Raw genomic sequence first — 1,153,433 nt, 5'->3', positions numbered from 1 at the left:
GCGAGATTCAGTGATATTATACATGGGGTTCCAGTGAAAGGCAGTGGTATCTCAATGCAGGAAAATAATTAAAAGACAAACGAAGGTGTAGGTGCAGGCCATGAAATGAAACCATATAAACAAAGTGCTACTCTCTGAAAAATGAATCAATGTCTAGAGATGTGTATTCTGTAGAAACTTTGATGTGTGAATGTAAAAGTACATGGTTACAGGGGCATTGATCTAAGGTTATTTAATACCACCACAGTCAAGGAAGCACTCACTGCATGCTCCTGCTCACAGGTCCTCAAACCAACAAAAGGGATATCTTTGCAGTTTGTGGCTAGTGGTGAGTTTGAGACTTCACTTCACTTTTTTTATTTTCTCACAGGAGGACATTTCAGAAGATGACGTGGACGATTCCTTTCGGAATATGTTTGGACAGCTGGCTGGAGAGGTGGGTTTGTGACTAGTTCTTACTCTTCAGATGAGGCTGGAGGTGGAGGAGGGAATGCTCTTCTTCTGGTCATGCTCATGTTCTCAATGTTGGTAAGCAGTTGCTTGTCGGTAGAGGCACAGCAACGATTTCGAAGAAGAGACTTCAATGCAAGTTATTGTCTGATTACACGGTCCATAATGAAACCGACCGTCAGACCCATGGGAAATACTTTTCACCTGCCATATTTACAAGCCGGTCCCCCCATCAGCCATTGGAGGTAGTCTTAGGGCGGCTTAGGACGATTTGTGAGCAAATAACATTCCAAAATTGTCACACTAAGAAGTATTTCCAGCTATGTCTCATATGGACACTGGAAACAATCTCCTGACCGTGCATGTCTGACGGAGCTTCAGGGTGAGCATCCTACCAGTATGTGTAGTCAAGGACTGGAGAGGACATCTTCGCTTTGCATTGATAGGCTGCATCTCATAGAGCAGCGAGATAGTGTTGGAGCTTGGATGCTTTTCTAGTGCCATCATAGTTATTGGGTGTATGGACTCACTTCTGCCATCACGGTTAGTGGGTATGTGGACTCACTGCTGCCATCACAGTCAGAGGGTATATTCACTTACAGCTTCCATACCAGTTATTGGGTATGTTGACTCACTGGCCTACCCTTTCTATTAGCAGGGTACTTCCCCAGCACATTGCCTCCATGTCTCCTGACATAACATCATCAGATGGAATTAATATGAAACAGATGAAATGTAAGGGCTACTTAGTTAAAAATAGAGCGGGGTAACCTGAATTAAAAGAAAAAGGAGGGTGTTGATGAAGGGATTTTTAAGCGATGTAGCATGACATGTTGGACAAATGGTGTAGTAACAAAGAACCGCTGGAGGCAGGGTGGTCTTTAGTCCACAGGCTCGAACCAGTACACTCTTCTTTCCTAGTTCAGTGCATTGGCTCAAGTGGATGAAACATCACATTTTACCAGCACTCTCTGAGAGACGTTGGAACAAAGACGTTCTAAGCATAAATGTAGAACTTTTAACAATTGGACCGACCTGTCTCTTGAAGAGAGATCTTTTGTTCACAATATTGTTGGTTGAAACCCCTCTATTTTACGTAGTCAATGTCTGGGAGGGGGGGGCAAGAGAACTTTGCTATTTTTAAAAAGTAACATCATCAGGCAGCAGATTCTGTCTGTGAGAATTGATTGAAAGTGATTACTGGCTCATGGGCAGATCACCTTCAGCGTTGCGTTCTGCTGTAGGCAAGATCTTCACTCCTGGGAAGGGGTCGCAGTACCGTAGAGATTCCCCTTATTGCGGTCTTCCTTTCACTGAGAAAACCTCAAAAGTGATGGGTAGAATACTTGAATTAAATTGTATTTACTCTGAACTGTATTCCCATCCATCATTTTGTTTGTTTACTATTCCATTGCAGTGACGAGGCTTGTGGATCTCGGCCTTGGTCCTGCTGACATAGTAACAGTCCAGCTTTATCCCATCTGAGTGGGATACATGCAGCCCAGCCATGGATCAGCGTTATCGGGCCTCGTTAGTGTAGTGTGGCTGCGGGACCCATAATAAGTTACAGTGCCCCCTTCTGGGTATGCTGACAGAACAACTATGGAATAAAGTGTCCCATCAATATTTTGATCTGTCACAGGATCTAGTCCCCAGCACCACTATTTCAGTGCTTTAGAAGAGCTTGTGCAATATTTTAGGACCCTGTAAGTCTTGTGCGTGGGTGCTGGGGCCACTGTACAATGAACAGCGAAAGACTCACCTACCTCATCTGATTCTTCCGCAGGACATGGAGATCAGCGTCTCTGAACTCCGGACCATTCTCAACAGAGTTGTGACCAAACGTAAGTATGGAGCCTTGCAGAAGTCCTGAGATCCAGCTCCCTGATGCACGAAGAAGGGCAGCAGGAAGGGCGAGTTGCAGATCTGGGCAGGCACAAGGAGGATTAGGCATGCACAGTGCTCTTTAGCTCCTCGGCCGCCTTTCCGCTTTAAGAGCCAGTACATACACATGGTGGTGGGTTAGGGTGGAGAGAATCAGAGATGCAGTAGGTGACAAATATTTGCAATTGGAGAGTATGATAGGGGGATAAAGTGACTTGACAAGGAGGGTGAATGTACACAGGGGAATATGACATGATTACAAGGCACGGAGGGGGTTATCCTAATAGCATATGTGGGGGTAGTGATAGGGGATGGTGTGCATTAGGCCTTTGGGGACATGCTATTGTATGCTTGAATGTGAAGATAAGCTCCACACATCAGAGAAATGGAGAAGAGGATATCTGATACTTGGAGATGGGGTGGACCGGATCAGGCATGCGTTTGGGTGGCAGAAGTAGGGGTGAGCAAATGAGCTTGCCTGTGTGGCAAATAAAAATAGGCCATTTTAAAATGTACAGAACATTGTTAGAATTGTAATCTATGTTTAAAAGATGAGTTTCCATTATCCAATGGCCAATGCTAGTGCGTTATTCCAATGACCATCTCAATCCAACCTATGGGTGCCGTCCCTTCCTACCCCCTGAACGCCCCATTCCTCCCGGCAGACACCTGTGCCGCTCCCCTCTAGGTTACATATTTTACAGATCTTCCGCTGCCTTTGGCCGCTTGTGTTAATCCACTGTTTTTCCCATTGGTTCCTCTTGTGCAGTTCTTAGAGTATTAGCAATCCACGTATCACAGGTATGGACTCTGTCAGGCTGACATGAAGGTAAGGTTTGCAGAACTAGCACTAACGCTGACCTTTGCCCCCTAGACAAGGACCTGAAGACAGACGGCTTCAGCATGGAATCCTGCCGCCAGATGGTCAACCTGCTGGATGTATCCTTCCATGGTGTCTACTTCATTTATTTGTAGTTTTTAGGTCTCGCACCTGCGACCATCGTGAAGCGATGTCGCTGCGAGACCTATAGTTGTCGAGTCTGCTTTCAAGGAGACAGGAGATGGGCACGCGCAGGCTGCAGGCCAGGATTGGGTTGCGCGCGTTCACCACGTGACTTACAGTCACGCGCTGTTCATCTCCTGTCTCCCTTGCAAGCCTCAGCCGCCACACACACACACACACGCACACACACACACACGCACACACGCACGCACACACACACACACACACACACACACACACACGCACACACATACACACACATATCCCCCCTCCACTCACCGGGCTCTTTTGTCGCGTAGCTGCGCTACTACAGGCTCCGCACTCGCCTGGTGTTTTCTCCCCCGCATCACCACACGCGGGGCTTCCCTCAGGCCTGGGAGCCCCGCGTCACCGCTGCTCCTCTGTGCCAGCCACTCCGTGGGCTTCCCGCAAAAGGCGGAAGTCCCACCCCATGACGTGACGCTCCCGAACTTCCGGTTTAGCCAGCCAGAAGGTGAGACAGCAACTACGCAGGGACCGAGGAGAGACGTCTAGGTGCATTTGGAGTAACTTTTGACCCCTTTCGAGCTAGAAACACTATTCTTTTGTTCAAATCTGTAGCATAAGCAGCAGGGGTGGTTTATGTGGCAAATGCAGAAAGTCCATAATTATGTGGAAAATACTTCAGCAGCAAAATTGCAAAGTTCCAGTTAAGTTAAAACAACGTATAAAGTGCATAAATAGCAATAGGGTCTCAGCGCCGAGTGGTCCTGAGTATAAGAAACACTGCCACAAAAGGATGTAACATGTAATATAAATCACAGGTCACAGACAGACAATATGTACGTCACAGCCTTACAGACATGTCGCAGCGCACAGAGGCCGGGCTGGAGGCGCTGACACCCTGAAGGCCTGAGGCACTTCATCCAGACATAAGCCGAGGGGATGACATGAAAGGCCGTTGAATCCGAGCATGTTTACTCAGCCCCGGCCCCTCCTCCCCCACCTCACCCCCTCTCCCCCGTGGCTCCCTCGGGCCCACACAAGGGACGGCTTTAAAAGGCCAGGACTGTCTAGCCTCACACCCTAGAGACAGAGCAGCCGAGAGGAGCCTTCGTCACACCCTAGACAGGAGCATCGCATGCAGGAGCTAGGTGAGTGCGTTTCGAGGCGCTGTGAGGGCAGGGGGCGTCTTTGCAAGGGGGGGGAGTCTGTGCAAGGGGGGTCTGTGCAGGGGGGTTTGTGCAGGGGGCGTCTGTGCATGGAGGGTCTCTGCAGGGAGGTCTCTGCAGGGGTTCTGTGCAGGGAGCGTCTGTGCAGGGAGGGTCTGTGCAGGGAGGGTCTGTGCAGGGAGGGTCTGTGCAGGGAGGTCTCTGCAGGGAGCGTCTGTGCAGGGAGGGTCTGTGCCACCACCACCCACCAGCCCCAGCCCCATACCAGCCACCATCGGCCACCAGCCACCACCACCCCCCAGCCACATACCAGCCACCCCCCCCCAGCCCCATACCAGCCACCACCCCCAGCCCCATACCAGCCGCCACCTGGCCACCAGCCACCACCCCCCAGCCCCATACCAGCCGCCACCCCCAGCCGCCACCAGCCACCACCCCTCAGCCCCATACCAGCCACTACCACCCCCCAGCCCCATACCAGCCACCAACCCCAGCCCCATATCAGCCGCCACCCGGCCACCAGCCACCACCACCCAGCCCCATACCAGCCGCCACCCGGCTCCACCTTCATTATTCCTAGTAAAAAACATTAGAAAAATCACAGACAAACTTGAAACATTGAATATAGCAGTAAATGTGATTAGCATGCACGGTAAAGTATGTTCCACAGTTGCCCTAATGACTTGACTGCTAATTAAATAAACAAGCATTTGCAATGCAATAGGTCTCGCGTTTGCAAGAGTTTAAGCTATTGGCATTGTAAATGACAATGCCTTTTATTTATGTTTTAAAAACGAACACTTAAAATAAAGGCATTGTCATTTACAACGCCAATAGCTCAAACTCTAGTAAATGCGAGACCTATTGCATTGCAAATGCTTGTTGATATAGCATCAGCCATCACTGGAAGTGGGGTGTCTGGGCGCTTAACAAAGTGTTTGAATTAGCACAGGACAAATGTACAATACAATCAAAGGAGAAGAGATGTGACCATGAAGCATGAACAGGAGAAAGAGCTGTCTTGGTGTATCTAAAGATGAACAAGGTCAAGATTAGCTGTGAAGAACAGAATGTATGTTAATGGAATAGCATCATCCTGGTCTGCTGGCTCCGTGGACTAATGCATCCTCTCCTGTGTTTGACATCCTGGTCACTGGCTCAAATCCATGGTATTGACTCAGCCTTTCATACTTCCAATGGCGATAAATTTAGTTGAAGTTTAATAAAAGGGGACCCCCTGCTAAGTGCGAGCGTTCTGGGGGCATGGAAAACAGCAACTAGTGCAAAAACTCACCCCCAACCCGAGAACTGTTTATTAAGCAAGCGAAAGTCCCTACAACAGAAGCAAAGCTATCCTTCAGCCAGCCCTCGCATAACTGCCTTCACAGGAATGCTTGCGAGTAATCTAGAACCCAGACCGCAGGCTAATCTTACATTCCAACTTCTGCCATGAAGCTTTTACAAAGCACAACAGGGTCCCATAGGGTGGCATAATACATGCCGCAGCCCTTAGCGACCCTCTGTAGTACCCATGCTCTAGGGACCCTGTTTACTAGGGATTTATAGAGGTACTAAAGTCTTTGCCAATTGGCGTACAATTGAACAGCTAATTTTTGTAGGGAAAGAACAGTGGCACTGGAGCCTGGTTAGCAGGCTTCAGTGCACTCTCAGAGTTGAAAACCAGCACCTAGTTGTTCTAAAGGGGGCACAAAGTGGGTTGACAACTGCAACAAAAGTCTAGTTTCCTACACTTGCTAGAGAGTAGACTGAGTGCCGACTCGGAGAGATTCAAGACCTGACGCAGCATATCTGATAGAGACGTCTAGCCGCAGATTCCTTCAAACCAATGGAACACAGAGGAGGTAAGAGACCCCATGGTGATAGAGAAGGGGAGGGCGGGTGTTTAAAAACACAAATAGAACCCACTCTGTACAACTCAGAGCATAGGGTTGGAAAGGATACATGAGCATACCGTCCAATTACGAGACTGGATGGAGTAGAGCTATGAAAACAGAATGAAGCATCAGCATCCTGTGTTGGAGTGAAGTGAAAGCATCACCCTGCAGAAGGATCAAGTCACCCGGAGGGAGGCGAGCGTAGAAAGCCCAACCTGAAAAGGTCCTTGTAGAACGGGGAGGACGGGCGGGCGTTAAGGTATCTGCGGCTAGACTATGTCTCTACCAGATACATCGTTAACGAAGGTAAGTGACTCGTTCATCTGATAGAGACGTCTAGCCACAGATTCCTTAACTTAGAATAGATACCAATGCCATACCCATAGAGGAGGCGGGTCTGTGACTGAACCCCAATAAGTTTCACAGGCAACATAGCCATCAACAAGGTGATGACCCACGGTGGGGACCGCAAACCAGCGCAGCCACACCAGACCATGAAGCTCAGAAAGAGCGAAAAACATTGGGAGGCAAAGGTACCACAAACCGTCAAAGAACAGCATGAAAACCCCTGTATGTATACCGGGTGAGAGAAAGAAAACATACGCTAGATATGTATGTGTGAAAGGGAAAGTTCATGACTTCGCAAGAAGTGGAACTGAACCCAGGGACTGATTGATCCGCAGGATTTGGTGTGCTGTCTGCAAGTAAAACCCAGAGAGAAGACAAACCGGTAGGACAGAATCAACACATACCGGTCCAGTATGCACAACAGTGGAAAAAGCACAGTTGAATCCTATACCAGCCAAATATATAGGACAGTATTGGCAGGATGCCCATCCATGAACAGAAAGTGCCAGTAGTAGTAGAAACAGAAGACACAGCATTGGAGATTCACTCTGTTATGAGGGATGTGAAAGGGCTGACGGCAACCATCAGAAGCACCCAAAACAGGACTACAGTAAGAATGATAGTCAAGTGGAAGTCTGGACGAAACAGAAGCATACCGTGCGGACGGTAGAACCACACGAAGTAGAACAAGAACCCTCCTGTAGGGTTGCGTGAGCAGCCCAGAAGCGAGAGATGCAATAGCAAGAAGGCAACCGGCAAAAAGGGCACCAAGCAAGCTGGACATCCACATAAGAGCACTTAGGCGAGCAGACCGGGTCAATGACCATGGACACCGAATGAAGGAACGTTGACAGCACGATTTTGCTGTGTAACAGCACAGCAGATATAGAGGCGAAGAAGAATTTCGAGAAATGAAGCGTAACACAGAGGACTCGAAAAGTACCAACACTCATGAGGAAGCAGAAGTGGACAGAACAATGTCCAGACTAGTAAGCCACAGTAGCCCCTCACCCGGGAGGAGCAACAGTCCCCCTCAAGATAGAGGAGGAGACGAAGCTAGACATGACAGACGGAAACAGACAGGACCAACCGAATGGTCCAAGGACTCGAGAAGCGAGTATCCTAAAGAGGACACTCCCCTTGAGAGTGGTACAGCAGAAATCCAAGCAGAAGTGTGTGAAACACCTGTGCGAAAAGCAGCAGGGAATGTGTAAAAATTCCTGTTGGTAAAGTGCACCGAAAACGAGGGCACAAGGCAAGGTACAGTAGAGAGGTACAGGGCGAAGCCGCCACATTCAAAGACAAGCCCAGTAAGGGCTGAAGTACGATTTTTTTTTTTACCCCAACCCTTAGAGGGGAGGGGAGAACTAGCACCACAGAAGTGTTAGAAACAACCAAAACACCCTATGATAGCAATTATACCAGGGAGATTCCCAGGTTGCGCCAACACTAAGAAGCGTACCACACAATGGTTGTATCTTGGTGCAAAAAGAGGCTAGGGATTCAGTGGTGAGAACTGCACCTGAACTGAACAGAACAAGGGCCTTAAGATAGTGACTGGCAAAAGAACAGCAGCCATCAAGGGCAAGAGGATCACAGCGACGCTGAAAAATGACCCCGTGAATACAGGCGAGGCAGAAGCCATACCGTAAGGAACCCATACATTAGCTTCAGTTGCCATCCGGGGATGTGACATTAACCCATTCGTAGGGGATGGCGGGAGACTAATCCGTCCACTAGACAGCAACAGAGGAGGAGCCAGAGGCTGATCCGGAGTCCACGCCACACAAGGTACCTGCACCATGGGCCAAAATGGCCGTAGATCAGGGGAGTCCAGAGGAGCGTCCGCGTGTGGCATAAGAGGAGGCGTAGGCGCTGGCATCGGCGTCTATCGACGCTGCGTGGGAGTCGCATCGACGTCCGAGGAGTTGGATGGAATATCAACCTCCTGAAATAGAGTAGACGTGGAAGTGGGCACCGATGTTGACGGACGTTGAGCCGGAGTCTTCTGGACGTCCTCGACCTCCAAGGGGGAATCGGGCTGGGCGCCGTCTGACGTCGACACCACTGCAACATGGGGGGAACAGGGCGTCGAGCCTGGCGCAGCCTCCAACATTGACACAGGACACCGCTCAGGGCTATGCGGAGACTGACGAGGTGGGCTAGACTGACAACTGGGAGGACCCACTGGGCTGTGTCCCGTCGGCATCGATGTACACAGCTGGGGCGGAGGACGAATCCGCCGGCGAAGACCCGACATGAGTGCCTTCCACCTCTTTGGGACCCGAAGGCGCACCAGGGAGAGGGGGGACCCAAAGAAAGAGCAGAGTGCTTCAGAATAAGCCTCCACCGGAAAGGGGGAGTACGGAGGAGACGACCTTCGGATGCTTGTTCCCGGCAGGGGGCGAGAAGAGCAGGCGCCGGCATCCAGAGTATGGGAGGAAGACCTCCTGGACTTACGTTTATGTTTCCCTGCTTCCGAACGATGTCTGCGGGAACGACCTCGGGAGTGGGCTTGATCCCAAGAGGGAGAACGGCGATGCGAAGGTGCAGGACCGGACAGCTGTGTGGCCAGCAATTTCATCTGACGCTCCCGTAAGGACTTTGGTTTCATCCGCTGACAATCGTTGCACTCTTTGGAGTCGTGGTGCACTCAGAGGCACCACATACATATGGCGTGCAGGTCCGTTACCGACATCTGCACAGGTCTCACACGCCTTAAAGCCCAAAGGCATCGCACACTGTTCCGGGACGCCGAAGGCGTCGAGAAGACCCGAAAAACAGGTCAAGGAACTGCTGGTTTTCCAGGAACCGCGTTGGGACGTAGAAAAGAAGAAAACTGACGTCCGCGCGCTGGGAGGGGCATATATGGCTCCGCCGACTTCATGTCCGTGGACCGTGGACGACGTCAGGGTGGTGCCGTGCGGCGGCGCCGCCCCCAGCACGCAAAGGTACTGCTGCAGATAGTTTTCCAGATCCAGTCTGATGCCTGGGGATATTCTAAGTTAAGGAATCTGCGACTAGACTATGCCTCTACCAGATACATCGTTACCGAAGGTAAGTAACTCGTTAATTGTGTGAAGCTCTCAAAAGCAGGGAGGCGGCAGCAGTAACTAATAACACACAGAATGCGGTCTTTGTTGGTCCAGAGCTTAAATTGAGGTCGCAACCTACCAGACAGCACAGCTGTGTGGTATACGGAAGACATCTTGTGGAATTTCAGAAAGTTGACATGAAAATGCATTCTGCTTATCGCTTGCCAGTCAGTCAAAATCTTTATTCGATTGTAGGTTTTACAATCATAAAAGTGCAATTTATAAACACACGATAAAAATAACATTAAAAACAATTCACTTCGATTGGCAAATAGAGACACAGTATACAGTACAATATATTAGGCAGTACGAGCATGGGCAACATGTGATTAAAAATATAAATAACTGTAATATTAAAATCACCTAAAAGAAATGCAGTGTAATTAGCCATCCATGCTTTTCCTAAAGCTGATGGCTTTTTAAAGAAAATTACAAACAAATAAAGTGCAATCGCTATTCAGTAGTTGTAAGTAATAAAGTGCAGGTTTAATTTGTGAAAAACTCAGCTTTTTGAGGCACGGTTTGAGGTATAATTTCCGTGGGATCGAATAATAGGGGAAAATGAAAAAGAAGTGTGCCAGGTCTTGTGGAGACTTTCCGTCGCAGCCACAAGCTGGCAACACTTCTCCCCGTTGAGCCCCACTGGGGACTGCCAGTAAAAGATGGAAGAGGTCAAAGCGGAACCTTATTAACAAAAATCTTTCATAACTGGACATAGACCAAGTCAGGTAAGGTTCCATTTGCAAGCAGGTTTTTAATAGAAAATGTTTCCTAACACTGGCCTTCTGCATCTCAACCTCTTCTCTGTCAGTACCTCTTAACAATAATATAGCGTTCTTAACCAAACTAACATCTGATTTTGTAATTAAATTTGGGGCATAAAACAGATCCTGTCGGTCAATTGCCGTTAGGCTGTCCTTTATGTACTTCACCCACGGTATTTTGAACCTCCCATCTAGCTGTAAGGCTTCTTTCATTATAGCATGTGTTAATGGGATGTCATTGTTCAGCCAGCAATTCAGCCAGCATATAACAGGGCTTACTGCTATTCTGTCACCTAAGTGGGGGATCCCTAGCTCCTCGTGAACCGAGAAGTTCCCAGTACCCCTGGGAAGTCTCAGAATCTTTTTTAGAAAGTTATTTTCTGTGACCTCTAGGTCTTTACTCTTACGATAACCCCAAAGCTCACTCCCATAGCAGGCACCAGCCACGCTTTTTGCTTGGTACAGTTTGAGCAATGCGGCCAACGGGCAGTTGCCGATTTTTTTTGCAAAGCCAAGGATGGCCGCATTGACCCTTACTGTTGCTCCCTTCTTCTTGGAGACTGCAGGGCCCCAAGACAATTTATTATCAAGCAGAACCCCAAGGTAAGAGAAGGAATTGGTTGATGGTATTTTCTCGCCATTTATACTAAAATGGTCGATTTTCAAACCACCCTTGCCTACTTTCATGACGAAGGACTTGGCATTGTTTATGCTCAAGCCACGTGACTCCATAAATTTGTGGAAGGAGTTTAAAAGTTTCTGGAGACCGATTGCTGCTCTTGAAATAAGAACAGCATCGTCTGCGTAGAGTAATACAGGTACCCCTCTACGCTCAACTAAGGGATAATCTGCTTCTACGTTAAGGAGATAATCCTCCAGTTCGTTAATATACAGGTTAAATAAAAATGGGGCCAAGATGCAGCCCTGTCGGACACCTCGATTTATTTTAAATTCGTCCGTTACGTTAAGGTCTTGGGAGTAACGGACATTCGCTCTAGTATCTGTATGCAGATCAGCGAGGAAGTGGACAAGGTTACTCTCTACACCCATTCTCAGCAAGGCAGCCCAGAGTAGGCTTCTGTCCACACAGTCAAATGCGGACGACAGGTCCATAAATGCCATGTAGACAGTGCCTTGTCTTGCCAGTGTATACTTGCTAAGGATAAGATATAGGTTCAGGCACTGCGTAATGGTCGAATGTCCTGATCTGAACCCATATTGTATGGGTGAAAGGATGTTATTATCTTTAGCCCAAGTGGATAACCTGTTGAGAATTACGCCCCCCACCACTTTAACTACTGAGTTTAATAAAGAAATAGGCCTGTAACATAACGGGCTACTGCGATCGCCCTTCTTAAAAATGGGGACTATGGTAGAAAGACCCCAGATTCTGGGGCACCCAGTTGTCGCCGCTGCATTAATTACAGCGGTAAGAACCGGAGCCCAGAAAGGGGTACTGGACTTAAACAGATCCGGTGGTAGTCCATCCGGACCTGGGGCCTTGTTGGTGGTTAGACCCTGTATTCCCCTAACAATCTCTTGTACTGTGAAGCACAATGGAGTCACAGTTGAAGATAAAACATCAAAGTCTGCCCGGTGCTCGTTACTCTTAAAAATTGCACTGAAGTGGGACATCCACTCCCCCTCTGAGATGTTTGTTCCAAGGGCTGTGTCATTTGGATTGTCAAACAAAGGTTTGTTAATTATTTGCCAAAACTTGCTGCTATTCCCCAGCACTGTGGTGTCTAAGAGGGATTCAATGACATTGGCCTTGATTTCCTTTTTTCTGGTAGCTGTGGCTTTCCTATAGGCCATGCGGAGATTTCTTATCAGATCACAGTCTCTGGGTTTGGATTTTAATGCCCGTTTCAAATCCCTACTTGCCTTAGAGCAATTTTGATCAAACCATTTGGAGTTATTCTCACTATCTCCCTTGGTAGGCACTGTGAGCATGGAGCCAATTTTAGTGACCAGCCCCTCGAACCTGGACAGAATGTACACAGGGCTTGATTCAGGCAATAAACAAACAGATAGCTCCTCTTCACATGCACTGGTTATTTTCGTGTACAGGGTATCTTGGTTGATCATTGACCATCTAATGCGTCGTCTGCCATTTACACACCTTAGCGTCCCATGGTCAGTGCGTGACTGTCGTTTTGCTAAAAGTGGTCCACCCAACTTTAAAAGAAGTGGATTATGATCACTGTAAACGCTAGTGAGAATAGTGAAATGCAAGACCCAATGAACAACGTCCGGAGACATTAGTATATGGTCAATAAAGGTTCCCTGCCCATGTCCTTTAAAGGTAGGAGTCTCAAAAATGTTTGTATCGGGGACCAGCGACATGGCTACAGTCAGATTGTATTCGTTCACCAAGTCGTTTAAGTTCTTACCGCCCCTACTATGAGAGAAGTGAAAACCATCCTCGATATTACACCCTAGAGACCCCATTGGCGTCTTCGCTGGGTTTCCACATGGTTGGACGTTAAAATCACCTGCTAGCAACAGATATCGTGAAACAATATAGACATTTTTGCTCAATATATCAAGTAGGGAGGCAATGTTACAAACTTCGTTACTGCTAGTTGCATTATAGAAGTTGACCAATGTCAGCACATTCTTACCATTTTTTATATCAATCATCTGTATATTCAAGTTAACATTGTGACAGTTGCTTATATTACAGCACAGACCTTGGTTAATAAAAATGGCTAAGCCACCCTTGGCTCTGCCCCTGGTCGAAGCAACCGCTGGGTTAATAAAACTTAGAAAACCCTCAATGTGGACATTTTTGTTCTCCATCCAAGTTTCTTGAAGACACACAATGCTAAATTTATTAATGAATGTAAGCCATGCTGGGTCTCGTAGCTTATTTGCCAAACCTGCGATATTCCATGAAATTAGATTGACACATTCCTCAAGTGCAGGGCAAATAACCGGCTCTCTAGTAAGTGGAGTAGATATTAAAGTAGGCAACGCTTCGCCAGTTACCGCCAGATCCAAAATACTCATTACAGTTAATTCCCTATACTCTGATGCCCCATACTGGGTGTGAGAATTCACGGTTTTAAATAAAGGATCCGTTATTAACAATGGTGTGTTGGGATTGTTTTCATGGTTACCTGCTGAGCATTCTGTCTTATTTGTACCACATTCTGAGACATCATTTACTGTCCTTACATCATCCGCAAATATTAAAGGCACCTCGATCTCCCCCAAGAACACTGAAGGGGACACTTTAGGTGAACTACTGATTGTATCACCAATTATAGGAGCAATGAACATGCCTTTTCCGCTACAACAACGTCCCAACTTCACAAATGGCCTTATGGTACTTAAGGCTCTATCCCCACCCCCCGTGTCTGCGGTACTCCTTAGGCATCAGTCACAATCTTCCAAGCCACTAAACGCCTCGAACCTATTAGAGAGCTCCAGAGGCGTAAATGGTAACAAGCTTGACATATTCCCAAATGAGCCTGTTATGTGGTGAAAAGGTATAGTATTCCACCCATGTATAACTGGGAAAGAGGCCGGTTGATACATGTATGCGGGATTTAAAGCAGACTCAACATTATGGAAATGGGAAGAGGTGAAAGGGTTGTTATTGAGATGCTGTTGGGGGAGGACCGTAGATCTAGGATAGAAGTACGTCAGGGGGCGTGGTACTACACAATTCTTTTCATTACCATATGGCCAGTTCAAGATGTGATGTACAGCTTTTCTGTCTCTGAAATTTATAACTACGACATCACCGCCAATGTCCTTCGCTCTGCCCCCCAACCAGGACAGGCGCCGGACATGGACTATCTCTCCATTAATTGCAGTGGGTTTAGGTCTATAGAGGGAGAGCCAATGCGTTATTTTGTTTTTTAATTGTGAATAACCCTCTCGTTTGCCATTAGGCAGTTCCGGGACCCCAGTAAGTATAACCACATACGGTAATGCTTCTGGGGGGAGTTCTGTAGGAGGTATCCTAGAGTGGCCCCCACTGCCCCAATTATTTTCCTTCCCTTCAGGTCTGGGGAGTCCGTCCGGGAAAGTACTAGGTTCCCTAGATGGATTAATATTTGTATTACTAGGTGGTATTAAAGTAGTAAGTCTGCCCTGGCCAATAGAAGAGGCTGTTGGTAAAGATTTATTGCTGGTATTGCCAGCATGAACTTTCGGGGCCACATTTGGGGGGTTCAGGGCAGCTGGAGTTACAACAGCTGCCTGGCTATTGCTTGTGCTAGGTTTCGGTAGTAGTATAGGGCCCACAGTATTTTTTAGGGGGGGTTGGGTAGTTGTATTGACTTGTTGGTGTTGTGCTTTAGGTTGACCCTGTAAACATACAAAGTTCCCTAGCGCAGTCAGATCCCCCTCAATTTTACCTAGTCTTTGCTCCATCCCCTTAAATCTTTCTGCCAATGCAAGCATATAGCTACGTATGATCAGTTCAATGTTATCCAGAAGTGACTTAGGAGTGGTGGATTGCGAGTCCACCTCCATCTGGATATGGGAAATGTCTGAGTCTAAAATTACTTGAGCTGGAAATGTCGGAGGAACAGAACTAGCAGTTATAGCTTGAATGGTGTCTAAAGCTCCCGTTGAAGTTGTAGTAACAGTGTTCGTCTTTTTACCAAACTCGGAGTGACTTATCTTGGGCTTATTCACAGTTGTTGTTTTCCTTCTTCTTTTAGGTGGAGGGGGCCCAAGCATTTTTTGTGTCACTAGCGACAAGTTTTTGCCTCTTACAACTTTACCCGGCCTTATAGTGGGAGAAATCAGGGACTTTGGTGTGTTGTTGGCAGCAATATTCACTGGTGAGGTGGCTAATTGAGTTTGGGAGGGTGACACTGCCGGGGCTAGACAATCTTGAAAAAGCAAAGGAACACTGGGGGTCGGTGAGATATTGACTACTGAAGGGCTGATCACATCGTCGATCAGAGAGACAGACATTATAGGTTCAGAGAGGGTTCTGTTTTTTATACGTTCAATGGACCGGCGGCGATCGGCCCTCCTCTCAGCTAATGTGAGCTCCTTATTGCCTTCTATGGCTGGTTTAAAGAAATAGTCATCCAGTGTTCGGTTAGTGATGCTTTTATCCAGCCCCGCTAGGGCAGGGCTTGTAGCTGCAGTAGCCATACAGTGAAGGGGAGTGATGGCAAGGTATATACAAAGCAAAACAAGAACTTACGATGACCTTGTGCCAGGACCTCTGGCCCAGCCCAGCCTCTTCCGGCCGATGAGGGCCACAGAGGGCCCGCCCTTTGCCCGGGCTTAGCCCGGCGCCGCCCCGCGCGCTCCCGCGAGGCGGGAAATGAGGCTCTGATTTTAATGTCTCCTGGCGCTGTGCGGCAGGATGCGACTTCCGGCCGCTGGGGCTGATGGTCAGTGTAGTTCCTAGTCCCCTCGCGGTCTCCCCCGCTCTGCGGCTGCACTCGCGGTGTCAGGAGTGCGTCGGCGGGGGGAGAGCGGGAACAGCAGGGCAGAAGGGCTGCGGCAGACAAAGGCAGCAAACAACGAAGAAGGGTCCACACAGCAAGTGAGTACAGACGAGTCCCCGCTCTGCCGCAAATGAGGCTCTGATTTTAATGTCTCCTGGCGCTGTGCGGCAGGATGCGACTTCCGGCCGCTGGGGCTGATGGTCAGTGTAGTTCCTAGTCCCCTCGCGGTCTCCCCCGCTCTGCGGCTGCACTCGCGGTGTCAGGAGTGCGTCGGCGGGGGGAGAGCAGGGAACAGCAGGGCAGAAGGGCTGCGGCAGACAAAGGCAGCAAACAACGAAGAAGGGTCCACACAGCAAGTGAGTACAGACGAGTCCCCGCTCTGCCGCAAATGAGGCTCTGATTTTAATGTCTCCTGGCGCTGTGCGGCAGGATGCGACTTCCGGCCGCTGGGGCTGATGGTCAGTGTAGTTCCTAGTCCCCTCGCGGTCTCCCCCGCTCTGCGGCTGCACTCGCGGTGTCAGGAGTGCGTCGGCGGGGGGAGAGCGGGAACAGCAGGGCAGAAGGGCTGCGGCAGACAAAGGCAGCAAACAACGAAGAAGGGTCCACACAGCAAGTGAGTACAGACGAGTCCCCGCTCTGCCGCAAATGAGGCTCTGATTTTAATGTCTCCTGGCGCTGTGCGGCAGGATGCGACTTCCGGCCGCTGGGGCTGATGGTCAGTGTAGTTCCTAGTCCCCTCGCGGTCTCCCCCGCTCTGCGGCTGCACTCGCGGTGTCAGGAGTGCGTCGGCGGGGGGAGAGCGGGAACAGCAGGGCAGAAGGGCTGCGGCAGACAAAGGCAGCAAACAACGAAGAAGGGTCCACACAGCAAGTGAGTACAGACGAGTCCCCCCTTATCGCTTGCCATTGGCTTTGTGGTTTGTAACTCGTGTTTTCTGGGTTTCAATTTGCAGGATTTATTTGCTTTAGGCTCTCCAGCTCGAGTTTGTCCCTCCCTATGAGAAAGCCATGTTTACAGTATTCTTCCACAAACTCGTATTCTGTAATAAAAAGCCCTGTAAATCTTATTCTTATCTCGTCAGATTTGCCGGGCATTCAAAGACCGAGATCAAAAGTCAGGCGATGTCCACCTCCCCCAACACACCCGCCACGTCTCTGTGTTTGCTACAGCAGGCCCTGGCATCCACATGAATGTCATCCCGGGCTGTGTTGTACTCCTGGGCTTATGCCAAAGCGATGCATCACTGGGTATGCAAGTTGTGTGCTGTGCACCGATTTGCCTCCATGTCTGCATGCTGAGCAGTGCGTGTGGGTGGGTGGCATACTACGTTCTGGACTAAGACATACTGTTTTGCTGCAACATGTTTGCTAGTTGTTGCGTACCTTCCGTGCTGTGGTGCGTTGTGGATGTGCGGTGCACACTGCCGATGGTGCACAGCTGCACATGCCGATGTATGTTGAGCCGTGGTTCGGACGCCCACTGCATCGTGTTGTCTCAAAACAATGTCAGTGTTGTAGCCATGGTCAGTGTCGCCTCCCGCCCGTCTCAAGTTGCTTGAACCTCTCTTCCCCTTAAAAAAAAAAAAAAAAATGACAAAAGCCAAAATGCTCTTGCATACACGGAAGCGATTTAGTTTTGTCAATGTTTGTTTTTTAACAGGACGGCCATCACCAGATAAACCCCTTCCTTCTAGTTACTTGGCGGGCACGTTTGACATAAATCTCCTGCATCTGCGTCCTAGAAGCCAGTGTGAGCTCATTGAATTTGTCTCCGGACTGTGCATGCTCATTCAAAAATGCATAAAGATCAGATAAGGCCAAACCTAGGTTTGATACCTTTCCGATTGATAAACTCCACAACAAAATTTTAAAAAAAAGCTTTTTGTGCACCAGACAGTCCAAGTGATGCCGTATGAATACAAGCCACTGATATTCAGCATGCATCTTCCTAATTACATTCAGAACAAACATTTCAAATGGTGGCACTGCATATATTTTGTAAGCAGACATCACATGCTCAAAAACATTTTCACAATTCTACAAGCGTGTTTCAAATGCACAAAAGCAAAACAAACAAGTGATGGACGGAATGCGGAACAATGCAAACATTCACCCCAAGTCACAAGGATCTGGGTTTCATCCATCGTTCTTTGGCTCACCACACCACCCCAGTCTAGACCCAGCTATATGCAGATCAGTCTTGACCCTGTTTCTTGTGGGAACAGTCCAGCCCGAACTGCCAAACCAGGCCCTCTCTGGACCGGAAAAAAGCATCCTGGGACCGGTTTCGGGGCATCACCCCCTTCCCGCCAGGCTAGCTTGAATCCAGTGGCGCAGTGAGCCCGGGACCCACGTCTGGGCATGCCCTGCCAACTTGGGGCGACAAAAGCAAAAGAAACAAGTGATGGACGGAATGCGGAACAATGCAAACATTCACCCCAAGTCACAAGGATCTGGGTTTCATCCATCGTTCTTTGGCTCACCACACCACCCCAGTCTAGACCCAGCTATATGCAGATCAGTCTTGACCCTGTTTCTTGTGGGAACAGTCCAGCCCGAACTGCCAAACCAGGCCCTCTCTGGACCGGAAACAAGCATCCTGGGACCGGTTTCGGGGCATCACCCCCTTCCCGCCAGGCTAGCTTGAATCCAGTGGCGCAGGGAGCCCGGGACCCACGTCTGGGCATGCCCTGCCAACTTGGGGCGACAAAAGCAAAAGAAACAAGTGATGGGCGGAATGCGGAACAATGCAAACATTCACCCCCAGTAACCCATGCACGAACAGCTCTTGTATTGACGATAACAAATGATTACCATTAGGAATATATATTAAACAAGCATTGGCAAAGCCAGTAGGTCTTGCCTATGTCATTTCGATTGACATTGTCTTTATCAATTCCCCCAAAATTCATCTGCGAACGAACCACAGCTGGGGGATTAAAAGGAGTTTAATTGCACCAACAGATTCCTACCATTATTTTCTGTTACGGTTTTCCTTTGTAACTCTTGCATTCTCACCTGTTTTATCTACTTATGCTACTTTGCACATTACATTCTTTCTCTTAACCCATTGATAAAGAGTTCTAATGACGCTTACACCGTATAGACCCAGCATCCAGTCACTGACGGCCCTAGTCCCAACAACCATCCAAAAAGTGACGGTCTTAGTCCCAGCATCCGATCACTGACGGTCGTTTGAAAACAGTTGTCTCTACTGTGTATTTATTCTGTCAACATACTTCCGTTGTCTTTTCATGTGTGCTGCTTTTTGCCGCCAGTAGATGGCGCCCCGAGACTGTTACATTTCCTTACGCCGGCCTTTGCTATGGGCGTTCTAGTCTCACTAACCCCTGCTCCTTTCTAAACTCTGTAAGGTTTTCAGCTCCAGTGGAGCTGGAACAATTTTCAGACTGGGGGTGCTCTCCTCAATATTACACCACTGAAATCATAAGGGTTGATTACAAATCAAAGTGTCACACAAAGAGCAAGTGTAGCCCGTGGTGCATTATGGATCACACTGTAGCAAATATATTATTGAAACACGATGTGTTAGCACACTGTCATTTAGAGAGAGTGCATTCACACACAATTAACACTGATATGCAGCTTTACTAATACATACATATATATATAGCACACCAATAATGCGTGGAAATCTAGTTTCACCAAGTAAAGTGTCTTGATTTGTTTGGATCCTATTAAATATTTTTTCCGTCACACATCCGAATTACACAAAAAAATATTTTCCTAGCTGCTGAAATATTTTGAAATATTTGTACAGTTTATTTATAGGTACTTAAATGTGTGTTAGAAAAAAGTGACTTGCAGCCTTTCCTTTCACTCTCATCACCCTAGCAAAATTGTTAGATAGTTCACTTTACAGAATCCTAAAATCCTATAACTTTGCGGTCAGAGAAAGAAAAGTAAACGCCACTCTCCATGTTAAAACAAGAAGCAGTAATTTGTCAGTAGACCTAGTCTGACATTTGACCTCTGTCTCTGAACACAGAACAAATGTTAAAAAATAAAAACAACCATTTTCACCTACTGAACTCCAGCATGGTTTTTTTTTGGGGGGGCTACATCACCCCTACTTTCGGTGCTCATGTCCACTTTATCCCTGCCTTACCGTGCACCTCATCCCTACCTTACTATACACCTACATACCACTCTCTTCTTTCAGTATAATACTAAGATGTACTCGCATCTTCTTATGGTTTCTTGATAAATGTACAATTGTTAATTCTGCAACTGGTATGAGACTCGTTCACCTTTGACCTTTCTTTTCCTTCAATGTTTTTTGCATTATCTACATACAGTACTGCCCTTGGCAATAGGCTGCTCCTTGTATGTCTTGTCTTTGGCCAAGCGTACAGATCATGGGATAGGGTACAGGAGGCATTTACCTGGACTATAATACACATTTGTAGCCGCTGCCAAGGACAGTAATGATTGTTAAAAGCTTTCATTTGGCTTCGGCCTAAAACAAAGTTGAAGCCCTTTAACAAGTACTACAGCCCGAGCAGAACGGCTATAATAGTAAAAGAACATTCCACTCATTGGGGATAAAATATTCTGAATTAAAAAGGGAGAAACGGAAAAACAAACATTGGAATGTTGGTGTAGAAGGTCGGTAAAATCCATTATTGGCCCTTCGTTCTTCAGTAGAGCTCTCAACACTTCAGTGTTGTAATGTGTTGCATCGGCAGATGTGTGTGTGACATGGTACCGTTTTACAATCATAGATAGAACTGGCTTGACACAATCATCAGACAAAATGAAGTGTGTGACCATGTTGAAAACATTACAAGTCCGTGCCGTTGCACCTAGATAGTGATGATCACGTTGTGCTCGCTGTGAGACTAGACTCAGGCGGTGCCTCACTGCTGAGGACCACGTGTGCTCGCTGTGAAACTAGACTCAAGCAGCGCCTCACTGATGAGGACCACGTTGTGCTCGCTGTGAAACTAGACTCGAGCAGCGCCTCACTGATGAGGACCACGTGTGCTCGCTGTGAAACTAGACTCAAGCAGCGCCTCACTGATGAGGACCACGTTGTGCTCGCTGTGATACTAGAGTCAGGCGGCGCCTCACTGATGAGGACCACGTTGTGCTCGCTGTGATACTAGACTCAGGCGGCGCCTCACTGATGAGGACCACGTGTGCTCGCTGTGAAACTAGACTCAAGCAGCGCCTCACTGATGAGGACCACGTGTGCTCGCTGTGAAACTAGACTCAAGCAGCGCCTCACTGATGAGGACCACGTTGTGCTCGCTGTGATACTAGAGTCAGGCGGCGCCTCACTGATGAGGACCACGTTGTGCTCGCTGTGATACTAGACTCAGGCGGCGCCTCACTGATGAGGACCACGTGTGCTCGCTGTGAAACTAGACTCAAGCAGCGCCTCACTGATGAGGACCACGTTGTGCTCGCTGTGATACTAGACTCAGGCGGCGCCTCACTGATGAGGACCACGTTGTGCTCGCTGTGATACTAGACTCAGGCGGCGCCTCACTGATGAGGACCACGTTGTGCTCGCTGTGATACTAGACTCAGGCGGCGCCTCACTGATGAGGACCACGTTGTGCTCGCTGTGAGACTAGACTCAAGCAGCGCCTCACCGATGAGGATCACGTTGTGCTCGCTGTGAGTCGAGACTCAAGCAGCGCCTCACCAATGAGGACCACGTTGTGCTCGCTGTGATACTAGACTCAGGCGGCGCCTCACTGATGAGGACCACGTTGTGCTCGCTGTGAAACTAGACTCAGGCGGCGCCTCACTGATGAGGACCACGTTGTGCTCGCTGTGATACTAGACACAGGCGGCGCCTCACTGATGAGGACCACGTTGTGCTCGCTGTGATACTAGACACAGGCGGCGCCTCACTGATGAGGACCACGTTGTGCTCGCTGTGAGACTAGACTCAGGCGGCGCCTCACTGATGAGGACCACGTTGTGCTCGCTGTGAAACTAGACTCAAGCAGCGCCTCACTGATGAGGACCACGTTGTGCTCGCTGTGAGAGTAGACTCAAGCAGTGACTCACTGATGAGGATCACGTTGTGCTCGCTGTGAAACTAGACTCAAGCAGCGCCTCACTGATGAGGACCATGTTGTGCTCGCTGTGAAACTAGACTCAAGCAGCGCCTCACTGATGAGGGCCACGTTGTGCTCGCTGTGAGAGTAGACTCAAGCAGCGACTCACTGATGAGGATCACGTTGTGCTCACTGTGAAACTAGACTCAAGCAGAGCCTCACTGATGAGGACCACGTTGTGCTCGCTGTGAGAGTAGACTCGAGCAGCGACTCACTGATGAGGATCACGTTGTGCTCACTGTGAAACTAGACTCAAGCAGAGCCTCACTGATGAGGACCACGTTGTGCTCGCTGTGAGACTAGACTCAAGCAGCGCCTCACCAATACCAATGAGGACCACGTTGTGCGCGCTGTACGATGAGACTCAGGCGGCACCTGACTGATGAGGACCACGTTGTGCTCGCTGTGAAACTAGACTCGAGCAGCGCCTCACTGATGAGGACCACGTTGTGCTCACTGTGAAACTAGACTCAAGCAGCGCCTCACTGATGAGGACCACGTTGTGCTCGCTGTGAGAGTAGACTCAAGCAGCGACTCACTGATGAGGATCACGTTGTGCTCACTGTGAAACTAGACTCAAGCAGAGCCTCACTGATGAGGACCACGTTGTGCTCGCTGTGAGACTAGACTCAAGCAGCGCCTCACCAATACCAATGAGGACCACGTTGTGCGCGCTGTAAGATGAGACTCAGGCGGCACCTGACTGATGAGGACCACGTTGTGCTCGCTGTGAAACTAGACTCGAGCAGCGCCTCACTGATGAGGACCACGTTGTGCTCACTGTGAAACTAGACTCAAGCAGCGCCTCACTGATGAGGACCACGTTGTGCTCGCTGTGATACTAGAGTCAGGCGGCGCCTCACTGATGAGGACCACGTTGTGCTCGCTGTGAAACTAGACTCGAGCAGCGCCTCACTGATGAGGACCACGTTGTGCTCACTGTGAAACTAGACTCAAGCAGCGCCTCACTGATGAGGACCATGTTGTGCTCGCTGTGAAACTAGACTCAAGCAGCGCCTCACTGATGAGGGCCACGTTGTGCTCGCTGTGAGAGTAGACTCAAGCAGCGACTCACTGATGAGGATCACGTTGTGCTCACTGTGAAACTAGACTCAAGCAGAGCCTCACTGATGAGGACCACGTTGTGATGGAGCGAGATAGAAAACAAAATTTTGTTTAAACTCGCAAAGTTACATTTCCATAACATGAATAAAATTATTAATGATTTGTGATATGTCGTGCTAATACAACCTAGATTAAACTTTACACGTGGGGGGACTAACATGTGTGCTCATAAACGTGCATATTTGTTGCATCTTTTTGTTCGTGCAAAATAATAAAATAATTTATTGTTTTCGTTTTTGTCATTACTAACTGCTGCAAACTTAAAATAAGCATGTGCTTGTTTTGCTTTTTCTTGTCTGTGTGATGTCATTTCTACTATTCTAGGTGCATATGGGTCTCATAGAAAAACGGAGACTGGTAAATATAAATGCTGCTTTATTTGTTTGCAATGGCTAGGTAACATTTTGATTAATCGGGTGGGTTAATTAATTAGTAAACCATGGGGTGGATACAGAATATACTTTATTTCTTACATTAATACTTTTCTTGTGTTTGTTTTATACTAGAAATCATAAGTTGCCTGCTTTTGAGGCCTAGCTATTTGAGCCGCAAAATAAAAGCCGATCTATAATTCTGCAGAAAGTCACGAGACGCCCATTCTGAATTAAAACGTTTATTGAAGCTGCATTCACAAAGCAAAAACTGATGAGCTGACATCATTCTGTCGGACATGGCCAAGGTCGAAAGTGAACTTTTTGTCAGTCCTTAACTTGGCATCCGCGGAAGTTGCACCGTAAGACTATGGAAGCTGCGAGGATGACTTAAAACAAAGTTGCAATCGCAGGAAGCCTCTGGCTTCACGTGGAAGAGACAATGGTCTTTGTAAGACATGATTTTGTGGAACTTTTTAAGAATCGGGTGACATGTCACTTGTCACTCTCAGCCAATGGGACGTCGAGTATTTCTGAAAACTTTCCTTTGCTAGTTTAGTTAGCGTAGAAAGGTATAAAAAGTCATGCCCTTAGGGTTGGGTTGGCTGCTGCTTTCTGACTTCCCGATGAGGGTGATGTGCTGCTGGACTTTGCGTGGAGCACGTAAGAAACCTCAAAGAACTTTACTTTAATTTCTGTCTATTTAGCTCAGTTAGGGAAATAGGTTTTAGAAATGCTAAACTTTATATAGTTTCTTTAAACTGATTCAATTGCTTAAATTGTACTTTTCTTATTTCTTACCATCATGCTTGCTTTATTGCAAATAAATTTCATTTATAAAACTTACATACCATAATTTAGAAAATAAAATCTTACTTTTGACAAACAAGCTGGTCTTGATTATTTAGAAGTATAGGTTACCATTAGCTAGATCACGTCGCCTATGGTGGTCGTTTAAATGGTTGGGTTTTATTCTTATGACAATATTCTTTCTGCAAATGTATAAAATGTTTATAGTTTGTAAATAATGTGTATATAGAATTATTCTGACCACCTGATTCAGTAGGCCCAAAATATATCAGGTTCATAAATGGGTCCATGTTTAGTATAGAATTTTGTTTATAGGTTATGAAGTTGGGTAGCGTAGTTTATGATATATTTTCTATAGCCCGCTGGATCAATTATCTGGTAGCAGAGGATGGTTGCTAAGCGGTAACCAAGGTAACATGTTGGTTGCTAAGGATTGCGTCATGGTATGAAAATAGGATCAATGTTTTAACACTCGTTAAGTTCGTTTTTCGTGCCTATCTGTAAGCTATACCGGTATAGATTGTGTGGCGAGAAATTAGTCACGCAAGCCATCTGTTCGTTTGTAGTGATATCGCCGAGTATCACAAAAGGTATCGCCGTGTACCATAGTGTTGTCGCCGAGCAGCACAGTTTTAGGGCTAGGTCTGATTCTTGTATAGTGAGGATTTTCTAAGAAATCAAAGCAGCATGAGAATAGGGACAAAGCGCCTTCCATAAAACTCACTGTGATGAGAGTAATAGTTATATCCAAGCTTGAGTGAAGGGTAAAATTTAACGTCGGTGCATGATTATCTATAAACAGGTTAGAGTCCTGTACGGGTACATGTTTCATATCTATAAACAGGTGAGAGCCCTGTACGGATAACGTCGTTATTTTGCTAACGGTGCATGATTTCTATAAACAGGTGAGAGTCCTGTACGGATTTCGTGTGTGTTTGAATTTAGGGAATTTTCCGTGTAAAAGTGCGAGTTTGAGTTGTATTTTATGTTCAAGTGGAACTCTTAGAACTTTCACTTCGCGGTGGGTTCAGAGCAAAGCGAGTTCATAATTATACTTGCTTGAAGGGTGGGGTAAGGTTACTCTACTGACAATTGAATATTATCCTTAGTGTGAATAGCGCCGTCTATTCCGAAGTGTGGATACTTGAATGTATGTAAACTATCCTAATTAGTGAAACGAACAGATGTTGTCTTTATAAGTCATTGTTAAGAATTAATTTACACTGGAAAGTGTTCTTAAAATGGCGCTGTGAAAAGATTTTGTGAAGGAGGGGTAAGCGCCAGGAGTGAGAAGCGAGAAACCGCAGCTGCTGTGTACGTCACAGAGCCGCGCTGGGATTGGATGACCTACGTCACAAGCTGTATTCTGATTGGCTCCTGAGTCTCTGACGGCCTGTGAGCTGATTGGTCCTTAGGAAAATCTCCAAAATTATTGGTTGAACAGGAAACTGACGTAACTCAACTGCCATTGGCTTGTTGGTGTGTTTCGCGCACGGATTGGTTGTTTTGCGGAACATCCCGGAAATAATTTACGAACGATTTTGTGAATTAAATTTAACTTTTAAAAATGAGTTATCATTTTAAACATGTTGAGAAAAAGACAACATTATTTCAGAAATTTAAGAATTTATTTTCACCTGACAAGAAAATCGAAACGCGAGGTGGTAAACTACTTCATAAGTATAAAACACCTGCAGCGTACATGGAAGGTGAATACGGATATCATACTGTCTTATGGTTCGACAGTTGGAAACGTTATACTAAAAACGATGGTGTTTTGGCTTGGCCTGATGATGGTTCATTTAATGTAAGAGTTTTAAGAAACTTACGAGAGAAAATGAATGCTCTTGTTCCAAAACCGAGACCAACTCAATTTGAAGCTTTAGTTGAGTGGGAAGATGAGATGTATCAGTTACAAAGAGAAGCTAGTGGAATTAAAAGACCTTCTAAAAATCCATCATGGAAAAGAGAAACTCATGAAGATAGATTGCGAATGTGGAGACAGGGAAACATGAGTGAAGGATTGTATTTAATTCATGAAATGGTAATGGGTTCTCCTACAGGAAAATCTATGGAAAGTGAATCTGAGGATGCAATTATGGAAGAAATATATACAACTGCTAGAAATAAACAGCCGAATCAGCCTTTGAGACCTCCTAGATCATGGTCTACTCCGGTGGTTTCTACTGAAACTTCACCGAGTGCACCTCCAATTAATGAGGCTCCTAAACTTTATCCAAATAATTGTGAAATCACTGAAACTCCTAGAAGACCAGAATTTGAGAATGCTCGAAATGAGGGTAGACATTTTTCAATGACTCCAAGAGCAAGGGAACCTCCAAAAGATTATGCAAGAGAGACAAGAAATGTTGATGAGGTCGATTATAATGAATACTTAAGGTCTAAAGAAGAATTAATCAAAAGAATGACAAAAGGCATGGAAGCTGTCACAGTTCCAGTAACAATAGGTCCTGTTCAGCCTGTATTTGATCAAAGAAATACAAACAAAACTGGATTAACTATTCCTTTAAATACAGAAATTCAAAAGCCTGCTGAAAAATTTTATTCAGATTTGACAGAATTAAACACTTCTAGATCGAGAATGCCTGATTTAACCTTTAATGAGGATTTATCTCCAAAAACACCAATGGGTGCTATGTCAGATGTAGGAAGTCCTGAAGTCAGGGTAACTACACCAAAGCTTGATGTGGCCAAATTAAAAGCAAATATTGAAGAATTAATAATTGGAACAATTGGCCCAGATAGTTTAAATTACTATCGAGATGATGAACTATTATTCATTTGCAAAAGTATTCAATGGAAAACGAAAAATAAATATGATCAATTAGAGGATCTAGCTGCAGAACTTGAAATCGATGTGAGCAAACAAAAGAATTTTGCAAAACATTACAGATTAGATTTCTCAGAAAGCGACATTGAGAGTTTGAACTCAATGGGAAGAATAGTTCACATTAAAGATTTAATTGTCTATATCAAAAAGCTAGGAGAATTGAACAAATGGAGAGTGAAATGGACTAAAAGGAAGGAAGATGAAAGATTAGAAAAATTGTCAAAACAATTTCCAATGAGAGAAGTTGCAGGTGGAGGATATGTTCATGTCCCATGGTCAAGACAGGACATTCTGTTATTCACAAATGACTTTCCAAAATTAAGAGAGAAACCTGTTGAGTGGTACAGGCAAGTCGATAGATTTATCAAAGTGTCAAAAGTTCTGTGGATTGATTTGGATGGATTTTTTGACATTGTTGTTCCATCTGATCTTTGGACGGAATGTAAAATATCTATTAGTTGGCCAAAAACAGAACCTGAGCGAATTAAAGAAACAGGTGCCCCAAATCCACTCGTAATGGATTTTTACGAGAAAGTAATTGTTTGGATGAAAAACAAAATTCCACCCAAAGAAGTTGATTGGGTTAAAATAGAAAGAACAGAGCAGGAAACAAAAGAATCAGTTCATTCTTTTTATGAAAGACTACTGTTAATCTTTAAACAATACAGTGGTTATGAAAAATTAGATGAGAAAGACATGAGTCATTTTATCTATAGATTTGTTTATGGACTAAAACCTGAAATTGGAGAAATGATCAGAACTAGTATTGTCGGATGGCAAGCACTATCTATTGATGATATTCTGAGAAAGGCAAAATATTGTAGCGATGAATTAGAAGTAAAACAGAAGAAGCTGAAGGAGAAAGCCATGTGGGCACAGGTAAAAGTGGCTGAGCAACAGATTGCCAGCATGGGAAATAAGAACACTAATTTTGTTCAAACTGGAAATACGAACCAGATACAAGGAAAGTTTAAAGGTAATAATTTCCAAAAGAAATTTAGCCCAAAGATAGAAGAGCTGAAACAAAGATTACCTTGTTTTAATTGTGGCGAAATTGGACATTGGAGGGACGAGTGTCCTCATCCTCCTAGAAACTTAAAGAATCCCTTATTGAATCCACAGATGCAGAATGGTGTTAACGTGCAGCAACAGCTACAGATGCAACAGGGGTTAAATGAATTTAATATTCAGCGACAATTACAACAACAGCAACAACAACAGGTGAATAATCGTCAGGACCAGTTGCCACAACCACCTTTTCCGAATTGTGGGGGAGTTCAAAAATATAATCCAAACGTGGGATTTCAGGGATGTGAACAGGTAATAAAACCACAAAAACAGCAAAAACAGCAAAAGGTTCAAATGCAAAATGCTTCACAACAATTTTTATTAACAGAAAGCCAAGACAGTGATTCTGATGATTATTGCTGACGGTGCCCGAGAGAGGAGGAAGAGTGTGTTGTTGGAGCCACTCTTGAGGTTGACCAGTCCGGTCCTTATGTAAACGGGAAAGTTAATGATGTAGACATCACTTTTCTAGTGGACACTGGTGCTACCCGTTCTACTGTTAGATCAGTGGAAATTGAAAACCTACCTCTCTCTGGGGATACCATCCAAGTTGTCGGAGTAAGTAATCAGCAAATTAAAACAGACTTAACTGATCCAGTACCAGTTGAAATTGGAAATTACAGAGACAAACACAGATTTGTGGTTTGTAATAGTAGTCCAGTAAATCTATTAGGTAGAGACATCCTATGTAAAATGAATTGCAGAATATATTGTTCTCCTGAAGGAGTTGAATTACAAACAATGGAGGAAGATGGTTTGTACAGAATGACAATGATGATGATGGAAGCAGAAGAAACAAAATTGTTTCCTGCATTTGAAGAAAAAGATTTACCTGAAGAGCTAAAAGAAACCGTGAAATCTGAAATATGGGATTTTACTGGGAATGAGATGGGTCTGATGAAAAACGTAGATCCTGTTAAAATTGCATTGAAGCAGGGAATAGAATTTCCAAACACTCCACAATATAAAATGAAAACAGAGACAATTGAAGGTATTACACCTGTAATTGAAAAATTAATCAAGCAAGGTGTATTGGAAGAAATGAAGAGTAGCTCTTGTAATTCACCAATTATGGGAGTTAAAAAGGCTAACGGAACATTTAGGATCGTACAAGATCTGAGAAAGGTTAATCAAATTGTTATTCCATGTTGTCCTGTGGTTCCAAATCCAGCAGTAATTCTATTTCAGATTCCATATGATGCTGAATGGTACACAGTCATTGACCTTTGCAATGCATTCTTTACTGTTCCTCTACACCCAGACAGTTATGAAATCTTTGCTTTCAGATTCCAAGGTAAGACCCTTGGATGGACAAGAATCCCTCAGGGCTATACAGAAAGTCCTTCAATCTTTAACGAACTATTAAAAAGATCATTAGAAGATTTAGACTTACCAGGTAGGTCTACACTGGTGCAGTATATTGATGATTTGTTAATAGCTGCTAAGACAAGAGAAAATTGTGTAACAGACACAATAATTCTGTTAAATCGCCTTGCAGAAGAGGGACATAAAGTGTCCCCAGCAAAACTACAGTTTTGCAAACAGGAAGTGAAATATCTTGGTCACAGAATTGCAAAGGGAAAAAGACAAGTAACTATAGAGAGAATAAAAATGATTCAAGCAATGTTACCGCCAAGAACACAAAGACAGGTCAGAATGTTCCTGGGAATGGTAGGTTACTGTCGACAATGGATAAGTGGATTTTCAGTAATTGCGAAACCACTACAAAAACTGACCAAATCAGATGTAAAAGATCCAATTATTCTCAATGATGTTGAGATGGAATCTTTTGAAAACTTGAAAAAGAGCTTATGCCAAGCTCCTGCTTTGGGTATGCCAAATTATGAGAAAGATTTTGAACTGTATTGCAGTGAGAGAGAAGGATGTGCATTATCTGTGTTAATTCAGAGACATGGAAACCTAAAGAAACCTATTGCATATTTCTCTGCAGTTCTTGATCCAATTGCAAAAGCATTACCAGGTTGTTTAAAAGCAGTTGCAGCTACAAGTATCAGTCTTGAACAAAGTGAAGGAATCATTATGGGATTTCCTGTGAAAGTTTTTGTGCCTCATTCAGTTGAAATATTACTGACAAGAGGTAAGACTCAACATTTAACAAGTAGCAGATTGACAAAGTATGAGAAAATCATACTGGGAGCAGATAATGTTTCGATTTCAAGATGTTTGAATCTGAATCCTTCTACATTACTGCCTGATTCAGAAATCGTTAATGACATTGAGACAGAACATGAATGTTTAGATGTCATGGAATTCTGCACTAAACCCAGGAAAGACATCAAAGACAGACCTTTGCCTGAATCGGATTTTGTCTACTTTGTAGATGGCTCATGCTTAAGATCCGAAGGTGGTGTCTTGAAAGCTTCATACTCAGTTTGTACAGTCGAAAACATTAAAGAAGCATCATGTCTTGAAGGAGTTCGTTCAGCTCAAGTAGCTGAATTGATTGCTTTAATTCGTGCATGTGAAATATCGAAAGATATAAGAGTTACCATCATTACTGATAGCCAGTATGGGTACGGAGTTGTGCATGATTATGGACAACTCTGGTCACAGAGAGGATACATGACATCAACAGGATCACCAATTAAAAATGCAGTTTTCATTAGAAGATTAATTGAAGCAATACAATTGCCAAAAGAAATTGCCATAGTCAAGTGTGCAGCACACACTAGAGGAACTGATTATATTTCCAAGGGAAATGCCTTCGCAGATGAAACAGCAAAGTACTGCGCAAGGAAAAATTATTCTTACAATCGGAATAGAAGTACAGAAACTGATTCAAATTCATTAATGCTAACAACTGTTGTAGAAACATGGAATGAGATTAGAGATTTACAAAACGAAGCAGATGATGAAGAAAAAGACCAGTGGTTAAGATCAGATTGTAGACAACGTGATGAAGATGGAGTGTGGGTTTACAAAGATGGCAGAGTAGTTTTACCAAATTGCATGATTTCTGACATGGCCAGATTATATCATGGTCCTGCACATTTAGGAAGAGATTCTATGGTCAGACTGTTTAAAGAAACATGGTTCAATACCAAATTTAGAACCATTGCAGAATCTTTTTGTCAAAGGTGTTTATCATGCCAACAAATGAATCCAAACAGAAAATCAGTGGTGGGGACAGGAATAATTGGTCGAGAGGGTGGTCCCTTTACCAGGTTACAAATAGATTTCATTGAAATGCCCTTACACAACTGTTTGAAATATGTACTTGTAATTGTATGCTTATTCTCAAGGTGGGTAGAGGCTTTTCCTACAAGACATTGTGATTCAATTACAGTAGCAAAACTAATGCTCAGAGAAATCATCCCAAGGTACGGTTTTCCAGTCACTATTGAGAGTGATGGAGGAAGTCATTTTGATAACAAACTATTGAAGTTAATTTGCGAAGCTATGAGTATTGAGCAGAAAATACACTGTGCATACAGACCAGAGGCATCAGGTGTAGTTGAACAAATAAATGGAACTATCAAAAACAGAATTGGAAAAATGTGTCTAGAGACAGGAGTCAAGTGGACTGATGCTCTTCCACTTGTTTTGATGTCAATAAGAAGTACACCAGATAAAAAGACAGGTTTGAGTCCTCATGAAATTTTGATGGGAAGAGTTATGAGGCAAGCTTTTGTACCTGTAGGTAAACTGTTGAGCATAAATGACAGTGCAATTTTGGATTACTGTAAAAGGTTATCTGATATGGTAACTTCTGTGTCTAATCAGGTGGGAACTGAAGCACAATCAAATGACAAAGTTTTGACACATGATCTGAGACCTGGAGACTGGGTCAGAACGAAAGTACATCGGAGGAGGAATTGTCTATCTCCTAGATGGCAGAAACCTAGGCAGGTAATCTTGATCACTACTAATGCTGTAAAGTGCAGAGGATTGAAGCGCTGGATTCATCCAAGTCATACTATTCCAATACCAACTCCTGAGAATTCTGATGTTGAAAGTGATACCACAGATGACTCTGATTCTGAAGCAGAAGACAGAACAGAAGGTGAAGTAATCCCAGATTCTGAAGATCGACAAGAAAGTCGACATCTGGAAACTGTGCCAGTGAATGGAAATCTGACAAGAAAAGACTTAGAAATAATTGAAATAGATTCTGAAGGTGAAGAGAATCTGTTAAAAGGAAAGATAACTGAGGATTCGGTTGTCTATATTGAAGACAAAGAAGCTGAACCGAAAGAAGTTTCAGACCAGGAGAGTATCGAAAGGCAGAGAACAAGCTCTGAAGTAAGGAACAAAATTCCGAAATCTGGGAAGCTAGAGGTAATTGAGGAAGAGGAGGAGAACGAATTACCGAGTACCAGTGATGGAAGACAAAGTGAAGTTCCTGAAGGAGTGAAATTGCCGTATAGAGAAGTTCCTGAGTCAATTGAAATTTCAGACTACGAAACTGAGGAAAGTGACGTGGAAGGTGGAAGTGAAAGCAGAAAGAAAAGGACTTGGAAATCTGAATCGAATAATTCTGAACCGAAGAAAAAGTACGTGAGAAAAGCAGACTACTGGCCTGGTGGAAGATTGAGAGTGAGATTGATTAAAAAGCCAATAGAACAAGTTGAAGAAATCAGTAGTCAAAAGAGTCCTGGAAAAGAGGTTGGAGTTGGAAGGAAAATAGAAGTGATATCAAGAAAAGGGAAGAGAATAATTAGACCAAACCAGAAATACAAGTCTCCTGAGTGGACTTACTTAGTAATTCCACCTGTTATAGACATATATGATAGTAGTGAAGAAGAAAACGAAATCCAAGAAATTAGTGACAATGATTGAAGTACAAATTTATTAAATTGGCATAAGGCTGAAGAAATCCTGTTAGTTGACACAAGGTCGAAGAAAACTGTCTAATAGAAGAAAACTTATGTATGACATAAGGTCGAAGAAATCTTGTTTAGGGTTATAAAAGAAAAAATATTTTAAAAGGGGGGTGTATATAAATTTTAAAAATTTATTTTTTATTTTATTTTTGAGGCTAAAACTAACCTGAAAATGCCTTACATTAAGGAGAGCACTTCAAAATGCTCTGTTTTTAAAAGATGCTGTAAGATGACTCTGGTGTGTCTGCTCATTTTAGTTCTGCTCTGGTTGGTACTAGCTGTGATTATACCTTTAGAAATGAATAGAGAATTATACAAAGTTAACTTAACAAGCAAAGCTCTGGTTAGCCAAACTAAACATAGTGCATCTGCAAAAGTTATTGATCATCAGCCTAACATTCATCAAGATAAATCAATAGGTGATTTTTCAAGCAATACTTTCACAAAGCTTTTGAGTGAATATGTAAAGGTAATGGATGCAAAGGATTGTTATGTATGCGTTAAGTTACCCGCTTCTGTTTCTGAGGGAGTAACATATAATATGCTTCCTCTCACTTATGCTGTTACATGTAGTGTATTAACTAGTTTATTTTATCAAACTGGTCGTTTAGAATATTACTATTCAAATTATGATGAGATTTTTGCTAATGTCAAGATTGATAATGCTTTAAATAAGCATAAGAAAGCTAAACAATTGAGAGAATATTTCCTTGTTACTAACGAACTCACTTATGAGTATGCTTACAAGAATAATCTAACATGTAAATTAAGTGCTGAAGGGAAGAAATTTCTGAATATGGTTGAGGAGAGAAGAGCAATTTATAAGAGAAATGAATTAGTCAAGCAGACTAAGTCATCATTCTGGCAAAAAGAGGATGAGAAACTAAATGGCAAAATGCTTGAAAATATTGCAATTCACATAGACAAACCTGTTAGTGGAAAGCTTTGCATTAGAAGAGATAACACACTTTTTGATAATTATTTTGTAGGTGCAAGCAACTGTGAAGATACTTATCAGATTATGGGAGGTTGGGGATTTAAAGGTGGAAAAGATCCTATCTTTCCTGGAATTTATTTTGTTTGTGGTGACAAAGCCTACTACAACCTTCCAGACCATTGGTATGGAACTTGTTATGTGGGAATTGTTTTTCCTAAAGTGTTTCATGTTGACAGAGATTCAGAAGGATTATTTAAAATTCATAATTATGTAAATAGAGCTAAAAGAGAAACTTTTACTGAAGTTCTGGGAGATATTTTTCAAGCTGTAATACCTTTTGTTGGTATAACCCTAAATGCAGGGAGAATCAGAAAATTGTCCACTATAGTTGATAGATTATCAACTGATACTGCTGATGGGTTTCAATTAGTGAATGTTGAAGTTATTGCAATTAGATCCATGGTAATTCAAGACCGTCTTGCTTTAGACATACTCCTAGCAAAAGAGGGAGGAGTCTGTGGCATTTTACATGTCCAACATTGCTGTACATATATACCGGATGAAAGTAAAAATATTGAAATGTATATTAAGAATATTACACAAATGCATTCTGAAATAATTCCTTTAGAAGAAGAAGATTTTACTGGGAAACTTTCAAATAGGTTTCAAGCAATTAAAAACTGGTTTCATAATATCGGAAGTTCAATTCTTGGCAAGATTCTGGCACCTTTGATTATAATTATATTTATTTTTATTTTGACTAAAGTAGGTTGTCTGTTGCATAAAAGAAAGAAGCATTTAAGAGAAAAGAAGAGAATTTATAAACTCAGAAAAGAAGAGGAAAGGGAGATTGAGTTGCAGGAGTTACATAGAGAGCGTCATGTTAATTGTAAAGATTATGCTGAAACAGATTTTTAGGTTTACTAATACAAATGAATTTGAATCGATTTCTTATAAATTAAATTTATCAAAATTTTGAGTGCTGGTGTGGTGATTTGTTAATCACCAGATGAGGGAGTTGATGGAGCGAGATAGAAAACAAAATTTTGTTTAAACTCGCAAAGTTACATTTCCATAACATGAATAAAATTATTAATGATTTGTGATATGTCGTGCTAATACAACCTAGATTAAACTTTACACGTGGGGGGACTAACATGTGTGCTCATAAACGTGCATATTTGTTGCATCTTTTTGTTCGTGCAAAATAATAAAATAATTTATTGTTTTCGTTTTTGTCATTACTAACTGCTGCAAACTTAAAATAAGCATGTGCTTGTTTTGCTTTTTCTTGTCTGTGTGATGTCATTTCTACTATTCTAGGTGCATATGGGTCTCATAGAAAAACGGAGACTGGTAAATATAAATGCTGCTTTATTTGTTTGCAATGGCTAGGTAACATTTTGATTAATCGGGTGGGTTAATTAATTAGTAAACCATGGGGTGGATACAGAATATACTTTATTTCTTACATTAATACTTTTCTTGTGTTTGTTTTATACTAGAAATCATAAGTTGCCTGCTTTTGAGGCCTAGCTATTTGAGCCGCAAAATAAAAGCCGATCTATAATTCTGCAGAAAGTCACGAGACGCCCATTCTGAATTAAAACGTTTATTGAAGCTGCATTCACAAAGCAAAAACTGATGAGCTGACATCATTCTGTCGGACATGGCCAAGGTCGAAAGTGAACTTTTTGTCAGTCCTTAACTTGGCATCCGCGGAAGTTGCACCGTAAGACTATGGAAGCTGCGAGGATGACTTAAAACAAAGTTGCAATCGCAGGAAGCCTCTGGCTTCACGTGGAAGAGACAATGGTCTTTGTAAGACATGATTTTGTGGAACTTTTTAAGAATCGGGTGACATGTCACTTGTCACTCTCAGCCAATGGGACGTCGAGTATTTCTGAAAACTTTCCTTTGCTAGTTTAGTTAGCGTAGAAAGGTATAAAAAGTCATGCCCTTAGGGTTGGGTTGGCTGCTGCTTTCTGACTTCCCGATGAGGGTGATGTGCTGCTGGACTTTGCGTGGAGCACGTAAGAAACCTCAAAGAACTTTACTTTAATTTCTGTCTATTTAGCTCAGTTAGGGAAATAGGTTTTAGAAATGCTAAACTTTATATAGTTTCTTTAAACTGATTCAATTGCTTAAATTGTACTTTTCTTATTTCTTACCATCATGCTTGCTTTATTGCAAATAAATTTCATTTATAAAACTTACATACCATAATTTAGAAAATAAAATCTTACTTTTGACAAACAAGCTGGTCTTGATTATTTAGAAGTATAGGTTACCATTAGCTAGATCACGTCGCCTATGGTGGTCGTTTAAATGGTTGGGTTTTATTCTTATGACAATATTCTTTCTGCAAATGTATAAAATGTTTATAGTTTGTAAATAATGTGTATATAGAATTATTCTGACCACCTGATTCAGTAGGCCCAAAATATATCAGGTTCATAAATGGGTCCATGTTTAGTATAGAATTTTGTTTATAGGTTATGAAGTTGGGTAGCGTAGTTTATGATATATTTTCTATAGCCCGCTGGATCAGTTGTGCTCGCTGTGAGAGTAGACTCAAGCAGCGACTCACTGATGAGGATCACGTTGTGCTCACTGTGAAACTAGACTCAAGCAGAGCCTCACTGATGAGGACCACGTTGTGCTCGCTGTGAGACTAGACTCAAGCAGCGCCTCACCAATACCAATGAGGACCACGTTGTGCGCGCTGTAAGATGAGACTCAGGCGGCACCTGACTGATGAGGACCACGTTGTGCTCGCTGTGAAACTAGACTCGAGCAGCGCCTCACTGATGAGGACCACGTTGTGCTCGCTGTGAGCTAGACTCAAGCAGCGCCTCACTGATGAGGACCACGTTGTGCTCGCTGTGAGAGTAGACTCAAGCAGCGACTCACTGATGAGGATCACGTTGTGCTCACTGTGAAACTAGACTCAAGCAGAGCCTCACTGATGAGGACCACGTTGTGCTCGCTGTGAGACTAGACTCAAGCAGCGCCTCACCAATACCAATGAGGACCACGTTGTGCGCGCTGTAAGATGAGACTCAGGCGGCACCTGACTGATGAGGACCACGTTGTGCTCGCTGTGAAACTAGACTCGAGCAGCGCCTCACTGATGAGGACCACGTTGTGCTCACTGTGAAACTAGACTCAAGCAGCGCCTCACTGATGAGGACCACGTTGTGCTCGCTGTGAGAGTAGACTCAAGCAGCGACTCACTGATGAGGACCACGTTGTGCTCGCTGTGAGACTAGACTCAAGCAGCGCCTCACCAATACCAATGAGGACCACGTTGTGCGCGCTGTAAGATGAGACTCAGGCGGCACCTGACTGATGAGGACCACGTTGTGCTCGCTGTGAAACTAGACTCGAGCAGCGCCTCACTGATGAGGACCACGTTGTGCTCACTGTGAAACTAGACTCAAGCAGCGCCTCACTGATGAGGACCACGTTGTGCTCGCTGTGAGAGTAGACTCAAGCAGCGACTCACTGATGAGGACCACGTTGTGCTCGCTGTGAGACTAGACTCAAGCAGCGCCTCACCAATACCAATGAGGACCACGTTGTGCGCGCTGTAAGATGAGACTCAGGCGGCACCTGACTGATGAGGACCACGTTGTGCTCGCTGTGAAACTAGACTCGAGCAGCGCCTCACTGATGAGGACCACGTTGTGCTCGCTGTGAAACTAGACTCAAGCAGCGCCTCACTGATGAGGACCAACAAGGTTGAAAGTTGTTTAGTGTTGCTTCTGTTCTCAGCTAGAGAATTGGCCTGGTAGTTCGTCCAGTCCATTATTATTATACATGATTTGTAAAGCGCATGGCTCCCTAAAAAAGTATTCCCAGTGCTAGCCTACTCACTTACCCATAGTCTCCGAAACATTACCTGTTGACCAACGGGAATTGAAATTAGAGATGTGGAAACATCCAGGTTTTAAGCAGTTTACGAAAGACTGCAAGTGATTTGCAGGCTCTCCGCGTCTGTGGCAAGGCGTTCCAGAGGTAAGATCCCAGATCTGTGAACGCTCGACCACCTTGGAGAGATTTCTTAATTCTACGAACCATGGCCAGCTCCAGATGGCTTGAGCAGAGCGAGTGCTTGGAAGTATACCAAGACACTATACGTCTCAAATACATAGGCCCCATGTTAGATTGGGGTTTATGCATGTAGCATAAGGCCTTAAATTGGACGCATCATTTGATTGGCAGCCTTTGCAGAGTGTGTAACATGCTGGCAGAGGAGGTAAATTTGGGTGGGTGGAGAAGGCGACTTGCAGCCGTATTGTGTACTATCTGGAGCCGTTGGAGCAGTGATTTCATGGCACCCAGGTCACCATAGTCGAGTCTGGAGACAGCCAGGGCCTGACTACAGTTCTTTGAGCTGGGACCAGAAGGCAAACTTGAACTTTCTTCCCATACAAGTAGCAGCTTCTTTATTGATCTGGTGGCTCATAGAGAGCTTATCATCGAGCCATACCCCCGTCTAAAATGAAGATGCACTGTACAAGCCCGAGCAGTCACCAGTGGCTGAGGCCTTTAAAAGTATTTCACCCATCACCATTGTGCTCCAGTATTTGTAATATGCTCTGATTTTGTAGTAAAATGCCATTAGTTTTCTGTTTTCATTTGCTATAGATTGCTCTGAAGAGCACAAACTGAATTGGCCTTTATTAAATAAGTATTAATGAAAAAAAAAAAATCCTCCCAAGCATAAACAAAAATTCTAGCTCAAATTATAGGGCTAGTCAAAAATCACATTCACTGCTGCACAAGAAACTGCGCTATTCGCAGAAATTGATTTTAGCCCAAAAAATAAAATTTGTTCTCCTTCCGCTGCTGAAGACATTACTGCTGTGTATGCTTTGAAACAGAAAACAACTATACCATCACACCATGTCTGCCCGCTTTGATGCCCCACGCTTTGGGATGGTTGTGCAGGTTTGTTCTTAAGAGTTTGCAAGGTCTTCACTGCACAGACAGTACAAGCATGCTTAAGGTACAACGTTTCATAACTACAGATGCCAAGTCCCCAGGCCCATGCATGACTAGCTGAACCAGTACACGTTTTTTCTTTGCATTCTGGGATTTGTAGTCCTGGGTTTCGAATTGGATAACAAAGTCTGCATGATCGAGAATGCAAAGACAATCCTGGATGGGAGCAGCTAGTTATTTGGCAGGGCAGCATAAAAGACTCTCAAATTGGTTGGAATCCTCTGCTGTGTGTTCGTCGCTATAGCTTTATCACTTGCTCCATGTCACCGGTCTCGTTCCTAAGCTATTTCCTCATTAGACATTGTTTTGAGGTGTGTTCGGGCCCTTTGGGTTGAGTCAAATGAACCACTCCTAATACTCCCAGATAGGGCTGCCATCTCACCAGTTTGTTACCAGCCTGACTGGTATTTGTATGCCAGGACAGATCCAAAAAATCCATTATTTTTACCCTATGAAATATACACTGAAACGAGCAAATACAAGATGAAAACACAGCAAAGGAATGTTATTGTTGCCTAGACTCCTACTGGGTGTGTTTTAAAGCAAATGAAAGCAGTTGTCCTGGAAACCTGAGGCCGGCACAGATTTCAAGCCTACGACTGCCAATTTTTGTAATTTTCAAAAAGTCATACATTTGCACCCCTTCAAGGGTGTAGATTTACGACTTTTCTGGCAAACCGGTCACTAGAAATATTCTCAATCCCAAACATTAACAAGTTAAAATCTCTTACTGAAAAAAGAAGAAGAAAAACCAACACAGACCTACCACCTCCAATTCATGCCCCCCCACAGACTCTCCTACCTAGACATGAATCCATTTATTTGGGGGGTGTCACACCCCAAACAACCTCCCTGGAAGCTACGGCCCTGTTTACACACAAAGACACACTTAATTTATGCAGAGATTATTTGCATGCATTGAATCCTCGCAAGACATTTGTCTGGAGCGGAAGGCACAGTGAGTCGCTGAACACATTTTTAGGTCGAGCCTGTCCCATTCCGCAGGAATGGATAGGATCGAATTCATGTCGGCAAAATCCTCTTCAAAATAAGGGGTTTCAGCCCGGCGTTTTCTTGCAGTTCACGTGAACATGCACGAGCATTCACGGCCAGGGCTTCTCCTCCCCTAGCAGCACTCCTCCCACACCAGCAACTCCCCCCTCCCACACCAGCACCTCCCCTCTCTCTCCCCGCAAACACAGCCTTGCCGTAGCAGCACTCCTCCCACACCAGCACCTCCCCCGCCCACACCAGCACCTCCCCTCTCTCTCCCCGCAAACACAGCCTTCCTTTCATTTCTCCTCCCCCTCCCCAGCCAGCTTCCCCCAGGACGTGTTCCCTCAGATATGCTATTGCATATCGTTTGCTACCTCTTGTATTTTGTTGCTCTTGATACTTGCACAACTGTCACTATTGTCTCATGTAACGTAACGTTTGCTTTTGTAACATGCTCACTTGTAATTTTGGCTTCATGTATCTAAAAACGCCTCCCTCGCGCTCCTTTCTCCCTCTCTCCCGCTGCCTAGTCCTCCCACCCCCTCCCTCTCCAGCGCGCGCTCCACTCGCATCTGCCTGCTGCTCCCCCGCCCACCCCCCCCACTCCCCCAACCAGCAATGCCGAGAAGCTTGTTTCCTCTAAGAACATATCGTTGGCTACCTCCAGGCCGTGTTCCCTCAGATATGCTATTGCATATCGTTTGCTACCTCTTGCATTTTGTTGCTCTTGATACTTGCACAACTGTCACTATTGTCTCATGTAACGTAACGTTTGCTTTTGTAACATGCTCACTTGTAATTTTGGCTTCATGTATCTAAAAACGCCTCCCTCGCGCTCCTTTCTCCCTCTCTCCCGCTGCCTAGTCCTCCCAGCCCCTCCCTCTCCAGCGCACGCTCCACTCGCATCTGCCTGCTGCTCCCCCGCCCACCCCCCCACTCCCCCCAACCAGCAATTCACACACAGCAACGCCACTCACACACGCAACGCAACTCATCCACGCAACCCCACTCATCGACGCAACGCCACTCACCGACGCAACGCCACTCACCGACGCAACGCCACTCACTGACGCAACGCCACTCACTGACGCAACGCCACTCACCGACGCAACGCCACTCACCGACGCAACGCCACTCACCGACGCAACGCCACTCACCGACGCAACGCCACTCACCGACGCAACGCCACTCACCGACGCAACGCCACTCACCGACGCAACGCCACTCACACACGCAACGCCACTCACACACGCAACGCCACTCACACACGCAACGCCACTCACACACGCAACTCATCCACGCAACCCCACTCATCCACGCAACCCCACTCATCCACGCAACCCCACTCATCCACGCAACCCCACTCACACACGCTACGCCACTCACACACGCTACGCCACTCACACACGCTACGCCACTCACACACGCAACGCCACTCACACACGCAACGCCACTCACCCACGCAACGCCACTCACCCACGCAACGCCACTCACCCACGCAACGCAACTCACCCACGCAACCCCACTCACCCACGCAACCCCACTCACCCACGCAACCCCACTCACCCACGCAACGCCACTCACCCACGCAACGCCACTCACCCACGCAACGCCACTCACCCACGCAACGCCACTCACCCACGCAACGCCACTCACCCACGCAACGCCACTCACACACGCAACGCCACTCACACACGCAACGCCACTCACACACGCAACGCCACTCACCCACGCAACCCCACTCACCCACGCAACCCCACTCACCCACGCAACCCCACTCACCCACGCAACCCCTCTCACACACGCAACGCCACTCACACACGCAACGCCACTCACACACGCAACGCCACTCACACACGCAACGCCACTCACCCACGCAACCCCACTCACCCACGCAACCCCACTCACCCACGCAACCCCACTCACCCACGCAACCCCACTCACCCACGCAACCCCACTCACCCACGCAACCCCACTCACCCACGCAACGCCACTCACACACGCAACACCACTCACACACGCAACGCCACTCACACACGCAACGCCACTCATCATATTGTGCTGCAAAACTAAATACTTATAAGGTCCCACAAGCGAGACCTATTGGCAATGCCAATGCTTGTTGTAGTTTTGTCTCATAAAACCCATGTGTTTGTCACCAAAAACTGGCAAAACATGCCTGCTCTCTGGTCGCGTTCTCCTTAACCAGACACCTCCACAGAAAGATGGCAGCGCCAAGCTGGGCCTGGTGGAGTTCCAGATTCTGTGGAACAAAATCCGACGCTGGCTGGTAAGTCGTCTGGCACCAGTAATCAGGGGGGGGGGATGGTCAGGTAGGTCCACCCTGTGTCGCCTCTAGATGAGGCCAGAAGGGAGGGCCTGGACACGCACGGTCTGTACTGGCTGCAATGTGGGCTCTGCTTATCTTCTGAGGGTGAGGGGTGGAAGGAAGGATCTCTGAGAGGGACAGGTGGTTAATGAGATGGAGAGACACTTGTAAGGAGAGAGAAGATTGGTGTGGATAACCACTGGTAAGTCATGGAAACCGCGGGCTAAGCAAAAATTATATCCTGAATACTGGAAGGCTAGGGCAGGGATAGGGGTGTCTGGAGAGCGGTGCACAGAGAGAAAGTAGAGTGGCTGTCGACACGGTCTAGACTTCCCGGTGTCACTGAATTACCTTGAATCATGGTGAATGCCACAAGAAGGGAGGCAAAGGGCTGGTGACATGTTGTCTATTTCAACGGCACTGCCACCCTGGAGAAGCTGTTAGCTGTTAACTAGACATATTGGCTTACATCCCTGCAAGCACCACAACACAGCTGGCTGACATCCCTGTAGGCAGGACAACACAACTGGCCGACATCCCTGCACTGGCCGACTTGTGTTTCACGTGCCATTCGTTTCCAGTTAGCGACGTGCCTAATTTCTTGTTTTTAGTTTCAGTGAGCTTGGGTGGATTCGAAATATGTTCACCGATACCTGTGGGTGTGGATGTGATTATTGACTGATCGGCATGGAAGCGGGAGAGAAAGGTGGTAGTGAAGGACGAAGGTGTGGCATCCTTAGAGGGTGGGTTAAATGTCAGAAGTAACTGGGAGGGGAAGAAGGACTAAGCCCCTCTCAGTGGTTGTCTCCGACCATACCCTTGACTGTTCTCTAACCACACATATTTCTTCTTTGTAGACTATCTTCCGACAGCACGACCTGGATAAATCCGGCACCATGAGCTCTTATGAACTGCGGATGGCGTTGGAGACAGCCGGTAAGCGAGTTGGAGTACAATGGTCCGTGAGGTAGCACTGTGTCCGTTTGGACATGAAGTGATGTAAGAAATTGGGATATTAGCTTAGGGGGTGACAACCTCAAGGAATATTTGCAACCCTTTTCACGGTTAACCCTCAAAATCACAAAATTAACTTGAACTCAACCCCCTTGTAGCTATGCGTGATAAGACAGGCCTAACTTAAAGCATATGTATAGTAGTTATGCAGTTCCAAAACAGAAATAAAGTTAAAATGCAAAACAATAAAAATCCCAAACCGAATTAGAAAAATTAATAAACAAAATGTCAAAAATACAATTAGGTGAACTAGAGATAAGACGTTTTAAAGTTTTAAGTAGGAATTGCACCCAAGAAGCTCAAAGTGCCACTGATAGCTCCTGGTCTAACGCAACTATTGACTATGAGCAATTTGAGGGTGATTTGATGAAGTGCAGGTCGGATACTCCAACCAGGCTCATTTTGGTTAAATATTTTACTTTGTGACTTTGACCTGTAAGTCCCAATCCTCCACTGAAGTGCACTTCTAAAGCCCCTGAGGACCTTAGGGGAGACACCTATAAACTCACAGGCTGACGCTCCACGACCATTGGGCTAAGAGGGCTGTAGCCCCTGCCATCAGCTGCCGTGGACAGGGTTGGTTGGGCTGGGGCTGCAAGCTGGCAGTCGCATTCGAGTATTTCTCTCGACCTCCTGTAGACATTTAAGTAATACATCTAAAGGCACTCAATAAGAAGTGGTAGACTCCCAAAAGGAGGATATGGAATTATGTCTTAGTGACATCACAAAATAAATATCAGCAGTAGTTTTTTGCTTAGTGCTACAAGACGACTCGCAATGTACAAAGAAACTCGTTAAATTAGGTTACATTTAGAATTCTCTATCATAATTCTTCCTAATCCATTGTCACGGCTGTGAAACACTATATAAATGCAACTAGAAAACATTTAAAGGGCACAGTACCCTCTTCAGGGATATAAAATATGCTGGACATGAATGTGACTTCCAGCAGGGGCATCTCAGCCTGTCCTCTTTCTGACCTTGATGGAATGGGTATAACTACGGATCATTTACAATGTTCCTGAACTGTTTAAACTGCTGAAGCAATCACTTTGTTAAATTTAAAAAAATCAGGTTTCAAGAATAGTTAGGTTTGCAGCACGTAATATAGTACAACTTTTACAAAAAAGAAAGTCTGAAAAATACTGAACTGCAACAGTTAAGTTGCTTTTTAAAATCATAGCAATGTTTATATATATTTGAACCTTCCCTGAATAGTGTATAGAGATGTGTTGTGGAGTTATGGTAGTCATCCCAGAATAATTAAGGGTTCTGTGTATCGTATTTTGAGTGGAGAAGTGTGGCTCAGTGGTTAGAGGCGGCAGACACGGAAGCTGAGATCGACCGTGGACCAGGGTTCGATTCCCCGCCTCGGCGGGTCTCGGGCTCAAAAATTCCACGGACTCGACAATTCTCGCTCCGGTGCCTACTCGACTCACGGGGTCACACTCTGCGACTCTGGGCAATAGCTTGCTTAATCTCCACTACGGCCCCTCGCGGCGGGATGCCTGGCTTTCACCTTGTGGACACCCTGCCGGGGTTTCTCACAGGGGAATACCAGGACGGGTTCCCTAAGCAAGCGCTTAGATACCGTGTCGGTGATTTGCGCTATATAAATACATTTACATTTATTTTATTCAATAGCGCATTAACTGGTACATTTTAAAGTGTTTGAGGTGCATATGTTTTAAGTGCTGAAGCCTTCACCTTCGCACCTTTAAATTCTATTTAAAACTTTCCTGTAAGTGAGTATTGATGGCAAAATCGACTTATGTAGTGCAATGTACTGAGTTGTCCTTTCTGAACATGGGACCTTCTCCATGTCTGCTTAGTAGAGATCATGTACAAGCTCCACTAACGCCAAACTCTGCACATTTAAACGTATGTCTGCCTATGGGTCATGTTCTACTTTTTTGCAGTTCACAAACATTCCTATTAGCACGACTATAAAGCTGTCAGATGCATGTTTCAAGGTGTAGGACCAAAAATATCATTTGACTTATTCCCTGCTCCATAGTTCTACATGGCGAAGAATTACGCAAAAGAAGAACAGAGCCTGGTGTGAAAATGCACATTTTGTCTCTACACAAGGGTATATGGGGACAGCAAATAGCACTTTTCCCAGTGGGGAAAGCCCTTTGTCTATAACCCACCAAATCTGAGGGTGATCGCTACTCTTCCCATTCTGGAAGGGGAGTTACTCCGACTCTTGGCTAGAATAAACCTCCGCCCATATCCAGAGTTGGAAAAGGTCTGCTTTTACTTAAGCAATGCCCCCAAAAATATGAGTTTTTGGGTGGTCCCAAACTTATAAGGCTAACCACACCTTGTTCTGCACACTTCCCAGACCCCTCTGGATGAGATCTACTCCTGCAGATTCCACACTTGTGGGGAAGAAATCTGCAGTGGTCATGGTTTTGATCTGGATGAAGGGGTTAATTGAGAGATGGGTGCCTTTTAAAGCTGGAGAAGGACTACTGTCCAAGAGAGATCCTTCTCAGATGGTGACTTTGAGCAATATGTTGCACTCCGTGGTAAAGCGTGGCTTGAATGTTGCCACAACCCATTGCATACCAGAGGACATTATATTATGCCTCATGGTCAGAGAACTGAGGTTGCTGGTTAACTTGCTTCTCAAGTTGAGTTACGAGGTTCGGGTTTCATAACATATGGTCAGCGAGGGCATCACATTGGAGCCATGGACTCATTGTAGAGTTCCAGGCAGAATTGTGGAATTGTCAGAGAATCTCCCAAAGTTTGTTCTATGGTATTATTCTTCAGAACTCAAATGGGTGTAGCAGTCTCTTTGCTTTTTTATGCTAATTTTATAACACAGGAAGTGGAGCTTGTCCTTACAGCCATTGGACATTAGACGTCTTCGATTGACTTCCAAGGATCTTTCTGTCTTTAATGTATTTATTTATAAGTAATTTAGTAGCAGGGGCCTTACTCTGAAGGGTGGAGGAGCGATTGGAAAAGTAAAAAAAAACAATTACAAGATGACATAAGAAAAATGATGCAAACCATTATAAGTAGTCACTAAAGGGACCCAATATGCAAAGAGTTGGAAACAAATCTATATTTACAAAGGCTGAAACAGGTCCATGAGATGGTAATATTCAGGCACTGATAGTTGAAAGGTGAGGGGAAAATGAATGGTATCGAATGTCTGCTTCATAGAGTTAGGCGGAGCAATGATTTTTAAACACAATCATTTGAAATGCTCTAAATTTGGGTCTGATGGATACATTTGAAGTGCCTTTTACTCAATTGGTTGAGGCAATATCTACCATTTTTATGCACAGGTGGGCTAAGAAGATCTTATGTTCAAGTAAGGTTTGGTTAAATTTGATGCAGTTTTCAGAAACGTCTGCAAAATCTCCGGTTGTATCAGTGCTGAAACGTAAGGTAACAACATTTAAGCTATGACATCTTTGGTGTGATAGAGGACAAAGGGAGAGAAAATACTGTTTATTGAGGGGGAGGAGGGAATAGAATAGAGATCATTTGCTCCTGCTCAGTTTCTCCTGTTAATGGTTCCTTCCTTTTCCACTATGCCATTGTCCGTAGGCCTATGTGGAAAATATGGAAGAGATACATCTATCAGCGCCAAGACGCCTTCGGGCATATGTGTGCTTTACAAATCTATAAATCAAATCAAATCAGAGAGATCAGCGAGAGACAAGGAGAGAGATGAGACCGAGACTCGGAGAGTCAGAGAACAAATCCATACTGCTTAAAGTAAAGAACATGTTAAAATGTTAGCTGTGGCGCTAAAGGACCATAGTTGGTATTATGCTTATTTGTATTCCTCTTTGAACCACTAAATAACCGCTAATAGCGTTGAAGGATGTGGACACGGAAAAGAGGGACAACCAGAAAGGAGGCTGAGGGAATGAGGAAAGAGGTTTGGGGAAAGCACGTCTGCCCGAAACATTGTTGCCTCACTTGTTAGAGCTACAGTACTGTACAAGCAGCTTGCCAGGGGCCAATGCCTAAAAGCAAGGGAGAGAAGGAACAATGTGAAGGAAAGGAGGTAGATTCTGGGGTGAATGGCAGTTTTTGGGAGGGGGCTCATGGTTAGAGCAATTGGTTTAGATTTAGTAATAATTGGGACGATTCAAGCAACACTAGGGCAGGCCACAGAGAGATTCTGGGTGGCAGGAGACTGCCCACCCACTTCATTGTCTCAGGAAAGACCTCTCATGTTCCCCCTCTAACAGTTACATTTAGCTGAAGTGGAAGCAGGAGGGACGAGTATGAGGGAAAGATGGTCTCAGTAGGGTTAGAGATATCATATCTTTAACAGTAGATTAAGTGTTTGGGAGCAGGAAGGCTAAGTTAGCCGGAGAGGCAGTGCTCAAAAGCGATAACACCCCAGGCATGAATGTTCTGTTTTAGAGTAATAGCTTCCTATTCTGACGAGCCAGCACTGTACCTCAGAAAGTCAAATGTGATTAAGATTAGGTTTGCACGGTGTGTCTATTATGCCCAATTTTCTGTTGCAAATGCACAGACTCTACTTTGCGTGCAATCCGGTCTTTTTCTCATGCTATGATTACTCCTGTTTGTCCAAAACCTTTTTTCAATTGTTCTGAATTAGCTCCCCTTATTCCTGTAAAAAGCAAGTCACGTAGATTCACCATTCTTTCTGGAAACCTGTTGTCATGATACAAATGAGCATTCCCCCAAGATGACTTATTTCATACTCCCTGTGGCTCGCACAAGAAATAGATGGAAATGTACTCCCCATGTTATCTGTAAAAGCATTCCACAGGCTCCCGTTGAAGCAAAGTTATAACTGCATTATTGCCAAATATAATTAAATGAATGGTAATACTATTTAATAACCTGCTCCTACTAGTGTTAATGGATATGGGTATCAGTTCTGTGCGGCCAATGGTGTTAATTCACTAACATGTTGAAGAGATCCCACACCCTATTTGACCTCCAATGGCATTACAGGGTGATCTATTGTCCTTGTGTGGCTCTTCAGAATCTTATTAACTGTCCAGCAGTTAGATGTAATGAAAGGAGTGTAAAATAAAGAAAATAAAGCTGAGCTTTTAGAGTTGTTTACTTTCTGATACTACCACTACCTTCCTGAACTCTGAGATGAGAGGTGGCACGGGGCGCACAAGAGTGTTGAACTCCTGGGCAAGATATGTTCTAAGGCAGATATTGGTGTCCACCACTGTGATAACAATATGCAGGTGTACCTCAAGATGGCTAGGACAGAAGACATTTGTAATCTGTGCCAATGCTCATTGGACTCAAGCTCATGGATAAGCAGGATGAAATTTCAACTTAATCCTTAAAAGGCTGAGTTCCTCCTGAAATCTCTAAGGTCCTTCCTCCTGTCTGGATCACTAAACTACGGGCCCTAAAATATCTTCTCAGAGATTATGGCATCAGACAACTTCCTAGACATGATGATGGACAGCTCCCTCAATCTTGATCTTCATGTCCAAGAAATCTCTCAGCATGCTAAATTGAAACTGAAGATGCTCCGAATATCAGACCCATCATTCCCGAACAGCACTTTAAAACTACTGTACAGGAGCTTGTGATATCTCAGATATGGGAACTCTCTTATACCCAAACTGCCTGCATCCTGTATAAACACTCTGAAAGTTGTCTTCCACTCTGAAGCCAGGCTGACCGCTGATGTCAGAAAATTCACTAGAATCCTCAAAGACAGAAAAGCACTTCCTCATTAGAGAAATGTATAATTGATGGAGAATAATTTTAAAATTGTCCCGGTGTATATGGTCCTTAATTTGTAATACAATTTTCCATTTTAACTTAAGTTGAATATGAATCGATTGATGGCTTGTGTAGAAGGTGTAGCATTCTTCCCAGCCTGGGTACCCACTAATGACTACACCACACACTGAGCTTAGAATAACACGTCTTTATTCATCTGCGTATAACTGCAAACTTAACATTCTAAACATGTATTCACTTCACTACGCTTTAACGCTTACATCACAGTTCTACAAAGTCCAATAGGAGCCAAAAGGGTTCGGTCTTTGCTCACAGGACACTACATCTCCCCCTATGTTAAATTAAAAAAAAAATCATATATATATATATATTCCACCAATCCCGTTTCCGTTCAAAACGGGCTGACAAATGCTCGACGGTACACCAGGTAAGCATATACATACAATCATAGCTTGTCGATCATTTTTTGTGGTGCTCTGATCACACGTCCTCATCATGGCGTCGGAGACAGGTAGTAGAAGCGACGGTGATCTGCGTTGGTGCTGTAGGAACAGCAGCAGTCAGGGAGTTTTCAATTGTCCTTTCAGACCCAGTCTCTACATTGACATCAGTGCCTGATGGGCGATGAGCCACATGTCAGAAATCAAGGAATCTTGTGGAATGGAAATCTCAGAACATTGGGCAGCATCATGTGGCCTTTGCTGGTCACAACATGAAAGGGCTCAGCATCGAAAGGAGCATCAGATTTACCTTTCTAGGCTGACTGACAAGCACTCGATCTTTCTCTAGTGAAAGCAATGTCGCCTGCATGTTGGCGCTTGTCTGCATAGGCCTTCTCTTTGCCTTTACAACTTTTTTATGCGGGTTTCTTCTTCGTCTTCTGTTGGTCTATTGAAGTCATCTTTCCCTGGACGGTGCATGATTGTACAGTTGTATTCTTGTAATCGTAGACCCCAGCGTTGAATGCCAGGAGGGATCTTGGCCTTTGGATTGCCAAAGATAGTCAATAAGGCTTGATGATCCGTCACTAGCGTGAAAAGCTTTTCATATGAGAGTATGTGGAAATGTTCATAAGCCCACACCATTGCTAAACTTTCTTTCACAGGTTGTGAAAAAGCACGTTCAGTTTGGGACAAACTTCTCCTTACATATGCCACAATATGCCTTTGAGCAATTGTGCATCCGCTGTGCTGGGCAAGGATTGCGCCTAACTTGACTGGGCTGGCGTTAACAGCAATTTCTGGATAAAGCTTTGGATCAAACTATGCCATTTCAGTAGCATTCTCAATAGCTTGTTTGATTCTCTTGAAACTTTTCTTGCATTTACGTGACCAATGAAATGAAACTTTCTTTTTCGTCAAGTCAGTCAACAGAGCAGTCACACTGGAAAAATCTTGTATGTATCTAGAATGGTAGCTGACCATGCCAAAGGAATGAATGTAATATGGAAACATCTAACGGGGAACTGGCAGTTGACAACTCCTGCACTTTAGCTGAATCAGGTCTCATACCCCCATCAGAAAATATATGGTCTAAGGATTTTAACTTTGTATTATGAAACTCACATTTATTGCATTCAAAATTAAACCTGCATCAGCAAGTAAATGGCACACTTGCGTGAGAGCTTTATAGTGCTCTTTCTGGGTAGCACTGAAAATCCAATATGTCATCACTATAGTTGAAAGCATTTATGACAGGCTGTATGATACATTCCCCTTCCGCCCGTCCCCTAGAATGGTCGGACCATTACGCCGTACATTTTGCCCTACCTCGGATCAAAATCCTGACTAGTGACAATAGCAGTAAGGATGTGCTCATACGCCGGTGGAGCAAGCTCGATATAGCCGATTTTAATATGCATCTGATGAATACTCTTCCACACACTGATATGTCTTTATCTGTGTTGAACACTGAAGTATCCAAATGGTTGAGCACTGCCGTCGACGAACTCCTCCCTTTAACTTCTAAGTACTCCGCACCTCACCGACCTCCTGCACCTTGGTTTTCTGACGATCTAAAGCGCATGAGATCCAACTGTAAGACCTTTGAAAGGAAATGGAGACGTTCTTACTCCGCTTCCCGTAAAGTGGCCTATAAGGACGCCCTTAGAGACTACCATTATCACTGTAAAATGGCCAGAGCTGCCTATGTTACTAATACGGTTACCAACGCTCAAAATTGTCCTCGTACTCTTTTCTCTGTTGTGAAAAAATTAACAGGAGCACTGGCACCGGCTCCCCCTGCTCTAGACGAAACTCAATGCAATTCAATTGCCACATTTTTTATAACAAAAGTAGAACATATCTACTACTCATTGAGTCCCTCTACATCTGATGATACGCTGTTGACAGAGCCAGCACTGACCCCAGACTATCTGCCGCTTCCAACGGCCAAACTTACAAATTGGTCACTCTTTGATGATGCCTCCTTTTCCTCCTGTCTGAATAGCATCAAATCTGGCTCCCCACGTGATCCGGTACCGGCCATGTCTTTAAAACAACTCTATCTTGGTCCACGCCGTGTACTAAAGCAACTTCTCAATTCCTCCTTATCTGAGTCACATGTCCCACAGGAGTGGAAGCATGCTATGATTGTTCCTTTACTGAAAAAGGCTGGAGCTGATGTTGCCAATTTGTTCAACTTCAGACCAATCTCACTGCTTCCTGTTCTTTCAAAGATCCTGGAAAGACATATCAATATGCAATTAACCCAACTTGTAGAGAGCTCTGGATTTTTACATCCGTCCCAGTCAGGCTTTAGAGCACATCATTCGACCGAAACCACACTCCTAGGAGTTACCGAGAGCCTGCGACACAGTGTCGATCGCGGAGAGACATCCGCTCTCATTCTTCTCGATCTGAGCGCGGCGTTCGACACTGTGTCTCATTCCATCCTCCTTGCGACTCTCCGGTCCCTGGGAGTGGAGGGCGCTGCACTAGCCTGGATAGCCTCATTTTTAAGAGGTCGCACTTTTCAGGTTTTCTCTGCCTCTGCCTCCTCTATAATTTGTCCATCGGCGTATGGCGTTCCCCAGGGGTCTATACTTAGTCCTTTATTATTTAATATCTATGTGAGACCCCTGGCCACTATTGTGGAGGAAGCCGGTCTTACTTCATACTCCTACGCCGACGATACACAAATTATTTTTTCTCTCTCTAATAAAGAGTGCAACGATATCTCTGCTCTGAAAGAAGGTTTGACTCAAGTATCCGATTGGATGAAGAGCAATTTTCTGAAATTAAACGGTGACAAGACCGAGGTTGTGATACTGGGCAAGCGTAAGGATCTTTGGGGCCCGCACCACTGGTCCAAGGATATGGGCTCTACCCCTCAGCCCGCTACTGTAGTACGCAATCTCGGGTTTCTCATCGATGAGAAACTCACAATGAGACAGCAGGCCGTGAAGGTGGCCTCCATGTGTTTTGCCACCTTAAGATGGCTTCAAAAAATCCTTTGGATGTTGCCCCCCTCCACACAAAGAACCGCAGTCCAGGCGTTGGTTGTTTCCCGCCTGGATTACGGCATCGTCCTTTACCTTGGAGCCGACCTGACAACCATAAAAAAAACTCCAGGTAGTTCAGAATGCGGCTGCCCGGCTCCTCTGTAATGTTCCCAGGAGAACATCCGCCTCTCTCGCACTTTGTGACCTTCATTGGCTCAAAATCCCGAGCCGAATCAAATTTAAAGCCCTCTGCCACGTTTTCAAAATTAAACAAGGCTTAGCCCCCAAATATCTTCAGGACCTTATCCAGGCCTATAAGCCAAGCCGAACTCTTCGATCCTCAGGGACTGGTGATTTCTCCGTTCCTAGAATTAGGCTAGCAAAAATGGGAGGCCGCTCTTTTGCCCATCTGGGTCCTAAATTCTGGAATGCCCTTCCTGTGACCCTGAAGACAGAAACCAATCTTTTTCGTTTCCGCAAGGGACTTAAAACTTGGCTTTTTGAGCAGTGAATTGAAGTTTCCTTCCAGTAAAATCAGCATGCAAGTTTTTCTTCTTTAGTCTGTCCCTGAGCGCCGGGAAACACACTGCGGGTAGCTGTGCGCTTTATAAGTTTAAATAAATAAATAAATAAAATACATCAAATGACATCTCGAAAAAGCTCTGCAGCTGATGACGCCCCAAAACTTATTTTTTTTAACATCAATATGTGAGTAAAGGTTGTAATGTACCTGCAATTCTCCTCGACTTCCAACTGATGATATCCTTTATTCAAATCAAAGGCGAGAGAAAACCTTTGCATCATTCAATTCTTTTATCACGTCAGCAATGTGCGGACCTGGATGTCGTTCTCTTTCAATTGCCTTGTTCGCTTGATGCACATCAATGCAAACGCGTACAGCTCCTTAACTGTCCTTTTTGGGTACTATTACTATGGGAAGACCCATGGCATTGGAACAGCGGAATATTCAAAGATATCATGTCTGAGTAATGCTTCAAGTTCTTTTTAAACAGCTTCCTGTAATTTAAATGCAATTCGTCTGTGTCTTTGAGCAATAGGATGGATGTCCTCATTAATGTGTAATTGTACCTTTATAGTCTTGAGTTTTCCTAACCCATGAAACAACAAAGGGAATTGACTTACTATTTTGTCATGAGCATTCATGTTATAGTTCACTGAAGCTGAGTAAACAGCCACTTGACGCAGTACCTTGAAGTACATGAACTTGAGCTTGTACTTTTTCTTTCTTGTGTTTCTTGGTTGCTACAAATGAACCTTGACTTCATAATTGCGTTGATGCAGCCCATGTATACTGTTTAGTTTTGATTGCGTAAGTCATGGCAATCGATATAGTTCATTGAACTTCTCCTCAGGCATTATGTTTATCAATGCACCACTATCGATAATAAAAGGTATTGAGCAACCATTTACTTTTAGTGTAATCTTTGAACAATGACTTTGGTGCTTTTTCATGTCGATTTTTCTTGGACTTTCTTTTTTCTTTACCAGCTTCCAGTTCAATATGTGCATATTTTTCTGAGTTAAACATAGACATTGCACAACCATCTTCTTCACTTTCACTTGATATTAATAGTTAAGAACTGTTTGACGATGATGTAGGTGACCATTGACCACCCCTCCCCTGAATCTCTCACCTTGCCTGCTTTTCCCGTTTCGCATTTGTGCTTATTGTTTATCTTGACCTTACATGTAACTATGTTGCCATGCTCTAAGAACCGTGTAACCTTTGTAATGATGTAAACTGTAACTATGATCTGATGCTCATGTAAAGCGCTCTGATACCTCCGGGTCTAGACGGCGCTATATAAAACTTTAAATAAATATCTATACTACTATAATAAAGGAGAAAGTTTCAGGCTTTGAGGCGGGTAAACTCCGGAACCACTGCACCAATCTACACACACGATACACCGTAGAAATAGTCAGGGTGTGTAGATGGTTATAGGCTATATAAAGTTTAAAAATAAACCTTATTTAAAAAATTAATATTTTAAAAAAGTAGTACCCCTCCCCCCCCTTCCCCCCAAAGTAGCGCCGGCCACGACGTGCGTGATCACGTCGAGGAGCGGCGTCAGAGCGGCGTCAGAGGAGTTCCGGCCATGGCGCGGGGGAGGAGCAGTCACGTGAAGAGCAGCACGGAGAGGCAGACATGGCGCGGGGGGAGGAGCGTCGGCGGACAAGCGGTGAGGAGCAGAGCGGCGAGGAGCTGTGAACTCAGGAGCGGCGGAAAAGGTAAGCAGGCGGGTGTCGGGCCAGGCGGGGAACGGTCAAAAGGCAATGTCTGGGCAGGCGGGGGACGGGGACAGGGATTGACTCAGGCCACGAGAGGGTCGGGCCAGCCCAGGCGGGGGCACGGGCTGCAGGCGGGGAACGGCCAAAAGGCAATGTCGGGGCAGGCGGGGGACGGGGACAGGGATTGACTCAGGCCACGCGAGTGTCGGGCCAGGCGGCAGGCGGGGGACGGGGCGGGCGGGGGCACGGGCTCCTGGGCAATGTCGGGGCAGGCGGGGGTAGGGGGAAGCCTGAAAGCTCCCGGACAAGGTCGGGACGGGCTGCTAGTAAATAAATAACCCGGAAGCAAGATCCCATATCACCAGAGCAGGAGAACTGAGCAGAGATTGACTGGCAGACCACGGGTGGCGTTTCCACCCTGAGGTGGTATGGGCTACCTTTGAACCTGATAAGATATGTTTGCCAGCGATGAGATGAGTATTGTGAACATTTCTCCGCATTGAAATTTCCTGTCAAAGAAGATTCATTCCATCTGTGGTGGCGTGTATTCTGAAAGTGAGGAATCTGCAGTTAGAAGTATCCATCTGAAGATATTAATGTCATTTGGTAATGTACATTCAGGTAGATGCTCTATCTAACTGCCAATTCTTCACAACTGCCCCTCCTCCCCATCTGTAGTGTGACTTGTGTATATACTAATAAGGTCTCAAGTGAGAATTCAGTGCACTGTCACCTACAGTTTGTTCGAAGTGCTCGTCTGAGGGCATGAGTAGCTCTCTCAAGCCAGTTTTATTGCTTTACGTTCTTGGAATTGTTGCCCTGAATTTCCTAATGACAATGTTATAGAACAAGTCAATATAAAAATATATTTAAAAAAAAAAGTAAAACCCTGAATAGATGATGTACTTATGCGTGGGCCTCGGATGCTTGAGAGTTCGGACGTCCCAGGCAGCTGGATCTTGTAGCAGGTGTGAGGAACACTTCAGTCACATCCCCCCAGCTCCTACAGCAACACAATGTCCTGACCACTTGGGGAACAAAGTCTCAGGAGGAGGTGGTCCGAAGTTTGCCTGGGCTTTGCTCTGGATTGGTGGTGGACCTGGAGCTGGTTCTGAAATTATGAACTGTTATATAACTATATTATTATTGATTTTTAAATTAGAAACATAATTGTATCACTTGAGGTGTTTTTTTGTTGTTTACATCTCTTTTTTATTCTTTCGCTGCTAAGTCTTTTTAATGTTGTTGTTAATGTTGTTATGTCATGGGGCCTTAAGAGGGGGTACCCTTCCATGGCTCAAGGCCCCTCTTGGCACTGTCTGACATGTTATCTATGTTTTAACCTGCACAGGCAGCAGGCATGTGATGGCTGACTCAGAGTTGTTCTGTTGTGTTCAGCAGCAATGCTAACCACCTGTTTCAAGGTCCCCCTCCCCCAACGGCAGGGATGCAAGGGGTAGTGGTGCCGTTGTGTCATGCACAGAGGGCAAAGTGCCTTGGACCATCCACAACTTTCGACCCCACACTTCTCCATGGTTCATAAGCTGTTTAAAGAAACTGATTGGGATGGGCACCTATCGCACTTTCAGCATGTAAAGGGCTGACCTCGATGGCTCCAATCACTGTCCCTGCGAGGAGAAAGAGACACGCTGAGATCCAATCAGGCACACTCAGGGGTGGCCCTCAGTACACATGCACTATGCACCCAGTCTGTTAGCTGCATGTGGCAGCACAGAAGAGGAACAAGAGTACAGGGTATGAAGCTGCTATTTGTTGGTCAGAAACACGCTGTGTGCTCAATAGCTGGTCTGCAGGAGTGTTCTGTGCCCTCACAGTAAGACAGGACAATCTCCAGATTATCTGGTCTAACTTGCGGTGTGTCGCTTGGGGTGGCTGTCATGTGCAGATCTAAGGCACTACTCAAGTGTGCTTGGTCAAACCCACATTTTCCTGTTGCTCTCATGACAGTGCTTGAGGAACAAGAGCCCACTGGAGTTGTTTGAGCCACACAGTGCTGAGGTTCCAGCTGATGCTAAGGTTAACCTACCTTCCTTCTGTGTTTTCCAGGGTTCAAGCTGAATAACAAAATTATGCAGGTGCTGGTGGCTCGTTACTCCGACACCGACTTGGGGGTGGACTTCGATAACTTTGTATGCTGCCTGGTGAAGCTGGAGGCCATGTTCAGTGAGTGCTTTTTGAGGATCATATACCTGGGGCATTGAAGGGCGCTCTTGCTACTGCCCTTCTTCTGTATGCTTTTGTTTTGTAATTCTTCATGGTTGAGGTCCCTCTTGCCTTCTGTGCCCATATGACCTGCAAACATCTTAGCGGCTTGTGTCACTGTGCACAGCATTACTTACACTATTGAACTGCACTTAAAAAAAACGAATTGTTCCCCTTTTTGCTTTAGGGTTTTTCAGATCGATGGCCGAAGACGACAGTGGAACTGCCACCATGGGCCTGGGCGAGGTGAGCTGCTCGGAGAACCTACTACTTTTTCGGCTTCGAACATGAAGCCTGTGATAAGTAGCATTAGATGCCTAGCCATGCCATTGTATCAGACTGTTCTCTGTAAAATGTCTATGTACGTTCACTGTAGGTCCAGGAAGGCTGGGTCTATGCCAGATTTTAAGGATGTTCACATCAGATGAATTTATACACATTGAGGCAAAATGCATATACAAGTTGAATCCTCTGCACATTTAGGGCAGATGTGGCTAAAAACAAAAGCCTTTTTATAAACACAGCTTAAAATATACATCCAGGAAGGAGTCTGTACATGTAGAGGAATCTAGCATAACATAAAACTGCAGTAGGATCCTGTAAATCATGGGTGCCCACCATCACTCCAGGAGTGGTAAATCCTTGCCAGATATTGAAAACAGGGAATGTGTATGAACAGCAATCCCATTGTTACTTAATATAAACTTCATTAAGGATTTTCTGAAATTGTAGTGCGCATCAGGATCTTCTGGATTTACCAGAATCAAAAAACAAAAACCTGACTCAAACTTAAAGGATATCTGGCCTCTCCTGTTTCTATGCATTGACAAAGAGTGATGTCTAGGCAGCACTTATAGGCTGGTCCACTGGAATTATGCAGCAATAGAAGACTACATTATGCAGCAGGGTTGGCTAAATTATACAGTAAGAAAGGACAAATTATGTGGTATAATGTGTGTAGAATTTTGCAGCATGTATCTTTTTCTAGATTAACATGCAGTGCAGTATTCCACCTTCTAGTGGTTGGTTCTTTAACCTTCTTGTTAGTCCTCTTCTCCAACCCCTCTAGCCCCCTTCCATCGAGCATCATCTGTAGCCATTTGGTGCTATGTCCGTCCTCCTATTATATCAGATGTGCACCCTAAAAGCCCCTGTGCGTGGTCATTATCTTTAAATTATTTTTTCTGCTCCATGGAGGCCAAAGAAATCACAGAAGACAATACGTTGGATTGCTGATGGAATGATAGAAAAATAAAGAACAAGGGGTGATAAATCGAACATAACGGAAAATCACCAAAGAAGTGATTGAGGATCAATGAAGAAGGGAACTGGTTGACGTAAGTTGTCGATCATGTGGTCAGAAAAGAAACATAAGGGGTGAGAGAGACACCAAGGGAAATGAAAACACTCCCTTTAGATTCCGCCCCAACTGCTACTGAAAGTTTGCATAAAAGGACAACTACAAGGTCTGCAAATTCTGCCTACCAGAGGAACATGACACAAAGAGCTGCGAAGCGTACATGCAGTTTAGACCAAAAACCCGGAGAGGAAGGGAGAGGCAGAGGCATGGCAACCACACAAGCATGCAGACTCTTAGAGACCTTGGCCTGTCGAGTGCGTAGGAAGACAACGGTGAGGATGCAGAAGTGGCTTAAGCAGAAGGCTCCGATTTCAAGGTGGAAGAGGTCTGCGAAGTCGAAGCAAAACAGCCGACAACAAAACCCAGGGATGAGGAACCGCAAACACATAAGTAACATTGGAAAAACATTCTGGGGCCACGCTGAAGACTTTGGACTCAAAGACCCACAAGACTACCTCGAAGACAAAGCACTCTGCGACTGAGGGGGAGTCAAAACATAAAGAACCCTACGGGTTCCGAAAGAGACACACCGATGGCGTACTCACCTCGAAGAAACCTTCAACGTCAAACGGCGATCAATAAGACAGGGCAAGGGAAAGCTCTGCTGAAGAATGCCCAAAGAAAAGGGTATCAAAGCCACGCGACGCAGAAGAGCAAGCACTCCAAATCGAATAGAAGGCTCGAGGACAAAATGATAAAAGAATTAGAATTTCCTCAAAACCACCAGAGAAAAAGAGCGGGGAGGAAGACGAGCACGGAGAGCTTGGTCCACCAATAAACCCTGAACCACAAGAGGAGGAGCAGGAGATGTTTCTCTATGAGGAGGACATGGAGGATTAGGGGATCTTCCAGGAAAGTCTAAAGTGGTAGCGAACACTGGCAGAACCTCAAAACGGACTCACCGGATTAGGCTGACAACTCATAGTCCTTGAAGCCATCGCCAGCCGACATCACAATGTACAATGCCATTATGAAAAGAGCAGCAGATAACTATGGGGTGCAATTAGAAGAGAGGACACAGGCTTGTTTTCCTTCTAGAAACACTCCTTCCATCCCAGAGCAAAAGCCAATACCTCCCCATGCTGCCCAACATTCCAGTTCAAGGGTGTGAAGCCTTTAGAGAGCCAGTGTCTTGAAAGGCGGTTACACTGAGGATAGAAAAGAAATACAAGCACTCCTCTAAGGACCCTGTCTACATCGAGGGCAATGCAATGGTGGACTCCATCATTATGGCCATGGCAAGAAAGAGGAGACAAATGTCCCCACATCTATGGTACTCCCGCCAGAAAAGGAAAGTTAAAGAATGGGAATGATAGCCTAAAAAGTAGAAAGGGGAGTGGCGACAAAAAGGAGGTTTGCAAACTCAAATGCACTGTTAAACTGCTATGCTCGTAGGGAAGAGGTCTGAGAGCTCCTGAAAGGTCTTGTAGAACAGTATCTAAAAAGGGGAGATACACTAGTAGAGTAAGGCAAAACAATAGCCAACACATGCTTGAATTCAGCTTTAGACCCTGCAGATACAGCCAGTAGACAACTAGTAACAGGAACATCTTTGAGGAAGCAGGCCTGGCTATGGGAGTACAGATTTAGAAATGAGATTCAGCAAACATCATAAACACACCCTTCTCAGGGGAGAGCCTCTTTACCCGCTGTATGTGCAGCTCACTACAGCAAATAAAAAAGGATGACACTGCAAAGGCCATGTGTGCACTGTAGTTACATGGTTAACCAAGGAGGGGAATAACACCAGTGAGGAGGCCCGCAGGCCAGGGAAACCTTCAAGGCACAACACCACAGTTGTCCTTCCAGCAGCCAGCTCCATACCAAGAAGTACAACAGTGACAGTTCTCAACATAACAAAGCCAGTCTTTTTGGGGCAGAGTCAGAGGTGACAGGGCAGCCTCCCAAGGGAACCAGTTCCTCTAACAAGTGACTTCACTTACCAGCTGACCCACCACATAACACTGGATGGGGGGATAAAGGACTTCCTCTTGGAGTGGAGGAGAGACATAAGAGACAAATGGATTCTCCTGGCCCATTGCTTCCTAAACAAGTTAATACAATGACAAAAGTTCAAAATTACCACACAGCAAGAGGTCATCCCGCATCTGCGGGAAAAGGACTATATGGCAACCATAGACATTAAAAGGCTTACCTACACCGTCCCATGAACCACAAGCACAAAAGATATCTACGGTTTGTTTTTGACAAGACACACTACCAATTCAAGGAGCTCCAGTTTTGGATCAAGTCAGCACCCAGGGAATTCACAAAATGCCTGAGTGTAGTGGTGGCCACCTAAGGCAGAAAGGAATTCATGTCTACCCATACCTGAACGACTGTGCATAACCTTGTTTTGATTAGCCAGTGTGAAGAGTAATCCAGGATAGTCATAGAAAAGCTCCACAGACTAGGTTTCACAATCAACTCTAAAAAATCATCCACAAAACTGGAGAGAAAAAAAGGTTTTCCTGAACGTGAGAATCAACACGGTGGTGGCGAGAGCCTTCCTTACCCTCAAGAGGATTCAAGCAATCACAGACCCGGCTCACAGCTACCGCACAGGTCAGTCTCTAACAATGATAACTGTGGGGAAGATGATGGGCATGATTGCCTCATGCATACGCTGATCCCACATGCAAGACTACAAATGAGACCGTATAGGAATAGATCCAGAACCAATGGTCACAGGTGATGGGGTGTTGGGAAGATCCAGTGGTTGTAATGCAAACAGTACAGAAAGAGATGACATGGTGGATTGTAGACAACATTACAGGTGGCAGGCCCTTCATACACCCAACCCCAACAGTAGCTCTCACCGCAGATGCATCCCGGACAGGCTGGGGAGCGCACATGGGAGAGAGTCAGAGGGCTAAGGATGCTTGTTTCCGGTCCAGGGAAGACATGGCTTGGCAGTTTGGGCTGGACTGTCCCCATGAGGCCCTGGGTCAAGACTAATTTTGCATATGGCTGGGTCTGAACTGAGGTGGCCAAGTGAGGTAAAGAATGATGCTGGATTCAACCCAGATCTGTGACTGGTTGTGAGTGTCTGTAAAGTTTCAGCGCTCTGTCCATCATCTGCTTGTTTGCTTTGTTCGCCCTAAGTTGGCAGGGTATGCCCAGACATGGGTCCCTTGCTCACTTTGCCACTGGATTCAAGCTAGCCTGGCTGATGACGGCTGATTAGCCAGAAAGCGGTCCCAGGATGCTTGTTTCCGGTCCAGGGAAGACATGGCTTGGCAGTTCGGGCTGGACTGTTCCCATGAGGCACAGGGTCAGACTGATTTGCATATGGCCATGTCTGAACTGGGGTGATGGAGTGAGCTAAAGAATGATGATGGATTAAACTGCCAAGCCATGTCTTCCCTGGACTGGAAACGAGCATCTTGGGACCGGTTTCAGGCTAACGGGTTCATCATCCAGGCTAGCTTGAATCTAGTGGCAAAGTGAGCAAGGGGCCCACGTCTGGGCATACCCTGCCAACTAAGGGCGAACAAAGCAAACACAAGGAGATGATGGACCAAGCGCTGAAACTTTTCAGACACTCACCCCAAGTCACAGATTTGGGTTGAATCCATTATCGTTCTTTAGCTCACTTCACCCCTGGGGGCAAGTGTGTGAAAAGTTTCAGCGCTCCGTCCATCATCTCTTTGTGTTTGCTTTGTTCGCCATAAGTTGGCAGGGTGTGCCCAGATGTGGGTCCCTTGTTCACTTTGCTACTGGATTAAAGCTAGCCGGGCTGATGACTGGTGTTACCCTGAAACCGGTCGCAGGATGCTTGTTTCCAGTCCAGGGAAGACCTGGCTTGGCAGTTCGGGCTGGACTGTTCCCATGAGGCAAAGAGTCAGGACTGATTTGCATATAGCTGGGTCTGAACTGAGGTGGCGAAGTGAGCTGAAGAACAATGATGGATTCAATCCAGATAGATCTGTGACTGGGGGTGAGTGTCTGAAAAGTTCAACACATAATCCAACCAATACTAACAAAATTACCTTCCAATAAATTCGATGCTTAAGAAACATTAAGGAATCACTCGTATTCTGTTCCCATCTCTTAAAATCCGGAAATAATCAGCAAACATGGCAAAAGTTATTAAAAGGTAACTGTGGGAAATAACACTTCAATTATAACCCTGTAGTCCGGCCTCTTACCTCTTGGATTGAGTAGTATTAACCAGCCTAGTGCCCAGCAGAAACACATGTTTTATCAAGATTGTTCTCTCCCAATGACTTCCGTTATTCCTAAAAAGTCTAAAATTTTCATCACCACGTGTTTTTGGCATTCTATGGTTCTATGGTTCTTACTATCGACTCTATGGTTTCATGATATATGTATATTGACATACATTTCCTCAACCCTTAGCTGCTTAATATAACTTGCTGCTAAATATCGTCTGTGGTTCTTTATCATTCTATGATTGACTCCAAAAAGGTAATTGGATGTCATGTCTTCCAAAGAAGCTTGTGTTGTCCAATTTGTTATTCCATATCACCTATAGTGCCTATAAAAAAGTGCTACTATACAATACAATAGTCAACAGAAAAGATTAATATTGTAACACGTCTATTCCATTGATCATTATTATTTTATTGTGGCAACACATTGGACTTCTTTATACCATATTGGATCAATTGTTATTTTCTTAAGAGGGGCATATGTCTATCTTCGGTTGCAATGCGCGGTTTGAGTTAAACAAATACTGATCAAATGTTTGTGTGTTTTGCCTTTTCAGTGGCTGACGCTGACAATGTGTGGTTGAAATGTGGGAAGTGGTCACCTGCCACGCCCCCGCAATGGGCCTGGCTCAAGCATCCTGCAAGTGCCTCCCTCCTCCTCCTCCTCCTCCTCCTCCTCCTCCTCCTCCTGAAAAAAAGAGAAAAAGAATCTTTGCTCCATCAGAACCACTATTTCTCTCCTCACTCGCCTCATGCTGCAGAACCCCGCCTTCCTGTATAGAATGTTACATATGTCCGTAGCGCCTTCACGCTTTCGATCATCCCCGACCCCTGCAAAGGACATGGGGCCACCTCACGATGTGAATTATAATATAGGGCTCTGTACTGTATTCTGGACTGTGGGAGGGATGAAGTGGATGGTGATTTTATTTGGGGTAGGGGTGGTGTTGGTATAGTAAGCTGCTAAATACTGTTGTATTAAGGGCAGTTTTTTTATGTCTTGCCAAAAGGCTCTCGATGAATAAGGTCACCAGTGGCCTTCAGTAATAAATCATTGCCTGTTTTATTCACAAGTTGGTCTTGCCTGAAATTACTGTACTCAATTATCAAGACTCCGCTCCCAAGGTGCGAACACTTAAATAACAAGTTGCTTTTGCTGTGACGAGCTCTCTCTGGTAGCTGGAAGAACACATAACGAGCATGAGCACTAGCGTCTTTACTCAGCATGGCTTCAAACTAAAATGGCTTCCTCTTTTGTCTTCCATGTTTGTGGTTGTGTAATGGAAATCAGCAAAGAGATGCACTTTAAGTTTAACAGTAATGTCAGACATTGGTATATGATCTTGTGTCTAAGAAAGAGTTGACTGAGCCTGCATCGGCTGCCCCATAATGTATTTGAAGTCAGAAAACCACTTTTCAGGACAATTGTAAAGGATGCACTGTGCAGTCACAGACGGACCTTTTACACTACCTTTGGAGATAAACATGTGTCCCAGTACATATCCATTAGTTTGACAGTCTTTTGAGCTCAATAAAAGTATGAACGTATTTCTTGATCATCTCTGAAAGTTTATTCCTGGCTAAAGTTTATTCCTGGCTGAACCCCATGAAAAATTTAAATCATTACAATAAAAAAACAAAAATATTCACTTGTTTTTAGAAAAAGTAGATTTTATTTCTAATTATAGTGTCATGAAATCTACAAGCACATAAGTCATCCAGAATACACATTATTCCAAAATTCACAGGCATGCCTAGAACAAAATAATCATTCTATAGCCCTACCTTTATGATTAAAGAATTTTTATGTGCGTTTGTTGCATGTTTACCTGTAGATACCAATGCTGTGCATACTCCTGCCATCTAATATTGGGACGAAAAGGGGACCAAGGGGAACCCTACTCACAAAGGAACCAGGGTAATGCGTTTATCCAGAAAACAATGGTTCCTGTGGCATATTATTTGTACAATGCTCAGTCAGTACATAGCTCAATAGCAATTCAATTATTAGAGAGAGGATGACAAAGAGAAACACAACCCACACTTGTACCAATATATAACAATCTCTTTGTATTTCAACAAACAGTTAATACTGCAATTATATCCACAACGTACACATAATATACAAAGGTGCAATGTGTCCCAAGTGTTATTGTGAGCGAAACAGAAAAACGTGTAACAATAAATAGTATGTACAAGTTTCAGCTGAGAATATTTACAGAAAAGGAAAATGACCATAAATAATAATGGAGACAATAGTTAATCAGTGGCTATCTACAGTCATAGGCACTGTGTTCAATAGTTCATTTCCTATGGCGTCGACGGCGTTTCGACTGGTGAAATGGGGGTCTCGTCAGGACTGGACAGTGAGGGACATCTAAGAAAAGGAAACAGTCAGTGAGGCTGTATAACTATGTGTACAGTCGCATTGAATAATAATTATTCACGGACTTTTAAATTGAGGGTTTACCTTGCAAAATGTTTCATTCCATAACGCAACCCATGCGTGATAAAAAGTAGATTTAATTTACTTACAGTGAACCCAGCCGGGCACTGTCGGAAAGCAAAAGAGAATGAATTAAACAAACGTCGGGACATTACGATACATAATAGGAACTGGAAAATGGCCAGATACTGTATAACTTACCACTGTAGGTGGTAGATGTCAATGGAAGTCCTTGATTTGATATGACGGTCAATGCCGTCAGTGCGAAGTATAACCAGGAAAATGCCTAACAGAAAAAGTACCCCTTAGTTTAATTCCATTCCAATCATTGATCTAAGTCTTAGTATCAGTCAATTAAGGTGTATCATACCTATTGGCAAGTTCAATGCGCTCAATCGCTTCTATCCGTACATCTGTATCAATCAGGGATTGTTTGTGTGGCGCGGCAAATACGTCATCACGGGTATAAGCCATCGCGAGGAGAGCCGACAGGTCAATCCTCATCTGATGGTGCTCTGGTTTAATGCTTTGGTCTGTGCGAATTAACTAACGCGGGTACAGAATTGTACCAAGTGTAACGTGGACATATCACGAAAACCCATGAAAAGACAAATTAAAAATAGCATATTGCACAAATGTAAAACATTCATTGTACACAAAAGCAATTTACGAGGGCGATATAATAACATTCAATTACAATTGGTAATTTCAGATGTATAAGAATTACAGAACGACATCATTCCCAAAAGCATTCTTGTAACAGAGTGTATCCGCATTTGACAAGTAAAGAACAGACATCACATGACGCATATGATAACAGGAGTTACAGCTAAAGTTATGGTCTACAGCATGTGATGTTAGATGTATTTATGTAGTGAGAGTGGATACAAATCCTCTTCATTCATCAGCGGAATTTAAACCCACATTAATTGAATTGATCTTGTCAATCCAGTGACATTCCCGGCGTTGTAATATTTGGGCAATGTCACCGCCTCTCTCAGGTAATGTTGCAATATCCAAAACTTGCCATTTCATCTCATCTGCTGAATGGTTCTTCTCTTTGAAATGAGCCACGAGAGGTGCAGTCATAACTGATTTTGTAATGCGGCTACGATGTTGCCCTATCCTAGCCTTCACCGGTTGCTGAGTCTGTCCGATGTAAGGTAAATCACATGGACACCAAATGCAATACACGACATTGCGTGTATTGCAGTTGGAGAAAAATTCGAGTGTCTGTTCAAAGTTGCCATGTTTAAATGTATTTGTTTTTACTGTAAGTGGACAGATCACACAATTGCCACAAGGATGATGGCCAAGAATGGGGGGAAGATTCCAAGTGGATTCTAACGTACCAATTTTCTTTCTAGTACTTTCAGTAGATGACCTAACCAAATGATCTTTCAAGTTTTTTGCTCTTTTGTACGCAAATAGGGGGACTTCAATTTGTGGGTCAAAACTTTTAACAATGGGCCAATTTTTTATGATTGATTTTCGGATCTTGTTGATATGGACCCCGAAGGTAGTAACACATACAATTTTTTGCATTTCCTTCTTAGGTCTGGTAACAAGTAATTCCTCCCGTGGGCACGTTTCAACGATCTTTTCACTATTTTATTCGGATAGCCTCTCTTCAATAATTTGTTTTTTTAATATTTCTGACTCTTTCAGGTAATCTTCTCATCGCGCACTATTGCTTCGGATTCTCAAAAATTGTCCAAAGGGCAATCCGTCCCTCAGTGCTCTTGGATGTTGACTCTTATATGACAGTAGTATATTTTTCTCAGTAGGTTTTCTGTGGAGAGATGTAAAAAGTTTGTCATCTTTGTTCTGGATATTTAAGTTAAAAAACGGGATAGTCTCTTTATGTAACGTAGATGTGAAAGTAAGATGGTTTTGGACACAATTGAGATATGTAACAAATCTAGTGAAGTCATCTTCATTGCCTCTCCAGATGAGAAAAATATCATCTATATACCTATACCAGCATTTAATGCTGGCATAGTATGGATTCTGGTCACTCAAGACATAGCCATTTTCCACATGATTCATATAGATGTTTGCCATACTGGTCCCACAACATTGTTCATAATATTGACCACCTCGTTGGTGCCTGCATCGAAAAAGCCCTCAAAGCCATCCTCAGGGGCGAAAACCACTTCTGTGCTATCAGGCCAGCTTTCATCTTTGGCGCTGAAACACCCAGCGTCAAGGGCACCTTCCTCCTCCACCTCCTGAGGAGCAAGACCAGCCCATCCAACAACGCATTCAGACTGAGCTTGATGCCCACCAGAAGCAGATTCTGATACACCTGCAAACTGGCTGAATCCACACTCAGCCTTCCCTGAAGGCCAAAGACTTAAAACACAAGATGAAGCTGGTCTTTTAGGAGGCCCTTAACAAGCCACTGAAGCCGTTGCCTAAGGTATCTCGGTGCCATGATAGAGGCTCTAGTTCTTCTCCTCCTCTGCCTCGCATCCCTTTAACCCCACTTTCTCCTTCACCTTCCTCTCCACCTCCCTCTCGCCCTTTATCACCGCTACTACTTGCTGACCTCCAACCTTCTTGGCATGATGGCTTCCTGCCTTGCTATAATTCTACATGCCAGATTACATATGCACCCCTTACATGAGTTCCTAGTTGATCTGGAGCAGCACTAAACACTCACTGCAGTGGTGGAATGGCAACAACCTGTCGCAAGGTCGGCCTTTTATAGACCCAGTACCACAAGTTATCATCACAACGGATGACTTCCTCACCTATTGGAGGACGAAGCACCTAGACGACTTGACCGTTCAGGGACTGGACACTGACAAAAGGGTCTTTACATCAACTACCTAGAGTTGCTGTCCATCCAGCTAACCCTGAAGGTGTTCACACCTCTCATACAACACAAGGTAGCCCTCATTTACACGGACAACACCACTGCCATCTACCCACAGAAGCAGGGCTGGACTTACTCCCCACAGTTGCCCGCGATCACCCATGGCATTTGGCAGTGAGCAATTCATCAGAGTCCAACTACTAATGGAGTACTTAATGAGAGACCATGATGATTTTGCAGACCTGCTCCGCAGGATGCAACAAGTCCATAAGTGAGAACTCTACTCGCAAGTCCTACTCTTTGTACTTCCATTGCTGGAGGTTTCCAAATATAAACTTCTTTGTTTATTTGTTTATTTATGCTCAAGCCTCATCTTCAGGTTCCCAAACCCAGATTCCTTTGGCAATGTACTATGGATGAACCAGTCAGGGAAATTTGCTTATGCTATTCCGACTCTCCCACAGGTTTCGCTCTCATCCTGTTAATCCCCTTCTGGGTCAGACAGCCTAGTTCATCACCCTCCTCAACTTATTCCTAGTGTCCCACAAGATGCTGTCCAACCGGCTGTATCTTCTTTTGCAAAACCAGGTAACCCTCAGACACCCCAACCCGATCAATCTTGCGATTTGGCTCCCGAGGTCCTAGAATTTGGATACCTCCACTTGCCTTGAGAATTGATGACAATCCTTAGGGAGGTGGGCAGACCTACAGCAAGAGCCTGTTACACAGCTAGGTGAAAAAGGTTTCTGCGCTACTGCTTTCCCAGATATATTGACCCTCTCAAGGCCCCAATCCAGGACATTGACTGTAATCTGCTTCATTTGCAGAAGTCAGGCCTTGCTTATTCTTCTATCGGACTCCACTTAACTGCTGTTGAAACTTACCTTCAAAACAGAGAACACACTGTTCGAGGCATATGAGCTGCAGATCACACACTATGCATAGATCGCCATCTGGTGTTGGGCCCGGATGTTTGCACTTGTTTTTTTCTTGGAGAAGTCTCTGGAAGTCAGGAGACAGGTGACTCCTCCTTTAGATGATAGTGCGCATGGGCATCGGCTCCATCTTCAGATTGTTTTTTCCCGGCATCGGGTTCGTATGTGTTTATCGCGCTCCAGTTTGGTGCCATTACCGATTCAACTTTCGACACGCAATCCTTCACCCTTTCTACGTAATTGTTTTCAAACGCGAACCCCAGTTGTTGCGCATCTCTCCAACGTCGAAGTCCTAGATTCCGATCATCGACGAGGGCCTTCGGGCCTATCTGGGCCTTAGCATCTGGCTCATGGAAAGGACTCCATTCACGAAGTGTCCTCAATGTGGGTCGAAGTTTCCCCACACCCATCTGCATGAGGTGTGTAACCTCTGCCTTTCACCGGAGCACGAGGCCAGAGACTGTGCAGCTTGTGCCTCTTTCAGCTCCAAAAAGACCATTCGGGATCGTCGAGCTCGAAGAACAATGCCTCACTCGTCGACATCCATTCCCGACAACATCTTCCATGAGGGCGTCGACGTACCAGAACAGGAGCGGGTCGAAGAGCACCTCATCAGTGCCTCCGAAGCCGAGGACTCAGACACTGAAGACCTCATTCCGGCGCAGCGGGTCGTAAGTAAAGACGTCGAACCCAACCCCCTCCATACACCATCAAAAAAGGCTTCGGTCACACCTTCACCTTTGGGCCCAGGTGCACACCGAGATACTGCTTCCCATGCCCTCTGGCTTGGCAAAGAAACCTATCAAGCCTTCAGGCGACTCAGGCTCGAGTCAGTCGGCCATCGGTACCGAAACACGGTCACCTGCACCGAAAAAGAAACCACCCTCCTCCTCAGTGCTGATCGCTGCCTCCACATCCAAGCACTCTGCACCAAAAACAACAAGCACCGATCCTTTGACTCCGAAAAAACACTCGGAGCCGAGCAAAATGCCCCTCCCTAAAGGTTCGGAATCACTCCGTTCGGAATCACTCCCTTCGGAGCCGAAAAAAGCTTCGGAACCAAAAAAACACCCGGTTCTACAGACCAGCACAGAGACTGTAAAACATCACGGTTCCAAGCCAAAAGACCACAAAACCGTTCCGGAGTTGGTGCCGCGTAAGGTGGGTGTACCAAAAAAGTCTGGGCCGAAACAACTGCCTCCATCAGAAGAGCTTTTTACACCAGATCCTAAACAAAAGATTCTTCTAAAGGACCCTAAAACTGGTCAGCTCACTCTAAGTTCAAAGAAGAGACCACTGGAAACGCCTGCACCGGCTCCACCACAAAAAGCGGGACATTGCCACATCTCCCCTCAGGATCCCTCCTCCATCACCTCCTCCATCACCTCCTCCACCACCTCCTCCTCCTCCTCCACCTCCCCTACTACACCATTTTCCTGCACCATCCCCTCCACCAAGGGACGGTGATGATAGCTCTAATGACACAGTGGGGGTGCAGATAAGGAGCCACTAGGGGACCCTAGTCCACCTTCTTCGCCTTATCCCTGGGACGATTACAACACACCAGATGTCACTGATGTTCCACAGGAGGACGTACACTCCTCTAGACTTTCCCCTCCAGAGGACACAACTGTCTTTAGTCAGCTGCTCTATAGAGCTGCCCAATACCATGGGGTTAACTTACATACAGACCCTGTGGAAGAGGATTTCCTAATGGACACTTTTGATACCTCACAAAGGACCACCTCTATCTTGCCTATGCTAAAAGGGGTCATCAAGCATGCAGCTGAAGTGTTTAAAGATCTTGTGAGGGATAGAGTAATTAACCCCAGGAACGAGAAAAAATACAAAGCTGCCCCTGCGGACCCAGCCTACATTAAGGGCCCGTACCTTTAGATTCCCTAGTAGTCTCCAATGCTAGGAAAAGGGCCAACTCTCAGACATCAGGGGGGCGCTCCACCCCCTGATAAAGAGTCCAAACTCTTGGAAGCCTCTGGCAAAAGAACAGCGTCCCAAGCAGCTAACATATGGCGTATCGCCAACACTCAAGCTCTGTTAGCCAGGTACGATAGGGCACATTAGGATGAGCTAGAGACCCTATTACAGCACCTCCCTGACAAATATAAAAACAGGGCCAATGACCTCATACAGGAGGGAAAAATCACCAACACCTCCATTCGGTGTGCTCTGGACGTAGCAAATACCGCCTCCAGAGCTGTCAACACAAGTGTCCTTCTGCGTAGACATGCTTGGCTACGCATTTCTGGTTTGAAACCGGAACCAATCATTCGATCTGGAACTCTTATTTGGGTCTAATGTAGATTCATCATTTGAGAAAATGAAAAAAGACACAGACACAGCTAAATCAATGGGAGCATTGCAATCGCAAGCTCCCAGATGTTCTTTTCGTCGCTCCTTCTACAAGGGCAATTCCAGAGGCTACTCCTCTGACAACCCCTCCACCTCTTACAAGGCTCCCACCCAGTCTACATTCACTAGAGTTTATCATTTTGAATGTTTAGTACTCTCAAAACTGTATCTCCTATCAGTGAATCAATTTTTCTAAACTATTACTATCACTGTTTCTTATAATTTTCATCAACTGCTGTTTTTAATACTTGTATAATAATGCATTGTTTTCTAAATATTTTAAAACAAGATTGTATATCACATTGTAACGGTTTTTATTAACTATACAATAAATAAATACTAATGTGTCTTAATGTGTCACTAGAGGTTACCAGAGAGGAGGCTACAGAAGCAACCATAACAAAGGTAGAGGCAAGACCAACAATACCCGATCTGCCTCCACCCCTACCCAATGACTTCCCTCCACTCCCCCCCGGACCATTCCACTCCAGTCAGGGGAAGAATACAGCAGTTCCTTCCTGTCTGGAACAACATTACCACAGACAGGTGGGTGAGACAAATCGTTCAATCAGGTTACTGTCTGGAACTTACCTCTAACCCCCCAACATACCACCCAAACAGCGTCCAATGCCGTTAGAACATTTATCGCTGCTCAAGCAGGAAGTTATCTCACTCCTACAAAAGAGTGCAATAGAACCAGTTCCCCTGCACCAACAAAACACAGAAATTTACTCTCTGTATTTTCTCATACCAAAAAAGGACGGCTCTCTGAGACCTATTCTAGATCTCAGACCCCTAAACCTGTACATAAAATCAGACCATTTCCACATGGTCACACTTCAGCAGGTTCTTCCTCTTCTTTCACAAGGCAACTTCCTTGCCACTCTAGATCTCAAGGATGCCTATTTTCCTATTCCCATTCACACAACTCACAGGAAATACCTCAGGTTTGTAGTGGACGGTCAACACTACCAATTCAAATAACGCCCATTCGGAGTCACCAAGGCACCCCCAGTATTCATCAAGTGCCGAGCGGTAGTTGCCGCTCATCTCAGAAGACAACACATTCACGTCTTCCCATATCTGGATGACTGGCTAATAAAAGCCAGCTCATACAGTCAGTGTGTACATCACACTCGCGTCACAATTGAACTTCTCCACGACTTGGGGTTTACAGTAAACCACGCAGTCTCATCTGCAACCGTCCCACATACAACAATACCTAGGTGCCATAATAAACACCTCAAAAGCACGAGCTTATCCCAGTCCAGCCAGGATTGCAAGCATGCAAACCGTCATAACCAAATTTCAGCCTCAACACTCTTCCAGCTCGAGTGTTCATGCAACTCATAGGGATGATGGCCTCTTGCATATGCATAGTGCCTCACGCAAGATTCCAGATGCGTCCTCTACAAGAGTGCCTAGCACACCAATGGAACCAGGCTCAGGGTCAGCTAACCTTGGTGTTGGTAGACGGTCGCACTCATCGCTCTCTGCAGTGGTGGAACACCAAAAACCTTTCCAAATGGCGCTCGTTTATAGAGCCAGTTCCACAGATTGTCATGACAGCAGACACATCGCTCTCTGGCTGGGTAGCTCATCTATTGCATCACACCATGCAGGGCAGGTGGACTCTTGAACAAAAGCTACTCTACATCAACCATCTGGAGTTACTAGCTATATTCCTGGCCCTAAAGGCATTCCAGAAACAAATATCAGGAAAAGCTGTCCTAGTCCGCACCAATAACATGACAGCAATGTACTACATACAGAAACAAGGCGAGACACACTCCCTACAACTCTCCCAACTAGCACAAAACATATGGAGATGGGCTATTCCCCATAACATTTTTCTCCTAGCCCAACATGTTCCAGGAGTCCAGAACAATACAGCAGATCTGTTAAGTCATCAAACGCAACAGATTCACGAGTGGGAACTTCATCCACAAGTTCTTCAACCGTTTTTCCACATGTGGGGACAACCTGAGATAGATCTCTTCGCCACACACTAAAACGCCAAAAGCTCAAGCTTCGCTGCCAGATATCCACACCCACTGTCCAAAGGCAATGCGATATGGATGAATTGGTCAGGCAGATTTGCGTACGCTTTTCAGCCTCTCCCACTCATTCCACTGGTGGTGTGCAAACTGCAGCAAATCTCATCCTAGTTGCTCCAACCTGGGCCAGACAACCGTGGTATACCACATTACTGTAACTATCTGTACACCCGCACCGAAAACTACACACCTCTCCCCATGCCTCGTAACCCAGAACCATGGAGAAATCTGGCTCCTGAAGTCTTAGAGTTTGGTTACCTTAACCTTCCCCCTGACTGTATGAACGTTACCACTAGAGCATGCTATGCATCCAAGTGGAAACGATTTGTAATATGCTGTAACAACAACAATATCAATCCATTAGATGTGTCTATTCAAAACATCATATGTTATCTATTACACCTTCAAACGTCTAATCTAGCATACACATCAATTGGGTTACACCTAGCTGCCATAGCAGCCTACTTACAAAATAGGCAGCGCTTATCACTATTTAGAGTACTGATGATAAATACTTTATTCGAAACAAATTTCATAAAAGTACAATTATACAGTATACGAAATACATTACCATATTCCAACCCGTATACATAAAACAGGATAATCTATACATGAAAACATATCAAACAACGGGTAAAAATTTTGACCTGATATACCAAGCTTTCGCCACCCCGCAAACAATATACATTGAAGTAGCATTAGTTAGAATGACACGCATAGCTATTCTGTGGTCCCTCACCCCTAAATTCCTACAAACAGGTTTCAACCATCTTGCTCTTGGTTGTTTGTAAGCAACACATGCAAATAGGAAGTGGCCCAATGATTCTTTCGGGCAGGCACAATATTTAGAGTACTTGCCATCAAAGCTTTTATGGAAGGTCTCAAAAGAATGATTCCTCCCAGGGTACCACCCTCACCGGTATGTAATTTGAACATTTTTCTCACAAGACTAATGGGCCCTCCATTCGAACCTCTGCATAAATGTGAATTACAATTTCTTACATGGAAAGTAGCTTTCCTTGTGGCCATTACTTCCATTAGGAGAGTTAGTGAGCCACAAGCATTCCCTATTCAAGAACCATTTTTTTAAACTCCAGCCTAATAAGTGGTTCTAAAAACCAACCCAAAATTCCTCCCTAAGGTTATTTCTCCCTTTCACCTCAATCAGTCTGTGGAGTTGCCAGTGTTCTTCTCGCAACCACAAAGAGTCATAGAAAGAGCTCTACATACTCTAGACGTAAAAAGAGCACTCCTTTATTACATTGAAAGAACAAAACCTTTTCGGAAAACGAAACAACTTTTCTTCTCACCACCACATACAAGCAAACCCATATCAAAATCTGGAATTGCAAGGTTGATTGTCAAATGCCTGCAAGGCAAAACATACACTATCTATTCCCCCTAGAGCCCACTCTACCCACAAGATAGGGGCTTCAATGGGATTTCTAGGGAACATTCCCTTACATGACATCTGCAGAGCAGCTACATGGTCTACACCACACACATTCACAAAGCACTATTGTGTAGATGTGCAAACAAGACAAAAAGCTACTGTAGGCCAAGCTGTACTCAAAGCACTTGTCCAAATTACTGCAACAGATACAGGTGGTCGCCGCTAAGTATGGGTACTGCTACACAATCTGTGCTTAGTGTGTGATCTGCAGCTCATATGCCTCGAACGGAAAATGCTACTTACCAGCATGCATCTTTTCTTGGCATGTAGAGCTGCCGATCCACACATGCCCACCCGCCTCCCCAGCTACCTTTATCTGTTCCAGTATTATCTTATTTAGATACAGCATACATGGGCATCTTTTCTGTTTATTACAAAACTCCATAATTTCCCTGCTGGCGAAAAACAATCTGAAAACGGATCCGATGCCCATGCGCACTATCATCCAAAGGAGGAGTCACCTATCTCCTGACCTCCAGAGTCTTCTCCAAGAAAAAAACATGTGCAAACATCCGGGCCCAACACCAGATGGCGATCCATGCATAGTGTGTGGATCTGCAGCTCTACATGCCAAGAACAGATGCATACTGGTAAGTAGCATTTTCCTTTCTATTCAGGGTTCCTGTTATTAAAGCCTTTATGGATGGGCTCAAAATGGTATTTTGGCTGCAAGTTCTGCCTGCCCCGGTGTGGAACCTCAACATTGTTTTGTCAAGACCGATTGCCCTCCCTTTAAGCCACTCCACTCTTGTCCCTTACAGTTTCTTTCCCGTGAGGTAGCCTTCTTAGTAACTATCACCTCCCTTAAGTGTGTCAGTGAGTTTCAGGGTCTTACCCTCCAACGAATGTTTTTGCAAGTCCAAGTGATAGGATAGACCTCAGGACAAACCCAAAATTCCTCTCTAAGGTAGTCCCTAGTTTCCACGTTAACCAAACTATTGAGCTCCCTGTGTTCTTCCCACATCCACAGCCCATAGCAGAAAGGGTGCTTCATACATTAGATGTTTAAAGAGCCCCCAGGTACTACATTGGCTGGACAAAACTCTTCTGTAAGTCACAGCAGCTTTTTGTCTCTTTTACCACAGCACACAAGTGAAGTGCTTTTTCTAAAGAAGGAATAGCACAATGGCTGGTCCAATGCATTCAAACATGTTATGCCCAGGCTTAAAAAGATTTGCCTATCCCCCTCAACTGTGGTACTGAAATTCTGCACCCGTGTTATAAAAGTCGTCGAATCATGACGATTTTGGTAACATCAGACCGAAAATGACGAGAGTAAGGTGTGCGAGTATTTTCGTCACGTTTGAGTGGCGAGATCACCATTAAATCAGAATTCCGTCCTGAACCCTCGGGTTCCATTTTGTGCATGGCAGCCATTTTGTGGTTGCCCTCACATAGGCCGATGACTAAGGCCGAAATGAGTCTTTTGGGACACGTACACCTTTAGCTGACTTCTGTGCGACCTGGGCAAGCTGACTCCACTGCCCGAAGCAAAACCTGTTCGGCCAGTTCCTTTCCCAGTGGCTGATCGAGATTAGGACCAAGGCACAGCATACCATAAACCCTTCATTGCATACAACTATGTCAAATCTTGCACACACCTGTCTCTGTTCTTTTCTTTATGACCTGCTTTACGATGAGGAGGTGCCCGATTTTATTAGGGGTCCGTCCGATATCTGATGAAAAGTGCTGGGCCTTGCCGGGTAATTGATTGTGGGGTGGAGAAACTGAAAATGTGCTTGTCATCATGAATCTGCTTTTCTTTGTCGTAGAAATATGTGAATGGTCAACTGTAAAATAAGGAATGTTTGCCTAAAGCATAATATTTTGTATAAAAAGGGATGGCTGACTTTGTAAGATTGAGCAGTCTCCTGAGAATATACACCGTGTTGTACTTCTAGGATACCTGTTACTGGCTGCAGCCAATAAATTCGATCTTTGACTTCACCAAGAAGACTCTGTGTTTCTGTAGTCTGAGACAGGAGAACTCGAAGTCTTTGGGTGTGTTCCCTGGCTTTGCTGGGTTCTTAAAAACCCGGTACTTTAGTTGGCGCCCAACGTAGGGCGATACCAACGGTACCGGTCCAAGCCAGAGGTTCGTGAGGAGCTTTGTGTGAAAATTCTGGAGGAAGGCCGCCACTTCATCGACCCCTGCATGTCGACGTGGTCCGAAAGTCTTTGCTGCGAGGTTCCCCGCTTCCCGACGGCTACGAAGGACTGCTGCCCTGGCTATCGCCCTGATTTGGACCCTTGATGTTTGGTAGAGCGAAATGATAGACGAGTCTTCTGGTGACGTCATCGATACCTCAGTTAAGTATAAGTGGAGCGTCTCCTAGTCCTTAGTTGGTTCTTAGTTTTGGGTATCCCCTTGGGATCTTTGATTTGGAACTTGCAAGTACCAAAGCCGAAGGACTCGTGTATTCACGAGACTATCGTATTTGATAATCCTTTGAAGTTTGAAGCTAGACTAGAGAGCGAAGATGCCTGGTCTTAGCAGACTTGGAAACTTGTTTTGTTGTGGTAGTAATAAGGATTCCCGATTGGAGGACTCGTGTCCGGTTCCTCCGATTGGAACTCCAACTTATGAATTGTATGTGAAACATGGAGTAGGCCCCATCACATACAATGAAGTGTGGATCCGGTACACCAGAAAGGATGGTGTTTTAAAATGGCCCCAATATGGTAGCTTTGACACGGAAATCTTAGATAACCTCGAAGTTAAACTTTTCAAGAAGAAAGCGCGGCCGGCGATGTTTGACTCTTTCCGCCTATGGCGTAAGGAAGCCAAACAGAAGGAAATTAAATTAGTGAAGAAAAATAAGAGAGAAAGGGGTATCTCGATAATGCAAGCTGCTATGCAGTTTAAAGATAACGAAGAGGAACAGATGAGTGAGCAGTTGCACAGGCAATGTAAAATGGTGATTGATAAATGTTATCCAGTTTTGCCGCCTCTTCAGCAAGATGCAGCAAAAGACCTTGAAAAAGACCCCCTAATGTCGCATTTGCTAAGTTCGCCACCCCCTTATGCGCAGAATGCTACGGCACCTCCGCAACCTTTAGCTGTGCAACCTTTGGTTGTATTGCCTCCTGCTCCTCCACACCCTCCAGCTTCTCTTCAGTTGGTGCCTATTCCTCCGGTGCAGCCTCCTCAAGGGCCACCGGCTTTGACATCTGCTCTTCCTTTACTTCCTACAACTTTGACCACTGTATCGACTACCACTCCTGCTGACACTGCCTCTGCGTCTGCCTTGCCTCACCCTGCTTTTCCGCCTGTCCTTTCATCGACTTCTCCTTCTGTTCGCCAGAGAATGACTAGCACTGTTACTAGCTTTCTATATCCTCTCTTTGGAGCAACAAGCGCTAGTCCTGTCTCTGAGCGTAAACAGTTACGTAGCCAACTGCCTGATTCTAGGGAGAAGGAAACACTGAATTATTTGGCACATAAATGGGTTACCGATCCGGTAACACATGAGCTAGAGTCTGTTATGGATGTCTTGCATCAGTGGGAAGCATCGAAGCAGAGGTACGTTTTTGAGAAAATGTGTACTTTCCTTTGTGAGGATAGAGAGGAGAATGATTTGGAGCCCAATACGCCGGAGTTGTGTCGTGTACGGTTCGAGTTTGGGAAACGCGCAATTGTGGGTTCAGATGTTAGGAAAGCAGTTGCGACATTGTTGTCATTAAGGACTGAAGGTGTTTCTCGGTCATTGTTTGAGTCTGATTCCTCTGTTAAAAAGAAGGTGAGACAATATCCCATGAGAGACGTTCCCCCCGTTTGGAGAGATGGGGACGCGAATGCTAATCCAATCATTCCACCACACTTTCAGCGTGTCTGGGTACATGTTCCATGGAAGCGAGCTGAAGTTTTGGCCCTTAAGCAGACATTGCCTGATCCCCGTAAAAATCCTGCAGGATATTACAAGGAATTGTCACAGACTGCAGGTTCCTGCATTATGAATTTAGCCGACATAGACATGTTGTTTGGAAATGTTGTTCCACAGCCTTTATGGGGAAAGATACGTCATGCAGATCATGATCAGGAGTTAGGTGACTCATGGGCTAATATTACTGCTGCAGATGCCCGACAAGTTGGTGCTGCTAAACCCGAGCCTTTAGTAGCAGATCTCCCTGGTAGGATCATTAATTACATGAAAACTTTAATGCCTGCCATGAGAGTAAATTGGGATAAATTGTCTGCGTGCAAGCAAAAGAAAGATGAAACGGTGTCAGATTTCTTCACCTGGTTTGAAGAAACGTTTGTCGACCACAGTGGTCAAGATATGAGTACAGAAGGTGGCCAACGGTTGTTCGTCGATAAGTTCGTGCATAATTTGTTATCCGAGTTGTGTAAGAAGTTGAAAGATTCAGAGAGTTCTTGGGCCGTTTCCTCTTCAGCTCAAATACTGGCTACTGCACAGTATTATGAAAATCGAGACAAAGATGAGAAAGATAGAGCAGAGAAGAAAACTAAAGAGTTAAAAACTAAGGTTCTGTTACAGCAAGCGTATCCGCCACGGGGTGGTCAAAATAGTGGTGGTCAGAGTAACTATCAGAATAACTATCAGCAGCCTCAACAGTTTCAGAGGAACTCGCAAAGAGTCGAGTATACTCAACCACGTGTCCCTGTAGGTCCCAATCAGTGTTCGTATTGTAAGGAAGAGGGTCATTTTAAGTATAGTTGCCCTATTTTGTTACAGCGTATGAATGGTGTTTCTGGCTCAAGAGGTCGGGGTGTTCAACAAGCTCCTAGAGGTAGAGGACGTGGAAATTTCCCCCAGAACGCACGTTCCTTTCCGCCTCAGAATTCAATGAATAGTTTTGATCAGCAAAATAACGCGTCTGGTAGGACAGCTCAGTACTACGCTGATGATTACTATGCAGAAGATGAGAATATGGACGGTAATGATTGCTAGGACAGCCATAGACAAAGAGAGGGAGTTGTTTCAGTTCCAGTAGATCAGAGTGGACCTTACGTTGAGGTGATTACATCAGGTGTGTCAGAGCCTTTTCTGTTGGATACTGGTGCTACAAAGAGTTTTATTATGCACTCTAAACTCCCCGGCGCACCTTTGTCTGGCGAAACGAATGTATCAGTAGGTTTTTCTGGCGCCTCAGTTAGAAATCCGATTTCTGACCCTTTGTCCCTTTCTGTTGGACCTTGTGAATTCGAAGCACCTCTTATTTTAACGACAGGTTGTGGTGAAAACTTGTTAGGATTGGATCTGTTAAAAAGATTGTATGCGACTTTGTATTGTTCTCCTTCGGGAGTACAACTTACACTGGGTAAGAAAGTGGTTTCCTCAATGTATTTGTCGAAGGACAAACTCCCGACAGAATTGTCGTTTCTCCCCGATACTCTTTGGGCTACTGGTCCTAATGATGTAGGTCTTTTGGAAATACCGCCATATGTTGTGACATTGAAAGCCAATGTTAAAATGCCACGCATTCCCCAATACAAAATTTCTAGTGAAGGTGAAAAAGCGTTGCTAGCGATCATTTACGATCTGATTGAAAAAGATGTGATTGAAGAGACAAGAGGCAACGTTTGCAATAGTCCTGTTCTGCCTGTTTTGAAACTAACTGACCCTTCCCAGCCACCTGTTTACAGATTCGTGATTGATCTTAGAGAGGTCAATAAAATAGTTGTGCCACAATTTCCAGTTGTTCCTGATATCACTGCCCTATTGACTATGATTCCAGCATCCGCGACCTGGTTTTCGGTGATTGACTTGAAGAATGCTTTCTTCAGCATCCCGATAGCCGAGGAGAGTAGGGATATTTTCGGCTTCAGTTTAGGAGGTCGAAGCTTCCGCTTCAAAAGCGCTCCCCAGGGCTACTGTGAAAGCCCATCGATATATAGTCAGGCTTTAAAAACACAGCTTGATACGATTGTTTTACCTGATGGTGCTACCCTCATTCAGTATGTTGATGATTTGCTGGTTGCTGCAAATACTGAGGAAATCTGTAAAGAAGCCATGTTGTCATTGTTGCGTCATTTGTGTGATTTGCATCACAGTGTCTCTCTCAAAATTGCAATATTGTCGACAAGAAGTGACCTTCTTAGGTCACCTCTTATCGAAGGAGGGAAGGAAACTGACCCCAGAAAGAATTCAGGCAATATCGAAATTGAGTGTACCAAGGACACAGAGAGAAGTGCGTGCTTTCTTGGGCATTACATCATATTGCAGGCAATGGATACCAAATTTTTCCTTGCTGGCCAAACCTTTGGTGGCATTAACTTGTAAAGATACACCGAATCCCGTCCCATGGTCTGAAGAGTGTCAGAAAAGTTTTTCTGAGTTACGCAATGCATTATGTTTGGCTCCTGTGTTGGGTACCCCCGACTACAGTAAGCCCTTTACATTGTATGTCCATGAGAAAGAAGGTTGTGCATTATCAGTGTTGACACAGTTGTTTGGAGACAAGCAGCGTCCATGCGCGTATTTTTCGTCTACTTTGGACCCGGTAGCTAAAGCATTGCCAAGTTGCTTGAGAGCCACAGCGGCAGCAGCTGTTTCTATTCGGCAGTCTGCTGGTTTAGTGATGAATAATACATCGATTGTGATGGTTCCACATGCAGTGGACACGTTGTTAAACAGGACCAAGACACAGCACTTAACTAGTGCTCGATTGTCAGGTTACGAGTTGACATTATTAGCGAGTCATGTGCACATAAAAAGATGCAACACGCTTAACCCAGCTACGTTGTTGCCGAGCATAGCAGAGACAGATGTTTCTGAACAGCATGATTGTTTTCTCAGGACAGAAGAAGAAACGAAAGGGAGAGTAGATCTTAAGGACACTCCTCTTGTAAAGTGTGATGGTACCTTACGGGTGGATGGTTCATGCTTCAAGCTTCCGAATGGTGAGACGACTGCGGCATATGCTGTTACGACTTTGCATACGATTGTTGAAACTGCACGTATCCCACATAATTCAGCTCAAGCAGCAGAGTTGATTGCACTTACGAGAGCGTGTGTGTTATCAAAAGGAATGAAAGTGACCATATATACTGACAGCCAGTATGCGTTTGGTGTGGCTCACAGTTTTGGACGATTGTGGAAAGAACGTGGGTTTTTGACTTCGCATGGAGCCAAGATTCAGCATGGTCAGTTGGTGAATGAGCTTCTCGAGTCACTTACTTTGCCGTTGCAAGTTGCGATTGTGAAATGCAGTGCACACAAGAAGGTTACTGATGATGTTGGTCGTGGCAATGCATTTGCTGATGAAGTTGCAAGAGATGTGATGAGTCGAATGTATGTTGCAGGCCCTGCAAGATGGGTTGGTGACGTTGGAATGTGTGAAGATACAATAGAGAGTGTGGAGTCTATTCAAGCTGAAGCTACAGAGAAAGACTTGTGTGTGGAGAGAGAGTACGGGTAAATTGGATGCAAATGGTTGTTGGGTTGAATTGTCAGAGCATCAGCGATGGTTATTACCCGATGCATATGTGCTTGCAGTGGTTACAATGGCCCATGGAATGGCTCACATCAGTGTGAAAGGGATTTGTAAGTTGTTGGCTCCAGTATGGCAAAATGCTGGAATTCCTAAGTGTGCGGAGAAATGTGGTCAAGAATTGCATGGTGTGTTTGAAATACAATCCTGGTAGGGGAACCCCAACTCCAGCTGGGCATTTTTCGCCGGGGCTTGGAATCCGGCAAAAGTTCCACGCTGCAAATCACCCCCAATCAGCTGGACTAGTAGAATGCTACAATGGCACTCTAAAACTTAAACTGACCAAGATACAAGCAAGCTCTGGCCTTAAATGGCCCGATGCTTTACCATTAGCACTTCTATCGACAAGAATGACTGTGCATTCACGAGTGGGACTTAGTCCATACGAGATTGTGTTCGGCCGCCCGGCCAACATATGGGGAGTGCCAAGGCCGGCAAAATTCAGTGAGATTGAACACCCTGTACTGCTTGATTACTTGTATGATTTGACGGCTAAATTGCGTGTTTTACACCAACAGGTTCACGATACTCTGCCTCAGGTCTCTGAAGATCCAGGAGACGCTATCGATCCTGGTTCGTGGGTGCTGGTCAAAAACTTCCAGCGGACAAAGAATGATCAGCCCCGTTGGACCGGCCCTCACCTAGTCCTTTTGTCAACGAGATCAGCCGTGCGAGTGGAAGGAAAAAAGAACTGGATCCACGGCGTACATTGTAAGAGGGTCCCTTTGCCTCTGCCGTACGACCGGTGGGTCCAGGAGGGTATTGCCGACTCTGAGACTGAGACTGTGCCTCGTTTTCTGCCTTTCAGCGATGCACGTGTAAAAGGAACAAATTCTGAACGTGAAAGTGACAATCTTTTGCAAGAAGCTGTGCCACCGTCAATTCGATTGGACACTACCGAGCCTGAACTTTTGTTCCAAGACCAGACATTACCTGGAAAAAGCCGTTATAATCTGAGGCCAAGAACTATGGACAAATAAATTCCTTTTCTTTGCTATTTTTGAAAGTGCAGCTCTCTCATCTGAGAAACTTTTTTATTTTTGTTTTTCGAGCCACCATTCGGGTTCAGCTGTAGGGTCGCGGGCGACAAGTCTTTGGAGTGCAAGCTGAAGACACAAGGTCGACGGTTCTGGTTGGTCCTTGGGAGTTCCCTGGACTGACAGGCGCATTCCTTAGCACGGAACACCCTACCTCCGCGAGCAGCAAGGTTAGAGGATGGGGTTTTTCGAGATGGAGAGACCTGCCAAAGAGATGAACTTTAAAGCCAAAATGTGTATAATGATGACCAAGAAACGTTTTTTGATATTATGCATTTTTATGTTGTTTAGTGTAATGATGTTTTTAATAGGATATGTTTTATACTCCTTTCAAGTGACATTTGCACCCACTACACAGCCCATGCCTCCTTCTACTGTTCCCTCACATTCTTTTCACCCTTGACCTGAACATGAGTCCGTTAGGAGATTAGAGTTTATCAATAACTCCTTCGTTCAGCTTTTGCACCAACACCAATTAGTAGTGAACACGACTAACTGTTGGGTGTGTGGTCTTATGCCTCATACAACTGATAAAGGTATCCCTTATCTGGTCCTGCCTTTCAGCCATAATGGTTCTGTGTGGGCATACAGAACGATGTTCATCTATGCTCTTGAAGTCCACCCCCTACGTTCTGTAAAAGATAATCCAAAGAATAGTGCTCTAGTTAAGGGTATAGTATATATGATTAGAGAAGCTACTTCCTATGAGACTATCCCAAGAGATGAGACACTAGCGTATATTGGATGGAACGTGACCGGATATGGAGTTACTCTGAGTGAGAACCAGCGAGCAAAGAGATCCTCCCCGATTTGGATTGTACCCCATCAGGGTCACCTATGTCTGCAAAGTAATGGCAAGAATCCCAGAGCTCAGTTAGGGAAGAGTATCTGCACCGAGACATATGTTTTTGCGTCTCAGACTTCCCCTTCGTTCCTAGCAGCTAAGGGTATCTATTTCATCTGCCATGATAGAGCCTACACATGGTTGCCCCCTGACTTCTCGGGCACATGTTTTGTTTCGTTCCTGTTGCCTCCCACCTACACAGCTGCGGCAGATTACCACAAGACAAGGATAGTTAGAGGTGTCTTCAATAAAGAAGACACTGCAGGACAAGAATTGGGAGACTTCTTGAAGGGTTTTCTGCCATTTTGGGGACCTAGGGTTAACAGCAGGAACATAAGGCAATTGACAAGGGTGGTTGAGTCCACCGTAGTTGAAACTGACGGTGCCCTTAGTAACTTGACTGCTGAGCTCCAGTCGGATCGTCTTATGACTCTTCAGAACAGAGGGATGTCATACTTGCAGACCGAGGTGGGGTATGTAAAGTGATCCAATCAAGTTGCTGTGTTTTCATTCCAGATAACGCTCCGACAGTGTACCAGGCCATTTCCAAACTGCATAAGATCTCCGAATCTATTCATGTGGATAAAGGAGATTGGTCGTTGATGGGGTGGTTCTGTGAACTGTTATCCGCCTGGGGATGGAAGATTCTGATGGTCATTGGGATGATCTTAGCCATCCTTTTCCTGTTCTGTCTGTGCGTACAGTGTGTTCCTGCTATATGTGGCCTCTGTGCTACATCGTGTATAAGGAAACCTGTATCAAGGGACGAGCTAAGTAATAGGATGATGCTACAGCAACATCTCAATGAATTTATGAATATAGACCTGGACTCAGATTAGCGTGAGTATAGGTTATTGCCTATGTAAGGGCAAAAGGAGGGTCTGTGGTACTGAAATTCTGCACCCGTGTTATAAAAGTCGTCGAATCATGACGATTTTGGTAACATCAGACCGAAAATGACGAGAGTAAGGTGTGCGAGTATTTTCGTCACGTTTGAGTGGCGAGATCACCATTAAATCAGGGATTCTGTCCTGAACCCTCGGGTTCCATTTTGTGCATGGCAGCCATTTTGTGGTTGCCCTCACATAGGCCGTTGACTAAGGCCGAAATGAGTCTTTTTGGACACGTACACCTTTAGCTGACTTCTGTGCGACCTGGGCAAGCTGACTCCACTGCCCGAAGCAAAACCTGTTCGGCCAGTTCCTTTCCCAGTGGCCGATCGAGATTAGGATCAAGGCACAGCATACCATAAACCCTTCATTGCATACAACTATGTCAAATCTTGCACACACCTGTCTCTGTTCTTTTCTTTATGACCTGCTTTACGATGAGGAGGTGCCCGATTTTATTAGGGGTCCGTCCGATATCTGATGAAAAGTGCTGGGCCTTGCCGGGTAATTGATTGTGGGCTGGACAAACTGAAAATGGGCTTGTCATCATGAATCTGCTTTTCTTTGTCGTAGAAATATGTGAATGGTCAACTGTAAAATAAGGAATGTTTGCCTAAAGCATAATATTTTGTATAAAAAGGGATGGCTGGCTTTGTAAGATTGAGCAGTCTCCTGAGAATATACACCGTGTTGTACTTCTAGGATACCTGTTACTGGCTGCAGCCAATAAATTTGATCTTTGACTTCACCAAGAAGACTCTGTGTTTCTGTAGTCTGAGACAGGAGAACTCGAAGTATTTGGGTGTGTTCCCTGGCACCGCTGGGTTCTTAAAAACCCAGTACTTCACAACCCCCCAAACTCTACTCAGCCTGTAAATAAAAGTGGCCTCTATGGCCTTCTTGGGTTACATTCCCATAGCTGACATCTGCAAAGTCGCTACCTGTTCTACTCCACACACCTTTACCAAGCATTATTCTGGGGATATCTTAGCTTGCCAACAAGCTGGAGTGGGCCACAACATCCTTTGGCTAGCCATCACTTCACAGCTTTACTGTCTAAGCACAGCATGTGTATCTACAGCTATACATAAGCCGCAAAGACCTCTGGTCTGAGACTTGCTCTCCCCCCAGCAGCTCTGCTGTCTCTGACACCACTGCTGACCCCATCTCACCTCCTCCTGGTAGGTGTCCGAGGCAGCTGCTTCCCAGGCCTGTTACTGTACCCGGTCTCCTTATGCTTCTGTTTTTTACTGACTGTACTTGTGCCTGTTTTCTGGTTTGCCTATTTTTGATGATTGTGCCTTGTTTTATGCATTGTTTTGCTCCGTTTTCCTCCCCGTCACCGTTGCCTCTGCGGCCCTCCCTCCTGCCGGTCCCCTCTCCCGCCTCCCAGCTGCACGTCCCTCCCCCCTTCCATATTAAATGGAGGCCGCTGCGCAGTGACGCCGCTGGCGTGCCCATCTGCACCCGTCCGCGACCCGACATCGACCAGCACCAGAATCCCTGGATCTCCGACCATGCACCACTACTATCCTGCTGCCCTCCTCACCCTTAACCCTAGGAAGAAAAACTGCCAGCTGTCCACTCCGAACAACACCCATAGCCAGTTCTTCTGCCACCACACCTTTACCTCCGAGCATGCACCCACGGACACTGCCCCCACAACAACCGCCAACAGCTCCGGATCCCTAAACTGTATCCTCAATGTGCGCTCCCTGCACAGACACACCGTAGAGATCTGGGACCTCCACGACACCCTTTTACCAGATGTCGCCTTCTTTACAGGAACAAGGACCAACACCTCCTCCGCCCCAGACATCGCCACCGCTATTCCTGATGGATACAAGATCCAGAGGAAGGACTGCCCCAACCGCCCAGGAGGAGGACTTGCCATCACACAAAAGTGCTCCCTCCAACTCTCCACCTCCACCACGAGCAACTCCTCCACCACCGAACACCTTCACTTCCCGGTCCAGGCCACCCCTAGAACCACACTTCACGGCACCCTCGCCAATAGAACCCCCAGACCTCGTGCTTTGTTCGCCATCACCATCGCGGACCTCGTTGCACCCCATGCCATCGCCTTCATGGACTACATACTCGTCGGGAGACTTGACATTCCACCTTGACAACCCCAGCAATCCCAACTACTCCACCCTCCTGGACAACCTCACCAACATTGGACTAAAACCACTTGTCACCATGCCTAACCACGAGGCAGGACACCCTCAACCCCATCTTTGCAGGAGATAACATCCATTTCAGCCATACCACGCAACCCCCATGGACTGACCACCACTGCGTACACTTCCACGTCGACAAACCCACGCCACCCAAACCTATACCTCGCTCTCCACGAAGGAAATGGAGCAAAGTCACAGAGGAGCAGCTCAACTCCACCCTCAAACATTACGTCCCCACCACAGTGATCAACGCCAACCTCGCAGCCAAAAAACTTTACAGATGGATCTCCAACTGCGCAGACAAGCTCGCACCCCTACGCAACACTGACAGACAGCACCACAGGAAGGCCATGTAGTTCACCACCGAACTCCAAGAATCCAGACGCACCTGCAGACGCCTCAATAAGAAATGGAGAAAGAGCAAAACGTCAGAAGATCGCACCACCTACAAGAACACCATGACGGAATACCACCGACGCATCAGAAGCACCAAAAGAGCCTTCATTCATAACAAGATCCTCGCCAACTCCAGCAACTCCAAGGAACTTTTCAGCATCATCCAGAAATTCACCAAGCCCGCCAGCAAAACCAAGAACATCACCCCTTCCCAGAACCTCTGCAACAAGCTCGGATCCTACTTCCATCTGAAAATCAAAAGCCTCTACGACTACTTCAACGACCAGACACCATAATCCGATACCACTCCCCTTTCCAGCAATGCCAGCCAACCCACCATCTCCTCCTGGACCCAAGTCACCACCGAAGACACCACCTTGACCATGAAAAGTATCCACTCAGGGGCCGCCACTGCCATCGCTCCAGAACTACGATGCACCATCAACGCCACCTTCGAGACCGGCATCTTTCCCGACAGCTGAAAACACGCAGAAGTCAGACCCCTCCTCAAGAAGCCCTTAGAAGATCCCATGGACCTCAAGAACTACCGTCCCATTTCCCTCCTCCCCTTCATGGCCAAAGTCACAGAGAAAACATCAATGCACAACTAACAAATTTCATTGTAGAGAACTCCATCCCGACCCCTCCCAATCCGGATTCCAATGCAACCACAGCACAGACACAGCTTTACTTGCCGCCACTGACAACATTCACATCCTCCGCTACCAAGGACACACCGCGGCCCTGATCCTACTCGACCTCTCGGCAGCATTCAACACCGTCGCTCACCGCACACACACCGCTAGACTCCATGACGTTGGAATACAGGGAACCGCCCTCGACTGGATCCGCTCATTCCTCACCGGCAGAACCCAAAGAATCAGACTACCACCCTTCCTCTCTGAACCCACAGAAATCAACTGTGGAGTACCCCAATGATCATCGCTCAGCACTCACACTCTTCTACATCTACATGGCCGCCATTGTCGGACAGCACAGACTCAGCATAGTATCTTACGCCGACAAAACCCAGCTCATTCGCGCCCTCACCAAGGCCCCCATCACCACCAGACTCAACTTCCAGGAAGCAATGAAGGTCGTCGCATCCTGGATGAGCAGCAGCTGCCTGAAGCTAAACTCGGAGAAGACAGAGGTCCTCGTCCTCGGACCCTCCCCATCTGCATTGGACAACAACTGGTGGCCCACCTCCCTCTGCAGTCCTCCTACCCCCACTGACCACGCCAGGAACCTCAACATCATACACAACTTCTCCATCTCCATGACCCGACAGGTCAACACCGTCGCCTCCAGCTGCTTCAACACCCTCTGCATCCTCTGAAAGATCTTCAAATGGATCCGCCCGAATCGAGAAAGACAATCACCCACACACTCATAACCAGCAGACTCGACTACTGAAATGCCCTCTATGCCAGGATCAACAAGTCTCTGCCCAGCAAACTCAAGACCATACTGAACACCGCAGCCAGACTCTCAACGCCATCCCTCAACGCGAACACATCATCCAACACCTCCGGAACCTCCACTGACTCTGCATTGAGAAAGAGTTACTTTCAAGATATTCACCCAGGCCTACAAATGCCTACACAACACCGGACCCCAATACCTCAACAAAAGAATCTCCTTCGACCAACCAAAGAGAAACCTCGGATCCAGCGATCTCTCCTTTGCCGAAAGCCTACACATCCGCAGAGCCAGAACAGGTGGAAGAACCTTCTTTTACATCGCGGCCAAGGCCTGGAACAGGCTCCTGATCGACATCAGACGTGCACCCTCCCTGACCATCTTCAGGAAGACACTCAAGACCTGGCACTTCGACTAACAGGAGTTGCTAACCCTCTACCCCCCGCCCTCCCCCCAGCACCTTGAGACTCTCACATGTGAGCAGTGCACTTACAATTCCCCTGATTAATGTTACTTACTCTATAAGCATCTATTTGTGGCCCGTGGTGCTGTAGATTCACATTCGGCCACCCTCCTTCCTGGAAACCTTTTGGTGTTTCAGGAAAGTTTTTCATACTTCTTTGTTTGCATAGTCCCTTCTGTTTCTCTGTTCCATTTACATCCTCACCTTCTCTGCAGAAAAAACTGTCTAACAATGCATCCGATGCCCATGAGCATTACCAGCAATTAGTGTAGTGACTTTATCATGCGACTCAAACTTTGTTGAAGTGAAACAACATCCACATGTTTTGAGCCCAACACTAGATGGCAGGAGTATGCACAGCATGGGAATCGACAGCATTACATGGCACAAACAGTTGCTTACAGAGCAAGTAACATTATATATGTGTGTGTTCATAGGATGCGTCTCTGTAGATACACGTACTCTGCATACAACAGCAATCAAGTGCTGGAAATGTTGGGCTTGTATGTTTGCAGGTTGTTTTTCTTTGAAGAAGTGTTTCAAGTCATCAGGTTATAGTGTGAGTCCTCCCTTAGTTGGCAATGTACATGGGCATCAACTCCTTCTTAGATTGTTTTTTTCCGCCTAATGTTTGGAAATGTACTGCCTGGGCTCCGATTTTGACATGTTCCTCATGCTGTTGTTCAGGTCCAACCAGTGAATTTGTCTCTTTGACTCCAAAGGGGGGCTTCGTCATTCTCAATGCTTGGCTACACCTCCCAGAAATTAGTCCATAATGAACTCCTAGTCGCAAGGGCCATAAGCCCTCTTTGGGCTGTGCGCCCCTCACCTTTGACAATTTTGTGGAGAATGCACACAGGGTGATGCAAAGGATGCCCTTACATAACTGTGCTCAGTACACGCAAATTTCCTGTGGACCGAGCACAACGAGGAATGGAATCACTGCCACGACCACAACGACACCACATAAGAGTCCTGCCTTACCTTCCCCTCAAAGAAAACTCTGGCATCTATGAGAGAGAGAGCAAAGGGGAACACGCCAGAGGATTCCGCAACAAGCCTCTGACAATGTCCTGGACTTCTTCAGGAAACATACCTCACTCGACGTCTAGGGGAGGGACGAAGCAGGCCTTTGAGCATTCTACAACACCAGTCATCAGCTAGTTCAGAGGCAACCTTTTCCTCTGACTCCGATACAGAGGAAGATGTTCAGAAGGCTTTGCTCGCCTCCACACAAGGACCGTGAGTATGGTCAACACTAAAAACACACAAGACCCTCTAAAAAAGTCCCAAAAGTAAGACAGAGACCCGCCCATAAGGTGGTCTAGCTTTGATTGACACTTGCCGAAGACCTTGGGGTCACACGCTTCTGCACACGGGCAGTGACACCTCACATCAGGTCCGAAGATACTCCCCAGACCTCCAGTCCCTTCCAGGACAAATACCCTATAGTCACTGGTGGCAAAACCAGCCTCAATGCCACCAATGATGCCGAAAAAGCCATTGGCGTCGACTTCCCTCTTGGAATCCGAAGGGTCCATCAACACTGAGGCTCCTTTAACGGGAGGCTCTGACGACTAGGAGCGACCCATCCTTCAGGGGCTCCAGGAGGAGCCGGATGCCAGGCCGGAAAGACTGTGGAGAAGCGTGGCTCAGTGGTTAGAGGTGGCAGACCCGGAAGCTGAGATCGACCGTGGACCAGGGTTCGATTCCCCGCCTCGGCGGGTCTCGGGCTCAAAATTCCACGGACTCGACAATTCTCGCTCTGGTGCCTACTCGACTCACGGGGTCACACTCTGCGACTCTGGGCAATAGCTTGCTTAATCTCCACTACGGCCCCTCGCGGGCGGGATGCCTGGCTTTCACCTTGTGGACACCCTGTCGGGGTTTCTCACAGGGGAATACCAGGACGGGTTCCCTTAGCAAGCGCTTAGATACCGTGTCGGTGATTTGCGCTATATAAATACATGTACATTTACATTTACATTTGTACTGTTCAAAATCAACCAAATAGGGAAAATTCTAAAAAAGCTGCCTCTGCAGAAGTCTACAGAGACTTTGTTTCAGAAGATGACACTGTTTTTTGGGGAGGAGCTTGCTTAGGCACCCCTCCCAGATTCCAAACATGAAAGACAAAAGGGCAGGGGCACCAACATTCCTTTTGCAGTCTCCTCCTCCACCTGATACATCACCACCTCTATGTTTGCCAGATGGTTCCCTCACACTCTTGCTATAGGCAAGTCTGTGGTTTCCATCCAACCAAGCCTTGTGATGCACCGTTTGACACAATGCCCCCAAATTACCCCTCGGACGACTACGATGTAGATCCCCAGGAGATCCAGACATGGATCAGTATCTTTTAAGGGCATTCCCCTAGATGACTGGACCGCCTCTTACCATGTTTTGATACCATTGCAGGGATTCTGCCCAAAAACAGAACTATCCGCAGGATTATAGAACCTTGGTGTATAGGGACTGATTCACCCTACCACTTTAGAACCCATGAGCCCAGGACCGACTAGCTATAGTGTCTCAATTGCTCTCCTACTAACTCACAGGGAAACAAATGATTGGACACCCCAAAACACTCCCAGATCTCTCAGGAATCGTGGTGACAAGACACACCCTTTCACTCACACTCTTGTACTTGTTCACAATAAGACACAAAACAGTTTAAAATATGTATTTTAACTAACGTGCCCTAACATGCAGTATACGTGCCACAAATGCATAGTACAAATACAGTCAGCATAGCAGCAAGTCCATATATCATGAAGGGGGATGTCATAATGAAAAGACAATAAAGACTAGCCTCCCTCACCTTGCTAGGAGGCAGTATTATTATAGATTAGAAGATCTCTGGGCTTTGTCAGCAGACCCCATACCTTAGCTTATAGATGGTAGATCTACATCATAGGTAATGTCTCACTCTTCTCCCTGGAAAGGTTCCTCTCCAAGTGTGTGCTACCTATTCGTGTATTCCAATAAAACCAAAGTTTGTTGTCCAAACAACAGCTGCATCACGTTGTTTTGTCTAAGCGCTAAGGCCTGGCCAGAACAAAATAACTAGGAGCAGCATTGCCGTTCGACCTTGCTCACAATGTTCAGTCAAAATCCCAGGAACCTGGAGAAAGTGAACACAGGACGAGTTCTCATGTGAAAACAGTCATAGAAATTATTGAAAAAATAAAGTTGTGTAGTAACGTGCGCAAAGCAGCGGGTAAACTGCAGCATTCTCATGCTAACTTAGAAAAGACCTATGGGCCATGTGACACCCTCCCCTTGTTCAGGTTGTTAGCACTGGGCTAAAACAAAAATCAGAGGTAAGCAGAGGCAAAGCGTCTCAGTGGTATCCCAATTAGAGTATGTTCAGACTCAAAACTATTTTTCATTTTATTTAGAAAGTATCCAACTGGGCACCCAAAACTATATCCATTCACTGTGAATCTTCAGAGTCAAAAATGTTGCGAGAAAAGTGGAATGCCATCAACTCCAGTATGTTGTCCGAACCTTCCATAGTAAAAAGGTATGCCATCGAATTAAGTAAGTCAAACAAGCACACATGCTCCTTATATCCAGAGGCCGTTAGCAGTATATCGGGGCAACCTGCGTTAACTTCGATGAAACTCCAATCCAAGAGGCGCTGTGCACGAGCACAGGTACGCAAGTCTGCCATTAGTCCAAGTAGAGGATCGCTTGCTAGGCGCCTACCCACGGAACAGTCCTGGTCCCGAGCCATCAACAGACCCATCGACAGTTCATAATCCACGGCAGTGTGTGACGTATTGAAGAGGCAGATATCCAGGGCCCATTGAAAATGGCACCGGAGCCAGTATAACACAGGTTGCACGAAGGTAAAGTAGGCATAATGGAAGGCCAGCCAATAGTCGATGTTAAGAGCTTCTAATCGTATCCGAACAAAAAGCTGCTGAATCCAATCATAGTACAGCTGCAGCTGGACCGGGCTTGGTAGCACCGCAGGTTGAGCAGCCATTGCGGAACAGCAGTAGAAGTAAAAGTATGCCGCAAATCAACAGGAGCAATAGATGAAACCTTCCGAAGGCGCTGGAAAAAATAGAATGGATAAAAGCTGGGATTACTCGAAAATAGTCTGAAAGGAGGTGACAAGGCCATATGCCACAAGTTTAAAAAAGTGGGCAAGGCACTCAGTATCAGATACATTAAATATTTGGTGAATTAATTCTACAAAATGAAGTGAGAGATTCGTGTTTAGCAGTGACTGAATCTCACTTGAGGCACGGGCCACTTGCAATTCGAAGGTCTCACAAACTGACGTGAGAGCCAATTGTTGAAACAATAGCGCTTTGAGTCTGCTTAGCTTATTGAAATCTGTTTTCAAAGTTGGAATGGAGAGCCAAAGCAAACTATCTACAATCCCATGAAGGGGTGGAAACAGGACATTGCTGCACCATGTAACACGTTGTGAAATTGTTACTATGTATGGGATGCCTGCCCATAGGCCGCAGCAGTTGTGATTATTTAAACCAGATAACTGCAGTTAGAAAGCAAAGTTAGTGCGGGAATATTAGCTGGGACCGGGGTCCCTTTTGAAAAACAAGCCAAATTAGGGGCTGAAACGTTGCAGGCACCATTAAGTTTTACTTGTTTACAGATTAGGGAGTGTCCTACTGTAGAATTATAATCCTCCCCTGTAAGGAAAACCTCTTTATATGCTTGTTGACACCAAACTGTGAAAGGTAACAACCATAATTCATGAATACAGCTACTCCCAAGGGGCTCATATCTACCAACTGGATATTGTTTCATGTAGGCTGTAAACTGAAAGAGTGATATAGGCAATGAGATAACCGCATGTATTAACCACACAGCTGAATCCGTTTTTGCCACACAAAATGGTAACTGTTCTAGTTGTTCAATATGTAACATTGTGTATGTTGCGTCTTTCATTGACACCAATTTCTGTTTATCTGTCAAATTAAATGGTAAGAACAGTGCAGTAGCATTCAGGTAATCCCATGGTATTTATCCACTTTTGAGTGTTTGCAAGGTCCAATCAAATTGCATTACAGAACATAACTGATTTTGATCATAGTACAAAACAGACACTTCATTGTGAACAATGTCAATGACTGATGATACAATATTATCCAAACTATATATACGAGAAGACAGTGTATTAATGCTGTTATCAACTACTGCAAGAAAGTTTTCTAAATTATCTTGGTCAATTTGGCGCAGGCGCACCACAGTTTCCATCTGCGATAGCTTCCAAAATTAATTATATGCCACATAAACAACTTTTTGCCCAAGGGGACTTTGGGCCCAAAAGAAAATCAGAAAGATCAATGTCACCTGATAAAAGGGAAAGATGTTGTTTCACAGATGACAATGTGGAATTTTGTAACCACTGTTGACATAATTTACCTACAGAATAGGTGCTAACTGTTATGGGAATGTGAAAAACAAGGGTCAGGTCTTCTTAGTGTAAACCCTGTTGTGGTATTCCAAAAAACGTAATTTACATGCATTTGAGCTCGTAGGCCACAATAACCATCGCAAAGGGTCAATATTGGAAGAGTTGAGTGTGGCATTCTGAAACATGACAATTAATTCCTCAATTGTGTCGTTGGTATATGTTTGCCATGTGTCATAAGCGGCCAATAATGGAATGGAGGGAGTATTTAAATTTTTCTGGTGTGGCCAAACCAAAACAAGTAGTATGCTGTACCATCTGATTTAAAAATATGAGCTGAAACTGTATCAGACACGCGCGATGCAATGATTCAGTGACCTGCACTTGCCAATCTTTGGTACCCAAAATAGTTTTTAAATCAACCGTGTCTTTCCAGTAATCATAACCTTTCACAGACTAATCATTAAAGAAGGACAAGGAGTAGACCAATTTAGTATTGGTCCGCATAAATATGGTGCAGATAGGCATCTTCAATCTATAAAAATATGAAAGATTGTAACCAGTAAAATACATAAATTCACTCCTTTGGGTCTTTAGGCTCCCCTGAAACGAGGTTGGGCAATGTTTCCACTGAGTATTGCTTTTGTGTAAAAAATAATGGCCATAATGTTGGTATCAGAATGAATCAGCATAATTTGCTGTATTCAAATAAAAATCCTCAGTGTCAAAAGCAGTATAATATTTTAAATAAAAAAACAATGAATAAACAGAGTTAACATCCCAGTCATCAGAGTGTATTCCAGGCAAAACCACGTCTCCTAAAGACACACGGAATATGTATGGAATGGTCAAAATCTCGGTCGGGCGATGGATATCGAATGGTACTTTATTTCAAACTATTCCATCAAAAATTGGGAAGGCTGAAATATTAACTAGGGCTTGATCTCTTTTCATTTTATGAGATGAAGTGTGAGCGGCAAGAACTCTGTTAACCAAGTTCACAGCAGAGAGTTCAGGTAGGTAATGGCTATTAATCGACAGGAAAAACACAGTCACAAACCCAATCCACATGAAGAGGACCACCAAGTCCTCACTATCCAGACATATGTCCAGGGCAGGACCAAGTAAGTCTTTTTGAACCAGGAGATAAAAAGACTAATACATGTAGGGGGGCTCTGCCACAGACGATGACTACGAAGATGTATCAGAAGAAAAGCTAGCACTGTCCTACGGGTTAAGCTAGCGCTATATAAAACTTTCAAAATAAAATAAATAAATAAAATATAATAACCACTGAAACAACAGGGGTTGTTCTTCATTGGAGGGTGAATGAATGTACTTTCAGCAGTGTCAATTATAACTTTAACTGGAGGAAAAGCATACTCATTATTCACAGTTGTAGATGTAGAAGGTAAAACTGACAACACATCAATTAATGATTCCATCTCCCCCTCCATTTGTTGGGGACTAGTCGAGGAAACAGAGGCCATCGGATTCAGTGAAATATCCCGGCGTGGAATGCTTGTATGCATACTATTCAGTATTGGCCATATAGTGTAGCTTGACATGCTTGATCGAAATGTAACGATTCTCCTTACGACCGGGTAGCGGAGAGAGAATCACAGTACGTGTGCCTTTTAAACTAAGGACTCTTACTGGTGCACGGTATGAAGGATCAAATTCTTTTTTGTTCTCCACTTTCTCTCAGACCAGATCACCAACTTTAGGAAGCCAGTCAGAAACCGGAATCAGCACTGCTGCATCCGTAGAAGAGGGCAAGTGGGCTTTTGCTTGTGAATCACAAGCCTTTTGTAGATCCTATAACATAGCACAATGGTTATCTACGTCAAACGTTGCGGCTGGCGCCACTATGTCTAGACCATCAAGGTCTGGTACAAACATTTTAATGCCAAAGTGCATTTTGTAATGGGTCTGCCCACCCAGAGATCTTCTAGGGAGATAGTTTAATGCATGTTGGACTCCATAGAAATGAGTCTGCCAACCCCTGCCAGTACCTAAAACTCTCACTGTCAAAGATTGCTTTAAGTCAAAGTTCATCTGTTCCACAACAGAATTGCCCTGGGTCGATATGGAGACGAGAATTTCACTTGCACCCCCAGAGACTTCATCGCATCCCGGTAAGCCTTAGAGGCAAAAGCAGGACCTTGGTCAGAATGGAAGGTGCCACAGGCGAATGTCCCTAAAGACACGCAAATCTTTTACAACAATTCGAGTGTCTGCACTACGTTGGGACCAAACCCAAAGGAATCTAGTGCACAAATCCACTGCAACCAAGATATACTAAAAAGCATTATCAGACGTTAAAGGACTGCAGTGATCAAGATAAACGCAACCAAACGGCTGATTTGAAATGTACAGTTGAGTGTGGGGTGGGCTTGAAACAGTTGAAGGCGTAATCTGTTGACAAATGTTATAGGAAAGAACATATTTGCGTACCTGTTGGTATAAACCACGCCACCAAAGTTTTTGCTGTAGAAAGGGAAACAGTTGCTGTCACTCCGGCATGTGCAGAAGCAACACCTTCGTGTGCAGCAACTATTAAAGAAAGTCTGCGGTCCTCATTGGGAATCATCTGATTCCCAACGGATGGAATAGTCATAAATGGAATTTGATCAGTTGTTAAATGATAGGTATAATGAGAAGGGAAACCATGGGGAAATTGTGTTCCCTCCTTCAAAGCAGCAATAGCCACCAAAATATCATCATCAATTTTAGTCACAGACCTAGTAACTGCTGCTACCGAGCATGTGGCTACTGCAGATTTGGCTGCCTCATCAGCCAGCGAATTACCAACAGCGTGTGCTCCCACACATTGATGGCCCAATGTAGGGATAGCAGTGTGAGTGGCAAACGTTCCTTAAGAGCAGCCACTCGGACCCAAAGCATTTTATGCTTAATTGCCCTGCCTATAAAATCGCTAAAATAATTTTGTTCCAGAAGAACATGTTGTCATTGAAGGATTGTACACAGTAAAATGAATCGCACACTACAAGTGTAGGAACATCTGGAGTAGCAAACTCAAGAACCAAAACCAAGGCACGTAGCTCAGCTAATTGAGCCATGCAATCTCCAAGAGATTGTGTGTGCACCAAGAAGAATTTAAAATCACTATCTACTATTGTGCCTGCTACAATTGTGCAAGCTGCCAAATAAGCATGTTTAGACCCAACTGCTGGCTGTGCAGACCCATCAGTGTAAATACTGCATTTGTACCGATCAAGAGGGAGCAGTGACAAAGGAGGAGGAGGATGAACATGTTCATATAGTAAAAAATCCTGAGTTTGCAAAGAAAGGTCAAAAATAAAGTTGGCATCAGCTGACGTCAAAGAACTAGTCCATTGTATCCAACGTGGATGCAAAGCTTTGGAATTTGGGACACTATCCTTTGTAACCGCTTCTAAAGCAGGAACTGGCAAAACCATGAAAATGCACTTAACCTGAGCCAGAGAGCGTTCTTTCAGAATCACCATCTGAACAGCTGTTAAAATCTTTTCTGTAGAGAAGAAACACATCTCAGCTGGAGTATTCAAATGCAATTTATAAGCAATGGGGACCGTGTCCCCTTCATTGAAAGTTACGCATGTGAATCCTAACGCTCCTGGTATGACCAAATTAGTAGTATTATCTCTCGTTAACAAGAACTGGGTTGCAAGCAAATCAGACTGCAAGGACCGAAGTACTGCTGTATGTTCCGAAAGCCAACTGGAAGATGAAAAGGAGAGTTGTATCAATGCATATAGCAGTTTGATACGTTGGGCATAATCAGGAATGTAAGTTCTGCCAAAATTCTAAAAACCCAACAATGACTGCAATTTTTTACGGGTAGAGGGAGGCTGCAATTGAGCACATTTCTCCAAAAAGTGAGGGGCCAACCCCCTACCTTCGTTAATGAGTTCATAACCAAGGAACAGTACTGCCAGAAAGGCAAAAGTGTGGCTTTATTGTGTAGTTAATTAAAACCATACACTTTTAGCATAAAATCCTCAAGTGTGAAGACGCTCTGAGTGATTTCTTTTGTCTGCCACTAGGCTAGTCCAGATGTTTCCCTTACCATTATTAAAAGGGTCCCTGCTAATAAGTAATTTCAATCCTTGGCACAGGTCTAAAAAAATGAATATATACATCTAAAAACAGGAAAAAGTGACTGTGTGCAAGTTGGTGCCAGATGACAGCTGTCCTCCATTACATTTTTATGTGCATCTGCAATGTGCCCTTTGTGCCTGCCACATGATTGAAGTTTGTGTGCAAAAATTTTGAATAAATAGCACAATCTTAAACAGTTGGGAATAGAGTATGTTACCATCTAATCCAATGGGTTGTACCTGTGTGCAAATTATGTTGAATGGCCGCTACACTCTTTTCCAATGATTATGTGCTTGCACTTTACTGTGTACAAGCAGAACTATGGGTTTGATATTTGTTACAGTTTGCTGACCTGTTGCAAGAACTTGGCTGCCCTGCATGAGAGCTGTAGCAACTGGCTGTTTAGTAATGCTATAATGGCAGGTTGACATACTCGAATCCGGAGAGAACGGAAATCTGGAAGTAGAAAATGCTATCTCCAGTTATTAACAGCTGGGCAGATGCACAGGAAGTGTAAAAATGACTCTTCCGCCTGTTTGCAGTTGGCACAGACTGGTCGGCTATGTTTGTTTCCATGTTGGAACCTGAACTTTTGAGCAAAAAGCTCCCAGTCGAATCAAAAGTAGAGAGTGCTGTATAGTTGGAGATGTATGTCGTACAAGATACGGCTGCGGCGCCCGGACCCCGTATGAAGATAAAACCATCCATCTATGTTTTTTCTTTGCCGGTGCTGCTTTGTCCAATAGCCAGGCTTTGTGTTTGACAGCATTGTTTGCTATTTTTTTAATGCAAGGAAGCTATGGTTTGTTCCCCATGCGTCGTACATGTTGAGAGTGGTTAACGCTTGCTCAAGTGCGGTTGGCCAGTCTTTCTTACCTTGTGGCTGGTTCTTCAGTTCCATCCAGCAGAGACCTAGCAAGGATTCTTCTCGAGCTGCTCTCAACTTTCAGCACAATTTTAGTATTGCTGCTAACCTTTGCGGGAGTTGGTTAAGTAGCCCAAATTCCAAGCAAACTTGTGCCTTGGATGTAAATTGCGGAATCATGATTTTTTTTTAAGAGGCCGTATTGTTGTAGATTAAAAAAGTTTGCATCTTGGCCCTTAAGTAATTTGGAGCTGTAAGTGAGAGTTGGAAGAAACTTAGCGGCAATTACGTTTAAACTATGGGAGTTCTATGGTCACATTAATTTCAGTCTTAGAGTGTTTAGTGCAGAACGTGATTTGTTTGCCTTTTGGTTAGATGCTCTTTGAGTGTAAATCTGGAGTCTACCACCACTCCTAAGTATTTGTAAGTGCCACTCTGCTCTATGCTGTTCCCTGCTGCATAATGAAATGAAAATTATATTTGTATCGCGCATGGACTACCCGGAGGCCCCGCAGCGCCTTGACTGAATTCCAGGATGGTCTACTGGGTTGGTTAACACGCTCTAGCATACCAATTATGTTTTTCGCTGTGGGGCAGGCATTTGCAGAGAAACAGATGCCCTTTGTTTCGTTGTGAATTCCAAGAGCTTCTTAATCAGGCGCGGTAGGCCGATCAGGGTCTTGCTGCATAGGATGATGTTATCAGCGTATTGCAGACTTCTGACTTGGCGGAGTGCTAGCTTTGGAGGGTCACTTTGGACTTCTGTCAGCCTTTTATCTAGATCTGCCGTAATTCTATACTAATATCATAAAGAGAGAGCCCAAACCTTTGAGGCGGGTAATCTCGGGAACCACAGCACCAATCACAACACCCAATACAGCGTTGGAAAGGTCAGATGCAGCAGAAGGACTTAGGCTATGCAGATGCCCACCATATACATTTAAAAGGTAAAAGAACCGTGCCAGCAAAGTAGTCCCTTGTCGGCGTGTCTGCGTTGTGCTGTGGGCATTTGCTGGGGGCGTGACAAATGCTGGGGGTGTGTGGTACATTCCGCCCTTCATGCCATGTCTCATATCGTGTGCTAATCCCACCCTGTTCCCTTTAAATACCCCTGCACCCCATAATCATAACCTACCCTTACTCCTTAAAATACCCCAACACCCTTAAACACTAACCCATCCTAACCCTATAAATATACCCATGTACCTCAAAACCCAAACCTACCCCTGAACCCTAAAAATACCCCTGTACCCCAAAACCCAAACCTAGCCCTGAACCCTAAAAATACCACTGTATCCCAAAACCACCCCTGAACCCTAAAAATAACCCTGTACCCCAAAACCCAAACCTACCCCTGAACCCTAAAATACCCCTGTAACCCAAACCTAGCCCTGAACCCTAAAAATACCCCTGTACCCCAAAACCCAAATCTAGTCCTGAACCCTTAAAATACCCCTGTACACCAAAACCTAGTCCTGAACCCTAAAAATACCCCTGTACCCCAAAACCCATACCTATCCCTAAACCCTAAAACTACCCCTGTACCCCAAAACCCAAAACTATATCTGAACCCTTAAAATACCCATAACTATATCTGAACCCTTAAAATACCCAGACACCCCAAAACATATACCTCAGTACCCCAAAACATATACCTCTATACCCATACTTACCTTATCCAAACATTAAAAAAAACATGCTTTTACCATTCGCATTTACAACGAATTTCGTTGTAAATGTATGCGTGGTAAAAGCATATAAAATGTAATGCCATGCGTTATAATAGCATTTTGGAGTCATGGTACTTTCGTAATGAAAGTATGCGGAGTGATGGTATGCGGAAAGAAAGTTGCGGAATAATGGGTGTTTACCCTCCCCCGGTAAGTACATTGGTGGCACGTCGGCCCACATCTCCAGCAACATACTCATATTTTTTCACCACCCATTTAAAAAATGCACAGGTCTCTCATTGATGGCCAGCACCGACATACACTTTTAGACACACCTCCCACCACAAGTTCTAGAATTGCGAACTTTAGAGCTGGGGAGCTACGTTTGAATCTCGGCATCAGCTCAACATCCTGTGATTCCAGGCAAATCGCTTTGTCTCCCCATGCCTACCACAAATGAATGTGTTCTTCTGTAATGTAATTTGTGCTCATGCCATTTTGTCGAGTTTGCGCTATATAATATTGCAAGGGAAAATAAAGTAGTGAAACTAGAGTTCACACACTACTGAACGCGCACTCTTAAGTGTATCAGCAGTGCACTGTGAATCGGAGCGTTTCACAGGCCTGTCACAAATAAGAAATACTATCAAAACGAAATCCTATAAAACAATATACTACTGGCCGGCAGCAATTCATACCCGGACAACGTCGGGACGGGCTGCTAGTATGTAAATAAACGGGGAGCTAGCATGCACCCTTGTTTTAGACCTCTGTGTGTTGGTATCCTTGCTGTGGTTCTTCCTCCATTTCCTAGCTTTAACTGAACCCAGGTAGCTGAGTACAAATTAATAATGGCCCTTAGTAGGCGAGGCGGAATGCCCCATATTTTCATCTTTTGCCATAGGAGTTCTCTAGGTACCATGTCAAACACCGCTTTCAAGTCAACTAAACACTAATACAATTTGATGGACTATCGCTGCGCTTTTTTGACAAGGCCAAAAGATTACACATTGTTCTCATGCCTGATCTGAAGCCTGTTTGTGAGATTGGAAGGATCTTGCTGGAGGTGACCCATTCTTCGAGGTCGACAAGAAGATTCGACACATACACTTTGGCTTGTACACCAATGAGCGTGATTAATCTGTAATTTGCTGGGTCTGATCTGCTGGCAGCTTTGATTATTGGTTGCAGTATACACCTCTACATGATGCTGGTATACTGCTTGATTGCAAGGGGTAATTGAACAGCGCGTGAAGAGATCAGCCCAGAAACGTTGGTCTGACTTGAATAGCTCGTTTGGCAAGCCGTTTGTGCCCAGGGTTCCACTAGATCTGTTTGTAGGGCTTTCTCAACGCGATTAGTTCAAATCCACTTCCCTTCGGACAGATCTTCTGCCCGCTCACTTTTCAGTTGGTTCAGGTCATGATGATGTTCCTCTATAGCTGTTTGTCAGTGTGGCTCAGGTGGGCTATCCAATTGGCCTCAAGGATATTTGTGTTGTAATGCCGGAAGGAGCCATTTGCTGTGCGGTTTATTTCTGCCCAGAACTTCTTGTTGGATTTACTTGTATTCAGCAGCTTGAGCCAGATATTTGTTTGATGTAATTTCTTTGCTGTCCATACGTCCTGTTTGTATTGCCGCCTTAGCTGGTTAATTTGGAGATTCACATTTTCGCCTGTTGTTAGTGCGTTATCCCAAAGTCTACCTATTACCCTGTGGAGCATCCGGAGCATCCTTTTTTTCCATGCTAACAAGTTGACAAACTCTGGTATTTCTTTCCTGGTTCGGTTTTCATGTTGCTTGTTGTGTGAAGAGAATTTGGAGATGAGAACCTTTATCCTATTTCCCCAGTTTTGCCTTGACCCTTGCCCGTTTGGGGCTTGTTCGTTTACCATCAAATTTTTTATATAATTCATTAATACTAACCCCGGCCATAGTGGGCATGGCGGGGCTACGCGGAGGTCCATGGAGTTGCCACCAAACTCCGTGGAACTCCGCTACGCCACCCGCCTCCACCCACCTATATTATCAATAAAATCTACATTACCTACTATTAAATTTACACCAATTACCTGGCATGCAGCGTCCCCTGGCTGCCCTCCTCCTCCTCTTACTCGCAGGACCGGTAATCCTTGAGAAAACTGCACATTCTTGCGAGAAATGCGCGGGCGGATCAGAGGTCTCTGCCCGGGGTTAATTAATACAGCAGCGCTTTTGCAGTTCCGTGCTAGCCTTTTTAGGTTATAGGGGCTTGGGACTTCCAGCAGGTCGTTACTTACTTACTTTTTATCTCGGGATAAATACGGAAATCAATTACCTGGGGACTATGGTCATTCTATAGTCGATGGATGATTTGATAGCTGGTAGTCATTTGAAGTAACTCTGTATCCACTATTGTATAGTCTAGAACGTAGTTAGCATGCCTCGATATTCTGGTTGGTGAAGCTGGTTGATCTTGTGGTAAACGACTATTTAGGGTTAGCATCCCTATTTTGGCTAATAATGAAACACACAAATTGCCATGATTTGTGATTACTGAAAGAATGTTTTTCCTGTTAAGTTTGTTTTGTTGGTTTCCTTGGAATGGTCCAGGATATAATAAAAACATCTTCAAATCACCTGACTGCAGTTGCCTGCTTGCAGGTAAATTAATTGTAACAATTTAAGTAAGGCTATTAAGGACTCCATTTTCTCAGATTTTTCCTTTGATCCCGAATTGGTCTACACATTACATATTAGTAATTAATCTTTCTCATGTTTGCGCGACGATTATGTAAGAGGATCTTACGGTAAGGAAATTTTGATTCATTGGATCCAGGTTTGGCCTAGCTCAATCAATTCTGATTTCCACCGTTTAGCGGTGGCAAGGTAGTTTGATAGACCATCAGACGCTCTGCCTGATTTTTTTCCCTTGATGGCGTATTGCTGGTATTCTTTGAAGCCAGTGATCTTTGTTGGTGCTGTGGCCCAGGTCTCCTGGAATAACAAGATGTCAAATATTTTAAGAAAAGTTAAAAGGTCGGCCTCTTCTATCTTGCTGCCAAAGTCATTAATATTCCAAGAGAATGTGTTTTAATTTGCTTACTCATGCCTCACTCTTTGAGGTCACGGTGCCACAGGCTGTCGGGATGCAAACTTGTCTGTTTTGAATAGCTGCTCCAGATGCAGCGTAATGGGTGATGCGTAGATTGAAAAGGCTCTCCAGGGTACTGTTGGAAGGCCCTGCGTCCCCCCGGAGTTCTGACTTTTACTTTTGGACATAACCGGCCTGGGTACCATTCTGTTTCGATTGTTTGTATTTCAATTCCCCATTTTGCAAACAGTTCTCTGTGGCGCCAGACTTCCATCGAAATTGTTGGATCACTCCAGGTTACCACTGTGATTTCTCTCCCTTTTGCACTTGTGTCTGGTTTGAATTTTACACTGTCAATATGATTAGTGTTAAGAAATTTTAAAAGTATCAATAGAGCTTGCAAGCTTTAATATTGCGCTACGGTTGAGTATGTCTTGGCGTCCTCTTGAATTATAGTGAAGAATCAATTCTAGTGTTTATAGACCTTCAGGTGATATATGTCTTTCGTTGGTTAAATGCATATAAGCACTCTGAAGGTATGGACCAGCAGAATTTCCACTAAGTTTGTGTTCTTCTGTTGAGGATTTTGTTTCGATTGGATTTTGAGTCAAAGTTGTTACTGTCCGCTCAATTTTTTTATCTGGCTTTCAGCTTGCTCACTAGGTGTGGAACACAGAGTTGTTTGATTTGACGGGTAATGGGACATTTTGGCTGGTGGCCCTGTTTCATCCAAACCTTTCCTGTTGTGTGAATTTGATTGTTTTGGAAAATAGTGGGATATATTTGGCTGTTCTAACCGGGGATTGTGCAATGAAATTCCATGTTCGCTTTGATCTGAGGTAGTGAGAGATAATGGAGAAGGGATTGTGGACTTTCCAAAGTGATCTATTTGTGGTTTGAGAACAAGCGTATTTTTAAGGGGATTTGTGTTAACCTTGTTCCCCAAGTCCCTGTTTCCGGGATCTGCCGAGTTGAAAGGTTTTGTTGATGATTTATGTTATTGCACGTGCTGACCGCATGGAGCGGTTGGCATTCGAGGTAACTCTTGTGCCTGGTTTCCAGGCGACTGGACTATTACTTGCTGCCTTATCTGTTTGTTGTTCCTTGATTTCCTCAAATGCTTGCGTTCCCTTTTTGTTAGCAAGTCGCTTGGTTTTTGCAGCTGCAGAATTGTGACTCTTGCATGGGGCGATGGGCCACCACATTGTTGGTTTGTTTGTGTGACTGTGTTGTTCGGGATGTCATTAGCTGATTGGGTTTGTCTGATTCCCAGTATCTCATGATGCCATCAATTACATTCTCACTTTCCAGTTTGCCCGAGGAAATGGTGAGATCCAGTTCCCTCAGTCCTGAATTGGTTGGGACACTGGGTGATGAGGCGATATTCTGTGGTTTTACTTCTGCCAGGATATCTGTTAGAATCTCCGGAATGGACTTCAGATGATTCATGGTACTGGAACATTGACATTTGTGATACATTGTGTGGGGATTTTTTTGCACCCGCTCAATTAGGGAGTTTAGGTCTTGAAGCTTTTTCTCGATGCCAGAAACATGAGACGCCAGGGCTTGAAGAGGACAACTTGCAGGTCTAGTTTTTCTGAGTGATGAAAAGTGAAGTAGAGATGGTCTTCATTATGTTGATGAAAGGGGACCATAACAGTGCTGCGAGAGGTGAGGAATGCTGTGCATCCATACGCTGACTTAGGTGGATAAAATCGCTTGAATTGTTCAAGTTGTCCTCCATGGCATTCTGCACCAGACCGCTGCTCGGTTGAGTAATGCTGCCGGGCCCTGGCTGAGTCTTTATTGGAGAGAGTAAGGTGTTGTAACGTGGAAGGGACCAGAGATTGTTTTGGCATTAGGTGACACATTTGCTTCCTTCTGGGCTTAGTGTGTTAGCTCAAATGAACTAATTATGAATTCCTGTGTTTCCACTATGACCTTTGGCAGGTCCTCTGACAGACCCCTACTGCGTTGTCTTCTTCGATGGCGTTATTGTCCTGGCTATCCCTGGGCAGGGTGGGTAACCGACTTTCGCCTGCTGAGGCCCCCAGAATCGAGGGACGGTAATGTATGGCTCCTAGTTTGCTGTAGTAATAGTGCTTCCTTTACATTTATTTGTGCTTTCAAGATTACTTGATGCCGGCTGCTTTACGAATTTTTGGGGTTACTAAAGCTATCCTCTGGCAAGTTATTGGTCTGCACAAGCTACATGTTAGATGTGGATGAGGATGGAGACAAAATACTTGTAGTGGAGTCCAGTGTTCGGAACCCTGGAGAGATTAGAAAGTCCATGATTTTTGTCTTCCTGCCTACTGGCTTTTTATTGGCTCAGGGGACAATGCTGTTGGTAGATTAAAGTTTGTTTCCAACTGTCTCTCTTCCATGGTTGGAACTGGGGCTCTCTTGTTGTTCTCCCTTGTTCTTCTGGCAGGATCAATTGCATGTAAAATTGAAACAATGCATCCCGCAAATACACCTGGTCTATTCTTACATCCCATAGGCAATCTCCCATAGCGGCTCTGATTGCCTAGGGCACTGAATGATGTCAAATCATGGCTTTCCGGTGCCAAGGCATGTCTGAAAAAGCAGTTGGAGATATCCAAAGTAGTTTTATTCTTTTTTTGGACAATATTGTTTTCTAATGCAGAGCTATGTGTGTTCTGAACCGCGAATGTACGAACATGACTGTTCAAGCACCTGTAATCTAACACTATATGATATGAACTGTCCGGTTTCAATATCGGAAAAAGAAAAAAAGAGTGGTGTAAAACGATCCAAAACAGGCCAGGTGGCCTCATCGATAGACAAGGGGCCCATTCAAACAAAAGAAACAGGGTGAGGAAGGGCTCCATTAAACCAAATGGTATGCTCCCATGATGTCAACGGAACTTCAAGTAATGCATTAGCATGATATGCTACTGGAGAAGCAGTGACCGTATATTCATAAAACAAATTGTCATTTCCATCCACTGCCGGAAATGTAACCCAAGAATATAATACCTCGAAGCGGTATGCGGGATCCGCCTCAATGACGAAAATATTTGCTCCTGCATTGGGGACTCCGTGTTGAGTTAAATATGCCATAACAGCCACACAGTTATGTGCTGCAATAGCAACAGGTTGTACCATGTCCATAAAGAAAGCAACTATTAAAACAGCAGTGCAAAAAGGGGTCAAAAACCTTTTAAACTTCTAGCTTGAGAAACCTATAGAAATAGTGATACCCTACAAATACAGGAGGCAACCCTCCCCCCCCCCCTCTGCCCCTCCCCCCCACCACTGACTTCTCTGGGAACAGATATGAAGATTAGAAACAGAAGGCCATAGACAAGAAAAATACAGAGAACCAAATACCAAGGTGACCGTCTCAGATACTAGTCAAAATTTAGGAACTAGCACAAGGCGCCCAGTATAGCAGCAGACGATAGGCATTATAATCCTACAGGAAAACCTACTCAGATGACACGGACAAGCAGGAAAAAAGACCATGTACTCGGTCATAAATCAGGGTAACTTCAAGGAGGTCAGAAGTACATTGGAATGTGGAAACAACCCGCTGAAAAAGTGAAACAAGCAGCAATTTATTAACACCTTATAAATTATAAATTCTTCTGGGAAATATTCCCTTAGCTGACATACGTAAAGCAACTACTGGGAAAACCCCACATACATTCACTAAACAATATTGTATGGATATCTTAGCCAGACAAAAGGCAATGGTTGACCTGATAGTCTTAAGGACCATATTTCAGACATCTGCATAATCCACACACTACCCACCATTTGTAGGAGGTGGTACTGCTTTACAGTTTATGCAGAGCATATTTATCTACAACAACACATGCAACACATTAAAAATATTACTTACCCTTTAAGCATGTGTTCGTAACATTCTGTGCTGTAGATTCCCTTGCACCCACCCTCTTCCCCGTAAGCGTATGCCTATGATCACAGATCTTTCCTTATAAATGCGCTCCCTTTAGCAATACATGTGCACCATACTGCATTTACTCATCACTCCATACTATTTTCACCTTCTATGCAAAAAAAATCTACCACTGAGTCAACTGAGGGAGGAGTCATATTTAACATTGTGACTCAAAATACTTAGAAGAAAAACAAGCTGCAGATGTCCAAACCCAACACTAGATGGCAGGTGTATGCAAAGCATGTGGATGTACAGCACCACACTGTACGAACAAATGCTTTGTGTGTGTGTGTATATATGTATATATATATATGAACACCACACTCCTTCCAAAACAAGGAAATGACGACGCCATGTCCCGAAAGTAGTTTTTAGATTATTTTAATCTGCAAAGTCGGACGCGTTTCGCCTGATCCAGCAGGCTTGATCACCAACATTGTTTTGCCGGGAAACTACCATTTTGAATACAAAAACTTGCATTTTGATTGGCTACGTGCGGAAACTACAATCACAGTTCAAATGAAAAACAGACTCGTAGTTTTATCATACTATCAATCAGGAAGTCAATGTGACACATTTCAAGAGTTAAATTTGTCCCCTAATTTATATTTGTACAAATTCGAAGTTAAATAGAATAAATAATTTAACGTAAACCAATTTATGCACACAGTAGCTTTGAAAGAGATACCGCTCCAGTGGGCAAAATCCTTTAGCGCTACACTAAGTCAATGTGACACATTTCCAGAATTAAAGAGTTAAATTTGTCCCCTAATACAGTATTATATTTGTACAAATTCAAAGTTAAATAGAATAAATAATTAAGCATAAACAAATGTATGCATACAGTAGCTTTGAAAGAAATACCGCCCCAGTGGGCAAAATCCTTTAGCGCTACATGTCTGGCTTCTTATGAAGCCCTAGTGGGCCCATCTGTTTCATTAATATATTGCTGTTTTTCCACCAACCTATAGAGCTTATGCATACCCCAGAAAAATCCCACAAAACAACAAAATTATAAATCAGAAAGAAGAAAGAAGAAAATTTAAAATCAGAGATATCTATCAAGGATTCGTATTACATTTTTTACAAATTCGCTACAAGTCACTTTTCACAGGAACATTTATAAATGTGTATAAAGGTCTTCCTCCATATTCAGGCTGGTAGGTGTCTTACTATTAAGCTCTACAATGTATCTGGACTCTAACTTTCTTAGACACTTTAATCTATCACCTCCTCGCACATTCGGAGGGACTGCATCTATTACGAAATAGGTGAGACCTGCTACGTGACTGTTGTGATGTTTTGCAAAGTGCTGGGCTACCGGGTAAGTTTTGTCAATATTCTTAATGGCTCGCAGATGTTGTAACACCCTTTTATGCACAGGTAAAATTGTGCTCCCCACTTAGTTTAGTTTACAAGGACAACTCAAAACGTAAACAGCAAAATCAGTTTTACAGTCGAACTGACCCTTGATGTTTCTTTCTATGTTTGAGCAACCTGTCACATATTTCGTCATGTTCTTTCCATGCTGGCACGCCTTACACTTGAAGCACTTAGTAAAACCATCTTTCTTACAAAGCCAAATTTTCATAGGCCTAGCTGCTTTATTTTTAGGTGCCATGTTACTCACCAACATCTGTTTGAATGACCTAGCTTTTCTGAAGGTCATCAAAGGTTTGACTGGCACGATTTGCCCTAATACAGGATCATTACGAATTAAATGCCAGTGTTTCGTTAACATTTTTCTCACTTGTCCATGTTGTCTATTATACGTTGTTATCATTCTGCAATTATTCACCCCTGCTTGGTTATTTTTCTTATCACATCTTTCAGAGTTATTAAATAACACTGCCTCTCTTGTTTTCCCTCTAGTTTTATGAATAGCTGTTTGTATACATTCTTCACCATAGCCCCTTGATCGAAAACGAGAGTGTAGAGTTCTCATTTCATTTTCCCTCACTTCAGGTTCACTACAGTTACGTACTGTTCCCCATAGGGGATACTTCTGATTACATTTTGGGGATAAAAACTTGAGGCATATAGCAGGGTGTTTCCTGCCGAAGGTTTACGAAACATTTTCGTGTGCAAAGTTGAATTTTTTACGTATATGGTCAAGTCTAGGAAATTGACTTCTGTATCACTTACAGTAGAAGTGAAATTTTAGTTCAGGTCATTGTTCTGGAGTTTGTGTATGAAAGCATTGACTGAGGCTTCAGTGCCTTTCCATATCACAAATAAGTCGTCGATGTAACAACACCAGTGCACAATGTTCGTGTGCCACTCTGTATGGTACTACTTCTGGACCACCTGCTCCTCTCACCAGCCCATATGCAAATTCGCATAGCTGGGGCGAAGCAGGTGCCCATCGCAGTACCACACAGCTGGTGAAACAATTCACCATTAAAAAGAAAAAAGTTGTTTTTAAGGCATGTGTTTACCATTGATGTTATCATTTGGATGTGCGACCATAATAATATTGGTCTCGTGCCTAGATAGTACTTAACTGCATTGAGGCCATCCTCATGCCTAATGCTTGTATACAATGTTGATACAACGATTGTCACCAGTAACATATCTTGCTCCCAAGGCATGCCATAAATACCCTTCAAAAAATCTCCTGTATCCTGAATAAAGGAGGACAATGATTTAACCATTGGGTTTAGGAAGGAGTCGACGGATGGATGTATTCTCTAGTGCACTACCTATTGCCGAGATAATTGGTCTACCCAGAGGGTTGTTAACCCTTTGTATGCTGATGACAGAACCGCTCCGTCATCAGCTGCGGTGGCGCTGTGCTGATGACGGAGCGGTTCCGTCATGGCCCGGCCGCCGCGCCTGCGCGACGCGGATTCCGCGCCTGCGCTGGGCGTTCTATTGAGCGGGCGGGGCCATGAAGGAACCGCTCCGTCATGAGCACAGCCCAACCACGGCTGATGACGGAGCAGTTCCGTCACCAGCATGCGGCCGCCCCCTTAGCACTGCGGCGGAATAGCCGCCGCAGTGAAGGGGTTAATATCTTTGTGCACTTTAGGTATTAAATAAAATGCCGTAGTGATGGGCTTTTTGATTTGTAAAAACAGCAACTCTTCATTGGACAATAAGCCCTTTGCATACCAATCTTGTAGTTGTACATTAAAGACATCATGGCTGGTAGTCATCTTGCCAACAGCAACTCTAACATAATTGGCCCTGTTGTCTAACTGCTTATATGCCTCATCTAGATATTTTTGTCTCCCCCATAGGACTACATTATATATATATTACCTACTGGCGGTCGCCAGTAGGTATATATAGTTAGGATTTTTTCTCTATGGGATTTTTGAAAATTCTATGTCTAATAACTTTGGCGTTTGTGGACGGAATTGGCTGAAATTTTCAGGAAAATGGAACATTTTGTTTCTGAGCAGCCCCTAAAAATTTGGGGGGGTTTCGTCAAGGGGGGCCCGAGAAAAAAGGGGGGTCCCAAAACGTGTTTTTAACATTGAGTTTTCCATAGGGCGGTTGGCCTCACTTTTAGCCCGAACGGCTGAATGGATTTGCACGAAACTTGGCAAAATTGTAGGGACTGGTAGCCCGATGTGCCTTTGCTAGGTCTCAATATATGTGCTCCAGTGGATTTTGAGAAATTAACGTTCAAAAAAAGATATATATCTGTAACAGCGGACCGGGCAGCGCTCCAGTTCGCGTACTTTTCGCGTTACGGAGCTTTGTGAAGCGAAGCTGATTGGTTCTCCGGCGTCTGTAAACATTCCAAACAGTCCATAGCGGCCGCCATCTTGTCTCTCGGTAGGATCGAGAGACAAAAGGAGGCCAAAGCGAAGGGGCAAATGACCATAAGGGGGCATAGTAGATCCTCCCTGACCCCCTAGGTTTGATGTGGAGGTTTTAAAAGGGCCCCGCGGGGCAAAAAAAATAATAATAATAATAATCGAACGGCTGAATGGATTTGCACGAAACTTGGCAAAATTGTAGGGACTGGTAGCCCGATGTGCCTTTGCTACGTCTCAATATATGTGCTCCAGTGGATTTTGAGAAATTAACGTTCAAAAAAAGATATATATATGTAACAGCGCTCTGCTTCGCGTACTTTTTGCGTTACGGAGCTTTGCGAAGCTGATTGGTTCTCCGGCGTCTGTAAACATTCCAAACAGTCCGTAGCGGCCGCCATCTTGTCTCTCGGTAGGATCGAGAGACAAGAGGAGGCCAAAGCGAAGGGGCAAATGACCATAAGGGGGCATAGTAGATCCTCCCTGACCCCCTAGGTTTGATGTGGAGGCTTTAAAAGTGCCTTGATACCATTCGTGAAAACCTTTATGCATTTGCCAAAACCTGACCTGTTAATTGTGCACTGTGGAGGTAATGATTTGGGCACTTTGACTGGGGTAGGTCTGGAAATGCTTTTAAAGGACACCTTTGAGCAATTGATGGCACTTTTTCCTCAGACTGCCTTGGTATATTCAAATATATGCCAAAGACAGAAATGGAGGTGGTCGAACCAATTTTGTCCACAAATTGAGAAGTCGAGGAAGCATGTAAACAAATCTGTTTCAGCTTACATGAGAGACCATGGAATGGGCTCCTTGTACAACAATAACTTGCGTTACTACATGCAAGATATCTACAGAGGAGATGGAGTTCACTTCTCAGATGAGGGCAACAGAATTTTCATTCTGAATTTAAAAATGTGCATTGGTACCTACTTATAAGTACCTAAATGTACCATAAACCCAAAAGCTCTTCTCAGAGCTACCCTACATCTGATCACTCACAATTATTATTTTACTCTAACTTTTTTCACTAATTTTCAACAAAGTACGCTCCCCAGAACGCTTCCCGGCTGTTTTATTTTTTTTTAGCATTAAATTTTGCTAGTTTTTAATGTTTTACCTTGTGGACCGTGCACATATAAACTTGCAATCTGCTCTCATGAGATGGCACTTCTATTATCTTATTCAGTTCGTTTCCGGATCATGGGGGGGTGTCATGTAGATCCTGGATATCTTTACACCGTGTTAAGTTAGCATGGGCTCATTACCGGTTTAAACGCCATTTTTCCTTTTTTGCAACTTCTGCACACGACACTTAGTTGTTGCTTTAGCTTTCAGCCTACGTGTGTCAAGACGTATGCCTGCTTCAACCAGGCGCAGGGTTTTGACGCAGCTTTGTCCTATCTGATTGTAAATGCGGCACACCATGGGTGGCAGAGCAGCGGTGCACGTTAACTGGTGCATTCCTGGGGATGTGCTAGTTAACATCAATCTGCCCCTTTACATTTAAGTATGTGCAGGGGACACAGAGTCGGTGAGGCTTATCCAAGGTTAAGAAGAGATGAGTCCTGTTCACTGAAAAATTGGACATAGGCTTCACCTCCTCAGCATCGCTGGACATGGCTAAATAATAGCTGCAAAATTTTACTCTTGTTAAACAATTTTACTATTATAATCTCTGAGATTTGTCTCTTACTCTGCAACATCTCATTGTTGTTATCTTTCTTTAAAGAGATAAAGACAACATCAACATGAGCGACAATCAGCAATCAGTTGATTTCGACCTCATCATTGAACTCGTAATTGAAACATCAGTGGATGTTGATCCCTTGGATGATTTAAATCCTGAGGATGAAGAAGAACGTGATGAGGATGCAGATTTGTCAGAATTGTATGACATAGGATGGGAAGCTGACGTGCTTGAGCCTATGGAACTATAAACATTTATTAAAAAATTTATAACAAATAAAAATTAAAAATGTAAACCGTTTAATTTAAAAATAAAGACACCTTCAAAAACAGGTTATGTGTAGTGTCTTCAATAAAATATTAAAATATGCTCATAAAATTAGATCAGATTCACATATAAAACAGCACAGGTAAAATGAATATAAATTCCATTTCTTTTCTGCTATTTCTGTAATCTAAATTTGCCAAGCACTAAAAAATCTTCTATGTAAAAATGTTAAGTAGTGTGTTAAGTTTTTGATGACTGTTATTGATTTACTGTTGGGTAATAGTGGTTAATAACATTTTTTTATTATATTTTACCACAGATTCAACTGCAGATCATTTGAAGATTTCAGCATGCCAACCAAAGAAAGACTGAGGCTGCAAAACGTCAAAGACAGCAGGTCAATGAAAAAAAGCAGCAGTCCTCTAACAAAAATATTTGTCAAGTCACCAAGAAAGCACCGGGTAAGAGTACAAAAACATTCATAAGAAATATCTGTAGTAAAAAAAATATTACTACAGAAAATGTTTCAGTCCAGAAAAGGAGAAGCAATTCAAACGGAAAGGAAAGGCCAATGAAAAATGTTACTGCTAGAGCAAGAGATAACTCTGTGCATGATAGTAGAAGGAAACAACAGTTTAGGGACATTCGTAAACGAATGTTCCGCAACAGGATAATTGGCAATTTGTTAAAAAATATTAAGAAAGGTGAACAGAAAGTGGTTTTTTATAAGAGAAAAAAAATAGTTGAGAAAGTGATTGATCAGGCATTTGAAATTAAACGTAAGTTATTTATTTTGATAATCAATAGAATTAGGAAGGTAAACAAGGCAATTTATGATTTCAAAAGAAATAGTAGATGGAAGAGAATAGTTAATCGTAGTAATTTTTGTGAAGTTTTTTCTGGAGAATGGATGCATAGTTCAAGCTCTGAGGCATTTTTTAATGAGGAGAGTTATTTCCAGGATAATGATTTGGTGCATGCAGTTGACACCAGTGGTCGAGCTTATGAAGTGAAAGATGGTTGTCCAGTTGAAAAAGAAAAACTTGTGACAACAGAGATAGAAGAGGTGTTAGGTAATGAGGTTTTAGGAAGACGTCCTAAGGGTCTTGTGTACACCTGAAAGTGTAGTAGTATTTGCAGTGTACGACAGGATTCCATCAATTTGCTTTGTGATTTTATACGGTCATTTAATAAGAAAAGTTTGAAGCAGAAAATGAAGTTGTTGCAAGAATTAGATCCTTGCAGAGTGAGAGAAGTGACAGGTTTGCATGGGCATTCACTGGCTTGTCTTTCCAGGAGAGTATGCCAGAGTGTTTTTCATCATTTCAGGATGCTAGCAGTGCATCATAATAAAGTGAGGAAATTACTTAGAATGTTGTATTATGCTAAGAGTCCAGCAATTATGCTTAAACAATTATGCGCTGCTCTTTTGCATGGTTCTGAAATAGATGTGAAGAATATATGTGAAGAAATTGAGTTTTGTTACTTTGGAAGTAAAGAGGAGAATGTTGAAATTGACCAAGAAGAAGAGAGTAATGTGGAAGATAGTGTACAGGTTTCCAGTACAGATAATTTCCAGAGGGAAATTGCAACGTTTGAGGTGAAATCAAGTGAGAGGCCAAATTTCACTTGTGTGTGTTGTCGACACACTTATTATAAGAATCAGACTAAGTTAGTGGATTTATATGCAAAAAGTGAAAGGGAAAATAATAGTGAATGGAAGGATTTTACAACATACTTGATGGTAGAAAATTGTTTTGATTTGGGATTGGATCAACGTGTGTGTACTTATTGTTGTAACAAATTAAATCAAAACCAGATGCCTGCTAGAGCAGTTCATAATAATCTGGAATTGGTTGAGATTCCTTCTGAATTGAAGGATTTAAATACTTATGAATCTATTTTGATTCAAAGTATCCATCCCTTTCAGGCTATTGTAAGAATGGAGCCAAAGACAGGGAAATTGCCTCCATCAGATTTACAGAGAGGATTAAAGGGAAGAGTTGTTTATTTGCCTCTAGATTTGAAGACAAACATTAACACAATTGGAGTAGAAAAAGTGGAAGAGGAACCTCTGGTTATCTTAGTTAATGGGGTTCCGACAAAGAATAAGAAAATATGGCAAGATTTAGTGGATGTTAGGAAAGTCAAAAAGGCAACATTGTATTTGAAAAAAAATAATAAATACTATAAAAATGTATATGATGCAGAAGAGGAAGTAAGTGAGGAAGAGGATAGCGATTTGTGTGCTGGTCAAATTGAGAAAGTAGAACCCTGTACTAGTGAAGAAATATATGAACATTATAGTGTTCATCCTTTGCATTCCAAGGAAGTCATGGGGAATGCTATTGAGTTGTTTCAAATGAAACAAGCCAAAGGGAGTCCCATTAGTGTTTGGGAGGAAAGTTTGGAAGCTCGGTGTTTCCCACAGCTTTTTCCAACAGGTCAGGGAGGAAGATATGATGAGCGACCTCATCAAATTCCTGCTTCTGAATACCGGACTTTGCGATTGTATGCAGGAGATGCTAGGTTTCGACAATGCATTCCCTATTTGTTTCATCTCCTGTTTGAAAGCGATCTGTCTGGACTGTCATATGCAGTGAACCACATCTTGAAAAGTGGTATACACATGCAAAACATGTCGGCAAGTGACTTTATGGATAAAGTCAATGTCCAAGACAGTATTTTGGATTCTCACCTGATTAATCTCATGGCGTGTCAGTGTGGTACTAATGAGTACTGGTACCGTCGTCATGGTGATTTAAAATGTATGCTGAGGAACTTGGGAACTCCCACATGGTTCCTCACTCTGAGTTGTGCCGAGTATGGCTGGGAAGACTTACTTGAATTTCTACGAGAGGCAAATGCAAACATCGAAAACATCGAATTCAAGACACCCGTAGAACTGTGCTCTTTGGATCCAGTCAATGTATGCAGGTACTTCAATCATAGATTTGAAGCTATGATGTCTTTCATCATGAATAAGAAGAATCCACCTCTTGGAGAGGTGTTGGATTTCTTCTGGAGAAAGGAGTACCAAGCAAGAGGTGCTCCTCATATACATATGCTGCTGTGGATCAAGGATGCACCTAAATTTGGAACGGATCCAGAAGAGTCAGTGATGAGTTTCATACAACAGTATTCTACGTGTGCTGTTCCAAACGCAAAGGAGAAGAAAAGCCTAAGAGAAAAAGTTCTACGTTTCCAAAGCCATCGATGTGGAAAGTACTGTCGTCGTAAATTCCGAAACAAGGACAAGTTCTACACCAAATGTCGTTTCGGCTTTCCACGACCGGTGATTTCTAAAGGAAGAGTAAACAGTTTGATGTCTTCGCTGCGACATAATGTGATGAAGAAATCACCTAAAAACACATACAATTTGAAGAGGAACGAAGAGTCCAAGTACATCAACGACTACAACCCGGTGATTTTGTCCATGTGGAATGCTAACATGGATATACAGTTTGTGGCTGATAACTGTATGGCTGTGGCTCGGTATGTGACATCTTACATCACCAAAAAAGAGAAGACAGAATTGAAGGATATGTGGGAGGACATTTCACATGAAAAGAGCCTCAGCAAGAAGTTGTACAGTTTCAGTCTGAAGATGTTGTCGCATCGAGAAATCGGAGCTTACGAATGCTCTGACCGGTTGTCTTCAGCAAGTCTCTATGCCAAGTCCAGGAGTATCGTTTGGGCGAGTCTTGGTCTTGCTGCAACGCGTAATCGAGTTCTGAAACCTGTGCGGGAAATTGAGTATTTGGCGGAAAAGGAGCCAAACAGTACCGACATTTTGAAGACCAACATGTTGGATACATATTATCCAAATCGAAGCAAACACCTCGACAATGTTTGTCTGTATGAGGTTCTTCAAATTTACATATTCAAGAGGAACATCAAAGAAGATACTGAGAAAGGAGTGTATGCTGTAATAGGAAGTGAGGGATGTCTGGTCAAGCAAAGAAAATGCCACTTGGTAAACCATCGAAAATTGAGTGGCGAATCTCCTGAAAAAAAGGAGTTTTTCTATTTAGCACTTTTGCAACTTTTCAAGCCTTGGCGTGCAGAAGAGGAACTGCTTGGAGATTTCCTCTGTTACGAAGACTCTTTCAATGCTGCCAAGGAGACCATAGAATGTCCTGCTTTTCCCAAATATGTAGAAATGTTGAATGCGGAAATTGAGCAGGAAGCAACGATTGCAGCCGAGATTGCCAGAGACAGTTCTAGGGACAGTCAGAGTTCTGCTTCATTGAGTCAGGATCCACTAGGAGGACCTGTTATCGAAAATGAAGCTGCCACTGCTATGAATGAAGTGGAAAGAGCCATGGCACATGCTCAGGAGGATGCAGTTAACTTAGAAGAGTTGGAAAGACAACTCAACGTTGAGCAGAGGAAAATATATGACGAAGTTACCATGCAAATTGATCATGGATTAAGTCATGACAAGAAAGAGTGTTCATGTACGTCGTTGAAGCCTGTCCGACTGTACGTGAGTGGAGAAGCAGGAACTGGAAAAAGTTTCCTTATTAAAGCAATTTCATGCTATTTGCAGGAAAGGACAGAGTCATCGCTGTCTTGTGTTGTCACCGCTCCAACTGGACTGGCAGCACATAACATTAAAGGGATTACTTTACATCGTTTACTGATGCTGCCAGTGGAGCATGACAACAGATTACAATATCACAAGCTATCTGGAGATGCTTGTTTTGAAGTTTCAAGAATCTTGAGGAAAATGAAACTTCTTATCATTGACGAAGTAAGCATGGTTTCCAATGTCATGCTTGCGTTTGTGCATTTGAGAATGCAAGAAGTTCTCAAAACAGAGTATGATGTGTTATTTGGTGGCAAACACATCATTGTTTTCGGAGATCTTCTGCAGCTGACACCAGTGAAAGGGCAACCTGTGTTCAAAATGCCCACGCATGAAGATACCAGGAAGTGCCTAAGGAGCATTGGCAACGTCAATATATGGTTAAACTTTATTATGCTGAACTGCATGAAAATATGCGTCAGGTGAAGGATGAAGTTTACAAGAGTATTCTACAAGATGTTAGAATTGGAAAAGTGACCGAGCATGGGAAAGAAGCTTTACATGCACGATTACTGTCAAATTTATATCCAGAACAAGATGTTGTGCCTGAGAATATTTTTCAGAAAATTACTGAGAAGAAATCTGGAATATGTTTGATGCCAACTCTTGCAGAATGTGCCAAATTCAACAACAAAATGTTGCATTTGGAAAAGCAGGAGATTGTGAAACTAGAAGCTATTGACAGAGTAGAGCATATGGGATCAACAATTATTTTGTCTGAGAATTTGAAATCAAAATTGGATTCATTAGAGAAGACTATATCTAAAACTGCAGGTTTTGAAAAGACTCTGAATGTGTGCTTGAACTGCCGTATAATTTTAAGAAGGAATTTACATGTTGAAAGAGGTCTGGTAAATGGATCAATGGGTAATGTTGTTGATTTTGTGAAATACAGAAATAGAGATGGAATTGAATTTTTAAAAATTAAATTTGATGGCATTGAGGAAGTACAGGTAATTGGTCGTTGCTCTGCTAGATTTTTGCTTGTAAAAGACTTATATGTTCGCCGTAAGCAGTTTCCTGTTTGCTTGGCATATGCGGTGACAATCCATAAATCGCAAGGTTTAAGTGTAGACAGTGCATTGGTGAATATTGGCAGTTCTGTGTTCAAGGAGGGTATGGCATATGTGGCATTGTCACGAGTTAGAACTTTATCGGGATTGTACTTGATTGAGTGTGATGTCACAAACATTTGTGCGGATCTAGATTGTGTTAAGGAATACAATAGGTTAAGAAGAGAGTATGCGCCACATTTGCCTCAATATCCTTTGTTTGAGAAACGTGTGGTAGGCCGGAAACGAAGAAATGTGACAAATACTAGGGAGGTTGCAGCAAAAAGACGAAAAGTCGATGAACCTGAAATTATAAGCAGAAACAAAAAGGATTCTGTTGAAGATGTTGTTGGTTTTCAATTTGAAAACAGTTCTGGTGTCAACTGCTATGCTAATGTAGTGGTTAATGTTTTGTTTTCTCTAGAAAATGTAAAAGAAGAGATTGTGGTCAATTCTGATCAAAGATTTTGCAGTTTGTTAAATTCTGTGTTAGAGAAATGTAGCACAGATAGAACAAAAATAGAAAGTGTGTCTGAAATTCGAAATCTGTTAGACAGATGTTCAGGCCAAACACAATTCTCTCAAAATATTCAGCAAGATTGTCAGGAGTTTTTAATGTATATACTTGATGTATTGCATGCTGAAGGTGTAGATGTAGATCACCTGTTTGGGCTTTCTTATCAATGGCAGCATGACTGCGAGAACTGTAGGGTATCAAGTAGTACTAGTGTAGACTCAGAAAGATTTATATATTTAAGTTTGCCAGACAGTAAATCAGTCTCTTTTAATAAACTAGTAAAAGCAGCTGATCACAACATGGAGTGTAGCCAATGTAAATCTGAAATGATGTCCACATTATTTATACGAACATATGGCCAGTATGTTATTTTAATGTTCCAACGATGTAGGCCTGATGGAACAAAATTGACAACTTTAATTAAAAATTTTGTGGCTTCACAGTTGTCAATATCAGGAAGGACCTTTGTAACTGTAGCAATTATATATCATGACGGTCCTTCAATAACATCAGGACATTACACAGCTTATTTAAAGTCTAGAAACGGCTGGTCATTCTGCAATGATTCTGTTTTAATTTTCAAAAAAAAATTGCCGTATGACCTTAAAAACTCTTACCTGGTGTTTTTAAAACCAAATTTTTAGGGAAAGAATCTCGGGATGTGCTCTGAGGAATTTCAAGAAGTTCTAATGGCTCCAACACGATTTGGCCTTGAGGATAAGTGTAGTACAGAGACATAACTTCTTACCATAACACTGGACGTCATGTTAAAATAACTGCACTTTGAATGAATTCAGAAAAACTGTTTCTTTTTATAAGCAAATTCAAGCAGCCAATCAAAACATGGAGTAGAGGGAATGTAAGTCTGCAATGCTGTCTACTGTTTTATATTGCTTTGTGATTAAAAGTGATGTAGAGAATTTAATAATTGTAGTAGTCATAGAGATAGTGTAAGTCTGCTTTATAGTAAGCAGTATCAGTGTCATAGGAAATGTAGAACATGAGTGAGCAAGAAAGGTAAGATATTAGTAATCCAGGATTGTGAAAATGATCTTCAACATTTTAATTCTGAAAGTTGCGGAAATACAACATGACGGGATTGGCTTACAAGAATTCCAAGAGTTATAAATGGCTCTGACACGATTTGGCCTTGTGGAAACGTGTGGTAGAGAGCGAGAAGTCATTTATTGTATGTAACATGTTTTTGAAAACGATGGAGGTTTTCTTTCAGAAAGTGGCGGGTTGAAAGTAATAACAGCACAACAGAGTGTAAGCTGTTCATAGGACATCCTTCGCCGTCATGGAAAGTAAGTTAACTTTAAGGAGTTCTGAATTCTGATTTGTTATGTTGTATGGGTTTTTTAAACACAATCATTTTGATTGTGGTTTTTTTTCCCCGCTGTTATATGATGAATACCTTCAAGTCACTGTTTTTAGTGAAATTTGATACATTCTGAGAACAGCAAAAATAAACCATTTAACATGTATAATTAATTCTGTTCTGTTTGCATTTATGATGTACATGTAGAACTGTGTAGGAGGCATGGAGAAGGTGAGGCTTCTGTAAGTGTCAAAGTTGTTGCATACAGTGCTCATATTCTACGTAGTCTTTCATATGATAGACTACATTTCCACAATGAGATACCTAAGCAAAGGAAACACAGGTGATATGATTGTGGAATGAGGAAAACAAATTGCACGTTTTTCAATTATATTACCTGTGTTTCTTAACATTACACATCACATTGTGTAGATGAGGTTTAGGCCTGTTCCTGGAGACAGAGGAGGTCTAACATTTGTCCAAGAGTGCAGTCGACATGACACACTTGGTTGGCAGGCCTGCACATGTATTTTCTTCTCTGTATTCTTCAACAAACCTAAATTTCATCTGCAAGTCTGAGTAGGACATACCTGAAACAAATCTGTGAATAGGTTACACCTTATCGGTATCTTGAAACAATGATTTAAAATGTTAGGCTGAGATTTATGATGACCGTGCGCCTCATTTGCTCCGCTGTGGGTCACTTTTGTGTAAAACATGCACCATGTTGCAAGATAGGTTTCAGTTCATCTCCAGCAAGATACCATCACTTTGAAATGTATATAATTAGCACTGTGTAGGGGACATGCAGAAGTTGAAGCTTTTCTAAGTGTCAAAATTGTTGTATACACTGCTCAACTTCTGTGTACTGTTTGATATGGTAGACTCCATCTGCACTATGAGATACCTAAGCAAAGGCAACACAGGTAATGTGATTGTGAAATGAGGAAAATAAACTCCACATTTTTCAATTACATCACCTGTGTTTCCTAAGTTTACGAATGACATTGTGCAGATGAAGTTTAGGTCTGTCCACGGACACAAAAGAGGTCTAGCCTTTGTTCAAGAGTGAAGTGGACATGACTTACTTCATTAGTAGGCGTTCACATGTATTATCTCCTCTGTATTCTTCAATAAGTGTAAATTTGATCTGCAACCCTGAGTAGGCCTCACCTTAAACAAACCTCTGGATAGGCCACACCTTATTGTCATCCTGAATCAATTATTTAACATGTTAGGGACAGATTTATGATAGGTGTATGCCTCTTTTGCGCCACTGTGCGTCACTTTTGTGACGCAGTCGCGGTTGAAAAGATTTGCTATGAGGGGACAAAATTATAAAATGATGAATCTAGGTAGATGTGTCATGCTGTAAAAAAACAATGCCACACGAAACCGATGCAGCAGTCATGCAAAAGCTGCACAATGTTGCAAGATAGGACTCACTTCATCTGCATCAAGATACTATTAGTTTAAAATGTATATTTTTAGGACTGTGTAGGGGCATGGAGAAGCAGAGGCTTCTGTAAGTGTCAAAGTTCTTGAAAAACTATTTGCCCTTCAATCTTTTCCCTTGTTTTTTCTAATTTATTAAAAACATGTTTTAATATTTTTCAAATGTTTGTTCTCTCTTTCACAGATTTTTTAGTATAAAAAGAACAAATGACTAACTTAACGACAATTATAAGGTAAATGTTTTGTACTCTTTTTGTTATATTTCTATCACATTTAACTTCTATTACTTCCACTGCTTCATTTGTTTAAGAATCACTTTCCTGCCTTTGCTACTTCCCTCATTCCTTTCTCTATTACTTAATTACTCTACTCCTTCACTATTTTTCTTAGTCCCTCTCTTCTCATACTTCTTCACTCTTGGTCACTCACTCTGTCTCTATTACTTTCACTGTTTCTGACTGATCTAAATTTTTTTTTAAAAAAGAACAGTAAGTATAAGGGAAGGAAACAGACAGTTATGTTAAAAGAAAGACAGCTATAGGGAGTAAACTAGGGATACTGTTACCCGCAATCCTCTGCTGATGATGTCACTGACCATGTCATGAATGATGTAATATGTGACCTCATCAGCAGTGGATTACGGGTAATAGTATCTCTAGTTTACTCCCCTATAGCTGTCTTTCTTTTAACATAACTGTCTGTTTCCTTCCCTTATACTTATTGTTCTTTTTTTTTTTTTAAATGTTTGGGTTCGCTCCCGGTTCGCGTACCGGCGAGCGAACTGGGAAGCGAACCAAGAGAAATAGAGGTTGGCAGAGTTCCAAATATTCTACCAATTTTTTAATAACGGGGAGGTAGTTCTGAAAAGAACTTTTTTTTTTATTGTTTTTGTTGTTTTATATTTTTTTTATAATTTTTCTGAACATTTTTTTACTTTGTTTGAATTTTTCTGAACGGTTTTATATATTTTTTGGTTTTTTTGGGGGGGGGAAACGAAAACGATTCATTGTAAAGGGCTCAACAGGAGCAACAAAAAAAAAAAGAATTTATTATTTGGGGCGTTTCGGACAAACTGGAAGATGATTGTCAATAGCTCTGTTGATCAGAGTGATGCTACTTTCTCTGTAGCAAATGAATCCATTGCAATGTACGCAGATTTGTTTTACTTCCCCAAATCTCATTTGTATATTTGGCACCATCTCCCTGCCCTCTGGTCCCGTCACTTCCGGTACAACAGATCTTCTGGCCATAATAGGGGGATTATCTAGATCGTTACGAAACTGTGCAGCACTGTAGTTGTTAGGATGCCACCTAGTCATATGGCGATGCATTGTGTAGTTTCCGTAACTGTATTTCTTCTCGGTCCCTCTGGACAGTCTATCTTGACATATAAGGCAAGTTACGTATCTTGCATTTACTTTTTTCTGGCCTTTGGGAATTTTAAAAAATTGCCAAATGAAGTTTTCTTTCCGGTGAGACCTCCTGGGCTCTTCAGGCAAAAACTGCCTCTCTTCCTGCTCTTCCTCCTCTTCCTCTTCTTCCTCTTCTTGCTGAATTATAACTTCAGCAGGTGGTCCTCTCTTCCTTGGATGTGGTGGAGGTGGTGGGGAAGCACCAGCTGAAGCTACTAAAGAAGCCATTGCTCACTGGTAACAAAGGGTCTTTCTCTCACAAAGATGAAAGTCAGAGTGAGGAAAGAAGGAGGTGTTTTCATCATTTGGGAAAAACAATAGTTCTCAACCAATGAAAAGTGTTAATTTTAGATTACATGACCTAGTCTTACATCATTAGGAAACCAAAAGTGAAATGAACCAATGAAAAGTGTTATTACCAAGTCACATGACCTGCTGTGTTTACGTTACGCGCTTTGCGCCGCCTCCCGGTTTGCTTCCGTGAACCTGCGCTTCGCGCCTCGCTTCGCGTACCAGTTCGCTTTCGGGTACGCTAACGTAGCACGTCATATGACGTATCACGCGACAACGCGAAACGTCATGCGGACGCGAGGCGTCACGATGTTGTTTTCTAACGCGGCAGTTGCGCTAAAGGAACGTTTACCGGTTCGCAGACTATTTCGCGGCATCAAGGTCAGCTAACGGGAAACTTCCCGATTCGCGAAGCGGGAGCGAAGAAAAAAATATATAAAAAAAAAAAATTATTAATAAACATATAAAATATATTTTTGGATTTAAAGAAGAATACATTTTTCAGCTACAGATATTAGCTTTTAAAAAATCAATGAAATTCACTGAAAAAAACATAGGTTATAGACCATATATAGTTAGGAATTAGCATTTACAAAACCTTGAAAATTCACTGAAAAAAACATAGGTTATAGACCATATATAGTTAGGAATTAGCATTTACAAAACCTTATTTTACTCACACAAAACCATTGAAATTCCATGTATAGTTAGTTGCACTAACTATATATCGCGCACCCGCAATCCACTGCTGATGATGTCACATATTACATCATTCATGACATGGTCAGTGACATCACTGATGACATCACTGATGACATCTCAAATGACATCACTGATGAAAAGGGCTTAGTTGCAGTGCTCAAAGAAATAAGAAAATGTGAGAAAAAGGAAGATGATCCCTCCCCCTCGGCTCAGTTTAAGCCAGAGGCAACGACGGAGAGTGCGTGGCCTCCTTTAGCCTGAGCTGTCGCCAGGTGAGGTGAGGCTCCTGATTCCACAAAGTTGGGAGGGGATACACCACCCATGAAAACATTATTTTTCTTTCTTACACGTTATGAAGTAAGTGTTGCAGTAGTGATACGTAGGTCCTGACGAAAGCCTTTACAGGCTGAAACATGTTGACCAGATAACATCTCGGGTAAATAGCAAACCATCTTTCTTGCTATTGTCACTCTGTTTTTAATTATACCATCTTGACGGGCACACCCAATAAAGTTTTCTTGTTGACGTCAAGATAGGCATTTTTAGAATCACTTGGATCATCTTCCTTTTTCTCACATTTTCTTATTTCTTTGAGCACTGCAACTAAGCTCTTTTCAGCCACTTGTGCTGTCATTTGCTCAGGTTGAGGGTTCAACCTTTGGGTCCTAGGCTAGCCTCAGTACTCACTGGAGGCAGTGCTGGTTGGACACCAACTTTCTACATTTGAAAATCCCAAATGACGAGCCTCCACTATTGAGTGGGCTGATGGGTACTTTTCTCATCTTTTGTATCCCTGTGTCTATCCTGTTACTCCAGCCTCTGTTGTGGAATACCTTTGAGATTCCCCTAGCGTGTCTGGACTGTACCAAAGACCTGTAGCATCTTCCGTGTATTGAAAAAGATTAAAAGACCAACATCAGGTGACCTGATTACACTACACTACGCCCCCCACCACCACCCTCCGCGCCTGGACTCCGATCAGCACCGAAGACACCGTCCGCACGATGAACTCCATCCACTCCGGATCTCCGACCGACCCCTGCCCTCACCACGTCTTCAACAAAGCCAACGCTGTCATCGCACCCCACCTGCGGGACATCATCAACACCTCATTCGACACCGCCACCTTCCCCGAGAGCTGGAAACACGCCGAACTCAGCGCTCTACTCAAGAAACCTACAGCAGACCCCACCGAACTCAAGAATTACCGCCCCATCTCTCTACTCCCGTTTCCAGCCAAAGTCATCGAAAAGACCGTCAACAAACAGCTGGCCGCCTTCCTCGAGACGAATGGATCCCTCGACCCATCGCAGTCTGGATTCCGTGCCAACCACAGCACCGAGACTGCCCTCATCGCCGCCACTGACGACATCCGAGCCCTGATGGACAACGGAGAAACAGCGGCCCTCATCCTCCTAGACCTCTCCGTGGCTTTCGACACGGTCTGCCACCGCACCCTAGTGCAGCGCCTCAGCAACGTCGGAATCCAGGAGAAGGCACTGGAATGGATCGTCTCCTTCCTCGACGGAAGAACACAAAGAGTCCGCCTACCACCGTACAAGTCAGAGGCCACCGAAGTCATCTGCGGCGTCCCTCAAGGATCCTCGCTGAGCCCGACTCTCTTCAACGTCTACATGAGCCCCCTCGCGGCCATCGCACGCCAACACAACCTCAACATAATCTCCTACGCCGACGACACCCAGCTGATCCTCTCCCTGACCAACGACCCCGCCGCCGCCAGAGCCAACCTGCACGAAGGGATGAAAGAGGTTGCCGAGTGGATGACGACGAGCCGCCTGAAACTGAACTCAGAGAAGACGGAGGTCCTCATCCTGGGCTCCTCGCCCTCCGCCTGGGACGACTCCTGGTGGCCCCCCGCCCTGGGCACCGCACCCAAACCGATGGACCACGCACGCAACCTGGGTTTCATCCTGGACTCCTCCCTCTCCATGACCAGGCAAGTCAACGCCGTCTCCTCGTCGTGCTTCAACACCCTGCGCATGCTTCGGAAGATCTTCTGGTGGATCCCCACAGAGACCAGGAAAACCGTCACCCAGGCCCTCGTCACCAGCCGACTGGACTACGGCAACGCACTCTACGCCGGAACCACCGCCAAGATCCAGAAGAGACTCCAGCGCATCCAGAACGCCTCAGCCAGACTCATCCTCGACATCCCACGACACAGCCACATCTCCGGACACCGTAGAGACCTGCACTGGCTCCCGGTCAACAAGAGAATCACCTTCCGCCTCCTTACCCACGCACACAAAGCTCTCCACGATCAAGGCCCGAGCTACCTCAACAACCGCATCAACTTCTACGCTCCCAAACGCCACCTCCGATCTGCCAGCCACGCCCTCGCCGCCGTCCCACGCATCCGCAGAGCCACCACAGGAGGAAGGTCCTTCTCCTACATGGCCGCCAAGACCTGGAACTCCCTCCCGGCCGACCTGCGCCTGACCCAAGACCACCTCTCCTTCAGGAAGAAGCTCAAGACCTGGCTGTTCGAGCAGTAGCGGCACCCCCCCCCCCCCCAAGCGCCTTGAGACCCTACGGGTAGGTAGTGCGCTCTATAAATGTCTTTGATTGATACACTGACAAATATATTGCTACTACTAGACATTACACACCAACAGTAGCCCCAACCATTTTCTGGTCTTTTAATCCTGTAAGGAAAACCATCACATTAAAAAAATCTATTTGGAATCTCCTAGACCGTTTTACTTCATTTTTCTCCGTCCATTACATACAATCACCCCACACTTTAGGACAACCTCACACTTAAACCCATCATCATATGGCATAAACGACAAAAGATCTCTGCAAAAGCGACCCTTTGTGGGGCCCTTAGGGCACTGCAGTGCCTGTACAACGAGGAGCAATGCCCAATGATGAAGCTCGAAATCCCTAGGGGTGTGTGAGCCCAACAAAAGAAACAGTATGTAGCATTCTCCTCTTGAAATGAGTCCACCTTTTTTATGTTCCCTCTCTCATCTTGACAGGAACAGTACCTCCCTGGTTGATTTAATGGCTGCTTTCGGAGCTTAGGTACTTGCCCTTTTTTGGCTCCTAGTCCCCCCCTCCTCTTTGTTTTGAGACCTTTGTTAGCACTGCCATACGATGCAAAGAGTTGTTTCGATTTTGTAAAAGGATTTGCTCTATCAATGTAGAATTTCATGCAGTGTTTCAAATCCAGTGAGTGCAAAGCCCTATCAGGCATGGTGGCTGGTTGTGGGAAGAAAGTTGGCTATATGGATTTTCTGGTTCAAATGGTACTTTTAAAATGAAAAGGCCGTTTTGGGTAACACTACGGTTTTCAGACTTGATTTAAGGGCGCTTAGCAGATAGCACAGCACTTGAAGCTCATCAACTCTCCTGGCAGATGTGAGGGGGAGAAAAGTAGCTGTTTTTCTGGACATCTTCAAAGAAGATCTATGAATACGTTTGAATTGACTTTTCAAGACGCTTCCCAGGACAGTATTTCACTATCAGGCTGGCGAATGTTTGGCTAGCATGGGTTGGTGTAGATTAAACCTTGCAACCTGGTAAGCGGAGACACTCCGTTCCTACTCACAGTGCACAGCGTAAGGCCCTAAGGCTTCTGCATTGAAATTCGGGATTCAAAATCTTTTTTTTAACCAAACAATCAGAATTTTTTTTCCATGTAATAAAGAAGACTGTGTATCTTCATTTAAAGTTGAAACCTAATATATATAACTTGTATTTAATCACAAATCATGATAATGAAATACAAATCCCATAATTCATACAAATCAATACAATGTGTTACATGTAAATCTAGCAACCCCAATGCATTTTGCGTTAATACCCTTCTCCAGGGGGAAAGTATTTTAACAATTCATCAATGCAAACTAAATTTCTGCAGCTTCCTGCCGGAACACACAAACAAAAATGAAAAAGACTTATTTAGTTGCTGGTAGATGAAAAGGAATACATGACATCAAAGTTATTGTTATGGCTATTTGTAGAGCGCAACTGTTACGCGAAGGTGTGCTGATGCTGTATAAAATCCTGCTGAGGGTTGTAGATGGTAAACCTAACTCTGGCAGTTAATTGTTGAAGAGCCATGTTTTTAAAGCTTTTCTAAAGGCCAGTAGATTAGTCATATTCCTAAGGTAGACTGGAAGGCCATTCACAAAACTTCTCCCTCCCCAGCAGGCTTTTTTTGCCTTTTGTACCACTGCCAGTTTCCCACCAGATGATCTTAATGTTCTGTTCGGAGTGTACCAGCATATTCGTTGTTGCTGGTAGTCTGCCCCATTACCATGGAGGGCCTTAAAGACCAAGCATAGTGTTTAGTGTGACGTTTCCTTATCTCAGCTGAGATAGAGGCATACTTAGGGGTACTGGTCAAGAGTCTTGCTGCCGCATTCTGCAATTTATTAATCCTGAATGTTGAGATAGACTATTGCAGTAGTCCAGTCTGGACATTTTTAACGCAGTTATAACAGTTTTTTAAGAGTCTTTGGAAAGGAGTGGTAATATTTTCCTATAAGACCATAGGATGTATGAGGTAATTGAAGCCACATTGTTCACCTGGTCCGTGAAACTGAGATTGTTATCAATCCATACTCCCAGGTTTTTCACTTTCCTACTGGGAGTGGGGAGGGGGCCCAAGGTGTCCGGCCAACATTACGGGGACCAGAAGTTGGGGTTGTCACCGAAAAGCACAACCTCTGTTTTTCCGGAGTTTAGCTTTAGGCAATTTTGATTCATCCATACCCCAACGGCATTCATATAGTCCTGGAGCCGGGTCGCCGTACCCTTAATCCCCTCCGGCCGAATAGACACAACAATTTGGGTGTCATCCGCATAGGAAGTCAAATTGAAACCAGAGGATTCAATTAGAGGCGCCAGAGAGGACACGTAGATATTAAAAAGGGTCGGACTTAAAGATGACCCATGCGGCACTCCACAGGGTAATGAGAATCGATCAGCCTTGTATTCACTCAGAACAACCGTTTGCGTTCTGTTGGAGAAAAATGAATGGAGAAGTTTCCATGCAGGACCCTGGACTCCAATCTCATGTAAACGGTCCCTCAGCAAAACATGATGCACTGTATCAAAGGCTGCTGAGAGGTCCAGCATTATCAAAGCAGCTTTTCCTCCCTGATCTAAAATCGTCCTGATCTCCTCTGTGGATTTGAGGAGTGTGGTTTCTGTGCTATGTCCCTCTCTGAAACCATACTGAGAAACTGTGTCAGCACACACTGTAAATCACCGTTCCCCAAACGTGTTACATGCTGTGCCCCTGCTGCATGCAAAAATGTGCCTCTCCTTAAAAACTATGTGATATGACGATTTGTTTAAAAGAGCAATAGACATGTGATGTGATAAAATGCATCAGAAAAAGAGTGTGCGGTTAACCTGTCTATTAATGCGTGGAGGCATTCTTCAAGTCAGCGTCGTCCGTGTAGATCATATATGTTCGAAACAACCCCCAAACGTAACTACCTCTCAATTATCATGGAAATCAGTTTTCCAAGTAAATGTCGAATCCGAGATAATTCCTGTTGTGAATAATAAATACTGGTATAGTCTGAATACTAAGATTAAACAGACTACAAAAAAGCATCATGTGGTGTCTTACCTTTCACATGCGCAGCTGTTATATACCTAAGTAAGAACAAGCAAACAGTGATACAGTGCAAGTTTCGCGGTGTACATCAAAAACCGTGATCAACCGACTACACTCACCAGAGATTCGTTGTAGAATGTCCGAACTACGTCATCCCGCCATTACCTCAACGCGTAAAACATTGCCTTTTTGTAAACACCCCGCGGACCGCCTTTCATTAATAACCCGAGTTCAACTGTGCCTGAACTTCATTGTCCTTTCCACTTTAAGCATAACAGCGGATGCCCAGAGTCCACAAGACCGAGCATTTCAACAGATGGGTAAAAGTGCCATGACTAAAAATGTTGCTGCGTTACTGTCAGCGCCAGGATACCCGTCGGGTGACAGCTGCGCTTTATAAGTGTGCCATACATACATACATACTGTAATTGTGCGTGTACTTTGGATAAGTAAATAAATCCTTCCTGTTTTTATTCATAATAAACGCCCACAAATAACTTCTAATGCCATATCCCCAATTACAATTAAGGTTCATAGCGGCTTAACTGGAGTAAATAATGTGCTACTCTTCCGCTAGGGTCTACGGAAATGTAAACGCGATGAAACAAGAAATGAACTACAATACCCAAATGAAAATTGTGTGAACATGTGTTTCAGTGCCACGGTGATCTAAATCTTGTCTAATGTGCTGACACAGATTCACACAGAGATGTACATTCTGTTTATACAAAATGACAGCATGGTACATTGTCTTAAAGGAAACACAACATTTCACAATGATCATTGAGACCTTTTGGAGTAAGAGTCCCCAAGTATTTAATCCAGAAAGTGTCCCTTCTCGCCAGTTGAATGTGTGGGTCTGTACCTGTATGTGCTGTGATCTTTTCTAGAATGGTGAATCGTAGCTGTGTGCTGTGTGTTGATCCAATGTGCAGCTATACATGAATTACTGTTTTTCGTGCGGATCATACTCTTATGTTCTACTTTCGAACTTTAATTTTACGTGATGTGCAACCCACGTAAGTTAATCCACAAGAACATTTAATAGCGTATATCACTCCTTCGGTGTTACAATCCGATGAGGGGATGTAAAAATGTATTGCCCGTGATGACATTCCCACATTGATAAAGAGTTCCAACATTTCTTCATGCTAGTGTGAGTTTGTGCATCTTTCAAGCCCTTGTTTTCCAAAATGTATCTGAAATTCTTAGCACGTGTATGTGCTAATATTGGTATGTCCATGGATATGGTGGTAAAATCTGCTTCTTGTTCAAGAATTTCCCATCTATGTAAGATGCTCCTTTTTATTTGACTTTGATTGATGTGAGAATTTAAATACACAAACTTCTCTTTGAATGCCAGTTTTGGGAGTGACTGACAATAAATCCTTACGGAGTTTGAGTCACAATTTTCTTTGCTGAATCCAGTACATCAACGGGATATCCCCTTTCTATGAATTTATCCTATTGCTCCTATATGAGCGAGTCTGTTTCTTGATTATTAGATGATTTTTTTTTTTAATATGGATGAATTGAGATACTGGTAAATGTTTTTTTTAGAGTAGTCGGTTTCTTGTGAACTGATTTCTGTAAACCCGTGTCGGTGTTCTGGATCAGAATGTCCAAAAAAGTATCTTGTCTTTATGTATGTGATGAGTGAATTGAATACGAGAATTTTGTCGGTACAGTATATCAATGTTCTCTTCAAGTGTTTGTAGATCACCATTTCCAAATCACCAGAATATCATCTATGTATCGCATGTAGGTTACGAGATGTCTCTTCCAAAGATCATTGCGGGGAATATGCCTGTGTTCAAAGTACACCATAAACATATTCCCATATGAGGGCGCGCCGGGAAAGCCCATGGATGTTCTGGTCCTTTGTAGAAAATAATTGTCTTTTCATGAAAAGTAGCTGTGATCTAGCGAGAACTGTAGTAATTGTAATAGAAAAACTCCTTTTACATCATCTTGTTGGTTGTTCAACAATTTCCATTCTACCGCCTCCATGCCATCCCCATGGGGGATAGAAATATAGAGTGCTACCACATCAATCGTACATAACAGTGTATCCTTGGTAATGTCCTTGCGTATGGTTTTCAGTCTGTTCAGGCAATCAGTGGTATCTCTAACAAACATACTCCAAGATTGCAACATGGGCTGAAGAAATAAATCCAAATATTTTCCTATAGGTTAGTGTATGGAACCACAACCGGCCACTATGGGTCGGAATGGTGGATCTACTGCATTCTTTTGCATCTTTGGAAGCATGTATATATAAGGTTGTTGCAGAAAATCAGTCGCTAAAAAACGTTGTGTCGAATCATTAATCCAACCCATCTCCACTGCATATTCCAAAATCTTTGTTAGTATGGAGATGAATTCTTTCGTCGGGTCTGATTACAAGCAAATGTAGGTATCTATATTCAAAACGTGTTCATCAACTTTGCGATCATAAAACGTTTTATACAATGCTATGATTGCTCCACCTTTGTCAGCTGGTTGAAAAACAAGATTTTCATCTTTACTTAATGTGTGTAGAATGCTGCGTTCTTTCTGAGTCAAATTAGTGCATTTGGGTGGTTGAGATTTAATTAACTGTAGATCTTTTTTGACTAAAAGTTCGAAGTTGTCTATGGTTTTGTGTGAGAATGGTGCCATGAATGTGATTTTATGTTTAATCTATCTGATGGTTCTTTGGGTGTCTACATCTGCGATGAAGCTACTGTGTGGAAAAACCACCGTAATGGTAGAGTAAACCATGCCATTATATTATTTCTACAGGCAGGTGATACTGGATTCTAGTTCTAAATCTGCAGAAGCCAGGTGGAATACCACGCAATGGTTTGTTAGCAGGTGAGGGTTGCAGGCAAACAAGTAACAGGTAGAGCTGCATTATCTAATATGGTGGCCTTTCCACTGTAGTACATGTCCTTCATAACATTCCATTTAATGCACCGTCGATTTCTTAATACACTAATTTCACTGTTAAGGTTTTTTTTATGGTGCAACAAACTCAAGTGTACGCATGCTCAATTGCTGCAAATCGCCATACGACGGTGGCGTGGGTATGATTGTGCATACTACCAAATGGTGCACCTGATGGCAATTAACAACTAGAGTTTTGAGAATAGGCCAGACCAACCATATGACATTGAAAAATAGGCACTGGCAGCAGGACATTTACTGCACTTTTTATATGGAGAGCACATATCGACTTAGTCTCCTTCTGCCAATACAGCAGTGATTGAACAGTGATCCATGTATGAAGCAATGGGATGGCATAAGAAGCTGACTCAACAAACCCCATTATCGGGCAGTAGACTGATGCCACAGGTGGTTGCCATAGAAGGATTTATTGGGTGTGATACACTGGAAATCACTTTATTGGGAGATGGCACTACCGGTGGGATTCACAACTCTACAAGAGGACTACTAAACACACACTTCTTACAATACTTGCACATTATGCATACATTGAAGCCATATTTGCCCAATTTAGACAATCTACCCGAATTAAATCCACTTAAGGATGCCACTACTCCCCGATAAAAAGATGTCAAGCATGTAAAACATGCTAGTCATTCATAAGCTCTCCCCCGCCCCCCAAACATATTGCCAAAACTGAAAAAAAATATTAGGAACTGGACTTTGGGCCGCTGGCAAACAGCGCTGAATTTACACTGAATCGATTACACCAGAGAGAAATCTAGGCGGAGAGACGTCCCCTATATGCTTGAGGTGTATATAAGGCAGGAGCAGTTGGTGACAGGTTTAACGCATACAAGAAAGGCATATACTGGCTTAGTAAACAGGTTTAACTGAGTTGTGGTCTAACGAGTAATAGAAAGGGCTCTGATTATGGCAGTCCAGCAGAACAACAGAGACATTTGAGGGAATCTTTCTGCTGTGCACTTCAAAACACTAAATTTCATTCCAGAGAATAGTACTCGATGAAGGGCTGCAAAGTCAGGCATATTTTGTTTATATATTAGTTTGAGGTGTTTAAAAGCAAGATGTGTGAACATAAACCCTGCTAGTAGACACACTTAAATAAGAACAATTAAACAGGACACATGGGACCCGCATCTCAGAACAGGGAACGTATGTAGGGGATGAAGGGGATGCAACACTGGAGTTTCCCCTTCAACAGCCACAGGGCTCAGACACCCGGAGTTCAAGTATAACATGGGGACAAAGTAGAAAAGCTGCCACACATAGGTCTTACTACCATCAGCGACCTCGCATTTCCCATCGATCTCCAAAAGCTGTGCTGATCAACTATAACAATTACTCTTTTAAAAGGCAGACACCAGGGCGTGGCCAAGATGGCAGCGGAATAGCATCTCTCTCACAGAGTCCTGCCGGTCGTGGCCAAAAACAGCTAGCACAGTGGCCATCCCGGGTTACGGTGAACTGACCAAGTCAGTGAACGCTGTTGGTAGGATGCGGTGCTGATGACGGACTGGTTCTCTGGCTTCCGGCAAAGAGGGGAGCCTGGTGGCCGAGACGAAAAGGAAAGGGGGGGGCGCTCCCCCCCCCGCACGTATGGCAGAGCACCGGACCCCCCTTCTCCTGCACCCTCGGTGGCGGGGCGGGCCCCTTCGCCGCGTCTTGATGATGCGGTGGGCGCGCCCCACCCCCGATTGGTGCCGGCTCCCTCGTTTGACCCAGAAGCAATCTGATTGCTTCCGGGTCAAAAGGGGTGGAGCTAGGGGGGGCGAACCAGTGGGAATTGGTCTGCCCCCATTGGGTTTAAATGGCTAGGAGAGCGTGGGAGGCGCCCTCTTGTTCCCGCGCTCCCCCAGGCCTGCACCGTGCCCCGGAGGGCTCCATAATCTTCCCCACCCACCAGCCCCTGAAGCAAAAGTTCTGTTTTCTGTGTTGATTGGTCTTATCAATTTGGTTCAGTTTTACTGTAAATATCGTTTGGGTGACTTATGTCCTTAGTCCTTTTTCCCCTTTACAGGATTGTAAATATTGGTGGTTAGCATTTGGTGCACATTGTAGTTGGATGTACATGTTTTCTCCTTAGGCCTTTTTTCCCGTTTACAGGTACCATATTGTCGTATTTATTGAAGTATTAGGTCAGGCGGTAAGGTTATGATCGGTGAGCAGTTAATTTAAGGTCCTTAGGGGGCGTCACCATTCTTGAAATTGGGTCGCCCAGGGGGAGGGGCCAATGGTCTCTCCCAACACTCCAGAGGCAGGATATCTGCTTGGTTGGATGGGTGCGACAGGAACAGGGAGTCACGCTTTCTTTGGGCTGCTTAGCCACCCCGCGCATACTCTATGACGTCATTAAACGGCGCAGAGTGAAAGGGCCCTCTTTGAGTAATGGAGTTCATGGAGCGTATGGAGGTAACCGGGAAGGGGGGGAAGTAGTCTCCCGGTAAAGAGGCCCTCTGCACATGCGCACACAGAGGTAAGTGCGTAGCTGGTTAATAAGGATCTGACACCGGTTAGCGACCTTGCTGTAGGCCCAAAAGCTAGGATATGCAAAAATTCATACGTAGGAGGTTAGATTCTGTTAGGAAACACGCTGTATTAGACATTTGTTAAGGTTAGCCCTTTGATACCTGTCTACATTGCTTGTAATCTAATGTCACATTTTTGCATATTAATGTTTGTAAATATTCATTTATTTCAACAATTATTCATTTTTTTTTTCTTCATATTTTACTAAATTCGGCCGGGGGGTCACGAGACCCCCTGCCTTCCAAAGAAACTCATTGCATCTCTAATTGACTTAAGGGTTTGGTGTTGGTGGTGGACAAGACAGGGAGAGGGTGGTCGGTAGTCCCTGACATATCACTGAGCCGGGGTGCCGGACGTGGAGGCCCCAGGTTAAAGGCCCCATATCGCGCTCTGCTGGTGGATCTGGACAGCTGAGCTGTTAAGCGGAGTGCCAGGCCGCCTCGAGGAGCAGAATTAGCAACCCGACCCGCACACCAGGCCGACCTTGGCGACACCACCGCCCTTTGCAGCACGGCTCCAGCTCGCTACAATGAGGATTCAGGCCCGGGAATGGGCCCTTAAGGCGATAATTGCGTGGCCGACGCCCAGGCGCAGATCCTAGATGCTGCAAGCAGGGATCCTCATCAGAAAGCCCTGGTTGAAGGGCTGCTGAGGACTGGAGACGCTGTGACTACCAGCAGTGAGCAGGGCCAACCCGCAGGGCCATTTGAGCGCCCGTACTGTCGCAGACGCGCACCATACATTGGGGTGGGACCCCGGTCTGCAAAGAAAGCCAGCGAGCCAGGGCCAGAGCTGGGCCTACAGCTGATGTTATGGACACAGGTCTGCTGTCAAGCATTGTCGGAGATCACTCTGCCACAGGGAAACGATGGTGACAGCACCCTAATGGGAATCCAGACACACTACAACCGGGAATGTACGCAGACACATTCGAGGTACCCGACACCACGGCAGCACTCAAATCCCTGAGCAGAGAACCTGGACTTGGTGACCTAGGGCCTGCCTAGGGGAATAGTGGCCAGACCATCCGTGGCCTCGGGTATATCCAGAAGAGCAGCGGCCTAAGGTCATGCCACACTAGATTGATGGGAATTCAACTGGGCGACCACAATAGACAGCTAAGTGTGAATCAGGCGAACCGCCTGTAAAATGACTTGGGCCCACATCACATGCCCGGTGAGGCTCTTCCCGATCCCGGTGGGCTTAAATTTCCCCGGGATGACATCCCACCGAGCAAAGAAAAAGGCGAGCATTAAAGACCTCCTGCAAAAGCCAGGAACCATGAGAACCCAGGAGAGAGATATGGAGCCTCCTGATACTGGCGCGGAGGAGCTGATTACCCGACAATTTTTGGAACAATTGTTCGTCACCCTACAAGAGAACTTTGCAGGTCTATGACAGGCTGTCGCTGCTGACATAAAACAGATCAGGACTGACATCCTTGAACTAGGTGACAGCGTGGACTCTCTGGAGCGGTCTGGCGACCACAGAGAAGACGAGCTAACTGATCAAGCTCGGAAGCTGCTAGATCTCCAGGGCCGCAATGATGATCTCTGTCTTCGCCTCGAGGACCTTGAAAACAGGTCGAAGCGCTCCAATATCTACATCAAAGGACTTCCACCTCAGGCAGATGCCGGGAAACTGGAGGAATTTGTGACTCAACTCTTTAGACATGTTGCACCGATACTAGGCGATAAAAAGATTGCCCTTGATCACACCCACTGGGCTGGAAGACCTGCATTAGGCCCGGGACCGCCACAAGACATACTCACTTGCCTTCACTCCTACAAGCAGAAAGAAACCATCATGAACGCTACCAGAGACATGGCGGTTGTGTCATTTGAGGGCCTACAGGTGGGCATATATCAAACCCTCTCCCACCTCACTCTACAACGACGTAATGCCCTGAAGCTGGCAACCGCCTATCTTAGAGAGAAAGGGGTTCTCTACCACTGGGTACACCTCTTTAGGCTGATCTTTGTCTGGAACAAGGAGATGCATGCAGTAAAATCCCTGAAAAAAGCACAAGAATTGCTGGGAACTGACTTCAATGACGGGAAGAATCTGGATCACCCACCTGGAGACACAATCACTTCAAAGAATCCAAAACCAAGAAGGCGATGCAGGAACGGGAAGGACACATGCTTGCGGCCCTCCCAACTGGAAAGCCAGAAGGAGAGGCTCTCCTCCGACAGCTGCAAGACCGCAATGAAAGTGGGGAGACCTCTAAGGAATGACCCCTGAGCCGCACTACTGTCCTTGTTCTCCAGTAGCTGATTGTTGCCTGTAACCTCCGGGATGGAACACAAGCCCAGCCTTGGTGGGTGGAGTTCACTCCTACGCCGCAACCCCTTGACCAAGATGAAGCTCGTCTGTCAGCCACATGGACACTCACACTACGGTGATGTTAGCGCCCGCCCATGGGCTGTGTTTTTGTTGTTCATGTTTATCTTGTTGTACTATTTCCTCAGCTCTCCCTTTCGCTTTTCTATCCTGCTCCTCTTTGACACACTCCTTCTACAGATTGGAAATGGAGCCATCTGATCTTTCTGGTGCAGTGGGGGAGGATGCCTTTGTGGAAGCCACAGAACCCACAGAAGGAATCTTGAGGGGTATCCTGGAACTTCTTCTTAATGGGCAGACTTTACTGATCTGCTGGAGGTACCGGAGGATCTGCTGGGGCTCAATATTAGGGGTCTGTTTACTTGGAAACTCTACCAAGACCACTGGTGAACCCTGTTCCTTTTAACACACATTTTTGGATCACACAGGGTGGAAACGGGCTATGCGTCCGCCTCTTTCCTATCTAGTAAATATTGCTCCCCCTTCATGGTGTGGGACACAGGGATTATTCTTTGATCCTCCCAAGGAGAGGACCCGACAAATTGCATGGCTATATCCCACCGTTCTTTCATGGCTCCCCTTAAGGTCCTGCTATTGTGCCTCAATGTACGAGGCTTGAACTCGCGCATGCTCCTCATTGTGCTTAGGGATTCCCATTTGCTTCTTGCAAGAGACGCAATTAATGCAGGTTGATTGGAAACGCCTTCACTCAAGATGGTTTGACCACCAATACTTCTCCTTCTTGGCAGGGAAGAGGGCAGGGGTTCACCATTCTACTCGCAACACACTTCCTTGGAAAGGTACTAGATACTCATGCAGAGATTCCGGGGAGAATAAATGCACTGTGGGTGGCAAAAGGGGGTCTTACCTACACGCTTGCATCCATATATAGCCCAAATGATCACCAAGAGACGTTCCTTAGAGAGGCACGGACCACTATTCTTGAGTCCCCAGATGAGGATTTTATAGTGGGATGACCCCCACGCCCCCACTGACCCCCTTCATAGGTCACCCGGAGTTCCCCCTGGCCACGGAGGGGAATAGCCACATCAAATGGGAGGAGGCTGATTGCAAGAGAATTGGTGACCTCTATGACGTGGAGGGGATAATTGAATTTCCCTAACTCTCTTCTGACTTTGGCTTACCCAGAGAAGCATACTGGCAATACCTTGCCTTGTGGCATTGGGTCGCACAAGCTCTTATGCGTCCACATGCAAGCCGTCTCTTAATAAAATTTGAGAAATAGTACATAACGCGGAATCGGACAAACGTCTGCTCTCAGATATATACTCCTTTCTACTTACACCCACACAATGAATTAATTCCCCTGCACAGTGTCAATGGGAGTCTGAATAAGAATGCAAATTCTCCACCAAAAGTCGCAAGATATAAAACATAGAGCCAGAGCCTTCTTCTGCAGTACTGCTAGGAAAGAAATGTTCCTCAATATTGCACACTACTGGTACTATACTCCAGCTAGGGTAGCACACTGGAAGCCCGGGGGAGACAACCTCTGCTGGCACCGCTACAAACAAGTAGGCACTCTTACACGTGTTGTGGCACTGCCCGAAGATACAACCCTTCTCGGACTCAAAACTGCCCGACATCAATGCCACCTATCACACAGATATACCCAGATTCCCAAGCTACATATTGTTGAGTCTCCCCAACGCCTTACCCTACCCCCTCAAGTCTTGCCGGGGGAGGGCCATCATACTGGCACTGGGGGTCGCCAAGCAGGTGTTGCTTTCTAAATGGGGAATGGATGGGGTCCCAACGAGGGTGAAATGGCTATACAAACTGTTGGAAGTGGTTGGCATGGAGAAAATAACGGCGAGCATCACGCATAAACTCCCTCATTTTGATAAAACATGGGGCTCTACTATAGAATGTTTATCAACGGAATTCACAGAACTCACTGGCCGGAGATACCTATGTGTACTCCAACTCACTAGGTCACTCCGCACACTAGATGAATACAATCCAACAAGATAAACTTACTCTGCTGAGATGAGATGTCTCCTTCACTGAAATAACTGCCGCCATTAGCTACCAAGACCCCCTCCTCATCTTCTTTCTCTCTTCTAATCTCCACTCTGTTTTCGGTTGACTATCACCATATTGACTTCCCCACCTTCCTTTGGATGCATGTGGTGGCTAATGTTAAACTTGCAAAATGTAATAAAAAGAATTAAACCATAAAAAAGGCAGACACCGACATGCATGACACCCCGTTCATCCATTTACCCTCAGCTTATTATAAGCAAATCCCAGCACTTTCTCACCTCTTGCTGCCTGGTGCTGCAATGCTTGTTTTCCTGCAGCATGCGTGTCATACACTTCCGGTTCAATATGCAGCTCATAAGGAGGGGTGTCGCTTAAGGTTGACTGAATACAGTTCTCGCTGCAAGCCTAAAACAAAGAACAGTAAAACTCAACAGACGAAACAGGTGTTAGGGCAAAGATGACATCTAGGGATTTATTTTAAGTATACCTAAAACCACATGTGTCACCACGCTGTTTTTGGAAACAACAGGAATGGGCAGGGTGTAGGCAGCATGGGGAGGGAGGGTCTAAAGGCAACACGGACAATGGTTGTAATTAAATGAGAGGGAATTGCCTTCGGCCTTAACGCTAAGCTGCTTCCTGGAAACCCGGCGCACGCCCAAACATAATGAGTGGATGCGGAAAGAGACCGTGGCACGGGGGAGCTGATAAGGCATTCACTGTTTATTTTTGGTGTTGTTTTTCAGTTGCCAATGTGACCCATTGACCCCAACCTTCCCAGTGCGCAGCCAATGATAACAAGCATTTGCAATGCTGATGCAGCGGGTTTACCAGCTTGGGTTACTCACAAAATACCATACTCACCTGGGCCCATAAACATTTACACATATGCCAGTAATTTACCGCTGCGATCAATTTCGATATTCCTGCATGATGAATTTACCTTTACCAATTCTTACCAACCCTATCACCTTAGATCTTGATTTCCTCGGGTCAATAGATCTGGTTGTTAGTAGAATATGTGGAAATGTCATTAACTGTATTGTTCAAATGACCACAGACTCAAGAGAGTGTTAAACGTTTTATTTAATCAATCATTTTGTGAGTCAACTACCAATACATGTCCTACAGCCATTTCTTGAAGAACATAATCAATATTAGGACAAAATAAGTCTTGATTATATTCTCATGATGACAGTACCTGGAAAGGGTGGAAACAGAGACAAGTACAAGGACATACTACACAGAATTATATTTACCTAGAATGGCGTAATGACCAACCCCTGGCCAAGGAGCTGGATAGGGACCCCTGGATAGTTAGGAGCCAAAGGATCGGGACAGGTTCAGGACAGGATAGGTGACCTCTTCTAGATGTAATGCCAGCGTCGCACCCCTCTCTGGCACTACTCTCTTCGATCTCTCCCCTTCCTTGGATGTGCCTCCTCGATTTTCTTCCGTGTTCCCATTCTAGATGATCGGATTCTTCTCTGGCAGTATCTCCATCTCTTCTCTCTCGTGTCTTCTATCGGAGTGTTCGGACAGCGTCTCTGACCTCTGTGGCATCCGCCGTCATCTGTGTCGGAGATGGGTCTGTGACAGAGTCTGTGTCATCTAACTGACTAAGCCTACCTTAGCTATACTATTCTATGTGTATGTACCACCCCCCAATGTTTCAATATCGTGAAAACCCCTACTTCTGATTGGGCAAAGAGACGGGGAGAGGTCATCACACCATACTAATGTAATGCTTTTTCTTTAGTTCATTGTTCAATAGTCCCGCCCCTTCATTTACTTTCCCAAGCTTTATTCCCACCCGCATTTTACATTAGTATCAATATATTGTATACAAATTTTGACTTCTTTCCTTCCCAAGCGCTTCTTGCTAGAGAGACCTTGGCTGAGTTTCAACTGACTCATCATGGTTCCGGACGGGTTTTGGGTGAGCTAGCGCACAAGTTAGGTGGGGTAGGATTTTCAATCACCCTCCAGGCCGAAATATGAACTATTAATAAAGTCAGAGAAAGACATGTTAGAATACACAATAAATGAATGCACTGTATGAAACTTATTTCTACTCTAATCCCATTAAATTATTTAATCTTTCGCATTAGCAATTTAATAAAACGTTCAAGGTTTAGTTTAGAATGTGCATTAACATGTGAGTCTTAAGTGGCCATTTTAATAGCTATTGGGCAGCTGCAAAGTTTTCCCACCAAAGCAAAGGACGTCATACTACGTAGATGCAGTAGACGCATGCACATAAAATTCCCGCATTTTCGGCAGCCATTTTAAGTCACTCTGGTTAATGGTTAGTAATACACATAGGCCATCTTCCCCTAGATTCTGTATAAAGAATGTAATGCATTATTAGTATTTATGAACATGTTGGTTACAGTATTACACGTTATTTGAGAGGATTGCATCCAAGCAAGTCTCTTTCATAAGAAACCTTGCTCTATCAATCCCCTCTCTGATGGCATTTCTGATGGTATGCTCAGACGTGAGTCCCTTGCTCACTTTGCCACTGGATTCAAGCAAGCCTGGCTGAAGACGGCTGGAATGCCAGAAACCGGTCCTAGGAAGCTTGTTTCCGGTCCAGGGAAGGCATGGCTTGGCAGTTCGGGCGGGACTGTTCCCATGAGGCACAGGGTCAGACTGATTTGCATATGATCATGTCTGAACTGGGGTGGCAGAGTGGGCTAAAGAACGGTGATGGATTAAACCCAGATCTTTTGACTGGGTGTGAGTGTTTGATTGGTTCAGATGCTCCGTCCATCACCAACCCCTTTTGTACCGCTTTGTTCGCCATAAGTGTGGCAGGGTATGCTCAGACGTGAATCCCTTGCTCACTTTGCCACTGGAATCAAGCAAGCCTGGCTGAAGATGGCTGGAATGCCAGAAACCGGTCCTAGGAAGCTTGTTCCGGTCCAGGGAAGGCATGGCTTGGCAGTTCGGGCTGGACTGTTCCCATGAGGCACAGGGTCAGACTGATTTGCATATGGCCATGTCTGAACTGGGGTGGCAGAGTGGGCTAAAGAACGGTGATGGATTAAACCCAGATCTTTTGACTGGGTGTGAGTGTTTGATTGGTTCAGATGCTCCGTCAATCACCACCCCCTTTTGTACTGCTTTGTTCGCCATAAGTGTGGCAGGGTATGCTCAGAAGTGAGTCCCTTGCTCACTTTGCCACTGGATTCAAGCAAGCCTGGCTGAAGATGGCTGGAATGCCAGAAACCGGTCCTAGGAAGCTTGTTCCGGTCCAGGGAAGGCATGGCTTGGCAGTTCGGCTGGACTGTTCCCATGAGGCATAGGGTCAGACTGATTTGCATATGGCCATGTCTGAACTGGGGTGGCAGAGTGGGCTAAAGAACGGTGATGGATTAAACCCAGATCTTTTGACTGGGTGTGAGTGTTTGATTGGTTCAGATGCTCCGTCCATCACCACCCCCTTTTGTACCTCTTAATAATACTAAGCCAATTATCGCCTTTCCTGACCCTTTTAGTTTACACTGTGCTTTCAGCTTCTTCTTCAAGAGTTTTTATTTTCATTGATTTGTGGCACAACTTGATTGTTTCCGTCTTCAGAATTCTTCTCTATCTGACCTTGGCCAGGGCTTATCAAATCAGCCGTTCCTGCCTGGATACGTTCTTGTTCCCTTATTTGACCCTGTTCAGGATTCATTTTGATGTATTGTTCTTCTTCTTCCTGAGCTTGTTTTCCTTTTCCTAACTGATCCTGCTCAGGTGTTTCAGTTTCCTCTGCCTGGGCATGTTCTCTAAGACCTATCTATCCCTACTTAGCCTTGTGGATGGGGGTTTTATTTTCTTCCATCTGAGTGGAGTGTTCTTTCCTTAGCTGGTCCTGCTCAGGTTCTTTTACAACTGTCTGAACATGTTCTTCTATTCCTAACTCGTCTTGTTCTAACAATCACTTCGGGTGTGTCCACTACTGCGATCCAGTCATCCTGACTAGTGCTAGGTTGTTCTTGATCAGCTACTTCAGGATCTGCTATTTGCGACCCTTCAGCTGCACAACCATCAGCGGCCTCAACTGCTCGTGTCAGTTGGCTTGATTCACAAAATTGGGCATAGGAGTCAGTTGGGGCTCTACTTCATCAGGTGCTGGTACTCTTTTTGTATGGCTTGCATGAATCCAATTAGGCAAGCCTGAACATTTTACAGCTGTTGTTGTAACCAATATAACTTGATGTGGTTTTTCCCACCTAGGTGCTAGGCACGATTCTCAAGTGTGATTCTTCACAACTACCCAGTCACCGGGATTCAGATAATGCTCTTGGTTCAGCTGCCTGGCAACTGCGTCTTCCTCAACCTGGTGAGAGATAGAACGCACTTGGTCAGCCAAATCTTTGCAATACTCCAGTACCAAATCATCAGATGTATTCAACAGCTTGTGTCCTGGTATGCATGCTTGCCTCATTGACCTTCCCATGAGTATTTCATGGGGACTCAACCCAGTATTTTTATCTGGGATACTTCTGAGACCCATCAGGACAAGAGGTAAAGCATCAGGCCACTCCAGTGGGGTGGATGCACACACCTTTCCCTGTCTTGACTTGATTGTTTCATTCAATTGTTCTACCACTCCAGAAGCCTCTGGGCGGTATGCACAGTGCAGTTTTTGTTCAATTTTAAATGCTTCACAAATCAATCGAATTATTTCATTATTAAAATGAGACCCTCTAGCTGATTCAATAGTCCTAGGAGTCACTGTCAAGATGTCATTCCGCCTGGTTGGGTATGCTTCCACCCACTTCGGAAATAAACAAACTATGACAAGTACATATTTCAGTACTCGATAAACAGGTAACTGACTGAAATCAATTTGAAGTCTTACAAATGGACATTCTACCTTTTCAATTTTTCCTGTGCTGACTACTGTTTTCTTGCCTGGATTCATTTGTTGACATGTTAAGCATCTCTGGCAAAGACTCTCTGCGACATTCCTGAACCTTAGATTGAACCAATCTTGTCTGAGTAGTCTAATCATAGCATCTCTGCCTATGTGGGTGTCTCCATGATACATTTTAGGCATGGATGCAAGCATATAGTCTGGCATCACTGGCCTTCCATCTAAATAGACCCACACACCATCTTCAGCTCTTCTCTGAGAACCTATTTTCTCCCACTCCTCCTTTTCTCTTATGTCTACTTCACCTTGTAGGTCTTTTACTTCTTCCCATGTTCCTATACCCCCAAGTAGCATAAGTTGGAAGCTGATTCTACATGTTTAAATTTTCTTGTTTAATGCTATTTTGTATTTAGCATAGTGTTTGGCAACCTGGTTAGCATATCGATTACCGGCAGTCACACGATCATCTTCTGACTGGTGAGCAGCATACTTGACTGCTGCCACTTCTTTTGGCAATTGAATTACTTCAATCTATTCTTTCACAAAATTTCCATTTTTAATGGGGATCCTGAAGAAGTCATGAAATCCCTCTTCATCCAAAGCTGTCCAAAGTCATGCACAACCCCGTAACCATACTGACTATCAGTGTAAATGATTACTTTCCAATTTTTCCAAATTTTGCAAACTTTCATGAAAGCTATCATTTTGGCTACTTGTGCAGACTTTACTCCTGGTAAATTGGATGCTTCGACTATTCTAGCCAATGTACACACAGCATAAGCAGCACTCAATCCTCCTTCATGGTGCATACACGAGCCATCTACAAAGAGCTCATGTTCTGCACCTTTCAAGGGTTCTTCCTGTATGTCACGAGGTTTGGTACTAAGTTCAGTAACGTTGAGACATTCATGTTCGACTTCATCTTTCACCTCTTCCTGGTATTAATCTGGCAACAAGATAGCTGGGTTTAGAACAGTACACCTGGCTATGGTCATGTTCTCAGCCCCTAGTATAACACGATCATATTTTGTCGATCAACTAGGAGTAAGATACTGAGTTCGTGTTCTTGTCAACAGAATTTCAACTGAGTGTGGGACGTATACTTTTACGGGGTGGCCCATCACAATTGATTTGCATTTTTCCAGACTCATGCATGTTGCAACTACAGCTTTTAGACAACCTGGCAGTGCAGATGCCAAAGGGTCCAAAGTAGCAGAAAAATATGCATACGTCGCATTAGGCCATGTCTCTGGGTTAGGACTGAGAGTGCACAATTGTCTCTCTCGTAACAGAATAATGCACATTCTTTCGAGTAGTCTGGCATACCTATGGGCAGGTGCTTCACACAAACAGTTTCGTAACTTTAATAAAGCGGTCATGCTTTCATCATCCCACTCAACTGGATCTTTTGCTTGTTTCTTGGTCATTTGTATCATGGGTTTGGCCAGTAATGAAAATCTACAATCCACTTCCTGAAATAACCTACGACTCCAAGAAACATTCTTATTTCTTTTTGGGTTTGTGGTAATTGCATATGTCTTAATATTTTTATTCTTTCTATGGTCACTTTCCTAACTCCTCTTTCTATTTGGTGTCACAAATATTTAACTGAATTTTTGCAAAACTGTAATTTCTCTGGTGACACTTTTATGTCCACCTTTAGCCAGATGATTTAGCAAGGCAATTGAATCAGTAACACAGTCACTTCGGGTTTTCGACGCGACCAATAAGTCGTCAATATATTGCACCAAGACTGATTGTCTGGGCAAGACGTCTTTTCAAAATTTGGTTAAAAATTGGTTAAAAATTTAAGGACTTTCAGTGTACCCTTGAGGAACACGATTCCAAACGTTAACACGCTCATCAAATTTAAAAGAAAGTAAAAATCAGAATGGAATGGAGAAAAGGCATGGCATAAGTCAATTACGGTAAACCATCCTGCTGTCCCTGGTATCTGGTATAAAATTACTGCTGGATTTGGCACTACCGGGCAACATGGTATGACAATCTTTTTAACCTTTCTCAGATCTTGAACCAACCTATATTTCCTGTTGGGTTTCTTTATTCCAATTATGGGTGAGTTACAAGGACTACTCATTATTTCTTTCAGAATGCCTTGCTCAACCAATCGATCAATTTCTACTGCACCACCAGCTTTAATTTCTGGACTCATTTTGTATTGTCAGGTATTTGGATATACTGTTTTGACCTCATCTGGTAGCTCTTTTTCTGTTATCATGGAAAACATTTAATTCACTTCTGTTCCCTGCTTGGCTAACATGATTTTGTAGACTACGTTTTTATCGGGGGTCTGAATTGCAGCACCATTCAGTGCGCAGAATATTGTGCAGTTCATTTTGCACAATAAATCCCTTCCTAGTAAGTTTACGGGACCTGAGTAACCCACCACGAACGTATTCATCTCTTTAAAATTGGCAATACATACCTCATTGGTTTTGTAATTGGGGTCCTAATTTGTTTATTAGAAACGCCCACTACTTGGATTGCTTCTCCAGAGAGGGGTAGGGTTGGGATGTCTGCTGTTCTCACAGTAGAACGGGTAGCACCAGTATCCAACAAGAAGGTGATGTCATTCCCTTCAACCTTACCATCTATGTATAGACCTGACTGATCTACCCGCAAGGTTGCCCTAAGTACCCACTCCTTTTCCTCCCCTCTCGGACACCGTCCTTGTATCTCATTGTCGAAATAGGAACCCCGCAAAAGAAACTGTGGTGTTACAAAATGTTTCTTACCACTTCCTTCCTGGAATCCGGTGTCCACACTGTACTTGGCTTGATTCACAAAATTTGGCATAGGGGCAGGTGGCAATTGACTCTGTAGATTTACAACCTGCTGCGGATGTCTCATTAACACCTCATTCTGCTTCTGTGGATTAAAATGTTGGTTTTGGGTGTTATTATTCTGTATAATTTTACACTCTTTTTCCAATGCCCCAATTTTCCGCACCCGTGACAGGGAAACTTTTTCTTTGCCTCTTCTCTGCTCAATCGCCCTCTTGGTTTACCCCAACTATGTTTGCCTTGGCCTTGCCCTTTTCCTTGGTTTCCTGTCTGATTAATTAACTGGAGTTCTTGCTGTTCTGCTAATTTAACTTGGGCCCACATTACTTTTTCTTCTAAATTCTTTCGTCTGTTATCGATTTCGTCTCCACAGTACTTTGCGTACTTGAGGATTTCATCTATGAGCTTCACTTACCAGCACAACATGTGCTGCTTAATCATTTGCGATATGGCCGACCTTAACCCAGACACAAATCGATATACGAAATGTGTCGAAATGTGTGTAGAAGGCGTTCATAGTAGGCATGCACTGACTCATCCTTTTCTTGGGTTGTTCTGTCAATTTTTATCCAATCAGTTTCTTTTGGGGGAAACTCCCCTTTCAGGAAAGTAGTTACCTGGTGATATTTTTTCATTACTTCTTCTGACCGGGCTCCTGTGTTTTCATCCTTCGGGTACTCATCACTGGGCCAATTTACTGTAATTTTACATTCTGTCCACAAATCGGCAGGTACAACTATGTCGAAAAGACCATCTAAGTCCTTCAATAAAACTTTTGAAACCTTCACAAACCTTTCATCTTGCCTGTACCATTCTACTGGTTTTTCCCTCAGCTTTGGGAAATCATTGGTAAAAGATAAAATATCCTGTCGGGTCCACGGGACAGGTACATAACCTCCACCTGGAACGTCTGTCATTGGGCACTGTCTTTCAACCTTTTCTGTTTCTTTCATTAAATGTTGTTCGATTTGCCTGTACTTCTTCCTTTTTCTTTTTCCACCTAGTTTTCCATCTGTCTAAATCTCCCTATTTTTGCAACAGTGTCAACAACTCTTTAATCTGTAATTTCCTTCCTGACACATTCATGTTTTCTATATCCTTATCAGAAAATTCTACTCCATAGGGTTTCTGTAATACTTTGGATTTCCCAATGTCACTTCCCATTTCTGAGGCCAAATTCATCAATTTTTCATGAAATATTTTCATATTTCGGGTAAAGCTTCTGCATAGGAACAGTAACTCTTCCTCACAAAAGGTGTTTAATCTATCCACTCCTACATTCCCAGCTATTATCTCTTCCAATTCAACTCTTAATTTAAATATATCTAATATTTTTGTTTGATGTTTTGGTCTATCTATTTCTTGTGCCCATATTTATATTTCTTCTGGGGTTACCATTGTGGCTCTTTTTCTTCCTGTAGATGTCTCAATTCGCACTCCTTTTGAACAACCTGGCATGACTTTTCAGGGTGAATCATTTATTTGATCTCTTATTGGCAAATCCATTAATGAAATTACCGATTCACATTCACTGGCTTGATCATCAATTATTATATTTTCTTATCTGGGTTGCCCGATTGGTGTAGTCATGACAGGTGTTTTAGTGCAATTTTGCTTATCCCCATATAAGGGAACAACAGGACCTATTGTTAGTGGTATCGTTAGTACTTCAGGATTTGTGTTCAGCTGGGTTATTTTCTGAATGAATTCACTTCTATTTTTATTTATTGCTTCCTTTTCTTTTTCTTGAAGTACCTTTACCAGTGTAGTCTTGTGTACAACCTGTGAAACTAAAAGTGTTTTCAGAATTGGGGCACTAGGGGTAGTTCTATTTGACTCTTCTTGGTAAGGTAAAGGATTTTTCATTAAAATATCTTCAAAACTAGCAGCCCGTTCCAACGTTGTCCGGGTATGAATTGCTGCCGGCCAGTAGTATATTGTTTTGTAGGATTTCGTTTTGATAGCATTTCTTATCTGTGACAGGCCTGTGAAACGCTCTGATTCACAGTGCACTGCTGATGCACTTAAGAGTGCGCGTTCAGTAGTGTGTGAACTCGAGTTTCCCTCTTTTATTGTTCCTTACAATATTATATAGCGCGAACTCGACAACATGGCATGAGCACAATTTACATTACGGAAGAACACATTCATTTGTGGTAGGCACAGGGAGACAAAGCGATTTCCCTGGAATCACAGGAGGTTGAGCTGATGCCGAGATTCGAACGTAGCTCCCCAGCTCTAAAGTTCGCAATTCTAGAACTTGTGGCGGGAGGTGTGTCTAAAAGTGTATGTCGGTGCTGACCATCAATGAGAGAGACCTGTGCATTTTTCAAATCGGTTGTGAAAAAATATGAGTATGTTGCTGGAGATGTGGGCCGCCGTGCCACCAATGTACTTACCAGGGAGGGTAAACACCCATTATTCCGCAACTTTCTTTCCGCATACCATCACTCCACAAACTTCCATTACGAAAGTACCATGACTCCGCAATACCATTATAACGCATGGCATTACATTTTATATGCTTTTACCAGGCATACATTTACAACGAAATTCGTTGTAAATGCATGAATGGTAAAATCAAGTTTTTTTAAATGTTTGGATAAGGTAAGTATGGGAATAGGGGTATATGTTTTGGGGTACTGAGGTATATGTTTTGTGGTGTTTGGGTATTTTAAAGGTTCAGATATAGTTTTGGGTTATGGGGTACAGGGGTAGTTTTAGGGTTTAGGGATAGGTATGGGTTTTGGGGTACAGGGGTATTTTTAGGGTTCAGGGCTATTTTTAGGGTTCAGGGCTAGGTTTGGGTTCAGGGCTAGGTTTGGGTTTTGGCATATAGGGGTATTTTTAGGGTTCAGGGGTAGGTTTGGGTTTTGGGGTACAGGGGTATTTTAAGGGTTCAGGGCTAGGTTGGGTTTTGGGGTACATGGGTATTTTAGGGTTCAGGGGTAGGTTTGGGTTTTGGGGTACAGGGTTATTTTTATGGTTCAGGGCTAGGTTTGGCTTTTGGGGTACAGGGGTATTTTAAGTGTTCAGGGCTAGGTTTGGGTTTTGGGGTACAGGGGTATTTAAGGGTTATGGGGTAGGTTTGGGTTTTGGGGTACAGGGGTATTTTTAGGGTTCAGGGCTAGGTTTGGGTTTTGGGGTAAGGGGTATTTTTAGGGTTCAGGGGTCGGTTTGGGTTTTGAGGTACAGGGGTATTTATAGGGTTCAGGGCTAGGTTTGGGTTTTGGGGTACAGGGGTATTTTTAGGGTTTAGGGATAGGTTTGGGTTTTGGGGTACAGTGTATATTAATAGGGTTAAGATGGGTTTTTTAAGGAGTAATGGTGGGTTATGATTATGCGGTGCAGGGGTATTTAAAGGGAGCAGGGTGGACACCCGGAGCTGGAATGTACAGAACCTGAGAAGAAAAAACAATGAAATATTGGGCACAACGACCGCTTTTTTTTTCTCGTAATCCCGCGCCCGCACACGCCCACGCCCCCAGCACACGCCCACAGCACACAATATGAGACATGGCATGAAGGGCGGAACGTACTACACGCCCCCCGCATTTGTCACGCCCTCAGCACACACCCACAACACAACGCAGACACGCCCACAAGGGACTACTTTGCTGGTATGGTTCTTTTACCTTTTAAATGTATATGGTGGGCGTCTGCATAGCCTATGTCCTTCTGCTGCAACTGCCCTTTTCAACGCTGTATTGGGTGTTGTGATTGGTACTGTGGTTCCTGAGATTACCCGCCTCAAAGGTTTGGGCTCTCTCTTTATTATATTAGTATGGATAATCATCTTCTGAATCTCCACTACCTGTCATTATATGTTTTGTTTTCTCTGTACATTTACTTCCTGTCTGTTCTTCTGTTGTTAGTACAGGACATAATCCTTCCACCACTATGGCTTGTCTCCATTGTTTCATCTGACTATCTCGAGTTTCACAAGGAAATTTGGGATACAATTTGCTCAGGTTCCTGTTACTTTGTGATCTATCAAGCTCAAATGCTTCAGTTTCCCATTCTTCTAAAGCTTCATACTCGGTCAATCTTGGTCTTGGGTCTAACTCATTCATGCGAGTTTGTAAATTGTGTAAAATTCTCCAATTAAATGTTCCGAATTCAGGAAATCCAATTTTCTAGCCATACACAGGTATGATAGCCTCTCTCCATCATCATGTATGTACAGGCATTTTTGGGGGAGGGATAAGAATTCCTTCTCTAGTTTTAATGGGTTTATCCTTTTTTTAAATCATTTTTAATTTTCTGCATAAATGAAATTTTTCTCTTTTCTCCATACATTTGATGTGAATTTCCTTTAATATACTGTTCGTGAGCAAACCATATAAATCTTCTATCTGGACGAGTCCCTATTATGGTCGGATCATATTCTTACATACAAATCCCACTGTCTATTATTACTGGGGCATCTATTTTGATGACTAATTAGATGTTCGATTTTACTCTAATGCTTCTCCAATACCAGAGCGTCTTCTATTCTGGTGACCAATCAACTTCTGTTTTGCTTATTCGCTTAACCAATGCTTGCGCAGCTTTTCAGTGACGTCCGTATCACTCCACTCTACTGACCCCTGCTTTACAATTTCACATCAGCTACAGCCTGCTGTCTCAAAACCGGTGCCAGGATGCTGGTTTCCGGTCCAGGGAAGACGTGGCTTGGCAGTTCGGGCTGGACTGTTCCCATGAGGCACAGGGTCAAGACTGATTTGCCTATAGCTGTGCCTGAACTTGGGTGGCGAAGTGATCTAAAGAACGATGTTGGATTCAACCCAGATCTGTGACTGGGGGTGAGTGTCTGAAAAGTTTTAGCGCTCTATTCATCATCTCCTTGTGTTTGCTTTGTTCGCCCTAAGTTAGCAGGGTATGCCCAGATGTGGGCCCGTTGCTCCCTTTGCCACTGGATTCAAGCTGGCCTGGCTGATGAGGGCTGTTAGCCCAAAACCGGTCCCAGGATGCTTGTTTCCGGTCCAGGGAAGACATGGCTTGGCAGTTCAGGCTGGACTGTTCCATGAGGCACAGGGTCAAGACTGATTTGCAAATAGCTGTGTCTGAACTGGGGTGGCAAAGGGAGCTAAAGAACGCTGATGGATTCAACCCAGGCCCGTTGCTCCTTTTGCCACTGGATTCAAGCTAGCCTGGCTGATGAGGGCTGTTAGCCCGAAACCGGTCCCAGGATGCTTGTTTCCTGGCTTGGCAGTTCGGGCTGGACTGTTCCCATGAGGCACTGGGTCAAGACTGATTTGCAAATAGCTGTGTCTGAACTGGGGTGGCAAAGGGAGCTAAAGAACGCTGATGGATTCAACCCGCTGATCCTGCTACTGGTAGTGGGTATCCTGGTTTACATTTTTCTGCTACGCAATGGATGTCTCCAATTTAAAGGAGATGGAAAAAGCGCTCTTGGAGCGACATTGCCGTGAACGCATGGTACTCCATCTGGGCTCAACTCGACTTCAGGAGCTAAGAGAGCATTGGTTTCTTTCATTCAGATCAGTTGGGGTAGACTGCTTCTTGCCTGTACACCACTGCATATTCAGCGGACACGACTGCATGTTGGACATCTGTCTAACACTTCCATCGGTTGTGTTTCCGGACGTGGATGTACTGCTGGACTTGCTAAAGGCCCATGTAGTGCAGTGTCCTCAGCTTATTACAATCCTGATGACAGCATTCTTAGAGCCACTACGGGATGCTTCATCTTCTGTTGGAATGGACACTGGCTCTGTAGCAGGCTTACAGGCATCTAGTGCTACCTTAGCAATGGCTGTGGGAACCGGAGAAGATCACCTTTGCTCTATTGACCTGATCCAAGAGGTGTTACATGGGCCGTCGTCTAAGAAGGCAGGCAACAGTGATGTTTCGTCTCCCCACAGGACACATAAATATTTGGCTCTCTGTGTGCTGGAACAATTGGCCTTTTTTTGAAAACAAATAAAACTAGAATTTGAAAACATTATTTTGTTTGTTTTTTCCTCTTCTGCTCTTACTGAGCACTATGGCTTTCGGCCTGCTCAGTTGGTCTCGCAGTATATTGACTTTCTAGAGCACTCATAGGGCTTTTTACGGCTACATAATTTATATATATTTTTTTACATATAGAGTGTGTTAAGATGTTTTTATACTCCTATTTTAGCAATACTTTTATGCTTTTTAAACAGGCATATGTTAACTTTATTATTATGTCATCCAGTCGCATGCGGAGTGGGTGTTATGAACCCCAATATATGCCAATATAGGTCTAGGTAGTTGCACAACCTTTTACCTACATTCGTCCTACCATTGTTCTACATAACAGGTTTGGTGCTGACCTTTTACGTAGTTTAGTGCTGCATAAATGTTGCATGGTTTTCTCCGAAAACTAGCCTCATGTATCATGCATGAGGATTCTCAGTATCACAGCAGGATTACCATCTGCTGCATAATAACTATGTAAAATGGTCACAACTATCGTCATCCTTGCGTGACATGCCCATAGTACACTTAAAGGTAGAAACCCTTAGGGTAACGTTCGAGTATATAAGCACTAAATCTTCACTGGGCAAGCCAGAGGAAAAAAGACTTCCATGATGACACGGTGACGCAAGGTGCTGTGGTCCCTGCACGCAGACACTTCAGCACGCAGTGGTCTGACATCCCTTGCGGGGTGTTCATCTCGAGACCAAAATGGGGTACCTCGCTCTTCCACATCAGGTAATGGGGTTTGCTCCATCCTAAGGGGATTCTTGGCTATACACCTACATACATGCGAGGTAACCTTAGGTATATCTAGTTAGGGTTTGCATCGTAGGAGTACACATTATTATTGGCATGTGTCTATATGCCTGCATATATTAATTGTGTTAGCACTAGGGTAGAATTTTACCTTTTCTTTAGTCTGCTGGTGCTTATAACCGTATATATCTGTTTCTGTCTCATGGTTGTTGCAGCACACTTATTTTATACAAGAATGACACTGGTTCAATAAATTCTTATTGAAAACGTCCCCAGCGGTTATTCTGTGTATCGCTCTGAGACAAAGTGAGCACGAGTGACTGAGCAAAAGGTACTGAACTGTTTCCACGATCCCTGAGGGGTCAGCGTTGTCATGTTCAATAGTTGCCAGAAACTATTTGCTCCTTGGTAAGGGGGGCTCATATTGGCACTGAGAGCTAGCAGCTGGTCTACAAACTAACATATCCTTTTGTGGTGTCTGGAATCAGTCTAGACACTAATCCCATAGTTCATGTTGTCTAAACGCACAGATCCTAAATAGATTTATAGGAACTACATGACGCAACATGCTGACTCTGGACCCAGGAACTTTTGGGAGGAGGAAGCAGTTGCAGCCCAAGGAGAAGGAATGAGCGGCAGTATCAGAGGAGCCCGAGAGAGTAGGGAGAGGAGAGCGAGCACGTGAAATATAAAGGGCTTGTTCAAATTTTAAAAATAGTCCCTGAACAAAAAGTCTAATCGAAAAAAGCGGAAGCCCACAAGCCCTGGGGAGTAAACAACTTGGAAAAAAGAAGGTAGCAGGAGACCAAGTAACCAATAGCAAGCAAGATTTCTTACAAGACAACCAACTAGACCAATCCAAAGTGATAGGAGTCAAACCCCACAAAGTACATACAACAGATCATCTTGTAGTGCAAGCCCTTGGGCTGGACTTAAAAAAGTTCAAAGGCCAAATATGGAACTTTTCCACACCTGGTGATTAACTGGAAACATTAAAAATCTAAATTCTCATTACAATGGGCTAAAACACCTTCAATACCTAGGTATTAAAATAATGCCATACTTAGATTAGGCAGCCTCAAAAAACTTCTCATATCCCCAAAGCTTCTCCGGGGAGGACAGGGGGATATCCTGGTTAGGAAGACATGCAGCAATTAAGATGACCTTCCGACCAAAAATACTATATGTGATGCAAGCCCTCCCATTACAAACCCTCAAAAATACTGTTAATAAGGTTAAACAAATAGCACAAAGTAGTTTAATGGGTTGTAATAAATCAAAAATGGTGAGGAAGCACACCTAGCATTCACCTAAAAAGGCCAGACTGGGTGGCCCCCACCCGACCAATTATTGCAGCACAGATCTGATATTTTTCAAAATCGAATTGAACATAATAAGTAAAATACGGGTGTTTCACTGATCATTTGATAGCAGGCAAACATATTTGGAAAGCAACTTGGCTAACCACGACACATAGGTCATGGCAGTCCTATTTGTCTCCAAGCACAAAGGTCACTGTGACAGCTCGGGGTAAAGTAGTTATAAAGGAGGTCTGCACGTTACTGCCTCACCAATAACACCCATCATAAGGAAGCCGATATGGAGGCTTTACAAGATAGGGGATTTCTATCACCGCAAAGGCCTTAGGACTTTTACCATTTAAAAATATATATATATATATATAGGATAAAAGAGAGAGAGATACCTTCAGATTAGGCACTGATCAAGCATCACTCAGTGAGACCACATGACAGTAGACCATTAACATCATTGGACAAGTGACTCATCAGGAAAAAAGGTGGCACGCTTTTGTTGTCAGAAATGAATGCATTTATTACATAGACTCCACAAGAAGATACATCATAAGCCCAGGACATAAGGGAAGCATCATTATGTTATACCCTCACAAGTGGATGGCCATATATTAAATAACTCTCGAAACACCCAGTAGAACTTCTGGCAAATAAATATTGGTAAAAATAACTTCCTAATAGATCTGCATCCTGGTGAGTGTTCTGCCGTGATTCCTCAAGAATCCTGGAAACAGTACAGAACATTTCACTCAGTCACTCGTGCTAACTTATTCTCAGAGAAATATACAGAGAATGCACAGTGGGACGTTTTCAATAAAATTTATTGAACCAACCTTGTTCTTGCATAAAATATGTGTGCTGCAATGATAAAACGTGATTACAAGCACAAAAAGCGTAAATAGTAGATATAGTTATACCATGGTGCTAAACAACTGTATATATGCAGGCATACAAACAAGACAGTAATCTAGCGTACTACTACTATGCGAACCCTATTCTAAGTGGACCTAGTGGGTGTGTAGGTGTAGAGCCAAGAATCCCCCCAAGGGACGATCCAATCCAATTACCTGATGGGATAGAGTGAAGGACCCCATCTTGGTTATGAACTGGACACCCCACACAAGATGTCAAACCGCTGCATGGTGATTTCTTAGCATGCAAGGAACTTCAGTGTCAGCTGAAGTACCTCCTCTACTAATCTATTGAGATGCTCATCTTTTATAATAGAAAGCAGCCTTGCGATGTACGCATGGATTAGTGATGTTGTGGATATGTAGAGAGCCTTGTCGCTCAGTGGATGAAGATACATAGTAAGGATCAAGACCTTGTACAAGATGTTTAAGGCATTGTGAAAATGTTGTGCGTAGCTAGATGTAAAACAAGTTTAGTTTCAGAGAAACGAATCTAACATTGTCGTGCGTTCAAATGTATGCAAAAGATTGCAGCTTGGAAATGATATTTTGAGGACAATGTAAGAAATGAGCTGTTTCACTACCTGGGACCAACACGGTAAATAACAGGGATGAGGGAGGTCGCTGCTAAGAGCTATACAGATTGCATATGGAACATGCCCCAATATTTGTAGAGCTGCAGTGAGAGTTGTCAATGCAACTTGAAAACTGTGCCGACTACACGCCATACTCTATTTCAAAGTAAAATTATGCAGACAAGCGTGGAAACTGAAATGTTGACTTTTCTTTTTGCTTTGTTGATCATAGATTTTTAATTAAAAATGAATATGTGGTTCTTAATAAGAAATTGCCTTAAACTGAGAAAGGTCTGGAAGAAGGTTCTGGCAGATGTTGACACAATCTTTAACACCAAACTCCCCAGATTCACAGCATACATACTCCTAGGCCTACCAATTAAGCAGGCAAACCTCTTACAGTCTCCTTGGATGAAAACTATCTCACTTTCCCCATGTGGAGCAGTGCAAACTGTGACAAGCCTTTGGGACACAAACAAAGTACCAGAGCACCAGAGCTGGCTATACCATATGTGGGATTTATTGGGCATCGAAAAAGTACTGGACCTAAGGGAGAATCCTGCGGGCCCCATGATTACCCTTCCTAGCAAAAGAATTTAAATGGCCGAAATTTCTCAGAGTACTGGGGATAACCAACCAACATGTTACAGAAAGAGACAAAGGACAGGAGGACATATACAGTGAGAGGTAAGACACTGACCCTCAAAACAAAGACCAATAAAACATACTCTGAGATCCACCAAGGTTAAACAGAGAAACTGCAGGTATTAATTATGGGGGACTGGGAGGGAGAGAAGAGTATGCTAAATTGTGAGTATGTCCCTGAGGTTATCCACTCCTCCGCTCAGCGAATGTAGGTGGGCTTATGCGTTGTGGGGCAGAAAAACCCATACAAATTGAACTGAACCACAAAATCAGGCCTGGTATTCCGGCACCTAGAAAATCGAGGGCAGGAACACAGGGTCAGGTGTGATTGGGCAGAATGGTATCCCACCTGCAGATAGCACTCTGCCAACTATCTATAGTGACCAACAGTGTGAAGTCTGTTAATTGGAAGTAGGAGTTGCTGGGCTATTATAATATATGCCATGAGAGAGGACAACTTCTGGGCACATTAAACTGAGTGACATTATTTAGTGAAGGAAGAAAATTGAAGACTGGACTACCAGTCAACCAGTATTGCAGTAAAAGGCCATACCCAATTTTAAAGTAAAATGTTGCTGCTATTTATGGGAACTAAAATGTTGACTTTGCTTTTGTTTTGTTTGCCATATAACTTAAACTAAAAAGAATTAAGTGGTACTTACTATGACATTGCCCAAAACCGAAAAAGGTCCAGCAGGAGGTTCTGGCAGTAGTAAATACAGGGGCATATTTACACGCCTCTATCGCCACAGGAACGTCACTTTTAGTGACATTCATGTTGCGATTTGGGCTTCGCATTATTCACAAGGCAGCATTAAGCCACTTACCGTGGCTTACAGCTTCCTTGTAAATAAGGCCCCTTTCATGCTATGCTGAGCGTGAAAGGGGCGAGAAATGGGTGTTGTGGTGGGCGTTTCACCCCAACACCCATTGTCTTTGGCGATGCCCCATATTTTCAAGGGCAACGTAAATATGGGGCATCACCAAAATTAAGACCAGGGGAAACCTGGTCTTAAACAGGTGCAATGAAGAGAAACGTTAATTTCTCCTCGTTTTTGCTGTTTCTATGTGTGCTGTGTTGTGCAGCACACATAGAAACAGCAAAAGGCCATTAATTGTTTGTGTGCAGGAAGATGTCCCTTCCTGCATATAAACAATCAATTTGAAAAAAATGAAGTTTTGCAGTATGCAGCACACATTACAAGACACAAAATGCCATTTAAAGATTGTTTATATGGAGGAAGGGACACCTTCCTGCACATAAACAATCTTCCCCTACAATTCAGGCACCCTTGCACTATGGTGCAAAGCTGTCTGCTTTGCTGCTAGACAGCTAAAATTAGCACCAGAGCATGGGGAAACACAGGGCTGCGCCGTACCCTTGTAAATACGGAGCAGAACTGCATTTTGGAAGTGGCGGAGTGGGGCGTTAAGCCAAGGAGGCTAACCTGCGCTCTGCCGCTTTCTTGTAAATATGCTCCACAATGTTTAAAACCACACTTTCCAGATTCCCAGCATACATACTCCTAGGCCTAACAAATACGCAGATATACCTCTTGCAGTCAATCAATCAATCAGCATTTAAAGTGCGCTGCAATGTAATCCGTGGGTGTATCTTGGTGCTGGGGTATAAGGTATCTGTCGTGCCAGCCTTCTCAGCATAATGTCTTGAGGAAACAACAGAAAATGGCAAAACAGAGGGCAGAAAATAATTGGGAGCAGGAAAGGCAAAACTGAAGGCAGAAAAATGAGCCAAAAAGGCAAAGCAAAGCAGAAGAGGGCAAAACAAAAGGCAGAAAAAAAACAGAAAAGGCCAAAAAGAGGGTAGAAAAAAATACTGAAAGGGCAAAATAGAGGACAGAAAAATGAGCAGAATAGGCAAAACAGAGCAGAAGAAGGCAAAAAAGAGGGCAAAAAACGAGAAGAAAGGCAAAACAGCAGGCAGAAAAATTAGCAGAAAGGCAAAACATAATGGAGAAAAACAAGCCGAAAAAGGCAAAAACAGAGGGCAAAACAGCTAGTAGAAAAGGCAGAACAGAGCAGAAAATGAGCACAGGAAGCGCCAACAGAGGGCAGCAGGTAGACGGGCAGCAGAGGGTAGTGAACTGCGGGCAAGCTGGAAGGAGAGCTAGAACAATGGTCCCACTCAATTGGGTCTCGCTGTCGCCTTCTTTAAGCAGGTCCTGGGGTGAAAGGCAGGTTGCTGGGAAGCGGAATGAGGGAAACAACGGGAAGAGGGAAGAAACTAGCAGAAAAAGGCAAAACAGAGGGCAGAAAGATGAGCAGTAAAAAGGCAAAACCAGGGGGCAATAGAACGAGCAGAAAGGCAAAACAGAGGAGAAGAAGGCATACCAGAGAGCGGAAAAACTTGCAGGAAAGGCTAAACAGAGGGCTAAAAAATAAGCAGACAATGGCAAAACAGATGGCAGAAAATCGAACAGTAAAAGCAAAACAGGGAGCAGAAAAAACAAGCGGAAAAACGCCAAACAGAGGGCAGAAAAGGCAAAAATAGAGGGCAGAATAATGAGTAGAAAGGTAAAACAGAGGACAGAAACAAATGCAAAAAAGGCAAAACAGAGCTGAAGAGAGCAAAACAGAGGGCAGACAAAGGCAAAAACGAAGGCAGAGAAACAAGTAAAAAAGGCCAAACAGGGCATAATAACAAGCAGGAAAGGCTAAACAGAAGGCAGAAAAACGAGGAGTAACAGGAAAAACAGGCTGGAAAAATAAGCAGAAAAGGCAAAACAGAGTAAGAAACGAGCAGAGGAGGTGGAAACAGATGGCAGTAGGTAGACAGGCAGCAGAGGGTAGTGAACCGCGGGAAGCTGGACAGGAGAACTGTTACTGGGGAGCTGGCACGAGGACCTGCTCAATGGGGTTGCACTGCGGCCTCCATTACGAAGGCTTTGGGGGAAGGTGGGGCGCTGGTTGGCGGGAGAAGGGAAATGGCGGGAGGATGGAAACAGCAGCAAGAGGGAAGAAACAAGATGAAAAGGCAAAACAGAGGACACAAAGACAAGCAGAAAAAGGCAAAACAAAGGGCAGAAGAACAAGTAGAAAAGGCCAAAAAATAGCAGAAGTAGGGATAACAGAGAGCGAAAAATAAGCGGAGAAGGCCAAACAGAGGGCAGAAAAATTAGCGGAAAAGGCTAAACATAAATGCATAAAAAACGAGCTGGAAAGGCAAAATAGAGCTGAGGAGGGCAAACTAGAGGGCAAAAAAACATGCAGAAAAGGCAAAACGGATTGGAAAAAAATAGCAGAAAATGAAAAACAAAGGGCAGAAAATGAGCAGAAAAGGCAAAACAGAGCTGGGGAGGGAAAAGCAGCAGGCAGAAAAATGGGCAGAAAAGGAAAAAAACAGAGGGTAGAAAAATTAGCAGAATGGCAAAACAGGGGGTAGGAAAATGAGAAGGAAAAGCAAGACAGACCAGAAGAGGGCAAAACGGGGGGCAGAAAAATGAGAATAAAAGGGCAAACTAGAAAACAGAGAAACAAGCAGAAAAAGGCAAAACAGAGGGCTGAAAAACAGAGGATACAAAAACAAGCAGAAACAGGGAAAACAAAGAGCAGAACAATTAGCAGAAAAGACAAAACAGAGCAAGAAACAAGCAGAGAAGGTTAGACAGGCAGCAGTGGATAGCAGACTGTGGGCAAGCTAGACAGAAGAACTGTTCCTGAGGAGCTGACACGAGGACCTCCTCAATGGGGTCGCCCTGCAGCCTCCTTTGAGTAGGTCATGGAGGAAGGCAGGGCAATGGGTGGTGGGGGAGGGAAACGACGGTAGGAGGAAAGTGGCATGAAGAGGGAAGAAACTAATGGAAAAGGCAAAACAGAGCAGAACAGGAAGGCAGAGAATTGAGGAAAAAAGGCAAACTAGAGTGCAGAAAAGCGAGTAGAAAAGAGAAAACAGAAGGCAGAAAAACATGCATAAAAGCTGAATAGAGGGCAGAAAAGGCAAAAGAGAGGGCGGAAAAACAAGTAAAACAAAGCAGAGGGCAGCAAAACTAGCAGAAACAGGCAAAACAGAGTGCAGAAAAACGAGCTGCAAAGGCAAAATAGAGCAAGAAACGAGCAGGGGAGGCACAAACAGAGGGCACCAGGTAGAGAGGCAGCAGAGGGTAGCGGACTATGGGAAAGCTGGGCAGGAGAACTGTCACAAGGATCTGCTCGATGGGGCCTCACTGCAGCCTTTATTAAGTAAATCCTGGAGATGGGTGGGGCGCTAGGTGGCTGGAGGAGGGAAACAGCAGGAGGAAGGAAACAGAAGAGGGAAGAAACGCACAGGCAAAGGCAAACAAAAAGGCAGAAAAACTAAGAGAAAAGGCAAAACAGAGGGCAGAGAAATGAGCAGAAAAGTCACAATAGATTAAAAGAGGGCAAAACAGAGGCCAAAAAAACTAGCAGAAAAGGCTAAACAGAGGGCAAAAAATTAGCAGTAAAAGGCAGAACAGGGAGCAGAAAATCAGGCAGCAGGGCACCACAGAGCAAGAAACGAGCACAGCAGGAGCAAATAGACTGCAGCAGGTAGACAGGCTGTAGAGGGTAGCAGACTGCAGGCAAGCTGGACAAGAGAACTGTCACAGGGAGAGCTGGCACAGGGCCTGGTAGGACAGACTCCGAGGGAGAAAACAACCTCATTTTACCTGTGTGCAACAGCGCAAACCATGACTTGCTTGTGGGGGATGGACAAACAACAAGAGCTTAGTTTAAATATCAAAAGGGGAAGGATCGCTTGTACCTGAGTAAACAGGGTTCAATGTGCTTTCTGTCTTTTTAAGAAAACCCTCAATCACGTACACAGGGCGTGAGGCAGTATGTCTTGATTCTACGACTTATTTAGAGACGTGACAGCAACATCATTGGGTTTCATTTTTCATGCTGCCCTCTACCAGTAGGGAAAACCACTGGTTGGTTCAGTAGTGATCAGTTATTAAAAGTGAGGGTGCTCAGATGAGGTGTATTCAAAATGGTTGAGACCTCCTATTCACTAAACTATCTTTATTCAGTTTGGAATGAAGGTGAATTAAAACAGTGGTGTGCTTGCAGGGACGAGTTATTAGTCACAAAGCACTATGTTGTCCTTATATAGGGTCGACATGTTTCAGCCCCTTGTGGTCACCCTTGCAGGTTGGGGGGCCTTCTTCAGGACCTATAAAAACTTAGGAACTGTGTTTTGTCTCAGTTCTTGTGAATACAGCATTGGCATATCACTAGTAATAAGGTCAATTAGTACTTATAAATGTGCAGAAAAGAAGAAAATGAAGATACCTGTATTGTAAAAATGCATGTCACTATCTTACTTATATTTTCTCACAAGTGATCTATTCACAATGAAGTATTGACATCCATAAGCAACTCAGAAAATGGCAATTCTCTACCCCCGTTAGCCCAAAAGGTGGATGTAGGGGCGCTACGGGATTAGCATCCCCATTCATTAGAGTGTTCCATCTGATCATCTGGGACCCAGTTTTCTAAGACTTACTGATGTGTTGTTGCATCGAAATACCTGCAAAAGGTGCCTTTATTATTAGTCTAAGGTTTGCGCTGTCAAGTTTAACGTCTGTGAACTTCGTTGACATTAAACTATGTGGTACTATATTAGATAAGAGGACCTCAACGTGGTAGTGACACTCGTAAACAGAAGCGCTTAGTCATTATTGTGGCTATGTGAGGTTTTTAGGTCTTGCCTGAGCCAGCACATGCGCTGTTCTGGCAAGACTTATAGTAAGGGCTTCAGAAAATACTACCACTGTGGCGATGAGCTTGCAGTTACGTGCGCGGGTGCGCGCTTCCGTCATGGCTCATTAAGTACATTGCTCCGCGATCACTTCCACCTTGAAGGGCGCAGCTGAAGGCTGGATTTGCTGTTCCCTCCGAGCAGCGTCCCCATTACCATGGCAACACTCTTTCAGGCTCTTTCCACTCCGTGAAATCATCCAGATCTGAAGGTCCATAAATCTATAGATGGCAACAGCGCGCGATCGCGATCTTGATCAGTTTCACTTTCATGGCTGCAATAGTTTCACGGCCGCGAAAGTGCAACTGATCAACATCGCGATCGTGCGCTGTTGCCTTCAGCATGTTCTTCTGACTGCACTGAGAGGTTTGAGCAACTACAACGTGCTGTTCTCTACAGCTGCATCTATTATTAGCCAGGGATGAACCGACATGTTTCTGGGCCGAACGGCTTCTGCAGTTTTTCCAGCTGTAAGGCTGCTGCCCGCTCCGCTGTGCGCAACCTCTGAACATACAAATGAAGCTTGCACTCTGTTCTAGCAGCAGTTTAAGTAACATCACCCCATACCCTGGCGGTCTCTACTGCTGCTCTCTGCAGCCACCGTTTATTTCTAACCAGGGATGAACAGGGATGCTTCTGCGCCCGATTGCCTCCAGCAACCTCCAAACATACAAAGGAAGCTTGCACACTGCTCTGGCCGTAGTTTAACTAACTCCCTCGATAGCCGGGCCGTTTCTGCTGCGGCTCTCTGTAGTCACTGTCTATTTTTAGCCACAGATGAACAGCAATAATTCTGCGGGACTGCTGCACACTCTATTGTGTGCAACCTTTGAGCATACAAAGGGCTGCTGCCTCCAGTTGACTGTCATCTTCCAGTGGATTGGAGCGAACCACTGAGGCTATCTGCAGCCACCGACTATTTTTAGCCAAGGATGAGCGGGGATGCTCCTGCGCTGAATGCCTTCACAGGTTACTCCCAGCCCTAATGCTGCTGCGTGCTTTATTGTGCGCAACCTTGAGAAAGGAGCCGCGAGGGTGCACATGCACACACACAACCACACACACAACCACACACAACCACACATAAAACCACAACCACACACAACCATACACACAACCATACCCACACACACAACCACACACACAACCACACACACACAACCACACACACAACACCACAAACACAACCACACACAACCACACCAACTACCACACACGCACAACCACAACCACACACACACAACCACACACAATCACACACAACCACACACAACCACATGCACAACCACACACACAACCACAACCTCACACACACAGCTACAACCAACCACAACCCCACACCCAACCACACCCACAACCACACCCACCCACACCCACACACACAACCACACACACAAACACAATCAAACACAAACACAATCACACACAACCACAACCACACACAACCACAACCACACACACCACACACAACCACACACACCACACACACACAACCACACACACCACATACACAATCACACACACACACAAACACAATCACACACAACCACAACCACACACAACCACAACCATACACACAACCACACACACACACAACCACACACACACAACCACACACCCACACAAACAACCACACACACAACCACACACACAACCACAACCACGCACACAATCACACACACAACCACATCCACACAAACGCACCCACAACCATACCCGCACCCACAACTGCACCCACACCCACAACCACACACAGACACAACCACACCCACACACACACAACCACACACACACAACCACACATACAACCACAACCACACACACACAACCACACATACAACCACACACACAACCACACCCACACACAACCCCACACACCACCACAACCACACACAACCACAATCACACACAACCACACACACAACCACACACACACACTCACACACAACTACAACCACACACAGACAACCACACACAACACACACACAACTACACATACACTACCACACACACAACCACACACACAACCACAACCACACACACACACAACCACACACACACAACCACACCCACAACCCCAAAAACAACCACAACCACACACACAACCACAACCACACCCAACCACACACACAATCACAACCACATGCCCAACCACACATCCACAACCATACCCGCAACCGCACCCACAACCACACACACACACACACAACCACACACAACACCACACACACAACCACGCACACAACCACACACAACCACACATCCACACACACACCCACACCCGCACCCACACCGACACACCCACACACCCACACACACAACCACACACAACCACAACCACACATACAACCACAACCATACACACACACAACCACACCCACGCACATACACAAACACACACACACAACCACACACACCACCACAACCACACACACACAACCACACACAACCACACACACACGACCACACACAACCACAACCACACACACAAACACACACTACTACACACACTACCACACCCACACATATACAACCACACACCACCACAACCACACACACACAACCACACACACCCACACACACAACTACACACACACACAACACACACACTACCACACACATACACTACCACACACACAACCACACACACACAACCACACACACAACCACACACACAACCACAACCACACACCACCACTCACACAACCCCCCACACACACAATCACAACCACACACCCAACCACACCCAACCACACATCCACACACACCCAACCACACATCCACACACACCCACCCACAACCGCACCCTACAACCACACACACACACAACCACACACACACACAAACACAACCACACACACAACCACACACATACACACACAACCACACATACACGCACACACAACTACACACACACTACCACACACACAACCACACAAACAACCACAACCACACACACAACCACAACCGCACACAACCACACAAACCACACACACACACACAACCACACACACCCACACAAAACCACAACCACACACACAACCACACACACACACACAACCACACATACATGCACACACAACTACACACACACTACCACACACACAACCACACACACACAACCACACACACACACACAACCACACACCCACACAAACAACCACACACACAACCACACACACAACCACGCACACAATCACACACACAACCACATCCACACAAACACACCCACAACCATACCCGCACCCACAACTGCACCCACACCCACAACCACACACAGACACAACCACACCCACACACACAACCACACACACACAACCACACATACAACCACAACCACACACACAACCACACCCACACACAACCCCACACACCACCACAACCACACACACAACCACAAACACAATCACACACAACCACACACACAACCACACACACACCCACACACCCACACAAAACCACAACCACACACACACAACCACACACAACACACACACAACTACACATACACTACCACACACACACAACCACACACACACACAACCACACACACACAACCACACCCACAACCCCACAAACAACCACAACCACACACACAACCACAACCACACCCAACCACACACACAATCACAACCACATGCCCAACCACACATCCACAACCATACCCGCAACCGCACCCACAACCACACACACACACAACCACAAACAACACCACACACACAACCACGCACACAACCACACCCAACCACACATCTACACACACACCCACAACCCCACCCGCACCCACACCCACACACCCACAACCACACATACAACCACAACCACACATACAACCACAACCATACACACACACACAACCACACCCACGCACATACACAAACACACACACACAACCACACACACCACCACAACCACACACACACGACCACACACAACCACACACACAAACACACACTACTACACACACTACCACACCCACACACATACAACCACACACACCACCACAACCACACACACACAACCACACACACACACCCACCCACACAACTACACACACACAACACACACACACACTACCACACACACAACCACACACACAACCATACACACAACCACAACCACACCCAACCACTCACACAACCCCCCCACACACAATCACAACCACACACCCAACCACACCCAACCACACATCCACACACACCCAACCACACATCCACACACACCCACCCACAACCGCACCTACAACCACTTACACACAACCACACACACACACACAAACACAACCACACACACAACCACACACATACAACCACAACCACACACACACACAACCTCACACACACAACCACACACACACATACAACCACAACCACACACACACACAACCACACACACACAACCACAACCGCACACAACCACACAAACCACACACACCCACACACAACCACACACACCCACACAAAACCACAACCACACACACAACCACACACACACAACCACACATACACGCACACACAACTACACACACACTACCACACACACAACCACACACACACACACAATCACAACCACACCCAACCACACACACAATCACAACCACACCCGCAACCACACCTACAACCACACACACACAACCACAACCACACACAACCACAACCACGCACGCAACCACACCCAACCACACATCCACACACACACACACAACCACACCCGCACCCACAACTGCACCCACACACACACACGCCCACACACACATCCACATATACAACCACACACACACACACACAGCCACACACACAACCACACACAATCACACACACAACCACACATAACCACACACACAACCACACACTCAACCACACACACAACTACAAACACACAACCACACACACAACCACACACACAACCTCACACAACCACACACACAACCTCACACAACCACACCCAACTACACAACTGCACACCCAAAAACACACCCACACACGCAACCACACACACACAACCACACAAACAATCACAACCACACACACACAACCACACACACACACACCCCACCCCTAGCCACTCACTGCCTATCAGCCTCCTCTCAGCCAGGTAGCACAATCGCGACCAGTTTCACTTCCATGCGATCAGTTTCACGTTCATGGCCGCGTTCGCCGTGAAAGAGTTCGCATTTCTAGTTTTAGTCATCATTCACTCTTGTTTCCTAGTGCTTGACAATCCAATCTCTACAATATTTAAGCAGCCTGCACGTCTCCTGTCAACCATACCACTTCATGCATTTTCTCTGATCCACATAGATATCAGTGGTACAGACAAAGGTAACCAGGTTTCTTATCCTTCCTTCAAGCAATAACCAGAATACTAAACTACATTTGTGCCCCACTTAGTTTTAAACAGCAAACAGTTATTCTAATCGGTTTGTTTCACAGAGGTTGTGTCTTAGGAGAAGGGCAGTGGCACTCGCATGGCACTATATGCAAGTGTGTTCAAAAGAGTTGTTTAAAAAAAATAAGTTTTATGAAAAATTGACTCTCTTAAAAATTCTGATTCCACCAGAATCCGAGTCCTCTACAACACAATCTTTTTTTTGGTTGTCAGCTGTGAAAAGGAGACCAATATTGCCCCCATTTTTATTATTCTGTATCCTCAATTCAATTCTGGGGTGCTTTTTCAACTTGTTGCTAGTTCATTGTGAATCCTACCGTTACTAATTCAAATTGTGTTAGCTTTGGCTTATTTGCAATGCAAACTTTATCTCAATAAGTTGATGTAACAAGCTGCAAGTCCGCTATGGAAGCCCATTCATTTGCTAATTATTTTCCACATAATGTTGCAAGACCATAAAGCGGAGTTTTCAGGATTTTGAATAGTTTCTTGTTTGCAGATGTTACTCTCTCCTGCGCACCCCACTCCTGTACTAAGGTTACGAGTGACTTGGCACCCGCCTTTCAGAGGTTCTTGCATTCACCCAAGTCTGGCCTGGTACTGGTGCGTCCCAGCCTGGCACACACCGGGTGGTGATCTCCGCACTTCCTTCTAGACCCCAGCTCACTACTGTTTGCAATCTGTCACTCACCCCTCACCTCCCTGGCACTCACCCTTCACTCCTCAGGCCTGGCAGTCACCCCTCGTGCCTGGCACTCACCCTTATCCTTTTCTGGCACTCAGCATTGACTCTCTGTGACACTCAACTGTCACCTCCCTGACACTCACCCTCTACCCTCCTGATACTCACCCTTCACCTCCATGGCACTAGCCCTTCATCCCCCTGGCCTGGCAGCTACCCTTCACCCCTTGCACTCATCCTTCCCCTCCCTGGCACTCACCTTTGACCCTCCTGACTCTTACATCTCACCACCATGGCACTCACCCTTCATCTCCCTGGCACTCACCCTTCATCCCCCTGACCTGGCACTCAACCTTCACCTCCGTGGCACTAGCCCTTCAACCCCCTGGCCTGGCAGTTACTCCTCACCCCTGGCACTCATACTTCCCCTTCCCGGCACTCACCCTTCCCCTCCCTGGCACTCACCCTTGACCCTCCTGACTCTTACATCCCATCTCCCTGGCACTCACTCCTCACCTCTCTGACACTCACCCTCCCCCCCCATGGCCTGACAGTCACCCTTGTCCCTCCTGGCATTCACTCCTCACTTCCCTGCCACTCACCCTTGAACCTCCTGGCACTAGCCCGGTTTCCCCCAAGAACAAAAAATTAACAAGCATTGGCATAGCCAATAGGTCTCGCCTTTGGGACCTTATAAGTGTTTAGCCACGCAACGCTTGATGTTGTTGCACCAAGGATATTGTGCTGCATAACTAAATACTTAGAAGGTCCCAAAAGCGAGACCTATTGGCTATGCCAATGCTTGTTTAAAATGTTGCAACCTTTGTGAGGATTAACTTGTTTTATAGAGGTGTCATTGGTTATGAGACTATAAATTATTTTTTGCTGAAAATAAATAAGACGGCCCCAGGGATTGTAAAAAATTATATATGCATGTGCTGTTCATGTTTTATGCAGTGCGAGTCAAAGGTCGCGGCGGAGGGATCGTGTTCCGCTAACGAGCAGTAATCTCAATTACCTTCCTGTCCACGATTTAGGACTCCCTAGGCATGTGAGTGGGCTATTTTGCCTGCTTTGGATACCAAGCACGACTTGTGCTCACTCTTCCTGCTGTGTCCCGGTAGAGGTGGGCAAGCTATTCGTTTTTGTTATATTCCAACTCAATAGGAACCATAGTGAAAAGACTTATCAGTATGGTCCTATATCCCAAACAAATTGAGGGTTTTTTTTGCCAAGAAAGGCATTTGCTTGTATAAACGGTACTTTCATATCTTGGAATTTCGCAATAAATTTACTGTGTCAGGATGAGGCCTTGAGTTGATTTGCTTAGGGAGTGGTAGTTGTTTCTTTTAAAGATACTTCTTCAAAAACAGTTAATTACACTCGCCACTGTATTTACTAAAAAAAGATTTTTGTATATTGATTACCCTAACGTTCAGAGTGAATTTGGGTCCTTACTCTGAAAATCTTGTTGTTATGAGCACTGATTTCGTCTTACAATGGGGTCATATTTCAGAGTTTTAATTATTCCTCTTGTCAGAATTGACGTTTCTATTCATAGGAGATTGCGAGCTGGATTTTACAAATTCACTCTTTTGCAGTGTCCTTTGGTTGAATTATTCATTCCAGGCTTAGCCAGGGAAAGTTGTCGTTCAAGCCTCTGACATTGGCCTTTAGGCGGTGTACCCACCTTCGTTCCCTTTCGAAGAGTAGACGTTCTGTGTCTTGATTTTTAGAATCCATAGTTTCTAGGATTACCCAAGTCAGGTAGTCTATCGTGTGCTGTAACTCAATGTAGTGGAGAGGCGTAGCTAGAGCTTGTGGCGCCCGGGGCTATCCCTCAGATTGCCGCCCGGGGGAGAGGGGTGCGGGAGAAAAAAAAATATTGAGCACTTGAAAGAGGACTGAGAGACACGTAGTATCGCCGCTAATAGTTACCTCAATCATGCAAGTTACATGCACATACATGACACGGACTGCCCCCACCTAGCTACGCCGCTGAAGGAAAAGCAGAAGGAAACCCAAAACTTACATCAGTTCTACCTACTCTGTTTGTGACATCTCACTCATAACATCACAGCTTGTGCAGGACCCCCTGTCCCCTATCTGCCCCTCCCATAACATCTCACTTATGACATCACAGCACATGCAGGATCGCTGTCACCTGTTCCTTAGCTGTCCCATCCATGACATCTCATCCATGACATCACAGCTGGTGCAGGACCCCTGTCCTCTGGTCATATTCAAGCCATCTACCCCATCACGTGCCCAGCTTCGAACACCTACTCCTCTAGTCATAAGCTGTGATTGTAGCAAACTGGTTTTAGGGTGTGCTGATCTGGTTACATTTACAAGATCTCACTAGAAAAGTCACCCTGACCATCTTGTTGGTCGGAGAGATGCTTCTATACTTGCACCGATATTAGGCTCTCAGATAAATAGTTGCACGTTTAACCCAACACCTAATTGGTGCAAGAAAAAGGTTGTGGGTCGTATGCAAAAACTGATTGCCCCACTATCACCCAAACAAAGGATGAACTCTTTTCAAACTCCATGGATGTGTCTGCTCAAAGAAGATGTTCTGTAAGACAAAGGGGTGTGTATCTTGGTTCTCCATGAAGCATAAACATTTATCAAATAGTTGAATGAAAGGCTAAAGCAAATCTAGACTAATTATAAGACGTGGATGAATACCACATTAACATCATGAAATGCATATCTTTCCATAACTAAAGAGTATTTTTCTACACCTGCACTTAGTTTATATCGGCCTAATATACCCTTAAGATATTGTGTATAATAGTTTGAGGCACACAAAAAACCGCCTGACTAAAATTCTGTCACAAGTTAAATAAAACTCTAGCCATACACTACTTGAAGAAAATAACCTCCAATCCGGCATCAGACAGACGCAGGTACCACATCTTGTCCCATTATGGACTCCAACCTGAAAAGCCCGCTGCTCTGGAAACCGAACCGTACCTTTCCATGACACCAAACAGCCTTCACCTATAAACTGTGATACCAAACCGCCTGCATCCTGGGCACACGCACACCTCAGTCTTTGTATCTAACCAGCCACTATTCACAAAAGAGTTCTACTACTGTTTTATCTTGCCTAAGATGATAATCAATTTACTATGTGTAGAATATTCCTTTAACAATCTTTCTCTGTTGTTACTGTAGAATCAAATAAATCAGTCAATCAATTTTATTTTTAAGTGATAATATAAGTAGTTAATTTATTACTTCATATTCAAGAATTATTTAATAATTTAAAAAGTAGTTTGCATATGAGGATAAAATAGATAATGTCCCTATCAGAATGGATAGATTGAGTCCAATAACTATTTGGTGCAGTCTAATTTGTTAGGACACGACATCCGTAGACTTAGCATAAATGGGGTACAGTACTGACCCGTCAATTCACCACTTACTGAACATCATTTACTTCATGTTACTAATGTGATTCCTTTATTGTACTACATTAAAGATGGGAGTATGACTGGTGATTAAGTGTCGAGAGTGAGAGGTTGAGTGATTCATCAAACCTTATCTAGTTGACTTGCCTGAGCTATGATTTATAGTGTCTATCATCTCGAATATGGTGTTACTGACTGTTGAAAGCCCCTTTTGTATAGATTTTACTATTACAACTGAATCTAACCTTTTAGACTGCACAGAGCCCTCAAGTTCCTGTTGTTCAAGAGTAGAAGTGAAGCCTCAATACACTATTGTTGCAGCTCTGCATGCATTTACGTTCGTCCATCTTTAGTAGCAGTTTTAATAATTTATAGTGCCTGGAGGCTAATAGACAGAGGTCTTCAGCTATCTTCTCCATCCAATGTGTGAGTAAGAAATCACTCCATAGTGAGCTCAGTTTGCCTCCCATTTGTAGCTGAATTTAGACTCTTCTTAGGACTGGCCTGGGAACAGCTTTAGTTGTTTGCCAGCCGCATGTAATCCAAAAAATAATGCCAGCCTCATGTAATCAAAAAAATATATAAGTAAAATATAGATGCACATATACATACATCGAAGTTCAACCCTATCACCCATTCATCTATTTAACTGTTTTTTTTAAAACAGACTTTATTCAGGTTTCACATTTCGTATAAGTGCAACACTCAGAATCTCATAAAATACATTATAGAGGCGCAACTCAACATACAGTTATGACCCCGTCATGACACATCCCCACATCCCATTGGATCGTCCAGACCGGCCTTTCCTCCTTCGCGAGAGGAGTAGTCCATCAAATGTAGGAGTCGTATCCCACCCGGCGGATGTCATAGCCTTAAGGGGCTGAAGCTTTGCACTCCAAGATTATGCAAGCACTATCGACACATATTCACCATACCAGATAACCAAAAACTTAACACCCCCAACTCACTCCCCCACCCTAGTCCCTTCCCATTAGCCCTGCCTCCCTCCTCCCCTTAGACATGTCGCACTCCTTAACAGCGCACTTGCTGCACAATAATTATACCACATGTTCCGTTGGATTCCCTATGGTAGTGTTCCATGTCTCCCTTAGGAGGATGCACCTACATTAGCCATCTCCTCATCTACTCTCTCACCCTGCGGCCTATGGTTGTGTTCTCATGTAGCAAAGGGTGATACCAATGTCCGACAAGGTCAGTCATCGTCATCGACCAGGTTTTTAAGATCTACCATCGCCACCCAGGCTCTGGCTGTGTCCCACAGTTTGTCATTGTCAGTCCTCTGAGCCAGCTGGAGCCGGAGGGTCCCCTCGCAGTCCACCCATTTTATAAATTCCCGCAGCCAGCGCGCCACACTGGCGCCTGTGACCGCCTTCCAATGGCTAGTAATTTCTCGTTTGGCTAGGACTAACCACAGATCCTGGAATTTACTAGTGGTTTTGTTGCGGGCAATGTGGGGGAACCAGTGTAACAGGCACACCCCTGGAGTTGATTGCAGGTCCCTTTCCGTCGCCTCTGTCAGTTTGGCAATGACCTTCCCCCAATAACCCTGGAGCAATGGACAATCCCAGAACATGTGCATTAACTCTGTGTCTTCCAGTCTGCATCGCGGGCAGGCAGTGAGGGAGCCAAAAAAATTCATTGATTTTGCAAGGAGTGAGATACGCCCAATGAAACACTTAGAATTGTATGAGTTGGAATCTCGCATTCCGAGAGCATTTCAACGCTCGTTCCAGTAGGATTTCCCAGGGTTTTGCCTCTATAGGCGTTCCCAAATCAGCCTCCCATTTAGTGCGCAGTCCCTCCAGAGGAGCCCTTAAGCCCTGCGTCAGTCTCCGGTACAAACCGGAAACCGGAAACCAAAACACGCCTTGATTTTACCCACGAAGGTGACCACGTATTGGCAAGGGAGGAAAACCTGTGGTTCCTCCATCCCTTTTTTCCAATGTTTGCGCACAGCAGCCGTCACTGCCGCATGTAGAAGGAAGTCCTGAGAAGGCAGCTTGTGCCTGTCCATGAGGTCCTGAAATGGTAAGAGTGTACCATCCTCATATAGATCCCCAATGGAGGAAATCCCCAGCTCCTCCCATTCCTGCAGCCGCTGCCAATCCCCTCCGTGGGGCAGTTCCTCGCAGTACCAGACCGGAATCTCAGGTGCATACGCAGGACTCACTTTATTGCGCCGTAGAGCCCTGTTCCAGCATTGCCGCACTACCCGTAAATCTCTGGGCACTTCTCTTTCACACACCGGTAGTGTAGTGTAGTTCCTATCTTCCCAATAGGCTCTGCGCATTGGAATAATACCTACAGCAGTAAAGGCCTAGGCCAGACGTTAACTAGGTCTACTACTGTCGATACTAGACTTAAGTTTTGGGTTTGCCAGCGTAGCTCAGAGTTCGCTAGAAACTTTCTCGAATGTTCAAGGAGGAATTAACTTCCCTGATTAGACAAGAAGGGATTTAGTTTCTGACAACCATAGAACATGACAACTTTGCTCTCCCCTAATCAAGAGTCAATCTCGAGAGTCGTGTGAACAAAAGGCAAATTATTTTACTCAGTCAGTACGTGCATTTCTTAGTCTCATCAGAATGTAGAGAAAAGGAAGAGACGGGCGTGTTCAATAAAAAGGTGTTATTTATTGATCAGTCTCTTTTCTCATACAAGAGAAATGGATCGATATTATTGCAATACTTATAGTTAAGTAAAGTGCATACATTAAAAGCAATAGTATAAAATAATACTGTAAAAACATTGATATGGTTTCTAAGCCATATGATGTTTAAAATGAATAAAATATATTTACATACACATATACATTTGACTAAACGTACTCAACTGGTGTTTCTAAATACGCCTACCCCGTGTACCTGACCTAAGCCTAATACGTGGGCGGGAATAGAAAGTTACAGTTTAAGTTAAGTTTGTTTTTGCCAAGTGAATAACTAAAGAATTCTCTGTGAGGGGTTATTCAGTTCTGTACCTGGAAGTTAGGATGAATGAGGAATGGTATCTCTCTCTCTGGTCTCGATATTCCAGGCTGCCTGCGAGGGCTACCCGGAAACGCCGGTGCTGGATTCTCGGCAGGAGAAAGCAGCTTCTCTCAGCGCGTCAGGAAGGCGGGGCTGCTGCCAGCGGGGTCTGCTCTGCTCTCGGCTTCGGCAAGTATGGCTGCTCCGTCTCGTCACCACGCGTGTGTTTGCATAGGGTAAGATCGGTAATATTTATACCTTTAAGGTGCCGAGATTGACGTAAGGATGGACATAGATACGTCAATAAAGATGTCATACGATTTGCTCGTTAGCACATTCTTTTACTAAAGTTCTCGGTGAAATCAAAACAATGGCCGCAGGGTTTTGCCCAGGTTGTCATAGGTTTGATTTGTTATGAGAACTCCGTATGCCTTATCAGGGGCTGGAGGAATATCGCTTGTCTAATTAGATCGCAAGCGTTATGACCTAATCAGATAACACGTTCCTGTGCCGTAGTGTGACTGCGTCAGATAACGGTATCTGCATCATGGGGAATTTCTGCCTCATGGGCTGACTGCTAGTTAACTTGTTGGTTTGTTTAACTAGAATAGGGTCAGGAATAGGGGGATCGATTCAGAACCGATAGGAATACATGACACCCACTCCACGCTAACTATGGACATATTTACTAATCTAGGCATAGTATAACATAGTACAACATACTATAGAGTAGTGTGTATACCTTACCACCCCAAAATACATAAATGCATTTTGAAATTTTCAAATATACTGAAAAAAATTGCAGACATATATATATGGTATGCACTCAAGCTGTAGAAAAATGCCAAAGTAATCGCATTTGTATACATTATTGCTTATTTGGTATATGAGAATTACACATGAAATGATTTCTTACAGAAAAAAGTTTCGAGACCATTCCATCACAGAATAAAATATCTTTATGAACATGCCAGCGGGCAGCTAATGTCTATAAGCTATCTAAAAAAAATTTTTTTGTATTAGAAACCTTAGTTCTTTAAGAATAGTTCTTACTTTAAGCAGAAGATAGTGTCCCGAAAAATATTTTGGGGCTGCTGGAAAAACTGCTGTCCGTGAACTGGAGCGAAAATGTTCATGTGACTTTATTTTTAAAGTTGAAGGCCGAATTCAGGGAACGCCGTGTGCGAGCTTGCTCAAAAGTTTCTATTTCTGTTCGGGTGAGAACATCATATCATTTAGGCTTTCGAAAAAACTGTCAACAGCTTCCTGGGAAAGTTCCACTAACTCGGAAATAGGTGTAATCATGCATTCTTGCGCATGATTGTCTCCATTGACATTCTGATTTGCATTACTGACAGAAGGTCGTACCTGTTCGATGCTGCTTTCATCTTGAACTTCACTACCCATCAATCGTAGTGGTGAAGCTTCCACAAATGCCGTCATCAGGATTGGTAGCCTTTGAGGGCAGCACAAAGCATGAACCTTAATCGAGCTCAACAATGTTTCTGCATCCATCGGCGCATCCGATTGTAGCGTCAGACAGGTGTCTAACACGCATTCTTCTCCGCATAGCAGACACCTCAATACAGGTAAAACACATCTTTGCCACATTGGTCGAAATGATAGAAACCAAGTCATGTTCAGGTCTCTAAGCCGGGAGAGTCCCAGGATTTTTGATATCCGGTCCCGGTATCCAATGGCTAGGATTGTTTCTTCCCTTGTCGCAAGAGTTTTGTCTGTGACATGGGTTGCCATAACGAAAAATAAGGACTAAGAATAGGATTCCTGCAATTAGTCCCAGGATCAGGGGAAGTCCGCCAAAAATCGAATGGACGAAATCTGGAAAAATACCCAGTATGGCTTTGAATGGTGTTAATGCCATCGAAAATACTGTCTTAAATACCTTTGAGACCCCATTGGTATCAGAAATATTTAAGATTTCATTCAGGATTTCCGCGAAATGTACGGGGGAATTAGTTGATAATAATGTATGTATCTCTGCAGTCATCCTTGCGACTTGTAGATCATACGTTTCTTTTGATGACGAGAGCCTGGTAGGCGTCTGAAGAAGGACTGTTTTCATTCTGCTTAAAGTATCTATTCGAATAGAAGTAATTTTCAAATCGGGCCATGCCCTTGCCTCCCTGTCTGGGAAGGAGCTGGGGAACAATGTGCGTCCACAGCACTTGACCTTCGCAGTAGTAGTTACTAGATAAGGAGTCCCGGGCATAAGACTACAACATCTGCGGTCTACAATAAGAATGTAACTCCCATTATAGAGTCTTTGAAAGAATGGTTCTATTTCTGTTGCAGGTGCGCCTTGCTGGTGACATGAAAGGTTGTATGAATTCCCTTCACAGGCTCCATGCAAACTAATTCCGTTACACAGAAGCGTGCCGCTTAGTGACATCTCACAATTGTTGCCACTAAGAAACACTTTCTGTCCTTTATTACTGACACATGCATGTGAATAGGGCAGGTTCCAAGTTGTTTTAAGGTACCCCTTTCCCAATTTCTCGTACATGCCAGCCTGTATATATTTTTGGCAGTATTGAAACCTGAAGGTTGAGATTGGAATATTTATGATTCCGTGTATTATCCATTCACTGACAGGTCGTTCTGACATTGTCATTGGTAATCTTTCTAGTTTTTCAATGCTCAAGATTGTATAATCAGCACCCTTTTGCGCCATACCGATTTGTCTATCAGTAAGGTTAAAGATTTGGAATAGTGACGTTGTATTGATTAAACGCCAAGGCACATAGCCTGAACGCAGATTTTGTAACGTCCAGCCAAGCTGTACAATAGAACGCAATTGTGACTGACCATGTTGTAATAACAGTAAGTCTTGCGATAATATATCGATTGCTGACGACACAATGCTGTCCAATGAAAAAATTCTGGAGGACAGAGTCATTAACCCATTGTCCACTACAGAAAGTGATTTTTCCAAATTAATACGGTCAATTTCCCGTATTCTCTCTGCTGTTTCAATTTGAGTAACCTTCCAGGCCTCATTGTATGCTGCATATACAGAGGCTGCTATGAAACGTTTTTGACGCTGTTTGCGTGGTCCCAAAGTGAAATCACGCAAGTCAGCACCATCAGTAAGTAAAGTTAGGTGTTGCTTAATTTCAGCCAGTGTGGAAGTTTGTAGCCATTGAAGGCATAATTTGCCCACACTGTAGGTGGTAATTATCCCTGGGTGATGTCTTTGGGGATATCTAGGGTCTGGCCTGTTCATTTTGAAACCCTGTGTTTTGTTCAGGAATCTGTCTTGACAGTTATTAGTATCTGTGGGCCAGATCAACCACTGTTTCCAATTTGGATGTGTTCTGTTTTGGTTTAATATATGGTTTACGTCTATCTCTTCATCTGTATCAGAGTTATTGCTAAACATTGTTGGCTTTGGAATAGACGGTTTATTTAAATCTTTGATTTTGGCTAAGCCAAGACAGGTGGTCTGTTGAACAGTGTCATTTAAAAATATCATTTGTTCTGGGATCATGCAGGCTCTAAACAAAGCTTCTATACCCTGTACTTGCCAATCTTTTGTACCCCAAACCCTTTTCAATTCAACATTTTTGTCCCAATAATCAAATCCAAAAGTATTCATTTGTTCAAAAAATGAGTCTGAATATAACAATTTTGTGTTGGTTATCATGGTTTTGGTTCCTGTCTTGTTTGACAATTTAAAATAAAATGCTTCAGCATTACTTGTGTTAAAACCTGAAAAATATGAATATTTGTCGTAAACGGTTCTTGAGCTCCCTTTTGGAGGTGTTGCACAATGTTCCCATTGATTATAATTTAAAACATTTCTAGGTTGTGCAGATCTATGTAAAAAGTGGTTACCATAGTGGTTATAGCAATACATACTGTCATAATTTGTAGAACCCTGCAAATAATCATGTTTGGTAAATTTAGCAGACATTACTAAGTCAGACATCATGTTATTAATGCTTTCGAAGTCCCAATCATCAGCAAATGAGTTTGGTTTTGCAAAGTCACTCAATGAGATCATAATTTGGTGTGGATATTTCAGGATCTCGACCGGACCATAAATTTCATAGTCAGTGTTGTCCCAGGCTACCCCACCAGGTATTGGATTGGCTGTGAAGTTGGCTGAAGAAAGTTCTCTTTTCTCGACGTGTGAAGATGTGTGTGGTTTGAGGATCAAGTTGATTTTCTGACTTGCTGTGTCCATTTTAGCATATTTTCCCTCAATGAAGCGTCCCAAAGTAAGTACCATGATGAGCCAAAGTATGAGGATAAATGCACCAAAACCCACCCAAAATTCAATCCATGGAGAAATCAGATATGTTTCTTTCAGTTGTTTCAAAAGTTCCTTAGCTTTGTCTTTAAAGGATTTTGATGATGGCTGTGTCTTTGATTCACTAAAGCCTTCAGAGGAATCATCAAAGTTTATGAAGTAGCCGGATGCAGTTCTGTCAATTGTTCCAATTGGTTCAGGGTTTTTGTTTCTTGCATTGTCACTTGGTACTTCATTATAGAGTGGTGTGTCTCTGCTAAATGTTTTTATTTGGGTTTTTAGAGGTCTTAGTTCTATTGCATTATTGCATAGTCCTTGTTGTTCTTCTGTAGGCGTTTCGAATGTGATGAGCCTCTTCGTTAGGACCTCTGTACTGGTAGCAAACCTTGGTGTTCTGCTACTTATTGGGAGTCCACTTGGCCTACTGTTTGTTATCGGCCACATGTTGTGGTTTTACCAGGTCGATGGATACAACTCGGTTCTCCTTTTTACCAGCAAGTGGCGGTAGTACAACTGATCTTGTCCCGTTGACAGACAAGACAGGAACTGCTTTTCTGTAAGAAGGCCCAAATTCCTTCTTTACCGCGATCTTTTCCCTGACTAGATCCCCGACTTTTGGAATCCAGACAGGTCTTGCTGGGACAGGTGGTGGTTCTTCAGTGGTTGTTGGCTGTTGTTTCAACTTTATGTTGCTCAGGTCTTTTCTTTTTTTTCTTTAAGTCCTGCAAAATAGCCAAACGGTCTTTGATATCAAAGCTTTTTTCTTTCACCACTGAAGTCTGACTATCAATGTCAGAGATCATCATCCTAGTTCCAAATAATAATTCGTACGCACTGAATCCCTTCAGAGAATTTCTTGGCAAGTTATTGAGACTACGTTGGACACTTATTAAATGTTTGACCCACCCAGCTCCCGAACCTAATATCCTTTCCGCTATAGATTGCTTTATGTCTTGGTTTTTTCTTTACACCATCCCGTACCCTCAGGAAGGAAGTGAGAAGATTCCCGCTGGACTGTGCTCATTCGGCCATGTTTCCCCCCAGGCTGGTGGGCCTGAGTGAAAACAATGGTCGAACGTAGCATGCTCTTAGCGTATATGCCATTTAGACTCGCAAATCTTTGTATAACAGTCCGGACGTCAGCCGAGTGCTGGTGATCTACCTTATAAGTGGAAACTAGCCTGTATATGTTAATCGCAAGCCATTCTTTTTACTGGTAATATTATCTGCCGTAATACGACGAGGTATCAAACTGTTTCTCTCCCCACTGCGATCTCTATTGCAGTTTGGGCAGCGTTTTACAAACATGGTGTGACGCAGGCTCATGCCTGGCCACCAGTACCGTGATTGTAATTCTTCCAGTGAATTTTTTAATTTAAGGTGTCTGAGACCCTCGCCCATGTGTGCGTCTGCGATTAACAAGTTTCTCCTGTCCATGTTTGGAATCACTCTATCCCCCACTCCAGGGATTCGAGCAAAAGGGACGGAGTTTGCATCGATTATGTATGTATAATTGAGTGGATAGTTGATCGGTAACGCTGAGCAGTCGCCTTTTGATGACGTTTTCACCGCCAGCACTGTTTCACCGTCAATGTATTTTAATGTACGCTTTTTTCGAACTACGGGAGCCGATTTAGTGGCTGCCGCTGCGGCTGTTTCAGCCAATGAATTCCCTACAACGTGAACGCCATCACGTTGATGACTCATTGAGTGAGTCACGTGAGTCTTTGGTAGCTCTTTCTGTAAAAGAGCTATTTGTTCCCAGAGCAGTTTCTGCTTTATTGGTGCATCTGTTTCATCTTTGTAACCGTTTTGAATCCATGTCTGCAAATCGCTGTTATATGATTTGACGCAGTAATATGAATCTGACACTATAAGTGTCGGGAATTCGCGATCCGCATTATCTAGCGCCATTTTCAATGCTATTATTTCAGTTTGTTGTTCTGAATTACTTTCTACTGAGTGTGTCTTTGTTAATAGAGGTTTTAGTTTACCTCCGCGCCACACTTCTTTTGTAATCTCACATGTGGGGTTGTATGCTTGTTCTCCCCAAACGGACGGTTGAGCATGTCCGTCTGTATAGATTACACAGGCGTAATGTCGTAGAGGCAGAATGTCGATTGGCAGAGGATATGTTTCTTCATATTCTAGATTTTTTAATTCTTCTAGTTCTGGATCAAAGTAGTAGTACACTTTGTCCGTTGTGATAGAATTCACCCATTGTATCCATTCCGGATTCAATGCTGTTGTTGGTAAATTCCACGGTGTTGTTAATGCTTCAAAGGCTGATTTTGCTGTTCTGACTGTGATATGTCTACCGTCAGCTATGTCTTTTTCTCTAGCTATTGCGGTTTGAACTGCATGAACAATTTTTTCTTTTTTGCTGAATTTCTGTTCAGCTTCTGTGTACAAGTGTGATTTGAATGCAATTGGTACCTTTTCCCCCTCATTAGAGGTTAGGTATGTGAATCCGCATCTCCCTGGGATGACTCGAATCACAAGATTGCGTGTGTTATCACATGTTTCTAATTTTGTTTTAATTAGCATGTCTGTTTGTAAGGATCTCAGAATTTCTGTGTGTATTTGAGTCCAATTGGATTTTTTAAAATCTGGTTTAATTAGATCATAAAGGGGTTTGACCCTTTCTGCGTAATTTGCAACGTATGTTCTTCCGAAATTTAGGAAGCCTAGAATCGACTGTAAGTTTTTTAGTGTTCTAGGTGCTTGGAGTACGGCACATTTCTCTAGGAAATTGTCAGCCAGGCTTTTGCCTTCACTTGATAACTCATATCCTAAGAACAGGACTGTCAGATGGGCAATTCTGGACTTTTTTTAAAGTTGAATTTGTAACCCTCTGCTGCGAACCCAAGTATTATGGTGTTCACTCTTTTCAAGTGAGTCTCCAAGTCATCATCTGTTAAGTAAATGTCATCGACATAAGATAATGCTTCATCATCATATAGTTGTAGTAATTCTGTTACTCTCGCTGAGAATACCCCCGGGCTATTCTTGTACCCCTGGGCTAACCGACAGAATTGTTTTTGAGTGCCATTTACTGAGAATGCAGTTAAATATCTGCTATCTGGTGCTATGTTTTGACAAAAGAATCCATTGGAGATGTCCAAGGTTGTTTTGTATTTTTTGCGCACTATGTTATTCATTAGTGCAGCACTGTGTGAGTTTTGCACTGCAAAAGTTTTGCAACATGTGTTAAGGTGTCGGTAATCCAAAACTAGACGATATGAATTGTCTGGTTTGGAGACCGGAAACAAAGGGTTGTTCATTTGTGAGGTGCAAGTTTCAATCACCCCCTGGTATTCTAGCTGATCTAGTATTTCATTTACCTGTTTTTTAGCTTCTTGCTTAATTGGGTACTGCCTTTGTGCAGTAGGTTGTGATTTTAACTGGATTTTGTGAGGAGGAGAATCCTCATCCCATCCTACATGATTTTTATATAAAGCAGGTGCTAGAGCCACTGCCCACTTTCTAGCAAGTGTGTATTTTTTATGAATTGGGATATGATTCGAGAAGGCCGGCATAATTACTTCTTCGCCATGAGGGCACTCCCTGACAAACTCTGGTGGCCAGTCTTTTTCAGCTAGAAGGATGTCATAACCCTTGGAGAGGTTATCCCAAAATAGTCCCCTTATTTTCCTAGTCTTATCTCCCTCTATACGTAATGTTATCTCGTATATCTTGTGAGGTTTGCTAACCCTTGTGTCTGCAGTTTCCACTTGAAGATATTCATTCGTGTCCACTGTCTCCAGATGATTCATAAGGACTTTGCGAGCTATGCTCACTTCTGCTGCGCTGTCTAGCATTGTCTGAGCCCACTCTCCGTTTTTCAGTTGTGTCCTCAGTATTCTCGGCATTGCTAACTACCTTGATACTGGCTACCTTCTTTTTTGGAAATTGTAATTTCTTTTTTAGCTGAGCAGGTTCCTTGTCTTTGGACTTGGTGTGCTCTTCTCTTTGTTCTGATCGTCCTCTTCTTTCCGATTTCTGCGAGGAATTCTGAAAAGATTGAGAGGGACGTGTATCAATGTCTTGATATCTATCAGGCTTTTTTATATTATCCCTATTTCTAAGGTTATATCTTTTCCCAGAGGGGTCACTCTGGGGTGACCTGTGTCTTTGGTTCGGAGATTTCTCTCTTCGCCTAGGAGACCTTCCACGGGACTGGAATTTCTTTTCTTTTGGATTGGATTGTTTGTTTCCATCCCAGTTCTTTTTTGGTGAATTATTATTAAAAAATATTTTTTCTGGACTTTCAGTCAGTTGCGGTTTTACTGGTATTCCACCTAAACTATCTCTACCTAGTTCCTAATAGGATTTTTCTATGATTCTGGCAATTTCAGCTGGTTGGTCTGCTATATCTGTCTCTTTTAACCTCTGGCGGATCGCCACGTTTGCTGCTTCACCTTTTATGTTGGCTAATAGTATAGCCGAGACCTGCTTGAAGTCTTTTAGTAATTTCATACCAAGAGTTAAAGCAGGTTCTGGACCATATTCGTCTTGAATTTGTTTTAGCAATGGATGGAACACCGTGCGTTTTTGTGTAGATGGAAGCAAAGACTGTACCCCAAGTGTCACAGTCCTCAATGTGTGGTGCGATTCCCATTGGGAGACAGATAGTCAGAATCCTGTGTTTTTCTAATGGGGTGGTGTCAGGAAACACCGCCTCTATTTGGGTAATTTTCTGTGCCAACCAGAATGGTATTTGTTCCCGTTTAGCCGGTACTTTACCTAGGCAAGACTGGATGTTCTGTGGTGTAATTTTATTTGTGTTCCCCTGGTGACGGGTCAGCTGTGGAAGTTTAATCGCTGGCTGAATTGTTGAAGTCCGCATCACATACTGTACTAATTGTCTATGAATTTTTATTAATTGTTTTAGTTGTACTAAAAGATCTGCTGCAGGCATTCTTTCGAAGTCTGGATGTGGTGTGTATCCGGCTAGGACCGGCCACGTTGCTCCTGGTCTACCTAAAGGACCGAGCCTGGTGATGTGATTATTATGTTTTAGGGCGCCATCAAATAAGAGCAAATGCTCTTGGAATTTGAGTGGTACTTCCACCTCCTCAAAAGGAGTGTACTCATTAGGAGGTTCCTCTATTTTGTAATAGTGGAAGTACTTTGTTACAGCATTAGCTGCTGGAAAATGTATCCATGAATAATATACCTCTGTCTGCCGATATTCGTGTGCCTCAATTACGAATATGACTGTGCCACCTCTAGGTGTCAGTCCATTTTCTATAAGTTTTAGAGTTATAGATCTCCTTTTGATGACCGGAATGAGTATTATATCCGCGTCTGCTGCTTGCATGGTAGCATCAGCATCTGCGAGTTCAGTTGCTAATCTAACTGCCTCTCTTTCTTCTTCATTTTCTGACATTTTACTGTCCTGAAGGTTATTTTGTTTGTTTGCAGATCAGGTTTCTTATGGAAACAGAGATTAGATGCACAATATTTTGGAACTGTTTATCCTTCAACGTTGACTATACCAAGAACCATACATAGGAGTTCCCTCCTGCGAGGTTTTGGAGGATATTACCTTTCACCCACTCCAGACGTCTTTGGAGTATTATGGGAAAAGGGGTCTGAGTGAGAAAGCACGACTGAGTTACTCTAAATGTCTTACGTTAGTTTTATCGCCCTTTCCAAACGCGTTGGGCGCCATGTAGTGTAGTTCCTATCTTCCCAATAGGCTCTGCGCATTGGAATAATACCTACAGCAGTAAAGGCCTAGGCCAGACGTTAACTAGGTCTACTACTGTCGATACTAGACTTAAGTTTTGGGTTTGCCAGCGTAGCTCAGAGTTCGCTAGAAACTTTCTCGAATGTTCAAGGAGGAATTAACTTCCCTGATTAGACAAGAAGGGATTTAGTTTCTGACAACCATAGAACATGACAACTTTGCTCTCCCCTAATCAAGAGTCAATCTCGAGAGTCGTGTGAACAAAAGGCAAATTATTTTACTCAGTCAGTACGTGCATTTCTTAGTCTCATCAGAATGTAGAGAAAAGGAAGAGACGGGCGTGTTCAATAAAAAGGTGTTATTTATTGATCAGTCTCTTTTCTCATACAAGAGAAATGGATCGATATTATTGCAATACTTATAGTTAAGTAAAGTGCATACATTAAAAGCAATAGTATAAAATAATACTGTAAAAACATTGATATGGTTTCTAAGCCATATGATGTTTAAAATGAATAAAATATATTTACATACACATATACATTTGACTGAACGTACTCAACTGGTGTTTCTAAATACGCCTACCCCGTGTACCTGACCTAAGCCTAATACGTGGGCGGGAATAGAAAGTTACAGTTTAAGTTAAGTTTGTTTTTGCCAAGTGAATAACTAAAGAATTCTCTGTGAGGGGTTATTCAGTTCTGTACCTGGAAGTTAGGATGAATTAGGAATGGTATCTCTCTCTCTGGTCTCGATATTCCAGGCTGCCTGCGAGGGCTACCCGGAAACGCCGGTGCTGGATTCTCGGCAGGAGAAAGCAGCTTCTCTCAGCGCGTCAGGAAGGCGGGGCTGCTGCCAGCGGGGTCTGCTCTGCTCTCGGCTTCGGCAAGTATGGCTGCTCCGTCTCGTCACCACGCGTGTGTTTGCATAGGGTAAGATCGGTAATATTTATACCTTTAAGGTGCCGAGATTGACGTAAGGATGGACATAGATACGTCAATAAAGATGTCATACGATTTGCTCGTTAGCACATTCTTTTACTAAAGTTCTCGGTGAAATCAAAACAATGGCCGCAGGGTTTTGCCCAGGTTGTCATAGGTTTGATTTGTTATGAGAACTCCGTATGCCTTATCAGGGGCTGGAGGAATATCGTTTGTCTAATTAGATCGCAAGCGTTATGACCTAATCAGATAACACGTTCCTGTGCCGTAGTGTGACTGCGTCAGATAACGGTATCTGCATCATGGGGAATTTCTGCCTCATGGGCTGACTGCTAGTTAACTTGTTGGTTTGTTTAACTAGAATAGGGTCAGGAATAGGGGGATCGATTCAGAACCGATAGGAATACATGACAGTAGCTGTAACAGAGTTCGAGCCAAGTGGAGAAGCCCCAGGTCCCTACCTCTCTGATCTACCTCAACTCCCAGTTTCTCAACCATCGGCTGTGTGAACCATTGGAACTGGGCCGCATGGTAGTAAGCCTCGAAATCAGGTACTGCGAAGCCCCCTTCTTGTCTGGGATGCATCATAGTAGTCAGCGCCACTCTACGCCTCCCTGAGCCCCATAGAAAGCTCGAAACCATTGAGTTTAGTTTGGCTAAGCACTTCCCAGGCACCCAGAGTGGCAACGTAACAAAGTAATAAAGCAAACGGGGCAGGGTGATAATTTTTAGCAATGCCACTCATTCCGAGAACGATAGAGGTAAGGACCCCCAGAATTCAAAATTGCTATTGGTAGTTCACAGGGCCCCCTCCACATTGCCCTCGAATAAGTCAGCAGCCTCATGATAAATTCGGACCCCCAAATAAGGCAAGCAACTGCCTTCCCATCTGACATTAAGCCCCTCAGGAGGGTCGCCTCGCCCCCCACGCACCAGAAACACACAGGTCTTGGCCCAATTAACTTTGAGTCCTGCCACTCGCCCCAACTTCTCCAGCAATTCCCGGGCTCCCTGTAACTCATCAGCAGCGTTGGCAAGGAACATTAACAAATCATCAGCAAAAAAGGCAATATAGTGCATCTGACCCATCCCCTCTAGGCCCCTGTAGTGCCTCCCTGTCCGTGCACGAGCCGCCAGCGGCTCCATTGCCAGGGCAAACAGAGGGGGAGACAGTGGGCAGCCCGGTCTCGTCCCTCTGCCTACGTCACAAGCCGCAGAAATCGCCCCTCCCATCCGTACCCTGGCCGTCGAGTGAGTGTAGAGAATCTTCGCCCAGGCCAAAAATCCCTCACCTAAACAAAAGGCCCTCAAAACCCGAAACAGATAAGGCCACTCTAAGCTATCGAAGGCCTTTTCAATGTCTATCGATAGTACACATGCCTCATCACCCCCGCCGCCGCCTCGTGCAGCGATTGACACAATCTCCGAATATTCATGGCCGTGCTCCGGGTAGGAATGAACCCAGCCTCGTACCTGTGCACCAGAGTTGTCATGTGCCTCATCAGACAATTGGCCAGAATACCACTCAGAATCTTATAGTCAATATTTAACATTGCCAGAGGGCGATACGCTGTACGGTCTCACTCTGGCTTACCCGGTTTAAGGAGTGGTACAATCACTGCCTCCCTTGTCGAGCGACATAGAACTCTGATGGTACCCCATCAGTGCCCGGCGTTTTGTTCCTGGCCATATGCTTGATAGCTTCCCGAACCTCACCCAGTTCCACTGGACGGCCCAGGTTCTCCGCCTCTTCTGCATCAATCTGAGGTAACTCTGTCAAGAAAATCCCCTTCCTCTAACTCTCTAGGGTCCAGCTTGCTGCAATAAAGGGTGGAATAGTATTCCAGGAACTGCGTGTTAATGGCCTGCTGTCAGTAGTGAACTGCCCCCCCTCTTCCCGTAGTTCAAGAATCGGTGCACCTCTGCGTGCTGGATTTGCCAACCAAGCTAGGAGCGCCCCAGACTTATATTGCTCTGCGTGCGCCCACACCATGTATGCCCTGTATTCAAAGCACCTCAGCCTCTCCACTTGTGTTGCCAAGTCTTCCTTCGCTTTCAGTAGCCCTTCTTGTGTGTCCTCCCGTCCCGGTCTCTCCATTTCTTTCTCCCTGAGCCGTCGTTCTGCCTGCTGCACCTCACTCAATAGCTTCCCCAATGCACCGCCCGCGCATCACTAACTTGAATGCGTCTCACTAATTATGCAGACTGGAAGAAGTGCCCATGTTGTGCTGGAAATAGTCCTCTATGGCGGTACCTATGGTGGTTCGGAAGACCTGGTCCTCCAAGATCTCCGTTCGGAGACGCCAATTAGGGATTGCCGTCCTAAGTCGAACCCAGTTCAGGGTCACCAAGAGAGGGTTATGATCTGAGGTTGTCCTAGCCAGATACTCACTCATCGTGATCATCATGTGGACATAAGGGGAACACAACACAGCGTCTAGCCTGACGTGCAACTCATGGACCGCTGACAAAAATAAGAGTAGTCTCAGTCCCTAGAGCGATGGGCCCTCCAAGTGTCCGTAAGCCCCCAGCGCTGCTGCCAGTCGTGCCTGATGTCTGCAAGCCTACGGGCAGAGGCGTCCGGAAGTGGTGGGTGGATCCGTCCAGGTCCACGTTAGTCACACAATTGAAATCCCCCCCAAATCAACAGGACCCGTTAGTTCCCCCGCCTATTTCTGTGAAAGTTGTGCAAAAAAGGAGTTCTGGTCGATATTGGGGGCATATAGGCTTTCTAGTGTAATGTCCCGCCCATCAAGGTGCCCCTTGACCACTGAAAACCTGCCCTCTGGATCAATCACCTGCCTCACACATTGAAATGGTACCCCCGCCCGCACCCAAATCAATGTCCCCCCTGGCATAGGCCGAGTAAGTAGTGTGGAATACCTGCCCCCTCCAGCGGTGCTGTAATGCCATCCCCTCTGCCTTTGTCAAGTGGGTTTCCTGAAGCAGTTCGATTTGCACTCCCCGCCGTACTAGGTAGGCGTGTATTTTGTGTCGCCGACACATAGTGTGCATCCCCCGTACATTCCAAGACATAACTTTAAGACCTATGGAGGTAGCCATGGATCCAACGCATGCACTCGCTCTTCTAAAACCCCCCTAGCAATATGTCTGACCCTCCCCCATCCTTCCCAGCCTTCAAACTTCACCCAACTTCCACACCCCAGAACAGGCACACAAGAACAGGTTCCCATCCAAACCAAACTGGTCATATACAGAACTGTAACTAGGAGGGAACGTTTGGCTCGCACACAATGCCCCCAGAACCCCCCCGCCCACCCCCTCCCTTGTGGAAGCCTGCTTAGCCCGTTGGGTCCCCGGCAGTCCTGGAAAGTCATCTTCTGCCGTGTTGCCCCGCATCAGATTGGCCATGGAGCCCAGCAAGCGCAACTGACCTCGTAATATGTGCCCCGCATATCCTCTGCAGTCCCCTCACCCAAAGATCCCATCCGCTGTCTGCGGGCTGACGTCCGGCATCTCTGTGTCCGAAAGTCCTTGGGCGGTACCAGAACTTGGGCTCTATGTTCCACTCTTCTAGATGTAGGTATCATTGCCCGCCTGGCTAACCACTCCTTCACTGATGGCCACCACCGCCTGCACCGCACTGTCTCGCTCCTGACGCTGATCCACCGGAGAAGTAGGCCTTCCCCTCGGCGGAGTCCTCGCCTGTTGTTCTCGGCCCTCCAGCCAGTCCCATGCTGCCTGTGGTGTAAGAAAGAAGTGGGTCTTTTCATCTGCGGTCACCCGCAGGCGTGCTGGAAACAGCATGGCGTAAGGGAGATGGAGCTGACGCAGCTTTCTCTAAACAGCCAGGAAGGATGACCGTTGATGTTGGACCTCCCTGGTGTAATCCGGGAATATCAGCACCCTACTGTTTCCTATTTGCAAATTCTGTTGTTCTCGAGCCACCCTCAGGATAAAGTCCCGGTTGCGGTAATGTAACAGACTCGCCACCATTGGTTGCGGTGGAGCTCCAGGTTTAGGTGGGCGAGCCGGAACCCTGTGCACCCGCTCCAGCTCGTAGAATGGAGATAGGCCCTCTGGTGCTACCTCTGTTCTCAGCCAGTTTTCCAAGAACTGGATTGCACCTGTTCCCTCCTCGCGCTCCGGGATCCCCACTATGCGGAGATTGTTGCGCCATGAACGCCCCTCACTGTCCTCTGCTCGTACCTCCAGCACTTTGACTCTGTGTGTTACCTCATTCAACGAGTGGCGCAGGGTAGCTACTGTATCCGGGATGTCCTTCATAGTGGTTTAGTGGGTCGCCACTCTCTCCTAAATTTTCCGATGGTCATCCTTTAGGAGGGTGAGATCCGATCCAATGGCGTCCATTCTCTTCTCGAGCGCCTTTCGTGAAGCCACAATGGCCTGCATTATTTCCCCCAATGTAGGGTCTTCATTCCTTCCCGGCTTCCTTCTCCCAACATCGCCATCCTCATCCTCTGTGTGCTGCTCCACTTCGTCCAAGCGTAGCACCTCGAAACCCTTTCTCTTTGACACCCTGCCCATCGTGATCACCCCGCACCAGCAGGGCACTGCTGTCCCTTGATGCCTGTTCCGGAATTCTCAGTACCCGACTCCACACCGAGCCCATGCAGGACCAACCCGTCTGTCACCGGGCCCTCGCCACGAGGTCACTCTGTCCTTAACAGATTTGCCCCTCGACCCCTTCCACCAAGGCAAGGATCCCAGAGTAAGAGCGCCGTCCCTGCAGTAGCTCTCCGGGCCAGTGTCGACCCCCACCGCCGGTGCAATCAACAGGACCCTGCAAGACAGTGATCGACGTCTATTCACACTCCGTCGACCTTGTGGTAGCACCCTTTAGAGGAGGCTCACGGTGTCAGCCCGCCCAGCGGCACGCAGGAAGTCTCTAAGCACTGCCTCTGGTGCACTGCCTGCTAGAGGGTGGCCCAGTTCGCCCCAGTCCGTTCTCACCCCAGAACCGCCATCAGCACAGCAACACCGAGATGCATCCCCAGTATGGTGACATTCCCACTGTCTCACAGCCAGCAGTCATTCCTCGAAGTCGTCCTCTAGGGCCACCTACCAGTGGGTCCCCCAGTCTGACGCACCCTCCTCTCCTTCACCACCAAGGTCCGCCTGCCGGGGAGTCCCACCTCGCCCTCTCCCTCCGCAGCTCGAGCCAGGCAGTCCGTAGGAACTCACCCACTGTTATTGCAGCCGTCTACACCGCCGCTCTTGGTCGCTCTTTTGATTCCCCTCCTCCACAAGCAGACACAGGGCCAAGAAGCAGAATCCCCAGAGTCACTCAGGGGTCCAGCTGGCAGCAATGGCAGCGCAGCGCCGGAGCAAGGCGAAGGCCAAGGGCACTCCCCGCCGCTCCACTCCGGGGAAATCCACAGTGAGGGCCCAGACAGCCACAACAGCACAGGTGGCAAAGATGCAGGTCGGGCCCCGAGGTCCGCCCCCTTCCTTAATTCTGGGCCGCTCCTCAGACCGCTCCAGACTGCCCCAGCCCAGCAGTCATCGGGTGCCAATTGCTGATCGTCGGGCCGGTCTCAGGGCCCCCGCGATCCCAGTGGACTGGCTTTTAGGGCAGACAGCAGTTGAAGAGTCCAGGCCGAGCCCCAAATGGCACCTATTATGTCCCAGGCGCCACCATTTTAGGATCAGGCATCCGCTGTTAGTCGGCCGGGATAAAATCGCTCACCCCCGCAGATGCACGATGTCTCCTCACTGCCCAGGCCCAGTAAAGCCGCAACCTCCCCTCCGGTGGCGTCAGGAAGACCGTAAACACCCCCGGGGACACCTCCAATCTCGGTAGGCACCGCCGGAGTCAAGCGCCAAATCCTCTGCGCGGGGTCGCTATTTTGATTCCCAAGTCCGCGGTCTGCAGCAAGGGGCGAATTAACACTCCCTCTTCCCCTAGCGTGCTCTCCGTCGTCCCAATCTTAGCTCAGTGTAGGCACTGGCTATTCCGCCACTGAATGCGGTGCGGGGGCCTCAAATTACATGCCAGGATCATCTATTTTGGAGGGCAGCCGCGGAGGAGCTCCGGAGTCCAATGCTGCTTACATCGGTGCTTAAGCCACGCCCCCTCATCTATTTAACTGTTATTCATATTTTGCTTCCACCCACCAGAGCATAGAGAATTGGGCAATGGATCAGTCTACTTTGGCTATTGTGAATCCAGCAAAAGGTTTTTTGAAATTTTTCAGAAATTGGTGGCGCTCAACAGTTTATGATATTGTGGGGTACCAAAGTGTATGAGTTAGAGATTCTTAGTTTTGGTGCATCTTGGTCAAAGGAAAACCACAACCTTTGAAAAGGAAAGGGAGGTAGAGCCCCCTCTTCCGAATTGATCAAGCCAGGTCCAGAGCACACAAGAGGAGTGTAAATTGTTGTGAAATGTATCACATATTTCAGCAAAAAAGGGGATGAGATCGTCACCAGAAAGTATTGTCACAAAGAAATGTATTCCTTTTCACAACTTGGCTATTGACTACCTGGCACTATGAGTAACGGCAATGTGCTCTGTCACATTTGCATGTTCACCTGAAAAGAAGGAAAACGTTAGCACCAGGGCGAGGGAGCTAATAACTTATTTACAATTTTTTCCAATTCTGTATCACTTTTATTGTTTTTAGTAAAAAAAGAATTGTCTTTGTGATAAGGTCGCAGTAATTTAAAACCAGTAATGATTTTTCTTTGTGCCAATTTGTATCCTCTGATGTGCATTAAAAATGAAAGGGTTTTCAATACCCCTGCTGCTAAAAAGCACCCATAGTTTTCTATTACAATTACAGTGACAATAAATGTATTTTATAATGACAGTGACAGGAAATATATTTTTGACTGTAAACATTCTCTCGCGTTCATATGTCCGCCACATTTCGGTAGCTGCATTTTTTTATTCTTCTTTTTACTTTGTGGTATCGTCTTGTAACAAAAAAATAAAAGAAATTGAACCAGCATATGAAAAGCAGACCTATTGGCATAGCCAGTGCTTTTTATCTCCATGCTAGTAGCTTTTGCAAGTTATTGTAGTCAAAAGGGTACCACAAGCACCTCTGAGCTCTGGTCACTGCTTTTAAAAGTCAGAGATGATATTATGAATATCAGGCACATGTTATGGGGCTTGAGGGCACTGTCATGCCCTCCACTCCGAATCCTAAGGAGATCACAGCATCGCTAAAGCTTGGGGCTCTTAAACTCTTTTAGACTGAAGAGGCTTTGTACCCTCCTTCATATGCTCTTTCCAGTTCCCCTCCACACTTCTACGTAAGGTGGCTTTAAAAATGGTAGATGGAGTGATTGACTAGAGCGAGGAGGATTCTGTTAGCAGAACAGACCAGACACACCGACTAGGATACTGACCTAGAACATCAGTCCTCAGTAGAGCTGCTGCTACTCCTGGTATGTAGTCTGTCTGCTCTGCTTGTTAGATTTAGTGGCTTCGGCAGACTCTCATCAACACTTCAACCAGTCTGTCGTTGTTCACCCTAACTTGCTACCTTGTTTATCGGCTTAAGGGCAGCTGGCCCCCCTCAGAATCACAAGTGTTCAGGGGTTCCAGCAGTCAATCAACATCGGCACCTTCTTCCGCATGCAAGGCTATCTCCCTGCACACACTTGAGTATATAGTGTGCACCACCACCCGCCGCTTCCACTCTGAGGCCAGTGTTACAGCAAAACCACACAAAAACTGACACATATTGAGAACATGCTCCTCTGGATGCTAAGTGCTCATTCACCCCAAACACTACCACACATTTCCTACCAGAGTAAGACTTCAACAGTTGAAGTGAAGTTATCATCCCTCGCGCAGCAAGAAGTGAAAGTCCCTCACGGGCCGTGACGCATCACCGCTACATCCTCAAGCGGGAGGGCTGGCCAAAAATTATGCCCAGGGCCCTCATTGGTAGCGCTCGCGTGCTACAAGATTGACGGCCCTGGGACAGACGTCACAGACCCACAGACAACCACAAACGCGGAGGTACGTCGTGCACCACACCACGACTAAGCTAGGTAGTGGTGCGTGCGAAGCAGGCAGCGTTTGTTGCTTTTTGCAAGCAGGTTCGTAGTACCTGCACTTCAAACGGCGGCTGCGCAGCACTGGCCCATTGCGGCCGCCTTTATAATTTATTTGGGTACACTGACTGATAGTAATGTCAGTCAGTGTCCCCAAATAAATTATAAAGGCCGCTGCTACGGGCCAGTGCCGCGCAGCTGCCACCCTCAAAATAGTACCGCCTGGGGCGGACCGCCCTCACCGCCCTCCTCACTCCCCTAGCTACACCGCTGATGTAGTGAGTGCTCATTCTTGTCGTTGATTTTTTGCACTTCACGTTGCTACTGTGTTCGCATATTCTTAGCTTCACTTTCTGGTATGTCATCCCAATGTATCTTAGTGTGCATGGACACATGATAATATAGATCACATGTGTGGAAAAGCAGTTAGTATGGTTTCTGATGGTCCATTTTAGATCAGGTAGGAGTTGGATAGTTTTTGTTGCAGCTGTTAATTTGCACACTGAACATGTGTCGCATGGGTAATGTCCAGTAAAGGTGGCATCGTCCACAGTGTGGTTTTTACTTCTCTTCTGCACTGTTGAGTTGGTCTTGTGTGTACAAGGATGTCCTTGAAGCTTTCGTTCTTTTCTTGGCAAACTTTGCTTTTGGCCAATTAAGTGAGCCAGATGTTAGGATCCTCCAGTTCTTATTGATGATCTTTTAAACTTCGTTGGTCGCTGTACTGTACGTTGTGACACAGGTTAAGCTATCTTGTTGTGGTTCTCTTGTTGTGGTTTCTAGTAGACTCTCTCTGGGTTGATTACTGGCCCTTTTCTGACATGTTTTGATCGTTTTTGCTGGGTAGTCTCTTCTCTTAAGTTTATCACAGAGGTCTTCTGCCTGGGTTTTATATTCCATGAGGTCGCTACTACAGTTACGTCTAAGACGTAAAAATTGGCTGTACGGGAGGTTGTCTCTTAGTGGGCAAGGGTGAAAACTTTTGTATGAAAATAAGCAGTTTTTGGATGTTGGTTTGAAGAATATCTTGGTTTTAATTTGATTATCCTCAATATAGATGGTTATATCCAGAAAGTCAAGTTCTTTATTGTCTGCACTGCAGGCAAATTTTAAACAGTGGTCTCTGGTGTTGATCCATGTGAGGAAGTTCTTGGGTGCCTTCCCAGATCATGACTACGTTGTCTATGTAGCGTTTCCAAAAGCGTATCATAGAGACAAACGGGTTAGAGATGTTCTGTCAGTATGAATCTTCAAAATTGCTTACGTAGAACCCGGCCACGCTTGGGGCAAAGGTGATGCCCATTGATGTTCCGTGGCATTGTTGGTACATAGCGCCCTCGTATTCAAAATAGTTCTCAGTGAGGGCTGTTCGATAGCATTCCAAGACAAAGTGTCTTGGTGTCTGGAAATCCAATTGTTCCTTAAAAAGAAGTGTTTCTAGGGTCTCCAAAGTCTCTTGTTGGGGAGGCTCGTATATACACTTTCAACGTCTAGTCCCACTAGGAGCATCTTTTCATCGGCAAAAGTCTGGTCCTCTAGGAGGTTTAGCAGGTCCTGGGTATCTTTTAGATATGTTGGTGTTTTTTGTATCAGCGGTCTCAGGTATTGATCAGTGAATTGTGAAAGTGGTTCTAAAACTGAACCAATACCTGAGACAAAGTGACGTCCTGCTGGGGGTCTACGCTCCTTGTGTATTTTGGGGAGTGAGTAGAAGTAAGGGACTTCAGGCGATTTCGTTCTTAAAAAATCTGCCTCATTCCTTGAAATCCAATCATTTAATTCTGCTTCGTCTACTATTAGTTCTATGGTTCTCTGTATTCTTTTGGTTGGATCTGTGGTAATTAATTTGTAAAATTTTCTGTCTGAAAGGAGTTCTTGGCACTGTTAATCATAGTCTACTTTTCTAGGTAGGACTATTCAACCTTATTTTATCAGCTGGCTTGATTACAAGATGCTCATGTTGTCTGAGTTCATCTAGTGCCCGTTGTTCTGATCTTGTCACGTTCATGAAAAGTTTTTTGATGTGTTTTGCAATATTTTCTTCTTCCTTCATGATGGCTTGTTCAAATGTTTGTATTTCTATTGGTATTTGGTAATTTAGGGGGCAGAAGGTTGATTTCCGTTGTAATGTAGTGTCACCTTCCTTCGCTGGTTCTTCCTTGTTGTTAAAGAAGGCTTTCAATTTTGGTTTCCTGCAGAACTCTACCATCTCACATTGCAGTTTCAAGATATCTGGTGGTGGTGTAGGTGCATGACCTAAGCCTTTGTTAAGGACATTCTCTTGTTCTTCAGTCAAAGTGATATCAGTAAGGTTGACTATAAGCGTGTCGTGCTGGTTACTGGTATTTCTATTGTCAAGCTCCTGTTGTGGGCTTGTCGCTCTTGGTCCGTCCATGTCACTCCTTTTCTCCTTCCTCTTTGGCTGGCCTGGCCCTTCCCAAGAAAGGTGGTCTTTGCATATAGTAAGGACCCATCATTGGTCCCACTGGTGGTGGTCCTTGGAAATAGGGGTTCATCCATTCTTGATAGTTCGTCGTGAAAGGTTGGAAGGGAGGAGGTGGTTGGTCTCCATACTGTGGTATGCGCCATGTGTTTGGTCTACGGCGTTGTTGGCGTCTGTTCTGTCCTGTTCCTCCGTTGAGCTGGTGTTTCATCACTGCTCCAGTCTGAACCTTCTGTGGAGAAGCCTCCACTTGAGTCATTATCAGATGTTTGGTCAGGTGCCTTGTAGTCATCTTTAATGTAGGTATGCATCTTCTCCATTGATTACCGTTTTAAATCCTTTCCTAGTTTTAGTATTTTATTTTGTGTTAAGTACTTCTCTGTCTTATTCATTTCACGATTGATCTCGGCTAATAGTTTTTTGCATACTGAAATATGGACCATGGTTTTCAGTTTGGCCTCACTTTTTTGTATCTTCATTCTGAGTGCTTCTGTTATTCTCGTTGCTGTCTTTATGATCAATATTTAACTAAAAGAATGCCAATACTGTTCTCTTTACTTTCGTTTTGAATTCGTCAAGACATACGAGTTAAACAATATCTTTTGTCGCAATTTTTTCTCTGAATAAATCTTTTTTATTTTTCATTAGTTTTACTTTGTTGATTTGGTTATAAATTCACCAATTTTACATTTCAAAAACCATCTGAATACAACATATATCACATTACATAAAATAGTCATAAAACATTATCCTAGATACATTTTCATTCATACTCCAATACTCTTAATCCTCAAACATTCCTTCTCATACATAAAAAAATATTATACATTAATATATACACTGGAATCTCAATATTCTCAGAATGCCATAGATTAATCTTTTTGAAGAACTTTGCAGTAGTTGAAACTGAATTATTTGGTGATCTTATGGCTCAAATTAATAGTCTACGTGTTTCGAACTCGCATGATTCATGGAGTTCTCATCAGGACAGAAGCTCTGTAGTTAAAAGCCTGTGTGGTATCTTAATTGAACCACGACGCTGAACCATTTCTATTCTGTGATCAGTACTCGTCTGTTTTTTAAGCCGCCTAGCCTTATAATTTATGAGCCGGCACAATGTACAGGGTTTTCTGGTTGCAAAACGACTGCCTTATTCACGTCGTATGCCAGCCTCAAGGAAAAGATCCCATTCGGCGAATGGGATCTTTTCCTTGAGACTGAATAAGGCAGTCTTGACCCTGTGCCTTATGGGAACAGTCCAGCCCGAACTGCCAAGCCAGGTCCTCCCTGGACCGGAAACAAGCATTCTAGGACCGGTTTCGGAGTTTCTCCCCTCTTCAGCCAAGATAGCTTGACTCCAGTGGCACGGTGAGCCCGGGACCTACGTCTGAGCAAAATAACAAGGGATTAAACCCAGATCTGTGACTGGGGGTGAATGTTTGACAATGTTCAACATTCCGTCCATCATCTTTCTGTGTTGCATTTTCACCCTAAGTGAGAAGGGTATGCCCAGACGTGGGTCCCGTGCTCACTACGCCACTAGAGTCAAGCTATCCTGGCTGATGAGGGCTGAAAGCCCGAAACCATTCCTAGGATGCTTGTTTCCAGTGAGGACCTAGCCTGGCAGTTCAGGATGGACTGTTCAAATTGGGTGCAGGGTCAGGACTGATTTGCAGATGGCTAGGTCCAAACTGGAATGGCGTGGTGAGCAAAATAACAATGGATTAAACCGAGATATGTGACTGGGGGTGAATGTTTGAAAATGTTCAACATTATCATAATGACACAGAAATAAAAAGTTTGTCCTATAATGCAAGACAGAAACTCATACCAACAGCACAGAATATACGATTCAAACAGTGCACAAACTCCGTTCAAAAATGCGATAAGACAAATGCATTCTAATGACATGAGCACAAAAGGTACACACCTGTACTCATACGCAGCCTCTTTTACAGTGCTTAAGCATGCTTTATTTTGGAAAATAGGCATTTATCTCGAGCACTAGTGATCAGTGCCCTGAGACCCATGTGTCACGGAAACAGACATGGAGCACACTTGTGGCAGTAGCAGTCAGAAGCCAGAGAGCTGTAAGGTGCAACACTCCATCTCCACTGGTACAGGAAAGCCTGCAGCTCGCATGCACATTCACTGCTCATGAAACCATGACATATATTTGGGGTTGTGTGGATGACAAAGAGGATGTCTTGGTGGCTATGGCTAGTTAAGGGAAATTGTTTTTCTAACATCCCATAGTTATAACGATACAAGTGGCAATCTGCCGGTGCTTTAGTTTTGCGTTTACAACACAATAGATGCTATGCAACGAGTTTAAAGGTGCTTGTTGAAGGATGGTCGGTGCGTGCTGTACACAGCACCCTTGCTTCTACTAAAGGTGTAATGGTGCTGTTTTGGTGTTGTACATATCTACTGATCTTGGCACGCAAGTAAATACATTGAAAAACACATTCATACACCTTTGAGCTCAGGAATAAGCCACATGGTAAGGCTTTTCGCACTTGTAGTAAAGTTGAAGAAATTAATGGTGCAAGTTTCCTGGACAGAGCCCCTATCTGGTTCTCATCTCCCGGCGCCGACTGTGGCATGTCTGCTGCTCCTCGGCCCTTGGTGGTCTTCTCACAAGCTCTTGTGCACTTGTGCTCTGGATTGAGGCGCTGCGGGTATCCCTCTGAAGACTCTGCAGGGTTGGGGTCGAAGCCTATGGGTAATGCAGTGCTGCAAAACATAGATACCTACCCTTACCCAATACCACAGCGCCCCCTTCAGCCTGAGGAGGCACAGTGCTCCCTGCTCACCCCTGCGGCTGGCCGCCGTTCATGGCTCAGCTTTCCGGGCTTCGCTGCGAGTCCAGGGAGTTGTCAACCCTGGGAGGCGGGGTCCCGCCTGTGGCATTCAGGTAAGGCCCTGCACGTGGTGGACAAACACTGTAAATGATGACACACGCACTCGGTCACAGTTAGCCGGAAAGACCCCGAGCGGTCTTCCGCATGTTTATTTTATACCCCGGCGCTAGCCCGCCCCGGGGTGCGTGTGCGTGCGTGGGGGAAAAGGATACATTGTAGGAGAGAGCCCGGGTGGCTCACTACATCCCTCCCTTGTTTTAGTTCTGTTCATGCTGCACGCTTCTGGATTTCACTTTAGGGCGATGTCCAGGCAAAGTCTCTCATCCGTTGGTTAGGCCTCGGGTTGGGCCTCAGACTGTATCGGTGATTCCGGGTCCAGGGTGACTCGACAACCCCAGCCGGGGTTGCCCTTGGACCTTCACTCGCATCAGTCGCCCTCGGTTGACTTTGCTCGGCACCCAGGTTCGGTGGTGTTGGCCTGGGTTGAACCTCGCCCTGTAGTGGTACCACAATTGGACTCGGGACACTGCGGAAGTCCAAATCTTCATACTCTCCTGTTTCCTCTCCTTCTTCCACTCTTTGCCCTTCCGTGGTCTCCGTTGCCTTTCTGAAGCATGACACGTTCCTTGTCACGACTTGTCCATTCCTCTTTGCGGTGACCATTGTCCCTTGGACCTTGTCCACTATCCATACTTCTGACTCAAACGGGGTTCGGAATTTCCATCCGGGATGTCGATCTTTGACAACCACCACGTCCCCTTCCTTGATGTTCGGCTCCTTGGCATGGCGATACACGCTCGCCTTGATGTTTGTGTTCTGTCTTCTAGCTTGAGTAGCTTCGGCGTTTCTCTCCTCGGGCACCCATGTGCTAGCGGTTGGGATGCTGTCCCTGGGTGCACGCTTAAACAGTACGTGGGCAGGAGCGCACTTGGTTGTTGAGTGAGGCGTTTGTCGGTAGGCTCCTAAGAATTGGTCAAGGGCCGACTCCGGGTCCTCCCCATTGTCCACCGCAATCCAGAGGGGCCTATTCAGTGTTCGCATTAGTCTCTCAACTTCCCCGTTAGCCTGGGGCCACAGCGGGGTGATCTTTCTGTGTTTGATGGCTGTATTGGGGAGCCTCATGTTCACACATAGACGAATGGCCCCTGGCTGCTTCGGTTTCGGTGCGACGACTAACGGGGAGACCCAGGGTGTCGGGCCTGACACTTTCTCGATTACACCTAGGTCTTCAAGCTTCCGAAGCTCCTCTTCGACCTGTGGCCTGAGGTTGAAGGGCACCCGCCGGTGTCGGAGTGCTACAGGCCTGACCGACGCGTCTATGTGCAGTTTGAATCTACGCCCCTTTAATTTTCCTAGGCCCTTGAACAGTTCTGGAAAATCCTTTAGCATGAAATCCGCATGCGCCTGGTGCACTTGATTGGCGAAGAATACCAGGCCGAGGTCTTCTGTCGTGTGGCAGCTCAGGAGGGTGCCTTTCTTTCCTTCCGTGATGTGAAATTTGGTCTTCGTGGAATATTCTCCATTGACTACGGTCGTTTGGATTACTCCTCGAAGGGGTAACGGTTCTGATCCCCCGTATGTGTAGATCCTTGCTGCGGAGGGTGTTAGTGTAGGCTTCGGGAACATCCTCTCGTATTGGTCCGAGTCCATGACATTCACGGACGCTCCCGTGTCTATCAGGGCACTGACGTTGGTCCCATCTACTGCTATGGAACACATGGGCGGCGGCCTCCTTCTCGTGGACGCTCGGCTTACATAGGATACGACGTACACCTCGTCGTCCTCGTCGTCTTTGTACCTGGGACGTCTGTCCTGGGCTTCGGCGTCCGGAGGAGGTAGTTCCTGGTCAAGTGATAGTTGTCGGATGCGCTGCGTCACTGCTCTGGCCCGTGGGCCTGCCGACCTGAACTTTCCCCCTCGACAGACGGCAGCAAAATGATTCAGGCGCCCACACTTGAGGCATGTCTTTCCTTTGGCGCCACATGTGGCCGTGGCAGGGTGGTCGTCACCGCAATGCCCGCACTGGTTCCCTCGTGGCGGGGCATTCCGCTGTCTCGTTGATGGGAATCTCCTCTGTATCGCATCGATCCGTTCTTCCTTGATCGGCGTAGTTCTCGCAGTGGTCGGGGCAATCACCGGGGTGCGCAGCGCTGCCTCCATCTCCTCTGCCCTGGCATCGGACAGCTCGTGCGACCTGGCTAGGATTAGTATTTCGTCGAGGGATATGCCTGGTTGCCTCAGGATTAGTTTTCTCAGCAGCTTCGATTTGCATCCCACTATGATCTGGTCCCTGATTTCATCCCGGGGGTTTATGAACGGGCACGTGCTGGCGAGCCGGCGGAGCCGGGCATAGTACATGTCAACAGACTCGGAGTCAGTCTGCCAGGCGCGTTTAAACTTGAATTTTTCAAAGTCATTATTGAGCTGGGGATCAAAATGTGCGTTTAGAGCCGCTACCGCGGCATCGTAGTCGTGCTCAGGCCCTGTGTTGGGGAGTGAATCAAACAGAACGTAGATTTCCTGTCCCCCGTACAAAAGGAGGAGCGACCTCTTTACCGTACCATCCGTTTCTCTGGTACCCTTAAAGTATAGATTGAGTCTCCCTACCCACGCCTTCCATCGGAGCGCCGCTGTGGCCGGGTCCGCTGTCTCGCTGAAGGGCGGAATGGGCGCTGCGCCGGCGTGCAGGTGGGCGGGCACTGCTTGCATGGGGGCTCCCACCTGGGCTTGAGCTTGCGGTAGTGCCGCAGGCATCGCTGGCGGCGGCTGGACCGCTGGCGGTGGGGCCTGGACAGCCCCATCCTGGGCCGCCCCAGTCACGTCTTGACTCATCGCGTGGCCTTGAGCATGAGGTCTTGGATCTTTCCGGTGGCGTAGCGTCGCGTGGTGGCAGGGCTTTGGCACAGCAGAGGGAAACGCCCACTAGGGCTCACCAGGTCAGTCGCTTGAATTTGCCAATGGTTGATTTGAGGTGGGGCACCCTGCGCACGAAGGAGAGCTGTGTTCGCGCACCTTCCCAGCACCAGCAGACCAGGAGAGTTGCAGGCCGGGCGCCAGTGAGGCCTGGTGACGGAAGTCCCAATCTGTGCTTGCCAAGGTTTGTATCAGCTCGGTGGAGCAGGCGCACCTGGGAGACCTGGAAACGGCAGGTCCCGACTTTCGTTTGCCAATGGTTGTTGCTGAGCTGTGGGGCTGGCAGGAGCGGGGCACTCGGAGGCTGTGCCCGGCGCCCTGGGCGTGCACGTCGTTGGGAGCGCAGCTCGCGCGCTCGATGCAAATGAGAGGCGGGCCCGCGGTAGGCCTTGGCCACGTGGTGCGGCCGCCGAGATCTTCCTGCGCGGCGGGTGGGCGCACTACTTCCGCGCCGGCTGGTGCAGGGGACACACGCTGGTGTCGCGCAAGCGGGGCAGACGGCCAACTCACCCGCAGGATCCACGGGCAGCACACCGACCCCTCGAGTCCCGCCAGCTGAAGGCGCTCCCTCACGGGAGACGCGTGGGCGGGCCTCGGGATGAAGGGGGATCGGCACAGCAACGCGGGTGGGCACCGCAGCTGGAGACAGGCGACGCGGTGCCACGGGAAGCAGCGGGGCACGCGTGGAGACAGACCGGCCTCGTCGCCAATGTGGCATTCAGGTAAGGCCCTGCACGTGGTGGACAAACACTGTAAATGATGACACACGCACTCGGTCACAGTTAGCCGGAAAGACCCCGAGCGGTCTTCCGCATGTTTATTTTATACCCCGGAGCGAGCCCGCCCCGGGGTGCGTGTGCGTGCGTGGGGGAAAAGGATACATTGTAGGAGAGAGCCCGGGTGGCTCTCTACACCGCCCACTCCCGGATCGGGTTCCGGTGACTGACAGCGTCTCACCGGCAGCCTCATCCCCGGCTCCCACCACCGCCTCCCACCCGCCCCGTGGTTATGTGTCCTACCAATTAGCGCGCGTCCGGGCCCTTCTAATGGCCACTTACAATAATATTATGAAAAACCTGCCGGGGCAGCCTGAAAGAGCAAGCTGACTGCGGCTCTCTATCACTGTCAGCCCCACACTGCCGAGAGGCTTCAATTTAAAGGGTGGGGGCACACTTCCAGCGCCGCTGGAAAGCCGAGACAATAGACACCCAAAGTCAAGTACCTGCGCAAGAACTTTACAAAAGTTTTCAACTTTTCTTGGCGAGATGCCTATGCTTATATTCACTTCCCACCACTCTTACTGGTCCCTCCATCTGAGGTACAAGATGGCTGCCTACACCTCCTGGTTTGAAGTGTTGGCAGCCAATTAGAGCCAAGCTCATGCTCGGAGGGTTAGGCTCCGCCCAGATATCGAAACATTTTCTTTTTTTAATATCTCAGGAACTACTGAATGGATTTACACCATTTAACAGAAAGGGCTCTTTCTGAACCAAGGGCTACTTTTTTGCCAAATATGGGGTAATTCCGTTCAGCAGTTGGGGCTGTAGCCCTGTCTAAAGTTTCCTACGGAAAATAACATGGGGAGAATACGGTTTGGGACCCCCCTTTTTTCTCTGCCTCGCTTGGCAAATCACCTGGAAACTTTCAAGATAGGAGCTGACCGGAAAGGGCCATAAGTTTTGAAAGTTTCGCGAAGATTCGTCAACCGGCGCCAAAGTTATTGGGAAAACAAAAAACGCTTTTCCTTAGGTCTGTTTTCGTCTTTGTCCGTCAAGTGAATGCTGTGTGGCGAAGTCTTGGAATATATATATGCTGGTTCTGTTGGTAATAAAACATCTTTTGCTGACTTCGTTGGTCCGTTCCTCATTTCTGCTGGCGTGGAAGCGGTGTCTGCGAGCGCAGAGCGTGCTGAGGAGGAGCCTTGATTTTATTTATATATATATATATATATATATATATATATATATATACACACACACACACACACACACACATCATTGGGCATCAAAAAGGTTCAAGTGGCATTGGACCTAAGGGAGGATCAATGTGAAGGTCTGTGGGCCCATGAATACCCTTCTTAGCGCAGGACTTTAATATGCCTCAAATTTCTCAGAGTGCTTGGGATACCCAATCAGTATGTTGCAGCTATAGCCAAAGCACAATATGACTTATATAGTGAGAGGTAAGACACTGACTCTCAGAACAAAGCTTAATAACGTGTATACTACAGGTATTGGTTATGGGGAATTGGGAGGGAAAGAGGAGTATGTTTAAATTGAGAGTATGTCCCTGAGCATGTCCACTCCTCTACTCAGATGTTGTAGGCGGGCATACATGTTGTAAGGTAGAAAACCCCATAAAAATAGAACTGAACCTAAAAATCAGGCATGGTATTCCTGCATCTGAAAAATCGAGAGCAGGAACACCGGGTGAGGTGTGAGTGGACCGAGAGGTATCCCACCTGGGAATAGCGCTCTGCCGATTCATAATCAGGGCCAAATGTGTGAAGTCTGTTAAATGCGAGTAGGAATTGCTGGGCTACTTTAAATTAAGGGCTATGAGAGAGGAGAACTTCTAGGCATATGCAACTGAAGTGACATAATTTAATGGAGGAAGAAGATTGAAGAATGGACTATCAGTCACCCGGTTTCACGGTTACAGGCAAATTCTTTCCTGGGCAATGACTTGTCTTCTGGATGACCAAGCTGCACTCCAACAACTCTGCCTCTCTCCAGCAGACTTTTGGTGTAACTTTGAGTCTTAGTCTCTGGTGCTGAATGGCAATGGGAAGTGGTTGCTGGGGCTACCAATTCAACACAGCAAGCGTCTTCAGCTGTTCTGGCCCTGTGCTATGAACAGGAGGTAAGCCAGTTTCTTACTTTGGTTGGGCTTCTGAGACGACCGCTCCAAAAGCAGGACACAGCATACACAGACCTTTCTCCTTAGATAGCTAGCAAGTTCGGCAGGCGCAGTCCAGACTGTTGCAGCATCTCTTTGCCGGTTTCTCGGTGCAGCAGGGCAGTCCTTCTTTGGTCCTCTTTTCCAGTCCAACGATATCTGACTTCAGATTGCCAGGGCTAAACATAGGCTACCAGGGTCCCTCTTTCCTGATGACTACTTTCTACAACGTTTGGCATGTAGTTATCCCAGGATCCACCATTCTGCCTGCTTCCAATATGTCACAACTCCTTTCCTTCTGTCTAGAGCTCCTTAGCCCAACCCAGAGGTATTGCTACCAAGGGGAATTCATGCACCTAGGAAAGCAGCATCCTGAGAACAGAGGACAGAGACGTTCTTCGAAGTTCAAGGTGGTGACCTGCTACATGTTCCACCAAGTGGGACATTTCAAGAGGGATTCTCAGATTAAAGACTCAGACCCAGAAACTCCTGTGATTGCAAGCATATTGAACACAAGTGAATGGGTCCAATAGGCCCTGTTTGTCCTCTACCTAGTACCTTTGGAGATCTGGGAGAGGGACTCACATGCTCTGAAGCACATTCAGCCTAACATGAGGTATTTTTATAAGGAAGTTAATATTAATGGGGGACTGTGTCTGTTTCGAGGGACACTGGAGCTTTCCACACTATGCAGAAAAGGAAGTACCTTAAGCCTGAGGAGATGGTACCTGTTACCAAGGATACCTGTTTGTTAGCCAGTGGAGGGTGCATGGAGTATACATACTCTTGCCAGGGTTGATATTGATCTCAAAGACAAGATAGCCATGGCTGATGTTGGGGTAAATGAAAAGCAAAATGCTGGATGTCTCTTGGGCTAAGGGTGCACATCAGTCTCATAATGGGACTAGGCTGATTCTTGATTTGCAGAGACCAAGGCATGCTAGTTTTCAGGAAAAGGCAGATGCTGTGAAGGCAGTGGCCATACGAGTCACACTTCTGTCCTAAAGGGAGAGGAGGATGAGGCTCCTGAAGCAGACCAGGTGCCTGAGTATGTATAAATAATCCAACCTAGTACGCGACTACAACCAGAGTACAATATGCAGTTCTAAAGATCAGCGGTAAAGCAATTAATACAACATAATACAATAAAACATGGGGGGTGTGGCTTGGAGCGCGATGGAGAAAGACGTGCACGGGTAGAGCTCCTGCTTGAGCTCCCCTCTCCCGGGCCGCTTCTGCGCGCTACTTCTCCTGATATCGCCGAAAACTGCTGGCGGACCAACCTTGAACCCCCGCCCACCCACTGACCGATCGCGGAACTGATCGGACGCCGAGAACCGCACCGGCACGCACTGGGAGGCAGTGCCCGGCGTTGCCGCGACATCCCTGGGGACCTCCATCACGCGAGGCCGAGGATCCGGCGCTGCAGCTAGGCCTGATCCTGAGGCCTACACAACACTCGACCGTATCCCGCGAGACCTGCAAGGGGCACCCGCGGAGCTGACCAAGCGGCTGGCCAGACCTTGGCTGACAGTCGGACCCTCCTCGACTGCGGCCCCCACCTGCGGAGAGCAGAGAGAGGCTGTCACCAAGAGCGGGGCCGCCACTGGAGGAGCTTGGCGACGCGGCGCGGGAGGGGACTGAGACCGGCGCGGCCCCGTCGGCGCCCCCCTGAGGGTGAGCCACAACTGAACCAAGACGTTGCCCGGATATCACCGGTGAGTGGCTGCGGGGGGCGCAGACTGGATGCGACAACGGCCCCCCCCACACACACACCACAGCTAAGGGACCTGTCTCTGGGCCTAGAGGCGCGGCCTACTGGCGTTCTTGCGAGATCCTACACTGGGACTGGGTCTGAGAGGTGACCCCCCCCCCTCCTTAGCAGACCTCCGACGGTCACAGCATCTCACCCCTGAAAAACAGTACAGGGCCTCACCTGGACCACCGGGCCCCTACTGGTGTAACCTGCTTGACAAGCGCCGCATCGGAGAGAGGGCTCCACGTACCCTTTCCCTCCCCCCACCAGGGCTACCGCGGGGACGCAACGAGGCACACAGCACACGGCACGGACACCCGGGGCATGAGTGGGGCTGCGGTTGACAAGGGGACTCCTACCCGTTATCTGCCGACATCATCGGACAGCGCCTCGGACTGCTGACGCTATTACTGCCCCCACGCCTGCAACGACGCGGCGCCTCGAGCTGCCCAGGGGAGGGACGCACTTGACAACTGGCAGACGGGAACTTCTGGCGGTGACCTAGAACCACCCCCTCTGAAGGCAAGCAACCCTCCATATCCTGATCTCACAACTTTGACTACAGTTCTGGGAGTTACTGTGCTGAAGTGGCCGCCAAGTGACACTGCGCCAGCCCTGCGCTGCATGGACACCTACTCTATGACCGCTGCGGGAAGGGCCGATTGACCCACCTCACCCACAAGCCGACACGTCTACGCACGCATCTGGAGGGTGCCCTCGCCACCTGCCCTGCCTACCTGTACACTCAGCTGTGCCCTCTGTGACTGGACCCAATGCCTGGCAGCTGCTTGACACAGGTGCACATACGCTCTTGCGTGCCTGAACTGAGTCCTGGATATCTGACCCGCCACACGCCTGAGCTGACCCGCTTGCGGACAGGCCGAGAGCAGCTGCCACGCCTCGTTCATGTCTGGAGGGGTGAAGACGCGGACCGGCACCGGAGGCACGACACCGAAAGGGAAACTTTCCAAGACGACGTCCAAGATGGATGCAGAGATGGTGACGTCCAAGTTAGATAATGTACTAGCCGTCATGGAGCGACTGGAGGAATCCATGCAACAAACCCGCGCCTCTCTTGAAACCAAAATAGACAATGTGGCGATCGACCTGACTCACCTCAGAGCCGACCACAAGAAACTCCAGGAGCGCACTACCACCTTGGCGGGGGCGGTGGCAGAGCTAAATCCCACGGTGGACCAAGCGGACAAACATATCCGAGATCTGCTCAATAGAGTGGAATTTTTGGAAGAACGGGCGGAGGATGCGGAAGGACGGGCAAGGAGAAACAACATTCGCCTCGTGGGCATCCCGGAGAAATGGGAAGGGGTTGATCCCACCCGGCGGGTGGAAGACTGACTGCGTGACCTGATACCAAAAGACACACTGTCGCCTCACTTTGTGGTGGAACGCGCTCATCGGGTACCCACGAGGCCCCTCCCCCCGGGCTCCAACCCCAGGCCACTCATATTTCGAGTCCTGAACTACAGAGACCGCGACACTATACTGCGGGAAGCTAGGAAACTTGATGACGTCCAGATAGACAACGCCACGGTGATGTTTTTCCCAGACTACACCGTGCAGGTACAAAGGCAACGCCACTCCTTCCTAGCAGTGAAAATACGGCTGTGACAGGCGGACCTCAAATACTCGCTGCTCTTCCCCGCGAAACTGAGGGTGGTGGCGCAGGACAAAACGCACTTTTTCAACAGCCTGGAGGATGTGGAAGCCTGGCTTGATGGAGGGGTAACCGAGGCGCCCAGGAGGGCACATGGCACCACCACGTTCTCGCACGCGCGCGGACCGCGGCGACGCTGCAGGCACAGAACACCCACCCCCACCCGCGCCCAGGAAACACCACATCGCTCTCCGCCCACGGACCTAATCTGACAGGAACAACAGGATGCGCTTCGCAAAGTAACGGCGATCAGCAGCTCTCTGGCCCTATCCTCAGCTCCAAATGCCAGCCCGTTCACATTCCCGAGCGACGATGAAGCGATCTATGGCCTACCGGACTCCCAGCACTCAGCGGAATTCCCTGTCGTCACCCCACAGACGGTGGACCTTCTCGGCTGAGAGGGAACTGAGAAGTCTTCCTTTCCCATGTGGCGCGACTGGTATGGCTGCACGGTTGTCACACTGACTTGCCCAGACTACAGATCTGACTGTTGCGGGGATCTCCCTGCCCTGAAGGATTGAACACAATCAGGACGCAGTGAGTAACATTCTCTTTTCATACACACACGGCTTTGCCTGCCAACCTGAACAGTGCAGCACCTTGGCGGCGGCCACATATCAGCCGGGGACCTCTGTACTCACATCTCTAGTGACGGGGGTCCTGTGAAAGCCCTTCTCCCATTCTCTGGTGGCGGGGAACTTTACTTGGAACACTCATGGCGGGTGGATTAATGGGCCTGCCAGACAGGCTCGGCGACTCTTTACTGGCCCGGGAGAGGTGGCGTGTTCCTCTTCAGCTACACCAACACTACGACTGTTGTTGCAACGGCCACCTAGCACCTCCTAGAACTGTATAGTTTACTTTAGCTCATTAGAGTGTTTGGACGGCGACATGTTGTGCAGCCGACCTTTTGGTATTAATTACGATGTTGCCTTTTTTTTGGCTTTTTGTGTTCCCCTTCCTTCCTACCCTTCTGCACCAAGGGGGATCATTGGATGATGTGCTTACTGCTGGGCGTGGTGTGAGGGCGGGGGTGGGGTTGAGGAGCTGGAGGGAAGCTGGATCTGAGGGACTAAACCTGACGGAAGGGAATGAAACCTTCATGAACAGTGACTATGGCTGACATCCGAATGTGTACCTGGAATGTCAGGGGCATGCACACACCAGCTAGGCGATATCAGATTTACTCTTATTTGAAACGCCACAAGATAAATATAGCTCTGCTTCAGGAGAGGCATCTGAACAGGAGATAAAGGCGTTACATCGCAGGTTGCGCGGGCAACTCTACACTACAGATTACTCTTCATTCGCACGCGGTGCCCTAGTATGGGTCCGACCTGGGACCCCTTGGGCGGTCACAGACACATACATAGACTCTGAAGGCAGGTTTGTGGTGGCACAGGGTAGGCTAGATGGGCAACACGTGGTACTGGTCTCCCTCTACTCCTCAAACACAGATCAGGGTGGTTTCCTGACACGCTTCTCCACGACGATGGCGACCTGGCACGCGGTCCCGTGGATACTAGGGGGTGACTATAACTGTGAGTTAGACACGACACTAGACCGCTCCTTCCCACCCCCACCTGGTGCACCAACACATGGTGCCACGAAGGCACTGCTTGGATGGGCCACACAGTGGGATCTACATGACGCCTGGCGATCACACAACCCTGCGACACGAGTATACTCCCACTACTCGAGTGCGCACAGACTACACGTAATGTAATGTAATGTGTATACTTGTAAAGCGCACTGTTGCCAGCCGGCGTCCTGGCGCTGTATACCGCTGGGGAACCCGTCCTGGCTTTCCCTGTGGGATGGTCCCTGCTGGGAATCCCCAAGGTGGAGCCAGGCATCCCCGGCATTGATGGGGCCGTTGTGGAGATTAGGCAAGCTAATGCCCAGAGTTGCCGAGTGGGACCCCGGTTAGAGTAGGCACCGAGGCGAGAATTATCGAGTCCGCTGACCCTGGTCCACGACCCTGCCGCGTCGGGAATCGAACCCTGGTCCCGGGCCGACTTCTGCTTCCGGGTCTGCCGCCTCTAACCAGTGAGCCACAGCCACACGTACGTTTGGATAGGTTCATGGTATCCGCTGAGCTGCTCCCGCTTGTTACAGATGCGCGATACATGGGACGCACACACTCAGACCACAACCCACACTTCCTGACTATCACCTGGGAACGCCCACACCCGCCCATTCCCACCTGGCGACTACAACCAGCGCTACTACTAGATGCGGCTTTCCGCGACTCTCTCCTCACGCAAACTGCCCAATATTTTGAAGAGAACTCTGGCACGGCATCCTCACCCCAGGTCGAGTGGGATGCCTTTAAAGTAGTGATTCGGGGACACTGTCTGGGAACGCAGGGGCACATGAGACGTCAGTTGGAGGGCGACTTATTAAGACTAGAGACTGACCTGCTAGATCGGGAACGAGAGGCGGTTGATGGCACGGCCGACCCGCTGACGGAGGCCCATACTGAACACGCGCGCCTTTTGGAGCAACTGCGTAGCCTCAACTATGCTGCACACTCGGCACGGACCCACCACCTAAGCGATAGGCCCGGCAAACTATTGGCCTGGCTGGTTTCACAGGTTGACCGAGTGGCCCCGGTGGCGGCGCTACATGGTGACGGACAGGAACTAGTATACTCCCAGCGCCTCATTCACGAGGCGTTCTTGTCTCATTATGGTGCCTTGTATCACTCCCGACTCCGTGATCCCAGCCCTGCTGTGGCGGAATACCTCTCCCCCCTCCAGATGCCGCAACTTACAGCTGTACAACAGGATGACCTTGGGGCTTTGCTCGAGCCAGAGGAGCTACGGGAAGCCATATTTAATCTGTCCAACGGTAAGTCCCCTGGCCCCGATGGGATACCGGCTGAGTTTTACAAGGCTGGTTCGGACATTCTCATCCCGGAACTCCTGAAAATGTACAACGCGGCTGGGGAAGACTCCTCTCTCCCACCCACGCTAAACGAGGCAAATCTGATCTCCATCCCCAAGCCCGGCAGAGATGCCACACGAGTGGGCTCATACCGACCCCTAGCACTCCTAAATACGAATTATAAAATACTGGCCTCTACCCTGGCTCGGAGACTGGCCCCTCTGGTGCCACTCTTGGTACACCATGACCAGAACGGCTTTGTACCGGCGCGCCACACATCTTACAATATCCGTCGCCTGTTCCGGGTGCAGGAATATGCTGTTCGACACTGGCCACGAGCAGGGTGCCTGGTATTGGACCTCGAGAAGGCGTTTGATTCCGTGGAATGGCCATATCTAAAGGCGATAATGGAAAAATACAACCTGGGGGACGGATATGAGACTATGGTCAATCTGCTGTACTGCAGACCTACCGTCAGAGTCCGCACCGGGCAATTGCTGTCTGACACCATTCATGTGCAAAGAGGCACCAGGCAGGGCTGCCCCCTGTCGCCCTTGCTCTTCTCATTGGCCATGGAGCCCCTGGCCACGATCTTCAGGGCCCAGGGACAGGAGTGGGGAATCCAGATGGCAGACGGGCTACATGTGGTCTCGCTTTATGCAGACGACTTGTTGCTATATGTCAAAGATCTAACCAATGTCCCGGAGTCATTTACGGATGTTTTCCGGACCTTCGAGGATATGTCAGGGCTACGAGTCAACTGGTCCAAGTCGGGAGCCTACTCCTTCAGCCCGGACACGCCAGAAATCGACATCCACATCGGTGGAGAGAGGCTGCAATGGTACCCCACCACGTTCCGATATTTGGGTATCCATATCTACAGGGCCCCGGCAGACATTCTAGAGGGGAACCTGCTACGGGCGATTGCCTCCATCCGAGCCCAAATTGGCTTTTGGAAGACCCTGCCTCTGAATGTGCCTAGCCGGGTGGCACTGACCAAAATGATAGTCTTGCCAAGACTACTATACTACTTCGCCAACATCCCGACGTATGTACCCAACAAAGTGTTTCGGGAACTGGAAGTCTTACTTCGTAACCTTGTCTGGAACACGGGTCGGCCCCGAGTAGCACTGGCTAAATTGTACATGACCACCGAATTGGGAGGCTTGGCGGTTCCCAATATGGAACTATGCTACTTAGCAGCGCAGCTACAATGGGTGTGGGGATGGCTCTGCGTCAAAAACCTGGGAGATACCGCTTCAGACACTACTGTCTGGACCCAAATGCAAATATGCACGCTGTTTCACCCTATGACCCGCTCCCCCAGCCCTACACAATTACACCTCTGCGATGCCTACGGCTTACCCGTACCACGAAGCTGTATGCCCCGGTAATCCCTCTCCTGGGCACTCCCGGAGCGGCGTGGTTGCTGTCGGAAGCCCTTTTGGTCAGCTGTACACGTGCTGGAATAGACTCCCTGGGTGATCTCTATGCAGATGGCACGCTACTCACCTTTGCAGATCTCACCGCTAGCACCGACCTCCCTGCGGGACAATTTCTATTGCATGCATCCCTTATCCACACACTGACCACCTCCTGGGTTGACATATCGGAGGAGCTGCCGATGCACTATTCCATGCAGTACCTGCATGTCATGGGTAACGGCTCGCATATCATACACTGGCTGGTACAGGCCCTACTGCTACACACGCAACCTTCCACACTGCCACTCAGAGAAAAATGGGCGACCGATAGAGGGAGGGATTGGACTGACAAGGAATGGGCAATTATACTGCATGGACCGACTAATATCCCGCGCAACCCCCGTTTCAAACTTATCCAATTCTATATTTTGCACCGAGCCTACCTCACACCTGCCAAGATAAACAGATACTTCCCGGTCACTGACACAGCTTCCCAACGATGCTCTTTGGAAGGGGCGGATCTTCTGCACATGCTTTGGCACTGCTCTGCCATACAGCTGTACTGGAACGAGGTCACGACGTTGCTCACGCAATGCACGGATGAACATGTGCCACGAACGTGTGAAGCCTGTATTTTGGGGCTTTATAAACGCACGAAAATCAACAAAGTGCAAGCGAGGTTCTGGGATATGGGATTAATCACGTCCAAACGCTTACTAACTAAGCACTGGAAGGCCAACGCCCCCCCGCCCCCCCGCCCCCACACCAAACACTGGCATACATCTTTCATTAATTGGGCACGGGCGGAAGGCACGGTGCTCCTCCGAGAGGAAACTGCAGGGCTCCGGAAATTCCCCATTGCACAGCTCTGGGGTGATCTTCTTACGTCCTTCCAATGAACCTGTCAGGAACAGGGGATAACTTGAGCTCATATGACCCTACACCGCCACGGAGACGGGGAACACTACGGACAACTTTAAGCGCTGCCCCAATGGTCACCGGCGCCTCCACCCCCCTACACTTACATAGCGCCAAACCCACGCTCATCCGATCACTCCTGCCCACTTATTGCGCGTGCCCCGCCACAGATAGCGGTCAGATACGCCCGGCGCGTCAGTTGGCGTCCCCTGCTTGACAGATCCTGATCATATCCCTCGGAGAAGAACCCCTCCAACAGCCACACACTGGAACAACCGACCACATGCCTTCATCCGGCCCCCCCGCGCTGTCCTCCCACACCCCACCCCGGAACCACAGACCCCTCACCAAGACTACAACTACCCTCCCCCGTACCGCGCCTATGGACACAACTGATCCCTTACCCTCCCTTCCCTAGTTCTTTTACTATTGCGTTAGATTCGGTACTGGTTTGTTTAATGGTCACGTTCCCCGACCAAGCCCTTGATGGGTACAGACGAAGATCCAACACGCTGTGACTATGTCGCGAAACGACATGCGCCTATAGTTGCGTTACGTCTCTGTTGCCATGACATGCCACAACACAACACATGCACGGGACGTAAATAATATCTGGGATAATTGCACTGGGACACTGGCCGAACGAGCCCACACGCGGGCCTCCGCCACTGGCAATCATTCATATATCACAGACACACAGGAGGGTTCAACTCACACTGAGATAACAACCATTTGAGACTCCGCTGTGGTGAGCAGCGCCTGGCGTCGTCGATCATACATGACTAACATTTTGCGTTAGTGAGCTATACCACTATACGTTAATCCGCGACATGGTGGCATCACAGGCACAAGAACTTTGATACCTTCCTTCTCAGTCCGCACGTTACCTGATAATTGCTGCTGCTGTTAGATTGTGTTATGAACTCGAATTGCAGCTCCTACAGTGCAGATGCTGGATAGACGATGTTATGATCAACCCGACAACAAAAAATTACAAAACCTGTAGACCTCACAGTTACAGCACTGCACACTGAATTATGTCTCCGTACCCATCCTGAACTACGCCGCCGGACCCCCGGGTTGCCGGCTAATTGGCTGTGTTACACTACCAGTATTACATCTCACTGTTTATCTTTGATGCCGGCACTTGCGGACAGCAGGCTACGTGACATGTACAACTATGTATTCTTTGTTTATGTGCACAAAAAAGGTCTTTAAAAAAAAAAAAAAAAAAAAATACAATAAAACATAATTTAAACACATTATAAATGAGTAGGAGGAAGCGTTACAATATTTCATAGTGTGGTGCCTCTTCTGTTGGACCCAGGATAGATTGAAACCTCACTTCTACTGGCCAGGGATGCTTGGCGGGTGCTGCAGTGCCTCCTGCGTGTTGCCGACTCTCCAAGTAGGACCACAGCTTCGCACGTGCCCACGGATGGGGATCCCTTTGAGATGCTGCACTCTTCCTTGCTGTTTGGAATGGGTTAAACTGGTTATCGGCCTGTGGGCCCCCGTGAGACTTGCTGCTAAGAGCGCTGTGCTGCCAAGAGCGCTGTGCTGCCAAGACACTTATCACTACTTTCTAAGAGTGGAAGTGGACTCTTGAGTTAAGGCTACAAGAACATTTCCTGGAGGCAGCCACCAGTGAGAGGGGAATAACCCCAATCACATTACATAGAGCTTGTGGAACAGGGATCTGCCAGTGAAACACTAGAGCCCCAGCCTCAAGGGGGAATGTGTTATTGTTTACCTATATTGTAACATTTAATTGAATGCGAAGAGTCAGAAATAAAAGACTTCTTTTTATTATAAAAATAAGTATTTGATTAAAATGTGATTGATTGACATCGCTGTGCGTTCTTTGAGTTATGAATTGTGTTCACTAATCTCTATTCGCACATCCCCCAAGTGAGATTTTGACTACTCGTCCACAGCTACAACAGAGAGTTACGTGCAGAGGGGGTACTTGGCCCAGTTGCTCAGGATCTATAGTAGGCTGGGTCCCATGACATCAGGAATAACACACTTCAAACCACATGGTTGGATCCAGTAACCCATGCGTGCCCCATGGCCTCTGAAAGGTGTTCTGACAGGTGGTTTACCAAGGCAGTAAAGGGAAACTCTGCCAGAGCACATCAGGAGGAAGTGGGATCTTATCCTGCCATGTCTCTAGTTTGCTTATTGAGAGATTCCACAGGCGGCGGTAGGGTTCAGTCCCTTTGAGCTTCTGTATGGATACCCGGTGAGGGCTCCACTCACCTTAGCCAGAGGAGGGTGGAAAGGAACCTGAGAGTCTCAAGAGAATAAAGTGGTGGACTATGTGTATGGCCTCAGGATGTTGATGACGCACAACAAGAGTTAGGTAAAGAAAAACCTTCAGCCTAGCAAAGCGCTGATGAAGGACTGTATGACCACATAGCTGCACTGAGTGGGTATCAGGAAATTCAGGAGGTGTTGGTGTTAAAGCCTATTTGTCCCAGGGCTTTGGTGGACAAATAGTGTGAACCATACAAGGTACTTCAGAAGGTTTCTGAGGTTAACTACTTGGCGGACCCATGTGCCACAACATAATACAAAGAGGTGTTTCATGTGAACAGTTGAAGCCTTACGTACCAGGAGATTACACTAAGAATATCATGGCTATGGCAAAGGAAGTAGAAGATAGTGAGCCTCTTCCTTTCTTGCTGTATAGGGACATGAGGAGTCACCCGAAGCCATTAAAGAGTGGAAGGCGCAGGCCTTGGCAAAAAATTACCCTGGAAGCTTTTAATGAGATATTTCCTCAATTCAAGGTGGACCCTGGGCAACATTGCCAGGATCCCTCGGCTATGTTGGCCAGTTTTAATTCTGCTTTAGTAAAGACATTTGATGTAGTTATTCCTGAGAAAAAAAAAACCCAGTTACTCAGCGGCCTTCTACCGCCTGGTATTCTGGTGACCTGAAAACTAAAAAGTCATTATGTAAAGCTTTGGAGAGACGTTGGAGGTGTACAAAAAATTCTGCTGATAAACTAACTTACAAATCAGCTTTATCTCATTATGATCAATCAATCAAAACTGCCAGATGTCTATATCTTCGTAACCAAATAGAACAATCTGGAAATTCCTCTAAAGCATTATTTAACATTGTCAAGGATTTTTCATCCCCTCCAGCTTGCAAACAGCCACCACCAGAATCCCAACCACTCTGTGACTCAATAGCATACTTTTTCCAAGAAAACATTTCTTTGATTTATGCTAATTTTCCTTTTATGAGCACTAACAACACCGGACCCATTAAGAATCTAGACGCTTCTTTAACATCCACCACCTGTTATCTTAACCAGTTTGAGACCATTTCGCTGGAGGATACTAACAATTTATTGTCGGTAGCAAAATCGGGTTCACCGGCTGACTTATGTTCCCCCAGCATTATGGCCCTCCTGTCCCCAGCGTGTGCTCCTGCAATACAAACATTTTTTAATTCTTCTATTTTGACTGGTCTTATCCCGGCCACCTGGAAGGAAACCTACGTTCGACCCATTCTTAAGAAACCATCTGCAGACCCTCAGGTGCTCAGCAATTATAGACCAATATCTCTCCTGCCCTTGCTCTATAAAACATTGGAAACGGTCATAAACCAACAACTCAGCCAGTATTTAGAACTTAATGACATTCTCGACTCTTCACAGTCGGGCTTTCGTCCGGGTTTTAGCACAGAGACGGCCATTTTGCCTGTCACTGATTCGTTGAGACTAACTCTTGACACTGGAGGTTCCATGATACTGATCCTCTTGGACCTCTCCGCCGCATTCGATACTATCTCTCATCGACTGCTGGTGGAATAATTACATGGGTGTGGTATCAGGGGTGGGGCCCTGCAGTGGCTGAGGAACTTCCTAACCGATAGATGGCAAACCACTATTCTGGGTCCCTTTACATCTCAAAAATATTTGTCGGACAAGGGAGAGCCCCAGGGCTCTTGCCTAAGCCCCGCGCTTTTTAACGTGTATATGGCTCCTCTGGCCAAGATCGTCCAACCATTCGGCTTTGATATAGTATCGTATGCCGACGATACACAGGTGTTATTTCCAATTGGTTCCAACGCCCCCGACGAGAAATTATGTTTCTCCGGGGGCATGCTGGCAATCTCAGACTGGATGATTGAGCGATGTCTCCAGCATAACCCGGAAAAAAATGACCTTTTGGTCTTTGGTAGAGCTGCTCACACCTGATCGGCCGACTGGTGGCCTTCCCAGTTGGGAGATGCCCCTACCCCCACCTCCTCAGTAAAAAGTCTAGGAATACAACTGGATCACAAATTCACCATTAAAGATAACATCAAGAACATTTCAGGGGCATGCTATTACAGCCTCCGACTTCTACGTAGGATACTTCCCTATCTGCCATTAGAACACCGCAGAACTGTAGTCCAGGCGATGGTTATGAGTCGCCTTGACTATGGGAACGCGCTGTTGGTGGAAGGGGGTGAGACTACGTTAGCTAAACTTCAAGTGATCCAAAACACTGCAGCGAGGATGGTTCTAAACCGCCCCCCAGGCTCCCCATCTCTTCCTTTACTTAGAGAGCTTCACTGGCTTCCAGTGAAAAAAAGATTTTAAGATCTGTTGTCTCTCTTTTAAAGCACTCAAGGGGTGGGGCCCCCGTTATCTGCAAAAAAAAAGCTCTGCAAACAGATGCTTGGATGTCATCTAAGATCAATTTCATTGTCCCTTCTGAAGGTCCCTCGTATCCGTTTAACCTGTACAGGTGGTAGAGCGTTTTCATAGATTGCTCCCAAGTACTGCAACTCGTTACCAGAGGCTCTGCGTAAATCCACATCCTTTCTGTTTTTTTAGAAAACAACTCAAAACCTTCTTGTTCTAACCTGCTCCTGTTTGAGTAATTCCATCTAGACTTGCTTCATGTTATCTCCTAGGTAAGCGCTGAGTTGCCCCTGGGTGAGTTACGCGCTATATAAGAGTCTGTAACATAACATAACATAACATAACAGGGGTTCAGTTGTACAGACCAGGAGCGATATTTACAAGAAAATGTTGAAGTGCAGTGGTACGCCCAAATTGGCACTGCTGTGCTCTGACATTTTCAAAACACAAGGATGCGCCGCTTTTACAAAAATACGGCGCATCCCTGCGTTTCCTCTAGCGCTGGTTAAATATGCTGCCTAGTGCCAGCGCTGGCACCCTGCTGCGATGTTGCAGGTAAGCACAACGTCCTGCAAATAAACAATCAATAAGGATGATTTCTTCTTTCTATATTGTGCTACAGAATGCAGCATTCATAGAAAGAGCAAAAAACAAGGAGAGTTGAGTATTTCCACATCCTAAGACCAGGTATTACCTGGCCTTACCTGGCCTTAGTTTATGACACTGCCCCATTCTTGTAAATCTGGTGCAGCCTCAAAAAGTAATGCATGCTGCGGTGGAACATCAATTTGCCCCCAGGTATCTCCAACCAGTCGATCACAAGCTACCAGTAGTTCAAAGACACTCTTGGAGTAGCTTGCTGCCTGCTGTTTGCTAAAGTCATGAAAAGTTAATTGAAAAAATAAACATATCTCGATTAAATATGAATAGCGATTCAACCTTAGTTCATTATGCTTGCAAGTCTTTTCAAGTGAATGCTCTGGCTTGCCACTTGCTCAAGGCCAGCATGACGCTAGCAGCAGCCAAGCGCTGGAGTCTTGTGAGAGGACTGGTGCTGTGGCTGGGGGGCTGAGGCTAGGATTGTGCCTGTTGGCAGATCCCAGCACACAGTTCTGCTGTCACACCGAGAGGAAACAGGGCCTTACATTAAGCCGTGCCTGACTCCGTTTTCCCCACCGCACTGTATTAGGGTATTCAATTAAAACTTGAGGTTAATTACATTATGAGAGCAATATGCTGTGGGTGAATGCCTTTAACTGGGAGAAAAACATAATGAAGAGTCAACTTTAAAAAAAAGTTAACTCTTCATTTTAATGTTATCCCATTTAAAAGTGTTGCATTTACAAACAGGTGACATCTTGCACCCAATGGATGGTAGACATAGTGCAATATTTATAAGGGAAAAATACAGCTATTGTTTTAAGGGGTGAAATTGAAGGAAATTTAAAGCATGGGGGCTTAGTCATTATGGGATAGCCATCGCCCAAGTCAGAGTAAATGGGGCAGCATCAAAGGGGTATATTCTCAAGAAGGTGTGATAACCATCGCAAAAGTAACGTAACGCAATTTCCAACATTGCAATGTATCGTGGGAAATCAAGCATTCTCAACCTGGCGGTACCATGCAATAGTCTCCAGATAACGCGTCAACTGACCGCGTTAAAATCAACGCCACGCTGCAAAAATGCAAACATGAACGCAAAAAAGCTGCGATGAGGCCAATTGCGGTACTAAAATCAGCGAAAACCAGCTACAGGCCTGCAATTCACACGCGTCATGTGGGAAAAATCATCATAAAAGTAGAAAAAAAACTGACAAACAAATGCCAAACAACAGCGAAGCACAATGGATGGTGCCGGAGCAAGTGCAGAGGAGAACCAAAACTCCACAAGCCCCCCAGAGGACCTGCCTGGGGCCTCGGGTCAGGGAAGGCCAAGGAGAAGAAGAGTAGGAAGAAGCGGTTCAGTCCGCAGGAAAACAGGATCCTGATAACAGAGGTGGTCAAACACCATCAACAATTGTTTGTCACCTCCACTGTGTCATTGGCAACCAAAAATGGACTATGGTAGTCCATCGTGGACAAGGTGAGTGCAGTGGGAGTGCTGAAGAGGACAATGGAAGAGGTCAGAATGCGCTGGAATTACATAAAGCGCAAAACCAAGCGTAAACTCACCAACAACCAGAGGGCAGCAATGCAGACTAGAGGTGGGAGTTCTGCACCACAGGAGGAGCTGGACGATATGGAGGAAATGGTGTCCACAGTCATCAGTGGGGAGACGGTGACTGAGTTGGGGGACTAGACACTGATCAATATGACCGAACACAACAGTAATAGTGTGAGTAACAACCAGGGACTGGGGGACGGGGGGAGATGGCACACATGCACAATTGAGCTGAGCACATCTGCGGACAAACCATGCCCCAGACCCAACTCTCACCAAAGGACCAATGAACCCAAGTATACAACATCTCAGCACTGTATAAGCAGAGAAGGCAAAGGCACATCGCAGAAAAGTGATAAGGGGCAGCAAAACAGAGCTGCAGCGTCCACCCTCCGAACTGCAGCACACACACATGACATGCAGAGCACAGCAACGCTGACAACAATGTGGCACAAACCGCAACACGTCCACAACAGAACACAGGACACAACTGGTGCCGGCTGTGTGTAGAAACTGGCCAATCACAACTGGCATTGCAGGGAAATGTGAGATGATAATGTACAAGTACAAACACACACACGTCTGTTGTCGAAATGTCCACTGTCCCCCATCAAATAGGCAGCTCCTCCCAAACAGCCACGATGTACACAGTCATGCAGTCTGTATGTAAACATGTACAATGCGATTACACACATGTGAACAGCTTGTTAAACTGCATCTCCCCTTCACATTGCAGAGGGACAATCAACACCTCCTGCAGAGCAGCCCAACCCTCTCTTCTCTGATGACGAAGAGGACCACCACAGCTTCGACTCAGACGCCCGCCAAGAGTTCATTGACAGCCTCCGCAGCCCACCTCCAGGAGCAGGGCAGACCAGCTGCAACGAGGACACCCCACCCCCTGCACAGAAAGCACAGCAGGCAGCACCCACCAACACGGCTGCCTCCCAGAACCCCACGAAGAACACATGGTCTTCCAACGCCGTGTGTTGGGATGCCAGGAGCAGCTGGCTTTACAGGTGTGGGTGGGCTTTGACCACATGGCAGACAAACGAGATGTTATACGTGGGTGTATAAGTCTCATCAGGGACCACTCACAGTTCCTAACGGGCACCCACAGTCCTCTCCATGCTCTCCAATGAACCATGGCTAACATTGCCAGAGTCCTGATTCAGAGACAAGAATGACTGACTAGTCTGAGTGGCTCCAGCGAGCTTGCCTGGGAGGTGGGAAACGTGCGGAGGCTCATGGAGAGGGCCAATGCGGAAAGAGTGGCTGCCACGACTGCACACCAGCGAGTGGTAGCTGGGTTCCTCAATGACCTCAAAACCATCCTCATTGCATTGCTGCCACAAGGCCTGGCGCTGATGCATGCTGCTGCTGCTGCTACCACTATATCCACATCTCCGCCCCCTGAAGTGTCAGTGCCACACAGTGTGGCAGACATTCCACCTCCGGCCCTTGAGGTGTCACTGCCACACAGTGCTGGAGAAAGGCCAGCACCACTCACACGTGAGGCGCATGGAACAGCAGAGGACGAAGAGGCGGATGAAAGCGCCATTGTGGTAAGAAGGACGCAGTAGCATTCATCTCCTCCATCTGGCCCGTTTCACCTTGGTTCTGCCCTCTGCATCATCACCTTCCACTGTCCCCTGATGCACTCTGCGACACTCACCTTGGACCTCGCAAGGGACTGCCTTATTCTGTTTGATCGTCAATGACACAGCAAACAGACTGTAGAATGAACTCTTCCTCTACCTTTGGACTTGTCATTCCTTAAAGGACTCTGGCAGGCTCGCCGCGGGCCAATATTGTAAAGTGGGGTTTGCATGGCCCTGCACTGCTCCAGATGCAGCACTCCACTGAATGTGCATTGAACATTCAGAATCACACACATTTGTCTTGTCTATGGTCTTTCATGTGTGGTAGTATTGATGAATGTAGGGTCAGTGAATTCCCCCTACGTCCATGTGGCTCATGTTGTTGGACTTGGGTCACAGGGAGACACATTGTCGAATGTTGTCCGGGTAGCGTTGACGCAACACAGCGACACAAGCACTTGTTACTTCCTAGTCCAGCCCCGTACGGAACAACGCTCAGAGCCGGGGTCATTGTTCAAACCCTTACGCTGGAATGGAATACGCCAGGCCAGCCCATGGTGCTTACGCTCCAGTGGGGGAAAACAACACTACATGTGCCAGGACTTCCCTGTAGTGATCTGCTGGTTACAGGTCTAGTTATCAGCGTGCCACAGCCACTCCCTCACGGCTGGTATACACCCACACCACACCCATCCAGCACACGCATCACAGGACATGTGACCTTGCCAGTAAAAAGGCCCAGGCACACGGGCACGACACCATTTTCAACCTCTCTCAGGGTGTGCATGTAGGCATGGGGGCCCAGGGGCCTGCGTCCGCAGGCCCAGAGATGACATGATGGCGTCCGCACCACGATATCCAATCATAGAGGGTCCATGATTAGCGGGGCACAGACTTGGTGGCACCGGATACACTGCAACCGGCACAGGCACACCGCCACGGGATGGAGACTTTCGGTGCACTGAGGTAGGGGCACCTTAAGTGCTGAGCGGGTGTGCAGCCTGCGATGATGCCCCATCCCGGCGGTCCAGACGGCTCAGGTTTTGTGTGCCATGCTGGACCGCAGTGTAGGCCTGAGCCTCGCGGTTCACAGAGTTAGTGGCACCTCAAGTGCTGAGCGGGTGTATACTCTTGCCAGGGTTGATATTGATCTCAAAGGCCATCACCACCCCCTTTTGTACCACTCAAAGGCAAGACAGCCATGGCTGATGTTGGGGTAAATTAAAATCAAAATGCTGGATGTCTCTTGGGCTAAGGATGCACATCAGTCTCATAATGGGACTAGGCTGATTCTTGATTTGCAGAGACCAAGGCATGGTAGTTTGCAGGAAAAGGCAGATGCTGTGAAGGCAGTGGCCATAAGAGTCACACTTCTGTCCTAAAGGGAGAGGAGGATGAGGCTCCTGAAGCAGACCAGGTGCTTGAGTATGTATAGATAATCTAACCAAGTACGCGACTACAACCAGAGTACAATATGCAGTTCAAAAGATCAGCGGTAAAGCAATTAATACAACATAATACAATAAAACATAATTTAAACACATTATAAATGAGTAGGAGGAAGTGTTACAATACTTCATAGTGTGGTGCCTCTTCTGTTGGACCCAGGATAAATTGAAACCTCACTTCTACTGGCAAGGGATGCTTGGTGGGTGCTGCAGTGCCTCCTGCGTGTTTCCGACTCTCCAAGTAAGACCACAGCCTTGCACGTGCCCACGGCTGGGGATCCCGTTGAGATGCTGCACTCCTCCTTGCTGTTTGGAATGGGTTAAACTGGTTATGGGCCTGTGGGCCCCCGTGAGACTCGCTGCTAAGAGCGCTGCGCTGCCAAGACACTTATCACTACTTTCTAAGAGTTAAAGTGGACTCATGAGTTAAGGCAACAAGAACATTTCCTGGAGGCAGCCACCAGTGAATGGGGAATAACCCCAATCACATTACATAGAGCTGGTGGAACAGGGATCTGCCAGTGAAACACTAGAGCCCCGGCCTCAAGGGGGAATGTGCTATTGTTTACCTATATTGTAACATTTCATTGAATGCGAAGAGTCAGAAATAAAAGACTTCTTTTTATTATAATAATAAGTATTTGATTAAAATGTGATTGATTGACATCGCTGTGCGCTCTTTGAGTTATGAATTGTGTTCACTAATCTCTATTCGCACATCCCCCCAAGTGAGCTTTTGACTACTCGTCCACAGCTACAACAGAGAGTTACGTGCAGAGGGGGTACTTGGCCCAGTTGCTCAGGATTTATAGTAGGCTGGGCCCCAGGACATCAGGAATAACATGCTTCAAACCACATAGTTGGATCCAGTAACCCCTGCGTGCCCCGTGGGCCTCTGAAAGGTGTTCTGACAGGTGGTTTACCAAGGCAGTAAAGGGAAACTCTGCCAGAGCACATCAGGAGGAAGTGGGATCTTCTCCTGCCATGTCTCTTGTTTGCTTATTGAGAGATTCCACAGGCGGCGGTAGGGTTCAGTCCCTTTGAGCTTCTGTATGGATACCCGGTGAGGGCTCCTCTCACCTTAGCCAGAGGAGGATGGGAAGGAACCTGAGAGTCTCCAGAGAATCTAAATGCTCAAGAAAGAGTTCTAAATAAAATGCAGACTATTCACAATGCCGCTGCAAAGTTACTAGGAAAAATTCCCAAATACCATTCTGTGTCAGAAACCATTAGGAATCTTCACTGGCTCCCGATTAGAAATAGAGTCAAATTCAAAACCCTTTGCATAGTGTACAAGGCTCTGCGTAACATAGGACCAGCTTTTTTTCACCGGAAATCTCATTCCCTACTGTCCCTCCAGAACCCTACGCTCTTCCAGCTTACAAGAACTTGTGGTACAAGAACTTGTGGTACCTCTTACCAAAACTGTTTTATGGGGTGATAGAAGATTTCTAGTATCTGCACCAAAGCTCTGGAACACTCTGCCGCACTCGATTAGAACAAGCCCCACTCTCTGGTCTTTTCGAAAACAACTCAAGACCTGGCTTTTTAATCTGTGATCTCGGGATCCCTCTTTCAGGCTGAAACACTGCAGATACTTAGCACCGAGATGCCCTTGGGCCTTTGCATGCGCTTTATAAAAGTTCAAAATAAATAAATAAATAAATAAATAGAGTGGTGGCCTATGTGTATGGCCTCAGGATGTTGATGGCGCACTACAAGAGTCAGGTAAAGGAAAACCTTCAGCCTAGCAAAGCGCTGATGAAGGACTGTATGACCACATAGCTGCACTGAGTGGGTATCAGGAAATTCAGGAGGTGTTGGTGTTAAAGCCTATTTGTCCCAGGGCTTTGGTGGACAAATAGTGTGAACCATACAAGGTACTTCCTAAGGTTTCTGAGGTTAACTACTCGGCGGACCCATGTGCCACAACAGAACCAAAGAGGTGTTTCATGTGAACAGCTGAAGCCTTACTTACCAAGAGATTACACTAAGAATATCATGGATATGGCAAAGGAAGTGGAAGATAGTGAGCCTCTTCCTTACTTGCTGTATAGGGACATGAGGAGTCACCCGAAGACATTGAAGAGTGGAAGGCACAGGCCTTGGCAAAAACTTACCCTGGAAGCTTTTAATGAGATATTTCCTCAATTCAAGGTGGACCCTGGGCAACATTGCCAGGATCCCTCTGCTATGTTGGCCAGTTTTAATTCTGCTTTAGTAAAGACATTTGATGCAGTTATTCCTGAGAAAAAAAAACAACCCAGTTACTCAGCGGCCTTCTACCGCCTGGTATTCTGGTGACCTGGAAACTAAAAAGTCATTATGTAAAGCTTTAGAGAGACGTTGGAGGTGTACAAAAAAGTCTGCTGATAAACTAACTTACAAATCAGCTTTATCTCATTACCATCAATCAATCAAAACTGCCAGATGTCTATATCTTCGTAACCAAATAGAACAATCTGGAAATTCCTCTAAAGCATTATTTAACATTGTCAAGGATTTTTCACCCCCTCCAGCTTGCAAAGAGTCACCACCAGAATCCCAACCACTCTGTGACTCAATACCATACTTTTTCCAAGAAAACATTTCTTTGATTTATGCTAATTTTCCTTTTATGAGCACTAACAACACCAGACCCATTAAGAATCTAGACGCTTCTTTAACATCCACCACCTGTTATCTTAACCAGTTTGAGACCATTTCGCTGGAGGATACTAACAATTTATTGTCGGTAGCGAAATCGGGTTCACCGGCTGACTTATGTTCCACCAGCATTATGGCCCTCCTGTCCCCAGCGTGTGCTCCTGCAATACAAACATTTTTTAATTCTTCTTTTTTGACTGGTCTTATCCCGGCCACCTGGAAGGAAGCCTATGTTCGACACATTCTTAGGAAACCATCTGCAGACCCCCAGGTGCTCAGCAATTATAGACCAATATCTCACCTGCCCTTGCTCGGTAAAACATTGGAAACGGTCAAACAACTCAGCCAGTATTTAGAACTAAATGACATTCTCGAGTCTTCACAGTCGGGCTTTCGTCCGGGTTTTAGCACAGAGACGGCCATTTTGCCTGTCACTAATTCATTGAGACTAACTCTTGATGCTGGAGGTTCCATGATACTGATCCTCTTGGACCTCTCTGCAGCATTCAATACTATCTCTCATTGACTGCTGGTAGAATGATTACATGAGTGTGGTATCATTGGCGTGGCCCTGCAGTGGCTGAGGAACTTCCTAACCGATAGATGGCAAACCACTATTCTGGGTCCTTTTACATCTCAAAACTCTTTGTTGGACAAGGGAGTGCCTCAGGGATCTTGCCTAAGCCCCACGCTTTTTAACGTGTATATGGCTCCTCTGGCCAAGATCGTCCAACCATTCTGCTTTGAGATAGTATCGTATGCTGATGATACACAGCTGTTATTTCCAATTGGTTCCAACCCCACCAACGAGAAATTAAGTTTCTCCGGGGGCATGCTGGCAATCTCATACTGGATGATTGAGCGATGTCTCCAGCTTAACCTGGAAAAAACCGAGCTTATGCTCCTTGGTAGAGCTGCTCACACCTGGTCAGCCGACTGGTGGCCTTCCCAGTTGGGAGAAGCCCCTACCCCCACCTCCTCAGTAAAAAGTCTAGGAATACAACTGGATCATAAACTCACCATGAAAGATAACATCAAGAACATTTCAGGGGCATGCTATTACAGCCTCCGCCTTCTACTTACGATACTTCCCTATCTGCCATTAGAACACCGCAGAACTGTAGTCCAGGCGATGGTTCTGAGTCGCCTCGACTATGGGAACGCGCTATTGGCGGAAGGGGGTGAGACTACTTTAGCTAAACTTCAAGTGATCCAAAACACTGCAGCGAGGATGGTTCTAAACCGCCCCCCAGGCTCCCCATCTCGTCCTTTACTTAGAGAGCTTCACTGGCTTCCAGTGAAAAAAAGATCTTTTTTTAAGATCTGTTGTCTCTCTTTTAAAGCACTCAAGGGGTGGGGCCCCCGTTATCTGCAGAAAAAGCTCTGCAAACAGATGTCCGGACATCATCTAAGATCAATTTCATTGGCCCTTCTGAAGGTCCCTCGTATCCGTTTAACCTGTACAGGTGGTAGAGCGTTTTCATAGATTGCTCCCAAGTACTGGAACTCGTTACCAGAGGCTCTGCGTAAATCCACGTCCTATCTGGTTTTTAGAAAACAACTCAAAACCTTCTTGTTCTAACCTGCTCCTGTTTGAGTAATTCCATCTGGACTTGCTTCATGTTATCCCCTAGGTAAGCGCTGAGATGCCCCTGGGTGAGTTACGCGCTATATAAGAGTCTATAACATAACATAACATAACATAACAGGGGTTCAGTTGTACAGACCAGGAGCGAAATTTACAAGAAAATGTTGAAGCGCAGTGTTACGCCGAAATTGGCACTGCTGTGCTCTGACATTTTCAAAACATAAGGATACGCCACTTTTACAAAAATATGGCGCATCCCTGCGTTTCCTCTAGCGCTGGTTAAATATGCTGCCTAGTGCCAGCGCTGGCACCCTGCTGCCATGTTGCAGGTAAGCAAACCTTCCTGCAAATAAACAATCTATAAGGATGATTTCTTCTTTCTATATTGTGCTACAGAATGCAGCATTCATAGAAAGAGCAAAAAACAAGGAGAGTTTAGTATTTCGACATCCTAAGACCAGGTATTACCTGGCCTTACCTGGCCTTAGTTTATGACACTGCCCCATTCTTGTAAATCTGGTGCAGCCTCAAAAAGTAATGCATGCTGCGGTGGAACATCAATTTGCACCCAGGTATCTCCAACCAGTCGATCACAAGCTACCAGTAGTTCAAAGACACTCTTGGAGTAGCTTGCTGCCTTCTGTTTGCTAAAGTCATGAAAAGTTTATTGAAAAAATAAACATATCTCGATTAAATATGAATAGCGATTAAACCTTAGTTCATTATGCTTGCAAGTCTTTTCAAGTGAATGCTCTGGCTTGCCACTTGCTCAAGGCCAGCATGACGCTAGCAGCAGCCAAGCGCTGGAGTCTTGTGAGAGGACTGGTGCTGTGGCTGGGGGGCTGAGGCTAGGATTGTGCCTGTTGGCAGATCCCAGCACACAGTTCTGCTGTCACACCGAGAGGAAACAGGGCCTTACATTAAGCCGTGCCTGACTCCGTTTTCCCCACCGCACTGTATTAGGGTATTCAATTAAAACTTGAGGTTAATTACATTATGAGAGCAATATGCTGTGGGTGAATGCCTTTAACTGGGAGAAAAACATAATGAAGAGTTAACTTCAAAATTAAGTTAACTCTTCATTTTAATGTTATCCTATTTAAAAGTGTTGCATTTACAAACAGGTGACATCTTGCACCCAGTGGATGGTAGACATAGTGCAATATTTATAAGGTAAAAATACAGCTATTGTTTTAAGGGGTGAAATTGAAGGAAATTTAAAGCATGGGGGCTTAGTCATTATGGGATAGCCATCGCCCAAGTCAGAGTAACTGGGGCAGCATCAAAGGGGTATATTCTCAAGAAGGTGTGATAACCATCGCAAAAGTAACTTAACGCAATGTATCATGGGAAAATGACGCCGTGTTAACCAAGCATTCTCAACCTGGTGGTACCATGCAATAGTCTCCAGATAACGCGTCAACTGACCGCGTTAAAATCAACGCCACGCTGCAAAAACGTGAACGCAAAAAAGCTGCGATGAGGCCAATTGCCAATTGCCAAATGCCAAACAACAGCGAAGCACAATGGATGTTGCCGGAGGAAGTGCAGAGGAGAACCAGAACCCCACAAGCCCCCCAGAGGACCTGCCTGGGACCTCGGGGTCAGGGAAGGCCAAGAAGAAGAAGAGTAGGAAGAACCGGTTCAGTCCGCAGGAAAACAGGATCCTGATAACGGAGGTGGTCGAACACCATCAGCAATTGTTTGTCACCTCCACTGTGTCATTGCCAACCAAAAATGGACTATGGTAGTCCATCTTGGACAAGGTGAGTGCAGTGGGAGTGCTGAAGAGGACAATGGAAGAGGTCAAGAGATACTGGAATGACATAAAGCGCAAAACCAAGCGTAAACTCACCAACAACCGGAGGGCAGCAATGCAGACTAGAGGTGGGAGTTCTGCACCACAGGAGGAGCTGGACGATATGGAGGAAATGGTGTCCACAGTCATCAGTGGGGAGACGGTGACTGAGTTGGGGGACTAGACACTGATCAATATGACCGAACACAACAGTAATAGTGTGAGTAACAACCAGGGACTGGGGGACGGGGGGAGATGGCACACATGCACAATTGAGCTGAGCACATCTGCGGACAAACCATGCCCCAGACCCAACTCTCACCAAAGGACCAATGAACCCAAGTATACAACATCTCAGCACTGTATAAGCAGAGAAGGCAAAGGCACATCGCAGAAAAGTGATAAGGGGCAGCAAAACAGAGCTGCAGCGTCCACCCTCCGAACTGCAGCACACACACATGACATGCAGAGCACAGCAACGCTGACAACAATGTGGCACAAACCGCAACACGTCCACAACAGAACACAGGACACAACTGGTGCCGGCTGTGTGTAGAAACTGGCCAATCACAACTGGCATTGCAGGGAAATGTGAGATGATAATGTACAAGTACAAACACACACACGTCTGTTGTCGAAATGTCCACTGTCCCCCATCAAATAGGCAGCTCCTCCCAAACAGCCACGATGTACACAGTCATGCAGTCTGTATGTAAACATGTACAATGCAATAACACACATGTGAACAGCTTGTTAAACTGCATCTCCCCTTCACATTGCAGAGGGACAATCAACACCTCCTGCAGAGCAGCCCAACCCTCTCTTCTCTGATGACGAAGAGGACCACCACAGCTTCGACTCAGACGCCCGCCAAGAGTTCATTGACAGCCTCCGCAGCCCACCTCCAGGAGCAGGGCAGACCAGCTGCAACGAGGACACCCCACCCCCTGCACAGAAAGCACAGCAGGCAGCACCCACCAACACGGCTGCCTCCCAGAACCCCACGAAGAACACATGGTCTTCCAACGCCGTGTGTTGGGATGCCAGGAGCAGCTGGCTTTACAGGTGTGGGTGGGCTTTGACCACATGGCAGACAAACGAGATGTTATACGTGGGTGTATAAGTCTCATCAGGGACCACTCACAGTTCCTAACAGGCACCCACAGTCCTCTCCATGCTCTCCAATGAACCATGGCTAACATTGCCAGAGTCCTGATTCAGAGACAAGAATGACTGACTAGTCTGAGTGGCTCCAGCGAGCTTGCCTGGGAGGTGGGAAACGTGCGGAGGCTCATGGAGAGGGCCAATGCGGAAAGAGTGGCTGCCACGACTGCACACCAGCGAGTGGTAGCTGGGTTCCTCAATGACCTCAAAACCATCCTCATTGCATTGCTGCCACAAGGCCTGGCGCTGATGCATGCTGCTGCTACCACTATATCCACATCTCCGCCCCCTGAAGTGTCAGTGCCACACAGTGTGGCAGACATTCCACCTCCGGCCCTTGAGGTGTCACTGCCACACAGTGCTGGAGAAAGGCCAGCACCACTCACACGTGAGGCGCATGGAACAGCAGAGGACGAAGAGGCGGATGAAAGCGCCATTGTGGTAAGAAGGACGCAGTAGCATTCATCTCCTCCATCTGGCCCGTTTCACCTTGGTTCTGCCCTCTGCATCATCACCTTCCACTGTCCCCTGATGCACTCTGCGACACTCACCTTGGACCTCGCAAGGGACTGCCTTATTCTGTTTGATCGTCAATGACACAGCAAACAGACTGTAGAATGAACTCTTCCTCTACCTTTGGACTTGTCATTCCTTAAAGGACTCTGGCAGGCTCGCCGCGGGCCAATATTGTAAAGTGGGGTTTGCATGGCCCTGCACTGCTCCAGATGCAGCACTCCACTGAATGGGCATTGAACATTCAGAATCACACACATTTGTCTTGTCTATGGTCTTTCATGTGTGGTAGTATTGATGAATGTAGGGTCAGTGAATTCCCCCTACGTCCATGTGGCTCATGTTGTTGGACTTGGGTCACAGGGAGACACATTGTCGAATGTTGTCCGGGTAGCGTTGACGCAACACAGCGACACAAGCACTTGTTACTTCCTAGTCCAGCCCCGTACGGAACAACGCTCAGAGCCGGGGTCATTGTTCAAACCCTTACGCTGGAATGGAATACGCCAGGCCAGCCCATGGTGCTTACGCTCCAGTGGGGGAAAACAACACTACATGTGCCAGGACTTCCCTGTAGTGATCTGCTGGTTACAGGTCTAGTTGTCAGCGTGCCACAGCCACTCCCTCACGGCTGGTATACACCCACACCACACCCATCCAGCACACGCATCACAGGACATGTGACCTTGCCAGTAAAAAGGCCCAGGCACACGGGCACGACACCATTTTCAACCTCTCTCAGGGTGTGCATGTAGGCATGGGGGCCCAGGGGCCTGCGTCCGCAGGCCCAGAGATGACATGATGGCGTCCGCACCACGATATCCAATCATAGAGGGTCCATGATTAGCGGGGCACAGACTTGGTGGCACCGGATACACTGCAACCGGCACAGGCACACCGCCACGGGATGGAGACTTTCGGTGCACTGAGGTAGGGGCACCTTAAGTGCTGAGCGGGTGTGCAGCCTGCGATGATGCCCCATCCCGGCGGTCCAGACGGCTCAGGTTTTGTGTGCCATGCTGGACCGCAGTGTAGGCCTGAGCCTCGCGGTTCACAGAGTTAGTGGCACCTCAAGTGCTGAGCGGGTGTATACTCTTGCCAGGGTTGATATTGATCTCAAAGGCCATCACCACCCCCTTTTGTACCACTCAAAGGCAAGACAGCCATGGCTGATGTTGGGGTAAATTAAAATCAAAATGCTGGATGTCTCTTGGGCTAAGGATGCACATCAGTCTCATAATGGGACTAGGCTGATTCTTGATTTGCAGAGACCAAGGCATGGTAGTTTGCAGGAAAAGGCAGATGCTGTGAAGGCAGTGGCCATAAGAGTCACACTTCTGTCCTAAAGGGAGAGGAGGATGAGGCTCCTGAAGCAGACCAGGTGCCTGAGTATGTATAGATAATCTAACCAAGTACGCGACTACAACCAGAGTACAATATGCAGTTCAAAAGATCAGCGGTAAAGCAATTAATACAACATAATACAATAAAACATAATTTAAACACATTATAAATGAGTAGGAGGAAGTGTTACAATACTTCATAGTGTGGTGCCTCTTCTGTTGGACCCAGGATAAATTGAAACCTCACTTCTACTGGCAAGGGATGCTTGGTGGGTGCTGCAGTGCCTCCTGCGTGTTTCCGACTCTCCAAGTAAGACCACAGCCTTGCACGTGCCCACGGCTGGGGATCCCGTTGAGATGCTGCACTCCTCCTTGCTGTTTGGAATGGGTTAAACTGGTTATGGGCCTGTGGGCCCCCGTGAGACTCGCTGCTAAGAGCGCTGCGCTGCCAAGACACTTATCACTACTTTCTAAGAGTTAAAGTGGACTCATGAGTTAAGGCAACAAGAACATTTCCTGGAGGCAGCCACCAGTGAATGGGGAATAACCCCAATCACATTACATAGAGCTGGTGGAACAGGGATCTGCCAGTGAAACACTAGAGCCCCGGCCTCAAGGGGGAATGTGCTATTGTTTACCTATATTGTAACATTTCATTGAATGCGAAGAGTCAGAAATAAAAGACTTCTTTTTATTATAATAATAAGTATTTGATTAAAATGTGATTGATTGACATCGCTGTGCGCTCTTTGAGTTATGAATTGTGTTCACTAATCTCTATTCGCACATCCCCCCAAGTGAGCTTTTGACTACTCGTCCACAGCTACAACAGAGAGTTACGTGCAGAGGGGGTACTTGGCCCAGTTGCTCAGGATTTATAGTAGGCTGGGCCCCAGGACATCAGGAATAACATGCTTCAAACCACATAGTTGGATCCAGTAACCCCTGCGTGCCCCGTGGGCCTCTGAAAGGTGTTCTGACAGGTGGTTTACCAAGGCAGTAAAGGGAAACTCTGCCAGAGCACATCAGGAGGAAGTGGGATCTTCTCCTGCCATGTCTCTTGTTTGCTTATTGAGAGATTCCACAGGCGGCGGTAGGGTTCAGTCCCTTTGAGCTTCTGTATGGATACCCGGTGAGGGCTCCTCTCACCTTAGCCAGAGGAGGATGGGAAGGAACCTGAGAGTCTCCAGAGAATCTAAATGCTCAAGAAAGAGTTCTAAATAAAATGCAGACTATTCAAAATGCCGCTGCAAAGTTACTAGGAAAAATTCCCAAATACCATTCTGTGTCAGAAACCATTAGGAATCTTCACTGGCTCCCGATTAGAAATAGAGTCAAATTCAAAACCCTTTGCATAGTGTACAAGGCTCTGCGTAACATAGGACCAGCTTTTTTTCACCGGAAATCTCATTCCCTACTGTCCCTCCAGAACCCTACGCTCTTCCAGCTTACAAGAACTTGTGGTACAAGAACTTGTGGTACCTCTTACCAAAACTGTTTTATGGGGTGATAGAAGATTTCTAGTATCTGCACCAAAGCTCTGGAACACTCTGCCGCACTCGATTAGAACAAGCCCCACTCTCTGGTCTTTTCGAAAACAACTCAAGACCTGGCTTTTTAATCTGTGATCTCGGGATCCCTCTTTCAGGCTGAAACACTGCAGATACTTAGCACCGAGATGCCCTTGGGCCTTTGCATGCGCTTTATAAAAGTTCAAAATAAATAAATAAATAAATAAATAGAGTGGTGGACTATGTGTATGGCCTCAGGATGTTGATGGCGCACTACAAGAGTCAGGTAAAGGAAAACCTTCAGCCTAGCAAAGCGCTGATGAAGGACTGTATGACCACATAGCTGCACTGAGTGGGTATCAGGAAATTCAGGAGGTGTTGGTGTTAAAGCCTATTTGTCCCAGGGCTTTGGTGGACAAATAGTGTGAACCATACAAGGTACTTCCTAAGGTTTCTGAGGTTAACTACTCGGCGGACCCATGTGCCACAACAGAACCAAAGAGGTGTTTCATGTGAACAGCTGAAGCCTTACTTACCAAGAGATTACACTAAGAATATCATGGATATGGCAAAGGAAGTGGAAGATAGTGAGCCTCTTCCTTACTTGCTGTATAGGGACATGAGGAGTCACCCGAAGACATTGAAGAGTGGAAGGCACAGGCCTTGGCAAAAACTTACCCTGGAAGCTTTTAATGAGATATTTCCTCAATTCAAGGTGGACCCTGGGCAACATTGCCAGGATCCCTCTGCAATGTTGGCCAGTTTTAATTCTGCTTTAGTAAAGACATTTGATGCAGTTATTCCTGAGAAAAAAAAACAACCCAGTTACTCAGCGGCCTTCTACCGCCTGGTATTCTGGTGACCTGGAAACTAAAAAGTCATTATGTAAAGCTTTAGAGAGACGTTGGAGGTGTACAAAAAAGTCTGCTGATAAACTAACTTACAAATCAGCTTTATCTCATTACCATCAATCAATCAAAACTGCCAGATGTCTATATCTTCGTAACCAAATAGAACAATCTGGAAATTCCTCTAAAGCATTATTTAACATTGTCAAGGATTTTTCACCCCCTCCAGCTTGCAAAGAGTCACCACCAGAATCCCAACCACTCTGTGACTCAATACCATACTTTTTCCAAGAAAACATTTCTTTGATTTATGCTAATTTTCCTTTTATGAGCACTAACAACACCAGACCCATTAAGAATCTAGACGCTTCTTTAACATCCACCACCTGTTATCTTAACCAGTTTGAGACCATTTCGCTGGAGGATACTAACAATTTATTGTCGGTAGCGAAATCGGGTTCACCGGCTGACTTATGTTCCACCAGCATTATGGCCCTCCTGTCCCCAGCGTGTGCTCCTGCAATACAAACATTTTTTAATTCTTCTTTTTTGACTGGTCTTATCCCGGCCACCTGGAAGGAAGCCTATGTTCGACACATTCTTAGGAAACCATCTGCAGACCCCCAGGTGCTCAGCAATTATAGACCAATATCTCACCTGCCCTTGCTCGGTAAAACATTGGAAACGGTCAAACAACTCAGCCAGTATTTAGAACTAAATGACATTCTCGAGTCTTCACAGTCGGGCTTTCGTCCGGGTTTTAGCACAGAGACGGCCATTTTGCCTGTCACTAATTCATTGAGACTAACTCTTGATGCTGGAGGTTCCATGATACTGATCCTCTTGGACCTCTCTGCAGCATTCAATACTATCTCTCATTGACTGCTGGTAGAATGATTACATGAGTGTGGTATCATTGGCGTGGCCCTGCAGTGGCTGAGGAACTTCCTAACCGATAGATGGCAAACCACTATTCTGGGTCCTTTTACATCTCAAAACTCTTTGTTGGACAAGGGAGTGCCTCAGGGATCTTGCCTAAGCCCCACGCTTTTTAACGTGTATATGGCTCCTCTGGCCAAGATCGTCCAACCATTCGGCTTTGAGATAGTATTGTATGCTGATGATACACAGCTGTTATTTCCAATTGGTTCCAACCCCACCAACGAGAAATTAAGTTTCTCCGGGGGCATGCTGGCAATCTCATACTGGATGATTGAGCGATGTCTCCAGCTTAACCTGGAAAAAACCGAGCTTATGCTCCTTGGCAGAGCTGCTCACACCTGGTCAGCCGACTGGTGGCCTTCCCAGTTGGGAGAAGCCCCTACCCCCACCTCCTCAGTAAAAAGTCTAGGAATACAACTGGATCATAAACTCACCATGAAAGATAACATCAAGAACATTTCAGGGGCATGCTATTACAGCCTCCGCCTTCTACTTACGATACTTCCCTATCTGCCATTAGAACACCGCAGAACTGTAGTCCAGGCGATGGTTCTGAGTCGCCTCGACTATGGGAACGCGCTATTGGCGGAAGGGGGTGAGACTACTTTAGCTAAACTTCAAGTGATCCAAAACACTGCAGCGAGGATGGTTCTAAACCGCCCCCCAGGCTCCCCATCTCGTCCTTTACTCAGAGAGCTTCACTGGCTTCCAGTGAAAAAAAGATCTTTTTTTAAGATCTGTTGTCTCTCTTTTAAAGCACTCAAGGGGTGGGGCCCCCGTTATCTGCAGAAAAAGCTCTGCAAACAGATGTCCGGACATCATCTAAGATCAATTTCATTGGCCCTTCTGAAGGTCCCTCGTATCCGTTTAACCTGTACAGGTGGTAGAGCGTTTTCATAGATTGCTCCCAAGTACTGGAACTCGTTACCAGAGGCTCTGCGTAAATCCACGTCCTATCTGGTTTTTAGAAAACAACTCAAAACCTTCTTGTTCTAACCTGCTCCTGTTTGAGTAATTCCATCTGGACTTGCTTCATGTTATCCCCTAGGTAAGCGCTGAGATGCCCCTGGGTGAGTTACGCGCTATATAAGAGTCTATAACATAACATAACATAACATAACAGGGGTTCAGTTGTACAGACCAGGAGCGAAATTTACAAGAAAATGTTGAAGCGCAGTGTTACGCCGAAATTGGCACTGCTGTGCTCTGACATTTTCAAAACATAAGGATACGCCACTTTTACAAAAATATGGCGCATCCCTGCGTTTCCTCTAGCGCTGGTTAAATATGCTGCCTAGTGCCAGCGCTGGCACCCTGCTGCCATGTTGCAGGTAAGCAAACCTTCCTGCAAATAAGCAATCTATAAGGATGATTTCTTCTTTCTATATTGTGCTACAGAATGCAGCATTCATAGAAAGAGCAAAAAACAAGGAGAGTTTAGTATTTCGACATCCTAAGACCAGGTATTACCTGGCCTTACCTGGCCTTAGTTTATGACACTGCCCCATTCTTGTAAATCTGGTGCAGCCTCAAAAAGTAATGCATGCTGCGGTGGAACATCAATTTGCCCCCAGGTATCTCCAACCAGTCGATCACAAGCTACCAGTAGTTCAAAGACACTCTTGGAGTAGCTTGCTGCCTTCTGTTTGCTAAAGTCATGAAAAGTTTATTGAAAAAATAAACATATCTCGATTAAATATGAATAGCGATTAAACCTTAGTTCATTATGCTTGCAAGTCTTTTCAAGTGAATGCTCTGGCTTGCCACTTGCTCAAGGCCAGCATGACGCTAGCAGCAGCCAAGCGCTGGAGTCTTGTGAGAGGACTGGTGCTGTGGCTGGGGGGCTGAGGCTAGGATTGTGCCTGTTGGCAGATCCCAGCACACAGTTCTGCTGTCACACCGAGAGGAAACAGGGCCTTACATTAAGCCGTGCCTGACTCCGTTTTCCCCACCGCACTGTATTAGGGTATTCAATTAAAACTTGAGGTTAATTACATTATGAGAGCAATATGCTGTGGGTGAATGCCTTTAACTGGGAGAAAAACATAATGAAGAGTTAACTTCAAAATTAAGTTAACTCTTCATTTTAATGTTATCCTATTTAAAAGTGTTGCATTTACAAACAGGTGACATCTTGCACCCAGTGGATGGTAGACATAGTGCAATATTTATAAGGTAAAAATACAGCTATTGTTTTAAGGGGTGAAATTGAAGGAAATTTAAAGCATGGGGGCTTAGTCATTATGGGATAGCCATCGCCCAAGTCAGAGTAACTGGGGCAGCATCAAAGGGGTATATTCTCAAGAAAGTGTGATAACCATCGCAAAAGTAACTTAACGCAATGTATCATGGGAAAATGACGCCGTGTTAACCAAGCATTCTCAACCTGGTGGTACCATGCAATAGTCTCCAGATAACGCGTCAACTGACCGCGTTAAAATCAACGCCACGCTGCAAAAACGTGAACGCAAAAAAGCTGCGATGAGGCCAATTGCCAATTGCCAAATGCCAAACAACAGCGAAGCACAATGGATGTTGCCGGAGGAAGTGCAGAGGAGAACCAGAACCCCACAAGCCCCCCAGAGGACCTGCCTGGGACCTCGGGGTCAGGGAAGGCCAAGAAGAAGAAGAGTAGGAAGAACCGGTTCAGTCCGCAGGAAAACAGGATCCTGATAACGGAGGTGGTCGAACACCATCAGCAATTGTTTGTCACCTCCACTGTGTCCTTGCCAACCAAAAATGGACTATGGTAGTCCATCTTGGACAAGGTGAGTGCAGTGGGAGTGCTGAAGAGGACAATGGAAGAGGTCAAGAGATACTGGAATGACATAAAGCGCAAAACCAAGCGTAAACTCACCAACAACCGGAGGGCAGCAATGCAGACTAGAGGTGGGAGTCCTGCGCCACAGGAGGAGCTAGACGATACGGAGGAAATGGTGTCCACAGTCGTCAGTGGGGACACGGTGTCTGGAGTTGGGGGACTAGACACTGATCAACATGAGCGAACACAACAGTAATAGTGTGAGTAACATCCAGGGACTGGGGGATGGGGGGCGATGGCACACATGCAAAATTGAGCTGAGCACATCTGCGGACAAACCATGCCCCAGACCCCAACTCTCACCATAGGACCAATGCACCCAAGTATACAACATCTCAGCACTGTATAAGCACAGAAGGCAAAGGCACATCGTAGAAAAGTGATAAGGGGCAGCAAAACAGGGCAGGAGGGGCCACCCCCCGAACTGCAGCACACACACATAACATGCAGAGCACAGCAACACTGACAACAATGTGGCACAAACCGCAACACGTCCACAACAGAACACAGGACACAACTGGTGCCGACTGGGTGTAGAAACTGGCCAATCACAAGTGGCATTGCAGGGAAATGTAGGGATGATAATGTACATATACAAACACACACACGTCTGTTTTCGAAATGTCCACTGTCCCCATCAAATAGGCAGCTCCTCCCAAACAGCCACGATGTACACAGTCATGAAGTCTGTATGTAAACATGTACAATGTGATAACACACATGTGAATACATTCTTAAACTGCATCTCCCCTTCACATTGCTGAGGGACAATCAACATCTCCTGCATAGCAGCCCAACCCTCTCTTCTCTGATGACGAAGAGGACCACCACAGCTTCGACTCCGACGCCCTGCAAGAGTTCATTGACAGCCTCCGCAGCCCACCTCCAGGAGCAGGGCAGACCAGCTGCAACGAGGACACCCCACCCCCTGCACAGAATGCACAGCAGGCAGCACCCACCACCACGGCTGCCTCCCAGAACCCCACGAAGAACACATGGTCTTCCAACGCTGTGTGTTGGGATGCCAGGAGCAGCTGGCTAAACAGGTGTGGGTGGGCTTTGACCGCATGGCAGACAAACGAGATGTTATACGTGGGTGTATAAGTCTCATCAGGGATCACTCACAGTTCCTAACGGACACCCACAGTCCGCTCCATGCTCTCCAATGAACCATGGCTGACATTGCCAGAGTCCTGATTCAGAGACAAGAATGACTGACTAGTCAGAGTGGCTCCAGCGAGCTTGCCTGGGAGGTGGGAAACATGCGGAGGCTCATGGAGAGGGCCAATGCGGAAAGAGTGGCTGCCACGGCTGCACACCAGCGAGTGGTAGTTGGGTTCCTCAATGACCTCAAAACCATCCTCATTGCATTGCTGCCACAAGGCCTGGCGCTGATGCATGCTGCTGCTGCTGCTACCACTATATCCACATCTCCCCCCCCTGAAGTGTCAGTGCCACACAGTGTGGCAGACATTCCACCTCCAGCCCTTGAGGTGTCACTGCCACACAGTGCTGGAGAAAGGCCAGCAACACTCACACATGAGGCGCATGGAACAGCAGAGGACGAAGAGGCGGATGAAAGCGCCATTGTGGTAAGAAGGACGCAGTAGCATTCATCTCCTCCATCTGGCCCGTTTCACCTTGGTTCTGCCCTCTGCATCATCACCTTCCACTGTCCCCTGATGCACTCTGCGACACTCACCTTGGACTTCGCAATGGACTGCCTTATTCTGTTTGATCGTCAATGACACAGCAAACAGACTGTAGAATGAACTCTTCCTCTACCTTTGGACTTGTAAATCCTTAAAGGACTCTGGCTGGCCCGCCGCGGGCCAATATTGTAAAGTGGGGTTTGCATGGCCCTGCACTGCTCCAGATGCAACACGCCACTGAATGTGCATTAAACATTCAGAATCACACACATTTGTCTTGTCTATGGTCTTTCATGTGTGGTAGTATTGATGAATGTAGGGTCAATGAATTCCCCCTACGTCCATGTGGCTCATGTTGTTGGACCTGGGTCACAGGAAGACACATTGCCGAATGTTGTCCGGGTGGCGTTGACGCAACACAGCGACACAAGCATTTGTTACTTCCTAGTCCTGCACCGTATGGAACTACGCTCAGAGCCCCGGGGTCATTGTTCAAACCCTTACGCTGGAATGGAATACGCCAGGCCAGCCCATGGTGCTTACGCTCCAGTGGGGGAAAACAACACTACATGTGCCAGGACTTCCCTGTAGTGATCTGCTAATCACAGGTCTAGTTGTCAGCATGCCACAGCCACTCCCTCACGGCTGGTATACACCCACACCTCACCCATCCAGCACACGCATCACAGGACATGTGACCCTACCAATAAAAAGGCCCGGGCACACGTGCACGACACCATTTCCAACCTCTGTCGGGGTGTATCCGTGTGGTGTGCATGTAGGCATGGGGGCCAAGGGTCCTGCGTCCGCAGTCCCAGAGGTGACCGCACCACAATACCCATTCATAGAGGGTCAATGATTAGCGGGGCTTAGACTTGGTGGCACCGGATACACTGCAGCCGGCACAGGCACACCGCCACGGGACGTAGTCTTTCAGTGCACTGAGGTAGGGGCACCTTAAGTGCTGAGCGGGTGTGCAGCCTGCGATGATGCCCCGTCCCGGCGGTCCAGAGGCTCAGGTTTTGTGTGCCTTGCTGGAGCGCAGTTTAGGCCTGAGCCAGCGGGCAGTGCGAGCCTACCGCCACGTGGCGTTACCTCGCTGTTCATAGAGTTAGTGGCACCTCAAGTGCTGAGCAGGTGTGCAGCCTGTGATGATGCCGCGTGCACTGGTATGACCTCTGCCATGGCAAAATCAAGACCCAGCACCAAATGCGAGACCTGGTGGTCTGCGGAGCGGGACTGCATGATGTGGAAGGTGCAATGTCTGCGGGCCCCGGGCTTGTGGCTTGCAGGGACACGTGGTGGGCCCTCTTTTCTACACGCCAGTGGCGGAAGGTGAGCAGTGAGGCCTGGGTGCGCAGTGGCGGGCATGCACCGCTGGGCTGCGGGAGGGGCTGGGGTGCAGCTGCATAGGGGCGTACAGGCGATGATGTCACGTGCAATTGTATGTACTTTGCCATTCCTGTATTTGGACTCTGTTTCACAGGACAGGTCTGTCTCAGATGTGGGACCTGGTGAACTGCACTACATACCGGCATGTGGTTGGAGACACACTGGTGGCAACAGGTGAGCAGTGTGGCCTGGGTGTGCAGTGTCGGCACTCTCTCTCCCTATCCATCTCTTCAGTTATCTGGGTTTCTCTCCCTCTCTGTCCACCTCTCTCTCTCCCTCCCTTTCTCTCTCTCTCTCCTTCGCTCTCTCGCTGTCCGTCTGTCTCTCTCTCCCCCTCTCTGTCCGTCTATCTCTCTCTCCCTCGCTGTCCGTCTATCTCTCTCTCCCTCTCCCTCTCTCTCTTTCCTTCGCACTCTCTCTGTCCCTTGATGTATGCAGGACACACCTTCTCATCATGATTTTTGTCTTGCAGGCTGTGACCTACGGAGTATGCCAAGGGGTGCCGCCATGTGTCTTAATTTCTGTTATCTTTGTTTTAATACATTTTCATTTTTTGCTTCGAAGGTGAATGTGTGATGATCATTTTTGTGTCGATACATGCATGTAACCAGATGTGATTGTGCGACATCAGGCAGAATATTTGGTACATGATTCCGTGTAGTTGATGTGGCATGTCTTTGTCCGGGGGGGGGGCCCGAGGAGGTGGGGTCCTGGGGGTGGTGGGTGTTGTGGCCCTCTTGGGTGTCCGGGCTGCATGATCAGTGGCTCCATGGCATCTGTTAGTCTTCAGGTGTGGCTCTGGTATGGGCTCCCGTTTGTGGTGCAGGCTGTGGTCCGACTTTACACCAGGTCAGAGCAGGTGTTTCCTGCTGCTAAAGCGCCTTATCGCATTTTTTGTGATCTTATCGCCGATCTGACTGGTAGTTGAGAATGTTGCGTAGTGGTATTGTCGCTGCTTTTTGCTCGGGAACCCCGACTCTGCATCTCATTAGCGATAGTTACGGGGGTCATCTGTGGCGATGTTTTTTGCGGCTGCTGTTGCAGGTAAACTGGGGCTATGGGCTGTTAGCACCAGCTTGTGAATGGGACGATACATTTATCGCAACTTTGGCTGCGATAAAGTGCTGTTAACTCGGCGATAGCTCCTTGAGAATATGCCCCAAAGACATTTGATATAAGGAGAGGAATGTGACAGGACTATATTTTGCCCTCTACATGTAGCTTTTCTTGGACAAAGTGTGACGCAAGGTAGATATACAGGGGCTGAGACTGGCCAAAACAGTTGTAAATTGCAGATTGTGCAGACGATGTACCCGTAATACTTACAGACTGGTATGGTCTATCCCCATCCTATTAACAGAGCTTACTACCTTTCGGCTTACCCGCGGATTTAAAAATAAATGTACAAAATTCTCAAATATTTAACATTTCCACACCCAGTGATTAACAGGAAACATTACAATCTGCGGGCCTCATTTATGAGGCCCTACCGGCACTTTTGGGCCACCGGATTGTCACTTTTTTGGCGTTCTGGTGGCGCAATGTGCCAGGCAAGGCCACAAAAAGGCACTTTACGTGACTTTTCATGGCCCTATAAATATGTGCCCCTTTCACACAGAACACTGCATGAAAGGGGTGTTACATTGGTGTTGTTGTGGGTGTTCCCACACAACACCCATGGACCTGACACATTCCCCGATTTATGAGAAATCGTAAACCTGGGAACAGGTCAGAACCTAATGCCACCTCTGGGGCGGCGTTACGGAGGCGCAACGAGGAGAAATGTTTTAATTTCTCTGCATACTTTTCTTTTTCTATGTGTGCTGCATTCTGCAACACAAATAGAACAAGCATTGGCATAGCCGATAGGTCTCGCCTTTGGGACCTTATAAGTGTTTAGTTATCCAGCACAATATCGTTGGTGCAACAACATCAACTGTTGCATGGCTAAACACTTATAAGGTCCCACAGGCTATGCCAATGCTTGTTTTGTTTTAACAATGCCCACCGCAAAATCGTGACTGCAGCACTCTTCTAAACAGTGACCTATTAGACACAAAACCTTTATATGAAATTCGAAAAGTTAAATATGTAAGTACTCCTAAAAGTACCACCACCAGATTGGTAAATCGGGTGGATTGCAAAGTACTTAAGCACAATTAAGCTTCAACAACCAAGATACAACTAGTTATCATGATGGACATCCACGAGATAAATTTTCCTAATTCTGTCATCTAAAGTTTAATTAAGTGGGAAATACAGAAGCCTTCTATAGCTCAGTGACTTTTTTTTTTTTTTTTTTTAGCGGACACGCACATACAAGCATAGCCCTAACCTGATCTGCGATGGGCGTACAAGGTGTTTGCAGCACACAAAAACATATCCCAATCCCTCGTACCTGCTAGTCAAGTATATAATTAGGTCGTAACAGAAACCGACAGCAGCAAGGTAATGGAGCAATGCCAGTCTCTGAATAAGCAGAGTGCTGAACGCTGCTTAGCCTCAACCTACTCCCACACGCTCTCCAATCAAAGCATCAGACAAGACCTGCACAAAAAACAGAGCATACTCCCAATTCAAGTGACCTACCTCCAGGGCTAGCCGCCAACTTCATCAGATGCAGTGCCCACCGGTGCAGCCTCTCTTTGCCGGTTCCTCAGTGCAGCAGGGTAGTCCTTCTTCGGTACTCTTTTCCAGTCCAATGAGATTTGAGCTTGGGGTCCCAGGGCTAACAAAAGGCTACTAGGCTCCCTGCCCCCCTGATAACCACTTCCTACTAAGTATGACATGTGGCTATCCCAGGATGCACCATTCTGCACGCTTCTAATATGTCAAAACCCCTTTTTCGTGTCCAGATCTCCTTAGCAAATGGAATTGTGGCTTCCAAGCAGGCTACATGCCCCGGGAAAAGCAGCATCATGAGAACGGAGGACAGAGAAGTCCTTCCAAGTCCAAGCTGGTGACTTGCTTCAAGTGCCACAGGGTGGGACATTTTAAGAGGGATTCTCAGATGAAAGACCCTGACCCAGCAACTCCTGTGATAGCAAGCATGTTGCACATAGGTGAAGGGACTCACGTGTTCCTGTTTGTGTTCAACCTAGTTGCTTAGGAGATGTAAGAGAGGGACTCAGATGCTCTGAAGCACATGCATCCTAACACAATGGAGTTTGAGCAGGAAGTTAGCATTAATGAGAGGGCAGTGTTTGTCTTGAGGGATACTGGTGCCTTTTGCACTATGCAGAAGATGAAGTACAATAAGCCTGCGGAGATGGTCCTTGGCACCAAGTATACCTCTTTGTAATCCGGTGGAGGGAGCATGGAGTATCCGTTTGGCAGGGTTGAGATTGAGCTCCATGGAAAGAAAGCCATGGTTGATGCAGAGGTAAAGGAAAAGGAACATGCTGGATGGCTTCCCCCATGTCAGCTGTGCTGAGCAGTGTACAGGCTGCACATCAGTCTCAGTGGTTTTGGGATGATTCTTGATTTGCAAGGACCAGTACAAGGTAGTTTGAAGGAAAAGGCAGATTCTGGGAAGGCAGTGGACATGAAGGTCATTGCTTCTGCCACAAAGGGAGAGGAGGATGAGGCTACTGAAGCACAGCAGGTTCCTGAGACTGGATGGTTTCAAGAGCTGCAGGGCCTGTTAGCTGCCGGAAGGCATAGCCATGGAGATATCTGCAAGGCACAGGAACAGTGACCTATGCTTCATGTGTGTAGGGCACTATTCTGTGTAGAAGCAATGGTGTGGTTGGGAAACACTATGTTAGCTAGGAGAATGGCCTATTGTATAGTGAGCCAGTGAAATCTAAGGCAGGAACTAGCAGGAGACTGGGGCTTTTCACTACTACACAGGAATATGCCATTGTTACTGGCCCACAAAGTTCCCTTGCCTTACAACCTGGGCATTAGAAAACCCCAGCATAGGTTGAACTCTCTATTCTGCTTGCCAGGGATGCTTCCTGGGTGCTGCTGTGTCTCCTGCATGCAGCTGACTCTCTGAGTAGGACCATAGCCTTGCAAGAGGCCTAGGATAGGACACCCATGGAGACGCTGCATGCGTCCTTGCTGCTGGATTGGGTAAGAATACTTACAGGCCTATTGGGCCCAGCAGGGCAGGCTGCAAAGAGCGCCGCACTGCCAAGACACTTTTGACTTATTTACAAGTGTTGGAGTGGTCTCTTGAGTTAAGGCGACTAGTAAGCATTCCCTAGAGGAAGCCACCAGTGAATGGGGAATAACCCCACACACATTCCAAAAAGAGGGTGGAACAGGGATCTGCCAGTGAGACACTAGAGCCTCGACCTCAAGGTGAAATTTGTCATTGTTTTTCTATGTCATAGCATTTTGTTGAATGCGTAGAGTTAGAAATATTATTCTTATTTTTGTTATAAGAATAAGTATGTGAGTGGGTGCTGCTTAATTGACACTGCTGTGCACTCTTTGAGTTATGAATCGTGTTCAGTAATCTGTATTTGCACATTCCCCGCGAGGGAGCCTTTGACTCCTTGTCCACAGCTACAACAGAGAGTCAAGTGCAGAAGGGGTTCTTGCTCAGGATCCATAGTAGGCTGGGCCCCGGGACATCATGAGTAACATACCTCAAACCACACGGTTGGGTCCAGTAAACCCTGGGTGCACCGTTGCCTTCTGTAAGGGGTTCTGACAAGCCGTTTACCAAGGCACTGAAGGGGAAATCTGCCAGAGCACCTCATGACAAAGTAGATTCTTCTCCTGCCATGTCTCTTGTTTGCCTACTCAGAGATTTCACAGAATTTGGTAGGGTCCAGTCTCTTTTGAGCTTCTGTATGGATACCCGGTGAGAGTCCACTCACATTAGTCAGAGAAGGGTGACAAGGAACATGAGAGTCTACAGAGAAGGAAGTGGTGGACTATGTATTTGGATTCAAGAAGATGATCGCGCAATACGAGTCAGGCATAGGAAAACCTGCAGGCTAGCCAAGTACTGATGAAGTAGTGGGGAGACCAGATAGCTATGCTGAGTGGGTATCAAGAAAGTCAGAAGGTGTTGGTGCTAAAGCCTATATGCACCAGGGCTTTGAAGAAAAAATAGTATGAACATACAAGGTTGTTCAGAAGGTTTCTGAGGTTAACTACTTAGTGGACACATTCCACAAGGGATCCCAAATGGGTGTTCCATGTGACCAGCTGAGCCCTTAACTCCAGAGAGATTACATAGTGAATATCATGGCTATGGCAGAGGAAGTAGAAGATAGGGAACCTCTTCCTGGCTTGCTGCATAGTGACCTGAGAAATTGCACTATGGATGGGGTTTAGACTAGGTGTCTCCAACCAGTCGAATGCACGCTACCAGTAAATCACCGACATCCTATGATTAGCTCAAGACCTTGTGTTTGCTAAAGTCATTCAAAGTTTAGTGACAAAATAAACACATCTTGCTTAATTTTTAATAGTGATTCAGCCTTATTTCATTATGTAAGCAAGCCTTTGAAAGTGAATGCTTCGGGCTCTGGCTTGCCGCTTGTACAAAGCCAGAGAGCTGCTACCAGCAGCCAAGTACTGGAGTCTTGTGAGAGGACTGGGGCTATGGCTGTGCAGCTGATGCTGGGCCTGTGCCTGTGGGCAGAGCCAGCAAACAGTCCTGCCATTGGGTTCCAGGAAGCAGGGCCTTACATTTAGCCGTGCTAGACTCTATTTTCACTACTGCACTGCGCTAGGGTGCTAAAATAAAACTTGAAGCTAAATAAATGATGAGAGCAAGATGCTGTGTGTGAATGCTTTTAACTAGTAGAAAAGAAAATTGAGAATTAACATAAACATTAAGTTAACTCTTCATGTTTATTTTCCACCATTTAAAAATGTTGCAATTACAAACAGCTGGCATCTTGCATCCAGTGGATGATAGACACAGCCTCATATTCATAAGAGTAAAATACAGCCATTGTTTCAAGGGGGGGAGAAATTCAAAGTAAAAATGTTTTAAAGCATGGGGGATTTGTCATTAAAGTATACTGATCGACGGGGTCATAGTAAATGAGGCTGCATCAAACACTTTTGACATAAGGAGAGGCATGCCACAGAACTACTTTTTGCACTCTACATGTAGCCTCTCTGAGAAAATGTAACATAAGGAAGATATATATATTAAACAGCTTCTAAATTCTTCTCATATCTCCTGAGCTCCTCTTAGGGTTGGGTGGATAGGAGGGGAAATCCTGGTTAGGAAAACTAGCAGCAAATAAGATGACCCTCCTACCAAGAATACTATGGGGCATATTCTCACAGAACTATCGCCGAGTTATCAGCTCTTTATCGCAGCCAAAGTCGCGATAAATGTATCACCCCATTTACAAGCTGGTGCTAACAGCCAATATCACCAGTTTTCCTGTGATAGCAGCTGCAAAAAACATCGTCACAGACGACCCCGGCAACTATCGCTAATGAGATGCAGTGTAGGCATTCCCGTGCCAAAAGCCGCGACAACACCACTCCACAACATTCTCAACGACCAGCCAGATCGGCGATAAGATCACAAAACATGCGATAAGATGCGTTAGCACCAGGAAATTAACACCTGCTCTGACCTGGTGCATCAGATGACAGCCTGCACCACAAAAGGGAGCCCAGCCCACAGCCACACCTGAAGACAAACAGATGCCCTGGAGCCACTGATCATGTGGGCCGGACACCCAAGAGGGCCACAACACCCACCACCACCACCCCTAGGACCACACCCGGGCCCTACTCTGGGCACCCACCACCTCCCCCGGACCAAGATACTGCCCTTCAATGGAACGAAATCATGAACAAAAGCACCCGCCTGATGTCGCACAGTTACAACAATCAACATATATGGGAGTACAGAAATATCACATTCCAATTTGTCTCTTAACAACTATTTTGAAGAGGCATGGCGGGCGTCCTTGGACAATCTGTGAGTCACAGCCTGCAAGACAATATCCAAGATAAGAAGGTGTATCAGGCACTCATCAAAGGACAGAGAGAGAAAGAGAGAGAGAGAGAAATAAAGAGAGAGAAAGACACAGACTGAACAAGGAGCGCAAGGCCCATCGGGCCCTTGGCTCATTCAAACATGCCAAATGCTGCGTGTGTTTTGTAATTGGTGCACCCCAAATCACAGGCCTGGCATCAAAGTCAGCGCGAAGGCCACATCTTATTTAAGAAATGCTTTAATGAAAACTCCTTTGTCTCAATACACAAGCTGGACGGACAACCGAATACCCGCCTTGGTCCTGAATGTGTCTGGCACACCCTGCATGAGATACCATACCAGCCTCCGACTGCTCCCACACCACAAACTGCGCTAAGGAAAGACCAACGTGCCCACACCCCACACACACTCGTCCCTGCACGAGCTACACCTGCAAGGGATGCCCTTGACACATTGGTCAAAAACAACTCATACGTACAAACGTTGAACACACATACAACTCATTGCCCAGAGCTGTGGCATATCGTTCACTGAACTGCCGCCGGTCTGAGGAGTGCCATTGCTACGAGACCAACAAATGCAATGGCAGCCATTCCCGGGCACTTGCACAACCCCTGTCACTTGGAACTGTACCGTGCACAAATGCTGCATCGGTTGGGATCTGTGTCCATGGCAGTGTTGAGGATCAGTTTCTGTCTGAGTTTCTGTCTTGACTCCGTCACCTGCATCCAGTCCTGGTTCCACTGTCGATCATGCACATTCGAGTTGCCGATGGAGGTCTGCTTATCCAACGCAACGGTAGCTGAATTGGATTATGACCAGACAGTGCACCCCCTGTTGGCCCACAAACACGAGTTTCACCGGGATAGCCGTGCAGGGGATGCACTGATCTTTGGCATATGTGCTGGCAGTTGTGCATGGGAGATTGCACAACTCTTTGTGTGCAGTGACCACATCGCGGCGCTCCCCTATTGGGCTGTGTTGCGGATTGGTGAAACGGCGTGGACAGAGCACATCCGCCCAGACCAGTTAATGGATTGGTTCACCCTGGTGTTCCTTGAACCCGACAACGACATATTATTGGATCAGATTGCCCATGAAGCTGCCCTCACATTCATGGACGAGTAACTACGTTGCTGTAGCCACGTCAGATTGTCACCCACAACATAGGTCCCAAAGCTTGTTACATTGTGGGGAATGCTCACATACCCCACCTCAACAGTTGACATGTCTGCCTTCGTTCAGACTCAGAATACATGTGCATGGAACTACACGTGTGTACCCACACCTGTGCAAGGTGATGCAGTTCCATGGGCGGAGCAGCACAGCGTCGTTTGGCAATGTTACCAATTCGCACATACTGCTGGGGGGAGAGTACACACATGGTAATGTAGCACGACATGTGACCTTGTCGGACCCTTTCACCTGATCACTGTCCGCATTGCAGAGAGTTGCGCAGTCTGGTGGCACAGCACTATGCAGATCCCATGGGCTGTGAGTCGTGTCCCCTCACACGGGGCAATAAGCAGACGCCAAACATCACATGACTCTTCAAGCAAGAAGACCAATGGCTGAGACCAATGCCATCCGTAATGATTTTGTGTACATGTCTGCCTCCCCATTTCTTGCACCTCAACATGTTCCCATGCTGTGTGTAAGTGTCTTAAGCATTTCCCTGCATGTTGTGGCAGTTGCCTTGTCCGTACTGACAAGCACATGCCAATAAAGTATACACAACTTCACTGGTGTCTCAGTGTGATGAGTGTTGATTAGATTGACAAATCGTGTGCCACAATGAGCAACTTCCCTACACAGGGAGGGACAGACTAACGCATGTACAATGGGGATGGGTTGGGATGGGGATGGGTTACTTTAGACAGCTCCACCTCTGTGAGCCAGACATTGTGTTTGGGATAGTTGCTAGCAGACCTTTGCACTTACGTGTCTTCAGCAATGTGAGTATGGTGTCCTACCTCTGGCTACGTGGAGCAATGTTATACATCTAAACAGAATGTGTACACACAGATGTGTCCGAGTAGGTATGCGAAGTGACCTTCTGTTGTCACATGTGATGTAGGACACCACTACTGGCCTGCTACCGATTTGGTCATTTCTAGGCACAGCCCTATTCAATACATGGACGTGTGCCTACGTTGGGGAGTTGCGAGATTGTTGTTCATGTGCAATGATGCCACAGCTAGTTCACACCTTGACAGTCATCTAATTGTCCATGTGGCTCAGGGTCAAACATGCACATTGATGTCATTTACCAGGGTGTACCTTCTTGTGCAATCATTTTCCCTACATCCATCCATACTTTCACACTTGAGTGAACATAGACATGACAGATCTGTGTGATTTAGAATGTTTTATTCACATTCTGGTAAATGCCGGAGCGGGAGCTGTACATGGCCATCTCAAACTGGCAACCCAACACACGGCATTGGAATTCCATGTATTGTTCGGGGGGTCCTGTGAGACAACCGTGGTGGTGGGTGCTTTCTGCTGTGTGGTCTGTGCAGGGGGTGGGATCACCTCGAGGCAGATGGGCTGCCCTGCTCCTAGGGGTGGGATGCGGAGGCTGTCCATTAGCCATTGGAGGGTGTCTGAGCATATGTGCAGGTTGTCCTCTTCATCATCATTGATGAAATTTGTGGTCTGCTCTGCAGTAGGTGTTGATTGTCCCTCTACAATGTAAAGGGGAGATGCAGGTTAACAGAGTATCCCATGTATGTTGACACTTTGCAGATGTCAACATACAGACTGCATGACAATGTACATTGTGATGTTTTTGGTGGAGCTGTCTATTTGATGGCAGACAGTGGGAATTTCGACTACATGACAGATGTGCGGTTGTACTCGTACATTATCATCACATAGTGTCAGGCAATGGCAGATGTGAGTGGCCAGTTACTATGCACAAGCGGAATCTGTTGTGTCCTCTGTCCTGTGGTGTAGGGTAGGTGTTGTACTTTGTACCACATTGCCATCAATGTTGTTGTGCTGTGATTGCCATGTGTGTGTGCTGCATTGTGGGAGAGTCGCCCCTGCAACTCTGATTTCGCGGACCCTTTTCCCTTTGAGGCGGTGTGCCATTGAATTGTGTGCTTTCTCGGGGGCTGAATTGTTTGTGAATTGGGTAATTTGCGCTCTTGGACAGATTTTGTGGTCTTATGCATTGTTTGTCTGCTGGTGTGTACTGAGCGTCAAGGGTTGTAGGTGCACATGGATGTGTCAGAGTGTGACCTGCTCCTTTACGGATGTGATCCACACTGGGCCACCTCAATGTCGAAGCGTGCACCATGTCATGTATTGTGACTGCAACCATGCTATCGGTCATGCAGTGTCACTTGCATAGTCAGTGTGGCTCACACAGCCACTGATTTTCTGGATTCTGCACATGTGCATGGGTAAGTTGTGTCGTTGGTGATATGGAGGGGGCCCATATGTGCACAATGTGGATGGGGGCCTGCTTGGTGTTTGTATGTGTGCTGCAGTGTGCCAAGGGTATCAGGGACATGTTCCACTATCATTGTGCGTGTGCAGTGTGCTACACATGATTGTGCATGCGTGCCATTGTGCCCATCTCCCCCCATCCCCCTAGTCCCTGGTCATTACTCACCCTTTTGCTGTTGGGTCAGGTCATATAGAGCTGTGTCCAGACCCCCAACTCTGCCACCGTCTCCACACTGGTGACTGTGGCCACCATTCCTCCAGCTCATCCAGCTCCTCCTGTGGTGCAGGACTCACACCTCCAGTTGCTGTTGCTGCCTTCCTGTTGGCGGCAAGTTTCTGTTTGGTCTGGATTTGCACATCATGCCAGCGCCTCTTCACCTCCTCCATTGACCTCCTCGACACTCTGACTGCATTGACGCTGTTGACGATGGTCTACCATATTTCCGTTTGGTTTGCGCACATACCTGGGGTCTACCTGATCGTGGGGCTGCCTGAGGTTTCATCTTGCCCTGTCGCAGTTCCTCCTCGCTGCTTGGCGCCTCATACGCTGCCACTGCGGCTGCATTTCCCACTCAGTCTCAACGATGGGGAAGAGGGATCCAAACCAGAGGAAGCTCAGCTTCGATAAGACTTCCCTCCTCACCACGGACCCTCCGCCTGGATCGGCCTCTGGGGCTACTGGCTCTGCGGACGCGGGGGACGCGGCGTCCATGGTCGCCGCCATGATGGGAGAAATGCGCGCTGGCTTTAAGGCCCTGGACACTCGCTTTGATAGCCTTGAACAAAAACTTTCGGACATGGGTTCCACAGTGCAGGCTCATGATCGTCGACTCGACCTGGCGGAGTCCAGGATATCGGATGTTGAGGATGGTGCCGCGAAAATGCTGAAACGACTGGAGCGTGTTGAGAAAATTCTTAAAGATGTGGCCATAAAAAATGAGGACTTGGAAGCGCGTAGGCGGCGCAATACCATTCGGATCCTTGGCGTGGTGGAGACAACTGCAACGGGCCGGTTTGACACTTTTGTTGAACACCTCCTCATTGAACTATTCGGAAAGGACACCTTCACTGCTGGCTTTGTTGTCGAACGAGCACATAGGTCACTGGGGCCCAAACCGCGCCCTGGACAACCACCTCGACCTATAATAGCCAGGATCATGAACTTCCGCGACCGGGACGCCGCGCTCCGCGCTGCACGGGAGGTGGCAGAGGTGCAGTGGCAGGGTAGCAGGTTGTCCTTCTTCCCGAATTTTACACTCATGGTGCAGGAGGCACTTCGGAAATATGCTGGAGTCAAATCCGCCCTCCGTAACCTTGGCTTGAAGTATGGCATGCTCTATCCGGCAAGGCTGAAGGTTGAGGTGAACGGCAGGTTCCGTATTTTTGACTCTCCAGCGGACGCACAAGACTTTTGTCATGGCTATAAGAAACAAGGCTCTCCATCTGCTTCCAGCTCCGGGCCGCACTCTCCGCCTCATAATGACACACAGTCCAGTGCTGACCTTTTTGCTGAAACCGGCCAGGGCTGAATTTCCAGTGTCACCTCTTCTTTGGGCCCTACTAGTACTATTGTTAATGGTTATGATCTTATTGGTGTTGTTGAATGGCCATTAATTCGGTGGTCGCTTTGCTGTGATGCCCGCATGGAGTGGCGTTGCTACCCCCTATGGCGAATGCCTGTTTGCTTATCTTCTTTTGGGGTTTAACATCTTTCTTATTGCAGATACGCTTTTTCACGCTATGGTTTTTACAATCTGTGTTCTGGATTGTTGTTCAGCGCTTGTTTGGGGTCTGCCTCTCTGGGGATGTTGGGAGGCTGGGTGGTGGGTGGGGGTTGGGATGTGTGTCGTTTTTGTGGTCATTTTTGTTTGTGTGTGATTGCGAGATTCATGGAATTGGCTTGTCGGATGCACGCTTACTGTTGATTGTCCTTGGTGTGGCAATATGACCAGGATAGGTCTGCAGTCTGGCCCTTCCAGACTAACATTGATGTCATGGAATGTTCGTGGCTTGAACACCACACGGAAACGTAAACAGGTCCTGAACTATGCAACGCGTCATAAGGTGGATGTTCTCTTCCTACAAGAAACCCACCTGGTACAGGCGGACACCCTCTCATTGGCTAAGGGTTGGGGTACTCATAGGGTATTTTCGAGTTATAGTAGGTATGCACGGGGTGTAGCAATTCTTGTGCCTCAATCAATCAATCAATCACTGCATTTATAAAGCGCACTACTCACCCGGAGGGTCTCAAGGCGCTTGGGGGGGGGGGGGTGCTGCTACTGCTCGAACAGCCAGGTCTTGAGCTTCTTCCTGAAGGGGAGGTGGTCTCGGGTCAGGCGAAGGTCAGTCGGGAGGGTGTTCCAGGTCTTGGCGGCCAGGTAGGAGAAGGACCTTCCTCCTGTTGTCGCTCTTCGGATGCGGGGGACGGCGGCGAGGGCGTGGTTGGTCGATCGGAGGTGGCGTTTGGGAGCGTAGAAGTTGAGGCGGTTGTTGAGGTAGCTCGGGCCTTGGTCGTGTAGGGCTTTGTGTGCGTGGGTGAGGAGACGGAAGGTGATTCTCTTGTTGACGGGGAGCCAGTGCAGGTCTCTCAGATGTCCGGAGATGTGGCTGCGTTGGGGGATGTCGAGGATGAGTCTGGCTGAGGCGTTCTGGATCCGCTGGAGTCTCTTCAGGAACTTGGCGGTGGTTCCGGCGTAGAGGGCGTTGCCGTAGTCCAGTCGGCTGGTGACGAGGGCCTGGGTGACCGTCTTCCTGGTCTCGGTGGGGATCCACCGGAAGATCTTCCGTAGCATGCGCAGGATGTTGAAACAGGATGCGGAGACGGCGTTGACTTGTCTGGTCATGGAGAGGGAGGAGTCCAGGATGAAGCCCAGGTTGTGTGCGTGGTCTGTTGGTTTGGGTGCGGTGCCCAGGGTGGGGGGCCACCAGGAGTCGTCCCAGGCGGAAGGTGAGGAGCCCAGGATGAGGACTTCCGTCTTGTCTGAGTTCAGTTTCAGGCGGCTGGTCGTCATCCACTCGGCTACGTCTTTCATCCCTTCGTGGAGGTTGGTTCTGGCGGCGGCGGGGTCGTTGGTCAGGGAGAGGATCAGCTGGGTGTCGTCGGCGTAGGAGATGATGTTGAGGTTGTGTTGGCGTGCGATGGCCGCAAGGGGGCTCATGTAGACGTTGAAGAGGGTGGGGCTGAGCGAGGAGCCCTGAGGAACGCCGCAGATGACTTCCGTGGCTGCAGATCTGAATGGTGGTAGGCGGACTCTCTGTGTCCTTCCCGCGAGGAAGGAGATGATCCACTCTAGTGCCTTCTCCTGGATTCCGATGTTGCTGAGGCGCTGCGCTAGGGTGCGGTGGCAAACAGTGTCGAACGCCGCGGAGAGGTCTAGGAGGATGAGGGCCGCTGTTTCACCGTTGTCCAGCAGGGCTCGGATGTCATCGGTGGCAGCGATGAGGGCGGTCTCGGTGCTGTGGTTGGCTCGGAAGCCAGACTGTGAGGGGTCGAGGGATCCATTCGTCTCGAGGAAGGCGGCCAGCTGCTTGTTGACGGTCTTCTCGATGACTTTGGCTGGAAACGGGAGGAGCGAGATGGGACGGTAGTTCTTGAGTTCGGTGGGGTCGGCTGATGGCTTCTTGAGTAGGGCGCTGAGTTCGGCGTGCTTCCAGCTCTCCGGGAAGGTAGCGGTGTCGAAGGAGGTGTTGATGATGTCCCGCAGGTGGGGTGCGATGACAGCGTCGGCCTTGTTGAAGACGTGGTGAGGGCAGGGGTCGGTCAGAGATCCGGAGTGGATGGAGTTCATCGTGCGGATGGTGTCTTCGGTGTTGATCGGAGTCCAGGCGCGGAGGGTGGTGGTGGGGGGCGGGGGTTCGGTCGTGGCGTGCGTCGGTTGAGTGCTGAAGCTGTTGTGTATGTCCGCGATCTTGTTGTGGAAGTAGGAGGCGAGGGAGTTGCAGAGGTCTTGCGAAGGGGTGATGTCGTTGTTTCCGGCGTTGGGGTTGGAGAGCTCTTTGACGATGTTGAAGAGTTCCTTGCTGTTGTGGGCGTTGTTGTCCAGTCGTTCCTTGAATGCGGTTTTCTTGGTGGCGCGGATGAGTTGGTGGTGCTTACGGGTGGCGAGCTTTAGGGCAGCCATGTTGTCCGGAGTTGGGTCTCTGCGCCAGGTTCTCTCGAGGGCTCGGCAGTTCTTCTTGGAGTTCTTGAGTTCGTCGGTGAACCATGGGGCTTTCTTGCTGCCGGGTCTGCTAGGCGGGGTCCTCAGGGGGGCGAGGTCGTCTGTGCAGTTGCTGATCCACTTGGTGAGGTTGGTGGCTGCCTGGCTTGGGTTCGGTGTGCTGGTGGGAGGGTTCAAGCTCAGGGAGGTCGCGAGTTGGTCGGCTGTGATCTTGTTCCAGCTTCTGCGTGCAACCTGTTGCTGGTGGTGGTGGATCGTGGTCCTACCGAAGCTGAAGTGGACGCAGCTGTGGTCCGTCCAGTGGAGTCCGGTGGCTTGGCTGAAGGCGATGTCCTTGCTGGATGAGAAGACGGGGTCGAGTGTGTGTCCGGCGTAGTGGGTGGGGGTGGTGACCAGCTGCTTGAGTCCCAGGTTTGCGAGGTTGTCCAGCAGGGTGGTGGTGTTGCGGTCGTTGTTATTCTCCAGGTGGAAGTTGAGGTCCCCGAGGAGGATGTAGTCAGCAGAGCAGAGGGCGTGCGGGCTGATGAAGTCGGCGATGTCTTCGCTGAATTGTGTGCGTGGTCCCGGGGGTCTGTAGATGAGGGTGCCTCTGAGGGTGGTCTTGGGGTTGATGTGGATCTGGAAGTGCAGGTGTTCGGTGGGTGCGAGGGTGTCGTCGGTGTTGGTCAAGATGCGGATGGTGTGCCTGTGGATGATGGCGATGCCTCCTCCTGTGTTGTTGATGCGGTCCCTTCGGATGATCTTGTAGCCGTCTGGGATGGCGATGGCGATGTCGGGCGCTGAAGAGGCGTTCATCCAGGTTTCCGTGAAGAAGGCGACGTCTGGGGCTGTGGAGTCGAGCAGGTTCCAAATCTCGATGGCGTGCCTGTGGACGGAGCGGGTGTTGAGCAGGATGCATTTCAGGTGGCTGTGGCTGTTGCTCGTCTTGGTCTTGGTCGGTGCTGGTGTAGTGGAGGTCTGGATGCAGGTGAACTTGCAGGAGTTGCAGCAGAAGGGTCCGTGGGTGCGTCTCGGGGTGGCTTGGTGGCACCCCGGGGTTCTTCCGGCGTTGAGTGCGTAGAGTTCGGTGGCGTCGTAGGTCCGGCGGGTGGGCTGGGGTCTGCGGGGGCCAGGGGTCCAGGCGCGGACGGGCACAGACGGGCTTACCTTTGGCGCACCTTCGGCGCTCAATCGGCGCTCCCGCTGCGCGCGTCCGCTGCGCGGTCGCTCTGGGGGCGTCATAAGAAGGGGGACGGGAGGGCGGGTCTGCTGGGCTGGGCGAGCGGCTGGGCCAATGGGCCGGTGGTGGGCGGGGCCGCAGTGGGCCAGCGGCGGGAAAAGTGGCGAGCGGGCGGCTCAGCTGTGGCTTGGCCGCTCGGGGGTGCTGGGGGGGCGACGGTGGCGGTGGCGGCAGGCAGGAGGCTGGCAAGGAGGCTGGCTGGCAAGCAGGATCAGCAGGCGAGGGAGCAAGGGGGTGACCCGGCCTCGAGAGGCACAGTGGTGCCTCTGTCTCAATCTGTCTCTGTCTCTATCTCTCTCTGTCTCACTCTCTCTGTCTCACTCTCTCTGTCTCTATCCCTGTCTGTCTCTATCACTGTCTGTCTCTGCCTCTATCTGTCTCTGACCCTGTCTCTACCTCTATCGATCCTTGCCTCTGTCTGTCCCTGTCTCTGACCCTATCTACCTCTGTCTGCCCCTGTCTCTATCTGTCTCTGCCTCTATCAGTCTCTGTCTGTATATGTCTTTATCTGTCTCTATCTCTATCTGTCTCACCTCACCCGGCTCTCACTCCCTGCTGCCCTCCATCCCCTCACCCGGATCTCACTCCCTGTTGCCCTCCCACCTCACCCGGATCTCACTCCCTGTTGCCCTCCCACCTCACCCGGGCTCTGACTCCCTGCTGCCCTCCCACTTCACCCGGGCTCTGACTCCCTGCTGCCCTCCCACCTCACGCGGGCTCTGACTCCCTGCTGCCCTCCCCCTCACCGGGCTCTCACTCCCTGTTGCCCTCCCACCTCACCCGGGCACTGACTCCCTGCTGCTCTGCCCCCTCACCGGGGTCTCACTCCCTGTTGCCCTCCCACCTCACCCGGGCTCTGACTCCCTGCTGCCCTTCCCCCTCACCAGGCTCTCACTCCCTGTTGCCCTCCCACCTCACCCGGATCTCACTCCCTGTTGCCCTCCCACCTCACCCGGATCTCACTCCCTGTTGCCCTCCCACCTCACCCGAATCTCACTCCATGTTGCCCTCCCACCTCACCCGGATCTCATTCCCTGTTGCCCTCCCACCTCACCCGGATCTCACTCCCTGTTGCCCTCCCACCTCACCCGAATCTCACTCCCTGTTGCCCTCCCACCTCACCCGGATCTCACTCCCTGTTGCCCTCCCACCTCACCCGGGCTCTGACTCCCTGCTGCTCTCCCCCCTGACCGGGCTCTCACTCCCTGTTGCCCTCCCACTTCACCCGGGCTCTGACTCCCTGCTGCCCTCCCCCCTCACCGGGCTTTCACTCCCTGTTGCCCTCCCACCTCACCCGGATCTCACTCCCTGTTGCCCTCCCACCTCACCCGGATCTCACTCCCTGTTGCCCTCCCACCTCACCCGGATCTCACTCCCTGTTGCCCTCCCACCTCACCCGGGCTCTGACTCCCTGCTGCTCTCCCCCCTCACCGGGCTCTCACTCCCTGTTGCCCTCCCCCCTCGCCGGGCTCTCACTCCCTGTTGCCCTCCCACCTCACCCGGGCTCTGACTCCCTGCTGCTCTCCCCCCTCACCGGGCTCTCACTCCCTGTTGCCCTCCCACCTCAACCGGGCTCTGACTCCCTGCTGCCCTCCCCCCTCACCGGGCTCTCACTCCCTGCTGCACTCCCCACTCACCGGGCTCTCACTCCCTGTTGCCCTCCCACCTCACCCGGATCTCACTCCCTGTTGCCCTCCCACCTCACCCGGGCACTGCCTCCCTGCTGCTCTGCCCCCTCACCGGGCTCTCACTCCCTGTTGCCCTCCCACCTCACCCGGGCTCTGACTCCCTGCTGCCCTTCCCCCTCACCGGGCTCTCACTTCCTGCTGCCCTCCCCCCTCACCAGGCTCTCACTCCCTGTTGCCCTCCCACCTCACCCGGATCTCACTCCCTGTTGCCCTCCCACCTCACCCGGATCTCACTCCCTGTTGCCCTCCCACCTCACCCGAATCTCACTCCCTGTTGCCCTCCCACCTCACCCGGATCTCATTCCCTGTTGCCCTCCCACCTCACCCGGATCTCACTCCCTGTTGCCCTCCCACCTCACCCGAATCTCACTCCCTGTTGCCCTCCCACCTCACCCGGATCTCACTCCCTGTTGCCCTCCCACCTCACCCGGGCTCTGACTCCCTGCTGCTCTCCCCCCTGACCGGGCTCTCACTCCCTGTTGCCCTCCCACTTCACCCGGGCTCTGACTCCCTGCTGCCCTCCCCCCTCACCGGGCTTTCACTCCCTGTTGCCCTCCCACCTCACCCGGATCTCACTCCCTGTTGCCCTCCCACCTCACCCGGATCTCACTCCCTGTTGCCCTCCCACCTCACCCGGATCTCACTCCCTGTTGCCCTCCCACCTCACCCGGATCTCACTCCCTGTTGCCCTCCCACCTCACCCGGGCTCTGACTCCCTGCTGCTCTCCGCCCTCACCGGGCTCTCACTCCCTGTTGCCCTCCCACCTCCCCCCGATCTCACTCCCTGTTGCCCTCCCACCTCACCCGGATCTCACTCCCTGCTGCCCTCCCACTTCACCTGGGCTCTGACTCCCTGCTGCCCTCCCACCTCACCCGGGCTCTGACTCCCTGCTGCCCTCCCCCCTCACCGGGCTCTCACTCCCTGTTGCCCTCCCACCTCACCCGGGCTCTGACTCCCTGCTGCTCTCCCCCCTCACCGGGCTCTCACTCCCTGTTGCCCTCCCACCTCAACCGGGCTCTGACTCCCTGCTGCCCTCCCCCCTCACCGGGCTCTCACTCCCTGCTGCACTCCCCACTCACCGGGCTCTCACTCCCTGCTGCACTCCCCCCTCACCGGGCTCTCACTCCCTGCTGCACTCCCCACTCACCGGGCTCTCACTCCCTGTTGCCCTCCCACCTCACCCGGATCTCACTCCCTGTTGCCCTCCCACCTCACCGGGCTCTCACTCCCTGTTGCCTACCCACCTCACCCGGGCTCTGACTCCCTGCTGCTCTCCCCCCTCACCGGGCTCTCACTCCCTGTTGCCCTCCCACCTCACCGGGCTCTCACTCCCTGTTGCCTACCCACCTCACCCGGGCTCTGACTACCTGCTGCCCTCCCACCTCACCCGGGCTCTGACTCCCTGCTGCCTTTCCCCCTCACCGGGCTCTCACTCCCTGTTGCCCTCCCACCTCACCCGGATCTCACTCCCTGTTGCCCTCCCACCTCACCCAGGCTCTGACTCCCTGCTGCCCTCCCCCTCACCGGGCTCTCACTCCCTGTTGCCCTCCCACCTCACCCGGGCTCTGACTCCCTGCTGCTCTCCCCCCTCATCAGGCTCTCACTCCCTGTTGCCCTCCCACCTCACCTGGGCTCTGACTCCCTGCTGCTCTCCCCCCTCACCGGGCTCTCACTCCCTGTTGCCCTCCCACCTCACCCGGGCTCTGACTCCCTGCTGCCCTCCCCCTCACCGCGCTCTCACTCCCTGTTGCCCTCCCCCCTCACCGGGCTCTCACTCCCTGTTGCCCTCCCACCTCACCCGGATCTCACTCCCTGTTGCCCTCCCACCTCACCCGGATCTCACTCCCTGTTGCCCTCCCACCTCACCCGGATCTCACTCCCTGTTGCCCTCCCACCTCACCCGAATCTCACTCCCTGTTGCCCTCCCACCTCACCCAGATCTCACTCCCTGTTGCCCTCCCACCTCACCCGGTCTCTGACTCCCTGCTGCCCTCCCCCCTCACCGGGCTCTGACTCCCTGCTGCTCTCCCCCCTCACTGGGCTCTCACTCCCTGTTGCCCTCCCACCTCACCCGGGCTCTGACTCCCTGCTGCCCTCCCACCTCACCGGGCTCTCACTCCCTGCTGCCATCCCCCCTCACCGGGCTCTCACTCCCTGTTGCCCTCCCACCTCACCCGGATCTCACTCCCTGTTGCCCTCCCACCTCACCCGGATCTCACTCCCTGTTGCCCTCTCACCTCACCCGAATCTCACTCCCTGTTGCCCTCCCACCTCACCCAGATCTCACTCCCTGTTGCCCTCCCCCCTCACCGGGCTCTGACTCCCTGCTGCTCTCCCCCCTCACCGGGCTCTCACTCCCTGTTGCCCTCCCACCTCACCCGGGCTCTGACTCCCTGCTGCCCTCCCTCCTCACCGGGCTCTCACTCCCTGCTGCCATCCCCCCTCACCGGGCTCTCACTCCCTGTTGCCCTCCCACCTCACCCGGATCTCACTCCCTGTTGCCCTCCCACCTCACCCGGATCTCACTCCCTGTTGCCCGCCCACCTCACCCAGAACTCACTCCCTGTTGCCCTCCCACCTCACCCGGATCTCACTCCCTGTTGCCCTCCCACCTCACCCGGGCTCTGACTCCCTGCTGCTCTCCCCCTGACCGGGCTCTCACTCCCTGTTGCCCTCCCACCTCACCCGGGCTCTGACTCCCTGCTGCTCTCCCCCTGACCGGGCTCTCACTCCCTGTTGCCCTCCCACCTCACCCGGGCTCTGACTACCTGCTGCTCTCCCCCCTCACCGGGCTCTCACTCCCTGTTGCCCTCCCACCTCACCCGGAACTCACTCCCTGTTGCCCTCCCACCTCACCGGGCTCTCACTCCCTGTTGCCCTACCACCTCACCCGGGCTCTGACTCCCTGCTGCTCTCCCCCCTCACCGGGCTCTCACTCCCTGTTGCCCTCCCACCTCACCCGGGCTCTGACTACCTGCTGCCCTCCCACCTCACCCGGGCTCTGACTCCCTGCTGCCCTCCCCCCTCACCGGGCTCTCACTCCCTGTTGCCCTCCCACCTCACCCGGCTCTCACTCCCTGTTGCCCTCCCACCTCACCCGGGCTCTGACTCCCTGCTGCCCTCCCCCTCACCGGGCTCTCACTCCCTGTTGCCCTCCCACCTCACCCGGGCTCTGACTCCCTGCTGCTCTCCCCCCTCACCGGGCTCTCACTCCCTGTTGCCCTCCCACCTCACCCGGGCTCTGACTCCCTGCTGCCCTCCCCCCTCACCGGGCTCTCACTCCCTGCTGCCCTCCCCCCTCAACGGGCTCTGACTCCCTGTTGCCCTCCCACCTCACCCGGATCTCACTCCCTGTTGCCCTCCCACCTCACCCGGATCTCACTCCCTGTTGCCCTCCCACCTCACCTGAATCTCACTCCCTGTTGCCCTCCCACCTCACCCGGATCTCACTCCCTGTTGCCCTCCCACCTCACCCAGACTCTCACTCCCTGTTGCCCTCCCACCTCACCCGTGCTCTGACTCCCTGCTGCCCTCCCCCCTCACCGGGCTCTCACTCCCTGTTGCCCTCCCACCTCACCCGGATCTCACTTCCTGCTGCCCTCCCCCCTCACCGGGCTCTCACTCCCTGCTGCCCTACCACCTCACCGGGCTCTCACTCCCTGTTGCCCTCCCACCTCTCCCGGATCTCACTCCCTGTTGCCCTCCCACCTCACCCGGATCTCACTCCCTGTTGCCCTCACACCTCACCCGGATCTCACTCCCTGTTGCCCTCCCACCTCACCCGAATCTCACTCCCTGTTGCCCTCCCACCTCACCCGAATCTCACTCCCTGTTGCCCTCCCACCTCACCCGGATCTCACTCTCTGTTGCCCTCCCACCTCACCCGGATCTCACTCAATGTTGCCCTCCCACCTCACCCGGGCTCTGACTCCCTGCTGCTCTCCCCCCTCACCGGGCTCTCACTCCCTGTTGCCCTCCCACCTCACCCGGGCTCTGACTCCCTGCTGCCCTCCCCCCTCACCGGGCTCTCACTCCCTGCTGCCCTCCCCCTCACCGGGCTCTCACTCCCTGTTGCCCTCCCTCCTCACCCGGATCTCACTCCCTGCTGCCCTCCCACCTCATCCGGATCTCACTCCCTGTTGCCCTCCCACCTCACCCGGATCTCACTCCCTGTTGCCCTCCCACCTCACCCAGGCTCTGACTCCCTGCTGCTCTCCCCCCTCACCGGGCTCTCACTCCCTGTTGCCCTCCCCCTCACCGGGCTCTGACTACCTGCTGCTCTCCCCCCTCACCGGGCTCTCTCTCCCTGTTGCCCTCCCACCTCACCCGGATCTCACTCCCTGTTGCCCTCCCACCTCACCTGGGCTCTGACTCCCTGCTGTTCTCCCCCATCACCGGGCTCTCACTCCCTGTTGCCCTCCCACCTCACCCAGGCTCTCAGTCCCTGCTGTTTTCTTCAGCCACCCCCCACCCCCACCCCTGTGTGGGCTGACACAGCCTCCCATACACAGCAGCCACACCCCAGTACTTCACAGGCCTTTAAAAGACCATTTACATGTAAATGAGTCTTTGTTCACCTCTTCCTAGCGCCCCTGCAGCTCCCCTCTGACTGTGGCTGGAATCGCGCGGCCCCCACAGAGCAGTCCGTACTGCTGCTACCAGAGGTGTTTGCTGACGCTTAAAAAAAAAAAAGAACAGATATTATGTCTGTAAGGTCCGCGGGCCGCCAATGAAGGCTTGCCGGGCCGCGGGCAGTACTTTGAGTACCCGTGGTCCACGTGATGTCTTCCAACATGGCCACCTTGTTAGTGCACCAGTAGAGAGGAGGCTTTTGCGGCTGCCACGCCCGTCTCCAACTGCAGACACCACATCCCAACCCTCAGTCAGCCTCCCTTTCTGGAGCTACCTCATCCTGCTGCTTGACTGGCCGCTGCAGCAACAGCTCCCGGACCCATGTGCACAGCACTCGGCACACCCCTTCTGTAGTGTCCTGCCAGGACACAGTCTAGTTGTTTTCAGTGTAACCATACACTGTACACCCACCCACCACAGACGTCACTGGGTCAGGTGACGCTGCTAATGAAAGAACCCGAGCGCACGTGCTCGAGGCAGATTTACTATCCCTTAACTGGTGTCCTGTATCTCATTCATGTCACCATGTGGGCCTAGGGCCCCAACACCACATTGGCGACGAGGCGGTAACGCAATGCCACTCGTGCCGCAGCTGAACGTCCCCGGGAAAGAAGAAGGGAACTGCCCATGTGAAGGGCACCCCTCCGGGGAAGCGGCGCCGGCCGCCGAGAGGCCCGAGGGGCGTGTGCAGTGCCCCGGGCCGAGAACATGAAGCAGAGGTGACCGGGAGCTCACCCCGCACCTCCATGCCCAGCGCGAGCCTCCCGGCGTGAGAGGAAAAGGAGCGGACCGACCGGAGCCCACCCGCGCCGGCCGCGACTGAGCCCCCTGCCTGGGGTGAAGAGAGAGCCGTGCAGAGCCCACCTGCATCGGCCGCCAACGCTCGGTGAAACCTCCGCGGAGCCCACCCGCGTGGAGGAGAAAAGGCCCGTCGGCCGAAGGTGAGCGGAGGGGGCCACGAATGCCAGGAGCGACCCCCTCTTATGACTGCATAACTGCGGTGCCCACCCGCATTGCCTGCGTGCAACGCGGCCGAAAATAAACTCAGAATAAGGCAAGGCCAGCGGAGCCCACCCGCGGCCTGCCTGCCGTGTCCCCCGCCGTGTGTATGAAGTACGGCGAGGGTGAATGAACACTTGAGACAAGACTCACGGAGCCCACCCGCGGCCTGCCTATAGCACCTCCTGTCCCCCGCAGCGCAGCATCTGTGGCGAGCGGCCGCCGCTGCGAGGGTGAAAAATAAATAAAGCGGAGCCCACCCGCATGACCAGAGCGCCTTGACGGGCGCAATGCAGCCGTAAATAAACTTGAAACAAAACAGGACCAGCGGAGCCCACCCGCGGCCTGCCTGCAGCGTTTCCCCCGCCGCGTGTGTGAAGTGCGGCGGCGGGGTGAATAAGCTTTAAAGAGCGCCCGCAGCGTAAGGAGAGCTGCCGGGCGCCGAGTAATTACAGCGGAGCCTACCCGCGATGAAATGCCCGCACTGTCCCTGAAGCGACTGCCTGCCCCGAACATCAGAACTTGGGCCCCATCCCCCCCCTGCCCGCGCAAGGACTGTGTGAGGCTGGCGGGCGGGGGTAGGTGAGAGGAGTGACTGGAGCAGCTCCCATTCAACTCCCACCCGCGCACAGCGTTTGAAGTAGAAGGCTGCCGCGGGCGGGGAGCCCAACCAGAGACTTGCGTGGGCAAAAGGGCAAGGAGGCCGGTGTGTGGCCCGCAGACACCCCTCCACCGCAGCCCGTGAACTGAAAGGGCCTGCTGAGAGGGGAGGGGACAAGGGAAAGACTGCAGGCGGCCAGCGCTGCCCAAGGAGTGTGGTGCCAAGCCCCCGTTCCTCACCAAGCTCCCAAGTAAAGAGCCTACCTGCCATCCAGCCTGAACCTCCAGTAGGTCGTCCGCTGCCCTCAAGCACACCAGTGAAGCCAGAGTGGCCACTGCAGCACCGGCAAGTCAACTCCATCGAGGAGGTCGTGGAAGATCCAGAAAAGCACACAAAGATGTGGACTGCTAACCAAGCCATCCTGCAGAGCCATCTAGTGGCCAAACTGCATCACTGCGACCACTGTAAGAAAGGAGGGAGAAGCAAACAAGCTTTGGGTCAATCAATTGCACACACACACACCACAAGGAACTGCAACAAGCATTGCACAAAGCAGTCACCCCAGGACTTTAGATATGCACAGAGTCAAGAGCCACCAGCGTTCTGCCACAGAAGCAATCTCAGGCTGCTGTGACCTACAGCAAGAAAATCAAGGCACCTCTACACAAGCACGACAGTGCGCGAAGGAAAAGTAGAAGCACAGCCGTGCACCAAGAAAACAGAAGCACAAAGTAACTGCGCAACAGCACAAGGACACAGCCACGTCCGAATGACACCACGTCAATATGCAACCTCCTGAGGACAAAAGGAGACAGCGCAGGAACGCGCCAGAAAACGCAGGAACCGTACCACAAAGCGCAAGAACGCGATAGGAGTGCCAGAACTCCACACACGCACGACAGGACCGCGTAGCACTGCGCCGGAACGTGCCAGGAGCGCCAGGTAATAAGAGCGCCAGAGTGACGCTGCACAGCGACACGCCACCACCACGGGACCGCGCACAAAGGACCCCAAGAGAGACAGCGACGTCTCGCAGCAACCAGAGCGCCATCGTCAGCACGCATGGTGGCATGCACCCGAGTTGCACCAGGAGCGGTGACGCAACCCTCCTCTGCGCAGACAAAGCGCCCCAACGCCAAAACACCGTGACGGTGAATAGCGACCACGAAGAAGATAGCACAGCATGACAACTCATGCCGAAGATGAAAGCCGACCACCCAGTCTGGTCGCCAAGGAAAGAAACGAAGAAGCAACAGAGAAGATCGCGACAACTGGTCCAGTCAAAGAGAAGAACACCGTGCCGGAGAGCTATGCCCAGACCAGAAAGAAACAGGTGGAGTGCACGCTGCCTGGGGAAGACTGGTCGGGAAGGCCAACGACAGCAAGAGGACCAGACCACGTCGCAAGAAGGAACATGGAAAGGAAGGAGGAACAGTAGAGCCAAAGGAAACCGACGAGACAGGAGAGTCACAATGGAATTGACCAAGGAAGGGTATCCTGATTGAAGGCAACAGAAGTGATCAAGTAACAGGAAGATACGACGACAGGTCTAGTCACCAAGCCAAGTGAAGACAGTGTCCTACCACATGGACAAGACCAAGGGGGCGACATGTAGAGGGCCCGCTACATGGAGAAGCCTGGTTAGCATGAGTAAGCAAGAAAGAAGACTGGACCGCGTCGAGGAAGAGAACATAGAGGAAGGATGGAGAATCACAACATCACTCCACAGAGGAAGAGAGAGAACCACAGCACACAGGAACATCGGTGCTGTCCAAGGAGCATCGTAACAGTCAGCACACAGGAACATCGGTGCTGGCCAAGGAACATCACAACATTCGTGTGGATCCCAGTAATCCCTACAACCTGCATTCGAGGAGACCAAGCACTGAAGAACTGCATGGGTGCCCCGTGAACCTGAAGCTTGCCGAAGCAGAGCATACCCGAGCACTAGACAATCCACCCTTGTGGACTACACAAGACTAGACTGTGGCCATGTCCGAAGTTCTGCAGTGACCCGCACAGCCCACGCGATCAAGTGGCAGTCCAGGGGACAAGGGCCTCGGCCGCATGTCCTGTGAGAGAGGAATCCGGATGGGAGAGGTGCAGCAGCGGCAGCTCCACGACAGGCAACAGGAAGCATGAAGGCCCCAGATAAACACCTGGCACCGAGAAACGGTCTGGTGAAGACACTGAACCCATGTCCTAACGGCAAGACCATCCTGGCGGATGACATCAACACCCCCGAGGACATCATGAGAGACTTGGCGGTGAGTCCGTTGGCAGTTCCTCAGCGACGCCTTTGCGCGGCTCATGCGAAGCCCGCACGGTCCACCCGGTCCCATCGTGTCCGGCAAGAGGGTCCTCCCAGCGTCTCTAGTGAGAGAAGAGTCCAAGCGGGAGAGGCCAATCTTCGAGGCTCTAGTGAGAGAGGAGTCCGGCAAGAAAGGCAAGTAGGAAGTTACTTGGCCGGACGGAGATGTGAAGGCCTCAAGATCAGCAAATTCAGGGAAAGACCTCTCGTGCCATAGTCGTCTCCTACAACCAACAAGCGTTGTCATCCACTGGACTAGGAACACCTGCGAGACCCCTCAAGGGTCACACCCATTCTGCTCCCGATGCTCCAAGTGATGAACACTGTATATAAGCGTCAACACAGCAAGACAAGGATGATCTGAAGTACACCGCCGAGGTGAAGCTCATCTGACTGACTTTGTAGTCCTGGAACTTTCAACATTCTCCCAGCTGATCGCCTGAAGAAGATCTGTTGGGACTATCAAATGTTATTGTTCTGTTTTCTTGCAGGTTGGACATTCGCTTTTCCTTTCATTAAATTTTGGGAGGGATGTAGTGTCCTGCCAGGACACAGTCTAGTTGTTTTCAGTGTAACCATACACTCTACACCGACCCACCACAGACGTCACTGGGTCAGGTGACGCTGCTAATAAAAGAACCCGAGCGCACGTGCTCGAGGCAGATTTACTATCCCTTAACTGGTGTCCTGTATCTCATTCATTTCACCATGTGGGCCAACCAACAAGCGTTGTCATCCACTGGACTAGGAACACCTGCGAGACCCCTCAAGGGTCACACCCATTCTGCTCCCGATGCTCCAAGTGATGAACACTGTATATAAGCGTCAACACAGCAAGACAAGGATGATCTGAAGTACACCGCCGAGGTGAAGCTCATCTGACTGACTTTGTAGTCCTGGAACTTTCAACATTCTCCCAGCTGATCGCCTGAAGAAGATCTGTTGGGACTATCAAATGTTATTGTTCTGTTTTCTTGCAGGTTGGACATTCGCTTTTCCTTTCATTAAATTTTGGGAGGGATGTAGTGTCCTGCCAGGACACAGTCTAGTTGTTTTCAGTGTAACCATACACTGTACACCCACCCACCACAGACGTCACTGGGTCAGGTGACGCTGCTAATAAAAGAACCCGAGCGCACGTGCTCGAGGCAGATTTACTATCCCTTAACTGGTGTCCTGTATCTCATTCATTTCACCATGTGGGCCAACCAACAAGCGTTGTCATCCACTGGACTAGGAACACCTGCGAGACCCCTCAAGGGTCACACCCATTCTGCTCCCGATGCTCCAAGTGATGAACACTGTATATAAGCGTCAACACAGCAAGACAAGGATGATCTGAAGTACACCGCCGAGGTGAAGCTCATCTGACTGACTTTGTAGTCCTGGAACTTTCAATATTCTCCCAGCTGATCGCCTGAAGAAGATCTGTTGGGACTATCAAATGTTATCGTTCTGTTTTCTTGCAGGTTGGACATTCGCTTTTCCTTTCATTAAATTTTGGGAGGGATGTAGTGTCCTGCCAGGACACAGTCTAGTTGTTTTCAGTGTAACCATACACTGTACACCCACCCACCACAGACGTCACTGGGTCAGGTGACGCTGCTAATAAAAGAACCCGAGCGCACGTGCTCGAGGCAGATTTACTATCCCTTAACTGGTGTCCTGTATCTCATTCATTTCACCATGTGGGCCAACCAACAAGCGTTGTCATCCACTGGACTAGGAACACCTGCGAGACCCCTCAAGGGTCACACCCATTCTGCTCCCGATGCTCCAAGTGATGAACACTGTATATAAGCGTCAACACAGCAAGACAAGGATGATCTGAAGTACACCGCCGAGGTGAAGCTCATCTGACTGACTTTGTAGTCCTGGAACTTTCAACATTCTCCCAGCTGATCGCCTGAAGAAGATCTGTTGGGACTATCAAATGTTATTGTTCTGTTTTCTTGCAGGTTGGACATTCGCTTTTCCTTTCATTAAATTTTGGGAGGGATGTAGTGTCCTGCCAGGACACAGTCTAGTTGTTTTCAGTGTAACCATACACTGTACACCCACCCACCACAGACGTCACTGGGTCAGGTGACGCTGCTAATAAAAGAACCCGAGCGCACGTGCTCGAGGCAGATTTACTATCCCTTAACTGGTGTCCTGTATCTCATTCATTTCACCATGTGGGCCAACCAACAAGCGTTGTCATCCACTGGACTAGGAACACCTGCGAGACCCCTCAAGGGTCACACCCATTCTGCTCCCGATGCTCCAAGTGATGAACACTGTATATAAGCGTCAACACAGCAAGACAAGGATGATCTGAAGTACACCGCCGAGGTGAAGCTCATCTGACTGACTTTGTAGTCCTGGAACTTTCAACATTCTCCCAGCTGATCGCCTGAAGAAGATCTGTTGGGACTATCAAATGTTATTGTTCTGTTTTCTTGCAGGTTGGACATTCGCTTTTCCTTTCATTAAATTTTGGGAGGGATGTAGTGTCCTGCCAGGACACAGTCTAGTTGTTTTCAGTGTAACCATACACTGTACACCCACCCACCACAGACGTCACTGGGTCAGGTGACGCTGCTAATAAAAGAACCCGAGCGCACGTGCTCGAGGCAGATTTACTATCCCTTAACTGGTGTCCTGTATCTCATTCATTTCACCATGTGGGCCAACCAACAAGCGTTGTCATCCACTGGACTAGGAACACCTGCGAGACCCCTCAAGGGTCACACCCATTCTGCTCCCGATGCTCCAAGTGATGAACACTGTATATAAGCGTCAACACAGCAAGACAAGGATGATCTGAAGTACACCGCCGAGGTGAAGCTCATCTGACTGACTTTGTAGTCCTGGAAAACAGGGGTCTCCCAGCTGATCGCCTGAAGAAGATCTGTTGGGACTATCAAATGTTATTGTTCTGTTTTCTTGCAGGTTGGACATTCGCTTTTCCTTTCATTAAATTTTGGGAGGGATGTAGTGTCCTGCCAGGACACAGTCTAGTTGTTTTCAGTGTAACCATACACTGTACACCCACCCACCACAGACGTCACTGGGTCAGGTGACGCTGCTAATAAAAGAACCCGAGCGCACGTGCTCGAGGCAGATTTACTATCCCTTAACTGGTGTCCTGTATCTCATTCATTTCACCATGTGGGCCAACCAACAAGCGTTGTCATCCACTGGACTAGGAACACCTGCGAGACCCCTCAAGGGTCACACCCATTCTGCTCCCGATGCTCCAAGTGATGAACACTGTATATAAGCGTCAACACAGCAAGACAAGGATGATCTGAAGTACACCGCCGAGGTGAAGCTCTTCTGACTGACTTTGTAGTCCTGGAACTTTCAACATTCTCCCAGCTGATCGCCTGAAGAAGATCTGTTGGGACTATCAAATGTTATTGTTCTGTTTTCTTGCAGGTTGGACATTCGCTTTTCCTTTCATTAAATTTTGGGAGGGATGTAGTGTCCTGCCAGGACACAGTCTAGTTGTTTTCAGTGTAACCATACACTGTACACCCACCCACCACAGACGTCACTGGGTCAGGTGACGCTGCTAATAAAAGAACCCGAGCGCACGTGCTCGAGGCAGATTTACTATCCCTTAACTGGTGTCCTGTATCTCATTCATTTCACCATGTGGGCCAACCAACAAGCGTTGTCATCCACTGGACTAGGAACACCTGCGAGACCCCTCAAGGGTCACACCCATTCTGCTCCCGATGCTCCAAGTGATGAACACTGTATATAAGCGTCAACACAGCAAGACAAGGATGATCTGAAGTACACCGCCGAGGTGAAGCTCATCTGACTGACTTTGTAGTCCTGGAACTTTCAACATTCTCCCAGCTGATCGCCTGAAGAAGATCTGTTGGGACTATCAAATGTTATTGTTCTGTTTTCTTGCAGGTTGGACATTCGCTTTTCCTTTCATTAAATTTTGGGAGGGATGTAGTGTCCTGCCAGGACACAGTCTAGTTGTTTTCAGTGTAACCATACACTGTACACCCACCCACCACAGACGTCACTGGGTCAGGTGACGCTGCTAATAAAAGAACCCGAGCGCACGTGCTCGAGGCAGATTTACTATCCCTTAACTGGTGTCCTGTATCTCATTCATTTCACCATGTGGGCCAACCAACAAGCGTTGTCATCCACTGGACTAGGAACACCTGCGAGACCCCTCAAGGGTCACACCCATTCTGCTCCCGATGCTCCAAGTGATGAACACTGTATATAAGCGTCAACACAGCAAGACAAGGATGATCTGAAGTACACCGCCGAGGTGAAGCTCATCTGACTGACTTTGTAGTCCTGGAACTTTCAACATTCTCCCAGCTGATCGCCTGAAGAAGATCTGTTGGGACTATCAAATGTTATTGTTCTGTTTTCTTGCAGGTTGGACATTCGCTTTTCCTTTCATTAAATTTTGGGAGGGATGTAGTGTCCTGCCAGGACACAGTCTAGTTGTTTTCAGTGTAACCATACACTGTACACCCACCCACCACAGACGTCACTGGGTCAGGTGACGCTGCTAATAAAAGAACCCGAGCGCACGTGCTCGAGGCAGATTTACTATCCCTTAACTGGTGTCCTGTATCTCATTCATTTCACCATGTGGGCCAACCAACAAGCGTTGTCATCCACTGGACTAGGAACACCTGCGAGACCCCTCAAGGGTCACACCCATTCTGCTCCCGATGCTCCAAGTGATGAACACTGTATATAAGCGTCAACACAGCAAGACAAGGATGATCTGAAGTACACCGCCGAGGTGAAGCTCATCTGACTGACTTTGTAGTCCTGGAAAACAGGGGTCTCCCAGCTGATCGCCTGAAGAAGATCTGTTGGGACTATCAAATGTTATTGTTCTGTTTTCTTGCAGGTTGGACATTCGCTTTTCCTTTCATTAAATTTTGGGAGGGATGTAGTGTCCTGCCAGGACACAGTCTAGTTGTTTTCAGTGTAACCATACACTGTACACCCACCCACCACAGACGTCACTGGGTCAGGTGACGCTGCTAATAAAAGAACCCGAGCGCACGTGCTCGAGGCAGATTTACTATCCCTTAACTGGTGTCCTGTATCTCATTCATTTCACCATGTGGGCCAACCAACAAGCGTTGTCATCCACTGGACTAGGAACACCTGCGAGACCCCTCAAGGGTCACACCCATTCTGCTCCCGATGCTCCAAGTGATGAACACTGTATATAAGCGTCAACACAGCAAGACAAGGATGATCTGAAGTACACCGCCGAGGTGAAGCTCATCTGACTGACTTTGTAGTCCTGGAACTTTCAACATTCTCCCAGCTGATCGCCTGAAGAAGATCTGTTGGGACTATCAAATGTTATTGTTCTGTTTTCTTGCAGGTTGGACATTCGCTTTTCCTTTCATTAAATTTTGGGAGGGATGTAGTGTCCTGCCAGGACACAGTCTAGTTGTTTTCAGTGTAACCATACACTGTACACCCACCCACCACAGACGTCACTGGGTCAGGTGACGCTGCTAATAAAAGAACCCGAGCGCACGTGCTCGAGGCAGATTTACTATCCCTTAACTGGTGTCCTGTATCTCATTCATTTCACCATGTGGGCCAACCAACAAGCGTTGTCATCCACTGGACTAGGAACACCTGCGAGACCCCTCAAGGGTCACACCCATTCTGCTCCCGATGCTCCAAGTGATGAACACTGTATATAAGCGTCAACACAGCAAGACAAGGATGATCTGAAGTACACCGCCGAGGTGAAGCTCATCTGACTGACTTTGTAGTCCTGGAACTTTCAACATTCTCCCAGCTGATCTCTGAAGAAGATCTGTTGGGACTATCAAATGTTATTGTTCTGTTTTCTTGCAGGTTGGACATTCGCTTTTCCTTTCATTAAATTTTGGGAGGGATGTAGTGTCCTGCCAGGACACAGTCTAGTTGTTTTCAGTGTAACCATACACTGTACACCCACCCACCACAGACGTCACTGGGTCAGGTGACGCTGCTAATAAAAGAACCCGAGCGCACGTGCTCGAGGCAGATTTACTATCCCTTAACTGGTGTCCTGTATCTCATTCATTTCACCATGTGGGCCTAGGGCCCCAACACCACACCTTCTATCCCCCTGCCCTGCTGCCCGTCGCCGGCCTCCCTGCCTCCGGCACTCGCCCATGTGCTTCTCCTCAATTCCTCCCATATTTGACTTCCTTGACCCGCCGCTGTGTTATCTCGATAGTACAAGCAATACTGCTGAAGTGTCACACAGCTTTCAGCTGTTGTTTCTGAACGCAGATGTCCACTTGGTTTTATTCAGGGACACCGTATGGATGTTCTGTCAGTGTGATCTCTCCTTACGGTTTTTTGTGTGTAATGTTACCCTATTCTCTTCATACCTAAACCGTGTAGTTTGTTGACATTAACCCTGAACGTATTTTCTAGAAGAGCAAGTGTAGCACTAAGGAAATTCCTTGTTTGTAACTCACTGGGATTACTCCTGTCTTGATTGTATCGAGCTCAGAGAGTTAAAAGACTCATTTAGCCAAATAGAATTAGCAAGTAGTGTCCTGCAGGCCATACACAAATCGCAGCAATGTGTGCATTAGCCCGGTATGCACCGCGATGATCATGTCACATTTGTGGTAGCTTACTGATATTAGGACCGGCAGGCGATGTCTGGTGCTCTAAACCACTCAGCTTTCACACTGAAACTGTAAGCCCCAGGAATATCGCAGCATCAGGTAGGTACATTGAACCATCTAACAGTTCTACCTGAAACCAATGGATAGGGTTGGTCAAGTGCACACTGAGTGGCAAATGAAAAACATAGACGCGATGTACCCAAATCACCATAAGAAAAGGAGCCAGTGACTTGAAGGTTACACATCAAACTCTGCAGTGAGCGCTCAACCCTGTGCACTATCTTCATATTTGGGAAATCACAAATTCCCAAAGTGTGGTCCAGACATCCAGGAAGTGCTATTCAATCCAAGAGGCCGTTTTTTTTTCTTTGTTCCAGGCACATATCTTGGCATCTGATTATTTTTCATCTCCTTATGATCGGTTGCTGCATTGTCAGCCAGGTAGAATGCTGCATATTTAATGTGTAAGGTAAAATATTTTATAAGAAGCGACATCATGTGTGGGCGATGATAACAAACATCTGTGGTGGGGATACTGTAAAACTCTGCCAACTCCTCTGACTCCTTACGTCCTTACTGACACCCCAAAACCTTCTGATATGACACCAGTGCTTAATTTGAGCTGATGTTTACAGGTGGGGTTCACCGGCATCCAATTTTGCAGACCGGCACTTTTCATATTTTGACGCAGAGCAAGGGAAAGCAAAATATAAAAGAACAAGCATTTACAATGCAATAGGTCTACCATTTATGTGAGTTTGCGCTATTGGCATTGTAAATGACAATGCCTTTTATTTATTATTTATATTTCTTAATTTAAATCTTAATTTTATAATCGTATTCTTATTATTTATTTATTCTTAAACACAAATCCTCTCCATACGACACAATTCCACGCCACACAATTACACACCTAACTAATCGATTCCAACCTACATAATTCCACAACCCAACACATACACTCCATAACACATAAGTAAAAGCATTGCCATTTACAATGCCAATAGCTCCAACTCTAACAAATGCGAGACCGATTGCATTTCCAAGGCTTGTTTTTAAACGTTGAAACTGCCGCCGCTACCCACTTTATTGTATTGATAACAATGGCTACGAAGTAAACAAAACATCACTATGGGCTGCTGGGCTACCTCCCTTTTGGCTCTCTGCAGTTGGTCATGCAATGACCTGTAAGATGCAGCAATTAATAAAGGCAGTTTCTTTTCTTGAGCAAAAAACTCTCGCACCCTTGCATATCCGGGAACCAAGACCAGGCAGCACTGGGGGAAAAACAGGAGTTACTTTTTGCAATACAAGCTTTAGTATATGTATGTCTGTGTTTAAGTCTGTGCAGTCTTGGTAGACTTGTAGAAAGGTAAATAGGATAAAGTGATAGCATGTCCTGTAGTGGGCATGGCATCACGTGTGCACATGCCATATGTTATATAGCACAGGTTGACTCTATATCTTTTGTTTAGATTTTCAAAACCCAAATTCAGGACAAGTCACAGACCTAGAAGTAGGATTTTATTTTGGAAACCACAGATGATATAGGACTCCAACGGCAAATCTCAAGGAGAAAGCAAGATGTAAGAAGAGCAGCTAGTGGTAATCATACCCAGAAAAGTAAGTGCACAATTGATGGCCCTTTTAAATTAGCTTATTTAGGCCCCAACACATAACTTTGATTGGCTGAGTGAGTGTAGGGTGAGTATAGGGTAAGACTGGGAACCTGCATCATGCTCGGCAGTAATGCTAACACTGTGCAGACCCCATCTAGTTTGCAGACGCCATTTCAGTCTGTAATTGTGCTGGAGCTGGGGAGCACAGTAGGTGATTTGCACTTGTTGTACACAAGAGTAAGTACCAAAGGTGGTCTGTATTTAAGCTGAAGCTGGGAGAAATACAGGGGTGGTCTGTACTTGTGTTGGTGCTGAAAAGGTGCAGCTGGTTGCTTGTTCTACTGCTGGAGCAGTGGAGATGCAGGAGGTGGTCTGTACTTGTGTTGGTGCTGAAAAGGTGCAGCTGGTTGCTTGTTCTACTGCTGGAGCGGTGGAGATGCAGGAGGTGGTCTATACTTGTGTTGGTGCTGAAAAGGTGCAGCTGGTTGCTTGTTCTACTGCTGGAGCAGTGGAGATGCAGGAGGTGGTCTATACTTGTGTTGGTGCTGAAAAGGTGCAGCTGGTTGCTTGTTCTACTGCTGGAGCAGTGGAGATGCAGGAGGTGGTCTGTACTTGTGTTGGTGCTGAAAAGGTGCAGCTGGTTGCTTGTTCTACTGCTGGAGCAGTGGAGATGCAGGAGGTGGTCTATACTTGTGTTGGTGCTGAAAAGGTGCAGCTGGTTGCTTGTTCTACTGCTTGAGCAGTGGAGATGCAGGAGGTGGTCTATACTTGTGTTGGTGCTGAAAAGGTGCAGCTGGTTGCTTGTTCTACTGCTGGAGCAGTGGAGATGCAGGAGGTGGTCTATACTTGTGTTGGTGCTGAAAAGGTGCAGCTGGTTGCTTGTTCTACTGCTGGAGCAGTGGAGATGCAGGAGGTGGTCTATACTTGTGTTGGTGCTGAAAATGTGCAGCTGGTTGCTTGTTCTACTGCTGGAGCAGTGGAGATGCAGGAGGTGGTCTATACTTGTGTTGGTGCTGAAAAGGTGCAGCTGGTTGCTTGTTCTACTGCTGGAGCAGTGGAGATGCAGGAGGTGGTCTATACTTGTGTTGGTGCTGAAAAGGTGCAGCTGGTTGCTTGTTCTACTGCTGGAGCAGTGGAGATGCAGGAGGTGGTCTGTGTTGGTGCTGAAAAGGTGCAGCTGGTTGCTTGTTCTACTGCTGAAGCGGTGGAGATGCAGGAGCAGGTCTGTAACAGGGCTGGATTTGAAGAAGTCAAGTAGGTTACAGTGCTAAAGCTAGGGGGTGATCAATACTCGCGCTGAGGAAGTGCAGGAGGTGGTCTGTACTTGTGTTGTGGCTGGGAGTAGCTGGTTGCTAGTTTGTACTGGAGCTGTGGGAAGTGCAGGAGGTTGTTTTTATTGCGCTGGAGCTTAGGAAGGTACAGGAGGAGGGCTGTACTTGAGTTGAAGAAGGAGGAAGTGATGGAGATAGACTAGTTGTACAGGAGCTGGACGAAGTGCATGAGTTTGTACTTGTGTTGGAGGGATCACTGACATAATATCGACGACACAAATATCGAGATACACAAATATCGAGTCAAAAATATCGATTGACAAAATATCGACTCCCTATCTTCAAACAGGTAAGTACCAAAATATCGACTCCAAAATATCGACTTACAAAAATATAGACTGTCAAAATATCGATTTTTTTAAATGTCTTAAAATTAAGTTAAAACTAATATAGTAATAAATATATTTAATATAAACTTAGAAATAATTAATAAAAAAATGTAATTTTAATAAATAATTTATATAATTTAAAAAATTATATCACCAAAAATTACACACACATATATATATATATATATATATATATATATATATATATATATATATATATATATATATAAACATATTATTAAATAAACATATATAACATTTTAGAAAATGTTTAAAATGTATTGTTACAACTATAGTGAGTTCAACATTAGCAAAAGAGTTGGATAGCGTAGAGGTCAAATTTACTACTCCCACTCCAGTGGGTGCAACAGTAGGGAAAGCGCTGGATAGCGTAGAGGTTAAAATTACTATTCCCACTCCAGGGATGTATGACGTTACAACGCATACTTTTACAACGCCTACCATTACAACAAAACTTTTACAACGCAAAAACTTTTACAACGCATACATTTACAACGCAAGATTTTACAACGCATATACCTTTACAACGCATACCATTACAACGTAAGTATTGGTAAGTATATAATAATTTTTTGAATATAAATTAATAAAAAATATTATAATATAATTTAATATAATTTAATTTTATTAAATAAATTTAATTTAAATGTAATTTTACTTTATTTTTACAAAGTACCCCTGTACCCCGAAAACCCAAAACTGACCCTGAACCCTAAAAATACCCCTTTACCCATAAACTGAAAACTGACCCTGAACACTAAAAATACCCCTTTACCCGAAAACTGACCCTGAACCCTAAAAATACCCCTTTACCCCAAAAACTGAAAACTGACCCTGAACGCTAAAAATACCCCTTTACCCAAAAACTGAAAACTGACCCTGAACCCTAAAAATACCCCTTTACCCCAAAAACTGAAAACTGACCCTGAACCCTAAAAATACTCCTTTACCCCAAAAACTGAAAACTGACCCTGAACCCTAAAAATACCCCTTTACCCCAAAAACTGAAAACTGACCCTGAACCCTAAAAATACCCCTTTACCCAAAAACTGAAAACTGACCCTGAACCCTTAAAATACCCCTTTACCCCAAAAACTGAAAACTGACCCTGAACCCTAAAAATACCCCTTTACCCAAAAACTGAAAACTGACCCTGAACCCTAAAAATACCCCTTTACCCAAAAACTGAAAACTGACCCTGAACCCTAAAAATACCCCTTTACCCAAAAACTGAAAACTGACCCTGAACCCTAAAAATACCCCTTTACCTAAAAACTGAAAACTGACCCTGATCCCTAAAAATACCCCTTTACCCCAAAAACAGAAAACTGACCCTGAACCCTAAAAATACCCCTTTACCCCAAAAACTGAAAACTGACCCTGAACCCTAAAAATACCCCTTTACCAAAACACTGAAAACTGACCCTGAACCCTAAAAATACCCCTTTACCCAAAAACTGAAAACTGACCCTGAACCCTAAAAATACCCCTTTACCCAAAAACTGAAAACTGACCCTGAACCCTAAAAATACCCCTTTACCCAAAATCCCAAACATATAACCTTTTAAAAATAATTATATACTTACTAATACTTACATTGTAATAGTATGCGTTGTAACGGTATCTGCGTTTTAAAAACATGCTTTGTAAATGTATGCGTTGTAAAAGTTTTTGCAATTTAAAAGTTTTGTTGTAATGGTAGTGCATAGTAAAAGTAGCGTTGTAAACGTTGCATACCCACTCCAGTGGGTGCAACAGTAGGGAAAGTGTTGGATAGCGTAGGGGTTAAAATTACTATTCCAACTTCAGAGAGTGCAATAGTAGGGAAAGTAAATACTTCACAAATATATATAAATAACATAAATATTAATACCAATTACAAATAATTAAAATATTTAAAAAGTGTATACAAATATTAAATATTTATTTATAAATACAAAATAAAATTATTTAATTATAAAAATTGCCTACTCATACTAATTAATTACCTATTAACAATAAATTAATTTACAATTTAAAAATTAATAAATTATTTCCAATTACCAATTATATTTTAATTAATTACCAATTAATAATTAATTAACAATTAATTCTAAATAAATATCAATAAATAAATTAACATATTTAATAAATTATAATTAAATTACTTCCCACCCTATTCCCCTATAAACACACAACCCGCTACAGAAAATAAATTACTAAAATTAAAATATTTATCAATTAATCAATTATAATTAATTACCAATTATATTTTAATTAATTACCAACTAATAATTAATTAACAATTAATTCTAAATAAATATCAATAAATAAATTAACATATTTAATTAATTATAATTAAATTACTTCCCACCCTATTCCCCTATAAACCCACAACCCGCTACAGAAAATAAATTACTAAAATTAAAATATATATCAATTAATCAATTATAATTAATTACCAATTATATTTTAATTAATTACCAATTAATAATTAATTAACAATTAATTCTAAATAAATATCAATACATAAATTAACATATTTAATTAATTATAATTAAATTACTTCCCACCCTATTCCCCTATAAACCCACAACCCGCTACAGAAAATAAATTACTAAAATTAAAATATTTATCAATTAATCAATTATAATTAATTACCAATTATATTTTAATTAATTACCAATTAATAATTAATTAACAATTAATTCTAAATAGATATTAATAAATAAATTAACATATTTAATTAATTAGAATTAAATTACTTCCCACCCTATTCCCCTATAAACCCACAACCCGCTACAGACTTATATTACACAAAAAATAAAAATTATTATTAACTTACCTTAAATTCGATATTTTTGTTGTCTATATTATGTCTAGTCGATATTATGTCCATTCTATATTTTTGATTCGATATTATGTCCATTCTATTCGATATTAATTTTCTCTAGTCGATATTTTTGTTGTCTATATTATGTCTAGTCGATATTATGTCCATTCTATATTTTTTACTCGATATTCTGTCCAGTCGAAATAAAAGACTCGATATTATGACTGTACACCGTGTTGGAGCTCAGGGAAAACATGAGGTGGGCTGTACTTTTGTTGGAGCTTTTGGTGTACAGGAGGTGACCTGAACTACTTCTGAAGCTGGGGGAGGTGTGGTAAATGTTCTATACTATTTATAATGTCCACCTCCTGATTTGATGCAATACATCATCCTTCCCACCATCTGCTCTGGCGCGGTAACCTTGGTGCACTATCAAACCCCATGAATTATCACGGCCACCAGGGATTACAGCACCACAATAGAGGGTGGGCACCATGATTCCCCGTGTCTCCTAATAATTAGTGTACTAGTTGTTCTTTCACCACCAGAGGGGTGACATAATCAGGGCCTTAAGTGGGCCAGGTCCTGCCGGTGCTCTGCACCAGCAGTTCAAAAAAGCAGGTGCAGAGACGGGTCTCTATCGGGATCTCCATTTCTGCACTCATCATCAGGGTGAAAAAAAATTGTACCTCTGCAGCAGGACCACCCTTCACTGCCTGTGATGTAACTTCAAATTTCAGAACTGAAGCATTTTCAATATAATATGCAACAAAGCTATAGCTGTTGCTTATTTATCTTATGCAACTAACAGCCATTGAGAAAGCCAATAGATGGTTTGTTGTAGGTGTAATGTTACATGTTGTATAGTGTATCTGGATACAATGACAGAAGAGGCAAAATACTAGTCAGGCGGCACACTCTGTTAAGCACAGATTTTTAGATTAAATGTTTTAAGCCATGCCCTTAATTATAAACCCTTGATTGATTGATTGATTTAAAGTGCACTACTCACCCGTTAGGGTCTCAAGGCGCTTGGGGGCATGTACAGTTCCGTTGGGGTCATCTGAAGAGCCAGGTCTTGAGATCCCTCCCGAACTGGAGCCGTGTAGGGCTTTGCTGGAAGTGGAGAGGGAGGCTGCAAGGCAGGAGATGTACTTTCCACCCACTCTGTTTCTGTAGAAGCGTGGTATGGTAGCCAGGAAGAGATTGGATAAACAGAGGTTTCTCTTGGGGGCATGGAAGGAAAGATGGTTGTTGAGGAATTGTGGTCCAATGTTGTGGAGGGCCTTGTAAACGTGTGTGAGCAGCTTAAAACTGATCCTTTTTTCGGCGGGAAGCCAGTGCAGATCGCAGAGGTGTTGGGTGATGTGGTTGTGCCTGGGGATGTCGAGGACTAGTCTGGCTGCGGCGTTCTGAACGGTCTGGAGTTTGCAGAGGTTTTTTTTGTTAATTACATCAACCCACGCACCTGTGAGAGACCCCCCAGTTTTTTCATCCCACTTAAAGCCCTGGACATAATGATTCACTGTGGCTCTGAGTGCATTTGTGCACATGTGGTTCCGGCACCACTACAGGAGTTGGACATGATGATTCAGAGATTTTACCAGTACACCAGTGGTTACTACAACACAGCAGACAGTGAACACATTGACTCACAGTGTCTTCTAGTACACTTATGCTTCAGTACTTCCTGACCCCTACAGATGTTGCACATTGACTCCTAGGATCTCCTACACTGGCACATCAATGTTTACTGCAAAACAGCAGATGGCGAGCACAAGGACTCACAGGGTCTCCTTGTACACTAGTACAGCAGTGGTTACTGCATCACTACATGCAGTGAACACAGTGATTCACAGGTCTCCTTGTATACAGTGCTCATGGCTCCAGTGCAAGCAGTGGACATGATTCACAGGGTCTCCTTGAACACTAGCACACCACTAGTTACTGCACCCCAGCAGTCAGTGGAAACAATGAAAGAGAGGGTTCAAGAACCTTAGTAAAGTGACAGCTCTTGCACCACAATAGGAGTAAAGCACAATGGTTTACAGATCTCTTCATGTATTTGAACAGTGATGGTGTTGGTAGCACCTGAGACCCGGCCCAGTACCCAGGGCCGTAGCAGGCTTCAGGCGTTTCCCCGGTCGGACCACCGGGAAGGGGGGTGGGGGGTGGGGGGCGGTTTTGGGCACCTGGGGGCCGTTTTTGTTACCGGGGCCGTCAATATCGGCCCGCTTTAACAGACTCTTCCGAAACCGGCCCTAGCGAACAGCTCTCTCCCTCACCAGGGGCCAGCCAAGCAGTTTCCCAGGTCCGGTTTTGGTTCCCCGCCTGGCCCTGCCAGTACTGACCTGGGTGTTCCATGCTTCTGCTGGGTATCACTGCAGCCCTGCACAGCAGTGTGAAGCTCATCTGTGGTTCAAGCCACTAGGTAGGTACAGGGCAGGGCTGACCGTACTGGGCATTGGGCCTTTCCTCGGGAGGCTGGAAGGGTGGGGGGAAGTTTTGCAGCTGTGCTGCAATATCGGTCCCCAGTAACAAAAGCAGCAGTGCTTCACACTTGCGTCCCCCACGCCCATGGTAGCTGGTTGGACAAAATTGCCAGGGCTGCTTTGAGGTCCCAGTCATGCCCTGGGTGGCTCCCTATAGGTAAGTCAAACACGCAAAAGGTGATTGGAGGAATGCTTGCAATAAGTCTCACCACCAGTAATTGCTCAGGGTATCATTCCAACCCACTGAACTAAGATGGGTTAACCCTGATGGGGGCTCGTCCGCCGTGTATAGTTTGACACCAATTGGTCTAAGTTACTTGTGTTCCTGTCTAGAGAGAGAACTGTTAGTGGTGCACCTGTGCCCCTGCACAACCTTGGGGAGCACACCTCATGTGGTTTGTTTGCTGTGCTGCTATTAAAACTTTGTTTGTTCCCCCCCCCACTACCTCACCAAGAACTGATTATCATATGTAAGTTTGCATTTGTTTTTATTAATTTTCTCCTCTTATATAAACCTCATGTGGCCTGAGCCTTCCACTTCCATTTCACCAGAGTTAAGCACTCGCTCTCTTCTCTCTCCTCAGCGGTGACAATATGGCAGAGATTGTCGCGATCGTCGCTAAGCTCAAACGCGACTGCCTGAAGCCGGGCGGGGTCGGTGAGCACAGCAACGCCATCAAGTACCTGAACCAGGACTACGAGAGCCTGAAGCAGCAGTGTCTGAAGAGTGGCACCCTCTTCGAGGACCCAGAATTCCCCGCGGTCGCCGCCTCTCTTGGCTACGATAAACTGGGTCCGGACTCCGACAAGGGAAAGGGGGTGGAATGGAAGCGCCCCTCAGTAAGTACAAGCGAATCCACAGGAGAAGCCAGGAAAATATACCACTCTCCCAAATTTAAATCTTCCTCAAATGCCTCTGAAATTATAAGAATACCCTGAAACTTCTTAAAAATGTTTTTTCATATGATGTAAAAGTGCATTTTAATGCACCTTTCTCGAAGACTTTTGCCAAAAAGTTGCATGTTTTCCTTGCATTTCTTGAGCAGAGCTAAGCGAATAAGGCAAAAATGCTAAATAAGGCTCACCTACCCTAGGAGGTTGTGGGGAGGAAGGGGTGGGTGGTCCACCCAAGGAAAGTTAGGCAAAGCATTCTGCCCTAAGGGTTCCATCAGTAGTATGGTTCTGTTAATTAAAGGCTCACCGCTAAAGCATGTGGTGATGTGCAGATCACAACTTAGAATTCTGGTCATCCCATTTTGGCCTATGAATCTTCTGAGGTTGTCAAATTGGGTAATAGTAGCAACTGTATTTACAGTTCTTAGAAAGGCAGAAATTCAGCGTTAAGGGCTATAGAGAAAGATTATTGCTAATTACTCCTTTCTTCAGTTTTACAGTAAGTGAACATTGTGCTTTTTGAGCTAAATCAGTACTTGTTCAATATCCTGAATGAATTTGACTTTTAAAGAATACAAATTTAGGTCAGTAATACTGCATGAAGGCATGTCTGACCTGTAGGTCAGGCATGCCTTCACGCTATAATTCTCCCGGAGCAGCAGAAGTAGTGGAACCAGGCCCAGCTGCAGGAGCAGGACAGAGGACACCGATCTGGGAGAAAGGTAAGTCTCCCACTGCACAGGTGAACTCCGTTCCGCTGCGTAGGTGGAGTTTTGGAAAACTTCTCACTCCAAACGGAGTGCAGAGTTACTAAATCTCCGCAAACTTCGCTGGCGGAGCGGAGTTCACCACCCGCCCTTACACCTGCCCCGCATTCTCAAGAAAGTCAGGATCGACTGGGCTCATAACATCTTAGTGTTTTTGAACTGGGCAAGGAGAATTTGGTAATTAAAACTCCACCTTTATGTGTGGAGATTGAGCGGTGACAGTTGAACACCTTTGATCTTTCTCTCGAGATTTGTAATGTCATCTTGGCAGCCAGGCATCCCTCAACACGCAAATGTATATGAATGCCATTGGGACAAATTTGTGACTTGGTGTTCCTCCTGTCATGTTGACAAATGTTCTGCTTCCTTGTCGGAGGAGTTATTGTTTGTGTAGGTTGTGTTGTGTTATGTTAGCTGGAGTTGTAAAGCACAACTTATCATCCAAGGGGTATCCAGGAGCTGGAGGCGGTGTGAAGGCCATCTACAGGGTCTTAGTTGAAGAGCTAGGTTTTCAGTTTCTAGCAGAATTCTAGAAGCAAGGAGGAAGCCCTTAAGTGTAAGAAAGGTTGTTCCACGTTTTGGGTGCTAGGTATGAGAAAGCTAGGCCTCCGGTGTTGCTTGTGTGGATGAGGGGTGTGTAGACAAGAGAGAGCGAGGCAGAGCAGAGATGTCGGGTGGGCTGATGGAAGTGGAGACGATAGTTGAGATACGTTAGTCCCATGTTGTGCAGTGCCTTGCATGCGTGTGTGAGGAGTTTGAATTAGCAGCATTTGTGTATTGGTAGCCCGTGGACATCTCTTAAGTGAGGCGTGATGTGGGAGCACTGAGGGAGGTGCAGGACGAGTCTGGCAGTAGCATTCTGGATGTTCTGAAGATAGATGGTGGAGGAGGTGGTTGGGGATACTGGCGAAGAGTGCATTGCCATAATCAAGTCTGCTGGTTATTAGAGCTTAAGTGATGATGCGTCTGCTGCTCTTGGGAATCCATCTGATGATTTTTTTGAGGATGCGTAGCATGTAGAAGCAGGATGATTAGAATGCGTTCACTTGTGCAGCTCTGTTGAATTTGTAATATAATATGAACCCCAGGTTACTTGTGGGGTGGGTGATGGTGTTGGATGAAGGTCTGCTGGCCACCAAGTGGAGTACCAGGGCAAGTTCTTGTTCCCAAAGATCAGCAATTCTGTTTGTGCTGTTCTTAGCCTGGCAAGGTCTTGCCTTGGGCACAGTTAAGAGTTATCTTTCTGGCATCTTGGCTTGTTTTCAGTTGCTGAATCAGCCCTCACTGATGAAGTTTCCTGTTGTGACATGTTTCCTTAAGAGTTTGCAATTTTTTTTTCTCCTATCTCTTTCATCATGCCTCAGTGGGACCTCAATTTGGTCCTGACGTTTCCTATGGGCTCCCCATTTGAGCCACTACATAGCTGTTCCTTGTGACTTCTGACCCTTAAACCAGTCCTCCTAGTGGTCATTACATTGGCAGGGAGGGTCAAGCTCTTTCAGTTTATAACCAGTTTCTGCCCAGACACAATGTTTCTTTATACTCAAACCCCTTTATTTGGAAGGAAGTGACTCCATTTCATGGTGGCTAAACCATCATGTTGCTGACATTTTTCGTTCTACCCCAATCATCTAAGAATGAAGAAATGCTCCACTGCCTGGATCCAAAAAGAGCTCGGTATTTTTACACTGATCATATTAAAGACCATAGGGTGCACAATCAGCCCTTCATCGTATTCACAGGAGCAAAAAAGGCGAGGATGTGCAGAAGAGTACCATTGCCTGATGGATTGTACTTCACATTAAGATCTGCTATGCACTGGCTAAGAAGCAGCATCCTGAGAGCTTGGGGGTAAGGGGTAAGGCTGTTACTTCTGTGTTAGCATGCAGAATACCTGTCAAGTACATTTGCCAAGCTTCTACGTGGGCATCACGCCACACATTCACTAAGTACTACTGCTTGGACAGTCAGGGCTGGTGGAATGGCCATTTTACCAGTTTGGTCCTCCAGAATTTCCTGGTTTGAGCAGTTTGCAGACCTGGGAGGTATTGCTTGGGTATCTAGTTGAAGGTACGTAATATGTGGTTAGAAATCTCTATCAGACGAACAAGTTACTTACATGTGGTAATGTTTTTTCCGGTAGAGACTGTAATCACAGATTCCTCATGTACCTTCCTTCTGTTCCACTCTGCGAAATTAGCTCATCAGCCTGAAGCTACTGTTAATTTCTGCACACTCGTCATACATCCTTCAGTCATAGCTCTGTATTTTTGGTATGGAAATAGTCATGAACGAAACTGATATCAATTCACTGGGGTGGCACCTAAATAGACACTGTGCATGTTACTTCTAACGTTGACATCTCCAATGCAGAGCAAAACAATACGACTTTCTGGGGTGCAGAGGTACTGCTCAAGATATTCTGGATCCAGTCTGATGCCTAGGGAATATTCTAAGGTGAGGAGTCTACAGTTAGATAGAGTGTCTACCAGAAAAGGTGTTACCATAGGTATGTAGCTCGTTCATCACTGAACTTCCCTGACTTTGCTCACAAAGCTATTTCCACAGAGACACCACACCTGAAGAGAAACAATACAACAGATACATAGTGTAAACTTCTGGAGCTTTCAAGCAACAGGACAGGAGTGTTACTTTCAGGGCTCTGCTTACCGAGGCTGACCTCCCAGGATGTAGTCTGCTGGACATATTTAAATGCTGTTGATGTCTATTAACTTTGAAATACAATGTTTATAGACGGAAACAAAGTCAAATTTTGGTCTAATCCATTTCATTTGAGAAGGATTAGGCAACAATATTTGTGAATGCAGTTAGCCGAGTAATTCAGTTTTGGATTACATGGTACACATTTTTTTAAAAACATATTTTATTGCATTTATGTGGTACCTTTTGGGCGATTGCCCGACATAATCCATTTGAAAATAATATAGGAGCACATTACAAGACATAGAGACACCTGAGAACCATTCTTATTTGAATCCAACAAAAGGAAACAGAGAACTTTACGCAGACACTCCCACCCCACCCACTTAGCAAACAGGATACGATACATGCAAATACCCAAGTAAAAACATCAATACCTCATACATATGGCCCCCAGACAGTACATGAAAATATTCACGGGGATTGCGAAGGAAGAAGGGGAAGTCCAAACCCCAGGACTCTGCCCATCCAGCCCCTATCTTTCTATGCTTTTGGGGGCAGCCCCTCGCTTGAAATACCACTTTCTCGGCGCCCATACATTTGTCCAGTTCTTGTCACCACTTTCCCAGAGTGACAGAGAGCACCGACTTAGTCTCAGTCTTCACTGGTGCTTTATGAGTGTTACAGTCAGGAGGCCTGTTCATGTTACTAGTGGCCAGTCTGTTTAGAACTACAATCTCTAGACTGCCTGCAGAAATGCTTTGATGGGAAAATGCAACAGGGTGCAGTCATGGCAGTCTGCAAGCTCAGATGTGGATTGTATACCCGGCGGGTGAGAACATTGAAGCACAGAGGGCACATGGGGGCCATACCACCCTTCTACGGGCAGACAGAACATATGCAAGGACATCAAGTGTAAAATTAACTCACTCTAACAGCCACCTGCTTACAACACAGCACTGGTCAGACAGAGGTTTTATCTGCGGTTTTTTTCAGACAAATGTGTACCATGGTTCATAACATGAACAGGCCTACTGACTGTAACACTCATAAAGCACCAGTGAGGACTGAGACTAAGTCAGTGCTCTCTGTCACCTTGATAGACACAGGTTGTATAGTCCCCCCATTGAAATGGGAATGTGGATTTATAGGGTGGGCCGTAACAGCAGCCTCCCCATGAACTCCTCTCCCCCCTCACCCTCTCAGGCCGAGGATTGGAGGCTCATGAAGCTGCTGAGTGAACTGTTGGCACATGGTCAGCGACTGGCTGCCGCCCCCCCCCAATCCGGCACCCAACACCCAGAAACGTGGACATGAGACTTCTTTATTTTTTGGAAGGCGGGGGCTAGTCCCCCGGCCGTATTTATTAAGATATGAAATTAAAAAAGGTTTTAATTGCATGGTCAACAATTATACAAAATTCAGCAGGACATTAGATACAAATATCGTCAACAAGTTTGAGAGGCTAACCTTAACAAAACTCTAATACATGTTGTTTCCTAACCGAATCTAACATCCTCATCTTGATTTCTGTACATTTCTGGCCATATGGCAAGGTCGCTAACCGGTGTCAGGTCCTACAAGCTGCGCCTCACCTAGAGCTGTGCGCATGCGCAGTCGTGCCCCGGGAATTGCCCGGTCTACGCCGTGAACTCCATTTACCCACTAAAGGAGGGCCCTTACTCTGCGCCATCCGGTGACGTCATGAGTATACGCGCGCGGGGTGGCTACCAGCCTAAGGAAAGCGTGACTACTCCGACCCGCGCCCCTTTGAAGCATCAATTACCTTGCCCCTGGAGTTCTAGGAGTGGCCCAAAGGCCCCTCCCCCTGGGCGGGAACCTCCATAGGATGATGCCCGCCGCCTCAGACCTTAAATATGTGCTCACCGGTCATGACCTTACCGCATGCCCCATACCTAATAAATACGACGACCTATGGGAAAAAATTCTAAAGGACAGCTACACTGGCTAATAAATAACAGCATCAACGTAAAGCTACAAAGGGAAAAAAGGCCTAAACACACTCGGCATCAAAGCAAAAGCACTTCACACAGAGTTCGCTAAAAAGGGGAAAAATTCCTAAACCAAATCACATCATCAAAATATACCGACCCGATCAAGTTCAATTACGCATGTAAGACATGTTAACAGTATACTAGCAAAATTACGCTCAAACCAGACATAGTGGAGCCACAAGTCTTTTGTTCCAGGGATGGTGGGTGGGAAAACAAAGAAGCCCCGAGCGCGGGGCACACCGTGCTGTGAGGGAGCGTCCAGGGACAAGGGGGTCTCCTGGGCGCTCCCCTCCTCTTTATTCCCAAGGGGCCAGGCGGGGGGGCAACCCACCCCTCCAGTAGCCCGTCCCCCCTGACCCGGACCTTCTACACTGGTATCCGGGTCAGGGAGGTCGCCGGCCAATCGGTGGTGGGTCGCGCCCAAGGGCCCGCCCCCACCACCGAGAGGCACAAAGGGGGGAAGGGGGGAAGCGGTCGCCGCGCCGCCATGCGGGCGGGGGGGCCGAGGGCCCCCCCTTTTCATTTATGAGTGTCATCCTTCAACGCCATGCCTATATTCGTTGCCTTATTTTGTTCTCACATCGGTCTTTAACGCCTTAACTGCTGCGTTTTTTCCACCGCAGTGCGGGCGTTCTAAAGGGTGGGCGAGGCTGCGTCGGCCGGTGGACATGCGCAGCTTCAGGGAGGTAGCGCTCGCGACGTCCAACGGCCGACGGCAGCACGCAACGGGTTAACTGCCAAGGAGACTCATCTTGGTAACACAAACAATGACAAAGCCAATAGGTCTCGTCTACGAAAGAGCTATTGCCAATATGTTTTAATCATGTTGTACACCAGGTTGGCAGGTGTTCAGCATAGCTAAAAGCTAGTGGCATATTGATGAATGGCATGGATTGGGGTGCCACATAGTCAAGTGTTGTGGACTAGAGTGGGGTGCTATGGAGAGTAGAGCTGAGTAGCATGGAGTGAAATGGAGTGTGAGGGAGTGTCATAGAGTGTTGTGGAGGGAGTAGAGTGGCGTAGAGTAATAGGACATAGAGTGAAGTAGAGTGTTATGATGTAGAGTGGAGTAGAGTGTCAGAATGAAGTACTGTGCTATAGAGAGGAGTGGCACAGAGTGTTGTGGAGTGTTGTAGAGTGAAGTTGTGTGGCATAGAAGGTGTTGCCTAGAGTGTTGTAGAGTAGAGTAAAGTAGATTGGCATAGAGTGGAGTGGCATAGAGTGCAGTAGTGTAGTAGAGTGGAATGGCATAGAGTGGCATTGAGTAGAGAGGCATAGAGCTGAGTGACATGGAGTGAAGTACTGGCATGGCGTAGAGTCGAGTAGTGGAGTAGAGTAGTGTGTCATAGAATTGAGTGGAGGAAAGAGGCAAAGAGCGGTGTAGAGAGAGTTGTGTAGAGAGTCGTAGAGTGGAGCAGTGTCATAGAGTGAAGTAGAGTAGAGCGTCATGGAGTGGAGTGTTGTAGAGTGGCCTGGAGTGAAGTGGGGTAATGTACTGTGGTGCAGAGTAGATTGGTATAGAGTGCAGTTGCTTAGAGTGCCTTGGTTTGAGGAAAGTGGTATAGGCTGCATTGATACACAGTGCAATGACACAGAGTAGAGTGGCATAGAGTAGAGTGGTGCCAAGAAGAGCAGAGTGGAAGGCGCAACGTAGATTGCAGTGGGATATGGTGCAACTGCATAGAGTGGAGTGGCACAGGGTGGAGTAGAGTGGCTTAGAGTGCAGTGGCATATAGTGCAGTGATGTAGAGTAGAGGGAAGTGGTGAAGGGTAAAGTAGAGGGGTGCAAGATAGAGAACATTGGTGTAGATTAGAGTGACAAAGAGTGCAGTAGCCTGGAGTGCAGTGGAACAGAGTAGAGTGGTGTAGAGTTCAGTGGCGGAGAGTGCAGTGTTGATGAGTAGAATGGGGTAGAGTGCAGCAGCGTTGAGTGGCGCAGAGTGCATTAAAATACAGTGCAGTGGTGTAGAGTACAGTGGTGAATAAAGTGGTGTAGAGTGCAGTGACACTGAGTAGAGTGTTGCAGAGTAGAGTATAGTGGTGTAGTGCAATGGTGCAGAGTGTATTGTTTTGAGTAGAGTGCAATGGAGTAGAGCAGTGTTTCCCAAACTGTGGTCCGCGGACCCCCAGGGGTCCGTGACACATTCCCAGGGGGTACGCAGGCAACAGTTTTAAAAGCACAGAAACATTTCTTGTATAATTAGCAGCTTTCCAGCAGCAATAAAAGTGTCAAGATAAAGCCAGTGATTAATGTACCTGCTGGAGCGTGAGGAGAGTTTTGTTTAGTGGCAGCTTTGACTTACCTAATGTAGCACAGAGGGTTAATGTGCCTACTGCAAAGAACGTGTAACATGCATTTTAAAAAGCAGCATTTTATGTGCATAGGTTCGTGGTTACTGCTTTTGTCACAGAGATTCTTTTGTTACTGTGCACTTCATAAGTGACAATCATAATGTAGCAGAGGGACCTATAAACTGTCATCAAAGAGCTGCTTGCAAACTGCATGGTACCAGTTAGTAACTTTTGTTTTTTCCCAGTTATTCATTATCCTGATGCTGCTAGAAAGATTTATTTGGGTGGAAATACATTTTGAATGTTAAAGTCAGTGCTAGCCACTGTGTTATGTTCTGAATCCCGAGTTTGTGCTTTTCCAGACCAAGCACTCTTCAAATATTTTATATACACACTGTTTTACATGTACGATTCAATGTCTCTGTATGTGTGTGATGTAAAGTGCTCTGACATCCTACAATGGTATGAGAGATGCTATAAAACAAATGAAATACATGTGACAGAGGGGCTATTACTTCAATATAAAATACTAAGGGCCAGATGTACGATCCGTTTTTATATGCGTGAATGGGTTCGTGAACCCGCTTTCACATGCAAAAACGTATTGGGCCATGTACATTGCCTATTTCGCGAGTCGCAATTTGTTTGCGACTCGCTAAATAGGTTTTGCAACTTGCTATTTGGAAGGGGCATTCCCTTCCAAATAGCGAGTCTTAAAACCATGTACAAATGTTTTGCGGTCGCAAAACACTCGCAATTACCACTTACTTCAAGTAGATGGTAATGCATTTGCAAATGCGAAGGGGTCCCCAGGGGACCCCTTCCCCTTTGCAAATGCATGCAAAATAATTTTTTAAGGGCATGCAGCGGTCCCAGGGACCTCTGCCTGCCCTTAGAAAATGAAACAAAAACGTTTCATTTTCTTTTTTTTTTAAATGCATGGTAAATGGGCTGTTTTTTTTTTTAACTGCTTTATTTAAAAGCAGTCCCAGACATGGTGGCCTGCAGAGCCCAGCAGGCACCATACCTAGGAGGGCTGGCCTTCCCAATAGGTTCGCAAATTGCGAGAGGCTCATTAATATTAATGAACCTCGCAATTTGCGACCCCATTGGGAATCTGAAACAGTGTTAAACACACTGTTGTACATTTCATTTAGCGACTCGCAATTTGCCACTCGCAATGTATCGCCAATTGCGAGGCGCTAAATGAAATGGTCGTACATCTGGCCCCAAAATCCTTAGGGGCAGATTTACAAGCCCCTTGCTCCACTTTTACGCCATCATTGCGTCACTTTCGTGATGCAGCGGCGATGCTAAAGATGCGCCATGGTGCAGGGTATTTACAATGTGACGCATCTGAGAGATACGCCATGTTGTAAAGCCCTGCGCCAGAAGGAGGCATTCCGGCGCAGGAACGCCTCCTAAAAGTGGCTGAGTGAAATCTACAAGATTTCACTCAGTCACTTTGGGGCCCATGCTGCGTCAAAACCCTGCGCCTGCTTGAAGCAGGCGTAAGGATTGACGTAGCATTAACAAGATTCAGCCCCCCAGAGCATTGCTGGAGCTGTGTCGCGCTTGCGACGCAACTCCAGCAATGTGCCACCTTTACGGCACAGATGCGTCATGCATCTGTGCTTTTTTGCCCCATGAGGCGCAGCATTGTAAATGGGGCGCATCAATGGTGGCGGAGGCATGGCGCACAATAAGTGGCGCATCCCTGCTGATATGCATGGATGCGTCACTTATTGTAAATCTGCCCCTAAGTACTTTGAGTATTTGTTTTGTGTGCACACGTGTGTATTTTTTTCGAATTACTGTTTTAATATTTGAAATTTAACTCATACAAATTGCTTGGGGGTCCCCGGCTTCCAGTGGTGAGTCAATGGGGGTCCTCATGAGTCAAAAGTTTGGGAACCACTGGAGTAGAGTACAGTGGCATAGAATGGAATAGTGCAGAGTGGAATAGAGTGGAATGGAGTGGCATAGAGTGGAATGGAGTGACATAAGAGTAGGTTATTTCAGAGTAGCATGATGCTGTGTAGAGTGCAGTGACAGAGTAGAGTGCCTAAGTTTGCAATGTCATATAGTGCAGTGGTGCAGAGTAGATTAGAGTGGCTTAGAGTGGATTGGCGTAAAGTGCTGGGGCAAAGAGTGGAGCGGTGAAGGGGAGAGTAGAGTAGTGTGTCTTGGAGTGATACAGAGTAGAGTCGTGAAGAGTGCATTGACATAGACTGTCGTACAACAGAGCACTGCAGAGTAGACTGCAGTGGCTTAAAGTAGAGTGGCATAGACACAAAACCCAAGAAAAGTGGTAATAGCCTCACAGGAACGCACACGTGATGGAGGTGGTCCTACTGCTCATGAACCTCGCTTATTTACACAACAATTCTAACCAACATAGGGAGCACTGCAAAATATCCCACGAAGAGTTAATAGTCCATTCTAACTAGTACCCAATAAAATGCAAAGCAGTCCCGTAGAATAGATGATTCTTGGTTTAGTCTATTAATACACAGAAGCTGTAATGTTGAACGCAGATGATCCTTTTATACTTCACACATCATCTTGCCCAGCCAATACATTTTGTCCCTTTAAAAGGACTTCATCAGGGTTGTAAATAGATGTACACATTGCTTCATTAAAACACATAAAACACTAAAAACATTAACAATTACTATAACTCCCAATTAATAAATCCCTGGAATCTGAAGTATTCCTGGATATCTGGAAGGACACCATTGTATTCCCATTATTAAAAAAAAGCTGGCATGCAAACTAACCACCAATCTCCCTAATTCCTTACTTGTCTAATGGTTTTGGAGAGACTGGTCAACAAACAACTGGTTACCTTCTTAGAAACCAATGAGCTCCTAGACCTATCTCCGACTGGCTTTAGAGCTTCAAACAGCACAGAAGCCACCCTATTCGTGGTAGTAAACAACATCAGATGCTTGGTGGACCAAGGCAAAGCTTCCACTCTGATCCTTTTGGACTTATCGACAGCGTTCAATACCGTATCTGACAACCTTCTTCTGAGCATTTTGCACAAAAAGGGACTTCACCTGAAAGCCCTTCAGTGGTTCAACTCCTTTCTATGCAATAGAACACACAGAGTTCAAATGGGCCAATTTTCCTTTATCTCAAGAACCATTAACTAGGGTGTCCCACAGGGAGTCTCTCTGAGCCCCACCCTTTTCAATGCCTATGTCTCCTCTTTGGCCAAAATTGGCAGGAAATGGGGCTTTACCATCTGCTCCTATGCTGATGATGCTCAGTTTATAATCCCCTTCGAACGAAGGCATGTGGACACTAGGAACAACTTAATCAACTGTCTCTCAGAAACAGCAACTTGGATGTCAGAACACCGTCTGAAACTAAATGCTAAGAAATCCGAGAGCCTGCTTTTTTTAGGGGCTCGCCTAATCTGGGACAATACCTGGTGGCCTCAGACACTAGGGACTGCACCAGAACCTAAACAGGTTGTAAAAAGCCTGGGCATCCTTATCGACAACGCACTAACCATGAAGGACCAAGTCTGAGCGCTGTGCGTAAAAAGCTTTACCATGCGAAAGTTATTAAGAAGGCTTTTTTCATAGATCCCCCTGAACTGTAGAAAGACCATCGCTCAGGCTCTAGTCTCTAGTAAGCGGGATTATGGAAATTCACTCTATGTGGGCATGCCAGACTATCTCTTCCCCCAATTACAGGTAATTCAGAACGCAGTTGCCAAGTTCATTTGTAATAAAAACAAATACGGCTCAGCATCATTGGGAGCTAATAAAGCTGAAATTCTTCGGATGCAACGTGTTCAAAATACTGCAGCTAGAGTTCTGGTTGGTCTCCCGCGTTTCTGTTCTGCTACTGGCGCTATCTGCATGTTGCATTGGCTCCCTGTAGAGAAGCGGATTCACTTCAAAACACTGTGTTTATCCTTCAAGATAATTAAATCTGCCAGCCCTAATCTGTTGAGTGACCTGCTTATCCCTTATGCTCCCTCCCGTCGGTTGCGCTCGTCAGGACAACATCTGGCTGTCATCCCACTGTTCAAACGCAGCCGGGCGGGCGGACGGTCTTTTCTCTGCCTTGCAGCTAGGCTGTGGAACTCACTGCCTGTACAGATCCGCAGCTTAGACTGCCTGACTGCTTTTAGGAAAGCTATTAAAACTTTGATCTTTCCTGCAGTGTAATCTCTGGTTGTATGATGGCTAGCATGGCTTTAGGTTGTTGTGTTTCGGTACCTTCTAGCTGCTAGTGCCGGGATGCTCCTTTGCTGGAGCAGCTGTGCGCTATATAAGACTATATAACATAACATAACATCAGAATGTTTGTGAAAGCTCCACTGGCTGCCTGTGCGCCAAAGAGCCAAGTTTAAACTCATGTGCTGTGCACACAGAGCGCTACACAAGATGCAGGACAAAATTGAATTCTACACTCCCACGCGAAAACTGAGGTCTTGCAATCACGCTTTGGCCAAAATCAAACATATTAAGAAAGTCAGAATAGGAGGCCGCTCCATCTCTAATTTGGCGGCTGTTCACTGGAATGAACTCCCTTTAGACCTTTGCCTTATGGACGACTACATGGTATTCAGAAAGAAGCTGAAAACATCACTGTTCCCTAAGCTGTAACCGATGACACTTGCAGCTTTTGCCTCGACTCCCCTGCTCAGATATCCAGGTTGCTACTCACTTTCACATCAGGGTACAGCTTTTCTAGCACTGTGATATCCCTTGGGATGACTGTTGCGCTTAACAAATACAAATAAAAACAGATCCCAACATATACCACATTGAACAATAGGAATATAAGCCTCAACCATTTTAACTTCAAGAAACCATTTTAGAAGCCAATGTGATTTTATCTAACAAGCCCCCTCCCCTTATTATCTGGTTGCAGGACCGTAGGGCCAAATAACATGGCACACTATTCTCGCCTCGTGCGCAGCCCTGGGGTAACATGACGAGTACTGAGATAAGAATATAGGGATACTCCCCTTTAGCCACTGATTATTAGCCCGCCCTTAGGCAGCTTTTACCGTGGCTTTCACTAAGTATCATGGCTTGTGGCATGGTTCCCGTTGTAACTCGCCTTATCTCTGCCCCCTTCTTCAGTCAGCATTTTGTGAGCTCTAGTTTCACAGTCCATCTCATTAGCAAAAGTTTGGGGCCATCAAAGTGTGATCCCTAACCCATAACTCTGTACTTCTGTTATCTGGCTCCTTAAGAGGAATGCGGTCTCCCATAAAAGCAACTATTTTGTTTTCTTTTTCACAATGTTTTCTTTTGCTTCAGTTGTCTGTCCCTTCCGGGCAGTTCAGTATCGTCCTCCGTGGTCTTGTCCATGCGGTTAACCGCCACCTGTTGATAACCTGTTCTTGTACAACACCATAAAATACACTCCACTTGTAGTAAGACCCCAGCGCCCACGAGTGGGGGGCTCTATCTATGTAGTAACTCTTTAACGCGTGTCTGGCAGCTGTCAAGAGGTATTTTCTTAATTGGGGGACTCTTGGAGAGGGAATGGTACATGGATTTGTAATTTTTGCCGAGCACTCACGCCTAAGAACCTCTCCTTCCGTAGTGGAGTTACTACCCCTGATCTTTAACCCCTTACCCCAGAACCACTGCTGCCTCTTAATGGGTTTCATTCAATCGCAAACACAGGTGGCCTCATTTATGAAAAGTGATGCATCGCTGCATGAAAGTAGCGTTGCGTCACTTTTCATTGCACCCTTCTTGTGACATGCTAGATGCGTCATATTTATAGTATGACGCATTGTAGTGTAGTTCCTATATTCCCAATAGGCTCTGCGCATTGGAATAATATATTCAGCAGTGTAGACGTAGGACTGAGGTCGACTAGGTCTCTACTGACTATATTAGACTTAAGGTTTGCCAGCTAGCTCAGAGGTCACTAGAAACTTTCTCGAATAAACAAGGAGGAGTTTAACTTCCCTGGATAGACAAGAAGGGATTAGCTTCTGACAACCATAAAACATGACAACTTTGCTCCCTCAGAATAAGAGTGTATCTCTAGAGTCGTGTGAAAACAATAGACAGCTATTTCACTCAGTCAAGTGTGCATACTTAGTTTCACCAGAGTGTAGAGAAAAGAGAGACGGGCGTTTTCAATAAAAGGTGTTGTTTATTGAGCAGTCTTCTTTCTCATACAAGAGAAATGAATTGCCACAATTGCAATACTTAGTATAAAGTAAAGTGCGTACAGTAAAAGGAGTATTATGAAATAATACTGTAAAAGCATTGATATGGTTTCTTAGCCATAAGATACTTTAAAATAGATAAAATATATACATACAAATATATATTGACTAACGTACTCAACTGGTGCTTCTAAATATGCCTACCCCGGTGTACCTGACCTAAGCCTAATACGTGGGAAGGAGTAAGTAAGTAGCAGTTTAAGTTAAGTTGGTTTTGCCAAGGAATCTGAATCAAGAATTCTCTTAAAGGGTTTAGTCAGCTTCGTACCTGGGTATTAGAAAGCAGGAGGTCTGGTATCTCTCTCTCAGGACTCGATATCCCAGTAACCCGCGAGGGTATCTGGAAACACCGGAGCTGGATTTCTCGGCAGGAGAAAAGACAGCGTCTGTCTCAGTGCGTCAAAGGGGAGGGGCGGCGTCCGTGGGCTCTCGCATCAGCTGGGCTCTCGGGCAAGTAGATAGCCGCTCTGCTCCAAAACTACCAGCGTGTGTTTGCTTAAGGCAACGTTGGTATATTTATACCTGAAAGGTGCCGGGTTTTGACGTAAGGTTGGACATAAGACGTCAATAAAGATGTCACTAAGAACTGGCCGTTCTTAGAGTGCTCACAAGAGTTCTAGGACGAAATCAAAACAAAAGCAATGGGGAATTCCCAGGTTGCTGGAGGTTTGGTTTGTTTACAGAACTCGTTGTACTTTCTAGGAGCCTGGGGAAGTAGCCTTGCTTAATTTGGACAGCATGGGCTATGACTAAATATGGATATGATTCTAATGCCTTTATAAGGATATTATTTATTATAACCACATAAGGGCATAAATCAGGAATATCGAATTAGGGTCCTAGATAGAACTACAACACCCACTCCACGATCTAATGTCCCTCATTACTTAAAACTAACCAATAGTAAACATATAAACATATAATGATGCATGTGTTTTCCAACCCACCCCAAAATACATAAATTTGCATATTGAAATGGTATATGGTAATACACGAAAATGAGTATTGGTACTGTACGCTTTTCAAGTAGTGGTATCATTCAGTTAAAAAATGAATATATATATCAGCTGAATGAATTGCGAAAATTTACACATGAAATGGCTCTTAATACAGAAAAGAAGGTCGAGACCATTCCATCACATATTAATACAAAATACTGTATATGTGCTAGAGGCTGAGGTGATATATTGTCTCTAGAGTTCCTAAAATAGAAGCTCTGTTCTCTAAGAATAGTTCTACTTTAAGCAGAGTACATGTGCCAGAAAAAGGTAAATATTTTGAAATTGGAAAAACATAATTTTGTTTTCAGGGGAAAAACAGTTCCAAATGTTTTCAGTAGCTTTTGTTTATCAAAGCTGAAGGCCGAATTCAGAGTTCAGGGAACGCTGTGTGCTCGTTGCTTAAAAGGTATTCTTTCTGTTCAGGGGAGAACATAATTTCAGACAGACTCTCAAAAAAATGGTCTACGGCTTCAGGTGAAAGTTCGACCAAGTTTGAAAATGCCGCAACAGTACAGTCGTGAGTATGATTGCTATCATCGATGTCAGGATCAGCAATGCTCACAGACGGTCGTACCTGGGTGATGCTGCTCTCACCTCGTACTTCACTACCCCCTAATCGTAGTGGTGAAGTCTCAACGAATGCCGTCATCAGAATTGGTAGCCGCTGGGGACAACACGATGTATGAGCCGTTACAGGACTTAGCAAAGTATCTGTATCCAATGGTACTGCTGATGGTAGTGTAAGACAGACGTCCAACACGCATTCTTCTCTGCATAGCATACATCGAAGCACAGGTAAGATGCAATTCTGCCAGATGGGTCTGAATGAAAGAAACCAGGTCATATTCAGATCTCTTAGCCGGGCTAATCCAAGGACTTTAGTTATGCGGTCCCGATAGCGTATAGCTAGGATTGTTTCTTCCATCGTTGCTGGAGTCTTGTCTGCTACTTGGCTTGCCATATTGGAGCAGAAGGATCAAAAACAAAATTCCTGCTACGCGTCCCAAAAGAAGTGGTAGGCCGCCAAAGACAGAATGGACAAAATTAGGAACAATGCCCAGGACTGTTTCGAAGGGTGTTAACAGTCCCGAAAAAATTGTCTTAAATACATGTGGGATACCACTGGTATCTGACATATTTAGGAATTGGCTTAGCATTTCTACGAAATGCACGGGGCAATTTGTTGATAAAAGGGTATGTATCTCTGCCGTTGTCCTTGCGACTTGCAGATCATACGTTTCTTTTGATGACGTTAAGGGCACAGTTGTCTGTAAAAGAACAGACTTTATTCTGCTTAAAGTATCAATTCGAATAGAAGAGATATTCAAAGAAGGCCAAATTGTTGCCTCCGTATCTGGAGTGCTGTTTGGATACAATACTTGCATACAGCAAGTGACCATGGAACTCACGCTGATGAGATAGGCTTTTCCTGGCACCATGCCACAACAGCTGTGGTCATTTATTAGAATATAACTCCCGTTAGAAAGTTGTCTAAAGAATGGCTCTATCTGTGTTGCAGGTGTGCCTTGCTGGTGACATGAAAGGTTATTTGAAGACCCTACGCAGGCTCCATGCAGGTTAATGCCTTCACAAAGAAGTGTACCGCTTAGTGATCTTTTACATTTGTTACCACTAAGAAATACATTCTTTTTCTTTTCACTGTAGCATGTGTGGGTATAAGGTAATTTCCATGTTGACTTGATGTACCCTTTACCCAACCTTTCATACTGGCCCGCTGGTATATACTCTTGGCAGTATTTAAATTGGAAAGTTGTTATCGGAATTATGATTATTCCGTGTATTATCCATTCAATGACAGGTCTTTCTGACATTGTCAATGGTAATCTCTCAAGTTTTTCAATGCTCAGAATCGTATAGTCTGCTCCTTTTTGTGCCAAACTGATTTGTTTATCAGTAAGGTTAAAGATAGAGAATAAAGATGTTGTGTTGATTAAACGCCATGGTACGTAGCCTGAACGCAGATTTTGCAATGTCCAGCCAAGCTGTACAATAGAACGTAATTGGGACTGACCGTGTTGTAACATTAGTAAATCCTGCTCTATTATATCAATAGCAGATGATACAATACTGTCCAGTGAATATATTCTGGAGTGCAGTAGTGTAGTAGAGTGGAATGGCATAGAGTGGCATTGAGTAGAGTGGCATAGAGCTGAGTGACATGGAGTGAAGTACTGGCATGGCGTAGAGTCGAGTAGTGGAGTAGAGTAGTGTGTCATAGAATTGAGTGGAGGAAAGAGGCATACAGCGGTGTAGAGAGAGTTGTGTAGAGAGTCATAGAGTGGAGCAGTGTCATAGAGTGAAGTAGAGTAGAGCGTCATGTAGTGGAGTGTTGCAGAGTGGCCTGGAGTGAAGTGGGGTAATGTACTGTGGTGCAGAGTAGATTGGTATAGAGTGCAGTTGCTTAGAGTGCATTGGTTTGAGGAAAGTGGTATAGGCTGCATTGATGCACAGTGCAATGACACAGAGTAGAGTGGCATAGAGTAGAGTGGTGCCAAGAAGAGTAGAGTGGAAGGCGCAACGTAGATTGCAGTGGGATATGGTGCAACTGCATAGAGTGGAGTGGCACAGGGTGGAGTAGAGTGGCTTAGAGTGCAGTGGCATATAGTGCAGTGATGTAGAGTAGAGGGAAGTGGTGAAGGGTAAAGTAGAGGGGTGCAAGATAGAGAACAGAGGTGTAGATTAGAGTGACAAAGAGTGCAGTAGCCTGGAGTGCAGTGGAACAGAGTAGAGTGGTGTAGAGTTCAGTGGCGGAGAGTGCAGTGTTGATGAGTAGAATGGGGTAGAGTGCAGCAGCGTTGAGTGGCGCAGAGTGCATTAAAATACAGTGCAGTGGTGTAGAGTACAGTGGTGAATAAAGGGGTGTAGAGTGCAGTGACACTGAGTAGAGTGTTGCAGAGTAGAGTATAGTGGTGTAGTGCAATGGTGCAGAGTGTATTGTTTTGAGTAGAGTGCAATGGAGTAGAGTACAGTGGCATAGAATGGAATAGTGCAGAGTGGAATAGAGTGGAATGGAGTGGCATAGAGTGGAATGGAGTGACATAAGAGTAGGTTATTTCAGAGTAGCATGATGCTGTGTAGAGTGCAGTGACAGAGTAGAGTGCCTAAGTTTGCAATGTCATATAGTGCAGTGGTGCAGAGTAGATTAGAGTGGCTTAGAGTGGATTGGCGTAAAGTGCTGGGGCAAAGAGTGGAGCGGTGAAGGGGAGAGTAGAGTAGTGTGTCTTGGAGTGATACAGAGTAGAGTCGTGAAGAGTGCATTGACATAGACTGTTGTACAACAGAGCACTGCAGAGTAGACTGCAGTGGCTTAAAGTAGAGTGGCGTAGACACAAAACCCAAGAAAAGTGGTAATAGCCTCACAGGAACGCACATGTGATGGAGGTGGTCCTACTGCTCATGAACCTCGCTTATTTACACAACAATTCTAACCAACATAGGGAGCACTGCAAAATATCCCACGAAGAGTTAATAGTCCATTCTAACTAGTACCCAATAAAATGCAAAGCAGTCCCGTAGAATAGATGATTCTTGGTTTAGTCTATTAACCCCTTCGACGCTCATGACGAGCCCAGCTCGTCATGGAGTTTCCATTGGTTTCAATGGAAATTACATGGGAATCAACAAATAGGCTTAGCATCCAAGTGGTTAATACACAGAAGCTGTAATGTTGAACGCAGATGATCCTTTTATACTTCACACATCATCTTGCCCAGCCAATACATTTTGTCCCTTTAAAAGGACTTCATCAGGGTTGTAAATAGATGTACACATTGCTTCATTAAAACACATAAAACACTAAAAACATTAACAATTACTATAACTCCCAATTAATAAATCCCTGGAATCTGAAGTATTCCTGGATATCTGGAAGGACACCATTGTATTCCCATTATTAAAAAAAAGCTGGCATGCAAACTAACCACCAATCTCCCTAATTCCTTACTTGTCTAATGGTTTTGGAGAGACTGGTCAACAAACAACTGGTTACCTTCTTAGAAACCAATGAGCTCCTAGACCTATCTCCGACTGGCTTTAGAGCTTCAAACAGCACAGAAGCCACCCTATTCGTGGTAGTAAACAACATCAGATGCTTGGTGGACCAAGGCAAAGCTTCCACTCTGATCCTTTTGGACTTATCGACAGCGTTCAATACCGTATCTGACAACCTTCTTCTGAGCATTTTGCACAAAAAGGGACTTCACCTGAAAGCCCTTCAGTGGTTCAACTCCTTTCTATGCAATAGAACACACAGAGTTCAAATGGGCCACTTTTCCTTTATCTCAAGAACCATTAACTAGGGTGTCCCACAGGGAGTCTCTCTGAGCCCCACCCTTTTCAATGCCTATGTCTCCTCTTTGGCCAAAATTGGCAGGAAATGGGGCTTTACCATCTGCTCCTATGCTGATGATGCTCAGCTTATAATCCCCTTCGAACGAAGGCATGTGGACACTAGGAACAACTTAATCAACTGTCTCTCAGAAACAGCAACTTGGATGTCAGAACACCGTCTGAAACTAAATGCTAAGAAATCCGAGAGCCTGCTTTTTTTAGGGGCTCGCCTAATCTGGGACAATACCTGGTGGCCTCAGACACTAGGGACTGCACCAGAACCTAAACAGGTTGTAAAAAGCCTGGGCATCCTTATCGACAACGCACTAACCATGAAGGACCAAGTCTGAGCGCTGTGCGTAAAAAGCTTTACCATGCGAAAGTTATTAAGAAGGCTTTTTTCATAGATCCCCCTGAACTGTAGAAAGACCATCGCTCAGGCTCTAGTCTCTAGTAAGCGGGATTATGGAAATGCACTCTATGTGGGCATGCCAGACTATCTCTTCCCCCAATTACAGGTAATTCAGAACGCAGTTGCCAAGTTCATTTGTAATAAAAACAAATACGGCTCAGCATCATTGGGAGCTAATAAAGCTGAAATTCTTCGGATGCAACGTGTTCAAAATACTGCAGCTAGAGTTCTGGTTGGTCTCCCGCGTTTCTGTTCTGCTACTGGCGCTATCTGCATGTTGCATTGGCTCCCTGTAGAGAAGCGGATTCACTTCAAAACACTGTGTTTATCCTTCAAGATAATTAAATCTGCCAGCCCTAATCTGTTGAGTGACCTGCTTATCCCTTATGCTCCCTCCCGTCGGTTGCGCTCGTCAGGACAACATCTGGCTGTCATCCCACTGTTCAAACGCAGCCGGGCGGGCGGACGGTCTTTTCTCTGCCTTGCAGCTAGGCTGTGGAACTCACTGCCTGTACAGATCCGCAGCTTAGACTGCCTGACTGCTTTTAGGAAAGCTATTAAAACTTTGATCTTTCCTGCAGTGTAATCTCTGGTTGTATGATGGCTAGCATGGCTTTAGGTTGTTGTGTTTCGGTACCTTCTAGCTGCTAGCGCCGGGACGCTCCTTTGCTGGAGCAGCTGTGCGCTATATAAGACTATATAACATAACATAACATCAGAATGTTTGTGAAAGCTCCACTGGCTGCCTGTGCGCCAAAGAGCCAAGTTTAAACTCATGTGCTGTGCACACAGAGCGCTACACAAGATGCAGGACAAAATTGAATTCTACACTCCCACGCGAAAACTGAGGTCTTGCAATCACGCTTTGGCCAAAATCAAACATATTAAGAAAGTCAGAATAGGAGGCCGCTCCATCTCTAATTTGGCGGCTGTTCACTGGAATGAACTCCCTTTAGACCTTTGCCTTATGGACGACTACATGGTATTCAGAAAGAAGCTGAAAACATCACTGTTCCCTAAGCTGTAACCGATGACACTTGCAGCTTTTGCCTCGACTCCCCTGCTCAGATATCCAGGTTGCTACTCACTTTCACATCAGGGTACAGCTTTTCTAGCACTGTGATATCCCTTGGGATGACTGTTGCGCTTAACAAATACAAATAAAAACAGATCCCAACATATACCACATTGAACAATAGGAATATAAGCCTCAACCATTTTAACTTCAAGAAACCATTTTAGAAGCCAATGTGATTTTATCTAACAAGCCCCCTCCCCTTATTATCTGGTTGCAGGACCGTAGGGCCAAATAACATGGCACACTATTCTTGCCTCGTGCGCAGCCCTGGGGTAACATGACGAGTACTGAGATAAGAATATAGGGATACTCCCCTTTAGCCACTGATTATTAGCCCGCCCTTGGGCAGCTTTTACCGTGGCTTTCACTAAGTATCATGGCTTGTGGCATGGTTCCCGTTGTAACTCGCCTTGTCTCTGCCCCCTTCTTCAGTCAGCATTTTGTGAGCTCTAGTTTCACAGTCCATCTCATTAGCAAAAGTTTGGGGCCATCAAAGTGTGATCCCTAACCCATGACTCTGTACTTCTGTTATCTGGCTCCTTAAGAGGAATGCGGTCTCCCATAAAAGCAACTATTTTGTTTTCTTTTTCACAATGTTTTCTTTTGCTTCAGTTGTCTGTCCCTTCCGGGCAGTTCAGTATCGTCCTCCGTGGTCTTGTCCATGCGGTTAACCGCCACCTGTTGATAACCTGTTCTTGTACAACACCATAAAATACACGCCACTTGTAGTAAGACCCCAGCGCCCACGAGTGGGGGGCTCTATCTATGTAGTAACTCTTTAACGCGTGTCTGGCAGCTGTCAAGAGGTATTTTCTTAATTGGGGGACTCTTGGAGAGGGAATGGTACATGGATTTGTAATTTTTGCCGAGCACTCACGCCTAAGAACCTCTCCTTCCGTAGTGGAGTTACTACCCCTGATCTTTAACCCCTTACCCCAGAACCACTGCTGCCGCTTAATGGGTTTCATTCAATCGCAAACACAGGTGGCCTCATTTATGAAAAGTGACGCATCGCTGCATGAAAGTAGCGTTGCGTCACTTTTCATTGCACCCTTCTTGCGACATGCTAGATGCGTCATATTTATAGTATGACGCATTGTAGTGTAGTTCCTATATTCCCAATAGGCTCTGCGCATTGGAATAATATATTCAGCAGTGTAGACGTAGGACTGAGGTCGACTAGGTCTCTACTGACTATATTAGACTTAAGGTTTGCCAGCTAGCTCAGAGGTCACTAGAAACATTCTCGAATAAACAAGGAGGAGTTTAACTTCCCTGGATAGACAAGAAGGGATTAGCTTCTGACAACCATAAAACATGACAACTTTGCTCCCTCAGAAGAGTCGTGTGAAAACAATAGACAGCTATTTCACTCAGTCAAGTGTGCATACTTAGTTTCACCAGAGTGTAGAGAAAAGAGAGACGGGCGTTTTCAATAAAAGGTGTTGTTTATTGAGCAGTCTTCTTTCTCATACAAGAGAAATGAATTGCCACAATTGCAATACTTAGTATAAAGTAAAGTGCGTACAGTAAAAGGAGTATTATGAAATAATACTGTAAAAGCATGGATATGGTTTCTTAGCCATAAGAAACTTTAAAATAGATAAAGTATATACATACAAATATACATTGACTAACGTACTCAACTGGTGCTTCTAAATATGCCTACCCCGGTGTACCTGACCTAAGCCTAATACGTGGGAAGGAGTAAGTAAGTAGCAGTTTAAGTTAAGTTGGTTTTGCCAAGGAATCTGAATCAAGAATTCTCTTAAAGGGTTTAGTCAGCTTCGTACCTGGGTATTAGAAAGCAGGAGGTCTGGTATCTCTTTCTCAGGACTCGATATCCCAGTAACCCGCGAGGGTATCTGGAAACACCGGAGCTGGATTTCTCGGCAGGAGAAAAGACAGCGTCTGTCTCAGTGCGTCAAAGGGGAGGGGTGGCGTCCGTGGGCTCTCGCATCAGCTGGGCTCTCGGGCAAGTAGATAGCCGCTCTGCTCCAAAACCACCAGCGTGTGTTTGCTTAAGGCAACGTTGGTATATTCATACCTGAAAGGTGCCGGGTTTTGACGTAAGGTTGGACATAAGACGTCAATAAAGATGTCACTAAGAACTGGCCGTTCTTAGAGTGCTCACAGGAGTTCTAGGACGAAATCAAAACAAAAGCAATGGGGAATTCCCAGGTTGCTGGAGGTTTGGTTTGTTTACAGAACTCGTTGTACTTTCTAGGAGCCTGGGGAAGTAGCCTTGCTTAATTTGGACGGCATGGGCTATGACTAAATATGGATATGATTCTTATGCCTTTATAAGGATATTATTTATTATAACCACATGAGGGCATAAATCAGGAATATCGAATTAGGGTCCTAGATAGAACTACAACACCCACTCCACGATCTAATGTCCCTCATTACTTAAAACTAAGCAATAGTAAACATATAAACATATAATGATGCATGTGTTTTCCAACCCACCCCAAAATACATAAATTTGCATATTGAAATGGTATATGGTAATACACGAAAATGAGTATTGGTACTGTACGCTTTTCAAGTAGTGGTATGATTCAGTTAAAAAATGAATATATATATCAGCTGAATGAATTGCGAAAATTTACACATGAAATGGCTCTTAATACAGAAAAGAAGGTCGAGACCATTCCATCACATATTAATACAAAATACTGTATATGTGCTAGAGGCTGAGGTGATATATTGTCTCTAGAGTTGTTCCTAAAATAGAAGCTCTGTTCTCTAAGAATAGTTCTACTTTAAGCAGAGTACATGTGCCAGAAAAAGGTAAATATTTTGAAATTGGAAAAAAATAATTTTGTTTTCAGGGGAAAAACAGTTCCAAATGTTTTCAGTAGCTTTTGTTTATCAAAGCTGAAGGCCGAATTCAGAGTTCAGGGAACGCTGTGTGCTCGTTGCCTAAAAGGTATTCTTTCTGTTCAGGGGAGAACATCATTTCAGACAGACTCTCAAAAAAATGGTCTACGGCTTCAGGTGAAAGTTCGACCAAGTTTGAAAATGCCGCAACAGTACAGTCGTGAGTATGATTGCTATCATCGATGTCAGGATCAGCAATGCTCACAGACGGTCGTACCTGGGTGATGCTGCTCTCACCTCGTACTTCACTACCCCCTAATCGTAGTGGTGAAGTCTCAACGAATGCCGTCATCAGAATTGGTAGCCGCTGGGGACAACACGATGCATGAGCCGTTACAGGACTTAGCAAAGTATCTGTATCCAATGGTACTGCTGATGGTAGTGTAAGACAGACGTCCAACACGCATTCTTCTCTGCATAGCATACATCGAAGCACAGGTAAGATGCAATTCTGCCAGATGGGTCTGAATGAAAGAAACCAGGTCATATTCAGATCTCTTAGCCGGGCTAATCCAAGGACTTTAGTTATGCGGTCCCGATAGCGTATAGCTGGGATTGTTTCTTCCATCGTTGCTGGAGTCTTGTCTGCTACTTGGCTTGCCATATCGGAGCAGAAGGATCAAAAACAAAAGTCCTGCTACGCGTCCCAAAAGAAGTGGTAGGCCGCCAAAGACAGAATGGACAAAATTAGGAAAAATGCCTAGGACTGTTTCGAAGGGTGTTAACAGTCCCGAAAAAATTGTCTTAAATACATGTGGGATACCACTGGTATCAGACATATTTAGGATTTGGCTTAGCATTTCTACGAAATGCACGGGGCAATTTGTTGATAAAAGGGTATGTATCTCTGCCGTTGTCCTTGCGACTTGCAGATCATACGTTTCTTTTGATGACGTTAAGGGCACAGTTGTCTGTAAAAGAACAGACTTTATTCTGCTTAAAGTATCAATTTGAATAGAAGAGATATTCAAAGAAGGACAAATTGTTGCCTCCGTATCTGGAGTGCTGTTTGGATACAATACTTGCATACAGCAAGTGACCATGGAACTCACGCTGATGAGATAGGCTTTTCCTGGCACCATGCCACAACAGCTGTGGTCATTTATTAGAATATAACTCCCGTTAGAAAGTTGTCTAAAGAATGGCTCTATCTGTGTTGCAGGTGTGCCTTGCTGGTGACATGAAAGGTTATTTGAAGAACCTTCGCAGGCTCCATGCAGGTTAATGCCTTCACAAAGAAGTGTACCGCTTAGTGATCTTTTACATTTGTTACCACTAAGAAATACATTCTTTTTCTTTTCACTGTAGCATGTGTGGGTATAAGGTAATTTCCATGTTGACTTGATGTACCCTTTACCCAACCTTTCATACTGGCCCGCTGGTATATACTCTTGGCAGTATTTAAATTGGAAAGTTGTTATCGGAATTGTGATTATTCCGTGTATTATCCATTCAATGACAGGTCTTTCTGACATTGTCAATGGTAATCTCTCAAGTTTTTCAATGCTCAGAATCGTATAGTCTGCTCCTTTTTGTGCCAAACTGATTTGTTTATCAGTAAGGTTAAAGATAGAGAATAAAGATGTTGTGTTGATTAAACGCCATGGTACGTAGCCTGAACGCAGATTTTGCAATGTCCAGCCAAGCTGTACAATAGAACGTAATTGGGACAGACCGTGTTGTAACATTAGTAAGTCCTGCTCTATTATATCAATAGCAGATGATACAATACTGTCCATTGAATATATTCTGGAGGACAGAGTCGTTAACCCATTGTCCACAACAGAAAGTGATTTTTCCAAATTAATACGATCAATTTCTCGTATTTTTTCTGCTGTTTCAATTTGCATTACTTTCCAAGCTTCGTTGTATGCAGCGTATATACCGGCCACTATGAAACGTTTTTGACGCTGTCTGCGTGGTCCCAGAATGAAATCACGGAAGTCAGCACCGTCTTTAAGTAAAGTCAAGTGTTGCTTAATTTCAGCCAGTGTGGATTTCTGTAGCCATTCGAGGCAGAGTTTCCCTACACTGTATGTTGTGACTATCCCTGGATGTTGTCTCTGGGAGTAACTTAGGTCAGGCCTGGTCATTTTTAACCCCCGTATTTTGTTCCGGAATCTATCTTGACAGTTATTTGTGTCTGTGGGCCAGATCAACCATTTTTTCCAATCAGGATGTGTTCTGTTTTGGTTAAAAATATGGGATACGTCTATCTCAACATCTGTAGTGCTATTACTGTCAGGTGTTGGCTTTGGAATAGACGGTTTATTTAATCTTTTATCTTGGCTAGGCCAAGACAAGTAGTCTGTTGAATGGTATCATTCAAGAATATTATTTGTTCTGGGATCATGCAGGCTCTAAATAATGCTTCTAAACCTTGTACCTGCCAATCTTTGGTACCCCAGATGGTTTTTGTTTCAATGTTGTTTTTCCAGAATTCAAAACCAAATGTAATCATTTTTTCATAAAATGTTTCCGAATAGGTCAATTTAGTATTTGTCAGCATTGTTTTTACCCCTGTCTTATTTAACAGTTTGAAATAAAACGTTTCTGCATCACTTGTGTTAAACCCTGAGAAGTATGGGAATTTCTCATAAAATGTTTTCGAACTGCTTTTCGGTGGAGTTGCACAATGTTCCCATTGATTATAATTAAAAACATTTCTAGGCTGAGCAGATTTATGCTAATAGTGATGTGCAAAAGTGATTATAACAGTACATTTCTCCATAATTTGATGAACCCTGTAAGTAATCATGTTCTGTAAATTTTGCTGACATTACTAAATCTGACATCATATCATTAATACTTTCAACGTCCCAATCATCAGAGAATGGATTCTGTTTTACAAAGTCACTTAATGAAACCTTGAACTGATGTGGATGGCGACCGTGCGGCACAGGTGAGTGTGACCCACTTGTGGGACACCCCCGCGCCGCACGGCCACCAGCTGCTGCGTGTGCCCCTCCGCTGTGCCCTGCCTTGCGGCCTGCCTCGCTGCCTGTTTTGACAGTCATTTGTGCTTGTTTCTGCTTCTTTTAGTCTTTCCCCGTGTTTAGCCTGTTTTAACTGTAAATTGTGCTTGTTTCTGCTTCTTTTAGTCTCTCCCCGTGTTTAGCCTGTTTTGACAGTCATTTGTGCTTGTTTCTGCTTCTTTTAGTCTTTCCCCGTGTTTAGCCTGTTTTAACTGTAAATTGTGCTTGTTTCTGCTTCTTTTAGTCTCTCCCCGTGTTTAGCCTGTTTTAACTGTAAATTGTGCTTGTTTCTGCTTCTTTTAGTCTCTCCCCGTGTTTAGCCTGTTTTAACTGTAAATTGTGCTTGTTTCGCCGTCCCCCGTCCTGTTTCCCGCCTCCCTCGCCGCCCCCGCTTCCCGCCACCACCGCCGACCCCGCCCTTCTTCTCCTTGTGTTCCCTCCCCGCTCCCGCCTCCCAGCTGCCCCGCCCACCCGCGCACTTCGCCTTAAATGGCGACCGTGCGAACGCGCAGCGTTGACGCGCAGCGGGCGCGCCGATTGTGCGCCGAAGGCGCGCCAAAGGTAAGCCCGTCTGCGCCCGTCCGCGCCTGGACCGCGCCCAGGGCCAGGACCCCTGGCCCCCACCGACGGAAGCCGACCCGACGAACCTACAGCGCCGCCGATCTCATCGCACTCAACACCGGCCGCATCCCAGGATGTCACCGAGCCGCCCCGAAGCACACCCACGGACCCTTCAGCTGCCACGCCTGCAAGTTCACCTGCATCCGGACCGCCAAGCCGAACTCCAGCAGCAACCACCTGAAGTGCATCCTGCTCAACACCCGCTCCGTCCACAGACACGCCGTAGAACTCTGGAACCTCCTCGACACCACCGCCCCCGACGTTGCCTTCCTCACCGAGACCTGGATGAACGCCTCCTCAGCGCCCGACATCGCCATCGCCATCCCAGAGGGCTACAAGATCACCCGGAGGGACCGCACCACCAACCAGACGGGAGGAGGCATCGCCATCATCCACAGAGACACCATCCGCATCACGACCAACACCGACGACACCCTCACCACCGCTGAACACCTGCACTTCCAGATCCACACCAACCCGAACACCACCCTCAGAGGCACCCTGATCTACCGACCCCCGGGACCACGCACACGATTCAGCGAGGACATCGCCGACTTCGTCAGCCCACACGCTCTCCCCTCCGCCGACTACATCCTCCTGGGGGACCTCAACTTCCACCTGGAGAACAACAACGACCGCAACACCATCAGCCTGCTCGACAACCTCGCCAACCTCGGACTCAAGCAACTGGTGACCACCCCCACCCACCTCGCCGGACACACACTCGACGCCGTCTTCTCATCCAGCAAAGACGTCACCTTCAGCCACGCAACAGGACTCCACTGGACGGACCACAGCTGCGTCCACTTCACCTTCAGAAGAACGACGATCCACCACCACCAGCAACAGGTTGCCCGAAGAAGCTGGAACAAGATCACAGCCGACCAGCTCACCGCCTCCCTGAGCCAGCACCCTCCCGCCAACTCAGCGAACCCCAGCCAGGCCGCCGACAACCTCACGAAGTGGATCAACGACTGCGCGGACGAACTCGCCCCTCTGAGAACCCCACCCAGCAGACCCGGCAGCAGAAAAACACCATGGTTCACCGACGAACTCAAGAGCTCCAAGAAGAACTGTCGAGTCCTCGAGAAAGCCTGGAGACGAGAACCAACGACGGACAACATGACCACCCTCAAGCTCGCCACCCGGAAACACCACCAACTGATTCGCGCCACCAAGAAAAATACTTACAAGGATCGACTGGACAACAACGCACACAACTGCAAGGAACTCTTCAACATCGTGAAAGAGCTCTCCAACCCCAACGCCGGAAACAATGACATCACCCCGTCGCAAGACCTCTGCAACTCCCTCGCGTCCTACTTCCACAACAAAATCACGGACATACACAACAGCTTCAACAACCAACCAACGCAAGCCACAACCGCAACAACGCCACCCACCACCACCCTCCGCACCTGGACCCCGATCAGCACCGAAGACACCATCCGCACCATGAACTCCATCCATTCCGGATCTCCGACTGACCCCTGCCCTCACCACGTCTTCAACAAGGCCGACGCTGTCATCGCACCCCACCTGCGGGACATCATCAACACCTCCTTCGACACCGCCACCTTCCCTGAGAGCTGGAAGCACGCCGAACTCAGCGCTCTTCTCAAGAAACCCACTGCAGACCCCACCGACCTCAAGAACTACCGTCCCATCTCGCTCCTCCCGTTCCCGGCCAAAGTCATCGAGAAGACCGTCAACAAACAGCTGGCCGCCTTCCTCGAGACGAATGGATCCCTCGACCCCTCACAGTCGGGCTTCCGAGCGAACCACAGCACCGAGACCGCCCTCATCGCTGCCACCGATGACCTTCGAACTCTGATGGACAACGGAGAAACAGCGGCCCTCATCCTCCTGGACCTCTCCGCGGCTTTCGACACTGTCTGCCACCGCACCCTAGTACAGCGCCTCGGCAACATCGGAATCCAGGAGAAGGCACTGGAATGGATCACCTCCTTCCTCGACGGAAGAACACAGAGAGTCCGCCTACCACCGTACAAGTCAGAGGCCACCAAAGTCATCTGCGGCGTCCCTCAAGGATCCTCACTGAGCCCCACCCTCTTCAACGTCTACATGAGCCCCCTCGCGGCCATCGCACGCCAACACAACCTCAACATAATCTCCTACGCCGACGACACCCAGCTGATCCTCTCCCTGACCAACGACCCCGCCACCGCCAGAGCCAACCTGCACGAAGGGATGAAAGATGTAGCCGAATGGATGACGACCAGCCGCCTGAAACTGAACTCGGACAAGACGGAGGTCCTCATCCTGGGCTCCTCGCCCTCCGCCTGGGACGACTCCTGGTGGCCCCCCGCCCTGGGCACCTCACCCAAACCGACGGACCACGCACGCAACCTGGGCTTCATCCTGGACTCCTCCCTCTCCATGACCAGACAAGTAAACGCCGTCTCCTCGTCTTGCTTCAACATCCTGCGCATGCTACGTAAGATCTTCCGGTGGATCCCCACCGAGACGCGGCAGACGGTCACCCAGGCCCTCGTCACCAGCCGACTGGACTACGGCAACGCCCTCTACGCCGGAACCACGGCCAAACTCCAGAAGAGACTCCAGCGGATCCAGAACGCCTCGGCCAGACTCATCCTCGACATCCCCCGACGCAGCCACATCTCCGGACACCTGAGGGATCTGCACTGGCTCCCGGTCAACAAGAGAATCACCTTCCGTCTCCTCACCCACGCGCACAAAGCCCTACACGACCAAGGCCCGAGCTACCTCAACAACCGGATCAACTTCTACACTCCCAAGCGCCTCCTCAGATCAACCAACCACGCCCTCGCCGCCGTCCCCCGCATCCGAAGAGCGACAACAGGAGGAAGATCCTTCTCCTACCTGGCTGCCAAGACCTGGAACTCACTCCCGACCGACCTGCGCCTGACCCAAGACCACCTCTCCTTCAGGAAGAAGCTCAAGACCTGGCTGTTCGAGCAGTAAACGGCACCCCCCCCACCCAGCGCCTTGAGACCCTACGGGTGAGTAGTGCGCTCTATAAATGACCTGATTGATTGATTGATTGATATTTCAAGAGCTCAACCGGGCCATAGATTTCATAATCCGTTTTGTCCCATGCTACCCCACCGGGTATTAGATTGGCTGTGACATTCACTGATGATAGTTCTCTTTTCTCGATGTGAGAGGACTTGTGAGGCTTTAGGACCAAGTTGATGTTCTGACTTGCTGTGTCCATTGTACTGTATTTTCCTTCAATGAATTTTCCCAAACAAAGAACCATGATGAGCCAAAGCAGGAGGAAAAGTACACCTAACACAATCCAAAATTCAATCCATGGAGAAATCAGATAGGTTTCTTTGAGTTGATGTAAAAGTTCAGTTACTTTGTCTTTAAAAGTTTTTATTGCTGGCGTTTCTTCCTGTTCGCTTGGATCTTCAGAAAAGTTATCGAAATTGATGAAGTAGCCAGATGCAGTTCTGTCAATTGTTGGAATCGCTTCCGGATTTTTATTTGCTTCTGGATTTTTCTTTGTTTCACTAGCATAGTCTGAGGCTACATCGTTGTAGACTGGTGTTTCTTGACGAACTGTTACAATTTGGGTTTCAAGAGGCACAAGTTCCATGGCATTGTTGCATAGTCCTTTTTTATTCACTGCAGGTTTATCGAATGTGATTAGTCTCTCAGTTTGAACCTCTTGTATTGTAGCAAATTTTGGTACTCTGCTATTTCTTGGGAGTCCACTGGGCCTACTACTTATTATTGGCCACATGATTGTGGTTTTACCAGGTCGATGGATACAACTCGGTTCTCCTTTTCACCAGCAAGGGGCGGTAGTACTACTGATCTTGTTCCGCTGACAGCTAAGACAGGTACTGCTTTTCTGTAAGAAGGCCCAAATTCCTTCTTCACCGCGATCTTATCTCTGACCAGATCCCCAATCTTTGGAATCCAGACAGGTCTTGCTGGGACAGGTGGTTTATCTTCAGTGGCTGTTGGCTGCTGTTTTAACTTTACGTTGCTCAGGCCTTTTCTTGTTTCATTTAAGTCCTGTAAAATAGCCAAACGATCTTTGATATCAAAGCATTTTTCTTCTACCACTGAAGTCTGACTATCAAGGTCCTAAATATGCATTCTAGTCCCGAACAATAGTTCGTACGGACTGAAACCTTTCAGAGAATTTCTTGGCAGATTATTAAGACTACGTTGGACACTTGTTAAATGTTGGACACACCCATCACCCGAACCTAATACCCTCGCCGTTATAGATTGCTTTATGTCCCGGTTTTTTCTTTCCACTATCCCATTTCCCTCAGGATGGAAGGGACAAGAGTACCGCAATGCAATGCCCATGCTGGTCATAGCCTCCTTATAAGCTCGAGAGCTAAAAGCAGGACCCTGGTCAGAATGTAGCATGCCAATTGCGTATGTGCCGATAAAGACTCACAAATCTTTTATAACAGTTCTGGCGTCAGCCGAGTGCTGGGGCCACATCCAAATGAATCTCGTGCAGGAATCCACTGCGACCATGATATATTTATAGTTGCCATCCCTTTGTAAGGGACCACAGTGGTCCAAGTAAACACATGCTAATGGTTTATCTGAGATTAGAAGTGGCGTCTGTGCTGGTCGTTTCACTGTTGATACTTTCATTCTCTGGCATATTTCACATTCTATAACATAGTTCCTAGTTTGTTTTCTCATGCGCGGCCACCAATATCTCTGTTTTAATAATGATATTGTGGCGGAAACACCAGCGTGTGCAGAAGCCAGCCCTTCGTGTGCCACTGTAATTAGTCCTAACCTGTGTTCCATGTTTGGAATTGCCCTATCCCCCACTCCAGGGATTCGAGCAAATGGAACATTATTCGCATCAGTTATGTATGAGTACTTTACTGGAAAGCCTTTAGGGAGTGATTTTATATCATCTTTTACCGGAGCACTGACAGCTTGCATTATATCGCTGTCTATTTTTGTTTTTGACCGGGTGATAGCAGCTACGGAAGCCGTTTGCACAGCTGCCTTCGCGGCCTCATCAGCCAATGCATTCCCCGCAACGTGAACGCCATCACGTTGATGACTCAGTGTATGGATCACGTGAGTCTTTCGTAGTTCTTTCTGTAAAAGAACTACTTGTTCCCAAAGCGTTCTATGCTTGATTGTGCCACCTTTTGCATCTTTGAAACCGTTTTGAACCCAGTTCTGCAAGTATTCATTATAAGACTGAACACAGTAATATGAATCGCACACTATTAGTGTGGGGAATTCGCGATCGGTATTTTCAAGCGCCATCTTAAATGCTAGTAGTTCAGCTCGCTGAGCTGTACAGTCTCCTAGAGATTGCGTTTTAGGGACCAGTGGTCTAAATTTTCCTTCATGCCAACGACCTTTAACAATCGCGCACGCAGCCCTGTAAGCTTGTTTACCCCCAACTGCGGGTTGTGCTGATCTGTCTGTTTATATTATACAGCCGTAGTGTTCTAGGGGCAGAATCTCGGTCGGTAGAGGACATTCATATTCATATTGTAGAAATTCTTGTGTTTTCAAATTAGGATCAAATTTGTATACTACGTCTGTTGCAGCAAGATAATTAACCCATTGTATCCATCTCGGATGTAGTGCTTTAGCATTTGGAATGCTTGCTTTTGTTACCGCTTCTAGGGCTGGTACCGGTGTAACGATTATTATTCGTTTACCTTGTGCTAGGGCTCTTTCTTTTGCTACAGCAGTCTGGACGGCAGTTAGAATTTTTTCAGTAGAACTGAATTTCATTTTAGCTTGTGTGTACAAGTGTGATTTATAAGCTATTGGTACCGTTTCTCCCTCATTAGAGGTATGGTACGTGAATCCTCATCTTCCTGGGATGACTCGGATTACAAGGTTGCGTATGTTTTCGCGAGTTTGCAATTTTGTTTTAGCTAACATGTCTGTTTGCAATGATCTTAAAATTTCTGTATGTTTTTGAGACCAATTGATTGGTTTAAAATCAGGTTTTATTAATTCATAGAGAGGTTTAACCCTCTCTGCATAATTTAGAATGTATGTTCTTTCGAAATTCAGGAAACCTGGAATTGATTGTAAGTTTTTCAGCGTTTTTGGTGCTTGGAGTACAGCGCACTTCTCTAAGAAGTTATCTGCTAGGCTCTTGCCTTCACTTGATAATTCATATCCAAAACCAGGACAGTTAGATGGGCAATTCGTGACTTTTTAAAGTTGAATTTGTAACTCTCAACTGCGAACCCAAGTATTATGGTGTTCACTCTTTTCAAGTGAGTATCCAGGTCATCGTCTGTTAGGTAGATGTCATCGACATAAGATAATGCTTCATCATCATATATTTGTAGTAACTCTGTTACTCTTGCTGAGAATAATCCTGGGCTATTCTTGAATCCCTGTGGAAGTCGACAGAAGTGTTTGTGCGACCCCATTATTGAGAACGCGGTCAAATACCTGCTTTCAGGTGCAATGTTTTGACAAAAGAATCCATTAGAGATGTCTAATGTTGTTTTGTATTTTTTGCGCACGATATTATTCATTAGTGCTGCACTGTGTGAGTTTTGTACTGCAAATGTTTTGCAACATGAGTTAAGGTGTCTGTAGTCCAAAACTAGACGATATGAATCGTCTGGCTTGGAGACAGGAAACAAAGGATTGTTCATTTGAGAGGTGCATGTTTCAATCACCCCCTGGTATTCAAGTTGATCTAAGATGTCCCTGACTTGCTTTTTTGCTTCTTGCTTAATTGGGTACTGCCTTTGTGCAGTGGGTTGACATTTTAACTGGATTTTATGAGGAGGAGAGTCCTCATCCCATTCCTACATGATTTTTGTATAATGCAGGAGCTTGGGCTACTGCCCATTTTCTTGCATATGTATATTTTTTATGTATTGGTATATGATTTGAGAAGGCAGGCATAATCATTTCTTCGCCATGAGGGCACTCCCTGACAAACTCTGGTGGCCAATGTTTCTCAGCTAAAAGGATGTCTTAGCCTTTTGAAAGATTATCCCAAAAGAGACTTCTTACTTTCCTGGTCTTATCTCCCTCTATACATAAAGTTATCTCGTATATTTTATGAGGTTTGCTAACTCTGGTATCTGCAGTTTCCACCTGAATATATTCATTCGTGTCCACTGTCTCCAGAAGATTCATCAAGATCTTGCGAGCTATGGTCACTTCTGCTGCGCTGTCTAGCATTGTCTGGGCCCACTCTCCGTTTTTCAGTTGTGTCCTCAGTATCCTCGGCATGTTTAATTATTTTAATACTGGCTACCTTCTTTCTTGGAAATTGTATTTTTTTACTTTGATGAGCAGGTTCCTTGTCTTTGGACTTGACGTGCTCTTCCCTGTATTCTGACCGTCCTCTTCTTTCCGATTTCTGTGAGGAAGTCTGAAAAGATCGAGAGGGACGTGTATCAATATCTTGATAGCTATCAGGTTTTCTTCAATTATCCCTATTTCTAAGGTTGTATCTTTTCTCAGTGGGCTCCCTCTGGGGAGACTTGTTTCCTCGTTCAGGAGATCTTTCTGTTCGTTGAGGAGACCTTCCTCTGGACTGGAATCGTTTTTCTTTGGGAGTGGATTGTTTATTTCCATCCCAACTCTTTTTTGGAGTATTTAGATTATTTTTAATAAAGATTTGTTCAGGATTTTCAGTTAGTTGGGGTTTTACTGGTTTCCCACCCAAACTATCTCTACCTAGTTCTTCATAGGATTTTTCTATGATTCTGGCAAGTTCAAATGGCTGTTCTGCTATATCTGTTTCTTTCAATTTCTGGCGGATCGCCACAGATGCTGCTTCTCCTTTTATGTTGGCTAATAATATAGCCGAGACCTGCTTGAAGTCTTTCAGTAATTTCATACCCAGAGTTAAAGCAGGTTCTGGACTGTATTCATTTTTAATCTGTCTTAGCACATCTGGTATTACGGCCATGGACGGAACACCATGTGTTTTTGTGTAAATTGAAGCAAAGACTGTGCCCCAAGTGTCACAGTCCTCCACATGTGGTGCGATCCCCATTGGAAGACAGATAGTCAGAATTCTGTGTTTCTCAGTAGGTGTAGTATCAGGAAATACTGCCTCTATTTGAGTGATTTTTTGTGCTAACCAGAATGGAATTTGTTCCCGTTTTGCGGGTGTTTTACCAAGACAGGATTGTATGTTCTGTGGTGTTATTTTGTTTCTGTTCCCCTGATGAGGGGTCAGCTGTGGAATGTTAATTGCTGGTTGGACCGTTGTAGTCCACATTACATATTGGACTAATTGTCTATGTATTTTAATCAGTTGTTTTAGCTGGGCTAAAAGTTCTGGTACTGACATTTTATCAATGTCTGGATGTGGTGTGTAGAAGGCTAGAACCGGCCACGTTCCTCCTGGTCTACCTAGTGGACCGAGCCTGGTGATGTGATTGTTATGTTTTAGGGCGCCTTTAAACCAGAGCAGGTGCTCTAGGTAATTTAATGGGATTTCAATCTCCTCGAAAGGAGTGTATACATCCAGAGGTTCCTCTATTTTGTAATAGTGGAATTCGTGTGTTGCAGCGTTTGCTGCTGGAAAGTTTATCCATGAATAGAATACCTCTGTCTGACGATATTCATGGGCCTCTATCACGAATATGACTATACCACCTCGTGATGTCAGTCCATTTTTCTATAAGTTTAAGACTTTTAGTTTTTCTTATGTTGACCGGAATGATTATAACACTCGGGTCATTTTCTTGGAGACTTGTGTCATCCGCTAGGAGTCGAGCTGCTATTGTAGCTGCCTCCCTTTCTTCTTCACTTTCCGTCATTTTTACTAACAGAAAGGTTTTTGTTGTAGATTAAGTTTCAATGAAACAAAGATTAGGTGCACAATATTTTGGAACACTGTATCCTTCAACGTTGACTAAACCAAAAACTTTACATAGGAATCTCTTCCTACTAAGTTCTGGCGGATTTTAACCTTTTACCCACTCCAGACGTCTTTTGGAGTATTTACGGGAAAAAGGGTCTGTGTGAAAAAGCACGACTGAGTTACTCCAACGTCTTGCGTTAGATTTATCGCCTTACCAAACGTTGGGCGCCATGTAGTGTAGTTCCTATATTCCCAATAGGCTCTGCGCATTGGAATAATATATTCAGCAGTGTAGACGTAGGACTGAGGTCGACTAGGTCTCTACTGACTATATTAGACTTAAGGTTTGCCAGCTTGCTCAGAGGTCACTAGAAACTTTCTTGAATAAACAAGGAGGAGTTTAACTTCCCTGGATAGACAAGAAGGGATTAGCTTCTGACAACCATAAAACATGACAACTTTGCTCCCTCAGAATAAGAGTGTATCTCTAGAGTCGTGTGAAAACAATAGACAGCTATTTCACTCAGTCAAGTGTGCATACTTAGTTTCACCAGAGTGTAGAGAAAAGAGAGACGGGCGTTTTCAATAAAAGGTGTTATTTATTGAGCAGTCTTCTTTCTCATACAAGAGAAATGAATTGCCACAATTGTAATACTTAGTATAAAGTAAAGTGCATACAGTAAAAGGAGTATTATGAAATAATACTGTAAAAGCATTGATATGGTTTCTTAGCCATAAGATACTTTAAAATAGATAAAATATAAACATACAAATATACATTGACTAACGTACTCAACTGGTGCTTCTAAATACGCCTACCCCGGTGTACCTGACCTAAGCCTAATACGTGGGAAGGAGTAAGTAAGTAGCAGTTTAAGTTAAGTTGGTTTTGCCAAGGAATCTGTTTCAAGAATTCTCTTAAAGGGTTTAGTCAGCTTCGTACCTGGGTATTAGAAAGCAGGAGGTCTGGTATCTCTCTCTCAGGACTCGATATCCCAGTAACCCGCGAGGGTATCTGGAAACACCGGAGCTGGATTTCTCGGCAGGAGAAAAGACAGCGTCTCTCTCAGTGCGTCAAAGGGGAGGGGCGGCGTCCGTGGGCTCTCGCATCAGCTGGGCTCTCGGGCAAGTAGATAGCCGCTCCGCTCCAAAACCACCAGCGTGTGTTTGCTTAAGGCAACGTTGGTATATTTATACCTGAAAGGTGCCGGGTTTTGACGTAAGGTTGGACATAAGACGTCAATAAAGATGTCACTAAGAACTGCCCGTTCTTAGAGTGCTCACAGGAGTTCTAGGACGAAATCAAAACAAAAGCAATGGGGAATTCCCAGGTTGCTGGAGGTTTGGTTTGTTTACAGAACTCGTTGTACTTTCTAGGAGCCTGGGGAAGTAGCCTTGCTTAATTTGGACAGCATGGGCTATGACTAAATATGGATATGATTCTTATGCCTTTATAAGGATATTATTTATTACAACCACATAAGGGCATAAATCAGGAATATCGAATTAGGGTCCTAGATAGAACTACAACAGCATCATGTCGCAAGGAGTTACAGATACGTCAGTATTTCTGACGTATCTGTAGGCGCAAAAATGGCGCATTGCTGGAGTGTGTCACAAAAATGACGCAACTCCAGCAATGGGTCATTTCAGATGGGCAAGTCCCATTTCAAATGTGCCTGCATCAGTCTTACACCTGCTGTAAGGCAGACGTAAAATATTGACGCATTTGCGTGCTAAAAGTGGATCTATGAGATTTCACTGCGTCACTTCTATGAGGCTTACTTGCGTCGGAATGCCAACCCTGCATACATTATACCTGGTGCAGGAATAATGTGGCACAGGGGTTTACAAAGTGACGCATCTACCTAGATTGTCTTTTTTATTTACTACAATGCTCAGTGATTTAAAATAACACAAAGTATTTCCACTGTTGTAAGTCTAGTTTTCTTTTGTAAAGTAACCTTTACATCACATTTTTTTAATGCGCTCTATTCCTGGGTGTACAAAAGTAGGTATTTTTGTCTTGCTACACCAGCGCAACTTTTGTTTCTGTAGATTGATGAGTGGGGGAAAGAGGGGACCTAACTAGAAGCTATGAAATGGAGACTGTCTGGATGTCATTGTATCGCCTCCTAAAAGTCAGGTTACCTTTAAAAAGGTGTACCGTTTTGTTTTAGTTGATTAGCTATTTCCTGTCTGTGGCTATCTTGGTAGAGAGCTGAACATCAGGGGAGGAGATTGTTCGGACACCGCATGGGATGGTAGTGTAGTCAGTGTGTCCATGGCCAGTTAACTTATGATGCGTCAGTGCTCAGTTAACTTTCGCTCTAGACCCATTTTAGAACGAGAAAGATAAGGTCAGATTATAAACCAACTGAAGAACACGGTATGTACTTAATTTTATATCCAGGTGTGCAGATTTTCCGTTATTTGAAGATGGGCTTTTTGTACATCAATACTTAATTTTCGTAACAATCAGGAACTTTTTTCAAAGCTTAATATTACAAAGAATCTTGATAAGTTCCTTTTTTTTGTTTTGATCAGGCCACCAACTTTAGGCTAAATTCTTTTAAGTTAATGTACTTTTATCATCGAAGTTGGTTGGGTTTTTAGAGGAAACCCAAACGAGAGCCATTTTGCAGTTAAGCATTGCATTTTGAAATGTTCTCCATACATGTACCCTGACACGCAGATATTTGTGGACATTATCTAATTTACTTTTTTCCCTGTAGCAGCAAAGTGGAATGTAGGCGTTTTTCAAAACATAAATATGTGCATTTATTTAGCATTGTCCACATTTAAATTTGGCCTATCCAATAGGATGGATAACATACCAATTAAACCATATAGGTTTTGGAGTCAATTCAATTCAATTCTTTCTTTATTCGTCCTTCCAAAAACAGGACATAAAAGATACACATAGATATAAACATCAAATAAAATCAATCTTGTCGCAGCAAATACAAACTAATTTACTATTTAAAAAGAATACAACAGCTCACAAATACAGTACTTTTTCTCAAAACTAAAGTGGCAGTGCAAAACACTTGGGTTCGTAAGTAGCAGCAAATTTACCAGATGTGAACTAAAGTGACAGTGCAAAATGCTTAGGTTCGTAAATAGCAGCAAATATTATCTAATAGTGCAACAAGAAGAGACAACTGCAGCCATTAATAGCAGCAATTATTATTAAAAATACACAAACAATAAAATCGGGCCTACAAAGGAGTTAGGAAATCAAGTAAACATTTTAGCAGCAATACCAATGCATTCCATACAGAAAGTGATAAAATACATTAAAATTAAAACAGCATACTCCTTCTCTTTGCTAACACGCATTTAAAAAAACTGCCAACAGCAAAACAGACATCGAAATCATTAAGTTGCTGCACAAAGTACAAAGCTGCTTTGCACTTGGAAAATTTGTGTCTGCGCAAGAGAGGTATTAAAAATTTCCTGGTAAATGGAAGATAGTTTTGGAGCCATGCCTCCAATGTGGTCGTTTTTAGGTGATTGTGTTAATTGCTGGGACTTTCCACAATGCATACTAGCCCGAAAATATGGTTAGTGATCGTGTTTTTATATACTGTAAAATCAAATTACTGTTGCATATTAGCTGTAAAAAATGAGAACCAAGCAATTGTGTGCTGCTGTGTCAACGGAGACCAGTGTGCCGATTTCACCTCCAGTCCAGACAATCGAGAGAACACCTCCCAATGCTGAAAAGCCTGTTTCCATTTTCCATCAAATTTGCTTAATGTTTGATTTTTTTTTTATGCACGATTGCTGACGCTGCCATGGCTGCCTGGGTCCTCAGTCCCCTGGACACCAAGTTCCTAAATAGACCACTACTGTGTATTTATACTGCTAAACAACAACACAAATGCCTGCCTGAGATTCAACTTCAACGGTCTGCAGCAATTCTTTGTTCTTTGTACATGGCTATAAACAGGGCTTTAAGTGGGATGAAAAAACTGGAGGGTCTCTCAAAGGGTCGTGGCCGATGTAATTAAGGGCGTTCCTTAAAACACGTAATCTAAAAATCTTTGCTTAGACTAGTGTGCTGTCAGACTTGAATTTTGCTGTTTCTGTCATTGCACCCAGATATATGATACTACACGAAACATCATACCTAAACAAGTCAGTACTATTGGCTTTGTCAATGGTTGTTAGTTGCATAAGATAAATAAGCAGCAACTATGGCTTGTAAATAATATTGAAAAACCTTCCACTTAAAGCCCTGCAGGTGCGGCTACCTGGTTGATCCTGCCAGTAGCATATGCTTGTCTAAAAGATGTTGCTGCTCCTGAGTTTCAGAAAAAGAGAAGGGAAATTCAGAGAGAAAATGACTCTTTTAAGGATTTCCCCTCCCCTACTACCTCATCTGGCATGACGTCATGCCGTAACTTCTCCAGTAGTGAGAAGTGAGCAGTGTGAGCAGCGCACATCGATGTGCCTGCTGTCACTAAAATCAAGAAAAAAACGGTCCGCCTGTGCCAGGGCAGAAAACAGAGCCCGATAGAGACCTGTTTCGAGGCACCCTTTAAAAAACTGCTGGTGCTCAGCACCGGTGAGACCCGGCCCACTTAAAGCCCTGGCAATAAACACTGACAAGCCAATTAGCTTGCATAGTTGAAACAAATTGGCCTTGCCAATGCTTTTTGAAATTGGACTTTCTGGGCAAGTTACAGTGTCTAGAAGTCTCAGTGCACATCCTTGGTGCATGAGCCCTCTACTGTAAAGGACTAGAAAGTGGCTTTTCGAATCACACTTCAGCATCGCTTAGATTGAGGTTTCTCGCACTGCCCCCTTCGCTGAGACCGGTTTTGGGAGGCCTGGTAACACTCACATTAAGAACGCTTCTTATTTAAGAATGTCTTGTGGTGAGACCTAAATGGATGCAAACAGTTCAGTAAATCGCACTGAACTGGAAATGGCTGTGGGTCAAATGTTGTACATGCCGTATCAGACTGGTCTATAGGGAAATCTACAGTGTCTGAAGGGCTGCTCTACCTGGTCAGCGTGTGGGCTGGTTTTATGGCTGTTTATGGACCTTTTTTATGGCCTGCTGGGCCGGTTCCTGGATATTGCCACAAACAGTGCCTGCAGTAAACACAAATCTATACCATCTCTATAACGTAGAAAACATCCATACAACTTCTCCTTACAAATTCAGAAGTGTCCGGATTTGCAAATGTGGAACACTGTTTTAGCTGTCTGATTCGCTGATGGGGGCCACTTTTATTTTTTAGGTGCCCGGGCCTATTTTCTGTCCCAGGCTGACCCTGTTCATTTGGGTTGTGTGAGTCCAGCACAGGTAGAGGTCAGTCAATAAAATACCATCCCTCAACTCCAAATTCAGTTTTGTAATAGACAAACCATTTTGTCAGGTCGTTTTTTTATAAACAATAAAATGAATGGTTATTTTCAAATTGGACGCAGCAAAGAGCAAATGAAAGATACAATGTTTAGGTTATCCAATGTTTCTCATTTTAAGATCTTGGAATGATAAAAGACTGAGGAGACCTATCAGGATTTTAGCATGTAATCTGGGGTCAAACACAGAGGCCTCCTCTGACAAGGCCCTTGTTAACGCAAAAAAGGCTTTGGAGCGTCTTGAGAAGCCAATCCGAGAATTTGATATAACCAAACAAGAGCATAAGCTAGATAAATTGGCCATTACATTTTATGACAAGAAGGTAACCTACCCTTATCTCCACAAGGAGTATTATAAGCAGTGGTGGCTGGTGACATTTCAAAGTGGCGAGGCGTAAATGTTCAGGGTGAGTTCCCAGTGGCGAGCAAGCATAGTGAACGTATCTGACCTTCATATTGAGCGTACGTGGGGGTTCTCCCCCAAAGAAAATTTTGAAAAATTGTGGGCAAATGGTGCATTTTCAAACATATTTGAGAAAGCAAGAATGTTAATAAAGCACTTGATAAAGAGAGGAACATAAACCACTGTTCTGTGATCTGCACATTAAACGTGCTTTGCAGCAGGCATAATAACCCTCTGTGCTACCTTAGATGAGTCAAACCCGCCACTAGACACAACTTTGATCTCTCTCCAGGAAGTACATTAATCACCAGAGTTATCTTACCACCTTTATTGTTGAATATACAAGGAATTTTGCAGTGCTTTTAAAACTGCTGCACTACTACAAAACCGACCCACACCCTTCCAGCCTCCTTGAGGGATAGTCCTGAGGCCCGGAATGGCCAGTGTTGCCTTGATGCCATCCCCTCAATCTGGTACCAGGCCCTGTGTTTTTATTTTATTTATGTCCTGACAAATGGCTTGCATTTGATGGCTTACATTTGGAAGACCCTGCTTTCATCAAACCAGTTAGACTGCAAGCCATTTGTCAAGCCATAAACAAATAAAGCACACAGGGTGGGCTGTAAAGTATGTTGACCTAGATGAGCAGGGAGGTCACAGTCACAGAGCCTATTGTGAAATTGACATTTGTTCAATACAACAACATGCTCTTTCCTTTGAAAACGGCTGAAGGGCCCTGTGCAGAGGCCTGGATTTGAATGAATGCCCAGGCGAGGCAGAGCCACGAGCCGCCGGCCAGCAGAGAGCAGAATCCATCTACGGTCACAGTGAATCTTTAATAAGTCAATGCAGACTTATGTTATAGGAAGGCGATATATTCAAATTGATAGGTAATCAAATAATATAGGAGCAGTCACTGCTCTAGCTGCTGAGTCATTAGAGCAGCCAGCAAAAACACACACATTCTCCCAGGCTGCCTGCCTGGAAAAATAAATTAACTTGCGCTAAACACATTGAGATATGTGATTGAGCTCAGATACAAGAAATGTGACTGCTCGAGCATGAGACAGTCTGAGCTCACCAAAAGCATGTGATCGCTCCTGTGTGAAACTCGGAGCAAAGGTACACGACTGGTGGCATTCAGCTAGGACTCAGCTCGAGTCTGAAAGACTGAGTTCAGCAACAGGACACTCCCGGCTGAGACTGAGCTCTGCAGCACCAATTAATATGGCTGGCTGCTCTAATGACTCAGCAGCTAGAGCAGTGACTGCTCCTATATTATTTGATTACCTGTCAATTTGAATCTATCGCCTTCCTATAACATAAGTCTGCATAGACTTATTTCAGACAGTTTTCAAGACAAATTTGTTTCTGTGTCAGAATCCGTCTACCGACCCCAGTGGAACACAGGAATGACTTCTCGATGTTATTACTCACTCAGCCTGCAAAAAGGCTGTATTTATTTCCTCTGCAATTGTCTGGGGATGGGTTCACTTTTGGGCTCCCCTCCATAAACTGCAGTTAATTTTGTCTGCTGTTTGTTTTTTCAGACACGCTGCTTACTTGGATTAAGCGAGTAGCCTATCGGCATACTTTAGGTTTTTTGAGACGGACGGTATACATGCTAAAATCTAACTGCATGGAATTTTCATGTTTCCAGTTTACATGGCTCACTGCTTTGTTTAACACGTTTGTGTGTTAAACGCTCGCCTCTGCCGTCTGCCGCTACCGCAAGTAACTATTTGGAATGCCGGCACCCCCACCTCAACCTTCCATCCCTGAGGGGTCGGATAGTGTCACCATGACCTGTTTCACAACGCGTAGACACGGGCAGGGCCGGTCCTAGGCCTTCTGAGGCCCCGGGCGAAAGGGAAGATGTGAGGCCCCCCTAATTGAATATTGTGTCACAAGAAGTGACATCACAGAAAGTAACATCACAGTACTATTGATCTTATTTGGCATCACTGAAGCTAACTAATGTGGATATCAGTAACATGTACAAAAAGTAGAGGGGATGGAAAACAGGTGAGCAAATTTCCAGATAAAAGGAAATATTGCAATCAAACAACCACACACACACAACTGAACTTAAAACCTATCTTGACGCCCACAATATTCTCCACCCGCAACAATCGGGTTTTCGTCCTAAACACTCGACCGAAACAGCTCTGATTGAACTATCAGACACAATTAAGCTGCTGCAGGATCAGAGGAAGAAGGCTATTCTTATCCTTCTTGACCTCACAGCAGCTTTCGACACTATATCCCACCCCATCCTGATCAGTAGACTGCAGGACATAGGGATTTCAGACACTGCCCTAGCATGGATCAAATCATTCCTTACTGACAGATGCCAAACCGTTGCTCCTGGCCCCTTTCAATCCAAAGAGAAAAAGGTCTCCTCTGGAGTGCCCCAGGGCTCCATCCTTAGTCCCCTTCTTTTTAATGTTTACCTCATCCCTCTTTTATCCCTGATTGAATCATTCGGCATACCGGTCACCTCGTATGCCGATGATACACAGCTGATTGTACCCCCACAGAACAACTCAACCTCAGCTGAGCTCAATCTTAAAAACTGTCTAACAGCGGTCTTCCACTGGATGAACTCTAATCATCTTAGATGTAACTCTGACAAAACAGAGATCCTCCCCATCGGAAATAACACCTCCTTCTGCCCAGCCATGTGGTGGCCAGATAACTCTGTTGCCCCCCCCCAGACCGTAACAACAGCCAGAAACCTCGGCGTACTCTTCGACTCAGATCTCTCTTTTGACCAGCACGCCAGGAATGTCGCCGGCAAATGTTTTGGGATTATAAAATCCCTAAAAAAGTTTTTCGACTTTTTACCACTGGCCACCAGGAAAACTGTCACGGTGGCCCTCATACTCTCACGCCTGGATTACTGTAACGGCCTCCTGGCAGGAACAAAAAAGTCCACTCTGGCCAAACTTCAGAGCGTTCTTCATACTGCTGCCCGACTAGTTCTAAAATTACCCCGTAAATCTTCTGCCTCTGCAGCTCTCAAATCCCTGCATTGGCTCCCTCTACATAAAAGAATACTTTTCAAAATACTTGTTATCGCCTTCCGGTCGTTTAACACCACTGGCCCTAAATATCTAATCAGACGTTTCCACCACTACGTTCCGACTCGACTCCTTCGTTCTGCACATGACAACCTCATGTCCCCTGCAAAGTACAACCTGAAGACGAAGGGCGGAAAGACGTTAAGTTTCCTGGCAAACCCTGGAAAAACCCTTCAGACATCTCCTAAAAACATGGCTCTTTTCCCTACCCGATGAATGGGCTAAAGCTGCCATCTAGCCTCCGACAACCTCTGACACTGGGCCTCAGGAATCTCAGCGCCATGATGCTCCCTCCGGAGCGAACGTTGCGCTATAGAAATACCCCTTCAAATACTCAAATACTCAAATACCACCCAAACGCACAACCACACACACAACCACACACAACCACACACACCCACACACACCCACACACACACACAACCACACACACACACACACACACACACAACCACACACAACCACACACACACACACACACACACAACCACACACACACACAACCACACACACAACCACACACAACCACACAACCACACAACCACACACACAATCACAACCACAACCACACAACCACAACACCACAACACCACACAACCACACACAACCACACAACCACATACAAACACACACACAACCACACACACACAACCACAACACCACAACCACACACACACAACCACACACACAACCACACACAACCACACACACAACCACACACACAACCACACACACCACACACACACACAACCACACACACACACAACCACACACGCACAACCACACACACACAACCACACACACACAACCACAGACACACCACACACACAACTACACAAACAACCACACAAACAACCACACACACACAACCACACACACACAACCACACCAAGCATTGGCATAGCCAATAGGTCTCGCCTTTGGGATCTTATAAGTGTTTAGCCATGCAACAGTTGATGTGGTTGCACCAAAGATATTGTGCTGCATAACTAAATACTTAGAAGTTCCCAAAAGCGAGACCTATTGGCTATGCCAATGCTTGTTTTTATAACCCATAATATGCAAACCCAGTCACAGTGGTGTGTTTTTACATGAAAACATGTGGAGTCAAGAAGACAGTACTACCCTGGTCAGTTCCAGGGATTCAAAGATCACTAAATGTAACTGAGACACTTCATTGTATATTTGGCCCGTGCCAACGAAATTCCAGCTCTAAAACAACACAATCATGGGAGAGCATCCAGATGTATACTTATCTCCAAGGTATCAGACCTGGGACGTAAGGTGTTCGAACTATCTAGTAAAAAATAAAATATTTACATTCTAAAACTATATGGTTGATGTTGAAGCACTAAAGATCAATTTGGATATTACTGAACACGTATTTGAATCACGGGGATGTTTGTCACCAAAAGATACATATAATAATGCTAAAAAGTTAGGTATTAACCTCTGGCACAGCTGAAAACTGTTGTGGGCGGAGAATGAGCACGGTAGCCAAGGATGTTAAAGCGAGCCCCAGGTCAAAATTTAAAGCGTAGGGCACTTTTTTAAAAGGTCCACTATACTTAAACGGCAAGGTGCTGTTGCGTTCTACTAGTAACTTATGAACGTGGTTTCCACGGCAACTGATTTTGCTTCACTTATTTTTTCACGTCTCTGCTTCCTGCCCAATAGCCACCGATGGCTACGGTGCCCACTGCCATGACAAAGATGATAACCATATTGTAGTCCAGGACAGGCTCAATAGAGGCATACATTGCCACCTTCACTGACTTGCTAAATGTATCACCAATATATGAATGAGTCCTGCTTAAAACTTACACTCCTGCTGCGCTTTCTGAAACAGACACCAAAGGCTACAAGGCCCAGGGAAGGGGGCCCCCACACTATGACCTTGCAGCTCCATCCAGTGCTTGAAAGCCTTGGGAGGGGGGCCCCCTCCCATGGGCCTTCAAACAGTAACAAGGCACTTCCCAAGACACTGCTGAGAGCTCATCAGAGTACAAAAAAAACACCAAAAAAAACCTCAGTTGAAGGGGTGTTCTTCAATAGTGGACAGAAAATAAAGTGGTAGCTGTACCTAGCTTAGATGGCAACGAGAACTGTAAATATTTTTATGTTTTGTATGTAATACTGCCCCCCTGTGTCAGATCAGTATGAGTCAGATAGTGTTTCTGCATAAATGAATTAATTGCTTTTAATTTATCGAGCTAGGAAGAATGTATCGACCACTGTATGTCACAGGCATTATTATTACCAAACTTTAGCTGTATTCAATGAAGATGAGAGACACTGTCCTATCAAGATTCGAAGGCTGCTCCCTCCTCCCCTCACCCACCTCCTTTTACCTGTGTCCGGCTTGTGCTGGAACCAAAGGGGCCTTCTGTTGCCTAGATACAAAATGCACAAACAGCGCCGATAATGGCCGGTACTTAACCGAGGTGCTGCCCTGCCCCTGACATTGTGAGGCCAACATAATTGCTGGCCCAGCTGTTGTGCCGTCCCCCATTCTGGTTGTCCCTTCACCCACCCGTAATGTAATCAGGTGAGGCAGGGGGCCCTGTGGTGGGCTGAGGAGGTGTGACCTTTCACAGGGGCGCGAGGCCCCCTGAGCGCGAGGCCCTGGGCAGCTGCCCACACTGCCCATGCCTAGCGCCGGCCCTGGACACGGGAAACTACGTAGTGAGGCCCCATACAAAAGTCGTCTCCCAATAACACCCAGCACTTATTAACAGGTGAGTTTGTGACGTTTGCCACGTGAAAGATCTGAGTTATACGACGTCCAGCGCTCTTTTGCATAGCTTCCAGGAAGCAGGCTGGTGAGTGTCTCGGTGGAGGGCACACACGCTTACACGTTACACCCATATGTTACTTTATGGGATACTGTTTTGTGCATATATATTAAACTTGGTAATTTCTGTAGCTGTAGGTTGTGACGACGCTGTAGAAATGTATGTACATGGATTTCAACAGATTGTTTTTTATACATTTTATCATCGAGTTCAGAGAAGACATTTGTCACTGTTATTCGGCTCAGATATTAAGGCACGACTTCGAAAAGTCCACCAGCGCCGGGATCTAACGCTGCACGATGCTGGACAGCAAGCAGTACTATTAGGCGAGTAGGGAGAGTTATATGACTACCATTGGCCCCATAGCTACTACTGCACACCTACTGCACACTGCACCGGACGCCTACTGACCAGGGCACATATTTAACATGTGAACACGGGTCCAATTTAGGCCCAGATAAGGGAAGCCAGTCCCCCACGCCCAGCCGCGGCCGGCATGCTCGCCAGAGGGAGGGGGGTCGCAGGTGGGGGAATAATAATAAGAAAAAAATAAAAACCTACCTTACTGCCGGCGCCGTGATGGTGCATTCGGTCCGGGTCCAGCTGCGTGTTCCCGCTGCTTTCCTGCAGGTCAGGAACAGGAAGCAGACAGCCTCCTTCCCCGGCCCTAAGCCAATCGCAACGCTGCAATGGCAGCGTTGTGATTGGCGAGGGCAGCGCCCCGGCCAGGCCATTTTCTATAGAGAAAAAGGGGGAGATCGCATGACTGCTTTGTTCGGCCCTACAGCCGTCCTAACAGTCTGTACCCACAACAGTGGGTAAGCCACTTCCACCCTGCCTGTGACCAGGACCGCCCACGCCCTCCCACAATCGGGCACAGAGGCACTGCTGCTTTACCATTTTATGTTATCTGCTTCTCGCACTGCGCGATAGCAGGGGGGCGACGCCCCTATGGTGGAGCCGCCACTGAATTAAGCAGAACACCGATGGTAGACACAGCAACAGAGGCAGAGTGAGATTTAGGAGATACACCACCTTCTCCGAACCCTCAGGTGCCAGTGCACTGACAGTGACTCAGATCGACCTAGCACTAGAGCAGGTTCGTACGATCAAGGTTATAATCACAAAGACCAGGCACAAAGGACTATTTTAGGGGATGGACAATGGGCTCCACACAGGGGTAGCGACCAACCATGGAACAAGAGTTAAGTCAGAGAACAGGGATGGGTCAGAGGAAGGAGACAGGAACGGTTCCTGCAGGAGAGCCATGGAGATTTATAGACACGGAGACATTTCTACAAGTGGTGAACCAAGCGATTTTTAGTCCCATTGTGAATTAGTCCAGCTACTGGTTGGTACCAGGTGAATAGCAGATACTATGCTAGGGCCTCTCTTTTGTACCAACTACTCTACCAAACTTTTTTAATATGAAGATAGAACTTCATCAGTGTTTTCGAAAGGTTTATTTAAGACATTTATTTAATAAAATTCCCTTCCATCCTACATTTTCCAATACAGGATTGAGAATACCGTCCAATTACAAACCTCCAGCGCACTCTATAACACATAAGATGATTGCTTTCGAACAGGTTGTGGTGAGGGATGTGATGAGTCTCTTATCTCAGGGAAACAATTCTAAAATTGAACGTGAAGCCCTTGAGTCATTGAAAAAAACAATATGAATATTTTCATTAAGCCAGTTGACAAGGTGGGGTGAGGGGGGCAATAGTTGTGCAGCACACCTATGATTACAAAGTGGAAATCAAATCACATTTTACTCATGGGAATAACTAAAATAAGCTCAAAGGTGACCCGGGAGGAGATAATCGATTTGATTAGGAAAATAACCAAGGCAGGTTTGGATGAGGGAGCCCTTAATGACTTAGAACACGACTTTTTTTAACTAAATAAAATGTTCATCTTTACAGAATCTAGAGGAGGGGTTCCCCCCAGACAAACAGCCTGTGAGCCTTCGCTTCCCAGTTATCAGTCGGTGCCCAACTCTAGGTTAGTTGTGGCACACAGAGGACAGAATTAATTCATTTGACAATATGTTTTTATTTGTAAATATCCCCCCACAGGTTCCTTCCACCTTTTATTTTCAGTCCTGATGAAGACCCGCAGATTCAAACTGGCCCCTTCCATTTTCAGGTCAAAACATCACCAACCTCCTATATTGTAGCCTGGATTGAATATAAATATCCACACAGAGGCAGTGCATTGACCAAGACGACGAAGACGAGCTCGGATAACGCATCCTCGTGCCATGAGGGGTACCAGACCTGATAATACTTTGGCGACCCACCCAGCAAACCCTGAAGAAACCTACACTCTGCTGATGAGGAACAACAATTCTGAAACACCGGTGTACAGAGTTGGTGCTGCAACTTTGCTTTTCACACGTCCAGAGCTACGAGAGACGCACACGCCTTAAGACTGCATTTACCATGATGCTCGAGGGTTACACTCGCTGGTGAGGTCAGAAGGGTGCGACCCACAGACTTTTCACTTTATATGGTTTCCTTGAACCTTGGAGCTGACGAGCTCGGATAACGCATCCTCGCGCCATGAGGGGTACCAGACCTGATAATACTTTGGCGACCCACCCAGCAAACCCTAAAGAAACCTACACTCTGCTGATGAGGAACAACAATTCCGAAACACCGGTGTACAGAGTTGGTGCTGCAACTTTGCTTCTCACACGTCCAGAGCTACGAGAGGCGCACACGCCTTAAGACTGCATTTACCATGATGCTCGAGGGTTACACTCGCTGGTGAGGTCAGAAGGGTGCGACCCACAGACTTTTCGCATTGACCAAGAGAGGCACCTCTTTCGTACGAGTGTGAATCTATCCATCTAACATGACTTCAGAGAGGACCTCTGTAGTGGACGTAGATCCCTAGTGATTTTACTGGATTTTTTAAAATTATATCTTATTTTTTTCATCCTCTATCACTTATACACGAGCACTTGTTTGAGCACTTTCTTTGCACATAATTGAACAACCACTGTATCAAAGAATATGTGCATACATTACTAATGTCTAAATACAATCTGTTTTTTTGCATACATTTTGCCTCCTTTGTGTTTTTTTGTTGATCTGAGATCAGCATTCGGCTCAATCCCTGGGGCAAACCTCTGGGAAGTGTTGATGCAAATGTGGGTCCCTGATAATCTCATGGTGTTCCTAATAATATTGCTAGCCTCCAATTTCACACAAGTTAGGATATGGAAACAAAGAGGAGTTAAAAGACCCATTTAGGATTGAGACAGGTGTGCGCCAGGGGTATGCCTTGGCACCAACCTTGTTCATAGTGTATAATAATGATTTAGTAAAGGTTTTAGATTTCCCTGGCAATGTGCCCCAAAACTGAAATCTAAGAAAATTTCTACCCTTTTTTTTTGCAGATGACACACTTTTGATATCTAAAACTCTGTGAGATTTTCAGTCTGTACTTCACAGTTTTCAAAATTTTTCTGGTGACAGGACATTCGAACTAAACATCAACAAGACTAAGTTTATGGTTTCAATGCCTACAAAGGGGTGAGGGTGAATATTATGGTGCCAGGGTTCCTTTGAACCGGTTCAGGAGTTTGTATATTTGGGTATCTTCGTTACAAGCAAACTTATTTACCTTGAAATTTCAGCAGGAAGCAGGTGCTGTGATTAAAATGTGGTAGAAAACACAGGCTAGTTCATTAACACATTGTTATGTTCCAGTTTAGGCTCATGTGGTGAAGCAGCTTATTTCTTACACTGTCCTATTTTTCACATTAAACATTTCAGCTGTGAACTTTGGCACCAGGGCCGGACTGGTCGTTGCGGGCACCGGGCAATCCCCCGGTGCACCACAAGGGCGGGGGCCGGTTTTCGCCCCCCAGGGGCCGTTTTTGTTACAGGGCCGTTTTTGCAGCATCGGCCCTGTAACAAAATCAGCTGAAAACCGGCCCGGGCAAAGAGCTCGGTCGCAACCCCAACCTCCCCCCCACCCCCCCGGGGGCCGGCCGAGCACTTTGCCAGGGCCGGTTTTGCTACCCAGTCCGGCCCTGTTTGGCACATATTTGCATACACGACAATGTTGGATTTGTTTCTCTGAAACCACTTTGTTTACACATCTAGCTTTGCACAACATTATCACAATGCCTCGAACATCATGCACTAGGCCTCTTTACGCACTATGAACAAAAGTCATCCTATCTTCATCCACAGGGCAGCAGAGCTATCTACATATCCATAACATCGCTAATCTACACGTACATCGCAAGGCTGCTTTCTATTATAAAAAATGTGTGCACAAGTGGACGGACAAGGGCTTTTAAGATCTAGGTCCAGCATACATGCCCATAAATGTATAAGTCAAACAATTGGGTATGCAGTTCCTGGGGAGGGAGATGGGAAGGTCAGAAGGAAACGGAATGCCAGGTAAGAGAAGGAACAGGAGGCGAGAAGCTCCATTAAGGAGCAAGGGCCCTCACACACCTCAAGAGGTGTCATGCTTCATCATAGGGCAGCTCCTCATTAGGCTGGCACTGCAATGCCCAATGGGCCCCCCAGGGGGGTTCTTCGCCAGAGATCTTCTATGTTGTCAGCCGGGAGGCCCTATGTGATGAGGTGGAGTAGCAGGGGTCTACTGAGTAGAGTGGGTGCAGTGAGTGTGTTAAAAAATAGTTATGAGTGTCTTTAAGAACCTTAGCAGGATGATGGACGGAGCGTTTGAGCAAATCAAACACTCACCGCCAGTCAACTGATCTGGGTTTAATCCATCATCATTCTTTAGCTCACTCCACCACCCCAGTTCAGACATGGCCATATGCAAATCAGCCTGACCCTGTGCCTCATGGGAACAGTCCAGCCCGAAATGCCAAGCCATGTCTTCCCTGGACCGGAAACAAGCATCCTGGGACCGGTTTCTGGCTAATCAGCCGTCATCAGCCAGGCTAGCTTGAATCCAGTAGCAAAGTGAGCAAATGACCCACGTCTGGGCATACCCTGCCAACTTAGGGCGAACAAAGCGATACCAAAGGGGATGATGGACGGAGCGTTTGAGCAAATTAAACACTCACCCCCAGTAAACTGATCTGGATTTAATCCATCATCATTCTGATGCATGTTTCCGGTCCAGGGACGACATGGCTTGGCAGTTCGGTGCTGGACTGTTCCCATGGGGCACAGGGTTAGACATTTGCATATAGCCATGTCTGAACTGGGGTGGTGGAGTGAGCTAAAGAATGATGATGGATTAAACCCAGATCTTTTGACTGGGAGTGAGTGTTTAATTTGCTCAAACGCTCCATCCATCATCCCCTTTGGTATCGCTTTTTCGCCCCAAGTTGGCAGGGTATGCCCAGACGAGGGTCCCTTGCTCACTTTGCCACTGAATTCAAGATAGCCTGGCTGATGAGGGTTATCAACCCGAAACCAGTCCCAGGATTGCTTGTTTCTGGTCCAGGGAAGACACAGCTTGGCAGTTCGGCGCTGGACTGTTCCCATGAGGTAGAGGGTCAGACTGATTTGCATATGACCATGTCTGAACTGGGGTGGTGGCGTGAGCTAAAGAATGATGAAGGACTAAACCCAGATCAGTTGACTGGGGGTGAGTGTTTTATTTACTCAAACGCTCCGTCCTTCATCCCCTTTGGTATCACTTGTGACCACCCTACCAATGCCTGGTAGGATTCCCACGATATGACAGCATACAGGTCCCTATTGATATTGAATAGTGAGTACAAAATACTAAATAAAGTGTTGGCTCGCCGGCTCCTCCATCTACATCTAAAACATATTCATGAGGATCATTGTGGCTTTGTACCTAGTCACAGTACATCATTAAATATGCATAGACTTTACCATATTATGGATGCTGTTTCTGGTCACTCCAAAAGAGCAGGCTGCCTCTAGCTCGAACTTCGCCAAACATTCCATAGTTGGGATTACATGTTAGCCGCCCCTGGATGCTTTGGCATTTCCCCCAACTATATACAATGGGTTAAAATACTTTATATGTCTGCCATAGAGAGGGCGCACAAAGGAGTTCACATATCAGACACTTGCCCCATGCCCGAGGCATCGACAAGGGCGATCACTCCTCTCCAGACCCAGGTGGTGATCTTTTGGACCTTGCTCCCTCTTTTGGTGGCTGGCTGCCTTGCCATCTTCAAAATGGTGATGCTTCCACGCCTTTACTTTTTTGTTAATTTACCAGTGATGATACCAGCTCGATATTTTAAAACTCTGCATACTCTCCAGACAGGTAAGCTGCAGTGGCGTTCCTATCGGTTGGCTGGCCACAATCGGCATAAGACTTCATTCACACAGTGGTAACAGTTGCTCTCACCTATTGGAAAAGGGCCATGAGAAGCCCTGCCCAGACCGTTCCTTATGCCCCTGATATACTCTTGCTAGGCCTCCCTGTTCTGGCAGGCACGCTGACGCACAGGAATGAGTGACATTGATAGGGACACTGTTTGGGGATGGGGCACCGCTGAGCCACACAGATTCTATTAGCGAACAGGGCCTACCGGACTCATTGTTCCTCACACATGCAAATATCATACGATATGTCAGACAACACTGGTCTCCAGAAGTGACGGAACCCCCAAAACACAAATTTATACAGTAAATGGGTCATGGCAGGCATCTGATATGGTGGCTATACCTGGTCTATGTACACATCTGGCAACCTCTCTGGTTCCTTCGAAGACCTGGTGGGAGCTGGATATGGGCCAAGAGTTCAGGGACAAAGAATGGAATTTCTTTCTTGAATTTCCCAAGAAAATTTCCTGCACCTCCAGATTCTAATTCATAAATATTCGATTCTACATAGAGATTACCTCATACCACAAAGACTACACATTCTCTTTCACAAGGTTTCCTCTGCATGCCCCAGTTGCCCTGAACAAGATGCTGACTTAATACATATGCTCTGGGCCTGCCCCACAATATCTTTATACTGGCACAGATTGGCGCTACACTGGAGGAGGTGGCATGAGGTACTAATCAGCGTTCAGCTGAGAGCTGTCTGCTGGGTCTATACCCATATCTATAATAAGGTAGAAGCGTGATTTACGGACCTGGCCCGTCTCCTGACAAAGCGCCTAATAACTAGGAGGTGGAAATCAGCAACACCTCCCACAATATCCATGTGGAGAGAGAGAGGAGATGGAGAGGTGGGGTTTGGCAGACCGGGGAGAATATTGTGGGTGGCTGGAGCAGCCAATAGCAATGGAATGGGACACACTACTGGAATCTTTTAAAGCCCTAGAAATGCCTGATTACTAATGTTTGATCATTCCAGTCCTGTTGTGTTACTATGGATGTGGCTGAAAAGCCACGTTTGTGCACCACTCACGACTGCATAAATGCAGGAACAAACCTAGGAGCCCTATCACCAGAGACTGTTCCTAATAATGGTGAACCGAGGATGTATTCACCAACTGACTTACATGCTGCATCAATGCTAGCTGGGGAGAGGGGAGGGAGGTTGTTATGTTTTGATATTAGTTACCATCACATACTTATCGTTATTGAAGAACACATTATTCAATACCTACCAGGACTAATATCGATAATGCATGTTAACCCATGAGGACATGAATGAATTGAATAAAATTACATCCGATTATACATGACATGCTTATCACAAAGTAAATAATTGTAATGCTATGGATTTTGAAACTAAATAAAGAATGGGAAAAACAAAATGTGGTGCAACACAGTGGCAATCACTTTGGGAAAATTTTGTGTATTACAGGGATTCCACTCAGGAACAGAACTATCCTTGGACCATAGAACCTTGGTATGTAGGTGTGAGTCACCATAGCCAGTGGTACCAATGAGCCCAAGTCCGACTAGCTATAGTGCCTCGCTTGTCCTCCTAACCTTACCAGAGAGACAAGTGAATTTGCATCCCCGAACACAACCCTCTCAAGGAAGGTGTTAACAGGACACACCTCTTCGCTCTCTCACTCGACTTGTCCACAATAAGATAAACAAGAGATACGAAGGAAGTTTTGAATATTTATTAAACTATTGTGCTCTAAAATGCAGTATTTATGCCACAATTAGAAAACAAACGCATACGAAAAATACCATCAGCATGTTCAATAAACCGTATACCATGAAAAGTACTGCCCTGATATAACACAGAGTTGTCTAAACCCTCCCCCCTTCCTTTTACTGAAGGTAAATGATTATGGGCCAGATGTGCAAAGGTTTTTTGAGTGCGCAAATGGGTTTTAGACCCGTTTGCGCCCACAAAAAACCTGTGGCCCATGAACTAATCCTATTTTGCGAGTCGCAAATCATTTTGCGACTCTCAAAATAGAATCAACGACTCGCTATTGTGAAGGGGTGTTCAAGGGCGTTCTTTCCAAATAGTGACTCCTTCCGCTACGTAAGAATGTTTTGCGACCACAAACACTCGCAGCTTACCACCTTTCTCAGAAGGGTGGTAAAGCACTCGCAAACGGGAAGGGGTATACAACTATGTATATGCATATATAGTTGAATGCGCTAAATCTCAATGGATGCAGTGCTTTTGTCTCTGAATTCTCACTCCATGTGTGTTTTTAGGACCTCTGTGCTCATCTATATGACAAGCTGTGTGTTCATAAACAACTGCATTCTCGTGTCATGTCTAGGTGCTAGTGCCTGACCAGAGAATATAACAAGGGGCATTATTGTTTGACCATGTCTGTGGTGTGCAGACTACATCCCAGTAAAACAACAGAACATGAAAACATATGCAGGTTCTGTGTGAAAACACAATGTGGCACAATGGCCAACATATTTATATAGTAACATGTGCAAAGGAAAATGCTAACATAGGGAAAATACATTGGCCCATGCAGAGAACACATGACGTGGAAATCTTTCAGCTGTTTGTTGTACTGAGGGAAAGATGTGAAAGTAATATGCACATAGCATTAGTGGACAAGAGAAGGGCTTTTGTCTTCGGCATAAAAACATCCTTTCATTTAAACAGCATTAAAACAGTGTGCAAATAATGATTTTTCTTGGTTTCATCATTTGTGCACATTCGTGTTTCAGCACAGACACTGTCCCAGTGCAGCAGCTCTCCTCAGGGCACTACATTTGCAAGGTCTTGTATCTTGAATCTTAGAGTGGCTCGTAGTGACCCAGTTACATTATACCTATGTGTTCTCAATACTGTGGCACAGGGCTGATTCTCAATGGGAAGATGTACCTTAGAGACCTGTTTAAAAACGTATTTGGGATAAAGAGACTAAAGGAGGCACACCTTTTTTAATGAGGAGTATGAGCATGTAGCATTTATTTCAGTTGAATGCAATATTGTATGTTTCATATAAACTAGTTAACTCTGACATTAAGAGAAATAAAAGGGCATTTCTGTATTTCTATGCAAGACACAAACATTATATGCTGGCAGATAGATATTTAGAATAAGATCTGTTAAATACGTAAAGATTTCTTATTCAGGAATGTATAAGTTCTATAGTGTAGTGTAAGGTATAGTGGAACAGTATCTGTGCCAGTGTTTGTTCAATAATGTCACAGGCTGTGTTTCATAATTCCATCAGAACTCAGGACGGTGAAGCGTAACTGCAAATGACTGTAAGAAGATGGTGCACCAGCAGAGACTCCACAGACCGAGCCACCTTCGACTAAGCCTTCAATACATGCTACCAATGCCTCAAGGACACGAAAAGAGATGCCCTAGCAGACCATATCAAAGCAGTGCCAACCACAGAAATAACCTCTTCAGCATCGTTCTCCTGTCCATCAGCCAGCAAGAACACAATCCCTCCTTTCCAGGATATTTGCGACACCCTGGCAAACTACTTTCCCAAAAAGACATCCACCATCTACAGCAACTTCGAACCCCAACCCACTGACCTCTACAACCTCGTCAAACCAATGAACGCTACCCACAACCACCCGCTCAGCGCATGGGAACAGCTTGGCTAGAACTAGAACCTTAATTTGCGGAATGAAGTAAAGGTTCGAGTTAAGATCCTTCTCCCACCTCGCCGCCAAACCTGGAACTCCCTCACCACCAACCTACGGCAGACCCAGGACCTACTGGCCTTCAGAAGACTACCCAAAACCTGGTTATTCAATCAGTAGCAGCGCCCCCACCCCAGCGCCTTGAGACCCTCACGGGTATGTAGTGCGTTTTATAAGTGTCCTGATTGATTGATTGAGCATTATGCATGCATTCCCTTCTTTTTGGGAGGTGCTTGGAGAGGATCCCAGACTCTAAGGCTATTTGGAAAGAAGCGTGTCATGGGTTGACACTCTCAGACCAGGAGAGAACATCTTCTTTTATCCTGTGGGACTGTGGTCTAGGAGCTCTGTGATGTTTGGCCTGACTCCTTCCACAGTCAAATAAAAGTTAGTGTCGTCAGCATACATCTCAAAGTGGACTCAATGACATTCTAGTATGAGTGATCGTAAAGGGATGGGCGGATGGCTTGAATTTATTTATTCAAGTCTCTGGCGATTACTCTGGGCTGTATTCCCTTCCACTGATGTTTTTATTCCATCTGTGTTACAGACAGGAACCAACATATGCAAATCGCTTTAGTCGTGGACCAACAATAATAGTCCAACCCAACAGTTTGATTGGATCCCCTATGAAACAAGATCGAGTGAGTATGCCAGTGCGATCATACATACACTTAACAATAAGAGAGAGAGGACTTCTGTGAAACCGCACTTGATACTCTTTATATGGACGAGTTGTCCAACCTGCTGCCCAAGTGCTGAGTTTAGTAAATAAGTAATAATGTATCATGCTTAATTACTTAAAATCTTTACATTAAAAAAGTCATACAATTATCTCATTCCAAGAATCTAAAAGGAACATGTTGGCAACTATTCACATTACACTCCACTTAAATTAAAAGCAATCATTTAAAATCCATTACTCTGTACAAAAATCTAAGAAGAACAGATTAAAATTTGTTTAGAGCCTGATCATCTTTAATTCAAAACAATAATTTGAATTCATGTCGAGTCCCCTTTCTGGTACTAATGTAACATTTAAAAAAGTGGCTGATGGTAGAAGATTCGTGATTAATGTTATTATGAGGTTAAAATGAGCTTCTTAAAGATGCATTTGAAGAATCTGACGGTGCGACAACGTTCTGATCTATTCTGTGAATTGAGACAGGGCTTTAGGGCTTCCTAACATTGCATAATATTGTTTCTTAGAAAGATCCTTTTGATGAGTACTTGGCACTCACTCTTTACCCCAGGGCAACAGCACAGGAGGTGCAATATTGATTCCCCTGTGTTGTCACACAACCTGCATCTTGGATTTGAAAATTGGCACTTGGACCTGCATAATTTGAGTTATTTTATTGGGAACAGCATAAAACCGCAAGCAAAGAACAGATGATCTTTCTGGGTTATGTATTGTTTCTTTTAAATAACGCTGAGCGGTCATAGTTTTATAGGATTCCAGAGTGTAGTGCAACTGTTTGTTTTCTGCCAGATCTGAGATGTCAGCTGTGAGACAAACCAACGTGGTTTACGTTTTTATGGCTGATTTAAATGCTGCATAAGAGATATTACTTTCTCAGATTGCCTTTGCACCCAAGTCCCTGATCGCACGCTATAAATAAATGGGTCAAGGATTCCCAGCAGAACAGCTGTTGACAAAAATTGACTTTATGACTTATTTCACTGTTCCCTTCTGGGCTTTCTTGACCAGTAGATGTCAACAAATTAGCTTTGCATGTTATGTCTAGGCAAACTAGCCCAAATGCTAAACTTGTTTGTGATCTCGAAGAGTTCAGTGGTAAGTGGAATAGCTTTCGAAAGTTATTGCACTGTATTGACTCTAATGTTGATGCAAAGCATCATGGGAAGCCTTGATGACTGCCTAATATGGATGGTAGGGTTTTTTTCTCTCGGGGCCTCATTTATGAAAAGTGATGCATCGCTGCGTGAAAACAGCGATGCGTCACTTTTCACTGGGCACTCCTTGCGACACCAATGATGCGTCATATTTACAGTATGACGCATCATGGCGCAAGGAGTTACAGATATGTCAGTATTTCTGACGTATCTGTATGGCGCAAAAGTGACGCATTGCTGGAGTGTGTCACAAAAGTGGCGCAACTCCAGCAATGTGTCCTTTCACGTGGGGCAAGCCCCATGTGACAATACGTGCGTCAGTCTTACGCCTGCTGTGAGGCAGGCGTAAGAAATTGACGCATTTGTGTCCTAGAAGTGGCGCAGTGAAATCTTATAGATTTCACTGCGTCACTTCTATGACCCTTTCTTGCGTCAGAACGCCCCCCCCTGCATACATTATACCTGGCGCAGGTATAATGTGGCACAGGGGTTTACAAAGTGACGCATCTACCTAGATGCGTCACTTTGTAAATATGGTGCAACCAGGCACATTATTTACGCTGCCGGTGCGTCACAAAAAGTGACGCACCAGTGGCGTAAAAGTGACGCACGGCCTCATAAATGATGCCCCAGGTATCTTCAGTGTCACACTGGCTGATGGACTTGTAACTTTTCATCGAGTCTCCATAAATTGAATGCAACTGTGGCTCCTCTACATTTCATTTTCGTGAATGGGTATCGCGGTGTGCCTTTCTCTGAGCCAGATGCGCAGGTATTACAGGCCGCAGCTTTGGTTCTGGAAGAAGGAAAGGAACCAGTGTAAAGTAATGGCAGGATCCATGATCCAGTACTTTAGTCTTTTCTAAGAGATCTCATGGTCCTTGGTATCGAATGTTGTGGAGACATCAAGGAGTATCAAGGTGGCTTGTGCACCTTCGCCATTGTGGTGATAAGGTTAGCCCTGATATTTGCAAATGCAGTGCTTGTTCCTCACCTTTTGCTGTTCTTAAAACCTGATTGCACACAAACAAGGGACATACGGGATCTTATTTGAGCTTTGGGCCCTGCTAGGAAACAAGACTGCTGGGAGATGGACCTCTGCACACCAAGGCAGGGACAGGAGCCTCACAAATGTGGATCTGAGATCTTTTTTCCCTTACCAAGGCCACAGAGTGCAGGTGGGAGTTTGCTCAATGCTACACCGAACAGAATCTACCCGTTACTGGCCGAGAGCAAGGTGGAGGAGTCCCATGTAGGTGAAAAAAGTGTGCCCTGGCACAGGAATTAAGGGGCATATTACCAACAACTAGCGATAATTATCGCTGTGTTGGCTTAGCGGGAACATTTCTATCGCCGCCCTTCACCTGTTTTTATCGCTGAGATACCTTGCTATTAGCAAGGTTTATCTCAGGAGCGATAAAAAACAGGCGAAATGCGTGAATATCGCTGTCAATACAGCGATATTCACGCATTACCGTGACAATGCTCTTAGCCATGTTATCCACCTCTCATTGGCTAACATGGCTAAGAACTGGTCAGGGCAGGCGTTAGCTTTTGGAGATATTCGCACTGTTTTCAGTCGCTGACATTTTGGCACGCCCACTTTGCATGTCATTAGCGATAATTATCGCTGACATGCAAAGTCGGCCACTAAATGCCCGCTATCGCCTACAAGCTGTCGCTAACTGGTGTTAGCGACAGCTTGGTAATAGGGCGATAAAATTATCGCCGCATTAGCGGGAAAAAGTCCCGCTAATGCGGCGATAATGGCCCTTGGTAATATGCCCCTAAGTGCTTTCCAGGAAGTCACCCTCATCTCACCTGCACTTGCATGTTCAGGCTGGGCAGCCTTTCTCTGATCTCTAGTGATGATTGACCAGGAACTCTGGGATCCCTCGATCAGATTTCCGGGCTCTGTAGTCTGCTTTCAAGATTCGATACAGACAAGGTCGGCACCACAGCAGGTCAGCAATGTTTCAGCAGGGCATACACTTCATCCTTGTTTTGAGAAAAAGATAACATTTTGCACCATCATGGCGATTCTGGGCTCTCACAGGTGTGTGTGGATGCAACTTAAACAAAATGCTGGCTACTGGTGCCACCTTATATTCACAGTTCTGAGCCACAGGACAGGGTCCCAATGTCTATTATTCCAAGTACGTCCTGTCAGCTGGGCGGGTGTCAAGGTAACACCACACACAGGTATACTCTTCCGGGGTCAACTTTGGGGATGGAAGCAATTGCAGGGAATGAACAGCAGATGTAATCACCTGAGGTCCTTCAACTTCACAGGCACCATACAGTATGTGCAGAATCATACAAGAGACGGCACTGAGCATTATGCACGTTAACGAGGAATCGTGCAAGATGTGAGCTATGCAGTATGTACATCAGTAAGAATTAGTGGTCATGTGAGCTGTGCATCATCCGTGACAATGAGGTCTTATGCAAAATGTAGCATTATTTAATGTACATAGCAATAAGTAACTAATCAAGATCTGGCACTACACATTATGTATGGCAATGGGAAACAGAGCAAATTGTGGCACTGTCCTATAAGCCTGGCAGTAAAGAATTAAGCAATATGTGGCAATGCATAGAATGAATGCCATAAAGAGTCCAGCAATATGGGGCACAGTATGTACGAAGAAAGGAATTATGAATGGCATCACCTACAATTATCACACTGCTTCTAAGCATCAAGGGAATGGAGTTGGAGGGACAGAAAGCATGTGTCTGCATTTGCCCCGCCTCTGGTGCGGTAGTGTGTGACACAGTGGAGAGTCCGCTGGCATCTGGACCACTGTCAAAACCTTTCTGTGGCCACTGAGCTGCCACTTAGAAAGCCAGAGTGAGTGCTGCTCCTATGCGGCCCTCAGCATCTAGTGGATACCATGGCACCACTGTTCTCTCTCTTGACTAGCCACTCTCGGCCATCTTGTACTTGGGTGATGACATTTAAAGGATCCAATCTCATCCCCTTTCCCTTCGCCGCATATTGTCCAATCGGCTTGCTGGTCTTATAAAGAAACAACTAGTCCACTTCTGGTGACTTCACAGCACCAGAAAGCCAGCTTGTGCAGATCAGGAAATCGACTGGCGGATTGGTACCAAGGCAGATCTCTGCTTTAAGGTCTGGCACCTCAATCCTTGATATATGCAGGTTTATCAACTCATGGGATCCTCCAGGGATCCGTTGGCAGGGGGTGCAACAACAGATGGGTGGGCCTCTACAGGCTCCTTGATAGACAGGTCGTTAGGAGTCTCATGAACAACAGAAGGAACAATAGCAGTTCCAGGTGTGGATTTACGATGGTCAGCATCATTGGCCCATCGCCGTCGGAACTGTTCCTCTGCATCCGCTGGAAGGATAGCTTACTGCTGCCCAATCTTATGCTAGACCCAGGGATGTACTGGTGAACCAACTTCACACACTGTTACTAGTCCTCTTCTCCCAGAGGCTGTGTGGAAATTATATAATCAGTGCTTTAAATGTGCAGGTACTGTCCAGTACTGAGTACCTGCACTTCTAAGTACCTGCACTTCTCAGTACAAGGGTAATATATTTAATAGGGGAGTAACAAGACTTCTCGCTGGCAAACAAGTACTCTAAAGGGTGGGTACTTGCACTACTATATCTCCATTTAAAGTACTGCATATAATATTTTGTATCTCAGCCTTTGCTCCACCGGGAGCCTGTGAACCTCTTTTGGGGAAAAACTGAAACGACTGCAGAACTAAGACCTCCAGTAATATGACCAAATGGGGTTAAGACCTCAATTGGATTCTGTACTTCAGACCACAGGGGATATGACTCCCTGAATGTCGGACAACTGGGAGGGCGCATCTGCTTTGGCTCAACAGAATTGGAGGATTTGGGGGTTTTCGACTGCGTGGATTTTTAGAAGACATTTGTTAAAGCTTCCCGCAGCTCACCGTCTCACAGAACAACCGTGCTGATACAGAGAGTACAGGTACAAAGCAAGGAAGGGATTAGGCGGAAGCTAGAAGAAGGCAATCACGTGACCTCTAGTTCCAGGTCAGAAGCAATGAGGAAGTCTGCGACCCGGAATAAAAACACAGCTGATACCAAGCAGGTGGGAATAGAGGGGGGGGAAGTGCAATGGGATCCAAAGGGAGAAAAGAAGGTACAAAAGAGAACATGGAGGAAGGTTTTTTAAATTTTTTACCGTGACAGAAATAAGTGATGCAGGTGACGGGGCTATTGTAGCAAAGAGCTCTGTTCCAGTATTAACAAAAGAAGCAGGAAATTCAGCACTGGAACATTAGTGTCACTGCTGGAGGTAAAATACATGGTGACGTCACATGCAGAATACGGATGTATGACATTACAATGCATGCTTTTACCACGCATGCCTTTACAACGCAGTTTTTACAACGCATGCCTTTACAACGCATAGCGCTTAGGGGTGCTGGATAGTGAATAGTTTAATTTACTATTCCAACTCCAGTCCCTGTGGATAGTAGGGAAGGTGTTGGATAGTAAATTAAACCTATTCCCTATCCTAGAGCGCCCCCCAGCGCTATGAGTTGTAATGACATGCTTTGTAATAGTTGCATCGTAAAGGCACTGCGTGGTAAAAGTTGCGTTGTAAAGGATGTTCCCCGCAGAATACATCTCGAACATTATAAAAAAAAACATCTTGTATGCTAAAACAAACAAATGTTCGCTAATGGGTCCGCATGCTTTCTTTTATAATGACGGTCTTTATCTAGTCTCTTTACAGGTAAAGTATTGGACCGCAGTGTTCTTGTTTCCATGACCGAATCTATTGCAGTCGTGTTTATTGTCATCTTAGTGCTTCGCCTTTCTCTTGGTCGGGTGATGGGGGGACACTGAGCACCAGCGGTCTCTTTCAGGGCTTGGTGAAGCACTCCCTGATAGATGTTCGGGCCAAATCGAAATACGACAAAGATCTAGTTTGAAAGTTTATTCCTTCAGACCAGTGCTTGAAATGATAACGTAGAAGTGCAGGTACCTTGTGCCAAAGTACCTGTGTGTTTCAGGGAAGTGCCGGTACTCTACAAATAAAGTTATTACGTCTCTTTTGAGTAGTGCAGTCACTCTCCCTCTCTAAATAAACAAGCATTGGCCGTGCGGCCGTGAAAGTCACACAGCCGCTGGGAAGAGAAAGTGATTGCGATCGAAATCGGGAGTTGTGAGCGCGCACGCGCGAAAGTGAAAGAGCTCAGCAACAGCGCGCGCTTGTGCGCGTAATAGCAAGCTGGTAGCCGGCAAAAGCCTTTTAGCAGCACTAGAAAAACTCACTTACTAAATGTCTCGCCAGACCAGCGCATGCGCTGGCTCTAGCGAGACCTAAAAACTATCTTCCTAGCTCTTTATTTTCCTTGTAAAACATTTGAAAACAATTGTCTTCGTTTTCAGATGCGTGCATCATGTTTCACAAAGGGTTGTGAACTTTAGGCAACCTCGAAGAGTATGTGGAATTCCAACCTGCTCTCTGTCGACTCTATTACTTCTTTTGGCATTTATATTAAATCTGGTTCCCAGTGGCACCTTTTCCTGCCTATGTTCTGACCCGAAATGTAGAGATGATAGCTCTAGCAATATCTTTCTTGCCTCTGCTCCTAAAACCTTCAGCAGACTCAAAACTTCTCAGCTTCTTCTGACATCTCTTTGCTGCTTTTTTATCAAAAATCCCACAATAATTGTATATAATAATTAAAAGGCAGAAGTATATTGTAGGACCTTTACCTTGGGTCAGGGGGAATAGGTGATTTATCAGCAGTGTCTGTTGTGGATACCGTTGTTTACAATTATTGTTTCAGAAATTATTACAATCCCATTTCCTTTGGATAAGAGCTATTCCTTTGGAAACTTGTCTCTCCAAAGGTGGCAATAGCGAGCAGTCACTACTTAAAATAGGAGGAGATAAAGGCATTGAAACTCAAATGCAATAGGACTCATTAATCCTAATCCTACCCTTTTAGCACCTAATCCAGCCAGTTTATATATATACAAGGGAGTAATTTAGAATGAACACAAAAAATCTGTTCTGTGACTAATAGTCTCGCAATACCCCAAAATGTCGTTCAGTGTCTCTGTGAGTGCGAAGTGTCCTGCACAGTAATAACGGACAGTATGGCAATCCTGCAAGGCTGCAGGGCTGTGAGGTGCAGGGAAGGTGGATAGTCTAACATAGGTAAGGCTGAGAATATACAATTGACCGATTGCCAATGACTGGGTCTAGCTGGTGTTTGTTATTACTATGATTAAATTCTGATCCTTGTACGGGCTGGCAATCCAAAAAGCTGCTGCAGCCTTAGGTTAGTGAGCCTTAGTCTAGCCGTGCTCACAAAGCCAGCTGGCTCATTCACGTGTACAGAATAACAATGGTCTATTCTGGGCAATCACAGTATGATGTGCGCTTCACCCCTCCCCTAACAAAAAATAATCCCAAACATCAGGGAGTGAAAGCGAGTCCCTTGGAAATTCTTCTTTCTGAAGTATAGTTAGAATTGGTCTCCTGTGGTAGGTGAGGAAAAGAAGTGCAAGGGTACTCGAGTATGGGAGCTGTGTGTGGGGGAGAGGGTGTGGCTGAGGAGTGACAGATTAATTCCATAAAATACATCAATGCGCATAAGGTGATCTGCCACTCATTAAGCCTGTGCGCATAGGTGGTTTAGAGAGGTAGTTCTTGCATTGGAGGTTGGAAGACAAAGAGTTAGGTAGCTTGGGGCATGAGTAGAGTGACATGTGGATAATGGAAATAGTCTTGCAAGGATCTTCTTATGAATTCATCTGAGGGCAGGCACAATGTAGTTATTATTATTATTTTTTTTAATTTTGTAATTTTTTTATTTATTAAACAACTCCAGTGTATATAGAAATGCAAAACTCAAACATAGACATAAAAAGCATATAAGACTTAAGCAACAAAAGCGCCATAATGATATATCATAAGAAAAGAGAACACAGAATATAATAAAAGTGTGCAATTAGGGTCTTGAAATAGTAAAGGAAAAAAGAACAGAGAGAACAGAGAGAGCGAGACAGGGCAATTACATACATATTATCTGCCATGATACACAAAATGAAACGAAAATTTTTTTAAGCTTTCAATTTGGCATTAGTTCGGTACTCCAGGCTGAGATGGGAGACCAGATCTTATCACCCAATCGATTAGATTTCCTGCCCCTGGTGGAATAGATTGCTTTCTCATGATTATATACACCCAAAAAGCGGGTTAGCCACATTTGAAAGTTAGGCGGGTCGGGGTCTTTCCAACGTGCAGCAAGTATGATTCTATATACTGCTGTTCCAATGAAGAGAATGGCTTCCTCTTCTGAGTTTAATTTTAGCGTACTATCATATCCGAGCATATAAATTGTGGGGGAGTCTGGGAGTTCATGCCCAAAGACCTCTTCCCAGAATTCCCAGATAATTTTCTTAAATGATAAAAGCTTGTCGCACTCGTAAAACATGTGCAATAGCATGGCCGGGCCAGTGTTGCATCTAGGACAGTCATCGTTTAATCTCTTCCCCCATGCATGTAGTTTAGCTGGAGTGAAGTACAAATTGTATATAGTTTTATACAATTGTGCTTTTAAATTTGATGATAGCAACACATTTGAGGACAATGCCAGAATCATATCGATGTCAACGTCTGGGTTATCTAATTTACCAGCCCATAGGATTTCAGTGCGTTCTATATCATCTTGTACGTTTTCAAGCAGGGAAGTGTAGATTGTGCCAATTTTTGTAGAAGATTTATCATTACTTTCAATAAGCGGTACGTTATCCCATTTAATACTGGGTAATTTAGAGCTAACAATGGTATTTATCTGAATAAATTTAAAATAGTCAGACCCGGAAATATTGAACTTGCTTTCAAGATTAGGGAAGGTTGCATGTTTGTCATTGCCTGAAAGTCCCAGAGTGTGATAATCCCCAGCCTTTCCCATTTAGTTGAGATTACATCATTAACATGCTGAGGGAGGAGTGATGAGTGCCAAAAAGGAGTATATCTGTTAAATTTAGGTATTTGCATATGTTTTGCAGCTTTCAACCAAACTTTCCATGCACTAGAGATAGTTTTAAATGTAACCTTCTTAAAATAGCTAGGTTCTAGTTGTCTCAAGAGGAGCCCCTTGGCCTTTTTACCAAATGCTAATTCAAAAATTGAGGGTATATCCAGTTCCTCTGTGTTTTGAGTGGAAGGGGCAGAGTTGATTAGAGGTGCCAGTTGTTGAAGAAAGGCCGCCCAACAATAAAATAGCATATGTGGGATTGCTAGACCACCTCTGTTTTGTGGTAGGGTTAAATATTTCAAAGATCTCCTAATCTTGCCGTATTGCCAAATACATTTGGAAATCTGAGAGTCAAGAGCTTTAATATTTATTTATTTATTTATTTTGAAAGTTTTATATAGCGCGAACAAGATCTTTGCAGATATCAGAGCGCTTTACAGACGAGAGGAACAATGTGTGAGTAAATAGCAATTGGGGTGGGGAAGGTACATGTGGGAGCATAGTCAGCCAGATACATCAATAATGATACAAGTACAAATAATTGATAGCGTAAACACTCAGGCAGGTCAATAACACGCGTCATACAAAAAATGCAAAAAAGATTAGTAAAACTGAATGGTACAAGGTCTGTAAATATCCTCCCCAGTAATAATTCAAGTGTATTTAGCCATGAGGATAGCTTTTACTTCTTTCTTGAAAAGCATGGTAGAGGAGATGAGTCTGATTTCAGGGGGGAGTGAGTTCCAGATCCCGGGTGCCATTCCTGAGAAGGAGCGTTTATACGTTTTTTCCTTGCGGAATCTTTGGGGCTTTAGTAGGAGGTTGTTTGTGCCTCTAGTGTTTCTAGAGCCTCCGGAAATCGCCAGCTTTTGGGCGAGGTATCCGGGTGAGCTCAGGTGAACAGCCTTGTGCGTGATGCAGGCGATTTTCAGATGAATTCTGGCTTCAAAAGGCAGCCAGTTCAGGGCTCTCAGGTCAGGGGAAATGTGTGAGTGTTTTCTTGAACCGGTGATGAGTCTCGCTGCAGCGTTTAGAGAAGCTCTTATGGGTGCCGTGGTAGTTAGGGGGAGACCGCAGAGGGCGATGCTGCCGTAATCTATTCGAGGGATGACTAGAGCTTGTACCGCAGTTTGGAAATCTTTGGCTGGAAGGAAGGGTTTGAGTTTCCTTAAGGTATTGATCTGGTAGTTCGCCCCTAATATAATTATCTTCAATTAACAAGGAGATGGCACGGAATAAATAAAGTACCTTGGGTAGGACATTCATTTGAACATAGTTCCCCCTCCCTATGATTGAAAGGTGAAGGCTATTCACTCTATTTAAATATTTATTAGAGGTTCATAATTGATTTTGGAGATGTTTTGAATGTCTGAGCTTAGCATTATTGGTTCTCCTAGGGGCGATACAATGTATATTGTCAGTACATAAAATCACTGTTTTCCCTTTATTAAGGGAGTATCCAGAATAGAATCCAAATAAGTGCGTGATTGCCTCTATATCTATGATCGCCCCTACTGGGTCAGGTGTTAAGATTGCAACATCGTCAGCGTATGCTGATACCTTGGTCTCATATATTCCTGTCACAACTGGTTTGATTCTCGCATTGTCTAAAAGTTTTAATAACAAGGGATTAATGTAGAGGGCAAATAAGATTGGGGAGCACGGGCAGCCCTGCCTGGTTCTCCTTGATATCTTGATGGAACCTGATTCGAACCCCATAATTTGTAGTTTAGCCTTTGGGTCTTTATACATTGCTTTTATTGATTTTATGAAGCTATGCCCAAAGTTATAGTGTTCTAAGATACCCCACATGAACTCCCATGACACTCGGTCGAATGCCTTCTCGGCATCTAGGAGGATCATTGACATCTGGCCACCCGTCGCGGACATGATATCAAATAGAGAGATGGCTCTGCATGTGTGATCCGTAGTGCTCTTCCCGGGAATAAAGCCGTGTTGCCACGGACTAACCAGATGTTCAATAACCCTCCCTAGCCAATTAGCCATAATTTTAGCATAAAGCTTTGAGTCGGAATTAATAAGTGAAATCGGGCGATATGACGATGGAGAGTCTGTGGGTTTGCCTTTCTTAGGAAAGATGATAATATTTGTATCTTTCCAGGAATCGGGTGAGATACCGCTCCACTGGATTCCAAGAAATAGATCTAGTAGAAGGGGCAGTATAGATTCGCCTAGAATTTTATATAGTTCGAGCGGAATTTTATCAGGGCCTGCAGCTTTGCCGGAGGACAATTCAGCCAGAGCCAGTTCGAGTTCTATTGGTGTGATTTCCTTCTCTAGATCATTTTTCGTGATGTTATCTAGACTCCTGTCTGCGGAGGTTATAAAGAACTTTAACAACTTTTTTGTTTCTTCTCGATTGACAGAAGTATCGTTCTGATATAGTTGTTGATAATAGTGCTGAAAAACCTCGACAATATCTTCCGTTTGTGTATGTACAAGATCCTTAATTTTTATAGATGGAATTGTATTATAGGAGATCTTCTGTCTAGTATGTAAGGCCAATTGTTTACCCACTCTTTCTCCATTTTCATAACAGTTTCTTTGATTGACGCTAAAGATTTCTGCAGATTTCTGAGTCAGACCCTTATTCAAATCAGTTTTAAGTAATAATATTTGACGCATTGTATCTTTTCCATCGCCCCCTTGTGCTATTCGTGTAATGTGATTTGCTTCTAACCTAGCTAGCTCCCCGATCTTTTGACTGTGTTCAGTGGTATGTTGTTTTTTAACTCTTGCGACATAGCTAGCAGTTTCCCCCCTAAGGGCAGCCTTAAAGCAGTCCCATACAACAATTCTGGGGGTGTTATATCGATTGATATATAAAAAAAATCCTGCGCCCAGTTTCTAATAAAGTTGATATAGTCCTGATTGACCAAAAGTTTCCTGTCAAATGTCCAGGCGGAGCGTTTTCTGCCGGGATAGGTTAGTTCAAGCGTAAGAACAAGGGCATTGTGGTCAGAGACTAGTTTAGGGTGTTTAATAATTGTTGCTTGGCCAGAAATATCGCGTGTTGTGAATATATAGTCGATCCTGGCATATTTATTGTGGGGGTGTGAAAAATATGTGTAACCTGGGTCCCTTTGGTTTTTAAGGGTCCAAATATCAACTAGATTATAACTATCTCTAAGTAATCTAATTGCATTAAATACTTTGGGTTTTCGGCCGGTATATTTTCTTTTTTTTGTGTGATTGAATAGGGGATCAAGCGAGATATTGAAGTCTCCGCAAAATATAAGTGTTCCTGACCAGGAGGCTAACTCTAATTCTAAGGTCTCAAAAATGGAGGGATCGTACAGGTTTGATCCATAAACTGAGCAAAGGATTAGTCCTAGGGCAAGCTCAATAATAACCCATCTGCCTTGGTCATCGGCCGCTTGACGTATGGGTTTTTCTATAAAGTTTTTAGCAAGTATAGCTACGCTGTGGGTATTTGAGGTTTGAGTAGTGGTTGATAAAACATTATTTCCCTGAATTTTTAATGTTTCTCTTCTACCAGGGCAGATGAGTTTCTTGAAGACATATTATGTCGAAAGAGTTATGTTTAATTATCTCATTCATTCGCCCCGCTTGTCTCTGTCATGTAGCCCTGCAATGATCCAGCTAGTTATCTTCCCCATAATAATGTATATTTGGTACCGTTATTCAAGGCGATGTGTCAGTAGATGTTATTAAGTTGAGATGTTGTGTTCCCTACCATTGTGCATATTGCTAATAATGTAATGTTGTGGTTTTGGCTTAATATTGTCTCTCTTCTTATTTCCATAGCTGGAGTTGTTTTTTTTGTTGAAGTTTTCATCCCCTGCCCTCCCTCTCCCCTCCCTCCCGCTCTTCCCTCCCTCCCCCTCCCCCCTCGCGCCCATTGGAGTCTAAAAAAAAATGATGAAGGTGCAATACGCTATCAGGTCCCGACTAAGACTTGATATCAGAAAAAGAACTTAGAAAATATACGAGAGCATAATATACGTAGGAAATAATAATTACAAAAAAGAATGTGAATAAATTATGCCCGAGCTACTGCTCTAACTGCCTACTTGGCCAGCTCCCAAAAAAACCCACAAAAAAAAACAGGATCCCACTAAACGACATCCTTAATAAATCATATCAATACTACAATACTACAATACTACTATCGGTTTGCTATAGAAACGTTAATTTTGCTATCAGTCAACAAATATATCTCGTATCAATTCATTTCATTGATTTTCAGGAAGTGATTGTCAGAGACCCTTAGTGTATTTACACAGCTTGATAATCCCGATTAAGGCAATGTTATCAAGGATGTTATATTACTTTAAGCCATTTAGGTATTCCTTTGCTTTAATTTCAGAAACAAAGAACTTAGTCTGCCCCCCATAGATAACCTTGAGCCGTGCTGGATTGTTAAGATAGACCAGCGCTTTTTTGTCCTGAAACGGTTTTATGAGTTGGCGTAGCCTCCATCTTCTTTCAACTGTTGTATGGCAAAAGTCTGGGCGTGAGAAATATGATATTCCTTTGGAGGTACGCTTGGCTTCTGGTCTAGCTTTTTCAAAGATTGCCTGCCTGAGCAAAAAGTTGCAAAAGAAAACAAGAATAGCTCTGGGGTAGGCTCCAGGTTTCGCGGGGGTCTTCAGAGTGAATGGCATACGATGGGCCCGTTGGATTTCAACATCCCAATTCCAGGCTGAGAGCTCAGGCAGGGAGTCGCGAAAAGATTGATTATGAAGGTACGGGTGTCTCCCCCCTCTGCCGCCTCGGGAACCCCCAGAATGCGAAGGTTGTTTCTACGCTGGCGGTTTTCAAAATCTTCCAGTTTCCATCTAACATCCGCCAATTCTGAATCGTGGGCCTCAACGTGCTCTTGGTTTGTAGCAAGTTCCGACTCATTCGAGAGCATCCTGGATTCCATCTCGGTCAGACGGTCTCCGAAGGAGCTACAGGTCTTTGTTAGCTTCCGGACTACTCCCTGGACCTTGCGTAGCGCTGCTTGCGCTCTACGCCCTTCTTGTGAGGTTTGTTCGCGATGTGCTGCTATGGCTTGTAGCACTGTGTCAATAGATGCAGGTGGTAGAGCTGTAGGGGTAGGCTGGGGTAGCTGTGAGGTGGGATCTAACGGGGGAGCAGAGCAGGTTAATTGTTTGGTGGGGGTGTAATCCCAGGCAAGGTCTGCACCGTGAGCTTTCTTACCCTGCTTATTAGTCATTTTAGATTTGGGTTTAACTGTTGGGGGTTCCACAATGTCCTCGCTCATGCTGCCTGACTCATCGGTTAAATATGAGGTAGAGGTATTAGCCCATTCCGCCTCATCGGAGGAGAAAAAAATCGCTGACTTCTTTATCTAGATCTATACGCATATTGCAGGCATTATCAGCATGGTCGATATTTGCATTGTTAGCCACGTTAGGTGTATTAATCGCCGTTTTTGAGGTCGGATAAGGTGGATTACTAGTGTCAGCGTTAGTGTTAACCGACTTATCTTTTCCATTAATGTCCTGAGCTATTAGGTTAGATGCTCTGGCCCCACCGCATCTTGCATTATCACCCAAGCCTGTTTCTCCGTCCGCCATGAGCACTGTAGTACTATTAGTCTCAGTGTCAATGTTAGTAGCTGTTACAATTTTATTCATTGCACCCTGGATATTGTAAACTCTCACCTCAGGGGAAGCTGGGATTTGAACATGCGATTTAGTCGTGGCCCTCGTCGCTTCTGCGGCAGTCTCTACGACCCTCCCGCTGAGTTCCTCCGTTTGGTTGGAACTGGCAGTGCCTGCATTGGTCTCCGGCATCGCAGGCATCGCAGGAGTAATTGCAGGGGCGATCGCCGTCTCAGTAGGTGCGGGTGCAGCCTGGCGCTTCCTCTCTTGCCCCGGAAGCAGACCAGAGCCTCTGCGCATGAGATCCACCACGGTCGGGCCCGCTGTATCCTTCTTCGGGTCGTTCTTCCGGGTTGTGGCTACAATACTTGAGGAATCCAATGCGGCAGGTGCTGCAGCAACTTTCTCCGCCTGCTCCGGTTTACTCAGCGATGTATCCGCTCTCTCTGTTTTCTCCGATGCTGTGAGTGATCCATCAAGACCTCGGCGATCGGCAGCATCGCGCTGGGCCTGCCTCGCGGCCCTCGCCCGGGTGGCAGCAGACAATGGAGCACTGGCGATCTTGGGAGCCATGCACGCGATGTCTTGTGAGTCTGCCTCAGTGATCTCCGCTGACCTTGAGTAGTGAGTACAGCAGTTGGGTTTGCAAAACAGCACTGCCGGGGGTCTCAGGGCGACTCTCAAAACTGCCCACCCGATAATAGAGTAGAGTGCATTAACAGCGGGGCTATGTAGATCCATCCAGCTTTCTTTGCTCGGCCAGGTATAGTTAGGCAGATCGCTCGGTCATCTGTGCTCTCACTGCATGACTGGTCGGGAGCTCTGTAGCGTGTATACTGCGATCAATGATAGATCGCCATCTTGCCTCTCAACAATCCTGATTATTATTTCTTAGGCTAATGAGTCAAGCAGCATGGTTCCTGTCCCTATGCAATTTGACAAAGGTCTACTACAGTGGCGTAACATTAGCCCCCGAGGTGTGGGGTCCCCCCATGCTCCTGGGGGGTCCTCCGGCACTGTGCAGGGCAGCAGGCCCTTGGCATGAGAGCTACTAACTGAACTTTTCAGGGAGGCCCCCTCAAATTTCGTTACACCACTTGTCTAGTCAGATATTAGAGTAATGTGACTTCAAATTATTTTCAGCTGTAAATCTCTGGGCATGCATTAACTTTATTTTGCTAGTCAAGCACCTCCTTCCCCCAATCTACCTAGTCCAAACTGCTACATTTCCTTTCCTTATAAGTGTAAATTGTACTGAGTGTACTATAGTAAGTCTCTCTTGTTTTGTAGCTTTAATACTATTACTGCTTTTCTTTAGTGACTTGCTCCTGGTGTAGTTGTTGCCAGCCTTTTATTCCTGGCCACACATTGTTGTCCCTAGTTTAGCTCTTTGCATTTGTTAGAAATGGAGTTTGAGAGTAATTGCAGTGTTTAGTTGCTCAGTGTGCAGGTATGAGTCAGCCTCTGCTGCTTCTGCCTGCCAATATATTAGCCACCCCACCTTTGTATAACATTTGTGCCATCCTGTCTTCTTATCTTTTGCAATCTGTGCTCTCTATTGTTTGCTGCAATATTTTCAGATTCACATGATCTAGCATGTATCCCTTTGTTGACCCCTCACCCCCATGCCTGCTGAAAACTAAATGCATTATCTTAAACTTCAGTAGCATGAAGAGCGGGCTGGAGTGTCACTTGAAGTACTGTGGTATAGCATAGCTGTGGGACAATCTGAATTTGAATTTTCATCACACACTAATCTGGAAAGAATTGGTGAACATCAGAGTAATCATATTGGTTATTCATCGTATTGATCTCCACACTGAATAAACATCTTCTTGCAGAACTGCTGGAAAAATTACCAATTAATGTCACATCCTGTGATGTTACATATTACTAGGGCCTGGTACCTTCCTATTCGGACCAGGGCCCCTAAAATCATAGAACAAGCCATGGCATATTGAGTAACAAATGTAATCTCTAGATAGTTTGTGTAGGAAGGTGGAGTATTATGTGTTTTGGGGGTTGAGCCTCACAATGCAATACTATCACGATACCTTAGAGATGGTCCTTGCATTCCCAAGAATAAACCCTTAGCTCAGTCGTAATAGAGTGGCAAAGAGCAGTCAGGCTTTACTAGAGGAACTTGTTAAGCATTTCAGAGCACCAACATGGATGATAAGTGACACGACTCAATAGAAATCAGACACCAATATATTAAAATAAAGTGTATTTTCATCAGAATTCAGACACTAAAATGAACAAGATATGGATTTTAGGTTTAAAGTATTTTATTTGAAGACAATACAAACAAATGAAAACAGTTGTCTCAAAGGATTAGTGCCATGGTATCGCTATGCAGGAGCGCAACCAGCGTGCGAGGCACTGCTATCGTGATGTCCATTAGAGCATGGTGCTGGGTGCGCATACGGCAATGACAACTTTAAAAACAAACAGCCCCATTCCGAACTCCCCCCTCACCTTCCCTCCGAGTCCCCCCCTGCCCTCCCCCCGTACCGTGCCAAAGTCACCTTCCTGTGTCACTTTTCTCAGTTCGCCCCTCCCTCTCATCCGACCACAAACCCAGACTCATTGGTCAGTTGGAGTCGCCGGTGACGTTAATCTCAACAATCGGAGATATCGGGGGCATGTAAGTTCTCTAAATTCTGTTACCAGGAGGGAGTGGAACGGCTGCCACAGGTCCTGAAACTTCTCCATCGCTCCCGCCACCATAAGCGATAACTTCTCCATCCCCAGTACATGCCACAACCTGTGCAACCAACCGGTAGTAGTGGGGAGCGTGGTGGTGCGCCAGTGAATGAATATGTTCTGGACAGCAGAGCCAGCGCAATCGCTATCTGCCTACCCCTGCGAGATTTTAAAGGGTACATCAGCCCGTTGGGCAAGCCCAACAGGATATATGCTGGGAAGCGAGGCAGTTCCATGTCAAAGTGTGAGTCAATCTCGTCCAAGACCTCTTTCCAATAGGGGCATAGTAGGGGGCAGTCCCATAGAATATGTGTAAGTGTGCCAACCTGCCCACACTCCCGCCAACAAGTGTTCACAATGTTATGGTTCATTTCATGCAGTCGCTCAGGTGTATAATACCAGTATGTGGATACCTTAGTGAACGTTTCGGTGAGTCCGGTATGGTACGCGGAATGTCGTGCCCGGTAGGAAATGTGGTCCCATTCTGTGTGACTTAGAGCCCTCCCCAGTTCTCGTTCCCAGCGTTCCCGTCCCGGATTATAAATATGAAAGGAGGAAGGCTGCAGGAGCTTATAAAGGTCCGAGATGAGTTTCGAGTCAGAGGTGCGCGTCACGAGCCACTTCTCATAAGGCTTGAGATTTCTGTCTGCCGATTCGCGCACCTGTAGCTGAAGCGCCCAATGACGCACCTGCATATACCGCATCCTTTCGGTCTCGGGTAGTTGGTATTCTCGCCTGAGATCTTGAAACGAGATGACTCCGTCCGGGGCATATACGTGGAACAGCGCACTGCATCTTGCAGTCCGCCAGTGTGCGAAAGCTCCGGGCTCCATCCCGGGGTGGAAGTCCGGGTTCCCAATCAATGGCGTGAACGGCGAGGGGAAGGTAGTGAGATCATGCGCAACATTAGTGGCGTCCCACACTCTCATCGGAACTCGCGTGACGAAGGACGCGTACAGATTGGGGGGACGGTGAGTCCTGTGCAGGAAGGGCACCTCTTGCAAGGTCCGGCCTGCAACCGCCTGGTCCTGAAAAAGCCAGTGCTTATCTGACTCCCACCTGCTCCACTCCACGAGATATCGCAGTTGTGCCGCTTGGAAATACTTATGAAGCTCCAGTATGCCCAGTCCCCCCGCCTCAGGGGCTAGCGTGGATAAGGCTCTCTTGAGTAGGGGGCTTGCGGCCCTGCCAGACGAAGCGCGCAAGGTCCGCTTGAGTCTGCCGGATCCATCCTTTCGGGCGTTGGAGCGGCAGAGCTCGGAATAGATATAGCACCTGCGGCAAAAGTGTCATCTTCACTGCGGCTATTCTGCCCAGCCAAGACAGTGTTCCCTTGTTCCATCGGGCTAACTCCTCTTTAATTTTCTTACCTAAGGCCGCGTAGTTGGCGGTCACCATGGTAGGTAGGGATGGTGCCAATAGTATGCCCAGGTATGGCACTAGGTCTCTGGACCATTGCATGGGGAAGAGGCCCTGCAATTCGGTTCTTGTGGCGGCCGTCAATGAAACGTCAAGGGCCGCCGACTTCCCCATATTCACCCTGAAGCCAGCGACAGCGGAGAATTCCTCCAGTTCAGTGATACAAGCAGGGAGTGCCCTACTTGGGTCAGCCAGCGTTAATATAATGTCGTCTGCATAGAGGCTAATGGTGTGCATATACCTCCCCATCCGAATGCCAGTCGCATTCGGATTTTGGCGTATCCGTTGGGCAAAGGGCTCCATATAGAGCGCAAAGAGCAGTGGTGATAATGGACACCCCTGTCTGGTGCCCCGCTCTATCGCAAACTTCTGAGAGCTACAGCCATTCACCCGTACCACTGCAGACGGAAATCTGTAGCAGTTGAATACAAGGGTGCGAAATTTCTCCCCTATTCCCACCTTCGCCAGTACTTTCTCCAAGTAGGGCCAATGCTCCCGGTCGAAGGCTTTCTCCGTGTCGATCGCCAATAGCATCCTCTCCCCGGGGATTCGGGAGGCCTTCTCTAGAATATGAACCACTCTCTTAGTATTGTCCAGCGTTTGCCTCCCGGGGATAAACCCCGCCTGGTCCGGGTCTACCAAACCCGGCAGATGAGGTGCCAAGCGGGCCGCCAGGATCCCAGTGTACAGTTTAAGGTCGACGTTCAGAAGGGAAATTGGCCTGTAGGAGCCACACTGAGTTCGATCCTTCCCCGGCTTGGGGATAACCGACACCGTAGCCTGAAGCAGATCCGGGGGGATAGCTCCAGGCGCGGAGAATGAGTTAAAGAGGCGCATAAGGAGAGGCGCTAACTCAGGGCAAAACGTTTTATAAAAAAGGGACGTGTAGCCGTCGGGGCCCGGAGCCTTCCCGTGTTTGAGCCTGGAGATGGCCGTGATCACCTCCTCAATTCGAATGTCCCGTTCCAGATGTTCCGCCTGTTCCGGGGCGAGGGAGGGAAGGCTAACCGAATCCAGATACTCTGCTTCCGCCTGTGCCGAAGGGAGTTCACCCGTATACAGTTCGGCATAGAACCGACGGAAGCCCTCTGCTATCTGGTTATCCTCCGTGGCTGTCACCCCAGCGGAGATCGATAGCTCCTTCACCAAGTGTTTTTGATGCGCTACTCGAAGCTTATTCGCCAGGAGCCGGCCGCACCTATCTCCGCCCGTGTAGTACGCATGTTTCAAGCGTAACACAGCGTATTCCGCCCTGTCCATGTCTAACGCTGACAGGAGTTTTCTCGCGGCTTTAAGTTGCTTCCAGACCCTGGGAGCCCCGGTTCTTTGATGCACCTGTTCTAGCTCGCGCACCTTACCGGTGAAATCGTCGAGGAGATGGCAATGAATTCACCTCGAAGCACCGCCTTCAGCGCAGCCCACTGACACGCCAGGGCGGTGTCAGCGTTATCATTGTGCATCTGGTAATCGCGAATCGCCTCCTGTATGTGTTTCACCACCGCCTTCTTATGCAAAAGAGTGTCCCTGAGGCGCCACACCCCACGTGAGGGAGACATCGGTGGTAGCCGGAAACTGCCCGCAACGGGGGCATGATCTGACAGCGAGAGAACCCCTATGTCCGAAGCTATGGCGAGGTCACAGACCGGTCCTGTGACCAGAAGGTGGTCCAGTCTCGCGTAGGTCTTATGTGCGTGCGAGTAATAGGAGTAGCCCTGGGCGGTAGGATGGAAGCGGCGCCAGAGATTGTGGAGATCTAGGTCGTCCAGTTGGGACTTGCCCGACTGCGAGATCTCTCCCGTCTGAGGGTACCGCTGCGCCGATCTATCCACAGACGTATCGAAGACCATATTCAGGTCCCCTCCTATGATTATGTGTCTATCTGCGGTGGTCGCGATATCCACCAAGGCCGAGTGGAGGAACTTCTCCTGATGTTCGTTGGGGCTATATATCGAGCCAATGGTACACACCAGACCCCCCTGTTTGACCCTGTAAGCGAGGAGCCTCACTTTCTGTTCTGCCACTTTATGTAGGACCTTTTCTCTAAATGTTCTGGACACCAGGATCGCCACCCCTGCCGTCTTGGTGACGTTGGAGGAGAAAAACTGCGTTGGGAATTTCGGGGACCGCATCCTATGGCAATCCCTGGCCAAAAGGTGTGTCTCTTGCAAAAGACAAATATCAGCCTGCGTGTTTTCTAGCAGGGACAGCACTGCCCTCCTTTTGACAGGGTTATTCAGCCCCTTCACATTAAGTGTGACGACCTTAAGGGCTGTCATCGATGCGGGTAAGAGCATAGCCCAATCAGCAAGACACGGCCCGGAAGGGGCGGTGCCAGTGCAAGTAGTGTGTAGAAGTAGCGTAAGGTCTGAAAAAGTGCAGCAGCAATACAGTACGGTCCCCACCCCTCCCCCCAACTCCCTTTGAACTTCCCACCAACAGCCCATCCCGACCCACCCCCTTCCCCTCATACCCTGCCCCCAACAGAATCCCCATGCAAACATCCAACCGCACCTTCCCCCTTCTCTCCCGTCCCTCCCCCCGTCCTCCACCCCCACTCTTCTTCTCATCCCTCCGACCCCGAAACTTCCCCAACCATCCCCCTCCCCCTCCTTCCTCGCAACCAACTGCTCAGAAAACACCATTGTCCCAGTCTGGTCCCTAGCGGACAAGTCCGTAGAAAGTTATTTAGGTGGACGTCCAGCCACAACACACCCCTCCCCCCGCCGCCCCCATCCCCGGAACCCTCGAACCTGCAATGATGATGAAGCCACTTCGATCTCCCCCGGAGTATGCTCAGGCCATATCACCAGACGTCGTGTCCCTGGTCACCTCACGTACTGCATAATCCATTTCCGCCCGGATAGTGGGCGAGTCTGGTCGCAGGGGCGTAGGGGGGGATCGCCGCCCCTGAAGCGTCTGCCAGCCATCCCTAGTGCCGCGCCGGCGGCGGGGTGTAGGTGCGTCCTCATCTGTTGCGGTGATTCCCAGCACTCCGCCGGTATCCTGGAGGGACCGGAGTTGGTGCAAAGTCCCGTTCCAACGAAAAATGAGCCGGAAAGGATGGCCCCAGGAGTACTGCGTGTCATGTTCAGGAAATCCGTAGCAATTTTGAACGCTTTGCGTTTTTGCAGCTTGATAGCCGACAAGTCCTGAAAAAGGGCCACCTGATGACCTCGAAAACGCAGGGATTGCTGTCGCCGTGCTTCACGAAGAATCCGTTCTTTCAAAGGGAAGTCCGGTAGGAAGGCCAAGATATCCGGGGGCGGCGCCGAGACCCGGCGCGGCAGGCCCACTCTGTGCGCCCTGTCAATTCTAACAGGGAAGTCTCCAGGTTCGCCCAGTATTTCTCTAAACAGGTCTCTCAGGTATGCGGCGATGTCGTCTCCTTCCTCTTTTGATGGAATTCCCCGGACTCGAATGTTATTGCGCTTGGACCTATTCTCGAGATCTTCAGCATGGGCCTGGAGGTAAAGCTGCTGATCCCGGAGTCGCAGGACCTCCTGCTGTAGGTGCGCGATCTCCTCGTCTCGGGAGTGGCCGGCGTCCTCCACAGTAGTCACTCGTTCGTCAAGGGAGTCCACCTCTCTTCGCACCTCCCAGACCTCTCCGGCCACCTCCTGCTTTAGCGTTTGGAAATCCTCTCTGAGGGAGCTGAACAGTGACTCCAAGAAAGACCTGGTTACCGGAGGCTCCCCTCCCTCCGCTCCTCGGGAGCGGTTCGGGGGGCCCGGGGCGGGCTGACTTCCATGCTGTCTCGGGGCACCCCAGCCCAGCATTTCCGGCAAGGTGCGGTCTCCTTTCTTGCCCCCTCTGTTACTGGACATCTTGAGAGCGGGGAGGTGCATCAGGTGGAACGACACTCGTAAGGAGCCGTGCGACGTGTTGCAGTGCTGGGGGGTGAAACTTCCTGCAGGGTCCGGGCACAGCGTCACTCCAGCGAGTATCGCCGCCAATTCTCACCCCAGTCTGCGGGCTCCCAGGACACCAAGAGTGCCGACCCGAGGGGAGCGATCGCGGATCACTTCCGGATCACTTCCCGCGAGGGCGCAGCAACAACGCCCCGGATCGAGGGGAGAGTCCGCGTGGGGCCAGCAGCAATCCACACCCCCGGGGCGGACCGATCAAGCACGGTCAGGCCTTCAAATGCTCCCTCAGATCGACACACCGGTAGCGCCACACCTGCTGGAGACGTGGTCGCACCCCTCAGTTCGGAAATGAGTGGCGCCACGGGCCGGTCCCCCACCAAGTCGCCGTCATCCTCTACAATCATTGTGCCTTATGGTGTGGGGCCCAGGGGCGTCTCATGGCCTCGAAGGGGTCACCAGGGGAACCCCCGCTTCAGGAGCTGGGTGACGGCGCTGTGGGAAGAGGGTAAGCAGCCAAATGCTCACTTCCGGTTGAGACCACGGGCTCGCGGGCCCAGGGTGATGGCCGGCCACTGTACCTCTGCAATCTGCGGTGCGTGCAGGCGTATCCGGAAGGTCGCTCACTTGCTCTCACCCACCGTGTGGGACCTCTGAAGGGGGGTCGGGGGATGGTGTGCAATCGCCGGCCCAACGGCCGGTCCGGGCGCCGGTCCGGCGTGGCAGCTCCTCGCCGGCTCCCCCCCGACTCACTCAGGCGCAGGCGCCGCGCGCTCCGCTTGCCGCTCCGCCGCCGGGCTTCACCGGGGGCTCGTGTGGGGGGTCGCCCTCTTCTTCCTGGCCTCCGCTGTGTCGTCGATTCCGCCCCCGGCAGCTCCGGCAGGCGGCGACCTCAGTTCCTCCGGCTCTCGTCCGGCTCCTCAGCCGCCTCTCGCTCCGGGTACACTCCGGTGCTTCGCTGCAGGAGCCGCAGGGCTGCACCGAGCTCCGAGCGGCGCCGCTATGTGCTCCTCTGCTTCTGGCTTCAAACTCCGCTCAATCGGGGGGAGATCAGCGATGTTTAACGGTGCAGTTATGGATTTTACAAGAAGAATATAAATCACAGCAATTCAACACTGAAGAACTTTTGCATAGTGGTCAGTGGGAAAAGTGGTAGTGACAATCCCTCTAGCAGGGAGAGCTGCGTGAAACCCACAGAGGGTAAAGGGTCATGAGGGGACTGTGAACCAGGTCACATCAGTCAGTTCACTTTTACCTGGCCCGGAGAGCCCGGGTGCAGAGTTGTCCTGGCTGTCCTTGATGCAGATTGGGAGCCGCGGAGAAGCTGCTTTTACTGTTTACACAGTGTTGCGGGGAAACAAGATGCAAAAAACACAACATTGGTGTTGCTGCTCACAATGGATGATGGTAGGATGGTGTTCCCAACTGATGCAGTGTCGAGTGTGGAGGTCAGCAGCCAGACTGGCGAACAACAAGCCTTGGCAGCAGTAAGCACAGCAAAAGTTGATTTTGATGTCCAGTTGTCCCAGGGAACACAGTAGCTGCCTACAACTTCGCGGAGGTCAGGACTACAGTTCCCACAATGCACTAAATCATTTGGACTTGGGTGATCCCTCAGAGGGTCCGATGGCAAGTGAGTCTTCGGATCTGGAGTGTTGTTTTACCTGCAGTTTGCAGGGGACTAGTGGCAATAGTTGAGGTGAGGCTGAGGGTGCTTCAGGCTCTTTTAAGGGTCGCCATGTCTGGGCGAACAGAGTTTTAGCCTAGGACAAGTCTCTATTAAGCAGTTCCAAAAGTTTTGCTACAGGAACAGAGTATCACTCTTTTGGTTTGGATTGGACAAAGTCCTGTTATCGCAGGCTCAAAACCCTTCTTTGTCCTCTTCGATGCAGGTTGATTCAGAACTGAGGTTCTGGTGTCAGGGGTGCCCCTTAAATCCTAGATTTAGGGGAGTTAGAGATGTAAGAGCAAGTAGCCAATGGGCTACTAGTTCCTTCACCTAATCCACCCCTGAGGTGATCACATCTGGGTGTGTAGGCCACCTTTTCCCTGCAGCTGATCACCACTGAGGTGATCACATCTAGGTGTGTAGGCCACCTTTTCTACTGGAACCCCCCCCCCCATTTCTACCACTTTTAAAACTGGCAAAGTTCTTCCTTGCCTTACAGATAAGGCAGCCCATACTAGGCGTGTGGCTAGCCTTCAATGGTGTACACCTCCTGAATTCCTGATTTTCCACCTGCCCGGGTGTAAACATGACTGGGGCAGGTGAAGGGTTGTTTTCTCCGCTGGGAGTCAGTCCTGATGCATATCAGAGGCGATTTAGCCTTTCAATTTTACCGCTTTGATGTGTCACTTCATTAGCCGCCTGGGTGGGAGGACATGTGACCTCCTTTATGTCCAGGCCTTTGTTCATGATTCCTGAGTGTGGTCACATTGCCTTGCAGAAGGTCAGAATCCTTTCTTGGTGGCAGCAAGTGTGGGCTACCAGCCAGAGCATAGAGAAGCTGGGAAACCAGATGGGCAACCTCCCAGGTAGCCACCTGAGTGCATGCCACATCGCCCTTGATTCGAGATCTGTGTCAGGGGGTGAGAAGGCACATTGTTTAATACTAAGCATGACATATTTTGGCACTATCATAATAAAACTAGCGACCCCGGGTCTATCGGGTACAAGCCCATGTTATCCTATGGCACTTATAGTGTGCAATAATGGTAAAGACCACTATAGAGATATATAAGCTTGCACTTACATGCCCACCTACACCTTTAACATAAGGCACTCTGCCTCTTGGGCTCAGCGGGCCTTCTTTAGGGGTGACTGACAGATATTAAAAGCTGAGCATTGACTTTGACACACATGATGACGGCAAAGTCGAAATGGAGCAGTTTACACTGTTCATGCAATCTGTAACAGCAGGCCTGCTGTCAGTAGTTTACTTGGTTCACTCATCGTGGCATAACAGTGTTGCAAACCTTGGGTAGCCCTTTACCACCCATGCCCTGGGTACCACTGGTACTATGTATTAGTGACTTATGGGGGGGGGGGCAAAGTCCTTGTCAATTGGGGTTCCTAATTTACGTATAACTGTTTTAGGGCGAGAGCACTGGCACTAGGACCTGGTTAACACACTTCAGTGCACTGTCAGAGTTGAAAACCAGCATCTAGAAGTTCAAACAGGGGCAACAAATAGGGGGACATCTGAAAAAGCTCTATTTTCTTACAACTTTCATCAGTCTAATGACTCCAACAGACTCCTTCATAGAATAGTAATTTTACAACATGAAGCCCCCCCCGGAACAGCCTCCATTTTGTCCTGTTGGCTCTGGGACCATTATCTCTTAATTCAGGAAAACGCTTAAATATGTGGTGCTCTAAAGACCTGTACATTTGCCCCAAAGGAGAAGCCAAGAGGACCACATGGGACATTAGAACACAGTTGGTAAACTGCTCGAAGACTCGTTCAGTCACATTCTGAAGGGCAGCCGGAAAGCTTGCATGGCTTAAACTGTTTTCAAATGAAAGTATGGAGCAAGTAGAAAATAGAAGCAGATTGGGTTGCTGGGTGCCTCCAGTATGCTCATACACTGTTTACTGAAAACTCATGACCCATGCACTGGTGTCCAAAATAGATCAAGGAGGGCTAAGCCAAACTTCTGGATAACTGAACAAGTCAATAAATCCCATACATAATCTTAGTACAGGAGGCCTGCAACAGGCAGAGTGTGTTACCCTTGAGTGGGGCTGTGGGTTCACCCTGAAAGTCCTGGTATGCAAGGCACTTGTCCATTCTCATGGTACAGATCCTGAACTGACAGGCCAGTCTCAGCATACCACTCTTGTGGTGGCAGAAGTAAAAATGGAAGGAGGGGGGTCTGTCACCCGAGGGTGTAGTTCCTCACTTTGAGAAACCGGTGAGGCCAGGGAGACCTCAGGAAAAAGTGGGGGACTTCTTGCTAACTCCACGGACCCAAGACCCAGATTGGAGCCTCGACCTTCACTGTAGCAAGGCCGACTGTTCCATAGGAAACACTAGGTACATATTACATTTAATAATGGTAATTTTGGTTAGGCAAAAACTAGAAGAATGAACAAATATTTTTTTATAGTCAATAATAATCTAATTCAACTGTGAAGTAACCTTTAAGGAAAACGTGCCCTTTACTCACTTAAAGCTACAGGAGGCCCATTTGCATTTTCTGTACCACGTCTGCCAGCCAGTATATAGCACTTGAATAGGTGTGAATGGATGTAAATATGGGCTACCTGAATTGGCAAAGATGATACCTCTGAACCTGACAATATATGGTGGATGAGACTGTGAGCTTCCTTTTTGACATTACCGTGTTAAATCCTGTTTGACAGGTCTGCTGATGTTTGCATATAATTCTTTGGGTACACTTCAAAGGGTGAAAACAGGATGCCAAAACAATTCTTGTGTATCCACTGTGTAGTTACAGGGAAAAACCTGCTTTGTTTTTACCAGACTTCTGACTCTGGGTTAATCTAATTGGCTATCATCATAACAGCAACAATGTGGTGGCAGCCATTTTAGGACTCTGGAATCAGCCACTTGTCCTACAAAAACCGTAGGCCTAGTGGGCACTCCAATGTCCAAATCACATGTGCTTTATATAGCTTGATATTCCAAACCTTCATAAAGCCAATCGGCCAACATTTTATATCTTGATGTTCTGCCCCTTTGACAAAATCTGGTTTACTTTAAAATGACACGGAGGCCCTGCGTCTAACATTCGCTGCACATGGCTCATGTGCATGGGGTGAGGGGGGGGTGGGCCACCAGCGGGGTTGGGTTCAGGGCCTGTCCTGTGGCCAACGCCAGAATACACATAACCAAAGACCACACCCGGCCTAAGTTTGGCTGCCCACATGTGGCTCGACATACACTGAAGGCTGTGCACAGTGTGGGCTTACCTGCCTTCAAGGGCTCGAAGAATGGTCTGACCACAGCCAGTCCTATGGTGAGCACGACCAGCCCCTGTGGCCTACCTGACACCGATCACGGCCGGAGGCATTTCACAGCGTGGGGTTGGTGTTAGGTATGGCAATAAAATATTACTTTACGTTGAAAAAACACTAGCAATTTACTGAAAAAAAACAACGGTTAAGGTGGCATTCTACTTAGGTGTGGTAAAAATTTCTTAATTTGCATTAAAAAAATCAGCGAAAAAAAGAAAGCTTACAGGGACAGTATAGTTAGATAATAATAATAATAATAATAATCCACATTTGTAAAGCGCACAATCACCCGTAAGGGTCTCTAGGCGCTGGGGGCCGTCGGGAAGATTAAGCGAGCTATTGCCCAGAGTCACATGGTGCTGGGCTAACCTGCCGCCGGAGCCGGGGATCGAACCCTGATCCTCAGATTTCAGCGTCAGTCGCCCTGGCCGCGGCGCCACACCTCTTCCACAATGTCAGATGAAGATGTCAGTTAAAACATACTGTTTTAAAACTAACAAAACCACTGGAATTCATCAGGTATAACTAGATTAAGTAACTATAACTTGTGCCCTAAATCAACCATAACTCACTCTCTTGCCAAGCACTGCTTGTGACCTCACATATTATATCAACCATGACATGTTCTATGACACCATTGATAACATTACCACAAAATCTTAAATGATGACAGTACTGCATGTCGGGACATGAGCTGTAGTTACTTTAGCGCGTGAGTTATAGTAACTTGAAAGAACAATAACTGTTGGATTTTATTTGTTTTTTTATTTGAAAATCATTATATTCTAATTGACATGTACACCTAACTATAATGCCTCTTTATTTTTTTTTCAGTAAATATATATATATATATATATATCCTCGCTCCAAGTACACCCGCTTGGTGCACTCACTAATGGGTGCTATTCAAATGCAGAGATGCAGCCGCATATCAATCAAAACTCCAACTCTCCTCCCAGTCCAGGGTAATCCACAAGGAAGACAGCACTCGCGGGGGCAGGTTCCGCTATTTTATTTTCACGGACCACAGGCACTCGAACAGACGAGTTTTGGCAACAGCCTTCTTCTATGTTTACCTAAAATGCCGGATTTCCCTGTTTTTAAACATAATTTCTAACGCAGTTCCGTTATCAACATCAACAACATGTGCAATCACACGTAATGTCAGAAAGCCGCATAAATAGGCAGTGCCATCTTGGAGTGTCCTTCTATAAGCGTGACTCGCAATGGCAACATAACTTCCTAATACGTATATTATCGTACCAGAAATGCAGCACATGCTCCTTTGCTAATGTTATAATGTGCTTTTGGTAACCTTGCACAGCCCAACACTCAATAACAGGCAGCAAAATTAAATTAGACTCCGATAATGCCCTGTATGGGCATAATAATGCTAGCCTCCCAAAACACAATCCCTGTGTTTTGGGACAAATTGTGGGCGAGTGGAGAAGCCACGCTAAAGGAGGTGATCGCCATGAAACCGCTTGGTGTCCGAGCGCTTTATAAATAATTTTTACATTACATTACATTACATGGTGAAAAAGGCTGAATTGACTAAACGGTGCGCTGACGCAGCAAAGAGGGAAACAGGCCCAAGACCCATGGTGAACAGAGTAGACGACAAAGAACCAGCGGAAAGGAGCAAAGGTTCGACGACAAGCAGTAGAGTATCCAACAGATGGCCCGGAAAACCGGCACAGCAAGGAAAGCAGAACAGAGGAGGCAGGAACATGTGCTATATGTGTGGCAGCCAGGCCCACGAGGCCTATGACAAAAGATGCCCAGCGTTCCGGACGAAGTGCATGTTCTGCGGCATTAATAGGACACTATGAAAAAGTGTGTCGCCGGAAGGCAGACCGAAACACCGTGAAATATGTGGAACAAGATCCAGAAGAAGCAGAGGGTAGAGAGCAAGGAGAAGAGGACACAGTGCTGTGCGTGGAAGACCAAGTGCTAGGCATAGACACCCCACGATCCCGCAAACCGCAATGTGACATGATGATCGGAGGAGTACAGATCATAATCTGGCTTACCGTACACCATTGTCCAAAGAGCGGTGTGGAATTAGAGGTTTAAGCCCCACCTAGGACCGCGGCTAGAACCCCCGGATAAAAGACCAGTCACGTACACGGGAGAACTGATCCCCATGGTGGGTTACAGAGCACTAACCTTCGAATTCAACGGACAGTTGTATGTGGCAGAGAAAGGTCCGTCGGTCCTAGGCTGGATGGATCAGGGAGACCTAGGCATACAACTGGATCCAGGGGGAGAGACACAAGTACTGATGACAGCACCCGGGCCCTGGCCAGACTTAGAGAAAATGAAGAGAGACTTCCCCAAGGTGTTTGGAGGAAAGGTCGGCAAATTAGAGAAGTTCACACACAGGATAGAACTTAAGGAGAACTCCAAGCCAGTTTCTCACAAGGTGAGGAATGCTCCCATCGCGGTGAGAGAGGCGGTACAACAGGAGCTACGCAGATTGGAGGAAAATGGAATAATCAAACCTATAAACTGTGCGGAGTGGTTGGCGCCCCTAGTGGTTGCGATGAAACCCAACGGAAAGGTCCGGCTCTGTGTAGACTTGAGAGAGCTAAACAAGTGCATTGTAGTGGAGAAATTCCCGCTACCCCGCATCGAAGAAATGTTGGCTAGGACAAAGGGAGTGTAATGGTTCTCCACCATTGATCTCACGTCAGCCTATCACCAAATAGCCTTGCACCCAGAGAGCAGGAAACTAACGTCGTTCATAACTCCTTTTGGGTGTTACCAATTCCGCAGGATGCCGTTTGCACTTGCATCGGCAGCAGCTGTCTTCCAAAAACTAATGCATCGTCTCTTCAAGGACATAGAGGGGATGCAGTACTTTCAGGACGACATATTGGTGATGGGGAAAGACCTGAAAGATCATGACAAGAAATTGGACCTGGTGCTACGTGTCCTGGAAGAAAAGGGCCTAACGGCGGAGTGGGAGAATTGTAGTCTTGGAATGGCCTCTGTCACCTACCTAGGACACGAATTAGGAGAACACGGCATTACACCAAAAAGGGAAAATGTAAAAGACATTTGTGATGCACCGCCTCCATCCAGCAAGGAAGAAGTAAGATCCTTCTTAGGGATGGCTGAATATTATAGTAAATTCGTACAACACTTCGCCACCAAGACGCACCACCTAAGGCAGCTCATAAGAGACAAAACCGTGTTCGCATGGACAGAAGAGACGCAGAGAAAATTCAATGGCATAAAGAACGATATTGGCCAAGCCATACCCCTGCAGGGATATGATCCCCAAGGACAGTCAGTGCTTACGACAGATGCCAGCGACAAAGGACTGGGAGTCCTCATGCAGGAAAGGAGAAATGGAACCACGGAAACTCGCCTCCAGAGCGTTATCAACCACACAACAAAAAATCAGTGTCATAGAGAAAGAGATGCTGGCAGTGCTATGGGCCATGGGGAAATTCCGACCAGTTCCTATGGGGCACAAGGTTCTAACTTAAGACTGACCATAAACCCCTCATCAAAGTGCTCACGACCAGCGGACATGCTGGTGCTACTCCTAGGATAGCCAAGATGACTCTGAAATTACTCGAATACCGATACGACGTGGAATATATCCCGGGAAATAAGAACAAGGTAGCAGATTACCTCAGTAGGGCTGCAGCTATGGAAAGGGCACTGGACGGAGCAGAAGAGATTGAGGAAATGGTGGTCTTGATGGAAGACCCTGTGAAGGTGATTAGCAACCAAGAGTGGACCGAAGCATACGGAGAAGACCTGGACATCCAAGAAGTAAAAGAATGCATCATCAGAGGATGGCCAGAAAAGAGACATTTGTGGACACCCCTCAAAGTGACTGAGTGAAATCTTGTAGATTTCACTCAGCCACTTTTAGGAGACGTTCCTGCGCCAGAACCCCCTCCTCCTGTGCTGGAAAGCCCACATGTGGTGCAGGGCTTTACAACGTGACGCATCTCCCTAGATGTGTCCCGTTGTAAATACCCCGCAGCATGGCGTTGGCTTTGCGTCGCAAAAGTGACGCAACGGCGGTGCAAATGTGGCATACGGGTCTTGTAAATCTGCCCCGGAATCCTTTAAAAACAATATGTTTTAGTCATATAACATAGTAACACACCAGGAAAAAAAGTCAAATTGCTGCCAAAACAACTGAATTCTTTTACTTAGTTTTTTGTGTATATACAAATCAAATAAAAAATCTCAAATCAGTTGATATTCGCGACAGTACCACTGTTTTCTTAGCATACTTACTCAGGTTCTGAGGGTTACTGGTTTACCTCATTATCTTTAATGGTTATTTAAAAAGCAATCACAGACATGGTGGTCTGTTGACCCCAGCAGACCACCATTCCAGTGATTACAGGCCATTCCCAAAGGGTCACAAATCATGAATATTGAGGTAGGTCATTGCGACCCCATTGAGAATCGCTAACACTGTCTGAGACACAATAGTAAATTTCAGTTTGAGAGCCGCTAAAAATCGTGATTTGTGAGTCGCAAAATGAAATGGTCGGACATCTGGGCCTATGTAGATCAACTGTAATATGTTATAATAGTTGGGATCTGATGTCATAATGCTTTCTACCAATGCCAGCAGCAAGGGTGAAAGGCAGGTCACAGAGCATAATTGCAGCTGTAGTTTAAACAAAGAAAACAGGAACTGGCTTTTCTTTCTTCTGATATGCCTTTCTGAAATGAATAGTGTTCCGCGGAAATGAGATATTTATGGAAACCAATGTATTTCTTACCTTGCTGTATGTCAGTACAGTAAAGATAGAATCTTTCCATGTTTCAACTGACTTAAATCTGACTTACATGAAACGAGTTCTATTATCTTTTGGCAAAACCCACTAACTCTCTTCTGGTGTGTTAAATTACACACTATCGACCTCATTTATGAAAAGTGACGCCTCACTACGTGAAAACAGCGATGCGTCACTTTTCATTGCACCCTCCTTGCGACATGCTGGTTGCGTCATATGTACAGTATGACGCATCAATTCGCAAGGAGTTACAGAGACGTCAGTATTTCTGACGTATCTGTAGGTGAAAAAATGAAGCATTGCTGGAGTGTGTCACGAAAGTGACGCAACTCCATCAATGGGTCATTTCACAGGGGCACATCCCATTTCAAAGTTGCCAGCATCAGTCTTATGCCTGCTGTGAGGCAGGCGTAAGAAAATGACGCATTTGCATCCTACCAGTGATACAGTGAAATCCCATACATTTCACTGCATCACTTCTACGAGGCTTACTTGTGTCAAAACGCCCACCCTGCATACATTATACCTGGCGCAGGTATAACGTGGCGCAGGTATAACGTGGCGCAGGTATAACGTGGCACAGGGGTTTACAAAGTGACGCATCTATCTAGATGCCTCACTTTGTAAATATGAAGCAACATTGCACACTTTTTACCCTGCTGGTGCGTCCGAAAAAGTGACGCACCAGCGGCACAAAAGTGACGCAAGGGCTCATAAATAAGCCCCTATAGGTTCTGGTTTTACTCCTTGTATCTGAAATAAACATGAAAGAACAAGAAACAAGGATTTAATCTCTTTTGGGAGGGTGATGGGATATTCATGCATTGTAATGAATAAAATAACCCATGATGTACATTATAAGGATACTGCAAGTAACCTGGGAGTTCAGTCTCGTTATTCTATATGGTCATGGAATTTCCCTGCAACTTGCAATATCCTTATAATGTGTGGCAGGGGGTATTTTATCCCATATATACAGTATATAAAATACAGTATGCCTAAGTTGGTTATGGTAACAAGCCAATTGTAATAGGTGTACACATGATTTGTTCACAAGGTAAAAGTATTTAACGTGCCATGAGTCTGATCTATTTATTACAAATAGCTACGACAAAGGCTGTAGGCCTTATTTATTTACTATCCAATACACATGTCAAAGCCAAAAGGCCTTCAATAGTGGACTGTTTATGCACTGCGTTTAAGCTTGTAGTCAGGAATTGTGTTACATAAATTCTCTCAGATTACCTTAGTGGGGAAGTATTTTGGTGTTAGTTACCACCTTTGAAAAACCCCCTGGTAGAAGATTTGCATGGTAATCATTCTTGCAGAATTTCTTCGGAAGGTTGGATTATCCCCATTGGAGCATGGTTGAGAATGATTTGCATTTGGGGGGGGGGGGGGGTCTAAACCAATGGGAAAAACCCTCGAGGCCAATTGCTGTATCCTTTTAAGTTGTATGTCTGCTGGATTCCCACATACCCAACATTCCAGATATCTATATTTTTTTAATTAATTTCATAAAAACTACTGAACAGATTTACTCCAAATCACAACAAGTAGCAGTTTTTTTCAGTACATCTATCTTTCTGCCAGATATGGTGTAGTTCTGTTCAGCTGTTTTGGCTGTAGCACTGTTCAAAAATGCCTATGGAAATTACGTGTGAAAAGTGCATTTTGAGACCTTACCTTTTTCTCGGCCCTGCTTGAAGGATCACTTCAAAACATTTAAGTAAGGAGCTATGGTGGATGAACGTTTTTTTGGTAAACTTTCATGAAGATTTGTCAAATGGTGTCAAGGTTATTGGCAAAACAAAAAATAAATTACCTGTCCTAACTAGGTCATAACTATAACTTTATATTAGAAAAACGTAGAAATTCACTGAAAAAAACAAAGGTTAAAGTAACATTATAGTCAGTTGAAGCATGCCATTTTAAACATGCAATACCACTGAAATGACCAGTTATAGCAAGTAACTAAAACTTGTGCCCTAAACTAACTACAACTGATGCCCTCGCCATGCACTGCTAATTACCCCACATATTACATCACACATGACATGTGTTATGACATCATTGATATCACTGCAACATTTGAAATTGATGAGAAATCCCCATTGCAGGTGCGCGAGTTATAGTTACCTTATAGTTTAACTGACGTTTTACCCTATGATGATACTTTAACCTGTGTTTTTTCCCAGTGGAAAAAATAATATATATATATATATATATATATATATATATATATATATATATATATATATTACCTACTGGCGGTCGCCAGTAGGTATATATAGTTAGGATTTTTTCTCTATGGGATTTTTGAAAATTCTATGTCTAATAACTTTGGCGTTTGTGGATGGAATTGGCTGAAATTTTCCGGAAAATGGAACATTTTGTTTCTGAGCAGCCCCTGAAAATTTGGGGGGGTTTCGTCAAGGGGGGGCCGAGAAAAAAGGGGGGTCCCAAAACACGTTTTTCCCATGTTAATTTCCATAGGGCGGTTGGCCTCACTTTTAGCCCGAACGGCTGAATGGATTTGCACGAAACTTGGCAAAATTGTAGGGACTGTTAGCCCGATGTGCCTTTGCTAGGTCTCAATATATGTGCTCCAGTAGATTTTGATAAATTAACGTTCAAAAAATATATATATCTGTAACAGCGCTACGGGTAGCGCTCTGGTTCGCGTACTTGACGCGTAACGGAACTTCGCGAAGTGAAGCTGATTGGCTCTCCGGTGTCTGTCAACATTCTAAACAGTCCGGAGCGGCCGCCATCTTGTCTCTCGGTAGGGTCGAGAGACAAGAGGAGGCCAAAACAAAGGGGGAAATGACCATAAGGGGGCATAGTAGATCCTCCCTGACCCCCTAGGTTTGATGTGGAGGCTTTAAAGGGCCCCGCGGGGCAAAAAAAAAAAATATATGTTTTTTTTGCGTGGGGAGCGCCCGGTACGCTTTTGTGCAATGGGCGGTGGTAATCTAAATGATGAGGTGGGGGGGGCAGCGTTCAAAGCACATCAGCGTGCATAAACACGAAAATGTTTTTATCTACCACGTACTTGACTTATCTCTCTGAGATGCATTCCCTTGTGTTTCGGCAATGGTAGTCTGTTCATTACATAGATCGCCCGAGGGCGGTAGTACAGACCGCGCGTAGGAAAGGGTCAAAAGCCAGGGGTATAGGAGTATGTAACAAGCGAGCCATTTAATTGAAAAAACTAAAAGTGACAAACGGTTGCAGGATCAGTGAAGGTTGATTTTATAATTGAAAGTATAACAAGATCAGTTACAATAAAATCGTCCATACGTACACCATGGGCGAGTATCATGGGTAACATTACTTCGAAGCTTTATTAATACAATAATCAATAATGAAAAATCGACATCAATAGGGTTGTCTGTATTCCCAGTCAGTACCCTTCCCCGCCCGCCATGTGCACAAATACCGCATACATCCCCCATAACGTCAAGGCTAAGTAACTAGAACGTCATAAGGAGTTGCAAGTCGCTCCCATACTGGCGCCATTTTGGTCGAGGCCAGGCAGGTCCAGAGTATAGTTCAATGTCTCCAATAAGTAGCGGCAGGACCAGAATCCCTTTCGGCAGTTCTGGCTTCGTCATTACGAGCACTAGAAAAAAAGACATTCTGGGCAATACCACCCTTGACGCAGCCCTTTATTCTACAAGATGGTGTCTTTCAAAAGCCAGGGGTATAGGAGTATGTAACAAGCGAGCCATTTAATTGAAAAAACTAAACGTGACAAACGGTTGCAGGATCAGTGAAGGTTGATTTTATAATTGAAAGTATAACAGGATCAGTTACAATAAAATCGTCCATACGCACACCATGGGCGAGTATCATGGGTAACATTACTTCGAAGCTTTATTAATACAATAATCAATAATGAAAAATCGACATCAATAGGGTTGTCCGTATTCCCAGTCAGTACCCTTCCCCGCCCGCCATGTGCACAAAGACCGCATACATCCCCCATAACGTCAAGGCTAAGTAACTAGAACGTCATAAGGAGTTGCAAGTCGCTCCCATACTGGCGCCATTTTGGTCGAGGCCAGGCAGGTCCAGAGTATAGTTCAATGTCTCCAATAAGTAGCGGCAGGACCAGAATCCCTTTCGGCAGTTCTGGCTTCGTCATTACGAGCACTAGAAAACAAGACATTCTGGGCAATACCACCCTTTACGCAGCCCTTTATTCTACAAGATGGTGTCTTTCAAAAGCCAGGGGTATAGGAGTATGTAACAAGCGAGCCATTTAATTGAAAAAACTAAACGTGACAAACGGTTGCAGGATCAGTGAAGGTTGATTTTATAATTGAAAGTATAACAGGATCAGTTACAATAAAATCGTCCACACCATGGGCGAGTATCATGGGTAACATTACTTTGAAGCTTTATTAATACAATAATCAATAATGAAAAATCGACATCAATAGGGTTGTCCGTATTCCCAGTCAGTACCCTTCCCCGCCCGCCATGTGCACAAAGACCGCATACATCCCCCATAACGTCAAGGCTAAGTAACTAGAACGTCATAAGGAGTTGCAAGTCGCTCCCATACTGGCGCCATTTTGGTTGAGGCCAGGCAGGTCCAGAGTATAGTTCAATGTCTCTAATAAGTAGCGGCAGGACCAGAATCCCTTTCGGCAGTTCTGGCTTCGTCATTACGAGCACTAGAAAACAAGACATTCTGGGCAATACCACCCTTGACGCAGCCCTTTATGCTACAAGATGGTGTCTTCCATTCAGAAAATATTGTTGGCAACATTTTGAAAGGAAAGATAAACGGCCGTTCTCCTAGTGAGTCTCACATTGTTACATTTATGAAGAATGTTGAAGAGTAGTATGTTGAAAATCTGAAGCCATCGTTCTACAAACTCTCAACCAGCCTTGGATGGAAAAATCCTGAAGAATGTACAAACTGAAAACCAGTTTTTGTCTGCATAGGGACCAGGCCGCATTGCGAGGGCACCGCAGGACGTACCTTCAGGTCAAACGGATTGTGGGACAAGGTCCAGAATGGAAGAGTCACCAAAAGGCTAAAAGTTCCGCCGGACCCCGGGAGCCGGCCGCCTATGTCGGGGGCGATCTCAGGCCACACCAGGGCAACAAGACTTCGGGAGGGGGCAGGAGCCAAGCGCCCCCTCCGAGTCCGCGCCACCACACCGCCCCTCGGGGGCCTCCGTCAAGCGGCTCAGGGAGGCACCGCAGGCAGCGGTTCTTCAGATCAGTGGCTCTCACCGGCAAGGCTCCCCTCCGTCAGCAACGATCGTTGGCGCTGTGGTTGCGGCCGGAGCCCCGCCTAGTCAACACCCCGGCCTCTCCATGTCGTAGGCCGCAAGAGTGGGTGCAATTCAGCCGGATGGCGGGTGAGACGCTGTAGCCGCAAGAGCAGGCGAAACTCAACCGGCCAAGTGAGGCACTGTGCCGCAAGAGCGGGCGCAACTCAGCTGGCCGAGTGAAGCGCTGGGGTGCAGCTGAGGAACCTCCACCTGGGGAGGTGGGGGAGGCTCGTTCGCGCCGCCTCTCCCTCCCAGTGCACCCCACGCCGTCTCCTGGCGCAGGTATATGTGATGGTTGGACCAGGCAATAAGAGGGGGGGGGTCATCAGCAAGGCATTCACCCCCCCCCAACCATGGCTCGCTGGATGCCACCTCAGGGAAGGCCAGTACATCAACATCGTGGCCGTGGTGCTTCCGGGCCATCCACCCAACGACCTCTTCGGCCGATGGCTGCCAGCAAGGCCCCGCCCTATACGTGCCGGGGGCCTCGTCTTCTGGATGGGCGTAGCCGCGGACCTGCTGCACAAGGAGGGACAGGAATAGCGTCATGCATTTGGATCGATGTTGCAGCAGGCTGCCATGTAAATAGTTATTTAATAAAACGTTTTACCCTGTTACTTTGCTGGTGTGTTGTATATATTTATAATATTTGCATAGGGTTTGTCGTTATTTTGGGCAGGGTGGGTGGCGGAGCCGAGCTGTCTTGCAGCCATCATGGCGTCGAGCTCGGTTCCTCTCACTAGTTTCATATTTCTCATGAGGGGTTGTTCCTAATGTTTCTATTTTAGCGAGGTCAAAAAGAGATCCCATCAGTGGCCTACTGATTTTGCTCGATTCCTTTTGTTTTTTCTAACGATTTTTATGTTATAGTTTGCTAGCACGATACAGCGGCTAGTCCGCATTTTATATATATGTCCTTTTTATTAGGGGTGTCCTCCGGTGGAGTCGGATGATCTACCTCTAATAAACGGTCCGGGTTGAACCAACTACCAACAAACGGGGCAGAGATAGGCATGACGGGTTACAAAGGGGACAAAAGTCTGCACTACCTATCCTTCACTATCCGCAAAGACTAAACAGAGTATTGCGACTCTGTGCTTATTTGTGAATAGAGAATCACCCAAAGAGAACCAATTCCGAATGATCAATGTTCGGCCAAACAATCAATCAAATGAGGGATAAAAATAGGCACGACGGATTACAACGGGGGCTAAAGCCTGCGTTACCTATCCTTCACTATCTGCAAAGACTAAACAGAGTATTGCGACTCTGTGCTTGTTTGTAAATAGAGAATGATCCAAAGAGAACCAATTCCAAAACAGTAAATGCTTGGATAACAATCAATCAAATGGAGAGGGAAGCAGGCACGACGGATTACAACGGGGACAAAGGCCTGCGTTACCTACCCATCACTATCTGCAAAGAGAGAATACTCCTATTCTTCCCTGTTTGTAGACAGAGAATCTCTCAGAAACAATCAAATGAGTAATACTAGTATTTTCAAACAATCAAACAATCAATTCGCAATTTGTTGTGATGCACGACCTTACCCGGACCGCATGGACAGTTTCTTGTCTTCCGCTTCCAGCGCCCGATCGTCCTCTATTTTCCATAATTGTACCGGGTAGCGCTCCGGAAAGTGTAAATTGTGAAAATTAGTAAAAAAAAAGTTACTTTTAAAATTTGTTTATAGTGATCATAGTTAGGGTAGCTCTGAGAAGAGCTTTTGGGTCTGTGGTAGATTTAGGTACTTATAAGTAGGTACCAATACATAGTCTTAAATTCAGGATGAATACTCTGTTCCCCTCATCTGAGAAGTGAACTCCATCTCCTCTGTAGATATCTTGCATGTAGACTTTCACTTTACTTTCAACAGTGGCTGTGGTGAACATAAATGAACGCCGCTTATGTATACCTAATTTTAGTCATTTTCCACAAAAAAAGCTTTTGATATTTGCTATTAAAAAACCTTTGAAATTCACTGAAAAAACCATAGGTTATAGACCATATATAGTTAGGAATTAGCATTTACAAAACCTTGAAAATTCACTGAAAACACCATAGGTTATAGACCATATATAGTTAGGAATTAGCATTTACAAAACCTTATTTTACTCACACAAAACCATTGAAATTCCATATATAGTTAGTTGCACTAACTATATATCGCGCACCCGCAATCCACTGCTGATGATGTCACATATTACATCATTCATGACATGGTCAGTGACATCACTGATGACATCACTGATGACATCTCAAATGACATCTCATTTGACATTAATGGTTACATCACTGATGATATCATTCATGTGACAATACAATGCATCTCCTCACACTTTAATATAACCTCTGTTACACCCAGTGTTAAATACAGAATATAATTTTTTAAACCATTGACACACCAATACTAGTTACTACATACGCACTCACTGATTCCTATGTCTACACACACATTCACTCATTCACCCATACAATCATTCATACATACAATCACTCATCTTTACAACACTATCATATGCACTCATACACCTATACAGACACTCACACTCTGCCACTCATCCATGGAGTTACTCACACACCTAGTCAGTCCTGTAAAGAATCAATCACACTTCCATTTTCTATTTTTTCCATTTTCCATTTAAACATAGAGTACCTTACATGTTCAAACATATACTAACACATACTTACTCTCTTATACAATCATTGATACAAGTACACATTGATCTGCACAGAGTCACACACCTCCCAGCCAGCCACACACACACTCAGTCTCCCATACAAATACTTGAGCAATCAATCAATAACCCATATAGTTACTCATATAGCTACTGATCAACACATGCAGCAGTTTACAGAACAACAGACATAATGATGCACAAATTAAGACAGTTTAGTCACTAACCCATGCACTCAGTGAGACACATTTAATCACTCACTCATACAGTCAGTCACGCACCTACTAAATCCTTCATCCAGACACTTATACATCCACTCATTCTTCAATATGTAAGACATATTTTAACTTTACAGAAACATACAGTCACTGGATGTTGTCATCAGTGATGTCATCAGTGATGTCATTTGAGATGTCATCAGTGATGTCATCAGTGATGTCACTGACCATGTCATGAATGATGTAATATGTGACATCATCAGCAGTGGATTGCGGGTGTGCGATATATAGTTAGTGCAACTAACTATATATGGAATTTCAATGGTTTTGTGTGAGTAAAATAAGGTTTTGTAAATGCTAATTCCTAACTATATATGGTCTATAACCTATGGTTTTTCAGTGAATATATATATATATATATATATATATATATATATATATATATATATAGGTATATATATATATATATATATATATATATATATATATATTCTCACTGAAAAAACCATAGGTTTCACACCAGTTATAGTTAGGAATTAGCATTTAAAAAACCTATTAAATTCACTGAAAAAACCATAGGTTTCACACCAGTTATAGTTAACTCGCATAAAACCATTGAAATTCCCACGTAATAGTTAGTTGGACTCACTATACCTTGCGCGTGCAATGCACTGCTGATGACGTCACATATTACATCACTCATGACATGGTCAGTGACATCACGGGGCGCGTAGCGTAAGCGCGTCGGGTCATGTGACCTGAAAATAACACCTTTCATTGGTTGCTAACAGTTTTTTTTAGAAAGAATGAAATCCCCACCCATTTCCTTGACTTCTTCTTTCACTTTCGTGACTGCAAGACCTCTCTTTTTGCTGTCGGCTCTTTGCTGAATTAATATCTTGCATTACCATGGCTGCCATCCAGCAGTGAAGATGAGTCAGATGGATTTCTGGATGAAGAGGTTCCTCAGCCGAAAATAAAATAACATTTCATATGGAAGTTTTTTTCCATTCCACCTGATCAGAAAAAAGTAAATGCTCCAAAGGTGGAGTGCAGGATTTGTAAAACTGTCCTGTCACGGGGTGACCCCAGAAAGAAATATTCATTTGGAAACTCGACGATGATTCGACATGTCGAGAGGAGGCACCCCCAGAATTTTGCCCGGGAGAGTGTCAGGGCTCTGGCACGAGAGGCTCCCAGTGATCGGGCCTCTACTTCAACCGGAGGACAAACTGCATCAGGACGGGAACAATCACAAGAACAGATTCCCAACATCCAGCCTGCTTTTAATAAAGGCGTTTTTAAATGCAGATATTGCGATAAGTTACTTTGCTATGGGGAACAAAGTGTTCTGCTCATGGTTCGAGCATTGGATAACCATCACTGCCGTTCCCAGCCCTAATTTTGTTTTGTTTTTTTGCTCCTGCTGAGCAGTTTCCCATTCACTGTTTTTGTTTTTGTTCTAAAAAAAGATAAAAAGAAAAAAAATAGTTCTTTTCAGAACTACCTCCAATTCTCATCAAAGAGCTGTGTTCTTAAAAAAATGAAAAAGAGTAAGTGAAGTGGAGTGCATTGATAAACGAGAAGAAAATGAGTGAGAAAGCACAGAAAGGGACGAGAGGAGAAGGGAAGTGAACTAGTGGGACTGAAAGAAGGTGAGTGTGGGGAAGGAGAGTGAGGAGAAGGAGAGTAAACATGGGGAATGTGGATATGCGAAGAAAATGTAGTAAAGGAACGGGTGTGTGGAAGGGTAAGAAAAGAGCAGTGGCTTAAATTATTATTTTACTGTTTCACTGGGTTTTCCCCATGGTGCGCTCCCCAGTACGCTCCCCGGTGCGCGTACCGGGCGGTCCCCCGCGGAGCCCTTTTATGGCCCCCACATCAAACCTATGGGGTCAGGGGGGTCTACCCTGGCCCTTTTTGGTAATTTCCCCCTTTGTTTTTGCCACCTCTTGTGTCTCGATCCTACCGAGACACAAGATGGCGGCCGCTCCGGACTGTTTGGAATGTTGACAGACACCCGAGAGCCAATCAGCTTTCCGCTCGCGTACTCGGGTAGCGCGCTGGTACGCGCCCCGGTGCGCGTACCGGGGCGCGCCTATAGATATATATATTTTTTTGAACCTAAATTACTCAAAATCCACTGGAGCACATGTCTTGAGACATAGCAAAGGCACATCGGGCTACCAGTCCCTACAATTTTGCCAAGTTTGGTGAAAATCCATTCAGCCGTTCGGGCTAAAAGTGAGTCCAACCGCCCTATGGAAATTAACATGGGGAAAACACGTTTTGGGACCCCCCTTTTATCTCGGCCCCCGCTTAACGAATCCCCCCAAACTTTCAGGGAAGGAGCAGAGCGGAGCGGGCCATCTTCTTTGAGAAATTCGCGAAGATTCGTCCACCGGCGCCAATGTTATTCCCAATAGAATGTTGCGGATTTCCTATGGAAAGTAGATCCTAACTATAACTACCTACTGGCGACCGCCAGTAGGTAATATGAACAAAAGTTACTTACCTGTAAACTGTGGTTCTCCAGTATTGGTGTCTTTCATAGATTCACATGCTTGAATATCCCCCGTCGTCGAAGTGGGAGTCCCACGGTACATAAAATAGCAGTAAAATATGCATGTATACAAGAAAAATATTATAAATAAAAATATACATACATATAATATAATAAAATGTAAATTCCAAAAGTACCATAGAACATAATAGGCCCATTGAAAAGCCTAAGGGAGAACTCACTTTAGTAACATATTAGTGTCATTATGTGTTGGTTCACATTCCAGCCAATCAGGCTGTAGCCTCCTCTAGAACCTTCTCCTCAGAAGCCCAAGTCCTCAGATTTTCGAAGCACAAAGTAAGTAAAAGTGCCTGAGGAGAAGAGAGCCTCTGAGGGGAGGATGGGAGGGTCACATGTGAATCTATGAAAGACACCAACACTGGAGAATCACAGTTTACAGGTAAGTAACTTTTGTTCTTCTCCAGTATTAGGGGTGTCTTTCATAGATTCACATGCTTGAATAAGAGTAGAAAGCAGTAAATCATCACATAAGTCATAAAGGTGACATACCAAAGCAAGTAAGGTAAATGTCATGCCCCGAGATCCCCGATGTGCTGTCCCTTTAAGAGAATTCCCTACATAAGCTTACTGAGCCCTTGGAGCGACGCTTTACGTTCTTGCGTCTAGCTCCGTTGCTCTCAGTTCCGCCTTGTTTCTTGTTCCTGGTTTCCTGTTCAGTCCTATCCATCTGTTCACTGAGATCGGAGCCCCCTGATCTTCGTGGTTTCCGCGTTTGTTCAAGGCTTCCTCTCCGATACTCTGCGTGCGCTATTGCGCCTTCTTCTTCGGCTCCGCCCGACGGCCGAGATTGGTTCTCCGCCGTCCGGCCGGGCGCTGTGTTCCTGTCACCCGTTCCTGTCCTCTGCCCCGCCAGACGGCCGGGATTGGTTTTCCGCCGTCCGGCCGGGCGCTGCGTTCCTGTCACCCGTTCCTGTCTTCTGCCCCGCCAGACGGCCGGGATTGGTTCTCCGCCGTCCAGCCGGGCGCTGTATTCCTTGCACCCCTTCCTGTCCTCTGCCCCGCCAGACTGCCGGGATTGGTTCTCCGCCGTCCGGCTGGGTTTCCCTAGTCCTGCCCTCTCCACCTACATTCCGCTGCTCCGCCCGACGGCCGGGCTTGTTCTCCGCCGTCTGGCCGGGTGGTGTGTGTCTCCCCTTCCTTTTTTAGGTATTTAGGTTTGTTATTATTTTTGGTTGGCACACCTCATTGGGCTGGTCTAGTACTCCGCCTTAATCGTTAAGCCCATTATTTCCGTCATTTCCCTCATCGACTTGGCTGTTTTACGGCTGGCCCTTTCACCATCCTTTACTGGTGCCAGCATCCATACGTGTTTGGGGATACTTGCGTGGACGCTAATCAGGGTGCAGGATTCCAGTCCCATCACTTGAAGAAATACGGTAACAGCGCTGTGCGCTGCCTATTTGATTATCTAACAGTGTGTAAGAAGTGTAGTTTTCTAATTCATGTGTTTTCACATTATAGATGTTAGTACACAGTATTGGAGTTGGCATTTGGAATACAATCAAGTGTATTTTGATTACTACATCCAATGGAAAATCTTGTACATCGATCCAAGTAAGAATATTGTGTTTAGGTGCTTTCCTCACAGGTGTTTAGTTGAAGGAGAGCTGTCATTAATCTTGTTCTATCAATCCATTTATAGTTCAAGAAGAATTCCCATACCTCCTATACATCTGTTCAGAGGCTTAGACAAAACATTGATGGTATGTAATATTGAGACAGAAAAACATAGAGACACATAAAAAAAAGACGCTGTTGTTTCATAACGTGTATATTTATTTCAGCTCTACGTCCACCTGAAATCCCGTACAGTGTGTGCCGCTATCAAGCAGAAGATTACAGTCAAGCTTTCTTTGTACCTTCCCAACCTTTCCTTGTTTTGTCTCCCTGTTTTCCCCTGGCGAGCCTCTCGATACTCTAGTGTTTGATAGAGTCGGAAGGCCGCAGGGGAGGACTGTGGAATTATCTTCGGATTCCTGACGCTCCTGCAGAACCTTCCTGGAAACCATTACAGTAAACATATCAGTCAATATGTAATAAATACCAAAATATTATTAGAAAGAGAAAACCTTTATGACTGGAGGCGGGTAGCAACAGAGGCTCACCTTTATTGGAAAAGATTCCGCAGCACCGCTTGACCTACTGCCGCATCCGCGACGTCTGTTGATTGCAGGCAGTAGTGCTTAGTAAAAGTATGGCTGCTTGACCAAGTAGCAGCTCTGCAGATCTGTCGTAGGGGTACCCCTGCAAAAAGGGCAGCCGAAGTAGACACTGCTCTAGTTGAATGTGCACGAACTGGAGCAGGAAGGGGCTTGCCAGCCCGTTGGTGGCAGAAGGATATGGTAGAGGATATCCACCTGGTTATGGTCTGTTTGGTAACAGGTTGTCCTTTGCAAGTTGGACCATATGCCACAAACAATTGATCCGACTTTCTGATAGTTGCAGTTCGTTGAATGTAGAATTTGAGACAACGTTTGACATCTAATGAATGCAATGACCGCTCAGCTGGAGTTTGCGGAGCAGGAAAGAAAGTTTTCAGGATTACAGGTTCGTTGAGATGAAAGTCACTGGGAACCTTCGGGATGAACTTAGGATTAGTTCGCAATGTCACAGTCTCGTTGGAGAATTGCAGGAAAGGAGGCTGTATGGTAAACGCCTGGATGTCACTGACACGTCTTGAGGATGTCAAGGCGAGCAAGAGAGCAACTTTCCATGTGAGAAATTTTATATTTGCAAAGTGAATAGGCTCAAATGGTGGTAAAAGCAGTTGAGACAAGACCAAATTTAAGCGCCAAGCAGGCGGAGGGCGACGGATAGGTGGAAACATCCTAAAAAGGCCCTTGTAAAATTGCTTAATAATCCTTGAGGAACATAGAGATGTGGAACCATCATGGCGGAAACGGGAAATCGCCGCCAGGAACACCTTAAGAGACGAGTGTGACAGTCCCGATCTTGCCAGGGATAAAAAGAAAGGCAAAATTTGTTCAGGTTTTGCAGTCATTGGGTCCAAATCTTTAGTGCGGCACCAGACACAGAAACGCTTCCACTTTAATTGGTACGTTTTTATGGTGGAGGGAGCGCGGGCACGCGCTAACACCTCCCTGCAGTCCTTGTCGATATTTAAACGTGCAAATTCGTTGTACTCAGGTTCCAGGCATGGAGTTGGAGGTATGCTGGATCCGGGTGACAGATTTGTCCCTGCTGCATCGTGAGGAGGTGCGGTAGAGGATGAAGCGGTAACGGGTCGGACTGCGAGAAGAGGAGCAGGTCCGGGAACCATGGACGTCTCGGCCATTTGGGTGCAATCAGGATGATGTGACAAGGTTGGAACCTCATCCTGTGTAACAGGCGAGGGATCAGAGGAAGCGGAGGGAAAGCATAGATGAAGTCGTTCGACCAATTGATCGAAAATGCATTTCCGCTCGACTCTCTGTGGGGATGCCGACTTGCAAAGCGTTGGCATTTCCTGTTGGCAGCAGTCGCGAAAAGATCCATCTGCGGTCGGCCCCACCGCTGGAAGATGAACTCGACCGTTGGCTGGTTGAGTTCCCACTCGTGATTGTCCGACGATGCCCGGCTGAGTGAGTCTGCCAGAAGATGGGCCACACCCGGCACATGAATGGCTGTGAGATGAATTTGACGTTGGATCGCCCAATCCCATGTTTCTTGTGCCAGTTGTGAAAGTGGGAGAGACCTCGTTCCGCCCTGCTTGTTGAGGTAGTGCATGCTGGTGGTGTTGTCCGTCTTTACCAGCAAAGTGTGTCCCTGTACTAACCTCTGGAAGGATTTTAGGGCTAAGAAAATCGCCAAGAGTTCCAGGCGATTGATGTGCCAAGTTCGTTGGGTTGCTGTCCACTTTCCTTTCACAGACATGCCGTGGAGATGCGCTCCCCATCCCTCGAGAGACGCGTCTGTTGTAAGCGTCAGAGTTGGAGGTTCGTCCTGGAATGAACGGCCTGCAGATATGTTTGGAGGGTGAGCCCACCACTCCAGCGCTTTCTGAATGCGAGATGTCAGAAGGACCTTGTCCTCGAATGACCCTGACACCTGTTTCCACTGCTTGTCCAATTCCTCCTGTAGAGCCCTCATGTGCAATCTGCAATTTGGAATAAGTTGGATGCACGAGGAAGCCATGCCAAGGAATGATTTGAACATTCGGACAGAAACGTACAGTTTTGATTGGAGGAACCGCACCATCTTTACCATGCGGTCCTGTCTTTCCTGGGAAACGAACACTTTTCCCTGCCGAGAATCTAGCGAGGCTCCGAGAAAATCTCGCCTTTGCGACGGCTGAAAGTGTGACTTCTGGCAATTGATTGAAAGCCCCAAGGTCTGGAAGAGGGAGACGCAGACTTGAGTGTGCTGCTCCGTTAGGTGAAACGTTTTGGCCTTGATGAGGCAGTCGTCCAGGTATGGGTAAAATTGGACACCTTGGAGACGCAGGAAGGCGGCTACCGGGGCTAAGATCTTGGTAAATACCCTCGGTGCTGATCGAAGGCCGAATGGTAGGACTTTGAATTGAAAGTGCAGCTGTCCGACTGTGAAGCATAAATACTTCCTGTGTCTGGGGTGGATTGGCACATGGAAATATGCGTCCTGGAGGTCGATTGTTGAATAGAATTCCCCTGGATTGAGAAAATTCAGAATTTGAAGCAGAGTTAACATCTGAAAAGTTTTCGAAATGATACATTTGTTTAGGGCTCGTAAATCTAAAATTGGACGCCATTCCCCTGACTTCTTCTTGACTAAGAAAAAGCGGGAATAAAACCCCTTGCCGCGTTGACCTTGCGGCACGAGTTCGATGGCTCCTTTTTTGATCATCAATTTCACCTGGGCCAGAAGCTCTTTGAAATGGGGAGAGGGTGGCCCCGAAGGTGGACGAGTGTGAGGAAATTTTGTGAATTCCAGGGTATGTCCTTTGGAAATAACGTCCAGGACCCATTGGTCGGAGGTGATTTCGGACCATTTGCAAAAGTTCTTTGAGATGCGACCTCCAAGATGTACAGTCGGCAGAAGAAAGGAACTGAGACGGTCACTGCTTTTTGTTGTTTGAACCACCTCTATATGTAGTTTTCCGTTGGTATGGTCTGGTGGTGAACTGACGACTTTGGGACTGGTAAGAACCCCTCTGTCGGTTATCGTTATAGGTGTTGTATGAACGATATTGATTTGATCCTCGAAAAGTAGAGGAACCTCCGCCTCTACCTCGTGCCCCCCGAAAGGGCTGCTTCTTGTACTGTACGGTAGCCAAGGACTTTGCAGTGTCGGTGTCCTTTTTGATCGCCTCAAGGGCATCATCAACATGTTTACCAAACAATAATTCTCCGTCGTACGGAAAGTCCAGGACTCTTGCTTGTACCTCTGGACGGAAGGCGGTAGACTTTAACCAGCCTTGACGCCTCAAGACTGCAGCCCCAGCCAATTGACGAAAACCCATTGAGGAAATGTCAAGTTCACAATCAATGATTTCGGATGAAATCAACTCCCCCTCTTGTATGATGGTCTGCGCTTCTACCCGGATTGCATCAGGTCATTGAGGAATCAGTGCAGCAACTTCGGACTACATCTGGCGGTCGTAACGGCCCAGAATAGCCAAAGTATTAGCCGCCCTCACTGTAGTAGCCGCCATGGTTGTGAATTTCTTTCCTATAGAATCCAACTTGCGGCCTTCCTGATCAGGAGGAGACGTGAGTGGCGTAGCAGGATTGCGTGATCTTTTCTGTGCAGCCTGAGTTATAACTGAATCTGCTTTTGGTTGAGACACCAAACAGGCCGGGGAAGACGGTGGAGCCTTGTATTTCCTGTCTAATCTGGGCAAAACTGCAGGTACGGAAATCGGACGTCCCATTAATTTAAGGCCCTCCTGCCAAATATAATCAACGATAGGTATAGTGTGAGATTGCCTTTGAGATAGGTCCTTAAAATCATATAAGAAGCATTCACTTTCATGCTGGTGTTTTTCGACTGTGAGGTGAAAACGTTTTGCAGCACGGATCATCAAATTGTGGAAATTTGCAATGTCCACTGGAGGCGATGCTAGAGGTGAGGTGGGCGGAGTGGACGGTGTTTGAGCCCTGTAATTGTCCCACTCATTCATATCGACGTCATTGTCGTCGTCATCAGTATTGTGAGGATCCGGATCCTCGTCGCCAGTGTCAGGACGAGTACCACCCGGTGACGCGGGTGAAACTGGTGCAGGTGCCTGAGGAAGTTGAGGTTGAGGCTGCGGAGGAGGTGGTGGTGCTGGAGAGGCAGGTGTAGAAGGAGGAAACCTGCGGTTATAGTCATCCAGCATGTGCTGTAGGTTCATGACCAGAGATAGAGGTATCTGTGTAATTGGTTCCGAAGACACTGGTTCTGACGCATCAACAGGAAATAATTCATTCCCATCTTCGACATTGTCAATCACATCACCCTCATCACTATACTCCTTGATGTGTAAATCAGAAGGGCTGGTTGCCTGTTTAAAGAGTCCTTCCACCTCTGAATCGTTTCCAGATTCTTCCTCACCAGACTGGAACAATTGGTCTGGGAGATGAGTGCCACTTCTCACTGGACTCAGTTGGATGAGAGGTACTCTCCTCAAAGAAGAAGCAGTAACCACTGTATCGATGGCAGCTGTTTTCGGCAAAGGTTGATGAGACGTCAATGAGCCCGTTGACGTAAATGTGGCAGTGTTAGAATCAACCTGAGGCGTCTGCGTCGTCACCACAGAGGTTTTCGGCGCTGAAATGGAAGGTTTTTTCGTCGTCGACGAAGATTTCTTGTCCGTCGACGAGATCTTTACAATAGAAGAGATGGGTCTCACCTTCTGGGTCGCCGTCGACGAGATGATCGTCGTCGACGTAGCGCTGGTCGACATAGTGATGTCGTCGTTGTCGTAGAGATGGCAGACACTGATTTCGTGGACGCTGAAGACGTCGACGGACGCGTCGACGAGCCCGTCGACGAGCCAAAAACAGATTTTTTAATGGAAGGCAAGGCTTTGGGCGCAGACGTCAGAGAACCAGGTCCGGTAGACGTGCCCTGAAGCAAATCCCGTGGGGAGACAATCCTGGAGGACTCCAACAGTCTACTCTTCTTAAGAAAAGGAGATGGAACCTCAGTCTCAGACCCACGCTTCTGAGAGGATTTAGAAACAATAGATGACAGGCTTTCCACGTCAGAAACCACAGACTCTGAAGTCTTCAACTTCTGTAGCCACAGAAGGAGACGGGCCTCTTTATCCCTCAGAGTCTTGGGAGGGAAAGTGCGACAGTACTTACAGTTTTTCACCTCGTGGTCTGGGTAGAGACAGTAAATGCATTTACTGTGTGGATCCTCGTGGAAAAGGCGTAGTTTACCACAAGAAGGGCAGGCTTTAAACAAAGATTTCTTATTAGAAGACATTTTCTGATGAAAAACAGCTAGAATAGAAGAAAACTGAGCAGAGCTCAGGGAGACTCCCTTCACACAACGTGCGGTAGAAAATCTGAGGACTTGGGCTTCTGAGGAGAAGGTTCTAGAGGAGGCTACAGCCTGATTGGCTGGAATGTGAACCAACACATAATGACACTAACTTGTTACTAAAGTGAGTTCTCCCTTAGGCTTTTCAATGGGCCTATTATGTTCTATGGTACTTTTGGAATTTACATTTTATTATATTATATGTATGTATATTTTTATTTATAATATTTTTCTTGTATACATGCATATTTTACTGCTATTTTATGTACCGTGGGACTCCCACTTCGACGACGGGGGATATTCAAGCATGTGAATCTATGAAAGACACCCCTAATACTGGAGAAATATATATATATATATATATATATATATATATCTATATATATATATATATATATATATATATATATATATATCTTGACACCTTACCCGACTGGGAAGAAGCGAGTCGCACAACATCTCGGGTGATTTCATTTTTAATCAAGGTTAAAATCAATTGTCCCAATGCATTTCGGCCATTCACTCGGCCTTCTTCGGGGGAGGTCGTTCTTCAGACAGCAAACAATTTCACCTCGGGATACCAGATGATAGTTTGTTCCTTTTTTATTTCTTTCCCTCTGGTGGGCGTAACAATTTTGCCAGGTAGCAAGGCTTTCTGGTATCCGTAGTAGATGGTGTCTGTACCTTGAATTGATCCCGTGATTTCCCCACACGCCACTTTCATGCGTGAAAGGGACTCCAACCAGAATCCAGTTTCTGGTGTCAGCCGCTGCCCTGAAGCTTCCAGCTATTTCAAAACAGTCGTCCTTTTTCGGGCAGACATGGCGCTCTTCAGGAGGTGTGTAACTCCACGGCAGGACAAAGCCGTTATTAATATCTTGACACCTTACCCGACTGGGAAGAAGAGAGTCGCACAACATCTCGGGTGATTTCATTTTTAATCAAGGTTAAAATCAATTGTCCCAATGCATTTCGGCCATTCACTCTGCCTTTTTCGGGGGAGGTCGTTCTTCAGACAGCAAACAATTTCACCTCGGGATACCAGACGATAGTTTGTTCCTTTTTTATTTCTTTCCCTCTGGTGGGCGTAACAATTTTGACAGGTAGCAAGGCTTTCTGGTATCCGTAGTAGATGGTGTCTGTACCTTGAATTGAACCCGTGATTTCCCCACACGCCACTTTCATGCGTGAAAGGGACTCCAACCAGAATCCAGTTTCTGGTGGCAGCCGCTGCCCTGAAGCTTCCAGCTATTTCAAAACAGTCGTCCTTTTTCGGGCAGACATGGTGCTCTTCAGGAGGTGCGTAACTCCACGGCAGGACAAAGCCGTTATTAATATCTTGACACCTTACCCGACTGGGAAGAAGCAAGTCGCACAACATCTCGGGTGATTTCATTTTTAATTTTTAATCAAGGTTAAAATCAATTGTCCCAATGCATTTCGGCCATTCACTCGGCCTTCTTCGGGGGAGGTCGTTCTTCAGACAGCAAACAATTTCACCTCAGGATACCAGACGATAGTTTGTTCCTTTTTTATTTCTTTCCCTCTGGTGGGCGTAACAATTTTGCCAGGTAGCAAGGCTTTCTGGTATCCGTAGTAGATGGTGTCTGTACCTTGAATTGAACCCGTGATTTCCCCACACGCCACTTTCATGCGTGATAGGGACTCCAACCAGAATCCAGTTTCTGGTGTCAGCCGCTGCCCTGACGCTTCCAGCTATTTCAAAACAGTCGTCCTTTTTCGGGCAGACATGGCGCTCTTAAGGAGGTGCGTAACTCCACGGCAGGACAAAGCCGTTATTAATATCTTGACACCTTACCCGACTGGGAAGAAGCGAGTCGCACAACATCTCGGGTGATTTCATTTTTAATCAAGGTTAAAATCAATTGTCCCAATGCATTTCGGCCATTATATATATATATATATATACTAAGGGCCAGGTGTACAACTCATTGTGAGTCGCAAATTGCGAGGCGGTAAATGAAATGCACAACAGTGTTATTACACTGTTTTGCGATTCCCAATGGGGTCGCAAATTGCGAGGTTCATTAATATTAATGAGCCTATCACAATTTGTGAGCCCATTGGGAATATAAAAAAATCAGTCGGAGAGCAAGGGTGTGTAGGGTGCGTCCTGTCCCCAGTGGTAATATGTAGAAGCAATGTGGACTAGCCCACTATGTGTATGCGATTCTCTTGGTCACTCGTATTGGTGGCCTAGAAACTGGACCCATTGGATGTTGTTAAAAAGACCCCTCACACACCAACCTGGTTGGTGTCATGCTTCATCATCGGGGTCCCAACCAGGCGGCCGAATGCCACCTGGTTGTGCTTCGACGCCTGACTACAGCGGAGCGGGTGTGGTGCAACAATGTGATGTGAGTGAGGGTGAAATTATAAAAAATACCTCTGGGAATCCTTGCCTAACATTTTATTATTGTCGGCCCAGGGTATTGGTTAAAACTATGTGTGATGCAACTTCTAAAGGAACACTATTCCTGTGAGTTGGCTTAAGTGTGGCGGTCTACATGTTTTAGTCCCATCTAGGTGTTTTACAGGACTTTCTTCAGGACCAGTACGTGAACAGTGAGTGGCAAAACGAGGGGCCACGTGAAACAGTGTTTTTCCTACACTCTCGCTAAGGTGTGTGGTAAAATGAAAATCAAGTGTCGGCGTACTTATGGACACTTTAGAGTAGCGAAAAAATTCCTGTAGGGGAGGAAAGGACAATACACAACGCGTATGATTTAGCAACATAAAATGCAATCTTTGAGTATGCAGCGGTGTCATGCAGTAGTCTTCCTATTGGCCATTCAGGTGACTATGGTAAGGCTCAAGCAGAGCGGCATGCAAGTAATACTGTGCAGCATGCCATGGCCAGAACTATGAGCGCATTACGTGCTGCGCATCATTGAGCTCGTAATGCGCTCGTGAGTGCACATTAGTATATGTAGCACAGGGCGTGATAATGGTACGTTGGGGAGGAAACCCAGAGGTCCGTGGCGTGCTGCGCGCAAATTTGTGGTGGCATGCAGAGTAGATTGAACTCCCGCTAAATCTATGCGGTGCCAATTCATGATGGCATGCAGGAGTAACTAGTAGTTAATCAAAAAGAGACTAGCTCGAATAGACAGGATTAACAAAAATTAAATTTTAATTTTTTGTTCAAGGACTCAAGTATGTTTCGTCAGGGTGTGCTCATGAAGCCCTCACCCACCAACGCCTGATTACAGCGGAGCAGGTATGTCGCTGAGTGTGCGGTGAAGGGTGTTATGGAATGTGGGTTAAAACGGGTTGGCGGAGATCCCAGTGCCCGGTTCTGCGAAGGAGGCACTACAGGTCCAAAGCAGGCTCTGCCCAGTAATTCTGGCCAACCCATGCCACTTCTCAGCCTTGAAGTAGCATATTACCAAAACTAGCGTGTTTTGAGAAGGGAATCCCCCTCTCACACATAGAAAAACACTTTAGGGCGTGTATACACATAGTCTGAAGTATACACCCACTAGTTTTAATCACACACACATATTTTATTCGTCCTGAAGAAAGCCAGCTTACTCATAAGGCACTGGCTGAAACATGTTGACCCGTTTCAGGATGTGGGAGGTCGTAACTCGCCTCTAACATCCAACAGCCTTATTTTTAACCGCTGACGGTGACCCAGCTATTAAAGTCTAATTTGCCTCCGGGCACTGGGATCCCCGCCAAGCCGTTTTAACCCACATTCCTTCACCGCACACTCAGCGACATACCTGCTCCGCTGTAATCAGGCGTCGAAGCACACCCGGGACACGCTAGGTGTCACTGGGTGGGCCCGATGATGAAGCATGCCACCAACTAGGTTGGTGGGTGAGGGCTTCATGAGCACACCTACCAGGTGCCACTACCCCGTGACGAAACATAGTTGAGTCCTTGAACAAAAAATTAAAATTTAATTTTTGTTAATCCTGTCTATTCGAGCTAGTCTCTTTTTGATTAACTACATATAATCCCGGGGATACGGACTAGCTTTCTGGTCCTCTCTCCCCTCTTTATACATGAGAAAAAAAAATGCAGGAGTAACTACCGCTAAATCTGTGCGGTATCTAGTGATGCTACCAAAATGTTAAAGAAATGGATAAAGAGAGGTGAATAAGGTTTAAAAACGTTTAAAAGTACACCAATATTTACAATGCTACGACGATGTATGGCAGTATACGGGGCTCGGGGAGGAGGCACTGCGTGTGGCCGATCTGAAAATGGAAAGAGAATGGAAAAAGGAGCGCTGCCGTCAGCTGTTATCGGGCAGTTATGATGCGTGTCGAAGGCAGCGTCTGAAGAGGTCCGAGGCCTTACTTGGTTTAGCTGTGTCCTCCGTGGGAAACCTAATTCCAGTCCCGCGGCGTCCCGGCTGGTGGAAGGGTGCCTGGGGGCTGCCGGTTAAGTAGAGCATTCAGAATGCCTGGTCATTTCCGGGCCTGTGGCGGTGACTCGTGCATGTGCGAGCATGCACGGTAGGCACCAGACTAGGAGCGAGGACAGCGGACATCTTACAGTGGTGTATACCGCCTGGGAAAAAAGGGGGGTTGACGGGGGGTGGGGGCTAGCGCTGATAGCAAGGCAGTTACACCGGGGACAGTGGTCCTCTTACAGAGGTACCAAGGGTATTTCTGGTGAACTACCCAGCTGCTATGCATGACGCTGGCATTGCGTTGAACAGAATGAACAAGAGGATTCTAATCTATAGTCGCAAGGGCACAGCTGTGGCTGACGTTGAGCCTCAAGTAGGGGTAGTGCAACCTTAAGGGTTGCGTTGTACATATCAGATTATCATCTTGGCAGATGCGTGGAGCTACTCACGTCCCTAGGTGGTCTCAAGGTTCAGAGGCAGGTGGGTATACCGTGATAGCGTGGGCTTAAGCTGTTTTATCAAGAAATGTCATTGGGACCAGACTTTTGACTCAAGTCCCCTTTGGGATTATAAGGGTGGATATCTCTAGGTTCAGAGGCAAGTGGGTGATACGTGTTAGCGTTTGCTTAGGCTGTTCCACGGAATATTGTCATTGAGACCAGTCTTGTGACTCGAAAGTCGGTAGATCAATCTCTGTTCCTTTTGAAGTAGTTGTTGCTGGATATTTGGTGTGTTATGGTCCAGGGCTTCGATGATCACCCACCTCATGTCATTGGTGGTATGGCCCACTTCGAGGAAATGGTTGGTCATCTTTGTGGTGTTCTTTTTGCACCTGATGGTGCTGCGGTGTTCGCATATGCGCGTTTTGATCTTTCTGTTAGTCATACAGATGTATGTGAGGTTGCAGGCACATACAATACGGTATATTACGTGTGCCGTGTACAGTTGGTGTGGGCACGTAGTGCCCACATTTTGCCTGGTTCCAGGACGACTGTCTTAGTGGTGCTCGTGAGGTAGCATACGCTGCAGTCACCGCATGCGAAATGGCCTACAATTTTGGGCAGGCCCCATGCATTGGTGATGGTGTTCTTTGTTCTCTGGGTTGGTTTTGGTCTTGTGGAGACTATTGCATCCTTGATAGATTTAGCTTTCCTGTGAGAGATAAGGGGCGGGTCCCAATCAAGGTTTCCTGTCCCCATGATCTTCCAGTGCTTCTTGATTATTTTCGAGACTTGGTTGGAGACAGTGTTGAAGGTGGTGACACAGGTAAGTGGTATGGGTCTGGTTTCACGTGGAAAGGCCTCAGTCTCTCACGGTTTTGGTTTCTACCTCGTTTTCCCTCTTTTTCAGTAATCCGTTTAGGATACCCTCGGTTGTTGAGTTTAACACTCAAGGCTCTAGCCTGTTCTTTGAAGTCTGAGATTTGGCTACAGTTTCGCCGGAGTCTTAAGTATTGTCCGTAGGGTAAGTTCTCCCTTAAGGGTCTGGGGTGAAAGCTTGAGAAATGTAGCAGTGAGTTACGAGCAGTGGGCCTAAAATGTGTTTTGCTTTTCAAGTAGCCGCCATCCGCCTCAATGTTAAGGTCCAGGAATGTGTTTTTTTGTGGGTGGAAGCTGTGGGTGAATTTGAGGTTGTGGTCACAGTTGTTGAGTCATAGGCAGAAATTGGTGAGGGACTCGGTATTGCCTTCCCAGATCAGTAGGATATCGTCTAGGTAGCATTTAGAAAATTTGATTTCCGGGAATTTTGGCTCATTGTTTGTGAAGATGAACTGTGTTTCAAAGTCGTGTACGTATAGGCCTGCTATACTGGGAGGGAAAACGCTCCCCATGGAAGTACCGTATTTTTGGAGGTACAGTTTGCCTTCGAATTCAAAGAAGTTGTCCTTTAGGGCGAGTTTTGCACAATCCCAAATGAATTTCGTGGACGTCTGGTATTGCCATTCTGTATTTGCTAGGGCGATCTCTAGGACTCTCAAGGTGTTATCCTGGGGAAGACTCGTGTAGAGGCTTTCTACGTCGAGGCTGACTAGGAGTGATGTGTCTGGGTTGTATGGTTGCCCATCAAGAAGCCTGAGGAGATCTTTGGTGTCCTGTAGGTATGTATTAGTAGATTTAACCATGGGTTGGAGGAAGAAGTCGCAGTAGCAAGATAAGGGTTCCAATAGGGACCCGATGCCTGATACGATGGGTCGTCCAGACGGGGGCATTTTGTTCTTATGGATTTTTGGTACTATGTAGAAGTAGGGAATGTTGCCTTCGGTGGTAGTGAGGAATTTGGCTTCACTGTGTGTAATGAGTCCTGTGATTTCGGCCTCTTCAACGAGGTTGTTGATGCGTGATCTGAGGTTGTCACTGGGATCTTGATTTCGTTTCGTGTAGTTCTTAGTGTCACTGAGGAGTCTCATGCATTCCTTACGGTAGTCTTCTTTGTTCATGAACCGTCCCGCCGCCCTTGTGGACAGGTTTTATGATGATGGACTCATTAGATCGTAGGGACTGTATAGCCGTTCGTTCTCTACTGGTGATGTTCTGGAAGGTGTCGTCCTCACTGAGTTTCTCAATGTCTTTGAACACCACTTGTTTGTATACTGATATCTCTGGGGGGATGGCGGTGGGCGGCGGCATGAAGGTAGATTTTGTTCTGAATTCGGTGTCCCCTTCAGTTTCTGTGGTGGCATCGAATGGGCAAGTTTCAAAGAAGGCTTTTAGTTTTAGTTTTCTGAAAAATGTCGCTAGTTTGCAATGTACCTGAAATGTATCCAGTCTGGCGGTTGTACGAAACCGAGTCCTTTTTCTAGGACTACCTGTTCGTTTTGGGTTAGGTTGTGTGATGATAGATTAGTCACCAGGCTTATCTCGTGCTGGACGCTGGTTGCTGATCCTTGGCTTTGCTCCTTGTTAGGGCTCCCTCGTGTTGGTCTTCTCCCCAATATACCTGGTTACCTCGGCGTCTTCTCTCTCTGCCTCGTGGGCCTCCCCCTAAAAAAGGAAACTGTTGGTTGTGGTTGGGGTAGGTCTGAGGTGGTGGGGGTCCAAAGGGCATGTTCCATCCATATCCATATGGTGGATGCATTGGTGGGTATTGGCCCGGGTAATGCCCGTTGGGTCCTGGTGGTGCCGGGGTCCATGGCTGTTACCATCCCGGGTTTCTCCCTCTTCCTTGTTGTTTCCTCCTGTAGCTATTTGAGCTGGAGTTACTACTTCCAGAGGATTCTTCATCTGAGGATCCGCCTCAAGTGTCACTTCTGTAAGGGGCTTTGTAGTCAGGTTCAGAGTATGGGTATGTTTTTGAGTAAGAGAATTTCTTGAGGTCCTTCTGAAATGTGTTGATCTTACTTTGCGTTAGATTTTCTTTGTATTCGTTAATTTCTTTGTTAGTATCATCAAGCTATTTTTTGAAAGAAGTCAGAGTGGCTTTGAAGTGTGATTCGGTGGCCTGAATTTCAATGACGATGGCATCAGAGAGCCGTTTTGCTGTTTGGATTATTAAAATAATCCAATCCCTGGTGCATCTCCACGCTATTTGCGCCCAACCTTTCCTGAAGGCGGCGTCTTCAAGGAAAATGCTTGGAGCATTTGTCACTATGAGGCCTCTTGGGGTGGTGTTATTCCTTAAATATTCTGTGAGGATTACCCTGTGGAGGATGGTACGTATGCGGTTGCGTTTCTTCTCGTTCAAACTCTCCCAGTCGGGGGGCGTGGCCAGGCGCCGGCGAAGATGGCCGCCTGAATCCCGAGCTCCGTCGGGACCGAAGCTGTCCCCGCAAATATCCGACACTAATCCTGGCCAGGGCGCCTTCCCATCTGCGCCCTGACCCCCCTGTAGCGAGGCGCCCTTGACAGACGCTGAGAGGGAGCTCTCCGACCCAACGCGGCCGAGTCGTGGCCGTCTCCTCTGCCGGGCGGACCTGGGGCTAATTGCCTGGAGCTCACGGGCCGGGAGCCACCACACTCGAGGCCCCGGCTTGGGGCCTAACTTTCCCATCTGGGCCTAATAGTGCCGACGGCCTACTCGGCCTGCTGCTGACCCGGCGCCCGGGACGTGTCTCTGTCGTACATCCGGTGGGCCAGATGGGAGGCCCTAGCTTGCACCCCCGATTCCAGAGGGGGGGGCTCGCAGTACTTTGACAGGGCAGAGGAGAGGAATGAACGTGCCAGCTACAAAGGGCGACATTGGTCCGATCTGGCTGGGGAGCCCCGAGGGGACAAGGCCCCTGCAACGTAGTGCTTGAAGTGGTGGGCCCGAGCCCTGAAGCATAGACACTGGTGGAGGAGAGAGAGCCTAGGAATACCGGAGGCCTGTTATATAACCGTCTACATCGAGGAGCAGCGGTGACGCACTGGGCACATACACGGCTTGTTGGGGATCGCTGGGGGCCAGGCGAGGGCGGCCCTGGTTGTGACTGGCAAGCTGCGGCCCGACGGTGTTGGACGTGCCGCTGAGGGTTAGTGAGCGGGTGGTGAGTGGGGGTCCTCCCTGCCGCAGGAAGGTGCAGGACGCACGAAAAGAGAGGCGTAGGCGCTGGGGCCCTCCTCTGCCCTCCCGCGCTCCTTTGACCCCGGTGGCTTGACTGCGGGGGCGCCGACTGCCCACCATGAGGCCCAAGGGAGGTGTGTCTACCCAGACGAATAATATGCGGTGCCGCTGGGACAAGGACAGTCGGGAGCTACGGCCGGGGACCAGGCGGGCCAAACAGAACCATCCCTAACTTCCATCATGGCCGCTATTCAGACCCTAGGCACCAATCTCGAAACAAAAATGGATAAGATCTCCATTGAGGTAAATCTGCTTCGCACAGACCTGGGTAAGACTACGGATAGATCAAAAGCCAACGCGACAGACATTAAAACGTTGCAGGCCTCGGAAAAGCGGCTCGAAGGTCGGATTAATGAGCTAGTGCACCAACACCGCCAAATGGCCCTTCGGCTCGAGGACCAGGAAGGGAGGGCCCGAAGAAGAAACATCCGCGTGGTTGGTGTGCCGGAGGGAATGGAAGAACAAAGTGTGGACGTGTTTCTTGAGGACTTGATCCTCCACCACTTGAAACCTAAAAGATTGTCCAAGATCTTTACGATTGAACGATCTCACCGCGCACCGGTCCCTAGGCCTAAACCCGGGGCCCCGTCCAGGACAATAATCGCCAACATTTTTAACTATAGGGACCGCGATGCCATCCTCCAGATGGCAAGGCACCAGGGCGACCTGCAGTACGAGGGAGCCACCATTCGTTTCTTCCCTGACTTCACCCTGCAGGTCCAGCACTTGGGAGTGAAAGCGGCGCTACGTGAGCGGGGCATAAAATATATGATGTTCTTCCCAGCCAAACTAAAGATCATCGCAGGAGGCAAATCCCTCTTCTTCACTACACCAGCTGCGGTCCAGGAATGGCTTGACACTGCGGCGCCGGCGGACAAGGCTCAGACTGACCTCGGCGCATGGAGGGGGAATGGGGCCCCATCCCCCGGGTCCGCTGCAGACAAATCAGAAGGGGTCGGACAGAGTCAACGATCATGGCGCTCCAGATCGGCCAGTCCCCGGTGGGACACTATCCGCGATCCGGCTGCACGCTGAGGACTTTTAATTTAGGACCGTGCACTGCTGAACTGTAATGTATACTCTACTTGTGATATTAACAATCCTTGACCCCAAGGTAGCAATGGTAATTACATTTGCTTAATGACTCTGCAACTCTGCTGCTGGGGTGTGGGCGCGACACGATTGAAGGGGCTCACAGTCGGGGGGCAGCGTAGGTACGGGGGCTGGAGTTGGGGCCGGCGCTCATTCTCCCTAACAGAGTTTTTCCGGGAGAGGGTGGTTACCTCACTCCTGGGTTGGGACTGGGCGAAAGGCGCTCTGCTAGTTGGGGTAGTGGGTAGTTCGAAACCTACAGAGCAGAGAGCAGGGTGGGGGGTGTGTGTTTCGGGGGGAGGATATGGGGGAGTTGGAGGGCAGAGGAGTTGGGGGGGAGGAATGAAGGGATGGGGTTGGGAGGTGGGATTGGGGAATGTTTGGTGTTGTCACGTCTAAATGTTGCTGTCATCAGGGTGGGATGTATCAGAATCCTTGGGATATCCATTGTAGTCAATACTATGTGTTACAATGAGGTGGGATAAAAGCCTCAAGGTTATGAGCTGGAACGTCAACGGGCTGGGGGACAAACTCAAAAGAACCATAGTACTGCAATTTATCAAACGCCACATGCCTGATGTGGTTCTCCTTCAGGAGACCCACCTACTGGGTAACTCATGCCATGCACTGAATAGATGGGGGTACTCACTGGTGCTCCATGCCGGATTAACCTCAGGGTCCTGGGAGGTGGGCATAATGACTTGTCGCAACCTCCCACTGGATGTAGACCGCACAGACACTGACCCCCTTGGTCGCTATGCTGCTATAACGGGTAGATGGGAGGGCCTCAGACCCAACCTGGTTACTAGCTACATCCCACCTGGGCTCCAAACTCAATTGTATGTAGATTTGGGGAAACTGCTCCTATCCCTTCCGGAGGGGCAGCTTATAGTGGGAGGAGACTTTAATGCAGTAATCTCGGGGCACCTAGACAGACCCCCCCCCCCCCCCCCCGAGATATACCACAGGGCCACACATGGCTAGTTGACTTCACTGAGACATTTGGCCTCACTGACACCTGGAGGTTCAAATACCCGACGGAGAACCAATACACTTTCTTTTCAGGGCCCCATGGTACCTTCTCTCGCATAGACTATATATTGGCACCGATACATCAGGGAACCACCGCGCAGACAGCCACTCATCTGGCACGCGGCATCTCGGACCACTCCCCATTAATGGTGCATCTCACACTGGGAGATAGGAGGGAGGGGATCGTAGCGCCGATTAACGCGTGGTATCTCCGCGACAAGGATACGAGGAGGAAACTAAATCTGGCGATCACTCGGTACTTTGAGGACAACAACGGCACGGTCGACTCCTCGGTGGTGCTGTGGCAGGCTTTCAAGACAGTGCTTAGAGGGGATGCCCTCTCGGTGATTGTGGGCCACCCCAGGGACGGGGAGGAGCAAATAAGTACCCTGGAGCAGGAGTTCCAGGAGCTAGAAGCTGTGACGCTCACTGAGGGCGCTCCAGACGCACCACATCGGCTGCAACTCAAGAGGGCGGAATATAGGGCACTGGCCACAGACGCTGCTAAGCACGTACACAGAGACAGGGAGGGGAGAATCTACGATCAGGGAGACAAGGCAGAAAAGCTTATATCGTGGCTGGACAAAAAACAGCAGTTACAGGAAGTGGTGGCGGAGCTTAAGACAGAATCGGGGGCTATTATTACAGAGCCCCGTGAGGTGGTCAGGGAATTCGAGCGGCACTTCCGGAAAGTGACCTACCTGAGGAAGACTCCGTTGACCTGCTCACTGACATCCGTCTTCCTACCCTTTCGGAGGCAGAACGGGATTCTCTCGAGGCGCCTCTCACGGTTGAGGAACTGGCTAAAGCTATTCGCGACCTCCATCCGTGGAAAGCAATGGGACCCAATGGGCTGCCTATCGAGCACTATAAGCTCCATCCGGTCGGCCTCAGCCCCTTCTTGAAACGGATGTTCGAGGAGAGCAGGGAAGGGGGCGTATTGCCACGAGATCAGCGCATAGCCACCATAGTGGCCATCCCCAAAGATGGTAAGCCGAGAGACTCATGTGCCTCCTACTGGCCTATATCCCTACTGAACGCTGAACCCAAAATCTTAGCAAAGGTATTGGCCAACAGGCTGAAGCCGGTTCTGCCTAAGCTGGTCCACCTGGACCAGTCGGGCTTTATGCCACATCACAATACAGCGCTCAATCTCCGCCGTCTTCATGGGGTGCTGGGGCGTAGTCACACTCTCGGCGAAGATGCAGTGGTGGTGTTGCTTGACGCCACTATGGCATTCGACACGCTTGAATGGCCATAAATGATAGCTGTCCTCCAGAAACTAGGATTTTGCCCTGAATTCATCAGCTGGGTGCGTCTTCTCTACACAAGGCCCCTGGCACAGGTGACGGTTAACAACAAGGTCTCTGAGGTCTTCACCCTAGAGAGAGGGACACGACAGGGGTGCCCCCTCTCGCCCTTACTGTTGGCACTGTCTCTGGAACCACTTGCGGCCTGGATTAGACAGGACCTCTCCTTGAAAGGGATTAGGTGGGCCAACGGATGGGAGGACAGGATATCGCTATATGCGGATGACATCCTCCTCTACCTCACCAAACCTCGTAAGTCCCTAATTGTGGCCATGGATATCTTCAACAGTTTCGATAGGAACTCTGGCTACAGTATTAACTGGAGCAAGTCAGTGATGTATGTCCTTCATGGCGACCCCCTGGTGATGCCCTGAAACTGCCCCCTTACGGTGGCCACAGACGGGTTTAAATACCTGGGTATCTTTGTTTCCAAAGACGGAGCAACCAGGTATGACAGGAACCTCCTGCCCCCTCTACAGCGGTTCAAGAAGAACTCTATCCGCACGGCCCCCGTGTGCCCGGATTCTGCTGCCGCTGCCTGCTTGGCCCTCTTGCTGCCGCCTCTCCTTAGGGCCCGTGCTCTCCAGGCTTGCCCTCGCTCTCCAGGCTTGCCCAGGCTTGCCCTCGCTCTCCCCCGCTCCGCTTTCCCGCTCTTTCCAACCCCCCCTCTGCTCCCTGCCACTGCTCTCCTGTGGCCCCGCCCCCCCTCCTGTCTCCCCCTCCCCATTCGCCGCCCCGCTCCCGCCTCCCAGCTGCTCCTCCCTCCCACTTTGCCATAAATGGCGAGGACCACGCGTACGCGCAGCGGCCACACGCCGATTGCGCGCCAAAGGCAAGCCCGTCTACGCCCGTCCCCGCCTGGTCCGCGCCCAGTGCCAGAACCCCTGGACCCCGCCAGAGCCAGCCAACCCGACTGAGCTACGACGACGCCACCCTCCACGCACTCAACGCCGGCCGACATCCAGCCTGCTACCAAGCCACCCGGAAACGCACCCACGGAGCCTTCACCTGCCACGCCTGCTACTTCACCTGCACTCGGTCCTGCACCACGCCAGCCAAAACAGCCGCCAACAACAACCACCTCAAGTGCATCCTGCTCAACACCCGCTCCATCCACACGCGCGCCGTCGAACTATGGGACCTCCTGGACCAAACGGCACCCGATGTCGCTTTCTTCACGGAAACCTGTATGAACGCCTCCTCAGCCTCTGACATCGCCATTGCCATCCCGGACGGCTACAAGATCATCCGGAGGGACCGCGTCAACCAGACCGGAGGAGGCATCGCCATCGCCCACAGAAACACTATCCGCATCACGACCAACACCGACGACACCCTCGCCACCGCAGAGCACCTGCACTTCCAGATTCACACCGATCCCAAGACCACCCTCAGGGGAACCCTCATCTACAGACCCCCGGGACCACGCTCACACTTCAGCGAGGCCATCGCAGACTTCATTAGCCCGCTCGCCCTCGCCTCCCCCGACTACATCCTCCTAGAAGACCTCAACTTCCACCTGGAGAATGACCAGGACAACAACACCACCAAAATACTACTAGACAACCTCGCCAACCTCGGATTCAAGCAACTGGTCAACACCCCCACCCATTACGCCGGCCACACGCTCGACCCCGTCTTCTCCTCCAGCAACCACATCTCCTTCAGCCACACCACTGAGCTCCACTGGACCGACCACAGCTGCGTACACTTCAACTTCAGGAAAACAACGACCCACCACCACCCTCAACAAACCCCCCGAAGATGCTGGAGCAAGATCACCACCGAACGACTCACCACCTCCTTGAGCCTGAACCCTCCCACCAACACCACGGACCCCAACGAAGGAGCCCGCAACCTCACACAGTGGATCACCGACTGCGCCGACACCCTTGCTCCACTGAAAAACCCTCCCAGCAACCTCAACAGCAAGAAAGCCGCGTGGTTCACCAACGATCTCAAAGATTTCAAGAAATCATGCCGTGACCTCGAGAAAGCCTGGCGCCACAACAAGTCAACGGATAACATGACAGCCCTCAAGAACGCCACCCGCAAACACCACCAGCTGATCCGCACCACCAAAAGGTCATCCTTCAGAGAACGACTGGACAACAACACCCACAACAGCAAGGAACTCTTCAACCTCGTGAAAGAGTTCTCCAACCCCAACGCCGGCAACAACGACATCACGCCTTCTCAAGACCTCTGCAACTCTCTGGCCACCTTTTTTCACCTTAAGATTGTTGACATTTGTAAATTTGTAAATTTAATCTTTATTGTTTAGTTAATTAAAACCATAACAATTTGATTTACATCATACAACCGTTATTAAAATATTTAAGATTCTCTTTAAAAAGGAGAAAGAAACATTTAGTAAGAACAAGAGTTAACACTAGATTATTTTCCTTCGGATCAAGATAAAAACAGTCAGGCAAAGAGTAGTTCATTAACAGTTCAAGTTCAAGTTCAGTAATTTGTATAGCGCACTACTCACCCAGAGGGTCTCAAGGCGCTTGTGGGAGGTTGGGTGCATTACTTATCGAAAAGCCAGGTTTTGAGCTGCTTTCTGAAGGAGAGGTGGTTCTGCGTAAGACGAAGGTGAGTGGGGAGAGAATTCCAAGTCTTGGCTGCTAAGTAGGAAAAGGATCATCCTCCCATGGTGGATCTATGGACGCGCGGAATTGCAGCGAGGGCTTGATTGGATGAACGTAGTTGGCTGGTGGGTGTGTAGAAGGATAGTCGTGTGTTGAGGCATTCCGGTCCTAGGTCGTAGAGAGCCTTGTGTGCGTGGGTGAGGAGGCGGAATGTGATTCTTTTGTGTACTGGGAGCCAGTGGAGGTCTTTCAGGTGGCCGGAGATGTGAGCATGACGGGGGATGTTCAGTATGAGTCTGGCTGAGGCGTTTTGGATGCGTTGGAGTTTTTTCTGTAGTTTGGCTGTGGTACCGGCGTAAAGGGTATTTCCATAATCCAGTCAACTAGTGACCAGTGCGTGGGTGACTCTCTTTCTTGTTTCGGTGGGGATCCAATGGAATATTTTTTTGAGCATGCGTAGGATGTTGAAGCATGAGGATGAGACGGCGTTGACTTGTCTGGTCATCGATAGGGAGGAGTCTAGGATGAAGCCTAGGTTACGTGCGTGATCTGTAGGTATGGGTGCTGTACCCAGGGCTGGTGGCCACCATGAGTCGTCCCAGGCAGAGGGGGGTGATCCTAAGATGAGGACTTCCGTTTTGTCCGAGTTTAGTTTTAAACGGCTGTTCTTCATCCAATCGGCTACTTCTTTCATTCCTTCATGTAGATTGGTTTTGGCGGTGTTTGGGTCTTTGGTGAGGGAGAGGATCAGCTGGGTGTCGTCTGCGTAGGAGATGATGTTGAGGTTGTGTTGTCGTGCGATGGATGCGAGGGGACTCATGTAAACGTTGAAGAGGGTGGGACTGAGCGATGATCCTTGTGGTACGCCGCAGATGACTTCGGTGGCCTCTGATTTGAATGGGAGGAGGCGGACTCTCTGGGTTCTTCCTGCGAGGAACGAGATGATCCAGTCCAGAGCTTTTCCTTGTATTCCGACGTTGCTGAGGCGTTGTATGAGGGTTTTGTGACAGACTGTGTCGAAGGCTGCGGAGAGGTCAAGTAAGATGAGGGCAGCTGTTTCTCCGTTGTCTAGTAGTGTTCGGATGTCGTCTGTAGCTGCGATGAGGGCGGTTTCGGTGCTGTGTTTGGCTCGGAATCCGGATTGCGAAGGGTCGAGGGATTTGTTGGATTCGAGGAAGGCGGCGAGCTGATTATTGACAGCTTTCTCAATGACTTTGGCCGGGAAAGGGAGGAGTGAGATGGGGCGGTAGTTCTTAAGTTCAGAGGGGTCTGCTGTGGGTTTCTTTAGGAGGGCGCTGAGTTCGGCATGTTTCCAGCTTTCCGGGAAGGTAGCGGAGTTAAAGGAGCAGTTGATGACATCGCGGAGATGGGGTGTGATGATGGAGTCTGCTTTGTTAAAAATGTGGTGGGGACATGGGTCGGTTGGAGAGCCTGAGTGGATGGAGTTCATCAGGCGGATGGTGTCTTCAGTAGTGATTGGGTTCCAGGCACAAAGGTTGTGAGATTGCTGTTTTGGTTCGGAGGTGGGTGGAGTGGTCTGATCTTCGGGTTGGTTATTAAAGCTGTTATGTATGTCGACTATTTTGTTGTGGAAGAAGGAGGATAGAGAGTCGCAGAGGTCTTGGGATGGAGTGATGTCGTTGGTGCCGGCGATGGGGTTGGTAAATTCTTTGACGATGTTGAATAGTTCCTTGCTGTTGTGGGCGTTGTTGTCGAGTCGGTCCTTGAATGCTGATTTCTTGGTGGACCGGATCAATTGGTGGTGTTTGCGGATGGCGTCCTTGAAGGTGGTCAGGTTGTGAGTGGTTGGGTTTTTTCTCCAGGATTTCTCGAGGGTGCGACAGATCTTCTTGGATTTCTTGAGGTCATCGTTGAACCAGGGGGCCTTTTTGCTACCTTGTTTGATCTGGTGGTTTTTCAAGGGTGCTAGTTCGTCCGCGCTGTGGGTGAGCCATTGCATGAGTTTGGTGGCTGCTTGGTTTGGGTCCGATGATATGGTAGGAGGGTTTTGGGTAAGCGATGTGAAGAGTTGGTCGGTGGAAATTTTGTTCCAGTTTCTTCGAGGAAAAGGTTGTGGGGGGTTGTGAGTCGTGGTCTTTTTGTAGATGAAGTGGACGCAACTGTGGTCCGTCCAATGAAGCGCCGTGGTGTGATCGAATGAGATGTGTTTGCTGGAGGTGAAGATCGGGTCGAGCGTGTGTCCGGCTAGGTGGTTGGGGGTGTCAACAAGTTGTTTGAGTCCGAGATTGGCCAGGTTGTCCAGGAGGGTTGTGGTGTTGCTGTCGTTTTTATTTTCCAGGTGGAAGTTGAGGTCTCCTAGTAGGATGTAGTTCTCGGATGTGAGGGCATGTGGGCTGATGAAGTCAGTGATGTGTTCGTTGAATTGCGTGCGGGTTCCTGGTGGTCTGTAGATGAGGGTGCCTCTAAGTGTGGTCCTGGGGTCGGTGTGGATCTGGAAGTGAAGGTGTTCGGCGGTCGTGAGGTTGTCGTCGGAGCGGGTCGTGATGCGGATGGTGTTCTTATGGACGATGGCGATGCCTCCTCCTGTTTGGATGGTGCGGTCTTTTCGGATGATCTTATAATTGTTCGGGATGGCTATGGCGATGTCGGGTGCTGAAGAGGCGTTCATCCATGTTTCAGTAAGAAGGCGACGTCCGGCGATGTGGTGTCGAGTAGATCCCAAAGTTCAGTGGCGTGTCTGTGGACTGAGCGGGTGTTCAGCAGGATGCATTTCAGGTGGTTAGAGTCGAAGTTGTGTTTGGAGGAAGTGGGTTTGGTGTGGGTACAGATGCAGGAGAACTTGCAGGAGTGGCAGGCGAATGGTCCATTGGTGTGTCCTGGGGTAGCTGCGCAGCATTGTGGTGTGCGTCCGGGGTTAAGGGCAAAGAGGGTATCGGCGGCGTACGTTATGCGGGTGGGGGGGATGTGCGAGGGCCAGGGGGTCTGGCGCTGGGCGCGGTCCAGGCGCGGACGGGCGTAGACGGGCTTACCTTTGGCGCACCTTCGGCGCTACCGCTGCGCGTGAACGCTGCGCGCAAGTGCATCTGACATATGCGGATAGTGGGTGGGGCGAGGGCGGAGCAGCTGGGAGGCGGGGGATGGCGGGGTGGGGAGCCGGGCAGGGAGGCACAATAGTAAACAACAAAATGGATGGCTGCGAGCCGAAATCGAAAGAGGAATGGGGCACAATCACTGAAAACGCGAGCTAATTGGCAATGGCACCGGCACAATCAAGCACAAGACAAATGATAAAGGCAAGGCAGCACAGCACAGTATAATCATACACAAAGCGCACTTTCGCACAATAGCGCTATTTTACTAATCTATTGTGCAGTCAGGCACTACTGGTAGCGTGAGCAATGCAAATTAATTCCAAGCAATTTAAAGCAGTTTAGCAGTCTTAAATGTCGTCTGGCGCTACGATACCACTCGGGAGCTGGGAGCTGGGAGCAGTGTGAGGAGTGACCGCTTCTGAACGGAGCAGGACGGTCACAGCGCTATCCCGGGAATGGAGCCTGCAGTATCAGTGGGAGGGCGGAGCAGCTGGGAGGCGGGGGATGGCGGGGTGGGGAGCCGGGCAGTGAGGCACAATATTAAACAACAAAATGGATGGCTGCGAGCCGCAATCGAAAGAGGAATGGGGCACAATCACTGAAAACGCGAGCTAATTGGCAATGGCACCGGCACAATCAAGCACAAGACAAATGATAAAGGCAAGGCAGCACAGCACAGTATAATCATACACAAAGCGCACTTTCGCACAATAGCGCTATTTTACTAATCTATTGTGCAGTCAGGCACTACTGGTAGCGTGAGCAATGCAAATGAATTCCAAGCAATTTAAAGCAGTTTAGCAGTCTTAAATGTCGTCTGGCGCTACGATACCACTCGGGAGCTGGGAGCTGGGAGCAGTGTGAGGAGTGACCGCTTCTGAACGGAGCAGGACGGTCACAGCGCTATCCCGGGAACGGAGCCTGCAGTATCAGTGGGAGGGCGGAGCAGCTGGGAGGCGGGGGATGGCGGGGTGGGGAGCCGGGCAGGGAGGCACAATAGTAAACAACAAAATGGATGGCTGCGAGCCGAAATCGAAAGAGGAATGGGGCACAATCACTGAAAACGCGAGCTAATTGGCAATGGCACCGACACAATCAAGCACAAGACAAATGATAAAGGCAAGGCAGCACAGCACAGTATAATCATACACAAAGCGCACTTTTGCACAATAGCGCTATTTTACTAATCTATTGTGCAGTCAGGCACTACTGGTAGCGTGAGCAATGCAAATTAATTCCAAGCAATTTAAAGCAGTTTAGCAGTCTTAAATGTCGTCTGGCGCTACGATACCACTCGGGAGCTGGGAGCAGTGTGAGGAGTGACCGCTTCTGAACGGAGCAGGACGGTCACCGTTAAAATCTTCCTATCATTTTAGACGTTTCTCGAATGCCTGCAAGAACTTAACCAGCTTACAATGTATTTGAGGGGCAGTCGCATTCAAGCCTCCAATAATGGCAGATCTACATGTTCGTAGCCTCTCAATCCGGAAGATATGCTTTAAAAAATATGTCAGTTCCTTGGTCAACATCTTGCAATGACAAATTATATGTATTAGATCTTCTTTGGGGCTACCACATAGTCGGCATGTGACTGCAGCGTGCTGTTTCCAAGCTGGTTCCTCAGCCAGGGTTGGAAATTTACCAAATCTCAATCCCATCAGCTTTTTCTTAATAAAAATGGAATAAGTTGTTTCCAAATAGAATGCTGGCGTTAGTGATTTATAACCATTGATCACAGCCCAAGAATGAGAACGATGGGAAAAAGTTTCTTTGTCTGTGACCAATGAATGAAGTTTGGCCACTTTATTTAGTGCCTGTTTTAATACTGGAAATGGCAGACTTATATCCCAAAGATTTGTTGACCTCCAAAGCATATGTAAGGAATTGATTTGCTTTTGATTTTTTGTGTGAGTTAAACTCTTGCCATAGGTAGGTATTAAGATTATTGTTGGTTGCTTTTTGCTTAATCTGGCACCACACCTTAATGTATGAATATAGTCTGCCCAGCCTTTCATTTTTTAAGCCAAATTCAAGTCGCATTTGCGCTGGTGTGGACATGATGGGTAGTCGAAGAACTTTTTTTTATATTTTAGTTATTAAACTGTTTAGTAGGTCCGCGTCCTTTCCATGCATTGCCACACTTGCATATGTCAGGGTGGGAAGAACCTTGTTCGCCATCACGATTAAAAGAGGTTTTAATGATGGACCTTCCAATTTCTTCGCCAGAGTACTTAGACCAAATATTAATGCTCCTGCTCTTTGCGTCAGATATTTCTTCTGGTCTATTAAATCAAGCTTGTCATCTATAAAAAAAAACCAGATATTTATAGTTTGAGACTTTCTCTAACGGTTTTCCATCTAACCAAATATCATGTTTTGAAACATGGCGATTGGTTATCAACATTGTTTTAGTTTTTGTAACGTTTAAGGCCAACTTGTTTGCCGACATACACGACAGCTTTGGCTCTCAGAAGTCATACCCCACCACCGAACCTACACCCTCCACCACCACCCTGTGCGCCGATCCCTGCCCACACCACATCTTCAACAAAGCCGACTCCATCATCGCACCCAAACTTCGGGACATCATCAACAACTCCTTCATATCCGCCACCTTCCCGGAGAGCTGGAAGCACGCAGAGATCAGCGCCCTCCTGAAGAAACCCACCGCAGACCCCTCAGATCTCAAGAACTTCCGCCCCATCTCGCTCCTCCCATTCCCTGCAAAAGTCATCGAGAAAACCGTCAACAAGCAGCTGAAGAGGAACGGCTCCCTCGACCCATCGCAGTCCGGATTCCGAGCGAACCACAGCACCGAGACCGCCCTCATTGCGGCCACCGACGACATCCGGACCCTGCTGGACAACGGAGAAACCGCCGCCCTCATCCTGCTTGACCTTTCGGCAGCGTTGGACACGGTCTGCCACCGCACCCTGACAACCCGCCTCCGCCACTCCGGGATCCAAGGAAAGGCCCTGGAATGGATCACCTCCTTCCTCTCCGACAGAACCCAAAGAGTCCGTCTCCCGCCCTTCCTCGCAGAAGCCACCAAGATCATCTGCGGCGTACCTCAAGGCTTCTCGCTCAGCCCCACCCTCTTCAACGTCTACATGAGCCCCCTCGCAGCCATCGCACGCAAGCACAACCTCAACATCATCTCCTACGCCGACGATACCCAACTGATCCTCTCCCTCACCAACGACCCCACCTCCGCCAGAGCCAGCTTCCAGGACGGAATGAAAGACATCGCAGACTGGATGAAGCTCAGCCACCTGAAACTGAACTCAGACAAGACGGAAGTCCTCATCCTCGGCCCATCCATCTCTGCCTGGGACGACTCCTGGTGGCCCTCTGCTCTAGACCCCCCACCCAAGCCCACGGACCACGCACGCAACCTGGGCTTCATCCTTGACTCCTCCCTCACGATGGCCAGGCAAGTTAACGCTGTTACCTCCTCCTGCTTCAACACACTCCGCATGCTCCGTAAGATCTTCCGCTGGATCCCCACTGGAACCAGGAAAACGGTCAACCAGGCCCTCGTCACCAGCTGTCTGGACTACGGGAACGCCCTCTACGCTGGGACCACCGTCAAACTATAGAAAAGACTCCAGCGCATCCAGAACGCCTAAGCACGACTCGTCTTGGACATCCCCCGACACAGCCACATCTCCGCCCACCTGAGGGACCTGCACTGGCTCCCCGTCAGCAAGAGGATCACGTTCAGACTTCTCACCCATGCACACAAGGCTCTCCACGACTTGGGCCCCGAATACCTCAACAACCGCCTCACGTTCTACACGCCAACCCGCCAGCTCCGCTTCGCCAGCCTCGCCCTCGCCACCGGATCCGCAGAACCACCACCGGAGGAAGATCCTTCACCTACCTGGTGGCCAAGACGTGGAACACCCTCTCCACCCACCTACGACTCACCGAGGACCATCTCTCCTTTAGGAAGCAACTCAAGACCTGGCTTTTCGAGCAGTAGCAGCCCCCCCCCCCAGCGACTTGAGACCCTAGCGGGTGAGTAGCGCGCTTTACAAATACTCTTGATTGATTGATTGATTGGCATTGCCGAGATTTTTATACGCCCTGCAAAACCATCCGGATTTGGTCCCGCAATCTTACTTTAAGGCTATCGACACCGCGCTGAGGAAACTTCTCTGGTCCGGCGCGCCCCGCATCTCCCTGCACAAACTCACACTGGGCTGGTTCGACGGAGGCATAGCGCTCCCGGACATACGTAAATACTACTGGGCCGCGCATTTATCGGCTATCAATCAGGCTACATATTGTGATGGCAATGACCCAGGGTATGGAATGGACAAGTGGCTCCTGCCGGGCGGGAACTTTGAAGCAGCCTTATACTCCAAACTGGGAAGGTACCGGCTAACTGGCCCAACCAAACACTCAGTCCAAATCTGGCACGCAGTGCAACGTAACCTGGGGTGGGCCGATACCCTAACTTTGGCTACCCCGCTCTGGGTTTCACAGCGACTGGGCACCCTGAGCCGAACTAAAGGTTTCCATAAATGGGACCTAATCGGGATCTCCCACATCAGAGATCTGTGGGGGCCCGAGGGGGTAGTGTCATTTGCCTCCCTCCAACACATGTACGAGCTTGCACAGACCGAACATTTGAGATATCTGCAAGTCAGGCACTCCCTACGATCCAACATCCCACCAGGAACCATGCCCCCGGACACGTCCCCCATCGAAGATAGACTGCTTGATGGCCACCTGCCCGAGCACGCCATTTCACTTACATACAAAAAGATTATCAATAACTCCCCTGACACACTGCAACCCCTTAAAGAAAAGTGGGAGGCGGAAGGGTTAGAAATAGATGAGGAGGAGTGGAGGATGGCTCTAGCATCCCCTAGAGAGGTGGCCATTTCGGCCAGACTTAGGCTCATCCAGCTTAAAATTCTCCACCGAGTGTACATCTCGGAGACTAGACTGCAACTGATGGGTCGCAGTGAGTACGGCCTTTGTAGGAGGGGATGTGGAAGGAGGGGGACGTTCTTCCATATACTTTGGGATTGTCCGGTGCTCCAGCCCTATTGGCACAGACTTCACAGGTGCATGCAGGAAGTGTGGGAGGCGGAACTACGAGTGGAGGCGAATAGATCCTGAACCTTTGGGAGCCCACAGATCTATCGCCGCGTGGGAGGATCTGGGCCACACTGGGTTTTGCAATCGCAAAGAGAAATATAGCTAGGCTATAGGGGGGCAAGGGACCCGCCGAAGCTAGGAGCGTGGAAAAAGGACATGGACTGGTGCATGCTCCAGGAGAAGACAGTCTATGTAGCCAGGGGATGTCCCCGTAAATGGTCTGGAATATGGTCCGCGTGGAATGAGTACAGGGGCCATATATGTGAGCCCCCCCACAGTGCCCCAATTGACGAGCCGCTCGCATTATAACATGTTTTAATACTGCACTGCGACTACAATTGTCAAATGTAATTTGCTGAGACACCCAGAAACCTGATGATACAACGATATGCTTTGAAATGCCTCAATGTGACAACCACCGCTGTTTGGGCAATGGTTGTTGCCATGTTAAAGTCTGCCATTGCGACTATAGATTAGAATCCTCTTGTTCATTCTGTTCACCGCAATGCCAGTGTCATGCATAGCAGCTGGGGAGTTCACCAGAAATACCCTTGGTACCTCTGTAAGAGGGCCATTGTCCCCGGTGTAACTGCCTTGCCATAAGCGCTAGCCCCCACCCCCCCTTTTTTCCCTGGCGGTACACACCACTGTAAGATGGCCGCTGCCCTCGCACCTACTCTGGCGCCTAACGCGCATGCTCGCACATGCGCGAGTCACCGCCACAGACCCGGAAATGACTGGGCATTTTGCATACTCTACTTAACCGGCAGCCCCCCGGCACCTTTCCACCTGCCGGGTTTCCCACAGAGGACACAGCTAAACCAAGTAAGGCCTCGGAGCTCTTCAGATGCTGCTTTCGGCACGCATCATAACCGCCCGATAACAGCTGACGGCAGCGCTCCTTTTTCCATTCTCTTTCCATTTTCAGATCGGCCACACGCAGTGCTTCCTTCCTGAGCCCCGTATACTGCCATACATCGTTTTAGCATTGTAAATATTGGTGCACTTTTTTAATGTTTTCAAACCTCATTCACCTTTCTTTATCCATTTTTTTAACAGTTTGGTAGCATCACTAGATACCGCACAGATTTAGCGGTAGTTACTCGTGCATGCCATCATGAATTGGCACCGCATAGATTTAGCGGGAGTTCCATCTACTCTGCATGCCACCACAAATTTGCACGCAGCGCGCCACGGACCGCTGGGTTTCCTCCCCAACGGACCATTAGCACGCCACTGTGCTACATATACTAATGTGCACTCACAAGCGCATTACGGGCTCATTGATGCGCAGCGCCACATTGTACTGCTGTCGTAGTTCTGGCCATGGCATGCCGCACAGTATTACTTGCATGCCGCTCTGCTTGAGCCTTACCTTAGTCACCTGAATGGCCAATAGGAAGACTACTGCATGACACCGCTGAATACTCAAAGATTGCATTTTATGTTGCTAAATCATACGTGTTGTGTATTGTCCTTTCCTCCCCAACAGGAAATGTTTCGCTACTCTAAAGTGTCCGTAAGTACGCCGACACTTGATTTTCATTTTACCACACACCTTAGCGAGTGTGTAGGAAAAACACTGTTTCACATGGCCCCTCTTTTTGCCACTCACTGTTCACGTACTGGTCCTGAAGAAAGTCCCGTAAAACAACTAGATGGGACTGAAACATGTAGACCGCCACACTTAAGCCAACTCACAGGAATAGTGTTCCTTTAGAAGTTGCATCACACATAGTTTTAACCAATACCCTGGGCCGCCAATAATAAAACGTTAGGCAAGGATTCCCAGAAGTATTTTTTATCATTTCACCCTCACTCACATCACATTGTTGCACCACACCCGCTCTGCTGTAGTCAGGCATCGAAGCACAACCAAGTGGCATTCGGTCGCCTGGTTGGGACCCCAATGATGAAGCATGACACCAACCAGGTTGGTGTGTGAGGGGTCTTTTTAACAACACCCAATGGGTCCAGTTTCTAGGCCACCATTACGAGTGACTAAGAGAATCGCATACACATAGTGGGCTAGTCCACATTGTTTCTACATATTAGCCCATTGGGATGCCAACCCTCCCAGGGATGGTTGCCTGCTGGGGTCAACAGACCACCATGTCTGGGACTGCTTTTTTAATAAAACAGTTTTTTTTAAAACACAGCCCGTTTGCCTTAACAGGCATGCAGTTTAATTTATATAAGGGCAGGTGGTCTCTGGGACCACTGCCTGCTCTTAAAAAGTATTTCCCCACATACTCACATAGGGGAAAGGGTCCCCTGGGTACCCCTTTCCCTTTGCGAGTAGTTTACCACCTACTTAAAGTAGGTGGTAAACTGTGAGAGTTTTGCGGCCATAAAACATTAGTACATAGAATGTTGACTCGCAATTAGGAAGGGATGCCCCTTACAAATTGTGAGAGTCGCAAATGCATTTTTGCGAGTCAGTGACTCGCAAAATAGCATTTGTACTTGCTGTTACCCTTTTTTGCGGCCGCAAACGGGAGGATCTCCTGTTTGCGGCCACAAAAAAGAGTCGTACCACTGGCCCTTAGTATCTATGGTAACATATCAAACAGCATGCTGCTTCTACAATTCCGCTTCACTATTACATTTTGCCTTTTTTTGGGAATTTGAGTACAATCTGCTCTTTCGCTACCGTCTTTCATGTTCTGCTCAGATGTAAACAAACCTGAGGTTAAGTGCCAGTGTTTTGGATGAGGAAAGTGAGTGTTCTAAAAATCTGTAAATATGACTATGTTTATGGTTGATTGTTCTTAGCGAGATTGGTAGACACATACACAGGGTGATCAGGCCAGAGTAGTCACAGCCTGCTGTTTACCTTCTCTTCCTCGTCATAGATCAATGTGAGACATCTCGAATTGTTAGCTAAATCGATGATGAAGTGTCAATTGTGCTGATTATTTGAAAGTTTAATTCTGATCCATGCAGGTACTTGCTGACATTTCTGTTTTTCTTCTTTCACAGGAAATTACCAGAAACCCTCAGTTTATCATAGGCGGAGCGACGCGGACAGACATCCGCCAGGGGAGTCTGTGTGAGTATCTGGTTAGAAGTAAAATGGGACGAAGGTGGAGAGCATGAAACAGATTTCCGTCGAGAGAAATACTATAATGTGTAATAGAAGGACAGCAACAGCTGTTGACAAACCCTGAGACTGGTCATAGAAGAGCATTAGATGACCAGCATATGCCATGGAGGGCGGTGGTTCTTTCAGCTTAGGAAGCAGAGGTGGATGAACTATTAACAGTACATGTCTGAGTATCTTATGTCAAAAACCATGTCAGGTGATTACAGAGTCATATTGGAACTTCAAAGCAGCTCTGGAAATTTAGTTGCACCAGCTTTTGGGGAGTGGGGGAGGGGCGCAAGTGTGAGCACTGCTGCTTCTATTACTGGAGGCCGTTATTGCTGCTATGCTGCAAAACCGACCCCGACTAGCAAAATTGTCCGCCAATGCTGCAAAACAGGTCCCCACCCTTCGAGCCTCTCTGGGAAGCACCCGATGCCCGGTATGGTCAATCCTGCCCTGGTTGATGAGTGCCTGCTTGTGGTCACTCACCTCATCTTGTTCTATCTTATGTTAGCCACAACCCTAAAACATAGCCTCTCTACTATTCTTTTGATTGGCTGACCTATACCCATCCACTGCTCATTTTAGGGAACTACTTTTTTCTCTTTGCTTATGCACTCCATGAGTTCATATGTTTTACAGCTCTCTCCCTTGTATGCTTCTCTGCCATCAAACAACCACCCCTGCGCTCCGTGTTGTCTTCATGCTCATGTGCATCCCTCACACCCTCATGTACTCCCTTTCACCACCCACACCACCCCCATTGCCCCCCACACGCACATCTTTTTGTTTTCTAATATTTGTATTTGCTTACTAATTGATTAATTTATTTAAATGACTGGGCAGTAAATTGCTGCTGGCTTCCTCTCATAAAAAGAGCTTTTGTGCTACGTCTGCTCCTTTTTAAAAATGTACTGATCCATCTCGGAATGATAAATATAAAATTTTAAAAATGCTGCCGGCACTTTTAATGACACATGCATGTGCTCATGTAATCACACGTGGCACCTACAAAATAACATAGCGGCGTCATCAAGCCCTTTTTATTTGTCATGTTGCACAACTTCTTCATGATGCTGTACAGCAAAGCAAATGCTTGTTGAGCCTTCCTGCTCTTTAAATGTCTGTTCTTACTTGTTTCTAATTTATTCTGTTTATTATTAACAGCATTCATTTCACCTTTCAAAGATGGCTGCCCTATTTCTCCTTCTTACTGATTTCTCACTTGCTGCCTTCATTGTGACTGCGTTCAACATGAAGGGATCTGTTTTCCCATCTACATTTTTATAGCTACCGTAACTCTTCTTCACCGGTAGTTTTAACAACCTGAACAGTACTTTATTTCCAAGACTGTCAAATAAGTGATGAAAAACATTAAGCATCCGTGTTTGTTCCCCTCTGAAATATAACACAAAAAAATAGAATATTGTCAACTCATCAAAAAACTGTTAATGATGTATACAGAATTAGTTTTTACATCAAATAGAGAACTACTATGAATACAAAATACAGCCAATTTTACACAAACTGCCATTCAAATACCTGCTCCTGGGCCTGGAAGCCCACAACACAAACAATGTATTTTTACTTTGCCCCTAGATGGGTGGCAAATTTCTTTAAGCATTTTTCTTGGTTTTCTTGTTGCTGCAGAAGCATTATTAGCACATTCCCTGACGTCGTCTAGAGTAGCCATGTGCAGCACAAAACTCAGGACGTCATCTTGGAACATTTTGTTGGTTGCACCAGAGATATCATGCTGGTTGCCTCAGGTGTTTGATGTCAATAGCATTCTGTAGTAGGTTTCCCTGTGAGTGTAAATCTCACGTTTTATGTTCATATTGTCCTTGATTATGATATCAGTTTGAAACTGTGTTTGTAGGAAAGTGGAGTATTATGCATTGAGGTTGGTCAGGCTTAATCATGCAACACTCTCACAATACCCCAAACTGGGTCCTTTGGATTCACACTAATAAATCCCAAGCTCAGTCCTGGTAGAGTGGCACAGAGCAGACGGGTTTTACTAGAGGAACATGAGTTCAGCATTTCAGAGCACCAACATGGGCAGGAACTAAATGACATGACTCAGAAAAAATGCAACACCAATTTATAAAAATAGAGCTGATTTGCAAACACATTTAGGCAACCAGGTGAACACAATCATATAAATAAATCCATTTTGTAAACTTTATTTCGATTTAAAAAAAATCACAAAAGTCATCGCATTACAAATACAGGGATTGAATTCAACGGAAATCATTGCACTATCTGAACACACATGATTGAGATTATACGATACATCTTATTAAAACAATAAATTATTTAATACAACTCTAAAATGCGCCCAAAAATGGTAGAGTTTCTACTCTAAACTGGTGGAATAGTTTCCGATCGCGAGCCAAAGTAATAAGATCCCAGTACTGCTCATAATTAAGTTCTGATTTTATTTGTAGCAAGGCGCTTGACAGAGTGAGACTACTGGAAGTCATAAACTGTCGAGAATAGATCAAATGCCAATATGCTGCCTTTAACTCTGATTTGCTGGGAAAGCGACTTCCCTTGGGGGATGTCCACAACTGATTCAATCCCAACTCACAGAGAATGTATTTGACGCCCCTCAACCACACAATTTTGTTGTTCACATCCAATTCCCGAATTTCAAGCACAGCCAGTGCGTAGTTAACTAATTCGGGAGTCACCCAGACGCCTCCATTATAGTACTAATCTATAATGAGCTACATCCCTAATGGAGTGGCACCCCAAGTCCATACAAAGGGGAATAAGGGGAGTTGATTGCGGCAAACCAACTAAAGAACGTAGAAATGTATTTTGTGCCACAACCAGCGGATCCAAGTTCGCATGCGCCCACAGCTCTGAGCCATACAAAATTGAGGCACTCATTTTAGAGTTATAGATCTGCAATACAGGAGCTATGGGTTTGGTGTAAGAGCGACTATGCTCCCTTAACAGCGCACCCGAGAGTTGGGCATGTCTAACCGTAAGACAGTCTATTTGCGGCTTCCAGTTCATCTTTTTGTCAAGGGTTACCCCTAGATATGAAAAAATCTCTGTCTGCTCTAAAGCACCTTCCTGCATCCTAACTTCACCAATGTGTTTATGGGAGTTCTGGAGGACCATAAACTTAGTTTTATCAACATTAACAACCAGGTCATGTTCCGCACTGAACTCTTCAAATCTTGACAGGGCACGTTGAAGTCCCTGTCTCGTTTTGGAAATGATGAAAGTGTCATCGGCGAACATTAGGAGTGGGATCCTTTTTCCGGCTAGGCTTGGAGCGCCGATGGGGCAGTTTTCAAAATATTTCATTACCCCATTATATATAGATAGAAAATAGGGTGGGTGCGAGAACGCACCCCTGCCTAACCCTCTTCTCAACCAAGAACTTTTCAGTGGTGTGGCCTGCCTTGTCCCACCTTACCTGGGCGAAGTTGTCCGTGTACAATTTGACAACAAAAGCAAAGATTTCCACAGGCATACCCAGCTTTAAAAGGCTATGCTACAGCTTAGAACATGGGACCAGGTCTAATGCAGACCTGAGGTCCACTAAAGCTGCATAGATGGAGCCTCTCTCCAGAGTGACAGTGTGCCAATAGATGAGGAAAGGACTACAAAAGGACTACATTCAAAGAACGACTTGACAACAACACCCACGACAGCAACTCTTCTGCATCGTTAAAGAGCTCTCCAACCACAGTGCCTGCAAAAACGACATCACATCCTCGAAAGACCTCTGCGACTCACTTGCCTCGTTCTTTCACCGCAAGATTGCCGACATACACAACAGCTTTGGCGCACAGACCACGCACCCAACCCCCGAACCAGCGCCCCCCACCACCACCCTCTGCACCTGGACCCCGGTCAACACCAACGACACCAACCGCAAGATGAATACCATCCACTCCGGCTCACCAACCGACCCCTGTCCACACCAGATCTTCAACAAATCCAACTCGATCATCGCACCCCAACTCCGGGACATCATTAACAGCTCATCGCATCCGCCACCTTCCCAGAGAGCTGGAAACATGCCAAGCTCAGCGCCCTCCTGAAGAAACCCACAGCGGAACCCAAGGACCTCAAGAACTTTCGCCCCATCTCGCTCCTCCCTTTTCCTGCCAATGTCATCGAAAAGACAGTTAACAAACAACTCTCCGCCTTCCTCGAGACAAACGGATCCCTCGACCCGTCACAGTCTGGTTTCCGAGCAAACCACAGCACCGAGACCGCCCTCATCGCAGCCACCGACGACATCAGGTCCCTGCTCGACAATGGGGAAACAGCTGCCCTTATCCTCCTGGACCTCTCAGCAGCCTCCGACACTGTATGCCACCGCACCCTGATACAGCGCCTCAGCAACACCGGAATCCAAGGAATGGCCTTGGAGTGGATCATCTCGTTCCTCACCGGAAGAACCCAGATAGTCCGCCTCCCCCATTCCGATCCGCGGCCACCGAAGTCATCTGCGGCGTCCCGCAAGGTTCCTCGCTCAGCCCCACCCTCTTCAACGTCTACATGAGCCCCCTCGCTGCCATCGCACGCCAACACAACCTAAACATAATTTCCAGCTGATCCTCTCCCTCACCAACGACCCCACCACCGCCAGAGCCAGCCTCCAGGAAGGAATGAAAGACGTTGTGGAATGGATGAAGCACAGCCGTATGAAACTGAACTCAGACAAGACGGAAGTACTCATCCTGGGACCATCCCCCTCTGCCTGGGACGACTCCTGGTGGCCCCCTGCCCTGGGCACCGCCCCCAAACCAACGGACCATGCAAGCATCCTGGGCTCCATCCTGGACTCCTCCCTCACGATGACCAAGCAAGTCAACGCCGTCTCGTCATCCTGTTTCAACATCCTGCGCATGCTCCGGAAGATCTTCCGGTGGATCCCCACCGAAACCAGGAAGACGGTCACCCAGGCCCTCGTCACCAGCCGACTGGACTACGGGAACACCCTCTACGCTGGTACCACAGCCAAGCTCCAGAAAAAACTCCAACGGATACAGAACGCTTCTGCACGACTCATCCTGGACATCCCCCGTCACGGACACATCTCTGCCCATCTGAGAGACCTGCACTGGCTCCCCGTCAGTAAGAGGATCACGTTCAGACTCCTCACCCACACACACAAGGCTCTCCACGACATGGGGCCCAATTACCTCAACAGCTGCCTCACATTCTACACACCCACCCGCCAGCTCCGTTCCGCCAGCCTCGCCCTCGCCACCGTCCCACGAATTCGCAGAACCACCACCGGAGAAAGATCCTTCTCCTACCTGGCGGCCAAGACGTCGAACTCCCTCCCCCCCACCTACGGCGGACCCAGGACCATCTCTCCTTCAGGAAACAACTTAAGACCTGGCTGTTCGAGCAGTAGCAACTCCCCCCCTCCCCCCCAGTGCCTTGAGACCCTAGCGGGTGAGTAGCGCGCTATACAAATTCGCTGATTGATTGAAATTCGCTGATTGATTGAGGATAAACCTTAACACCTGATCCACTGTGCTGATGCTATGAGACTCCATGGATGTGATTTGTGAGCTATACAAATGTCCCTGACTTGACTTGACTGATACATCTTCGAAAACCTGCTTGGAGGTCGGAAAGTATGTGAGAATCGTCCATCCATACCTGTATTCTACCTAGAATCTTTCTAGCCACGACCTCTGGATGCAATCGATCAGGTTATAGGCCTATAATTTCCCGGCAGGGAGCGATCCCCCTTATTAAAGATGGGAAGGATAACTGCACCTGCCCAGGAACTAGGAATCGCTGCTCCTTCATCTATGGCATTCATTAAGAGTTGGATGTACGTTACCCAAGATGCCGAGTCTTGTAATAACAGGTCTACGGGGATGCAGTCAAGACCAGGGGCCCTACCCTTTGGAACCTGAAGGAGGGCAGATTCTACTTCGATGGTGGTAATGCTGAGGGAGGTAACGGGCAATGGCACAACAAAGATATCCTGAACTCCTGAGCCACTAGCAAATTGGCCTTTGAAGTGGCAGATCCACGGGTCTGGTTCCACATGGTTAATGGGAACTTTACTAGGATCCCCACTCCCCATTTCACCAAGTGCTAAAATCTCCTCATATCCCTCCCTGAGCATGCATCGAAAAGTTCCTCCCAATGTGCCTCGTCCCAGTCACGTTTTGCCTTAAATTTTACTGCCTTGTAAGCCTGCCTCTTCTCTTTTATAGAGGCCTGTTCCTTGTTCCTAAAAGCAGCAGCCAGAGATTTATAGGCTGAACGACAATTAGAGTTGTACCAAGGTGCAGCATTAGTATCGGATGAAGCTGGGCCTTTCTTATTTTTTACAATAAAAAAACTTTTCAGTTGGTTAACAAGATGCTCATGTGTCTGGGTTACACTAACCCTAAGTACCCCCAATTCGGCCTCTCTCTGGAGGGTAGCAATAGCATTTGTGACTAGATTACTCATAGCTTGCAACTTATTTGTATCAAGTGCAACCTTGCACCATTTGAGACGTCTAGTGTCATTAGTTAAATGGCCTTCTACTGGTGTGATTCTATCTAGGACCCTAATTCGATATTCCCGATTTATGCCCCTATGTGGTTATAACAAATAATATCCTTATACAGGCATAAGAATCATATCCATATTTAGTAATAGCCAATGCAGTCCAAATACGGCAAGGCTACTCCCATAGACTCCTAGAAAGTACAACGCTTTCTTTAAACAAACCACGCCTCCAGCAGCCCGGGAATTCCCCCTGCTTTTGTTTTGATTTGCACAAGAACTCCTGGAGTCCAGAAAGAACTGTTAGTTCTTAGTGACGTCTTATGTCCAACCTTACGCCAAACCCGGCACCTTCCAGGTATAAATATACCAATGTTGCCTTAAGCAAACACATGGTGGTTTGGAGCAGATCGGCTATCTACTTGCCCGATGCCCAGCTGATGCGAGTGCTGAAGGAAGCCGACCCTCCCATTTGATGCACTGAGAGAGACGCTGTCTTTTCTCCTGCCGAGAGATCCAGCTCCAGTGTTTCCAGTCACCCTTGCGGGTTGCTGGCAGATCGAGTCCTGAGAGAGAGATAAAAGACCTCCTTCATTCTAGAACCAAGGTACGGAGCTGATTAAACACTTGAGGGAATTCTTGATTCAGATTCTTGGCAAAAACCAACTTAACTTAAACTGCAACTTACTTACTCCTTCCCTCGTATTAGGCTTAGGTCAGGTACACCGGGGCAGGCGTATCTTAGAAGCACCAGTTGAGTACGTTAGTCAATGTTTTTATGTATGTACATATTTTATCCGTTTTAAAGTATCATATGGCTCAGAAACCATATTAATGCTTTTACAGTATTATTTTATAATACTACTTTTACTGTACGTACTTTACTTTATGATAAGTATTGCAATTGTGGCAATTCATTTCTCTTGCATGAGAAAGAAGACTGCTCAATAGATAACACCTTTTATAGAAAACGCCCGTCTCTCGATTTCTCTGCACTCTGGTGAAATTAAGCATGCACGATTGACTGAGTGAAATAGCTGTCTATTGTTTCACATGACTCTAGAGATACACTCTTTATTCTGAGGGAGCAAAGTTGTCATGTTTATGCGTTTGTCAGAAACTAATCCCTTCTTGTCTAATCAGGAAGGTTAACTCTTTCCTGAACATTCGAGAGAGTTTCTAGTGATCTCTGAGCTAGCTGGCAAACCTAATTAAGTCTAACATAGTCAGTAGAGACCTAGATGACCTCAGTCCTACGTCTAAACTGCTGTTTATGTTATTCCAATGCGCAGAGCCTATTGGGAATATAGAAACTACACTACATGGCGCCAAACGTTTGGTAAGGCGATACTCTAACGCAAGACACTAGAGTAACTCAGTTGTGCTTTTCACACAGACCCCTTTTTCCCGTAAAAACTCCAAAAGACGTCTGGAGTGGGTAAAAGGTTAATATCCGCCGGAACTTAGTAGGAAGAGATTCCTATGTATTAGTTTTTGGTTTAGTCAACGTTGAAGGATACAGTGTTCCAAAATATTGTGCACCTAATCTTTGTTTCCTTGAAACTTGCTCTGCAACAACAAACTTTCTGTCAGTAAAATGGTGGAAAGTGATGATGAAAGGGAGAGAGCTAAAATAGCAGCTCAACTCTTAGCAGATGACACAAGTCTCCAAGATAATGACCCGAATGCTATACTCATTCCGGTAAATTTAAGAAGAACTATAACACTTAAACTTATAGAAAATGGACTATCACCAAGAGGTGGTACAGTTATATTCCTGGTAGAGGCCCATGAATATCGGCAGACAGAGGTATTCTATTCATGGATACATTTTCCAGCAGCAAACGCTGCAACACAGGATTTCCACTATTACAAAATAGAGGAACCTCCGGATGAATACACTCCTTTCGAGGATGTTGAAATCCCACTAACATACCAAGAGCACCTGCTCTGGTTTAAAGGCGCCCTAAAACATCAAAATCACATCACCAGGCTTGGTCCACTAGGTAGACCAGGAGCCACATGGCCGGTTCTAACCAGCTACACACCACATCCAGACATTGAAAAAATGTCAGACCGGGAACTTTTAGCTCAGCTAAAACAACTAATTAAAATACATAGACAATTGGTCCAATATGTCATGTGGACTTCAACAGCCCAACCAGCAATAAGAATTGCACAAACCACCCCTCACCAGGGGAACACAAATAAAATTACACCACAAAATATACAATCAGCCATTGGCAAAATACCCGCAAAACGGGAACAAATTCCATTCTGGTTAGCACAAAAAATCACTCAAATAGAGGCAGTATTTCCTGATACTACTCCTATTGAGAAACACAGAATTCTGACTATCTGCCTTCCAATGGGGATCGCACCACATGTGGAGGACTGTGACACTTGGGGCACAGTCTTTGCTTCGATATACACAAAAACACATGGTGTTCCGTCCATGGCGGTAATACCAGATGTACTAAGACAGATTCAAAATGAATACGGTCCAGAACCTGCTTTAACTCTAGGTATGAAGTTACTGAAAGACTTTAAGCAAGTCTCAGCTATATTATTAGCCAACATAAAAGGAGAAGCAGCATCTGTAGCGATCCACCAGAAATTGAAAGAAACAGATAAAGCAGAACAACCATTTGAACTTGCCAGAATCATAGAAAAATCCTATGAAGAACTAGGTAGAGATAGTTTGGGTTGGAAACCACTTAAACCACAACTAACTGAAAATCCTGAAAAAACATTCATTAAGAATAATCTCAATAGGGGGCGTGGCTTAAGCGCCGACGAGCATGGTCGCCTGAGTCCCGAGCTCCGGGCCGACCTCGGCGAATTCTCCTGACTTACCCCCTCCCCAGCGGCGCCACCGACCTGCCGCGAACCCTGGAGGTCTGGGGACGCCTCGGCAGCAGTTGTGAGCCGAGCGGGCTCCGTGGTCGCCTTGATTCCGGCGGCTGACGGGAGGTCAGACTACTGAAGGGCGGCCATCTTGCAGTGGGCCTGCGGCCGGCCCGGATCCCCGGCCTTGATTTTCGATGGGCCCCGAGGGGTGGACCCATCGCCACAGAGTGGAGGACGGCGCGCTCGGGGGGCTTGCCCGGCAGTGCAGGATGCCGCGACCTTCTTGTGCGAGCTCCCGGGGACCCGCGACGGCGCCTGGTGAGTGAGCGGAGACGTCAGCCCGGACCCGAGAGGAGCGGTGACAACGCTGCTACTGGCTGGAGGCGCGTTTACTGCTGCGGAGTGCGCCGCGCCTGAAGCAGCCAAGACGGCCCAGGTGCTGTGGGGTGCGGCGCTGAGACCGCACGACGGACGCTCTGGGGCAGTGGCCTTTGATATTGGAGCAACACCGGCCAGGCGCCGGGTGCGGGAGCGGGTGCCCGGTCCTCGGGGGCCTGCAGCTATCCGTCTGCTGGATTAAGAGCCAGGAACCTTCAGAGGCCCACTCACAACTTGAGGGGAGCATGCTGGACCACTAGTGGGGACGTTTTGGAACCTGTGGCGTGGGATCTGGCCAGCGGGTGGCTTTCGGCTGGCCTGTGTTGCGGTGCCTGTACTTCCTGGTGCGCCCTCTTAACACTGGACCCAGTGTCGTGCTGGAGGGGGTGCAGAACCTTGTCTGGGCTCCCCTGGTTGGGACTCTGTTTCCCGGACTTTGCGGTCCTCCGCTGGGGGCCTGGTATGCTTTGGAGTGGCCTGCAGAGCTAGCGGCCTGTGTTCACGAAGTACCTGAGAGTGGCCACACGCTATCTCCTAGTGTTGCCCGCCAGCCCTCTCCCTATATCACATACGGGCCTACTACGTGGAGGTGAGCCCTGCGACCTTTGTACATTTACGGGGCAGTCCTCTGGTGTCGGACGCATCTGAGCGCGCTAGTGGTGCATCATGGGGAAGCCGCGGAAGGGGGCTGGTGCGACATCGGCAGATCAGGCTGAGGACCCCCCTGAGGTGCACGACCATCGACCGGCAGATAGCCAGGGCACAGGCCTTCAACAACAGCAGATGGACCAGATTCTCAAGGCCATTGGTGACACGAGGGAAGCAATACGTCAGGATATTGCGCAGGTCTCTACGAACTTAGGCCTACTGAAGGCAGATCACGACAAGCTTGCGGACCGCGTCAAATCCACGGAATTGGTGCTTGAGAAACTCGAACCGGCCCAGAAAACGACGGACGCCACGCTGGAGGATCTGGTGCGTAGGGTGCAAATCCTGGAGAGGAGAGCGGCTGATGCTGAAGGGCGCAACAGACGCAACAACATTAGAGTGGTGGGTTTGCCCGAAAACGTCGAGGGGGATGATATGGTCTCTTATCTTGAACGTTGGCTGCGAGACGAGGTGGCGCCTGAGGGCCTGACGAATTTCTACACCTTGGAGAGAGCTCATAGGGTCCCAGCCCGACCTCTGGCTCCTGGCCGTCCCCCCCGACCTGTCATAGCCCGTCTGCTGCACTTCAGGGATCGAGACATTGTTCTGCGGCAAGCCAGATTGAACGGTCCGTACAAGGTGGAAAATGCGTCTGTGTCTCTCTTCCCTGACTACTCTCAGGAGGTCCAGCGCGACCGCTTTTCCTTCGGGGCTGTCAAGCGAGCTCTTCGCGACGAGGGGGTTCAGTACTCCCTGCTGTTCCCTGCGCGCCTGAAGGTGCTGGTGGACGGAGTGGCGACGTTCTGTGACACGCCGGATGACGCCTGGCAATGGCTGGAACGGTACCGGGCAGGCAAGGATGGTTCGGGTGTGTGGCCGGGGGCTGCTGAGGGTCGGCCGCGGCCGCGGTGGAGCAGGCGCAATCGGAAGCGTGGTCAGAGCCAGCGATCCCCACCGGCGTCGCATACGGAACTGGAGAGGCAGGCCGCTTTACAAGCAGTGTCGCTTATTTCTGGAGTGGCGGCGGTGGGTCCTGCGATTGACTCGGGCTCCCGTATGGGCTCTGATGAAACGGGACAGGGAGGCTCGGATGGGGGCTCGGAGAAGGAACCTGGAGACTTGCCTCAGATTACCCCCCAGACGGCCGATGGACTGTTGGACAAGTGACTGTCTGGCAACTGTGCAAGGAACAGTAAGGAGGGGTGTTTGGCATATGGCGATGTTTGTGACTGTGCTGCTGGGGCTCCTTTTGAAGGGATGTCGGGTGGGGCTACTTTTCCTGTCCTTCTGGGGTGTTGATGGTACTGAGGGTGCCGCATGGCGCTATGTGTTCGATTGGGCGGGGCGCTGTCTGGGTGATGGGGGGAGAGGTCCCTTCTAGACTGGGGTCGGCCCGCCACGGAGTAGTGGTCTTCGAGCTGGCCTGCCGGAGGTGCTGAGCTATCCCCTCTATCTCACATATTCTGTGAGTCTCTGGTGCTTTCCAGAGTTTCCCTCATTTGTGGGGGTGGGAGTTTGGATGGGTAGCAACTGTTTGACGCCTGTTCTGGGGGTGGGTGGGTGGGGGGTGAGTTGTGGGTGTGTGATGTTGCAGGGGTTTGTCAGTGTGCCGCTAGGGTCGCCAAGGTTCTGTTACTGCTATAGCTTTACCGATGGCGGCTAAGTTGGAACTGAAATATGTTACATGGAATGTGCGGGGGCTCAACTCTATAAGTAAGAGATATAAGGTGCATGCATATCTGGTGCGCAGGGGGGTTCAGATAGCCTTTCTGCAGGAAACGCATTTGACTCAGGCAGAGGGGCGAGCGCTGCAGCGGCGCTGGAGGGGGCAGCTCTACTACACGACCTACTCCGCTCATGCTAGGGGGGCACTGATTTGGGTTCGGGCGGGTGTCCCCTTCCAGCCCCTGCGGACGGAGATTGACTCGGAGGGGAGGTTTGTAGCGGTGTTGGGGAGGTTGGATGGCCGGGACGTCACGCTTTGCAGTGTTTATGTCCCTAATTTTGACCAGGCCGCGTTCTTTTCGGCCTTCTCGAAAAGGTTAGCCCCTCTGTTGATCGGTACGGTGTTCATGGGGGGGGACTTTAACACGGTGGTGGATGTGGATTTAGATCGCTCGCATCCGCCTCTAGCTCAGTCGGTGGTGCACAGGGTGGCCAAAGCTCGGAGGACCTGGCAAGAACACTGGGGCCTCCTGGACGCTTGGCGTACGCTTCATCCCAATGATAGGGACTATTCATTCTACTCCCCGCCCCATGATCTCCACGTCCGCCATGACGCCTTTCTTTGTACTGCTGGGGCCCAGGAACTGGCGTGCAGTAGCGAATACCTGGCAAAGACCATTTCGGACCGCAACCCCTGCTTACTCGCAGTCCTATGGTCTAGGCAGCGGCAGCCGATCCCCACGTGGCGGCTGAATCCGCTGATGTTGGAGGATCCGGTCTTCCGCTCGGAACTGCAGGATCGCCTTGAACGCTACTTCCAGGAGAACGCGGGCACCGAAACCACCAGAGCGGTCGAATGGGATGCCTTTAAGGTGGTGGTACGAGGCGCGTGCCTTTCTTCCTCGACCGGGGTGCGTAGGACGCCGCTGGCCGACGTGGAGTGGGAGAAGGATTCGCTTAGGCGGGTGGAGAAGGCTAACCACGCGGCGGGGAGCAATAGGGCGGAGGTGCTGGCGGCAAGAGAACGTGTAGCTGCACAGGTGGAGAGGCTCCGCTGCCACGACTATCGGGAATACATGGTCCGGGCCCATGCCGAGAGGGACCGGGCTGGTTCGCTGCTGGCGTGGCTGGCTAGCCCCCATTCTGGGGGCGCGCCGATTCTGTCCCTGACCACACCTACCGGGGCGCTGGTTTACTCCCAGCGGGACGTTAATGACCAGTTCTTGGCTTATTACTCGGAGCTGTACCGATGCAAACTGTCCCTACCTCCGTCTGGTTTGGATGCCTTCTTGGAGGGGGTCCAGCTACCACAGCTGGACCTAGAACAGGGGAACGCTCTGGGTGCCGCTGTGACGCAGGGGGAGATTAGAGCAGCGATTAAGCACATGGCTCGGAAGAAGACGCCTGGGGTTGATGGTCTCCCTGTGGAGTTCTATGCTGCATTCCTGGACCTCCTGGCACCACAGTTGTTGCGGGTCTATGGTGAGGCATGGGAGCTGGGCAGGCTGCCGGAGTCGGCGCGGGAGGCGATCATTGTGCCGTTGCTGAAGAAGGGCGGCCAACCCACGTTGAGGACGTCGTACCGTCCCCTTTCGATGCTCACTGTGGACTATAAGGTGTTGAGCAGGATTTTGGCTACGCGACTGTCGGCCCATATGTGTTCCCTCGTCCACCCGGACCAGGCGGGCTTTATTCCCACGTGTAATACTTCTTCCTGTATACGCCGCTTGTTACGGGTTATGGATGTTGAGGGGGAGGGTCCTCCGTCCGCGGCTGTCCTGTCGGTGGATATAGAAAAGGCGTTCGACAGCGTGGAATGGCCGTATCTGTTCGGCGTGTTGCGTCGGTTCGGATTGGGGGACGGCTTTATCCGCTGGACGCAGCTTTTATATGCCTCCGCTACTGCCAGGGTCCGCACGGGCCGTACAATCTCTGCGGCGTGTGCAGTGACGAGGGGTACTAGGCAGGGCTGCTCTCTATCCCCGCTCCTGTTTGCCTTGGCGATTGAGCCGTTGGCGGCGCGGGCGCGTCAGGGGCAACATTATGAAGGGGTGCTGATGCGTGGTGTCCGACACCACATCTCCCAGTATGCTGATGACCTCCTGTTGTACCTAGCTGACACGACGGCCTCAGTGCGAGGAGCGCGGGCATTGCTTTGAGAGTTTGGCGAACTATCGAGTCTCCGTGTTAATTGGTCTAAGACTTGCCTATTCCCCCTGACTCCCCGGTGTGCGCGACCTGCGGGGCTTGGAGAGCTGCGCTGGGAGCCGGCGTGTATACCATACCTCGGGGTTCACATTTATCATACCCACTCGTCCCTGTATGAGGGAAATGTGGGCAGAGCGTTGAGAGGCGTCAGGGGCAGTATTGGTTTTTGGCGTACCCTCCCCTTGTCTGTGGCCGGACGCATAGCTTTACTGAAGATGGTGGTCCTCCCACGCTTACTCTATTTTTTCTGTACACTGCCGGTGCGGATCCCGCTCTCCTTCTTTCGGACATTACGATCAGTGGTGATAGGGTTCATATGGGGCCCTGGCAGGAGGCGCGTGGCTATCTCCACCCTACTCCGGTCGCGGGAGGCGGGGGGGCTTGCTGTGCCGGATTTTGAATGGTATTACCTGGCGGCGCAGCTGCAGTGGCTCACCCAGGCAGTGGCGCGGGAGTTCAGGGGTCCAGACGGTACACATGGCAGAATTATACAGCGTCATGTCCGGTCCTTCATATTGCTCCAACAGGGCCTTCGCCTGGACCAGTTGTCTCTGGAGGAACGCACCCTCCGACACTGCTGGCTTCGAAGTCAGAAACGAGCGGGTATCCACGTCCCGTATGCGCCGGAGATCCCTTTAGGCAGGTGCACAGCTCTACCGCACGGCGGGGACTGGTCGGGGCTAGCCACATGGGAAGACTGTGGGCTCCATGTGGTGGGAGACCTCTACAGGGATGGTGTCTTGCTGTCGTTTTCCGATCTGCAGGAGGCGTTTGATTTGCCGAGAGGCGACTTCTTACTCCTTGCGGCTTTGGTCTCTGCGGTCCAGAGACGATGGAGGAAAGGTCGGGCGGAGCCACCTACGTCTTTGGGATGCCAGTACGTTGTGATGGCTGCTGGCACCTTCAAGGCTGTTACTTGCTTGTATAAGAGACTGGCGCTGGATGACCCCCCTCCATTGGATACACTGCGGGAACGCTGGGAGGCGGACCTTGGTCGGCAGATACCGGAGACTACGTGGCCCCAGCTTGTGCGCCGGGCCTGGAATGGCACGCGCAATGTCCGATTTCAATTGGTCCAATATTTCACGCTACACAGAGCGTATTGGACGCCGGCCAAGATCCAACGGGTTTTTGGTGGGGCCCAGTCGGTGTGTCCCCGTTGTAACTCGGAGGGTGCCGACTTTGGCCACATGTTTTGGGCTTGCGCTGTGCTTGGTTCCTACTGGACTGATGTTGTGACCTGTCTGAATGAGATCACTGACCGTGGGTGGGGGTAGAGAGGGAGGGGGTGGAGGGACAGATAGGGTATGGCATTGTGGGATGCGATAATTGAAATGTTGATATGTGAACTGCAAAATGACGACCTGCAGCCATTTGTTTGTATGTTGGTATGGAAAATCAATAAAATTCTGTTTAAAAAAAAAAAAAAGAATAATCTCAATACTCCAAAAAAGAGGTGGGAGGGTAATAAACAATCCACTCTCAGAGAAAAACAGTTTCCGTCCAGAGGAAAGTCTCCTCAACGAAGATATAGATCTCCTGAACGAGGAGGCAAGTCTCCCCACAGGGAGCCCTCTGAAAAAAGATACAACCTTAGAAATAGGGACAATTTGAGAAAACCTGATAGATATCAAGATGCTGATACACGTCCCACTCGATATTTTCAGACTTCCTCACAGAAATCGGAAAGAAGAGGACAGTCAGAACACAAAGAAGAGCACGTCAAGTCCAAAGACAAGGAACCTGCTCATCAAAGTAAAAAATTACAATTTCCAAAGAAGAAGGTAGCTAGTATTAAAATAAAACATGCCGAGGATTCTGAGGACACAGCTGAAAAACGGAGAATGGGCCCAGACAATGCTAGACAGCGCAGCAGAAGTGACCATAGCTCGCAAGATCCTGATGAATCTTCTGGAGACAGTGGACACGAATGAATACATTCAAGTGGAAACTGCAGACACCAGAGTTAGCGTGTCCCATAAATTATATGAAATAACATTACGTATAGAGGGGGACAAAGCTAGGAAAATAAGAGGTCTCTTTTGGAAGAACCTATCAAAGGGCTATGATATCCTTCTAGCAGAAAAAGACTGGCCACCAGAGTTTGTCAGGGAGTGCCCACATGGCGAAGAAATGATTATGCCTGCCTTCTCAAATCAAATTCCAATTCATAAAAAATATACATATGCTAGAAAATGGGCAGTGGCCCAAGCAACTGCATTATATAAAAATCATGTAGGATGGGATGAGGATTCTCCTCACCACAAAATCCAGTTAAAAAATCAACCCACTGCACAAAGACAGTACCCAGTTAAACAAGAAGCTAAAAAACAAGTCAGGGAGATCTTAGATCAACTTGAATACCAGGGGGTGATTGAAACATGCACCTCGCAAATGAACAATTCTTTATTTCCTGTCTCCAAACCAGACGATTCATATTGTCTAGTTTTGGACTACAGACACCTAAACTCCTGCTGCAAAACATTTGCAGTACAAAACTCACACAGTGCAGCACTAATGAATAACATTGTGCGCAAAAAATATAAAACAACATTAGATATCTCTAATGGATTCTTTTGTCAAAACATTGCACCTGAAAGCAGGTATTTGACCGCTGTCTCAACAATGGGGTCACATAAACAATTCTGTCGACTCCCACAGGGATTCAAGAATAGCCCAGGATTATTTCTCTTACAACGTTGTATATCTATCATGTAATAATAATAATAATAATAATAATAATAATAAATACTTTATTCGGTTTTCGTCATTGCAAAACCATAAAAGCCACAGTATATAATTTACAACATAGCATTTTGATAAAAAACAGATATCTGGGAGAGAAATACATTCACTCAGTTTTTAAAGATTCTTCCGATGCCTAATAATACATTTTAAAAAGTTCAATATATGATAACAGGTGCGCTCGGAGTCTAGCATCTGCAAGGTAATCATGGCCGGACGACATTGTCTAACACACCAGAGTTTTAGTAATGGGAATAACCAGATCTTTCTATGAGGATGGAAGTATTTACAAAACATTATTGTGTGCATGCAGGTTTGTGGAGACGTCTCATCACATGGGCATAATGTCAGTTTTGGTTCCCAAGTGTTCATTTGTGGGAAAGCCACTAGTCTGTGAAAGAGATTGAGTCTGAATCTAGTCAGAAGCATTTTATCATACGTGCTGATTTCTAAGACAAGATAAGGCTGAATTTGTGGCGTTAACTGTACCATATTTGCGTGTTGAACAGATTGCTTGTTTGAGAGCAAGGTGATTCTAAGGGTCTCAAGATGACTCATTGCTTTCTGTTTCAGCTCTTTCTTGCTTATCTCGATCAAGGTTGCTGGAGTAAGGTAGTATCTTTCCAGACCCAGGTCTGAAAAAAATCGTTTAACGTAAGTAAGCCAGGCCATTCTGTGCGCGTGGTCCAGTGCCATTGAGTCCCCTAGAATGGCCTTGGTCAGCATGTTCTTATCAGACAACCATATGCGCCTCCAGAGTAACAGTGGCTGAATTTTTATTAAATCCTCTATATAGGGAATTCCCAGTTCCAGATGGGACGCATATGTGGATGAACACTTGGGGGCAGATAAAAGGAATCTCAGGAACGAGTTCTCGGCTGTCTGAAGGGATCTGGCGTCCGCGTATCCCCAGACACCGGCCCCATATAGAGCGATGGATTGGCATTTAGCAGAATAAATTTTTAGCATCTCTACTGGTGGTCTCCTTCCTAGTCTCTGTGAAAAGTTCGTCAGGGCAATAATGGCTCTCTTAAAAAGATGTCTCCTGGACTCGACAGCTGCTTTCCAGTTTAACCTTTCATCGATCATTATGCCCAGGTAGGGGTACTGTGGGGTCCTCTCAAGTTTTTGATTATTTAGGATGATGTTCTTCGTTCGTATCTATCATGTACCCTTGTAACAAATATTAAATCCGAATACTCTTTCATATACACCCTTTCTTTTGCTCTCTTTTGTCTCAAAAAGATCACTGTTTAGTGACAAACAGAAATTGACTTAAAAAACATTTGTCACAGTTGTTGTGCATTAACGGCATCAAATATATCAGGTCGTACGATTGTAGATATTTAAAATAATATTTGAAACAAAGACAATTAAAACCCTTGAAGGTCCAATTACCATAACAGGATTATTCTCAGCAAGGGTAACAGAGTTACTACAAATATATGATGATGAGGCATTATCTTATGTTGATGACTTCTATCTAACAGACGATGACCTGGAGACTCACTTAAAAAGAGTGAACACCATAATACTTGGGTTCGCAGCTGAAGGGTACAAATTCAACTTCAAAAAGTCATGAATTGCCCATCTAACTGTCCTGTTTTTAGGATATGAATTATCAAGAGAAGGGAAAAGCCTAGCAGACAACTTCTTAGAGAAGTGTGCTGTACAGCATGCACCAAAAACGCTGAAGAACTTACAATCAATACTAGGTTTCCTGAATTCGGAAGAACATACATTCTAAATTATGCAGAGAGGGTTAAACCTCTCTATGAATTAATAAAACCTGATTTCAAACTAATCAATTGGACTCAGAAACACACAGAAATTTTAAGATCATTACAAACAGACATGTTAACTAAAACACAATTGCAAACACGCGAAAACATACGCAACCTGGAAACGATGGAGGAAAGGTCGGGCGGAGCCACCTACGTCTTTGGGATGCCAGTACGTTGTGATGGCTGCTGGCACCTTCAAGGCTGTTACTTGCTTGTATAAGAGACTGGCGCTGGATGACCCCCCTCCATTGGATACACTGCGGGAACGCTGGGAGGCGGACCTTGGCCTTGGACCTTAAGATCATTACAAACAGACATGTTAACTAAAACACAATTGCAAACACGCGAAAACATACCCAACCTTGTAATCCGAGTCATCCCAGGAAGATGCGGATTCACGTACCTGACCTCTAATGAGGGAAAAACGGTACCACTAGCTTACAAATCACACTTGTACACACAAGCTGAAATGCAACTCAGTTCAACTGAAAAAATTGTACTAGCGGCTCAAACTGCTGTAGCAAAAGAAAGAGCCCTAGCCCAAGGCAAGAGAATAACTGTTTTAACAGCAGAATCAGAACTTGAGGCGTTAACAAGTCCACGTAATCTAAATGCTGTGGCATTAGATCCAAAATAGATACAATGGGAAAATTCTCTTGCTGCAGAAGACGTGAAACACTACTTTGATCCAAAAATGAAAAAACTAGAAGATCTAGAATACGAACAAGAATATCCTCTGCCAATCGAAATTCTGCCTCTAGAACAATATTCCTGTGTAATCTACACAGACAGATTCGCACAACATTACGATGTGGGAAAACAAAATTACAATGCAGCGTGCGCGATTGTTAAAGGTCGCTGGCGCTTAGGTAAATTCAGACCGATAATAACAAAAACTGAATCACTCAGAAACTGTACAGCTCAGCGAGCTGAAATAAGATCTTTAAAGATGGCGCTTGAAAATGCTGATCGCGAATTCCCGACACTAATAGTGTGCGATTCGCATTACTGCGTCAGGTCTTACAATAATGACATGCAGACATGGATCAAAAACGGTTACAAAGATGACACAGGTGCCATAATAAAGCATAAAAAGCTTTGGGAACAAGTAGTTCTTTTACAGAAGGAACTACAAAAGACTCACGTGATAGATACACTGAGTCATCAACGTGATGGCATTCATGTTGCAGGGAATTCATTGGCTAACAGAGCCACAGCGGCAGCGGTTCAACCGGCTTCTGTAGCCACAAAAAAGCGTTCTAAAAAACACAGAGATGGAGAAACCATGCTGGCGGTAAAAGCCTCATTAAAAGGCAACTATGCAGCGTTACCTCTCAACTATCCACTCAGTAATACATACATAATTGATGCAAACTCCGTTCCTTTAACTCATATCCCTGGAGTGGGGGATAGAGTAATTCCAAACACGAACCGGAGGGCTTACTTGATTCAAGAAGCACACATGGGACAGGGTCCGAGGCACCAAGAGATCTTGAAATCTCTAATAGAATTACAATCGGTGTACTGGTGGCCGGGGATGAGCGTGCAAATTTATAATTTTGCAATGGATTGTCAAGACTGCAATAGAGATCGCAGTTGTGAACCGGACCAGACTATTGCCAGGACACCTTTATTAGAAAGCATCAGGCTATCTATATGCAGAAATCCAACAGGAGAAATGCGTCCCCATAATTATTAAGACTAGATTCACTTAAGATGTAGACCCCAGCGCTCGGCTGACGCCAGAACTGTTATAAAAGATTTGCGAGTCTTTATCGCCACATACGCAATTGGCATGCTACATTCAGACCAGGGTCCTGCGTTTAGCTCTCGGGCTTACAAAGAGGCCATGGCCAGCATGGGCATTGCATTGCGGTACTCTTCTCCCTTCCATCCTGAGGGAAATGCGGTAGTGGGAAGAAAAAAACGTGACATAAAGCAATCTATAACGGCGAGGGTATTAGGTTCGGGTGATGGGTGGGTCAAACATCTAACAAGTGTCCAACGTAGTCTTAACAATCTGCCAATAAATTCTCTAAGAGGTCTCACTCCCTACGAACTATTGTTTGGTACTAGAATGCAAATCCAGGACTTAGATTGTCACACTTCAGTGGTGAAAGAAAAAGCCTTTGATATCAAAGACGTTTGGCTGTTTTACAGGACTTAAATGAAACAAGAAGAAGTCTAAGTAACATAAAGTTAAAGCCAACAGCCACTGAAGAAAAACCACCTGTCCCAGCAAGACCTGTCTGGATTCCAAAATTGGGGATCTAGTCAGAGAGAAGATCGCGGTGAAGAAGGAATTTGGGCCTTCTTACGAAAAGCATTACCTGTCTTGGCTGTCAGCGGAACAAGATCAGTAGTACTACCGCCCCTTGCTGGTAAAAAGGAGAACAGAGTTGTATCCATCGACCTGGTAAAACCACAATCATGTGGCCAATAATAAGTAGTAGGCCCAGTGGACTCCCAAGAAATAGCAGAAGACCAAATCTTGCTACAATCCAAGAGGTTCAAACTGAGAGACTAATCACATTTGATAAACCTGCAGTGAATAAAAAAGGACTATGCAACAAAGTCATGGAACTTGTGCCTCTTGAAACCCAAACAGTTCGTCAAGAAACACCAGTCTACAATGATGTAGTATCAGACTATGCTAATGAAACAAAGAAAAATGCAAAGACAAATGAAAATCCGGAAGCAATTGCAACAATTGACAGAGCTGCATCTGGCTACTTCATCAATTTCGATGACTTTTCTGATGATGCAAGTGAACATGAAGAAACGCCAGCAACAAAAAACTTTCAAAGAAAAAATGACTGAACTTTTTCATCAACTTAAAGAAACATATCTGATTTCACCATGGATTGAATTTTGGATTGTGTTAGGTGTGCTTTTCCTCCTGCTTTGGCTCATCATGGTTTTATGTTTGGGTAGATTTATGGATGGAAAATATAGTACAATGGACACAGCAAGTCAGAACATCAACTTGGTCCTAAAGCCTCACAGATCCTCTCACATCGAGAAAAGAGAACTGTCATCAGTGAACATCACAGCCAATCCAATACCCAGTGGGGTAGCATGGGAAAAAAAGGATTATGAAATTTATGGCCCGATTGAGCTCTTGAAATATCTACACCAGTTCAAGGTTTCCTTAAGTGACTTTGTAACACCAAGTACTTTCCCTGATGATTGGGACTTTGAAAGTATTAATAATATGATGTCAGATTTAGTAATGTCAGCAAAATTCACAGAACATGATTATTTGCAGGGTTCATCAAATTATGAAGAAATGTACTGTTATAATCATTTTGGTCATCACTATTTGCATAAAACTGCTCAACCTAGAAATGTTTTTACTTATAACCAATGGGAACATTGTCCAACTCCGCCAAAAGGCAGTTCAAAACTTTTTAAGAGAAATTCCAATACTTCTCAGGGTTTAACAACAGTGATCCAGAAACATTTTACTTTAAAATGTTAAATAAGACAGGAATGAAAACAATGTTGACAAATACTAAATTGATTTATTCTGAACATTTTTATGACAAAATGTCTACATTTGGTTTTGAATTTTGGAAAAACAACATTGAAACAAAAACCATCTGGGGTACTAAAGACTGGCAGGTACAAGGCCTAGAAGCATTATTTAGAGCCTGCATGATCCCAGAACAGATAATATTCCTGGATGACACAGATCAACAAACTACTTGTCTTGGTTTAGCCAAGATAAAAGACTTAATCAAACCGTCTATTCCAAAGCCCATACCTGTTAGTAATAGCACTACAGATGTGGAGATAGACGTATCCCATATTGTACACCAAAACAGAACAAATCCTGTTTGGAAAAAATGGTTGATCTGGCCCACAGACACAAATAACTGTCACGATAGATTCCTGAACAAAACACAGGGGTTAAAACAGAACAGGCCAGACCCAAGATACTCCCAGAGACAACATCCAGGGATAGTTACAACATACAGTGTAGGGAAACTATGCCTTGAGTGGCTACAGAAATCCACACTGGCTGAAATTAAGCAACACTTGACTTTACTTAAAGACGGTGCTGACTTGCGAGATTTCACACTGGGACCTCGCAAACAGCGTCAAAAACGTTTCATAGCGGCCCGTATATACGCAGCTTATAACAAAGCTTGGAAAGAAACACAAATTGAAACAGCAGAAAAAATACGAGAAATTGATCGTATTAATTTGGTAAAATCACTTTCTGTAGTTGACAATGGGTTAATGACTCTGTCCTCCAGAATATATTCACTGGACAGCATTGTATCATCTGCTATTGATATAATAGAGCAGGACTTGCTAATGTTACAACATGGTCAGTCCCAATTGCGTTCTATTGTACAACTTGGCTGCACGTTGCAAAACCTGCGTTCAGGCTACGTGCCATGGCGTCTAATCAACATAACGTCATTAATCTCTATCTTTAACCTTACTGATAAACAAATCAGTTTGGCACAAAAAGGAGCAGACTATACGATTCTGAGCATTGAAAAACTTGAGAGATTACCATTGACAATGTCAGAGAGACCTGTCATTGAATGGATAATACACGGAACAATTACAATTCCGATAACAACTTTCCAGTTTAAATATTGCCAAAAGTATATACCAGCAGGCCTGTATGAGAGGTTGGGTAAAGGATACATCAAATCAACCTGGGATTTACCTTATACACATAAATGTTATAGTGAAGGGAAAAAAGAGGTATTCCTTAGTGGTAACAATTGTAAAAAATCACTAAGCGGTACACTTCTGTGTCAAGGTATTAACTTGCATGGAGCCTGCGAAGGGTCTTCAAATAACCTTTCATGTCACCTGCATGGCACTCCTGCAACACAGATAGAGCCTTTTTTCAGACAGCTTTCCAACGGCAGTTATGTTCTAATAAGTGACCACAGCTGTTGTGGCATGGTGCCAGGAAAAGCCTATCTCGTAACCGTCACTTCCAGGGTAATTTGCTTTATTCAAATATTGTATCCACACAGCAATCCAGACATGGAGGCTGCAATATGGCCTTCTTTGAATATCTCTTCTATTCGAATTGATACTTTAAGCAGAATGAAGTCTATTCTTTTACAGACAACTGTGCCTTTAACCTCGCCCAAAGAGACGTATGATCTGGATGTTGCAAGGACAGCGGCAGAGATACATACCCTATTATCAACAAATTGCCCCGTGCATTTTGTAGAAATGTTAAGTCAAATCTTAAACATGTCTGATACCAGTGGCATCGAACATGTATTTAAGACAATTTTTTCGGGACTGTTAGCACCCTTTGAAACAGTTCTGGTAATTTTCCCGAATTTTGTGCATTCGTTATTCGGCAGCCTGCCTCTTCTTTTGGGACTCGTAGCAGGAATTTTACTTTTGATCCTTCTGCTCCGATATGGCAAGCCAAGTCACAGACAAAACTCCAGCAATGATGGAAGAAACGATCCTAGCAATACGCTACCGAGACCGAATCACTAAAGTCCTCGGATTAGCCCGGCTAAGAGATCTGAATACAACTTGGTTTCTTTCATTCAGACCAATCTGGCAAGATTGCATCTTACCTGTGCTTCGATGTCTGCTATGCGGAGAAGAATGCGTGTTGGACATCTGTCTTACACTACCATCAGCAGTACCAATGGATATCGATACTTTGCTCGGTCCGGTAACGACTCATGCAACGTGTTGTCCCCAGCGGCTACCTATTCTCATGACGGCATTCATTGAGACTTCACCACTACGATTAGGTGGCAGTGGAGTACGAGAGGAAAGCGGCACCACACAGGTACAACCTTCTGTGAGCATTGCTGATCCTGACATCGATGATAGCAATGATTCCCACATATGCACTATTTCAGCTTTTTTGAACTTGGTCGAACTCTCACCTACTGTTGTAGACCAATTTTTTGCAAGCCTGTCTGATATGATGTTCTCTCCTAACAACGAGAATAACTTTTAAAACAACGAGCACACAGCGTTCCCTGAACTCTGAATTTGACCTTCAGTTTTTGATAAACAAAACTACTGAAAACATTTGGACCTATTTTTTCTCCTGAAAGCGAAATTATTTTTTTTCCGCTTCCAAAATATATATTTTTTTGGCACATGGTACTCTGCTTAAAGTAGAACTATTCTTAGAGAACAGAGCTTCTATTTTTAGAGACACTAGAGACAATAATTTACCTCAGCCTCTAGCACATGTACAGCATTATATAAATATGTGATGAAATGGTCTCGACCTTCTCTTCTGTATTAAGAGCCATTTCATAAATGTAATTTTCGCAATTCCTTCAGCTGATATATATATACATTTAACTGAATGATAACACTGCTTGAAAAACGTACAGTATAAATACTCATTTTCGTGTATTTACCATATACCATTTCAAATGCGAATTATGTATTTTGGGGTGGGTTGGAAAACACACATGCATCGTTAGATGTTTAATATTGCTCAGTTTTTAGTAATGATGGACATTAATACGTGGAATGGGTGTTGTGATTCTATCTAGGACCCTAGTTCGATATTCCCGATTTATGCCCTTATATGGTTATAACAAATAATATCCTTATAAAGGCAAAAGAATCATATCCATATTTAGTAATAGCCAATGCAGTCCAAATACGGCAAGGCTACTCCCATAGACTCCTAGAAAGTACAACGCGTTCTTTAAACAAACCAAGCCTCCAGCAGCCCGGGAATTCCCCCTGCTTTTGTTTTGATTTGCACAAGAACTCCTGGAGTCCAGAAAGAACTGTTAGTTCTTAGTGACGTCTTATGTCCAACCTTACATCAAACCCGGCACCTTCCAGGTATAAATATACCAATGTTGCCTTAAGCAAACACACAGTGGTTTGGAGCAGAGCGGCTATCTACTTGCCCGACGCCCAGCTGATGTGAGTGCTGAAGGAAGCCGACCCTCCCATTTGACGCACTGAGAGAGACGCTGTCTTTTCTCCTGCCGAGAAATCCAGCTCCAGTGTTTCCAGTCACCCTTGCGGGTTCCTGGGAGATCGAGTCCTGAGAGAGAGATACAAGACCTCCTTCATTCTAGAACCAAGGTACGGAGCTGATGAAACCCTTGAGAGAATTCTTGATTCAGATTCTTGGCAAAAACCAACTCAACTTAAACTGCAACTTACTTACTCCTTCCCTCGTATTAGGCTTAGGTCAGGTACACCGGGGTAGGCGCATCTTAGAAGCACCAGTTGAGTACGTTAGTCAATGTTTTTATGTATGTATATATTTTATCCGTTTTAAAGTATCATATGGCTCAGAAACCATATTAATGCTTTTACAGTATTATTTCATAATACTACTTTTACTGTATGTACTTTACTTTATGATAATTATTGCAATTGTGGCAATTCATTTCTCTTGCATGAGAAAGAAGACTGCTCAATAAATAACACCTTTTATTGAAAACACCCGTCTCTCTATTTCTCTGCACTCTGGTGAAATTAAGCATGCCCGATGGACTGAGTGAAATAGCTGTCTATTGTTTTCACACGACTCTAGAGATACACTCTTTATTCTGAGGGAGCAAAGTTGTCATGTTTATGCGGTTGTCAGAAACGAATCCCTTCTTGTCTAATCAGGAAGGTTAACTCTTTCCTGAACATTCGAGAAAGTTTCTCGTGACCTCTGAGCTAGCTGGCAAACCTAATTAAGTCTAACATAGTCAGTAGAGACCTAGATGACCTCAGTCCTACGTCTAAACTGCTGTTTATGTTATTCCAATGCGCAGAGCCTATTGGAAATATAGGAACTACACTACACTACGAAGTCCGGACAATTTGTCGGTACTTCTAAATTGTTAGAGATACTGGCCCTCATAGAAACTAGGAGCGGGTTGTGGTCACTCTCAGGCCGGGCTTCCACAACCATATCTAATAATTCAGTCCACAATTCCTTGTTAATAATAAAGTAGTCTATGCAGCTACAACGATGCCCATTGCTAAATGTTGGCATCCCCAGTTTGTCAGACTTGGTGCAGCCATTTACTACTCTTAACCCATGTTCCAGGCAGAAAGCTTTTAATTGGAGTGCTGCTCTAGTCCACTTTTTTTATGGGAGGGAGCTCCAGTGGTGGGATTGACCAGAGGTCGTCCTCCTCAAAACTAAAATTCAAATCCTCACAATCTAGTGGTTCGTATGTGCAATTAAAAACCCCTCCAATTATAATATGACTATTGCCTTTTTGTTGCGTTAAAAAAACATAAAGAAAAACTGTGTCGGACACCTTCCCACCTTGCTGACCCTAAGAATAAACGTTAATGAACACAATATCCGGGGAATTGTTATGCGATAGTTTAACAATAAGAATATCCTTTGAGTCAATGACAATCTCCATTAATTTGTGAGAGTAGAGCTGCCTGATCCAAATTGCCAAGCCCCTCTTTGGTCTGCCCCTTTCACCCTGCACCGCTGGCTACGAAAAAGTAATATAGCCTTCACAATAAACCTGGTCCACTGCCCAGGTTTCTTGGAAGAATACAATATCCTGTTCTTCTATAAATGTAATCCATTCCGTGGAGGCTAGTTTACTTACAAGCCACGCAATATTCCATGAAGCTATTTTGAGAACTGGACAAGGCTCCAACAATACACTTAATGGAGGACCGAGTTCGCAGTTTGGCAGGGGAGGCGGTGGGACAATACCAGGTGTAAAAGGTAGTAGAGCCAAGTCGGTAACACCAGTCCCAGATGTTGCCTGAGTGCCCCAGCTGCATGCATGTGCCGCTCTATTCCCCCCACTCTTGGTCTGAAGTACCTGACTTTCTCTACTTTCCTGAGCTCCTCGTGGATAGGTTTTGCCTAACAGGTACACGGAACCCAGTTAATCAATATCCTCCAAATTATTGAATGATTCAAACCTGTTAAAAGTTAGGATAGAGTACTCGTACATCCTCTGATCGTGTGGTGTGATATTACAATTGACCCCAGGCATATTCAGCAACTGCATGTCTTGGTAAAAGAACCCTAGGGGCAAGATGTATACCATCCCCGCTCAAATACCTTGAGACTGCCCTATCATTGATTGTTTTAACTAGATAGGGAGATCCAAAGTTAACCAACACACAATCGCCTCTGCTCGTTTTCTTTGATTTACCTATCACCAGAATTCTACAAGCCATTTTAAAGCCCCCGAATAAAAGACCTCCCAACCCTGTTTTTAAATGTATCATATATATATAACCGGAGTTATAGATTAATGAAGAAAAAGTAAAACAGTACAATTCCTTACATGAAAACGTTAACGTTCGGTCAATGGAGGAACCAGCTAGTGACAATCAGTCAGTCACATGCAGGTTGAGTCCAGTGGAAATCACTGGGGGTTAAGCTGATGGGGGTCCCAGGACCAAGCTTCGACAGTCAGTTCAATTTTACTTGGCTCGAGGGGCCCAGGTGCAGATATGTCCTGGCTGTCCTTGGTGCTGTAGTGGGAGCCGCTGGATTGCTGGTTTTAGCACTTAGATGGTGCTGGTGAGCAAATGGATGCTTAAGTCCCCTCGAAGCCCGAAAGTTACCGCCCGATTTCACTGTTACCCTGGCCGGCGAAGATAACGGAGGCTCATGTCAATCTGGCCCTGTCAGAACATCTTGTCCGGACTAATGCCCTTGACCCCACGCAGAATGGCTTCCGTGCTGGGCACAGCACGGAGACCGCCCTCCTCGTGATGGTAGAGCATCTACGAGCGGGGTTGAATGCTGGTCAGACGGCGGCGCTGATATTATTAGATCTCAGCGCCGCCTTTGACACGGTCTCCCACAGCATCCCATTGCACCGGCTCGAGGAGATTGGCGTCGGGGGCCAGGCTCTGCAGTGGTTCCGCTCCTTCCTCGACAGTCGTTCCTTCTGTGTGGCCATCCCTCGCTTCAAGTCCAATTTCCAGGCCGCTGGCCATGGAGGTTCCGCAGGGATCCTCGCTGAGTCCCACGTTATTCAATCTGTACGTGAGACCGCTGGCTGAGGTCGCTAGGCAGTGGGGCCTGACCTTGGTCTCATATGCCGACGACACGCAGCTGGCGGTTACTCTCAGCGGGGATGCGGAACAAGATGCCCCCAGGTTCCAGAATGGACTGAAGGCGGTGGCCAGCTGGTTGACAGGGAACTGTCTCCAGCTTAATGCCACCAAGACAGAGGTTATGATTGTCGGAAAGAGAGTGGAATTATGGGGTGATCAATGGTGGCCGGCAGAATTGGGACCAACTCCAACTCCGGTATCGTAACTGAAAAATCTGGGAGTTTGGCTGGATGCTGGTCTTACCTTTGTGGGCCACACTAAGAAAACAGCAGCGTGCTGTTTTGGCCTCCTTAGGGGTTTAAGACCTGTCCTTAAATTTTTTGATGCCCCAACCAGGCAGCTGGTAATCCAGGCCACTGTCATCTCTCGCCTGGATTATGCCAGCTCTCTCCTGGTGGGGGCTAACCTGACAGAAATTACCCGCTTACAACGGGTACAAAATGCTGCGGCTAGAGCAATTGTTGGCCTGCCCAGATTTTGTCCTGTGTCAAATGTCCTCCGCTCCCTGCACTGGCTTCCAGTGAGGAAGCGAATCCATTTTAAGGTCCTTTGTTTGACCTTTAAAATTCTGAAAGGTATAGGCCCCCAAATCATGTCTAGCTTCCTGTCCTTTTACGTACCTACACGCACCCTCCGTTCTCAAGGCCAGGCTCTTGCTGTGGTCCCTAGATTCAGGCTCTGCCGGGCGGGTGGACGCTCTTTTAGTGTTAAAGCTGCAACCATCTGGAATTCCCTTCCGGCTGAAATCCGCCTGCTGGAGGACCTTATGCTTTTCCGGAAAGCTATTAAAACTTTCTTGTTTTAGTCTGTCTTCCTAGTGGTCTTACCTGTTTAGTTCCTGTTATGTCCTACCTTGTCACTGCGCCAGGACGCTCCTTCGCTGGAGCAGCTGTGCGCATAACAAATATCGATAACATAACATAACATAAGTTAGACAACAGGCTGCTGAGGTAGCGAGCTGACGATGCTGCAGGATTTATTTGAGGTGCAGCATCTCGCAAAGGGAGTGGTTGCCCGACTGGTCACCAACAAGCAATGCCAGCATTAAGCTCAGCTTCAGGATATTTTGACGTACTAGAGTCCTGGGGAAACCGTTGCCACCTGACACTTTCAGGACTACAAATTTGCACAATGCACTAGTCCATTCAATTTAGGTTTTCCTTTGATGGGGCCGAAGGTCAGTGATTCTTTGGTTCCGGAAGCCTTCGATACCTGCGGCTGCAGGGGACTAGTTCCTCTTATCCAAGGGAGTTCTGGAGTTGCTCTTGGTGCTCAGAGAAGTTCCACATAGTTTTGGAACCGTTCTCTGGTCCATGGCGAGTCACATTGTGCAGTTGTAAGGTAGATCACCTTGTTCCTCTCCGACAGAACCCAGAGAGTCCGTCTCCCTCCCTTCCGCTCAGCAGCCACCGAGATCATCTGCGGAGTACCCCAAGGCTCCTCGCTCAGCCCGACCCTCTTCAATATCTACATGAGCCCCCTCACCGCCATCGCACGCAAACACAACATCAACATCATCTCCTACGCCGACGACACCCAACTGATACTCTCCCTCACCAAAGACCCAGACACCGCCAAAACCAACCTCCAGGAAGGAATGAAGACGTCGCAGAATGGATGAAGCTCTGTCGCCTAAAACTGAACTCTGACAAAACGGAGGTCCTCATCCTCGGACAAACCCCATCCGCCTGGGACGACTCCTGGGGGCCCACGGCGCTGAGCTCCGCGCCAACACCCACGGACTACGCACGCAACCTGGGATTCAACCTGGACTCCTCCCTCACAATGACCAAGCAAGTCAACGTCCTCTCATCATCTTGCTTCAACACCCTGCGCATGCTCCGAAAGATCTTCCGATGGACCCCCACCGAAACCAGGAAAACCGTCACCCAGACCCTCGTCACCAGCCGGATGGACTACGGAAACGCCCTACACGCAGGAACCACAGCCAAACTTCAGACCCGACTCCAACGCATACAGAACGCCTCCACATGACTCATCCTCGACATCCCTCGCCACAGCCACATATCCACACACCTGAGAAACCTACACTGTAGGCTCCTCACCCACGCACACAAAGCGCTACACAACAAGGGCCCCAAATACCTCAACAACCGCCTCTCGTTCTACACCCCCACCCGCCAGCTCCGCTTCGCCAGTCTCGCCCTCGCCACCGTCCCACGAATCCACAGAACCACCACCGGAGGAAGATCCTTCTCCTACCTGGCAGCCAAAACATGGAACTCCCTCCCCGCGCACCTACGATTGACCCAGGACCATCTCACCTTCAGAAAACACATCAAGACCTGGCTTTTCGAACAGTAGCGACTCCCCCCCCTCCCTTCAGCGCCTTGAGACCCTCACGGGTGAGTAGCGCGCTCTATAAATGCATTGATTGATTGATTGATTGATTGATAGTTGCCCAGGTGCAGGTTATTGCGCATTTGCTTTGTGCTGTTCCTGAACTCACCAACTCAGGTCTCTTCTTTGTTCTTTGCTGCAAGTTGAATCAGATCTGAAGTTCTGGAGCCAGGGGTGCCCCTTAAATCGTAGATTTAGGGGCGGTAGGGGTGTGAGCCCACCTTAGAAGTGTGACTAACCTTCTAGAGGGTACGCCTCCTGACTGCCTATATATTTTCTCATCTGCCCAGGTACAAAAGTACCTTAGGGCAGGAGGGTGGCTTTGTCCTCTTTTGGGAGATAGCCTGATTGCATATCAGAGGTGCTGTAGGCTTTGAAGCTCACCACCTTGATGTACCACTTCACTAACCATCCTGTCAGGGAGGGATGTGACACCTCCCGCACAGGCAGGCCTTTGTTTCCAACTCCTGGGAGTGTTCACACCTCCTGACAGGGGGTCAGATTCCTGTCTTGGCGGCAGCAGCTGCATGCTGCCAGCCAGGACACAGGAAATGCTGAGGAAACCAAGTGGGAAACCTCCAAGGTAGCCACCTAGGGGCATGTCACATTAAATGTGACTTTTGAATAAAGTCAGGTTTAATCAGACAAGTCGTTTGGTACCAACCATGACATATTTCAGCGGCGATAATGGAGTTGGTGACCTTGGGATGTTCAGGTGCCAGCCCATGTTTGCGTATAGTAGCCCCTAATAGAAAAGGCCACTATATGTATATATAAGCTTGCACGTATATGTCCACATCTTTAATATAAAGTGCCCTGCCTCCTGGGTTCAGGAAACCTACCTTAGGGGTGAATGGCATTTATAAAAATAGTGCTTTGACTTTGCCACAGATGGTGAGAGCAAAGTGGATCAGTTTGCACTGCTCCTGTGGTCAGAAATGGCGGACCTGCTTTCATCTGTTTACTTGGGTCACTAAGGGTGGCACAAACAGTGCTTCAGGCCCTGGTGACCCCTTTAACTCCCATGCCCTGGGTACCACAGGTATCAATTACCGGGGACTCCTTACGGGGCTTAAAGACCTTGCCAATTCTCTATACTAATTCACATTCATCATATTTAGGGAGAGAGTGCTGGCACTGGGGCCAGGTTAACAGGCACCAGTGCACTTTCAGAGTCATAACCGTTAGCATTGGGGAAGAAGCTGTGGGGGTGACCATACAAAAAGGGCACTTGGGGTTTTTGTTGGGAGTGAATGACAGAAACAGTATTTTATTTTCAATTTACTTAAGGAAAACAGTTGCCACTTTGAAACTTCAATTATGGTTTTCATTAATTCATGATAGAAATTACATACAGGATACATAATGCTTGTAAACATCACTCAATTGACATGCCAACAACTCCATAAAGTCTTGTGGGGGAGCAGGTCTTTCAGCTGTGGTGGCCGAGTCCTCATCTGCCTCCGGCGATGTCCCTTCAACCCTCTGTGGGTCGGCCTCCCCACCTCCAGTGCTAAGACTTTTTGTGGCTATTTGTGGTAGTTTGCACTTTTGTTTCCATAACATTTTGTTCACATAAACTATCTGCACAAAATTTGAGTCCTTTTTTTCCAACATCCTGGGGATTCCGAAGGTGTCAACGGTTAGTGGATTCTCTAGGAGGGGACTGAGAAAATAGCCAAAATATAGCTAAACTTTGAGTTATTTAGGAAAAATAGGAAAGAACGATTTTTTTACCAGAGTTTTGGCATTTTTCAAACAGTTAGTCCATTTTCCTATTTTTGTGCTTTCAACTTACTCATATATATATATAGATCCCTCAAGGCTTTCACAAAGAAATTAACTGTTGAAATAAATAAATATTGAAAAAGATATTTGTGAAAATGTTCTCATCTGTTATTTTTTTGTCAAAATGGCTGATTTACAAAAGCAATGTTTTCGTTGTGGAGCTATATAGGGTTTGTAGGTTCTCTAAGAACCCAAGGTATGCAGAGACAACAAATGAGCTGCACCTGCACCGTACAATAGTTTTTCATTGTCTACTGAGTATAGACCAATTCATATGGTGAAATACGTAGCATGAAAAATGGGTATCAAGGTAACCTATGTATGAAATGGGCAGAAGAAATGGAGTTTAGAAGCAGTGATTTTTTGTACATCTCTGAATTTGTGGGTACCTGTATGAGCACATGATTTAGAAGTTATTTTATAAAATGTCATCTATCTTACACACTGGCTTGAATTTAGAAGGCACAAATGCGAGCAAACCCAATTAGTAATAATAAATAGCATACTATTCTATGGTTCCACATGTCTTTTGAGAAAAATAGTACCGCACTTGTGCAGGTAGGCCTAGTGCCTGCAACAGGAAATGGGCCAAAATGCAACATGGATGCAACACATTTTATCCCAAAACAAATGGCCCATGTTTTGCAAAGTGGGTAGCTGAGGATTTTGGGACCTAGTTCAGCTGGCGCCTAAGGAAACCTAGCAAACCTGTACAGTTTTGAAAAATAGACACCTAGGGAAATACATGATAGGGGTGACTTGCATGACTCTCACCAGGCTGTTTTACTCACAATCCATTGCACACCTCAAACTTTGACTAAAAACCTAATTTTCTCACATTTCTGTGATGGAAAGTTCTGAAATCAGTGGGGTGTCACAAATGTCCTTCAACTCGGCATTCCCTTGTGTCTTCTGATAAAAATTCTATCTCACTTCTGTGGGTAGCCTAGTGCCTATGACAGATAACGGCCCAGAATGCATCATGGTAATATTACATTTTTCCACTCAAAACTGACTCATATTTTACAAAATGGGTAGCTGTGGATTTTGGGTCATAGCTCAGCTGGCACCTAGGGAAGCCTAGTAAACTTGTACATTTTCTAAAACTAGACATGTAGAAAAATCAATAATGGGGTGACTTGTTTGGCTCAAACTTTGACCAAAAAAATTAATTTTTCTCACATTTATGTGATGGAAAATTCTGGAATCTACAGGAGCCACAGACCTACTTTAACTCAGCATTTCCCTAAGTCTTCTCATAAAAATGGTACCTTACTTGTGTGTGCAGAGCTGCAACAGGAAAGGCTCCAAAATACATTGTTGAGGGATCAATAATTTCATAGCAACCTCCAATCTGCCTAGGGAAAATACTTTCATCCCTGGGAGGAGAGGATAGGGGCTAGGCTTGATGGATGGGAGGGCTACCCAATCTGCTAAAAAAACACAATCCATGGTGTCTTGCAGGCTTTCTGTCACCCCCTAGCAACCTCCAGTCTGCCATGTGCAGAAAGACGTTGTGCCTGGGGGATGGAGAGGAGCATTAGGCCATTGAAAGGGGACTTTAATGCATTAGGGTAAAACCCTGTTTTGGGAACCACCTTTTTTCTTTGCACCACCTTCACCAAACACTGCACAACTTTCCATCCTCTGTTATATAATGGGGGCAATAGGTCTGGGAAATTTTACAGAGAATTGTCAAACTGGGGCAAAGTTTTTAAGGGGTAGAAATCAGAGGAATTCCTATCCCTGGCAACCCTAACTAAAACTACAGAGCTGTATGAGCTGTCACTCCACTTTATAAGTTTCTTCAAATTTATGCTATGCCACTTCACTGTATGCTATTCCACTCTACACCACTCCACTCTACTCCACTCTAAGCTATCCCATTATACAGCACTACAGTCTAAGCTTTTACACTGAACACAACTTCAATGTTCGCCACTCTCCTGTATTGTATTGTATTGTATTGTAATTGCATTTATATAGCGCTTACTACCCCTGGCGAGGCGTCGAATGGCATTCCACTGTATGCAACTCCATTCTACGTTATTCCATTGGACGTCATGCCACTGTATGTTATTCCACTCCACCCCACTCCACTGTACAACACTCCAGTCTGCACCACTCCACTTTAGGCTACTACACGATATGCTATTAAACTCTTCTCTACTCCAGTATATAGTACTCCACTGTATGTTATTCCACTGTATGCCACTCCAGTCTACGCTACACCACTATATACTATTCCACTGTATGACACTCCACTGTATACTACTCCACTCTATGCCACAACAGTGTACTATCCTCTACTCTATATAACTCCACTCTAAAAAAACTCTACTCCACTCAATGCGACTCTACTAGACTCTACTCCACTTTATCTAAGTACACTCCACTGTCCAAATTTGTACTCCACTCTATGCCAGTACAATCGATTATACAACACTCTACTCCACTCTATGACAGTTTCCAACACTGCACGACACAGCACTCCACTCTATTGTATTAGACGCTACTCCAATTTATAAGTTTCCTTGACTCTAACCTATGCCACTTCAATGTACGTTACTCCACTCTATCACAATTCACTATACCCTACTGCACTCTATGCCACTGCACTTTACACCACTTCACTCTGTGCTATTCCACTCTATGGCACTCCACAGTATTCCACTGTATGCTATTTAACTGTATGCTGCTACACTTTACTCTCCTCCACTCTATATAACTCCCCTATATAAAAGTCTACACCACTTTATGGCACTCTACGACACTCTACTCCACTCTATCCCCATACAGTCTATGTTCCAACTCTATACCCCACTCTGTGCCTATACACTCCATCATACAACACTTTTCTAAGCTCCAATCTACTGTACGAGACCATACTCCAAATTATAACAGTTTACTACCTATGCTAAGCCACTCCACTCCATGTAGCTCTAGTCTACGAAACGCCACTCCACTTTATGAGACTTTACCTCACTCCACACTATTGTGCAACAGTCTACGTAGATCCACTGTTTGACACAGTACTTTTTTTTGGGGGGTTTTCCTCATATACCATTATTGGAAGTCTTGATGGGAAACTGGCTGCCTCTCAGTGATTGGTCATCCTGACCCAGCCCTGATATCATAGACCAATAAGAGAGTAATAAGCCTGATCCCTCAAGTGGCCACTGCTTTCACAATCCACTCCATTTCACACCGTAGTTGGGCCCCGTATTACTTTGGAGGCAAGGGAACCGACAGGGCTCCAAATAAATCATAGGAATACCATTCACTTGTCTTGCCAGGCCACAAGGGCCGCCCAGATTTTTACATAGCTTGTGGGATCACTTGTCATGTCAGATTTACTTGTAATGATAATATGCTTTAGACAGTTGAAAAAAATAGGGGGAATTGGATCCTTCCAGGCTCTACATATCTCCCGCCTTGCAAGAAGCATAACATAAAAGATAAATCTCGTGGAGGGTTCATTTACATTATAATCAGGACCCAACCCAGAAAAGATAGTTTTTGTGGTGATTTCCAGAGGGTACTTGAAGGACATCTTGCAAAAAGTCCTGGGTCTTGACCCAATAATCTTTTATCCCTGGGCAGTCGGCGAACATGTGTATATCATCAGCAGCTGGGTGCCTACATCTCGGGAAATGGTAGTCTAAGTTGGAAAATTTAGCACGTTTTTTTGGGGTTATATAGGCCCTGTACATGGTATAAAGATGATTCCTTTTTAAGTTGGCAGGCTTAACCACCGCCTGCAAGATGGTAAAAGAGTAAATCCACAGATCTTTAACATTTCCACTGTTCAGGTTTAAGAAATTGACCCAGAGTTTTTGGAGCTCAGGTTCCGTAACGCTCTCAGCCTCTAATAAAGCTGAATACCAGTGTGAAATTTGGTTTTTCCACCTGCCACTCCTAGTTACTAGATCGAACTTCGGGTTGGGATCGTTGGAGTTCCAAGATCTGGTCGACCACCATCCGGACAGTTGGTAATATTTGAATCTAGTACGTGTTCCCCCAGTCAAATTGGAGAGAGCCTCCCAATTTAAAAGCTGAACGCCTTCCTGAAGATCTCCGCAATGTTCTAACCCTGCCAACCTCAGGGGCCGAGACAGTTGATAATCCAGGCAGGCCGGTGTCCCAGGTGAATCCCAGATTGGGGCCAGTGCTGCATAGTATGGGATATCTAGCCTTTTCTTGATGTATACCCAGTTTCTTAGTGCTGCCCCCAGGATCTTGAGTCTCACTTTAAAAAAAAAATTCGGGTCCCCGAATTTAAAGAGGAAGAAGTCTTGTCCCTGTGGAAAGTCTTGCAATAATGCTTTAAAGAGTATGCCTAGGGAGGACAGATCTATTTTATTGGCCAATAGTCTGAAGTTTTTAAAATGAAATGCGTGGTAATATACAAATAAATCTGGAAAAGCAAGGCCTCCTGTTTTTAAACTTCTCCTAAGCTTTTTCCAGGAGATTCTTGGAGATTTTGAATTCCAGATGAAAGATCCTAATTTCCCTTGTAGTTTAATAATTGCTAATGTGTTAAAAGATAGAGGGATGGAGTTAAATAAAAACGTTATTTTAGGGAGGATAATCATCTTGATTAGGTTCACTCTCCCAAAGATGTTTAAAGGGAGGGATGACCATCTCTGCAGAAGGGCGCATATGTCCTTTGAAACTCTGTCTAGATTGATTTTCGTTATTTCCTCAATCTTTTTGTCCAAGTGCACCCCCAGATATCTCATTCTAGACTTTGCTCCTAATGTCCCTACTTCTTGGTTCCACTCCATGATCTCAGTTTTGTCTTTATTGATAGTGTATCCTGAGATCTCTCCAAAGGCTTCAGCTGTTTCTATTAATCTTGGAAGGGCTTCAGCTGGATTTGAGGTAAACATGAGCAAGTCATCCGCGTATAACGCAAATTTTAATTCCAGGTTGGAGATTTTAAAGGGCTTGATTAATGGGTCAGACCTAAGCAAACAAACAAAAGGCTCTATGTATAAATTAAACAAAAAAGGCGACAAAGGACAGCCCTGTCTGGTTCCGCGAGCAATGGGTATCCAATCTGTGAGAGACCCATTGATTAGGATTTTAACGCATGGGGAACTATATAGAGACTTTATGGCTGTTATAAACATGTTTGGGAATCCAAAAACCGCCAGTACTTTCCACAGATATAACCAATCTACTTGGTCAAATGCCTTTGCGGCATCGACCGCTACCAAAGTCAAGGGGAGCTTCCTGTCGATAGCAACATCAATTGCAGCGATGACTTGAAATGTTAGCTCATTGAGTTGTCTATCTGGAATGAAACCCCTCTGATCACAATGGACGATGGTTTTTACTACTCTGGCCAGTCTCGCCGCCAACACCGCCGCAAATACCTTATAATCTGAATTCAATAATGAGATTGGTCTGTACGGCTCGATTTTTGATGGATCTTTGTTTGGCTTCAGAATTAAAGTAACGGTGGCTTCTGACCAAGAAATTGGGGCCTGCGCCCCACACTGGAGAACTTCGTTAAACAGTGATGTCAAAAAAGATATTATTTGGTCTAAGACTATCCTGTGCAGCTCCACAGGGAGCCCATCTGGACCAGCGGCTTTCCCTTTGCCCATTTCCATAATCTGAATTCTCACCTCGCCTTCTTGAATGTCAGAAGTAAGGAAAGTTCTATCGTCCTCAGATAAGTTCGGGAGCTGTATCCTGCTCAACCAGCCTTCCACACTCTGTGTGGAGTTACAGGTGTTAGCTTTATATAGATCTTGCATGAAAGATTTAGCCTCTTCCCTAATTTGATCATCGTCATAGGTAATTTCGCCAGAACCAGAAAGGGATAGGCTATTGATCTGATTTCTGGTCTTATCTACTCAAGCTTTCCATGCGAGCAGACGGCAGCATTTCTCTCCATACGAGAAATTCTGAAGCTTGCTGGTATCCCATCTATATTTCAAGACCTTGTCTATGCTAGCTTGATGCTCTGCCCGCAGACCATCCAGCTCTCCTTGCAGGCGGAGTTTAGTGTCTGACTGGTCTACTGATGCCCTCTGAAGCTCCTGTTCTTTCAATTTGAGCTTCAGGAGACTCTCTTCCTTCTTTTCCCTCAGCTGTTTGTTTCTTCTAATCATCACGGTACTCAGAGAACCTCTAATAAAGGCCTTAAATGCCTCCCATATCATTTGTTGGCTCGTTGAGTCTTTATTGTGCCTAAAGAACTATTTTGTTTGTATCACTATGTCCACCCTCACCCACTCTTGGAGTAACAGGGCTCTGTCTAGAGTCCACCTCCTCTGCTGTTCCTTTTGTTTAAGGTGAATTACGAGTTCTACAGTCGAGTGATCGGACAGTATTGCCGGGATGTATGAAATATGTTCTACCGCCAAAAAGAGCGATTTATCCAGAAGAAAGAAGTCGATTCTCGAATGATGTCCATATCTTCGACTATAGAAGGAATAATCCCTTTTTTCACCGTTTTTAGCCCTCCGGATGTCCATAAGGTTGAGATCTTTCATAATATTCTTAAGCTCCATTCGGGATCTTTGAGGTGGGTGTTTGACACAGTACTGTCCTCTATGCAGCCCCACTCTAAAACATCGTATGCCTCTCTCTGACACTTCACTCCTGTATATACCCCTACATTCCTACTGGTCAACACTGTTCAACTCTGACGCTTTACGATATTCTAGTCCACTATACGCAACTCATTGTATGTCACTGCGCCCCACATGACTTCACTTTACTCTGACACAGTACTCCACTCTACTCCACTATTCCACTCTCCACCACTCCAATTTGTGTCGCTCTATTCCATTGTACTCTATAATACTGTATGCCAATACACTGTACCACACTCTACAATACTGTACTGTACATCACTCCAGTCTACAAAACCCACCTAGACTATGTGACTTTTTACTCTACAACAATCTACAACACTTTCCAATACTATAGTACTCACCCCTGCACTCTACTGTATAACACAGTAGTCCAATTTATGAGTCTTCACTCTACTGTATGCTATGCCAGTCTGCACTACTGCATTCCACACCACTAAAGTCAATCGATCAATAAACTTTATTTTTGGTCAACAGACCTTAAAAGTGCAAAATGCATAGGCATAAATTAAGTCATACCTTTAGCCAATCTTATGCCCAAATAGTCATAGCTACGAAACCGCTCTAAGCGAATGTTGTTTAGGGTTAATCGACCTTTAAAGGATTTATGGAGGTTTAGTATCATGAGTTTTGTCTTAGTGGTATTTATTTTTAGACCCCTCTCATCGCAGAAAGCCTTGAATTGGTCAATAGGCATCTGGAGCCCCTTGGGAGTTTTAGAAACAAGGAGCATATCATCCGCAGAGAGAAGCGTGGCAATCTTCATATTCCCCAACGAGGGAGCATCAGCAGGAATTCTAGCTAAGGAGTTCGCAACTTGGTTGCCATAGTGGGAAAACAACTTAGGGGCCAAGACAAAGCCTTGGCGGACCGCCCCGTTGACATTAATGGAGTATATGTGACTTGGCCCTGATTCCCTCAGCGCACCATGGCATAGTGGCTTCATGAAGACGCACAACTAATTCCAAGATCTCCAGAGGAATGTCCATGTCTCTCAACAGCATCCAAAGCTTTCCACGAGGCTCAAGATCCAATGCAGATTTCAGATCTTCGAAGGAAGCATATAGGCTCCCATTGCCCAATACCACCACCTTCCATTAAAGAAGAATGAATCTAAAAATCTGATCAATGTTTCCAGTTTTTTATCAAAATCCAGCCTGGAAATGCGACAGTATATTATTCTCAGCCATCCGGTCCTGGATTCTCACTAGGTGAGTGAGGCTGAATACCTTCTGAATACAGTCTATTAAACTGATAGGCCTGTAGTTAGTTGGATTATTTCTATCGCCTTTTTAAAAAACTGGAATAACCTCTGCTCCCTTCCATTAGTCTGGAATTCGGGCAGCCCTTGCAGTAGCTTTAAAAAGTGCCAGCATATATAATCGACCAATTACTTTTATTGAGCCAAAACAAGTCTCCAGCAATTCCATCTGGTCCTAGAGCTTTAAAGGGTACGTACAATGGATTCAATTTAAGTTTCTATTTCCTGCTCGGTGAAAATTGGGGGTAAATTTAAAAAGTATATTTAATAGTAGTGGAGTAGAGGGCACCAAAGTGCTTCTGCCTATCCCCAGCTGTAATATTATTAGCAAACGTTGGGGTTAAGCTGCATGTTTACTGAAGAATACATAAATCGTGGGATTGGACCAGCTGTACCCAATGAGGTAGGCAAAATTTGCTTCTAATTCCAGCCATGTTCCAAGAGATTATTTTAAGCGAGTGATGGATTATAGGCAACTGGTGTAAAGAGTGAAGAATGGTATCCACTCCCCTTTCCTCATGGGCAGGTGCTGCGCTAAAGTTGGTCTTAATGCTGTCCTGGTTTTGAGCTACTTCTTTAGAGATGATTTGCACAAGGGACTTTGGACCAGCCTTACAGATTGAAGGTGACAATAACTCCCTGCTTATTGGAGAGTTTATGTTCGGAGCAAAGCAAAGGGCACTAGTTTTAATGGACATAAGTGCCGAGCTGAGCTGTAGTCAGTCAATATACGCTGGGGAGGAGGTGATGGAAATGACCTTTTGAGCAGCAAATTGAACTTATACAAAGGGATAAAAATTGCCAACTGCCTCTTAAATTGGATATTTGGCTTGTCTGGAGGATGAGTTCTGACTTCCAAATCAATAAGATTATGCATTAAACTCTCATCAGCTAAAGTCAGCTCTTTAGCGTCTGTTGAGTTATTAGCTAAAACACATCTCTTTGCATGTAGAACGTCTTCACTCATCATGGAACTACAAACTCTAACGTGCCTGATCCAATGAATACATTTCTTTTTGAGGGATTCCTCAATCCTATGTTTTGTGGGATGATTACATTTAGGAACATTAATCATGTAGATTTTATGATGCTGAGTGACGAGGGGAGTAGAAGGTCCTGCCCAGTGATGTGGCATATCCCGCCTCACTACTTCTCTAGGTGGAGATTGTGGATGTCTGTGTGTTGCCTCATATGCCGTTGGACCTGGCTTACCACCCACTACATCTGCAACCTTTCGTGCTGTACAGCTACTGGGACCGGGACTTATAGTCAATGATAAGGAAGCATCATGTGTAACATGTGTAACTTATCACTGGCACCTTCCCTCATGTGCTTGGAACCAGGTTCCATGCCTTGACAATTTGATTTCCCAAGTCTATCTAGCAACTTAGGAATGAGCCCAGCTAGTGCTCCAATTTTAGTTTTCAGGGCACAAACCTCCTTATATAAGTCAGATACGGAGCTGTCAGATACGGAGCTGGAAGCTTCAAAATCAATTAAAACTGCATCAATGAGTGGGTAGGTACTTCCTTTGTTAGCTTTCACCCTTTCATCTTGGTCCACAATGGAAGAGCTAGTTTCTTGCAGGTCTAGCAGGGGTAAAAATATATTGCTGCATAGAAGCCTAGCAGTGGGTGTTAATGGGTCGATGGTTATATTGTGTGAATCATCCAAGGGCATTACTGGGCCTACCAAGGCTGGTTACCGTTACCAATATTCACCTTTCTAAACATGCTGGGTATGCGCCCTTCTTTAGTAGAAGTTCCATTTACTGTAATGGCCTTGGATTTAGGCTCAGCGTCAGTAGCAGTTGGAGCCAGTAGTCCCTCACATTTGGACAATACGATGTCAATGCGATTTAGGACACCGCTTCCCTTAGCATGGCTCAGCATCTTCTTCGATTTCTTGGATGCTTTATGTTACTCCACAGGCCCCTGCCACCCCCTCCACAACCTTCCTTTTCCCCATGGAGCCTCCAACAAACCATAGAAAAGACAGAAGGGGAGATGCAAAGGAAGAAGACGAACTCCCAGGCCAAGGCACCTGTTAGAATTGGGGGTCTCTGGTTGGCACAGGTAAGTACTTGTGACAGGCAGGGACCCTCTCCTCTAGTCAGGGAAAGGGAATTATCCTCTAAAGAAAAACCTGCTCACCCTCTAGGTTGCGTGGCGCGAGCAGACAAGACTTATCTCAGAGGCGATGTAAGTTAAGCAGTTGTAATCACACACAGTAATCAAGGGACAACACCACAAATAGACACCACACTAGTATTATATCAAAAATAGGTCATCTTTATATAGAGACCAAATAACGACCAGAATTATCCACAATACTGTTCAGCAATCAAGAGTTCTTTAAACATGCGTAATTTATAGTTCTTTGCGCTTCGCACCCTCTGTCCGGCTCTCCCGGTGATGAAAATGCCCAAAAGAGTCAAACAGGCATAGCGGACGTTCCGGTCCGATGCGTACACAAATGCAGTGCGAGTCGTTAACAGTACCTTAGTTCATTGTGTCCGGCACGGACGGGGTGATGGAAAAGAAAAGCGTTGTATGCAGCGATGTCCTTCACGGTGCGAGCTACGGCTCGTAGACGTCCTCGGTGCGGGTTCGTCGAGCTCAAAGTCACGTTGTTCGAGGGGACGGTGCCTTGTGCGGTGCGATCTATTCCGTTGTGGCGTACGAGCCGTACCTTGGGAACTGGCGCCTTTCAGCCTTTACTTTGTTGTTTCTGCCTTTCAGCCTTTAAGCGCGGTGCGAGGCGGACGGTGCGGTGCGGATGTGTGACGCGTACCCCAGCCTCTCGACGCGGTTGCAGCTTCAACACCAGTGGCAGTGTGCGCGTTGATCAGTGCGGCTCGTAGGGGCGAAGCGGTGTGCGGTGCGGAATCCTCCTGTCACGGTGCGAGCTACGGCTCGTTGAGGGCACAGAGTCGCGTTGTTTGAGGCGGATGGCTTGGTACGGGCTTCCCTGAGTGCAAATGGATCCTACAAGGAGCACACAGTTCCCTGCCTCGGCGCTACGGGGAAAACAGCGTTCTAAGCAGCTCTCTTCAAGGCGGGTGTAGTCCACTGGTCCTGGGACTTCATTCAGGGGGCAAGCTCACTCACAAGCCCTTGGAGATCTTTTGCACTAGTTTGGAAAATAAAGTCTTTGTAGTCTTTCTCCTCTCCTTTAGTAGCAAGGCAACCACTGCAGGCCAATCCCCCAGGTCAGGGACAGTATTCCTCCTTCAGCTTTCCTAGTTCCTTCTCTTCGGGTAGAGGAGTGTGGAGTAGTAGAGAAGTGTGGCTCAATGGTTAGAGCGGCAGACCCTGATGCAGTAGTCTGGCCGGGACCAGGGTTCAATTCCCGCCTCGGCGGGTCTCGGGCTCAATTTCCTCGGACCTGATAATTCTCGCTTCGGTGCCTATTCCAATCATGAGTCCCACTCTGCACCTCTGGGCAATAGCTTTCTTAATCTCTACAACGGCCCCAACAACGCTGAGGACGCCTGACTTCACCTTGGGGTGCCCAGGAGTGGGCTCCTCACAGGGAAAGGCCAGGAAGGGTTCCTCGGCGGTATTCGTACAAGCGCCGAGATGCCTACGGGTAGTCGTGCGCTATACAAGTGCGTAATCATTTCATTTCATTTCAGGTTTCTCCTTGTCAAAGTAGGATCCGATTTCTTGGGAGCAGGCTCCCAATACTTATACCCCTAAATCCTTTGTTCCTCTGGGTTAGAGGGGCCTGTGCCCAGCTAAAACAAATTCTTGAGCACTTTGTTGACACGACTCGGACTTTTCTTTCAGGGAGCAGGCTAGAGACATCAGACACTCCACAGGGTGTGGAGCCAGCATTGTGGTGGAAAGGCACAGTCCTATTCAGAGTCCAGGTGCACTCCTCACACCCATCTGGATGTAAATCTCTCTATTCACCACCAGGCTACCTAGCCCTGCCCTCTGGAATTCCCCAGCCCTGTCACTCACAGAACCCAGACAGCAGATACACATCCTAGCAGAGACGGGCTGAAATGGTTAGGCAACCAAATACCAATTTTCTAAAAGTGGTATTTGCAAACACAGAATATTAAAATAAACTTTACTAAAATATGTATTTTATTATTCTGAGTTCAGGCATACTAAACTCGGATTTCTACCATGTTCCCTGAGTCTGTTAGGATTATAGAATGTAACAATTCTAACAGCCCATTCTGGCCTATGAGAACAGGTAGCCTTGCAATAGTGAAAAACAAAAATGGCTGTAATTCACTATTAGGACATGCCACACACATCAGGGCTTGTCCTACCTTATACTTACAATGCACCCTGCCCTTGGACTACCATAGAGGTGACTAACATGAAGGTAAGGGAAGGTTTATGGACGGGCAAGTGGGTGTACTTGCCCAGTCAGCATGACTGTACCAGACTGCATGCAGGTTCTGCAATGGCAGACCTTAGACACATTTTACAAGGCTGCTTCTGTGGGTGGCACAACCGGTGCTGCAAGCCCACCAGCAGCATTTGGATTTACAAGCCCTGGGCACTCCTGGTCCACTGTACTGGGGTCTGACAGTAAACCAAATAAGCCAATCATGGAATCCAATCAATATATACCTTTTATACAGGGAGCACTTGCATTGTGGCACTGATTGGCAGTGGCACAGTGCTCTGAGCAGCTAACACCAGCAAAACATATGAGGCACAGTAACAAAAAGTGGAAGGGAGACCCACGCCAAGGTGCCAGGTCTAACAGCACCCAATAGGAGGGTGCAAATAACGCTCTGATAGGACTTCAGTAGGCACAATACCTTAAGTAAGTCTCCATTGTACAGGACTTAGGGGGGAAAGAAAACAAGTCCCCAAGCCAATGCACCCAATGGGGAAGAACTAGCAGAGCACTAGTTAGGCGACAGTACGCACAGTACCTTGATTGGAACTTGGATACGCAAAAATAAGAGGGGTGGCCCAGCCTCTTCTGGTGGCAGACGGGGCCCACCCTTAGCCGGGGTTTGCTCAGGTGCGGCTGGGTGTGCCAGTGCACGTCCCACACTGCGGGAGTGCTCCGGTGCCTTTAAGGCCTTTCGGGGTTAGCTCTGCTCCCTTGTTACGTGCGCAAAGCACTGGGGGATCATGTCTCACCCCAGCAAGACGGCAACAGCAGAACAGGTCGGTGGGGCCTCCGATTGCCCAGAGAAACAGCAGTGCAAGCCAGTGAGGGCCTCCAATGGTCCAGAGAATTTTTCCGTGCTGCGGTAGTCCTCCAGTGCCTTTACGGCGTGTCGAGATTACTTTGGCACCCTCATGATGGGCACGAAGCGCTGGGGGACCATGTCTCACCCCAGCAGGACGGCAGCAGCAGACCAGGTCAGTGAGGCTTCCAATGGCCCAGAGAATTATCCCGCACTGCAGGAGTGCTCCGGCACCTTTATGGCGTGTCGGGGTTAGCTCTGCCCCCTTGTGATATGCGCATAGCACTCGGGGACCACGTCCCACCCCAGCAGGACGGCAGCAGCAGAACAGGTTGGTGGGGCCTCAGATGGCCCAGAGAAGGGGTAGTGCAGGTTAGTGAGGGGCCTCCAATGGCCCAGCGAAGCATCTACGACACTCTATTCCACTATTCCACTCTGTGACGCTTTACCACACTGGACATTACCCCACTCCAGTGAACTACACCATACTCCACTCTACTACACATTATCCCACTCTATGCCACTGTACCATACTCTGCTCTACACCACTCCTCAGTCCAACACTCTACTCTACTGTAGAAAGTCACTGAAAAAACAAAGGTTAAAGTAACATAATAGTTAAGTGTAATAAAAAAAAATTTCTTTTAAACCTTAGAAAATTACTGATAAAAACAAAGGTTAAAATAACGTTTTAGTGGAGTGAATATGTCATTGACAACATCAACGTTTTGAACAAAAAAAAACACAGAAATTCACCAGTTATAGTTAACAGTGCTAACTATAACGTACGCCACTGCCATGCACTGCTTATGACCTCACATATGACATGACTAGTGGCATGTTCTATGGCATCATTTATGACATCACTGATGACATCTCAAATTATATTATTGATTGCACCAGCATTGGCAAAGCCAGTAGTTTTCACTGGTGAGACCTGTTGACTGCCAATGCTTGCCATTACTCAAGTACAGGTTTAATTACAAAGGAACAAAAACTAAAGTTTTTTATTTTGCTTGAGATAAACATGCCAGTGATATGGAATCGATGCATTCATACAGATGAAGAGACTTTTGAACTAAAATCATGAATAAGAATAAACAGAAAGTGTTTCAGATAGGCTATGGCTTTCCCTTGCTTCACTCACTCCCTCTGGCTCATGATACCTCTTTGAGGTGACCCCTTACTTTTTACCTTGTGCCAGTGTGGGAAAACTCAGTACGTCCACATTTAACTCTTTTCTTCATACCCACCACATGCTACTACTTAATGCATGAGTTTTTCTGAGTGTGAGTTTCTTAAAAAAGAGTCACTCTATGGTGCAGCAACTGATCTTGTTTGAAGTCCTTGCTCTTGTGCTCAACAGCTTGCTTTTCTTCATTAACATCTTCTAATGCACATTTCCGCTTGTGTTGTAGCTGATTGCTGGTTTCTGTCTGCCATTGGATGCCTCACCCTCAATGAAGAGCTTCTGCATCGTGTGGTCCCTCATGGGCAGGGATTCCAGGACGGTTATGCTGGGATCTTTCACTTCCAGGTACCGGGTTAGAGAGCAAGGCATTGTGAGCCAAGGAAGAAAGTAACTTCCAACTACCTCATCAACTTAGCCAAAGTGTTTGATAAATCATGAGATGTGGCTGGTCCGTGAGCATTCAATGCGAGATGGACCACTAGGCAAACAGCCTGCTGTGTGGAAGGTGCTACTGCTTTAGTGGTTCTATTCTCAGGGCTATCATAGATGCCCTGTGGTAATGGGCTATCAATTACCCCATATGAGCAGTAGTTGCCCCTCTTGTAATTTTAAATGCTTAACTTTTGCCTTAGTTTTAGGTGAGATGTTTTTTATTTTGGACTCAAAGTAGCAAGCAAGTCTGATTCCCACCAGACAGTCTCAGGAGAAGGGAGGGTCTCTCATAGAGAATTTGTTTATTTCAGTGGGATCAAATGGTGCATTTCACAGCACACTTTTCACCTTATTTGGCCAAATAGGTAAAGGTTTTTAGAAGCATTTCTTGAAAGCCGTTCAGGCCATAATCCAGGATATCAGTATATACTTATTTTTTTTTTAAGTTCAAGAAAATTTTATTAAACAGAAAATAAGCCATCAATACATAGTACAGATAAAAAATGTGGGAATAGGGGAAAGGGGGGAAAGGAAGGGGAAGCAATAAGAAAAATCAGGGTATGTTGTACAAGTGGAATGAAACTACAGAGCATGAATCATGGGCAATAAAAGTAAAAATAATGGATACGTCAGTTATACAATAAAAGCAAGTATGAACAAGGACATAACAAGTGATAATGAAGAGAAATTGAGGAAATGAGAAGGGCTTTAGGCGGGTTTGGAAACCTCCTGCTGGGCAGGCTTGTGGTAGAAGGAACGGGTAGTACAATTATCCAAGTACAATGTAACAGGAAGCCACAAATCTGCACGGTTGACTGCCAGTTGGGCAGGAAAAACAAAAGCATTGTCAAGTTTGTGATTATGACAAACATTGTACCACCATGCTTTAAAAGAAATGTTAGAAGAATTCTTCCAATTAATAGTAATCTGCTGAAATGCAACAGCTAACAATAAATCAACAATACGAACATTCATAACAACCTCCTCCCAACAGGTGGAGAGACTACCTAAAAAGAGGTGCACAGGAGAAAGGGGAATACAGGTGTGGAAAATTACATTGATTTGAGCCCAGACCTGCAACCAAAAATCATGTACATGTTTGCAATAAAACATCATATGGAACAAGGTGGCATGAGGTGAAGAACAAGACCAACAAGCATCCGGAGTGGTGGAAAACCGTTGGTGAAGGGTAAAAGGAGTATGGAGCAGCCTGTTATATATGAAAAACAAGGATTGCGTCAAAGATACCGCCCTAGTGGTTTTGCGGAGTTTTGCCCATATCTTGTCCCACAAGGTTACCGGCCATTCCGTGGCCAGGTCGAGTTCCCACTTCTCCTCCACCTTAGTTTTAGGTCTAAAAGACTTATGAGCATGAAGGTGTTTGTAAAGGGAGGAGGCTCTAGGGTATGTGCGTAGGATAGAATGAAGTTGGAGAACAGGGTCATGGGAAACAAGAGGGGACGGTGTGACTAAAAGTCGTGTGTAAACTTCCATGACCGCGGCTTTAAGTAAGAGGTATTTGGGAGCGAAGGACGAGGGTAAGTCAAAGGAGGAACGAAGAGTATGAAAAGGCAGAAAAGAGGAGTGTGAGAAGAGTTGTGAAATCCAGATCAAACCTCTGGCTCTCCAGGATTTCAAATAGAAGGGCTTATGACCAATTAAGAGGAATTTATTATGCCAAATAGTAGAGGTGAGGAAATCAGCAACCGTTACAGGAGGCGAAGGAGTAGAAGACAGGAGGAGTTTGAGAGTGAATTTATGAATAAGAGTGGGGATCAAAGAAGACTTACGTGAAAAGGAAATATATTCAGCAAAGGTAAACAGGGAAAGGAAAAGGCGCTCAACTTTAGTCCACAGAGGACAAGGGAGGATGGGATCCTGTAACCAAAAAGACGCTTGGCGTAACAAAAAGGCCTTCTGATAAGCAGGAAAGTCCGGAAAATTGACACCACCCTCCGAGGTGGGGCGGATGAGTCTGGCAAGGGACATTCTAGGTTTTTTGTTGTGCCATAAAAAGGAAGACAAAAATCAGTATATACTAATAAAGACTGAAATTCTCAAGGGGCTGGAGGCAGTGGGTCGTGGGCGAGGGGTGAGTTTACCCAGGAACAACAAGTGGGTCAAACGTTGACTTTTCAGTGTAATTTGCATGAGGAATGGGCTAAAATGCGCAAAAGGAACTAAGACTATTAATGTACCAGTTTCAGTACACTACATGTGGCTGGCAGGCAGCAGGTTTTTATTCCAGGACGATATTTCAATGAGTTAATATCTTGTTGAAATTATAGCTGAGTGGTTTATGTGCCTGCATCTAGCCAGCTAAATGGTGACGCTCTGAAGATCAATATAACTCTATGACAAATGTTTAGCTTGCTGGGGTTGTATATCAGAATACTAAGGTTTTAACATTGTCCTGCCATAATATCATAGCAAAAATATTAGCTACTAAAATATTGGAAACGTAAGTATTCATAAATTGGTAAGAATGGATTTACTATTCTTTACTCCGCATTGACATTCCTTGTAAATAGGTTTTGTGAGGGTGCATTTATGTGGAGTTAAGTATAGTAACCCTATTCTGTCAGGTTGAGCTGCATGAGAGATATCACTTTAAATACACTCTACAAAAATACGGCCTTTCAGAGTTTCACAGGCCATTCTGCAGGCAGTATCAACAAAGTTACCAGCGGCAGGCATGACGTATCATAAGCCTCCAGATGACAGGGGCAAAGGAAATAAAACATTGTTGAATTCATATGGATAGTGCCCCTGGAGGTATTTTGCTTTATCAATGGGAACAGGCACAACGGGCACGCCCTCTTTGACATCACTGGTAAAATGCTTACAAATCCAACAAGAAAGTCCAGTTAGTCACTAAAAAGTGAAAATAGGACTTGCTATGAACTTGTGTTAAATGTTATTAGTTAGCAACAAGCCAAATACCAGACGTGGCATGGAGACAGTACGGATGGCGCAGAGGACTATAGGCTTATAAGCTTCTGGAAGGTGGACATCTGCCACCAAAGCTCGCACGTATGGTGGAAGTTCTGGTGCAACTGCATCAAGGGCAGATTACTAGTAGGCAATGGGTTTATTTTGGTCTCTGTGATTCTTCACCAATAGCCCTGAAGCAAAACCATTCTTTGCATGACAGTATAGTGTGAATGGCTAGTTATAATCATCCAGTTAGGGAGCAGGGTCAGAGGATAATAATTACAAAGGGTTGCTCTGCCTCTTTAGACTAATGCAATGGGCCAGGAACCCACCATTCCCATGAAAGTGAGTACCTGAGATACAGTGGCTCTGGGGAAGACGAGGGCGTCCAATATCTTGAGAGTTTGGGAGAAGATGCAATGTGACTTAGTAAACCCCTGGGGCAAGCAAGACCATGTTAGCTCCCCACTGAGAATGAGAAAACAAAGATCTTGGCTGCGTGGGTGGCTAGGGATCGAAAAGAAAACAGAACCACTGTCAACCAATTAGGAGTTTCTTGGTTACAGGACAGTGTGGTAGGAGGGTAGAAACAACAGGAAATGTAGGGTTTACAACAGTATTATTTGGCATATAGGTTTTGGAAAAATCTGTAAATATCTTGTCCAGTCTTTTTGTTTGGAGAATGGAGGTCTTACATACATACACTCATGATGGACATTAGCATCCCCCCTTTTATCGGAGTGATAAGCTTTCATCTCAGGCTGCAAATGGGCACTGGAGGATGCAAGGGAGCTTCTTCATTGGAGTTATCTTGGTTTTTATTGGTTCGGCAGTTGAAATACAATCAACATCATGATTAGGTTCTGACCACAAAGATGGACGCACTTGAGCAAGTATATCAGAGGTAGATTGCAACATTGTATTTTTACAGTCAACATTAGTACATTCTTGGCTTCGCCAAAATATAGCTAATCCATAATTTTAGTTGTTTTTGGCACATTCAGGAATACAACATCACTGGAACAATACACAGTACCATTCAATGTACACAAAATATATCTCCTGAAGAAGTAGGGTTTAACAGAAACATGTTGATCTGTGAGGAGACCCAGGGCTATACAAATGGAATCAGCTATAGGGAAGAGGATAAGGTTTTTTGAAATGGCAACTGCACAAATGGAGAAGCCTGAGAGAGGTAAAGAAGAAAATCCAGAGGTATTTAAAGCAGGTTGGGTAGCATCTGTCTCAACGTGACAGGAGATGGGGCTTTGGTTAATAGTTCATGGTGTCTATGGGCACCTTTTATCAACTGAAATCCAAACATTTAAAGAGCACTCTGAGAAAAGTGGATAACATCAAGTTGTATGTGCTGTAGTTGTGCACTAGAGGTAAAGTAGCAAAAACTTGCTTTCAGGTCTAACAGCTCTTTCCTGACTTTGCTCGTGTAGGGTGAGTGGAATGTTTGTCCATCGACGCCCTTGTTATCGAAATTGACCACTCACAGATTGTTGCGACTCAAGGAGCTCCGTTGGCTTCCCTCTTTGATTCACACATTCATCCCTTTAGAACTGTGCTGGGGTTGTAGGCGCTGTTGTGCCTCTAATTTGTGCTTTCTTCCCACTCTTTATAGAGCTTCATGCTTTATACTGTAGACTGCACACACTTCTGACTCTCCATATCCTGGAATTATCCCTTTAGCTACCCAAACGGGTTTATCCCATTGTTACCTGCCCATACAACTATTTTTGTGTGACCTGATTGGTGAGTCGAACCCCAAGCCGTCCTCCACCCAAATTCCCCATAAGAATTATTGTCCCTGACTTCAGCGCCTGGGAGAGTTGAGTGGAGTCACCCCCTCCAGCAAGCCTTGGAGCCCTAAGGCAGGGTGCATTATAGCAAATGTGAGGACATATGGGGAGAGGATGTGGTCTCTCGGCTAGACTGCTAACTTTGGAGCTGGGAAACCAAGGTGTGAGCCTCGGGGTCAACTCCACTTCCTGTGATTTTGGGCAAATCACCTAATCTCCTCGTGTCTACCTACCACGCTCTCAGGTTCCGGCCAAGCATAGGCACTTCCAGGCTAGTTGTTTCAACTTTAAAGAAATTCTGCCCACAACCAACTCAAAGGTGTCAAAGTGTTTCTTAACAAGAGAAAAACATATCTGTGAATCCCAAAGATGGGTACCAAAGGGATTCCTTGGCACCCTAAATAATCATAAGGACACAAGCAGAGACAAGAGACAAGACATACACTTATAAGTTTATGTATACAGTACTCCAATAGAGATCACGTGATGAAACCAAAACAATGGAATTACACAGATACAGTACTCTGGAGTAATGACAAGTTAGCCAGTGCTTAATTTGTAAAAGAATGAGTGGGTCCAAACATTTTTCTCAGAAGTCCATCGGCGCTGCTGCCAAATGTCTAAGTTGCTGAATACCAACGCACTCTCCGTGCCCTTCTGTCTCCCTCTTGCAGGTTCTTTTTCATCCCTGCTTCCTCCCCTTGTAACTGTTTTTATCTTCCTCCTTCTTTTATCTTCTTCAGTGCTTCTCTCTCTAGTTCTGGGTTAAAGTCGGATGATGAAAAATAAAAGATCTGCGCCCTAAAAAAAAGAGTGCCGGTGGTACCCACCAGTAATCAGCACTGCACACATGACCATCATATAGGAACATGAACTTTCGCTGCTTGTTTTTTCGGAAATCCTTGCAGGCCAGACATCAAACAAGACTTTACACGTCATTGACAGGCACAATTTTAATGCATGCTTAGCATAGGCAGGAACTATGGGCCCAATTCACAGAACTAACTTAAGACAAAATCCTAAAATACTACCATTTTGGTATTCACAGAAGGCACTTACTCATTTCGGTATTCACAGAAGTTAGGAGTCCTAACTTTAGGACTCCTAAATGCCTACTGTGAATACTGAAAGTCTTAACGTTAGAGTTTTTCTCAGTTTAGGACTAGTAAAGTTGGACTCCTAACTTCTGTGAATACCGAAATGTGTAAGTGCCTTCTGTGAATACCAAAATGAGTAAGTGCCTTCTGTGAATACCAAAATGGTAGTAAGTTTAGGATTTTGTCTTAAGTTAGTTCTGTGAATCGGGCGCTATGTCTGTAGCAGCTAATTTTACCCTTGTGCAAAAAGTTAAAGGTTTCACACTGTCCATACTTACCTTATCAATGTTTTTGCTATAGTGTTATAATGTCATGATATCAAAGACTCAGTTTATTGGTACCAAACCATTTGTTGGTCTTAGGCTTCTGACCAGTTCCAGAGTGATCCTAAGGTTTGGTCTTTGTGGGACTGTGCTCAAGTGGGGGTACAGTTGACAAGAGACATTTCTTTGAGGACGAAGCGGATGAGCTATTTTTTACAGTCCTTTGCTGATCCAAAAAGAATCCTCTGAGTCTGAGGTGTAAATGGGGCATGCCATAAAGAGGAACCCTGAGCATGTAAGTATATATTATCAAATTGCTTGGGGCTGTAAAATTGGGAACACAAACGCCCACTCTTCTTTGAGGTGGGAGAGAAGAACTCTCCTTGACACATTATATCTTTTACCTTTTCTAGCCAGTTTGCTAACAGAGGGAACAATATCCATGGAGGGGGAGTTGGGAAGTGTTGTAGATGACATAAGTAAGGTTGTGAGATGACTCCCTGCCCTCCCGGACACCGAGTGCCAGTTCTGAGCTTCCTTTTACAGATCATTGTTTTCAGCTATGGGAGTCTAATTGGATTAGTGCTATAACTCCCATAATGCATCAGATTATTAAATACACACTCCTGACTGGAGCACAGCATTCTTAGATGGCATGATGTCATCTGGTAATACTATAATTAAAGAAGTTGTGGCTGTAATTCGGGAAGGAAAACGGCTTCCTGGCTCTTATACGACTGGTGATTGGACTTGTAGGTACCATACAGGTATGTCATGGGGAAGATACATCAGCTCTTCCGTTTAAAGGGGAACATTACGGTTCAATGACCTGGATGATGCTCTTCTACTGGCCAGCTTGTCTACTGGTAATTTGTATCTCTTGGGCGCCTATAGTCCATTAAGACAATATCCACTTGATTTCTCCAGTCAGTTTGACCTTGTGGTGATCTTCCTGGACTCAGATTGGCTTCTCCTGGCAGGTGCTACCCCGCTCCTTGCTCAGGAAGGTGACCTCTGCGTCTTTTGACAGGTCACAGCAGCCAAGGCTTTACACAGGATTTCCATACAGAGCCCAGTCTGGAGGAAAAGTGGCCACCCACTAGATATTCTGCTCCTGGTCAGTTGTCTTATGGCCCTCTGGTGACCAAGGGGTTAAAAACTGAGCCCTCCATAGTGTCTGCTTTGCTTGAAAATGTTTGCACTTCTCCGAACTTGGAGAAGTTCATGTCTCTTTTTTGTAGGCTCTGATAGACAAGTCAGGTGGGTTTAGACAGGTGGAGTGAGACTAGGAGAGTGCTCCACCTTTTGATGTTACCTTTGGAAACGCAAGCACAGCAGGAAATGCGGGATGTGCTGATTTTCCTCTTGGGGGAGGGGGTTTGGCTGAACAAAAGAATGGGCTGGTGAAGTCCCATTCCACCACCAGGTACAATAGATTTTCTGGAAGGGGCCTGTACAGGAGTATGTGCAGACTGCAGCCTGGCATGCCTAGTGTGAACGTAGCCAGCTTACACAAAAGATTCACCATCTTGTGCAGCACAAACTGAGATCAAATACACTCCAATATTAAGTATGTCATCTATGATCGATACTCTTACCACACACACCCTTACACATACGATCTTCCAAAAGGTTAAATAGTGCACCAGAGTTATAGGGAGAGACAGTGCTTAATTTGAGCAGTTGGCTTCCGGTGCTAGGCACCGGCAATTAATTGTCAACACTGGCACTTCTGACAGTCTACCACAAGATGGTGATGTCTGTTTACGTTACAGATGAGCACAACAACATAATATAAATTAAAATTACTAATGCCTGCTACTGAAAGCCATTCTTATAGGTACGAGGGACTGGAATAATATAAATGGACACATTTGTAGGAGTGCGATTGGTCAGTACTTGTGGTGGTATGAGGTTTGCACTGCTGGCAGGGGAATGGGTGTTGCACGTTGCAGTGGCCTCCTAACGATGGCCCAGGTATTTTTTTAAATAAAGCACTGGGGAGAAAGCAGAGCTTTAGCTGATAATAAGTTACAAAGCAGTCTCCACACAGTCTGGGGTTAGAGTCAACAGCCAACACCATCAATGTGTGTCTTTAGGGAGGACTGAGGGTTGATTTGTACTCTACAACTCTACAACCTCCCTGTTGTCGAAATGAGCACCGAGTTTGGTGAAAGACAGGATTAAATAGTAGACCTGGAAATTTATTTATGCTGGAAAAAATTCTAATATGTGTATGTTATGCACATTTTGTCAAAGTTCTTAACATTTCAGAGGTAGAAACGTTCAAATATGTTTTGCCTGTGAGGCATTGGCTCAAGCAGATAATGTGTTGCTGGAACAGTAATTCTGCAGCCAAGGCGCTTCAGCGTAGGACATAGAGGTAATAAGCAGAATATAAATACTACAATACAAGGGGCATATTGTATTCAAACTACTTTCTTGCTGGTATTTCGTGTGACCTTTCAACTCCAGGTTTGCCACGAATTCAATATTCGCATCATATACAGGCTAGTAAACCTTAATGCCATATATGTGAAATGTGTGAGTTTCATGGAAAACATTGAATTTGCGCCAACTCCTATTATTCCTCTTGGTATTGCTGAATCCGAGAGAACTCCTCATTGCCTGGACAGTCTGCGTTCGCTCCTGGTGGACACTGTGAAACTCATAAGGATGGTGCTCAGAAGGAAGCAGGTGGCTTGCACTTTATCTGCAACAAGGAGCTTACAGTGTAGTTAGTAGAGCATATGGAGGCCTCTTGTGAATATGTAGCAGGGAATACACAGTACATTTAGTGGCTCTCCGCATGTGCCATTGGGAGGCTGCTGGGAACATCTGGGTTCTTTTAAGGCCTTGTAGCTAGCTATCTTATCTCTGCCCAGTAATGTTGCCTATTGTCTGTTCTTTTCATTCTGACTTTGCTTTACCCCTTAGATTTGGCAGTTTGGAGAATGGGTGGACGTGGTGATCGATGACAAGTTACCAGTCAAGAAAGGCAAGTTGATGTTTGTGCAATCCGCCGAGCGCTCGGAATTCTGGAGCGCGCTGCTGGAGAAGGCCTATGCCAAGTAAGTGGTCTTTGCTTCCCCCCACCAAGTCTATAAAACCCAATGATGCCCTGAATCTTATCTTACCATTCCAGAGGGTTGAGTTTACAGTGACCATTCCAGAGGCTTCAGGTTAGAAACTGACCGCAACAGAGGCTTGAGGATACAAACAGTGACCACACCAGAGGCTGGAGGTTATCAACAGTGCCCACTCCAGAAGCTTGAGGATACAAACAGTTACCAAAGACTGGAGGTTACAAAAACCTACAACACCAGAGGCGTGAGGTTACAAACACTGATCACTTCAGAAGCTGGAGGTTACAAACACTGATCACTTCAGAAGCTGGAGGTTACAAACAGTGACTACAGCAAGGGCTGGAGTTTACAACCATTGATTTCACTAGAGGCTTGAGGTTACAAACAGTAACCACAGCAAAGACTTGGATTTACAGTGACAACACCAGAAGCATTAGTGTATCGGGACCATACCAGAAGCTTGAGTTTACAATCATTGACCACATCAGAGGCTTGAGGTTACAAATACTGATCACACTAAAGACGTAAAGTTACAAACAGTGACCACACCAGAGACCTGCGTTTAGAAACAGTGACCACACCAGAGGGTTGAAGTTACAACAAGTGACCACACCAGAGGCTTGAGGTTACAAACAGTGATGACTCCAGAGACGTGAGATTGCATACAGTGACAGAATGCAGCACTCCAAAAAGATACTAAACCAAATCCGTAGATATTTAGAAAAAACTTTACAATATTCTATGCCAGCCAGAGATTGCTCTACTAGCTGCCAACAAGTTACCACTGATATTGCTAACATGCACATTCAGACGAAAAAATCCATTCCCTTCAGAAATTTCAAAGTTGCTAATTGGGATGAAATTTCTTTTAATGCTATTTTGTGACTTTAGTATTTTAATTTGAATATTTAGTCATGATACAAATTGGGACAAAAAACTAACTGGAATACAAATGCATGTGAATAGCTTTTATTGTTTTATCAAGTAAGTTCAGCAAATGTAGAACTTTAGTTCTCAAAGAATCTGCTCTGCTTCATATTTCGTTTTAACCTAAAATTGACTAAACCCAGTTTGTAGGAAGCTGGCTCTGTATATACTATACTAAAGTAAGGTATAGTGTGCACAGGGTCGAGGGAGTCACTGGAGGTCTAGCAGAGGCTAAATTAGGTAATTCCTAACAGCTCTCTTTGTAGTAGTTTGGGCGAGCAGTTAGGCTTATCCAGAGGGTGTGTTAAGCGTTTATTGTATTAATTGAATCAAGGCTAATGACACACACTCAAAGACAGAATCCAGACCAATTAGGTACGTTTAAAAAGATATACCTATATTTTATTTGTAGAACCATGAAGGACTTGGCACAGGTAAGTAAAATATACTCTCAAATACAAGGCTGTACACAGAGATGAAATTGTAGATTGAACTGGAGTCGTTACAGGTTTGCATTGACTTTGAAAACAGTTAAAATTACACAGTAATTACTTTTGGAGTTCTTTTAGATTACTTTTGGATTACATCGACTATTTGGGGTGGTATGCCTATATACCACACATGGGATCTCATAATACACGGAAAGTAAGACTTTTTAAGGATTGCAGTTTAGTTACTTTTTCTTTCATACCAAGCTCAGCTCAACACTTAGGAACAAAAAATGACAACATTAGTTCCCATGGGGAAAAAGTGTTAGCGGTTTCACAGTTAGTAAACAACTTGCAAGAAGAAGGGTTAGAGGTTAGGGCGAAGGTTCCCCAAGGTCTAGCAGGCACTCGAATCGCACCACCAGCAGCAGTGGGCCGGCAGGGTGCACAGTGCAGGTGCCCAACATTAGCCAACAACCAGCACAGGAGCTACACCACCAGCGGCACAGGGGCGGCTGGGTGCAGGCTGCCAAGATGACGTCGGGGACCCTTTGATTTTCAATGAAGACCTTTGTTTCGGCAAAGTTGCTGCAGGCTCAGGCGTGGAGACTACCTGAAGGCAACCACAGGCTGGAGAGGTAAGTTGGGTTCTTGGGGGATGCCTGGACACCGTCGGTTGGGCCACCCAAAGCTGAGGGGCAACGGGTGCAGGGATGTTTTCTGGCATCAGGTTTTCTTACCAGCTCTGGTTGGGGGACCATTCGTCTTGAGGCTTGAGGGGGGTTGGGGATCACCAGATCCCGGGTCAGGATCGCTGAGGAGACCTACGCGTGGAGTCACGGAGCCGCCTGGATCCGGATTCTGGGGGTTGAGTCTTCGTTTGGGCAAAGCCGGTGCTCACAGAACAGAGTCTATTAGATGAGTGCAGGGCAGGTTCTCCGGGCTCTGGGGATTGCTGGCTGCTGGACTTGCCTGGGCTCCTGCTGTAGGCAGGTAGTATACAGGACAAACAGGGAGGGCTGGGGCCATAACAGTTTGTGTCCTCTTCTTATTGGGTCAGCATGGCTCTTGGGTCCTTCTTCTTTCTTCTTCGAATCTAAAGAGGCAAGGTTCAAGGTATTTTATTTATAAAGTTTTATATAGTGCGGACCAGACCCAAAATAGGGTATCAGAGCGCTTTACATCAAACATAAGGTGAAACATTCAAAGTGAACAAATGCATACAGGGAAACTTTTTCTAGAAACAAATTTTCTACAGGGAAAAAACATAACATAGTCTGCGGGTAACAGGGAGTGACAACATTAAGAGAGTTTGTTCTGAAACACAAATAGGAAGACCATTCAAGTTCGTGCGGGTCATCATTTCTCTTAGGAAAGTTGAGAAGAATGTTCTGAGCCCAAAACCATTTAAATAAATGCAGGTCACACAATATGCACACCAATGAATAACAGTAGTTTGGGGATTGTCGCTCTAGTGACGTGGTTGTCTTAAGTTAAGGTAGGAAATTGCTGATCAGGAATAATTTTGTTTCCTTTTTGAAGAGAGGGATAGAGGAGATTATTCTGATGTGTGGTGGAAGGGAGTTCCAAATTCTGGGAGCTGCCCCAGAGAATGCTCTGTTGGAGGTTTTAGACTTTTTGAAACGTGCAGTTTCAGAAGTAAATTGTTTGCACTCCTTGAATGTCTGTTTCCTCCAGATAGGCTGAGTTTTTGTGCTAGGTACTGTGGGGTGTTGTGGTGAAGAGCCTTATGTGTGATGCAGGCCATTTTTAGGTGGATTTGGGCTTCGTAGGGTAACCAGTTGAGTGCTTTCAGGTGTGGCGGTATGTGATCAAATTTCCTAGAGCCTGTTAAAAGTCTTGCTGCAGCATTGAGACAGGCCTTTGGCGGGGCGGTTGAGAGTTTGGGAATACCGGCGAGGGTGGTGCAACCATACTCCAGTCTAGAAATAACTAAGGATTGGACTGCCGATTTGAGGTCCTCGTTCCCAAGAAAAGGTTTCATTTTTCTGAGATAGCTGAGATGGAAGCGGGTATTTTTAGCCAGTGAGTTGACGTGGTTTTGCATGTTCAGGTTCTTATCCAGCGTGATTCCAAGTGATACGGAGGAATCCACTACTGTTGGCGTGCAGTTCAACGCCGTGATAGTTTTGATCCATTCCTTTGTCTCGATGGTGTTCTGAGGTGGGGAGATTAGAAGAAACTCTGTTTTTTTAGAGTTTAGCTTGAGGAAGTTGGACGATAACCATTTGACTGTCTTTTCGAGGCCTGTATTCATTGACCTTAGATCTTCAATGGAGGAGATCTTGATGTACAATTGGGTGTCATCCGCGTACATGTGGAATGATATGCTCTCCAACTGTAATAGCTCGGTGAGTGGTTCGACATATAGGTTGAATAGCATGGGAGATAGTGTGGAACCTTGAGGAACTCCCAGTAGGTTAAGGGAGGAAGCTGAAAGATTGTTGTTGATCAAGTAGGATTGTGTTTTGTTTTCCAGGAAGGATTTGAACCACTGAAGGACCTTACCAGAGAAACCCATCCTGTATTCTAGTCTTCTTAGTAGTTTGTCGTGATTGACCGTATCAAAGGCTGAGGAGAGGTTAAGCAACACTAGCAGGCAGGTTTTATTGTGGTCCAGGGCTTGCAGGGCATCGTCTACTATATGTAAGATGGCTGTTTCTGTACTATGCCCAGGTCTGAAACACGATTGATAAGTATTCAGTAGATTGAAGTTCAGAATGTGTTGGTTTAGTTGTTGCAGAACACATTTTTCCAGGACCTTGGCTAGCATGGGAATATTGGTTATTGGTCGGAAGTTGTTGGGGTCGGAGTTATCTGCCGTAGGTTTTTTTAGGATAGGGGTAACTTGTCCTGTTTTTAAACAGTCTGGGATGTGACCTTGCTATAGAGAGGCATTAATGATATTAGTCCAAATAGGAGAGATGATATGGAGGAGGTGGGGTAAACAATTTGAAGGGACATGGTTGTTGAAGTGGTTATTAAGTTTGGTCGTTGCAATATTATTAGTGATTTCATTGAGATCATAGGGTTTAAAAATGGTCAAGAGAGAGTTATTTTTGGGCTGTGGTAGCTCAAGTATTGCTGGCATCATGACTAGATTGCCCATAGGGGTGGCTGAGATGAGTGCTGCTACACTAAGTTCGAGTTGAAGAGAGTTAGTTTTAGCAGAGAAAAATGAGGAGAAATCTACACTATTCAACTGTGACTTTGATGTTAGGAGTGAAGATTTAGCTAGTTTGTTAGATTGTTGTTTTAGGATTTGAAAGAGTTTCTTTGGTCTGTTTTTGGCTTTGTCTAGTTCTGATCTGAAGAAAACTTTTTTTGAGTGTAAGATACTTTTATTGTAAAAGTTTCTCGATTTCCGGAGAGGTTTGAGATGATTAGGGGAGGGATGTTGCCTCCATTTCCGTTCCGCTGATCTGAGTTTGCGTCTCTCTTCAATTAAGGCTTCGCTGAACCATGGATTATTATCTTTTTCCCAAATTCTTTTGAGTTTTGGTGGGGCAGCTTGCTCGAAGACTTTGGTCATTACAGAGTTGTAGTGGGCTGTGAGGTCATTGACGTCTAACCCGTTACTAGGGGGAGTGAGATCTTTCTCACATTGAGAGGCCAGGCTGCTCCAATCGATGTTTTTGGTGTCTCTTATCCAATGTTTGTGCTTGCATTGCAAGATTTTCTTGAGTGCGGATGGGATTTGGAAAGAGATTATGTGGTGGTCTGACCAGTCACAGGGCATAACCGAGAGTGAGTCAATATTATTTTGATTAGATATGATCCAGTCTAGAGTGGCACCCTTAGAGTGAGTCGGCATGGTGATAACTTGGGTCAAGGAGTGGTCTGCTAGGAAGGTTTTAAGGGCGTTGACCTGCTTGTCCAGGGGGTTATCCCAGTGTAGATTAAAGTCACCCAGGAATATGTTTTTGGAGTGGGGAAGACGTTTGAAGAGATAATTTCCATAAGCAGTTCAGTGACTTCCGCATTCAGCCCTGGGGGATGGTAAAGAATGTGTAGTTTGTATGAGTGGGTACTTGGAGAGTTGACGGAGATCCCTAAATATTCACACGGGACAAGTTGTTCTGAGCGAAATTTCGAGATGGCGATGTCGGACCGATGTATGCAGGCTAAGCCTCCTCCTGTCTTGTGCGTTCTGTCTAATCTAATGATATTGTAATCGGGTGGGACAAGAAGATCTAGGCAAGGGGAGGATGCCTCATTGAGCCAGGTTTCTGTGAGGATGATTATATCAATTTTCCTGTTAAGGACAAGATCGGCGATGTATGATGCGTGTTTTGATGCAGATCTACACTTCAGTAAAAGACAAGATAGCACGTTCACGGTGCTCTTTGCAATAGTCTCGGGGTTCTCAATGTGTGGGGTTAACGAATGAAGATTATTCAGGTTTATTCCTCTAGGTCTATGATGAGAGGTTCTACTTGAGTTGCTATGGACTGGGAGTATAGCATATTCCTCTATATTAGAGATCAGACTGGCCGTGGGATCATATTGCTGAAGAAGTGATTGGATTTCCATATCTGTCATGTTATTGTAGGGTTTGCCTGTGCGCAGGACTCGATCTGATAGTGGTAGAGGGATGGTTTTTATCCCCTTCTCACCTGTTTCTAGGGATTTTTCAAGCTGTTTAAGTGTGGAGAGGGAGTTTTCAGCGAGCTGTAGGATGTTTCTGATTTCTAGGAAGACGTTTTGTAAATTTCGGGCGGTGACGCAAGTCTGTGTTTTAGTGGAATCTTGATAGTGAGGGAGGGACCTGAAGTAGGGTGTTGCTAGGGTGTATTAATGAGGTTGTTGTTGCAGGTTCTAGAGGAGGGAGGTGGAGAAGTGTGGGTGATGTGCAGGGAGATGTTGACGCTTCTTTCAACATCTGTGGGAAGAGGCACGGGTCGCACTTCCTCCGAATGCGCTGATCGGGTGGGGGGGGTTAGGTTCAAAGGTAATCTGGGTGGATTGACAGACTGGCTTTGTGAGTCACAGAGCTTAAGGGCAATGTTGGTGTTATTTCCAACATTTCCGGGAGGGGTAGTCGGACGTTGGTCATGAGGGTAAGCTGCCGGGGAGGAGGCCAAGGTAAGGCCCAGAGGGGCCACTGGTAGGTCGCTGGCCTGGCTTTTTAAAACACCGATCTGATAAGGGTTGCTAATATTACTAGCAACCTTTCTGCGGGGTGTAGGGGGTCGTTGGTCAACATGGGATGCAGGGGTGGCAGTAGAGGTAGGGTCCTGCGGGACGCAGGGTGTGGTGGTGGTGTGTGTTTTGAGGGTGCGGAAGTAGTTATCAAATAGTTCTAAGTCTTTGTTAGCTGCTTGAATAATGTTGGACTTTGGCCCTTAGGGCAGGTTCACCCCTAGACTTTTTGCTTGAAATGGTGACCTGGAGATGGTGATTTTTGGATTCTGCGCACTTTCACTGTGTCCCAGTGGAAAGTGCGTGCGCACTCTGAGTGCATGTGCTGAGCTAGGCCTGCCCGCCCATAGGAATGCATGGGGAATGTATGTGTCCCTGGTAGTTCCTGATGCGTGGGGTGTACAGGCTTGAGTCTGGTATGTGTGAACTCGTGAGAGTGAATGCTGCGAGATGGTGTATGCAGCATGTATGTGTCTAGTAGCGAAGTGCCATTTCTAGACATGGCTGTACGTGTGCTGTGAGGGTGCTGGCGTGTGATTGGCTGGAGCTGGCTGGCATGCCAGGCTCCAGGAAGTCTGGATGGGTCTGCCCGGTGGTGAGTGGGAGATCTGCATGAGTAATGTGTGGGAGGAGTGTACCTGTGTCCTGGATGGGCTGGGTTTTCCTCACACAATGCTGGCTCCGCCCCCCTGTGGCGTGTCTAATGACCCAAGCCCTGCCAGTGAATAGAGAGGGTGGCTGAGGTAAACAGAGTACTCAAGAACCAGCTGCGACTGGTTCCGCCCCCACTCTGCACCCTTGAACAAAGGAATGCACTGTATAAAAATGGGGCTGTGTCCCCACTGAAGTTGTTCTTTTCCAGGATCCTGAGGGGGCTGTTGCTGCTGTCGCTGGGCCAGAGGACCGCCACTTGGACTGTCTCCCTGCCTGGAGACCCAGTGTGCTGGCTCTGGGCCCAGCCTTGCCCCCTGCCTGCCTACAAGGACTTTGGGGCCTGAACTTTGCCTCTAGCGCTTGGAAGCGCTTCCTTGTGGCCCTTAGCGCTTGAGAGCGCTTTCTCTTACCCCTGAAGCGTTGGAAGCGCTTTATTTGCGGCCCTAGCGCTTAGAAGCGCTTTGCTTATCAGCTGAGCGCTGGGAGCGCTGTTGTTGTCCTTCCGCGGCTGCCCACGCCGCTTTTGCTGATTTTGGAGTCCCCTGGCAGGTGCCCACCCTGCCCGGGACATTGCCGCTGTTTTTGATTTATAATTTACCTCGAGGGAGGCCACCCCTCGGTAAATTCATCCCCCGCCTGCCTGCCTGAATCGGGCCGCCGCGCTGCCCGCGGTGACCCGGAAGTGAAGGGCCGGCCGGCCAATCCGTGCGCGGCCCCGGGGAAGCAACCGGAAGTCCCGCCTCGCCGCCGGAGAGGAGAGCCCAGCAGCGAGGAGAGGCGGCGGAAAGGTGTAGGTGGGGCCCCATTGCGGTGAGGAGAGCCCCGCCGCCCAAGAAGAGGAGACTGCCAGCGTCTTGTCCTCGGCGAGGCTCTCGAGGGTGAGAGAGCCCCGCCCGCGGCCCGGCAAGAAGGAGAGCCGAGCTCCGGCCGAGGGAGGAGACTGCCAGCGTCCCCGCAGCCTCCGAGGAGACCAGACCGGGTGAGTGCAGTGTTGCCCAGAGAAGGGGGGAGGCGTCGGGGCACATTGCCGTGCCGGTGCCCGCCCCCCCCCAGTGCTCTCTCCCCGAGGGCGGGACAGTTCCGCTTTGCGCACAGAGCGGCCCCGGTTGCCAGGGGCCGCTCCAACCAGTGGGGCCTTTCATTGTAGAGAGCCCAGGAGGGCTCAGGGGGCAATTGTTGGCAAAGAGCCCTGAGAGGCTCAGAGGGGGCATCTTCTTCCCGAGCCAGGAGGCTCAAAGGGGCCCGTCATTTGTTTAGAGCCAGAGAGGCTCTACCTTGTCGGGGCACATTGTCGGTGCTCGCGCCCCCCCCCCCTCCGGTGTTCAGAGCCTGCGAGGCTCAAGGGGGCAGTCCATGTGTTTAGAGCCCAGTGAGGCTCTTTGGGTGCCATGTGTGTTTAGAGCCCAGTGAGGCTCTTTGGGTGCCATGTGTGTTTAGAGCCCAGAGGAGGTTCCAGGGGGCATTTCCTTTCGCCCCACCAGTGTTCTGAGAGCCCAGCGAGGTTCCCACATTGGCCCCCTTGTTGTTCTTGAGCCCTGGAAGGCTCAAACCTCAATTGCACCAGTTGCCCAGCACTTTGTGGGCAACTGCTACGTTTAGGACCCTGACACTGGACACAGGGCGTCCTAGCCCCAACAAGGCCAGAGGGCCTAGGGACAGTCACAGAGGGTGACTTACGTGAGTTTGGCGCAATTGTACTTTTCTATGCACCTCTGAATGTATTGTGATGCATCATGTGTTTTCCTCCCTTACACCTCTGAATGAATGTTATGCATTGCATCATGTGTTTTCCTCTTACACCCCTACAGGTATTGTGATACATAGGTGGTTGTTTTCTCCCTAGTACAGGTGGTGCTAGTGAGGTCCTGGTTACCAGTGATTACTGGTTGTGTGCTATTTTGTGCTATATTCTACATTCAAAGTGCTATTTTTGAAAGTACTACTTCTGATTCCTGACAGTGGTCCAGGTGGCCCTGTCTTGTAAATAATCCCTTGTAAATTCTGCCCGTGCCTCTGGCACATTGTAAAGTGTGTGTTTTATCTAATGTGTTTTGGTGTAATACAAAGGCTATTTTTATATAACCTTGTGTGGAGTTTCCTTTGTGGTGGGCCTTTGGGTGTTGTTGCTGGGGTGCGTGCGCAAATACTTAACTTACATCGCCTCCAAGTTTAGCCTTGCTGCTCGCGCCACGTTACCTAGAGGGTGAGTAGGGGTTATCTTGGCGTGTAACTCCCTTGCCCTGACTTGGGGGTGGTGGTCTCTGACTGACTTTGGCGAGGATCCCATTTCCAACATTGGCGGCAAGCGGTGAGGATAAGGATTTGTGTTTGCCTTGTACCTTAGTAGCAGCTGGCTGCACCACAAAACTCTGCATTTTAGATGACCACATTTTAGGGGATTGTTTTTGAAATTCCATTGTTTCTTCTCCTGAAGAGTGTCATTTGATTGTGTTCAGTACATTTGTCCCCCGCCCTGCTTCCAGAGTTTGGTACCTGTGTCGCTTTTGGTCAGGTTGAGAAGTCAGGGGTGGTAGAAACTGCCTTACCGATCCGAGGGGAGGGTGTGTGTGGATGAATGGTGTGTTTTCCTGGACGCATGAGTATGAGTTCTCTTTGATAAGGAGATTGTTGAAGTTTTGGAATTGTGTACTCTTACTTCAGATTGTTAAGTCCCCTGTGTTGCACGTGTCTGTGATCATCGTGCCAAGATGGAGTCTGCTTTTAATGTCTGGGGTCTGTTTTTGCATGAACTGAGAGAGTTTTGCGAAGAGAGAGACATTGCAGTGAATGAGTCAGACACCCAGTCCCAACTTAGGGGTAACCTAATCCAATGGCAGAAGGAGGACTGGGAGCGTGAGCACAGTGAGGAGAGGGCCCGGGTCTCACACCATGAGGGTGGTGGGTCAGAGGGGAGCCCTGAAGAGTCTGAGGAGGAGGAAGAAAATGATAGCACAGGGACGCCAGCAGATAGTGAGGACCCCATAGATAGGGAGTCCCTTGCTGGATCCAGCGTAGGAGGCAGCGCCTCATCCCTTTTCCTGTCCCCAGAGGAGCTGGAAGATAGGAGGAGAGAAAGGGAGCACCAGCTGGCTTTAGAAAAGCTCAGGTTGGAGCATGCCCAGGCTATGGCACAGCTGGGCGTTAGAAAGCAACAGCTGGAGGTTAAGAAGCAACAGCTAGAGACCGAGAGGGTCTTAGCGCAGGACAGGATAGAGGAGGCTGAGAGGGCCGCCACCAGAGGCAAAGTAGCTCTGGAGGGTAGACTATCCCCTGCGCGCAGTGTTGAGTGTCTGGATCCCCCAGGGAGGGTTGAGTCCAGTGGTGGCAGCTATTTAGATTTCAGTGTAGGAAATCCCAGTTCCAATTCCCCCAGTCTGGTACCTTTTTCCCCAGAGGAGGAGTTAAGGTTGAAGTTCAGGGACAGTAGGAAACTGCCTCACCAGTCTTGGGTAGATTTTGAGGATGAATGTTGTGATACACTGTGGGCTTGGGTGCAAGTTCACACAAAAGATGATTTTGACGTATTGTTTGGTCTGATTGTCAAAGAGCATCTGCTCAGTTGTTGCTCACCAGGGTTGCGCACACACCTGTTGGGGTGTGGATTGTCTGAGGCATGTGAGCTTGCAGATGAAGCAGACTGCTGGGAAAGGGCCAGAGGTTCTCTAGAGTCATTGGTGAGTGACTCCAAAAGTAGTGGTTCAGGGATCTTCCAGCCCAGCGTGGTGGAAGAGGCTCAGTGTAGCCCAGCTAGGTCCCAGTATAGTGAGAAGGGTGGAGAGGCTGACTACCTGGCTCAGTGGAGCAGGAGTCAGTGGGTGGCTGAGAGTCTCCAAAGGCCTGAAGCCCTGTCTCAGAACCTGGGTGGTTTCTTGAGGGAACACCAGGTTGGGGACCTAGGCTGTCCTGTTAGTCCACTTGAGGAGGATCTCCTAGTGAGTAGAGGACCTGGAGTGTCTGTAACCAGAGCTCCTGTGGTTCTAGAGTCTGGCAGTACCGCTCCTGTAGGGAGGGTACAGGAGTCCAGAGTGAGGAGTGATTGGGGGAGTTCCCCAGTGGAAGGACCAGTGGGTCAGGGACTACCCAGTTGGGCTAGGTTCCCGTGTAGTGACCATGGTAACACCACTTCTGGTCTGGGGGATCGTCACGCACTGTCAGGTGGACAGAGGGCGGGAGATCTGCGCCAGACAGACAGTCACGCAACAGATGTGTCATTTGTTAGCCTCAGGGGGATTGTGTGTGAATCCCCAGAAGTCCTGGAGTGCCAGGCAATTGTTCCACCGAAGGTTTTAGACCAGAGGTTGGAAGGCCAGGTTCAGGGTCAGCCTGACCTGAAGGGTAGGACGACTGTAACCAGTGTCCTGACCGGTTCTTCTTCCAGAGGAACTTCTCCAGGTGGGAGAGGGCAGACCTCTGGAAGGGGGTGCAGAGGGTGGGAGAGCCCACCTCTGACCCCGGTGCAACCTGAGTGGATAAGTCCTGGGTTGGAATGGCGTTCTAGGGGTACCCCTCGCAGAGGGAGGAGGAACCCTAGAAGAAGAGGTAAGGGGGGGAGAGCCTTCCCTGAGACTCCTGGTCTGCCTGAGGTTGTAGGCCTTAGGCTGGAGAACCAGTGGCAGTCTAGTCCTGTCTTGCGGACAGGAAGAGTGGAGAATGGCTCCTATGTGCCAGGGGTTACTACCCCCCGCTCTGCGAATTGGCATGGACCAGTGGCACCTGGGTGGCCCAGGGCCTGGTCCTGGCCGCGGACAACTTGGGAGTACCAGTGGGGTAGCCCAGTTGGTCCAGACAGTGTGTTTAGAAGGAATCCCATGGGTTCACCGTGGCGTAGAACAGGAGGGTGTCCCTGCAGTTGCGGGCCTGCGTCCGTGTTCTATCGCCCCAAGCAGGGAAGTCCATCACGGTGGTGATTGGTCTCCCCTGCGTTTTGGCTGGAAGGGGGTTATGTTGGACTTTGGCCCTTAGGGCAGGTTCACCCCTAGACTTTTTGCTTGAAATGGTGACCTGGAGATGGTGATTTTTGGATTCTGCGCACTTTCACTGTGTCCCAGTGGAAAGTGCGTGCGCACTCTGAGTGCATGTGCTGAGCTAGGCCTGCCCGCCCATAGGAATGCATGGGGAATGTATGTGTCCCTGGTAGTTCCTGATGCGTGGGGTGTACAGGCTTGAGTCTGGTATGTGTGAACTCGTGAGAGTGAATGCTGCGAGATGGTGTATGCAGCATGTATGTGTCTAGTAGCGAAGCACCATTTCTAGACATGGCTGTACGTGTGCTGTGAGGGTGCTGGCGTGTGATTGGCTGGAGCTGGCTGGCATGCCAGGCTCCAGGAAGTCTGGATGGGTCTGCCCGGTGGTGAGTGGGAGATCTGCATGAGTAATGTGTGGGAGGAGTGTACCTGTGTCCTGGATGGGCTGGGTTTTCCCCACACAATGCTGGCTCCGCCCCCCTGTGGTGTGTCTAATGACCCAAGCCCTGCCAGTGAATAGAGAGGGTGGCTGAGGTAAACAGAGTACTCAAGAACCAGCTGCGACTGGTTCCGCCCCCACTCTGCACCCTTGAACAAAGGAATGCACTGTATAAAAATGGGGCTGTGTCCCCACTGAAGTTGTTCTTTTCCAGGATCCTGAGGGGGCTGTTGCTGCTGTCGCTGGGCCAGAGGACCGCCACTTGGACTGTCTCCCTGCCTGGAGACCCAGTGTGCTGGCTCTGGGCCCAGCCTTGCCCCCTGCCTGCCTACAAGGACTTTGGGGCCTGAACTTTGCCTCTAGCGCTTGGAAGCGCTTCCTTGTGGCCCTTAGCGCTTGAGAGCGCTTTCTCTTACCCCTGAAGCGTTGGAAGCGCTTTATTTGCGGCCCTAGCGCTTAGAAGCGCTTTGCTTATCAGCTGAGCGCTGGGAGCGCTGTCGTTGTCCTTCCGCGGCTGCCCACGCCGCTTTTGCTGATTTTGGAGTCCCCTGGCAGGTGCCCACCCTGCCCGGGACATTGCCGCTGTTTTTGATTTATAATTTACCTCGAGGGAGGCCACCCCTCGGTAAATTCATCCCCCGCCTGCCTGCCTGAATCGGGCCGCCGCGCTGCCCGCGGTGACCCGGAAGTGAAGGGCCGGCCGGCCAATCCGTGCGCGGCCCCGGGGAAGCAACCGGAAGTCCCGCCTCGCCGCCGGAGAGGAGAGCCCAGCAGCGAGGAGAGGCGGCGGAAAGGTGTAGGTGGGGCCCCATTGCGGTGAGGAGAGCCCCGCCGCCCAAGAAGAGGAGACTGCCAGCGTCTTGTCCTCGGCGAGGCTCTCGAGGGTGAGAGAGCCCCGCCCGCGGCCCGGCAAGAAGGAGAGCCGAGCTCCGGCCGAGGGAGGAGACTGCCAGCGTCCCCGCAGCCTCCGAGGAGAACAGACCGGGTGAGTGCAGTGTTGCCCAGAGAAGGGGGGAGGCGTCGGGGCACATTGCCGTGCCGGTGCCCGCCCCCCCCCAGTGCTCTCTCCCCGAGGGCGGGACAGTTCCGCTTTGCGCACAGAGCGGCCCCGGTTGCCAGGGGCCGCTCCAACCAGTGGGGCCTTTCATTGTAGAGAGCCCAGGAGGGCTCAGGGGGCAATTGTTGGCAAAGAGCCCTGAGAGGCTCAGAGGGGGCATCTTCTTCCCGAGCCAGGAGGCTCAAAGGGGCCCGTCATTTGTTTAGAGCCAGAGAGGCTCTACCTTGTCGGGGCACATTGTCGGTGCTCGCGCCCCCCCCCCCCCCTCCGGTGTTCAGAGCCTGCGAGGCTCAAGGGGGCAGTCCATGTGTTTAGAGCCCAGTGAGGCTCTTTGGGTGCCATGTGTGTTTAGAGCCCAGTGAGGCTCTTTGAGTGCCATGTGTGTTTAGAGCCCAGAGGAGGTTCCAGGGGGCATTTCCTTTCGCCCCACCAGTGTTCTGAGAGCCCAGCGAGGTTCCCACATTGGCCCCCTTGTTGTTCTTGAGCCCTGGAAGGCTCAAACCTCAATTGCACCAGTTGCCCAGCACTTTGTGGGCAACTGCTACGTTTAGGACCCTGACACTGGACACAGGGCGTCCTAGCCCCAACAAGGCCAGAGGGCCTAGGGACAGTCACAGAGGGTGACTTACGTGAGTTTGGCGCAATTGTACTTTTCTATGCACCTCTGAATGTATTGTGATGCATCATGTGTTTTCCTCCCTCACACCTCTGACTGAATGTTATGCATTGCATCATGTGTTTTCCTCTTACACCCCTACAGGTATTGTGATACATAGGTGGTTGTTTTCTCCCTAGTACAGGTGGTGCTAGTGAGGTCCTGGTTACCAGTGATTACTGGTTGTGTGCTATTTTGTGCTATATTCTACATTCAAAGTGCTATTTTTGAAAGTACTACTTCTGATTCCTGACAGTGGTCCAGGTGGCCCTGTCTTGTAAATAATCCCTTGTAAATTCTGCCCGTGCCTCTGGCACATTGTAAAGTGTGTGTTTTATCTAATGTGTTTTGGTGTAATACAAAGGCTATTTTTATATAACCTTGTGTGGAGTTTCCTTTGTGGTGGGCCTTTGGGTGTTGTTGCTGGGGTGCGTGCGCAAATACTTAACTTACATCGCCTCCAAGTTTAGCCTTGCTGCTCGCGCCACGTTACCTAGAGGGTGAGTAAGGGTTATCTTGGCGTGTAACTCCCTTGCCCTGACTTGGGGGTGGTGGTCTCTGACTGACTTTGGCGAAAGCCCTGGCCAGCCAGGGATCCCATTTCCAACAAATAAGCACAGTGCCATTTTTGTAGGACGTTATGTTCAGTGTAGCTCCGAGATTTTGCGAAGGGGTCATAGTAATTCTAGTTCCGTGCGGGCTATTTTTACATTCCTGGATGTTTAATAACTTCGAGAAGGTCAGTCGCCATTTTGCAGTTTTTCTTGTGAAAAATATAAGGTTATTGAATATGATGCCTTTTTTGACATTAAAGGCTGAATCTAGGTACAAGGTATCCGGGTTTTGTCTGAGCAAATTGTGCTTGAAGGTTTTAGAGGCATTTTTCGATAGTTGAGAGGGGTATTGAATAGAGTTTGCGCTGTTACCGTCTAGAATCATGTTAGGTCCTGCCATTTTGAGAGGTTTCCTTTGTATCGTGTGGGAGAACCTAAGACAACACAAGGCGTTAAGGCGCAAGTTTCCAGATTCTCAGGGAAATTGTTGCAAGACGTCTGCAGTATTGTTGAATGAAAACTAAAGCTCGGCTATCTAAATGATCGTGAAAGTGAAAGATAGCTGGCAAATCGTAGGGGTCTGAGAACTGTCTGTTTACTTGGTGTTGAAAGTATAGTTATTAGACGTTACAAGATGGCTGCTGTTTTGGTCACCAGTTTGAGGCTGCTGAGGTATTCATCGTATTCATACCGGGCTGGCTGTTCCTTTTAGATGAAAGCCCATCCAAGATGGCTGCTGTAAAGGTATAAGAACCTTCAGAGGGTAGCTGGTAACTGGCCAGGAGATGTACTAATATGACTGCTGCTAAAGTGGGAGCCATTTAAAAAAAAAAAAAATAGATAAATGGTAAAGTAGGGGCCATTTTAAAAAGGTAAATGGGAAAGAGGCTTCACCCTACTTGCCGGAGTCAAAACATAGTAAGCTTTACACTAACCCCGTCTGTTTACTACATAAAAACAAGTCCCCAGTAGTGCTCCTCCTTTCCGGGTCATGTGAAGCGTCAGCAGGCCAACATTAGCGCAATAGCAAAGAGATTGCTGGTTTAAGAACTCACCGGAGGCGGGACATCCTGTGCCTTCCCTGAGTAGATAACAATGGCAATGGCAAGGGCGATCCAACGGAGAGAACGCAAAACTACATTAACCGGAACTCACCTCCCTGATCGTGCCACCCCGTGCGGGTGAGAACAGAGCAGGGGAGCGATCATAGAGTCGGGTCGGGCTCCACCTCCGATTTTGGGTCACCGGCTTCCCGCAGCTAACATGGGTGGAAGAACGAGTCACTGAGGCTGCAGGCTCCTGGGGACAAGATGGATCGGACCGTCGGGGCAGGTCACGAGGCAGTCCCAGGCTGGGGAACCCATATGATCTCTCGGGCTCTCCAGCTGTTCTGCGGCACCCGGGTCCCTCTCGAAGGCGGCAATGCTCCCACGGTTACTCTGTTCCTTCGCAATGGCGACAGCACTCCAGTGAACTCCCGATGTAAAGGGGAGCACCCACTATGATTCCGCTGCCCCCAGGGCTCCGAAGAGCTCCCGATGTGATGGGGGTCACCCACGCTGGGTCTGCTGCCCACAGGGGTCCCTTGCGCTCCGGTAAACTCCCAATGTGCGGGGGTCATCCACGAAGCCTCTGCTGTCCCTTATGATGGCGACCCCGCTACGGTAACTCTCGCTGCGAGGGGGGGTCACCCCGATGTTTCTGGTGACTACCGGGGTCCAACGCGATGGCACTGACGCTCCAGTGATTCACCAAGAGGGGGGAGTCGCGATGGTTCCGGTGATCCTAGCGTGGGTCAAATCTGCAACCCGAACCATGGGCGGCTGAACGAGGCTGGAAGGCTGGAAGGCGACTCGTCCCGAATCCTCGATCCACCAAGGTAAAGATTTATTCAAAATTATCCAGTAAGTCTAGGGTTGTTAAAGGGGTTTGCAGGTCGAGGCCAATGGATCCCTACCTTGGGGTGGGTACCACTCCTAGTATGCCCCTCAGTGGGAGTTGGGCATAAGCCTCTTCCTGATTGGTTGGGTCCCCTCATCTTTAAGATGGAGGGGACCTGAAGGGTGGGATTGGAAAATGGGGGCTAACCTCTCCCCCAACTCTCCTCCTAGCTTGCTTTTTAGGCCCATTTTCCCGCCCAAAGTGGGGGTAAAACCGGTAGGAGCCAGTTGCAGCAGACGGCAAGGACTCTCACTAAGGTGGCATGCCTTTGAAGCTTCCCCTTTTGTGGACCCTGCCCATCCTGGGGGAGGAGGTGTGACACCTCTGCCCAGGATGGGCTTTGTTTCTGTACCCAGAGAGCAGAGGCTCTTTACCCAGGGGTCCAGAAACGGTGTGCAGACAGAATATCGAGTTGGAAATGTCAAACTAGTGAAATATCGAGTCCTGAATATCGTGAATCAGAAATATCGACAGTAAGAATATTGTGGTCAAGAATATCGATTTTAAGGTAAGAAATAACATTTTTTTAAATATATAGAAGTCATTAATATCGTTAGCAAAAATAGTTGTTTAAAATATCAATTTTTCATTAGTGTTATGTATTTTAGTATATGTTTTATGTTTAACTTAGTTTTTTTGACAATTTGCAAGAAGGAAACCACATACACAATGGGTACCCCTGCCCCCAAATCATTAAGTATCACCCTTCCCGATCAATCGTGCATAGAAAATCATCTAATTGGAGGCACTCGAGTGTCCACAGAGTGCAGCTGTGGGGTTGGTCTTTGTCAAAGTGTATTGCGAGGTTTGCCCCCCTCGTCTATGTAAAAAATTAAACATACCAATAACCCCCGCCCCCCAACCCCACCTCTGAACTGGTGAGCTTAAATCCTACCTCAGCTGTAACTGGTACAGGTAGACTCATGTATCTTACCTGGCTCCGTGAGTCGGAGAACTCGAAGATACTTCGGGCAGGCCACTTCATTCATCTCCATAGCCAACAGGGATATCAGGAGCTGCCAAATTGTTTTAAATCCCTCTTCGGTGTTAGTAAGGGAAGCATGGATCTTTTCCATTCCTAGGATGTACCACAGCCTATGTAAACATCCCGTGTGTGTCCGTCGAGTCTGCGCCCCCCAAAACGATAAGATGTGCTGAACCGCCACTCCTAGGGCCAGCCCCAATTGCTTCCCTCTTATGGATTTCAGGGGGTAAGTTAGTGGGTTAGGTAGCCCCAGCACTACATAAGCAGGAAACCGTGGTATCTCACTCTCAAACTGTCTGTCAATGTCCTCTGGAATCTTGGTCCCATAATCCGTCAGTTCCTTACAATCCCATTGCAGGTGTACTAGAGTGCCCTCTTCTTTGCATCCTCGCCAGGACGTCGGGCTGCGGTCCGGGTTCCCCTTTTGCAAACGGGTTGGTGTCAAATATCAGTAGGTGGCTACTTTGACCGCCTATTCCATGCTGGCAGTGTTGCGTACCGTATTATTGGCCCCATAATATATATCCCTCCACTACTTTTCTATAAACTCCCTCCTCAATTCCCTTGCGCATCGTTTCTGGCCCGCAGTGGATCTCGAAGGGGCAGGAGGTCTCAGCATGCTATATAATTCTGGGATCATTTTCTTGTCAGAATGTTTCATCACCAGCCACTTTTTGTGATTTTTTGAGGGTCCTGCTCACCTTAGGCCGTATTTCTGGCTGGAGGAGCCAGTGGTGGAGTTGGAAGTACTGGAACCGATCCGATTCCGGAATGGCATACAATTGTCGCACCTCCGAAAACGGGAAGATTCCATCCTGATCAAAAAATTGCCCAGCGCCTTGCAGTCCAAGTCGAGCCACACCGACAACGCTCCCTCCTCCATCCCTGGACTGAATTCCCGGTTGTCAAATAAGGGAGTCATAGGTGAGGGGTAGGACGTCAACCCTCTCCTGACGGCCTCCCCATCCCACACTTGCAGCAAGGAATTCATTATGGGCGAGCCCATGAGGTTCGGTGGTCTATCTGCCTTTTTCAAAAAGGGAATCAATCAATCATAGCATTTATAAAGTGCACTACTTACCCGTCAGGGTCTCAAGGCGCTAAGGGGTGGGGGAGCTCCTACTGTTCGAAGATCCAGGTCTTGAAGAGTTTTCTGAAGGTCAGTAGGTCTTGGGTCTGCCGTAGGTGGATGGGGAGGGTGTTCCATGTCTTGGCGGCGAGGTGGGAGAATGATCTGCCGCCGGCGGTCTCCCTTCAGATGAGGGGGACAGTGGTGAGGGTAAGGTCAGCGGAGCGGAGCTGGCGGTGTAGAAGCTGAGTTGGCTGTTGAGGTACGCTGGTTCGGTGTTGTGGAGTGCCTTGTGTGCGTGGGTGAGGAGCTTGAAGGTTTTCCTCTTGCTGATGGGGAGCCAGTGCAGGTCTCTAAGGTGGGGTGTGATGTGGCTGCAGCGAGGGATATCGAGGATCAGACGTGCGGAGGCGTTCTGGATGCGTTGGAGCCGTTTTAGGAGTTTGCGTAGTCCAGCCTGCTGCTGACGAGGGCCTGGGTGACCGTTCTTCTCTTTTCGGTGGGGATCCACTTGTAGATGCTGCGGAGCATGCGGAGGGTGTTGTAGCAGGAGGAGGAGACAGCGTTGACCTGCTTCGTCATGGAGAGGGTGGAGTCGAGGATGAGCCCTAGGTTACGTGCATGGTCGGTGGGTGTTGGAGCTGTTCCCAGTGCGGTCGGCCACCAGGAGTCGTCCCAGGCCAAGGGGGTGGGTCCGAGGGTGAGTACCTCTGTCTTGATCTGAGTGAGTAATTTGGAGTAGTTTAGCGCTACAGTCTGTGATATGGATGGAGCCAGATCCATCCCAGATATGGGACCAAGTCCCAGGCCTGTAACCCCCCAAAGGGTTCCACGCCCCAACCCCCGAGAGCCCACTTGTGACCCACCAGAAGAGTCATGGACTTTCCTACATTTCCCCGAAAACCCGAGACCTGGCCAAAGGACTCCTGTTCGTGCAAAAATGCAGGTACTGATTCTCTGGCTTTTCAAGGGTTGCAAGGATATCATCGGCATATAGGCCCACGGAGTGTCTCTCCCCACCAAATGGGATGCCCAGGGTTGTCTCTTATCTTCTGTGCCAATGGTTCAATATAAAGTGCAAAGTGGAGGGGCGAAAGCGGGCACCCCTGCCTCGTGCCCCGTTGGATCTCAAATGGGCTAGATGCTATCCCATTTACCCTAATTGTCACAGTGAGCCCATTGTAACAGCTTGCCACCCAAGCCCGGAACCGGGCCCCAATACTGAAGTGAGCTAGAGTCTTGTCCAGAAAGTCCCAGTCCACTTTGTCGAATGCCTTTTCAGCATCGACCGAGAGCAGGAGAGCATCCATCTTCGTACAGTGGGCTTTATCAACGAGATGGAGAATGCGTTCGGTGTTTTTTCTGCACTGCGGTTGTGTATAAAACCTGATTGATCCGGTTTAATGATGCTGGGCATCAGGGACCCAACCTAGCTGCCAAGACCCCAGTGAAAAACTTCAGGTCGATATTGAGAAGGGATACCGGCCGGTAGGAGCCGCATTGAGTTTTATCCTTCCCAGGTTTGGGAAGCACCACAATGACGGTCGCTAGCATATCAGGAGGGATTGTCCCAGAGCCTGGAAAGGAGTTAAAAAGCAGCATCAGGACCAGGGCTAGAAGCGGGCAAAAGGACTTGTAGAAACCAGCGAAATAATGTCCGGCCAGGCGATTTCAAAAGCTTGAGGCGAGAAATCACCCCTATCACTTCTTCTATCCTGATCGGTGCCTCTAAGGTCTCCGCCCCTTCCTTGTTCAGTGCGGTAGTGGTTACTCCTTGTAAATAAGAGTCCACCTCTGGTCCGGGCGGAGGTCCCTCTGATTGCGCCGGGAAACCCTTTGTGGGTATCTGCGCGCATTATAAGTGCAAAAAATAAATAAATAAATAAATAAATAAATAAATAAAGGGCCCAGTAAAATTCCTGGAAGGCCCCAGCAATCTTGGCATCGCCCTTAACCCTCTCCCCTCAAGCATTCTGGAGAACGTGTACTTTCATCTGTTGGGTGCGGGCCCTAAGCTTACTCGCTAACATACGCCCAGACTTGTCTCCCCCAATATAGTAGGAGTGCTTAAGGCGGAGGGCCGCATATTCGGCCCTATCTAAGTCGAGCCCTGCCAATTGTGCCCTTGCCGCCTTCAATTGGCGCCAAACCCTTGGTGCGCCTGAGCTGCCGTGGACCCTTTCCAGTTCCAACACTTGTACCGTGAGAAGTTCCCTCTTTGCGCTCCCTATTTTCAGCCGCTGAGATAGCTATGAGTTCCCCCGTACCACCGCTTTAAGCGCCCCCCATAAAGTAGCAAGAGAAGTGTCTGGGGAATCGTTCAAGGCTAAGTAGTCTGTAATGCATTTGTGGATTTGTTGGGTCACTCCCTTCCTGCGCAACATGTTTTCTCGAAGTTGCCAACACACTTTCTGTCTATGTGTTGGGGGCACCTTGATATTCACCATCACTGCATCGTGGTCAGATAGTGCTGCCGGGATGATGTTCACTATGTCCACTAACTCATACAATTCTGTGGAGCCTAACAGATAATCCAGTCGAGCATAGGTGTGATGTGCATGGGAATAGAAAGAAAATTGAGAGTATTGAGGATGAGATACCTGCCACATGTCCACCAGCCCCCTCGACTGCAGCCATTCTTTCCCTGCATTGGACAACACTCCCGCTTGGCCGCAGCGATGACTGGACTGATCCATCGCAGCGCTCATGACGAGATTCAAATCTCCGCCTACCACTATCCACCGCTCTTGTGAGCTCAGAACCTCGGATAGGGATGCGGTCAGGAACCTCTCTTGGCCCGAATTGGGCGCGTATATAGATCCCACCACTAAGGGCACACCCCCCACCCACAGTTTATAGGCTAAGAGGCGACCCTTAACCCCCGCCACTTTGTCTCCCGTCTTCAGGCAAATCGCTGGGCGACCAGTATGGCTACTCCCGCCTTCTTGTCTGTCATGGTAGAAAAGAATTGTTGGCGAAAGGCCCGAGACTTACTCAGGTGCCAATCTTTGGGGAGAAGATGGGTCTCCTGAAGGAGACACACATCAACCCCCAGGTTCTCCAAATAGGACAATATGGACCTTCATTTGATGGGGTTGTTAAGCCCCTTCACATTGAGGGTGACTACCTGGAGGGTGGAATGTGATATGGGACCGTCGTGAGACCTGCCTGTGTCATCTGTGTGTTCCTGCCCACCTCAGTTGCGTATGTATCCCCTATGGCGCTACGCTAAGTGGTTCTAACCCAGCCCCATTTGTCTCATCCTTCTTGTTAGCACACCAGTCCCCACCCCACCCTAACTCCAACAGAACAATCCCAAACATTGTCCACTGCCCGCCACCCAAAGACGCAGACACTTGGACCATTCGTGGGCCAAGTTTCCCCAGCCCCCGCCCCCAGCAGCCCCCCGGACAACCTACCTACAAAACATATGTTCGCCCCTTATGAAATCATGAGCCGTCCAGGAATGCTGTGTCCTTGAGGACCGTTTCCAGAGCCGCCTGATGCTCCTGCGCTATAGTATTAGGGTCTGGCAATAGACCGGGAGCAGGCAATCATCTCCGGCCCACTCTCCGCCACTGCTCCCCCAATGGCCTACCCTCCCGGCTGGCCGCCTCCACGAGCCTAGGTGCTCCATCCCGAGGATCTTGCTAGCTTCGTGGAGAGAACGAAGTTGGTACAGCTTGCCATTCCACTTGATAATCAGGTAGAAAGGGTGGCCCCAAGAGTAAGCCACCCCTAGTTCTCTCAGGTTTGCAGTCACTCCTTTAAACTCCCCACTTTTTCTGCAAAGTTATGGCAGTTAGGTTCTGGTAGAGTGCTATGGAGTGCCCTTAGTATTTGACTGGTTGTTTCGCCCTGGCCTCTCGCAAGATATGTTCGTTGAGAGGGAAATCTGGAAGGAAGGCAAGGATGTCCGGCAGGGGGGCAGGAGCTCATCGTCTCAAGCCTACTCGGTTCGCTCGGTCAATGCAAATTTCAAAGTCCTGCGGCACTCCCAGAATGTCTCGGAACAGCCCTTGCAAATATTGAGCCATATCAGACCCCTCTGCGTCCAAAGGAACACCCCGTACACAGATGTTATTTTGATTTTGGTGCCGGGGGCAAACGGCCCCCCTTTTCCCATGACAGGGAGCCTTTGGAGAGCATCTCCTTCAATGAGCGCTCCTTCTTCCCTCTCACCGAGGACATATCTTGGCCGGGTACCAGTGACAGGGCATTCCTCCGCACTTCTAGAGATAGTATCGGCCCCTCACACCCTTCTGTGCCTCCGGCTGCCCACACCCACCAGCTGGTATGTCTGGCTGAAGGGTCAACTCCCTCGATGAGACGCTCGTCACTGTCCGAGCCTGCCTATTTCTTGGTAGGCCCTCCGTATCCACGCCGCGTGGGTCCGCACCGGTAAGTCCGCCACTCGGGTCCTTGGCCTCTGATGCTCACCGGCCAGGCTATCCTTGCGATACCAGCTAAGCCAGATGGGGCCCCTGACCAGGTGGTGTTTGTTTAGTTTAGTTTAGTTTAATAGTTTATAACGCGCTCACATCACCCTGGGGCATCGCGGCGCTATCCAGAAAAAAGACAACCAGCCTAATGGGGGACATGCGGAAATTGCTCAAAGTTTAAAACAAATATGCTTTCAGCTGTTTCCTAAAAACGTTGTAGCTAGTTGTAGTACGTAGTCCCAGCGGAAGTTGGTTCCAGTACTTTGGTGCCAGGTACGAGAAGGCTTTGCCTACCGTCCTGACAAGTCGGTGCGAGGGGTCTGTAGCAAATGCTGGGCTGTGGATCTCAGGTTCCTACTTGGAATGTATTTCCGTAATTTATTCCGTAGGCACACCGTGCCATTCTCATTGACTGCCCTGAAAGTCAAGCAGCAGATCTTAAAGAATGACCTTTTTTTTACTGTCAGCCAGTGCAATTTACTCAAAAGTGGAGCTGAGGAGGAGCCTGCCGGTTGGGTAAGGATCATTCTAGCTGCAGTATTCTGCACCACCTGTACCTTGGCCAGGAGCGTCTCCCCGACTTCCACAAGTAGGGCATTCCCATAGTCCAAACGTGAGGTGACCATTGCTTGTACTAGGGTTCTCCGATAAGGAAGCGGAATGTAAGGTAGTATTTTCCTCACAAGTCGGAGGGCGTAATAACATGAGCTTGTTATTGCCGAGACTTGGGCTTTCACGTTTAGGGATTGGTCCAGCTTTAATCCCAGACTTTTCACTGCCCCTTTAGGTGATGGTGCGGTTCCTAGCTCCTGTGGCCACCAGTCATCTGACCAGACATCTGCTGCTTTACCTAATAACATCAGTTCAGTCTTATCCGGGTTCAACTGGAGGTAGTTTGCAGTCATCCAATTCGCGATGGTAAGCACCCCCTTGGCAAAGCGAGTTTTATCGAGAGTGGGGTTCGATCCGATGTTAAAGATCAGCTGTGTATCGTCTGCGTAAGAGAGGATTCCAAAGCCTAATTGCTCCACAGTCCTGGCCAATGGGGCCATGTACAGGTTAAAAAGCATGGGGCTTAAACAGGAGCCCTGCGGGACCCCTCTACTCAGATGCCTTTTTTTATATATAGGGTCCCAACATCACTGTTTGGAATCTCTCTGACAGGAAGTCGTTAAGCCACTTAAGCGTCGTTCTGTTAATCCCTGCCTCCATGAATCTCTCTGCCAGCCTAGAGTGCGAGATGGTATCAAAGGCTGCGGAGAGATCCAATAGAATTAAAATTGCTGAACCTCCTGCATCTACAGTGAGTCTTAATGAATCCGTTACTTCTAGGATCGCCATCTCGGTACTAAACCCTGGCCTAAAGCCTGATTGCGAGGGGTCCAGAAGCTGGTTTACCTCGAGATAAGAACTTAATTGCCGATTGATGATCCCTTCCAAGATTTTACTGAGAAGTGGCAAGAGGGAGATCGGTCTATAGTTTCCCAGTGTGGATGGGTCCGCCGAGGGTTTTTTTAAAATCGGGCGCACAAAGGCCTCCTTCCATATTGAAGGGATTGCACCAGTAAGTATTGACTGATTAAAGAGGTCTGTAATCGGTTGAGCCCAACTGGTTGCCAGCAGCGTCATTATCCTTGGGTGACAGATATCACTAGGAGACCCAGACTTAGCTGTCATTAAGCCTTTCAGGACCTCCTCTTTCGTGACTACTGAGAAACTGCACAAGGAGCATGCTGCAATTTCATCCGCCCTTCCTAACATTTTTAGAGGCCCCTCAAGGTGTGGGTCTGGCGGAGGGAAGTTTTCATAGATTTTTGAGATTTTATTGTGAGAAAAGTATGCTAATGAGTCACATAACTCCTGTGACTCCACTGGGGGCTGATTACATACTGTAGGGGTCACAAACTCTTTTACTATCCCAAAAAGTGCTTTGGAGGAGTTGGAAGCACTCTCTATCTGGGTTGTTATAAACAGCCTCCTAGCCCCTTTCATATTCAAATGATATTTGGCCAATGCCTGTCTATACGGCATTTTATTATCATTAATCTTATTTGCCCTCCACCTTCTTTCCAATTCTCTACAGTGTGCGCTTTCTTGTTTTAATTCCCTGGTATACCAGGGGGCAGATGTCCGCCTATTTAGGGTACTCTGTTTCTGTGTGGGAGTGAAGGTGTCCAGTGCTATTTCCAAGGCCAAGTTGAAGGCTTCCAGTTTGGCCCCTACCTCACTGACGGGTGTAGAGAATCCCGAGGGAAAGATCTCCTCAAAGGCTTCTGCTGTGAGTTTATGCCATTTCCTCCCCTGCTTGAAGCCTGTATGAACAGGTCGGTTGGCTGAATGTAGATTTGATGATGATGATAAAACAATGTTTATTTAGATCATAGTCTATAAACCATGCATAAAACTTTAGATCCACGTAGTGATAACATAATTAAACCACAATTCATTTTAACACAATTTACAAAGATATAAAACTATAAAATCACAATATTGGGATAGCTCTACAAATTTAAAATCTACCACCCTCCTTGTTGCCTCCATTACAAATTCTCTTGTTGCTTTCAAAAACTTCCCCAACGCAATTGTAATATCTAAAAATGACATTTCTGTAAGAAGACCAACCGCGTCAGCACGTGAATTCACCTTATATTTTAAAAATATCGGGCGTAAAAACACTTTTTGTACTGCTAAAATCAATGTACAGTCAAGCAATATATGTAAAGTATCATTTATTGCTCCTAAGCCACATTTACAAATACCACCTGGTTGGATCAAGGGTGCTTTTATTTTTCCTTCAGTCTTCCAAGGATTTATGCCCACACGAACCTTTAAGATTTCGTGTCTTAACCATTTGTTGGGCAGCAGATCCAGATATAGGAACCGGACCTCCTTTTCCCATTCGCTCCTTACCCAGTTGACCGATTTTTTACCCTCAGATAATCCTGGTCTTGTGATCTAGAGTATTGTAGCCCTTGGTCCCTAAGCATTTTCTTAGTAAAGACTATATCCATGAATGGCGGTAAGAAGTTCAAGTTTAGGTGCGCAGCTACTGTCTGGAGGGTTTTCCTTAAATCCCACGCCCAGCGTAAGCTGCTTGTTTGGATTTCCTCTTTGCACCATATTGAGACCTTCTGTTCGCCACCAAGCTCCTGGCGTCTCCAGAATCTTAATAAGGACATTTGAGTCTTTATGTTCCATGCTATTAGCCCTACCTCCATTCTAATTGCTTGGATCATGGTACAGTTTGGTAAAGACAGCAGCATTTTAAGAATCTTTCCTTCTTCACGATCCCACCCCCTTTTGCCGCTCAGATAGAGCAGTTCTGCACCGTAAAGGACTTGCGGGGGGATCATAGCTTCAAATGCCTTTAAAATCGGTCTGTGTGACATATCACCATAATCTTTGTTAAATTTTTTCAATCCACAGACCGATGAAAAAGCCTTTGCAGTTTGTGCCTCCAAATGAGTACTCCACTTTAATGCGCTGTCAAACCAAAGGCCTAAGTATTTATATTCGCTTACCATATCTAATTTGTCCTGTCCTAAAAACCAATTACATTTTTTTTGCCTCTTCCCAAAACATAGGACTTTTGTTTTTTCCATGTCCACAGTTAAAAGCTTTTTGTCACAGTAATTTTTAAACACATTTAATTTCCTTTGTAGGCCCATTTCAGTTTGGTCAAGGATCACGAGATCATCCGCATATAAAAGGCATGGCACTTTATTTCTATTCATGCGCGGGCTTGCGCTTCTTTCAATTTCCAATGCTGCAGAGAGATCTGCTAAAAAGATTGAAAAAAGCAAGGGTGCCAATACCCCTGTCTAAGGCCATTTTTTACTAATATTTTATGGGTTAGAGATCCCTTTGTGTCTCTAATGACCTGGGCCCAATTGCAGCTATGTAACTCTTTTAAAATATTCAGTATGCCATCCGGCATTCCATAATTTTACAGCACTTCCCAAAGGCTATTGCGTCCACTGAATCAAAAGCCGCCCGGAAATCGACAAAGCAACAAAATAGTTTACCGTTTTGCTCTATCGATTTCCTGGCCAGTGCCCACAGATAGTAGTTAACCTTTCGATACATGCATCGGATAACCGAGTGGTTATCCGCTTTGGATAATCCATCTCTTGAAAAATAACTTTATCGCAAGCTGACTGTTGGGCTATTACCAATTCCAACTTTATGAGTTTATGGTCACTACATTCCATGGGGCTAATCCTAAAATCTTTTACTAGCTCAAAATTCCATGCTAACAGAAAGACATATTCTATAGGGCAGTTTTGAGTCCCATATTTAAAGGTTTTCTTTGCCGGACGGTCTTGAGCTACCCTACCATTTAGGCAAAAGAAACTTTTTGTAGCTAAGTAATTACCCAACTTAGCCACATCAGTCAGTATTTTACTTTCCAAAAACTCAGCTTTTTTTACTTCATATGACTCTAAAATTTCTGTACACCACTGATCTAACAATTTTGGATTTAATTTGTGGTTAAAATTTCCCAATAACAAAATCACGTCATTCCCATCTATATCATTCTTAAAATGTATCATTTCGACCCCATATTCCTTCTGTGAACTCCATTGCATATAGACATTTAGGATCAACATATTTTCATATTTTTTATCAGCAAACATTGTTAATATTCAACAACCCAAGAGCCACTTACACGTCACAGATAACTGGGAAACCTTAATCACTAAGTTTGTTGATACCATGGTCAGCAAGCCACCTGCAGGGCAACCAGAGCTAGATTTTACTGCCGGTCGGTGGATTTGTCGAAACCTTCCACTACCGCGGGCACTCCACAGAGCCAGGGCTCTTGTATACATATGATTTCATTATTATTTACAAGTTCTTTCAAGGCTTCTTGTTTTAAGTGAGTTCCTAGCCCATTTATATTCCAAGAGACCATTTTTGTGCTCCGTGGCTGCCCCATTGCCTATTCTACTTCGCTTATTATTATTATTATTATTATTTCTGAGTTTCTAAAGCGCCTGGTTACACTTACCAGTGTGTCCCCGCGCTATCAGTGGACTAAACAGCACCCGGGCAGAAAAAGAAAGCCCTACATCGACAACTTATGGCTTTGGAAACAGAAAAGTTTTTAGCTCCCTCCGGAACACCGCCTCCGAAGTGGCCCATTAAATTTGGAAACCTCAAATAGCTATGTAAGGGGCCTACAGGGCTTAGGTTATTACTCCAATTCTTCCAGGCCTCCATCAGGTCTGAGTTATTTATTACTATATTGAAGTTTTCCCGCCCTTGGTCCACTTCCCTTCCAGGTAGTTTCACTTATCTCTTTTCTAGTCCCGCATTGTACCGTAAGAAGGATTTCTGCGGAGGAACCTTTCGTACTAGCGCTAGCTCTTCTATAGGCACTAGTCTATTCCCTTCTTTGCGTATCTCCTGCTCTGCATTTATTATTGCCATTATGACCAGGTCAGAGTAGAGCTGTACCTTGGTGACCTCCTCACCATCACCAGCTACTTGAAATCCCACCTGTCGCAGATCTTCTGAACCTATTCCTTTTAGATTTGGGCAGTGGGCAAATGCATTAAGAAGGTGGGATCTATTTAGGTAAGAACTCTTCTTTGATTTTTTTCCACCCCTTCCCATTTTCACTTGTTCGAAATAAAGCCACTTATTCCCTTTATCCACCTCTTCTTCCGACCTAGGTCCCCCCAATGTAGTTGTATGTTAATTCTAGGCCCATCCTCCGTGCTGCTTTCCCGGTATACCTTATCTTTAAGGGGAGTCTTACAGGCAGGTATGCTCGCTTGCTTATTGGCCAAGTGACTTATATTTTTTGACACCTTTTCCTGATGTTTTTGCTTCCTACTACAGCTCTCCTTTTTTACTAGAGTCCAACCCGAATTCTCAGGTCTTATTCTAGTTAGTCTAGGTTCCCTCACTATTTTATGGGGTTCAGGCTTAGGATCTTGTTTGGCTACTTCTATTAACTCCTTCTTCTCTCTTCTCTTTTTCGTGGATGTATGACGTTGCATCGCGGTCACACCTATCGCGCGCTGTAACATCGCGTCTTTCACATCGCCCCGTCCATTACATCGTGAACAAAGACATCGCCGACTTTTGCAACGTGACTGTATTGCTTCCCATTGGCCCGAACATCACCCCGCAGAACATCACGTCGCAGGGCAAAACAACGCATTTTTGTGTATTTGCTGCGTGAACCCGCTTCTACCCCAGCGCATTCGGCAGTCTTCAATTCAACAGAAAAGTAAAATCAGGAAAAGTACAGGACGAAACATGGTGCCGCATATCACATTATACTGCATGTATATGCACTACAATATGACAGTAGTGCTCAAACTGTGATCAGGTTGTGAATTCCTCTAACGATTAGACAAGGTTCCTCTCTTTTTCACAGTTCCACGTGTCTTTCTGTTTGGATATTACCTCCTTACCCCAGTCCCGTGTACTTCTAGGGTTGCCCTGGAGGAGTATATGTAGATCCCAATTCTAGCTGTCTATGGCGTAGTGGCCAGAGCTGCCGACTCGGGAGCTGGAGATCCGGGCTCGAGTCTCAGCACCGGCTCAACATCCTGTGATTCTGGGCAAGTCACTTAATCTCCCTCTGCCAATGGACGGGCCTTGGATACTCTCCTGGTCTGGCTGAGGGGCCACTGTTTCTTTTTTCTTTGTATTAGGGCCTTTGGCGTCATTGCTATGCCATAGCTTTTCGTCTGTTACAGGTTAAGGGTGAAAGCAGTGATCGATTGGAGGTGAGGAGAATACCTGTATTAAATTTAAATGATAAGGTGTTACAAAGACAATAACAGACGACATTAAATCATGTCAGGTAGCACGATCACATTTCATGTAGTGCACTCCTAATAAAATTATAAATGGCCTGCCGCAATAATGATGCTAAGGCGACAGCTCTTAGACCGACTAATAACATTTTAAATGGCAAATATTGCGTAATCTCTGCTTATAACATTGTTCCGGTGACATGGGGGTAATTCATGCTGCTGTGTACGTTGTATAGGGAAGGCAACCTTTTTAAGGGAGATTAACTGATTTGCATAAATAAAAGTACATCTGGAGGCTGATTTGGATTTTGGTGGGGTGTACAACAGGGGAATAAGTGATGGGTGGGGTGGACAACAGGGGAATAAGTGAAAGATGTGCAAAATGCAGGCCCTGAACAAAGGTAGATGATGTGGCCACACAGATAAAGCTGCCGACTTTGGTGCTGGGAACTTACAAGTGCTTTTTTTTAATGTTTCTGATTGAAATGCATAAAAAACATAAATCATAAATCAGCAACATAAAAAAGAAGCACTTGTAAGTTTCTTTTATTTTAGTGGGTCAGGCGAGGCTCGAACCTTGGTTCCCAGCACCAAAGTCGGCAGCGCTAGCTGTGTGGCCACATCCTCTCCCTTTGTGCGGGGCCTGCATTTTGCACGTATTTCACATATTCCCCTGTTGTCCAGCCACATAAATCATAAATCAGCAACATAAAAAAGAAGCACTTGTAAGTCTCTTTTATTTTAGTCGCTCTCGCGACTTACTTATTCGACGTAATGGTCCATGCGATTTTATAGCATGCGTCCACCCATCATGCATCCATCCAACCACCCACCCACTCACCTGATAAGGCAGGATTTCTGATCTATTGCTATAAATCTAGATCCCAACTTAGGTCGACTGAACCGCTGGTACCTGTCATAGAGTAAAAGGCAATCCACTACTAGGTCAATCAATAAGAACTTACTCCACTCCAAAGAACCACTTACTACGAGTAAGTTTTAAAGTTTATTACAAAGCCAAAGTTAACTGGAGATACAAACATCTCAAAATAAGGTTCAAAAGATATAATGGTATCAATACAAACATACATTTTCTAAATGCTTTTAGTCGGCAAAAGAATGTAACCAAAACCAATTCAAATATTATCAGAGTTGCAAGAATAGACACAAGCTGTAGCTTATGAGTCATTTACAGAAAGAAGAAAATTCAGGTTAGACTGTCCCTACACTAGACTAAGTGACATCCCTACTTAGCAGAATCTCAACCTAAAAAGGTGTCAGCTGTGGTGACTTCCAAAGAAGATCACTCACTTCCCTTAGTCTTCGTTGTGAATCAGTCTCTCGCAGTTAACCTATCTGCCTACCCATCCGCTCTCTTAGGTTCCTCAGACCATCTGCCCTAACTCCACCCAGGGGTGCTGTCCCTAATACAAAATCACATTTTCAATAGAAACGCCCTTTAGAGACGCCCCTCACGTGGTGTTGGTTCTGGCATTTTCCATGCTGATACTCCTCTGGGCCCATCGTTAGCGTTGACCTTGCTTCTCAGGCTCTTCTCCGGCAGGACGGTACCCCCCAGGAAATTCCTGAAGCCTCCTCCAGGCCGGTGCCTGGCTCCCTGAACAAAACCCTATTCATCACTCTCTTGATTGGAACCTCCTCACACCTGCAAACAGACACTTGTACAGTGGGCCCCAAATTCCGGCCTCCACCGTATCTTCTAAGTCGTAAACCATCGAGCGGTCTCTGCAATTTATGCTTAACATGACCTTCCTCTAACTAGCACATGCAGATCAAAAGAAACGACCTCATCTATTCAGGCCTATTAGAATTACATGAAACGGGCCTGTGCACTCTGTAAACCTTTAATTTCTTAGTCTAAACAGTATTCTAACTTATTACACACAATGGTTATATGAAACACTTCTATAAAGCATATATTTTCAGTTCTATGATCAATAATACCTTGAATTATAACAACATTAAAAACCCACATCAAGAGAGTTCAACAACACCTTGTCATTCTCTGTGAACTGCCATGTGGCCTACACATTTCTACGTTTAGCTTTTCACACTGATATATGCATTCTATTTTAATTAAACACTCTGATATATTTTCACGCTCTAAATTCGACACTCTTATATAATCTTTACTAAGCTGATGCAAAGTGCTTGTAAATATGGTGCACTTCTACTTTTTTCTTGATTTGCGCTCTCTCACACCCATCCATCATGCATCCATCCATCCACCCAGCCATCATGCATCCATCTACCCATCATGTGTCCATCCACCCATTCATCCACCCACCCATCCATTATGCATCCATCCACCCACCCATCCATCATGCATCCATTCATCCACACACCCATCATGCATCCATCCACCCATTAATCCTTGATGTGTTAATTTTAACATATATATCTTAATGTTTGGTAATTATAACATAATTTCCATGTGTTTGACATTGTTGCTGCTTTTCACATTTGTTTCACTTACGATTTAATCGTTAACGATGTATATGTTATTGCGATGCACTACCATGGGTCCTGATGACATGCGTTGTGATGCCGGCCGCGATGTAATAGTCGCGTTGCAATGGCAGCGCGATGCGATATATTCGATGTAATGGGTGTTTCCCCTTTTTCGTCACTCTTGTGTTACCCTTTCTTTGCACATCCCTTCCTGCCAATCTCATTCGTTTTGATAAACCATAACTCATATATTCGCCTCTTCTTTTTACAAGCATTGGCCATCTTGACACATAAACTTCTTGAACATCAGAATGAGCTTCAACAACATGGCTGGTTAATGGGGGATCAACGATTCTGGCTTCCTCTTCCCCCTCCCTCACCGGGGCCGTGAGCACAGAATCTGAGACAGGTCTTAACATTGATGGCATTTGCCCCCTAATACCATGTAGTTCTCCCTCAATTTTAGAAAGGTGCATTTTCTGACTTTTCAAGATATCATGGTTTAACATTGTTACTTCTAACAGTCCTTGAAGAGATTTTTGCACCATTAGCATCAGTTCCAAAATTGAAGATGCTGGGGTTTCTGAAGATTCTAAATGTATCTCTTGCGACTGGTGTTTGCCGTTAATGTCACCGTTTTTATCCATTTACGCAGGTCCATTGACTGAATGTAGATTTAAATGCTGCACACTGATCTCGATCAGGAAGTGATCAGTCCAAAGGAGGGGTACCGGAGCCTTACACATAAGCTGGTCTATATTACATAGCAGTCCAATTGATGGCCTGCTATGTGTGTAGCCCCTTCTGCTCTTAGTGTTAGTCCCATTAATTCTAGTACGGATAAAAGTTTATTTACTTCCGAATCGGACCGATTTTCCCCATGAAAATTAAAATCTCCCAGCAGAATAAATCTGTTTGTAGCACATGCAAAGCGATATGCTCCATCAGGCGATCAGTAAACTTTACTTTTGATCCAGGGGGCCGATAAATTAAGGCGCCATACCATCCATCCGATGCGGACACTGTGACTTTAAAAATCCCCAGTTCTAAGCAATCGTCGCTGATTGTTGATATCCAATTCACTGTCAGATGCTTTTTGAAAGCAATGGCAATCCCTCCTCCCGTTTTTATTTCTCTGTCGAGATGCATAAAGTTATATTTCTCCGGGATGGCCAAGGTTATTGCTGGTTGGCTCGCCGGACTTAGCAATGTCTCTGTGAATAAACACAGATCAGGATCATGAGAATGGAGCATATCCCATATCTCACATGAATGTTTCACCAGGGATCTGATGTTACAGATCAGGAGACTCTGTAAATTCTCTCTCCTGGTGTGAGAATATGACGTTTCCTCCCCTCTTATAGAGCCCTCAACTAATGCTTCCATTTGAAACTGACAGGAGCTACAACTTACTGGCCCTTCCAGTGCCGGGGGTGCCTTCTGGTTACAGTTTCCCAACCGCCCTTTCCCCCTTTCCTTGCCTGAGCTTGTATTGCCCACAAGGTATCGGCTGAGTAGTTAAATTCTGTGTGCCTTGAGGGGCCATCATACCAGAGACATAGTCCCTGGCCACTTGGCGCGGTCTAGCGCGGACGGGTGCAGACGGGCTCCCCTTTGGCGCGCCCGCTGCGCATGTCCGCTACGCTTCCATGTGTACATTTCTTTTATCCTGCCCCCCGTGTCTGCCACTAGAGCGCTAACCGCACTGTGACCCCCAAGATGGCCGCAACAAGCTCCCTTTGCACCACTGCTTTTCCAATCAGGACCGGGTCAGACGGCCCACCGACCACGTCCAACACAAATCACTTTTCTCCCAGTGAAACTCTCCGTCACCCACAGGGAAGACCAGGGAGTGAGTTCCTCTTTCAAAGGCGTGCCCAACGTTTCGCAAAGGCCACTCTGGGGCGATACCGCTTTTCCCGCCCTCTGCTCCCGCCTGTGCCAGTCTCGTCAGCCAGCCGTATGACGATACCCCTGTGCCTCCGCCAGGCGATGTCACTGGCTGGGCATCCATCGCCCTCTCCTGCCGCGCGGCAGTTCTGCGCATGTCCTCATCACCTCAGTGCTTGCTGCAGCAGGTGCGTATCTTCCAGCTCCATAGCTTGTATTGCCCACAAGGTATCGGCTGAGTAGTTTAAAGTCTGTGTGCCTCGAGGGGCCATCATACCAGAGACATAGTCCCTGGGCACTGGGCGCGGTCTAGCGCAGACGGGCTCCCCTTTGGCGCGCCCGCTGAGCACGTCCGCTGCGCTTCCGTGTGTATATTTCTTTTGTCCTGCCCCCGGTGTCTGCCACTAGAGTGCTAACCGCACTGTGACCCCCAAGATGGCCGCAATAAGCCCCCTTTGCACCACTGCTTTTCCAATTAGGACCGGGTCAGACGGCCCACCGACCGCGTCCAACACAAATCACTTTTCTCCCAGTGAAACTCTCCGTCACCCCCAGGGAAGACCAGGGAGTGAGTTCCTCTTTCAAAGGCGTGCCCAACGTTTCGCAAAGGCCACTCTGGAGCGATACCGCTTTTCCCGCCCTCTGCTCCAGCCTGTGCCCGTCTCGTCAGCCAGCTGTTTGATGATACCCCTGTCCCTCCGCCAGGTGATGTCACTGGCTGGGTATCCATCGCCCTCTCCTACCACGCGGCAGTTCTGCGCATGTCCTCATCACCTCAGTGCTTGCTGCAGCAGGTGCGTATCTTCCAGCTCCGTAGGCTGCCGAAGTTGTAAGGACCTTCGCGTGATTCTCCAACCACTCTGGACCGTCGGGCCTACCAGCCTGCCCAGCCGCTGTCGCGCTAGGCCTGCCGCCTTCCTGGCGGTGGCTAGCAGTAGTAGCAGGCCTGGCTGGGACCAGGGGTCATGTCCACTGTCCTGTACTGTGTGCCTCTGGCAGGCTCCACTGTGCCCCCGCCAGGCCGCTCCACTGGACAAACACTGGTCCGCACCATGCCGCAGCCTCGCTTCTTGCTGCCTCACTGCAGGGGTCCCTGCTGCAAGCGCAGCCTCTCTGGCTCCGGTGACCGCCTGGGTGTGAGGTTCTCCACGTGCCCTGACAGCCGCTCTGTCAGTACCGGGCACCCAGCATGCCCAGCCGTCGTCGCTCTGCAGCCGCCTGGTATGTATTCAGCTTGTGTGGCCAGTCCACCGCCGCCCTGGACGTGGCTAGTCCCGATAGTAGCCGCGGCCGGATCCGGGAGCCATTTTCTCGCGCCCCTGCTCCATGTCTCCTGGACGTCTGTAATCGCTGATCGGGCACCCAGCCCCACGGTGCGCACCTCCGAGGCTGCCCCTCCACTGCTTCTCACGATTTCGCCGGCAATTGAAGCGCTCACAGTGTCAGAAGTGCTAAACTGACCGGGCGAGATTGCCAGGAGCGGGGAGCCGCCTGGGAAATGCGACTCACCAGTCCGCCATCTTGGCCACCCCCCATCAGTAAATGTTTTAAATGCACATGGTGTATTTCTTTGTATAAGAATTGTCTATGTTTTTTAATATATGTGTTAAATTTTTAGTAGTTATCAATTATATTTTAATTAAATGTTATGATTTTAGTACCGTAGCGGGTTGTGGGTTTATAGGGGAATAGGGTGGTAGGTAATTTAATTATAATCAATGAATGATTTTTTGTATCTATTATTTATTCAATTGAGATTTTATAGTGTTAACTGTGGGTAGTCATTTATTAATAATTACTTATTAATTGGCTTATTAAATTGAGTTTTATATAGCGCAATCCAGACCCGAGACATCGGGTATCAGAGCGCTTCATATGAGCACCGGTTTCGTTACAGATGGACACATTCATTTTTGTTAGGCACAGGAAGATTAAGTGATTTGCCCAGAATCACAGGATGTTGAGCGTCGTTGCCGAGACTCGAACCCGGTTTCACAGCTTCGAGGTCGACAGCTCTAACCGCAAGGCTACATCCTCTCCCCTATTAATATTAATTTGTATTAATTATTCACCAGATAATTATGATAATTGTGTAATTTGTTTTGGTGCAGGTTTAAGGGTTAAGGGAATTAATTAATTGAAAATTAATTATGAAAATTGGGTAATTAATTTTAGATGAGGGTTGTGGGGTTTATAGGGGTAAAGGGTGGGAAGGAATGTATGTTTAATTAATTAATGATTAGTCCCTATTTAATATTAATGAATTAACTGAAAATTAACTATGGACATTGTGTAATACATTTAGGTGTGGGTTGTGGGGTTTATAGGGGTAAAGGGTGGGAAGTAATTTATGTTTAATTAGTCAATAATTATTTGATCATTGTTTCTATTTTTTGCGTTTAGGTTTTACTTTTATAGGGGTAAAGGGTGGGGGGTAAAATAATTTTAATTACTTTATAATTAGTTGTTAAATACTATTAGTTTTGTACCTGAAAAACGTTTTAATTACGTGTGTAATACATTTTTTTATAGTTTAATTTTAGCTGTGGTTTGTGGGGGTTATGGGGTAAAGTGTGGGAAGTTTATGGATTTTTATGAGTTTTAATTTGCTTTTTAATTAATAATATTTCTTTAATTGGTAAATAATTATGCTAATTATGCAAGCATTTTTTAAATTTAGATGTGGGTTTCGAATTGTGTGGTGGTATAGGGTAGGAAATAAAAAAAAATACATTTATTTAATATTTAATGTTTTAGTTTATAAATAATTTAATTACAAATATTTATTTGTTTGAACATTATTTTTTATTTTATTTAATATGATATGTGTAGGTATTTGTCATATGCATTTAATATTATAATATGTTTTTTTTAAATTTGTAATATTAAATATATTTTGAACTGACTGGAGTGAGAATATTAATTGATACCCCTCCGCAATCCAACACTTTCCCTACTGTTGCACTGATTGGAGTGGGAAGGGTAAATTTTATCCCACCCCCCCCACTATCCAACATTTTCTCTACTTTTGCACTCAGTGAAGTGTGAATACTCATTTTTACCCCTCCGCTATGCAACACTTTTCCTACTGTTGCATTCATTGGAGTGGGAATAGTAATTTTTACACCTCGGCTATCCAACACTTTCCCTAGTGTTACAAATATTGGAGTGGGAATAGTAAATTTTGTCCCTCCGCAATCCAACAATTTCCCTGTTGTTGCACTCACTGGAGTGGGAATAGTAATTTTTACCCCTACGCTAACCAACATTTTCCCTACTGGAGAGGGGTACATTTAAGTTTAAAGATTTTTAAATAGTTTCATGTTTTAATTGATAATAAAATGTTTTTCAAAAAATTGATTTCATGTTATTGATATATATATATTACCTACTGGCGGTCGCCAGTAGGTATATATAGTTAGGATTTTTTCTCTATGGGATTTTTGAAAATTCTATGTCTAATAACTTTGGCGTTTGTGGGCGGAATTGGCTGAAATTTTAAGGAAAATGGCACATTTTGTTTCTGAGCAGCCCCTGAAAATTGGGGGGGGGGGGGGGGGTTCGTCCAGGGGGGGTCGAGAAAAAAGGGGGGTCCCAAAACGTGTTTTTAACATTGAGTTTTCCATAGGGCGGTTGGCCTCACTTTTAGCCCGAACGGCTGAATGGATTTGCACGAAACTTGGCAAAATTGTAGGGACTGGTAGCCCGATGTGCCTTTTGTAGGTCTCAATATATGTGCTACAGTGGATTTTGAGAAATTAACGTTTAAAAAAAGATATATATCTGTAACAGCGGACCGGGCAGCGCTCCAGTTCGCGTACTTTTCGCGCAACGGAGCTTTGTGAAGCGAAGCTGATTGGTTCTCCGGCGTCTGTAAACATTCCAAACAGTCCGTAGCGGCCGCCATCTTGTCTCTCGGTAGGATCGAGAGACAAGCGGAGGCCAAAGCGAAGGGGCAAATGACCATAAGGGGGCATAGTAGATCCTCCCTGACCTCTTAGGTTTGATGTACCATTTTGCCAAGTTTGGTGTAATTCCGTTCAGCCATTCAGGCTGTAGACGTATCTAAATGTCAATAATCGAACGGCTGAATGGATTTGCACGAAACTTGGCAAAATATTAGGGACTGGTAGCCCGATGTGCCTTTGCTAGGTCTCAATATATGTGCTCCAGTGGATTTTGAGAAATTAACGTTCAAAAAAAGATATATATCTGTAACAGCGCTCCGCTTCGCGTACTTTTCGCGTTACAGAGCTTTGCGAAGCTGATTGGTTCTCCGGCGTCTGTCAACATTACAAACAGTCCGTAGCGGCCGCCATCTTGTCTCTCGGTAGGATCGAGAGACAAGAGGAGGCCAAAGCGAAGGGGCAAATGACCATAAGGGGGCATAGTAGATCCTTCCTGACCTCTTAGGTTTGATGTACCATTTTGCCAAGTTTGGTGTAATTCCGTTCAGCCATTCAGGCTGTAGACGTATGTAAATGTCCTATGGAAAATTGCATGGGGAAAACACATTTGAAAGTGTTGAAATTTAGAACCAATTAAAATGTTACTTTGGTTTTGTATTTGTGTGTGATGAAAGTTAATTGGTTATGTATATATCTCAAATGAGAGGAAACCACAGCCATGTTGTGATACTACTGTCTGAGGTACATTTGTGAGGAATTTTTGGTGGTGAATTTCTGGTGTTTGATTTACACAGTACTAACACTTCTCCTACTTTTAAAAAGGTGAGTTGTTAATTTGTAAGGGGAACTATGTTGTACACTTGAAGATAATTTGAAAAATGTTTTCTGTTATTTATTTGCAGTCCTTCTGTTATACTAAATACTTGATAAAGTTAGTTTTATATTATGTATTACTAAAAACGATAAATGAAAGTGATTATTTTTTTCTGCAATTTACAGCAAGCAATTTCAAAATAAAATGGCTCACAATGAAGAGACCGTGGCAATTTCTTTTGCATTGTCCACTACATTGATTGAAATTGAGAGCACCAATAATGAAATATTGTCACAAGGAGGAGATGACTTGTATGATTTCATTAGATTGATTGAAATTGACAGCACCAATAATGAAATATTGTCACAAGGAGGAGATGACTTGAATGATTCCACTACATTGATTGAAATTGAGAGCACCAATAATGAAATATTGTCACGAGGAGATGACTTGAATGATTCCACTACATTGATTGAAATTGACAGCACCAATAATGAAATATTGTCACGAGGAGGAGATGACTTGAATGATTCCACTACATTGATTGAAATTGACAGCACCAATAATGAAATATTGTCACAAGGAGGAGATGACTTGAATGATTTTTTTGATCAATCTGTTGATGGCGAATTTATCGAATGTTTGGAGACCATAGAGTTACAAAAATCATCATTGCAGACTTTTAATGAGGAGATTCCAGATGAGATGATTGAAGAGGAAATTGCTGATGAGGACATGTTACTAGTTCTTTCAAATTTAGAAAATTCTGAAGAATAAATTTATATTTAGAAATCAAAAATTGTTTGAGACATTATTCATTTTTATTTTTAATTTATGAGGTTGTAGCGAAGTGATTGTAGTATAAAATGAGACTTATAGTATAGAGTGCAACATTTTTATGTTACATGGTAAGTTTACTCATATTTACTTCCCTTCTCCCACTATATTATCTCCAATGTGTATTTGACATCTCTTCTTCATCTCCGGCCTCCTTTCTCTCACTGTGTGTCTCTGATGCATCTTATCGCTGCTATTTTGTGTAATTACAGAAGAGAGTAAAATAAAATAGTTCGGAACGTGAAAAGGGGGCAAAGTAGAGTACCCCTCACCCCCTAGGCCTTCTCAGGTGGTCCCAAAAGGATCAGTTTCTGCTTTCCTGAGAGATTATGGTATGAGTTCCATATACCACAATAATTTGCATTACAACATGCAAGATATATATCTCCTATTACCAACTTTTGGAGATATTCGCGCTAAGCGCGAATATCTCCAAAAAGTAACACCTGCCCTGAGCAGTTCTTAGCCATGTTATCCAATGGGAGGTGGATAACATGGCTAAGAGCATTAGCTCGGTAATGCATGAATATCGCTGACTTTTTAGCGATATTCATGCATTGCGGCCGTTTTTTATCGCATTTGCGATAAACCTTGATAATAGCAAGGTTTATCTTCGATAATTTCTGACGATGCTTAGCGGTAAAAAATTCGTTGGTAAGCATCGTTAGCGATAAATATCGCTTAACTTTGGTAATATGCACCAACGTCTGTTAACGTTCGATTCGAAGGAAATGAGGAAGTGTTGAAAAACATTGTTTGCGCCATCTTGCCTTTTTTGAAATGCCACACTTTTGTCGTGCACGGCAGCCATTTTAGATGCCTTGACCAGACCCACTCTCTGCACGCTGTCGATTCGTAGCATGGCTCCCCACCCTCGCAAGCATCTTCCCCAGGCACTGGTCACCCCCGCTCTCTGTCTTATGCATGGGCAATAAACCTCCCCCCATCTGCGCTGCTCTTCCCTGAGAATCACACTCTGTGCCCGCCCGACACCTCCCTTTTGCCCTATTCACTACCGCACCCTCTGACACTCCTCTTCCTCTGTGTCCGATTGTCCAGGCTATCAGCTAGCCCTGCAGATGTAGTTTATGGCTCCAGCTGTAAAGAATCATCCCTCTTCAAAGGAGTTATAGTAGATCAAGGCCCACACCCGATGAGATCCGTCACACCACACGTGTTCCTACTATCTGAAAACCATCCTGTATTGTGATTGGGGAGGGGACCGAGCCTGAAGCGGAAGATTCTAGGAATGACTCTTTGTACATCAAAGTTTTTACAATTATGTGTCACATTAAAAATATATAGCACTCCAACAAAGTAGTAGGAATATAAAACTTTAATAACATATAAATATATACAACAAAACAAAAACAGTAAAAACATTTAAACAACGAAGAGACCGTGGCAATTTCTTTTGAATTCCTGATGAGGACATGTTACTAGTTCTTTCAAATTATGAAAATTCAGAAGATGTTGCCTGGGGGTGGGTCGTCAGTAGAAGTCTGTTGTGCGAATAGTTCCAAGGCAGCAGAACGCGCTGAAATCTAGATGGCACGAAAGTGATGTCTAGTAAGTTGCCGCCCAGCAAATAACGGCGTGGGGCGCCGCGGGGGTGAGTGAGTCCAGTAGGCACCACAGCTATTCTTACCGGCATTGCAGAATTACTGCTGGGGACAATGCCTGTGCTGTAGCAGGGTCACAGCAGAAACAAAAAGGATTCTGTTGAAGATGTTGTTGGTTTTCAATTTGAAAACAGTTCTGGTGTCAACTGCTATGGTAATGTAGTGGTTAATGTTTTGTTTTCTCTAGAAAATGTAAAAGAGGGGGAGGCAGTCCAAAGTTCCGTTAAAAGGGCAAAGGAAAGGATCGGTGGTTTGAACTATCACTTCAAAAGGGGAGGGGGTGCAACAATTTTTCCTACCGGGTCACACTGTGCTTTCACCGGAACTGAGGTCTGCAGGATTCTAGTAATTCAAAGTGAGGCTGGCGCCAGCATGGGAGCGCCGACGTCCCGCGGATACAGTTTCGTCACTCCACGGGCGATCATGGCAGTCATTCCCCATCGGGGGTCGGAGACTCCCGCGGCTCCTGTAGAATCTTCAAGGTCGTGGAGGACTACGGTGGTGGAGTCAACCAGTGACCGGGCCATTTCTTCATGCTGGGCCCGCTCTTGCCAGGTCGATCGCCATTTTGAGAGTTCGGCAGCTACCGGCGATCGCGGGGTCAGATGAGCGGACGGGCTCCACCCTGCCGGGCGAGACGTTGCAGCATCGCCACAGTGGACGAACCCTTTTCGGGGCGCCTGGAGCGCTGAGGGTGCAGCTGGGAAGCCTTCACCTGAGGAGGCGGGAGAGGCCTGTTCGCACCGTCTCTCCCTCCCAGTGCACCCCACGGCGCCCCGCTTGACATTTGTTATGGCCGGTGGCGATGAGGACGGGGGGGGGGGGGGTCGGAGGCATGTGCAAGACATCCCCCCCAGTGTTGTCAAAGCCATTTTTGAAGAAAGAAGTGGTGCCTGGCGTGTTGCCGCTGCTATTACGAAGGAGAAAAGAAAAAATGTCCCGTCCGTCTTTGGGCCGGGCTTCCGGTGGATGTCGGCCGGACGCCCCTGGCTCTGGCCCCATGAACGGGTTCCTTGGTTTATCGGCTGCAGCCGGATCCCGTCGGCCTCGGCCCCCCGACCGTTGGTGGCCGGACCGGAAGAGCATGTGGCGGGACTACCTGAAACTCTCAAGGGCCACCGCGGCCGGACTGGGAGAGAGAGGGGAGGGTCGAGGAGACATTCCCCCCCCTGCAACTCTTCAGCGTTGTAAAGGCAATCCCCTGACCGGGTCCCGCTGGCCTCGGCCTCTCCTCCGGCTACACCCTACGTTAGGATCTCCTGGCCGAGGCGTGGCAGCAGGACCCGCCTTATATGGGCTGCTCCCGGCTGGGCGTAGCCGCAACCCTGCCCCACCTTGGAAGTTTCCAGAGTGGGGGCGGATGTTCTACTGACTTGCATTTTCCCTAGTCTATCGATTTTTTTGGCGTGGCAGGCGGTGGGACAGCGAGGGGTGATTTGGTTTCTCTTACTGTTTTTCTGGTCTCTCACCACTGGCATATTTCTAACGTTTTCTTGTTTCTAGGACATTAATAGGTTTTATCATTACGTTATGTTATCGTTTCTTTGTTCGTTGTTTAATAAAAGTTCATGTTCATCAGTGGCCTACTGATTTTCGTTTTCCTATTCTTTTCTTTCCAGGTTGTTTCATGCTAAAGTTTCTGTTAACAGGATACAGTCATCACTTCGTTATTATTGCATATGTCCTTTTCACTAGGGGTGCTCTCTGGTCGGGCCAGATGACGTATCTCTAGTAAATGGTCCGGGTGAAACAGGTGCATCAATCAGTGGGGAGTAGATAGGCATGACAGATTACAACGGGGGAGAAAGGTCCGCATTACGTACCCTTTCACTATTTGCAAAGATTTTCCTACGTATATTTGCAAACAGGGAATACCTCCAAAAAGAACCAATTCCCAAACAGTCAATGTTTGGGGAAACAATCAATCAATGAGGAACGAAATAGGCACGACGTGTTAAAGGTTTGCGTTACCTACCCTTCACTATCTGCAAAGGGAGAGAGAATATTCCTATTCTTCCTCGTTTGCAGGCAGAGAAGATTCTTAAGAGAACCAACTTCGAACAATTCAATGGTCGATTCAAACAATCAACAAGGGGTACTGTGAACACAAATGAACGCCGCTTATGTACATACACATTGGTATTATCAACAGGTTGTTCCTAATGTTTCTATTTTAGGGAGGTCAAAAAGAGATCCCATTAGTGGCCTACAGATTTTGCTCGATTCCTTTTGTTTTTTTACACGATTTTTCGCTATCTGCAAAGACTAAACAGAGTATTGCGACTCTGTGCTTGTTTGTAAATAGAGAATGAACCAAAGAGAACAATCAATCAAATGGAGAGAGAAGCAGGCACGACGGATTACAACGGGGGCAAAGGCCTGCGTTAACTACCCTTCACTATCTGCAAAGAGAGAGTACTCCTAATAGAAATGAGGGGTGGGGGGCAGCATTCAAAGCAGATCAGTGTGCATAAACACGAAAATGTTTTTACTTACCACGTACTTGACATTCGACAGCTTATGATATTTGCTATTAAAAAACCATTGAAATTCACTGAAAAAAACATAGGTTATAGACCATATATAGTTAGGAATTAGCATTTACAAAACCTTGAAAATTCACTGAAAAAACCATAGGTTATAGACCATATATAGTTAGGAATTAGCATTTAAAAAACCTTATTTTACTCGCACAAAACCATTGAAATTCCATATATAGTTAGTTGCACTAACTATATATCGCGCACCCGCAATCCACTGCTGATCATGTCACATATTACATCATTCATGACATGGTCAGTGACATCACTGATGACATCACTGATGACATCTCAAATGACATCACTGATGACATCACTGATGACGTCTCATTTGACATCATTCTTGTGCTAATACGATAAACCTCTTCAGACTCTAATATAACCTTAGATACACTCAGTGTATACAGACACTCACACACTGCCACTCATCCATGGAGTTACTCACACACCCAGTCAGTCATGCAAAGAAACAATCTCACCTCCATTTCTTCAACTATACAGTTATACACACCTTACTTATTGAAACATATACTAACACATATTTACTCTCTTATACAATCCCTGATACAAGTTCACAATGATCGATACAACCACTCACTCATTCAGTGGCTCTCATGCACAGTTATTTATATATGCCAACTCTCACATGTACTGTGTTTTACATATGTACTTACTATGACATGTAGCATTGAGATATCCATTCACTCATCAATACACTCATGCACACAGTCAACTGCCCATGTAGCTGTTTCCACATGCACTCTTGAACTCATACACCTAGTGAATAAACTGCTCACACATCTATGCACAGAGTCACACACCTTCCAGCCACCCCCACACAAACTCAATCTCCCATAGAAATACTTGGGCAACCAATTAATAACACATATAGCCTCTCGTATAGCTAATGATCAACACATGCAGCAGTTTACATCACAACAGACATAATGATGCACAAATTAAGACAGTTTAGTCACTAACCCATGCATTCAGTGAGACACATTTAATCACTCACTCATACAGTCAGTCACGCACCTACTAAATCCTTCATCCAGACACTTATACATCCACTCATTCTTCAATATGTAACTTTACAGAAACATACAGTCACTGGATGTTGTCATCAGTGATGTCATCAGTGATGTCATTTGAGATGTCATCAGTGATGTCATCAGTGATGTCACTGACCATGTCATGAATGATGTAATATGTGACATGATCAGCAGTGGATTGTGGGTGCGCGATATATAGTTAGTGCAACTAACTATATATGGAATTTCAATGGTTTTGTGTGAGTAAAATAAGGTTTTTTAAATGCTAATTCCTAACTATATATGGTCTATAACCTATGGTTTTTTCAGTGAAAATATATATATATATATATATATATATATATATATATATATATATATATATATATGTACCACAGTTTGCTGCTTCCGTTCTCTCTCGCCCTATGGTAGTTGGAGCGCTAGAGCCGGCGGAGCACACCGGACATATTGATACAGTTTCTATAGCAATAACGCGCTCGCTCAGGAGATATTTCCTTGAAGCAGGTATTTTTTAATCCAGTTACGCGTTTCGACAGTGAGCAAGACCACATAGCAGTGAAAATGCTTAACTGGATTAAAAAATACCTGCTTGAAGGAAATATCCCCTGAGTGAGCATGTTATTGCTGCGGAAACTGTATATATATATACATATATATATATATATATACATATACATATATATATATATATATATATATATATATATATATATATATATATATATATATATATATATATATACATGATACATTTACGTGAGTCCCACCCTCACGCTACATGGCACCCGCCTGGAGTTCGACTAAACCAGTGTATGGTGGTCTTTGGAGCTAGGAGTATTAACTGGAGTCAAATCATCTCTGCAGGATGTATCCGCTGTATGGAAACGTGGATTATTCAAATCTAAGGTATGGAGTAATTTTACTGCTGCCTGCGGACATCTCCTGATTTGAACCATAGGCTTGTCGAGGGGGTCATGCACAGCGAAGAATAACAGCGAGAAGCCATGTTAAAGAATTGGTGATTTCATCATTTACCTGTTTGCGAGCAGCAATACGATTAATATGGCAAACCGAAGAGGAAGATTTCATTTGAGCCTTTCTTCGCCCACTTGCATCACAGCACCAATCAGGAGAGACTATTTCCTTTTTTTAAACAACACGCTGTGCGCATGAGAATCTCTCTTACACCTTTAAGCACTGATGAAATCTACGGCTGAAACGCGTCTGCAATTTAATAAAGGTGTTTAAAGAACTCCCGCGAGTGCCTGTGCCTGCTTTACAAGTGCAAGCGTTGGAGCTGATACATTTACGTGAGTCCCACCCTCACGCTACATGGCACCCGCCTGGAGTTCGACGAAACCAGTGTATGGTGGTCTTTGGAGCTAGGGATATATATATATATATATATATATATATATATATATATATATATATATATATATATATATATATATATATATATATATATATATATATATATATATATATATATATATATATATATATATATATATACCCATATCATATCCATATCCTTACTAATATTATAAAGAGAGAGCCCAAACCTTTGAGGCGGGTAATCTCAGTAACCACAGCACCAATCACAACACCCAATACAGCGTTGGAAAGGGCAGTTGCAGCAGAAGGACATAGGCTATGCAGACGGCCACCATATTTTTTTTTTTATTATTATTTTTTTTGCAGAATTTTATATAGCGCGAACTTGACCCGAACTGAATCAGGTATCAGAGCGCTTTACATAGCACCAGTTACGTTACATGAGGACACACATTCATTTTTGTTAGGCACGGGGAGATTAAGTGATTTGCCCAGAATCACAGGATGTTTGGCGTTGTTACCAAGACTCGAACCCAGATCCCCAGGTCCGAGGTCGAGCGCCTTAGCCGTTAGGCCAACTCCTCTATACATTTAAAAAGTAAAAGAACCGTGCAAGCAAAGTAGTCCCTTGTGGGCGTGTCTGTGTTGTGCTATGGGCGTGGGCTGGGTGTGTGACTAACGCTGGGGACGTGTGGTACGGCCATCACATCGTGGGCTGTGGGCGTGTGCTGGGGGTGTGACAAACGCTGGGGGCGTGACAAACACTGGGGGCGTGTGTCCGCCCTTCATGCCATGTGAGTCGTACATACAAGCGCCAATATGTCAACGCAATTGCGCCGCATCAAGGGGCACGCTGGGGGCGTGAGAAACGCTGGGGGCATGTGCTACGTTCCGCCCTTCATGCCATGTGGGTCGTATTTAATCAGAAGATCGTCTGCTGTGGCCGTGTGCTGGGGGCGTGACAAACGCGTTCACCTGGAGGCCTGGTAAGTAACGTTACTGCAGCCTCTCCTGCGCGCTGTTACTGAACTCTCTCATTCAACGAAATTACACGCGACTGCTACCATCAACCAGGGCTCTAGCCGGGCTCAGGTGGTGGATCAGTACACTAATTACACGAGCCTGATAACAACAACCAGGGCTGCAGCTGGGCCTCAAGCGGGGGAACACGCGCCTGCTAACATCAAACAGGCCTGCATCTGGGCCTCAAGCGGGGGAACACGCAAATGAGCGTGTCTGCGTGGACAATTACTGCAGCCTCTCCTACTCGCTGTCACTCCACTCTCTCATTAAACGGATTTACCCGCGGCTGATAACTCTCTCATTCAACGACATTACACGTGCCTGCTAACATCAACCAGGGCTGTAGCCGGGCTCAGGTGGCGGATCACTACACCAATTACACGCGCCTGCTAACATCAACCAGGGCAGCAGCTGGGCCTTCTCCGTCCCTATTCTAATGAAACAAAATTTTTTATCTACCGCGAGATTTTAAAATAAATTGCCCTTGCCAAATACACACATTACACACATTCTATTTCATACCCAGCCAACGTCGGGACGGGCTGCTAGTATATATATACATGTACATTTTTATATATTTTTATATACTTTTAAAATTCTAAAATAAATGTATTATGTATGTGTGTTCAACTTTTTAAATTAAGTATATTTGTTATATTTGTTGGAATGTATTTTACAATCATTTTTTTAATTAATTTTAATATTTGATAAATGTAATATTTATTATTTTTTATATATATAAAAATTGATATTTTGTACAACTATATATTTATAACATCGATATTTTTTTCAATATTTTTGTACTTACCTCTTTAAGTATAGGGAGTCGATATTTTTGCATTCTATATCTTTTAATCTGTTTTTTACATCTATATTTTTTACACCGATATTCTGTCAGTGAACCACTCTGTATTGCTTTACTGCATTTCAATGTCTAAAAATGGACTCTGTGTATATATAAATATATATGTGTATATATATATATGTATATATCTATATATATATATCTATATATATATATATATATATATATATATATATATATATATATATATATATATATATATATATATATATATATATATATATATATGTTTACACCTATCACACTTTTTCTGGGATATATGGTCTAGTCACTTTTATTATTTCTGACTAGGTGTATGGGCTGCATTGTTTAATTATTTCTTTGCACCACCCTGTTGCTCTTTCGTTGTTGTTACATAAAAATAAACATAGACACTGTAGCAGTATGGGGCTCATTCGACTGTACCCTCACCTGTGGTCTGGTGCATCCTGACTTACCTAGGCAACAGACAGTAAATTGCAGGCATAGCACACAGTGATGTGTGCCATGTCAACTCTTTACTTTTCCCTGCCCCAAAACATGCAGCCTGCAATGGAAGGGTGTGGGTGTTAAGGTACAGGGCCTCCTAGGGTGGCACAATGGGCGATGCAGCCCTTAGAGGCCATCTCTGGTCACAGTGCCCTTGGTACCCATGGTACCATTTACAAGGGGCTTACATGTGGCTAGAGATGCCAATTGGGGGTACAAAGGTACAGCTTTGGGAAAGAACACTGGCCCTGGGAACCTGATTGGCAGGAATTAAAGGCACACCAAGTCAAAAGGGCATCATGTGTCAGGCAAAAAGTGGGGGGTAACTATGCAAAAAGGGGCACTTTCATAGACAGCCCCCCCTCCAAACGAAAGAGGATGAGACTAACTTTTCCCTAGAGAGAGAGTGGAAAAATCTGGAAAGGCCATCTGCATTGGCATGGGCAGTCCCAGGTCTATGTTCCACTGTGAAGTCCATTCCCTGTTGGTTGATAGACCACCTCAAAAGTGTTGAATTTTTCACTTTCATCTGCATTAGCCATCTTAGAGGTCTGTGGTCAGTTTGAACCAGGAAGTGAGTTCCAAACAGGTATGATCTCTGCTTTTTCAGGGACCAAATCACAGCGGAGGCCTCCCTCTCAATGGCACTCCAATGCTGCTCCTTGGGGAGTAGCCTTCTCATATGAAAGCAACCGGTTGGTCTTGTCCATCATCATTGGCCTAGGATAGGATCGCTCCTATCCCTAGTTCAGAGGCATCAGTCTGCACAATTAACTGTTGGAGTATTATGGAGCCTTGAGAATAGGTGCTGAGCACCTTTCCTCTTTTAGGGTGTCAAAACCCTTTTGGCAGTCAACTGTACAGTTCAATTTCTTGGTCATCTTCTTGGAGGTAGGTTCTGTGAAGGGTATCACAAAGGATCCATACCCCTTCACAAACCTCTTATAGTACCCAGTCAGGCTAAGGAATGCCCTGACTTGGGTTTGGGTGGTTGGAGCTTCCCAATCCAGAACTGTCTGGATCCTAGGATGTAGTGGTTGGACTTGGCCCTCACCTACAAGGTGGCCCAAGTACACAGCACTTCCCTGTCCAAGCTGGCATTTGTATTCCTTGATAGCTAAGCCAGTAGCTTTCAGTGCCTACAAAAACTTCCCCAGGTGGAAAAAGGTGTTTTTGCCAGAAAGAGCGAAACACAGTAATATCATCTAGATAATCTGCACTAAAGCCTTCCAATCCAGCAATAACTTGATTTACCATCCTTTGGAAGGTGGCAGGGGCATTCTTTAGACCAAATGTCATCACAGTAAACTGGAAGTTTCCATCAGGTGTGGAGCATGCTGCCTTTTCTTTTGCACCGTGGACCACGCCAATCTATCAGTACCCTGTAGTTGAGTCAAAGGTACTTAAGTACTTGGAGGCCCCCAACTTGTCTATCAGTTCATTAGCTCTGGGGATGGGGTGTGCATCTGCCTTGGTGACAGTATTGAGGCCTCTGTAGTCCACACAAAACCACATTTCTCTCTTTTTACCCTGTGGATGAGATTTGGGGACTAGGATCACTGGGTTGGCCCAGGGACTCTCACAAGGCTCAATAGCTTCCAACTCCAGCATCTTGCTGACCTCAGCTTTGATGTTTTCCTTAACTTAATCAGACAGGCGATACATTTTGGTCTTGCTAGGCAAGCTGGCAAACCTCAAAATTTTCTAAAAAATATACATTTTCCTCACATTTCTATGTAGGGGGATCTGCTCATACCCAGGTCTACCAAGTAGGTGACCTCACTGTTTTTTCTAGGTATGGGTAAGGGCCACTCCACTTGTCCTGGAGAGCCCTTGGTGCCACTGGCTCCAGAACTCACACCTATTTCCCTGGTTGAAATTCTACCAGTGCAACTTTTTGGAACATACCAGAACTTCTGGAGCTCCTGGCTGGCAACAAGATTCTTGGATACTTTTGGCATGTACTCTGCCTCCTGGAACGAAGGACTAGTGCATAGTTCACCACATCTTGTTTTGATACATGGTGGGGTTTCTCCCATCCTTCCCTCACAAGTGAGAATGGTCCCCTCACAGGGTGGCCAAACAGAGGTTCAAGGGTGAGAACCCTACTCCCTTCTGAGACACCTCTGTGTAGGCAGAAAGTATGTAGGGTAACAGAGCATCCCATCTCCTTTGAATTTTTCAGGGAGTCCCATTATCATGCCTCTCAATGTCTTGTTGAATCTTTCAACAAGATTGTTGGTTTGTGGGTAGTAAGGTGTTGTGAACTCCTAGATCACTCTACACTCATCCCACATGTGCTTAATCCCTTCTATGCCGTGGACGTAATGGTTACGTCCTCGGCTGCGCTGCTGCTGTGCCAGGGACGTAACAATTAAGTCCCTGGCACAGCAGTAAGAACAGCAGAGGAATGTCTTTTTTTTTTGGAATCTCAGGAGCTGGGAAAGAGATTCCACAGCTGCCTGAGGCCATTTTTTTTCAGTGTAGTGACGATCGGTGCACAAGGCACGCTGACGTAATTATACTGAAACCAAAACTGAAATGAGCCGATTGGCTCATTTCACTTTAATTGCCTACATGCTCAAGGGCCTTTTTTAGCCTCCGAACATGTAGGCAAACCGGAGAGGTATCATTAGAAAATAAGAGAATCTCTCCGTTGAAGTGTTGCCTATTGATAGAGGATCCCTGCTTGGGGATTGCCGCAGGAGAGTGATCCCCGAGCAGGGATCCACCCGCTAGACACCAGGGGGGGTAGCGGCACCTTGGGCAAGGGCATTTGCTCCCCCTATTAAATTTTGGGAAGTTCAGTTGTTCTGCCCTCCCCGGGGGACAGAAGGGGGCAATAGCCCCCATTCTGCCCCCCCACTCCCCCGGGGGTGCAGAAAGCACACTAGACACCAGGGATCTTTTTATGCACACATTTAGGGCTGCCCTATATGAGCATTCTAATGCCCCAGCCCCATTAAAATATTGGCACAGTCTTTTTGCCCCCCCCCGGAGCACCGGGGGGCAGAAAGCATATTAGACACCAGGGAAGTTTTTAATGCGCAGATTTAGGAGTGGAGGCTGCCCTAAAGGGCATGATAATGCCCTTAACCCTTTAAAATATGGGCACAGTCTTTCTGCCCCCTCTGGGGTGCAGATGGGGGCACCATCCCCCAATCTGTACCCAGGGGTGCAGAATGCACACTAGATACCAGGACTTTTTTAAAGCGCACATTTAGGGGTGGGGCTGCCCTAAATGGGCATTAAGATGTCCCCACCCCTCCAATATATTGGTAGAGCCTTTCTGCCCCCCGGGGCACAATTAGGGCAATATCCCCCAATCTGGCCATAATGGGCAATGCCAATACCCCCTCTCCCCAAAAATTGCCCCAGTCTTTCTGCCCCCCGGGGGCAGATGGGGGCAATAGCCCTGATCTGCCTCTATGGGGGGGAGGAAGCCCAGTAGGCACCAGAAATATGTTTGTGGGCATGCTAGGGAGCGGCCTCTTAAGCAAACATTGCTCCCTTTTTGTGTGAACACATTTTGGCTGCTTTTCCCTTCCCTAGGGGGCAGAACAGCATTATTTTCAGGTTCATCTTCCCCCAACGGGACAGAAAACCACTAGACACTAGCAAACATTTCTGTGTGTGCGAACTGGAGCTCGGCTGATGGTCTTTGTGTACTGACGTTTCGCTGGCTGTGTGTGAACCTGCATTTTGCTGGCGGTGTGTGTGGACTTGCGCTTAGCTGGCAGTGTGTGTGGACTAGTGCTTTGCCTAGCAGTGTGCATGAATTTTCCCTTGGCTAGTGGTATGCATGGATGGCACATGTCTGGCGGTGTGTGTGGACTGTCTCTTAGCTGGCGGTGGGTGTGGACTTGGCTGGTGTTGTGCGTGATCTGCCGCTTGGCTGGCAGTGTACATGGATGGCACTTGGCTGTTGATGTGCATGGATGGTGCTTTCTGTGGCGGTGTGGCTTGTGTGGACCCTCCAGCGTTTTATTACCCAGTCTCCACTACAATCTTAAAATTAGCTAAAAAGTCACGCATTTCTCTCAAATTTTGTGGAATCACCAAGCATGCACAAATTTCCCACCACCCAGCGTTCCCCTTGGTCTTCTGATTAAAGTGATACCTCATTTTTTTGGGTGCCCAAAGCAGAGAACCGAAAAACTGAACCAAAGTGGGTCCAAAAGGGCAGTTTTTTTCATAAGAATTTAGGCTGACTCTGCATTGGGCACCAACACAAGTGAAGTATCATTTTTATTGTGAGACTGAGGGGAATGCTGAGCTGTGAGAAATTTGTGCCGGCGCAATGATCTCACAACCTTACCACACAGAAATTTGAGGAAACTGTGGCTTATTAGCTAAATTTATGGTTTGCAGGGAATTCTGGGTCAGGAAATGTTGGTAGATCAACGCAAGTCACACTTCCCTGGACTCCCCCGGGTGTCTAGTTTTCAGAAATGTCTGGGTTTAGTAGTTTCCCTAGATGGCTGCCAAACCCAGGACCAAAAACGCAGGTGCCCCCTATCTATCACACAACAAACTGTTTTTGCAAGGGGGTCAGCTGTGTTTTTTGTCCCGGGATTGGGGGCCATCTAGGGAAACCTACTAAACAGACATTTCTGTAAACTAGACATCCAGGAGAGTTTAAGGAGGTATGGCTTGCATGGATCCCTCAATGTTTTGTTACAGAAAATACCTTCCTCACATTTCTGTGTCAATCAATCAATCAGGAATTTGTAAGCGCGCCACTCACCCATGAGGGTCTCAAGGTGCTGAGGGGGCGAGGGTGATAGCAGTTCCGTTCAGTCGAAATGCCAGGTCTTGAGAACCTCAGGGAGGGGGCATGTCTGATGTCGATTGGGAGCTCGTTCCAGGTCTTGGCTGCAAGGTAGGAGAAGGATCTTCCCCCTGCTTTGGTTCTGTGGATATGTGGGGTTTCAGCGAGGACTAGGTTGGCTGATCGGAGGTTTCTTCTGGGTACGTGGGTAGTGGGGTCCGGAGTTGTGTAGGCATTTGTAGGTGTGGGTGATTATCTTGAAAGTGACTCTCTTCTAGACGGGAAGCAAGTGGAGCTTCCATAGGTGTTGACTGATGTGCTTGTGTCGAGGGATACAGAGGACGAGTCTGGCGGCAGTGTTCTGTATCGTCTGGAGCTTGTGTAGTAGAGACTTGTTTATGCATAGAGAGCGATCCGTAGTCCAGCCTGCTTGTAAAGAGTGCATGGGTGACTGTCTTCCTTGACTCGTGGGGGATCCATTTGAAAGTCTTGCGGAGGGTGCAGAGGGTGTTGAAGCATCTGGAGGCGACGGCGTTAATCTATCGGTTCATGGAGAGGGAGGAGTCGAGTCCGATGCCGAGGTTTCTAGCGTGATCCGTGGGGGCCGGTGGGCTGCCGAGGGCAGTGCGCCACCAGTTGTTCCATGCCGATGGGAAGGTTCAGAGGACGAGTACTTCTGACTTCCTCCACGAGTTGAGCTTTAGGCAGCTGTTGCTCATCCAGGCTGCGACGTTCTGCATTCCTACCTGGAAGTTGAGTCTGGTGGTGGTGGGGTCCTTGGTGAGGGAGAGGATGAGCTGGGCGTCGTCAGAGTAGGATACTAAGTTGAGGCCTTACTGTCAGACGATGGCAGCAAGGGGGGCCTTGTAGAGGTTGAAGAGGGTTGGGTTGAGCAATAATCCCTGTGGGACTCTGCAATTGATTTTCATGGGTTCGGGGTGGAAGGTTGGCAGTCTGATCCTTTGGTGAGGAACAATCGGATCCAGTCGAGGGCATTTCCTTGTATGCCTGCGTCATGTAGTCTGGTGGTGAGTGTGCGTTGGAAGACGGTGTTGAATGCTGCTGACAGGTCAAATTGAATCAGGGCTGTGGTGTGGCCTTGGTCGGGGAGGGTCATCTGTAGCGGCAAGAAGGGCGGTTTTGGTGCTGTGGTTCCTGGGAATCCGAATTGAGAAGGGTTGAGGATGGCGTTGTGTGGGAAAGTTGTGGGCTCAGAGAAACAGAAGGTTAAGGGGGGGTCCGAGGGGAGAAATTATTATAGACCTACTGGTACCTAGTCCCCCAACTAGTCACTAAAACACACGGAAGGTACAGAAGGTCTGAGAAATATAGAGGGAGAGAAAAGAAAATAGCAAATCTCTCTATTGGGACCTAATAGTGTCCTCTTTTCATACCCAGACTACACTGTTGATCTGGAAAAAACCAAGAAAACAGAAAAAAGAGAAGATACACAAAGAGAGGAAAAGAATACCCATCAGCCCACTCATAAGTGGAATCTCGTCATCTGGGTATGTGTTGGTAAATGGTGTCCTCTAGGATCTGCCTCAGAAACAATCCATAGGACTGCCTAGTGATGGACCCAGAACATTACACCAACAAATGACAGTATATGAGCGGGAGGGGCTAAGGTTGCAGTGCTCAAAGAAAAAGAAAAGGAAAAATGATCCAAGTGATTCTAAAAATACCTACAGTGATGTCATAAAACACTTTATTGGGGCTGACCATCAAAGTGGTATGGTTAAAAACAGTATGCTGATAGCATGTAAAGAATTGCTACCCACCAGTGTTGTTATTCGGTCAACATGTTTCAGCCTAAACGGCTTTCGTCAGGACCTATGGTGCTACTGCAACACTTACTTAAGTGATGTGAAGTAGAATCTACACCTGCTTTCCAAACTGAAAAGAGTGTATCTTCTCCTGCATAGACAAAATACAAAAAAGAAAGAAACAGAGACATGGACACATAATGTCAACAGAACAAGTGCAAAGACTACAAGCTCATGTGCTAAACTAATGGGCGACCTCTTAATAGTGCCCCTTTCAGTAAAACACACCCAGTTTTTGCTATTATTTTGGTGCGTTTTGGTAGCTGAGCCCCTTTTTTTGATGATGTCTGTGAGCTAATTGGCTCAAGCAGACGGGCTGATTCACATCTCTACAGGGTCGCTGTCCGACACCTTGCAAGGCCCGGCTGCCTCCTTAACGATAGAGTGTTTTCCCTTGGACACCGCTGATTGGCTCCGCCTGTAACCAATGCGCGGGCCTGCAGCGTTGTCCAACTTAAGAGTTTTCATTAAGGTCCGCAAGTGTTTTTCCATTTTACAGTTCTACACCATGCTCATATACTGTCATTTGTTGGTGTAATGTTCTGGTCCATCACTAGGCAGTCCTATGGATTGTTTCTGAGGCAGATCCTAGAGGACACCATTTACCAACACATACCCAGATGACGAGATTCCACTTATGAGTGGGCTGATGGGTATTCTTTTCCTCTCTTTGTGTATCGTCTCTTTTTTCTGTTTTCTTGGTTTTTTCCAGATCAACAGTGTAGTCTGGGTATGAAAAGAGGACACTATTAGGTCCCAATAGAGCGATTTGCTATTTTCTTTTCTCTCCCTCTATATTTCTCAGACCTTCTGTACCTTCCGTGTGTTTTAAAGTTGTGGGCTCACCAAATCCACACAAATTTCCTACCACCCAGCATTTCCCCAGGTCATCTGATAAATATGCTACCCCACTAGTGTGGGTGGGCCAAGGGCCAACAACAGGAAATGGTCTAAAACGTACTGTGAGGACTTCAAAATTATCGATCACAAAAAGACATGGTTTTGCGAGGGAGCCACCTGCATTTTTGTTCCCGGACTCGGCATCCATCTAGGGAAACCTCCCAAACCCAGGCATTTCTGAAAACTAGACACCCCTGGAGAGTCCAGGGAGCTCTGGCTTGCGTGGCTCTCCCAACGTTTCGTACCCAGAATCTACTGCAAACCTCCTATTTTGCTCATAAAATCTAATTTTTGTTTGGGATCACCATGCTGGCACAAATTTCCCTTGGTGTCCCGATAAAAATTATACCTCACTTTTGTTGGAGTCAAATGGGGAATCTACCTAAAAACATATAATATACATCGCTATCCCCTCAATCTCTACGTTTTTGGACTTTCCCAGTCGCTAGTCCTTGGCCAAGCCACACAAGTGAGGTATCATATTACTCAGGAGACCGAGGCAAACACTGGGTGGTAGGAAATTTATGCCGGCATTGTGATCCCACACAGAAATGTGAGAAAAATTAAAATTAGAACTAGGTGATTGTTGCAGAGGACAGGCTAAATCATCTGTATTTAACTTACTTCAGGACTGAAGTTTAGTCAGAAAGCTGTGGTAGAAGTTTAGTCAACGTGTTGGAGGTGTTTGGAACCAAAAATAACATCAACCTGTGGTTCAACCAGGTCAATGGGGAAATGTCAGCATAATGGAAAAAGAAAACAATCAGATCTTGGATGTTATTATTCACATGCATGGATACACGTTTGGACACATCAAAGATTTCAGATTAGTTAACAGATTGGCTGTAATAGGCAGCGATGGATTCTCAGTCCACAACGTATTCTGCCCACCAATGCCAGATAGTAGTATATATCCTTGAAAGATTATTTCATATGCAGAAGACAGGAGGATAATTATTCGTGTACTAAGAAACTTTTTTCTTACAAAGTTTACTCTTAGTTCTCAGATTTCAGATTTTTGTAACTAATCATCTTTTGAAGAAGAATGCCTCAAGAGTGTATCCCCTGTGCTTGAACAATCCTGGCAGGTAGCCTTGATTAAGAAGAGTGCGTTAAGAAGCCCGTCTTGTAGCTTTTGATTTTGTACAATTTAGAGGACCATTGCTGTAAACAGATGTGTTTCAAATTGTTGACTGCCTAAAGGCTTAAGATAATGTTTTCACTGCCAACTTGTATAAAAACTGTGGGGCATATTCTCAAGGAGTTATTGCCGCATTAGTGGCACTTTTCTGCCGCTAATGCAGTGATAATTTTATCGCTCTATTACCAAGCTGTTGCTGACAGCCGGTAGCGACAGTTTTTAGGCGAAAGCGTCCATTGTAAAAATCGCCACTTCTGTTAGCGATAAATATATATGCAGGAGAGGCGTTACCATGCAAAAACGCACATAAACACCATTACTCCATATTAATAAGGGGATCCTTGAACTTCTGAAGACAAAAAAAAACTGTCTCTAACTGCAGTCAGAGCCAGTTACTTAAGACCAGGACATAGCTGGTCTTAAAAATGGGGCTAACACTTGGGGCCACATCTCAGCACGTTTTGATGCTGGACAGCGCTGCAAGCAATGTTGCAGCGCTGCCTTGCGACAAAACTACATTGCAGGAATGCACACCATCAATAAGATAGTGTGCATTTTTGGGCCCCAGTAATGAAAAGTGTTGCAGCGCTGCAACAAGACTGTATTGCAACACTTCTCACTATGCCCTTCTTGTGACAGCATGGATGCGCTGTATTCACTGGACAGCGCACCATGACGCAAGTAATGACAGATACGTCAGGAATCCTGACGTATCTGTCTGCGCTAAAGTCACACATTGCTGCGTTCGAGTCACAACCATGAGGCAACTCAAGCAATGCATGGGGCCAGCCTAACCCTGTGGCACTGCGTCACCCTCACGCCTGCCATCAGGCTGGCGGAAGGTACAGACGCAATGCCGTTCATGAGGGGTGCCTTAATATCGGCGCAGTTGGAGATCCATCATTGGTGGTTGTGCACTAGGTGTCATCGTTTGGAAGAATTGGTGGAGTGTTGGAGTGGAGGGAGTTGACAAGACGTTCTTCGGTGGCCTTGATCCAGCTGCGAGGGGGTGCGATGATGGCGGTGGTGTCCGGTGGGCAAGGTGAAGACGTGATGTTACCAATGATGGTTGGTCCAGGAGAGTCCGGTGTTGTGGCTGTAGTCGAAGTTCCCGCTGGCGGAGGTGACGTGCTCGACCGTGTGTCCTGCTATGTGGTTTGTTGAGGTGACTTGCTGCTTGCTTCTGATGTAGGGGACCTTCCCCAGGAGGGGGTGGTGTCCTGGTCACAGGGGTTGTCCAGGTGGAACTTGAGCTCACCAAGTAGGATGTCATTGCTGCATGGGAAACCCTTAAGGGCAAAGAGGTCTACAATGGTATTGGAGAATGGGGGGCCATGGCCTGAGGGGCCTGCACATGAGGGTGCCACATAGGATGTGCTTGGGCTTGATACGGATCTGGAAGTTGAGGTGATCCATGGTCACCCTTGGGTCATTAGAGTGCGTGGTCAGTCAGTGTGCTTCTGTAGGTGATGGCAATGCCTCCTCCTTGATGGTCGGGGTGCTCCTTGCGGGTGATACTGTAGCCGTCAGTGATGGTGATGGCGATGTCCGGTCTGGAGCAGAAGTTGGTCATGGCAGGCGAGGTGGCGTCCAGGTTTCATGGCGAGGAGGGTGCAGGCGTTGTAGCGGTGGAGTGTCCAAGAGGAAGGCTCCTTGGTGCTGAGCGTGGTCTAGGGGCAGACGGACGCAAAGGGCATAGCATACGGGTTTCCACAGCACGGGAGACGACCATTAGAACGCAGGCAGTACATCGTTAACAACGCAACTCCGACAACGCAGGTGCCTTTACATGGCATTTGATTATAATGCATTGTGAGGTCAGTAATGGGGTAATTTAAAGATTTTCAGATGGGTATAAATTTCAAATGTAAAATATGATAAGTGAGGTGTGTTGTGGGTTAAAATATGGAAATTGGGGTAAAATATAAAAATTGGGGTGTGCATTTGGGTAAAATTAGATTTTTGGGTGTGTTATGAGGGCTCAAAAGGGAATTCCAGGGTTCACGGTTGGGTTTGGGGTGCAAAGGTCAGTTTTGGGTTGCACTCACTGAAGTGGGAATAGCGATATTAACGTCTCCGCAATGCAACACCTACTCTACTGTTGCAATGTGCCTAGTATTAGTATGCATTGGAATGGAATGCGCCGTTATGGCATGCTTCGCAACCACGTATGTGCCTTTGGTACGCTGTGCATGGGCACAGAGCAGCTGCCATTGAGAAGTGCTGGGGGGGCTGGACAGCTGTGAAGTGGTAAACGCTGAAAAGAACACTGGATGGGGTGTGGGCGGGTGTAGTAAAAATTTCAATAATGGAAGTCTTACCTCGAAGCCTGGTCCTGTGTCTATGTTGCTCCTTCTCTCCTGCGTCTGCTTCCAGGAACAAGAAGTAGGCAGCCAGGCTCCCTCCCCTGGGCCAATCACGATGCTGCAATGCAGCAGTGGGATTGGTAATTGGCAACGGGACAAGGCATGCAGCCAGGGGATGGAGGGGTGGGCATTTTCTGGAAGCAGGCTGTAATGCAGCCTGCATTACTAACAGGGAAGTGTGCGAGTGTGGGCCAACCAAACAGTCATTGCGTACTTGAGTGGGCATGCCAATCCGCCCATGCCTTGCCCTATGCTTGCAGCAGTCCTACCCACCCTCCCACCCGCAGGGGAAACATAGCACGGTTACATCAGTAAGTTTTCATCATGTGATGATTGTTCCTCTTCTGCACTGTTTTAAAGCAGTAGGGAAACGCTCTTCCACCATAGCGGATGAGCCGCCACTGGGGGTGCGTTATCTACATGTGCTAGGCCTGGGGAACTCGATCCCCCGGCATCCTGCGATATGCGTCCCACCTTCTCCTTACCTGGACATTGACCCCGTAGCGCAATCCGCTGCATTCTCTCTAAATCTGTGACTCAGCCAGCAGGAGCTTCAGCCTGGAGGGAGTTCACAAGCCTGAGTACATCAGTCGCTGCCAAGTCCGCTGGTGAACCTCCCAATGCAGTTGATGCAGCAGGGCCCCCTTAGGCATGAAGTTACAGCGCTCCCGCCACACAAGTTTGGCGCAGCTCAGGCTCCTCACCCTCCACAGCATACGGCCAGCCCAACATCATCCGGCATGTGATGCAGAGTGGCGGCACTCACCATTGGTAATCCCCTCCGTGCAGCCCAGTGTAGTGGTGGATCGTAATATGCGATGCAGACCTCCCTATGTTGGGGTGCAGGAGCGCCTCTACTATTAACAGCTTCAAGGTGCGCAAAGCGGTCTTCTCACACAGATCAGCACAGTGTCTCCATGCAACCTGCCAGACTTCACCACCAGGTACGGGTGATCGTTGCACCTCAATGACTACCGCCATGGCTCATCGACTCTACAGCTCCTCCGCATCCCACGCCAGGCTCCAGACGCAGGTCCAGCGAGGCATCCAGGCTCCAGATGCAGGTCCAGTGAGGCATCCAGGCTCCAGGCGTAGGTCCAGCGAGGCCTCCAGGCGCAGGTCCAGCGAGGCATCCAGGCTCCAGGGGTAGGTCCAGTGACGCATCAAGGCTCTCCTCCTGGTCATCCTGGATGTTGGGTGGATTGCAGGGGTTGTTGATGTGTGCTGCACTTGGCTGCTCCATTCTGCATTTTATTGGTTTTTATGCCTATTTTATAATGAAGGTTGACTGATAGGCTATTTTTTGCATTAGAGACAAAAAAACTCATGTTGAGTTGACTAGTGTGAGTTTTTTTTACGCTAATGGGCCTTTCGGTAGTTATCGCCCGCTAACGCCGGATTTCATTTCGCCATCATGCTGATGTTAGCGGCAGTTTTCACCGCCATTCCCTGATACTATCGCCATGTAGCGACGGCTTGGCAATACACCGCTAACATGGTGAAAGACGAAAACACTGTATGAGTTTTCTTTATGTGTCAAGCTTGAAAATGTTTTGTTGAGACTTCAGTTTCTCACACTTATAGTCATTAGTTACTTCTCATACTTTTCATGCATTTCTCACTTCCAAGACTTAAATATGTTTTAAGACTTTTTATTGTATTTTTTGTCGTTTCTATTATAGGCTGTAAATGTGTTTTTATGGCTTTTATGGATTTGTAGTTTTTGCATAATATTCCTTCAGTTTCACACACTCATATTCTGTTTCTGACAATGAAAGTCAATGAATACACTTTTATTAGTTTCATGTATTTCCTGGCTTTGACTATGTCTTTAGTTTCTCACATTCAGGCAGTTTCTTATACTCTTAGACTGTGGATATGATTTGTTGAATTTGTGCGTATTTACAGACTTCAAGATGTTTGAGTTTCACATCATATCTGTGGAGTATGTTTTAATGTGCTTGTTATTCCCATTTACTGTGAGTATGTTTGCTGCTGTACCCTTAAAAGTAACCAAAGATACTGGCATATGTAGCCATCTAAACGGCCTACACTTCTGTTTTATTATCTGTTTTCTTCCAACCCCTCTCCTACAGGCTGAATGGCTCCTATGAAGGCCTGTCTGGAGGTTATAACAGCGAGAGCTTTGTGGATTTCACGGGAGGCGTAGCAGAGACGTACGACCTGAGGAAGGCACCTGTGGACCTGTACGAAATCATCCAGCGAGCGATTGCACGAGGCTCATTACTTGGCTCCTTCATTAACGTAAGGAACTTTTCATTAGCTAGAACCAACACTCTAGATCAGTGGTTCCCAAACTTTTGACTCCTGAGGACCCCCATTGAGTCACCACTGGAAGCCGGGGACCCCCAAGCAATTTCTAGGATTTAAATTTCAAACGTTAAAACAGTAATTCGGAAAAAAATTAACACACATGTGCACACAAAACAAATACTCAAATTACTAATGATTTTAGGGGCATATTTACAAGCCCCTATCACCATGGGAACATCACTTTTTGAGATGTTCTAGTAGCGATAGGGGCTTTGCCTTATTTACAAGGCATTGTTAAGCCACTTAATGTGGCTTAACGGTTCCTTGTAAATAAGACCCACTTTCACACAATGCTTAGCGTGAAAGGGGTGGGCAGTGGTTGTTGCGGTGGGCTTTTTTCCTGCAACACCCATTGATTTTGACGCTGCCCCCTATTTACAAGAGCAGCGTAAATGGGAAGCAGCGCCAAAATTAAGACCAGGGAAAACCTGGTCTTAACTTGGCAAAACAAGGAGAAATGTTTCATTTCTCCTCGTTTTTGTAAAACGCCTTGGATTGTTTATGTTCAGGAAGGCGACCGTTCCTGCACATCAACAATCTTTAAAAAAATGACATTTTGTAACTTCCATGTGTGATGCATTAAGTAGCACACATAGACGTGACAAAATGACATTTCAAGATTATTTATGTGCAGGAAGGGGGACCTTCCTGTACATAAACAATCTTCCCCTGTTAAGTGTAGCGCCAGTGCAGGGGAAACGCAGGGCTGCACCATATTCTTGTAAATATGGTGCAGCCCTGCGTTTCTGAAGTAGTGGAGTGTGTTGTTAAGCCAAGGAGGCAGTCTGGAGAAGCACAAACTCAAGGAGTGCTGATCTGGAGAAGCACAAACTCAGGATTCAGAACATAACACAGTGGTTAGCATTGACTTTAACAATAAAAATGTATTTCCACCCAAAGAAACCTTTTTAGAAGCATCAGGATACTGAAAGACTGGGAAAAAACATGTCACTGACTTGTACCTTGCAGTTTGCAAGCAGCTGTTTGATGACAGTTTTTTGGCCACTGCTAAATTACGATTGTCACTTATGAACTGCACTGTAACAAAAGAATCTCTCTGACAAAAGCAGTAACCCACTGACCGATGCATATCAAATACTGTTTTTTAAAATGCATGGTACACCTTCTTTGCAGTAGGCATATAAACCCTCTGTGATACATTAGTTCAGTCACAGATGCCACTGGACAAAACTCTCATGTCTCTCCAGCAGGGAAATTCATCACTTTCGTTATCTTGACACTTTTATTGTTCTTTGAAAACTGCTAATTAAACAAGATACTTAGCAGTTCTTTTAAAACTGCTGCCTGCGGACCCCCTGGGAATGTGTCAGGGACCCCTGGGGGTCCGTGGACCACAGTTTGGGAAACACTGCTCTAGATTATTCATCTGTCACATGCGGGAAACATCCATTACCACGTGGGCATTGCATCGCAATGCCTTTACATCTCGGGTATTACAACGCAAGTCGTTACAACGACTTGCGCTGGATGGCGGTTTAACCTAAGAAATAGTATGATTTACTATTCAAACACCTTCCCTACTGTACGTAGACTGGTGTTGGAATAGTAAATCATACCACTCCTAAGTCCAGCGCCCTGCAGCGCAAGTCGTTGTAACGACTTGCGTTGTAAAAACTGCAATGTAACGTACCGCGATCATTTTGAGCGCGTTGTAACGTCACATATTCGTTAAATGCAGAGCGTTCACACAGTTTATACTTTCCCTTGTGAGTTTTGACTTGGATATCCCTCCATTACACATCTGTGAGCCCTGATTTCCAGTTAGCAGAGAGTGTGTGAATGAAGCATTATCAACAAATCCGAACTAGATATGAGTGATGGGCTGTGTGTGTGTGTGTGTTGGCGGGCCGTTGGAGTCAGTAACCCCAGATTCAGTTATGAATGTAATCAAAACATTGTAAGGAATTTTTTGCCTTCCTCATTTCGAAAACATAATTGATGTCCACATCTGTAGTACTGTAAATTAAATGACCGATGGTTGCTTTTAGAGGTGGTCCAATATTTGCACAGCTCTCCAAAGGCTTATCACTGCTTCCTCTCTGGACCACAGGCCTACTTGTTTCAAAGACCTTTGTTTGGATTAGCCCTAGTGATATGTAACCTGCACCTTGGGTATCACCTTGAATGTTATTGACATCAAACTGGAGTATTCGATGCTGGGAAAAAACAATCTCTTTCTCGAAGCGGATATGCCTTGCATAGTGGTATCTGTGAACATGTATTTAAAAGTGGTGGAATAGCCCCATAAGGTGTTGATGTCACTATGACCCACTCTGGTTCATCCCATTGAACTGATATCAGCCACATCACAAAGGTGCAGATTTAGTTCATATTAATAAAATTAACTGTGTAGCACATGTTAGAATTTAGGTCACTGTTAAGAGGGTTGTCAAAGAGATGGAGTTTAGGTAAAGTATATTATAAACTTCGAGTATTGAGGTCAGGGTAGTGACCTTTTTTTTTTTATGGAAGCCACAGTAGTTTGTGGAACGTAATGACCTGCAATTAGGCTCTCTACTCTTACCCATGCAAAAGCAAATACAGCTGCACTTCTGCCACATTTTCAGGGAAGCTTTTGCATGTGCACCTGGTTGCCTGTATTTAGACAGGATCTGGTGATTGACTCTTCTTTCTGCTTGAGCGCCAAGGTTAGTTGGCCACGCACATACGGTTTCAGTGGATTCTCATGTTGAAGTGGGGGGTGGGAGGCATTCCCCTGAATGGCGCCTTCGGAGCTCTAAGAGAGACCTAACCCACAGTCTCATTACCATGTTGGGTGTGTGCAGTGTGATTGGTGTCCAGGATGGTGTCAGTCCATAGTAGGTGTAGGCTCTTCTAGTGGTTCCTCAGGCAGCCTTCCATAGAGATCTATTAAGATCACATAGATCGATTGAGATCTTCCTTAGGCTTTGTCACAACTTAAGATGTTGATATTGATTAATCAGTCATTGGGCAGGACCATGATCATGAATGGAATCAGATATTTCCTTTCAAAACTTTGGTTTTGTTGTCAGTCATTCTAGGGGTAGGATCCAGTTGTGCAACAAGGGTCCACCAATGGAGTGAGTAGAGCCAGCAGGATGATCACAACATAAGTGTCAGAACTGAGCGCAGGTTGGTTTAATGTCTGTTCATGTATGGCTGATGCTGGAAACGGTAAACAGTCATAATATCGATTCCAAAATATAGAATGGACATAATATCGAAGTAAAAATATAGAATGGACAAAATATCGAATGGACACAATATAGTGGTTAAAAATATCGAATTTAAGGTAAGTAATATCGATTTTCAAAATATAGAAGTCAAAATATCGAAGTATACAATATAGGCATTAAATATATCGATTTTTTAATAATATAATTTTTTTGAAGTGTTTTGTATGTTAGTATATGTGTCAAAAGTGTATATTAATTTTTGTAATGTATGTTTAATGTATTTTAAGTAATGAATTTTATGTTATTTAATTTTTGCGTAATTTAATTCTGTAGCGGGTTGTGGGTTTAAGTAAATTAAGTAATTTAATTATATTAAATTAAATATTAATTTTTAGCAATTATTATTAATTTTTAATTAAATTTTGCTTTTCAGTTCTGTAGCGGGTTGTGGGTTTATAGGGGAATAGGGTGGGAAGTAATTTAATTGTAATTAATTAAATATTTTTATTTATTTATTGGTATTCATTTTGAATTTATTGTTATTTTTTAATTGGTAATAAATTTTTATTAATTGCCAATTAATTTGTATTAATTGATTAATTGTTAATTATGTTAATTTTCTAAATTTATTTTCTGCAGCGGGTTGTGGGTTTATAGGGGAATAGGGTGGGAAGTAATTTAATTGTAATTAAGTAATTTTTTTCATTTATTGGTATTGATTTTAAATTTATAGGTAATTAATTTTTTATTGGTAATTAATTTCTATTAATTGGAAATTAATTTTTATTAATTGGTAATTATTTTGTATTAATTAAATATTTGATAATTATGATAATTGTATTAATGTATTTTCTGTAGTGGGATGTGGGTTTATAGGGGAATAGGGTGGGAAGTAATGTAATTGTAATTAATTACATATTAAAAATACTTTTTGTGTATTGATAATTAATTTACTGTTAATTTTTAATTGGTATTAATTTTTATTATTAATTAGTTTTTGTTATTGAAAATTAATTAGTTGTTAAATAATTATGAATAGGTTATTAATTTTTAATAACTAATATGCAGTTGTGTTTCTAATTAATTATTACATAATATTAAATTGGTTATTAATTTCAATTAATGTTTTATTGGTATTGATATTTAATTTATTTTTAATAATATATTAAATCATTACTTTCCCTACTGTTAAACTCACTGGAGTGGGAATAGTAATTTTCACCCTCCCGCTATCCAACGCTTTCCCTACTGTTGCACTCTCTGGAGTGGGAATAGTATTTTTTACCCCTACGCTATCCAAAGCTTTCCCTACTGTTGCACTATCTGGAGTGGGAATAGTAATTTTCACACTCCCGCTATCCAACGCTCTCCCTACTGTTGCACTCTCTGGAGTGGGAATAGTATTTTTTACCCCTACGCTATCCAACGCTTTCCCTACTGTTGCACTCTCTGGAGTGGGAATAGTAATTTTTACCCCTATGCTATCCAATGCTTTCCCTACTGTTGTACTCTCTGGAGTGGAAATAGTAATTTTTACCCTTCCAATATCCAACGCTTTCCCTACTGTTGCAATCTCTGGAGTGGGAATAGTAATTTTTACCCCTACGCTATCCAACGCTTTCCCTACTGTTGCACGCTCTGGAGTTGGAATAGTAATTTTTACCCTCCCGCTATCCAACGCTTTCCCTACTGTTGCACTCTCTGGAGTGGGAATAGTATTTTTTACCCCTACGCTATCCAATGCTTTCCCTACTGTTGCACTCACTGGAGTGGGAATAGTATTTTTTACCCCTACGCTATCCAACGCTTTCCCTACTGTTGCACTCACTGGAGTGGTAATATTAAATGTTACCCTCCTGCTATCCTACGGTAAAATATTGTACATTTTTTATTATTAACTTAAATTAATTATATCTTAATTTTAAGGTTATTTGAGTATTTTTAAGTATGTTTTAGTTAATTATATTTATTATTTCATTAATTTTAAATTACTTTTAAGACATTTAAAAAAATTCGATATTATGACTGACTATATTTTTTACAGACTATATTTTGGATTCGATATTTTTGTACTTACCTGTTTGTAGATAGGAATTCGATATTTTGGCATTCTATATTTTGGTGACTATATTTTGGTAAGTCTATATTTTGTCATTCTATATTATGTCAGTGATCCGCTGGAAACAGAGGCCATAGTGGGAGTCAGTTGCAGGCGAATGGAAGACAAGCCATAACATGTGAGTGATGTTTTTAGCAGTGAATAGTGACTTTTAAGCCATGTACCTGCGAGAGAAACTAACATCCAGCCATAAATCAGCTGAGACGCAAGCCATCATGCAGAGGTTGAAAGCAGCTGGTGGTGTCAGTGTGCAGTAGAGGATAGTAGATGGTGGTGCCTTCCTACAATGGCGTGTTTTTGCCTGCATGCAGAAGTGGATGTTGGATGAAAGTGTCTGCCTGTATTGGGAGTTGGTTTCTGCAGCATATCACTAGAATGCACCAGATGTTGATGTGTAATATTTGCTGCCCTTCCCTTCCATTGTCTTTTAGATATTCAATTCCTCTGACACGGAAAAGGAAACAGACAAGAAGTTGGTGAAGAACCACACTTACTCAATCACTGCTCTCAAAGAGGTGAGTTTCTTATCATAACATGATGCTAATGTAACGGGAGTGTTGCAGATTACTGGTTAAATGTCATATTTGTAGCATGTGTTGGCGGCAGATACACATGCTATGCATACTACTTCCGCCTAGTGTTGAGCCTGGACTCTCCAAGTTGTTTTTCCTCAAGGAAGTTTTATGATCGGTGCCATTTATCGTCTATCCTCCGCCTCGAGGCATTGAGCATGTTCAACAGCTCCTTTGCTAGAAAGTTTTTTTCCGCCACTCGGTTCGGACAGACTGCATCGGAGCCCTTGAAGATTCGACGCTGAAGGGGGACATCCAGTGAACTTCATCCAACAGATTCGAGATGCTGAGAAGTAAGTACCCAGTAGGTGACACATATACCAGTCGAAAATGCCCGCTCCAGGTGATGTAGATGAAGGAAGACCTTTGTCGCTAGTACCCTCGGTGCGGGGCCAAGTAGGCATACTTCGACACTCACGAGGTGTCTATTCTAATCTGTGTTCATCCACAGAGCTCAAAGAAACAAGAGAGCAGCCAGCTCATTATTTAAAAACAAAATGACACACTTGACCCGAAGGTATCGTCATTTGGCACACACCATGGAGCAGGTAGCTGAGGCAGAGTTCTCACATGATAGAAAGAAAGATATCGAGGTCGGTGCACCAACAGGAGGTCCGGTACATGTTGAGGGGCCCACATCGCTGGTCCCTGTGTTGGGACTGAGGACCAAAGCGACCCCACGTACAGTGAGGACTGTTGACTGACCATGTGCCAAAACCATCTGGCACACACCTCCTCCACCACGCCACAGCCCTTTGACTCAGGTCGACACTGCAAGCATATCTCGGACCCGAGAAGAGACGAGAATGTTCTCGATCCCACATAGGTGACAAGGCCACATTACAGGGATAGCAACACATCTGCACCAAAGCCCAAGTTTGCACTGACAAGCACAATGTCACCAAAAGCTACCAAGTAGACTTTAACCCCACATAAAGCATTGGATCCAAAGAAACTCATGGGATCAAAACTCTTGGAATCTGAATAGCCCTCGTCTCCGAGGACAGACAAACACGATGGACACACTTTGAGACAGAATATTAGCCATATATCTAGGGTTACAAAGCCACACACAGGGGCCGATTATGATCGCCACCATAGAGTAGGAGGGACCGTCCGCAGGGGCTGCGGCGGTCCCTCCGTGCAGATTAGGCTGTGACCGCCAGGGTGGCGGTCACATCCTCAATCCTTAACATTGCGGCGGGTGAAGCTTCAAGCTGCACCGCCGCAATGTTAAAAATGCATGCACGGCATTTGCGTGCACAAAGCAGCAGGCACCGCGCGGTGCCTGATGCTTTGTCCACGCAAATGCTGGGGGGTACCATGTGCACCCCCATCCCCCTTAACCAAGGGGGCCCGCAACGGGCCTCTGAAGTCAATGTCCGTATGCTTTTCGACGGCGGAAAAGCCGCAGTGGAAAAGCATATGATTTCCGCCATCCTAATATGGCTGACGGTGTCTGATAGACACCGCCAGCCATGTTAGAGCTTTTCCGCCGTGGTCGCCTTGGACTGGAACAATTCATGCAGAAGAATTGCACAGAGAGTGCTTAAACACAAGCACAAGAGCAGGATCTGCCGCTGCCTTCACCAATGAAGGTGGCGCTATAACACAAGAGATTTTGTTTATACATACTTTTATTAGCATGAGTCTTGGGAGTTAGTTTTCAGCAATCCAACCCAAATGTATCCATAGGATAACCAAACTAATTATTGATATTGGTCACATTGAATGAAAAGGGAAGAAAAAGCACACGGAAAAGTCCATTTATATGAAAAAATATTGTATTTCATTAGTCAGAAGAAAATAAATTCACGGGGATACAACAAACAAATCAATGTAAGCAAAAAAAGTCCCAAACAGATATGTGTGCAAATCAGCAAATCAGTTCATAACAGGACATCAACTCCTTTCAATAGCAGTGAATAACTAAGTCCATTTATGTACAAAAGTTACTCTTAGGGAAATAAATTGCTTTGGAGATGATGACGAGGTCGACGTTTCGGTCTTTGTTGCAGGTGTCTATAAGACCATCATCAGGACAATTGTCTATTTGCAGAGGAACCCCCCTATATAGAAACAATGTGATAATATTACATTATGTGCTAACTGAATTCAATGACATCATAAACAAACAAATATTTATCCAAAAATCGTGTGCATAACATCAAAGTGATGTTTCTCAAGTATTCTTCCATTTATAAATAAGGTAGATATGTCAATTATCGCTAGACAATCTTAAGGATTCATGAATCAAATTTGAACTTATATTGGTGCCTCTAGCTGGCCAACCTTTAAAAAAAGGGAACACCACTAACGTTCATTATACCATGTGTGGAATGGATATAGACTTACTTAACAATGCTGAAGAGGTTGTTAAAGTCAGTTGGCTAGTAAGTGGATATAAATCACCGCAGAAATCTGTCGGGAAGAATGCAAGGTATTGTGTCATATTGTGATGGTATTACTGTCTGCCAACTTGATATCAGGTTTGGAAATTTTCATACCTGTTGAATTCTTGAAATCAATCGTGAATGGTTCAGGTCAGCAATAAATGGTTCAGGTCAGCAATCCAGCACAAATGAAGGAAAGCTCTTCGAGTCACAAGTTGACTGTGTCACTAAGAATAGATTGAGACACGGATTGAAAATTACTTTCAATGAAATGTGATTACAGGGGTTTGATCAGTTACTGTTTATTTTGACCAAACGCCTCAAAAAGGCAACAAAACCCGGGGCATGGTTTGTACTGCCGTCCATTAGTTAAACAACGATTTTAAGGGGTTTGTGTGTCTGTAGATCATGACGCAATTAAACAGATAGCACTCGCGTTGTTGTTTCATGCATTGCAGTTTAAACATAAGTTGTCGGAAAGTGCCGAATCTAGATGAAGCCGAGCTTCATAATGGATTTCGGTGGGCCTCGAGAGTCAGTCTTTTTTGCAACAACATGCTTCATCTCGAAGGGCAAACCAACTATGGGGAGTGGTGGATATCTTGGACACAATTTTAGCCGCGACCATACTAGACGCGGATAAAATTTAAGCCGCGAACATAATCGATGCGGACAAACTATAACGCCATTACCAGGGTACCAAGATGTGACCCATGATTCCAATGACTGCTTTAAAAACTTAGATCTATAATGGGCAAAGCGGGAACTCAACACTATGGCTAAATTAGAAATTGCCCTTATCTAGAAAGATGGGGCATGAGATAACTTACATTGTTTACGAGGTAAAATGGCACATCGAAGGTAATCCTGCTGTCATCTGCTTGTTACGAAATGCAGATCCAGACAGCTGCTCGGTTTTTAAACACTGTGACCCGGATGTTGTACCAGGTTAATCAGAAACAGAGGATCGACAAACGCCACTGTTTGTGAAATAGACAAACGACACTCGCGTCGGCCATCTAGGAATGTCTAATGTTGCAATATACTGATATATTGAACAATGGTGGTGATCGCGGCTCGAAGCTAGCTGATCTTAAACATATATCGATGTCATGCAGTTACTCCCAATGAACATTAATGTATCATGCAGCATCCGATTTAACACAATTCTATCGAACAATATTTATACAAATATGAATTTGACAATTTCACATATTTGGAACCAAAACAGATTACATCACATACAATGAATACTAGATGAGCAATATGGTATATTGAAATAATTTCCACAAAAGAAGAAGAATCAGTTCAATGAAGCTGCCGGGGATTCATTCTGTAAATGATAATCTGGCTACTAGTCTACTATAAACTTTATAACAGCAAAAAGACATGGAACAGAAACATTTTTCTCAAATGTATGAGTCACAGTATCCAATATATACAACAACAGAAGCTGTTATTATTAGCAATTTTAAATATATTAGACAACCAAAGAGGTCATAAATTTCAACTGGACACATTAAATAAAACATTCATTATTCTAGAATCTATTATTGGAGCTAGTACCGGGTGATTAGATCTTCAGGATATCAAACTGCACTTTACGTCAGACAGGTTAAGGTTTGCCATTCTGTTGAGGAATTTAGTCCATTTTTAACAGAGTTGGCAAACAAAAATGGACTAAATTACTCAACAGAAAAATGTTTCTGTTCCAAGTTTTTTTGCTGTTATAAATTTTAACCTGTTTTGGACAACCAAGTACGTTTGGGTGTTAACTCGGGCTGAGTTTTATCCAATGCATCCTTCATGGAGGGAGCCCTCCTGAAGGTGATAGCAGGTAACTTAGGCAAGATGGGACCTAGAATGACATCTGTTAAAACGATAGGCCATTCAGAATTAATAATCCGTCTCAGTTTACGTTCCTGTGAACAGTAGGTGGTGATAAGACGGACAGAACCAACGGAGGTTGAATCAGATGTGGCCACGTTTTTGGGAGTCAGTAATTCATCTCTCGAGTGTGATGAAGATCTCAAGAGTGCACGGTTCAAAAGATCTAACTTGTAGCGGCGCTGAAGGAACCTTTGTACTGACTCAGCTAAGCACTGATTAGATGTCGTTGGATCACTGCAGATTCTCTTAATGCGAATGAATTCGCCAAAGGGTATGCTGTTTATGGTGTGGGATGGATGGGCACTCCGGGCGTGGAGAATGGAATTCCCCGCCGTTGCCTTCCTGTGGAGCTTTGTACATAGCTTGCCTTGCTCAATGTAAATATGCACATCTAAAAACTCACCCGAGCTTGATGTGATCATGGCAGTGAATCTCAAATTACGAGTGTTGATGTTAATCTCATTCAGAAAAGCTTGGGCCTGTGCCTGCGAACCCTTCCATATGACACATACATCATCTATAAAATGCTAATAGTGGGCTAAATGTGGAAGCCACTGGCGATGAGCTTTATGTAGCACGTGCTCCTCCCACCAGCCAACATGTAAACATGAATAGCTGGGGGAGAAGCACGAGCCCATAGCGACCCCTCGTTCTTGGTGATATATGTCATTTTCAAATTGGAAATGATTGTTGGTTAAACAGATCTTAGTCGTCTCCAACAGCATGATGTTGTGCTCTCGCAGGACTGCATTACGTGTGTCTAAATAATATTTAGTGTCCTCAAGACCCTGGGAGTGGTGAATACTCGTGTATAACGATTCAACGTCCATCACCAAAAAACAGAAATCGGAACACCAATTAACATCTTTGATTTTAACCAAAAAGTCTGTAGTGTCCTTAAGATAAGAAGGAAGTGAGGTAATGTGAGGTTGGAGGAAAAAATCAACATATTTGGATAAATTTTCATTGATACTAACACGTGCCGAAATAATAGGACGTCCAGGGATAGGGGTGACAAGTTTGTGAATTTTGGGAAGAAGATAGAAAACTGGGGTGATAGGATGTGTGACGCTTAGAAACTTGGCCTCATCCTTGATGAGGAGTCCCTTTCTTTGCCATTGGTAGATGGTTTTCCTGGTGGATTCATTGCTTTTTAGCATGGCAAATTTGGTGGTTTTAGTGTAACACGTGGGGTCCCCCAATTGTCTTGCGGCTTCTTTAAGATAGTCAATTTTAGCCCATAAAACCGTGTTACCACCTTTATATATATATATATCAGGGGTCACACCCCGCAGACTCCTTAGTTGTTACAACTGCCAGGAAAAGGGCTGCAGCACAGGGCACTGGAGAAGTGCCACCTCCATATAAAGACAGCAAAAGGAGAGATGCTGCATGCAACCGGTGGCGATTGGGCCATGCATTGGAAGATTGCCAACTTAGTGGGGCTACTCTCCCACCTTAACAGTGCAACCTGGAATGAGACGCAGGAACTGATGCAACATCTCCCAGACAAATATAAAAAGAGAGGAGAAGACTTGGTAAATAAGGGCAGGCAAATATCTAATAACACAATTATATGATCACTATAATTGGCGTTACCAAGATAGGCAAGCCACAAGGCGTTCTACCACTGACAACACATCATATCAATGCCAACAACAGCATTACCACCAGCAAAACCGTGGCTATTATAGAGGCGGATACAAATATAGAGGTGGAAGTACAACCAATAAGGGAGCCTCTACACCTAAACAGTGACTTTCCCACACTCTCCCTGATCACAAAACACCAGCTGGAGGAAGCCTGCAATAATTTCACTAGTTGTCGCCAGACATAACATCAGACCAATTGGTACTACAAATAATCAGGCAGGGATATTGCCTAGAACTAACTCAACAGCCACCAAATATCCAGCCAAAAACAACACATAACAAATCCTTAGCATCTACATCTGCTGAAGGAAGAAGTACACTATTACTAAAAGGGGCCATAGAACCTGTCCCAAGAAAACATCTCAACAAGGGAGTCTACTCCATTTATTTTCTCATACCAATCTAAACTGCGAGTGTTTTGCGACAGCGATAGCGGTCGCAAAACAATTGTACATTAAAGTACGAGTTGCTATTAGGAAGGGACTCCCTTGGCATGCCCCTTCCTAATAGCGAGTCGCAATCCGTATTTGTAAAAATAGGGTTTTTCCATGGGGTAGACCAATTTTGCAGCCGCAAACGAGCCAATTTCCTGTTTGCAACCGCAAAAAAATAGTCGTATATCTGGCCCTTTGAACATTATTTGAAGCAAACCCACCATCTCATGCCTAAAGTCACTGTTAGAGGGTACTGCTTTACAGTCTATGCATAGCAAGTGTATCTGCAGCCAACACATGCTACGAATGAAGTATGTTGCTTACTCTGTAAGCATCTATCCGTAGCGTGTAATGCTACAGATTCACATGCACCCTCCAGCCTCCCCAGCAGGAAAGAGATGGGGACAAATATACACACAAATACAGCATTCTCAACAACAAAGCTAACGTAGCAGACTATGGGCCAGATGTAGGAGCCCTAATACCGGTCGGAAACGGCCGATTTTGGCCGTTTCCGACCGGTATTAGGGTTTTCAGATGTAGAGCATGCATTTACAGAATCGGTATTTTACCGATTCTGTATTTACCGATTCGGTAAAATTACCGAATCGGTAAATACCGACTCGGTAAAATACCGATTCTGTAAATGCAGATGTAGCTGGCACATGTCAGAGTGCCACAGGGCTTTAAGAATCGGTATTTTACCACCCAATCCAGGGCCAGAAGTAGGTCGGTCGGTAACGGCCGAAAATCGGTATTTTCGGCCGTTACCGACCGGTATTCAAGAATTGGCATGTAGGGGAAACATTTCACAGAATCGGTAAATTTACCGATTTGGTAAATTTACCGATTCTGTAGAATACCGAATCGGTATTTTTACCGATTTGGTAAATCCCAGATGTAGGTGGGACTCTTCTGAGTCCCAAAGGCCCTACAAATTCGGTATTTTAACACCCAATCCAATTGGGTGTTAAAATACCGAATTCAGGTGTGCATGCACATGTGTGCATGCACACCTAGCCATGTGACAGACAGACATACCCTTAGGGCATGTCTGTGTGCCACATGGCGCACATGCCTATTTTTGGGGTGCCAGAGGGTGTCAAAGTGACACCCCCTGCACCCTTGCAAAAGTCGGTATTTACCGATTCGGTAATTACCGAATCGGTATTTGCCATTGATTCCTATGGGCTTCACAGCCCATAGGAATCAATAGGGAATACCGATTCGGTAATTACCGAATCATAAATACCGAATTCTAACGATTCGGTATTTCCACATCTGGAAATACCCTCATCTCCCCCCTTCATATTTACCGACTCTTAAATACCGAATCGGTAAAATTCGGTATTTAAGAGTCGGTAAATATGATTTACCTACATCTGGCCCCCAATTGGGTGGTAAAATACCGAATCCAGGTGTGCATGCACATGTGTGCATGCACACCAAGCCATGTGACAGACAGACATGCCCTTAGGGCATGTCTGTGTGCCACATGGCACACATGCCCGTCTTTGGGGTGCTAGAGGGTGTCAAAGTGACATCCCCTGCACCCTTGCTAAAATCGGTATTTACCGATTCTGTAATTACAGAATCGGTATTGCCCATTGATTCCTATGGGCTTCAAGGCCCATAGGAATCAAATCAAAAGATACTTTATTCGGTTTAAATCACAAAAACCATAAAAGTGTACAAGTATTAAAAAGGTCCACAAGTCACCAAGCTGCATAATTTGTAATAAAAATACAACATAAATGAAAAACAGGGGATGCCCAATACGATATGCAATACGTGGTGACAAAAGTTTAAAAACAACAGTATTAACATTGATCGCTTAATTAAAAAATTCATGCAATGGTTAACATTTATGAAGGATCAACTAGGACCAGGCGATCCTTTTGCCAAGTCTCACTGCTATGGTTAAGAATTTTGCCACATTATAAATTACCCATATTTCTGTCAAGAGTTGAAGATACAGCAGAGCTGGCTTCACTTGCCTAAGACCTCTTCCCTTTAACAATGGTATAATGAATTTTGATCCTATACCCTTAAAATGATCACAAAAAAACAGGAAGTGAACAGTGTCCATAATTGAACAGCCATCGCATTTGCATAGATCTAGGTCCCTGCTCCTGGTCCAAACAGGGCGGCCGGAAATTAGGAGGTGAATTTTGTTCAGTCGGAACCTTGTTAACAAGTACCTGTGGTTAGCATCATTAACAATTTTGAGGTACAGTTCCGGTTCAGGGCCCGAAGAAACAATCAGCTGATGGGTCCTGACAGAGGGCTTTAACAGTTCTCTGTCGTCTCTATCCATTTCTCTTTTCAGCAGGAAAGTGTTTTTGGCCCATTTCAGGTCTCCTTTCACCAAGCTGGAAGGTTTATCAAACAATTCAGGCCGACCCAGCTTTTCACACATTTGTTGCACGTATTTCAACCAGGGGATCTTTTCCCAATGATCTAGCAACAGGCAGTCTTTTAAGATTTCATGGTTCACTTCAAGCTCTGGGTTTAACCAAACTGCCAACCATTTTAATAAGGGGGCCATAGCAATTTTGTCCTCCAAATAACCCACGCCGCATTCCTGGTGAACTATGAAGCTTGCAGTGGATCTTGGGAGGGAAAGAAGTGTTTTTAAAAAGTTGTCCTCAGTAACCTGGAGCGATGTGACTGGCCTAAAGCCCCACAGATCAGCCCCATACATGGCAATGGTTATACATTTGGCAGCATAAACTTTCAACATTGCTTCGATTGGCTTCACCCCTACTTTACGAGAGAAGTTCAGCACCGCCGAAATCGAGCGTGCCAGGGCTATTTTTTTTTCTACCAGTTGGGGATGCCACGTGGAGCCTTCGTCAAAAACAACCCCCAAGTAAGGGAATCTAGAAACTCGTGACAACTTATGTCTATTACAAAATAATGACATCACATTTTTTTTGGTTTTAACTTTGTGGCCCACTACCATAACATGGGACTTGCCAATGTTAACACTTAGATCGAGGTTATTCATAAAAACATAAAAAGAGTTCAACAAGCATTGAAGTCCTACAGCAGTTCTGGCTAAAAGGGCAGCGTCATCCGCATACAGTAAGGCAGGCAGTAAGTATTTCCCAGCCTTCGGGATGTCCTTGCAAGCAGCACCCAGAACTTTACCTAGGTCATTAATATATAGTGTAAAAAGCAGGGGGGCAAGGATGCAACCCTGCCTCACACCATTGCTAATGCTGATTTTTTCCGTGCAGTTCCCCTTTCTGTCGAAGCGGACCGTTGCTGTGAGGTCCCTGTGGGGGTCTGCTAGGAAGTACACTATGTTGGGGTCAATTCCGATGTCAAGGAGCTGGCCCCACAACTTGGATCTGTTGACTCGGTCGAATGCCGAAGACAGATCCATAAAAGCAATAAACAGTGACCCTTGCTTAGCTAAGGTGTACTTTCTGATAATTAATTGTAAATTTAAGCTTTGATCAATGGTGCTGCGCCCCTTTCGGAAACCGTACTGTAAAGGGGAAAGTGTATTGGTCTCCTCTAACCAATCTGTCAGTTTTCCTAAGACCACTCTCCCTAAAACCTTAACTGCAGAGTCGATGAGGGATATGGGTCGGTAATTACCAGGATCCCCCCGGTCCCCTTTTTTATAAATGGGTACAATAACCGACTGCGTCCATGACTCAGGAATGCCTGCCTTCGAGACTCTATTAAAAACATTGGTTAAGACTTTGGACCAAAATAAAATATCAACTTTAAAAAGATCAGAGGGAACGCCATCTGGTCCAGGAGCTTTGTTTCTAGTCATCAGGCTGATGGCCGTTGCCACCTCCTCCTCCTTCACAATTAGGGTATAGGGTGATTGGGGGAATGCCATCGAACCTTCTGCTACCATAGTGTCTTTTTCATAAACAGACCTAAAGTGCGAGTGCCATCGTTCTTCTTGGATTCCACAATCCAGTTCATTATTACTGGAATCCAGGAAATAAGGTTGGTTGACCACCGCCCAAAATTTGGCGCTACTTTTTAGGACATCTATTGAGGTCAAATCAGCCCAGGCGTCCTCTCTAATTTCACGCCGCCTTTTTTTAATTGAGGTCTTATATTCTTTCCTAAGGGTGGCCACAAGCTGTTTGTCTACTGGGTTAGACTTAAGTGCGACCTTAAGTTTATGGTTGGCCGCTGAACAGTTTTTGTCAAACCAACCATCCTTCCCTTGAGATCGTCCTTTACCCTGGCGGGACAAGTCAGAGAAAATGTTGAGGCAAACCTTTTTATACGCCTCCATTACTTCGCTGTCCCCAGCCTGATCATCCATGCATAGTATTAGGTCGTCCCTGCTACTGAGACAAAGGTTACAAAAGAATTCTTCTGGGATTAGTTTGCACCATTTAATTCTGCGTGCTTGATCTGTCAACCGCATATCATGTTTCCCTACTGGATTAGGGCAGCTATCCTTAATGACAAATATATTCTTAGATTTTAGTACGACAGGGTTATGGTCACTAAAGTGTGACCCTAGAACTGAGTAACTGCTAATTTGGACTCCGCAGGTGCTGCTGAGGAATATATAATCGATCACAGAGCCACTGCCATTGCCATGACCTATGAACGTGGGAATATCCCCCTCACCCCCAATTGGTAAGACAAACCCATTTTCAGCCAACATTATTTCCAAAAAAATGCCCTGCTCAGAGTGTTCAAAATGGGTATTTTCTTCATGCGGGGTACCAAATAACACATTTGGGGGACATTTATCCTGGCAACCGTTAACATTAAAGTCTCCCATCAACATGATGATACAATCATGCTCTGCCGACTCTTTAAAATCAACCAGAAAAGCACTTAGCATCATCAGGTTACTAACTGGGCTGTCCCTGTCAAATGAATTGTAAAAGTTTATAACTAAAACATTATGATGACTCCTATAGGTGACAAGCACAGCAAGGCAATAAGGGCAGCCAGTAACTATTTGTTTATATGTCCCAGGGATTCTAGCAGAAATCAAAGTTACCAGTCCCCCTCTTGCTCGCCCCCTCATTGACTCGACAGCAGGTATGAAAAAAGTAGTGAACCCATCCATTGTCAATAGATTTTGAGTGTCCCAAGTCTCCTGCATGGCTATTAAGTCCATAGATCCTATGAGATCCCGCCAAGCCGGATCATCCACTTTATTTTTAAGACCTGCGATATTCCATGTTGCCATAGTAATGTCCCGGCCACTTCTAGCCACTTCTGTTTTTGTTTCTGCTGATGCCCCGCCTATCACACCCTTGCCGTGGGTAAGGATTAGGTCTGGCATCTGCCCCTCCTGAATGGTATCATCCTTTTGCAAGAGGGTGGGGGGGTTATTGTTGTTGGACCTCTGACTAACTGCTGAGACCTGTATTTGTCAGTCCACCCAATCCAGAGTGGATAGACAATCATAACGGTTAGCAATTGGAAAGTTGAAATGATTGTCATATCCATTGACGGGCTGATGGTGGTAGAGTGGGTGACTGTTATGGGGCCCAGCGACAAACCCCCCTTGGAACGGTCTTCCTCTTCTTCTCCTGACCGAGCTCCAACCCTCATCCCCACCCTCATCCCAGGCCGAAGGGAGCGCCTCCCACGGGGGGTTAAATCTCTGAGTAGCTTTTCGCTCATGTGGACCCCTTAACCAACTCCATCTATTGTCTGATTTATTCCCGGGTAGGTAGAAATAGGAAAGGGGCCTAGCAGTAACAATGCTAGCATTATATCTAGAGGACCCTCTACATATGTGTTCTACCACTTGTGTGTTCTCAAAAGTGACCACCACGCAATCCCCTTGTAAGTTTTTTCTGTTACCTCCCACCCATGGAGTTCTTTCTACCATTAGAATGTTACTTGGCATATTTGGTGGTAAGGGATGATTTTTGGAGAGCCAGTGGCACACTTTATTTTTAAGGGTCTGATGGGATTCTACTTCAGAAGATGGAATTTCGGTGACTCCAGTGAGAATCACTACGTAGGGGCAAGCATCTGGAGGGAGATGGATATTTCTACGAGTCATTTCCTTGACTCTAGGGGTTGGGTCAGAGTTTGGGGTCGGCAAGGTAGGGTTATTTGGTTGCACTTGGGGGGTTGACTTGGGTTTGGTTGAAATCTCGGGTTGTTTTAACTCGGTGGCCTTAGGTTTAGTGCCTCCCAAGTTTAGAGTACTGCTAGTGGTCTTAGGAACATTATTATTGGTCACAGTGACACTTTTACCAGCTGAAGATGAATTATTAGCTGTATTAGCGGTGTTGAATGTCTTCGTGTTCAAAGTGAAACTTGGGGCGATTATGTCTTTATGGATGTTCATCAAGATGGTTTCTAAACTGCGTAGTCTAACCTCTATGGGTTCAAGTAGAGATTTTAATATCTTAAGAATATTATTTTCATTCCATAGGAATCAATGGGCAATACCGATTCGGTATTTACAGATTCGGTAAATACCGAATCTTAACGATTCGGTATTTACAGAATCTGTAATACCTACATCTCCCCCCTTCATATTTACCGACTCTTAAATACCGAATCGGTAAAATTCGGTATTTAAGAGTCGGTAAATATGAATTACCTACATCTAGCCCCTAATCCTCACTTCTTATTTGGCAGGGAGAAAAAAGTTGTCTAACAAAGGAGCCACTGAAGATGCGCAATGCCTTGAGGTGGGGAGGGGGAGAGGCGATGCACGACCCTGATCATAAAACTTCCTCGAGGAAATACAATTTGCAAAGTCCAGGCCCAACACTAGATGGCAGGAATATGCATAGCAAGTGAATCTGCAGCACTACAAGCTACAAATAGATGCTGACAGGGTAAGTAACATACTCCTTTCTGTTCCCCTGGCCTGCAATAGGTGAAATACAAAGGTCTCCCAGAGAAACTCATACGGCTTCGGAATCCTTGGGGTTATGCGGAGTGGACAGGTGCCTGGAGTGACAAGTGAGTGGCAGTCTTACTGCATATGTCCAAAATCATGGAATGAACGCTTAAGGGGAATCCTGCATCTACTGAGAAAATGGACAGTCCCCAGTCCCCCCTCATGAAAGGAGTCACAGCTGCTTTTGTCGCAGACCCCAATCCCTAATGCAAACTGATGTGACAAGCTCACGCTGTCCCAGTCCATTCCGGTGTCAGACTGACGCTTCTGCGTTAGCCTGACAATGTGATGGTCACACATTTCAGAAAAAAAATTGTAATAAATGAACTCTTAAACTAGTGTCTGCTTTCTTATTGCTTCTGCTCTCCGTCACAGCTCACCTGAGTGGAAGGACGTAGACCCCGCAGAAAAAAAAGAACTTTACGTGAAGATGGAGGATGGGGAGTTCTGGTAAGAGAAGTTGGACAATTCATGAGTACTGTTAAAGCAGACACAACTCATTGGTCTCATTTACTGGTTAGAAATTACCTTGTCCTAGTGTCACCCTATTAATCTACACAGGTTGTTAATTTAACCATAGAAGTCTTTGAGATTCCTTTCCTAGGGATGTTTCTGGTATACTGAAAAGGAATATAAAAATTATGTTTTGTTTCTTAGAACAAGGTAAAACACAAGTGAAAGCTTAAGCAACTCCTTAATTAGTTAGTTCACTAGTCAAAAGTTTCCACACAACCCACCCTCCCCCGCCCCCCAACTCAAAGGAGATGAGACTAACCTTACCCAGTTGAGTCTTTATTTTCTAAGTGAAAATATCTGGTGAAACTATCTGTGTTGGCATGGTTACTCCCAGGTCTAGATTCCCCAGAAAAGTCCATCCCCTGTAGGGAATTGGACCACCTCCAAAATTTGGGATTTGAACCCTTCATTTCTTTTAGCCATAAGAGAGGCTCATGGTCCGTCTGAACAATGAGTGAGTACTAAACAGGCATGGCCTCAACTTTTTCGAGGCCCAGACCACAACAAAGGCCTCCCACTCAATAGCTGACCAACGCTTCTCTCCAGGGGGTCGACCTTCTGCTTATAAAAGCTACTGGCTGGTCCTGGCCATCTGCATTAAGTTGTGATAGAACGGCACCTACCCCAATCTCAGAAGCATCTTCCTAGACAAAGAAGGTTCAGGAGTAAGCAGGACTTTGCAGAATGGGAGCATTACAAATGACCTTCTTCAGGTCAACAAATGCCTTCTGACAGATAACTGTCTAATGTTAATGTTAATGTTAAATTACTTTTATAAAGCCCTAATCACCAGAGGTCTCTAAGCGCTGCATCATAGAACGACAGTCCGAATTCCGTTGTGCTACTGAACCTGACATTCATCCTAGTAGGCCTGATCAAATGCCTCTATGAACAGTATTGTCTTGAGCCTTTTCCGAACTGGGAGCAGTCTATCTTCCTTACACATGTCATCTGGTAGCTTATTCCACATCTGGGGAACACAGACCGAAAAGGCCCTGCCTCCAAAAGTCGCCATACTGACAATGCCGGATTTCACGTGACTTTGCCATTTCAGTACGTCTCTGTTGGGAAGATCTTAGCGTCTCCATTTGCTCACAAATTGGCCAAAGTAACGAAGGTCAACAAACCAAAAGGATTAAGATACACGAGTGACAAAAAGAATAATTTCGAGCATCAATCAGCTCATGAAATACAGATCACTCAGATCATCAAGACCATTGCTAAAAAACTATAAAGACCTCATTATGCCTGAAGTTACATCGGGATAAATCATAAAAAGGGGTTACAGCTACATGCAAATATTTTTGTGTCCGGAGGAGGGTCTGAAAGAGTTATACCATACAGGACCGAAACGTTGACTTCTGAGTCCATTATTACATCTGCTCTTAATTACACAAGTGACCTTTATTTCAGAAAAATAAGAGTCATTTGTCTTTTATTTGCATTGGTTTGGACTTTTTATTCAAATGATCTGTAGGAATACGTTTTCAGTTTCTCGCTCATTTGAAAGCATTATGATCAGTTTTCACTGTTAATATGTACCCTATGAATTTTTGTTTGAAATATATAAAATAAATATTTTTGATATAATAGTTTTCCCTTGTTGCTTTCTTCTCATGTTTTTCTCTGTCTATAGTTACTCATAAACAATTTTTCAAATACCATTTTGGTTGGAACATACAAACATAGGCATTAATTGTAAATCTGCCATCTGTGACAAATATTCTCAAGTAAAATCCCCTGCTGGCAGTTTACTGAAGTTTCTAAGTCTGCCCAAGCCCGCAAGGGTATATTGGGTCCCCCACTCTTCCTTTTGTATACTGACACGAGGGCAGGCAAGAAGACTGGCCTGTGATGAGCGAAGCTGGCGGGCCCTGCACAGGGCTTCAAACGGTCCTTGATATATTTGGGGGCTTCACCAAACAGGGATTTATGTGCAATGCACAGGCCCTTGAAGCTTACCCTTTGTTTTATAGGCAACCAGTGCAATTGACACAGCAAGGGGGTAGCATGTGTTCCACGGGGCAGTTTAAATATTAGCCTAGCTGGGTCATTCATGACCACCTGGAGTTTCCTCAAGAGAGTACCAGGAAGCCCAATGTAGACTCATTTTGTCTATACCTTTCTCTCCACCCTTCTATTGGGTCTTAGAAGGATCTTGCTTCTGCTGGTCACCTCCACCATCCTTGTTTTTCTGCTTATCCTTGGTGCGGACCTATCTGTCTGCCTTCTTTCCCAAACCTTGGAGAGAGGTCAGATCAGAGTACACCAGGTACTGGATTCAGCTGCTGATTTGGACAGTTATTAAGGGTGTGTTCCCTCATCAATAAATTGTACAATTCCTCATAGTCATGCACATAACTCCCATGAAGACATGAAGCCATCCTTCCAGAGCCTTAATAGCACTGTCTACAAAGTCAACACAGTCTTGGGTGTGTGCCTTCTGTGTGTCCCTGAATTTGACCCTATACTAATCAGCGGTCAAACCAAACCCATCTTTGTTGGCACTCTTCAAGACTGTACAGCTGTCAGCATCTTCCTCCTAGCAAAGGAGAGCCACAGGATAGCTACCTACTTCCTTTTAAGGACCTTATGTACTTTACAGGCCCTCTCTAAGACATTGATTTATTTATGGATATCATCCCCCTCCTGGTAAGGAGGGACTATCCTGCTCATGTTCCTAGCATCAAAAGATCGCTACCTGACCCTAGGGACACTAGTGCTGCCCATAGGACTCCAGTCCTAAGTTCTTCCAAGCCCTCTGTACTTCCAAGGTTTCCTTATCAAGGGCCAGTTGCTATTGCTTGATTCTGAGTTTGGCTCTCTGACTATAGATGGAGGTCCCTATGGAATTGTTAGAGGCATTAGAATTGACAGAGGAGGAGCTTGACTCGCCCCCCCTCCCCGAATTCTCTGCACTCTCCCAGGAGGAAAAGAGGAGTGTCTACCTCTAGGGACTTCCTCTGTACTATTCCCTTCAGAGTTCACCAGTGTGAAGTCAACAGACTCTTACTGGTCATACTCAGAATTAGTGTCACTGCAGTAAACCACCCCTGACCTACCTCCTGGAGCTACCCCACCCTCATTGTTATGCCCTTCTTTCCTTCCAGCTTTCTGGAGGTCACCCTGCAGCAGCAGCTTTAACAGTTGCTGAGTGTTAGGGTTGCTACATGGCTATAACTTCCTGGATGCAGCCAGGGTCCTATGTTCCCGAAACCTAAGACCACTGTATGTAGAAGATTGGGCCCACTGGCTTCTTCAACTAAAGACGTTGTAAACTGGGTGTAGTGTGGTGCTGTGCCTACCTACCCTATTGAAAACTAAACTTCTAAAGGATTGTAAAAAGGTTTATACTTCGGCCCTCAAATACCAATCCAAAATGTTCAGTAGAACTTACCACTTGCAAGTGATGGTTTTTCATTTAATCACACCGAGATTAGCTGGTAAACTGTGCAGGCGTAATTCCCAACCGCTGCACACATATGTAGGAGGTTGGCTTAGTGTATGGTGCACACTTATTTAAGTGAGGCACCTTGCACTAATTCAGACAACCCTTATGCTCATTTAAGTGCTCTTAGAAAAACCTTAGGAAGCTCTCAAGTGGAAGATGTGGAGAGCAGCCTTCAGGCTTATCCAGAAGGAGTGTTAAGCACCTTGTTTTACCAGATCGTAATCATATGGTGTAGGTTAAATAAAAAAGTATCACACAGTGTATATAAAAATATGTATTGATTATACAACACTAAACTAGCACATTGGTTTATCTCCTACCCGGAGATTTAAACACAATTACACAAGAATACTTCAATTATAACAGGTAATAAAGCACAGAAATGCAGTGGTCTCCAGTGGGAGACTAAACCATATATTAAACAAGTATTTGCAATGCAATAGGTCTCACATTCACGAGAGTTTGAGCTATTTGGTATTGTAAATGACAATGCGTTTTTTAAATATTTTGGGGTTTTAAACATAAATAAAAGGCATTGTCATTTACAATACTAATAGCTTAAACTCTCGCAAATGCGAGACCTATTGCATTGCAATGAAGGGCTTTATCGACCGCTTATTAGATTGTAAATATCAGAGGAAAAGACCGGCCTGTGACGTGTTCAAAGTAGTGATAAATAGTGCAGTGAAGAAGTGTTGTAAATTACACAGACACAAAGTGTGAAGTGAGGGTTAAATATGATCCGAGCTATAAACACTAACAAAGCGCTATAACACCTTTTTCTCTGTGATTACACCGTCACAGCTCAGGAGGAAGAGCGGGGGCTATGTCCTGCCCTCTCTGTGATTTGAGTGTGCAGTGTTGCATTGCGTAATGTCATTGCTAATTTGGCCTAATAAAAATACTCCAGCTGTAGTAGGGCCTTGGCTTCACCTCCTGGTGCAGGGCGGGCTGTGCTTTATGGCAGGCATGGAGGGAGGGAGGAAGGGAGGGATGGTCTCTGCTGCAGCTCGGGCCTTGTCAGTGCCCCTGCTACTAATAGTGAGCAAAAGGGGCTGAGGTGGTGGTATTGGTATTGGTGGTGGTATTTGTTGTGGTGGTGGTGGTATTGGTGGCTGTATTGCTATTGGTGGTTGTGGTACTGGTATTGGTGGTGGTATTGGGGGTGGTATTGGTTGTGGTATTGGTAGTGGTGGTATTGGTGGGGTGATATTGGTGGTGGTATTAGTGGGGTATTGGTGGTGGTATTGTTGGTGATGGTGGTATTTGGTGGTGGTGGTGGTATTGCATTGATGGCGGTAGTGGTTTTGGTGGTGGCAGTGGTATTGGTGGTGATATTGGTGGTGGTGGTATTGGTGGTGGGGTATTGGTGGTGGCATTGTTGGTGGTATTGGTGGTGCTACTGGTATTGGTGGTGTTGTTGATATTGGTGGTGGTGGGGGTATTGGTGGTGCTGGTGGTGGTGGTATTGGTGGTGGTGGTCTTGGTTGTGGTGGTAGTGGTATTGGTGGTGGTATTGGTGGTTGTGATAATGGTGGTGGTATTGGCGGTGGTGTGATTGGTGGTGGTGGTATTGGTGGTGGGGTATTGGTGGTTGTGGTGGCATTGGTGGTGCTATTAGTATTGGTGGTGTTGGGGGTGGTACTGGTGGTGATGGTATTGGTGGTATTTTTGGTGATATTGGTGATGGTTTTATTGGTGGTGGTGGTATTGGTGGTAGTGGTAGTGGTGGTGGGATTGGTGTTAGTGGTGGTGGTTGTATTGGTGGTGGGATTGGTGGTGGTATTAGTGGTGACATTGGTGGTGATATTGGTGGTGCTTTTGGTGGTGATGGTGGTATTGGTGGTGGCACTGGTGGTTGTATTGGTAGTGGTGGTATTGGTGGCGGTGGTATTGGTGGTGGTGGTATTGGTGGTGGTGGTTGGTAGTAGTGGTATTGGTGGTGGTGGTTGTATTGGTGGTGGTGATATTGGTGGTGGTGATATTAGTGGTGGTATTGGTGGTGATGGTGGTATTGGTGGTGGTGATGGTGGAGGTGGTGTTGGTGGTGGTATCGGTGGTGGTGTTATTAATATAACAGGCTTTTGAAAACAACCCGTCAGGAGGCTTAGTGCAGATGACATGCAACACAGATGTGCGGTTGCCAACTTCAGCCCATGAGCACACAATGTGCTGCCTGGAGTTCACATGACTTAATTCACTAATCATTTCTAAGTCCATTCTACTTGGGGGGATGAAACAGATACGAGATAATGCCGGGTTAAAGTGATTGAAAGCAGACGACCATGTTATGTGGCGGCCGTGCTCCTTAATAAAACACAATCAGTTTGAGCTGAAGCAGCGCTTGTCCTACCTGCAGTAAGAGAAACTCAATAAAGTAAATAGTTCTCACAGATTAAATACCAGGTCCTGTGTAACAACCGAGCTAAAGGGTCCAGTAGCCAGGGGAGGTTACAAATGAAGCCAAGGCTGACCTAAGAGGGACTAACAAGCCTATTAACGAATCCGAAGGCAGCATTTACAAAAGACAATGATGCAAGCCAATGAAAAATATGGGAGAGTGGGTGCGTCTTCTCTCCCATACTCTACTACAGCAGTCACGCAGAACGAGCAGCGCATGGGTGCTGCTGCTAGGCTCGACCTAAAAAGTGCAAAGTGACATCGGAAACCGCAGTGGACCACAGTGGTGGACTTCAGTAAAGATCAATGCCCACAAATGTCGGAGGATGCAGGAGTGATGACGGTCACCTTGTCGCTGCAGCTGTGAGGACCATGCCCTGAGGAAGACCAGGAGTATAAAGAACAATTGGTTCTGTTAGGTGGTACAATTGCTGTGCACATTGTATTCACTACAGATGAGAGGGTGTCTAACAATTCCTTATTTGTGACACACAAAAAAATAATGAGGAACACACCAAAAGGGGAAATTCACAAATAAAGTTGATTTACTCTTATATTTCAAATACGTACTGAATAATAACGGCTGTCACAGATACAAAAGAATTACAACAAGGCAACAAGTGACTAAGGTGATAAAGTGACATACAATGAATAGTGAAAGAAGCAGTACACTATATACATGACAAATGTAAGTGACATAAAAATAAAAAGAGTATTTTTTTAATTTTTAGTCCTGTCTTAATTTTGCACATGTAATACAAGACATGTGCAACCCTTTCATGTGTAGTAAATACAGTGTGCACAGTAATTGTACCACCCAACAGAACCAATTGTTTTATATACTACGAATACCCAGGTACTGAGGGACACCGTGTCACCCCATTATTTCTAATGGAAGAAGACCAGAAGCCGTGCACGAGCTGTCCCACATCGGAAGTCGAGAACCAAGAGCACCAACAAGCCTTGGCAGCAGCAACAGTTGTGGAAAACGATGAAAGAGCAACGTTGGGACCAGCAAGATCCAAGGAACTCCCAAAGTACAGGAGAGTCAGAGAAGGCCAGAGGAAGCAGAGGAGGCCACTGAAGTGGGAAAAGACCCTCAGGTGGATCCACAGGCCAAAAGACCAGAAGTCGCAAGAGGCCCTCAATCAACTCACCAAAGATGAAGGCCTACGCTGCAGAGGATGCAGTGATGATGAAAATCTTTGCAGGAAGAGATGCTGGACGCTGGAGCATCTTGTAGGCCGAAGATCTCTGGAATGCAGTGCCAAAATGCCTTGGCAATAGCAAGTCAACGCAGTGCACAAGGTTTTGGTCCCAGCAGTTCGTAGAGGGATTGCTTGCTTCAAAATTGCTGTGAGGACTGGTCAGGCCTTGAGGGAGTTGCAGAAACAGTAGTAGCAGGAGTCTTCCTTGATGCAGTTTTCGTTCCAGGCGAAGTCCAAGTGTCCAGACGCTCAGAGAATGACGTGGTTTCAGACTTATGTCTTGTCCCACGATGAATCTGAAAAGCGACCTACAGGTAAGGCCTTGAGTACCTTAGGGAAAGAGTTAGAATGACTCAGGGGTCCCTCCCAGAAGAGGGACTGGACAGAAGGGAGGATACTCCCATGCCCTTTGTGCAGTCTCGCCCCTCAGCTGGTTCCAACTGGAGCATTCAAGAAGGGCTTTGGTGCCCTTCAAAGTAGTCTGGTTGTGCTGGTGCTGGCATCCTCGGACCAGTTTGGGGGTTTCACCCCTCATCAGCCAGGCTAGCTTGAATACAATGGTACAGCGAGCACAAGACCCACATCTGGGTATACCCATGGCCACTTAGGGTCAACATAGCAAACACAACAAGTTGATAGACAGAGTGCTGAAACTTTTCAACCACTCACCCCCATTCGAGAGACCTGGGTGTAATCGATCGTTCTTTTGCTCACAGTGCCACGCCAGTGAGACGGGTATGCCTAGACATGGGTCCCATTCTCTTCATGCCACTGGAGTCAAGTTAGCCTGGCTGATGAGGGGTGAAACCCAGAAGCTAGTCCCAGGATGCTTGTTTCTGGTCCTGTGAGGACCTAGCCTGGCAATTCAGGCTGGACTGTTACCATGGGGAGCAGGGTCCATACTGATTTGCATACGGCTGGTTTTAAACTAGAATGGCAGGAGAGCAAAAAAAAAAACGATGGATTAAGTCCCAGATCTCTTTACTGCCATGAATGTTTGACATTGTTCAATATTCTGTCCATCAATTGTTATTTTTTTGTCACCCCGAGTGGGAAGGGTGGACTTAAACATGGGTCCTGTGTTCTCCAAGTCACTGGAGTCAAGCTAGCCTAGCTGATGAGGGGTGAACCCCCGAAACTGGTCCCAGGATGCTTGTTTCTGGTCCAGGGAAGACCTGACCTTGCAGTTTGGCTGGACTGTTCCCATGGGGAGCAGGATCAAGCCTGATTTGCATATGGACCGGTTTAAACTGGAATGGTATGGGGAGCACAAAAAAGATGGATTTAGGCCTAGATCTCTGTACTGGGGTGTAAGTTTGACATTGTTCAACATTCAGTCCATCAATTATTCTTTTTTTTTTTTTTTTAAACAAATTCACTGGAGGCTGCATGTTTCAACCAGTCAGAAGCATTGGGGAAGCACCATTCATTCAAGTCATTGTGAGTCTCAGCTTCGCCAGCAGCATCATTATTAGCAACTATTGTTTAACTGACTTTGGAATTAGTTTATTGTAACTCAAAAACATTGTCCAATTTGAGTACTCAAATGTGATCTCGGCTATACCCCAAGGTATGCCTGCTATTGCTGTCCAGTATTTTGTTGCCACTGGACACCCTGACACCAGGTGGAAAAACCCAGCCGAATGAGCCTGAACTGAATACATTGCAGGAATTTACTAAGATCCATTTTATGTAAGAAGTTGATAGGGCAATACAGTCTGTGTAAACATTTTCAATGGGTCGGTTTGTGTCTGTAGATGAAAGAATAAACTTAGTCTGAGCACAGCAATACTTCTGTCTGTCTGGGTGAACTGTTCCCCCCCCGATCTGCCTCCCATTTTGCTATGGTAGGGTGGCCTACTATGTAAGTCAAATTAGAGCAAACTTTGTAGAGCGGGAAACCCAGCCCTTCTGGTTCAGGTACTTAATCATGTGAGTCTGTGGTGAAAAATGCTGGGGCTTCTCTGGGAAAGTCTGCCACCTGGATTTTGCTGCTTGTCTTAATCTAAAATAGTCGAACATCTAATGACTGAGCTCTTGCTCTCCCTGATAATGGTCAAGGGTGAGGGATTTCTGATCAGGGTACAGATGGCTAAGTTCAGGAAAGCCAGACTTCACCAGTCTGTGTTGAAACCCTCTATTGAGCATGGAGATAATGGCTAGGTTATTCAACAGAGCCTGCGACGGTGAGTATATGCTTAGGATGTCACTATTCCCAGACAGATTAGTTGATGCAACAAATAGTTTGAATATGCTGAAGGAGTCGAGCAGACTTGGTGGCAATACTCTTGTGTAAGCTAGCTTTCTTAACCTGGTCTTTCTATATAGGAATGTGTGGTGCTTTACTCTGTAGGTCAAACCAGTTCAGGGCATAATAGGACTGAATCGCATAATAATACTGTTTAGGATTTGGCACTCCCCATTTAAATGACAGTGTTAGGATCTCCCATCGTAGACTAGGGCTCCTAGCGTCCTACACCAGTCTGGTAAGTAATGTTTGTAACCTGTAAAAAACCTTTTACCCAGAGGGATGGGCAAACTATTGAACAGATACAGAAGCTAGAGTAAAACAGGCATTTTCATTTGTGCCACACAGCCAAGGGAAGTGTTATCCATTGTTTGATTTGATTCTTCAATTTTTCAATCACTGGTCCACAGTTATCTTAGATGACTGTTTTTATCTCTATTTAATCACAAACCCAATATTTAACCAAGCTGTATCACCTACGCAAGGCGTAATCAATTAATGCTTTACAAGCAGCATCTGTTAGCGGGAACATATCAGATTTTTCTTGATTAATCTGTATTGATGAAAGCTCCCAAATCTCCTTCCCTAGGAGGGAAAGCTGCCTTGTGACGCACATGTAACATGATTTCATCGGCATAGATCAACAACAAAATATGTTTACGGTAATAGCACTGGTACTTTAATGCTGGTGCAACCAAGATGCCAACGGCTTCATTGCAAGAGTAAAGAGGAGCGGCGAGAGCCAGCAGCCCTTCCATATACCTCTCTGCACCCGGAGAGGCCGAGAGGCACAGCCATTAATAAACACCTTAGCTGTGATCTACATATATATTAATTTAATAAGCCCCAAGATGCTTAGGATGATGCCCAACCTATGAAGTGCCACAAATAGGTATGACCACCCTTTCAGCATCCAAAAAGACTGCCAAGGCATCTATCTCAGTCAATTCTGGTGGATCAAAGCAAACAGTGCCCTCAAGTTGTTTCATGTGGCACAAACCCGGTATGAACCCAGACTGTTCAGGGAGCACAAGGCTCTTCATTAATGAGCTAATCCGATTTGTGATTATGTGAGCAAGGATCTTATTATCAAGGTTCATTCAAACCTATCGCCAGTAGGACCCCCCCCCCCACACCCAGTCTTGAGGATCCTTGCCCAGCTTTAGCAGGACAGTTATGTGGCCTTTCCTAACAGTGGGAGGGAGCACTTCCTTGTCCACTGCCTCATTCTGGAGATCTACTAGCCGTGGGACCAGCAATGACTTATACCTTCTATAAAACTAATCCTGGGGCTTGGCCTACCCCAACCTTTCAATATCTGTCTCAATCTTTTGATTTAACCCCTGCTTCAATTCACACCAGGGCCACACCGTTGACATAGTCATGTGTGGAGGAAAAGAAAACAAGTTACTTACATGTAACTTTGGTTCCCCAGTATTGGTAACTTTCATAGATTCCCATGCTTTGTATCATTCCCCGTCGTCGGACTGGGAGTCTCGGTAATAAAAAATACCATAGTAGTAGGTACAAAAGAGAAAAGAAAGACCTAGGCCTAATTCCCTTTTGTAGCATATTACCCTCTTTTTGTAAAAGAGACCAAACTCTAGGCATCAGCCAATCAGAAGAACCTCACCCTTAGAACCTTCCTGAAGGAATCTCAGAGCCTCAGATTTTCGTAGCCGTTGTGTGCTAGACACCATACTTGCTGAAGGCTGAGCTTTCCCCGGGGAGGTGGGTGGGCGCATGGGAATCTATGAAAGTTACCAATACTGGGGAACCAAAGTTACAGGTAAGTAACTTGTTTTCTTGCCCCAGTATTGGAACTTTCATAGATTCCCATGCTTTGTATCAGAATAGCAAGCAGTAACCACATAAACACATTTTGTAAAGAAGTACATCATAACATTAGAAATGAAAGAACAAAATGTGTTACTCATGGAAGGTGGGATAGAAAGGAAAGCTCACCAATCACATGAAGAGGTTCCTCAGGACAGCCTGGCCCACTGCTGCGTCATCCTGTTGCAATGACTCTAAGCAGTAATGCTTAGTAAACGTGTGCACGCTGCTCCAGGTAGCAGCCCTGCAAATGTCCTTGACATGCACCCCCGCAAAGAGGGCTGTAGAAGATGCCACTGACCTCGTTGAGTGAGCACGAACCCTGCCCACCAGAGGTTTTCCTGCCATCTTGTGGCAATGCAGAATAGCACTCGAAATCCATCTTGAGATCCCCTGTTTGGACAGAGGAAGACCTTTGTTCGGACCGCCGAAGGCAATGAACAACTGCGTAGACCTTCGAAAGTCCTTGGTACGGTCAATGTAGAATTTGAGACATCATTGTAGATCCAGAGTGTGCAATGTTTTTTCCACTGGAGTGACTGGGTTCGGAAAAAACGTTTTTAGAATCACTGGCTCATTTAGGTGAAAGTCTGTAGGTACTTTGTGGATGAACCTGGGGTTCGTCCGCAAGATGACTGTGTTCTTTTTGAACTGCAAAAACGGTTCCTGGATAGTAAGGGCCTGCAACTCCCCCACTCGCCTTGCGGAGGTGAGGGCCAAGAGTAAGACCAGCTTCCATGACAAGAATTTCAGATCCGAGCGGTGAATCGGCTCAAAAGGACCCTTCATTAATTGAGCCAGGACTAAGTTCAAATGCCACGTTGGAGGAGGAGATCTCACTGGCGGAAAAACCCTGAACAGGCCTTTGAGGAATTGCTTGATAATTCTTGAAGACCATAGTGAAGGACCAGAAGCAGATCTTCTGAATCTTGAAATTGCCACCAAGTGGACCTTGATTGTAGAATGGGACAGATTAGACTTAGCTAGCGAGAGTAGGTAAGGCAGGAGTTGATGAGGTTTTGAGGTGAACGGATCAACCTTATCTTTTTTGCACCAAATACAGAACCTTCTCCATTTAAGCCTGTATGTTCTGTTTGTTGAAGGCGCCCTTGCCTGGGAAAGAATATCCTTGATCTCCTTGGAAAGGGGAACGTTCATGTATTCTCGCTGGTCAGGAGCCATGCCGTCAGGTGTAATGACCTTGGATCTGGGTGCCAAACCTGACCTTCGGACATTGTCAGGAGATCCGGAACAGCCTCCAGACCTATTGGAGGAACTAGCGATAGCAGATGGAGCTCGGTGTACCAAAACTGTCTTGGCCATGCCGGGGCTATAAGAATCAGCTTGCATGGCTCCGTCTTCACTTTCCTGATGAGGCGTGGAATCAGGGGAATCGGTGGAAACGCATAAAGAAATCTCCCCGTCCAGGCTATTGAGAGGGCATTGCCCAATGAGCCTTGATGGCGGAACCTGCTGGCGTAGGCTCGGCACTTCTTGTTGGTTGGCGTCGCAAATAGATCCACCTCTGGTGTGCCCCATGTTTGAAAGAGCCGATCCAGAACCTGTTGTTTTAGCTCCCACTTGTGACTGACAGAAGTGAGTCTGCTCAGTCTGTCGGCGCCCTCGTTTAGCGCCCCTGGTAAGTGTTCCGCCTTTAGAGAAATTCCGTGAAGAATCGTCCATTCCAGAATCTGTTGAGCCTCTCGCGACAAGGGAAGTGACCTTGTACCTCCTTCCTTGTTCACATAATGCATAGCCGTGGTGTTGTCCGTCCTGACTAGCACCTGTGAACCCTGGAGACGTGGAAGAAAGGCTTGAAGCGCTAGCCTGATCGCTCTCAGCTCCAACAGGTTGATGTGTAGCTTTTGGTCGCTTGGAGACCAATGGCCGCTGATCTGCAGATCCTGCATCACTGCTCCCCATCCCTCCAATGACGCATCCGTCGTCAGTATGTGAGGCGATGGAACGTTTGCGAAGGATAGACCTTGGCATAAATTGTCTTGATGCGACCACCAAAGTACTGCCTCTTTCATCTCCCGCGTGACAATCACTTTGTCGTCGAATGATCCGCGGACTTGCTGCCACTGAAGGTCCAGTTGCTCCTGCAGGGGACGCATCCACAATCTGCAGTGCGGAATCAGGGGAATACATGATGACATCACCCCTAGCAGCGACTTGTAGCTGCGTACAGAAAGACACTTTTTTCTTTGAAGTCTTTGAGCCAATATTTGTAGTTTCAGTATCCTTTCTCGAGTAGGAAAAGCCCTCGAGAGCCTTGAATCCAACACTGCTCCTAGGAACCGTGCCCTCCTTGAGGGCACCAGCACGGATTTGTCTCTGTTCAAGGTGAGTCCCAGATTCTGGAACAGATTGGTGCAAGCCTGCACCGCGTCCTGCGCCAATGCTCTGGTCGGGGCCTTTAGTAACCAATCGTCCAGGTAAGGGAAGACCTGGAAGTGGTTCTTTCGCAGAAATGCTGCCACCGGTGCCAGCACCTTCGTAAAAATCCTTGGGGCAGAGCGAAGGCCGAACGGCAGAACTCTGAATTGAAAGTGGCTCTTGGCTACTGTGAAGCGTAGGAACCTTTTGTGTGCTGGGTGAATCGGGACATGGAAGTACGCGTCCTCCAGATCGAGCGTGGCCATGAAGTCCCCCGGGCTGACCATCTTGAAAACGTCCTGTAAGGACACCATCCGAAAGGACAGGGAGATGAGATAGGTATTTAGCTCCCTGAGGTCCAGGATGGGACGCCATGTTTCCAGCGTCTTTCATACCAGGAAGAATCTGGAGTAGAATCCCTGGCCTTGTTGGTTGGAGGGGACCGGCTCTATCGCCCCTTTGCGGAGCATTTGTTGGGCTTCGAGTCTTAAGAGACGCAGATGTTTTGATTGAATTACTGCCGGGGGCCTGGGTGGAGGTACTTCCATAAATTCCAGAGTATGTCCTCGTTTTATGATGTTGAGCACCCAACGGTCCGATGTAATTTGGGACCAGTTCTGAAGGAATTTTGATACCCTGCCTCCAACTGAGGCCAGGAGGCCGCTATTGACGTTTGGACGAATCATGTCCACGGGCAGCCTGCTTGCCCTTGTTGTAAGGTCTTGAGTAACCTGGAGATTGCCCTTGACGTTGTTGGTATGACTGGCGGTTTGGTTGGTATCCAGAGGTGGTCGACGAATAACGCTGCTTGCTGCTGCTGGTACGAACCTCTGTAACCACCTCCTCTGCCTCTCGCACCTCGAAACGGAGTTTTGCGATACTGGAGGGTTCCCAGCGCTCTAGCTGTGTCGGTATCTTTCTTGATCTCCTGAAGAGTATCATCGATCACCTTACCGAAGAGGGCCTCGCCATCAAAAGGCAGATCTAGGACCTTGTTTTGGACTTCTGGTCTGAACCAGGTCGCCTTCAACCATCCCTGGCGTCTCAACACCGCCGCTCCTGCCAAAGCACGAAAGGCCGTTGTGGCAATGTCCATGGCACAGTCTATGATCTCCATAGAAACTGCCTCACCTTCTTGCAAAGTCTTCTTCGCTTCTAGCCCTGACTCCGGAGGAAGTTGTTCCAAATATGGAGCTACATCGCACCATAACTGGCGATCATATCGTCCCAATATTGCCAAAGCATTGGCGGCGCGAATCAGAAGGCTAGCCATTGATGAGAAGCGCTTGCCCGTGTTATCCAGCCGTCGTCCATCCTTGTCAGGAGGGGCCGTTAATGGAGCAGAAGGGTTCCGTGACCTCCTTTGCGCTGCCTGCGAGATTACCGAGTCACGCTTGGGATGCCCTGTTAGTGCTGCAGGTCCATCTTGTGGTGCCTTATACTTCTTGTCCAAGCGCGGTAGCACAGGGACCACCGTCGCTGGGTTTTTCATTGTATTCAAACCCTCCTCCCATAAATGATCCACAATCGGAATCGACCTTGTCGTCTTATGGTGAGTGTCTTTAAAATCGTATAAGAAACAGTCCGTCGTTTGAGCTGGCATCACCAATTTAAATCTCCCAGCTGCTCGTTCCATGAGCTGATGAAAACCGCTGATGTCAGCGGGAGGAGAATCACCTAAGTCCTGATGAGGCGAAGCTTGATCCGGGATGATGTAATCATTGTATTCATCACCGTCCTGATCTGAGTCATGATTATTATCCGATGACACATCATCATCATCGTTCTGATCCCCATCCGGATCATCGGTTGGCTCCGACGTAGCCTGAGGCACTGGCCGCTGTGGTTGAGGAGGAATGAGCATCGGGTGGCTTGGAGGCACCACAGATGATTGGCTCCTCACTGGTGATGAAGGAGCAGACCTACGTGGTACTGGTCTGTCAGCTTTCGACTTGTAGTCTTGCAGCATCTTGTGCAGGTCATACAGGAACGTTGTCGGAACTGAAACCATGTCTTGTGGCTCATAGTTCCCAGAGTGGGCCGTCTCTTTGATATCCGCCCCCGCCTTGTACATATGCCTCCTCCGAATCTGTGTCCTGACTCTTGATGAGAAGCTGAGATGGACTATTGGCATATTCAAAAACATCCTGTCCGTCTCCCTCAGAGTCCTCCTGGTTTAACAGCATAGAGGGTGGTAAAGTGGTCACCCTTCTCGGGGACGTCATCTCAGGCGTGATTCTTGTCAAAGAAATCGTCACCCGTCTCTCCGCAGCCAGTATCGTCGGTTGTTCCGTCGGCGCAGGAGAAATCCTCGTCAACGATATAGGAATCACTGATGTCGTCGTCGACGCCACCGACGACGAGCCCGCCATCGATGTAGATATGGTCATCGTCGTCGATGCACTCGTCGACGACATGACCGTCGTCGATACCGTCGTCGATACCGTCGTCGATGTCCTCGACGACACTGCCGTCGTCGCCATCGCCGTCGACGATGATGATTTCTTCGACGACGACGTCGACGATGTTGGTACACTCTCCGTCGACACTGCCGTCGACGAACTTTTCTTCGACGACGATGGAGGTTTCGTCGTCGACGCTCCCGTCGACGAGCCCGTCGACGGGGCCAACTGTATCTTGGGCTTCATTTTCGTCGTCGACGGAGCCACCGTCGACGAAGTCTTCGTCGTAGAGGACTTGGAACTCCTCTCTGAAGAATTTGAAGAGGGTTTTTTGAAGGCTGGGTCTGTCTTCTCACCCTTAGGAGGCGAAACCAGTTCTGCCTTGTCAGCCCCACTGTGGTGAGGGGAACTTCCTGAACCCCGGCCATCAGACTCCCTGGGGGTCTTCTTTGAAGCCTTTACGGGGCGTCCCACAGAGGAAGAGGGGGAACTTCTACCCCTTTTCACGGACCTTTTGGAGGAAGCAGATGACGCCGATTCTTCCTCATCACTGGAAACTCCATGTTTCCTTTCCTTTTGCCTCTGCAGCCATGTAAGAAGCCTTCCAGCACGATCTCTCAAGGTCTTGGTGGAGAGAGTGCAGCAAATCTTACAGTCCTCTGCCTTGTGATCTGGATAAAGGCAGTAGATGCAATCCTTATGTCTATCCTCCACAAAAAGCCTTTTCTTCCCATAGGTGGAACAGGGCTTGAAAAGGGCTTTCTTCTTCTCAACCTCAGACATCTTGTAAGAAAGAGAGAGTTTGCTGAAGTAATGTGAAGAAAATCCTGAAGAAATAACTGTAGAAATGTTTTAGAAGAGTTGAAAATAGAGCAGAGCTCAATGGAGACTCCCTAGCACAACGTGCGGTAGAAAATCTGAGGCTCTGAGATTCCTTCAGGAAGGTTCTAAGGGTGAGGTCCTTCTGATTGGCTGATGCCTAGAGTTTGGTCTCTTTTACAAAAAGAGGCTAATATGCTACAAAAGGGAATGAGGCCTAGGCCTTTCTTTTCTCTTTTGTACCTACTACTATGGTATTTTTTATTACCGAGACTCCCAGTCCGACGACGGGGAATGATACAAAGCATGGGAATCTATGAAAGTTCCAATACTGGGGCAACCTGCAGATGTAAAACTGTCTTTAATAAACATCGAATTCCATTAAGATGTGTTCTCCCCGAACTGCATTTACCCTGTTTATCATGTTTATGAGGTTATTCAGTTGCACATTCTTTAATAGCCAAGAAAGGATTCTCCCGGGGTGCTCACCTTTGCCATAACTATTTGTCTGGGAGTCTTGCCCCATGTATAGGAACTCTTGTAGGGCAAGGTCTCTAAAGCCTGCAAAGTTATACCACGCTCAGCCAGGGTTCTCATATCTCCACCCCCCTCATGTTGTTTTTCTAACTCAGTGAATCATTGTTATGTTGAGCCCAACTGCGAGAGGATTGAGCATAGAGGACCACTCTTTGTCTGCCAAGGGTAAGCCTCTGAATATAGACTTATTCATAAAGTCAATTATAGCCACCTGTATGTCACTACAGAACACACTATCAGAGAGAGCTCTTGCAAGAAAGAACAATATTCTGCAGTGCAGACAGTTGTCAAAAACCTCAAGCACCAAAAGAATGGAGGAGTGGTCGGACAGAATGCAAGGCAAGTAGGATAGGTCTATAGCCCTTAAGAGTGTGTCAGGAAAAGCAAGCCAGAAATTAATTCAAGAATATATGTTTTTTTGTGACTGCCCGGTAATATAACGGTTATGGGGAAGGGTAACGAGGGAAATGTTGGAGGTTATTGGGCAGACAGTGCCTGCGGAGGCCAGGTGGCATATACTCCGTGTATCAGGGGAATAGACATGGCCAAAATATCAAAGAATTTGGCTACTGGTGGTGGCAGTGGGGGCCAAGAGGAATGGAAGCGCAATGGGAAATAGATATGGATTGGTGCTGCACAGCGCAGAAGACAATATATGAGAGCAGAGGTTCCTTCAAGAATTGGCAAAAAGTGTGAAAGCATTGGGACACATACAGGAATCCATAAGGGAAGTTAGACTACTAAGTTGGGAAGGGGTGGTGGGCTGGAGTACACACGATTGGGGTCCTTTTAGAGTTGTTTGTTGACCTGTGAATATTGCAGCACCAAAAGATAGTAATGTATGATGCAAGGGGGGGGGCGCATATGTATAATCAAATATTGAAGGAAGTAATGCTGTACAATATCACTGACATATGTTTTATAAAATGAAGTTTAAAAAAAGAATATGTGTTTTAAACAGATGAGTAAAATGAGAGTCTTTTCCAGTCCCCTTTGACACCTCCATGTGTCAATTAGTCCGTCCATCTCAAGAATTGAGTTCAGGGTTTGTGTAGCCAGCAGATGATCTACCCTGGCAGGATTAGTGCTTTCCAAATCCGGCTGCAATGTTAGATTGAAGTCCTAGCCCCATATGATGTTGGAAGCGTTGTGCCATCTATTGGCAAGATGGCGGCCACTTGGTCGGCTGTGTGAGCTGGCGTTCTCCCACACTGAGACCTCACCCGAGCTGTGATAGCATCCCAGGCGGTTTCTCCAGCTACTGCTTTTCGTTTAGAGAAAGAATGAGAAGATCTGGGGAGAATCTGGGGAGAATGTGGCTTTAAACATTGACTGACATGCTCAGATTAATTACCTGTTTATCGAGCTCCGGTCCTAGCAGCGGATATCGGCTGTTTCATCCTACTACGTGGCGTGTGGTTTCCACTCTTCAGTGCTTTCACGCCTACGGCTGCAGCATGGCACCAAAGGTAATTTCCAAAGCTGCATTAGAGGCGCAGCTGCGGCCGGGGCATCCTTGAACAGCCGAGAGGCAGGGAGTGATTCAGGGAGCATCACAAAGGGTGACCGGAGCAACGAGAAAATGGCAGGATCGGCTCGCAATGGCACCAATTTGAAAGGAAGTGCAAAGACAGTACCTGCCTTATTTAACCAGGTAAACGCTAAGACTAAAAACCTTGTTGTAGCGCCTAATCAAGCTCCTGAGGGCTCGGTGAAGGCTATTAAGGTGGAGACAGGGGGGGCAACGACGATTTTGATTCCTGTGCCAGCATGTGTTGGCAATGATGGCAGTATCCCCCCCGCACAGGATAAAGCTGTGAAGATGCCTGTGGCCCCTGGACAGGGGACCATGGGAGATTGCTTGGCGCAAAGTTCTCAAAGAATGGATTCCAGTATTAACTTAAGCAATTCAGTGAATTGCATTCTGGGAAACGTAGTTCAGTCAGGAAATGAAGTGCCAGGCTCGGTGCATACACCTGTAGCTAGTACATTAGTGGATAAATCAAGTGATACTGCTAATCAGGGTGCTGACATTGCTAACCAGCTTTGCAAGGAGCTTGAAAGCGAAAAAAAATTATCCCTCTCAGAGCATACTGGGTCATCTCTGGATGGGGATGAGCTCGATCCTGACTGGACGGATGGTGGTAGCGGCAATGGGGATTTGCGTCAGAATGATATTCTGAGCAGTGGGCTGGGTCCCCAGCATCCCCGGACAGTCCGAAAAGGAAATGGGCAGAAAACTCGGGGTCCTGTGAGAGAGGGCTCAGAGATGCGCGGACCCTCACTCATGGATAATTCCCAAATCGATGGTGGCGATCCAGAGGATGGCAGGTTAGTGGCAGTAACCACAACGCAGCTTCAAGAATCTGAGTTACCACCCTCTGAGATCACGCTTTCGCTTATTTATCAAACGATTATTGCGCATCTGGAGGAGTCACGCCAAGAGAATGTCCGCACTCAAGGGGTCTATCGTAGAGTCCAGAACTCCATCCAGAGAGTTGCAAAAACTTGCACGGAAATAGCAACTAGAATCGGGGAAGCAGAGGAAAGGATTTCCAACTTAGAAGATGCTCTTGCTGCGCGGAAGAGTGCAACTGATTTGATTGGGGCACAGAAAGAGGACATATTATGGAAATTAACTGACTTGGAAAACAGATTGAGAAGAAATAATCTCAGGATTTTAGGGGTTCCAGAAGGCTGTGAAGGGGAAGATGTGAGACAATTCGTGGTGGAGCTTTTTCAAGAGGCATTTCTGGAAATCCTACAGTGGGACTGGCAGCTGGAAGTCCTTCGTGTCCATTGATTTCCTTTCAAATAGCGGCAAAAGACCGGGGATAAGCCCCGTGCAATCCTGATATGTCTCAATAACTTTTTAGCGAGGGAAAAGCTATATGATTTAGCAAGGCCGGATAGAAAAAGGCGCGGTAAGGGCGTGATTTTTTGGTTCGGCCGGATTTTTGCCCAGCGACAGTGGAGCGGAGGTGGCAGCTCCGCCAGCTGATCACCCCCTTTCAGGCGAAAGGGGCACAGGCTTTTTTGCTTTTCCCTTCAAAGCTAAACGTCATTCGGCAAGGGCAGACAACATTTTTTTCGTCTGAGATACAGGCTAAGGAATTCCTTTCTACAATATAAATTTTGTAGTGGAATAGGGAGCGGCCACTTTGGGGTGCTTACTTTTTTGTAGGTAGAGCGGGAGGGTGATGGGGCAAGCGCTAGGAGAATGATCGGAGTAATAACTTTTTTGGTTTTTCATGGGTTTCTTTTTTGTTCGTTTTTTCTCCTCCCTTTTTGCTAAATATTTTGTTTTTCTCTTCAACTAGTGCCTTTGTCCTTAGCCCTTCCTCTTTTTTTTCCTTTTTGCTTTGACGGGTGAAGGAACCCGTGTGGGAGTGGGTCACTAGCTCTTTCCATCACAAGGACTTAGTCCTGTTGCCACATAGGGGTGTTCTAAGGGATGAGAGTATGAAGGGGGCGGGGCTGTTTGGGTGGGTGGGTAGGGGTAGCGGTGGATGGTGGTGGGGGGGTGAGGTAGGGGTAAGGTTAAGTAGGATTTTGAAAGTCTCTGCAGAAATGGCAATGAAGGTTGATCAAACTGATTATATGTTTATTTTTGACGCATTGGAAAAATTGGGAAAGTTACAAAGTAGGTTGAATTTGAATTGTTTAGATGGGGCAGGATACACTTATTATAGGCACATGGAATGTATGTGTTCTCAATGACGCTAAGAAGCGGGCCTTATTTTCTAAAATTGTACAGACTATGTATCATGATATTTTATGCATACAGGAGAACGCACATACCTTGGGGTAGGCGGGATTGTCTGAAGTTACCGGGGTTTGACCTTATAGTAGGCTCTAAACAGTCTTCAATGATAAGAGGAGTGGGTATTCTTATGAAGTGGGGAGTAGGGGCCTGCAAAAGGGTCCGGGAAGATCGAATGGGGAGGTGGGCCATCGCTGAATTGTTAATTGGTGGTAGGTTATTAATGGTATGTACTAGCTATGGCTCTAACATTGATGATCCTGATGTGGTTAAGTATCTAAATGTTGAACTAGCCACGTGGCTTAGCCCACTCCTGTTATGTGGGGACATGAACATTAACATAACAAGTGATTTTAATCTTGCAAAAGATGCTAAATATGTTGGTAGGAAGCCAAAAGTATTTAAAGCGCTCCAGACTTTACTTCAAGAGCATGGGGCTATAGATTTATGGTATCTGCAGAATAGATTGGATGATGGATACACACACTACTCGGCTCCCCACAATAAATATGTTAGGTTAGATTATGTTTTTCTTTCAGAGCAGGTGGCAGCCGTCTCGACTATCTTTTCTCCTCCCCGGATTTTATCGGACCATAATTCATTGATAGCAGAATGTCCGTGGCCACGGATTAGAAAACCTCCACGTGAGTGGACATTTGAAAGAAAGCTGTTATTGGATGAGGCCTACTGTGCTCACATTAGGAAATGGATAGTCGAATTTTTAAATATTAATAGGGGCACTGCAACAGATCAGATAGTTTGGGACACTTCGAAAGCCGGCCTGCGTGGAGAAACTAAAAGCTTTTCTTCATACAGGTGGAAGACAGAGGAAGAGCAGATTAAGAGTAGAATGAAGGAGTTAAGGGATGCGGAAGTAGAACTCGCTCTTAAAATTAAGCATGGTCATGACACAGAGTCTTGCCAACATGAGGTTGCAATAATAAAAGCCAGACTTTTGGAGTCTTTTGGACAGGACCTTGCCACAAAGTATCTTCAATATCTCACAACGATATTTGAGTTCGGTGAGAACTCTGGCAGGGTTCTTGCCAAGAGACTCCACCAGCGAAGTGTACAGAGTCTTGTCATAAAAATTCAAGATCAAATGGGGGTAGTGCATGACACTCAAGAGGGTGTAAAAGAAGTGTTTTTAAACTACTATACCAACCTGTATAAGGAGAATATTCCGAGGCCTCCGACAGAGATAGAAGTGGGGGATTTTTTATTAGGGGTTGATACTCCCAAGCTATTACAGGAGCAGAGTGACTTTTTGTTGGCTCCTATTCAATGGGATGAGGTGGAGCTTGCGATGAAGTCTTTAGCTAATGGTAAGGCCTGTGGCCCAGATGCTGTGCCTCTTGAGTTTTATAAGACATTCTTGGGTGAGATTCAGCGAGACTTGCTTAAAGTACTTAGAGCTGCACAGAAGGGTATTGTGCCGGAATCTTGGCAAGATACTATTATAGTTTTGTTCAAAAAGAAAGGCAAACCGGAGCTGTTACCATCATCTTTTCGACTGATTTCACTAATAAATAGCGATTCTAAAATCTATTAGAAAATCCTGGCAGTCAGGCTAGCTCAGGGGATCACTCCCTTGGTCTCTTTGCGCCAGCATGGATTTATTCCGGGGTGGGACACGGCTGACCATGTTAGACGTGTCATAGCTTTATTAGATTGGGCACAGTTCACGGCCTCTCCACTCGGGGTGATCCTGTTGGACGCCGAGAAGGCGTTCGACAGGGTCTCCTGGGGGTTCTGGTGGGCCGTGCTACAGTGGAAGGGATTTAGTACTGAATTTGTTCAGGCGATTCAGGCGTTGTATTCCTCCCCAAAAGCTGCACATCGTATTTCTGGCCAACAGACTAGTTATTTTCCTATAAGTAGGGGCACACGGCAAGGGTGCCCGTGTTCACCCTTGCTGTTCGCCCTATATATTGATCGATTCCTGAGCAAAATAGAGGGCAACCAGGGCATAGCACCGATAAGGGCTGGTGACACTACGTATCGTACCTTAGCATATGCAGACGATATAGTTGTTCTAACATCCGATGTTTCTTCTGCATTCAGTGCGCTTAAGGTATCGGCTGAGCAATTTGGGGCAGTGACAGGGTACAAGTTAAATGTGTATAAAACTCAGGTAGTTCAGACACCTGACATGCCATTGTCAGATGCTCCAGTCGTCACAGAAGCCATATATCTAGGGGTCCGAATAACTGCCGCAGTTGAAGCCATTCCGGATTTAAACATCCTTCCGGTGGTAGAGGCGGTTTATACTAAATTAGAGCGGTTAGACCATCTCCACCTTTCCCTCTATGGCCGATGCAGTGTCCTTAAAATGTTAGTACTCCCGAAGTTTTTGTACCTATTTAGGATGAGTCCTTTAGAATTATCTCAAAGTAGTTTGATTAAGGCAGATAGGATTTTTTATAGATTTTTGTGGGGGTATAGGCGCTCTCGCGGGATCGTGGTGGCTGTTCCGTACCAAATTTATTATTGTACTATTGGGCAGTTATGGCTCAGTCGCTGGGAGTAGCACTACTTAGAGATAAGGCTGTGGTGCCACTATGTAAGCGTCTGACTATTTTTGAGATAGGTTTAGGTGCTGAGGCTAAGGGTATCCTGTTGGAGGTGCTAGAATCAAGTTATTAAAAAAGAACTAGAGTCAAGGTCGTTATGGCTACGTTTGCTATCTGGCGGAAAATAGCCCGGTATATTCCAGGATCAAACGATGTTTAGATGGCAAGCGCAGGGAGTACGGGTGATAGGGGATTTAGTTGGGGATGGGCAATTGTTACCTTATGTTTCTTTAAAGGACAAATTTAAGTTGCTATCACGTGATTTTTTTAACTATCTTCAGATTCAAAGCTTTCTTCATAAATATTTGAAGGTTGCACCTTCTATGTTAGACAAACTGCCTATTATAAAATTGATTCAAAAAAGAGGTAGAATAGGAATGTTTGTATCAGTATTTACTATCTATTTTCCTCGACGATCTGCTGGCCCAAAGCACTAAATGGGAAGGTAAGCTTGGAAAGACAGACATTGATTTAACACCAGTGCTGGAGCTTGCTAGCGAGGTGTTGGTCTCTGGAACCCTCAGAACCCAAAGCTATATGGCAATGCTGGATTTATATTATACACCGGCCAAAAATTCAAAATGGGGCAGTAGAAAGGGAGATTCTTGTGCAAGGTGCGGGCTATACGCAGCTGATGTTATTCACATGTTTTATACTTGCCCATCCCTTTCTGGCTTCTTGGCAGATATCGAGCGCTTTATTAATACTACGCTTAAGATTAGTTGTACTCTGACTCCAGAACTGGTGATATTTGGCTTTGACGTTGGGACTAATGAAGAAGTTAGAAATATGCGACATATATCAGCCTTTTTGTTTATAGCTATGTCCCAGATCCGGTTGTGTATAACTTCTCAATGGTTGTCCTCTGAAGCTCCTACCTTCATGAACTGGCGAGCTAGATTATTAGCTATCCATAGGCTTGACATTTAAGTCTTTTCTTTAAAGGGTAGGAGGAGGAGGGAGAAAACATCTAGGATTTGGGCACCGGTTGAAGATAGGATTAATTGAAATTATAGGATATGTTTATTTATGTCCCTCTATGCTTATGGTTATTTCACTTGCTTTGAGGATCAGTATCTTTGTGTCTCTTTCCCGTTTCCTTATAATACTTGTTTAATTTCCCTTCAGGAAATTATCATAATATTGATTGTTGTAATGAATTTAAACTTCTTTTTTTCTTTGTTTTCCTTTTCTTCTGATGTATTATTGCCATGACTGCATTACTTGGATGTAAATTGCTGTCAATAAAATAAAAATAAAAAAAAGGAAGCGCTCTGCCATCTGCATGCAGTTAGTAATATTTAAAAAAACTCAGGAGAGTCAGTTTTAGGGGAATAGGAGTTTATGAAGGCTATCGAGGACTTGTGAAGTGACCCCATGAAAATGAGAAATCTACCCTGAGGGTCTTTATGCATGTGTAAGGGTTTAAAACGTAGTGCACTTTTAATCAGTATGGCAACTCCTCTGGCATATATGTTATGTGAGTTGAAATATTGAGACCGATCCCAGATGCTAGTAAAGGGGTTATTAGATCTGTGTCTCCTGGGGTATGGCAACCTCAATGTGTCTCCAAATAAGCCTGTATCTGTCTTTTCTTTCTGTGAATACTCAGCCCTGGACTGTTCTACGTCATGACTTTAATGGATCTCATTCCTGCACCTTATTAATTGAGTTAGGCGTCACTGTGTTGTGCCAATATTGTCAATGAGGGAACAGTTTTTTACCTGTAACTCCAGTTCTCTTTTAGGGGTAGTTCCATGATAAAGTCATAAGCACTGAATAGTCTCGCCCATGTGAGGGGACCATGGAGCACTTCTTCTAGATATATCTTCTTAAGGAAGTATTCTTCACCTTTCTTCAGGAACTGGCTGTGCATGATGGGATACTGGTGGTCTATGCATTCTTTAAGGCACAGCCTCTATGTGTGAGCCATATAATGCTGCCTATGAGGCTCTGCTGTTCTACTCTCATTTATCTCTACAATGAAAAAAGGTTTTGTGAAAAATGATTCATTTTGTGTCTAAAACATTTCAAATTTCTCTCAAATATGGTGTACTCGCACCTTTTTCATTTCATGATGAAGACTTTGACCATTGCAGCCTCTGTACTTAGGCTGCACTATTTGTCTTTCTATCTCTTAAGTGTCTTAACAGACCTTTCCGAAAAAAGGCAAAGAATATCCACTTAAAAAGGTTTAGCTAAAAGAAGTGCTCCAGTGTCCCCGCATGTGGGCGGGACTAGTCAGAGCTTATGACTATACATGAAAATCCCCTAGGAGAGAATTATAGTTACAGTTGTATTCTCTGAACCACCTGGGAGTTACATTTGTCATCTGTAAATGTCACACTTAACCAATCCTCCTGTCCCCCCCTGACCCCACCCACACTGAGCACCGACTTTCAGTGACATTGCCTAATTCAACATTTAAACTCTGACTCAAATCAAGTGAAAGTATATAGCCCACGGAGAAGGGTGCCATTAACGTCCATCCTTGTGACCCCAACAGCATCCAAAATGTCAATAATAATAATCCCTAGCGGTGAGGGCTTCCAACTGGTGTGCACAGGACAGGATTACTGCTATATCAATTCAATGTTATTAATCCGATAAATCACGCTCAACCTTCTGTAGCCCACCACTGCAGGACCACCTCCAATGAAAAATACCACAATGAAGGGAGCGTTGTAGTCAGTAATCAGTATTTGCGAATGCAAATTTGTTCCCAACTGATTCAATCAAAAAGATAGATTTCCTTGAATCCACAGATCCAAAATTAATTGCACGTCACTTTAGGATAGTGTTTCCACAACGATTATGACGGTTCATCAGTATTAATTGACAAGCTTGTAGCAGTTCATCAACATAAGTTCCTAATAAATTCAGCCAATGCATTTCGTCCAAGGTAGGACGTCATCAGGCCTGAAAAGAAAAACAAAACACTGTTCATATTTCCCCTACCACATCATTAAAATCATCTTGATTGATGACACAATTTCCTAAGCATTAAATTCTTCACATTATCATCAACATTTCCAATATATCATTGTCATCAGCATTAATAATGTCCCTCTATAAGGAAGCCTGCCTATATAACAAACTCAACAAAAATCAATCATATAAAGAAAATTGCAAACAATTCTTAGAAACAACTAAACACTGGGAGGAAAACATATTCATCCTATATGTAAAAAAACTGGACCCTCCAAAACATAATCTCATGGTTATTGAATCATAACCGTACATTGGCCAGTTCATTCATGTCACCTAATAGTCTTTTCTGACATTGATCATTCAGTTATTATTTAGCTCAACCTGAGACATTATTAGGTGCCAGAATTCTATCTCTATCCTAAAATCCTCTTTACAGTATTAGGACAGAAAAGTAAAACACCTACCTATAATACAGTGTTCTTTCTGTGTAACTTCTACCTATCACGCAAAAGGTTCTGATTTTAATTTTTATTTTTCTGAAGATAAATAGGAGATACATAAAATATGATTATTACATCTGCCCAATCCTCTTATCTCTTGCCATCCTTTCTAATCTGATAACCTCATAGCCCATTAAACGTACCTTCTAAAATAATGGTTTCCAAAATGTCATGAGCACCGTATTTCATTAGGTCATCCGTGCCTACTAAATTCCCAATCAGCAGTTCTGCACAAAAATAAAATTGAACCTATTACACCAAAGTCCACTAAAGTCTTCATCATACATAAGTTTCAACATTGAACCCACCCACTATATTTATTATGAGCTCACCTTACATATATCTGCATCCAAATTCAACAACGATATCCCTGTAAACAGCTATAACATTGGTCTTGTAAAAGCATCTTACTTATTTGCAGTTCAGTACCTATAATTGAAACAACAATAGAAAAACCTATTACTCAAAGGTCCAGGACGCAAGCCCAAGATTATATAAAACCTCCAATCCACGCCAAAACCTGCTCACCTTCAATTAAAGCCCCATTCAGCTAAGACGACCTCATTCCTCGCAGCCGGCCCAATAAATCACGCTGTCAGAGCACTTCCCGTCCATCTCCTTTAAAGTCTAATCACAACCAATCATGAGCGAGTCCCTTTAGTTCATTCATGAGCATAAAATCAGTACTGTTTCCTTTCTTTCGATCTTTATTTCGACTCATTCAGCCATAAAAGATACATATAAAACACACAGCATATCATATTACACATATGTTACTTAACACAATTTAAAATATATCCATGAAGTACTGTTTCCACTGTGGTCCTCGTCACCTTTCAACCAATGAAAGCCCTTCTTGATATATTTCCTTACAAATCTTCCTGCATATCAATCAATCAATCATAACATTTGTAAAGCGCACTACTCACCCGTGAGGGTCTCAAGGCGCTGAGGGGAGGGGTGCTGCTCCTGCTCGAAGAGCCAGGTCTTGAGTAGCCTCCTGAAGGTGAGTAGGTCCTGGGTCTGCTGTAGGAGGATGCGGAGGGTGTTCCAGGTTTTGGTGGCGAGGTGGGAGAATGATCTGCCGCCGGTGTTTGTTCTTCGGATGCGGGGGACGGTGGCGAGGGCGAGGTCGGCGGAGCGGAGCTGGCGGTTCGGGGTGTAGAAGGTGAGTCGGCTGTTGAGGTATGTCGGTATGGTGTTGTGGAGTGCTTTGTGTGCGTGGGTGAGGAGCTTAAAGGTGATCCTCTTGTTGACGGGAAGCCAGTGCAGGTCTTTTAGGTGGGGTGTAATGTGGCTGCGGCGAGGGATGTCAAGGCTTTATACCGAGCATCAAAAGAGGACTTTTCTGCATTACTACAATTCATTACTAGAATATTCAGAGTGCAATTGCAACCAATTCCAGTAAACGTATTTCTGGGCCCATACAATTCAAGCATCATCAGATGGTTTTTTGGGGGTAATCAACTCAAAATACTACAAGACATCTCAAAAGTACAGTCCAAATGGGTATCCATAATAATCGTGTTCCCTTAACACGTTAGAAGATGGCTGGAGCAAGTAAGAGCCAGGCACCTCCTTTTAGGTTGAGCCTGGAAAGCGCATGCGCTGTCAGGATGACCTGTAGTAGGGGAAAAGGACTTGAAAAGGACTTATGTCCCCCCTGCTGCCTTCCCATTGGTTTAATCCATCAGTCGCTCTTCTTTGCTGCTTGCTAAATACTTCAAGCAGTGATACCTCACTTCCGTTATTCTAAGAGCACCATCAACCAACTACAGTTACCTTCCACTTTCATTCTTCCACTCTTGTTTCTCCATTTTTTAATACAGCAGGCAGGACGACGTGGGCAGCCGGGACAATGGTGGTCACTCGTTCTAAGAAACCTTAAACAGCACGGTCTGGGTCGTCTGAAGTGCATCTAGTAGGACGGACAACATGAAGCAGCACTGGAGAATTTTATAAAAGTGTCACAAAGGGCTGCATGATCTAGAAAAAAATAATGTTGCAGTTCTTAAGAAATCACATTATATGAGTCTTGTGTGCGGCGTGCTTCCCAGTGCGTGGCCTGTCGGCGTGGCCTTCGGCTAGCCCCGGAGTCCATATGTTTGCATTGCTAAAATACAGGACGCCCCTTTCTTTCTGCACAGCTCCCAATGCGACTTAAGATATTTAACATACCGTGCTCCTTCATGTGAGACTGCACTGAGAGCGGGGCCGCCTGAAGGCACTTTAATTTTTTACTTGTTAACTTGTTTTTGGAAGTTCCCTCGCTCTGTACAGTCTATTGACTCCATCTATTTCTATGAAGCCTAACCCTTCTTCATTTCGTTTATGTCCACGCTCTTAATTTAGTTTATGTCCACGCTCTATTATTTATGACCCGGGTCTCTCAGTCCTGCCTTTGTAGGACAGCCATCACGTTTTCCAAATTACTGACACCATGTCATCAAAAGCCATCGCTCTAAGTCATTGGCAGGATGCATTTTGAGAGTTGTAGTTTTAGCATATTAGCCTCTCAACCTTTTTCCGGGTCTAAGGCGCGTGACATCGAGTGGTTATGTTGAGTGAGTGAGATGAGAAAATTCCTGTGTAATTAATCTTTTAATAGTGGATAATTAAGTTGACGTTTTTGGGTGGTGTTTTACTGATTTGGGCGGGCATGACCAGGCCGGTTGCATTTCCAATGCTTGTCAGTGTAGTCCGAGCAACCCTCTGTAACGGAAGACCAATGCAAAACAAGCATTTGCAATGCGAAAGGTTGCAAATAATAATGCAACGACAATAGCTCAAACTTTTTGTAATGCGAGACCTATTGCATTGCAAATGCGTGTTTAAATGATGTGGGAGATCCCATAGTACCCAGGAAAGAGTAGGTAAAACTGCTCAAATTATATCTTATAGCAATCAGAGGGGAAATAGTTTCTCTGTACAGACACAGCATACTCTTCTGCAGAATTTGGGCATACAAGGCAGGAAAGTTTTTGAAAATCCGATTGATCCAGTCACGGACAATGAAGAAGAAGACAAACAAATACATGTTTATCAATTACCTTTCAGGAAGTTGGAGGAGCAATTAGGGTAGAATGTGGTCCTAGAACAACAACTTTTTCAGTAGAGAGCAGGATAAAAATGAAAAAGTAATCAGCTAAATTGCAGTACTTAGTGGTCTTTCTAAGACTTATGAGTTTGGGACATTATGTGAGTCTCCAAACAGAGGTCAATTGGCTAGGTGAGCTAACAGTATAAAAATATAGGAGAAACTTCTTACTTGCAATCCTGCCCTCAAAAGGAAGCTTCAGAAATCGCCAAGAGCAATGAACATACAGCAGAATGCATAAAAGTGAGGAAACTTCATGCACTGGGTGAAGAAGTACAAGAAATCCAGGGATTCCAAGAGAACAAGGATGAAGTTGGCAGATCAATGGAAGTAAACAGGAAACAACTTGAGACAATGACCAGAAACAAGCCCCATATAATAACTGAAAATCCCAATTCAAAATGTTATCGAAGTGATAATGGGAATCACTTGGCTGATAACCTCAATTGTCCTTCCTGTCTGTGCAGAAAATATAATAAAAGAAGGCATCATGGAATAGTATGTAAAGATTTGGATGACAAACAAGTACATACCATAGTAAATAGTGAAGAAAACAATGGGAAGTACGTATTTTCAAATTGATCCACTAGAGAAGAGTTCACATAATATGTATCCCACATCCAATGTAACCCTTGACGGTGAAGAAGTAAAAGTCTGCAAATTCATGCTCTCCTTATAAGCTTAAATTAAAAGTGTGCTTGTTAAACATTTTCAGACAAAGGGTTTAGTCTACTAGAAACTGATGTTAACCCAAGTGAGTATAACAGAGATCCTTTTCCTATAATCGATATGACAAAATGCGTATTGCTTTTAAACATCGTTCCCCATTGGGAAGTTACATGTCACAGAACAGGGATCTATCTCGCTAGGGTGGAGACACCAAAAAAAATTCAGAATCAATCAATCAATCAATCACAGCATTTGTAAAGCGCACTACTTCCCCGGGACGGTCTCAAGGTGCTGGAGGGTGGGGAGTGCTGCTACTGCTCGAAAAGCCAGGTCTTGAGGAGTCTTCTGAAGGTCAGCAGTTCTTGGGTCTGCCGTAGGTGGATGGGGAGGGTGTTCCAGGTCTTGGCCGCGAAGTGGAAGAACGATCTGCGGCTGCAGGTCGCCCTTTGGATGTGGGGGACTGTTGCGAGGGTGACGTCGGCAGAGGGGAGCTGGCGGGTGGGGGTGTAGAAGCCGAGTCGTCTGTTGAGGTATGCTGGTCCCGTGTTGTGGAGTGCCTTGTGTGCATGGGTGAGGAGCTTGAAGGTTATCCTTTTGTTGACGGGGAGCCAGTGCAGGTCTCTCAGGTGGGGGTGTGATGTGGCTGCGGCGGGGGATGTCGAGGATCAGGCGTGCAGAGGCGTTCTGGATGCGTTGAAACCATTTCAGGAGTTTGGCTGAGGCTCCTGCGTAGAGGGCGTTTCCGTAGATCAACCTGCTGCTGACGAGGGCAGGGGTGACCGTTCTTCTTGTTATGGTGGGCATCCACTTGTAGATCTTGCGGAGCATGCGGAGGGTGTTGAAGAAGGAGGCAGAGACAGCTTTGACCTGCTTAGTCATGGAGAGGGTGGAGTCGAGGATGATCCCTAGGTTGCGTGCATGGCCAGTGCGGTCGGCCACCAGGAGTCATCCCAGGCCGAAGGGGTGGATCCGAGGATGAGGACCTCCATCTTGTCCGAGTTCAGCTTCAGTCGGCTGTTCCTCATCCATTCAGCAACTGCCTTAATTCCTTCGTGGAGGTTGGTTTTGGCGGTGTGGTGGTCCTTGGTGAGAGAGAGGATCAGCTGAGTGTCATCGGCATAGATGATGTTGAGGTCGTGTAGTCGGGCGATGTGGGTGAGCGGTGCCATGTAGATGTTAAACAATGTTGGGCTGAGGGATGAGCCCTGGGGTACGCCGCAGATGATCTCAGTGGCTTCAGAGCGGAAGGGGGGAGGCGGACGCTCTGTGTTCTGCCGGAGAGGAAGGAGGTGGTCCAGTCCAGGTCCTTCTCTTAGATCCCGGCATCATGGAGGTGTGCACGTAGTGTGCGGTGGCAGACCGTGTCGAAGGCGGCTGAAGGTCCTGGAGGTTGAGTGCCGCGGTTTCTACGTTGTCTAGCAGGGTTCTGATGTCATCGGTGGCGGCAATGAGGGCAGTTTCGGTGCTGTGGTTGCTGCGGAACCCGGACTGGGACGGGTCCAGGATGCTGTTCTCCTCGATGTAGCGGGTCAGTTGTTTGTTGGCGGTCTTCTCGATGACCTACGCCGGGAACGGGAGCAGGTAGATGGACCGGAAGTTCTTGAGGTCCTTAGGGTCTGCCTTGGGTTTCTTGAGTAAGGCGTTGATCTCGGTGTGCTTCCAGTTCTCCGGGAAGGTAGCTCTCTCTAAGGAAATTTTGATGGCTTTGCGGAGATGGGGTGCGATGGCGGCGCTGGCTTTGTTGAAGATGTGGTGTGGTCATGGGTCTGACAGAGATCCGGAGTGGATAGTGTTCATGGTCTTGATGGAACGAAGTTAGAACCTAACAACCCTGAATAAGTTCTTCTTTGTGAGAGGTCTTATACCTTTCTGAAAACAAACTTATGCTTTTGCAGGATTTCCAGCACAAAATAGAGCTAAAATACAAGGCAACACTCTTAGTACACAAAGTTAGATCCATTCCCCATCTGATGGAAGAGCTATTAAAGGAGGAGATTAAGAAACTAGAAGCACAAGGGGTTATTAAGCCAATAGACAACTCTGAATGGCTCGCCCCAACAGTGGTAACTAATAAGGCACGGGAAAAGGTAGAAGCCTATGTGTAGACCTGAGGGACCTTAATGCCAGCATCTAGGTAGAGTGGTTTCCCCTTCCAAGAATTAACAAGATGTTAAGCCTGGTTGGGAATTCTAGTTGTTTTAGAATAATTGATCTATCTTTGGCATACCATCCGGTGGAACTTCATTCTGTTTCTACGTGTCATACATCTTTTATCACTCCTTTTAGTGCGTTCAGGTACTGTAGGATGCCGTTTGGGTTGGCCTCTGCCACTGCAGTATTCCAGAGGATCACAAAGCATGTATTGAGTGGGTTTAAAAAAGTTCTGTGCTTTCAGGTTGCTATCAAAGTGTATGGTAGTTCGGCAAAAGAACACAATAAAACATTGAGGATGGCATTTTCCGCTTTGAGGAAAGCAAGGTTGGCCCTTAAATTGGAGAAATGTCAAAGTGGAGTGGGATCGGTCGATTATCTAGGCCATACACTTTCTTAAGATGGTATGATGCCCAAAAGTGATCTAGTGGACGTGGTCAGAGAGGCTCCCTCACCAACGTCCAAAGAGGTACTTAAATTGTTGTTCCTGGGCTTGGTTGAATATATATCCAAATTTGTAAGATAAACTATGTCCCTTAAGGGAACTGCTAAAGAAAGGATGCCATTTCAAACAGAATGTAGCCTACCACCGAACCTTCAATGAGATCAAGCAATCAATTACCATAACACCTATGTTGGGAAACTTTGATGTCAGGCGTAGAAGCATTTTGACCACTGGTGAAGGCACCAAAGTAATCAGAGACACCCTAACATAGATAGTTGACAATAAAGTATAGTTGCTTTCAAATCCCGTGCCTTAAAGGATTTGGAGTCCAACTATTCTACAGTTGAGAGGGAAGTTTTAGCTTGATTTTGGGTGATACCGCATTTTAAATACTTTTTATGAGGTTTGCCTTTCACCTTATGAACAGTTCATAAACCACTCACATTCATCCAAAAGAATTGAACGCCTTGCATAGCCAAATGGGTGCTGAGCTTTGAGGGATATAATTTTAAATTGAAATATTTTCCAGGAAACAAGAACCTAGTGGTAGACTATCTTTCTAGGATGCCCCGAATAAAGATAAATATCAACAAAGCAACACTGAAGAACCAGTATTCTCAGTTAATATAGCAGGCATAAAAAAAGAGAAATGGGAGAGGGGAATGAGTACAGATGATGCTTTAAACCTGGTTAAAGAAAAGATAGTCCAGGGGTTCACCAAATTGACAATATGATCTACCTAATGAAATCCAGAATTACTGGGGAATAAGACAGGAGTTGAGCATTGAGGGAAATTTAATAAGGAGAGGACACAAGTTAGTTCCTTCAAGAAATGTATGGGATAGATTAGCTGATCTGGCTCATGAAGGACATCCTGGAAGAAGTATCACAGATATTAAAGGAAGGGCTAACTATGAGTTCCCTGGTATGGATTTCTTTACTTTCTAGTATGGAATCTATACTAGAAAAAAGTAAGACTGCGTGAGTTGTGCCTTAAGTTAGAAAGCAACCCCCTTCGCCCTCCAGGAATGTTTCATTATTATCTGTAGATGTTCCCTGCAAGCCATGGGACAAACTAGCATTAGACAATGTCGGACCTTTCAGAAAATCTACATTGGAGGGTAAATACATGCTAGTGTTAGTAGAATATCTCTCCAACTGGATCGTGACCAAGGTTGTAAACTCCATTACTACAAGGATACTAATTGAGTTTTTTACTGATTCTTATTTTTTTATAGAAGGTATTCCTAGCACATTGGAAACAGATAATGGAGTAAAATTTACCTCTGAGAAATGAAGGGATTCTTAACTAATATGTCCATCAAACATTACAAAACAGCCTTTTTTGTCCTACGGCTAATGTTCTGGTTGAACGTGTAAAGAGAATGATCAAGGAATGACGAACATTTAGGAAGAACCACATACCACACTGCACCTAATGCAGTTACAGGGATTTCTCCATTAATTTCACTTAAAGGCAGACAACTGGATACTAAGTTATCACCCAATTGGTTGGATGAGGGCAGACCAGTGTGGGTGGAGACAGAAGTGGCATTGGAATGCATCAAGCAATACTTGGAAGGCTGAAAGATACAGTATGACAATAAACAGTGGGTCTAAATGAAAGATTGGGATGCAGGAGATAACTGTCAAACTACCCAATTCTTATAAAGGCAAGAATAGCAGTTATTTCAACCACATGAAAATAACTCAAGTACATAAGAATGTTGTGGTCCTTGAAGGTGGTAGGACCTGAAGCATGTACAGACTGTCCAAGTGTCATACCATTCCAGAGGCACAATTCCATCGGACATGGTCTGTTAGTGTCAATAGCGAGGCAAATAAAAAATGATTGACAGACAGAACTAAGACGGTGTCTCAATAAACAAGGATGACCTAGTTGAATAATAATTTTCAGTGGTCTGTCAGGCAATTATAAGGGTACTTAATTCTTGAAATGTAGTATATGGAAAATAAATATATACATATACCCATTGTAGTCTCCTTACAGTTATGGAAAATGGAAAATTAGAATGTTCTAGATTTTGCATAAGAAGATGTTATAATTTATAATATATACATAATATCTAATCTTATTAGTGAGTTGTGAAGATTTTCTATCTTATAATTTAGTGTACTCTCCATTTCTTCCCTTCACAGAATTTGGTCTCTTCCACTACCATGCATCCCTTCCCTCACCTTCCCCACATGGGACGTTCCTTTGTCATTGACAGTTATAACCTTTCTGTCAGTTGAGCTTGTGAAGTGACACTGGAGGTTGTGTGACTATTGCTGAATAAAGATAGTTAAATCTCATGAGTGATCTTTCCTTTTTTTCAACTGATCTCTATGCATATAAGGCACTTTCTTGAGGAGCATTCAGTATGGCAAGCAACCATGCTAGGATTTCTTACCTATTGCTCAGCCTTTGTGAGAGCTCGTACGATCACCCCATGTCAATGAGAAGTCACGGGTCACTGTATTGTGTGATGGGTGGTGTTGGGGCTATACACGCACACAGATAATCTTGACTTTGTGAAATGCGTACTGTTTAGCCGAGTTGATGATCTACAATTCACTGAACAGGGCTGTGGGCAAGGTGATGCCACTGTAGACTTATAACAAAAACTCCATAGCCTGAGACCAAGGGACATCACTGTAACCCAGGGACTCTGTAGTAAATGCTAATCTACCGACTCTTAGGAGGATGAAAAGTGTCCTTGTCCGACACACTTCTGGTAATCTGCTTGCAGAAAGTGTACCCTTTCACACTGATGGGAAGTTGATGGGTGCTGTTTTAATAGGATCTCCACAGGAAGTAAGCGTTAACAGCAGTGAGGGGTTTAATCCAGCTGGAGAGAGTTCTTGGATTCCTAATTTGGGTGACTACATTGTCCCATTAGTAGATGCAGGAGTTAAGGGGGCACTTCACTTCACAGTCGTCTAGGGATATAGTTGTCATTTATGCAGCAGGTTCAGTACCACCAGCGCCCCATTGTGTAAGGTTCCCACTTCACCCCAGTTATGGCTGTTGTTTATTGTCCAGTCGTAGGCAAAAGGACCCATTTTCCTTGCTTGCGCTAGACCCTAAGCGGGGGAGACTGCATGAAGCAGGAAACTTGAGACCTCAATAGTTGATTTGTTTCCACTGCCAGAACATGGGTAGTCTTTTGTGCATTTTTTGTTTTGCCTTTTTGCTTGATTTTATTTCTTCAAAACTCTACTCTCTTGCATAAAAATCAAGCACATCCAGGGGACTTGCGACTACGGATGCAGTGATACAAGAGGGTCCTTATGCATTGGTGCAGAATGGTTCTTGCATCACAGCGGTGAGCCGGATGTAATAATGTAGTTGAATTCTTATACATTGGATCGGGGATTGTTCTTGCACCAGAGCAGGAGCTGGGCATGATGATCATGGGGCCATGTAACATTAGTACAGCCAGAGGTCTTGCACTGTAGAAGCGGGATGGTCGCAAGCTGTCCATTCCAACTCGATTTGATTGAACCAGGACTGAAAACAATTTAACTTGTTTCTTAATTATATTGTGGTTCCTCTATTGGCATCACTGAGTTCCACAGGTCAACTTCCATGAAGGACACAGAGCACTATGTGCCTTTAACCCGCACTGCCGTCCTTACCATATGCTGATGTGTGCAATCTGCAAGATTATTTTTCTAGCTTTCCTATGTTTGTACTTGTTGCTCATTTACCATTTAGTAACACAGACAAAAACTTGTATTTTACTCGCTCGCTGTAATAATTCAGTGGTTGATAAGATTTAGTTGAACTATATCACCCTATCCCAAATTCTACTCATCTCACCTTCACCTGAAGTTTGTATCACAACCTCTCTCTCTCTCTCTCTCTGTGCCCCCATCCCTTTGCACCCCTTAGGATGTCCTTCAAGGACTATCTGCAGCAGTTTACCAAACTTGAGATCTGCAATTTGACTCCAGATGCTCTTACCAAGAAAGACGTCAGCAAGTGGCACACCACGATGTGTGATGGCACTTGGCGTCGAGGTAGCTCGGCTGGTGGAAACAGAAAAAACCCTGGTAAGTGAGACAACACATGCGGTGCAAATGCAATAGACAGGATCAAACTTGTGTAGAGGCTATACCACACTGTTTCTGTTCCAAAGCTAGTTCTGGAAGGGGTCCTCCATTGTACAATGACATATGTCTAACCTTAACCTATCCTTTAAAGTCGTCTCACACATTCCTTTGTGCATTTGCATATTCTGGGTCAAACTTTGGTCTATCAGAACTAGTTTTAGGTCTGTCTTGACAGTGCAGCTGCCTGCAAGACATATTGTAACCAAATGTTTAAAATAGGCTCTGTGAGGGCTGTGGCTCCATCCAGAGGATTAGCTTCTCACTTCATGCTATTGGCTATTTGGTGTATCATTCCACTCCACAGGAAGTGCTTTCATCGTAATGTATGAAAAATGATTTTTGACCTGGAAAATGCACTCAATCATCACACTGTTTCCCACATTGAAGTCTCCAACTCCTATTTGCATTCGATACAGAAAGCCATAATATTTTGCTACTTTTTACTATCACTTGGAAAACCAACAGTGCAGGCTTTAGTGTTATAAATAACATTTGTGTGTGCAATGCATGTAAACAGCATTTGTGAATGTAAGTGTTCACATGCGTTGGCACAATAAAGCCAGATATATTGGCTTTGCTAATGCTTGTTGTAAAGGTTTTCTACAAGCATTGTGAGGCTACAGTAATAGCAAATTGTGTACTATGCAAATGTCCAGTAAAAATAATAGCAATTTGTGTGCTAAGTCGGCTGTAGAATGTGATGCATGGCATCTCCTGGTCAAGGCTGACATAAGATGGCTCTGTCCTGTATCTAGGATGGGGAATGCCGTTTGTCATAATCTAGATTTCCTTTAAAAATCATAGCTGGCTTTGGTCATGGCTTGTTAGAAACCGGGTACTACATACTCTAGCTGGAGCGCGCCATGTAGCAGTAAAGAGAAATAAATAGCTTTAGTTCTGAATATGAAACAATATTCAGAGCAGTCTTGTTAAAATCAGAAAAGGCTGTCATTTGGGAATCGGTTGGTATTCAAATCTGAATATTACAAGTTAACAACAATCTCAGAATATGAAATAAAAGCCGATTTTGTTTGAAGGATGATCTCTATTCCAGTGCATTGGGAGTGTGAATATCCCTATGGTTTTAAATACCCATTGCAAATCACATTTTGTAAGGTAGGATGTCGGTGAAAAAGGCACGACAACTCAGAATGCCACAGTAACGTCCCAGATAGGCGCGACTGGCACACGTAACCAAGGTGGGGCGGTGAGGGGGACGGAGAAGAGGGGAGGTCGACAGACGACAGAATTGGACGTATTTATTCATTTATTTAATTCCCTATTCTGTCGTCTGTTGACTCCCCACCCCTCCCATCCCCCCCACCCCTGCCCTGCCTTACCTGTGCCGACCAGATGAGTCTCTTTCAAGAGATTAGTGGAACGAATAGGGAATTTAAAAGTGAGTCTTCTTTCAGAGTCTGCAGGCCATCACACCCAGGGACTTCCAAAAAGTCTTGAGAACTGCAAGACTGGTGAAGTAAATTACCAGAAATTACTACTTGGGAGTATATCACGGAGGCAAAGTCCTTTTGTCTTCTTTTCACTTTACACAACAAAGTTGCTTAGCTCAACCACTGTAGCCTCACTGAAGAATTACCATCTGGACAGTGAGACTGTGTTCCATACTGCTGGATTGTTCTGATGATACAATGGAAGAATGATCTCTTATAAGCCTCTTTTGGCTATCATTTTTCTTACTCGAATGCCTTACATGTAACATACCCAGTTTAAAGAGGGATATTGCCGCCTACTCCTTTTTGCTCCTTTGTGTTTGCGCCTGGGAAATGGTTCTTTTGTTAATTGCTCTGTCATGAATGCTTCTTATTGTTGGAAGGTGGATTGCAGGGGCAGCCGGCACAGCTAGTGGGTGAGGGTGCAGGTGCCGGGTGTGGCGGGTCGGTCTGCTTTAAAAAAAAACTTACCTTTCTACCGCCAGGTCTTGCGTCTTCTTTCCTGCTCGCCTGTGTCTGGCTCCAGGTCAAACAGGAAGCAGGCAGCCAGGCTCCCAATCCAAGGCCAATCACAACGGTGCAATGCAGCGTTGTGATTGGTCTGAGGGCTGTGACAATGCAGCCTGCATGGAGAACAGGAAAGTGTGCATAACTGTTTTGGGCGGCCCAAGAGGGCCGACCAAACAGTCATTGCGCACAGGAATGTTCTACCACTCCTCCCTGCAACTCCGCACGCCCCTTCACGCAGTGCCGAAGCAGGAGGAAGTGTGTGAAGCATTTAAGAGCACCAATACATTGAATAAGTAAGACCAACAAACACTAAAAATCCACCACCTATTGATTTTTAAAGAATAAACACTTTCTAGTGCTTAAAAACATGTTGTGCCAACTTGAGACATCTGGCTGCGCTTGACTGGGACGTAGGCCGACCGAGATTGAACTCTGGTAGGATACACTAAGCAGGAGGCTATGGTAAAAAGTTTACCTTCGCACTTAGAAACTTTTCTGGAGAATTCTCTCTCTCCGTCGAGCGAGGCTCATCTTCAGGTTGGGATCTGAGTCAATAACGGTGGATTGGCTGAGCGCAAGCACTTGGTGACATTTTGGTGGTCTTGAGCTCTGGAGCTTTCAGCGGGACAAACGTGAAATCCAGGCCGGGTGTTGGTGCGACATCGGCAGCCTGACTCACTCTGACTGGTCGGTCACCTTGTGGAGCTTATTCCAAAAGTTGCTCCAAACTTCTGGGCTCAAAGTGTCAAAAACACAAATTCAAGGCTGTAGAAGCTCTGAGGTGGTCCTTGGAAGTTTGGGACGACAACTACCACAATGCACCTGGACAAATCCTTAAAAGTACACTTGATGCACTCCAGGCTGGGGACTTCTGGGGGGAGATGGTGCAGGTGAACTCTGTTAACCTGTTGCTTTTAGGAAGTCCACTGTTTAATCCTTTTTGAAGAAAGGCAAGGTCCTCAGGGCTGTAGTTCCCAGTGTGCAGCAGGGGCAGTCCTTCAGAGTGCAATCCTTTTGGATGCAGAACAGGGTTCCTGCAGGGCAGTCTTTCTTCTCCTTCTCTTTCAGGCAGCAGATAAGAGTTGCTACGCAGATCACACATATTGTATTCAATGTTCTGGGGTGACAAGCAGGGGTCAACCCTGACCTATGGAGTACAGGTTGCCGCCCAGAAGCATGGCAGCTTCCTCCAAAGTGTGCCATATTCTTGTCCCACAAGCACTGCACTTTCAAATTCAAGATGGAGAATTCATCTTCTTGGGAGTAAGACCTGGCTGAGTCAAGCCACTGGTGTGGCTCATTTTCCTTAACACACCCTTTCCAGACCGCCTGCAAATTCCACTCTTGGGGCTGCCATCTGGCTGGGTGCTACAGGAAGAGTGGGTAGGCCTGGCTGGCATTCCTTACTGTTCTGCAATCTTTGAAGCCAAGTTTGATGTACTCAACCTCAGTCCTGGCCTGTTGTCTGCAGACAGCCCCGCCCATCAGAAACCTCTGCCTCTATGCAGGCCACTTATCATCTCATCAAAGCAGGTTGCATAAAGTTGTTAAAGATGGCCAATCAGGAGAGGCTGTAAGAAAGCTGGAGTTTTGTTCTCAGAAAAAAGTCTCCTATCAATAGTTATACTGTATTACAGAATCCCCATGTTAGCCTATGGAGCAAAAGTGCTACTATGGAGCAAAAAAAGAATTTGGTAGCTTTTCCCTCACAAGGGCATATAAAACATCTTTTAAACTGTCCCTTCTTATCTTTACATGGCACCCTACTCTGGGGGCACCTGGGATGGACCTTAGGCCTGACTTATATGTAAAAATAAGACATTTTAATTCTTTGGAAGTACTGTTAAACCCAAACTGAAATATGAATGTCATTTCAATTTAAAAGCAGCTTGTAAAGCAGGATTGACTTTTAAAATGACAGCAGGCAACACCGCAGTGTACATTTAAGTGTCTCAAAGCTGCTGGGTCTCTACATCTACATGCCCTACCATTTACTAGGGACCTACAGGTAGGATGTCAATGCCAATTGTAGTTACATCTAATTACCATATACATTTTTAATCAGAGCGCTGGGCCTGGTGAGCAGAGACAGGGGCATACGTAGAGTCAGTTACCACCAGTATCAGTCAGAAAATGGGGATGATCAGGGCAAAAAGGATGACTTTCTTACATGCCACCACCCTAAACAAAAGGTGATGGGTATCTAACCTACACCCTGGTAGTCCTCATCAGCTAAGTAGAAAAACCTGGAAAGTCCATCGGCATTGGCATGGCCAGTCCCAGTTCTGTGTTCCACTGTGAAGCCCATCACCTGTAGAGAATTGGACCACCTCAATAGCTTTAGATTCTCCCGCCATCCCACCCCCCCGTCTGCATGAGCCATCTGAGAGGTCTGTGGTCGGTTTCAATGCAGAAGTGAGTACCAAACAGGTACTGTCTCAGCATTATTAGGGACCAAACCACCATGAAGGCTCCCCTCTCAATGTCCATCCACCTCTGTTCGCTGAGGAGAAGCTACCTGATAATGAAGGCAAGGCCCTCCTTATTTACTTGTGCCCACACTGGCCCAATCCCTTATTCTGAAGCATCTGTCTAAACCACAAATTCCTCTGTGTACTCTGGGGCCAGTAACACTGGTGCTGAAAACATAGCCTCTTTCAGAGGGTCAAATGCCTTCTGACACTCTGGAGTCCACATAACCTTCTTTGGCCACATTTTAGAAGGGAGTTCTGTCAGGGGTGCTACAATGGTTCCATATTTGTGAACAAATCTTCTATAATACCCAGTCAGACCAAGGAAGACCCTGACCTGTGTCTGGGTTGTAGGAGCTGTCCAATCCAAAATGGTTTGGATTTTGGCCTGAAGAGGTTGTACATGGCCTCTATCTACAAGGTGACCCAGGTACACAACTGAACTATGCCCTATTTGGCACTCTCTGGCCTTAATAGTCAGGCCTGCCTTTTGCAGGGCCTGAAGCACTTCCTTCAGGTGACTTAAGTGATTATCCCAGGTGAAACTGTACAAAGATATATCATACAGATATGCAGCACGGAACTGCTCCAGCCCAGGCAAGACCCTGTTCACCAACCTTTGGAAGGTGGCAGAGGCACTCTGTAAGCCAAAGGTAATGTCTCTCTGGTATAGAGAATGCTGATGTCTTCTTTGCTCCTTCACTGAGGACATCTGCCAGTAGCCTGAGCCTAAATCAAATGTAGTCAGGTACTTAGCCACCACTAACCTTCCAATGAGCTCATCAGCTCTAGGCATAGGGTGAGCATCAGTCTTAGTGATTGCATTAAGTCTTCTGGAGTCCCCACAGTACCTCAACTTCTTTCCCCCCTCGGGGTTAGGTTTGGGCACCAGCATCACAGGGCTATCCCATGGATTGTCAAATAACTCAATTACCCCCAATTCCATCATCTGAGCTACTTCAGCCTTGATGCTTGCGGCTCTGACCTGGTCAGACAACCAGTACAATTTGTTCTTGACAGGTAGACTGTCACCGGTGTCAATAGCATGTATACACCAGCTGGTGATACTTGGGGTCCAAGAGAACAGCCAAGTAAACTGTTCGAGCACCAATGTGCAGTCCCTGTGCTGCTGGTCTGTCAATTTGGGAGAGAGTAAAACTCCCTCCACTGACCAAGCGCGCACACTGTTAGAGAGGAGGTCAGGCACTGGCTGTCTCCCGCTCTCCTCCTTCATCTGTGACCTTCAACATGGTCATGTCTGCACTGGATTGGTGGGGCAGCATGTCAACCTATTGACATGCTAGAACTGGTGAGGGTTCCTGGGGGTGTTCAGGTCTACCAGGTAGATTTCCTCACTCTTTTTCTCTAAGATTGGATAGAGCTCAGTCCTCTTGTTCTGAAGGGACCTATGTGCCACAGGCTCCAACACCCACATCAATCGCCATGGAGTGTACTCAGGCATGGTAGCCTTTTGGTCATACCAGTGCTTCATGAGCTCCTGGCTGGCCTCCAGTTTTCTGCTTGTCTTGTACATGTACTCTGCCATGCAAGATCTCAAGCCTAGCACATAGTCCAGCCCATTTCCCATGGCTTGAGAGGCTGCTCCTACAACTTTCTCACTTGGCACAATAGCCCTCTTACAGGGTGCCCAAACAACAACTTAAAGGGGCTAAAGCCAACCGCTTTTTGTGGGACCTTCCTGTATGCAAACAGCTGGCATGGGAGGAGAACATCCCTTCTCCTTCTGGGTTAGTCAGACAAACTACTGATCATGCCCTTCAGGGTCTTATTGAACCTCTCCACCAGAACATTTATCTGGGGATGATATTGGATGGTAAACTCGTAGTAACTCTGCATTCTTCCCACATCACTTTCAGATAGCTGGACATGATATTCGGCCCCTCTCTGAAGCAACCTTCTTTGTGAAACCCACTCTGGTGAATACACCAAATAGGGCCCTAACATCCAAAGGAGCAGTGACTGTTCTGAGGGGTATTGCATCTGGGTATCTTGTGGCATGGTCTACTACCACCAAAATATACTTGCTCACTCATGCCATTATTGGGTGTAGAGGACCAACAATGTCCATCCCCACCCTCTCAAAGGGAGTCCCAACCACTGGCAGTAGTATCTACGGAGCCTTTGGCTTGCCCAATCTTGCCACTGGCCTGACAGGTTGCACAGGAGCTGCAAAACTCCTTCACTTTGACAGTCATGTTGTGCCAATAGAAATGGTTACCCAACCTTTTCCATGTCTTATCTGTAGAGGGTAAAGAAGCCCTTTGTGTGCCTTTGTGTAAGGGCAGGGCCCGGCCTATACAAATATAAATGTGACCAACCTTCCTGTCACCCAGCCCTGGAAGATTATTCAGTATGCAGGTGAATGTAGATGCAACCCTCTTACACCCAACTCATTCTGTGTCATGGCTCTATGGAAAGTGTGCACAAAGCCCAGCTGTCACTTTACCCTAGACGTGGATTGGAGTTAGGCTGCAAAGCACAAGAGTCATAGGCATAGTGAAATGCCCACATTCTAAAAGCCATTGACAACAACAGGGGCAGCCCTGTACACCTGAACCAGGGGCAATCAATATTTAATCCAAACAATGATTCAAGGTATTATAAACATTTCAGTCTAACATACAGACAATAACAATACTCAATTTTTAAAGAAAAACAAACAACTATACATGCATAAGAAAGTATAAAATAGAGAAGCAGAAGGAAAGCCCATTAGAAAAATATGCAAAATGTATCCAATATATAAATATAAAAGAAAGTTTATAACATTGAGCTCAGGAATACATACTGGTACACATAACATTTGTTATAAAATACAAAACCAGACAGGTGGCAGGCAGAAGGGATTACATAACATGTGGGGTTTCAGAACAACACTGAAACAACAACAGACAAGACGATGTGTCCTTCATTAATTACAGCCACAGTTGCGTCAACGGCATTTCGACCTTTGTGTAATTACATGGTCATCATCAGGACATAAATTTGACTGAGCATCCAAGAAATCTATAAAATACAAAAATTGTATACATATGGATATATAATTCAATATTTCTAAAGGGCAGACAATATAAAATTTAAAGGGGAATTTGAAGAAAAGAAATCAGAAAATCTTATTCACCACAGGAAGAAGATACCATTGCACCAATTGTGTGGAAAAAGAAGAAGAAGAAGAAATTAAACCACAAATAAAATGCCTCGTGATAGAAAAGAAAGGTAACCTATTTCCAAAGAATTATAATCTGGCATACGATAGTGGCGTATAATCTACTTACTTCCAATTGCACGATGAATAGTTGTGAATTGCACCGATTAGGTTGTACTACACCAGTACATAATGGGAACTGAAAACTGAGACAAGAGAGTCAAATGAATAGACTAATCTGATATATAATTTGACAAAAATAATAGTAACCAAGATCAAATTATACTACTTACATCTATGTGTACTGATGAAAAGTTGCCAATTTATACAATTTATGTAGATACTCGTTATCGCAGTGGCTGTAAACATTTTTAAAACAACTTCAGGACTAATACACTAAATTGATATATATAATGGTGGTCCCAGTGTGTAGTTGGCTTAGTGGTGGAGGCAAGAAAAATAGGATTTGGATAACATAAATCAATAAGAACGAATGAAAAAGGGAAAAAAACAATGTATTACCAATGTTGTTTATTCACATTGGGAAAACACATCATTTTGGGATTTTTTTAAAAAAAAAGGAGAAAAACACCTTAACAAGTATCACTTTAAAGAGTGCGGTACCAAAGGGGAGGGGAGGCAGGGATGTTAGGTAGTGAATGGAAGGGAAGTTCAGTGGAAGTGACAAAGAATCACGTACAGTTTTGGTATATATGCATCATATACCAGAAAGTCAAGATCAACAATTTTTGTACATATCTGACATATAACAATTGTGAACACAGTTAATTAATCCCTGTCAATTCTGTATTGGCGAAATGTGGCGCAGTCGACGTTTCGACCCCTGTGTCTGTAGGTATTTCGGACCTTACTGCTGGGGTCTTCTTCAGGACACGTGGTATGGGGTGGGAATGCGTGTGGGTGACACCTAAAAAGGGAAATGGGGGAATGGAATGAATTCCTAATGAATGCTAATAATGGATCAGAGTTTTGGTGAAAAGATTTAAGAGAAATTACCAGGATTGAAGCAGCAGGGGAAGGGATGTCACTCGCAGATCAGTTGTTGAGGGAGGTGGCTCAGTGGCTCACCACATTACATCAAACGGAGGCAGGAGTGAGATTGTCACCTAAATAATAAAGGTGATCATTAGCCTAAATGAAGCAGGTCTAGGAATTGAAATACCCAAGGGGAGGAATTATATATTTACTGCCTAGGAATTGCGTGGTATGCCTGGTTCCTAATCCTTTGCGGAGCCTAAGGCAATGGACTAATCACTGGAGGTGAAGACATAGTTGGCCCGAATCAATCAAGGGCAAAAACGATTTAATCTGGGGAGGAATAGAAACAAAAACCAGCTAAGAAAACCAGTCAGATAAAAGACTGGCTTTAAAAATTTTTAAAACAACTTCAGTACACTAAAGTGAACATGTCACACATAGTGAAGTAAATGTGTCATGTAGCCCATAATGGGTTAACATAGCGCAAAAAAAGAGTGTCTAAGATTTACAACGCAGTGTATCTGTATTATAGATTTATTAATAAAAAATCTAGAGAAGTTGCATCCCACCAGGACCCATTTTCATACATCGAAGAAAATGGGGAGCCACGATTTATAGTGGGGCATTTATGCATTAATAAGTGGGTACATAAACAGGTTGCATCCCACAGGGACCCATAGACAGCATGATATTTACCAGCATGAATAAATCTGTCAAAGCTGTCAAAGAAGAAATATTCCCTGAAACTACCTATTCACTGTCTTCTGCCAACAGTGAATAGGTAGTTTCAGGGAATACTTCTTCTTTTCCCAATGTAGCCATCATGTCTGAGTGAAGCAATTAAGAGATTCAGGGGCGTATTGGCAACAAATAGCGATAATTATCGCTAAATGCCCTTAGCGCATTTTTTTTATTGCCGCCTATCGCCGGATATTATCGCAGAGATAACGTGCTATTAGCAACGTTTATCTCTAAGGTGATAAAATAACCGGCGATATCAGCTCAATGCGTGAATACCGCTGGAAATCCAGCGATATTCAGGCATTAACGCTAATGGGGACTTAACCTGAATATCCACCTCCCATTGGATATACAGGTTAAGTCATGTTCTGAGCAGGCGTTAGGTTCTAGTGACAATCACGCTTAGGGAAAAAAATGTATCGCCTCGCCTGCTTTCCTAATAGGCAATAGTTGTGTTAGCGACTGCTTTCAGTTGCTAAAAGGTTGGGTACGCCCACTTTGCATGTCATTAGCGATAACTATCGCTGAGATGCAAAGCGGGCCCCAGCAGGAAAAAGTCCCACTAAAGCGGCGATATCGCCCTTGCTAATATGCCCATCAGTTCTCCCTGCCCATGGTCAGCTTTGACAGATTTATTCATGCAGGTAAATATCACGTTGTCTATGGAAGAAAGCAAAATGTTTTGGCATAACCCTGCAAAAAAGGGCCAGGTCCAACAACACCCTCTCTAGACCTCCATGCAAATTCCACTCTTGGGGCTGCCATCTGGCCGGGGTGTTCAGGAAGAGAGGGTAGGCCTGGCTAGCACTCATTGCTGTCCTGTTCTTTGAAGCTCCATTTGATCTACCCAGCCCCCGTTGTGGACTGTTCTCTGCAGGATTCATCCCATCAGATAACCTCAGCCTCTATGCAGGCTACTTTTCACCTCATCAAAGCAGTTTGGCTGAGTCTGTAAAGGCTGGCCAATCTGGAGAGGCTGCTACAAAGCTGAATTTTGGCTCACAGAAAAGAAAGTTCTATTACTTCTGACCCATTTACTGTGTATTTTCCCATCATTGAACAATCTGAGACGTTTTTATCTATTACATGCATTTCTCAAGTTAGAGCATGTCGCCCAGCAGTCATGTTAGCACTGAACAGCCAACTGTTACAGGTAGCATGCAGGGCCACTAGATTTTTGCAGAACGTTAGCATCTTAATACAGAAAACAGAAAAACAGTGTATGAAATCTAATGTATAAAAAACAACATTTAGAACCTAAGATAACTTCAATTTCTTTTTTAATATGACAATATAGATTGCCTGTGTTTCTTTTTACCTTTTAAATGCCAGTTGGAAGATTTTAGCACAAAAATTGTAATGGTTTTAATTAACTATAAACAATTAAAGTTACTTACTTACTTTACTTATTACTTCTGTTCTGTAGTAGTTATGATAAATCCAACAGTGGCAAGTTGTTGAATTTATCATTACCGATCTTTTAAGCCCTTGAAATATTATTTTAGCTCACTCCTATCAATAGTTTAGGAAAAAATGTTTTGATTGGCATTTAGGACAGAAAATTCTGCATTCAATAACAATCAGCAATCCACATAGTGAGTAAGGGCTTGATACAAAGGGAGAGAATATAACAAACAGGTGTAAGGTGAAAAAGAAAAAATGGCAATGAAGATCAGCCTATATAATCATAGGAGGGATGTGATAGTTCTATGTAAACCTACATACAAAATGTAACATTAGCCCAGAGTACTATGTTTGAAGGCTAAAACCAACAAAAACGTATTAAAAAAATAATAATCATAGGCGGGAGGAAGAAGCTGAGATCCATTGGGCTTCCTGTCAAAGGTAAATAATCAAGGGAAGAATAGATCACTTGTACCTGTATTACCAGGGTCAGGTGTGGTAACCAACTTAAAAACCCTCATTCAAGTACAGGAGTGGTATATCGGTATATCTTGCGGTATATCTTGGTTCTCCGCTTCTCTTAGAACATGAAAGCATCATCATAGGGTCTTTTTGACAATATGCTGTCCTCCACCTGGAGGTAGACCAACTGGTGACAGCAGTAGTGATCAGTGATAGTTGAACTAGAGTGAAGTGAATTTAAAATTGCTTCCCGCTCCTTCCCAAACAAACTTTATTCGGTAGGAGAGGTGGCAAGGTTGAAAAAGTGCACGTATAGAAATGTTACTGGTCTATAGTACCTTGTTGCCACGTGAGAGGTGAGCATGTTTCAGCTCTTATCTCTGCCCCGGTCACCGTAAGCGCAGCAAGCACAAGCCGGATATCCTGCAACTTCAGGTTACAGTTGACCTGCCGGTCCTCCGAGAAACGATCGGGTACAATACGTTTTTTTTGTTTAAATCTTTTTATTAGGGTTTTACATTTCTGGTTCCCATGTGGGACACCAGATTGGTCACAGGTCAGTCATCACACATGTAATTGTTATACATCAACTGCGAGTACAATATATCATCAGCATTTTGGTTCCATTCCTCCAAATGTGGTTACACATCATCTCTCATGAACTTGTTTCTAGGTTATCTCAGAACATGGTGCTGTGCCTCTCTGTATCTGGTCCCCTAGGCCGTATGATGGCGAAGACTGGTGTAGGGGCATCCCCTCTGCTCGTATACGTGACCTCTTGCTATGTGCTCAATCATTGGTATGCTATAGATAAGTCGGTGTTTGAACCACTGACTGGAACTTAACTGAAAACTGTGGGAAGGAACATTTCTCAAACAAGAGGGGAGGGGGAGCGTGAGGGGCGGGCGTGGTGCAATTGGTCGTGGCGGGTGGATTGTGGTCTGGTTATTGGCCTGAGGGGCGGGGTATCGGGAACGATAAGTTATAGGTACTATTGACCTGTCACGAAGAAGAAGGGTGAGTTAATTTCAGGCCCTGACAGGGTGCTTAAGAATGGTATCCTAACACTTTACATGGGTCCTGAAGAAAGTCCCCCAATCCTTGTAAGTTGTTCTTCTCTGTTGACTCCTTTTCACATTGTCCCTGGTAAGTAGCTTTTTTCTATTCACTCCTTCATGTAGTGTCCCTTTTTAAGTTATCCTCTTTGTTCAAGTCTTCCCGCATTACACTTTGTACGCTGCTCCTTTTTGGTCTCTCCCTTTTGTATTGGCCCTTCCCTTAGTAAGCTGAACCAGTTTGTTTGCTCCTTCTTACATTTCACATTTGTAAATTGCTCCTTCGCAATTCCTTCTTTACTGTTTGTTCAGACATGTTCCGGATCAACCCCCAGTACAAGGTCACACTCTTGGAGGAAGATGATGACCCCAAAGACAACAAAGTTGTGTGCAGCTTGCTTGTTGCCCTCATGCAGAAGAACCGGCGAAAACTTCGAAAGTTACAGGAGTACAATCTCAACATTGGCTTTGCTGTTTATGAGGTACTGAGCATCTTTAAACATTGGTGCCTTGTAAAGAGATTGTATTGCCTGACGGTGTTTTGCATACAAGCAGCAGTTCAAGCATATTGATAGCAGTTCATGCTTCCTCGCATACATCTTAAGAATGCACTATGAATTAGAAGGTTGAGGGAGGGTTGTTTGGGCACCAGTTTCATTGTTAATGCCTCCGATTATGGCAGGGGAGTGAAGAAAATGTATTGAAATCCAACTTCTGCATATCACTGAAAGTATCAACTTGCTTCCAGCTAGGGCAATGCTGCATAGGAGAGTGCACAGGTCGCCCACGCTTCACGCAAATTTTATGCTGTTGAGATATGTGTTACCTTATTGAAAAACAGTGTGTTACGTTTATGGATCAAAGATTTCTTAAACAACAGTGATGTGTAACTAAAGAACAAGTTACCTACCTTCGGTAACGCTTTTTCTGGTGGATACAGCATCTGCCTGTGGATTCCTCACCTTCTGAATATCCCCTGAGCAGCAGCCATTCGGAAATTCTTTGTAGCTCTCCACGCCGGCGAGGTCATGGACGACGTCACAGAGGGTATGACTTCGCTCGTGACCCTGCTGACGTCACTGGATCCATAATAGGGCCTCGTCGGCGTGATGACGTCAGTTCCGTCCTTTTTTACGTGCCCTCAAGGCACACGGACGAACTGACATAAACAGACACAGTATACACAGTACATAGTATTCAGATCAACACACATAGTGTGAAATCAATGCAATAAACACTTCCATTGAAAGTTACAAAAATAAATATACACTTAGCCGATATAGAAGAGTGGACAATGGGGAGGCGGGTGGGTATGTGAGGAATCCACAGGCAGATACTGTATCCACCAGAAAAAGCGTTACCGAAGGTAAGTAACTTGTTCTTCTGATGGATACATCTGCCAATGGATTCCTCACCTTGTGAATAGAATCCCACAGCAGTCCCCACTCCCGGAGGAGGGTGTCCACTCTCCTATGCCAGAAAATCTTGGAGGACAGAACGCTCAAAGTGGCCATCCCTCCTCAATTTGTAATCCAAGCAGTAATGCTTCGCGAAAGTGTGGAGGGAGGCCCAAGTTGCCGCTCTGCAAATGTCCTCTACCGGAACACCCCTAGACAAAGCAGATGTAGAAGACTTTGCTCTAGTAGAGTGAGCTCTGATACCCTCTGGAGGTTCCTTACCAGCCAGGGCGTAGCAGATCTTTTTTTTTTTAAAGAACCTTTATTGATGTAGCAAGGAAATACAAACATGGGCCCACAACCAATCCGGCCGGCCGCTATTAAAATCAGGAAAATAATAATAAAGTATAAAAACATACAGCGGTCTGAAGACCGAGGGCTGATAGGCATCCAGGATACGACGTTCATTAAATTACCATGCAAGAATAAGGATCTATGAAGGTTCATTTTACAATAACGAAAAATAAATTGAAAATCAGTGCCGTACAGTCATACACGCCCCTACTATAGCTGACTAAAAGCAAAAAGTATCGCCAGTGATGGACATATATTTGAAGTGAAGGGGGATGGGGCCTAAGAGTCAGGATAGCTGGAAAAAACACATAACAGTCATGGCGAATTAGCCCCACCCCTCAAGGCGAAACACACTATGGGAAACATGGAAGACGACGACATCGAAAAAGGAAAGGTCAAAGGGCCATAGAAACAAAGAAAGAACAAAATAACAAACCCATCCCCCAACCCCCAACCCTGCACCCCTGCAGAAGGCTACGGCCTACTCCCCCCCCCAGCAGCGTGCCTGTCGCCCTAAATAAGAGACCCGAAATACAGGGAAGAAAAAGGGAAAAAGAAGAAGAAAAAATGCAGGAGGAGGGCCCTCGATCCGGCCATCCGGCCCCTCCCACCACCGCGTGCAAAAAACGTCTGAACAGCAATGGTATAAAAAATACAAATAACAGCAATCACTTATAACGCAATCAAATACATCCCCACTAAGTGCCCCTTAAGTCACCATGAACCATCTATGAGTCCTCCATGTCCAAATGGATTCACCCCTGGCCTCTTCTGGCAATAGTGCCGACGTATAACCATCCCACAAACAGGAGCACAAAGGGTCCGAATGTACCGGGAGGATCAGGTATTATCGTCGCTCCACAGGATCCCAGCCACCAGAACCCCGCTGATGATGTACGGCGGAAGTCTGACTGCGGCAATATCAACACCGCCAAAAGTCTTAAATCCGAACACAGTCCCGCCAGCCATGGAAAAGGAATCACGCGATGCGGGAAACGCCGAAAACCCGCCGGAGCCGCCCACACCATGGATCGATGCTGTTCCCTCACTCGCCGATCAGATAAAGGCCCCGATGAGACAATCACATGTGCAACAGGTTTATCCACAGCAATCTCATGAACCAAGTCCATCCGCGTCTCCACGAATGCAGACTCATCCGGGGAACTCGTCAATGAATCAGGGGCAGACACATCGGCGCCTCCTTGAGAGTGATCCACGCCGTTACAGATTGGTGGGACAACAATGGCGGCCATCCTTTTCCCCAATTCTCGGGCCTCCCAGATCAGGGTAGTCTGCAGGGTTGTTAGTGCAGCCAGCATATCTCTGGATGTGGGGGTTTTCTCGTAGCGCCAAACCCCAGGACTCTCATGTACATCGGTTTCTCTGCCCGGATGAGGGGTGCGCAAGAGGGTGTCATCCGCCATTTTAGTCGTTCCGGCCTCCTCCTTCTACATCTCACCTCGGGACCGGGTCCAACACCCGGATGCAGCAGGACTCACAGAGGGATCTCAATAGTCGGGGCAGGCATCGCAAAGGAGGGCCACCAATAGGCTAATCAAGCTCCCTGCTGCACCCCGGGAGCCACCCACCGGCGCCCGGGGGGGCTGTCAATATGACCGGGTGTCACGCCGAAGGGGAACCGGGTATCATGGATTCTCTCCGGCCCAGCTATACCGCACCTCCCGCAGGGCAATCCACTATTGGGAGTGGGTTGGTATCATCGCTTTCGGCTCGCAGGTCTCAGGTTCCCTCCGACCGGTTTCCCATCGCAACCAGAGGCCACTATTGTTGCAGTCGCGGCCGGGCACTCTCCTCAATCGAGATCCCGGTCTCAGCACCTCAAAGGCCGCCAAACCGTCGGGGACATTTTTTCGGGTCTACTGCACGGTGAAGCCTCAGAAGCAAACGGTAAGTGAATGATTTCCTTCACCTACTTAGGTAAGCGAACACTGCTCAGGATAATTGCCAGGATATATGTGCGGAGTGAGAGGGCTCGCGGAGCCGAGCGTTTATGCAGCCATCCCGATCGCCATCTTGGCTCCAAGCGGCGTAGCGGATCTTGATGCACAAGATAATCCATCTTGAAAGTGTGCGCTTGTGCACCGCCCTTCCTTTCTTGCAGCCAGCAAATCCAACAAAGAGCTAGTCGTCCACATGATAGTCCTTAGTCCTATCGAGATAAAAGCTCACCGCCCTCTTAGGGTCCAGACGGTGAAGCCGCTCCTCCTCCTTGGAAGGGTGAGGGGGAGGATAGAAGGTAGGAAGGGTAATGGACTGCCCCAGATGAAAGGGAGTTACCATCCTAGGCAGAAAAGCAGCCCTGGTCCTGAGTACCATTCTTTCAGCATGAATGCTCAAGAATGGGGGTTTCGAACTAAGAACTTGAAGCTCACTTACCCTCCTTGCCGAGGTAATTGCCACAAGAAAAACAGTCTTAAAAGACAGAAGTCCCAAGGGACACTTGTGCAAAGGTTCAAAAGGTGAACCCATCAAGTAGGTTAACACAAGATTTAAATCCCATTGAGGCACAATAAAAGGAGAAGAAGGGAATTTGTTGGGAAGACCCTTAAGGAAACGTAACACAATAGGTTACTTAAACAAAGACGGCTGGTCCGGCAAACAAAGGAATGCCGACAAGGCCGATAAATAACCTTTTATAGTTGCCGCAGCAAAACCCTGCTGGGCCAAAGAAAGAACAAACTGAAGCATATTGGACAACGAGCTCTTAAGGGTCAATAGATTTCTCTCCATACTACGAAACAAATTTAGACCATCTATAAGAATAAATTGACTTGGTGGAAAGTCGCCTGGCTGAAAGAACAACATCCACCACATCAGGAAGGAGAGAGAAAGAATTCAGGTTGCCCCGTTCAATCTCCAGGCATGAAGGTGTAAGCTCTGGAGGTGGGGGTGTAGAACCTCTCCCTCCATCTGAGAGAGGAGGTCTGCCCTGAGAGGGAGACGGAGCGGCGGGCACGAGGTGAGGTGGAGAAGATCTGTGTACCACACCCTTCTTGGCCAATCCAGGGCGATCAATATGACTTGGGCCCGGTCTTGGCGAATCTTTCTCAGAACCCGAGAAATCAAGGGTATGGGAGGAAATGCGTAAAGGAGTTGTGAGCCCCAACTCAACTGAAACGCGTCCCCCAAGGTTCCCTGCATCGGATACTGGAGACTCCAGAATGACGGGCAGTGAGCGTTCTCGTGAGTGGTGAACAGGTCCACCTGAGGGGTTCCCCGCATCCGAAAGACGTAACAAACCACCTCTGGATGAAGCCTCCACTTGTGGTCGGCCGAGAACTCCCGACTGAGACTCTCTGCATGTACGTTTAGAACTCCTGCCAGATGATTTGCCATCAGACAAATCTGATGGTCCTGAACCCAGGACCAGAGACGCAGATCCTCTCTGCAAAGACACTGCGGCCCTACTCCTCCCTGCTTGTTGACATACTACATCGCGGTAGTGTTGTCCGTCAGGACTTGAACCGACTGACCGCGAAGGGAAGGGAGGAAGGCCTTGAGCGCCAGACGTATCGCCCGCAACTCTAGAAGGTTGATGTGAAGCAACCTTTCCTCTGGAGACCAAAGACCCTTGATCTACAGAACCCCCAGATGAGCACCCCACCCTAGAGTGGATGCATCCGTTATTACTGTGGCAACGCATGGAGGAAGATGGAAGGGCTTTCCCTGAGACAGATTGCCCTCCACGCCCCACCACGACAGATCCACTGCAGCTTCTCTGGAGATCCTCACTGACTCCTTGAGATCTCCGTTGTGCTGATACCACTGCCTGCGGATGCACCACTGTAACGCCCTCATGTGCCAGAGTGCATGGTTGACTAACAGAATGCAGGAAGCCATCAGACCGAGCAAACGAAGGACCTTCAGGACTGGAACGACCGCTCCATTGTAAAACAAGGGAATCATTTCCTGAATGACGAGAATCCTTTGAGGTGGAGGGAATGCTCGACAGACAGTAGAGTCCAGTACCACCCCTATAAACAGGTTGCGCTGTGAGGGCAACAGGTGAGATTTGGGTACATTTATCGAAAACCCCAACTTGTACAACAACTGGGTTGTCACTTGCAGATGATGACAAGCCCTCTCTGGCAACTCCGCTTTGATCAGCCAATCGTCCAGATAGGGAAAACTGGAATCCCTGATCTTCTGAGATGGGCTGCCACCACCGCCATCACCTTGGTGAAGACTCGAGGTGCAGTAGTAAGTCCAAATGGGAGAACCGCAAACTGATAATGCTGCAAACCCACCGTGAAACGGAGATACTTCCTGTGCGACTTCAGGATGTGAATATGAAAATACGCATCCTGCAAGTCGATTGAAACCATCAAATCTTCTTCCAGCAGCGCCTGAAGAACCTGCGCAAGGGTAAGCATCTTGAACTTCTCTTGCTTCAGATAAAGATTCAAGACCCTGAGATCCACAATTAGACGTAGCCTTCCATCCTTCTTGGGAATCAGGAAATACCGGGAGTAGCATCCCTGGCCCCTGTCCTGCTCTGGAACCACCTCTATCGCACCTTTCTTTAGCAAGGTCAGAACTTCCTCCTGAAGGAGATGGAGATGTTCTTCTGAGCAAGCCCCTTGGCAAGGAGGGTAATTTGGAGGGAATTCCCGAAAGGGAAGTGCATACCCATTTTCTACAAGATTGAGAACCCATAGGTCTGTACTGACCGATTCCCAATCCTGCAGAAAATGAGTAAGCCGGCCCCCTACAGGACCAACATGATCTGGAATGGGGAATCTAGGGCTGCTTTGCTGCGGTGATAGGAGGGGAGGTAGAGGAAGAAGAGGAGGAGGGCTGACGGCCTCGGGAGGACCTCTACTTTTTCCTCTATACGACTTGTATAGAGTATTCTGTTGTTGTTGCTGCTGCTGACGAGGCTGGCCATATGAACGAAAGGATGACTTCCCAAATCCTCTGTATTTTCGAAAAGAACTTCTAGGTTGAGGTTGCAAGCAAGTGATTTTGCTGTAGCTTTGCTATCCTTAAGCCTCTCTAGGGCAGCGTCCGCTTTCTTACCAAAGAGCCGCTTTCTTACCAAAGAATCCTGAACCATCAAATGGTAAGTCCAACAGAGTAGCTTGCACATCTGTTGAAAAATCCGTAGACTTCAACCAGGCACCCTTTCTAGTAGCCACTGCAGATCCCATAATCCTTGCCACTGAGTCAACCGTGTCTAGCCCACTCTGAATGACCTGACGTGCAGCAGCCTGGGTATCGTCCAAAACTTCCTGAAAGTTCTTCCTGTGTTCCTCAGACAGTTTTGGCAACAACTGTTTAAATGAGTCCATCAAAGCATGGATGTACCTTCCCATTAAACAGGTAGCATTCGTAGATTTCATTGCCATGCTTGCAGAGGAAAATACTTTCTTGGCAGACTGATCAACCCTTTTCGATTCCCTGTCAGCTGGAACTTGAGGGAAAGCTCCCAAAGATCTCCTTGAGCAACCAGCCTGAACACCTAGGCTCTCTGGAGAAGGATGAGCAGATAAAAACTCTGGATCGCCAGGAGCCACCCTATATCTTCTAGCTATAGACCTGGAAACTGCAGGCGCAGAAAGAGGAATTCGCCAAACCTCTAGCACAGGTTCAAGAATTGCGTCATGGAAGGCAAGAGAGGCTCAACAACCGAAGAAGGCGAATGGAGAACCTCCGTTATCAAATTTGCCTTGAACACAGCGGTAGGGAGTTGAATGTCCAATAATTCAGCCGCCTTTCTAACAACCACATAATAAGGGGCTACATCTTTTGAAGGAGCATCAGAATCAGGAGAAAACTCCCATTCAGGAGAAATGTCCAGGCCACTGGCCTCTCTCAAATCAGCAAAGTACTCATCTGAATCACGTAGCTCACCTTCTTCCATTTCCTCACAATACCTCCTCTCCTCTCCTCTTCTAAAACCCTCTGGGCCTCTCTCCTGGAACGAATCCTTGGCACAGGCATCGACGGATCCATAACCGACTCCATCGGATTCGGAGCCGGCACCGTACACGGATCCGATGGCACCGCTTGCGCCGAACGAAGCTGAACAGACGGCGTCGGTGAAGATGGGAACGGCGTCGGAGCCCTCGGCATCGGGTAACTCCAAGAAGGCGCCGTCTGAAGGAAAGGCATGAAGGGGGCCTGGGCATAATCCTGTGGAACCCCCAAATTGTAAGCTAATGGACCCATGGGACCCGCAGGTGCACCAGAGGGGTACATTGCCCTGTCAAATACCCCATACATGGCATTGAGATAATGCGAAGGGTCTTGACCTGGAGCTGGGAATGGAGGGTAAGCGCCTGGTACTGACTCCGAAGCAGGTGTTCCTGTATTCGAGCCAGCCAGCGCCGATATCGGAACTTCTTCTACTTCAACCTGCTCATCCGGCACAGGATGTTCTTGATCTGGAGCCGGAGAATAGACCGAATCCGGAGACGGAGACGGAGACGGTGATCGACGCGGAGAGACTTCAGGTGAAGCTAACTTCTCTGGAGAGACCGGCTTCGATAACGAAGGAGAGACATAATCCCTTCTGTGACGTTGAGGCGAGGTCGATCTCGGCGCCACTTCCTTATCAGATCGATGTCTTGAAGAGTGCTTCTTCTTCTTGTTTTTTCGGCTTTGAGTGTCCCGACTTTGACTTCGAGCCCGACCTGGACTCGGAACGAGACCTCAACCTCGACCTTCTCCTACCTGCTTTTTTATCGTTCCTCATCTTGGCCATAAAAAGCTTTGTCTCTCTCTCTTTCAACGCCTTCGGGTTCATCTTCCTGCAGCTTGGACATCCATCGACGTCATGGTCGGAAGACAAGCACCAAACACAATCCTCGTGCGGGTCAGTGTTGGACATCTGCTTACCGCACTTCCTGCAGGGTTTAAAACCAGATTTCCTCGCAGACATCGTTAAAAAAAACAAGTGAAACAGAGGAAAACAGCTAGATATACAAAGTAACTACGGAGAGTCCCAAGAAACCGTTGGCGGCGCGGAAAAAAGGGAACTGACGTCATCACGCAGACGAGGCCCTATTATGGATCCAGTGATGTCAGCGGGGTTTCGAGCGAAGTCGTACCCTCTGTGACGTCGTCCATGACCTCGCCGGCGTGGAGAGCTACAAAGAATTTCCGAATGGCTGTGGCGCAGGGGATAGTCACAAGGTGAGGAATCCACTGGCATATGTATCCATCAGAATTCTGAACATTAGCAATATGTATTCATCAAACATTTTAGTTCATTGATAAACAGAAAAACATACCCAATTTCCAATCTTACCCATTTTTACTCAAACAGTACATGTTAGCAAAATCACCAAAAAATAATCATGTGAATTAAAAACCACAGAAAGGAGACTGGAGAACCATCAAGTTCTGAAGAAGACCTCGAAACATGGTGATTCCCTGATGACTTCCACTGAAAATGAATGACTTTTGATGTGACTTTAGCACACCAATTATTGTCCAGGACTCTTTACTCAAACAACAAACAGGGTTTGCCATTTCTGCAGACTCAGGAGTTTTTTTTCGCACCACTTAGGAATGTCAGTAATAAGACTGTATCTATGTAAAAAAAAAAAAGGATACCATTGGTGATCATAAAAAAAAGTAACTTCTCATCTTGAATCTTTTTTTAACACGAAGAATCCAATACTTAAAAAATGAGTCTTGAATGTGTGCAATTGCTGGTGACTATATATATTTTTTTACATCTGTCATTTTTACGCTGATTATTTCTTTAGTGATTTATCTAATATCTTTAGGTAAATTTGTGCAGGATTGAAAAACGGCAGGAGTTTTATTTCAATCAATTAACTCAAATGTATGATGACTAAATATTGCTGTTTTGTCGAATTTAGTTACGCTTCATTGTTCTTTAAGGAATCTTTGTCTAGTCCATAAGCTGACATTCTTGCTAGAATGTTGTGAACACCTGCCTGTAGACACCAGTTGAAAACAGTTCAATTCAAAGAGACAACTTAATAAACAAAAAGATACTAATCCATAACCATCCTTGTTAGGACTAGTCCATTTAAAAATCCCCCTCCAACAATATATTTTACCCATCTTTCCCTTGCCAAACTGGTTGTCCATCTCGGCAAGAGGCTGCTAAAAAACAGAGTTTCACACCATGGAGTGGTATGCTGCCAGTGTCTTATGCCACAAGGTGGGCAGTTCTATTGCCAGTTATTTGGAATAAGAGAGATGCTTCTTTTAAAATACCATCTCTCGCCACAAACATATCCAATGGCTTATATTAATGGCTTATCCAACTGTCTGAAAAAAGTCACCACAGATGTCCCGACAATTTTAGGGAAATTCCTACCTGCACTTCTATATGCAGATGATGCGGTGCTTATGGCCCGCACACCTAATGCCCTTCGCCTCCTTGTCCATAGTTTTGTACATTTTATGGAGGGTCTAGACTTGCGGGTTAATTTTAATTTTTTTTTTTTATTATGTCTTGTGGTCCTGGCAAAAGGAAGCTCAACACCATACAGATAGGTACAGATAAACTCGAATCTGTTCCTATATTTCCTTATTTAGGATTGGCTTTCGCTGCGAACGGCTCGTGGAGTGGGCATTTAGCCCACGCCACGAGCAAGTTCTCGAAAGCCATCAATTCTGTAATGAGTCTTCCCCGCCCAAAGAAAATTGGTGCAACTAAAGCCATTTTAATTTTTTTTAAATTACAGTGCTTACCTGTTGCCATATGGAGCAAAGGTCTGGGGGGGCCAGGAAGCAACCAATGTATACAACGGGAGGAAAGTCGTTTTGGCAGGAAAATATTGGGTGCCCCGATCTCATCCTCTGATTATATTTGTCACAGTGAATTAAACCTGCCATATATCACTGATTTTATTAGAGCCAGACCAGCACTCTTTTGGATTAGAGTCTGGAGGAATGATGCTGCCTCCCTTACACAAAATATTATAAAAGATTGTTTAAATTGCGACCAAGGGATGGCGATTCCATGGCTCACAGAAGTTTTGAAAACATTGAACTCAGTGGACAGTGGCACTTTATTTGCCGACCCTACTACAATTGAACTTAAGGATAAGGTTGAGGTCAAAAATGCACTTCATGCACTTTACAACACTGAACGAATAGGCAGAGAATCCCAGAAATCAACTGTTGCAAAATACCTAGGGAATGAACTGTGTAGACAACCTCTCCCGCCGTATCTCACCCTACCTATGACTAGTTGGGAGAGATCACTTTTGTTTCGTCTAAGAGCGGGCACAGTGAAATTTTTGTTGTCTTTTCCATTGGGACATCGCCACAGTATTGACTTTAATTCATGTCCCTGTGATGGCGTTAGCTCACAGGATGATTTGCATTTCCTATTCTTTTGTAAATTTTATCTTAAATATATTAAATGGCTTTTAACTCCCTATTTTAAGAAACACAGACCACTCTCACTAAAGGAGTCTTATAGAATGTTAGTCTCCTTGGATTCTGATGAACTAATCTTCCGCACCAGCACTTTTCTGAGACTGAGCACACGAGCACGTAAAACAATGGAAAACCCATGAAACTAGAAATTAGTCTTATTTATTGGAGCTGAACTGTATGAGATTTTTAACCTAGATATGTTTTATTAATTGTAAAAATGTTGTATAATGTACATTTGTAATGATTTGTAATGTCTTTGTGGTACTTTTATGAATTTTATGAAATTCGAATAAAGGTCTTTGAACTTGAACATATCCAATGTATGTCTATTGTAAGCCAATTGTTGTGTATTTGTGTGAAAGTGTTCTTTACTAGGATTTTACTTCTGTAGAACTCGACATTTAGGACATTTCTATGAAATTGTGCATGTTAAATTAAATTAAATGATGCATGTTTCAGAGCTAAGCCACAGTAGTCCCTCTCGATGCCTTCTTGTTTCTTTACCACTTCTGCTGGTTCTGACACTTGAGTGCATCGCTGCCCTACCATGACCCATGTTTCTTTGAAAGAAAATTCCAGATGGGCAGTGCCACCTACTGCTTTCTATACATCAAAGGTTCTTACCCTGGGGTCCGCAGACGCCTAGATTTCCGATATACCTATTCATGAGTTCTGTGACTGTTCTCAAAATGAAATAATATTAGTACATTCATTAAGAATATATACATAAAAAAAGGTAAATAAAATGTACATTTTAAAATACTCCGTAAATGTTAAGTTGGAATACTTAGTTTGATTTGTGGGAGCAGCACAAGTAAAGCAAACCAAAGCTAGTATGGAGAGTTGATACCCTCAATTGAAACATTGTTATATGCAGACACAAAGAGAAATAGCACAAGTATTGGCAAAGCCAATGAGTCTCAGCGAGTAGAGGGATATTGGCTTTGCCCATACACTTCAATAAACATCTGACAATATATACCAAAGCTCTTAAGTTTCCATGATGCATGGTTGACTTGCTTTGCCAGGCCAGCAGGTGTTTGGAAGAGAGGATGTTGTGGAGATTATAGCAGTGGGAGGGTCAACTAAAGGTACAGCAGGAATGGGCCTAACAGGAAACATCTGACTGTAAACTGTCCTCCATGAATCCAGGTAAGTTGATAGGGCTGCTTCAGTCCCTGCAACGCACTGGTGCTCTTCTCCCATCCCCTTTCAGCTGATGACAGTTTTTTAGGTCTCGCTACACAGCACGCAAGCGCTGCTTAGAGGGACCTCTTGGAATCGCTCAGGGCTTTTTGGGAAACTTGTGCATGTACTGCCCTGTTCCCAATGAGCCCTCGTGCATGTGTGGCGATTACCTTGTGGGAGCCAGCACGGGGCGTGCTGAGTGCCGTCTGTTTGGTTTCCTATTTCAAAGGCTTCCTTCACGTTGTGGCCGCGCGTCCAGGCACTGTTTTCTATAAACAGCTGCATTCCTTGCTTATTCCTCGCTTTCACTTTTGCCGTACTGTTGCGGCCGCAGTGGCATTCGCTGCAGAGAGAGGGCTGCGAGGGCACTTCGATGCACAAATGACGTTTAAACAAACGTACAGGTGAGCCGGCTGTCTCAACAGGGCACTTCCAGGTCAGGAGAAAGGTGGGGTTCTCTCCTACACCCCCTCAGAGCTCTCCTCACAGTGAGCACGGTGGCGTGCTTCTTAGCACTAATCACCAGCCTGCGGCCGTGTCACTCAGCCCAGCCGGGGTGTTCACCACAATGAGTGCGTCCAAGACAAACACAAGTGTTGTGTCATCTGTCTAACACTATGGAAACCACGCTGCCCGCAGACCTGGGCTCTGTCCCAACAGGTTCTGTGCCTGACACATGTATGACAACGTCGGAGCGCGAGAGGCACAGGCCACCTAAATCTCATGTCTTACTGATTGTGACCAGCCCTGCTGGCCTTTCTATCGAAGGACCTGCACGAGGAGTTCTCTTATTGGAGAGCCGGTTCTAGGACCGCGGACGGGGCTGCTTTCCTGAGTGAGACGTCTTGAGTACTAGAGAGACGATCAGGAGCGCTAGCTTTGCCGTGGGGTGCGGTCAGGGTGTAGAGCTGTTAGAAGTCCCAATGCTGCAGGAATAAGAGGAGTCCCTGCACTTTGAGTGGTGTTTCGGCGATGGAAAATACTTGATCATATTTTGCCATACAGAAGATTGATGGGTATTGTTGGGGATTTGTGTGCTTGTCTTTTATTCCTGCCACAGAGGTCGTGGAGTGCTACTATGAATACGGCCTAGGTATTTTTGGCACATCGGGGCATATGTTGAATACAGAAGTGCTGTCACCTCAGACACTTCGATGATTCCTTCTGACCTACTAAAGGCAAAGAGTGGGTCCTCGGGTTACAGTATGTGATCAGTGCTTAATGAATGAATGAATTCGTACTTGTATAGCGCATGCCTACCCGGGCATCCCAGCGCTTCCTGTAACACCATATCATTCACCACTCCTCATGGAAAGAGAAAAGTTTTCAGCTGTTTCCTAAACCTAAGATAGTCAGGTTCAAGATGAATGACATCAGGAAGCTGGTTCCAGAGTTTAGCCGCAGTGTATGGAAATCGTTGGCCTCCCGTGCGTGACCGTTTGATTCTAGGAACTGCAAGAAATTGTTTATTGTTAGATCTAAGAGTCCTATTGGTTCGATATAATTGCACCATGGACTGAATCATAGGAGGACCATTGCTGACAATGGACTTATGAACAATACACATTGCAATGAACCTGATTCTTTCCTGCAATGTAACCAACTGAGCGCTAACTTAGCAGAGTTACGTTTCGGAACATTCATTAAAAGACGGGCCTCACAATTCTGAACAATCTGTAGGATCCTAATGGTTCCTTGAGGCGCACCTAGATAAACTGCGTTAGCGTAATCCAGCCGAGATAAAATAGGAGCCTGGACCAACGTACATCTGGCTTCAAACGGGAGAAGGGGAAGAATCTTCCTTATCAATCTAAGAAGACCATAGCAGTTTGCCGCAACTTTACGTGCTTGTACTGTAAATTTGAGGTTGCGGTCAAACCATACACCCAGACTCTTTTTTTTTTTTAAACCTTTATTGAAACTTGCAAAGTATTACATGCGCAGGCCCACAACCACAGGGGCCGGCCGCAAGCGTATCAAATGAATCAGGATGTAGAAACAAGAACACGACCGAAAAAAGCAATATAATAGATACGTCATGTGTGAGTGCGCACTGCAAAGCATAAGGATATATGAGGTTTTCGTTTTTTTTAAAGTTATGTAGAGTAGGAACGGCTGCAGGAGCAATGGCGTCACACCACATAATAAAATAAGAAGAGGTAAGGGGGGGAAGTACCCCGCAGAGCAAACAGAATCAGTTGATGAACCACACAGTTGTCAAAACAATACAGTCGCCGAGGCGGACCTAGAGCAAAAACAATACGACAGCAAACAATAAAGCAGAGCACCATTCTGAAAACTCGCCCCCCAGTAACCTAAAGGCATAGTTGAGTGTAGAAGCCTTATAAGAAAGGAAAAAGGGAAAGAAAGACAGCCAACCCTACTAAAGAGGTAAAGAACCCTCCCAGAGACAGACGGAAAAAGAAGAAAGGGACCATAGAACAAAACAAACTAAAATAACAACCCCCCCCCCACCCGCCATCCTACACCACTGTAATGGCTACGGCCTACCCCACTAACAGCGTGCCTGTCGCCCAGGAACTGCCCCAAAGGAGAGGGAAAGAAAAGAGAAAGTGGAGGAGAAGAAAGCAGACACACTCCCGGACTCCCATGCCCACCGCCAACAGCAACCACCCGGAGACACAATAAAACCAATATTCAGCAATTATACAAACCAGTCACGGTAGGATAAATAACAGCCACCCAATTCCCATCACAATATAGGCACAACCCCGGCATTAAGAAAAGCTATTATATCGGAACCCAGCGATAAAGTTCAGCCCTGGCCAGTACGGTCCGTCCTAAGAGTCCTTGCCACTCGAGCCGCCATTTTGATGGAAAAGGCAGAGCGTCCATAAAAGTTCTTTGCAGCATAAGAGGATCGAAAACAGGATAAAAGTACATGGCTCGAACTAGGAAAGATGTCCAAGAACAGCGAGCATCCGAAACCATCAGCAAGTAACTCGTGGCCACATGGAAGTTTGTCCATAGAAGTGATGGGTGGCAGCAGGGTCAGGCAAAAGACATTAGTGAGAAGCACGGGCTGGCTAGCCGGCAATAGGGGACCGTCGAGAATCATAAAGTCCGGGCGATGCACAGGGACCCCGACCTCTGAGATGCCATGCATCGCTGGTACCATCTCCAGCTGGAGACCAAACGAGGTGTCGTCCTCAGGTGCCAGGATACCGTCCACCTTCACCATCAGTGTCCGGAACACAGCGACTGTGTGTGAATGGAGCGCCCCAATGGCGGCCACAACGGCCCGTAGTGATGGCGTCCGCTCCATCCCCTCTCGGTAGGTGACAGAGCCGGGTTCGGCCCCGGAGGCCGGCTGCTCTGGAGTCACAGGCCACGTAAATCTGATCACAAATAATGGGCGCTCCTCGTCTTATAGAACACACCTTCGCCGTCAGGGAGGACCCAGCCCGTCGACCCCCACGGGGCAGAAAGGGCTCCGGGCGCCGGGCCTCCACCACAGTAGCCGGCGTGGCATGCTGGCGTGTCCCGGGTGTGGATCGTTCAAAGGATCGTCAGAAAAATCAACAATTCAGGCACTCTTCGGGAGACCGGGCTCAGTCCAGGTCTCACGGCCGATGTTGTTCAACTCCGACTCGGGTAGTCTAGAAATCGAGGCCCCGGCTTCAACACGATGTTAGGCCGAGAATAGAAACACGGCGTATCTTCGTCAGCCGATAAGGTAGAAATCTCGGGATTGCACCTCTGGAAGCAGTAGACCTTCATAGACAAGAAAATCAGGTGTGCAGACAGGATGAAAGACAGGATAATCGAGCTGTTGGCGGAGGTCGACGGAGCCGGGAGCTTATGCGGCCATCTTGATTCGTAGCGTAGCTCCTCCTCTTCCTACACCCAGACTCTTAATTTGCTCCTTTGGTGCAGGAGGGGAGCCAAGACAGCTAAGCTACAAAGGATCCAACTTTCTAGGGGCTGCATGGCCCAATAACATGATTTCAGTCTTGGCACCATTCAATTTCAGAAAGGACAGATCCATCCATTCCGAAACCTTCCCCAGGCAGGAGGTTAAACCCGGTTCACCTTTATCTTGCTGACTAAGAGACACCACCAACTGGGTGTCTTCAGCATACGTAACAATATGGATCCCCTAGGGGAGTACCACATCGGCAAGGGATCTCATGTAGATATTAAACATGGTAAGACTCAAAGACGAACCCTGAGGAACTCCACACTGCAAAGAAATTTGCCTTGAAAAAACATCCTCTTCAAAGACCTCGAATGATCTATCTGAGAGGAAGGACTTTAGCCATTTAAGGACCATCCCGACTCCCACCTCCTTGAGTCTTTGAATCATAATTATGATGATCAAGTATCAAAGGCTGCGCTGAGATCTAACAAAATGATCGCAGTGCAGCCTCTGTTATCCAAGATTTTTTTGGACTCCTCAACCACGGCAAGAAGGGCAGTCTCCGTACACTGGTGGCGTCTAAAACCGGTCTGGGTAGGATGAAGGCAATTATTTTCCTCCAGAAAAATAGCCAATATGGTGTTAACATATTTTTCTGCAAGTTTACTAAGGCCCGGCAGCAAAGAAATGGGGCGATAGTTGGTCCAATCCTCAGGAACCAGACCAGACTTTTTCAACAGAGCTTTAACTCTAGCTTGTTTCCAGAAGAGTGGAACCTTCCCCAAAGCTAGAGAGGAATTTATTACATCCAAAATAACTGGAGAAACAATCTCTGAGACAAGATTAAGAATAGACGGAGGTGCGGGGTCTGCTGGAGATCTCGATTTCAGTTCTCTCAGAAGATTCTGCAAAGTTGGTAAATCCAGTGGAGTAAATTCCTCCAACACAACTTGTAAGGTGGGCAAAGGAATATTAATATCAACACTACTTTGCTGAAACGTAGAATAGATATTGTTAACTTTTGTAGAAAAAAAGTTTGCTATTTCATCACAACGTTTTTGAGCATCATCAGATTCACTAGCAGAACTCTGAGGGGTGCGCAAAGATTTCATAATTGTAAAAATTTCCCTGGGGGAATTAGATGCGGAAGCAATTTTTTCCTGATAGTAGCAAACTTGAGCGGCTTTTATTTCATTTTTATTGAGCTTAAGTGCCTCTCTATAATTGCTCTTGCTGATTTCTGTAAAGCTCTTCCTCGGTTTCCTCTCTAATTGCTTACAGACTTGCTTAAGCTGTCTAAGTTTGTCAGAATACCACGCTTTCTTATTAGACCCAACTCAATGGCATACTTCTAATACTTGGGTTATTTAAGACTCCAAACTGCCCTGTGCTTTGTAGTACTCTCCTACAGTGTGGACTGTACTGTTTCTCAATAGTATTGGGTACTGTGGTTGTATCGTGGTTTCATCATTCCCATAAGCGCTGCAGTGGTTGTTTTCTTTTCCCCTCAGGATGTGGGCTGCTTGTAATCTTTGCGGGATGTGATGTCCTTGTACTACAGAATCACTTCTGGGGAATCTGGCATCATTCAGGTGAATGTTGTAGTGGTTGTCTCCGATCCCTCCCCTTCACTCATAATGTTGACTGGTGTTGTATCCTGTTGGTGTTCTGATGCCATTACGCTCGTGTATGCTGCAGAGGTTGTCTCCTGCCTTGTGATACGGACTGAGAGACAGGCCTCTCTTCTGGGGAATGTGGCATCATTCAGGTCAGCGCTGTAGTGGTTGCCTCATCCCTTGAGATGCTGGCTGGAATTGTGTTTTTGAGACATGCGGTGGTGTCATTCTGGTGAGTAATGCTGTGGTTGTCCCTTTCCTTATATTCTGGGCAGGCGTTGTGTCTACCAGTTGTTTCTTCTTGAATTGTAGAGCTCTGGTGCCTGCCTGTATGCTTGCGATGTGGGTTGTTTGGAGTCTTGTTCAATCTGGCACTGTGTTGTAGTGCATTAAAGCAGACCGCTTCTCTTACCGGCACTTAAGTGCCTGCCGATAACAGTGCCAGGAGCTTGCACCTTTGCCACATGTATGCCATTTAAATATGCAGGTCTAAAACTGATTGTCACTTGTATTTATCACCTGCAGAGACGGCAAGCCTCACTCATTGCGCGTGAGGCTCGCACAGTTGGAGGTGTGGTTGAGCCCTCACTCACTGCAGGCTAATACCCGCCCTGCAGGAACGGCTAGAACCTGGTCTCTTTGTGCACCTCTGTTTAGCGCCCTGCTTCGTGCAGGGAGGCATCCGGGAGCTACTGAAGCTTCAGGGAGCAGCATCCGGTCTGGGTAGGTGCTGGTTCAGGTGCCTTCATCCGACGGGCGCCGCTTTGGACACCAGAGTCCTACCCACAGCCTTGGGTTGCCATTCGCCCACCCTAGTGACTTTGAGTTTTATTTTATTAGCTATAACTTCATTTTGATTAAGGGTGGGCGTAGTTCGCGAAGTAGCGCTACGCGAAGCTACGCGAAGTGCACTTCGCACTACGCGAACTTCACGTAGCACTACGCGAGCTGCGTAGTAGCATGTTCGCACTGTGTAAGATGCGTTTTCAATGATTGCACAGTGCGGACAAGCATCCGGCACTGTGCAAGCATTGAAAACGGCATCTTGCACAGTGCGAGCTGTAGTTTTCTGCTGCTCGAGTAGATTATTACTCGAGCGGCAGCTTTCTCAACGCGAACAGGTAGTTTCTCATTGAGAGCGGTCGCGAGCATGCGCAACCACTCACAATGAGAAACCTGACCTCCTCGCGTTGAGAATCTCGCCAGGATGTCATTTTGCTTGCTCGCGGTCGCGAACATGACGTTCGGGACCGTGAACAAGCAAAAAATTACCGCTGCACTACGCTACGCTGCACTACGCATGTTCGCACTGTGCTACGTGCAGCTCGTGTAGTGCAAAGTTGCGAAAACTTCGCAAACTCCGCGAGCGTAGCGTAGTGCTTCGCCCAGGGTTAATTTTGATGAGTTATGTAATTAATGCCCGATACTATATTACCATTGATGGTTCTGCGACACTACTTCCTGTGATGTCATCAAATATGTGAATTTATTCTCACTCCTTAGAATTTTCCAAACTTGAGAACGCTGACCCTGGTAAAAATCCTCTAGGTGGTGTGTATGTGTGTGGAGGGGGGGAGAGCGGGGGGTTGTGCTTTCACGGCAGTATGTGTTTGGGACAGATTAAACCTGTGACAATGACGGTGATAGGGGGGCAGGGGTAAGAGTTCTAGAGAACGCCTTTAATTTAAATTTCCTCCCTCCTCTCATAGCGGCTAGTGGGAGGTGGGGGCACCATTGTGTCACTAACACCCCTTTGCCCCGCCCCTGTCTTTCTTTGCCCTTTGAGCGCGTCGTATTTTTATTATCTTTTTAATTTCTTTACTTTTCTGAGTGGATACTTTCGTTCCATGCTTCTGTTGCTTCCGTTACCTATATGTAGATAGTGTAAGCTAGCTCAGTGGGTTAACGGAAGCGTTGGCGAGATCTCCATATTTACTGTAGGTCATGTGTTTGAAACTGTGGTGGTCAACTCAGCCATGCATCCTCCCGAGACCGCTAAAAGGAGCAACTCGTAAACCTCTGCGATGAGCTATCAGCCCAAAGAATTGTTCTGTTCTGAGTTATTTTGGTTTTCATTGCATAAACATGGCAGCAATGCACCTGTACCTCACCAACACACAAAAACATATATTGAATGCAAACATTAGCCAGCATTGCAAAGGCTGTAGTTCTGGCTTGTACGGAGTCCTGTCTAAAACAATAAAAAAAATAAACTGCTGCAGAGAAAGATACAAAAGGACCGCTTTGTGTACACAATTCATCTAAGTTAAATCATTTTATGTGTGATGGTTCTGACAACTTCTGCGATATAAAATTGTCATCCGATTTTGCAATGCAAGCACTTCATAGAAAGCACAATGATACATTAAAGAACCAATTGCAGGAAGGGGCAAGAGAAATTCTCCTTAGTGGAGCCACGGTCCTTATGCTTTTTTAATAGAATTTCTGAGGACAGGCCATGCACACAGCGGTGCAGTCAACCCAGGTGTTAACAAAAAAACAGTCAAAGCATAAGTGCCCAGCCTCCAGCGGGTAAAATGATGAAAGGTGCGTGAGACTAACGACGGCATTCATGAAGCAGTGGCGCGGTGCGTCCGTAGGGGCGTAGCCCCACTAAGCCCAAGCCCCATGGACCCACCGCCCCGTCACGTCGTCACTGAAATAAAAATAAAAATATAGCATGATCGCGCTACCCACCGGCTGGGAATCCGGGAGACACCCGACTTTTCCGGAGTGCGCAGGAGGGGTGGGTGGGGCCTGCTGCAGCTTGAGTGACAGTCCACTCAGCTACAGCAGTACTGCGCAAGTGAATGTTTGGGCAGAAACTAGCCCGAGCATGCGCAAATAGTTTCCCTGCTGAAGTCCCCCTTCGAGAGAGGACCAGGGGGTGGGCCACAGCCCCCAGGGTTCTAAAGGGCTACTGGGCGAGCAGTCATGGTGCCCCCCTAGCCAATGCGCCAGGATTGGCTGGTCCAGTGGTCCATGTGCAGGCCAATCGTTGTGTGACTTCGTGCCATCCGCTACCGTAACATACATTAAGTACATATGTCACACTGTGACACAGTGTGGATCATGAAATAATTTCCGTAGCGGCAAGTTCCCCTTTGCACAAAAGATATGAAGACATACGTCAGCAGTACTTTCTCCTATCTCGGCATGAATTCGCGCATAAATCTTTTTTGAAAATTTACTCTTTAAGACCAATTCCTAAAATCCAGTCCAAGGGAAGGTTCCCTACATGGCTCTGCAAGTGTGCACCTCCTACTCTGAATAACCCAAAATGTGAGCCTCTGGTATTTTTGACCCGTTTTTGGCCTTGACGCGCACAGCAACCATGATCATGTTTAGGGCTGCTATTGTGATGCATTGCAATGCAGAACGGTCGGGTCCAGAGTAGCACACCATGTGCACTTTCCATTTCAAGCGTGACCACTGTCTGCTCACTGGATGTCCATAAGTTAACAATTGCTGCAGTGCTCAATTGTAAGCTGGAGAGCAAGCCTTTTTTCTGCTACTGGTTGGGCGCAAGTGGTTCATGCCTGTGTCTGTTAAGTCTTTGACAACGAGGTACTTGGTTGCATCGAGTGTGCCTGGGTACCACATCTGCTTACGGGGCAGCATGTGCATAGCAGGATGTATTGAGATTGTGTGTGTGTGTGTGTGTGTGTGTGTGTGTGTGTGGGGGGGGGGGGGGGGGGGGGGGGGGTTCGCTTCTGCCTCCCAAGCAGCATCAGACGCCCTCTTTAGTGACTATCAGCGCATTACAAAATGAGCTTGCATGGGAGAAAGCGGGGATTCCCATTTTGGTGTGTAGTTGTAGAAATGTATACATGGCTTCGGGCTCAATATGTATGTTCCGATTTTGGTGTGAAGTTGTAAAAATGTATACATGACTTTGGTGTGAATATGTACCATCAAAACTTCAGGGCCACACCAAAGGGGACAGGATGTGGTCTGACGGTTAGCGCGGCCAACTTTTGTGCTGTGAAACCTGGTTCGAGCCTCTTATCGAGCCATAAAAATGTATACATGACTTTGGTGTTAAATAAATAGATGTTTTAAAAAACAAATAAAAATGATGTTCCGACTAAGGTGTGAAATTGGTGTCGAATAAATACATGTTTTAAAAACAATTAATATTAATCATGTATCATTGGTGCTGGAGTACAAGGTTCGAGACTTTTATTGAACACTGACAAGCTGTGTGCAAGTTATATGGTCATAAAAATACATGAATGATGGATGCAAGGTGGGTGCATTAATGATTGTTGGATGGATGGGTGGATGCATGAATGAATGATGGATGCAGGATGGATGTGGGTGGATGGATGGGTGGGTGGGTGGATGGATGGATGGATGGATGGATGGATGGATGGATGGGCAGATGCATGAATGAATGATGGATGCAGGATGGATGGATGGGTGGATGCATGAATGCAGGATGGATGCAGGATGGATGGATGGATGGGTGGATGCATGAATGAATGATGGATGCAGGATGGATGCAGGATGGATAGGTGGATGCATGAATGAATGATGGATGCAGGATGGATGATGGGTGGATGGATGGATGGGTGGATGCATGAATGAATGATGTATGGATGCTGGGTGGATGGATGGATGCATGAATGAATGATGGATGCAGGATGGGTGGATGGATGGGTGGATGCATGAATGAATGATGGATGCAGGATGGATGGGTGGATGCATGAATGAATGATGGATGCAGGATGGATGGGTGGATGGATGGATGGGTGGATGCATGAATGAATGATGTATGGATGCAGGATGGATGGGTGGGTGGATGGATGGATGGGTGGATGGGTGGATGCATGAATGATGGATGCAAGGTGGTTCGGGCTCGCTCGCTGCGGTGCAATATGCAAATTAGTTTACGCCCCGCCACTTTCAAATGTCACCAGCCGCCCCTGATTTACCTGGTTTAAGTTTTAGCCTCCAGCGAGGTCGGCTTAGGGCCTCAGCACAGGTGTGATATGGCATTAAGATTTGGGTCCATAGATTTACCTGGCCTGCAGCAGGAGGCCCTGCCTTTATGAGAGTCGAGGCTGTTGCAGGACAGAAAACAAACCTGAGTCCCTACCTGATGAATACAGCGCCATGAGGCGCTGAGGGTGTTGAGGAGGAGCTGTTTCTAAGAGGTGTCACAATGTTTTAGAGCATCTCGCCCCTGTACCGTGGCAACGGGCATAGCCTCTTCCATCCACGTAGTCCTTGGTTGTACCTTTAATGACGTGTTTATCAGTGTTTTATCCTCGTGCCCGTTCTCGCATCTACTGGTGGAAGTTCAATCATCATGCCCCTTCTTGTGCTGGTTCAGCCGCTAGGCTTCTACCAAGTGCGCTGGTTACAGAATCTTACATTTACTCCCATAAAGCCTGAGGCTTACATTACCAGGACATCTCATCTTAGCTGTACAGCTTTTAAGGAGGTTTAGCACCTTACCTCTCTCGTGTGCCAGGAGTTCATACGTCTCCTTTGCAGTGTGCCAGATACTTGGGCGAGGTAGAGTCAGAAGGGGACAGGCAGAGGCTTTGGGACAAAAGTGAAAATGTACTTAAAAGCCCACAGGTTACATACAGAACAGCAAGGCAGGCACTGAACAAAAAGAGACCCAGCAAATCCGTGTCATACTGCTGGCCAAAACGACAGACACCGGGAAAGTGACCTTTCACCACATCCAACTCTCTTCTTAACTCTGAAACATCTTTTCATACTAGTAATGGCATTTGGAAATTGTTTAGGAAGAAATTCTAGAAGACCAGGAGATTCCTCCTTTTGTGACCTGGAAGCATCAAGGGTCTCTGAAATCTATAAACAAGCATTGGCATAGCCAATAATTCTCTCTTTTGGGTGCCTTATAAGTATTTACTTATGCAACACAATATCCTTGGTGCAACAACATCAACTGTTGCATGGCTAAACACATAAGGTCCCAAAGGCGAGACCTATTGGCTATGCCAATGCTTGTTTGAAGCGGAAACCATGCCATTAAGACAGTATTCTGTGGGGCGTGGCTTGGAGATCAAAGAAGATGGCGGTGTGATCTCTCAGCTCCAGCTCAACGGGACACCTATTTGGAGAAATCTTCATCAATCCGACATCCCGGGCAGCTGGGAAAGCAGGAAAACGTCTATCTAGCAACAAAGCAAGGAATGAGTGAAAGATAGGAACAATCTTAGTGGGGATCAGCGGATCGCAGATCAGCTCTTGCGAGGCCACGAGACGACATGATGGGAGCCGCCATAAGCACAATTAACAGGATTTTCAAAACCCTTTTCATCTGAACGAACTGAGGCGTGCACCCGGTGAAGAATACTCACCATCTGCTGTAATAAGTAAGCCTTTGACCGGTTATTTTACCCCCAAGCTCGTACGCTTTGTTGCTTGATGCACTGATTCCTGAACCTAATATGGAGACCGTAACGAGGAACTGCTAAGTGCTTCACTAACTCGCCTTGTAAATGCGGTAGTCACAGTATTTTGCCATGAGTTCTGGCGTAGGCAGTAACGAATGCTCTGTACTTTAATACATGCACAAAGGTCTGACTATGCACTATAACCTTCTATGCCCAAGGCCTAATGTACAAACACAAAGGCAATGCCTGACCCTAAAATGGCTGCCGCACATTTATTATCCGACTACCCACGATGCTTCTCGATGTTTCCAAACCCTCACTAATACAACAAAGCCTGAAAGTGGCTTACAACGAAATCCCACTGTAGGGAACATTTCATTGAAAGGAAGTGACACCCAAGGCAGCACTACTGGCAATAAAAGCGCTGGGAATAAGATACTGGCAATAAAGCACTAGGAAGAAGTAAGCTCTACACCAAAGATGATATGATAGGTCCCACTGCAAAAATAGAGCATTTCTGGCAATGAATACCCTGGGAAGTATGCTCTATGTCTGGAAGTAACTTACAACGAAATTTCACTAAAGGGAAATGACACCCAAGTAAGCACTGTTGGTAGTGATCCAGCGCTCCTAATGAAAAACTGTCTCACCAACGCTACCTATCTCCACAATACTCACCATTAATCATGAATCACTTACCAAGGCCCATAAACCAACAAGACAATTTTTGAGCGACTGAATCATGTGACCTAATTAATCAGAACTATTCACAAAACTATTTACATATTTATATACAACTGCAGTATAACTTTTCTTACCATGGTTTTAAACATTTATCATTTTAATTAAGTCACTAAAGGCGAAAGGATCAACTGATGGTAACTAGACCATGAATAAACAAGACCAGCTTGTCGCTTCAAAATCTAATTTTTTATTTACTTTATTAATCAAATAAAGAGCATTTTCAATTATATCTTTATTTTATTAGCAAAATATAAGCAGCATTTTATTGAGGAAAAGACTTATCTGACTGACATTTCAAAGGCAAATTAATTAGCATGAATTAAAGTAAATAAAAGTTTCCATTCCCTAAGTTCTATTTCCCTGTCTAAAACTCGCTCCACCTAAAAAGAATAGTCATTAAAGACTGCTGTACTTACGTGCGCCAAAGAGTCCAACAGCACGTCACGCCCTTCAGGAATCGGAAAGCGAGAAGCGCCCTCCTGCCCATGGGGCCAGGTTTTATACCTTTCTAACTAGCTAATCTCCACTAAATTGTACACTTTTCTTTGCCATCCAGAGTTTTCATTGGCTGCCTGATGTCAGTCCATTACGTGCCATCACCATTTCCGTACCAAAATCGAGCTTTTCTTAAGCTCTATTGTCCTTTGGTTTCATGAAAATGAAACATTTCACTCGAGTTACAGTTCGTGACTTCCTTAGCTTGGCAATCTTGCCGCTTCCTGTGCTTGAATCTGTCTCTCCAAGAGCACGTTTAGCACAACTTATTTAACTGTATTTCTCTGACAACTGTCGATGTGGTAAAAGTTTCCACTTCTTGTGCAAGGCTCTTCTCTGCACAGGATTCTAAACACCACCTTTCACAGGCCTTAGGCCTCTCTCTCGGAAACTATTATTCAAACAAACACAAAACATTAATTAATTAGAGTATTGAGACCCATTCTGTTACCCACCCCCTTTGCTAATTATTAACCCATTAATCTGTGTTACCTAGCTGTGCACACAAAGCTGCATTTTATATCTACCTTCTTCTTCAGGAACTGCTGGAACTCTTTTATGCGTTTTTGTCACAAAAATACATAACATAAGCACATAAATAAGCACATGCCATTAATTAAACAGCCGCATTTAATACTGACAAAGACAATAGACAAAGTTATTTTCAACGCACTTGCAAATGCAACATAGAGCACATAAGTAAGCATGAGTGCAAAATCCGCTCCGATCGCGGATTTTTCGGATTTTCGGTAAATCCGCGATCCGCGAACTCTCGCGAATTTACCGAGAATCCGCAATCCGCGATCGGAGCGGATTTTGCGGTCAAAAGTTCAAGCCCCATGTAAATAATTTACGATGGCGCCGGCAAGCTGCCAGCGCCATCCTCAAATGGTTACTTAATTAGCTTCGACAGGAAGCTCTAACAGATAAGATAAAGCAGGGGCTCGAGCGCCTGCTTTATTTTATCAGTTGGAGCTTCCTGTTGAAGCTAATTAAGTAACTTTTGCAGGATGGCGTTGGCAGCTTGCCGGCGCCATCGTAAATTATTTACATGGTGTCTTCTTCTTGAATAAATATGAAGGGCAGGGTTCATTCTGGCACGACGGTCCTGGCACAAAAAAAAACCTCAACAGGAAACACTTGCAGATATCAATAACGCATGTGCCCTAGTTGAAGCTTAAATTCAGTGACTCATTCATCAGCCCAAAAATAATCGTGAGCGCCCCCGTCCGTTTGGCCCCGCCCACACACTCGAGGTGTGCACCGTCTTCCCGCCATTTACCCACTATGATGGCCATTTCACTCCAGGGACCCCTGCGCACTTCGGCGCGATTGCATAGTAACACACACTTGGTCGCTGGAACTAGTTGAAGTGCAAATGCAGTGACTCATTCATCAGCCCAAAAAAAATTGTGAGCGTTGGGAGGCTGGGCAGATGTGCCTTCTTCACAAATATACCATCGAAAATCCGCTGTGATGCTGCCCAGATGCATTTGCATCTTTGACTTTCACGAGCGCAACCCCCGTGCTGTTCCTGTGACCAGGGGGCTTCTGTCTCTTAATCTGCTGCTCTGATCGATCTCTGACCTTTAATACACACAAGAGGCATGTGCGCTCGCATGGAAGCCCCGTCCGTTTGGCCCCGCCCACACACTCGAGGAAGCCCCGCCCCCAAATCCGCAGATCCGCTAAATCCGCGGATTTTGCGGATCCACGATCCGTGAATCCGCAAATTCGTGAATCGTGGATCCGCAAAATCCGCCCATGCTTACACATAAGTTAGTCCCTCGTGTTGTGTAAATGCATTTTAAAACTAAGTTGATTAGTACTTTTCATCTTGTGCTTTTTAATACGGTTACAGTTTTATGGAAGTTTAACTTTGCGAGTTAGAACGAAATTTCATTCTGCAGCTCGCTCCATCAGTAGTAAAGTCACTGGGGGAAGTAAGCTCTACGCTAAAAAGCGCTGAGTTAAAAAACGACACAACATGCCCAATTACAGACAAAAAGGCATTGCTAGCAACAAAACACTGTAAAAGTAAGCTCTACGCTATACACAAGATCTAAACCTAACCGTGGTTCCTGATCTGTAATACTGGCATAAGAGCGACTTGCAATCATGATCAGAGCATCCCTTCTGGGTAAAGAAAGCAATATTGAGTATCCCAGGAGATACTGACTAAGGAACCTACAATACGACAGAACGCACTTCTGAACCCTTCAAGGTATATGACAAAACTCAATACAAAAAACGATACCCATTCAAAAATGGTAGCAAAGGAAAATAAAGCAAGCCTAAAGAGGGTCAAAGCAGAACCACCAAACCCAGATTCCCCGATCAAAGACAAACAAGACATCAACACAACAATGGAAACTATCCTAGCAAAGTTAGCAGAAAAAAACACGGATTAAACTCAAGTCTAAATATCCGCAATATGCAAAGATATCAGAGACACCAACAGAAGGATCACTGAAGCCGAGAATAGAGTTGGCCAACTGGAAGAAACATTGAGTATTACAAAAAAATCAGTTACGACCTCCGAATTAAAGTCTCATACCCTCTCCAAACGAATCTCCGAATTAGAAGACAGGAATAGAAGTGGAAACTTATGCATATTCGGAATCCCGAAAGAAAGTGAGGATGTAGATGGCTCCTGTATTATGTTCCTAGAAAAGTGGATACCACAGATGACCAAACTGAACTTTGACAAACCACTGGAGCTCGATAGAGCCAACAGGGTGCCAACCAGGAAATATCCAAATCAAACACCCCAGACCCATTGTGTGTAAACCACTGAGATACCAACATGTTGCTCTCATTCTTTCATTTATGAAGAAACAAAATCACTTTCTGTAGAACAGAAACAAGAATTATATTTCTCAAGGCAATCCACAGTCGACACAAGGAAAAGCTTTCTGGCCCTCCGATCTAGGATGAAAGAAATTGATTTCCAATACTCTTTTCCAGGATCAGAGAGATATTGTGTGGTTGACCATGGCACCTCTCATCTCTTCACTGATGGAAAACCTCTTAAAAAAGTGCTGGACAACTTTTAGGACCCAACGATGGATACTTCAATCAAGGAATTGTGGAGCACGCTACTCACCATTGAGGGTCCCAAGCCGCTGAGGGGGAGGGTGCAGCTCTGGGTCAGTCAAAGAGCCAGGTCTTGAGGCTCTTCCTGAAGGTGTGCAGAGTGGGGGCGCGCTTGATGTTGATAGGGAGCTCGTTCCAGGTCTTTGCCGCAATGTAGGAGAATACTTATTCACCCGTTCTTGCTCTGCGGATGCACAGGATTTCGGCGGTGGCAAGGTTGGCGGATCGGAGGTTTCTCTTGGGTACGTGGAAGGGGATTCTTTCATTCAGATATTGGGGTCCAGTGTGTTGGAGGCATTTGTAGGCGTGGGTGAGTATCTTGAAGGTTACCCTCTTCTTGACAGGGAGCCAGTGGAGGTGTCGCAGGTCTGGGTGATGTGTCCATGTCGAGGGATGCAGAGGATGAGTCTGGCTGGTGTTCTGTGTGGTCTGGATTTTTTGATTCCAGCATAGAGGGTGTTTCAATAGTCCAGTCTGCTGGCTTTGAGTGCATAGGTGATGGTCTTTCTGGATTCGGGGGATCCATTTGAAGGTCTTGCAAAGGATGCAGAGGGTGTTAAAACAGGTGGAGGCAACTGCGTTGATTTGTCAGTTCATAGTGAGGGAGGAGTCGAGTATGATGTAGAGGTTCCGTGCGGGTCTGTGGTGGTGGCGGGGCTGCCGAGGGTGGTGGGCTACCAGGTGTTGTCCCATGCAGAAGGGGAGGGTCAGAGGACGAGGACATCTGTCTTCTCCAAGTTGAGCTTCAGGCAGCTGCTGCTCATCTAGGATGCAACGTCCTTCCTTCCTTCCTGGAAGCTGAGTCTGGTGGTGTGGGGGTCCTTGATGAGGGAGAGGATGAGCTGGGTGTCGTTGGCGTAGGATACTATGCTGAGTCCGTGCTGTCTGACAATGGCGGCGAGGGGGGCCATGTTATGTTATGTTAATAACATTTCTATAGCGCACAGATGCCCCAGCCAAGGGGCGTCCCGGCACTTCTGGAAAGATACCCAGACACAACACAGCAGAATGATGGAGGAAACACGCAGATAAAGATCCTAGGAGAAATGAGGATGTTGAAGAGTGTGGGACTGAGCGACGATCCTTGGAGCACTCCGCAATTGATCTCTGTGGGTTCGGAGAGGAAGGGCGTGAGTCTGATTCTTTGGGTTCTGCAGGCGAGGAAGAAGTGGAGCCAGTCGAAGGCTGCAGAGAGGTCAAGCAGCATCAGGGCCTTGGTCGAGGAGTGTGCAATGTCGTCTGTGGCGGCGAGTAGGACAGTCTCGCTGCTGTGGTTTCTGCAGAATCCGATTGGGAGGGGTCAAGGATGGAGTGCTCTTCGAAGAAGTTTGTTAGTTGGGCGTTGACGATCTTCTCTGTGACTTTGGCCGTGAAGGGGAGGAGAGAGATGGATTGGTAGTTCTTGAGGTCCGTAGGAGCTGTTGAGGGCTTCTTGAGGAGGGGCTTAACTTCTGCACGGTTCCAGTCATCGGGGAATGTACCTGCTTTGACGGTGGCTATGATGGTGTATCGTAGCTCAGGTGCTATGGCAGCGGCAGCTCTGTGGAAGATGTGCAGAGGGCAAGGGTTCGTGGGGGCTCCTGAGTGAATGCCTTTCATGGTTGATGCAGTGTCTTTGGTGGTGACTGGGGTCCCGGAGGAGATGGTAGGCTGGCTGTCGTTGCTGGGGGGAGGAAGGGGTTAGGTGTCCAGAGTCTGTTAAAGTTGTCGTAGAGGGATATTATCTTCAGGTGGAAGTAGGAGCCGAGTTTGTTGCAGAGGTCTTAGGAGGGTGTGACATCTGTGGCTTCGTCGGGGGCTTGGTGAATTCCTGAATGATGCTGAAGAGTTCTTTGGAGTTGCTGGCATTGGCGTTGGTTTTGTTTTGTATGAAGGTTCTTTTGGTGGATCTGATGAGTTGGTGGTATTCTGCTATGTCGATCTTGTAGGTGGTACAGTCTTCCGAGGTTTGGCTGTTTCTCCATAGCTTCTCGAGACACCTGCAGGTGCGTCTGGATTCTTTGAGGTCGGCGAGGAAACAGGTGGCCCTACTGGTGCAATCTCTGTCGGGGTTGCGGAGGGGGGCGAGCTTGTCTGTGCAGCTGGTGATCGATCTGTAAAGTTCTTTGCGGAGTTGGTGTCGGTCAAGGTGGGTGCAGGATCGTGGATGAAGGTGGAGTTGAGAGGCTGGCTTTGTCGAGAGAGAAGTGTACACAGTGGTGGCCCGTCCAGGGGTGTTGTGTGGTGTGGCTGAATTGGATGTTGTTACCTCCTGCGAAGATGGGGACAAGGGTATGTCCTGCCTTGTGGGTGGGGGTGGTGACAAGATGTTTCAGTCCGAGGTTGGTGAGGTTGTCCAGGAGGATGGCGGAGTTGGGGACGCTGAGGTTGACGACGTGAAAGTTGAGGTCCTCGAAGAGTATGGAGTCTATGGAGGAAAATGGCGTGGGGCACGATAAGGTCGGCGATTGTATTGGTGAACGAGGTTTGAGGTCTGGGAGGGTCTGTAGGTGAGGGTGCTACATAGGGTCGTTCTGGGGCTGGTCTGGATCTGGAAATGGAGGGCTCGATGGTGGATGGGGAGTCACTCGTGCTGGAGGTGGATAGTTAGACGGAGCTCTTGTGTGCAATGTCCTCCTCATGGGCGGTTGGGGCGGTCCTTCCTCTGGATCTTGTATCCGTAGGGATGCCGGTGGCGATACCAGGGGTGGAGGTGGGGTTGGGCCAGGTTTCTGTGAAGAAGGCGACATCTGGCGAGAGGGTGTCGAGAAGGTCCCAGACCTCTACAGCATGTCTGTGCAGGGAGCGCACGTTGAGGAGGATGCACCTCAGGGCTTGGTGGTGTGGTGGTCACAGGAGTGATGACGAGGGTGAAGGATTGTCGGCAGGAGAACTGGCCATGGGTGGTGTTCGGCGTAGACAGCTGGCAGTTGTTCCTTCCGGGGTTGAGTGCGTGGACATCACCTGAGTCGTAGCGGTGGGTGGTCGAAGAACCAGGGTCAGTGGTGCTGGTCATGTTACACAGGCTTAGGCTGACAATTATTGATAAAACTTGGTATCTTCCAACTTAAATTATGGAATAGTTTCCAACCACTTGATACTTGCTCCTATGTACATCACCGTTGAGCTGTGCATGGGTCCAATACATAGGTCCCTTAGGGATCCATGAGAACAGACATTATGATGTGTTTAAGGCTATTACACAACCTCAGCCAGACAATAAACAAGAATATATGTCATGCTGAGAATTGATATTTATGTTACAGCACATTTGTTAGGACCTTGCTTAGTTTACTACTACAAAATGTTATGACCTTGCTTAGTTTACTACTACAATATGAATAGACCGATCATTCTAGATAGTTGTCCCGGTGAGCAATGCATCGTCTTCTTGTTATCGGCATACTTACTGTTCACCTAGGGGGGAGGGAGGGAGGGAGGGAGGGTTAGAGGGATGGGAAGGTATGGGTTGGTTTATATTTTGGTTTCCATTAATTGTTTATTCTTTTTACTGTTTATGCTTTTTTACTTCATATATATATTCACCTCTTTTTAGTCTATGGTCAAGGGACTATATGCACTCACTTAAATCTTAGTTTGTTGGAGAGAGCTGTTAATGATTTTGGTCCAGAGCGGTAGACGCCATGGGATAAGATCCTTTACAGCATTAGCAGGTAGAGGATCCGAGAGGTGATTGGAGGGCTTTAGGGTGCCCAGGATCTTGCCTATGGAATCTTCTGTGTAGGTGTCAAAGGATGACCAGGAAGCATTGTTTTTTTAGTTTGATGGGGGTTTTTAGATTGAAAAAGGTAGAGAATTCTTCGCAGGAAGGTAGGGTGTTGGATGTGTTCAGTAATCGTTGTGGTTCGTCCTTGGATTGTGATTTGATTAGTTCAAAGAGTTTTTTTGGTCGTTTTTTTGCTCGGTCAATATGAAGGCTAAAGAAGTCAGCCTTTGATCGTTTGATTTTCCTGAAGTAAGCGTTTCTCTTTTTCTTTAGTGCATAGAGGTGAGAAGCTGAGGGAGTAGATCTCCAATTACGTTCAGCTAATCTCATAGCTCATCTGTCGTCGTTGAGCAGACCGTCGTACCATGGTTTAGAGATTTTTGAGGAGACTCTCTTTAACTGAAGGGGTGCAACTTCGTTGACTATCGTAGTCATTAATTTGAGGTAATGATCGGTGAGCGCTTGAACATCGTTGTTTCCGGTGGGGGGAAGGAGAAGGTTGTAGCTGGGTGATGGTAAGGAGTTGGGATTGAGTTTCTTCAGATCTCTTTTCCAGGTCTTGGGTTTGGTGGATTGGGCTGGACAGAGTTTCACATATTCATTGATGAAGAATGTGACAATGTGGTGATCAGACCAGTCACAGGGTTGAATTGAGTCTAGTTGGGTGGCATCACCTTTGGAGATGATGAGGTCCAGGATAGAGCCTTTGTTGTGAGTGGGGCTGTTGCAGATTTGGGTGAGGTCTAGGGTGTTAATGACGTTTTTGAGACTGTTAACCACCGAGTCATTGTTATCATTCCAGTGGAGATTGAAATCACCAAGGAATATTTGTGTAATTTGTTGACCCGACTTCGTTGTGATCATGTCCATGAGGTGTTCAGTGAAGGTGAGGCTGTCTCCTGGTGGGTGGTAGATGATATGTAGAGAGCAAACTGGATGTTGACTGTTGACGTCGAGGCATATGTGTTCACAAGAGGAAAAAGTAGGGGAGATGGCTCTAGTTACTGAGAGATTACTCCTGTGAATACATGCTATACCACCTCCTGTCCTGCAGGCCCTGTAGAATCTGATGATGTGATAGTTAGGGGGAATTAAAATGTCCATGAGAGGGGTGGAGGATTCTGTCAACCAGGTTTCGGTAAGTATGATAAGGTCTAGATCACGTGCGATTATGAGGTCGGATATGTCCGATGCGTGTCGGGGGGCAGATCTACAGTTAAGTAGTGTGCATTTGAGCCGTGGGGTGATGATGGAGGCGGAGGGTTCTGGAGTGAGGGTGACTTTAGTGAGATTATCAGAGATGGTGCCTCTATTATTATGAGTAGGGGCCTGTGAGGGTTGGAATGGATAGTAGGGATGGGGAGGTTTGTGGTGGCTGTGCGGGCCATGGGGGTGGAATCATAGGAGTGTAGGAGGGCACGTATGTCATAACGTGTCAAAGTATTGATGCATCGGAAAGGTCGGGTGGAGGAGCTATGGGCAGGGATAGAGGTCCAGAGAGGAGGGTTGTGTGTATATGAGCATGTAGATGGGGTAGGGGGATGGTGGCGTAGGTGGGTACCGGGTAGAGAAGGGTGCCTAATATGATTTGTAAATAGCTCTTTGAATGTTTGTTGATCGTCTTTAATTTGGAAGAAGGAGGACATAATCTTGTCCAGAGTGGAGTTAGGGACAGTGGTGGTGTGGATGGTAGAGCGTAGTAAAGGTTAGGAGAGTGGACTCTGTTTGGTGTGAGGACTGAAAGGGGCCGGGAAAGAGTATGGAGCGGAGGTGGGTTGATGATTCAGATTTTTGGGACGACCTAGAGGAAAACATAAAATGGATCCCAGACACAGCAACCTCAATTATTGCAGGTGATTTTAATCTCCCACTGGACTCTAATACTGACAGGAATTCCTCTTGCCAATTCAAACCAAACAAATCACACAAAATCTCAAAAACCTCTGTAAAAGATTTAACATGAAGATGCATGGAGCCTGCAGAATCTGACCGAAAGAAGGAGACGGGTGACGAGGAGGGTAAAGGGTTGTCGGCAGGAGAACTGGCCATGGGTGGTGTTCGGCGTAGACAGCTGGCAGTTGTTCTTTCCGGGGTTGAGTGCGTGGACATCACCTGAGTCGTAGCGGTGGGTGGTCGAAGAGCCAGGGTCAGTGGTGCTGGTCGCGTTACACAGGCTTAGGCTGACAATTATAGATAAAACTTGGTATCTTCCAATTTAAATTACGGAATAGTTTCCAACCACTTGATACTTGCTCCTATGTGCATCACCGTTGAGCTGTGCATAGGTCCAATACATAGGTCCCTTATATATAGCGCTGGTTAGGCGGAGGTATCAGAGCGCTTTGCATAAGGAAAACAGTGTGTTACAAGTTACAGAAATTTCCCATTAATCACAGAATGATTACAAATACAATGCAGGAGTTATTGCCTAAGACGAGTATCAGGATACAAAACGAACAGGGGGAGCTGGGAGTACACCAGAAGGAGATTAGCAGCTCAGAAAAAGACAAGACATATGTCCAAAGTCCGGCTGGGTAAGTGACGGCCAAAGCGGTGTGCCAGAGCCAATCTCCCCTACAGCTGTCGGTGCAGCTCCACCGGGAATCAGCCACGCAGTTCGAGCTCCGCCGGATTAGAGTGAGGATCAGGAGGTGACCGAAAGTCTATAGTCCAGATACGTGTGAGTGGAAATGACGAGGATGGCAAGAAAGGAGAGGGTGTGTAGCTTGGCAGCCATCTTATAGTCAAGCAGTAGAGTCTGTTGATCTCCATGACTCAGCAGCAGGACTATTCAGCCACAAGACTTCCCCTTTAACTGGATGGGATCAGTGGCAGCCATTTTAGAGTCAGGCGCAAAGTGATACTCATGCTCCTTGTGGAGACAAGCTAGTTACCAAGATTAGGGTTTTTTGGGAAATCCGCAGACTCCCTGGTGGACAAGGAAAAAGGTCATCAGTTGGAGTGGGTCGATACTGTCTCTCCTGTATCTACAGCACCGTGGGCGCCATGTTGGACTCAAGCGTGGCCGGGGAACATTTAATCTCCGGCGATGGAGATTAGACTAGACAGACACTCATATACATTCTCTGGGATTTCAAACTTCCCGGGTCCATGGGTAAGTAGCTCATAGTGTTCAAGTTGTAATTTTGAATTTTAGGACTTGTAGTCCCGTTTATTCCACTGTCAAATCAAGGCCAAGGGACCCAGAATGAAAGCAAACCCTGGATTGGGTGGAGAACTCGGAAATGTGGCTACTTTGAGAGCTTTGCATTCTGGGAGTTGCAATCTTGGATTGTCTCCACTGATTTCAGAGAATGCTAAACACCTGCTGCTACCAAAAAATGCATTAAAGAAAAGCAGGCGACTGGAAACATGGCGTCCGGCTAACACTGACACAGGTGGCAAGCCTAAGAGAAATGAGGGTAGCACTCCCCCCATAAGGACAATTATACAAAAGTGAGAACTTCATACCGACATCTGTATATAGGATCCACCTAGTGAGCTCTGCATAATGATACTGAGATGGTGCGGAGGGCTGCTATTAAGGCACTTTGAGCAGCGACATTAAGGCACTTCGAGTAGATTGTGAGTTTGAATTGAGGAATGGCTCTGCGCATGCTCATAAGGGGCAGAGGGGGGCTTCCTGCCAGAGGAGGCTAGATTCCCAGGCCAGGGTGAAATGAAGGAACGTCTCTATGCACACACTGTGTGCAGCATGTCTCTGGAGCAGTCATGTCCTCTTTGTTGGACAGAGGCGTGTCTCTCTTGACACACACACACACACACACAGTGTGCAACATGTCCCTGGAGGAAGAATGTCCGCAATAGATTAATTTTTTATATCTGGGAATGCAATAAGCAAGATTCACCAAACAACAATAGAGCCAAGAGTGGTATCTGATCACTCCTGCATTACACTAACACTCACAGACTCAACCACTCAGCTTAAAGAACCACTCTGGAGATTTAATGATGATGCCCACTCCTCTGCACAGAATGAAAAGATAATTGAGGATGCAATTAAAAACGATTTGCTTAAAAATAAAGAAAACAAGAAATCACATCTAGTAAGGCGAGAATCATTAAAATCCACTGTTAGGGGAGTGATTATAAAAATTTAATTAAATATGAGTAAGGGGCCTATTAGGATGGCGGACGGACCTGCGTCCGTCCGCCATCCAAGAGGTGGAGGGACCGTCCGCAGGGGCAGCGGCGGTCCCTCCGTGCGAATTAGGATGTGACCGCCACCCTGGCGGTCACATCCTGTATTTCTAACATTGCGGCGGGTGCTGCTTGAAGCAGCACCCGCCGCAATGTTAAAAATGCATGTATAGCATTTACATGCACAAAGCGGCAGGCACCGCGCGGTGCCTGCCGCTTTGTTCATGTAAAGGCAGGGGGGTACCATAGGTACCCCCCATGTGCACCCCCCACCCCCTGAAACCCTGGGGGCCTGCAATGGGCCCCCAAACTGAAAAGACCACATGCTTTTCCACGGCGGAAAAGCCGCCGTGGAAAAGCATGTTTACGCATACATCCTAATATGGCTGGCGGTGTCTGATACACACCGCCACCATATTAGAGCTTTTCCGCCGCGGGACCGCGGCGGAAAAGCTGCGGACGGACTTCCCGACCCCCCTGCCATCCTAATCTGGCGGGGGGTCTTGTGAATCACCGCAACGGTGAATCCGCATCCTCCGGGCCGGCGGTGGCTTCCGACGGCCCGGAGGATGCGGATTCACCGCAATCATAATCGGGCCCTATGTACGCAAACTAACAACTACTAAAATTAGGGAAGGATATTCCCAATCTGGAGAAAATACACATTTTAAAAAATGAACCAGAAAACCTAACCAAAATCTTAAATAAATAATACGAATATAATAAAATTATTAGCACTAGAGCAGGTATCTCGATAAATAAACAGAAAAGTCTTTGAATCTGCGAGGCCAATAAAGCAGGGAAGACGCTAGCCTGGTACTTAACATTTTAAAATCAACGCGATTAAGGACGTTCGGGCAATATCCATACCAACCCACACATGATTGCCGAATTTTACCAAAACTTATATGATACCAAGCCAAGCGTGATTCATCAGAACATCAAGCAATACCTCGACAGGATCTCATTCAACTCCTTAAATGACCAGGAGAGGACTCTATGAATGGCCCGATCACTATGGAAGAACTAGAATCTGCAATTAAAAAACTCAAAACAGGCAAAGCCCCTGGCTCAGACGGTTACCAACGCCAACTTTTATAAAACGTTCGCCGAACATCTAACGCAACCACTACAACTCCTATACGATCATTTTGCGTCCTCTGGACAAATATCAGGCACACTGGCTGAAGCTATAATAACAGTCATTCCAAAAGAAGGTAAAGATACGTTACTAACTAAGAACTGTAGGCCAATCTCCATAAAGACTCTTGATTGTGAAATATATGCCATGACTTTAGCTAACCGATTACAAAAACACATTGCCAAACTTATTCACTTTTCTCAAACATGTTTCCTAAAACAAAGGGTATCTAGCGATAACACCAGGATTTTTTGCTACGCAATTGAAAATGCAAAACTGCTTAACTCCCCGACTATCGCCATAACACTCGATGCGGGAAAAGCATTTGATAAAGTTGATTGGTCCTTCCTACTTGCAACACTTAGGAAATGAAACTTAGGAGACACCTTAATACTCATGATCATAGCATTATATCACAACCCAAAAGCAAGGTTTAGAGCAGGAGGAGCTACCTCTTCTACTTTTCCATTAAAACAAGGTACCATACAAGGTTGTCCCCGGTCTCCCTCGCTTTTCCTATTAGCAGTCGAACCGTTTCTCCAGTATCTAAGGGAAAACCAGAACATCCCAGGTATAAACTTCAGGACAACTATCTTTAAAGTAGCAGCATATGCAGAAGACATACTAGTGGTCTCAAAAGAAGCAATCACGGCTATACCGGCTCTTAGAGATCTATTCATGAATTTGCAGGGGTTTCAGGATACACCCTTAACAAGGACAAAGCAGAAGTTAAATTACTCAACCTATGCAGCAGTAGAGGAATATTGGGTGAGTCCGGGTTGACGTGGTAGACAGGTACGATCAAATACCTAGGCATAGAATTCTTTAATGATCTTATCACTACCCTAGAAGAAAATACAAATATTATTTACATAAAAAATCACAGAACTTCAGAATGGATGGTCACAAAAATTTCCCCAAAGGGGATGTATTAATTGTGCATATTTTATAATTACTTCTTACTGCAATCAATGTCTTGGAAAGTGTGCTGATCTGTGTATCTTAGTGCCTATGTATTTGACCAAAAATTCTGAAATCTAGGTCACCACTGAATAGACGGAAATTGTTTTTAACTATCTGTGAAGAACTTATGTTTTACAATGTATCGAATACTTTTTTAAACAAAAATTTTTTATAATAAAGATTCTGAAGTTTTTGTACACAAAATTTATGTTTTTGTGGTTCTACTAGAGCACAGGGTTTAGCAAAAGGCTGAGTGACAATATAATGAGATGAATGAATGATTCGGTTCCCCATTTGAATCAAGAACCCAGGGAACACCCAATTTCCTTTTTTCACAAAAATTTCTAACATGGTGGGGAAGAGTGGAGATAAAATGATGATAACGCCTCTTATAAACTACCTCATTAGTATGTTACCTATGAAATTAGCTGAAAATGTCCTAAAGAAAATCGATAAGGTCCTTGACAGCTTTCTATGGCAAGGGAAGAAACCAAGGATCTCATTAGGAAAACTCAGACTAGCCAAGAATAAAGGAGGAGTAGGCCTACCAAATTGTAAGAACTACCTAATGGCCTTTCTATGTAAACAAGGTGCTGCATCGTTTCAGGAATAATGCAAGTACAAACCCCAGTGGCCAGAAGTAGAAAATAATTTAATAAAGGACATTCCGCCTTCAGCTATCATAAAAATGCACACGTCTACTTTGCCGCACTCTAAAAACATTATTCAAAACACTTAAAAAGCCTTGGCCCATCTAGACTTACACTCCTGCACAAAAATTGGTGCATCAAACATGGTGGTGATTTGGTACAATCCCAATATAAAAACAGATAAACAGACAGTATACTGGCAAGAGTGGTCACAAAGAGGTATTAACCTAATCAACGATCTGTATGAGGATAACATCCCCATACCCTTATCGGTTCTTAAAAAGCAGAGAGGATTAGCGGACATGGACTTTTATAATTTCTTGAACCTTAAAGTACAAATTTCTAAATTAGCTCCCCCCCTCTTCCTATCAAACTGAGCCACTTGTCAAAGGCCGGGTATATGGTATCAAAAATGTATAAGACCTTACTCCCTGAACCAAGTAAAACCCAGATGCTCTCTGAAAAGAAATGGGAATCTGAACCAAATAGTAAGGCAATAAAGCAAATCCATCTGGTGCTATTAAAAAATAAAATAGCTTGTACTTTGTCCCAGACAAAGTACATGATTATAAATAGGAACTATTGGACCCCAGCAAGACTACAGCAAGACTACATAAACTTTATCTTATCCAAAACCCACAATGCTGGAATTGTAATGCACAAATAGGGGACCTACCACACAAGCTTCTTCTTTGTCCGATGCTACAAAACATTTGGGACAGGATCTTTGAACGCATCTCCCAGACACTACATATCGCTCCACCCTAAGAGCTATTGTATATTCGAAAGGGATTTTATGATCCAGAGCTAAAAAAGGACAGTGACCATGTCTTGCTTGACCTAATGCTGATGTTGGTGGGTAAAATAAGTCTATGTAACTGGAAACAGTTTGACAAAATATCCTTCAAAATATGGCAAGAATGGCTTACCTTTCTGAGAGGGAGCAGAAAACACAAATCTTCAATCCTCTCCATGGCAACCTAGACATTGGAACATTTGGGAATCTTTAGACTCCGCTTCAACTGCATTTAAGCCCCCTTGAACATCTGAATCTATCACTCCACCCAGATGGGGCCTGCAAGATTCTCAGGTGAATAGTCAGTTAAGCACTTCATATCCCTCATAACTCCAACTTAATTCCCCGATTATGGATACAGCTTATTTACTGATGCTACAAGTACCCCCTTGACTCTGTTTATGATTTCTTTCCTCTCCTTATTATTCCTTCTCGCACTTAATCGACTATTTCTCTGGTTTAACATTCAGAACGTAGGAGTTAACAGTCCCAATTTGCACAACAGCACCAGAGGTCTTGTTATTGCCTGAACTAAATGGATTATTTCACATAACTATCCTACAATCTAGCAAAGATCTTGAAGATGGCAAATGTAAGGTTTAAACACATATGTTTTATCAATATATGTCAACTGTAAGACCTGATAACCAAACATCATCCTTCTACCTGTACTGTTGCAAGCGCAATCTTTTCTGTGATCTTCTTTTATTATGATTTATTTTTCCTTTTGTACATTCTTGTTAAAATCCAATAAAAACTATTTGAAATAAAAAAGGACTTTGTATTCTGTCAGCTGTACTCTGTGAGTACACAAGTGCGAGCCAGGAATAGAGGGAGTTGGGCACAGAGAAGCACACAGTGGAGTGGTGTGGCTCACTGGTTAGAGGTGGCAGACCCGGAAGTAGAGGACAGCCCGGGACCAGCGTTCAATTCCCGACGCGGCAGGGTCGTGGACCAGGGTCAGCGGACTCGATAATTCTCGCTTCGGTGCCTACTCTAATCAGGGATCACACTCGGCAACTCTGGGCATTAGCTTGCCTCATCTTCACAACAGCCCCCCACATACATCGGGGATGCCTGGTTTCACCTTGGAGATACCCAGCAGGGATCATCTCACAGGGAAAGCCAGGACGGGTTCCCTAGTGGTCTACAGCGCTGGGACGCCCCATTGCTGGGGTAGCCATGCGCTTTACAAGACAACATAACATAACATAACACACAGGCTGGAGAAATGAATAGCAGCACGGGTGTCAGAGGGGGGACAAAAAAGATGGAAACTGTAGCATTTTCACACTGGGGTGCAGACAAGCACACAGTGTTTTCGAGCAACATGGAAGGTTGGGAGGAGTGTTTCACAAAAATGAAAGAAGACATTCACTAACCATACATGGTAGAGAGAGTAATAGTGATGCGGGTGAGGAAGGGAGGCAAAAATAGTTGATGAACCGCAATATTTAGCACTGGGGTGCAGGGAAGACGAAAATGATTTAGCAAATGAGCGAGCTATATTAAACACAAGCAATCATGTGGAGAAAAAAAGTAGCTTCTAAAACTGGAGCAATGGATAGAGAAAAGTACTTGGTCCATGCTCCGGGGGAGGGCTAAACACAGGAAGAAGAGGTATGACGCATTCATACAAATGACAAATAGGAACAAAGGAAATGAGAGCGATGAAGGAGCAAGCAAATGCTAAGCCTATGAGCAGGCGGGAGCCCACAGATTGAATACAAACATGTCCCTTCGAGACAGCACATGCGCTGTCTAGCTGAGACCTAAAAAAATAATGTGTCATACTAGAGTTTAGTATACCACATCATCTTTTAGAAGTAAAACATATTTGATGAGCTCCATCCTTTGCATTAAAGTTTCAGTTTTTATATATTATTTTGTTCATGAATTAAATACACTATTCTATAATTTGTGTATTCGTTAGATCTCTTCTTGTTTGTGAATTTTCTGTACTGTTTCGAAATCTAAAATGTAGAAATTAGGTTGTGGTTCCCAGCTTCCTGTAGTGTTTCATTGGGGGTCTGCCTAAGTCAGAAGGTTAAGAATTGCTGCTGTAAATATATCGGGCCTGATTTAGAGTTTGGCAGATGAGGTGCTCCATTACAAACATAAGGACATCTTGTGTGCCTTATTACAGGTGCATTACATTCTATGGCACTTATAATATGGTGGGACTGAATATCAGGAACATTTGTGACAGAGTGTCCATCAGCCAAACTAACTCAGACCCAGAGTCCTTTAAATAATATTTAAATATGTGTGTGACAATGATACTTCAGCGTATTTAGAACACCGAAATGTGTTTGTACCTGCGATGTTTAGATTACGTGGGTCATGTAGAAATGTTGAGCCTTGTTATGAAATGAAAATGTTCCATGCCGCGCCATTTTATCAACATGATGGAGCCGTATGGCCCACTTTAAATATCTTTTTTTGTTTTCAAAAAGAAAATCCCAAGGAAGGAGTTTTCTTCCATGGGGTGGAGGTCATTATAATTTTTTTACTTTCGCTTACCACCACCTATTGGATGCTGGTGTGTGAAAGTAAAAACAAGCTATTTCTTTGCCCATTCTAAGTAGGATGGCAAGACAAATGGCAAAACGTCTGGTGGGCCTCACTCCATTGGACTATCGGAGGTGTATGTCAGTGGCTGAGACGTAGTAGTCTCCACTGCTGACATACAGAACGTGCACTTGACTAAATGAAGCGGGCGCACCCTAAATACATCAAAAGGATACTCTGTCGCTGTTGTGATGAAGTACCCTTTCTGCCGCACTTAAATCAGGCACACAACAGTTTTATTGTCTTGTATTGCTGTGAATGCTACTGCGTGCTGCATCAGACTTTAGTCAGTCCCTCTTGATAATGGCTCTTCGTGCTTTATCCCACAGGTTCCCGATGAGGTACGTCATCCTGGAATGCTCCAGCACTGAGCTTCAAAGCTGTAGACTCTGTGTGCTTCGGTCCTCAGTGGTTGGGGAAGCGAAAGTGTGGATATGCTGGCTTCTGAGTGAAATTGTATTTGTGCAGAACCGCAAACCCAGCTGCACACGCCTCTTCCTAACTAACCCACGCTAATACACTTATGGATTCGGTTTTCCTGGATTCTGATGATGCCTGGTGCTTAAGCTCTGGGTTCTACTGAAAAGAGCATGTGCAGATTCTACTGTTGTTTTTATGTTTGTTGACTTGTTTTTGGGAGAGCATATAAAAGGAAATATTAGTTTTCTAATTCTTAATCTTTCAGAGTAACTAGCTTGTTCTGCGTTTAGGAAAGGAAGCACGTTTTACTTTGGATGGTCGCTGTGATACATAAAAGACCTGGAAGGCAGCACGCTTTGGAGACAGCGGCCATGATTGTATGTGGGTTGTATGGCTGCCGCCATGCTCTCAATTAGTCTTTGTTAAGAGTCTGATACTGTTTGTGAGGGTAAACGACCTAAGCTCTTGAAAGAATATCACCGGGCTGCGAGATGCACAGACAAGTAACTTACCACCAGGGTGGCAGCGCCGCTACTCCCGGGGGCTGCTCACACCATTCTCTGGTACATGTATAGCTTGTTAGTTACATCTGCTCCTCGTCTTCCTAACTCTAAGGTTAGCATTAATTAGAAACACTGCACTGCACGTAACTGCACGAGTTCATGCCATTTCATTGAGTAATGCTCTATTGTAACTGTTGGTTACTCACAGCAGTCGTAGGCTGACCTGGGTATCACCTTCCTGCAGTAGGTGCAGCTGTCCTGACTCTGGTATCACTTCCTACAGCAAGTGAACCTCTCTTGACCCTAGTATACCATCCCTGCACTAGCTGTTTTTGTCCTTGTCCAGATGTCACTTTCCTACTGTAGTTGCAGCTGTTCTGATGTCACCTTTCTACAGTATTTGTAGCTATCCTGTTTCAGGAGTCACCTACCTACAGTAGTAGCAGCTGTTCTGGTCCAGGGGTTACTACAGTAGTTACAGCTGTCCTGGTCCAGGTGTCACCTTCCTACTATAGCAGCAGCTGTCCTGGTTCAGGTGTCACCTTATTACAGTAGTTGCAGTTGTCCTGGTTCCAGGAGTCACCTTCCTACAGTAGCAGCAGCTGTTCTAGTCCAAGTGTTACATTCCATCTGTAGTTACAGATGTCCTGGTCCAGGTGTTACCTTTCTAGAGTAGTTGCAGCTGTCCTGGTTCAGGTGTTACCTTTTTAGAGTAGTTGCAGCTGTCCTGGTTCAGGTGTTACCTTTCTTGAGTAGTTGCAGCTGTCCTGGTTCAGGTGTCACCTTTCTAGAGTAGTTGCAGCTGTCCTGGTCCAGGTGTCACCTTTCTAGAGTAGTTGCAGCTGTCCTGGTTCAGGTGTTACCTTTCTTGAGTAGTTGCAGTTGTCCTGGTTCCAGGAGTCACCTTCCTACAGTAGCAGCAGCTGTTCTAGTCCAAGTGTTACATTCCATCTGTAGTTACAGATGTCCTGGTCCAGGTGTTACCTTTCTAGAGTAGTTGCAGCTGTCCTGGTTCAGGTGTTACCTTTTTAGACTAGTTGCAGCTGTCCTGGTTCAGGTGTTACCTTTCTTGAGTAGTTGCAGCTGTCCTGGTCCAGGTGTCACCTTTCTAGAGTAGTTGCAGCTGTCCTAGTGTCTCCTTTCTACTGTAGTTGCAGATGTCCTGCCCCAGGTGTCAGCTTCCTACTGTAGGTGCAACTGTTCTGACACTGGTATTATATTCATAAGGTAGGTGCAGCTGCCCTGAGGGTGCAAGGATCTCCTGCTAGTCACACATGCAGTAACCACTTATGATTATAGAGTGCCTAGATGCAGATGGAACCCCAGCCAACTGTGGGTCCTATCCAGAAATAGTTCAACCGGGTTACAGCTTATTTGGTCAAGTGGTTTGTAGGAAGCTGGCTCTTTATATACTAAGATAAAAGTAAGATATAGTGTGCTCAGAGTACAGAGAGACCCCAGAGGTATAGCCGAGGCTAGATTGGGTAAGTAGTAACAGCTCTCTTTGTGGTACTGTAGGACCTGGAAGGCTGCACCCATGCTAGATTTTCAGGATATCCACATAAGCTGGATTGACATGCATTAAGTCAAAATGCACATACATTGTGAGTCTTCCGAATGTTCACAGTAGACCTGGCTACAAAAGGAGCAATTTTATAAACACTGCTTAGAATACACATACAGGAAGGAATCTGCACACATAGAGGAATCAGATACTATTTAAACATAACATAAGACTGCAATAGGATCCTGTAGATCATGAGTGCCTAGAGTCTGTCCAGGAGCGCTACATCCGTCCCAGATATTCATAACAGCCAATGTCTGTAGACAGACATTCTATTTTTATTTTACATCTATATTTCTAATAAGAATTTCCAGAAAATGTGGCATGAATCAGGTGTAAGAAGCTGGCTCTGTACATACTATACCAAAGTAAGATATAGTGAACAGAGAGTCCAGGGAGTCCCCAGAAGTATAGCAGAGGTAAAATAAGGTAAGTACTAATAGCTGTCATTGTGGTAGTGTGGGCGAGTAGTTAGGCTTATCCAGAGGGTGTGTTAAGCATTTAGTGTATTCACTCAATCAAGGACTGATTACACACACTCAGAGACAGTATCCAGACCAATTAGGTAAATATAAAAAAGGTATACTTATGTTTTATTTTTAGAACCAAGCAGGACTTCGCACAGGTAAGCAAATATACTCTCAAATGCACAACTGTACAAGGAAATGCTGTTGTGCTTGTATTTGCAATCGTTACAGGTTGGTTTTGGTTCAAAAAGCAGTTTAAATTATACAGCACTAGCTTACCCGTCGCGCGATGCTGCGATCTCCGAAGAAAGGAAATTCAAGGAAAGTCGTCATGATAACATTCAATTTACATTGTGTCATTTTTATTGAAACTTATTCATTTCAATATGGAAAACATTTCAAAGTGTCGTTTTAATTCTATTTATTTATTCGAGTGCTTGTGGATACACGATTTTGTTTTTTTTCCGTCTGGTGTGTACATCAGTATTCAAAAGATTATGAGGGCCATGGGGGGCCGATATTTAAAAAAATTATGCCAGAAACCTTTGCGGGAGTGTACTCAACAACTTCCCAAAGTTTCATGGCGAGTGGATGAATGGTGTAGTAATGCATATGCCAGAAACCTTCGCGGGAGTGTACTCAACAACTTCCCAAAGTTTCATGGTGATCGGATGAATGGTGTAGTAATGCATATGCCAGAAATCTTCGCAGGAGTGTACTCAAAAACTTCCCAAAGTTTTATGGCGATCAGATGAATGGTGTAGTAATGCATAAAGGACAAACAGACAGACAGACATACATTCGTTTTTATATATATAGATTTACTTTTGTAATACTTTGGATTACTTTTAGATTACATCGACTACTCGGGTGGTATGCCTAGATACCACACCGGGGATCTCACAATACAAGTTAAGTAAGACGTTTCTTGATTTAAAGCACAGTTACTTTATTTTCATACAAAACAGTACGTGAACACAGATGTTTTGGGGACAAAACTCGTAACATTGGTCCCTATAGGAAAAAGAGTGTTAACGGTTTACAGGTAAGTAAATGACTTACATGTATGAGTATTGGGTGTTAGGACCAAGATTCCCCAAGGTCCAGGTAGGCACTCAAATTGCACCACCAGCGGCATTAGGGCAGCCGGGTGCACAGTGCAGGATGCCGATGCCAACCAGTGGGGCTAGAGAGCACCTAGGTTTGGGGCTGCTCATGTACAGGCCACTCGGTCTCTGGCTCCAAGCTCCTAGGGTTAAGGTTAGGGCAAAGGAGGTCCCAGGTCAGCACCAAGTCCACACCACCAGCAGCGCAGTGGCGGATGGGTGCAGGGTGCAATAGGAGGGGTCGGGAGCCCAAGGCAATCCTATGGAGGTTGCTGGTTTGGGATTTTGGCTGCAGGCTCGATCCAGAAAGGCTTCAGGGAGAAGCCAACAGCTGAGCAGGTAAGTTGAAGGGCTCAGGAACGTAGGTGCACCTCGTGTCCTCTTCTCCAGGGCTCAGAGCAGCCGGATGCAGGGGTGCCTTTTGAGGTCAGATTTCACCTAACCAGACCACTTGCAGTTGGAGGGGTCTCCTTGCATATGCTGAAGGCGAGTTTTTTGGCTACCTGGAGGGATCATCCCATGGTGGACTCGGACTCTGGAGCACCTTCATGGGACCGGTGGGTGACTTGGACTTGGGCCATAAGCGCTGAGTGCAGTGGTAGTTTCAGGTGCCCGGTTTCTTCATCCTCAGTAGGCTCAGAGCTTTCCTTTGTAGTTTATTTTGAATAGCTGCTGTTCACAGGCGATCCAGTCTTTGTTGAAGGCTGTCAGTCTTCCCAGGGGTTCTGGAGGTCACTGGCTGCAGGACAAGACTGTTGGTATAAGATCTCCGGAAACTGCAAACAGGCCTGTAGGGCAGGGGCAAAGTCAATTCTTCTCTGTAGTCTCCTCTGCTGTGCGACTTCTGTTCTTCCTCTGCGTAGGTTGCAGGAATCTGCCTTCTGGGCTCAGAGCTTTTTAGTACATTTTAGGGAAAGAACACAGGCCCTGGGAACCTGATTGGCAGGGACCCAGGGCATATCAAGTCAAAGTGCATCAGAAATCTGGCAAAAAGTGTGGGGGTACTGCACCAGAAACTCACTTTCCTACATGGTTGGTAGCAGAGTCAAAGAGGTGACAGGCTAAAACAGAAAAACAGGCAGGGACTAGGTAGGTAAGACAATGGAAAAGAAGTCGCCCACTGCCCCTTTAGCATCTTGTATGATGCAAAGCCTTTGGCAATCAACTGCCAAACTACATTGAATTAAAAATGTTTTAACATTGGTATTTATTGGTGACGTGTTATCAGTAAACAGATCACACATTCTCAAAATCCTGTCACAGCTCATCAGTTCTCCATGTAAATCACACAATTCAACTACTCTAGGCTACAGGCTTTAAATTTGAGCAACATTGTGAACTAGCAGAGACAGCATTTATTTGTGTACTTTGGTCACAGTGTCACAGTGTTGCTGTTCCGGTCTGCAGCTACTAGCTCTCCATCACCTGTTGAGAATCAACATGAAAGCAGAAAGGGGACTTCAGTAACGCTTCCTAAATTTATCTGCTAAATTGTACACATCTAATGGCAGCATTGGGCATAGACATAAAAACACCCAAGTAGTAGGTATGGTTAATGAGATGCAGCACATCGACAAGGCTTTAACCTGAGAGTCACAAAGCCAAAGGAGGGCACTAGGTTAATAAAGTGAGACCAGTCCCCAGAGGGTAGTCCAGTCTAATTTGTTCCAAGAACTACTGGAAGAAAATGAACCTTCCGGGCCAGTTAACTGACACAAGAGGTCATTAATCCCATGGCAATCACTGCTGGCCTCGTGGCCCTCATTCTCTCTAACGAGGTTCCCTCACGTCGCCTTTGAGGGGATGGATAGGCATCCATGCTCCCTAATGCCAAAGGCTCCCTTGCATGCTGTGCCGTCCGGATGTGCACATTAACGCACTGAGGCTCCAGCAGAAGGGTCACTAACACCTGACAATGCATGACACTTACTTATGTGCAAGCCTAGGGGCAGAGAACTCCCTCCATCCTTGGAAATCGGGTTCCATCTGTGTCCTTTCTCCTCACCTTGCCTTAGCAGACTCTCTGTGGTGTCCTAAACAGCTCCACCAACTTCCTGCCTGGCCTAGATTCTCCTTTACATCTTCAGTTGTGTTATCGGCTAATGAGATGGCGTGTGATCAGAATGTACACAGGGAAGCTGCCTGTTGTTGGCTCTTCATCTTTTCCCTTTTGGCTGAGACCAATCCCAGATTTAAGGCCTCCAAGAGAAGTCCTCCCTGTGGCAGGTCCTTGTTCCCTCTTAAGGCTTTTGGGTTGAAGCTCTAAATTGCAAGTCGGCCCGCTCTGTGGTTCCTGGTAAAAAACACTTGTGAAACCCTTTGAATTATCTCTCACCATTATGAACTCATTCTCTCCCCCTCTGGTGCACGTGAGGTCGGTCCATGCTCAGCCTGTGGACACTACCTCACTCCTCTGGTATTCTAGAAACAACAGTGTCGAAGTTGAGGCAGACTATGTAATCTGCGCTAGGGCAGCAGACTGACTGCAGACTGACCGTACTGCTAGATCTGCAATGGAGCCTGAAATTTGGTGTCCACACAAAAAGTTTGTTTACAGCGAAGACATTCCCAGAACAAAGACAGAAGCTTGTACGCTAGAGAACCCTTTAACAAAACCTGAAGAGGGGCCCTTAGGAAACTTCCTTTAGAATAAAGGATAGTGACTTGTGACAGGGTACAGTGGTGGGAAACGGTACCTGGTGCTGTGTCCTTGGTGACCAAGTTGTAATCAGTAAGATGGACAGGCATCACATCAGATTCCTAAAAAAGTTGTCTGGACAAGTCAGGGTAGTCGTATTATTCAGAAAACATTTTAGTACGATGGGTTCATAGTGATAGTTCTTTATGTAGAAGTGATGTAACTCATTTAAGAAATTCTGATTTGTATTGCAAAAAAGGTGACAAACAGCCAACACGTGTTTCGCCCCTTTACATGGCCATCCAGCTTGGGGCTTCATCAGGGCGACGCAAATCTCTTATGGACTTGTGTCGTCCTTGAAAAAAAAATCCTGTTGGGTCCTAGGTCGATCTATAGAGTCTCAGGCATAACCATGACCACCATTTGGTCTTTGTTATTAGGCTGCGTCTACATCAGATTCCTGTTGATGAATTGTTTTTGAAAATCCATCTTTCAGGGGGACAAACATGTCATATATGTCCTTCTGATCCTGAAACCTGGAACTCCGTTCCCCTGCATCTTCATGCAGAACAAAAACCACAAGAGATTTAGCAAACTACTGAAAACCTGTCTCTTTCAGCTCTAACGAGTCACCTCCTACAGGCCTCTGAATATTCCGCTGGCGCTGCGAGACTTACGGGTGATACATGCGCCTAATAAATACCAAATACAAATATTATGCCAATAATTCCTGAAGATTGACGGGGTTCTTCAGAGGCCTTTGTACTGTAGAGGATCATGTTGGTGTGTTTCTCTGCACAGTCAGGAAAGAAGATGAAATTAACAGGAGGAAGAGACGGATCCCACAAAGGGCGTTTGTGTGCCTGGTTGCAGCCAAGCCCTTCCTTGATGCGCTAGAGGGAATCACGCTTGGCGAACAGCCTGGAAAATGCTTTTCCTTCGATTCCCAGACCTAAGGTCATAGCTCCTAATTTTACATTGTTGTGTACATTCCCACAATCTGTACCTTATTCCTAATTCTTACACTAAAATATAGTAAACTGGGCCCAAAGTAAAACTGCTAAAGTTAGAGAGGTTTGTGGCATGCCTTTTCTGGAGAGATGAGGAGATGTACTCTAGAAGCTAAACTGCATCCTCCTGTAGCCGGAACCAATGTTCTAATGACTGCTTCAATACTAATCCCATTCAGGTATTCTCTTGTTATGTTCTCTGTCAAATCCTCCATTGCCCCTGGGAGCTACTACAGCACTGTATCAAATAACAAAAGAAATGGATAGAGCTCCAAGGTGCAGCACTTCACTGGCACTGCAGCTTCCCACTGCTGCAAGCGCTTCATTCAAGCAGAGGTTCTTTTAAGGCTAGGATAGAGGGTGTTTGCCAATGAATGCCAGATCCATGGCAGGGTTTTAAGAACTCCATTTAAACTTCAAATTATTCCCATGAAAGTTTGGAACAATCGTTCCACATTGCTATCCTGAAAGTCCAACATAGGGTTTGCTCCTGTGGGACAATATTGTGCACATCAGTCCTACACTTCTTTTAAGGTCCAGCTTACAAAGCAGCCTCACAACCAGGCTTACATAACAGATCAGATGTTATAGGGTGTTTCTTTATAGCTGATTGTATGTATTGTCGCTGTTGTTTTGCTGTTGGCTGCTGGGTGAGACATCTTTCGAAGGACCTAATGTAAACACAGAAAATGTAATCCACCAAAATGTACAAATAAGGAACACCGAAAATGTAATTGAAGCCACAGAAAATGAATCCACCGATATTTACAAATAGGGAACATAGACAATGTAATTTAAGCTACGGAAAATGTAATCCACAAAAATGTACAAATAGGGAACATATAACGTTTTATTTAAACCCCAGAAAACTTAATCCACTAGGATTTGCAAACAGGGAACGCAGAAAATTTGAAGAATCGGAAAGGGATTAAAGTTAAGATTTAAGTATAAATGTAGGGATATTGTTAGGATTTAGGGTTATTTTTTGGATTAGGGTTTAGATTTAGGATGTACCGGTTGGATTCTACATAGAGTTAAGATTTAGTGTTAGATTTAGTAGTAAACGTTTTGGATGTTTACAATTAGGTGCCTATTGTTTCAATGCTCTAAAGCAGGTAGAATACCATGTGCTTGTTTGTGTGTATTGCCTACATTGTTTTGCTGTTGTTGGTGATTGTCATGTTGGACTCTCTTCAGTTCAAAGGTAGCAAAAGCGTTCAGCTTACGAAAGACTTCTTCCTCCATCATGAGCCCTGTGCTCATGCCGAGACCCCCTACCCCCTTCGAGAAGTCTGCACCCAATTCCGCCTGCCGCCCGGAGAGTACATAGTGGTCCCCTACATCACAGAAGCCAATAAAGAAGCAGACTTTGTCCTGCGTGTCTTCACAGAGAAACTCTCCAACACAGAGTGAGTGAGATGTCCTTCATTCCATTTGAGGTTCATTAATGTAAAATCTGTGTCTGAGTGACTCAGTAGTGGGGATATCAGACTATTGCTCTTCATGTGCCAGATTTCTGATTCACAAATCTCGACAGCAATCCTCTTACAACACATTTAGTCACTCTTGTCGTTTTCATTGTGTCATTGCCTTAACACTAGACTTTTCTGGGAGTTTTCTTGGCTTTCTTTCTTTGGTTTCCTTCACATTACATGTCCGCAAACCTGTGCAATATAGAAAAGAAAACCAGGTGTGTTAGAGTAAAGATTGTACTAGTGACCTGCGAAGAGGAGGTGTCAATGCCACAAGATGACGACAGAAGGTGGGCCCCCCTTTTGTTGTATGTAGGATGTGTAGCCTTTTATTCCACAAACATTTACATTTTGGGTATTTGCAGTTTGCACATATAGAAGGGATAGCACTGAAGTAAGATTCACAGCACCACCTCATTGATTAATGAATACATGGTAGTTTTGTAGATGTTGCCTCATGGCTGATAGGAGAATTATGCCTGAGGCTGATGTTATGTGGCTGACATGTTAATGGAAAATGTCAGATTCCTTATGGGGTATAGCTGATATCAGGATGATGTCAGACAAGGGTTTTTGAAGGCTTATTTATGATGGAAGTGATTTTGGAGTATGTAATTTGAGATTCCTTCTAATAGCTGATCTGAAGGTGATGTTTAGTAAACCATATCTGAGGATGATGTCAAACCTGAGAATAATAAAGGACTGATTGATGATGGCTAATCTGAGGTGGATGCCTGAGATGGATAGGGTTTGACAGCTGATCGGAGGCTGATTCAAAAAATATTTGATAGATGATCTGAGGTTTCTGGTAATATTGTATGATTAATCTGAGATGAAGTGTGACGTCAACCTGAGCTGAGCAAACCTCTAAGGCTGATACTTGAGAGCTGATCTGAGGGTTATAATTTACACCTCACCCAAGGTTTATTACAGTTAATCTATAGATGTTCGGAGTGTGATGTTTGGTGGTTATTCGAAGGACAAGGCCTAATGCTGCTATTGGAGTATGAAGTGTCCGAAGCTGATGCCTAGTGACTGATCTAAGGTTTATATGCGCTTTGGTTGATCTCAGGTTGATGTCTGGTATTGAAGTTTGGTGGCTAATCTCAAGCCAATGGAAAGAAGATAGTTGATGACTAAAGAAGACTCAGGTAGAGATGCTTGGAATCTTGAGAAAGGGACAGAAATAAGCAGAAAATGGCTGGTCTGAGTTGGCAAATGATATCTTAAGTGAATTCATATGAGCATGATATTTAATAATGTGGTCAATAGCCTGAGAGGAGAGTTATGTTTGTCAGATATTGAAAAATAGGTGTCAAATTTAAAATGTGAGCTCAAAGCAGGAATATCCTTAATTTCTTGGGGCCTTTGTTCTGACTGAATTTGTCTTTTGTATCATTAGAGAGCTGGATGATGAAGTCACTGTAAATCTTCCAGATGAGGTAAGAAACGAATTTAGTCATTAATTAGTTTGCACCAATGCATAAAAAAATAAAAAAAGTTATTAAAATAAAGTCGACTGCAATTTTTGATATGCTGATTTTGTATATGTACAGCAGAAACCTATAAACAAAAGGATTTGGGCCAAGGAAAGCATAACATCAACTGATCTAAATGAATCCAATAACATAAAATGAGGATCATTTGAATGCACTTCCCTAATTCACTGGAAATCTCATGATTGCAGCCAGTGCACCTTGATTATCCCATTTTACGAGGAATATCAGACCACTTGCTCTTCTTGCCTTGCATGCCAAATGTTTTTGTTAATGTGTTTAGGCGATCACGTCTAAATGAGTTGTGTTTTGACATGTAACGATTACTTTGTCCCCTTTTTTAGGTCTTGCCTGCATAGGCAAAAAGACCTTTTATGATCGCTTTGGCTTTTCAGCCAAGAACGTACATGCGTTCCATTGCCATCAGTGGCAACGCGTGGCGATCCACTTGCGGGAGCGCTCGCCGCCATATGGCAGCAATTATCGCTCCCTCAAGTGAATCGCGCAGGCCCCACTCCTCCCCCCTGCTGCCACATGAGCTTGTTAGGTCTCAGCCTGATCCAGCGCATGCGCTGGTTGGCCGAGACATTTTTTTTTTATGTAGGCGCTACATCTTGAAAGTGTTGGTCGGGGACACTAAATGGTAGCTGACTTTTCTTTGAGAGATGCCACCCATTACCCACATGCGTTAGGCGCACACGAGTCTACACCATCTGGTGTGACAGAGGAGGTGCATATATCCTGTGTGTCCCGTCCTGGGCGACGGAGGAGGTGCATATATCCTGTGTATCCCGTCCTGTGCACACAATGGAGCTGATACTTGTTGAGAATGCGGAGGAGCCGATGTCAGGTCCGCTTCCGCAGTTCCAAGATCGGCGCTCTAGATGTTGCCACGTCGCCTCGCTGGAACAGTGACATCTTTTTGTTTTGGTCTTCTTTTGTTTCTTTGGCATGCCGCGTGTGTGCACATGTCCTGGCAGTCTGCTTGACTATGGTTGCAGGTGAAAGTTATTTCAACTCTTTACAGAAGGACACAATCATCTTGTGTAGGCACACGAAGATTACGTGTGAGTCACAGGATATTGAGCCAGCACCAAAACTCCGCACGGGTTCCCCTCCTCCAAAGATCGCAGCTTCAGCCATTAAACTACGTCCCTTCCCCTGACTTGCTTGCTCGGATGGCAAATAAACATTATATTATATTACATCATTAACATTTCGCAACTTACAAATATTTGCACGATTTTCAAAGATTAAACAGGGATTGCATTTTGTTCTTGTTTTAGTCGACTAGTGCATTGATTATTGTGTGCCTCGCACTGGCGCCCTCCTTGCTTCACCCATGAAAAGCCTAAGGGGGCTTTGCCTAGTCTCTGGGCCATTTGCACCTCATATACAACCACATGTGAGTTTGGCCAATGGTGCACATTTACATCCCATCCCATTCTTTGTCTTACATCTTCTTTGCAGCAGGCACATTTACCTTCTGCGATGCCACCTGCTGCCCTGTTCACTACTGGGACCACAAACATAGGCTAGCTCTGCCAGACTGCCAACGCACCTCCATATATAGGCCGACAACTGATTTTTCTATTTTTTGTTTTAAATAGCGAACTAGACCCGAGACATCGGATATCAGAGCGCTTTACATGAGCACCAGTTTCGTTACATTACCATTAATGACTAAATAAACCTTAGAATAAAGATTAAAATCCATGCCGGGGTAATGTGCCCCAACATTGTCCGCAACGTGAAAACCACCATTTCCACAGACCGACCACCAGTGCAAAAACAACATTTCTGCCGGTTGGTCAGCTCAATATTGATGCAAGGTCAGAACAGGAAGGTATGAAAAACAATTATCGAGTGTAGATTAAAGATTGCTGTAAACCTAATGTGGCGTGTCTCTGCTACCTCAGACCTCTGGCTCAAACCACTCTGTTATTATTCTGGAGCTAACACAGTGCCTATGGGGATAGTGTTGGCTAAATAAACCTTGTAACAAAAATCCACTCACTCACTGCTTTCATTTTAGCTCGAATGTCTCTAATGGATTTACAATTTCGGTCCTGGACATGAGGAAGGAAAGGAAAGGAAAGGAAAAGGAAAAGGAAAGGGAAAGGGAAAGGACAAATGAATATGTAAAAAACCATGCACACTAGAGGGGAAATCGAAAGACTCCAGCATCCAAAATGCATTAGGTTATCACACAAATGTTGAAGACTGAAGACTGTGGCATGGCTAAACTGGGAGGATTGAGAATACACAAATAGTCAGGAACTGACCAAAATTACTCCTAGAGTTGGGCTTATGCAGGGGAATTAGGGCAGCAAAGTGAGTGTAAGTGTGGGGCAGAAATATCGTTATAATTACACACTTATTTGAGTTAGTCATTTTATTATTATTATTTTTATTTTTTTAAAGCACTTATTCATTTTAAAAGCAGAGCTGAAAAAAACTTCCTTTGGTGACAAAGCCATTTCTTTGGCCAGGCCAGTTCATCTTTGTGGTGTACAGACCTTTAGTGGAAACCAGTAGCACTTCTATTTGACTGGTGGTGAGAAGGGCCCCAAAATATAATTGTTTAATGACTAATGCTGACTATGGGACATTGAAAGTGAACAGAGGGTAGTGGGACCATTCTGCCAGCAATGGTAACATTAAATAAGAATTTTTAGGAAGCTGCAGCGCCAGCTTGAGGTTCTTGGATTCTTACTAGGGTGGAAGACGTTGCTTCAACAAAGAGAACAGTACCTGGTGGTAAATAAGGAATTCTCTCACTCCAGAAAGAGCTGCTATCGGCCATTTCCAACCATGTCTGCTTGAAATTAAAACTAGTCAAGCATGCTTCACAATAGAATTAACGATTAACGAAACAATTTATTCCACCGATAAAGCTATTGTAGATATTTGAATTTTTCCAAACAAAATATCTAGTAGATCACGATGATGCAGCATTAAGTGTTTTATATACAGATGGGTCCATCAATTTGACTCACTTCGGTCTCATGGGAACCCCTTTAAGAGACTGTGGGGGATCTAAGTAGTTGAGCAGGGTCGATACCAGATAAAAGGAATATTGCTTCCCACCACAACCGTTCTACATTTCAAGGAACCGTAGTGGTCCTCCCCAGTACAGCGGGAGGTTCACTTCGGAGGATGCTACTCGCTCTGGGATCTAAAAACCGAAGTAAAGCAACCACAACAGATAAGACAAAACGTGGATTTTGCAAACATAGGGACAATATATTGGCAGCATTATTCACCCTTTGCTATAATAACAATATCAGTGAATAATAGTGATATGCCTTGGCCTCCCCACTGTTAAAAGTTAGGCTGAAAACCGTCAACATTATCGGCGCCCTCTTGCTCTCCTTAAACCTTTTGTGCGCGTAAAACAGCCGCCATTTTGGACACCATGGCTTCCCCGCTCTCGCCGAGAGCCAGCGCGTCTCTCTCTCTCTCTCCTAACTTCGCTGGCAACCCCCCCCCCTGCTTGCACCTGCCTTGAGTCATAAACCCCTCTTCGGCACTGCTCTGCCCCAGGCTCTCATCCTGTTCCCAGCGCGACATCTCCCTGCTTCCCCGTCATGACCTCCGGCCCTTTTGATGCAAACCCCTTTTCCCCGTGTGCCCGCCTGTCTTCCCCGTTCCCAGGCCGACACCTAGCTCTGCCGATACCATTCTCTTGCCCCTCCCCATACAATAGGAAGCTTCCCTCCTCAAAGGACCCCCGAGATGATCAAAGCCCCCCCCCATCCCACGAGATCCGATCGAAACCCGCACACTCCGTGAATCGGCGGAATACCCAGCTGCGCAATGATCATCACCTGTTGTGAACGGGGCGGGGACTTCCACTGTAGCCTTGCATGGGAACGGGCTGGGAAGGGGGGATTCTGAGGATGTCTTTCCGTACATCAAAGTATCGACGAGAATGTGTTACATGTAATAAAGAGATAAACTCGTGTATAAGAGGCCAGGCCTCCGGGATGCAGTTAGAGCACCTCAGAACGATACCTTCTGTCCGTTTCGTTGTGTTCTCCTCCGGAGAGAATAAAAACTTTGTTTCCTGCCTTCCAGTCTCCAGCGCCTGCCTCTTCAACAGTTTAACTTTTTGTGGGTTCAAGAGGCGACATCGCCGGGCAATAATTAAGGATCTTATATTCTGGTTGGTAGTGCCCTCCCAGTTTGTATTTTTCCACAATTGGCGCCCAACGTGGGGTTTTTCAGCGACCCATGGATCCAGTGGGAGAGGTCCTGACGACAAAGTGAACGACTGCAACGATCGGGAACGCGTCTGTCCGATAGACCCTCGTCTGACAGCCGATCATCCGAACTTCACTGGTTCCGAACAGACCTCTCTCGAGTGATCTACGGTCCTGACTGGGAACCATCAGGAGTGCCGCGAGGATAACGAAGAAGAGAGGACGATCGGGCGCTGGATTCGGAAGTCAGGAAACTGTCCATGCGGTCCGGGTAAGGTCGTGTTACCACGACAAATTGCGAAAAAATTGCTTGATTGTTAAATACTAGTATTGCTCTTTTTTGTTTAATTGGAGATTCACTGTCTGCAAACGGAGAAACAACAGGCTCTCTCTTTGCAAGCAGTGGAGGATAGGTAGGGCAGACAACCGTGCTTATTTTTCTCCCCCACTCAATAGTCACCTGAAACTGAGCTGTTGTTCACAAACTATTGTTTCCTGGAGATTCCCTGTCTGCAAACAGGGAAGAGACCACCCTTTTTGCAGATAGTGAAAAAGGTAGGTAACGCAAATCTTTGCGGACCTACTCACTCTCCCCATTGCTATTTGTCGGTCTTTTGTCCATGAGGGATTCACTGTCTGCAAACGGAGAAACAAAGGTCTCTCTCTTTGCAAGCAGTGGAGGATAGGTAGGGTAGCAGCCGTGCTTATTTTTTTCTCCCTCACCCTATAATTGCTTGAAACTGAACTGTTGTTCGCAAAATTATTGTTTCCTGGAGATTCCCTGTCTGCAAACAGGGAAGAGACCACCCTTTTTGCAGATAGTGAAAAAGGTAGGTAACGCAGATCTTTGCGGACCTACTCATTCTCCCCATTGTTATTTGTTGGTCTTTGGTTATTGTGATCCATGAGGTATTCACTGCCTGCAAACAACGTAGAATAGAAATATTCTGTCTAGTCTTTGCACCTAGTGATAAGATAGGCAGTGCTGACTTTTTAGTCCCTCGTTACGAGCCGTCATGTCTGTCTTCTCCCCATTGATTGGTAGCCTGTTTAGCCCGGACCGCTTATTAGAGATGGACCATCCAGCCCCACTGGAAGGCACCCCTAATAAGGACATGTTCATGAAGCATGGATTGACCGCTATTGCCTATAGTAAACTATGGCATAAATATACAAAACAAGGTCAAGAAAGTCAATGGCCCCTGATAGGATCCTTCGATGATGACAAAATAAAAACGCTAGAAACTGCCCTAGGTAAAAACAAGACAACACCTACTATGCTTGATAGCTTCGGCATGTGGCGAAAAGAAACTGAACAGCGTAAAAAGAAAACTGAGAGTAGGTTGGAAAAAGAGCTGCAAAAAGCAGCCCACCTAGCTGCTCAGAAGCTAAAAAAGGAGATAGAGGAAAGAGAGAAAGCTAAACAGAAACTAGAAAGGGAAACGCCAAGCCAGTGTCCGGTTAGAACCCCCTCCATGCTCTACCCTGATTTACCCTCGAAACGACAAGCCAATGAGGACCTGCTGTTAGGTCCCCCTATCATCTACATGCCCCCTCCATATGCCCCTTCTCGACCCTTGGCGCAGCACGCGCCACCCCCAGGTACAAGCAAAGGTACCGCCGCAGCGTCGGCCCCAATGGCCTCTGTGCCAGCCGAACCCCTGGTATTAAAACCCGCATCAACGGCAACGTTAGACGAGCATGAGACTCGAGGGGCTGGCCTTGCAAGAACAAACAGACTAGACAAAGATGAGCGAGCGGGGATCGACAAAATAGCAAGGACACTGGTAGAAAGGAAGGATGATGAAGAGTACATCACAGATATGTTCAGCTCGTACACAGGGAGTCACAGACGACATTTTACCGTACGACTGTGTTATCATGTCTTGAATGCATACGAGGACCGATATCGAGACAAAGGTCCCGAGAGCCTAAGGACTCTGTACCGGAAGGTCGATATCGGGGATGAGGGCGAGTGTGATGTGTCGGACCTCCTTACGCGTACGCTTGAGGTTTTCCGCCACCTCACTGAACGAAAGCCGGGAGCTAAATCCACGGCCCCCGTAGTGACCGAACCACCAACCGAGCAATCTAACACCATGATGCCGATACGTGAGGCTGCCCCTTACTGGGTTCCCCCTCGAGGTACAGGGACTCACGATGATGCAAACAACCAAGATGCGAAGGGAAGGGTAGTATACAACTGGGTCTACCAGCCATGGGACCGGCAAGAGATACTGACATTCCGGAAATCTCTACCCGACCTACGTAAAAACCCCACTGCCTTCTATACTGAATTGGGTACAGCTCTGGGTTCAACTATCATGACCCTGGCTGACATCGACTTGTTCTTCGGGTTATGTCTACCAGCTGATGTGTGGAAGCAAATCCGGAAAGTCGACCACCTTGAGCTGTTCGGACATACCTGGCCACAACTCGATGACTTGGATAAACAACGGGGACCAGGACAAAAGCCATTGAAATCCATTCTAGACCTCCCAGATAAAATTGTAGAGAAATTAAAAACCCTGATCCCAGAAAAGAAAGTGGACTGGTCGATAGTAACAGCCTGTCGCCAAAAACCCCAGGAGGATGTATCGGAATACTTCTCCCGGTTTGAAACGGTGTTCTCCGATTACAGCGGCCAGGACATGACCACTGCAACCGGACACCATCTGTTTGTCCAGAATTATGTTAAGGGCCTATCATTGGACATCTCCCAGAAACTACAGGCCAGCGAGAGTAGTTGGGCAGCCTCCAAACCTACCGCGATTCTTCAAATGGCCCAATATTATGAGCATCAGAAAAATGAAAACGATAGGGCGACAGAGAAAAAGAAGAAAGACTTAAAAGAGAGGGTGATGATTGCCAAACTGCAAGGGGTGACTATAGGACGAGACCAATACCGGGGAAACTACCAGACAAACGTCCCTAAGACTGCGTTTCCCCAGGACCGCACTCTGACCCCCTACAGTGGACGCACAGACCTTAGAGATGACCAGTGCGCTTTCTGCAAAGGGACTGGCCATTGGAAATCCCAGTGCCCAGTTCTCCTGGAAATGATCAGGAACAGAGACCCCAGGGATGTAGCAAACGGACCGAGACCTAAGGGACCACAACGAGGGCCCCCAAATGACGCGACTAATGACAGATCAAGCAGACCGAATACGTTCGATCGACCCAGACAGAACCAATATCAACAATCTGACTATGACGACACTCACACCTTTGCATAGGACAGCCAAGGGCGAGGGAGGGATCCAGTCGAGCTCTATGTTGACCAGCAGGGCCCTTATGTCACTGCTAAGGTCCTGGGTACCAAGTCTCCATTTCTGGTAGACACTGGCGCAACACGTAGTGCGTTATCTAAACGACTGATTCCAAGGGCACCCTTGTCTGGCTCACTCATAACATCGACAGGTTTCGATGGAACGCCCTCCACCAACCCTTTGTCTGCCCCGATTCTCTTTGACGTAGAAAACAACACCACCGACACCACGTTCTTGCTTTCCTCCAATAGCCCTGACGCCATTATGGGACTTGACTTACTGAAACACTTCCGAGCGACGATTAGGTGTTCTCAAGATGGAGTTCGAGTGTTTCTTTACGACAACCCCGTTCTGCTTAAACATTGTTCCCCCCGACACATGTTTTCCATCACCGACGTCGACGCGTCCCTGCTTGACACCCTACCTCCGTATCTGTGGGCCAAAGCGGATTCGGACGTAGGGCGTATGTTAATTGACCCAGTGCACATTACTGTCCGACCAGACGCAACACTCCCAAAACTCCCCCAATATCGGATATCGCCAGAAGGCGAGAAGGCATTGGTAATGATTATCCAGTCACTGATAGACGCAGGAGTGGTAGAGGAAGTGGTTAGCAACGTTTGCAACAGCCCTATCTTGCCCATTATCAAAAAGCAGGGAGAGGGAGATGAGAAAGCATACCGTTTCATCATCGACCTCCGAGAGATCAACAAAGTGGTAGTACCCCAGTACCCTGTGGTCTCAGACATCACCACCATCCTGACCTTGATTCCATCCACTGCAACCACCTTTTCCGTCATCGACCTCAAGAACGCATTCTTCTCCATCCCCATCCACCCAGACAGCCGATATCTCTTCGGCTTTACCCTAAAATCCCGCTCATATAGGTTTTGCCGAGCCCCTCAAGGCTACACGGAGAGCCCTAGCATCTACAGCCAGGCCCTCAAAAGGCAACTAGACCAAGTCCGGTTACCCGACGGGGTGGTGTTGGTACAATATGTCGATGACATCCTTTTGGCAGCCGACACCACCCCTCTAGCGGTTACCGCCACCATTCAACTCTTGCACTTCCTTGCGGAAAATGGCCACAAGGTCTCCAAGAAGAAGTTGCAATTCTGCCTACCCCAGGTCACTTACCTAGGCCACCTTCTGTCCAAAGATGGAAGGAAACTCACCCCTGATCGAATCCAGACCATTCTAGACACCCCTGTCCCTAAAACCCAGAAGCAGGTTCGCTCCCTATTAGGCCTCACCTCCTTCTGCCGACAATGGTTGCCAAACTTCAGCCTCGTTGTAAAACCACTGCTCTCTCTCCTAAACAAAGACGTCCCTTTCCCACTCCCTTGGACTCCTGAGTGTCAAACCTCCTTCACAGAACTACGAGATGCCCTTTGCTCAGCCCCTGTCCTGGGTACCCCTGATTACAGGAAGCCCTTCTCCCTTTACACTCACGAAAGGGAGGGGTGCGCTTTATCTGTCCTGACCCAGGCCATCGGTCCTAAGCAACGACCGTGCGCTTACTTCTCTGCCACTCTTGACCCTGTCGCCAGAGCCTTGCCTGCCTGCCTTCGAGCTGTAGCTGCTGCTGCAGTCTCTATCCGACAGAGTGAGGGGATTGTACTCTCGAATTCCCTCACGGTACTGGTACCCCATGCAGTCGACACCCTCCTGAACCAAACCAAGACGCAACATCTGACGAGTGCACGACTGACTGGATACGAACTAACCTTGCTTGCCCCCCATATCACCCTGAAAAGATGCACCACACTGAACCCAGCAACTCTGCTACCCTTGCCAGAGAACGACCCCAATGTGCACCCCGTACATGACTGCGTGACTCTTACGGACGAACAGACCAGGAGTAGGGTCGATCTCAGAGACACAGCTTTCCCTGACCCCGACGGGGAGTTGTGGGTGGACGGTTCTTGCATCAAACTCTCCGATGGTACCACTTCCGCTGCCTATGCAGTCACCACGGCTCGAACTGTAGTAGAAACAGCCCGCATCACCCAGCGATCTGCCCAGGCAGCGGAACTGATTGCTTTGACGAGAGCCTGCATCCTGGCAACAGGAACCACGGCGAACATTTACACCGACAGCCAGTATGCCTTCGGGGTGGTTCACCATTTTGGGCTCCTCTGGAGGGAGAGAGGATACTTGACCTCACACGGCACACCCATTCTGCACGGGGATTTAGTCTCCGCCTTAATCGAAGCTGTCCTCCTCCCCAACAAACTTGCCGTTATCAAATGCCAGGCACACAAGAAGGTGACAGACATTATTGGACAGGGAAATGCACTAGCCGACATCACCGCCCGAACGACAGCAGAAAATAGAACGACAACACGTATGTACGTGACCAGGTCACAAGCAGAAAACTGGACGGACGCCAAGGACACAATTAGAGACATACAAATGGCTAGCACACAACACGAATTGACTGAATGGGCACGGGTGGGATTGAAAGACGATGAAGGCTGCTGGCGGACAAAAGACACGAACAGATGGTTGCTACCTGATTCATACTTGATTCCCATATTAACCATGGCACACTCCCCAGCCCACATAGGATCAGCCCCCATGATCGAACTTGTCTCCAGGGTTTGGCACAATGACAAGATCCCAGATTCCGCCAAACGCCTGGTCCAACAATGCTTAATATGCCTGCAACACAACCCCGGGAAGGGAACTGTAGTACCCCGGGGGGGATTTGGGGTCCCAAACCACCCATTTGAAGTCCTGCAGATGGACTACATCCAGCTAGACAGATGCCAAGGCCTGAAATATGTACTTGTCGTGGTATGCGCATTTAGCAAATGGGTGGAAGCATATCCAACCCGCGACAACACCGCTATGGCCACAGCAAAGGTCCTGTTAAAGGAGTTTTTCCCCCGTTATGGCCTCTGTCGTGTTTTATGGAGTGATAATGGCCCCCACTTCGTAGCCAACGTTATCCAGCTCATCCTAAATGGGCTGGGTATCAGACAGAAATTCCACGCAGTCTTCCACCCTCAATCTGCTGGGCTTGTCGAACGACACAACGCCACACTAAAGCTTAAACTGGCCAAAATAGTGGCTACGACGGCCCTGAAATGGCCAGACGCCCTCCCATTGGCATTGCTATCGATGCGCTCTACCCCCACCCGACATCACTTAACCCCTTATGAAGTTGTCTTCGGTCGACCCATGAGCGTCTGGTCTGCCCCGAAACCAACGTCCATTCATGACGTTCCGGATGTCCTAATGTCTGATTATCTGTACAAATTGACTGAAACTTTGTCTGTCCTTCATCAGCAGGTGCGGCAGGCCATCCCCGATGCTTCCAGGGGTCCGGGTCACGCCATCCAGCCGGGGGACTTCGTGCTGATCCGAAACTTTCAGCGATCAAAGAGTTTGGAACCCCGGTGGACGGGCCCCTGGCAAGTGCTGATCACCACTCGGACCGCACTTCGAGTGGAGGGGAAGAAACACTGGCTGCACGCTCATCACTGCAAAAAGGTCTCTCCAGCCCTGGCCACGACAGACACCGTCAACACCCAAGAAGAGCTCCTGAACCGGGACCGACCATCGCTGAGCTGCTACCCTGATACAGAGACACTTGAACTTTCAAAACATCCTGACCCCACTGTGCCATCTCGAGAAGGGTATTTCCTGCGTCGAAAGGAGGGAGCTTCGGCTAAGTAGGCCACGGACTAAGCTTAAGAATCTCAGAACGGTGACCCAAACTGCCAAGGGTTACCTGGAGAGAAGCTAAGACTGAGTCTGTGGTCCTGCCCACTACCGAGCACCTTGAAGACGAAGATGATGGAAGCGCCAGATAAGAAGATGATGGAAGCGCCAAACAAGAAGCCGACTGAGACAACAGGAAATACCCACTACAGAAATCCGAGAACAGATAGACTCCATAGCTCAAAGACAATTGCACTCTTCATCGTAATCCTCCTCTGTTTTCTCCTCATGACTACGCTCTGGATTATGGAAGAACACGCACCTGCTCACGAAACATTCCTAACCACTGCTCAGCCTACCACCACGAAGGAACATTATCTAATTTCGCTCTCTCCTCAACTAAGAGAGAGGCGAAAGGAGTTTTGGAACAACTCTTTCGTGCAGCTACTTCACCAGCACAATCTTGCCACCAACGCCACCAACTGCTGGATCTGTGGGTTGCTACCCCATGCCACTGGACATTCAATACCATTCATCCCTTCACCCTTCTCCGTCCACGGCTCCTGCCTTGCCTGGCTGATCCTCCTGCAAGAGAGCTATACGGAAAATGCCACCTCCAGCAGAGCTGCAGCACATTCTTCTCATGGGGCCGGGCGAAACAAGACAAAGACACACTTCTGCCCGCTGACCCCCAGCGACTCAATCCAAATGGACATTCCGGCCAAAGAACGAATCGAAATGCAGGTGTTCCACAATCCAACCAGACCCACCTTCTCCTATCTGCGGAAACGAACGGCTGCCACTCTGACTGTAGCCCTGACGGTCATCAACGTCACAGGCCACATGTGTGTAGAAGGACTTGGGACACAGCTGGTGGGTCACAGCGCTTGCCGCTTTACCAGAACTTTGGACTCCACGGATCCACCTTCCTTTGTGTCATCCCCAAACATGTATTTCATCTGTGGCACTAAGGCCTACACCTGGCTCCCCAAAGGCTGGGGGGGCACTTGCTACATCTCCTTCGTCCTTCCTCCAACTTATGTGGCCCCAGCGAATCACCACAGGCAAAAACGAGCAAAAGACGTTGAGCAAGCCGACTCAACAGGAGCACAGTTCCTCGATGCTATGAAAGGACTCGTCCCCCTCTGGGGCCCGATGGCAAACAGCCGTGCCATCCGACATTTGACTCAGGCAGTCGAGACAACCATGAACATCACAGCGGGCATCTTTGCCAACAACACTGCCGAGCTCCAAGCGGTCCGTTTGGTGGCTCTTCAGAACCGCCTCGTTCTAGATGTGGTTCTGGCGGACCGTGGAGGAGCATGCCGCATTATTGGGGCCAGCTGTTGTACATACATACCGGACAACTCACCCTCAGTGTACAAAGCCATCGAACATCTTCACAGACTCTCCTCGGAAGTTCACCAAGAGCAAGAAGAATGGTCGCTTGGTGGTTGGTTCTGGGACACCATCAAAAGTTGGGGCTGGAGACTGCTCACCATTATCCTGATTCCCGTAGTTGTAATATGTGGCCTATGCTTAGGGATTCAATGTTTGCCACCTATGTGTTCTTTATGTGCGAGTTGTATTTTTCCCAAAACTGTGGACATTGGAAGCGAACACATGAGGGCATTATATGATGCCGAAGTTAGGAATTTGATGAAAATTGACATTGAGTAAGCAAGTTGGCTAGATATGTTGAAAAGGGAGGACTGTTAAAAGTTAGGCTGAAAACCGTCAACATTATCGGCGCCCTCTTGCTCTCCTTAAACCTTTTGTGCGCGTAAAACAGCCGCCATTTTGGACACCATGGCTTCCCCGCTCTCGCCGAGAGCCAGCGCGTCTCTCTCTCTCTCTCCTAACTTCGCTGGCAACCCCCCCCCCTGCTTGCACCTGCCTTGAGTCATAAACCCCTCTTCGGCACTGCTCTGCCCCAGGCTCTCATCCTGTTCCCAGCGCGACATCTCCCTGCTTCCCCGTCATGACCTCCGGCCCTTTTGATGCAAACCCCTTTTCCCCGTGTGCCCGCCTGTCTTCCCCGTTCCCAGGCCGACACCTAGCTCTGCCGATACCATTCTCTTGCCCCTCCCCATACAATAGGAAGCTTCCCTCCTCAAAGGACCCCCGAGATGATCAAAGCCCCCCCCCATCCCACGAGATCCGATCGAAGCCCGCACACTCCGTGAATCGGCGGAATACCCAGCTGCGCAATGATCATCACCTGTTGTGAACGGGGCGGGGACTTCCACTGTAGCCTTGCATGGGAACGGGCTGGGAAGGGGGGATTCTGAGGATGTCTTTCCGTACATCAAAGTATCGACGAGAATGTGTTACATGTAATAAAGAGATAAACTCGTGTATAAGAGGCCAGGCCTCCGGGATGCAGTTAGAGCACCTCAGAACGATACCTTCTGTCCGTTTCGTTGTGTTCTCCTCCGGAGAGAATAAAAACTTTGTTTCCTGCCTTCCAGTCTCCAGCGCCTGCCTCTTCAACAGTTTAACTTTTTGTGGGTTCAAGAGGCGACATCGCCGGGCAATAATTAAGGATCTTATATTCTGGTTGGTAGTGCCCTCCCAGTTTGTATTTTTCCACACCACTGACAAGCTCAACATCTGGCAACTGTGCAGGGTATATGGAACTGTAGATAGGAACAAATACATACTTGTGTCACTGGGTTTGTCTGAGAACAGATCATAGTAAAAGAATGTGTAAACACGTCTCCCGCATTCCCCACTCAGCCATGCGTGCACATTCCTCCTGTGGGCGCGTGCTTGCACACTCCCCCTTTCGTCTCGTGCACATTCCCCCTCGTCTCGTGCACACACACACTCCCACCCGACCCTAGTCTTGTAAGTTGTGCACATTCCTCTATCACTATCTCGCAGGAACAGTGGCTCACGCGAGACCTTCCACCGCCGAGCTGTGTGCAGTGTGTGGGCCCGAGGCTCTCCGGAAGGCCACATGTCGCTCCTCGTTTGATCTTGTGTCCACGTTTATTTTGGACGCGGCTGAGGTCCCTGCAGGACATTCAGCTGTGACCGTTCTGGACACAGCAAAATCCAATTGTTGGTGCTTCCGGGTAAATTTCCCTACACAATTCCTATTTTGGGCACAGATTAACCACCCCTTGTGTGGCAGTTTAGGGTCGGATGCAGGCCTCCCAGACAGGCTATACCCAGAGTTTAGGCTCATGTAGCGCTTCTTGGCTCAGATATGTCGCCGGTAAGGAGAGTACCGGCACTTCACAGTAGGACTGTTTCGAACACAGTTTGGGACTCTCTTTTCTTATCCTAATCGCAACCCCTCGCAAAATCTATCTCCCTCAGGCCGCTTTCCTTCTTCCCCTCTCAATCTCTCCTCCTTTCTTCGTTTCTTCCCCCTCCCTTCCCTCAGTAGCCTAGAGCAGCCGACAACAGATGGAATAACATATCGGTGTGACTGGTCCTCTGTAGAGTACATGATTAGAGAAAACAATGGCAACCCTTACGCTGGCCGTGACATTATTAAGATAATAGGCCTAACTTGTTTGTAATGATGCATGATGGCCTCACGGAATCGCAGCATATGTTTTTGCACATGGATGTGTCATCATATATACTTATTCAACTCAACTTTTTAAGAGAGCAGCACGCACCTCAATACTTCTGTGTGACGTGACTCTGTTGTCTGTGGACAGGGGACCGTCGGACGTCTGCTGGCTGCTGTTGCGGCGATGACTCGAGCCGGCCCCCTACACTACAAAGAAACAGAAACTAGTGAAATTAAAGAACGTTACGGCGCGCGTGTCCCGAACGGCCAATCACTGCATGGCTTCATGCTGAAGTCACACAGTGATTGGCCATGATATGCAGTGTGCTGAGCAGTGCGCCCCCCACCCACGCGCGGCATCCAATAATGGATTTTGCGCGGTGGACCAGCCAATCCTGGCACTGCATGCAGCACCAGGATTGGCTAGGGGGGCACACTGAGTACTCGCCCTGGAGCCTATGTAAACCCCGGGACCCTCTCTCAGTTGCAGAACATCACTGGGTGTTTGTCGCGCATGCTCGGGCAAGTCACAGCCCTAACATCCTCATGTGCACAGTGCTGCTGGCCTGCTGCAGACTGTCACTCAAGCTGCAGCAGACCAGCAGCCCCGCCCCCACCACATGCGCACTCCGCATTCCATCGCCGTGTCCCGGATTGAAGCGCTGCGGCGCTTTATTATTGTTTGTGAATTCTTCAATAATTACTTTTACTCAATACTCAGTGTGCTTGCCACGGTGCGTCCAGGCTTGGTGGGGCTACGCCCCTACGCCCCAATGGACGCACCGCGGTATAAAACTACAAAAAACCTACGTTTTATCTCCTTCAGTTATTCACTAAGTGACAGCTGGAGGGTAGTCTCGTTCTTGTTCAGTTGTATTTGCTCCCCTCCTCATCTCCCTTCGTTATGAAATGTATTCTGCTTTTTTACTGTTTTTAACCATTCATTTCTTTTGCTACGAGAAGCAATTTATTGACCGTAATCACCTTAATAAATCGCATATGCACTCTTTCTAAATGCTCCTCTGTGCTTTTATATTGCCTAATTGTTAGTGCCGCCCCTCCAAACTCGCATTTTCAGAAGACCTGTTCTTAGAAACTACTTCTTCACCCGGTCGTCCGTTATCACTGGATTCTCAGTAACGCCTATATCAGCATACTTGCATTTACTTCCTGCCTTAGGTGCAGAGTTACAATTTTTGGCGTGCTCACAACTTCATCCGGTTACACAGAACGTGTGGTAATCACAGCTTTCCAGGCTAAATTGTGAAAAATGTGTACAGTTTAATTTTGGGTAACAATCTGTGTGTTTTCACGCGATGAATAAACAATGCAATAAATGTGTTATTGTTTTGTACAGATTTCGGTTTTTTTGGAGTGATCCCATCACTTACATTCCTTACAACGTCGAGAGTTCACCTTCCCCTTTCTGCCCAGGAAAAAAGAGATAAACACTTCATATAGCAAGGAGCAAATCCCCAATTGTTTCTAGGGTGGGAAAGGCACGAAGAACACTTTGTACATAGGCAAGTTTCTGGTTGTTCTGCAACTTGCATGGCATTCCTGCGGTGATATGCTCACTACACTTCCATCAGACAAAAGCAACTTATTAAATGCAAAAAGAGTTTTGTACTCTTAAAAGTAGCTTTTTTTGCCTGTACTTCAAGCTTGAATCCACAAATAACTTTGAATTGTGCTCGATTGCTTTTGTTATTTTAATGCGTGAAGTTGTCACAAAGCACGGGGTGAGCAGGCGTTGAAACATTTCATTCTCGAGTTATCTAATATGTTCGTGCTCCTCGCTTAAAAAAAAAGAGATGGCCTCGGTGCCAGAGGCAAAAAATCGACTCACCTGGACAACTGGAAGGGTGCAAGGCTCAATCAGCCAGTTGCATTTCAGAAGCGCTTCGGCAGCCTTGTAAACTTTACTAACCCAATGATACAGGCATTTCTATAAATCTTAGATATTCCTATTTTCAATGACATTCATTTTTTGGATTAAGTAAGTGCTTACTTTGAAATTGCAAGTTCACTGTCAAAAGTCAGAAGAAATGCGTGCCAGATGGCTGTTGATGAATATGCCAAGGTTCGGTATCGAAATGTATTTTAGTGGTCTGGCATTTAGTTCAAGCGCTTGTATTCCTGTTTGCTGGAAAGTTTTACTACTGCAGCAGCACTTCTAAGGGAATGACACATTTTCATTTCAACAATGGCACTGTGAAGACAGCAGAGGGCAAAGCCTTGCAGTAATACCAGACCTTGGCTGAGATATGAGATACCATAATCATGGAGAGGTACAATCAGCATAATTTCACTTAACTCCACACACTTCCATGCCACACACTTTAACTCTACACGGTTCCATTCCACACCACACCACATAATTCACCTCAACAACACAATACACCACATTCATCCAATCCACACCACAGAATTCCACATCATGCCACAAAATTCAACAGGACATCACATATTTAAACACCACAACGCAAAATACCATTTCATTTAATTAAACTCTGACACACAGTCCCATTCCTCATAATTCCAGTATACTCAGTACCACATAATTACTGTTCACATATTTCCACTGCACACCATGCCACATACGTCTACTATACAAATCCACTCCACACAATTCCACAACTAACCATTCCAATCCAACCCACATAATTCTACTCCACACCACATACATCCAGTCCACTACTGTTGCAAAGTCATCCTGTGCTCTGTGCACCCCCTAACTTTCTGATGATTGAAACTGGTGGTAACTGACTCTGACGGACCCTGGGCTCTGTTTAACCAGGCCAGGGCCAGTGCCAAACTAAAAGGAACACATTAGAATACAGTTAGGACACCCAACATACACTAGGGTACACTATAGTATGGTGGGGTACCCCTGTAATTGGCATGACCTACCCCATAAGCCCCTAGTATGTAATTGGGCAGGGGATTGAAACTACCTAGAAGTCTCCAGTATCCTGGGGCACGGCAGTTTAGAGGCCAGCAGATTCTCTGCACCAGCATGTGTGCGGTGCTGAAGCCTGAGGTCAGTTTAAAAGCAGCACTGGTTGCCAGGACAGCTTTTAAACCTTAAATTGTGCCCAAACTCGACTTTGGGGGTAGGGGCCCTTAAAAATAAAAGACCTACCATGTTTTTGCATATTAGGGACCCCAGGGTCGCCCCTAGGTATCTCAGGGGTGGGGGGGTCAGTTATCTATAAGATATGCCCTTATAAAATGAGTTTTTATATGCCTGGGTAAAGTGAAATTTTACATTTCACTCCCCACATTGTGTTAAAGTGCTGCTGAAATTCGACTTTGATGCTAGAAGAATTGGGTAAGGATAATCTGCATGATTTCTGCAGATTCAGAACCCCTGAGGTCTCCCCTAGTTGCACAGGGGGTGGGTGTCCTGTAGAAATTAGGGAAATTGTTATAAAATATGGTTTTATAAGCCCTGGTGCTTGAAAAGTGGCCCCAGTCATTTTCCCAATTGCAAACCCCATGGCCTATAGGTTAACATGGTAAGAAGTTATTGATTAATAAATATTGATAGAAGAGGACTAGCCGGACCATTCAAAGACTTCCGAGAATGGAGGTAGTAAATCCAACAATATTATATTGTTGAATTTCTCCTAAAGTGTACATACAAGAAGTTATGAGACTTTCTTGTTTGTAAGTCCAAATTCAGCCTTTCAGTGGTCTGCCCTGATTGTTCAGAGTTAAGTGGATTAGCCAGGCTGCTGGGAGGGCAGAGTGCTGGTCTATAGGAATGCCAGGCCAGGAGGTGGCGTTGTAAACTATGCTCTTCAAAGGCAGAGGGGAGGCCTGGGTTTCAGCTCCACTCTGACAATCTTGACCCAGAATTAGGGCTAGGCTTAAGGAAGGTATGTGCAGATGGTAGGGGGAGAGTCCATGGAGATAAGCCATCCCAGTGGGTGTGTTTAGCCAGCTCTTACCTCCTTGCTGGAAAATCAGCCATTATGGATTTGGAAGAATGATGCACTCTGGCACAAACTAATGCCACCCTCCACAGGATATGATCATAACTGAGGAGTTGCCCTGCTCTCATTGGTCAGCAGTGACCTGGTGCTTGACCCAGAGAATTTTGAATAAGTATCTGAGAGGGGCCGAGCCCTCCAGATCTGCTGCTTGAAACTTACTCAAGCAAGAAGTGCCCTGCTGAAAAGATTTTGCTGTGCAAGGAACTCTAAGGCCTGACCTCTGAAGACTGCACTAAGTAAAACTGCAGCCCTGTGGATCACCTTGCTGCCAAAGGACTTAAGAGTGGAAACTCCCTGCAAGCTACAGGTTAACAGAGCTCACCTGGACAGCCTCACAAAGAATTCAAAGCCTTGAGTAGCAGTGGATTTGTAAGGGTTTTGTTCAAGTGGATTGCGGAATTGAAGTTTCACATTTTCAAGGACCCTCTTGGAGATTCCAGAACCTTGGATTGTGTGTTGGATACTTTGGGACCCGCAAGCAGAACTCCAGGAAGGTGTTCTAACTGGACCCCGCTTGCTGAAGAAGGCGGCCCACCACAGTGGTGAGAAAATACTTCTGAACAATTTAAAAAGGTGTGTCCCTGACAGAGAAAACAAAATGACTAAAAGGAGCACTGTTGGTTTCTATGCACTAGAAAGTGACTAATCTTTAAAAATTCATATCTCTGGTTCCCTACAGTGGATTTTGTTTCGTTTTGGTGTCATTTAAAATATAAAAATATTACCTATTTTTATAAATTGGTGTGCGATTTGTATTTTGTGTTGTGTCTTAATTATATACTGACATGGTGTTTTTAAATGCTTTACATACCTGTCTTTGAAGTTAAGCCTGTCTGCTCGTAGCCACGTTACCAAGGGTTGAGCATAGGAATAATTTTCAAAGACCTATGCTGAGTCCTATTATGTGTTAGTGGCCTTATTGCCCCTACCAATAACCCACTTTCCAACAACTCCAAACAAAAACACATGGGAAAAAGACATTGGGGCATATTATCAAGAAACAGCATTAACATTATCGCCACTTTAGTGGCAGAAAACTGCAGCTAAAGTGGCGATAATGGGCTTGATAATACGCCCCTGTGAATTCCCATAGAAGCCCATGTTCTGCTGTGTACTTGGGATTCTATGGGCATTCTCTACGGCGTATTATCAAGCCCATTATCGCCGCTTTAGCGTCAGTTTTCTGCCGCTAAAGCGGCGATAATGTTAACGCAATGCTTGATAATATGCCCCTCAGTCATTTTATGAAACCAATAGCTCTTACTCTCACAAATGCGAGACCGATTGCATCGCAAATGCTTGTTTCCCTTTGTTCCCAGCCCGAGCTCCGCATAAGTTCCTGATAAACAGCAGGCCTGTTGCACAGAAGCATATATGATTATGGAAAGAAGCACCACTTGAGTACTATTTTATGCACTCCTCCATACCTTTGTGATTCCAACCCAAAACATCCAACTCCCTATTAGTAAAAGTAAAGAGTGGGTACAGTCTATTCTGTGTGCACTACCTGTATAGTCCAGTTATAGATGTCTTGAGCTAATTCACAAAGTCGTGTGAGGGTACGTAAAAAGAGTAATCACATAACAGAACCATAAAAAGTACATAAAAACAGTTGCAATACATGTTTAAATCACAATGTTATGAAACAGATAAAAGCTGTTAAGCATTTAAAAACATTTAGTAAAAATGATTGTTAAAAATGGTGTAAAAGGAAGCATGGCATCGTATAATCAGTAGCTCAGACTTTACAGCGAATTTTTAAACACGATTTTAAGAAGCAGGCTACACATTTGGCGGCGTTTTGAGAATCTAGTAACTGCAGGGCCAAGTAAGCAGGCCGACAGGTTCTCAAGTCCATTTCACGAAGAAGGGGAATAATCCAGCACTTGCGGGGTTGCTCGTAATATCGGCAGAACAAGGTTATGTGCATTGTAGACTGGGATGATATTCCGTCGCAAGGACATTTAATCAAATTATGCGACCAGTCTAATTCATTGGGGAAAGTAACAAGGTGAAAAAAAGAATTAAGTCGAAACCTGGTCAGAACATATTTTTCATAGTTGGTTAAGAAAAAAGTTAAATATGGCTGAATACCAGGGGAGGATTGAACCATTAGGATCTGCACGTTAGATGGTTTAATTACTTCTTGGGAAAGACGCAAATGTCTGAGATGGTTTAAACAGAGATTTTTCAGGGCCTTCCTGGTGATGTCTGATATTGAAATAGGCTCAGAGAAGTAAGATGTGCAGTTCAAATCCTTAAGGAAATTGGAGACATAAAATAGCCAAGGAATTTTGCGCCAATTTGCCAGGGATAAGCAATCGGTTATTAGTGAACGGGTTAGATGGCATTGCGGTTTATTCCAAATACGGTGCCATAAGAGGATCGGCTGGCATCTGATGTTATCTGTCAGGTAGTCAATGCCCAGCTCGATGTGGCAACCATATATTGGGGCACTTTGAGGAAGTGCCAAAATGTATTTTAAGAACCCGTTTTGGACTTTTTGTAAGTTATCTAGAGGAGCGTAGCCCCAGACACCTGTGCCATAAGTTGCTACGCTATGGCATTTGGCGTGATAGATTTTAAGCAACTCGGCTTGGGCAGGTTTGCCCAATTTTTTTGGAGAAGGAAACAAGAGCTGAAGTTGCTCTCTGGTAGAGCAACTTTTTACTTAACATAGCTTGTTTCCAGGATAATTGGTCGTCCATTAAAATTCCTAAATAGGGATATTCCCTGGTACGTTCCAATCTAGCTTGTTCTATAAAAACAGGTTTTGGGTTCTTCGCCTTGGGGCCGATGTGCATAACAAAGGTTTTATTTGTATTTACTTTCAACCCCAAGGAAAGCATAAACTGACAGTATTTATCCAGCCGTCTTTGTAACTGCACTAGTGTTCTTGCTAGGATTACGGAGTCGTCCGCATAAAGTAGCGCGGGAATAGGGCGGTGATTAATAGATGGAAGGTCCTGGCTCCCTGCTAACATGGCCGATTCCAGCCCATTGGTGTAAAGATTAAATAAGAAAGGGGCCAGGACACATCCCTGTCTAACTCCTTTGTTTACTGGGAAGGATGGGGATAGTTCGCCGCCAATCCCATATCTCACGCAAGCAGTAGCGTTGGAATAAAGTTTGCGGAGAAATTGGATAAGAGGAGGATCAACCCCCAATTCGCTGAGAATAGACCACAGCCTAGAGTGTATCACGCAGTCAAATGCTGCGCTAAAATCGACGTAAACTAGATACAGGTTACCTCCTTTTGCCCCTACGTATTTGCCTATTAGAAGGGTTAAATTCAATGCATGCTCAACAGTACCAAGTCCCTCCTGGAATCCATACTGGAGATCTGTGAGAATGTTATTCCCAGATGCCCAGTCCTGGAGACGTTCCAAGATCAGTCGGCCAGCGACTTTCCCCAGGGAGTCCAGGAGGGAGATGGGCCTGTAACAGGCTGGGTTATTGCGTTCACCCTTCTTAAAGATTGGGAGCAGAATAGAAGAAGACCAAGAGTCTATTAGGCCTATCTTAGTGACTGCTGCCATTACCTGGGTGATGAGGGGTGACCAGAGTTCCATATTGCTTACAAAGAAATCTAGTGGAACCCCGTCAGGACCGGGTGCCTTACCAGTATTGAAGGATGATAGTGCGTTAATGACCTCGTTATAGTCAAAACAGAGGTCAATCGGAAAAATTTGGTCCCCAATACGTTCGCTTTCCATCTGAGCCACAGTTATAGTGTCGACGGAGGATCCACCAAATATCCTTGAGTAGTGAGCCACCCACTCATCGGCCGTCACTGCCACATCTAGGTGTTGAGAAGCTGTGGCATCTACCAAAAAGGGTGATTTGACTGTGCGCCAAAACAAGGAGCTGTCTTTGCGTAGGCAGCTCTCATGTAATTGGGCCCAAAGATTTTTCTTTATTTCCTTTTTGCGGTTATGTTGTGCCAATTTGTAAACCCTTCTAAGTTTGGCTATCTCATCAGTGTCTCTGTCTTGACTGTGAAGGGCTCTTTTTAGGGCGGATAAGGCTTTACGACAGGTTGAGTTAAACCAACCTTTGGATTCCTGTTTCCGAGGTTTGTGGTGACGAAATAATTCTGCCCGTATAATTTTTAAGATCTCCAGGAAACTGGATATAATCAGCTGGGGTGAGGAATCTTCTGCCAGACAGTTATTCATCCATGGAAGGGCTTTAGGTATAACTCTGCCAGTAATTACTTCTGGGTCAACTTTGGACCATTTTACGGAAAAGCCATTTACTTTGTCCATGGACAAAGATTGTTGGTTTAATAAGCTGACCCTAGTAAGGTGAGGTAGAGCAGTATTGATTGACAGGATGACACTATTTGGAAAGTGGTCACTGGATATAGCAGAACCTGTTTTAAATTAATGCAGTTGACCCTTTAGTATTTGGGATCATAGAATAAAGTCAATGAGACTTGACAGACCCCTACCATGAAATATAGGTTTAAATTCAACGGGTGGATCCACAAGGTCATTTGCATATTCCAGCTCCTAAGAGAAAAGACACTCATTCAGGGTATTACCTAGATACAAATGTGTAAAGTGGGTCAGAGAGCAACCATTTTCATCTTGGAGACCACAGATACCATTCTTGTAATTATTGCACAGAGGAACATTGAAATCCTCCCCCCCCCCAAATCATATAGCAGGTAAGAGAGGGGTACTTGTTTCGTTGTTCTTTTATAAAAGATGTGATTTCAATTAAAGTTTTGACACATTCGACGGGCTGAAGGTTGTTATAAAAATTGATAAAAAAGTGCAACGTGCACTTGTTAAATGAGACCATTATAATTTGAAAGTTCAAGCTGGTAAGGAGGACAGTTACGTTCGTTGATGGTAGATTATTTGAAAAGTATACTACTAGTGTGACACTGTGTTTGCCACTCGAGCGCTGCAGTGGGAAGGGCCAATTCCCTGACATCACCTCCCACGTGATACGAGGCCACGCCCCTTTTTAAGTAGCCACGCCCCCTCCCGGAGGCTTAAATCACCGTGCTGAGTCGCAGCCGGTGTTGACTAAATTGCTACCCTTGAGGCGGAAGCCGAGGGTTTTGCTCCTCAATTTTTAAATTGTATTTGCTGTTTTGCACATGGAAGAGTTGATTTTACTAACTTAAACTTGTGTGACACTGTGTTTGCCACTCGAGCGCTGCAGTGGGAAGGGCCAATTCCCTGACATCACCTCCCACGTGATACGAGGCCACGCCCCTTTTTAAGTAGCCACGCCCCCTCCTCCTCCTTACTACCATGCACACCCCTCGGAAGCGCAGCAGACGAGCGCAGCGGACATTCCTTCGACACGCCGAAGACACGCCAAAGACGAGCCCGTCTGTGCCCGTCCGTGCCAGTACGGGACACGGGGCTGGTCATTATATTCCTCCATCTAGGCTCTCTAAGGTAATGTCATCTGACCTATTAAAATCCTTGCGCCCCGTCCCACATGAAAATAGCACCTTGCTTGAAATTCCTCATTTTGGCGCTGTTTCCTGCCCATTTTGTAGCTACACAATTACACCCTATCAGCCCTATCCCCCTCGTAGAACTAGACGGAGTAAGCAGGTTAAGCCAGCGCACCCCACTCACAAAAACCATCTATTCTACAGTTTAAATTGTCGATCCCTACCTATGCATAAGGCTGAGATTTTCGACCTGCTGATGGACGACAAACCTAGCGCCCTCTTTCTCACTGAGACTTGGCTACATGAAGGTTCAGGGCCCGATATAGCTACGGCCCTTCCTTCTAATTATGCGATCGCCAGATTGGACAGAATTCTTAAAACCGGAGGTGGAATCGCAATTGTTTATAATAAGCAATATACTTGCACTTTTGAATCGATAATTATACCTGATAGTGAGGCAGCATCTTTTAAACTATGTCTTAATCCTAACTTCACGTTGTCCGGTATCCTTATGTACCGACCTCCTGGAAATGGCACCAAATGGGCTACAGAACTTGTAAATCATATTACCCCTTTTATATTAACATCCAAAAACTTCTCTATTATCGGAGATTTAAATCTGCATTTAGAAGATAAACTGAATACAACATGCATGAACTTGTTGGATGATCTTTTAGCTACAAACATTCACCTTATTAACTCAGGGCCTACCCACAGGGCAGGACACCTACTTGACCCGATACTGTCAAATCTTCCCTCCCTTAACTGGATAGAAAATATCCCTATATGCTGGTCAGACCATTTTTTAGTTAAAGTCGATCTTACCTTACCCAGTATCTCAACAGACCTAAACAGGTCGTTGCCTTCTCTGAGGAAAAACTGGAAAGCTTTAGACATCTCCAAGCTAAATGAGAACTTAAATTCTCATCCCCCAAATAAAAATCACAATATGGAAAGCATTGCCATGGCTGCTCAACTATGGCTTACCAATGCGGCAGATGCCTGTTTAACCCAGACTAAGACCAAGGGGAACCTTCATCGTCCCCCGGCTCCCTGGTTTACTGACGCTCTTAAGAAAGAAAAAACTAAATGTAAGGCACTTGAGAGAGATTGGCGCAGAGATTTCGACCCTGATAAAAAAACTAGATATCATACAGCTAGAAATCTCTACCATACTGCTTGTAGAAAAACTCGCACGACATATGTAGCAACGACCATAATGGAAGCTGCGAATAAATCAAAAACGCTGTTTAATACAGTTAAAGATCTCGCAGGGGCTCAAACTACTGCTCCAACGCGGCCCCTAAACAAGAAGCAATGCCAGGATTTAGCTCAATTTTTTTCTGACAAAATTGACAATTTGATTGTCGAGATAGACAAAAACACTGTGAAAACTGCTCCTAAGGAAGATTGGGAATGTACTCCGACCATAAATCAGACCCTTCAAAAATGGCCCCCTATTACAACTGATGCTCTTATCTCAATTATGAAGACGTTAAAATCTGGTTCTCCTCAGGATCCTATCCCTATCAAGATAATTAAACTACTTGATACACCTGCCCTTAAAATCATTGCGGACACCCTAAATTCATCCTTAGAGCTTTCCACAGTGCCAAAGATATGGAAACATGCTATAGTAACACCTCTGTTGAAAAAACCTACAGCAGATCCAGATAAATTGGCCAATTACAGGCCTATTTCACTCCTTCCTGCTTTTTCCAAATGCCTGGAAAGGCATGTGCATTCAGCACTGACGCTTTTTTCCAATGAAAATGCCCTACTTCACTCCACTCAGTCAGGCTTTCGAACGGGTTTCTCTACAGAGACGGCCCTTTTGGGTGTTTCTGAAGCTATGAGGAAACTCCTCGATGAGGGTCAAACGGTTGCGCTTATTTTACTTGACCTAAGCGCAGCCTTTGACACCGTATCGCATAAAAGGCTAATTGCTCTACTGGAAAAAAATGGAATAGGCGGAAACGCGCTGCAATGGATTAGATCATTCCTGAGTCATCGGACCTTTCAAATATCATCGGCAGCGGCATGTTCGGAAACTTTCAATTCCCCTCATGGAGTACCGCAGGGCTCCATCCTTAGCCCGCTCTTTTTCAACTTATATCTCAGACCCTTAGCGGATCTAGTGGAAAATGCGGGTCTAACCTTCATGTCGTATGCCGATGATTCTCAGATTGTGTTCTCACTATCTGAACCCCAAACCTCTTCTCCATCGCGTCTAAAAGCTGGCCTGTTATCCATTTTCAACTGGATGTCAACTAACCAGTTGAAATTAAATGGAGATAAGACGGAGATTCTCCTTCTGGGTAGACAACCAGAGCTTTGGAACTCATTACATTGGCCTGCCCAGATGGGAAATCTCCCGACACCAGTGCTACAGGCTAGAAATCTGGGGGTAATCCTGGACAACTCTTTGTCCATGAAACAGCAAGTCAACAAAGTAGTGAGCATCTGCTTTACCATCTTGAGATGGCTCAAGAAGATTCTGTGGATGCTGCCTAGCCCTATGCAGAAAACGGTGGTCAATGCCTTAATTACATCTCGGCTTGACTACGGGAACATCCTGTATCTAGGTGCAAACAAAGCAGTGACAAAAAGACTGCAGATTGTTCAAAATGCGGCGGCCCGTCTTCTCTGTGGCATACCTAAAAACAGCAGCGTGTCCCCTTACCTGCGTGAACTGCACTGGTTGAGGGTGGAGAATCGCATTAGGTTTAAAGCCCTAAACTACATGTTTAAAATCAAAGCACGTACCGCTCCTAAATATTTGCAGGCGCTCGCTTACCCTTACATCCCCAATAGGAATTTACGATCAATAGCAGCAGAAAAATTCTGTGTTCCCAGATTTAAGCTGGCCAGGATAGGAGGCAAATCCTTCGCCTACCTGGGTCCCGTCATGTGGAATACACTTCCGATTCAAATACGCAAAGAGCAAAACCCGCTCAGGTTTCGAAAGGAGATAAAAACCTGGTTGTTTAACCAGTAATTTGATCCTTTACTGTCTGCACGTTCGACCAGGCTGTCATAGGCGCCGGGAAACCCTTTTTGGGTAGCTGTTGCGCCATATAAATTGATAAAATAAATAAAATAAATAAATAGGCCTCCCTTGGATCTACCATGAGTTGTAGTACTAGCTGGGACATAGTATGTTTTGTAACCCTGGATGTGTATGGGCTCAGTGGCCCAGGTTTCCTGTAAGCATACTATTTGGTGTGCATTTACTGTGTCTAACCATGGTTTGTGGTTTATCTTGGAGCGGAGACCTGCTACGTTCCAAAATAGGACAGAAAGCATCCGATTAGGATTTACCGGATTACTTGTATTAGAGGGGGCATCAGAAACTAAAATACCTGGCCATGGGGGTAAGTGTGATATTGAGACGGTGGGGTGTGATTCAGAATGATCATCACAGTTGACAGAATTATCAAGCAATAGATCTGGGTCTGTTGGACTTGGGAGAACTGCTTGCCTGGAATTACCAGGGGGCTCGGTAGATGTTATTACAACTGAGGACAATAATGATTCATAGGCCATTTCTACAGAAGAGGATGATGATATTAATCTGGATTCTGCCGTTGTAACTAAAATACCGTTTGTAGGATGTAATCTCAAGGAGCAGAAGGCTGGTTGCAATGATTTGGGCTCGAGGAGGGAGAGATCTGTACTATCCTGGCTATTAAGGACTGGTGGTCAATCCACCATTTCCAGGCAGTCAAATCTATTTGCTAGTGGAACACCTCTCCATCCCAAAGATGGAGCAACTTCTCTACCTCCGTAGCCTGGCCAGTCAACCCAGTCTCTTCTTCTGTCCCAATTTCCTACTTGAGTCCAGTTCCATTCTGGTCCTTCATTATATCGGGGTATTGGCGGATAGAAGTAAGAGAGTCTTTTAGTATCTATCCCGTCGTTTGTTGCTTGCGTACCCCAGGAGCAAATATGCTCAACTGTGTGTGGGTCGTCAAAATTAACAATGACGCAGTCTCCCAGGATTCTTTTCGGCTCTTTGCCTATCCAAGGGACCCTGCGGACCATTGTTACTCTATTGGCTGCGTACGGTGGAAGAGGTCTGTTGACAGATAGCCAGTGCAATACTTTGTTTCTTAAAGACCAGCCTGGTTCTTCCATGTTTGTATTCAGCTCAGGAACCCCGGTCATAATCACCACGTATGGACTTGCTTCTGGTGGTAAGTGAATAGGATGACCACCCTTCCCCCTAGTCCTAGAGATAGTATTTTGAACCCCTGGTGGCTTAGCTTGAACAGGCGCCTGAGTTATTTGAGGAGCTGGAATTTTTGTTGTAACAGGACCCTTCTTCTCTGCTGTGGCAGGGGGCTTTTGTTGTACGGCTGATACTACGGTGGCCGGTTTTGTGGCTACCACCCCTTCCTTATTACTTTTGGGATTAGATTTTTGCACCACAGTTTTACCAGGACCTGTACCCTTTTGGGTTTTTAAAGCTGTACTCAAGGCTGCTATCTGCTTTTCAATTTTTAGGAGGGTCTGTTCAATGGGTTGCACATAAGATTTAATTAGTTCCCCTAATCTAGTCAGCAGTTGATTATTTATACCACAGATTTTACATCCTCTTCCCACGTTACTGTTGACACTAAGGTTTGCAGTGTTTGTGGAAAGGTTAATTGTTTCTGGGGGTTTGGGGTTTAACTCTTGCTGTATCGAAACAGCTTGACTTGGAGACTGAGTAGTGGGTAAAACTTTATTGTTAGGTTGTTTCCTGGAATGGATCGGTTTGTGCGATTTTTTTGATTTCTTAGGTTTGGGTATCGCTCCCTCCCTTAATCCCCTATTTTGTGCTGTAATAGAGTCCTCCCTGTTCGGGCTCGCAAAAAGAACAGGGGTTTTCTCCAATAGCAAAGATGACTGTGAGTCTGAAAACTCTAAAGATGCAGACAGGTCAACAGTACATGGGACAGTGTGTGTTTCGACATGCACTTCCAATAGTGAGCCGGGTTCTAAGGGGCGTGAGGGTGTTTTCGCAACAGCGAGAGAGCCCAACGAGGACCGTTTGGCCATGGCCAAATCCTGCGAAACCCTTCGTTCCAGCAGGATTATGCCCTGGTCAATTGCCTCGTTAGCCCTGGTAATAAATTGGTCAATTGGGCCAGTTATCTGAGAGGCACCTTGTGCTGTTTTACTTCTGGTACCTCTGGTTGTCATGGTCAGATTGCGAAACTATCAGGGATGGTACAATATAACAACAGATGTAAAAATGGTATTAGTCCAATAGTGATAGACAGAATGTTTTCGCAATGCAAATGTTAATAAGGTGGCCCAGTCCAGTCTTACCCGGTCTTTAACGGGCTTAAACGGGCCCGCCCTTGGCCCGGGCTTAGCCCGGCGCTCGCCCGCGCGCTTCCCGCGGTCGCGGTGGAGAGCATGGTCAAGTAGGAGGAGCAGGGGGCGGGAAGAGACACCATGTGCGCTGCGTTGAGTGTGCGCGGTGATCCCTGGGTCTCCCCTGTCTGCGTGCGGCGGTGATTTCAGGGAAATGGTCCGTTTTCAATAAGCAGGCTCCGTGGGCACAAGGGTACAATCCAAAGGTCCTCTGTCAGAAAGAAACGGCTTCGAGCGGCTCCCGCGGAGCGGGGGCCGCGAGCCATAAATAGCCGGGAGCAGGGGCGGGAAGAGACACCAGGTGCGCTGCGTTGAGTGTGCGCGGTGATCCCTGGGTCTCGCAGTCCCGGCCCCTGTCTGCGAGCGGCGGTGATTTCAGGGAAATGGTCCGTTTTCAATAAGCAGGCTCCGTGGGCACAAGGGTACAATCCAAAGGTCCTCTGCCAGAAAGAAATGGCTTCCAGAGGTACCCGCGGAGCGGGGGCCGCGAGCCGTAAATAGCCGGGAGCAGGGGCGGGAAGAGACACCAGGTGCGCTGCGTTGAGTGTGCGCGGTGATCCCTGGGTCTCGCAGTCCCGGCCCCTGTCTGTGTGCGGCGGTGATTTCAGGGAAATGGTCCGTTTTCAATAAGCAGGCTCCATGGGCACAAGGGTACAATCCAAAGGTCCTCTGCCAGAAAGAAACGGCTTTGAGCGGCTCCCGCGGAGCGGGGGCCGCGAGCCGTAAATAGCCGGGAGCATGGGCGGGAAGAGACACCAGATGCGCTGCGTTGAGTGTGCGCGGTGATCCCTGGGTCTTGCAGTCCCGGCCCCTATCTGCGTGCGGCGGTGATTTCAGGGAAATGGTCCGTTTTCAATAAGCAGGCTCCGTGGGCACAAGGGTACAATCCAAAGGTCCTCTGCCAGAAAGAAACGGCTTCGAGCGGCACCAACAGACAGTTATTCATCTCTACTACAGGCATACATTGTGGCTATCATCCTAAATATTGATTTTGAATATTGACACTTGTGTTTTATTACAGATATTATAATGTACAGGTTCTACTCCATAGCCCTCCAAAGCCCCTCCCTTGTTGCTTCCTCACGACCATTTGTGTCCTACCGAAAAAAGAATTGATCACCCACTAATGCGGAATATGTATTTGGGGTTTACTCAGTTTTGAACCGTGTGTCAGTTTTATTACTTGAGGATTCTGCTAACCTGGTGCTGTAAGCAGTTTTAATTGAAGGCATCAGTCATGGCTGGTGGTACAAGATGTGTAACTTGCAGGTTAGCGGCACGCACCTTGCACTACTCGGAAAGTTCAGGAACCAATGCAGTGCACCTCTCTGCCATCGGCGTCGACTCACCAAAATGCCACGGGTTTGACATTAATGAAATCACAGGAAGTGACACCATTTGACTCTTCACCCTGATATTTCCAGGAAGGCATGTCTCATGACCCTAAGATTACAACAATTCATACTGCTGGAGTTCTATAATAACTGCATAATTAGTAGAACAGCATAGCACAAACTAAGCTCCAGGGTTGGACTGGCCTAGAGGGAAATCAGGCACTGCCTGACGGGCTGGTCTGACAGGGCAGTGTACAGGCTGTTCGTTGTGCTGTTTTGGGCCTATTTTATGGTCTGTTGAGCCGGTGTTTACAGTTGATTTCCCTGATATTAAAACTAACTTCTTGCAGCAAGGTAAAATCCATGCACTCTTCCATACCTTGCTAGACACCCATACACTTTTTCTACAAGTTCAAAACGTCCCCAATTTGCAAACATAGATCACTTTTTTAGCTATCTAATTCATTATTTGTAGGGGGCATGGGGGCATTTAATTTATACCTTGGTGTCTGGGCCTATTTTCTGTCCCAGTCCGACCATACAAATGTCTAGTTTAGATACATCTATATTATCATGCTGACTTGATAAAAATGTAAATCTGTTAATTTTCGTGTGTGGAAGTAAGTGATAATAAAAGTGCCTCCAAAATTCTTTCTAAATGTGTGAAACGTTTTTGGCTAGGGTGACTAGTGTGTAGTATATGCCTTCCTCCCCTCACAAATTATCTTTAAATGGCTCGGAATCGTTTACATTAAAGTTTTATAGACTTTAAAAATCCTCGTTTTTTTAAGGCACCATTGCTTAGAGATAGAATGAATTTTCTGTAACATATTTGAACTGCAACATGCGAACACCTCAAAAATCTCGGTAAAAAGTTATTTTCACTTATTCTAGGACTTGGGAAAATTCCTGTTCTAACTCCATGATTAACATATTTTGGTGACATAAGAGGCACCTGCTTGATGGTAAAATCCACCTACTATGTTCATGGGGACACCCTGGAATGTGTATTGTTATTATAGGTGTTTGAGTAAATAATCTTATTAGGAAAGGGGCGTCAAGTGGAAGCATTGCGAAGATCAGAGTACTGAGGAGAGGCAGTGAGGTAATAGTGCTCCATAGCATGTTCGAAGGGCAGGGGTACTCACAGGAGTGGCAGAGAGGCTCAGTGGTAATTCATAGGGGGGTTCAGGAGAGGAGCAGTGGCATTTCACAGGAGGTTCTGGAGATGGGCAGGGGTATTTCATAGGAGGTTTCTGAGAGGGGCAGAAGGGCAATGGTGCTGCATATGACTGGTAAAGAAGGGAAGTGGTATTTCATAGGAGGTTCCAGTGTGGGGCAGTTGCTAATTCACAGCAGGTCCAGAAGAGGGGCAATGATATTTCATAGGAGGTTCCGGAGAGGGGCAGTGGTATTTCATAGGAGGTTCCGGAGAGGGGCAGTGGTATTTCATAGGAGGTTCAGGAGAGGGGCAGTGGTATTTCATAGGAGGTTCAGGAGAGGGGCAGTGGTATTTCATAGGAGGTTCAGGAGAGGGGCAGTGGTATTTCATAGGAGGTTCCGGAGAAGGGCAGTGGTATTTCATAGGAGGTTCCGGTGAGGGGCAGTGGAATTTCATAGGAGGTTCCGGAGAAGGGCAGTGGTATTTCATAGGAGGTTCCGGTGAGGGGCAGTGGAATTTCATAGGAGGTTCCGGAGAGGGGCAGTGGTATTTCATAGGAGGTTCAGGAGAGGGGCAGTGGTATTTCATAGGAGGTTCCGGAGAAGGGCAGTGGTATTTCATAGGAGGTTCCGGTGAGGGGCAGTGGAATTTCATAGGAGGTTCCAGAGAAGGGCAGTGGTATTTCATAGGAGGTTCCGGTGAGGGGCAGTGGAATTTCATAGGAGGTTCCGGAGAGGGGCAGTGGTATTTCATAGGAGGTTCAGGAGAGGGGCAGTGGTATTTCATGAGAGGTTCCAGAGCGGGGCAGTGGTATTTCATAGGAGGTTCCGGAGAAGGGCAGTGGTATTTCATAGGAGGTTCCGGTGAGGGGCAGTGGAATTTCATAGGAGGTTCCGGAGAAGGGCAGTGGTATTTCATAGGAGGTTCCGGAGAAGGGCAGTGGTATTTCATAGGAGGTTCCGGTGAGGGGCAGTGGAATTTCATAGGAGGTTCCGGAGAAGGGCAGGGGTATTTCATAGGAGGTTCCGGAGAGGGGCAGTGGTATTTCATAGGAGGTTCCGGAGAGGGGCAGTGGTATTTCATAGGAGATTCCAGAGTGGGGCAGTTGCATTTCTTAAGATGTTCCAGAGACCGGTAGTGGTATTCCATAGGAGGTTTCAAGTGGGACAGAGGTACTCTGCAGGAGGACTTCGAGAGGGGCCTCGATATGTCATAAAAGAATCTAAAAAGAGGCAGTAGTATTTGTTGGGAGGGGCCATTCAGATTCAGCGGCATTATATGGAAGGTTCCAGCGAGACAGGCTGTCGTATTTCAAGACAGGAAGGTCATCGAAAGGCAATGAAAGTTGTAAGATTCCGGAGAGGGGTAGTGGTATTTCATAGGAGATTCCGGAGAGGGGCAGTGGTATTTCATAGGAGATTCCGGAGAGGGGCAGTGGTATTTCATAGGCGGTTCAGGAGAGGGGCAGTGGTATTTCATAGGAGATTCCGCAGAGGGGCAGTGGTATTTCATTGGAGATTCCGGAGAGGGGCAGTGGTATTTCATAGGAGATTCCGGAGAGGGGCAGTGGTATTTCATAGGAGGTTTCGGAGAGGGGCAGTGGTATTTCATAGGAGATTCCGGAGAGGGGCAGTGGTATTTCATAAGAGGTTCCGGAGAGGGGCAGTGGTATTTCATAGGAGGTTCCGCAGAGGGGCAGTGGTATTTCATTGGAGATTCCGGAGAGGGGCAATGGTATTTCATAGGAGGTTCCGCAGAGGGGCAGTGGTATTTCATTGGAGATTCCGGAGAGGGGCAGCGGTATTTCATAGGAGATTCCGGAGAGGGGCAGTGGTATTTCATAGGAGATTCCAGAGCGGGGCAGTGGTATTTCCTAAGATGTTCCAGAGAGTGCTAGTGGTATTCCATAGGAGGTTTAAAGTGGGACAGAGGTATTCTGCAGGAGGACTTCGAGAGGGGCCTCGATATGTCATAAAAGGATCTAAAAAGAGGCAGTAGTATGTATTGGGAGGGTTGATTAAGATTCAGTGGCATTATATGGAAGGTTCCAGTGAGACAGGCTGTCGTATTTCAAGACAGGAACGTCATCGAAAGGCAATGAAAGTTGTAAGTCCAAGCAGTAAAATATAACCATGTAAAGAAAGTGCTACTGCCTGAAAAATAATGCAGCTTTTAGAAACTTGTTTTCTGTAAAAAGTATGCTCTGTGTTTATACGTGTATGTTCACAGGGCCACTGATTAGGACATCCTACTGGGCAGGACACCACAGTCAATAGGGTACTCGCTAAATGCCACCTGATCACCCAGATCTCATGCAAACCACAGGGAATGTCCTCTACAATTTCTCTAGTGGCGAGTTTCAGAAGTCACATAACCTTTCTTATTTTCTCACAGAAAGGAATTTCTAAAGATGTGGAGGATTCCGTTCGCAAACTATTTGAACAGAAGGCTGGACAGGTGAGTTGGCTGCTAGTTCTTACACCTCGACTGCAGCTTGAGGGGCAGGGCAGTTTGTTTTTCTTGTTGGCATACTCATATTCTCGATGTGGGTGCTTGGTTGCTTTTCAGTAGAGGCACAGTACAAATGTTAGGAGGAAGAGATTTCACTGCAAACAGTACACAATGAAACCTTTATACCCACGGGAAAGACTTTTCTCCTGGTATATTTACAGGACTCTCCCACCAGCCAACTGAAAAGTGGACATTTCCAGCTATGCCTTGTAGGGAAACTAGAAAGTATCTTATGCCAGTGCATTTCTGCTGTATCTATGGGATGACCAGCCTATCAATGTGTGTTGTCAAAGGCCAGGAGATGACTTCCTACCTCTGCAGTCTACGTCACAAAGTAACCTTGGCGTAGTCGGTCCTGAAAGGCACATCTCCTAGACAGAGACGCAGCGTGGGAATGTTGTTTTTAGTGCTTTCATGGTTATCGGGTATAACGACTCACTGCTGCCATTAATGGCCAGTGGCTATATTGTCATAGTGTCCTACCCTTCCTGCTGTCAGGGTACTTCCCCTGTACATCACGTCACCTGACATTGCATCGTTAGATGCTACTGGTAACACATAGCTTAAATATAAGCATTACTTAGACAAGCACATGCAATGTAATAGTTCTCACATTTGGGACAGTTAGAGCTATTGTCATTGTAAACAAGAATGCTTGTAAACCACGTGTTTTGCTTTGGAGTGTAGTGGATGTATGTGGTGTGGAGTGAAATAGTAATTTTAAATGCTGCATAATGATGTGCACAGATTTATTATCACTATTTTCAAAAATGCTACTTTTAGAAGTGAGCATTTCTGTGTGCTGTGTGTCTTTGTGCTTGCTTGATGTGGATTGCATGTCTGGCTCTGGAGTGACAAGGGCTGGTGAGGAGTGTGTCTCCGGAGGGGCTGGGTGAGTCAGCTCTAGGCTGAATGGGCAGATCTGCATTTGGAGTAGTGGGAGGAGTAGTCCCTGACCCTGAATGGGTCTGTGCCTGCCTTGTACAGTGCTGGCTCCGCACCCCGGTGGTGTGTCTGGGGCCAGGACCTACTCTGACAATGAGGATGTTTGTGCCCTGTAAACAAAGGTTGGAGTGCCCCAAGAACTAGTGTGGACCAGGTCTAGGAGTGTGCCAGGGGGAGAGAACAAGACAAGCATGATCTAAATATTGGGGCTGTGACCACATGTCTGTGTGCTTTGGGGCTTACTTGGAGCAGTGTGCCTGCTTGGACTGTTAGGCCCCAGGAGGAACCGCCATAAGGGATTGCCCCTCTGCTGGAGGGCCCTGTGAACTGGCCTGCCTGGGCCCAGCTCGGCCCTTAGGGGGTGATCTGCAGCAAGCACGTGTTGTGCGCTTTGTCTTCCTTGCCCTTTGAGTCCTAGGATTGGGCTCTTGCTTGCTGGCACAGGGCAAGCTCTTCTGATCTCGTTTTGGCGGAGCCCCAGGTGTGGGCTTGCACCGCCAAAGCACGAGGAACGTAACAGGAGTTCAAGTGCTTGAAAGCGCTGTGTTGCGCAGCCCGCCCCATCATGGAATTCCCTTGAGAAGGAATCCCTACGTGGGGGATCCCTCCGTCAAGTCTTGGCATCATGGAAGTCAGGCGGACTGCCTGGACGTGGGTGGAGCCTTGCCCGAGAAAGCGGGAAGAAGCAGCACAAGACAAGAAGTCATGCGTCTTGTGCCTGAGTGTGGGCCGGGCTCCCATGTGCTGAGTAGAGCCCCCGGCGCTGACCAGAGGGAAACGGAGCCTCGCCGGTTGACCCGACGCTGAAGAAGGGATAGGAGCTTGCGGGCTCCAGGCAGTGACATCCCCTCATTTGGGCCGCAAAAGGAGGACGGCTCAGGTGAGTTGGGCTGAAATTGAGCATTGTTGGTGCCTGTGAGTGGCACCAGAAGAGCCCCGGTGAAGGGGGCTCACATGGCACTGTTGGTGCCAGTGCTGATTTTCACAGCTGCACTGCGAGGTTGTGGGCAGTAGCAATGACGGGGCATCTCTTTTGCATCCTTGCAGGGGAGTACGGGCCGGTGGAGGCCTCGTGAATAAAGGAGTCCCGGGAAGGAGGGGCTCCCAAGGCACTGTGGGTGCCTAGTAATTTGCACCCAGCTGTACTGCCAGTTCGCGGCAGCTGCAATGTTGGAGGCATTTTGGGTCGTAAGAGAGACCAGGTTGGGTTACGCCCTTGCACCCCTATTCTTGGTACCGGCCTGTTGGGCCTGTTCCCGGCTGCAGTGGCAGCTTGGAGCCTTGACTATTTGGACATAGGGCATGGCAAGGAAGTCCCAGATGGGCCGCCGAGGAAGGCCAGTTGGCCTGTGAGCACCACAGGTGCTGGTAGGGCGCAAGGCCCTAATGTGATGCATAATGTGTTTATACCCAGTGATTATGCATAATGTGTTCATGCCTGATGTGATGATGCATAATATGTTTATGCTAGGTGTACCTTTACCAGTGATTACTGATTGCTTCCTCCAAATGTGAGATGTGATGGTTATGCCTAAAATGTCCTGCATATGCTACGTGCTGTGTTGCCAGTAGTTACTGGTTGTTTTCTTTTCACTACTAAGTGAGATCTAATGGTTATGACAGTGGCCCGATTGGCCATGTCAAGTATATAATCCCCTGTAAAATAATCGCCTAGTGCCAGTTGGCACAGTGTATATTTGCGGTCATGATTCTAATGTGTTTTAAGGATAATACAAAGGCTATTTTTACATAAGCTTGTGTGGAGTTTCTTTTGTGGTGTGACTAGTGTGTCGCTGATGTGTGAGAGTGTTGCACAAACGCTTTACACATTGCCTCTGGGATAAGCCTGCCTGCTCGTGCCATGCTACCAAGGGGGTGAGCAGGGGTTATCTACGGTGTGTAACTCCCTTTCCCTGATTAGAGTGGTGGTTTCTGCCTGGCTTAGGCGCTTGCCCTCGCCAACCAGAAGTCCCATTTCTCTCACCTTCTATATCACACAGCACCAAAACATGCCCCAGAAACAAGGCGACAGAGAAGAATCTCTACTTTGAAGATGGGAGCCGGTGAAGAGTAGATGCAGGCTTTACATGAGAAGGCAGGCACTGAAGAGGCAGAGCACACACAAGTACAAATCAGTGATGAATGAAAAATAAATAAAAAAAACATGTTAAAGTTGAAGCCTCTCATTGCCTACAGTGTGAACACCAGCTCTCTGAAGCCATCCTCTTCTTAAATAAGGCGTTCGGTGCTCGTGCGCAAAATAATATGAACCAACTGATAGAGAAAGCAGAATATATATATATTACAAGACTAGAAAATGACTGTTCGTTAACTGCACAAACAACAATAGCAGAAACAAGAAAATCGACGAGGACATGAAGTGGGCTGGAGAAATGGAAGAGAAACCAAACGTGATTGATAGAGTACCGAAGCGAGCGCATACCATGAATGCAGCCGATGATGGGTGTGATCTACGATTTGGCTGTAATAAAAATGATAACATATGAAATACACAGGCCCTCTTAATTTCAGATGAGCAATGAACGGGGACGCTCTGGTCAGCAAAGTGTTTGGTGACAGAGACTGCCTAGCCTCCTCCCGCGATCACGATCCTCCACCCCTACTCAAAGATGTAGTTAAAGGATGCCGCCCCAAGGCCCTAAACAGAGAGGCTCCCAACAAGATGGCAGCACTGTGGGGAGCAGGATGAGTTCAGAGCAGGCCCCACTTCCTCCCGCTCAGGAGGCTGGGAGTCAAGAGACAGAATCCACACAACACCTCGGAGCCTAGGGAAACAAAAACTGTGTTTCTGACCTAAAAACCACATACGTTACACAACACCAATGAACATGTCACCAGTCCTGCCAAGAACCACGCATCAGGCATTAGACTAACGCATTTCCGTGTGGTGCTCCGCATCACCGCACTGAAATGGGTTGTCACACATACATGTGAGAGAGCGCAAACTGATATAAATATATGAGTACATCACACTTACCTATAGAGAGCATAATTCATGAAGAGAAATGCCATGAGTGCTAATAGTATATGAAATTATATTCTAAATGTATAGCTAATATAGAGATTTAAGTAGAAGTGGAACTAATACAGAAATGTGTGACATTATATGATTTTATTAGACGTGATTATTTTGAATCTATGTCGTGTAGCTGTTAACATATAAGATGGTCTGTGGTAAAACGCAGAACGTGGTAGGCCTCAGGGCCAGAGCTGGAGCTAAAAGGGAAGGTGTTTCTTTTCACGACACAGATTGTTTAACGTTTTTGGTCATTGCATTAATGGGCCATGATTTAGAGTAATGTTTTCTAAATAATAGAATAAGAGTTTTAACATGCTTTAATTAAATGAAGAAATAGAATGCTATAATCATAATGTGAAATATTGTAGGCCTGAAATGTTTTAGCATTGATTTACACGTACATGTCTGGGCTGAGAAATGTTGCAAGCCTTTTTAGAAGTCTATGAGAGTTGGGTTCTTGGCGGCAGATATCTGTCTGCAACAGGAAAGGGGGGATCCAATTATAAGTGAATGAATAGAGGTCTGTTCAGTAGAAGGCCCAGACATGGAGGAGGGTTCTGGAATGTTTAAGGGGTATCAGCGGGCCGGAGAAGAGACTGAGAAGCAAGGTCAACTCTAACGTCTGAGGCCCAATACAAAGCATCATGGAAAAAGCCTGAAGTTGCACCACGTGAGAGGCGTTTCGCAAGGGGCGTCTCAAATGTTGTTGACTGTTTTGTATTAGGGACAGCACCCCTGGGTGGAGTTAGAGCAGAGACCTGAGGACCCTTTAGAGAGCGGATGGGTAGGCAGTGAGGGGTCATGACTGGAGAACTTTAGGTTTTCACCAAGAGACTTAGAGTGGGTGACTTCCCTTGGGGGTCATTCATTGCTGACACCTTTGTTAGGTTGGGATTTGGTTAAGTAGGGATACCATCTAGAACAGGGTAGGGACGCCTAACCTGTGTTTGTTTTCCTCCAATCTAAATGAAGGAGCGATATGCGTCTATGCTGATAGCTTTGCTATTTTTAGAACTTGTGTTAGTGATTTCTGTTGCTCGTCTGAGGGCTTTTCGAGAGCACATGTATGTAATTGGACCTGTGTATCTCGTGAATCTCATTCTGAGATGCTTGTATTTGCAGCTCATTATATCTTTACAATAAACTTTTGAAACCTAGAAGTTGTCCGTGATCTTTGAGAGTAGAGTCCTTTCTTGGGTGAACTAATTTGCAGATAGGTGTACTGTTTCCTTCCAAGACAGGCAATAAAGGTTCAGTCGACCAGATCGAGGTTTGGATCAATAGATATAAGGTATCGATCAAAATCTCGCCCTTTCAGTTGGTAGCAGAGGATGGTTGCCTTCTTGAGGACGGTGACCTAGGCCAGGTTAGCTTACCCCAAGGCCCCTAGAAATCGATGATCGGAAGAACAGCCCGCAGATGAAGATCCGGATGACGTGAGACAGAAAAAGCAGCAGTATCAGAGAGAGTGAGTATAAAGGGTTATGCGTGTTAGATTGCGGTGTTTTTGTATTGTATCTATGTTGTAATGTTTGGCGGAGTTGAATGTCTGTAGAGTGACTGTGGAACAGGTTGTGAGCGCGCGCAACCGGTGGAAATCTTAAGTTCAAGGAGAGCTTAAGTGGTTCGGGTGTATCGGACACCCAGAGTAATTGTCAACTAGTGTGAAGGGGGTCATGAGGTACCATTGATCACCCGAGAGACCGAGATAGGGGGAACGTAAGAGTGAGTGCGTGAGTAACGGACGCTGGTCGGAAGTTACTGTGTGTGTAAGTAACCTATCAGAAAGACGATAGACATCTCGTCAGTTGTGTTGACAATTACAGATAGACTGTGGACGTACAGTCGAGAGAAGTGACCGCTTGGTCGGAAGTAGTCATTTTTCAGTGTATGAATGGGACGCATGCATAACCGGGAGACGAGTTGAGAAAGGAGGGGTGCTGCTGCGAAGCGGAGAAAAGAGACGTCAGGTGGTGTCGCGCAGTGATTGGCTGACCGGAGAAAGACCGCGCTGTGATAGGCCAAGCTAGCAAAGCCGCGACAGGATTGGTGGATTGTCATCAGGAAGTAAACAGAGTAGCGAGGCTGAATTTTGTGCGCATAATTATGAAGTGTTTTAAATGGTTGAAAGCGCTGTTTAAGAAAGAGAAGCGGGGATCGTATGAAGGGGAAGAAGCCCCGCCGGAGGGTACGCCAGCTCGTTATATGGCAGTAAATGTTGGGTTGCATACGATCCTTTGGATATCAGAGTGGAGTAAGATTACTGAAGGAAACGAGGAACTGACGTTCCCGAAGTACGGGACGTTCAGATTAGAGGTGTTACATCGATTGAAATCAGTCATGACCTCAAAGAGACCCTTGCCTAGACCAACCCAGTTTGAAGCCCTTGAGGCATGGCTTAGGGCAGCGCATGAAAGGAATATGAACAGACGACAAGAAAGGGTGAAACGCTCGGTAAGGGCAGTACAGGATGCCAGGTGGGATGCGGATGCTAAAAGATGGAGAGTGCATAATTTGGAAATAAATAAACTGTACCCAGTGTTAGAGGCGCCAGTAAATAAAAGCCCCCTAGAAGAAGATGATGAGAGCGAAACAGAGGACAGCCTGATAAACAGATTATTGACAGACAGGCCACCCCCGTATAATAGAGCAGGGGGTGAGGTCGAGAATACAGAAGGAGAAAAGGGGGGCAATGCAGGAGAGCATAGACCGCTTCCCAGTTCAGAGTGGGATCCTGAGCCAAAGAAAGAGTTGCTCCAGCCTAGTCAGGTGCAACAGGTAGTCGGTAGGTTTGTGGTACAAAGAGCGCCGGAAACGGAAAGCGCCACATCCTACCCATTACCAGATGCACTACAGGTACCTGTTACCATAGGTCCTATAATATCGATATATGACCAAGAGAGAGCAAAAGGGGAAGAACGGAAACGGAAAGACAGAGAAAGAGCAGAGCAGGCAAGGAGGAACGATACCATTAATTCCCCAAGTCAGATGCCGATACCCAGAGAGTGGAGCACCCCGATGCACACAGCAGGGGACCCAGGAGGAGATCCGGGGGGCCCTAGATGGCCAATGGATCTGAGGGGATCTGGACGAAAATCCTTTCAAGAGCTAAATGAGTACATGAAGCAGTGGGACGAGGCAGTGAAGGCTCAAAAGTGCATCAATGCTGCAGAAGCAGAAAGGGAAAGTCAGGACAGCAGAGCACGAACTCACTGCGGGGCTGGGGAGAGTAGCCCGGAGTGGGATTGTAGAGGGAGTAGGGGAGTCACCCATTGGGCCCGGAATGGAGGTAGAACAGACCTGGAAAACGGGGGCCCCGGGAGTGAAGGGGTGGCGTGCCCAATACTCAGTGAAGGGGAGAGGAGAGCGCAAGAGTACAGGAACAGCTTTAAGTGTCCACACTGTGTGCCTGGCACCAGAGAACAGAATGGGAGTTGTGAGAGGTCGCACCATAGTCCCTGTGATGACAGAAATGAGCGCAGCCCAGGGAATATGGGGAACCAGGAAGGATCGTATCGGATACTGAGCGATACGAGGCAAAGGGAGTGTAGCGACCAGAGGGAAAATAACAGAGAGATGTGCGGTGAGAGGAGAGAAGAAGACGAGAGTGGGCAGAGAGAGAGTAGGGATAAAAGGCCCGTGTTCCATCACCTTCCAAGATTGGATGGCCGAGCATGGGACCTGGAGAGATGGGAGCAAGGGAGGCCACCCATTAATTCTCCTGAGCCCAAACGCAGAGCTCGAAGTTGGGATGGTAGGGAGACCAGTGAGCCCCCTTCAAAAGACATATTGCGAGCTGAGATAAAAGCCAAGAGACTTGATGTCTCCAGCTTAAGGTCAGATCTGGATGACATGGTAGATGGTACCCTGCCTTTAGAAAGAATGGAAATGTATGAACAGGATGAAATACTGTATATGGCAAAGGACATCACACGAAAGGCGAGAGCAGTCCATGAGAAGTTAGTCGAACTAGCAGGCAAATATATGGTGGACTTGTCAAGAACCAAAGCATTACAGGGTAACCACAGGCTACATTACTCAGATCGAGATCTAGATGAGAGGAGAACGATTGGGCTGAAAACACACATAAGGGAACTGATTACTGGAATAAGGACATGGAGGGCACTAGATAAATGGGAAGAGAGGTGGTCCAAGAAAGGGACCGGCAGAAGAAGCATGATTGGTATAACACCAGGACAGCAGGGAATAGAAGCTTACCCTTTGCGTGAAGTTGCCAATGGGAGCTATGTACATGTCCCTTGGAGTAGGGGAGATTTAGCTGCTTTTACCACATCTTTCCCCAAGTTACGAGAGAGCCCCGTGGAGTGGTACAAGCAAGTCGAGAGGTTTGTAAAGATCTCAAAAGTCCTATGGATAGATCTGAACACGCTGTTTGACATTGTAGTACCAGGAGATCTGTGGACAGCATGCAAGGTTAGCGCTGAGTGGCCCACAACGGAGCCAGAGAGAGATGCTAGGACTAATGGGCCGTCCGAGATCGTGATGGCAAAATTCGAGAGAGTGATGACTTGGCTGAAAGAAAAGGTGCCAATGCAAGACATAGATTGGGTCAGAATAGACAGAACGAGACAGGAACCCAAAGAGACAGTCCATGAATATTACGAGAGATTGCTGAAGGCGTTTAAACAGTATAGCGGCTTGGATGTAATGGATCCAAAGGACATAGGGCAATTCGTGTCCAAGTTCGTCCTGGGACTGAGACCGGATATTAGTTTAATGATTCAGCAACACTCGATTTGTTGGCAAAGTAGACCCCTAGATGAAATACTGAGATATGCCAGGTACTGCTGTGATGAGGTAGACTCCAAGGCTAAGAAACTAAAAGAGAAGCTGATGGTGGTACAATTGCAGGCAGCAGGAAAGGGGGGACCGCAACAACAGCAGCAAGGGACAGGTACAGGAGGTAAGAAGCAGTACAGTCAGAACAAGGGTAATGAGGAGAGTACTACCTTCAGACCCAGAGTAGACATAGCTACCTTGAAGAAAACGACTAGGTGCCACCAGTGCAACGAGTTGGGGCATTGGAAACGCGAGTGCCCTTACAATGTAGAGATCGGAGAGCAAGAGATAGAGGAGGAAGAGGTCCAGAGCGCACCTATGAGAGGGGCGACGCCATACCAAGGAAAGGTGCTCAAAGGGGGGGGGGCTCCTCCCCGAGCCCAGTTCCCGCAACCTCCTCGAGTAGGGAGTATGGGTAAGACCTATAGACAAATGCCCCTGTTTGTGGAAGGTGAAGAGTGCTATTATGTGGACCCATTAACCGGACAGAGAGTGGAAAGAGAAGACTGCACCCTTGGGGCAGCCTTAGAGGTAGATCAGAGGGGACCCTATGTTGAAGCAGAAGTAGCAGGGTGCCCTACGACATTTCTGGTGGATACAGGAGCCACTAGATCCACGATCAGATCAGCTGCAGTTCCAGACCTGCCCATGTCTGGAGAGACCATACAGGTGGTAGGGGTCGCAAACAGGAGAATAACCAGCCAATTGACAGAACCGGTACAGGTGAAAATAGGGAAGTACAGCGATGAACACCAATTTGTGGTTTGCGATTCAAGCCCTGTGTGTCTGCTAGGAAGAGACCTGTTGTGCAAATTGAATTGTACTATATATTGTACACCTCAGGGAGTGGAGGTATTGACTAATGATGATGATGCAGATTTCAAAGTTGCAAACTCAAGAATATGTGTGGAGCTGTACCCTACTTTGACAGTAGACGAGCTTCCCTGGGATTTGAGAGAGACAGTGGCATCAGAGGTATGGGATTTCACTGGGGAAGAGATTGGATTGGTCAAAGGGGTGGACCCAGTGAAAATTGTAGTGAAACCGCATGCTGAGTTCCCAAGAACACCCCAGTATAAATTGACTCCAGAAACGATTGCAGGCATAAAACCCGTGATCGAGTCCATGATTAAACAGGGAATACTGAAAGAAATCGTGGGTAGTCCATGTAACTCCCCGATTATGGGTCTGCAGAAACCAAATGGGAAATTTCGGATAGTGCAGGACCTTCGAAAGATTAATAACATAGTCGTTTCATGTTGTCCAGTGGTACCGAATCCATCAGTGATACTGTTTCAGATTCCATTCCAAGCTGAGTGGTTCACTGTGATAGATCTTTGTCAGGCTTTCTTTTCGATCCCTTTGGACGAAGATAGCCATTTTCTTTTCGCATTTAAGCTGGAAAATCGCGTCCTAACATGGTGTCGTATCCCTCAGGGGTATACAGAGAGTCCATCGATCTTTAACCAGCTTCTGAAGAAAAATCTTGAAAGTCTAGTGCTGCCCCAGAAGTCAGTTCTGGTCCAGTACATAGACGACCTCCTTGTGGCGTCAGAAACAGAAGAAGCTTGCAGGGAAGATTCCATTGCTTTGTTAAATCACCTAGCTGCTAATGGGCACAAGGTGTCCCCGGGAAAATTGCAGTACTGCCTGACAGAAGTACAGTACTTGGGACACAGAATTGAGAAAGGCAAACGAAAGGTGTCACCAGACAGGATAGAGGCGATCATGAAAATGAACGCGCCTCAGACACAGAGAGAGGTCAGGATGTTCCTAGGGATGGTGGGTTATTGCCGACAGTGGATCGTGAATTTTTCACTGAAAGCAAAACCTTTGCAAAAACTGACGCACAAGGAGGTGAGTGATCCGGTACCATGGGACAAAGACTGTTTGATGGCGTTCCTACAGTTGCGAGAGGACCTGTGTCGTGCTCCGGCATTGGGAATGCCTGATTACAATAAACAATTTTTTCTTTACTGTTGTGAGAGAGAAGGTTGTGCGTTGTCTGTGTTGGTCCAAATCCATGGGAATGCCCGTAGACCAGTTGCTTATTTCTCAGCTACTTTAGACCCAGTAGCCGCAGCGTTGCCCGGATGTCTCAAATCCGTTGCTGCAACGGGTGTCAGCATTGAGAGATGTGAAAATATCGTCATGGGGCACCCGTTAGAGGTGTGCGTGCCACATTCTGTTGAACTGTTGATGACCAGGACCAAAACACAGCATCTGACCAATAGCAGGCTCACGCGCTATGAGCAAGTTATTCTTGCTGCAGAGAACGTGACCCTCAAGAGATGCTCTGTTTTGAACCCTGCTACCTTAATGCCACTTCCAAATGATATTGATGATGATGATGAATATACAGACCATGACTGTCTCGATGTGACAGAACTATGCACCAAACCCAGACCCGACATCGTAGATGAGCCACTGACCGACCCAGACGAAGTTTTCTTTGTCGATGGCTCATGTGTAAGAGACGAAGTTGGGCAGTTGAGAGCAGCTTATGCTGTTTGTACAATTGAAGGAGTTGTGGAAGCAGGGTGCCTGGAAGGAGTAAACTCCGCTCAGGTAGCCGAGATTATTGCCCTAACACGTGCTTGCTTAGCAGGCAATCAAATTCGAGTCACCATCTACACCGACAGCCAATACGGGTTTGGGGTAGTTCATGATTACGGGCAGTTATGGTCTCAAAGAGGGTTCATGACTTCTTCAGGCTCTCCCATTCGCAATGGAGAGTTTGTGCGCTTGTTGTTAGAAGCATTGCAATGTCCAGCAAGTATCGCAGTTGTAAAGTGCATCGCACATACCAAAAATGAGGACTTTGTTTCGAAAGGCAATAGATATGCTGATGAAGTTGCGCGGTATTGCGCAGAACAAGGTTACTCTTTCACAGAGGTGGATGTGGGTGGAATAAATGTGAGAACTGAATTAGCCATGATACTGGAAACTGTTGATACTTGGGATGAATTGTCAACCATGCAAGAAAATGCTCCTGATTCAGAAAAGGAAACATGGGTAAAGGCAGGATGTGTAATGGGTGAGACTCATTTTTGGGTCTCAGCAGACGGCAGAGCAGTGTTGCCCAATGAGATGGTGAGTCCAATGGCTAGACTCATACATGGTCCCGTACACTTAGGGAGAGATGCTATGCTGAGAGTGTTTAGACAGACTTGGTACAATCCTAAGTTTAGAATAGCAGCAGAAGCAGTGTGCCAGCGTTGTGTGACCTGCCAGCAGCTGAATGTAGGGAAAAGAACACCAGTTGCACTAAGTCACATAGGAAGGTCTGGAGGTCCATTCAACAGAATGCAGATAGATTTCATTGAAATGCCAAGATGCAACCGCCTCCGCTATGTCCTGGTGGTTGTTTGTGTGTTCTCCAGATGGGTTGAGGCATACCCTACACGTAGGTGCGACACCCTCACAGTGGCTAGGTTACTGCTTAGAGAACTTATCCCTCGTTTCGGGGTGCCGGCCTTTTTGGAATCAGATAGGGGAACACATTTTAACAGCGAGCTTGTGAAGATGATTTGTGTTGCACTGAATATAGACCAAAAGCTCCATTGCAGTTACCGACCAGAAGCCTCAGGAATTGTGGAACAAATTAATGGCACGATCAAGTCCAGAATAGCGAAAGTTTGCTCCTCAACGACCCTGAGTTGGCCTGATGCCCTACCATTGGTACTCATGAGCCTTCGTAGTACCCCAGACAGAAGAACAGGGTTGTCACCACATGAGGTGTTAATGGGGAGAGCAATGAGACTGCCATCTATTCCAGCTACTGCACTGTTAAATATCACAGATGATATGATCCTGGACTATTGTAAGGGGCTGTCTGACGCCATGCGTTCTGTGTCCCTTCAGGTGCAGGCTGCAGAGGTTCCAGCGTGCCAGGGCCCTTGCCATGACCTGTATCCTGGGGACTGGGTCCTGGTGAAGAAACATGTGAGAAGAAGCTGCTTGGATATTCGTTGGCGTGGGCCCTACCAGGTCATCCTGATCACAAGTACAGCTGTAAAGGTGGGAGGCCTGCCCAACTGGATACACGCGTCGCATACGAAAAGGGTTCCAGCACCTCTGGAAACAGCTCCTCTCTCGGATGGACGTCCAGCTGAGGACCAAGAAGCCATAGAGGGGGCTAGCCAAGCTGTAGAGGTGCCAGTGGAAGCAGGGAACGAGTCTGACCAAGCTGAGGACGGTCAGTACAACAGCGAAACAGAAGACGCTACAGAAGGAGAAGACAGCTGGGAGTACGAGTCTGACCCTGACAGGTCTGAAAGAGAGCGAGAACAGACCAGAAGGAGAAGGAGTAGAAGGGCACGTGGAGAAGCAAATTGGCCGCAAAGAAGAAGTTCTAGCCTGAGGTCAACTCCAGAAGCAACCCTTCCTCCGATATCAGAAGACTCAGACCCAGAAGAAGGTGCTCAGGGCGCTGAGGCACCGGACCGAAGAAGGTCAAGAAGAGTGCGTGTGCCTAACAGAAGATACTCCACACCTGAGTGGACATATCTGGCGACAAATGTCTGTGAAACCGGAGACAGGGAGGATCCGAGCGGTGGTGGTGTCCAGTTCTGAGCCCATTATCACCGTGGAAATACAACTGTTGGTACCCGGTGTCGAACAAGAAGGGTCACTAACATTCGTGCTCCCCAGACCTCCCCGCCTCAGCAAGTTAAAACACATGTTTCTTACAGAATTGAAATTCCCCGACTTTGGTACCACGATAACAGCACATGAAGAGCATACTCTTCGCATGGAAATATTGAACTATGCTATTGAAGCTGCAACCACAAATCTAATAGTCGATTGTTAAAGGACTTTGTAAATAAAGCAAGCAGAAGAAAAGAAGATTACCTAGCGCCCAGGAAGCAGAGAATTTTAGGGAACCCCTTGAGTGGATGGAGAAGGGCTAGGGTTGTCTTTTTGAACTGTGAAAGGACTTTTTGCAAAAAAGGCTGTCAGCCTCCAGCTGTGTGGATTCTAAAGACAAAAAAAGGATTGAAAGAGACTGTAAAGGAACGAGAGGAAAAGAACTTTTTTTGCAAAGAGAAAGGGAAAAGCTAGATTGTCTGACGAAATGGAGGCCGGCACCCCGAACCGCAGAGCTAAATGTATAATAGGTACACTAATAGTAGGAGTGATAATATTAATAGCTTTAGTGGTAACAATTTCTTATGTAAAGGGACATGAGGAAGAGGTAAAGGTAACTGATGCGAATTCTGTAGTAACACTTACACCCACTGTTGCAGGTGAGAAAAGGGAAAACACTCAAGAGAAAGCGTTATTGGCTGCAGAAGCCCGCAGGTTACATGTAGACGAGTCCCAAGGAGACTTTAGGTCAAATGCTTATGCTAAACTTTTGTATGAATACGTGGATGCCATGGAGGTTAAGGATTGCTACGTCTGCATGCAGTTGCCTGCGTCTGTAGATGAAGGAATTCGCTATCATCACCTCCCTCTGACATATGGCATTACATGTAGCTTATTGCTTAGTATATTTTATGAGAGAGATAGTTTTGAATACTATTTCTCCAATTATGATTCTGTGTTGCCAGAAGTCCCGAATTATAAGCAGATGAATAAATGGGATTACTGGAAGAGTGAAGACAGATTGGCCAAATTTTTCATTCCTTGGATTACCTTAGATACTTCACATGCCCGTAGAAATAATCTGACATGCAAGGTGTCAGAAGTCGAGAAAAAGTTCATAGGGCAGGTGGATGATCGTTACAGGAGACAAAAGATTTTGAAAAAATCAGGACAAGGGAAATTAGATTGGACCGAGGAAGAGAAGTCACACAAGAGAAAGGGTAGTAGTGGTCCAATAGCTTTAGATAAAGCGCAGAAAGGAAAGTTATGTCTTCACCGAGCCAAAACGTATTATGAAAATGTATACGTGGGTGAAGTTGACTGTGAACATGCTTTTAATTTAGAGTACTACACTAAGGATTTCCTGAAGGGAATGCAAGTGATTCCAAATGTGTATTTTGTATGTGGAAGAAATGCTTACGTGAGACTACCTGACAACTGGTATGGATCATGTTACTTGGCAATTGTCTTCCCCAAAATATATCATGCACAAGACTTATTGATCATTGAGGGCCAGACATCATCGAGGGGAAGGAGAGATTTAGGCGATGCAGAAATGGTTGGAGATGTCTTTGGAGCTATGTTCCCTCTTTTGGGAATAATCCTTAATGATGTTAAAATTAGACGACTGGCAACGGTTGTCGACAGGTTGTCTGCCAGCACTGCTCAGTCCTTAATGCTGGTAGAAGGAGAGATGCAATCGATAAGGGCTATGGTTCTTCAAAATCGGCTTGCATTAGATGTCTTATTAGCAAAAGAGGGCGGAGTCTGTAAGGCTTTGAAGGTTCAGGAATGTTGCACTTACATTCCAGACCTTTCAAAACCCCTTGAGAAAGTTATTAAGAACATAACTAATATACACAAAGAGATCGAAGACTTGAGTAGAGAAAATGTCTGGGAAAAGGTGGGCCACGGAATGAGTGCAGTTGGAGGGTGGTTTTCCACCTTAGGCAAAAGCTTTATTTGGTATATCCTAAAGCCTATCATCATAATATTGATCTGTGGGATAATATTGTGGGGATTGGTGAGGGTATTCAAATGGTACAGAGCAAGAAGGTCAGAAAGGGCCCAAAGAGAACAGTTGCAGAGATTGGCTGCCATACAAGATAATCAGTACAGGAGCCTGAGAGCTCTGGAAGCGCAGAGAATGCCAGCAATAACTGCAGTTTAAATGTTAGTGATGACCCCGAGAGGTCATCAAAGGGGGGAACTGAGAGAGCGCAAACTGATATAAATATATGAGTACATCACACTTACCTATAGAGAGCATAATTCATGAAGAGAAATGCCATGAGTGCTAATAGTATATGAAATTATATTCTAAATGTATAGCTAATATAGAGATTTAAGTAGAAGTGGAACTAATACAGAAATGTGTGACATTATATGATTTTATTAGACGTGATTATTTTGAATCTATGTCGTGTAGCTGTTAACATATAAGATGGTCTGTGGTAAAACGCAGAACGTGGTAGGCCTCAGGGCCAGAGCTGGAGCTAAAAGGGAAGGTGTTTCTTTTCACGACACAGATTGTTTAACGTTTTTGGTCATTGCATTAATGGGCCATGATTTAGAGTAATGTTTTCTAAATAATAGAATAAGAGTTTTAACATGCTTTAATTAAATGAAGAAATAGAATGCTATAATCATAATGTGAAATATTGTAGGCCTGAAATGTTTTAGCATTGATTTACACGTACATGTCTGGGCTGAGAAATGTTGCAAGCCTTTTTAGAAGTCTATGAGAGTTGGGTTCTTGGCGGCAGATATCTGTCTGCAACAGGAAAGGGGGGATCCAATTATAAGTGAATGAATAGAGGTCTGTTCAGTAGAAGGCCCAGACATGGAGGAGGGTTCTGGAATGTTTAAGGGGTATCAGCGGGCCGGAGAAGAGACTGAGAAGCAAGGTCAACTCTAACGTCTGAGGCCCAATACAAAGCATCATGGAAAAAGCCTGAAGTTGCACCACGTGAGAGGCGTTTCGCAAGGGGCGTCTCAAATGTTGTTGACTGTTTTGTATTAGGGACAGCACCCCTGGGTGGAGTTAGAGCAGAGACCTGAGGACCCTTTAGAGAGCGGATGGGTAGGCAGTGAGGGGTCATGACTGGAGAACTTTAGGTTTTCACCAAGAGACTTAGAGTGGGTGACTTCCCTTGGGGGTCATTCATTGCTGACACCTTTGTTAGGTTGGGATTTGGTTAAGTAGGGATACCATCTAGAACAGGGTAGGGACGCCTAACCTGTGTTTGTTTTCCTCCAATCTAAATGAAGGAGCGATATGCGTCTATGCTGATAGCTTTGCTATTTTTAGAACTTGTGTTAGTGATTTCTGTTGCTCGTCTGAGGGCTTTTCGAGAGCACATGTATGTAATTGGACCTGTGTATCTCGTGAATCTCATTCTGAGATGCTTGTATTTGCAGCTCATTATATCTTTACAATAAACTTTTGAAACCTAGAAGTTGTCCGTGATCTTTGAGAGTAGAGTCCTTTCTTGGGTGAACTAATTTGCAGATAGGTGTACTGTTTCCTTCCAAGACAGGCAATAAAGGTTCAGTCGACCAGATCGAGGTTTGGATCAATAGATATAAGGTATCGATCAAAATCTCGCCCTTTCACATGCATTGGTCTCAACTGTCACTGTAGCATTGGAACTGAGAGTGTGGCAGGTGGTAGAGCGACACCTGTGGCTGCGTTCCCCACTCCCGCTGCAGGCTTGGGGCCTGCGCTCCACCTTATCTAAAGCACTGGGCTGGCTGAGAGTGCTTCAATGTATCTTTATTAATAGTTCCCACTGTATCGGGTGACTCTGAGTGAGACAGCTTGACATCACGGCCGATCGGGTAGTGCCTAATAGCTACTGCCGAGAAAGCTGGAGCCACTCATGTTGTTTGCTACATTAAGTCAAAGGGTGGGGAGTTTATGAGAAAGCCGGGCAGCTGACTGGTTTGCGGGTGGCGCAGGTTGGAAATCATGCTGCACGTCTCGCAGAGCTGCTGACTAATGCTTGCAGCGGCCCGGCTAGACTGCCAGCACTTGGGGCTTATATATGGCCAATATTCAATGTTGCTGAGCAGAGCCCCACCAGCCCTAGGGAGAGTGCAGTGGACGTCGTCCGAGTCATGACTGAATGTGTCACACTGACCCCTTACAGCGCGGGAGCCTGCCAGGAGTCAGGACAGATACAGGACTCAAAGGCAGCCTGAAACCAAAATGATTGCCGCAGGTGGTGGCTCCCAGCCTCAGCCTGGCACCCTGTAGCAGAGAGCCTTAGACGCTAGAATGAACCCACCCTCCAAAATTAAATAAACACGGAGCAGAGGGATTCAGAGAGAACGCCAGTACAGAGTCTGTGTGTCACTGGATGGCCGCTCCCAGGACTCACTGGCCAGCCAGCCAGGAGACTGACTATCACTGAGGTAAGTAAGTGCCAGCCTCTTTGTGCTTAAGTTAACACAATGAAAGGCAGCGCGCAATCAGGGAGCTGCAGCCTGCAGTCCGTGCCTGCTGGTGTTAAGACTCTAAAGTGACACTGCGGGATGGTTTTAATTTCAAATATCCTGCTGGCCTGGGCCCCCATATTTCATATTTCTACTGGAGTTCTTACAGTACACCAGGCAGTATGCTTGTGAACACTGCTAAGTACTTCAATTTCAACCCACACTATTGCTGGATGCATGCACTACCTTCTATAAAACACTACAGCTGTTGTCAGGGGAGATGCGCTACAGAATAACATTTGCTAGACCCAGGGGCGCAACTAGATCTTAATTTCGGGGGGGGGGGCAAACGAAGGGGCGTGGCTAATGTTAATCAATGGGGCGGAGCTAAAATGGCAGATAATCAGGATCGGTTAATGCTCAGGTCAAGTTGAGAAAAAATGTGGTGATTTTTGTTAATTTGATGCCTTTATATGCTATTGTCTTATGAAAAAGGAACAGAATGTACTGAATTAAAAGGCCAATTTAATATATTTTACTACAAAGCACTTTAGGAACACAATATAACCAATTTCCACAGAAAAAATATTTAATTTATTAACTTCATACAGACTTATATTAGCATAGGCAGACAGTAACCGTTTACATGCTTTACACACTACTCAACTGATACACATGTGTATTCATACATTTGTATCCAGCATTTTGAAAGCCTCACAGCTGCCATCTTGGGCTCTGGGGCCATACCCTTAGTATGCAGGAACAACTGCTTACAATACTGAGGCCAAGCTGCCGATATTTCTATGTGGTATACACTTTACCTCCTATGCTCATACAATATCACATACTATGGACATCGCTTACAAATCCATTGCGTCATTCCATGCCATTGGTAGGAGGAACGCCTTAAGTATAGAAGTTTAACAACAACACAATATGATACATATCAAACAATCAGCATTGGCATTTGAATCAGTATAAGCGTGCGTGCACATCGCATCTGACAAGAGCAATCTAACACGCACCTCTTGCCTCTGTGAGGGGGAAACCATTCCAGCAGTGGTGCCATACCTACACTCTATGGTTCAGTATAAGTGAATTACACAGATCCACAGTCTACGGTCTATGCTGGTGTGTGGCTACACAAATATTCTTCTAGCGGGTCCCAAATATCACAGGGTCACGACTGCACTGGCACAAGTTCCCATTAGCTCGTAAGTTGCTCCTGGCAATAGCAGCATACTTAAGCCGTCTGTCGCCCGGGGCAGGGTGCTCAGCCCCCACTTCATGGCCACCCTTATAGCTAGCAACAACACGAGCGCAGCCAGTTTGCGCATGTCCAGGGGTATCCCCTTCACAAAGGCCAGCAGTGCCGCCAGGGGTGAACACTCAAGCGGAAGTCCAAATATGTCACACAGTCAAACAAAAATCTCCTCCCAATATGAGGCAAAGCCCGGGAATGTCCAGACGAGGTGCATAAAATCTGCGGCTAGAGCAGAGCACCTGCCATATCTAGAGTCGTCTCCCAGCCCCATTTTGTCCAACCCAACCGGGGTGCAGTACATGTGATGTAAAAAGTTTACGTGTAAGAGTCTAAGTCGGTAGTTTGGGGATTGTGCCCATGACTGTGTGTAGCAGTACTACCATTAATCATCTGTTAACAGACGTGACTGCTTTACTGTTAGGTATGCGTACTGGCTCGTGGTAAATCGGTGCGGCGAGGGAGTCTTGAAAAACATTTCTAATACCTGAAACGTCGGGGGGCATTCGGAAACTTTGCATTTCATGTACGCATAGCATTGTGCACTTGGCAATATGTGTAGGTCCCTGGCACCCCAAAACCCATACCCACCCCAAACCCTAAAATTACCCCCCTGGAGCCCCAAAACCCATACCCGAGCTGATCCCTAAAATTACACCCTTGCCCCCCAAAACCCGTACCCACCCTGAACCTTAAAATTACCCCAGGCACCCCATAACCCATACCCACCCTGATCCCTAAAATAGCCCCCTGACACCCCAAACCCCACACCTCCCCTGAACTCTAAAATTACCCCTGGCACACCAAACACATACCCACGCTGAACACTAAAATTAACCCTGAGGCACCCCAAAACCCATACCCACCCTGAACCTTAAAATTACCCCTGGCACCCCAAAACCCATACCCACTCTGAACCCTAAAATGACCCCTGGTACCCAAAAACCCATACCGGCCATGATACCTAAAATTACCCCCCTGGTACCCCAAAACCCATACCCACTCAGAACCCTAAAACTACCCCCTGGCACCCCAATTCGTAACCCACCCTGAACCCTAAAATGTCTCCCTGGCACACTAAAACCCACACCCACCCTGAACCCTAAAGTTACCCACTAGCACCCCAAAAAATGAACACTACATTTGCATATTCGGAGGGGACTGTCCTCTGACGTTTCCATGTGTGGGTGCTCTTGGATGCAAAAATAGAAAGATCCATGGCCCTGTTCACCATTCATCTAGTGAGCAGTGCAGTGGATGTGAATTCCATCCAAGTGCACAGACAGCAGGGGCAAAGGGATGGCAGTGCAGGTGACGCTTTTCCATTGTAAATTAATTTCTGCTGGCGTCATAGCCCAGGGTTTGCTGTCTGTGCACTTGTATGGAATACACATCTATACAAGTGCACAGACACACACCCTGGGCTATGATGCCAGCTGAAATTCCTTTACAAAGGAAAAGCGTCGCCTGCACTGGCCAGCCATTTCCCCCTGCTGTGCACTTCACACCCCATGCTCAAGTGCTTAGGTGAAATCCCTGCCTTCAGGCAACGATTTCACCTCAGTGCTACTCTAAAGGAAAACAAGAGGTGGGGGCAGGGGGGTCCACTCGCTGAAACTGTTCAGAGGCTGGCTGTCTGGCTCGGGCTGCCGGGCCTCTCAGAAAGGATAAAAAAAATCACATTCTCGGATCGGATGCGTTCGTGAATCATTTCAGTGCATCTCATCTTAGCCCGGGCAGAGGAGGCGACGGGCGGGGGCTGAAGCCCGGCGAGCCCAATGGGTGTTGCGCGCCTGGCTAGACCGGATTACCCCCAAATGAATTGCGCTGTCCGTATACTGTGTGTATGTGATATAAAGTGCTCTGACACCCTGTACTGGTATGAGCAGCACTATAAAACAATTGCACTGTTTGTGAGAGAGGGAGATGTTGGAGTGCTTTACAAATGGAATAGCTGATAAGATATATAAATGATACTACGTGATGGTGTTCAGCCATTTACAACAGACAAAAAGCATTAAAGTAGAAATTACAGCAGTCATAAATATTGAGCTACAGCAGAGCCATAGGTCAATTGCAGCAGTTTTAAGATGTTCTTAGAGTTTCTCGTTGCTCAAATATAATTTCTGATATTTATATGTTTTCGTCATCTTCACTGCTTGATTTTGCACGCAAAAAAGGGTCACTCATAGTTGTTCAAATGTCACTCATAATTACACTGAAAATATGAAAATGTCACACAAGAGCAATCTGAAACCTTGACAGCTATGTGTCCCTAACATGTCAACGAGAAGCATGTCCCAGACAAATGACAAAAAATAGCACCCTCTGACATAATAAACAAGCATTTGCAATGCAACAGGTCTCGCATTTACACAAGTTTGAGCTATCAGCATTGTAAATGACAATGCCTTTTATTTATGTTTTAGTTTTTGAAGCATAGATAAAACGCATTGTCATTTACAAGGCCAGTAGCTCAAACTCACATAAATGCGAGACCTATTGCATTGCAAATGCTTGTTATATACTTTTTAATATGGGATTACTTGGTATGCTAAAGTTGAAGGTGTGAGCAGATCATATAGCCAGCACAAAATATGATGAGACTGCGATGAATGGGGATTGAATTGACATGTACTTAAGTCTGGTAAGTATTGCACGTAAAAAAGAAACACGCCTTTCAGCTAAATGACAACTTTGAAACCGATTTACCGACACCACCGAGATGTTAGCTTCAAAAAGCAAGTGTTTTCCAAAATGCCCGAAAATTTAGTTGTCATTTAAAAAACGTACAGATGTATTGCACTATGATTGTTATAATTGCATCGCGCTTTCACTTTAAGTGAAAGCGCAATGCAAAAATAAACACGCGGCTGCCTTTGCCAAAGCAGAATGTGAACAAAAAAGTGTGTAGGGGCTAATTCGGAGACACTGTGTCCCGCTGCCAGTAAAAGATGCAATCCCGGTGGAAGGGGCCAAAACCAGACAGGGTGGTAACCGGGAGGGACTAAAAACCCTTCTGGACAATCATGACACCTGGTTTTGCATAACTGGTGATGCACAATTACACACACCAAGGCAAAACACGGGCGGAGCAGAAAGCGAGCTTCTGGAATCGTATCGATTCCAAGAAGCCCTCGCAAGGCGAGGGCAGCACATGCGCACTGCTAACGCCAGGTGGGACCTAAAAACATAGCATGCCCCTAACATGGAAAAGATCCTCAACAAATATGTCAACGAGAAGCATGTCCCAGACAAATGACAACAAAAAAATAGCATGTCCCTAGCATGGAACAGATACACACCAAATAGAAATATGCCCCCTACCACGCACTTTTAGCACAGCAAAACATAAAAAAACTGTACCTGACTGAAACGAGATGCAAAGGCAGATCTGTTTTTGAGAAATTTCAGATGGAAGGGATGGAAAAACCAGGGTCACTCTTAGTTGTTCAAATGTCACTCATAATTACACTGAAATTATGAAAATGTCACACAATATCAATCTGAAACCTTGGCAGCTATGTGTCCCTAACACGTCAACGAGAAGCATGTCCCAGACAAATGACAAAAAGAAGCACCCTCTGACATAATAAAAAAAATAGCATGTCCCTAACATGGAAAAGATACACACCAAATAGAAATACGCCCCCTAGCACGCACCTTTATTCACAGCAAAATATAAAAATAATCTACCTAACTGAAACAAGATGCAAGGGCAGATCCGTTTTTGAGAAATTTGAGACAGAAGGGATGGAAAAACCAGGGATTCAGAATGAATGTGTCTACTGTCAATTTAAAAAGAAAGGGCTCAAACATCAGCTCAAGTACTTAGAAATTTTAAATAGAAATCGTACCTTATGGTTTTTTGGGCAGTTTCACACAGTGCAAATTCAACCCGAAGGTGTTGGAGCGCTTTACATGAGCACCAGTTACATTACACAAGGACATGTACATTTTGGTAGGCATCGGGAGATGAAGTAACTTGCCCAGAATCACAGAATGTTGAGCCGAGAATGGAACACGGTTTGCCAGTTCCAAAGTTGGTAGTTCAGGACGTTATGCCCTTTTTTATTTAATTAAAATAAGATTCTGAAAACAAAGCTTTTGAAATGAGTATTCCCCACCACTCTTTTCTAGCAAGTGGCACAGGAAGAATTTAATGACCAATCACACACCATGTAACTTGTATACCTCCTAACTCGGTTGGTCTTCCACTTCCTTTTTTTAGGCATGGGGATGAAAAAAATATGTAAAGTGTTGCTTGTTAGAAACAAAGGACTGATTGAATGCGACATTGTACCCTTGACCGCTATTATGAGTATTATCTTACTGACCCATGAAAACTGTCAAACTGATAGTCTCAGGCCTTCCCTTTTGATCCTGCCAACTCCCATGCACAATTTTTGCCCTCCGCTGCAGCAGACCATTCACCACATTATAGTTCCTGCCTTGCAAAGTAAAATCGCACTTTCTCACAAAAATACAAAACGTAAAGCGCTACAGAAATGTCCATGGTGAAATTCCGACATGTTTAACGTTTTTTAACCTAAATCTACCTAAACTTTCTGATGTAGCTCGTCTGTTACATAGAAATATGTGACAAGCGCTCGATGCTCAAGCAGAACTATGTAGGGGTTCCTCTTACGGCGCATTTTCTTCAGGTTAGTCATTTCCTTACCTACGGATCTTAAAAGCAAAACGCTTGGTTTCCAAGTACTGCTTCAGGTCTCATTGAGCCCCATAATCTGCGCATCCACTGGGCTGCCAATTATAAAGGAAAACAGAAGATAAGAACAGGCCTTAGGCATGTGCAAGCTGTGCACCTGCACAGGGCTGCCAAACCCCAGGGTCCGCCACGCCAATATATTTCCTTAATATAATAATCCTCTGAGGATGGATACATATTTGCGTGGCGGCCCCTGGCAGCGATTTGGCGGCCTCCGGCTCTGTTCCACCTTCCTGAGCTCCGGGGTTCTCCGCCCCACCCAGACCCCCTCTTCCGGGGCCCCCTACCTACGCTCCCTGCCCAGGGCCGCCATGAGCCTAGAGCCGCCCCTGAAAGCAAAAGAACCCTTCTACATACCCCAACAATGCAGCCATCTTGAAATTGCCTCGTTTTCTGATGTTTTTCTAAACGTTTTACATAATAACCTGAATTTTTTTCAAACACTCAAAAAACGTCTGCAAAATATTTACATTTTTAACTCAAATATGAATTATTTTCCGACGTAAAGTCTAAAAAAACACACTTCATATACTGAATTTTTAAAAGAATATGGATAATAAAAAGTTTTTATAGTATTGACATAGGAAGACTTATCTTTTCAGAGCTGGTGCCATCGCACCGTAAATTGATAATCAGTTTTGGCAACACTTAATCTAATGCTCTAGTCTCTTTCACTATCATGTGTTCGACTGGCAAAGCTGCAGGCCATACGGCAAACGTATGTGTTTTTTTGTATTTATATTGGCATCAAACGTGCTTCTGTGTCTGGGAAATGTGAGTGAGGAATGCAGCATCCCGCTCACAAACAATTCACAAGCTCATTATGTGCTCCAGAGTTCCACCTGAATGGAAATGCATACAGGTTTATCATGCAATCCCGACGCAAGTAAAGAGCTTGTGAATTGTTTGATAGGGATGCTTCAATCCTCACTCTGTAACATGATCTCTTGGGCCTCTCGCCACGTTCTTGAGCTTAAGCATTCTTGAGTTTATGCGCGTGTTCCCTTCTAAAGATTTACTGCTAACACTACAAAGGAAGAATAAAAAAAAAGTCCCTGAAAACAAACGGATCAAGACAAAAGCGGGAGGATAGCCGAAGTTAGGCGCTGATTCTGTGGCAAAACAAAGATAGACAAGAAGGGACAAAGAAGGGATAGTAACCAATTGCAGCCAAGCCTTTTGGAAGGACATTCATAGCAACCAATAAAAAGCCAGTGGGCGGGCTGTTAGCCCAGAAGTGTATACAACAGATCAAGAGACACCGCATGAGTTGTCTAGGCTCCACCTAAAAATAGAGTAGAGGTAACAAATGAAAGCAAAAAAGGAGGATTTCGGGGGAGGAGATTTGTAGGTAATGTACTGGAGGTGATAGATTAGAAGGCGATGTAGGACACTAGGTGTAGTAACAAACAACAGCTGGCAGCAGAGTGGCCTTCAGTCCTCAGGCTTGCTTACAATTCACACTGGTCTTTACCATTTGAATGTATGGGCTCAAGTGGATGAAGCATTATGTTTTACCAGCACACTTCTGTGAAGCCTTGTATATATATATATATATATATATATATATATATATATATATATATATATATATATATATATATATATATATATATATATTTTTTATATTTTTTTTCTCTATAAATATGCAGCCTACATTAAAGGCAGTGACCAATTTACATTCAGTTTTCCTTAAATATATTTCTTACTAGACTCAAGCATTTCTGTAAATCAGAAAGAGAGAGCATAAAGTGCAGAAAACAGCCTTTATTGAAGAGAAAAAGGCAAAGGAATACAAAGGCATTGTTAGCCAATAGCCCACATTAAAAGCATATCATAATTGAATACTTGCACTGTGCCTTTATGACCTCCAGGACCTCCTGTATCTCATCATGCCCCAAAGGTGACAGTTAGGTCAGTACTTTTTTATGGTGACATGAAGAACAGACCACAGACTTGTACTAACTGCTGTATTCAAGATCCATTTGGGGAGGGGGGCGGGTTGCTTATGACTTTGATGAGGATTCCCCTGGAAGAGAACTAGGATTACAGGTAGGTGTATGAAAATACGGGTTGTACCCAACTATAGTTACTGGAACCTGGGTGAGCTAAGTAATAAGAGGAAGGGGTCCCAGCCCTATTGGACAATTTCTGAAGAAAATTCAATAAATTAAATTACACAAAAACTGAATTAGTCCACATTGTTTTAATCACAATGGGAGATAGCGATACATATCGTGCTATTAACAATCAATACTATATTGAACAGTGCCCCGGTTAGGGAAATGGGGGTGTGAGTGATGTCAAGTGAGGAAAAGGTGATAGGGAAAGGATGTCGTGACAGAATAATCAATCAATTGGAAATGAACAATAAAAAAGTTACATATTCAGTACAAAAAGGACTTCAAAGTTCAAAACTGATGTATTTACAAATGTCATACTCCACAAAAGTTCAAATAAATGAAGAATTAGGACATGGAGTTGGCATGGAAAACAAAAGGTTGTCGACGTTTCGACCCTCCGAGAAATGCAGGTAATTCATATTATCCTTGCCGTGGGGTCTTCATCAGGACGGGTGGTGGGGCAGGTAACCTATTTAATGTATACAGATAGTTAGTTGACTAACAGAAGATGTGTATAATTACATCATCCAGTTAAAATAGCAACACATTTATTACATGTGCAGGCAGGGGGGAGCCTTGGAGTGAGACTAAGCCAATATTAATTTAATTTAATGCTATTTACTTGAACCGGTATGTGGCAATGAATCGGAGATGTATTTATCAAATCATGCTGCATAACGTTAATTGTTATTTTGAAGTAGTATAATCAAAAAAAGAAGGGGAGCGACGTGAAGAAACAGATTGCACGATGGAAAGGGTAGGCAGGACAATCATGAACAAGGAGCCATTACCTGTACCATGAATGGATACGGTATCTAGGTAGAGACAAACTCTTAGTGCTGTGTCTGAAAGGAGCATAAAAATGAAAATGATCACTAGGACGCAGCATGGTTCGTCATATATCATCAGCATTTTGTCAACGAAACAAAAATGATTGTGGAGAGAGACTCACCCGGATCAAGCGTTCAAGACGCATTCCTCGAGGGGAATCGGTTAGTCGGGAGACGTACAGCTATGTCTATTAATTACTGGGAAGACAAAGAAGGAAAAAAGCACATTAGTGCCCGCAGACAGCAGCAATTTAATCTGCATCTGCGTAAATGTAGCGGCACTGAAAGTGCTCTTGATTCACGCAGACGGCAGCATAAGGCCTTGCATCCGCAATCGTTCGGCGGCGGCCGTCAGACGGGACTCACCGGGTGCCGAATCAATCTGGCGCAGAGACGGTAGACTTCGCGAATGGCGAGTTGGACTTCCTGGTTAATTATGTTACCATAGGGATATGGTCACGTGTTATGATCAGATCGTGGTTGGGTTGGAAGAAAGACTAGATATGCGTTTCAGCGTTGTCATGGTGGCTGAAACGCACGAGGAAGGACAATACGTGTGTGTATTACGATGACTCTCACAATTACAATTACTGGGGAGTATATGGTGACTTTATATTCAATATGACGCGAAAAAATATGGATTATGTATTTACAAAAATATAGTCGCATAGCTGACAATAAAGTGTCAGTCGTTGGTAAAAGTTCGTTTGGAGGAAGCATGGAATCTTAGTAAGGCGTACCTCTCACACGAGGGTATAGGCCTGCCATTGATAGCATGATTGAGGTGGTTTAAACAGAGATAACGATGGGGAATACATATATCAATCAGTTGCAAACTCATGGATGCAGATCAGAGGAAGCATGGAATCTTAGTAAGGCGTACCTCTCACACATGGGTATAGGCCTGCCATTAATAGCATGATTGAGGTAGTTCCAACAAAAATAACGATGGAGAATACATATATCAATCAGTTGCAAGCTCATAGGTGCAGATCAGAGTGCGGCGTACCTCTCGCATGAGGGTAAAGGCCTCTCGTATGGAACACAATAAAGTGGTACAGTCGCCAGCCCTATATACTACACTAGTTGTATGGTGACCAAAAGGTGTATATCGCATAGAATGAAAGGAAATATCCAACCTGGATGCATGTACATTGAATAAACAAGTAGTTAATGGCACATAAGTCAATGAGACGTACCTCTCACATGAGGGTATAGGTCGCACCAACATGTTTTACGTTGGACAGTTTCAGAGCAAGGTGGCCAATTGAGAAAAAGAACTGTCGTGTTCATTAAGTCCTATTTCAATGGAGTTAAAGAAAAACATCCATTTCAACTCTCGTATGTTTAGAATGTTTGAAATGTTACCTCCACGTGGTCCTAGGACTGCCTTTTCAATCACTACCCAGTTAAAGCTGTTTGGTGAGTGAGATGCTGTGATGAAGTGCTCTACTAGCGGGGCCCCTTGCACCTGACACCTGATTCTACTCATATGCTGCAGCATTCTTACTTTAACTTTCTGTTGAGTTTGTCCTATGTAGATTAGTCGACAAGGACAGATGATAGCATACACAACGTTGGTAGAGTTACAGTTGGTGTGGGTTTTTAGCTGGATTTGCTTGTTGCAAAATGAGAATATTTTGGTTTGAATGGTTGATTCACATGTCTTGCAACTACCACATTTGAAATGGCCGACTACTGGGGGCAAGTTCCATAAAGTCGTGACAGTGGGGTCCTCAGAGGTGGTTAGGAAGGAGCGCACCACCAGATCTTTGACGCTTTTTGCTTTCTTGAATGCATGTAGAGGTTTGGCTGGTTGTTCAATATCATCCGATATTAAGTCCCAATGGTGGTTGATTATTCTTTTGATTCTGTTGCTTTTCGTGTTGAAAGTGGTAACACACACGATCCTACTTTCAGACTGATCATGGTTGTTCTTTGGAGTCAATAGTTCATCACGCGGGTAGAACCAAGCTCTTTTGCGTGACCGCTTGATTAGGCGTCTGGGATAGCCTCTTTGCATGAGGCGGTTGGAAAGTTCCTCGGATTCCGTAAAGTAATCGTCCTTGTTTGAGCAATTTCTACGGATGCGTAGGAATTGCCCAAAGGGCAAATTATCCCGCAGGGCTCTGGGATAGTGGCTCTGATAGTGTAAGAGCGAGTTCCGCTCAGCCGGTTTACGATAAAGTTTGGTGAGTAGTTTACCGGATTCCTCATATATACTTAGATTCAGGAAGTTGACAGTGTGGTTATCAGACTGGATGGTGAATTTAAGACATTCGGACTACAGATTCAGCCAGCCAAAAAAGGCCATTAGTTCTTCTAGGTGACCATCCCAGACGATGAGGATATCGTCAATATATCTCATCCAGAGACTGAGCCGGTCTCTGAATGGATTGACATGATTGATAATGGTGTCTGCCTCAAAAGCCGCCATGTACAGAATGGCCACGTCTGGTGCGAAGGGAGCTCCCATCGCTACTCCCGATGTCTGTATGTAGAATTTATTCCTGAAGACAAAGAAGTTTTTGGTCATGGCTATCCGTAGTAGGAAAAACAGAACAAGATGGCTGGACAGGATTATTCACAAAGCAATTCCCCAGTTACACAGTCAATATGTACCATGTGACCACTGGATTTATATTCCAAACGAATTTATTTTCTTTTTTATACATTTGCCAAAATTTTTTTTGAAAAACAGGCACAAACAGAACCACTGTCAGATCAAAAGGTTCATATATACAGTATCTACAAACGTACACATTTACAAATTTGCAACAATGAATCAAGCAAAAGTGGTTTAACACACCAAAACAAACAATAACATATATAATAGTCCAATTAAATTGCAATTATATACAGTGCAAGAATTAGTACATAAACAAAAAACGGGCACCAGTCCTAGGAGCTAAAAAACCAAACAACAGGCGGGATTGAGATCGAAAACAAGCCTGCCTGTTTACAAGAGCCTGTTGTAAGGTGTTTCTAGGGTTGCAAGGCTAGGGTACAGAATTGTGATATAATTTACATCCTAGCGGCACCCTTTGTTGTAGCCACAGGGTGGTAGTGTCACCCTGTGGCTACAACAAAGGGTGCCGCTAGGATGTAAATTATATCACAATTCTGTACCCTAGCCTTGCAACCCTAGAAACACCTTACCACAGGCTCTTGTAAACAGGCAGGCTTGTTTTCGATCTCAATCCCGCCTGTTGTTTGGTTTTTTAGCTCCTAGGACTGGTGCCCGTTTTTTGTTTATGTACTAATTCTTGCACTGTATATAATTGCAATTTAATTGGACTATTATATATGTTATTGTTTGTTTTGGTGTGTTAAACCACTTTTGCTTGATTCATTGTTGCAAATTTGTAAATGTGTACGTTTGTAGATACTGTATATATGAACCTTTTGATCTGACAGTGGTTCTGTTTGTGCCTGTTTTTCAAAAAAAATGTTGGCAAATGTATAAAAAAGAAAATAAATTCGTTTGGAATATAAATCCAGTGGTCACATGGTACATATTGACTGTGTAACTGGGGAATTGCTTTGTGAATAATCCTGTCCAGCCATCTTGTTCTGTTTTTCCTATTGTTGAGATCCGGGTTGGTCAGATGTAGGATCCGATACCTTTACTGTTTCACATATCCGTAGTAGGGCCACAATGAATTCAGTGGGCACCTGCATCGGTGCTGGTCGTGATTGAAGACAGCGTGTTATTACTGTAAGTGCTTCTGGTTGTGGGATAGACGTATACAGTGATACTACATCGCATGTGGCCAGCCTTTGTCATTGTGGATCATAGGTCAGAATTTCGATGATATTGATTGTGTGCATCGTATCTCGCAAGTAAGTTGGGGTAGCTTCAGCCAATGGTTTCAAGAAAAAGTCGATATATTTGCCCAGGGGCTCGAGGATGGATCCGCACCCAGACACAATCGGACGGCCCGGGAGATTCTCCATATCCTTGTGGATCTTGGGTATCGTGTAAATCGTAGCCAATCGAGGATGTTGTTGGTTTAGAAATTGAAATTCAGTTTGAGACAAGAACCCTTGATCCAGACCTGCTTGGGTTATCACCTGGATTTCCATAGCGATTGATTTGGTTGGATCCGAGCGAAGCTGTTGGTAACTTGCTCCATCGTCTAATTGGCGAAGAATCTCTGATTCATACGAGGTTAGATCCTGTACGACAATGGCTCCGCCTTTGTCCGCGGGTTTGATCACAACTTGGTCATTTTGGGACAAGGACTGTAGTGCCATCTTCTCCTTCTTGCTTGTGTTGTACTTAACAAAGGGTTTAGTGCCAAGAACTTCTTGTACATCTCTCCATACCACCGATTCGTATGCCAGAATCTTGTGAGACATACTCCCTGAGTATGGAACAAAGGTAGATGGGGGTTTCAAACCAGTGATTGACGAGTCAGTACGAGGTGCTGAGTTACGAAAAAAATATTTCAACCTGATTTTTCTTTAACTCCATTGAAATAGGACTTAATGAACACGACAGTTCTTTTTCTCAATTGGCCACCTTGCTCTGAAACTGTCCAACGTAAAACATGTTGGTGCGACCTATACCCTCATGTGAGAGGTACATCTCATTGACTTATGTTCCATTAACTACTTGTTTATTCAATGTACATGCATCCAGGTTGGATATTTCCTTTCATTCTATGCGATATACACCTTTTGGTCACCATACAACTAGTGTAGTATATAGGGCTGGCGACTGTACCACTTTATTGTGTTCCATACGAGAGGCCTTTACCCTCATGCGAGAGGTACGCCTCACTCTGATCTGCACCTATGAGCTTGCAACTGATTGATATATGTATTCTCCTTCGTTATTTTTGTTGGAACTACCTTAATCATGCTATTAATGGCAGGCCTATACCCATGTGTGAGAGGTACGCCTTACTAAGATTCCATGCTTCCTCTGATCTGCATCCATGAGTTTGCAACTGATTGATATATGTATTCCCCATCGTTATCTCTGTTTGAACCACCTCAATCATGCTATCAATGGCAGGCCTATACCCTCGTGTGAGAGGTACGCCTTACTAAGATTCCATGCTTCCTCCAAACGAACTTTTACCAACGACTGACACTTTATTGTCAGCTATGCGACTATATTTTTGTAAATACATAATCCATATTTTTTCGCGTCATATTGAATATAAAGTCACCATATACTCCCCAGTAATTGTAATTGTGAGAGTCATCGTAATACACACACGTATTGTCCTTCCTCGTGCGTTTCAGCCACCATGACAACGCTGAAACGCATGTCTAGTCTTTCTTCCAACCCAACCACGATCTGATCATAACACGTGACCATATCCCTATGGTAACATAATTAACCAGGAAGTCCAACTCGCCATTCGCGAAGTCTACCGTCTCTGCGCCAGATTGATTCGGCACCCGGTGAGTCCCATCTGACGGCCGCCGCCGAACGATTGCGGATGCAAGGCCTTATGCTGCCGTCTGCGTGAATCAAGAGCACTTTCAGTGCCGCTACATTTACGCAGATGCAGATTAAATTGCTGCTGTCTGCGGGCACTAATGTGCTTTTTTTCCTTCTTTGTCTTCCCAGTAATTAATAGACATAGCTGTACGTCTCCCGACTAACCGATTCCCCTCGAGGAATGCGTCTTGAACGCTTGATCCGGGTGAGTCTCTCTCCACAATCATTTTTGTTTCATTGACAAAATGCTGATGATATATGACGAACCATGCTGCGTCCTAGTGATCATTTTCATTTTTATGCTCCTTTCAGACACAGCACTAAGAGTTTGTCTCTACCTAGATACCGTATCCATTCATGGTACAGGTAATGGCTCCTTGTTCATGATTGTCCTGCCTACCCTTTCCATCGTGCAATCTGTTTCTTCACGTCGCTCCCCTTCTTTTTTTGATTATACTACTTCAAAATAACAATTAACGTTATGCAGCATGATTTGATAAATACATCTCCGATTCATTGCCACATACCGGTTCAAGTAAATAGCATTAAATTAAATTAATATTGGCTTAGTCTCACTCCAAGGCTCCCCCCTGCCTGCACATGTAATAAATGTGTTGCTATTTTAACTGGATGATGTAATTATACACATCTTCTGTTAGTCAACTAACTATCTGTATACATTAAATAGGTTACCTGCCCCACCACCCGTCCTGATGAAGACCCCACGGCAAGGATAATATGAATTACCTGCATTTCTCGGAGGGTCGAAACGTCGACAACCTTTTGTTTTCCATGCCAACTCCATGTCCTAATTCTTCATTTATTTGAACTTTTGTGGAGTATGACATTTGTAAATACATCAGTTTTGAACTTTGAAGTCCTTTTTGTACTGAATATGTAACTTTTTTATTGTTCATTTCCAATTGATTGATTATTCTGTCACGACATCCTTTCCCTATCACCTTTTCCTCACTTGAAATCACTCACACCCCCCCTTCCCTAACCGGGGCACTGTTCAATATAGTATTGATTGTTAATAGCACGATATGTATCGCTATCTCCCATTGTGATTAAAACAATGTGGACTAATTCAGTTTTTGTGTAATTTAATTTATTGAATTTTCTTCAGAAATTGTCCAATAGGGCTGGGACCCCTTCCTCTTATTACTTAGGATTACAGGTAAGTAACTTATCCTTCTCTTCTTCCAGGGGATCATCCTCAATAGTGATAAGCACTGAACAGAGTAGCAGGCCCTTCCCACACACCTGCGGACTAATCAAGAACAAACAAAAGCAGTTGTAAACATCCTCGAAATAGATTTCTTTAAGCGAGGCCTGCCCAACTTGAGTGTCTGAGTGTCTAAATCTAGACTGTAATGCCTTGTAAAAGTATGCTCCGATCTCCAAGTGGCAGCTTTGCAGATTTTCGAGATGGGAATATTCCTTAGTAGGGCTGCTGTTGCCGCCTTGTCCCTTGTAGAGTGGTATTTGGGTGTGGCAGGTAATTGTTTGGTGGCTAACTGGTAGGTGAACAGGATACCAGAAACTATCCATCTAGAAATGGACTGCTTGGAAGAGGTGATGCCTGTCCTCATAGGGCCGTAGTTCACAAACAGACAGTCAGATTGTCAGTTGGTATTGGTCTTGTCTAAATAAAATGCCAATACTCTCTTAAGATCTAAAGAGTGTAACACTATTTCTGCTGGTGTGGAAAGATATGGAAGGAAAGTAGAGAGTGAAATCATCTAGTTAATGTGAAAACCAGGCAGAACCTTGGGAAGAAAACTCGGATGAGTTCTCATCACCACCCTGTAAACATGGAACACAGTGTAAGGCTCTTTGGCACAGAGAGACTGAATCTCGCGGACTCTGTGTGACAAAGTAGTAGCCACCAGAAAAGGAGCTTTCCAGGTAAGGTGTTGTAAGGATGCCTTATGTATAGGTTCGAATGGGGGACCCATGAGTTTAAATAGAACCACATTCATTTCCCAAGGAGGAGAGGAAGAACGTCCAGGTGGGAACACCTCCCTCTAAGAAATCCTTCACTACAGGAATTTGTAAGAATTACCTATTCTTAGGGGATTTTGTGTATGTAGTATTGGCTGCAAGAATTACCTTAATAGATGAGAATTGCAGACCAAATGTTTCTAAATGGAGAATATTCAATACTATTACATCCTCCTGCCCCAGAATTTGATGGAGCTCACATTGAACACACCGCATGTACTATTTCTTCCATTAGAAAGCATAGCAGTGTCTGCTCAATGGCCTTTTGGGCTTCATAAGAATGTCCATGCACTCCTGCGAAAAGGCCTCAGTGTCCATACTCTAGGAATTCAGAAGCCATGCTGTCGAACTCCGCGAGGGGAAGTTGGGGTAGAAAATCTTCCCTCGAGGCTTGTAGAGGAGATCCAGTCTGCATGGCAGCCTCCTGAGTGGTCTTTCTGATAGGTGGAGTAGTTTCAGGAACCACCAATGGCAAGGCCATTCCGGAGATATTAGGATCATTCTGGTCCTGGCTTAGTAGAGTTTGTTGATGACTGTCGGTATCAGGGGAATGGAGGAAACGCATACAGAAATGTCCGGGCAAGTTTATCAAATTTTATCAAAAGAGTATTCCCCTTTGTTCCTAGTTGGTAGAACCTGCATGCAAAGTCTGGGCATATTTTTGTTGCTTTTGTCTGCAAGCAGGTGTATCTGCAGTTGCCCCCATTCACAAAAAAATGTCTTGTACAACGTTGTCGTGCTGAATCCAGTTCTGCTTTTCGGTGACGTTTCAGCTGAGCAAGTCCGCTTGTGTGTTCAGGACTTCTGGCAGGTGAATTATAGATGATCAACTTCCTCGCTACGAGCCAGTTCCAGATGCTCTGTGTTTCCATGGATAGATGGCGAGAAAGAGTGCCTCCTTCCTTTTTTAGATAGTGCATCAACGTCGTGTTGTACACTTGGATTAGGAGAACGCTAGTTTGAATGGATTTTGGGCGAGTTATCTCAAATTAGGGGCTTAATGCCTGCAATAGTTAGACCGATCGGTGGAGATCAGGAGGTGGCACATAGTAAAGAGGAGGAGGAAGGTGCGGTAAGGGTCCCAATGGCAAAGAAGGAGAAACCATCAGTATATATAACCAGGCATCCAATGATTGTAAAAAAGTGGGGTGAAATGAGATATCATACGAGTAGACTTCAGAGAAGGGAGGTTGCTCGCACAAAAAGACGTCTACTACTAAAAAATCCTGTCAGGAAATCGAGAAGAAGGGAGGGAGAAATGATGAAATTAGTAGGTAAAGAGAGAGAAAAAACACAAAGGCTAAAGGAAAACAAGTTAAAGTCTACGAGGGTGCAGGAAGAACATTGGAAAAGTTTAGAAAGATCAAATATCAATAAAAGGGCACTGATACCTACAATAAGGGAGATGGAGGGCAAAGAGGGGTAAAGTTCTAAAAGGGGACCAACGAGACAAGTATGTTCAGGAGTTTCAGAAATGCCTAGGTGCAGCAAGGCCCCGGTTGAAAATGTGAAGGGAGATCATGTGTTAATGAGACAGGAAGCCAACTTAAAGGGAGATACCTATGGCGCTAGACAAACAGGTACTCACGATCTATGGGTCTTCCTAAAACCTGATAATGATGGTAAAGGTGGAAAAAAGGTAAAAAAACTAAATCCATTAAATCGATCCCAAATTTTATTCAGTATGGCAAAATGCACAAGCCTAAAGAAAATCGGTACAAAGGATCTTAAAGAAGTAGGGTTCGTTACAAACAGTACAGGGGATGAAGTGACTAAAGTCCTCTTTCATTCCGCCTGGGTAAAGGAGGCGGTGGAAAAAGCTAAAAACGAGCTACAAAAGGAGGGGATTAGATTGGTAAGAAAAGAGGAAATAGAGGGACAGTACTTCCTGACGAACCATGCTGGTTTAGGATTACGACAGATAAGGCTAATTAACTCGAACCTAAATAACAAGGAGGATATGGCAATTACTGTAACTGACTGTAGATTTGCAGGGTATGAAGAAGATAGATTTGCTGGAAACAGGTACAAAGCCCTAGCAACCCCAGAATGTATGGAGTATGAAGAAGAGGGATTCCTTAGTGAAATGGACTAGGAGCTTGGGTCGTCACACAGTCTTTCAATCCTATCATGGAATATAAATGGCTACAAGAAAATATCGGCACAGATCGAGTTCGATAAAATTATAAAGAGTAATGATATCTTGTGCCTACAGCAGACTTGGCTGTGTGACGATACCCTAGAATCCTTAGTTGCAGAAGGATTCGCCCAACACTCCAAAGCAGCAAAGAAAAATAATCTGGGGAGGCCATCAGGGGGACAACTTACGCTGGTCGCCTCACAGATTGTTAGAAAACTTGAAAGGTTAAATTTACATTGTGAGTGGGCGTTGGGCTGTAGAATCCTACTGCAGAAGGTAGACCCCCGATATGAGGGTATATGCATCGTAAATGTGTATATACAGAAGGGAAAGGACCACCAATATAAGGGAAATTTGGGAAAATTAAAAGATGATATTGAGTCCATTAGTGCTAAACAAGAAAAGAACATTATTCTGGTGTTAGGTGATTTTAACCATAGACTAAACCCTTGAAGAGTGGACAGTTGGTACAAAGAATTCTTAGAATCCCACCATATTGAAGTAGCAATCTTCCCAAAGGGGGAGTTGTCACAGCAGGACGAGACGTTCACTCAGCTAATGGGGTCTCTGGGCATGGTATGTGCAAACGGGAGATTCCAGCTAGACCAACCAGCGGGACGGACCTTTGTAAGAGGCCAGCAACTCTGTCCAATAGATTATGTGTTTTGCCAGGCTTGGTGTTTTGATTTAATTAAAAATTTTGAGGTGATGCAAACGACAGGCAGTGACCACCTCCCTCTGAGGGTAGAACTACACATACTGGAATGTGAAAGTAGAGAGGGGGCTCTACAGACCCACGTGGACTGTCCAAAACGGCAAACAATTTGTATATCGGCTGAGCATATTGAAAAGTTAAAGTTAATCCAGCAGTCAATCCCAACTGAAGAAATTCAACCTAAGGTAGGAATCCCTTGGTTCGAAACAACCATAGGTAAGCTGGCGGACTCCCTAAAAAAGGCATTCAAGACAAAAAAGATAGGATTAGGTAGCCACGTTGTTAATAAAAATAGGAAGCCCTGGTTTGACGAAGAGTGCAGGGTAGCCAAGGCACAGATACGACAGAAGGAGAGAAGACTTAGGGTCATGTTTAAGGTGGACCTATATCAGGCACTTCAGCATCTAAGGTTAAAATATAAAACATTAACTCGAAACAAAAAAAGGATGTATAAAGATAAGTGTTGGGCAAATATGCTGGTAATAATTGAATCCAAAGATATGAGAGGGTTTTGGAAATTAGTACAAGAAAGTATGGGTAGGAATACAGGACCCTTGGTCTGTATGGTTCATGAAGATGGCTGGGTAGGCTACTTGGGAGAAATTTATGGAAAATGGCAGGTACAAGTACAGCCAATAACCCAAGACTGGCCACAGGTAAGGGATGAAATTAAGGAATATTTTACCCCAAGATACATAACTGAAATTATAGCTAGTATGAAGCTTACCCGTGCTGCAGGTCCAGATAACCTCCCGGCAGTGATAATCAAAACAAGACCGGAATGGTGGGCGGAGTTATTCGCTAAAATGTTCCTAGTTATTTCGGAAACAGGAATTGTACCTGAAAGCTGGAAGGGTGCAATTGTAAGGCCAATATATAAAAAAGGTGATCACAATATCCCCAAAAATTATAGGTTGATAAACCTTTTAGATATGGGGGAAAAAGTCTTCGCAAAAAGCATATTGAATGCCTTAAAAGACTGGGCAGAAGAAAATCAGATTATACCCTCGGAACAGGGAGGGTTTAAAGCTGGCCATTCCACAATTGATCATTGCTTTGCTCTTTGGGCTATAGCACGGAAGTCGATGGAAATGGGGGGAATACTATTCTGCTGCTTTGTAGACTTCCGTGCAGCCTTCGACCTGGTGGATAGAGAGCTGTTGTGGGAGGCCTTAATTAGCTATGGAATTCCAAATGAGCTACTGCGGCTAATACAACTGCTTCACACTAAAAACTGGGCCCAGATAATCTTAGATACAGATGGCAGTCTATCGGGGAAAATAGAAATTGGAAATGGGCTACGGCAGGGATGTGTATTGGCCCCCCTGTTGTTTTCCTTGTTTTTAGCAGACCTGCCATTAATCTTGGGTAATGCCATTGGGGCAAGCCCGAAATTAAATGGCAAGCAGATCGCATGCTTACTTTATGCGGATGATCTGGTGATCATGGATCAGACTGAGGTGGGCCTGCAAAGGAAATTGAATTTATTTAATGTCTATTGTTCCAGGAAAAAACTTGTGATCAATATGGATAAGACCAAAACCCTGAGCTTCGGCCGTAAGAAAACTGGGTTCTCTTGGAGGATATGGGCTGAGAAAGTGGAATTAGTTACTGAGTATAGATACTTAGGGCTATGGTTCGATAAAAGTTTGAAATAGAATACCCACCTAGAGGCGTCAAAAGTAAGAACCTCTGCATCGATTAGCGGCCTGAAATTGTTTAACAAAGTCTATGGTGCAATGACCGACAGACCAGTGCTAAAAGCATATTCGGCTATTGTACCCCCGCAATTTTTGTATGGTGCTGAACTGTTATTTTTAAGTGGCAAGGAAAACTGGGATGTCGAGGAAGGTAAAAACCTAAAAAAGCTATTTAGTCCCCCCATGTCAGCAATGATTCAGGCCATAAGGCAGGAACTCGGCTTGACTTCATGGGGTGTTCAAGCAGGTATGGCCCTATTACGCTTCTGGCAACGCTTAGATATAGGCGTAAACACTAAAATATCTCAACTGTGTAAAAATGAAATACAGAACAGCGAACTAAAATGGGCAAGGGAGACCAGGGGGATAATAACAAAGCTGTGTAATAAGATGGGAGTTAATATATGCCCCACTGTCCAGATGACTAATATCGACAAGAAGACACTCCGCTTGATGGGGATGGAAATATCCAATACACAGGATCAAAATTACCTTGTAAATAAAATCTCGATACGTTTCATGGCTGCTACATGGAAAAATAATCAATGTTTCCCTTATATTGATAAGATACCGGACTGTCAATTACGAAATGAAGTGCTGAGGGTAAGAATTGGGGTAAACCCTTGTTATATGAACAATCTGGTAAAGTGTGCTATGATAAATAAGTTGGGAGGCTGTACTTGTTCTGTGGGTACTCAATGTGATCTGCCGCATATTTTACTTGATTGCCTGAAGTTCCTGGACTTGCATATTATGTTTTTAAAACCAATATTTAAGAAATATAAGATTAAAACTAGGACCCAGGCTGCGATACTGCTGACCGAAATGGCCTATTTAGATATTGCCGTGGCTATGGGGAAATTTATGCAAAAAGTGAAGGCTATTTTATACCTTTTTAATGAATTTTAGCCAATCCTCAAGCAATTTGGGTAATAGTGGGGATTTTAGATTGAATCTGTTTTAGGATGTTTTTATGTGTGCTATGAAATGTTCTTTTAAGACGAATTTTTAATCAATGATATGTATTGTTTGTGGACCAATGGTCCGAATAAACATGAAATAAACTGAACTGAATGGATGGATAAAAGGGCTTGAGGGCTAGATGGACCTCCATAAACTCCAGCATGTTTATATAGTATAGTTGATCCTTGGCTGACGACAGGCCCTGTGCCTGTAGGGCATCCATGTGAACACCCCAGCCCTGGAGAGCATCTGTTATGAGCATTTGCATCAGCATATTTTGTCTGTGAGGGCACCACGGTTGCAAACTTTTTGCAACCTGTGGCAGGGTGAGCTTATTGTCTCAACTGTCCGTAAATTGATTCGACTTATACTCCAGATTCTGTTGTAGCGTTCTCAAGTCCAGTCTGGCATTGGGAACAAGGAATATACATGAAGCAATTGTTTCCAGGAGAGGCGCCATCTGTCTAGCCAATGGGTATGGAGTGTAAAGGAGGTTGGCACACTTTTGAGTGATTGAAGATAGTCTCTCCTACGAAGAACACACTTTTGCGACTTTTGTGTCCAGGGTCGCACCTAGGTAGTATAGTCTTTGACTTGGAATCTGGACTGATTATTCAACATTGACCTGGAGACCTAAAGATTGAAGTGTCTCTATGCAGATGTGGTAGTGTTTTTTCTTTTGATCTGGGAGGAACCTTTTTCCAGCCAGTGGTCTAAGTATGGGTAATCAAATATTCTTTTCCTTCATAAGGCTGCTGCTACAAGGCCATGCACGAGAATGTGAGGGGAACTGATTTCAGGCCAAAAGGTAGCACCTTGTACTGGTAATGCTTGAATGCTACTTTGAACCATAGGAATTTCTGATGCTTCCTAGCAAATCTGAAGTGGAAGTAGGCATTCTGAAGGTCGATGGAATACATCCACTCCCCCTGATGAAGCTGGGGGTATTTCTGGGGGAAAGCAAGCATTCTGTGTTTAGCCTTGCATTTGCATTTGTTTAGCAGACATAAGTCCAGAATGGGCCTGAATTTTCTGTTTTGGTCTTTTTTCCTAACGAGGAAATACCAAGAGTATACTCCTACAGACCTTTGAGAAAATGGGACCGCATCTATTTTCTCCTTGTGATGTAGAGCTGAGACTTTGTTCTGTAGTAGCATCCATTGATGGCAAGAGGCGTCTGAAGGTGAAACACCCCTGAGAAGGGTACTTAAAGCAGAGTGAAAACCCATTCTCTACAAATTTAAGACCCAGTTGTTGCTGGTGATGGTGTGCCATTCATCCAGATGTTTGGTGATACTTCCCCCCCACCGAAGTGGGCAACAGCGGCAGGGGAAGCAACACCTCATTCTTTGCCTGGTGTCTTGAAGGAAGCTGGTGGTTGTCAATTAGCTCCTCGTCTATGCTTTGGTTTGGGGGACTTGTAGTAAGATCTGGCCTGTTGGTGTTGAATCCAGTGAGGGCTTTGTACCTCCGATGTTAGGGGCACCTGTCATAAGGCATGTACCTCTGAAGGAATTCCTTCTGAATTTGTAAGTCATGGTGCCTTGAGTGTGTCCAGCTTGGTTTTCATTTTTGCCATCTTGACATCCAAATGGGAGCTAAACAATGAGTTGTCAGTGAAGCAAAGGTTGAGGATGCGCTGCTGTGCCTTTGGCTTAGGCCTGTAGGGTAAAACCATGATAAACTTCTGGTAAATTTTTCACACGAATATTCGTGGGCAGCCAGGTCAGAGACATCTGCCACCGTTCTCACTATCTAATTAGCGACCAGACAATCCTTTCTGCAAGATCTGACCAGTGAGTCCCAGAGGGACGTATTATACTGTCCCATTAATGTGGGAGCACTAGACACCTTCATAAATAAGGCAAATGTGCAGCACATTTTCCTGCCGAAGGAATCCATTTGTTTACTGTCCTTTTGCGGACAGTCGGTTGAGTAAGCTGCATTGGAGTGCATCTTTTTGGCAGCTGCTATGATGACCGAGTCTGGTGGATGGTCGTTTCTCGGAAATAAAGGGTCTCAATCTGGAGCCTTATATTTCTTTAGAATTCTAGCTGGAGACAGTGGCGCTGAGGGTGGAGTAAGAATAATTTGCATTACTGGTTGGAGCAGACCTGAGACCACAGGAAGCAATGGTCTTGAGGTAAACCTATTATTTAAAGTCTCAAAAATGATCGACGAGGTAGTAGTGGGTGAGGGTATATCAATGTTCAGCTTAGCAGCCCCTCTAACCAATACCTCATTAAACATATTCAGGTTGTCTACTGGGGATATTCTCACAGGTGGAGTGTCCGAAGTGTTGGCAAGTAATTCTTCTTTGATGATTTCATAGAAGTAGACCATGTAGGGTATTGCGTGCGCCGTGGAATGATCAAGACCTTGGGGCAGGAGTACAGGATCTTGTTCTGGTCCTGCGTCGAGACCTACTCCTTGTCCATGGCCTGGTTCTGCGCCAAGGAGTGGTTTCCCTAGGTAACCTGAATCTTGTTGGGGACCTGGGGTGGGGGATGTTATATGCAGAGCATGCTAGAAGGGTCTTAGCTTAGCAGGAGAGGTAATAAAAGTGAATGTCTGTAAATGTCTGGACTCTGTGGAACAGACCCTTTGCAGACACTTTATAGCCATCGAGGAGAACGGCGAATAGGGGTCTCAGGAACCTCTGACTTATGGAAAGATCTTTGTCTCCATGTAGAGGAGTGGGAGGTAGCTCCTGAAGATGCAGCTGAAGCTTGCCCCTTTGATACTTGTCCAGTAGACAGGTTATGCAACGTAGGCCTAATATTGGGTGAATGTTGGCTCGATATCGAAAGATGAGGTGCTGACACTTATGGGGGTGTTGAGGACAAATCACTATGTTGAGCTGGTGAAGGAGGCATTGACATCGAGCAAGAACACCTAGGAGATGCCTGCCTCGACCTCGATTGGCGTCTGGTTGCCACAGACAGAGATGCCTTCTTTGATGTCGAGCAGCACCTAATTGCTGCCGACGGAGATGTCTACCTTGACGTCGAACGACGCCTGTTACAGATGACGGAGACTTTCTCAGTGAAGTGTGTCTCGACGTTAAACAGAAATTTGACATTGTCAATGGAGTCATCATCGCAGTATGACTCGAAGCCGAATGGCGATGGACGGTGGAAACATGCCATCAACGGGAATTCCCCCTGAAAGTTAGCGTTGACTTCGAGCAGCATGCGATAGTGTTTTGCCGTTGATGAAGACTTTTCAGGTGTAGAGTTTCTTGACGTCGGCGGTCTTGCTGGTGAAGAGTGTCTCGTGGTTGAGGGCATTTTGGACGTCGAGCCTGATGTGGAACAAACAGGTATTTTCCTACTTCTAGATGCTGATCTTGTTCTCCTTTTCTGTCATCTGTCAGGAGGTCTGCCCCTGAAAGGAGCCCTGTGAAGAGAGGTAGCTTTCTTGGAAGAAGATCAAAGAGTTCCCCAGCTGAGCCAGTTTTTTGTCTCTCTTGAAGACCATGGAGATGCATTTTCTCCCTATCTTGTAAGGTTCTTTTAGAGAGTTTCTGGCAATGGTGGCCAGACTCGGGCAGATGAGCGTCAGGTAGACATTTGATACACCCTGAATGGGGATCATAGACAAAGCACTTGACAAAAATGTACGGCATTTGTGACAGGTAAAAATATAATTTCCTGTCAGAAAATAAAATATTTGCACTCTAGATGATAAACGATGTTGAGTGTAGTAAAAAAACTTCTTTTTTATTAAGCAATTATTTTGACAAAAGAGAGAGCTCAGCGCTCCACGATCCTCACTAAGGGGGTGGGGAAAAAAACGGATCGAACTGTCACCTTTGGGGAATGATTGGATACTGTAGGTCCTGAAGGTCTTAAAGACACAGTGCCAGTATTCCCTTGTTATGCTTTCAATGCATCCTATTGGCTAACAATGCCTCTGTACTCCTGTGCAGTTTTCTCTCCAATAAAGTCTGTGTCCTGCAATTTATGCTCTCTCTTCCTTATTTACAGAAATGCTTGAGTCTGGTAAGAAACTTATTAAAGGAAAACATCAAAGTAAATTGGTCACTTTTAACCCTTAATGTAGGCTGCTTAGATATATATGTATACATACATCTTTTATGCTATATACATATATATTTATTTAATATGTGCTCCAGCGTCCCTGCATGTAGGCGAGAATATTCAGTGCTTATGACTTTGATGCAGATTCCCCTGGAAAAGAACAAAGATGTTACAACCATAAATGTAGAGCTGTTACAATGACAGCAACCTGTCTCTTGAACGGAGATCTTTATTGTTCAACAAGTTGTTTGAAACCCTCCATTTCATGTAGTCAATTTCTGGGACGGGAGGCAGGAAAACTGAGCTTTTTTCCAAGAAGTAACATCATCAGGCAGAAGATTCCGTCTGTAAGAATTGATAGAAAGCAAAGAACAACTTCAGCTTTGTGTTGTGGTGTAGACAAGATCTTCACTCTTGAGAAGGTCTTGCCATTCAAATGTTGGGGCAGCAGAAATTACCCCCCTTACTGTCTTACTTTCACAGAGAAAAACTATAAAGTGACGTGTGGCATGCTTGAATTAATCTAAAATTGATCCGTTCCAGTTTGCCATTTTCTTGCTTGCTATGCCAAGGCTTATGGATGTCAGCCTTGTGGTCCTACTCAAATAGGGGCAGTCCAGCTTTAGCCCTTCTGACTGGGAGCACAGGCGACCGCAAACATGTTTCAATTTTATCGTGCCTCATTAGAATAGTGTGGCTGTGAGACCTATAGAGAGCTACGGTAACCCAGTTTGGGCATATCCGAACATCAGACCAGCTTACTCCCAGTGCCAAATGCTGTTTCAAAGAGCGTATATATGATTTTAAGACCCTGTATGTCTGGTAGGTGAGTGCAGGGACCAATGAACAATGACGAGAGACAGGCTCACTTACCTTCCTCTGCTTCTCCCGCAGGACATGGAGATCAGTGTCTCTGAACTACAGACAATTCTCAACGATGCTGTGAGCAATAGTAAGTATGGAGCCCTGCGGCTTTCTTGAGGTCCAGCTCCTCTCCATGAGTATCTAAAGCATTCAGAACAGTCTATAAGTCCCAGTACATGCACACATGGTAGTGGAGGGAAGACAGAATCCGAGATAAGGTGGGTGCTAAATATTGGTGATTGGACAGTAAGGCAAGGAGCAGAAGTATGTGATAGACAGGGATGAGAACAGGGGAATATGACAAGATCACAAGGCAGTGGGTGGAGAATCCTATGTGCGTAAGTGTGCATATGTTGGGGTAGTGATAGGAGACTGGATGCATTTGGCCTTCGAGGAAAAATATTGTATGAAGAGATGTGAAGATAAGCAGCACATATTGGAGAGATGGAGAAGAGAGTGGGCGGAAGGGCAAACAGGAACAGACATACGTCTTGGTGTACAGTGAGCTGGGCACGGGTGTCATGGGACTGTCTCCATGGCAAACCACAAAAACCACTATTTAAAATTGTACAAAACATTGGCATAATTGAAGTCTGTGTTTAAAGGATGAGTTGCCATTATCTAATGGCTAATGTTTGATTGAGTATTATTCACATGACCATCTACATGCAACATATGTGTGTGTCTTCCCTTCCTAGCCCCTGAATACCACATTCCTCTGGCAGACACCTCTCTGTTCTCCTCTATGATTCATAACCTCAAGATCTTCCACTGCCATTGACTATTTTTGCCAATCCTGTGTCTTTGTCCATTGATTTCTGTTGTACAGTTCTTCGACACTTAGTAATCAGAGTATAGCTCCACCAGGCTGACATGCAGGTAAGGTTTGCAGAACTATCTCTAACACTGGCCCTTGCCCCCTAGACAAGGACCTGAAGACAGACGGCTTCAGCATGGAGTCCTGCCGCCAGATGGTCAACCTAATGGATGTATCCTACCTTGGTGTCTACTTCATTTACTTGTAGATTTTGATATAGCGTGAACGATGACCACAAATTTGTGTGTCTGAGCATTTAACAAAGTGTGTAATATAATCACAGACAAAAAACTGTGTCCTTGAACCATGAACTGGAGAAACAGCAGTCCTGACCTCTCTAAAAATGAACATAGTCAATGTTAGATTTGAAGACCAGAATTAATGTTAATGGAATATTATCATCCTGGTCTTTTGACTCTAGATTAATGTATGCACTCTAAGAATCTGTATTTGACGCCATAGTCATAGGTTGCGCAAAATGCTGCTTTGCAATACTTTGCGTCAAGTGAGTGTTACATGGGTGTTCTAATACAACCACCTATGCTTTTTTGACACTAAACCGTATCTACTAACATGAGTAGACAGGGTTTGAACCAAAAATTAACACAGTTGGAAAGCAGATGTTAAAAGGAGAAATTCTTTGTATTTCTCCTTTTTACCTACTTTGCATGCATGCTGCACTGTGCAGCATACATACAACATAGGAAAAGGTTTAAGGTGTGTTGAGCCGCCGCATTTTGTACAGGAAGGGTACAATTCCTGTACAAACTCTATGGTAGACTCAGGCATTCAACCTAGCACTATGGGGCTAAGGTGTGTCCCTGGCACACGGCAGCTGAAATCAGCACCGGCGTTAGGAAAAGATGAGGAGAGTGCTCTATCTTTGGGAATACAGTATTTTCATGCTCTCTCCCTGTCATGCAACACAGCATTTTTGGCTGCTGCTCTGCGTTCCGTGACACCTTTCATAATCTGGGCAGAAGAGTACAATAAGCAATATAACAGAGGCGCAATATCAAGAAATAAGTGAATGTCTTTTTAACTCAAACTCAATGCTAAACTTTTTTGGGGATTAACAAATGCTGCTATGCGTTGCTTTCCATACAAGCCAACCCTAATACCATTTAGCGTTAGTTTGTATGGAAAAGTTTTGCATAACTTTGTGTCAACAGGGCGGTACATGGGTAGTATATGTGCGTTCCCATGCAAACACCCATTCTTTTTGACGCTAAACCCCATCTACTAACATAAGTAGATAGGGTTTAGCGCCCAAAATTAATGCTACTAGAAAGCAGAAGTTAAAAGGAGGAATGTCATTTCTCCTTGCATTTACGACTTTGTATGTGTGCTGCACTGTACAGCATGCACACAAAGCAGAAAACGGTTTCTTTTATTTTTATTGCATGCAACATATGCAGTACATTTTGTATCAGTACATGTTTACAGGCATAGTAAGTGCAAATCTGTCATATAGCCAGAGATATAAGAGGCGAAACTCAAGAAAACAAACAGCTTCTGCGATACAGTACAACCGTGTCTCTTTTAATGCTATTGTCCCCTCAAGTGAGCTCGCCCAGCACTGAGGGCTCATCCTGGTAGTCACTGGGCTCCTGAATGTGCCAGCATTTGCCATCACACTGCAGGGGGCCTCATACCATCTCTGGGTGCTTAAGTAGATATCCAGTCAGCGGTGCCCAGAAGTCCCTAGGTCTGGAGGCCACTGGTAGTTCGTCCGCATATATATTCAATTGGACCCTACATGAACTATCTCCTTCAGCCATTGTGTCCCGTGGGGGCTGTCCTCCCTCCCCAGTGCTTCACCACCAGCCATTTTGCCAGCAATGTTGTGCCAGCCACTAGTCTCCTGTTGCAGGGGTTGAGAGGCTTAACTAGGCCCAGCAGGCAGATGTTCCGAGTGCAATGCACAGTCTCCAGCACAATTTGTATCATACTCGCAGTCGCTTTGACCCAGAAGGCGTGGACAGGTTTACATTCCCAAGCCATAAGTACAAAGTCAGCCATATCTTCACCACATCATACACAACATAAATCCGGTCTTAGCTCATATTTCTGTAATTTGACAGGCGTACAATACATTTGATGCAAGAATTTAAAATGAATTATACGGAGGTTGCAATTTGCTGTGAGTCGCCCAGTAAAGGTGCAATATGCCTCCCATTCCTCACAGGCCAGTGGTACGGCCATCCTTTTATTCCACCTGCAAAAACCTCTGAGCCAGTCACCTCGTTTTCTTTTTAGGATGCATTATACAACTTAGTTATTAAACCTTTACTGTCTGAGGCAGTTAATATCACCTGCAGCACTTTTAGCATCGCCAATTCCGCTGGGAACCAGGGGTTGCAGTGATCTGACTGCAGCATGCAGCTTGGTGTACATGAACCCCAGCATTGCTGTGTATGGTCGCCCTGCCGAGAATGCCTCTAGTGTCAGGAACTGGCCACTAATGTACAAATCACCCAGCTTAGTGATGCCGATGGCAGCGAGGGTCGACAGCGCCCCCTGTTCATGTGCTATGGATATGTCCAGATGTGCCGTGATGGGCATGGCCGGTGCATATAGAAGTGTCCGTCCAACCAGGGCACCTAGGTCCCTCCAGGCTTTAGAGGTACAGGCTAATGTGTTGAGTTCCTTCCTACTAATGTCTGATCTATTGAGGAGCACCATGGCAGTCAACGGGATGGGATGCACAGTGTCAGCTTCCACAGCTAAGTATGAGAGGTATAGCTAAGGAAAGTGCCAGTAATGCGCAAATTGCGCTTGCACACATAAATAATGAAGGCATTGATCCAGGCCCCCGAACTTCCCCTGTTTATATGGTTGGACCAGGATGTCCCAACTGCATATCGGTTGTTTGCCCGCCCACACTAGGTTTACTAAGCATGTTTTGAGTGATTGGAATATAACTTTGTTAAGTATGATTGGAATATTCCTAAATAAATAAATACATTTGAGAAGGATCAACATTTTCGCGGCTGTAATTCTCTCTACAAGATACAGGGGGAGTCGGGTCTACCTGGCCACTTGGTCTGTCAGCTTTGCTATAGGCCGCCCATAATTCCTGCTAATAACAGTCTCTGGGTCCTTGTGCACCCAGAGGCCCAGGCATCCTACATGGTCGTTTGTCCCAATTTTTCCAGAGGCCAGAGTATCTGTCACAGCGTACGTACTCCCGCAGCAGGGGCTACATATGTGTCTCAGGGCAGGGCCGGCTCTAGGCTCATGGTGGCCCTGGGCAGGGAGCGTAGGTAGGGGGCCCGGAAGAGGGGGTCCAGGCGGGGCGGAGCGCGTAGGCCAGTAAAGAGGGGAGGGAGTCAGGGTGTTTAGAAGTGGAACAGAGCCAGAGGCCGCCAAATCCCTGCCAGGGGCCACCACGCAAATATGTATCCATCCTCAGAGGATTAATATATTAAGGATATATATTGGCGTGGTGGCCCCTGGGGTTTGGTGGCCCTGTGCAGGTGCACAGCTTGCACATGCCTAAAGCATGCTCATGCCCTGCTCAGGGTCCTTAACATATAGCAACATATCGTCCAAATATAATGATATGGATGATGGTCGTTGGTGAGACTTGAGTGTGGCCTGTGTGTGTCGCAGCCTAATCTTGCATGCCAGTGGCTCAAGGGCCAGCGAAAACTACATGGGGGAGAGGGGGCATCCCTGTCTGCTTTCACTTCAAATTTGTATGGGAACGGACACTATTTTGTTGACACAGATTCTAGCCACTGGGAGTGTGTATAGCAGCCGCACCCATTTTTAAGAAGGCGGGCGGCATTCCCATTCTCTGCAGGACCGCAAACATGCATCCCCACTGTACAGAATCGAACCCCCTGGCTGCATCCAGCAGCACCGCTGCAGCCTTAAGCTCTGGGTTCATGCAGCACTGCGAACAGTGTGCGTAGATTGTGCGAGGTAGATCTTTGAGGCACACGATCTTGGAGGATCAGATTTGGCACTAGGGGTTACAGTCTGTTTGTAATTATTTTGGCAAGGATTTTGGTGTCGATGTTTAATAATGAAATTGGTCTATACAATTCACACCGATTGCCCTCTTTATCTGCCTTCAACAGTGTCACTATTTATTCTTCCCTCAAGGAGGGTGGCAGTACACCTCTGTTGTATGCCTCCATGTACACCTCCAACAATTTCGGAGCCAGACATACGTCTTGTAAAATTTCTCTATCAGGCCATCAATTCCTGCCGCCTTGCCATTAGGCAACGCCATAATACCTTTCTTGACGTTGTCTACTGCCTAGGGTTGAATTAGATACTCTCTTTGTCCAGATGATAGCCAGCCCAGGTTGATATCCTCAAAATATTGGGGTATGTCACTTTCCGCAAACGTCACCCTACACCCATATAATCTGGAGTAAAACTCTGTGAATACTTTTAGGATCTCAGGTGTGGGGTAGTGTTTGCTGAGCGTATGATCCACCAACTCAGCTATGTGTTCCTGTTCCCTAGGCTGCGCCATTTTACTTTGCTGCCTCCTTCCCCATACGCTCTAGCTCCCCACCTTCTAGATCTATGACATGTTGGGCTAGTTCAGCATGTTCAGAGACCAGCTCCCTCATCTGGGGCACCAGAGCATGTGTGGGGTTGTGCTTGTATCTTTGCGCAAGTGTATGTATTTTGCCTTCTACATCCTTTAAGCTATTACATAGCGATTTCAGTATTCCAGCTTGTACCCCCATACATTCACCTCTGATGGTGACCTTGAAGGCCTCCCACAGTGTCCCGACTCCCTCCACCAAGCCTTTATGTTCAGAGAAACAATTTGTGATGGCTGGTCCCACAGTTTACGAAATAACTGGTCTATCAGCTAAGATGGTTGCAGCCTCCATTGGAATGGTGGCCTGGTGCATGTGGGGATTGCTAACTCCAGCATCACCGGAGCATGATCTGATGTTTTGGCCAGGTGCCTGACCCCTTCAGTCAAAGTACTCACTTCCCTTGAAACCAGCCAGTAATCCAACCCGGACCAGGAGCCATGGACTGTGGACATATAGATTCCCTCCCTGGTAGTTGGGTTCCGACACCTCCACACATCTACTAGCCCCTCAGCCTCCATCATTTCCCTGATTATTTTACCTGCTTGTTTACCATGTGTGGTAGAAGAGGCCAAGCGATCCAGTTGTGGGTCCAGATACACATTTAAATCTCCACCCCAGATCACTAATGGCGTCGATAGGCTAGCTATGCGCCTCCAGACATCATTATAAAATTCAGGGACTATGTTGGGGCCATAATTGTTTACAAACAGAATTGTCTGCCCACCCAGGCATCCTTGCATCAGGAGCAGCCTTCTGTGATCATCTGCCTCGATGTGTGTCAAGACAAAAGGTGTTCCCCTTCTGACTAATATCAATACACCTCTGGAGTATGCAGATTATGAAAACACTGCCCTAACCACCGCCCATCTTTTCCCTACCTTGTGCTCTGTGTGTTTTGTGAGGTGGGTCTCCTGTAGAAACGCCACCTGGATATTATGCGTAATCAAATATGCTAGGATATGTATTGTCTTAGGATTGTTGAGTCCCCGCACATTCCACGTAATAAGTTTAGTTAGGGAGCCAGTTTGTGCCATTTCCTGCGATTGGTTATCCAGGATACCCGCCATATTGCATTGCCCCCAATGTTAGGCCCACTGACCAGTCATATACCTTGCCTGTACTGCAGTCGCAACGTAACTATCCCCGGTAATCCACCCCCACCCACTTCAGCATACCCAACGTGCTAAAGACAGTCCCAAACAGCCCTAACGTGCCTACACCAGAAAAATATCCCCATTGACAGTTTTGGGGTACTCCCATGTGGGGGCACTAGTGCACATAGTCTTTGTCACTTACACAATGTTTCAGCAATGCTCTGTCCCATCCTTGGCAAAGTTCAATGCCATTGCGGTCATCTGACATGGCATGTACCATTTGAGCACCTCCATGACACGTGCTAGTCCACTACGTGTGGTAACTGCAAACACAACAATGATGGACAGAATGTGGATCAATGTCACACATTCACCCCAGTCCAAAGATCTGGGCCCAAATCCATCGTTTTTCCACTCCACACCACCCTGGGTTAGACAATGGCGATATGCAAATCAGCGCTGACCCTGTGCCCCATGGGAACAGTCCAGTCCGAACTACAAAAGCCATGTCCTTCCCAGAACGGAAACAAGCATCCGAGGACCGGCCCGGTTTCGAGGTAACACCTCTCTTCAGCCCGGCTAGCTTGATTCCAGTGGTGTGGAGTAACTGGGACTCACGTCTGAGCATCCCCAGTACACTTAGAGCGGTAACTGCAAACACAACAATGATGGACAGAATGTGGATCAATGTCACACATTCACCCCAGTCCAAAGATCTGGGCCCAAATCCATCGTTTTTCCACTCCACACCACCCTGGGTTAGACAATGGCGATATGCAAATCAGCGCTGACCCTGTGCCCCATGGGAACAGTCCAGTCCGAACTACAAAAGCCATGTCCTTCCCAGAACGGAAACAAGCATCCGAGGACCGGCCCGGTTTCGAGGTAACACCTCTCTTCAGCCCGGCTAGCTTGATTCCAGTGGTGTGGAGTAACTGGGACTCACGTCTGAGCATCCCCAGTACACTTAGAGCGGTAACTGCAAACACAACAATGATGGACAGAATGTGGATCAATGTCACACATTCACCCCAGTCCAAAGATCTGGGCCCAAATCCATCGTTTTTCCACTCCACACCACCCTGGGTTAGACAATGGCGATATGCAAATCAGCGCTGACCCTGTGCCCCATGGGAACAGTCCAGTCCGAACTACAAAAGCCATGTCCTTCCCAGAACGGAAACAAGCATCCGAGGACCGGCCCAGTTTCGAGGTAACACCTCTCTTCAGCCCGGCTAGCTTGATTCCAGTGGTGTGGAGTAACTGGGACTAACGTCTGAGCATCCCCAGTACACTTAGAGCGGTAACTGCAAACACAACAATGATGGACAGAATGTGGATCAATGTCACACATTCACCCCAGTCCAAAGATCTGGGCCCAAATCCATCGTTTTTCCACTCCACACCACCCTGGGTTAGACAATGGCTATGGATTTGGGCCCAGATCTTTGGACTGGGGTGAATGTGTGACATTGATCCACATTCTGTCCATCATTGTTGTGTTTGCAGTTACCGCTCTAAGTGTACTGGGGATGCTCAGACGTGAGTCCCAGGCACTCCACACCACTGGAGTCAAGCTAGCCGGGCTGATGAGAGGTGTTACCTCGAAACCGGGCCGGTCCTCGGATGCTTGATTCCGTTCTGGGAAGGACATGGCTTTTGTAGTTCGGACTGGACTGTTCCCATGGTGCACAGGGTCAGCGCTGATTTGCATATCGCCATTGTCTAACCCAGGGTGGTGTGGAGTGGAAAAACGATGGATTTGGGCCCAGATCTTTGGACTGGGGTGAATGTGTGACATTGATCCACATTCTGTCCATCATTGTTGTGTTTGCAGTTACCGCTCTAAGTGTACTGGGGATGCTCAGACGTGAGTCCCAGGCACTCCACACCACTGGAGTCAAGCTAGCCGGGCTGATGAGAGGTGTTACCTCGAAACCGGGCCGGTCCTCGGATGCTTGATTCCGTTCTGGGAAGGACATGGCTTTTGTAGTTCGGACTGGACTGTTCCCATGGGGCACAGGGTCAGCGCTGATTTGCATATCGCCATTGTCTAACCCAGGGTGGTGTGGAGTGGAAAAACGATGGATTTGGGCCCAGATCTTTGGACTGGGGTGAATGTGTGACATTGATCCACATTCTGTCCATTATTGTTGTGTTTGCAGTTACCGCTCTAAGTGTACTGGGGATGCTCAGACGGTAGTCCCAGGCACTCCACACCACTGGAGTCAAGCTAGCCGGGCTGATGAGAGGTGTTACCTCGAAACCGGGCCGGTCCTCGGATGCTTGATTCCGTTCTGGGAAGGACATGGCTTTTGTAGTTCGGACTGGACTGTTCCCATGGGGCACAGGGTCAGCGCTGATTTGCATATCGCCATTGTCTAACCCAGGGTGGTGTGGAGTGGAAAAACGATGGATTTGGGCCCAGATCTTTGGACTGGGGTGAATGTGTGACATTGATCCACATTCTGTCCATCATTGTTGTGTTTGCAGTTACCGCTCTAAGTGTACTGGGGATGCTCAGACGTGAGTCCCAGGCACTCCACACCACTGGAGTCAAGCTAGCTGGGCTGATGAGAGGTGTTACCTCGAAACCGGGCCGGTCCTCGGATGCTTGATTCCGTTCTGGGAAGGACATGGCTTTTGTAGTTCGGACTGGACTGTTCCCATGGCGCACAGGGTCAGCGCTGATTTGCATATCGCCATTGTCTAACCCAGGGTGGTGTGGAGTGGAAAAACGATGGATTTGGGCCCAGATCTTTGGACTGGGGTGAATGTGTGACATTGATCCACATTCTGTCCATCATTGTTGTGTGTGCAGTTACCGCTCTAAGTGTACTGGGGATGCTCAGACGTGAGTCCCAGGCACTCCACACCACTGGAGTCAAGCTAGCCGGGCTGATGAGAGGTGTTACCTCGAAACCGGGCCGGTCCTCGGATGCTTGATTCCGTTCTGGGAAGGACATGGCTTCTGTAGTTCGGACTGGACTGTTCCCATGGGGCACAGGGTCAGCGCTGATTTGCATATCCCCATTGTCTAACCCAGGGTGGTGTGGAGTGGAAAAACAATGGATTTGGGCCCAGATCTTTGGACTGGGGTGAATGTGTGACATTGATCCACATTCTGTCCATCATTGTTGTGTTTGCAGTTACCGCTCTAAGTGTACTGGGGATGCTCAGACGGTAGTCCCAGGCACTCCACACCACTGGAGTCAAGCTAGCCGGGCTGATGAGAGGTGTTACCTCGAAACCGGGCCGGTCCTCGGATGCTTGATTCCGTTCTGGGAAGGACATGGCTTTTGTAGTTCGGACTGGACTGTTCCCATGGCGCACAGGGTCAGCGCTGATTTGCATATCGCCATTGTCTAACCCAGGGTGGTGTGGAGTGGAAAAACGATGGATTTGGGCCCAGATCTTTGGACTGGGGTGAATGTGTGACATTGATCCACATTCTGTCCATCATTGTTGTGTTTGCAGTTACCGCTCTAAGTGTACTGGGGATGCTCAGACGTGAGTCCCAGGCACTCCACACCACTGGAGTCAAGCTAGCCGGGCTGATGAGAGGTGTTACCTCGAAACCGGGCCGGTCCTCGGATGCTTGATTCCGTTCTGGGAAGGACATGGCTTTTGTAGTTCGGACTGGACTGTTCCCATGGGGCACAGGGTCAGCGCTGATTTGCATATCGCCATTGTCTAACCCAGGGTGGTGTGGAGTGGAAAAACGATGGATTTGGTCCCAGATCTTTGGACTGGGGTGAATGTGTGACATTGATCCACATTCTGTCCATCATTGTTGTGTTTGCAGTTACCGCTCTAAGTGTACTGGGGATGCTCAGACGTGAGTCCCAGGCACTCCACACCACTGGAGTCAAGCTAGCCGGGCTGATGAGAGGTGTTACCTCGAAACCGGGCCGGTCCTCGGATGCTTGATTCCGTTCTGGGAAGGACATGGCTTTTGTAGTTCGGACTGGACTGTTCCCATGGGGCACAGGGTCAGCGCTGATTTGCATATCGCCATTGTCTAACCCAGGGTGGTGTGGAGTGGAAAAACGATGGATTTGGGCCCTGATCTTTGGACTGGGGTGAATGTGTGACATTGATCCACATTCTGTCCATCATTGTTGTGTTTGCAGTTACCGCTCTAAGCGTACTGGGGATGCTCAGACGTGAGTCCCAGGCACTCCACACCACTGGAGTCAAGCTAGCCGGGCTGATGAGAGGTGTTACCTCGAAACCGGGCCGGTCCTCGGATGCTTGATTCCGTTCTGGGAAGGACATGGCTTTTGTAGTTCGGACTGGACTGTTCCCATGGGGCACAGGGTCAGCGCTGATTTGCATATCGCCATTGTCTAACCCAGGGTGGTGTGGAGTGGAAAAACGATGGATTTGGGCCCAGATCTTTGGACTGGGGTGAATGTGTGACATTGATCCACATTCTGTCCATCATTGTTGTGTTTGCAGTTACCGCTCTAAGTGTACTGGGGATGCTCAGACGTGAGTCCCAGGCACTCCACACCACTGGAGTCAAGCTAGCCGGGCTGATGAGAGGTGTTACCTCGAAACCGGGCCGGTCCTCGGATGCTTGATTCCGTTCTGGGAAGGACATGGCTTTTGTAGTTCGGACTGGACTGTTCCCATGGGGCACAGGGTCAGCGCTGATTTGCATATCGCCATTGTCTAACCCAGGGTGGTGTGGAGTGGAAAAACGATGGATTTGGGCCCAGATCTTTGGACTGGGGTGAATGTGTCACATTGATCCACATTCTGTCCATCATTGTTGTGTTTGCAGTTACCGCTCTAAGTGTACTGGGGATGCTCAGACGTGAGTCCCAGGCACTCCACACCACTGGAGTCAAGCTAGCCGGGCTGATGAGAGGTGTTACCTCGAAGCCGGGCCGGTCCTCGGATGCTTGATTCCGTTCTGGGAAGGACATGGCTTTTGTAGTTCGGACTGGACTGTTCCCATGGGGCACAGGGTCAGCGCTGATTTGCATATCGCCATTGTCTAACCCAGGGTGGTGTGGAGTGGAAAAACGATGGATTTGGGCCCAGATCTTTGGACTGGGGTGAATGTGTGACATTGATCCACATTCTGTCCATCATTGTTGTGTTTGCAGTGTCCACTACGTGTGGCAATACCTTAATCTCAATACAGTCCAGTTTCATAGTATCTCATGCCCTCTATATCCTTCTGTTCTGGCATCACATGCTTAAATTTGAAAAATGTTACCTCCTATGTTTCAATGTTCATACTGGTTCCATCTAGCAGCGTGGTCTTTTTATTGTTCCTCTTCATCGGTTCTGTCTGCTGGCTCTTGTCGACTTTTTTTTAGTGACCTGGCGTACTCCATGGCTGATTTCGGAGTGCTGAACTGCTTGGTCTTCACGTCCACCTCAATGTGTAGCCAAGCTGGGTACAGCATTGCGTAGAGGATGTTTGCTGCCATCAGTTGTTTCTTTACCGGCTGGAATTCTCGCCGGGCCACCTAGACATCTGCAGTAAAATCTAGATGGGCAGATCATTACATTTGTAATTTATGATTTGCTTCTCTCTCGCCATGCGCAAGACCGAATCCCTGTCCCTATAATTAAGGAGTCTTGCCATGATCGCCCATAGTGGGGCCCCTAGTTGCAGTCTCGCCGCCAGTGACCTATGTGCCCTCTCCACAGTCAACATCCCGTGTAAATTCTCAGGTCCAAAGATGTCTTTGAGCATGTCCTCTACTTAGAGCGCCAGAATGCGCATGCTTGCTAATTACGGCAGGCCCATGATTCTGAGGTTATTTCGCCTCAACCTTGCTTCTAGGTCCTGTTTCTTGGCCAGAATTACAGCCAGGACCTTCTCCATGTTGAGGGACATGGATGAGACGGTCTGCAAGGGATCCTCCGTCTGAGATTAGTTTTTCGGCTTCTCCCAGCCTGGCGCCATGCTTGTCTAATTTAGTGGACACGTGATCCAACCTTAAATTGAGTGCGTCTATTTTGTCAACTATAGACGGAAACTACTCTGCATGGTGATAATAGCAGACTTGAGGGAAGTAGCCATTTCCATCGGCGTGTCTTGTTCTGACTCCGACAATGCCCGCTGTTGGGACCTGCTCGGTTTCCTCATCTCAAATGTGAGGCGTTCTTAATTCTTGTCTGTTTTCCCCATTTTGGTGTACCCAACGACCCAATGACCATACAGTCATCCTGTATTGTGGGTGTAGGGATTAAGCATGAGCGGATTTGCGGATTTGCGGATCGTGGATCCACAAAATCCGCAGATTTTGCGGATCTGCGGATTTGCCCTGATGCATGAGTCACTGATTTTGAGCTTCAACTAGTGTAGTGTGTTTATATAGGGACCTATATCGATACTCCTATTTCTGACCCTTGTCCGGTTAATAAATCACTAGTATCCATACAAAGGCACAGAAACCCGTTTTCAGATTAAGTCATAGCGCATGCTATCACATTAAGCAAGCACTATTCCTCCAGCCCCCTATAAAGCACACCGAGTTCTCAAAACAAATCAAACCACCAGCAGACAAGGGAAATCCCCCGCAGCTATTGTTTTGATTTCGTTCGAGAACTCCTGTAAAGAATGTAAGAAAGACCAGTTCTTATGACATCCTTACTGACGTTTTATGTCCATCCTTACGTCAAACTCGGCACCTTCCAGGTATAAATATATCGACGCTGCCCTAAGCAAACGACACGGTGGTGATGAGCTTGGAGCAGCGCTACTTGCCGGAGAGCCCAGCTGATGCAGGAAGCCCACGGACGCTGCCCCTCCCTTTTGACGCGCTGAGAGAGACGCTGTCTTTTCTCCTGCCGAGAAATCCAGCCTCCGGTGTTTCCGGCTTGCCCTCGCGGGTAACTGGGATACCGAGTCCTGAGAAAGAGATACCAGCCCTCCTGCCTTCTAAATCCCAGGTACTGAACTGACTAACCCCTTACAGAGAATTCTTGAGTCAGATTCTTGGCAAACCAAACTTAACTTAAACTGCTACTTACTTACTCCCTCCCACGTATTAGGCTCAGGTCAGGTACACCGGGGTAGGCGTAGTTAGAAGCACCAGTTGAGTACGATTAGTCAATGTATATATGTATGTATATCTTTTATCCATTTTAAAGTATCATATGGCTAAGAAACCATATCAATGCTTTTACAGTATTATTTTATAATCCTGCTTTTACTGTATGCACTTTACGTAACCATAAGTATTGCAATTGTAGCGATTCATTTCTCTTGTATGAGAAAAGAGACTGATCAATAAATAACACCTTTTTATTGAACACGCCCGTCTCTTCTTTTCTCTACAATCTGGTGAAACTAAGTATGCACGTATTGACTGAGTAAAATAGTTGTCTTTTGTTTTCACACGACTCTAGAGATATACTCTTGATTAGGGGGAGTAAAGTTGTCATGTTCTATGGTTGTCAGAAACTAAATCCCTTCTTGTCTATCCAGGGAGGTTAAACTCCTCCTTGCCTATTCGAGAAAGTTTCTAGTGAACTCTGAGCTAGCTGGCACACAAAACTTTAAGTCTAATATCGTCAGTAGAAGACCTAGTTAACCTCTGTCCTACGTCCATACTATTGAAGATATTATTCCAATGCACAGAACCTATTGGGATAATAGTAACTACACTACTCTAGTTCCAGCGACAATGTGTGTGTACTATGCAATCGCCCGAGGGGCGCAGCGGTCCCTTGGGTGAGCTGTCCATCATAGTGGGTCAATGGCGGGAAGACGGTGCCCACCGCGAGTGTGTGGGCGGGACTTCCATGCGAGTGCACAATGCCTCTTGTGTGTATAAAAGATCTGAGACCGATCAGAGCAGTAGATGAAGAGACAGACCCTCCTGGTCACAGGAACAGCAAAGGGATTGCGCTCGTGAAAGTCAAGGATGCAAAGGCCTCTATCCAGCATCACAGCTGATTTTCGACGGTAGATTTGGGAAGAAGGCACACCTGCCCAGCCTCGATGACTCGCACGATTGTTTTTGGGCTGATGCATGAGTCACTGATTTTGGGCTTCAACTAGTTCCAGCGACCATGTGTGTAAACTATGCAATCGCCCCGAAGGGCGCAGGGGTCCCTTGGGTGAGCTGTCCATCATAGTGGGTCAATGGCGGGAAGACGGTGCACACCGCGAGTGTGTGGGCGGGGCTTCCATGTGAGTGCACAATGCCTCTTGTGTGTATAAAAGGTCTGAGACCGATCAGAGCAGTAGATGAAGAGACCGACCCTCCTGGTCACAGGAACAGCAAAGGGATTGCGCTCGTGAAAGTCAAGGATGCAAAGGCCTCTATCCAGCATCACAGCTGATTTTCGACGGTATATTTGGGAAGAAGGCACACATGCCCAGCCTCGATGACTCGCACGATTGTTTTTGGGCTGATGCATGAGTCACTGATTTTGGGCTTCAACTAGTTCCAGCGACCATGTGTGTGTACTATGCAATCGCCCCGAAGGGCGCAGGGGTCCCTTGGGTGAGCTGTCCATCATAGTGGGTCAATGGCGGGAAGATGGTGCACACCGCGAGTGTGTGGGCAGGGCTTCCATGTGAGTGCACAATGCCTCTTGTGTGTATAAAAGGTCTGAGACCGATCAGAGCAGTACATGAAGAGACCGACCCTCCTGGTCACAGGAACAGCAAAGGGATTGCGCTCGTGAAAGTCAAGGATGCAAAGGCCTCTATCCAGCATCACAGCTGATTTTCGACTGTAGATTTGGGAAGAAAGCACACCAAAGGGCATGGTGTAACTATTTTACGATGGCGCCGGCAAGCTGCCAGCGCCATCCTAAAATAGTTACTAAATTAGCTTCAACAGGAAGCACCTGCTTTATTTTATCTATTAAAGCTTCCTGTTGAAGCTAACTTAGTAACTATTTTAGGATGGCGCTGGCAGCTTGCCGGCGCCATCGTAAAATAGTTACAACAGGCCAGGCTTCAACTTTTGCCCCCGTATCCGCCGCTCGCTAGTGTAGTTATGGATTTGCTGCGCTTGCTATGATCCTCTTCCCCTCAGAGGGCTTCTCCTGCAGGCCTGGTGTGTCTACAGGCCTTCATGAAGCCCAGGCTCTCGGCCCAGTCCCAACTGCGCGCTGCATTTGTGACTCACCAATTGGCAGATCTTATCTTGGGATGCTGCTAACGGAACAGATCCCAAGCGCAGACCCAAACCCCATCTGTTCTGCTATTTCGGGTTCTCACCACCGCTCTGCAACGCTGTCCGGCTGCTACCTGTCCACTCCAGCCCGTCGAGGCAACTGCCGCCTTCTTCCTCGCAGCTTCACCCATTTACATCTCACCACTAGTTATGTCACAGCTGTAGGGCTCACCGCAGCCCCCGGCAGCCTTTGAGATTTCCCAGTTCCCAGGATCTCTTCACTCCTCGGTGTGCTGTAAGCATGGCCCTTCCTTACCATGTTCCTCTACCCTAGCATGTAACTAGACAACGCACCCTTTTTAGACCTCACATGCAACAGCTCATGCATGCGCTCTCGCTTGTGAAGGGTATTGTTCACAATAAAGGGCTTAGAGCCCATTTATTACTTAACATTTGTTGGTTTCATTGTAGCTCTTCTTTGCTGCCTCCTAATTACCAGGCGTCGCTTCGTCTTCTTTGTGTGGCGCATGGACCAACCACATATTGATTAAACTCGCTGCTTGTGCTGGGATTCATATAGTATTTCTTCACCAGCTACACTTTTATTTACATCCTTTAAAATATTTTATATTGCTTATCACTGTCTTCTGTGAATACCAAAAGTAGTAAGTTTAGGATTTTGTCTTAAGTTAGTTCTGTGAATCGGCCCCACATACTTTGTGTCTTGGCCTTGGTCAGAGGACCAAGGGCTTGGTACTCAAGCAGGGAGTAGATGTGCTTGGTGATTCCCAAGCGGGGCATAGATGTGTTGGTGAGGATCTGTAGGGGTTACACTCAGCCTTTAACCAGTAATGGTTGAGTGGCCGGCCTGTTCTCTCTACCTGCCGGGCCCTGGTTGTGGCTGGACATTACAGGGAGTGCGGAGTCTAGGGCACTCATTGGACAGCATTGCTTGCGCTTCCCTGGGCCATATCATTTAGCATATCGTTTAGCATTAACAAATGGCTGTTTGGTGACCACCATGGTCCACTAGTTACACTTGAATTGTCCAGTATTGAGAACCACAAACTAATGAACATTCTATATGGGAGCTTCATTACACATGTCCTCCCCTTGGTCTCTAGGTTGACTTTTCTGTGTTGGCACAAGTCTCTACGATTTACCAATAGCTTGGTCCCACCGAAGCTACTCCTCTGTGAAAGGGCACCTGGCTTCCTCATATTGTCCAGCTCCCTGGGTCCACACAATGGGATCTTATTGGTATAGCTACAAGGGGTGATGTTTGGTCACACAACTATATTAAATCATTCAAAGCCTTTAAGCAGGTATTTTCCCTAGCCACATCACAACGTTTTCATTACCATTACAGTATCCAACAGTACAACACATTGGAGATTACATTTATTTTGAAGTAACAGGGGAAAAATTGAAGGGGACGTGGCTGAGCACGCAATGGTGGCGGACGTGCCTGGGTAGAGCTCCGTGAAGGACTCCCCTACCACAGGCCATTTCTCCGTTTAAATTGCCCATCCTTGCCTGTAACCGCTGGCGAGTGTGTGGGAAGTGCCCATCTCTCCACTGTCTGAGTTTGAGACTGCTGGCCCCTTCCGAGCCGCCCCGGCGGAGAGAGACGCTGACTGCCCCGCCTGTGGACGCTTCCCGCCGGCAGGGAGAGGTACCTGAGGCCGGAGATCCTGCCGGCCGACTAGGCCCAGTGGTGGTGGGCATCAGAGCCCATGCTTGAGACCCAGTGTGGGGCCTGCGGAGCCGAGGTGGGATCGTCACCCGACTGGCTGCTGTGAGAAAGGGCCTGAGGTCGGGGACCGCTGACCGCGAGTCCCCAGAACACTGGCGCGGCTGACTCGGGCCTGAGGGCGGCGGCGGAGTGACCCGCAGTGCGTTCCCCCTACCTGGCGAAGGCCGGATTTGCCTGCTTGCCTCGCTCTGTGTGGCTGGACTGTGGACGCGACGCCCCCCCCGGAGATCGCTTCCGGTTGCGGCTGGGGGCTGCCTGAGGCCGGGGACGCGGCCTGCCTGCTGGGACCTGTGGAGGCGCAGTGCGCTGGGAGATTGATGGGCGCCCGACGCCTCGGCTGAGACCCTGCCGGGACCCACGCTTGGCGGTGGACGGTCACTGGCCTCCGCGCTGCGGCAGGGGCCCGGGGCCCTCTGTGTACTGAGTCAGGGGTGGCGAGTTACGAGGAGTGTTGCGCTTGCCCCCCCCCCCTCTGTCCGCCTGGTGAGGAGCAACAAGACCAGACTCTCACGTGCGCTGTGGCTGAGGTCGACGACAAAGCTGAGTGGACGACAGCGCTGGGACCCACTCGTGCCTTGCCCTGCTGCTTGCTCGACCTTGGCGCTAGTGCGCATTTTGGGGCACCTCAATACATGGACCCCCCGCCCTGTGCCCGGGTGAATACTGAAGGGCTGCCCGGACATTGAGCCATGGATATGCTCGGAGCGCTGCATCCGGGAAACGCAACTCCGTTGAGGCCTTCACTTGAACGAGGTACTTACCCAACCACACTGAGGTTTCCTTTGCGACGCTGGCACTCAGGCGCCCGAGCGCAGGAAGGGCTGCCGGATATGCGAAGAGACTGCTGTGTGTCCTGAGGGACGGGAGAGGGGCGAAGGGAGCTGCGAACTGGTCCCCCTGTAGTGTTGCAGTTGCCGCCGGCGGTGTCAGACGGGTGGACGCCTGGCGGGTAAGATCACCCCTCTTGGATTGCGCCCCCCCCCCTCCACGAGATCCTTCCCCCTGGTGTCGGGTGGCGCGGCTACCTCTCGTTTGCGCCTGAGACGTGGCACGGTCGCCTTGGATTTGCACCATCTTTTGGCGGATCCCGCTCCCTCCGTGGGCTCTGTCCGTGGCGTTCCTACGGAGCACAGGCGACTTGAGTTCCTTACAGCTTAATAGCGTCACCCCCTCGGTGAGCTGTTCCCCCGTGAACTGTGTGAAAAGACTCCTTCACACCCACACACGACTACACACTGTGGAGCCTCTCATGTCTTCAGGACCTAAAACAAGAGCTGTGACCGGTGGCGCACAGGCGAAGGGCAAAATGGCGAAGCAGGTGGAGCAAGACCACATGGCCTCTAAACTGGACACGATGTTGGCAGCAATGGAGAGGCTGGAGGAGTCGATGCAACTGAACCGCACCTCCTTAGAGACTTAAATCGACAGTGTGGCCATAGATCTGAGGCACCTCCGGGCTGACCACAGAAAGCTCTCTGAACGGACGACCACCCTGGAAACCACAATGACAGATCTGACTCCCAAGATCACCCACATGGACAAACATGTCCAGGATCTTCTGAATAGGGTGGAGTTCCTAGAAGATCGCGCAGAGGATGCGGAAGGCCGGGCTAGAAGGAACAACATCCGCATAGTGGGCCTGCCGGAGCGATGGGAGCCAAGAGAAGCGCCAGAACATGTGGAGCGATGGCTCAGAGCCATTCTTCCGAAAGATACCCTCTCGCAGCACTTTGTTGTGGAACGAGCTCATCGCGTGCCGACCCGTCCTCCCCCTGAGGGCTCCAACTCGAGGCCAATGCTCATCCGTGTGTTGCACTATCGTGCTCGCGACACTATTCTACGCGAAGTCAGGAAGTTATCTGAAGTAAGGGTTGACAATGAGAAAATTATGTTCTTTCCGGACTACACAGTACAGGTGGAACGTCAGCGACATTCATTCTTGGCAGCGAAACAACGCCTCCGTCGCCTGGACCTCAAATATTCCTTGCTGTTCCCTGCTCGCTTACGAGTCATAGCTCAGGACAAAACACACTTTTTCAACACCCCGGAGGCGGTTGAGGCCTGGCTCGACTCGGGCGTTGACACCGAACCTGGTGGGATGCCCCCGAGGACGCACCGCGACAGAGGACTTCGACGGCGCAGGAGACCCTCAATGGCACACTCCTCACATGCAGAAACAGATGTGGCCCCTACTCCTGCACACCGGCAAACTGAACAACAGGAGGCCCTCCGCATGGTGGCGGAAATCAGTGGATCATTGTCGGGAGACCCCACCCCGGGTACTAGCCCTGACCGACAGGTGAGCGATGATGAGTACCTTTACGGTTTGCCGGACTCTCAGATCTCGGGAGATCTTCCAGATGTTACACCACAGACCGCTGACCTGCTCCATTGACATTGCTTTACTTCACACGCCCTACAATTGCGATGCACAGCTACATCTGCGGCTGATTGTTGGATTCTGCCCAGCCCGAGCACTGCAGGAACGTAGCACGCACCAGTCCCCTTCCCCTGCCCAGTGGCCACTCACAAGTTATAAAACAATGAGCACACCAATGGACCTGAAAAGAGGGTGGTATGTAGAGGAGACACCAAGTCTTCCACCCATGAAAGATCGATAGGACACAGCTCCTTCCCTCACCTTCTGCACCTGCAGCAGACAGAAAGAAAACAAAACTCTTCTTATACTGCAGGTTCCCAATTCCAATGACCATGCACTGCCCCAACACACACTACCCCTCTTACCCGTGATAGTGCAGGCTTTGCTTTGTTCAGGTACTGGGCAATCCAAGTTTCACACAATATCTCTAGTCGGATTGCCAGTCAGGAGCTATTAATAGCGGTGTCCTTCAATTTCTGACTTATGGGCATAAGGGGAAAAAAGGTCTTATCCAGGTACAGAAAAAACGCTATACCGGACAAACAAAAAACCCCTTAGTTAACAGTTTAAAAGGGAAAAGAACAGGGAAAGGGGATCGGCCTGCGGCACTCGGAAACGCCGAGGCTTCCAAACATTCAGTTGCTCGGCCCTTCGCGGAATGACCCAAACGTCACTTCCGCTAATAACGATGTGAAAAGTGTCTCAAAAAAGGACGCCGTACGCGGTAAACATTAGTTACCAAAGCGTTCCTTCGTACAAACAAAAAAAACAAGGGCACAGCAACAAAAACGAGGAAACACAGCGAACGGGAGCCCCCGCACACTAAGGACACAACAAAAAAAAGGGGAGCTGGGTTAGGAAAACCGAAGTAAGGGATCGGAAAGGGAATCAAGAAACGGGACTAAAAACTAACTAACTAACTAGGGGCAAGACAGGGGAAGAAAAGTCTCTCACGAGCCCGTGAAAGAAAATCAAATCAAGGAATCCAAGGCAACAGGAATCCTCAACAGCGGTACACAGCAACCAGGGAAGCAGGATACCAGAATCCTCACAAGGGCAATATCAAGCACTGAGACAAAGGTAGGACAACCTTTTATCCCTCTGCCCCAGATCATGTGATGTCAGTACATGGTCATGGAAATAGGACTAGCCCCCAAATCCTAACACTGATGTTCTACAGGATCCTTAGGTTGCTGAGGTACTGCTGGGGATGCCGTACTGGTGCGACGGCAAGGCTCAGATTTGCTTGCTGCGAGCTTGAGTGCCGAGCTTCTCACTTGTGCTCGGCCATAGTTGGTCCCACTATTGGTGAGTTCCGGGACTGTACAGAGGGGGTGGACGTACCCTCCCAAAGGTGAGTCCCTATGTGCGCCCCGCCTACCACAGCTGCCGATTACTTGACTTCCGGCCTGCTCGAGCTGGCTGCCCCATGCGCTGGATCTTTTCACTGTTGATAGGCTAACTAACAATGACTTCCTGTGGTGGGGAGTCTATACCCTCACCCTAATTGCATGAACCCTTGGTGCATTTAATACTATTGTCTCAGTGCATCCCCCTTGAACTTACGGACTGTTTGTGCTCACTTGAGCGTTTGGACGACAACACGTTCCGTTGTTGTCCTTTTGGAATTACGATTATGTTTCCCAAATTTATGAGACTGATGTTCTTTTTCTTACCTTTTAATGTGTGCTTGAGGGGCGGTGGGTCCATGCGGATGTTACAATGGGCGTGGTATGGCAATGTGATCTGTTGTGCGGCTGGTGGGGGTGTTGCGGGTGGGTGGTGGGGGCGGGGGGTGGGCACTCGGAGTTGTAATGTCTGCTGTTAAGTTTTCACCTGGAACGTGCGTGGCATGCACACCCCCTCACGCCGCTACCAGGTATACTCATATCTCAAGCAGCACCGGGTGCAGGTAGCACTGCTACAAGAGACACACTTGACAGAACAGGAGACACACACACTGAGCCGCAGGTGGAGGGGACAATTGTATGCTACTGGCTTCTCGGCTTATGCGCGTGGGTCTTTGATAGGGATTCGCCCAGGGGTTCCCTTTGCACTCACTCAAAGTATGCTAGACACTGAGGGCAGATATGTGATACTTCAGGGTAGACTAGATGGACAACAGATAGGGGCATACACAGAGGCTATGACTAAGACTGAACAAGGACGTTTTCTTACGCGATTGTCGACAGCCCTAGCGCCATGGCCTGGCGTCCCACTCTTAATTGGGGGCGACTACAATTGTGTACTAGATGTCCAGCTGGACCGATGGTCTCCCCCTTAACGGGAGCGCCGATGATAGGAGCCTCGCGAGCATTCGCCGACTGGGCGGCGCAATGGGATCTCCGAGATGCCTGTGGCACTCGTAATCCCAACACTAGGATTTATTCCTACTATTCGGGTGCACATGCACTACACGTCAGACTTGACAGATTCATGCTATCCAATGACCTGCTACCTCATGTCACGGACTCCAGCTATTTAGGTCGCACTCACTCGGACCACAACCCTCACACTCTTGACTACCTGGGAACGCCCACACCCCCCGATCCCCACGTGGCGACTCCAGCCGGATGTATTACTAGACGCCCCATTCCGGGAAGCACTCTCGTCTCACATTCTACAATATTTTGAGGATAATGCTGACACTGCGTCTACACCACAGATCGAGTGGGATGCGTTCAAAGTGGTCGTGCGTGGTCGTTGTCTGGGCACGCAGGCGGGCATGAGACGCCAGGTCGATAGGGATTTGACGAGGGTGGAATCTACTCTACTGGATGGCGAGAGAGAGGCAGCGGAGGGCGACAATACGAGACTAGTGACGGCCCATGAATACCATGCGCAACTTCTGGACAGATTGAAGAACTTGAATTATGCCGCGCACGCACCACGCTGGGGACAAGCCGGGAAGGCTCTTGACTTGGCTGATACGGAGGGACACTCAAACATTACCGGTGATGTCGATCCGTACCACACAAGGCACTGTGGTGTATACACAGAGAGCCATACACGAGGCTTTTACATGTCACTATGTGGATTTGTACCGCTCCCGATTGCGAGCCACTGATGTTGATATCTCCGGGTACTTATCGGAATTGCCACTGCCTACGGTCACCAATGCACAGCAAGATGACCTAGGCGCGCAGCTTGCAGCGGAGGAACTCCGGGCTGTTATATTCTCCCTTTCTAACGGTAAGACCCCAGGCCCTGATGGCTTGCCTGCGGAGTTTTACAAGGCCTACTCCACTGTTCTTATTCCCGAGCTTCTACGAATGTTTAGGGCGGCGATAGAAGATGCCGCTCCCCCACCCACTCTTAACGAGGCGAACGTGATATCGCTTCTGAAGCCTGGTAGGGACGGGCTCAATATGGGATCTTACAGGCCACTTGCCCTCCTTAACATAGACTACAAGATCCTAGCGTCTGCACTGGCTCAGAGATTGGCGTCTCTGGTTCCCACACTAGTACACACTGACCAAAACGGCTTTGTCCCCACCCGCAGCACGTCTTATAATATTAGGCGGCTGTTTCGTGTGCAGAGTTTGGCTGTATCCCGGTGGCCGCGATCGGGGTGTGTAATTCTGGATCTTGAGAAAGCGTTTGATTCAGTGGAATGGCCTTACCTCATGCAAGTACTGGGTAAATTTGAGCTGGGAGCGGCCTTCCTCCGTATGGTGGAACTCCTCTACTCTGACCCTGTGGCGCGGGTGCGCACGGGAAGGCTCTTCTCTGACCCGGTCTGAGTGCGCAGGGGCACCAGGCAGGGTTGCCCCCTCTCCCCCCTGATTTTTGCGCTAATGATGGAGCCCTTGGCTGCGCAGTTGCGTACTTCCGGCGCGGACTGGGGTATTCCCCTGGCTGACGGAATGCACTCGGTGTCATTATATGCCGACGATCTACTGATTTACGTTAGAGACCTGACCCGTTTTCCGTGCGCGCTCACTGACATCTTTAGAGACTTTGGAGACGTGTCGGGACTTTGCGTTAATTGGGCGAAGTCGTGACACCCCGGAGTGTGACATTGTGGTAATGGACGAACGGCTCCTTTGGTACCCAACCGTGTTTAGATTTCTGGGGATCCAGATTTATCGCGACTCTGCTGATCTGTTGGACGGTAATCTCACGAGAACGATCTCGTCACTTACAGCTCAGGTGTCCTTTTGGACCTCTATCCCATTAAACGTCCCCAGTCGCATTACACTGGCAAAGATGATCGCCCTACCCCAGTTGCTGTACTTTTATGCAAACCTACCGGTCTATGTCCCTGCTCGCATTTTCCGCGAACTGAAAACTCTAACCAGACGCCTGATATGGAACAAGGGGCGCCCCAGGGTTGAGTTGAAGACTCTATATGCTGCGACGGAATGCGGAGGGTTGGCGGTACCCAATCACGAGCTTTATTATCTAGCGGCGCAGTTGCAGTGGGTCACTTACTGGCTGAATGGGAAGAACTTGGGAGATACTGCCTCGGACGATGCGGTTATGACAGTACCTCAAATACACGCGTTATTTCATCCCTTAACCAAGACCCGCTGCCCTGATCAACTGCACCTTGCGGTGGCGAGACGGTGCTATGTAAGGAGTTTGAAACTCACGAGCGCTAGCAAGCCATACGCACCTAACCTGCCACTACTGGGTACACCCTGGGAAGGGGGGACACCCAAGGGGGCCTACGTTGAGCAGCTGGGTGGAAGCGGATTTGGAGAGCCTAGGTGACTTGTTTGAAGATGGCACCCTACTTCCTTTTGCAACTCTAGCGGACAACACAGGCCTACCGGCTGGGCAATTCCTGACACACGCAACACTTCTATGTATATTGACGCAAGCATGGGGAACGCTACTGGAAGAGCCCCCCACGCATCTGCTAATTCAGTATCTGCATGTGATGGGGAACGGCTCTCACGTGGTACACTGGCTCGCCCAGGCGCTACATACGCACACGCAGTTCTCACCACAGCGGCTGCGAGACAAATGGACAGCCGATAGAGGCCGGGACTGGACTGACAGGGAATGGGCACAGATACTTGCCGGGACACTAGACATACCGCGCAACGCGCGTTTTAAGATTATACACTACTACATCGTGCACCGTGCCTATCTGTCCCCTGACAAGATCAATAGATACTTCGGACTTACCACATCAGCGTGACCCAGATGCGGACTTGTAGATGCCCAACTCTTACATGCACTCTGGACATGCCCCTCTCTGCATACCTACTGGTTTGCAGTATCGGACACCTTGACAAAAGCAACTGGAGGCAGCCTGCCACTTACATGGGAAGTCTGCTTGCTAGGCTTGTTCAAAAGAACGAAACAGACAAAAGTCAGAGAGAGGTTCTGGGACCTGGGGCTGGTCACTGCGAAGCGCCTCATTACTAAGAGCTGGAAGAGCAACGCACCCCCTCAGGCGATACACTGACGTAATTCGTTTGACAACTGGGCAAGGGCGGAAAGTGTAGCGTTGCATAGAGAAGAGACAGCGGGACTTCACAAGTATCCTATAGCGATAGACTGGGATAGCACCTTGATGGCCTATCGTCATGTGTGCCTACAGAGTGGCATTGTTTGAACGCTAGTGCCACTCACTCCTTGGTCCCGAATGAATGTATGCGGCGACCCTTGACACGTCTTCTTTGATATGGCAAGATTAATCATTTTCCTTTGCATATGTTTAATGTTGTGATATGTCAAAACAAAAAATGCAATAAACATATTCAAACAAAAAAAAAAACCAGGGGAAAAATTGAATTTCCAGATCATACCAAGCGCTTGTGTTCGACCTCCCAGACACCTTGGTAATGCTCAGACGGAAATGGTAGGTTGACCTTTGTGAATCTGATGATGAAGAATGGTCTGAAATTATGATGACCCTGCATTTGCTGGCCATCTTTTTCCACTTTCACCGTATTCAGTTAAAATACCTTCACAGGTGGTATTATTATACCCAATGATACTCTAGCATATGGGGAGGGTTCAACATCCCAGTTGCATCAAATCATATTCTCCTAAGGGCACCTTTTGTCACATGACATTGACATGTTCCATGGTGATGGTGCACTGGTATAAAATAATCTCAGTCCTTAGCAAGGTGATAGACAAAAAAAGCTTGAGCCTACGTTAGCAGTACTGGGCCTGATGGATGAATAGGGGGATGGGGGAGACACCTTTGCACTTTGAGGCAATCAGTTTCCTTGTGGCCCACAGGGAAATTGCTTGTCACTGTAGAGATGCCAAAGCCCACCACACTGGCCGAATGGAAATATGGTATGGAGTTTTATGCAAAAGGGGAGAAACTGGTGTACAGGGTCCTTGGTGCTATGAAAAAGCATATGAACATTTGGAGTGGGTGGTGGTATTAGTCACAACTGTAATATGTATTCTCCTGTTCCATGGCTTCCGTGGGCATCCCCCTGCCTTGAAAATAGGTTGCGCCTGACCCATGCACCAATCAAGACCCGCCTTCCAGGATCCCAGCTTGGGTGGAGCCTGGGTCTTCCATGCCTTAGCTATGTCTCTTTTTGCCAACGTGAAGCCCAAGAACAACAAATGCCTTTTATACCGATTACCACCAATTTCTTCTGTGACATGCAGTAGGGAGAGCTTTGGGGATAGGGTTATATCCAACACTTCAGACATACAAGTTGTGACTCCCCTCCAAAATCTATAGAGTGCAGTGCATTCCCAAATTGTGTGTATGAATGTGCCCTATGCGCCATCACAGCACAGACAGGTAGGGGAGGGTATCAGTCCCGCCCTCCACAGCCTATGTCTGGTAAAATAAGCGCAGTGAATATACTTTAACTGGATAAGCCTTAAGGGAGAAGCTATTGCAGCGCCCGAGGCGATTCTAGCGACTCCCTCCAATTGTCATTATCAAGGGGGCCAAGATCTGCCTGCAATTTCTCACAGAGTGAGTCTAATGTGCTGTAGAGATTGATCACCAAGGATTGATATATCTTTTTAACCTTGTGGTCTCCTAAGTCACCCATGAATACTTTAGCTTCTATTGGATTAAACTCTGGTGGAGATTCTAAGTGCACAATATAAGGGGATAGAGCGTGTCGAAATTGCAGGTACTTCTAGAATTGTGAATGTGGCATACCTAATTCCTTCCTGAGCTCCTGGCAGTACTTTAGGGAGGTACCACCCATAACGATTTCCAGAGTAGAAAAGCCAATGGCATCCCAGTCTCGAAACCCTGACAGGGTGGACATCTGGGGAAAAGACCACTATGCCACAGGGGCGTCTCTCCCGTCTGTCGTGCCCAAAACCCTATTCTGTACAATGGGTCTTTCCATACCCCGAAAAAAACACGTGTGGCAGACGGGAGCCGTCGAAGCTCCCTTGGTTTATGTAGCAGTAAGTGAGGTAGTGTGTCGCCCATCCACCACTGTTCCACTCGATACACCTGGTCGCTTCAATTCCCGGCTGAGTTGCTTCCTATGGGCTGACCGAGCCGCTAGAGTTGCATTTAAAACATGCTTTAACCCACGTACTGTGGGGGGATAGCCGCTCCTGACATCCAATCGTATTATGCAGCATCTCATCTCTTGTTTTTGAATGATCATGGTACGGGAATCATCTGGCCTTGAAAGAGATGCATCAGCATGGTGCAAACACCTCTAGGTCATTGTTTTATTGCGTTGTGTTAGGGCTGGTGTGACATCAAGGTTCTTCAAAAGTGGCGTTAAAAAAGAAGGGGATGTTGTTACGGAAGGGTGTCTTGTCCATTCGGCCCAAAACATTATTAGGGGCATTGTGACGACTGAGACATATGCTACTTTAGGTCTTGTATTCCAAGAGCTGAGTTACTGCATAGTAAGAATGTATATCCGCTAGAGCAAGTTGCTAGTAGAGTATGCTCTGTAGTGCTGCAGTACCTTACTGGCCACTCTGTTTGTTTTTCTGCCAGATAAACTTATCACAGGCTGTCTATAACTTCTAGATCTTGTTTGGGAATCAGTGCCATTATTGCCTGAAAGAGGTATAACAAACGTGAGAGGATGTACATTTTTAGTGTGTTCAACCAAACCATCCAAGAAACTAAATGGCTGAAGAGATGGCTAAATCATATGTAATTTATTTCAGTGAAGAGCATGCAATCCTCTGCTTCTGACCTAATGGAATTTACAGATTGATTCAACATGGTTGGACAATTTAATATTGAGGTATTCACCTATTAGAGGAGTACTTGTCACAACACATCCCTCTCTAGGTGTAGATAGGGATCTTTCTGATCTGGAAGAAACACCAGGGATCTGGCTGGACCAACAGGCGTGAGACATGTCATCCTCACATATACATCAACACAATCTTGGTTCAAGAAACCCTCATGATAGCTCCCATTTTATTGTGTTTATCTCTGCCAAGGGAACCCCCATATTAAAACTAATTATGTATCCCTTAGACTGTTTTAATTCATTTGGCACTTTAGTTGCACTCACACACACGTTCACCATTATGTCGGAATACTAAAAAGATCTCCGACAAGAGTCCTCTCGCGGGCCCGTAGGGCACTGCAGCTCCAGCCTGACGAGGAGCAAGCGCATTGATAAACCGTGACATCCATTTGGATGTGTGAGGACACTAAATATTACTCATAGGGATTGCCTTGGATTATTCACTTTCAACCTTGTTTTACTCCTTTTTCTTTTATAAGAACTGTACCTTCTGGATTTATTTACTATGTATTGGTCACTTTTATCCCCATTATTTGATATTTAGATATAATGATTAGGAATCCTGTGACCTTTCTGTATTGTTGCATAAGTTCATAGTTCCTCTAGTGGAAGTCGCTGTATCTACTAATGTCAGAAGGATGTCATTGTAATTAAATGTATTGTATGTGCTATCCCCCACGTGGCATTCCCTGTACCTCAGGGGTTTGTCTGATGAGTAGGGCTAGGGGTTGGATCTAGAGGGCAAATGGAAGCGGGGACAGGGGACATCCCTTCCTGTCACTCTTCCCAGAGTCAGTCTATCAGATCAATCAATCAATCAATCAATGACACTTATAGAGCGCGCTACATACCCGTAGGGTCTCAAGGCGCTTGGGGAAGGGGGGGTGCCGCTACTGCTCGAACAGCCAGGTCTTCAGCTTCTTCCTGAAGGAGAGGTGGTCTTGGGTCAGGCGCAGGTCGGTCGGGAGGGAGTACCAGGTCTTGGCGGCCAGGTAGGAGAAGGACCTTCCTCCTGTAGTTGCTCTTCGGATGCGGGGGACGGCGGCGAGGGCGTGGTTGGCTGAACGGAGGTGGCGTTTGGGAGCGTAGAAGTTGATCCGGCTGTTGAGGTAGCTCGGGCCTTGGTCGTGTAGGGCTTTGTGTGCGTGGGTGAGGAGGCGGAAGGTGATTCTTTTGTTGACGGGGAGCCAGTGAAGGTCTCTCAGATGTCCGGAGATGTGGCTGTGTCGTGGGATGTCGAGGATGAGTCTGGCTGAGGCGTTCTGGATCCGCTGGAGTCTCTTCTGGAGCTTGGCGGTGGTACCGGCGTAGAGGGCGTTGCCGTAGTCCAGTCGGCTAGTGACGAGGGCCTGGGTGACGGTCTTCCTGGTCTCGGTGGGGATCCACCAGAAGATCTTCCGTAGCATGCGTAGGATGTTGAAGCACGCCGAGGAGACGTTGTTGACTTGCCTGGTCATGGAGAGGGAGGAGTCCAGGATGAAGCCCAGGTTGCGTGCATGGTCTGTCGGTTTGGGTGCGGTGCCCAAGGCGGGGGGCCACCAGGAGTCGTCCCAGGCGGAGGGTGAGGAGCCCAGGATGAGGACCTCCGTCTTGTCCGAGTTCAGTTTCAGGCGGCTGGTCGTCATCCACTCGGCTACCTCTTTCATCCCTTCGTGTAGGCTGGCTCTGGCGGTGGCGGGGTCGTTGGTCAGGGAGAGGATCAGCTGGGTGTTGTCGGCGTAGGAGATTATGCTGAGGTTGTGTTGGCGTGCGATGGCCGCGAGGGGGCTCATGTAGACGTTGAAGAGGGTGGGGCTCAGAGAGGATCGTTGAGGGACGCCGCAGATGACTTCGGAGGCTTCTGACTTGTACGGTGGTAGGCGGACTCTCTGTGTTCTTCCGTCGAGGAAGGAGATGATCCATTCCAGCGCCTTGTCCCGGATTCCGACGTTGCTGAGGCGCTGTACTAGGGTGCGGTGGCAGACAGTGTCGAATGCCGCGGAGAGGTCTAGGAGGATGAGGGCCGCTGTTTCTCCGTTGTCCATCAGGGCTCGGATGTCATCGGTGGCGGCGATGAGGGCGGTCTCGGTGCTGTGATTGGCTCGGAAGCCAGACTGTGAGGGGTCGAGGGATCCATTCGTCTCGAGGAAGGCGGCCATCTGCTTGTTGACGGTCTTCTCGATGACTTTGGCTGGAAACGGGAGGAGCGAGATGGGGCGGTAGTTTTTGAGTTCGGTGGGGTCCGCTGTTGGTTTCTTGAGTAGAGCGCTGAGTTCGGCGTGCTTCCAGCTCTCAGGGAAGGTGGCGGTGTCGAAGGATGTGTTGATGATGTCTCGCAGGTGGGGTGCGATGACAGCGTCGGCCTTGTTGAAGACGTGGTGAGGGCAGGGGTCGGTCGGTGATCCGGAGTGGATGGAGTTCATCGTGCGGATGGTGTCTTCGGTGCTGATCGGGGTCCAGGCGTGGAGGGTGGTGGTGGGGGGTGGTTGTTCGGTCCTGGTGTGCGTTGGTTGTTTGTTGAAGCTGTTGTGTATGTCCGCGATCTTGTTGTGGAAGTAAGAAGCGAGGGAGTCGCAGAGGTCTTGCGATGGGGTGATGTCGTTGTTTCCTGCGCTGGGGTTGGAAAGCTCTTTCACGATGTTGAAGAGTTCCTTGCTGTTGTGTGCGTTGTTGTCCAGCCGGTCCTTGAATGCAGTTTTCTTGGCGGCGCGGATCAGCTGGTGGTGCTTCCGAGTGGCCAGTTTGAGGGTGGTCCTGTTGTCCGGTGTAGGTTCCCTTCTCCAGACTTTCTCGAGGGCTCGGCAGTTCTTCTTGGAGCTCTTGAGTTCGTCGGTGAACCATGGGGCTTTCTTGCTGCCGGGTCTGCTGGGCGGGGTCCTCAGCGGGGCGAGCTCGTCCGCGCAGATGCTGATCCACTTCGTGAGGTTCTCGGCGGCCTGGCTGGGGTTCGCTGAGCTGGCAGGAGGGTGCTGGCTCAGGGAGGTGTCGAGCTGGTCTGCTGTGATCTTGTTCCAACTTCTGCGGGCGGCCTGTTGCTGGTGGTGGTGGGTCGTCGTTCTCTTGAAGGCTAAGTGGACGCAGCTGTGGTCCGTCCAGTGGAGTTCTGTGGCGTGGCTGAAGGCGACGTCTTTGCTGGATGAGAAGACGGCGTCGAGTGTGTGTCCGGCGAGGTGGGTGGGGGTGGACACCAGCTGCTTGAGTCCAAGATTGGCGAGGTTGTCGAGCAGGGTGCTGGTGTTGCGGTCGTTGTTGTTCTCCAGATGGAAGTTGAGGTCCCCCAGGAGGATGTAGTCAGCGGAGGGGAGGGCATGCGGGCTGACGAAGTCGGCAATGTCCTCGCTGAATTGTGTGCGTGGTCCCGGAGGTCGGTAGATCAGGGTGCCTCTAAGGGTGGTGTTTGGGTTGGTGTGGATCTGGAAATGCAGGTGTTCGGCGCTGGTCAGGGTGTTGTCGGTGCTGGTCGTGAGACGGATGGTGTTCCTGTGGATGATGGCGATGCCTCCTCCCATCTGGTTGGCGTTGCGGTCCCTCCGGACGATCTTGTAGCCCTCTGGGATGGCGATGGCGATGTCGGGGGCTGAAGAGGCGTTCATCCAGGTCTCCGTGAGGAAGGCAACGTCAGGGGCTGTGGCGTCTAGGAGGTTCCAGAGTTCGATGGCGTGTCTGTGGACGGAGCGGGTGTTGAGCAGGATGCACTTGAGGTGGGTGCTGCTGGTGTTCGACTTGGCGGGTGCTGGTGCGAGGCAGGTCCGGATGCAGGTGAACTTGCAGGCGTGGCAGCTGAACGGTCCGTGGGAGCGTCGTGGGGTGGCTTGGTGGCAATCTGGCAGTCGGCCGGTGTTGAGTGCGATGAGGGTGGCGGCGGAGTACGTCAGGCGGGTCGGACGGGGTCTTCTTGGACCAGGGGTCCTGGCACTGGGCGCGGTCCAGGCGCGGACGGGCGCAGACGGGCTTACCTTTGGCGCACCTTCGGCGCACAATCGGCGCGCCCGCTGCGCGTCAACGCTGCGCGTTCGCACGGTCGCCATATAAGGCGAAGTGCGCGGGTGGGAGGAGCAGCTGGGAGGCGGGAGCGGGGAGGGAACAGAAGGAAAAAAGGGGCGGGGTCAGCGGTGGTGGCGGGAGGGGGGAGCGGGGAGGGAAGACGGAGGGCGGCGAGATAGGCGGGAAACCAGGAAGGAAAACGCAACAAATACCTAAACAATACAGGCACAAAGGAGGTCAGAACGCTAACACGGACACAAAAGTAAGGAAAAAATACAGGCACAAATGAAGGTCAAAACAAAGAAAAAAACAAACAGCAGCGGAGTCAGCCGGCAGCCGGCAGCGAGGCAGCGAGGCAGAGGGCAAGGCGATGGGGTACACACGCAGCAGCTGGTGGCCGTGCGGCGCGGGGGTGTCCCACAAGTGGGTCAGTTTCAGTTCACTAGAATTCTTGCCACTGGGTTGTGGTAAGTGATCCATGTACTTCTTTGCTTGAGGGGTCCCATACCTATTTTAGATTTAAATGTATTTATTTTCAGAGTTTTATACAGTGCAAACCAGACCCTTACAGGCATTCCTATTATAACAAGAGGTAGTTATTATATAAACGAACAATTATATACATAGAAATAAATGTATACAAATTTGTATACATACGTAAGCAAGTAGAAGAGAGAGACTACCCCTTAATCGTTCATAAACTCTGCCATGGACAGAGTCCTATAGGTGTCTGGATAATGCATATAGGTAGGGAGAGGAGAAACAGCTCGAAACTCGATGATGTGGATGGTGGCGTGGAAAATACAGAATGTCACACAGGCATGTAGGTGCCGCAATTGAGGGAAGGGAGATGTGACCTCAGTGTGAGACAAATCTATTGGCTAGTAGCAGTTTTACTACTTTCCTAAAGATGGAAGTGGAAGGATTGCATCTGGTCTCCGGAGGGAGGGTGTTTGAAATAGTAGGTGTAATTCCGGAAAAGGATCGATTGTAGGTTTTCTTTTTGTTGAATTTAGGAGGTTTAGTCACACAAGAGTCCGTACATCTAGAAGGTCTGTTTCAGTCAGATAGAGTCAATTTCTCTGACAGGTAGGAGGGGGTGTTGTGGTGTAGGGCTTTGTGTGTCACACAGGCAATTTGGAGATGGATAGTTAGCTCCTTGTGTATGGTGCTCCCTATGTATCTGAGTCCACAGGGGCATTTGAGGCAGTAAACTGCATGTGTAGTCTGGCATGTCATAATCTTATTGATCATTTTGTCTGATTTCAAGCCTTTGATTTGGTATGTTGACACTCTTTTGCTGAAGGCGCAAGCCTCGCACCTTCCGCAAGGAAAAAAACCTTTCATGTCTTTGAGAGTTCCCTGTCTTTTAGCAAAAGAGTGTCAACATACCAAATCAAAGGCTTGAAATCAGACATTATGGTATTCCTTTAACATCTTTCCTCACAGGGATTTATGCTAAAATCTCCCAAAAGCACAGTGAGGTAAATGACATCTACTCCTCTCTGTAGCCATCAAGAAATATCAACAAGGTGTACATATGCTCTGTGTTCCTTTGTCAGTGGGAACTATAAAAGTTTAGTATCACCAAAATTTGTGTCTTCGAAAAGGATAATAATGCAACAACCAAATTGGGTGAGCCCATAAGTATCCCGGTCATTTTTCACTGTAAAGAGAGCGTTATCGATGTGATAAAACCACCATTGGCTCCACTAATTGAGGAGGAAGTGGGTTGGGGAAAGAAGGATTAAAATACAACCAGGATAAATTAGTTTGTAACCTCCAAGGTTTCCTGGAAACATAAAATACTGTATTGTTTAATCCAATCAGAGTGGTGCATCATAGTTCCCAGTCCACAAACCCTAAATGTTCCAAATTAGAAACCCTGGAAAGGGTGAAGGTAAGAATGGAGTTAAGCTATCATTAGCTGCAACAGGAATGCCCGAATTAGTTCTCTCAAGTACTTAGAGTCTCAAGCCTGCTAGATGTGTGGTCATCTTTTCCCTTACTTAATCTAGGGGATCTGATTTATCTGCTCTCCAGATAGGACTGAGTAAAATTGCACCTTGAATGCAAAATAACTTGCTCAGACTAAATGGAGATAAAACTGAGGTTATGATTTTAGGAAAAGAGCAAGACCTCTGAGGATCGCAACATTGGCCCACTGAAATGGGCTTTCTACTGCAGCCGGTATATCAAGTTCGCAACCTGGGTATCATCATTGACGACCGCCTGTCAATGAAACAAGAAATCACTAGGGCGGCTGCGACTTGGTTTACCATTCTGCGATGGTTGAGCAAAATTCTTTGGATGATACACCTCTCTGTTCAACGTACTGTGGTTCAGGCCTAGATTACGTCCAGGCTTGACTACGGTAACGTTCTATACTTAGGCTCTAATAAAACCATAATATGTAGGCTACTGGTGGTGCAAAAAGGAGCAGCTAGGCTGCTATGTCAGGTACCCAGGATGGTGTGGGCTACCGACTCTTCACAAATTACATTGGCTAAAAATGGAGAACAGTATTGAATTTAAGGCCCTGAGCTTTATGTTTAAAATTCAATCGGTAGCAGCCCCATAATAATTGCAATCTTTAATCCATCTGTACACTCCTCCTTGTCTTTTGCGTTCTGCTGGACAGTCTAAGTTTGTTATCCCCAGAATTAAACTGACCAGGGTGAGCGGTAGGTCCTTCTCTTTTTTGGAAGCCTCCCAATTCTCTTCCTATCTTTAAACGGGAGGAAACTGTCCTTAGTAGTTTCCGTAGACAAGTGAAGACCTGGCTGTTTAAGCAGTAATCTCTACTTCCTCTTTTTTGTTCTACCTGCAGGTGCCGGGAAACCCTTGGGGTAGCTGTGTGCCTTATAAATTTAAAATAACATAACATGTGTGAACAGTAAGGTTAGCAGGAATACCAAGACCCCAATATCTGCTTGGGGCAGAGAAGTTAGAAGAGCCCTGGGTCAGATGAAGGGGCGACTCTGGATTACTGAAGGGGAGCTTTGAGCAAGAGAAAGCTGTAGCATTAGCCACCCTGTCAAATCTCTTGATCAAAACTCACAACAATGCAGCTACCCTCAAAAGACTTCGGATCCGATCCAATCCACCAAATATGTCTGACCACATTTATGTGATGAAAAAGGAAACAAATCCACACCACCAATATGTCAATTAAACCAATTAACTACTGTATTTTATAACAGAGAAATATTTTCTGTGGACCCTTCTTTTAATATTGTGGCATTAACCAGAATACGATCATATAGTGGGCAGTCAGGTGACAGTGGAGAGTTGTGGTGCAGCGGCCAGGGCAGCTGACTTCGGAGCACAGTGTTCACGGTTCGATCGACTCTGGGCAATAGCTCACTTAATTTCCACGACCGCCCCAGCGTCTTGAGACCTGTAGGGTGAGTAGTTTGCGCTTTACAAATACGGATTTACATTTTCTTTTTACATTTAATGTGCAGGAATTCATAGCCGAAGTTAATCGAGGGGAATGCCCACAACTAGAAACAGCCCCACCCTTCACCTGACCAACATTAAATTGTCTTTGGATATAACATGTGATGGCCGCTGTAACACCAGGGACAAACCTTGGTGCTTGGGGTACCAGGGTGGGGTGAGTAATGCTGGAGTGCAGTGCCAGACCTCGGTCCTGGCATATTATAAATCCCTCTCCTAGATGATGCAGGCCAGCTGACATTAGAGCAATCTTCTGTCAACGGTGTGACTGCCCCAACGGTGAACAGAGTTGGGCTTAGTATAATCAGTCAAACCTAACATTGCCTTTTTAATTGCAGATAAACTTTTGTTACAATCCTCATACAAGTTCTTTACAAATACTTCCAATTTACCCTAAAGTTGGTTTAAGAGAGCTTCAATTGGATTACTAACAACACACTCTAGGCCCCCACTGCTTCCTACACATGCATTTCCATTGATTCCCTGTTCGGTAAATCTTCTTTTTCTATCTTTCTGAGGACCAGCAGCTGAGATACATTCAAAACATCAGCATTAACCTGATGACCATCAGCAGTTGCAGTTACTGCAAAGGCTCCCCTGGATGGCTGAACAATTTTCTTAACAGCGTTCACAGTGTTTATGTTTGGTGTAGACGGTATATGCAAGTTACTAATTTCAACAATTCCAGTGCTAGGGATGTAATGTCAAGGTCTGTGTTCATGCCACATGACCTAATTCCTCCTCTTCTGAGGTAATTTCATCGCCTATGGCACCTACTGCCGAGGTATAGAAGGACATGGAAGGGCACGTTTGGCGTCTACCCTTAAAGTGACAAAGTTAACGATAAAATTGGAAGTGGAGCTAGTAGCCATGGTCTAGCTCGTATTGATGTCTGTGGAGAAAGTCAAGGAGCAAGCAACATGGATGGCCCAGTCTGGTCTTGTTTGGCTGTGGATGGATGCAGAAGGGCCCGATTTTTTTGAGTACTTTAGTGTGCCGCCCTAAGTAGGATGGGTATGCCAAGCACACAGTGTCACTGGACAGTCACTGGAACCTCACTGATGAGCTCTAACCAGTGTGAAACCGGTCCTGGGTTGCTTGTGTTCCGGTCAGGAAGAACCTCGCCTGCCACTTCGGGCTGGACTGCAACCACTGGAACAAGGGCAAGACTGAGTTGCATATGTCTGTATTCAAACTGAGGTGGCATGGTGTGCAAAATAACAGTGGACTAGGATGTGGCCCAAATGAATATCAGTGTCTAAAATTAATTCAAGCATTCCATTAATCACTTTTTTGTACAGTTTAGTGTGTCACCCTAAAAGGGATGAATATACCCCAATGCGGGTCCTGTGCACACTGTATCACTGGAACCAAGCTATACCTGGCTGATGAGCCCTAACTAGGGCAAAACCGGTCATGGGTTGCTTGTGTTTCAGTTCAAGGAGGACCTGGCCTGACAGTTCAGACTAAACTGTTCCCACTGGAGCAGGGTCATGGCTGATTTGCATATGGCTGGGTTCAAACTGAGGTGGCATGGTGTTCAAAATAACAATGGAGGATTGAAATGTGGGGCGAGTGATTACCAGTGGTTGAGATAAATTAAAACATTTCATCCATCAGTTTTTATATTCTTTGCCACTCTTGGCTCGGTCATGACCTGTGCCACAGAAATCCCAGCATGCTCTTGCAACAGCATTTAGCTTCCCTGTCTTCTTCACAAGGTGATGCAAAGTAGTGTGAGCTTAGATCTCTAAAAGCCCCATAAAGAGAGTCTCCTGCCATGGGAATCCCAGTGCACTCTAAGAGAGCTACGATGCAGCCCGCCTTTTTTATTCTTTCTAACTTCATTTTTATTTCAATTGGCATAAAAAGTATGGTACATGCAAGCTTTGTAGTCAATACATAATATGATGGTAGCAAGCAAATCATGGGACCGCTGGTTCAGTGAGCCCTCATGTAACACAGTAGTGTAAACCAGTTCTGAAGTTTCTGTCAATTCTGTGTCTTACTTTGCATTAGCATATCTTTCACCAGATTACTATCCTCAATTACAACTAGAATCCAACTACTGCAGAGCTAGGCCCCCCAACCCCCTTTCTGTGGTCCCAAGTGGTACATAGTTCCAATACAAACAATGTTTCAAAATACATCAAATTCATGATGGGGATCTCAAGTATGTCTTTGACAAGGATGCCAAGGGACTATGGGGTAATCTCTCAGTAACATTCTACTGCTATTGTTAATTTCATGACTGGGATATCACCTCATATCACAAGGGCCCCAGTCCATTAGCGACCGATTCATGTGTGCCGCCAACTATCTAGGAGGCATGCTAGCCATTGATATTTCATCCTACACCTACATTGCTGCCAGTAAACCCTCCAGTGCAAATTTAAGGGATCCTTTTCATTTTTTGGCTTCACTGAAGAGAATGATGCTACCTGATAAGCTCCATCTTCCACCTTCCCCCACCTACTGACCCACAGCCGATTTCCATTTAAGCGTTATTTCTCTTTTGGCCACAATCAAAGCCAGATCGATTAACTGAGTTTTGAGTTTTATTTAGCCTTTCGTGGATACAGACCCAACAAACACTTTGTTGGGGACTGCTGTATATTTTGATCCGTGGCATCATGAAGGATAGTAAGAATTTCCACCCAGTATTCAGAAAGATGTGTGCATTTCCAAACTATGAGAAACATCTACACCCTCATAGCACGACATCTGGGACATGTAGCTTGGGCAGGTGGGAAAAATGGGCTCGATTCACAGAAGTATTCTGAGACAAAATCCTAAACTTACTACTTTTGGTATTCAAACAAGGCATTTAGTAGTAGTAAAGTTAGGATTTTGTCTTAAGTCTGTCCTAAGTTTGTCTTAAGTTTGTCTTAAGTCTGTCTTAAGTCTGTCTTAAGTCTGTCTTAAGCCAAACTTACTATACACAAATCGGAGCTAAGGGGGTAAAAAAGAACAGGTCGCCCCCCACTCACGGAATTCAACACAAGAAAATACCTGTTCTATCAACTGAATGAACTGCTATAAGCGTCCACCATGCATTTTTTCAGTCACACAGTTTTGTGTGACAGGACAGTGGATCAATATCTCCCATCAGTCATGCGGTGACTTCAATCACTTGATTTTCTTAAAAGCCTAGTGTGTGTGCTGTCTCTCCCTGTATAACCCACCCTCTAATGTGAAGAAAAACTGAGAGGAAGGAATAGTGTAATGATGAAATAAAAGTGTGAAAAAAGGTGAGAAAAAGTTGACAGTGCCTGAAAATCAATCCCACTGAATCTTGCCCGTCAACCACGTCTGAGCAAACCCCTCCAACTTAGGGCAAACATTGCAAGCACAATAGGATGATATATCAATCTGTGAATCTTTTCAAACATTCACCCCCAGTCACTATTAGATCTGGATTAAATGTTTCATCGTTCTTTTGCTCATTTTGCCACCCCAGTTAAGGCCCAGCCATATGCAAATCAGTCTTGACCCTATTCTTCATGAAAATACTCCAGCCAGAACTGCCAAGCCAGGTCTTTCCTGGACTGGAAACAAGCATCCTAGGACCGGTTTCGGGGTAACACCTCTCATTGGCCAGGCTAGCTTGAATCAAGTGGCAAAGTGAGCAAAGAACCCACGTCTGGGCATACCCTGCCGACTTAGGGCAAACAAAGCAAACACAATAAGATGATAGACTGAGCGCTAACACTTTTCAGACCCTCATCCCGAGTATAAAATATGGGTTAAGTCCATCATTGTTCTTATGCTCACTTTGGCACCCCAGTTCAGACCCACTCGTATGCAAATCCGGCTTGACCCAGTTCCTCATGGGAACAGTCAAGCCCAAACTGCCAAGCCAGGTCTTCTCTGGACTGGAAACAAGCATCCTGCGACTGGTTTCAGGGTAATGCCCCTCACCAGCCAGGCTAGCTTAAATTCAGTGCCAAAGTGAGCAAGGAACCCACGTCTGGGCATACCCTGCCAACTTAGGGGGCAAAAAGCAAACATAATAAGATGATGGACTGAGCACTGAAACTTTACAGACATTCATCCCCCAGTCTTCCCTGGACCGGAAACAAGCATCCTGGGACCGGTTTGGGGGTGGCATTCCCTCATTAGCCAGGCAAGCTTGAATCCAGTGGCAAAGTGAGCAAGGGAGCCACATCTGGTCACGCCCTGCCAACTTAGGGAGAACAACGCAAACACAAGAGGATGATGGACAGTGAACTGCCATTTTTTTCTGTTGTGGGATCACTGCACAGCACACATTTCCCACCACCCAGGTTTCCCCTCAGTCTCCCGATAAAAATGATACCTCACTTGTGTGGGTGCCCAAAGCAGAGTCAGCCTAAAAACGTAAGGAAAAACAAACTGCCATTCTGGACCCACTTTGGTGTCTACTCAGCGCTTCAAGTTTTGAAGTTATCTGCTTGAAGCACCCACACAAGTGAGGTATCATTTTTATCAGGAGACTGAGGGTAATGCTGGGTGGTAAGAAATGTGTGCCGGCACAGTAAACCCACAACTTTTCACACAGAGATAGTCCCACGAGCACTGAAGCAGTTAAATTGAAACAAGGCTCATTTCAGTTTCACTTTTAATGTAATGACGTCAGCGTTCACCATCTCCTGAGGCTATGAAAATAAAAAGTAAATCCCTCTACTATTTACAGCACAGGGAGTTCACAGTGGTGTGCCGAGGACATAACAGTTACGTCCTTGGCACACCAGCACCAAAGCCAAGGACGTAACCGTTATGTCCTTAGCACCGAATGGGTTATTGGCCCTGGACAACTTTATGTTGTTTAGAAGATGTCTCAAAGTTCCAATGTTATAAAGTGTAGCATCAGGGAATGCCTGTGAATTAGGGTACCATTTTGCAATCATAGACAGAAATTACTTGACATAACCATCAGACAGAATTAAATGGGTTACTGCGTTGGAACACATTACAAGTTAGTGCCACTGAAATTGAAAAGTGAGGCCTGCGTTGTACTTGCTGTGGGACAACACTCAGGCAGCGCCTCACTGATGAGGACCACGTTGTGCTCCCTGTGGGATAAGACTCAGGCTGCAACTCACTGATGAGGACCACGTTGTGCTCCCTGTGGGACAAGACTCAGGTGGCACCCCACTAATGAGGACCACGTTGTGGTCGCTGTGGGACAAGACTTAAGTGTCACCTCACAGATGAGGTCCAATCAGACTGAAAGTGGTCTAGGCGAGGTGTGTTCTCAGCTAGAGGGTAACTTGCCTGGGAGTTCATTAAGGACAAAGGAAAGTTGAATTATAATGCAACCCAAGAAGACACCAGAGGCTTTAAAAGCATTTCAAACATCACAGTTGTGTTTCAGAATAATGTATCCTACTCTGATGTACTATTAAAGTGACATTACTTTTCTGTTAGATTTCATGCGCTATAGATCTTTCTGAAGAGAATTGGTTTATTAAAAAGTACAAATAACAGGGGGCGTGGCTTAGCCGGCAACGATGGCCGACGTGTTGAGCGTGAGCTCCGACCAGCCACCACTTATCCTGACGATCTATCCTGGCCCTGAGCATTCCTGCGGGCGCAGCTGTCTTCTGTAAGGCTGTACTCTCCGGGGGCACATTCCGGTCCTGTGTTTGTGGCACAGGGGGCTCCTGGCGGCGAGCGCAGCCCCTGAGAGGCCTGCGGGGCCACCGGTCGCCGGGACCTCAATTTCCTTGAAGCCGGAGGGACCCTTCAGGGTCGGCGGCTGTCGGGAGGATGTGGGGCGGGCAGTGGTGATCGGCTGCTTGCTCCTTGCCCTTGGAGACTGGCGCGCCCCTGGTCCTGGCAGGTGTGGAGGCGAGAGAATGCTGGGGACCGGAGACGGGGCGAGAGGGTGCCAGGCTGGGCGGACAAGGCCCCGTTCGGCAGCGGCTGGGAGCTGTGGCTGCCATTTTGTGGTGTTGTGTTGGTTCCGACGTAGCCGGGCAGTGAGGACGGGCCCACAGCGTCTCCCCTGGAGGACGCCCCAGGACTGGAGCCTTGACTGAAGGGGCCAGAGGATTGCTGGTGCTGCTGGTGGTGGCTGCTGGTGGACTTGGAGGCGATCTACTGGCTGTGGTGAGCGGTGGGGGATTGGGGGTGCGGCTGGGGGTTCTGCCTCTTCCCCCCGTTACCTTTTCGCTTGGGCAGCAGCGCTGTCCCCTGGTGGTGTGGCTCGGGGGTCCGTGACTTTCGGATAGTATCAGCTCCCGGGGCGGAGGGGCCTGATCCCGGCCTCAACTAGCAGTGTGTGTAGTGACCAACAGAAAGTAACTACTCACACACACCGCCAGCCGAGCGCCAGTCCACCCACACCACCATCCAAGCACCAGACCATGCACACCGCCAGCCAAACACCACTCAGCGCACACCGACAGCCAAGTACCACTCCACACACACCGCCAGCCAAGCACCACTCCACGCACACCATCCAGCCAAGCACCACTCCACAAGTGGGTCCGGCGATAGGCGCTGCGGCTCGCAGTCTCAGGCTCCAGATAATGCGGCGCTGCTTGCAGCGATTACACAGTCCAGGGTCATGTTGGACGCAAAGATCGGAGTGGTGGGGGCAGATGTCACGCTGCTCCGCCAAGACCTGCGGAACGCTGTGGAGAGAATCACCGGAGCGGAGACCCGCATCTCCGAAGTGGAAGACGACGTGACCATACTAAAGAAAAAGGTGGCGGCGATGGAGAAGATACAGAAGGGCCTGGCCACGCGGGTGAAGGCCGCGGAAGGACGGGCACAGCGGAGCAACCTGTGCTTCGTGGGGTTCCCGGAGGGTTGCGAGGGGGACAAAGTGGAGCGTTTCCTGGACCAGTGGCTGGAGGGTTGGCTCCCTCTAGGTGCTCTCTCCCATTGTTTTGTGGTGGAGCTGGCTCACCGGGCCCTTATGCAGAAGCCCCCTGTTGGTTCGCGCCCAAGGCCGATAATAGCCAAGTTCTTGAATTACTCGGACCGCGACGCTATCCTGAGACAGGCGAGAGCGAAGGCCCCTCTCATGTACGGCAATGCCACTATCCTCATCTTCCCGGACTACACGAGGCTGGTTCAGCAGCAGAGACAATCTTTCCTGGCCGCCAAGGCCCGTCTCAGAGGCATCCAGCTTCAATATGCCTTGCTCTACCCAGCGCGGCTGCGTGTTATATACAAGTCCGGCACGCTGTTCTTTGACTCCCCGGAGGAGGTGTTTCAATGGACATATGAAACAGTGAAACTCAGAGTTAATGCACTCCCGAGTGGTGAATCGGATTCCTCCTCGAGTGGGATGGCCCGCGAGGGCCTGAGGAGTCAGCGGCGATGCCATAGTAGATCGGGGCTCGGGATCTGGACGTGCTTCGCGCGCGGGTTCGGCGCCTCCGCAGCCTGGCCTGGCCTGGAGGGGGAGCAGCCACACGGGGCGAAATGAAGTCTGCAACTTTCATATTGACTTATGTGTTTGTATTCAGGATGCTCAGGTGCAATGTATTTGTGCTGGTTAACTGCCTCGTCGGAGTGGGCGGGAGGGGGTGACGACTCCCTTGTTATGGGGAATTCTCAGGGGATCCATTGGATGGGGTGGTTCTTGGTCCCCCATTGGGGGCTAGGCCAATGGGGGCTAGGCTATGGAGCCTCTGGCTGAGTGGGTGCGCATCGATGCCCAGCTCAAGGGCTTTCGGTGGTCCCCAGGGCTCACCGACAAAATAGCGTTCTATGCCGATGATGTGCTGTTCTTTCTCACGGACTTGGAGCGGTCGGGCCGCGGCTGCTGGGCATCTTGCAGATCTTTGGCTAATCATCTGGCCTTTATGTGAACCCGGGTAAATCAACACTGTGGACTCTGGGTGGACAACGGCCGGTCGGAGATTGGGCGGCTGATCTGCAGCTGGCGACAGGGGGTTTGAAATACTTGGGGGTTTACTTGTCGGAGGACGCGGGCGTCTCCCGAGATCGTGACCTCACCCCGGTTTGGGATCGCACTCGTGAGGACATGAAGGCATGGGCCCGTATGCCACTGACCATCTACGGGAGGTCAGCTATATTCAAGATGGTGGCGCTCCCACGGCTCGTGTACCACCTGCAGAATCATCCACACCCGGTTCCGCCTCGCTGGTTCCAGCAAGTCAACTCAGCCCTGGGTGGGTTCCTATGGGAGGGGGGACTGTACGGGTGGCGCTGCGGACGTGTTTCTTATCGACCTACACGGGGGGCCTTGCAACGTCTGATATACTTTCTTACTACCAAGCAGCACACCTGCTGGTCTTAAACGATTGGTGGTATGGCGACAGGGGGGATCCGGCCTATGCGGTGGAACGCCACTTGATGGGCTCGGCGTCCATTCATACGCTGTTGTATTCGGCGCAGCTTCTGTAGGGTCTCCCGTCCGTCACACAAGTAGTTTTCACTGTCTGGCGGCAAGCGCTGTGCAGAACAGGATGGTGGAACGTACTCACTCAGGAGACCTCTTTCTGGCACAATGGCCGCCTGCCCCACTTAGAGGCCCTACGGGGCTTTGGGGGATGGGACCTAATAGGCATCTCCTCGCTATGGGACCTAATGTCGGGTTGCACCCTGAAGTCCTTTCAAAACTTGCGGGACGAATTTGAGATGCCCCACTCCCAGTTTTTTCGGTACCTACAGTTCCGATACGCACTGATGCCGTATCTGACCGACATTGAACACCTCCCAGACTTTATCCCGCTCGAGGCCACGCTGTTTATGGGGGAATTGCCAGTCAAAAAACTCTCCCGTGTTTACCAGACACTGGTTCGACATTGTACCTCTGACCTGAAGAGACTTAGGGCTGCGTGGGTGGATGTATGACGTTACAACGCATACTTTTACATCGCATGCCTTTACAACGCGGTTTTTACATCGCATACCATTAATGCTTTTAGGCGCTGGATAGTGATTTATTTAATTTACTATTCCAACTCCCGTCCCCGTGGATAGTAGGGAAGGTGTTGGATAGTATATTAAATACATTCCCTACCCTAGAGCGCCCCCCAGCGCTATGCGTTGTAATGGTTTGCGTTGTAAAAGTTGCGTCGTAATGGTAGTGCGTTGTAAAAGTTTCGTTGTAAAGGATGTTTCCCGCGTGGGTGGGGGACGTGGGGGAGCTAGAAGAGGAAGACTGGGTGGAGGCCCTGGCGAATGCTAGGGGGGCAGCAATCTCCTCACGCCTGCGATTAACACAATTCAAATATCTGCATCGCACCTATTTCACCCGGGAGCGTCTATGGAGGGCGGGTATGATAGACTCCCCTGATTGTCTGTGGTGCGGGTTGGAGGTGGGCACACTTCTACACACCACTTGGGGGTGCTCAGCGCTACATAGGTTTTGGACCGGGGTCTTCCGGTGTTTATCGGAGGTTCTCGCTTGGGAGCTTTCTAGGGACCCGAAACTTGCCTTACTACATGTCATGGAGGGGGTGGGTGGTAATCGGTATAAACGCCACCTATTGTTGCTTGGCCTAACATTGGCAAAACGAGACATTGCTAGAGCTTGGAAGGCGCCCCAGGCCCCGCCCTTGGCTGCCTGGAAGAGTGGCATGGTCTTCTGCATGGGGATGGAGCAGCCCATCTTTCTGGCCAGGGGGTGCCCCTGTAAGCACTTCAGGATATGGAAGAGGTGGGCCGACTACAGGGGGATGGATTTGGACCTCCCACCTGAGAGTGATGCCCTTCTGTCAATTTAACAGCTGGGGGTTGTTGATTGGGCTCGGGTGGTGCTCTGATGGTATTGGCATGTATTCACTGTATGTATTGACCTTTCTTTGTTATTTAGTGAACGGCAGCAGCGCATTTGGGTAGGGGGGGTTGGTGAGGGGGGGGGGTGTTGAGATTCCCTGAAAACGTCTGACGATGTAATTATTGTTCAATGCTGTGTGCAGCAGACTCCGGGTTACGGAGCTATGCATTTTTTGGAGTGTGCAGACAAATAAAATTTGTTCAATTAAAATCCACCCAGCCACAAATTCTAGTTCAAATTATCTGCAGCTAAAGACCACTATGTGACGACATTGCAAACTGAGGCATAGCCCACATTGGTGAAACTGTACTATTTGCAACCAATTATTTTGCTCAAACAGCACACATTGTGCATGTTTGAAACAGAAAACAAACTGTAACATCATCGTAGTGTGCCGGCCAGCTCTGACCTCCCACTCTTTGAGACGGCTGTGCAGACTAATTGCTAAGAGTGCGCAATGGTGTTCACTTTTCACACAGTACGAGCACACCTTAGGTACTTGACTTCTTTTCAGGTTTGTTTCACAACCACAGATCCAAGCTTCCTGGGTGCATGTATGTCTACATTCCAACTGGCTTAAGGTTCCAAAGTTCCACAAGAGTACATCTAGAGGATCTAGCAGTTGCCCTGGTAAGTTGGACCTCTTTGAACGATAAAATCTGCCATGAAGCTAATTTTAAGTCTTTCCTGAAAATATGAAGACATGGCTTTTCTAGCCTATTAACCTTAGCCATTCCTTCCTGACTCAAAACCTGCCTCAATTTGGATATCTTACTAAGAGAGCCAAGAATTAAGAAACTGTTCAGGAACGTGTCCTACACCAGAATAATTAACATAACGGGCTAAACCAGTACAGGGATTTTCTTGGCATTCTTAGATTTATAGTCCTAGATTTACAGTTGGATAAACAACGGTGCAAGTTCCAGATTAGAAGAAAAAAAGCCTGGCAAGGCTGCACAGACTTTCAAACAGGTTGGGATCCTCTGCTGTGTTTTTCATCGCTATTAAGAAAGCTGTTAGCTTTTATCCCTTGATCAAATGTCACATGCCTCATTCCTAAGCTATATGTTTACCAGTGCTTGTTTTCAGATGTGTTCAGGGCCATTGGTTCAAGTCAGATGAATCATACCTTCAACTACCAGATAGGGCTGTCAGATAGATACTACCCTGTATGAGCTTATACATGAATCTGATACCTTCGGGAAGTTCTCAGGTTATGAGATAAATAAAGATAAAACGAAGGTCATGGCTTGGAATATAGCTAATCAGGGGGAAGTTTATGAGACAGAATTAAGATACCTTGGGATTACTATACCTCAAGACCCTAGGAAAACAGTGAATCTATGTAGAATTTCAAGGGAAGTTGATATTCTCTTAAAAAGATGGCAGAACATACCATTATCACTATATGGTCGTGTTAATTTAATTAAGATGTGTGTTCTCCCAAAATATACTTATGTTTTTAATAAGATACCTTTGGAGTTTTCAAAAACCGAGATCCTGAAAATCCAGGGTAGAATTTCTTCTTTTATCTGGATAGGAAAGAGGATTAGACTGTCCTGGAAAAAACTTAGACGCAAATTCTCACAGGGGGGTATGGGCTTACCTGACTTTCTACTTTACTGTTGGGCTTATCAACTACAAAACGCTCGGATGTTACTGCACTCCCCAGATGATTCCTTGACTGGTATTATGTTCAAAGCCATGTTGGAGGGGGTAGGGGAATCTGGTTTTATGTATAAATTTGGTTCCCCCAAATTCTACATAAAGGTTCAGTTGAAAACACTGGGTATGGCAGCCAAACTTTGGTTGGATTGTCGACTCTGTCTGGGGCTTTCTTATTACAGCGAGTGGGCCCCGGTGTGGGGCTCTCCTGGAACGCCGGACTGCCTTTTAGACGCCTTAGCTTACCCACTAAAAGCGTCAGGAGTTTTAGTATGGGGGGGGGATCTGTTACAGGACAGGAAATGTCTTCTAGGACTTTTGGAATCAAACCACTGCTGGAACTTTGTCCAGATTTAAGCACTACCAGCTTTTGTCATGGTGTAATTCTCAAAGTTGGTTGTGTAGTCTGGATGATGATATGGAGAATGACTTGCAAAATCAAGCCCCGATGAAGAAAGAAGTTGCCCTATGGTACACCTATCTTCTGGCGGCAGCAGAAAGAAGAATGGATAAGCCCCACCGGGTCTGGGAGAATTACTTGCCAGGCGAAGATTGGAAGGAGTTATGGCAAGTATCTATTGACATGCTTTATTCAGTGATTAAATCTGCTGCTCTCAGAAGAAATCATTTCTTCATATTCCATGGGATATACTGGACTCCGGTAAAGATCTCTAAATTGAAGGGTGGAGGTGCAGCAAGCTGCTGGAGGTGTGGCTTCCAGAGTGCGGATGATGTCCATATATTCATGTCCTTCCCCATAATACACAAATTTTGGTTGGATGTCGGTAAGACCATCTCCAGGGTTCTGGGTCTAGAAATGGAGGTAAGCCCAATTCTCATTTTCTTTGGTGTGGCGGACATGCTGGGTGGGGTACGACCTCAGTCTGGGTCCCAATGCAAATTGGTGTTTTACTTGATATTGATGGCAAGGAGGGAGATCTGCCTGTTGTGGCGACAGGAAACGCCCCCTAGTTGGAATGATTGGTGGAAGTCTGTTAAATATTATCGAGCCATAGACCAGAGGGTTAATCTTTCAAGGGGCAGGTCTGACTCCGGGTTGTTCTGGAATTGGTTGGAATAACCCCCCCTTCCCCCAAGTAGAGTCTAGATTATAGATCATGGATTAGACCTGGATTTAGGATATTTCCAATGATTAACACCTCTGGGTCAGCTCAAGTTGAGTATAAACGGGTATTTCCCATTTAGAATGTATCAGCTGAGACTAAGTATCCACCAAAAGCTATCTGCGCCAGTGGCGGGACAGGTCGAGAGGTGGCAGTAGCTACGGAGGTCATATGAGGAAAAAAAATGCATTCTTTTTAGCTCTTGGAATATAAAATCAAAGGAACAAATGTAAGATGAAAACATACTAAAGGAATGTTAAAGTTGTCTATACTATTACCAAATGGTTTTCAAAGCAAATAAAGCAGTTCGCTCTGTGATAAGGAAAACACAATGGATTTTACATAAATTGTTATTCCAGTACCTGCTCTTGGCCATCCAAAAACCAGCGAAACTCAAAAACGGGCAGCATCTTTGCACGAGATAGATAACTGCTCCCCAAGGAACATTGGAATGTCATTTGAAAGCCTGGCACCAGAGTTTGTATTCTGTGGTAGTAGGTAGCATGGACAACTGTCCATCAGAACTTAACAGGTCACTCTACACGCGCAGACACACTTAGCATGTGGCCTCACAAGACATTTATTTGAAGCAGAATGGACTGAGTAGCTGAGCACTTTGTGTTGTTTTATTCCATAACACCCACATGTTTACCTGCTGAAAACTAGCACAAAACATGATAGCTGCTCTAGGCACGTTTTCCTTAACCAGATGCCTCCACAGAAAGACGGCAACGCCACGCTGGGTCTGGTCGAATTCCAGATTCTGTGGAAGAAGGTGCAGCATTGGAAGGTAAGTTTTCTGGCACCAGTAATCATGCTTATGCTTGGCTGCAAAATAATACTCAATAACTGGAAGATTTCAAAGGAAGTTTCTGACAAAGAATGGTTGTCCTTTCTCAGAGTGGCGGGTAATACCTCACTACGCTCTTCGCTCTGGCGTTCTTCACATAGGAAGCAATGGAAATCCCTTGAAGCCTTTCCCTTTAAATATGACCCTCCCTGAACAAAACGACCTCACAGGAGTTTGATGCATACATTTTATTGTCTCCATAGATGATAACCAGTACACAACTACTTGTTTTAGGACATTCTCCCTATAGGTCTCTTTCCCGAACATGCACCCTCTTATTTGTCCCTTCACTTAGGGAACGTAACACATTGGACAGACTTCACTTTATCCTCATAATGGCTTTAATATAATACCATATATACGATATGGGAAGATAGGTGGGTTAGCTGATGTTTGGATATTCTAGACTGACATCGAGATTGTACACAGGATGTGTAATTATGAATATTATAATAATGTACTGGATGCTCTGACATTATATAGTTGACGTTGCTTATTCACACATTTATAGCTCCAAATGTATGTCTATCACACGACCTCACGGTCAACCTACACAAACGTGTCGGCAACAAGGTCCAACTGTGGCTTCAAACTAACCGCAAATCCATTTGTCACTTCATTTGTAACTTTCTTTTGTAATTTCCTCCTCTTTTGTAATTCATTCCTTCTTTTATAATTGTAATTAACTATCATTTATAATCTCATTTATAATTACTTATCATCTCATGCCAGTTTGTGTTTTACTTTATTTCTACTTCTGTTCTTGTTTTTATTGAAAACCCCCCCAAAAATTATTTGAAAAAAGAAAAAGAAGTAATCATGGGGCGAGGGATGGTCGGTGTCTAGAGAGCAGTGCACAGGGAGAATGTAAAGTGGCCATAGACAGAGTCTAGGCTTTCTGGTTTCATCAAATCTAGCTGCATCATTGTGAATGCCACAAGATGGGAGGCCTGGCATGGTGAGCTGTTGTGACCTTGCAAAGGCACAGCCACGTCTGGAGAAGCTAGAGACGTTAGCTGTGAACTAGACACAGTGTCTGACATCACCTCAAGCACAACATTGGCTGACATTCATGGTTGTTTTCACTTTCACCAGCCCACCAACTTGGTGAGGTGGTACATTACATTCCTTCCCTACTTTCACATTTTCCAACACAATGAGCTTACAGTATAGCAGGATTGAAAGTGATACAGTTAACCAAATAAACAAAAAATATTATTGATACATAGTTACCCCACTGTCAGCCTCAGCTGTAGGGCAGCAGCGCCCGGCTTACACCAGGAAGTCCATCAGGTGGGACGATATTGCCAGCTTACCTCTCAGGCGATACTGGGAGTAGTTACTGAGTCATGACCTTTCCTGGGAACAAAGTCTATCATCTCTGCTCACTGGCGGGTGCTGCTGGTTTGGGCTAGGTGTTGTAAGCAACTCACTACTGTGTTGGGAGTGGTCTAGCAAGACAATTCATAGAGGTGAGGGGGAACCTTCTTGAAGAATGAAATATATTGTGTGACTTCATTATCTCCTTGATGAGCAGTGACCATTGTGCCTTTGAGGTGTAGTACGACCCACATATGTTGTTCAAAGGGCAGACAGAATTTGCTGCCAGGGTGTCGGTCCTGGATGTATACTGAGTCACCTGGTTGGATCTCCTATTGATGGGCATTCTGTCGTGCACTGGAGTGTTCAATCATGATCTTTCTTCTGTTGAGAACCTCACATCACACATCATCAATGGGTTCAGGAATCAAGGTGGGGGGATGGGGATGGTGTCAGCGACAATGCACTCCATGCAGGCATATCCAGGAGCTTGACCTGTTGTTGTGTGTGGGGGGGGGAGGGTAGTCTGTACTCGTGCAGGAATCCATAAATGGCTTTCTCCACGGGTTGGTGATCAGTGTGGGCTATGAGGACAATCTTGTTGAGGGTCTGCATAAACCTCTCCACTTCTCTGTTGGCTTAGGGCCATCTAGGTGTCACTTTCCGTTTTGTGCATTCCCCACGACTTTAGGTAATCAGCAAATTCTTGGCCATGAAATGGAGGGTCATTATCAGTCTTCACAACCTTAATTATCCTGTGAGTATCAATTACTTTTTCCACTTTTGCAATGGCTTCTGACCCCGTCTGAAATCCTGCTATCTCCACCTCCGGATATTTGGTATAGTCATCAATGATCACGAAAGCATATCGTCCATCGTGTAGATGGCCAAAATCAAGACTTGCCTATTACCAGGTGACTTTGGGTCCTTCTTCTGTGGTTATCGGAAGGTGTGGTTCTGAACGACCTGCTACTTGACACTAGTGGCACAATCTTATAGTGCTCTCCACCATTTTGTCCATCCCCGTGACCCAGACTTTGGCGTGTAGTCAGCTCTTCATCCTAACTATGTCTTGATGACTATGGTATGCCAATTGTACAACTTGAGAAGTGAGGCTCATCAGTATGACCGGCCCAGACCCAGAATACACAAATTTTGGGCCCCAGAGCACACAAATTTTGGGCCCCAGAGCAGATACCCAATTTCATACATTGACAATTCTTGTCAAACGTGGAGGAGCGATTCAAGCACTTTCTGGCGAAATGTCTTTTTAGACCATCCCAGTCGTTAGAGCGGATAGCTGCAATCACTGCCTGTAGACATTCTTTGTCTTAGGTGGACTGTCAAACGCCACTGGGAGTCGGCAAGACCTTTCAGCAACATATCTCACATAGACTTCCGTTGCTTCTGCTTCTTCTGCTTCCTCAGAGGTGGCAGCATGGGGATGGCATGAAAGATAGTCCGTGGGGTTTGAATAGCCTGGTCAATATTCAACTTGATAATCATATTCTTGGAGTTGTGACAGCCATTTCTTGATACAGTGCTGCAGTTTAGACGCGGACTCATGAAATAAGGTATGAGTGGCTTATGACCATGGAGACATGAAATGGGTGACCATACATAGAGATATGGAAATGTCAACAAGTTCAGTGTATTGCATTGGCCTCTTGCTCTATTTGTGAATAACATTGCTCTGTCTCTGTCAGGGATCGACTGCCATAAGCTACTGGGGTCCACCTGTCATCTGATTGCTGCATTAGTAGCCCCGAGGCCATGAGGGCTTGCATCCACCGTACGTTGGTGGCTTTTTTAGGATCAAAATTGGATAGAGTCGTGTCCGCTGACAGCATTTCTTTGGTTTGTCGAAAGACCATCTCTGGTTCAGGACCCCAATGGCATAGTACAGTCGACTTGGTGAGCTCTCTGAGGGGTCAAGTGAGGACTGTGAGGTCAGGGATGAACTTACCACAGAAATTAAACATGCCAAGAAAAGTTCTCACTTTAGTGATATTGCGGGCGCCTGGGATTCTTGCACACCACACACTTTTCCAGGATCTGGGGCAACTCCATTCTCTGAAAACGTATACCAAAGGAAGCTTTGATCAGTTGTAGCACTTCTCTGAGATGGCTTTGTTGTTCTTTCAGTGACTTACGTGAATGAAGATCTCATCACTAACATTAACGCCAGGGACGACTACGAGCACCTGTCTTATGGAGTTTTGAAAGATTTTCGCCGAAATAGAGATTCCAAAGTTGAGACCCATGTGCATTTAAAACATTGTGAAATACCTGGAGTCAGGATGGCATGGTAGTTAATATCCCGAACAGGGATCCACCTTCGAGAACCATTTAGCACCACTTAGCTTGACCAGTATGTCGTCTACCATAGGGTTGTGTTGTCGTTCTCGCTGGATGGCAACATTGGGTAGTCCCATATCCACATGTATGCAGACCTGCCCCAGTTGTTTTGGCTTCCTGGCCACCACAATCGGGACACCCACGGAGTGGGTCCAGTCACCTTCTCAATGATGCCGGTCCTTTCCAGCTTCTCCTGCTCTTCTTCCACTTTCGGTCTCAGGTGGAAGGCTATGCAACGGTGACGTAGGGCCACTGGTTGGATAGATGAGTCTATATGTACCTGACTTGTCTGTTCTTTAGGCATCCATTCCCTCTGAAGACAGTGTTGAATTCTTCTAGAATGGTCAATAGTTCCTCCTGAACTTAAAAAAAAAGGAGATCAATCCCAGTGCCTCTGCGGTCGCTCCACTGACAAGCATGCCGTGGCCTTCTTCTGCCACGTGCACTGTTGTGTCTCCCTTGTTTCCAAGATGGGATACCGTGGACTTAAAATAGCCAAGGAGGGGGATTGGCGACTTCTGCCCATATGCAAGACTTTGATTTTTGTTTTATCTAGTGGGGGTTGGTGGGCCATGGTGTGGTATGTGGTAATCAACATGACTTCAATTGATGCTCCTGTGACAATGGTGGTGGAGATTGGCTGGTCTTGAGTTGACACCACAGGAGGCAGCGATGGGTAGAAGGTGGAGTACCTTCTGCAAAGACGTAGTGGACTGAGAATTCTTCTTAATCATCATCCATGTCTTCTTGGCTGTCAAGCTAATTTAATACCAAGTGGACCATTTATTTTGATGATCTACAAACCTTTGCAAAGTGGTTATGTTTCCCACACGCTGAGCATCGTTTGCCTTTGGTGGGTTAGTCAGTCATCTTGTGTGAGGACACTCTGGAGTATCTGCATTCCTTTTTCCTGTCTTGGGAGCGTCTTGGAGGATTCGGTGCTGGGCAAGTCCAGGTCACATTTACTTGTTCTGTTTTGATGGGTCAGTGTAGTGCTGCTTCCATGTGTGAAGCTCTCATCTTTCTTAATTCCTTGGACCGCACTAATGTCAAAATTACTCACAGAGATTTCCCCGAATCTTGGAAAATTGTTCCTTGTAGCTTCGTGGAGTAGCACCCTTATATGATCTAGGTGCAAATCTCTTCCTGTCCATCCTAGAACCCACACATGCTTGCAAATTCCATCATTTGCTGTGGAATATGTCTATAGACTCCTCTGCTTCCTGGTGGGCTTACCTGAATACAAAGCATTCATATTCTTTTTTCGCCATTGGCTTGAAGTAAGCATTGAGTGCATTCAGCAGAGAAGTGTAGGTTTTTGCCGTTGCTTCCAGGAGGGTTTTATATATTCTGTGAATGTCCTTCCCTCCTATGGCTATCCACCTCTCGTTAGATATGCCAGCCTCCTAAAAGTAGAATTGTATGAGTTCTGTCCAGTCTATCAAATTCGACTCTACAGTCAATGGTCATCCATCAACCACAAAAAACTCCATCGTCGGGATCGAAGTCACGGTGGGCGAGAAGTGAGGAGTCACCCTCCTTGAGCACCTCGCAGCAAGAGCACTTTCACTGATGGTGTAGGGACAGCCACCTGACCGTGGGAGCCAATAGGTGGTGTGTCGACCCTTCGCAGAGGGAAGCTAGGTAAAAGACAAGCCGAGAGCTGCGCGGCCAGCACCAGGTAGAGTTTGAACCTGATTTCTGCAGCTGGATATTGATTGTAGTGAATGGCTGTTAGATAAGTGCCCTTTGTGTGGTTGTCTTTGTTTTGTTTTTTGGATGCAGGAGGCAGGATTTAAATTCTGTCCCCACCAACCAGATAACTCTGACAGGGTTCTCTTCTGGGGTGTGTGTGGGCCAAGCACAGTCACCGCACTTGGCTAAGCAGCATGGGCCAACAGAGCAGAGAAGACCTTGTGGAGCTGCACAACACAATGAGGGCACGTGGGACAGTCAAGTTCCAATGGTGCCTCTGCCACATGGTCAGGGCAGCAGGCGTGACACAGCCAATGAGTCAGTGACGGGTAGAGAGGCCGCAGCAACACCACGCAACCTAGCAGCACTGCGGGACACGAGACAATAAGTCGAAAACTCATGCAGAGCAAACTGCAGGCCACCAGCAAACAGCACAATTTGACCCCCCTACTGTGGAGACTGGTAGCGGGTGCGTGCGGACGTCCTTGTTAGCTGTGAACAAAGCAGCAGCACATCCTGCAGATTCAAGAACCCTCGGACGCTCCCGTGTGGTGAGGGCAGGCGAACTGGTGTTTGGCGTGGTTCATGACCATTCTTGTTGCCAGAGTTGGGTTGGCCCTGTGCCTGGTTGGGTGTAGACCTGATATCGAAGGCCTATGAATAAATGACAAGCCACACAGAGAATATGGTCTCAGGCAATGCTACATGACTGCTGAGCATCCCCGCCTCTGTTTTATTTATTGGAGTCCCATCATCATAAGGGACCCCTCAAAAAACCAGCAAGTTCATCGGTGCTTTTACTTTGGCCACCCCACCAACTTGTTGAGGTGGTACATTACAATCGCTGTCGACATCACAACTGGCCGACATGCCTTTGCTTCTAATGGTGCAATACCATAGATGAGACAGGACTCGTACTACTGGCTGGTTGGCTTTTGTTCCACGTGCCATTTGTTTCCAGCTGGCAACGTGCCTAATTTCTTGTCTTGCTTTTATTATCTATGAGCTAGGGTGGACTGGTGCCAGTGGGGATGATTTGTAGCTGATAGCAGTGGTGCAGGAATAATTTTCAGAGTGGAGGTGCGGCCATCAATGTTATATCACTGAAGTCGTAGGGTTTTTAACACCTTGGGTGCTCATGACGAGCTGAGCTCGTCATGAGGCACAGTGGCGCTGTGTTCATGACGAGCCGAGCTCGTCATGAACTCCGCAGAACGCCCACGCGGGAATAATTCCCCTGCTGTGCTGAGCGTTCCATGGAAACGGGCGTGGTCGTGACGAGCTCAGCTCGTCGTGAGCACAGTGCCACCACGCTGCATGACAAGCCGACCTCATTACGAGCACCATGGCGCCGCGCACGGCCCCTCCCAGCACCGCGGGGGAATTAGCCCCGCGGCGAAGGGAATAAGAGTCCAGGAAAAGCGTAACAATAACAAATGTATTCAGCAGGAGAGTGATGAGTATAGTGTATGTAACTGGTGGTACATTTTGGAGAACATGGTTACAAATATATTACTAAAACATGGTTTGGTAGCGTAATGTATTTTATAGACAGCAACTTCTCTATTCGCATGGCTATCACATTTTCACATTCAGTTTTACTCATAAAACTATCGAGTGCACATACAATAATGTGTGAAAATCGTATATTATCAAATATTTATCATTTATGTATCACCAAGAGAGTATCTTTATTTCTTTTTATTCTCCTAAAATCTTTGTTTTCATCACAATTCAGAATTTAAAAAAACAATAGCTCCTGTGGTTTCTTAGTGGGTAATATATATTGAAATATTTAGTCGCTTTACAGTTATTTAAATGTTGCTGTGTTTTAGAATAACATTGACATCCTACTCCCTTTCCTTCAACACTCCCTGTGCCCCAGTAAGACTGTCCTATAGTTCAGTCTACAAAATACTCTCACTTTGGAGTCAAAGAAAGAAAAGTAAACACGAATCTCTCTGCTAAAAGAATAAACAGCAATTTGTCAGAAGACATCGCCTGACATTTAACCTCTGCCTTTAAAAACGAACAATAAATATTGTAAGATAAAAACAAAATGTAAACAACTCTTGATAGCATATTCATCTGAACTCCAGCATGGCTATTTTGGGGGTGATGCAGCACTCATGCATCCCTACATCCAGCTCCTAATGACTGGTAGTTGTGGGGGCAGGAGGAGGGTGTGGAGTTAAATGTCAGAAGGAACTTGGGGGTAGATTTACAAGCCCCTTGCGCCGCTTTTACGCCGCCGTTGCGTCACTTTTGTGACGCAGCAGCGGCGCAAAAGATGTACACTGGTGCGGGGTATTTACAACGTTTCTCATCTTCCAGATGCGTCACGTTGTAAAGCCCTGCGCCAGAAGAGGCGTACCATCGCAGGGAGGCGTTCCGACACAGGAACGCCTCCCAAAAGTGGCTGAGTCAAATCTACAAGATTTCACTCAGTCACTTTTGGGCCCATGCTGCATCAAAACCCTGCGCCTGCTTGAAGCAGGCGTAAGGATTGACGCAGCATTGTGCACATAGGGGCCCCCTGATCATTGCTGGAGCTGCGTCGCGCTTGCGTCGCAACTCCAGCAATGCGCCGCTTTTACGACACAGATGCGTGACGCATCTGTGCCGTTTTTGCCCCAGGGTGCGCTGCATTGTAAATGCGGCGCATCATCGGTGGCGGAGCTGCAGCGCACAATTACTGGCGCATCCCTGCCAATATGCAGGGATGCGCCAGTAATTGTAAATCTGCCCCTTGGAGAGGAAGAGGGAATATTCCTCTTGCTACGTTTACCACAGACCACACCACAGCATGTTATCTGACCACACATTCCTTTTCTTTTCAGACTATCTTCCTACAGCACGACCTGGATAGATCCGGCACCATGAGCTCCTACGAGCTGCGAATGGCCCTGGAGGCAGCTGGTGAGTGAGGTCGGGTACAAGGAGTGGGGTACATGAGACAGCACCGTGGCAGCTTGTTTAAGACATGGGCAAAGAGGGCAATTGCAAGGCTCCCGCTAAGAAGGTGAATTTTCTTTCTATTTGACCACGGTCTCCTCTCTGTCTCTATCACAGCCCTTTGCCCTCTCTCTGTCCACCTTTACCTCTGACTGTTTCTCTGTCCAGGAACATCTTAGGTAATTTTGGGGCACTGGACAAGACAGATTTCAACGGTTTTGTGTGATCCAGTTTCTAAAATTTTACATATACATATATATATCAGGTGACTGGCAGGCTCAAGCGGTGAGATCTGTTGTGGATATTCATTTTTATGTGAAGGCCTCGCCCGACTTTGGTACTTTGTTAAAACTGTGCTGTTAACGGAGTTGGAGACTGACATACACAGAAGCAAAGATAATATGTTTGCCTTGGACCTGCCTTAAATGTATAAACATATTAAATACAACTTTGGAACAGGATGTCTCTGTTGCGCAGGTCTCCAAGACACTGGGATTATATGCAATTGGATTTTCGCAAACTTTGAAACTATGAACAGCTGAGTGATGTCAAATAGGCGTATGCCTTACTGAATGAGTCTCTTCTGCCATGCTTGATCCTGGAAACCTTATTTATGTATTTTTGAGTCATTATGGGACTGGTATGATTTAATGACTTTAAGATACTTTCATGGCAATCAACATGTTTTAAAATGTTCATTTTCCTATTTGGTGGCATACTGTGAGTTTTAATTGGAAATCCTAATGTGTTTATTGAAGTCCGTTTTCAAAATTGTGAGCATGAACCACACGTTTTGAAGTAGGAGACACAAACTGGTCACCTCTGCTTCTTGAATGAAACATCAAGGCTGGGCTGTGTGTGATCAATAGGTCTATAGTAGCCGGAAACTGCAATATAATTGTAGTCTCCTGAATGCCAAGAATATATTCTGCAGCTTGGGCCCATGACTCTGGCTCGGGGCCTTTAATGGCCGTTATAGCCTTCGTGAACAGACTGTACTGCTATATATTAGCTGCCTATATGCTTTGACTGCAGACGTTAACTACTACTTGCCTGCCTTCTAAACCTTTGTACTTAGTGTGAAAATATGGAGCAGGAATATGAGGTTGGCAGGTACAAGGGTCTACATGTTGGTGGTGGGAGAATAACTTCATACCGTGAACAGTCAACACTACCTAATTACTGTTTTGTACTTTTTAACTACTTTTTGTATCACTGTTTAGGACACATTGGTGCGTTTTAAAAAAGAATTCCCATAATGTATTTCTCACTACCCAAGCAATGACTTACTTTCCTTTGATAAGAAATATTAATTGCTTTTCTTTTCTTCTTTCTGGTGTATGGGATTTTTTCAACATTAACCCCCCCCCCCCCCCCCCCCCGTATTTAAGTTTTAAAAATAGGGAGCGTGCCCAAGATGGCGACCAAGTAAGCCGCATCTTTCGGAGCTCCAGCAGACCTCTTTGCATTTGCGCTACATTAACTGCAGGGGCTTTTGGTGTCGCATCAGCCCCCCTCCACCTGCAGGACAACTACCTTGCTTACTGGGCAAGTAGGCCGCCGCCAAAGGACAGCAATTCCCTGACCCCGGCAGCTGCTTTTCGGCCCAGCACAGAGTAGTGGAGACGGCTGATGGGTTGACTTTGTGGTCTTCAAGCAGGATATAGCAACAGAGATCAAGGAGATCATAAGGTATAGGGAAGATGAAGACCAGGGAGTGGCATTGTTGAAGCAGGGACAAGACACTTGTGAGGAGGAATTGGATGGCCATCAACTGGAGTTTTCTATAAGGCCTTCAGCGCACAGCAAGTACCCGTATTAGTGCGGCTCTTTAACACGTTTAGTATGATCAGAAAACTGTTGGGAGTCTATGCACCTAGCTGCTATTACGGTTCTTCCTAAGGCAGGATCACAAATGCTGTATGTCTTACCGTCCAATCTCACTTTTGAATGTGGACGTAACATTTTTTACAAGTGATTTGACCTATAGATTAGATTCCTGTGTTCAAGGTTTGGTTGACCCCGACCAAGCCGGATTTATCCCGGTGTGAGGGTGTAGCGACGACACAAATCGGCTGTGCAACTTATTGGATAAGATGCAGGGTTCACAGGTGCCAGCCCTCCTGTTGTCGACTGATGCCAAAAGGCCTTTTATCAGGTCTGCTGGCCCTGCTTACACATGGTCCTGGAGAGAATGAACATCGGCCCATGACTTCCTCAGTGGGTCTACTCTTGCTACTCTACCCCATGAGCCAGGGTTCGGGTGAATGAAATATTGTTGATGTCCTTCGCCATTCCCCAGGGGACCAGACAGGGTTCCCCTTGTCATCTTTATGTTTTGCGCTTTCCATTGAGCCCTTCGTGGAACGTATCTTGGGCAAACCTCAAACTGCGGGCATTCAAATGGGTGGCAAGGAACATAAGATTATGTTATATGCAGATGATGTCCTCTTGACTCTTACTGACCCAGAATATACCTCAGAATCCGTGATGGCAGAATTGGCTGCATTTAGTGGAGCATCTGGGTTAAAGACTAATTTACAAAAATCTTCCATTCTTAATTTGACTATCCCCGACCTGGTGAAGGCCCGGCTTACTAACGGTCACACATTCCGACCCACAATTTGGAAGAGCCACACCCTTTCTTGGCGTGGGCGAATAGCAGCGGTCAAGAGGACGCTTTTGATAAAAATTCTATATGTAATGCAAACCCTTCTCCTCCAAACCCCCCCACAGATGTTGGACAAGCTACAATCTCTTATACAGGACTTTATTTGGGAAGGCAAGCACGCCAGAATGTCCAGGGGCCGTGCCTTCTTCCCCTGTTGGCTGGACGGCTGGGAGTTCCGAACCTGCTTTGCTCCTATCAAGCAGCGCAGCTGCACTACATGGTGGAATGGTCCCGACCCTACACTGAAAAGCATTGGTGCTTTATAGACAAGGCTATCTCGGGTATACAACCAAGTAATTTGAGTTGTATGTTGATCATCTGGGCAAGATATTCTGCAAGTCAGATAGTGGCTTCCACCACTATGAGGACAATACACAGCTGTACCTCAAGACTGATAGCACAGAATGCATTGCCAATCTGTTCCAATGCCCATGGACTCAAGCTCACGGATGTCCCGGATTAAACTTAAACTTAACCCTCAAAACACTGAATTACTCCTATTATTCCCTGAAATTTCTAAACTCCTTCCTCCAGACTAAGCTACAGGCCCTAAATATCATCTCCAAGACTGTGAAATCAGCAGGATTCCTATGCATCTTGTTCGATAGGTCCCTCAATCATGATCTTCATATCAAAAACATTTCTAAACGTGCTAGATGTCAACTAAAGCTGCTACAAACCACGAGACCCATCATTCCCAAACATGACTTTAAAGCTGCAGTCCAGAACTTGTGATATCTCACAAAGAATATGGGAACTCTCTAATACCTGAACTGGCTATGTCTTGTATAAACCCTCCAGAAGCTATCCTCCACTCTAAAGCCGAGCTGACCACCGATGTGAGAAGAATCAGTAGAATCCCCAAAGACAGAAATGCACTTTCTAACATGAGAAATGTATCATTTAACATTGCCACACTGTATATGGGTCTTGATTAGTAACAAAATGTTCCCTTTTCACTCAAGTAGAATATGAATCAGTTGATGGGTTGGGTAAAAGATACAGATTAATTATCACGCTATGTTCTGCAATGATGTGATATAGTTTTATTTAATGTTACTCTTATTTAACGATTTTAGTTAATCTATATTTAATTGTTTTTGACTTGAGAAAACTCAACAGATTTACACCCATTCTCTACTACCTAACATATGAATCTCGCTTCACATATAAAACAGTTTGTGTTGCTTTTAAGCAATACACTTTCCTTTGGCTCAATAAATTATGAGCACATGCATTACAGGTTTGTAACTGAATTTTGCATCACACCTGTGAATTGCTCTTAAGAATACTACCCATCAGTAGGTAAAGTTAAAGGTTTTCATAATTCCTGGTCCATCCTATAACCTTTGATTTTTCTAGATTGGTCCTAAGTCAAATCCACCCACAAAGGATGCAAGAATCTTGCTCGTACAGAAGATAAATCTTATATTTGCACTTTTAGAATGCTTGTATACACATATTAAACCTGTCCCCAAGCCATTCAAGTACAGTGAAAACAGGACCAGGAGCTAGGGACTTTGCACAGTAAACCTATGATGACTATTTAATGGTTTCACTATGATCAATTACATGACTGACTGATGATTAAAGTCAAAAGTTATTTCCTGTGAAGTAATGCTTTATCCACTAACTAACCCAACAGGCATTGCGGTAGATTGTCAGATGAATGGAATACTTCTAATTGCAGATTCCTCGTCTTTAGAATATACTCAGTCGCCACATGGGATCTGGAAAATTCTTCAGCAGTGCTTCTGCATGCCGACAAGTAGCACCGTGTGGCTGCAGGGTGTCTCTGTACCACCGCAAAAATGATAAAGTGGGCACCACCTGTGTGGTGACTTCAGTTCCTTTCGTTCCGCGCCCATCTACGCAAATCTGGAGCTCCGATTCCATCTTTGTTGGTCTGCCAGTGATTTCCAAAATTCTTACAGAAAGTGTGCTTAATCCCATCTTGCTTCTCGAAATCTGGTGAGAAGTCACATGGGCATCAATTAATTTCCAACCTTCCTCTGCCAGTGCTCGAGACTGTACTTATACTGGTCCAAGCTGCTACCCCGGCTTCTTGGACCAGGCCAGTGCCTGCTGTGCCCGCACTGTTCTCAGACCTAATCTACACACCTGCTTCCAACTCCAAAACCGAGATCGGCCTGTGGCAGGCCTGTGCCATGCTATGAGATTCCAAATGTGCAGCCCGTCATTATGCAACCAGACTCTAATCGTAATCGCCCTCTTTCTCGATGCCAGTCCTACAAAAGGCTAGCGGGCTTTATCAGATCTAATTCTGACACGGTTCAAGGCATATCAAATCTTCCTCATGACACTGATGATGAGGAGGCAGACGACCTACTCCACCCTCACTAATCAGATGATGGTTGATAGCTACACTTAAACAAGCATTTGCAAAGCAAAACATCTGGCATTACTGAAAGTTTAAGCTATTGGCATTGCATTATTATTTGCTACGTCAGTGGCTCAAACAGTAATGCAAGACCTATTGAATTGCAAATGCTTTTTTTTATATTTTGTACAGAAGCTTAAATTATAGTGCAAAGTATAAAAAAAATTGACAAGCGAATAGATTTTGCAAAGACAAAACCTATTGGCTTTGCCAATGCTTTCTAAAAAAACACTTCCTAAATCATGTTCCTGCATGTGTGATGTGAGGCAGCGTATGGCCAGATGGCCTACACAAGTTGTGCCTAATCTGAATCTTCCCACAGCCCAAAACATTGAATGAGAGTCTAAATGTATGCGCCGTGGATTATTAGAAGTGTCTCTACGTGGAGTACCATTAAAAGTACTGTGTGTAAGCCCCATGTCTTCAACAACAGCCTTACTTATTTTGAGTGCAAAGCTCATATTGGAACTTTATTATCTGCATAAAGAGGATTTGTGAGGGAAGTGTCATGTGCTGCTCATGACTGCTGATGCGTGAATGGTACGTTAATAAATGTGTAACTGGGTTTCTTCAGGAAATTACTGAAGAAACAAGGTCAAGACTAATATGAACATTATCAATAACAAAAGGGGGAGAGAGAGAGAAATTAAATCGAAATGGATTTGTTCTCCCTAAACATATGTAAATAAACAAACAGAATCCACTCCTCGGGTATGGGGCGTATCCTCCACAGTTGGGGAACAGCTTCCTTGTTTTTGGGTCCCCTCACACACCAACAGGCCCATTGGTGTCATGCTTCATCATCAGGGTCATCGTACCCCTCTACGGGGTACGGCGTGCAGCGACCTACGGATACGCGGGAGCACTTGATAGACTACGGGCCCGATTCACAGAACTAACTTACGACAAAATCCTAAACTTACTACTTTTGGTATTCACAGAAGTTAGGATTTTGTCTTAAGTTTGTCTTAAAACAGACTTAAGACAGACTTAAGTTAGGATTTTGTCTTAAGTCTGTCTTAAGTCCGTCTTAAGACAAACTTAAGACAAAATCCTAACTTCTGTGAATACCAAAAGTAGTAAGTTTAGGATTTTGTCTTAAGTTAGTTCTGTGAATCGGGGCCCAAGTGTGGTGTGGATGGGGGATTTTTATGAGAGTGTGTGGTGGGGTTTAAATCTAGGTGAAGGTTAAAAAGGACCTGGCTCGTGGTGGGACTAAAAAATATTTAGAGCATATGGCCATGTCTGAACTGGGGTGGCAGAGTGGGCTAAAGAACGGTGATGGATTAAACCCAGATCAGTTGACTGGGGGTGAGTGCTTGTATTGTCAACGCTCCGTCCATCATTTCCTTTGTTTTTTCTTTGTTCGCCATAAGTTGGCAGGGTATGCTCAGACGTGAGTCCCTTGCTCACTTTGCCACTGGATTCAAGCAAGCCGGGCTGAAGACGGCTGAAATGCCAGAAACCGGTTTCCGGTCCAGGGAAGGCATGGCTTGGCAGTTCGGGCTGGACTGTTCCCATGAGGCACAGGGTCAGACTGATTTGCATATGGCCATGTCTGAACTGGGGTGGCAGAGTGGGCTAAAGAACGGTGATGGATTAAACCCAGATCAGTTGACTGGGGGTGAGTGCTTGTATTGTCAACGCTCCGTCCATCATTTCCTTTGGTTTTTCTTTATTCGTCATAAGTTGGCAGGGTATGCTCGGACGTGAGTTCCTTGTTCACTTTGCCACTGGATTCAAGCAAGCCGGGCTGAAGACAGCTGAAATGCCAGAAACCGGTCCTCGGTAGCTTGTTTCCGGTCCAGGGAAGCCATGGCTTAGCAGTTCGGGCTGGACTGTTCCCATGAGGCACAGGGTCAGACTGATTTGCATATGGCCATGTCTGAACTGGGGTGGCAGAGTGGGCTAAAGAACGGTGATGGATTAAACCCAGATCAGTTGACTGGGGGTGAGTGCTTGTATTGTCAACGCTCCGTCCATCATTTCCTTTGGTTTTTCTTTATTCGTCATAAGTTGGCAGGGTATGCTCAGACGTGAGTCCCTTGCTCACTTTGCCACTGGATTCAAGCAATCCGGGCTGAAGACGGCTGAAATGACAGTAATCGGTTCTTGGTGGCTTTGGTCCGGTCCAGGGAAGGCATGGCTTGGCAGTTCGGTCTGGACTGTTCCCATGAGGCACAGGGTCAGACTGATTTGCATATGGCCATGTCTGAACTGGGGTGGCAGAGTGGGCTAAAGAACGGTGATGGATTAAACCCAGATCAGTTGACTGGGGGTGAGTGCTTGTATTGTCAACGCTCCGTCCATCATTTCCTTTGGTTTTTCCTTGGTTGTATTCAGGGTCACAGATGATTCACCGTTGCAAGCCGTCCAGTAATGCCGTAGGAAAGGGCCTAAATGTTTCTCCTCTTCCAGATAAGAACATGGATGGTGGCTCACTCTATGCACATGGAAAGAGTGGGTTGAGGGAAAAATTGCATTTATGCTCAGAGGGTGGGAGAAGGCTCAATGGGAATCCGGAGGGTGAGAGCGCTCACTTTGAAGCCCTGAGGGTTCCTGTGGTGGCATAGTAAAAAAAATTTAAAAGCCGGTCAGTATGCAAGCATTTAAGTGTAAACAATGTGTAGTTTGTCTCTGCTGCTCCCTTTTCACGGAGGAGCCATGAGTGGCGTACCCAGGGAGGTTGTAGCAGGGGAAGGACACCGCAAGGGCCATGTATGGCATGCTCCGGGAGGTGGTAGCTTGAGAAGGGCACCGCATGGGCCAAGAGTGGCGTGCCATGGGAGGTTTTGTCCGGGGAAGGTCACCGCACGGGCCAAGAGTGGTGTAGGTTGGAAGAGCACCAAACGAGGAGATACATAGTGAGAGCAGTGGCACCGAAGACAAAGACAGGGGCTGCGCTTGTACTGTACGCAAGGGCAGCAAAAGAAAAAGAGTTCTGCCAAATAAGTAAAAAGCCCTGAAAATGTAGGTAAACTGTACTTGGCGGTGCTGCTTAGCCTTTAACGGAACTAATCTATGGACTGCAGGAACCAATTAGGAGCCAGGAACTAAGAGCAACGGAGGACTTAACCAATGGCAACCAGCAGGCGGGTTTACATTCCTGATTCTGTTTACAGCAGGTCTTTCAGACAGCGCACCTTAGTCTTGACCTAAAACTGACTGTGGGCTAGAGACATCCCCAGAGATAGAGACAGTGAAAGAAAATGCCTATTTCACAGTAGTAGGGCAAAGGGCAGCAGAGGTTCTAGACTTTCTAAACTAAAGATAATTTGTTAGATGAAGCTCTTCAATCAGGCCCAACCTCATCTTACAAACACCCTTTTTGCCTTAGTAAGTCCATCGATGGCCCTAGTGTCCCGGACTTTCTAACAAAGCATACTGTGCCTGAAAGCCTGGGAGTTGAGGCGTGCACTAGTAAAGTGAAGCCAAAAGCCTTTCTCTAAAATGAGTTGTATATAAAGTTGAAATAAGTTAATGTGCTTGGCAAGAAGTTAGCTTAGCCCTGCTGTCCTTCGATACAGTGTGCTTTCTTGGCAGGCTCACCTTTGCTTTAAGGGACATGCTCAGCAGGATCTTGCTGGTCATCCCAGATGACCTAGGTCTTGCCTCATCGGTCAAAACGATACAGGATGACTAGGATGCAGCTAAGTATGTGTTATCTGCTGGTCTGGATACCACAGATTATATAGGCAAAACAACTGGCACCCATGTTGCTCTAAGGCGGCACACCGTTGCAGGATCAACAGGGTTCTCAGGAGCTGTCCAAGCATCCCATATGGACACTGCCACACTTTGATGGGTCTAGATTGTTCAGGGAACAATCGGATTTGGAGCTCGAATGATTTAAATACTGTAGCATTTAACACACAAAGGATCGCAGGGATCAAGGAAGCCTGGGGTACTAATCCCTAAGAAATACTATATATCACACAAAGTACATCCGGCTGTTTATCTTGAGGAGGTGGGAGAGTGAGGTGCTGTGTCAGCGGAAGAAAACTAGAGCAAGAAGGAGACATTTCTTTCAAGATGAGAACCTCACTCAACGTTAGGTGACATGCTTCATCATCTGGGCTCCCTCCTCACACCGAAGTGTGGGCTACAACTCCCCGAAGGGAGGAGCTGAGGTGGTTTTCTCAAGATGAGAGTTAGGTAAGAGGTGAAAGAGGGGCAGAGTGCAAGATTTAAAAATGTCTCTTTGGGTCCACTAAATCTTTATTGGGTGGCTTCAAGGACACAGTAAAAAGAGAGAGGACTGGGGATTGAACAAATATATCCCTAGATATAAATCATGTAGGTCAACAGGGTTCTACCATGTGTTGATCCCTTAAAGAAATCCAGTTGCATTCATCAGGACAATATTGAGTAGTCACTCTGCAAATGTGAGAAATTATAAATATACTGGCCACCACAGGAACAGGGCAGTCAGGTGTTCAACAATCCAAGTGATTCCTACAGGGTTCGTCTTTTCTGAAAACCAAATGAAAAATAATCACAAATTCATTTTCTAAACATTCCCTGAAGGAAAACCCACATTCTTGGCATTGGTAAATATTGTAGCGCCACAGCTTGATCTTTGGAATTGCTAACCCCAACCAAGAAGTTCCACTGTCAGCACTTAAGATTCAGGGGTTATATACGAGGGCTAGCCTACCAATTTTGGTCCTCCCAACCTGCGCAACAGAAAGCCTTGTAGTTTCAGGACTGAGCCTGACCCCACCAGCAAGGACAGCAGTCTTCTAACTCCTTCTCCCCTGTTGAAGGATCTGTTAAGCTTTGAGTTGCCCACATATATTCACCAGCCAGTAAGGACCAGGCTACAGCTTTTCCTCCTCAGCTGGATATCCATCACGTAAGACATATGGATCATGCAATTTGTACAAAGGTGCAACACCTTCCTTTCACTTTCTCACCCCCTCTTCAATCCTCCCCCAAGCCCTCAAGCCTTCTTCCCACATCAGAAGGTTTTTTGCAGGAGCACTCTGCTCTGTTGAGGCAAAAAGTCAATCTGCTGCTGGCCAAAGTGCCATCTCGAGGGCTACAGATTCGGAAAAAGTCAGGTTTGCTCTTCATGCTACTCCGTATGCTGAAGAAGGACGGAAGACAAAGGCCTAAAATGAACCTCCAAACATTGTGCCTTTTTAAGGAAAGACCTATACAAAATGTTCACTATGGCTCAGAACCTCCCTGCTCTGGACTCAGAAGACTGGATGGGGTCCATGGATTTGCATGACACGTAGTTTCAGTCCCACAGATGGTATCTGCAGTTCACAGTGGGGGTCACATCCTTTCCAATTTGCCATGCTCCCTTTCAGCTTCACCTTCTGGGGGATTCTAAAGATGAGGAGTTTGCAGTTGCAGTATCCATCAAAAAGAATGTTACTGAATGTAAATCACATGTCCATTACGCCTACTCCATGAGGTACAAGTGCAGTGCTCAAATTTTCCTTAACGTATAAGAGTAGGCCACTCTATCTAGTTTTTACTTAGCAATCTAGAACTTGTAGTCCTACATTTCCTATTATAAAATGATAACCTTCCATCACAAAATACAAAGAAAAAAGAAAAACCCGAATAGATGATATTCTTATGCCTGAGCCTGGGATACTTGAGATCTCAGATGTGCCAAGCAGCTGGAACTTGTAGCAAGTGTGAGGAGCACTTCAGTCACATCCCCCAGCTCATACTGCAACACAATGTCCACAGGTGTCCTCACCACTGGGGGGCAAAAGTCTCGAGAGGAGGTGGTCCGAGGCTTCCCCTGGCTCTGCCCTGGATTGGTGGTGATCCTGAAACAGCTGCTGGAATTATGAGCTATTAATAGCTAAATTATTAATGTGACTATCACTCAAAAGACATTGTCTTTTTCTTTATTTCAGGCCTTTTTTCTCTCTCTGCTAAGTCTTTTAAAAATGAAAGTTAATGGTATTTTTGCCATTGGACTGGCAGGGAGGGTACCTTCCTGGGACCCCTGACCTCTCTTTGCACTGTGACATGCTTTCCATCGTTTAACCTGTGTAGGCATCGCCCACAGCTGCGCTCCCTATCAATGCTGCCCACCTGTTTCAATGATCAATAAGGCTGTTTTAAGGTCTCATCACAGCGAGGATGCAGAGGGTGGTGGTGCAGTCGTATCGTGCACAGCTGAAGGTGTACCCAGGTTTGGATTGCGATCAAAAATAGGCTGGGCACCCCCAAAGAAAGAGTGGCCCACATTTGTGCATTGCCCCTTTTTGCAAAATGTTGCTTCAGTGTTCTAAGTGGTAAAAAAGAAGGAGGGGGTTCTAAATAAAACATGTTTTGTTAACTTCACTGAGATAAAAAAAATGCAAATGTTGCCTGGACTCTTTGTGCAACGATTAGTTCACACCGGTCAACCACACCCGACATGACTGAAGACACTTCTGCTCAGACCCCCTGCCCTTGGTCAAGCTGCAGACATTAAAGTGACCAACCAGCCCAAGTCAGCTTCTTGTGTCAATGGGTCGGTCAGGTGGAGGACTGGCAATTCAACCTCTGGCCCCTTGGTGAAAGGGGGGTAATAGAGGTCCACCTGCCTCCAGTTACAGTCCTCTAGATAGGCTGCTCAGTCCTGCATTGGGCAGCTAGCGGCATCTGAACAAATTGGCTACCACGTTCCCCCAAAAAATCGACACACAGCTGCAACTCAGATACCGGCCCATCGCCCATTATACGAATGCCCGCCTTACCGATCCGGCCTGTTGCCACCTTTCTCAGAGAAAAATTCCGGCCATCTGTTTGCATTTTAACATCCTGCAAAGCTCCAGACATGAGTCTAAAGTACACTCAGGGGTCAGTGAGGCAGCTGTCAAACACATTTTAAAGTGTTTCTTTTTATATTTATTGGTTAAATGATCAACTAATAAGGAAACGAATACAGGCGTTAGGTGATTTTTCTAATTATTGTACCAGCTGGGGCATTAAAGTCCAAGTCCAATGCACAGCAAAGAGTGGGGAAAATGTCCTGGAGCATTCACGACTGCCTCTCCACCCCACCCTTCTCCATGGTTTATGAGTCGTTTAAAGAAACTGATTGGGATGGGCACCTTCCGCAGTACACAGCAGGTAAAGGGCTGCCACGAACGGCTCCAATCACTGATCCTGCAAGGAGAAAGAGGTTAGCTGAGATCCAATCAGGCACACTCTGGAGTGTGGTATTTGGTACACATGCACTAACTACCCAATCTATTGGCTGCCTGTGACAGCACTGGATGGGAACAAGAGTACAGGGTAGGAAATTTCTATTTGTTGGTCAGAAATGCGCTGTGAGCTCAATAGCTGATTTGCGGCAGCGTTTTGAGTGCTTAACGTAAGGCGGACAATTTCCTGAATGTGTTAGTCTAACTTGCCTGTCATGTGCAGATCCAAGGCGATACCCAGGTGTGCTTGATGAACGCTGTGTTTTCCTGTTGATCTCATGACAGTGTTTGTTGAACAATAGAACACTGGAGGGGTTGATTGAACCCCACAGTGCTGAGGTTTCAGCTGATACTGAGATTAACCTACCTTCCTTTGGTGTTTTCCAGGGTTCAAGCTGAATAAAAAAGTCATGCAGGTTCTGGTACCTCGTTACTCCGACACCGCACTGGGGGTCGACTTCGATAACTTTGTCTGCTGCCTGGTCAAGCTGGAGGCCATGTTCAGTAAGTGCTTTTTTAGGAAGTTCAACCTTGGGCATCGAAGGACACTCTTTGTTCTGCTAACTCCCTTCTGACCTCTTTGTTGATGAGTCCTCTTCTCACACTCTGCTTCTATATCGTAATTCTTCATGCTTGAGGTCCCTCTGGCCTTCTGTGCTGATATGGCTGGCAAAAGTCTTGGCTGCTCTGTCATTGTGCACAGCACAACGTGTGTCAGGCTCTTGACCTGCTCTTACAACAAAACTAATTGTTCCCCTGTTTGCTTTAGGGCTCTTCAATTCGATGGCCAAAGACGACAGTGTAATTTCCGCCATCGGCCTGGCAGAGGTAAGCTGCTTGGAGCACCTACTTCTATTTCCACTTAGCACAAGAGCACATGAAGGCAGTGATAAGTGGCATTAGGGGCCTAACCACAGTAGAAAGAAAGGGTTGTGCAGGACCATGCCGTCGAGTGGAACTGGTCTCTATCAAATGTCAAGGTATGTCCAATGTATGTCAAGGAAGGCTAGGACTATGCCAGATTTTCAGGATATCCATATATCATGAATTGACATACATTGAGTCAAAATATACATACAAGTTGAATCTTCTGCACGTTTACAGTAGAGTTGGCTACAAAAGGAACCCTTTTATAAGCACTGCTTAGAATATACATAAAGAACGAAGTCTGCATACATACAAGAATAAGGTTATGCTTAAGCATATCATAAGACTGCAATAGGATGCTGCAGATCATGAGTGCCCACCAGAGTCTGTCCAAGAGCGATGGAACATTGCCAGATATTCACAAAAGCAAATGTGTGTAACCAGCAATTCAATTTTTACTTTAAATATATCTATTTCGTTTGAGAATTTCCTGAAAATGTGGCATGGAGTGGGATCTTCTGGACTTATGAGCCACAAGAAACTGACTAAAATGTAAAGGATATCAGACTCTTGTCCCTACGCATCGACAAAGTGTGATGACTAGTGATCCCTTACAGGTAGGGCAACTAGAAGTATGTAGTAATAGAAAACCACATTATGCGACAGGGTTGGCCAAATGAAAATGAGTTACTTACCTGGAACTGCAGTTCTCAAGTTTTGGAATATTTCATAAATTCAAATGCTTGAGTCATTCCATGCTATAGGAGTGGGAGTACCACAGTACGACAACTTCAACGAACGGACACCAGACTCCGAATCTACTCCCTCCTCCAACAGTGCCCGCAAACCCTTCATCTCTGCCTGGACCCCAACCACCACTGAAGACACTGAATCAACCATTAAAGGCATTCACTCAGGAGCCCCCAGGGACCCCTGCCCTTTGCACATCTTCCACAGAGCCGCCATCGCACTAGAACTACGGTCCACCATCAACACCACCTTCAAAACCGGCATTTTTCCCGATGACTGGAAACGCGCAGAAGTCAAGCCCCTGCTCAAAAAGCCCACTGCAGATCCTTCCGACACCAAAAACTACAGACCCATTTTCCTTCTCCCCTTCGAAGCTAAAGTCACTGAGAAGACCATCAACGCCCAACTAACAAAATTCATCAAAGACAACTCCATCCTTGACCCCTCCCAATCCAGATTCCACAGTAACGACAGCATCAAGAATGCTCTACTTGCCCCCACAGGCGACATCGCACCCTCCTTGACCAAGACCACACCGCAGTGTACTCGACCTCTCCGCAGCCTTCGACACATCTCTAACTGCACTCTCACCGCCGGACTATATGACGCTGGCACACAGGGAACCGCCCTTGAATGGCTCCACTCCTTTCTCACCATCAGAACCCAAAGAATCAAATTGCCACCACTACTCTCGGAAGATCAACTGCGGAGTAGCGCAAGGATCGTCACTCAGCCCTTCAATATCTACATGGCCCCACTCGCTGCCATCATCAGAAAGCACGGACTCAACATAGTCTCCTACACCAAAAACATCCAGCTCACCCTCTCCCTCACCACAGATCCCGTCACCACCAGACTCCGCTTCCAGGAAGGAATGAAGGACGTCATATCCTGGATGAGCAGAAGCTGGCTGAAGCTCAACTCAGAGAAGACAGAGGTCTTTGTCCTCAGACCCTACCCCACCACATGGGACAACAACTGGTGGCAAACCGCGCTCGGCCATCCTTCGCAAGTCCTTCAAATGGATGCCCCAGAATCAAGGGAGACCGTCCCCTGTGCACTCATAACCAGCAGACTGGACAATGAAAACACCCTCTACGCAAGAATCGACAAGTCTCTGTTACGCAAACGCCAGACCATACAGGACACCGCAGCCAGACTCGTCCTCAGATTCCCCCGACAAGAACACATTACCCAGCACCTGCGAGACCTCCACTGTCTCCCTGTTGAGAAAAGAGTGACCTTCAAGACACACACCCATGCGTCCAAATGCCTCCACAACACCAGACCTCAATGGCTCAACAAGAGAATCTCCTTCCACGTACCGAAGAGAAACCTCCGATCCGCTGATCTCGCCCTCGCTGAACCCCGCGCATCCGCAGCGCCAGAACAGGTGGAAGAGCTTTCTCCTACATCACGGCCAAGACTTGAAACGAGCTCCAGATCAACATCAGACGCGCCCCCTCTCTTCACATCTTCAGGAAGACCCTCAAGAACTGGCACTTCGACTGATCGGAGCTGCCTATTCTCCCTACAACCCCCCCCCAGCACCTTGAGACCCTCACGGGTGAGTAGCATACTTGACAATTCCCTGATTGATTGACTATTAGAAAGCAATGTGTATTACTACAATAGACTATAATAACAATGTACCATAGGTTTTATAGCCTATCTATGTCCAAAAAAAAAAAACAAAGCAGAAACTTTAGCCGGTCAGGTGACAACACCCTCCAGAATACTCCAAAGAGAGACTAAATCCCTCAGGTTTCCGAGCAAAAGTAGAATAGTTTAGCATTAAATAAAAGGGGAGCCTCTCAGGGGAGGAGGGTCGGTCACATGTTAATTTATGAAAGATACCAATCCTGGCAAACTACAATAACAGGTAAGTAACTAATTTTCTTCTCCAGTATTCGATCTTTCATGGATTCACAAACTTGAATCACAATAGTTAGCAATAAATCAAGTCAACAACCATAAAATTGTACACAGCAGATGGTGGAAAAGAAAGGTAAGAAAAGGCTCACCTCATTGAGACAGTTGTCGCAACATTGCTTGTCCCACAGCTACATCAGTCTTCTCTGTTGCATCCAAGCAATGAGGCCTCATGAAGATGTTTCTGCTAGGCAATGTTGCTGCTTGGCAAATGGGCTGGATGGGTACACCAGCAAAGAGAGCTGTAAAGGTGGGCGTTAACCTTGTATTGCAATGGCTTCCCTTCTTGCCTGTGGCAAATTTAGACAGTAGATGCAATCTGTCTGGCAATGGTCTGTTTAGAGACTGGGGAACCTTTCCTGAGATTGCTATAATCAACAAATTGAGGAATTCAATGATTTCCCTGCAACAGTTTGAGGATTTGGAAAGAATGCCCATAGAATTACTGGCTCATTCAAGTGGAAGTCTGAAGGGACCTTGGGGATAAACACAGGATTGTACCGAAGTATTACACTGTCTGACTAGAAGTAGGGGAAAAGTTCCTTAATGGTAAATGCCTGAATGTCACTCACTCGTTTGGTAAATGTGAGAGTTACGAAAAGCGCAGTTTTCCATGTGATGTACTTTAATACTGCTTTGTGAATGAGCTCAAATGGTGTTCTCATGAGCTGTCCTAGCATCACATTAAGGAACCACAATGGCAGAGGAAATGTTCTGAAGCGGCCTTTGAGGAATTGTTTTCTAATTCTGCTAGACCATAAAGAAAGGGCATTACTGGAGCGCCTAAATCTGGAAATTGCTGCCAGATGCACTCTGATGGAAGAATGAGTCAAGCCGGATCGTGCCAGATAGAGTAGATACGGGAGAATTTGCTCCAGTGGCGATGTGAAAGGGTGAACCTTAGATCCAACACGGTGCACAGACATAATATCGACTCCAAAATATCGTTTGGACAGAATATCGAGTCAAAAATATCGTTTGGACAAAATATCGACAGGACAGAATATAGACAGCCAAAATATCGTTTTTAAGGTAAGTGAAGTAATATCGACTGTAAATAATATAGAAAGTGAAAATATGTAAGTATATAATATAGATAGTAAAAAAAAGTGTTTTTATTTTTAGGGTTCAGGGTCAGTTTTGGGTTTTTGGGTAAAGGGGTATTTTTAGGGTTCAGGGTCAGTTTTGGGTTTTTGGGTAAAGGGGTATTTTTAGGGTTCAGGGTCAGTTTTGGGTTTTTGGGTAAAGGGGTATTTTTAGGGTTCAGGGTCAGTTTTCAGTTTTTGGGTAAAGGGGCATTTTTAGGGTTCAGGGTCAGTTTTCAGTTTTTAGGTAAAGGGGTATTTTTAGGGTTTAGGGTCAGTTTTCAGTTTTTGGGTAAAGGGGTATTTTTAGGGTTCAGGGTCAGTTTTGGGTTTTTGGGTAAAGGGGTATTTTTAGGGTTCAGGGTCAGTTTTCAGTTTTTGGGTATTATTTTATTATATTTTGTCACTATATATATATGTTTTAATAAATATGAAATAAAAAAATATGTATTTAACTTTCATTAATTATTTAATTATTATAAGTTAATTTAAGTAATTTTAAGTATATTTTAGTAATTAATTATTAATATTAATTTAATTTAACACTGTTTTTAGTAAATACGATATTTTTTACAACTATATTTTTGTAAACGATATTTTTAACTCGATATTTTTGTACTTACCTGTTTGTAGATAGAAACTCGATATTTTGACTGTCAATATTTTGTCAACGATATTTTTGATGGTCGATATTCTGTCCCTCGATATTATTTCAGTGATCCATCCAACACACCAGATGCAGAAGCATTTCCATTTCAGTTTATAAGTTCTGTGCATAGTGTCCGCTCTTGCTTTGGCAAGTATTTTCATGCCGTCTGAATGCATATCTAACCTGGCAAACTCATAAATGTAGCGATGTCGGGTTGGGATGACTAATTTGGTCCTGGTTCATGGTCAGTAGCCCTAGTATTGGTCTAAGAAGAATGTGAGATTGTTCCGATAGGAGCTCCATGAACCAGAACTGACTGAGTCACTTGGAAGCAATGAGGAGAACTTGTCAAGGCTCTCTCTTCAGTTTGCTGAGCAACTTCGGAATCAATGGGATAGTGGGAAAAGCATAAGCATAGATTCCTGACCATCTAATTGAAAAAGCATTCCCCCATGCGAACTTGCGAAGAATTGGCATTTCTTGTTCGCCACTCTAATGGTCATGGCCGCCATGAGAGAGAATCGCTTCTTGATGTTGTCTAGCCTATGACCATCTCTCTCCAAAGGAGTGGAAACTGGAGTAGACAGAGCGATGTTGGACTGCTTGGGATACCAAGGAGTCTGGTTTTCGCTGGCCAATCCAACAAGTTGGAAAGCCATCTGGCACCTTCTATTTTTTTGTCTAGTCTAGGGATGACGGCTGAAACTGTTGCTGGGTTTTTCATTGCTTTGGGACCTTTTTGCCAAATAAAATCAATAATAGGAAAATACCGAACAGATTTCTCGGTGGACTCTCTAAAATCATAGAGGAAACAATCTGCTTGTTTAGTCAGAAGTTCAAGTTCAAACCTTTTAGCCGCCCTTTCCATGAGTTTATGGAAGCTGCCAATACTGGTGGAGGTGCCTAGGGGGGTGGTGTGGAGGGTGGGCGGGAATTGGGATAAGATAGTCATCCCACTCATTTGGAAATGAGACAGTGTCTCTTATTTCTCCCTCTTCTCTGTCTTTGTCAGTAGAAGGAGCATCATCAGCTGGGGGGTCAGCCAGAGTATCCAACAATCTTGATAGAGGAGTTGAAAGTGTAGCAAGCAGTCGCAATGATTGCGGGAGCAGAGTAGGAATTTGTGAAAATGGCATCGTTTTTGGCGTTTGTGGGATAGGAGTGGTGGCCGAAAATGTTGGAAAGCTGCGGTAATAATCTTGGAGCATACTTAGCAAATTGCTTACAAGAGACATAGGTGTTTGAATAGAGGGTACTTGTAGTTGTTTACCTTGCATTGAATACTCTTCTTGGCATTATTCAGAGTGATTTCTTGCAGTACAGTAGAGTTCCTCATGATATTGCTAGTCATCGTCATCAAATCCCGACATTTTACATTAAGTTGGGATGGACTATGAGCCACTCTAAAGGGCCATCCTTCATCAGAGTCATCCTCCTCATCCAATAGGAGTGCAGGTGGGTAGGGCTTTACTTTACATGGAGAAGTGTGGGCTCATGAATTGTCCCTGTAGAAGACTTATCCCCAAAATAGATTAAGAATAATGGAGGAAATGCAGGTTTTAGAGCTATTATTGTTGTCGACGTCTTCGATTGATCTATAGTGATGGATTATTCTGACTCCCTCATCAACAGTATCATTGTCCACGAGCCCACTATGGACGGTATCACCACCAATGGCTCTATGGTCGACGGTATTATAGTCATCTGCTGTGGCAAAACAGTTAAACGGTGTGGCATTGGCAATGACAGTGTCGTTGACGGGAACGTCATCATCGACGTTAACCAGGGACGTCAACGGCAGAATCTTTGTCAACAGTGATTTCAGGATTCTCCCGTTATGATCTTTGTGGATGACATTGGTGACAATAAAACGGTCATGGGCAAAGATGCTGTGGTAAACGTCAATGTTAAGGTCATTGTTATAATCAGAGACAGTGTCATCGACAAAGTGGTCGTCGACTGAGCCGTTGCTTAACAAGAACATACATATAAAACTAGAAGGCTTCTCAGGGATCTGGTTGTCGCCTTTAAAGATTTTTAAGCACGCTTCAGCTGAGCTTCTTTAAGAGAAGGATTATTAGGCTCAGAATTAACATTTTATGAAGCAATTGTTGCTGTTTTTCAAGAAGGACAGTCCTCATGCCTCTTTAAGTGCCCAGAAGTGGTATGGTGAGACTTCACCACCTTAGAAGGTGGCTCTAAGGAGACTTAGCTAGAATGCTCATTAAATTCCTTGTTTCCTTTACAGACCCCCGAGGAAGGGTCAACCTCGACCCGAAATGCATTGGGTAGAAGTTAAATGTTTAAGTTATTAATCGCCTAAAATCAATGGAGTAATTGAATTCACTTTGAAAAACGAAAGAATAAAAAGGAAATGAAGTGAAATTTCTGAGAGAGTTTGACAAAGTTTTTTCGAAATAGAAGAATACATAAGTATGAGACCATTAAGGTCATGATAACATAGTGCACGACTCCACCTGCAAGTGGGATTTCCGCTTTCTCTATTTTTGATTTACTTAGAACAGTGCTCCTAGACAAAGCACTTTAAAGGAGTAAGTAGCACAAACGAACGTGTGATCTTTTGATAAAAGGGATAATTCTGAGTGCCAGACGAATCATAACAAAGATCTAAGGAGACTTTCTCAGCAGATCTATCTCGCTTGTGAGAAGTTGTGGTCTGTAAAGACTGATCACTTTCCTCCTCAGTTAAAGGGTACTCCCTTGTTAGGTCGAGCATCAGCTTACATGCGCTGACTGCAAGACCTATCGCCATGACTAAAACCATTCTATTCCAACCTCCTGCTCACCGTTGGCTCATGCCACCATCATTCTTCTTTGAAGCCTCCTGTTTCTTTTTTTTTTAAACTGTTTTTATTGCAGATTTAGAAAACATACAATCATTTGGTTCGTCAGTCCCGCCATTCACAAATGTCCCATAGATATCGTTAATCAGTTATCACACAGCCGGTGAGCCCACATCCCGGAGGCCGGGCGGCGCTAGTTAGCAAGTGCTTAAACCTGGTAATAGCATAAGGAAATAATGACATCTGTTCGGCTAGATAATCCAGCATCTGCTTTTCTTCTGTCACCCCATCCCCTGGTCCCAACAAACAACCTGCACTTAAACTCAGGCGGGAAATACTAGTATCTGCTGCTATTACTGTTTGGTGTTCCTCCGTCAACCATCTCGTCCCCATGAGTAGCCGCCCTGTGGGGGCTAAACTCGCCGTATAATCCCTAAGTGGGGAAAGTGTGAGCAGTCATACAGTTCAAACAGCAACTCTTGCAGCCCTCGAAAATCAGAGTTTCATTGCCTCGATAATAGGACTTCCCACCCTCCCACTCCCTCCCTCCCCTTGAACCTTGGCTGGTGTGGGCTGGTTGTTTGGGACATGCTGTACAGTCAGTGTATGTAGATATTTAAGTAAATTCTTCTGAAGAGCTGGGTGAAAAACCAGTAGATACAGCAGAGCTCAAGGAGACTCCCATAACACGAAGTGCAGTAGAAACTCTGAAGGATTCAGCCTCTCTTGGGAGTATTCTAGAAGGTGATCATTGCCTGACTGGATAAATTCCATACTTTGGTCCTTTTTCAAAAAGAACACAGATAGGCTATAAAACCCATGGTTCATTGCCGTTATAGTCTATTGTAGTAATACACATTGCTTTATTATAGTATCATGGGACTCCCACTTTGACAACGAGGTATGATTCAAGCATGTGAACCTATGAAAGATCCAATACTGTAGAATATCCGGTAACAAAAGACAAATTTTGTGCCATGGCACATTCTGTGAGAGATTTATTTAGCTATTTTGGCATTTAAACACAAGATAATAATACATGGGAAAATGTTTCACCTCAGTAGTACCAGACTACAGCTACCACCACCTTCATGATGAGCAGTTAACCTTTTCACAGGATCTGCCACTGTGCGACACCGCTTGTTGTTCCTTTTACTTTTCTTAGTATATTTTGATCCATTTGAGCTAGAAATATCTGCACAACCAATGCATTATATGGTGGATTATTAGGCAGATGCTTAAGATCCATATGCAGGAAACGCAGCAGTGGCACCATGGCACCACTGCATAATTCCAGTAGCCCTGCATATGTGACACAAAGATGAGACACTGGAGAATACCAGAGACAATATTGAATTGAACCAAGTTTTTAGAAAAGGATCGAAATCTACCATATTTCTAATCCTTCAGGCTAATAGGGGTACAATTGTGCTATTTGCTACAGTTCTGGGTGAAGTAGGATTTGTACTGGACAAAGAGTTTGCATCTTTAAACAACATTAGCAATCAGACAATGTGGATGAGGAAAGGGCAAATTCACAGTAATAGCAGGTATTTAAAAGTTGCTCTGCTATGTCGTGTCCTCTCCACTGGGCAGTGTTGGTGTGGTTGTTGGTGTACTGATCAAATGTTGGTGTGTTTTTGCCTTCTCAGTGGCTGATGCTGACCATGCGTGGTTGAAAAGCGAGAAGTGATGCGCCTGCCAAGACCCCAACATGGCGCTATCCTGTGAATCCTACAATTGCCTCCCTCCTGTTCTTGAAAATAGGAAGACAAAAATAATCTTTGCACTATTATAACCACTATCTCTCTCCTCACTTGTGTTATTCTGCAAAACGCCGCCTTCCTGTAGAGAATGATGCATATTTCTGTAGTGCCTTCATGCTTTTAATAACCCCCGTCCCTGCAAAAGGGGAGAGGGGTGAAGGCAAGCTTCTAACCCCAGGACATGGGGCCAGCTCACAATGTGAATTATATTTTGGGGCTTTGTACTGTATTCTATAATTTGTAGGGTAGGAGGAACGAAGTGGATAGAGATTTTATTTGGGGTGGAGTTAGTAGAGTAAACTGCTTTGTTTACGTTGTGCCAAAAAGCATTAATGAATAAGGTCACTAACGGCCGTCAGTAATAAATAATTGCCTGTTTTATTCACAAGTTGGTCTTGCCTGAAATTATTGAACTCAATTAGCAAGTCCATACACCTAAGGTGAGATCACCTAAGATAACAAGTTGGTTTTGCTTTGATTAGCTTTTTCAGGTGGCTGGAAGTCCTCATAGCACACATGAGCTCTTGTGTCTTTCTCAGCATGGCATTAAATCAAAATGGATTCCTGTTTTGTCTTTTATGTTTGATGGACTTGTAATGAGTGGCACAAGAACTAGGGCACAGGTGGCGCTACAGCACCCCCATAAAACCTTAAAGAGTTTAGATAGAGAACGAATATTAAAGAGCCCTTTCAAGTGTGTTTTCTTATGGCAGCATTGGTTGTGTTTTCAAAAAAAGACTTTGACATATTGGGCCTGATTCACAGAACTAACTTAAGACAAAATCCTAAACTTACTACTTTTGGTATTCACAGAAGTTAGGATTTTGTCTTAAGACACACTTAAGGCAGACTTAAGACAGACTTGAGACAAACTTAAGACAGACTTCAGTTAGGATTTTGTCTTCAGTGTGTCTTAAGTCTGTCTTAAGTTTGTCTTAAGTTTGCCTTAAGACAAACTTAAGACAAAATCCTAACTTCTGTGAATACCAAAAGTACTAAGTTTAGGATTTTGTCTTAAGTTAGTTCTGTGAATAGGCCCCATTGGGTTGATATTATTGGTCAGCACCCCCCAAGCTAACATTTGTTCCAGGACAATGGGAATGAACACCGAGATACACTTTACTTTATTTTTTAACACTGTTGTTACACATTGGGAAATGCTCTTTGTCTGTGAAAGAGTCCGCTGTGGTGGCAAAAGCAGCCACCTAACTAAGGCATATGAAGTCATATTGCCATTTCACATGCAAATTTTAAATGATGCATTGTGCAGTTGTAGGCATACGTTTTATACTGCCTTTGGAAAAACACATTATGCTATTTACATAGCTCAATAAAAGTGTGAACTTATTTCTTTATCATCAATGAAAGTTTATTTCTGGATGATGAAAGGATTTACCACAATAACGTTTCTGTTTCTAGATCAAATAGCTTATAAGGTTATAGATACATGAATATGTGTGTGTGTGTTCCTAGCATGTGTTGCTGCAAATACACTGCATACTCCTTCTATCTAGTGTAGGGCTCAGACATTTGTAAGTTGCAAGGTGTGCTTCAAGTCACAAGGTATAGTATGACTCCTCCCTTGGAACGACATCTGGTGGCCTCCAGACCTGGGACCCACACCCATCTCACATACAGCTATTATTCATGCAAGGACACTATTGGGAACTAGCCAGGCCCAGGTAAGGTACCTCACAGTCATGGTCTAGTGCTACGGGGCCACAAGGTAGGTGGCACCGCTGCCCTCTCCTTCCATCCATTGTCTAGCACTGCAAGTCCCAGGATAGGAGAACTCTCCTCCCGCTGCACCTTGGCACCATGTTCTGGTGCTGTCAGGCCCAATTCCAACTCTGTGAGGCCTAGGAGAAGGAGCCCTACTGTGGAATTTTAGTTCGTGAACTGAACATCATCTGCGCCATCTTGCCCATTCCTCAGACTCACGTATGAACATGCACGACAGCCATTTTAGGTACCATGGTCTCCCTGTTCTCGATCGCTCGTCAACACACTTCCCTGACCCTGCAAGCATCCCCCATGCACCCTGGCTGCCCCCGCTCTCACATGCACAAGTCATGAACCCTCCCCTTCCGCATGACTCTGTCTCTGGGAATCACACCCCGCGCCTGACCAACACCTCCTTTCCTTTCATGAATATCCCTCCTTTGATGACCCCTTCCTCTGAGCCCGATTGTCTGCACGGACCGCTGGTCATCCCTTAGCCTGAGGATACAGTTTATTGCCCACTACTGTATGCACTCGCCCCTCTTCAAAGGAGCTACTATTGATCATGACCTCCCCACCCCCTGAGATTCGATCAGGCGCACACATTCCAAAGGAATCGGCGGAACACTCAGCTGCGTGATAGCCCCCTCCTATTGTATGGGGGGTGAGGACCTCTACTGTAGCCACGTGTTGGAATGAGCCGGAACTGGGGGGGTGGGGGGGGATGTCTTTTTCCTTGCTTCACAATGTCTTTATTGTAATAAAGAGCGGTCACATGTCGTAAACCAGTGTATAAAAGGCCAGGCCTCAGAGAGGCTGTCAGAGAGCACCTCGAGACGATACCTTGTTGTCCGATCTGATGTGTTCTGCTCCGTCGGAATAAAACTTGTTTCCTGTTTTCCTGTCTCCAGCGCCTGCCTCTTTATTTGATAAACTTCGTATGGTATTAGAAGCGTTTAACGCCGGGCAAAATTACTTAAGAAACATCGACTAAATCGCCTGACCATTTTCCTGACTTTCCTCAATTGGCGTCCCAAACGTGGGGCCCATCAGCGACACGTGAATCCAGTGGGAGAGGTCACGACGACAGAGGGAATGACTGCAACGATCGGGAGAGCTCCTGTCCGATAGACCCTCGTCTGACAGCCGATCATCTGAACTTCACTGATTCCGAGCAGACCTCTCCCGAGTGATCTACGGTCCTGACTGGGAACCATCAGGAGTGCCACGGTAGCAGCAGAGAGTAGAGGACGATCGGGCGCTGGAAGTGGAAGACGAGAAACTGTCCATGCGGTCCGGGTAAGGTCGTGACACACGACGAATTGCGAATTGATTGATTGTTTGATTGATTGAAATACTAGTATTTGCTTTGTCGCTCTTTGAGATATTCGCTGCCTGCAAACGGGGAGGAATAGGAATATTCTATCTCCCTTTGCGGATAGTGAAGGGTAGGTAACGCGGACTTTTATCCCCCATTGTAATCTGCCGTACCTATTTTTCTCCCCACTGATTGATTGTCCGAACATAGATTGTTTGGAGTATAGTTCTTTTGAGGTTCTCTGCTTGCAAATAACGTAGAATAGCAATATTCTGTCTAGTCTTTGCAAATAGTGAAAGATAGGTAGTGCGGACCTTTGTCCCCCGTTGTAATCTGTCATGCCTGTCTTCTCCCCACTGATTGGTAGTTGGTATAACCCGGACCGCTTATTAGAGATGAACCATCCAGCTCCATTGGAGGGCACCCCTAATAAGGACATGTTCACTAAGCAAGGACTAGTCGCTATAGCTTATAGTAAGTTATGGCATAAATATACAAAAAAGGACCCCGAAAGTCAGTGGCCACTGATAGGTTCCTTTGATGATCATAAAATAAAAGCGCTAGAAGCAGCTGTTAGAATAAATAAGACAACGCCCACCATGCTCGATAGTATCGGCATGTGGCGCAAAGAAGCAGAGCAACGAAGGAAAAAAGAAGAAGCAAAAATAGGGAAAGAGTTACGAAAGGCAGCCCACCTGGCCGCGAAGGAACTAGATGAAGAAATAAGAAGGAGAGAGGAAGTTAGACAAACGCAAGAATCAGGGTCGACAGGCCAATGCCCTGTTAGGACCCCCTCTACGCTCTACCCGGAGATGCCCTCCAAACAACGGGCAAACAACGAGTTACTGCTAGGTTCTCCGATTATCTACATGCCCCCTCCTTATGCCCCCTGCCAGCCTCTGGCACAGCACCTACCAGTTCTGAGTGCGGGCGAGGGTGACCCTAGCGCTAGTGCCCCGGCTCTTACGGCCTTCGCACCAGCCACATTGGTAACAACATCAGATGAACTCGAGACTAGCAAGCAGCTAACGGCCAGGCCAAATAGGTTGAGCAAAGACGAGCGGGATGGGATTGACAAGATAGCAAAGACACTGGTAGAACGGAAAGAGAGCGAAGAATATACTATGGATATGCACAATTCACATGCCGGTAGCCACAGACGGCATTTAATATTACGGTTCAGCTACCACACCCTGAACGCATATGAGGATAGGTATCAAACTAAGGGTCCTGCTAAGCTGACGGCTCTATATAGAAAGATCGATGTTGGAGATGGGACTGAACGCGATGTGACGGACCTCTTCATGCAAACGCTTGAAGTCTTCCGCCACCTCACGGAACAGAAACCAGAGGTCAAAATCACAGTCCCTGAAACAGCTGAGTCCCCATTAGAAGTAGCCAACACTATGATGCCTATCAGAGAAGCCGCCCCCTACTGGGTTCCCCCAAGAGGTCAGGGAACAAACGACGATATCAACCACGCAGATGCAAAAGGGAGAGTTGTGTACAATTGGGTTTACCAACCATGGGATCGACAAGATATTTTAACCTTTAGGCAAACCCTGCCTGATTTAAGGAAGAACCCGACAGCATTTTACACCGAATTAGGCACAGCCTTGGGCTCCACGATAATGACTCTAGCAGACATTGATTTGTTTTTCGGGTTATGTCTGCCGGCTGACGTGTGGAAGCAAATCCGGAAAGCCGATCACACAGATCTGTTCGGACATACCTGGAACCAACTCAGTGAGCTAGATAGACGACGAGAGCCCGGAAGGAAACCGATAAAAGACATACTGGAACTCCCGGACAAAATAGTCCAGAAGCTAAAAACCTTGATCCCAGAGAAAAAGGTAGATTGGTCAATAGTCACAGCTTGCCGTCAGAAACCCCAGGAAGACGTATCAGAATACTTCTCCCGATTTGAAACGGTGTTCTCCGACTACAGTGGCCAAGACATGACCACCGCAACCGGACAACACCTATTCGTGCAAAACTACGGAAAGGGTCTGTCACAAGAGGTTTCCCAAAAGTTACAAACGAGCGAGAGTAGTTGGGGGGCCTCCAAACCCGCCGCTATCCTCCAAATGGCTCAGCACTACGAACACCAAAAGAACGAGAATGATAGGGCAACCGAGAGAAAGAAGAAAGATTTGAAAGAAAGGGTGATGATAGCCCAGATACAAGGGGTGGCAGTCGGGAAAGAACTACACAGGGGGAGCTACCAACCAATCGCCTCTAGAAATCCACTCCCAAAGGACCGCACACCCACTCCCTACTCTGAACGTAGGGACATAGAAGATAATCAGTGTGCATTTTGCAAAGGATTCGGGCATTGGAAGTCTCAATGTCCGGTTCTTCTGGAACTAATTAAAAATAAAAAAACGAGGGACATGACGAATGGCCCCAGGACTAGAGGACAGGGGCGGGGGTACACAAACGACACCCACAGCGACAGACCAGGAAGATCGAACACATTTGACTGTCCCCGACAGAACCAGTACCAACTATCTGACAGTGAGAACACTCCCGACTTCGCATAGGACTGCCAGGGGCAAGGGAGGGATCCAGTCGAGCTCTGTGTTGACCAGCAAGGTCCTTACGTCACCACTAAGGTCCTGGGTACAAAGTCTCCATTCTTGGTAGACACTGAAGCGACACGTAGTGTATTATCAAAGCGACTGATTCCAAGGGCACCCTTGTCTGGCTCACACATTACATCGATAGGTTTCGATGGAACGCCCTCCACTAATCCCCTGTCTGTACCTATCTCCTTTGACCTAGGAAACAACCCCACTGACACCACATTTCTGCTCTCCTCCAACTCCCCTGACGCCATTATGGGTATTGATTTACTAAAACATTTCCGAGCTACTATTAGGTGTTCCCCAGATGGAGTCCGAGTCATCCTGTACGACAACCCGAGCATGTCCAGATCCCGCCCCGCACGACATATGTACTCTATAACTGATGCTGACCTATCCTTGCTCGACACCCTACCCCTGTACCTATGGGCCAGAAACGACTCGGATGTAGGACGAATGGTGATCGACCCTGTGCACATAACTGTTCGACCAGACGCAATACTCCCAAAACTCCCACAGTACCGGATATCGCCCGAAGGCGAGAAGGCATTGGTAGCGATTATTCAGTCCCTGGTAGATGCAGGAGTGGTAGAGGAAGTGGTTAGTAATGTCTGCAACAGCCCTATCCTACCCATTGTTAAGAAGCAAGGTGAGGGAGATGAGAAAGCGTACCGCTTCATCATCGACCTGCGAGAAGTCAACAAAGTGGTGGTGCCACAGTACCCCGTAGTCTCAGACATCACCACCATTCTGACCCTCATCCCGTCCACTGCCACCACCTTCACCGTTATTGATCTCAAGAATGCATTTTTCTCTATCCCCATCCATCCAGACAGCCGTTATCTCTTCGGCTTCACCTTAAAAAACCGTTCGTACCGATTTTGTAGAGCTCCCCAGGGCTACACTGAAAGTCCCAGCATTTACAGCCAGGCCCTCAAAAGGCAGCTGGACGCCGTCCAGCTACCAGATGGAGTGGTATTGATCCAATATGTCGATGAGATCCTTTTGGCGGCCGACACCACCCCACTTGCAATCACGGCCACTATCCAACTCTTGCACTTTCTTGCGGAGAATGGCCACAAAGTCTCCAAAAAGAAACTGCAGTTCTGCCAGCCTCAAGTGACATACCTAGGCCATCTCCTGTCCAAAGAAGGGAGGAAACTTACGCCCGACCGAATCCAAACCATCCTGAACAGCCCCATCCCAAAAACACAGAAGCAAGTCCGTTCATTGGTGGGCCTTACCTCTTTTTGCCGACAATGGTTACCAAATTTTAGTCTCATTATAAAACCCCTACTTTCCCTGTTGGCCAAAGATGTTCCCTTCCCACTCCCTTGGACCCCCGAATGCCAAGCGTCCTTTAAGGAGTTGCGGAATGCCCTTTGCTCGGCACCCGTCCTAGGAACACTAGATTACTCCAAGCCCTTCTCCCTATTCACTCACGAAAGGGAGGGATGCGCAGTGTCTGTTCTAACTCAGCCCATCGGCTCCAAACAACGCCCTTGTGCCTACTTCTCTGCCACTCTTGACCCAGTCGCCAGAGCTTTACCTGCCTGCCTTCGAGCAGTAGCCGCCGCTGCTGTCTCTATCCGTCAGAGTGAGGGAATTGTACTTTCGAACTCTCTCACGGTGTTAGTACCCCACGCAGTTGACACCCTTTTGAACCAGAGCAAGACTCAACACCTGACTAGTGCACGGCTGACGGGGTACGAATTGACTTTACTTGCACCCCACATCACTCTTAAGAGATGCACGACTTTGAATCCTGCTACACTGTTGCCCTTGCCTGAAAATGACCCCGATGTGCCCCCTATACACGACTGTGTGACCCTCACGGACGAACAGACCAGGAGTAGAATTGACCTCCGAGACATTGCTTTTACAGACCCTGATGGAGAACTATGGGTAGACGGTTCTTGTATCAAACTCCCAGACGGCACCACCTCAGCTGCCTATGCGGTGACGACAGCCCGAACAGTAGTTGAAACAGCCCGCATCACGCAACGATCCGCACAGGCGGCAGAGCTAATTGCCCTCACACGAGCATGTATCATAGCAGCAGGAACCACGGCGAACATTTACACGGACAGCCAGTATGCCTTCGGGGTGGTTCATCATTTTGGGCTCTTGTGGAGGGAAAGGGGATTCCTGACGTCCCATGGCACACCCATCCTTCACGGAGATCTAGTCTCCGCCCTGATTGAAGCAGTTCTCCTCCCCAAACGATTAGCAGTGATCAAATGCCAGGCACACAAGAAGGTGACGGACTTAGTTGGACAGGGAAACGCACTGGCCGACATCACTGCCCGAACCACAGCTGAGAATAGGACGACGACACGCATGTATGTGACCAGGTCACAAGCAGAAAAATGGACTGACGCTAGGGAAACGATTAGGGACATCCAGTCGGCCAGCACACCTCACGAACTGACTGAGTGGGCACGGGTGGGTCTAAAGGACGATGAAGGCTGCTGGCGGACAAAAGACACAAACAAATGGTTGCTGCCTGACTCATACTTGATTCCCATACTTACTATGGCACACTCCCCTGCACACATAGGTTCTGCCCCCATGATTGAACTCATTTCCAAAGTCTGGCACAACAACAAAATCCCCGACTCAGCCAAACGCCTGGTCCAGCAGTGCCTTATCTGCCTACAACACAACCCCGGGAAAGGAACTGTGGTACCCCGGGGAGGGTTTGGGATCCCCGACCACCCCTTTGAGGTCCTCCAGATGGATTACATCCAGCTGGAGAGATGCCAAGGCTTGAAGTACGTATTAGTCATTGTATGTGCCTTCAGCAAATGGGTGGAAGCCTATCCAACCCGTGATAACACTGCCATGACTACTGCCAAAGTACTACTGAAAGAATTTTTCCCTCGCTACGGCCTTTGTCGAATTTTATGGAGCGACAATGGCCCCCACTTCATAGCTGAAGTTATCCAACTAATTTTGAAGGGGCTGGGGGTAAAGCAGAGGTTTCATGCGGTCTTCCACCCCCAATCCGCTGGCCTAGTTGAGCGACACAATGCTACACTGAAACTGAAACTGTCAAAAATAGTGGCCACCACAGGACTTAAGTGGCCAGATGCCCTCCCACTGGCATTGCTATCGATGCGCTCCACTCCCACTAAGCACCACTTGACCCCCTACGAGGTTGTGTTTGGGTGACCAATGAACCTCTGGACTGCCCCCAAACCAACCTCCATTCACGACGTCCCCGACGTCCTGCTGTCAGATTATTTATACAAGTTAACTAAAACGTTGTCTGTCATTCATCAACAGGTGCAGCAGGCCATCCCCGATACTTCCAGGGGTCCCGGTCACGATATCCAACCGGGAGATTATGTTTTAGTCCGGAATTTTCAACAGGCAAAGAGTCTGGAACCCCGGTGGACGGGCCCCTGGCAAGTACTGATCACCACTCGGACGGCTCTTCGAGTGGAGGGAAAAAGGCACTGGCTGCACGCACACCACTGCAAGAAGGTCTCCTCGACCCTGGCCACGACAGAAAACGTCGACACCCAAGAAGAGCTCCTGAACAAAGACCGGCCATCACTGAACTGCTATCCCGATACTGAGGCACTTGAACTTGCAAAATTCCCTGATCCCACTGTGCCATCCCGGGAAGGGTATTTCCTGCGTCGAAAGGAGGGAGCTTCGGCTAAGTAGACCACGGACTAAGTTAGAATCTCAGAACGGTGGCCTAAAACAACCAAGGGTTACCCGGAGAGAAGCTAAGCAAAGTCTGTGGTTCTGCCCACTACCGAGCACCTTGAAGATGATGGAAGCGCCAGATAAGAAGATGATGGAAGCGCCAGACAAGAAGATGATGGACGCAACCGGAAATACCCACCAAAGGCTGACAATTTGCACAAATCAAAGACAATCGCCTTCTTCATTCTCTTCCTCCTTTGCCTCCTCCTCATGACTTCCTTCTGGATCTTGGAGGACAGCACACCCGCTCATCAGATGTTGCCGACCACTGCACAGCCAACCACCATGAAAGAGCATCACCTGATATCCCTTTCGCCTCAGCTCAGAGAAAGGCGTAAAGAGTTCTGGAACAATTCCTTCGTGCAACTATTGCACCAGCACAACCTTGCTGCAAATGCCACGAACTGCTGGATCTGCGGGTTGCTCCCGCATGCCACTGGACACTCCATCCCCTTCATCCCTTCTCCTTTCTCAGTTCACGGCTCCTGCCTCGCCTGGCTGATCCTCTTGCAGGAAAGCCACAAGGACAATGCCGCTTCTGGTCAAACAGTGTCACACTTCTACTATGGGTTCTGGCTGAACAAAACAGGAAGGACGTCTGCCCCCTTTTGTCCTGTGACCTCAGGTTCCGCCTTCCATATGAACATCCCTGCCAAAGAACGAGTTGAAATGCAAGTGCTCCACAATCCAGCTAGACCCACCTTCTCCCACCTGCGGAAGCGAACGGCTGCCACTCTGACTGTGGCCCTGTCTGTCATCAATATCACAGGTCTCGTGTGCCTCGAAGGCCAGGGAACACAGCTGGTGGGTCACAGTTCCTGCCGCATCACCAGAACATTGGTCTCAGTTGATCCCCCCTCCTTTGTTGCTTCGCCGAATATGTACTTTGTTTGTGGCATCAAAGCTTACACTTGGCTCCCGAAAGGTTGGAGGGGTACGTGCTACATCGCCTTCATTCTCCCCCCCACGTATGTGGCCCCAGCCTACCATCACCGGCAAAAGCGCGCCGGAGACATTGGACAAGCCGACTCCACCGGAGCACAGTTCCTGGATGCGGTGAAGGGACTTGTTCCTCTGTGGGGCCCAATGGCAAATAGCCGCGCTATCCGACACCTGACTCAGGCAGTAGAAACAACCATTAACATCACGGCTGGCATCCTCGCTAACAACACGGCTGAGCTTCAGGCAGTCCACCTGGTGGCTCTTCAAAACCGCCTTGTTCTAGATGTGGTTCTGGCCGACCGTGGAGGAGCATGCCGCATCATCGGCTCCAGCTGTTGCACCTACGTGCCAGATAACTCGCCTTCAGTCTACAGAGCAATCGAACACCTCCACAGACTATCCTCAGAGGTTCACCAGGAGCAAGAAGGATGGTCGCTTGGAAGCTGGTTTTGGGACACTTTGAAGGATTGGGGATGGAGGTTGTTTACATTTGTACTGATACCAGTCCTGGTACTGTGTGGGTGTTGCTTAGGTATTCAATGTTTGCCACCTTTGTGTTCACTCTTTTCCAACTGTATGTGCCCTAAGACTTTGGACTTTAGAACTGAGCACATGAGTCCCCTCTATGAGATAGAAAGACGTGGTCTTATGGGGATAGATCCGAATTGACAAGCTGGCGAGACATGTTAAAAGGGAGGACTGTGGAATTTTAGTTCGTGAACTGAACATCATCTGCGCCATCTTGCCCATTCCTCAGACTCACGTATGAACATGCACGACAGCCATTTTAGGTACCATGGTCTCCCTGTTCTCGATCGCTCGTCAACACACTTCCCTGACCCTGCAAGCATCCCCCATGCACCCTGGCTGCCCCCGCTCTCACATGCACAAGTCATGAACCCTCCCCTTCCGCATGACTCTGTCTCTGGGAATCACACCCCGCGCCTGACCAACACCTCCTTTCCTTTCATGAATATCCCTCCTTTGATGACCCCTTCCTCTGAGCCCGATTGTCTGCATGGACCGCTGGTCATCCCTTAGCCTGAGGATACAGTTTATTGCCCACTACTGTATGCACTCGCCCCTCTTCAAAGGAGCTACTATTGATCATGACCTCCCCACCCCCTGAGATTCGATCAGGCGCACACATTCCAAAGGAATCGGCGGAACACTCAGCTGCGTGATAGCCCCCTCCTATTGTATGGGGGGTGAAGACCTCTACTGTAGCCACGTGTTGGAATGAGCCGGAACTGGGGGGGGGAGGGGGTACCGGGGATGTCTTTTTCCTTGCTTCACAATGTCTTTATTGTAATAAAGAGCGGTCACATGTCGTAAACCAGTGTATAAAAGGCCAGGCCTCAGAGAGGCTGTCAGAGAGCACCTCGAGACGATACCTTGTTGTCCGATCTGATGTGTTCTGCTCCGTCGGAATAAAACTTGTTTCCTGTTTTCCTGTCTCCAGCGCCTGCCTCTTTATTTGATAAACTTCGTATGGTATTAGAAGCGTTTAACGCCGGGCAAAATTACTTAAGAAACATCGACTAAATCGCCTGACCATTTTCCTGACTTTCCTCACTACTACTCTGTGTCTCACATCCATGGTCTTCTGCTGAAAGGCTAAGGAGATAGACCCCTCCTGCACTAAGCCACATAGCTATGGGCTAGCTCTGTGAGGCCCAAGGTAGAAGAGCCCACTTTCATATGCCTTTCAGCTCCTGCTTGGCGAAGCTCCTGCACACAACTACACCACATGTTATGTTATGTTATGTTAATTTTGTCTTTTATAGCGCATGGCTACTCAAGAAGAGTGTCCCGGCGCTTTATTGACAACCTGTAAAAGACAAACACAACACAGAAACACGATGGGAGCTAATAAAAAAAAAAAAGGGAGTCTAAAGGGCAAAGAGCCAAGTTTTCAGGCCCTTCCTAAAGGCCAACAGGTTCGAGGTGCTACGTAATGCGAGAGGCAGAGTGTTCCAGAGCTGTGGGGCCCGCAGCCTAAAGGAGCGCCCTCCAGTACGGGCCTTCTTCACACGAGGAACCAGAGTAAGGAACATCGATTCTGATCTCAGAGATCGTGTCGGATGGTAAAAGGCGAGCCTCCTTTGCAAATATTTAGCCCCAGATGCGTGGAGAGCCTTATGGGCCAGGGTCAAAGCCTTAAAAACTATCCGCTTCCGGATAGGCAGCCAATGAAGAGACTGCAAAAGGCCGGAGGCTCTGGCTCGCCTGTGAAGGCCAAATATGGCTCACGCAGCCGTATTCTGGACCACCTGTAGCCGTTGCAAGAGGTACTCTGGCATGCCAAGGTAGAGGACGTTGTCATAGTCCAATCTAGAACCAATTAAGGCCTGTACCGTCGTCCTCCTGTGTTCCTCAGAGAGCAGAGGAAGAAACTTCCGAAGCGTCCTGAGGAGGGCAAAACAGGTGCCAGTAAGGGCAAGGATCTGGGATCTTAAAGTCAGACCATTGTCTATCCTAATTCCCAGGTTCTTAGCCGACTGAGACGAGCAAGCTGGAGGAGACATATCAGCGGGCCACCATTCCTGCCAGTCTGGATCCGATTGACCACCGAAGAAGAGTACCTCCGATTTATCGGAGTTGCACATGAGGCTGTTCAGCTGGAACCATTCAAAAACAGCCCCAAGGCACTCACGGATACTCTCTCCATCAAAATCCTCTCCTTTCCTGCAGGTAAAGAGGAGCTGGGTATCGTCGGCATAGGATACGATCTGGGCCCCAAAAGATTCAGCCAATGCCGCCAAAGGGGTCATAAAGATGTTAAATAGAGTCGGGCTCAGCACCGAGCCCTGCGGGACTCCGACTCCCAAAGGCGGCATCTCAGCCGAGCAGGATGAGGCCCAGACCGTTTGCCGACGGCCCGCTAGAAACGATCTAAACCAGCTAAGCACCGTCCCCCTCAGACCGATCTCATGGAGTCTGACGAGCAGACCCTCGTGGGGGACGGTGTCAAATGCCGCCGACAGGTCAAGCATTATCTGAATGGCTTTGCCGCCCGAATCCAGTGTATCCTTGATGGCTTCAGAGACCTCCAGCAATGCCGTCTCAGTACTAAGATTAGGGCGAAACCCGGATTGCGTGGGGTGAAGCAGATCATACGATTCCCAAAAATTCGAGATCACACTGTGCACATGCTTCTCCAAGATTTTGGCCAACGCAGGGAGGAGAGAAATGGGCCTATAATTGGCCAACACCTCAGGGTCAAGACCAGGCTTCTTAATGAGGGGGATGACCATTGCATGCTTCCAAGCCGAAGGGACCACCCCCTGGCTCAGGGAGAGATTCAGGAGGGGATTCGCCAACGGGTTAACCACTGCCGCCATCTTCGCCAGAAATTTGGCCGGACACGGGTCTAGTGGCGAACCCGATTTAAGATTGGCCATGAGTGTCAATGACGAAGAAGCTGAAATAGGCGGAAAGTCTGACAGGACTGGCCCTAAAGGAACCGCTGGAGCTGGCTCAACATCAGAGCAGGGGGAAATTAAGACCTGCCCTGGTGGAAAAGAGTCCTGAATCAGCTTTATCTTCGTGGTGAAAAAGTTGGCGAGATCAGAAACCCACAGCTCAGAAGGGGCGGTCTGGATCGAATTCGACCGCGGAGCCGTAAATTCTCTGACAATCGTGAAGATCTCCTTGCAGGAATTAGCCGCAGCCTCAATCCTCCTGGCAAAATAGCCTTTCTTCTCTAGGAGAATATCCCGATGATAGGCCTTGACCATGGTTTTATACGCGAGCCTGGCGGCAAAGTCGTACTGAGCACGCCAAGCCCTTTCGGCCACCTTACACTGCCTCCGAGAGGCCACCAGCGCTCCAGTAAACCACGGGGCAGAGACCCGTTTAGATCCCAAACGGGGGGCCAATATAGGGGCTAGATCATTCAGCCTGTCCAAAAGCCACGACTGCAGAGACTCCAGATCCTTATCCAAATCCCCAGTAAGGGGACAAGGATGATCATGGGATGCCTGAACCAGCATATCGGGGGTCACCCGATGGTACGCTCACGACGCTAATCCCTGTTGTCTGAAGGCCATGCTCGAAGGCTTCTTAGTACCCAACACATGAAAACTGATCAGCCGATGGTCTGTCCAGAGGACAGGTAGAAGTGCCGCCACCTCTATAGGAGAGGTCGAAAAGACCTGATTCAAAGTATGGCCTTTATCATGCGTTGGTTCGCAGAGATAGGGGACTAGGCCCAGAGAGGCCGTGACGTCGGTCAATTTGATCGCATCTGGGTCCGAACCAACATCCATGTGGACGTTAAAATCCCCAGCCAACATACAATAATCGGTTCTCAGGACCAAAGCTGACATAACGGACTGAAGCTCTTCAAAAAAAGAGCCAGCCGGGCCCGGGGGCCTATAAACTAACAGCCCTTTAACCGATTGATGCGGCGCCAATGACAAGGAAAAAGCAAGGGATTCAGACCCTGTAATAGCCTCCGTCGGGATAATCGAGCAGACAACAGATTTACTCACTACGAGTGCCACACCTCCACCCCTCCCTTCCAATCTGTCTTGCCTATAAAAATTATAATCTGGGGAAATCGCTATGGCGATATCAGGATTAGATGAGACTCCTAACCAGGTCTCTGTCAGCATCAGGCACAGCGGCTTTTCAGTGGAAAGGAGATCAAAGAGCTCCTGAGCATGGCTTCGCACTGATCTGGTGTTTAACAACAGGCAAAGATGCTTCACACTGCCCGTCTCCTGAATAAAAAGCGAAGACGGGCTGTTGACAGGAGACCAGCCGCAACCCGGACATCTCCTCTTACCCCTGTACCGACTAGGAAACACTTTAAAGCACGTACAAGAGGCCTTTTGAAAGGACCGCAATTCCAAAGATGTATAACACACCATAATGACCCTAGATGGATTTAGTGTAGGCAAAAACAATTGCCAACAGGTATTATGTGGAGACAATTTAAAAGGTGTATGCCACAAGCATTACGAAAAGAAACAGAAACAAGGAGTCAAATGATTTTAAGAAGAGGTAGTATTATTTACCAAGAAACAGAAAGGGGAAAATCTTTCATATGCAAATACAGTTTAGACAGCACTGTAAAGACCGGATCTTGTGACAACCCAGTGACACTTGGTGCAAGGTGCTATATACAGTTAGTGAGGTGAATGTGCAAGTGCTTAAAAACAGCATTGGCGACGCATTAAACAAAGTATGTACATCAGTTAGAGGCTCCAAAAAACAAGTTACAGTCACTTGGAAAACAATTATTTCTACAGGAGCACTGAACGTGATATGCGTCGTATAATTCAAGCTGTACAGTCGACGGCGTTTCGATCCCCTTTAGTCGGGATCGTCATCAGGACAGAGTTGTCGATAGATACAGTGAGTGTAGCCAGGCAGGAAGGCGAGGCTAGAAGGGCTCCGAATAGACAATTAATGGTCGGATGCTGATCGCAGCTTAATTTGGATCAGCAGGCGGGGTTTACAGCGCCTGACTGAAGCAGGGCATCAGAAGGCAATTTGGGGCTCATCTGGCGTGTAGACTACCGGCAGTGAATGCGGGAGCTGACCTAGATGGATTTAGTCACAATGAGCCCGCCCGCCGCTCCGCTTGCCTCCGGGACGCTGACGGGCGCAGACGGGCTGGACTCTGGCGTGACTCCGGTGTCACTACGGCGGAACGCTGCGCGAGAACGCTGCACGTGGAATGGCTGCTTTATATGCAGGCCAGCGTGTCCTTGTGACAGCTGGTCTGCTACCCCCGAATGACCGAGCATGGAGGAAGACTCACCCAAGATGGCGGCCAAAGCTGGTGTGGACCGGGACCCGCAAAGCGCGGTGAAAATACTATTATAGTGCAGGTAAGGGAGCGCGATCCTAGGTAAGAACAAGGTAAATGCAAATGAAATAAAAACAAATAGAGAACAAGGATATTTTAAAAAACGCTACTGCGTTCGTGAAGAGATCACCCTGCAGCGCGCTCCGGTGATGGAATGTCCGGGTCAGGCATCCGAGGTAGATACAAACAGAATGCTTGACCCCATTTGTCAGGCACTCAACACTGCATATCGGCATGCTTACGGTTGCTGGATTAGCCCTCTCTGTTCAAGTGACCAGTTGTGAATCATTCCCTGAAAGGATCGTAAAAATAACATATTTCCTCTAACAGATGTTGATATGCTCACCAGACCAAGATGTGCAGAGGACAATGAAAAAAACAATCTACTAAATGGTCTTTAGATCGCCAAAGTGAGCTTCAGGCACTCTCTGAGCACCCCCATACACCAACATTATCCCACACAAACTAGTTCTTTGCACCGTGCCTCTTACCTACCACAGGCGGTGATACCCATACACATGAGCCAGATTACCAAGCTGCCGACATTCTTTGCACCACCTCACCCTTCTACAGAGGAGAGCCCCCCCCCCCGTTGAGGCCTGAGGTAATCTACTTTGCTTCTCAGCTGCAATCGCTCAGACAGATTTTCACAATGCATATTCCCATACTTTGCCTCTTGGGGAAGATCATAAAGGAAGATGCCAGGTGCAACCACTGCAGGTTCTCTCCCACGTTTGCCAGTAACACCGTAAACAGGTCTCTTAAGGACAATACATACACAACTACCATTAAACTGTTTAGTATTAACTGTCATTCACTGGTAGGCCATTATGCTGATATCCTTGATGTCATCATGGATTAATTACCAGATATATTGTTTCTTACAGAAACCTGGCTATACCAGACTACATATGCTGAATCAGCATTAGCTCTTCTTCCAGGTTACTGCATTAAAGGATGTGACAAACCCACGGGGGGCAGCCAACTGCAATTATTGACAACACTACTACTTGGTGTAGTCTGACATCATGCTCTATCCACGATTGTAAAAGGATGCCGCCTTAGCTTTATTTTATTGAAACGTTTACCTTTTTTGGATCTTTTGATTTATAGACCCCTGGATCCACTCAAACATTTCATGGACAGATTAATAGATTAATAATAATATGAATATGAGCATTTGTAAAGCGCCTGGTTACACCAGCTGGTGTGTCCCCGGGCTGTGATGAGAGGCTGACTACCGAAGAACCTGAAACCGCAAAAGAACCCAGACAACTCAAGAGACCCAACAAGCGCTGAAAGAGATGAGTTTTCAGGTATTTCCTAAACTTAACCTCCGAAACCTCTAGCCTAAGGCTCAGAGGAAGTTTGTTCCAGTTCTGTGGAGCCAGGTGACGAAATGACCGTCCCCCCATCCTAGCCTTCTGAACCTTGGAAACAAGTAACAGGCCCGTCCCATGGGATCTAAGTAATCTAGTGGCCACAGAGGCTCTGCGTTCTTCACTTCCTAGTTCCGGGTCACAAGATACAGATGTAATTTACAACATTAATTTGATGGTGTATATCGCTAAGAAACAGATTAACTTATTATGAATGGTTGATTGATATATCGGTGTAAATGTAATTACAGCCTTGAAAAAGTCACCTGTGTGACGAAACACATGTCGAATATTTTTCCTGACTGAAATTACAAGCTTCAATGAAACAATACTTGGCTCCTGTCATTTACCTGCTTGATCTGTGAACTACTAAAAGGAGTGAAAACAATTCATTTGATTGTTGTAGGGAGTGCTGTTGTACTTGTTTCTCATATTAAACACTGAGGTCTATGGCCAAAGTGTATTATGCATTCAGGGTAGTATGAGCCATTTGTACCACATAGCACCACATCAAAAAAGATTTTTCTGTACAGTTCTGGTTACTAACATATTGGCACATGGCAAGTGCAATCAAAGTACCATCACTACCTGTTCTAATTGGTTGTAAATATCATATTAGTGACCTGCAAAGCACTGGTGGCACAATCGTCAATAAGCTGTGTAATCTTTTTTTTAAGTTTGAAGTTTATTGAAGTATAAAGAAGCAAAGACAGAAAATGAAAAAACAATCATATGTTAAGTGAAACAAGAAAACTCTCTTACAAATGGCAGAACCGATGAATATAATTGTACATAAAAAGAGGATAAGTAACATTGCTCCTAAACATAAGGAAATGAAGTAAACAAGCTGAGTAATAAAAAACGTATAAGTGATATGAAAATAGGTACTTAAAATATTTAAACACATTGAAAGTGGTTAAGAAGAAATGCATTTACGGTGGTTTTTGAACTTCAACATTGCGTACGGAAGAAATGGGAGGGAGATTGGTGATTCTGGATAAATATTCAGTAAGGGGGATCCATAAGAGATCGCGCTTAATTGCTAAAGAAATAGGGGAAACAAAGTTAGTGTCTAAGCGATGGTTAAAACAAACTGCGTTCCACCAGGCGTTAAAGGAAACATCGTTAGCCTGTTTCCAATGTGACGTAATATGGTGTAATGCAATGGCAATGAAAAGATCCAATAATTTATATTTCTGTGGTGAATCAATGAAAACAGGGGAAAGTGAACCTAGGAAAACATGGACAATGGAGAAGGAAAAATTAAAGTTAAAAATCTTTTGAAGTTGGGACCAAACCGAGTGCCAGAAATGCAAAATGGGAGGACATTCGAATAGCATATGTTTCAGATCAGCCAAAGGGCATGGACAGGACCAACAAGTGGAGGGGGTGTCTGAGGAGAAAGAAGACAGAAGGAATGGAGTAAATAGAGTACGGTTGTAAACAAAAAATAAGGTTTGGGTAGTGTTAGCAGCTCTGGATGTACTGTGAAGTTTAGACCAAAGTTTATCCCACAACTTGAAGGGCCATGTTTGAGACAAGTCTTTTTCCCAAGCCAACTCAACCTTAGATTTAGTGCGATCTGTAGAAGATTGCATGGATTTATAGAGAAAGGAAGCAGAGAGTGAATGGTCGAGGGCATTAGAAACCGAGAGATGAGTGACAGGGATAGGGTTGGTGGTAGGAAGTGAAGAAAGGTATTGAGTAAGGGAGGGAATTAGCGATAAATATTGTTTACAGGAAGATGAAGGTAACGAAAATTGAGTTTGGAGATGGTGGAAAGGGAGAGGTTGAGTATCAGAAAGAAGTTGAGAGACCCATTTTAAGCCAAGAGAATGCCAGGATTTCCAGTAAACTGAGCGATTACGGATTTTAAGATGCTTATTATGCCAGATAGGTTGAGTGTGAGTAGAAGAGGTAGAGGGGTAAGAAGATAATAAATAAGGTTGAAGAAGAGCTCGGGAGTGAGAGATAATGGGGGAACGGAGAGAAGTAACATTAGAGGAGAAGGAAAGAACCTCACTAAATTCATAAGGGGAAAGGAAAGAAGATTCTAATGTTAACCATAAAGGAGGATAAGAAGGGAGATCTGAAGAGAGCCAACGCAGTGCTTGTTTTAAGGAAAAAGCGGTATGATAAAGTTTGAAATTAGGAAATTTAACGCCACCAAGGGATTTATCTTTTTTCAAAGCAGAAAGGGCTATTCGAGACTTCTTACCCTTCCATAGAAATTTTAGCAGAATAGAATCTATCGATTTGAAGTAGAAATCCGGAATACGAATGGGAATCATGGAAATGGAGTAAAGGACTAGAGGAGCTAGCATCATTTTGATGGAGTCCAGGCGACCCCACCAAGAAAGAAAAAGAGGGTTCCATCTATTGATAGATACATTAAGCTTATTGGTAAGGGCTTCAAAATTAAACTTAAGGGTGTCAGAGAGACGAGGAGCAAACCACACACCTAGATATTTAATCTTAGAGGGTTGCCAAGAGAAGCCAGAGGCATCAAAGAGATGTTTGTGACAGAGAGGATTTAAAGGCAGGATTTCGCACTTGTCCGTATTGAGACGATAGCCAGAGACAGCAGAGAAGGAGGAAACTTGGTTAAGAAAGGAAGGTAAGGTAGTGTGAGGATTTGAACAATAGAATAAAATATCATCAGCATACACCGACAATTTGACTTGTTGGTGAGAACCAAATTGAAAACCCGAAATATTTTCATTATTATTATTATTAAAAAAATTTTATAGAGCGCGTAGTCACCCTGGGGTATCCCAGCGCTGAAGAACCCTACACCAGTGGAGGCTTGGGGGAGGAAGGGGGCAGGAGTGATTTTAAACATAATCATCCAGTCTAATCTTAGTTAAAAAGGGTTCTAAAGCTATAATAAACAAAAGGGGAGATAGAGGGCATCCCTGGCGGACACCTCTTTTAAGGGGAAAATAAGCAGAAGTTACACCATTAGTAAAGATTGAAGCATGGGGGCTAGAGTAAAGTAAAGAAATGAGGGAAATGAATTTAGATGAAAAACCGAACCAACGAAGAGTTTGAAACATAAAGTCCCAACCTATTCTGTCAAAAGCCTTCTCGGCGTCGAGGGAGATGGCAGCTAGAGGGGTAGAAAGGGAGGGGGCTTTGCTCAAGATGTTAAATAAAACACGTGAATTGTCAGATGATAAACGACCTTTTACAAAACCGGATTGCTCCGGGCCTATGAGTTCTGGCAATAGAGGGTCTAATATAAGAGCTAAAATTTTGGCGAAAATGTTATAATCTGTATTCACCAGGGAGATGGGGCGATAGTTTTTACACAAAGTATGGTCTTTGTCTGGTTTGGGGATTAAACAAATTAAAGCTTCTTGGAAAGTTCCCTGAGAGGATCCAGAATTCACAAAGGATTGAAATAACAAGAGTAGTTTAGGTAGGAGAAGGGAGGAAAAATGATTGTAGAACTCAATGGTAAAGCCATCAGGTCCAGGTGCTTTTCCACGACGAAGGATTGAGACAGCATGAGAGATTTCAGAGAGAGAGATATCTAAATCTAATGAAGTAAAATCAACATGAGAGGATTGAGGGGAGGGGATATCTTGAAAATAGGCCAAAAGATCAGTAGGATCAGGGCTAGACTCAGGAGTATATAAAGTTTGATAAAAGGAAACAAATTGAGATAAAATGTCCTTGTCTTTAAACAGAGAAATACCAGCCGGACCTTGCAGAGAGTCAATTTTGGTTCTTTCCTTTCGTATCTTGAGATAATTGGCTAAAAGTTTACCCATTTTGTTTTGACCACCATAATAGCGAGAGTTACATTTCAAGAGAGAGTTTGAGGCTGCATTGGTGGTAAATTTATTAAAATCAAATTTGGCAGTAATAAGTTCGCGAAGAGAAGATTCAGAATTAGAATGATAATAGGCATATTCCAATTTCTTAATTTTATCCAAAAGTTGAGTTGACTTGGAGATAGACTGCTTTTTCTTTTGAGAAACGAAATTAATGATAAAACCCCTGGCAGCCGCTTTAAAGGAATCCCACACCATGACAAAGGGAGAGTCAGGAAGGTGATTGAGTGTAAAAAATTCAGTGGTAAAAGCTGTAAATTGAGTGCAGAAAGTGGGGTCGAGGAGTAGAGAGTTGTTGAATCGCCAACGTCCTGAGTGAGGAGAGAAGGGGATAAGGTCAATATCTACAAAGACGGGAGCATGGTCTGAAATTAAAATGGAACCTATGTCTGAGTGAGTGGCAAGCTGCGCCAAATAAGCTGTGTAATCTTTAATTCCAAAAATATTAGCATTTTGGGTATTTGCACATCTGATAGCAAGTGACGTAGATCTGCAGCAACATCGTATTGATTAATTAAGATATCTGGTATTCCTGTGGTTGATGGGTCATGGTTGATCTAAGACTTAGGGCTCAGGCTGTTGTTTAGTGGCAGATGAAAGGCTGATATTGAAGGGTGACATTTGATCAGAGAACAACTTCAGATGCCTGATTGAGGATAGCTGATGTCAGGATGATGTCCAACAAGGGATCTGAAGTCTTATTTACAGCTGGAGTGATTTTGGAGTATATATTTTGAGATTTATGCTAATTGCTGATCTGAAGGTGATATTTACTTTACAACTCTGAGGTTGATGCCAGACCTGAGAGTGATATTGGACTGATTGATGATGGTTGATCTGAAACTGATCAAAACCAAAGGGGAAGATGGATGGAGTGTTGAACATTGCAAGCACTCACCCCCAGTCAACTGATCTGGGTTTAATCCATCATCATTCTTTAGCTCACTCCTCCACCCCAGTTCAGACATGGCCATATGCAAATCAGTCTGACCCTGTGCCTCATGGGAACAGTCCAGCCTGAACTGCCAAGCCATGTCTTCCCTGGACCGGAAACAAGCTTCCTGTGACTGGTATCTGGCTAATCAGCCGTCATCAGCCAGGCTAGCTTGAATCCAGTAGCAAAGTGAGCAAGGGACCCACGTCTGGGCATACCCTGCCAACTTAGGCCAAACAAAGCAAAACCAAAGGGGGTGATGGACGGAGTGTTGAACATTGCAAGCATTCACCCCCAGTCAACTGATCTGGGTTTAATCCATCATCATTCTTCAGCTTACTCCGCCACCCCAGTTCAGACATGGCCATATGCAAATCAGTCTGACCCTGTGCCTCATGGGAACAGTCCAGCCCGAACTGCCAAGCCATGTCTTTCCTGGACCGGAAACAAGCATCCTGGGACCGGTTTGTGGCTAATCAGCCGTCATCAGCCAGGCTAGCTTGATTCAAGTGGCAAAGTGAGCAAGGGACCCACGTCTGGGCCTACCCTGCCAACTTAGGGTGAACTGAAGATCTGAAATTGATGCCCAGCATTGGTGGGGATTTTCCAACGCTTTTTGAAGCTCCATTTTGACAGCTGATCGGAGGATGATATCTACAAATATTTGAAAGACCATCCGAGGTTTTTGGTAATATTGGATGATTAATCTGAGACTGAAGCATAATGTTGATACGACTGAGCTGTGCTCACCCCAAGGCTGAAACTTGAGAGGTAGTCTGAGGGAGACTGATATTTGGTGTTTATTCCAAGGGCGGTGCTTAATGCTGCTATTGGAGCATAAAGCGCCTGAGACTGATGTCCAGATGTATATATTAGATTTGGGTGATCTCAGGTTGATGTCTGACCTTGATGTTTGATGGCTTATTTAAAGCCAAAAGAAACACGATAGTTGATGCCTCAAGAAGACTCTCGTAAAGACAATTTCTGCACTTAGAAACGAGAAAGGAATAGGTCAAGGAAGAACATAACATCAATTTATGTTTAAGGCTCCCTTATAATAACAGAGGATGAAGAATATTAGCAGGCCTCAGAAAATCATTAAAATGTTACTAGACCTGCAGGTCTAGTGACTTAAATAATCTACTCAACCTATTTGTAATTCTCTTAACTGATAAACTGGTTTCAAATGATTTGATTGTATGCAAATATTTAAATTCATTGAGCCAACATTTTCTTCATTATCACATATGACTGCACCTTCAAATGTGTGAGTTCAGCACGTCTGTTGTACAAAAATCTCTTTTGTTTAATTTAATAGACTAAATTGTTAATATATATAATACAAATCTAGCCACATGATACACATGACCCCTGACTTGCCTCTTAGTTCATTAGTTGCATTGTCATCAGGGCGGGTGCAGGAATGTTTCTCAAATCATGTTGAAAAACTATCACTTTTAATAAATACATAATTAAAGCATGAAGTGTTAGCACACTATCATTTGTAATCAGCAGGATTTACATTGAAAAGGCCAGAAACATTCTCACTGACATAGTTTTACTGATAAAAGTTTATAGTGCACAAACAATATTGTTTGGAAAAAGTTTCTGCAAATATGTGCCATTTCCATATCACCAAGTAAAGTGTTATGATTTGTTTTGCCCCTATTTACCTCTTTGTTTTCCCACACTTCTTAATTACAAAAGAAATGTGCTTTCATAATTCCCGATATATTTTGAAATATTAATTAACAGGCTATTTATTTAAATGTCATGTGTTAGAGAAAAATAACTGACAGATTACTAGACAAAAAACTCTAATTCTAGTAAGAGAGAGAAAATAAACTCAATTTTCCACGCAGCAGTTAGTAAAAAGACAAACTGACATTTGATCTCATTCCTTGAACAGACAGCAAATGTATCAAGATAAAAACATGAATTAATGGCACCTTTATTGCTCATTCACCTTCTACATCAACAGAACATCTGTTCTTTTCCAGCCTAAATTCACTCATGGGATTAGTGGTTGCTAAAAATAGCTTGATCTGTTAACATTTCACTCGCAATTGTGAGTGGGCAAGTAGGTTTTTCGAGGTCTGATTAGAATCCGTTTTCACAGTCAACTGAAAATGTGATCAATGAAGTCCATGCACCCAGATGGACCCATTTCACTAGGGATGCACTTACTCTTCCTGCCTTCTATGCATTTTTTATATTAGTATATTATGTTGGCGAGGTCTAACTTAATAGTATTTTGACGTCTAAAGCGACAGGTAGTCCACAATTATTTTTCAAGACATCTTGCAACATCAGTATCTGAAAGAATTGTATTCAGCCAGTGGTGAAAGCCAGATATACTCTAGTACAATAGTGACAAGTGGAATCCTTCTTATAATTCTCCAGGTCAGAATGCCTCAACTTTTTTTTTTTTAAATACATAGGCATTTCTTTGCTATATTGCTCTCCAAGAGTTCCCTAGCGATAATAGCAGTGGTCAGCATTTGCCCTAGTCTCCTCCAGTAAGCACCATATTAAATTTTCAGGCTGTTCCATACTTGTCCAGTAGTTTTTACTCTTTTTTGGATACCACAAATCCCAAGAGTGTGGCATTATTCCCTGTTATTTTAGGTATATTTGGGCACAACTATATCCATCTCTGAGCTCACACTTCTACTTAGCATTAGTGTATCTCTGCTTGGGATCTGGCTCAGACCAAGTTCTGCGCATGTTCCTGATTAACAGCAGAGCTGATTCACTGAAGAGAAGATTAGTATATGGGAAGGAGCCCTACAGGATTATTCTTTTATGTATCCCTACATGCCTTTGTGAATCCGCTCCGAAATGCCCAACTCCCTATTAGTAAAACTAAACAGTGCGTACAGACCATTCTGTGTGCATTACTCTTAAAAGAAAACTCACTTAATAGTCAGACTTTAGATGTTTGGAGCCAGTTCATAAAGTCATGTAAGAGCATGTGAAAGAGTACTACTAAACATACTCCAAAATGCCTTTGTGAAAAGGTCCCTGGAGTGAGGACCCTGATTTAGGGCCATCTATCACAGCCTTATCTGAAGGTAGCCCATCTGTGTCAACAAAGATGTGATTCCTGCTTTTGAGACTTAAGAAGAGGTTGAGTAGCAACCCTTATTTCTTACACTCATTAGTAGGCCTGGGCGGTGAACTTCGCTCCGTTCGCTGAGTTTTCTGCACTCTGCACTCTGCAGAGCTCGCAGAGTGCAGAAAACTCCGCTTCGCGATGTGCAGCAGAGTTTTTTCCCCGCTCACGGACCCGAACAGTATGTTCGCGAGCGCGAGCTGCCGCTCGGGTAGAATTTCTACCCAAGCGGCAGAAATTCCAGCACAAACTGCAGTTCGCACTGCACCCTGCCACTTGTGGAAATTCGCTGACTTTTTTTAGAACTTCACTGAGTTCCGCGTAGCAAAACTCCGCGAACATAGTAACTCTCATAGAGCATGTTCAATTTTATCACAACCACCAAGGCATCGTTGGTATCCTCTTCAGTAGATTTCTCCAGGTGCACAAATGATTAATGAACTTACTGATAGACAGTTATTCATCTTCGCCAGATGCCTTCAATTCAATTATCCTCTCAAATTTTTTATTTTTTTTCAGAACGAGAAACCTTTGTTTTATCATGGTATTACAACATTTAGATTTGACTCCATTGGTGTCCAAAGCCCCAAGTTGTTTATTTCTAACTCTGTTCCACCTAAAAATGAATCAAGCGTCCGCTTATTGTGGAATATTTATTTGGGAATTAGTATTTAAACTGTGTGGCGGGGTATTTGCATCAGGATTCTGCCTAGATACTGCTAGGAAAAGTGCTGGTGAGCAGTTTTAACTGAAGACAACAGTTATGGCTGTAGACACAAGTTGTGTGACGTGAAGTTGAGCGGCAACCGCTTTGCACTAATCCGAAACTTCAGCAACTACTGCTGTGCAACACCCTGCCTTCTTTACATGCGCTATGCACAAAAAGATATACTGCACAAACTTTTAGTACTGTAATTTCGACCTGCACTTGATATGTACGGACAGATGGAAAGTACATTTTTTAATTTTTTTATTTTACAAAAGCATCATACCTATTAATTTACACAACTACTATAAGCAAACACGAAGATAAGCTGCAGTCAAACAGGATCCAGAGTTCAAGTACAACGCTTTACATGTTCATACCTTGCTTGATTCTTAAGGGGATCTGCTTGCACTTGTAAATAGATTTTCTCACCTAGAAAAGTCAGCCATCATGTGGAATTGTCCTCAGGAGCCAATCAGGCGACAGGGGTGAATTTATGGCATTCGAATATGGCGAAGGGGGTGTAGTGTCCTGCTGGACACGTTCTAGTGTTTCTGAAAGTGTAACCTACACTGTACACCCACCCACCACCGGCGTCACGAGTCAGGTGACCCGGTCAATAAAAGGGGCCGAGCGCACGTGCTCGAGGCCAGTTATCTAGTATCCTAACCTCTGGTGTTCGTGTCTGTTATTGCCTCATGTGGGCCTGAGGCCCAACACTACACTGGCGACGAGAGGGTCGACACCCGTGCGTGCACTGGCAACTCCTTAACCCGCCGGCCTGAGGCACAGTCTAGCCTCTGTCTAGGGCAGCCCGGCTGCCAGCGGAACATTTCCTGTCTACGAGGACATGGAAGACACGTGTCGCAGTACATACAGAGCGTGAGGAGCCCAGCCGCTGTCTCTTGCTGAAAAGAAGGAGGATACGCCCCCCTCCGAGCTTCTCCGGCACCTGCACCCGCGTGGGCAATGAGCCTACAACAAGCGTTCAACAGCTGCCGTATCTGCGGAAGAGCAGAGAGTGAACACGGAGGCTGTGAGCTGTATGGAGACCAACCGTGTCCATAGTGCCTGCCGAGCCACGCTCTGCCCGTAGCGCCAAGAAGGCTCCCGTGGCCTGCACAGGAAGCAGCTACCCCAACTAAGCGAACTCCAGGGGAGACGAGCAGCTTTGCCGCAGTTTGCAAGGTAAAACCCTAGGCGCGCTCCTGAGCAGTAGAGGTTGGAGCCCAAGTCTGGCATGTGACACGTGTCACTCTGTCATGTGGCATATGCCACATTTGATGTGACATATGCCATAGATTTTCTTCATTATTATCAGTTGAGCATTTCCAAAGGACTATGTTTCACTCTGCTAAAATAAATAAATTGTCTAAAAAAATAAAAATAATATTAAAAAATAATTTCCCGAGGTAGGGTTTGAACCCTGGTCAAAACTCACACAAAGCCCCTGTGAAGTAACAGTGAGCCATCTGTTCTGCTGAAATTTCCCCAGCCAAAGGCTTTTATGTCATAGAATAATGATGTCGGTCCTTTCTCTGTTTCTATTGTCTTTGGACTTTAGATACCAGAAATCTTCTCTCGATTTACATTCTTTAAATACAAATAGCCCTTCCTTTCATACAGTCTGCCACTAGCCCCATGCATTTATTATTGTTACACAATCATCCCCACATTCTCATTCCACTAAATAAGTGATTTCTTTCATAGCAAACCTGTCCCCCCTATCCACATGCCACCCAGCATGCCATCAATGCCTCACATGCACTATGACTAAGGAGGCCATAGTTCTCCCAGACACTGCTGGGGGGTGATTTACAAAGATATAAAAGGATGTCGTCAGCTTAGAGCGAAATGCGATCCTCAAACTCCGGGGTCCAGCTAATACCCCTCATCGAGGGCTGCCAAGGCAGCCAGGCAGCGAGCGGTTCCAAGGCCAGAGCAAAGAGGAAAGGGGACAACGGGCATCCCTGTCGCGTGCCTCTCCCCAGTACAAAGGGGCCAGAGACTTTGCCATTCACCACTCCCTGGGCCAGCGGCTCCTCGTATAACAGTTTTACCCATCTTATAAATCCCGGGCCGAAACTAAACCCTGCGAGCGCGGCCCAAAGGTATGGCCACTCCACCGTATCGAAGGCCATCGTTGCATCCAGGGATGCCAAGATGGCCGTCTCACGTATGGACGCCACTCTCGCGAGGACTCCATAGAGACGCCGCATGTTGAGTGTGGTATTGCGTTGTGGAATAAAGCCGGACTCATCAGGATGAACTAAATCACCAATGACTCTTATCAGGCGATTCACCAGAACCTTAGCCAGAATCTTAGGCTCGGCGTTCAAAAGTGAAATGGGCCTATAGGATGTACAATGTTCTCGCGGCTTTCCCTCTTTGTGGATAACTACAATGGTTGCGAGCCTTTAATCACGGGGGGGAGGCCCTCATCACGCGATTCAAGAAACATAGCCCGGCGATATGGCGCTATCTTGTCGGGTCTTAGTTTGTAAAGTTCAATGGGGAGGCCGTTTGGTCCCATCGCTTTGACTGAACGCACTGAACGGATCGCCAGCGCAATCTCATCAGCAGTCAAGTTCAAGTTCAAGTTCAAGTTCAGGTATTTGTATAGCGCACTACTCACCCAGAGGGTCTCAAGGCGCTAGGGGAAGGGGTTAACTTATTTGTCGAATAGCCAGGTTTTCAGTTCTTTTCTGAATGAGATGTGGTTCTGATTAAGGCGGAGGTGGGTGGGGAGTGAGTTCCAGGTCTTGGCAGCCAGGAAGGAGAAGGATCTGCCACCCATGGTGGATTTCCGGATGCGCGGGACTGCGGCGAGGGCTTGGTTGGACGATCTTAGTTGGCGGGTGGGTTTGTAGAAGGACAATCGAGTGTTGAAGCATTCGGGTCCTAGATTGTAGAGGGCCTTGTGTGCGTGGGTGAGAAGGCGGAAGGTAATTCTTTTGTTGACGGGAAGCCAGTGGAGGTCTTTTAGATGTCCGGTGATGTGATCTTGGCGCGGGATGTCTAATATGAGTCTCGCTGACGCGTTTTGGATGCGCTGGAGTTTTTTCTGTAATTTTGTTGTGATTCCGGCGTAAAGTGTGTTACCATAATCCAGTCGACTCGTGACCAGTGCGTGGGTGACAGTCTTTCTTGTCTCGAGGGGGATCCAGCGGAAGATCTTTTTGAGGATGCGAAGTACGTTGAAGCAGGAGGACGAGACGGCGTTGACTTGTCTGGACATCGAGAGAGAGGAGTCTAGGATGAAGCCAAGGTTACGTGCATGGTCTGTGGGAGTGGGTGCTATGCCCAGAGCTGAAGGCCACCAGGATTCGTCCCAAGCTGAGGGTGAAGGTCCTAGGATGAGCACCTCCGTTTTGTCTGAGTTGAGTTTTAGGCGGCTCTGTTTCATCCATTCGGCAACTTCTTTCATGCGTTCGTGAAGATTGGTTTTGGTTGTGTTGCGGTCTTTGGTGAGGGAAAGGATTAGCTGGGTGTCGTCGGCGTAAGAGATGATGTTGAGGTTGTGTTGACGCGCGATGGAGGCGAGAGGACTCATGTAGACGTTGAAGAGGGTGGGACTGAGTGAGGATCCTTGAGGTACGCCGCAGATGACTTCGGTGGCCTCTGAGTAGAATGGGGGAAGTCGGACTCTTTGAGTTCTTCCAGCGAGGAATGAGATGATCCAGTCCAAGGCTTTTCCTTGTATGCCGATGTTGCTGAGTCGATGTATAAGGGTGCTGTGGCAGACGGTGTCGAAAGCGGCGGAAAGGTCGAGTAGGATGAGGGCCACTGTTTCTCCGTTGTCCAGGAGTGCTCGGATGTCGTCGGTCGCTGCAATGAGGGCGGTTTCGGTGCTGTGTTTGGCTCGAAACCCGGATTGAGATGGATCGAGGGAGTTGTTGGATTCAAGGAAGGTGGTGAGCTGGTTGTTGACGGTTTCTCGATTACTTTGGATGGGAAAGGTAGGAGGGATATGGGTCGGTAGTTTTTCAGTTCTGAAGGGTCCGCTGTGGGTTTCTTCAGAAGGGCGCTGAGTTTGGCGTGTTTCCAGCTCTCTGGAAAGGTGGCAGAGTTGAAAGAGCAGTTGATGACATCGCGGAGTTGGGGTGCGATGATGGAATCAGCTTTGTTGAAGATGTGGTGGGGACAGGGGTCAGAAGGCGAGCCAGAGTGGATTGAGTTCATGAGGTGAGTGGTGTCTTCAGTGGTGATTGGGTTCCAGGCGCTGAGGATGTTAGTTGGAGGAGTAGGATCTGAAGGGGGTGGGGCAGGTTGATCGCTGGGAGAGTTCTCGAAGCTGTTGTGGATGTCGGCAATTTTGTTGTAGAAGAAGGAGGATAGCGCATTGCAGAGATCTTGGGAGGGGGTGAGGTCGTTAGTTGCTGCGGTGGGGTTGGTGAATTCTTTGACGATATTGAAGAGTTCCTTGCTGTTATGAGTGTTGTTGTCAAGACGATCCTTGAGTGCTGATTTCTTGGCGGATCGGATCAGTTGGTGGTGTTTGCGGGTGGCTGTCTTGAGGGAGGCCATGTTGTCTGAGGTTGGGTATTTTCTCCAGTTCTTCTCTATGGTGCGGCATAGCTTCTTGGATATTTTAAGTTCGTCATTGAACCAGGGAGCTTTTTTGCTGGATGATTTCATCTGGTGCTTTTTCAGGGGTGCTAATTCGTCCGCACTGAGGGTAATCCAATGCCTGAGGTTTGTGGCCGCTTGGTCTGGGTCCAATGAGAGGGTGGGAGGGTTTTGGCTGAGTGATGTGAGGAGTTGGTCGGTGGTGATTTTGTTCCAGTTTCTCAGAGGAATCGGTTGTGGACGGTTGTGGGTCAGGGTGGTTTTGTAGCTGAAGTGAACACAACTGTGATCCGTCCAGTGGAGAGCTGTAGTGTGATCGAAGGAGATGTGTTTGCTGGAGGTGAAGATAGGGTCGAGCGTGTGTCCGGCTGTGTGAGTGGGGGTGTCAACAAGTTGTTTGAGTCCCAGATTGGCCAGGTTGTCCAGAAGGGTGGTGGTGTTGTTGTCGTGTTTGTTTTCAAGGTGGTAGTTGAAGTCTCCTAGAAGAATGTAGTTTTCGGAGGAGAGGGCGTGTGGGCTGACGAAGTCCGTGATGTCATCGCTGAATTGAGTGCGGGTGCCTGGAGGCCTGTAAATGAGGGTGCCTCTAAGTGTGGTCCTGGGGTCGGTGTGGATCTGGAAGTGGAGGTGTTCGGCGGTTGCAAGATTGTCGTCGGAGCTGGTTGTGATTTTGATGGTGTTTCTGTGGACGATGGCGATGCCTCCTCCTGTTTGATTGATGCGGTCTTTTCGGATAATTTTGTAAGCGTCCGGTATGGCTATGGCGATGTCGGGAGCAGATGATGTGTTCATCCATGTTTCAGTAAGGAAGGCGATGTCAGGTGACGCAGTGTCGATTAGGTCCCAGAGTTCTGTTGCATGTCTGTGGACCGAGCGGGTGTTGAGCAGGATGCAATTAAGGCGGTTGGAGTTGTGTTTGGAGGACGTGGATTTGGTGAGGGTCCTGAAGCAGTTGAACTTGCAGGAGAGGCAGGCGAATGGGCCGTGAGTACGTCCTGGAGTGGCTTCGCAGCATAGAGGAGAACGTCCGGGGTTGAGGGCAAGGAGAGTAGCGGCATCATATGTGATTATAGAGGGTTGGGAGCGGCGGGGGCCAGGGGGACAGGCGCTGGGCGCGGTCAAGGCGCGGACGGGCGCAGACGGGCTTACCTTTGGCGAACCTTCGGCGCGGCCGCAGCGCGTGGACGCTGCGCGTTGGGACATCTGTCATAAATGGATAGTGGAGGGGGGTGGAGTGTGGGCGGGTCAGCTGGGAGGCGGGATCTGGGAGGAGGCACGGGCTCACGGAGGTAAACAAAGTCCCAAAATGGCAGCCCTGTCCCTGAAACGAGACTGGGGCACAGCCGGAGTATAGCACAGTCACAAACACTCGCAAAACACTTCTCTTTACCCCACACAGCAAAGTCTACAGTGCGCAGCAATAGGCAAATTAATTCTGGCGCCGAGTGCGCAGCCACTGTACTCAAATAAATGTCTAAAGTGGCCAAAAGCGATACCAGGCGCTGCGAGCGATCTCTTTCCGTGCAGGCAGGCAGCAGCGCGATGTTCCTTCTGAGGGGCTCAGGCTGCGGGGAGCACAAGCGTCCGTAGGGACGCAGTCAGTACAGCATCCATCAATTCCCTGTCTTCGTCAGCTAGGCGGGGTAAAGCTATGTCTCGCAACAAAAAGTGCCAGTCCTCTTCGGGTCTGTCCGATACGGGAGAATAAACCCCCTGATAATATTCTGCGAAGCGTTCCACTATTTCCACTGGGTCAGTAACTCTCATACCACTCTGACTTTCAATCACCGGAACCACCCGACTCGCTCTCTCCTTCTTGTCCAGCCATGCAATCAATTTACCTGCCTTATCCCCAACATCATACAAACGCCCCTGCTGCTCTCTACTCATGGATCTGGCAGTGTCAGTGACCAGTGCTTTATAATCACTCTGTTTGAGACTAAGAGCATGAAATTTCTCCTGAGTAACATCATGTTCCAAATCTTCTTCCAACTCGTCTATTTCGGATTCAAGTCGGATTACTTCTTCATGTTTACTCCTCTTGGCACAGGAAATCAACGACAAAGCCTGCCCACGGATAACTGTTTTGAAAGCCTCCCAACGTGAAACAGCAGAAGACACTGACCCCAAGTTTTCAAGTAAATAGTGCTCTATAGACTTAACCAATGCTGCACGGGTCCTAGGGTTGCGGAGGTACCATGGATTTATGGGAGCTAACCTCCCTTCTGCTCCAACACCAGTATCCAACACCATGAGTAGCGGGTAGTGATCTGAAATGCCACGAGGCAGATGTCTAACCTCCTTAACCATCATGGCCTGCGCCGCTGGCATCAGTACATAATCAAGCCTAGAGAGCCTGCCATGTGCCCCGGAGTGGAAGGTATATTGTGTCTGCCCGGGGTGTAGCAAGCGCCAACAATCTACTAATCCCAAAGTGTCCATAAGCCTACTCAGCCAAGCCTTTGATCCTGGCAGGTCCCTAGGTGGATAACGATCTTCCCTCCCACAAACAACCGAATTAAAGTCACCACCCACTATCAGGAATCCTTCCGGGAGATTCAGAATTACTTTACCGATATCTTCAAATGTGGACGATTGCAGACCAGGTGGGACATAAACAGACATTAGAAGTATGGTCTTGCCCTCCCATCTGCCCACTATTACTGCATAAAGTCCCCTGTCATCATAAATCACCTCGTCAATTTCCAAGGGGAGGGAGCCCCTGATCATTACCCCCACCCCCGAGACCCGGAGGTGAAGCCCGAATGAGCGACAAGACGATAACCTCGTCTGTTCATGGCTGAGCAGGAATTTTCTATAAGGTGTGTCTCTTGTAGCAGGACCACATCTGGTGACATTCTCTTGAGTAGTTGGAGAACCACCCCTCTTTTAATTCTGTCCCCGAGACCATTGACGTTCCATGACATTAGTCTCAACCCCCTATCCCCCATCCCAATAGTGACCACCACCCCATCCCAGAGAAAGACGCATCACCAGCGGACAATAAGCAAACGATACGGCACCTTGTGTAAAACCAAATCAAACCCCAACACCCAACCCCCGCCCCCCAACCAGAAAACCAAGCATCTACCCCCCTCCCTGCACCCCTGCGTCTGGCCCATCAGCCACCCCAACTTGCAGTGTGCCTGTCGCCCCATTCACTAACTAGTCTACAAAAAGAAACCACAGAGGAGGACGAGTCCCTGTCCCTCCCGCCACCTCGTAGTAGCAGCAAAACACATTTATACATACGATATGCGACCCCCAGCAGTACACTATGCAATAGTTCAGGGAACCTAGTCAATATTCCTTATTCTTGCGCCGATCCGCCGTCTTCCGTACCCCCAGAGCGGTCTGCCGGATCTCTTCTCACGGGCAGAGTGTCAAGCCAGTCACTAACCACATCTGGGCGGTCAAAGAAAAAGGCCTTGTCCTCATATTCGACCCGCAACCGTGCAGGGAAGAGCATAGCGTACTTCAAATCCATGTCTCGCATCCGCCTTTTTACTCCTTGAAAGCCCAATCGTTGTTTTTGGACAGATTGAGTGACGTCCGGGTAGAAGCTCACTGTAGTATTCTCAAACTTGACGGGTCCACCCACTCTCGAGGCCTGCAAAATAGCGTCTCTGGATCACTGACATAATATCGACGACACAAATATCGAGATACACAAATATCGAGTAAAAAATATCGATTGACAAAATATCGACTCCCTATCTTCAAACAGGTAAGTACCAAAATATCGACTCCAAAATATCGACTTACAAAAATATAGACTGTCAAAATATCGATTTTTTTAAATGTCTTAAAATTAAGTTAAAACTAATATAGTAATAAATATATTTAATATAAACTTAGAAATAATTAATAAAAAAATGTAATTTTAATAAATAATTTATATAATTAAAAAAATTATATCAACAAAAATTACACACACATATATATATATATATATAAACATATTATTAAATAAACATATATAACATTTTAGAAAATGTTTAAAATTTATTGTTACAACTATAGTGAGTTCAACATTAGCAAAAGTGTTGGATAGCGTAGAGGTCAAATTTACTACTCCCACTCCAGTGGGTGCAACAGTAGGGAAAGCGCTGGATAGCGTAGAGGTTAAAATTACTATTCCCACTCCAGGGATGTATGACGTTACAACGCATACTTTTACAACGCCTACCATTACAACAAAACTTTTACAACGCAAAAACTTTTACAACGCATACATTTACAACGCAAGATTTTACAACGCATATACCTTTACAACGCATACCATTACAACGTAAGTATTGGTAGGTATATAATAATTTTTTGAATATAAATTAATAAAAAATATTATAATATAATTTAATATAATTTAATTTTATTAAATAAATTTAATTTAAATGTAATTTTACTTTATTTTTACAAAGTACCCCTGTACCCCAAAAACCCAAAACTGACCCTGAACCCTAAAAATACCCCTTTACCCATAAACTGAAAACTGACCCTGAACACTAAAAATACCCCTTTACCCGAAAACTGACCCTGAACCCTAAAAATACCCCTTTACCCCAAAAACTGAAAACTGACCCTGAACCCTAAAAATACCCCTTTGCCCAAAAACTGAAAACTGACCCTGAACCCTAAAAATACCCCTTTACCCCAAAAACTGAAAACTGACCCTGAACCCTAAAAATACCCCTTTACCCCAAAAACTGAAAACTGACCCCTAAAAATACCCCTTTACCCCAAAAACTGAAAACTGACCCTGAACCCTAAAAATACCCCTTTACCCAAAAACTGAAAACTGACCCTGAACCCTTAAAATACCCCTTTACCCCAAAAACTGAAAACTGACCCTGAACCCTAAAAATACCCCTTTACCCAAAAACTGAAAACTGACCCTGAACCCTAAAAATACCCCTTTACCCAAAAACTGAAAACTGACCCTGAACCCTAAAAATACCCCTTTACCTAAAAACTGAAAACTGACCCTGATCCCTAATAATACCCCTTTACCCCAAAAACTGAAAACTGACCCTGAACCCTAAAAATACCCCTTTACCCCAAAAACTGAAAACTGACCCTGAACCCTAAAAATACCCCTTTACCCAAAAACTGAAAACTGACCCAGAACCCTAAAAATACCCCTTTACCCAAAAACTGAAAACTGACCCTGAACCCTAAAAATACCCCTTTACCCAAAATCCCAAACATATAACCTTTTAAAAATAATTATATACTTACTAATACTTACATTGTAATAGTATGCGTTGTAACGGTATCTGCGTTGTAAAAACATGCTTTGTAAATGTATGCGTTGTAAAAGTTTTTGCAATTTAAAAGTTTTGTTGTAATGGTAGTGCATAGTAAAAGTAGCGTTGTAAACGTTGCATACCCACTCCAGTGGGTGCAACAGTAGGGAAAGTGTTGGATAGCGTAGGGGTTAAAATTACTATTCCAACTTCAGAGAGTGCAATAGTAGGGAAAGTAAATACTTCACAAATATATATAAATAACATAAATAGTAATACCAATTACAAATAATTAAAATATTAAAAAAGTGTATACAAATATTAAATATTTATTTATAAATACAAAATAAAATTATTTAATTATAAAAATTGCCTACTCATACTAATTAATTACCTATTAACAATAAATTAATTTACAATTTAAAAATTAATAAATTATTTTCAATTACCAATTATATTTTAATTAATTACCAATTAATAATTAATTAACAATTAATTCTAAATTAATATCAATAAATAAATTAACATATTTAATAAATTATAATTAAATTACTTCCCACCCTATTCCCCTATAAACACACAACCCGCTACAGAAAATAAATTACTAAAATTAAAATATTTATCAATTAATCAATTATAATTAATTACCAATTATATTTTAATTAATTACCAATTAATAATTAATTAACAATTAATTCTAAATAAATATCAATAAATAAATTAACATATTTAATTAATTATAATTAAATTACTTCCCACCCTATTCCCCTATAAACCCACAACCCGCTACAGAAAATAAATTACTAAAATTAAAATATATATCAATTAATCAATTATAATTAATTACCTATTATATTTTAATTAATTACCAATTAATAATTAATTAACAATTAATTCTAAATAAATATCAATACATAAATTAACATATTTCATTAATTATAATTAAATTACTTCCCACCCTATTCCCCTATAAACCCACAACCCGCTACAGAAAATAAATTACTAAAATTAAAATATTTATCAATTAATCAATTATAATTAATTACCAATTATATTTTAATTAATTACCAATTAATAATTAATTAACAATTAATTCTAAATAGATATTAATAAATAAATTAACATATTTAATTAATTAGAATTAAATTACTTCCCACCCTATTCCCCTATAAACCCACAACCCGCTACAGACTTATATTACACAAAAAATAAAAATTATTATTAACTTACCTTAAATTCGATATTTTTGTTGTCTATATTATGTCTAGTCGATATTATGTCCATTCTATATTTTTGATTCGATATTATGTCCATTCTATTCGATATTAATTTTCTCTAGTCGATATTTTTGTTGTCTATATTATGTCTAGTCGATATTATGTCCATTCTATATTTTTTACTCGATATTCTGTCCAGTCGAAATAAAAGACTCGATATTATGACTGTACACCAGCGTCTCTATCGCGGAAGTTGAAAATCCTAGCGATAATAGGACTTGGTGGGGCACCCGGCTTCGGCCTCCCGCACGGCACTCTGTGCGCCCGTCCCACCGTGAAGAATTTACTCAAGCGTTTGGGGGCGAGATGATTGAGGAGCAGATCTTCCACAAAAAGATCCGTTGCTGTTTCTTCCGATTTTTCAGGAATACCAATAATGCGTATGTTATTCCGCCTTGCACGACTTTCGGAATCCTCCAATCGGCGGGCGAACTGTTCGTTGGCAGTTTGCAAATTACGGACCTCCTTTTTTCAAGTGAGAAACGTCGGTAGTGAGACTGGCTGTCTTCAAATCTAGGGTTTTGACCTTCTCGTTCGTTTTGTAGAGGTCCGCCCTGATTAAGGTGACATCCACAGCCACGGTATCCAACTTTAAAGCCAGAGCCTCGTATTGTTGTCCGATTGAAGTTTTCATGCCAGCAATGTCGCCCATGACGACTTGGAGGGTCAATTCCTCTGGGTCTTCAAAAGTCACATTCGCCCCTCCGGTAGTTTTAGGGATGGTACCGGGTGATCCCCTCGGCTGGGTGAATCGTTCGATACTATCCGCCTGCGTCAGACTGCCCCTGCCGGTGAACTTGGTCTTCCGCCGGTCTCCGTCTTGCTTGCCCGCCATATTGGGTTCTGTGCCCCGGAGGGCCCTGTGCGACCTGTTGTCAATATCCGCACTTCATAGCCCACTGGAATTCAAATGTTCAGGTTGAGAAAGGGTTTCTCCCGGTCCGCACCAAGTACTTGCGGTAGATACACTGCAGAGTGAAGCGCCCGGCGCAGGCCGATGATTAATCTGTCGATAACACCCTCGCTCACCAGGGAGGTCTCAAAAACAAAACCGAAAGTTGACCAGGGGCATCGATCCCACTGCAGCTAGCCGTTGTTGTTCAACTACTGCCTGGGTATTGGTGCCACTTGAGCTCCATGCCCTTCCACCCCTGTGGGCCAGAAAGTTGCGATCGGTGTAATTCATGTTCCCAATGTCCAAATCGATTTTGGAAAGCAGATAGTGCCTCTGCCGGGTCTGCACTTCAATATTCCATCCGAATAATCCGTATTCGTTTCAGTATATATGTAGGAGGCAGCGAGGGTCTCGGGAGCTCTTAGCTCACGCCGCCATCTCGGATGCTCGTGAAGCTTTTCCCCATGTACCAATCTTAACTGAAGACATTAACCCTCCAACGCATCAGGTGAAATTGTGTACGTGGCAGCCCAACAGCTGTGTTAATTAAACACAGCTCATCATTACATACCCCTCTTTGCTCGCTGACTCGCAGCATGTTACACTGTATGAATCTACTCTTAACAGTTGTCGTCTCACAAAAAGATATATGCTTTAATAATTCCAAAAATCCGATAATGTAACCAGCAATCCTCCAAACTCCCAATCTGAGATAACAGTCAAAACAATCCTGGGTGGTGCGTTGCAAACTGCTATACTTTAGAGTACAGTCCTCGTTTCTAGCGTCTCAGGTGCTCCCCATGCGCAGGCAACATACAATATAGTTGGGGCAAACTTCATATGTTAACTCAGGAATATTTCACAAATCAGCAATAAAATATACGTTTCAGTCGTACCGGTTCCCTCATGTATTTCAGTGTTCAACACAGTATTGAGCAAATACTGTGGATTACTAACAGCGTGCATCCCAGGTCTCTACGCGTCTAGCAACAGCATTCCCCCACACATACACCCCAATACCTCAATTCATAGTCCATACAAATACAGGAGCTTGCAGCGTTTATGCAATCAAGTACGCCGTCTGCTGGTTGACATCCACTTTTCCTACTGAATCCTGCGAATTCTGTAGGCCATATATCTGTTCGTCATCACTCGACATGTCTCATTGGCTGGATTTAGATGCATTCTCTTCATCGGGGAACCCCTGATCTCTGCAACTGCCTGCATGGTGTCTTGCTGTCTGCTCAGGATCAGCTCCGAGCGTGGACCCACAAGTGGCAAAGGCGGTGTCCTTATTCTCGTATACCGTTGGTCTCTCCGCCAGTTGCGAAAAGGGCCTTTCAGTTTCGGTAGCCTTGTTGTTGTGGCCATGTCCCGAGGCCCCACATTGGTGAAGGTTTCCAGCCAGTCCTCCGCCTGATGCTGATAAGGCTGGCCCGCTATTAGCACGTATTCTCAGAGATTACCCCCCACATCCCCCGATCCATGAGATAACCACTAGCGCTGGGGATACCGTGAATACACAATGGGATATAAATGCAGCATTTTGTGAATATTGCCAAGACTTGTACCAGGTCCCCCCCATTGGTGGAAGACCCCTTCATGCCATTTTGAACAGGCGCACAGTTCCCACAATTTGAAAAAACAGCGCAGGACGCTCTATCTGGCACTATCACAAGGTCCGAAATCAAGGCAGCCATCAGGAGCCTCCCTCAAAACAAGGACCCAGGTCTGGACGGCCTCCCGTCCGAATTCAATGCCACGTTTGCGGATACTCTGGTGCCACAACTAGAGAAACTGTGTAATGCTGCACTGTTCTCGGGGTCATTGCCACCCACCATGAGACAGGCACTCTTAATGTCTCTCTCCAAACCAGCACGCCAGGCAATGTATCTTTCAGAGTTCCCCCCAACTATCTCTAATCACTACAGACTACAATCTATTCAGTAAAGTACTGGCTGGCTGCCTACTTCCATATTTACACAACCTAATCCAACCAGATCAATGTGGGTTTGTACCAGTGCAGTGCACTTCACTTAACATCAGCAGGTTTTACCATGTTATGACTGCAACCCCCAAGGAGAGAGCCCACGCAGTTTGTATCACCTTGGATCTGAGACAGGCATTCAATATGCTCATATTGGACTACATATTCCCAGCACTTGAACTATTTGGCATCCCGCCGGGTTATTTAATGTGGGTCAGGCTCCTGTACAAGGACCCCACGGCAATGGCCCGTACAGGGCGACATATCTCGGAGGAGTACCCGGTTTGAAAAGGCACACGGCAGGGTTGCCCACTGTCTCCTCTGTTGTTTGTGCTGGCCCTGGAGCCTTAGCCCTTAGGGTACGGTTATCGGCTGTACAACCGGCCATACGTATCGGCCAAACAACACACATTATCTCCGCATACACGGATGACATCATTCTGTATGCTTAAGACCTCACCTCTCTATCACTGGCCACAGGCATTTTTTATGCTTTTGCGTTGCTTTCGGGCATCACAATTAATGTCAGTATGTATTATGCCTTTTTTCCCGGCAAGGGGATTGCCCAGAGACGGTTCAGTTTGGCCCTCATTCTTTAAAAGTCGCAGCACATACTTTAAAATATCTGGGTATACAGATTTATCGCTCAGCACCAAACCTCATTGACGTTAACCTAGGTAAGGCTATGCGCTCGCTACACTCACATGTAACCTTCTGGTCCTCCCTACTGCTATCATAGATGGGCCGAGTGGCAATTTCGAAAATGGTAGCCCTCCCCTTGCTACTGTATTTCTTAACCAATTTGCCGTTTGTGATCCCGACCCTGCTGCTTAACTATGAACATCACTCTTTCCGTTTTGATTTGGGGAAGTGGCCACCGCAGAGTAGGACTGAATGAGCTGCAACTGGACACTGATAAAGGGGACTAGGTTACAGTGCCTCTCAGATTGGCTGTCAGGGCGTAACTTACATTACATTAAATTATTCACCTGCCGATGTGGATCGCGGACGGGTTCATACTCTGATCCTACCAGAGGCTAAGATTCCGACCGATGCTCGCTGCTTTTACGCACAGCTCTCATTTATTAGAAATAATCCACACACTACACACGTGGCTGCCTCCCTTACTCTTACACCATACCACTACTTGGGATCCTGACCCCAAATGGCCTCCTCACTAAACTGAGACTGCTCCCCTGGGCGGAAGGCAGTTTAGCTAGAGTGGGAGACCTATTTCACAACAGCACATTTATGGAACACGACAATTTTGTCTGGAGCAAAGGAGTCACGGATGCATTAGATTTACTACATGCCACACTTCTGCAATATGTAAAGAAACATTGGTCCCCCCACAGGGAGAAACCTCCCCACCATGAAATGGTCTTCATAACCTACCTGATAGTGAATGGCCGACACCTCACCAACTGGCTTTACAGAGGCATTACTAACCAAACTAGAATTTCACAGAATGTTTTAAGCAACAAATGCAACGAAGACTTGGGTACAGACATGATGTATGGGGACTGGAGCAGGTCCTTGGCATACCCTTTGAGAATCCCACGGAATGCCAAATTCAACTTCATTCAATACATGTTTTTGCAGAGGGCATATCTCACCCTGCACCGACTGCAGCATATCTTCCCAGCCACACAGCACTGCTGTCCTAGATGTAAAATATAAGATGCTAACCTGCTATGTATGTTATGTCAATGCACCGTGATTATGTCTTACTGGTTAGAATTGTTATCACTGATATCAGCTACGGTTGGTGTCCCCATTCAGCGTACTCATGCAGTATTCCTTTTGGGATTGATGCGGCTCCATAAGGCGCAGAAAGAACAACTTCGCTTTATAGACTTGCCTCTACTCCTGACTAAGCAATCCATTACGATGAGGTGGAGGTCGGCTGGTCCCCCACAGCTTCATGGCTGGCATGGGGTAGTGGTGTAATGAAGCGGGTCGGAGAGTGCTGCTATCCGCCTGGAGGAAGACCTGGGTTTGTGAACAAAAAATATCTCTTTAGACTGTGTCAGTATCCTGGAGTCGTTGAAGGCTCTGGCCCCGCTGCCATTGCATGTAGCTCAAAATTAGCACCTGCCTTATTATATACAGCATCGCCGTATGATCCCCTCCCCACTCGCCACCCCGCTCCCGCCTCCCAGCTGCTCCTCCCTCGCTCCGCCCCCGCCACTATCTACTTATGACAGATGCATTTACGCGCAGCGTTCACGCGCAGCGGGCGCACCCTAAGCGCGCCGAAGGCGCGCCAAAGGTAAGCCCGTCTTCGTCCATCCGCGCCTTGACCGCGCCTAGCGCAAGACCCCCTAGCCCCTGCAAAAACCACTCCACCCGCCTAACGTACGATGTCGCAACCCTCTCTGCACTTAACACCGGCCGACTCCCCGACTGCCACCAAGCCGCCCCAGGACGCACCCATGGACCCTTCACCTGCCAATCCTTCAAGTTCTGCTGCATCAGGACCCACACTGCAACCACTACCGCCAAACAGAGCCCAAACAACAACCACCTAAAGTGTATCCTGCTCAACACGCGCTCGGTCCCCAAACATGCCATTGAACTATGGAACCTACTCAACACCACATCACCGGATGTCGCCTTTCCTACAAAAACCTGGATGAACGCCTCATCAGCGCCCGACATCGCCGTAGCCATCCCGGACGGATACAAGATCATCCGAAAGGACCGCATCAACCAAACAGGAGGAGGCATCGCCATCGTCCACAAGAACACCATCCGCATCACGACCAGCTCCGACGACACCCTCACAGCTGCCGAACACCTTCACTTCCAGTTACACACCGACCCCAAGACCACACTTAGAGGCACCCTCATCTACAGACCACCAGGACCCCGCACACAATTCAGCGAAGACATCACCGACTTTATCAGCCCACACGCCCTCCCCTCCGAGGACTACATTCTCCTAGGGGACCTCAACTTCCACCTGTAGAAGAACAACGACAGCAACACCCCCACCCTTCTGGACAACCTCGCTAATCTCGGACTCAAACAACTGGTAAACACCCCCACCCACCACGCCGGACACACGCTGGACCCAATCGTCTCCTGCAGCAAGCACGTTTCCTTCAACCATGCCACAGGACTCCACTGGACAGACCACAGCTGCGTCCACTTCAACTTTAGAAAGACCACGACCCACCACCACCCACAACAAGTCCCCCGCAGAAACTGGAACATAATTACCACCGACCAACTCACCACATCGCTAAACCAAAACCCTCCCGCCAATCATCGGACACAAATCAAGCAGCCGTCAATCTTGCACAATGGATCACCCACTGCGCTGATGAATTAGCACCCCTGAAAAACCATCACAACAACAAAGGTAGCAAAAAAGCCTCCTGGTTCAATGACGACCTCAAGAACTCCAAAAAGAACTGCTGCACCATCGAGAAAACGTGGCGAAAAAACCCAACCACAGACAACATGACCGCCCTCAATGACGCCACCCGCAAAGACCACCAGCTGATCCGATCCTCCAAGAAATCAGCATTCAAGGATCGAATTGACAACAACGCCCACAACAGCAAGGAACTCTTCAGCATCGTCAAAGAGTTTACCAATCCCAGCGCCGTCTCCAACCACATCACTCCCTCTCAAGACCTCTGCGACTCACAAGCATCATTCTTCCACAGCAAAATCGCTGACATACATAACATCTTCGGCGACCAGTCCACCCCCCTTACTACCGAACTGAAGCCCCCCACCACCACCCTTTGCACCTGGAACCCGATCAGCACCGAAGACACCATCCGCTTGATGAACTCCATACACTCCGGATCACCAACCGACCCATGCCCCCACCACATCTTCAACAAGGCTGACTCATTCATAGCACCCCATATCGGGGATATCATCAACTGCTCCCTCAACACCGCCACCTTCCAGGAAAGCTGGAAACATGCCGAACTCAGTGCCCTACTAAAGAAACCTACAGCAGACCCCACTGAACTTAAGAACTACCGCCCCATCTCGCTCCTCTCTTTCCCTGCCAAAGTCATAGAGAAGACTGTCAACAGTCAGCTCGCCGCCTTCCTCGAGTCCAACGGCTCCCTCGACCCCTCTCAGTCTGGCTTCCGAACCAAACACAGCACCGAGACCGCCCTCATCGCAGCCACAGAGGACATCAGAACACTTCTCGACAATGGGGAAACAGCTGCCCTCATCCTCCTGGACCTCTCCGCAGCGTTTGACACGGTCTGTCATAGCACCCTAGTGCAACGCCTCAGTAACGCCGGGATACAAGGAAAAGCATTGGATTGGATCATCTCTTTCCTCGCCAGAAGAACCCAAAGAGTCCGCCTCCCCCCTTTCAGGTCAGAGGCCACCGAAGTCATCTGCGGCGTACCACAAGGATCATCGCTCAGCCCCACCCTCTTCAACGTCTACATGAGCCCCTTCACATCCATCGCACGCCAACACAACCTCAACATCATCTCCTACGCTGACGACACACAGCTGATCATCTCCCTCACCGAAGACCCAAACATCACCAAAACCAACCTACACGAAGGGATTAAAGACGTAGCCGAATGGATGAAGAACAGCCGATTGAAACTGAATTCTGACAAGACGGAAGTCCTCATCCTAGGATCATCCCCCTCCGCATGGGACGACTCATGGTGGCCACCGACACTGGGCAGCGCACCCAAACCAACGGACCATGCTGGCGACCTGGGATTCATTCTAGACTCCTCCCTCGCGATGACCAGACAAGTCAATGCCGTTTCATCATCATGCTTTAACATATTACGTATGCTCAAAAAGATCTTCCTTTGGATCCCCACCGAAACAAGAAAGACAGTCACCCAAGCACTTGTCACAAGCCGACTGGACTACGGAAACACCCTCTACGCCGGAACCACAGCCAAATGACAGTAAAAAATTCCAACGCATTCAGAACGCCTCCGCCCGACTCATCCTAAACATACCCCGCCACAAGCACATATCCGGTCACCTGAGAGACCTCCACTGGCTCCCCGTAAACAAGAGAATAACGTTCCGTCTCCTCACCCACGCACACAAGGCTCTCTACGACCTAGGACCTAAATACCTCAACTCGCGCCTGACCTTCTACACCCCCACCCCCCAACTCCGATCTTCCAATCAAGCCCTCGCCGCGATTCCACGCTTCTGAAGAACTACCATGGGAGGAAGGATCTTTCTCCTACTTAGCGGCCAAAACCTGGAATTCTCTCCCCACCCACCTCCGCCTCACACATAAACAACTCTCCTTCAGAAAACAACTCAAAACTTGGCTGTTTGATAAGTAGCGAACACCCCCTCCTCAAGCGCCTTGAGACCCTCTGGGTCAGGAGAGCGCTATACAAATTTTAACTTGACTTAACTTGACTTGGATCGGCCATCGATGTGTCTCAAACCCTGCAATGCCATGAAACACACAGCCTTATTGGATCTTAGATCCAGCAACAGAAATCCATGCAAAGTAACTCTGCATATAACTTGCCTTAATGGCGTAAGTTACAACCCTACCATGTCAAACCCAGGGGCGGCTGGTGTACACGGGCAAGATGGGCGTCGCCCTCCCACCCTGTGGGGGACTGTGGGGGACTAACAAAATGCATGATGGAACACTGAGCAGTTAGCAATGTATTTTGCTGGCTGCTTGTGCTCGGTAAACAAACATGTCAAATGTTGTTTTTTTAAGGGGGTGGGGGAGGATGGCCTTTGCTCTGCACATGCTTTTGGCTGGGCGAAGATTTCTTCGACCTGGAGCCATAAAGTAGGGCAGTGACGATACATATTCCTTTGGCCCAGGGAGGAGTTGGAGGCCCTCCATTAGTTTCAATGGCTGAGGGCGGGACAGTCCGGCAGGCTTTGAGGTTGTGGGGGTGTGGCAGTGGCCATTGCCTCTTCCACCAGACCCAGCAACAGTTTGTAGTTTTGCATGTGAGTTGTTTGCTGGGGTCTGGGGGAGGAGTCCAAAGACCACCAAATCCAGTATTTCCCAGTTTTACTTTTGGCTTGCTTCGTCGTGGCTGGCTTGTGCGTGCTATCATTGCTATTGCCATGCTGTGTACTGCAGTCCTCCTGGTATTGAGTCGAGACGAGGAGCCTGACGAGGAGCCTTGAGAAGTGAACGTCGAGGTCAGGGCAGGTCACGGTAACCACAACACACGGGTAAGTGAAAGCGATCCCGCCACCACCCACAACAACCTCCTAATTATATTTATCGGGGCTGTTGTGTTTTTAATTTTGTCGCTGCAGCCTGCGGTAATTATTTACTTAAGTGCGTTACACTTAACTTTAGTAGTACTCTACTGTCTCCTTTTGGGCTCTAATCAAGATGAGAAATAGGAGGGACAACATCCAAATCACGAACCATATTGGTGATGAGGCCTGGTGGGATGACTTTTCCCAACTGCACACGGATGAACTAGAGGCCCTACCTACCTCTCAGTTGAAGAGAATTCAGGTTCCACTTACAATTGAAGATACCAATCTCTTCCAAATGAAAGAGATTGAGAATGCAATTAACTGTACTATTCCTGCACAGGCGGCAGCCCCAGATGGTATACTGGGTGACTTGCTCTAATTAGAACTACAGAAGTGGGCCCAATATATCCTGCTTTTAATCAACAATATAATGAAAGGAGCAGAAGTCGCTATATCTAGGATAGGAGCAGAGGTCATAACTATATATAAAAAATGAGACGGCCAGGATACTAAAAAATACAGGGAAAGTGGTTGGCAGAGCCCTTGTAAATAGGATTCAAAATTGGATGGAGGAGGAAGATAATCTTTCCACCTATCAAACAGGTTTTAGTAAAGGTACCAGTACAGGAGTGTTTACATTACTTATTTTATATTGGAAAGTAGTCATAATTGTCATGGGAAGTCTTTACTTGCGTTCATTGAGCTTAAAACCAATTATGATTTAGTGCCGCGAGAGAAGCTATGGTCAGTGCTCCAGGAAATGGGCTTACCCTCATACCTTTTAAATATTTTAATATGCCTCCATGATGAAACCTATGCCCGAGTTAGATGGGGGCTCATGGGCAAAGTAAAGACAAGATACAGTTCAACAGGGGGTTTGCCAGGGCTGTGTGATGGCTCCTACCGTCTTTTCACTTTATGTAAATGGAGTGGTTAGTTTTTTGAGCAAATTTCAAAAATAAAATTGCTCCAATTTTTGAAGGAGAAAAAAAAAATACCCTACTGTTGGCCGACGACACTATTTTAATATCGAAAACCCCAATGGTCCTCCGGGAACTCCTCACCCGCTTTCAATTTTTTCTGTACACAAAGGGGCCTAATGATAAACATCACAAAGACTAAGTTTATGGCTTTCAATCTGGGCAAACATTTTAATAACACTCTCACTAACAATGGTTTACCCCTTAGAGAGAGTCCATTCCTTTGATTATCTGGGTATTAGGTTATCGCATAAAATGCAATTGGGGACTCACATGAACAAAATGTTACTGAACCATAAGCGGGTGGTGGATGCCATTGGTAGGGACCAAAGGTTAACGTCAATTAGACTGGTAGCTCCTTCACTAGTAGTCTATAAAGGTAAAGCTGTGAGGTCAAGAATTTATGCCGTTGAACTTTGGGGCTTCGAAAAAACTAATGAGATTGTACGATCAAAGAGTAAATTCTTTAGAGATCTGGTATCCATACCTACCAATACACCACTCAAGCCCATAGTCTCTGACATGGGCAGACACACTTTTAGTGAGGTGGATATACTTTGCCCTATTCTATACTGGATAAGTTGCACCCCAGAACTCCATAGCTATGCGACGGTCCTTTCTGAGCTAATTACCCTTGATAACAACAAAGGTGTTAAGTGGCTTAAAGATCTAAAGGAATTACTGACCAAGCTGGGCTTAGCCAAAGCTTGGGCCAAGCAGGTCACTCCGACTAAGAGAGAGTTAAAAAAGAATTACTGGAACTGGGTAAATCACCAGGTCTTACATAAACCAATGCTTGTCTGACTATTTGAAGAGTTCATCCAGCATAAATCAGTTTGATCCCTGGAACCTTATCTAGATTTTATAAGGAAACACAGAGACAGGGCACTATATATGCAGTTTACATTAGGGTCAGTAAGGCTAAATACCAAACTGGCAAAATGGGACCCAACAACCTCCAACCTATATAACTGCCCCTGCTGTGATGCACAACAAGAAACTGTAGACCATGTAGTCTTTGCTTGCCCAGCCTACAAGCAAGCAAGGGCCAAATGGATCAAGCCTATATGTATTATATTTGGGCACTAGAAACCTCCTTGATGCTCTACGAATCATGAGAAGTGACTCAAGTAGGTCCTCGCTACTATGTGGTGTTACAAAGTACCTGGGGTGTGCGTGGATTATCCGTATAAGGGCACAATTAAGGAGTAATGTGCAAATAAATACCATCTAATCTGTGGATCTGAGAGATAATTTACACATAGGAATTATTTGCAAAGTACTGAAGATTAACTGTTTTGTATGGGACATGTGTTTTAGCTAATCTGTAATTTTAAACCTAATGAGCAAATGCCAATTAAGATATTAAGCATAGATTTAGAGCGGACGGTATAGCCAGGTTTTTAAAACTTGTTTTTACTATATGAAATATTAATTTTATATACTTTTATGTGACTGTGAAATGCTTTTATGATACTTGCTATCGAATAAAGCTTATTCAAAATGAATGGGGAGCATGGAAGAGTTCCTGACTAAGTGGCTCACCGGCTGGCTACCTCCATAGTTGATGTCCTATTACTTTGTTTTAGAAAGGGCAAACAGGGCCATGATGCAGAAGTCGCCCCGGGAAGCCAGGCCAAGTCCTTTCATTGCAAAGATTTTGAATAAGCACAACAGAGACATGATTTGAAAGCAATCCAGACAAACAACACCTGATGTTCAACAACACTTGCATCCTCAAATGTCATGAGTACACAAGACTAGTCCCGCAGAAGCAACAGTAATTTATGGCAGACAAGTCCTCCCAACTAGGTGAGCAGAAACTTCCCTATGCATTGCTGTATCTAGCCAAGCTGAGGGTGGTGTACCAATCCCGTATGCTATTCTTTGAGGCACCAGAAGTATACGTACACATGACAGGATTGCCCCGTACTTTGGAGTACAATGGCATTTTAAACAAGCATTTGCAATTCAATAGGTCTGGCATTTACGCAAGTTTAAGCAATTGACATTGCAAATAAATGACTTTTATTTATGTTTTCTTTTTTAAAACATAAATAAAATGCATTGTCATTTACAATGCCACTAGCTTAAACTCGTGTAAATGTGCGACCTATTGCATTGCAAATGCTTTGACTGGTATGGCTCCCGCGGTTCCCCGCTTTGTGCCAAGCATACGTTGTATAAATTGATGTGAATACTGTAAGTGCTGGACTGGCTCACTCTGGAAGAGAACTGGGCCTTGTCGTGATAAATGAGGCTATTTAGACTGGAGGAGAGCGGTCCACGGGACACCCGAGGGGGCGCTGACCTCACTGATGAAGGCCGCCTGCGTGTACGTGTGTCGGCTCAAGGTGTCAGCTCAACACAGCTGGACGCTCTGAGGCAAAAAAGCTGATAAGTCAACAAAAGAGTGATTTCGAAACAAAGGCAGCTCTGAAAATGCGTTTTCATTTTGGAGGCGGCCTGACAGAGTCATTAATGAACTTGGTGCGTGCAGGAATCGCTTAGGAGCAACTGCTAGAAAGAGCAGGGGGATTTTCCGCTCTGCAACGAAAATGCAATTGCATCTGCCCAATGATCCTGTAGACAACTAGTAAGGGCCAGTCTCCAACGCCGTCCTCTCCAAGCTGCCTCGTCGAACCCGCAGCTCTCACCTAATTAATGCAGCACTTGGACCCAGTGTCTCGCCACTATGCTTTTCCTTGGCTTGTCGTAGGTCTCTATTGCATAGCTCGTCTTCAGGGCCGGACGTCGAGCTGTAACTCATAATTGGGTATCGGCTTGGTAGGCTTCTTCCTCAGCTGCTCATCAAGGGCTATGCCACGTACCCTCTTCTACTACGTGTGCTTTCCCTGGTTCCGGAAAGGACTCCGCACTGTAGTCTCAGCGTTGAGCTCCACGACTCAAAACTAAGGGAAAGTGAAAGAGCAGCGCACGCTGGAGGCACGCCGTGACCGTGCACATCGGCGTGGCCTGCAGCTCGTGCCCAGTGGCGAGGCGTAGAACTCGGTGAAGAAGGAGAGATCGGTTGTCGCTGTCCAAGATGACCAGTGGGTCTTTTTGTGAGTACATGCTGGCCCAGCCGAGGACCCAGAGGAGCCACAGCACACGCTTCATTCTACCAGTAACAGCGCTGCAGGGACGGAAGAAGACCAGCCATAGAGAAGGAGGAGGGAGGGAAAGAAAAAGCACGCAATGTTTGTTGGTGAGGGAGAGGGGGGGTGGGTGGGGGTGGAGGGTGTGTGTGAGTGTGTGTGTATGTGTGTGTGTGCGTGTGTGTGTATGGACACGCACATTCTACCATCAATAAGGGTCATTTGGACTGGTGCTAGGTGCCCACTAGAATAGTGGACAGCATATGCCAGGCCAATGTATCACAGCAGCTACAGGAGTGCTGTGTGTTTTCTGCTTGGAGCAGCTGTAGCAGCACTGTGCTCTAACAATGGCTGTGAGGGCACTGTCCTTTACGTGATGGGGCAGCTGTGAGGGTGCCATTCCTCCCATTCCGTGAAGTAACAGTAGATGCTGTAGCACCCAGGATAATGTGCTGCATGGCCAAATAATTATAAGGTCCCAAAGGCACGACATATTGGCTATGCCAATGCTTTTTCACAGAGTGTTGGCGTGACGGGCAACACACAAAGATAAGAACAGAAAGAAGCATTTGACAAAGCCAACACAAGTGGTTTGCCTGTGATACCTAAGGTAACAATACCATTATTTCATGCATTGCAAGTTATGAAGTAGAAGATGGCAGTCACTTCACATTTGATATAATGGTTTTCAACAGCAAAATGTAAAAAAATGAATATGCAGTGACCCTGATAGTGTGGAGCTCTTTTGTAGGCCTGAGCATGAAATTCCACTTCGCTCATTGATTTTGCTGAGTTTTTCCCACTCCGCGCTCCGCGTAGCACGCGGAGTTATGAAAAACTCCGCAGAGCAGAGTTTTTACTTACTTGCGCTCACCAACAATAAGTTTTCAAGCGGGGAGAATTTTACCCCAGACCACCTCCCGGCGATATCTTTCAATGCCGGCAGTGTGGATGGTCGCTACCGCTTGCGTTGAGAAACCTTCCATTCGCACTGAGGTCAAACACCAAGTTCTAAAAATCAGTGCGAATGGTGCAACGTAACGGACTCTGCAGCTTGCGGAAGTCCGCGCAGCACAGCAGAGTTTTTCAGTCATGCGGAACTCCACCAACTCCGCCCAGGCCTACTCATTAGCAGTTGCTAACAGACAGCTGCAGCTGTCTGTAGCCAAACACTATGAATAGTGCACTGCTTGACCTGCTGCTTTTGATCAGTTGGTGGCTCTGGGGACTCATACATTTAACTGCAGAGATCTGTGTTTGACTTCAGGGTCACGGGTTCAAAGGCTGGTAAGTTGACTCAGCCTTTCATCTTTCTGTGGTTAATAAAAGGAGCACTATTGAGTTAGAGAACAATGAACATCTGTTTTTCAGTACCAATGTACTTTTCAGGGTGAAAATGTGCTTTACAATTCCTACTGCTACAACTGGGGAAAGTAGGGAATGTGACCTGAGCTCACCATGTAAATCACCAGTCCCCCCAGCAATACTGTTATAAGAGAGGAGTATTTTGAAAGATACATGGTTATTATGAAAGATGTGCTGGAGACTCACCCACAGTAACCTGAGTCCTACTTCATGTTAGCATTAAATTTAAATGTACAGATTGTGTCCACCTTAGAAGAGTGAGAGGCTGGGTAGCTCCTATGTGAATTCAAAAGTGCAATCTGCAGTTTATTTACATTATTCTGCAGTAAATTGAGCCTTTGAGTAACCGTAACTGGAGTGGGATGTGTAACCTGGAGATCACAAGCAGACCTGTGCAGCTGGCTCAGTCACCTTTAACTATACTTTAGGGATTAGAGCCTGCAGCTTGTAGGTTGCAGTGTATTATGTAGTAGGCACAGTAACAAGTTCAACAACCTTAATGTAATGGGGACATGAACTCACAGGAAGAGTAAACTTGACTCTGTGCATCAAGCAAATCAAGCCCTTATGTGTCTGATTACGTGCCAGGCATGAATGTGGCATCTCCAGCAGGGGACTGGCCTAGTTAGTGAGATTCAGGGGGGGCTCAAATTTCCCAATTAAAAAAGCAGTCAGCTGCAGGGTGGACAGGTAAGATGATCAAGGCTTGTCGTGGGCTTTGCCCATGAGAAACAGCATCAGTACTGATTTGCTTTAACGCCTTAACCGCAGCGTTTTTTCGGCTGCGGCGCGGGCGTTCTAATTGCTGGACAGGGCTCCGTCGGCCGGTAGGCAGCACCAGCGAGGTAGTGGCCGACGGGAGCACAAAAGGGGTTAAGTGGGCCTCTGTCTGCAGTGTAACATTGGGCACAAAACGATGGGTTGGAATGCTTCCCCAAGCATTTGACACTCGTTATACTATTTGCAATTATTCATCCCATCACCTTTCGGTTGTTCGATTGTCAGTGATATACCTTAAAATCTCAGACTGGAGCATCATTCATAAGTCTACTACTGCCAAGCTATGTGAATTAAAAAAAGCAGTATATTTGCACCCATTCAAGGTGCACTTCTATAGGGATAGATTTCATATTTCGGTAAAGCAGTCACTCTATGACAGGGGGGTCCTAATCTGGGTGGCACCTAGGGTTCCCTGTGCCGTTCAGTATGTTGAGGCAGATGTCGAAGGCAGGTACTTGCTGCTGCGAATCAAGCTGGATGGTAGGGATTTCCTGCTCTTAAATTCCTATGCACCTAACGTTGATGATCCGTGTTTCTTTTCCCATCTCCAGGACCTTATTGTCTCGGACTTGGAAACCCCCTTCGTTTGGTTTGGGGATTTTAATTGTGTGTTGGACCCGGATCTAGATCGGCATCCTCCTCGCTCTGGCACGAAACCACGTATGACGGCACGCCTAGGGGAAGTGATGCATAATTTGGGAGCTGTGGATGTGTGGCGTACAGCCATCCCACTCAGAGGCTCTTTACTTGTTACACCCCGACGCACGACACACATAGTAGACTGGACCGCGTCCTTGCGGCCAATACGCCCGCGTCTCTCTCCTTAATGGCATATAAATAGAACGAGTGTTTGTACCAGCTAAAGTCCAAACACCATGGAAATACAGGAGGGACCAACATAATTTTTCCATGTATAATACTCCTGTGGCTGGATGCAAATTCCAGCAGAATAGATGGCTCACTGTTAGTTCACAGGGGCTTTGAGTGAGTTTTGACCAGGGTTCAAACCCCAGCTGAGGAAAATCGTTTTCTTTTTTTATTTTTTTTTTATTTCTAAATTCCACAAATGAAAGCTGTGCCTTTGTAAATCACCCCCTAGGGGTATCTGGGAGAACTATGGCCTCCTTAGTCATAGTGCATGTGAGGCATTGATGGCATGCTGGGTGGCATGTGCATAGGGGGGACAGGTTTGCTATGAAAGAAATCACTTATTTAGTGGAATGAGAATGTGGGGATGATTGTGTAACAATAATAAATGCATGGGGCTAGTGGCAGACTGTATGAAAGGAAGGGCTATTTGTATTTAAAGAATGTAAATCGAGAGAAGATTTCTGGTATCTAAAGTCCAAAGACAATAGAAACAGAGAAAGGACCGACATCATTATTCTATGACATAAAAGCCTTTGGCTGGGGGAATTTCAGCAGAACAGATGGCTCACTGTTACTTCACAGGGGCTTTGAGTGTGTTTTGAACAGGGTTCAAATCCCAGCTGGGGAGAATTGTTTTTTTTTTTTTTTTTTATTTCTAAATTCCACAAATGAAAGCTGTGCCTTTGTAAATCACCCCCTAGCAGTATCTGGGAGAACTATGGCCTCCTTAGTCATAGTGCATGTGAGGCATTGATGGCATGCTGGGTGGCATGTGGATAGGGGGGACAGGTTTGCTATGAAAGAAATCACTTATTTAGTGGAATGAGAATGTGGGGATGATTGTGTAACAATAATAAATGCATGGGGCTAGTGGCAGACTGTATGAAAGGAAGGGCTATTTGTATGTAAAGAATGTAAATCGAGAGAAGATTTCTGGTATCTAAAGTCCAAAGACAATAGAAACAGAGGCAGGACCGACATCATTATTCTATGACATAAATGCCTTTGGCTGGGAAAATTTCAGCAGAACAGATGGGTCACTGTTACTTCACAGGGGCTTTGAGTGAGTTTTGACCAGGGTTCAAACCCCAGCTGGGGAAAATCGTTTTTTTTACTTTTTAAAAAAAAAAAAATGTATTTCTAAATTCCACAAATGAAAGCTGTGCCTTTGTAAATCACCCCCTAGCAGTATCTGGGAGAACTATGGCCTCCTTAGTCATAGTGCATGTGAGGCATTGATTGCATGCTGGGTGGCATGTGCATAGGGGGGACAGGTTTGCTATGAAAGAAATCACTTATTTAGTGGAATGAGAATGTGGGGATGATTGTGTAACAATAAAAAATGCATGGGGCTAGTGGCAGACTGTATGAAAGGAAGGGCTATTTGTATTTAAAGAATGTAAATCGAGAGAAGATTTCTGGTATCTAAAGTCCAAAGACAATAGAAACAGAGAAAGGACCAACATCATTATTCTATGACATAAAAGCCTTTGGCTGGGGGAATTTCAGCAGAACAGATGGCTTACTGTTACTTCACAGGGGCTTTGAGTGTGTTTTGACCAGGGTTCAAACCCCAGCTGGGGAAAATCTTTTTTTTTTTTGTTTGTTTTTTAATTTTATTTCTAAATTCCACAAATGAAAGCTGTGCCTTTGTAAATCACCCCCTAGCAGTATCTGGGAGAACTATGGCCTCCTTAGTCATAGTGCATGTGAGGCATTGATGGCATGCTGGGTGGCATGTGGATGGGGGGACAGGTTTGCTATGAAAGAAATCACTTATTTAGTGGAATGAGAATGTGGGGATGATAGTGTAACAATAATAAATGCATGGGGCTAGTGGCAGACTGTATGAAAGGAAGGGCTATTTGTATTTAAAGAATGTAAATCGAGAGAAGATTTCTGGTATCTAAAGTCCAAAGACAATAGAAACAGAGGAAGGACTGACATCATCATTCTATGACATAAATGCCTTTGGCTGGAGAATTTTCAGCAGAACAGATGGCTCACTGCTACTTCACAGGGGCTTTGAGTGAGTTTTGACCAGGGTTCAAACCCCAGCTGGGGAAAATCGTTTTTTTTTAAATTTATTTTTTTATTTTATTTCTAAATTCCACAAATGAAAGCTGTGCCTTTGTAAATCACCCCCTAGCAGTATCTGGGAGAACTATGGCCTCCTTAGTCATAGTGCATGTGAGGCATTGATGGCATGCTGGGTGGCATGTGCATAGGGGGGACAGGTTTGCTATGAAAGAAATCACTTATTTAGTGGAATGAGAATGTGGGGATGATTGTGTAACAATAATAAATGCATGGGGCTAGTGGCAGACTGTATGAAAGGAAGGGCTATTTGTATTTAAAGAATGTAAATCGAGAGAAGATTTCTGGTATCTAAAGTCCAAAGACAATAGAAACAGAGGAAGGACCAACATCATTATTCTATGACATAAATGCCTTTGGCTGTGAAAATTTCAGAAGAACAGATGCGTCACTGTTACTTCACAGGGGCTTTGAGTGAGTTTTGACCAGGGTTCAAACCCCAGCTGGGGAAAATCGTTTTTTTACTTTAAAAAAAAAAAAAATTATTTCTAAATTCCACAAATGAAAGCTGTGCCTTTGTAAATCACCCCCTAGCAGTATCTGGGCGAACTATGGCCTCCTTAGTCATAGTGCATGTGAGGCATTGATGGCATGCTGGGTGGCATGTGCATAGGGGGGACAGGTTTGCTATGAAAGAAATCACTTATTTAGTGGAATGAGAATGTGGGGATGATTGTGTAACAATAAAAAATGCATGGGGCTAGTGGCAGACTGTATGAAAGGAAGGGCTATTTGTATTTAAAGAATGTAAATCGAGAGAAGATTTCTGGTATCTAAAGTCCAAAGACAATAGAAACAGAGAAAGGACCGACATCATTATTCTATGACATAAAAGCCTTTGGCTGGGGGAATTTCAGCAGAACAGATGGCTTACTGTTACTTCACAGGGGCTTTGAGTGTGTTTTGACCAGGGTTCAAACCCCAGCTGGGGAAAATCTTTTTTTTTTGTTTTTTTTTAAATTTTATTTCTAAATTCCACAAATGAAAGCTGTGCCTTTGTAAATCACCCCCTAGCAGTATCTGGGAGAACTATGGCCTCCTTAGTCATAGTGCATGTGAGGCATTGATGGCATGCTGGGTGGCATGTGGATGGGGGGACAGGTTTGCTATGAAAGAAATCACTTATTTAGTGGAATGAGAATGTGGGGATGATTGTGTAACAATAATAAATGCATGGGGCTAGTGGCAGACTGTATGAAAGGAAGGGCTATTTGTATTTAAAGAATGTAAATCGAGAGAAGATTTCTGGTATCTAAAGTCCAAAGACCATAGAAACAGAGGAAGGACTGACATCATCATTCTATGACATAAATGCCTTTGGCTAGAGAAATTTCAGCAGAACAGATGGCTCACTGCTACTTCACAGGGGCTTTGAGTGAGTTTTGACCAGGGTTCAAACCCCAGCTGGGGAAAATCGTTTTTTTTTTATTTATTTTTTTATTTTATTTCTAAATTCCACAAATGAAAGCTGTGCCTTTGTAAATCACCCCCTAGCAGTATCTGGGAGAACTATGGCCTCCTTAGTCATAGTGTATGTGAGGCATTGATGGCATGCTGGGTGGCATGTGCATAGGGGGGACAGGTTTGCTATGAAAGAAATCACTTATTTAGTGGAATGAGAATGTGGGGATGATTGTGTAACAATAAAAAATGCATGGGGCTAGTGGCAGACTGTATGAAAGGAAGGGCTATTTGTATTTAAAGAATGTAAATCGAGAGAAGATTTCTGGTATCTAAAGTCCAAAGACAAGAGAAACAGAGAAAGGACCGACATCATTATTCTATGACACAAAAGCCTTTGGCTGGGGGAATTTCAGCAGAACAGATGGCTCACTGTTACTTCACAGGGGCTTTGAGTGTGTTTTGACCAGGGTTCAAATCCCAGCTGGGGAAAATCGTTTTTTTTTTTTTAATTTTATTTCTAAATTCCACAAATGAAAGCTGTGCCTTTGTAAATCACCCCCTAGCAGTATCTTGGAGAACTATGGCCTCCTTAGTCATAGTACATGTGAGGCATTGATGGCATGCTGGGTGGCATGTGCATAGGGGGGACAGGTTTGCTATGAAAGAAATCACTTATTTAGTGGAATGAGAATGTGGGGATGATTGTGTAACAATAATAAATGCATGGGGCTAGTGGCAGACTGTATGAAAGGAAGGGCTATTTGTATTTAAAGAATGTAAATCGAGAGAAGATTTCTGGTATCTAAAGTCCAAAGACAATAGAAACAGAGGAAGGACCGACATCATTATTTTATGACATAAATCCCTTTGGCTGGGAAAATTTCAGCAGAACAGATGGCACACTGTTACTTCACAGGGGCTTTCAGTGAGTTTTGACCAGGGTTCAAACCCCAGCTGGGGAAAATCTTTATTTTTGTTTTTTTGTTTTTTTTAGATTTTATTTCTAAAGTCCACAATTTATTTATTTTAGCAGAGTGAAACATAGTCCTTTGGAAATGCTCAACTGATAATAATGAAAGACAAAGTAGAAAATCTATGGCATATGTCACATCAGATGTGGCATATGCCACATGACAGAGTGACACGTGTCACATGCCAGACTTGGGCTCCAACCCCTTCTCGAGACTCCTGAGATGCATTTGCGGGCGACAGGAGGACTCTTACCACTGTCAGTAAACGGCCACAGCCCCTGCCAGCATGCCTCCCACAAACTGAAACTGAGCCTGCCCCAGCGGCAATGAAGCCTGCACCGGCACGGTGAACCCTGTGCTGCTGGTCGAAGTCCCCCTGTGCCCTCGCATTTGCAAGGAAGTAGTGGCACCACCTGCTGTGCGCGCCCCCACAGCCCCCAAGCACGACCCGACAGGCGTCCTCCCTGCGGCGAAGACGGTGGCAGCACTGTCCTCGAAGCGACAGGTGAAGAAGACTGCACCCAATCAGCTCAGGCCCCCCTGCTATAACCGGGAAAAGTGAAAGATTTGTGCCCAGCTGTACAGGCCCGGTCAGAGCACTGGCTGGGGTCTGCTTTCCCTGCACGTACACCCCGGATGCTTACATGAGTAGCGCTGCTCCAGCCTGAGTTTCCCCGCAACAGCTCCCAGTTCTAGCGAAAGAGGAAAACTGCCTTACCTTTCCCCATGTAGCTCGCACAGCAGGAAATGTCCCGATATGTCTCCACAATGCCCATGGGACTGCTGCACAGCCTTATGTGTGTGAAAGGCTGCACCGTGAACAGCGCCTGCATCGTCTAGCAGGCAAAGACAACACCATACCGAGGCCTGCGAGTTCCAGAAGACTGCCGAGCCCTGTGGACTGTAGCGCTGCATTGCCACCTAGCGTCCACAAGTGGTACTGCATCCACCCCAAACAAGCCCACGAGGAAAGGCAGCCTGCAGTGCACAAACTACATGAGGAATGTCCAGGCCCAGGCATACACAGAGTTGCTGAAACTAGTGGACCCCAGGCCTAGAAACAAAGCTGAGTCGTAAAACGCCACCACATAAGTATAGGGTACAGCCCTCTTCACCCCCAGCACAAAGTGAAACACGCACTGTTCCCAGCTCCCACACTGTGGCCAAAGACATACGGTCCCTGCAAGAGCCCCGCTCCTCTGGCTGCCAGCCAAAACAAAACAAAAATATACACAACCCCAGCGAAGAGGAAAACTGGCATCCAAGAGGCAGTATCAATTATTGAAGGCAAGAGCCAGACGGGGGCCCACCAACACTGCACACCGCCTCACACCTGCATCATCACCCCAGCATCGCCTTGCAGTGGCAGCAAGCCGACCCAGCACCTGAACAGTAGCCACAGTGCCCCTAGGAGTGGTGTACAACACAGCACCTCAACACAGTGTGCACAACACTCGCAGCAAGAGGAAACCCACCGAGGATCAGCGGAATTCCCTGCATAGCCAGCTGAGCAACAGCGGCAGAGGAGAAGTAGTCAGCGTCAGCGCTAATGCTTCCATGCCAAAACAAAGACCACAGAGGTCCAAGCCACCCCAGGCGACACCCACTGCAGCAGTAGCACTACTGTGGACACAACAAGGCTGCCCCCCATCACAGAAGTATCAAGCCTCAATCAAGACACCTCAACCGCTCTCTGTTTGTCAAGGAGCGACGGTGCACGAACCCGCCAGAAACGCGAGGAACACACCAGGAGTGAAGCAACTCCCCACAGAACACCTATGAGTACGCGCAACAAGTGCGCCCAAGAAAAGCAAGAAGCACCTCCATCAGCACATGAAAAGAAAAGGTGAACGGAGCAGTGACGCAACCCTCCTGAAGCACCACATGGACACCAAAGCCTGGAACCCTATACGGAAAACACCAGCGAAAGTCACAGGAGCGGTGGCGCAACCCTCCAGACACAGCGAAGCACATGAAGAGCGCAGACAAAAGCGCGCCAACGCAGAAGCACTGCAACGGAATCAAGTGACAATCCCAGGGATCACGGACGGCATGAAGACGCAAGACCACGCGAATTCAGAAGCGCGCAGAAGGTCGCGTCTGTGAACCTGACTGCACAGTCAGCACCCAGGAAAACCTCTCCACACAGAAACACTGCTGAACGCAGGTCGGAGAGCGCACACATCTCCACCGCCACAGCGAAGCCCGGCAGTAGGCCGAAGACCACCAACAGTGTCCTCCCTCGCACTGCCTCCAGATGGAGTCGGCAGTGACCCACGACAGGCAAGAGAAGAGTCGCACACCCCACGTGGCAGGCCGCCACTGCACCATGTGCTCCAACAAACAGCGACACAAGACCGAACGTCACTTCGCCCAGCAAGCAAGAAACAAGTCACCAAGTGACTAGTCCAGACAAGCATGCCAGAGCAAAGGCAGAAGCCGGCGCCACGACAGCGCCGTCACAAGGTCCAAACGCACCGCCCTCGAAGAAAAGAAAAAGAGTGACAGTTCTGTCACCCCGAAAACCGGATGAGCACAGGTAGGCTGAACAAGCCAACAAAGGGAGAAGACCGAGGTTTCACAGCCAGCCAGGAAGCGCACCCTGACACGCCAGACAGCTACCAAGGCGGACCGACGTCCCAGGATACAGCCCCACGGATGAACCAAACATAAGCCGCAGCAAGCGCGGTCCACGTCTCATCCCAACGCTTCCCCAGGCGACCGTCCATCCCGAGCGTCGGCAGTCTGAGTCAGTCGGCATCCCTGCTCCAGTCCGCAGATGCCACGGGCAAAGATCAGCACTGAGCGGCTGCCCTCTCACCGCCTCAAGATGGAGTCGGCAGTGGCCCCACAACAGGCAAGAGAGGAGTCGCACACTCTACATGTAAAGCCGCCACCTAAGGTCAACATCAGCAAAGCGGAGGCACATGCCTGCCAAATCTGTCCGGACATCCAACACTCCCAGCAAGTCACCAACACCTGTCATCCCGAGTCTCTACATGGCTGGCAACCACCATCACCCAAGCCATCAGCACCTGCGCCAATCAACACCACTGCCAGAGACCGGCAGTGTGGACTGGCAAGAGGTTCAAGAAGTTCAAGTAAGACGTGGTCCGCGACCAAGAAACAAACGAACCTCAACACCCTCAAGAACCAGAAGTATAACCATTATCAGGAGAAGGTCGCGACGGCTGGTTCAGTCACAGAGTGGAAAAGAAGACAGTGTCCTAGAGCCAGGACAAGACCAGAGGGAAACGGGCGGAGTGCACGCCGCTCGGAGAAGCCTGGTCAGGAGGCCAAGAGCAGCGTGATGACCAGACCACGTCGCGAAAAGGAAAACGGAGAAGAAGGGCACGACGCCCTGAAGAAAGGAGAAGAAGAAAGGAGTCATGTGGCACGACACCAGCCAGAACAACAACATCCAGAAAGGTGAGGAGAGGTGTGACAAGTCTACACACCCACCAGAAGAAGAGGTGACACGCACCACAACACCACGTACAGTGACCCACATGTCCAGGAGAACATGGGTGGCACTAGAAACAGAACAGGCATCTATCTACTTACAAGTTCCCCGAACAATCCGTCGACTACAGGAATGAACAGGCTGGACCATTGGCAACACCCACCTTTGGGATTGAGCGGAAGCCTGGATGTGGAGAATGTTCAGACGTCCGGCAGAAGGAGAACTGACCACTCCACACCAGCCCGTGGATATCCAAGGGGCAAAGGCCTCAGGGACACCGGTGGCAGAGGGTCCCGACACGAGAGATGGATCCGTCGCCATCTACCCTGCACGTCCCAGGAAGAAGAGGAACTTGTGCACAAAGGAAAGAGTCAACAACCACCCTCCAGGCGGAGCTACGGATGCATGGTAGTAATCTCATCACCTCCTCCATTCACACCGGCTTGTGGAATTGGAGCAACGCTGCAGAGAACAACCTGCCCAGCGGAAACCTGAAGAAGAGGGCCTCCGGGACATCTCGTGGCAGGAGAATACCCGCGAGAGGGGCGTCCCAGTGAGAGGGGTGCCTTTCAACCTCTCCCTCCTTTGCAATATGAAACCAAGCTGTCTACAGTGAAGAAACCCGACAGACCAGTATAAGACAACCTCCATCAAGTCCACCATCTGGTCGTCCTATTCAGCGTCACCCCAAAAGCAAGATCTCAATGGACTGAAGAACACACTGCCATGGTGCAAGTCCAGAAGAGCGCGCCCACCGAGAACCAGGACGTCGAGCCCAGGAGAACTAACATTTCAGCAGCAATTTCCACCGTCGTCATCTTGCAAGCAGCTGAAGAGACTCCTTTTAAATTTACGATGATTGCATATTTATGTTTATGTTCCTCCCACAGGTTCGGACTTTGTTCCTTTAATTTTTATTAAAGTTTAGGAGGAATGTAGTGTCCTGCTGGACACGTTCTAGTGTTTCTGAAAGTGTAACCTACACTGTACACCCACCCACCACCGGCGTCACGAGTCATGTGACCCGGTCAATAAAAGGGGCCGAGCGCACGTGCTCGAGGCCAGTTATCTAGTATCCTAACCTCTGGTGTTCGTGTCTGTTATTGCCTCATGTGGGCCTGAGGCCCAACACTACAGGGGAGTCACCTGCCAAAAGTGGAACTACAAACTGGTCTGTGTATGGGTTTACATAATTTTACCACACATTTCATACTGTGTAAATGACTGTAGATTTACCTATTAAAAGAAGGAGTGAGTAAACCTGTTTTAAGTCTAGAAAAGAGAAAGGAGTACCGACCCGTTGGTGGAGATATATGAGGAAGGATTTGGAACAAGAAAAAAATTAAACCCTCTAAATTGGTGGTTGGCTGTAGTACAAGGAAAGTGGTTTGAAATAAATTTGAACTGAAATGAAAGAAAATTAGAAATAAAAAGTAAATGTATTTGTCTCCTGAAGCTGTGGCACCATATTCTCCTTCATACATGATGATAGCGCTGTAAAGTACTGGTGTGGCCTAGTACTAATAAATGAGAGACCACACGTTGGTTGCTTTCGTGGTCAGTACTCTGCCTGCCACGCCCAGGGTCCTGGGCTTTTTAATAACTCCTTAACGTGCCCTCCGTGCTAACGTCGGGCAGAACCAATTATCCCACGCTGGTGGGGGGGGCGGAGCATTGGGGATATCCCGGTTTCTGGCCACAGTGGTTGCGCCCACACCGCAACACTACATTCCTCCTTTACCCCAAAATGAAAACATCAAATAAACATAACCTGATCTTAAACTTTGAAACTTAGTCTCTGGGAACTGCAATGATGCAAAAAGGAACAGTCTTACTTTTACGTAGACAGCGGTGCATTCGAAACTCCTTACTGTCTGCATCGGGCCACAAAGTCTCGGTACTTCTGGGACGGCTTTGGGCAAGGGCGCAGATTGTATCGGCTTTGGCTGCGCTCACCAGAGGGGGTTTGAACTGGTTCTTCAGAGTCATTTGCCTCTGTGGTTCCTGGGTAGCTTTGGGCCACCTGTGACTCGAGTCCGCTTCGGGCCGGTGTGGCTGAGTCTTGTCTTGGGTGTTCCTCCTCACTAGGGACGTCCACTTCCGCTGCTTCTCTTGGGCCTTGGGTCGGCCCCGGGCAGGGCTCTGCAGGGTCGGGGAACTCGTCACTTTCTCCACTCGTTATTTTCTTGAAAAATGACACATTTCTTGTGACTCTCTCTCTACCTTTTGCCGCCGTGATCATGGTGCCATTGACGTTGGTAACAGTCCATGGGTCTAGCTCGAATGGGAGGCGGAACTTCCCGCCTGGATGGCGGTCTTTCACTAGCACCCGGTCGCCTACTTGGATGGGGCTGTCCGCAGCTCTTCTTCTCCGGGATGCTTCTCTGTTGGACTTTGTTCGCTGTTCTGTGGATCGGTTGCAAGAGGTTGGAGACGATGCCCACGTTGGGTGGTGTGGGATAGTGTCTACCACTGCCCTATTGAAACATAGACGGCTTGGAGGAACCCCCGTGGTGCAGTGGGGTGTCAGTCTGTATTCCCGTAGGAACTGGTAAAGGGCCAGTTCTAGGCTTTGGCCATCGGTCATTGCAATTTGAATAGTCTTGTTCAGAGTTCTCATTAGCCTCTCGACCTCCCCGTTGGCTTGAGGCCATCTAGGGGTTATTTTACGGTGTTTGATGCGGTGTGATTGTAGGTATTCTGCTAGTTCACAGCCGTTGAAGGGGGGCCCATTATCTGTGCGTAGTTCCTCCATGAGGCCATGGGTGGCGATTATCTTCTCCAGCTTGGGAATCACCTCGGAGGCTGCGGTGGAGGGCAGGATCTCAATTTCAGGGTACCTTGAGAAGTCATCTACTACTACAAACATGTACTTCCCACCGGGAAGGCTGCCAAAGTCTGCGCTGGCGCGCACCCATGGGGATGTCGGTCCCTCCTCTGTGATCACAGGCGCTGGGGGGTTGGGCAGGCTGGTCGCTAGGCATACGGGGCATCGCTGGACAACCTCTTCTTTTATTTTGTCAAGTCCTGGGAACCAGAGTTTGCTCCGAAGTCGGTTCTTCGATTTTACAATGCCCTGGTGTGCGCCATGGGCCAGGAGGGCTGCTTGCTGTGTGAGACTGTCCGGCAGCACCAGGCGAGGGCCTCTCAGGAGGCATCCTTCTGGAGAGATAGACAGTTCGCCTCGGACCTGGTGGAGTGCTCTCAGTGCCGCTTGGGCATCCAGGGTGCGGAAGGACGCTGGACTCTGGAGTGGCTTCCAATTTCCCGTCCTGATGGCCTGGATGGCGATCTGCAAACAGTCGTCGTCCTTGGTGGCTTGCGTCACTTCTTCTAGGGAGATAGGCAGGGGTCTAGATCTTTCCACAATTATCCTGACGTATTCCTCAGTGGCATCTGCTTCAGCCATTTCTGCTTCAGTGGCCGGGCGGGCGTGCCTCGACAGGTAGTCGGCAGGATTCCGGGTGCCGGGCCGATACTCCACGGTGAACTGGAATTCCTGGAGTTGGAGTACCCACTTCTCAATGCGAGGGGGGGGCCATGAAGCTGACCCTTGGAAGAGTGGAACGAGGAGTTTGTGGTCGGTAATTACCACAAACGGATGCCCGTACAAGTAGATGTGGAAATGCCGGCACCCCCACAAGATGGCGATGGCCTCCCTCTCGATCTGTGAGTATCGTTGCTCCGTTGCCGTGAGGTTTCTACTCGCATAAGCCACGGGGGCCCATTCCCCGCATGCTTGATGTTGAGTCAGAACGGCTCCCAAACCTGTCGGGCTTGCATCCACCACGAGCTGTGACTCGTTGCGAGGGTCGAAGTAGGCCAGGGTCGTGTCTGCTGAGAGCGCCGCCTTGGTTCTTTGGAAAGATTCTTGCTGTTTTGGCCCCCACTCCCAAGTGGCTGTAGACTTCGTGAGGTCGCGGAGGGGGCCGGTGAGGTCTGACAGATCTTTGATGAACCGCCCGCAGTATGTGACCATTCCAAGAAAACTGCGGACAGCGGTCACCGATTTTGGGGCGGGAGCTTCGTGGATGTCCTTGACCTTGTCAGGGTCCGGTCCTACACCCTGGTCGGAGAATTTGTAGCCAAAAAAACTAATGTATTTTTGGAGGAACTCGCACTTTTCCCCGTGGAGGGTTACACCTCGCTCTTGTAGCCTGGCAAAGACGGCTTGGAGGCGCCGGATGTGTTCATCCAGGGTCGGGGCATGGACCAAAATGTCATCGCTTACATTTAGCACGCCGTCCAGCCCTTGCAGGACATTCTGAATGATGTTCTGAAACACCTCTGCTGCGCTTGATATCCCGAAGTTGAGCCGGGTATACCTCCACAGGCCTGCGTGTGTGGAGAACGTCGTGATCTGGCATGAGTCAGGGTGTAGTGGGATCTGGTGGTACCCTGACCTCAGGTCCATCTTCGAGAACCATCTGGAGCCTGATAGCTCTCCGATGATGTCGTCTATGGTTGGTGTCAGATGGCGCTCTCGCTTGATGGCGAGGTTGGGGATACGCATATCCACGCAGATCCGCACAGCGTCGGGTTGCTTCGGCTTCTTGGCTACCACGATGGGCGAAACCCATGGAGTGGGTCCGCTTACCCTTTCAATGATTCCAGCTCTCTCGAGCACTCGCAATTCTGCCTCCACTTTGGGTCGTAGGTGGAACGCGATGCGTCGGTGCCTGAGGGCTACCGGGGCGACCGATCGGTCTATGTGGAGATATATGGCCGGCCCCTTCAAACAGCCAATCCCTTCAAACAGTGAGGAGTGTTCCAGCACGAGATGGTCGAGGCTGTGGGCTTGGACTGTGAGTGCAAAGTGTATCAGTCCTAGGTCTTGGGCTGTTCTGCACCCAAGTAGGAATCCGGAACCTTCTTGTGACACGTAGATTTTGGTGTGCAGGTGAGCGGAGTCATGCGATAATGCTGTCCGGAAGACTCCACACAGACGTAGTGGGCGACTGGTGCCGTAGGCGTATACCTGTACTCTCGTGGGATGGAGTACTGGTGGGGTGTCTAAAGTCCGGTATACGCTGGCTGCCATTAGATTAATCGTCGCTCCGGTGTCAATCAGGGCCGCCACAGCCTGATCTTGCACGTTGACTGTACACATGGGTTCTGCGGATGGTGTAGCTGCTAGCGTGTTGAGCATTTGCACCACGTGGACAGAGGCTGCGTCGGCGTCGTCATCGTCCATGTCGCTATTGGTGGAGGTGCTTGGTAGTGGCTCTAGCTGTCTCACTCTCCGGGGTGGGCCACTCTGCTTTTTTTTCTGTGTCGATAGGCACAAACTTGCAAAGGGGTTGGCCTTTCCGCAGGCGCTGCAGATCTTTCCTTGGGCCGGACATGCTCCGTTGTGGGGCGTTGCTCCTCCGCACCATGCACAGGTGCGGTCGCGGGAGGAAGGGGTCGGGCCTGGCCTCCCTCGCCGGGGTTGTCTCATGCGTGTCTCGGTGGCGCTGGTATTGATGGCGCACACTGGTTCTACTTTGACTGCGACGGTGGGTTTCGGCTCCATGTGCGCGGCTCTGGCCTTCGACAGCTCTTTGGATCGCCCTAACGCTAGGATGTCGCGCATGGGCATGTTGTCTGTTTCCAAGACTCTTTCGCGCAGTTTTGAGGAAGCGCAGCCTTGAATGAACTGGGCGTGGATCTCATCATCGACATCCGGGAGGGTGCACGTGCTGGCCAGTTTCTTTAGTCGTGCATAGAAGACGTCCACCGATTCTTCAGGGAGCTGGCGGGCTTGGCGGAGTAGGAATCTCTCAGAATCCGCGCTGGCGAATGGTTCGAAGTATTCTGTTATGGCGTCGCGTAGCGTGGTGTAGTTCTGGGGCGGGCCTCCTTCAACCACGTCTTTGGAAATGTCATGGATCGCTTCACCTCCTAGATGCAAAAGCATCACACGCCGTCGTTCCACCGCGATGTCTGCCGCCACAAAGTAGTTCTCCAGTCGTTCCACCCATTTCCTCCACCGAGCTGCCTGCGACGGCGGCGTGCCCGTGACTGCGAAGGGCTCCAGTGGGGGCACAGCGGCCATGGCCATGAGGCGAAGTGGTAGGAGACGTCAGCCGGGTTTTGCTGGGCCACCAGGGGGGTCAGGAGCACAGGAGCACGTTGGGGCGGCTTCCGGGGTTCAGGAATGTCCAAAACAGCGTTGCACGCGAAATGCGTGAGAAACGGCAGGGCCGCCACACGCGAGATGCGTGGGACCTGACAGGGGCCGCAGCGTTGCACGCGGAAAGCGTGAGGAAGCGCACGCCGGCGCACGTGGTAGGCCCAAACGGCGTAGGAGGCTGGCTGGCGCTTGGCCGGAGGAGGGAGCTGTGGTTCTAGAAATCCTCAAGACTCCTTCTCAGGGGTCTTACCAATAGGTAGTCCATTCAAAAGCAGCAAAGGAATTGACAGAGAATCTGAAATATGAAAAGACATCTTTATTACATACAACTGTGAGGCTACGTCGTCCAGCCACGCCTAAAAGCGACTGAATGAGATAGCCTGCCTTCATGGACTCCGCACAGTCCTTTTATACAGATTATTATGCCCTAGGCACATATTTGAAGTACATTCCCAGAACGTGCACACAGATGCAAAAACCCACTTTCAAGATAAGTCCAGGCCATAAACAATGTCCACATAATGAATACATTCTTTAGCTGACAAGGCCGGATAACCCCAAAACAGTAAGATCACAGCCCATGGCATAAATAGCTCGTGGACGCAGGAGCAGGAACAGATGGAAGTAAGATAGGCAGGGTGTGTATGCGATGAAAAGGTTTATGGCATGTTGGGCCTTGATGCTATCTTGCTCGGCCACTGGGAGAGGAACTGACCAAATAGGTTCGGCCTGGGGCAATGGTTCCAACAGGCTCAGGTCAGGGGAAAGTCAATCAAGGCGTACGTGGCCTTTTGGAATCGAATTTAGCTGTGTGTTATAGCCTATGTAAAGGGCAACACACAACATGGCTGCTGTACACAAAATGGAAGCCAAGGGTTCAAAACGAAAATGACAATTTTGAGGTGAAATTGTTATTGGAATATAACGAAAATCCTTGTACATAGTGTACTGGCCATTCTCGGTCTTTTGATATAAAAATCGTCATGCTATGACAAAGTTTATTACATGAGTCCAGAATTTTCAGTACCACAGACGCACCTTTTGCCCTTACATAGGCAATAACCTATACTCACGCTAGTCTGGGTCCAGATCTATGTTTTATAAAAAATCCTCAAGATGTTACTGAAGCATAATCCTATTACCTAGCGACTCTCTCGGGACAGGTCTCCCTACACACGCAGTAGCACAAAGGCCATATATGGCAGGACCAAAATAGGGAATGCCTCCATCTGTAGTATGTGGCACAAGACCACGCACCCAACAATCAGTGATGTTCAACTACTAACTGGTGTTGATGAAAACGGTACAAAAGGAATTATCAGTAAACTCTGATCTCCTAACTATCCGTGTTCGGGTAACATCTGGAAAGATGCAAAGAAGTAGAAGTAGGAAAAGACATAGGTTTGGGAGGTGGGTGCAGATGTGAATTGGGCAGAAAAAACAATCCCACCCATAAAAGACAATGCCATGTTTAAAACACACTAGAAAACACGTCATTAAGAACATATAGACAAAAATAGTGACCGCTATTACAAATGAATCATAATTTTTCACAATCCTAAGCAAAAAGTAATTCCTAAAACTATCTTGTACATTTTAGGTCTTCCTATGCAGTTCTGTAATTCATTATATGTTCAAGTGAAACAGTGGTGACCCTCATTAATGCTCTGAGGTGAAAAAGGGACACTCTTCCACAGAGGGTGGACTTTATTCTGCTTTTACTAAATAGAATAGTATTTTAAAACAATGCCAGCAAAGCAGCAAAAATTAGTTTCCAAACTCCAATTCTATACAAGCTCACAGAAAATACCCAGAGTCCGTCAAAGCCTCTACTGGCAGGCTTCTATTGTCCATCAAATCCGCTTCCAGTGTCTTCCTTGCGTTGGGCCTCTTCATTCAGGCTCTTCACGAAAATGATGTTACTCAGCATCCGTTGGAGTGCCCTCCTGGCAAACACTCATAGCTCATTCAAAAAGTCTCAATGTCTCAAGGCAGTGCACCAGTGTCTCTTCTTTGTGGCAGACACTACAAATGATGTGCGCTTCACTGATCATGGGCACAAAACATCTCGTGCAAACTCAAGTACAAGAGCAACAAACTTCAACACTTTCAGGCTCCAACACTTTCACTCAGTGTCAGAGGATACTCAGGCTGCTCTTTTATGGATACCACACATGTAGTGCCTTCTTCCAATCTTAGACCTTCCAGTGCACTGCCATTCCGTTGCAGCAAAAGGAAAAGAGGTGTGTGGGGGGCCAAAAACTCAGGCCAAGGGGATCAGGGGACCGCGCGCTGTCAGAGGTTCAAGCACATGACAGTTGAACAAACTGAACAAACTGGATGACAGCCCTGCCATCAACAACAGGGATCCTTTGCATCTTTGAAACCAGCTCCTCTTTTCTTTTCTTTTTACAACGCCTTCTGATGAAACAAATGGCTTGCTTGGGAGGTACCATTGGGGGCACGCTGATGATCGCTGTCACGCTGATGATTGCTGTCACACTACTTTCTGGTTGCAGGAATTGTAGAGCCAAGAAGTCTGTCTTTCATCTGTCACTGATGGAGAGTGTGCTTAGTCTCGATCACAGGTCTGCAGGGTATCACTCTTCCTTTGACTCTGGAAGATCCCGCAGAACCTAGTGATATAGGAAATGTGACACAACTGTTAGTTTCCTTCAAATCAAGCACAAAAACAGTTCATGGGTTTTGACAAGGGGACTGAAAGCAAGTGGCCTGCAATCTGCAAGGGAGTGGCCACACGCCATGAGACAATGTTGGTCTAGAATGCACTGTCATTTTCAAAAAGCAATTCAAACATAAAGGTAGTAGGCAAAAACGGTGTCTCTAGGTTTTTCAATTAGGTTTCCGTGTGAGAGCATATCCTTAAATAACTACGCGAAAATTCTATCTAAATGGATGTCTTCACATATGGTGGCATTGTCTAATGGTGCAAATACATATTTTCCTCAATGATTAAGCCTAGGTGTTCCTAAATTCCTTATCTAGAACATCTCAAATAGAGAAATGACATAATACAGATTATCAAGAACATGAAGAAAAGTCCCTTTAAAAATGTGCGTTAAGTGCACTATGCAATACAAAGGCTAATGATCAAAGGTGCAGACAAAAAGACCAGAACTGGAGAGTCCCGGTATTTGCATGATTAGAACACATCTGATCCCACCACAAATCAAAGCAGCAGGAATAAAAGAGAACTGAGGAACTAAAAATAGACATTGAAAATTCGTCGTGTTCAAAGATATCTCCTATTGAGATGGAAAAGGTGTCTTACTATAACATTGGGTCAGTTAACCAGCATGTCACTACCCCGACAATCAGTCTGAAAAAACATTTTACATAACATGGGGGTCCCTAATACATCACTTCAATCTAGAAGTGTGCACATAAACAATACACCCATAATAATAAATGGGCTGACTGGTGAAAGGAATATGGAAAAAAGGAAATGGAACTAGGACAGAACTAAAATCCCCAATAACTAAGCCCTTACACCATATACGGTAATGTCAATTAATGGTCCAGTTCCTTCTGCAGGGGAAAAAATGAAAAGTTTAGGTCACCTTTAACAAGAGCCACAAATCTATAATTTCATCCTTAGGTCCAATCAAGGATACATACATTTAGAATTACCTGGTCCATGAGGGAGAGGGCAATATCATGACTCCTGTATATCTCTTTTATTTTACTTCAATATTATTATGGCCAAATTTTGACATACACTGGTGAGGTGTTGTCTATTCGTGTCTACAGCATGCGAACATCATGTCTGTGAAATTTAGTATCAACACAAATTTTACCTAATTATTGTAAAAGTGACACATATCGTCATACATGCCTCCTTACAATACAGGCAAACTTGTAATAATTTCTTAAGTAGCAACATAAAACACAACCAACATATACCAGCCATCAAATATACATGCAGTATAGCAAGCACAAAAAGGCATGGACAAATTACAATAGCGCATGTAAAGAAGCAGTGACGCATGTATTCATGCAGCCCAAAATCCAGAAATGCAGGCCTGCTTAATGTGTCAGGTTTAGAATCAAAAAATTGCACCAAAATTATACTTTCATTTCATCTCAAAATTACACTTTAACTTACTCCCACCCTTTTGACAGGAGATCACCAGCACTGGAGATTGAACTGTCAAATAAAACTTACAGTGTCGCTTCTGACACACACCAGCAGGAACTATTCATAAAGGGGAAAATGCTAAATCATGGGAAAAAAACACACGAACATTTCCTTGCAAAGAAGTCATAATAAAAACCGATCTCTGTTCAACATACTGCTGACTGCACATAACATACACAAATACCATCTTCCATAAACATACTAAATTCCAACTTCACAACAGCGAAACACATTCACAGACACTCTACGTCCCCTGCGCCAGCAGGCCCTGAGGCAAGAGAGGCCCTCAGCAGAACATCTGTTTTCACTTACTCCTAAACCCCCACCTCACTGACCTTCAGGTCAAACTCTGCCTGACATACTCCGTGCGTTCCTTGACCACCCTCCTATTCGTCTCTCGAGCTGACAAAGGCAAAAACTGTCCAACTCTTTTTAACCCTCCTATAATCAACCCTATTGAAAAACACATTTTTATAAATGACTTCTTTTAGTGGCTAAAATTCGTTTATGCTTATATTATTAAAACATTCACTGTGAAGAATTTGCTGAGCACAACAACACAACATACCAGCTTAAAACAACTGCTTGTTACCACCCTATGCATTTATACTCATTTCATCAATCCTAAACATGAATGCCCAAGTAGGCCCTGCCAAAGCTAGAACCTTCAATCCTGATATTAAACAAAACCCGTGCACCAGTCACATTGGCAGCATAATCCCAAATAAGAATAACTGGCAAACTTGTATAATACCTAAATGTATGTATTTACTAAAGCCTAAGACACTGTAAAAGTTTACTCTAATGGCAAGAATGCCTCTTTAAATAGTCTAATTTACCATTTTCGACTTTGGAATTTAGGGAACTTAAAAGTTAATATCCTATGATTGCTTTACATATTAATCATCCTCAGAATGTCCTTTACACATTACAGAGGTTGAACATTGGGCATCTCTCATGTAAATCCTAGAAAAAAAAAGTGTTTTACGCCTGCGCCAAGCGAAAACCAACATGCAAATTACCTAATTATTCAGTAACACATAACTTAAATCAAATTTTAATGCTAGGGGGTCATAGCATGAGTACTAAGCTTTATAAATATCAAAAAACGATATTAAAAAGCACTTATTTTTTTCAGATAATTTTTCATAATTAATAATTTTTCTTTCAAAGAAACCAACTATCTTTTTATGAGAATTTCACATATAAAGGTAAGTTGCATCCCTTGCCTATAATTTTAGATGAGTTCATTTATGCGCAGAAGCACAAAAACCTAACTTTAAACATGACATTTTCCTGGTCATATTTCTGCGCCACATTCTTTTAAAAGGACGGTTATGCAAAGTTCCACCCATGTTTAACTGAAAAAGTGCTGGCTGGATGAACATTCCTATCAAATGTACTGTAGCTGAAAGGCTTGCCTGTAAACATCTAATACAGTGCAACTTAAGGAAAAAATGCTGTTTATTTATTTTTGCAAAAATAGACAATTTCGTTTTTTTTCCCTTTTTGGGGCCTTATTTATATCCATTGAATGTTTTTCCTAATTTTATCCTTTTTAAGCGTGTAACGGCAGTTTTGTATGCGTGCATATACTAATGCATGTAGGTACAAAAAATTTTATAAATTTGTTTTTCTATAAAACACACAATTCATTTTTGAGGTCTTTCATATTCCTAGTAAATGTGAATTTTAACTTTATCTAATTTCAATCCTTTAACATTTTGCACATATGCGTTTTGCTTAATGTATAAATTAAATAGCAACATATAGCGATTTTAGCATGTAGCATGGTAAACTGCCGCATGTTCATGTCATTTTCGACCTAATATTAATTAATCCAACATTTCACTCAACAAACTGAAAAACATCACGAAACTCTTAATACACACATGAGCTCATTTCAAACAGAAACAGAAAGTGTTGAAACATTCAGGACACACAATACAGCGCTTTTAGGCATTTTGTTTCATAAATTGCGCCAACGCTATTCACAACAGAAGTTGCAGTAACGGCAAAAACCACATTTAAACACACATGGAATCCACAGGTCACAATACATAGGACTGAAACAGAAGACAGCTACAAATATTGTACCTAAACCAAATAATTTTGTAAATACTAAATGTAAGTCATATTCACAAGAACCGCTTCTCAATACTGGCAGAACACCAAAATTCGTTCTGCATCTTCATTCATAAAATTACACAGAACAAAGGATCCTTACATGTATTATGTCATATTTTAATTCCCTGGGGATACAAAGTCACCAAGGAAGAAATATGTTTTTAAATCTAAACCTATTTAGATATTTAGCCGGCTAATCCTAAACACGCAAAGTTGGCCAACACAAAACTCCAAATTTGCTAAGATCAGGCATCTTATAGCTCACTAATCTAGCTTCCAAACTTCAAGGGCGCTATCTCTATCGATACACTCGTAAATTTACAAGACCCTTGGTTATTGAAAATTGCAATGTTCAAATAAACTAAGGACCAAAATACCAAAGAACTAAGGAATGGGCGCGACCCACAAATACTTCAACTGGAGCAGATGGAGAAAAAGTCTCTTCATTATCCGCCTATACAAATTGCAATTCGCATATCCAAACCTATACAAACCTACCAAAGCTATAGCAAACAAATAGTTGTCCAAATTCTAACTGCCAATTCCCAACCGTCCTAACAGTCTCTTCTAAAATACTTACGCCACAAAAAGAAAGGGGTTCTCAATCAAGAGTGGCATCTTTTGGAGATTCTGAGTCAGAAAAAATCAAAAACATACTGAGCCGCAAAGACAGAGAATCCCCCAAAACCTCTGTGCACAGAGTACCTTTTTTAGTAGATTTCTGTCTTGCCTTCCCCAGCAGTTTTCCATCCTCTGACACAGTTACTCCTCAGATAGCCACTGGACGATTGAGCCCCACGTTGGGCGCCAACTGTGGTTCTAGAAATCCTCAAGTCTCCTTCTCAGGGGTCTTACCAATAGGTAGTCCATTCAAAAGCAGCAAAGGAATTGACAGAGAATCTGAAATATGAAAAGACATCTTTATTACATACAACTGTGAGGCTACGTCGCCCAGCCACGCCTAAAAGCGACTGAATGAGATAGCCTGCCTTCATGGACTCCGCACAGTCCTTTTATACAGATTATTATGCCCTAGGCACATATTTGAAGTACATTCCCAGAACGTGCACACAGATGCAAAAACCCACTTTCAAGATAAGTCCAGGCCATAAACAATGTCCACATAATGAATACATTATTTAGCTGACAAGGCCGGATAACCCCAAAACAGTAAGATCACAGCCCATGGCATAAATAGCTCGTGGAGGCAGGAGCAGGAACAGATGGAAGTAAGATAGGCAGGGTGTGTATGCGATGAAAAGGTTTATGGCATGTTGGGCCTTGATGCTATCTTGCTCGGCCACTGGGAGAGGAACTGACCAAACAGGTTCGGCCTGGGGCAATGGTTCCAACAGGCTCAGGTCAGGGGAAAGTCAATCAAGGCGTACGTGGCCTTTTGGAATCGAATTTAGCTGTGTGTTATAGCCTATGTAAAGGGCAACACACAACATGGCTGATGTACACAAAATGGAAGCCAAGGGTTCAAAACGAAAATGAAAATTTCGAGGTGAAATTGTTATTGGAATATAACGAAAATGCTTGTACATAGTGTACTGGCCATTCTCGGTCTTTTGATATAAAAATCGTCATGCTATGACAAAGTTTATTACATGAGTCCAGAATTTTCAGTACCACAGAGCGGGTGCGCAGAGAAGGCGGCGGAGGCGCCAGGCGGCACAGCACGCACCTGAGGCCAGCGAGGCCGTTTCCTAAGGCGAAGAGGCAGGGCTGCCGGGTGTCGGGCCACAGGTGCAGGACACACCCACACGAAGGAGCGCTGAGGGGCAGACAGCTGGTCCCGATGGACAGGGATGCCGCCCGGTAAGGTCGTCTGCCGGGGCGAAGGGCCTGCACTTCCAGCAGGGGCGCGCTGGACGCGCCGCAGGGGGGCAAGCTGCGGGGGCCGCCGTTGTGGGCTCGGGAGTGGCTGAGCAGCAGATGGAGGCACACGATGGGGGTGGCGAGACCACCTTCGTCGCCAATGTAAAGTACTGGTGTGGCCTAGTACTAATAAATGAGAGACCACATGTTGGTTGCTTTTGTGGTCAGTACTCTGCCTGCCACGCCCAGGGTCCTGGGCTTTTTATTAACTCCTTAACGTGCCCTCCGTGCTAACGTCGGGCAGAACCAATTATCCCACGCTGGTGGGGGGGGCGGAGCATCGGGGATATCCCGGTTTCTGGCCACAGTGTTTGCGCCCACACCGCAACACTACAAGCCCCTCCCCCCCAGAATTCTTTGTGAATGCGTGAAAGTTGTTCAGAAATGAACAGACAGGTGTGTATTATCTTCTCTCGCGCCTCTTCGTGGTACACATCTCTATGGGGCGTGGCTGACCTAGTTGCCCCGAATGTAGGAGCTCCAGTCCCCGACCGCCAAACATGCATAAATATTCATCACATTGTGCATCTTTAATTCTAAGTGAAAATAACTTTAAAACCACTGCACCTGCCTACCTGGCCTTGCCTCTGTGCACCCACACGATACGCCAGCTGGCCATGATGTGCGGCCTCCCGGTTGTGCGCTGTGCAGGCCGCAGGCTTCAGTCAGTGGCAGTGATGGCGCGCGGAGGCGTCATTTGCGTGCGCGCGTCGATCTGAGGGAGCTGAGCCGGAGAGGCCTGTTTTATGTCCTGCGCTGCACGTGCGTGGGAGTCAACGGTTGGCGCGCGCAGGTGACGCTCCCTCGGCGGATTGGGAGCCACGATCCTTGCTGAGGGTATCAACTCTCTTTTTGTTTGACTCTTCTCGTGGCTGGGCTCCATCTACAACCCAACACATTGATGGAAATGCCTTAGGTCTTGAGGTCACTTTATAAGTGCTTAAAAGACAGAAAATGATTTGGAGGCAAATTTCGAATTTTTGAACCCCTGTATATAAGAGATGGGCATGCACTTTAAATAATGTCAGATGTGTCTGTTTGTAGGAGCAGTTACACTAATAACTATTTACATAGCACTAACTACTTTATTTATTATTATTTTTTATATCACTAGTCATCTCTTTGTGGGCTGTCAGGACGCTTTTAATCACAAATATTCCACAGAAACAATGTAAATGTAAATGTAGGTGTACTTATATAGCGCAAACCTGTCACCCAAAGGGCATCCTGGCGCTTGCTTAGGGAACCCGTCCTGGTATTCCCGGCAGGGTGTCCACAAGGTGAAAGTCAGGCATCCCACCGCGAGGGGCCGTTGTGGAGATTAAGCTAGTTATTGCCAAGAGTCGCAGAGTGTGAACCCGTGAGTCGAGGAGGCACTGGGGCAAGAATTATTGAGTCCGTGGAATTTTTAGCTCAAAACCCGCCGAGGCGGGGAATTGAACCCTGGTCCAGGACCGATCTCAGCTTCTGGGTCTGCCGCCTCTAACCCCTGAGCCACACTTCTCCACAATGAATCATACAAGTGGGCAAGTAAGTTTATAGGAAATGTTACTTTAAAAAACACTGAGGATTATAAGGTGTAGGAGTTACTGGTAGGCCTTAAATATTACAAGTACTTGGTAAGGAGAGAACAAAGTCAAGATTTAAAACATGTGTCCCTAAGGAGTTAGGCCCTTATGAATGGTTGAGACTAGACCTTATATTTATGTAAAACAAAAAATTATCTCAACCACAATTACTTCAAACAAATTTGAATGGATGGAAAAATAAATATTCATTCCAAACCAGGCAAATCTTTTATTGCCATTTACTTTGGTATATTTTAAACAATTTAAGGATTGTATTAGCAAAAAACAAACACTATACATTCATTGTTCAAACACTATTTACAAAAATCACGACAAAATACATTAAGACAGTGTCAAAGCAAGCTACAGAAAAAAACCAAACAATTCAACAATACATATAAACAACAGCAAATGATTATATCAAAATGTGCGTGGAACATGTGCCAGATAAATGGCAATTAGTACAATTCGCTAGACAACTAGCTCCTAGTCTTAATGTATTTTGTCGTGATTTTTGTAAATAGTGTTTGAACAATGAATGTATAGTTTTTGTTTTTTGCTAATACAATCCTTAAATTGTTTAAAATATACCAAAGTAAATGGCAATAAAAGATTTGCCTGGTTTGGAATGAATATTTATTTTTCCATCCATTCAAATTTGTTTGAAGTAATTGTGGTTGAGATAATTTTTTGTTTTACATAAAGATTTAAAACATAGCGCAGTGATTCAGGTAGTCTGTACTAATAGGTCTTTAGTAAAAGGCGAAGAAACCCTTTCTAGCATCTTTAGAATAACGAAAGATTGATGAAAATAAACAAAAAGGTTCTCAACCTATGCCTTGCAGTTTACATGAAGCTCCTTGATGCCAGTTCATAGCTCTCTGTGCTATATGAGAATGACTCTTATATATGACCTTCAAGTAACATAAAGATCTTGGTGACAAAACCAGTAATCCACTGAAACACCTCCATAAAATACAAATCTGTGTTCTACATGTTACAGGTTGTTCTTAGCAGCAGGCACATTATCCCTCTATATAACTTTATGACGAGTCAAAAGTGTGACTAGATAAATCATACACAGCACCAACAGGTGTGTTAACCATCAGTGTCTATGTCAACGAAAATTAAGTAGGAGGTGGTGAGTGGGTTATGCTGAGCAGAAGAAATTAGACATTTCTGTCACAGCCGAGAGAGTCAGGAGAATTGGACCATGTACATGGGCCAGAGCATCTGCTGCTAAGCACAGCCACCAGACTGACAGCAGAAAAGCAGAAGTAGAAATTCTGATAGCGCTGAGGGGGATTGGGGTAAAGTACACTTTCCACTCAGGAGCTCACAGGAAAGTAAACTGGGGGTTGTTGCGGAGAGGAAGCAGGGGAATTGGGGAGTAGGGATGAAGACTGATGAGTCTTATAATACATAAGCTGTAAAGAGGGAAACATGATCCCAATGTTTTCTTGTTTTTAGGCCTCGCCTAAGGAGCGCGCATCGCTGTCTCTCTGAGACATCCAGTAATCCGTATCAGTGGTGAAACTCCGCCTATTGCCTTTTTATTGGCTTGGTCGCTTGTCAGCTTAAATCCTTTGACTGGTTGATCTGTCTTTGAGTTCCTTCTTCATTTGTTTGGGAACACCTATGCAGCACCGCCTAACTACTGTAAACCTGTCACTAGTGTGCTGAAGTATTTGTCTTGGAAGTATTTTTCGTTTTTGGTGTCGTTCTGAATTTGTTTGTGCATGGTATTTTTTGGGGGGTGATTGGTGAGTTTTAATGTTTGCATTTGTGTTGCGATGATTTTAGCACTGATTAGCATTATGCCCCCACATGCTTTCCACCATCAGTTTAAGGGAAACAGTACCCCGGTACCGCAAATCCCTTTTGTGCAGGTACAGGTTGTTATTGTCACCAGGAGAGGGGGGCCCCGTTAGCGATCACGCTGCACGGGAGTAGCTGTAGACTAAGGGTCAGGCAGATCAGGTCGATTACCCCTTTCCAAGATTTGCCCGGCGCTAGCCGCCTCTCACCCAACTCACTGTTACCAAATAAAGAGGCAGGCGCTGGAGACTGGAAGGCAGGAAACAGGAGTTTATTCCGACGGAGCAGAACACGTCAAATCAGACAACAGGGTATCTTCTCGAGGTGCTCTAACCGCATCTCTGAGGCCTGGCCTCTTATACACAGTTTTATGGCTTTATTACATTTGTGACATCCGTGGTATTGCTTTGAAGTACGGAAAGACATTCCCGGAATCCCCGGTTCAGGCCCGTTCCCACACACATCTACAGTAGAGTTCCCACCCCGATCTCAGCATGTGATGGCTATCGCGCAGCTGGACATTCCGCTGGGAACAGGAATACGGGCGATCGATCGGATCTAGGGGTGCGAAGGCATTGACTAATCACCGCTCCTCTGATGTGAGGCGAGGTCCTACTGTAGGGAGCAATAAACTGGATCTGTTGGGCTAGATGATGGCCTGGGATCAGGCCGGGTAATCGGGCAGGGAGGAAGAGGTTACCAAAGGGCCTGTTCTATGGGTGGGATGAAAGAGCGAGGGGGTAGGGGGTCCAGCACGGGATGTGGCTCTGAGACAGGGTCGTGTTTGAGGTGCGCTTATGGCCCAAGCAGGAGAGACCGGGGGCTGTCAGGGCGCGGGGGAATACTTGCGAGGCTGGGGAGTGAGGGGGGGAGACGTGCAGGCTATTGGCAGTGGGCAGAGAGGTCATGACACAAAATGGCTGCCACCCATGTTCGTGATGGGGCCTAAAAGGGGACAAGATGGCGTGGCCACTGTTTCGCGACTTTCGCTTTACTTTCAACAGTGGCGGTGGTGAGCATAAATGAACGCCGCTTATGTACATATACATTGTCATTTTCCACATAGCGAGCTCCTTCGTGTTGGTGACCTGTGAGCTTTTAGTGTTGAATTTGTAATAAATGTTCTGTGAATCTTATTAGGCATGAGCTTTAGGGAGCACATTTTGTTTTAATCGTTCCACTAGTGTGGTGAAGTATTTTGCTTTGAATTTTTTTTCGTTTTTGGTGTTGGTGTCTTTCTTAATTTGGTCGTGCATGGAAGTTTTTTTTGGGGTGACTGGTGAGTTTCAATGTTTGCATTTATTTTGCGATGATTTTAGAACTGATTAGCATTATGCCCCCACATGCTCTCCACAAACAGATTTAGGGAAACAGGCCTTTGGTATCGCAAACTGAGGCAGCTCCTTCGTGTTGGTGACCTGTGAGCTTTTAGGGTTGAATTTGTAATGAATAATATTCCATGAATCTTATTAGGCGTCAGCTTTACGGAGCACATTTTGTTTTAATTATACCACTAGTGTGGTGAAGTATTTGGTTTTGAATTTTTTTTCAGTTTTGGTGTTGGTGTCTTATTTAATTTGCTTGTGCAAGGAATTATTTTTTGGGGTGCCCGATGAGTTTTAATGTTTGCATTTGTGTTGTGATGATTTAAGCACTGATTAGCATTATGCCCTCACATGCTCTAATCAAGGCAGCTCCATCATGTTGGTGACCTATGAGCTTTTAGTCTTGAATTTGTAACAAATAATGTTCCGGGAATCTTATCAGGCGGCAGCTTTAGGGATTCGCGTTTGCTTTCCTGTCATTGGGCATACGGAAGAAAAACCTTACAATTCACAGTGCTCTACCCTTCAAAACAAAATGCAGTGTGCCAGCCAGAATGCTGTAATAAAAGTAAAGCAAACATGTGAACAGTTTCTGCGCTTCATGTTTTAATTTTTCTCCGCCAATCAGCATGCAGTAATAACAGAACAACGCCTAGGCACACAGGTCTGCAATGTACGTCTGTGATGTTGGTGTACTACTCGACCTGCAGTAACCAGGCAATGCGTGCCATTCTGCTCTTCCACGGCCCCTTGTACTGGTCACTATGCAGTATTCTTAGTAGACTGCACACGGATATACCCGAGTTTTGCATGTCACGTTTGTTTTGTGTATCAGACAGCATGCAGTCACTGTGAAAGGGATGTGGCCTAGTGCTAAGCGCTGCTGACTGAACCAGGACAACATCCTGGCTTCTGCTCAAAGTCGCATGATTCTGTACCACCTCGGAACTCACGTTCCAGTTTTAAAATTTGCTCTACAACGTGTGATTTTGGGCACATAGTTAACATTTTTAAGATGCACTAAAAATACATGTGCTCGGGCCCTGAGCAGTAGCTGTTATGTGGATTATAAGGTGCTAGTGCTAAGCACCCGAAAATATTGGCTATATTTACCAGTGCACTCTTCCTATATGTAAAATACCACTACATAATATGAATGCCTGGAATCTGGATTCAATCCTGGTATTCTATAAACATACTGGAACCCTTGGATAAAATAAATGTAGTCCCATGTACTTTAGGGCCTGTGTGGCATCCATAAAATCAATTCCAAATGTTAAAATCCTTTTATGTGTGCGTCGCGTTTCTTGTTTTTTGTACCTTTTAGCTGTAACATACAGTTGTTTTTGCACATTGTTTTTAAGTTACTGATCTGCATACACAAAGATTAGGATCTTTACAATGAGGCTTATTTACACTCAATTAGCTCGTCTTGGTTTCCTTTCGCAGCTGTAGGAAACATGCTAATGTTTCACACTACAGCAGACTTTCAGGCTCCTTTTATCCTCCAAAACAAACGCTAATCCACAATCAGTTTAAGGGAAACAGGCCCCTGGTACCGCAAATCCCTTCTGTGCAAGGTGAGTTTTAATGTTTGCATTTGTGTTGCGATGATTTTAGCACTGATTAGCATTATGCCCCCATATGCTTTCCACCATCAATTAAGGGAAACAGGCCCCCGGTACCGCAAATCCCTTCCATGCAGGTACAGGTTGTTGTTGTCGCCAGGAGAGAGGGGCCCGTTAACAATCACGCTGCACGGGAGTAGCGATACAAAAGGGGGTGGTGATGGACGGAGCATCTGAATCAATCAAACACTCACACCCAGGGAACAGTCCAGCCCGAACTGCCAAGCCATGTCTTCCCTGGACCGGAAACAAACTTCCGAGGACCGGTTTCTGGCATCCATTTGTTGGTTCAGATGCTCCGTCCATCACCACCCCCTTTTGTACTGCACGGGAGTAGCGAGGCAGCTCCTTCGTGTTGGTGACCTGTGAGCTTTTAGTGTTGAATTTGTAATAAATAATGTTCTGTGAATCTTAATAGGCGTCAGCTTTAGGGAGCACATTTTGTTTTAATCGTTCCACTAGTGTGGTGAAGTATTTGGCTTTAAATTATTTTTCATTTTTGGTGTTGGTGTCTTTCTTAATTTGCTTGTGCATGGAATTTTTTTTGGGGTGCCCGGTGAGTTTTAATGTTTGCATTTGTGTTGTGATGATTTAAGCACTGATTAGCATTATGCCCTCACATGCTCTAATCGAGGCAGCTCCATCGTGTTGGTGACTTATGAGCTTTTAGCCTTGAATTTGTAACAAATAATGTTCCGGGAATCTTATCAGGCGGCAGCTTTAGGGATTTGCGTTTGCTTTCGTGTCACTGGGCATGCAGAAAAAAAACTTACAATTCACAGCGCTCTACCCTTTGAAACAAAATGCAGTGTGCCAACCAGAATGCTGTAATAAAAGTAAAGCAAACATGTGAACAGTTTCTGCGTTTCATGTTTTACTTTTTCTCTGCCAATCAGCATGCAGTAATAACAGAATAATGCCTAGGCACACAGGTCTGCAATGTACGTCTGTGATGTTGGTGTACTACCCAACCTGCAGTAACCAGTGTGAGAAGTTGGCCTGGTATATGATGTTCACTATTCTAGTGAGCACCTTGCACCAGTCCAAACAACCCTTATGGTGATGGTTGTAAAGTCAACCTTATAGACCAGCTATCCTAGGGGTAGCATGGACAAAAGCAGTCGTAGGCTAAACTCAAGAGGGCATGTGAAGCCAGCTGTTTTACCATATGCAATCCTTTTAATACCAAATGAAAGGACACCACACAGGTTATATATTCAAAATATATATGTATTTATTTCTAAATCAATCCCCTGAACTCTTTATGAGCACAGAAGCACAAGCGAATAACAAGTAACTTAATATAACATACAAAAGTTTCACAAATATGGATAGGCCCTGGTGGCCCGTTAAACCATATACTAAAATAGTGGTATAAGAACCACGTCACGAACAATGGTAAGGCCTAGGGCCTTGGGAATCGCTGGGACTACACTGGACTAACAGTAGTTAGGAAGCAGGAGGCCCACGGGATGCGGGTGCAGTGTCTAAATGCACACGCATGCACACATAGAAGTCAAAGGGGGCGTAAATTTAGAAAGTTAAAGGTTTAGGAGTCTTCCCACTGGACTAGAAGCTAACCACTTGAAACTAGGACACTAGGAGAGTTAATCTTCACAGGAGCACCGCAGTACTCGCGTTACCTCACCCACAGGTAGCGGGTGCATAGGTGCCAAAGTGTGTCGGGTTTCGTCGTGGAGTTCTATGGAGCCTTGGAGAAAAGATGCTGCAGGCGACCAGGAGAGAAGAGTCCGGTTGGATCCAAGGACGGATCGAGGATGGAGAGTACCTGAAAGCAGAGGGGACAGAGTCTGGGTCACTAGCCAGTGACCAGGATGGAACCAGGAAGGAACCAGACGATGTCGGGAAGCAATCAGGTACTGTCATGAAGTTTGTCTCCGCTGCCACGTGGACCAGGAGGTGTCGACGACAACCAGGAGCTGGGCACGGACTGTCCCACGAAGGCTCTCGCTGTTGGCGGTGTCGGTTCTCGATTCGGAATCAACAGGCCTTGGCAAATGCAACCCACGCAGGAATCGAAGATGGCTTCTGGGTCAGACCAGTGAGGTCTGATGGGCTGCTCATTTTCAGGGGAGCAAGGGCCAATCTGGAGCAACCAGACCAGCATTGGAAATTCAAGGTTTCGTCGTCACAGAGGCCACTAGCCAACGGGCAAGTGACCAGACAGACGCGTTGAGCAGGAAAATGTAAAAGGGCCCCACGCAGCACTCGGTGAGTGTGGAGAGGTGATCTTTGGTGCAGTTAGTGCTTGGGGCTGGGGCTTCTCAATCCCCAATGCACAACTTCGAGGGTGCCTCAGAAGTTGCACAGAAAGCAATTTGCTGGCTTTCCAAGATGGCCGGTCCCACGTCTCTCGTCGCCTCCACGGGTCTCAGCTTTGCTGTGGCTGTGGATCGGGCTGTTGGATGTCTGGAAGTCCAGGTCTTGTCAGGCTCTGTGTTCGAGCTCTGGCGGGAGCAACGACAAAGCAAACTGTTGAGCGCTTGATGGTGCCTGCTTGCACAGGGTGGTCACTCCTTGACCACGAGGGAGATTCTTCAGTCTTCTAAGTCGAGTAGGATGTCCAAGGTTCAGAGTTTCGTATCAGAGTTTCAGTCAGGATATATCTAAAGTCTTGGGACTCAGCTCCTACCTATATACCAAATCTTGGGGCTGGATTACCTGCTAGGTCCCTCCTATGGGTGAGACCCAGGAAGGGGGTGGTTACACCCCTTTCTCTTTGTCCAGTTTCGCACCAGAGCTGGGGCTGGAGTGCCCCAGCACCGATTTGAACTGGACTATGCATGGGACACCTTGTGTGCCCCAGGCAGTGTCTCCTTCCATTCAGCCCTCCCTGCCCCAATACACTATAGCCTATCTGGGGTGGTGCTAGCACCTCCCTGTGACAGGAAACCTATTGTCCAAGCCTCCCTCGCTGGAAGGACTCCCAGCAGCAGGAGGTCAGACTTGTGTCTGTGGCAGCAGCATCCATTTTGTGATGCTGAGGCTCTGGTTAACTTTAACCGGGATTAATGGAAGTAACATGTCTTCTCCCTCTAGAAGGGTGGAACGCTACCCCGTCGCCAGAATTGGCGAGGGGGTAGTATTCCAAAGCGTATGACACCTTACACGACATGTTTTGATAAAGCCAAACAAAGTTAGCATTTAACCGCGAGGTTCATAATGCACTTAAGAGTATATGGTATGGCATTATCCTAGAACAGCTATAAGGACATGGTTCCGAAAGCTGAAGACAGGCTCAGCTCATGCTAGAGCACCATCTCACATAAAACCAAGCACTCTGCCTTCAGGATTGTTAAGGCCTGCCATAGGAGTGACTTATAGGTGCATATGTGTCTAGATATAAGGGTAGACATAGGTATACTATATCTAAGCAAGGGGTGATTACACGACCTTGCCCCAGCTGAGTGATAAGCCAGTTGTGTCAGTTTGGATGGCCAGCCAGGGGTGACAAAAGATATGCTGCAGCCCCTGGTAGGCCTTGGGTGCATCTATGCCCTGGGTACCTATAATACACTGTACAGGGACTCATAAAAGTGACCCAAATCCCAATTGGTGATGTACCTGAAGTACATGGTGTGAAATTTAGAGAGAGAACAGCAGGGCTGTGGGTCTGATTAGCAGGCCCACAGCTACATTAAGTCGAAAACCAGTGAAGCAAAAAGCAAAAAATGGGGTGACCATAGGAAAGCAGACCCTACTCTCCTACAACCAGGCAATGTGCACCATTCTGTTCTTCACACGGCTCCTTTTACCAGTCACTATGCAGTAATCTTGGGAGACTGCACACGCGATATACCCACATTTTGCATACCACATATTTGTTTTGTGTATCAGTCAGCTCGAAAGGGATGTGGCCTAGTGGTAAGCGCTGCTGACTTTGAACCGAGACAACATCCTGGCTTCTGCTCAAAGTCACGTGATTCTGGGCCACCTTGGAACTCACAGTCCAGTTTTAATATTTGCTCTACAACGTATGATTTTGGGCACATACCTAAATTTTTTAAGATGCACTAAAAATACATGTGCTCGGGACTGGAGCAGAAGCTGTTATGTTGATTATAAGGTGCTAGTGCTAAGCACCCGAAAATATTGGCTCATATTTACCAGTGCTCAGCGCTCTTCCTACATGTAAAATACCGCTACATAAAATGAATGCCTGGAATCTGGATTCAATCCTGGTTTTCTATAAACAAACTGGAACACTTTATAAAATAAATGTAGTCCTATGTACTTTAGGGCCTTTGTGGCATCCATAAAATCAATTGTAAATTTTTAAATCCTTTTACATGTGTGTGGTGTTTTTTTGTTTTTTGTACCTTTTAGCTGTGACCTACAATTGTTTTCGCACATTGTTTTTATATCACTGATCTGAATCTAACGGATGCTGTAGACGCAAAGATTGGGATCTTTACAACAAGGCTTATTTATACTCAATTAGCTCGTCTTGGTTTCCTTTCGCAGCTGTAGGAAACATGCTAATGTTTCACACTACAGCAGACTTCCAGGCTCCTTTTTTCCTCCAAAACAAATGCTAATACAGTGGGATTTTTTCACACAGCTTCACGAACCAGCATAAAAACAATGTTTTTGTTTTGAAAAACAAAATTCGAATCGTATTGCTATAAAAAAAAGTGTCTTTTTTCTTGGATAATACTAATTTAGTTTTTGGGTAGCTGCAAACATATTGGGATAACACGGCCCCTTGTACCGGTCACTATGCAGTAATCTTGGTAGACTGCACACGCGATATACCCACATTTTGCATGCCACATGTTCGTTTTGTGTATTAGTCAGCATGCAGTCACTGTGGAAGAGATGTAGCATAGTGGTAAGCGCTGCTGACTTTGAACCTGGACAACATCCTGGCTTCTGCTCAAACTCGTGTGGTTCTGTACCACCTTGGAACTCACGTTTCACTTTGCATGTGAACTCCACCAATCAGCATGCAGTAATAACAGAACAATGCCTAGGCACACACGTCTGCAATGTACGTCTGGGATATTGTGTACTACTCAGCCTGCAGTAACCAGGCAATGCGCGCCATTCTGCTCTTCCACGGCCCCTTGTACTGGTCACTATACAGTAATCTTGGTAGACTGCACACACGATATACCCCACGTTTTGCATGCCACATTTTCGTTTTCTGTATCAGTCAGCATGCAGTCACTGCAAAAGGGATGTAGCATAGTGGTAGGCGCTGCTGACTTTGAACCGGGACAACATCCTGGCTTCTGCTCGAAGTCATGTGTTTCTGTACCACTCAGCACCACCTAAACACCAGCACAACACCAAAGTATCACATAGAAGAACATCAGCATCACTCTCAAACATCAGTATCAATAAACAATACCACAGCATCACTCAGCAATACCTCAACATCACTAAACACCACCTCTACATCACTCTGCAACACATAGGCACCAGCGCAGCAGCAAATAAACACCACCACAGCAGCACATAAGCACCAACACCACACAACATCATAAATGCACCACTAACAGTCCAGCCCCAAAAGGCCAAAAGCACAGCGCCACCTCAGCTCCAGTGCACCAACACCTCAACATCAACACAGCACAACACAACACAGCACCATCTCAGCATCAGCGCAGCTCTACCCAGCATCAATGCACCAACGCAGGCAAAATTCGAAAGCACAACACAACACCACTTCAGCAACAGTGTTGCACCACCTCAGCATCAGCACTACTCCACTTCAGCATCACTACAACACCAGCAATGCAGACCAACATCAGCACCAGCACAGCCATGCCACAGCAGCAATTCAGCACCAACAAAGCACAACTTCAACATAAGTGATGCACTACATCAGCATAAACTAAAACAACATCAGCACCAAGCCAGCTCAACATTACAAAGCAACACAGCAACACAGCAGTCACAATACTCTACAACAGTGTTTCCCAAACTGTGGTCCGCGGACCCCAAGGGGTCCATGACACAATCCCAGGGGTCCGTAGGCAACAGTTTTAAAAGCACAGAAACGTTTCTTGTATAATTAGCAGCTTTCCAGCAACAATAAAAGTGTCAAGAGAATGGCAGCGATTAATGTACCTGCTGGAGAGCAAGAGAGTTTTGTTCAGTGGCAGCTTTGATTTAACTAATGTAGCACAAAGGGTTAATGTGCCTACTGCAAAGAACGTGTAACATGCATCTTAAAAACAGTATTTCATGTGCCTAGGTTCGTGGTTACTGCTTTTGTCACAGAGTTTCTTATGTTACTGTGCACTTCATAAGTGACAATCGTAATCTAGCAGAGGGACCCATAAACTGTCATCAAAGAGCTGCTTGCAAACTGCATGGTACCAGTTAGTAACTTATATATTGTCCCAGTTATTCATTATCCTGATGCTGCTAAAAAGATATATTTGGGTCGAAATACATTTTTAATGTTAAAATCAATGCTAGCCACTGTGTTATGTTCTGAATCCTGAGTTTGTGCTTTTCCAGACCAAGCACTCTTTAAACATTTTATATACACACTGATTTACATGTATGATTCAATGTCTCTATATGTGTGTGATTTAAAGTGCTCTGACATCCTACAATGGTATGAGAGAATGCTATAAAACAAATGAAATACATGTGACAGAGGGGCTATTACTTCAATATAAAATACTAAGGGGCAGATGTACGGTCTGATTTTATATGCGCGAACGGGTTCGCGAACCCGTTTGCGCATGCAAAAACCTATTGGGCCATGTACATAGCCTCTTTAGCGAGTCGCAATTTGTTTACGCCTCTCTAAATAGGTTTTGCAACTTGCTATTTGGAAGGGGTATTCCCTTCCAAATAGCGAGTCTCAAAACCATGTACAAATGTTTTGCGGTCGCAAAACAGTCACAATGAGAGGCCACCCCCGCGGCTAGGGGAGGGGGGCCTTTAGTGGGATTCCGTGCCTGGCAGGAGAGTTTCGATTCTTCAGGCTACTACTGAGAGTTTCGATTCTCCAGGCTACTGTCATGGGGAGGGTCTCTCAGTAATGTGAGATGCCAGGTGGGCGTCTGAGAGCCCTCCCCCCCAAGGTATTAAAATTACAGTGGCCCAGGGAGTAGCCCTCTTTGTCTCTCGCCTTCAGCACAGGGAGGCTAGCCGGAGCAACAGTTGCCGAGCAGTGAAGGGACAGGCCCGGCGGCGCTGGTGCAATCCGAAGGTGAGGGGCCATAGCGTGGCGAGCAAAGCAGCTGCCTTTGGGCCGGGAGACTCGGGTTCGAGCCTCGGTGTAGGCTTAATTAAAAATGTATGCTGGTATTCTCCAAAGTGTTGTTTCATATTTATGGAGCTATATGGGCATGGCAGGGGGGCAGCGACAGTGCGGACACGGGGGGCGCAGCTCGTTGCTTAGATGTGGGGAGAGGTGCGGTTGATGGCGGACTGCGTGGCATGCGACGAGAGGCTTCGGTCTTCGGGCAGAAGAGAGCAGGGTGCGAGGTCTGTCAATAATGTCCCAAAAATGTGTGTATTTGTGGTGAGGGGTATTATTTATGACAATACAGGGAAGCGCGGCCCGGTTGCATGTAGGTGGCGCTGTCTCCAAGTTTATAGCGCTGAATTTACCCGAAGGGTCAGAGCGCTACCCGAAGGTGTCAGAGCGCATGTGCCCGTATCTGTGCGTGTGGGGGGGGTAGTTTGTCTCAGATTCCCGAGAAGCACGGCCCGGTTGCACAGCGGTGGCGCTGTATTAAAGCTATATAGCGCAGAATTTACCCGAATGGTGTCAGAGCGCTTCATAATAGGCACAGCTGGGGAACTGCGGCCCGGGCACAGAGGGGGAGCTGTCTTCCATGTTATATAGCGCGGACTTTACCCGAAGGTGTCCGAGCGCTTCACAATAGGCACAGCTGAGGATACGCGGCCGGTTGCACAGAGTGGCTCTGCCTTCGATTTTATATGGCGCCGACTTTACTCAAAGGTGTCAGAGCGCTTCATAATAGGCGCAGCTGGGGAAGCGCGGCCCGGGCACAGAGGTGGCGCTGTCTTCCCTTTTATATAGCGCGGACTTTACCCAAAGGTGTCAGAGCGCGTCACAATAGGCATACCTGAGGAAGCGCGGCCGGTTGCACAGAGGTGGCTCTGCCTTCGATTACAATAGGCACAGTAATGATTCATGAGGGGGAAATCACAAGAGGACAAAATATTGTAAAAAGCAAACGTTAAGTTACATGAGCCAAAAGTGACAATATTAACAATTACAGCATAATGCCGCTAGTGAGTCAACATGGAACTTAATTAATAAAAAGGCGCATTCTGGCAACAAATTATGTTAATAACAGTGGGGGGCCTAATGGGGGCATAAACTAAGGAAGGAGCGCAACAATGGTTGATATGTGTTCAGGTAGGCGATCAAGCAGAATGGCGCGAGCAAGCATGCTAGCCTGAGATCGTGGGCATGAATTCAAATTGGATATGCTGGCATGCCTAAAGGGGATTGATTGGCATGGCAGGTTACGTCATTGTCTGGGGGGGGGGAGCGCGATACCCCTGGGGTACTTAACAAGTAGACGGGGGGCACTAGGGCGGTAAGTATCTCTGGTGCCCGGGTAAAAGGCGCGTGGCTGGCACGGGAAAAAGAGGCACGCCGGTGCAAGGCCTGTTGAAGGGGCATGGAAGTATTGACCAGTTAATAATTGTGCTTTCTTTTTCTTAGTAGACGGGATGCCGCCCAAAAGGACACACGGGGGGCAAGGAGGCCCCAGCATCAACAGAGGAATTCCGCTCGTTGGTGGCATTGTGGGAGGTCGCAAAGAAAGGAGGTATAGATTGGGCCCTGAAGACTCTATCTCAGGACGCAGGAACAATCGGGCAGCAGGAGCCTCCCTTGCCAAAACGCGTACGGCGGACGCCTATTCGCTATAAAGACACGCATCAGGAGAAGACCAAGCGGGTCTCAGAATCGCGAGCGACCATTCCAGGTGAGGCAATGGCAGTGGGCCAGCCCATGGTGGTCACGGACAATATGCGGGTGACTGATATGGGCGCGAAAACAGGCTCAGAAGAAGGCGGGTTGTCCCTTATGGGGGGCCTACACAGAGTGCGGTAATGACAACAGGGCCAGCCGGGGAGGCTAGTAGCCAGGCAAATACGGGGGTACAGGGGGAGGGAGGAGCCGCGTCTGGTACGGCATCGCGGACTCCGGTGGAAACAATACAGGCCCCCGTGGTGACGACACAAGGTGGTGGGGTGGCTCAGGTGTGGGTCCAGTCAGGGGGAGTATTGCAATCGCCGATGGTGGTGGCTAGCACGGCTCAGGGCCCAGTGAGTAACGCAGGGGCTGCGGGGGCGGGGCTAGTTACGGTGACACCACCGCCCCCCCCGGTGACGGTGGCATCGGTGCACGCTCCTCTACTACATAGCCCGGTGTTATACGGTTCATCTTCATTGGCAGTGTCACCTTCAGCAAGTATAACTTGGCATGTGCCTGCAGATACAAGGGAGATACAAGGGATGTCTTTGATTTGATTAATGCGGGTACCCGGGGAAGTCCAGGTCGGGTAAAGATGGGGAACTGAAACAAAAAAAGGTTTGGGTGGAATGGTCGTTGAAGAACTGGGTGACTGGGTTTGCTATTTACGCAGCAATTATGGTCGAGCGGTTCCCTGCATTGGCGACTCAGTTGATAAGCTATATGTCATTGATTCATGGGGCAGCTTCAGAATTTCAGGGGACGGCCTGGTTGCAATATGACACAAAGTTCAGGCAGATGAAAGCAGTGAGGCCTGAAGTAGCATGGGACCAGCGGGAGATTAATATATGGCATGGGGAGTTTTATTCGGCTGTGCCAGTTAGCAAACCGACACATTCCTTTTGGGGAGACAGGGGAGCCGGGGACAAGAAGCAAGCATGTTGGCAATTCAACAAGAATGAATGTAATAGAGGAACAGCATGTAAGTTCAAGCACATTTGCTCCTTCTGTGGGATGTTCGCGCACCCAGAGATTAAGTGTTTCAAGAAAGGGGGAAAGCCCTCCCACAGCTACCGCTCAACCAAAACCTCGCCCTGCCCAATAAAGATCAGAACTTGCCCACTCCCATACACCTGCCAGTATTAGCACATCTGCTCGCCAGATATGAGAGGGGGGCAGAAGCACAATTTTTGTATGAAGGTTTTAAAACTGGTTTTCACATCCCGTCTGCCACAGTGCCAAGTGCAGCTCCCCCTCGCAACCAACTGTCAGGGATAAGGAACCCAGAAGCGACTTGGGGAAAAAATTGAAAAGGAGATAGCGTTGGGGAGGGTGGCGGGTCCTTTCCAGACATTGCCAAGGCAGGACCCGGCCTGTTCACCATTGGGGCTGGTGCAAAAGAAGGAAGTGGGGAAATATCGTCTCATACACAACTTGTTGAGTCCATCGGGCAAGTCAGTCAATGAAGGGCTGGATCCAGATTTGTGTACGGTTCGCTACACCACTTTTGACACTGCGATTAAGAAACTGCAGAGATTGGGAGCGGGGGCACTGATGGCTAAAGCTGATATTGAGTCAGCCTTTCGCCTCTTGCCGGTGCATCCAGATGACACTAGATTGCTAGGCTTTACATTTGATGGCAATTTCTTTGTGGATTTATGTATGCCTATGGGTTGTTCCATTGCATGTGCAATATTCGAAACATTCAGTCGTTTTTTGGAATGGACAGTGAGGGAAGCGGTGGGCACGCATGAGATCGTGCATTACTTGGATTATTTCCTTTTTATGGGGCCGGCAGGCTCATCAGATTGTCAAGAGGCATTGGTGGGTTTTCAGAGGATGGCGGAGGCATTGGGGGTGCCGTTGGCGGCAGGGAAGACAGAGGGACCAGCGACACAATTGACTTTCTTGGGTATCGAGACAGACACGGTGGAAGGCGTGTGCAGATTACCGCAGGACAAAATTAAGGCTTTTCAAGGGTCTCTGGACCAATGCTTAAGGGCACGCAAGGTTACACTGCATCAATTGCAGGTGTTGGTGGGTCAGCTGAATTTCGCACTGCGGGTGATACCGATGGGCAGGGTCTTTTCAAGGAATATAGCCAGGGCAATGTCAGGTTTGACGGAAAAACACCACCACACTAGGCTGACAGCTGAAGTGAAGGATGATTTGGTCACATGGAGGGATTTCTTGGAGCACTTCAATGGTTCAGTGATATGGCAACAACCGGCACAGGACAATAGAGAATTAGAGCTTTATACGGATGCAGCGGGCAGTGTCGGGTTCGGGGCAGTGCTAGGAACAAGGTGGTGTATGCAGCATTGGCCGGAGGATTGGTTCAGGAGAGGGTTGGTCCGCAATATCACATTCCTGGAGTTATTTCCCATAATAGTGGCGCTTCAGATATGTGGTACATTGCTGGGAAATAAACTAATTGTGTTTTGGTCAGACAGTATGTCAGTGGTCCTGGCGGTGAACAACCAAAGGGGAAAATGCCCGTGGGTACTCCGTTTGTTAAAAGTGTTGGTGTGGGAGTGCCTCAGGCGTAATGTGCATTTTACTGCCAAGCATGTGCCAGGTGTGGTAAACACAGTAGCTGACTCTCTGTCTCGTTTTAAGTTGACAGAATTCCGAGCGCGATGGCCACAAGCAGACGGTCAGATGACGGCCTTTCCGTAAAGCCTGTGGAAGCTTGGTGCCCCATTGCTTCCGAACTCATAGTGGCTTCGGTTGCACCCAAGACTAAGAGTAGGTATGAAAGGGCTTGGCAGGTTTACATGGCAGTCTTGCAGAGCAAAGGGGGTGCAGGGGAGTTTACACCGCAGGGGGTACTCAGGTTCATAGTTAGCCAGAGAGAGGAGGAAAGGTCCTTGACTCTGGTGCGCAGACAATTGTCGGCAATAGCCTTCTTTGCGGGGATAAAAGGAGTAACGGATCCCACTAAGGACCTTAGAGTTAGAAGGGCTATGAGAGGTTGGGAACGGCTGGTCCCAAGGGTGAAGGATACCAGGAGACCGATAGATTCCAAAAGGTTGGTGAATATTTTGGGGGTGTTACCACAGGTATGTTGGTCGCATTATGAGGTGCAATTATTGCGACTAGCCTATTCTTTAGCATTCTTTGGGGCATTCCGGATATCAGAGCTAGTGCCAAGCTCCAAGATGGACAAACAAGGGGGAATGGCTGTGGGGGATGTGGTGGTGGCCGCGGAATTACTGCAGGTGAGAGTGCGGAGGTCGAAAACAGACCCGCTGGGGAAAGGGGTATGGGTGCAACTAAGAGCAGTTCAGGGGGCAGGTTACTGCCCGGTGATGTTGATGGGGAGGTTCCTGCAGATGAGGCCAGGATGTGATGATGATAGGCTGTTGGTGCACGCAGATGGTACACCTTTGACGAGATTCCAGTTCACACGAATATGTAAGCGGGCTCTGGAATTGTTGGGTGAGGACATAGCTCATTTAACATCACATTCGTTCCGTATTGGGGCGGCCACTACAGCAGCGGAATTGGGACTCTCATCGAGCGCAATTAAGAAGATGGGCAGGTGGAGTTCATCGTGTTTTGAGCGCTATGTGCGACCACAGCTGGTGTAGGTAGTGTCGGTATTTGCAGCAGATTGGTATTTATGCACCTCTTTTCTTTTTCTATTCTTTTTTGGCCTCGCACGCAGTGGTGGCAAGTCAGAGGACGCAAGTATGCTGGTGTGGAGATTCGGTCATACTCGGAGCAGGGCAATGGTTCGGAGAGTCCGGGGTGGACAAGACGCAAAGGGCCATGGGAATTGTCCATAATTGGTTAGGGATTGAGGGGCAGCGGGCCGAGGATGTTTCAGCGGAGTGCGCTCAACAAAGGTTTGCCTATTCCAGACGTGCTGGTTATTCACTCAGGGGCGGAAAGCATGATCCCTGGGGGCAGGAGGGGAGCCAAGGAGGCCTTATTCTCTCTACTTACATGGATCAGGAAGGTATTGCCGGGCACTACAATTATTTGGTCGGAGGTGCTCACTCGGAGAGTATGGGGGGGTGATGTTCCATCACCCGCAGTGAACACGTCGGTGAGGAAAATGAATAGGGAAGTTGAAAAACTGTTGAGGGGGTCACAGATACATGTTGTCAGACATAGCCTGCTGCAGACATTGACCTCAGATGAGTACCGGGCAGGGGGGACGCACCTGTCCAAGGCAGGGTTGGAAGTGTTTGTGCAAACCATTCTGGGGGCCATTGCCTTACACATTGGAAGAGTAGCAGAGCATTAGTGTGGGGGGAGGGCAAGAGCGCCAGAGGGGCTTCTTGCCCTGTGGCAGGGTCCCGGATAAGAGAAAAGGCCGGGGGACTCTTTTTGGCTGGAAAATGGATGACCCTGAAGCAGGGGAGGCAGTTATGGCGGCTCTGGGCTGGCGGGAGAGGGGGCCGTCCTGCTGGTGGTCCTGGACTCTCTGGCCCTACCCTAGTAGCTGGTGCTTGGAAAGGGGGTGGTGTTGTGTCCTGCTGGTACAACACGCCTCTAGAGATGCTGAATTGTAAATACATGTTAACCTGTGGCGCATATGTATGGAGCGCATCATTTATGTGTGAATTTAATAAAAAGGTCAATTTAATAAAAAAGGTCAATGTGGGAGGTTTTTACCCACAAATTAAATGGTGTTTTGGTATAATAATAAAGCTACGCAGTGGACACTAGTCACTTATAAGTGTTTTACTGGGGTCGGGTGAGCAAAGGGTGATGAGCAAATGGCACGAGATATCCTCACTATGAGAGGCCACCCCCGCGGCTAGGGGAGGGGGGCCTTTAGTGGGATTCCGTGCCTGGCAGGAGAGTTTCGATTCTCCAGGCTACTACTGAGAGTTTTGATTCTCCAGGCTACTGTCATGGGGAGGGTCTCTCAGTAATGTGAGATGCCAGGTGGGCTTCTGAGAGCCCTCCCCCCAAGGTATTAAAATTACAGTGCCCCAGGGAGTAGCCCTCTTTGTCTCTCGCCTTCAGCACAGGGAGGCTAGCTGGAGCAACAGTTGCCCACCCACCCATCCCTAAGTTCAATAGTGAGTGGCGGGGTCCCGGATAAGAGAAAAGGCCGGGGGACTCTTTTTGGCCGGAAAATGGATGACCCTGAAGCAGGGGAGGCAGTTATGGCGGCTCTGGGCTGGCGGGAGAGGGGGCCGTCCTGCTGGTGGTCCTGGACTCTCTGGCCCTACCCTAGTAGCTGGTGCTTGGAAAGGGGGTGGTGTTGTGTCCTGCTGGTACAACACGCCTCTAGAGATGCTGAATTGTAAATACATGTTAACCTGTGGCGCATATGTATGGAGCGCATCATTTATGCGTGAATTTAATAAAAAGGTCAATTTAATAAAAAAGGTCAATGTGGGAGGTTTTTACCCACAAATGAAATGGTGTTTTGGTATAATAATAAAGCTTCGCAGTGGACACCAGTCACTTGTAAGTGTTTTACTGGGGTCGGGTGAGCAAAGGGTGATGAGCAAATGGCATGAGATATCCTCACTATTACCACCTACTTCAAGTAGATGGTAATGCATTCGCAAATGGGAAGGGGTCCCCAGGGGACCCATTCCCCTTTGCAAATGCATGCAAAATTATTTTTTAAGGGCAGGCAGTGGTCCCAGGGACCTCTGCCTGCCCTTAGAAAATGAAACGAAAACGTTTTTTTTTTTTTTTTTAATGCATGGTAAAAAGGCTGCATTTTTTTTCAAAAACTGCTTTATTTAAAAGCAGTCCGAGACATGGTGGCCTGCAGAGCCCAGCAGGCCACCATCGCTGGGAGGGCTGGCATTCCCAATGGGCTCGCAAATTGCGAGAGGCTCATTAATATTAATGAACCTCGCACTTTGCGACCCCATTGGGAATCCCAAACGGTGTTAAACACACTGTTGTACATTTCATTTAGCGACTCGCAATTTGCCACTCGCAATGTGTCGCCAATTGCGAGGCGCTAAATGAAATGGTCGTCTATCTGGCCCCAAAATCCTTAGTACTTCGAGTATTTGTTTTGTGTGCACACGTGTGTATTTTTTTCGAATTACTGTTTTAATGTTTGAAATTTAACTCATACAAATTGCTTGGGGGTCCCCGGCTTCCAGTGGTGACTCAATGGGGGTCCTCAGGAGTCAAAAGTTTGGGAACCACTGCTCTACAACATAGCTTAAAACAAAGGCCACACCAAAACATCTGGCTAATCACTTATAAGGTCCAAAGGCGAGACCTATTGGCTATGCCAATGCTTGTTGAACACTGAGTTTCTCTTTTGAATTTAGTAAAGAGACCCTGGTTTGAGTGTGTACAGTTGAGTGCTAAGTAAACTGTGTTGATCAGCGCTTTCCGAATACTGGCTTTGGGAACATTTGTAAAATATTGAACACATTTTTTCTGCTTTCAAATAGCAAGAGTTACATTATTTCCAGCATTTATACAAGGAGGATAAATATATAAAAAACGCTTGCAACGGTGGCTCCGAGCGAGGGTCAGTTTACATTGGGGGGATGACAGCAGAGAGGCGCTAAGTGCTGAGTAACGTGTCGGCTTTATCCCAGCTGGGAGGACTCGCCCCCTTGAGTATGCATGCGGGGGTGGAGGCTATTAGTTGTCTCGTAAATTACTAGGCGGTCTAGAGGCTGGCAATTGTTAGCCTGGGACTAGTTCAGACCTCCTTCACAGCTCTGATCAGAGAACTGAGGCTCTTACTCTGCATTCGAATGGGCCACTCTGTGCTTTTGTGCCAGGAGGACAAACAGACACACTGGCCAGGAGGCCAAATAGACACACTGGCATAGTCTCAGTGGGGTGGTGCCTTGCAGAAAACATAAAAACAGACAAGGTGCTGCCTTCCAGATCCACGTGACACAGCCAAGTCCATTGTATTTAGTTACATCACGCGGTGATGAGACCACGTGGTATACTGGAACGAGACGGCTGAAGCCCTGCCCTGTTCCGTGGCACCAAAATAGCACACACTTCTGTTTTCACTGCATTTGTGAATAGTAAACAGGTCTCACAGTGTATTTTAGACAGCACAGAGTGTGCACACTAGACATGTGGTCACAGACACTGCAATCCTTGGCACTCCTCCGATATGGTAAGTCTCTCCTGGGGTATGAGGTCATATCTCTGATCCTTCCGGGTGGGGAAGTTGTAGTTGTTGCACTCTTCTCTCTCTCTATGGGTCATGGCCCATGGCGTGGTCTTGACTGCAAGTAGAGGCAGGGTGACAGCACTCTTCCTTCTACACGGCCACTTCCTCCTGACATGCAGGTAGGATTTCTGACTCACATACTGTGCAACAGCCCTCTCCCTCAGCATATGGGTGTTGTGGGCAGCACAAACAAAGCAACTGTCTCCTATGGGTCTCTCCGCTATCGCAGGCAATGGCCGTTTTATTTCTTACAGAGCAGGGCCAAGGAAGGTTACACTTATTCTTCACTGTGGCCCCTTCTGTCATACAGGGTTATGGACTTTGACAGATGAGCTGACAGCCCAATCAGAGCAGCAGTCCTTCCTTACCACAATCTCACAGTCCACTCCCAGGATCCACACAACAGGATCCCCACTGGACCTCACTCCTTGCAAACAATCTCCTTCACTTCAAAAAGCCACTGGTCTTGGGTCAGGAAGAAGCTGGTGCTACAGGCTCCAGGTGAGTGTTCTTGATTTTCCTGGTTGTTGCCCCTGTCCCAGCATGGGAGGCTGGCAGACTCGTAGTCCATAGTCTTGGACTCATCTGTCAGAGTACTTGAAAAAGAGCTACCAGGAGTTTTTTTAACAGGTCCAGCACACGTACTCCCTATAAATATGAGTTCAAATCCATGGGTGTGCAGTTCTTAGGGATATTAGTGGTAGTCAGCCATTTAAATGGAGGAAGTGACCTCAAACACCCCAAGAGGTGTCATGCTTCATCATTTGGCGGGCTCCTCATTGGGCTGGTGCTGCAATGCCTGACGGGCACCGGCAAAGGGGCTCTTTGGCAAGCTTCTTTTAATAAAGCTGTTTGGTGAGTGAGGGTATGTGAGCTGAAGTGAGTAGTGTAGTGAGTGAAATTTTAAAATAGGTTTAGGGAGAATCTTATTAAATACATTTTATTAATGCAGCTCGCTAACCGAAGTAAAAACAGTGTAGCATAGCTCGTACTGGAGATGGTGATCCTATAGAGCATAAATGCTATTCATTTTTTTGGTCAGCATGTTTCTTGCCTCATCAGCCCTTAAAGGGTCTAATGGCAATTCCTCAGGACCATAAAGAGGATAGATTACTAATAATCTTACAGAACTGCATGCCTGGTGTAGTCAATTGTCAGATTAATCAAGTAGCCAGCTGTGCTATGCCGTACAAGGTTAAGTGTCACCTTGTGTCATTTTCAGATCTGAAAGAAATATAAAATGGAATAAAAACATTGATGGTATTGTACTTGAAATGCATTCGTATTATTGTATATCATTCTTAAAACCATATGAGCAGATGGTGACCTGGACAAATGTATCAACCACACATGTATTCTTGTCATCAGAACAACTGGTGGCATGCAAATTGCGCGTGTACGTGAATGCCGACGTTGTTTTCTAAACATCGTAGCTTTTGTAGTGCAACATAGCCCTTTGCTCTCTTCCAACCACAACCCCCGTTTTTAGACTGAGGCTGGAGCAGAGGGAGAGGAAGAAGAAGGGGAAGACAAAACCAACGGAAACAGGTCCAATGGCAGGACCAGCCACAGCCCCACCACATGGAGCTCAGAAGCCACTTGGGGAAGAAAAACTCATTGTTAACCTCTCTACTAGAACTATTAGTGATGTAAAAAAGAAGGTTCTTGACAGAGGACTAGGTTTTGTTCCAACAACCAAACAAGATGAGTTCAGAATGAATTGTGAACTACACAATTTCTTCAGCAAAATACGACTACAAGCAATCTTTGCAGAAAAACCAAATACCCCCAAAGTCGACTCTGGTCTTTGGAAACCATCCACCTTTACAACTAATGCTAGCATGGTACCAACGGAAGTTCTTTCCTTTGAGAAGGCATTAGTAAAGGAAATGAACGCCAATAAGACTTGCAAGGCCTTCCACAATGTCTCAGAGTTAGAAAGTGAAGCCATTCGGAACTTGGCTGATGACCCCTCAATTGTTATTAAGAAGGCTGATAAAGGGGGGCAATTGTGATCATGGCATCCTCTGCCTATAGGACTGAATGCCTCCGCCAAGTACAAAATACTTGGTACTACACACCGATACTGGAGGATCCCACTCCTAAACTCATAACACATATTAAGAGCATAGTGACCGCAGCCTTGAATCAGGGGATTAAAACTAAACATGAGGCTGATTTCCTCATCAAGGCTAGCCCGAGAGTACCTTATTTTTACATGTTACCAAAAATACACAAAGGGACCCTCCCACCTCCAGGAAAGGAAAGCCAATAGTATCTGGGATAGGGCCCCTCATGGAACCACTCTCCAAATTCTGTGATTCTTTTTTTATACCACTGGTAAAGGAAACACCTTACTTTATCCAAGACACAATAGATGTTCTGAATCTCATTGAAACTAATAACACTGCGGGACCCCAAATGGATTGCATTGTCACCCTCGATGTTGAGGCACTTTACACTAATATCCCTCAAAGGCAATGCTGGAAGTCGTAGATGAAATCCTAAGGTCGCAAAACTGGGTGTCTCCAACCCTTGTAAGCTTTGTAATGTAGTGTGCAGCCATAGCCCTAACAGAATATTTCTTCCAATTTGAAGATCGCCTCTTTCACCAGACACAGGGGACTTCAATGGGCAGCACTTTCACCCCCAGTTTGGCATGCCTTTGCATGTCAACTTTGAGGCAAAACATATCCTACAACACACTAACCCCTTCAAGGAGAACATCATGTTGTGGAATCGCTACATCGATGAGATTTTAATCTTATGGAAGGAAGGCACTGAGAAGGTTTGCCGTTTTGTTGATTGGGTGAATGAACTCAATCCCCATTTGAAATTCACGGACAATTCCTCAGAAAAAGAATTGCCTTTCCTAGACCTAATGATTACTCTGTCGGGCGACAAACTACATACCAAAACCTTTAAGAAACCAACAGACAGCCACTGTCCCTTTCTATACAGTAGCTACCACCCAAAACCCCTATGGGAGAACCTACCATATGGACAGTTCTTGCTCATCCGCCACAACCATAACAACCTCAATGAATTCATGACCCACTCTGACGACTTAGCACAACATCTAGCAAGACGTGAATATCCTCCAAGGAGTATAAGGACAGCAGAGAAAAGAGAGCAAAATAACAACAGAGAATCGCTCTTAGATGAAGCAAGAAACATGTTGACCAAAAAGCAAAATAGTATTTATGCTCTTTAGGATCATCATCTCCAATAAGAGCTACACTGTTTTTACTTACTTTAACGAGCTGCGTTAATAACAATAATTTAATAAGACTCTCCCTAACTCATTTTAAATTTTCATTCACTACACTACTAACTTCAGCTCACATACCCTCACTCACCAAACAACTTTATCAAAAGAACTCCGCCAAAGAGCCCCTTCGTCGGTGCCCGTTGGGCATTGCAGCCTGGCCTGACGAGGAGCTCGCCCAAATGATGACGCATGACACCTCTCGAGGTGAGTGAGGGCACTTTCTCCATTTGGTGGTTATTCCAGAGACCTAACTACCACTAATATCCTTAGGAACTGCACACCCATGCATTTGAACACAACTGGCAGAGCTCATGTTAAGCTCCTCCATGCTGGTGCACAGCTTCAGTTTGATGACAAGGGAGTTTCAAGCTCTCTTTTTTGTAATTTATTTCCAGACACAGTTGTGATTTAGCCTCTCTGCCTTTGAAATTCATGTTCTGGTATTTGCTCACTTTGAAGTGCCCACTCCTGTGTTTTGCTCTTCCTCCAGACAGCAGTCTATCACAGCAAGATAGTCTCCAATCTTGATAGCCCCAAACACAGGCCATTGGAGTGACTAGAGGCTCACACCTGGATGTCGGCCTCAGTGATATGTGCTTCAAAAGGTTACCAAAGTTTTCCAGTGCTACTCTTTCTGATTCTCTTATCAGCTCCATCTACCTCCTCAGATCTGCCCATTCCCCTTTGACTTGTGACCTCCTTTCAGAATCAAAGAGCTTCCTTGAAATGCACCAAAGAGCCTGGCTCTTCCTTCCTCCCTCCCATGTGTGTCCAATGCAGTTCAGAGTAATGCAGCAATCCACTAATCTGTCTAGGGGAAACCTCCACCTCTTCCTGCTCCTCCAGCAGGTCCTGGGACTCCCAAAATGAAGTGCAGTATCTTTTGTATAATGTGCCCTACACAGCTCACACATATTCCTGTGCACACACTCATCCAGTCGCACGTAGTTTCCAATGTAATGTAATTCTTCACAGGTGCACACACATCTTACCGTGTTCATGCAACATCACTCGCTGTCTCTTTTGTGATTACCGTGCCGCAGGCTCATGAATACACTAGCACGCACATGCAACTGCTTGCGCTATTTCTACAACACTGTACCATCTCTCAGGCACATGTATTTACCCGGGGCGCACACAATTTATTGGAATATTTCGCCTGCACTTTATAGAGTCTCATCTCATGCACACATACTTCCTCACGCTGCAAACAATCAGTGCAGGCAAGGATTGAGTTATGTACACAGCAGCAGAACGTTACTGGAGTGGGTCAGGAGGCACCACTCTAGTTATACAGGCACACAGGTTTATCACTCCACTAATTACTAAAAACACAGTATGCTGCCACCCCGCTTGTGCTTCTTAATCCCAGGTGATCAGCATTTGCCATTTGGTGTGGTTCTCTCATACCCACTTACAACAATTTCCCTTGAAAGAGAAGGTCATCTTGATGGCTTGACAGGAATCCCTGGTGCAGGGGAGACCGGTAAGTTATACTTTTGAATGTGTCCCTAAACCTAAATTTAATTTTCGTTTTTAATGTAGCTGTTGCTAATGTGTTTTGCACCTTTTGTAAACATAAACCTGTATTTAAATCTATATTTTGTTTTATTTTGGAAATAAGTAGCATTGTTGCTGTATTCTCTCGTTTTACTAACGAATATACAATACAAATGGGCAATACATAAATATAAACAAATTCTACACAAAAATATAAATAATTTAAGGCTAAAAAGATATATCAGATAAAAAAAGGATTACGTGATGTTAAAATTCAAAGAAGTTCATAGTTCAATTCATCATAGGGAATCTTTTTCTCCTGAGACGAACAGCAGCAACAAGAAAACTGGGGATGTTAAAAATGTTCCAGGTATTATCTAACAGTTGAAGGTACATTAGGGCTGGTCTAACCTGTAAAAAGCCCTTTCCTCTCAGGAGCGGAATTAAAAACTTCTTCCTGATGTCAGTGTAAAATCGCAAAACAATATAACGTGCATGGTATCCTGATTTGAGAAACTGTCACATATGTGTTGTCAAAGTGTGTGATTTTTCTTCATGTTAATTTTATGGTTTTTGCCTTGTTTGTTGAATGTATTTAGGTGTATTTATGATTACAGGTGTCAATCTCCTTTACATTTTACATGATGTTATGGTGCTCGTAAGTTTTCTTTCACCTAATTACATATTCCTATATGTGTTTTATATTGTAAATGTCTTCATTTTTACTGCATATTTTTACCAGGTATGTTTAACAATTTTGCAACTGTTGTTAATGTTTAATTGAAATTACTACAACTACCACGATGCCTTGTTTTTGCTTTGTTAAAACATTATTGAAATGTTATTTTGGTATTCCTCTCTTTCTTTCAGATTTCACAGATGCTAAAGTGTTTCATATTTATCAATCTAAATTTTATGCTATGTTTTGAAGTGTTTCTGCTTTAATTTAATATGTTACTGAATTCATGTTGGTTGTGTATTGGTGTTATTGCTTTTGGAATCCTATTGTGAGGCAGAAAATCTGGCTCCAGCTGATGACCTAAATCACTAATAGTTTGCCTATTTAATAAGACTTTTTTGTTTACATCACATTCTTCATTGGGGACAAGATCTAGAAATAATCTCCATTCTTGAACCTGTCGTCTTCAGACTCTTCCTGTGTTCATGTGTCAGCATTTAAAATGTAATTTTAAAAAAAATACATTTTGCAAACATATTTTTTAAATAACACACAAATGTTATTCATATTTGAAATAATATTTTTTACTGAATGTATCATATTTATTTGTGATTTTTAATTACATTTTTGAATTTTTTTTATTTAAAAAGAAAAGAGTGAATAATACATTTCAAATGTATCATTTACACATCCTTTTCCTTTCTTTAATCAATGGAAGTGTAAACAAAACCGCACAACTATTGCATGTCATCACATTAATGCACTGCATAATACCTTTTGGGCCCACTTACCATTCACAAACACATCATTTAACAATCTAAAATGGACGAAGCCTGACCACACCATCAGACATTTGCAATTCGACAGAAGTTATTGAAAGTTGACTGGGTAATGCATGTGAAACTCCACAGCGGACACATCCAAAGACTAATGTGTGTGAAAGCAGTGAAAGAAAGCCAATAAATGTTGCTATTGATGATCTCACGTCGTATAGATGTACGCAGCATTTAAAAAAAAGCCCACTTGCCTCCTAACAGTGCCACCAGGAACACCTTCTCAACTTTTGATGCTGTTACTACCTCTTGTGGCCACAATTGTAGACAAAGCAGGAGACAGGGCCCTAAAGCTCTCACCAGAGGAGCTGGAGATCCTGGCTAATGAGGTAGTGTGGATTAAACAAAACCATTTAAAATAGGGTCCAAGGGATATATATTTTAAAGACCCACACCTGATTTTATCCCCAGCACCAACTGAATGTATAACACACGAAACACAGGGGGTCTAAGCCAAATTGAGAGGCTACACTGTCGATACTGAGTCAACAAGATCTCAAAATATCTTTATCGCACACACATAACGTATTAATTAGGATAAAGAAGGAAAAAAGGCTAACACTACATGCATAGAGGAGACCGGTACATCATCGATTATTCGTAAAATGGCTGATTAATCCACAACAGATTGTAAAGGGTTTCCATCAAATTGGACTCAATGATCAGTCCTATCATTTGGCCAAACCCATGTGTGTAAATTAGTAAAATTAATATGATTAACAATTAATCAATTAATTAAAATTAATTGCCAATTAAATTTTAATTAATTATCAATTATAAATTATTTAACAAATAATTTAATTAAAAATGAATACCAATAAATAAATTTACATATTTAATTAATTATATTTAAATTACTTCCCACCCTATTCCCCTATAAACCCACAACCCGCTACAGAATTAAATTACGCAAAAATTAAAACAATATATTTTATTAATTAAAATAAATTATAACATAAATACACACTTTTCACACATATATTAACATACAAATCACTATGAAAAATTCGATATTATTAAAAATGCGATAATTTTAATAATCTATATTATATACTTCGATATTTTAACTGTCTATATTTTTAACATTCAATATTAAATCACTTACCTTAAAAACGATATTTTTGATGTCTATATTCTGTCCTGTCGATATTTTGTCCATTCGATATTTAAAACTCGATATTATGTCCATTCGATATTTTGAAGTCGATATTTTGACTGTTTACCATTTAGTTTGTGGTTGTGAAGGAGTTTTTTCAGTGTTTATATGTTTACACTGGTGAGGGCTATTTACCTTTCGGTGGGGTTTTATCAGTTATAGGTTTAAACCTGAAACAAAATTGCCTACCTATATCTCACCCCATACCTCTCTCAATATATCCTTTACCTCTGAATCATCCCAAACCTCTCTCCAATGCACTACCCTATTTCTCACCGTATACCTCTCTCAATATGTACTCTACCTCCACTTTACTACTATGGTACCCCATGATACCACTATGATTCCGACTCTACGTTTACCATGATCCCCAAAATAACCCTTCCTAGACTCTTCCATCCCCTATCGCTCCTTTGCATTTATCTCAAACCTCTTTTGCCAATAAAATCTCCCAAGCAAGCCATTCTAAACCCTTCCCTCTGGCTCTTCCCCCCTCCCTCTACTCATCCCAAACATGCTCCTGCTGCTATAATCTCCAAGTGAACACTTTGTAGATTCTTCCCTCTTCTATCCCTCCACTATCTTTTCAATCAAATTAACACTGAAATGTCCACCTCTGAAATCAACTTCATATTCCCCAGTACTAATTCATCACTAATTCTGTTTGGGTTCCAGAGTTGCCTGCTACTACTCGTAAAGTGCTTAGATGCCTCATCAAGGGAAACAAAGTGTTATATAAATGCAAACCCCTCCCTCTTCTATCTCTCCACTATCATTTTCAACCCAAATTATTGACTCACATGTCCTCATCTCAAATACATTTAATTTTTCCCTATACTAACTCACCACTAATCCTTTGTGGGTTTCATAGTAGTGCGCTACTCGCCAAAAAGCGAGTTGATGCCTCGTCAGAGTTAGTAAGGGTTATATAAATGCAATTACAGTTACAGTTACAATTACATTCGACTGCATATTGCGTAGCAGCATGGTACCTTTACATATAATCTGATCAGCAGGTTTCCGGTCATTGATATGAAGATTTCTTTGTAAGGCATTTGTAATTTTGAACTCCTTTATGGCTGCTCGAGTTGTGCACTGACTCCATATGCGTTAAGCATTGATTAATTACTTTGACTGCAACACATGTTCCCCGCACAAGCAGTTTGTTGGACTACGATAAACTCTGGGAGAGCACTTTTGATCTTCAGTTTACTTATCACCTAACTAGTTGTCAGTTGTACCATACTCCCCCCCAGCCTAGGTACTTGCATAGGACCACGCCACACACACAGCTTAGTAATACAAACTCCACATTCTAGACCTGCCTTCAGTGCATTCCCCTCGGATCACTGACATAATATCGATAACATAAATATCGATGTAGCAAATTATCGAGTAAAAAATATAGAATACATAAATATCGAACTCCTATCTCCGAACAGGTAAGTACAAAAAAATCGAATCAAAAATATTGTTGTAAAAAATATAGATAGTCAAAATATCGAATTTTTTTAATATCTTAAAAGTAATTGAATAATAATAAAATATTAAATATAATTAACTTAAACATACTTAAAATACTTAAATAACCTTAAAATTAATAAATAATTAATTTAAGTTAAAAATAAATAAACATACAATTTAATGTTTAAATACATATATATAAACATAATATTAATAAAAATTATACAATATTTTTACCGTAGGTTAGCGTGACGGTAAAATTTACTATTACCATTCCACTGAGTGCAACAGTAGAGAAAGCGTTGGATAGCGTAGGGGTAAAAATTACTATGCCCACTCCAGAGACTGCAACAGTAAAGAAAGCGTTGGATAGCGTAGCTGTAAAAATTACTATTCCCACTCCAGAGAGTGCAACAGTAGGGAAAGCGTTGGATAGCGGTAAGGTAAAAATTACTATTCCCACTCCAAAGAGTGCGACAGTAAGGAAAGCGTTGGATAGCGTAGGGATAAAAATTAGTATTCCCACTCCAGTGAGTGCAACAGTAGGGAAAGCGTTGGATAGCGGGAGGGTAGAGATTACTATTCCCACTCCAGAGAGTGCAACAGTAGGGAAAGTGTTGGATAGAGTAGGGGTAAAAATTACTATTCCCACTCCAGAGAGTGCAACAGTAGGGAAACCGTTGGATAGCGTAGGGGTAAAAATTACTATTCCCACTCCAGTAAGTGCAACAGTAGGGAACGCGTTGGATAGTGTAGGGGTAAACATTACTATTCCCACTCCAAGGAGTACAACAGTAGGGAAAGCATTGGATAGCGGGAGGGTAAAAATTACTATTCCCACTTCAAAGAGTGCAACAGTGGGGGAAAGCGTTGGATAGCGTAGGGGTAAAAATTACTATTCCCACTCCAGAGAGTGCAACAGTAGGGAAAGCGTTGGATAGCATAAGGGTAAAAATTACTATTCCCACTCCAAGGAGTGCAACAGTAGGGTAAGCGTTGGATAGCGTAGGGGTAAAAATTACTATTCCCACTCCAGGGCGTTCAACAGTAGGGAAAGCGTTGGATAGAGTAGGGGTAAAATTTACTATTCCCACTCCAAGGTGGACAACAGTAGGGAAAGCATTGGATAGTGGCAGGGTAAAAATTACTATTCCCACTCCAAAGAGTGCAACAGTAGGGAAAGCGTTGGATAGCGTAGGGGTAAAAATTACTATTCCCACTCCAGTGAGTTCAACAGTAGGGAAAGCGTTGGATAGGGTAGGGGTAAAAATTACTATTCCCACTCCAGGGAGGGCAACAGTAGGGAAAGCATTAGATAGCGGGAGGGTAAAAATTACTATTCCCACTCCAAGGAGGGCAACAGTGGGGAAAGTAAATACATCATATATTTTTAAAAATAAATTAAATATTAATAGCAATTACAAATTAATTAAAATTAATTACCAATTTAATATATTATACTAAAAAATCAATTAAAAATAATTTAAAAAATTGATTACTAATACTAAAAAATAATTACCTATTAATACAAATTAATTACCAATTAACAATTAATTAATTAACAATTGAATAATAATTAAAATTAATTCAAAATAAATACTAATTAATAAATTAAATAATTTAATTAATTACAATTAAATTACCTCCCACCCAATTCCCCTATGAACTCACTACCCGCTACAGAAAATAAATAAATAAAATTAACATAATTATCAATTAATCAATTAATAACAATTAATGGCCAATTATATTTTAATTAATTACCAATTAAAAATTAATTAACAATTAATTCAAAATAAATACCAATAAATGAATTAAAATATTTAATTAATTATAATTAAATTACTTCCCACCCTATTCCCCATAAACCCACAACCCGCTACAGAAAATGAATTAATACAATTAACATAAGTATCAATTAATCAATTAATAAAAATTATTTACCAATCATATTTTCATTAATTACCAATTAAAAATTAATTAACAATTCATTCAAAATAAATACCAATAAATACATTTAAATAATTAAATAATTATAATTAAATTACTTCCCACCCTATTCCGCTATAAACCCACAACCCGCTACAGAATTATATTACGCAAAAATTAAATGCCATAAAATGAATTACCTAAAATAAATTATAAAATAAAAATACACTTTTAACACATATACTAACATAAAAAACACTTAGATAATATTAAAAAATAAATATTAACTTACCTAAAATTCGATATTTTTGTTGTCTATATTCTGTCCATTGATATTTGTGTTGTCTATATTCTGTCCATTCGATATTTTGTCCATTCGATATTTTGAATTCGATATTACTGCTATTCAATTCGATATTTTTGTGGTCTATATTCTGTCCATTCGATATTTTGGCCACTCTATATTTTTTACTCGATATTTTGACCATTCTATATTTTTTACTTGATATTTTGACTGTATACCATTCCCCTCCACTACTTACATCACAGTTCTATGGAGTCCATGTGGAGCCAAAAGGGTTGCATAATTTCTAATTCGCAAAACACTATACACATGATGGTGGAGGTAGGGAGGAGAGAATCAGAGATGCAGTTTTTGAGAAATATTGGTGATTGTACAGTATGATAAGGGGCAAAAGGGACATGGCAAGTGGGAAAGGAATGTTCACAAGGGAATCTGACATGATTACAAGGCACTGAGGGGGTTATCCTAATAGCATATGTGTGGGGAGTGAGAGGAGATGCGTGCATTATGAATTTGGGGAAAAGCTACTATATGCATGGATGTGAAGATACACACCATATATCAGAGAGAAGGAGGAGAGGATATCTGATACTTGGAGATGGGGTAACCGGATCAGGCATGGGTTTGAGTGCGGAAGTAGGGGTGAGCAAACAGTGAGTATTGGGGATGCCTGTATGGCAAAGTACAAAAAACACCATTTAAGAAAGTACAGAACATTGTAATAATTGAAGTTTATGTTTAAAAGATGAGTTTCCATTATCCAATGGCCAATGTTAGTGTACTATTCACATTACCATCTTAATCCAACCTATGTTTGCCGTCCCTTCCTACCCCTGAACGCCCCATTCCTCCCGACAGACACCCACTCCGCTCCCCTCTAGGTTACATGTTTTCCAGATATTCCGCTGCCTTTGGCCGTTTCTGTTCATCCTGTGTTTTTGCCCATAGGTTCCTCTTGTGCAGTTCTTTGAGCCTTACAAATACAAGTATAGCAGGTATGGACTCTGTCAGGCTGACATGAAGGTAAGATTTGTAGAACTAGCACGAACAGTGACTTTTGCTCCCTAGACAAGGACAGGAAGACAAATGGCTTCAGCATGGAGTCCTTTCGCCAAATATTCAACTTACTGAATGTATCCTTCCATGGTGGCTAGTTTATTTCTTTGTAGTTTTTGATATAACATAAGCCATCACTGCAAGTGGGGTGTCATAGAGTTTAACAAAGCATTTGAATTAGCACGGGAGAAAAGTACAATGCAATCATAGGAGAAGGGCTGTGACCTTGAAAGAGGAACAGGAGAAAGAGCTGTCCTGGTCTATCTAAGGATGAACATGGTCAAGGTTAGATGTGAAGATCAGAACGTATTGTGATGAAATATTATCATCCTGGTCTGCTGGCTCTGTGAACTAATGGATCCACTCCTGGAATCTGTGTTTGACATGGTCACTGGCTCAAATCTATGAAATTGACTCAGTCTTTCGTACTGCTATTGTTGATAAAATGAGTATTGTTTAAGTGGGTAACAATAACAAATCTGTTATTCACATCAAGATGCCCCACAGGGTGAACATGTGCTTTTATGATGTAAGAGAGGAAGATTACAATAGGTTACATAAAAAAAGGAGCAATACTTATGAAATACATGTCTGAGTAATCTTGCTAGTTCAAATATGATCTTAGTTTAGTTTTATTTGAATAAATTAGAATCATGGGTAAGTGAGAGGTTGTGATAAGTAGAACCATGAGTGGGTAAATGTCTTGAGAAGAAGCATCTTAAGATCATTTTAAAAATGATTTAGAGATAGAACAAGCTTAATATAGATCAGGCGAAGGCTCCAGATACGAGGGTTGATGCCAGAGAATGATCAACTGCAGATATATTTCTGATGCAAGGAGTATAAATGAATAGCAGAGATCTGCGACACAGTTCTTGTGTTCCACTGGAGAACTTACATCGCAAACAGGACACATAAGAATTCTGTCCTGCCAAGTATCATGCATCAGAGGTTAGACTAATGCATTTTAGTACTGATGTCTACACCACTTCACTAAATTGCATGAGTCACACATTTATAGCAGCCCGTACCACCACCCCGTCGAGACGCGGGTAAACTGGAGTGGCACATGTGGAAACAGGAGGTGCCTTGCATTGTTGTCTTTTGCTGGCGTGCCCCACCTTGTGACCGCATACTCTCACAAGGAGACAATTGGTCTAGCGGCAGCAAATATGCAGCAGGAGGCAGCTTTGTGTTTATTTTGCCTGCTGTATCTGCAGCCTGCCTCTAGTGATGTTGCAGCCATCAGCAGGTCAACTGGTGCCTTCTTTCCTTGTGTGTTTTTCTCCCCCAATTTCGGGTCTAACAGCTGGCTTTGATGAGTCCTGCCACGCCTTGCCAGGGACGTGCTTCACGGGGCCCCCAGGGTGAGAAGATGGTCAACTTCTCACAGAGGTCCAGTCATGTATGTTTCAGGCCTCAATCTATTTGCCCACTTACTATGGCGAGTCAGATTTTGTGAGGTCAAGCTATTTTTAGCACCTACTCGTCTGTTCTATTGAGTGATCTGAAAATGGAAGGAACAGGTGTTCTGTTCATTCTGAAAGTGAATGAGCAATAAAGAGGCCTTTAAATCTTGTTTTTTATCTTGACACATTTGCTGTCTTTTCAAGGACAGAGGTCAAAAGTCTGTTTGTCTTTTTACTAATTGTTTCTTATCTTATCCTGGAAAATGGTGTTTACTTTCCTTTCTTTTATTATAGTTTGATATTTTTGTCAAGTGAAATGTCTGACAATCATTGTGAAATAAAAGGCTGTGAGGTGTCAGATTTTTATTCTAACACATAGTAATTAAACAGTTTTGAATGAATAGTAAAAGTATTTCAAAATATATTAGGAATTACGAAAGAACTTTTTTTTGCAGTTCAGAAGTGTGATTCAGACAAAGCTTTAAATAGGAGCAAAACAAATATGCTCAGTGAATTAAAATATGTGCCTAGGATCACATAATTATAAACCAGTTTATGGGTCAAGAGCATTTACAATTAGGACAGGTAGCTTATTTAAGTCACTAGACCTGCAGGTCTAGAAACATTTGTATTACTTTTTGAGGCCTGTGTTTGTTGTGGGAGCCAGTGGGTAGTGGGGGACGAGGGGGTGCACTGTGTACAGTCCCAGTGCACAAATTGTTTTTTAAAGCGAATAGGCTTGATGGGCCCAACACTTCCAGCAGCAATCCCTTTACATACAGTTGAGTGCTGGCTTCTCACGTCTCCAACTAACTTGCGAGAGAACAGACTGAGTCCTGACTCTGAGAGTCAAGAACTGAGGCATCAGATTGTGAAAAGCTTTCAAAGTGGGTAGGCGGCAGCAGTAACATATGGCAGGCAGCATTTAGTCAACGTTTGTTCAGTGCTTAGTTTGAGCCAGTGCTTTCCAGTGCCCCGCACTGCCACGTATATTGTCAACACCTGCACTTGTGAGTCTGCCCACATGGTGATGCTGTTTGTTTAATTTAGAGATGAGCACAACAACAGTTGTTTAGGAATTCAATGTACATTAAACATTACCAAAATACCCTTTGTTCAAGCCATTTTTACTTCTTTGAGAGCTTGGAATAACCTGAAATGTCACATTTGTAGGATTGTGATGGTAAGTAGTTGTCATTGGCAGCACTGGCGGGGCAGTGAGTGGATAAAGCTGCAGTGGCCTCCCAACGAGGGTCCTTGCACTTATTTTGTTACAAATTAAGCACTGCGTTGGTCTCCCTCTTGGTAAGTGCAGAGCTTGCACCTGTAAATAATATTGTTTCTTCGTCTTACTTTTCCTTTTTTTCAATTTTGTGGTCTGTGGTCTAAAAGAATGTTGTAGGTCTTATTTGATTATTTTATAAACTGTAGTGAATCAGGAAATATCAAAATCATATTTGATATTTTGGCTACATTTGATTCTTTCACTGATAGGTTATTTTGTTACAAATTAAGCACTGCGTTGGTCTCCCTCTTGATAAGTGCAGTGCTTGCACCTGTAAGCAGCTTTTGAAAGGCTGCTCACGTGGTAAGGAGCTTCTCAGATTTTTATGGTAATGTGGTGGCATATGAACCCTCCTACAACATGATTGGCTCCAAGCTCAGTAAGTCATGGTCCGTGGTAAGGAGGAGGCCAGTGTCATGAGGCGATTGTAGCAGAGGATGGGGGGCTGGTCTCCGAGTGACAGATCATGGCACCAAGGACTGCAATATGGGGTCTATTATCCACATATACCTATTTGTTTCATGTAATTTATTACACTTTCTGCGAGCCCTAACTTTTCAACCATAAACACTTTGCAAGCAAGTTTTCTCTTTTCATGTCACAGTATGAGCATACAAATCCCAGCATGCAAAGTACACCTGGTAAAAAAAAAGGCTTGTGATCATGTCCAGACACATTCTTTCCTGAAGACAATAGTTAACTGTTTCCGCAGTGCATTAGTAATGATTTTTGAGGAGCTCTAGAGCACGACAGACTTTGATGATATGTGTGCTGGGTTAGTGATAAGAGCGCAATGCAGAAGGTCCAGGAGGAAGGGAGCGTAACCTGTGCTAGCCCTACAATGGATATACAGGATTACAGGTCCCAGAATGCAGAAGCTAGTCAATCATTCATGGAACTGGGAAAATTTACAAGGCTGGACAAACATGCGAGTGCAACAGTGGATGGAAGTGTCAGAGTGGAGGGGGTGATGGACAAGTACTTTCAGCTTACAAAGAGGCAGTAGGTTAGTGACCTTCCATTGTAGGTGCTTTGTAGCAGTTTCAAGATCTTTTTAGAGTTTCTCATTGCTCAAAAGGGTTTAATATCTGATATTTATCTGCTGTATGGACTTCATTTCTTTGATTTACTCGTGAGAAAGTGTCAATATTTGGTCATTGAAATTTCACTGAACTCATGGTGATGTCAGCTATGAAGAATGTTTCCAAATATCTAATAATCACTGCAATTGATGGTTGCTAGTTATTGGTGTATTGCTAAAATCAGATATTTGATTAACAAAAATTATTGTTTAGTTTGTAAACTTAATGGGTTAAGAGAAAGGATGTAATGTGCAGTGTAGACATCTGTTTCAGTGGCGGTGCGTCCATTGGGGCATTGGGGCGTTGCCCCCCTAATACCACGGCTCGGCCCCATTGCCATTCATCGTTTTAATAAATTTCAAAATAAATACAAATAACAAATTCTTCGTTCTACTTCTTACGCTAATTCCAATCAGGACTCCTTATTGGAATTAGCGACAGAAGTAGACTGAGGGACGCTGAAGGGGGTAGGGCTGCGGCAGCTCTCAGGGTTTGAGTGACAGCCACTAGACAGCAATGGTGCGCATGCTCGATTTTGGGCTGGTCATTTTTACGACCAGCCCGAACATGCGCACTAGCCTTCCCCTTAGGGGAGCGAGTGTTGCTTCATGCTGCAGCCCCGGGCTCCTAATGTGCGCAGAGTATCCCTGCTCAAGCCAGTCCTGGCACTGCTGGAGCCGCATATGGATTGGCTTTGAAAGGTTGCAAGCCACTCCAGTGACGCAGAAGAAGTTGAAGGCCCCAACGCGGGACCCCTGCCCAGCAGCAGAGGCGGCACGGGTCAGGCACGTTTTCTTTTTTTTAACCCCCCCGCACGACACCCCCCTGTGCGAATATTGCGAGCCGTGACTGATCTATTTTCAAAAGACCGTCAGTGATTGGATGCTGGGACTCTACGACGTAAGCGTCATTAGAACTGTTTATGAATTCCGTCGAGTACAATTCATCTCTGAACGAAGCACAGCTGGGGAATTAAAATGAACTTAATTGCATCAACAGTTTCCCAGTGTCACAGGGATTCCGTTCTCATACAGAACTGTGCATAGAGGCTTGGAACCTAAGTGAATTAGGGTGTACCAAAACTCACCTTAGTACCCAAAATCCCCTACCAGACTAGCAACAGTGTCTCATTGGTTCTTACAAACTCCCAATGTTTAGACAAACCAGAACATGGACTTAGAACACCTCAGGTAACGTGGAACACATGAACACTCTTTCGTTATACAATCATTTCAATCCAGAACAAGGAGTAAATGAAGACACGTGTACATTTGAAATGTTTATTTTCTAATGCAGTGTTCTCAAGCGCAGTATCTTAGCTAATACAAGCAAACATATTATAAGAAACAGAGTAATCAGCATAGTTACTAGTCCATTGAATACAAAGGGTGAAAGCATGTTAAAATTCTAGAGGGAAGAAGGCTAAGAAGACACCTAATTCTCACCCTCCCTTGCTAGTATATTATATTATATCTAAGAAGGTCTCTTTGGGTTTTAGCAGGGCGGCCCCATACCTCAGATCCTAGTGGTAAGGGATCACATCATCTTCCACCAGCTCTCTGCATGCAAAGCACCATCAAGTGTGTGTATTCTCTGCGCAGTGCAATATTAAACGCGCCTAAAGCCAGAATTTGGTCGCAGCTGCATGTATGTTATGTCTAGAACGTGCGAAGATCAGACCTCACAACAACCACTGTGTTGAGATATCCTTGAAGGCTTCAGCACTCACTGTACAGACACAGCTCACCAAGCAAAGCTGATATCAAAGCAACAACATAATATTCTCGTGTGAAGCAAAACATTCTACTAGGCTCAAAGCTAAAGTAATAATTATGCGTCGTGTGCAGAAGCAGCAGAAAGGTAAAATGGCATTTAAACTCCTAATAAGCACATGCTAACTTAACACAGTGTGTAGACAAAGCATATCTATATGACACCAGCATTGTTTTCTTGTACTCTCTGCATTCTCACCTGTTGTATCTACTTATTCCAAGTTGTTGTAGTCCCGTGTTACTCAAAGTACAGCCTGAAGGCTACATGCTAGACCTTTCCATGCATCCCCGTGTGGAAAACAGCAGACTTAAACCGCAGCCATTATCCTGCCTGTTCGTCCCTCTGCTTCCCCATTTACAGTGGAAAAAAGCATCAAAGGAGCATGCTCAGAAAATAAGTGTCTGTTCTGCTCGCATGCAGCCCCTTCCCCAATTCTTGCTGAGTGATGTCATTAGCTTGGGGCACAAAAGAGGCTTTTTTTAAAATACATTCAGGTTGCTGGCTTTCCTTTCCAGCCCTGCATAGACAATTTGTCTTACCTGCACTCAGCCTTTCCTCACCACCCGCGTTTAGAGTCATTGCCAGCTGTGCCTCACCTCCTGATCATCTGGAATTCAGACTGACCTCTCGTCAGCCTGTGGGCTGCACACAGCAGTTCCTCTCACCGAATCAGCATCATTCACTCGGAGCTCCCCTGACCTCAAGATGTCTACTGAAGGGCAACTCACGCACCTCACCGAGGATCTGCAGCAGTGATGGGTTGGCTCAAATCTAATGCATAACAATGCAGCCCAGATAAGATGGAGGACCTGCTATTTGGAACTTACCCTGTCCATGGCTGTTTTCCCGCTTCCCACCAAATTGGCCAGATACGAAGGGGTTTTAGTTGACACTCACTTATCCCTCAAATCCCAAATCATGGCTGTGGTCAAAAATACATACTGAATCTTGAGGATGCTGAGGAAATATATTAAACATCAACCTTAGGAAACCAGAAAACGGTGGTCCAGGCACTGATTTTGTCCAGATTTAGCTATGCTAATGTTCTGTACATAGGACTCCCAGATTACTTGACCAACAGAATACAAAAGGTCCAGAACATGGCCATCTGGGGCGGTAGAAGATTTATAGTGGGAGCTACCACGCATTGGAACTCCCTCCCGTTTAACATCAGAAATCTCCCCTCTCTGACTCTGTTCAGGAAAGCCGTTAAAACCTGGCTGTTCACTGATTAATCCCATTGCCTGCTTCTCGGTTTGCTAGCGCCAAGACACCATTGGTAATCGTGCGTTGTATAAATTTATACCATGACATAACATCTGTCTGTTATTTAATCTCCCTAAACACACTTTGATTGCTCAGTATCGTAAACAGATACACTGGCTACCGGTAAAGAAGGGGGTCATATTCACAGCTCTAACAGTGGCACACCATAGGCCTTTTACAAAACAAGTATCTCTTACCTACTAGGAAGACTGACCAGCCATTGCCTTCAAAGATCATTGCGCTCTGAGTCGGCACGTATTCTGTCCATCCCACGCACAAAAAAGGAGTGGGGTGGCTCAGCCTACTTGGTGCTGGCTGCTAAACATTTGAACAAACTTTCTTTTTTCCTCAGATGCATACCAGACCAAAAAACTGTTCCATATGCAAGTAATAACCTAATCTAACAATGGAAACGATTCCCATGAGAATTACCAGCAATAGGTGGAGTCACCATACTCCGTGACTCAAAGACCTTGTTGAAGAAAAACAACATGCACGCATCCAAGCCCAACACTAGATGGAAGGAGTATGCACAGCATGTGAATCTACAGCCCTACATGCCACAAGCAGATGTTTATAGATTTAGTAACATTTCCATAAATATATTTTTTTAAAGAAATATATATATAAGAGGCGGAAAGACAAAACCACCGGACATGGCGGAGAAAACACAGAAAACAACCAAAAAAAGAGGCGGACAAGGAGAGGAGGTGGCGGCAAACGGCGTGGGAAAAGGGAGGGGCAGAGCCATGCCCAACAACTGGAGCAACCGGACACGGGGCAACAAGAAGTAAGCCAGACAGCAGACACCACCAGTCAAAATCTAACGGTGGTTAATCTGACAGAAAAAACTCTAACGGACACTGAAATTGACCTATTGAGCCTCGGTCTTACCTTCTGCCCCAGCACCCCACTCGAGTATACCCAAACGAGAATAGACCTCTTCAGATTTACACGCCAGCTGAAGCTACACAAATATTTTAAGCTGCGACCCCACCTGAAAGAAACAAGCAGTATAGGGACCAGAATTACAGCAACAGATGCCCTGGTGGGCAGAGAAATCGAAGCTCTGGAAACCCTAGAAAATCTGCGTGAAGAGGGTAACATTCAGGATCCATCTGAGATCTCGAATAGAGGACAAAGAGCCCTCGCATTGGGTATTGAGCAAGATCGTGAAGAGAGTGGTTACAAACCCCAATCGATATTCATTCCACAGATGCCTTGGGACGCCATCGACGCCTTCTCTGAAGCCATGACACAAGATCTGATGCGGTACAGGAAAGGACATCATCCTATACAGCACAACATCACAGAACAACAAAAAACGGCCCTACAAAATCTCATGAAGGATGAAAAAATCATCATCAAACCTTCAGACAAAGGGGGCAACGTCGTAATTCTCACTAGAGAGTACTATAGACTTGAAGCATTACGCCAATTATCTGATACCAAGTTCTATGTCAAGTGTACTAATGAGGTATACCTGGAAAGTATCCGGAACTACGACAAATTGATAGGGAAATGGCATAATCAAAATATGCTGAGCAAAGATGAATTTCTCTATCTCCGGACATCTCAACCCCTCACACCTACCTTCTACCATCTGCCTAAACTACATAAGGACAGCTTGCATCCCCCAGGCCGTCCTATTGTGTCATCTGTTGGCAGCCTCACTGAAAGTATGTCCCGATTCATAGATAGGTTTCTATTTCCCTTGGTATTGACATTGCCCTCATATGTACGGGACACCAAGGATTTTTTGAACTCTATCAGGAATGTGAATTGGGACAAGGACTGCCTGCTGATTGTACTTGATATTACAAGCCTGTACACCGTCATTGACCATCGACAGGGCCTCGAAGCTGTTCAGCACTTTTTGAACTTGAGACAATTGAGGTTTACAACCCACAATGTTATGATCATCGAGTTCATTGAGTTTTGTCTAAACAATAATATATTTTTATTCGAGGACCAACTGTTTAGACAGGTGTCTGGGACGGCGATGGGTACTTGCTTCGCTCCCAGCTACGCGAACCTTTTCGTCGGCTGGTGGGAGGAGCAAGTACCCAGGAGCTGCATGGTGGATGGAGTGGAGGGCAGGACAGAGGGATGGTACAGATACATTGATGATCTGTTTATTGTGTGGCGGGGCTCCTTAGAAACAGCACAAGCCTTTATCGACCAACTGAATGAGAACGCCTACAATTTACACTTTTCGGGGACGGTAAGCAATTCATCAGCTGAATACCTTGACCTGAAAGTGTTCACAGAAGATCAGCAGATCCATACGGCTCTACATAGAAAATCAACGGCAGGCAATTCCACCCTTTTTGCCAGCAGTAGCCATCCCCCCCAATTAATCAAGAGCATTCCCTACGGCGAGCTACTTCGGCTCCGTAGGAACTGCTCTAGATTGCAGGACTTTGATAAGGCAGCACAGGACTGTGTGGAGAGATTTGAGGCTAGAGGATATGGTAAGGCCATTCTGAGAAATACCTTAAAGAAAGTCAGGGCTATCCCTAGAGACTCCTTAATCACCCCGAAACAGGCCATCAAGGAAGGTGATGATGGCAAAGGGAAATTCAGACTTATAACTCCCTTTTCGGCTGTAGCACAAGACCTCAGGTCAATGCTGCGCAAAAACTGGCATATTCTCACTACTGACAGTATCATCAAAGATGATCTACCTATCCACCCGCTTATAACCTTCAACAAAACCAGATCTCTTAGAGATTATCTGGTGACCAGCCACTTAGAAAAACCACTACCGAAAAGTAATACTCTAAAATCGATGAGTGGATTTTTTCCCTGCGGAAAATGTAAAGCGTGTGCTGGAAGCAGGAGAGTCTTCACAGTGGAGAACGTAGACACAGGCAAGAAACTGCACATAAAACAGTTCATAACTTGCAGCACTCCCCTAGCAGTGTATTGTTTGGTTTGCCCTTGTGGCCTCCGCTACATAGGGAGCACTATTAACATGCTAAAGTTGCGGATCTTGGAACACCTTAGGGCCATTGATAAGGCCGACCAGGCATATCCGGTCGCCCGGCACTTTGCCGAAAAACACAATAAGGATCGCAGCCAGCTCCAATATTTTGGGCTTGATACCATCAAAACCAATGCCAGAGGAGGGGACCAACTGCGACGTCTTCGCAGGCTTGAGTCACGTTACATTATAGATCTCTCCACGAAGTGGCCAAAAGGTATGAATAGCGGGGAGGAAATGGTCTTTCATCTAGGCAAACAGTAATTTCATTCTCTTCAGGCCTATATGTACTCTACTCTGATGGACTGCATTGGATTATGATATTCAATATTGTATATAGTACTGTGTATATTGTCATTTGTAAATATGGGTGTGTATATATAGTGTAAGTGGTCACTTAGCTGGAAGAGGAGATAATCATGATGAATTGAGAAAATTGCACTCCAGCTTGTAGACTCGTGGATCTTACTTAGTTCAAGGGATGAAATTGGTTTCATATTTACACCCCCTTTATCTTCAACAAATGGCAATTTAATGGATCAGGGGGCTCTTTGATCCTGAAGTGACATGTTAAATTAAATTAACATTAACCAGATTGTTCATACTGGCACATCCTCACAGTTTTTCGGGCACCTCACGCCTTTCGCTAGTTGTTTTAACACGGGCACACTTTAGTAATTATAGTGTAGATATTGTGTACATAGGTTGTATATAGTATGTCACCTCCCATTACTTTTAAGGGGACCATTGCCGATCCACGGCTATATCAAACAGTGTATCTAAGATCTATTAATAATACACAAACTTTCTCCCTTTACACGTACATTTACCTATCTATAGGTGTGAAAACGTTAAGAACATGCATTATATGTTGTTGATCATGTGTACATAAATGTGTATATACATGTATATATTTACCATTACAAGATGGCGTGTCCCGGGAGATTGACAGTCCTCTGTCGATGTCGACCAGGAGGTGTAACCTTTGTACCTTATGACCTATATTAAGTAAACCGGTTTTTTTCATGTGTAAACACACACACTGACGAAGCCCAAGTGGTGAAACGCGTCTGTGTTGCGTGCTTGTAGTGAATAAACTACTGTGTGAGGAAGATACCCCCGAGTGCTGTCATTTCTTTCCCGGGATCCTGGGATTGTGAAGAGCGCAATATATATATATATATATATATATATATATATATATATATATATATATATATATATATATATATATATATATATATATATATATATATATATATATATATATATATACACACACATATACATATATATATGTTATGTTAAACGTTTTGTAGAGCGCAACAGCTGCCCTGGCAACGGGGCGTCCCGGCGCTAAAACCAACATAACAACTGGGACCAAAACAGGAGGACATCTACAGGAGGGGAAAAAGGTAAGTTTTTATAGCTTTGCGGAAAGCCATTAGGTTGTTAATGCTCCGAATATGGAGGGGGAGGGAGTTCCATAACTTAGCCCCTAGCAGTCTGAACGAGCGCCCTCCTACACGGCAGTATTTCGTGTAGGGGACCAGGACTAAGTGTTGTCCTTTAGAGCGAAGATTTTGTTGGGGGTTATAAGGCGTAAGCAGTGGGCGCAGGAGCTCAGGTCCCTCCCCTCGCAGAATCCTAAAGGCAAAGATGAGGGCCTTGAATTGGATACGGGCTTCCACTGGCAGCCAGTGCATTCTATGAATAGCAGCTCTCGCGGAGCACCTTCTAGGCAGGCCTACTATAGCCCTGGCTGCGGAATTCTGAATCCGTTGGAATCTCTTAATTTCCGCTTTATTGGCTCCTAACAGCAGAACACTGGCGTAGTCCAATCTGGCCAGGATGGTCGATTGAACAATCAGTTGTCTCGTTTTGGGATCAAAGAAGCCTAAGATGGGATTGAGGCTTCTCAATAATCCAATGCAAGTCGCGGCTACTTTTTTAGTGTGAGCCTGGAAGTTAAGTGCAGAGTCTAGCCAGACTCCCAAGTTTTTTGCCAGCTTTTTTGGAGGAGGGGCTGGACCCAAAGCGCAAGGCCACCAAAGATTGCTTCAGCTGTTGGAATTTTTTCCCAAGATCAGCACCTCCGTTTTACCGCCATTGAGTTGGAGGCAATTCGCTGTCATCCAATTGGCGACCGCGGTCAGTCCATCCCTAAACCTAGTGGCCTCAGGGGCGGGAGCCTCCTTGAGGCTGATGACCAACTGGGTGTCGTCGGCATACGATACCATTATAAGATCCCATTTTTTGGCGACTTCCGCCAGGGGTTGCATGTAAAGATTGAAAAGGGATGGACTGAGGGCAGAGCCCTGGGGTACTCCTTGTCCTATTTCTTGGGGTTTAGAGATAAAGGGGGGTGCAGATACCTGGAAGGATCTGTTTGAGAGAAATGAACGAAACCACTCTAGTGCTGAGTCTGTGATCCCGATATTTTCCAGTCGTTTAAGTAAAATAGCATGTGAGACCGTATCAAAGGCCGCGCTGAGATCGAGCAAAATCAGCGCGGCACTTTTACCGGTGTCCATGATTTCTCGCAGGCTTTCAGTGGAGTTAAGGAGAGCGGACTCCGTGCTGTGGCCCGGCCTGAACCCGTGTTGGGAAGGGTCCAGGATGTTATTTTTTGCCATGTGGTCGTTCAGCACTTTGTTCGCATGGGCCTCCGCTAGCTTCGCTACCCAAGGTAACAATGAAACCGGCCGGTAATTCTCCGGCTTCGAGGGGTCTAAGGTGGGTTTCTTTATAATGGGTGTGATCCACGCCTGCTTCCAGCAGGTGGGTACCATGGCCGAAGCAAATGAAAGGTTGATAAGAGAGGTCAGGGGTGGAAGGAAGAATTCCAAGGCTCCTTGAAAGTAGACTGGTTTCATAGGGTCTGCAGGTGCGCCAGATTTAACCTTCCTGCATATAATAGTTAATTCCTCGCGAGAGATGGCTGGAATGCGGGAAAGCCCACAGCTCTCACCAATGACTTTGGGAGATTTAATGTCCTCTGGCAGATCATGAGTGAAAGAATTGTAGATCTTCTTCACTTTATCGGTGAAGAAAGTTGCTAGATCATCGCATTGCTGAGTAGAAGTGATGTGGGAGGCTGGTTTATCTCCATGTTGCAGTTTTTGCACAATTTTAAAAATGGTTTTCATGGGGTTAGGACTTGTTTTAATTTCATTCGCGAAGAAGGCTGCGCGAGTTAAGCGTATGGCTTTATGGTATGTTTTAAGCAGAGCCAGATACACGTTTTTTTCCTCCAGCTTGTATTCTTTCCTCCATTGGCGTTCTGCTTTCTTACATGCCCTCCTCATAGTTTTCAGCTTTTCATCGTACCAGGGGTTAGAGGGGGAGTTACGGCCCTTGGTCCACTTGGCCGGTATAACAGCGTCCAGTCCCTTGTTGAGCCATTCCTGGAAGGACGCATACGACGTATCAATGTCGCTCATACCCTCCAAGTTAAGCTCGCCCAGGCTATCCGCAAGGTTAAGATGTTGCAATTTATGCCAAGGCCGTTTTAGGCATGAAGTAGGTGCCTTTATCACGGGAGGGGAGACACTCGGGATCGAGAAACTGATCAAGGAGTGGTCGGTCCAGGCCATGGGTTTCGGGTCGTCTGCTCTGGCATCTGGGATATTAGTAAACACCGGGTCAAGTAAGTGACCCGCCGTATGAGTGGAGGTTTGAACAAGAGGGGTCAGCTGTAGAGCTGCTAAGTCAGCTAAGAAGTTACTAATATTAACATCATCGGTGTCGTCGAAATGAAGATTTAGATCCCCTAGGATGGTAAAGTTAGCTGAGCTGGTAATCAAAGCATGGGCAATATCAATAAGCTCTTCTCTGAATTTCGTGGAAGGCCCCGGTGGTCTGTATATGAATAGCCCCGAAAGAGAGAAATGAGGGCTTGTGGATATAGTAAAGCGTGCGCATTCACTGCCCGTTATGCTTTCCGGTAGGAAAGAGCATGTGAAGGACGATCTATAAATCGCAGCAATGCCCCCTCCTCTCGAGGCCCTATTGATGGTGATCATGGAAAACCCCTCCGGTAATGCTAAATTAGGGATGCTGGTAAGGTCATCTCTCATCCAGGTTTCACACAGAAACAAGATATCAGGGTTTTCGTCTATTAGAAGCGTTCTTACCTCCGCATGGTGTTTAACCAGGGATCTCACGTTAAGCTGTAAGATGGTAAGCAAGGCTTGGCTTCTCCTAGGCGATTTGTGGCTGATAGGTCGTGGCTCAGGTATAGTCAAATTGCAGAATTTGCATTGAAGGGCGGTTTGACCAATACATCCTTCTAGATAGTTACATCTGGGACCAGGGTTGAGTGACCACAGTAGGTCGCTATCGTATACATGTATTTTTTGAGCAGGGGGTCTGGCGAGAGGCGAAGACTTTGCGAGGACGGGCGAAGACGGGCTTGCCTTAGGCGCGCCTTCGGCGCGCAAACGGCGCGCCCGCTGCGCCCGTCCGCTGCCCGTACGGTGGATGCACATGATTTCTAGCCCCGAAGCAGGGGCGGGGGGCGTGGCCTCGAGGTGGGCGTGGCCTGTTGCCTCGCCGACAATGGCGACCAAGGAATGTTTACGTGCCTGGGCCTGGGCTCCGCTAACAGCGCTACAATCCGCTGTGCAGTGCGTTCAAGTACCCCCCAAAGGTCTGAGTACTGCCAGGAAGCAGCGTAAGTTTAAAAGTACACAAACAACAATCGTGACACAAGTGAGAAATGTTTAAAAACAAAGTATCAGGACGCACCCGGCTTCCGCCTCAGGAGTATGCAGGTTCCGGTGAATGCGCTTTAAACAGAGCTTTTATACTGGAGGGGGCGGGGGGCGTGGCCTCGAGGTGGGCGTGGCCTGTTGCCTCGCCGACAGTGGCGACCAAGGAATGTTTACGTGCCTGGGCCTGGGCTCCGCTAACAGCGCTACAATCCGCTGTGCAGTGCGTTCAAGTACCCCCCAAAGGTCTGAGTACTGCCAGGAAGCAGCGTAAGTTAAAAAGTACACAAACAACAATCGTGACACAAGTGAGAAATTTTTAAAAACAAAGTATCAGGACGCTCCCGGCTTCCGCCTCAGGAGTATGCAGGTTCCGGTGAATGCGCTTTAAACAGAGCTTTTATACTGGAGGGGGCGGGGGCGTGGCCTCGAGGTGGGCGTGGCCTGTTGCCTCGCCGACAATGGCGACCAAGGAATGTTTACGTGCCTGGGCCTGGGCTCCGCTAACAGCGCTACAATCCGCTGTGCAGTGCGTTCAAGTACCCCCCAAAGGTCTGAGTACTGCCAGGAAGCAGCGTAAGTTAAAAAGTACACAAACAACAATCGTGACACAAGTGAGACATTTTTAAAAACAAAGTATCAGGACGCTCCCGGCTTCCGCCTCAGGAGTATGCAGGTTCCGGTGAATGCGCTTTAAACAGAGCTTTTATACTGGAGGGGGCGGGGGGCGTGGCCTCGAGGTGGGCGTGGCCTGTTGCCTCGCCGAAAATGGCGACCAAGGAATGTTTACGTGCCTGGGCCTGGGCTCCGCTAACAGCGCTACAATCCGCTGTGCAGTGCGTTCAAGTACCCCCCAAAGGTCTGAGTACTGCCAGGAAGCAGCGTAAGTTAAAAAGTACACAAACAACAATCGTGACACAAGTGAGAAATTTTTAAAAACAAAGTATCAGGACGCTCCCGGCTTCCGCCTCAGGAGTATGCAGGACATACACACACACACAGAAATATATATATGTGTGGGTGTGTGTGATCATAGCATGTGTCTCTGTATGTGCAGATACTCTATATACACCTGCCATTCAAGTGCTGGGCTTGGACATTTACAGGCTGTTTGACTTTGAAGGAGTGTTTCGAGCCATGAGGTGATAGTGCGACTCCTCCTTTAGTTGGAAATCTACAAGGGCACCAACTCCTTGTATTTTTCCACCTATAAGTTTGGATATGTACCACATGAGCTCCGATTTCGACATGTTACTCATGCTCCTCTTTGGGCCCAACCCGTGAATTTGACTCTTTCACTCCATACTTGGGGGAGAGCAGGGGGCTTCGTCATTTGAATTGCTCAGCGACGCCCCCCAGAAACTGGCCCACGATTGATTCCTAACCCTCAGGGCCTCTGGCCCTCTTCCGTCAGCGTGCCCCTCGTCTTCGACAACTTTGTGGAGAATGCCCATAGAGTGATAAAAGGATGCCCTTCCAGAACTGTGCTCAGTGCCACACAGAGTTCCTGTGGACCAACTACCACAAGGTATGTAACCTCTGCCTCGACCACAACCCTGCATGAGAGGCCTGCTTTACCTTCCACTCAAAGAAAACTCTGTTATCGATGAGAGAGAAGAGACACACACCAGACAAAGCAGCAACAAGCCTCTGACGATGCCCTGGACATCTTCAGGGAACATCCCTCATCCAACATCAAGGAGAGTGAAGAAGCAGGCCTTCGAGCATTCTGCAACACCAGTCATCGTCTTGCCCAGAGGCAACTTTTTCCTCTGACTCCAATCCAGAGGAAGACATTCAGGAGGCTTCCCTCACCTCCACACAAGGACTGTTAGCATGGTTGACACTGACAAACACACCAGGCCCTTCAAAAGATCAAGATTGAAGCACCGCACTGCCCCTTAGGTAGTCGGACATTGAGCCCTACTACTAAGGTGCAGGCTTCTCGACCTCCAATGCCCTTAGACTCTGATCAGCACTGGCCATAGACCTTGAAGTCACTCACACCTGCCCACGGACATCGACCCCTCGCAGTCATCAGGTCTGAAGATACTCCCCAGGACTCCAGACCCCTCCAGGCCAAAGACCATTTAGATCCGCCAACGACACCAGATTCAAAGCCACCAATGGTGCCGAAAATGCCGTTGGCGGCAATGCCCCCTTTGGGTCCAAAGACTCTATCAACACCGAAGACTTCTTTGATGGCATGGTCTGATGACTCAGAGCAACCCATCCTTCAGTGGCTCCAGGAAGAGCAGTATGCCAGGAAGAAAATAGTGTTCATAAACCACCAAACAAGGAAAATTTCAACAAAGTTGCTTCCGCTGAAGCCTGCTGAGACTTTGCCTCGAAAGATTATACTGATTTACAAGAAGGAGTTTGCTTAGGAATCCATACCAGCTACTAAACATAAAAGATACAAGGGCAGGTGCACCAACACCCTCCATTACTTTTGCTTCCACCTCCACCACCACCACCACCTGTTACATCACCACCTCCACATTTGCCAGAGGGTCCTCCCACACTCTTGCTTTGGGCAAGGCAGTTGTTTCCATTCCACCAACCCTTGTGAAGCACCTTTTGACCCGGTGCCCATAGATAACCCATTGGATGACTATGCTGTAGATCTCCAAGAGATCCAAACATTGATTCCTATCTGTTAAGGGCATCCCCCAAACGACACCACCACCTCTTACAATGAGGTGATCCAAAGGGTAAACACTTTCTCCCGGGAGACCTGCATATCCACCTTGTAGAAAGATGATTTCTTAGTGCACACACTGACTAGGTCAGAGAGGACCATACAGCTCCTGCCCATGCTGAACGGCATGATAAAAATCAGGCACAGGCAGGCACCTTCAAAGAACCCATCAAGGCTAGGGAGGGGGGTAAAACCATAGGCCAAGGAAAACTATAAGCCCTCCCCTATGATCCAGCCTACATCAGCGTCATATACCTCCTAACTTCCTAGTAGTACATGCCACAAGCTAGCAGGCTTCTACTCAGGTCACAGGTGGCAGCACCTCATCCAGCAAGAAGTTTGATGCTACTGGGGAAAGGGTAGCTGTAGGAGACACCACTTACTGAAGAATAGCCATATCGAATCACACACAAGTGAGTGGGAAGAGGGAAGACTCCTACATCAACCTCCACCACAAATATCCAAAAAGCACAAAAAAGAGGTAGGAGTATAAGAAATCACGCTGTTTATGTTTAGTGGCATGTGTTATCCGTTTGGAAAACTGCCCTTACCCACAAATTTGTGGCATTCTTGCTAAACAACACCCCTGCACAGACCAACACCTGGGGTGGAGCAAAAGGAAGGAGAAAGACAATACAAAAATTAAATTATACGGATCAAAAAATAAATATAAGAGCAGAATGTAGAGTTTAAAACTGGCTCAGGAATATCCACCTAAATACTTTATTCCCGGATTTCACGGTCAGGATTAAAAAACAATATAGGATGGTGGTGATTATAGTAACCCTTCACCCCGCCTGTCTACATATCTGTCAACATGTTTCAGCTGGTTTTAATTTTGCCCTTAATGGGTCTTTAAGGCTTTCAGTAGTACAAGAGAAGGTACAAAGTTCCCCGAGAAGAGTGATGGAGAGGTGTGAGTGCTAGAGAGAGGGGGGAATCCCCTAGTTGGAATTAAAACCCTCACACACCCAGCAAGCTAGGTGTCATGCTTCATCATATGGGTTCTGCTCCTCGTCAGACTGGCGCTGCAATGTCTGACGGGCTCCCGAAACCGGGGCTCTTTATCGGAGATCTTTTATTCCGGCCATATGGTGCATGCGTGTGAGAGGGCGGATGGGTGTGGTCGTGAAACAGTGATGATTATTAAAAAAGGTGGGTCAGTCCACAACCTATTTTATTCTTGTGGTAAACTTCATTGGTTAAAAGGGGTGGGAGGGGAGCTAAATGCACTGGAGTTATCTTAGCAAGTTAACTACTACCCTCTTGTTTGGTCAACATGTTTCTTGCCATAATGGCAATTCGTCAGGACCTCAGTGTATAGTACCACACAGTGAAAAAGTAAATTAGTGAAAAGTTGAAACTAACAATCTGGTATACAACCTTAAGCGGTCGGTGATACCGAGGTGCAGGCCAATCGGTCCTGCAGAAATATTATGACCCCGAGAGGTTCTCTGAGGTACTTCGCAGTCTGCTTTCCGACGGACCAGTTGAGTAAGGTATGGTACCTACGGCGGCTCACGGTCCTAGCCGACACACCTACCCCTCGGACGGCGTCTCGATTGAGGCGCTCAGCAGCTGGTGCTTTCGTCAGGACCAAAAGATCTCCTTTATATTACTCTCCTTTCCTACCTTACTTTAGTAGTTTGAGGATAGACCTTTTCTAGTCTAGAGCTGCTTAGTCACACTGCAGTAGTACCTGTAGGGGAAAATATAGTTGTTATAATCACTGTTCAATACTATACAAGTTAAGTTGTCTCCATAGTACAAGCATGTCTAAGTGATGTCGTATACAAATACACTCATGCCACTCTTTCGTTCTTTGCAAGCGTTGTTAGCCCACGGGGTCTGATTCACATATCCTCCCGGTTAACCTAAATAAAGGTTCATGTATTTACCTATAAGTTATAGCATTTCTATAGATTTCTCATGAATTGTGTAGAAATATTTTCAAACATCACCCAGCGATGAGACACTCTGACCATAATCAAATTTAAGTATCTTACAGAGCTTCACAGTTGTTGAAGTTCGAAAAAGTGAAGGAGCGATGGCGGCTCCCTGTAGTCATACACTGGTTACAATGGGAGATAATACAAATAATTATACCCCATTGTCCTATAGGCCCCATTCCTTTCATTTTTTTTTCTCAAGGTTCCGTTTTTAAACCCTGATGCACTTTGGCCTGTATGTTTAAGATGTTTCCTAATTTTCCACGGGTTGCTCCAATTTACCTATTTTATGCCTTTCATCAGAGTTTTTTAATGTTAGTGCCTGACGACCCTTGTTAAGCTATGTTGCCTAATTTCATCCAATTGGGCCCTACCCACACTCACCGTACTTAGTCAAGGTGAGGCCGCCACCCGTAGTACGTCTCTCTGTGCGCCGCATAGGTGCTGATCATCCGGCTATCCTACTTGGTGCGTCTCCTTCCCGTCACATGACCCGTAGTTGTGGTTACGTGATCGGGATCCAGGGGCGGATTGGCACTGCGGGCACTCTGGCATGGGCCGAAGGGCCGGTGTCTCAGTGCACTCTGTGATATGGTTTTTTCCTGCTTTACCAGTGCACAGAGAGCACTGACAGGGAGAGGAAAGCAACTTCCCTGTACGGCCGGCCGTTCAGCAATGATCAGCTGTGGCCTCTCTTTGACCCCCTACCCTGCCAAGCAATCATGCTGATGGTGGGCTGGGCAGGGTTGATTGTGTGCCAGAATCGGCCTCCCAAGGGGCCAGGTGTTGCTCAGGCCTATGAGCCATTTCAACCTCGGCCCCCCTGGGGCCCACGCAGCCCAGAAACAGTGCTTGCATTGGTCCTCGCCCACAGCCCTGCTCATTCAGGGCCTAGTGAGCGAGGAAGAATGGGTCTCAATATGGAAGCCAGGTGATGTGGGGAACTCGCACCATCTTCACCTCAGCCTCCCCTCCACCCCCATGGATGGCCCAGAAGCTGTGTTTTTGCTTTAGCCCCTCTCCTGCCCGACTATGCCCTGAGGCAGGGGCTGGGGAGGGCTGAGTAACTTACAAATAGCTGAGGCCTCACTGTTTTTCAGGTGCTCCTGCGTTGGAGGGCTGGGGAATCATTTTTTAATAGAAAGGGGCCTCTCTGTTTTCAGGTGCTCCTGCGCTGGAGGGCTGGGGAATAATTTTTTAATAGAAAGGGGCCTGGCTGTTTTCAGGTGCTCCTGCACTGGAGAGCTGGGGAATACATTTTTTATAGAAAGGGGCCTCGCTGTTTTCAGGTGCTCCTGCGCTGGAGGGCTGGGGAATAATTTTTTTATTGAAAGGGGCTTTGCTGTTTTTCAGGTGCTCCTGCGCTGGAGTGCTGGGGAATAATTTTTTAGGAGAAAAGGGCCTCACCGTTTTTCAGGTACTCCTGCGCTGGGCAATAATTTTTTTATAGAAAGGGGCCTGGCTGTTTTTCAGGTGCTCAGCTTGTAGGACATTGCCACCTTGGCCCTGTGTCCTTCCCAAGAACAATATCCTCCCACTTATATTCCTTGTGTGTTTCATGAAAGGGCACGTCCGCAAATGTGGGCCATGCCTCGCGAATGTGGGCCATGCCTCGCAAATGTGGGCCACACCCCGCAAATGTGGGCCACTTTTTTCGTCAGTGCCCGGGTCAAATTGTGATCCCAACCCTGTCAGGATCCCTTTTGTGTAAACAAGGGACTCTTGTGATGTCCCATCCTTCTTTTTCCTCCATCTTGGGAGTGACACGCTAATGAATTTGCACTGATATTGTTATCTGAGTTGTAAGGTTTTTGAAAAACAGACTTTGTAATTGTGGTTACCACACCAGTCGATGTCTAGTCAAACGGAAGCCACATTTTCTTAAGCGATCAAACCTGTATGAGGTGGGATATTCTTCTTGATCATGAATCAGGGTAAATTACAAGCGATGACATCTTTGAGAAGAAATACATTTTTACCCAACTGATTGTTATGGTCATAATTATCAGTATGTGTTTGGATGTGTATTTTGCAGTTTGGGGAGGTACCCTGTCATCGCAAAACACCTGCATGACATACTCGTGAGCTATATATGCTGCTCCTAATCACTATGGGCTCCTGATTTGGTCAAATTTTTTACTTTCAAACAACACAATGTATACTGGGTGCAGTAGTTTGTAGTAACACAATGGGAATTTTATCAAGTTGGTATAAGTGACTTGTGAGTGGATGTATTAGTATTCACAACATACTCAGTGAATTCCACGAAATTTCATAATTTGAACCATTCTTGTGGCACCGGATCCTATATATCCATTTTTGTTCCCTCAGTAGCAGAGTCTTTTTAGGTCTCGCCTACGCAACATGCATGCTTAGGAGAGAGACCTTTAGCCATCGGCGCAGCTTTGGGGGCAAAAACGTGCACGTTTTGCATTGCTTGCAATGGCAACGCGTGCACGTCTGGCGATTCCCTTGCGGGAGAGCACAGCGCCATATGGTGGCGCCATATGGTCACAATCATCGTGCCTTGCTGCACGCTCCTGCAAGGGAATTGCACAGGCCCCCTCCCCCTACTGCTGTGTGAGGCGCGCGCTTGTGCTGGTTTCTACTTATCACAAATGAAGATTGATTTATCTGATTTCCTTATTTCAAGTGTCAAGAGCACATAGATCTCCTTCAGCATGCCCTCTGAATTATGTTAATTTCATGTAAAAGCTCTCAAACTTTTTTTGTTAAAACTAAAACGACAATATTTTTATTTTCATTTTTAAAATATGCTGAATGTTCACTAGATTCAGAAAGAGCGGGTCTGCCTCTGAAAGATGAGGTGCATTTGTCAGCATGCCATAATATTTTAGGTAACCGTGGGATCTACTAATACAAATACAAGTGCAAGCTCACCGCATGCCACTCCTTGCTGGCACACAGCACCAGCCTTTCTCTCATGCGTCACCCATGTCCCATCTCTCCTGATCAATGAAGAACTCATTCCAGCAAGTCAACCACACACGACAGCCAGGTGCCAAATCCTTCTGCATGGATTTCAATGTGGGAGCTGTAGGGGAACTCTGCCGTCAAAGGTATGTCCCTTGAAGTACTGCAAAGGCCTTTGCTTTGAAAAATATGGACTTCAGAAGTTCGCAGTGACTACTAATTTGATACGATTGCTGGTTTTCCCTTTCATCTGTGTAAAATGATTTTAAAATAAAGTTCTCAATGCTACAGACTAGAGGTAAGAGCAAGTGGAAGCGATCTTTGTAATGCACTGTGATATCTGCTGGCATGAGATCGGCTGCCTCCATCTGGGCTGCCATCCTCTATTCTTGCGAGGCAGCAGACACTGCCACCAATAGGGCTCGCTGCCCTCCTAGCCCTAGCGACCATTCCCTTCACTGGCCCGGCACTGTTCTTAACCGGCACCGAGAAGGCACCCGTTCTGCAGAAAGCGCGTTATATGGCTTCGGGGGCGGGGCACTGGGACATGTGAGCTGTAAGATTGTATTTTTTCACGAGTAGTGGGGGAGAAAGCCAGCAGGTGCTTATTCCCGTGAGCACAAGGAAGGGCATGTTGGGGGTGGGCACCAGAAGGTTCACCGGTAAGAAGACTGGAGAAAGTGCGTAGTAGCGGACACCTGCGTTTGCATGCAGTGCCTGTCCGCACAGAAGCACGAGGGAGAACGGACCGCCATTCAAGCCCTGTAGCAGGCCCTGTGCGGCCTGGCAGCTCCAGCTCCGTGGGAAGGGACCTGGGCTCGCTGCGAGCTCAGGGTGAGTGCGGGTGTGAAGCAAAGGAGGGGATGGGCTTTGTAAACTGTAGCTACAAGTGGGTTCTGCACGGCTAATGTGCTCCTGTCACTGGAGGACGCGTCACATTTACCTCAGACATGCAAAACACACGAGCTACACTAGTATTTAAACAAAATATGGAAATGGTGACATGACACTGGTCATTTACATACTGTACCGAAGGTAAATGTACACATTTGATTGGCAATGGTGCTAAACATATAGGGGATAAAAAGTCACCTTTTCAACAGTATCTGAACACAGCTGCCACACCATCATACTAAATTAAAATGGGGCTAATCGTTTGTCACCGACGCCTTACATACACAGAGTAAATGCCACATGCACTGCATGCATGTAAAAGGACTGCTGTCATGCCGGCGTCCACATGTTAACATAGCAGTTGTGTTTTATAAACGGCAGTCATGGCTGTCTTTGTGTAATCTGATGTATAATTCAATCACCGAGGACTGAACCTGTGAGCGTTGCAACCTGTAGAAATCAGTGCATGGTGCAGTAAGCTGCCCGCTCCTATGCACACTGCACTTCTGGACTACATTTGCCTCAGTTATCCCTTCTTACGGGATCGGATATTTTACCCAATACTCTAGCTTGAGTGAGCAGCAGCCTGGCAGACAGGCAAATTATGCTTCATATTGTTTTTTTTTGTTTAAAAAAAAAAAGAGAAAAAGTTGTATTTTTGTTGACTCCCACATACAACTTAACGGAATACATACTCGCAATTAGGATGACCAACCGTCCGTAAATTTCACGGACCGTCTGTAATTGGTACCTCACATCCGTTGTCCGTGAGGATCCCTTTTACGGACGCCTTTTGTCCGTAATTTTGGCCATCACAGGGAGCAGCACTGCTCCCCTGTGAGAAGCCTTAGCCCCTTGATGGGGACGCCTCACACTCCTCCTCGAGGACAAGAGCAGCCCCACCCCGCCCACAGTCATTCTGTATGCCGGCTAATTGCCACATACAGAATGTCAATGGGGCCGTCTGCGGTGTGACAGCATGTGGTGGCCCCCTTCTGCCTCAGTGTACAGCAGGGAATTCTGTTAGATAAAAGGTAAAACACCCATGCTGCAATGTTAGAAAACAGTTTACATAAAGAAGCCTGTGAAACAAGTTAAAAAGAACAGGTTACGTTCTTTCACTATCTCATCATTTTAGAACTGAAGTATTTTCAATATTATATTCAACAAAGGCATGGTTACTGCTTTTTTAAATTTTAAGCAAATAACAACCACGGACAAAAGCCAATAGTCCTGGCTTGTTGTTGTTGTAATGATACTTGCCGTATTATATATCTGGATGCAATGACAGAAACAACATAATACCAGTCGTGCGAAAAACTATGATAAGCACACATTTTTAGCCTAGGTGATTTAAACCACACACTTAATTACATTGAACACCCCCTTTGAAGAGACCCCCCAGTTTTTTAAGCTACTGAAAGCCCTGGAAACAACACAATGTCACAGTCACCTCACATCCTGGCACTGTGCATCGTGCATGACTCATGACTTCTAGTTTTCAGATTGCCTATGTGCAGGGGCATAGTGAACCCTCCCCCACCCCACCCCACCCCTTGTTTTAGGAACTACAGCAGGGGTGAACTTCTGGATGGGCCTCTTCTGTCTTCAACTCTTCAGACAAAGGCTCAGCTCATGTGAAAAGCTGGGTGAGTAAATAAGTGAAGGAATGTGTGAATGGCCGTGATGGAGCAAGGTTTCACATGTAAAGTGACTTGCTCGTACTCAACCCTCTCGATAATCATATTAATGTACTAACTAACATGTTTTGTCTTAATAATATTGCAATACACGACATATTAGATAGCTCAGGGAAGCTTGTCAATGTGCTTTTACTAACTATAATCCGCTTGCACTAAAATGGCTGCTGCTACGCGGGATTTTCTACTGTGCATGTATTTGTCATGCCCACGTGACATGCTTGGTGGGAAAGCTTTTGATTCTGCGCAATAGAACTAAGATGGCTGTTATGTGTCCTAATGTGCAAGAAGCTTGCATCGCTGCTTTGCTAAGCTGTTTGTTTTTGCTTAATATCTAACGCAATAGTTAAAATAAAATAATGGGAATAGAGTAGAAAGAAATGGTATACAGTGCATTCATTTATTCTGTGTTTCTAAAACTGTTTCTTTTCTATTTTTTCATGTTACCAAAAATTACGGGCCTAAACGCTTTGCTGAACTCCATCTTTGGAGAAACTGCGTCCGTGCGACAAATGTCCTGAAGCCACAGAAGCTGTAGCCTTGAATCATGGCCAAGGCGGACATAGAAGGCGGAGAAGAGTGAACTCCTTGCCTTGCTGAAGGAAGCTGAATTGATAAAATTGTTTGAAAATAATCATTGATACATTTCACTACCGGGAGGAATAAAGAACATGGGTAGATAAAGTTATGGGAGGGAACGACTTGAATACATGATTGACAAGTTGCTACTTGGAAAGTATGGTGTGATGGCTACTCCTCGTTCTTTGTCCAATAAAATTGTGGGATTCACACATTTGCAACATTTGGGGATGGTACACTGACCTAAAAAATAGTACAACTAGGGTAGGCTTAGCTAGCTAGATTGTCTGACTTGTCCGAATAGCTGACCTGTCACTGACCCAATGCACTCAATAGGTGATCGGGAGCAGAGTTGCTGGTGGAGCACTCTGTCAGAAGATTCAATAACCCAATTGAGGAAAATTGAATTTTGCCCTGTCATGTGTCCCTACGTGTTCCCCATTATATGCTATATGTGCATGATCGCTATGCATATTTACCCCCTTGACCGAATAAAGACGCAATTATAGTTGTGTCCAACGTTAATATGCCAGTTATCCAGTCCTCGTGACAGCAACGAGTATTAGGCTTATGTTGCCAACGTTTTACATTGTGCACGTTAATTCATCGAGTTGTCCCCGTTTCTAGGCCTCATAGGGCCCGGACACCAGATTCAAGCTTCAAGTCTTCTGAATCACTCCGAGGAGCGATGCAGCCCCTCCCGCATCCCTGACCCTTCACTTACTTTCTGCCAAGCAGCGCGGTGCCCGGCCTGGCCTGTCTGCCTGTCTGCCAAGAATATGTTATGCCTCTAGTTATCAGTTCAGCTCCCCGGCTTCACATTCCTAAGCTAACGAACCGCATAAACATCTTCAGCTATAGTCTAGTCTTTCTGTCTCCTTGCAAGAGAATTACTGAATTAGTATCCATAGAAGATTCATAGCACACGCAATACATAAAGAAATATATGCATGCACCAGCCTTAGTGTCAAGTAGCCTTTGCCCTGATGACTTTTAGATTCTATCAACATGTTCTCCAAACACGAGATACCAGATATGCTATAGGTACATGTCGTCCTGACATCCCAGACTTTAGTCTCCTCTTCTAGTGCCAGAAGTCAGAGCCCCAGCTCTCCCCAGTTACACGTCATGGCCCGTTTGCGCGCACCAGTAGGTTAAAGGTTCCAGCTGCCCAGGTAGCCCCCTCCATGTACCCACCCATTTATGACACTTCTGTGACGTTTACATCACATGTCTTCGTGCACGCCCTGTGCACGCCTTCTTTTCACGCCCACATGTTCTTATCTTTCGTTTGTCACTTGTTACGCCTACTGTATGCAATGCAATTGTACTGTTTTACTATATATATTGTATAATGTTAATGAGACATTGCAGCTGCCATTCCATTCCATTGCATGCCACATCATGGTCTTTAGGCTCGAGCCATCTGATTAAAGCCTATTCGACTCAGATACCACGGATCCTGCCTCTTATTTATTGAGCTATCTGTTTCAGTTAATGCATAGAAAAATAGTACCGGTAATTAATTATTTATTTACCACATAAAATGGCGCCCGACCAGGGACGAGCCCCTTCCCCACGCGCCGGCGATGTAACGCAGGCCCCCTGACCCTTCTACAGCCGTGACGGAACCCTACTGTGCACGTGCAGATATTTCTGCTTCAAGTCTCCCTCAGGCCCACGGAGGAGACGGAGACTGCGGTCCGGCATCCAGACGAGGCGGTGAGGAAGGTGGGTCATCCCGACCAGAGCCCAAGCCGAGAGAGCAAGGTCCGAGGTATCCGGAGGCCCACCTGTTTCCGAAGCCCGAGGCGCATGCGTAGTGCGTAGCAGTAACCAGACATCGTAGCAGTCCAGTCCAGTCCGAGGCCTTCAGTTTGCTTCCCGGTGAGTACCGTTGCTGGGGGGTATCTAGACGGGTTCATTAATTTGTGCCCGGTCCGACGGGTTTGGGTACACAGATCCGGTCCGACGTGTTCACCTAGGTGGATACGGTATGACGTGTCTCTTTAGGAGACCGGTATGTTCTGTACTGTTTTAGCAGTGCATCCAGTAATTCTAGTAAGTCTGTTCTCGAGAAATTCAAGTATCATGTTTTCAATGTATTAGGTAGTATCTGTTCGAACTGTTATTAATGTGTTCTTGATGTCGTGGTATGAGTGATTGTTTTGCTATTTCATTACTGTGTTCATTGTGTATTGTGTTCAAGTTCAAGTACGGTTCAAATATGCCTTTGTTTTCGAAGTTACGTCAGATAAAAACCAGAAAAGGGTTACTCGAAGAATCAGTTCCTGTCCCTCCCAGGGACAGTCCTGGACATTTCATGTATCATAAGCATGGCTTAGATGCCATACTGTATCTAGATTTATGGGTGGACTACACCAAACATCTTGAAGAGAAATATAGATGGCCTGTTTCAGGAACATGGGATGCCGAGTGCATCATGAGAGTAGAAGAAGCATTATGGAAAAAGAAAGCCAGACAATCCCAGAAAGATGCCATAGAATTGTGGCGTAAAGAATCGCATAAAAGAACAGAGAAAGAATTCAGAAAAGCAGAATTAAGTAGGGAATCTTCCGAAAAAGCCCAAGAAAGGGAATTACTAGAAGAAGGTGAACGAGTTAGAGCAGAACAGTCAGACAGACAGAGGAATGCTCTTATTAAAGGTATGTATCCCCTTCTTGCCGAGGGTCTGCCTAAGGCGACCCCGGAAACATCCTGTAATTTACCGCCACCATTGGTCCCGACTAAGCTACGTCATAAACCGACTGCAGCTGAAATTTTCCTTTCTTCCTATTTAGATGACACTGTCCCAGAATATGCTAATACGAATCCAATTCCACCAGTTCAGGTCCAACACCCTGTCAATAATGTAATTACTGTGCCTCCAGTCGTTGGTCCTGTTAATGGGCCAGTACCCCAGGACCAACCCACTTTACGTACGCCTGCTTTACCAGTCACGTTACCAGTAGCCGCACATTCAGTATTAATTGACGATTCCAGTTCAGGAGGGGCAGGGGGAGGTATTCCTATCACCCCGCCTCAAACAAAACGCCTGACGCTGAGAGATGCAGCGTTACAACGTACCCCGAAAGTGACTACGTACGAAGCTCTCAGAAAGTATTTCAATGAGTGCGGATCTGATTGTAGATATGATCCAGTACTAGGTGAAGATAGTATGATAATATATTCCATACGCTTAGGACGAGTTGCAAGCTTCTTGGTTACCATATCAAATATGAAAGAACATCTAGACAGAATATATCATTTCATCCGAACAGGGGAGAAACCAGAAAGTATTCACGAAGCTATGGTACACAGAAAAGTCGAGATTCAAGGCATGATTTTACAATTTTTAATAAATTGTTTAATAAGAGAACAGGATCATCCTGATAAAAATCCAGAAGAGATGAGAGTCCTGACCAGATGGAGTGACAATATAGCAGAAGGAAAACACAGAACACAGAATAGTATAGAAACCATGTACAGAAAGATTCGTAAAGAAATTATAAGTATACACCAAAAGGAGGAAGCAATGAGAGTAGCCGAGAAAGAGAATGACTCTTCAGACGAAGAGGTAGACAACGAGAATCCCACTAGAATAGCGTATGTAGGTAGGACGAGACCTTCCGATAGACACACACGCCTAGACTACAAGAAAGTTTTTCCTCCTCCCGTACCAGAACAGTGTTCTCTTGAAGAATTTTTCCAGGCTACTGATAAAGTTCTGAAATTACGAATAGGTTACAGTAAACTTAGTACCATGCATGAACAAGAACTCGCCCGATCAGCAGTCCGATGGACCAGTGATTCTACCACGTTTTCAGACGAAGTAGTGGCTCAAATGTTTCTGAAACTACCGGCAGCCGAGCAGCGACTGGTGGGTATGTATATGATCCAGCACCTCATTACACTGTACGAGAGTCAGCATTCTGATCCAGGTCCCTTATATAATGTACTGAACGAGTTACTACTAAACAGATGGAAAGGTCTAGGTACCGATTTAATTAACGTCATTCTAGAACAGCGCCACAAATACAGAACGTTCCTGACTCCGCATTTTGTTTCTGTTTCACCCCCTTTCTACATAGATAGACAGAATCCGTTGCGAGAAGTGCATCCTGTTAAGGGAACGGGGGGTGAGCTCGAACGAGTATTTGTTTACACCCCTATAACGAAAATAGAGCTACTAGAAATGAAAAAGTTAGTGCCCTGTCACGATAAAGATCCAGCAGGGTTCCACCGTGAATTAAAAGACATGCTCCGTATGGGAGAATACACGTATCCCGATATCATCAAAATGTTAAAGGTCCTGCTGCCTGCGGGCATATATGAAAAACTTAAAGAAAAAGAATGGGAGGTGGGAGAGAAAAAGATAGATTGGACCGCGTTTGAGAACGAAGATAACACACGAGTCCCAGGTACTGGTCTTGGGGATAAAGCCAAAGAGTTGCCCGAACTGTTAATACAAGTCTTGCCAAGATTACTAGCCACGAAAAAGGAAGACTGGGACGCCATCTCAGCCTGTAAACAGAAACAGGACGAAGACACTAGTGATTTTTATTCCAGATTTGAGAAATGTTTCATTATTAATAGCGGTTTGAAAACGAGTAGTGAATCGTATCCACATCTTTTTGTTACTAAACTAGTTGAGAATTCTTTACCGCAAGTTAAAAATAGAGTATTGAAAGTCGAGAGTACATGGCAAGCTAATACCCCGTCCCAAATGCTCCAGATGCTACAGTATCACCAGAATAGAATCAGGGAAGAGCAAGAACACGAAAGGAGACGTATGAAAGACACGAAAATGAAAGTACTAGTTGCACAGTCTGTTCAACCAGATAGTCAGAAGAAGGGTCCGAATCAGACTAGTCATTCTGCAGCCCCTGTTAAAGGGACATGCAATTACTGTAAACAGCCAGGTCATTATATAAACGAATGTGCAGTTCTGAAACATAACATAGCTACAGGTAAGACGAAAGAGAGACCGCGTCCTCCTAGACAAGAACATGTTCCGCAAAATACACAACCACCGCAGAACGCACAACAGACAGTTACAGTACCGCAGCCTATAGCTGCCACACAACACGTTACACAGCAGATGTACCAGTACGCACAGTCAGATTATCCAGAATATCAGCAGTATTCATGAAACAGCCTAGAGAGGGAGGTTGGCTTGCCTCTCATCGAGATTCCTGTAGATCAAGAGGGTCCCTATGTACACAGTCAAGTATTAGGGAAAGGGGCAAGTAGGACTACCATCAGTCATGACGAGGTTCCGGGGGCTCCACTCTCAGGCTCAAGAAACGTTTCCCTGGGATTTTCAGGAAAGCCTATTGTTAATGAAATATCGAAACCAGTTTCCCTAGAAGTTGGTCCATTGTCCCGAACTACAGACTTGTTACTTACGAAATCCTGTCCAGAAAATTTACTGGGTATTAAAACATTGAAAGAATTAGGAGCAGTAATCTGCTGTTCTCGGGAAGGAGTGAGATTGTTTTTCCGAGATTTTAAAGGTCATTATGTGTTACGTGATTTTGATCCAAGATTACTGAATGTACCACAGCATTTATGGGCGCAAGGTCCAACTGATGTAGGTTGTATGCACATTACACCATATCGTGTCACTCTGAGACCAGGTGTTGTATTACCACGAATCCGACAGTACAAGTTACCCCCTGAGGCTGTAGCAGCCTTATCGAAAATTATTGACGAGCTCATTACTCAAGGAGTAGTTGTAGAAACTGACTCCAATGTATGTAATTCTCCTATCATTCCGATTCTTAAACGTACTGATCCAAATGAACCTCCAGTTTATCGATTAGTGATTGACCTTCGAGAACTTAATAAATGTATCATACCCCAGTACCCTGTGGTTCCAGATATCTCTTCCCTATTGACTGCCATTGATTCTGAAGCTACGTTCTTTACTGTTATTGATCTCAAGAACGCATTCTTTAGTGTCCCCATTCATCCAGACAGCCAGTTTCTTTTCGGATTCTGTTTAAATGGAAGAAGCTATAAATTCACACGAGCACCTCAAGGTTTCACAGAAAGTCCTAGTATTTACAGTCAAGCACTTAAAAGACAACTAGACAGTATTCACATGCCAACTGACACTGCCCTGCTCCAGTATGTCGATGATCTATTGATCACAGCCCGTACAGAACGTGACTGCGAACGTGCGTCACTGACAGTCTTGTATTTCCTGGCAGACATGGGGCACAAGGTGTCCCCTTCCAAACTGCAATTCTGTGTCCAGCAAGTGGTATACCTTGGACACTTACTGTCCAAGAGGGGTAAACAGTTGACACCTGACCGTATCCAGTTAATTGCACATCTTCCACAGCCCAAGACTCAGAAGGAGGTACGAGCTTTTATCGGCCTCACTTCTTACTGCAGACAATGGATTCCTCAGTATGCATATCTAGCCAAACCACTGATACAGTTAACGACACAGGAGGCAGCGACATCGACTGTCCTCCCTTGGACCCAGGAACATACACTTGTTTTCAATGAGTTAAAGAAAGCTTTATGTAATGCACCTGTGTTAGCGACACCAAACTACAGTAAGCCTTTTACACTTTTTGTTACTGAACGTGATGGTACAGCATTATCTGTTCTCACGCAAGATCAAGCAGGACAACACAAGCCTTGTGCTTATTTCTCTAGCACATTAGATCCAGTAGCCCAGGCTCTGCCTGCGTGCCTCAAGTCAGTTGCAGCCACAGCTCTAGCTATCAGACAAAGTGATTCCATAGTGTTAGGACACTCCCTGACAGTACAAGTTCCACACTCCGTGGAAGTTCTTTTAAACCGAACACAGACTCAGCACCTGACAATTGCACGTTTAACAGGTTATGAACTGACACTGTTTCAGCCACACATAGAAATCAGACGCTGCAACATATTAAATCCTGCTACACTGTTACCCTCGACTGTTCCAAATCCTGCCACACATGACTGTGTGGAAGTTATCAACACCATGACAAAGCCAAGACAAGACTTGACGGACGTTGCATTACCTGATCCAGACCTGACACTTTACGTGGATGGTTCATGTATGAGAACAGGTACAGGAGAACTAGTAGCCGCGTATGCAGTGACTACTGAAACTAAAGTTATAGAAACACATCGTATTGACACCTTGTCTGCTCAAGCAGCAGAGCTTATCGCTCTGACCCAAGCCTGCATACGAGCTAAGAACCTGAAAGTAAACATATATACAGATTCACGTTATGCATTCGGAGTCGTTCACGACTTTGGAGTACTCTGGCAAGAAAGAGGTTTCATGACCTCTCATGGAGCCAAGATTCAGCATGGCCCCCTCATTCAAGCTCTGTTAGAAGCAATACATTTACCGAAAGCCATTGCCATAATGAAGTGCAAAGCACATACGAAAGCCACTGACACCATTTCCCAAGGTAACGATCTAGCAGATCGAACAGCCAAGCTTACAGCTCAGACTCCAGTCATTCCAGCTGACAAGTCAAAGACAGATGTTCCAGAGCAGACGACTTGCATGACAGTCAAGGATCCTACACAAGACGTACTAGACATACAGACACATGCTACCCCAGACGAAATCAAGAAATGGTCTGAACAAGGAGGGGTCCAGACAGATCAGGGATGATTGACGAAGGGAAAAGCCACATGGTTTCTCCCCGACTCTATGGTTCAAGTCATTATTAACACCGCACATAGTCCAGCACATTTAGGAGAAAAAGCCATGTTAGACAGCATCCAGAACCTTTGGTTTAACAAGCATTTACGAGCAGCAGCCAAGCAGAAAGTGCGTACCTGCATGATCTGTTGTCAGTTCAATCCAGGTAAAGGTGTTCCGGTGGAACAAGGTGGATTCCATCCTCCTGACCACCCTTTTGAAGTCCTCCAGATGGATTATATCCAGATGGATCGATGTCGAGGTTTCAAGTATGTCCTCGTAGTTGTATGCGTTTTGTCCAGATGGACAGAAGCATATCCAGTCCCAGATTACACTGCCGCGACCACTGCCAGGCAGTTGGTTCGTGAGTATTTCCCCCGCTATGGTTTGCCCAGGGTCGTATATTCAGATAATGGCCAGCCATTCTCATCCGAACTCATGAAACAAGTATCTCTTCTGTTAGGGTACCAGTGGAAGTTCCATTGTGTACGACACCCCGAGGCAGCCGGCCTCGTCGAGAGACATAATCAAACTCTGAAAATCCGCATTGCAAAGGTTTGCGCAGAAAAAGGCATAGATTGGATGGTAGCTCTGCCAGTCGCCCTTTTTTACATGAGAATGGTCGCTCACTCACGTTCAGGTCTGTCACCTTTCGAGGTTGTATTCGGTCGTCCCCCGAACATGTGGGGTACACCTATGCCACGTAAAATTACTGATGTTGACAGTAATATGCTGACAGATTACCTAGCTTCCTTGATGTCTGCACTACTCTCTTGTCGTTCACAGGTCGCGGCTGCCTTTCCAGACAACACCCAGGTGAAACCGCACGAGGTCGTTCCAGGTGATCTGGTTTTGATCCGAAACTTTGATCGTTCAAGTCCACTGGAGCCCCGCTGGAAAGAGCCGAAACTCGTACTGATGACCACAAGGACCGCCGTCAAAGTGGAGGGCCGCAAGGGATGGCTCCACTCCAGTCACGTTAAACGTTTTCATGGACTCCGTCCAAAGACTTTTTTCAAGGACTGCCCCGATACTGACTCTAAACTCCCCCTGTTAGAGAAAACTCCGCAGCAGGAGTATAAAATGAAATTGAGGTCTAGCAAGTCAGACAGTTTAATTGTTTAAGTCCCTCTCGGGTGAAGCGGTTAGACAGGTTCCTGACATGTATGAGATAGACCCCCATAGTGAGAGAGTTAGACGAAACTCCAAGAAAATACGTTATTGTAAAAATCTGCGAAGCAGATGTATTATTACGTTATTGTTTATGTTATTTCTGAGTCTTACGATTACATGCATAAGTTACGTTTTACATGTATTTTTTCCTCCTCTTGATTCACATGTACATTTTTCTTCTAATAATACAGTAGAGCACACTTTTAGTGAACTACCTCCTCACGAGTTATCCTACCGACTTGCCATGCGCAACAATACTTTTATACGTATGTTACACTATTCACACCAGACCAGCAATGCCACTAATTGTTGGGTGTGTGGTCGACTCCCCCCTTTCCAGACACCGAAGGGAGTTCTGCCACTCTTTCCCTATCCGTTCTCACACAATGGTTCGTGTGGAGCATGGTTTACGATAACATCATCCTTAGACGATAAGTCCCTTCTGAATAGAACATGTTTCCCAGACAAGGAAGGTCTTTCCCATAGAACAGGGTTAGATCTAGAAAATGAAGTATATGATCTAGGTAATTATTCCTCGAATTTCATGGTTTTGAATGTTCAATCCGAGACTACTCCAGATTTGCCTGCTATTACAGTTCTACCAGTGAAAGGCGAATTATGTGTCCGAAAGAATGGTTCAGTACATCTAGGACACAGTGATTGTAATACTGTGGTCGAGTATAGTGACAGTGGGAAGTCTAATTTCAAAGCCTCACGTCATTCGTATTTTGTATGTGGTCAGACCGCATATGTACGTCTGCCCCTAGATTGGGATGGAACATGTTACATTGCCTTCCTACTGCCACCAGTTTTCCTAGCCCCATCCGATTATCACAGAAATACACATCTAGTACACGTCAGACCTAGAAGGGAGATCGAGTCCCCAATTGTCGATCAAACTGAAACTGCCTTAGAACAGTATACAGACTTCAATAAAGGTTTCTTTTTCTTCATAGGACCTATCCAGAATAGTAAGCTAATACGTAGGTTAACCAGAACCCTTGAAGCAGTAGTGAATGAGACTACTTCCGCTCTAGGTAACTTAACTGAAGAGCAATCTGCTATGAGATTTGTCGTTCTTCAGAACCGCCTTGTTCTTGACGTCATACTGGCCGACAGGGGCGGAGCTTGTAGAGTCATCGGATCTAGTTGTTGCATTTTCATTCCTAATAACGCACCGTCTGTATATTCAGCTATAACAAGACTTCATAAGATAGCCCATCAGTTGCACCAGAATCCAGGCACCTGGACATGGTCCGGTTGGCTCTGGAGTGTAATATCTGCCTGGGGATGGAAAGTACTGTCATTCCTAGGAATAGTAGTAATGATCATATTCAGTTGTTGCCTATGTTTACAATGTGGCCCTGCGATTTGCGGCTTGTGCGCTACCTCTTGTATTCCAAGTCCTAAGTCCCATTCCAAGAAGATTCGAGACGAGCAAATGATGCTATATGAACAGATAGATGGTATCATGAATATTGATGTTCCCTGAAGGAAACGTAGGGAACAAGGAGGGAATGAGGAAAATTGAATTTTGCCCTGTCATGTGTCCCTACGTGTTCCCAATTATATGCTATATGTGCATGATCGCTATGCATATTTACCCCCTTGACCGAATAAAGACGCAATTATAGTTGTGTCCAACGTTAATATGCCAGTTATCCAGTCCTCGTGACAGCAACGAGTATTAGGCTTATGTTGCCAACGTTTTACATTGTGCACGTTAATTCATCGAGTTGTCCCCGTTTCTAGGCCTCATAGGGCCCGGACACCAGATTCAAGCTTCAAGTCTTCTGAATCACTCCGAGGAGCGATGCAGCCCCTCCCGCATCCCTGACCCTTCACTTACTTTCTGCCAAGCAGCGCGGTGCCCGGCCTGGCCTGTCTGCCTGTCTGCCAAGAATATGTTATGCCTCTAGTTATCAGTTCAGCTCCCCGGCTTCACATTCCTAAGCTAACGAACCGCATAAACATCTTCAGCTATAGTCTAGTCTTTCTGTCTCCTTGCAAGAGAATTACTGAATTAGTATCCATAGAAGATTCATAGCACACGCAATACATAAAGAAATATATGCATGCACCAGTGTCAAGTAGCCTTTGCCCTGATGACTTTTAGATTCTATCAACATGTTCTCCAAACACGAGATACCAGATATGCTATAGCTACATGTCGTCCTGACATCCCAGACTTTAGTCTCCTCTTCTAGTGCCAGAAGTCAGAGCCCCAGCTCTCCCCAGTTACACGTCATGGCCCGTTTGCGCGCACCAGTAGGTTAAAGATTCCAGCTGCCCAGGTAGCCCCCTCCATGTACCCACCCATTTATGACACTTCTGTGACGTTTACATCACATGTCTTCGTGCACGCCCTGTGCACGCCTTCTTTTCACGCCCACATGTTCTTATCTTTCGTTTGTCACTTGTTACGCCTACTGTATGCAATGCAATTGTACTGTTTTACTATATATATTGTATAATGTTAATGAGACATTGCAGCTGCCATTCCATTCCATTGCATGCCACATCATGGTCTTTAGGCTCGAGCCATCTGATTAAAGCCTATTCGACTCAGATACCACGGATCCTGCCTCTTATTTATTGAGCTATCTGTTTCAGTTAATGCATAGAAAAATAGTACCGGTAATTAATTATTTATTTACCACACAATCGGGGTTCTGGGAAGGAGATTGATGACCCAATCGGGGTTTGACTGTTAGCTGCAGAGAGGGTTTACAACGCTGATGTTTTGAACTTTAACTGTGGTGCTGGTCTTAGCCTGTGGTGGTCCTATCCTTATCCAATTTTGGTCCGTAACCTGTCCAGATTCTGGCTTGCACCTGCTCTTTTCTGCTGGCACCTGAACTTTGGGATTCTATTTCTTTGACTCAGGCTATGACCAGGGTTGGTCATCACACCGGAATAGGTAACTATTAAGTGTGGGTTGTCATTGTACTGTTTCCCCTTTTCTCTTACCCACGCTCTGTTCAAATGCTTAACGACATTTTCTCTCCAAATCATTCTGAAATGTTTATATTTTTAAATCTTCATTAGTCTAAACAGAATAAGAAATTAAATTTGAGTTTTTCATGTTTATAAGTGTTTCAAAAGATTTACTTAGATAAAGATTTTAAACCTTTCCCGAGTTTGTGGTTATTTATGAAATACTAAATATTTTTATTGTTACCTGTTTTCTCTCTAACTCCTTTGATCCTTTAGGACTTTAGGTATCGGTGACTTGGATTGGTAAGATAAACGGTATAAAATCCAAATGGTAAAAACCCCAATTGATTGAGTGTAGGTTTACCTGTTTAATGTATACATAGATATATGGGCCCAGGTGAGTATGTTGAGGAGGTGAGCCTGCGCTCTATCAGCCGGATGGATTAGTGAAAGTATGAATGGATGAATGAAAGGGTGAATGGATAGATAATGAAAGAAAGGATGGATGGATGAGTGGTGAGTGGAAATATGGATGAGAGAAAGGGTAAATAGATGGATGTATGGGTGGAAGGGTAGATGGATGGGTAAAAGGGTGGATAGGTGTGTGAAAGGATGGATGGATGGATGAGTGAAAGGGTAGAAAATGGGCGAGTGAATGGGTGAATGGATGAGTGAAAGGATCGATGGATTGATGAATTGATAAGTGAAAGGGTGGATGGATAAGTTAAAGGGTGGATGTAAGGATTGATGAGTGAGTGAAAGGGTGTAGATGGACAAAAAGGAAGGATAAATGAGTGAAGAAGTGAAAGGGTGGATGGATGAGAGAACGGATGCATGAGTAATAGGGTCAATGGATGGATTCATGAATAGATGAGTAGATGGGTGGGTGGATGGATGGACAAGTGAAAGGGGAATGGAGAGAGAAAGGGAGGATGAATGACTAAAAGGGTGAATGTGTGGAAGAATAAGTGACTGGGTTGATGAATGAGTAAGTGAAAGGATGGCTGGATGGGTGAAAGGGTAAATGGCTGGATAGATGAATGAATAGATGGATGGCTAGAAGAGTGGATGGATGACTGTACAGATAGATGGGGTGAAAGGGTGGGTGGATGAATAATGGATGGATGAGTGAAAGGGTGGATAGAGGGACGAATGAGTGAAATTATGGATAGAAGGATACATGGTGGATCTCTCAGAGTCCAAATTGAGATGGGCTGGCTTTTCCCCACTCAGTAAGCTGGAGGTTCCCCAGTTATCAGTAACCCCAGGAGTAGGGAAATTCTGGTTTTTCACCCAAGCCACTCACAAAGAGGCCCTTAATATATTACATGTTGATACCTTTATATTGAAAACGCCTGTTTATCTGGCGAGCAAGCATATTGTCTAAGCAAAAAGCAACCCACAGGACAATCATAGAAAAGAACAGAGTCTAGGAGCAGATTCTTCAGAGTCAATGCCCCTCTCGTATACAACTCACTCCCACAACCCAGTCACTGAATCCATGCTGGCCGGACATTACTAAACAACCTTCCAATTCCTTAGTGACCCAGACCCAGGTGTCAAGGTGAACATACAGATGTACTTCAAAAACATCATCAAGCGAGGCTCCTTCCCTATTAAAATGTTATGTTCCTAAAATCCTCCTTTTGTGTTTGTACTTTTTGACACTATTGGTCTTTCATAAAAACAAAATACACTTAAGTCACTACCCATGTGGGACTGTATGGAAAAGGTTAACATTTTCCCCCCACTAGTGTTGGTGATGCGCTAATGACTTCTGAATTGGTACTGAACAGCAAAGCAAATTAAAAATGCATTATGTACTTTAGGTTCTGGATTGTGGCTCTGCACCAGTTATCCCAGAATCCTTTGCTCAAGATGAAGAAAAGACCCCCAAGCATTCCATGCACACCTAAGTTGTTACCGAGTCTTCTCACGGTGAAGTTGGCTCATCTGGTTTCATCCATTCCAAGAAGTTCCCGTTTGGTCTTCTAAAAAAAAAAAAGCGGTGAAAAAAGCGGTGAATAGTGTGTGGTAGGACGCCTTTGCAATACATGCACTGGGCACAGGTCCTGTTATAGGGCTAGGAATTTTCTTTTAAAGTTCAAGTTTGCATACTAACTGTTAATAAAATTTGCAGTTATGGGCGAAAGCCAGGGTGTTGTCACTACATAGCCATGCTAAGCACATGACTGTAGGCATCCTCGTAATAAAGTGAGGAAACACCCTCCTCTCTTTATACATTCTCGTTTTTTCATCACAATCTTCATCTTCCGGATTAAGGGGCCTATTAGGGTGGCGGACGGACCGTCCGCGGGGGCAGCATCGGTCCCTCCGTGCGAATTAGGATGTGACTGCCACCCTGGCCGCAATCCGCCGCAATGTTAAAACTGCATGCAGTGCATTTGCATGCACAAAGCGGCAGGCACCACGCGGTGCCTGCCACTATGTGCAAGCAAATGCAGGGTGGTACCATAGGTACCCCCATGTGCACCCCCACACCCCCTTCACTCTGGGGGCCCGTAACTGGCCCCCAAAGAAAAGACCGTATGCTTTTTCGTGGCGGCATTGCCGCCGCGGTAAGGCATGTCCCAAGGCTAATCCTAATATGGCTGTCAGTGTCTGATAGACACCGCCACCATATTAGAGCTATTCCGCCGCGATCTGACGGCGACCGCGGCGGAAAAGCGGCGGACGGTCTCCCCGTCCGCCGATGACCCCCCTGCCATCCTAATCTGGCGGTGGGTCTTTACAAACACCGCAGGGGTGAATCCCCATCCTCCCGGCCGGTGGTGGCTTCCGCCGGCCCGGAGGATGTGGATTCACCACAATCATAATCGGCCCCTTAGTACGTAGCTCTGGGTTTCTCTTTTGATTCACAGATGCACACTCATCGAAACTTCGAAACATCAACTTCTAAAGAGCTGCAAGTTACACTGGTTATAAAAAAAAATGTATGCACACTCTCTCAAACTCGGCCAGGGTGCTTTTTGCCGATTTCAGGTCTCGCCGAAGCCAGCGCATGCGCTGCTCTGCGAGACATATAGAAAGTGGGTTTTCAAAGTGCTACCACAGGCATTTTGGTGGCCTCAAGCTTGCGTGCACGCAAGCGTGCACGTGCGCAGCCGTCATCTGTCTTTCCTCCTGTCACGAGTCATTAAGTGCATCACAATCGCGATGCACTTTCACTTTCGCCTCTTTCGCGGCACGCGCGCGAATTCAACTCCTGGGCTTGTTTCTTATGAAATCTCCATTTTCTGATTCTCCCGTACTTATCCAATAACAGGTGCTTTTCTAATAAATGTTAGCTTACTTGTATTTTACCTATTTTATTTTCAAGGGCGTGCCTCTTCCCTAAATTGAAAATAAACTGTGACACGGATTGCTTTTCATTTTCATGCTAAATACAAGGTATTTGTTTAAAATAGAACTTAAGGTGCTTTTTTGATAGCAATAGGAAGTCAATTATAAAACGTCAAAACGGCCTTGGTTGGTACCTAAGCCCCAGCATTTTAAAAAATGAATCACTTATTCTTGAATTTTAGTTTTTGGGTTTCCTGTCATAATTGTCTTTGTTTCTCAGTGTCCATAGGTTTATTTTTTTCTAAAATCCAGCCAGATCAACCTTAGAGTAGTTCATAAACATTATTTATGAAAATCTTTATTTTTCGTACTTTCCCGGTGGGGGCTGACAAGCTGCTTGAGCAACACGGAGAAAAAGTGATCTGCCCAGGATCACAGTAACATGATCAAGTGGGGTGCTGGGGTTAGAACCAGTTTTAGTGATGTTCACTAGGCCACAGCGCTTCCAGCGTGTTTCTGTTTTTTTATTCAATGAAGTGTTGAATGCGTACACCTTTTATCAATGAAGTAGAAGTCCATACAAATTATAGTGAACATTATGGGAGATGGATCTAAGTTGCTTGTATTGCCTTTTTCATGTTCGCCAGTTCAGTGGGTAAGGCGTGTGTGGTGTATAGGCTAATAATCTACCTTAGGATAAGTGCATGAGGGAGGTATGTGATATCACCCTCTGGACACAGGTGTGGATCATGGCAGGGCTGCCTCAAGCTTTCTTCCTTCAAGCTGATAAAATGAACATAGCTCGGGAACAAAAATAGCTCCTATTTATGTCGTGAGAGGCACAGCATTCTGAGGTGCGCACCATATGATCAGTCAGGAAAAAGTCCACCACCCACCTTTGCATGTGTTTGAGGACTCACTTACACTAGGTATGGGGTATAGACGCCCAGACAGCTTTGAAAGCGCATATTGTCATGCTAGTGATTTAGAGAGAGCATTGTTCAGTTATAATAGGTTGGCTTGTGTGTCCTGTTATAGAATATTCTATATCTGCAGTTTGCCTACGTTTCTGTCTGAATATTTTATGCTTTGTATTGGCATTGGTAAGCAGTTGGAGATTGTGATTGTGCGCAGTCGCTTTTAATGAAGGCAGAAGGAACGCTTTCTGAAATCAAACTTGATCGGTTTCACTATAAGCTACAAACAAACCCAAGACAAGGTAAATTATACTAAACAAGCCAAATAGAATTCTGGAAGCACAAGTAAAATAAACTGTAACCACGATATAATAACAAGGTAATCTGTTCCTTATTCGTGTATACCATTTTGTGCAATTCTCATATTAGGGCTAGTTACAAAAATCAATGCCTGAAAATCCTTTATGAATAAACCACAGCCTAAGCAAGAACGCCCCCACAGTGGATGACCGCACCAATATTCTACACCACCATCCACATTATAGAGGTAAAATTTATACGTTTATGCACCTTTGGTATATGAAAAATCATCCTTTTTTTACCGTTGGTATAAACGGAGGCGAGAACTATTTATAAACTATAAGTTTAGGCAAATCCTCTTAGAAAACAAAGGGTATTCCGTACATGTCCTTCTTCGGTTAGGCTGACCAAATTAGCAGTTCTGTCTTTTTTATAGTCCTGCCTGGATGTAGGGTAACATCAATATCCGTGAATAAATTTTGGGTAATTCTTTATAACCCCACAGCCCCTAGTATACAAGATCCCTGGGCCTTCTCTTAATATTTGTAGTCTGTCCACAGAACCAGTTTAAAAGACAGATCTCTCATGTAAAAAGCTCATGTTAAATTTGGAAAATATACTATGACATGATTGTGTAGCCCCCTTATGTTGTCAAGAAATATGCAGCTAGTGATACAATGTAATGATTGAACCATTTATGCGAACAACATTGTCTGTATAAAAATGTTAAGTAGCTTGAATCAACAATGAGTCCACTGCACCTAGTGATACAATGTATGGATCGAACCACCCATGTGAACAACACAGTCCATATGAAAACGTTAAGTAGCTTGATCTAATAACGAGTCTATTGCCACGTTATTAATTTTACTGTGTATCTATTCTTTAGGAGAACTTGTAAAGCACAACAGAAATAGAATCTTTGTCTTGATAAAGGTGGATAAAATTGCAACCAACCACCGAAACGCGTCGACGCCCCAGTACAGTGTGATTCATCGTTCATACATCGCTGTTGACAGAATAATATTCAATCTGCACAACACCGTTGTTTCAAAAAAGAACATTAGAACACATACCGTGTATTGCATAATTTGTATGTTTCACTGTTGTTTCTGTCTTTCGGCAATATTGCTGGTCAATATTGTAAATGGATTGTTATTTTTATCATGTTTTAATTTGTGTTTAGCAGTCAATCTTGTTTTCTGCTTCTTTTAACCACATTGTATACAATAAAATTCAACATTTTTTTTTTTAACCTTTATTCAGTTGGTATAGTTATTACTGTTTCTTTAATATGATGTTTATGTGATTGACCTCATTCAAGGGAACTGTTCTTTTATATTGGATTGTGATTGTGCACCATCACGAAGGTGGATATTTCTTGACCATGGTTAATAAAAGTCGATGATGTCTACAACCAAACATGCTGTTGCCTGCCAGCAATCAAGGCACAATTAAACATGAATCCCAGCTCTGCTTATCGATCACTCAAGACAATTCAGAATCTTTGCACAAGACTGAGATCCATAAAATTGCATAACGCTGTAAAACGTACTGGTGTGTTATATCATTCATGTAATGCTTTTTTCCCATTATCTTTAGCAGTTGATTGATTGTAAATCTATAAAGAAAGAGGCTATATTATTTTTTTTTAAAAGATAGCTTTTGAACTGTTATTTTTTTAAATCAGAAAATCACAATTATCTTGGTGTTGTTTGTCTCGTTGCCATCAGAGTTTTCGAATACATGTTTTAATTGTAGTGGGTCATTTACAGAGCTATGACAGAACTATATATTTTCTTTTTGACCTAACACTTCCAGAAAAAAAAATGTAAAAAAAATTGGTTACTGTTGAATATTTGTGTTTTGCAATTAACTTGGTTGAGACCCCCCTTTCTAGGGAGTAAACTAAAGACTTCAGAATCAGTAGATCAGGGTATCCATCCCTAGTTCACCAACTTGAATTTAACTCATTTAATTCCATTCAATTTCAATTCAATTCAATTGATCTTTATTTCGGCACTACATGCCCAAAAAAAATATTAACACAGCATAAACATTACATTGATAAAATACATGTTGAATCCCGTTTTTTTAAAATAACTGGTAATTATTGCCAATAAAATCAATGTGAATTTTAAAAAGAAGACAAATGTGAAAAAATTATAACATACCTAGCTTATGAGCTTTAGGACACGGAGCTGAGAAAAATTACAGTGAAAATACATACAATCAAACCACTAAACGAATAAAAATCGAGTGAACAAGTGGTAAACGATTTTGTCCTTATAGCTTTAGGCCTTTTTTCCTGCGTACAATATAGATGGAAAGCAAGAATCGACTGACACTAAATACAATTGTTTGAGTTGTATCAGATTTGATCATTCTTAATGCCATCTTGCATGACCTTATTCCCAACAGGTTACATAGAGGTTTGATCCACTTTCTTCTGGCCGACACATAGGCTGGGCATAAGAAAAGGATATGCTGGTCGTTCTCCTTGAGGTTACCCTCGCACATAGTACATATTTCGCTAGTCGTGGGGTCCTCAGTGACACTGCCCCTTCTGGACCAGCGTGCCAAGGTTGTGTTGGTCAGAAGGTTCCCATATCTAAATTTCATTAAAAGGGTTTTAGCTAGTGGGGGCTCGACTTTATCTAAAAAGTTCTCAAAAAATGGTTCGTCCTTGAACCGTAGGAAGTTGTTTACTAATGTCCCACCATTATTTCCATTACTCATTTGGTTATTAATAAAACCCCAAAACGCCATTTTCACGATTTTTTTAGAATTATATGGCAACCTTTCCGGGTTCTCCCAAAGTTGCGTTAAACCTATTTTAGTAAACCACAGTCTAACATGTTTTAGCCAAACATTGGAATTCGACCTGTCCATGCCCATTACCTCTTTTAACCCATTTCTGTAGTCAAGCAGTTCTGGTGTTTGCCAAAGTCTTACACAGAACATTAGCGGCCGCACAATAGTATGATGGTCAGTTCTTCTGACATTTAAGTCCAACTGAAGTGGTAATAAGGGGGTGCCTTTTGGAGCCCTTACAAGACTTTCATAAATTTGTTCTCGGAAGTTGTGAACACGTCCTTTGACATTGGCCCCCAGATCTCAGCACCATAGAGAGCTGCGGATTGAAATTTTAATTTGAACAGTTCTAGTGCTGGTGACACAGCTTTACTAATACTTGCACCCTGCTTCTTCAGAATGGGTATAGTATTCTGGGTGAATATTAACTTACTTTTCTCAATTTGGGGTCTCCACGTGAAATTGGAATCAAGTGTAACCCCCAAATAGGAAAAGTTTTGGACAGATTCCAGTCTTTGGCCATTTAATGCTAGATAGCCTTTGTCCGGTTTAATAGGGTTTAGGTCCATGCATTTGTTTTTTTGGGCTTTTTTCGGATTGTGATTGTGCACCATCACGAAGGTGGATATTTCTTGACCATGGTTAATGAAAGTCGATGATGTCTACAACCAAACATGCTGTTGCCTGCCAGCAATCAATTATGGTTAATCAATCCGATTATGATGGCGGACGGACCTGAGTCTGTCCGCGACCATGGAGTAAGAGGGACCGTCCGCAGGGGCTGCGGCGGTCCCTACGTGCAGATTAGGATGTGACCGCCAGGGTGGCGGTCACATCCTCAATCTTTAACATTGCGGCGGGTGCAGCTTCAAACTGCACCCGCCGCAATGTTAAAAATGCATGCACGGGATTTGCGTGCACAAATCAGCAGGCACCGCGGGGTGCCTGCCGCTTTGTCCACACAAATGCAGGGGGGTACCATAGGTACCCCCCATGTGCACCCCCACCCCCCCTTCACCCAACGGGCCCCCGAAGTGAAGGTCCGTATGCTTTTCCACGGCGGAAAAGCCGCCGTGGAAAAGCATACTTTGTACTCCATCCTAATATGGCTGGCGGTGTCTGATAGACACCGCCAGCCATGTTAATGCTTTTCCACTGCGGTCGGAAGGCGACCGCGGCGGAAAAGCGGAGTACAGATTGTAAGACCCACCAGCCATCCCAATTTGGCGGTGGGTTTTTCAAGCCTCCGCGGCGGTTTTCCCGCATCCTCCGGGCCGGCGGTGGCTTCCGCCGGCCCGGTGGATACGGGAAATCCGCCATCGTAATAGGCCCCCTAGTGTGGCCAGCTACTGGTGGTAGGTCTCAGAGCCTATGTGGTTGCCCTTGTATTTCTTGACGGGGCCTAGTATGTACTGTTTGCCCTTCTCTTGAAGGAAAATAAGTGTTTCTCAAGATTAAGTCCATTCAAATTCAAAAGGCGCCAGTTCTTCAATACAATGCGTTTTATGTTGTTTGATGCAGTGTTTAATGTGGTGACACAAATTGTATTCATCACTCGCGTTTTTTTCTGTATCTTCCAAGAGGACATCTCTGTTGCAGTTGGATGCTCTCTTCTGTGCTTATTTGATAGCCTTATCCAAGTAGCTTCTATACCTAAGTGTCATTAGAGTGAGTCTCCCTTCCATTTTTGACGTATTGCCTCCTCTGTTTTGATATGTTTTGCTGGATTTATGCTTTGTACAACAAAAACTTTGGCCAAACCACATTTATTTAGAACAAGTCTTTAGAGGGTTAGAAACACATTTATTATATCTACCCTCGGCACATCTATTTAGTGCCAGTGATTTTGTGATTTTTCAAATATTTCTCATAAATTAGCAAAAATCAAGACACAATGTACAATCAAATATTTACACGACTATACAACACTTTGCACATAGAGACATATAATATCAACAAAATATATCAACTGACATGTCTACATCAAACATCCTACAAAAATTGCTACATCACAAAACAGTAATTCCACAAACATATAAAGCAATGACTGGAAAAAATTAAACAAATGCGGGAATATAAGCAAATAAATGGCTCAAGGAATAATAGTGTCTGGACCAGCCGGTCCTAGTGACTTGAAGGTAGTAATTTATTCCACCCAAATAAACTGCCGACGCGTTTCGAAACCAGACTCAAAGTTGCTGGTCTCTCATCAGGGCTGTTACTCTTTGTATCTGGAAGATGCAAAGACAGAGAGTTTTAATGTTAAATTCATTAAAAACCTCGAGGCTTCAGTTGTGGGCTACACCAGAGATAATGCGCTACATACCAGACTTGTTTTGAGGAAGGAGAAGGATTAGACTTCATGATGTCCAAATCCAAGGAAATCTATCAACGTTCGTGGCTGAGCAGGCAATTCTAAAAAAGTTGTTTGGATGGTGTATTAGTAAAACAAACTAGAAATTATCATATCTTTCTAGTATATCAGGCTGTGTATTGGACATACCTCGCTCCTTTTGCTCTGCCGTCGACCGGCACGGTTACTCGTGAAGTTTGACCATATATTTTGCGCCTAAAAAAAGTATTAAGAGCGCGTTTTAGGAAAAGGGGAGGGGGGGGTTTTGGGAAACCCAACTTAGTTTACATGACCCTATGCTTGACACTCAATGGACGAACTTAACCCCTTCGATGCTGATGACGGAGCGGTTCCGTCATCAGCATCGGTTGGGCTGTGCTGATGACGGAACCGCTCCGTCATCAGTACAGCCCTCGGGGGGAGCGCTGTCGCTTGTTGTGTTTGTTTTTGGGGGGTTGGCAGCGGAAGACTTCACGCTGCTCCCCCCGCCCCCCGCACTTCCTGGTGACGTCAGCGCGCTGTCGCGCATGCCGACGTCATCACGAAGTGCCAGACGCGCTGGAAGCCATTTGTTTCCAGCGCGTCGAGCAGGTAGGTCTGTTTCCTGCTCTCCGGTGGGGTGGGGGGGCCATTACTCAGTGCCTTGAGGCATCAGGGGGGAGGAAACACTGTTTCCTCTCCCCTGATGTCCCAATGCAGGGCATTCCTGGTTCAGGATCGCGCACAGCGTCGCGATCCTGCACCAGTAATGCCTCACTAGACACCAGGGATGTTTTTTTTCAGAAAAGGAAGCGACCCCTTGGGCAAGGGTCGCTTCCTAGGGCCATAATTTTGTTGTTCAGACTTTTCTGCCCCCCCTGGGTCGAGATCGCTCATTTTAGCGAGCGATCTCGACCCAGGGGGGGCAGAAAAGCCCACTAGACACCAGGGATTATTTTTTTGATAAAAGGAAGCGACCCCTTGGGAAAGGGTCGCTTCCTGGGGCATTTTTTATTTGTTTAGACTTTTCTGCTCCCCCTGGGGGAAGATCAACCATTTTATTCGGGAATCTGGACCCAGGGGGGGCAGGAAAGCCCACTAGACACCAGGGATTATTTTTTTGATAAAAGGAAGCGACCCCTTGGGAAAGGGTCGCTTCCTGGGGCATTTTTTATTTGTTTAGACTTTTCTGCTCCCCCTGGGGGAAGATCAACCATTTTATTCGGGAATCTGGACCCAGGGGGGGCAGGAAAGCCCACTAGACACCAGGGATTGTGTTTTTATTCGTAAAGGGAGCGACCCCTTGGGCAAGGGTCGCTTTCAGGGCCATCAAAATGTAGTGTAGACTTTTCTGCCCCCCCTGGGGGCAGATCGCCCATGTTAGCGCGTGATCTGGACCCAGGGGGGGCAGAAAAGCCCACTAGACACCAGGGATTTATTTATAATTGTAAAGGAAGCGACCCCTTGGGGAAGGGTCGCTTCCTAGTGGCCCATAATTTTTTTTAGACTTGTGTGCCCCCCCTGGGGGCAGATCAGCCGTTTTTTGGGCCACATCTGGACCCAGGGGGGTAGAAAAGCCCACTAGACACCAGGGATTTTAGTATATTTATAAAGGAAGCGACCCCTTGGGCAAGGGTCGCTTCCAGGGGGCATTATAAATATTGTAGACTATTCTGCCCCCCCCTGGGGGCGGAGTGGCTGTTTTTTTTTACAGTTTCTGGTCCCAGGGGGGGATAGAAAAGCCCACTATACTCCAGGTTTTTGTTTTTTATAGGGAGCGACCCCTTGGCCAAGGGTTGCTTCCTTGGGCCCATTTGTTTTCAGTATGTTCTGCCGTGTCTTTATTTGGCCTCTCTGCCCTCCGTAGGGTTGCTTCCAGGGGGCCCACGTTTATAATGATTCATAATCTTCCCCCCTTGGGGACAGACACCCCATTTGTGACATAACCTGTTGTAATGTGTGTTGTTTTTGTTTCTTCTAATGTGTATTGTTTTTTTCTCTTTAGATTGTTGCAGTGTGCGGTTCTGTTACTGGTGGTTCTGTTGTTCTGCTGTTTCTGTAGTTGCATGTGTTTTGTAAGAGACCTTTTTTTTGTTCAATTGTAATGTAATTGTTTATTTTGCAAAGTGTGTAGTAATACGAGTATGTTTGGTTTCTGTTTGTTGTGATTGTAAAACATGTTTTGCATTTGTTTTTGATGTGTCCTTCTGTAGATGTAAGTTTTTTTTCTTCTTTCTAGTGGGATATCGTTGCCTATTTGCTGTGTCTTTGCAGAGTAGGTGCTGGTGAGTGTAGTTTTGTCTTGTAAGTGAATTGTATATTTTTTCTAAATATAGTTTTTTGTGAAAAAGTCTTACATTTTTTATCTTACTTTGCGCAGTGTTGGGGTTGTTGAGTTGTTTGTGCAGACTCCTTTATTTGTAAGGATAATGGCTAGCCGCCGGATTACTGCTCAGCAAGTTGTTGGAATGCTTTTTGATTCTTCCTCTGACCATGGTCCAGAGTCTGACTCTGATTCTGAGCCAGAGGTGGGAGGTGAAGATTCAGGTAGTGAGTTTTCTCTACACATGGCTTCATCTGATGATGAAGACACTTTGAGTGCTGATGAAGCTACTTTTGGTGTGGATGATGTGCCTGTGGTTGGGGAGGACATTGCTGTGCTTGTGGTTGGGGAGGACATTGCTGTGCCTGTGGTTGCGGAGGACATTGCTGTGCCAATAGTGCGGCAAGAGACATCTGGGCTGCTGCCTGGTGCTGCTAGACTTCCAGTTGGTGTAGTGAGACAAGAGGCAGCTGGGCGGCAGCCTGCGGCTGCAAGACTTGACGATGAAAGTTCTGACCTCTGGGTTGCACCAGGCATGGTGCAGCCGGCATTGCCTGAATTTACTGGTGTTCCAGGGTGTAGGGTGAACACTGAAAACTTTTTGCCTATTGATTTTTTCAAGTTGTTTATGGATGATGTGTTTTTGGCAGAGATTGTAGAGCAGACTAATTTGTATGCTGAAATTTTTTTGAGGGTGAACAGTGCCAGCCTTAAGCCCCACGCTAGAGCTACCCGGTGGACTCCCACAAATTTGGAGGAGATGAAAAAGTTTGTGGGTTTAACTCTTTTGATGGGCTTGCTTAGGAAACCATCAATGGCTTCATATTGGTCTACTAGCCCAAATTCAGGCAATGCCGGCTTAGGAAACCATCAATGGCTTCATATTGGTCTACTAGTCCCTTGATGGCAACAGCTATATTTCCGGCAGTCATGAGTCGTGATAGGTATTTGCTTCTGCTGCGGATGATGCATTTTGTTGACAATAGTCTTGCTTTGCCACGAGATCACCCTGATTGTGACCGTCTTTTCAAGATTCGGCCTGTGATTGATCATTTGGTTGATCGATTTTCTGAGATCTTTTATCCTGGGAAAGAAATTGCAGTGGATGAGTCTTTGCTGTTGTTCAAGGGCCGCTTGGTATTTCGGCAATACATTCCTAGTAAGAGGGCACGCTATGGAATCAAACTGTATATGCTGCGTGACAGTGAGACTGGATATGTCTCTAATTTCAGGGTGTACACTGGTAAGGAATCCAGGATTAACCCCCCTGGTTGTCCGTCGACTTTTGGAGTGACTGAGAAAATTGTGTGGGAACTTGGTAGTGGATTGTTTAACAAAGGCCATCATTTGTATGTCGATAACTTCTACACTGGTGTGCGGTTGTTCAGGGAATTGGCCAAAGTGGACACTGTTGCTTGTGGCACAATCCGCTCAAACCGTAAAGGTTTCCCAAAAGAACTTGTTTGTCGAAAGCTTGCTCGGGGACAGTGCAGTGCATTGCGTTGTGAGGAGCTTCTAGCTGTGAAGTTTTCAGACAGGAGAGATGTCTACATGTTGACTACAATACATGATGAAAGCACTGAACCGGTGACTGTTTGGAGTCAGGTTGCAGAAGTGCGCAAACCTGTGTGCATACTGCACTACAATAAGTACATGGGTGGTGTTGACAGAGTAGATCAGAGGTTGGAACCGTATGCTGCTCTTCTTAAGGCTTACATTTGGTACAAGAAGTTGGCTATCCATCTTTTCCACTTGGCAACCTTTAATGCTTTTGTTGTGTTCCAGAAATCTTGTCCCCAGTCAAAGATGACTTTTGTAAAGTTTCAGGAGTCTGTAATAGGCAGCCTTGTTTTAGTGGAACAGGCAAGTGTTCCTAGAGTTGGAGTGGTGGAGGATGTTGCCAGATTGAAAGATCACCACTTTCCTGATACAATTCCTCCTACAACCTCAAAAGACTTTCCCAGTCGGAGATGTAGAGTCTGTTGGCGAAGAGGTTTGCGGAAGGATGTTCGCATGTACTGCCCTTCAAACCCCGGGCTGTGTGTACCTGCTTGTTTTAGATTGTACCACACGCAAAATAATTTTTGGGAGTATCAATGAGTGGTAAAGTGAACTGGTTGGTCTTTATTCTGTAAAACTTATTGTTCAGTTTCAAAGTTTGTATTTGTGTAGTCTTTTTAGATTTAGTTGTCGAGTTAGTAGATTTGTATCAATTTGCAATTTGTTTTTGTTTCTCTTTTATTTAAAAAAACAAACTAAAGTATGATGTTGGTTTGCGTGTAGTGTCCATTGTCTGACTGTGTGCATGGTTTGGCGCTTGGCTTCCGGTGTCTGTGGACTGGTGCTTGTCTGGCGGTGTCTGCGGACTGGTGCTTGACTGGCGGTGTGCTTGGTCTGGTGTTTGGTTGGCGGTGTGCGTGCTCTTGCGCTTGCCTGGTGTTGTGTTTTGATTTGTCTTTGGCTGGTGGTGTTCGTGGAGGGGTGCTTGGCTGGCGGTGTGTGTGGAGTTGCGCTTGGCTGGTGGTGTGTGTTGAGTGGCGCTTGGCTGGTCGTGTGTGTGGAGTGGCGCTTGGCTGGTGGTATGCGTGGAGTGGTACTTGGCTGTCTGTGCACGGAATGGTGCTTGACTGGTGTTGTGTTTGTGGAGTGGTGCTTGGCTGGTGTTGTGTTTGTGGAGTGGCGCTTGGCTGGTGGTGTGTGTGGAGGGGCGCTTGGCTGGTGGTGTGCATGGAGTGGTACTTGGCTGTCTGTGCACGGAGTGGTGCTTGGCTGGAGGTGTGTGTGGAGTGGCGCTTGGCTGGATGGTGTGCGTGGAGTGGTACTTGGCTGTCTGTGCACGGAGTGGTGCTTGGCTGGTGTTGTGTTTGTGGAGTGGCGCTTGGCTGGTGGTGTGCGTGGAGTGATGCTTGGCTGGTGGTGTGTGTGGAGTGGTACTTGGCTGTCGGTGTGCGCTGAGTGGTGTTTGGCTGGAGGTGTGCATGGTCTGGTGCTTGGATGGTGGTGTGGGTGGACTGGCACTCGGCAGGCGGTGTGTGAGTAGTTACTTTCTGTTGGTCACTACACACACTGCTAGTTGAGTGACACTCCACACAGTCCATCATTTTGTGTAGTTGCAGTGTCAGAAATGTGGGCGTGTGAAAGTGAAGGGCCCGTGAATGGCGCTGTTTGCTGGAGTGAGTGTTGAAATGTGATGGGTCCGCGGCTGGCGGTGTGAATGTTTTGTATGTGTCACGCGTATGAAAGGTGTATGAATGGCCTGTAAAGAGGTTGGTGCCTTGACGTGGCTTTACAGCTCACGAGCTGTGAGTCAGTGGTTCAGTTTATCATACTTTCAATTATACGCAGTGTATTTCATTTTTGTGAAATTACTTGCGTATACAATTGTATGTACTGGATCATCACTCACCCTCGTGCCAAATCCAACCAGTATGTGTGTGTGCTTGCGGATTAGATGGGTGTGCAGTAATAATTGTTTTTTTTCTCTTTCTGCAGTAGGGTGTACCTTGTCCCTTATTGTGATTGTTGTTATGTGTTGCTTTTCCATTCGGATGGTGTCAATGGTCTGGTTTGTATCAGGTATGAAAGGTGCGTGACTGGCCTGTAAAACGGTTGGTGCCTGTGTCGTGGCTTTACAGCTCACGAGTTGCGAGTCACTGGTTCGGTTTTTATGCATTTATTTATTGACAGAGCGTTTCATTTTTTTGAAATATCTTGTTAATAAACTTTTATGTACTGAACCATCACTCGCCCTCGTGCCAAATCCAACCTGTATGTGTGTGTCTTTGAGGAATAGATAGCCGTGCTTGAATGTTTTACTTTTGAGTAACTCTGTTAAGGTGTGGTATCCTTTTACTCGGGAGAACAAGGGGAACGCTGGGTGGTAGGACATTTTTGCCGGCACGGCGATCCCACGCCAAAAAGTTTGGAAAAGTGCTATTTTTACCTAATTTTAAGGTTTGCAAGGAGTTCTGGGTAGGAAAACATTGGGGGACCCAGGCATGCCATACCTCCCTGGACTCTCCCGGGTGTCTAGTTTTCAGAACTGTTTGGGTTTGCTACTTTCTAAAGAATACCACCCAGCCCCGGGCCAAAAACTCAGGTGCCCCCCCCAAAATCAAAGTTATATTGCTTCAGGGTATTTTGAATTCACCACCGTACGATTAGACCTTTTCCAGTTACAGCCACTATGGCTACCCACGCAAGTGAGGTACCGTTTTTATCGGGAGACCTGGGGGCACGCTGGGTGGGAGGTAATTTGTGTGAGCCCAGTGATGCCACGCTTTCCCACACTAAAACGTGTGAAAAAATTGATTTTTTTCCAGCTAAAAATGAGGTTTGCAAGGGATTCTTGGTAAAGGAACGTTGGAGGATCCACGCAAGCCATACCTCCTTGGAAGCCCCCGGGTGTCTACTTTTCAGAAATGTGTGGGTTTGGTAGGTTTCCATGGATGGCTGTCTCGCACGGGGCCAGAAACCCAGGTAACCCCTCTTGCAAAAGCTGGTGAATTTGACAATGGTGACAATGTCAAGTCCACTAGCTTTTGCAAGAGGGCTTACCTGGGTTTTTGGCCCCGTGCGAGACAGCCATCTAGGGAAACCTACCAAATCCACACATTTCTGAAAAGTAGACACCCGGGGGCTTCCAAGGAGGTATGGCTTGCGTGGATCCTCCAACGTTCCTTTACCAAGAATCCCTTGCAAACCTCATTTTCAGCTGGAAAAAATCCGTTTTTTCACACGTTTTAGTGTGGGAAAGCGTGGCATCACTGGGCTCACACAAATTACCTCCCACTCTGCGTTCCCCTAGGTCTTCCGATAAAAATGGTACCTCACTTGCGTGGGTAGGCATAGTGGCTGCTTTAGGAAAAGGCCCAATTCTTACTGTGGAGACCAAAAAATTTCCTTTAGCCAAACAATCTTATTTTTTGAGGGGGTCACCTGAGCTTTTGGCCCGGGGCTTGGCGGGCATCTTTGCAAACTACCAAACCCAAACAGTTCTGAAAACTAGACACCCGGGGGAGTCCAGGGAGGTATGGCATGCGTGGGTCCCCCAATGTTTTCCTACCCAGAAACCCCTGCAAACCTTAAATTTTGGTCAAAAAACCCACTTTTCCGTACTGTTTTGGGTGGGATCTCGCTGCCGGCACAAATGTCCTACCACCCAGCGTTTCCCTTGCTCTCCCGAGTAAAATGATACCTCACTTGTGTGGGTGGGCCCAAGGCATGTGACTCAGGCTGGGGGGCTTAATTTGTAAAACTTAAATACTACTAAATACTTCTTTTTTCAAAATTCATTTTTGGCGTGTTCTGCTTTGGGGCACCCACACAAGTGAGGTATCCTTTTACTCGGGAGAACAAGGGGAACGCTGGGTGGTAGGACATTTTTGCCGGCACGGCGATCCCACGCCAACAAGTTTGGAAAAGTGCTATTTTTACCTAATTTTAACGTTTGCAAGGAGTTCTGGGTAGGAAAACATTGGGGGACCCACGGATGCCATACCTCCCTGGACTTTCCCGGGTGTCTAGTTTTCAGAACTGTTTGAGTTTGCTACTTTCCAAAGAATACCACCCAGCCCCGGGCCAAAAACTCAGGTGCCCCCCCCAAAATCATAGTTATATTGCTTCAGGGTATTTTGAATTCACCACCTTACAATTTGGACCTTTTCCTGTTGCAGCCACTATGGCTACCCACGCAAGTGAGGTACCGTTTTTATCGGGAGACCTGGGGGCACGCTGGGTAGGAGGTAATTTGTGTGAGCCCAGTGATGCCACGCTTTCCCACACTAAAACATGTGAAAAAATAGATTTTGTCCAGCTAAAAATGAGGTTTGCAAGGGATTCTGGGTAAAGGAACGTTGGAGGATCCACGCAAGCCATACCTCCTTGGAAGCCCCCGCGTGTCTACTTTTCAGAAATGTGTGGGTTTGGTAGGTTTCCATAGATGGCTGTCTCGCAAGGGGCCAGAAACCCAGGTAACCCTTCTTGCAAAAGCTGGTGAATTTGACAATGGTGACAATGTCAAGTCCAATAGCTTTTGCAAGAGGGGTTACCTGGGTTTTTGGCCCTGTGCGAGACAGCCATCTAGGGAAACCTACCAAACCCACACATTTCTGAAAAGTAGACACCAGGGGGATTCCAAGGAGGTATGGCTTGCGTGGATCCTCCAACGTTCCTTTACCCAGAATCCCTTGCAAACCTCATTTTTAGCTGGAAAAAAACAGTTTTTCACACGTTTTAGTGTGGGAAAGCGTGGCATCACTGGGCTCACACAAATTACCTCCCACCCAGCGTTCCCCAAAGTCTCCCGATAAAAATGGCACCTCACTTGCGTGGGTAGGCATAGTGGCTGCTTTAGGAAAAGGCCCAATTCTTACTGTGGAGACCAAAAAATTTCCTTTAGCCAAACAATCTTATTTTTTGAGGGGGTCACCTGAGCTTTTGGCCCGGGGCTTGGCGGGAATCTTTGCAAACTACCAAACCCAAACAGTTCTGAGAACTAGACACCCGGCGGAGTCCAGGGAGGTATGGCATGCGTGGGCCCCCCAATGTTTTCCTATCCAGAAACCCCTGCAAACCTTAAATTTAGGTCAAAAAATCCACTTTTCCGTACTTTTTTGGGTGGGATCTCGCTGCCGGCACAAATGTCCTACCACCCAGCGTTTCCCTTGTTCTCCCGAGTAAAATGATACCTCACTTGTGTGGGTGGGCCCAAGGCATGTGACTCAGGCTGGGGGGCTTAAATTGTAAAACTTAAATACTACTAAATACTACTTTTTTCAAAATTCATTTTTGGCGTGTTCTGCTTTGAGGCATCCACACAAGTGAGGTATCCTTTTACTCGGGAGAACAAGGGGAACGCTGGGTGGTAGGCATTTTTGCCGGCACGGTGATCCCACGCCAAAAAGTTTGGAAAAGTGCTATTTTTACCTAATTTTAAGGTTTGCAAGGAGTTCTGGGTAGGAAAACATTGGGGTACCCACGCATGCCATACCTCCCTGGAGTCCCCCGGGTGTCTAGTTTTTAGAACTGTTTAGGTTTGCTACTTTGCAAAGAATACCACCGAGCCTCGGGCCACAAACTCAGATCCCCCCCCCAAAATCAAGGTAGTTTTGCAATAGGGTAATGTAAATTCACCACCATACGATTTGAACCATTTCCTGTTGCAGCCACTATGTCTATCCACGCAAGTGAGGTACCAATTTTTTCAGGAGACCTAGGGGAACGCTGGGTGGGTGGAATTTTGTGGATCCACGCAGATTCCAGAACTTTCACCACAGAAATGTGACGAAAATGTGGTTTTTTTGGTCAAATTGTTCGGTTTGCAAGGGATTCTGGGTAACAGAACCTGGTGGGAGGCAGTCGAGTCACCCCATCCTGAATTCCCCTGGCTGTCTAGTTTTCAAAAATGTATAGGTTTGCTAGGTTTCCCTAGGTGCTGGCAGAGCTACGGCGCAAAAACAAAAGGTAGTCTTTTTGGCCAAAACGTGCTAGATTTCACTGGGAAATTGAGGTGCAGCCATGTTGCGTATTGCGCTGTTTCATGTCGCAGCCACTATGCCTACCCACGCAAGTGAGGTACCATTTTTTTCGGGAGACCTGGGGGAACGCTGGGTGGGTGAAAATTTGTTAATCCACGCAGATTCCAGAACTTTCCACCACAGAAATGTGAAGAAAATGTGTTTTTTTGGTCAAATTTGTAGGTTTGCAAGCGATTCTGGGTAACAAAACCTGGGGGTAGGCAAACGAGTCACCCCATCCTGAATTCCCCTAGGTGTCTAGTTTTAAAAAATGTATAGGTTTGCTAGGTTTCCCTAGGTGCTGGCAGAGCTACGGCGCAAAAACAAAAGGTAGTCTTTTTGTCCAAAACGTGCTAGATTTCACTGGGAAATTGAGGTGCAGCCATGCTGCGTTTTGGGCTGTTTCATGTCGCAGCCACTATGCCTACCCATGCAAGTGAGGTACCATTTTTTTCAGGAGACCTGGGGGCACGCTGGCTGGGTGGAAATTTGTTGATCCACACAGATTCCAGAACTTTCCACCACAGAAATGTGAGGAAAATGTGTTTTTTTTGTCAAATTTTTAGGTTTGCAAGGAATTCTGGGTAACAAAACCTGGGGGTAGGCAGACGAGTCACCCCATCCTGAATTCCCCTGGGTGTCTAGGTTTAAAAAATGTATAGGTTTGCTAGGTTTCCCTAGGTGCTGGCAGAGCTACGGCGCAAAAACAAAAGGTAGTCTTTTTGTCCAAAACGTGCTAGATTTCACTGGGAAATTGAGGTGCGACCATGCTGCGTTTTGCGCTGTTTCATGTCGCAGCCACTATGCCTACCCACGCAAGTGAGGTACCATTTTTTTCGGGAGACCTGGGGGCACGCTGGGTGGGTGGATATTTTTTGATCCACACAGATTCCAGAACTTTCCACCACAGAAATGTGAGGAAAATGTGGTTTTTTTGTCAAATGGTTAGGTTTGCAAGGGATTCTGGGTAACAAAACCTGGGGGTAGGCAGACGAGTCACCCCATCCTGAATTCCCCTGGGTGTCTAGTTTTCAAAAATGTATAGGTTTGGTAGGTTTCCCTAGGTGCTGGCAGAGCTACGGCGCAAAAACAAAAGGTAGTCTTTTTGTCCAAAACGTGCTAGATTTCACTGGGAAATTGAGGTGCGACCATGCTGCGTTTTGCGCTGTTTCATGTCGCAGCCACTATGCCTACCCACGCAAGTGAGGTACCATTCTTTTCGGGAGACCTGGGGGCACGCTGGGTGGGTGGATATTTGTTGATCCACACAGATTCCAGAACTTTCCACCACAGAAATGTGAGAAAAATGTAATTTTTTTGTCAAATTTTTAAGTTTGCAAGGGATTCTGGGTAACAAAACATGGGGGTAAGCAGACGAGTCACCCCATCCTGAATTTCCCTGGGTGTCTAGTTTTCAAAAATGTATAGGTGTGCTAGGTTTCCCTAGGTGCTGGCAGAGCTACGGCGCAAAAACAAAAGGTAGTCTTTTTGTCCAAAACGTGCTAGATTTCACTGGGAAATTGAGGTGCAGCCATGCTGCGTTTTGCGCTGTTTCATGTCGCAGCCACTATGCCTACCCATGCAAGTGAGGTACCATTTTTTTCGGGAGACCTGGGGGCACGCTGGCTGGGTGGAAATTTGTTGATCCACACAGATTCCAGAACTTTCCACCACAGAAATGTGAGGAAAATGTGTTTTTTTTGTCAAATTTTTAGGTTTGCAAGGAATTCTGGGTAACAAAACCTGGGGGTAGGCAAACGAGTCACCCCATCCTGAATTCCCCTAGGTGTCTAGTTTTCAAAAATGTATAGGTTTGCTAGGTTTCCCTAGGTGCTGGCAGAGCTACGGCGCAAAAACAAAAGGTAGTCTTTTTGTCCAAAACGTGCTAGATTTCACTGGGAAATTGAGGTGCAGCCATGCTGCGTTTTGCGCTGTTTCATGTCGCAGCCACTATGCCTACCCATGCAAGTGAGGTACCATTTTTTTCGGGAGACCTGGGGGCACGCTGGCTGGGTGGAAATTTGTTGATCCACACAGATTCCAGAACTTTCCACCACAGAAATGTGAGGAAAATGTGTTTTTTTTGTCAAATTTTTAGGTTTGCAAGGAATTCTGGGTAACAAAACCTGGGGGTAGGCAGACGAGTCACCCCATCCTGAATTCCCCTGGGTGTCTAGGTTTCAAAAATGTATAGGTTTGCTAGGTTTCCCTAGGTGCTGGCAGAGCTACGGCGCAAAAACAAAAGGTAGTCTTTTTGTCCAAAACGTGCTAGATTTCACTGGGAAATTGAGGTGCGACCATGCTGCGTTTTGCGCTGTTTCATGTCGCAGCCACTATGCCTACCCACGCAAGTGAGGTACCATTTTTTTCGGGAGACCTGGGGGCACGCTGGGTGGGTGGATATTTTTTGATCCACACAGATTCCAGAACTTTCCACCACAGAAATGTGAGGAAAATGTGTTTTTTTTTGTCAAATGGTTAGGTTTGCAAGGGATTCTGGGTAACAAAACCTGGGGGTAGGCAGACGAGTCACCCCATCCTGAATTCCCCTGGGTGTCTAGTTTTCAAAAATGTATAGGTTTGGTAGGTTTCCCTAGGTGCCGGCAGAGCTACGGCGCAAAAACAAAAGGTAGTCTTTTTGTCCAAAACGTGCTAGATTTCACTGGGAAATTGAGGTGCGACCATGCTGCGTTTTGCGCTGTTTCATGTCGCAGCCACTATGCCTACCCATGCAAGTGAGGTACCATTCTTTTCGGGAGACCTGGGGGCACGCTGGGTGGGTGGATATTTGTTGATCCACACAGATTCCAGAACTTTCCACCACAGAAATGTGAGGAAAATGTAATTTTTTTGTCAAATTTTTAAGTTTGCAAGGGATTCTGGGTAACAAAACATGGGGGTAAGCAGACGAGTCACCCCATCCTGAATTTCCCTGGGTGTCTAGTTTTCAAAAATGTATAGGTGTGCTAGGTTTCCCTAGGTGCTGGCAGAGCTACGGCGCAAAAACAAAAGGTAGTCTTTTTGTCCAAAACGTGCTAGATTTCACTGGGAAATTGAGGTGCGACCATGCTGCGTTTTGCACTGTTTCATGTCGCAGCCACTATGCCTACCCACGCAAGTGAGTTACCATTCTTTTCGGGAGACCTGGGGCACGCTGGGTGGGTGGATATTTGTTGATCCACACAGATTCCAGAACTTTCCACCACAGAAATGTGAGGAAAATGTGTTTTTTTGTCATATGTTTAAGTTTGCAAGGGATTCTGGGTAACAAAACCTGAGGGTAGGCAGACGAGTCACCCCATCCTGAATTCCCCTGGGTGTCTAGTTTTAAAAAATGTATAGGTTTGGTAGGTTTCCCTAGGTGCTGGCAGAGCTACGGCGCAAAAACAAAAGGTAGTCTTTTTGTCCAAAACGTGCTAGATTTCACTGGGAAATTGAGGTGCGACCATGCTGCGTTTTGCGCTGTTTCATGTCGCAGCCACTATGCCTACCCACGCAAGTGAGGTACCATTCTTTTCGGGAGACCTGGGGGCACGCTGGGTGGGTGGATATTTGTTGATCCACACAGATTCCAGAACTTTCCACCACAGAAATGTGAGGAAAATGTAATTTTTTTGTCAAATTTTTAAGTTTGCAAGGGATTCTGGGTAACAAAACATGGGGGTAAGCAGACGAGTCACCCCATCCTGAATTTCCCTGGGTGTCTAGTTTTCAAAAATGTATAGGTGTGCTAGGTTTCCCTAGGTGCTGGCAGAGCTACGGCGCAAAAACAAAAGGTAGTCTTTTTGTCCAAAACGTGCTAGATTTCACTGGGAAATTGAGGTGCAGCCATGCTGCGTTTTGCGCTGTTTCATGTCGCAGCCACTATGCCTACCCATGCAAGTGAGGTACCATTTTTTTCGGGAGACCTGGGGGCACGCTGGCTGGGTGGAAATTTGTTGATCCACACAGATTCCAGAACTTTCCACCACAGAAATGTGAGGAAAATGTGTTTTTTTTTGTCAAATTTTTAGGTTTGCAAGGAATTCTGGGTAACAAAACCTGGGGGTAGGCAAACGAGTCACCCCATCCTGAATTCCCCTAGGTGTCTAGTTTTCAAAAATGTATAGGTTTGCTAGGTTTCCCTAGGTGCTGGCAGAGCTACGGCGCAAAAACAAAAGGTAGTCTTTTTGTCCAAAACGTGCTAGATTTCACTGGGAAATTGAGGTGCAGCCATGCTGCGTTTTGCGCTGTTTCATGTCGCAGCCACTATGCCTACCCATGCAAGTGAGGTACCATTTTTTTCGGGAGACCTGGGGGCACGCTGGCTGGGTGGAAATTTGTTGATCCACACAGATTCCAGAACTTTCCACCACAGAAATGTGAGGAAAATGTGTTTTTTTTGTCAAATTTTTAGGTTTGCAAGGAATTCTGGGTAACAAAACCTGGGGGTAGGCAGACGAGTCACCCCATCCTGAATTCCCCTGGGTGTCTAGGTTTCAAAAATGTATAGGTTTGCTAGGTTTCCCTAGGTGCTGGCAGAGCTACGGCGCAAAAACAAAAGGTAGTCTTTTTGTCCAAAACGTGCTAGATTTCACTGGGAAATTGAGGTGCGACCATGCTGCGTTTTGCGCTGTTTCATGTCGCAGCCACTATGCCTACCCACGCAAGTGAGGTACCATTTTTTTCGGGAGACCTGGGGGCACGCTGGGTGGGTGGATATTTTTTGATCCACACAGGTTCCAGAACTTTCCACCACAGAAATGTGAGGAAAATGTGTTTTTTTTGTCAAATGGTTAGGTTTGCAAGGGATTCTGGGTAACAAAACCTGGGGGTAGGCAGACGAGTCACCCCATCCTGAATTCCCCTGGGTGTCTAGTTTTCAAAAATGTATAGGTTTGGTAGGTTTCCCTAGGTGCTGGCAGAGCTACGGCGCAAAAACAAAAGGTAGTCTTTTTGTCCAAAACGTGCTAGATTTCACTGGGAAATTGAGGTGCGACCATGCTGCGTTTTGCGCTGTTTCATGTCGCAGCCACTATGCCTACCCACGCAAGTGAGGTACCATTCTTTTCGGGAGACCTGGGGGCACGCTGGGTGGGTGGATATTTGTTGATTCACACAGATTCCAGAACTTTCCACCACAGAAATGTGAGGAAAATGTAATTTTTTTGTCAAATTTTTAAGTTTGCAAGGGATTCTGGGTAACAAAACATGGGGGTAAGCAGACGAGTCACCCCATCCTGAATTTCCCTGGGTGTCTAGTTTTCAAAAATGTATAGGTGTGCTAGGTTTCCCTAGGTGCTGGCAGAGCTACGGCGCAAAAACAAAAGGTAGTCTTTTTGTCCAAAACGTGCTAGATTTCACTGGGAAATTGAGGTGCGACCATGCTGCGTTTTGCACTGTTTCATGTCGCAGCCACTATGCCTACCCACGCAAGTGAGTTACCATTCTTTTCGGGAGACCTGGGGCACGCTGGGTGGGTGGATATTTGTTGATCCACACAGATTCCAGAACTTTCCACCACAGAAATGTGAGGAAAATGTGTTTTTTTGTCATATGTTTAAGTTTGCAAGGGATTCTGGGTAACAAAACCTGAGGGTAGGCAGTTGAGTCACCCCATCCTGAATTCCCCTGGGTGTCTAGTTTTCAAAAATGTATAGGTTTGCTAGGTTTCCCTAGGTGCTGGCAGAGCTACGGCGCAAAAACAAAAGGTAGTCTTTTTGTCCAAAACGTGCTAGATTTCACTGGGAAATTGAGGTGCGACCATGCTGCGTTTTGCGCTGTTTCATGTCGCAGCCACTATGCCTACCCACGCAAGTGAGGTACTATTTTTTTCGGGAGACCTGGGGGCACGCTGGGTGGGTGGAAATTTGATGATCCACACAGATTCCAGAACCTTCCACCACAGAAATGTGAGGAAAATGTGTTTTTTTGGTCAAATTTTTAGGTTTGCAAGGGATTCTGGGTAACAAAACATGGGGGTAAGCAGACGAGTCACCCCATCCTGAATTTCCCTGGGTGTCTAGTTTTCAAAAATGTATAGGTGTGCTAGGTTTCCCTAGGTGCTGGCAGAGCTACGGCGCAAAAACAAAAGGTAGTCTTTTTGTCCAAAACGTGCTAGATTTCACTGGGAAATTGAGGTGCAGCCATGCTGCGTTTTGCGCTGTTTCATGTCGCAGCCACTATGCCTACCCATGCAAGTGAGGTACCATTTTTTTCGGGAGACCTGGGGGCACGCTGGCTGGGTGGAAATTTGTTGATCCACACAGATTCCAGAACTTTCCACCACAGAAATGTGAGGAAAATGTGTTTTTTTTGTCAAATTTTTAGGTTTGCAAGGAATTCTGGGTAACAAAACCTGGGGGTAGGCAAACGAGTCACCCCATCCTGAATTCCCCCGGGTGTCCACTTTTCAAAAATATATAGGTTTGCTAGGTTTCCCTAGGTGCCGGCAGAGCTAGGGCTCAAAAACAAAAGGTAGTCTCTTTGTCCAAAGAGCGCAAGATTTCACTGGGAAATTGAGGTGCGACCACGTTGCATTTTGCGCCATTTCCTGTCGTAGGCACAAGGCCGACCCACACAAGTGAGGTACCGTTTTTATCGGGAGACCTGGGGGAACGCTGGGTGGGTAGAAATTTGTTGATCCACGCAGATTCCAGAACTTTCCACCACAGAAATGTGAGGAAAATGTGTTTTTTTTGTCAAAATCTTAGCTTTGCAAGGGATTCTGGATAACAAAACCTGGTGGTAGGCAGTCGAGTCACCCCATCCTGAATTCCCCTGGGTGTCTACTTTTCAAAAATTTATAGGTTTGCTAGGTTTCCCTAGGTGCCGGCAGAGCTAGGGTGCAAAAACTACAGGTAGGCACTTTGCCAAAAAAAGGGTCAATTTGTAACTGCAAAATTTAGGTGTGACCACGTTGCATTTTGCGCCGTTTCCTGTCGCAGGCACAAGGCCGACCCACACAAGTGAGGTACCGTTTTTATCGGGACACTTGGGGTAATTCAGATTTGTAAATCAACTGTTATTACCAATTGAGCTTTCATGCATTTCTCCCATTCAATGAAAGACATTGTGTAAACAAAAAATCTTTTTGAAAAATGACCAATAATTCTCATGCTAGTATGAGTATTCCCAATTTTGAAAATGTGCAATTATATACTGTTTCTGAACTATATAATTTGTACCCAATTCAGAAATACATAGGTGTCTTTCATACAGATTATTCCATGTATACATTTTCCAAGACAAAGTGCTCTATACCCAGTAAATGAAAAAATATAATTGCAAGTTGCTGCTCAGTTTTTGGATCTGGGTTCGTCAGGTTCTTGGTGAAACTACAAGTCCTATATATCCCCACAACCAGGAAGGTCTAACAGATGTAACGGTATATTGCTTTCCAAGTGCTGTCAAAATTAGAAAAAGTTATAGGTGAAAACGTTGAGACAAAAGGCTGTTTTTTTCAACAAATTTTCAATTATTCCAATATCTAACTGTTAGTTTCTATAACGAAACCTTCATGGATTTAGACAAATGACCCCTTTCTGAATTGAGAATTTTGTCTACTTTTCGAAAATGTAAAGCGTTCCAGGATCCAATATTGCTTTCAAACTCATTTCTACCATTAACTGGAAGGAGGTGGAAAGCTCTAAAAATAGCAAAAATAGGCTATGTCCCAGAAAAATGCCAAAACTGAGTAAAAAATGTCGGTTCTCTGACAAAAGACTGTCATTCCCTAAAAGCTGAGAAAATGGAGATTTCAGCCCCACAAACCCTTTTTTGATAACATTTTCAGGGAAAAACCCAGAGGCTTTTATTTGCAGCCCGTTTTTCCCATTTTTCTGAAAAAAACAAATAAATCACTATATTTTGGTTAATTTCTGGGACCCCTCCAAGGGAATCCACAAACCCTGGGTGCCTTTAGAATCCACATGATGTTGGAAGAAAAGGACGCAAATTTGGCATGGATACCTTATGTGGTCAAAAAGTTACAAGGGCCTAAGCACGCACTACTCCAAAACGCCAAAAAAAGCCTTAGCACAGGAGGGGAAAAGGCCTAGCAGTGAAGGGGTTAACGTACCTTGTTGTTGTGTTCTTTTTTTCTTGGAATGCCTTGTTAATCTGCATCCACGAATCTGCAATGCGAAAAAACGCTACTGTAAAGCCTAACGGCTACAACGCAAGCGAGCGGAAAAGCTGCACTGTGTTGGAGCGTTACCTTCTCTGTCAATTTTTCAACCGCAACAAAACTGATACGTTAAGTTCGTCCATCTTCCAGTGGTTGGGACTCACTTTGCGAGGGTGAAAATTTACTTTGTTTGCCCACTTGACCCTCAAACTGCATCTGAGAACAGATTAATTCTAGTGGCAGTGGGCCATGCACATTTGGTACCTGGAGGCAATTCCCCTCAGGACTATCACTGCCCCTGTAGTGGCAAAGGCCCTCTTTGGTATCTTCACCAGGGTACGGTTTCCTGAAGAGGTGGTCTCTGATAGAGGAACAAATTTCATGTCTGCATACCTAAAAGCTATGTAGAATGAGCTACGAGGTCACCACCCGCTATCACCTCCAGTCAATTAGTTTAGTTGAAAGGTTCCACAAAACCATGAAAGGCATGATAATGGGCCTCCCTGAAAAACTCAGAAGGAAATGGGATGTCCGGTTACTTTATAAATCTGAACGGTATGCTATTCCTCCTATATAAGATATAATAATTTCCTGACCTCCGAGCCAAGGCCAATACTCTCCCCAGTAGCCACGCCTGGCTGACGACCGCACCAACAGCCGAGCTCTCCACCCTTGCAGTGTTCGAGCCAGCAGCCCGCCCCTGCGCCGCAGGTTCGCTGTAGGCTCCCCTGGTCTTCCCCTCTGATCTCCGCCTGCCTACTGGTCTTCTTTTTGTCACTTTTCTGTACTGTCCGCTTGATGTGCCCCTTGTGTTGCTCTGCCCCTGATAGCCGCTTGCCCACTGTGATTCGTTTAACTTTTCCTTCTTCATTTCCATTACTGCCTGCTTATTGTGCCCTTGCTGTTGCTATACTTCTCCCCTGTTCCAGCCGCTGCGGCCCCGTCCCGCCACAGCTGCTCCCGCCTCCCTGCCTCTGCTCCCACCCCCTACCCTTCTTATGGCAACCGCGGCGTGGTCGCGCCGGTGGTGCACCGAAGGCGCACCTAAGGCAAGCCCATCAGCGCCCATCCTTGCCTGGACCGCGCCCAGCGCCAGATCCCCTGGCCCCCGTGAGCACCACACCCTCCACGCACAACACCCTCCACGCACTCAACGCCGGCCGACCCTCCACCTGCTTCCAGGCCATCCCGATGCTGACCCACGGACCCTTCACCTGCCGAAACTGCAGCTACACCTGCCAGAGCACACCGCACGTCCTGCCCACCCCACCAAAGTGGACCACAACCACCTCAGATGCATACTGCTCAACACCCGTACCATCCACAGGCACACCGTTGAACTCTGGGACCTACTCAACACATCATCCCCGGACATCGCTTTCCTGACGGAGACCTGGATGAACTCCTCATCAGCACTTGACGTTGCAATAGCGACCTTGAAAGTTACCCAGATAGGGTCAACACTTTATGGCAATGACTACCACAGTCGCTGTGACTGATGACCTAACCCTCACTCTGCCGGTACCGGCAGAGTGAGCATTTGGTCATCAGTCACAACGAGTAGATTCTGAACGACACTGCACTATTCAGTGTTAGCACCTGCCGGTATGCGTTGCCATATAGTGTTGACCCTATCTGGGTAATGTTCAAGGTTCAACCAATCCTTCGGTTTTGCCCTAATGTTCAAGGTCTACAGGTACCACTTTTTAGGGTGCTTTAAGTGTGGTCAGTAATTGTTACAATCTCTGGTCCACCACCAGAAAGTGAGTGTAGATAGACCAACTTATTAACCCTGAAGATTTGCCGTCCAACAGACTTTTGGCAAGAAACATAATGGCCTGATTTCATAGTGTACCCTGCAACCTTAAGAACAGGGGTACCCTGAGTATTATTTTAATCAGGATAGTGGCCAGTTCCATTAAAATAGTTTTGAGTGGACCACTATTTCCTGTTTTAGCCTCACACTTTTCACATCTACACCCACTAGGGCCCTCACTCGCACTACACCCAAAGACTAGGAACATTTAGCTCTCCTCTAAAAGGCACCATCATGGCTGCTGATCAGGTATTGCAGCGCAGACCAGACGAGGAGCAGATCCAATGATGAAGCAAGACACCTAATTGATTGGGTGTGTGAGGGTCCCTTTCCGAAAGGCGGACTACTTTCTCCTGATCTGACTGGACATACACATTGTTCAACACACACATCTACCTGTATTATATAGGATGAACAGCATACCGTTCTGGTTTATATTGCGTTTGGGCATGTATGCTTGACCTAGTTAAATATTAGTCCTAAGTCCTTCTTTTTGTAGACATGTCATTTTACCCTGCCTTTTGTTTACCTACAGAGAGGTGCCACAGAACGGGGTGGGCTACAGCTGTGTTGAACTTTTGTTTAGACATCCTGTAAGGGGTCCTCAAAGGGTCCGAGCATGACATAGTGGATTGTGTACTGAGCCTGCTTTCACTCATGGCTGAGTACATGAAGAGAGCAAACAAACATGTGGAGGCCAGCCAGCAGTTTATCAAGCACTGTTATGAACAAAGGTCAGCACTGGTTGAGTGCCAACCAGGTCATTTGGTGTGGGTGCTGGAGCCTGTGGGTCTCAGGGCCCTTTAGGACAAGTGAACTTGGCCCTATCCCATTTTGGAAAAGAAAAAGAAATTCCCCTACTTGGTACACTTAGAGACCCATATGAGTCCTCACAGAGTTCTCCAAGTAAATTGTCTAATCAATCCATCAGGTACTTTTGAAGCGGGCTACTCTCCCATGAGGATCTCAAGGCACTGGGGGGTGGAGGTAGCAGTTCCGGTCAGTCAAAGATCCAGGCCTTGAGGGTCTTCCTGAAGATGTGCAGAGTGATGGCATGTCTGATGTTGATTGGAAGTTCGTTCCAGGTCTTAGTCGCGATGTAGGAGAAGGTTCTTCGACCCATTCTTGCCCTGCGGATGCTCGGGTGTTCGCGAGGGCGAGGTCGACCGATCAGAGTGTCGTGTGGTTCCTATATATCCTATACAGAATCTGCCCGTTCAGAAAACATAAACTGGGGGTTTGGTGGCAGACTGGTTCCGAGCACCCCCACAGTGATATGTTAGCCTGTGTTGCATAAGCTAGCTCACAGTGTCACTAGAATCAACTCTTATCATGGAGAGAAAAGTTTCGGGCAACCTCAGAACACGACAACCCTGATCCCCCAGGATGGTGGAAACAATATAATACTTTTCACTCAGTCACTCATGCTCACTTAGTTTGTCACAGAGATACACAGAATAAACAGTCAGGCCTTTCAATAAGAATTTATTGAACAGTTGTTATTCTAGTGTATAATAGGTTTGCTGTAGCAACCATTAGACAGTAGTAGAGATATATGGTTAGCAGTGCTACGAAAGTAATGGGATGGTATAGTGCTACCATCTTGCAGTGATCATGAATATATACACGTACATAAAACATATGATAATAAAGTGCATATTTTAGGAGGCCACACCCACTACCCACCCCCCCCCCCCACGGCTCCACCTATTACCGCCCATGACTGACCAAGTATTATACTTTTCAAACTAGACAAAACTAACAATGTCGAACAGCACAGTGACTGACATCACTGACTCACTCTTTAAGAGCTGGCATTAGCACAGGTGGTGCCAAGTGTAACAAACTTTTTTGATACCCCCTCCGACCTCCTTCTACCCGGATTCCACTACTACTCTCTCCATTAGTGCCCCTTATCTCTCCATAGTTTAGTTCCTCTCTCACAAACATTTAATTTGGTTTTATAGCGCTGCTCATTACAGTGCAGGGTGCCAGAGCACTTTATACCACAGACACATTGTACATCCTAAGAAATGTAAAAATAAAAACAATGAGGATTAAAAGGTGTAGGATCACGTCATTTCTAGTTAGGTAGGAATTATATTTTATTAATGGTCTAGAAAAGCACAAGCTCAGGGTTTAAAATGTACCACAGTAATTGGAGTTGCCTTTACTAATAAGAATGCATTTTTACCCAAACTAACTAATGACAGTTTTTATGTCACTGTGTGGAATAGGACTGTCATGTATTAATTATAAACAACCAAAGGATCTTGTAGTGTAGTTCCAATATTCCCAATAGGCTCTGCGCATTGGAATAATATATCCTATAGATTTGACCTAGGACTTATGTCTACTAGGTCTCTATCGAATATATTAGACTTAATTGTTAGTGCCAGCTTGCTCAGAGGTCACTAGAAACTTTCTCGAATGAACAAGAAGGGATTAGTTTCTGACAACCGCATAAACACGACAACTTTGTTTCCCCAAGATAAAACGTATCTTCAGAGTCGTGGAAACAATAGATAGATATTTTACTCAGTCATTCGTGCATGCTTCGTTTCACCAGAGTTGCAGAGAAGTAGAGAGACGGGCGTTTTCAATAAAAGTATTTATTGAACAGTCTTCTTTCTCATGCAGAAGAAATGAACTGCTACAATTGTAATACTGGTTGCAAAGTATAATGCGTACAGCAAGAAGAGTATTATAAAATAATACTGTAAAAACATGGTATGGTTTCTAAGCCATAAAATACATACATAAATAAATAAAGACTAAAAGTACTCAACTGGTGCTTCTAAAATACGCCTACCCCGATGTACCTAACCTAAGTCTAGTACGAGGGAAGAAGTAAGTGTGGTGTAGCATAAGTTTAGTATTCTTTTGCCAAGAATCTATCCAAGATTTCTCTTAGGGTCTAATCAGCTCCGTAACTTGGTTTAGAATGAAGGAGGTCTGGTATCTCTCTGTCTCAGGACTCGATTTCCCAACAACCCACAAGGGGAGCTTGGAAACACTGGAGCTGGATTTCTCTGCAAGAGAAAAGACAGCGTCTCTCTCAGTGCGTCTGCTGGAGGGTCGGCTTCCTTCGGCACTTGCTGTAGCGGGCTGCGTCGGGCAAGTAGATAGTCGAACTGCTCCAAACTACCGTGTGTTTGCTTGGGCAAGTGTTGGCATATTTATACCTTGAAGGTGCCGAGTTTGACGTAAAGGTGGACATAATAACGTCATCAAAGAGTCTAACAGCCTGCTTCATCAAGCCGAAATCGGCTCGCAAAGGGGCCAGATTCTGAGAATCTGGCCCTTTGCGAGCGCTATTTTTGCATTTGGGATTCATCATCCCAAATGCAAAAATCGCTAATAGCGATTTCGCTATTTTGCGAGAAATTACATTTAAGGAATCTCTATTTGAGATTCCGTAAATGCAATTCATCATCCATTTAAAAATTGCGAATTTGCAATTTCGGCCCGCTATTTACCGCGAGGTCAAACCTCGTGGTAAAAAGCGAAAACTTACAAAAATGCTTTTAAAAGCATTTTTCTAAGTTGCATGTTGCACACACACATGTCCTTTGGACCTGTGTGTGCGCAACACCTGTTTCAATTTGCATTTAAGGGGTGCTACAGGGTGTCCTTTGGACACCCCTGGCACCCTTTAAATCGCTATCTTATTTGCGATTAGCTAATTGCTAATCGCAAATAAGGAATACTCCCCATTCATTCCTATGGGCCTTTTGGCCCATAGGAATGAATGGGGAGTATTCCTTATTTGCGATTAGCAATTTGCTAATCGCAAATAAGGAATGTGTAGGAATCGCAATTCTTTTTGCGATTCGTTCATGAATCCCGTTTTGCGAGTCTGTAATAGCGATTCCTTATGAATCGCAATTATAGACTCGCAAAACGGGTCTTTGATGAATCATGCTGTAAGTTCTTTGAAAACTCCATGAGTTCTTGGACAAATCAATATTCAAGCAAGGGGAAGTCCCTAACTGCTGAAGCCGAGTTTTCCAAGAAATCGTTGTGGATTTTCGGAACGAGTGGAAGTAGCCATGCTGTATTTGGACTGCACGAGCTATGTCTAAATATGGTTATGATTTCTATGCCTATATAAGTACATGGTGATTTATACCTATATAAGGGTATGAATCGGGAAAATTACACTAGGGTCCTAAAATGCTATACAACAATCTCTGTTACAAAGTAGTAACCCACTTAACTATCCACATAAAATACAGTTCTGTGACATGCAAAATACACATTCTTTCCAGCAGGCATGTTAACCCTCTATACTACTGCTGAGTTAAAACTTGCACTACACAAAACTCTAATCCTTCTCCAGCAGGAAAATTAATCACCACGTTATCTTTGACTTACCAAGAGGAGTGACTGACAGTGGTGGTTAATAAATATCTGCTGCCTCGGGATGGTCAATGTAGCTGTAGTCTGTGGAGTCCCTCACTGTGACTCGGTCTTAAGGCACTCGGCGCCAGCTCTCACTGTGACTGGCATAGCCGCCAGCAAACCTCCAAAAGCAGAAGGGCCTCAGCGCAGCACATGTCAAGAAGGTCGTGGCTGATCCTTACTGTAATCCCTCTGGCTGCAGCAGCAATTCCTGGTGGCAAGAGCAAGACAAAAGTGCTCGTACATCAGCCTGTGCCAGCCACAACAGAGGCCTGAAGGGCTGGCAAACCATGATGTCCAGGGGCTGCTGCAGCAGCAGGCCAGAGAAGAGTGCATGGTTTGAGGTGGCAATGCCCATTCTAATCAAAATGGGTCGCAAACAGCACCACATGTCTGGTCAGGGCCAGCAGGAGTTGAGAAAATTGTGAATCCAGCCTGAGACTGCCGCCTGGACATTCAACAGAAATGTGCGCGCTCTGTTTGGTAAACTTGAAAAGCAGCCCTGAATCCATGTGAGCTGGGCCCGGGCCGTGCAGTGCAGATTCTGTCTCCGCCTCCAGGGAAGTATGCACCCAGTACTGAATCCACCGGAACCACTTGTCGCTGAGGTCGACCCTCAACAAGAGATTTGTTTTTTTTATATTCGGTGCCATTTCAAAAACATGTCAAAATACATAGTTCAAATCCCTGAGGCCATCTACTGTGAGCAGCAGCGATTTTCTTTTTTAATTATGTGCAGTCCGCAGTGCTTCATTTGCATTTAGTTTGTAGATATGAATGCGTGACTAATGCATTTTAGTGCGGTGATACCAGCACTAAAATGCATTAGTCTAATCCCTGATGTGTGGTACTTGGTAGGGAGGGAAAATAGATTAAACAGCCCCAGCCCTGGGAAATATGTACCGGCGCTGAGCCCAGGAAAGCTCAGGCACAAATTAAGCACTGTGCGTACTCCTACAATGCCTCCCTAACTAGATGTACCTAAATGTCCCAAGCTTCTGTGTAGGTGTTATGCCAAGAATCCCTCTAGGATCTAGTCAACCCCATTACCTGAGTAAGGAGAGAATATGGGACCCCGTCCTGTTCTCGAGTTGGACAGCCCGCAAGGGATGCTAGACCACTGCTAGCTGGGGCATCTGCATGCAGGAACCTCAGCGTCTCTGGTCAATGTGTCAGCTGGGAAGTCAAGTTATCCTCTGTCTTTCTAAGCAAGACATGATGTATATATACCCACAGGTCTCCAGGGGTCCTACCTTGCTCTGTTACTGTGTCGGCCTAAAGGATGACATTGGGCTTGAACTTTAACATAGATATTATACAGGAGATGTTTGTCCTGCTCTGCTTCCAAGGAGCCTCATGCATAATGTATGAGTTTCGAACCAGGGAAAAACCTGCGTTCTGAATGCAGTTTCGTATCTAGGTAAAAGGTCAGTCCCTATGAACCGTCATGTATGTAATGTAGGGAAGGATATAGGTTGCGGTGTTACCTGCGCCTATATAGGGTACCTATATGGAATATAACAACCACTCCTCTACCGACTGGACGACATATGTAACCTCTAAGTGTACTACCAGTTTAGCTAGACATTGTTACGCACAAAGGGTTAAAAACTTTTCTTTAGCAATTTTTTTTTTTAAAACATCTAAAAAAGTTCAAAAAGACTTAAAAATGTAAAAAGAAAGTTTTTGCAGGTCATAGCTCTACAATTGTCTGTTGTTATAGCCCAAACCACTATAAGCATTAGAAAGCCATCTATGCCTAATAAATGAAAATGGATGTCAATTTTGTATCTGATTCCACATTGAGCTTGTTATTAAAAAAGCGCAAATTTCTTCCAGCACACGATGAGCCAAAAGTGAGTCAATTGTTTATGTGCCCTGTCTGGTAGACACCACATTTTGGTTGCTTGCTTCCGGGGTACACGACCCCTGTAACACCTCGCAGAGTACATCAATTGAGCACAGATGATCTTCCACGCTGTCCGCAGCCGGTGCTGGCGCACCCTGTGCCACGCCAAAAGCCTGGGTGTCAGTGGAGGAGCCGGTGTCCATACCAACAGGTGGAGTTACTACCTGCGGTGGCTCAAGGAATGCCGCCATCAACATTGGAATACGCTGAGGACAGTGCAGAACATGGGCCGTTATCGGGTCCAGTAGAGCATTCACGTCCGGTTGCACACCTGATGGCAGTGTCAAACAAAGGTCTAACATGCATTCTTCTCCCCAGAACAGGCATCGAAGGACAGGCAAGATGCAGTCCATCCAGACTGGTTGAAATGACAGGAACTAAGATGCACTTAGTTCTCTCAGGCAAGGCATGCCTAGATGTTGTACCATTCAGTCACGGTCTTTCCGCTCCAGGAGCGCTTTTTCTATCTCCTTGGTGACTGGGACGTCCATCGCATAGCAGATAGAAGACATTCAGGATGCAGGCTATTGGAAACAGGATTAGCGGAAGTCCTCAATAGATGCTTCCAATACGGTGTGTTTGAAGTTTGGTATAACTCCAAGTACCGTCTGAAAGGTGCTTAGAAGTCCAGAACCTATGGTCTTAAATAGGTAGACAATGCCAGTCGTATCAGACATGTTAAAGATATGATTTACTATTTCTACGAAATGGAAAAGGCAGTTTGTATGGATAAGCACCTGTATCTCAGCTGCAGACCTTGCGATCTCAAGATCAAAAGTTTCTCAAGCTGAGGTTAAGGGCACAGACTTCTGTAAAAGCATGGCTTTCAGTCTGCCTACAGTATCAAACCATATTAAAGAAACATTCAGTGAAGGCCATAACAGCGCCTCCCTGACTGTATGTGTCAATGGAAACAATACTTGCATAGAAGTAACCCTGGAGCTCACGGTTACCAGATATGCTATGCCCGGAAGCATTCCGCAGCAGCTTTAACTGTTCAGCATCAAGTAACTCCCATTCGAAGTAGCCCGAATGCTGGAGTAATCCCGGCAGCTTGGGCACCCCTCAGATGACAGGACAAGTTCGCTACAGACCATTACAAGCCCTGTTCAGTAGAATGTCCTGACATATGAGCTATTCACTTAAAGCGCTCTCACAGTTTGTACCACTGAGAAACACTTCTCGATCCCCACTCTGGCATTGGAATCTGTATGGTAATTCCCAAGATTCCTTGATGTATTCCTTACCCATTCTTTCATATTTTCCTGCTGCTTTTGTTCTAGGCAATACTGAAACTGAAAAGTGATGACCGCCATTCTGTGTGCGGTGATTCTACCACTGTGAATGGTAATCTATCCAGTTTTTTGCTACGCAGCATTGTATATTTTGCTCCTTTTTGCCATTTCTATCTGTTTATCTGTTAGATTCTATTAAAAAAACAGAAACGTAATGTTAAAACGCCAAGGCACACAGCCTGCACACAAAGGTTGCAGCGCCCAGCTCAATAACATAATAGAACATAACTGAGATAGCCCATGTTGTAATATGGACAAATCATCTTCTAGTATGTCTATCACAGAAGATACAATGTCATCTGAGAAATATATTCTGGAGGTTAATGTTGTTAACCCATTGTCTACTACTGTTAGAGATTTCTCTACGGTAATACGGTCTAGTTCCCATATTCTTTCTGCGGCCTCTTGTTGGGATATTTTCCAAATGTAATTGTAAGCAGCTTAAATGCCAGCATATATGAAACGTTTTTGGCATGGTTTCCTGGGACCTAGTAAAAAATCCCTAAGATCCATGTCTTGTGTGAGTAAGGATAAATGTTGTTTCACCTCTGTGAGTGCCAATCAAGGCACAACTTTCCAACACTGTAGGATGTCACTACCCCTGGATGTTCTCTCTGCACATATATTGGATCTGGCCTATGGATGCTGCACCCATCGGTCCTACCCAAGAAAATAGATTGACAGCTATTGGTGTCTGATGGCCAAATGAACCATTTCTTCCAATCCGGGTCTCATCTATTGTATTGTACGATGTCATCTAATGTAGCCCCTTCTTATGATGTTTCATTACCCTTGGTTTGTGATGGTGTTGGCAGCCGAGGTGTGTTCAAGTCTTTGTTCTTGGCTAGTCCAAAGCAAGACGTCCGTTGCACTGTCTTGGTCAAAAATGTAATCTTGAGGATAATGAGGAATGAGGCATGCTCTAAATATAGCTTCTGTTCCCTGAACTTGCCATTCTCTAGTACCGCAGGCCGATTTTAAGTCTATGATGTCTTTCCATAAGTCATAACCTTGTTCAGACAACTGGGCAATAAAGGATGCAGAGTAAATCTGTTTGGTGTTTGTTAACATATTTTTCTTTGCTGATGTTGGTGCAACCTTATAATAATATGAGTCTGGGTCAGACATATATACCCTGAAAAATATGGAAATGTTTGTGCAAATGTCCATCATCCCCTTTTGTATCGCTTTGTTCGCCCTAAGTGTGGCAGGGTATGCTCAGACGTGAGTCCCTTGCTCACTTGGCCACTGGATTCAAGATAGCCTGGCTGATGAGGATTATGAATCCGAAACCGGTCCCAGGATGCTTGTTTCCGGTCCATGGAAGACATGGCTTGGCAGTTCGGGCTGGACTGTTCCCATGAGGCACAGGGTCTGACTGATTTGCATATAGCCATGTCTGAAATGGGGTGGCTGAGTGGGCTAAAGAATAGTGATGGATTAAACCCAGATCAGTTGACTGGGGGTGAGTGTTTGATTTGCTCAAACGCTCCGTCCATCTTCCCCTTTTATATCGCAATGTTTTTGAACTGCCCTTTGGCGGTGTTGGACAATGTCCCCACTGATGGTATGTGAACACATATCTAAGATTTGCAGATTTATGCAGAAAATGATGACAATAATGCTGATAACAATACATTGATTCATAATCTGCTGAGCTTTCCAATGAGTCACTATTAGAAAATGCAGCAGATTTTTCCAAATCAGACAAAATGTTATTAACAGTTTTAAAATCTCAATCATCGGAAAATGTACTTGAGGTAATGTTATGACTTAATGATATTTTAAATAAATGTGGAATTTTTTTAAGTTTCGTCAGGCCGAATATGTTGAACTCAACCATTTCCCACACTTTACTATCTGGTTTAGGAATTGCTGTGATGTTCACTGATGACAAGTCTTTTGTTCTCGATGAGATGATTGATGAGGTTTCAAAATGAAATTCACCTTTTGGACTGCAGAGCTTTGCCGAATGTATTGTCCACTAATAAGCATGTTAAAAACTATCACTAAGCCTAACCACAAAAGAAAGAAAAGCACTCAGGTGATTATCCATAGTTCTACCCACGGTGATACCAGGTAGGTTCTTCTAAGTAAGTTCAGAAAGTCTCTAACTTGCTGCTTGTTTGAATTTTGGGCTGGTGTCATTTCAGGTTCACTTGGATCCAAAGAAAACGTATCAAAGTTTATGAAGTAGCCAGAAGCAGTTCGATCAATTGTTAGAATTGCATCAGTATTTGTTGAAATTGTATTTTGCTCTTGTCGAGGCAAGTTGACGTAGACGTCTGTATTTGGTCGAATTGCATTTTGTGTGTTATTTTGAGTTTCATTTTGAAGTTGAACTTCCGGTTCAAGGGGAACGAGTTCCATACCATTGTTGCATACTCCATCATTCCATATGGGTGACTCTTCGAACGAGTCTTTCAGTTTGAACTTCTTGAATAGTAGCGAGAGGAGAGTGTCTGCTACTTTGGAGTCCACATGGCCTACTGCTTAGTATTGGCCACATAGTGTGGTTTGATTAAGTTAATTAAGACAAATCGTTTATCCTTTTTTCCGGCAAGTGGCGGTAGAAGTACAGTTCTTGTTCCTTCAATGGCTAGGACCCGTACAGGTTTTCTGTAGGATGGCCCAAATTCTTTCTTGTCCGCTATTTTCTCTATGACCAGATCCCCGGCTTTTGGGATCCGGACAGGTCTTGCCGTAACTGATTTGACTTCTACAGTGGTGGTCTGCTTCAGGTGGACGTTACTTTGTTGTGTCCTGGATTCATTTTGAGCCTGTAAAACAGCCAAACGTTCATGTATGTCAAAAGGCTTTTCATCGGCCACTGCTCCTTCACAATCAAGATCAGGCACCCACATTCTTGTCCCAAATAGGACCTCATATGGGGTGACCACCCCCCCAGAGAACTTCTTGGCATGTAGTTTAGAGCCCGCTGGACTCAATAAAGATGTTTTACCCAACTTTCGCCCATGCCTAGTACTCTAGCTGTCAAAGATTGCTTTCAGTCTCAGTTTTTTCTCTCCACTACTGAATTTCCCTTGGGATGATACGGAGATGAGTACCGTAATGCTACATCCAAACTTCCCATGGCCTCCTTGTAGGCCCGAGAGCTAAATGCAGGGCTCTGGTCAGAATGTAATGTGCCAATTGCATATGTCATTATGAAGACTCGCAAATCTTTTATAACAGTTCGAGCGTCAGCCGAGCGCTGGGTCCACACCCACAGGAATCTCTAGCAAGAATCCCCTGCTACCATTACTTTGGAAGGAGTCACAGAAGTTCAGATAAATGCATGCAAATGGACAGTCTGATGCTGTCTAACAATGGGATCTGCGCTGAACGTGCTACCGCGGACCCTCTTTTCTGTTGACAGATATCGCACTTTATGAAGAAGTCTTTGGTCTGCTTTGTTAACCTTGGCCACCAAGACCGTTGTTTCAATAAAGAAACAGTTGCCGAAACTCCAGCATGTGCAAAACCTGTCCCTTTGTGAGCTGCTAGGATTAAACCTAACCCAAAATCCATGTTTGGAATTACTCTATACCCCACCCCAGGAATCTGAGCAAATGGAATGTTATTGGCATCTAACTTGTAGGAGTATTTGAGTGGAAATCTTTTTGGTACTGCACCGCTGTTTTCGCGTGAAGCATTAACAGCCACCATAATCCCACCATCTGTACTCATTTTAGAATGAGTGATTGAAGCTACGAAAGCCGTACGTACAGCCCCCTTAGCGGCTTCGTCAGCCAATGAATTCCCTTCAATGTGAACGCCATCACACCGGTGACTCAGTGTATGTATCACGTGAGTCCTTGGCAGTTCGGATTTCAACTCCACTACCTGTTCCCATAGCATTTTATGCTTTATTAGTTTATTGTGCCATCTTTTACGTCTTTGAACCCGTTTTGAACCCAGTATTGCAAGTATTTATTATATGACTTCACACAGTAAAAGGAATCGCACACAATTAGTGTGGGGAATTCTCCATCCGTATTAACAGGTGCCAGTATCAGTGATTTTAATTCTGTCAACTGTGCCATGCAGTCTCCTAGAGATTGCGTTTTTGTGGAACTTGGATGGAACTTTCCATCCCGCATGCGACCTTTAACTTCCTATGGCCATTGAGCATATTGATCTAGAGGCATTATTTCATTAAGTAGGGGATATTCTTGTTCATATTGTAGGAATGTAAGTGTCTTTAAATTTGGGTCGTACCTGTCTTCTACATCTGTTGCAGTGAGAGAATTAGCCCATTGTATCCATCTCGGATGTAAGGCTTTAGCGTTAGGAAAGCTTGCCTTTGTCACACCCTCTAAGGGAGGAAACGGAGTGACTACTATTATTTGTTTCCCCTGAGTCAGTGCTCTTTCTCTCACACAGCAGTCTGTACTGCTATCAGAATCTTCTCAGTAGATGCGAAGCGCATCTCAGCATTTGTGTACAAATGTGATTTGTATGCAATTGGTACTGTTTCACCTTCATTATATGAGAAATAGGTGTAGCCAGATTAACCCACAATTATACGGCTCACCAGGTTGCGTACGTTTACGCGTGTCTGTAAGTGTTTGGAAGCTATCATGTCAGCTTCTAAGGAACATAGTGAATCTGTATGTTCCTGTGTCCAATTTCTGGCTGAGAAATCAGGTTTAATTAAGTCGTAGAAAGGTTGTACTCCTTCTGCGTAATCCAAAATGTATGTTCGACCAAAATTTAGCAATCCCAGTATTGATTGTAGATTTGTTTATGATTTTGGAAGTTGTAGCAGCGTGCTTTTTCCTTTACTTGAAAGCTCATATCCTAAAAACAGGACACTGAGGTGGGCTAATATTGATTTTTTAAAGTTAAATTTGTAGCCCTCAGATGCAAATTCCAAAATTATGGTATTCACTCTGTTCAAGTGTTCATCTAGGTCATCGTCTGTCAGATAAATATCATCCACATAGGACAATGCATCTTCATCTAACTTTTGTAGTAAGTCTGTTACTTTGGCCGAAAACAACCCTGGGCTGTTCTTATACCCCTGGGGTAGTCACCGAAATATGCCTTTGTGACCTAGCGCTGAGAATGCTGTTAAATACCTGCTTTTAGGCACTACATTTTGGCGGAAAAATCCATTTGAGATATCAAGTTTTTTTTGTGTTTTTTCCACACAATGTTATTAATTAATGCGGCACTGTGTGCATTTTGGACTGCGAATGTCTTAGTGCAAGTGTTTAAATGTCTGTAATCTAAAACTAGACAATATGTATTGTCAGGTTTCATGACTGGAAACAAAGGATTGTTCATTTGAGAGGTGCATGGTTTAATCACCCCTTGGTATTCAAGTTGATCTAAGATCTCCCTGACCTGTTTATAGCTTCTTGCTTGATGGGATTCTGCCTCTGTGCAGTTGGAGTATTTTTTAAAGGAATTACATGGTGGTTTGAATCCTCATCCCATCCAACATGTTTTTTACATAATGCTGGAGCTTGGGCTACCGCCCACTCCCAGGCATATGTGTGTTGCAAATGCCTGGGAATATGTTCTGAGAATGCCGACATAATTATCATTTCCCTTTTAGGGCAATCTATGATGAATGCTGGTGGCCAATCTTGTTCAGCTAACAAAATGTCATTGCCAAATGTATGGTTCTCCCAAAAGAGACCTCTCACTTTCCTACACTTGTCCCCTTCATCTGGAGCGTTATTTAATATACTTTATGTGGGACACTGACTCTAGCATCGGGTGTATCCACTGTGATATAATCATTCAAGTCCGCTATCACCAGAAATTCCATCAGGTTCAGGCGAGCTACTGTTACTTCTGCCACCCTGTTTAGCATCATCAGAGCCCATTCCCCGTTCAGTAGCCGAGTCCTCAGAATTCTGGGCATGTCTGATCTTTAGACGTGCAACCTTCTTCTTTTTGAACTGTGGCTTTTGCTTTGGCTTTTCTTCTTTTTTGGAACTATAAACTTGAGCGTACTGCTCGTCTCTGGACTTTGCACACTCTTCTTGTCCTTCCCTCTCGGTGTTTTTCGATGAACCCTGAAAGAAACGAGAGGAACATGTATCAGTATCATGATTCCTGTCAGGTTTCCTAATATTATCCCTATTCCTGAGATTATACCTCTTTTCAGAGGGCTTCTGTGGAGGAGATCTACCTCGGGATTGAGATCTGTTTCCTTTAAATGTTTGTTGTATTTTATTATCCCACTTCTTTTTAGAAGAAGCAGGTGTCTGCTTGGTAATGTCCTTTTCAGGACTGCCCATTAGTTGTGGTTTTAAGGCTTACCCACCAAACTGTCTCTGCCCAATTCTGAATACGCAGTGTCAATTCTTTTTGGTAGTTCATGTTCCTGTTCTAAAGGACTGAACTCCCGTAGGCGTTGGCAGATAGCCACCGATGCTGCTTCCCCTTTAATATTAGCTATAATTATGGCTGATACCTGGGCACAGTTACCTAGTAACGTCATCCCTAAATTCAGATGCATGCTGAGAGCAATGCACCGTTCTGTATTTGTCTTAATACCTTGGGTATCACTGCTAATGGAGGTATACCATGAGTTCTGGTATAAATGGCAGCAAAGACTGTACCCTAAGTGGTACAATCCTCTACTTGTGATGTTATCCCCATGGGCAAGCAGATTGTTAGCATTCTGTGTTTTTCATACGGGGTAGTACTTGGGAAAACTGACTGTAACAGTGTTATTTTCTGAGCTACTCCGAATAGCATTTGTTCCTGTTTTGTGGGCATTTTGCCCATCACTGCGTGCAATGTTTGTGGTGTGATTTTAGTTGTTTTACCCTGAGATAGAGTCCCATTTGTTGCAAATATCGCTGGTTGGACTGTGACTCACCTCATGACAAATTGCGTCATGTTTCTATAGATTTTAATTACATCTTTGTGTTGTATGAGTAAGTCTCCCGGTGGCATTGTTTCAATGTCAGGATGTGACCTTTTTACATTGCTCCCCATACCATTCTACACGCCATTAACCAACAGATGTACCTTGTAAAGAATATAACTTTTGTAACAATGTGTAACTTGTAACTGATGTAACTTTTTGAAAATGTGTAACCTCATGTAAAGCGCTCTAATACCTCCGGGTCCAGCCAGCGCTATATAAAACTCAACAAATAAATGTGGTGTGTAGGCTGCTAATATCATCCATGTTGCCCCCTTTCTTTCGAGAGGGCCTAATCTTACTCTTCCTCTTATATGGGGTAGAGTGCCTTTAAACAAGTATATGTGTACCTGGTATATGAGCGGAATCTCTATGTCCTCAACTGGACAATATTCTCCATCTCCTTCTGTGTAAGAGTGAAATGTCTGTGTTCTTGCATCTGCTGCTGGGAATATAACCCAGTAATAAAATACCTCTATTTTGTTGGATTTGTGTACCTCAATCACAAAAGCTACTATGCCACCCCTGGATGATAATCCATTTTCTAACAGTTTCAGGGTGACTGTATGTCTGAATTTTTCTGCAATCGGAATTGCGTCTGCATCTTCTTCTCCGGCTGAGAGGTGTAGATTTACTACTGGGTTATCCTTGGTCTCAGTCATTTTTGTACAGAAAAAGCTAGTTCAAAGGAACTAAGATAAGGTTTTTATGCACAATTTTAGGAACACTGTGTTCTTCAAGCTTGATTAACCAACAGCTAATAAATAGGATGTTATGCCTTCTAAGCTGTGCCGGAGTTTGTGCCCACCCACTCCAGACATCTCTGGTATTTGTGAGTAGGGGTCTCTGAGAATAGCATGACTGAACTACTCAGATTCTACTGTTAAATAAGTACCCAACCAACGTTGGGCGCCATGTAGTGTATTTCCTATATATCCTATACAGGATCTGCGCGTTTGGATAACATAAACTGTGGGTTTGGTGGCTGACTGGTTCCGAGCACCCCCACCGGATATGTTAGCCTGTGTTGCATAAGCAAGCTCACAGTGCCACTAGAATCTCCTCTTATCGGGGAGAGAATACTTTTCTGGCAACCTCAGAACATGCCAACCCTGTTCCCCCAGGATCGTGGAAACAATATACTACTTTTCGCTCAGTTACTCATACTTACTTAGTTTGTCTCAGAGATACACAAAATAAACAGGGCGTTTCAATAAGAATTTATTGAACAGTTGGTATTCTAGCGTAGAATAGGTTGCTGTAACAAATATTAGACAGCAGCAGAAATATATGGTTAGCAGTACTACCAAAGTAAAGGGATGGTATAGTTCTACCATCTTGCAGTAATCATGAATATATACACGTACATAAAACACATGATAATAAAGTGCATACTCCTACGATGCCTTCCTTACTAGATGTACCTAAATGTACCTAGCATCTGTGTCGGTGTTATGATGCCAAGAATCCCTCTAGGATCTAGTCAACCCCATTACCTGAGTAAGGAGAGAATATGGGACAACAGCAAAGAGCTCTTCACCATTGTGAAGGAACTCTCCAACCCCAGCTCCAACTCCAACGACATCCCACCATCACAAGACCTCTGCAACTCCCTAGCCACCTTCTTTCAACGCAAGATCGCGGACATCCACGACAGCTTCAGCAACCAGGCCCCCCCAACAGACACAGACACCTCAGACTCACAGCCCCCCAGCCACATCAACATCGACCCCCTGCTTTCTTGGACCAACGTCAACAACGAAGACACCATCAAAATCATAAACACCATCCACTCCGGTTCACCATCCGACCAGCTCCTTCAGGCATGATTTCAGTACACCTCAAGTTTTTTCTTCTTCACCTAATTACTTGGGTCAATCATCTCAAGGTACTTTACTTGAAATGTTATCACTTTTCTTGTCAAGTAAAATGCTTTTTTCAAGTTTTCTGAAGATATTTTTTGTCAAAAACCCTGTTCTCTTCACGAAGTGTTCTTGCTGTGGCAGAAAGAAGCTTCCTCTGATACCCACAAGGTTTGTGTGGTATGTTTTTCTCCTCAGCACCTTACAAAGGGATGTGACATTTGTAGCAAAATGTCAAAAAGAACACTTAAAGATATGGAAGATAACAGGCTCTGTAGATGGATGAAAAACTTGAAAGTGGACCAACAAAGGAAGAAATGGAAACAATTGGAGAGTTCTTCCTCACAATACTCCTGAATGATGGCGAAAAACAGGCACAGACTCCCACAAGAGGAGATCTCAATCTAAAAAATACTCCTCTCAACACTGGCACTGTCATCATTCGCCTCACCACCATGCGCTAGCATCAAAGTCATCAAGAGGCCTGGTCCCATCCTGTTTGCCTTCAAAGGAAGGCTCAAGTTCAACGGGACTCCTAAATCTTCACTGTTTGGCATCAAGAGTAGTGACAGGACCTTCCCCAGTGCTGAAGAAAGCCACAGAACCGCTGCCGCACTCTCAATCAGTGTCGGCATCAAATCATTTGACGTCAATATCTCATTGTTCGACGGCAAAATCACGTCACTCGACGTCGAGGACATATACCATTCAGCATCGAAATCTCAGCTATCGACGTTAATGTCAAAGCAGCATTCCTGCTCAGTGTCGAAGAGACATATCCCTCCACCAAGATCCGGCTATGTCAAAGAGACAGTGTACGACATTGATCACTCCGATCTTGACGTCGAATGTCATTCAGATGGAGAATTATTCTTCCTCCTCACATTGATCAGGGTCGTCTCAACATACGGACCCTCCATCACCTGAATGAGACACGAGTCTTCCACCAATCTGCCCGATTATTCCACCTACTGATCCTCTACAGGTTCCTTTGCAACCTCTAAACATGTCTCCTGTGCGACAGCACACAGGAGCAAATATAACTATAATGTTGCCAATTCTTAATGAAAGGCTCTATCACCTGTCAAAACACCACCCACAAGAACTTAGGGGCATATTACCAAGGGAATTATCGCCGCATTAGCGGGACTTTTTCCCGCTAATGCGGCGATAATTTTATCGCCCTATTACCAAGCTGTCGCTAACACCAGTTAGCAACAGCTTGTAGGGAATAGCGGGCATTTAGGGGCCCACTTTGCATGTCAGCGATAATTATCGCTAATGACATGCAAAGTGGGCGTGCCAAGATGTTAGCGACTGAAAACAGTCGCTAACATCTCTAACTCCTTTTAACAACTTTTGGAAATATTCGCGCTAAGCGCGAATATCTCCAAAAGCTAACGCTGCTAAAAGCAGTTCTTAGCCATGTTATCCAATGGAAGGTGGATAACATGGCTAAGAGCATTGTCACGATAATGCATGAATATCACTGATTTTTCAGCGATATTCATGCATTTCGCAGGATTTTTACCGCTTTTGAGATAAACCTTGATAATATCAAGGTATCTCAGCGGTAAAAATCCTCGGTGCTCGGCGATATTTTTTTCCCGCTAACCAAGCAATAGCGATAATTATCGCTATTGCTTGGTAATATGCCCATTAGGGCCATATGTATCATAGTTCCGTTTTGCGATTCCTAAATAGCGATTTTTAAGGAATCGCTATTTAGGAATCGCAAAATGGTATGTATGAAGAAATTCGCTTTTAATTAGCGATTCCTTAATCTTCCTTAATTGCGAATTCGCATTTTGCGAATTTGCAATTAAGGAATAATTTCCAATGCATTCCTATGGGCCAGGAGGCCCATAGGAATGATTTCCAAATAATTCTCAAATTGCGAATTCGCAATTTGCTAATCGCAATTTGAGAATTATTGCAAGGGTGCAGGGGTGTCTCAAGGACACCCTGCTGCACCCCTGTAAATTACATGTGTGTGCATATGGCGCACATACATGCCCTATGGACATGTATGTGCGTCACATGCCACAATCAAAAATACAAATTAGTGTATTTTGAACAGAAATCGCAATTTACCACCAACTGGAAGTTGGTGGTAAATTGCGATTCCTTAAGCTGAATTCGCAACAGTAAAATGCTTCATAGATAGCATTTAAGGAATCACAAAATTGTGATTCCTTAATTTATTTATTTATTATTATTTATTATTTAAAACATTTGTATAGCGCAGCTATCACCTTACAGGTATCCTGGCGCTGAGATAGCTCCTAAGAAAGATGCACTGGGAGACAACAGTTGAATAAGCAGCAGTTAACATTTTGGAAACAGCCTAGTTTTGACCCGTTTCCTAAAAGGGAGAAGTTCACTTGTTTGACAGACATCCAAAGGCAAGCTGTTCCAGAGTTTCGCTGCTGCAACCCTGAAAGATCTTCCTCCTGTCCTGACTTTTTAAAATCTTGGTACTTTGACAAGACAGGCCGTTGTAGATCGGAGGGCTCTGGTTGGAATGTACCAGTCAAACATAGATTGCATGCAGGGGCCGGGCCCGACTCCATGCAAAGCTTTAAAAACAAGACAGAGAGATTTAAAAGCAACTCGCTGTTTCATAGGGAGCCAATGAAGCTCGGCCAGAGCCGCAGTGGCCGAGGATCTCCTAGGCCAGCCCAGGGCCAGTTTGGCAGCGGCAGTTTGAACTCTTTGGAGTCTGTCTAGCAGCACAGACGGGGCCTCGAGCAACAGCGCATTGCAATAGTCAAGGCGACTAAGAATGGTGCACCTGACTATTAAGGCCCGGGCCTGTGAGGGAAGGAGTGGCAAGATCTTGCGAAGTGATCGAATAAGGGCGGTGCAGGTGGACACTGTTTTCGCAACCTGGGCTTCCATGCTGAGTTTGTTGTCCATCATAACCCCCAGATTGCGAACATTGGTGACCGGCTGTGGCTTTTCCAGGGTTTCAGGGGGCCAAAACTCCGCCGGGAACGGGCGAGGAATCCGACTTCCGGCACAGAACAGAACCTCGGTTTTAGAGGCGTCGAATTGTAGGGAATTTTTTTGTAGCCAGCCAGCCGTGTCTCGCAGACAGTCATGAAACGACTCCAAAGGAATCGCTTCCTCGCCCTCCCAAGAGAGGATGAGCTGAGTGTCGTTGGCATAGTTAATTGCTTTTAGCCTGTGGGATTTTATTAACGTAATCAGTGGTTTTAGATAGAATTTTTTTACAAAAAGAGATATGGGCAGTGGACCACTTTCACAACTACAAAGCACCAACTCAAAAATCACCAATATTCATATACATTCAATCTTTCAAATAGCGTGCAATTTTCAAATACTCCCTGCCCTGAGAGTATATCCCAAATCCTTGGGAAAAATCAATGTTATGCCAAACTTTGAAAAGCACCGCCAACAAGTTTTCGATCTCCACCATGTGTGGTTAGTAAAGTCTAGAAGCAGTAAATATTTCAAATTAAAGGACGCTGTATCCATAAATGCAAAAAAATTCAAGATTCCTTTAATGATCCATTTGAAATGCCAGCCAACGCGTTTCGTTCCGTCAAGCGGAACTTCTTCAGGGCTGTAAATCAGAGAATAAAACATACAAAAAACCCCAGTGAATTTCTTCAAATTAACATGAATACACTCGTGAAACGTTATACAGAAAACATAAAACATAAACATAACATATACCAAAACCAATACCCAAGTTAAAAACATCCTGTTCACATAAAAGTTGCAGCATGTACCGACACATTATTTTCTCCCTTATTTTGCGTACTAATGTTCCACGATTGAATGCATTGACAATATTATTGTACACACTCACATAGTCCAGAGACAGTTAGCAAAAAGCGAAAGTGAAGAAAAAATATATATATCCATTCTTTAAGTCACATGTTAAAAATTAGTTATTAAAACACAAATCCACAAGGGTTTCTGCATTTGATTAACGGAAACAGCGTCATTCTTATTCTAATCATCCAAGTCTAAACATAGACCTGCAATCACAACTCTGCACCAAACGTTAGCATATCTAGACCAGTTTTATAAATTGCTAATATCAGTAATGTTTATTTAACCATATGGTCCTAGGGAACCCTTTTTGGTTTTATCCCCATTTTGGACAGTGCTTGGAACCTATTGCATGAAGTCCACCTGTTTGGGACAACTCTTTGTCCCAGCCACAACTAGAGCCGGCCCCGGCCACACAGAAAGAACAGCGACCCCCTCCACACCAATTTATCATGATTACATAGTGAGACACATGCGAATCGCACAAAGGAAAGGAATAGGAAACACAAGTTCCTCCTACCACAATAAGTATAGTCAGTCGTCTTGATCTTCCAAATCACAGTATCACGATTGGGACACAAATCAGTTCCCTCAATATGAGTAATTGATATGCGGGCTCGATCCAGAATCAAAGATGTTTACTCTCTTATTGATTTATCAAATAGTTTCTTGCCAATTATTTCACCAAATCTATTTACGATGTGAAATACACCTAGAATTATATCAAGTGAGAATACATGTAAGCGCACTGTTTGATCCCACCTTTTCCTACAAGCACATATATTTCATAAAAAACTTGTTTGCATTATCCACAAATAAAGTGTATAATCAATGTATATAATTCTCTACCTTACGATTTCGAAGGGTATGTTCCTCGGAAATTATTCCTATCTCTCCATCCTCGTTGGTGATATTATTAGATGCTTGTCTTAAGGGTACTAACCTAAAAAAATTATATATATTCATGATATAGCTAATTCCATTGCAGGATGTACTTAAAACTCTACATTGTTAGCATGTCTATCTTCATGCCAGTAAGAAGCTCATTTAGAATATTGGCAATATAAGTCACCTACCTTAGATAATGTCACGTGCGTGTTCTGTACCGTTATTTGGTCAGACTTCTATGTTCTCAATATGACTCACAGTTTCCATTTGTTTAAGGCAGTAACCTAAGGAATCAATCGATATAAATATCGGTATCTATGAACTACAAAATAAGCTCCGCTCATAATCTAAGTCCTAAATCTCATGCATTTCCACAAATACCATCAATATAAGTCCGGAATGAGTGGTTCGAAACAACCCTCCACAGTAACCCCCAGTAGTGGCACACGGGAATTCAATAAACTTGCACGTTGTCCACATTATCAATGTTACAGGACACGGCATAGAGATGTAATCGATTAATAAAGAACGGCCATGGGCAACACGAAGAGAGACAGGCAACAAAAGTATTTGTTTACACTTTATAAATGGCACGCTGTTAAAAGGGCAACCCGCCTTAGCAAGGTTTTTGTTTCTTTTATCGTATCCCAGAGGTAAACGACATAAAAATATAAATGTAGCTTACTACTTCAGGGAAAGTCCGCTGTTGAGACGGCAACCCCCCTTAGCAATGTAATATCATTTAGCGTGTCTCTGAAGTAAACGTCGAAAATGTAAATTTATACTAGTGAAGAAAGCCGATGTATTGGGTATAACCCGCCTTTGCATTGTTGTTTCATTCGGCATGTCCCGAACGCGAATGCAGTTATTTAGCTCTTACCATCTTGTAACTGAAGCGGGTTGCGGTTTTTATAGCGGGCTTACACGATATGTTACAAGATGGTAAGAGCTAACCAAATAACGGTACAGAACACGCACGTGACATTATCTAAGGTAGGTGACTTATATTGCCAATATTCTAAATGAGCTTCTTACTGGCATGAAGATAGACATGCTAACAATGTAGAGTTTTAAGTACATCCTGCAATGGAATTAGCTATATCATGAATATATATAATTTTTTTAGGTTAGTACCCTTAAGACAAGCATCTAATAATATCACCAACGAGGATGGAGAGATAGGAATAATTTCCGAGGAACATACCCTTCGAAATCGTAAGGTAGAGAATTATATACATTGATTATACACTTTATTTGTGGATAATGCAAACAAGTTTTTTATGAAATATATGTGCTTGTAGGAAAAGGTGGGATCAAACAGTGCGCTTACATGTATTCTCACTTGATATAATTCTAGGTGTATTTCACATCGTAAATAGATTTGGTGAAATAATTGGCAAGAAACTATTTGATAAATCAATAAGAGAGTAAACATCTTTGATTCTGGATCGAGCCCGCATATCAATTACTCATATTGAGGGAACTGATTTGTGTCCCAATCGTGATACTGTGATTTGGAAGATCAAGACGCCTGACTACACTTATTGCGGTAGGAGGAACTTGTGTTTCCTATTCCTTTCCTTTGTGCGATTCGCATGTGTCTCACTATGTAATCATGATAAATTGGTGTGGAGGGGGTCGCTGTTCTTTCTGTGTGGCCGGGGCCGGCTCTAGTTGTGGCTGGGACAAAGAGTTGTCCCAAACAGGTGGACTTCATGCAATAGGTTCCAAGCACTGTCCAAAATGGGGATAAAACCAAAAAGGGTTCCCTAGGACCATATGGTTAAATAAACATTACTGATATTAGCAATTTATAAAACTGGTCTAGATATGCTAACGTTTGGTGCAGAGTTGTGATTGCAGGTCTATGTTTAGACTTGGATGATTAGAATAAGAATGACGCTGTTTCCGTTAATCAAATGCAGAAACCCTTGTGGATTTGTGTTTTAATAACTAATTTTTAACATGTGACTTAAAGAATGGATATATATATTTTTTCTTCACTTTCGCTTTTTGCTAACTGTCTCTGGACTATGTGAGTGTGTACAATAATATTGTCAATGCATTCAATCGTGGAACATTAGTACCCAAAATAAGGGAGAAAATAATGTGTCGGTACATGCTGCAACTTTTATGTGAACAGGATGTTTTTAACTTGGGTATTGGTTTTGGTATATGTTATGTTTATGTTTTATGTTTTCTGTATAACGTTTCACGAGTGTATTCATGTTAATTTGAAGAAATTCACTGGGGTTTTTTGTATGTTTTATTCTCTGATTTACAGCCCTGAAGAAGTTCCGCTTGACGGAACGAAACGCGTTGGCTGGCATTTCAAATGGATCATTAAAGGAATCTTGAATTTTTTTGCATTTATGGATACAGCGTCCTTTAATTTGAAATATTTACTGCTTCTAGACTTTACTAACCACACATGGTGAAGATCGAAAACTTGTTGGCGGTGCTTTTCAAAGTTTGGCATAACAGTGGTTTTAGATAGACGTTAAATAAAATCGGGCTGATGGACGAGCCTTGAGGCACCCCATGGATCACCGGGGAGAAGGCAGATTGAAACGGGGGGAGGGACACAGCCTGCTTCCTATTCCGCAGGAAGGAGTGAAACCAATGCAGGGCAGTGCCGCCCACCCCGGCCTCTCTTAGTCTCTCCAATAGAATCACGTGATTGACCGTATCGAATGCGGCAGACAGGTCCAACAGGATCAAGGCTACTGCCTGGCCCCTGTCTGCACGCATACGAAGGTCCTCCATGGCAGTAAGTAAAGCTGTTTCAGTGCCATGGGCTGGACGAAAGCCGAATTGTATTTTGTCCAGAAAATGATTCTGCTCCAGATGTTTGGAGAGACACGAGCTCACCCAGCGCTCAGCAATTTTTGCCGGGAATGGTAACAGGGAGATTGGTCGATAATTCTGTAGACACTCAGGGTTCAGAGAGGGTTTCTTGTTTGTTTGTTTTTGTTTTTGAGCTTGTAAAGCACACTGTTACCCGTCCATAGGTCTCCTGGCGCTGTATAACTCTGGGGAACCCGTCCTGGCTTTCCCTGTGGGATGGTCCCTTGCTGGGAGTCCCCAAGGTGGAGCCAGGCATCCCCGGAATTGGTGGGGCCGTTGTGGAGATTAGGCAAGCTAATGCCCAGAGTTGCCGAGTGGAACCCCTGATTAGAGTAGGCACCGAAGCGAGAATTATCGAGTCCGCTGACCAAGGTCCACAACCCTGCCGCGTCGGGAATTGAACCCTGGTCCCGGGCCGACTTCTGCTCTCGGGCCTGCCGCCTCTAACCAGTGAGCCACACTACTCCACTCCACGTAGTTCTTCAACAGTGGCCTAATGAGAGCCTGCTTCCAAGGGGCAGGGACTAGGCCACTGCTCAGGGACTGATTGCAGATCCTGCGGAGAGTGGGAAAGAGTTCCTCTCCGGATGCCTTCCAGTTTTTAGGAGGAATGGGGTCAAGAGGAGAGCCTGAAGAGATCCCTTGAGCCAATCTGTCAAATTCCACCTCAATAATGGAGGGAAACTCCCACAAGCGGTCCATAGGCTGGCACCCTGGGCTCGCCACTCCATAATCGATGATGACGACCTCAGGGCCGGTGGGGCCGACCAGAGTGGGGGAGATGCTCAGGTTTCGAATTATAATCTCAATTTTTTCTTTGAAAAACAGTGCAAGATTGTCGCAAAGGGATTGTGTGGGAGGGATTGATTTTTTAGCGCAGTCAGGGTGGGTGAGATTGTTCAGAATCTTGAAGATACTTTTGGAACTGTTGGCGGCTGTACAAATTGTGGAACAATAGTAAGCGGACTTCGATTTCATAATCGCAGTTTAAATGCTATGGCAAATTAAGGAATCGCAAGTATTTGCGATTCCTTAAGATGCGATTGTTTGATACATTTCAAATCATGCAAAATAGCCTTTTGCGATTCGCAAAGGCCGAAATTCGGCTAATTTCGGCCTTTGCGAATCAAAAAAGGCTTGATACATATGGCCCTTAGTCCCCCAGACACTCATTATCTCTGTCAATATGATCAGAGACTCCAAATACAACCTCGACATCATATACACTGACATCTCAACCCCACTTCCCGTCTAAGGCTTCACCAGTTGATATCATCACATTTCAAGATGCACTAGTCATCTAAATTTAAAATTGAAGTTGACACTTCACAGCCATCAGTGTTTGTGATACTGGAAACTCTACATCCTAGAGCTACGCTGAGGCCTCTCTTACCTCAGCTTTCAGGCCTTCTGGATATTGTTCAAGAAAAATTCCTTACTTCAGCCACAATAAAATCTGCAATGCCAAGGCTATTGAAAAAATACAAACCTCTGCTGCAAGAGCCAGACTTCTTCAACACTGATCCTATACCGGATTCTATAATTGTTACAGCAGTGCAAAGAAGAGAGACACCCTTCTGCCCCGCGGACAGAGAAAGCAAAAGGATGGATGTTATTAGTAAGAAAAGGTGTGACACAGCATCCACACATTTATGCAATGCCAATTCAGCAGCATTGTTGGGCAGGTACCATCATGAAATTTTTGGAGGCATGAAATCATTCATGGCTGACCTACCAAATCACGGGCAACAAGATTAGCTAGAGATGATTAAGAGGGCTCCCTAATTTCAAATTAGTCCATTAGCACCGCAGTGGACTTTGTGGATCTTTCAGCCACTGCTTTTTCACATGGCATTTCTCTTTGGTGTACGTTTGGTTAAGACTTTCTTTTCATCTTTAAAACTAGACTTCCAATTAAAGATTGCTAACTTGCCTTTTTCTTGATACTCCCTCTTTGGACTCCATACAGAGGAGAAAATGCTGTGAATGAAGAATGAAGCTGAAACACTCAAAGCAGTGGGCTTAGAAGACCAAAAGAAGGTTTTCAAGCAGTTCAAGCCCAGGGACAAACGAGGGTTTTAGCATAGGGTTTCAAACTCCTAAGAGGCCCTATCAATGTCAACCACAACAAAGACAGTCTCAAAGTCCATTTCAGAGATGATACCAGAGGAGAGGACCATCACCACAAAAGCCCTCACAGTACAAGGGAAACATTCTCAGTCAAAACAATGAGGATCACAAACCCCCTCCACAGTTTCTCACTCTGGAGGGGGGAGCGTGTAAATTTTACCTGGAAGAGTGGAAGAATGTAACAACAGACAAATGGGTCCTTAACATAATTCAGAATGGCTACACACTCAGTTTCACAACCATTGCAACACCAGCCCTTCTACAACAGGTCAAGACGGCCCATTTTATTGACCTCAAAAAAGAAAAAGCTTTCCTACGCAGAAGAAAGTAATAGAAAAAGTCCCTCAACATCAAAAGAGCAAAGAGGTTTACTCAGGGTATTTCCTTGTAAAAAAGGAAAATCAACTCAGTCAATTCCAGCCAATTCTGGACCGCAGGTATCTCAACAAGATTATATAGAATGAGAAATTCAGAATGCTATCACTTCACCAAATTTTCCTGCACTTAAGAAGAAATGATTAGCTCTGTGCAGTAGACCTCCAGGACGTGTACTACACTATCATGTCAAAGACAGTTTCTGAGGTTTGTAGTAGATTCACACTACTCAATACTTCCTTTTGGTCTAAAGTAAGCTTCTCTGACTTTTTTCCAAGTTTATGACAGTGGTAGAGGCACAACTAAGAAAACAAGGTATTTGTGTATATACATACCTGGAGGTCTGGCTTATAAGAACATATTCTTCTTACAAAGCAAAAGAAGCCTATGCCACAACAACATCTCTTCTGGCAAAACTGGGTCTCCAGGTCAATGCAGAAGAATCCATCCTAACACCTGTTCAGTGCCTCACCTTCCTGGGAGCAACTCAATACATTTCACACGAAAGCACTTATACCTTCGCTGGAGAGAGTATTATCAATTCAAATGAAATGTGCTCAAATCTTGCAGAAGACCAGGCCAATGGTTTGCAAGGTAGCATCTCTTCTAGGATCAATGCATCCTGCATCACTATAGTTCCAAACGCACACCTACGTATGAGACATCTCCAAATGTGCCTGGAGGATCATAGCTCCCAGAGGACAGGTCTCTGGAAAGATCGGATTCTCCTGACAATCCCTGCACGTCAATCTCCCTACTGGTGGGCCAACTCTCACAATCTTCTGGTGGGAGTACCTTTTCAGAAATTAACATCTCAGATTATCGTCACAGATGCATCACTGGCAATGTGGGGCAACCACATGAATGATCTGGCTATTTAAGGTATATGGTCCCAAAAAGAAAAAACATATCATACATATCGGTTAGAATTGAAAGCAGTACTTCTGGCTCTCAAAGCTTTCCTTCCATCTCTACAATCAAAGAACCTTATGATTCAAACAGACAACACCGCCAACCATGTTTTACATCAACAAACAAAGTAGAACAAGGTCCAGAAAAGTATTTTGCCTACCTCAAACATTATGGTATTGGGCTCTAGCAAGAGGGCTTTCCTTCACAGCATGCCATATCCCAGGAGTTCAAAACGTGGAAACAGATTTTCTCAGCCTTTTCCACAAGGAAAATCACAAAGGGGTCCTCAACAACTAAGCCATGGAATCCATCGTCAAGCAATGGGGCACTCCAATATTAGGTCTGTTTGCCACCACCCAAAACAAAAAATGCCAAGACTTCACGTCCAGGGTTCCATAACTGAAGTATCTGGGCAATCCACTTTTGACAAACTGTTTGATTCCATTTGTGTACGCCTTTCCATCGATTCCGCTAATTATGTGTGTGATTCAAATACTACAGATTCCATCCATCACAATGATCCTCATAGCTTTGGACTTGCAGAGGCAATGGTGGTACACAGATCTCCTCCACTGTCTATAGCCCATCGCAACAGTCTCCCACTCAGACTAGACCTTCTTTCCAAACTTCAGGGAAAAAATCTTCACCCCACAGTACATTTGTTCGATTTAGCAGCATGACTTTTGTGGTCAATCAGTATGGACACTTAAATCTCCCAGAAGATTGCATGAACATTTTGGAAGAAGCTAAGTGTTCTTCCGCAGGGGAATGCTATGCTTTAAAGTGAAAACACTTCTGCATATAGCATCATGCGAAGTACAGTACAGGAAAATATCACTCTATCTTATTTAGTGAATCTCACCAAGTCAGTCCTTCAACTGTCCTCTATCAGAGTTCACTGAGCAGCTGTCACTGCATATCGGAAATCACCAACACAACAGAACTTTTTCAGGAACCTAGTTGTTAAAGACTTTCTAGAGGCCTCAAAAAGATTAGTTCTCCACACACATACACAAAATATTTTGAAAGAGTTATTTTGAGTTATTAGTTTGGTGAAAATTGTTAATTGAAAGTTCTTGAACCACTGTGATAGTCCAGCCTCATTCGTATCATTGTTTCTATTTAGGGAACTCTCAGCATTTGGTTTCAACACACTATCTGGCTCCATGGAAGGTAGGATTAAAGTCACTAAAGGGTCTCTGGGAACAAAGGGCAAGCTGCTTGGCTTTTAGTAGCTCACAATGATTTTGTCCTACTCTTCTGTCCTTTCAAGATTCTGGAGGTCATCCTGCAGAAGCAGCTCTATTTGTTGCTTAGTGTTAGGGTTGCTACCTGTTTTTCTTCTAGAGGCACACAGGGTCCTTAGTTCCTGGAACTTAAGAACACTGTATCTAGAGGGCTGGGACCCACTAGAATCTACAATTAAAGACATAGTGACTAGGTGTAGTGTGGTGCTGCACCTACCTACCCTAGTGAAAACTAAACTTCCAAAGATTGGGGAAAGGGTTGTGCTAGGCACTTAACAACTAATATAAAACTTCAGTAGACCTTACTACTTACAGAAATATTTTATATGTGCCTAATGCTAGTGATGGTTTTCCATCTAACCACACCTAGATTAGCTGGAATAACAGTGTAGACTTAAATCCCACCGCTGCCTCCAATGTAGGAGGGTGTCTTAGTATATGGTGCACACTTATTTAGGTGAAACACCTTACACTAATCCAGACAACCCTTATGGTGATTTTAATGGTCTTAGACCACAAATATAAATTTCTCTAAGTGGTAGCTGTGGAGAGCAGCCATCAGGCTTTGTCCAGAAGGAGTGTTAAGCAGCTTGTTTTACTAGAACTAATCATATAGTAGGGTAGAGATAGACATTGTTGGTCCCTTAAACCTTCTTACAGCATCTGGACACAGTTACATCCTAGTGGTGGTAGACCATGTTACTAGGTATCCAGAGGCTAATCCCCTTATGACCACTACAGCTCCTGTAGTAGCCAGGGCCCTTCAGTCTTTTCCAGAGTGGTTTTTCCTAAGGAGGTCTTGTCAGACAGAGGTACACACTTCATGCCTAGTTACATCACTGCTATGTGGAAAGAGTGTGGTGCAAACTACAAGTTTACTACACCCTATTATCCACAATGCAATGGTCTTGTTGAAAGGTTCAACAAGACCCTAAAGGATATGATCATGGGACTCCCAGAAAAGCTCAGGAAAAACTGGGATGTCTTACTACCCTGCCTTCTCTTTGCTAACAGAGAGGATCCTCAGAATGGGGTGGGCTACAGCCCATTTTACCTTCTGTTTGGACATCCAGTTAGGGGTCTTGTGTCTGGTTAAGGAAGGCTGGGAGCAACCACTCTAACCTCCGAAACAAGATGTTTTGGACTATGTCCTATTCCTGCGCTCACGTATGGCTGAGTACATGAAGAAGGCCAGCAAAAACCTCGAGGCCCACCAGGAGCTTCAGAAAGTTTGGCATGACCAAAAGGCTGTACTGACTGTTTACCAGCCAGGACAGAAAGTGTGGGTGTTGGAGCCTGTGGAGTGGCCCCCACAATATCCTTGAGAAAAAAGGTGAGGTAATCTACTTGGTTGACTTAGGTACTCATAGAAGTCCCCACAGGAAACTTCATGTGAACCACCTAAAGCCTTTTCTTGACAGGGTTGAGCTGAGCTTGCTCATGGCCACTGATGAGGGACCAGAGCATCCTCTCACTGATCTCCTCTTTCAGGACCCTGCTGATGGGTCAATTGATGAAGTAGCCTTGGCAGGAAGCCTTACTGACCAGTAGCAAGCTGATTGCAGGAAAGACCTCAATCAGTTCACACATTTGTTTTCTCTGACTCACTTTCAAACCACCTGGTGCACCCATGAAGCAGACACAGGTGACAGTCTACCTGTGAAGAATAAAATCTACAGACAGCCTAACCATGTCAGATATTGCATCAGGACTGAGGTCCAAAAGATGCTGGAGTTGGGGCGTCATTAAGCCTTCCAATAGTCCTTGCGCTAATCCAGTAGCCCTTGTGCCAAAATCTCACACCCAAAGTGGTAAGAGAGGGATGAGGTTTTGTGTAGACTACAGAGGCCTCAATGAAGTCACTAGGATGGATGCCCATCCAATTCCTAGGGCAGCTGAGCTAATTTATACTCTGGCCTCAGCCAAGAATCTTAGTACATTTGACCTGACTGGGGGCTACTGGTAAATCAGACTCTCTGAGGATACCAAGCCAAAAACAGCATTTTAAACCCCTAGTAGGCATTATCAATTTATTGTAATGCCTCTTGGCTTGAAGAACGAACCTGCTCATTTCATAGGTATGTGAACAAATTCTCACAAGTCTAGAAGCCTATAGTTCAGCATATCTAGATGATATTGCTATCTTTAGTTACACCTGGGAGGATCACCTGGTCCAGCTCAGGAATGTTCTGGAGGCCCTGCAAACGGCAGGCCTCACTATCAAGGTCAGAGCTTTCTTGGGCCTGACTGGGTACTACAGGAGGTTTGTTAAGGGATATGGGCCCTCAGTGACTCCCCCTAATGATCTTACCTTCAAAAGAATACCTAAGAAAGTTCAGTGGACAGTTAGCTGTTAGAAGACATCCGATGATTAAAACCAGTTCTCACCTCCAAAAGAATGCCTAAGAAAGTTCAGTGGACTGTTTGCTGTTCGAAGACATTTGATTATCTAAAACAGTTCTCACCTCCAAAAGAATGCCTAAGAAAGTTCAGTGTACTGTTTGTTGTCAGAAAGCATTTGATGACTAAAGCAGGCCATGTGCTCTTTTCCTATTCTGCAAAGACCTGATTACTCCAAAACCTTCATTGTCCAGACAGATGCTTCTGAGATAAGGGTAGAAGCTGTTCTATCACAACCTAACGCAGAGGGCCAGAACCAACCAGTAGCTTTTATAAGCAGAAGTTTGACCCCAAGGTAGAAATGTTGGTCAGCTATTGAGAGAGAGGCCTTTGCTGTGGTCTGGGCATTGAAGAAGTCGAGACATACCTGTTTGGTACTCACTTCAATGTTCAGACAGACTATATGCCCCTCTTATGGCTTAAATAGATGAAGGGTGAACATCCCAAACTTTTGAGGTGGTCCAATTCCTTATAGTTGATGGACTTTTTTGTGGAACATAGACCTGGGAATAACCATACAGACACTGATGGACACTCCATATATTTCCACTTAGAAAATGAAGATTCAACTGGGCAAGGTTAGTCTCATCTCCTTTCGTTTGGGAGGTGGGTTGTGTAGGAAAATAGGATCTGCTTTCATGGTTACCCCCACTTTTTGCTGGTGTTATTCTGTTTTATGACTAGTCTGACTGGGATCCTGCTAATCAGGACCCCAGTACCTTCTCAATTGGCTCCTGGTGTACCCATGTAAATCCCTAGTATATGGAATTAAGCTACCCAGGGCATAGGTACACCAGCGGCATCTTTCCTGAAGTCCTCCATTCCAACCCTTTCCCTAGGGTACTTAAGGGCTTACTTGTAGGTGGCTCTTCAGATATATCGTGGGACAAGATTCAAACCCAAAACCACTTTAATTTTGACCGTCTGGGCACCTGGACTTCACCTGGAACTGAGACTGCACCAAGGAAGACTCCTGCTGGTCCTGGTCTCACTGTTCTGCAAGTCTTCTTCGTTGACTGTGCCTGGTTCCTCTCCAAGCCTGTGAGCATTAAAGACACCCGAAGGAATCTCCCTTGGAGTGAAGCGGTCACTCCCCTACATCTGGAGGCACCACAATGAAGCTGACCGGCCTGCTGCTCAGCAACACAGGAGGTGGTTCTGCAACTCCAACAAGGCCTGGCCTGTCCTCTCAGCAAGCTTAATGCCAGTATCCCTCGTTGGAACCGCTGGAACAGACCCAGTGTGCACAACGTTGACTTGCCATTGCCAAGATTTGTTGGCTCTGTACTCCAGAGATCTTCGGGCTAAAAGAAAATCCTGCCTCCAGCATCTCTTACTGCCAAGATCTTTGTCCACACCACATCCACTGCACCGAGGGCCTGCATCTTTGATGAGCTGCCCGAGGCCCTCTTGCAACTCCTGTGTGTTCGGCCGGTGGGTACTTGCTCGGGCCTGCTCTGACTCTCCTGCAACTGGTGAGTACCTCGGACCCTGCTGGTCTCAACATTGCTCCTTTATCATTTACCACGTCTGTTGCTGCTGCTAAGGCTTGTTGGTGCTACTGCCAGACTCCGACCCCATAGTACACAACTTCTGACTTGGAACAGCTCGTGAACAGCTCTTGGTCTTCCACAGCATCGCCTGGTCCTCACAGCTGCAGCAACAAGGTCACCGTCATCACTCCTGCATCGTGTGTCATCTGTGGTCATTGCTCTTCTGTGCCTCCTGGTCACCTCTGAGTTGCATAGACTCTGACCCCTCTGTTTGCAGGTTCTTCTCTTCAAAAATGCACCCTTGGATTCTACCGGACTCTTTCACCTTCCTCACCAGAGGCATCTTTCCTGAAGTCCTCCATTGTGGTATGCGGCGGTTCCGATATTACTTTGCACCTATGCACCTGGATTTCCTGGTGGAGGTATCCTAGTTCCTGGAATATCCACAGGTGGGATGACTCTCCAACCTTCTGTCTTCCACAGGGTTACTTCAGGGTGTACTGGGAAGGGTTCTTCTTGAAAACTGCAAGTACGACTTTCCCATTGACTAACATTGAGGACGCGGCTGTGTTTCCCCTCTGCACACGGCCTCTATGGGGTTCCTGAGTACTTACCTCGGGTGGTTCCTTGGGTCCCCAGCTCTTCTGAGTCTCCTGGTCCAAGTCTCGATATTGGTCGCAGTTTGTATTCCACTTCTTTAGTATATGATTTGGTCTCCCCCTGGAGACCACCTTGTATTTTTGCTTGCTTACATGGTTACAATTAAAGTATTGTGTGTATATATCTGTGTAGAAGTTATACCAATGTGTTAGTGAGTGTGTATAATAAATAAGCCCAGGTGGCAAACTCCACTTCCCCAGCGGACTTTGCAGAGTTTTGCCAACTCCGCGCTCCATTGGGAATGCAGAGTTCAAGCAAAACTTTGACTCCGCGGCGGAGCGGAGTTAGCCCCTGCCCTTGCCCCACGGGATTGCCTGGTGCCTGCTATGGCCAGTCCGGCTTTGGTGGGCTGAGAGTTTGCAACCCCATATGCCAGACAGGGCCAAAGTGAAGAGGAACATGGTGCAGTGCCGATCTGGCTGTAGCCCGAGTGCACAGTAACAGTGGTGACCCTGTGTGCCGGGAAGGGGGGGGGGTGTAACTGATGTGGACTATGATCGCAGCTTGGTTCATGCCGACACTGAGAGGGGAGGCTACCTTGATGACCTGTGTGGGCCAGAATCCAGACTGAGGATCGGTACCCAAAGCCTTTGAATCCACCAACACTATATGGGAAGGATCAATAGAAACTTACTGTTGCACCGGAGGAGCATCAAGTGTACTCAGCCACTGCAACTGCAGGTCCTCAAGGGTTATTCACCGAAGGCAGTCGCTGCAGCCTCTGCACCCACAAATGAGGCGCTCTTAAAGACTTTGGTAGTGCAGTCCCTGGTGCTGCAGGGAAGACTGATCAAGGGGCCACAAGGCCCAGAGGGAACTTGTTTGCAGATAGTGCGTCAGTGCTGAAAACTTTTGACTTTTCTAAAAGAGTCGTAGTGGGACTCCTAAGGCCTGCCATTGAACACTAGAGCACTGACCTCTGAGGGCTGTGTGAATGTTTGGGTATGTTGTATTTCAATTTGTGATCATATATAAATACTGATTTTGTCATATCAGAAAGTATTTGACGGGAGAATCATTTATTGCTGCAATTGAACATATTTTGAGTTCATAACCTCAGTTCGCCCCTCTGTATCTAGCTCGCCTCTGAAAATGACAGAAAGGTATATCACAAACATTCAGGGAATAATACAGAGACCCCTGCATAACTTAAGACATCACTGAGAATACAAAACCGTGCTCGATGTTGCCAAACAGATTCTCCTGAAATAGCCATCAAACACTTTAAACACAGCCATAACAATAGAAAACGTAATATCAGGCATTGCCAGACTGCAAATAAATAAGGTGCTGGCCAGGATAGGTTCACACCATTTTCAACTGTTTTGCTGAAATGAGAATCCATATGACACAATGCGAGAAGCAGCGATAACCATAATTCCAAACTCACAGAAGGATCCCACTAAGTGTGGTTGATATATGTCTAAGTTTCTATTACACATGGATGCTGAACACTTTATGAGGATCCTTGTGAGTATTTTACGGTTCTAATAGACCCTGATCATACTATATTCATACATGAAAGAGGATGTGGAGATAACACTAAATGAATACATAACATTAAGACAACCATGAAGACAGTCGTACTGCTGTCTATTGATGCAGAAAAGGCTTTTGACCGAGTGCATTGGTCTTTCCTTGAAAGGATCCTAGACAAAATAGGAATAGGTTCTCGATTTAAAGCACAGGGGCTCAGCCATTAAGGGAAGCTTATCTCCCAGGTCAGCATAAGTGGTGTGGCATCAAAGACTTTTGAAATAAGGAGAGGCATGAGACAGGACTGTTTGCTGTCTCCTCTCCGTTTCGCCCTCTACATGTAGCAGCTCGTGGGCAGAGTGTGACGCAAGGCAGATATTCAAGGGCTGAGACTGGCCAAAACAGTTGCAAGTTGCAGATTGTGCAGACAATGTCCCAGTAACACTTACCGACCAGTTCGATCAATCCCCATCCTTAGTAGTAGAACATAACGCCTTTGGCTCAGCCTCGGGTTTTAAAATAAATGTGCAAAATTCTCAAATATTGATCATTTCCACACCTGGTGATTAACAATAAACATTAAAATCTAAATTCTCATTACAGTAGGCCAAACAGGGGGCGTGGCTTGGCAAGCCACGATGGCGGCTGTGTCCTGCTGAGGCTCCGCGATCGGGCTAGCATCTTGCCCATTTCCCATGATCGCCGGGAGCCTCAGCCTTCCTGTACCTACTGCTAAACGACTCACCTGCAGTGAAGCGTCTTCTGCCTTCGTCTGGGGATCTGCAGACGGACGACAACCACTGATCCGTCCCTTTCTGCACCCGGAGCTGAGCGCCGAGCGCACAAGATGGCGGGCGCGACTCCCTCTGCCTACCGGGAGCGCCTCTAAGAATCTGTCCCTGAAGCGGCGACCTTCGCGGGAAAGGGCTATTGCCGGCTCCGGTGCCCGGTGGGGAGCGCGGCAGCTGGACCTCGGACTTTCGGTCCGGTGCTATTATCTGCATCATCTCGACACACAAGATGGCGGCCGCACTAACGCAGTTCCATAGCGCCGGCGCCTCTTCGCGTCCAGGAGCCTGATCTTTCCAGCTCGCCGCCGCAGGCCGCGGAGCACCAACGGAGATCCCACCTGTGTGGCGCTGGACCCTCCGACCGACCACGATCTCTCCTGAGGGCGGTAGGTGTACGCCCCCCCTCCCCCCCTTCCCTCGCGAGCCGCGGTGCCGGTGATCCGGCGGCCCCCCTGTCCCCTCTGGGGTCCAGTCGCGATCCATATTGGCCCCTGCTCGGGGGGGGGAGCTGGAACACGCCTGAATCCTCGAGTGTCCTGGTGGACCCAGGTGCCTGACTCCATAATGGCGCCCATGGGTGTCGTGGCACCGTGACTGATGTGAGAACCACCCTGGGGACACGGAGCTCTACTGACCCTGAGGCGTAGACACTCATCAGCCTGAGACCTTCCCTGGGCCCGGGTAGTCTGTTCCTTGGCCCCCGGAGTTACCTGGAGGGCGGAGCTGCATGCCGGAGAGGAGGGAGCATTGGACCCGGCCCTAACGGGGGCGCCTAATCTCCGAAGGACCTCTGGCCTCTGGACTGTGGTGGCAGTGCCCTTTTACTGCCCATCTCCCAGCACCCGAAAAGTCGCCCCCTGCGGCTGCGAGCTCCTTAGGACGTCCTGACCAACAGTGGGGCCCCCCAGTGGGAGGACAGTAACCGCCCCCGTGTACTCATCCTCCGCTGCGCTCCTATCTATCTGAACATACCAAAGGGAGGCGGCCTGTTGAACGCGATATACACAGGAGCCGGGGGCCCCCCCCCATCTCTGTCAGCACTCATGGGGAAAACGAATGCCGCGAAATGCTCGGCGGTCCCCGAGACGGCCCCCGAGAGGATGCCACAAACGAGGACATGGACGCAGGCCCATGCGTCGCAAACCGACCCTACACTGTCGGCGAAGTTAGACCAGGTGTTGGCGGCAATTGAGTTGTCTCACCTATCGATGGAGGAGCGGTTGGGAGCTTTAACGACGGACATTAGTCTAATCCGCGACGACCACCGCAAGTTGGCAGATCGAGTGAAGGAGGGAGAGCGGATCGTGACCGGGCTACAGCCTGCGGTGAAATCGCAGACGGCGGAACTGAAGGAGGTCCTACACCGTGTAGCGGCCCTCGAGGAACGCACAGTGGACTTAGAAGGACGCTCAAGGAGATGTAACATTCGCGTCCTAGGTCTACCGGAGGGGATTGAGAACTCGGACCCTCTGACGTACATGGAATCCTGGACCAAATCTTTCACGCCGGAGGCAGACAGGACGGCGTACTTCTCCATTGAAAGAGCCCATAGAGTCCCGGCCCGAGCACCTAAACCAGGCCTCCCTCCACGACCCATGCTGGCTAAATTTTTGCACTTCCGAGACCGCGACGCGGTGCTCCGTGCGGCCCGGACAGTGGGTCCCCTACAGGTGGAGGACCAGCATGTTATGGTATTCCCGGACTACGCCCGAGAAGTACAGCATCAGCTCTCCACCTACCTCGATGTCAAGAGACGCCTTCGCGCCAACGACCTTCAGTACTCCCTACTGTTCCCGGCCCGCCTGAAAGTGCTGCACAAAGGGAAAGCTCTCTTCTTCAATACGGCGGAGGAAGCGCAGGATTGGACTGAGTTTCACTGCCCAATCATCCCTAATCCTGGACCCCAGAGGGCACGCAATAACGACTTCCGGCGTTCCAGACGGCGAGGTGCGAGCCGTGCCCGATCGGGCCGCCCCAGAGACCAGGAGTCACCCCCCAAGGGCTCACCCGACCTAGCACAAATCATGCAAGAACGACGAGACGCCTTGAAAGCGGTGACCGGCCTACATACGTCGCCCACGGCATCAGATCTGGAAGGCCAACCGCACCTGTTCACCCCCGAGAAGGACCGGGACTGCGATGGAACAATGTCCGGGATCGGACCGATCTCCTCCCCCCTTGTAGCGGTTCACACCTTGGACGCTACCCTGGCCAGCTGATCTGGCACCTCCTCCTGAGGAAAGGACTACCTACTGTTATATCCTTCTCATGGTGTTCTGTTGTGCTGCGCGACGTCTAGGAGCCTAGACTGTTTGTCATTTGCTTGTAAGCGCTAACGTGCGATAGACGCTTCTCCTACAAGAGCCTGACCCGCGCACAAGCCCAGCAGCGACACACGCTGCTACCCCTGCAGTTATTCGTTGTATTTCTCCCCAAGTGGGACACTAGTTTGGATATGCCACCCCCGGTGAGATATCCCCAGTATTGGGACTGTTTCCCACCTACAGTTCTGTTTATCGTTACTCCCCTTAGTTCCTCCCCAATGACTGTGGAAGCTCGGCGCGTAGGAACACGTATGTCACATGCACACCGACGGCCGTCGGGGGCTACAGGGGGTTCCCTCTCCCACTCACGACACCCTAAGTATGGCAGTCTCATGCACAGACGTTAATGTCCTTACACTGAATGTACGAGGCCTACACACACCCAGTAAACGCTACTCGGTTTACTCATATATTAGACGCATGTCAGCCAATATAGCGTTTCTACAGGAGACACATATTAATGCCACCGAACTCGCCCGCTTACAAGTCAAATGGCGAGGTATCCTCTGTGCCACACACTATTCAGCATTCGCGCGCGGCGCTTTAATTTGGGTCAGGCCTGGCACTCCCTTCCGGGAACTTCGACGGGTGGTAGATCGAGAGGGCAGGTATGCACTTTTAGAAGGGGTGCTCGATGGCCAGGGTATACTCCTTGGAAGCATATATGCCCCCAACACAGATCAGGACAAATTCTGGGACCACCTCACAGGCGTTCTAGCCCAGTTCACTACAGTTCCATGGGTGTTGGGAGGCGACTTTAACTGTACACTAGACCCCGCCCTGGATCGCTCACATCCTCCCCCCACGCACTCCCCGGCCCCTCGACAGGCAGACCTCTTCAGAGCATGGACCACGCACTGGGCACTCACCGACGCATGGCGACACCTACACCCACTGGCCCGCGTTTACTCCTTCCACTCGATCCCGCATAACCTCAGGGTCCGCCTGGACCGTTTCCTTTGCTCTACACCAATCCTCCCTAAGATCGCATCTACAGATTACTTGGGTCGGATCCTATCGGATCATGATGCCCACGTCATTCGGCTGAACTGGCGCCCCCCGCGCCCGCCAATCCCCACCTGGCGCCTCCCTAGAGACTGCCTCACGGACCCGGTGTTCAGAGACGCACACAAGTCCAGCATCCAAGACTACTTCACACACAACACAGACACGGCATCGTCAGTACTGGTGGAATGGGACGCTTTTAAAGTGGTGGCAAGGGGCGAATGCATCAAACAGGTAGTCGGGGTTCGCCGCACCCTGGAACGGATGCTCCAGACCTCAGAGCGGTCTCTGGCCGCACTCACTAGGCAGCCTGACGACTCAGAGGAACACGCCATACTCACAGCCAAGGCTAAGGCGGAATATCAGACGGCCTGCGCTGGCCTCCGAAAGTACAATTTTAGAGCTTATGCCTCTAGGGTGCATAAGGACAGAGACAAAACTGGCGCGCTCCTGGCTTGGATGGCAAGGCAAGATACCGTAATCAAGCCGATCACGGATATTATCAATCCAGACGGCGTGCTGGTGCGCTCCCAAGCCGAGATCCTCCTGGCGTTCCAGCGACATTATACACAAGTATACGGGACTCCGACCCACTGTTCCCCATTTTCCGTGGATGGTTTTTTGAACCCACTGAAGCTACCTACAATATCGGATGCAGATAGGCGCACCCTCGACACCAAGATCAAACCCCCTGACATTACCCAGGCGATTCGTGCCATGTCCCGGAATAAAGCGCCAGGACTGGATGGCTTCCCGCTGGAATACTACTCGACATTCTCTTCCCTAGTGGTCCCCCATTTGTCGCGGGTGTTCGGGGCGTCCCTTCATCTGGGGAGATTGCCCCAGTCACTGCGGGAATCCGTGATCGTCACCTTTCCTAAGCCCCACAGAGATCCACTCCACATGGGATCGTACCGCCCCATCACGCTCCTATCGGCCGACTGTAAAATTCTGGGGAAAATTCTAGCTGATCGTTATGCACAGGTCATACGCCCACTGGTCCACCCCGACCAATGCGGCTTTGTTCCGGGAAGGAACACCTCCCAGAACCTTCGCCGAGTTTTCCATGTACAAGATCAGGTGCGTGGCAGATTTCCTCGCGCCGCCTGTCTCATTATGGACCTGGAGAAGGCATTTGATACCCTCACCTGGCCCTATCTCTTCTCGGTCTTGCAACGCCTTAATGTTGGCCCGACGCTTATAGCATACACGCGCCTCTTGTATACTGATTTGACTACGCGTGTCCGCATCGGGAAACGTATATCACCAGCGTTCGAGGTTCGGCGAGGCACGCGGCAGGGGTGCCCCCTGTCGCCTCTTTTATTTGCACTGGCGGTCGAGCCGCTGGCGGTAAGACTACGCCTAGAGGGCGCGGAATGGGGCATCCCGCTAGCGGACAGCACCCACAGTGTCTCCATGTACGCGGATGATCTCCTCATATATGTCCGAGACATTGAAACGGACCTGACCACTATTGGGGCAACACTGGAGGAATTCGCGAATGCCTCCGGACTACAGGTGAACTGGGACAAATCCACGGTCTACCCCTTGCACCCGAGCCTGCCCCCCCGGGAAGTCGAGCTCGGAACACATAAACTCTTGTGGTCCACGGAAGCCCCCCGATACCTTGGTGTCCGCATGTGTCATTCCCCAGCGGACCTCTTCGCGGGGAATCACTGCAAAGCACTTGCCAGTCTGTGCCCGGCGGTTGCCTTCTGGAATAAACTCCCACTAGCCCCAATAGGTCGGATTGCCCTGGCTAAAATGATAATGCTTCCCCGGCTCCTATACCACTTCACGAATTTGCCAGTGGTGCCGCCTAGATCTTTTGCAACAAAGTCCCGCGCACACAGATTTAAGTTTCAACAAGTATAGTACTCATATATGTATTTTACGAAAACAATAATCCAACGTCGATTCTTTAAATTTTGATGTGTCACTCCTTTTATTAGATGGTCACACCAATAGAAATTGACAGCCAGCCGACACGTGTTTCGTTATAGGTCAATACAATCATAGACACTATAACTCTTCAGGGCTGGAAAAATACAAAAAATGAATGACCTATAGTGAGTCTGCAACAACAATAATATGTTACAAAATACCAAAAGTGAATGTGCCATTTCTCTACATTCCAAAGAATAAAACCCGTCATAAGGAACCCAAAAGAAAGTGGTTGTATAAGGTTAATACAAACAGAAAGAGTAGCAATCAACTCCTAAGTTCGCGGTTAGAAGCATTGAAGCTTGTTATGGAAAAGGATAATCTTGCAAGTCAATTACTCAAAAAAAGGTATATATTATTAAATATATATTTATAAAGTGGACAGACACCCGTGAAACAATTCAAACAAGAAATGAAAAGCATACTAATATTCGTCATGGTTACGTCCAAGTCTGTCAGCAGGATTCACAGTATAGTTAGAAAACATGTATGAGTGCGTTCCGAATACATACAAATTATGAGATCCAAAAGATATATATTGCTCTCATTGTAAATGAAGGCGTGATATCAGACAACCGCATGCAACTCCCATCAGTGTGATGCGTAATACAAAGTATTTACAACGATACCTCAATGGCTGAATCTTTATCTTTTAAGGGCTGTTTAGGTAAAGGTAGGTAAAAGAGAAAGAGAAAGGAAAGCGCAAATTTTGGTTGGTAAAGATTGTCAGGAAAAATACGTAACCCTCATTGCGGATGTCCGTATATAATTTAACAAAAGTTGCTCACCCCAAGTCCGGTGATAATTCCAACCCGGCAGGGTAACCAATATTATGACGAAGACGACAAATTGATGCTGTAAAGATATAATTTAGTAATCCACATTTAAGGATGTAGCCACAGATAGAACCTAATGGCAGAGTAAACAATTTCACCAAACACTAAATCTCACTAGAACTCACAATGAAGTATGAGCATTTCCACTTCAAATTATCAAAAGTCAAATAAATAGTCCCACAATGTATTCGAAGTCCATAAATTTAACACAACCAAGTGTCCATGCAAACGATAAATATGACTCTCACAGCCCAATATATACAACTATAGAGATCAGTTTTAAGCGACCCCAAACAGAAAAATCAGTCACACCTTCACCCACGAAGGCAGTCTCTTACCCGTAAGTATCCAATCGCCCTTTATATAGAGGACGCCCAGGTAATGCACGTCAGTGCCATCCAAAGAATAATTGTATATGGGTCCAAAATATGTATTCAGATAAAATTCGTGACGGAATACCACATGGGTACGTGTGGTTTCCAGATTCTACAAGACAAGAAATATGGGAATAAAATTAGGCATAAATATCCCGTTGCTCGAAGGAAATCTAAAGTCAGCTCGTTTACATATATAGCTTGAAAAGTTTGAAGGGCTGGCGTAATTACCTTGGTACAATCACCCTCGTTGTAACAGGCGTCCCCGACCCGGAAGTAACCACAACGCGCCCCGGAAGTCAAACTTATAGTTTCCAAGAGGCAAGCAAAGGGCTAGAGCGTAAACCTCCGTAATGGTTCACAAAATAGAAAAAGGACTGTGTCCATGCTACGGAAACTCCAGGTCCCAATTCTTTAGTCCTACATCACCCAAGGTATGTCAACAGACACCAACCGAGCATACAAATTGGAGAAATATGTAACTAAAGTAAAGGAGAATTTAGCGATAAACAGATCTCTTTCTTAGATATAGAACTATACACCGATGACAACAAATTGAAGACACGTCTCTTTAGGAAAAGTACTGCCTGTAATTCCATCTTACACTCAGACAGTTCACACCCTATACACCAAATAAGTGCTATACCATATGGTGAATTTGTCAGGGCCAGACGTAATTGTAGTGATGAGCCTGAATTTCAAGAATGTCTTGAGGATATGAAACAACGCTTCGAAGAACGAGGATATTCCCCTGACATCATACAAAAAGCCAAAAAGAGAATTAAAAGAGTCAAGAGGGAAGATACTCTAAGACCCAAACCTACTCCTAATGGGGACAAAAAAGATAATATACGTATGGTCACTGACTTCAATGAATTGAGCCATGTGCTTCGCAGGAGTCTCAAGAGACATTGGAGTATCCTTACAGCTGACAAAACATTGACCAATTACGTGGCCAAACAACCTCAAATTACATTTAGGAGAGGTAGGACTTTACGCAATAGACTTAGTCCTACAGTTCCTAGAACTACTAAAATTGACACATGGCTTAACTCACCCAACAGGGGCTTTTTCAAATGTGGTTTCTGTGGAGTGTGTAGGTGGGCTAAACACAAGACAAAAAATTTTAAAGGTTGTGACAACAAAACCTATGAGATTCGAATGAACATTAACTGTTTAACCAAATTCGTCATATACATTATTGAATGCAAATGTGGACTCCAGTATGTGGGTAGCACCATTAGGTGCTTGAAAGAGAGGATTGGGGAACATGTTAGAGCTCTTTTACAGCAAGATGCTAGATATCCGGTGGCAATTCATGCAAGTATTTGCCACGCACAAGGTCCCAAAAAAGAATTTGTCTTTTTTGGAATTGACCATATCCCTATGGACACTAGAGGTGGCAACAGAGAGCTTCGCCTCAGACGTGCTGAAGCTTTCTGGATTATGAGACTTCATACAGTGGGGCGGGGTCTTAATTGCGACCCGGAGATGCAATTTTTTCTGGGGGACTGATGTACTTTACTCAGAATTTTAGTATAAATTTTCTGATTATACGATAACACTCCTGTAAGGTTTACCCTGCACCCGTTTTTGTCTCTTACATGCAATATTATCCTTCCTGTATGAACGATAATATACTATATATTTTGTTCGGTAAATTTTGACTGAAGGGTGAGTAGGTGCTCTCATTCTTCACCCTCACTTATTTTGGTTTCAATGAATACGTATAGTATGCGCATTATCATTAGGGCAAGTAGATGTTGTAATATTCGCATTTACCACTTGCCAGTGTGATTTTTGTTGTCGTGTCATTGCCACATACACACTGTGGCTGATTATCGCATGATCATTGTTATTGACTTTGTTTTCAATTGTACATATCATGTTCCTTTCTCTCACCAATGTAATAATATGTGAGTTCATTTCCGAATAATTGTTGGAAATGCGATCCTCTTCCTATTGATATGAACAGCGGCTTATCAAACTGCTTATTTCCTTTCCTTTTCTCTCTCCTTTACTTTAGTTACATATTTCTCCAATTTGTATGCTCGGTTGGTGTCTGTTGACATACCTTGGGTGATGTAGGACTAAAGAATTGGGACCTGGAGTTTCCGTAGCATGGACACAGTCCTTTTTCTATTTTGTGAACCATTACGGAGGTTTACGCTCTAGCCCTTTGCTTGCCTCTTGGAAACTATAAGTTTGACTTCCGGGGCGCGTTGTGGTTACTTCCGGGTCGGGGACGCCTGTTACAACGAGGGTGATTGTACCAAGGTAATTACGCCAGCCCTTCAAACTTTTCAAGCTATATATGTAAATGAGCTGACTTTAGATTTCCTTCGAGCAACGGGATATTTATGCCTAATTTTATTCCCATATTTCTTGTCTTGTAGAATCTGGAAACCACACGTACCCATGTGGTATTCCGTCACGAATTTTATCTGAATACATATTTTGGACCCATATACAATTATTCTTTGGATGGCACTGACGTGCATTACCTGGGCGTCCTCTATATAAAGGGCGATTGGATACTTACGGGTAAGAGACTGCCTTCGTGGGTGAAGGTGTGACTGATTTTTCTGTTTGGGGTCGCTTAAAACTGATCTCTATAGTTGTATATATTGGGCTGTGAGAGTCATATTTATCGTTTGCATGGACACTTGGTTGTGTTAAATTTATGGACTTCGAATACATTGTGGGACTATTTATTTGACTTTTGATAATTTGAAGTGGAAATGCTCATACTTCATTGTGAGTTCTAGTGAGATTTAGTGTTTGGTGAAATTGTTTACTCTGCCATTAGGTTCTATCTGTGGCTACATCCTTAAATGTGGATTACTAAATTATATCTTTACAGCATCAATTTGTCGTCTTCGTCATAATATTGGTTACCCTGCCGGGTTGGAATTATCACCGGACTTGGGGTGAGCAACTTTTGTTAAATTATATACGGACATCCGCAATGAGGGTTACGTATTTTTCCTGACAATCTTTACCAACCAAAATTTGCGCTTTCCTTTCTCTTTCTCTTTTACCTACCTTTACCTAAACAGCCCTTAAAAGATAAAGATTCAGCCATTGAGGTATCGTTGTAAATACTTTGTATTACGCATCACACTGATGGGAGTTGCATGCGGTTGTCTGATATCACGCCTTCATTTACAATGAGAGCAATATATATCTTTTGGATCTCATAATTTGTATGTATTCGGAACGCACTCATACATGTTTTCTAACTATACTGTGAATCCTGCTGACAGACTTGGACGTAACCATGACGAATATTAGTATGCTTTTCATTTCTTGTTTGAATTGTTTCACGGGTGTCTGTCCACTTTATAAATATATATTTAATAATATATACCTTTTTTTGAGTAATTGACTTGCAAGATTATCCTTTTCCATAACAAGCTTCAATGCTTCTAACCGCGAACTTAGGAGTTGATTGCTACTCTTTCTGTTTGTATTAACCTTATACAACCACTTTCTTTTGGGTTCCTTATGACGGGTTTTATTCTTTGGAATGTAGAGAAATGGCACATTCACTTTTGGTATTTTGTAACATATTATTGTTGTTGCAGACTCACTATAGGTCATTCATTTTTTGTATTTTTCCAGCCCTGAAGAGTTATAGTGTCTATGATTGTATTGACCTATAACGAAACACGTGTCGGCTGGCTGTCAATTTCTATTGGTGTGACCATCTAATAAAAGGAGTGACACATCAAAATTTAAAGAATCGACGTTGGATTATTGTTTTCGTAAAATACATATATGAGTACTATACTTGTTGAAACTTAAATCTGTGTGCGCGGGACTTTGTTGCATGAATCTTAAGTGTAAAAACCTTTTTACATTTAAAATTGAGGGGTTTTGTGTAGGGTCTCCCCTCCCTGCTTGCACCAGTGACTACTGTTTGTTTTCCAAATTTGGATATGTACGCAAATTCTGTTTGAGCGCCATTACTTCCCGCATACTTAATACCCTCTTGCTGTTGTTTATAATTTGTCCCGGGAAGGGCAGCCACTGCGTTTAGATTTCTGTTTATAAATTCTAATTGCTGTTGACATACATAATCATGGACAGGGATAAAGAAGCTGAGGAGTTATTTGGAACCCTTTCCTCTGATAATACTAATAACAATAAAACTTCAACCAGTGGTAATACCACTCGTAGTATGGGATTAAGGGAGAAATTCTTTAAACTGGAACGTTTGAAAAAAACTGAGAATGCTAGGTGGTGGGACGGAGCAACCCTTAAACAATACTTACGGCTCAAAAGAGTGCCAAGGGGCTTACGTTCCCAAGTCCTACCCACTTATGACGAGCTGGACCCTGACCTCCTAGTGAAGTGGGAACAGTCTTTAACTATTAACTCTGAAACTTTAATGATGATCTTAATTGAAAGTTCAGATAGAAAGGTCAGTAAACTACAGGCTGAGATCGACACCCTAGAGAAGGAAATAAATGACATGAACCTCAAAGAGGCTACTGAAAAAAATTATGTGATTTTAAAAGATATATTATCTAGACACCATAAAGACATCAAGGAGAGGAAATCAAGACAACTTAGACGTGATGAGATGGATTACAAAACAGGGAGAATTTTTACGTATGCACGAAAATACGATTCAATAGTCAAAGGCAACACTAATTTGGGCACCACACCGGAACCAGACAATACTTCTGTAGCCTCTGGCTCCACACTCAATAGTATCCCTGACATTAGCAATAGTGAAAATGAGAACAGTAACACCACACCAGTTTCGGCTTTTTTAAAGGAAGTCCGAACAGTACGCAAGGGCAACAGAAACCAAGGAGGACGAATAGCACCAGATCCAAAACCCGGAGGGGCCAAAGGGGTGGACAAAACAGATCAGGAAGAGTACAAGAAGAAACTCCGCTCAGGCAATGTAAGGAAATAATACCTACGAGCAGGGACTTACAGGTCATTAATCTGTCTACAAAAACACTGGATTTGGATATGGTTTCCTTACTTAGTAAGGGTTTGAGCTTTAACCCTAAAGAAACTGGTGACATGTGCAAAATGAAGGTTGACTTGTACAAATTTGTCAGAATACTTAAGTTGAAAAAGTTTTTTGTGTGCAATCCCAAAATGAATAAACCAGTGTCAAGTGCAAACATGAGTAATGTGTCTGATGTACCGAGTATTCAGGAAATACAAGCGACACGATTGTTATTATCTATAACCGAGATGGAGGATGCTCCTTTGACTATGACCCAACTGTTGGAAGATCTTGATATAGACACTAACTGCCCTATTTCTAGTGGTTTGAAGAACAAATCTAAATGGACTCCCACTCTCCCTGGTGGGAATTCTGTTGACACTTTCTACAAACGGGTCCTACAGGACTTGGACGATTGGGACTTTAAAACCACTCACAAACATAGAGGGCAATTGTTTAGTGATAATCTCACCAAAGGGGAAAGATTGGCTTTAAAGAACCTCAATGAGGATCAAACCATTTTGATAAGGGAGGCAGACAAGGGAGGAAATGTTGTGATAATGAATAAAATTGATTATACTAATGAAATCCTTACACAACTTTCTGACACTAACTGTTATGAACCATTGAGCCATAACCCTATTGGCCAATTGGGACTTCTGATCAATAAACACTTGGTTGAGTGGCACTCCCAAGGTCTATTGGATGATGACGAATTAGCTTACCTCAAGGTATTTAGACCCACCTTTCCATATCTATACACTTTACCCAAAGTGCATAAAAACCGAGACTTCCCACCTGGTAGACCGATTATATCGGGTATCGGAGGCCCTACTGAAAAACTGTCTGAATACGTGGACGTTTTCTTGGGGCCTTTGGTACGTAATCTACCGAGTTTCATACAAGACTCAAAACACATCTTAAGCATCCTTGCAGATGTAGAATGGCAAACTGGTATGATTATGGCAACTTTAGATGTGGTCGCTCTTTACACTAACATTAACATAAATTTGGGTGTGGAGGCAGTTACACGAATGTTAAATACCCGACCAGCCACGGAGTGGTTACATAACCAAATGCTAATAAGAATGATGCAAATTATCCTCAATAATAATTTTTTTCTGTTTGAGGGTAAATGGTACAAACAGACCAAGGGGGTGGCAATGGGGTCTAAATTTTCCCCTAGTTTTGCCTGTCTCTTTATGGGTTGCCTGGAAAAAGATTGGATATGGGGCACAAGAGGCGCGGAATGGATTGACAGAATTATCTATTGGGGGAGATTTATAGATGACTGTCTCTTGCTTTGGGCAGGTACACAGGGCGAACTTTTGGAATTTCTTACATACATGAATAGCAACCCTTATGGTATGGAATTCACCCTGGAATTTAGCGATAAACAGATCTCTTTCTTAGATATAGAACTATACACCGATGACAACAAATTGAAGACACGTCTCTTTAGGAAAAGTACTGCCTGTAATTCCATCTTACACTCAGACAGTTCACACCCTATACACCAAATAAGTGCTATACCATATGGTGAATTTGTCAGGGCCAGACGTAATTGTAGTGATGAGCCTGAATTTCAAGAATGTCTTGAGGATATGAAACAACGCTTCGAAGAACGAGGATATTCCCCTGACATCATACAAAAAGCCAAAAAGAGAATTAAAAGAGTCAAGAGGGAAGATACTCTAAGACCCAAACCTACTCCTAATGGGGACAAAAAAGATAATATACGTATGGTCACTGACTTCAATGAATTGAGCCATGTGCTTCGCAGGAGTCTCAAGAGACATTGGAGTATCCTTACAGCTGACAAAACATTGACCAATTACGTGGCCAAACAACCTCAAATTACATTTAGGAGAGGTAGGACTTTACGCAATAGACTTAGTCCTACAGTTCCTAGAACTACTAAAATTGACACATGGCTTAACTCACCCAACAGGGGCTTTTTCAAATGTGGTTTCTGTGGAGTGTGTAGGTGGGCTAAACACAAGACAAAAATTTTTAAAGGTTGTGACAACAAAACCTATGAGATTCGAATGAACATTAACTGTTTAACCAAATTCGTCATATACATTATTGAATGCAAATGTGGACTCCAGTATGTGGGTAGCACCATTAGGTGCTTGAAAGAGAGGATTGGGGAACATGTTAGAGCTCTTTTACAGCAAGATGCTAGATATCCGGTGGCAATTCATGCAAGTATTTGCCACGCACAAGGTCCCAAAAAAGAATTTGTCTTTTTTGGAATTGACCATATCCCTATGGACACTAGAGGTGGCAACAGAGAGCTTCGCCTCAGACGTGCTGAAGCTTTCTGGATTATGAGACTTCATACAGTGGGGCGGGGTCTTAATTGCGACCCGGAGATGCAATTTTTTCTGGGGGACTGATGTACTTTACTCAGAATTTTAGTATAAATTTTCTGATTATACGATAACACTCCTGTAAGGTTTACCCTGCACCCGTTTTTGTCTCTTACATGCAATATTATCCTTCCTGTATGAACGATAATATACTATATATTTTGTTCGGTAAATTTTGACTGAAGGGTGAGTAGGTGCTCTCATTCTTCACCCTCACTTATTTTGGTTTCAATGAATACGTATAGTATGCGCATTATCATTAGGGCAAGTAGATGTTGTAATATTCGCATTTACCACTTGCCAGTGTGATTTTTGTTGTCGTGTCATTGCCACATACACACTGTGGCTGATTATCGCATGATCATTGTTATTGACTTTGTTTTCAATTGTACATATCATGTTCCTTTCTCTCACCAATGTAATAATATGTGAGTTCATTTCCGAATAATTGTTGGAAATGCGATCCTCTTCCTATTGATATGAACAGCGGCTTATCAAACTGCTTATTTCCTTTCCTTTTCTCTCTCCTTTACTTTAGTTACATATTTCTCCAATTTGTATGCTCGGTTGGTGTCTGTTGACATACCTTGGGTGATGTAGGACTAAAGAATTGGGACCTGGAGTTTCCGTAGCATGGACACAGTCCTTTTTCTATTTTGTGAACCATTACGGAGGTTTACGCTCTAGCCCTTTGCTTGCCTCTTGGAAACTATAAGTTTGACTTCCGGGGCGCGTTGTGGTTACTTCCGGGTCGGGGACGCCTGTTACAACGAGGGTGATTGTACCAAGGTAATTACGCCAGCCCTTCAAACTTTTCAAGCTATATATGTAAACGAGCTGACTTTAGATTTCCTTCGAGCAACGGGATATTTATGCCTAATTTTATTCCCATATTTCTTGTCTTGTAGAATCTGGAAACCACACGTACCCATGTGGTATTCCGTCACGAATTTTATCTGAATACATATTTTGGACCCATATACAATTATTCTTTGGATGGCACTGACGTGCATTACCTGGGCGTCCTCTATATAAAGGGCGATTGGATACTTACGGGTAAGAGACTGCCTTCGTGGGTGAAGGTGTGACTGATTTTTCTGTTTGGGGTCGCTTAAAACTGATCTCTATAGTTGTATATATTGGGCTGTGAGAGTCATATTTATCGTTTGCATGGACACTTGGTTGTGTTAAATTTATGGACTTCGAATACATTGTGGGACTATTTATTTGACTTTTGATAATTTGAAGTGGAAATGCTCATACTTCATTGTGAGTTCTAGTGAGATTTAGTGTTTGGTGAAATTGTTTACTCTGCCATTAGGTTCTATCTGTGGCTACATCCTTAAATGCGGATTACTAAATTATATCTTTACAGCATCAATTTGTCGTCTTCGTCATAATATTGGTTACCCTGCCGGGTTGGAATTATCACCGGACTTGGGGTGAGCAACTTTTGTTAAATTATATACGGACATCCGCAATGAGGGTTACGTATTTTTCCTGACAATCTTTACCAACCAAAATTTGCGCTTTCCTTTCTCTTTCTCTTTTACCTACCTTTACCTAAACAGCCCTTAAAAGATAAAGATTCAGCCATTGAGGTATCGTTGTAAATACTTTGTATTACGCATCACACTGATGGGAGTTGCATGCGGTTGTCTGATATCACGCCTTCATTTACAATGAGAGCAATATATATCTTTTGGATCTCATAATTTGTATGTATTCGGAACGCACTCATACATGTTTTCTAACTATACTGTGAATCCTGCTGACAGACTTGGACGTAACCATGACGAATATTAGTATGCTTTTCATTTCTTGTTTGAATTGTTTCACGGGTGTCTGTCCACTTTATAAATATATATTTAATAATATATACCTTTTTTTGAGTAATTGACTTGCAAGATTATCCTTTTCCATAACAAGCTTCAATGCTTCTAACCGCGAACTTAGGAGTTGATTGCTACTCTTTCTGTTTGTATTAACCTTATACAACCACTTTCTTTTGGGTTCCTTATGACGGGTTTTATTCTTTGGAATGTAGAGAAATGGCACATTCACTTTTGGTATTTTGTAACATATTATTGTTGTTGCAGACTCACTATAGGTCATTCATTTTTTGTATTTTTCCAGCCCTGAAGAGTTATAGTGTCTATGATTGTATTGACCTATAACGAAACACGTGTCGGCTGGCTGTCAATTTCTATTGGTGTGACCATCTAATAAAAGGAGTGACACATCAAAATTTAAAGAATCGACGTTGGATTATTGTTTTCGTAAAATACATATATGAGTACTATACTTGTTGAAACTTAAATCTGTGTGCGCGGGACTTTGTTGCATGAATCTTAAGTGTAAAAACCTTTTTACATTTAAAATTGAGGGGTTTTGTGTAGGGTCTCCCCTCCCTGCTTGCACCAGTGACTACTGTTTGTTTTCCAAATTTGGATATGTACGCAAATTCTGTTTGAGCGCCATTACTTCCCGCATACTTAATACCCTCTTGCTGTTGTTTATAATCCGCCTAGATCTTTTTTCCGCGACGTTGACTCCCTCCTAGGGACCCTTATCTGGGGCGAGGGCCGACACCGCGTCGCCCTGCAAACCCTCCAACTTCCCACGACGCTGGGAGGGCTCGGAGCTCCATCCTTCGAGTCATACTTCCTTGCAGCGCAGCTCCAGTGGCTGTCGTACTGGACGGCGGACCGATACCCTCAGGAAACTGTCACCTCGACCGGTAGAATCGCGACCCCGGAACTCACCCGTCTACTACTCCCGGGCACCAAGCCACGGCGCACATACCCCCTCCAAGTGGCGATAGCGCGCCGGTGCATGATGCGGATCCACCGAATGTCCCCCGCTAGACCTCCGTACTCTCCGCTCTTACCACTGATAGGCAGCCCCAGGCAAGACTCCTACTTCACGGCTCCGTTCTTCGCCGGATGGACGCTCTGTGGCATCACGGACCTGGAGTCGCTCTTTGAGGAAGGCCAGCTAAAAACACTTGACCGTCTGACCGCTGAATATGGGCTCCCCCCGGGCCAATTCCTCAGATATCGACAGCTGATTGATGGATTCCGACCCCATTTCGACCTTCGTACGGGCGAGCCAGACACGCATCCAGTCATACACACTATCCTACGCATGGGGGTGGGACGTCATTTGGTCACCTGGTTGTACAAATCCATCCGAGAACTCTCACAAGCCCCCCTGACGACCTTGCGCACTACATGGGAGGAGGACATAGGCCGCGCGCTGCACGACTCTGAGTGGACTAAGGCGCTGGAGGCCCCCAAACGCGTCTCTAGGAATGCCCGCTTTAAGAATATCCAATACTATATCCTGCACAGGGCGTACCTCACCCCAGCGCGCTTACAGAAATTCTATCCCTCCACGTCCTTCCTATGCCCCAGATTCTGCGCCCCTGCTGCAGATTTTCGCCATATGTTTTGGAGCTGCCCCGACCTCCATTCCTTTTGGCGGGCGGTACATGACACCTTGTCGGAACTGACAGGCCTCACCACGTTATCCACCTGGGAGTCTAGCGCACTAGGCATCTTTCATGTTCCTAAGCAGGTTCCAGTGCATAGACGCTTCGTGTCCTTAGCGCTCCTGTTAGTGAACAGATGCATCACCATGCGCTGGCGATCCCCGGAGGGTCCCCCTATAGCAGCCTGGACGGGGGCGGTCAGTAAATGGGCGGCGGCGGAAGAGGATGCTCTCAGAGAGGAAGAAGCCAGGGGTGCGCGTAAATTTCCCATATCCATGGAATGGGCCATGCTCCTCCACAGCTTCCGACAGTCCTTGACTGTGAGTGAACCACCTACCCCTCCCCCTCCCCTCCCAGTCCGTGAAGATCGATAGCATCTGCCTGATGTCTCCCCCCCCCCCCCAGAACATGCTCCTGACTACCTGCTCGACCCTCTGGAACGCAGGCTGATTGACCCACTGGGTCCCCCCCCCTGACGCCCGTCACTAGTGTCCCCCTACTTTGACCTTGCTAGCGCCCACACGCTTCCCTCCCACGGTTTTGTTCCCCCCTGTTCTCTGGTAGCACCGTTCATGGACAGTACAGGCCCCGATCCAACGTCTTTGAGACCGGGACTTGCATACATGTTACCGTCCACTGTTCTCTCGGCTATGCGGGTTCACTGTCTCCCGACCAATAGACATGGCTATACGACCAGCACGGCTTGATCGAGGAATTGTATATTTGCACCAGTTATATAAACCGAAAAAATGTTGCACGCATGGCCGAATGTTGAGGCCAAGTCGGCTGATAATTTTTACTGTGTCTGTTTACTTTGATGCAACAATAAAACAAATTTAAAAAAAAAAAAAACAGTAGGCCAAACATCACCTTCAATACCTAGGTATTAAAATAATGGCATTGTTAGATTAAACAGCCTCCAAAAACGTCTCATAGCTACTGAGATCTACAAAGAGAGAAATGCAGTAATAGCACATGCGGGGGCTGGTGGGGGGTAGTAGGGGAAGGTTTCTGGTTAGGAAGACTAGCAGCACTTAAGATGACCCTCCTTCCAAGAATACTGTATGTGATGCAAGCCCTCCCATTACAAACCTCTCAAAAATAAACTCCATAAGCTACAAAAATTAGCAGGAAGCTTTTTTCATGGGTTGGTAAGAAACCAAAAAGGACGAGGAAGCACACCTAGCGATCACCTGAAAATATTAGACTGGGTGTTCTCAACCTGACCAACTATTGTCCAATAGCACAGATCTGACACATTGTTGATTGGAATTGAACATAATTAGAAAAATATTGGCATTTGATCGATCCTGCTTACATATTTAGAAGGCTGATTGGCTCACCAGGATACATAGGTCATGGGATCTCTATTTATTTCCAGTCACAAAGGCTGTCTAAGCATCTATAACAGGAGGCAGCACTATTGCAGCCTCACTATTAGCACATATCATAAGCAGCCCAGACCTCTCCCCAGGGCTTAAAGGGGAAGCCTATATTGAGTGACAGAATGCAGGCTGTAAAAATATAGGGGATTTCTATGACAACAAAGGCCTTAGGGTTTGGCTTTTAACCAGTTTAAAGATTACGGGATACCGAAGGAAGAGAGACTGAGGTGCCTTCAGATTAGGCACTGGGTCACCCATGAATCAATCACACCACATGACATGAGACCATTAACGTCTTTCGAGAAGTGACTTGTTGTGAAAAATGTTGGCAAGCTTTTGTTGTCAGAAATGTATGCATTTCTCCCATAGACACTGTAGGAAGCATCAGCCCAGGAGAGCAGGGAAGCTCAATTAGGTTGAACCCTCACAAGAGGAAGGACATATGTTAAAGAACTGGAGCAACACCCAGTAGAACCTCTGGCAGAGAAATGTTAATAAAATAACTTCCTCATTGTACTACATCCCGGTGAGGTTTCCCCCACAATCAATAGAGTGTTGAAGTAACTGTGGTGGATCAGACACATTACTCCATCTAATTTGGCACCTAATGTGGTGGCTTTGCTGGGACATGTTTAAGAAATAGCGACCGTCACCCGCTGGCTGATGGAAATAATGCTTCTGCTAGCCAAAAGAAAGCTGGCAATGTACAAGGAACACTAAGCTAGCCCTATAGACGTTAACTCAGCGAAATGCTAGGGGTAGTGAAACCAACATCACATGCCCTTTGACCCTGGTTACATCACACATTCTTTTACCCTGGTAACATTGCATGCCAAATGTCTGTGAAGGCAACACAAAAGTTACATAACAGCCGCTAATTACAATAAATGGTAGATCAATTTAATATTTAATAAGAAAAAAGGAAACTAAAACAGACAAAGGAGTACTTAAGTTACCACTTGAACATTACACAAGTAGCTGGAAATGTGTGCTAGGGGTAAATCAATAACATGGCAATGTTTAGATGTAAAATCAGTTGTCCACTTGCAACAGAATACAAAAGCGAAGACAGCATCATTTGGCACATGCACCAGCAGCACAAGCTTCACTATTGAAGATTTCATATACACACAAAACAGATTCAACACAGACAGGTGCGTGTGATTGCTTTACACAAAGGAATCAGTAGTGCAGCAGGTATCACGAGATTGGCAGTGCAAGAGTTCCAGAGACAGGGCAGTTTCAGGAGCAGCAGTGCATGTTTTTCCATCACACAGAACAAAACAGGCATTGCAAGAGTTCCAGACACAAGAAGGAACAGTACAGGCTGCACCTGTAAGAAGCTGGGTTTCTGTTGCAGTAACCCCCCACCTTTTGCATGAGCTACTGATGCACTTTGACTTGATGTGCCCTGGGTCCCTGCCAATCAGGTGCCGAGGGCTTGTGTTCTTTCCCCAAAACTGTACAAACCCAATTGGCATCTCTGGTCACAAGTCAGCCCCTGGTATATGGTACCATAGGTCCCCAGGGCACTATGACCAGGGAAGGCCCATAAGGACTGCAGCACTTATTGTGCCACCCTTAGAGGCCCTGCACCTTTACACTCACACACTGCCTTTGCAGGCTGCGTGTTTTGGAGCAGAACAAAGTGAAGAGTCGACATGGCACACAACCCTGTGTGCCAGGTCTACAACTAACTGCCCTGACATAGATCAGTCACCCCTCTAGTTGGGTGCACTATACCAGTTGTGAGGTTACAGTTGCAGGAGCCCTGTACCCCTACAATGTCTAGGTCCATTCTTAGTGTTGCCATTAAGAGTATATGGTGCTGGGAGTTTATCATTACGAACTCCACAGCACCATAATGACTACACTGAAAACTGAGAAGTTTGGTATGAAACTTCTCAGCACATTAAACACACACTGATGCCAGTGTGGGATTTAATGAAAAATGCACTTAGAGGGAATCTTAGAGATGCCCCCTGAAAAACAACCAGCCTCTGGTGGGTTCCCTAACCGGTACACACCAGCCTGCCACCACAAGACGTTTCTGGACGCCTGGGGTGGGAATCTTCACTCCCTGATCCCAGAAACAAATTCTTTCCTGGGCGGAGGTGTTCACACCTCCCCCAGGCCAGGAAGAGCCATCTGTGGCAGGGGAGCGTCAAAGGCCTTGCAGCCTTTCTAATGCGACCCCCAGCCTCTCCTGCTATTAGGAGAAGGCACCTTCCTGTCTCCCCTCCTTTTTGGTGGGTAGACAGGAGGGAAAAATTAGCCAACCCAGAAGGGGTGCACACCTCTGCCTACCCCAGCCCTCCCACGTGGGGTGAGCACACCAAGGGTGTAGTCACCCTAAGGTCAGTAGACCATCGGCTACTGACCCAAAGACCCTTAATCGCCCCTAAATACAGTATTTAAGGGGCAGTCCGAACCGAGAAGGCAGATTCCCGCTACCTACAAAGAAGAAGGACGAAAGAAGACGCCCAGCAGTGGAGACTGCAGAGAACAACTGACTTGGCCCCAGCCCTACAGGCCCGTCTGCAGTTTCCAGAGATCCTGCACCAAAAGTTGCTTCATCCTGCAGCCAGCGACCTCCAGAACCCTGGGAGGACGGACTGCCTTCAACAAAGACTGGATATCCTGTGAACAGCAACTCTAAAGAAACTACAAAACCGGACACCTGGAACTACCACTGCACCCGTTGCCTACGGCCCGAGTTCGAGTTGCCCACCGGTCCCAGCGTGGTCCCCCGGCACTCCAGAGTTTGAGTCCACCATGGGTTCACCCCTCCAGGACTCCCCGACGTCACCTACAGCCTCTGCACGGTGACCCCCCTAACCGCAAGTGGCCCGTAAGGTGAAATCCGTCCTCAAAAGACACTCCTGCATTCAGCCGCCCTGCACCCTAGAGAAAAGAACCGGAGGTGCACCTAAGTCCCCAAGCCCTCCAACTTACCTGCCCAGCTGTTGGTTCCTCCCGGAGGTCTACCTGGGCCGAGCCTGCAGCTGAAAACCAAAACTGAATATCCCCATTGAAAGCTACAGGGCACCTGACACCGAAACCCCACTCTGCACCCGGCTGCCCCAGTGCCACTGAGGTGCACCTTTTGTGCTGGTTTGAACCCCCATTTGCCCTGAGCTTAGGTCCAGGAGCTCTGTTCCCACAACCCAGTGGCCTGCTCGTCAGCAGCCACGAACCGGAGGCCCCCTATCCCCCTTTGGATAACATTGGGCCTCAGCACTCTGCACCCGGTGGCTCTAGAACCACTGAGGGTGTAACAAGAGTGCATCCATGACCCTGGGGGACACCTGAGTCTACCCCCAGAACCTCAACTCCCACTACTGAATACTTACCTTTGAACCTTTAACACTGTTTTCCTCTATAGAATAACATTGACTGTTTTTCTTGGAAAAGTTTCTAAGTGTGGAGTTTGAAAACCTAAAGAAATTCTCAAAATATCAGACATTTGATCAATAACACTATGATTTATTCCTTTACTGAGCCAGATTTGCAACAGTAAGAGTTGTTTACTCCATTGAGAAATAGAATCCAAAATTCTAAAATAAACACGAGTGATGTGAACTCATATATATATAAAACATCAATTTTGGCTTTTAACAATGTTTTGAACATGAACCCTATGCATTTCGGGTACAACCCTTCATCAGGGGAAAGACATTTGTGTATTTTCAATATCTTTTCTTGAGCATAATAGCCTCCTGCCGGAACAATGAAATAAAAGTAGTAGATGAGTCTCTGTGAGCAATGCTCCATAATAAAACAATATAGATTAGCAATGAATATCTATGCTTGCAACCACTATCAAATCTCAGTTTTTCTTTTCTTTTCTTCTGCTTTATGTATTCCCCTGGACATTGGCACTTCACTTGCATGTATCACACCCCTGGAATTCATTTTGAAAGTGCGCTGTGTGTCAGGGACGGAGTTTTCTGCACCTTCTTTTCAAACATCTATGACTGTCTGAAGATGTCAAATGACATGGATGCAGGCAAAAACTTTGAGAGGTGTGTCTGGTATTAATGTTTAAATGTGATAAATAATGTGGCCCACTGGGAACCGTTACTCTGAAAGGGACATCAAGTGCAATTTGGGTGTAAGCTTTAACATATTTGGTTATTCAATCAAATTAAATAAAAAAATGAGTTAGCCTGGGGCAATTGGTCTGGGCATTAAGATCACACAGAGCCCTCGTGTTGCGTGGAATGTCAGAGTGAGGAAGGTTTGGCGAAATTCACCCCCCAAACACATTAGTGAGAAAAAAAGTGGCCACACTGCATTTTTTAACACATTTTTTGAAAGGACAGCCTTCAACCCCTGTTCCGAGAATGGAGGAGAACATCACCATAATCAGTGGTCTGAATCCAGCTCCTAGGAAGAGTACTACATTTTTGTCCAAACATATAGAGAAACATTGTCTGTATAGGCAGCTGGTGCCAGAAAGAACAACAGTGACCACACAGAAAGATCCAATGGTAACTGAGGTGGAAGGAAAGAGGAGGGTAAGAACATTTTGCTCAGTTTACAGAGCTAGTCATGTGCACTCCAATTTAGTCCCCCACACAAAGCAATAGTTTTTACATAGTTTAGTGTGGGTGAGGAACTATGATTCAGAGAGAGTAATGATGCATTGTGAAGCATTCAGTCTTGGGTGTGACATACCACTGACCAATGGATGAGCAGCAAGCTGTAAGTGGCACATACTAACTCCTCAGTGTCACACGGCCAGTCTTTTTTCAGGTAATGATACTTGGGCAGCTCAAACCTTCATGTAGGCTGTTGCCATGTTTATTTCCCTGATGCAGTCTCCACAAGCATGCTGGTTTTTCGTTTTCCAATATATAGCCTCTTGAAAGTGGGTATAAAAGTGTATTCCTTTATGCTGCCTTATTAAAAAGTCAGACTTCTGCATGAAAGGTAAAAAAAATGTTTAAGACAGCAGGTGTTATAGGGACCCTAGTCATCAACATCCTTTCTACAGATGGTCATCAGATTTCAAATCAAAATATTACGCAGTCAACATTTTAACGATGGAAGAGCCCAGAACACATTATATAGAATTATGCTTGAAGACCCGACACTAAGGGTCAGATTCTGGTGTGGTTTTGAAGTTCTCCTAATGTCATTTGCTCTGTCCAAATCAGATCAGGAACGTGTCTTTCTGATCAAATTGAAAAGGTTTCTGACTGACCGGTTACGAGACTGGATTCAGACAGCCTTTCCAAATTGTGCCGTCCAACTCAAACCGGCAGTCGGAATCCAACTTTGGGGGCCCATAGCAGGCCCCCCTGCACCCAGAGCCTTCCCAATCGGGCCCGTTGGGGTACCCATGCGTCCCCCTGTACAAGCCATGCACAGAGTGGCAGGCACCAGTGGGTGCCCGCCACAGGGTGCCCAATTCTTCCCAGCCACCCTTTTTTCAATGGGAGCCTATCCCATTGAAATCAATAGAACAAATCGTATCTGGAAGCATCTGGATGCATCATAATCGGTGAGTCAGATTCTCCTGATCAGAGTCGGTCGGAAACCATTCCCGAACCGATTTGGTCGGAATGATTTCTGAACCACATCGGAATCAGTCCTTTTGATTGGACTACTATTGACTTCAATGGGAGCCTATGTTCCGACCGAATGCATAGGCTCCCATTGAAGAATGGGGTGGCTGGGGAAAGTCGGGCACCCTGTGGCAGGCACCCTCTGGAGCCTGCCACACTGTGCATGGCTGGTAAGGGGGAACCCATGGGTAGCCCAACAGGCCAGATTGGGAAGGTTCTGGGTGCAGGGTGACCCTCTATGGGCCCCCAAAGTCTGATTCCGACTGCCGATTCAAGTCGGCCGGCACGATTCGAAAAGGCTGTTTGAATCAGTCATCGTAATTGGTCGTTCGGAAACACGGCCCGTAGAGATGTAGGATTCTGCTCCGTACGGCTCGATCATTCCGAATGCCATCGGGTTTGAATTGAGATATTCGGAACGCCTAACTTGCATCGTACTCGGTCGGAAACCTTTCCGATTCAGTCGGAAAGACACGTTCCCGATCCGATTAGGACGGAGCAAATGCCATTAGGAGGCCTTCCTAACCGCATCGGAATCGGACCTTATGTAGTGAAGGGGTGAATGGAGGAAGCATGTGATCACTCTAAAAGCCTTATAGTTCAGTCTGACCCTGCCCCTCCTCTGTAAAACACACCTCTCTAAAGCATCTATCACCTCAAAAAAGATCCCCTCTGGTATAGCTTCCTTCTCCTCTAGTGCACCTCGCTCCTGAAATGCACTCTAATCTTGTGGCAGTACACAAGTTCCCTACCCAGAACAGCATCAAATCAGTTGTGTAGATTTTAGAAGCCCAAGAAAGAAACTAAGGCAGTTTCTCTGGCATGCTCCAAGTGTATAGCGGTAATTGAGTTCATACAGGATCTAAGCATAGAGGTTCCAGGCCACAGATGGCTAACATCTGCCAGTGTTTTGTAGACCTGAGACTGACCCTTCCTAACATGGCCTTTATTTACCTGGGTCCCAAATCAAGGCAGTGGCCATTCTCGCACTGAGCTGCAGTTGTTGGCACACTGAGAAAGCATGGGAAGACTGGAGCACAGCTGTTTCCACGGTCACCCTATATGACTCTCTTTGGCTGGGCTGCACAGAGACACAGTGCAGCCTTTTTATCTGGGTGAGTCATCCCTCATCAAACGGGGTTACATGACCCCTGGAAGACAGCACGCCACGCCCACTGTCAGAGTCATCCTAGGTTGTTACAACTTTGTAACTAATGCACCTATGCGACATGAAGAACCGAACAGCAGCAGATTTGGAAAGGGACCTGAAAGCAATGCTCTCATGCTATCTGTGCGCATGACTTTACAAGTTAGATTTTTAGTGGGCCCACAAATGCTGCTTTCTTATTTTGATTTTAGCTATGACAATAAATATAGGTGAAAATTAAAAGCATGTTGTAGTAAAGAGGAGGCGGTATAGATAGTTAAGTTACTTTAATTTTAATGGGTTAAGCATAACACATAGATGCCGTCAGCTTATCACAAGGGGCTCGGCTGCTATCTCAACATTCGATAGCGAGCGCCTGAGCTGTCAGTGTGGACCATACCAATGCGCGTGAAAGGGGAGGGGGGCTGGGAAGGGAAGGGGACATTCCAAGTTACAACACATCATCCTCCCTAGGGAAAGAGGGGAAGGAGGGGGGAGGAGAAAAGAACAGGGGAGGCCGGGGTGGGGTTAGGAAGGGGAGCACCCCGCCCGCAATAAAGGCCCAAGGTCTTTCGCAGAAGACCCTCAGTAACACAATACTTTGTATTAACATAGCTGATCACGATCTCATTATGTATTGTTTGTGCCAGTGGGGAGAGATCCTAGGTCTATCACTCTTCCTGTGTTGTCTGTCCCCACCATTGATGTCTCCACCCTCCATTCCTCTTGAGCCTGACCTAGCTTTTTCCCCCTCAGTGGGCACCACCCGATCATGACTCCATAATCTTCCATCCTCCATGACCACAGTGTTCTTCTTTGGCATTCTGATGGTACTGGGGGCATAAAACTTTTCACCACCTTTTCTTAGTCTTTCCGGTTTCCTGACGTAGACATTTTGTCCTCGCTGGAACTCTCTCTCCTTGACTCCCCACTTCCTGTCGTACCATTCCTTGTATTTCCTTTGATTGGTTTCAATCCTCCTCTTGATCTCTTTGGGGTCGGTTTCTTCTATTTGCTTTCTTCCCATCCAATTAGGGGTCAGCTTCGTTCCAGCTTTCCTTCCTCTCAGTAACTCGAAAGGAGTGCATCCTGTAGTTGATTTCGGCGTGGTGTGGTATGCCCACAGCATGTCTCTTATTGCTTCCTCGATGTTTTCCCCAGCCTGAATGGCCAGCTGCATGCACTCTTTCCACATGCGGTTTACTCTTTCCACCTTGCCATTTGCCTTGGGGCAATACAGTGGCGTGCGGATATGGGCTATGGAGCAGTCTTTCAGAAACTCCTTCATCTCTTCAGAGATCAGCTGCACCCCATTATCCGTTAGCAGTGTCAACGGGATGCCTTCTCTCGAGAACACCTCCTTCATGAACTCAATGATCGACCTTGTGTTCACATTGTGGACCATCTTGCATGTTATCCAGCTAGAATAGTAATCCACCAGAACTAGTAGGTACCAATCCTGGGGCCCTTTGCCATGGATGGGCCCGGCTATGTCGAAGCCTAACTTGTCCCAGGGAATCTCAGGAACTTCCACCGGTGACAATGGTGCTCGTCTAGTGACTTTTGACTTGTCACTCATGCTGCATGCGTAGCAGTCCCGCACTTTGTCTTCCATCTCACTGTCCATTGCTGGAAACCAGTAGTCCATACGTAGTCTAGCTTTGCTCAAACTGCGGCCCAGATGACCTTCGTGCGCTAGATCCACAATCTGGTTCCTTAAAGCTTCCGGTGGGACGAGCTTCCCGGACTTGAGTATGAAATTTCCTTCAACTGAAAGATCTTCCCGCACATTCCAATATGGTTGGATGTCGTCCTCCATGTCCTTACACTTCTTTGGCCATCCCATGAGGATGTGTTTTTTCACCTTCTTCATAACTTCATCTTGTTCCATCTGGGTCACCCAAGCATTTTTTTCCACTGCTGCAAGACTCACCTCCAGGATGGAGTCACCACTCAACTCTTCGTCCTCCTCTCCTTCTGCTGGTGCTCTTGATAGAAAATCTGCAACCCTATTCTGTTGCCCTGGAATATAAGTCACTCTGAAATTATATGCTTGTAGTCCCACAGCCCATTTGGCTATGCGGGGTGTCATGCTTTCCATGTCTTTTTTGGTGAAGAGTGAGACCAGGGGTTTGTGGTCAGTCTGTACCTCAAACGGAATACCCCATATGAAGAACTTGTAATGACGGATAGCCCAATATACCGCCAGTGCCTCTTTCTCTATGGTCGAATAATTTGCTTCTGATGAAGTGAGGGCCCTTGATGCAAAGGCCACAACTTTGACTTTACTTCCCTCTCTTTGCGCTAATGTCGCCCCGATGCCTCTGTTGCTGGCGTCTGTCGATATGATGGTGGCTCCATTAGGGTTCAACTTTCCAATGAACGGGGCTTCAATGATTGCTTTCTTTATGTTCTTCATGGACATCTCTTGTTCCTTCCCCCACGCAAAAACACTATCTTTCTTGATCAATTCTCTTAGAGGCTGCAACACCATGGCAAAGTCCTTGATAAATTTAGCCATGTACTCAGAAAGCCCTAAGAACGATAGTATGTCCTCCTTGCTTTTGGGTGTGGGGGCGTCTCTCACTGCTCTGACTAAGTCGTACTTAGGGTTGATGCCTTCCTCCGATAAGGTGTGCCCAAGGTAGTCCACCGAGCTTACTCCTAGCTTGCACTTGCTTGGTTTAGTGGTGAACCCTACTTCTTTCAGCTTCTCTAACACCTTCCTTGCCATCTCATTGTGTTCTTCATCGCTACTTCCATAGATCAGTATGTCATCTTGGAAACAGATGGTCTTCTTGCAGTCTTTTAGAACATGTTGCATGACTCTTTGGAAAGCTGCGGCCGTGGACGCCAAGCCAAATGGCATTCGCTGAAACTTGAAGTTGCCAAAAGGGGTGGTGAAGGCTGTAAGAATTTGCGAATCAGGATGTAGCTTGATCTGGTAATATGCAGAGGATAGGTCTAATACACTGAAATACTTGGCCCCCCGGATCGTGCTCAACATTTCACTGATACGGGGAAGAGGGAACATGTCCACCAGGATGTTTGCATTTAGATCCCTCAGGTCCACACAGAGTCTTATGCTGTTTCCTCCATCTTTTGCCGTGATCACGATCGGGGCCAGCCATGCTGAACTCTCAATTTCGGTGATAACTCCTTGACTGACCAACCTTTGAAGTTCTTGCTGAAGGGGTTCTCTCATGCGCAACGGTATTGATCTGGTTTTGTGCACCACGGGTACTGCCACCTCCTTAAGAATAATCTTGTGCATATAGTTTTTAAATACACCTAGCCTTTCGCTAAATGCCTCCTTAAACTCTTCCGTGAGGTCCCCTGCTATGCCTACCGGATTGATAAGTAACACCTGCTCTTTGTTATTCGGGTCCAATTTCATACCCAACTCCTTCTGGTGTTTCCAGCCTAATAGGTTCGAGCCACTGGTGGACACATACACTTTCCCCCCTTGTGCCTGTCTTTGAATGAGATTCTCATTGTTACCATACCCTCTAAGGGGATTCTTCCCTTGTTGTACCCCTTGGGACTAATATCTGCTTGCATCATTTTAATGGGATGGTTTGCAAATTTGTCTTCAAATTAAGTATGGGCGCAAAATCCGTTCCGCTCGCGGATTTTTCGGATTTTCGGTAAATCCGCAATCCGCGAACTCTCGCGGATGTGGCGAAAATACGCAAATCCGCGCGCGGCGGATTTTTTTGCTTGTGTTCGCACTGCTCGCGGGCCGCGGCGCGGGCAGCAACAATCTCGCACTCGCGAAATTACAAAAATTACAATTGGGGAGGGGTGAAGGAAGTGACCCAGTCTCCAACTTCCTCTTCCTGTCCAGCAAGCTCCTCCCATTGCTTAGTCCATTTCCTGGCCACTTTGAATTCGATCTTGACTGGGAAGGATTACTTTTTGTGGATGCTGCTGGAGATTTGGCTTTGAGGCCTTTTGGATTACTTTTTGATTAGAAATTTGATTTACAAGTAAGTTGATAAGTTGATGTTGTTTGTTTGTGGTGATTTTTTTGTGTGTTTTTTGACTTTTTGGGGTGGGTTTGGGGGCTGGCTATGTGTTGGAGGCCAGTTTGAGGCATGGTCCTGCAGGTCCTGGCCATGTGGATGGGGTCAGTCGGCCATTTTGAAGTCAGGCAGTGTGCTTTGTGCCCTATGCCCACCCAGTCTGCTCTGATTGCTTTCATTATGCCCAGGGGGTCTCGAACTCCCGCGGATTACCCGAAAATCGGATTTTATAAAAAAAATTTGCCTGTGTTCGCACTGCTCGCGTCCCGCGCAGCAACAATCTCGCACTCGCGAAATTGTAAAAATTACAATTCTGCACATGAATTGAAAACTACCAGGCTTAGTTATGGGTGCATGCATGATACAACTGTTTTTTTTAATTTTAACATTATTCTGGCCAGGGCATGGATGGCATTGGATTGTTGTGATTTTTGTGTGTTTTACGACTTTTTGGGGTGGTGTTGGGGGCTTGCTATGTGGGTGGGGGCCAGTTTATTGCCTGGTCCCATGTGGGTGGGGGTCTAGGGGCCATTTTTAAGCCAGTTTGTGTGCTTTGTGCCATAGGCCTGCGCCCAGTGTGCTGTGATTTTATCATGCCCAGGGGGCCCAGAATCCGTCTGTTCGCGGATTTTGCTGGTTTTTCGCCACGTTCGCGTCGTGAAGCAACAATCTCGCACTCGCGAAATTGCAAAAATTGCAATTCTGCACCAGAAAACCCCCAGCAGGCAGCCTAAACCTTCTGAAACTTGATGGATGGCATTGGATTGTGGTGATTTGATTGGTGTTGTGTTTTTTGACTTTTTGGAGTAGGGGTTGGGGGCTGGCTATGTTAGTGGGGGGCATTTTGAGGCATGGTCCTGGCCATGTGGATGGGGGTCAAGCGGCCATTTTGAAGGCAGGCAGTGAGCTTTGTGCCATAGGCCTGCACCCATTTTGCCTTGCTTTCACCCATTTAGCCCAGGGGGAGTCAGTGGTACATGAAACTATAACCCTCTCTGTGTGTGCTCTCTTGGATCAATGTTAAATTCCTGTTTCCCAAAAATTTAGCAAATCCTAATTTTGAAATTTCCATATTGTGTGGTGTGCACGTGTGTATTCATAAATGCCTACTTGCAAACTATTTATTGAAGCGCTACATATGCAACATATATTTACTGATGTTCCTCTGTCTTCGTTTGCTTTTAGGTGCACAAAGTCAATAACTCCGCATCATCGTTGAGCATCAGTGCCAGGAAGAAGTCCTGCTGCGGCCTGTTGTTCCGACATCTGAAGAAGATGGCTCCAAAAAGAGGTGCCCGTAGCTCCTCTTGCAAGAAAAATGTCTCTACTAAGGAGAAGAAGAAGCAAGTGGCACCACTTACCAAGGAGACTGGTGGCTCGACCACTACATTTTTGTGGAAAAAACAAAGGCCCACCATGAGTGCTGCACAGGTAGCCTGTTTAGTGGTTCAATCACCAACGACCAGTGATGTTGGCTCATCGCACGAAAGTAGTAGCACACCATCAACACAGGTTGTAACTCATCTCACAAGTACTATTCAACAACCAAAACCGCAACAACAACTGCATGGGTTACTAGTACAAGCACAAGTACATGCGCAAGGAGCTGGCCGAGAAGGAGCTGGCCGAGAAGGAGCTGGTCGAGAAGGAGCTGGCCGAGAAGGAGAAGGCCGAGAAGGAGAAGGCCGAGAAGGAGCTGGCCGAGAAGGAGCTGGCCGAGAAGGAGCTGGCTGAGAAGGAGTTGGCCGAGAAGGAGAAGGCCGAGAAGGAGATGGCCGAGAAGGAGAAGGCCGAGAAGGAGAAGGCCAAGAAGGAGAAGGCCGAGAAGGAGAGGTCCATGGAGAGTTGCAAGTAGAGGTCAGTGAAGAGGCCCATGTAGCGGCGCATGGAGCGGTGCAAGTGCCCACAATGGTTGTTCTTCCAGAAGTAGGGGCACAGGAGGAAATTGACTTTGGAGCCGGGGTATCATGTCAGGAAGACGAAGGCATTCCTCCTGATGATTCATTTTCTCCCAGCTCCCCACCAAGGAAAAGATCAAGGAGTGTGTGTAGAAGTTCCTCTTCAAGCCCCGCTCCATCAGATGATGATCTGGATCTAGATTGGCAACCATCTCCGACGTCTGAGAGGGAGGCACACCATGAGCTGCGAAAGGTATCAAATGTTAAAAGGAAGGGCCCCGGAAAGCTCATACTTATGGATCCGAACGTCGGACTTGATGAAGTGGTGCATTCTGATGTTGTTGAACAGGATGACAGCAATGACCTAGTCATCACACACGTCATTCCAGCCACACCGGCCATGCAGCAGACAGACATTTATACCCTATCCCGACGTCATGCTGAGCGTGACCCTGGCGACGTGGCACTGGTAGCACCACCAACGCAGTCAAGTAGTACAACAAGTTCAACAAAACCTACAGCTCCCATATTTTCTCCCCAGAGGTGGACTCCATCCAGCTCGACTCCCTCAAGTAGGGTTGCTGCAATAATTGCACAACCCAGTAGATGTCTGCAAGGCTCATCCACCACTCCTTCATCTGGCATTGGCAGTATCATCTCGTGCGGCAAAACCAGAAGTTTTCAGTCCCCAGTTTGGAACTTTTTTAGTGTCCATGCAAAGTATGATAACATAGCCGTTTGTTGCATTTGTAAGACTAGAGTTAGCCGTGGTAAGACTGGTACCAACTATGGAACCGGAGGCCAGATAGGTCATCTTCAAAGAAGGCACGCTGTCGAATGGTTTGCGCACCTAGCAAACATCAAGGGAAAGCAACCCCAAAGGGCAAGTGGCCAAAATATACCCATACTAGGTGTTTCATCTGAAGATGACGGGGAGGTAGAAGAAGCGTCAGACATTTGTCCGGTTGCACCCAGTACCCCTGGCAGCACCACACCCTCTGGAACACATAGGAGGCACACTGAGAGTCTGGGAGACACACCAATGCGGAAAATGTCAACACTGAGCAGAAGTGGGTCGAAGAAGGCATCAGCATCATCCAGTAAATTTGTCCAGCGCACCATTTCAGCCATGTTCTCCTCAGATGCGCAATTTCAACGCAACCACCCAACTGTACGCCTGTATAACACTAAGCTGGCTAAAATGCTAGCGGTGGACCTTCTCCCTTTTTCGTTTGTCGAAGGTGTGGGTTTCCTTGAACTCGTGGCAACACTGGCCCCTAAATGGAAGGTTCCTAGCCGGTTCTATTTTGCCAGGGTTGCTGTTCCAGCACTACATAAAGAGGTGCTTGAGTTGGTTGGGGCAGCTTTGCAGAAGAGTGCTGTTCACACTATACACCTGACAACAGACATGTGGACCAGTTGCCAAGCCCTTGATTACATGTGCATCACTGCACACTGGGTCTCTTTTTCAGGGGTTGCAAAACAGATAAATGCAGGTGGTGACTTGGTCGAGATTTTTAAGGGTGCTCGTAAACATGCAACATTAGCCATGTTTGGCATGGAGAAAAGTCATACTGCAGCCAACATTTTGGATGACTTTAACAAAAAGGTCTCGCAATGGCTGCCCCCAAGAAATTGCAAGGTTGGTTATGTTTCAACTGATAATAGCAGCAATGTAGTTAAGGCCATGGAGAACGGTTACTATTTCAGAGTGCCGTGTTTGGCGCACTGTATGAACCTTGTCGTGCAAAAGTTCTTGAAAAAAGAACTTGCAGTCGACAAAATACTGACCATCTGCAGAAGAATATGCACACATTTCAACCATTCTTTTAAGGCCCGGAAGGAGCTGAGGCTCCAGCAAAATGTACGTAGAATGCCAGTGAAAGCACTTATCCAGGAGGTGGCAACACGTTGGAACTCAACCTTCTACATGCTTGAGCGTCTGCATGAGCTGTTTCCAGTAGTCAATGAGTATTTCTACAACCTGGGTGGTGATACGACAGAAATGATGCTAGCGGTGGAGCAATGGCAGCTAGTTAAAAACCTGACAGACATGCTTCGTCCTTTTGAGGTCTTCACGCGTGACGTCAGCAGGGAGGACTGTTCTTTGAGCAAAGCTATCCCATTGTTGCTGAAGCTCGAGCACCAAGTCAAGGTGGTGTCTTCAGAATTAAAAGATGCTGGAAAGAATGAAGCATATGAGTTGGCGCAGAGATTATTACAACGCCTAGTTAGCAATAAACGGCTTGTAAATATCAAGAAACAACAGCACTACATTTGTGCTACTATTCTGGATCCACGTTACAAAAAGCCATTGTTTGGCAAAGTAATAATTCCTTTTGAAACATCAGATGTTACAGAGTACAAAGGTTGGCTAGCTCAGTCAGCCATTCGTTTTGAAAGAGAGCGGAAGGAAACTGTAGGAGAACTTGAAGACAGTACTACTAGTGAATCAGCAGGCCATCAGGCGTCCCAAAAAAACACTTCTGCATCTGTGCCTGTGGCAGAAGTGAGTGACTTTTCCTCTGAGCCGAAAACCACACCAGCAACCGTATCATCTGCACCAGGCCCAGGCGATATGTCTGAAGCGGATTGGCTAAGTGAGCTAGGGTTTCCTTGTCCCAGAAAGGACACAGAAGTGCAAAGTACAGGAATCCGGGAGAACATTGTTTCAATGGTGCAGGCCTATCTGGATGACTCAACAGCGGTCAATATTACTGAGGACCCATTGGCGTATTGGCATGGGAAAAGAAACATATGGCGAGAGCTCACCAACCTGGCTATCAATTACTTGTCTTGCCCACTCGCAAGCGTGTCTTCAGAACGTGTTTTTAGTTCTGCTGGTGGCATTGTGACTTGCAAAAGGTCCTGCCTCTTGCCCGCAAATGTGGAGCGGCTCACCATGATAAAGATGAACCAACACTTCATACCATCAGATTACAAAGTACGAGAATGCACGCAGGAAGAAGACGAGGACACCAACCTACCTGAGGAAAGTTCTCCTCATATACCAGAAGTACTACAGACTCAATTTGCAGAGTTTGAGGACGAGCTCTGCTTCCCTGACAGCGAGTTCTGAAAATGAGTCAATGATTCATTAACTTTAACATTAGTCCTTATTCACTTTTATTCCTGTGTGTCTGTCTTTCTTTTTTTAGCAAGTGCTTGATCACATTCACAACAAAACTGTAATCACCCCATCACAAGCAACAACAAGGCCATCAGCAGAACTGTCTTGATTTTGATGCCGCAGCATTCCTCAGGTTCACAACAGTTAGTTGACAAGAACTCAGTCCTGGTCGTCTATCCTCCTCCTCCAGACTCACCCTATCCATTTCCCGTAATGCTGATGCCTGGAATCTGCACAATGAAGAAACTTACGTTGACGAGTCCCCTAAAGAGGGACTGTCTGGAAGTAGTGAGTCCTAATTTAAATACATTTTGCTAAGTGTGACTTTTTTGCGTTTGGGTTTACGGGTCTTGGCTGGGCCATTGCTGGCAAGGTCTATTAAGGGATGAAATTGGTTAGGCATTTACTTTGGAAAACATTTGGCCTATTACACGTGAACGTTTAGGCGTTATTATTGCTCGCTTGCCTATCTTAGGGGTGCTGTCTGTGGGGCTTCTAGGATTTTGGGGTCTGTGAGCACCGCTGCCATATTTCTAATGTTGATTGCTTTTGTTTTGCAGAAAATCCACGCCGGGAAACTCCAGTTGGGGCCCTGCTGCAGAACGCTTTAGGACACTGTGAATTCCAGGTGGAGCCAGCCCTCAAACACAAATTACAGGTAAGATAAGCGTTTGGATGGGAGGTAGTATAAATGGAGTATTAGGAGAGGCGAGAGAGTGACAGTGGTACTAGTAGTAAAGTCCTAGGACTCCTCAATTAACAAACTCTGTGACAGGCATTTACTTTGGAAAACATTTGGCCAATTACACGTGAACCAACACGATGACAGTGTTCAGTAAAACGAACTTACTGCAAAACCACCACCCACCAGGCTCAAAAGTAGTAAAAAAAAAGATATGCTCATATAAAGTTTGAAAAAGTATATTTTTATATCCCTAACAAAATAATCTCCCGCAAGACCCTCCCTAACCCACAACAAATAAATAGTCCCTCAAAAGTCCCCAAAAAACCCAACTCCCAATTCCCACCCCCCAAAAGTCTCTAAAAAAGGGGCAAGGGACACTCTAGGGATGCATGGTGTTGTTAACTTTGGCCTCCAGGGCATCATGCCTTAGGGCCAGGGCATCGTATTGCTCCCGGAGGGTGGCGTGATCTAAACGGAGGCCCTCCACCAAATTTTGGTACTCTTTCCATTTCCGGACCTCCGCCTCCAGGTCCGACACTCTGCGGATTGCTCGGCGCAAGCGAGCCTTTACAGTACTGTGAGGTGCAGCCTTTGCTGCTCGGCGGTGGCGTCTGCCAGCACGGCTCCGTTTGGCTGGAGCACTGCGCTGACCGGCAGAACGTGGGGTCACGGAGGAGGATGCAGATGTCACATTGGAAGTACTGGACTGCGTGTCGTCCCCCTCCAGTTCCACCAGCCGCCAATATTGGGCAACAGTTGCATCCAGCCTCCGTTGCCGGGCCAGTACAGCCTGCATACTCCTTGTTGGTTTTGTTTTAGTATGACCAACTATATGAAGAAAGAAAGACATAATCTGTAACCAATGCTCTTTAAGAATATGATTAACACAAAATGATTCAGCAGGAAGTTGTGTCACAGTACAACTAGCAACTAGCCAGCGCAGTACAAAAGAAACTATTCAGGCCAATATCATGGGCGTCCGCAGGGATGGGCAAGAGAGGGCGCGATTGCCCCCCCTGGATCGCAGGTCCATCCAGTGCTGGCCCAGTGACAAATTACAATATGATATTTGCAGGGATGCACAGGTAATTGCTAATCTGACACTTAGGGGCATACTTACGAGTTCTGAGCTGGACACCTCCAGATGTGCACCAGAACAAATGCGTAACGCAAAACTAACCTTGCGTCACGGCAGATGCGCCGCAATTACAATGCGGCAAACCCTGGCGCAAGGGTAGGCAGATGCGTGACGCATCTCGTGACGAAAGAGGGGCGCATCTCTAGAGTCGCGTCGCAGGCGCGATGCAACTATAGCAATGCTCAGGGCTGCCCAATACTCAACATACCGCATCAGAGAAGGAGAACAGTGCACCTGAAATGCACAGAAGATTTTGAAATATTAATTTACCTCTCCTATCAATGTAATCAGCAGCATTATTGCTCTTTGTAAAAAAGTTAAAGCAAACATTTGCAATATAACACAGTCACACAGAGCAGGAGAAAAAACAGAGTAGTGAGTGATGAAAAAATTGCTACTACTACTCACCAAGCCCGGGGACCTCCACTCCCAGCAGGTCTAGCAGGTCGCGCTCCCGGTCCAGGATATAGGTCCAGCGGTGGGTCACTTGATTGTAGGTGCACTGGACCCCCGTGATGTCAAAAAGGGCCCGGCACACCTGCCCCCACCGCTTCCGTCGCTCCTGGCTGTTGGTATAACCAGCAGCGATCCTGCCGCCTGCCGCGATGGTCCTGGGGAGACGGCGCTGCACATAAAAAACGAGTGAGCCCACCTCCTCAGGGCTGAAGATCTCCCTGGGCACCACCATTTCCGCCCTCAAACGGCCAAACGGGAGCCGGGCACGGGCTGCGGTGCCCGTCTTGGGCAGCTTGACAGCTGTCTTCACCATGTTCTGGGCAGGTGTTAGCAGTAAGGAGACAAAATGAAAAAGAATAAGAGAGGGAAGAAGGAAATAAAAGTTTAAAAAAGTAGTTGAAAAGTAAACAAAAGTAGCCTAAAACACAAAAATATAGACCTAGAAAACTAGAGGGATAGAAAAAAAGTTAAATAGATCAAAAAAATATTAAAACAAGCAAAGGATGGCAGAGATATACAGAGGGTAGAAACACCATGCCCAGACACATAGGAATGAATGAAAAACAAGATGGCGGCCCGAACACGTGCGTGTAAGTAAGTTCGCACGCGATTTCTCTCGCGAACTCGTGCGAACTTGCATTCGCAAGGCGCTCATTGCGCGAGATTACACATAGCGGGCGGAAACGGAAATACGTCACGCAAACAAAATGGCGGCGCCCATACTCAACCTTGGGGTAACTCGCACGAGTTCGCGGCTTCCACGGTCGATTTCGCACGATGCCGCGCCTCGCGAATAGGGCGAAATTACCGAAAAACGAGTTTTGCAAAAGCAAAACCAACGAGCAGGTGCAAAAGTTCGAGCTCATCATTTGTAACCATTTACCTGTAGTGCTTCCTGAAGGGGCCCTCCAGAATCCGGTTGCCTACTTGCAACTATTGTGTGACCCTGCTCTGACAGTCACAGAATAGTTACAAGTATGCCATTGCATCCTGTTATTGCAACAAAAAGGAAAGGGAGCAGACAAGCAGGTGCCAGCCTTCATTAATGTCAGTTGGGGCAGGGCAGGTGTTGTTGTTTGCAAAACTTAAAGCACTTAGCAGGTGTGCTTGGCTTTGCCACAATAATGTACACTCACTGGTCAATCAGAGGGTGCTGTGATGACACCGAGGGTGGCATGGGTGTGCCAGCCAGAGGGTGGCATGGGTGAACCAGAGTGCCAGTGTTGACAGAGGATGGCAGTGCTTTGCTTTGCCCCAATAATGTACACTGGTGAACCAGAGGGTGCTGTGATGACACAGAGGGTGACATGGGTGAGCCAGAGGGTGGCATGGGTGACCAAAGAGAGTGCCAGTGGTGACAGAGGGTGGCAGTGATGAAGAAAGCCTTGCAAAGAGGCTGGGCACGTAGAAACAACAAGTTCGCAAAACTGGCGACCCGACAAGTAAGTTCGCAATTTGCGAAATTGTACAAAACCCTCGCGAACTTGCAGAAACCCGTGCGAACACACACCCCAAAAAATAATACGCAAATCCGCGAGAATTTGCGGATTTTGCGTATTGTCGCAATCCGCAAATACGCAAATCCGCAAATTCACGGATTGCGAATCCGCAAAATCCGCCCATGCTTACTTCAAATACACTTTTGTCTACCAACGTATAAGGTGAACATGAATCAGCATACATACTGAACTTTACACCATCAAGTAACACATCACATTTGGGATAGATGTCATCATTGTTTTCATCCTTTTCCTCTACTTGGAAGATATAAGATTTCTCCCCCTCCTCTTCCTGAGGTGATTCCTCAATTGCATGTACAGCTTTACTGGGTGCCTTACACACTTTTGAATAGTGCCCCCACCTGTTACACTTTCTGCATTGTACATTTCTCGCTGGGCACTTCCAGTTGTTGGCCAAGTGATTGGGACTACCACACTTATAACACACCATAGTACCGGTCTTACTGCGAACCATCTCTTTACTTTTTTCCCCTACTTTACAAATGGTTTCTCCCTCCGTGTGGATCTTGTTATCTGCCCTCTCTTTGTTTGTCCCCTCCTGAGGTTTCATTTCCCTCATACACCGTGCGGTGTGTTCTAGACCCTTAGCTATATTGATGGCTTCCTCTAAGTTAGGGTTCTTAGTGAGTAATTCCTCTTGTGTTTTGGTATCATTGGTACATCTCACGAGTTGGTCTCAAATCAACGAGTCTGTAAGTTGCCCAAATTCACAGGTGGCTGATAATCCTCTCAACACTGCTATGTACGCACTCACCCTCTCCTCCTTCTTCTGTACCCTCTTTAAGAACTTATGTCTTTCCATCACCACATTTATTTTTTCTTTAAAGTGTGACTCTAACTCCCTCAAAGTGCTCTCTTAGACATTGATACCCTCCACTACTTCCTCTTGATCATCCTCCACCAACCTCCCTGTAATATCTTCATAAATTTTCCTACCATGTGTGCCTAAATTGTGGAGTAGTATGTGCTGTTTCCTTATGTTAGAATAATTACTACCTCCTATGGCAATAAGATACGACTTAAATATGCCTTCCCACCTCCTCCAGGGAATAACTGGTTCCCCTAATTCATTCAGAAAAGGTGGAGGCTGGCTCATACCTGCACCAGCCATTGCCATGAACTAACTAGATTTCTCAATACACCCTTTAAGTTTGAGCAGGAAACGAGAGGGTTGGTGAAACTGGAGGAGATGTGCTCAGGGGAAAACTTTCTCTGCAAACAGTCCCTTAAAATTACAATCTTCCCCCCAACAAAACACAGTCTCCCACATCAAGATATATCACCACACACTTGAAAGCATTTTTTTCCCTTTCCAAAAGTCCCCTTTCTTTTTCTATAGTTTGTAGACCTAGAAACCAATGGAGAAGCAAGACTCCTCCCCAGTTGGCGGGAACTTCCTGTGGTGGAGTGTCTCTCGAAGTAGTTCCTGTCAGAGCGAAGCTGCCTTAGAAGAGGGTAAGTCTAAGCCCTTTGCTGTGTTAAATACGTTGTGCTTGCTTTCAAAATTTCTTTACTAGACCCGTTTTACTTTGTTCCTGGCCAAGAATTAATTTGCTTGGATTTTGGGAAGGTGTGTCATGAAAACCGCTCTTTCTTTAGTCTGCTTGCAGTCGCGCCTGCACTGCGCTGCCGTGTAAACAAAGATGACGCGGCTTCCAAACGTGCGCCGGCACCTGATATATGCGCCGTGTGGTGACAGAAAACACAGCGCGGTGTCAAACATTGGCTGCCAGTTCATTCATCCGTTTCATGCTCGCCTCGTTCTAACGCCGTAAAGCGCCGCCTCAGATAGCAATCTTCTTTCCACGTCGCTGCACTAATTAACATCAACACAACCCCTGTGCCCGACCTGACACACGAGTAAACTCCTTCCCCTCAGTTGTTTCCTCCACGCTACTTGCTAACTAGGATACGCTGACGCTCAATTCAAATATAAGCTCTGAAAGTTCTTCACAATATACAATTCATTTTTTTTTTTTTATTTATTTATTTAATTTGTATAGCGCGTTATAACCACCGGGGTCTCTAAGCGCTGTTTGTCCAGAATTACGTAGTGGGGGTTCGGCCTTTACTTGATATTACCACAGCGCCTACAGGCTACACCATGCTTGCCTAAACAGAGTGGTTTTTAATTTTTTCCTGAAGGATAACAGGTTACATTCCTTCCTTAGTTCTGGGGCCAATTTATTCCATAGTGCAGGAAGCGTGTTGGAGAAAGCGCATCCTCCCACCGTGGCCAGTTTGAAACGGGATTGGGACAAGAGGGTCGCATCCGACGAACGCAAAGTCCTGCTCGGTGTATAAGGGGACAGGCGAGATTTCAGGTATCTCGGTGCATTGCCATACAACACCTTGTGTACGATGCACAAACCTTTAAAAACACCCCTCTGCCGAATCAGGAGCCAATGTAGCTCCTGCATCAGTGGGGAAGAGTGGGCAGTTCTAGGTTTTTTATAGATCAGCCGGGCTGCATCGTTCATAACCCCCTGTAACATATCCAACAGCCGTTGAGGTAGGCCGATATACAGGGAGTTACCGTAGTCTAGCCTAGCCAGAATTGTGGCTGAGACCACGTGTCTCATGGTGGAGAAAGAGAGTAAAGGAGAGATCTTTCTCAATTGTCGCAGCAGGCCTATACAAGTGCCCACTACCGTGGTGACTTGTTTCTTCATGGAGAGTTTATCGTCCACGTATAGACCCAGGCTTTTTACTGCAGACGCCGGCTCCGGCGACGCACCCAGCTCCACAGGCCAAAATCTCTCACTCCAAGGGTTGCCCGTGATGGAGATAGGCAGCACTTCCGTCTTGTCCGGGTTAATTTTTAAAGAATTCTCGGACATCCAGTTAGTGGTGGCTTTAAGTATATCCTGCAACCTGGTGGACGCTCCCGGACCATCATCCAGCCGGATGATTATCTGGGTGTCATCAGCGTAGTTGTACACTAAGCAGTCCATCCTGTTCAGGAGTGCAATTAGAGGCTGCAAATATACATTAAAGAGTAGGGGTGACAGGGCAGATCCCTGTGGAACCCCACAGGTAATAGGGGAGGAAGTGGAAAGCAGATCCCCCAACTGTACTCTCTGTGTCCTGCCCTGCAGGAATGATGTGAGCCAAGCATGCGCTGTACCCCTGATACCAAAGGATCTCAACCGCGACAGTAGTTGTTCATGACACACGGTATCAAATGCCGCGGAGAGATCCAATAGTACCAGGGCGCTTGGTGTTTTTATATCGGCGCGACTCCTAAGTTCATCCAGAATAGAGAGCATAACTAGTTCCGTGCTATGATTAGCACGGAACCCTGCCTGATTGGGCTCCAGCAGGTTATTGCTCTCCAGATGTCCCGAGAGCAGCGCCAGCACATGCTGCTCAATAACTTTAGCCAGAAAAGGCAGCTGGGAGATGGGTCGAAAATTCTTTAGACACTTCGTGTCTGATCCAGGTTTCTTTATTAAAGGGATCAGGCGAGCCTCTTTAAAAGCTAGAGGCACCTGTCCTGTGAGAAGAGAAGCGTTCAGCAGATGTAAAACTTCATGCTCAATACCTGGCAGTGCCAGTTTGAACACATCCGGAGGGCAAAGATCGACCTTAGAGCCAGATTTAACTCGATCCATGATCGTGCGTAGCTCCTGTTTTGCCATTGGGATGAACTCAACCAGCGGTATAGTGTCCGATGAGATAGAAAGATCGGGTGGGCAGGGACAATCGAGGGGTGTAGTTGCGGCAATTTCTCCCAGAATATTGGAGATCTTATTCACAAAAAAGTCCTGGAACCTCTGACAGTCCACCTGGGCGAACTCAGTGCTTTGCTCTTTGTTTGTCCTGAGCTCAGCAAGGACCCGAAAGATTTCCTTCTGCGGATTTCTAGCCGCAACTATTCTTTCCTCAAAGAAAACAGCCTTCCTAGATTGGATGGCTAATTTATACGTCGACAAGGAAGAAATATATTCTTTCTTGGCAGTGGCGTCATACTCCTTCCGCCATGCTCGTTCCTTCCTCCTCACCGCACGTTTCAAATCCCGTAGGGTATCATTATACCATGGAGCACCGGCTCCTCTCTCCACCTTCTTCGTCCTCCGAAGGGGTGCCACCAAGTCAATGGCTCTCCCCAGTCTCTGCTGAAATTGTCCGCAAAGAACATCGATATTACCCTCCTGCTCCATCACTGGGGGTGATTCTTCCAGGAGATGCACCAATTTCTCCCCATCAATGTTTCTCCACTTCCGGGCCATTTTCCAACCTTCCCCCGGTTTGGACAAATGCCCTTTCAGTAGAATTCTTCCTCTTAACAAAGAATGGTCAGACCATGCACATGGCAAGATTTCTAGAGGGCCCTGGGCTGGCATGGTGGTCCAGACTAAATCAAGCGCATGTCCCTTCTCGTGTGTTGGTCCCTTCACTTGCTGAGTGAAGTCTAAAGAGGAGAATGCTTCCTCGATCTGCAGCACTTATCCCTCTTTAGGGGATTTTTCCCAATGGTAATTAAAGTCCCCGACAATAATCATTTTGTCGTACCTCGAGCGCAGATCCTGAACCAGTCGAATGAGAAGAGCCGGAAATTCAGGCGGAGCCCAGGGTGGTCGGTATAGCACCAAAAACACCACACAGACCGCCCCCTGCCTGAGTTTTACCCCTATAACCTCTGCGCCCCCTAAGGTTTCAGATAGAAACATTTCGGCACAGCGATGGGCCTGATAGAGAAGAGCTACTCCCCCTCCTTTCTTAGCTCCCTCCCTGTTAAAATGGAGAGACAGATAATTATCTGGTAAGGCTGCCACTAAATCCGGCGCCGAACAGTCCTCCAGCCATGTCTCGGTAAGCGCAAGAACATCTAGCTCACCGTCTTCCAGTAATGAAAAAACCTCCAGCTTATGGGCCTGCAAAGAGCGTGTATTCAATAGGCCATAGTTTAGAGCATGCGCATTGGAATCGCGCAGCCCCTCTCTGGGGTCCCTGGCTGTAGAAAGAAGCCCCTCTAGGGCTAACAGATTTAGACAATCCTGGGCGAGATGGGACTTACCCAAGTTGAGCCCCAGAAGGTCGCGTCTAGAATAACGCAAAAATGGGCCAGGGGTTCTGGCCCCGAGTCCCGGATGGTCACTGATGGGCTCGCCTCTGGCACGCCTATGGCGCGCCCGCTGCGCGTCACCGCTGCGCGTCATCATGGGGGCGTTTAAGTAGCACTCAATCGTGCTATGTCTGCCGCGACAACTAGAGCGGCAACAAAGATGGCGTCACTTGCCGGCACTTCCCCTCCCAAGATGGCGTCTACCCCCAGACCAGCTAACGGGCCGCCGAACAGCGGTGGAGATTGCAGATTTTACATGCAGGTATGTCCTAAGAAGCCCGCTAAGCACCACGATTCCAAATGGTGAAGTGTTCCCTATAAAATACGAGAAATTAAAATGCACAGACTCGCGCTTTAAGCGCCGAGCATATGACAGCTAAAACAATTAAGTTTCCAATCCACAATTGAAATTAGGTGTCCACCAGCAAGTGGCAGTAACTAAATTTCTAGAATAGCAAGCGCAGCAGCAGCGTGATGAAATAATGCCTCGCCTGCACTAGCGCTTACCTGAACAGAGCGAGCGCCTGCTTTGACCGGCTTAAGTAGCACCCAATCGTGCTATGTCTGCCGCGACAACTAGAGCGGCAACAAAGATGGCGTCCCTTGCCGGCACTTCCCCTCCCAAGATGGCGTCTACCTCCAGACCACCTAACGGGCCGCCGAACAGCGGTGGAGATTGCAGATTTTACATGCAGGTATGTCCTAAGAAGCCCGCTAAGCACCACGCTTCCAAATGGTGAAGTGTTCCCTATAAAATACGAGAAATTAAAATGCACAGACTCGCGCTTTAAGCGCCGAGCATATGACAGCTAAAACAATTAAGTTTCCAATCCACAATTGAAATTAGGTGTCCACCAGCAAGTGGCAGTAACTAAATTTCTAGAATAGCAAGCGCAGCAGCAGCGTGATGAAATAATGCCTCGCCTGCACTAGCGCTTACCTGAACAGCCTGATCATTCAGGCCGCCAACGCTTAAACCACAGCAGCAGTATCACTTAGCTCCCATGAGTTGATCACCATTGACTCCGATGATTTTCTTTTGATAAGCAAATATTTCATTCCAGGGGAACGGCATCCACTGTCCCTGGCACAGTCTCCACACCTCGTCGCCAACAAATGTAGTAAAGAGGAGGCGGTATACATAGTTAAGTTACTTTAATGGGTTAAGCATAACACATAGATGCCGTCAGCTTATCACAAGGGGCTCGGCTGCTATCTCAACATTCGATAGCGAGCGCCTGAGCTGTCAGTGTGGACCATACCAATGCGCGTGAAAGGGGAGGCGGGCTGGGAAGGGAAGGGGACATTCCAAGTTACAACACATGTTTATTGTGTTTCCCTATGTAGGGGCTGATTACAGTGCCGGAAGGACCCGAGTCCGTCTGGCATCGTTCTGGAACTAGAACCAAACAATCTCCAGTTGTCGGTTCCAGCCCAGGATTTAGGATGGGACCGAAACCTGTTCGGTCGCAATCTTATATTTTGCTATGAGAGAATGCAATCCAAACGGAATTCTTCTCTCATAGTAAAGAGCACGGGGGGAGTTCATCCCTGCACCCCGTGGCAGGCATCTCAATGTGTATCAACGGGGGGCACCATAGGAGCACCCTAGGCCGCCGTTCGGTGACCTTGCACCCATGGAGGCCCTGCGGGGTCCCCAAAGCTGTTTCCCACTGCCTCTGAGCCCGTCATAAGCCCTTCAGAAGACTGATTCAGATTCCCTTTCGACCAAGCCCATCGAAATGGCTCGGTTGGAAGGGAATCCGAATCAGTGATTACAATGCGGGCAGGAGGGCTCCGACCGACGGTCAGAGCCCTTCCTGCCCACATCATAATCGGGCCCCTAGTGTTTCTCTGCTGGAGCTCCTGTTGCTTTTTCTCGTCCAGCAGGACTTTCCGAGCAGACTCCCACATTAGCCCCCCTCAGCTTACCCACCCCTTCTGAGGAGACAGAATCAATATGTACATAGCCTTTGACTTGAGGAAGAAAGTTGTGTTGATTCCGGGGACTTGCATTAGTGCAATAATTGCCCGGTGCTAACATAAACAGGACTACAAGACCCGTTTTTATTCTATATCTAATGCGCTGCCCCTAGTTCCATTGTAAATTGATACTTGTATAGCGCACTACTCACCCGCAAGGGTCTCAAGGCGCTTGTACGAATACCGCTGTGGAACCCATCCTGGCTTTCCCTGTGAGGTGTCCACTCCTGGGCACCCCCAAGGTGGAGGCCAGGCATCCTTCGCGTTGTGGGGGCCGTTGTGGAGATTAAGCAAGCTATTGCCCAGAGTTGCAGAGTGGGACTCCATGATTGGAATAGGCACCGAGGCGAGAATTATCAGGTCCGTGGAATTTTGAGCCCAAGACCCGCCGAGGCGGAGAATTGAACCCTGGTCCCGGGCTAGACCTCTGCATCAGGGTCTGCCGCTCTAACAATTGAGCCACACTTCTCCACTGGCCCCTGGCAACCCCTAAATGACATCCATGCCTAGTCCACGCTTGAAAGACTGCCTGGACACACTGGAGGACTACTGGCAGCTAATTCCAGCAAACTCTCACCCTAAGGACATCTGGTGTACCTTAGCACCTACATGGCTCCACACAATAGACAAGCACACACACAAAGATGGGGAAACTACGTATAACTAACTGGGGGGGTGAGGGATGTTGCTGCTGTGGACTATACAGATTACACGTTGAATGTGTTCAATATTTCTAGAGTCACAGTGAGACTTATCTATGCAACTTGAAAACTGCAGACCACACACCATACCCTATTACAAAGTAAAATGATCCTGATGAGCATGGGAACTGAAATGTTTACTTTGACTTTTGTTTCTCATAGAATTTTAATTAAAATACAAGTGCTACTTAATGTGAAATTGCCCTGAAGTGAAAAAGGTCCAGGAGGAGTTTCTGGCGGATGTAGACACAATGTTTAACCCCACACTCCCCAGATTCTAGGCATCCATACTCCTATGCATACCAAATAAGCAGATATACCCTTAACAGTCTCCTGAAAAAGAAAACATTCACACTTTCCGCATGTGTAGCAGTGTAAACCATGACAAGACTGTGGGGGACAGACAAGTATCAGAGCACTGGAGCTGGCTACACCAAATATGGGAATTATTGGGCATAGAAGAGGTTTAAGCGGCACTGGATCTAAGGGAGGATCCATCAGAAGGCTTGTGGGCCCCAGGCCTACCCTTCTTAGCACAGGAATGTAACATGTTCCACATTTCTCAGAGTACTTGGGATACCCAATCAGCATGTTACAGAGAGAGCCAAAGGATAGGAGGAGCTATGTAGTGAGAGGTAGGACACAGACCCTCGGAACATAGGCCAATAACGCATACTCTGATATCCACCAAGGTTAAACAGAGAAGTTGAAGGTATTAGTTATCGATGATTGGGAGGGAGAGAGGAGTTTGTTTGAATGAGAGAATGTCCCTGAGACTGTCCACTCTGTCGGTCAGTGGATGTAGGCGGGCAGATGTGTTATGAGACAGAAAACCCCCTAAAAATAACATTTATGAAAATGTGATTTGTAAAGCACATAGCTACCTCATTTGAGGTGCCCCAGCGCTAGGGACAGGTATCTACCAGTCTCAATACAGTTGTTAAACCCCCCTACATTCCAAACTGAAAATACAGGTTCTAAAATTTCTCCTGAAAAGACATTCCAAGTGGGCCTGACGAACTGTTAGGGACAGAGCATTCCACACTTTCGGTGGTAGTTAGCCAAACGAACTCCCACCCATGTACACTTTCTTGACTCTAGGAACAATAGCCAACCTCTCTCCTGCGGATCTTAGGTTTCTCAGTGGTACATGTAGTGTCGTTGCGCATACAGCGTCACGGACACAGGGTGTTATGTGGGAGCTTCTTTATTTCACGTCCTTCGTCCTCCTGGGTCATCGGCTAACTGCCGTCCCCAGCCCCTGGCTCCTCCCTATCCACCCGCCCTCGTTCTCCCTCGGGCAGGTCCTAGTGTCCAGTGTGTGTGCATCCATCATTACATCTCCCCCCTCTGTAAATAAAAACAAAACACAGCAATGTATCAGCACGCTTTGCTTTCACGTCGCAGAAGATCGCCACTTAGAGTTCTTCAATGAGGCGCGACTGAGGATCAGGGATATCTCGCTTGTGCTCATCAGGAGTTTCCACCAATCCCTGATTGCGGCTGAGTGGGGTCTCTTGTTCATTGTTCTCGACTAGTGATTGAGTCAATAGTTCTTTTACGCTAGGGCTGCACTTCTTAAAGTGTGTCACATTCCTGGTGACTCGTCTTCCGTCTGTTTCCGCGGTGATCATAGTTCCTTGCTGTCTCACAACTTTCAACGGAGTCTCATGATATTTGCAGTCAGTCTTTCTGTGCTGCTCATGCCGCGCCAACACCCAGTCTCCTTCCCGAATTTCAGCATGAGAGGCATGTCGACGTTCATCCGCATATCCCTTCATTTTTTCTTTCTTCAGCCTGTCCATGGCCACAATTTCCTCGTGGTCAGAGTCCTGATATGTTTCAATCGCCGGGACATTCATCATGGGCAGTCTGGTGCGCACTGACCGGCCTACCATGAGGGTGGCCAGACATTTGCCCGTGGTGGAGTGGGGTGTGTTTCGGTGTGCACGTAGTACTTCATTGACCACTGTCTGGATGCTCTTGCGAGTGAGCTCCGCTTGCTGAATGGCTTTCTTAACCGTGGCCATGAATCGTTCAACCATTCCATTTGCCTGTGGCCAGAGTGGTGTGATTTTCCGGTGTTTGAAGTTTAGGTGTTGAGCAAACTCGGCGAAGTCGTGGCTGTTGAATGGGGGCCCATTATCAGATTTTACCACTTGAGGAATGCCCAGCGCAGCGAAGACTTCATCTAGAATTGATATGGCGCTGGAGGCTTTGGTGGATGTGCACAGTTGTGCAATGGGGAATCTGCAATATTCGTCCATGATGACCAGGACATATTGACCCGACTGGAACGGCCCGAAGAAATCAATGGCAATGTGCTGCCAGACGCCATCCGGCAGTGGAGACATTTGCAGCGTTGCAGGGGGCTCTGGGCGGCTCACTAGCTGACACTGTGGGCAGTCCTTCAACGTTGTTTCCACTATTAGATCCAGTGTCGGAAACCAGACCCGCTCTCGGAGCGCTCTTTTCGTGGCTACTATTCCCCTGTGCAAAAACAACAATTGATGGACAGAATGCAGAACAATGTCATACATTCACCCCAGTACAGAGATCTGGGCCTAAATCCATCGTTTTTTTGCACTCCACACCACCCCAGGTCAGACATGGCCATATACAAATCAGCCTTGACCCTGTGCCTAATAGGAACAGTCCAGCCCGAACTGCCAAGCCATGTCTTTCCTGGACCGGAATCAAGCATCCAAGGACCGGTTTCTGGCTATCAGCCGTCATCAGCCTGGATAGCTGGACTCCAGTGGTGTTGAGAGCATGGGACTCACGTCTGAGCATACCCATCCCACTCGGGATGACAAATGCAAAAACAACAATTGATGGACAGAATGCAGAACAATGTCATACATTCACCCCATTACAGAGATCTGGGCCTAAATCCATCGTTTTTTTTGCACTCCACACCACCCCAGGTCAGACATGGCCATATGCAAATCAGCCTTGCCCTGTGCCTCATGGGAACAGTTCAGCCCGAACTGCCAAGCCATGTCTTTCCTGGACCGGAATCAAGCATCCAAGGACCGGTTTCTGGGTATCAGCCATCATCAGCCTGGATAGCTTGACTCCAGTGGTGTGGAGAGCATGGGACTCACGTCTGAGCATACCCATCCCACTCGGGGTGACAAATGCAAAAACAACAATTGATGGACAGAATGCAGAACAATGTCATACATTCACCCCAGTAAAGAGATCTGGGCCTAAATCCATCATTTTTTTGCACCCCACACCACCCCAGGTCAGACATGGCCATATGCAAATCAGCCTTGACCCTGTGCCTCATGGGAACAGTCCAGCCCGAACTGCCAAGCCATGTCTTTCCTGGACCGGAATCAAGCATCCAAGGACCGGTTTCTGGCTATCAGCCGTCATCAGCCTGGATAGCTTGACTCCAGTGGTGTGGAGAGCATGGGACTCACGTCTGAGCATACCCATCCCACTCGGGGTGACAAATGCAAAAACAACAATTGATGGACAGAATGCAGAACAATGTCATACATTCACCCCAGTACAGAGATCTGGGCCTAAATCCATCGTTTTTTTGCACACCACACCACCCAGGTCAGACATGGCCATATGCAAATCAGCCTTGACCCTGTGCCTCATGGGAACAGTCCAGCCCGAACTGCCAAGCCATGTCTTTCCTGGACCGGAATCAACCATCCAAGGACCGGTTTCTGGCTATCAGCCGTCATCAGCCTGTGTCCTTCATGTGCTAAATTGATGACCCCTTGTCTTAGCTGTCTTGGAATCACAATTCGAGTGTCTCTTAGGATGAGACTATTTGTCGCTATTGACAGTTCATCATGGACGTGTTTGAATGCGGACATCTCTTGGTCACCTTGTCACTTGGTTTCTGAATGTCGCCAGCTATTGGTCTGTATGCAGCGTTTTACTTCCTGCAGGGTGTCGTCTGACTGAGTGGCCTCACAGATTGCTTCCAGCGGAACAGCAGGGGTCTGTCCTGATCTACCACGAAATGGATATATTCGTCTGCAATCGACCGTTTGGATTTGTTGGTCCTGATGGCGTGTCTGGACATGTAGTCGGTAGGGTTTGCAGCTTTCGCTGGCTTGTGTACAATGGTGTACGTGTATTCTTGTAACCTGAGGCCCCATCTTTCTATTCGTGGTGGCATTTTGGCTCGAGGGTTTTCAAAAATTGTGATCAGAGCTTGATGGTCAGTGGCCAAGGTGAAATGCTTTCCGAAGATAAAAATGTGGAAATGTTCACAGGCCCAGACAACAGATAAACTTTCCTTTTCTGGCTGGGAGTATGCCCTCTCCGTGTCTGTGAGACTCCTACTGGCATACGATACTATGTGACTTTGATCTTCATTTCTGTCATACTGTGCTAGAATGGCCCCTAGCCCCACAGGGCTGGCATCCACGGTTATTTCTGTCTTCTTTTTGGGGTTGAAGTAGGCCATGTTTTCAGCAGACTCCACAGCTTCCTTGATGTCTCTGAAAGCACGTTCACATTGAGTGGACAACTGAAATGGCTGCCCCTGTTTGGTGAGAGTTCTCAGGGGGTGACTTATTGTGTCATAGTCTTGTATGTACCTGGAGCAGCAACTGGCCATACCCAGGAACCAGCGTACATCTCTAACGTCACCTGGGCTCGGTGTATCATTTAACGCCGCTACCTTTTCGGGGTCCGGTTTCATGCCATTTCCTTTTTTTTTTTTTTTGTGTCCTCATACATGCCACCAGTCAATTGATACTCTGATTTAGCGCTCTTCAAGCCACTGACACAACCTTCCGTTACGGCCCTTGTGGTTATGGATAGCCTTTGAAGATTGCCCAGAGGTAGGATTGTTACCCGTCCAACTTCCTCTCGTATTGGTTCTTGCTGCGTAGGAAGGACAGGACCACAGAACCTCTGGCATAATCATTGGACTATTGGGATTATTTTTCGCTCCAGGTTTTTAGCATCGACCATAATTTAGCAGATTTTTCACCGCCGCATAAAGTATCTAATTTACTCACCCCCATGATGTTTTTGAGACAGTCTGCAAACGTCGGAGAGAGTGCCGACTTCCAAGCTTTACAAATCTCTCTTCTAGCGATCACTATTACATAAAAAATAAATTGTGATATGTGATTATTGGCAGCATAATTCAGAATTAAACCAAAGAATACCAATCTGGGGGTACATATAATTGGAAAAGATAATACCTCCTCCAGAAATTTACACACTTGCCCCCAATAATTACTTATATTTGGGCAGTCTAAAAACATATGAATATCGTTTGCGTCCTGTGAATTACATCTGGGGCAAGAATACGAAGTTACTGACAACTTGGAAAGCTTAGCTGGAGTCCAATAAACTCTATACATTGTGTATAAGTGATTTCTTCTTAAATTGGACGGTTTTATTGCTTTCTGAGATATCAAGAAGGAATCCGTCCACAACTTCTCCAAATTCTCCGAGTTATCAGTAATCGAGACCGTACTAAGATCCCATAGCCTGGTAATTTCCAGCTCCAGATTATCTTTATAATCTAATAAAATTTTGTAGCACTTGGCAGTCTCTCCCTTCTTACCACTACAGTTACTAATGAATCTCAAAAACAGATTTTCATCATCAGTACCCCAATATTGGGTTCCCCACCAGGCGGAAAGTTGATAAAATTTAAATCTCGTAAGAGTGCCGCCAGTTATGCCTACCAAAAAGTCCCAATTTAAACCTCTTGATATACTGCTTAAATCGCCCCATCTGAAAAGACCAGTTCTCCTCAGGGGAAGGGCCAATTGGTCAGTTAAACATTCAGGGGTGCCGGGGGAATCCCAAATCGGGGCATATGAATGGTAGTATGGAATATGGAGTACCTTGCAGCTCTGTGTCCAATAATATAGAGCGGCTTTCAAAAGCTTTAGTCTAACCTTTTTGAAGAACTTTTTATCCCCAAATTTAAACAAAAAAAAATCTGCATCGTATGGTAGATCTTGCAGCATTGCCCGAAACAGCAAACTGTTGGAAGTTGAGTCCAATTTATTGGCTAATAACCTAAAATTTTTAAGTTGAAAGGCGTAACAATAAAATAATAAGTCTGGAAGAGATAGTCCGCCTACTTTCAATCCTCTCCTCAACTTCTTCCAGGCTATCCTTGGAGTCTTAGTTGCCCAAATAAAAGATCCTATCCTGCTTTGTAGATTCATAATATCTTTTTTATTAAATATTAAAGGAATAGAATTAAACAAAAACGTCACCTTTGGTAATATAATCATTTTAACCAAATTAACTCTACCATAAATATTGAAAGGAAGTGCATTCCACCTAGACAAAAGTCTTTTAATCTCTTTTATTACCTCTTCCCAACTAGTATTAGGAATTTCCTCCAATTTCTGGGTTAAGTAGACACCTAAATATCTCATCTTTGGTTTAGCTTCTGGAATAGGAACTGGGATATTCCAACACATGACCTCAGTTTTATCCCGATTGATAGAATAACCAGAAACAATACCAAAGTCCTCAGCTAGGCTAAATAATCTTGGGATTGCTACTAGTGGATTGGAAGTATACAGGAGACGATCATCTGCATACAGTGCAGTCCTTATAGATAGTTCTCCAATACTAAAAGAGGAAATTATGGGATCTTGCCTTAAAACACAAACAAAGGGCTCGATATATATGTCAAACAATAATGGAGACAGGGGACATCCCTGTCTTGTCCCTCTGCAGACATTCAACCACTCTGACAGGCCCCCATTCACCAAAATCTTAGCTCTAGGGCCCCTATATAAGGTTTCGATGCCTTTAATGTAAATCTCAGGAAAGCCAAATTTCTTCATCACTCTCCATAAATAAGGCCAGTTCACTTGGTCGAAAGCTTTGGCAGCGTCTATTGCCACAATCGCAAGTGGCTTTTCCTTCTGGATTGCATAATCAATCGCGCCAATCACTTGAAATGTAAGTTCGTTCAATTGTCGACCAGGAATAAATCCTCGCTGATCAGGATGAATAATAGTCTTTATAACCTTAGCCAACCTGCTTGCTAGTATGCCCGAGTAAATCTTTAGGTCAGAGTTCAAAAGTGAAATGGGTCGGTACGACCCTATTATTTCCGGGTCTTTATTCGGTTTTGCAATTAAAGAGATTGTAGCATCTGACCAGGAGGGCGGGATTTGTTTTCCCTGGATGAAAATATTGTTAAATAGTGCCTGTAGTGGGCCCAAAATTTCATCTATGTTGTCCTTATATGTCTCTATTGGCAGACCATCTGGGCCTGCTGCTTTGTTCCTTGCCATCTTTTTCACTTGCAATCTAATTTCCCCTTCCGTTATTTCCTTTACCAGAAAGGCTATATCTTCATTGCATAATTGTGGTAAGTGTCCCAAAATCGCCAATTTTTCTAACTCATCCGTCGAGTTATTAATATTTTCTGAATAAAGTTCTTCGTAAAAAGATCTAGCTTCCTCCCTGATCTCACCATCTTCAGACAAGACTAGACCCGTTCCTCTTTGTTTTAACGTTTTGATGTTATTCCTGGTCCTCTCCGACCTGGCTTTCCAAGCTAGCAATGACCCACATTTTTCCCCATATTCGAAATTTCTTAGTTTGCTTATTTCCCATTTATCTCTAATTATTTTTTCGTTTCTTAACCTGAACTTTGTTTGTAACTCAGAAAGTTCTTTTTCCAATCTTGATATGCCAAGTTGATCATTAGGGATGGCGGAAAGAAGTTGCTGTTCTTTTAATTTAATCTCTCTAAGATCCTTGATATCCATTTCTTTTTTTAACTTTCTAGTCAGAGCCATTTGGGAACCATATATACCTCTTAATACAGATTTAAATGCGTCCCATATTATATTATCTGGGGCGGTATTGTGGTTAAACAGAAAGAACTCTAGTATATTCTCCTTAACTTTTGCCTTATACTCTTCCTTTAACAAAATTGTCCTATCCAAAGTCCACCTATATTCTGAAGAGTTCTTTTGGAAATTAATGTTTAACTCAACTGTTGAGTGGTCAGACAGCCCGGTTGGAGTATAGGAAATGGATTTAATATCTGCAAGCAATGATCTATTAACCAGAAAGAAATCTATCCTAGAAAATTGGTGGTATTTTTTACTAAAAAAGGAAAACTCACTACGGGTGCCATGCTTAACTCTCCACACATCACATAGCAAATGCTCCTTCATAATATTTTTCAGGGCTAACATAGATTTCTTGGGGCATTTATATTTAGATTTAGAGGTGCGATCTACTGCGGGATCTAATAGTAAATTGAAGTCACCTCCTAATACAATGGGCATAGTATATTGCAGCATATGATTTTCTAGTTTCTGTAAAAAACATGGATTATCATCATTTGGGCCATAATAGACCCCACATAAAAATTTAACTGTACTGATTGAAACAACTGCGACCAACCACCTGCCCGTTTGATCTGTGGCCCAGTCATGCATAACAATTCCTTTATTTGCACAAATTATTATTGCTACCCCTCTCGTATTACCTAGTTGTTTAGAACAGAAAACATCTTGAACCCATTTGCTCTTATTAAAATTTTTTCTACAATCTTCTGCTTCTAAATGGGTCTCTTGTAGGAAAATCAAGGAGGCCCCTTTACTCTCCAAAAAATGAAGAACATTTAATTGTTTTTTTCGATTTCCTAAACCGTTCAAATTCCAGGAAAGGATTTTAGTTTGTCTAACTTGAGACATACCGAAGTATGGCTGGCATCCACGGTTATTTCTGTCTTCTTTTGGGGTTGAAGTAGGCCATGTTTTCAGCAGACTCCACAGCTTCCTTGATGTCTCTGAAAGCACGTTCACATTGAGTGGACAACTGAAATGGCTGCCCCTGTTTGGTGAGAGTTCTCAGGGGGTGACTTATTGTGTCATAGTCTTGTATGTACCTGGAGCAGCAACTGGCCATACCCAGGAACCAGCGTACATCTCTAACGTCACCTGGGCTCGGTGTATCATTTAACGCCGCTACCTTTTCGGGGTCCGGTTTCATGCCATTGCCAGAGAAAACGTGACCGAAGAATTTCAGCGTTGGCTTATGAAATTCACACTTGTCCTGATTGAGCGTGAGGTTGGCTTCCGTCAGGGCATGACAGACCCGATCTAGCGCGGTGTCATGTTCTTGAGCGGTGGCTCCGTATACCAGGATGTCATCACTGTAGTTCAGTACATGGGGAACATGATGGATTGTTCTCCTGATTGCTTCCTGAAAAATTTCCGCAGCTGAGGACACCCCAAAACTGAGTCTTTTGTACCTGAACAACCCTAGATGTGTTGAAAATGTCGTGATGTATCGGGATCGCTCATGCAACTCCAGTTGGTGGTATCCTTTGTTGAGGTCCAATTTTTTAAATATTTTGGCTCCATTGAGTGACGTGATCATGTCACTGATGTGGAGGCCTGGGTGCCTCTCCCTCTCTATTGCGGTGTTAGGCGCTCTCATGTCCACACATAGATGGACTCTGTCCGTTTCTCCTTTCTTTGGGACTACTACAACCAGGGAGACCCAGGGTGTTGGTCCATCAGTTCTCTCTATGATGTCAGCCTCGAGTAAGTCTTGGAGCTCCTTCTCCATGGCTTCCTGTAGATGGAATGGGATTTTCCGGTGATGTTGTGCCACTGGTGTGATTTTCTCGTTGATGTGGAGTCTAATTTGGCAGTTTCTCATCTTCCCGAGACCTCGGAACAGCTTAGGGAACTTCTTAGTAATGTCTAGTTTGTCATCCACTTTGAATAGTATGTCCACCAGCCGTAGTCGTTCTGCGGTGGGCAGACTCAGTAGGCAGTCCGCCTCAGGCCCATCAATGACGTGGATGTAGGCTTGGATGGTGCGATCTTGATATGATAGATCGGTCGCGAACTTCCCAAGACAGTGGAGTGGTTTCTTTGACATCCACGTATATACTCGCACGTGGGCGTTGATCAATTTGGGAGGTTTCTTCATTCTTTGATATTCCGCTACAGGTAAATAATTTAGCGACGCCCCACTGTCTAGCACAAACTTGGCCTGGTGGGAACCAATTCTGATGTCTAGCCGTGGGTATTCCTTTAGACGACCAGGATCCGCTACAAAGCATATGTATTCGTCGCGGTCCTGCGAGACGATTGATAGTGATCTTGACCCTCTTGATGACGACCGTCGCGATCGATGTGTTCGGCAGGAGTGACAGCTGGATTGTGACGACCCAGTGGATGAGTCTCGTCTATCCTGTACTGCTCTGACATGGTGACGGCTGCTTGAGGGGCGATATTGTCTGGTAGGTTCTAGTTGATCATCCTTGTGGGAAGTCCTACACATGCTTTCGAAATGATTGTCTCTACCACACTTCAGGCATCGTTGACCTAGTGCTGGGCATGTATCTGCATGTGGGAAATCGTAGCCGCATCTGTAGCAATTTAGTTGTCGTTCGGATCTTTTCTTGGTGCGACTCGTGCTTCGGCGCCGACGACTTGACGGGTGGTACTGCTTTTTGGATCTGGAGGAGCGCGCTTGTGGTGGGGATCGTCCATGCACTTGTCGAGACTGCATCCTGAATGCCTGCTCACGTTTCTCGCTTCTCCCGGCCTCCATCTTCTTCGCATGCTCGTCGGCTTGATCATCGACTCTTGTCATTTCCTCAATCTCATCCAGCGGGTAGCTTTTCTTGAGCAGTTTGCGTCTCAAGGGCTCTGACAGACAGCCTTCTATGATTCTCAATCGGAGGGCATCCTCTGTGGAAAAATTAGCAAAGTCACAATATCTTGCTAAACGTCTCAGACGTGTGATGAGTACGCTCATTTGCTCACCTTTCTCTTGTGATGCCAGGTTAAATGTATATCGCTCATAATCAACATTCTTTTTGTGCAAGAACTTGCGGTTGAGTGCTTCACAGACCTTAGTGTATGACTCAGAGGACTCAGTAGGCAACTCTTTTATGATCTGTCCAACTTCTTTGCCTACAAGATTCCTTAGAGCGATCAATTGCTGTCCAGCATCTGTTACATGGGAACCTTTCATGAAGTCTGTGAAATCTTCTAGCCATTCTTGCCACCGCAGGCCCATACCCCCACCAGATTCAAGAGTGAGGGGCTCCGGAGGGCGCAGGAACGATACTCCCAACACACCCATGGGACCGGGGTCAGGCATTGCGCTATCCCGCTAATTCGACACGTACTGACAAAAGTACTTCTTGCACTCACCAGTGCTTGTTTACTTGTTTCCTTGCACTCGCCAGTACTTGTTTACTTGTTTCCTTGCACTCACCAATGCTTATTGACTTGCTTCTTGCACTCACCAATGCTTGTTTACTTGTTTCCTTGCACCCGCCAGTGCTTGTTTACTTTCCCTTGCACTCGCCAATGCTTGTTACTTATTTTCCTTTCACTCGCCAATGCTTCTATGGGCGTTTGTTAGTCAACGCTTTGTAGCAGTAACACAAGGCTTTAAATAAAGATCTCTGCCTCACTGGAAGCCGATGAAGCTGCTTAAGTGCAGCCCCCATAGATGCACGCCTTGGCAGATTCAGAAGGGGCTGAGCAGCTGCGTTATGCGCTCTCTGAAGTCTATTTTTCATCCTACTCTGTGTGTCTCCAAGATATAAACCATTGCAGTAGTTGAGCCTCGACACAATCAAGGCCTGCACTACTGTCTTTCTTGCTGATTCTGGCACGAAACACAATATTTTCCTCAGCATTTTGAGAAGTCCAAGGATTTGGCTGTCAAAAAACTGTTTTTCATCCACCAAAATGCCACGATTCTTGACCTTGGATCAGGTACTGGACCTAGGTCCCTAGGCCACCTTGCAGGAGACCAGATGTTCGAATGATTTCCCAAGGTCAAACCCTCTGTCTTTCCTGCACTGAACTTGAGGCAATTCAAGTACATCCATCTAGCAACCTGTGCAAGGCAAAGGCTTAGAGAGAGGGCATATGGGTGGAATTTTCAGACAGCGTGATGATAAGCTGTGTGTCACCTGCATATGACATGATCATGAAATCATATCTTACGATGACATCCGCCAGTAGGTGCACGCATATATTAAACAGGGTTAGGCTCAGAGAGGAGCCCTGTGGCACCCCTTTGCCTCAGTTGACTGGTGAGGTTTCTGTGACACCTGAAAGGTGTTCCCCTACAAAAAACGAGGCAACCCATTGCAATGCTCTATGTGTCTTCTCCTCCCCCATAGTTCCAAAGTCTCTTTATGAAGATATTATGGGACACGATTTCAAAAGCAGCACTGAGATCCAACATCAGTAGTGCCACAGAGCAGTCAGTGTCCAAAATCTGTCAATTTGACTCTGGCACCAACAACAAGGCTCACCCAGTGCTGTATGAGGGCAGAATCCTGATTGGGTCCTCTGTAATTAGCCATGACTCTCTATGAAGCTTTAATAGCTGCTCATTTACAGACATCATCTTTTAAAATAAAGGTAGCAGGGAAACCAGACAATAGTTTTCCAGCTTGGTAGGATCAAGCAGCGTTTTTCTGAGATGTGGAACCGCTACTGCATGCATTCATCTCTGGGGTAACAGGCCAGAGGTCAAGGAGATGTTCATCAGCTCACCTAATACCGGGTGGCCCATATCCAAGTCTTGTTCCAAAATGGATAGAGAAGCTTGGTCCAACGGAGAGCCTGACTTCACTGCAGCGTATAGTGCGGTCAACTCTCCAGTCTCAATGGGCCTGAAGTTCAGCAACCTAGATATTCTGACCAACTGAACCAGACACTCATACAAGGGGCATCTCTGGCTACTGCATGAGATGAGTCATAAATATTAGCCACCTTATCCAGGAATAACTGAGCCAGGGCATTGCATCTTTCCTCTGTTCGTGTGGTCGAAGCTTAGACTGAAGATAAAGATGACAGTGATTTCACCCTTGAGAATAGCTCACGAGAAAAGTTTTGAGCAGCCTGAATTTTAATGGTGTAGTATTTACATGTTTTTTTCTGCAGCAGCAGTAGGTTTTTATTGCTGCTTTATAGTCCTTTTTTCATACTCTCTGTTCCAAAATACCCCAGGCGCTTGCACTTCTTTTTAAATCTACCAGACCCTCATTAAACTAGTCAGCCAATGTATGTTGTCTATGAACATAGAGGAGCAATTTGGTCTACTGCTCCATTAATCCATTTGTCTACCTGTTCATCAGCTATGTCAATGCATCTGTCCATCTGTTTCAGCGCCAAGATGCCTCGGCAATAGTGCACTTTATAAATACCCTCAGTCAGTCAGTCAGTCAGTCAAAGTAGGGCTGCTAGTAGCCAGATCGCCACAAAATTCCATTCCAGAGGGGTAACTTTAACCCACCGCCTTGCCTGTATCACAGAGGCAGATGTGTGACTGTTGGGCCCTTTCTCATAAGAGACCAGAAAAGGAATGGCAAAGTGATCAGACCATAAGAGTGGAATAGGCTGCCTAATAACTGTATCAGTCACATTAGAAAAAATAGAATCCAGAGTGTGTCCCAATCTGTGTGTACAGGATGTCACAAATTGACGGAGCTGAAAACCCTTAAGATCTGCGGTCACTATCATAGCTGTGAGATACGTACTGTCTTCAAGGTGCATTGAACCATAAAATCAGGCCTGGTGTTCCTCTATCTGGAAAGTCAAGCTCAGGAACACTGGGTGAGCTTTGATTGGGCAAAGTGGTATCCCATCTGGGAATAACGCTCTGTCGACTTATAATTAAGGCCAAACTGTTAAATGGGAGTAGTAGTGGCAGGGCTATTTGAAATAAGTGCTTTGAGAGAGGACAACTGCTAGGCACATGAGAATGAAGTGACATTATTTATTGAAAGAAGAAAATTGAAGAATGATATAAAGCATCTAAGGGAAGGGGAAATTAAAAAAGGTCCGACAAAGCCCAGATAGGCCAGATGCTAGTAGGGAAGGACAAAGTCAACAGTGCTGGTCTAGATGACCCAGTTCCACACTACGCAGACCACCCGATTACCCGTGCCAGGTTTACACTCCAACTCAATAATATAGACGTAGTTCCTCATCTTTGCTGGTGGGCAATAAGAACTAAAGCTTTAGGCAGCTTGAGAAGAATGAGAGAATGAAAATGAAATGTGATCTTTTATCGAACACAGAACAGTCTACAAAAGTTGTAAAAATCAGATATTAGTATTGCCTAAGGAGATCCTTTAAACCCTGTGCTTCACAAAGTTTCTACTGACATAGTTGTTTGAGAAGATGAGATTAATAACCCTAATGTTGATCCGTAATGCAGCTTCCACAGAGTGCAGGAAAAGGAGAGGACAGCACGTCTCAAGCTTGATCACATGTTAGCACTGTAGTGTAGTTCCTATATTCCCAATAGGCTCTGCGCATTGGAATAATATAAACAGCAGTGTAGACGTAGGACTGAGGTCGACTAGGTCTCTACTGACTATATTAGACTTAATTAGTTTTGCCAGCTAGCTCAGAGGTCACTAGAAACTTTCTCGAAGGTTCAGGAAAGAGTTAACTCTCCGGATTTAGACAAGAAGGCAGCTTAGGAATATCAGGAGAAACCCTAGCTTGGCTCAAGTCCTTTCTAAAAGACCGTACCTTCCGAGTCTTTGAAGGAGCCTCAGTCTCCTCAAGCAAGCCTCTGGAATGTGGGGTACCGCAGGGCTCCTCACTAAGCCCCACGTTATTCAACGCATACATGAGACCATTGGCAGGGATTGTCCGTCCGCATTAAGATCGTCACTTATGCGGACGACACCCAGCTAGTGGTCTCCCTTGCGCATAAGAACAGTCATCAAGCACAGACCAGCTTGATTCCCTGTCTGGAGCAGGTAAAGAGCTGGATGACGAAGTCATGCTTAAAGCTCAATGGGGATGAAACTCATGCTCCTCGGTCCATCTGCCCCCTCCACCTTAGAGCTATTGTGGCCCCCCAGCGTAGGTGCCCCCCCTACACCCAGAGATAACATAAAAAGTCTTGGAATATGGCTAGACAAATCCCTAACATTCAATACACAAGTCACCAAACTATCAGCAACATGCTTTGGTCTCATCAGGATGATGAAAAAAATCCTCCCACTTCTTCCTTTTGAGGCCAACAGGTAGTCATTCAGGGCCTGATTCAGTCCCGTATTGACTTTAGCAACGCCCTGTATTTAGGGGCTCCTGAATACTGCCTGAACACACTACAGCGGATCCAAAACTGTGCAGCCCGTACACTTCTCGGAATCCCCCGCAGAACCCCGATAGGGCCGGGATTAAAAACTCTGCACTGGCTTCCTGTCAGGGAAAGAATTAAGTTCAAGGCCATGTGCATCACCCACCAAGCCTTTTGGAAAACCGGTCCTGTAATCAACCACTCTCTGGTCACTCCCTACCACCACAAGAAAGAGCTTCGCTCCTCTCAAGCCTTCCTAGCCGTTGTCCCGCAGATATGAAGATCCAGAGCAGGAGGTCGATCTTTCTCCTACAATGCATCCAAACTGTGGAACTCTCTCCCCCTACATCTAAGGTCTAACTCCAATCTACTAACATTTCGCAAACAATTAAAAACCTTCCTCTTTAACTAAAAACAAACTTACTTCCTGTGATCAACTTCAGTAGAAGGTCCATTCTATTCCCTAGGGCCTGGACGCCTCAGGGCAGCTGTTCGCGCTTAACAAATGTCTTTCATTTCATTTCATTTCATTTCTGACAACCGCATAAACATGACAACTTTGCTCCCTCAGAATAAAGAGTGTATCTCTAGAGTCGTGTGAAAACAATAGACGGTTATTTCACTCAGTCAATTGTGCATACTTAGTTTCACTAGAGTGCAGAGAAATAGAGAGACGGGCATTTTCAATAAAAGGTGTTATTTATTGAGCAGTCTTCTTTCTCAGGCAAGAGAAATGAATTGCGACAATTGCAATACTTAACATGAAGTAAAGTGTGTACAGTAAAAGTAGTATTATGAAATAATACTGTAAAAGCATTGATATGGTTTCTTAGCCATATGATACTTTAAAATGGATAAAATATATACATACATAAAAACATTGACTAACGTACTCAACTGGTGCTTCTAAGATACGCCTACCCCGGTGTACCTGACCTAAGCCTAATACGTGGGAAGGAGTAAGTAATTTGCAGTTTAAGTTAGGTTGGTTTTTGCCAAAAATCTGAATCAAGAATTCTCTTAAGGGTTTAGTCAGCTCCGTACCTTGGTAATAGAATGTAGGAGGTCTTGTATCTCTCTCTCAGGACTCGATCTCCCAGAAACCCACAAGGGTGACTGGATACACTGGAGCAGGAATTTTCTCGGCTGGAGAAAAAGACAGCATCTTTCTCAGTGCGTCAAAAGAGAGGGGCGGCTTCCTTCGGCTTCCGCATCAGCTGGCCTACGGGCAAATAGATAGCCGCTCTGCTCCAAACCACCGTGTGTTTGCTTAAGGCAACGTTGGTATATTTATACCTGAAAGGTGCCGGGTTTGACGTAAGGTTGGGCATAAGACGTCACTAAGAACTAACCGTTCTTTCTGGACTCTAGGAGTTCTTGTGCAAATCAAAACAAGAGCAGGGGGATTTCCCGGGCTGCTGGAGGCTTGGTTTGTTTAAAGAACGCGTTGTACTTTCTAGGAGTCTAGGGGAGTAGCCTTGCCGTATTTGGACTGCATGGGCTATTACTAAATATGGATATGATTCTCATGCCTTTATAAGGATATTATTTATTATAACCATACAAGGGCATAAATCGTGAATATCTAATTAGGGTCCTAGATAGAAACACAACACCCACTCCACGTACTAATGTCCATCATTACTAAAACCTAAGCAATATTAAACATATGACGATGCATGTGTGTTTTCCAACCCACCCCAAAATACATAATTTCGCATTTGAAATGGTATATGGTAAATACACGAAAATGAGTATTGGTACTGTACGCTTTTCAAGCAGAGGTATCATTCAGTTAAATGCATATATATATTAGCTGAATGAATTGCGAAAATGACACATGAAATGGCTCTGAATACAGAAAAGAAGGTCAAGACCATTTCATCACATATTTATACAAATGCTGTACATGTGCTAGAGGCTGAGGTAAAATATTGTCTCTAGTTATCCTAAAAATAGAAGCTCTGTTCTCTAAGAATAGTTCTACTTTAAGCAGAGTACCAAATGCCAGAAAAAGGGTAAATATTTTGGAAGTGAAAAAAAATAATTTCGCTTTCAGGGGAAAAAATAGTTCCAAATGTTTTCAGTAGCTTTTGTTTATCAAAACTGAAGGCCGAATTCAGAGTTCAGGGAACGCTGTGTGCTCGTTGTTTTTAAAAGTTATTCTCGTTGTTCAGGAGAGAACATCATATCAGACAGGCTTGCAAAAAATTGGTCTACAACATCAGGTGAAAGTTCGACCAAGTTCGAAAATGCCGAAATTGTGCATATGTGAGAATGATTGCTATCATCAATGTCAGGATCAGCAAGGCTCACAGAAGGTTGTACCTGTGTGGTGCTGCTTTCATCTCGTACGTCACCGCCACCTACTCATAATGGTGAAGTCTCAACAAATGCCGTCATCAGAATAGGTAACCGCTGGGGACAACACAATGCATGAGTCGTTACCGCACCTAGCAAGGTATCTATATCCATTGGTACTGCTGATGGTAGTGTAAGACAGACGACCAACACGCATTCTTCTCCGCATAGCATAGATCGAAGCACAGGTAAGATGCAATCTTGCCAGATTGGTCTGACGAAAGAAACCAAGTTGTACTCAGATCTCTTAGCCGGGCTAATTCGAGGACTTTAGTGATTCGGTCCCGGTAGCGTATAGCTAGGATTGTCTCTCCCATCATTGCTGGAGTCTTGTCTGTGGCTTGGCTTGCCATATCGGAGTAGAAGGATCAAAAATAAAATTCCTGCTACGAGTCCCAAAAGAAGAGGCAGGCCGCTGAAGACAGAATGGACAAAATTCAGGAAAATGCCCAGAACTGTTTCAAAGGGTGCTAACAGTCCCGAAAAGACTGTCTTAAATACATGTGCGATGCCACTGGTATCAGACATGTTTAAGATTTGACTTAACATTTCTACAAAATGGACGGGGCAATTTGTTGATAATAGGGAATGTATCTCTGCCGCTGTCCTTGCAACTTGCAGATCATACGTCTCTTTGGACGAGGTTAAAGGCACAGTTGTCTGTAAAAGAATAGACTTCATTCTGCTTAAAGTATCAATTCGAATAGAAGAGATATTCAAAGAAGGCCATAACGCAGTCTCCATGTCTGGATTGCTGTGTGGATACAATACATGCATACAGCAAATGACCCTGGAAGTGACGGGTACGAGATAGGGTTTTTCTGGCACCATGCCACAACAGCTGTGGTCACTTATTAGAACATAACTGCCGTTGGAAAGTTGTCTGAAAAATGGCTCTATCTGTTTTGCAGGAGTGCCATGCAGGTGACATGAAAGGTTATTTGAAGACCCTTCGCAGGCTCCATGCAAGTTAATGCCTTGACACAAAAGTGTACCACTTAGTGATTTTTTACAATTTTTACCACTAAGGAATACCTCCTTTTTTCCTTCACTATAACATTTATGTGTGTAAGGTAAATCCCAGGTTGATTTGATGTATCCTTTACCCAACCTTTCATACTGGCCTGCTGGTATATAATCTTGGCAACATTTAAACTGGAAAGTTGTTATCGGATTTGTAATTGTTCCGTGTATTATCCATTCAATGACAGGTCTTTCTGACATTGTCAATGGTAATCTCTCAAGTTTTTCGATGCTCAGAATCGTATAGTCGACTCCTTTTTGTGCCAAACTGATTTGTTTATCAGTAAGGTTAAAGATAGAGAATAATGACGTTATGTTGATTAGACGCCATGGCACGTAGCCTGAACGCAGGTTTTGCAACGTCCAGCCCAGCTGTACAATAGAACGCAATTGGGACTGACCATGTTGTAACATTAGCAAGTCTTGCTCTATTATATCAATAGCAGATGATACAATGCTGTCCAGTGAATATATTCTGGAGGACAGAGTCATTAACCCATTGTCCACTACAGAAAGTGATTTTTCCAAATTAATACGATCAATTTCTCGTATTTTTTCTGCTGTTTCAATTTGTGTTTCTTTCCAAGCTTCGTTGTATGCAGCGTATATACCGGTCGCTATGAAACGTTTTTGACGCTGTTTGCGAGGTCCCAGTATGAAATCTCGCAAGTCAGCACCGTCTTTAAGTAAAGTCAAGTGTTGCTTAATTTCAGCCAGTGTGGATTTCTGTAGCCCTTCGAGGCATAGTTTCCCTACACTGTATGTTGTAACTATCCCTGGATGTTGTCTCTGGGAGTATCTTGGGTCTGGCCTGTTCTGTTTTAACCCCTGTGTTTTGTTCAGGAATCTATCTTGACAGTTATTTGTGTCTGTGGGCCAGATCAACCATTTTTTCCAATCAGGATTTGTTCTGTTTTGGCATAAAATATGGGATACGTCTATCTCCACATCTGTAGTGCTATTATTATCAGGTATGGGCTTTGGAATAGATGGTTTATTTAAGTCTTTTATCTTAGCTAGGCCAAGACAAGTAGTTTGATGAATTGTGTCATTCAAAAATATTATTTGTTCTGGGATCATGCAGGCCCTAAATAATGCTTCTAGGCCTTGTACCTGTCAGTCTTTTGAACCCCAGATGGTTTTTGTTTCAATGTTGTTTTTCCAAAATTCAAAACCAAATGTAGACATTTTGTCATAAAACTTTTCAGAATAAATCAATTTAGTATTTGTCAACATTGTTTTCATTCCTGTTTTATTTAACATTTTGAAATAAAAATGTTTCTGGATCACTGTTGTTAAAACCTGAGAAGTATTGGAATTTCTCAAAAAATGTTTTCGAGCTGCCTTTTGGCAGAGTTGGACAATGTTCCCATTGGTTATAAGTAAAAACATTTCTAGGCTGAGCAGTTTTATGCAAATAGTGATCACCAAAATGATTATAACAATATAACTCTTCATAATTTGATGAACCCTGAAATAATCATGTTCTATGAATTTAGCTGACATTACTAAATCTGACATCATATTATTAATGTTTTCACAGTCCCAATCATCAGAGAAAGTACTTGGTGTCACAAAGTCACTTAAGGAAACCTTAAACTGGTGTGGATATTTCAAGAGCACAATCGGGCCAAAAATGTCATAATCCCTTCTGTCCCATGCTACCCCACCGGGTATTGGATTGGCTGTGATGTTCACTGATGACAGTTCTCTTTCCTTGATGCGAGAAGATGTGTGAGGCTTTAGGACCAAGTTGATGTTCTGACTTGCTGTGTCCATTGTACTATATTTTCCATCAATAAATCTACCCAAACATAAAACCATGATGAGCCAAAGCAGGAGGAAAAGTACACCTAACACAATCCAAAATTCAATCCATGGTGAAATCAGATATGTTTCTTTTAGTTGGTGAAATAGTTCAGTCATTTTGTCTTTGAAAGTTTTTGTTGCTGGCGTTTCTTCATGCTCGCTTTGATCTTCAGATAAGTCGTCGAAATTGATGAAGTAGCCAGATGCAGTTCTGTCAATTGTTGGAATTGCTTCATGATTTTCAATTTTCTTTGGGTCTTTCTTTGTTTCATTAGCATAGTCTGAGGCTACATCATTGTAGACAGGTGTTTCTTGACGAACTGTTGCAATTTGGGTTTCAAGAGGCACAAGTTCCATGGCTTTGTTGCCTAGTCCTTTTTTTATTCACTGCAGGTTTATCAAAAGTGATTAGTCTCTCAGTTTGAACCTCTTGGATTGTAGAAAAATGTGGTCTTCTGCTATTTCTTGGGAGTCCACTGGGCCTACTACTTATTATTGGCCACATGATTGTGGTTTTACCAGGTCGATGGATACAACTTGGTTCTCCTTTTTACCAGCAAGGGGCGGTAGTACTACTGATCTTGTTCCGCTGACAGCTAAGACAGGTACTGCTTTTCTGTAAGAAGGCCCAAATTCCTTCTTCACCGCGGTCTTCTCTCTGACCAGATCCCCAATCTTTGGAATTCAGACAGGTCTTGCTGGGACAGGTGGGTTTTCTTCAGTAGCTGTTGGCTTTAACTTTATGTTACTCAGACTTCTTCTTGTTTCATTTAAGTCCTGTAAAACAGCCAAACGGTCTTTGATATCAAAGCCTTTTTCTTCTACCACTGAAGTGTGACTATCTAAGTCCTGAATGTGCATTCTAGTACCGAACAATAGTTCGTAGGGAGTGAGACCTTTTAGAGAATTTCTTGGAAGATTGTTAAGACTACGTTGGACACTTTTTAAATGTTTGACCCACCCATCACCCGAACCTAATACCCTCACCGTTATAGATTGCTTTATGTCCCGTTTTTTTCTTTCCACTACCGCATTTCCCTCTGGATGGAAGGGAGAAGAGTACCGCAATGCAATGCCCATGCTGGCCATGGCCTCCTTATAAGCCCGAGAGCTAAATACAGGAACCTGGTCAGAATGTAGCATGCCAATTGCGTAAGTGCCGATAAAGACTCGCAAATCTTTTATAATAGTTCTGGCGTCAGCTGAGCGCTGGGGCCACATCTTAAGTGAAACTAGTCTTAAATCTTATGGGGACGCATTTCTTCTGCTGGATTTCTGCGTATAGATAGCCTGATGCTTTCTAATAAAGGGGTCCTGGCAATACTCCGGTCGGTTCACAATTGCGATCTCTGTTGCAGTCTGGACAATTCTTTGCAAATTTGTAATGTTGCAGGCTCATCCCCGGCCACCAGTATTCTGATTGTAATTCTTTCAGAGATTTCACGATCTCTTGGTGCCTTAAACCCTCTCCCATGTGTGCGTCTGCTATCAATAAGACTCTCCGGTTCGTGTTTGGAATTACTCTGTCCCCCACTCCAGGGATTTTAGCAAAAGGGACGGAGTTTGCATCAATTATGTATGTATTACTGAGTGGATAGTTGAGAGGTAATGCTGCATAGTTGCCTTTTAATGAGGCTTTTACCGCCAGCATGGTTTCTCCGTCTATGTGTTTTTAGAACGCTTTTTTGTGACTACAGAAGCCGGTTGAGCCTCTTCCGCTGTGGCTCTGTTAGCCAATGAATTCCCTGCAACGTGAACGCCATCACGTTGATGACTCAGTATCTGTATCACGTGAGTCTTTCGTAGTTCTTTCTGCAAAAGAACTACCTGTTCCCAAAGCTTTTTATGCTTTATTGTGGCAGCTGTGTCATCTTTGTAATCGTTTTGAACCCAGTTCTGCAAGTCATTATTGTAAGACCTGACGCAGAAGTGCGAATCGCACACTATTAGTGTCGGGAATTCACGATCGGCATTTTCAAGCGCCATCTTTAAAGATCTTATTTCAACTCGCTGAGCTGAACAGTTTCTGAGTGATTCAGTTTTGGTGACTATTGGTCTAAATTTACCAAAGCGCCAGCGACCTTTAACAATCGCGCACGCTGCGTTGTAGGATTTTTTCTCTACATCGTAGTGTTGTGCAAATCTGTCCATGTAGATTACACATGTGTACTGTTCAAGAGGCAGAATTTCGATTGGCAGAGGATATTCTGGTTCGTATTCCAGATCTTCTAGTTTTTTCATTTTTGGGTCAAAATAGTATTTCACGTCTTCTGCAGCAAGAGAATTTTCCCATTGTATCCATTTTGGATCTAATGCCACAGCATTCAAATTGCATGGGCTTGTTAATGCCTCAAGGCTGATTCTGCTGTTAAAACAGTTATCTTCCTGCCTTGGGCTTGGGCTCTTTCTTTTGCTACAGCAGTTTGAACCGCTATTAGAATTTTTTCAGTAGAACTGAATTTCATTTCAGATTGTGTTTACAAGTGTGATTTGTAAGCTATTGGTACCGTTTCTCCCTCATTAGAGGTTAGGTACGTGAATCCGCATCTTCCTGGGATGACTCGATTACAAGGTTGCGTATGTTTTCGCGAGTTTGCAATTTTGTTTTAGCTAACATGTCTGTTTGCAATGATCTTAAAATTTCTGTGTGTTTCTGAGTCCAATTTATTGGTTTGAAATCAGGTTTTATTAATTCATAGATAGGTTTAACCCTCTCTGCATAATTTAGACTGTATGTTCTTCCGAAATTCAGGAAACCTAGTATTGATTGTAAGTTCTTCAGCGTTTTAGGTGCTTGGAGTACAGCGCACTTCTCTAAGAAGTTGTCTGGTAGGCTCTTGCCTTCACTTGATAATTCATATCCTAAAAACAGGACAGTTAGATGGGCAATTCGTGACTTTTTAAAGTTGAATTTGTACCCTTCAGCTGCGAACCCAAGTATTATAGTGTTCACTCTTTTCAAGTGTGTCTCCAGGTCATCATCTGTGAGATAGATGTCATCGACATAAGATAATGCCTCATCATCATATATTTGTAGTAACTCTGTTACCCTTGCTGAGAATAATCCTGGGCTATTCTTGAATCCCTGTTGGAGTCAACAGAAGTGTTTTTGTGACCCCATTATTGAGAAAGCGGTCAAATACCTGCTTTCAGGTGCAATGTTTTGACAAAAGAATCCATTAGAGATGTCTAATGTTGTTTTATATTTTTTGCGCACAATGTTATTCATTAGTGCTGCACTGTGTGAGTTTTGTACTGCAAATGTTTTGCAACAGGAGTTTAAGTGTCTGTAGTCCAAAACTAGAAGATATGAATCGTCTGGCTTGGAGACAGGAAACAAAGGATTGTTCATTTGTGAGGTGCATGTTTCAATTGCCCCCTGGTATTCAAGTTGATCTAAAATCTCCCTGACTTGCTTTTTAGCTTCTTGTTTAATCGGGTACTGCCTTTGTGCAGTGGGCTGATTTTTTAACTGGATTTTGTGGTGAGGAGAATCCTCATCCCATCCTACATGATTTTTATATAATGCAGGAGCTTGGCCACTGCCCATTTTCTTGCATATATGGATTTTTTATGAGTTTAAATATGATTAGAGAAGGCAGGCATAATCATTTCTTCGCCATGAGGGCACTCCCTGACAAACTCTGGTGGCCAGTCTTTCTCAGCTTACAGGATGTCATAGCCCTTCGAAAGGTTATCCCAAAAGAGACCCCTTACTTTCCTAGTCTTGTCCCCCTCTATACGCAATGTTATTTTGTATAATTTATGAGGTTTGCTAACCCTGGGGTCTGCAGTTTCCACCTGAATGTATTCATTCGTGTCCACTGTCTCCAGAAGATTCATCAGGATCTTGCGAGCTATGGTCACTTCGGCTGCGCTGTCTAGAATTGTCTGGGCCCACTCTCCGTTTTTCAGTTGTGTCCTCAGTATCCTCGGCATGTTTTATTCTAATACTTGCTACCTTCTTTTTTGGAAATTGAAATTTTTTACTTTGATGAGCAGGTTCCTTGTCTTTGGACTTGACGTGCTCTTCTTTGTGTTCTGACCGTCCTCTTCTTTCCGATTTCAGTGAGGAAGTCTGAAAAGATCGAGAGGGACGTGTATCAATATCTTGATATCTATCAGGTTTTCTCAAATTATCCCTATTTCTAAGGTTGTATCTTTTCTCAGAGGGCTCCCTCTGGGGAGACTTGTTTCCTCGGTCTGGATATCTTTCTCTCTGTTGAGGAGACCTTCCTCTGGACTGAAATCGTTTTTCTCTGTGAGTGGATTGTTTATTACCATCCCAACTCTTTTTTGGAGTATTCAGATTATTTTTAATAAAGGTTTTTGCAGGATTTTCAGTTAGTTGGGGTTTTACTGGTTTCCCACCCAAACTATCTCTACCTAGTTCTTCATAGGATTTTTCTATGATTCTGGCAAGTTCAAAAGGTTGTTCTGCTATATCAGTTTCTTTCAATTTCTGGCGGATCGCCACAGATGCTGCTTCTCCTTTTATGTTGGCCAATAATATAGCCGAGACCTGCTTGAAGTCTTTCAGTAATTTCATACCCAGAGTTAAAGCAGGTTCTGGACCATATTCATTTTGAATCTGTCGTAGCACATCTGGTATTATCGCCATAGACGGAACACCATGTGTTTTTGTGTATATCGAAGCAAAGACTGTGCCCCAAGTGTCACAGTCCTCCACATGTGTTGCGACCCCCATTGGAAGGCAGATAGTCAGAATTCTGTGTTTCTCATGAGGTGTAGTATCAGGAAATACTGCCTCTATCTGAGTGATTTTTTGTGCTAACCAGAATGGAATTTGTTCCCGTTTTGCGGGTATTTTGCCAATGGCTGATTGAATATTCTGTGGTGTGATTTTATTTGTGTTCCCCTGGTGAGGGGTGGTTTGTGGAATTATTATTGCTGGTTGGACTGTTGAAGTCCGCATGACATATTGGACCAATTGTCTATGTATTTTAATTAGTAGTTTTAGCTGAGCTAAAAGTTCCCGGTCTGACATTTTTTCAATGTCTGAATGTGGTGTGTAGCTGGCTAGAACCGGCCACGTGGCTCCTGGTCTACCTAGTGGACCGAGCCTGGTGATGTGATTTTGATGTTTTAGGGCGTCTTTAAACCAGAGCATGTGCTCTTGGTAAGTAAGTGGGATTTCAACGTCCTCGAAAGGAGCGTATTCACTCGGAGGTTCCTCTATTTTGTAATAGTGGAATTCGTGTGTCACAGCGTGTGCTGCTGGAAAGTGTATCCATGAATAGAATACCTCTGTCTGCCGATATTCATGGGCCTCTACCACGAATATGACTGTACCACTTCGTGATGATACTCCATTTTCTATAAGTTTTTTTGTTATAGTTCTTCTTACATTTACCGGAATGATTATAGCATTCGGGTCATTGTCTTGGAGACTTGTGTCATCCGCTAGGAGTTGAGTTGCTATTCTAGCTCTCTCCCTTTCTTCTTCATTATCTGACATTTTACTGACAGAAAGCTTTTTGTTGCAGATCAAGTTTCAAGGAAACAAAGAATAGGTGCACAATATTTTGGAACACTGTATCCTTCAACGTTGACTAAACCAAAAACTACACATAGGAATTTCTTCCTACTAGGTTCCGGCGAATTTTAACCTTTTACCTGTGGTATATAAATAAATAATACCGGATCTATTTTTGACTGGATATAGTAATAACAGATAGCTCAATAAATAAGAGTCAAGATTCGAGGTAGTAGGAGTTTGCAGGTTTAATACAGCATAAGGACAGGAACAGGACAACCTGCACAGGACTAGGATGGCAGCGCTGCCGGGGGCAGGATCGGAATCGGCGCAACATTTAATAACAGTGCACAAGCATATATACTAAAACAGTTGCATTACAATACATACGATAGGCGGAGCAGTGGGTGTGGTCAATAGCAGTCGCGAAAGATAAGGGTGAAAGTAGGTGTAACAGGAGGCGTGAACATAGACATGTGATGTAAACGTAACAGAATATGTCATAAATGGGGCGGAAACATGGAGGGGGCTACCTGAGGAGCCGGGACCTCTAACCTAGTGGTGCGCGTAAACTGACAATGACGTGTTACTAGGAGAAGCTGGGGGCTATGACTTCTGCGCTAGGAGCAGAGACTGAAGTCTGGAGAGTCAGGGCAACATGTACCTAAACACTATCTAGTATCTGATGTTTAGAGAACATGTTGATAGAATCCAAAAGTTATCGGGGTAAAGGCTAACAGATTCTAAGACTGGTGCATGCATTATTCTACATGTAGTGCGTGTTGAAGAATATTAAATGACCATTAATACAGTATTTCTCTTACATGGAGACGTAAAGGCTAGACGATGACGGAAACTATTGATGCGATTCAGTAGCTTTAGGAATGCAGAGAAGGAGGGCTGGACTGATAACTAGAATCATAACATACTCTTGGCAGACTGGCAGGCAGAGCCAGGCCGAGCCGGGCACTGTGAGGCAGGAAGTAAGTGAAGGGTCAGGAATACAGGTGGGGGCTGTATCGCCCCTCAGCGAGGGCTCAGGAGACAGGAGCTGAATCTGGTGTCCGGGCCCTTTTGAGGCCTAGAAACGGGGACTTTACAATGAAATAACGTGCACACTGAGAAACGTGGCAACGTAACTTTTACATAGGCCTAATACTCGTAGCTTTCACGAGAACTGAAAACTGGCATACCAGAGATGGACACAACTGTAATTGCGTCTTTAATCGATCAGGGGAATACATATGCATATTAATCATGCACATACAACATAGGATGGGGAACACGTAGGGACACAGAACATGGCAAAATTTACTTTTCCACATTCCCTCCTTGTCACTACGTTTCCATCAGGAAACATCAATATTCATGATACCATCTATCATTTCATATAGTATCATTTGCTCGTCTCGAATTTTCTTGGAACTGGATTTAGAACGGGACTGGGGACTAGGAATACAAGAGGTAGTACAAATGCCGCAAATCGCAGGGCCACATTGTATACAGAGGCAGCAACTGAATATGATCGCTACTGCAATACCTAGAAAGGACAACACTTTCCATCCCCAGGCAGAAATTACACTCCAGAACCAACCGGACCATGTCCAGGTGCCTGGATTTTGGTGTAACAGATGGGCAATTTTATGGAGTCTGGTTATAGCTGAATAAACAGACGGCGCGTTATTAGGAATGAAAATGCAGCAACTAGATCCGATGACTCTACATGCCCCGCCCCTATCGGCCAGTATGACGTCAAGGACGAGACGATTCTGGAGCACGACAATTCTCATAAAAGATTGCTCTTCGGTTAAGTTACCTAGAGCAGAGGTAGTCTCAATCACTACTGCTTCAAGGGTTCTGGTTAATCTACGTATCAGTTTACTATTCACGACAGTACCTAAGTAGGGGAAGACACCTTTATTGATATCTATGTATTGTTCTAGAGCAGTTTCAGTATAATCGACAATCGGGAGGTCTCTCTTGTGTCTAGTATGTACTAGGTGGGAATTCCTATGATAGTCAGGTGGGGCTAGAAAAACTGGTGGCAGAAGGAATGCAATGTAACAGGTTCCCTCCCAATCGAGGGGCAGACGAACATATGCGGTCTGACCACAAACAAAATAAGAATGACGTGAAGCTTTGAAAATAGATTTCCTGCTGTCACTATACTTGACAATAGTAGTACAATCACTATGTCCTACATGTACGGAACCATTATTTCTGACACATAATTCGCCTTTGACTGGTAATACTGACATAGCAGGTAAGACTGGAGTAGTATCAGACTGAACATTCAAGACCATAAAATTCGAAGAATAATTACCCAAATTATAAACTTCATTTTCTAGATCTAACCCTGTTCTGTGGGGAAGACCTTGCTTGCCTGGAAAACATGTACTGTTAAGAAAGGACATATCATTTGAGGATAATGTTAACGTGGACCATGCTCCACACGAACCAGTATGTGAAAATGGATAAGGAAATAGTGGCAGAACTCCCTTCGGTGTCTGGAAAGGGGGGAGTCGACCACACACCCAACAATTAGTGGCATTGCTGGTCTGGTGTGAATAATGTAACATGCGGATAAAGGAATTATTTCGCATAGCAAGACGATAAGAGAGTTCATGAGGAGGCAGATCACTAAACGTGTGTTCTACTGTAGTATTAGAAGACTTATTTACATGAGAAATAGGAAAACATAAATGCAATGCATAACTCGTGCAGGTAATCATAAGGCTGAGATATAGCAGGAAACATAAAATAATAATGCAACTTTTAGAGTTCTCACTAACTCTCTCTCTATGGGGGTCTATTTTATACATGTCAGAAACCGGTCTAACCGTTTCACCTAGGGGAGGACTTAGACAATCAAACTGGCTGACTTATTTTACTAGACCTTAATTTCAACTTATACTCCTGCTGCGGAGTTTTCTCTAACAGGGAGGGCTTTGAATCAGTGTCTTTTGCGGGACAGTCCTTGAGAATAGTACTTTGGCAGTCTTTAAAATCCTCGGAAATGTTCTTGGAAACAGTCTTTAGTCCATAAAACTTCTTTACGTGAGACAGATGGACCCACCCCTTCCTGCCTTCCAGCTTGACGGCAGTACGGGTGGCCAGGAGGACCTGCTTTGGCTCCTTCCAGCGAGGCTCCAGCGGACTTGAACGATCAAAGTTCCTTACAAGAACCAGACTTCCGGGAACGATTTCATGCGGTGCCACCTCGGTATTGTCTGGAAATGCGGCGGCAACCTGTGAACGACAAGAGTGTAGGGCAGACATCAAGGAAGCTAGGTAATCTGTCAGCATATTACTTGAAACATCTGTAATACTTCGGGTCTAGGTGTACCCCACATATTTGGGGGGCGGCCAAAAACAACCTCATAGGGGGACAGACCTGATCTGGAATGTGAGACCATGCGCATATAAAACAGAGCGACTGGCAGAGCTACCAGCCAGTCTACACCTTTTTCTTGACAGACTTTGGCAATGCGGATTTTTAGGGTCTGGTTATGTCTCTCTACTAGACCGGCTGCTTCAGGATGGCGTACACAATGGAACTTCCACTGGTATCCTAACAACAGGGAAACGTGTTTCATCAGCTCAGATGAGAATGGCTGGCCGTTATCAGAATATACGACCCTTGGGAGTCCATAGCGGGGGAAGAATTCACGAACCAACTGCTTGGCAGTGGTCGCGGCTGTGTAATCTGGGACTGGATATGCTTCTGTCCACCTGGACAAAGCGCATACAACTACAAGGACATACTTGAAACCTCGACATCGCTCCATCTGAATATAATCCATCTGGAGGACTTCAAAAGGGTGGTCAGGGGGCTGGAATCCACCTTGTTCCACCGGAACACTTTTACCTGGATTGAACTGGCAACATATCATACAGGTACGGACTTTCTGCTTGGCTGCAGCTCGTAAATGCTTGTTGAACCAAATGTTCTGGATACTGTCTAACATAGCTTTTTCTCCTAAGTGTGCTGGACTATGTGCGGTATTGATAATGACTTGAACCATAGAGTCGGGGAGAAACCATGTGGCTTTTCCCTTCATTACCCATCCCTGATCTGTCTGGACCCCTCCTTGTTCGGACCATTTCTTGATTTCATCGGGAGTAGCATGTAACTGGATATCTATGACATCTTGAGTGGGGTCCTTAACTGTCATACAAGTAGTCTGTTCTAGAATGGATGTCGGTGTCTTGTTAACTGGTATATCTGGTGTCTGTGCTGTAAGCTTGGCTGTGCGATCTGCTAGATCATTACCCTGGGAAATAATGTCTGTAACTTTCGTGTGTGCTTTGCACTTCATGATAGCGATAGATGTCGGTAAGTGTATAGCATCTAACAGAGCTTGAATAAGGAGACCATGCTGAATCTTGGTTCCATGAGAAGTCATGAAACCTCTCTCCTGCCAGAGCACTCCAAAGTCGTGTACGACTCCAAATGCGTAGCGTGAATCTGTATATATGTTAACTTTCAGGTTCTTGGCGTGTATGCAGGCTTGGGTCAGAGCAACTAGCTCTGCTGCTTGAGCAGACAGGGTGTCAATACGGTGTGTTTCTATAACTTCAGTGTCAGTAGTCACTGCATACGCGGCTACTAGTTCTCCTGTACTTGTTCTCATACATGAACCATCCACATAAAGTGTCAGGTCAGGATCTGGTAATGGAATATCTGTCAGATCTTGTCTTGGCTTAGTCATAGTGTTAACTACCTCCACACAGTCGTGTGTGGCAGGATTCGAATTAACTGATGGTAACAGTGTAGCAGGATTTAGAACGTTGCAGCGTCTGATTTCTATGTGTGGCTGGAACAGTGTTAGTTCATAACCTGTCAAACGTGCAATTGTCAAGTGCTGAGTCTGTGTTCGGTTTAAAAGAACTTCCACGGAGTGTGGAACTTGTACTGTCAGAGAGTGTCCTAATACTATGGAATCACTTTGTCTGATAGCTAGTGCTGTGGCTGCAACTGACTTGAGGCACGCAGGCAAAGCCTGGGCTACAGGATCTAATGTGCTCGAAAAATAAGCACAGGGCTTGTATTGTCCTGCTTGATCTTGTGTGAGAACAGATAATGCTGTACCATCACGTTCTGTAACAAAAAGTGTAAAAGGCTTACTGTAGTTCGGTGTAGCTAGAACAGGAGCTTGGCATAGAGCTTTCTTTAGCTCATTGAAACTAAGAGTATGTTCAGATGTCCAAGGGAGGACAGTCGATACGGCTGCCTCCTGTGTCGTTAACTGTATCAGTGGCTTAGCTAGAAATGCATACTGAGGAATCCATTGTCTGCAATAAGAAGTAAGGCCGATAAAAGCACGTACCTCCTTCTGTGTCTTGGGCTGAGGAAGACTCGCTATTAACTGGATACGGTCTGGTGTCAACTGCCTACCCCACTTGGACAGTAAGTGGCCTAAGTAGATCACTTGCTGGACACAGAATTGAAGCTTCGAAGGGGACACCTTGTGCCCCATCTCGGCTAGGAAATACAAGACTGTAAGTGATGCTCGCTCGCAAGCACGTTCAGAACGGGCTGTAATCAGTAGATCATCGACATACTGGAGCAGGGCAGTGTCAGCTGGCATGTGAATGTTGTCTAGTTGTCTCTTAAGTGCTTGACTATAAATACTAGGACTTTCCGTAAAACCTTGAGGAGCTCGTGTGAATTTATAGCTCCTTCCATTTAAGCAAAAACCGAAAAGGTACTGGCTGTCTGGATGAATGGGGACACTGAAAAACGCGTTCTTGAGGTCTATGACTGTGAAAAATGTGGCTTCGGAATCAATGGCTGTCAATAGGGAAGAGATATCTGGGACAACTGGGTACTGGGGAATAATACATTTATTGAGTTCTCGAAGGTCAATCACTAATCGATATACTGGGGGTGCATTTGGATCAGTACGTTTCATGACTGGAATGATCGGAGAATTACATACATTGGAGTCAGTTTCTACAACTACTCCTTGAGCCATGAGCTCGTCAATTATTTTAGATAAGGCTGCTACAGCCTCAGGTGGTAATCTGTACTGTCTGATTCGTGGTAACACTACACCTGGTTTGAGAGTCACACGATGGGGTGTGATTTGCATGAAACCAACATCAGTTGGACCTTGCGCCCATAGATGCTGCGGAACATTTGACAATCTTGGATCAAAATCTCGTAATACATAGTGACCCTTGAAGTCACGTAAAAACAACCGTATTCCCTCTGGGGAGCAGCAAATAACTGCACCTAATTCTTTCAGTGTCTTAATGCCTAACAGATTTTCTGGACATGACTTCGTAAGTAATAGATCAGTAGTACGGGACAATGGACCTACGTCTAGAGTAACTGGCTTAGATATCTCGTTTACAATAGGCTTTCCTGAAAATCCAAGGGAAACATTTCTAGAGCCTGAGAGCGGAGCCCCTGGAACCTCGGCGTGACTTATGGTAGTCCTACTTGCCCCTGTATCAATCAGAAACTTTCTGTCTTTCCCTAATACTTGACTATGAATATAGGGACCTTCTTGATCTACAGGAATCTCGATGAGAGGCAAGCCTACCTCCCTCTCTAGGCTGTTTCATGAATACTGTTGGTACTCTGGATACTCTGCCTGAGCATACTGGTACATCTGCTGTGTAACATGCTGTGTTGCAGCAATAGGCTGCGGTGCTGGAACTGTCTGTTGTGCATTCTGTGGCTGAGAAGTCTGTGAAACTTGTTCTTGTCTAGGCGGACGTGGTCTTTCTTTAGTTTTACCGGTAGCTATATTATGTTTCAGAACTGCACACTCGTTTATGAAATGACCTGGCTGTTTACAATACTTACATGTCCCTTTAACGGGAGCTGCAGGATGACTGGCTTGATTCGGACCCCTCTTCTGACTGTCTTGTGGAACAGATTGTGCAACTAGTACTTTCATTTTCGTGTCTTTCATACGTCTTCTCTCGTGTTCTTGCTCTTCTCTTATTCTATTCTGGTGATACTGGAGCATCTGTAACATCTGGGACGGGGTACTAGCTTGCCATGTACTTTCGACTTTTAAAACTCGATTCTTAACTTGTGGACTTGAATTCTCGACTAGTTTAGTAACGAAAAGATGAGGGTATGACTCGCTACTCGTCTTCAAGCCACTGTTTATAATGAAACATTTTTCAAATCTAGAATAAAAATCACTAGTGTCTTCGTCTTGTTTCTGTTTACAGGCTGAGATTGCATCCCAGTCTTCCTTTTTAGTGGCTAACAATCTGGGCAAAACTTGTATTAACAGTTCTGGTAATTCCTTACATTTGTCTCCAAGACCGGTACCTGGTACTCGTATCTTATCTTCAGCTTCTAGAACTGCCCAATCGATCTTTTTCTCTCCCACCTCCCATTCTTTTTCCTTGAGTTTTTCGTATACCCCTGCGGGCAACAGGACCTTTAGCATTTTAATAATATCTGGATACGTATATTCTCCCATACGCAGCATGTCCTTTAACTCTCGGTGGAACCCTGCTGGATCTTTGTCGTGACAGGGGATTAATTTCTTCATCTCTAAGAGTTCCATCTTTGTAATCGGGGTGTAAACAAATACTCGTTGCATTTCACCATCTGCTGTCCTGACTGGGTGTACTTCTCGTAACGGATTCTGTCTATCTATGTAAAACGGTTTACTTTCTGGAGGTGAGACATGAACAAAATGCGGGTTCAAAAACATACTATATTTATGACGCTGTTCTAGAATGACACTAATTAAATCGGTACCTAAACCTTTCCATCTATACTGGAGTAACTCGTTCAGGACATCATGTAACGGACCTGGATCAGAATGTTGACCCTCATACAATGTGATGAGGTGCTGAATCATATACATACCCACCAGTCGCTGCTCGGCTGGGGGCAGTTTCAGAAACATTTGTGCCACTATTTCCTCTGGAAAAGTGGTAGAATCAGTAGTCCATCGGACTGCTGATCGGGCCAGTTCTTGTTCATGCATAGTACTTAACTCACTATAACCAATTCGTGATTTCAAAATGTGATCGGTAGCTTGAAATACTTGTTCTAGAGAACCTTGTTCTGGTGCTGGATGATGAAAGATTTTCTTGTGTTCCAAACGTGAATGGCGGTCTGGAAATCTAGATCTACCTACATACGCTATTCTGGCGGTATTCTCGTCCTCTACCTCTTCTGTAGGAGAGTCATTCTCTTTCTCGCTTACTTGTGCTGTTTTACGTTGTTCGTGTAACCTTATTATTTCCTTACGAATTTTCTTGTACATACTCTCTATACTACTGATGGTTCTGTGCTTACCCTCGGCTATATTATCACTCCACCTGGTCAGGGTTCTCATTTCGGCCGGATCTTTGGACGGGTAAGCTTGTTCCCTTATTAAACAATTAATCAGAAACTTTAATATCATGAGCTGGATCTCAGCTTTCCTTTGGGACATGGTTTCGCCAATACTTTCTGGATCATCCCCTATACGGATGAAACGATATATTCTGTCTAGATCCTCTTTCATATCCGGTAGGGTGTCCAAATACCCGGTCACCCGTCTTACACGTATGGAATATATAACCGTACTATCATCGCCTGTGACTGGATCATAGCGGCATTCAGTAAGAGCTCGTCGGATTTCTGCAACGGACTTATATTTGGGCGTACGCTGTAACGCACGTTCATGTAACTCGACTAACGTTACACGTTGGTGTGGTGGCGGGGTACCAGGAGGACCTCCTCCTGCGGCCCCTAAACTGGAATCGTCGACTGATACTCTTCGTGCTGGCGCGGCGGGAAATTGTAATGTGGGCTGGACCGGGGGTACCGTAGCAGATACTGCAACAGGTGCCCTGGTGACTGGAGGAGCAGGATTTTCATTATTTACAGGAGCTGGTGGAACAGGATTTGCATATTCTGGGACTGTGTCGTCCAAATAGGACGAGAGAAAAATATCAGCTGCGGTCGGTTTGTGACGTAGCTTGGTCGGAACTAATGGTGGCGGAAAATTACTGGATGCATCCGGGGTCGCTTTTGGCAAGCCCTCGGCAAGAAGAGGATACATACCCTTAATGAGGGCATTCCTCTGTCTGTCTGACTGTTCGGTTTTAACTCGCTCACCTATCTCGATTAATTCCCTTTCTTGGGCTCTTTCTAAGGATTCTCTACTTAATTCTGACTTTCTGATTTCTTTTTCGGTTCTCTTATGAGATTCTTTGCGCCATAACTCGATGGCATCTTTCTGTGACTGTCTGGCTTTCTTTTTCCATAATGTTTCTTCTACTCGCATGATGCACTCGGCATCCCACGTACCTGATACGGGCCATTTATACTTTTCTTCTAACTCTTTGGTGTACTCCACCCATAAATCTAGATACAATATGGCACTTATGCCATGCTTTTGATACATAAAATGACCTGGACTGTCCCTAGGCGGGACAGGAACTGCTTCTTCTAACAGACCTTTTCTAGTTTTTAACTGACGTAGTTTGGAAAACAAAGGCATGACTGGACTGTAATCTAGACACAATACAATACACAATGAACACGATAATTACACCACTTTCATTCCACGACATTAAAATACATGAATGCCATTTTAAAATAACAGTCTTGACAAAATACTACCTGGAATACTGAAAACAGGATACATGAATTATCTCGAGAACAGAACTGACTAGAACAGAAACTAGATGCACTGCTAAAACAGTACGAAACTTACCGGTCTCATAAAGAGACACGTCAGGACCCGCATCCACCGGAGTGGACACTTCGTGTTGGGTCTGTGTACCACCAAAACCCACGGACCAGAGTCAATTAGATTGACCCTGTCTAGATACTACCCCAGCAACGGTACTCACCGGGCAGCAAGAACGGAAGGCCTCGGACTGGACTGGACTGCTTTGACGCCGGACGGACGAACTTCGGACTTCAGTTACGGGTGGGCCTCCGGATACCTCGGACCTTGGACTCTCGGCTTGGGCTCTGGTCGGGACTCGCCGCGTTCCTCCACCGCCTCGTCTGGATGCTGGACCGCAACCTCCGTCTCCTCCGTGGGCCTGAGGGATACTTGAAGCAGAAATATCTGCCGGTGCGCAGAAGAGTTCCGTCACGGCTGCAGAGGGTCAGGGGGCATACGTGGCTTCACCGGCGCGTGGGGAAAGGGCAAGTCCCTGTTCGGGCGCCATTATGTGGTATATAAATAAATAATACCGGATCTATTTTTGACTGGATATAGTAATAACAGATAGCTCAATAAATAAGAGTCAAGATTCGAGGTAGTAGGAGTTTGCAGGTTTAATACAGCATAAGGACAGGAACAGGACAACCTGCACAGGACTAGGATGGCAGCGCTGCCGGGGGCAGGATCGGAATCGGCGCAACATTTAATAACAGTGCACAAGCATATATACTAAAACAGTTGCATTACAATACATACGATAGGCGGAGCAGTGGGTGTGGTCAATAGCAGTCGCGAAAGATAAGGGTGAAAGTAGGTGTAACAGGAGGCGTGAACATAGACATGTGATGTAAACGTAACAGAATATGTCATAAATGGGGCGGAAACATGGAGGGGGCTACCTGAGGAGCCGGGACCTCTAACCTAGTGGTGCGCGTAAACTGACAATGACGTGTTACTAGGAGAAGCTGGGGGCTATGACTTCTGCGCTAGGAGCAGAGACTGAAGTCTGGAGAGTCAGGGCAACATGTACCTAAACACTATCTAGTATCTGATGTTTAGAGAACATGTTGATAGAATCCAAAAGTTATCGGGGTAAAGGCTAACAGATTCTAAGACTGGTGCATGCATTATTCTACATGTAGTGCGTGTTGAAGAATATTAAATGACCATTAATACAGTATTTCTCTTACATGGAGACGTAAAGGCTAGACGATGACGGAAACTATTGATGCGATTCAGTAGCTTTAGGAATGCAGAGAAGGAGGGCTGGACTGATAACTAGAATCATAACATACTCTTGGCAGACTGGCAGGCAGAGCCAGGCCGAGCCGGGCACTGTGAGGCAGGAAGTAAGTGAAGGGTCAGGAATACAGGTGGGGGCTGTATCGCCCCTCAGCGAGGGCTCAGGAGACAGGAGCTGAATCTGGTGTCCGGGCCCTTTTGAGGCCTAGAAACGGGGACTTTACAATGAAATAACGTGCACACTGAGAAACGTGGCAACGTAACTTTTACATAGGCCTAATACTCGTAGCTTTCACGAGAACTGAAAACTGGCATACCAGAGATGGACACAACTGTAATTGCGTCTTTAATCGATCAGGGGAATACATATGCATATTAATCATGCACATACAACATAGGATGGGGAACACGTAGGGACACAGAACATGGCAAAATTTACTTTTCCACATACCCACTCCAGACATCTATTGGAGTTTTTACGGGAAAAGGGGTCTGTGTGAAAAAGCACGACTGAGTTACTCTAATGTCTTGCGTTAGATTATCGCCTTACCAAATGTTGGGCGCCATATAGTGTAGTTCCTATACTCTCAATAGGCTCTGCGCATTGGAATAATATAAACATCAGTGTAGACGTAGTACTGAGGTCGACTAGGTCTCTACTGACTATATTAGACTTAATTAGTTTTGCCAGCTAGCTCAGAGGTCACTAGAAACTTTCTCGAATGTTCAGGAAAGAGTTAACTCTCCGGATTTAGACAAGAAGGGATTCGTTTCTGACAACCGCATAAACATGACAACTTTGCTCCCTCAGAATAAAGAGTGTATCTCTAGAGTCGTGTGAAAACAATAGACGGTTATTTCACTCAGTCAATCGTGCATACTTAGTTTCACCAGAGTGCAGAGAAATAGAGAGACGGGCGTTTTCAATAAAAGGTGTTATTTATTGAGCAGTCTTCTTTCTCATGCAAGAGAAATGAATTGCCACAATTGCAATACTTAACATGAAGTAAAGTGTGTACATTAAAAGTAGTATTATGAAATAATACTGGAAAAGCATTGATATGGTTTCTTAGCCATATGATACTTTAAAATGGATAAAATATATACATACATAAAAACATTGACTAACGTACTCAACTGGTGCTTCTAAGATATGCCTACCCCGGTGTCCCTGACCTAAGCCTAATACGTGGGATGGAGTAAGTAAGTTGCAGTTTAAGTTAAGTTTGTTTTTGCCAAGAATCTGAATCAAGAATTCTCTTAAGGGTTTAGTCAGCTCCGTACCTTGGTAATAGAATGTAGGAGGTCTTGTGTGTCTCTCTCTCAGGACTCGATCTCCCAGCAACCCGCAAGGGTGACTGGAAACACCAGAGCTGGAATTTTCTCGGCTGGAGAAAAAGACAGCGTCTTTCTCAGTGCGTCAAAATGGAGGGGCGGCTTCCTTCGGCTCTCGCATCAGCTGGGCTTCGGGCAAGGAGATAGCCGCTCTGCTCCAAACCACTGTCTGTTTGCTTAAGGAAACGTTGGTATATTTATACCTGAAAGGTGCCGGGTTTGACGTAAGGTTGGACATAAGACGTCACTAAGAACTAACAGTTCTTTCTGGACTCTAGGAGTTCTTGTGCAAATCAAAACAAGAGCAGGGGGATTTCCCGGGCTGCTGGAGGCTTGGTTTGTTTAAAGAACGCGTTGTACTGTCTAGGAGTCTAGGGGAGTAGCCTTGCCGTATTTGGACTGCATGGGCTATTACTAAATATGGATATGATTCTTATGCCTTTATAAGTATATTATTTATTATAACCATACAAGGGCATATCTAATTAGGGTCCTAGATAGAAACACAACAGTACCACCTAAGGATAGCACAATTTATCCTACAACATCTCCTAGATTTCACATCCACATCCCCACCTTGTATTTGCTAAGGAGCCTGGGTGATCAATATTAGTAATTGCTACCAAGATGTCCAATTAGAAATGCGATGTAGAAGTTTCCAAGACAGGGTATAATGCACTGAAGCTCCTGACAAGATGGTGCATCGACTGGACATACTTTGTGATTTGACTAGCGATACTCTTTGCTTCGATCCTGTATGGTCATATTTTGGGATTTGACCAGCAGTTCTCCTCCCTTCTGCCAAATATGCTCATACTTATTGATCTGGCCTGCTATTATTTTGCCTTATGCTCTATAAGGTCATATTTTGACCAGGGATTCTCTTCCCTTCCACCCTATATTGTCATATTTTCTGACATATAAGGTCATCGCTTGTGATTTGACCAGCGATTCTCTTTCCTTCTGACAAGTATGGTCATATTTTGTGATTTGACCAGCAGTTCTCTTCCCTCCAACCTTGACATTAGGTGTCTTAGATAAGCTTCTAGCCCCTATGTTCCAGGAGACATTTGCATTGGTCATGTAATCATTCTGCTGTTTTTTGTTTCCCTTCAGCCTCTGTTTCTTTATAAGTTGGCTTGGTAAGTGAAATTTCTTTATGTTACATTTTGTTTTTCTTGGCCACTTTTAGATTTAGAAAAACAGGACGAGGCGCGTCCCTAGCATGATGGATGAGAAGCGAGAAGGGGCATTTAGGTCTCCCATTTCAAATGTCATTGTTGCTGCCCACCCTATATACCACCTCATCTGGACACAGACTCACAGCTTTGAATCTTATCTCACTGTCACAATGTATCTGCAACTCAGTCAAAGCAAAATTGAGAGTCTGTGAACTTCTGATGTGGTCAATACCACCATAGAGTAGACCGCTGTGAAAACATTCTCAAAATGTGTTGCATTATGTGCGTACAGACCCATGAAGAGAAATGCTGGTAAACAATACCATATATGTAACCACAAATGTATCCACATGTACTCAATTATGAATATTTGAATAGGAATGCTGTTGTCCATTTGTTTGAAGCTTTTCATGGTATTGTATGAACTTAGCCGGCCAGAGCCATAATACTCCATGCTTACATTGCAAATTTTCAAGTTAAGTGTAACCTTGTTTTCAAACCTGGCAAGATAAGCAGGACTTCGTGTGAAGAATGGAGTTAGTATTGTGTATCTAAGCAGTGGCGACTGCTCTAATTTTGCGCTGGTTGGGCAATGCGAATGTTGGAGGAGATGAGGGGAAAACACTTACTTGCCACTGCAGCTGCCGCCTCGGTGCTCCTCTCCCGATGCTGGCCATGCTGCACAGGCTCCCAGGGGGCAATCATGTGACTGGTCGCATGCTGGTAATACTATTTACCACCATGAGAGCAGCGCCATGATGGCCTTTGTTCGTGCCTAAGGTTTAATACACGAGGTATAGGCGGTTGAGAAGGATGATCAAGAAGGTACTCACCATTGTAGAATTCAGGCTACGGCCTGTTGTATGTGGATTTTGAATGACTAGTACTGTACGCTACAGAATTGGTCCTTGACATTATCAGAGATGTTGGTTTTGAGAAAAAAGAGTAAATGCAGATATGTAAAAAAATGAAAATGAGAGCAGCGCCGTGATTGGCCTGAACTGGCTGATTTGATACTCGCTCAGGCACAGGGAGCATGTGGTTTTTCTCCAACCGGGCTGTGCAACACAGCTGGCCTGGAGAAACATAAGTGTGCATGTCTGTTTGGCCAGCTTAAGACAGCCAGCCAAACTATCTTGAGCACTTACAAGGGCCCAGGGCCGGACTGGCCGTAGCGGGCACCGGGCAATCCCCCGTTGGGCTGCACGCGTGGGGGCCGGTTTTGGGCCCCTGGGGGCCAGTTTTGTTACAGGGCCGTTTTTGCAGCATATCGGCCCTGTAACAAAATTGTCTGAAACCAGGCCCTGGCAAAGAGCTCGTCGGCACCCCCAACCCCCCAGGGGGCCGGCCGAGCACTTTGCCAGGGCCGGTTTTGGTTCCCAGTCAGGCCCTGCAAGTGCCCAACAGTCCTCCAACTGTGACGTGACGCTCGTCAGGATGGCCCCACCCCCACCCTAACTTTGGCAGGCAATAGGAAAAATAAAATGATAATAAAATGGTTTTATTATCATTTTATTTTTCAGTGGGATGACGCTCCACCACCATAACGGAGGAGCTGCCCCTGTATATGAATGCTATCTTGCCTTCAAGGCTGTCCTGCGCCTCCTTGTGGGGAAGATCTTGACATCTGCACACTAGATACGTTTTTGCTGAGAATGACAAGTTTCGGTCAAGTAATCATATTACATTACTTGTACTGAGAGAAACTGTATATCTCCCAGGGAGATTTTATATTTAAATGCTCCAACTGACAGCCTACTAGTGAGAGTCTTGATCAGTTGAAATGACAACTCTCTTTTGTTACTTTGCTTTCTGTTTGATTGTTAACACCACCTTTTAGACCCATTAAAAAATGCTGGTGGAGTAGTGAAGATGACGAAAGGGCAAAGTGACTTTCATGGAGTTCGTACCCTGCCAGCAAGACTGTTCTAGGTTTTCTGTGTTTTAAACGCTGATATGCAGTAATGGCATTTTTTTAATTATCTTTTTTTATAAAGCTGTGTCTGGTGGCTCATTAGACCAATGCGTCCACTGCAGGAGCCTGTGTTTGACCTCATGGTCACAGGTTCAAATATAGCTGGGCCCACTCAACCTTTCATCCATCTGAGGTTAATAAAATGAGTACCGTTGGGTAACAATAAACATCTGTCATTCAGCGCCAGGATGACTACGGGTGAATGTGCAAGAACACGTTATTTTAAGTTCCAAACCGAATTCATTACAACAATGAAACAGCAGCTGCAGCTCCAGGTAGAATATAATCAAAAGCAAGGAAGCATCCAGTTGTTAAATACAAAGTCGTGACTCGAAGCAGCGTAAAATAAAAAATAAAATGATAATAACAGAAGTTATCATCATTTTATTTTGAGTATCCACCAGGTTGGGGCGGGGTGGATCTTGGATTCTGTGACGTCGGGGAAGAGGAGTAGTTGCTGCACTCTAAAGTGCGCATGACGGTTTGGTTTGCGACTTGGCCTGGCGAAACAGTCATGTATTCTTTGCATTTTCCCCACTGGGGTACTGTGCTTGATTGAAGATATTGTGAACGTTCTCATGCTCTGCTCGTGGCATGCGCATTAACGGCGATCTTTGGGCCAGATGCATCAAGCTAAAAACCGGTCGCAAAGGGGCAGATTCTCAGAATCTGCCCCTTTGCGACCGGTATTTTTGCATTTGGGATGCATCATCCCAAATGCAAAAATCGCAAATAGAGAATTCGCTAAATTGCGATTGTTTGCATTTAAGGAATCTCAAATTGAGATTCCTTAAATGCAATGCATGAAAGTTTCACAAATAGCGAATTCGCTAATAGGGCACGCAAATTCCCACGAAGTACAACTTCATGGTAATTTGCAAAAACTTTGAAAAATGCACTTTTGTGCATATTTCAAAGTTTCATGTTGCGCACACACATGCCCTACGGGCATGTGTGTGTGCACAACATATGTGCACAGATCAAAATCAGGGGTGCAACAGGGTGTCCTTCGGACACCCCTGCACCCTTGAACTCGCAATCTCAATTTGCGAATCGCTAATAGCGATTCGCAAATTGAGATTGTCTTCCCATTCATTCCGATGGGCCTCTAGGCCCATAGGAATGAATGGGGAGGTATTCATTAATTGCAACTCGCAATTTGCGAGTCGCAATTAAGGAATTCTAAGGAATCGCTATTTTTGCAGTGATTGCTTGATGCATTCCATTTTGCTATTCCTTATTAGCGATTCCTTAATTTTCGCTAATAAGGAATCGCAAAATGGATGCTTGATGCATCTGGCCCTTTGTATGTCACTGCTCTCACGCTCAGCTTCCTGGGAGTGCCAGAACGGAGACGCTCTCATCGTTCTGTTTTCCTTTGAACTTGCATCAGAGTGCAGGGGCCTCATTTATGAAAGCCTTGCGCCGCCGATGCGTCACTTTTTCCCATGTTAAAAGTGACGCACCGGCGGCGCAAGGCCTTCATAAATAAGGCCCCAGATGCCTTTGATCTGCGCGCGCATACATGTTTCTATTCAAATGTGTTGAGCGTTATTTATACAGTGAGCCCTGTCGGTTATGTCAATTTTACCTGCCTGATGTGTACCTTTAACATGCTGCTGTGGGCTCCGTCTTCCATGGATGTAAGAATAAACTCTTCTGGACATTTTACCAGCTGACTTGCTTCTTCCTTCATTTCTGAGGTGGTACCTTTCTTCCTGGATTCCTGTACCACATTTTGGCGATGATTGGGAGCAAAACTCGCTTCACGGAGCCCACACTTACATCATGTCAAGTCTTTATGCCTACTTCTCGGTGTCATTGGATTGAGGCACATTTGAAGTTTTCAGTGCACCGCACTAAAGTGTCTCTTCTCTCTGGATTTTGATGGCTTCATGTTGAGCTCCCCACTCAGCTCAAGGATTTATTTGCTACATTTTGAAGAGTGCTCCTGGATTATCCTGGTAACACTTCATCCAGGTTTGGCAGTTTACTTTTGGATATTCTGTAAATTGCTTGTCTGTCTACAGCAGTGACAGGCACACATTGTGAGTACTCTGTGTCTGCCTCCTGCTGCGCTCTTCATCTGTGCCCTTAACCACTATTTGACTCTACTGTCTTCATGGCTGCTTCTACTTCTGCCCCCAACGTTTTGGCTCTACTGGCTCTATTTCTTAATCGTCCTGGCAAATCTCCTGTGAAGTGGATGCTTTGGATTAGAGCTTTTGAATATTATTTAATTGCTGTTGGTGCAGGTGAATATGTTCCTAAATGGAAGGCAGCTATCCTCTTCAGTCATTTGGACGTGAAGGAGAACAGGCCTTTGACAATCTTCCCAGAATACCTGCACCCCCTGATGAAGAGGATGAGGCTTCAAAAGAAATTCAGTGATGAGCCAAGCATTTTTCTAGAACGTTTCAACTTGTCAAGAGAAGACAAGGCAATGATGAGTCCATGGAGTATTATTTGTCTGTTTTAAGACACTTAGCTACCAACTGCACTTTTGGTCCTGCATTGGATAATTACCTGTGTGATCAATTTGTCTGTGGCTGTTCATCTACGAAAGTTTACGTTTTTGTGTTTTAGAGATCCATCCCTCAGTGAAGTGTTAACGGTTGCCAACAGCATAGAAAGCTCTATTGAGTCTTCTAGGGTCATGGGTCAGGAGATGATTATTCCTACTCCTGTTCACATTATTGATAATGAGGTATGTCAATGTTGTTAAATCTAAAAAACAAATTTACTAAGTCCGTGAACAAAGCTGCTACTTTGGGTCTAAATCTCATATAGGAAATTCACCACAGTGTCCAGCCGTTGGGAAACGTTGTGTGAAGTGTAAAAAGATTGGCCATTTCCACACTGTCTGTAGGATGGGCAAGATTTCGACTAGAGTAAATAGTGCGGAGGCACTCTTGAACACTGAGGCTTTGGATTTATCCAATTATTTTACTTAGTCTTGATGACTTGCACATTTCTGAAGTTAAGTACCCTATTTGTCAAGTGACTATAGGTGGAATTTTCACCCTTGATATGATGTGTGACTCTGGTGCTTCCATAACCATTATTTTTGATGTTTTATTTTATTCTAATTGCGGGCACATTTGCATGGTTCTGAAGTACGTCTCAAGGCTTATGGGGAACAGAAAACTGATAAGGTGGGATATTTCTATGATCTCATAACTTGTCTAGGTAGAAGTCTACAGACTAAAATATATGTTACAAGAAAAGACAAATCTATTGTTGGTTGGAAGGATCCTACCAAGTTAGGAATTTATTTGGTTCCTGGTGGTGATCCTCCAGTCAGGGTCCATGATTTTCACCCAAATCTGTTTATTCTGATATGCCATTATGGAAACAAACATTTCCTGCTGCGTTTGATGATTCTTTGGGTTGTGTGAAAAACTATTGTCATACTATTGTGTTAAAGAAAAGCTCCTGTCCTGTAGTTCACAAAGTTCGCCCTGTTCCATTGAACATCAGAGATGAGCTTAAGGCCTTGCTTGATAAGATGTTATCTGAAGGTGTTATTGTAAAGGCAAAAGCATCAGAATGGGTCAGTCCTAAAGATGTCGTACACAAGAAAGACAAAAGTTTTAGATTATATGCAGACTAGCGCAGTCTTAACAAATACATTGTTGTGGAGTGTCACCCATTACCTAAGATTCATGAGTTGTTGGCTAATCTTGGTGGTCCACAGTTCTTTTCCCTGCTTGATTTAAAGTCGGGGTATCCACAAATTCCTCTCCAGACTGACTCTCAACTATTTACCACATTTGTTATGCCTTTTGGTGCCTACCAGTTTACCAGACTTCCTTTTGGACTGGCTTTTGCTGACAGTGTTTTTCAGAGACTGATGGACATTATCCTAGAGGGTATCATTGGTGTTCAGGCCTACCAGGATGATGTCCTCTACTTTGCTAAAACACTGGCTGAGCATGACGCCATCCTCTGCCAGGTTCTTGGTAAGTTCACGGAGTTTGGCATTACTCCAAGTCAAGTCATAAAACTTTATTTCGATTCACAAGAAGAATCATTAAAAGATACAGTTTTAAAAACACAAGTTACAAATGGGTGTCAAATCTATTAATTCAGGTTGTTATCATACAATGAATTTCAACCACATTTTCAGCACATTACCCAAAATAGTTACAATCCATATATAAAAAAGGTTTGACAAAATTCATAAAGATCCGAAAAGGACAAAATGTGCAGTAATAAAGTGCATTATGCAGTTTGAAAATGTTGGGTATCACATATATAAACCAATTCAACCTTTAACGCTATCCAGTCTATTTTGCCCTGTACTCTTTAAATAAATGTTTTCTCTGTGTTCCCACTGAAGCAACCAGATTTCTTTCAAACAGGGTCATATTTTCAATATCTTTTCCTAATAGTGAGTGCCAATCTAATGAAACTAAGCATGGCACTACATATAGCAGCAGTATGCAGCGATTTTAAGTACTCATATCCTTCTTTGTAATTGCAGGGTCGAATATCCATTACAATAGGTTTGATAAACCGGTTTCTCTGGGTTTTATAAAGAGAGCAGAAAAGAACAAAGTGCAAAGTACATTGTTGGGATTTATTATCACATGGGCAAGGGGGCAGCCTCTCACACCAACCCCCTTGCTTTGGAAAAGCAAATAGAAAATGCAATATATTGAGTCGAAATCTCGTCAAATAAAAACGCCATTGTGTATGTGCAGTAAATGATAAATAAAATTGGTGCTGCAATTTACCCAAGCGATATATTACTTGTTCATCATTTTTTAACAAAACCAAGGTATTACGGTAAGCGATCTTAATTACCATCTTTGTATCCTGCTCCATAAATTCTGGGTTTTCATAAATATGTCCCAAGCCGATTTTATGGAAAGTTTCCTTCACATACGACAACCATGGGATCTGCATAGCATGATCAAGCGTTATGCAATCTTTCAGAATATCTTTCGAAAGCTGCAGATCCTCAGATAACCAAATTTTCCTCCATAAAAGTAATAGAGAGACAGGAATAAAATCACTCCCAAATTCTATACCCATCTCTGTATGACAAAAGATGTTTGGTGAACTAATTGGGATTGACAAGAGACGCTTTAAGAACTTGTTTTCCATAACTTGTATTTGGGTACATTTATGTGTCCCCCACACCCCTGCCACATAAGTGGCGACAGGCAAGCATTTAGCGTTGTACAAGGTCTACAGTTCGGCAATTGGTTTTTGACCCAGTTTACTTGAAAAACGAAAAAGGGCCTTTATAGTAACCCTGGGCAAAGTACTACGCTACGCTCGCGTAGTTTGTGAAGTTTGCGCAACTTCGCACTACACGAGCTGCACGTGGCACAGTGCGAACACGCGTAGCGTAGTGCAGCGGTCATTTTTTGCTTGTTCGCGGTCCTCAACGTCATGTTCGCGACCGCGAGCAAGCAAAATGACATCCCGGCGAGATTCTCAACGCGGGGAGGTCAGGTTTCTCATTGCGAGTGGTCGTGCATGCTCGCGACCGCTCGTGATGAGAAACTACCAGTTCGCGTTGAGAAAGCTGCTGCTCGAGTAAAAATCTACTCGAGCGGCAGAAAACTAGAGCTCGCACTGTGCAAGATGGCGTTTTCAATGATTGCACAGTGCCGGATGCTTGTTCGCACTGTGCAATCATTGAAAATGCATCTTGCACAGTGCGAACATGCTACTACGCAGCTCGCGTAGTGCTACGTGAAGTTCGCGTAGTGCGAAGTGCACTTCGCGTAGCTTCGCGTAGCGCTACTTCGCGAACTATGCCCACCCTTACTCTATAGATCGCGTGGTCTTTTGTACTCGAGACGTTATTAGTGGATCCTAGCTCAAATTTTTATTAAAGAGATTTCCCAAATAGTTAAAATTCACAACTTTTTCGATAATTAAATTGCCTACAACAAACTTACGACTTTTTGTCCCTCTAGGGCCACAAACCATTACAAAGGACTTTGTAAAATTGACCCTAAGGTCTAAATCCTGCATGAAATCATTAAAAGCGTTCAGACAAGTTTGCATGCTGTTAACAGTTAGGGTCATTAACACAGTCTCATCAGCATAGGATAACAACTGTATTTGTTTACCATTTACTTTAGGGAAGTCTGAACAGTTCTCCAACAAAAACCTTTCTAAACCATTAGTATAAACTAAAAACAGAAAAGGGGCCAAAATACAACCCTGGCGTACACCTTCGGTTGATGGGATGGATTTTGTCTTTTCACCCCCCGGGCCATATCTAATGGTCACAGTGGTAGCAGCGTGTAATGTGCGAAGTAAGGTAACCAAAGGCTCCTCAACCCCCATGGTCTCCATTATTCGCCATAGCTTATCTCTACATACAGTGTCAAAGGCACTTGATAAGTCCATGGAGGCCAGGTGTATAGAAACACCCCTGGCCTTCATGTACTTACCCATAATTAGTGCCAGATTAAGACACTGCTCTGTTGTCCCCTTGCCTCTCCTGAACCCATACTGTGAATCCACAATAAGGCCAGATGAGTCTGCCCATGTCTCCAAACGAGCTAATATAACTCTCCCCATCAGCTTACAAGAAGCATCTATTAACGAAATTGGCCTGTAGCAGCACGGGTCACGTTTATCACCTTTTTTAAATATCGGTACAACTACCGCCTCTTTCCATGATAAAGGGATGCACCCGACCACAATCGCCTTAAAAACATTAAGTAATAATGGCGCCCATACATCGGAATTATTTTTAAAAAGATCTAATGGCACTGCATCTGGACCTGGGGCTTTTAGCGAGATACCCTTCCTTAAAGCCTCCTCAACTTCAGGGAGGAAATGGGAAAGACTAAGTAATGAAGCCATTTCATGGTAAAAGTCCATATGTCCCTCGCTATTGGTTACCAAACAAACGCCCTTTGGGTTAAAAAGTTTAGCATAATGGGCCTCCCAAACTACCCCTGTTATATGGGTGTTCATGTTTCTTTTTTCTTCGCTATTGAGTTGGACGATTTATTACCTCCCAGAATAGCCTGCTATCTCTCAAAACTGAGGCTTTCTCAAGATCTTCCCATGCATTCTTTTTTAATTCTAGTTTCCGTTTATTAACAGTATCCTATAAGTTTTTCTTGCGGTCTTAACCAGTTCCTTATCCCGGGGGACTTGATGCAATGCCTTTTTTAGTAGTGTTTGTGCTGCAGAGCATTCAGCATCAAACCATTTATACTCCTTTGATTCACCCTTCCCTACCGCTTTTAGAAGGTACGCTGCCACACTTCCGCAAAGAGCTTCAAAGTTCTGGATTATTATTTCGGGGTCACAGGTGGACATTAAACAAGTATCTATCTCCAAGCGGTTTACATTAAAAATCTCTTCCTCCAACTTTCTCGCATCGACCTTATCCCATTTTAAAGTTAGACCTTGATTTTGGCTATGCTTCATTGGTTGTTCAGAGGACTCAATCCTCTCAATCATAGGGCACAACTTCAAAACAAGGGGATTGTGATCACTGGCGGGGTTTACTTCTATTTTAAATTCATCAACGAAGTGAGTGTACCTACTAGAAAACATATCAAAATCAATTACACTCATTTGACCCCCCCCGTCCCCTGAAAAGTTGGTATTGGCAAGGATAAAGTAGAGGATGACATTTCCAAAATACAAAGGTCATTCATCACGATGATATTGTTTAATGCTTCTCCTTGTAATGAATGCTTAAAATGGGCCAGTGGTTGCTCATTAATATCAACCAAACCACAGGCCCTAGACCCACTAAATTTACATAAAGAGCAATTAAAATCCCCTACCCACATAATAAACAAAGAGGATGAGCTTTCAGTCACCCTAGTTATCTCCACCTGTAGTTCGTCAATAACAAATGTGGTGTGGGGGTCAAAGCTGTTATAATACCAATTAATCAAAAGCAAAGGAACTGGGAACAAATTTTCAATCAAAAACAATTGATACCAAGGAGAATCCACTAATTTAAGTGTTTTCACAGCATTATATTTTACAGAAATAGCGGTCATTAATCCTCCCTTTGCCCTTCCAGCCAATGAAGGTTCGGCATGCACGTTAAAAGATTGGTATCCATCCAGGTCTTGATCATTTCTGCTCCAGGTTTCCTGGAGACAGATTATGTCAAAACTTTCTATATATTTTATCCATGCCTCATCCTGCAACCTTCGTGAAAAACCTGCTATATTCCATTAAATTAGGCGGAAAACACACCCATCCTATTGACTCTTTAATAGTACTGGGTGTGTGCTTTCCACACATAATATAGTCCTTTCCTCCATTTGGATATAATTTTCCCTATCCCGATCATCGTCCAGGTCTATACCCATAAGCCGTGTGTTGTGAGTGATAAGAGATGACTGTGTAAGTTAGGCTTCCACCATGGGTTTGCTAGCCAAGGCATCCATCTGATTAACTTTGCTATTTAATACTACTGCCACCGCATCTTTGTCATTACTTGATATTACTTGGCCAACCTCCAGGCCACCCACAGCCATATCCATGCCAGACACTTCATAGCATAGAGACCACCGAAGGGGGAACACATGGATCTATATCGCTACCAGCAACCATTCCAGCCATTCCTGCTGTTCCTTCAACTGTGCCAACCATCGCCCACCTAGACGACTTTCCAAAAGGTACCCTACCCAGTGTCTTAATTATAATATTCCCACTAGGACAGTTCGGGAGTCAACCCACCCCCTCCAGACCTGTGAGTGTCTCAAATCGGTTTCTCTGGGGGAGATACTGCACCGCCCAATCAAATGTATTTTCACCATAAGGTCTCACACTACCATAATTGTATAATGGGTGAGGTAAACCACGATTCACGCAAGGATAAAAATAGTATAGGCCTAAGGATTGAATATCTCCCATTCTGCCAAACCTTGGTTCTCGGCGAATATGATCAACTACCCATGGGTCTCTAAAATTCACGATAACACAGTCACCTTCAAGGTCCTTTACGCTACGACCCACCGAACTCACCCTTCTAACATTTAAAATCTCTACATTTGAGGATGGGGGGAGTGTTCTATTTTTATTAAGCCAATAAATGACTTTATTTTTCAACTCCCTATGTGATTCTAATTGCTCAGGCCTAGTCCCCGGAACGCCCGTCAGTATAATAATATACGGTGCGGATTCGGGGGGGAAGGTTTACACGGGGCAGCCGCTTTGTGGAACCTTTATTGCCCAATGATGTATGCCCTTTTGGCTGTCTTTCCGGTGATTTTGCATGCGGAGTGGGCTGCGATCTGGTGACCACACCCACCCCCATATCTCCAGTAGAGCACGGAGGGTTACTCACTACAGAGTTCTTCTCTACGCGTGGTTGGGGGGTTTGGTTTATAGATCTAACAACGGGAGCTGGGTGAACAACCTTAATAGAATTACTGGACCCTGGGACTAAGGGAGCAGGAGCTATAACACTTTGGCCCTCTATACCCTTTACTAGCATGTCCAGTGAACATTTGTTTGCAGTTACTAGCTTTTCTAGTTGACCAAGTTTAGAGTTAATTATTTTCGTTCTTTCCAATAGGGGTAACATCAATGATTTGACAAGTTTTTCCATTTTACCTAAAAACACCTTGTTAGACCTGTCTGGATTTTTTGCGCAGTCCCTCCTCATTATTATTTATTTTGTCCCCTTTTTGCCCCTCATATCCTTAATATTTTTTGTGTCTACTACTTTTTTAGGTGTTGGTCAAGGGGATAGGTGTTCTTTTTCCCCCCATAATCTTTTACCTCAGGCCCAGAGGCCTGTTCTGACAGGAAAGTTGGAACCACACAAAATGGTGGCTTCCAACTGCCCCAACTGTCGCACCCAGAACTTGGACATAGCTTAACATAGGGCATTCCAGAACCTTCTGGTCCATGCTGGACCATTGAAGGGCAGCCTATAAAAGGCGGAATGCGGGGCAGCCATTTTGTCTACCTGTGGAAGTCAGCTGGAGGACAGGTGGTAGCTGAGGGTGGGAAGAGGTTAGACTAGGGTTGACCTCCTGGACTGGGAAGCTGCCTTATTGGTCTAACCCACTATTCCCCTGTTGGTTACTTGTCTTGGCCCCGCTGTGGGAAGTTACTGGAGACCCTGGGCGCCTAGCTTGCCCCTTTTCTAAAGAATAGAGGGGAAGTCTATAGGAGAAGGAGACTGCAGCGCTGCGGAGCGCAGTCCTCTGCCCAGTTGGAGGGACTTGTGAAAAGTGTGCCTTTATCCTCAGCCTCTGTCCAGAGACTGGTAATGGTGCTAGACTGTCCCCTTGTTCATGATTCACTGGAGCGTCACTTCTCACCTGCTGTAGTGGAGCGCTAGGGAGGAGAACAGAAGCCAGGAGAAAACGGGCTGTTCCGCCCTTCTACCCCCCAATCCAGCATGGAGAGCGGCGTCGCTGTAGTTCTGCCACTGCCAGCCCTGAGGTGAGGAGCGGAGAAGAAGGGCAGCGCAGCGCGACCAGCGCGGTCTCTGTGAGAGAGACACTAGCTCTCCGCGCATGCCCCGTTGAGCCGCCGGGCTCCGTGAGGCGGAGCCGGATCAGTGAAGGCGGGAGCGAGGAGAGCGTCGTGCATGCCCCAGTGATCAGCGCGTCCCCTGCTGGAGTGTGAAGGAGAGTTTCGCGCATGCCCCAGTGATCAGCGCGTCCCCTGCTGGAGTGTGAAGGAGAGCTTCGCGCATGCCCCCGTGATCAGCGCGACCCCGAGCAGTGTGAGAAGAGGCGCCGGGAGTCCCTCGGCGGTAGCTGAGCAGAAGAGCTTCTCTCCCCCCTGCTCAAGCGCCCTATGGTGAGGCGGGCGCGAGCGGGAAGGGAGAGCTTAGAAGCCAAAAGCGGCTGAAGAGTTCTGAGGCATTCTGCCTCTTTAGTGCTGGTGTTACCCGGAGGAGAGCTGAGGGGCCCCAGAGGCTAATATAACTCGCCAGCACGAGTCTCTCTCTTGTCTTAACCACTGTCCCCCCCTCATCCTCTGGTACAACAAGAACATCACCGCCTGATAAACAAGTAAGGAGGTATTTTGGAAGGGGAGAGAAACGCTATAACTTAACCAGGAAATAACTCAGTCAATGAGCATTATTCCACAGTGGTACAGCCTTCGGTGGGGAGGAACTTGCGGAAACCCTCAATGACTATGTACTATAAGAAGGAGGCTACTGGTACTGTGTAAATCAAGTATAGTGTACTCCATAATAATCCCATTCAACTACTTTTGGGGCCTAATTAAATGCTGGTTTAAGTGGGCCTAACCCAATTGCATTCAAATAAGTAGTAGAAAAATCTAAATGTCTTCTATGTAAATGAGAGTGTTGCTCTGCTTGGATTTAGAAGTTGTTCTTGCCAGAACTTAAAGTAATGCTGTGTTTGGAAATAATATAAAGTAAGCTGAGTACAGTCATTACCTGAATGAATTATAAAAGAGTAAGAATTATTTGCCAAATGTCTAAGTGAATTATCTATTTTACAAATGTTGGTTGTTCTTATGTCCTAGAATTGAAAAGTATTCCTGCTATATTCCACACAACCTGAATGTTAATTTAACTGTGAATTCTAAAAGTGAAAAGAGCCAAGATATATATATATATATTATTTTTATAAAGCAGTGCTTATTTTTCCACATTTTGGTGTAGCGTTATTTTTGTGTGATATTGCGTGGTTTTACTTTTGGGTGGTCTGCAACCTTAACACTGTGCCTCTGAAATGTATGTCTTGCCCTAGGCCAGGCTACCCCAGGTTCTAACACACCTCATTTACACTACATTGGGTATTCAGTTGGATAAGGTCAGGGGATGCCATAGTCAGGCTGGGGGACTGAACTGCAATTAGTGGGGCTTGATTTGAATTTTGTATTTTTGGTATTTTTGCAGAGCCACCCTTTCCATGACCACCCCCTCTTTTCCTTTTGCTTGTTTTTGATGTAGCTATATGATCTTTCCTTGCTATTAACATCTGTTTTTGGGCTTTTGGAGAGGGTCTGTGTGGCGAGGGAGATTTAGAAGCTCTATGACTCAAGCCACTGGAGACAGTGCTGATTGAAGTTGAGCTTGAGCTTGAGCTTAAGCGGGAACAAGCCACCAGATTGACCCAATAATACCTAGAGATGAGTACTTCCTTGTTATGAGGTCCATGGACAGGTGCTTCTGCGTAAGGGCTATTTCCTTTTCCAATACCACTGTTGCCTGTTTAATAAATTGATCAATGGTTCCAGTGGCCACCCCACCCTTAGAGTAGTGAGAGTCACTTTTCTTCCCTTCCCTGATCCTAGTGCCATTTTAGTAAAACACCAGGTGACACTAACGCCAATAAAAGATATAAAAGTAATAATGAGCACAGAATAATTTAAAAACAAAAAGATAAAAATAAAAACCCTTCTATGCCAACAAAAGAAATTTACACAATACCAAAAAATTAGGGGGATGGCCCAGCCCGGCCTCAGATGGCCACAGACGGTCCCACCCTTGTCCCGGGCTTCGCCCGGCGCGAGCCCGCGCGCATTCCACGTGTCGCGTATATGAACGTGCCTATATGCAGAGTGAAGGGGGAGGGAAGAGGCCCCAGCTGCGGCTGGTGGAATCCCGCAGAGACTGCTGGTCCTTGCAGTCCACGACCCACAACTACTGCTCCAGTAATCTGCCTAAGAACGGCAAAAGTCTTTAAAAGTTCCTGAAGGTGGTCCCAGGGTTTAAAAATACAGAGTCACAGCGCTTCCTAACACCACGGCTGCGAGCGGCACCCCTCTAGGATTGGAAAAATGTCAATGTAATGTCCAAGAGTTTGATTATTTGGGTCGTTCTTTAAGTGCAAAAGGTATTTCTCCCAAACTCTCACTGATCAAAGCTATTCAAGATGTCCCCATTCCCAGGGATAAGAATTCGCTTCGCTCATTTTTAGGTTACAGTGAATATTACTCAAGATTTGTGGATGGGTACTCCTTCATTGTGCATCCGTTGAGAGTTGCTAAAGAAGGGTGTAAAATTCTTTTGAGATGACACACAAGTTACTCTTAAAGCTGTGAACAATCTAATAATTTCTGTGCCTGCTAATTCTCAGTTTCAGGGTGACAAGGAGTGCATTTTGACTGTGGATGCCAGTCAAATTAGCCTGGATGCGGTTCTGTCACAAATCATCCAGGGCAAAGAGCGCACAGTTGCTTTTGCCTTGTGCTCTCTACTGCAGAATCACGTTACAGCACCATAGAGCACAAGGCATTAGCATGTTCATGGGCTGTGGAAAATGTTTAAATGTTTTTATGGGGACAAAATTTCACCTTGTTCCGTGATCACAGACCTTTGCTACATTTGTTGAATGGCAATGGCTCTGGTAAGGCCTCTTCTCGCTTGGTGAGGTTGTTATGAAGACTGCAAGAACACTATTTAACATTAAAGTACATTTCAGGTGGGAAAAATGTCAGAGCTGACTGTCTTTCTAGACTGCCTATTCAGGATGATTCTCAGGAGGTAACTAGTCATGAGGAATGTGTGGTTGCACTAGTGGATAAAGTTGTTGCTAATTCTGCTCCTGTCACTCATGAAGAATGGCTTGAGGCTTCTTCTTTGGATCCTGTTTTGGTTACTGTGGCAGATTTTTTGAAAAAGGATTGCCCTAAAGTGAGAAGTGGGGACTCTCCCTTGCGACCTTTCATCCACGTTACTGATGAGCTAGCTTTGGTTCAAGGAGTGTTAGTAAGAGAAGATCGCTGCATGCCACACTCCTCTCTCAAGTTGTCTCTCATCAAGGAGGCTCATGGTTGTCACTTAGGGGTCCCCAGCACTTGCAAAACTTTGAAACAATTTTTTGGGTGGTTGTCTTTGGAGGCGCAGATTGAAACATTTGTGGAGGGTTTTTCAACCTGCTTGGTTTCTGACAAGCACTAGAAGAAACATGAGACACACCTCATGCCTGTTCCTTTGCCTGAAGAGGCTTAGAGTAATATTGCTCTGGACTTTGCAGGCCCCTTCGAATTGTTACCTTCAGCACAACGTGTTCTTATCGTTGTCATAGATTATTTTAGCAAATGGGTTTATTTCAAATTTACATCTTATCCTGATACTGAGTCAGTTATTCGTTTCTTAAGGATTGTCTTTCTCATTAAAGGGGTACCGAAAGAATTGGTCTCTGACAATGGCACCCACTTTGTTTCCAAAAGGATATGCACATTTTTGGATGAACAACGTATCAGGCATATAACTACAGCATTTTACTCACCTTCTGTCAATGGTTTAGTTAAGCAAATAAATCGCTTTCTCAAAGAGGCCATCCAAACTGCGTTAATGATGGGTTGGGATACCAAGGAATTTTTGACAAAAAAGCTTTGGTCATATTTACTTACCCCACACAACACGAAAGGTGTTTCTCATTTTCTTCTGTTGAGGAAAATGATACACAGGTGTTCATTTTGTCCTGACTGGGTCAGGAATATGAAGAAGCAATGTTCTAATAAGTGGTTAGAAGGTGTGATTTCCCAGGTCGCTAAGAAGCAAATGCAGTCAAAGTTAGCTTTTGATAGCAGACATAGGGTGTGTGCTTGTGATTTGATGGTTGGTGACATTGTGATAGTAAACATTCCTAAAAAAGTGAGGAAAGTAGAATCCAAATAGTCTGTTCCAGAAGTGGTTGAAAGAGTTTCCAAAGGCTTTGCATTTTTGAAAGGCAAAGGCTGGTGGGGTAAAAGGTATTTGGTGTAGTTGTCTAAGGAGTAAGCATTTAAAAACATTTGCATCAAAGAAAAAAGAGGATTCTGACTACCTGCATTTCCTAGGGCCGGACTCTGCTGGCCCAGGTTCTAGCAAATCCTAGTCTGAACTCCAAGGTGTTAGTTCTAGTTTGGACAGGTCTACCTCTTTAATTCCCAATTGCCTCTTTTTCTGTTTCGCGCAGATTTGCACGGAATGTGGGAATGCCTTCAAAATGTAAGGAATTCTATGTAGTCTGATCTATTTATTGTCGGTATTCACAGTCCATCCATGTGATTTTCTTCTTTTCTTTTGTTTATTTTGAAAAGGGGAAGGTGTTGTACTGTGCTTGATTAAACATATTGTGAACATTCTCGTGCCTGCTCGTGGCATGCGCATGAACGGCGTTCTTTGTATGTCACTGCTCTCACGCTCAGCTTCCTGGGAGCGCCAGAATGGAGACGCTCTCATCGTTCTGTTTTCCTTTGAACTTGCATCAGCACGCAGATGCCTTTGATCTGCGCACGGATACATGTTTCTATTCAAATGTGTTGAGCTTTATTTATACAGTGATCCCTGTCAGTTTCACCTGCCTGATGTGTACCTTTAACATGCTGCTGTGGGCTCCGTCTTCCATGGATGTAAGAATAAACTCTTCTGGATATTTTACCAGCTGACTTGCTTCTTCCTTCATTCCTGAGGTGGTAAGTTTTTTCCTGGGTTCCTGTACCACATCCACCCAGGCTGCGTCACAGCTTGGGCGGAGAGCATGCCCAGGCTCCCATTTCTGGCCAATCACAACATGCTTGGCTGTGGGGAACCTGGTGCTTTCTGTTCGGCCGATGCAGAGAAGAGATGACTTAGCAGAGACAGCTGCTCTACCGCTACCCCTGTACCTACCGCTACCCCTGTACCATACCCACCACCACTGATACAATCACAGTACAATGAGTCTGCCTGTCATATATGCTATACATTTTAAAAGCAGTGTACAGGAAGAAGATACAGTACTGTAGAGCAAGGCCAAAGAGAATTCAAATGAACAATACCGTAATCAAAATACAATAACAAGAACTGAAAAAGAGATATTGAGGGAAAAAGGGTGTACTTGGCCAAGGGTGGAGAGACCCAGAAATTGGTTAAAGGGATCAGCTCATTTATGACATTAAGTCGGACGTGTGGGTTGAAAAATTGCTTTTGAACGGCTCCCCAAATGTTTTTGGGACTGCTACAAGGGGCTGCAGGGCGTAGTAGCCATCCAGTTGTTCTTGGCAATGGGCTGAACCTACTAACCAGTCCCGAATAGAAGGTGTCCGCCCGCACCCCCAGATGCAGTCCACTCTGCATGTGGCATGAGCAGAGCTAATCCAATAAGCTTTTCGTTATCAGGCAATTCCGTCGGGAGACACAGAAGCGACAAACCTGGAGAGGGAAGCACTTGCATCTGCAGCATGTATGAGAGAGTGTAAAAGACAGCAGACCAGTACCCCACCATGAGAGGGCAGATCCAGGCTACATGTCGAAAGCCTGCCCTTCCCCCATCCATCTAGCGCTTTCATCATGGGCCCGAAGGTTATATTTTCAGAGTTTAGAAGGGGTGTAGTAATTTGATGTATGTATCGGAAGTGCATAACTTGTAGTTTGCAATTGTCCCTCACTGACTGTCTGTTTACTATCTGAACTACGGCCATATTGTCCACGTTGAACATTACCTTCTTGTTGGCAAACTTATAGCCCCACTAAACCAAAGCCATCACCAAAGGAAAAAACACCAGGAATGCTATGCTTCTTTCTTCCAATGGTCTGGCTACTGTTGAGTGTACCAATGTCCTTGCCAGTGCATACCAAACCCTGAACTTCCAGCTACGTCAGAAATATTTGTATATTCCATTCTACCATCTCCCCTAGCCCTCACAGTGAAACACCATTAAAGTGTTCCACGAACTCGCCTCTTCTTTTAAACCCGCAGCCAGTCTCAGCCTGTGATGCAGAAGTGACCGGCCTGACAAGGCCAATTCCAGTCTCCTGAAAAATGTGTTGCCTGCCTGTACAACTGCATGCAAAATTCAAATTCCCTAAAAGCATTTGGGCCACCCTCACTTGCAATTATTTATTTCCTATCATTTGATCAATTAGTCTAATCACTGCCAATTTTTTACCCTCCGGTAACCTTGCCTCCATTTTCACAGCATCCATTTCCACCCCAACTATGGCAATACCATGTGTTGTCCTACAGTTTTTTTCCTGCCGCCAAGGGCACCACTATGTTGTACATGAGCTCCTTGAAACTTACCATTATAAACTAATTCAAAATACAACTTTTTTTGCATGCATACTATCAGCACATGGTACTTAATACCATTCAGAAGCTTTACTTGTATTAAGTACAATGTGCTGATCTTATGCATGCAAAAAATTGTATTTTGAATAATAAACCTCTTCTGACTTGATGCTTGATAACAGACCAAGCATTTGTTTCCTTGAAACTTACCAGTATCCACTGGCAGTCCATGAAGTCATATGGTCCCACAAAAATGTAGTCAGCAAGGTAATGTGTTACAGTTGTGCGTCCCGTTTCAAATATAAAAACATATTGCAAAAATGAGCAAAACTTTTAAAACAGTGCACGATATTTTGAGAAGGCCATCTGCAACGCACCATTGTCCATCAAAATGTATACCAAGCAACTCAAAATGAATGGGTATACTGGCAAAAGCCAGAATACTGACTTTAGGTGACTCTTTGCCATACAGCTGACTCTTTACCATGCAGGTGCCTTTCCCCACTTGACTTACCAAATCAGTTGCAACATCCACTGAAGAATATGTCAACGACCTACAAGTCATCAGAAATAAAGTTGTTCACTGACTTCTGGCCAGGAAAGATACTGAATAAGCCAAAACTGTCCCTTCTCCTTCTTCGGTACCACTCCGATAGGTGACTCAATCAACCTATCCATGTGACACTTTTTCCCTTCCCTCACTTCATTTGCTAGTTTTTCTCTCACCACTTAGGGATGCTACAATAAAAGGTTGATTTTATGCAGTCTAGTGTAGCTGTGTGAATAAATCCTACTGTATTCGCATTTGTTTTGGAGAAAAAAGGAGCCTGAAAAGTCTGCTGTAGTGTGAAATATTACCATGTTCCCTACAGCTGCGAAAGGAAACCAGGACCATCTAATTGAGTGGGGATAAGGCTTGTTGTAAAGATCCAAATCTTTTCGTCTGCAGAATCTGTCAGATGCAAATCAGTAACTTAAAAAAAAGCAGGATGGACAACGTGCGAAAACAACTATAGGTTACAGCTAAAAGAACACACGTGTTGGAATACGCTGGGGAAGATGGCGGCTGGGTAGGAAGCTCAGTCGGAGAGCTCCCGGACCACCCGTGACTCTGACGAAACGCAACGATTGAAGGCACCGAAAGCTTATGGATTGAACGGACTTATGAGCCTACGAGCTTATGAGCTTATGAGTACGTGAGGGCGAAAGCCAGAGAAAGTGGGTCCTCTTACCACGAATACGGAGCCTCCTGGGATGGTGTGTTCCCTTGGTTTGGTTTTTTCCCCCTCTGCTCGTGGAGTACTGAAGGAGGTCCTGTGCCCGCCGCATAGTGAGTTGCTGGAGGCTGTAACGACTCCCTTGGGTGGAGAGAGCTGTCCGAGGCCCAGGGAAGCGCTCGTAGGCATTGGTGAGAGCGGCGGATACGGACGGGGGCTGGAGAGTCGCATCAGGGCGGGGGAGCGGTCGGACCTCTGGAGTACCGCCGCGAAGGCAAAGACGCGCTGCTGCCGTGCCTCCGGAAGACTGAACTTTCAGTTCCGGGGCACGAGCGGTAGGGTCAGAGCTGACCTCCACCGGTATTCTGAGGCTCACAGCAGAGCAGTATCGGTTTCAAACAAAGCGAGTTCAGAGAAGAATATCCAGAAGAGGGAGACGAACAACAAGGCACGAGTGTGCTGGGTCGTTGAAAGACTGAAACCTGGAATAGTCCGTAAACACAATGGTATGGACACTGGAAAAAATAGATTAATTGAGAGGATTTGGACACCTGGCGAGGCAAACAGCACAACATCAGAGAGCAACATAAACAGCCAGAATTTTGCTCATACCTGTCACACTGAGAATTCGAAATTTAAGAAGCTTACAAACTACCAGCCTATGAGTAAGTTTACAAAATCAATAAAGGAGGGCAGAGAGGAGGCACATCGCAACTTAGGGGAGAGCCTCGCCAAAATAATTCCAGTGGGAACTAAGGCACTCTCAGAGTCCCAGGGAGTACAAGGTCAGGACAAACGAGTAGTATCTTCCTACAGCTTGCGTAACAGAAACTTCTTAAGACAAGAGCAATACCCTAAAGGTATTTCACCAAGGGAGAGCAAAAAAAAGCAGAAAACCCTAGCAAGAGAATACACTAAGATCATCTCAGAGAGTGGTAAACAGGCCTCCTCACTGAAATCTAAAATAAAAGTAACTCCCTCATTAAGAACCTACTTCAAAGTACAACAGCAGGGGCTGCAAACAGAGGTTCAGGCTCTCGCGCGGGCACAGTCCTCTCCGGATACCCTGAGGGAAGAAAGGGAAGAAAGAGAGGAGATCATCAAGTTTACGGACATTTCTTCCCCGCAAAAAGCGAATCCTCAGGCGCCCCCATTAATTGAAAAAATAGTCTCAGGCAGCGCAAAGAAAGGAAGAAAAAACAAAAATAAGAACAAGAATAAGACCAAATTAGAAACAAAGTGTCTGGAAGACATCTGAAAAACCAACAAGGGAAGCGGAGCAGAAGAGGGAGCTGAGGTCCATAAAGTACACATGGCGGAGGGGGGCGGAAACGAGCCCTCTGTCGAAGCTGCACACAAACCAACAGAGGATGAGGATGAGGACGATGTAAGATTGCTAGGGAGTCATAAAGAAATCCCGAAGAACCATACAGACGAGCTCCTGGAGAAGATATGGGCGGAAATGAAAGAGAAATGTTCCATCTCAGAAGCGAAACAAGACAAAATCCAGGAAGTATGCGAAAAACTGGACAATAAGTTGAACGCTCTGGGAGACAGAGTTACGGCAGTGGAGAGTGAAGTTGTTGCCCTGGACAAAAGGGTAGAAAAGAACAGGAAAGAAATAAACTCCCTGAGGCTAGAAAATAAAATCATGAACGAAAAGATGGAGTCCTTAGAAAATCAGGCGAGAAAAAATAATATCAGGATCTTGAATGTTCCGGAGAACCAAGAGGGCCAAGACATTAAGATGTTTGTAGTAGCATTATTGGCAGAACATTTCACATGGGCGGACAAGACAATACTGGAAGAAGACATACAGAGAGCACATAGGGATCCCTTTGGAAAGAACAAGGAGCGGAAAACTCCAAGGAAGATCTTAGTCAACTTCAAAACGTATGTGCTGAAAGACAGGATCCTAGGAGAGGCACTGAAAAAGGGAACTTACAACAAAGATAGTTGGACTTTTAGAATAAGATCCGACATGTCAAAGGCCTCCCAGACTAGGCAATGGGAACTGGGAAATCTAATGTCAGAATTGCAACAACTAGGCGCCACAGTGCAGATGAAATTTCCACCTTCGCTTCGCATAATGTGGCGGAATAAAATGCGAAACATGAAAGAGCCAGAAGAGGTGAAAGCCCTCATAGATCTAATGAGAGAACAAATGCATTCGGAGGAACCTCAGAAATAAAGAATAAAGGGAACCCACGTAAAGATCATGAAACAAACACCAATGGGGCAAAAAAATATATAAGCTAAATACAATCAAGTGTAAAGTATAAAACATGAAGGTGCATGGCAATCAAAAAATTATTTTTAATCGTATAAAGGCAAGAATCACGGGGACGGGAAGCTAAAAGGGTTACGAAGATAACCGAAGGAAAAGAAGATGGAGGCTTTCCCGGGGAGGGTAACGTAAAAACACATTCAAGAAAACATAAAAAGTACACGATAAAGGGTGGGGAGCAAAATAGGGAAAAAAACTAAAAAATCCTCATTTGCGAGAATATAGGTAAAGACAAAATGGAGTTACATTTCGTAAATAAAAAGGCAATGAATGTGCAGAAGTGCGAAAGTGACATGAACAGAATTAATGGGAAGCGCAAGTAGAGACGTTAAAATACTATCATGGAACGTAAATGGCCTGAGAACAAAGAGTAGGAGGAATAAAATCCTGGAATACATCAGAACTGCAGAAAGTGAAACTATAATACTGCAAGAGACTCATCTCTTAAAAGAAGAGTGGGACCAAATAATCAAGAACTTATGGTGGGTAGATTCCCATGTATGCACCACACAACAATGCAATATCAAGGGAATTGCGATAATCTTTAAAAAATCACTAAAAGCAGTGGTAATTTCTACAGAAGTAGATAGTAAAGGCAGATGGGCTACAGCCAGCGTAAAAATTGGTAACACTCCCCTTACTATTGCAGGTTATTATGGGCCCAACCTTGACGACGCTGACCCCCTGCGAAAACTGTACTCGCAGTTACTACTAGCCACCTCTCCCATAATACTGGGAGGTGATTTCAACCTAGTGATGGATTTAAGACTAGATAGATCACCACCTGGAAGACAGGCTAACCTGAAAAAAATGAGAGATTGGATTGGGATCTACAAAAGAGATCTTGATCTAGTCGACATCTGGAGAAAGAAAGGAGAAAAAAGGCACCCTTTCACCCTGCATAATAAAAAGCTGGGGCATAAGTCAAGGATTGATTACTTTTTGGTCAGCAGTGAATTGACAGGGAACGTGAAGAAAGTATCTCATCTACCAGCTCATTTGTCTGACCACTCGGCTGTGCAACTACTATTACAGGCCACAGTAAAATAAATGGAAAGAAGATTCACAGTAGAGAGGGCCTTGTTACAAGATGAACAGATAATAAGGGAACTGGAAATTGAAACAAAGAACTTCTTTGAACTAAACGCCTTAGGTACCACAAAACAAATAACATGGGATGCTTTTAAAGCTGTTCTAAGGGGTAAACTGCTGAGTGTAGGGGCTCGTAAAAATAAGCTATTAAAGCAAGAGATCTCAGACCTGGAAAATAATATTCATTCCTTAGACATCGCTATCTCTATGGAACGAGAAGAAGTCAGGAAACAAGAACTTCTCCAAAAAAAACAGCATCAGAAAGAGGAGATAGAAGGCGTCTTGGAAGAAAGACTGAGAAAGAAATGGGACTCTAGTAAACTAGCAAAGCATGAATATGGCGAGGGCTGTGGAAAATGGCTGGCATGGAAACTTAAAACCGATTTATCCAGAAGCAAAGTGAGAAGTATAATTCAGGATGATCAAACAGGGCAAAGCTCTGATGAAAATATCATCAGGCAAGAATTCTGGAAATTCTTCAAAGAACTCTATACAGAAGATACAAACCCGCAAGACATGTTGATTAATTCTTACTTGGAAGATGTTCCGCTCCTAAAACTCACGGAGGAAGAAAGGGAAGATTTGAACAAAGAAGTCCTAGAAAGCGAAGTGGCTGACGCCATCAAGAGTTTGAAAAAAGGAAAGGCAGCGGGGCCTGACGCTTTACCGAACTAACTCTACCTGGCATTAAGAGATACTTTACTTCCACACATTACTGAATTAACCAATATAATTCTTAAGCAGCATGAAGCCATACCAGAATCTTGGAACAACGCCATAATCACAATCATCCTAAAACCGGGAAAGAGCCCTGCCAGATGCGAGTCATACCGCCCGATTTCACTGCTGAACGCAGACTATAAAATTTTTACCAAAATCATGGCAGCACGGCTAGGGAAAGTATTGCCGAAACTGCTGCATCAGGATCAAAAAGGGTTCATCAAAGGGAGGCAATTGCATGAAGTCACACAAGAACTTTTAACTGCAATAGACATCGCAACATACGAGAAAACTCCTCTCACTATACTCACTGTTGATGCCGCAAAGGCTTTCGATAGGGTCAATTGGGCCTTCCTAGAGAAAGTAATGGCCAAGAACAACATTGGACTAACCTTTATACATATGGTAAAGCAAATATACAAGGCTCCAAGATCCAAGGTTCTAATAAATGGAAGTCTTACGGAAAATATAAAGATAAGTAGAGGAACGAGGCAGGGTTGTCCCCTCTCACCTTTGCTCTTCAATATATATATTGAGCCACTAGCGAATAAGTTAAGAAACAGTAGAGAAATTACTCCATTCAAACATCATACATGGGAGAAGAAAATTGCATTATATGCGGATGACTTAATGATTTTTACGGACGACTACATGAGAGCCAAGGATACAATCGAAGAAACTATAGGAGCATTTGGTAAAGTCTCAGGGTACATGGTAAATCAAACGAAAACAGAGATCATGACATGGAATACTCACTTTAAAAGCCACAATATAAAGAATGAAATTAGATACCTAGGAATCCTAGTGAATCATGATATAGGAAAGATTCCGCAACGCAACCTGACCAATGTAGCCGGAGACGTAAGGAAACTGCTCAAGGCATGGGCCTCCTTACCATTAAGTCTGATTGGGAGATCAAACATAGTCAAGATGACCATCATACCAAAGTTCACATTCTTATTTAATGCAATACCTTTAGAGTTTGGAAAAACAGCACTAACTCAGGCACAGAGAGACATCACAAGTTTCATATGGGCCGAGAAAAGCACGAGTATTGCCTGGAAGAAAATAAGGAGGGGGAAGAAAGATGGAGGTCTGGCTAGCCCGGATTTGATGGAGTACTGCAGAGCCTTTCAATTTAAGAACATCAGAGTGTTGCTAAAGAGTCACGAAAACTACCCGAGGCACTTACAAGCGATCACAGAATCAGATGACCATGTCTTGTTTAAGTTCGAACATCCCAAGTACTTCAAAAAAATTAAACTAAAGACCCTAAGGGATGCAGCAAAGATGTGGGCACAAATCAGAGGATTCCTGAAAATTTCGTACTATAGCAAATTGGCTCCTATCTGGAATTCGCCAGGAACCCCTGAATGCTTTAAAGACACACTAGCACTCCCTCTAAAAAGAGCCAACGTAAAGTTTTGGGGGCAAATACTAAACGGATCTAACTTGAAAGCATGGTCAGAGCTTCAAGAGTTGACAAACAACACACTATCCAAATTTAAGTATTATCAAATCTTAAGTTGGTCTAAGACATTACCCACTAACAACAACGGAAATGAAAAATTGGAAAAAGAAATGGTTAAAACAACACCAGTACCAAAAGAAGTGGCTAAATGGTATTGGGCCTTGATTAAGGCCAGTGATACAAACCTCAACATAGAAGTACAAACCTGGGGGAAAGATCTACTAATAGCGGACCTAGACATAATTTGGGAAAAATCCGTAGGGAAATGCTGGTCCACTCTGAAATCCGCGACTTTGAAAAGGAACCATCTGTACACAATCCACCGGGCTTACTGGACACTAAGAAAGCTTTCCAAGTTTAAGAACGCAGGAATAAAGAAATGCCCAAAATGTGGAGAAGAAAAAGCAGACGACATCCACATGTTCAAAAACTGTCCCCAATTGAGAGACTTTTGGGACGAAGTTGGTAAGACCCTGAGCATTATCCTGACCAAGCAACTAACTGTAAGTACCACTCTTACCCTTTTTGGGATTGAAGAAACAGCAAATGAAGGGGGGCTTACAAAAGGGCAAGAAAATCTTCTTTTTGTATTGATAGTACTTGCAAGGAGGGAAATTTGTATTAAATGGATAGGGTCTTCCAGCCCAACTTACGCAGACTGGTTGAACTCGGCCATAAGAATTAATAAACTTGATTGGAAGGGAAACACATGTAAGAGATTTAAGTTCTGGGAAAGCTTCGAAAATTTCTTAAACCCCAAGTAAGACCAAAACACAAGTCCTATGATTAACGCGATACATCCTCTGGTGGACAAGTATGGTACTTGTTGAGTAGTCAATGTGACTAGCTCCCCTCGCTCCAAAATCAGAGGTAATGGTATGTAACGGGCAAAGGAAACTCCTCTAAAGATCATCAGGAGGATGACAAAACTCCCCAGACAAGAGAGATCGAGGGGCAGTGCCGGAAAGAGTCGAGAGGCAGATACCTGATACTCGGCAATCATACAGCTATCGCAATATGAGGATACCAAAAAAAAAAAAAAAAAAGAACACACGTACAAGGATTTTAAAACTTACATTTAAGTTTATGGATGCTACACAAGGGCTGGAGTAAGTGAGACGAAATGTAATTTATAATTGTACTAGTATGTTTATAAACCATGGGTGGCGATTATGCTTGGTTTATGTGCAAGTGGACGTGGAGTTGGGAGTGATAAATGTAAATGTAAATGTAGTTGAGCTTATATAGCGCACAGCTACCCGCAGTGGGTTTCCCGGCGCTTGCTTAGGGAACCCGTCCTGATATTCCCCTGTGAGATAGCAGGGTATCCACAAGGTGAAAGTCAGGCATCCCGCCGCGAGGGGCCGTTGTGGAGATTAAGCAAGCTATTGCCCAGAGTCGCAGAGTGTGAACCCGTGAGTCGAGGAGGCACCGGGGCGAGAATTATCGAGTCCGTGGAATTTTTAGCCCAAGACCCGCCGAGGCGGGGAATTGAACCCTGGTCCAGGACCGATCTCAGCTTCCGGGTCTGCTGCCTCTAACCCCTGAGCAGTAGTTTACAGTATTAAACTAGGGCATAGGTTGAGGAGCGGGAAGGTACGGGTGGAGGGGGTTGTTCGGGTGGACCAGGAATATGTGTGTAGTGGACGAGATGTGCTGGTGAGGGGGCGTATGGCACAGGTAAGGGGACTTAGGTGGAGCAGGGGTGTGCGTGGAGTAGAGAGAGGGTACAGGGTGAGGAACCACAGGGTACCAGAGGGTTTGTTTACAAGATCAGAATGTTCGTACATGGCCATTTAATATGAAAAGTTAAAAATACTTCAAGTCTACAAATCAAAATCAAAGCTCAAACTCCTGAGATTCAAGCTGGGAGCAATGCAGAGCGGGACAAGGCAGAGGTTTCACAGACGCAACAAAGAAGAAGACCGAGGGACTACAGGATGAGACAGAGGGGTTCAGCATTGCAAGGGTGATGGAGGCTAGAGAGAGGCAGAGGAGCTAGCAGAGAAATACAGGGGACAGGGTCCACACTTGGAGAGACAGTGGGCCTAGAGATCCGTGGCTGGAGAGGGAGAGGTAGGGCGCGAGTTACTAAAAAGTGCTACTAAGCGCTTAGTGACTTCTTGATTCTGCACAAGTGTGAATTTCTCCTTAATAAAAAGTACCACTAAGTGCAGAGTGAGTTACTGGGCCTGCTGAAGCCTGAGTAAGCATACAGTGAGTTTCCAGTCCTGATGAAGCATGAATTAAAATAGAATTATTTCCTGGTTCGGCTGAAGCACGAAGTAAAGGTAGAATGAGTTCCCAGTTTTGCTGAAGCGTGAGTGAGTATGCGTGAGCGTTTGTGATCACTTTCGCGGCCACTTTGATGTTCTCAGTGGCCGCGCGGCTCACTGAGAACATCAAAGCGGCAGCGAAAGTGATCACGCAGGCTGACAAATGGTGCACACGCCCGGCGCACATGCACTGTACCCGATCCGCCTGCAGCCTGTGGGAGCACTTTCAGAAGCCCCTTGCTTAATATCTCGCAGAGCATCGCTTACGCGATAGCTAGGCGAGACCTAAAAAACATACACACTATGATATTACATCACCAATAAAATAAGTACACAAGAATATTAATTTCTTGTTAGTGGAGTGGTGATATTTGCATAGCGCTATTGTCATATTGCATATTGCCACAGATATATGAACTGGATCACGGAACCCACAAGAGCGTCTGGTGCACAGTGCTTGTTGCAATTGAGAACATTTCGAGTTTCACCAATCACAATCAATGATTTTATTTTTTAAACTGAAATCGGACCAAAGCCTGGAGGAGAAACAGGGGACATGTCACATGGCGGCTGCAGGCCGCAGTGTGGGCGATAGAATGGAAACAGCATGCAGAAGGTTAGAGCCACTGGATGTGTAATGTGGTACGGGAGGCTGGGGAAATATGTGAGGGCACAGCGTACAGGAGCTGCAGAAGGAAGAAACACAGAACTAACCTCACACAGACGGGTGTGTAGCAAGGAAGAAATGCTGGCAGGAGGAGTAAGGCAGGCAGGAAATAGGCGGCCTGGTTCTCCAGCTAAATAGGATAGCGGGGCCTGGGTCAGCAGGCTCAAGGGCTTCTGTAAAGGAGGCACCTCTAGGAAAAAGATCTGCTCTCACACCTGGGGCTACTCCCTCAGGACACAAGTGTAATCTTTACATGTTAAAGCATCGCCCTATACATGAAACGTTGAGCGTCAGTCGGAGTTCCTTCTGTGGGACAGATGTGTCCAGCCCTGGGCTTGCACTTAACACACCGGTGCATTCTGGTATTTGCGGTTTTGTCTTTCCAAGCGGCTTAACACACATACCAAGGACTTGTAGAGGGTGACTATAGTTTCAATACACGAAGACGTTCATGTATGTTCGTTCACATTAACACAAACTATACCCTGGGTATGTCTGTGGACTCGATCACCCCGTTGCGGATGGTGGCCTCATGGTGTCTGGCAGCCTCCTCGAGTCCTAACCTTTGAGCTGACAGGCGCCGACTGCTTCTTGGCGCTTGTCCTTCTGATTGCACCTCATTGAAGGAAAGTAAATCTCTACTTATCTATATTAACTTAATGTCATGATACTGTGGTAGTTGGCATTTTGGCAACCACACTAGGTTTTAGCGGGATGTTGTTGTTCTCACGTTTCTGGCATACAACCTGAAAGGTAATGAGTATGGTATGATTCAAGTAGCTCTGCAGTAAGACATGGAGTCAAAGGTATTCTCTTAGGCCTATAAATTAGGCAATTCATATGTTAAACCAAGCATTGGCATAGCCAATAGGTCTTCCTTTGGGACCTTATAAGTGTTAAGCCACGCAACAGTTGATGTGGTTGCACCAAGGATATTGTGCTGCATAACTTAATACTTAGAAGGTCCCAAAAGCGAGACCTATTGCCAATGCCAATGCTTGTTAAATGAAGGGTCTCACTGGTATATAATACTATAACAAAGTAGACTGGGAATTTTGTTCTTCCAGAAAGTGTCAAAATTAACAGATTTGCTGTACTTCAAAACCTCAACTCAATGTGCATCCATAAAACAGCATACTGCACAATTCACACGCGGGAAAACATGTTTTTCAGTGAGCCAGGGCGGAACTAAGGGCCAAACACAAACTGTTTCAAGCCACTTCTCTTCAAAGTCAAGCATGTGGCCTTGCAACATCATTGGCGCTTTAAAACCACATAAAAGAGTATTATTGGAATAGAACAGCGCAGGAGAAAAACGTGTTAGAGTAAAATGTTATGTTAATCATTTACAACTTAATAACATAAATAGCACATTTGGATGCACTCCTGGAGATTTGATTGTCTGCAATCAGATACTTTAGTCAAAGGGTTAACTCAAAAATGTGAACCGGTCTTCTGGTTCTAAGGTCAATTTCAATCAAGCCATCAGTTCACAACTTCCTTGAAGAAAATAGCAAATCTATGACCAAGTGTTGCCAGACTCTCCCTATTGTTTTCTCTCAGTGGGAAGCACCACTTTGATTTCATCCAGTCTCCCCACTGGAACCTAAACGTATGTCAGCAGAACATAAAAATGTCATCCAAAGGAATATGGATTGTTGCCTAAAATACAAAAACATCAAGAACTCCTTATTGAAAAATCAATTGGGGTGCATTATATAATATACATAAATGCCACTTATATTGTACACATAAATAGTTATACAATAGTTGCTTTCCATAAATTTGTAAACACATATGTACATGAAGAATTCCCCTTTGGCTAGTGTTTAATGCATAGATTCACAGGAGCGATGAGTTCAAGGACTGTAGTTTTCTCAAGTGAAAAGTTACAATATATGCAATATTTATTGTGCTTTGTGAAGCCTGGGGAAACAACCACTGAAGCAAGCAAACCAGCTCCTAAGATGAATTGAGCTATAGAAACGAGCCAACAGCAGCTCAGGAACTGTGTGTGTGTCCTGGAAGCTGCAGCAAATTTCAGCAAATTGGGCTGAGACACGCGACTGGAGAGGGCGTTTGATCCCACCTCTTTTTATTTTTATATATATATATTTTTTATTATATTTTTTTATTTTCCAATTAAACACAATATATAGACAGTGCAACACAATTTCTTATATAATTAACAAACGTTACAAAATAACTAAGCATTACAGATAACAATGGAAAAAAAACCATTACAGCACTTCATCTAGATCCGATACAACATATTAACCACCCAATACATACATAAAAAAACCTAAAAAATAAAATTACAACTATAATTAATACACATTACAGTGCTTCAAAGCTTGATCCAGCCAAACAAAGCAAATAACCCAATACATGAGCATTCCTAAAGATGTTACCCAGAACAATGCCTTCTCATGAAATCCCAAATCTAGCCCGCCACCTACTGATAGGTTCCCAAATTCTTAACCCCAGTTGTCTTCCTCTCCTGCCTTTCCTTGCATATATAGCTTTTTCCAAGTTGTACGCTGCCAATAGATTAGCGAGCCATACTTGCATACCTGGTGGGTTCTTATCCAACCATGCCCTTGCTATGCAGAGCCTATATACAGCCATGGCAACAAATATGAAATGTCTCTCCAGAAAGGTATCCTCAACAACTATTCCCAATAGTATTTGGGCAGGTTTAAGGGTAATTTTCATATCTAAGGATGAGTCCAAAAATCTCTCTATATCATTAATTAAAGAGTGGAGCTGAGGACATAAGGCAAACATGTGTACTATGTCAGCATCTAGTGAATTACAGCGTGGGCACGAGATCCCCGTAATACCGCCCCACTTCACTATTCTGGCTGGGGTGTAGTAGAATAAATACAGAGTTTTGTAATGTTGTGACTGCAATGGCGCAGAGCAGAGTATCGTTCTTCCTAAGTCCAATGACTCCTGGAACCATCCAACTTCTCCATCCAATTTCTCTGCCCACTTACGACCATACTTATCCCTATCATCCTGCTTTATTTCTGAGAGGCTTGCATAAAAGCTACGTATTGAGCGATCTCCCCCTAGCCTAATCTTCTCCATAATATCCACCCTATTAAACCCAGTCTGCCCACCTAGCTTCGTCCCCAGAAAACTCCTTATCTGCAGGAATTTAAAGAAATCCCGTCTATCTAATCCAAACTTCTCCATTAACTCTGTGAACAGCACAACGCCCGCCGAATTCATCACATCCCCTACCTGAACAATCCCCTTCGCTGCCCAGCCCTCCATCGTCCTGTCCCCGAAGATTTCAGGTGGAAAAGACCTATTTTTCAACAACCTTGTATACCAGTTAAATCTCCCAATACCCACTTTCTTCATTAGAGCAGTCCAGATCTTAATTCCAGCTTCCACTGTCTTGAATTTAGTTCTTTTATAATACCCAAACTCTGTGCAGTTTAAAAAACAATTTTCGACCTCCTCCCCCAAAACTGCTGCATAAACCCTATCAGAGCTGTCCGTCGTTCTCTGATCTAGGCCTGCCCCTCCAATCAGCCCTTGGAGGTATTGAATCGCAGCTGCCCAATAATATAACCTAAAGTCAGGTGCCCCCCACCCACCTCTCTCTCTAGGAAGGGTCATGAACCTATATGCTCTACGGGTTTTACCCTGCGCCCATACAAATCTGTTAAGGATAGCTTCCAGTGTATTAAACCATTGTACCTCGAAATAAAGGGGTATTGCCCTAAACAAATACAAGAATTTGGGCAATATTAACATTTTAATAACAGTCGTACACCCCACTAAAGAGAGATGCAAATTATTCAGGCGTTCCAAATCCAATTTTACCCTACTAATCAAGTGAGACATATTCCTCTGCACCACAGTACCCACATCCGCTGAAATTATCACCCCCAAATATACCGCCGAGCCCGCCACCCTTTGATCCGTACACCCCACAACATGTTGATTACAAACTATTTGGGTCTTAGCCCTATTTAGACTATAGCCCGAAACCTGTCCAAAATTAAGAGCCTCAGCTTCAACCTCTCTAATAGCTCCCTGTGGGTTAGACGTCAAAACAGCCACATCATCTGCGTAAGCCAAAGTTTTAGCCACGCAGCCTTTCAATCTCATTGGGGGGATAGCCTGATTACCTTCCAACCTACGCAAAAAAGGATCTAAATATAATGCGAAAAGAAGAGGTGATGAAGGGCAGCCTTGTCTGGATCCTCTTTCTATCTTCACTGCCGCTGAGTGTCCTCTGTTAACCCTAATTCTGGCGCTAGGGTTCTTATATAGTGTTTGCAGTGCTTTAATAAACCGCTCCCCTATGCCACCCCATCTTAAAGTTTGCAATAAATATTCCCAGGAGACCCTATCAAATGCTTTCTCAGCATCCAGAAACAGTGCCGCCATAGGGTCTCCCAGGATACCAGCAGCGTCGAACATTGTAATCACCTGCCTTGTATGCACTGTAGTACCTTTGCCTGGTATGAACCCATGCTGTGAGCAAACTACCAGATTCTCAACGACTCCTGCTAATCTCTTAGCCAGCATTTTCGAATAGGCTTTGGCATCCGCATTCATCAGAGTAATCGGTCTAAAAGACCCTGGTTGAGTTGGGGGTTTCCCTTTTTTTAGGATTACAATAATATCAGCTCCGCCCCATGAGTCAGGTACTGCCTCCCCAGTTTGTGCTAGCTTCATAACCCCAAACATATCAGGCCCCAGAGCATTAAAGAAAGTTTTATAAAATTCAACCGGGATCTGGTCCGGGCCCGCGGCCTTTCCAGGAGAGAGAGTGCTTAATGCCGTTAATAACTCCTCCATCTGAAAGGGTAGGTCCATCTCCTCCTTATCTTCCTCCACCATACCTGGCGGGATAATGCCCCTTAGATAACTTTCAATCTTCTCTACCTCTCTTAAGCTACCCTCCTGGTATAACTGCGCATAGAACCACCTGAACACTTCCCTCACTCCTTCTGTATCTTGGATATTAACTCCCTGCTCATCACTGATTTCCATAATATCTGCAGCTGCCAATCTCTGCCTAGTGCGGACAGCTAGCAAGTGTCCCACCTTCTCACTAAACTCATATGCTCCTTCTTTCCTAATTAAATAGTTGTCTGCTGCTTTTTTAGCTATGTGTTCTGTAGCTGCGGCTTTTAATGAAACAATTTTAAGTAGATGTTGTTCTAATGAAAGCTGATCTTGTATAGCTACTCCCAGTTCTTCTTCTACTTTCAGCAATTCTCTATTTATCTCCTTAATTCTGTCTTTTCCCTTTTTCTGAGATGAGAGTACAAAGCTCAGGGTCTCTCCCTGAACCCCTGCCTTAAAGGCATCCCAAACCACCCCTGGTGGTGCTGTACCTCTATTAATATCCCAAAACCCCTTGATCCAACCCTCCATATACCTCCTATACCCCTCATCCCTCAAAAGTGCTCTTTTAAATGTCCATTGTGCTTCCTTCCTCACCCCTTTGCCTATCTTGATAGTTAAAATAACCGGGCTATGATCCGAGACCACTCGCGGTTGTTTTTCAATCTGCGCTTCCCCATCAAGGAGCCCGAGATCAGAAAATAATCCAACCTAACAAGCACTCTATGGGGAGCTGAATAAAATGTGCTGGGATCTCTATTTGGAAGAATCTTAATCCATGGATCAGTCAACGAGTTGTGGGCAGCTAACCCTACTATAGCCCTATAGGCTTTCTTCTTCCTACCTGCGTAATGACCACATGCCTGTAAGAATGAACTCGTGGGATCATGTATATTATAATCCCCACAAAGTACAATTGGTTCTGACCAATGTGCTAACTCCGCATCCAAGTAATGAAAAACCTCAGGATCGTCTTCCGTTGACCCAAAAACTGTAGCGAGTGTGAATTTATCACCTTTAAAACTTAGTTCCACAATCACCCATCGACCCCACTGATCTTCTTTCTTCCTTATTACCACCAGATCCCTACTTCTACCTAAGATTGCTACCCCCCTGTTTCTAGACCCTTGTTTAGAATTGGCCAACACCGCAAACCCTAAATGCCCCAAAAGATAATTTTTAGATGCCTCCACGTGTGTTTCTTGCTAACATACTAAATCTAATGTCAGCAATCTCAAAAGTGCAGCCACCCTAAGCCTTTTAGCAGAGTCGTTCAAACCACAAACATTTATAGTGGCAATTCTACAGCTCATTAATGAATATCATACATTTCCCCTGGTCTGAGAAGCCATACATAGACCGCTGCTTCAAATTCTTACTGATGTGCTGAATTAACCGAAAAATGTATATGTTACACTGTCGAACCCTTTGTGGTACTAAACATTGTACACCTTTTCCTCTATATTTTGTATTCCCCCCT

At 45.9% G+C, this 1,153,433-nt stretch overlaps 3 protein-coding genes across 4 annotated transcripts in view; all 3 read left to right on the top strand.

Annotated features, from left to right (window-relative positions):
• Window positions 1–63,718, top strand: part of LOC144762258 (calpain-1 catalytic subunit-like) — a 434,899-nt gene extending 371,181 nt beyond the window's left edge. The window contains exons 15-22 of the mRNA XM_078647403.1: window positions 371–436; window positions 2,237–2,294; window positions 3,209–3,273; window positions 42,344–42,412; window positions 43,309–43,387; window positions 56,955–57,071; window positions 57,298–57,356; window positions 63,203–63,718. Of these exons, the coding sequence (XP_078503529.1) occupies window positions 371–436; window positions 2,237–2,294; window positions 3,209–3,273; window positions 42,344–42,412; window positions 43,309–43,387; window positions 56,955–57,071; window positions 57,298–57,356; window positions 63,203–63,229 (540 nt within the window). The 3' untranslated portion in view covers window positions 63,230–63,718. The remainder of the gene's footprint in view (window positions 1–370; window positions 437–2,236; window positions 2,295–3,208; window positions 3,274–42,343; window positions 42,413–43,308; window positions 43,388–56,954; window positions 57,072–57,297; window positions 57,357–63,202) is intronic.
• Window positions 63,719–77,207: 13,489 nt separating this feature from the next.
• On the top strand, window positions 77,208–79,640 carry LOC144761225 (uncharacterized). The gene has a single exon (XM_078646703.1). The coding sequence runs from the start codon at window positions 77,208–77,210 to the stop codon at window positions 79,638–79,640; it is 2,433 nt and encodes an 810-aa protein (XP_078502829.1).
• A 205,924-nt stretch (window positions 79,641–285,564) lies between these two features.
• On the top strand, window positions 285,565–821,565 carry LOC144762257 (calpain-1 catalytic subunit-like). Of its 2 annotated transcripts, XM_078647401.1 has the most exons (20): window positions 285,565–285,850; window positions 421,185–421,254; window positions 468,711–468,829; window positions 477,956–478,089; window positions 540,088–540,256; window positions 546,055–546,138; window positions 559,415–559,500; window positions 559,814–559,888; window positions 597,262–597,422; window positions 610,054–610,223; window positions 661,172–661,383; window positions 662,849–662,888; window positions 697,292–697,354; window positions 742,084–742,141; window positions 742,978–743,042; window positions 790,633–790,701; window positions 798,975–799,053; window positions 811,712–811,828; window positions 812,094–812,152; window positions 821,064–821,565. In XM_078647401.1, exons 1-20 carry the CDS (start codon window positions 285,605–285,607, stop codon window positions 821,088–821,090), a joined length of 2,103 nt encoding a protein of 700 aa, XP_078503527.1. In that variant the 5' UTR covers window positions 285,565–285,604; the 3' UTR covers window positions 821,091–821,565. The 2 variants fall into 2 exon arrangements, with proteins under 2 accessions (XP_078503527.1, XP_078503528.1); XM_078647402.1 differs by lacking the exons at window positions 661,172–661,383; window positions 662,849–662,888.
• The last annotated feature ends 331,868 nt before the right edge of the window (window positions 821,566–1,153,433 follow it).

Source organism: Lissotriton helveticus, chromosome 6 (assembly GCF_964261635.1).
Source record: "Lissotriton helveticus chromosome 6, aLisHel1.1, whole genome shotgun sequence".
Classification (NCBI taxonomy): domain Eukaryota; kingdom Metazoa; phylum Chordata; class Amphibia; order Caudata; family Salamandridae; genus Lissotriton; species Lissotriton helveticus.
This window is presented reverse-complemented; position numbering and strand designations above follow the sequence as displayed.

Bases quoted from the DNA above. Each gene is read 5' to 3' on its own strand.
- LOC144761225 (XM_078646703.1), top strand. From the start codon at position 77,208: ATGCCTGGTCTTAGCAGACTTGGAAACTTGTTTTGTTGTGGTAGTAAT.
- LOC144762257 (XM_078647401.1), top strand. From the start codon at position 285,605: ATGGCAGAGATTGTCGCGATCGTCGCTAAGCTCAAACGCGACTGCCTG. The intron at 285,851-421,184 runs GTAAGTACAAGC...CTTCTTTCACAG, and splicing joins TGGAATGGAAGCGCCCCTCA to GAAATTACCAGAAACCCTCA. The intron at 610,224-661,171 runs GTACTGAGCATC...GACTCTCTTCAG, and splicing joins TTGGCTTTGCTGTTTATGAG to TTCAAAGGTAGCAAAAGCGT.